The sequence below is a fragment of the Cavia porcellus genome, unplaced genomic scaffold (assembly GCF_034190915.1).
Source record: "Cavia porcellus strain 051 isolate PalLab524CR breed Dunkin Hartley unplaced genomic scaffold, mCavPor4.1 scaffold_13, whole genome shotgun sequence".
NCBI lineage: Eukaryota > Metazoa > Chordata > Mammalia > Rodentia > Caviidae > Cavia > Cavia porcellus.
Window position 1 is genome coordinate 67003125 of NW_026947496.1, and position 1019728 is coordinate 68022852.

General features: G+C 40.3%; 7 protein-coding genes, 2 long non-coding RNA genes, 2 other non-coding genes and 1 pseudogene across 48 annotated transcripts; 6 read left to right on the forward strand and 6 right to left on the reverse strand.

Annotated features, from left to right (window-relative positions):
- Nucleotides 1-10114: 10114 nt before the first annotated feature.
- Slc22a14 (solute carrier family 22 member 14) lies at nucleotides 10115-21219 on the forward strand. Its single transcript, XM_013156318.3, has 10 exons — nucleotides 10115-11225; nucleotides 11837-11940; nucleotides 12118-12272; nucleotides 13342-13510; nucleotides 15863-15983; nucleotides 16244-16341; nucleotides 16581-16792; nucleotides 17876-17990; nucleotides 18622-18822; nucleotides 20366-21219. Exons 1-10 carry the CDS (start codon nucleotides 10830-10832, stop codon nucleotides 20595-20597), a joined length of 1803 nt encoding a protein of 600 aa, XP_013011772.2. The 5' UTR covers nucleotides 10115-10829; the 3' UTR covers nucleotides 20598-21219.
- Nucleotides 19799-129773, reverse strand: Dlec1 (DLEC1 cilia and flagella associated protein). Of its 17 annotated transcripts, none has more exons than XR_010051300.1 (37): nucleotides 129349-129773; nucleotides 104572-104722; nucleotides 99546-99656; nucleotides 97795-97994; nucleotides 97352-97572; nucleotides 96221-96299; nucleotides 81817-81904; nucleotides 80985-81158; nucleotides 80083-80219; nucleotides 78787-78879; nucleotides 75653-75743; nucleotides 74872-75034; nucleotides 73617-73809; nucleotides 72937-72995; nucleotides 72272-72440; nucleotides 71769-71862; nucleotides 71431-71561; nucleotides 71166-71324; nucleotides 69566-69705; nucleotides 49363-49516; nucleotides 48640-48750; nucleotides 47692-47822; nucleotides 47050-47241; nucleotides 45218-45288; nucleotides 42301-42452; nucleotides 40481-40599; nucleotides 39959-40029; nucleotides 37139-37344; nucleotides 36725-37060; nucleotides 36522-36616; nucleotides 36236-36320; nucleotides 35912-36127; nucleotides 33553-33714; nucleotides 32500-32653; nucleotides 32086-32204; nucleotides 31844-31998; nucleotides 19799-31702 (listed from the first exon to the last, which is right to left on the reverse strand). XR_010051300.1 is itself a non-coding variant. In XM_013156457.3 (37 exons), exons 1-37 carry the CDS (start codon nucleotides 129736-129738, stop codon nucleotides 31881-31883), a joined length of 5247 nt encoding a protein of 1748 aa, XP_013011911.1. In that variant the 5' UTR covers nucleotides 129739-129773; the 3' UTR covers nucleotides 19799-31880. The 17 variants fall into 17 exon arrangements, 14 of the variants coding, with proteins under 14 accessions (XP_013011911.1, XP_063116392.1, XP_023422359.1 ...); XM_013156457.3 differs by having other exon boundaries at nucleotides 19799-31998; nucleotides 32086-32209; nucleotides 36725-36850; nucleotides 36944-37060; XM_063260322.1 differs by having other exon boundaries at nucleotides 32086-32209.
- A 10081-nt stretch (nucleotides 129774-139854) lies between these two features.
- Plcd1 (phospholipase C delta 1) lies at nucleotides 139855-162092 on the forward strand. Of its 3 annotated transcripts, none has more exons than XM_003473461.5 (15): nucleotides 139855-140009; nucleotides 148348-148512; nucleotides 151595-151823; nucleotides 158108-158237; nucleotides 158324-158555; nucleotides 159092-159293; nucleotides 159379-159523; nucleotides 159597-159746; nucleotides 159838-159993; nucleotides 160206-160365; nucleotides 160474-160590; nucleotides 160967-161145; nucleotides 161240-161372; nucleotides 161451-161600; nucleotides 161738-162092. In XM_003473461.5, the coding sequence occupies exons 1-15, from the start codon at nucleotides 139976-139978 to the stop codon at nucleotides 161821-161823; spliced, it is 2268 nt and encodes a 755-aa protein (XP_003473509.2). In that variant the 5' UTR covers nucleotides 139855-139975; the 3' UTR covers nucleotides 161824-162092. The 3 variants fall into 3 exon arrangements, with proteins under 3 accessions (XP_003473509.2, XP_003473510.2, XP_063116400.1); XM_003473462.5 differs by lacking the exon at nucleotides 139855-140009 and adding an exon at nucleotides 144136-144289; XM_063260330.1 differs by lacking the exon at nucleotides 139855-140009 and having other exon boundaries at nucleotides 148364-148512; nucleotides 151702-151823.
- Nucleotides 162093-162301: 209 nt separating this feature from the next.
- Vill (villin like) lies at nucleotides 162302-180158 on the reverse strand. 6 transcript variants are annotated; one of them, XM_013156436.2, is made up of 21 exons: nucleotides 180044-180136; nucleotides 179705-179762; nucleotides 175020-175086; nucleotides 174777-174851; nucleotides 174349-174554; nucleotides 172451-172559; nucleotides 171205-171315; nucleotides 170708-170907; nucleotides 170222-170300; nucleotides 170029-170127; nucleotides 169361-169496; nucleotides 169028-169128; nucleotides 166990-167127; nucleotides 166723-166881; nucleotides 166126-166305; nucleotides 165508-165650; nucleotides 164639-164783; nucleotides 163348-163533; nucleotides 163134-163205; nucleotides 162678-162935; nucleotides 162302-162485 (listed from the first exon to the last, which is right to left on the reverse strand). In XM_013156436.2, exons 3-21 carry the CDS (start codon nucleotides 175083-175085, stop codon nucleotides 162372-162374), a joined length of 2577 nt encoding a protein of 858 aa, XP_013011890.1. In that variant the 5' UTR covers nucleotide 175086; nucleotides 179705-179762; nucleotides 180044-180136; the 3' UTR covers nucleotides 162302-162371. The 6 variants fall into 6 exon arrangements, 5 of the variants coding, with proteins under 5 accessions (XP_013011890.1, XP_013011892.1, XP_013011893.1 ...); XM_013156438.2 differs by having other exon boundaries at nucleotides 179705-179759; nucleotides 180044-180121; XM_013156439.2 differs by having other exon boundaries at nucleotides 179689-179762; nucleotides 180044-180121.
- Nucleotides 180159-191454: 11296 nt separating this feature from the next.
- On the reverse strand, nucleotides 191455-319167 carry Ctdspl (CTD small phosphatase like). Of its 2 annotated transcripts, XM_063260333.1 has the most exons (8): nucleotides 318943-319167; nucleotides 224077-224231; nucleotides 216889-216921; nucleotides 209826-209927; nucleotides 206553-206609; nucleotides 202838-202930; nucleotides 199852-200037; nucleotides 191455-195106 (listed from the first exon to the last, which is right to left on the reverse strand). In XM_063260333.1, exons 1-8 carry the CDS (start codon nucleotides 319019-319021, stop codon nucleotides 194981-194983), a joined length of 831 nt encoding a protein of 276 aa, XP_063116403.1. In that variant the 5' UTR covers nucleotides 319022-319167; the 3' UTR covers nucleotides 191455-194980. The 2 variants fall into 2 exon arrangements, with proteins under 2 accessions (XP_063116403.1, XP_063116404.1); XM_063260334.1 differs by lacking the exon at nucleotides 216889-216921.
- A 239-nt stretch (nucleotides 319168-319406) lies between these two features.
- Nucleotides 319407-381997, forward strand: LOC106028452 (uncharacterized). Of its 7 annotated transcripts, XR_010051307.1 has the most exons (6): nucleotides 320323-323858; nucleotides 330182-330277; nucleotides 362334-362387; nucleotides 369018-369126; nucleotides 373765-373991; nucleotides 379198-381997. It is a non-coding gene; the product is annotated as an uncharacterized LOC106028452 (long non-coding RNA). The 7 variants fall into 7 exon arrangements; XR_010051308.1 differs by lacking the exons at nucleotides 320323-323858; nucleotides 379198-381997 and adding an exon at nucleotides 319424-319508 and having other exon boundaries at nucleotides 373765-374585; XR_010051310.1 differs by lacking the exons at nucleotides 320323-323858; nucleotides 362334-362387; nucleotides 379198-381997 and adding an exon at nucleotides 319427-319508 and having other exon boundaries at nucleotides 373765-374585.
- On the reverse strand, nucleotides 348296-759057 carry Itga9 (integrin subunit alpha 9). The gene is made up of 28 exons (XM_063260331.1): nucleotides 758743-759057; nucleotides 742978-743105; nucleotides 741275-741381; nucleotides 732582-732705; nucleotides 706998-707065; nucleotides 696708-696837; nucleotides 694082-694167; nucleotides 691642-691710; nucleotides 687088-687225; nucleotides 682066-682171; nucleotides 680724-680818; nucleotides 668923-669013; nucleotides 666291-666336; nucleotides 654103-654257; nucleotides 645720-645880; nucleotides 562140-562289; nucleotides 541110-541186; nucleotides 492570-492720; nucleotides 456970-457056; nucleotides 453338-453417; nucleotides 448036-448125; nucleotides 445539-445647; nucleotides 433968-434075; nucleotides 392935-393060; nucleotides 390947-391066; nucleotides 383088-383189; nucleotides 365454-365573; nucleotides 348296-352477 (listed from the first exon to the last, which is right to left on the reverse strand). The coding sequence occupies exons 1-28, from the start codon at nucleotides 758904-758906 to the stop codon at nucleotides 352379-352381; spliced, it is 3087 nt and encodes a 1028-aa protein (XP_063116401.1). The 5' UTR covers nucleotides 758907-759057; the 3' UTR covers nucleotides 348296-352378.
- Nucleotides 455564-471762, forward strand: LOC134478571 (uncharacterized). The gene is made up of 2 exons (XR_010051311.1): nucleotides 455564-455806; nucleotides 471279-471762. It is a non-coding gene; the product is annotated as an uncharacterized LOC134478571 (long non-coding RNA).
- Nucleotides 497267-497373, forward strand: LOC111757902 (U6 spliceosomal RNA). Its single transcript, XR_002792153.1, has one exon. It is a non-coding gene; the product is annotated as a U6 spliceosomal RNA (small nuclear RNA).
- On the forward strand, nucleotides 536123-537501 carry LOC101789303 (E3 ubiquitin-protein ligase Mdm2-like; annotated as a pseudogene).
- Nucleotides 759058-824105: 65048 nt separating the features above from the next.
- Golga4 (golgin A4) lies at nucleotides 824106-949918 on the reverse strand. Of its 8 annotated transcripts, none has more exons than XR_010051313.1 (26): nucleotides 949559-949918; nucleotides 923901-923990; nucleotides 906365-906463; nucleotides 901857-901922; nucleotides 892355-892669; nucleotides 889342-889389; nucleotides 886715-886771; nucleotides 882515-882613; nucleotides 882033-882165; nucleotides 880050-880237; nucleotides 879645-879728; nucleotides 877532-877679; nucleotides 869162-869340; nucleotides 868324-868455; nucleotides 861324-861479; nucleotides 855694-859907; nucleotides 854808-854929; nucleotides 854263-854393; nucleotides 849586-849699; nucleotides 847486-847506; nucleotides 847238-847306; nucleotides 845168-845243; nucleotides 837348-837451; nucleotides 833096-833154; nucleotides 832377-832463; nucleotides 824106-824806 (listed from the first exon to the last, which is right to left on the reverse strand). XR_010051313.1 is itself a non-coding variant. In XM_013156383.3 (26 exons), exons 1-25 carry the CDS (start codon nucleotides 949646-949648, stop codon nucleotides 827597-827599), a joined length of 6852 nt encoding a protein of 2283 aa, XP_013011837.2. In that variant the 5' UTR covers nucleotides 949649-949917; the 3' UTR covers nucleotides 824106-824806; nucleotides 827564-827596. The 8 variants fall into 8 exon arrangements, 5 of the variants coding, with proteins under 5 accessions (XP_013011837.2, XP_013011839.2, XP_013011838.2 ...); XM_013156383.3 differs by lacking the exon at nucleotides 833096-833154 and adding an exon at nucleotides 827564-827626 and having other exon boundaries at nucleotides 949559-949917; XR_010051312.1 differs by lacking the exon at nucleotides 824106-824806 and adding an exon at nucleotides 827564-827626.
- LOC111757914 (U6 spliceosomal RNA) lies at nucleotides 871229-871336 on the reverse strand. The gene has a single exon (XR_002792164.1). It is a non-coding gene; the product is annotated as a U6 spliceosomal RNA (small nuclear RNA).
- Nucleotides 949919-1019728: the final 69810 nt, after the last annotated feature.

Below are 1019728 nucleotides of genomic sequence, written 5' to 3' on the forward strand. Positions count from 1 at the left end.
GCCCCCCCCCCTTACACTCACTGTGGAAACCTGCCTCTCTTTTTTGATTTGCAGATTGCACACCATTCGGCTGAAAATCTGCTACCTGACTCCTGGTTGTCCTTGCCATCGAACTCCTCCCAACCCCTTAGAATAATCCCTCTCCACTTTCAAAACCTCAAAAAAAAAAAAATTCTGGCATACAAATGGGCAGATGAATGAATTCTCATTAAGATATGTTACTCTCATACATGAAGGTATGGACAGCTATTCTGAAGAGAACGAGAGACATTACGGTAACCATTGTTGAGTTTCCTATTGGTTTTGAAGGCCTGAATGCCTTTATTACTCTGTTCTGGTCAGTTTTATATTGTTTTGTTTTTTATAAACTTATTGCATGTGAAAATATAGACAACTGTTTAGAACAAAAGACATGATGGTAGCCACTCTAGATCTGCTGTTGTCTTGCTTTGATATCTGTGTCACTTACGTTTTCTTCTAATCTACCTTATTGTGTTTAGTTTTACCCTGTTTAAAATAAAATCTTAAAAATATATAGAGTAGTAAAAAAACCAATATGTTACTCTGACCCTTCTGGCCTGTTTGCTCCATTATTCCCATCAAACGTAGCTTAAGTTTCCATGACACAATATCACAAACAAGTAGCTTAAAAGCAAAAACTTATTTTCTCATGGGTCTTGTAGCCATAAGTCTAAAATCAAGAGTTCCAGGGTGGCCAGGTTCTGGGAAGGGCCCTCTTCCTGGCTTAACTCCTTGCTCTAACATTGCCTTCCTTAGCATTTGCCTGTCTTACTTTTCTCTCATTCCTGAGACAAAGTACCTGAGGCCCAAAATTAAGGGGGGGAAGGTTTATTTAGTTCACAGTTTTGGAGGTTTCAGTGGATAATCATCTGGCTCCAAGGCAGCCCCCCCCCCAGCGAAAGTGTAGCACTCACATCCCCAATCCCAGCACTAGACAATTAGCAAACTCTAGATTGAGCCACTTTCAAAATGCCTGCCCCATCGTGATCACATGATCATGTGGAGGGACATCCAGAAACAAACCACAGCACTGTGCATGGGGACAGACTTCTTAAAAGACCACTAATTTCATCCAGAGGGGCTTACCTTCATGGTCTCACCTAAGTAGCTCCATGGCCTCATCTGTAAATACCATCACACTGAGAGTTAGGGCTACAACATAAAAGGTGAGAAGGGAAACAGACATTCTCTCTATGGTCCCATCTGTAGCCTCACTGGGACCTCTGGTCTATTGACTTTTAATGGTCTCCCTACCTCCCTTGAACCTCTCTACTCAGAAAATGGAGAAATCTTTTTAACTTCTATTGAGAGACAGAAATAATTTCTCTCACTAATGCTGTACGTTAATCCGTTTAGCCTTTGATTGTGCTCAACAAGCAAAACCAGAGCAGTAAATGATCGCAGTTATCTGCCTGTTCCATCTCTGTGCCCCAGATGACTGGTCATTAATAGAGTCACATGCCATGTAGGTCTGTTTTTCTATAAATTTGTCGTCACCAACCTCAACTGGATATTTGAAGTGCCTCATGTTCCTGCTTGCCTTTCCTAGCCTGTGTTTCATCCCGACCTGTGACCATTTCTATCCTCTGCTTTGTATGCCTCGGTCCTCTCTTCCTCTTGACAGCTCCTCCTCCTTCAGAAATAGCAGTAGCTATGATGTGGCAGCTCCCCAAACTGCCCACCACCCGATCTTTCACTGACCCCTCACCCTGCCCTTCTGCTTCGTGATAGAGCTGTTTTTCTGAAATGCAGGGGCAGTGCTGCTTCTGCTGGCCTTTCCTCTGCTCCTATCTTTGCTCTCAGATTTGGGAGCAGCTAAAGATAGGTATTTTTCTCCCCTAGCCTCTCCATTTCCCCTATCTTGGACAAAGAGCCTGGACATCAGGCAAGCTAGTAAATTGTATTTGCTTTTGCCTCAAAGTTTCTTTGGATATGAGAGAATTCATCTCCTTCTGCAGTTTCTCCTGTGCACAGAGATTTTCAATGTGCTGGCCAATGGTTCTCTAATGAGCCAGGGTTGGTGCCAGACATAGGCGGTCCAGGCCACATGCCTACGCAGGGCCCTGGACAGGCCCTCACTACCATCCATATTGGGACCATGAAAAGTCCAGCTTCTATGTTCCCAGAACATGCACAGGACCTACTTGGAGCTAAAACTTGTCCCTGAAGAGTGAAGGTGGTAGCCTTTCTGACCCCTGCTTGCCAACTTCCTGGGTTTTTCTTCTTACAGATAAGGACAATGATGACCATTTATCTTGAGCATTCAGCCCAGGCAAATGGAAATACACTGATATTTACTAGTTTTCTCAATTTCTCATCAAGTGAAACAGAAATGACCTCTTAATATTTTAGAAAAAAATTAACATTTGTAACGAGTAGGCAGGCACATGAGCCCCATAGACTCATATGTTTAAGAAATCCTCTGTTTGCCTAGACCCTGCACCTTTGCCTCTCTGAGCTACAGGAAATTCAGTCTCAGCCACCACTGGGCTCTCTCATACCCAAAGCTCAGACCAGCGACCTGTATGTCCTGTAGCCAAGGCAAAGGGATACTCCTGCCCTTATCATCAGAGGCCTCACTGATGAATGCTGGGTCCTCACCGTGCCACCTGCTCAAGTATTATGGCCCCAGCAGTGCTGCTAAGTCTGTGAAACTCAAGAGAGCCTGAGAGACAGGGATCTGTTGCTCAGGTGATGTGCAGACATCTGGGAGGCCTGGTGAGGGAGGGAAGATCTGCCACCCAGACAGCAAGAGAAGTGAGCTCTAATAAGTGACTGAAGTCACAGTAAGCTGTGTAGTAGTAGTGGGTAGGTTTCCCATTGATTCATTCATTGGTGCCTTTTTCAAATATAGCAAATATTTCCAATGTTTTTTTTTCCAGTATATCTTGATGCCTTGAATCCTTTTTGCCGGCATCCCGTGTGCATAATGGGTCTGCGATCAGAGGCTCAGGTAGGCCTAGGTCCCAGCCTTCTGGACTGCTGTTCCTGCTTCTTTAGGCCATGTTCTGAGTGGCAGTGAGGAGGAGGGAGTTCTCTCACTGCAGGTTCAGGAAGGTTCAGGAAGCAGGTTCAGGAAGCAAGGCTTGCTGCTGAACAGAGGGATGAAGGATCTCAGCAACGCTGGGCTCAGGCTGCTCAGAGCAACTGAGCTTCCTCTTCACCAGCAAGAGTCCCTCAGTTCCCCTCAGGGTCTGCCTGGTACTGACCCTGTGCTGATCTCCACCCCACATCCCAAACAAGACGAAGCCTTGTCCTCAAAACTAGCAGATGAGCTTCATGGGGAAATGGGTCGAGACAGACAGCTCTGACTAAAGCTGTTCAGCAGAGGAATGTCCCAGAGCCAGAGCAGAACTATATGGGGCAGGGACAAACCATTTCAGCTGTAAAATGAGGAGGGCTGGGGGCATAGCAGGCAGTGAAGTGGGGTATGGAGGGACAGCAGAACTTCTCTCAGCAAGGGCGGGATTCTTCTGAGAAGGGTGGGCACTCTAGGGATAGGAAACAGTTGGCACAAAGCCACTGACCTGGCTCATGTGGCCATCTGCACAACCCACCTTGCCCCATTCTGTCCTGGGCCTGAGGTCAGTTGCGCCCATGGAGTGGAATGCCACTCTGACCAATCCAAGCCCACCCTCCCCATTCCATTGTGACACCAACTCCCCAGCCAACAATAGAATTCAGGGGTTCTTTCTGTTTTCAAGTGTTGGCTGGGCTTGGACAGTAGCCAGGCAGGCTCTGATTTTTGCTTGTGGTCCTGTCTCCAGGTAGGGAAGATGGCCATTATGATGACACCCAGCAAGTGTGGGTCAGTGTTCCCAGTATAGATGCAGACAGGAGCCTCCCGGGGCCCACCTGGCCCTGGGAAGTCTGTAGAGCAAACTGCCCTACAAAAAATATGAGTCTTCCTTCTGTTCTAACCGACTCTGTTTTGTTTAGCCACGTTAGGTTTTATTCTCTTCAAAAAAAAAAGTAATAAGAACTGTGGGAGTAAAAAAAACCCAAAAAGTGTAATTGTTATTGTAAAAAAGAGAGGAAAGGAAGGTGGTCTAAAGGATATAACTGCATGTATGTTTCAATGTGTAGGATGGAAAACCATATTACTGAGCTTTTTTTGGATCACTGAACGGAACTGTCTGCAATCTCACTGTATGAATGTCTACTTTATATGCTTTAATTTTATAATTTGGACAACTGTTTCTAAGATGACAATGTGTAACCTATTAACTAGTGATTTCTTACTGTATATTTTTTTCTTGAAATTCTGTATTATTTGTACCCTGTTAACTGCTTTGTTTTTTTACTTCCTTTCTTTTTTCTCTTTAAATTAAAAAAAAAAAAATTCTAAAAAAAAAAGAAAATATGAGTCTTCGGGTGTGGCTTCTGGCCATTTCCTGCCCTCAGGCCCAGTGCTGCTCCTGTCCATAGCTCTTCCAGGCCTCAGCTTCCTTTTCTGTGTATTGAGCACAATTGCCTGTGGTCTGCCTGCCTTGCAGAGAACTCTGGAGTGATAGAAGGAAGGAGCACTGCAGGGCCTCACAGGCTACCTGGTATTCAGGGGTGTTAAGTGCACTGACCCGGGCACCCTCCAGGGGAGGCTGATAGGCTAGCTCTGGCGTAGAAATCGAATCTCTTTGAGGAGAGCGGATTCCCTCCCTCCCTGGAGGTCCCTCTACACACCTCTACCCCTTAAGCCCTGTACATGCACAGATCGTGCTGGCTTCCCAGGGCCACTGTAACACGCAACACACTATGTGACTTACCTTTATTACCTTAAGGTTCTGGTCTCATTCCTTTCTGGAGGCTCTGAGACTCCATTTCCTTACCTTTGCAACTTAGATCATGAAGTCCTCCCAAAACCAACAAAATGAACAATGGCTGAGCAAATCCTTCTTTCTTAAGACACCCATGTCTGGTTCTGGCCCCCTGCCTGCTCTTGCATATTCAAGGACCCAAGATTCCATTATGTCCTCTTACTGGATCCAGGGTCTCCTTAGGTTAAAGAAATCTGCTAAGTAAACTCAGTTTTCTCAAACAGCTTTAATTCCCGTTGCCATGTAAAGGGACACAGTCACAGAATCTGGGGGCTAGGATGCAGACATCTTTGGGGAGGCTGTTATTCAGCCAGTACCTCCTTCCCCTCTCCTACTTCGTCTTGCGCTCTCTGCCTGCCTTTGTCAGGCCTCCTGTTCCTCTGAGTAGCAGGGTCCCAGACTCTGGGGCTGGGCAGATGCTGCTGGACTCTGTGGGCCTTCAGCTAGAATAAATCAGAAGCAGCGGGAGCCCATGCCGAGCAGAGTCGGAGCTGAGCGGGGCAGCGCAGGTTAGCTCGGGGCAGCGTGAAGCCAGGAATTAAGGAAACCCGCCTTGCAGGCGGCTGCGGCATCCCCCGGCCGCCGAGGGCGCCAGCCCCAACCTCCTCCGGCCCAGGACCGCCCACTGTCCGCCGGCGTTCGGTGGATGTGGGCCCCGGGCGTGTGAGAATTTTGCAGCGGGCTGGAGCGACCGGAAGAGGCTTCCCGGCGTGGCGCGGCCCGGAGGCGGCCTGGGGCTTGGGGGCGAGTCACCTGGCTGGCGCCCGCGCCCTTTGCACCCCTCGGACCGCCCTCGTGCCTCGCCTCAGCCAGCGAGCGCCGCACCCCGCCGGGGCGTCAGTGTGGGGTCAGTGTGGGGTCCGGGCCTCCGCGCCGCCTGTCCCTCGCCGGTCCCCACCGCTGCTGAGGGAAAACGGAACAGGAAGCTTGTGGGACAGTCTGCTCTTCCCCCTCCTGATTTAAGTGGTCCAAGGTTTTCTCTTTTTTTTTTTTAAGCTCCACAGTTTGAAAGTATTCTTATTATTTAATACAATCAACCAATATTTGGATTTGTTTACATGTTTACCATTTTGGTTGATAATTATTGTGTCTCAAGGCGTCCTCCTGGGACTGATAGAACTGTGGGGCAGCAACTGAAAAGATAGGTATGAAATATAAATGACCTTTATTTTAAGAATGCGGGGAGAGGGCTGGGGATTTAGCTCAGCGGCATAAGCTCCTGCCTTGCAAGCAGGCGGTCATGAGTTCAATCCCCGGTTCTGATAACAAACGAAAAAGACAAAAAAAAAAAAGAAAAAAAAGAAAAAAAAGAATGCGGGGAGAGACCCCTGAGCCGCTGGGGTACAACATATCCACCCCCCATCTCTCCATGGGACACATGGAGTGGAGGCATACATGTAGCTTAGGTTAGGGGTGGAGCCTGAAGGGGCATTAGGGATGCACAGGTAGCCCACTGGTATTCTTTTGGCACCAGAGGTAAATTCCTAGGGGTGGAAAAGATAGAGTCACAGGTAAATTCCTAGGGGTGGGGAAGATGGAGCACCTTGGTTTTGCCTCTAAGGCTTACCAGCTACAGTGTCCTGTCTGGGCCAAAATTCTTTCATATCCTGTCTTATGATTATTATTATTAGGAAAAGGGGTGGAGATTTCTTTTTTTACTGATTCCTGCTGGAAGGGGATGCTGTACAGGGGTCTGGGGGACTCGACAAGATGACAGGTTGATGCCCATGTAGAAGCTCGTGCCAAATGTTTTAGCCAGGACAACTTCACTGATGAATGCACGTATGTTAGACTGGAAAAACAAAGAGACAAGATGTTATGAGGAGGCATGGCACTGTCATATTTAAGGACCCAGGTGAGGTAGAGGGAAAGGTGCTTTTGATTTTGATATGTCATTATATCAGGACCATGTTGAGGTAGAAATTTTCACAGTAAGGCAGAATTCTGAAAAATAAATGTGGGGTTAGAAGGAATGAAGTTAGGAGAGGTGATTACTCCCCCATGTGAAAGGGTAAAAGTTAAGAGGGTAAGGCTTGTCTCTGTATGCATGACGTAGGAGTCTTTAGGAAATACTGTTGAGAGTCCTACTGTAAAAAAGGATAAGAAATTAGAAACCAAATTAGATAACAAAACATGACGCCTGAGAGTTGTGGTTGTGAGGCCTTGTGGTTGTGGTTGTGAGGAGACAAGTAGGCAAAAGGATGGTTAGATCTAAGGCTGGAAGGGCACCACTTAGCCTGAGTGATGTGAAACCAGGATAACAATCTAGCAACTTTGATCACTGTTGAAGTTGCCAAGAATACCAGGTATGGGTCACTCTAACCTGGTTGTAGTCCTTGGAATGATTTGCTGTAACAAGATTTTAGTAAGTATATCAGCAGTTTCCCTGGTTGTGGGAAAGGCTTTTATGTATCCTGAAAAAGTATAAACAAAGGTGAGAAGGCAAAATTTATCTGTCAGTCTTGACCAGGGTTGTGTCTGAGAAACTGGTGTATAGGAAAGGAAGGAAGTGGTCTATAGCATTGAGGAGAGATTTTCTAGCAATACCAGGTGTAAGCTGTTGAGGCCTCAGTGTCTGGGTCAGTCTGTATAAACACAAGGGAATAAAAAGCATTTTTAAGATTTAGGAATGTAGAGTGAGTGGTGGAGGGAAGATTTGGCACCACTGGGTGGACTGGGAAGAAGCAGCCTGGGACCTGCACGAAATAGGCCCTGATTGTAAATGGCATAGGTTGACCTTCAATACCCCCTAGAGATTAAGGACTTACTATAGCAGCCTGAACACTCAGGAAGAACTCTGTATATATGGCCTCTATGTCCACAAATATAGAGAATGTCTTACCTGAGACTTTTAGTGGGACTTGGACTCCGAGACAGACACCTTAAAGGGGGGCTGTTGTTGGCCCTGAGCCCCATCAGTCTTCAGCAGCAAGTGAACTTAAGCAGATCTGTCAGCAATGAATCTGGCAGTGTTGGCATTTCCTGTGAGGGCTACAAGTTAGGATGACTTGCCCACTCTCTGGTGGCTAGGACAGTCCAATAGCCCTGGGGTAAGGTCCCAAAGGAACGCCAGGATGAGACACTCTCTTGCCCAATGTCCTTCTGCTGCATTTGAGGCATGGTCCATGGGGGGGGCCCAGGCAGCTCCACCTTGTGTCGGTTTATCTGTCTCAGAACTCCAAGTGTCACAAGTGTTATTATTATCTCTGTTGTTGAAAACACTAAAAGCCATATTAAGAAGGTCTCTGTGGAGTTTGAAAGTCAAGTTTTGCCCTTTTTGTTTGGGATTTGGTGTACAGTAGAAGGTATCTATAAAATTAAGTAAGTATGCAGTCAACAAGGTATTTATAATTTTAGTAATGGCTTCCCATAAGGAGGACAGGTCCAGAGAATTTTAGGAACTGACATGTCATTTATGTCATATATAAGTATCTCTTTACGTTGTTAAAAATGTCTAATGCCATCTGATTTTTGGAGGATGGCCTGTTAAGTAATTTCTACCTTTTTATTTAGGAGAGAGATCAGCTACGGTGTCATTTAATATCAGTTGGATATAGTTAATTATGGCTTGGTGGAGGGCTGAGCCAGGGCAGGCAGACAGGCTGGGAAAGGTTTAAGTTGGCTTCTGCCGCAGTGTTGGTCTTGTTTTGCATGTATCATATAACCCTTGTTTTGGAAAAGAGCTAGTAGTTCCCAGCAAACGTTTATAATTATTTTTTTAATTTTACCATCAGATCAGCAACTATGAACTGTCTGTTGCAACTTGCTGCATTTGTCTCTGCGCTGGCAGCCAGGGCCGCGCTTGAGCTTGGAGGTGGGGACTGCTCTGGCACACGCGGGTAGAGCACGCCCCACATAGGGACGGCGCACTCAGAGTGAAGGCAGAGTGTGCATCAGGCAGCAGTGCATGGGGCGGGGCTGGAACTGCCCCGGAAACGCATGCAGGGCGGGGGGCAGGGATAGCGGGCATGTGGCGCACGGGTGGTGGAGCTGAGATGCAGCTGGGACCCTGTATGCCAGGACCCTGCACGAAGCTGGGGCACCGCCTGAAGCTGGGGCTGCTTATGGGGTGCGCAGAGTGGGGCGCGGCATTAGAGCCAGACCCCACACGGAGCTGGAGCATAGCATGAGAGCCGAGACACTGCGCAGAGTTGGGGTGCGGAGAGTTGGGGTGCGGCGTGAAAGCTTAAAGCAGCAGTATCTCCCAACACTGTTTGGGTGCACCTCCCCCATCCTGGTGGGAAAGGAGCAGCAGGGAGGAAACAAAGGGATGCTGGTGAGAAAGGACACACATTCTCAAAACAAAGGCTTAAAGATAGAGAGTTTTGTAAACTTGTCGTCAGTGTGATAAGCCATAGATAGGTATGGTGTTTTGGGGGGGGACAGGAAGTGGTCCCCAAGATAAAATCTGGTGTGGGGGCTGGCCCACGGAGTTATAGCCAGATGAGGCAACGGACCGTGGTCTACTAAGTTTAAGTCGTCACTTTTACTTGTTTTAGACCAGTATTTTGGTTCCAAAGCTCATAATAATTGGCCGTCACCAATATATATATGAGTGGATGATTTCCGTGGAGTTAGTAATGGCTCTGCCTGTGAGAACTTAAACCTCTGAAGGACGTAAGAGTCTTTCAGTGTGAGCCAGGTTGGCCCAGAAAAGCTCTGCCTTGGGCTATCTAAGGACGTGAGAGCATTGCACAAACCCACGGAAAGGGGGAGAAAACCTGCGTGGGGCCTGGCCCAGCGGCAATCTCCGGGGATTGTTCACCTGTGGTAAATTCGGCTGGTGTTGTTTGCGAACCAGCAGTGACAAGTTTCCAGCTTCCCTGTGTAAAAGTGAGGAATTAATGCAGGATGCAGTCTGGTCTGCAAAATGGCAGGGGACTCAGACTGAGAGGGCCCCAGGAGTCTCTAGTCTGCTGTTCCCGGTTGGGGAACCATATGATAGAATTGTGGGGGCATCGGCTGAAAAGATAAGAAGTATGAAATATAAATGACCGTTATTTTAAGAATGCAGGGAGAGACCCCTGAGCCCCTGGGGTGCGGCATCTCCCCCCAGGGTCAGCGATCTCTCCGTGGGACACATGGAGTGAAGGCATACATGTAGCTTAGGTTTGGGGTGGAGCCTGAAGGGGCATTAGGGATGCACAGGTAGCCCATTGGTATTCTTTTGGTGCCAGAGGCAAATTCTTAGGGGTGGGGAAGATAGAGTCACAGGTAAATTCCTAGGAGTGGGGAAGATGGAGCACCTTGGTTTTGCCTCTAAGGCTTACCAGCTACAGTGTCCTGTCTGGGCCAAAATCCTTTCAGGGACCATTTTCCTTCTTTTATAAATTCCATTAGATCAAGTCTCTGGCTTGTGTGCTCTATCAGTTTCTGATTTTAATTGTCCATTTCTTTTATACTTCTGGTGGTGAAATTTTGCTGAGTATACAACCCTAGACTGGCTATGCTGCCATCTGCTACCAATGATGGGAAGACATCCTTCACAGGCTCCATTTGCTGACACTCCCGGGGCTGCCTTTGATCTGTGTCCTGTCTAGTGCTGCACACTGACAAAGGGCGGAGGTGCCAGCCCAGGTGACTCACACCGAGGCCCACCGGGCTGCCTCCCAGGCCTGCTCCATGCAGGGAAGCCTCTCTCAGTTGCTCCAGCCAGCTGCAAAATTCTCTCACGCCCCAGGGCCCACATCCACCAGATGTTGGAGGACAGCGGGCAGTCCTGGTCCAACCCGACCCGACCCAAGGAGGGTGGGGGTGGCACCCTCAGCAGCCTCGGGCCAGTCCCCTTAACTCCTGGTTTCACACTGCCCCTAGCTTTCTGCAAGTGGCACCTATGCTGATATGTTATATCTTAGAAGTTGTGTTGGGAAGCTGAGTTGCATCCTTTCTTTCAACAGATAGAAGGAGAAAAGAATTTCAAGGCATAGTTCAGATCCCATGGTTCTAGAAGTCTGAAGCAACAGACAGCACCAGTACCTTTTCATCTGTGGACAAATGCCGTTGGAGGCCATAAGCCACAAGGATGTTAAGTTTGCCAACATCCTGCATGCAGTGGGGGAATTTGGCAAATTCCAACAGAGGCTTGTAGTTCTCATCATCATTCCAGGCATCCTATTGGGTTTCATGTATGCTGAGTACTTTGTGTTCACAGACCAGGAGCACTACTGCAACACCAGCTGGATTCTGGCAGTGGGCCCCAACCTCTCAGAGGCTGAGCAGCTGAATCTGACCCTGCCTCAAACACGCAATGGCAGTTTCCTGACATGTGTCATGTACTTGCCTGTGCCTTGGGATTTGGATTCTATCATCCAATTTGGCCTCAACAACACTACTACATGCCAAGATGGGTGGATCTACCCTAACTCCAAAACTCGATCATTAATCAATGAGGTGTGCTTCATCTTGGGTCATCTGTAGCTACCAGCACAGGCCCAGGGATATGCTAGATGGGGGCAGAGGTTGACCTGAGGTCACCCTGCAAAAGTAGACCTTGACAGAAAGTTAGGGTTCCTGTTGCCCACCGCTAGCCCTGCCTGCCTTAGCCAGGAAGATAGATGTCTTTGGGGATAGAAAATGGGGGGTAAGTTACCAGCATTGGTCATCTGTCCAGGAAATTGTTTCTGAGGTTGTGGCTCTGCCCTCTGAACTCACAGAAATAAGGACTGGAAGGAGTCATCTTCTTTCAGGTGTCTCCCTAGGATGCTTCAACTTGAGGTGCAACCTGGGCCCTTTCTGGTCCATCTAAAGCTCCAGGTTGGAGCCCAGCACTGGAGCCCTCAGTGATTCTTATCTGTGCTTAGTTCCCTCACCTACATCCCCCCTTCCTGGCCTGTGCCTCTGGTCCTTCTTTCAACTGGCTGTCACCTGGGTGCAAGGCAGGTGCAGAGGAAACAAGAGTTGGGTTACCTGCACACAGTTACCTGCCCATGACCCACATGCCCTCTGCCTCAAGATAGCATCTGGTTGGAGATCTATGGTAATCCTTGTGTCTAACCCCCCAGTTTGACCTGGTGTGCAGCCACAACCCAAATGACGAAAGCCTGAGGGGCATATCCATGGCTGGTTTCCTGACAGGGTCTCTCATCTTTGGCTTCTTAAATGACATGTGAGTGTTCTACAGTTTCCACTAGTCCTGGGACATTCTGCCTCCTCTTGGACAGCATTCAGTTAATGAGCCTCAGTGTTGGGGAGGCTAAGGGAGGAGCTATCAGGGTTCCAGGGACAGCTGAAGGCCTGGCCCAAGAAGGTCCAGCACTTGATGCAGCCTCACTTGATACCCTAGGCTGGGCCGTTACCCTGCTATCCTGACGTCGCTCTTGGAGCTGACCATCTTCAACTTTGGAACAGCTTTTGTGAGCAGTCTTCACCAGTATTTTTTCTTCCGCTTCCTTGTCTCCCAGGCAGTGATGGGTTACACAATCAGCAGTGTGTGTTTAGGTGACTCTGGGCCTCAAGGGAGTGGGCTGGGTGGGAGCATAGATGCAGGGCAGAAGGTAGAAGTGGGGGGCTAGGGTGTTTCAGGTGTTTCAGGGAATGGGAAGAGGTTTCAGTCTCAGCAAGATAAGATGAGCTAGCAGGAATCTAGCATAAACCAGTAGAACACAGTCAATGCCTGAGCAGAAAAACTAGAGTAGAGGGATGGCCTGGAGATGCTGGAACATCAGCACTCAGAATGCCTGGCTTTCCCGCCCTTCACTATTTCCACTGCAGCCCTCATAGTCTCCCTGCATACCCCTTGTGGACCCCTATGTGGCTGACATTCACTGACGCCAACCCAAGGGAGTTGCTAACCTTGCAATTGCATTGGATCATTTCATCTGGACAACCTTCTATTCAGTATGAACTATTCTATAACTCCTTTAGTTGAGAAGGATATTTGTAACTTAAAAAGTTAATCACCCTACCTAGCATCACAGAAAAGTAAGGACCCAAGATTTCAACCCAGGCTTATGTGATATCAAAGCCGCAGTGCACATACACTTGTTCTCTGACCTCAGGATGTTCAATGATTAGAATCTTATACCTGACATCCCAATTGTGCTTGAGATTTCTGAGCAAGAAAACTTTTCTCACTGAGGAGACTGACAGGGCCCAGCCAGAAGCACCAGCCCTTAGGCCTCAATAGCCAAAGCCTGAACACATCTAAAAACAGGGACAGTGATTCATTACCTTGTTGTATGTCTGGCCACACATGTGGCATAATGCCTAGATGTCTTCTCTAATACATACATGGTCAGGCAGGATTAGCCAGGTAAGAAAGGATGGAAGGCCATGTATGGGACAGGAAGCTTGGGTAAAACCTAGGGTGTACACTATGGTGGGCACAAAGGCACTCTATGTGGTTTTGATAGGTGTCTCAGGACTAGTGCAAAACATGAACAGGGAGAAAAATCTTCTGTCCAGCCTGAGCTCTCCAACACAGCACAGGGGTATCTCAGAAAGCTGGGCACAGGGGCAGCCTGCACTCTGAGATAACCATGGTCTTGTCCTCTTTGCCTCTGCACAGCCACTGAATGGCTAGTGGGCAAGCACCGGGCCCATGCTATCTTCCTGGAGCACTGCCTTATCTCCGTGGGTGTCCTGTTCCTGATGGGACTCAGCTACAGCCTTCCCCACTGGCGGCTGCTGTTCCTGGTGGGTGGGGCACCTATGTTCCTGTTCATCTTTTACATCTGGTAAGCAAGCAATGTCCAGGTGTGCACAGGTCCGAGTCTCATGGGCCAAGATAAAGGATATGGGAATGGATGGAGGTTTGGGCAAAACCTCTGGAACCCCAGTGTTGCTGCTCCTGTAGAGGAAACCTCAAAGAGATTCTACAGAAGTAGACAGAAAACCAGGAGAAAAAAAGGATACTAAAAGGCAAAGATTCAAGAACAGGGAATGGTCAGTGTTGAAAACAAAAGAGGTGAGCTGAGCAAGGGCGGACTGTCCTCGGTCTTCAGGAAACAGATCAGCCTTCTCCCGAGCTATCATACTGACCAGTGTACCAGAACAAGCCTCTGAATCAGCATACCAGGCAGACAACGAGATAGCAGACTCCCTTTCTAGAGGGCAGCCCTAGAATCTATCTAAGGAGTTTGCCAGGACTATATTCTCCTGGCTGTAGTAGATGAGAACAACATGATGCCACGAGGAGATTCACCCAAGAGTCTTCACTTCACAAACTGGAGTTTTTAGCCTGCATAGGCACACAGTCTCCACTGGTTTGGGCTGCTGTGTTTGTCTTTATAAGTCCTACCCTCTCTATGGTCAAATCTCTCTCTCTCCAAGGTTTTTAGCCATTGTTTCCAGCTTTGGGACTTCATTGTGTCAGCTAAAAACAAAACATTCTCAATTGTTCTTCAGGATATAACTTAGAATTTCTTGTTTTCTCCTTCTGATTCGCGCCTGATGTGCGTTTTCTGAAATACTCTTTCTGTTTGCTTATTTTGGGAAGTTATTTTCTATTTCCAGGGATCTCTGATTAAACCTTCTGATTTAAGGAAGAGTCACTAAAAAGCTAACAAGAAAGTCTAAAGAGTAGCTAACTTGCTGATAATGATAAGAATGGATCTCAGATTTTGTGAACATCAGAATCATGGTGGAACCTGCTAAACTCTCCCCAGGTCTCTCCCCAGAGTTTCTCTGTCTACCGGGGTGGAGTACCCCCAGAAATCTGTATTTCTAAGAAGTTCCCCACTGACATTGATTCTGTTTGCCACCTGATCACAATGTGGAAACCATTACTGTCAAGTGCCTGTCCTGTAAACATCCTTCTCTCTCTGTCCTTGGGCATTCATTTATTACTATTATTATTACTCTGTGTTTTAGTGGACACATGGTCAATCTATCTATCTTAAGAAGTCCCAGCTTGGGGCTAGGGATTAGCTCAGCAGCATAAGCGCCTGCCTTGCAAGAACGTGGTCATGAGTTTGATCCCTGGTACCGATTAAAAAAAAGAAAAGAGGAAGTCCCAGCTTGATGACTTTGAGTGTTCTGCAACTTCCACATGGAAAAAGATAAATTATTACTGGGGAGGGAAGAGCAGGAACAGAACAGACAGAGTGGGCAAAAATCACCTCTAGTATCCAAAGTGTATGTTTTTAGAAACCAGCTGTAGACTCCAGGCTGGGGAAGGAATAATGGTGCAAGAAATCTGCAGGAAATCATGGCACAGTTTTGTAGAGTGCTTGAGCAGGGAACCGCTAGTATCAGCATACCCTCTGTGACCTTGGCCAAGCCCTTATCCCCTGAGGTTAGAAATAATACAAGATTATCATCCTAAGTCCAGGGATAGGCAAAAGTTAAACAAGACGCTATATACAAAGGCACTGACCACAATTCTTGGTACTTACTGCATGCTTCAACTGGTAACCTGTGTGAATTCTGATAGCCTGAGAAGACTCAGAAAAACTGAGAGGGGAAATTTATTTTGAGGTCAAAGGCAATTATACTTACAGGGAAGAAATGAGACAGAAGAGTTTCACTCACCTCTCCAAGTTCCCAGACCGGGTACTGGGTCCTAGGTAAGACACAGGCTCCTGACCTGTACTCTCTAAAAGAAACCCAGCTCTAATAAAGAGACCCTCATAGTGGATGTGGGCATGGAGTAGGTGACTTGAGTGTGTTCAGGCATGTGAGGACATCCCATAGGGTAGGGAAGAAGAGTGCTCTTAGAAGTGAGTGAGGCTTGGGACTGGGGATTTAGCTCAGCAGCATAAGCACTTGCCTTGTAAGCAGGCAGACGTGAGTTCGATTCCCGTTACTGATAAAAAAAAAGATTTTAAAAAATTACAGATGTGAGTGAGGGTAAAGGAGACTTCAGGGCAGAGGCAGCAAATGGCCAATGTCATCAAGCAGCTGTTTGGGGCTGTGTGTGGCCTAGACAGGGAATGGGCTGCTTGCTAGGGAGAGACAGAAGGCATCTCAAAATTGGTGGTAACTTTCAAGGTTATAGCAAGACGGGCACAACTGAGGCTGGGACAGGACCAACATGGCTCTCTGGGGGGTCTGAGAATAATGAAATAAGAGAGGGTTCGGGCACAAAGTATTGTTCCAGAGTCCCCACGGTGGCTGATGATGAAAATGAAGGTGGAAGAAGCCAGACAGGTGCTGTGCTGTGCAGCCAGTGTGAACAAGAGGACCATTCCTTACAGCCTGCTGAATCAGGTGAGAGGCTTCAGGCCAAGAAAGGGGCCAGGATCATGGGCGATTGGGAAGCCTTTCCCTTATCCTTCTAGGTGGACCTCAGCCACAGCGTAGCCCAGCCCAATGCTCAAAGAGAATGATTATAGCAATATTAAGCCCTGCCAGGGCCAGGCAGAAACCAGCTGGCCCTACAGAGAGTGGGTTGGCTTTACAGATCTAGCGGGGAAAGGAGTATGCTAGACTTTCAGAATGGCCTCTGACTAGTCTTGCTTGTGCTCTAGCTGCAACTGTATGGAAAGATGGTGACTGAGGCATCTGTCCTGGATTTTTTCTACAATAGGCACCTCCGCAAGGTGATCTTGATGATGAACTGTGTATGGTGGGTATCTAGGGCTGGTGGGCAGACCATGAATTTGAGAGGGAATGGGGGTAGGCTGGCTGGAAGAGGAGCAAGGCCTAGGAACACGTAACACAGGACTCTGTGATTCTCTGCCTCCCCACCCCTCTCTTCTTTGTCTGTCTATACTCCTGACTCGTGTGTGTGTGTGTGTGTGTGTGTGTGTGTGTGTGTGTGGGCACGTGTGTGGTGGTGGTGGTGGTGTCCTGACTTCATTCCAGGTTTACTGTCAGTTACATCTATTTTACACTGACCCTTAAAATGAGAGGCTTTGGAATGGACCTTCACTTCAGGAAGGCCATGTCTAGCATCATGAAGGTACCTGTTCGGCTGTGCTACCTTGTAATCCTTGAGTACAAAGGGACGAAGTGGAGCCTGATTGTGACTCTCACCCAAACCACCATCATGTGCATCCTCCTTTTGCTCTTCCAAGGTACATTCCATCTTGCCAGCAGCCTCCCTGATTCCTTACAAACCTCCAGCATGGCCCTTGAACTAGGCACTTTGAATTTGACCCCCCCCCCCAGTACACCAGAACTTCAGGAGCACAGGCCAAGTAGGAAACCCCAAGATATATGCCCTCACTCAGAGGTCTGAGAGAGTAGACATGCTGTCCTTGTGTGGGAGGAAAGGCAGTCTTCTTCCCCCTGGTTCCAACCCACATCAGAAGTAGATCTTGTAGTCACATGTGAAATATTCCTCTCTATACTGCCCTGGCCCCTGCCTGTCTCTGCAGCCCCTCTGGAAGTGCCCATTTTTATCTGAGACTTTGGGAATAATCTAGTCACTGAAACTGGTGGGTGAAATATTAGGCTCAACCACAGGACTAGTTCTTACTCAGAAGCCTCTCCTTCTTGAGGGCTCAGTACACAGCTCCTGAGGCTCAGCACTCAGAAAGGAAGAAGGGAAGAACTGAAAATATCACCAGCACTTCAAAAGCCCTAGGCCATGACACACAGGAGGTCATGGAACTGGAGCTTAGGAGCTTCATTGTCAGTGTACACTGCTTAGAATTGCTCACCACTGGCTTCTTAAGTGACTAGGGCTGATGCAGAGAGCTGATAAAAGAGGACCTGCCAACCTCGGGAGACAGTAAGCAAGAGCTCCAGTCTCAGTCAGTCACTCCTGAGTGTATGTTTCTCCTTCAGATTGTCTGTCTAGCTGCCCAGAGGCAGGTGTCTTAGAGTGTTTAGCACCAATTCCTGCAGTGTAGACCCCAGAGATCTAACACTCTCTACCCAGGTCACCTTGCACAGATTGGGCAATGGGCTCAAGCATAGTGAACAGCAGACTAAAAGACCACTTAGCAGGAGACCCAGAGGGCCAAACCCACCTCCCCACTGGCTCCCACTGCAAAGGGACTAAATGTCAGCCTGATTGGGCCTCCTCTTACTGAATGCCTGAGTCTGCTGGCCAGCCAACAGGGTAGCAGGGATGCTTTCTGAAAGCAATTGAGGAAGGGATGATGGACCCTAAAGACAGGATGGCCCTGGACTCAGGGGGCTCTGTTGTCTAGACACACAGCTGGACTCCACCATAATGTTGATGCTCGTGCTTGGAGAGTCCAGCCTGGCTGTCACTATCACTGTCCTGTTCATCTATACTGCTGAGCTCCTCCCCACCGTCCTCAGGTATGGAGTCTGGTGGGTGAGGAGGCCATGGGGCCATGGGGCTATAGGGAAGGATGGGACAATCACAGGATTAATGCAGCAGCTATGATAGAGCTTTCACCTAGTGATAAGCACTATACTGAGCAGTTTACATGGATTACTTCACTTAAGCCTCATGAAAAAATCTCCCAGCATCATTAATCCTTACTCAGATGAAAAAATCAAAGCTATACAGGCACTTATTCAAGATTGCACATAGCAAGAAGTGAAGCTGAGAATGGATCAGAGTTCCTTCCTTTACTCACTGCCTAGAACACATGGGTTCCCCGGAGCCTCAGTTCCCTCCCTATATGAGTCTTTACTGATCACAGCTGCAGCCATATCTTCCTACCCACCCAGCATCAATGGCTGTGTCATCTCACCCACACAATGCTGCATGGTTCTTACCTCTCCCACTCCTGATGCCCAGGAAGGAGGTCCAGATGAAATCACTACCTATTTTGAATCAATGGAGAACTGAATTCTTCAAGGTCATACAATAATCTAGGACAAGGCATTGAGTAGAGGGTGTGGGGTTTCAGGTAGTTTCTCCCCAGGGTCTACCAGGCCTGTCTGTGAAGCCTCCCAAATCAGCTCTCACCTCCACTTTCAGGGCTAAAGGCCTGGGGCTGGCAATTCTAGCCTCATCAGGTGGAGCTGTGTCATCTGAAACAATGATCCACCAGTTCCTGTCCCTCCAGCCAATCGTTCTTTGCTGCATCTTGTCCTGTATGGCCTTGTACTTCTCCCTCCTGCTGCCAGAAACACAAGACCAGCCCCTCTCAGACAGTCTGGAGCAATTCTCAGAAGCTAGGTGAGTGTGTGATGATCCCTTCAATCCCAGCTCTTCATGTTGACAAGCATGTCAGGTACTATCCATTGCTGCCTGTCTTCTATGAGGATTTCTGACATGAAGGCCACCCTGTATCCACAGAATTTGCCCCAGCTCTTCTGGATGCTGCAACTCCACTGGTCCAGCCCAGTCTTTGCCTACTCTCTCTCTTTCTGACACTCTTGCTCTAGCCTGGGCCAGGTCCTTTTTCCTCCCTGCCCCATATGCTTGTCTGGACTGCAGTGCTACCCTTGGAGATGTCCACTTCTCCCCACCTAGGTAAAGGGTATTGTTTTGAAATTGGTTTTCTGAGTACCTCTCATTTCCTATTTGAACCCCTACTTCCTTATAAAGAACTCAGACTTCATTATTGATTTTGACCTTTCAGTCCCTGCAGGCCAAATTCCTTATGTGGGAACTGGGCTCTGTCCAGCACCTCCTCTGACACTTCTAGCTTCTGATCCCCTAAATGTTCCCTGTAGAAGACTCATCATGATTAGCAGAACCATACCTTCTGGGAGCTGCATCAGGAGATCCCACTACTGTCTCCCTGTACGTGCAAGAGCCTGAGCACCAACTTGGGTCATGGTGGCCTAAGGTCCTACAGTGCTCTCTGCTCTGTAATGTAGGGGCTGCTACCTTTGGCTTTCCTCTGCCTCATTTCTGTTCTCCTCCTCCTTGCCGTTATTCAACCTCATTAAAACCACCTATACTGGGCTATCAGAGGCCACAGGTTCCCCCCCCCCCCACTTTAAGGTAGCCATAGTTTATGGGGAGATAGACATGCAAACAGTTAATGCTATGATCTCTGACAGTGTAATGCACAGTGGCTGTAGTAGCCAAAGGATAGAACAATTTTGGTTTGGGAACTTGTGACAAGTGTCATAGGGGAAGTGACACTGAAGGTTAAAGAGGAATTTGTCCCATTGTAGAGAGTAGAAATACAGGACAGAGGCAGTACAGTTTGAGAACTTTTTAATGATGAAGAGCACAGGTGATAGAGCCAGGGAAAATGGATTTCTAGATTTCTATTTCTGTGCTACCACTTCCTAGTGCATGCACTGGGGAGACCAAATACCTCCTGAAGACTACTTCATTTGGAAAATACAGTAACACAGTAATAACAATAGGCAACAGTTTTAAGTTTACCATATATCAAGCCTATTCTATACATGCCTTCTCTTATTTTGTCTTCAAACCAAGCAAATGCAAAATAAGGCTCCTCACTATTCCCATTTACAGATGAGAAAAATGAGACACAAAGAAATAATGCCATGTAATCCAGACTTCTTCCCCCATTAGAATTTTTGAGAGTATTAAACCCATATAAAGTGGTGATGAAGATGGTGAAACATATTCCAAAATGATAGAAAATAGAAGGGTGTGGCTGGAGTTGGGAGATGGAGCCCACCTGCTCCTGGAGGTAAGTGTCCCTCTTAGGCCCATGGTGAAGCTTGGCTGGGAACCTGCAGGAGCAAAACAGCTCATCTCCTGGGAATGCAGCCCCAATGATAGCTTTTCTCAGCTTCCAGAGAAAAGTAAGCCAGATCATTGAAGATATCTCCAGAAAAAGGAACTATGATACCAAGAAGATGGCAATGGCTGAAGATTCAACATGTGGTGATGTGTCTGAGGAAGCAGCAAGGAATGCAATAATCAATGCTCAGATTTCAAGATTGGATGCAGATAATCTCATTAACACTGCTTGGAGAAGTTCACAGCTAAGAAAACTCACAACCAGGGTCCTGGAGGGCTAGGCCCCCAGACCAATGTGGGTTACAGCTGAGTGGCTGGATATGTTTGTAAATTCTAGGCCCTGTCTGAAGCAACTCCTCAAGATCTGAAAATGATCCCTCTCAGGATGCTAGGCTGTGATTCATTCTAATAAAGATATCATGTTGCTCTGACGAGGACTTGGTCAAGCTTGGAAGTGTCAGGAGAACCCAGAGGCCCTGTCCTGGAATAAGGAGGTTACAGATGCCCTTAAATTCCCCAGTGTCTTTGGCTAAGCTCTTGCAGGAATTGAGGAACACTCTGCATGGAGTGGGGATTGGGTGGGCAATGTCTCTAGGGCCAGAGGCAGAGCAGACATTGGACACCACACTGAGATTTGAGTTCAAGCACAGGCCAAGAACAGATTTCAAAGCCCCACTTCATACACTATTCAGGACAAAGTGAGTTATAAAGAAATAGAACTTCTACTTGTTCCACTACACAGACTTGTCTATTGTTGTTGTCTTTTTTTTTTTCATGTTTCAATTAAGCATGATCTCTAGAGCTACTCTCCTCAGTCCTCATCCTAGGGGATGCTTTCTTCATGGCTCCTGCCTAGGTGACCTCTGACCTCCATCACCCTGAGAGTAAGTCTGCACAACCCCACTTACAGTCCCTAGTGCCCTAGGTGAATCTGTTTTTCCCATTCAACATAGGACTTCTCCAGACAGGGCCAAGATTCCATCCATAGTCAGACTAGGAAACTCCAGTGTCAGGCTCCTCTCTGGATGGATGAGGAGTTCCTGAGTTCCGACTCTGTCTCATCCTCTCCACTCTCCCCCAGTTTGTTTGAATATCATGAGCTTGAAGGGAATAAGTTCTGTCTAAATCTGACAAGGAGGAGGACAGAAAACTTTGTCACTTTTTATACAGCCAGAATAGCACTTTGAGATCTCATTCTTATCACAGAGTTTTGTTAGTGTAATACTAAATGTTACACTATCAGTGCTTACTAGAGAAACATTTAATGCACAATATATGTGTTGGTTACTTTTTTCTCATTGCTGGGACCAACTACTCAACACCCAAAATGAAGGAAGGAAAGGTTTATTGCTATTGTGAAGGTTTCAGGCCATAATCAGCTGGCTGCGAGGCAGGGTGGCATGGCAATGGGGCAACACTTGGCAAGGCAACAGCCAGCAGAAGCAGCCAGAACAAAAGGGAGCAAAACAAGCCTCTTCTGCCTTGTATACAGGCCCAATTTAGGGTAAGTGTAGCACTCACAAAATCTCCTTGCCCTTCTTTGCATAGGACAAGGATATTTACACAGTAAGCACCCTGGCTCCCTGCTGAGTCTCGCACCCATTACCTACACAGACACACCCCAAAGTGTGCTTTGCCAAACCCCTAGATAAATTGAGAACTAATCCTAACCTCACAGGGAACCATTAGAGAATCAGACTCAAGGTGGGGTATCCTGGTAGCATTCACCTCACTTCCCTATCTGCCTCTGAAGAAGCGGAAGACAAATGTGAGATGGCAATGAGACAAGTGTGGAAGTAGCATTACCCACTTTCCCTTCTAGAACTACACTGCCCTTTAGAAATACTTGCTCAAGGTTATATTACGCTTGTTTCCCAAAAAACTGGCTTGCTAAACCCACAACTTTTATTTTTTCCAGAGATCAAATCTTCTTAAAGAAGAGAATCCAAGAACTAGGATACCCACACAATACTCAAGGTCTCCAATCTGCTAGATGTTGACACTCAACTGACATGCCCTTGAGGGCTGAGGTCAGGAGTCTTACAACTCTGTTTCAGGAGTTGAGGGAAACCATCTTTGCTGTTTGATGAAATCACTTTCTTCCATTAGGGATGATAGGGTTCATATGGGCCTGCCTTAGATGGTAGAGAGGGGACAAGGTATAAGGCACCATCTTGTCCCTCCTGGGAATCTGTGGAGCACACAATCCTGCCAGGAGAACTGTGGAGAGACATCTATGCACTGTGAGGTGACAGTGTCAACTGGCACATTGTCTTTGGAAGTCTGAGCACAAGTGGCCCTGCCTACTCCCTAGGTTTGGGATTCACAGGGCACGCTGTTCTTTGGTGTCTGCCAAAACCTAACACTACTCTCCCAGATCTCAGATAATCACATGGCCCTGCCATTGTAAGGCAAGGAACACTTGGCCTTGCTCTTTAGGGTTAGGAGCACAGTCCAGACCTAGTTGGTTCAGTCATTGAACTGATATCTATGATTCACCTGTATGTGCCAGTCATGGTCCCCTGCCTTGGTAGAGACCCTCCCACGGGGTAGGAGGTGTATGGAATGTGAGCATCTAACAGATTCTTCCCAAAGGAGTGTAAAATCGGTATAATGAATGTGAAATGTTCTCTCTCCAGTTAGAGCTTGTTTCAATGTAGCACCTTTGTAAAATCCGTTCTCAGGGGATTAGAGAATCTCAAATGGCCTCAAGTGAAAAAATTCCTGGGAGAGCACGACTAGATCGGAGGACTCAGCAATGCGGAAATGTCTTTAAAACTGTCTGAAATGTCTTTAAAATGTCTTAAATGTCTTTAAGATCATCGGTCTTGACTTAGGGAAGGTGGTCTCTGCCTAGCAGATTAGGAAGGGGAAACTGGAATTAAGAGTCCCACTGCTCCTGCAAGAATTGGTGGACAAGGATCCTGATGGCCCCGGCTTCCGTTTGGCAGCAACAGAGGACAGGACTTTGGAGCAGCAGTTCCTGGCCATGGCCAGACTCATTCAGAGAAATCAACACCACTTTTACAGTCCTGACTCCAGTGTAGCTGCCAAAAGCTGGGAAAGGTGTAGTCTCCAGTCAGCAATCCCAGGCGGGACTTCAGCAAGACCGACCTCTGACCGCCAGGAAGGCCAGGATGGGCGGAGCTATGGACCGACAGGAGATGTGGGCGGTGCCTGGGGCGGGGCTCCGGGGCGGAGCCCCCGTGGGCGTGTCCTCGTGATAGCTCTTTGATTGGCTACGGCGGGGTGGGTGGGACCTGCGCTTCTGCAGGGAAACCCTTTTTAATTTCCCCAGGTCTGTTCCCAGAACCCTGGCTCCGCCACAGGAACAGTGGCGCCAAGTGGAGGACGCAGGTTGTGCTGGGCCACCTTACCGGCGGCTTCGAGGAGAAGCCCTCCAAGAGGAACTCGGGGTCTGAGACGGTGTCCCCATGCGGGCTAGGTTCTATCTGCTCGTTTCCCGGGTCTGAGGCTGTCGGCATCCACTCGTGCTGTAGTCGCCTTGTCCCCTTGAGGTAGGAAGGCGGGAGCCGGGCTCACTGCCGCTGCGCGTGCCCTGCAGAACACCACCCGCGGTGCGCTTCTGTCAGCTGTTTTGCACGCGGTTCTCCAGAATGTGAACGTAAGTCCGGAACAGTTGGGAGATGTCTCCGTAGGTAAACGCCCCACCCACGCCCTGCGCTAAGCCCTTCTGGTCTTCATGTCCGTGCAGATCCTTTTCCCACACATCCTAAGCCCCAGTTTTCACGGAAGGAACCTGTGATGGACTCCACCTTCTTGAATATGATCTTCTGAGGGCCAATCTAATTAACCCCAACACCAGACACACTGTGTTCCTCCTACAGGCACATACTGCTTGTTAAATATGATGGAAAGCAAGAATGTTCGTAACTACAAGGGTCTCAAGACCATGGGAGGCAGACCAAGGTTCCCTCCCATCCTACCTATACCAAGGAAGGAACACAATACCATCAGAACAGCCTTCAAAGACTGAAAACGCGAGACCTAGGGTAACGGCCCTAACAGCTAGGACATGAACCTATGGCGAGCCTGACCTGCAGTTCAACACTATTCCCATCCCTACACTTCACCTCTTAAAATATAACATAATATAGAGCACAGTTGCATCCAGTGGATGCCACCACTGGGTGGAAATAACAGGCACTAATAAATCTTTCTGGAGAGAGGGCAGGCTTTGAAGATATTTGGGAAGTATGTATTTTCAGAAGTTCATTTCCATCCTCAGTCGGACCAGTTCTATTAGATTAGTTTTGCATATATTCCTCTTTCCCTAAAATCATCTAAGGTCCTACCTTGAAGGGCAGGCTACATGCATAGTGTGTGCTGATTTGAAAAGCAGGGTGCATGGGCAAACATGCTTGGGAGCCTCCAGCAGTAGGGTTCCTGTATAACAGAACAAGCTGTGGGTGGCAGGCTCCCTTGTCCAGACCCTGAAATTCCAGTGACTCAAGTGAGCCTGAGGAAGGCTCAAATTCCTGAAGGAAGATCTGGGATGTCGTCTCTCTGGTACAACTATACCATAATGCCCAGAGCACCATGTGCCACTGAGTAAAGAATTGTTTTTCCATAGAAATGTGCTTCAGCCCGGGCTGGGGTCATTATAGCCGGATTGCCTAAATTCTGAGGTAATTTTTTCCTCTTCTGACTCTTGAATGGTCTGTTGTAACTCTTGAGTGGGTCCCATTCCCAAGGAACTCTGCTGGTGGGTGGTAGAGGATCTGGTTGGACATCAGTTATGAGTTTACCAGAATCCTCAGAACCCTTAATTTGAGGGCACAACCTCTTCTCTAAAATTAGGGTACCTGGGAGGAGTTCAAAAGGTCTAGGAAACCATCTACCTACAAAATTTCCTGCATAGTCTGGCTCTGACCCTAGCCCAGAGGTTTACAAACCTTGCTGCACACCAGAGCCATCAGGATATATTCATTCAGAGTGGTATGAAGGGGGCCTGAAAACATCCCCAGGCCTTTGTTCTGTCAGCAAAGGCAGATTATCTGGCCTAGGTTCAACGGATGGCCCCAGTGTGAAAGCCTGAAAAACCCTAGAACAAGAGCTTTTAGAACAGTGGTCCCCAAGGAAGATCTTTATCCCAGTGGGAATATGAGGGTCCAGTCATGGGGTGACTAGAAAGGCTTAGGTGAGACCTCTCCATGGCAAGTACTTGACTTTCACCTCAAAATCTCTTGCAGTAGCATTCCAGAGACTGTCCCTCTGTTTACTGTCAATAGGCAGTGCTCATCTGGGCTCAGGCAGTGGCCAGCATAGCTGGTAAGTTGTGACTGGGTTGTGTGTCGGCCCCAGCCTTCCCCTGCTGCTTTCCCCAGTGGCTGCTGACCCAGCAGCAGGACTGCTGCAAGGGCTCTTAAGTATGTAGGGAGCGCAGGAGCTCCAAGACTTTTGAAAGTCCTTCTAGGTCTTCTGGTTCTGAAGCTGGGCTCACTGACAATAAAAAGGTGGGTAAGGGGCTCTGCTGCCCCCAAGACACACAAACTCTGACCAAGGATGTTTATGAAATGCTTCTGTTGCAGGTGGAATAAGAAATGGGTCTTATAACATGGGTAAGACTTTCTATTTGCTGGAGCTTACTAACCAACTGTGATATTCAAAGTAATGTTCCTCTCCTAAGTTTCCAAGAACTGTGATGGAAGGATTCTCCTTTAGCTCTCTGGGCATTTGGCTAGGAGTGAGGTCCCTCAAATGCAGCCTAAGAATGGTCCCAAATCAGGCTCCTGGAGAATGGCTCATTTCTCAACAGTGATGAGTGAGGAGAGTTTTCCTCTTGGCTTTCTTTCATGGAAGTCTCAGAGTGCAACATGTGGGGACACATAGCATACAACCTTTCTTGTGTAACTTTTTAAAGTAATGATGTTGCTGAAAGTGAAGAGTCCATTTCTTAAAAGCAGTGACGAGTCATTACTATTTACTAGGCTGTTTCCTTATTCCCAAACTGGAAGTATCTGGTCATCTACTGTGTTCTGAGATACATGCTAAGATCTCTATTTGGTCACCGTAACCTCTACCTAGACAGAGGCTTCATCTTTGTCTGCAGGGCATGACCCAGAGAGGAGGTATTTCCCAGTCCCTCTAGGAAAGGGCAGAGTGTAAAAGCCCAAACTGGAGGTGTCTGGTGTTACACAAGCAGACTGAGGGAGTCTTTGGCACACATGGAAGACAAGCAGCCCACGTTCTTACAAGAAGCTCATGCTGCCTCTTATCTCCTCTGTCCAGTATGTGTTGACAAGAAAACTTGATGGCTCCTAGCCAGATTGGGATGATTGTCACTGGATTTGTCCTGATCTGTCCCTCAGTTGAAAGACAGCCAAGTTTACACACATGCAGTCTCATGAGTCGAAGGCCACTGACCAGACTGCCCTTTGTAGCTTTCCTGTTCCAGGGACACCAGGAGAGAGCAAGGAGAGCACAGTATTGTTAAGCACCTCAGCTTGTAACTTGAAGAGAGGAACTGGAGCCTTTATGAGTTTTATAGGAAGCTTTGATTCCAAGAAAGTTAATGACCAGGTGGCTACGTTACTAAGGATCTTAGCCAGGAGGACACGAACGTCACAATCTGATGATCTTGAAGGGTTTCAGCATACGGAGTCACCCAGGAAATGTGAGATCATAGTGAGTTCTGGGGCCAAACCACTTAAATAGCTGTTCCCTCTGGAGCGTGCACAATTTCCTCCACACCAAAGACATCAGTATCCTCATCATAAAAGAGGATTTTTACCTCGGCTCTACCATGGTTCATAAGAGTATGAAATGAAACCATAATTACGTCTAATATCATGGAGCTTGTATCACAAATCTGTAACTGGTGCTGGAGGTAGGAAATTACTCAGTCAAGTGTGTCTGGTATTCCCAAGGCCTTGTGTGCTGTCTCTTAGCCACTTTTGACCTGTGCACTGGCCACCTCTCCTTCCTCTCAGTCTATCACATGTCACATCTATACAGGTCAGGTTAGTGTTGGACTTGAGCTGTGCTCACCCTAAAGTATTTTTTCCTTGTCTCCACAAGGAAACATTGCATGTGTGTCCTGCAATCCTAAGAAAATGATAATTAGCTGGGTCAGCAGTTCTGCTGGGATGTGTGACCCTGGGCCCAGGAGCAGACTGTATAATTCTCTGTCAGGGTGGAGGTAGAACAGAGCTCTACCTTCCTGCCCACAAAAACTCCAGTTCTTCTCAGAAACCCAGAGACCCCACAAGTGCTCTTGGCCTATTTTCCAGCTCTTGCTATAGTCCAGTCATCCCTGAGGGTTCCTGAGGGCTCAGATCCATCCTGTTCTCATTCTCCTCCCCAGGATGGAGTCTGTGACCCTGGGTGAGAGAGGAGTCCTGAAAATATTACTTCATTCTTATTGGAGAATGAGAAGGCCAGAGATTGTCTCATCCTAATGGGCACTCACAGCTCCATATGGCTGCACCCGTCTGCCTGTCCTGGAGTAGAGACAAGCAACATGCTCATCTCTGTGACTGCCTGTGCCAAATCTTAGCCTTCTACATTTGGGTGTCAACAGCTCGGCAACAAAGCTGGCCATGACACTTAATGCTGCCATTGGCTTCCCTTCCCAGTGTTTTCAGGTCTCTCTGAGCTCCCAGTGTTTTCAGGTCTCTCTGAGCCTCCGCATTTCAACCATAGCCTACCTTCTCAGTCCCTCACTCAAGTACTAAAGCCAGGTCAATGTTACCAGCAGAGTGGGTAAGGAGTTGAGAAAACAGGGAGAGCTGTTGATTCCTACATACACAGGGTCCTGTCAGATACAGGAAGGGAACTACTGCATGTTGCATTTATCCAGCACTTTGTTCTGCATTCAGTGTCCCTGAGCTCTGGCCAACAGCACCACCCCAGACAGGCTGTTAGGGCTACAAAAGGACATCTGAGAAGACTGTTGGGTGAAGAAGCTGTGAGGTGGCAATACCCAGCCTTGCTTCACAAATTGTATCTTCAGGGACATCCTGGAAAGCCATATAGAAGCTGGAGAGGAGGGGGCCACCAAACCTTACTGTATCTCCTCTCCGTGCTGACGCAGACCACCTAGAGAGGGTTTTCCATGGATGCATGTATGTGGTCTTCCCTCCTTCTTGGAGAGATTGTCTTTGGGGTATGAGTATGTAGAGATCTGGCCAGTATTGGCAACTTCCAGTGTCTGTGTGGTTGGATTGGCCTCCCTCCCAATGGCCCGAGAAGTACAAACTCCCAAGCACAAATCTTTAGCCAAGCCTAGTTTGCAGGGTACCAGACCCATGCCCACATGCTTTAGTGATGTGTGCTAGGATAACCTCAGAGAACTAGGTAGTTTGGCATTTCCCAGGAGAAGCAGGTTGCCACCTGTGCACTGAACTCCCAGCAGTATTTTTCCAGCATCTTAGGGAGAAACATCAAAAAGCCTGGAGAAAGAGGTGAGGCCAACCTAGTTGGTCTGTGGTGGGGCAGTTCTGAGGATACAGAACCCCATGAGGTTTTTGCAAGGCTCCTGCCTCCAGTTGGATGTGGAAAAGGACCCAGCCATTGTGGTTCATGGCTCTTCTGATCTTCTGACTGTTCACACAAGTGTCTCAGAGTGTCTTCTATCTAGATAAGCCTGAATTTCCTTTGTTCAGTAATCTCTAACTGGCTGCTGTGTGGTGACTGGATATGATAGCCACCAGCCAACTTGGAGGCCTTCAACCTGAGGCCAGAAATATGATAGACCTGCCATCCTAGCCTCTGCAGATCTGGATCTAGGGAAGCTACTTCATCCACCAGGGTTGATGCTCACATCAGAGAAACCAAGCTGCTCAGCCCTTCAAGCAGAGGTGGACTAAGCCACTCCAACCCCAATCTTCCAGAGACGCAGTGACAGAGGAATGGGATTATCGTTCACACAGTTGGCCTCTCCAAGGCAGGGATTCTTAGCTTCTTGTGGCCAGGTGAGTATGTGAGCACTTGTTGACAACTATGGTTCCTTCCCATTATAAAGTCTATGAGTGGTTACATTTTGAATCTGACCAAAAGTTTCACCCTCATAAAACATCTATTTCAAAACTGTGTAAGTAGGGAAATATATCTAGTGCGTAGTTACCTGCCATGTTCAATTTAGGGAAACTGGAGGAAAGGAGAAATTTAGGCATTGGTGTCAAACAGGAAAGTTAACACAATCCAGCAAGAATATTCCTGAGGCTCCAGCCTCCCTCTAGTCAAAACAACCAAGCACTTAGTCCCTCCAGGGCAGAGGCACCAATTCCAAAGTTCCCCCATATGCTTTAAGGATGCCACTGGCCCCGATGTACCACTCTGGGGTTGAAAGTAGAACAGCCCCAGGATGACACAGGAATGCCTCTGACTCCAGGAAATGGAGTCATGAGGAACCCCAGTAGTCCCTCAGAGCTCCCATGGGTTGAGGTATGATCCCAAATTCTGAGGCCTAACGTTGTGTCTACCCAAATAAGCAAAGTGGAAACAGGGCAAAGGGTTACCCCAAGAGAGCCTGAGCCTGCACATCCACAGGGCTAACAGGGCAGCAAAGGCTGCCCTGAGCAGGGGCTGTTTCTACAGTGCCACTGTGCCTGTTACCACCACCATCCTTGATTACAAGAAGAGCATCACCGTGTCTCGGGAGAGGGCAAGGCCAAGCTGAAGCCTGCCTTCAAGGACAGAAGCACTACCACAATTGGTGAGACCAGGTTGGGCTGGGCTGGGACAAGGTCAGGCTGGCCATTCTTCTGGGAGCTTGGTGCTGACCTGGACCCTCAGCAAGGCAACAGTAAGAGGACTGGGGTGCCTCACCCTGATACTTCCTCTTCCCAAACATTTACCCTTAGGAAACTCTAGCCAGTTGAATGATGGGGCAGCAGCTATCTTGCTGGCCTGGAGGTCCAACACAGAAGAGTTAGGTCTCCCCAGTCCTGAGGTCCTGTGCAGTGGTTGGGTTTCTACCTGACAACATGGGTTTGCCTACCTCATCCTTGTAGTTTCACAAAGGCAGGTAAGATGGCGCCATCACTTTTTAGACCTGGATCCCCCTCTTGCCTTGCATAGGAAGCTTGAGAAAACACTGGGGGTGACCCTGTGGGTGTTATAAAGCAAAGGCCAGCACCTATTCCCAGAGCCTTTATGACTCCCACAACTGGACTAGTTACCCTTCCACAAGAGGTAGACACACTGGACACCTGTGGGCCTTTACATGGGTCAGAGCCCAAGGAGACCCACAGCCCTGCCCAGAGGCCACTGCCAGCTAGTCCATACTTTGCCTGCAGGGCTGACAGCAAATCATGTTGACATCTCTGAGATCAATGAGACCTTTGCAAGCACGGTGAGCCTTTGTCTCTTCCTTTGCCTAAGCCTTGCCAGCCCAGAGGGAGCAACCAGGCAAATAGTGCAAAGGCTGGACAGAGGCTCCAGCTGCTGCTCTGGCTTCTTCTTGAGCACCTACTTCCTGGATAAGTGGGTATCTCCTCTGAGAACTTGAGTCCTTTGGGATGGTTCAGTGGCTCTGAGTTGCACACAGACACAACAGATTATTATGCTGCTCAAACAGCTAAAGAGTCATAGGAAGAGGTAAGTCTATGTAACTCAGGGTGTGCTGGGTATGGCCAAGTCTGGATCTGGGCAGGTCAGGGTTGGAGAAGTGAACACCCACACACAGACACTGAGCTACAGAAGTGTTATCTGTGTCCTCCCTGAGGTCAGCCTGGTGAGCAACTCTGGCTGCAAAAGGAATCTGCCACCTTGAGTGTGTGCCCAAGTGGACACTTAAGGAAACAATCTTCCCACATATCTGGTCAGCTAGTTTTACATCCTCTGTCACCAGGAGGGTCCTGGTCCATGATAGAAGCCCTGTCAGGGGAGAGGTAGTTGGGCCTCAGCCTAGCATGCCTCTACCAAGCTACCATAGTATCATTTCCAGAGAATATGGAGGGGTGTCCACAAGTACCAGGACCAGCATAGGAACCATTGACATCTGAGTATCCTGGGAACTGAGGCTATGGCCTGTGAGTTATGTAGACAATCCTGCACTGGTCCCCAAAGAGGCACACTAAAGAAGGAAAGTCACATGGCACATTCAGCAAATCAAGACACTTCAGCAATTTGGAAAAGGTGAACACTGATAATACCATGTGGGAGTAAGTGGGGATGCTGTGTCACTTCTGTCAGGGCCTCTAGCTAGGAAAAGTTAGCATGGTCACCCAGGCCAGTAGGTCTTCTAACTCTTGGAGGAGGGTGGTTTTGTGGATGAGCGATGCATGGAGAGTAAATGTCTGTGATCTCATCTTGGTGGCGTTTTTTTCCAAAGTCCAGATCTTGCCTCATTGGTCTTCTCTGTGCTCTGAGTAGCAAATCTTAAATGCCATGACCTTCATGGCTCTCTTCTGTGTTAAATCTGGGGACACATGTTTCAGCTTCAGCTGAGACCACTGCCCCAGAGAGGGCTCCTCCCCTCCAGGAGCTGTTCAGAACCCCTCAGTCGGTGCCATGACCCAGCAGACCTCTCCCCAGCCCTGGGCCATGTTTGTTCCCTCACCTGGGGCTGAGGCAGAGGGGAGAGCAGACCCTCAGAGCTAGTGAGATGCCATGTATTTCTCATCATAAGAGCCTTGGCCCCGCAGCCTCAGGGTGCAAGTCTTCTCTCCAAGCATGCCTTCCACCACCAATGTGGACTCATACAGCTCAGTGCTCCTACGGCAGCAGGAAGGGCTAGTCAAGAGTGCCTGGGCAGGAGCCCTCAGCCTTTGGTCATTGAAAGGAGTCCAGGAGAGGCTGTACCTGGGAGTGAAGGACACCTGCAGGGTGATGGAGGTTGGTGGAGCATTGGTGGTTCGGGCTTCCAGCAATCCACTGCTTGGGAAGACCCCAAAGGCCTTTGCTTCCTTGTCTGGTTCCTGCTGTCCTACATCAAGAGGAAAGGAGGGCACCCAGGCTCCTTGCATTGTCTTGGAAGACACCATATGACCCCAGGCCTGCCCTGCTTCTCAGGTGTCATCTCTGGTCCTGCAAGCACCACTGGCAGGGCAAGGCAACCCAGGTTCTACCTGGCACTGGGCACTGGTCATCTCTACAGGAATGACAGGTAGTGCCACCCATAGGCACTGAAGGGAGAGGTCACATTAGCCCCTTCCTGGGAGGCTTGGCTCAGCCTCCACAATGAAGCAAGTGGGTAGGTAGAAGGGCATGTCATACCCATCAGCACGGCCCAGTAGCTCCGGCAGCCACTCAGATTCAGTAGGTCAACCTCCCGGGACCGCAGCTGGTTCACAAAGCAGGTCCCAAAGTCCACCCAGCTGGTGGAGAGCTGCAGCTCAGGCACAGCCACTATGGCCCTCAAGGGCACCACCTAGGGGACAGAAATTTTGACTTGGCAGGGGAAGGAGTAACGCTGTCCACTGCAGTGGGGCTCTTAGCTAGGACACAGGGAATCTTGCTGGCCCCAAAGGCCCATAGCTATGATCTGAGTAAGGGGAATCACAGCACAGCAGGGGCAGGAAGCTGGCACTGTCATCAAAAGCCCGGGTTTGACAGGCCAAGTCCACCATCCCCACTGTGGAGATCTGTGCTCAGCTCTCCCTCAGGCCAACTTCCTTCCATCTGTATCCTTCCTCCCTCTTTCTTGCCATGGAGCCCAAGACCCAACCTGCAGCTCCTTGGGCGGTGGGCCATCTGGCCCTAAGGTCCCCACCCCACACCCTACTCTAGCTCTGGCAGCACTGGCAGCACCCTTGGCCACTGTGACACACAGCCTCTCTTCCCAGCCCCAGGAGCTGCTAGGCCTCAGGGCTGAAGTGCCCTGCCCCACATTATTCTGCCTCCAAAATCTCCCCCAGGCCATTCGCTCACACAGCGCACCTGCAGTACCAGCCTCCAGCCTCCTTGGGCTGCACAGCACTTACCATGACCTTGTGGTCAGCAGAGCTCACTCTGGTGTTCACAGCTACCTCAGGTATTCACTGTCCCCTTCCCCACCCCTAGGCCATTCCCTCAGCCTACATCTGTGGACATAGTTTCCCTTCTCCCTTGATTATTCAGTCCACACATTTCATCTGTCACCTCCTCCAGGGAGCCTTCCTGGATTTCCTGCCCTCCAGCCTCTCACTTTTCTCTGAGACAGGTAAGGATGGATGGCTCTCCTCTCTCAGTGCACAGGGCAGACTGTGCCCTCAGGGCAGGGGCCAGGCTCCTTGCTTTGCTATCTTCTCATCCCAACACAGCCGAGCCCACTCAGGTCCCGGCACTTGCCTGAGTGGTCTGGTTGGGGAACTCCAACAGCAGATCCTGAGTGAACACCATCTCCTTCTTTCCACTCGAGCTCTGCTGAATGTTCACTCTGGGTAGCATCTGGTCAGCTGGGAGCTTCTGGTAGGAGATCAGCTCCAGAGAGAGTGAGAAGGACACATTCACCTGCCGAGAAGCAGAATTGCCTGCCATGCACCATCTCAGGCCAGTGAGGGCAGGAGGGTCACTTCTAGGCCCTGGAGCTGGGTCCTGCTTCTCTTCTGCTCAGCCCTGCCCAGCACAGCTTTCAGGATCCAACCTGGTCTCAAAGTGCCCCCACCTGTGCACTCATCCCACAAGCACTGCCCTGCACCTGGTCTGTACCGGGCACCCTGATCCTGCAGAAGTGCTGCCTGCCTTCAAGAACCAGAGGCTGGAGGGAAAGAGAGGATAAGCAAACAACCTTCTCCACCTGACACAATGAAGACTGAGGTTCAGCCCTATAAGGCCAAGGAAGCACTTTGACTTTATCCTGAGGACCATAAAGGACCTGTAAGTGGGTTTGAAGTAGGGGTACCAGAGTTAGCTTTGCCTTCCAGGGGGGATATGGGCAGAGGGAGCCCAAGTGGGTTAAAGACAGCAGTCAGGAGGCCAAGACCAGAACTTAGGCCAAACAGGATGGGGCTGGGACTCCTCACTCCCAAAGACAGTTCCTGGGTGCTAGCTCATTAAAATCAACTGAGGCGTTTGTTTAAAAAAAATTGGATTCCTGGGCCTCAGCACAGACCCTCTCATCTCTAGAACTGGAACCTGAGAGCCTGTATTTGAGACAACTTTTCTAAAGGCTACTTATATATATTGCCAGGATTGGAAACCACTGTCCCAGACCAAGATATGGATTTGAGGTGAGAAGTAAAAAGTGCTGAACCTTCATAGGAGCACTCATGGACATGGTGACTAGTCAGTGAGCAAGCACCCTAGGATGAGGGGGCTAGAGCGCTGGTTTGGGAATGGGGTATAGGGGCTTTATGAACTGAGATAAAATGCCCCTAGAGAGAGAAGGCACAGATGGGCAGGCCAGGGTCTCAAGGGGAATGGAGAATTCGGTGCTGCAGGCTGAGTTTGGGTGAAGAACTGAGGGGAGAATTTTCAGATGCCAGATGCTGGGCATTGCTCACCTGCACACACATGGTGAGATGCACTACCACAACACAATGAGCTCGTTCTACACACATTTTGGTTTCCTCAGCTGCCCAAGGATTTTTATTTTATTTCTTCATGTTTCTTTTTTGAGTAAGGTACTAGAGATCAACCCAGGGCCTCATTTATGCTAGGCAAGTATGCCACTACTGAGCTACATGTCCAGCCCGGGATTTTTAAACATCTTGGTTGCTAACCCCAGCGTCTCCTGGAGAACCTCAGGTGGAAGACAATGCAGGCTTGTCTGGACTTTCCCCTCCATTTAGCTCTCTGATGAAAGGAGCCAAGACAGTGTGGTTAAGAGGACTCTTACTGTCTCCTGGTGATCTGTGCCTGTCTCCCCCACCTCCACAAGGAGATTCTTGGAGAGTTCCATCAGTTAGCTGGTGGCAGGCACTCACCACATAGATAGTGAAGGACACATTTGAAAGAGAGAATATGGCTGCCCACTGAGACTCTGCAAGTAGATGAGATGACCCAGGAATGTGCAGACCAAGGCCAGAGTCCAGCTGGAGCAGAGAGGGAAGCCCTCCAAGGACAGGAGAAAGAGCCTTGTATCAGGAGGAGAGGTGGAAGAGAGGCGCAGATCCACAGACTGGCTGGCTGTTCTTGGTAAGCTGGTACCCACCCTGGGAGCCTCTGTGCAAATAGGGATGTTTACACACCAAACACCCTAAGACCCCTAATTCTTATCTCCATTCCGGTGCCAGAAGTTCATGGCTCCCACTGCCACCTTGGCATTCCCAGAACCCCACCATCCCCTCCATCTCCGAAACTCCAAATTCCTATTATCACTGATGCCCTGTTAGAAGAGGAAGAAATCGCCCTGGGACCCAGAAGGCCTCACATTTATGGTAATCCAACCAGGGGCAGCCCCGATCTGGGAACAAACCTTGAGCGAAGACACATGAGAAGGAAGGAATGGAGATGAAGTGGAGGGGCTCGCAGGGGCCTGAGCCTGGCTCTACGGAGAACACAGAGGGGCCTGGCTGTGCTCCTGCAGCACGTGTGGCCGTGCGCACTGGATCTGGTCCACCCACGTACATGTGAGTCACTGGACAGAGGGTCTGTGTGTACTGATAGCGTGTCCGGCGGGAGGACACCTGGAGCAGGGCCATTCCTGCTGTCTGCACGCTTGTGTGAGTGTGTGCATCGCAGCAAGGGCCAGGGCGCCTCCACTAACCAGCATGTTTTCCTGCGGGTGCAGTACCAGCTGCCTGCTCACGGGGGCCATCTCCTCTTCACTTTCCTGCTCCTGGTCAGAGCCCGCTCTGTGGCCCCGGCTAACTGCAGCTTGAGAAACCAAGAAGGGCCTGGAGACCAACAGCTGGAAGTACTGTGGGATTTCTGTGGTGTTGACCAGCTTCAGCTGTTGGGTGGTCAGCTGCTCACTTAGCACCTGGGCAGCCACAGAGATAAGGAGGTCAGCATGCCTCCACCTCTCTCCAAAGGGGGAGTGGGGAATACTCGGACTACCTGGCAGGGCCAGGAGTGGCAGCACACTCACCCCAGCGCAGGGCTGGTCAGGGATGAGGTCACTGGCCTGGCACCGGAACTCCACACTGCTGCTGTCATCCAGCTCCACACTCAGCCTGCCCAGCAATAGATACCACTAAGGCCCCCAGGCATCCAGGGCCTCCTGGCCACCCTTTCTCTCTGCACTTGACCGCTGCCTAGTTTTCCCCTGGCTCCCTGCTGGCCCTTCTTCCTTCTCATTCTTGTCCTTAGGCTCTGCAGACTCTTAACTGACTCCTCCGGGGATGGAGAAGGATGGGGCAGCCCAGCCAACTCACTGGGCACGCCTCACAAAGCCATGCAGGTTCAGTCGCAGGGGTCCTACAGCAAAGTCCTGCAGCCGATGTCTCTGCCCTGGAATATCTCTTTCCTCCTACCAAAGCAAATCCATCATGGGTCCTGTTGGTCCTGGGCTGAGTGGACAGTATGCTACCCAGACAGAAGCAGTGGCCCATGCTTATCCCAGGTGAGGAGGGTTCACCTTGTTGTCCAAGCTCATATAGCCCAGGATGTAGCCAGTACATGCCACCTTGTGCAGAGTGTCAGGGATGAGCACAATGGGTGAGAAGGAGATGCAGATGGTGCTGCTGCCCCCAGCAGGGACCACCTGGCACAGACACAACAGCCTTAGTACTGACCTGTGCCCAGTAGGTGGCCAGTGCAGACTCCATGAGGCCTCTCCCAACCCTGCCTGACTCACCATCTGCTTTGGACTGACACTAAACAGGTGATGGGCAGGCACCCCCTCATGCTCCTGCAGGATGACTGAGATGATGTGCTCTGTGGCTCCATCACTGGCACTGGATTGGCCCTCCACCTGTAGCCAAAGAGTCACTGAGGCCCCAAGTCAGTGACCCTTGGTGGCCAGCTTGTCCACCCCTGAACCCTTGCTCACCAATGGGGCAGTTGCATGGCTGACCTCTGACACACTGGAGGGGGACAGAAGCCCAAGTAAACTGCTGTTCTTGGGCTTCTCAGGGCATACAATCTCATTCCCAGCTTGGTCCTTCAGAGGGAAAGGTGGCCCATAAAACACCCGCAACTCCACCAGCTTGTCCGCCTTGTCTTCTGGCACATATGTCTCCCAATCCAGGCGGATGTCTGAGGTATATGTGAGGGAGAAACAGGAAAGAGGGTTGGGTTTGCCCTGGTCTCCACTCACCTGTCTTCTCCTACTCAGCATGAAGAAGAGATGCACTGTCCAATGCCATCCCCAAGCAATTCTCATGTTTTGTTTCATCTTGTTTTTTAAAGAAAAGCATCTTTGTAGGCCTAGACCACCTGGCTGAATCATCCAATGCCCGCATTATCACAGGATCAGGCTGTCGTGTACACACAAACTCAGGCACTCCATTTGCTTCACAGCTCCCTCTCTCTCTGGCCAGTTTGCTGACAGTTGGTCCCCCCTGCGACCACCAATCCCATATCGTCTACCTTCTCCCTCTACCCGTCAGCCCCTATCTGCTTTCACTTCCCTCCCCAGCCAGCCTAGTCTTTGAGAGTCCATCATTTCAACCTCCACCTTACTAGCAACCTCCTATCTCCCTTTGGTGCCCATTCTTCCACCCATCTGGAAAAGCCACTGGAGAAAGTCCTCCAAGCTGAACAGATAGCCACCCTCTACATCTGTCCCCAACCTAAACCGGGCCTCACATTGCTCTCCCTCTCCACCATGACAATGTCAAAACATCCTGCATCTCCTCTGTCACCTCCATCTGCTTCCCTGATGCCTACAAGTACCCCCACTCCATTTCCCAGAAGTGTCCTGAAATCCTGACCCAAACCTACACATCTGTCTGCAGTTGTCCTGTCCTCCTCTCCTGCCTTGAATGTGGTGCATGCCCTGGGTTGTATAATGTCTAGCATCCCCTCTCTCCTCTATCACCAGCTTGAACCCTGTCTAGCTGCTTCCCCATCATGTGTAAGCTTCCTTCTGCCCTCTCACCTCCTCAGTGCCCCTCTCTCCCTTCACAACAAGCTCCCAGGACCAATTAGTCAAAAGTTGCCTCCCCCTTGTACTCATCTCTCACCCACTCCCCAGTCAACATTACAAGGCCAGGGGCTGGGCTTTGCCCTGGGCAGTACCTGTCAGGCCTGATACTCCTGAGTTTTTATGCTTATTAGCTAGAGCCTACTTCTTACAATGGTCACCTGTTCTACTATGCCCTAAAGATGAGTGGACAATCTCACCTCCAATAAAGAGAAAGAAACATACATGTGACTGTGAGCCCAAGGAAACTACTAGAGAGAAGGAAAGCAAAGAGAAAGCCTGAAATAAACAGAGGAAAACAGAATAAAATCACAGAAAATAAATCACACACACACAAAAAAACACATTGTAAATTTTAAAAATGCAAGTGTGCTGTGCAGAGGCTGGGAGAGCAGAGGGAGCAGGACAGTGGGGTCTCTGCCTAGAGCTTCTGTCCCGACTGTGGTCATCGAAGGCCCTGAGTTTGACTGTGTAGGAAGCCAGTATGCTGGGGGATGCATCACTCCACTGGAGGGGTGCATAGAAGCAGACTCTAGGAGGAAAGATAAGCCAGTCTGGCTTGGAGGAGTGATTCTGGGCCACAGGAAGTGCTGCAGGTGCTCAGAGACTTGAGGGCAGTGGCACAATCAGCCTAGCCACAGCAGAGTTCTGTGAGGAGCACTTAAAGCATTTTGAGGCTTGGACTCACAGGGCCTGTTTACTGTTAATGGACAGGGCCTGGCGCTGACGGTTAAGTTTCTTGAATGAGTCTAAGGAAGGTGCAGCCTTGCCTACGGCCATACCATCCTGAACGCACCCGATCTCATCTGATCTCAGAAGCTAAGCAGGTTGGGCCTGGTTAGTCCTTGGATGGGAGGAAGGTGCAGCCATAGCAAATAACTGCTACTTTAGGACAGCTTATTTTTGGCTACCAGATCTGTGAACTTGTGAAAGTTTGTTAAAGTCTACCCTCAAATTAGATTTTTAAAAATCAGTTTCTTCTTGCATTTCTAGTAGTTTTGCTTTATTTTTAGGTAGTTTTGCTTTATTTTTAGGTATTTTTAGTTTAGTTTTGCTTTGTTTTTAGGTGGTCTATTGTTAGAACTGCATTCGAACACGGGAGCTTTTTTTCATAACTTGAGTCTTCTATCATACCACATCATTAAATCCACATTGTCTTCTATTAACTTGCTACCCTTGGCATCTTGCTGGTGCTTACTTGGTATCTCCTTACCTATCCTTCTGCTTTCATCCTTTATGATGATTTTAGTGTTTGGGATTAAAAATAGACAGCTCTGTTTTTGAAAATTATGACCTGAAATTCTCTGTTTTCATGGGAAAAACCAGCCAATCTATATATTTCTTCCATCTTTTTAAAATTTACAATGTGGTTTTTTGTGTGTGCTTTATTCATTTTCTGTGATTTTATGGTGCAGGTCCTGCTGGCTGAAGTAATAAGAAAAGGAATCCTCTCTAAATACTGTCCCTAAGCACAGTGACCTTGAAAACAGCAAGTCTCTTTGGTCCCACAAATACTAAGCAAGGGTAAGCTGGGCAAGGGTAAGTCCTGTCTTCAAGAATTCTCTGACAACCCTGTATTGGCATGTCACCTCCCAACCTTGGCCCTCAAGGGACCTCTTTAGTAGCCACCTGCCACCTGGACTCCGCTCTAGCCATCAGCTCCCCCAGCACCATCTTCCTTCCCCACCAGGCTGATCATTCCACATTTTCTTGTGAGCAACTCACCACAGGGGCTGGAGTTATACAGGCGAATGGTCCGTCTGATTGTGTCTCCTCCAGAGATGTGGGTCCCCAACCTGAGGCAGGAGACCAGATTCAGCAAGCATCTACAGGCAGAGACACTTCAGAGAAGAGCACTGGATAGGGACCTGGCTGTGGAGGCACCACCTGCTCTGTCCTCATCCCAGCAACAAGGAGCCCCATGGCCAGAGGACTTCCCCTTGTGGTGTCTGATAGGCTGTAATCAGGGGCTTCTCACTGCTATGGCAACCCATCCCTCACTTCCCAAACTGCTCTCCAATCTGCTCCCAGCTCATCTGTGTGAGCAGCCTTGGGGTCCCTCTCACATTGACTACTCACTACTTCCACACCACACCCCACTCAAACACATACAGACGGCAGCCGTGTCCTGGGGACTTGCTGTAGGGGCCAGCTAGAGAACAACAAAGTGGCATGCACAGCCCAGACCAGAGGCCAGAGGGTTTCGGAAGCCACCGAAGAGCAGAGGATGAGGCTAAGGGCAGGTACCTGATGACAGGCTCCTTCTGCAAGCAGTCGGTGGTGTAGTAGGTGGTCCTTAGGGAGCTGATGGGACAGCCCACTGCTGCCATGTGCACTGGGATGACCGCTGGTGGTAAGTTTCCCACCTGCAGACACATGGCCCACTGTCACCTTTACCAGCTGCCACTGCCATTTCCTCCAAGAAAAGCCCTCACTTGTCCAACCAGCCCACACACTTGGTCACCGCTGGGCTCAGCCTCAGTCTTCACTGTCAGATTCCTACTCCAGACACCCCAGCACAGGTCACCTTTCCCTCCCCGCCCTACCTTGGCTTCCCTGCCTTCAGCCACCTTTGCTCTCTCTCCCAATGTCCTGCCTGCACGGATCTCCCACACGGAGGGCCTCTGGCCCCAACCTCTTTAACAAAAATTTCTATATCTTTTAAATGAAAATAACTTTATAATTTTCTCTGGTAATTAAAATACTTGCTTATTTTTAAGAGAAAACATAAGAATGTGATAGTTACTTATAATTACATCTGTGTTTCCATTTTAGACAAAGATATAAATGGGAAGCAGACCCAACTCCTTTTCATTAGTAGCCTTCTCTCTTAATAGTTTACAAGATTTTACTGAGATGGGTTTATAGCATTACAGGATGGGCTTCACAGAACTCCACTGTGGAGATGTGTGTAGTCCAATGGTGTGACCCACTTCTCCAATGATGGTCACAAATCATTAAGCAACCTTCCCCATTATACACAATTCTAAGAAGAAGAGGCAACCTAGTATGAAGTCATTTGTACAGTAAGCTATTTCTCTCTTTGGAATGCTTGTAATGTGTCCCTAGCACACTCCCAAAGTGCTTTCAAGGACGGCTGAATGCTTAGCACCTCTTTACCCACTGGGCTCAGAAGCATTTTACTTTGCATTTCTTTAATTACTAGTGATGGTGAAATAGTTTTGTGTTTATTGGCCATCTGGATTTTTTGTTGTTTGGGTTTTTCTAAGACAGTATCTCACTATGTAGTTCAGGCTGGCCCTGAACTCACATATGTAGCACAAGCAGGCCTCGAATTCACAGCAATCATCCTGTCCCAGCCTCCAGAGTGCTGGGATACAGGGATTACAAGCATGCATCATCTTACCCAGCTGGATTTATCTAACTTTGAGCTGCCTGTTCAAACCCTTTGCCCACTGGAATGCCTTATTTCTTCCTTACTGTTACTTAAATACAGTAATTCTTTGTTGATTAACACAATCAATCACATAACACAAGGCAACTTAAAACAAATGTCTACTGTAACTCACTAAATAGTTCATGAAAATCTTCTATGCAATAACTAAACAGTGTAGCATAATACATGCACATTTCATCTCTCCACAGCAAACTCAGAGCTCTTTCCTGGCACCATCTTCAATCTTACTCATCCATCTATCCCCTTAGTACCTGCTCAGGAGCCCAAATACAGTTAGAGGCCCAATATTTGCTGAGTAAAGGAATAAATGAATGGACCACTGCACAGAAGACCAGGCAAAGACATGACATGGAGAGGCTGTGATTAGCCCTCCACCTCTTACACCCTTTTCCAGGACTTGGGTCCTGACTTAGCCAGGGAGCCTGCTGATTCATGTGTCCTTGGTGGGGTCCAAGTCTTGAATCTCATGGGAAAAGGTACAGAAAACTCTACTTTTCATAGGGATCTGTCTGGCCTGAACCACGTTGGCCTCAGTCCCAGAGGTTACAGCAATTATGAATGCCCATCACTTAGTGAGCTTTGAAAGGTTGAGGGTTGAGTGTTGGAAAAGAAGAAATCCAGAGGTGCACACCCAGCTAGGTACCCTTACCATACAAACGAGGCTGTCCCAGTACTCGCCCCACATGTTGGCACAAGCTGTGATTTTAATGCTCAGCTTCTGGTAGGCCCTCAGCTTGCCCTGGGAAACATGGGGGAAGAAAGCTGCTCCTTTCCCATGAGATAACATGTTTTCCATAAAATCTGAGAAAAAATCAGAAATGGAGATTCAAGGCCCTGAAGTTCACAGGGAGTTTCAAACCCTCAAGTATAAGCAAAGTACTGTCCCATACAAGCCACCCTACACCCTCTCCTTTGTCAGGAAAGTGTCAGGGGTCAGCTGCTCAGTGCCCTGCTTGGCCAACCTGTCTTACCTCTTGAAAGGTGAGGTCCTAGTGGGAGCCCTCCCTTATGACTCAACACCCAACCCAAATCAATTCCAGGTCCTGTACATGAAACTAGCAGGAAAAAGGCCTCATTCAAGCGAAGTGGACTGTTATGTGGAGAGCCATGCCCATTACTATGGCTTGAACCAAAAATATTCCCATCAAAGGGTCACCTGTTCACAGCTGAATCTTTTGAAAGGTGATTAGATCACAGGAGTACTAATGTCCTCAATCACTTAAGCCACTGATCAGTTAATAGTGTGTTGTTAGAAGTTATGGCCTGGTTAGAGGGAGGGAGTTACCGGGGTAACCTGGAAGTGTATATTCTAATGCCTTTCCTCTCTCTAGATCTCTTGCTGTCACTCTACCTCCTGATTACCACGATATGAGCAGCTTTCTTCTACTCTGCCTTTCTACCATTATATTACTGCCTTGAACCCAGCTAACCATGGGCTAAAACCACTAGCCAAAACAAATCTTTTTTCCTTTAAGCTGTATAGTCAGATACTAGTGATTCTAGTGATACAAAGCTGTTCTAGTGATAAAAATCTAACTAATACAAAAACTTGGTACCAGACAAGGAGGAATGCTGTGATGATAGGACTGATGTGGTTCAGAAACGTTCAGAAGTGGTTTGCAAGAATTTGGAAAGATTTGGAGATGCAGGCTGGTAAAGCCCCAGAGTTCAGTGAGCAAAGCATGATGGGTGACTCTGGTTAGAGCTCAGAAGAGCACAATGCTGACAGGAATGCAGACAGTAAAAACTGTGCTCATAAGGTTTCAGGTGAGAATGAAAACTGCTGGGAACTGATTAAGGGCCATGCATGCTACCCTTGGGCAAAGAATGTAGCTATATTTTTCTATGTCATGATATTTTGTGGGACACTGGATGAAAGGTAATAGACTGGTTTACTGGGTGGAAGAAGTTTCAAGGCAGCTCAGCATTCAGGGCGCAGCATGTCTATTAATGGATGTTTTTAGCCAGACTCACAGTGAGAATCAGAAGTAAAAATCAGTCAAAAGCTCAGGTTGGTTGTTGGTTGGCCAGGAAAGATGTATAGTTGGGGCCAAAGGAGTAGCTGCTGAGGAGATTAGTGCCATTAAACAGACACCAAATATTTTGCACTAAAACAATAGGAAAGATGCACTGAGGGCATCTCAAAAATTGAGTTTAAGAGTGGAAAAGAATAAATTCCTTTGAAGGATTTTGCTTTGAGAAATGAGCCCCAGGGGGCCACTAGGGAAGTGTTTCCCCAGATTCTGCCATCCAGACACTTTGAAACCATTGCAGCCATTGGGAGCTAGCTAGTGAGCTACCCAGTGCTGAAGCTGGTGGCAGACCTTGGCATTATCTGCATATGCTGGCTTTGTAGGCACGTAGAATGCATGACTCATGAGATCACTGACACTTCTACTCCATTTTCAAAAGAAGACCTAGAAGGCCAGGCAATGTGTGACAGGGTCACAATCCTTAAAGACCCTAAGAGGGTAACTGTAAATCTGTGGGAGTGAGGCCAAAGCTGCAATAGAACCCCTTTACTTGGTCCATTTTATTCTATCTCATTACTTCAAGAATGGAAACGTTGAGCTGGGCATGCTGGCACATGCCTATAAACCCAGCACTTGGGAGGCTGAGGCAGGAAAATCTTTGCAAGTTCAAGACCAGCCTGGGCTACGAAGTAAGATCAAAACCAGCCTGAACTGCACAATGAGACCTTGACTCAAAAATACCAAAAAAAAAAAAAGAGGAGGAGGAGAAGAAAAGAATGGAAATGTTTACCCATTCTAATGTACCACTGTATCTTGAATGTGTATTTAGCTTTTTATAGGGACTTGCAAGAGTTTAACTGGGGTCTCACAGATGACTTTTGATTTGGACTTTTGAGCAATGCTGGAATTGAGATCTCAACAACTCTTAAAGATCAATTGAATGCACTTTGTATAATGAGATGAATATGAGCTTTTGGAGGCCCAGGGCAGAATATTAGTTTGGAAGAAAAATGAGCCCAAGGACTCATCTGTGGAGAGGTGGGGATTTTGAAAATTGATTAGATCATAGGAGCAACATCTTCAATAGATTAACGCATTGATGAGTCCATAGCTGAGTGTGCTGTTAGGAGGTGGGGCCTGGTTTAGGAGGATCACTAGGGGCCACTGGAAGAATATATTCTCATGCTAGCTCTTTTCTGTCTCTGTCTCTGTCTCTGTCTCTGTCTCTCTCTCTCTCTCTCTCTCTCTCTCTCTCTCTCTCTCTCTCTCTCTCTTTCTCTCTCTCCCTGGCTCTCTAACTCTGTCTCTGCTTCCTAGCTGCCATGAGATTAGTGACTTTCCTCCATGTGCACTTTCACTATGATGCTTCTGCTTTAAAGCCAGCTGATCATGGTCTAAAATCATAAACCAATACAAACCTCCCTTTAAATTGCTTTTCTCAGGTATTTGGGTAGTGAGAGAAAGCTGACTAACACAGCCATTTGGGGGACCACAATGGGAAAGAGGGATTCTCTAGTTTCAGTCCTCTACCTGGTAGCTACTGGTCCATATCCTCAGAAAATCATGCAAAACCCAGCTCTGGCTGCTTCTTACCTAGTTGTTCTCGCTTGGCCAAGTGCTCTCTCATGCGTGCTGTCTTTAGCAGGGCAGGAGGCAAGTCAGACCTTTACGCATGGAGACAAAAAAGTAGCACCAAATAACCAGGCCTATCCCAAGAGATGAGCTACGTCCCATAGTAAACAGCATCCTACCTGGTGCCCATTAGAAGAAGATGGTCCTGACTGCACTTCCTAGAGAAAGCGGGTAGTCAAGTCTCTTTTTCATCTCCTGTTCTGGTCTTTATTCCCACAGTACCCCTGCTGCCCAAAGCATCCCGAGCTGCAGACCACCCCCTAAGTTACAGGGATCACCTCCTAAGAAATTCAGGAGGGTTCTGAGGCAGGGATTCCCTGTCCTCGGCTCTGTGCTCTATTAACTCTGACACAAACTCAGCCTGTGTCATTATCTCTTGCCCAAACTTCTGCAGTGGGCCCATTTCCAGTCTGTCTTGCTGGAGATTTCTCAAAAAACTAAAAATAGAAACTCCATCCAACCTAGCTATTCTTCTTCTAGGTATCTTCACAAAAGAATTAAAAACATCATACTATACTAATACATGTTTATAGAAGCACAAATCATAATAGCTACATCACTGAAGAATCCCATACATCCATCAAGAAATGGATAAAGAAAATGTGGCATCTATATACAATCGAATATTATTTGGGTATAGAGAGTGATAAATTCAAGACATCTGTAGAAAAATAAATGCACTTTGAAAATACAATATTAACTGAAATAAACACACAGGCTTAAACACTGTATGGTTTCTCTCATATGGGAAATCCAAAGTACAAAAAAGGAAAAGAGCAAAATAAAAGACTGATAAAAGAAGCAGGCAGATAGATCTTTAGCACATGGGAAGAGGACAACAGACTGAGTGAGGAGGGGAGAAGGGGAATACAAAAAAGATTTAAGATGTGTCATGTACCTGCACCAACTACCCACAGTGAATGTACTCATTGTACGCCCCAAGCATAAACTAAATAATACTAATAACAATGAAAACTGGGAAAGGGGATCTAGAGACAAAGGGAGGGAAGAAGGTGGGAAGGTAAAGGGAATAAAAAGAATCAACATTTGTTACATACACGTAGTTACTCACTATGATGAATGGAAACAACATGTATTATAAACATATACATAATAAAAGCATTTTAAAATTAATAAATATATTTTTGTCAGTTTTTCTGTGCCTAATTTTAATTTACAGCCTTGTAAAAAAATGCCTGATTATTTAAAATTGGTTCTCCTGAGCCAGTACTAGCTGGTTCTGGCACATCACTCCGTGTGTGTGTGTGTGTGTGTGTGTGTGTGTGCGTGTGTGTGTCTGTCTGTCTGTCTGTCTGTGTGTCTGTATATGAAGCTCCAGATCTTGCCTCGGCTTTTGACCACAGCAGCTCAGAGTCCGGTCTCTGTCTTATTTCTCGGGCATCTCTTCCTCACCTCACCTCTCCACATCACCCAGCACACAATCCAATGTCCCTGGAACACTCTCTGCTCCTGTCTTCTCATCCCCACACTTCTACCCGCTGTTTCCTCTGCCACAGTCTCTTCTCCCTCATACAAGGCCTTCTGGCTGCCTCAGACAGCACCAGGAGGCCACTTGAGGAAAACAGTACCAACCCGGCCTCTTTCAGAGCCTCGTTGGAGTGTGAGAGGTGGGCAGCAGATGTTTTCTGCATTTCCCATGTCTACCTGGGAATCACAGATGTCCCCACCTAAGCCACCAAAATCCCCAACAGGGCCGAGTTTCCCCAGTAAGCGGTAAACCCCACCCGGCCACATCTGCCCTGGAAATGACCTTCCAAGGAAACGAGACTCACAAGCTGCTCCTTTTGCTCAGGCTGTTCGGAGAGCTCCCGAAGTACTCAAACTTGAGGGTGAAAGAAGTCTGAACTGGTGAGTGATTATTCAGGATGAGCTGGCGATTCACACAGGTCCTCAGTGGCACCATCGAGCCAAAGTCCAGGTGGAGCTCTTCCGGGTGGCCTGGCCACTGTTTTGCGCTGCAAACACTGCCCCATGCCCATGGGCACTGGGTTACCATCTTTGGAATTTCTCAGAGGGCCACCCATGGTGATAGTGCCAAGAAAACCGGCCACGACCTCAATCTCCCACCCATAGCGCTACCAACCCACAGGCCCACCCTTCCCGTCTGCACATGATTCCCCAGGAGGCCTCAAACTCTATACAAACTGTTCCTGCTTGGCAGACCAGCATGTCCGCCACTTGCTGGGGAAACTCAATGAGCCCACAGCCCCCAGCCCTGCCACCTCCTACCTGCCTAGACACCATGCCATGTGCAGAAAGGCCACACAACAGCAGGGAAGAGGTGAAGCAATCTCTTCCCCCAAGTGATGAGGGCCTGGAACTACTTTGTGGCCTTCCCCCAGCTCCAGGAATCATCTGGGAGTGAACTGGGGCAACACTGGTCCTTTGTGTGGCTGCCCATCCCCTGGGCTTACCTGCTATCAGAACCCTCTGCAGAGATGGCAACAGTCACTTGCAGGCCCTGAGGCTTCCCAGAGATGCCTAGGACCAGTGGCTTCTTCATGCCTGACACATAACAAGGAAGGGCCAGATTGGTCAGCTTGTCCTATAAGAAAGCCCACCCAAGAGTCAGAGGCAGGCTGGGGCCTCAAAGTCAGTCCCAGATGCTCTTCCACAGCTGAGTGGTTTGTGGACAGCTCAATATGAAGGCCTTCACTTTCTCCAGGGTGACCTCTGAGGAAGGGCTCTGCAGTGCCTCCAGTGAGCCAGTCTGTCAACTAACACCTTACCTGCAGAGCCCTGGTTCCTTCCCCAGGTTCTCTGGGGCTGCCTGTGGGAAAGAAGACCCCTCAAAGCAGTCCTAAAAAGCTGTACAATCTCTCAATGAAGCTGCTACTATAAACACCAAAGCCTCGCTGTCATCCAGGAGCTCAGACTCGGCTGCGTAAGGAAATTCACAGGCCCCATGTCTGCCAGTGAAGAACTGCAACCTAAACCTGCAAGTGTGTGAAAAGGAAGAAGTTTCTCCTCCCAGGTGAACCACCCAACTACTGAGCATGGTCAACCCTGATGGCTTCCTCCACACCACTCCAGGGAGCAGCCATGACTCTCCTGGGAGGTCTCTGGCGGCCAGTTAGCTCTGCCCTAGGTGTCTAGGAAAATTGGAAATGTGGGACCCCAGCGGCCACAGAGTATGTTCTGGAGAAGTCTAAAAAGCATGTAGAGGCACATAGAGGCCTGCTCCAGTCTCTCTGCCACTTTGTCCCTAGAGAATAGGGGACCCTAGTCAGATACAAAAGATATCCCTTCCCCACCCACAAGGACCTGGAGCAGAGTCTGAGGCAGGTACTCCCTGGAGACACAGATGCAGCCTGTTGGCAAGATGCCTTCCCAGGCACTGGGCCACATGTTGCCTTACTCACCTGGGTATGAGCTGTGAACTCCAAGACGAACTGATGCTCCTCACTAGGGCCCAGCAGGCCACGTCTAGGGGAAACTGTCACTGTGCAGGAGGCTGCTTGGTTTCCCAGGAGCTGGTAGAAACAGAAGTGTAGTTGTCGTCTCCTGCAGGGCTCCCAGAATGGACCAGGACTCAGAGTGTTCGGTGGAGGCTAGCAGACTGATAACTACAGTAGGACACAGTGCTGGGAGTTCACTTCTAGGATAAACCTCCGGTCCCTTCCCTGCTCCGCATCCCCGGATGGACATCACCCCCGTCAGAGTGTTACTAGACTCAATAAGCTGTCCTGGAAGGCCCAGAGTGATGGCAGCAGAGGGTGCTGCTGCAGATGCACAGAGATGCAGCCCCATTTCCCACAGCACTCAGAGTAAGTTCCACAGGGGCAGTGCCACAGCTGGGCTCCCAGCAGCTGTGTGGAAGAGCTGCAGACAATGCTGGCTCAGGGACTCTAGCTGTGTTCACACCAGAAACTCCTTCATTGTGGGGACTGGGGTTCCGATGACACAAGGCCATGAAATGCCTGGCCAGTTGTGCTGTTCCTTTGTGGAGCTGAGCTTTTCTGGGCACTGTGGAGGGACTGACTGTGGGACTGAGGCTGAAAATCTCTGCTGGGAGCTCCGGAGGGGCCACATGGGGCTGTGTTGCCGAGGCTGCGGTCCGCTGCCCAGCGTACAGGCTTGCTCACCTTGCCCCAGTGGAACCGGGTGGGGAGGAGCGTGCTGTTGACGAGTGAGAGGGTCGACTTTGTGGGCACGTCCAGGTAGAGGCTGCTGAGTTCCACCTGGCTGTTCTGCAGGTACACGTGGGGCTCCTGGATCTCAGCACACACAGCCACGTAGCTAGAGTGCAAGGACATGAAAGGCATGCTGATCAGAAAGGAATAAAACTGTCCCTGGCATGATGAGTATGACGAGTATGTAATCCTAAGGAATATATATATATATATATATATATATATATATATATATATATAGAGAGAGAGAGAGAGAGAGAGTTGTTGTTGTTTTTGTTGTTGTTGATACAGGGATCAAACTCACAACCTCACGCTTGCCAGGCAGGTGCTAAGCAAGCGTGAGGTCATGAGTTTGATTCCCTGTACCAAAAAAAAAGGTCTATTAGTAAAGCACATTTATGGACGTGTCTAGCAGGGACTTGGAATTGTGACCCTGGGGACTATATCTGGTCTCTGGCCTCTTCCTCTGTCACTGTGCCCCTGCTCTGCCTCCCAGCTGCCACAATGTGAGCAGCTTTCCTCTGCTTTGACCGCCCAACATGATCTTCTTGCCTTGGAGCCAGCCTATCATGGATAGAAATCTCTAAAACGGTGAGCCTGTTCAGCATCTCCTCAAAACATTAGCCAAAGCAATCAGGCAAGAGAAAGAATCAAAGAGACATGTATAGGAAAGGAAGAAGTCAGTTATCATTATTGCAGAAATGATTCTATCAAAAGACTCCAAGAATTACTAACCAAATTCCACAATGTAACAACATACAAAATCAACACGCAAAAATCAATAGCACTTCTGTACACCAATAATAAACTCATTGTGAAAGAAATTATAAAAAAATACCACTCACACTAGCATTAGAAAATATTAAACACTTAGGAATTAAACTAATTGTGGAAGTGAAAGACCCCTAAAGAAATGTATAGTACTCTGAAAAAGGAGATGGATAAGGACATCGGAAAATGGAAAAATATTCCCCATTCCTGGGTAGGTGAACTTGGGTCTGCCCTGCCTAAAGTCAAAATGACCCTACTTAGAAAACTGACAGAAGCCACCAGCAGCTCTTTTAGTGGAGCATTATGCACTCTACAGAGCATACTTCTTTTCCTACCTTTAAAATTTAAATTTCACTACCTTTTTCACATATTTTGTCTAATTATTTGTTCTGGACACCAAGAAACACGAAAAAATCTTTGGAAACCACAGCCCCCCAGAACCCCAGTAATATAGTTGGTGAAGCTACCAGGAGAAATTCAGGTAATCTAGAAACCTGTGTTTGAAGACTTCCAGGAAGATGGCAGAGTGAAAAGCAACAGGAGAACTTCTCTGAGATGTGCTGTCCAGACACTGGAATATAGCAACTAGAGGAAGAAGAGGAATGAAGTAGGTGCCCTGGACCCAGAAAGGGTCTGAAGTGAGAGTTGAAGCCCAAGAGTAGAAACTTTAGCAAGGAAGAAGGAGAAACCCTAACAAACAAGATGGAGGTAGCAGGCAATGCCTTCACCCCGTGTTGGGATTCAGTGCATGGGAGGAGCAGTTCAAACCTGCAGACACACAGTGACTCCTGGCAACCCCAGAGGCCTCCACAGAGGGATGCAGCAGTGCAATGGAGGAGTGGACACTGTGGACTGGACTGACTGGTGAGTGGAGTGGATTTGGCCATCCCATGGGGAAAAGCAATTGTCTGGGAGCTATCTAAGAGGGGGCTAACAAGCTCTGAACTCAGAACAACTGCTGGATCCATCTAGCAGCGCTCAACAGCATACATGCCTGCAGAAGTTGTACTTCACAGCCAGAAACATGCCTGAACTTCAGGGGGGAAAAAGGTGCAAGCTCAGTGAGATTATCTACTACCCTGCCATAAAGTCCCTGCTGGCTTGCTGGGATAACTCAACACAGATCTGCCTCCCCATGTCATCTACTAGTGACAGCAGAGAAAAACTCGGATGTGGTCTTTTTTCCCCCCCTTTCTCTATCCTTTGTTTGTTTGGAGATTTTTTTCTTCATTTTTTTCTCTTTATTATTGGATTTTTTTTTTTTTAGGCACGTGAGTATAGTTAGTGTCCACTGTGTGTGTGTGTGTGTGTGTGTGTGTGTGTGTGTGTGTGGTGGTTGTTCTGTTCTGTTTTTCCTTTTATTTCCTCCTTCTCTTTTTCCCTCCTGTCTTTTGACCCGTTTCCCAAAGTTTGTGTGATCCTCTTTTGTCCTCTCGTCTTCTTTCTAATCTCTTCCTCTTCTTTTATTTCTCTATTTTTCCCCTACCCTTTTTAAATGTTATCCCCCAAGGGTACAATTGACATATTGAGGGCTCACTTACTGCACACAGTTTTGTGGTTTGTTTTAGATTTGGTTATATGACCACAAATCTAGTTCATATAGTTAAAGGTGGCAAATTAATAGTTACCTTAGTTTGTCATTTTCTGAGCTGTGTTTGATGCATTGTTATTGCTGATTGTACCTCATTAGCCAAAGTGACATAATTGTTTTAACCAGCTGTTCTTCCTGGTATACCAAGACTGATACTGCCTAAGGATCATAGAAAATACTGTGGACCAGTGCCAAACAAACAAGCTGGGCCAAGCAGGCAGAAACTTCTCATCCCCAGTAAACTGAAGAGGTAGGGATCTTGCAACAGACTTAAAACACAAAAATCAGCTATAAATGGAAGACAGCTCTGAGAAGCAGTCATTTCCTAAAGTTCTAAATACTAGCAATAAAGCTAATCACCATAGACAATTTACAAGTATCAACCCAGGAATTAAACTAAAAAAAAAATAGAAAATGAGAAGACATTTAAATAAGATACAACCCCAGATGTTCAGACAAACCTAGGGGAAAATGAAGTGAGACAATATGAAAGTCACTGTCTTAGTTACTTTTTACTCATTGCTGAGACAAAATACCTGATGACCAAAGTTGGGAAAGGAAAGGTTTATTTCTTACAGCTTTTGGAGGTTTCAGTCCACACTCGGTTGGCTCCAAGGCAGAGTGCATGGCAGGGCCGCAGTTCATGGCGGCTGCAAACAGCAAGGCAGAAACCAGTAAAAGAGCGAGACACGCCTTCTTCCTGCCATTACATCACATCCTGGCTCCACCCGTATGTGTGTGTAGCACTGACACTATCAATCCAAGCATTAGACAATGAACCAATCACAAATGCACAATGCAAAAGCATGAGGCTTGGGGGCCACACACATAAACCATGACAGTCACTCACCTGGCCTCTCTAAAGTGGTAACAGCAATGCAAATGAATGAGGCTCTAGAAAAACTCAAATTAGAAGTAATTTCTCAGATAACTGCTGAGATAGTGACAACAATCAAAAACATGCTTAGTGATTCTAGATCTGATACACATAAAAGACAGGAGCATAGAACAATGAAGGAAATCATGAATGTCCCACATAGAAAAGAAATGGAATCCATAAAATAGATTCAAGCAAATAGTCATGAGACTAAAAATTTCATTGAAAGTATCTGTAGCAGATGAGGACAGAACCTCAGACATAGGAGACAGGGTTGTATTAAGCAATAATGAAAAGAAAGAGTTCTTAAAAATAGCAAAGGACCCTGAGAAATAAATCCAGCATCTGATAGGTAATGCAAAGAAGAGTAACATAAGATTGATTGGAGTCAATCAAAAAGCAGGAGATCGACAATGGTATTTTCAAAAAACTTGCTCACAGATATCATGGCAGGAAACTTCCCTGGCAGGGAAAAAGAATTTGACATATAGGAAAGTGAGACATACAGAACTCAAATTAGCCATGATCAAAAAAAAAAAAAAAAAAAACTACAGCAAGACGTATCATAGTCAATATTCTAGAAATTCAACACAAGAATAGAATATTACAAACTGTTAGAGAAAAGAAACAAATCATCTATAAAGAAAGCCCCTTAGAATCACTGCTGACTTCTCAACACAGACCCTTCAGTGAAGGAGAGCTTGGAGTGAAGTAGTTCAATCCCTAAAAGAAAACAATCTCCAACCTAGATTGATATGTGATGCAAAACTGTCTTTCAGAATTGATGGAGAAATATGATACTTCCATGATAAAGAACACCTGAGGAAATTCATGAACAGCACAACAGCACTCTGAAATGTACTGGAGGACATGCTAGAAAGAGATAACAAGGACCACAGCTCCATGAACCCCATCAGAATGAATCTGCCAGGCAAGGCAAGCAATTAAACACTGGGGGAGGGACAACAATAGGAAAAAAAAAAACATGACAAGGATAAGTCAACACATATCATCTATAACCATCAATGTTAATAGTCTCAATTCACCAATCAAAACAAACAGACTGGCAGAAAGATCAAAAACTAAGATCCAACATATGCTACATAGAAGAGACACACTTAATTCAAAAGAAATTCATAGACTGAAATTCAAAGCATGGAAAACAATACTCCATGTAACAAGAACCCAGAAAAAAAACAGAGATAGCTATTCTATTTGTGGACAACATAGATTTCAAGTCAAGACTGATTAAGATAAATAAATAATGTCATTACATCTTGTAAAGAGAACAATCCAAGAGAAAGAGATAGCAATCACATATATATATATAAAACAAATATTAGTGTACCCAACTATATAAAACAAATATTAACAGGTATGAAAAATAAAATAATCACTAATACAACTGTACAGGTGGATCTCAACACCCACTGTGACAAAAAGATCAACTAGACAAAAAATCAACAATGAAATATTAGAACTGAACCAAACTGTAAAACAAATGGACTTAATAGATGTCTACATGTTGTTGCATCCTACATCAGAATATACATTCTTCTCAGCTGCACATGGGACCTTCTCCAAAATAGACCACAGGAACTGAGATTATCTCATGCATATTATCAGAGGATAATGCAATGAAATTGGAAATCAATAGCAAAAGAAACTATAAGAACTTCATAAATACATGGAAATTAAATAACACCCTCCTGAACAATCAATGGGTCGCAGATGAAATTAAAGAAGAGCCTGGCATGGTGGCACACATCTATCATCCCAGCACTCAGGAGGCTGAAGCAAGAGGATCACTGTGATTTCAAGGTCAGCCTGGCCTACAAAGTGAGTTCAAGGCCAACCTGCACTGCGCAGCAAAACTCTGTCTCAAAAAGATAAAAAATAGAAAAGAAAGAAATTAGAGAAGAAATCAGATGGTTTCTACAAGCAAGTGATAATGTCAATACAACATACTAGGACTTACGGGATCCTATGCAGGAAACTTACAGTGATGAATTCTCACATCATAAAAGCAAAGCGAGCTCAAATAAACAAATTAATGTTGAACTTCAAGCTTCTAGAAAAACAAGAGCAAGTCAAGCTCAAAGCTTGAGAGAGGAATTTATAAAGATAAGAGCAGAAATTAATGCAATGGAATCTCAGAAAATAACAAAAAAAAATCAATGAATTGAAGAGTTGGTTCTTTGAGAGATTAAATAAAACTGACAAGCCCTTAGCCAACCTTATCAAAAAAAGGGAAAGAAAAGAGTCAAATCCACACAATGAGGAATGAAACGCGTGAAATCACAACAGATCCTGCAGAAATTCAGAAGATTCTCAATACCTATTCCAAGAACTTGCATTCTAATAAGATGGGAAACACAGAAGAAATGGACAGATTTCTAAATACATATGAATTTAAAATGCTAAATCAAGAAGATATAAAATTCTAAAACACAAGTATCAATGAAATTGAAGATGTAATTTAAACCCTACCAATAAAAGCCCAGACCCTGACAGATTCACTCCTGAATTCTACAAGAAATTTAGACAACAGCTAACGCCACTACTTTCCAAACCCATCAATGAAATTGAAAGGAAAGCAATACTCTCAAATTCATTCCTGGAAGCAAGCATTACCCTGATAACAAAACCAGCAAAGGATCCAACCACAACCGAGAACCACTGGTCAGTCTCCCTAATGATAATATACACAAAAATTCTGAATAAGACACTAGGAAATAAACAGGATACAGAAAATTATCAAGACCATCACACACCATGAACAAGCAGGATTTATCCCAGGGATGCAGAGATGGTTCAACATATAAAAATCAAGAGATGTAATATGCCATAGTAACAGAGTCAAGGACAAAAACCATATGACCATCTCAACAGATGCAGAAAAAGCACTTGACAAAGCACAACACCCATTCATGATTTTAAAAATGCTACATAAAATTGGAATAGATGTTTTTATCTCAACCTGATGAAAGCCACCTATGACAAACCAATAGCCAACATCCAACTAGACAAAAACTGAAAGCTTTCAGTCAAAAGTCAGGAACAAGAAAAGGATGTCCACTACACCACTCTTATTCAATATAGTTCTGGAAACAGGCAGTAGAATTAGACAACAGAAAGAAGTAAAATAAGGATACAAAAACAAGAAGTTAAATTATTATTTGTATGATGCTTTTACATAGAGGATCCCAAAAACTCTACCAAAAGACTTCTGGACTTAATAACCAAATTCAATAGCATAGTTAGACACAAAGTCGGCACTTAAAAATCAATAGCCTTGCTGTACACAAATAACAAACTCCCTGAGAAATTAGGGAAACAACACCTTGCACAACAACATCCAAAAAAATTAAATACCTGGGAATTGATCTAACAAAGGAAGTAAAAGACCTCTATATTGACAACTATAGTACTCTGAAAAAAGAAACTGAAGAAGATATCAGAAAATGGAAAAATATCCATTTTTCTTGTCTAGGAGAAACCAACATAGTGAAAATGACCATATTTCCAAAATCATGATACAGATTTAATACGATTTCAATCAAAACTCCCACGGCAGATCTCACAGAATTAGAGAATGGTGGTAAAACAGCATGTAACTGGCATAAAAACAGACACGTAGCTGGGTGTGGTGGTACATGCCTGGAATCCCAGCACTTGGGAGGCTGAGGCAGGAGACTGCCATGATTCAAAGCCAGCCTGGGCTACATGCCAAGACCCCATCTAATAAAAGGAAAAGAAAAAAAAAAACAGACATGTAGGACAATGGAACAGAATACAGGAAGGAAAAACAGCTGTAGGCAACAATCTTAAACTATTTGGTCTTTGGAAAAGGGTTCAAAAAAGTATGCTAAAGGAAAGATACAGCCTTTTTAATAAATAGTGGCAGGAAAACTGCCTATCCACGTACCAATGTTTGAATTTAGACCCATATAGATCAGCATGTACTAAACTAAAATCAAAATGGATCCAAATGTTAAAGCAAAACTACTTAATCTGCTGGAAGATAAAACAGATAAAACTCTTGAAAACAAATGCACAGGCAAATGCTTTCTCAATCGGATTATACCAAATTAAAAAACTTTTGCACACCAAAAGAAACAACCACTAGAGTGAAGAGACACCATACAGAATGGGGAAATTTTTTGCCAGCAATTTCTCAGACACAGAATATCTTTAGAGTTTTTGTTTTGGTTTTCTTTTTGTTTTGTTTTGGTACCAGGGATCGAACTCATGACCTTGCACTTGCCAAGTAGGCACTTATGCCACTGAACTAAATCCCTGATCCTAACATCTATAACATATAAAGAATTCAAAAAAAGTAGACACTCCCCCAAAAGAACAAAAACAGACAAGAGAAATGAGTAGACACTTCTCAAAAGCAGAATAAATGACAATACATGAAAAAATGTTCAGCATCTCTGGCTATGATAAAATGAAAATTAAGACAACACTGAGATTCCATCTCATTCTAGAAAAAAATGGCTGCCAATAAGAAATAAAATAATAACAAATGCTAGCAAGGCTGCAAGGGAAAAGGAATCCTGTATTGTTGGTGGGAATGTGAGCCAGCACAACCACAAAGGAAATCAGTATGGAAAATTCCTCAGAAAAGCTAAAACTAGAAATTTCCTTTGCCCCAGCTATTCCCTTACCAGGTCTCTTCCAAAAGAGTTCAAGACATCATGGTATAACGTACATGCATGCCCATGTGTATAGCAGCACAATTCATAATGAAAGGGAGAAACTGGACAAGAAAAACTGTTGTTTTAAAACTTGGTTCTTCAGAAACTGCCTAGCTCTGTAACTGCTTCATGGCTTTATAATTACTTTCTTGACCCCTGTAACTACAAGAGCATAATCAAACATGCAGGATATCTGATTGCACCACTGTACCAAGCTTCATGAACTGACGATCATTAATCTATCCTTAGAATCGATGACCTCACCCTGCTAGCTAATCAAAAGAACTGCCAGGCTGTTCTGTATCACTTTTGCACCTCCTGCTTGTACATCACAGAAAAGCTCTAGACCACCACAGTGGTTTGAGAAGGGGTAGGGAGGAAGGAAAGGGACCTGATATTCTGGGAATGACCCGATCAGTGCCCATCCATGTAAATAAATCTGCCTCCAAATCCTGGGTGTCATTTCAGTTTTTCTGTTTACCATTGCAATAATAGCCAAAATTTGGAAACAGTCTGTATGCCCATCAACAGATTAATGGATAAAGAAAATGTGATTCTTATACACAATGGAGTACTATTCTTCTATAAGGAAAGATAAATTGAGTCATTTGTAGGAAAATGGATGCATCTTAAATCTATAATGTTAAGCGAAATAAACCAGACACATATGCTTAACTATTGTGTGGTTTCTCTTTATGAGAAACAATATATTAATAAAAAGCGAAATAAAATATGGATAATTGGAAGCAGGGAGATCTTTTTGAAATGGGAAGGTGAGAGACAAAGGCAGGAGAGTGGGAGGAAAGGGAAGGGGGGAAAAAAGGCTGAAAAAAGAATTGAGATGCATTATGTACTTGTACCAAATCCCCACAAGGAATTATGTAATGCAATCATGGACTAATAAAAGCCAAAGGAAAAAATTTTAAAAAACATGGATAATTAAAACCATAAAATTGTATATAAAAAATATCTAACATAGAAAGTGGCAGTAATGGAAGGATGTAGGAACAGAAAGACAAAAGGCAAACAGAACACAGCAAAATGGGAAATGTAAATCTTATTTTATCAGTAATTACACTGAACAGGAATAAATTAAACAATCCTTTTAGAAAGGTAGAGGCTGGCAAAATGGATTTTTAAAAATGATCCAACTTATACTGTCTGTAAGTGACACTTTAGATTTAAAAATTTGCACAGGTTGAAAGAAAAAAATATATATCATGCAAGTAACATCCAAAAGAATAGTATAATAGCTATATTAATGTGAGATAAAATATACATTCAAAAAATTATAAACATAAACAAATAATACTTTATAATTATAAAAGGTAAATATCAGAAATACATAGCTGCTTGTAAGCATGTATGTATCTAACAATAGAGCCCAAAATATATGCAACAAAAGTTGACAAAATTGAAGCAAGAAGTGGACAATTCAACAATAAGCACTGGATACTTCAATACCTCCTTGTAAGAATGGAAAGAACAACCAAGTAGAAGACAAAACTGAAACAGAACACTTGAATAGCAGAGCATCGCAATATAATCCAACCAGATCTAATAGGACCCTACGGACACTGTGGATTAATCTGTCAGTGTGTTCATAGCTGAACGAGCTTTTAGAAGGTGGGATCTTGTTGAAGGTGTTGGATCACTGGGAGCACGACCTAGAAGGATATGTTCTGGTCTCTGGCTCTCTCTCTCCCTGCTTCTTCTCCTTCATTCTCTTCCCTCTTCCTCCTCCTCCTCCCTTTGCTTCTTTTCTTCTCTGTCTCTCCTCCTTTCTGTCTCCACTTGTCTCTTTCTATCTCTCTGTCTCTCTGTCTCTCCTCTCCTCCTGTCTAGATCTCTTGCCTGTTTCTCTCTCTCTCTCTCTCTCTCTCTCTCTCTGTCAAGCTAAGTAAGATGTGAATAGCTTCCTCCTATTATGCCCTTCCATCATCATCATGCTATTTCTGCCTTGGAATCAGCTGGTAATAGTCTAAACCCTCTGAAATGGTAAGCAAAAACCAAAATATACCTCTCCCTCTTTAAATGGTGGGTGTCAGGTATATTATCGCAGCTACAGTAAAACAACTAACAAAAAAATAAAAGAATTACATGTGAACAATATTTACAACTGAGTGATAAGAAATCATATAACTTAGATAAACTAGGTAAGTCTTAGAGTGATACAAACTAGCAAAATTAAGTGAAGAAGAAACAGAAAAACCTAAACAGATCTATAATAAAGAAATTCAGTTAGTAATTTTAAAGATAACACAAAGAGAAGTCCACGCCAGGTAACTTCACCAGTGAATTCTATCAAACATCTGAAGAATTTTACAAACTCTTCAGCAAAATAGAGGAGCAAATACTTCTAAACTCATTTTATGAGGCTAGTATTACAAGACAAAGACATCAGAAGAAAACAACAGATCAGTATTTTTTTTAAGAGGGTTAAAATTAAACAGAACAGTTCTGGACAGAATTCCTTTGACTGACGGACAGTTCACTAAGATTTTTTCCCAATTTGTGGGTTTTCTTTTCATTATACAGAACAAAACAGATCATAAGAAAACAATGTAAGAGACACAGATTTCAAAGCAAGACAACCAGAGATTTTCATTATCACATTCTTTTGTCTTCTTCCAAATAGTTGTTCATATCTTCGCATACAATGAATTCATATAAAAAAATAGTATAGAACTGATCAGAACAGGATGATGAAGGCATTTTAGGTCTTCAAGACCAGACAATAAGGAAGTAAACAATGGCTGCCATAATGTCTCTCATTCTCTTCGAAATAGGAATTGCATTAAATCTGTATAACAATTATGGGAGAATGACCATTTTCACAATGTTTGCTCTTCCTATCTATGAACAAGGAATGTCGTCCCATTTTATGAGGTCCTCTTCTATTTTTTTTTCAGGCTATTATATTCCCTGAATAGATCTTTTGCTTCTTTTGTTAGATTAATTCCTAAGTATTTATTTTTTGGACGCTATTGTGAAGGTTGTGGCTTCTCTTATTTCTCTCTCAGTGGTTTTGATGTTAGTGTACAGAAATGCTATTGATTTTTGAGTGTTGACTTTGTATCCAGCTACATTACTGAATTTATTTATTTAATATGCCTACGAGTCTTTCAATGGAGTTTTGGGGGTCTTCTATGTAGAGTACCATGTCATCTGCAAATAATAATTTAACTTTTTCTATGTATTCATGATGTTCTGCATTACTCCTTTATCTCTCTTGTCTAATTGCTCTGGCTAGTATTTCCAGTCCTGTGTTGAATAGGAGTGGTGATAATGGACATCCTTGTCTTGTTCCTGATTTTAAGGTAAAGGCCTTCAGTTTTTGGCCATTTAATATGAAGCTGGCTGTTGGTTTGTCACAGATAGCTTTTGTCATATTGAGGTGAAGACCATCTATTCCAATTTTCTGTAAGGTTTTTACCATGAATAAGTGTTGGACCTTATCAAAAGCTTTTTCTGCATCTATAGAGATGATCACGTGGTTCTTATTTTTGGCTCTATTGATATGGTGGGTTACTTTTGTTGACTTGCGTATGTTGAACCATCCCTGCATTCCTGGGATGAATCCCATTTGGTCATGATGTATAATCTACTGGATGATTTGCTGCATTCTGTTTGCCAAAATTTTATTAAGAATTTTTGCATCTATGTTCACTAGGGAGACTGGCCTATAGTTCTCTTTTTTAGTTGGGTCTTTCTCAGGTTTTAGTATTACAGTAATGTTGCTTCCAGGAATGAGTTATGGAGGATTATTTCCCTTTCAATTTCATTGAAGAGTTTGAGGAGTATCAGCATTAAATCTTCTTTGAATTTCTTGGAGAATTCCACAGTGAATCCATCTGGATCTGGGCTTTCCTTTGTTGGTAAAGATTGAATTACATTTTTAATTTCATTAATAAAAATTAGGTTATTCAGCAGTTTTACATCTTCTTGCCCCAGCTTTCATACTTCATATGATTCTAGGAATTTGTCCATTTCTTCTGTATTATCAAGCCTATGAGAGTAGAGGTTTTCAAAATAGTATTGATGATCTTCTGCATTTCCACAGGATCTGTAGTGATTTCATCCTTTTCATTTCTTATTGCATGAAGTTGAGCTTTTTCTTTCCTTTTTAAAATAAGGTTGGCTAAAGGTCTGTCAATTTTATTTATTCTTTCAAAGAACCAACTTTTTGATTCATTGATTCTTTGTATTTTTTTCTTAGTCTCTATTGCATTGATTTCTGCTCTGACCTTTATAATTTCCTCCCTTCTTTTGGCTTTGGGCTTGACTTGCTCTTCTTTTTCTAGATATTTGAGATGTACCATCAAGTTGTTTATTTGTGTTCATTCGGTTTTCCTGATGTGGGAACTCAGTGCAATAAATTTTCTTCTGAGGTCTGCTTTCATTGCGTCCCACAGGTTCCAGTAAGATCTATTTATATTTTCATTTGCCTGTAAATATTGTTTAATTTCTTCTTTAATTTCCTCTGTGATCCACTGATTGCTCAGGGGTGTATTATTCAATTTCCATGCATTTGTGAGGTTTTTGCAGTTTCTTTCGTCATTAATTGCTAGTTTCATGGTGCTATGATCTGATAATCTGCATGGGATAATTTCAATTCTTTTGCATTTACTTAAGCATGTTCTGTGAGCTAGTATATGGTCTATTGTAGAGAATGTTCCATGTGCTGCTGAGAAGAATGTATATTCTGATGTTGTTGGGTGGAACACTCTTGATACATCTACCAAGTCTATTTGTTCACAGGTGTGATTCAGCTCTGTTGTTTGTTTGCTGATTTTCTGTCTGGTTGATCTGTCCCTCTGTGTCAATTGTGTGTTAAGGTATCCTGTTATAATTGTGTTATGGTTTGTGTGATTTTTCATTTCTGTTTTTGGTTTGTATATCTGTGAGCTCCCAAGTTTGGTGAATAGATATTTAAGATTTTTATCTCTTCCTCTTAAGTTTTCCCCTAACTAGTATGTAGTGGCCTTCTTTATCTCTTTGGATCATTCCAAATGTTTGAAGTTCACACTGTCTGCAAACAAAATAGCTACCCCTGCCTTTTTTGGGGATCCTGTTGTATGGAGTATTGTTTTCCATCCTTTGACTTTCAGTTTATGAGTTTCCTTTTGGGTTAGATGGGTTTCCTGATTACAGTGTACGGTTGGGTGTTGTTTCTTGATCCATTCTGCCAGTCTTTTTCTTTTAATTGGTGAATTGAGACCATTTACATTGATGTTTATTATATATATATATATATATATATATATATATTTACTTTTGACATGTTATTTTCTGCTGTTGATTATCTTTCCACTCTGTTTAACTATTTGCCTTGCTTAGTGGTTTTTTTCCTATGTCTGTCTAGAACATCTTTTAATATTCTTTGCAGGATTGGTTTGGTGGTCATGAAATTCTTCAGCTGTTCTTTGTCGTGGAAGCATCTTATTTCTCCCTCCATTTTAAAGGACAGTTTTTCAGGGTACATCAGTGTGGGTTGGAATACATTTTCCTTTAGGATCTGAAATATTTCACTCTGTGCTCTTCTTGACTTCACTGTTTGTGTTGAGAAGTCTGCTGTGATTCTAATAGGCATTCCTTTATAAGTGATCTATCTCTTCTCTCTAGCAGCTTTTAATATTCTATTTTTATGTTGGATTTCTGGGATGCTGATTATTATATGTCTGGGTGTAGTTTTATTTTGGTTACGGTTTTCAGAGTTCTATATTCTTCATTGATCTGTATGTCAGTTTCCATTCTCATGTTTGGGAAATTTTCACCTATTACTTCTATAAATAGCCTCTTGATATCGTTTGTGTTGTCACCTTCCTTTTCATTTATCCCTATCAATCTTATGTTGTTTTTCTTTGCATCATCCTGCAGTTGTTGAGTTATTATTTCCTGATTCCTTGTTATTTTTAAAATATCTTTCCTTTCCTGTTCACTAGATGCAATCATGTCTTCGAGGTCTGAAATTCTATCTTCACTTTCATTGAGATGGTTTTGTCAACTTTCAATGGAATTTTTGATTTCCTGTATATATATCTCTTTGAATCTTTTTCATGAATTCTGTTTGTTTCCTATATTCTTCATTGAGAGTTTCCATCTTTTTGCATTATTCCTCTAATTTTTTAAGTATGTCTTTTTTAGATGTGTTTAGCATTTCTTTCATTACATTTATCATTTCTCCTTTCACCTGGAGACTATTTCTGATTTGCGTTCTTTTATAGCTTCCCAGAGTTGTTTCTTTACTTAAGTTGATATAATTTCAGGAATTTCAGGTGTATGGATTATATTTTCTTCTATGTCCATGTCTCCTATCCTTTCTTGTATTGGGCTGGAAGTTTGAGATTGCATTTTGCTTTTTCATTTTGTCATGTTCCTATATTTCCAGGTTTTGAGTGATTTTTTTTTATTTAAAGAGGAAAAAAGAGAAAAAAAACAAAGCAGTAGAAGGGTACAAGTAGTACAGAATTTCAAGAAAAAAATATACAGTAAGAAATTACTAGTTAATAGATTACATATTGTCATCTTAGAAACAGTTGTCCAAATTACACAATTAAAGCATATAAAGTGGACATTCATACAGTGAGACTGCAGATAGTTCTGTTCAATGATTCAACAAAAACTCAATAATATGGTTTTCTATCCTACACACTTAAATATACATGCAGTTATGTCCTTTAGGCCACTTTCTTTTCCTCTCTTTTTTACAATAACAATTACGCTTTTGGGGTTTTATTACTCCCATAGTTCTTATTACTTTTTTTTGAAGAGAATAAAACCAAATGTGACAAAACAAAACAGAGTCAGTTAGAACAGAAGGATGGACACGGTAAGTAAGTGATGTTTTTCAAAGCTTCCCCTGTGCCCTGAGAATCACCTGGCCCACTTTTGGCTCCTGGCAGACTACTGGCAACCACTAGCCACTTAGAGCTCACTGGGTGTGGGCCAGTGGGCTCACATGGACTCCTGTGTGTCCTCCAGTGATTTTAGATATAGGGCATGGCCTTACTGCCTGGCAGCGACTTTCCAAGGCTTCCCCATGCGGACCTGGGAGCAAAGTTCCAAGATTTCCCCATGTGCTAGGACCCAACCCGTGCACATGGGCAGGGCCCAGGACTGGATTTCAGCCCCTGCTAGCTGTTTGGAGATTTCTGGGCATGGCCCAGTGAGGCCCTTGGATACCACCCATACGTCTTAGAGTCCAGATCAGTATTTCTTACCAATAGAAGGGTAAAAGTCCTCAACAAAATACTACAAACTAAAGTCTAGCAATAGATAAAAACAATTATATATTATGATCAAACAGGATTTGTAACATAAACAAATATCCAAAATTCAATATAAAATAGCATGCTAGTAGAGAAAAGGATATGAACAGCATTATCATTTGAACAAATGCAACATCCTTTCATGAGAACAACCATCAGCAACAAGGAATAGAAGGAAGCTTTCTCAAGCTGACAAAGAATATCGATTTGCAGCTAACATTATACTTACTGGTAAAAAATAAATGTTTTTCTTTTAAGATGGGAAACAAGAAAAAGACATTCTTTAACTTCTATTTAACATTGTACTAGATTTTATTTAATAACATAACATTAAATTCATTAAGCAGTACAAAGCAATAAAAGGCACAGAGATTGAAAAGAAGAAGTAAAATCATCTCTGTATGGAGATAATATGATCCTCTTTTCAGAAAATTTAGAGGGTTGGGCATAGTGGTGCTCACCTATAATCCCAGCACTCAGAAGGCTGAGGCAGGAGGATTGCCATCAGTTTGAGGCCAGACTGGCATACATAGCAAAGTTCAAGGACAGCCTAAACTGCTTGGTGGGATCCTATCTCATAAAATCAAAATATAAAACAATAAAGAAAAAGAACAAAAGAAAGAGAGAGAGAATTAGAAATAATAAATAAGGTCAGCATCACTGCTATATGGATATATGACCAATATCCAAAAAATATTTTTCCTTCTCTAGCAATAGACAAATCAGAAATCAAGAACACAGTTCTATTTTCAAAAACAAAAAATACTAAGGAATATTTAATAAAAGAAGGATAAGACTTATATCCTAAAAACTAGCCAAAAAATCACTAAAGAAAGGAAAAAGAATCTACATAAATGAAAAGACATTTCATGTTCATGGACAGGAAGATCACGTTGTCAAGATGATCTGATCTACAGACACAACATACTCTTATCAAAACCACAGCTGGCTCCCTGCTGTAACTGACAAACTGAGACTCAACATTCATACAGAAGTTCAAAGGACCCAAAAGAAGTTCAAAGGACCCAGAACATTCCTGAAAGAGAAAAACAAAGTTACAGAATTTACACTTCCCAATTTCCAAACTTATAAAGCCATACTAATCAATAATATGGCTCTAGCATAAAGTCAGACAAAGAGATAAAAGGTACAGAATTCATAATCCATAAATAAAGCCTCAAATTTATGTCAACTGACAAGAGTGGGCAAGGTGGCAAAGACCTGTAATCCCAGCACCTTGCAGGCTGAGGCACCGCAAGTTCAAGGGCAGCCTGGGCTCCACAGTGAGTCCTCCCCTCAAAAAGGCAAAAGTCAAAACAACAACAACAAAAAAGTGCAAAAATAGTTCAACAGGTAAAGAATAGTCTTTTAAGAACACTATTGGGACAACTAGCTATCTACATGGAAAGGAATGAAATGGACCCCTTTTCACACAAAAATTAACTCAAAATGGATTAGAGACCTAAACGTAACAACCAAAATTATAAAACTTTCAGAAAAAAACATGAGAAATCCTTGTGATCTTGGATTAAGCAATGATTTCTTAAGTAAGACACCAAAAACCATAAGCAAGTGAAGGAGAAAAATAGATTAACTGGGCAAAGTGAAAACTTTGCACTTCAGAGTAAATAAACTATCAAAGAAGTATAACACCAATCCTTAGAATGGGTAAAAATATTTGAAAAGCATATGTTAGGTAAGAAAACTGTGTCTAAAATATGTTTTAAAATGCTTACTACTCAATGATAGAAAGGAAATTCTACTTTTAGAAATAGATAAAACATCTTAATTGTTATTTCTTCAAGAATTCACAAGTGACCAACAAATGCATTTTCCACTAGGAAAGTGCAAACCAAATTCTCAGTGAAACGCTGCTTCATATTCTTTAGTGATTGACACCAAAGACAGAATCACAGGTATAAGTTGAGGACATGGACAAAAAAAGAAAGCAGGTAAGGAAGGATGGAACATAGTCAAGAGTGGCAACTGTCAAACCCAGCGTCCTCATCATGTGTGAATTTCTAAAATAAAGACTTAAAAGGGTAGGGGCATGCCTCAGTGGTAGAATGCATTCTTAATGCAAAACCTCAGTTTCAGGTAAAGAGGTGGGCGAATATAGCGTTAATCCAACACCAGGGAAGTGAGGTCAGATTAACTGATGAAACAGAGAGCAAAACTGCTGCTTAAAACCCCTGGAGCAAAAGACCCCACACAGGTAAAACAAGGTGCTAACAGTGGAATGAAAATCATCAATGGACAGGAGTGGGCTGTGTGGAAAGAGCTAGAAAACACTCAAGGATCGCTGGGAGCCTGACCCGCTTGGGCCATTCAGAGCCCAGCCTCTGTGGTCAGGGCAGTGCATAAAGACTGGGCCACAGCAGTATTTGCCCTACTGAAGAGCATGGATATAGGGCTAGTGAGATGCCAGGCGGAGCCTGCAGTAACCCTGTTCCTCTTGACTGCCACACAGAAAAACAACCAAACAGACCCTACTCCCTCATTCCTATCTCTGAACGGCAAAGTGCAATGCTTTGTGCAGCTGGCCAGTTTTGGGTGCAGTTTGACTCAACTAATTTTCCTGAAAGATCGCTTCTTCTTATGGGATTGGATCTAGCATTTGTGCTCGAGGGTGACGCACTCTGCCACACTTCATTCAGGTAAGATAGGTGCTCAGCACCTCTCCTGTCACTTACACAGAGAAAACATCTACCATCAGCTCCTGAGACAAATCAACCAGATCTTCCACTCAAATATAGCTACACGTAGCAGAAGCCAACAAGTAAAGGAGAAAGACTCCAGAAAAAAACCTGAAAAAACAGAAATTAGCTTCCTTGTGGGGAATGTGAGAGGCTGTTACATCCGTAAAACAGTAACAGATTACAATAATATAAAAACAGGAGCAACCCAAGAACAAAACCGTGAAACTTAAATACCCCATTGCCAAAAGAAGGACATACCACCAAAGAGAGAACCCGTGAACTACAAAGCCAAGGACCTCTTCCCTGAATGAGCAAAAGCACTAAAGAAATGGGAAACTCTGAGAAGCACAGTTAACAGCACGCCGCAGTGCTGGCTAGGTCTGGCAGCCACTGTTTGCGCTGTCTGGAAGCTCTCCCACTTTCTTCCTCTAGAAAAGCTCCCCATCCCCATCTTGCCTCACCAAGGGGAAGGGGTGGAGCCCAGGGCCCATCTCTGGAGATGGGTGGCTCCCATTTCTCTAAGGCTGTACACGAGAATGTATGAGAACCCAGAGCTCTGAGGGCCACTCTCCAAGTGGCACAGCCAGCGGCCCTCACCACCAGGGGAAGCCAGGCCAACGAAGAAAGGCAGGGGTGAGAGAAGAGGGAAGCAGGGTAGAGAAGGAAAGAAACCAGAAGACTACACAAAGAAAGAGGTCTCGGCTGGATTTGACAATGGAGGGTGCCTGGTAACACGGCCCAGTGCTTTTTCCTTTACTCTCCAAATCAGTCAGGACTGTTGCCACCCACCTGTAGTTGTAAACACTTTTACTGATATAAGACCCTTTCAGAAGAAAGAACAGAAGTAGGGAAAAAAAGGAGAAAAATTCATAGAAAGTATGATCATTAATCCTGATGTATCATCTTCAATGAATGAGGAAATGCCTGATATATACCAGCGTTTTAGGTGTGTGTCTGGGCAGGCCATGGAGGCATGAGCCTGCGTGTTAAATACTTTCCTTCGTCCAGTCCTCTCTGGTGCAGTTCTCCTGCTCTATTTCGTTACCACTATGAACTAAGTAGCTCCTCTGTGCCCTTTGGGCACAAGGTTTCTGCCTTAGAGCCTGATAATGAGGGACTGACTCCCCTGAAACCCTGAGCTAAATTAGCCCTTTCTGCCTGTAAGCAATGGGTGTTTGTGTCTCAGTATCTCGGGTATCATGTCTCAGTGGCAAGAAAGCTAACTAATAAAGAATCAAAAAAAAGTGTTCTGCAGGACCAGTAAAGAAATGACTGGCACAGGAAACAAGATATTGGTGGTATTCTCTGCTCCCATCATATGGTCAAATTGTAAAAAGTCAGTCAATATCCATCGTTGTGAGAGTGTAGGGTAATCTTCAGTCTCACACACTGCAGGTGGAAAGGTAAAATGTCAGTCTTTGGGGAGAGCAATTCCACGAATCCATAAAGATTGTAAATGAGCAGCTGAATGTTTTAATGATAAATACAAAATATACACATGAATGTAAAACACACGTATCCCCGTAAATACAGAATTTAAAGAATAATTATAAAAAGAAGTCTTACAAACTACTCTATCCAGCTTCAGAAACAAAATATTACCACCAGTCATTTTAACAAAATAATTTGGACAATGCTAGGTGTATCAGATAGGTGAATATTTGCAGTGAGCTGATAATTATTGAAGGTAGGTGAAGAGTTCGTGAGGGTTTATTACTCTGTCCTATTCTTATATATGTAAGATATTTCCCACTAGAAAGAAAGAGGGAGAGCAGAGGAGGGAGAAGAAAAAGAAGGAAAAGAAACATTAGTATATTCAAAACTTCCAGGGTATTCATCCCAGGGTATAACAGTATGTGTACATTTAAATACATCACAGTTTGGGGGAGTCCATTTTCCTGTTGATGAACATTGATGTTTCTAGTTGTCCACTATTACGATTCACATTATAGATAATAGTAAAGTGTTTTTTAAGGTGACTATACTAATTTACATTGGTTTAATACACACACACTCTAGAAACATAAATCCACTAATATTACCTGCAAATTATTTACAGATAATGAATTACAGGTCATTGTAATTTTCTTTACTGTAATTTTCAAATTTTATAGAATAGCCATATGTCAATAGTTTTAAATTCAGGAGTGTGTTTGTATGAGGTACAACCGCACATGCCATAAACAGACTATGAATACACAGTCTGCTGTAATCTCCCCACCTCCCCCCTCCAGCCCCCATACCTCCAGTCCCCATTTTCCACCTCCAGCTCCAGTACAGTCTGGAGGCTCTGGCAATGCACGGCCTCCAAGGTGACAGTCACAGTGCACTCTCCCAGAGGCTGGAGCTGGCCACTGGAAGGCTCAATGTCAAAGGGTGACACCTAATGGGCAAGGAAGATAAGGAATAACAATGCGCGAGACTGCGTGCTGGGGCTGGCCATGCCCAGCAAAGCTCTCACAGAGCCACCTGGGGCCCTAAAGGAGGTAAGCAACTGCATCAGGGTCTCACTGAGCCTCCACAGTAAAGCAATGAATAAGAGACAGGTCTCCTTGGCTCACACCTAAGAGGCAGAAATCAGAGGGAGGTACCTCAGGGGAACAGGGAGAGCTAGGCAGGCAGATGGAGAAACCAGCTCTAGGAGGAAAGCCCACAAGCCACGGCAGAGAGGTGCAGTGGCCCTCCGGGCAGGCCCAGGTCAGAACCCAGACAGCCACCAGGAAAGCCAAGGAAAGCCACCAGGTCACCAGCCTGGGACATGGAAAAGCTGCCATACAGCCATAGTTTTCTCCCTTTCTCCTTACTCATTCTCCCATCCCCTGCAGGATGAACGCATTCAGCCCGTAAGTCTGAGCCTCTCCACACTAGATACCTAGACAGAGATGGGAAGTAAAAAAGCCTTAGGTAGAAAAGTGTCCACAGCTGCGGAGGGCTCCCCACATCCATCCTTCCTGGCCCTGGTGAGTGGAGGTACACTCCTCCAAGGGACTAGCCCTAGGGCCCTAGAGGGCCCACAATACACTGGGAAGGTGCCAATGGACACCAAAGGTCACAGTAGACAAGATGTAATCCCTCTCTGGTCCCTCTCTTCCATGAGATCAGGACAATGAGATCTCTCAGGGAAAGATCTGGTCTTTTCCTTCCATAAGATCAGGGACCTAGAGGTGTCATGAGACCAGGCTTGCCCTCTCCCTCTCTCATCTCTACCAGGCCCCTGGTACAAATGTAGAAGGCTGTACTTGCTGGCTTCTGGGTTTCAGCCTCCCTGGCACTGCCACAGAAAAAGAAGGCTCTGTGTGCTTGCCAGAATTCAGGCATTGGAATTTGGGTCAAAGCTCAGCTGGCAAGGATACAGCTAAGAAATGTAAGTAAATCTTGACTTTTTGGAACTTTCAAGGTTTGGTTCACATTCCTGTGCCCAGACACCACCTGCTGGCAGGTACTTAAACAGCATGTATCATCCCAGGGAAAATCAGAACTCCTGGTGAGTCCTCAGGGCAGAAACGTAGCCCTAGCAACAGCAACCCTGGAAGCTGCATGAACAACACAGTTGCCCATGTTCCCCTTGATGAAGACTGTTCTGAAAAGAGAGAAAGCCAGGGCTGCTTCTGTATCCAACAGCAGAAAAGGGAGCAGAAAATTCGGGGTTGGGAGATGAGCTCAGCTGGGCAGGATGCGGTCTCAGTGGTGGGGGGCGATGGGCATCAGGGGGCAGCAGGTTTTGCACCTCCCACCTCCATTCACATCTGCATGCACAGCACGAGGACTGCAGCTCAGACACAATCAGAGGTTCGGTGCTCATGAGTGAAGTGGTGCAGTGGGAGCCAGCAGAGCTCAACTTACACTCTCATGTCTTTCTTCCAGGCAGACTGGGCTCTCCCTCAGGTGCCACACAGCTGGGAGCTGGCTGACATTTTGGATCTGGATGGAGTTCCTGGCTTTCTGCCGCAGGCGAAGCAGACCAAACTGGAGGGCTGAGATATTGACCACAAGGGCAGGTCCCTGAGACACCCAGGGAAGCCTCTCACTAGATTGTCCAGGAGTGGGCTCTGTGTTCTACCCCTGCGACCTCCCTGGGCCCCCCTGCTGCCCAACCCCACCTGCAAACCTTAAAGGCTGCCTCAATGTGTAACACGACTGGTGAGGGTGAGTGTCTGATCTCACACAGCAGGTCCTGGCTTGCTGGGCCAGGGACACCCCCGGTAAAGTTCAACTCAAAGTTCCCAACTTCATTGGGTTCTGAAAGAGGAAAACAGAAAGAAGAGAAGTGGGATGGTCTCCTTCTGTGGTCAGGACTAGATCTCCAGCCTTTCCAAGCTTCATCTGGCACATGCCAAAGGTCTTGGCTGGACCTGATGGCAAGACACCAAGGCCTCCCACAGGCCCGTCTAACTCTAATATTAGACTCCTCCACGCAGGTCACGCACTCCTGCAAATCCCAGGTACCTATGACCCCTGTGCAGGGCTCCACTTCAATGATATGACAGTCACTGATCTTCTTCCACATGTATCTGATGGGTGACTTGCTGTTGTTCCACATCTGAAAGACATACCCCCATCCAGGCTGCCCCAGTGCTACCCTCTCACATCAAATCTGTACCTGCTGAGTGGAGAGGGATCATGAGCACACCACACGTCTGCTCCCTAGCCACCCAGTTAACTCCTGGACACCCAACGCTGCAGCCTTCCCAACATAACAGCAACCTCACTGCACACCACAGCCATGTGAGTGCCATATCCTGCTAAGGACCTGTGAATAGGGAAGGGTTGCACAGCCTTAGTTGAGAGGATTCTGAAACACTGGTAAAATAAGATAAGACATGCCTGACCCAGACATATGGGGCCCTGGGATCAGCCTCAGGCTCCCTGCAGCGGCCCCTCCAGCTCTGTCTTCCCTACAGTTCAACACCTCCTCTGCAAGGCTGAGCAAGCAACAGGATACACCCTACCTTAAAATCTTTCTTCACATTGACACCAATGTAGTTCTCCCCTGGGATGATGAGGGCATATGGTTCTAAGAGAACCTGGAAGGGCTCTGCTGAGCCTTTCACTTCGACTTCCAAAACAATCAGGTCATCCGCAGAATATAAGTAGTCCGCCTGGTTCTCTACCTCTGAGCTGTAGACAAACCCACCGTGAGCTAGAAAGCAGCACATCCCTACATGTCTCTGGTTCTGTCACTTTTTTATCTTAAAAAGAAAAGACCTACAGTCTGTGATTCCCAAGCCCTCTACAATCAGAATCATCATCCAAAGCTACAATGCAGCCCCCAGCCTGGGATCTGTGCACCAGGCTGATAAGAGCTCCACCCTGAGATGAAGCAAAATATCGTTAGTATTCAACACCACCCAGGCAGCATGAACTCAGCTGTCCAAGTGAAGCAATGAGACTAAGGACAGCCCATGCTTCCTGGGGTGACCTATAGCTCTCCTAGAAAGTCCAGTCAACTCTATTCCCTGTAGGCTGAGCCAAAGCTGCAATAAGTTGCCAGAGTAAAAGTGCTAGAGGCTCCCAAAGCCTGGGGCAGCCAGGGTAATCGTCTACCCTGGACCTGGGATTTGCTACAGAAGCATCCCCAGCTGTCCACTCAAATCCAGGTCCAGGCCATACTCACCTTACAGGCTTGGGAATGTCTTCCAGCACCATCTGCAGAACACTATGGAAACCCCTCAGCTGCAAGACAAATACTGCACTGAAAACCGGCATGCACTCCAGCCAGGCTGCTGGAAATAACTGGCACTGGCACAGGAATCCCTCCTCCCTTTGGCCCTCCAAACAACTATGGAGCACTTTCTTGCCACCTCTTTCACACCTTGAGAAAGTGGGGCTGCTGCCAGGACAGAAGCCATGGGAAGCAGCCTTCTGGAGGGAAGGGAGACCCCTGAGGCTGTCACTGGTGTGGAGTCCCAAAGAGCACCATGCTTCTCTGGGTCCCAGTCTTGCTAACAAAGGCCCAGACTGGCCCTGTGCTAACCAGGCCGTTGGCAGCCTGAGCCTCATGCTGTCTAAAGACTGCTGTGGGATGAGTGAGGTGGTAATGTTCTCTGACACAACAGAACTGTGTAAGACACTAGGGCTGGGAGACAAGCCTGAGGTCCTGCTGCTGGGGCATATACAGAGGATCTGAACCAGAAAAATGAGTTTCATCATCCTGAACACCAGGCATATGCTCTGGGAGTGCTCCAGTGCCTTGTCAGGCCCAGCTGTGGCTTTAATGTCATTAAAGAACACAGACAGAGGGGCAAGATATCATGACCTGATCATATGTAGCTGACAACATGACCCCCTTTTAACCTCATAAGGAGAAAAGCTCAGGATAAACTCATGATCTGTGTGAGGGCCAAGAACCCCCTTTTCAGGCTTGATGGAGAAGGCAGTCTCCCTATCAGGGTGGTGCTTGATGCTGTTCAGGCTGTAGGTTTCTCCAGGCATTAGAGGCTTCAGGTTGGGCTTCATGATCTGCCAACGGAAGACCAGCTCCACATGTCTGTGGGAAAAACCATGTCAGTGGACAGCAGATCCAAAGCTATGTCCCAACTGTATCAGGTCATCTATATATACCTGGCCTGCCCTGTTCCAGGAGTATGCAGAAAAAAAGACAAAATTCCTTTCTAGGAATAGAAACTGTCAAGCTTCAAGTTCCTCCCATGGAGAAACATAGAAAGACCTGGGAAAGGGACTGCAGATGGGTCAGGGAGTGCAAACTAGAACCATGTGAAGAGCCCCCTCTTTTCCATCCACCACAGTGGAAGGCAGGAGTTGTAGTGAATCATGAGATATGGTCAACGCCAGAAGTTACGGTGTCCAGGGTTTGCCATATGCACCCCTCCCTGGACCCTGTTTCTAGCTATGCATTCCCAGGATAAGTGTACTTGGCTACCCATAAAGGCCTGTGACAATTCCATGGCAGTAGGAAGCACAGATGTTCCTGACAGGAAGCTGCAAATGCAGGAGGGATGACAGGCAAGTACCACTTGTCATGCTGGATCACAGAAGCCTGTGTAATGTCTGACAACAGGGAGAAGACCTACCTGGGAGGTCCCTGAGGTCACTCATGGTAGAATGATGGTGCTTAAAGGCTGGTCAAGAAGTAAATGACGGTGTGGGCTGAACCCACAGATCTAATCTCTCTGCCCCAGGATTGAGATGGCTTTGCCAGCATCAGGGCACTGATGCAATGTGACCTCTCTAGAGTACTGTTCCTAGCTCAGAATGGGTCAAAATGATTTAGAGCAATAGTGTGCAATCTCCAATGTGGCGGCCACTGGCTACATGTGATGACTGAGCTCTTAAAATGTGGTCAGTACCATTGAGAAAGTGTTTGTAAATTTATTTAATTTTTAGTGATTCAAGTTTAAATAGCCACATTTAGCTAGTGACCATCAAGACGGAGACTGTGAATGTAGATCCTTCCATCCAGTCTGGATCTATCAGGGGCCTAGAATGCCCCCTGACCTTGGATGGATGCTCCTATCTCACTGAGAACTCAGGACCAGGTGAGGCAGGAGAAGGGATGCATGTTGGGAGGATGTGCACAGGGGCCACTCACGTAGAGTTTCTGATAATCAGCTGTTTCCTCGATGTGGACTGAAGGTTTTCAGACTCAAATCGAATGAAGTACTGAGCTGTTAAGTCTGTGAGTTCTCCAGGGTCTGGCTGACTTTTTTCACCAGATACATAGATTAGATCCAAAGCAACGAGCTGCCCAGTTCCTGACAAAGTAATGCTGTGAAGTTAGTGAAATTTCACTAAACTGAAGTCAGGACTCTAGCTAAAGACTGCTAGGGGACCGATGCCATCATCCACATGCATCCCGCCTTGACCATAGTCCCCAGACATATACACAGAAAGGAAAGAGGGTCATTAGCACAACATTAACGTCCTCTCTTTCTCAGCCAGAAAGGAGATGACTCGGGGAACCTAGCACATATCAGGCATTCATTCAGTTTAATGCCTGCCAAGTGAAACAGGATGGACAAATGGAAGAAAAGAAAGAAAGAAGAGAAGGAGACAGGATAAGTGGGTGAGCATCTTGGGGCAATTCAGCAGGATGCACCTTCCAACTTTACAAAAACCTTGAGGTGCCTCTGGTGATTTATGTGAGTCACTGACAATTCCTCAAAGGAGTGCGAAGTGACTTTCAAAGTGAAACCAATGAAAGATTTCACTCCAAGTTTCCATCTTCCCTCATTGCAGGTCTTCTTAGATTGTCTTAGAGGCCACCCTGGCTTGGATCTGATCAAAGCAAGGGACTAAAAGCTACATTCTGGTGCCTGGAGGCTGCCACATGCCCAGTGTGCTCTCCAGACACTGCTGCCAGCCAAGCGCACCTGCAATCACCAGCTCCTTTATCTGGCAGTTGTCACACAGGATGATAAAGGTCTGCTCTGTCCTTCCCAGGCTCGTTGGTAAGAACAAAACCTAAAGGAGAGAAAGGGCGCCCTGTCACCCTCACTCAAGGGCCCCCACTCTCCTCCCCTTCCCCTCTTGTCAGACATGCACCCCTCTTTGCTTTCCACTGTTTCCTCCTCTCCTCTTCCTCCCTGCTACCCTAACCCGAAGACCATAAGGCAGGGAGTATGTCAAAAGGAAAGGGAAAGTTCAAGAAACAAATGACATGTAAGCTCATTTTTCATAAAAGAAATGTGAAAGCAGACCACCCAGAAGAACAGTTTTTCACTCATCATACTGGCAAAGAGCATAGAATTAGCTGTCATAAATGCAGTGATTGTGCTTTCTCTGTTTTTTTCCCCAAAAATTCTCCACCACTCTCAATTTTTTGGTAACCACTGTTCTACTTTTTGTTCTATGAGTTCTACTTTTTAAGATTCAACAGGTAAGTGAGATAATACAGCTTTTGTCTTTCTGCACCCAGATTACTTCGCTTAACATAACATCCTCCAGTTTCATCCATGTTGTTGCAAATGACACAATTTGCTTCATTATAAAGGCTGAACAGTATCCTACTGCATATCTATACCTCACACTTTCTTTATCCATTTATCCACTGGTGGACACTTAGTTGATTCCTTGTCTTGTCTGCTGTGAATAATGCTACAATGAACATGAATACAGATGTCTCTTTCCAATTTTATTTCCATTGTGTGTATATCCAGTGGTGGGATTGCTAGATCATATGGTAGTTCTAGTTTTAACTTTTTTGAGAAACCTCCACACTATTTTTTACAATGGCTGCACTAATTTACATTCCCACTAGCAGTGTACAAGTGTTCTCTTTTCTCCACATCTTCATCAATGCTTGTTACCTTTCATCTTTTTGATAATGGCTATCCTAATAGATAAGTGGTTTTACTTTGCTTTCATCTGGTAAGTGACATGGAACATGTTTTCATATGTATGTTGGCCCATCTCTATGTCTTCTTTTAAGAAATGTCTATATAGATCCTTTGTCCTTTTTAAAACCAGATTGCTTTCTTGAGATTGTATTGGCTGTATTTCTTACATACTTTGGATATTAACCCTTTATCAGCTGTAGGATTTACAAATGTTTTCTGTACCCCCAGATCATCTCTTTAATCTGCTGATTGTTTCCTTTTTTGTGTAGCCTTTTTGTAATTCCATTTCACTCTTGCTATCAATGTTTTGTTGTACTAGAGTTTTCTCCCTATTTTCTTCTAGTAGTTTTATAGTTTCAAGTGTTATATGTAACATTTTAATACATTTTTAATTGACTTTTGATGGTATGACATAACAGTCTAATTTCATTCTAATAAATGCATTTCTTCAAACTAATCTAAAGACGCAGGTTGGAAGTGGATTAAAGGAGATGGAGAGTGTAGATGTAATACAATTGGCCAAGAACTACTCATTGATAAAGTTGAGAAACAAGTATAAGAGTGACCATTAAACTAGTCTTTTTACTTTTGTGTATGCTTAAAAACACCGTGGTAGGGCCAGGGATATAGCTAAGCAGCACAGTGTCTGCCTGGCAAGCACAAGGTCCTGAGTTCAACTCCCGGTACAAAAAATAAATAAATAAAAATAAAAATAATTCATGGTAATCATTATTTTAGTTTTGATAACACATTGTATGGCAAGGGTGTAAGAAAACAGGCATCATTACATACTGTTAGAGGTATGAGCTGGTACAGTGCACATGGTGAAGATTTTAGCAACTTGTTTCACTGTTATGAAAGATGGACCCAAAATCCACAAATCGCTTCAGAGACAATTCTATGGCTAAACTTATACTTGGATAGAGTGATATATGTGTAAGTTATTTGCTGAAACAGTTGAAGATCAGAAAAGAAAATCTTCTGTCTTGGTTACTTCCTCACTGCTGGGTCAAAATACCCAGCACCCACAAGTCAAAGGAGAAAAGGTTTATTTTAGCTCAGAGTTTGTAGAAGTTTCGATCCATAGTCTTCTGACCCCAAGACAGGGCAGCGTAGCAGAAGAGAAACAGTTCATAGCATGACAGGCAGGAAGGCAGCAAGCAACAAGCCTAACTTCTTTCTCTCCCTTTATATTCCATCCAGCCTACAAGCCTATTAATTGGTGCTACCCACATCCAAGGTGGACCTTCCATTATCCATACCCAGAACTATGCTAAACCAATTTAGTTATCACACACCCTTAATCCCAGTATCACACACTCATGATTCAGCCTTCTGCCAAAAGCCCCACCTATGAAAGCATGAGGCTTTGAAGGGATATCTAGATATAAACTGTAACATCTTCATTCCTACCAGTAGGGGACTAATGAGCTAAATTATGGTTCATTCATGGTGGAATACTATGTAGTTGTAAAAACCAAGAGAATCATCTCTAAGACAGTGTTAAATGGGATACACACAGTGAAGAACAGAGTATAGTACAGATAACCCTACATGAAAGAAAAATGGAAAACAAGGAAAGAGAAACCCATGTGTGGTCACTTATTTAGCCTAAAATATCCTTGGAAGGGCCCAAAGAAAACTGGTCAGGGAGCAGGTGGAATGGGGCAGGAGAAGTAGAAAGGAAAGGAAGCACTTCTTTGCTTACCTATTTCCATCTTTTGGATTTCTAACGAGTTGAATTTATTTATTATTTGAAAATATGAATGAATTTTAAAACACAAGACCAATAACCAATAAACCAAATATCTACCAAATGCAAAGGGAAACCTCCCCAGTTCCCTCACTGCTTCCCAAGGAATTTTGTTGCTACTTTCTTTGTTTCTCAAGCTAACAATATGGATAAGCAACATTCTGACCTCATAATGGGAACTCTAACTTTGCCTGAATTTTGCTTTGTGAGAAAGGTCATAAGACAGTCAAATGAGATCACCCTGCAGAATGCAAGAGTATGTACCTATATAGAACCTACTAAAGCTGGGGCCTGGGATAGGATTAGATATTGGGTCATGAAAACACAGAAGCAAATGGTTTCACAAAGCAGCTATGGGGAGAGACATGAGCCATCACAAAAAGGAGGAAGTATATGCCAATGTGTAGCCACCTACCTCCAGGAATACAGAATCCCCTGGGGCCAGCTCAAACCTCGAAGGCATGATTCCAAAGGGAGGCCGCCCAACAAAGCCAGTGCTTGCAGCAGCCTTAAAGAGAAGCAGAAAATTATACAATGGAGTGCAAAACATCATAAGATCCAGGGCTCTAATTAAAATCTACTCTCCTCCAACTATCTTTTGCTATTTGAAGGATCTTAAGGATCACTGAGTTCCAAGTCAATGGAGAAACATCCAGCTCACTCACATCTGGCACACATTTACTTGACCTTTACCAAGCACCAGATAAGTCGTGAAGATTAAGGACAAGTAAGTCACGGGATACTAGCAGGAGGTGCAAAGAATACCAATGCAAAGTGCTTGAGACAAAAGCAAAATGCATGGGAAGACTCCCTCAAAGCACCACCTCCTTTTGCTCCTCAGCACCCGGGGAGAGTGGTGCTAATGCACGTCTGACTCTATTACCAGTGCACTCTTGGTTATAATGAATCATGAAGTTAGCTGCTACCTCATTAGCAGGGCTGCAGTCCCACTCCCTACAAAGAAGCCACTGAATATGCCAGAGACAAAAACTTAGCCCTACAAGACTCTGGCAGGTAACAGAAATGAGTGAAATGCATTTTTTAGATCATGTGGTCCTCTGAATCTATTATAAGCTCTCTGGACATAAAGTTTCAGAGGACTTCCCCCTACTGTAAGATAAATAACCATATATGCTGATGATCAATGGCGCCTGGCTGGGGCTGCCTGGCAGTGATAGAGCCCAGGCAATAGGACCAAACACAGGCCTTACATACCAGCCCCAGCTAAGGTCATAGTGAATCCTGGCCCAGGCCTACACAGCTTCCAGTTTTCCAGAGGCTGAAATTGCAGGTGTTTATGTGAAATCTTCCCACTTTAAACTTTGGTTCAAATTTGTTTGTAAGCACCATGCCAAATAAATACTGACAAAATTCAGCCAAAGAGCTGCTAATCTGTAGCCTCTGATATAATCAGACATTTGTTTTGATAGTGATATGCATGAGTGAGTGAAATCACATTCAAGTCTGGTCTTGAAGGGTAAGAGAGCTGATACACCTGCCTAGGGTCAAAAGATGTTAGGGGCAATTGCCAGAGTTATAGTCCTAGACCCCATATATATTCTATTCTCGCCAGGACCTGCAGTTGGATACAGAGCTAACAACATTCTCCTTTTCAGTTTCCAATCATGGAACTATCTAGCATCTCCCTCCAGGGGATCATTTCCTTTGATGGATTTGCTCTTTTTCCAGGAAGCAATGTATGATCACTCACCCTTAAACTTATCGGCGGCCAAATCTCTTTGGGCATAATGTAGAATTTGCCAGTGCTGAAGCCTACATTTTTGCAGATAAATTTGGTTACCTTTATTCCTCCAATGAGGCAGTAACCACAGTCCAACACCGGTGACACTATAGCCACAGAAAAAACATGTAAGAAGATTAACATGTCACCCAAGTTGCGTCCTGTTGTCACTATTACCCCGAAGTCTAGCCAGAGCTCAGAGTAGCTATGGCTCTAAGGGCGCCAGCTGAGCACCCAGAGCTGAGAGAATGAATGGGGACATCCTCTGACCCTTGTATACTTGGGCTCTGCCCAGACTGCTGCTAGGCCACAATGCAGTAGTTCCATGGGACTCCATCCACTTTTGGACAGAGCAGTGAGTCAGCAGCCATTGTGGACTCAGCCAAGACCAGCATGACCCCGGGGATTGTAGCAGAACTCAGGAGGGTCAGAGTCCCAGCTTCTGTCATGCTGAACTGAAGAGGCTCATCACTGAGGAAGCCTCACTGAAGCACTCTTCCAAGGGTACTATCCCCGCAGCCACAGAGGCAATATCTACCATGGGCTCCCCAGAGTGCCCAGGTATGTCTTCCTTGCTATTCAGAGGTGCCCACAAGCCAGCAATACTTGTGCTAGAGTTAGCTGGGCTGCAGCCTGCTCTCCTGCTCAATTCAGCCTGCACTGGGAACACCAAATACATAGGGGGAAATTAGGGTCTAACACTGAGAAAGGGTGCAGAAGCAGCCAGCAGGTTCCTCCTTAGGACCTTGACATCCCTGCCCAAAAGGGTCAAGCTCTCTGCTGCTAACCAAGAAGCCCTGAGAGGCAGGCAGTCCTTGTAGGGACTCTCTGACTCTGACTGCATGCCTGAGTAAGGTGTAACACAAACTCACAGGTCAGCACAGGAGGTGGTCTCCGGGCCTGCAAAGGGATCAGAAGCTTCTGGTCTGACTGGGTCTCGACTAAAATGAAATCATCAAAATCCCCAAGACAGTCAGGAATAAATTGGACAGTGTACTGGCAGGTCATTCCAGGAGCCACCATTCCACCTTTTCCTGGGAACATCCCTGTGCAGGACAAAAGCAGCCAATGAGAATGGAGATCAGTACCTGGGGGTTGTGGACACAGCTGCCTCAGCGGCAGGCACAACTGGAGCTGACTGCATAGATTAATGCCTCTGAACCAAAGTTAGGCAAACAGCAGACCCGTCAGGTCTGTCAGGGGTAGATGAACAGGGACTTTAGGAAAAGCATCCGGACCCAAGGGGAGTAAGATGGTCCACTTGGTCTGACTAGGTGGAGCCATGCATGGCCCTATGGCTTAGAATTTATTTCCTGGGCAGCACAGAGTCCTTTGAGATTTCTGAGCAGAGTGACAGTGGCTGGAGCTGCTCTTAAGACAACACACTAGCAGGGAAGCTGAAAGGAGCTGGAAGTGGCCGGAGACTGGCACCATCAAGTGAGTACAGGGGAGGACCAGACCAAGAGAAGGGACAACATGAAGAGGGAAACAGCAGAGCCAGTAGCTGGAGGAGGCGATCAGGACAGAGGAGCTGTCAAGTCGGAGGGACCTCACTGGAAGGAGGGTGGGTCCCCAGCAACTGGTAAGGAGGAAGAAGATGAGCTCAAGACATGGCAGCATCATCAGGGCTTCCTGGGTCAGTAACTGCAGCTAACCGCCCCCATAGTTTTGAGGCTGTCTAAGAAGCTATCTCCCTGAACTCACCCAGTCCCAGAGCGAAGTATGGTGTAGAAGGTGGGAGCACTCGCAGGTAGCGACTGGAGGCAGTGGTATTCTGTAGTGTGATTTTCATCTGTCCAAAAGGGAAAGGCGATTTCTCTTAGCAACATTTAAGGACATCTGGGCATGCTGGGCGTGGTAGCACACACCTGTAATTTCAGCACTCGGGAGAGGTTGAGGCAGGAGGATCACCCCAAGTTTGAAGCCAGCTTGAACTACACAGCAAGAACCCATTTCAAAACATAAAAACAAGAACACAGTGCTATGATGTCTAGCATTTACTTTAAGTAATGGGGGAAGAAGTATAAATAAAACATGCTGTACCCCTGGCAGTAAGCACTAAAGCTGTGTAATTAATGCTGGGAATATGGGGATTCATTATGCTCTCCTTTACTCTTGTTTACTTCAAGAAGTTTCCACAGTATAAACTAAAATACAAGGTAAAATAATGATGGGAATAGATCTGACCTATTCCTGGCCCGACTGCTTAACATAACTATAGTCCTTTCGTATCCAGGAGGGATTAGCTCCAGGACCCCAGAAAATTCCCCAAATCTATAGATGTTCAAGTCCCTTACAAAAAAAAAAAAAGTACAGTTCTACCATATAATCCATGCACATCCTCCCATATTTTAAATGATCTCTAAATTAATTACTTATAGTAGCTAATAGACGCAAGTGCTATAGAAATAGTTATTCTATTACACTGTTTGGGGGATTGTAAAGAAAAAAATCTGTATGTGTTCAGTACAGATGAACATTGTGAGCCTACCCAGGACATCAAGACTCCAGGTGAATCACCCTCAAGGTGAAAAGGTGGTTCCCACACATGCTTCCTTCAGGAGAAGTCCCACGCAGCAAGCTCAAGTTTTGTTTGGAATTTTTGTACTTTTTAAATATTTTCAATTTACTGCTGGTTGAATCCACAGATGTGGAACTTGCGAATAACAGAAGGCTGACCATACAGTTTACATAGCTTCGCCTCAGTGCCCCACTGGCTCTCACAATCAAGATGGGAGCTGCTTCTACCTAACAGCTGGAGAGCCTGAAGATGGAGAAAGACCCTTAGCGGCTGAGTTGGGATTTGAGTCCAGAACATCTGGCTCTAAAGTTCTGCCAACTTCACCTCGCTTACTGTCTTCTTCCCCACCTATGACGTCCAGCCTTCTTTGTGTAGGCCCAGACACTTCTGTAACAGCTGTGCTCTGCCACTCAACCTATTCAGTTCTGATTAAACGCCATCTTCTCTTCTCCCTGCGGTTCTCTAAAGGCAAGGCCTCGAGTTAACTCCACACCGTGTACCAGCAAAAAAAAGAAGTGCCCAGCAAAGGAGAGGAGTTCAAAGTATGTACACATCTTGGGCTTCTATTTTGTGAAATATACCAGAAATGTGTAACACAATAAAAGCCATGTTTCCATTACCTACCTTCAGAAATAAAATCTTATACATTTGAAGTCCTCTGCCAGCCACTCATTAGATAGTATCTATAAACTTGAAATATACCTTCATACTTTCCTCAGATACATACTTCTAAATAAGCATTTAAATATCTTTTTAAAAGCTTTTTACTATAGTGTTAGAGATTGAATTTGGGGACTTCTGCGTGCTAGACAAGTTCTATACCACTGAGCAAGACCCCAAAAACCTTAAATTTGTTTTTCCCATCACAACCTATTATACCAGACCAAAATTTAGAGAGTGCCATTTCATGGTTTTAAATTTCATTTCTCTGTTATTAATGATGGTGTGTATCTTTTTATATGTTTATTTGCCTTTTGGGTTATCTTTTCTTTTTTTTTTTTTAATTGCACATCACTCCTTTATTATAATGATCTGGAAAAAAGGACTTAATTAGTTACAGTTATGCTCAAAATGAGTACTGGCCCCATGTGGCAGGGCCAAGCCAACTGGAACATGATTCAGAAATTGGACATAGTGAGACACACTTAGACATGATCAAGAGGCATTTTCACTGCCACCGAAACAAGGCAGGGACCCTAAGATACACAGCAGGATGCCCTCCTACCCAGAGAGGCCAGAGTTTATCCTGTACTAGTGTGAGGAATGCCTTGTTTTCTGGTGATCACATGTGGACCTATTCAGCCGCCACTAGAAGCCCCAGGAGGGTTTTTGTTTAGACACCTAATTTTTGTTTTGTAGAAAAATTTAACACATAAACAGTTCAGGATTAATCCCAATTCTGGAGCCAGCTCCTCTAGGGTGAGTCAGGAAATCATTTTTGAATCCCAGGCAGGTTCCATTCTCTCCCACTGGAATGACCAAACTCGCTGACAGTGACCCCACTGTAGAAGAGTGCAGGGCTAGATTGTGGGAACACTGTGTGCTCGCCCGCCTCTCCTCACAAGTCAGGCCTTGGCATGGTCCATCTGTGTCTCCTGCTCAAGCAGGTCCTTAGTAAGCAAAGCAGAAGCATTAGGAAAAATCAGTTACTGCCTCTCAGCTCTCCTGGATAAGAAGAGCCTCCCCTGGGCTCAGACTGAGAACTTGTGTCCTAGAGCTACTATTCTTTTTTTTTTTTTTTTTTTTTTTTTTTTTTTTATTTAAAGAAAAGGAAACGAAAAAAGAAAAGAAAAAAAAATACATGGAGATTAAAGAATAAAAGGGTAGAAAAATAATACTAAATTACAGACAAACAAAAGGTAAGAAATTGCCAGTTGATAAGTTACAAATTGTCTTCTTCGAAATGGCTGTTTAGGTTATAGAATTAAAGTATTTAGAATGACATTCAAAAAAGTGACCCTACAAACCATTCTGCTCTATGGCCGAACAAAAGCTCTGTAATATGATTATCAGTCCCACCTATTTGTTTTACATCTCTAAGAGGATAAGGTTAACCATATCAAAACAGAACAGAACATTTAAAAAAAAAATAAAAAACAATTTAAAGAAATACAGATTTCAAAGCAAGTCCACTGGAGATCTACCTTATCTAACTGTCTCTAGCTTCTTACAGATAGTTGTCCCTAACTTCACCCACTTTCTATACTTATTGCATATTATAGAACTAATCAAATCATTACAGGATGATGGAGTCTTTTTAGGTCCTCAAGTTCCAAATTAGGGAAGACATTTCCAACTACCATCGCATCTCTCATTCTCTTTGTGATAGCCGTCCCCATCTCTGCATATGCTGAAGTTGAGCTGAAGAAACCAGTCCAGAGTCATTTTAATCAGCAAGCAATAGATTGCTAGAATTTATATTATAATGCTACAAAATAAGCCTCGGGTTTTTCAGGTCTCTTCCTCAGAGTATTTGTTCCTATCTTCTCTGTATTATAGGGAAAACCAATTCATAACAAGACAGCGAAACAATTTCCTAGATAAACATGCAATGGATAAGACTTACAAAACTATAATATAAATGATCTTCCGTAGCTACTATGTTTTCTCTTGTTATTTTCAATAGATTTGTCGACAACACTGGCTTATTATAGTTAAATATACTATCACCTATTTTTATAAAAACTTATCTTTGACTGCATTGTAGTATTTGAGAGCTGTTACTAATTCATACCAGTATGGATATCCTTTACATCCTGTCATGCTCAGAGTAGTTTCCTCTACTTTTAGGGTTGATTCTAACACGCATACGGATTTCAAATAGGATCAGTCAAGGCCAACCAATAGTCTTATGATTCAGATACAATTAAGATCAGTCATAGTAAGACAATGTAAGTAATACAGGATTTCAGCTTAAGTCAATAGGAAAGTAAGGATGGTTACCATGGTATAACCTGCTATTTTTGGTTCTAGAGGTCTGTGTCCTCAAATCTGATATGAGTGGACAGACCAGAACAAATTTAATTCAATCTAAATATGGCACTAGGACTACTGTGTCTTTTAAATCGTTATACACCATTAGCAATGACCTCTGCTTTTTTTTTTTTTTTAAATATAGTTTCAGAGCTGTCTCTACCAAAGACTAGCTTACCGTCTCTGCCTCATGTCTGCTACTCCACTTTTCTGCTATAATTTGTCCACCTTATTCCCTCATTCCATGGTCTGCCCCGTACACTGAGGCCTCTCTGCCACTGTAGCTGTAATCCTGATATTTCTTCCTCTCTTTCTCTGTAATGTCCTTCAGCGCTCTCTGTAGGGTTGGATTGGTGGCCACGAACTCCCACAGTTCCTCCTTGTCTTGAAAGTATCTTATTTCTTCATTAATTTTTAGGGAGAGTTTTGATGGATATATGAACTTAGGTTGCATATTTTTTTCCTTCAGGACTTGGAATATTTCTCCCCACTCCCTTCTTGACTTAAGAGTTTGTGTTGATAAGTCTGCCGTTATTTTGATAGATTTCCCGTTATAGGTAACCTGCATCTTTTCTCTGGCTGCTTTTAATATTCTGTTTTTTTGGTGGATTTCTGGGATCTCGATTATTATATGCCTAGGCGTAGATCTGTTTTGGTTGTAGGTAGCTGGCGTTCTGTATGCTTCTTTTATCTGGATATCATTTCTTTTTGCTATACATGGGAAATTTTGCTTTAATATCTCTGTGAATATTTTTTGTATTTCATTTTTGGATGTTCCTGCTTCCTCACTCACATTCTTTATTCTTAGGTTATGCATCTTTTTATCATCTTCCAGTTTTAGAATTGCTTCTTTCTGGTTCCTTGTTATTTTTAAGAGGCTTTTTCTTTCACGTTCATAAGCCCTAAATCTCTCTTCAAGTTTCAGAAGGTTGTCTTTAGTTTCTGTCAAGGCATTTTGCCAATATTCAATGGAGTTTTTAATTTCCTGATTTTCTCTTTGGATCTGTTTCATGTATTCTAAGTTATGCTTAAATTCTTCAGATGCTTCTCTTTCTTTTCTGATTTCCTCAGTTCTTCCATCTGTGTTCTCTTGGGCAGGGCTTGTCATTTCTTTAATTAATCTCTTTATATCTTGCCTCACTTGGATCAGGAGTACATCTTTAAATTCCTCTATGAGATCATGTAAATACTTTTTAATTTCGGCTGATGCTGAGTCGAGCAATGGATGGTTACTGTGCTTGTTCTCTTCAGTGTTTAGTTCTCTTGGGTTTAATTTCTCCTGTTGAACAGCTGGAGATTTTTTTTTATTTTTATCTCTTGTCATGTTTCTGGTTTCTTTCAGACTGTCCTGGAGTTCTCTGGCCCTCTCCGAATTGCTTAGGGCCTTTCAGAAGCGTGCCGGCTTGAGTTTTTGCTGTCCTCCCCAATTTGCTGTTATCTGGGGTAGGCTGGGATGCAGGGGCGGTACAGTCTAGTCTCTAGCCTCTGTGTCAGTTAGTTCATAAATTAGGCTGTACTTTCTGGTTGTCACTGAGTTGTGACCATTCTGCATCCGCCCATTGGGCCCCAAGCAGAGGCCTGATCTAGCCCCAACAGCTCCTGCCAGTTCTCCCTGAATCAGAAGCAGCTGGGTAATGGCACAGGATTCTGCCCAGGTCCCAGCCGTTCTCTTCCAAACCTCTCTGTGATAGGAGCTCTAGAAAAGCAGATCTGCCCAAAACCAAGATGGCTCCCACTAAGTTCTCCGTGCGGAGCTGAAGCCAGCAAGCAATCAGACTCTGCCAGGACTCAAGATGTCTTCCACCAGCCCTCCCTACAGGGGGTCCTGGTGATGTCACCAAGCTGCGATTTCTGCCGCCAGGCTAATATGTCTGCACCAGATTCTGTGTTATTGATTTCCCTGTGGTGGCGGGCCAGCTGTTCTCTGGCCAAACCCAGCTGCCGCGGGGTTTTCTATACTCACCAGAGTCCGGTGCAAGTCCCCGCTCCGGGACCGCCACACACCAAGCCGTCCACTTTTCCCCACCTCGCGGCTCAGCGCTGACTGGTCAGATTTCTGTGCACCGTTTAGATTCGAAACGCCAGAGCTCTGTACATCTGCTCTGGTGCAGCGGTGCAGAACTGGCTGCCGCCTGGAGTCTCGATCTGGGTCTCAGTTTCCGCAGTCCCCAAAAGCAACTCAGCTTTTCGTGTTGGGTCCACGAGTCTGTTCGTTGATTTAAGGGCACGGGATTTGCAGCCTCCGGTCTCAGCACGACTTTAAATCCTCCAGCTGTACTGTCTTGGTTGATAAGAATCGCTATGGATTTGTCTGGTCCTCTCCATGCTGTCTTTTTTTTTTTTTTTTTTTTTTAGCTTTGAGTTTGAATTCTCTGGAGAGATTCTTCGCTCGATCCCCTAGCACGCCGCCATTTTCTCTCTCCCAGCACCGGGTTATCTTTTCTATAAGTTTCTGTTCACATCCTCTTACCATTCGCTACTATATAGTTCACCTTCTTATTAGTTTGTAAGAGTTCTTTATGTATGCTGATACTAAATTTTTTTGACAGAGGGCCTTGCTATATATAGTTCAGGTTGGCCTTGAACTCATGGCAGTCCTCCTGCCTCAGCCTCCTGAGCGCTAGGATTACAGGCATGTGGCACCACATCTGGCTGATATTAATTCTTTATGAGGTAGACATTATAAATACCTCCAGTCTATAAATCTGTATTATCTTTTGATATACAGTTTCTAAAAATATTTGATTTCATTGGTGCTCAACTCAGTCTCTCATGTAAGCTACACATACACACTACCTCTGAGCTAGTCTACCCAGGCCATTCTAACATTTTTATGTAAAATGTGTCAACCATTTATAGTTTGCTCTTCAGTCTTAAAAATCTTTCCACACTTCCTGTACATTGTTTGTTTGTTTGTTTGTTTGTTTGTTTGTTCTTCTAATCATGTTGTTCTTTTACCTTGAGATCTTTCTGGCAATTATCTGGTTGGAGTATAAAGTATCTTCTATGTGGCAGGAGATTAAATAATTTTCTGTCTTCAGTTCTGCACATACCCATGGACCAGCCCTAGAAGAGCATGTACTGATAGCCACTGTTGGCATTATATTTTGATATGCTCCAGGAAGTGGCTGCTCCTCGTGCCAGCTGAGGCATGCCTGGTTTCCAACCATACAAGGAAAACCTTTAGCTAACAAAAGGTAATAGACAAGAGTTGTAAGCTTATTAGAGGATGTTTCACAAGATGAAACAATCAATTGCACTTAATGGTGGTCAGTTCAATAATACTCTCTCATGCCAGCTCTTTCTCCTTCCACCTCTTTTCCTTCCTGCCTTGCCCAAACTGGAAAGGACAGGAAATGATCTTACTATCTCAGGCTCTGCTTTATGGAGACTGGACGGTGGTAGTCAGTACCACGAGGATCCTAAACCAGAGACTGTCAGGATGAGATCTGAGAGTTTACTTACTTTCCAGTGTGGTGCAAATAAAGAACTCCAGCAGGCAGAAATCAGACCTTGGTATGGTGGCATCACAATTATTAGTGCTTCCACCCGAGTCAGGTGGACTGAGGTGAAGGCAGACAGTCAGGCAGTGACACATGATGACCTGGGTGGCTGCCAGGTCTGAGACAGTGGTAATTAGGAGTGTGGGGAAGACTGCCTGGCTTTCAACAGCCCTGGAAGCCTTGGAAGGGACAATCACAGATTAGGGCAGCCAACTGCCATCTCAGCCCCAATTACACCCCCATCCCTCCCCTTGCCAGGAGAAGACATTCCTAGAATTCCTGAGTTACTCATGAGGCTGCATCAGTATTGTTTTTAATTCCTGCTTGATTTGGTTTCCTGATTTTTACTTAATATTCCTGCATCTATGTCCTTAAGTAAGACTGACTCCTGGTTTTTAATTTACTGTGAGGGTAACATCAGAAGAGTAATGAGGATGGCTCCCTCTTTTTCCACTCTCTGTAACAATTTACATTAAAAAGATTAGCTTGAATGTTTGGTAGTATGCACCTATAAAATTATTCTATGCCTACCGTTTTAGGTTTTGGTTTTTGTGAAAGGTTCTTTACAAGTTATTTTCATCATAGTCAAACAGCCTCAGAGTTTAAAAAGGCAGAGGATTGTATACTATTTTGAAAAGAGAAATCCTTCTCTTTCTGCTAGACTCCACCTCCCACTCTCCAAGGACATTCTTTCTCCCTTATTTTGGCTATTTACTTCCATATCTCCAGATAACACACTACTTTTATTTCTTAAATCTTAACACTAATTATGAATAGAGAATATGGATGTTCTGTCTTCCCTCACCCATATCGAATTCAACCTATAACACTATCCTCCCTATCTGTCATATTCCTGGCTAGATCAAGAATTAACATTTACACTAGTGCTGCTATGTCAGTTGACCAGAAGATTTTTGTCTATCTTGAGGCTATTGATCAACTAATTATTCTACTTGCTGTGTACTTAAAAATAATTCAGTCCTCCACTAATCTATAAATTTCTTCCCCCGGCATCCAAATGTATCAGGGAATCTTATCAAGGCCACCTGTATGAATTAATCTCTCCTAGAGCCTTGTGATACTTTATAATCTTGGCTAGTGGTCTGCTACACCAGCTAATAAACTATCAAGTAAGACAAAGCATGCAGTAGTTCTAAGACACGTCCGTACGTTCTGTGACACTTCTCCCATATGTCAAAAGTAGATGATGCTTAGGTATCACCCTCTTGAATCTGGGCCAAATCTAGTGACTTGCTCTATCTGAACTTCTGACACAAAGAATCTGTATGCATGACAAAATGATAGCAAAGCTTCAGAGAAATTCATTTTCCAGCAACAGTAACCACAAAATCCCTTAACAAGTATTAACCTGTGGCTTCTTTCACCACTGTGTGTAGTGGTGAAATCTCTTATTTCCACACTTAGTGTCTTTTTTTTGTTTGTTTGTTTACTCATGTCTACTCAGGGAGAGTGTTGCCTGGGAGCTTCTTGAGAAAGCACTCATGGTACATAAATTTTTTAAGACTGAAAATGTAACATCTTCTAATCTTGGCTAGGTGCTTAAACTTTACAGTTTAGCTGGTTAACAACTGCTATGTACACAGCCCAAAAGACAAAAGGTAAATTTCCAGGAGGTCTCACTACATGTAGTTCAAATTCTGTAATAAACTATGGCACTTTCCAGATTGTACTTCCCAAAAATGGCCACAGTAATATGTCTGATCAAGCATACTCTTATAGAGCCATGGCATGTTCAGTCAGTGGAGGTGTGTGTGTCCCTCCATTCTGCCTTCCGTTTTGGAGAGGCTTGTGCTGAGGAAACCAATGACTATATTCAGAGGAAGCCGAAACTGACCAACGTGGATAAGCATAAGGGAGAGGCCTGCAGGGAGGCTGAGGTCTGAACTGAAAGCTGGCATCAACTTCAAGACACAGGAGCAAATGTGACATCTACCCCACCTCCACTCCACGCCACACTCACCCCATCTTCTCTCTGAGGCCCCAGGTACTACAGGGCAGAGATGAATTATCCCTGAGGTGTCCTATCACTTAGAAAACAGATGGTTACCTGATACCACTAAGGCTTCAATCAACTTATTGCCTGGTTACAGAAACTGGAACACTGAATATATGAAAAGAGACACTAACGAAAACTGCTCTTAAAACCATGTGGTAGGGGCTGGGGGTTTTGCTCAGCGACATAAGCACCTGCCTTGCAAGCAGGTGGTCGTGAGTTCGATCCCCAGTACCAATAAAAATGAAAAAAAAAAAAACCCTGTGGTAAAGGATCATGTCAAGTACCATTTTGTTTGGTTTTTTTCCAGTCAAGTATTCTTAATCACAAATAATGTTTTTAAGTATCAGAATATAAGACATCAGGAATATATGCCTCCCAGTGTATAAGTGCTTAGTGTCCTACAACTGGACATCCAGTCACTCTGGAAAGTTATCCCTTATGCGTGCCAAAATGTCCCAGACACAAAAACTTCTAGAAAAGCACTGTATTCCAAGATTCTTTTGATGACTCTGGGAGAAGGGAGGAACAAGCATGAAATAGAAGAAAGTCTGTAGAATTGCAATTGTAATTAGAGTTATCATACAAAAATCATGAAAAAATCTGGAAGCATTTACACCCCAGTGACCAGACTAAGTGCTTAGCTCTTAGTTTCAAAACTCCATACCCTATTAAAAGAAACCAGGACATCTAAAAACTGAGTCCAGAACTAGAAGAAAAAAAGTATGTAGGGTAAACCTGGAACATCTCATAATGACCAGAATCTGAGTAAGCACTGAAGCAATCTAGGTCATATTATAGAACACGGAGACAACTCCTGAGGATCCCACTGGGCAAATCTAAGATTCTTACAGAATCAAAATGAAATGCCTTAGTTTAGGGTAGACTAATCATTTCCTTATCAAGAGTTGTGGGGAGACCTTTGAGTGACTCCGCTTGAATGCAGAACAACTGCTGCAACTTTGATTATAAGGAGACTTACTTCCTTATACTGCTGGTACAGAGCTGGCTATGGTATTTCTTTCTCTCTTCAGTTGGCTCTAAGCATTATAAATACGGACAGTCAAGTACTAGTATGTAATCTTTAAGGCCATCAGACAGTCTCCTGTTTCCTGCACAGTGTTCTCTATAGAAGGTATGGGCACAGTGGGATGGTAGAGCCAGTCAGCTCCAGGAATGTCAGCTGGCTATAAGCCTGAACGTAAAGAGGTGATATGTGCACTCCCCAGGGCACAGAAGTTTACATATCAGAAACTGAAGCAACAGCTTCCTAAAACAATTCAGTTGCTATCTTAATTGAATTACACAAATTGATCCTTCTACATATCCTTATCTCTGCATTTTTTAAATTTTATTTAAAAGGAAAAAGAGAAAAAACAAAACAAAATGAAGTGGTGTAAGGGTACAAGTAATACAGAACTACAAAAAAAAAAAACAGTAAGAAATCACCAGTTAATAGATTACACATCATCATCTTAGAGATAGTTGCTCAAGTATCAAAGCATACAAAGTGGACATTCAAACAGTGAGACTGCAAACAGTTGTGTTCAATGATCCAACCAAAAACATTAATATGGTCAGCTATTTAACACCCCTAAACACACTTGCGGTTGTATCCTTTAGAGCACTTTTTTTTCCCTCTCTTTTTTTACAACAAAATTTACACATTTTGGGTTTTATTACTCCTTACTTCTTATTACTTTCTTTTTATCTCTGCATATTGCAAAGGTGCTTTTCTCCCTACCTGACTAGTCAGCTTAAGTTACTCACGTAAGTCCTGCCATCCTCACTGTCACTCATCCTCCAGTGACCCCCTTCTTCACAAGATAATGAATTCTGGGACAGGCCTAGGATCAAGGCTTTTGTCCACACATCCTCATTGGGATTGGATTTAGGACACTTTGGCTGCCCTTAACTTGGAATATGTCTTGGTGTCTTTCCTCTCATCATGGATTGCATTAGAGGTGGTAGATTGTAACTGACTTGCTGGGATTCCAATAATGTCTCAATGGGATTATAAATATAACTTTCTGGATTATGAGGAAGACTGAAAAAAGGATTACAATACTTGGATAACTACACTCAATATTTGGGATTACAATACAGAGTGATTCTAAGCAGTGCACACGTCCTTGAATACTGATCAACAAAATGAAGTCTATACATTGTATAAATCTACACTTTGAAAAGGATAAAATAATCGATTATTTAAGGGGGCAAGACACAAGTACCTAACTAAAACTGATGAACTGATTGTCAAGATGTATCCTCTTGATTAGACCTACACTAACCAAAAAAATTGTCTATGAAATAGGTCCAAATATTTCTAATATTTATCATTGCCCTTGTATATTTTGTCCTCCTCTACTGTTTGACATTCAGAAATTTCTGTACAGTCCATGCTAAAGTGACACCCAAGAATAGCATCGCATTGGACACTATAGCCCCTATTGTTAAATCTTCTCCTTCTTAGTCTCCTCCAATCTGTGACAATTCTTTCCTCAGTTTTTTTTCATTGTCTAAGACCTGAAGACCTTTAAAGAGTGCTGGAGAGGTTTTGCTTTTTGTTTTTTTGGTTTTTGGTTTGTCATATGTTCTTCAATTCTTACAGTTAAATTGAAGTTGTATGTTCTTGGAAAGAATACCATAGAGGTGATATCCTCTTCTCACTACGTCATGTTAGGAGTTTATAGGGTTGATGTGTCTTATTAGTCGTGATTTTAACTTTAATCACTTGTTTAAAGTAACTGCTTAAACTTTACAGTCTAGCCAGGGTTCCCTATTGTACAGTTATTTTTCTTTTTGTAATTACTAAATATTTGAGGGTAGACTATATAATTATGTGTTTCTGCTGAAATTTGTAGCCCTAATTTTAGCATCCATTGGAACATTCTTGCCAGAAGAAGTTATTGCTGTGGAAACCAATAGTGATTTATACATTTCTGTTTTCTTTATTAATTAGAATTCTTCTGAAACAAAGACAATCCCTCCCCCCAATTTACTTTCTTACTCATGCATTTACTTATACCAATGAACTTATACCAATCCATGAACTCATGGATATTTCTTTGGGTTATAATCCAATGTCATAATTATTTATCCTGTGTTTGAGTTGTTCCAGCTTTGGACACTGGAACTCTGTCCTTCTGCAATGCACCCAACCATCCACCTCTTTTCGTTAGTACTTCCTGCCTTCCAGCACCACAAGATACTGTTAAATTCAAAGAACAAACAAAGTATTTTCTTTCATGTCCAGGATCTAGAACTAACACATATGTCTGCTTTTGCTATGTGTAACTGAGAGGTTTCAAAATATTATGTATACACATGCTCTCTTGACAGTGTAAAGCACAATCCACCTGTGTGTGTGTGTGTGTGTGTGTGTGTGTGTGTGTGTGTGTGTAAGTATGTGTGTGTTATGTGAGGACAATGCTGTTATTAAATCCATTTGCCATTACGGCTGTTAAAATTGATCTTCACCTGATTCCCCACGATGGTGGGAAGCCAGTATAAGAAAAAAGCTGGGGAAAGGCTTAAGGAAATCACTCTTGGAGAAACCTCTGTATATACTCTTTAAGAGGCAGAAGAAAGTAAGGAGGGATGATATTAATATATGATTATGGCTCCAAAAGGGAGAAAAAGGAAGAATCAAAATGATAAACTACTATGTAAAGGGAAAAGGAGACAAGAGGAGGCATTTGAGGAAAAGTTTTTTTTTAAATAGAAAATCACAGCTAGGGGCTGGGGATTTAGCTCAGCGGCATAAGCGCCTGCCTTGCAAGCAGGCAGTCGTGAGTTCGATCCCTGGTACCGATGAAAATGAAAAAGACAAAAAAAAAAAAAAAGAAAATCACAGCTAATAAATGTAGATGAAATACTAGAAATACCATTTGCAACCTCCAAATTTTAAAAAATAGTTATAAGCAACAATCATCTAAGACTGCTACACATTAAATGAAATGTTGATAAGAACCTTAAAAAAGATAATTCAAGCTAACAACACCTGCGGGTATTCATCACATGTACTAGAAAGCCCAGATATGCTTTCCCCTAATATAGTACAGTAAGAAATAATCAGTGCCACGAAGATGTACTTCTGACAAAAAGAAAAAACGTGAAGCCCAGTGCAATGGTGCAGTTATAGTCCCAGTTACTCAAGACACAGCGGCAAGAACATTGCTTGAGCCCAGAAGTCAAATCCAGCCTCAGCCCAAATGAGAACCTCAGCCCAAAGTAAAGGAAAGTAGGAAAGAAAGGAGGGAGGGAGGGACCCACAGAGGAAGGAAGGAGGGAAGGAGAAGGGAAAGAAGGAAAAGAAGAACTGAACCTGAGTCTAACCAAACTTCTCCATCTAATTACCAGGTTATGGGTGATGTGGAACATAAAGGACGATGTTTACTATTACAAGAAAGCAATTAGCCAAATCCAGGATGCAAGAAATTACAGTTCCTTCATCAAGTAAATAGCATTTTTAAAAAGCAGAAGGTGGAGGAGGAACCGTTCTCAACCATGGGAGAATAAAGGGATATTTTTACTCAGATGCAATGTTAGATTCTGACTCACATAAATCCATTTTATTAATCAAATGGAGGAAAATCAGACATAGTTACATATTAGTTGGCATTAGTGAATCACTGTTCACATCCCTGAGTGTAAGTATGGTATTATGGTTGTTTTTTTTTTTAAGGCCTTAACTCTTAAGAGATGTTTGTGTGAGTGCTAACTCAAGGATGGCACGCTATGGCGATGCGCCCTTACAACACCCCAGCTCACAAATGGGCCACACACACACAGAAGCTGTGGAAGTGGTAATAGGTGAAACCAGATTTGCAGAATGCAGGACACTGCTGATGCTGGGTAATGGGGTTATGAGAGTTTATTACCATCTTTTCCCTAGTTTTGTATATGGCTCAAAATTAATAAAGATTTTTGGGGGCTGGGGATTTAGCTCAGCGGCATAAGCGCCTGCCTTACAAGCAGGCAGTTGTGAGTTCGATCCCTGGTACCGATAAAAAAAAACGAAAAAGAAAAAAAAAAGATTTTTTTTAAAATAAGAAAGGACATTGGATAAGATCTTTAATGAATCAAAATTTATACCTCATAAACTAGTCCAACCTCATAATCTGTGAAAAACACAATTGATGGCTTGGGTAGGAACACAGGAGTATTTGCACAACTGTGGGAAGAAAGAGAGGAGGAAAAGACTGTGAGTTTCAGCTACACAACAATACTGTGCAGTGATGAAATAATGCAAAAATAAACATCCAAGCCATCAAAGACAGCCACAATACGACATTCACTGGAGCTTTTCCACTCATATTGTTTAAGCAAAACAATCCTAAACCATGATCCAATCTTTGTGAAACTGTATGTATATAAATATATAATTTCCTATACACATAGGAAAAACTCTAGAAGCTTAAACATGAGTATGTTAGGTGGGCTTTAATATAACTTTATTTTCATATATTAAGTCTTTATAAAAATGTATCAAATGTCTAGTAAAGAAACATTAATAATCCATTAAAATTACAAGCCCATGAAGCAACTCATTCTCTTTATCAGGACAATTATAAAAATACATCCAAAGGCACTCTCTTTTTAAAAATAATTGACCCTAATTATTTGTGACTAATCAAATTTTAAACATTGCTACTATCCAAGACATAATAATCTCATGGAAGAAGAACACGGTATAACCATGTACTCTATAAAAGATTCTTCCATTTGACTCAGATTGTTCAGATGTCACAAAAAGGGCCAATTTCAACTCCTATTTTTCTTTTCCCCTATTTCTGATCTTAAAAGAACAGAAAAGCGTGCAGTCCAGGACCCTAGGGAATGTCTAAAGGCCACATCCATAGGTGACCTGATGATCAGGTCTGATACTGCTACCCTGCCCCCTCTCATCACCAATAAAAATCTAGGGTCCTGGGTGAACATGTGGAACACACCTGCAATCCCAGCCCCCTGGGAGGACAAGGCAGGAAAATCACAAGTTCAAGCCCAACCTGGGCAACTTAGTGACTTACAGAGATCCTGTCTCAAAACAAAAAAGGGGTGCTGGGCATGTAACTCTATGTGAAGGCCCAGGGTTACATCTCCAGAATTACAAAAGGGAAAAGAAAAAACACCTAGGAGCCTCCATAAGCAGAGCCGGCTCAGGGCCTTCTGAGTTTTACTAGAAAGGGTCTGATTTTCTGAGCGTGTAAATCAGGAAAAACATACCTCTGTTCTGGCTCTCCATTTGGAAATTCTCCTGTAAGTTCTGGCTTCTTTGGAGGAAAAATAAGAGATCTGCCTCCATGTGCAGTGTTAGGAGGTAAAAAACGAGGGTTTTTTAAGAAGTGGTTGCGACTCTCCATTCTAGCAAGCTGACGTCGATCCAGTTCTCTCTGTGACACTCGTAAGTGGTTCATCCATTTTTTATTCTTTGGTGGACTTGGTTTCTTTTAAACACATAAAAACATAATCAGTGACAGGCAAGCAACTGTATCTGTGACATCCTGTGATGCCAACTGCATCACCCACAGACAGCCAGACAGTGGAAGCCCTATTTTGACGGATACTCATTACAACATTTTGTGTCAAAATGTTTGTCCAAAACTCCTTCCATATCACTTCCCATCCCCAGTGCACACACAGTGCTGTGCACAGGCCTCAGAACCAACCTTGATAGCTTCTCTGGCTCTTTGTTTAGCTGCAGGAGTTGAGTCCCATGTCAGGCTGTCCACAGTATGGTCAAAGTCATCTTCAAATGCAGGAAGTTTCTCCCTGCAGGACACTGCAAGCTTCTTGTCCAGCTCTGCCTTTGGGATGGCACGCTTCTCACAACTGAATGTCAACTTTGAATATCGAGGGTGGAAGGTGCCTATGGTACCAAGGAAACAAATTGAGCAACAGTAATAAAATAGGGCAGTGAACCAAATAAAACCACCAAAGCTACAATCTACCTATAATGTTAGACTAAACGCTCATAATTAGCTGTAATCTCAGCACCTGTAATCCCAGAACTTGGGAGGCTGAGGCAGGAGGATCACTTATGAGTACAAGGTCAGCCTGGGCTACAAAATAAGTTCATGCCAGTCTGAACTCCATAGCAAAACTCTGTCTCAAAAAAAAAAAAAAGACAATAATAATAATAAGCTCTCACAATTTACTAGACCAGATGTAATTGCTCTTCAGAATATGAGTTAATACTAGAACTTAATCCATGCATTTGAGACCTAGGATTAAAGGATTAAAATATCTTTCAATTTTCTAACATAATCAAAGAACATGAGCCAGGCAGGGTAGTACATTCTTGTAATCCCAGCACTGTGGAGGCTGAGGCAGGAGTATGTTGCAAATTTGAAATCAGCCTGGGCTACAATGTGGGCTCAAGGCCAGCCTGAACTTCATAGTGAGACTCTGTCTCAAAAAGACAAAAAATAAGTAAATAACATAAGCAGACCATTTCTATATACACACACTACAGATGTAAACCCTCAAGCCTAAATGAGAAAAAAACACTGCTAGCAAGAACGTAATGAAACTGGTACCCACACACACTTTTTAGCACAGCATCTGTTAAGTCCTTAGTACATGCTGGGTCCATCTCCATTTACCAACATTAAATAGTGAGTGCCCAACTAACTGTAAACTGCTAACTGATTCCGTATCCCAAACACTTGATTCTGTCACTTCCTTTGCACTTTTCTCAATTATCTGAGTTCCGACCTTCTCACCCCACATGCTTTCTAGCTAGCTCCAAAGCTCCTGAGTTCAATGAACAATGCCACTGAGTCTGTTGTCTTTCGAGTGTGCTTATCCTTCGAACCTGCTTGTTTTTCAAGCTGGGCATCACTAGGTCACCGCGATGCTTTACAGCAGGACCCAGTGACTTTTCTCCATCCACACAGTAACTCTTCCAAAATCTACTTCCTTGCTTAAACCACCAAACAGCCTCCAACCTCACTTATTCTCAGAAGATCTGGCCTCTCTGATCACCAGAAACTGGCCCATTAACACACACACATACACACACACATACACCTTCTCTGCTTCCTAATTCATCCTTCCCTCCATTTTCAGTGGAAGAAAAGCTTCTTTTCCGGTACAGAGAAGCCCTCTCCATGTTCCACCTCCACCCCCTACTCTTCTGTTTCCAGTCCCTCTTCTTCAGATCTCAGGGTGTTGGGCAGCTAACAGGAACACCATATTCCACTTGGAAGAGTTGGAATTTCTGTCTTGAGGGTATGAGAAAAGCTAGCAAGGAAGTGATACATCAGATGTGACCCACTCAATTGCCATATAAAGATTAAAGAAAAAGAGGGAAAACTCTAAGGACAAGCAAATGGCAGTAAAGGTGGCTGCTGAGACCCTGCTACCATGTAAATTTCCCTGGCACAATATCTGGGCTCTGAGGGTATCAACACATTACCTTTGGGTGCAGAGCAAAATGGTACTGTATCGCTGTAGTAATCTTCTGGGCAGATCAAATGATGCTTCTGTAGCAATTCGCTGTCTATAAACCACCTGAAGACAGTCTTCACTACATAGAGGGGAAAGAGGACAAAAGCATTTCAAGCTAGATTGACATGGCAGAAGCTGCACCTAAACTTTCTTCATCCTCCAAGCCTAGACAATCTAAGGAAATTCCTTGTCAAAACCCTGTAGTAGGGCTGAGATTTAAGGAATTAAACAGTGTTTATCAGTCACTTAAAAGAGGCTAGCCACTGGGCTATGTTTGGGTATTACTTGAGCTAAAATATTGTGCTGCACAGGAAGAACTATAACAAAACAGAACTAAGAGACATAAGGTAGCTGGAATACCCCAATTCTTCACTGTCCCTGAACACAAGTTCTTGAAATATGACATTTCAGTCCCATTAGAGACAGACTACACTTCTTCACCTTTGACTTTGACTCCTGCTGATGTGTCAGCAGGATTTGAAATGTGCTTATACAGTGACCTTTCCCTCTTGTACTTTGGCCATCACCAGAGAAGAGCCTCCTTGCCATCTCATCTTGGATACCAGCATAAAGCCATGTGAAGAAGAGCTGAGGCCAACCTACAACAAGGAGCCTAGCTCAGCAGAACCTACAGCTCAAAGTCAATGAAGCCCAGTTAGAGCCAATCTCACCAGACTAAAGATATATAAGAAGGGCTGGGGATTTAGCTCAGCAGCATAAGCACCTGCCTTGAAAGTACGCAGTCATGAGTTCCATCCCCGGTACCAAAAAAAATTTAAAAAGATACATAAGAGAGAAAACCTCATTTCATAGAGTAGGAAGTTGATAATGGCTATGATTGGTGAGCCAAGAAATAGCAGTAAAGGTGTATTATTTATATACTATATAAATAATATCAGTAGAGGTATCCAGAAGAATGAAAACTAGGAATGGCAACCTTTGGCAAGTAGACTTGAGTCTGAGAGTGGTGAAATGAAATTTTTTTATTAAAACAGCAATTATAAGTGATCGGCAAAATTGTGAGAAAGGTACAGAGATTGTGCATGTTGTCCCCCACCTCCATAGGTACATTCCCATTACTGACATCCAAGGAGGAAGAGGAGACAAGTGAAGAGTGTCTGTTTCCACCTTTGTGCATGCTAACTGACCCCTTGAGTTTTGGCTTAGCTACTATAATAGTCAGGAAATCATAAGCCACTTCATACATCTCAAATAGAAAGGATTTTTTTTTTGTCTTTTTCATTTTTATCGGTACCAGGGATTGAACTCACGACTGCCTGCTTGCAAGGCAGGCACTTATGCCGCTGAGCTAAATCCCCAGCCCCTAAATAGAAAGGATTTTAATACAGGGGATTATAGACTAAAGGAGAAAAGTCCTGGGGAAACATGGTTAACAGTGGCAGTTAACAGCACTGAAGCAGGAGTTTCTCAGAAAGTTATTTGCTTTAAAACTGACAGGCACAATGCCAGGCATGGTGGCACATGCCTGTAATCCCAGCACTTGAGAGGCTGAGTAGGATCACTGTAAGTAATTTACTCTGGACCTCTCTTCATCAAATGTCTCTTGGAACCACAATGGAGAAGTGATTCCCTTCAGGAAATGGAGCTCTTGACCTCTCCTTTGCAAAAGAGACCTTGGCAGAGAGTGGCAGTAATGCTAAGTTGAAACAATCTAACCCAGTCCCCAAGGACTTTGTTGATGGCTTACATGAAATATCCAATGATAAGAGCAAAGGCCCTGTGGCAAAATGTATCCTCTCTCTTCTGATACAATTCTCTCCACAGTCCTCCCCCAGGCTGGGGTGGTCAGGAGGTATGTGTGCAGGAGCTGGAGCCATGGCATATCAGATCTTTGGGGAATGTCTTTCCACATCACTCCTGCACCTACAGAACACTCATTGTACTGGCCTTGTGATTATTTTCCTCCTCCTGGGAGGAGTGTACATTGACACCATAGCCCCTAAGCAGGGCTCTGCAAGGGACTGGCTGCTTTCATTGTCCAAAAAAGCAACAGGGACAAGTTACCAGCAAGAGGCAGGAATAAAAACACTTTTTTCCTGATTGGAAAATTCATGAATGCTTTCCACCTTGTGACATTTGTATTAGCAAACAGAAAAAATGCTGCCTTGTGCCTCAAATAATCAAAGCTTTAGGCAAACATCCTCACTCTTAGTTATCAGTTATCTGAGTTATAAAAGAGGTCCTGGGGTCACCTCACCCTGTGCTGACAAGCAAGGACCACACAGGTGTCTGTGGAGCTGGATGGAAGCCTCTACTTCTGCCACGTGAAAAAAGAGAAGGACACAGAAACAGCAGGATGAGAAACCAGGCAGTTACATCAGATCATAACTTAACATTACCTGGGGTAAAAAGTAAAACAAATTTCATTAAATTAAAAAAAAAAACACCTCTCCTAACTCATGTTTGTTTCCCAGATCTTACTATTTTATTTCACTTTCATTAAAAAACAACAATAAAACACTGTTAACTATTTATCTCCCCTGATCTCTAGGAAAACAAAATCCTACCAAAGACAGAATAGTATTTGACTCCCAGGACTCAGGGGACATGAAGCAATCGATGAAGCCACTTGAGAATATGCTAGTCATAATCTCTGCTGAAATCTATACTATCTGATACGGGAAGGACCACAGTTGACAGAGGAGTTCTGGGGAGTTAACCCCAGCCCTAGCGCAGAGGTGCAGATGTGGAATCTGCACCATGTGTTCATTTCTAACTGGATCTCAGCCTAGGAAGTCACAGGCCTAACAAAGCACAGAGCCTCAAGCTCAGAGCCACGGTCTAAGGGAGTCATCAATACAACTCACAGGTCAACAGTTCTTCTGACAGAAAAAAGAGACAGGCCACGACTAGAGCTAGCCACCTTGAAATCTGGGTCCTACCCTTATAAGCTGTTGCATGTTGCAGAAGTTATTTAAACATTCCTCTAGGTTTATTTTAGTTCCTGCCCCCCGTAAAATGAAGAGAAAATCTACCACAAAGGTTATAGAAAGGAGTCAGTGGAATAACCTTTGTGAAGTACTTAATCCAGCATGTATCTGGTCCCTAGTAGGCCTCTGTGAGTATCGATGCCTTTCTAGCACTCAGAAGACAGTAGAAAGAGGACGGCAAGTTCAAGGCCAGCCCCAGCTACACAGTGAGTTCAAGGCTGGCCTAGACTGCACAGTGAGACCTGTCCCCCGCCACCCCCCCAAAAAAACTTTGAAAGACATTGAAGACATTGTATCATCTGCTTCTCCCTGTCTCTAGGTCCTCTCCTGTAGGGTCACAAATACGACAGGCAACATAACCATAATTGTGTTACTTTCTGCCTACTGTAATAGAAAATGATTATTTGTTTTAATATGTTCCACAAACATATTAAATACTCTGGAAGAAGTGGAGAAATCAAAGCTTCTTGAAGAAATGGCTGATTCTAGGCCAGGGATACACAAGACGAGCCTGCAATGACTTTGTTTTCAAAAAAGCAAGGAAGTTTCAAGACAGCTATCGAGAGTCAAACGTCAATTTAAAAAGACTGGCCAATGATAGGACAATTTAAGCATCAGTAAAGGCAATAACAGAATTGTAGTTATGACATCCAGGTGCTCATAAAGACACTAAAACAACTAAACAAACCTCCTTTGTCACCTATGGAAGAGGAGGAACCAAGTCACTACTTTAACACTGGCAAATAAAGGGAAAGAAAAAATTCTTCCCATACCCGAGGGCAATCAGACAAGCTGCTGAAAAGTTTCTCTTAAGTATTTCAGCTGACAAAAATGAATGATAGAGCTACCATTACTATTTGCATTTCATTACAGTTTACAGCCCCTAAAAATTAAACAGGCTGTCAGTATCACCTAAAGAAACCACCAGTTCTCATGTACCTGCAGAGGAGCATACAGCACCACCTATGAAGTGGTCTTGCCTCTCTTGCCATACACACACACAAAGGCTGAACATAAACTCAATAAAGTCCCTAAAACTAATTATCAATGTACAATGATACCTCAGTTCACAAATGTTTTTGTTATCAAACAATTTGGTTTACAAAAAGTAGCATTTGGCAGGACTTGTTTTTTCTTTTTGCAAACTCTGCATTAGGTGACAAACACGACCATGGCCATCTTTCCCATACAAACACAAACATGGCCAGCTTTTTAACAAATTAAGTTTGTGAACTAAGGTACCACTGTACAAAAAATACAGGGGTTATAAGAACAAGTTCAACCACACTATCATGCTGAAATAAGTTAAAGCTGGACTACAGGAAAAACAACCCAATTTTTTCAACAAATCAATTGATTAAATATCACCATTGAGGTAATGAAAAGAATTTCCCGTGAATGTTGGTGGCTCGATGATGGAACTTTTATCAGGAACAAGGTATTAGTGTGATCTGAAACACTGTCGAGAAGTCTGGCAGGTATCAACTACCCAGGTGATGGAAATTAGCATCATCTGTGCCCCCAATGTACCACAGTGATATGAGTTCAGCATAATTTATGGGGTGCTGCTGCCTAGCATGCAGAGCCTGGGTCTCATCATGGGGCAGCATTAGACAGAACCATGCTACAAAGTGAAAGGCCTTCCAGAATGATCAAAAACATGAAAGACAAGACAATATCAAGGAAGTTCTACAACTGAAGGAGTCAGAGAAAAAGATGTGTCAGCTGTCCGTCACATGACAACCTGGATCGCTGTCTTAGACCCGAGAGCAGAAAGAGCAATGGTCCTCGTGAGTGGGAAACCAGTGTCACACCAGCGCTGATTCCCTGGATTGGAGGATTGGAAGTTGCTTACTCAGGAGACTGTTGCTGTTCTAAAGATACTGTGCACACTGGAGTGAGTGCTTTGGGGTCATGAAACATAAGTCTGCAACTTGCTTACCCAATGTTGAGAAAAAGAGAATTGGCAGTAGAGTGAATATAGCAACTTATTAATAGGCAGGAAAGCAGAAACAGGCATACAGGCATTTTTTAAATACACACCTGCAGGCAACTGGGTGGAGGTCTCCAGCACATGAGTTTGGACCAGGTTGAAGGCTCGCTCTGTTTCAGCAAGGGCCCGTGCACGGGCCTGAGTAATATGTCTCTCCAACATCTCAACCTCATCCAGCCGCTGCTTATAGTGCTCCCGAATCTGGCAATTAGATGATCAAATGCAGAAAAATATGGTGAACCCCACAGCCTTGCTCTGTCCCACCCCAACACCAGGACTTCCAGCAAAGTGCACAGCAGCCAGAGAAATATTTCATTCATTTGGTCCAACCTACCTGATGTAAAAACTGAGACTCATAGAAGGAAATGAACTAAAGGTTTCACAGGAAGATCAGTACACCCTGGTACCCTGTTTCTGATTTCATAGCAAAAGAACTGCTATCCACACTGTGAAATTCAAATATATTACCTGTAGATACTTAGCATATTAACTGTGGGGCCACCCAGGTCCTAGTTCAGAGAGAAAGTCACTCCATAGCTACAGCTCAGAACTCTCGAGGCAAGAAGCAAAGGGCTCACTGGCAAAGATAATGTTAAAGATAGTTTCTGTGGGGGAATGGTGTTCTTTATTGTATTCTTAGAGCTGACAGAACTTCAAAGACATTTATTTAATCAAAAAGTTTATTATGCATACTTGGTGAAAATGCATCAAATATGGTTTCTGCTTTCAAGGAGTTTATGTTTTAGTAGGAGGTGTCAGGGAAAGACACAAAAAGTGAAAAAGATGCTTAAAAGTCTTATGATGGTGAGGGGGAGCACCAAGATGGAGGAGTGGAAAGCTACAGAGAAGAAGCCTCTCTGAGAGTTCCCAGCCAGACATTGGAATATAGAATCATGAGGAAGACAAGAAGGAGGGAAGTGGGTCCCCTGGAACCAAGAAGAATCTGAAGCATGAATTGAAGCCCACGGAGAGCTAAGAGAGAAACTTTAACAAAGCAGAAGGAGGTAGCCAGCAGTGTCTTCTCCCTGTGTAAGAAGAGTGCTTCAAACTTGTGGATGCACGATGATGGCTGGTGACCCTGGACACCTCCACCGAGAGACGCAGCAGTGGAGGGGAACAGCAAACATGAAAGACTGCACTAGTTGACAGTGAGTGCTGAGGGCTCAGTCATTCCTGAGAGACAGATTAGCCAGGAATCATCTAGGAGAGGAGCCAACTGAGCTCAGAATTCAGAGCTGCTGCCAGCTCCATCTGGCAGTTGCCAGCTAGGCTCAGGACTGCAGAAGGTGTCTAGGCGGCTGCAGGCCAAAGGAGTCTGGTCTCGGCCCGAAAGTGCAGGCTCACTGAGATTATCCATTACCCCACCAGAAAGCTACCGCAGGCTTGCTGGACAGATCAGCATAGATCAGGATGGATCCAGACTCTGTCTCCACAAGTTGTCTACCACTGACAGAAGAGACAAACCTGGAAGCAGACTCTTTTCTTTTTTCTCTCTCTCTTTTCTTTCTCTCTCTTTTCTCTCTCTCTCTGTTTCAGATTATCTCTGAAAAGTAGTTGTTATTGTGCTTCTGTTTTTGTTTTCTGCCATTTTTCTTGTTCATTGGTGATCTTGTTTTATATAAGTGTAAATGTGGTTTCTGTCCTCTTTGTGGTTATGGTTCTGTTCTTCTTGTTATCTCTACATTTTCTCTTTCCCTCCAGTTTTCTGCACTAGTTTCCCAAAGTTAGCTAGATCCCGCTCTGTCCTCTAACCCTACTTCTACTCTCTTCCTCTTATTCCACTTCTCTATTGTCTCCTTAAATCATTTTAAATTTTAACCCCTGAGGGCAAAATTGACATATTAAGGACTTGTAAATTGCATACAAATTTCTGGTTTGTTTTAGATAATGTTATATAACCACAAATCAAGTTCAAATTAATGGTTGAAAGTGGCAAATTGGTTAGCTCCGTTTGTCATTTTCTAGGCTATGTTTAATGCTAATACTACCACTGTGGGTGAAACTGATATAATTTTCCTTAACAGCTCTTCTTCCTGGTGTTCCATTACGGAGATTGACTAAGGATCACAGAAAATACTGTGATACAGAGCCAAAGGATCAGGGATTGGGCCAAACAAGCAGGAGCTTCTCATCAAATCAAAGAGGTAGGATCTTCCAACAGACTCAAAACACAAAACTAGCTACACCTGGAAGATTCCTTAGAAAAGCAATTATTACCTAAGAGTAAATCAACACACCGCAAGCAGTTTACAAGCATCATCCCAGGAATTAAACTAAAAAATGAGAAGACACTTAAACAAGATGTGACCCCTGACTTCCAGTGCACCGAACGAAGCAATGAGGTGGAACAATCTGAAAGCCTCCCAACTGGCATCCCTGAAGTGCTAACAACAAAGCAAGTCAGTGAGGTGCTGGAAAAAATCGAATCGGAAATGACTTCTCAAATAACTGAAGGGATGGTGTCCACAATGAAGACCATGCTCAGTGACTCCAGAGCAGATATACACCAAAAATAAATACACTTATGAAAATTATGGAAGCCATCAATGCCCAGCAAAGGAAAGAAATGGAATCCATAAGGTAGATTCAAGCAGATATCCAGGAGAATAAAATTTCCATTGAAAGTATGCACAGCAGATGAAGCAAATGTGAGGACAGACTCTCAGATATGTAAGACAGGCTTGCAGTTAGTGACCACAAAAAGAAAATATTTCTCAAAAATAGCAAGGAACCATGAAAAAGCAATCCAGCAGTTGTCAGATGAGGCAGAGAAGAATAACTTCTTCAGAATCACAGCTGACTTCTCAGGACAGAACCTCAAATCAAGGAGAGCTTGGAGTAAAGATTTTCAAGTTATAAAGGAAAACAACCTTCAACCCAGACTGATGTACCCTGCAAAACTATTTTTTTTTTTTTTTTTGGTCTTTTTCGTTTTTTTGGTACCAGGGATCGAACTCACAACTGCCTGCTTGCAAGGCAGGCGCTTATGCCATTGAGCTAAATCCCCAGCCCCTATCTTTCAAAACTGATGGAGACACCAACTTAGAATCCAGGAGCGGTGCTGTGTGAGGAGTCCTACGCAAGGGGAGATGTACCTTGCCGACCCAGGAACAAAGTAAGCTGAGAGAAACCAACTGGAAATGCAATCCTGATGCTATAACAGGAACAAATAAAATCTCAGTGCAGAAGCTGGATCCTGCGCCACTGGAAGCCGCGATTTGAATTTCCTGCTGCAGATACTGTGCCCCAACCCGCACAGCAGAGAGAGAGACATGCGAAAGCTCTGAGAGCAGGAATCAGCCCAAACAGCGTTGAGAGCGGGACTGGCTCGACCTACAGTGAGTGAAATGGAGACTCTTTCAATAGACTAGGAGGCTCCAACAAAGGACATTCTGGGAACGGGCAGACTAGCCGGAACACAGCCCAGCAGTGACTTTAGTCGCATATTCCCCTCTCAAGCAGGAGTGGTGGGGAGCACTTGGCCTGGTGACGCTGCGGACTAAGATCCTGTAGGCTAGCCCAAATCAGGTCCCTGTGCCTGGCGGTGCACCCTAGCAGTGAAACATTCAGTAGGCTGACCTGGAGGGGCGGGCCCAGCAGAGGCTGCCCAGGTCTGTGTCTCCCTAGTACACTGCAGTGGGCAGGAACACCTAGCCGGCAGATTCAAACAAACTGCAACAGACAAAGAGAAAAAAAAAAAACTGAGCCTCCTACATACGCCTGTATGGAAGGAACAAAAAGTATGGGAAAAGGGAGCAACAAGAAAGGCTCCTCAGTCCCCAATCCTGAGAACACTGATCCAGGAAAGGTAAAAGCAAAAGAGAATGAAGACAGAAAACATGCAATATCAGACACGGCACCTATAGATATAAAACGGTATCTCCGGAGCCTCATAGACAAGATCAAAAATGAAGTATTTAATGAAATAAAGCAAGAAATAAGTAGAATAGTAGGAGAAATGCTAAGCACCGCCCAAGAAAAAACAGATGGTGGAATGGAAGAACAGAAAAAAAGGGGAAAATTGTTTGATGGAGAAAATAGAGAAAACATAGAATACGTGAAGCAGGTTCACAGAGATTACCAGGAAACTAAAAACTCTATTGAAAGCTGGCATAACAGCTTGAAAGAAACTAAGGATAGATTATCAGAACTGGAGGACAGATTTGTAAGGTGGGAGCATGAAATGAAAAACTTCTTAAAAATAACAAGAAAACAAACAGCAATAATACAAAGACTAGAAGATGACAACAGGATCTATAACTTAAGAATTAAGAACATAAAAGAAGCCGTGCCTAGCCATCGGTGTGCAGAGGAGGGGCTGGGCAGATCTGGGGTGCCTGCATCGGCCTCCCCGTGTGTCTGGAGGACTGTGGATGTCTCGGTGGGCAGTGGAGCATCACGGGTTCCGGAGGCCCTGCAGTCTGTGGTGAGTGCTCAGTGCACTCTGCCCAGAGCCCAGACTGTTTGGGTCCCTCCAGGCTTCCAGGTGCACTGAAGTGGAGAGGTGGGTTAGAGGTGTCTACATCTGCCTTCACATCTCGGCTGCAATTGGAGAGCTGTGGAGCTTCCAACGGGCAAGTGAGTGCACGGTGTCCCTGAGGCCCAGCTTGTCTGGAACTGCGGAGTTCTGAGCAGGCAGAGGAGGGCCATTGGTTCTGCAGGCCCAGTGGCTTGGGGTAGCGTGGTGCCAGAGTCTCAGGAGCTGCAAACATAGAAGGGGATTTCCAACAGATCCTGAGGAAGCTTTCAAATAACACTTGAAACACAGAAATATAGGAAAATGACAAAACGAAAGACCAAATTACAACCTCAAACCTCCAGCCCATCTCATGAAACCCTAGAAGCAATGTATATAGAAGAAAATATATGCCATTCACCTCAAATATCGGGCACAATAGCTACTGAAATTAACAAGCAACTCCAGGAAGCTTTGAAGAAATTCAAACTCGAAATAATCTCCCAGGTAAAAGAAGAAATGATAAAAGAAATGAAAGAGATTCTGAATATATCTAAAGAAAACACAGATAAAAAATTGGAGGAACTAAACAAAAAGATAGAATCCCTAGAGGAGCAATATAAGAAACAAACAGAATACATAATGCAGATGCACAGAGATATATAGGAAATAAAAAACTCCACTGAAAGTTGTAAAAACTGCCTTAATGAAAGTGAAGATAGAATTTCAGACCTTGAAGACAGGTTTGCAGCTAGTGAACAGGAAAAGAAAGATCTTTTAAAAATAACAAGGAATCAGGAAACAACAATTCAACAACTGCAAGACAATGCAAAGAAAAATAACATAAGAATGATAGGGATTAATGAAAAAGAAGGAGACAACATAAAGGATGTCAAGAGGATATTTAGAGAAGTAATAGCTGCAAATTTCCCAAGAATGAGATCAGAAACCCACATCAGGATCAGTGAAGCATATAGAACTCCAAATAGTTATAACCAAAATAAAACTACACCCAGACATATAATAATCACCATTCCAGAAATCCAACACAAGAATAGATTATTAAAAGCTGTCAGACAGAAAAGACAGATCACTTATAAAGGAAAACCTATCAGAATCACAGCAGACTTCTCAGCACAAACAATAAAGTCTAGAAGAGCATGGACTGAAGTATTCCAGATCCTAAAGCAAAATGATTTCCAACCTAGACTGATGTATCCTGAAAAACTATCATTCAAAATTGATGGTGAGGAGATCCACGCCATGTTGGAGCTTAGGACTCTGGGAAGCCAAGCCAGCATCTCCCCTCCCTGTAAGCGGAGGCAGGGTGGCAGCCTGCAGCCCTTCCAGGGGGAGAACTAGCAGTGTCTCCTGAGATCCACGCCATGCTGGAACTTAGGACTCTGGGAAGCCAAGCCAGCACCTCCCCTCCCTGGTAAGCGGCGGTAGTTTAGCCCACTGCAGCCCTTCCAGGGGGAGAACTAGCAGTGTCTCCTGAGATCCATGCCATGCTGGAACTTAGGACTCTGGGAAGCCAACCCAGCACCTCCCCTCCCTGGTAAGAGGCGGTAGTTTAGCCCACTGCAGCCCTTCCAGGGGGAGAACTAGCAGTGTTTCCTGAGATCCACGCCATGTTGGAGCTTAGGACTCTGGGAAGCCAAGCCAGCATCTCCCCTCCCTGTAAGTGGAGGCAGGGTGGCAGCCTGCAGCCCTTCCAGGGGGAGAACTAGCAGTGTCTCCTGAGATCCACGCCATGCTGGAACTTAGGACTCTGGGAAGCCAAGCCAGCACCTCCCCTCCCTGGTAAGCGGCGGTAGTTTAGCCCACTGCAGCTCTTCCAGGGGGAGAACTAGCAGTGTCTCCTGAGATCCACGCCATGCTGGAACTTAGGACTCTGGGAATCCAAGCCAGCATCTCCCCTCCCTGTAAGCGGAGGCAGGGTGGCAGCCTGCAGCCCTTCCAGGGGGAGATCTAGCAGTGTCTCCTGAGATCCACGCCATGTTGGAGCTTAGGACTCTGGGAAGCCAAGCCAGCATCTCCCCTCCCTGTAAGCGGAGGCAGGGTGGCAGCCTGCAGCCGTTCCAGGGGAAAACTAGCAGTGTCTCCTGAGATCCACGCCATGTTGGAGCTTAGGACTCTGGGAAGCCAAGCCAGCATCTCCCCTCCCTGTAAGTGGAGGCAGGGTGGCAGCCTGCAGCCCTTCCAGGGGGAGAACTAGCAGTGTCTCCTGAGATCCACGCCATGCTGGAACTTAGGACTCTGGGAAGCCAAGCCAGCACCTCCCCTCCCTGGTAAGCGGCGGTAGTTTAGCCCACTGCAGCTCTTCCAGGGGGAGAACTAGCAGTGTCTCCTGAGATCCACGCCATGCTGGAACTTAGGACTCTGGGAAGTCAAGCCAGCATCTCCCCTCCCTGTAAGCGGAGGCAGGGTGGCAGCCTGCAGCCCTTCCAGGGGGAGATCTAGCAGTGTCTCCTGAGATCCACGCCATGTTGGAGCTTAGGACTCTGGGAAGCCAAGCCAGCATCTCCCCTCCCTGTAAGCGGAGGCAGGGTGGCAGCCTGCAGCCGTTCCAGGGGAAAACTAGCAGTGTCTCCTGAGATCCACGCCATGTTGGAGCTTAGGACTCTGGGAAGCCAAGCCAGCATCTCCCCTCCCTGTAAGTGGAGGCAGGGTGGCAGCCTGCAGCCCTTCCAGGGGGAGAACTAGCAGTGTCTCCTGAGATCCACGCCATGCTGGAACTTAGGACTCTGGGAAGTCAAGCCAGCATCTCCCCTCCCTGTAAGCGGAGGCAGGCTGGCAGCCTGCAGCCCTTCCAGGGGGAGAACTAGCAGTGTCTCCTGAGATCCTCGCCCTGTTGGAGCTTATGTCTCTGGGAAGCCAAGCCAGCATCTCCCCTCCCTGTGAGTGGAGGCAGGGTGGCAGCCTGCAGCCCTTCCAGGGGAGATCTAGCAGTGTCTCCTGAGATCCACGCCATGTTGGAGCTTATCTCAATCTCTCCCTTTTTCTTTAAAAAAATTATTTAGTTATTTCTTATGTTTGTTTTAATTAAGGGGAAAAATTTTTAAAAATTAGCATATATTATAATAACTCTTTTTGATTTCCTATTAACTTGTTTTGAAGTCCTGTAATACTCCCACGATCTTGTTTTGACTGATTAGACTCTGTTCCATTCTATATGATAGTATCAAGTTTGAGGGTATAGGCAACTACTTTGAAGGCAATATGATTCACTAAGATACCCATTCTGGTTTGACTGTTGGCTCCTTTGGAAGTCCTGTAATGTTTACAATGCCTAAGTTTTATTGGTCTTGTTCTCTACTGTTTTGTCTAACTTTATAATATCTAATGAGATAGACTACTCTTTTTAAGGAAACAAGAGACAACTTTGATAACCATTGTTGATAACCTTGTACTCTGTTCTACATCATGTGCTATGTCTATCCTTGGTTTTGACTGACAGCTTTGTTTTCCATATTTGACTTTATTCTCTCCCCCCCAAAAAACTAATAAGAACTAAGGAGTAATAAAATCCAAAATGTGTAAATTTTGTTGTAAAACAGAGAGGGAAAAAAAAAAGAGCTCTAACGGATATAACAGCAAGTGTGTTTAGGGGTGTTAAATAGCTGACTATATTAATGTTTTTGGATCATTGAACACAGCTGTTTGCAGTCTCTCTGTTTGAATGTCCACTTTGTATTCTTTGATACTGTGATTTGAGCAACTATTTCCAAGATGATAATATGTAATCTATTAGCAGGTGATTTCTTACTATTATGTTTTTTTTTTGTAGTTCTGTATTACGTGTACCCTTACACTGTTTTGTTTTGTTTTGTGTTTTTCTCTTTTTCCTCTTAAATAAAATTTTAAAAAAATTGATGGTGAAATACGATACTTCCATGACAAAGAACAGCTGAAGAACTTTATGAACACCAAACCAACCCTGCAAAAAATATTGAAAGACAGTTTAGATGCAGAAAGGAAAAAACCACTAAGCAAAGCAGATAATTAAACACAACAGAAAGATAAAGATGCAACAGCAGAGAGATAACATGTCAGCAATAAACCAGCATTTAACAGTAATAACCATTAATGTAAATGGTCTCAATGCACCAATCAAAAGAAACAGACTAGCAGAATGGATCAAGAACAAAATCCAACCATATTCTACTTACAGGAAACCCATCTAACCCAGAAGGATACTCACAGACTGAAAGTCAAAGGATGGAAAACAATACTTCATGCAGCAGGAATCCAAAAAAAGGCAGGAGTAGCCATTTTGTTTGCAGACAATGTGAACTTTAAACCAACAATGACCATAAAGGACAAAGAAGGTCACTACATACTTGTAAGGGGAAAACTCCAAGAGGAAGAGATAACTATCTTAAATATATATGCACCAAACTCCAGAGCACCCAGTTATATAAAACAACTATTAACAGAAATGAAAACTCAAATTATCAGTAGCACAATTGTAACAGGAGACCTTAATACACCATTGACACCAAGGGACAGATCAACCAGACAGAAAATGAGCAAAGAAATAACAGAACTGAATCACACCTGCGAACAAATGGATTTGATAGACATATACAGAATGTTCTACCCAACAACATCAGAATATACATTCTTCTCAGCAGTACATTGGTCATTCTCTAAAACAAACCATATATTAGCTCACAGAACATATTTAAACAAATGCAAAAGAGTTGAAATCATCCCTTGCATGTTATCGGATCATAGCTCTCTGAAATTAGAAATTAATGATAAAAGATACTGCAAAAATCCCGCAAATACATGGAAACTGAATAACACACTCTTGAATAATCAGTGGGTCACAGAAGAAATTAAAGAAGAAATTAAACAATACCTAAAAGAAAATGAAAATGCAGATACAACTTACCGGAATTTGTGGGATGCAATGAAAGCCGTCCTCAGAGGAAAATTTATTGCACTGAGTTCCCACATCAGGAAAACAGAACAAATACAAATAAATAACTTGATGCTACACCTCAAACAGCTAGAAAAAGAAGAGCAAGTCAAGCCCAAAGCCAAAAGAAGAGAGGAAATTATAAAAATCAGAGCAGAAATCAATGCAATAGAGACTAAGAAAACAATCCAAAGATTCAACGAATCAAAGAGTTGGTTCTTTGAAAGAATAAATAAAATCGATAAGCCCCTAGCCAACCTTATTTTAAAAAGGCAAGAAAAAGCTCAAATTCATGCAATAAGAAATGAAAAAGGTGAAATCACTACAGACCCAATAGAAATACAGAAGATCATCAACACCTATTTCGAAAACCTCTACTCTCAAAAGTTTGATAACTCAGAAGAAATAGACAGATTCTTAGAAACATACGAAGTACCAAAGCTAGATCAAGAGGATGTAAAACTGTTGAATAACCCAATCTCTGTTAATGAAATTGAAAATGTAATTAAGTCCTTGCCCACCAAGAAGAGCCCAGGCCCAGAAGGATTCACTGCACAATTCTACAAGAAATACAAAGAAGACCTAATGCTGACACTCCTCAAACTATTCAATGAAATTGAAAGGGAAGCAATCCTTCCTAAGTCATTCCTGGAAGCAAATATTACTCTAGTACCAAAACCTGAGAAAGACCCAACTAAAAAAGAGAACTACAGACCAATCTCCCTAATGAACACAGATGCAAAAATCCTCAATAAAATATTGGCAAATAGGATCCAGCAAATCATCAAGAAGATTATACACCATGACCAAGTGGGATTCATCCCAGGAATGCAAGGATGGTTCAACATACGTAAATCAATAAACGTAATCCACCATATCAATAAAGCCAAAAATAAGAATCACATGATCATTTCTATAAATGCAGAAAAAGCCTTCGATAAGGTCCAACATTTATTCATGATAAGAGCTTTACAGAAAATTGGAATAGATGGACTTTACCTCAATATAATAAAGGCCATTTATGACAAACCAACAGCCAGCATCATACTAAATGGCCAAAAATTGAAAGCCTTTACGTTAAAATCAGGCACAAGACAAGGATGTCCTTTATCACCACTCCTATTTAATATAGTACTGGAAGTACTAGTCAGAGCAATTAGGCAAGAGAGAGAAATAAAAGGGGTAAAGATAGGAAAAGAAGAAGTTAAATTATCATTGTTTGCAGATGACATGATACTCTACATAGAAGACCCCCTAAACTCCATGGAAAGACTCTTAGATACAATAAATAAATTCAGTAATGTGGCTGGATACAAAATCAATACTCAGAAATCAATAGCATTCCTATACATGAACAACAAAATCACAGAGAGGGAAATAAGGGAAACTACACTCTTCACATTAGCAAGCAAAAAAATGAAATATTTAGAAATTACTCTTACGAAAGAAGTGAAAGACTTATACAGTGAAAATTATAATACACTGAAAAAGGAAATTAAAGATGATCTCAGAAAATGGAAAGACATCCCTTGCTCATGGATAGGAAGAACAAACATTGTGAAAATGGCCAATCTCCCAAAACTGTTATACAGATTCAATGCAATCCCAATAGAAATACCATCAACATACCTTATAGATCTAGAGAAATCACTCCTAAATTTTATCTGGAACCAGAAGAGACCTAGAATCGCAAAGGCAATTCTAAGCAGCAAAGACAAAGCAGGAGGCATCACAATCCCTGACTTGAAGTTATAATACAAAGCAACAGTAGTAAAATCAACATGGTATTGGAATCAAAACAGAGCCAAAGATCAATGGAATAGATTAGAAGATACAACCACAAGTACAAACACACTCAACCGACTTCCGGGAGAACATGGCAGACAGATAACAGCAACTACCGGAGGCTCTCTGAAAAACTAGGCTCAGAAGCCAGATATGGTGCGGACTAAAGAGACATAAAGCAGGTGGAGTTATGCTCTGCTGACTCAGGAACGAACTCGGCTGAGAGAAACCAACTTGGAATGCAGTCCTGGTGCTAAAACAGGAACAGAAAAGTCTCGCTGCTGAGGCTGGACCCTGCGCCATTGGAAGCCGCGATTTGGGTTTCCCGCCGTGCGGCAGCTGGCTGCCTCTACATCGGCTCGGCAAGGAGAGAGACGCGCGGAAACTCTGAGAACAGGAGTCTGCGAACGGAGTCGAAAACAGGACAGGCAGGGAGGCATGTTCTGACTTGTGGCGAGGTGAGTGAGAGAAACTGACACTCCACCACAGTTTGACTCCAGCGGACTTTCTGGGCCCGAGCAGTCCTGCGGGAGCAGGGCGCGGTGGAGACTCCAGCCACACATTCCCCTCTCGGGTGGGATTGGTGAAAAGTGCCTGGCCTGCGTGACGCTGCCGGCGGACCCCGTAGGCTGGCCCAAACCAGATCCCAGAGCCTGACGGAGGCCGGAGGGGCGGACCCCCGCGTAGGCTGCCTGGTGCGCAGCGGTGAGTGGGAACACCTAACCGGCGCAATTCGATCAGGCTGTGGCTGACAGGGAGAGAAGCTGGGCCTCTCATATAAGCTTGCATATATAAGGAACAGAGAATATGGGAAGAGGCAGCAACAAGAAAGGCTCCTCGGCCCCCTATTCTGAGAAACAGGCAATAGCGGACACCGCACCAATACACATAAAGCACCATATAGAGAGCCTCATAGACCAATTCAGGAATGAAGTTATCAACGACCTGAAGCTAGAAGTATGCAAAATAGTTAGAGAAATGCTAAGCCCCACCCAAGAAAAAACAGATGGTGGAATGGAAGAACAGAAAAAGAGGGGAGAATTGTTTGATGGAGAAAACAGGGAAAGCATAGAATACGTGAAGCAGGTTCAAAGGGACTACCAAGAAACTAAGAAGTCTATCGAAGACTGGCATAACAGCTTGAAAGAAACTAAGGACAGACTATCTGAACTGGAGGGCAGAATAGTAATATGGGAGAATGAAATGAAAAACTTCTTAAAAATAACAAAGAAACAAACAGCAATAATACAAAGACAAGAAGAGGATAAGAGGATCCATAACTTAAGGATTAAGAACATAAAAGAAGAAGTAGGGACACAAACAAATGAACTACAAAAGCTACTCACAGAAATAATCCAGGAGAATTTTCCTAATTTAGCAAAAGGTAAAGATACTCAGATGTATGAGGCATACAGGACCCCAGCTACCTACAACCCTAACAGAGAAACACCCAGGCATATAATAATAAAAATTCCAGAAATTCAATACAAGAACAGAATATTAAAAGCTGTCAGAGACAAGAAACAGATCACTTACAAGGGAACACCCATCAGAATTACAGCAGACTTCTCTGCACAAACCATCAAATCACGAAGAGCGTGGGGGGAAATAATTCAAGCTTTGAAAGATAATAATCTCCAGCCAAGATTGAGATATCCTGCACAACTGTCCCTGGAAATTGATGGAAAAACAAGGTGCTTCCAGGATAAAGAGGAACTGGGGGAATTTGCAACCACCAATTCAACTCTACAGAGAGTATTGCAGGATATTCTAAAAAAAGAAAAATACAAAGAATCCAGAAATAGTGGAGGCCACAACTAATGGAGCAGAGAACAAAGTGAAGAAGACAAACTGACAGCTACTGACAGAATAAGAGCTCAACAGAAATGAGGCAGAGAAGATTGGATGATAGGAACAGCTATTTTGGTGAAAATGACATCTTAATAGGTAATACTGATTTAGATCATCTAGTTTTGAAGTCTCATCTAGCTTTTGTCCTTCTGTCTCCAATGGTCTAAATAGGTTGTATCTTACTGGATTTTATTATGTACGATAGTATAAGCAAAAACCTTTTAAAGACAAGGAGATTATACAGAAACCATTATTCATTTTCTGTTAGTCGATTCTAAATACTCTGTAATGCTGGCATTCTCTTAAATGGTTTTACATTGTTTTGATATACTTAATGCTACAGTATACGAAGTTGTACTCAAGGATTTCAAGGAAAGAGACAATATGGTAACTACTTTTAGGTCAGGATTATCTGGTGGTGAAACACTATTCTGCTTAAATGGTTATGTTTTAATCTGTGCTGTTTCGTTGTTATGCCCTCTTTTATCTCAATCTCCACTCCATTATTTACTTTTTTAATACTTTTTTAAAAATTTTTATCCTTTTAATTAAAGGAAAAAAAATAACAGGATATATTATAGTAACCCACTTTGACTTTCCATTACCTCGATTTAAAGCCCTATATTACTCTCACCATCTGGTTTTTAACTGATGTTCCCCTATTCTGTTTTGCTGGATAGTATCAGGTTCGAAAATTTAGGCATCAGCTGTGAAGATAATGAGATTCATTATAACGCCCATTCTCGTTGACTTTTATCTACTTTTGAAGACCTACAATGTCTCCAATGGTTTGGTTTTGTCGGTTTTGTTCTTTACTGTTTTGTTCAATTGTATTATAACTAATGGTATAGGCAATTCTATTAGAGATAGCGGGAGGCATTATGGTAACCATTGTTGATCACCTTGTATTATGTTTTCACATTATCTATTATGTCCACCCTTTTGACTTGACCAATTCTGTTCTGTTATGTCACATTTGGTTTTACTCTCTTCCAAAAAAGTAATAAGAACCGTGAGAGCAATGAAACCCAAAATGTGTAATAGTCATTGTACAAAAGAGAGGAAAAGAAAGTGCTCTAAACTATATAACTGCATGTATATTTAAGTGTATAAGATAGAATATGATATCACAGAGTTTTATTGGATCATTGAACAGAACTGTTTGCAGTATCATTGATGGAATGTCCACTTTACAAGCTTTAATTTTGTGACTTGAACAATTATTTCTAAGATGACAATATGTAATCCATTAATTAGTAATTTCCTACTGTTCATTTTTTTTCTGCAAATCTGTATAACTTGTACCCTTTCTCTGCTTTTTTTTTCTTTTCTCCTTAAATAAAATTTAAAAAAAAAAAAAAAAAAAAAAAAAACAAACACACTCAACCACCTTATCTTTGGTAAAGGAGCCAAGCAGGTTCACTGGAAGAACGACAATAAATGGTGCTGGAAAAACTGGCTCTCCATTTGCTGAAAATTAAAGCTAGACCCATGTCTATCACCATGTACTAAATTAAAATCTAAATGGGTCAAAGACCTGAATATTAAAACAGAAACACTAAATCTATTGGAAGTCAAATTGGGTAGAAACCTTGAAGACATAGGAGTAGGTAGAGAATTCATGAACAGGACTCAAACCGCATGGGAAATACTTCCCAGAATCAATAACTGGGACCACTTCTTATTAAAAAGTTTCTGCATGTCAAAAGAAATCTCTAGCATAGTGAAAAGAAAACCCACAAACTAGGAAAATATTATAGTGAACTCTCTCTCAGACAAGGGACTCTTGTCTAAAACATATAAAGAATTAAAAAAACTCAGACCCCCAAAATTCAAAGATCCAATCCAAAAATGGGCATCTGAGATGAATACACACTTCTCAGATGAAGAAATGCAAATGGCAAATAAATACATGAAAAAATGTTCATCATCATTGGTCATTAGAGAAATGCAAATTAAAACCACACTGAGATACCATCTCACTCCTGAAAGAATGGCCAGGATCAAGAAAACCAACAACAACAAATGCTGGAGAGGCTGTGGGGGAAAAGGAACTCTCCTACACTGTTGGTGGGAGTGTAGACTGGTGCAGCCTTTGTGGAGGTCAGTCTGGAGATTTCTCAAAAAGATGGGATTGGAAGTCCCATTTGTTTCAGCTATTCCACATCGAGGCATCTTCCCAGAAGAACTGAAAGCATCATACCACAGTGATATATGCACACCTATGTTTATAGCAGCACAATTTGTAATTGCCAGATCTTGGAAACAACCCAAATGTCCATCAACTGAGGAATGGATAAAAAAGCTACGGTATTTCTATACAATGGAGTACTACTCAGCTATAAAGAAGGATCACATTGAAGTATTTATCAATAAATGGGCGCAGCTTGAGACCATACTCATAAGTGAAATAAACCAATCTCGCATGTGTGAATACCGAATAGTTTCCCTAATGTAAGTAATGATTCAAATATACAAAAACATGTGGTAATCATGATTTCCCATTATGTGGCCTTGAAGACTTATAAAGTTTTCACTTATTAATTGGAAAGGCTTTATTCTGGGCTTCTTGATATGGAAATACTTGAAGCTATAATATATGAAGTTTTATTCAAATATTTCAAGGAAAAAGACAGACACTATGGTAACTACTATTAAGTCGGGTTATTTGGTGGTGAACCACTAGGTTGCTGAAACAGTCATCCTTTGACCTGTATTGTTATATTGTTATGTCCTGTTTTATCTCAATCTCTCCCTTATTCTTTAAAAAAATTATTTAGTTATTTCTTATGTTTGTTTTAATTAAGGGGAAAAATTTTAAAAATTAGCAGGATATATAATAGTAACTTTTTTTGATTTCCTATTAACTTGTTTTGAATCCTGTAATACTCCCACGGTCTTGTTTTGACTTATTAGACTCTGTTCCATTCTGTATGATAGTATCAAGTTTGAGGGTATAGTTGCCTACTTTGAAGGCAATAAGATTCACTACGATGCCCATTCTGGTTTGACTATTGTCTCCTTTGGAAGTCCTGTAATGTTTACAATGCCTAAGTTTTATTGGTCTTGTTCTCTACTGTTTTGTTCAACATTATAATATCTGATGAGATAGACAATTCTTTTTAAGGAAACAAGAGACATTGTTGATAATCTTGTACTCTGTTTTACATCATGTGCTATGTCTATCCTTGGTTTTGACTGACAGCTTTGTTTTGCCATATTTGACTTTATTCTCTCCCCCCTAAAAAAGTAATAAGAACTAAGGAGTAATAAAACCCAAAATGTGTAAATTTTGTTGTAAAAAAGAGAGGGAAAAAAAGAGCTCTAAAGGATACAACAGCAAGTGTGTGTGTTTAGGGGTGTTAAATAGCTGACCATATTAATGTTTTTGGTTGGATGACTGAACACAACTGTTTGCAGTCTCACTGTTTGAATGTCCACTTTGTATGCTTTGATACTGTGATTTGAGCAACTATCTCTAAGATGATAATATGTAATCTATTAACTGGTGATTTCTTACTGTTTTGTTTTTGTTTTTGTTTTTGTTTTTGTTTTTGTTTTTTTTTAGTTCTGTATTACTTGTACCCTTACACCACTTTGTTTTGTCTTGTGTTTTTCTCTTTTTCCTTTTAAATAAAATTTAAAAAAAAAACATAAAAGAAGAAGTAGGGACTCAAACAAATGAACTACAAAACCTATTCACAGAAATAATCCAGGAGAATTTCCCTAATTTAGCAAAAGGTAAAGATACTCAGATGTATGAGGCATGCAGGACCCCAGCCACCTACAACCCAAACAGAGCAACACCAAGGCATATAATAATCAAAATTCCAGAAATCCAATATAAGAATAGAATATTAAAAGCCATCAGAGACAAGAAACAGATCACTTACAAGGGAATACCCATCAGAATTACAGCAGACTTCTCGGCACAAACCATCAAATCACGAAGAGCGTGGGGGGAAATAATTCAAGCTTTGAAAGATAATAATCTCCAGCCAAGATTGATATATCCTGCACAACTGTCCCTAGAAATTGACGGAAAAACAAGGTGCTTCCATGATAAAGAGGAACTAGGGGAATTTGCAACCACCAATTCAACTCTACAGAGATTACTGCAGGATATTCTAAAAATGAAAAATACCAAGATTCCAGAAATAGTGGCAGAGAGGCCCCAATGAATGGAGCAGAAAGCGAAATGAAGAGGACAAACTGACAACTAGTGACAGAAAAAAAGCTCAACAGAAATGAGGCAGAGAAGGTTGGATAGTAGGAACAGCCATTTTGGAGAAAACAAGACATCATAATAGGTAGTGCTGATTTAATATCCTCTTGTTTTGAAGTCCCATCAAGCTTTTGTTCGTCTGTCTCCATCGGTTTTAACGTGTTGTATCTTACTGGATTTTATTATATGTGATAATATAAACAAAAACTTTTATAGACAAGGAGATTATACAGAAACCATTGCTCATTTTCTGTTAGTTGATTCTAAATACCCTGTAATACTGTCATTCTCTTGAATGGTTTTACATTGTCTTGATATGTTTGATGCTACAGTATACGAAGTTATACCCAAAGATTTTAAGAGAAGAGACACTATGGTAACTACTATTATGTCGAGATTATCTTGTGGTGAAACACTATTTTGCTTAAATGGCTATGTTTTGACCTGCACTGTTTTGTTGTTATGCCCTCTTTTTTATCTCAATCTTTTTATTATCTACTTTTTCATTTTTATCCTTTTAATTAAGGGAAAAATAAATAAAAAATAGCAGGATATATTATAGTAACCCACTTTGATTTCCTATTAACTTCATTTGAAACTCTGTATTGCTCTCACCATCTTGTTTTGACTGATTTCCCTCTATTCTGTTATGCTAGATAGTACCAAGTTTGAAAGTCTAGGCAACAACTATGAAGACAATAAGATCCATTGTGATATCCATTCTGGTTGACTATTATCTTCTTTTGAAGTCCTCTAATGTCTCCAATGTTTTGGTTTTATTGGTCTTATTCTTTACTGTTTTGTTCAGTTTTATTATAACGATGATATAGGCAATTCTTTTTAAGATAACAATAGGCATCATGGTAACCATTGTTGATCACCTTGTATTTTGTTTTTACATTATGTATTATGTCCATCCTTTTGATTTGACTGACTCTGTCCTGGTATGTCACATTTGGTTTTACTTTCTTCAAAAAAATCAGTAATAAGAACTGTGGGAGTAATAAAACCCAAAATGTGTAATTGTCATTGTACAAAAGAAAGTAAAAGAAAGTTCACTAAAAGATATAACTGAATATATATTTAAGTGTATAAGGTAGATAACCATATTACTGAGTTTTGTTGGATTATTGAACAAAACTGTTTGCAGTCTCATTGTTTGAAAGTCCCCGCTATATGCTTTAATTTTGTAACTTTAACAACTATTTCTAAGATGACAATATGTAATTAACTAGTGATTTCCTACTGTTTATTTTTTCTGAAATTCTATATAACTTGTACCCTTTTTCTAGTTTTTTTTTCTTTTTTCTCCTTAAATAAAATTTAAAAAAAAAAATAAAAACTGATGGAGAAATAAGATACTCCCATGACAAAGAACATCTGAGGAAATTTATGGCTACCAAACCAGAATTCCAAAATGTTCTGAAAGACATTCTAGAAAGCGACAATAAAGACTACAACTCCACGAATCCCAACAGAAGGAATCCACCATGCAAGGTGAACAATTAAACAGTGGGAGGGGAAAAAAGGGGGAAGCCAACAATAGAAAATATAACATAACAAGGATAAGTCAATACATATCAGTTATAACCATCAATGTTAATGGTCTCAATTCACCAATCAAAGCATACAAGCTGGCAGAATGGATCAAGAAGTAAGATCCAACAGTATGTTACATACAAAAAACACATTTACTTCAAAAAGAAATCCACAGACTGAAAGTCAAAGTATGAAAAACAATATTCCATGCAACAGAACTCAGAAAAAGGCAGGGGTAACTGTTCTATTTGCAGACAAAGTGAATTCAATATAGCCAAGACTGATTGAGAGAGATAAAGAAGGTCGCTGCATCTAAGAGAAATGGAGCAATACAAGAGTAAGAGATAACAATCATACATACGCAACAGATACCAGTGCACCCAGCTATATAAAACAAATGTAACAGGCATGAAAAATCAAATAAGTACTACCACAATTGTATTAGGGATATCCCATTACCCCACTGTCACAAAAAGACATCAACTAGACGAAAAATCAGTAAAGAAATTTAGAACTGAACCAAATTTGAACAAATGGACCTAGTGGATATCCACAAAGTATTCCACCCACAGCATCAGAATTCACATTTTTCTCAGCTGCAGATGGGATATTCTCCAAAACAGACCACATACTAGCTCATAGAACATGTTTAAGTAAATACAAAGGAATTAAAATTATTCTATGCATATATCAGACAATAGTGCAATGAAATTGGAAATTTGTGGCAAAAGAAACTGCAAGAACTTCAAAAACATATGGAATTTAAATAGCACCCTTCCAAACAACCAATGCATCACAGATGAAATTCTAGAAGAAATCGCATGGTTTTCACAATTGAACGATAATACAATGTACCAGAACTTATGGGACACAGTGAAAGCAGTTTTAAGAGGGAAATTTACAGCAGTAAATATTCTTATCAGGAAAACAGAGAAAGCACAATTAATGTTGAACCTCAAACTTGTAGAAAAAGAACAGTAGGCTAAGCCAAAAGTTCATATAAAGGAGAAAATTATAATGATCAGAGCAAAAATTAACACATTGAAGAGTAAAATAACAATACAAAGAATCAATGAATTGAAAAGACGGTTCTTTGAAAGATTAAATAAAATCGACAAATCCTTATTCAAACTTATCAAAAAAGGGAAAATAAAAATTCAAATCCACACAATTAGGAATGCAAAGGGTGAAATCACAACACTGTAAAAATCCAGAAGATCATCTATACCTTCTTTGTAAATTTGTAGTATAATAAGATGGAAAATACAGAAGAAATGGACAGATTCCTAGATACATATGAATTACCAAAGCTGAATAAAGAAGATACAAAATCCTAAGTAAAACAATATCAATCAAGGAAACTGAAGATGTAATTAAAAACCTATCAACAAAGAAATGCCCAGACCCTGACAGATTCACTCCTGAATTCTACAAGAAATTTAGACAACAGCTAATGCCACTACTTCCCAAACTCATTAATGAAATTGAAAGGGAAGCAATACTCCCAAATTCATCTCTGGAAGCAAGTATTACCCTGATATCAAAACCAAAGAAGGATCCGATTAAGGAAAAAAGTTACAGGCCAATCTCCCTAATGAACACACATGCAAAAATCCTCAATAAGATCCTGGAAAATAGACTGCAGCAAGTCATCAAAAAGATTGTACACCACGATCAAGTGGGATTCATCCCAGGGATGCAGGGATGGGATCAACATTTGTAAATCAACAAATGTAATACACCATATTAACAGAACCAATGACAAAAATCATATGGTTATCTCAACAGATGTAGAAAAGTAAAGTCCAGCATCCATTCATGATTAAAAAAAAAAACCTACAGAAAACTGGACTAAATGGTCTTTATCTCAATCTGATAAAAGCCATCTATGAAAACCAACAGCCAACATCATACTAAATGGACAAAAACTGAAAGCTTTATCTCTAAAATCAGGAACAAGTCAAGGATGTTCACTGTCTCCAGTCTTATTCAACATAGTTCTGGAAAGTTTAGTCTGAGCAATTAGGTAAGAGAAAGAAATAAAAGGAATAACGATAGAAAAGGAAGAAATTAAATTATCATTATTTGCAGGCGATATGATACCCTACATAAAAGATACCAAAAACTCCACTAAAAAACTGTTAGATTGAGTCAGGGGTTTAGCTCAGCAGCTTAAATGCCTTCTTGGCAAACACGAAGTCTTGAGTTCAATCCCCTGTACCAAAACAACAACAACAACAAACCTGTTAGATTTAATAAGCAAGTTCAGTAGCATAGCTAAATGCAAACTCTGCACTCAAAAATCAACAACTTTCCTGTACATGAATAACAAACTCACTGAGAGAGAAATTAGGAAAACAACACCTTTCACAATCGTATCCACACCCACAAAATATCGAGGAATCAGTCTAATGAAGGATGTAAAAAAATCTCTATGCTGAAAACTATAGTGGTCTGAAAAAGATTGAAGATGATGTCAGAAAATGGAAAGACATTCCTTGCTCTTGAGTAGGAAGAAACAATATAGTAAAAATGGCTACACTTCTGTTAACAGATTTAACGCAATTCTGATCAAAATCCCAATAGCATATCTCACAGAATGAAAGAAAATAACCCTAAAATTCATCTGGAACCAGAAGAGACCTAGAATAGCAAAGCCAACTAGGCAACAAAGGTAAGGCAGGAGGCATCATAATCCCCGACTTGAAGTGATACTACAAAGCTACTGTGATAAAAACAAACAAAAATCAGTGATATTGGCAAAAAAAAAAAAAACAGATCCAAAGATCAATGGAACAGATTAGAAGATACAGAAACAACTCTAAATATACTCAGCCACCTTATCTTTGACAAAAGTGGCAAATACTTTCACTGGAAGACAGCCTCTTTAATAAATGGTGCTGGGGAAAACTGGCTGTACACATGCTGAAAATTAAAATTGGACCCATATCTTTCACTGTGCACTAAACTAACTTGCAAATGGATCAAAGATCTAAATATTAAAACAGAAACATTAAAACTGCTGGAAGATAGAATAGGTAAAACTCTTTAATTTGGTAGAGGCAATGATTTTTTGAATAAAACTTCAATCACACAGGAACTATCACAAAGAATCAACAACCGAGATCTCATCATATTAAAAAGCTTTTGCATAGCAAGAAAAACCACCAACAGTTGAAGAGACAGCCCACAGTGTGGGAAAAAATGTTTTCCAGGGGTTCCTCAGACAATGGATTACTATTGAGAACATATGAAAAACTCAAAAAACTCAGTCCTCCCAAATTTAAAGGCTCAGTCCAAAAATGGGCATCTGAGATACACACTTCTTAGATGAAGAAATACAAACAGCAAATAAATATATGAAAAGTGTTCCACATCACTGGTCATTCAAGAGACGCAAATTGAAACACCACTGAGATTCCCTCTCAACCCAGAAAGAATGACTGTTATCAAGAAATCAGCCAATAACAAATGCTGGAGTGGCTGTGGGAAAAAAGAAACCCTTCTCCACTGCTGGTGGGAATTCAGACTGATGCAACAACTGTAAAAATCAGTGCGGAGATTCTTCAAAAAACTAAGACTAGAAGTCCCCTTCACCCCAGCTATTCCCCTTCTGGGTATCTTCCCAAAAGAACTAAAAACATCATACCACAGCAATATATGTGCACCCATGTTTATAGCAGCACAATTTGTGATAACCAGATATTGGAAACAACCTAAATGCCCATCGATTGAGGAATGGATAAAAAAGATGTGGTACTTTTATACAATGGAGTACTATTCAGCCACAAAGAAGGATAAACTGGAGACTGTTATAGGTAAATGGATGCAACCTGTGACCATACTCATAAGTGAAATAAACCAGGAACACATTTGTAAACATCATATTGTCTCTAGTATGAGAAGCTGAAAGAGTAAATAAGATACAAGATGCACAATAGATATTGTAAAATGGGAAGAAGCTTCAAAAGGTACCAGCACCTGGAATGGAAGAACAGAGAAAAGAAGCAAGTTAAAGAAAAAATATACATATATGCACAAAAGATATTTAAGATAGTTATACTACTAACTTCTCTTAGTTCATGGAAAAGAAAGGTTTGTGCTAACATTGTTTGGTCAATTAAATGCCCATATCTTGAACTCTGAATAACTAACTTAAAGATAATAATACACAGTGTATTAACTTGTTAGCCTTTTATTATCTTGTTTTGAAATTTTATTTTTCTCTTTTCAAATAAAATTTTTAAAAATATGCGTAAAAGCATTATGATGAAATCATAGTATAGTGAAGGCTAGGAGTGGGTAGCTCAATCTTCCTGGGGCCCAGAAACCCCCTTGAAGGAGACAGTGGCCAGGAAGTTCATTAAACATATTATTAAGCTTTTTGCTATTATTTGGACCTGCTTATAATCCCTGACTCTAATTCTTGGAAGTAGGAATTAGCATCAAATCAAAATAAACTACCAACTATCACTGCTGAGCACCTACCATGCTGTAAACATTCATTGTTTTAAATTTGCTCATTTTATCCTCACAACAAACCTAGAGCAGAAAATTACCTCCTCTTTATATACAAGGAAACTGAAGTATACAGCAGTAAAGATTTCCCAAGGTCATACAAGTGGTATATAGTAGTGGAGCCAGAATTCAAACCCAGAGTATGTAGTTCAATCATTAGTCCACACAGTACTATGCATGGACCTGTGGAAAATCATCACTCAACGAGCATGGGGAGAACTCAAGTCAAAGCACTGCAGAACATGCCTGCTATCCCAGCTACTTGGGATGCTGGATAGGGAGACTACACCCGGCTTGAACTATTTGTATCTTCAAAAGCCCTTCTTTTGTGTGCACGGTAATAGGATCAAACCTAGAGGCACCCCTAAACTATAGCTCTAGCCTTTTGTTTGTTTGTTTTTCTTGAGACAGTCTTGTTAAGTTGCCCAGCCTGGCCTCAAACTTCAGTCCTCCTACTTCTGCCTCCTAAGTAGCTGAGATTATAGGCATAAGCTACTGCACCCAGCACAAAACCCTCATTTTTAAAAGAGGAATCACTCTGCCAGTCCAGACCCTGGTATAGTGGCTATTTGCAGGAAAGGGATCAAAGAAAGTCCCTAATGAACTGGGTCATAAGGTTTATAGGTTAACAATGCTTCACAGATTCTGGCTCACGTGAATGACACAGATGGGAGCTGGAAGTTCCAGAGCAAGCTCTGGCCTGTGGCTGAAGTATTAGCAGAGTAAATATCATCGCAGCCCAAAGAGCAGTGCAATGGGTCTCACCCCGGAGTCCTCTCTGGATTTCAGGAAGTCTGTAACATATGGCAGGGGTAAAGCTAATCCCACCAGTATCTCACATACTGCATAGACTCATGTGAAAATCTAAGTATCCCAGTTAGATTGTAAGCTATAGAGAACAGGCTGCATGTGTGTGTACATTCACACACTTGTTTTATTCATGACTGAATCTTCACCACCTAGAACACGTATGACACACAGTAGCCAATCGACCTGAGAGACGGGAGGCAACCAGGGTAAGATCGCGGGTTGAGGGCGGTATGACTTCAAACTGAAGGGAATTTGAGCAGAAAAAACCTCAACACAGAGGGCCCAAAACAGCTGGTTTCCTGCCTCTACAAAAGAGGAAGAAGCTGCTCTTCCAAGTCTGAGAGTGCTTCCGAAAATCTGGGCATGGGGTTCCCTAGTCGAGATTGTGGCTTGTGATACAAAAGCACCCCAAAAGAAGAGGGTAGTTTTAGGCCTTATCGCCACTGGGGAACAATTATTCAGCAGTCAACCCTAGTCATGTTGTCATACTGTATATGTAACACATAATGTGCATATTAGATCAGCCACAGTTACATGCCGTTTGGGTATATAGTATGAATTTGCATACTTGTTCAATGTCTTTCTACCTGAGTGTCTTAGCCACAGCGTTAGGGAACTGAACAGTGCCTGGCACCGGCCAACCTTGACCAGGACCGGAGTCCTGCGGCCGCCCCGGGCTGGGCCAAGCCGCCAGGCGGGGCTGCGGCGCCGGTTACCTGCTGCAGCTGGTCCACGAACTCCTCGTGGCGCGCGTTCTCGCTGCCGCGGGCCTGGATCAAGCTGGCGCTCACGTCCTCGCCGATCACCTCCACCGAGTACAAATTGCGGAAGACGCGGGTGAGCAAGTGCGAGATGTCCTGCGTGAGCAGCGAGGAGGGGCGCGGACGCAGCGGCTGCGGCTCCGGGTGCGGGGGCAGCGCCAGCGCCCGCAGCCTGCGTGGCCGCGCCGCGAAGCTGCAGCGCAAGACCTCGGACGGCAAGGAGGACTTGCCGCTGAACTGGTCGGGCCTGCTGGACCCAGCCAGACGCGAGACCTGCGACCACTCGGGCCATTCGTGCGTCTCCGACTCCTCAGACTGCCGCTCTGCTCCGGTCCTGGTCTCCATGGCAACTGAGAGGCCGCTAACTCCGGGCTGCTCGCCTGCTTCCGGCGCCGCCCCTTCCGCTTTGCCTCCGGCTTCACTGCGGCCTCGGGGTCCTCAGAGTGAATTCTACCAAGCTCACCTCACCCTCTTTAAGAGTGAGATTAGTGAATATGAGGTTATCTAGGGAGGCAAGGTAGAGGTACAGCCAGGCCAGCCTGATTGCAAAGCTATGTTGTAATTACCTGCCTTCATCTATTTATTCTTCACTGTGTTCAGCAGTTGTGTATGCACTCCTTTGATACCGGGTGTATAAAGATTCTGTTTCAGGCCCTGTGCTGGGAGTTGGAGATAGTTAAGATGCTACTTATGCTATAGACGGCTAACTTAGGTAAACATATGATAGGCAGTCAGAAAGGGCTAGGCCCTCATCACTACAAAAGAGGAAAACACATTGCAACTGTGGTAGGGGCACATTTGTTGGAGGTCAAGCCTCAAGATAAAGATGGAATGACCAGACCTGCATACCTCCCCAAGGGCTAAGATAAGTGGTAACACCCAGCCCAATAAAGTCTAGATTGACAGTTATGTCAGTGGGTGACCAAGACACTCAGTCCCATCACTTCCTGAGACGTTCTTTGGTTTTTCCAGATATATTTGTTATGTGACTTGCTTTCCCGTTGTCTCCCTATTACCTAAGCAGCTGTACTTATAATCTTGGTGCTTAATCATAACTTTATCCACATTGTACCCACCTCATGATTTTGCTCTATAAAGCCTGCTCTGTGAAGTGGGTTCATTGGAAACCCACTTGGGATCCCTGCTGTCTCTCAGGAGCTGTATCTGTCCCCCTCAATAAATATTTCCTACCCTTAATCTCTGTTGTTCATCAGAATTCACTCTTCGAGTTTAGGGAACATGAACTCCGTGTATCTGACTCTAACAGGTTGGGAGTTATAATTTCCCTCATATCATTGAGAATTCTGCTACCACTCCTATGTCACTTCTACCCTTGGGAAGTGAACAGGTGCATGCATGTGTCAGGGTGTGTGATATAATGATACAGTAAGGCCAAGGTGGAGATAACTGTAACTGTTTGTCCTGGAAACACAAAGGAGGACAAGAACTTGGTTTGTGTGTTGAGCGGTAGCTTGTTGGCAAAAGAAGACCAGGTAGAGATTTAAGAGTGAGTAGACTCAGCATCATTGACAAGATCATTACCTCAGGAGTGGGACTAAAAACCACACTGTGATGTCACCGCACAGTTAGTAAAATGACCCAAATAAATTACTTGAATTTTCTCAAAGAACAAAACACGTGCTGGTGAGGAGAGGGAGCAACTGGAATTCCTGTATATTGTGAAGGGGATAGAAACTAGCACCACCCTGGAAAACAGTTTCATCATTTCTTATAAAGTTAAACAAGTGGCATGGCGCTGCCTGGCAAATGTGAGATCATGAGTTCAATCCCTGGTACCAAAAATTTAAAAATAAAACATACAGCAGCTTCACTGAGAGGGAATTCTCCAAGTGAAATGAAAACCATGCACACAAAACCTTGTACAGAAATTTTTATGGCCTATTAATCTTTTGTGGCCATTTATTCATAATCACCCAAACCTGGAGAAAATAGATAAGCTGTAGTACAGCTATACACTTGAAAACTACTTAATCATAAAAAGGAATCAGAGCTTTTTTCCAGTGCTGGTTCAATTGAACCTAGCACACTTTACCACAGAACTACATGCTTAGACCTTCAAAAAAAGTTCCAAGTTGCCAAAGCTGGTGTTGAAATTAGAATCCTCCTGCCTCGGCCTCCCAAGTAACTGTGATTACAGGCAGTAAACAGACTTTTGATGGAAAAACACAACAGCACAGATGAATCACAAATGCATTTTGTTATGCTTAAGAGAAGCCTATCCCAAAAGGCAGTATGTTCTAATTCCATTTAGAGCATTTTCCAGAAAATGCAGAACAGAAAACACATCAGGAGTCAAGGAGTTCCCAGGAGCTGAGGACAGGGACTAGGGCTGCACAGGGACATGATGGATACAGACATGGAACTGTTCTGTGTCCTGATTGTGGTAGTGGTTACACAGCTGTACAGACTGGTCAGACCTCACAGAGAAGGGAAAGGGGGCTGTCATGCAGCGGGACCCACGTGTGCCGGGGTTGGGAGAGAGTGCCAGCTGGAAGAGAAGGCTGCATGTAGAAGGAACTGCAAGAGAGTCAGGAGTGAAATGTAAAGAGTTTGAAGGTGGAAGAATGAAATGGTGGGCTGTGGGCCACATTAGGACATTTGGAATTTATTCTGAGGAGGGCAGAAGGGCCCTCAAGCCTCTTAAGCTGTATCACAGTCAGCTCTATTGTACTGTACTAATATTACTGACTGCTGTGAGAATAATGAAAGATAAGAGATCAATTGGGAACAGGTTGAGAGACAAGGGAGCTTGCATGAGAGTGAGGGAAATAGATTAGAGACAGATCTAAAAGGGACTTACTGGTAGATGACAGAGGATGAGAAAGAAGGACCTAAAATGGCTCACAGGTATCCTGTGTGTGCAGGTGGGTGACTACACCATGCACTGAGATGGCAGAAGGATTGCCCCTGCTCAGGTCATCTTGGCAGCACATTGCCATCAGCACACTATGGCTTCTGCTCACGGGTGGCATCATAGCCACTTTCTACTCCAGGGTGTGTTTGCTCGCCTTGTAGCCTGAAACCCACTTCCTGAGATGAGTTCCAGCATGTTTACTCACAGACCTGGGCCACTTCCGATTCTCACAGTTGGGACCTGGTGCTCTCAGCTGTCTTTTTTGGTACATTTTCTGTCCTGAGTGCTAGGAAACCAAGGCCCCAGCTTTGTCCATGTACTTGGAAGGGTCCTGCTCTGGCCATCGTCCAGTTGCACCCTCTCCCACAGGGTAAGAAGACTGCACAGCCAAAGCATTGTGTCCTGTGCCTTCTTTTCACGTACCTGAGAACACAAAGTGTCTGTCCAAATATCCTGGGCAGACCTCTTTAATGCCTCCTGCTCAGGATGATGGTATTTGCAGTAAGAGCTGGCCGTGTTGGGGAGCGAGCTAGGCGTGGAGGAAGTGTGGGCCCGCTGATTGCTTGTCCAGTTTTTCACACACATGATGTCCCCAAGTGCAGGAGTAGCATCTGTGTGTGGGAAAGGAAGCAGGATGGTCTCGTGAGCCTGCATGCTATGAGGTGAGGGCTGAGCCTCCCCAGTCCCATCAGTTAGGACCAATTCGGCATTTGGAGGCTCCCTGGTGTCCTTTCCTATGCAACAGAAGAGAAGAACCATAGATTCTTGTCATTACTTTTGGCTTCTTCATCCCTCCAAATGGCCATAGGTACGTCTTGGGGAGTCTGATGCCTTCCACTCTTTGATGTCAGCCCCTCTGCTCAGCTGACACTGTCCAGGCCAGGTTACTCACAACCCTCCCATCCTTTCAGTGGTAGAAGTCACTGTCAGTCCTCGTCTGGGACCACTGTCCATTCCTACTGACTGCTTTACTCACTTTCTTCTCTTCTCATGTCTCCCATCTCCATCCTCTTTTCCCTTTTGTGTTAGTATCTGCCTGATCCCTACAAAGATATTAAGGTAAGTCAAATAATTTCTGATTCTGCTGCCTAGCATTCAATCTGTATGCTATCTGATTAGCTGAACAAATGAGTGGCTCCGGCTCTGTGCCAACAGCAAAGGGCCAGGTCACCTGTGGGACCACTCACCAGCTTCCTTCCCATGGGAACTGCCTGTGTACCACGGCAATTCCTTCTTGGATGCTCTCATTTCAGGACCACAGTTATGCTGTCCATAATGTTTATTTATTATCTCCGGGTTCCACACACACTTTCTTTATTAGTACATGATTGTAGTATGTAATACATAATTAATTTGGAGTTGTTGGTACATGTACATACAATATTTCAATTCTTTTTATGTCCCCTTCCCTTTTCCTCTTCACTCTTCCCTCTCTTGGTCCCCTTCCTGTTTACAAAAAATAAGTATCCATTTCCTATTATCTGTTTTTTGTTTTGTACTTCAATTTATTTATTCTTTGGGTTTCTCATATAAGAGATACCGTATGATATTTAAGCTTATGTGTCTGATTTATTCCACTTAATGTTATGGATTCAAGGTACATCCATTTTTCTACAAATGAATCAAATTCATCCTCCTTTCTAGGAAAGTATACTTTATTGTGTATAAATGCCACATGTTCTTTATTTATTCTTTTGTTGACGGACACATAGGCCACTTCCAAGGTTTAGCTTTTATATATAAGCATGGGTATGCTTTTATCACTGTGATATTATGTATTTAACTCTTTCAGGAAGATATCTAGAAGTAGACTAGCCAGGTTGAATGAAATTTCTAGTTTTAGGGGTTTTTTTCTAAATATTTCCATACTGATTTCCATAGTGGCTGTTCAGTTTATATTCCCACCAACCGTGTAAAAGGGTTCCTTTTCTTCACAGCCTTGCCAACACTTATTATTTCACTTGTCATTATTCTTTTTTGGGTAAGATGGAATCTCAGTGTTGTTTTAATTTTCATTTCTCTGATGACCAGAGAAGGGAACACTTTTCCATGTATTTATTGGTCATTTGTACTTCTTTCTCTGAGAAGTCTCTATTAATTTCAGTTGCTCACTTTTGACTGAGTCTTTTACTTGGGTGGTCTAATTTTTTTGAGTTATGTTATATTCTAGGTATTTGTCCTGTATCTGAGGAATTGGTGAACTTTTTTCTTATTCTGTAGGCTGACTCTTCACTCTTTCGCTTGTTTCCTTTGCTATTCAGAAGCTTTTAAATTTAATATAATCCCACTCGTTGATTCTTGCTGTTATTTGTTGTGTAATTGAATTCTATTCCCAAATCCTGCCTATAAGAGTCTTACTTATTTTATGTTCCAGCAGGTTAAAATTTCCTGTTTAATATTTAGATCTTTGAACCATTTTGCTTTCAATTTTAGTACCTGGTGAGACTCATGGGTCTAGATGCAGTTTTTTGTGTGTGGATAGCCAGTTCCCCAAGCACATTTGCTAAAGAAGCTATCTTTTCTCCAAGGCTCTTTTGCCAAAGTTCAGGCAGGTGAACTGTCTAGGGATGTTTCGGCATCCCAGTCTGTCCCATTGTTCCTATGATTGTTTTTGTGCCAGTACCATGGTGTTTTATCACTGCTGTATTAGCTTGTATAATATAAGTTAAATTCTGGGCTTGTGATGCCTTCTGCTTCGTTCTTGTTACCCAGGATTGCCTTTGATATTCTGGGTTTCTTCTGATTACAAATACATTTTAGGACCCACACACATTTTTTACCTTTAATTTTTTTTCTAACTTTTAAATTGCAAAACTTCTGTATCATCATAGTTAAAACAAACACACAAAGAAAAAACTCACAGTGCACAAAGAATAAAGTGTCCTTGGTTATCTTCTCCCCAAGATTCTTGGATTATCTCTGAATGCTTCTAGCTATGTTTTATGCCTATAAAAATACTAATATGTATAAAGCCATTTTAATATTTAAAAGAACACGTTATATTATAGTATACATAACGTCCTGTCATTTGCTTTTTTTTACTTTGTATATTCTATTCCAACCTCTCCAGTTGACTGGTTTTTTTTTTTTTTAACTTTTCTGCTACTATAAATAATGTTATTGAGAAATTTCTTTCATATAAATACGTTTCTGTGGAATAATATCTCAGAATTTCTTAGCCAAAGGTACATACATTTTAGCATTTGAAATGTTGCCAAATTGCCCTCCAGCAAGATTGTGACAAAGTGGTCTCCCATCAGCAGTGTGTGAGAGATGATGGGTATTTTGAACATGTTTGAATCATATTCCAAATTCTCTCTAGCCCATGTCTCTCTGCTGAACTCCAGACTTGTATATTCACCTTGTAACTGATACCTCCCCTTAGAGCCTTTCCCATTTCAGGGCCAAAACCTTGGAGTCACCCTTGAGTCTTCTCTTGTCCTCATAATTCCCCCACCCCAAGTAAACACTGCTGACTCTATCTTCAGAGTGTCTCCAGAATCCGCCACTTTTCACGACCTTCACTCCTGCCATGGAGATCTGAACCGCCACCAGTCCTACCGGAATGACTGACGATGGGAGTCTCCTCCCTAGCTCTCTGCCTCAATAACTGTCCTTCCACATGGCTTCTCTTTCCATCAGCCAAAGGGATCCTCTTAAAACATGAATTACAGCGTGTCTCTCTGCAGCTTCAAACTTTCCAGGTGCTTCCATTTCTCCAGGGCCCAAGGTCCTTGCCTCTCCGTCTTCTCCCATTATCCCGCCCTTCACTCTCAGCCATGCTTCTGCCTCAGGTCACTGGTGCTCGCTGGTCCCTAGCTGGAGTCCTCTCCTGAAGGTATCCCTAAGGGCTTTGCTCTCTCCTCTCCTTACAGTCTGCTCAAATGTCACCTTTCCCATAAGAGCCACCCCAGCCAACCTATTTAAAATTTAAAACTGCCCCATTTCTAGATTCCTTTACCCGACTTTGTATTTCATTTCCTTATTGCCTTCTAATACACTATACAATTCCCTTATGTTTGTGACAGTGTCTCTTTCTTTTCCATTAGAATTCAAGCTCCATGGATGGCAGGGGTTTTGTGTGTTATGTTCACTGATGACTTCCAAGCCTCCAGAACAGTGCCTAGTACACAACAGGTACTCAGTGAATACTTGTTGAATAAGCAAAATAGCAGAAGTTTTCAAATGGGAGTTTTGGTGCATCTTTCAGTTCACATCTTCTTTAAATGTCTCTTTACCCAGGACCCAAAGACAAATCTTCTGAGTGTTCCTGCTCACCAAACACTGTATCTGCTGTGAGGTGGGGAGGAGGTAAACACCTACACTTGGTAAACAGTGAAATAAGACTCAAAGTTATGTTTACAAATGAATACACAATGAAATCCCCAAATAAAAGGACCCAGGATCTAGATAAGCAGCACAGCTTCTTCCTAGAAAGTGCAAGGTCCTGAGTTTAATTCTTGGTACTGCAAAAGAAAAATCCCTACATATAATTATGGAAAAGTAACCGTAAGTAACCCGATCCTCCCTTGAAATTACCAAGAGGCCCCACAATCTTAGTGTCCATTGTGGTGTCCTGAATCCCCACATGGTCAGCAATGTCTTTCCATTATGCTTTGAAGACCCTGCCTTTGGCAGAGCTGCCCACTTGGGAGAGGAGCCTTCACTTTTCCCCCTAATGCACTGGGCTGGGGTGAGGTTTTTCACCCCTCCTAAAGCAACAGTTGGGCATATAGCTCAGTGGCACAAGCGCCTGCCTGGCAAGAGCAAGGTTCCAAGTTCAATTCCTGGTTTTAAAAAAAGGAAAAAAAGGCACAGGAGCATGTCTGTGACCAAGAGCACCTGTGGCCAGAAGGACACTGAGAGGAGGCCAGGAAGGGTATGGATCTCAGGAGCGAGAGTTGTAGCTCCAGTCCCTCTGCAGGCATTTATTTGTGCCAGATATTGTACCTAACGTGTATTATTTCAGCCTATTCCAAAGATGATAGTATCCCCTAACTGTAGAGCTCAAAGGAGTGAAATATCTCACAGCAGGAAACTGTAGAGCCAAGATTTTAACAGCCTCTTCACTCCCAGAGTCCTGTGACATGACCTGTAAATGGAGGGAGGGGAAAGAATAACCCTTGGCCACCTCACCTACTGAGGAGTGCTAGGTGTGAGTTTCTCAAGGGAGGGGTTGGTGAGGGCCAACCCTGAGCCACATGGAGCCTGACTATCCCGAAAGCTGGCATTCTTGGGTTGATAATACCCACTCCCAGGGTCCAAGAAAGGGGCAAAGGAGTGACTTGAAGCAGCACTGACCCCAGCACTGGGTCCCTTTTACCTGACCCCAGTCATCTCAGAAATCCCCTTCCACTCCTCTGACACACTGAAGGCTGACTGGACAGATTAGGAGTGGTGAGAACTCTGACTGGAACTCTGCCATTAGAGAGCTAGTCCTGGGCATGCTTGGACCCTCTGTGCACACAAACTAAGCCTGCCACAGAGCCTTATGAGTCACTAGGCTTCCACATCTTGCAGAGGTGACTGAAAACTGGGTTTTGAGAAGGGTAATTTAGAAACCTCGTCAGGGCCCAGCCCACACAAAAGGCCTTGGGAGTTAAGAGCAAAGGGAAATGAATCCAGCAACTTTTTGGTTCAGTACAAAGCCTCTAGCTGTGCTTCCCTGCCACCAAGCCCAACACACACAGTCACAGCACACAGAACAGAGCAAAATGACTCCCTGCCTAGGAGCAAGAGGAGGGCAGACAGTTGGAGGGGTAGAGGGAGAGGGCTGCAGTGAGGCTGACCCACAGGTCAGCAAAGCTCTCAGAAGGGTGTGGCCTGGCATTCATTTCTGGCAAAACCTGACTGCACGGGTCATCTCTGAGTCAGCTATGCCTATCCTGCCTAACAATCCCAGGCCAAGGAGGAGGCTTCAGCTCCTATGTGTGGACTGGAGGCCAGAAAAGGGTCTGTTTGAAGTAGGTTTAGGGTACTGAAGAACCTGCTGCAGCCCCACGATAAGAATGTGGGACAGAAGGAGGGCCCAGGGTCCTAGACAATGCCCTGTTTTGGGCGTGAGGATGCTGCAGGACTCAGAGTTGGAAGAGAACATGAAGTAGGTCTCATGATGCATACAAAGCCATGCCCACTATTGGATCAGAATTTCACTGTGTCTCTGCCTGGGAAGAGGAGGTGGGGTTGAGGAGGCTTGACTTGCTGGGGAGAGGCTGGCATGCTCCAGGGATGTCGGAGATCCAGAGGGGAGACTCCAAGACTCAAGGAGGCCCTTGCAGAGCAGGGCTTTGATGAGAGGGTAGAAGGCAGGTGAAAGCAGAAAAAAAAAAAAAAAAAAAAAAAAAAAAAATCCCTCATCCTCCTCACCCTGGGCTGGGGTGCCAAAGCGAGGCCTGCCAGAACGGAATTGTTCATTTGTCCACGAGCACAGAGTATGATCCTCAGCTTGTGGAAGGGCAGCTAAGGAGTTCTACCCAAAGGAGCAGGACCAGAATTAAGAGTGGGATAAAAGGCCAGCCTCCATGGGGTGCGGGGGCTTCCACAGCAGGGAAGTGCTCTCCAAAGCTCCACAATGCTGTGCTTCTCAACTTGCAGCCCTGGAAAACTGTCTGCAGCCATTTCTCAGTCTTTAACAATGCCACCTAGTCCTGGTTGCACCGAGCAGAGGAGCTGAGGTGAACAAGGCCTTCTCCTTCCTCCAGGAAGGGACCAATTAACTTCTCCTAGACTCTCAGTGCCGTAATCAGAGTAAATTCACCGCAAAAAACAGAATCCAGATCCCAAAAGTCCCCTAGAGGTTTCCGACATCCAGAGCCCTGCTCTCCCCAGGAACTCGTCCAAGGGGTCACGGGCAGGGGATCCCTGGACCTTCCCTGGATATTTAACACTTTCCATTAAGAAGAGTGTCTGGGTCTCAAGAACCGAAGGGTTGTGTCCATTTGGGGCCCCTTGATAGGCAGTTCCAGTAGGTGGCCACCCAAGAAGAGATCTGGAAATCCTGCTCCCTCTGCTGCACAGATCACTAGGCTTCGAGGCATAAAAGGCTCAAAAAAAAGCTTCTAACTTGCTACCCCACTCCCACGAAAAGCAGCTAGGCTTAGAAATTCCCCAGCAAGAATCAGGGATTCTCCTTTGGACCAGGTCCACGTCTAGCTCTCTAAAGACCTCCCAATCAGTGCCCGAGCACCCATTTTGCAGAAGGTAAAGACTCTTCTTCGGGGAGCCGCAAACACCCGCCCACACGATGCGGCTCCAGTGCAGCAACTCTGCTCCAGTTGGACTTTTCGCCATCCTTGCCTTGGGATGAGGCCGGATTCTTCCCAGCACTACTCCAGCACGGCCAAGCACTCTCAGGCAGGGCGTGGGGTCCGCGGCCGCAGTAATAACAGGGCCTGCGACCCGAGGGAAGGCGGAGGTACAGGAAGCCAGAGGGATCTGACTATTTCGGGCCTGGGCACACCCACTGGCCCGGCCAGGGTTGGCGGGTGTTCCAGGCCCCGGGCTCGGCCTGTTCCCAAGTCCCAGAGGGGGCGGGGAGCGCAGCGGGCTGGGAGGCCTGGGGGGGCGGGGGCGCGGGCTCGGGGGCGGGGCGGCGTCCCGGCCACCGGCCTCCTTCCACCGCCGCGCATTCGGGGCCGCACTGCGCCGCGCCCCGACTCCCGCTCACTCGAGCCCGCCGCGCGCCCGCTGAGGCGCCGCCCGACGGGCATGGACCCGGGCCGCGACTTCCTGAGCCTGCACGGTGAGTGCCCGGCCTGCGTGGCAGGGATCCTGCGGCCCCCCGCCAGCTGTGAAGCTCTCTGCCACGCGGAGGAAATCCCAGTTCGCCGCCCCGGTGTGGGGCTCCTCGAAGCCCCTGCGCGGTCCCAGACGTCCCCACGTCTGGCCTGCGCGGTCGGGGCCGGCGCGGGTGTGTGGCTTCCTTTTCGGGGACTCCGCTTTATTCTGCCGCAGAAGGCTGGCTTTCACAAAGCCCGGATCTCGCGCAGAGGCTGAGGGAGGAAACCGCGTTCACCAAAGCCTGCTTCCCCGCCGGGCCGGGCGGTCCTGGAGGCTCCGCAGAGCCCTGGCGGCAGACGGGCTGCCCCGCGTCGGGCTGCGCGGGTGTGGCGGGCGGTGGGGCGGGGAGGTCTGCGAGTGTGGCGGAGGTCGGAGGCAGCGCTTTTAACTACCCTGGGCCAGCCGGGAGGAGCAGCGAACCTGAGCCACCCGTCGCTGCTCTAACTCTCTGCTGTTGCTGCTGCTGCTGCTGCTGCTGCATCCTTTGTCCAGCCGAGCTTTGTTTCCGCCCTTCTGGGTCAGCTTCTCGCCTTGCTGTGGTCGCTACAACGGAAAGGAACCTGTGCCCCTGGCTGCAAGGTCTGGAGGCCTCCGGGAGCGGAGGGGAGCGACCCAGTATCTCTTTGCTTCGGGCTAGGAACTCGCCCACACTTGGGGAGGTTTTCCCCTCCTGTTCCCCGGGATCACCTGCCAGTTCCATAAATCCTGTCCCTCTGACACCCATCACCACTTGACTACATATCCCTGTCTTTTCCGATGTCTTGAGAATTGAGGCTTTAGTGTCTGCCCACCATCCATTGGTCTAAACCATTTGTGAGATAATTGATGGATAAGAGAAGGGCAGAGCCCTCCCACCTTCAGTTCAGCCCTCCTAAAGATGTGCCCGTAGTCCAGCCCCCTCTCTCTGTGATTCTCAGTACACGCCCAGGGCCCAGAAAAACCAGGTTAGGATTTCTCAAAGCCACCTCTTTCAGCTGGGTCCAGGGATCCCTGCCCCTTCCATTGTTCCATCTCTCTTCAGACCAGAGGCATTGTTAGTGCTCCTGACACACCAATGGGAAGGGAGCTGGGGGGGGGGGTCGCAGGAGACCCTTGCACTCTCTCCAACCATGCATCGGCTAGCTAGCCCTCTTTTTCCATGCCTTCCCTTCACATAAATCTTCTCAACCCCTCCAGTTGCCTCTACCCAAGTGGCAGCCTCAGATGCTGTTAGAGTGGTCTCCATCCTGGGTGTCTACATCTTTGCCCGATTTCTCTCATCTTTCCCCTGGCGGAAAATATGTGAAGGCTCAGTCAAAGCCTCCCAATCTGGTGCCAGAGGTTGGCCACCCTGACTCATCCTGTGTAAGGCGAGCCTCTCAAATGCATGACTCAGCCCAGCCCTTCCTGCGGGGCTGGCATAAACACTGTGAGCCCAAACTGTTCTCTCTGAAGGCCTGCTGCTTCTAGCTCACCATCCCAGATTACCTCCATTAATTACCCTCTCACCACACTGCAGACCCGATGGGGAGGAACCTGCCAAGGAGAACTGGTGATGGAAGGGGTGCCCTGTGCTGGTCCAGGCTGTCTATATTTCCATTGCAGAGTCTTTTCACACTGTAGATCCCACACAGCACCGGACATGTGTTGTAGAACTACACTCTGGCTTGGCCAGTTGCGGGTCTGTGGCAGGAATGCCCACTGAGATCTCCATTTACCTGAGATTTACAGGCTGTCCTAGATGAGGTATCCTTTCTGTCCTCCCATATGCATGCAAGAGGCAATGTTGTATAATGGTATTGATTCTGGAGACAGAGTACCTGAGTTCAGGTTTGGCTGTATTGTGTCACACAAACCCCTTTGTTTCTTTGTGCCTCCATTTCCTCATCTGCAAAGTAGAGCTAAACACTATCTACCTCAAAGGATTAGGGTAAGGACTGAGTAAGGTAATATAAGTAGTACCTGGTATCCAGAGAGCACTGTGTTCTTTTTTTTTTATGAGCACTGTGTTCTTGTAGGATGCCCCTCCTCAAGTTACCATGCCCTGTCAACTGCTATCTTCAGTTCTTTGGGAGATGCTGGGGCACCCTAGGGGAGTCCCTAGCCAGGAAAAATATAACCAAACTGGATTCAGGAACCAAGGAGCACTTTCTGGTACCTCTGAAGCTCTCCAATTGCTCCTACAGTTCCATCCTCCTCTCACCCACACCTACCTCACTTCCTCTGATTTTCATACTTTAATTAGGCTTGGACTAGCTTCTCTAGCAGGTCTCAGATGTGCCTCCCAGACATCACCTCCCAGGACCCCCACTCCTTCACTGATCACATTCACTGCCACTAATTTTTCCTATACCTGGTCCCTCTTGCCCTACATCAAGAACTGGCATTGACGAAAATCTAAGGTAAAGGGACCTCATATTGGCCTCAGGAGATTGGGGTCCAATTCTGGCTTTGCTTTGACTTATGTGTAATCCCTTTGCCTTTTTGGGCTGGTTTTCTCACCCATGGGATAGCAATACCTATTTTACAGATCTTGAGAGAATGGGTTTAGGACTCCTAGTTGTCCAAAAAGCCAGTCTCCCCAAGATATGTCCAGCTGCTAAACCCTTGTTTGAGAGCGATGTGTGTGTGTGCCCTTGCAATCAGATGAAGCCTATGGACCCACTTGGGATTGTGTTTTTATTATTTTATTTATTTTTATGTTACCAGGTATCAAACTCAGGACCTTGTACTTGGCAAGCAGGCATTTGTACCACTGAACTATATCCCAGGTCCGGGATCATGTTTTTAAATGCATGCTATTGCACATAACTCAGAGGAAGGAAGTTACATTGAACCCCTGCATGGTTTCTCTGTAATGTGGGATACACTGCCACACCAAATGAACTGCTTTTCTGTATCCGTACTGAGGTACCTTACTGGTTCTTCTCTGTGGTGTGACCTAAAGCAAGTCACTCTGCACTTTGGTTTTTTGTTATTATTACCATGCTTTTCTGTGCCCAAAGCTGGCTTTGCTACTGACTCACTGTTTGTGCTTCAGTGAGGCCAATCTGGGAACTCTTCAGAGGCAGACAGTAAAAGAAAAGTGAGTCAGGCCCTGGGTCGTGTCCTGACCTTGGCACACAGTAGGAGCTCAGTAAATAATTGCTGGGTGAATGAAAGGGAAGTTGTAATGCACATGAAAGGACCTACTGTTACCCCACGCACATGGGCAGCACAGTTCTGTACAAAGTTACTGACGCTCTCATCTATATTCATCAAGGCAAGCCTGAGTTAATAGGCTTCTTTTAAGGTCAGCATTTTTCTTTTTCCCCCTAAGACTTCCATTTGCATCTGGGGACACCTTGGAGATTAACTCCACTCAGATGAGAAAAGTGAGAAAAGAAACAGGTTTGCCTAAAGTTCACAAAGTGTGGTTACTGCAACGTAGATCGCAATGAATTCGTTGAATAAACAACATTAAAATACTCGGTGGGTTCTGTTCCCTGGCCCAGCCGCAGTCCCCAGCTCTGCTTGGCCCCGTCCGATTCGATTCTGAGCTAAACTCTGCAGCCTGCCAAGAACTTGCGCCCGTAGCTCTATCCTCCACCCACCTCCCGCGGCCCCGGAGTGGTGGACTTCCCCGCTTAGGTTCTGCCCCGCACTGCCTCCGAAGCTGAGGTTCGTCCCTCCCTGAGGGGACAAGCCTTGCCACCGCGGGATGCTCCGGGTCTCGCCTCCCAGGCCCCGGCACCGCCCCGATCTGCTTCCGGGATGTGCTTCGCTAGCACGTCGCCTCCCGGGCAGGATCTCCTGGTTTGAATTTCGCTTCCCTTGCCCGATTCTTCTCGCAGAGGTTGGCTTTCAAGCTTGCTAAATTTGGATTCGTCCCACGCTTGCCTCCTGAGCCCGGCCCCTGGTCAGCCCTGCCTACTTGGCTCTAGTTCCATCCTCCCGCCCCTTTCCCCGCCCCTTCCCCGCCCCTCGCTCTGGCCCCGCCCCTTTGCCAGATTTTCTGTCGCGGAATCCGTCAGGCTGCGGCTCCGCCCCGTACACCGCCCCTCCTCTCCGGTTCGTCCTTTCACCGCTGGTCTCTGGGCGGTTCCACCCCCTGGAACCAGGCAAGCTTCTAGGGAACGCCCTGTCCCGGTTCCTCCTTCGCTGTGGCCCAGTAGAACACCATGCAGTGCCTGGGCAGCCGCAGCCGGAGCCGGAGCCGCTCCAGGGAGCTTTACCTGCTGGAGCAGAGCCTGAAGGAGGCGGCGCTCAATGGGAAGAGGCTGGGTAAGGGGTGTGGGGGACACTGAGGGGTTGGGAAAGCAGCTAGGACCACTTGTCCCTGGGTGTCACCTACCTTTGATTGGACTTGGAGCCTTTGTTTCCTTCTGCGGGGTTATCCCGCGGTGGCAAGGTTGCAGTGGTGGCACGTGGAGAAGTAGTGGGGGGAAGATGCCTACGCTGACCTACCTCCACCCATCCAGAACTCAGCACCCCTTATCATCCCAAACCAGGTCTGCTAACAAATTTCCGAGGCCCCGCTGAACATACGGGCCGGAGTGTAACTGGGGTGACTATGCCCCCATGAGGTGATGTGCAGGACTGTGTGTGCCCCAGTGTGATGCTATGCAAGTGTGCACCTGCCTGTATGTGGTGAGTGTCTCTGTGGATGATCCAGTACTGTCACACCAGTGGTCCTGTGGGCCGCTGTGTAGTGGTGCGTAATGAAGTGTAACCAAATGTGTGACAGTGTGGCACCCGGGTGTCCGCACGTAACATAGTGTAACACTGGTCCAATGTGATTCTGTGCAGCTGTGACTGTATGACAGCAGCAGGCCACTCAAAATGACTGAGTTATTCTGTCATTTTGTGTTACATTTGTGCTGTGTGGAATTTTTGATGCTATTACTCTGTAGCAGGGTATTCCTGGAGTGGTGGCTGCATAAAGTAATATTTCATAGCACAAGCAGCCTGCTTCTGAGTCCTAACTCCACCATGCAACTTCCCTTAGCCTCAGTTTCCTCATCAGTAAAATGGGGATAATGATTCTACTTTCCTTATAGAGCTGTTGAGGGATTAAACACAGGTGCTGCCAAGAGTATCATATTCAAATCTTAACTATTATTATGGTGGCTGCTGTTATCATGATCACAGTAATGATACTTTGGTATGTGGCTGTGTGTGACTGAGGTAACATTGCACAAATCCATGTGACAGTGTATAGTTTGGGGGTATAATGTGGCTCATTGTCTCTGGCATTGTGTGATTGTGTATGGTGGCGTGCGTCAGGGTATCTGTGTGACTATATCCCAGGAGCTGTGCACTGTTGTGGATCCCAAGCCACTATTATGTCTGGCATTGTGTGATTGTGTATGGTGGCGTGTGTCAGGGTATCTGTGTGACTATATCCCAGGAGCTGTGCACTGTTGTGGATCCCAAGCCCAGGGTATCCTCATTATGCATCACCTTAGGGACAGGTGCTTAATTGGCAGGTCTCCTGACACCATCCAGCTTCCCACTGGCCCTTGAAGCACCCTCCATGCCCTGCTCCTCACCACCTCCCTAGGCAGCTAAGCTGAGCAAGTTAGTAAAGAATCAGTCCTGGGCCTCGGAGCTCAGAGCCCCTTGCCAACCTCCTACAGAGGAGAAGGTTCGGCAGTTGAGCGAGTGGAGCTCGATGAAGAAGTCCACAGACTCAGCATGCCCACAGAGCAAAGGCAGAAGGGTAGGCAGCCCAGAGGCCTTGGAAATAGAAGGGCCCCCACTGAGACTAAGAAATGGAGGCACCTGCCCCAGTTTCCCAGTGGCCTGGAGAGCAATGGCTCACCTTTCTGGGATTAGCATATCCCACCTTGGCACTGTTAGCCTAGGGCTTATCTCTGTCTGACCACAGACAAGGTTGCAGCCTGGCTCCGGGACAGGATGAGCATGTCATCACTTAGTTGTGTTTTTTTAGAACAGGAGGGTGGAGGTCACCCTCTACTTCCTGACACCCCCATTCCCATCAGACCTGTCAACCGTGGCTTGCCCTGAGGTGTGGCAGCTTAGGGGGTGGGGTGCTGGCAGATGGTAGATATTCCTGCCAGTTGTACTAGAGCCACAGGAAGGACAGTGGAATCTCCCAGCAGAGGCCAGACATGGCTCTCTCTCCTGAGAACTCTCTTACAGTCCCTGTAGTACTGGGTCCCTCAGATGCAACAGTTCAGAACATTCTGTGCAAACCCCTTTCTCTTCCACTGTGTGCGGTGAGCAGACTCACCCCTGGTGAAGGAAAAATGTGCATGCTAAGGCAGAAATGGGTAAACAGGTGTGTAACAAAGGTGTGGTAAGCTCACATCAGACCATCACCTTCAAGAGCTCTTCTCACTGCAGGGCTGATGAGAGAACCAAGAGAAGGGACAGCGAGGGAGGTACAGGAGAAGCCTAGAAGCTGCCTAAAGCCGTAGGAGAGTGGATGGTGTGAGTCTCAGTTCTCATTGGAAGTGAGAACATGGGTAAAGACAGAGAAGGTGTAGTAACAAAGGCCCAGGAAAGTGATCCAGAAGATCATGTGGGCCCTTGTAGATTTGTGGAGCAGGCTAGCTGGGGCCAGGGAAAATGGGTCAAATAGGAGAAGATATCAGAGTTTGGGGATCTGGGCTCAGAAAAGAAAACAGATGTGGCTTCGTGAGGGCTCCCCAAGGAAGGCCTAGGCGCAAGCCCTCAGACTAGACCCTTGGGTCCCTGATGCCAGCACTTTGCTGGAACAGCAGGGCAGAGATTCCTGACTGGCTACATAGTTTTTGAGAACAGAGTTGAGGTTGTCAGTTGGTTCTCAACAGAGCTGACTGCTGAGCTATACATGGTAGGGTAAGACTCACACAGCCTTATACATGTGTCTATCTCTGTGTTACCTTGAGGGATTAGTAAGGTGCCAGGTGAAAGTCTCCTTTATCACAGTTGATACAGTTCTGTTGGGGAGCAAGGCCTTCGGAGAGGTCAAGCTTTGTGTCCATTTGGTGCTTCCTTTTGGGGCCTGGGCATCTTTGGAAGCCCATGCCTGGAGCAACAAAAGAACTGGAGGTGGGACAAGCAGCCAGGTTCTGGCCTCTCTGTGGGCTTTGCCTCAGCTTCATTGTGCCTTAAGGGGTCCCAGACCCGGGGCTCTTGGGGATGGCAGTGGGGTAGGAAGAGACAGTGCAGCCCAGAAGGCTAAGTATAAGGTGCACTGGTCTCACTGTTCTCTTATGTGAGCAACGATTAGAGACCTACTCCAGTAGACTAGGGATGGGGGGAGCAGGGAAGAGGGATGGTAGGGATAACAAAGGGTCCCACAGCAACCCCGTGTTGATACCAAGAGCTTCACCTGCTGTTGCTTCAAGATCTCCACTGATTTGTAGGTCATCTCATTTAAACCTAGATTTTTCTTTGACATGGATACTATTATCTCATTTTATAGACAGGAAAACAGAGGCCCTGCCCCATGGAGTCACTTACCCAGGTCACACAGCCAGTCAGAAAGGATGCCAAATCCTAGACACAAATCAGGTTTAGCTCCTTCATGCACTGAGGTTCATTTCCATGTCTTAAATTAAGGAAGAGGTTTATTTCTAGTCACAGTTTATAAGGGTTTCAGTTCATAGTCTACTGGCTCCCAGGCATGATGGCATGGCAGAGGGGCGTGGTGGAGGAAAAGTTGCTTGCCTCTTGCTGATGGGAAGCAGAGAAGGAAGAGAGGAGCTAGGGAGGAAGGTAAACCCTCCCAGAGTGTCCCCAGTAACCTGCCTCTTCCAGACATCACCTCCCTACAGCCAATCAACTGTAAATCCCTGTGAGCCAATCACCTTCCAAAAGCCCCCACTGTGAGTACATGAAGCTCTTGGGACATCGAGGTATAAGCCATCACAGCGACTGCGTCTGCTCTTCTTCCCTGCTTTGCCTGATCTTTTAGTCCCAGCTTCCTTCAATTCACTCTGACCCCTGTGTGAGACCAAGAAGGATCCACCTCATCATTTAGAGCCAATTTCCTAACATCCTGATCCTCCAGCAACCACGGAATCCTGAATTAGTTCCCTTCCTTTGCCCATCCAGCTGTGGGTAGAGTGGTCACAGTACATAAGTGTGATCCTGGGTTGGCAGTTTTCACGCTATTTGCATAGACACCTCAGCTGATGATCAGAGAAGCCCTCTGTAGGAGGCAGGATCTCTTGGAATGTGGGTGGAGGGGGACAGTATACAGAAAGCTTAAGATACAGCTTGGAAAAGCTGGCTCTGGAGGGTCCAGGCATGGGCATGCCCAGTATGGCACTGAAGGCAGCAGAGACAGTGGTAGAGGAGGTGGTTTCTTACTAATATTGGCTCCCTAGGCCTGCAAGATGACAAGGACCTACAGGCTCTACTCAAGGGCAGCCAGCTCCTGAAGGTGAAGTCCAGCTCATGGCGAAGAGAACGTTTCTACAAGTTGCAGGAGGACTGCAAGACCATCTGGCAGGAGTCCCGCAAGGTCATGAGGTCCCCAGAGTCCCAGCTATGTGAGTGTTCTTGGGCCACAGGGAAAGGGGTAGAGCACAGGTGGGGTGGGAATCCATTGTGGTCCATGACCACGGCCTGATGGTTCATGCAAGCTGGACCAGAAATGAGGAGACAGCCTGGCTGGGGTCAGAAGAGGAGCTGGTTAAACCACTTCTACGAAAATGGAGACCCAAAATGAGTTAAAGGTGGGAATCAGGGAACAAGGACCACAGTGTTAAAACTCTTTGGGGTTGGGAATACACAACCATCACAACGAATGAGCTTACACTCAGGGAGGAACCTGGACAGGGTTGACTGAACTCACATGCAGATGACTGAACCCATGCAGAGGTGAGAAGGAAACAAGTTGAGTGGATTAGTATTTCGGGTGTGGTAGGCCAAAAGCTAGGCCCAAAGTCCAGAGGCAGATAAGGCATGTCTGGTTGAGGTGGGGCCACAGGAAGAGATCTTCACTGAGACTTGAGCCTAAGAGGTTGGGGTGGAGCAAGGCTGGGGTGCAAAAAGCCCAATGCCATGCTCTTTCAAGGATATGGGCCTGAGAGCTTTCTGGAAACTCCAGAAAAGGCCCAGGAATCTAAGGCTGGGGCAGCAAATGGACAGTCTGACCTATGATGCCTTAAGGAGGAAGCTCTGGTGTCTTTTTCCCTTTAATGCAGGAGTTCCCTAAAAATTTTGTAAAATGAGGTATCCCTTCTACACTTTTACTTGATGGAAACATTTTGGACCAGTGTGATCCAGAAATGTTATCTGCACTGCCCAGTATGGAAGCCACCAACCACAAGTGGCTGCTCAACCCTTGAAATGTGGCTGGTATGACTAAAGAAGTGAGTTTTTAAATTTATTTTGATTAATTTGTATTTAAATGACAGGTGCAGGTTACTACTCAGATGGACAATGCAGATAGGAACTTGCAATCTGGGTTTCCCAAAGCCCAGACCCCTGGAAAGCCCTTGCCCCTTCTTCTGCTCACCCTGGAGTAGGGGTGGGCAGGGAAGCAGGACGAACTGATTGGCAGGTCTGTGGGAACAAGACCACCCCCAGTGACAGACTCTAGGTAGAGGGAAAGCATAGCATGAAGGAGAGGGTCAGTCCTAGGTACGCATATGTGTGTTACCTTTTACCTAGGAGGGATCTGCCAGGCTCCTGGGAAGAACCCAGAGAAGGTATGGCCCAAGGTTAGGCAGGACAGGAGTAAGACAGATAAAGAGAACATCAAGGGTCCTTAGGCTGTGCGCTATGAAGGCTTCTGAGCAGAGCCAGGAAGGGTCTGGAGAGATGAGGCTCTTAAGTGCTCTCACCAAAACACCCTGAGCCCCTGTCTGCCTCCCTGTGCATGAGTGATCCCTGACCTTCCCTCTGCATATGGCGCCAGACAGCCTCCTTCCCTGGGCTCCTGACCTGATAGTGGGTTTCCTGTTAGATACTGACCAGTGGGGACACATTGGGAACAGGGATCTTATGCTTGGAGTTCACCCCCTGCCAGTACATATCCTGGCTCACCAGTGTGTGCCTAGAGCTTGGTGATAGATGGGTGAGGGAGCAGGGAGAGGAGCAGCAGATCGAGGCAGGAGCCCCCGGTTGAGCTGGCAATAAGAGCCTCATTCTAGGAAGGCTGTGAGCAAAGGACAGGAAGTGCGTTTCAACAGGAGCCCCAGCATGGAGGGCGGGGGCAGCACATCTGAGTGACCTGCTGAGGGCCCTGCCCTGAGGAAGTGAGGGCAGAACCAGGTCTGGGAGGCCGATGTGCTCAGGTAAGGAGCGTGGCTGAAGAGGCTTTCTTCCAGATCAGAGACCTCTGAGACAGGTCTCTCCTGCTTCCCTGTTTGGGGTGCATTGTAACTTAGTTGTCCCCAACTGCACTTTATCTCACTAAAGAAGGGTGGAGCATCCCCCATTTCTCTTTGGCTCTGCTTCTTGCTCCCCCAAACCCACATTTTCTGCCCATGCCTGACAGCTTCCCAGACAGACAGGTTTTATTAGCATCAAGGGGAGCTGGACTTCTGGGGAGGTGGCGCCTGGGTCTGGAGGTTCCACAGCCCAGGCTTCCTGTTTCCATTCCCAACCTAGAGCAGCTGCAGCTTTCTAGTGGGGCACAGAGGGATTAGGCAGGGATGTGCACCCCAGTTGGCTCAGGGCTCACGCATCCCACTCCACAGGGCAGACTTCTAGTCACAGCCAGTCTAGGACTAAGGACAGTTGGGTGAGGATGGCGCAGGGTGGGAATGGAGCAGGGCAGAGCCTGGATCCCGCTGCGGGGCAGCTCAGTGTAAACCTGGCTGCTGAGACTGGCTCTCAGCCGGGCTCCAGTGGACACGAGGGAGTGGGAGTGGTAGATATATAGGATCTTATCCCTCCCTCAAGCCTGTGGACTGTGGACTGTGACAGGAGGGCCTTCCCCTGGCTGCCAAGCGCAGAATGGTAAGATCTCTCAGACCTCTGAGGGACCACCTCCATGCTGTCTCACAGGACTCTAAAGGGCAGGGCCTTCTTTCCTGCAGCCGTCTGCCAAGAGGCTCCATGAAGTCAGCACACACAGACACACACCAGGCAAGGACTTATCCATGTTCTCACACAAGTACTGCTACTTCTGCTTTTGGTCTTTTTGTTACCAGACCCCAAGGTCAGGGCTGACTGGGTAGCTCAGGAAGGGGGCCTGGAGCCTCTTGGCTGTGGGAGGGACAGGCCCAAGGTCCAGTACAATCAGGACCCTATATGTCTCATCTCTTGTCTGTGCCTAAAAACCTGCCCTGTCCTAGTCCTCTCCCAGGGGCTCTGCTCCCTCCATTAGGGAAGCAGCTAGCCTGGGGTCCTAGGTGCCCTTGCCACCCCAAGGTCCCTGTCTCTCCTTCCATTCTGCTCACTGTGATTGTCTCATGCTCTGTCTCCACCTCAGTCTTTGTTCTCCTCTTTCCTCTTGCTCACCCCTCCTCTGTCTGCCTGCTGTGTAGACTCAAGGCCTCAGCTCTGGACTGAGCTGTGTGTCTGGCCTGGGCCCCTTCAGTATGGCCTTGAGCATGTCAAGGGCAAGGATTGCCCTCACACCATGCTCTGCACCCCACCCTCACTATCTCCTTGTTTCAGTCTCCATTGAGGACATTCAGGAGGTACGGATGGGGCACCGCACAGAGGGCCTGGAAAAGTTTGCCCGTGATGTGCCTGAGGACCGGTGCTTCTCCATTGTCTTCAAGGACCAGCGCAATACACTAGACCTCATTGCCCCATCACCAGCCGATGCCCAGCACTGGGTGCAGGGTCTACGCAAGATCATCCACCACTCAGGTTCCATGGACCAGCGGCAGAAGCTGCAGCAGTATCCTCTTGGTTGGTCTCTAGACAGCTGATAGTTGTCCTTTGGGCATCTGAATGTGGAAGCTGGCTTTATCAATTTGGGCTGCTATAACTAAATACCATAGCCCAGTCGTCGTGAACCTATGGTACATGTGCCACAGCAGGCTGTTTGTATCATTGAAAGCTCTGAAAGGTTCACCACCACTGTCTTAGATGAAGTGACTTATACAAGAGAACCTTATTTTCTCAATCTGAAGGTTAGAATTCCAAGATCAGGGTGACAGTGTGGTGAGAGTAGGGTGAACACTCTTTTCCCGGCTTTCATATGGCTTGCCTTGTGTCCTCACATGGCAGGAACACAGACAGAAAGCGTTCTGGTATCTCTTACAGAGGTACAATTCCACTTTTTATTAAATTAAATACTCCCAAGGCCCCATCTCCAAATACTGTCACATTGGAAGTTCGGGCTTCAGCATATTATTTCAGGAAGACACAATTCAGTGCACAGCAGAAAGGAGATGGGGAAAGTCCATGGCCCCTTCTTTACCCTGACCGAAGGCCAAGCAGCGAGGCGGCTCTGTGGGTCTCTGCAGGCACCACTGTAAGTAGTGTGGAGCCAGGAGTCTGGGGAGGCCGAGGGCAGCACCCCACTTCAGTGGAAGACCTAGGGTAGGAACTCTAGGTGTGTTTTCTGAAGATACTACATATTTTCTGTCTGGAAGTTGGGAGGCCATGGTTCCTTTCTGTGCCATTCTTTAGGGAATAATCACGTTTTCCTGGGGCTTGTTTTCAGAGAAGCCTATGGGCTTAAAACAAAGTTTTAAGTTTATGATAGTTTATAATTCAAAGTTCAGGTTTCTGTCATGAATGGATGAGGGTGGAACCAGGTCCAGCACCCTTTTTAATGACAGTTGTACTGAGATATAATATGCCATACAATTAACCCATTTAAAATCTTGAATTTGATTCTGTGTTTTTAGTATATTTATAGAGTTGTGTAGCCATCCTCAGAATCATTTTCATCATCCTCAATAGAAACACTTAACTTTTAGCAAGGTTCCTAGTTCCCCTCAACTCAAGCCCCAGACAACCACAGATATATTTCTGTCCCTATATACTTCCCTATTCTGGACGTGCCATGGAAAGAGAGTCTTCCAGCCTATTGTGACTGGCTTTTTTCACCCAGCATATTTTCAGCATTCATCCATATTGTAGCATAGATGCATATTTCATTCCTTTTAACTGTCTGATAATATTCTGTTCTTAGGGATTTATCACATATTATTTATCTATGTATTAGTTGATGGACATTTGGGTTGTTTTCACTTTGAGACTCCCATCTGCTGTGGAAATATGAGCGTAAGATGAGTGTAAGTTTTTGTGTGGACATTTGTTTCATTTGAGTGCATCCTAGGAGTAGAGTTGCCATGTCATACAGTAACTCTGTTTAGCCTTTTGAGGAACTGCTGCACTATTTTCCAGAGAAGCTATACCAGTTTGCATTCCCATCAGCAGTATGTGAAAGTTTCAGTTTTCCCATCAACATTTGTTGTTTGTGGTTTTTGGTCTCTCCTTTATATGACTGAAATATATTTTATTGTTGTAGACATTTCTGTGGCTACGGCAGTAGCTACTTTATTATGGCTTTGATTTGTATTTCTTAGATAGCAAATGATGTTACGTATCTTTACATGCTTGTTCCTCACTTGTATGTCTTCTTTGGAGAAATAGCTATTCAGATTTTTTGCTTATTTTTATTGTTAGGCTCTTTTTAAATGGATCTATTGTTTTGATTTTTAACTGATAAAATACACATCAAATAAAAGTTATCTTAACCATTCATAAATATACAGTTCAGTAGCGGTAGATATAGTCACATTGTTGTGCACCTAACATCCAGAGCGCTTTTTGTCTTGCAAAACTGTACCCATGAAGGGGCTTCTCACTCATTCTCCCCCGTCCCCACCTCAACCCCAGCCCCCGGCAATCATCATTCTAAATTTGACTCCTGTATATACCCCAGATAGATAGAATCATATAGTATCTGTCTTTTCGTGACTGGTTTATTTCATTTCACATTTTGTCCTCAGGATCCACCCATGTTGTACATGTGTTAGATGTTTCCATTGTATAAATACAGCAGATCTGGTCTGTTCATTCATCCATTGATAGACGCTTAGGTTGCTTCTACCTTTTGACCCTTGTCAATAATTCTGCTGTGACAGTGGGCATACATACATTTCTTTGAGATGAAGTTCTCTTTCAGTTCTTTTGAGAATGTATACAGAAGTGGAATTGCAGGATCATGTGGTAATTCTACTTGCAGTTTTTTTTAGGGGCCACCTTAATATTTTACTATTTCACATTCCAATTAACAGTGTACAAGAGATTCAATTTTTTTATAGTAACCATTCTCATAAACACAAGGTGTTACCATGTTATCTCACTGTGGTTTTGATTTGCATTTCAAATGATTAGTGATACATAAAATTTTCATGTGCTGTTGTATATCTTCTCTGAAGAAATACCTATACAGATCCTTTGTCCATTTTTGATTGCATTGTTTATTTTTTATTATTACATTGTCAAAGCTTTTTGTGTACGCTAGATGCAAGTCTCATGAATTATAGGCTTTACAAATAATTTCTACCATTCTGTATAATGATATTCTTTGAAGCACAAAGGTTTTTAGTTTTGGTGAAATTTAATTTCACTCTTTTTTTCACTTGTGCTTTTTGAGTTTCTGTTTGGTTGGTTGGTTGGCTTTTGAGACAAGGTCTCACTGTACAGTCCAGACTGGCCTTGAATTCATTGTAAAGACCATGCTGGCCTTAAACTCATGGAAATCCTCCCATCTTAGCCTCCTGAGTGCTGAGTTTATAGGTGTGAAGCATCGGTTCTTTTGTGCTTTTTGATCCATCTAAGAAGACTTTGCCTAGTTCCAAGTCATGAACATTTAATCAGATTTTCTTATAGAGTTTTACCATTTTCACTCTTTATTAAAGTCTCTGACCTTTAGTGAATTAATTTTCATATACCATGTGAGGTGGGGGCTCTAGCTTTTCTTTGCATGTAGATATACAGTTTTCTGGTGCCATTTGTTGGAAAGATTATTCTTGTATCATTGAATTCTCTTGGTAACTTTCTCAGAAATCAGCTGACCAAAATATGAGCATTTTTTCTGGACTGTGAATTATTTGCCATTTGTCCATATGTTTCTCTTTGTACCTTGAGTTTTGAAATCAGAAAATGTGAGTTCTCCTTTTTTTTTTCAAGGATGATTTGAATATTCTAGGTTGAATTTTGGTTTTTTGTTTTGTTTTTTTACATTTCAATCCAAAACTTATTAAACTTTAAATGAGGAAGCTAAAAATAGATAAATGAATGTATTTAACACTAAGTTTTTATCCATCATGCGTATGAAAATAGGAATGCAATCCTTTTGAATCTCAATCACAGCAGAATTCCTTTTATTTTTCTGGTGCTGGATATGGTGTCTTTTTAAGATGAAAATTCTGCTGCAAGTTTTCACTATCAAAGTCTGATTCAGCACATCATAACTGTTACCACATAGTTCTTTGTGATTATGAAGAGAATACTGAGGAGAAATTTCTGCATTTCCCCAAGAATAAAGTACTGGTACAATAATCTTTACTGGAAACTGTTCAACTGTAAGTATATAATTATATGCACAGAAATTTATCTAGCAGAGAATACTACCAGATTGCCTTGAACTCACTTATGTAGCCCAGGCTGGCCTTGAATTCACTTTGATCCTCCTGCCTCAGCCTCCCAAATGCTGGGATTATAGGTATATACCTCCATGCCTGGTTCATTATCAGGACTTTTTTTTTTTAATGGGTACCGGGGATTGAACTTGCGACCACGTGCTTGCAAGGCAGGTGCTTATGCCACTGAGCTAAATCTCCAGCCCTATCAGGACTTTTTAAAAAAGTGATGTAAATCACTTGAATTTCCATACAAACTTTTGGGTCAGTCTGTCAGAACCCTTAGAAAAATCAGCAGGGTTTTGATAGGGATTGTAAATTGATTTGGAAACTATTTCCAGCATAACAATAGCAAACCTTCAGATCCATGAACATGGATGTCTGCACATTTGTTTACATGTGCTTTCTTTTTTCCAATGATTTATGCTTTTCAGAGTTTAAATTTTATACTTTAAATGGAAGACTAAATGATTTGATTCACTTTGATACTACAAGTAGCATTGTTTTCTTAATTGTACTTTCAGACTGTTGATTGCTAGTATATTCTCAGCTCATTTTGAACTCTGTTCATTATCACTGCTGGGTATTTTTGAGAATTCAAAAAACTTTTAAGTGGTTATTTCTCAAGGTCACACCTGCCTGGTTTGGGGGCTTTCCTCAAAGCCCAGTTCCGTGGCTTCTTTGTCACAGCCATCCCTTTTGCCCAGCTTTGTTCTTGGACAGTCTCATGCCCTGTTCATGGTCCTACTGCACAGATTCTGAGCTCATAAAGCCGTCCCTCCTGTTGATTGACCTTCAGCAAGGAAACCTGGACTTGGCTGGGGCACTCAGAAAGTGGTTGCTTCACCTGGCATTCTGCCATAATTTTTTTCCATATGTATGTAAATTTTGGAATATATGAATATCAGAATAAAATCTTAAAGATCCACAAGACTACCTCTTCCAGAAACTGCTGATAATGCATTTTCCTCATAATCTTTTTTCTTGCCTTTTAATTTTCTAAAGATGCCACTGCCAAAAATAGAGGCGCTAATGCATTATAATTCATTTGCTATCTAACACTGTATCATAATCATTTCCTTGTGTTAGCATGGTCTCCATAAACACTATAATGATTACAATATTCCAGGGAGTAGATGCATTATAAACTTAAGTCTGTTCTTATCGTGTTAAAATTTTATTGTAATGTTTCATTATTCTTAACATTGCCAAGAACTATATTCATAAAGTCTTTCATTTAAGAATATTTCTTTGCTTATAGATTCCTAGAAGTCAAATTAAATGAAACAAACATGGTTTTTTGTCCCTTTTTGTTATTATAATCAAATATCTGAAGTAGACCAACGTTATACAGAGGGGCCTGCTAAGCTCACAGTTCTGGAGATTCAAACTCAGTTCTAGGATGACGTGATAGCCAATGGCAGTAGCACGTGTGGGAGATAGGTAGGCAGGAGACACGATGAGATCTGGGTCCCACAGGCCCCCCAAAGGCACATCCTCCATTACCTAAGGACCTCCCACAGGGCGCCTCCCAACATCACCACACAGGGCACTAAGCACTCTACAAGTGAACCGTGGGTGAGCCACATCCAGAACACAAGCAGTGGTTTAAAGCCTTTGCCAGATGTCTTTCCTAAAATTATGCCAATTTACCTTTCCCAAGCAGTTGAAGAGTGTCCCCCTGTTACTACACATTTACCTTTTATGTTTGCAAAGGATTGATTTGTATTATAATTTTATGTTTGCAAAGAACCAATTTGTACTTCATCATTTAGTTACTAGGCTTATCATACTTCTTCCTTAATTAATTCTTCCAAACCTTTGCTGCAAATGTTTCCCTTGGTGTGCCAGATGGATGGCTTTGTTTTTCCTTTCTGTGCTCCTTGGATTTTTAAAAAGTTTATAGATAGCATCAATTATGCTGTTTCCTTTGTGAGTTCTTCTTAAAACCTGTGGTCATTTTTTTCTATGGTGTTCATGAGGTTTCACTGTCTTTTCTTGGTCTCCAGTTTCTGACGAATGTATGTGGAACTCCTCCTCCTTGTCTAGTTCCTCCAGGTTAAGTTGAAGAAGGGGAGGACAGACGCAGGGAACAGGTAGGAGCCAAAGCAGCCAGTCATGACTGCCTGATCCAGACTTTGTTTTCGTGCTTGATGTCTCCATCTTCTGATCAATGTCTGAAATTTTTCTGTTTCCTGCAAACGAAGTGTTAAGTGCTTTAGTCCAGGTGGCTAATAATGGAAACCAGAATGACATACTTTGCCATGTTAGTGGTAGTTATGGTAGGATAGATGGTAGTATAGTTGTTTGCTTTATTTGTTCTTTTTAATTTTCCAAATTGTCCATTGGGAGTCCTTTTTAGAGTAATAAATATTTTCCAAAAGTTGAAAGATTTCAGAATCAACAAGTAGAGTCTTTGATAGGATGTAACCTTTTCCTTATCTCCAGAGAGGCCACCAGGGTAGAGGGGCAGTTATGAGACAGGAGCAGTGTCTCCAGGTGTCTCAGCTGGAACATGGCTGTAGCTGGGTCATGTGGGTACCAGGGCTCCTGGGTTCTTTCCTTACTTCTTGCCCAGCTGGATTCACTCCTGCTTGCGGAAAGCTGACAAAAACAAAGACAATAAGATGAGCTTCAAGGAGCTACAGAACTTCTTGAAGGAGCTCAACATCCAAGTGGATGACAGCTATGCCCGAAAGATCTTCAAGGTGAGGCAGGGTCTGTGTGGCAGTGGAGCCCTGATCTGCCCAGGCCTCTTCTGAGCCTTACCCTCATGGCTGTTTTGGCTTCACAGGAATGTGACCACTCACAGACGGATTCCCTGGAGGATGAGGAGATTGAAGTCTTCTACAGGATGCTGACCCAGCGAGTGGAGATTGACAATGCTTTTGCAGAGGCTGCAGGCTCAGGGGAGACCCTGTCAGTGGATCAGTTAGTGACATTCTTGAAGCATCAACAGAGAGAAGAGGAGGCGGGACCCGCGCTGGCCCTGTCCCTCATCGAGCGCTATGAGCCCAGTGAGACTGGTGAGGGCCTGGCGATCCCAGGGCCACATGCCTGGGAGAACCCCAAGAATACTGCAGCCAGAGACAAGGGGTACCAGCTCAGGGCTTCTGGGACGGATGTGCTCGCCTGCAAAAGCTCCTCTCTGGATCCCTTTCCCTCTTGTTCCTCTCTCAGAGGGCCTTGAGGACCCCTCCTCAAGAAAAAGTAAAAGAAGTGGCCAGAAAAGCCATGCTATTCCTACCTTCTTCTCTGAGTCCATTCTGGGCCCACCTTTGAGATGTGATAGAACAGAAAAGATGGAGCCTGGCTTTAGAGGGCGTTCCCATGTAGGGGCACCGAGAAGGAGATGAGACCCTGCTCTCCAAGGCTCTCAGAGAACAGAAGAGGAGGAGGCAGGGCCTCACTCTGGGAAAACCACGGTTTTGGATAGAGACAGACTTCCACTTTCCAGTGCTATTGAGAACCAACTGGGATGTGGAGGCAGAGGGAGGAGAGGGGCCCTGCTTCTGGAGTGGTAGCCAGCACTGACCAGTAATGGGGACCTCCTTCTTCCCAGCCAAGGCACAGCGCCAAATGACCAAGGATGGCTTTCTCATGTACCTGCTGTCAGCTGATGGCAGTGCCTTCAACCTGGTGCACCGGCGAGTCTATCAAGACATGAACCAGCCACTTAGTCATTACCTGGTATCCTCCTCACATAACACCTACCTGTTGGAAGACCAGCTCACTGGGCCCAGCAGCACTGAAGCTTACATTCGGTGCGGTCCAGGGAAGCCTTGGGGGGGTGCGTTGGTGGGATCCAGGACGGGACCTGGAGGGTCCTAGCTGCATGCCTACTTGCAGGGCCCTGTGCAAAGGCTGCCGCTGCTTGGAGCTTGACTGCTGGGATGGGCCTAACCAGGAGCCGATCATCTACCATGGCTATACCTTCACTTCCAAGATCCTCTTCAGTGATGTGCTCAGGGCCATTCGGGACTATGCCTTCAAGGTAGGTGTGCCCTGTAGGTGAGGAGGGGATACCAGGGGCAGCAAGCCCTCCTAACATGCCCTTGGACTTCCAGGCCTCCCCCTACCCAGTCATCCTGTCCTTGGAGAACCACTGCAGCCTGGAGCAGCAGCGTGTCATGGCACGACACTTGCGTGCCATCCTGGGGCCACTGCTGCTGGACCGGCCACTGGATGGAGTTACCAGTAACCTGCCTTCCCCAGAGGTATGTGTCGGGGGGGGAGGGTGCCCAGAAGGAAGGGCAAGAGCTGCTGAGAGGCCAGGTGGACCCTGACCAATTGCCCTTCCATCCCTAGCAACTGAAGGGGAAGATCCTGCTGAAGGGGAAGAAGCTCGGGGGTCTACTGCCCCCTGAAGGGGAAAGTGGCCCCGAGGCAACTGTATCAGATGAAGATGAGGCTGCTGAGATGGAAGATGAGGCTGTGAAGAGCCGGGTGCAGCACAAGTCCAAGGTTCAAGAGGGAGCTGTGGGGGCGGAGTAGACCCAGGGCCTTCCCCACGCCCATGGGCGTTCGCCTTGTCTCAGTTCTCTGTGGCTGCCATTCAGACCCTCTGCCCCTTCTCTCTGTCTGTCTCCCACTGTCTGTCTGTGTCAGGGTTTCTGCTCTCAGTGCTCACCCTGCCCAACCCCTAGCTCTAACCGGGGCCTCCCCATGGCCCCCAGGAGGACAAGCTCAGACTGGTGCAGGAGCTCTCTGACATGGTCATTTACTGCAAGAGTGTCCACTTTGGGGGCTTCTCTGAGGCTGGCCTCTCCAGGCAGGCTTTTTATGAGATGGCATCTTTCTCTGAGAACCGTGCTCTCCGAATGCTCCAAGAGTCAGGTGAGTCCCTCCCTGCAAGCAGAGGGTGCTACCCAGCTGCCTGGCCCTGTGGGCTGGCCAGGGCTGGTCCTGGCCTCTCTCTACTGACTGAGCCACACTTCTCTTCAGGAAACAGCTTTATTCGCCACAACGTGGGCCACTTGAGCAGGATCTACCCGGCAGGATGGAGAACAGACTCCTCCAACTATAGCCCTGTGGAGATGTGGAATGGGGGCTGCCAGATCGGTATGGGCCTGCTGGGGCTTGAAGAAGCTGGAGGGGGGCGCTTCAGTTCTGAGGTCACCGGCCTGGAGCCTTGCAATATGAGGCCTGGGAACCTAACCAGAATCAGTGCAGGAGTCTATGGAGCTGTAAACTGTAAATATCTCCCTGCCAGCAAGTCAGTGTCTGAAAATGCAGTTATCACTTCACCTATGGAGTTTTACCTCCAGAAACTATACTTGTGGTTAGTGTGCTAGAAAGAGGGCAATAGTCATTGGGTGATACTGGATTCTGCTTCTGCCTCATCACGGGACCCTAGGCCTCAGTGTATCCTACACAGGCTGAGCTCCATGGCCTTGAAGCCAGCCCACAGTCTGTGACTTCTTCGTCTTGCCTGTAGTGGCCCTAAACTTCCAGACACCTGGGCCAGAGATGGATGTGTACCAAGGCCGCTTCCAGGACAATGGAGCCTGTGGGTATGTGCTGAAACCTGGTTTCCTGAGAGACCTCAACACCACCTTCAATGCACGTGCTGTGACTCGAGGGCCCTGGTGGGCTCCAAAGAGGCTCAGTGTGAGGGTATGGCCAGATCCAGAACTGATAGGTGCCCTTGGTCCTCCCTTCCCCCTCTCTGCCATTCCTGAACCCTTAATTACCCATCACCTTTTCTCAGGTCATCTCAGGGCAGCAACTGCCAAAAGTCAACAAGAATAAGAACTCGATCGTAGACCCCAAGGTGACAGTGGAGATCCATGGTGTGGGCCGAGACATGGCCAGTCGCCAGACTGCCGTCATCACTAACAACGGTGCGTGCTAGGTCTGGAATGGGCCCAGCTCCTGGAGCTGATGTCCCTGCTGTTGATACATGATTCTTGTCCCTTCAGGCTTCAACCCATGGTGGAACACAGAGTTCGAGTTTGAAGTGGTTGTGCCTGAGCTTGCCCTTGTCCGCTTTGTTGTGGAGGACTATGATGCCTCCTCCAAGAACGACTTCATTGGCCAGAGCACCATCCCCTGGCACAGCCTTAAGCAGGGTGAGTGTCTGTTGGGGTGTGTGAAGGGCCATGGCTGGGGAGGCAGGGCCTGGCTTCTTTCGGGCTGGAACTGGCTGTGCCTTGGCACATCCTCCCTGAGTAACTGGAACTTTCCTTCCTGCCTGTCTGCCTGCCAGGATACCGCCATGTCCACCTTTTATCAAAGAATGGAGACCAGCATCCATCAGCTACCCTTTTTGTGAAGATCACACTCCAGGACTAAGGTGTCTGATGGGGTCTGCTCTGGTTGGGCTTGGCCCTGTGTCCACATCTGGATCCAGGACTGGTGTGACTACTCCAGCCTCTAGCACTGAGCCAGAGGCCCTCAAACTGCCTTTTGCTCTAACATATTGTCAATGCTGCTGCCTCTGTGGGGGTCCCAGGAGCTGGCTAAGTGCCTACAACTGTCCTTAATTCCGTTAAGAACACTGCAGCCCTCTGTACCCTTTGGCCAACCTTACGTTGAGAGTTTTTAAAAGAACTACGTTGAAAGCCTTGTGATCTCTTTGCCTGAACACAGAAAGTCCTCTGGGAAGCACGCATATGTGTGTACCTTCCCCATGTTCACTGGATTGTCTGGAGAGAACAGCAAGAAGACAACCCCTCTGTGGAGGACATAGCCTACAGGGTCACAAAGCCTTGTCCCTAGAGAGGGGAACCCACCATGTGATTGGGCTTAAAGGCACATGTACCACACCCAGTGCAGGCCACCAGCGTTTATTGTCAAGGGGGCTGGGAGCTCCAAGGGGATGGGAGCACATTCCCCTCAGCTCAGAAGAAACCCAGCTTCTTTTTCTCCTGCTGCTGCTTCCACTTGGCCATGCTGTAGAACTCTTCCTTGGATTTCCCAAAGATATCTTGGAAATCAGAATCTGAGAGATAGAACTGGAGGGTGGGGAAGGAGTGGATGCAGGGAAGGGAGTCACTGGTGCCCAAAGTTCTCTGAGGGCACCACGCTGTCCTGCATCTGTCTGCCCAGCACCTGTCCAGAACACATCTCCAAGGCCGATCGCCCAGCACAGGTCTAGATAGATGTTCTGCTGCTGGCCCAGTGAGTGGCAGGGCCTGGGTGCTCACCTCCTTGCGGGTGGGGTCCACACCGTGTGGCAGGTCTGCAGCATCCTGGTGCATCAGACGTTCCCGGGGCAGATTCCCACTGACTGCTGAGCAGGTGTCACTGACACAGCTGCTGGCCCTTGCCTTGGTGCTGGCAGTCCTGGTATTCCTCCTAGGGCCCAGCTCCAGCTCCTTCTGTGAGCTGTCCTGGGCCAGCAGGGCTGAGTGGCCTGTCCTCCTGTTGTCTGGCCATTGGGATGGCTGAAAGTTGTTAACTTCCTATCCAGAGAGGAGTCTCAGGCTGGGATACATGGGGAATAGGCAGGCCACAGAGACGCTACACTGAACTCCCTAGCCTCTTGCCCTCCATAACTATAGCCCTGCGGCCTACCATTGCCTAGCCCCTGCTAATGTCTACCATCCATGTCATCTGAGTCCTGACCACTGCAAGAGGCATCCAGGGACCCCAGTACTCACCGCTGTTATCTCAGAGATGGCAGACCCTGATCCCAGGCTGCCCTCCATCACTTCCTCATAGGGCTGGTTGTTCTGGGGATAAGAATCAGGGCTGGGGCAGGAGAGCCAGGAAGGACTTGAGGAAGAAACCAGGTCTCACATGCTAAAGGCCCTTCACCAGAAGAGTACCCTCCCCCATATTAGACTGGGGATGGACATTTCAGGCCTCACTTACCATCCACTTGTAGGGGTCCCAAGTAAAGAACCATCCTGAGAAGGTGAGAGGCTCGTGGCCCTGCTTGACCAGCGTGATGGGTGTGGCCAGGCTCCTCCCTGCTGGGTGAGTCTTCAGATACTCCCGGCCCCAGGCCACTGCCTCCTTCTTCCACTCACCTGCATCTTCTCCAAGCCACAGGAAGACCTGGGTCACAGAGGGGGCCTAGCCTTGTGCAGATGGATTGGCTGCCTGGAGCCAACCACCTCATCCCACTTTCTGCCTGTTGGATGAGCCCAGAACTTGTATGCACATTCCTGGTCAACTAGACATGCCCGTCAATTCCATCAATACCACAGGCATGCATGCAACATGCAAAGCTTTACCTAGCACCCATCACATGCAGGCACTGGGGATTCAACAATGAAAAACTGGGCAAAATCTTTGCCCTTGTATAGGTTTCATAAAGGAGCAAGTTATTTTTGTCTAGGGAGAAAGTGAAGAAGTAACAGTCCCTGAAGTGGTGGGATGTTTAATGTTCCGGAGAACAAGAAGGGGGCCATAAAGACTGAGCAGAAATAAGGGGAGAGTAGGGGGAAATCAGGCCAGAGCTGGAGCTGGCTGGGTCAGGGGGGGCTGCAGGAGGGCTTGAGTTTATCTCTGGCTGAGATGAGAGCCCACAGCCTCATCACTCACTCACAGTGTGGCAGACACACCCCACACAGATGCACTGACACAGAGACAACCATCCATTGCTATGCAGCAGACGTAGTCATTCACTGTTGTGAAACAAAGCTGTACAAGCAAGCAACCACACTTGATTAGCAGTTAAACAGAACCAGCCAGTTACACCACTGTAAAGTCACACAAGCATAACAGCATAGACACAGTCACTCAGTCACCCACAGCTGTTCTGGTTTTCCCTGCCCACAGCCTCACCAGCTGTAACTAGTCTGGCCAGGTAAGTTAAAGGCATGCACAGTCACAGGGAATCATACAGTGACACGAAGTCAGTCCTTACATTACAGTCGCTCAGCACTGATAGTGTTTAGCCGCAGCATGCAGTCACTTGAACTCACACAGGATCTGAGAGTACCCAGTTAAAACAACACATTTGGTCACAGTCATACAAGTCCCAGCCCAGAGTCATAGTTTCCTGCAGTCTCACTGCTGTCACTGTAATACAGACTCACCCATGGTCTGCTGTTGCACAGTTGCAGTCATCATGGGGTTACACATTGCACACTCAGGTGGCTGGACAAATACAGACACACCTCTATCACACCCCAACAGCCAAGGGTGGCTGCATTACCTCCTGCCAGGTGTCCAGTAACATGATGTCATACTTGTCCAGATCCTCTTGGCCAAAGAACACCACTTCTGTGAGGACCAGGCAGCCCATCTGGCTGGAGCACTCAAAGAGTCGTGGCTGGAAGCTGGAAGCCTCCCCAGGGAGCCTGGCCAGCATTGGTGACAGCAAAGTTGTGAGGAAAGTCAAGGGTGCCACTCCTCCACTCCTGGGTCAAGCTGGCCCTCCTTGAAAGGGTCCCCAGCCCAGAAGAGGAAAACAACTTCTCTGAGGTCTGCACTTTCCCCACCCCATACTTCCTCCAGGAGTACCTGTTCCCAAGTTGCAGAGAAAGCTGGTAAGGTAATCTGTCTATCCACAGCCAGCTGTAATACAAGCTTCCCAGAAACTGGCATTAGGAAAGGGGAGAGCTGCTCGGGGGGTAGGGCCTGAGCCAGGATTGGAGGGTCCAGTGGATATTCTAACAGGGAGGTGGCTTGAGGTCCAGTGTGGAAGGAAGAAAGCTAAGCTGGGTGAGGGGATAGTGGAACAGAGCTCAGGAGACTTGGTGTGGAGTATGATGCGAAGACAAGCCCCATAGACACATCAAGAGCACCCTGAGACACAGCTCCCTCTTCCTGGAGGCTTCTCTCTGCCCCTGGTACTTTGCCCAGAACAGCAACAATGCAGGGAGTGGATTCTGCCAGCAGAGGGCACCACTGCGATGCTTGCCTAGGCATCCTGATCCAAATTACCCAGGATGGGAGAGTGAAGTGTGGGCTTGGGGTTGAGTGCTGGAGTCTCTAATTCCAGTCATGTCTCAGCTCTCTTTACAACCCTATTTAGTGGCCCATACTCTCAGTGTCAAAATATCTTCCTCCCAACCCTGTTACCTCTTGCTGGGGTAGGGGGCCCGGCCTCCTAGCACCTCCCAGAAGCGGGGAGGCTCCTGACCCTCCAGAACAGTTTCCTTGTCATTTCCGGAGATGACGGTGACTACCATCCGTGCCATCTCACGCTGGTCACCGTTAGAGCCCTGGCAAACACAGAGCTGGATAAGCCCCACAGGGTGCATGCATCTCACCCACTGGGGCCTGTAGGACAGCCTAAGCTTACAGTGCAGTGTGTATGAGCACAGGACCTCATTTTCCCCACTATTCAGGGTCATAGGATCTGGAACCCTCTGTGGATCCAGAGCGTGGATGGAACTCAGGATTGCTGATTAATCCTGGTTCACGCCAGAGATCAGGGAAAATTCCAGTAAAGTAGACTAGGCCTCCCCCACTTCTCTCAAGAGACTTGGAAGGACTATGTTTGATGTTCAAGGAAGGAAGGAGGGGAGGTAGCTTGTGCTAAGCCCTGGGGGACTCCCAGGTGCCCCTGTCACTTTCCTCCTCTAACCTTCATTGGCCTATCTTGGGTTGAACTAGAAGCCTCACCAGTGGAGGGGACCCATCCCAGTCTACCACCACTGTCCCAGCTGTGAGTCAAGTGACCAGTGCTACATGTACCTTCCCAAACCAGAGATAGCAAGCATCAGCTGTAACCAGCAAGAAGATGTCACTGGAGCTGAGGGATGAGGCGCGGGCTGGCACCTCTAAGGTCTTGGTGTTGCGGTTCTCAGTGCCTTGTACATGGAAGAGTCTAGTGGTGCATGCTGACTGCCCCCTACCATTGTCTCCAGTGATCTCCTGCAAGAGGACTGGGCCTTAGGTGGAAGCAAGGGCTACAGGTGGCTGCCTTCCTGTCCCAGGAGAACCGACTGCCTCAGAGCTCAGGCTCAGGCTCAGGTTCCCACTGTCTTTTGGACTCTTTCTACATGGACCCCTCACTCCATCTCTGAGAGGTCAGGGTAGTTGCTCCGGCTTTGAAGGCAGAACATGTGGCCACTTTGGGCTCCACCTGCTTTGCACCCAGTCACGGGACCAGGGGAAGAAACTGAGGTGGGGGTCATCCTTGGAGCTTCTGGGCCTGGGACAAGCACCAAGAGACCAGGGGCTGAAATGCTGGCCCCGGGCCTGAAGAGAAGGTACTTAGCAAGTGGGTGGAAGGCCACGGGTACATGGAAGACAGTGAAGCTGCCACCACAGTGGCAGAGTGGTGCCTACCTGGAAGACCACCAGCTGACCCTGGAAGATGGCAAGGAAGTGGGGGGGCTCACTGCCCATGGTCACATGCACCTGCACCAGGGCTCCCTGGTACATGAGGTCCAGCTCCTCAGCATTGCAGATCAGGGCCTTGCTCTCATCTGCCATGGCCTGGTGGCCCTGTGGGAGTTGAGGAGTGATGGTCTGAAGCAGCTCACAGTCTCATTTATTCTCAGATCCCAGCTCTTGGGCTTTAAGGTGTGTACCCGCTGCCTCAGGTCCATGCACCTGCCACAAGTACAAGATGTACTGGACACGACCCAGCTTCTGGTACGTGTAGAGGACAAGGTAGCAACTTCCCGAGCTCAGCTGGCCATGATGCTTGGGGTCCACAGGCTTCCTGGTTAGATTCTGGATGCACCACATCTGAGGAGTAGAGGACCAGTGGGCAGAGGCACCTGTTTAACCTGGCCCAGTCTGTCAGTATGCACCAGCCAGAAAGCTCTCTTTGGCCTCTTAGATACTTGCACACAGGGCTCACCCCAGCTTAGTGCCCTCCCCATGCTTTGTGCCAGATCTGCAGGTAACCATTTCCCCACAGACCTCACACCTGTGTCTGCTTTCAAGTGGGACTCTGAGTGTGTAAGTGCTACCTGGGCAGACAAGTGGTGAGGACTCGGGAGGCTGTAAGATGGCCCAACCCTTGCCCCACATCCACCCCCAATCCTGACCCCACCAGCTCCTTCCCTGGAGAGAGACAGAGAGGTCCACGCATAGCTGCTCACTGCTCAGGCCAGGCAGCAGGAGTGAGACTGGAAGTGAGACCTAAGAGCTCTGGGGGAAATGCCCTTCTTTCTTTCAAGTGTCCTTTAAAAAGCAAAGCTTCCTGAAAGAATTGAAATGCAATCACTTCCTCAAATTTGTCAGTACAATTTCTTGTTCCTGTGGGTAGCCGCACTTGCATTTTGGAGCCTGCAGACCCAGGTCAAATCCCTAGTCTACACAGACTGGCTGGACACCATCCTATGCTTCAGTTTGCCTATTTACAAATGGGAGATCACAGTGCCCACTACCCTTTGCCTCAGCAAGCAGGAACACAATGCCTTGGCACCCTTTAGCCATCCAAGGGAACTTCTCAAGGAACTTCTTCAGCTTCTCAAGGGAGCCTCTCCAGGCTAGGGCATCTAAAGCCCTAACTTTATCAGAAGAGCAACATAACCAAGAGTGACGCTTAACTGGTGGTCAGGCATCTGTGCTCGCCCCCCCCTCTGCCACCCATCCGCCTTTGGACGTGGAGTCTCCTTATATCTCTGTGCGTTTTCCTGCCCCTTCCTTCGTCTGTCTGTCTGGATTCCTCCTTATTCCTCCCCGTGTATACTCACCTCCCCCTTGTTTTCCTCCACTCCATCTCCTGCTGCCTTCTCTGTGTTCTCTCATCCTGCTGCCTTTGCGTCCTCTTACCACTCACTCCATCCTGTCCTCCTCTCTGCATTTCCCTCTGACCTTTCCTTCCTCCTCTTTAGTTCTCCTCCAGCTCCGCACCTCTGTCCATCCATATTGGAGCCAACGCAGAGGGAAGCTGCTACATGTCCAATCTCAATTTAACTCGAGAACTGCAAACCAGCAGTCCTGTTCCCAAAATCTCAGCCTCCCTCAGTAGCCCTGAGGCCAGATGGGACATGCCCTCACTGTATGGGGTCTTGACCTCACTTTATGGGCCTGTTTTTACTCCTATTTTATGGATTTAAAAACTGAAGCCTGCCAAGAAGCCAGTGTACAACCTTGTACTTTATGGAGACTGGGAGTGGACCCCAACCCTGCAGCTCCCAAACATTGTTCCGAAACATATGAATGGTTGACAGTTTAGGACAGCTTGTGGTTGGCAGCTGAGTGTGGGAGGTTGTGATAGATTATGTGTTGATGTGTCCCTGTTGGTTAATGATTGTGTGTGACGTGATCATGTGAGATATACAGTGTGCAGTTTCATGTTTGCAGTTATATACCTGGTTGTGATTGCACAATTACAAGGTGTATCTGGGTCCACACTGTCATTTTATGAGTTTGCCATGCTTGTAACAGGGGTCAGTTATTGTTCCAGTGTTACTCTGTGCTATGTGTCTATGATTGCTATGTGAGTGGTCATGGCTATAAATGATTAGGCATGACGGGGTATGAGCTAGCTCTAGGGAGTGTGTGTGTGCACATACACGTGTCCCTAGATGTTCTCTATGGTGTGTGTACCCAGGTTAGGTATAGCTGGTTAGCTGCCACGCTTGCCTGCTCCTGTGTGCACATTTCTCCCTCCCGCTAAGCCAGTGGCCCTCACCTCCACCTTCCCAGAGCCGTCGTCCACCATCCTGAGCTGGGCCGCTAACTCAGGCTGGCTGTGTAGCTTTTCCACATCCAGGTTTACCTGAATCAATTTACCTGAAGGTGGGGCAGAGGTGTTAATAGCGCTCCCAGCCCTTCCGCGCTCCTCCTCCCCTCTGATACGCTGGAACCCGCCCGGCTTGCTCTCGAGGTCTCCAGCCTCGCCCCTGCACTCGGCCCGCCTAGGCTCGGTGGGGCCAGGCTCTGCCCCACCCCACTCTCTAGCCTAGCTGGCGGGGCCCGGGGATCCCGCTAGGCCCAGCCCCTCTGGCCAAGCCCGGGTGCTCACCTGTCCCGCCCGATTGTATCCTGCCCAGATCCTTGCGCCAAGTCTGGAAGAGCTGCTTGAACGCAACCGGCTCGGCGCCGTCGTTCACCACCTCCACGCTGGTGTAAGTCGGGTAGCCCTTGGCCTTGATGAAGCCCTGGGACGGGGGCTCTTGTCAGACCTGCAGCTCTGGGGCCCTCTGCTTTGCTCTGTCCCCGGGAGCAGCCTGCCTGAGCAGCCAAGCTCAGAGAAATGTTAATTAACCAAGCTCACGACCCATTTAACAAGCCGATACTGTCATTACCGACTTCTCTGAGGTCCCTGAGGACCTCCTTAGTCCCAGCCCAGGAAAGAGCCGACTGTGACAATCCTCCTGGACCCCAATTAGAGCCCCTTCAGCAAGCCACCTCCAAAAAGGAGGCTCCCCAGACTCAAGGTGGGGCCACATCCCCCTTATAGACATGGTGTCATAAGTGCCACCAGGTCTTCCCTCTGTCAGGGGTCCCAGGACAGTATTATTCACTGCTGACCCTAGGACAGGGCTTCCTACCCTCCCCAGGGTGTCGCTGTTCCCCAACTCCAGCTGCAGGGGAGGGCCCTTTCTTTCCTCAGGCCCCAGGGCAGCCCCTTCCCTAATCAACCCTGAGAACAATGCTTTGTCTGTCTCAGACAGGGACCCAGGGCCTCACCACAGCTCTGCTAAAGGCAGCCTTTTTCTCCTGAAGGCTGGACCTGCGTCCCCGCCACAGGTAGATTTTGAAGCCACACTGGTCCAGTATGTAGCAGTCCTAAGAGCAAGGATGGGGGGTCAGTGAATGGTTCAGACTGAATTGCGGTGGCAGGTGGGGAGGGGTGGGGGTACTGGATCCAGGCCTTCCTCACCGTCTCCTGCAGTAGGTCCTGGGTCAGTGGGCGGGTTGCCAATTCCTGAACTACCAGGTCCTTACCCCTGGAGTAGACACTGGGAGACAGGCATACAGGTTTGGGTCACCCAGCCCCTCCCTGCCTGTGTCACCACAGCCCTGCTAAAGAGCTAGGGCTCTACCTATCCCCCTTTAATACTTTCACGTCTCCAGAGACAGAAGGCATGGGCTAGAGCCCTGATCTGTTGACTTGCTGAGGAGCCTCAAGTGGCTCCTTGACTCCAACAAGACCTTAGTTCCTCTTCTGTACAGTGGGTCTCAGGAAGGCTGCCACACATAATGATCATGCAAGAACACAGGCTGGGCCCAAGGTTCTACATGATCTGTCCAAGAAACCCCACCTGATTTTTCTGGAGGGTTTTCTGAACCCTCTGTGTTCTTGTGGTAATGGTGGACAGCAGTCCTGACCTGTCCCACCCAGCCTTTCTTCCCCAATTGTGCTCACTTGTAGAGTCGGACGTTGGCCTTCTGCAGCTGGCTGATACTCTTGCTGGGCATAGCAGCCCGCAGGCTGCCCACCCGGCAGCCCAGCACAGCTTCCATTATCCACATGAGGTCGCTGGCTTCAGCTTCATCATTCACCACACCGATCTGTGCCCGACCACCACGCTCTCTCTCCCGGAGGCTACAGGTCAAGGCCAGGCCCTATGGGAGAGGACCTGCAATCAAGGATTCCCAGGCATCCCCACATCCTCTCAGCCCATCTAGATCCTGTCACTACTCAGCTTGCAGAGGCAGGAAAAGAGGGAAGGGGAAATCTGGCATCCCTCATTCCAGCATCCAGGAGACTACCACCAGTGCAAGGTCTGAACTCACGTCTGGTAGGTGTTTCCTGAGTTGTGGATGGCCCGGCCCACTTCTTGGGGTGACCAGAGAATAGGCCCTAGAAGACCTTGCCTTTCCTCAAGCCAGGTGCCCCGAGTTCCTAGGGCAGACACTGACCCGTGACTTCTCGGACATGCTGGTCTCAGGCCCATTCCACTGGATCATCACTTTGCCCAGGTCCAGCAGGAAGATGTCATTCTTATTAAAGCTGTTCCAGGACAGCTCCACCTGCCAGAACCAAGGAGGGACAGAGAGAGAATCAGGTGTATACCAGTAGCACTCCGAGGGGAGCACAGCTGGAGTGTGTTACTTGTGTGCATGAAACTATTATGTAACAAGGTGTGTGTGTGACTCTGAAGTCACCTGTCACTGTGTGAAGGCGTGTGTCTGTGTTACCACTTGTGCCCTTGAGGGTTATTTTGTGTTATTGTTGTGTGTGACTTGAGGTAATATAGGTCTGTAACTGTACTTATGTATCTGAATGTGCATATACAGTGGGGCGTATCAGCTTCTCTCTGTGTACATATTCACATACACATGGTAACTATGGACAAGTGTGTGTGTTCATGACAGTATATGTGTGTCTCTGTGAGAGCAGTGTGTACTTATGTGTGCCTAACTGTAATTATTCAAGCAATGACCCTTTTGAGGATAAGAGGGCACTCTATGCCAGAATAAAGGGCAAAACCATGGCTTGCATGGTGTCCTTGTGTGACCCGAGATCTGGAGTGTCACTGGATCTGTGGCTGCACTGTAGAGCCTCTGTGGGACTCTGAGCATCACAGAGCTGCTACACACAGAGTGGATATAACGTGTGTACCTGCAGGCTCACCATTTACACTGCAGACACCGTACTCCTGAGTGGTCTTTACACCAGACTCTGCCCAAATGGCAGCAGATGTTTTGCTCTTACATGATCAGAATTTTCCTGGCAGATGAAACTATGAGATACTCCACTAATTTGTACAAGAGCATTTCATGGACTAGGAAAGCTCCTGGGGTGGCAGGAAGAGACAGAGTGAGGTCACAGCGGGGACACTGACAATGTGTGTGAGAACTGTGCACACACACCGCCCCTCCCCAGTATGCTACCTCTCATTGTCCTGCTAAAAGGATCAGGTGCAAAATCATTTTGCCTCACCTGCCTACATGGTCAATGTGCTGGGGCGAAAGATGCAGAAACGAAGTCCAGGGAACCTAGAAGCCAGGCTCTGCCTCCTATCGTCTCCTTAGTCATGACAGGCCACCAAAGAACGCTTCTAGCTCTGCTTTCAACACTACACCGATTTCCACACTTCGTCTTACTTCACTGCACTCAACCCTGGCCCAGTCCACAGGTCAGTGCATCCCTGGTGGCTCTTACCTCAGCAGCAGACACATGCTTCCTCCCTATGATGTGCAGCAGTCTCTGGATGTTGTACATGTTGGTCTCCACATGCTTGCAGTCAGATCCTGGGCCTCCCTTCCTGTAGCTAAGGAGGGAACAGAGTCCCGTGTAGAAACACACTGCCACATGCAGGAGTGAGTGTGACCTGAGCATGCACACACAAATACGAGGGTACCATGTACCTGTTGAATATATGCATTTGAGTAGATATGGTTGTATGTATGTGTAAATATATGGGTGCACACATGAGCCATGAATATGAACTTGTTTATCAATGTGTAGGAATGTGGGCACAAGCACACACATGTACAAAAGTACACACTTACCCATGTTTACCCATGTGAATCTAGATATGAATATACAAAAGCAGGAGACAGCATATATGTGTGCAGCTGGCATGAACATTCATATATATAATGTAAGTGTGACCATCTTCAGGTAGACATGGATAAGAAGTAGTGTATATTCCTGTATATGTACATATATTTGTGTGCATGTGTTCCTGTGTACAATACACTATTTGCAAAGAGACACAACTATACAAAACAGAAATAGTTGAATACTGGCAATTGCCTATGTTCAACCTAAATATATTACAATTATTAGTTTTTTAAAGTTTGAAGCAATTTACATTTCTACTCACACAGGAATATGAAAGCAAGCTAGGCGCAACATTGGTGTCCACTCCTAGCTACAGTAAGTCCCCAGCTTATGAATGAGTTCCATTCCAGGAGAATGTTTGTAAGTTGGATTCATTTGTAAGTGTGTCAAAGTGACATAAATAATTAATAATTTTTTTTGTCTTTTTCCTTTTTATCGGTACCAGGGATCGAACTCATGACTGCCTGCTTGCAAGGCAGGTGCTTATGCCGCTGAGCTAAATCCCCAGCCCCCAAAGTGACATAAATAGACAAATACACCTTTGACACAACTGTACAGTGTCTGTTGCTTTGTTCTTCCTAAGCATCTCCTCACATCACCACTGCTTTTCCTCCTGCTTCCAGGCATCCTGAGCTGTGACTGAGCACTGTGCTACTGTATACTATCAAACTGTACAGTAAGCACACAGCAGCACAACTGCGACATGTGCAGAAGACCGTGAGCTACTTGTGAGACTTATTCACATCTACAAATGTTTGTAATGCAGGTCCATTCATATCTGTGAAAGTTCATGACTCAAATGTTTGTAAGTTGGAGACTTACTGTACATACTCAAGGAAAATGAAAGAATTTATCTACGAAAACTTGTATATAAATGCTCATAGCATTATTATAAATAACAGCCAAAATGTGGAAACCACCCAAATGCTCATTAAGTGATAGCTGGATAAATAAAATATGATACATTAATACAATGCATTATGTAGCAACAAAAAAATTAAGCTAATACAACATTCTACACCTGGCAAGCTCAAGGTCATGAGTTCGATCCCTGGTGCCAAAACAAAAAAAAATCTACAACACAGATGAACCTTGAAAACAATACAGTAAATGAAAAAAACATAAGAAAACCACACATTGTATAGTCCTATTTAGAAGACATGTCCAGAATAGGCAAACACATAGAGACATAGTAGACTAGTGACTGTCTAGGACCAAGGGAAGGGGAGTGCTGGAGGGAAATGGAGAGCAACTGCTAAGAGGTTTGAGGCTTCTTTTTAGAGTGATGAAAATTTCTAAAACTGAATGTGGTAATGGCTTCACAAACCTGTTAAAAATCACCGCATACTTAGCATGGGAGGACTGGTATATGAGTTGTATCTCAACCAGTTCCCCCCACGCTATGTGTAGCAAATAAAGAATAGTCACCCCACGATGGCCTCTCCTATACCCAGATTCTGCCTTCCTGTCTTTCCCTTCCCACCCGCACTCACATGACTCCAGGATGGAAGTAGCTGTGGAAACAGTCAGACTCGTGGCCCTGTGCTTCTCGATGCTGCACCATCTGGTCACCCAGTGCCTCTTCCAAGAGCTGCAGGAAGGCCTCTGCTGCTCCCTGGGCCTCTGCACTTGCCTCCTTCCCGATCCAGTAGTGGAGGTTGTTGGATACTTCTTGTGTGGGCTTTGGGCTCCGGGGAACCTAGGGTCCAAGTGTTGGATATGTGGGAAGGGAGACAGGATGTCCAGAGGATCGCTGAGGAGGCATGAGGCAGGTGTTCTGGCTGACAGCAGATGATGCAGAGCAGGGTTCAGCAGCCTCAAGGGAGTGCCACTCTTCCCAAGGCAGAGCTTATGTCTGCACCATGACCTCCCCAGTGCTAGACTGTGTCACGCCCTCAAACAGACTCCCCAAGTAACTCACATGGAGGAGGACATAGCAGTACTTCTCAAAGAAGTTTCCATAAGCCCTTTCAGGTACAGGCATCATCTTCAGGTTCTGGGAGAAGAGGGCACCAAAGTGACAGCTCAGAGATCCCCTGTACCCATGACTACCACATGGATAAGGTGGAGGAGAAAGAATTGAGTTGGAGATTTGAGAAGCTGAGTTTCAAAAACCCCACACCCTTTCAGGTCATCAACTTGGCTATCTGATTGTGCTTCTCACCTCAATAATCCATATGTGAAGGTCTCTATGGCTGTCGATGGCTGGAAGGTCTTTTTTAATGTCCATCCTAGGTCAAGTAAGAATGAGGGAATAAACAAAGAACAATAGCCAGAGTCCTTAGGTTGGAAGCCAACCCATAGCTACCTGTATTCTGGGCTCCTCACAAGAATTCTCCCTACCAGCAGCTAAGTCGAAAATCTATAGTTTACATTTAGGGTGTCCCATAAGTCTCATGTGTTTGGAACGTAAGCAGCTCATGGGGCTACATTCATCAGTGGATTAGTCCACAGATAAGTTCAGTAGCTGAGTGTGCTATTTAAAGGTTGGTTATGCTTTCTAGAGGAATGATCTAGAAGGGTTTATCTCTGGCTTCTGCCTTCCCTGTCTGCTTCCTGACCACCATGATTCGAGCAGATTTTCCCTCACCAAAGGCCCTTCCATCATACTATTTCTGAATTTGAACCTGACAGCCATGGGCTGAAGCTTCTGAAGCTATGATCCTAAATCAATCTGCCCTCAAAAAAAAAAATCTGTCCTCCTGGAAGTTATGAGTGTCAGGTATTGATTTTGTCCCTGTGACAAGAAAGTGGCTAAGACAATCATCGAACATGACTTTCATTAGGAAGGCTCTGTAAATATGCCAGAGTCAGCAAAACAGGACAGGTACTGAGGACCAGCATACAGTTTGCAACTAAGGACCTAATTTGTCTATAGGCACGCTCTTAAAACAGAGCTGATGTCTCTGTACAGGGCCAGGCATGGGAGCCAGCAATAAATTCTGCAAACAAGGAGTAGAAAAAGATGCTACAGTTCAGGACAGTCACTGTGAACAATGGTATTCTATGCAGACAAGAAAGACTGCAAATAAGAACAGATCCAGCATGCAGGTGTAGGTTCTACCAGCGGGGACAGCTTCTTGAAATGGGATTCAATCCTGCAAAGGCAAGTTCTGCACACAAGAGTAGAGCTGCAAATAGACACAAGTCTTCCTGACAAAGTTAGGATCAGGCTGTGTAAACAAACACAGAACCCACAGAGTGTGATGGTCTACATTGACAGAAAAAGGCTTTTCAAACAGGCTTTGACTTTACAAACAGGGACAGCTTCCCCAGTTGTAACCAGCCCAGGTTCTTCTGATGAAAATGAATTCTGTTGACAGAGACCATCTGTGTATACAAGGACAGCCTATGCCAACAGACACAAGCACCACTGCGGGAAATTCAGACGGGCTGGGGAGGCAAGCAAAGATTGTGAACACTGCCCAAGGCTATGCAAATAGTCACAGATACTACAGCATGTAAGAGGTTTACAGATTTGGAAAGATTCTACAAATGTGGATAGGGATGTCTTCAAGACAGGGAACCTGTATAAGAGGCAGACTCTACCGATAATGGACAGATACATATGTAAACAAGCTGTGCAAACAGGTGCTACATCTTTGGCCAGTTAAAGCATCCCAGGATAGGAACAGGCTCTTGAATTAACCAAAGACTCTGTAGACATGGAAGGCTATATACGCCCAATAGCCTCTGTAAACGGACTCAATTTCTGCATACAGGGAGATGAGGGGAAGCCAGGAAAACAGCCATGGTCTCTATTTGGACTGTGAAAAGACACAATCCCTGGAGACACAAAATTCACAAGTAATTGCCTTTTCAGATAGGTAAAGGTTGTACAAGCCTACATAGATTCTGGAAGCAGACAGGCTCTGGTAACACTGATGGCTTCTCCAAAGAAGGAGATCTTCTCAATGAGCAGCAAATCTCAGTTGTGTATGTAACTATACTTGATCCAGACATGAGTAAGATTGTAAAGTAGGGCAGGGGTCCTGTGGAGACCTATAGGTCCTGCAAACAAGGACAGGCTCTATGGAAGAAGGTGAGTTTGCAAATAGGTAAAGGCTTTAATAAATATGAGCCAACTCTGCTAACAGATACAGTGCAAAGTAGAGTAGACAGCCAGGCAAAGGCTCTGCAAATGGGGATGCACTCTACAGACAGATCTCAGTGCTCCCAAATAGACACAGGTCCTCTGACAGTGATGAACTCTTCATTGGAACAAACGCTACCAGCAGACTCAGAGAAAGTCTTTCCCAGGGAAATTTCAATAGGCTGTACAAATGGGTGAAGGTCATGTAAAATGCCATAGTTGCTGGACAGGCTGCAGACCAGAGAAGGACGAGGCTGTGCCATTACGGACAGAGTCTAGAGACAGAAACAGTCATTGTAAAGGCTCTGCTGACCCGAGACAGGTACTGTAAACAGAAAACCTCTTGGCAAACAGTGAAATGTCTTTAGGTAGAAAGAGATGTCCTAGACCAAGATACCAGACAAGCTCTGTAGACAGAAATAACTGAGCATTCAGGCAGCTTCCACAAAATAAGCAAATTTTCTACACAGAGAAATAGGGACAAACTGTTTAAAGAAACCTAGACTCTGAAAATAGCTACAGGCTCCTGGCAAAAAACCAGCCAGGCTTTTCAGACAAGACAAAGTTCCATTAAACCTGGGACAGACTCTATACACAAGGACTGCTTCTGAAGACTACGTGAAACTTTACAGCAAGCAACAGGCTAAGCAGATATGAGTGCTGGGCAAAAGAGGCATAATGTCCTTGACTGGCTCTTGAACTCTATACATATAGGCTCTGCAAATAGCCATGGGCTTTGCAAACAGAGACTTAGCTTTGTGCTGTGTGGTTCTGAGTGTGTAAGGGAGGGAGAGAAACACAGAATGAGAAATCCCTGGGAAATACAGGGACTCTCAGGTATGTTGATTTTCTTATATCTCAGTATTTTATGCTCAACTACCTAAGGTTTCCCTTCATCACTCTTTCAGGAGCGTGTGTGAGGTTCTTTCTATAATTAACCTGAATCCCACTAGCTGCAACTTTCTTGCCTTGCTATTGTTTGATGGAGTAGATGCAGAAGCCTCCTTCTGAGTCTCTCACTCAGGTGGCCCTGGTGTGATAGTGACTCCTCTCCTCTCCTCTCCTCTCCTCTCCCCAATGCTCTGCAGCCCTGTCATATCAACAGCAGTAACCCTTGCCTGGGCTGACCCTCCATGACTAGGGGTAACAGGGTGAGGTGAGGGGCGTGTTACAGAATCTGAGGCTGCTCCATGGTGGTACATGGTAGCTCGCATTTCTACCCCTTGTCCCAGCCCTGGAGGTGAACTCACAACACACAGTACACAGTGGGCAGGGAAAGAGGCTGGTTACAGTTGAGTAATATGTGAGGCTGTGGCTTAGGTTGTTGGGGGCAGTCCTGCCAGGTGGTCATCACAGCCCAGAGTTGCCTTCTCCAGCCCCCTTGGAAACTATGAATACTGTTGATTTTGATGTCCCACACCAAGCAGGGATATCCGCTCCCCACTCCTTCTCTCTCAGCTCTCTCTGCCCTTCCCTCCTTTCCTCTGTGTCTCCCTTCTCCTCCCCAGTACTGAGATTGAATCTAGTACTAAGCCAAACCTTCGGCCTTTTTTCTGTTTTCTAAATTTTGAGACAGGCTGAGTTCAGATTTTGTGTCCTTTTGCCTCAGTTTCCCATAGTGCTGCGATTACAGGTGTGCAATAGTAAGTACATAGTGGCTGAAGGAGTAGAGCATGTTCCTCTGTGACTGAGTGAACGTGAGTGTAGAAGGGAGTTACCCATGCACTCTGACTGCACCTAGGAAGGTCATAACAGTTAATAACTCACTGGTGTGACAGGCAGACACAGTGGCCATGAAACTGGGATCTAAAGCAACAGAAAATCTGATGCCATGAATAGTGGGTAAAGATGTGATGGTGACCCTGCAGCAGGATACTGAATGACAGGCAAAAACGGAGACCAGTGGCAGGGACCGGGAACTATGCGGAAGGTGGCCGGAGGTTTAGACAGAGGAGAACTGTGGGATATAACCCACAGCAGCCACAGAAGACAGGAAGATCACCAACTAAACTCAGGATAGCAGCAGCCAGGGTCCCATGTGGAACAGGAAAGTTAGCTGGTGGCTAGAAAAACTGGTTTCACTGGGAGGAGGCAGCATTATAGCTAGGAAGTGAGATGGTGTCTGATGTCCATTTCTACCCTGGGGAACCAGACTCCCAAGCTGCCAGGGATGTGGCCCCATCTCCAAGTCACTGTGTTGACTGCTTCCAACTGGGTTAGAGGGCAGCTGGGGGAAAGCGATGTTCAGAGTGGGGCGGGGAGTGGGGTTCCTTGTCTCCCCTAACCCCTCTTCTTTCCTCCAGGCTGTCCTTTTATCCTCACGGCCTCCTTCCCCTGAGCATCTCTTCTAGCCTCACAAGCCGTCACACCCACTGATGTCTCCTCTTTCTCCTGTGGAATTCTCTTCGTAACCACCACTAGTGGGGACCCCGCCCTGGGTCCTCTCCCCCTCTAGGAAGCCTCTTCTCTTCCCTGAGTTCCACTGCCTCCCAAGTGCCCTCTTTCTCTTCCAGAAGCCCAGCTCCTCTTCCAGTGCCCCTTCTCTCCCAATGTTCTTTTCTTGGGCTCCTCCTCCTCCAGCCCCTCCCTTTCATCTCATTTTCTCACTAGGTTCCCCTCTCCCACCTGGTTGCTCCCTTCCTCCTTTGAAGGCCCCATTTGTCCTCCCAGTGCCTCCTCCTGTCCCCCAGGCACCTCCCTCCACCATGCCCCTCTTTCACTGCAGTAAGCCATGCCTTACTTCCTCCTTCCGGTACCTGCACAGGGCGTTACGTTACTATGTTCCACTTCCAGCTCGGAGAGAAGAGGTTTCTGCTGGAGGGAGAAGGAAGAGGGGTTGGGGAGGGAGCTCAGGCACACAGACTTGTGAGTGTGACAGTCACACAACCTCCCACTTTCTTCCTCTAGGGCCAGCAGCTACAAGTGCCCCACCCCCACCAGTCCTCTTACCAGCAAGGGCTGCTCACTGACCCCCCAGTTCTGCCAGCTTCTGCTCTGTGATGCTAAGCCTGGGACTCTCTGCCATATGCCCTGGGCTTGGAGCAGTCCTCCCCTCCCTCCTGGTTTGGTTCCGAGCCCCTCTTGCTCAAGCTTACCTGCTAGAAACAGTTCCTGTGCCTTTGCTCTGCCTGTGGGCAGTGCTGAGCCTGGCAAGAGGCTAGCCTCTGCTTACTGTAACTCAATTCCAGTTCCTGCCCTGCAGGACACACCCCATCTCTTAGTGCTCAGAGGGCTGGACAGTTAAACTTAATTCACTAGTCAGTCAACAAATATTGACAGAGCTGTCTAGAAGCCAGCCTTCTCCCCAAGGCCTGTCAGGCTCATTTCCTGGTTACTAGTGGCCAGAGAAAGTGTGTTGAAGCCTGGCTTTGGTTAAGCAGTAGAATGTGGAGTATAGTGTGATTTCTTTCTCTGGGAACTCAGGAGCCCTAACTTCTGATCCCCAGGGAGTACCACAGAGAATTTAGGAGAAAGCAGAAGCAGGGGGCAGGTCAGGCTCTGAGAGCCAGGTTTTGTGGAAAATGGGGGAAGGTGGCCAGGTTCCCTCTAGGCATTTCTCTTCCCTCAGCCCCCACCTCCCAATTTGGGCTCACTTCCCAGCAAAGCCCTTCCATGGAGCCCTGATACTCATCGTGTGAGAGGTCAGTCCAGCCCTTGTTAGGAAAGTCAACTCTCCGACACCTTAGGCTAACCCTCTCCTACTCTCCCACCTGGTTGGGGGTGCAGGGGGCACTAGAAATGCAAACTCCTGAGTCAAAACCTCTCCTTACACTAGGCCACAGGCCTCCGGCCCAGCCATCAAAGGTGCTCGCAGGCAAAACATGCTGTATCCACTTGCCCACTGCCCCCAAACTTTCCCTGTGCCCAGTTTTTACCCCCTAAGGTCCCTGTCACAGGGATGGGAGACTCTAGAAACTTGGTCGTAGGATCTACACAGTATATGCCTGTGTTTAACTGAGATGATCCTGGGTCCCAGAGTGTGAAGGGATGGTTTTGTCACAGGGCACTTAGTTCCTGTGTGTTCCTGTGTCACACTGTGCTCATCTGATCCCCTCTTGTGACACTGTTCTCATCTCAACAGTGTATCTGGCTCTGCCTACCACCTGTCTTCTTTTGTCCCCATACCCAGGAAATTCTGGGCCCTCATTTCTTCTGACTTGTTCACTCTTTTCCCTTGTCTGCCATTCTACAGGTCTCTGTTCCCACATTCCCTGGAGATGGCTCTTTCCCAGGTCATCAGTGGGGACTAGTTCTGTCACCATCTTCTTTTTTGCTCCAGCTGTCTTTTGTGGGGCCTCTAAATGTCAGCAGTGCAAAGCTTGGCACTTAGCTGCTATCTTTTTTCTAGTTTCCTTTGGAGTTCTAGTTCCAAGGATGTGAACACCATGAGAATGCCAGCGTCTCTTTGTAATGTTCACACATTGTGTCAATTTGAGAAATGTAAGTTTAATTGACTCGAGCAGTGCAGGGTCCTCACTTTGTTAACAACCTCATCTTGTGCAAGAGGTAGGCAGGGAGATGGTGCAAATGCTACGCACACCCATCCTTGAGGGTGGTAGCCTACTTACAATATAAGGGAGGGAAACAGGCTTGCTCTTCTGCTTTTTTGCTATTGTTGTTTTTGCTGCCTTCTGCTACCTTGAACTGTTGCCCCTGTGCCATATCACCTGGCCTTGGAGCCAGCTGATTATGGACTAAAATTTCCGCAGGCTGTGAGTGAAATAAACTTTTTCTTCCTTCACTTTGGATGTCAGGTATTTTGTCTTAGTAATGAGAGAAAAGTAATCAACATAGAATTTGGTACCAGGAGTGTAGTAGTTGCTGTGACTGTACCTGACCATGTGATTGAAGAGGCTTTGGGAATGTCTTCTGGAAAGGGTTTGGAAAGGTTCAGAGATGTCACCTGATAAGATAGAGCTGGAATGCTAATTAGGCTGTTCTGTATGGGAGATTCTGGTCAGATCTCAAAACACCAGAAGGCTGACAGAAATTCTGCTGATAAAGACCAGGCTCAGGAGGTTTCTGCTGGGAAGGACTACACTGAGTGTTGGACTCCAGATGATGTATGTTATGGTTTGGCAAAAATTTGTATTTTACTCATATCCAGAGGCTTGGTTTGAGGCTAAGATTAAGGGTAGTGGACAAATTAATCTGGCAGGAGAAATTTCAAGCAGTTGAATATTGAGGCAGTGGCATGGCTATTGTTGGGGGCTTTTATTGAGATCTATGTTAGAATCAAGAGCAAAGAGACCAGTAGGGTGACTCAAAATGTTGTCAGTTTGGGCAGAAAAGAAGATACAGTAAAGCTGTAGACTACAAAGATAGAGTTGAGCGTTCAATTCCTGGTACCCAAAAAATAAAAACAAAAACAAAGATACAGTTGAGGAGATTCTGATTGCTCAGAAAGAACAGAAGAATATAAAAGATGGCCTGAGGGCATCACAAGAAGCAGCAAATCTTTTCCCTTTGCAGCCTCAAAATTGCAAAAGTGGAAGACTTTGCTTTGAGGAGAAAGCTGCAGAGCACCATGTTCCAGAATGATGGCAGCATAAAGAATTTGTTCCTCAGAACAGGATTCAGAGTACCCAGTGATCCAGGCACTTGACCCCTATGGCCAAGAGAGAAAGAAGCTGCCTACTGCTCCAGCTGGCAGCAGATCTTGGCATCATCCATATGGTATATGCAGAGTGTAAGAGTTGCAGGGTTAAGAAGGCTTTCACTCTTATTTCAGAAGGCCTGGGAGGCCAGTCAGTGTGTCCCTGAGAGGGAATATGTGAAGCTATGAAGGTGAAGCCAAAGGTGCAGTAGAGACCCCAGAAGTTTGGAAAAACCAGGAATGTGGATCATCTGAGGAAATATGCAAGGAGGGAGCAAAGTGGGTCCAAGACAGAAGTCATGAGAACTACAACCACCAGAAGTGCTGGGGGAGTAGAGCCATGCAAGCCCTTTGGAGCTCACAATTTGTCACAGATTGCTTTGGATCCTGCACATAGAACTACAGGACTTAGTGTTTGCCTTGCTGGATTGTGTACTTACTTTGGTCCAATCCTTTTTCTATTTCCCTGTTTGTAACTTTTGAAATGGAAATGTGTATCTTTGCCATTGAATGTTGGAAGTGTTTAACTTTTCATTTGTACAGAGGTTCACAGCTAAGAGTTTGTCTTGCACCTTAGAGGAGACCTGGCACTTAGACTTTTTAGGAATGCTAAAACTGTTAGGACTTTGGCACTCTTGCAAATGGACTAAATACCTTTTGCATAAGGCATGCGTTTTTGGAGGGCAAGGATGAAATGTTATTGTATTAATGTAATATAATGTTGATGGACTTAATACTGGTTCTTAAGGATTGTTAAACCTGTGTTATAATGTCCAAGTTGTGAAATGATAAGCAGTTCTTTGCATCTGGAGACCAGTTTAAAGAAATATGTCTGGTTACCAAGTTGACAAGGGGTAGACTGTAATGGTTAATACACTGTGTCAATTTGAGAAGATTAACTAAAGACTCAGCAGGGGCCAGGCTCCTGTCCTCACTTTGTAAACATCCTCATCTTGTGCAAGAGGTGGGCAGAGAGATGGTACAAATGCTACATATACCCATCCTAGGGGGTGGTAGCCTGCTTACAATATAAGGGAGGGAAACAGGCTTGCTCTTCTCTTTTTTTTGCTATTGTTGTTTTGCTGTCTTCTGCTATGTTGAACTGTTGCCCCTGTGCCAGACTATCTTGCCTTAGAGCCAGCTGATTATGGACCGAAACCTCTGCAGCCTGTGAGCTAAACTAACCTTTCCTTCCTTAATTTCGGGTGTTGGGTATTTTGTCTCAGCAATGAGAAAGATAACTAAGGCATTTTACTGACTCCAACTCCCACTCCCAGTCCCCACCTCCAGCCTTGGTTTCCTCCACCCAACTGTCTGGTGTATCCACGTTAGGCTACCCTAAGGTCTGCATTCAGAGTCTCAGGAACATGGTCAAGGAACTGGGAGCTTCCTTATCTCTCTCCTTTCCCTCACACTCACAGGCCAGCCACTGCCAGAGAGAAAGTGCTAAGGAGCAGAATGGACCTGGCCAGTGGTCCTGACTCCTGCCCCTCTCCAGGAGCCTGTCATTGCCAGTGGGTGCCACAGGCCACCCTCTTTGTCTCCTGGCTTCCTTGGCTCAATTTGCATTGTTTTACAGCAGCCAAAGGGGACTCCCCCCCACCAAATTTTAAAAAGTGTGGCAAAAGATCCCTGTGAATACACCAAAATCCATGGATGTTCAAGTCTTTTATATCAAATGTATTTGCACACAACCTGTACACATCCTCCCACAAATGAAGTCATCTGTGGATTACTCATACCTAATTAATGTAAATACCATGTAAATATATTACTGAATTGTTTAGAAAATAATGACAGCAAATAACTGTACATATTTAGTACACACACAATTACCCAATCCAATCCAAGGTTCAATCCAAGGTCACTGGAACACAGATGTGAAACTTGCTGATTTGAAAGAGTAAGTATGCTTGACTTCCGGGAGAACATGGCGGACAGATAACAGCAACTACCGGAGGCTCTCTGAAAAACTAGGCTCAGAAGCCAGGTATGGTGCGGACTAAAGAGACATAAACAGGTGGAGTTATGCTCTGCTGACTCAGGAACGAACTCGGCTGAGAGAAACCAACTTGGAATGCAGTCCTGGTGCTAAAACAGGAACAGAAAAGCCTCGCTGCTGAGGCTGGACCCCGCGCCATTGGAAGCCGCGATTTGGGTTACCCGCTGCGCGGTGGCTGGCTGCCTTCACAGCAGCTCGGCAAGGAGAGAGACGCGCGGAAACTCTGAGAACGGGAGTCTGCGAACGGAGTCAAAAATAGGACGGGCAGGGAGGCATGTACTGACTTGTGGCGAGGTGAGTGAGAGAAACTGACACTCTACCACAGTTTGACTCCAGCGGAGGACTTTCTGGGCTCAGGCAGTCCTGTAAGAGCAGGGCACAGTGGCGACTCCAGCCACACATCCCCCTCTCGGGCGGGATTGGTGAAAAGTGCCTGGCCTGCGTGACGCTGCCGGCGGACCCCGTAGGCTGGCCCAACCCAGATCCCAGAGCCTGCCGGAGGCCGGGAGGGGCGGGCCCCGTGTAGGCTGCCTGGTGCGCAGCGGTGAGTAGGAACACCTAACCGGCGCAATTCGATCAGGCTGTGGCTGACAGGGAGAGAAGCTGGGCCTCTCATATAAGCTTGCATATATAAGGAACAGAGAATATGGGAAGAGGCAGCAACAAGAAAGGCTCCTCGGCCCCCTATTCTGAGAAACAGGCAATAGCGGACACCGCACCAATAGACATAAAGCGCCATATAGAGAGCCTCATAGACCAATTCAGGAATGAAGTTATCAACGACCTGAAGCTAGAAGTATGCAAAATAGTTAGAGAAATGCTAAGCACCACCCAAGAAAAAACAGATGGTGGAATGGAAGAACAGAAAAAGAGGGGAGAATTGTTTGATGGAGAAAACAGGGAAAGCATAGAATATGTGAAGCAGGTTCAAAGGGACTACCAAGAAACTAAGAAGTCTATCGAAGACTGGCATAACAGCTTGAAAGAAACTAAGGACAGACTATCTGAACTGGAGGACAGAATTGTAATATGGGAGAATGAAATGAAAAACTTCTTAAAAATAACAAAGAAACAAACAGCAATAATACAAAGACAAGAAGATGATAAGAGGATCCATAACTTAAGGATTAAGAACATAAAAGAAGAAGTAGGGACACAGACAAATGAACTACAAAAGCTACTCACAGAAATAATCCAGGAGAATTTTCCTAATTTAGCAAAAGGTAAAGATACTCAGATGTATGAGGCATACAGGACCCCAGCTACCTACAACCCAAACAGAGCAACACCCAGGCATATAATAATAAAAATTCCAGAAATTCAATATAAGAACAGCTGTCAGAGACAAGAAACAGACCACTTACAAGGGAACACCCATCAGAATTACAGCAGATTTCTCTGCACAAACCATCAAATCACGAAGAGTGTGGGGGGAAATAATTCAAGCTTTGAAAGATAATAATCTCCAGCCAAGATTGAGATATCCTGCACAACTGTCCCTGGAAATTGATGGAAAAACAAGGTGCTTCCAGGATAAAGAGGAACTGGGGGAATTTGCAACCACCAATTCAACTCTACAGAGAGTATTGCAGGATATTCTAAAAAAAGAAAAATACAAAGAATCCAGAAATAGTGGAGGCCACAACGAATGAAGCAGAGGAAAAAATGAAGAAGACAAACTGACAGCTACTGACAGAATAAGAGCTCAACAGAAATGAGGCAGAGAAGATTGGATGATAGGAACAGCTATTTTGGAGAAAATGACATCTTAATAGGTAATACTGATTTAGTATCATCTTGTTTTGAAGTCTCATCTAGCTTTTGTCCTTCTGTCTCCAATGGTCTAAATAGGTTGTATCTTACTGGATTTTATTATGTACGATAGTATAAGCAAAACCTTTTAAAGACAAGGAGATTATACAGAAACCATTGTTCATTTTCTGTTAGTCGATTCTAAATACTCTGTAATGCTGTCATTCTCTTAAATGGTTTTACATTGTTTTGATATACTTAATGCTACAGTATACGAAGTTGTACTCAAGGATTTCAAGGAAAGAGACAATATGATAACTACTTTTAGGTCAGGATTATCTGGTGGTGAAACACTATTCTGCTTAAATGGTTATGTTTTGATCTGTGCTGTTTCGTTGTTATGCCCTCTTTTATCTCAATCTCCACTCCATTATTTACTTTTTTATTTTTATCCTTTTAATTAAAGGAAAAAATAGCAGGATATATTATAGTAACCCACTTTGACTTTCCATTACCTCAATGTAAAGCCCTATATTACTCTCACCATCTTGTTTTTGACTGAGGTTCCCCTATTCTGTTTTGCTGGATAGTATCAGGTTCGAAAATTTAGGCATCAGCTGTGAAGATAATGAGATTCATTATAACGCCCATTCTCGTTGACTTTTATCTACTTTTGAAGACCTACAATGTCTCCAATATTTTGGGTTTGTCAGTTTTATTCTTTACTGTTTTGTTCAATTGTATTATAACTAGCGATATAGGCAATTCTATTAGAGATAGCGGGAGGCATTATGGTAACCATTGTTGATCACCTTGTATTATGTTTTCACATTATCTATTATGTCCACCCTTTTGACTTGACCGATTCTGTTATGTCACATTTGGTTTTACTCTCTTCCAAAAAAGTAATAAGAACCGTGGGAGCAATGAAACCCAAAATGTGTAATAGTCATGGTACAAAAGAGAGGAAAAGAAAGTGCTCTAAACTATATAACTGCATGTATATTTAAGTGTATAAGACAGAAAATGATATCACAGAGTTTTATTGGATCATTGAACAGAACTGTTTGCAGTATCATTGATGGAATGTCCACTTTACAATCTTTAATTTTGTGACTTGAACAATTATTTCTAAGATGACAATATGTAATCCATTAACTAGTGATTTCCTACTGTTCATTTTTTTTCTGCAAATCTGTATAACTTGTACCCTTTCTCTGCTTTTTTTTTCTTTTCTCCTTAAATAAAATTTAAAAAAAAAAAGAGTAAGTATGCTTAAATTTTACTATCCTAAACATTTCTAAATATTCTACTCTGTGGCACTAAGGACATTCACCACCATTACCATCCAGCTCTGGAAGCTTTAATCGTGCAAAACTGAAACTCTGTACCCATTATATAATAACTTCCATCCTCCTGTCCACCATTCCATCCTCTGTAACAGCTAGCATGAAGCCCCATATCTTAGAATTGGGCAATTGGGCAAATTAACCTGCCTTGGTTGCAAACCTTCCAGACTAAACCTAGAAGGAAGCCTCTGGCTGTTCACTCCTCCCTTGTGTTGCCTTTTCTGTCACCCCATCCACCATTATATTCTTGTTCTTTTTCTCCCCTGAAGGTATCCAGTTTCTTCTGGTCTCAGATTTTTCTTGCTGTCTTCCTGCCAGATCTCTCCTCAGGTTTTCCCTTGGCTGCTCCTCTTGTGGGCAGTTAGGCCTCAATCCAGTACACCACTCACCTCTGCTCAGCCACTCTCCCTCCCCAGGCATTTTGTTTCCTCATATTCTAGCTTTTGGGCCCTTGTTTAGGCTCTAAGGCCCATGTAGAATATGAGCTCCTTGTGGGTAGGGTCACTGCCACATCTGTATCTAGAACAGTGCTGGTATACTCTGGTTATTTAGTAAATACTTGCTGACATGTTAATGTGGCTTGTTCCTGGCTCAGTGGTGTGTGTATACTCTTTGTGGGACTCTGGCCTGAAGTAGAGCTCACAGTTGAGTTACCTTGTCTTCTCCAGGATCAGGTTCCATTCCCTGCTCCAGTGTTCACTGGCTACGTGACTTTAGAGATGATTCTTGGGCTCTTTCTGAGCTGATATTTCTTCATCTGAGAGGTCAGGGTGATGACATCTCTGCAAGTCCCATTTTGGTCAAGATATCCCACCCCAGCACATTCTAGCCTTTACTGCTTAGTGGACGCTACATGCTCACTTCCCTCAAATCCCTTGGGTTCCCGGGATAGAAAAGACACTGCCTGAGCAGAGCTGTACCACCATGACATATGTTCCAAGCCTAAGAGAGATGGCAGGTGAGTCTGGGGTCTGGCCCTTTGTATCTGGGTTGTATAGTCTCTGGCTTGTGGCTATTATAACATGGTTCAGAGAGAGGGTACTGAGACTCAGGGCTGAAGTTCACAAACATTACCAGAATAAGGATGTGGGATGGCCAGCCTCTCCCTCTCTCCTTCCTCAGAGTAACAAGGGAATCCTTTGCCTCTCCCCATGCTCAACCACTCTCTCATGACATTCCATTTTCCCTTCCCAGTCCTGGAGTCAGACCGAGTTGGGCTTGCCTGGCTCCTAAATTCCTCATTTTACTGACCTCTCATGTGACCCTGCCACTCTGATCTAGTAGATTCTGGGAGGTACTTTGCCCATGCGTGTTTACCTCCTAAGGCCTAACCACTCCTTATTAATATTGACCCAGGTGAGGGAGTGGCCTCAGGTGGACTCCACCACTCCAGGTATCCCAGTTCCAGCTCTCACATCACTCTGGTGTTAGAACTCATCTTAGTCTTTCCTCAGCAGATAAAGATTATTGCAACTCCTGGAGTGCCAGGAACATGGGGGGTCCCAGGGCCCCATTGCCTGGAGTCACCCTGGCCCTTCTCCTGAAGCAAGCAAAGCACCCAGGGGCTCCCACATCTGGCTGCAGGCGGGGCAGGGACTCATTGCACTTGGGAAGGATACCGTGGGAACCCAAGGTTGCTGGGACAGGCCAAAGACCAGCCTGTCAGGAGGCACCACTGCCTTGCCCTACAGCAGGGGATGTGTGGTCCATCATCAGGACACAGCTTGGGTCAGCACAGTCACCCACCATCTCAGGGTGGAACACAACTGGGTGCTGTTCCTGGTGGGCACTGCACTGCTCCAGGGCGCAGTGCAGGTATCCACCCTGTTCCCCACTTCCATGTGAGAATAGGGTGCTGTCAGCCAGCACCAACTCTTATCAGGAACTTTGGGCAAGGCTCCCAGTGCCCAGGTGAGGCTTTCTCTGTTCTTTTCTGGATTTCTCTGATTTTCAGCAACAAACATATACAACAGACCTTTCAGGGAAAGCAACATGCCAGTCCTCCAAAGTCCTGTTCACATCTCCTTTGCTATCTTGGGCATCAAGCCTGGAGTAATTTTCAGGAGCTTGTTCTTCCTCTGTAGCCCTGTAGGGCAGTTCTCAGCCTTAGCTGCACAGTTTCATTACTTGGGGCATTTAAAAACACGATGTAGGTCCCCATGCTGAGAGATTTGAATTTAGGTAGTGGACTTGTTTTTGCTATTGTTGAACTAAGCATTGAATCCAGTGCCTCTGTACTGAGCTACATCTCCAATCCTTTTTATTTATTTAGACAATAGTCTCAATTAAATTGCCCAAGCAGGACTTGAACTTGTGATCTTCCTGCCTCAACCTCCCAAATATGGGGATTATAGGGGTGTGCAGGATCTATATAAAAACCCTTAGGTGATGTATATGTGCTGGAACTGTAATAGAGGTTTAGGTGCACATTTGCTAGGGTGCACATGCCCTCCCCAATTGGTGTAGGGGGCTACTGATCTGTTCTCAGAGGTGGGGCTGGTGACTGTGCCAGTTGGTGACTCTGGGTTTTGAGCAGCCAGCAGATTCACAGCTACTGGTATCTCTGGCACAGCATAAGGAATTCACCACTCAATCACCCTGTTACTCTGGGGACTCTACTACATGCCCAGTGCATCCCTTATTGGTAAACGCAAGACTGGTCATTAGATACTGTGCCATGTTTCCCATGCCCCTTTTCCCAGCCTCCTGGCTTCCTCCTGTTTGGTGCTATACAGAGATGATCTATGCTGGAATTAGAAAACACTGGTAGGAAGAAATTTCAGTGTGCCCAAGTCACTCACAATGACTGGTTTCCTTCCCTCCCATCTGTGGACTCTCCCTAGGACATCTCAATGTTGGGGCTGTCACAATTTGCAGCCATTGGTTTGTATGCTGTGTGAAGCAGATGGAGCTATGGGGGTGATGCCTGAGAGAGAGAAAGTGCTAAGGAGCAGAATGAAGACAGTGGGCAGAGAACATAGCCAGGAGTCTGAATCAGAAGCTGGACTGACTTCTCTCTGGTGGGCCAGCTGCTCCACTGTGAGAGGGTAGCTAGAGCATGGTATAGACTATCTGTGGCTACAGATTGTGTCCTGGGTGGTTGGGGATACAGTTATTTCTTGGGGTCTTAGGGGGTTTGGTCTAGGACTCCTTGGATTTCAAAATCATGGATGCTCTAGTCTCTTAAATGCTGTAGTTTCTGCATATAATCTCTTGTTTACAATACCTAATATAAATGCTATGTAAGTAGTTGTTATACTGCATTGTTTAGGGAATCATGACAAGACAATCTGTACATGTTTAAGGCAGATGGGCTTTTTTTCTGGAATATTTCTGACCTGTGGTTTGTCTGACTTGCAAATACAGACATGTCAGATATGAAAGGCTCACTATACACACTGGCAAAACCCAGTATCCCATGATAGAGCAAAGTCTTCACCTCAGAGCCCTTGGTTTTCTCATTCACAAAATGAGGCTAAGATCCACCCAATGAGATTCTTAGTACCAGTGTTCTGTCATTTGAATTAGGTATGAGTTCTGAGTTAGGTAAGGCAAATCCCTGCCAGGAGTCTCCAGTACAGGAGACCTGCAGTTTCTCTTAGCTTCATGGACGCAGGATGATGCTTATAGGATGTCTCACTGTGAGAAAACAATCTGCTATATCTGTAGTCTTACATTCCTTGTCTTGCTGCTTCTGGTAATCACATCTTAGCTATTGTGCTTAAAGACTGTGAGTTTAGGTATCACACACAATGCCTGGTGGCTCTCATGGAATAGGAGACAAGCTTCTCTCATACACACAAGACAGCAGTTTCATGAGTTTATTTTGGCAGGAAACAAATCATTGCAAACCTCTTGATTGACAATACTCATCCCTGGAAACGTGCACATTCCACATGTAGGATTTCCCAAATAATGCTGAATTGTTTATCACATTCAAATGCCTAGCAGACATCCATAACTTCTAGCCATCAACATCTCTACTATTAGGAGGGGGTATCAGTCTGCCGAGAAGCTCCTAGGAGAATGGATAAGGAACAGACATGATCAGATTTACAGTAAAATAGGAACAGAGGCAGCCAGCCAGTTTTGCACAGGCGATTCCAAGTACATCAAGTCATCTGCTCTTCTCAAACCATGGCATGCCAACTGTCCAGCACAGCACCTTTAAAAGTAGAGGCACAAACATCATGAGTGTTTGACCATAGGGCTGTGTGTTTCTGGAGTTTATTAGAAGTCATGTTTAAAATACAGGTTGTAAAACATTCCCAAGTTATAGACTTACAAACTTCTTTTTTACATACAAAGTTCAAATGCTGTATCCATGACAAGTCATTAGTGCATCCTCATTTCCTCAAAGACATCTCATCAGAACTGTACCATGTCAAAGGAGCTTCCCCACTAACCATCAACCATGACAGGTGGTATTTATTAGTATACAAATACATTGTTTACAAATAGCTAGTGAGTGAAACTACAGACCAACACACAGGATTCCAGAGCAAATGGAAGACGGAGCATTACCATCAACAGGAATTGTCAAGGTCTGGCTAGAGATGTGATAACATCATGGTAGGTTGGAGCCCATGACCCGAAGGAATCCTGTCCCATATCTTAATGTAAAGCACGCTTGTCCAGAAGACTACATTTTCACTTGGTATTGAGAGGACCATGGAAACTCAGGAGGTCAGACTTCTCTTTTGGCAAAAGAGTTGGAGTATTTTGGTAATGTGGCAAATATATGGCACAGAGAGTAGCTAATAGGTTTCATTAGGTTTTAAAGCCCACAATTTAATAAAAGTTAAGAATTAAGAACAATACCCGTATTTACCTTTAACAAACACAAACCCTAAACATTTATCTCATTTCTGGGCCTTAATGTTAGAATTCTATTGCTTCATTTACATGTAGATGATTAAAAATACATAGATATAGATATTTTGATTATGTACATAAAGCAGAATCAAGGGTTAAAAATAAAAACAATTTTGGAGTGTGATCAAATAAGGTGCACAGATTGCCGAACCTTCAGAGGCTCTGGCGGCCCTCCCGACACATTCTGTCTGTGGTGGCAGGGACTGGGCTCCCTCCCCATTAGCTCCGCAATGGATTAGTGCAACAGCAGTGCAGGGTGCTCATGGATGTGGAAATTTGTAGGTAAAGGGTCTGGCTCAAGTCTACCACATGTTTTCATTCCACCTGTCAGAAGTGGAACACTATTCGTGGGCTAGCTTCCCCTGAAACATTTTAGAATTTCAACTCCTTCTGTGTCGGCCTTCTCTGAAGTCAACACAGGAGGAGACATGGGTGAAGGTCTAAGGCTCTCATCAGGGCCTAGTTCTATGTAGACATCAACACATAACAGACACTTGACTGTAACATTAAAGACATTTAAGGCAGCGGGGTCATTTAATGACTAGTTTCCCAAATAAAGGTTTATGGCATGTGCAGATTTGCCATGTAATTGTCATCTGTGGTAATGTCTAGCAAGGAGAAATTTCTATTTTAACTGGCATGTGGATTACTGGGTTTGGAACACTCAAAATGTTGGGAATATTTCTCTTGTGAATGCACAGGAGTCCACAGACCAAGTGCTGTTGGGAGGACATCATTGGCAGCTGGCTTCATTATTTTGTGGATGAAATCAACAAAAAAAGGAGAAGAAATTTTACTTTGACTTCCAGTTTTGAGTGTTGGTAGTGCCAGTCGCTCCCACCAGAACTCTGGCTGAGATCCAACCCACAGAAGACTAAGGCAATGGTGCCAACATAAAAGGGTTCTTTTTACTTATGTTGAAGAGCAGTACTTTATAAACTGTCTTGCTGTCAAACAAGAAACATGGCACTGCTTAAACTGAGAAAGACTGCAAAGAGAGCCCAGCCTCAGAGGAGGAGCCCTTCTTCCTAGTCTGGAGTGATGAGTCTCACATCTAGACAGGCTTACCCAACCTTGGGCTCAGAATAGGCTGTGCTTCTAAGAAGACCAGGGGATGAACTTGGGCCATGTCAGCGTGGTGCCTGGATGAGGTCACAGGGAGAACAGCCAGCTTATCACAAGACCTGATGCCGACTGCAGTTTAAAATTAGCACCATACCTGCGTGGTGCTCTGGCCCTTTTGCCTTGGTAGCCTTCTGCACTCCTGGCTGCAGTACCAGGGAAAGGAGACAGGTGGCACAGTCTGCAATGGGGTGGGACACCTGTTTCTGACCCTGTCCAAGTTTGTAGCTTAGCAGTGAGCATATTCTGAGCATAGGCACAGTGGCAAAGAACAGTGTTAACAGCCGCTGGTCAATTCCATTTGGTGGCAGCGTGGTAGCAGCAAAGAAAATTCCCAAACAGCTCCATGTGTATCCAGCTTTTGGAAAGGAAAGATTTAAAAAATCAATAAACAGGCTTTTTAAAAATATATATATTCAAGGGTTTTAGGGTTTCTTGTAACTGTTCTACCAAAACCAGTAACCAAACAAAAAACACACAGAAGTATGGCAGTAGTGTGAAAGCAGAAGTGACATGATGCCACTTTTCAAGGGAAAAATGTGACCTCAAGACAAACTTGTTACCAGCATAAATGATAATCATATAAAAGAACCTATTATTTCCTAAAGTGTCGAGCCACACAATTGCAGGTACATTCTAAAATGGGTTAAAATGAATGCGGACAAGGACAGTCACAGCAAACTTCATGTATCAATGGGAGCCTGACTCTAGAACACGCCACAGGTGGTTACAGCAAAGCTACACCTGTTAGGAGACAGGCTCCTATGACTCACTCCCCCACCTCGATTACCCCCGACCCACCACACACACACCAACAGGCTTTAGAAAATTGTCATGTTCATCTTCTTTGAGTATCTAAGACAATAAAAGACTAAAAGATGTTGGAAATATGTTGTGTAGAAAAATTAACTCTCAGCTTAAAATAACATTCAGAAAGGCACTTCATCCTGTAGGAAACAGATTCTGAGTTGGGTCAGCTGCACTGAGCTGGGATAGAAGAGGACAAGTTGTCTGCTTGGAAGGGTGGACAGTTCAAAGAAGTCTAATAGGTATCAAGCTTTTTTTCCCTCTTTTTTTTTTTTTTTTTTTTTGGTGTGTTTTAAGAAAAGCAAATCCAGTAAAATGCAGGTCTCTTTATGAAATTTGTTAAAAGAGTCTTTTTCTTTTTTTTTTTAAAATAGTTGTTTCTGTTCTTAAAAACAAATCAGTTAGGCATGGCCACATTCACCCTGTGGCCAGAAGCACGGAGTCTCCTCACTATCAGTTTGAGGGAGGCCAGGTAGGTCCAGAGGCCAGAGGTTCCAGAGCACACAGGCAGAGGGGGCCGAGGCCAGGGCTACCTATTGCAGAGTCTGTGCAGCATGCTGTACACGTCATCCTCACGACTCAGCCCCTCAAAGAAGGGGATGAGGTCCAGCAGCTCTGTGTCCGTCATGTCATCGAACCACGACTGCACAGGCACCTGAAAGACAGTGCGTGGAAGAGGCAGCAGAGCTGTATCCAAGGGATGGGATGTTCTTAACTTTAGAGGGGCTTGGGCTTTTATCATTTTCTTTGGAAAAAAGGACTGGTGTTATGGTTTGTACCTGCATGTCCCCCTAAAACCTCATTCAGTCATGGAGGCAGGCTTCTCAAATTTCTGATTAATTCATGGTCCAATGCTAGGATTATGCGTGTGGCCCACGTATAATATAAGGGACAAAAAGAGTCATCTCTTGTTTTTCTCACTTCTTTCCTCCTGCTTGGTTTTTGCTGTTTTCCACCACCATGACTGACTGCCCCTATGCCATAACACCCTACCTTGGAGTCAGCTAATTATGGACTGAAATCTCCACAAACTGTGAGCTAAATAAATCTTTCCTTCTCTAATTTTAAGTGCCAGGTATTTTGTTTCAGCAACAAGAGAAAAGTAACCAAGACAACTGGTATGTAGTAATCCATCATCACAACCACCACCACTACCATCATTTTTGCTTTTTCCTCCCTTCCAACCAAGGTTAATTCGAAGTTACAAGATTTGGGTGACTCAGGGAGGCAAAGAATTTCCTGCCTTTGTGCATTTTCCTATTTTGTTTTCCAGCACAGAAAAGATGGCCAGAGCAGAGAACTAGCCTTTTTACTTGTCAGTTTAAAAAACAAACCCAAAAAACAAAAACCTCTCTATATGGCACCAAATCAACTTCCTGTACTTCAGAGTACATGAATTCAGAGGTTACATGCCAGCCATGAACACTGCAAGCCCACATTGGGGCACAGGAGGCTTCCTCTTTAGGTCACTATGCTATGCTACATAGCAAACAGAAGTGGAGAATTTCTTCCTGTGCTTAGCAGTGATCAAGGAAAGTAGAAGTATAATGTTTCAGGGCACTCTGAAGCCACAATCAATGGCAGGATCTCCCTTTAGCTTTAGTCTAAGGAGTAAGGTATGGTGGCCAGATGCATAGTATCCAAAGGTGCAAAGAAGAAATTTAGTAAGAAATTCAAGGAAATCAAAACGGTTTAAAAGTATTTTGGCCCATTTACAAACCTAAAGACAATTTAGAAACATAAAAATTCATCATGCCATTTTTTTTTGAGACAAGGTCTGATCTTGAACTCACTATGTAGCCCAGGCTGGCTTTAGACTCACAGTGATCTCCTGCCTCAGCCTCCTGAGTGCTGAGATTGCAGGTGTGCACCAACACTCTTGACATTTCATTATGCAATTTTGAAAAATAATGTAAAGATTAACAGAAAAATGAGCAGCTCTAGGGAAAGAGGAGAGAATAGGGGGAGAAATAGACAAAACACTTATGTATCTTCACTGATAGTTTTGGTGTTGAAATGAACATCAAAATAAAATCATTATTAAAACTGAAATTAAAACCATTAACCAAAGACAATTAAAAATGAACCTAAGTATATTTAAAGTTGGTGACATAATCATAGAAATTCAGTCATTTTAAAACTGGTGTCTGACTGTACATCTATCTAAAAAACTCTAAGCTGTACTCTATATCATCAGTAATTAATATTTGGATGGTTATTTTGAAATTATTAAAAATATACCATATTCAGGGCTGGGGATTTAGCTCAGCGGTGTAAGTGCCTGCTGGGCAAGGGCAAGGTCTTGAGTTTGATCCCCAGTATCCAAAAAAAAATACATATATATATATTCCACATTCAAATTTGTAATTATGTTAACACCCTCAGGAATCAAGCATGTCAGCATAAAAGAAAGATTTAAACACAAAAAGAAATTCAATGAGAACTGTTACTTTCATGTTAAATTGGAAAAACTACTATGAATTTATGATTTATTTTTCTTTCAAAATATATGTATTATATAGCTCTCTGACCTGCAGTATGAGTAAAACTAAAAGACATCCTAGCAACAATGAAAGCCCATTCAAATTGTGGTCTCTGTAGAAAAATGGTCAATTGCAGCCTTAAAGCAATAAATCTGTTTAAGAAGATCCAGGAAGGTTTTTCTTTTGGTGCTAGGTATTAAACCCAGAACCTCTCAAATGTTAAGCGTGTGCTCTACCTCTGATCTATGCTCCAAGGCCCAAGTTTGAGACATCTTGTAACAGCAAGGATACTATCTGAAGAGAATTTCTGGCTCAAAGGTAAACATTTAAGCATCTAAAAGAGTAATAAATGGATTGGATTGTAACAAATGTACGAGCTTATATGCCACTAACATTCACTGGCTCCTTTTGGCAATTGCTAGAACACTTAACTCATTAGTCTGAAACTGCAGAATGAAAGAAAAAGAACTAAGACTTTATACCCTGCCTTTCTATTCAGACATTCAAACTGTATTTTAGCATAAACAAACAGTTAATGAGGGCAAGTTCTCTCTTTCTATCTACCTGTCTATCTGTCTATGAATTCTGGCCAATAAATGCAGATAGAATGATAGGATTTTAGAAATCATCATTTTTCAATTCCTAATGAAATGGTGGATATAATCAATGATCAATAATAACTGTTATAATTATGAGGGAAAAAGTTATGGGAATCTTTATAATGGCTGGTTTAGGCTAACACTAGCTGAAACCAATGATCAATTTTAAATCTTTTTTTTTTAAATTTTTAAATTTTTTTTAGAGACAGGGTCTCACTATATTGCCCAGGCTGGAGTGCAGTGGCTATTCACAGGCGCGATCCCACTACTGATCAGCACGGGAGTTTTGACCTCCTCCATTTCCGACCTTAGCCAGTTCACCCCTCCTTAGGCAACCTGGTGGTCTCCTGGCTCCCGGGAGGTCACCATATTGATGCCAAACTTAGTGCGGACACCCGATCGGCATAGCGCACTGCAGCCCAGAACTCCTGGACTCAAGCGATCCTCCCACCTCAGCCTCCCAAGTAGCTGGGACTACAGGTGCGCGCCACCATGCCCGGCAATTTTAAATCTTTTAAAATGGGGCAATTTGACATCATATGCTTTCTTATATGATTCTGTAGGAGGTATGCAGTATCATTTATGATATATTCTTGTGTCAGTGTGTATTTTGAGAACAATTCTTGCTATGTAGTTTAGGTTGGTCTTGAACTCACTATGTAGCCCATGCTGGCCTGGAATTTGCAGCTATTCTCCTACCTCAGTCTCCATGTTAGGATTCTAGGCATCTGCCACCATAGTCAGTATCTATGGTATATTCTTTTTTTTTTTTTTTTTTTTTTGTCTTTTTCATTTTTATCGGTACCGGGGATTGAACTCACGACCACCTGCTTGCAAGGCAGGTGCTTATGCCACTGAGCTAAATCCCCAGCCCCTATCGTATATTCTTATAAAATAATTTCTTAAAGAGAAAAAGAAAAATGAACCTGCATGTAATCAAGTAGTACACAGAGGCCTTTTTAGTTAGAGGGTATAGGGCAGTATAAAAAATACTACCACAAGGCAGCAAATATACAAATGCATTATGCAGCACATTTTTTTAAGGCAAATGACTAAAACTTTAAAACTAAAAGACAAAGAAGTTTAAAGGGGGAGAAAAGAAGAAATAGTAGAATTACAAAAGAATGAAGAGACATTAACGAAGCAATTTATAGACTTTCTCTGGATCCTAATTCAAACATAAAAAAATATTCTAATTGATAGGGGCAGTATAAATACAACATGGATATTAGACAATATAAGAAACTCAGTTATACTGGATATAGTGGAATTGTGATTATATTAAAAAATAATCCTCATCTGTTGGACACACTGCCAAATGTATCATGTTGTTTGATTTACTCATTAAAACGAACATATTTAAATATAATACATTTTGAGTATTTATTCAAATAATGATATCACACTAGCTAACTGAATCTTGTTTGAATTCATTTCTTTCTTATAAATGGACTCAAGAAAGGAACTTCAACAAGCTTTGTTGAGACTGAGAAACTTAGCCTAGGAGGAGGCATGCTCCCCACCAAAACTGCTTGAGTTCAGTCTGGTGTGGCAATCAAGCAGTCAGTGGTCAACAGTAAGCCTGTCTGATTTCTTCTCCTGGAAGCGAGATGGTATGGATCCCCGTCTGAGAATTATGCTGCCCTGGTCAGTAGACTCTTGAGACACTGCCACATCCCATGGAGCTTCATGTGGGAAATGTTCTGATTGTGTGCTTTTCAGACAACAATTTGAGGTGGTAAAGCTGACAGTCTTATTTGAAGACCTCACTGAAATGTTCTATTCATTCTTAAGAAATATTTTTGTTAAAGGGATCACCCACAACTCTTGAGATAACAGGGACCATGAAGTCCTAGGCAGCAGCTAGCTCTAAGGAGTTACTAATAAAACAAAAAAAAATTTTGGGGGGGTATGGGGGACTGAACTCATGACCTTATGCTTGTCTGGGCAGGTGCTTATGCCGCTGAGCTAAATCCCAAGCCCCAAAACAAACCTTTCCAACAACAATACTACAAATGTTAATGAGAAGATATGGATTACTGAGTACTTACCAGCCCCAAGCACTGTTCTAAGTGTTTTTCACCTACTGTCATACTGAATCCTCTATATTCCTAGGGTTCCTACTTGACAGATGTGGCAACTGAGATCCAGTGGAGTTAATTAACTTGGCCAGTGTCATGCAGCTGCTGTGTGGCCTAGTTGAGATCATACTAGGAAAAACTTAGAGACATCTTCAGGTAGATATTCAAAGATGGTGCTTGCCTGGCAAGATGGAGCTCAGATGGAGTCCTGTCAGCTCTTCCTCAGGGAATACTTACTGCATTCTCAGGATGGAAGATGTATGAGGCTGGAGAATTGTCAACAATGATCACTTTGCTCAGCTCCCGTCCCAAGCGACTAAGGTCCTTGACATAGTTCCCGCGATGGAAAACACAGGATTCTCTGAAGAGTCGGGCCCGGAACACACCCCAGCGGTCGAGGAGGTCAGCGACAGGGTCTGCATACTGGACAGGGAGAACAATGACGGCCAGGCATCTAACCTACTACAGCAAGAGCCACACAAATTTTTTTTTTGTCTTTTTCCTTTTTATCGGTACCAGGGATCGAACTCATGACTGCTTGCTTGCAAGGCAGGTGCTTATGCTGCTGAGCTAAATCCCCAGCCCCACAAATTTTTTAAAAAAAGGACTTAACTATCATGTATTTTAGGATCCTAGTTATAATCCATATATGTAAGAATATACATTCCATTCTATTCCATGTATAGAATCTTTCATTTCCCTAACATCTAATTCATTAGAATTTTTTTGTCAGTTTCATCCCCCAAAATATCCTGTCTCTCTAGCTCTACTGCCCAGTGTGAGGGCAGGTCTCCAGTCTCCAGCCTGAGAGCTTCCCTTTTCCTGCTGGGCCTCTTCAGTCCCTTTAGCTCAAAGCTGTCAGGGTAGTCACAATCACATCACTTCCCTGCTTAAAACTCTTCACTGTCTACTCATTGCACTTGGAGTAGGGCTCACTTTTCTCACTGCCATGTCCTGCGAACCTGAGGAATCATGAGGTGCTCATGATCCTGTCAGGGAGGTGGAGGACATCTGCAGCAGTACTCGGAAGGCCAGCAGGGGAACACAGCAGCTGAGTCCATGGGAAAGTCCTTTCCTCCTAAGGACATCCTGAGGGAGGCAGAGTCCTGCCACAGTTGTACTTCCTACTGACCAAGTAGGACGAGTGCTTGGTCACAAGATCCATATGGACAGGAGGCTTGCTCTGGACAGGGAAAGATGATTAATTGACTTAGTGTTGGTGACATTCATCTTTCAGAGAAGTACTTGATACTCCAACCAAAGAGATGAATGTGAAGAAATGGCCTGAGGAGTGCAGGGACTCTGCCTCTTTTGCTCCCTGCTGAATTCCTAATGCCTAGTTCCATCTTAAAACAGTAGGTATTAAGTTAACATCTGCTGGCAGTGGGATGATGAGACATATGAAAAGGAAGCAGACAATCAAGGGATCTGACTGTCAGTGTGGGGTTCCTGGGTAGTGGGTAAGGAAGCTCACTGCACCAGTGCTGTTGGGAACTGAGCTGAACCCAGATTCTAGAGCAGGAGGAGCAGGAGGAGTTACCACCCAACAGCACAACATAGCATCAGGGAGGAAATGGGCTGGGAGTCTGTGATTTGGATCTGACTTGGCTCAGCCAGGCTGGAATAACAGTGAGAAGCAGGCTGGAGTAACAGATGGAGGGGCAGGTGGGAGCAGTGCAGGAAGAGAAACCCAACAAAGAGTGAACACCTGGAATAATGCCAAGGAAATGTGTTTTGAATTTTGCCAAATCAAAGACAATTCTCAGTCTATTGCACTGGTGCCATCTTGCAGTTGATTATCTCTTTGGTTATTACTTAAGAATCCTCAGCACCCCAAAGCACTTTGAGAAGAGCCTTCAAAGCTGTAGATATAATTCATCTTGGTACCACTTATCTAAAGATTACCCACTGGGAAGACTACATTTTCCTTGAGGCCTCACTCTCTTTTTTGTATTCAAAATAAGGCCCAGGCTTTGGATTCCCTCCTCAGCAGTGCATGGTCTGCAGCCTGGTGTTGATACTGACACGATGCTTTACAGTAGGCTCTCTATGGACCTAGCATAGAATGCCCACTCAACAAACAATTGTGCCTGGGACTCCAACACACAGAGAAGTTGCATGGTTCCTTGGAACAGGTCTCAACACAAGACAATGCTTAACCGAGGCCTCACAAAACTCATCCTGGGGGCCACTCAAGAGTTCCCGAGGTGCCCACAGAAACAATGGTGGTGCCACCCTTAAGTGGAAGCTGTTAGCCCCATGTTTGGCAGACAGTCATGGCAATGGCTTTGGAAGAGGAACAAGACCTGCTTTGCCCACTATGAACACAGCATGGCACCTTGTTACACCTGTGAAGGGGGAGATTAAATTTTATTAGGAGGCCTAGGAATTTGCCAGTTTCCTTAAACAGTGGGAGAGGACAAAAGCTCACTGTACTTGGCCAGTGTAGACTCTGGGTCAGAAATTCACATTAAGATATGAAACCAAAACATATCTGAACAATTTTATCTCTACTAACATTTATGATAGTAATACTGAACATTAGGTGCACTTATTCTCTGACAGTGCCTAGCATGGTACATGCAACTTGGCTCAGTGAGTATCTGTTGAGTAAAACTGAGGTGTTATGCTAAACTTTTTCCATGTGCTATTTCATTTAATCAAACTCTATGAGAAGTGAGAATTACCCCCACTTACAGAAGAAACAGGTGCCAGAAATGACTCACCTGAGATTACACAGCAACTTACGTACGGTAGAATCAGTACTCTCCTCAGCCTATGACTGGGAAATTCTTGACAAATGTCTCTCACTTGTTCTTCCCACAAATCTGTGTAAGCTAACCCCAAAGATACAGGAGCCTCCAGCATCTTGTTACTCATTAGTGGATGAGAGAGGTCTTCTGTGCTTAAGGCAGTTAGCCATCCTTCTGTGGTCACATTAGACATTTCTATGATTTCCTTGTCTGTAGCAAGTAAGTTCAAAACTTCCATGTACAACAACTTCACAGAACATTTGTTCTAAGTGCTCCCTGTCACCATAGTAACCTGAAGCCTTTCAGACTGGCAGTGTGCACATAGTCTGCATCCATCCCATCTGGGGTGGAAACCTGTCACCATAATAACAGCTTCCCCCACCTTAACAAAGAGCTCTTGACAATTCGGGGGTAGCAGCAGAGGGACTGAGATGCCAGGCTGGAAGTCTGCAGCAGGGAGCAGGACGCACCTTAGCCAAGCTGGCAGTAAAGAGCACACACTCGAAGAGCTGTCCCATCCTCTGTAGGAACTCATCCACATGTGGCCGCTTCAGCACATACACCTGAAAACGGTAAAAACAGCAAGCTGATCAGGCATGGCAGTTGCTGGAGATCCCTGGGCCCAAATGCCCACTATAGGAAGAAATGCTAGAAAAGTCTCCACTTCTTACTACAGAGTCTGTGTCCAGACTGTATGGTCAGATACAATACTCCTTAGATCACACTCCAGGTATGAGGTCAGTGCAGATGACCCTCCCGAAAGAGAAAGAAAAGCTGAATGTGGGATGGAGGGTCTTGGGAATTTCGAGAGTCAGTGAGTGGAATGGTTGTGCCATGTTTATGTGAAACCACTCAATCATTTGCACATGTGTTTCTTGGCACCTTGTGTGGTTTTTGTAAAACTACGGTTTGGGTGCTGTCCTTTTGGCGGTTTGTCCCTGGCTGACTTCCCAGGAGGTCTGGTATTGCTCCACCTGTCACCTGCTCTGAATGGTATTTCCTGCTCACCAGAAGCCCTGGGGTTAAAAAAAGCACAGGCCTTGTGAAGCTGCAAAAAGGTCTTCTTGTTAGCTGGGGAAGACATGTACTTGACACCATAAAAGTTACTGTACTAGGGCTATGTATGGACATTTCAGGGAATGTGAAACCAGTCTTCTCCTGAGACCTAGAAACGAGCCGTCAGCAGGGGTCTGTGAGCAGAAAGGGACAGAGTGCCTCTTCTAGAAGGCTGGACTCCGTGTACATTTTTGACCAGGTCAGGTAAAGCCAGTAGGGCAATAAAGCACACACATGGGTTCCTGACTACAGAGCCTGAAGAAATGTGAGGAGATTGAGAGATGGGCGAGAAAGCAAAGTTGGTCAGAGAACAGAGGAAACAGAATGAAGCAGGAACCAATTAAAGCCTGAATAAATTCCATCTAAAATTAGTCACTTCACAAAAATAAATTACTCTTTAAAATTGAATTCAATGTATTGAGCTGCAGCTCTATGCTCAGCCTGACGCAGTTACACAGATGAGTCAAACATAGGCCTTGCCCTTGAAGGGCTCACAGTCTAGAGCAGACATATGCAAAAATATGTAGAAATGAACATGGCATAATGAAAATAGTATGAGGATAAATTGAAGATAATTAACTTCCCTTTCAAGGGGAGAAAATACAGAAGGTAACATTGGACCTCAAAGGATGAGTATGATTTCATCAGGTCAATAAGGATGAAAAGAGGCAAGCCTCTAACAAGAGGAAAGTACCAGCTTGGGACTTGGAGGTCTAAGACCATCTGACACATTAGACAATAACCAAAGCCAGCCATCTGAGGAAATGAAAGAAGACGGGGAGGTGGGGGACTTTAAGAGGAAGTGGCTAAAGACTGGGCATACTGCAGTGAACACATACAGGGCCTCAATGGCAGATGGAGCAGGTTGGATAAACTGCATAAGTAGTAGAAGGGTAATACCGGGGCATGGTCCAGACCACATGGAAGGACAGGCTCCTGGCAGAGGAATTCTTCATGGTAATACTTTCAACAAGCCAGAAACAGGCACTAAGAAGGATCATACCTATGGGGAACTCATGACTAGCCAAAAGAGTGGGGTACACATGGGTCTTTAGCTGAGTGAGGGTGGAGGGAGGGGCAAGGGGGATGGATGATCTACAATGGGTGTCAACATGGTTTGAGGTGCTGGGAGGCTTGGATGCAGGGCAGAGGGCAGGGCTTGTGGTTACAGGGGCTCTTAGCTCCTTCTTTGCCAATGAGAATTCTTGGTGCTGGTGAGAGTGAAGGGGTCAAGCCTGTGCTCCTGTGTTCCCAGGGGAATTATTTCAAAAGCAAGCTGTGCTACATGCAAAGGACAAAAGACTGGTGTTGGTGCCTCTAGCAGAGAGGAGGGTCCTGGGCCCGGATGCCGGCGTCCAGGCACGCGTCCCCGTGCAAGTAACCAAGAATAGGCCCGTTGGGACCTGCACAGCCTATCCTGGATTACTTGAACGAGGCCACGGCCTTCGCCAGGGCCTTAGTCCTCCTGCTCTTGGTGCCTGTGGCTTCCTTCCCTCAGGAGGGTTTCGACTCTGAGGAGTTCATTACCAAGTCAATCAAATCACAATCAAAGGGAGGCTTGGAGAGCTGGGGTGGCTCCTGCAGGCAGGTTATGCTCACAGCTACATGGTTTGAAGGATTAATTTCTCTCTTAATCTTGCCATACCATTGGGCAGCTCACCTCTGTCTCCTCAAAAGCACTCTGTAACATGAGCCAAAGTAATACATGCAGGAGCCTTAACTGGTTCTCAGATGCTGACTTAATTCAGTTGATACTTTCGTAAGTGTTAAATGCCCAGGTACTTGCAGTAATGGCTCTGTGATGGCTTTTAAAAGGATGAAGTGTGGAGGTGTTATGGATAAAGTTGTTTCCCAGGGACTGCTTTCTGGCAGGATCCCTGGAGAACAGGGCAGAAAGCAAGGATGGGCAGGGGAGAGAGAGAGAGAGAGGACCTGAGTACTGGCAACAGAATCCTGGGCCAGAAGGCAGCAGACTGGCATTTTCATTTTAATTCTTCCCACTGTATGACCCTGAGCCAACTCTTTCTTGGGTTGAGCTTCAGTTTCTTTATCTGGGCAGTGAGGTGACTAGACCATCTGATATCCAAGGCTGAGACAGTTCTAAACCCCTGAACTTGAGAGCCAAAGACTATTGACATTACTGAGGAAAGACGTTTTGCTGTGGCCCAAGTATCAAGAGAGGTTTTCCTTCTTGAGCTATGAGGGCAGTTACTTTCCCTTTAAGACCTTGGAGTTGACAAGAAACTGGTGAGATCATTCCTGTATAAAACCTGACAAATGCTACTTCCCCAATCTCCAAGGCTAATTTTCCTACAATGTTTCCAGTATGTTCATAAATATAGTTATTTATGGAAGCGTTTCATGCAGGAAAAATCAGAAAGAACAAAGATGATGCATGTCAGTTGACTATGGCATATTTATTCATAATCTGTTGATCTAAAAGTTCATTACCCCCCCCCCCCCCACTTTCCTTTGGGGTTATTTGCTAATGACTTCACTGGAGAAAACCATGCAGTATTGCTAAGATTAGTCTGGAACAGTTGGCATTAGGAATGGACACCTTTTCCCAAGAATCCACCATGAGAGAAGGACTTGTGGCATTTTCCTGATGCCTGCTAGAAGAGCAGCTGGAAAGCAACTACATGAGGAAGTTAATTAGAGCACCAAGCTAAATCAGTCAGGAATACAGAAACTTCTGAAAGAATGCATTAAATCAAACAACTATTTAAACTTGCAACCAAATCTAATATTTATGAAGATATAGTTTTACTTATAAACTCAGTATAAAACAAATTCAAAGGAGTGGGAGAAAAGAAAAATCATTGTATTGATTATGAACAATTTGTCTCTTTTTAACTAAAACTATCATTGAAATGGGAATTTTGAAGTGGTATTCACAGGAAATATAACTATTAAAAATTCCCATTGCAAGCTGGGTGGTACAGGCCGGTGATCCCAGCTCTTGGGAGTCAAGAGGCAGGAGGGTCACCATTAGTTCACCACAGCCTGGGGAACATAGTGAGTTCAAGGCTAGCATGATCTACATGATGAGACCCTGTCTTGAAAAAACAAACAAATAAACAAACAAAAAATGTTCATTGCAACTCAAATTTTGTTTTGATTGCTTACCTGATGTATAGTTCCATCGATTTCAACCGGAACAATAAAATCAGCATTGCTAATAGGCTAAAGAGAAAAGAAATTACAATTAATACATCTGAAAGAAAAAGATAAAGTTGGTAATTTTAGCAACGAAAAGACTTGCCTAGATCCATGTTTGGATAATTTGAAAAAATAATTCAGGAGAAGGAGGGTTGAAGCATGCCTGAGTTCCCTGACATAAGCACAAGCAGGAAAATACTTGTTTTCTCTCCTGAATGGTCCAACTCTTTTTTTTTTTTTTTTTTTTTTTTTTTGGCCTTTTCATTTTTACCGGTACCAGGGATCGAACTCATGACTGCCTGCTTGCAAGGCAGGCACTTATACCACTGAGCTAAATCCCCAGCCCCTGAATGGTCTTGATCACCTGCCTGCCTCAATCACAAAAGGTGGCAGTCGTGGAGAGAATAGGGTTAGAAACTCTCTCTTTTCCAGAGCCCTGACAGGATGAGCCACCAGGGGGAGGTGAGAGCAGAATGGCCAGCAGCCAACACTCCTGGGAAGACAGGCCGGAATTTGGCCCCTCGGTGTGGGCATGGATCCACAGCAGATCCAAATACACATGCAGTGAAGCTGGAGCCCACAGGGTTCCATCTGGGGTAGGCTTTTCTTCTCTCTGGTCTTTAGTATTTCCTCTCTTTCACAGTTATCATAAAGAGCTGATGAGTGCCTAAGGCTCCATCTGGTCCTGAAAATCAGTCATCTTAGGCCCTGACTAGGAGCCTGGTACCACCTCCTTCTCCCCTGAGGTTGGGGTGGGGAAGGGAACCAGTTCTCTCTCAGTTATTCTGCTCTAAGGAACATTACAGCACATTTTCTTTCCTTCCTTTTTTTTAAAAAAAAAATATGTGTTGAGGAATAGACTTTACATTGAATTCTAAATGGAATTCCACAAGGTAGTAGAAAATCACTTAAATGAACAGACTTCACAAATAATCAGCCTGAAAACTTTTAGGACAAGAGGAGAGACAGGGGAGGGGAAGGTACATGTGGCAGTCACTGGAGAGGTAGTCTTCTTTTGGGAACTTCGAAGTCTGGTCAGACTTTGAACTGGAATCTGTGTTACTCTGCATATAAACATTCTTCTTTGATATGTAAACTCAAAAAATGTGGAAAATGCTAGGGTTTAAAGGCATTACTAAACAATCAGTTGTAAGAGTGCTGCAGAGGTTTAAAATTATAATTAATTTACTGAAGACTGGAAGGCCAAGGATGGGCTCGATATTTTATAGTTTTACAACTGAATTATAAAATTATGCTAAAGAAAAAAATGATGGAAGAAACTTTCACAGAGCACTGAATTGCAAAATAATACTCTACAAAATATACACCCGTTACCCAGTTTCCAACAAGTACTGTTCTTAACCTCACACGCTGTTGTAAAGGAGGACATCCTAAAGGCAGAGTAAGGCAGGGTTCTTAACCTGGGGGGCCCATAAGCCTGTATTTCATACAGTTGTACATGTTCAGGGGGTGGGGGTTCACAGCTTTCAAATTCTCAGAAGGTTGTGAAATGCCCAGAACGTTAAATACCATACACTAGAGAATATTCTGCTTGCAAATGCAGGCAGGTTAGGGAAGGGAAGAAATGAAGAAACACTGTTTATTGCTGTGGAGCCAAACCCTCTGTAACCTCAGGCAGTCTGGCCAGCATTACCTACACTCCCAGAGCTACTTGGGAGGATACTCTCTACAGTGCAATAGCAACTGATGCTTGAATGGCTTTGCCCCAAGAGAACTAGAAAAAAGCCCAAACAACTTGCCCATGAGGAAAAAATGCTTCCTATGTTGTCCAGAGATGAGCTGGGATATAAGACCACTGTAGCCTCAGGTCCAACAGTGGAAGGGCCCAGCCAAAGGAGTGCTGGGGAATGGAGAGGTCCCTGCATGCTCCAGGTTCAGAATGAGGTCAGTTTTCACTGCTACTGTCAGTGTTACTTCTCCTCCATTTTCCCAAAGGACTCAAAGACAACCTCCTGGCTTTGTCCTGTCAAAGAATGTCTCTGTTCAATGAGAAGTAGGCACAAAGAAGGATGTTTCTGGCAGGAGGTTGCTCAGGCAAATCTGATGGGTTTTCTGCTTGAATCATACAACCTGCCAGGAATGACAAGGGTTCATATGAGACACACAGCCCATCACAGATGGTGCCTTTCATGTCTCTCAGAAAAGCAAGGGGAATCCCAGGCTGGGGATAAAAGAGGAATACAGTAAAACTGGTTAACAATAAATAGTAGAGCAGTTCCATTGCCAAAAATAACTCAGAAACAGGAGCAGGGTCTTAAACATTTGCTGCTTCTCCACAACTCAGCAACACCTGATTCCCAAACTTTTTCATCATTTGCCTCTTTTAAACTATTCTACTTTTTAAAAAATGATAGCCATTTCTTAACAGTGTAGCAGCCACTGTTCCCACATGGAGACCCTTGGGTAACTTGTCATTTTTACTAGGGAGATGGACAGTGGGAAAGGGATAAGAAAGACTGATGCTCATTTTGACACTGCTGCAGCTTTGTGCCCTTCATTCAGGGAAGTATGAAAGTGGGCACTCACTCAGCTGTGAAGCATAAAAAGCCCACAGCGATCACTTCAACATGAACATAATCAGAAGACATGGCTGAACCTGTTCAGATGTGACCAACTACAGGAGACTTCTTTAGAGTTGCACATCTTTAAAACTATCTGGGAATATATCCAGGATAGTAAGGAGCCTGACAATTTTCAAGAGTGCTTTTTTGTCCCTCTCAATAAAACAAAAGGTACCATGATTACCTTGATAAATATGTCCTGGGACACAATGATATCTGTGTAACTGCAAAGTATTTCTAGAGGGTTTAGTGTTGGAAAACTCAACCCTCATAAGTAAAACAAGGTCTCAGTGATATTGCCCCCCCCCCCCAGCATTTTCTTTTCCAAACTAAAATGTTAATATTCAACTATTTTAGTTAATACTGACCCGGGTTAAGCAGCTATTACTGGAATTACTTTATGAAGACTGAAGTCATACTAACAACCAGGAGATTTTTTTTTTTTTTTTTTTGAGACAATATTTCTATGTAGTTCAGACTGGCCTTGAACTCATAAGGTAATCCAGGCTGGCCTTAAATTCAAAGTTATCTTCTTGCTTTTGCCTATGGAACAATGGGATTACAGGTGTGTTCCACCATACCTTCTTTTTATTTTTTCTTTTCAATACAATTGTTATCAAATCACAGAGCCCACCGAGTGCTTTTTATGCTGATTTACCTTAAATGAACTGTGCACCAGTGTTTCATCTAAATCAATGACCACACATTTCTTTCCATAGTCAAGCACCGTCACCTCTGGAAGGAGGTATTTAGCTGGTGGCTAAAGAAGGAAAAAAATATTATTAACTCTGTGAAAAAGACAAGTCTCCTATCATTATATTTCATTATGTTAATGGGGGTATAAATGAAAGCAAACATTTAAATACCTGATAAAGTATATCAAATAATCTTTATTAAGAACAATAGTAATATGTAGCTTGCAACTGAAGTTTTACCAAACCATTAGGAGATTGACTACTATGTAGGCTTTTACACTAGACAAAACTGAATTTCACTAACAACTCTTACATTTTCTTGGCCATAAGCCAAGATAATAATACCTACCATGAAAAGTTGTTATAATGGCAGTGAACACCCAGCATTTGGACTGGCACATAGAGAGTGTCAGTTGTTATTATGAAAATGGATTACACAAGAATGAATGCTTAATAGCTAATCTGACTATGAGGCCTATTTCCTGGGGTTGTATTTTATCTCAAATTTTCTCTGGTATGTAAATGTATTTTAGTGTCATGTGTTTTTTTCTTAGTGCCTGACATTTTCAAACACTTGAAGAGAAACTGCAGATATATCAACAAAATCAAACCTAAAAGTTACCCTAAACCACACAAACAGAAATAAAACTGGTCAAAGTACAGTGCCTACCTTATATTAGATTCCTGCTGAATCTAATACTAAATGAATGAGCACTTTTACTTTCTGGATTCTGTGTCTCTGAAAGTTATATTGTGCTTTAACCAGAATATCCAATTACATGTTTTTGGAGTAACTACTTCTGATTTTGTGATGGAAAAGTCATAAAGAGTTAATACAATGCTAGGTATTTTCAGCCAGCCTTATTCAGTTTTAGAATACTTCTTTGGGTTTTACCTCACTCTAGAAATGGTTTGAAATATTTTAGTTTATTGTGTGGTATATTCAGTGTTAACAATTAATTTTCTATCCAACAAGGTGAAACTCTGCTTAATATCTGACAAAATACAAAACACAAGAAAATGTTCCTGGCCACTGAAGAATAGACAATTTGTTTATCAAGTAGGACAAGAAAAACATGAAATCAAGAAGTATTTTCTCTCAAGTGGCAGGCTCCTCTTTTTATTTTTCCTTTAAACTGAACATTAGTCAATAATCAAAGATTAATTTTGGACTTTAACTGATTCAACAGTGAACATAGACAGGCAGTGGACAGTTTAGGTAAATTTGCAAGTGCAATGAACACCCAGGCAGAGAGGGGCTGGCTGTCCAAGAAGAGACTACGTGTAAGGAACAACACTCAAACTCTAGAAGGTCTCCCTCTAATAAGTATGTGTGCTTCATTCTTTTCTAATACCTCCGGAAGAAGAAACCCTTAAGGTCTCCAAGTCCCATAGCTCTAACTAACGTGCCTCCCTGATGCTACAGCACTTGCAAGGGAGGTAAGATGTGCGTTGGAGACTAGAATGCAATTTGGGGATGTAAACGAGTTTCTCCATTAATAAACTAGTAAATCAGTAGGTTAGTTTTGATAAAATTAAAATAAATTTGCAAGAAGTTTATATCAAAAACTGTTTTAAAAGTAAGAGCATTATCAGCTCTTAAGGAAACATAACAGAGAACTGTATGTGATCAGCATAAAATTTTAAATTCTTATTAAACAATTATGTAAGAAAAACACATTTTCATGGTGAAAAATACAGATATGGAAGAATAAAACATAATTATTTCTTTTTCTATGCCCCTCTTTTTTAGTCTAGCTATCTTTATGCAGTTCTTCCCCTCTGTTTATGTACTACTGAAACATTTTAATTTGGTAATTTAACTGCTAGCCTAGAAGACTTATCTCTAGCATAAAAAATCTGCCCAAAGCATGTCATTTATTTTTTAAGCTCTAGAATAAAAATTACTTTCTTAGCATCATTAAAGCACACTTTATATTCTTTTATTTAAAAGTAAGGGGGAAATATTCTCATGTACTATTGAAGGAAAAAAAAAAGACTGGGAAGGATGTGAATTTTACGAGGGAATTTATTGATTTTGTATTTGTGCAACAGAGAAGGAGAACAGGCTGGAGGCCAACGGGCAGGGAAGGGGGTCTATTAATTCCCTAACTGTTTCTCAAATGCATGCAGCTTCTCTGACAGCGTATCATTAGATTAATGTAAATTCCTCAGTCTAAGTGGTAAAAGTTTTGCTGGACAGCCATGTGCTGGGAAATGCAAGGATGCTATAAAATTATAATAGTACTTTATCATTTCAATTGATTGCTCTGGTAATGCTTGAATCATTAACTTAAAAAATGTTCTCAATCAAATTTTCTAAATCTACAATTAAAGCTTAAGAATAAGAGAAATGTAATTATGACCTAGAAGGGCCTCTTAAAATGTAAAGTCATTTACTCGAATGCACACAGGAAACATCATACTGAGTAGGGAAGCTGAAATCTATGGCAAATGAGGGGAGAGAAGACCATGGCTTGCCACCAAAGAATTGAAAATGGTATTCACCATACATTTCTTCCTGGGATAATCTGAAATTTATCCCTGGCAATAACCTGGCAACTGTGAATGCTTCACACTAAAGTTATCTGTCCCACAAACCTTCCTAAACCTTAAAGATTTAGTACCTTATTTTGGTACATATAAGGTTATTATTTTCTTACTGAAGATTTTTCAGGATCGGGGTTTGCACACTGTAGCTCCCCAAGCCATGAGTTCAGGCACACAACCAGAGCCTAATGAGGGAAACTCCATACTGTTTTTAACTGGAACAGTTCCTCTCTTCTATGCTCTTCATAATGTTTTTGTGGAATAAAGTATATTCCTGCTTTATTACAAGGCTTAGGCAAGTAGCATAGAAACCCACCTGTTAGAACAAATTCCTTTCCCTTAGTATTTTTATGGCTCAATTACATTACCGACACTGAGTTTGTGAGCACCAACATAGTACGTAACTTCAGTGAGTGTAGGAACAGCTTCTGTGGGATTTCTTATTTAAACATCAGCCTTTGGATGATGAACACATCTCAAGTCATGACCACTTGAACTCTGGTGGTGTCTTAGCTTTCTATCTTGTTATCTTTTCCTTACCCTTCAATATCTGATCTTTGCCTAGCAGCCCATGCATTTCTTAAGAAGGAAGACCCAAAATCCCAGTACACAGGTCAGAAACAAATGCTGCTAACTAGAACTTTCAACAGTCCAGGAAAAGAATCATTTTCAATACTTATGTCAAAGAGGTGCTGGTGCTCAATAAATGGTGCTACAGTAAAGGAGTACCACTTGAGAAAAGGAAAAATGCTGGGCTACTATTTCAAGCCTTCCATGAACTGCATTCTTAGATCAAAGATTTATGTTTAATAATGAAAAAAACCAAAATATTGGAAGAAAAATGGGTCATACCTGTACAGTGGGGAGCTCTTTCTAAGCATAAAATCTAGGAGCCATAAAGCATGAAATTAATATATTTGCTCACATAAAATTAAAATTTCTTCGTGACCAAAATGATTATGCGCAAAAAGCAAAGATAAATAATAAATGGGAGGGGCCACTAATTTTCTTAACATTTAAAAAGATAAACACTAAAAAATGTACATGAAGAGGGCAGAAGAAAAAGGTGTGGTCAACGAGTTTGTGAAGAACAGTTGATATTCGTGAAGAAACGCAAATTCAAAGCAGTAAGTTCATATCATTCTTTACTTCTGGATAGCAAAGATTAAGACATTTGATAAATGCTTTCAGTGAGGGAATGGGGGAATCTTGTAGGCTTTTCATTAAGCATAGGTCTTTGGATGCCAATTTAGCTTTGCAGTACCAACAATGTAGAATAGATTCCTTGACCTAGCATTTTTACAACTAGGATCTTATCACCTAAAACTATCACACAAGTACATATATATTAGTATAACAACATTTTTAAGAACAATATTTTGGAACAGCACAGAAGCAGAAATAAAGTAAATGCTATCAATGACATGTAAAATAAATGTACTAATGTTTGGAAAGATGTTCAAGTAATCTTGTTAAAAGCAACAAGCAATTTGCAAAATGGTGGGTGCAACATAATCTCATTTGTGTCAATGTTTGAATTTGCAAATTTTTCTGAAAAGGCAAAATATCAGAAGTAGTTATTCTAAGTAGTGAGAAAAAGTTGGAGAATTCTTTCCTTCTCTTTCAATATTTCAACATTTTAAAGTTAACCATGAGCTTGAATTATTTAGGAAAGAGTTTAAGATTAAGCCTATGCACACATGAATAGCATGTGGGTAAAAAAAAAAAAAAAGCAGAAGTGAGAAGCAGGGGGACAGGACTTTGGTTGGAGTTGCTCCAGGTATCTATAGTTCAGAGGCATCCTTCATCCTCAGGCCCTAGATAGGGTATTCACAGCATGGATAAGGCTGGTGGACCTGATTTAGCATGGATTTCTAGTCCTGCAGTGTAGCACTCCAAGCTATCAAGTACTTCAAGCACTGACCAGATCCTTTTCTGGTCCAAGGCCAGGACCACTCTGCTTTTGTGTCTTCGGGGCTTGGTAGGTAGATGCAGAACTTTCTGGGGATCTTAGGATTTGAATTCCAGCACTGAGCTGGCCTCAAATGAACTTGGGTTCAGTCCTACATACTAAGCAGCTAGTGGAGATTACACTATGCCTATCAGTAGAACTGATTTTCTGTAGGTTATCATTCAAAGATGAAATTAATTTGGTAAGGTCCAGCCTTTTTTGTAGATAGTCCTAAGAGTCATATGGCCTAATCCAGTGTCTCCCATATAGGCAATAGCAGTTTATTAATCTAACACAAATATATTATACAATGAACTTTCTTGTCTACTTTATTCTGGAATTCTGTATATAGCTAGATCTCAGTTTGTAGGAAAAGGGTCCATTTCCTCGGTGGGTTTATACTGGATGGCAAATGCTTTCATTTGGCACTTAATGGATGCCTGGATGGCTGTGAAGTAACTCTAAGAATTAACTCTATACAACTGCAGTGGTACTGAAGGAGAGGGATAAGAGTAAAGAAGATACTACCTGTAACTTGTTTAATACGTGTAATTCACTAACAGCCCAACCAAAAAAAATATGTATGTACTTCAAGAAAAGAAAAATGGTATTTTTTTCAAACAGATGGTGTTATTCTTGTACTGGAGACCCTCAAGGATGTCACATATCATAGAAAACCCACTACACTGCTGGCTTTTAGAGAAAAAACTGAATATGCATTGCAGCAATTTGAATGACCAAGCTTATCCAGGCAGACTATTTGCTGTACTAATAAATGTCTGAATGCTAATGGCCACCAGTATGAGTATTTTTCATAATTGTAGAGGCCAAAGGTAACTTGTACTAATTTCACAAAATCGCAATAAATTTAGTATTAACATTTATACAAATTTTTCTTTTTCTGAAGTGTGTCTATATTTACTTTTTGGTGGACTCTGTATATGAAACTACTTGTACCAAAGGTAAAAGAAAGTCTCCTGGTATAAGTCCCAATAGATACTGCCTTCAAACACTGGCTCAGATGCTACCTGTACTGCTTGACTAGTCGTTTTGATCTAAGCCAGTTCCCCCAACACAGCTCAGTCTCCAGGCATGCTGGTAGGACCATTATACAAACTCCTACAACCTACAAGTCAAGTAAAAGTTCTGAGAAAAATAAAATTCCCAAAATTGTTTTTGAGCTAGTTGTAAGTGGCACACACCACTGAAGTCTTAAAACCTATTCCTTTCAATGTAGGAATGCTGTGTTTCTTGGCTGTTCTAAAGTCCCAAGAAAGAAAAATAGTCTGATGGTATGGGTAGCTATTTTGAAGATACCAAGAGGCAGTATGGTAGCCACTGATTTCCTATTACCTTGTTCTGAAGTCCAGTATCACTTTCACTATTGTGTTTTGATTGGCTTTGTTCTTTTTAAAATTAAAAAAGAAAGATGATCAGATGTAAATCAGATAATCTGAATCATATTTATCACCTAAAATGTCAATTTATGGACCTACTACTGTTTGAAAGGTCTTGTTTGATGGACATCTCCACTGTTAGTTCCTTCAGAAGTCAGTCCCCAGCTGTTGCTGGCTGCATAGCCTCAAATTCACCTCTGCTGGTTGAGCAGAGGGAAGAGAAATGTTATAGTTTATACCTAAACATCCCCCAACAGCTTCATGTACTCATGGAGGGGACTTTTGTAAGGTGACGGGAATATATGCATGGCCTGGAAGGGTTTATTTCCTTTCCTAGCTCCTTCTTTCACTCACTCTATTTCCTTCCCACCATGGTCCTCCACTAGTTCTGCCCTGAAGCCAGCATACTAGGGATCTGAAATGTGAGCCAAAATAAACTCCTTTATTACAAGTGTCAGGTATTTTATTATAGAGATAAGGCAAGTAACTAAAAAGAAACTGTGGAGCCAGTGGAGAGTGGATTGCTGAGAAGACTAGTTCAATTTCTCTCCTAAATTCCAAGGCTGAAAACAGAAGTGCGGTGGTCCAGGAAGTGTCTAGCTGAGGCAGTTGCAGAACATTTGGCCTGTGGAGTGAGGCTGGCCCTACAATTTCAGGGAGGTTACTTAAGAACAATTTCCGATGTAAAAGCTACGGCCAAACTACTGATACCATTCGACAAGCAGGTCCTCAGTTTAATCTATTGAGACTGAATCTACTGCAAACAATTTTTGCCTGGGAAATCTATGGAGTTCTTCCTATGTACAGAGCTGGGGAAATGATGCTAAGGTGGGAAAGGGAAGTTCTATGTTACCTCAGCTTATTAAAATTTGGAGACCTTTCCCAGAGACAAAGGAAGAATTTGGTTAGTAAATGCAGTGCCTACTGTTCCTGAGAAAGGAAATCATCTCTGCGCAATTTCCTGCTCACAGTTTATAGTTTCGTTTTTCTAACAAAACAGAGCTGTTGATAACACATAATAAAACTCAACATAAGCAAGAACATTTTTTTAAAAAGTCTTTTTTACATTACTAGGCCCAAAGCCACAAATTCTATGAATGTTTCAATAAAAATTTGATAAATACATACACTTGGTATGGGAATAACCTGCCTCTGGTCACCCTGAGGAAAAAGAAAAAAAAATCATTGTCAGGTTTGAGGAAAAAGAGATCATATTCTTCAAAGAACCTCGTAAGCACACAATCACGTGACTTCCCATTCCTCATACCTTGGAGGTGTTTAACCCAGAGGAAGCCAAGGACCTTCCCACAGGTAGGACCCTAGGCTCCAGCCGCCTCCCCTTCTCCCCCGTCCCCATGGCACAGACTGGGCTCCTGAGGCTTGGTCCTTCTGACTTATTGAAGCAGTGTCTCCCTTATTCCCAGGAATTTAATCCTTCATTTACAAGTAAAAATGAAAACTCGTATTTTACTTCGACCCTTGATTCCCTCTAATAACAGATTTGTTTCTTGTTTTAAGCAAGTATTTCCCTGAAAAGGCTGTCAAGGGAGTCAAGCCTACCTTATTGTAAGGAATACCCCGGTCTTTCATGTCCACTTCAAAGGGAGAACAGGGAGGGGGCAGGACAAGGTCCCTCCCTGGCCACTGACATGGCAATGATTCTGAATACAGGAAAACAGAACCCATATTCATGGAGAGTATTAAGAAAATTCAGGCCAGTAAGTTCAGCTCTGAATTTCAGCCAATTTCTCATCTTCAAATGCTAGCCAAACCTGGCTGACAGAAACTTAATTTTTGTAACAATAAATGCTAATAAAACAAGTAAATTTTACTAATTTACTAAGTAAATTTTACTAAAATTTCTATATTGTACATTTCATGTTTTTCAGATGACTTGAAAGGAAGATACACTGCTTCATATCTCAATACTGAAAGATTAGTGAAAAGATATGTCCACTGTTACTAAGGAGGATGACCAGTGAGGAGTCTTATGTGAAGGTCAAACTTGATGGTTGGCAATGACAAATGGTTGATACTTGTCTGAGCTCTGCTGACTCTAAGAACCCTTAGCATCTATCTGTTTATTTCTGGGCTCTAGTTGAAGTCTCTTCTATGTAATGCAACTACTATTTCCTCTTGAACAGATCTTTAGGCTCTTTACTTGGTCAGGGGACTTGGGGCTTATTTTAAGAACTTCAGCTGCCTTCTGACAGGACAAAGCTATGTTCCTCTCTAACAGGAAAGTATAATATAATTAGGTCCAAGTTTCTAGGAACTTGTGCAGAATTTTAGAAGGTCCTAAACAACAATATATTACCAACATTTGGACCCAGGAGCAGATTACTGCCCATGGTGGATAAGATTTTAGCCAGAATCTCGCAAGCCTGTTGGCTTACTTTAGCATAGGATTTCTCAATCAGCATTAGTGACACTCTCTGGGTCAAATGAATGTGTTTGGACTGTCCTGTATACCGTAGGAGGTTTAGCAGCATCCTGGAACTCTACCTGCAGTAGGAGCCCCATGCCAGCAATGACAACCAAAGCTTTAGGCACTACCACTGGACAAATTCATCTCCAGTTGAGAAGCACTGTTTTAGTGAGAGACTGCAGACAGTCCTTACACGTATGTACCTTCAGATCATACCTCTGATACAGAGATGAACACATTCGTGATGACAGAGATCATAAGAGCCCAACTGCAGGGTAAGACAAAACACTGACAATGAGCAAGCATAGGTGCTTAACTACATAGATATTTGTGCTTGAAGATTACCTATGAGGTTTACATATGCATGTGTGTACACATGTGTGCACCCAAAGGGTGTGCATGTATTTTTGTGTTCTTTCATACTGTCCTTACTCTCCATCTTCCCATGGTATCTGTCACCTGGGTGATTGTTTCTCTTAGTCTCTGGAGGCTACTGGCCTGCAAATCCAGGCTGTGGCTATGGAGGTAACAATGATTGCTACCCTAGCCATTGCCACAGAAACAGTCTGAAGTGGAAAGGCTTCGAATTGTCATTTCTCAAGGGCAAAATAAATATGCAGGGTGGACAGGGTACCTTTCTCATTCTGTCCATGGTCCTCTCTAGTCCTCTAGCATGCTGAGTTTATAGTGAAGGATGCCTGGAACTTAGCAATAGAGTTAGGCTTAGGAACCGTTTTCATATGTACTGGGCCTGGGTTTTGTGTTCTGTAGATATTGGTCAAACTGAGTACAGGAGCAGAGGATCCTTCTCTGGGAATTAGCTATTTTTCTCCGACATGGGCTGTTCTTTTGGGGTGTGTCTCAATAGTCCAGGGTCATGCAAATAATGTATCACTCCCACTTGAGATTTAACTAAGTTAACTCACAGTTGACCTGATTCTTGAAAAAGCTTTTGTGATAAATTCATGAAAGAAATCCATGAATGAACATTAAGTCCAAGTGATCTCTCAGTTCTGCCAAACAAAGTGCCTTTAAGGGCACTTATCCCTGACAGAGATGGCTATGTACTCCAGGAAACCCTCTAGGGCATGATAGCATTTCCTTGTATCATTTTATCTAGGCAGATATTAAATAACTTTTACCATTGACTGCAGTGGTTCTTCTCTTTCTTTCCTTCTCTATCAGTCTAGGTTCCCTTCATTAATAGCGATTCCCTATGGGAACGATTTTTAAGTTCAGGGAGAGAAGGAGGACATAAGGAAAGCACATTGAGAGAGAAATCAGGATCTGGGGTTGGAAGTACAGATCACAGTGAGCTATCATCCTACGCACCTTACTGATGTATTTTCCATATCGATGTTTAATATCTACCAATGCCAAGTTATCTTTCATTATTTCAAAATTTTCTGGTTTTGACATTTTTTTATATGAACTGCACCTCCTTAATCAGAAGAACAGCACATTTTTTCTTAAATAAGAGCTAGTCTATCAAAATCTTTCAATGATCCTAATCAACTTTTGTAGTCTTTCAAGGTTGTTTATAAAAACAAGTCATCTGCAAATAAGACTTATTTTCTATCTTTTCCATATTTTTATCAATTGTCTCACTTTTTGGTTTTATCCACTACATCCTACCAATGATTTTCCTATGTTTGCTGTAACTTTTTAGAAGACAGATTTATTTCACATTTGTATTTGGCTGTACTGTTGATTTTATAAAAGCTTATGGGCTTATACCCTTTATATATTACACCTTGTTACACCTTGTATTGTAAAAATGTCCTTCTTTATCCTGTGTAATGGCTTCTGACCCTACTTCTGCTTGGTTTGATATTAACACTGCTTTTATATTAAAATTCTTGCCTCTTTCTGTTTGATCTGTCTTGAACATTTTGGCTATTTCTTTATTTTCTACTTTCCTTAATCACAGTATGTTAGAGGTTGTATCAGAAACTACCAGTTGCCTATACTGTTTACCAAGTGATTCTGGTTTTCCTTCTTTGCACATGGGGTTATACTTCTACAATGCCTTTGAAGTTAGGTGTCACATCCTCCAGCCAATAAAATAAGCTGAAACAAGGTATGTTATTTCTCAGTGAATACTTTAAGAACCTCATATGATTTATCACATTTCCCTTTTCCTGCTGTGACAATACTGGAAGAAAAGATAGAGCCTTGATCTAGGTCCATAAATCAGGATCAGAGTTATACTAATACAGTCGCTCTTTGGAATATGTAGCTACTGAGCACACAAAGTATAGCTAGTCCAAATTAAGATGTACTTTAAGTGTTAAACCCATATCCAATTTCAACATACTAGTAAGAAAAAAACCCAGATATTATGCCACTAATAATTTTCTATTAAACACTGAAATATATTAGATATAGTAGGTTAAATTATTAAAATTAATTTCACTTGTACTTAAAAATATTTTTAAAAATGTGGCCAGGAGAAAAGTTTAAGTTACTTATATGACTCACATGACTTCTATTGGACACAGAAGGCTCAGTCAACCCATTATAAGTAGTATGAGGGAAAAACAAACTTGCACTACTTTAATTCTGTTAGGTTTTGTAGTTGTTACTGAAGCTAACTAAGCTCCTTATTGACTAGCAATCTACTTATTAGTCACTGCTCTTCTCTCCTCTGTGAAAGATCTCTGACTTTGTTGGGAGCAGGAATATGCTGAACTAAATTCTTCCCTTTCAGTGCCAACCCCGGCAACCCAAGTAAACGAGGTGACAAAGTTCTAGCTATAAGATATAAGAACAAGTCTCTTGGAGTTTCTGTAAAAGCACTGACATCACTAAAGGAACAGACATCTGTGGGTACAACGTTCTCCCTTCTTGTGAATGCAAGTCTGATATCTGAAGCTGAGATTGAGCTGAGACATGAAGAGACGTGAAGAGAGTAAAACATGAAGAGAAACGCAAACACACCAAGGATGATGGGGTAGGAAGATCCAAACACAGAACAGAAAAGGTCCAGGTTTTTCATGCAAATGGATATCAAGAATGTAAACCAACCCCTAACACCTTCCTGACTTGGGCAATTTTTGTTTTGTTTTGTTAGTGATACCAGAGATCAAACCCAGGACATCATATACGCTGGGCAAATGCTTTACCTTAATCAACAGCCCTGCTTCTTTTATTAATTTTTATTTTGAGATTATCTCAAAAAGCTGCCCAGTCTGGCCAAAGGTTTCTGATTCTCCTATCTCTGCCTTTCAAGTAGCTAGAATAACTAACATATACCACCACATCCAGGCATGACTGACAGTTTTTAGGTGAGGAAAATAGTCCTTTATCCTTTATTTGTTTAAGCCACTGTCCGTTTTCTTTTGCTGCCAAGATCATTCCACTCTGATGACCTATATATGCTTGGAAATAGCATATAGATTGATTTCACACAATGAAATCTGTGAAATCATTGTGAAATCAATCTGATAGTCTTGCTCTTTTGTTAGCAGAATTTGGTTCAATAAATTTGATTTTCTATTTTATTTGAGGAGGGGTGCATTGACTTGAGGGGCTTTTGGATTGAGCTAAATTCTCCATCTGATTTTATTTTTATTTTGAGACAGGGTCTTACTAAAGTTACTAAACTGCCCACGCAGGGCTTAAACTTGTAATGCTTCTGCCTCAGCTTTCCAGAGTGCTGGGATCACAGGCATGTGTCACCATGCTTGAAAGGTTTTATGTTACATTTGCTATTTATTCATTATTTGTCTTTGTTTCCTTTCCTTAATTTTGATAGTTTATGCACCTTTGTGTTTACTTCTGTTTTCTTCTATGAATTTTGAGTATCTGTTTTTCAGTGGACTAATTGTTAGTTTTCTATTCCTAAATCATTTTTATTTTATTCCTATACTTCTTACAGTTTTATCATGAGATCAGTCTCACCAAGATTTTAATTTTTGGTCTCTCTCTGAAACATTGCTTCTGAAAATATACTTCTTTTTCAGATAATGGCTGTCTTAATCATAACATTTTTGCTTATTTTTTCCTCTTTCAGGAGCCTACAGGGCATTTTTAGGGTTGCTGATGAGAAGTTGGATACTAATATAATTGTTTTCTCTGAAAATAATTTATTCTAGTAGCTTGCAAGATTTTCTCTTTATCTTTACATTTTGGAATTTCAACAGCATATATCTAGGCATGTGCTCTATGCACTGCCTCCCCAATCCTGCTGTAGACTTGGTAAATTTTTTTTAATGTTCAGATTCTAGTTTTTTCAACTTTAATTTCTTTCTTCTATTATTTTTCAACCTCTGCAGTCCAATACTCCTCCCCTGGGCTATACCTCCTTTTTTCTCCTTCTGAAACTTCTACTATTTGCTATTTGTATGCTAGGTTTCTTAGATGCCTCTTTTTCCCTGCTTCACAATTTTCATCTTCATGTTTCTGGTCTGAATTATAAGATATTTCTTTCACTTGCTTTTCCAGAACATTAATTCAGTTCTTAGGGATGACTATTTTTGTTCTTCTCTTTTTTTTCCCCGTTTTTATTTACTGAATTTTTATATTTAGAAACCATGAGTTTTTAGCTGATGTCCTCAGTTATCTTTTAAGCTCTCATCTATATCTTAAATTTGCTCTTTCCCTAGGAGGAGTCTTAGATTCTCATTTTTCAACTTGGACTGTCTTACCATTGTGCAATATGGTAATTTATATAGGATGGCATCCTATGGTTAAATCATTGCACATTCATCATTATAAAATTTCACTATAAGATCAGTTCGCTCACATCAACAAATAGGCACATTTTTAAGATTTTAAGATCTTATTGCCAAATATTTCTCTGGATCAGAATAATCAATTTGTGTTTTCACCAATAACCAATTTATATCATATTCTTCCTTAACCCATGCTAAATGCAAATACTACATTTTAGGACATCTTTCATAATCTGATAGAAGGAAAAGGGTCTCTCTCTCTTAATTTGTATCTGTTTACTAACCATGCTGGCATTTTTCATATGTTTTGAATTTACTCATGTTTTGATATTTTTCATGTTGGACCAACTGTATTTATTTTTTGAATTATGTATCAATGTCCTTTGCACTTGTTAAGCTGGATATAAAGTTATTTTATTTTTTCTTTATTAGTACATGTTTTTAACAATCACATTCATCTCAGGGACTAGGTACATATTTAGTTCTTTTTATTCCCTCCCTTCACTTTCCTTTCCTTCATCTCCCTCTGTATCCCATTCCCATTTGCAAAAAATCTATCTCCCTGTTTATAGTTTCATGTTCTTAATCTTGATTATCCTCATACCCTTCAATGACTTTTAAAGTTTTACTTTGATAGGTTAACATCATAACCTGTTCTTCCTTTCACTTAATTGATGTTTCTTTTTGCTTATCCTTTTTAAGTTTTGAGTCACTTTGTTCTAGCTATGTCTATTACAAAGCTATGTCTGGACAGCACACAGGTAAATTCCGGTCTTTGACCTACTGTGATAATGCCATATTTTTATTTGTTACATACAAAACAACATGTAATGTACAGTTATTAAACAAGTTCCAACTCAGTTATACATAGCATTAACTCTTTTACATGCCTCTCTTTTTGTCTATTTCTGTGTCTACTACTGCTTCTTAAATTCTCTATTTTATGCATTCAATTTCTCTAAAAAGGATGTTACATTCACAGGAAAATGTGAAGTGACTTTCAATTCCCATCAAACACATTCTTTGTTTGTTAAATGTCTGAGACATCTGTTATTAAAATACATTAGCTTTTGGAATTTCAAATCTTTAAATGGCTGCATATATACTGTCAAATACACACTGTCACATACTCTTAGGGATATTTGTCAAGGCTAGGACAAACGTAAGACTTTTGCAGCTTTATTGAGCACATAATTCCCCATCAGCACTGACCTTCTGAAGTCCACCATTCTCCTCCACCAATGGCGGAAGCACACTAGGGCTGCTGGCTGGAGGGCCCTCCACATTATAATCTCGGAAGCAGCAGAAGAAGGAGCTAAGGATGCTGCGGCTCCTCTGCTTCTTTAAGCTGACATTGCATTGGGAAGCTGAAAAGAGAAACAGAGCACAGTGTGGCCAAATGCAGGACGTACCAACGCAATGTGAATATTAGGATGTACAATTGCTCCTCAGGACCCTCATTCCAGGGTACTTGCTCAGGACAAGATGAAGGGCCCCTAGAGTCCAATTCAAGTAGCTGGACAAAATTCCCCTGCCTTTAGCCCAGTGAAGGCTGCTTGCCAGTTAGATGAATCACCTTTATCATCTACATTCCTGAACCCAATGAATGAAGTATTCTTATCATGCACTAAGTTTGTAAACAAACATCTTTCTGGGTAAAAATCAGACCCTAAGAAGCACCTCTCCATTATGAGTATCAAGAAAGAGTCATCTTGAAATGAGGTTCTTGGACACCCACTACTCACTATAGAAATAATCAACTTTAAGGATTAAGAAACAAAATAAGCACAGCCACAAAAGAAGTATCTTTTTAAATTCAATTGTTTGTCAGAAGTTGGGGAGGCCTACACCAACCAAGCTCAGACTTGAAGGCTTCCCATATTCTTAAAGCAGAAGTAGCAGGAGATGTGGCACAAAGTGCATGTACATCAGTCTAGCAGGGCAAGGCTCATCTTCATGAGATCCAGGGCAATACTGTCCCCTGGTCCATCCTGGACTAAGGCACCAGACAGAGTGATGGATTCTTTCTTTTTATTCAGTGTATAAGACAAGCCACTACAAGTCAGAAATAAACAATAAAAATTGGCATAGGTGGGAAACATACCTCAGGGCAGGAGACTGACAATTTGGAGGGGCAGAAGCATTTTGCTTAGGAATGTAGCTGGGGCTGTCTCACCACATACCACGGCTGGGTGGGTCAGCAGTGTTCTGAACAGAGTCCACAGGTAAGAGACCATTCTGAGCATTAATGGTAAAACTGACAATGAGCATATAATTTAAGCCTACATGGTAACTGCTGGAACTTATTTCTCCCAAAAAGCAATTCCAGCATGATTTCTCTTTTTGTATATTTGTGAGTGATTTGAGAGATCACAAAACCTTTGCTAAAAGTTCTGGGATTCTCCTGTGCGTAGTAAAACCAAATACATTCACATGGAATGTGTGAAAACCATTTTTTCCAGTAACTCTGCAGACATGGATGGTTTGAGAAAGGAGCTCAGAAAGTATGAATTGATCACTAAATATTGTTTTTGAACCATAAATCCCTGGGCAAGTAGGCTATCTTTATCATCCTCACAAATTTTTAGATGTATAATACACAGTACTAATGGCTTAATTTTAGGACCATAAGACCTGGGAGCTGCCAACAGCAATGGTGGTAAGAGACAATCACCACTGTTGACCCAGGGCCAATGCTCCAGGTACTTTGCTTTATAAGCTTCATCTCAGGTCATCCTCATAGCTATCCAAGCAGATACATGTTATTGCATTGATTATTGCTGAGAAGATATAAGCAGTAATTTTTAGTGCCAGAATTCAAACCCAAGTGGACTTGCTCCTAAACTGTGTGATTTCCCCATGTGCCATGCTGATGACAATCCTGAAACACTTCAGGTCTGATTAAGGAGGGAGGAGGCCAAATAAAGAGAAAAGTAGTACAACAAACTTGTATTTAATATGATTGGTTACATAGTATCACTGTTATTTTGGGAGTTAATAGTTTTTGTATCACACTCAAATAATTTAGCCAAGGAAAGAAAAAGACCTGAATTTCCCCTGGCTGATAGCACATTTCTCTACAAGTAAAAATATTGTTTGTTCATGTCTTGGAGACACTGTGCAACCAGAGAAAAGAATTTTCCAAGATCCTACTTTCTTCTTGGATCACACAATCGTCACCATAACTAACAAATTTATATACTAAAAAAATTCCTACACTTGGCACAAGTAAGCTACTTATAATTTCCACCTTATAATTACTTACTATACTGAAAGTGCAAAGAGAGCTTGGGCAGTCAGTAAGTTAGCCTGAGTCACATGAAGGCCATTACCACCAGACAGGGAAATGGTAGCCAATCGTACTTTGCCTTCTTCACATAAAGAGAGGAAGAAGCTGCAGTTGTCTCTCTTCCACAGTTGTGGGAAGTTCAAGGTCTCTTTCTGTTAAATGAGGTTATTTCTAGCCATTCTAATTTTCTAACCACTCTTGGACTGGGCTGCTAGTCTCAATATATAGTGAAGTGAAGAAACAGATTTCTTCAGGACAGGAGGAATTTCTGTTCCTCCAGGAGGAACAGCACTCTCGGCATTCATTTATGTTTAAATGGGGCTCAAACTGTGGGGCTGTCTGGGTCCAGTACCCTACCACTTTCCATCCAGTTGCTACCTTTTCACTTGATGCAGTGCAGAAAGTCTGGATTTGCTCATAAACTGCTACAAGAGTTTTGCTTGAAAAAAAAACAAAAACAAAAACAAAAAACAAAAATTCATAGTTTAACAGAAAAATGTTTATGATATCAGCTCCAAAACGCTAGCTATGGAATTGTATGTAGATCTCATTTAATTATAACTTCCAAAAAAGGAAAAAGATTATCATTGGAAAAAAATTTGGCAAAATGTGTCCAAAATTTACAATAATTGTCAGATTATGAGTGTTTTATATTTTTTCTTTCTATATCTTCCAAATGGTTTGTGATAATTATGTAATCAGTAATTTAACAATAGGGAACAGTAAGTAATCTTGTTAAATGTTCTTTCAGCAACTTCGTGACCTTTACCTGTCAGACTTACTTTATGCCTTTTCACTTCAAGCCTATGAAGCAAACAAACCAGGCAATAGCAAGTAGTATTTTAAATTTTGCAAGAAATCTACATGGCCCACAGGTACTGTGGGCCAGAGAGAACAAACCCACCAAGCTCACAATCAGAGAACTGTGTGAGAAGCAGGTACCAGGAAAGTGTCTCTTTGCCAGTAGAATGTATCCTGTGTACGCAAATGTTCTTTTCTGTTCTTATGACCTTGCCTCTCACCTTCTTTTCTCTTTAAATGGTTCCACTGAAAAAGTAGCTCAAGAATACAGGAACAAGATCTTTTAGGATACTAAAAATTATTCAGGTATATGTTTATTACATTGCTTTAAAAAATTACTTTGGAGACTTTGGGGGAAATGGTGGAGTAGGTAAACGAGAACAGTTTAACCTTTCAGATTCTGAATCTGGTCAATTTGGGGAAAATAAAATGAGAAAATTAGATACCAGGCAAACAGGAAGGATCTGACAGGAAAATTAAAACCTAGAGAAAAACTGAAGGGACAGAACACAGCACGAAGAAGAGAATGGCCAATCTGTACTCACTCCCTGGCTCCTGGCTCCTGGCTCCTAGCTCCTGGCTCCTGGGAAAAGGGAAGCAGAATCTATAGAGACAAACTAACAGCTGGGAACTTCAAAGGGCTTCAGAAAGAAATGTGGTGGGCAGCCTGACTCATCTGTATGGTCTCATTGGACATAGGCTCTGTATGCCCCAGAACCCTGCCACCGTGGCAGATTCTTTCCCCAGACATGTCGTGGGGCAAAGGGTGCCATCAGCGGCACCACTGGTAGCTTTGCTTCACTTGATCTTTAGATATAGCAGTGGCCCTGCCCTATGGTGGCCCTCCACTCAGGTTAGTGCTACTTCCCTGTCTGTCCCTACCTCAAAGCAAGTTCAAATGATTGTGCCTGCCCTCAATGTCCCAGGAGTGATCTGGATGGGAGTGTGCTCTTGGGTACTGGTTTGCAAGAAAGTAGCAAAGTGACTTTGCTGACCAGGAGGCTTTTTATTGGTACATGTTAGCACCTGTTTTCAATTGCTGGACACAAAAATTTAATAATGGCCTTAAACTTTGTGTGACTCTGTTCTAAAAGAAGAGTTCCTGGCTGGAGACAGGACATAAAAAACAGGGAAACGGGTGCGGTGGAGTTGGGGGTTGTGTTTGTTCAGAATGATTAAGACTGATAACAGTCCCTGTGGAAATATTTCATCCAATCTTTATCATTAAAATGTTTTCCTTTTTTCCCTCTCTTTCTTTGATATATTTTACATCAGCTTTGTCTTTTACCTTTATCTAATTCTATAAACATCCTTTCACTTTCCAATTAGATCCTTTTGTACCACATCTCTGTCTTCCTTCTTATATCATTTACAATGATATCTCAGTTCATGAATGCTTTTGTTTGCAAACAACTTGGTTCAGAAACAAAGCATTTGGCAAAATCTGGTTTTTGTCTGTAAACTCTGCATTGGGTGGTGAACACAACTGTGGCCATCTTTCCCATATGAACATGAAAGTGGCTGTCTTTTCCAGAATCATGAAAAGAATTAAATTCATGAATAGAGGTACCACTGTAGTTTAAAGTTTCAAATTCTTCCTTGTGCATTTGCCCATTCCCAAATTCTGAATCTTTAGCAGTATAACTATAAAGCTTTGTTAATCTTCTGAAAGTTTCTATGTAAAATTACTGTTGAATTCTTTTTTACCATTAGTAGGGATATATCTGTCACATTCAGTACATACCTCGGTTGTCTTAATGTTTACACCATATTTGTGAATTTCTTCTCTAGGGTTAAGAATAGTATATAGTTGGTTCTTATGGTATGTTAAGATTCAAATTATCTTAAAATGATACTATTGTAGTTGATTTGTTTGATATTACCATGGTTGTCACTATTTTCCTACAAGTCAACATTCAGATTACCTTTCTGACATTAGTAACACTAGAGAGAACTTGGTTGTTGAGCTAATTATCCTCTCCTCCCAAATTAACCAATTAGTGTTTAGATCTTGGGGTTGAGATAAGGACAATAGTTATCCAAGCCCAAAGAACATCACTGCTAAACAATGAAACAGATCTCTATGTTAGCAACAAAGTCTTTACACTGTAAGTGGCAAATGGCCACAACCTCAGTACAAAACAAGCACCCAAAAAAAAAAAAAAAAGGCATGAAAATATGAGATAACAAAAGGGCTTCCAAAACTCCCAACTACCCTGAAACAAATCCAGGTTACACCAGAATAGCATAAATTGCACACCTGAATTACTTGAAAATATAGTACATGAGGTTAGAAAACAAATCAAAGAGGTACTCAGGAATCACAGAAGATGTAACTAAACAGTTAAGGGAAAATAAAAAAAATGATCCAGGAACTTTTAGAAGATAGTAATAAAAAGCATGAGATAAACAAAACAATACAAAACATGGTAACAAGCTTAGCAAAGAATTAGAATCCATGAAAAAGCTTCAATCAGAAATCAAGGAGAGGGATATAGCTAAGCAGCACAGTATCTGCCCGGCAAGTGCGAGGTCGTCAGGTTGATTCTCAGTGAAAGAAAGAAGGAAGGAAGGAAGGACAGACAGACAGACAGACAGATGGGAAGGAGAAAGGAAGGGAAGAAAGGAAGGAAAGGAAGAAGAGAAAGAGAGAGAAAGGAGAAAACTAATCAAGGAGATTAGAATTATATTGAATATATAGGCAGAAGTGACCAATGTGAGACCAGAATCTCACAACTAGAAGACAGTGATGCCTCCAAAGACCAACTACTCAAAGATACCTTAAAAACAATAAAATATGAAAAATGAATCTAACAGCTGCTAGATGACACAAAGAAGACTAACTAGAGTTAAGTGCAAAATCAGAAGACAATAAGAATGGCATAAAAAAAAAAACCTGTGCACAGAAACAGTGCCAAGTACTTCCCAAGTACAGGGAAAGAAAAAAAAAAATTCAGAAAAATAAGGCATCTATAACTCCAAATAGCCATGACCAAAACAGAATCTTTCTGTGTCACATTATACTCAAACTACCAGAAGTCCATCACAGTAACAAAATCTTAAAAACTGTGAGAGAAAGGCAACAAATCATATATAAAAACAAATCCATTAAAATTGTAACAGACTTCTTTATACAAAACTTAAAGGGCAGGAGGATTTGGAGTTTCAAGTCCTAAAAGATAACAACTTCCAACCCCAACTATGTATTCTACCAAACTTTCCTCCAAATTGACAGGTAAAAAAGTTATTTCCATGACAATGGAGTACCTCAAGAAACTCACAACCACCAAACCAACACTATGAAAAACTGTCAAAGGTATCTTGGAAAGAGACAATGAAGCCAACAATGCCAAAAATCAAAAGTGAATACACCTGATCAGATAAGGAGCTAAACAAAAAGAAAAACGACAAGAAAATCAGTAACAGAAAAGCAATGCAATGACAGAAATAAGTCAATACCTGTCAGTAACAACCCTCAATTCCCTAATCAAAAGACAGACTGGCAGAATGGACCAAGAAAAGAAAGAGGCATTATGAAATATATAAGAAACACAATTCAAAAAGAAATTTACAGATGAAAAGTCTAAGATGGAAAACAATATTCCATGCAACAGAAACCTAGCAGACACAGGGTAACTATGCTGATTTCAGACAGCAGATTTTAAGTTAAGACTGATCAGAAGAGACAAGGTCACTACAGATTGGTTAAGAGAACAATTCAACAGGAAGGGGCAACAAAAATACTGGCACACTCAGTTCATAAAAGATACACTAATGGACATGAAAAATCAGTTAAACAATAATATGATCTCAAAGTCAACAAAGAAATATCAGATTTGAACCAAACCTTCAAACAAATGCACTTAATAGATATCTACATTGTTCCAACAACGAAGTTCACATTCTTCTTAGCAGCATACGGGATATAACTACACAGACCTCGTACTAGCCCGTAAAGCAAACCTGAGTAAATGCAAAAGAATCAAAATTATCCCATGCATCAGATCACAGTGCAATGAAACTAAAAAATCAATGGCAAAAGAAACTACGCAAGTGCATGAAAATTAAACAATACTTTTTTTTTTTGGTACCAGGAATCAAACTCAGGATCTTGAGCTTGCTAGGCAGACACTGCATCACAGAGCTATATCCTTAGCTGGGTAACACCCTCTTAAATAATCAATGGATCAGGGATGAAATTCAAGAAGAAATTAGAAGGCCAGAAATATAGCTCAGTGGCACAAGGGCCTGCCTGGCAAGCATGAGGTTGTGAGTTCATCCCCTGGTACCGCCCCCTAAAAAAGTTAAGAAGAAATTAGACACTTTCTATAGTCAAATGATAATGCCTAGACATACTGGTATCTAGGGACAGAATAAAAACAGACCTCTGAGGAGCTTATAGTGGTGAATTCTCACATCAAAAAAGAAAAAAAAGCTTGAATAAATAATCTAATGATACACCACAAGGTCATAGAAAAACAAGAACAACCCAAATCCAAATAGTATAAGGTAAGAAATTATAAAGGTTAGGGCAGAAATTAATGAAATTGAGACTAAAAAGAGCAATAAATAAACCAAATAGACAAATCTTTAGCCGTTCTTACCAAAATAAGGAAAGAAAAGACCCAAATGCATGCAATTAGAAATGAAAATGTCAAAATCAAAACACATTCTGCCAAGATCATTGGTAACTACTTTGAGAATAATAAAAGAAAAATCAGAAGAAATGGATAGATTCCTAGATATATGTGACCTACGAAAGCTGAACCAGGAAGATGTAAAAATTCTGATAATCCAGTACCAATCAGTGAAACTGAAGAATAAAAACTACCAACTAAGAAAAAATCAGGTCCTGATGAATTCACTGCTGAATTCTGTAAGAACATTAGAGAAGATCTAATGCCAGTACTCTTCAATTCTTTAACCACTTAACGGTTTATCTTGAGCATCACGTGGATAGTGTGTTTGTATACAGAAAGTATCATTTCAACTAATCAATTCTTTTTTGAGTGAGATACATTTGTATGTCTTTGTTTTATATCAACTATTGTTTGCATACTTTTTATTTAGAACATTACACTCATCTTTGATATTTGTTCCTAGTAAAATCTAATAAGTAGTCCTAGTCATTTGCTTTTATTAATTCCTGTTTATTTGTGAAAAATAATCTAAAATTTAGTGCTATAATCTATAAAAACTCTTATTGTAAGTACATTAGATATAATTTTTATAGTTTTCCAGAACTCAGTGATAGTCTTTTACAATACAAAGTAGACATGTTTGAGACACTGCGACTGAATAGGAAGGAAATGCCAAAAGGTCTGCAAAAGAAAAAACTGAATAAAAGGGACATGTTAGCATCTCAGAGAGGAATAGTCTGCATTATGAAATAAAAAGACAAAAAAAAGACGTCTCCTTATTGTCAACTATTTATAACATAGAAATGATGGAACTTGAAAGAAGTGATGAAACTAAAAAAATTTCTATAGTGGTCAATGATTATAATAATTTTACGAGTGGTACTGACATGTAAAAAGTTATTGTGTAATCAAGAAGCAAGGAAAAATATAGAATATTTATGAACCTTCTGGATCAAATAATATGGAACTTACTTGCTACTTATTCAAAATAAAGGGCTCAAAAAGTCATCTACAATTCCGATTAGGTCTAATAGACTTGAACAATTGAAAATATGGGATAGTAAAACACCAACAAGGACATCCATCATTAATGCCTTCTCCATTACATTTAGTGTACAGACATTGTACTGAAATTATACTACCCACAAGGAAAAAAGGAAAGGCCAATGTGAAAATATAAAGTACATTGTTTGAAGAAAGACATAATGAAAAAAGAATGTTGTGACTAGATACTACTGTCCAGATTGTTATACTGCCTTGTGTACTGAATATTTTAATACACACCATACTCAGAAAAAAATAATTGAATAAATTTGATAAAATTGCCTTTACATTTCCTGTTATATTATCTTATAAAAAAATCAATGAAAAATAATGCAATTTTTGATTGCCTCTGCCCTTTGGTTTTGTAAGGCAGGATCTCAATATGTAGTTTAGGCTGGCTCTAAACTCATTATGTGGTCCAGACTGGCCTCAAACTTGAGGCAATATTCCTGCCTCAGCCTCCTGAGTGCTGGGATTAAAGGTATGTGCCACTATACCCTGAGATCATCCTGTATTTCAATAACTGGATTAAAAAATGGGTAATGAAATTGAAAGGAAAGCAGTATTCTTTGTCATTCCTGGAAGAATTATCCTGATTTCAAAATCAGAAAAAGACCCAACCATAAAAGAGAACCAGGTCAATCTCTTTAATGAACACAGATGTAAAAATACACAATAAGATACTGGAAAACAGAATGTAGCAAATCATCAAAAAGAGCATACATTATGACCAAGGGCAGTTCAATGTATACAAATCAATAAATGTAACACATCATAGAGCTAGAGGAACAAAAATCACATATTCACCTCAATAGACAAAGAAAAAATATTTGACAAAACCCAACATCCATTCCTAATCAAAGCCCTAAAGAAGGAGAGGATCTCTGCCTGGAAACCAGAGCCATACGCAGGCCACTGCCAAAGTTGGGGCAGAAAGATCCAAACCTCTCTCTAGCATTTGTGGACTGCAGGGCAGGAGAGCTAACCAGATCTCACTAGGAGGTGATCCTTGCCTGGAAACCATATCATTTTCATTGTTTTCTTGGGCCGGGTTTTATTCTCTTCTGTTTTGTTTGATTATGTTAAATCTGATACCATGAGCAGCTATTTAAAAGATAGCAAGACATACTATGATAGCCACTTTGGATTTACTACTGGCTTTGTTTTGAAGTCCTTTATTGCATTTATTGTTTTGTTTTTATTGTTTCTATTCTATTCTGTTCTGTTTGATTTTTACTATGTTTGAAGGTATCTGCAGCTATTTTGAAGACAACAAAAGGCATTATGGTAACTATTGTTGATTTTGTAAGGTTTTGAAGGCCTGTATCACTTATACTAGTTTATTTTGATTGGTTTTATTCTGTTTTATTTTCCTTGGCTTTATTCTCTTTAAAATAATAATAATAATAATAATAATAATAATAATAGCCCTAAAGAAAGAAAGTATTCTCTGACTAATCAACAGTTAGCATCATACTAAGTAGCAGAAAGCTTTCCTTATAAAACCAGGAATGAGACAAGGATGCCCACTCTCACCATTCTTGTTCAATATTCTGGGAACATGAGCCATATCAATTATGAAAAAGAAAGAAAAGGGATATTGAGAGGAATGGAAGAAATTAGATTATTATCATTTGCAGACAACATCAGCCACTACATAGAAGACCTCAGGAACTCCACTAACAGACTTCTAGAATTAATAAGCAATTCAATAGCAGCAGAATGCAAAGTCAACATTGAAAAATCAATAGTGTTCCCATACACTAATAACAAACTCACCAAGAGGGAAATTAGGGAAATATTACCTCTTACAAGAGCATCAGAAATTAGGTAAGAAATTCTCAGTAATTCACCCAACCAAGGAAGTACCTTTACAATGTACTCTGAAAAAGGAGATTAAAGAGGACATTAGATAATGGAAAAATATCCTCTGCTCTTGGATAGGAAAAAACTGATAAAGTTAAATTGTCATAATTCCAAAACTGTTATATACAGATTTAATGCAATCCCAATCAAAATACCAATAGCATTCTTCCAAGAACTAGAGAAAGCAATTCTAAAACTCACATAAAAGAGACCTAGAAAAGCAAAAGCAAATCTGGGGAACACAGACAAGGAAAGGAACATCATATTCTCAAACTTCAAGCTATATTACAAAGCTACAGTAATAAAACAGCATGGTGTTGGCACACGCACTTGCAGATAAATGGGACAGAATGAAGAATGCAAAACACATTCCCAGCACAATCAGCTACTTTATCTTTGGCAATGTGGCCAAAATCTTTTGATGGAGGAAAGATACCTTCTTTAACAAATGGTGCTGTGAAAACTGACTACATGATGAAGATTAAACCACTGAACTTAGACCTATATATCTCATCATGCACTAAACTGAAGTCAAAATGTATCAAAGATCTAAATATTAAAACAGAAACAATCTGCTGGAAGACAAAAAAGGTAAAACTCTTTAAGACATAAGTACTGGTGAAGACTTTCTGAACAGAACCGTGGTTGTATAATAATACCTACAAATGAGATCACATCAAATTAAAAAGTTTCTGCACAGCAAAGAAAACCACCAATGGAGTGAAGAGAAAAACCTACAGAATGGGAAAAGTATTTTGCCTGCTGATCCTCAAAGGACTATTATCTAGAATAGTCTCCCAAAGTTTAAAGACCTAATCATTAAATATGCATCTTAAATGAACAGACTCTCCTCAGATGAAGAAATACAAATGGCCAATAAATACATGAAAACCATCATTGGTCACTTGAGAAATACAAATTAATATGAGACTTCATCTCACTCCAGAAAGAATTTCTATCATCAAGAAATCAGTCAACAACAAATGCTGGCAAGGCTGTGGGGAAAAGGAACCCTTCTTCACTGTTGGTGAGAGTGTAAACAGGTGCAATCACTATGGAAATCAGTATGAAGGTGCCTCAAAAAACTAAAAGTAGAAATTCCACTTAACCCAGCTAGTCCCATTCCAGGTATCTTTCCAAAAGAGTTGAAGACATCACAATTTGTAACAGCTAAATCCTGGAAGCAGTCTTTCTGTCCATCAGCAGATGAATGGATAAAAGACTATGTGGTATTTATACAGAATGGAGGACCACTCTGCATAAAGACGGATAATCTACAGTTATCTGTAGGACAATGGATGCACCTTGAGACCATAATGTTAAGCTAAGTAAATCAGACACGTAAGCTTAAACACTACATGGTTTCTCTTATGTAAGAAACCCAGTACACAAATAAAATGCAAAATAAAAGATGGACAACAGGAAAAAAGCAGAAGGAGAAAAAGTTATTGAGGAAAAAGCCAGCATGGACAATATATCCAAAAGTATACCCTGCTTTAATATAATTGTTGTATGTGTTTTTTTTTTTTTTTTTTTTTTTTTGGCAGCTTGTTAGTCTGGTTGTTATTCTCTATGATAATTAACTTGATAAGAATTTGTACATGAATGAACCTAATTTTGGCAGAAAAGCTTTTTAAAAGGGGGCATAAAGGAAGAGAAAAAGAAAAAAGAATTGAGATGTTATGTACATGTATCAATTCCCCATCATGATTATATGAATATAGTACAGGTAATCATGTACTATAAACATATTAATAAAAAATACATAAAAAAGAAATTACTTTGGAAGATTAAAAGAGTAGCAACTTTGAATATTAACCTAAAATATTTCATAAAGATTTTCCCTTTTGTCATACTTGTTGGAAGAAGTCATCAAAAGTCATTTCTCAGTTTTGTATTTCCCCATAACCTTCCTATTGCTATCTGAATCCAGCACCTTTCTATCTCATTCCTGCTTTTCTTTGGCAGTAGGCTCTTTACCACACTGATATTCATTCTCTCTCTACACCCCAGTTCTCATAGTCCCTGCTATTCACAGGCAGGATCAACACCAACCTCTCCCAGCTTTCACCATTTGCTCCAGTGGAAGTGATTTGTTTCTTGACCACTGAACTCCCAAATCAATGTATGACTGGAATGATACCTTCAGACCACACCTCCCTGCTCCTTTTCAGGTCAGGTTACCTCTGTATGCTGGACATCTCTAGATCCCTCCTATGTGCCTCCCACTTGGCATGTCCAAACAGAGCTCATCATCTCCCTCTTTGTCGGGGTCGCTCCCGGCCGGCAGGAAAGACACACGACAAAGTCTGGCGGTGTGCAACCTTGCCTTTATTTGTCTCCGCGTGGGCCCCGCGAGGCCTCCGCTCTGTCACCAGCCCTTTCTCGCCGGTGGACTTTCTCTATCTCTCTCTGTGCTTCCTCTGTGCTTCTCCCTTGTGGCGGGAGAGGCATTTACTTTTATAGGGTAACAGTGGCCAATCAGTTCAAAGCGCGCGATGCGGGCTGATTGGCTAACATCAGTTGTTGCTAGGCAGACTATCTTACAGAGCGGGTTGTTTAAGTCGCCAGCGCAATCAGGGGGCAGGAAGCAGGCGCCAACTTGGCTCACTCGATGGGAGGGGCAATCTAGCTCAGGCTCCGCTCCCACCCACAGGCCCTACGTCCGCCAAGTAAGGCGACCGGTGTCGGCCGCGGCTCCCAACACCTCTTTGGCCAGAAGGAAGCACTACTCACCTAGTCTAAACATCTATCCCCCTTTTCTCTCACTAACTTGTTGGTTCTGGCCTCCTAAACAGTTCTTAAACTTGTCTTCAGCAACAACTTGTGTTTGTCTTGTCCAGGCAGAGGCCCTCATCATTCTGTCTCTGAAACCACTGCAATGGTTTCTTGACTTGTCCCTCTGTTATTACACATGAATACTTCTCAACATGATCTGCCCAGATAAAGCCCAGCAAGTTATCAGACTGTGTGGTGGTTAAGAGCGTGAGCCTCTAAATCAGTTTTCAAGGATATGAATGCTGGCTCAATCAAAAATAGTAAGGGACTTTTTAAAGCCTCATTTACTTTATTTGAAAAATGGGGGTTAGTTAAATGTTATTATAAGTACTCACAACACTATCTAGTACTATGAAAGCACTCCGTAAGTGTTAGTAATTGTTATTATCTTTAGTCTCTTAAAAGCTTTCGCTTGGTAAAAGAATATCAGTTTGGCTGGTAAATCCTAGATTAAGGCTAGCTTCTATAAGTATACAGTTCCTTCATCCCCACCCTGGTATTACATCTGACAAGTGGAAGACATACTTGCTGTAACAGATCTTAGTGACATAAACTGCAATTTAAAAGTAAACTTCAAAAATCTCAGGAAAAATTCTGCTCTGTTGCTCTAAAAACTGAATAAAGAGATAGGGAAGGAAAAGGGAGGAGTTGAATATCCAAATGAGCTCTGCTGGGTGCTATTTCCCTTGGAAAAAGAACAATGATCTCAAATTGAGGGGAACACCCACTTTGCTTTCCCACCCCTCTGGTGCTACACTTAGCTTTCCTCTACTCACCACCTGTCTTGTCTGTGTTCGATCTCAGGGACTCCTTGCTGTAAGCTATATAACAGAAGGGAGCTTTGAGGAGGACCACACAAGGCAGGCCACAGGAGGAGGCTGGAAGAAGACCTAGGAGTCTCACATGCTGGCTGCTCTACTAGGCTATGGTATGCTGCCATTTTTCCAAGACTCAGCTCACCACAGGCCTTGCAAAAGAACCACTCTCTTCCTCTTCCTCTTCCTTAGTCCTGCTAATGAAGATATACCCAAAACACAAGAAGCTGTTCTTTTCTCCACATAATGGCTGGGTCATGGGCACAGATGTCCCAAAGGGTGAGTAAAGGGAGATCCTCAGCAAAGGCATGAAAGGTAATCTAAGATTTATCTTCCTTTTCCTCCATAGACCTGGATGCAGCAGAATCCCTGGGGAGGGCTGTGAAAAGCTAGAGATGTTGGGCATGGGGCTTCATCTACTATCCTTGGGTATCCACTGAAGGATAGTGTGATGCTAAGGAAAACCAGGCACATAGCTGCTTTCCTGAAATGAATACTTCCGTGGAGGCTCTGGACATGGTGTCAGCCTCAGCCCAGAATATAACCATCCTGTTTCCAATTCATATATGCACATATCCCTCTCTTTATCCCTCCAGAGCTAGAAATGTCTCACCTCTCAGCACTAGGTTTAGACAGTGTCTATGAATGAGGTGGCTTAAAGTGAACACATGGACCGTTGCCTTCTTAGACCAGATGAGTCATGAATTGTAAAGGCAAGATGGGCAGTCTCTAAATTGCCTCCCTGGTCTCTCTGAGCATACTGTTGACCAGTAGCAGAATCTGGCATCATGAAAGCACCAGTTAAAAATGGGACTATATCCACTTCTAGGCATATTCCCAGAAGAACTGAAAGCATCATACCACAGTGATATATGTGCACCTATGTTTATAGCAGCACAATTTGTAATCGCCAGATCCTGGAAACGACCCAAGTGTCCATCAACTGAGGAATGGATAAAAAAGCAATGGTATTTCTATACAATGGAGTACTACTCAGCTATAAAGAAGGATCACATTGAGATATTTATCAATAAATGGGCGCAGCTTGAGACCATACTCATAAGTGAAATAAATCAATCTCGCATGTGTGAATACCGAATAGTTTCCCTAATGTAAGTAATGATTCAAATATATAAAAGTATGTGGTAATCATGATTCCCCATTAAGAGGCTTTGAAGCCTTATAAAGTTTTCACTTATTAATTGGAAAGGCTTTATTCTGGGCTTCTTGATATGGAAATATTTGAAGCTATAGTATATGAAGTTATATTCAAATATTTCAAGGAAAAAGATAGATACTATGGTAACTACTACTATATCAGGTTATTTGGTGGTGAAGCACTAGGTTGCTGAAACAGTCATGCTTTGACCTGTATTGTTATGTTGTTATGTCCTCTTTTATCTCACTCTCTCCCTTCCTTATTCACTAAAAAAATTATTTAGTTATTTTTTATGGTTTTTTTTAATTAAGGGGAAAAATTTTTTAAATTAGGAAATATTATAGTAACTTTTTTGATTTCCTATTAACTTGTTTTGAAGTCCTGTAATACTCCCACTGTCTTGTTTTGACTGATTAGACTCTGCTCCATTCTGTATGATAGTATGAAGTTTGGGGGTATAGGCAACTACTTTGAAGGCAATAAGATTCACTAAGATGCCCATTCTGGTTTGACTATTATCTCCTTTGGAAGTCCTGTAATGTTTACAATGTTTAAGTTTTATTGGTCTTGTTCTCTACTGTTTTGTTCAACTTTATAATACCTAATGAGACAGACAATTCTTTTTAAGGAAACAAGAGGCATTATGGTAATCATTGTTAATAACCTTGTACCTTGTTCTTACATCATGTACTATGTCTATCCTTGGTTTGGACTGACAGTTTTGTTTTGCCATATTTGACTTTATTCTCTTCCAAAAAAAAAGTAATAAGAACTAAGGAGTAATAAAACCCAAAATGTGTAAATTTTGTTGTAAAAAAGAGAGGGAAAAAAAGTGCTCTAAAGGATATAACTGCAAGTGTGTTTAGGGATGTTAAATAGCTGACCATATTAATGTTATTGGTTGGATCACTGAACACAACTGTTTGCAGTCTCTTTGTTTGAATGTTCACTTTGTATGCTTTGATACTGTGACTTGAGCAACTATCTCTAAGACAATAATGTGTAATCTATTAACTGGTGATTTCTTTTTTTTTTTTTTAGTTCTATATTACTTGTACCCTTGCACTGCTTTGTTTTGTTTTGTTTTTTCTCTTTTTCCTTTTAAATAAAATTAAAAAAAAATAAAAATAAAAACGGGAATATAGTATACATCTGACATTTTGGTCTGCCTGTACTCACTACCCTTTCTGGTAAAAGTTCCTCAACTTTCCTGTGGTGAACCATTCTCACTTCACCAGCTTTCCATCTATTACCAAGGCCTGATTCACTAGGGTCAGGTAGAGTTTACTCTGAGACTCATACTAGAGCCAGTGGAGATGCTCTCTTTTCACTGGATTTCCTAAAATGTAGGATATATGCCTGGAGCTCTAGTGGCCCCATTGGGAAATATCTATTAGTGTGAAGCTAAAGTTGAGAATAATGGAGTTGAAACTGAAAGGATTTTATGAAGAGATCTTTCTGAAAATTTTAATTATAAGAGATAACAAATTTTCTGTTACTCCTAAACCAATATAAGCCACGTTTACATTATTTTCAGTGGAAAAGCTCATCTGTGAAAATGTAAGCTCCTATGCTCAGCAGTGATGAACCTGGTAGATAACACAACCATGATCTCTACTTCCAAAGATTCTTGTCTAGGAGGCCAACTACTTGAATATGCATTTTGGATATGGGATGAGTCTTGTCAGATAGGGCATTACAGGGTACTTCTGGAGCCCAAAGAAGGGCATACGGTCCAAACTGGTCTGATTTTGGACGTCCTACATCATTTCCATTGTTTCATTGGGGTTTATTCTCTTTTGTTTTGTTTATTCAAGTCTGATGGCAGGAGCAGCTATTTCAAAGATAGTAACATATATTATGGTAACAATTTTGGATTTACTATAGGCTTGTTTTGAAGTCCTTTATTGCATTCATTGTTTTGTTTTCATTGTTTCTTTTTTTTTGTCTTTTTCCTTTTTTATCCATACCGGGGATCGAACTCACGACCGCCTGCTGGCAAGGCAGGTGCTTATGCCGCTGAGCTAAATCCCCAGCCCCCATTGTTTCTATTCTGTTTGATTTTTACTTTGTCTGAAATTATCTGCAGCTATCTTGAAGACCTCAAAAGGTATTATGGTAACTACTGTTGATTTTGTAATGTTTTGAAGTCCTGTATCTTTTACACTAGTTTGTTTTGATTGGTTTTATTGTTTTATCCTCTTTTTAAAAAAAGAAAAGAAAATGTGGCTTGTTTCTAAAACTATCCTCACCAAAACAACCTGGATTTAAGGGCAAACATGAAGGCAGATCCATTTGGGCTTTGGTTATATGAGTTCTAAATTGGAACATTATGCAGCTCTTTGAGCTTTATTTCCTACCTAGTGAAAACTTCTTTGAATAATAATAATAATAGAAACTGAACAAGTAAAAAAAATGCAGCTCCACATGTGAGTTTAAAATAAACCCTAGGACTGAGGCTTCTTCTAGGAAGTCTTATATCAAATAGAGTTAGAAAGCATTGTAATTCAAATCATGAAATGTACAGGTGAAGTTTACTGAGGATGACAGTGGAGTTGGTCTTTCAGTGGGCATGAGGATTAGTCTAAAGAGCACATGATTATTAGGTATGTTTGTGCCAACAGAGGAAAGCTACAAAGGAGTGGCATATAATTGAGAGGGTATATTTCCTTGACCTTACTGCTTCTTTGTAGTATCCAGAAATTGAAATGTTGTCCTCAAATAACCAATTTTTTTACTTAGTATGAAACTGTTAATATCACAAAATTATAATCTTCACATTCTCTGATTCTGACCTGATTTAGAGTCAAGATGTAGGGTGACTTTGGAATTATCTTTAACTCCTGGCTTAAGAACTAAAATCTCTAGGGCCGCCCACCTTTCAGAGCTCTGTGTACTAAGCAAGCATACCCCACCTTCCCATATGGAGCTTTCTTCTGTCCTTATCTCTGGGTCTTACTCAAACCCCAGTCCCTTGCCCACAAACTTCCACACTTCTACACATCAATAAGTAGGATGAATACCAGAGTTGCTGGAATGCAGACGAAATGTTTGCTACTTATTGTAAATCCATCTCTAATCATTCAAATTTCCCTCCAAGTGAAGAAACTGCATCTTAGTAGCAGCTATAGAAAACAAAGATTTACTATTAATTTCTGTGGTGTGGATGTCAGCCAAAAACTAAGCCCAGTATAATTTTCAGAAGAAAACTGACTTAAAATTGACAAAGTTGCTTAATTAAACTGAAGTAAGGACTCTGAATCTTCTTTTAGTTCTTCTGATATCTAATTGGGGTCATTACCTTCTATCCTCCCCCAGGTAATGTTTTATCATCCTGGCCTTTCTTCACCAGGAACACTGTTAGGGGCAGTTTAGCCAGAATCCTATCCCTGATGTTTCTTCACAATAACCTTCTCTCTACCAGCCTCCATTCTGTTCCATGTTATAAATCCCCACTTATCCAAGACATATTTCAATTGAGCCAGGACTAGACTGAGGTCTCTTCCCCCTACTGTAACAGTCCTAAATAAACTCTGTTTTTGTTTTAACTACTACTGCCTATCTCTAATTTCCTCTGACAATGTACCAAGCCTACTAGTAGCATGTCAAAGTACCAAAATCCTGCCCTGGAAATTAGCTTCTTTCTTGTCACAAGAGCAGAAAGTAATCCATAGCAGATTTACACTGTACAAGTATTTACAGAAGAACACCAAAAATACTCCATCAGTGGTGTGAAAGACATAAAATCAAGTGCAGAAAATTTTAAGGGTTTTCCTTCACATTATAACCTTAAAGAGAATTTATAGCTGAATTCACAATTATATAATTATGGAAAAAGCTATACAACTTTTTTTTTTTTTTTTAAGAGGAGCAAGAGTGAGTTTTTCTCAAAAGCCAACATTTAAATGAATGCACTATTTCTTTTCTCCTAGAATTGGATTCCTATCTCTGGAATGTATCCCACAGCCTTGGTTTGGAATGGGTGTCTAACAGGAAATTCTGGACAGTCTACACATACATTACATTCCTTTCCCACCCTGAAAGAGTGGTCAACAAATACAACCTTCCTCTGTTGGAAAAAAAAGGGAGTGTTAGGAGTGGAGAGAGGCCAGGGCACCGACTACACAGATGTGGCTGCTGAGCACCCAAACATCCTCTTCTAGAAAAAAAAAGATTTAGTGTCTAAAACAGTCATCTTTTCAGATACCCAGTTAGTTCCTGTTTTACTTCCATGGGATAGAGTTCCCCAGGGAAGTCTGTGGGACACTCTGTGAAAGCAACACAAAACCACTGTAGTACTAGTTGTGGTCCCTCTAATCCGTGAGAAACTGGAACAAACAGCATTGATGGCTAAATGCTGGACAAGAGGAATACTGGGTACATCTTTCTAGGACAGTAGATGCATTTCCTCTGTCTGCTGTCCAACCTGACAGTCATTTGTTGATTGCCTTGTTTCTGAAAGGTCCTTGACATAAATCATCTCTGATCTTCCTATGAGAAAACACAAACTCAGAGCACATCCTTGCAACTTTGGGTTCAAAGCCAGAGTAGCCAGATTCCAGGGTCCCAGTTTTCCTACCACCTTCCTTGCCCCTTTTCAACACTCTTCTGGGTTTCGTTCTCATTTCCAGAGAGAAGCTGAATCTGAGGCCCTATGCCACCTGCCTTCACTCCAAAAGTCATATTTGAAAATTCAGAATGCACCAGCAATACTCAATGGCAGTCTTACTCTGAAGCCACAAATGGGTGAATTACCAGGCTCTGTCACCAGCCACTAACCTCATTTTCCAAGAGAGTTCCTTTGCTGAGATGCTGTTCCTTCCCTGATACCTCCCTGGGGCCCTCTGGCAAAGGTCACAAAGTTCCTAAGTAGCAGGGTTGGATATAAACCATGGCAGTATAAACCGAGAATCTGACCTTCTACGTATCTCTGTACAGTCTGTTTTCCACTTGAGAACCAAAATAAGTAACAGAACAAAGGATTTAACAGATAGTGCACTGAAGAGGAAGTAAAGGTTTAAATTTGACAGTAATTAATGTTTAAACAATAAGCCCCAGTTTTGTATCTACTAAATGATAAAAACAGTAAGAGGCTTTGACAGTCACATGTCCCTGGTCACTATAAACTCGAACAATCCATTTGAAAAACAGAAAAGGAACACATTAAGGATCATGAAGTGCTCATGTAAAAAGCAGGAATAGTTAATTAAATCAATGATTAACAACTAAAGAGAATACTGTGTATCTAGAATGACGACACATGGGGGGAGTGTTTGAGGTCAGTAGTAGATGAAGCCCTTTCACTCTATAATGCGGTCTGGACAAGCTCTGGAAGGTAGGCTGCAGGGATTTAGGAAGCTGATCTATCTAGTTCATGTCTGAGTCTGTGAACCTAGAAACATGCTAGTACAAAATAGGCATGTCACAATAGATAATGAAAAAAAGAAAGGGAGTGGGAGGGAGGAGGGGAGAGACAGGGGAAAGAAAAGGAAGGAAGGAAGGAAGGAAGGAAGGAAGGAAGGAAGGAAGGAAGGAAGGAGAAAAAAAAAGAAGAAAAGCAAAAGGGCAGAAACATGAATGGCCAACACATTAAAAAGGAACAGCTCCTAAAATCCTTTGAGAACACTCAGCTCCAACTATACCACTTCCCGGGGAACTCCTCTGGTCCACACCAAAGGCCCCTGTGCATAACACTCTTAACCTAGCCAGCACCCCATCTGGGGAACCTGACTCATTGCCTTGCCTCTTTTAGCAAAAATGGTAACTCTTGCCTCCTACAAAACAATAAATGCAAGTTTTCAGGAAGAGAGTGTATATAAAACATATATACTAACACCATAGGACTAGGGTGATTTTTCTTTATACTTTCTTATCATTTCTAAATTTCTACAATCTTTAGCATGCTTATTTTGGAGAAAATTTAGTAAATATTAAAAATGTTTGTTTCCACTTCATGAAATATATGTGAACATTGTCACATATCACAGACATCCTTCCACAACCTGATTATGCTTGGTCACATTATATGGATGTATATCATGCCATAATTAAGCTAACTTTGGACACTGATGTTGTGTTCTTTAAAACAGTGTGTCATAACAAACGCAATCTGATTGCAACTGTGATGTTAGAAACACATCAGTAGTACATCAATATAGAATCGGTCAGACAAAACAAAATATATTCACTGATTAGATTAAGTATGTAATTAGCTTTTAAAAAGAAGATTGTGGCTATATACATGCTCCTTTTCTTATGTAAGATGCTCCAGGCATATTACATAGTACAGTGATATATCAGTTAACAAGTGCTTTCAGTTGTAAACAACTTGGTTCACAAACAGAAATGTTTGGCAAAATTTTGGCAAAATATGACCATGCCATCTTTCTCACACAAACACAAATGTGGCCAACTTTTCCAAAATTGTACATTGAATTCAGTTCATAAACTTAGGTACCAGTGTACTTTGTCCATGTTGACTCATTTAACACGAATTATCCTATGAGGTAGGCACTGCTATTTTACCCATTTTACAGTTGAGAAAGCTAAGGCCCTGAGAATTTAAGAAATTTTCCAAGGTGACACAGGTAGTAAATAGTAGAGTTTGTTCAAACTCAATTGATCTGTGCTCCTGTCCTTACTTGTAATGCCTATTGATAGTGGACCACACTGAGACAGATTAAAAAAGAAAAGCAAAGTACCAATCATGCACTCAGCACATTACCCTTACCTTTGAAACCTAAAATTAATACATACAATGAAAAGCACATCCATGTATATGTTCTCATATATGTAACCAGTATCTTTGGAAGAATTAGTAACTGGATAGGAGAGAAATTGGGAGGCTGGACAACAGAACTGAAAGGGAAGAAGAATGATTTTTTATCTTACTCCCTCTTTTGTATCCTTTGAATTTTGTATCATACATTAAAATAATTCTGTATCATGCATTATTCTAAATGAAACTTTAAAACACCCAACGTAATATTGCAGTGAGCATCAGTGTACATAATCTCTATAATAATATGTTGGATTATCACTTTAAAAGAAATTTCTAGAATGCAATGGTTGGCACCAAAGTCTTAAAAAAAATATGCCATCTGGACAGGCAGTGCTGATGTGCATTTCCAGCTAGGTGGTATGCCACTACAGCTGTGCCAGCAGGAGCACTGGCACAGACTAGTACAGAGACCAATCTGAAAGCTAAAAAGGGCAACTCATTATGGCTTTAAACTGTACTTCTCTGGCTGCCATCTAAGTTCCACAGTTTTCAAGTATACTTTTTGGCTGTTCTTATTTTTTCTTTTGAAATTATGAATTTCCTATTTATTCCCTTTGGTTATAGGTTTTGTTATGTATTAGAGACACAATTTCTTGAATGTTCTGTACATTGTGGAGATATTGTCTGTTTTAGGTCATTTAACTTTTGTCTATAGGAGTTACAGTTGTGCAGAAATTTTAAGTTTTTAGGAGGCCCAATGTAAAAATCTTTTTAAAAAATGGTACTTTTCCACTGTAATATAATATAGTTTACTTTTTATTTTATTTTTTTTTCAGTTGTGATTCTGATTTTAATTTTATTTTGAAAGTAGTAAAATACAACAGACCAAGACAGAATAAAGCCAACCAAGATCGTATAGTGAAATTGGTACAGAACTTCATAGCAGGTTTCCGGGATAACAGTAATAGGTATCACAATATATTTCATTATCTTTACAACAGTTGTTCTTTCAGTAACGTATATCAAAATAAAATGAAATACAGAACATTATAGAACTTATCAAAACAGAATATTGAATAGAGCAGTACCATTAATCAGAATAGAGCAAAACAGTAATAAAAATATTTGCCTTCAAAGAGATGGTAGAAGGAAATCCCCTTATTTGCTATGGTGAACCTCCCAGAAGATGCTCAGATTTCTGGTTCCCATTTGCTAACGGGGGGACAGGAATAAGCGGGTAAGGGAAGTGGGATGCTTGACTCTAGGCCGTGCACCAGTAGGTTCACTATTGCTTAGCAAGGAGGCAGGCTGGTTGCTTGGTTTCCCAGCTTTGTAAGTTCCAACATGGTGTGGATCTCAGAAGACACTAGTGGTTCTCCCCCTAGAGGGGCCATAGTCTGCCACACTGCAGCCACTTACCAGGGAGGGGAGCTGCTTGCTTGGTTTCCTAGTGTCCTAAGTTCCAACATGGCGCAGATCTCAGGAGACACTGGTGATTCTCCCCCCGGAAGGGCTGCAGCTGGTCACACCACTGTTGCTTACCAGGGAGGGGAGTTGTTTGCTTGATTTCCAACATCCAAAGTTCTAACATGGCACAGATCTCAGGAGACACTGGTGGTTCTCCCCTTGGAAGGGCCGCAGTCTGCCATACCGCCACCACTTACAGGGAGGCAAGCTTCTTGCTTGGTTTCCCAGTGTCCTAAGTTCCAACGTCTACTTATTTTTTTTTTTTAAAACAGAGTTTCACTATGTAGTTTGGATCAAACTGGCATTCAACTCATTATGTAGTCCAGGCTGGCCTCAAATTCATCATGATTCTACCGCCTCAGCCTCCTGACTGCTGGGATTACAGACATGTACCACCGGTCTTTTAAAGCAAATATTTTATCTGTTTGGAATTGGTTCTGGTACACAGAATGTATGAATTACTCTTTTTTCCCAAAGGATTACTCCTGGTATATATTGAGGAATTTATTATCACCATACACTCACTGATTTGGGCATTCTGTTCTATTTTATCCTGTTCTATTTCAATCCCCTACTTGTGCCACTAAAACAAAATTTTGCTTCTACAGATTTATAGTGTTATATTTTATAGTACTAGATCACCTTATGTACTGTTTTTCAATAATTTCTTGGCTACTCTAATCCTTTATACTTCCAGATGAATGTTGAGTCGCTTCATACAGGTCTAAAAAAGTACTACTGGGATTTAGTTCTATTAGACACACGAAACATATAGTTATTGTCGTAATCCAGGGTTTGCAAGGAGAACAAGACAATACAGGACACGTAATTTATAGTATTATTTCTAATGGTCACCCAAAGAGTCAAATACAAAGAAAATGCAGGAAATCTATCAGCACACTAAAGACCTAATGAATCCAGTCAAGTGCCTAGATCCCATGACAATGTCCTGCAGGACTTTATCTGAAGACCTAGAGCCCATGACAATGCCTCCCATGAGTCCCGCTGGAGGTCTAGAGTTCATGACAATGACCCATGCAACTGTATTTTACGGATCTGCACTGTGAAGGCCCAAAGGTCAGTGGTAGAAGCAAGGAAGTCTATACCATTGAGGTGAAAGATTATGACAGTAGGTTGAAGATTCTGCACTGGAGGCGAGAAGCAATGCTCAAAATAAGGACCAGGGCTCCCCTGAAAAGTACCACTGCCATCCTCAATGATAGTGAGGTCTCCAGCTCTTCCGATGATGAGAACAGCTCAGTTCATATCAGGGAAGCCAGCACGACAAGCTCCTCTAGGGATCCCAACAGCTCCAACAGAATCAACAGCTCCAAACAACACTTTGGAGAACCCACAATGCTACTCTCTTCCTCTCCTTTTTATGCTGGCAATAGTCCTCAGCTGGACCATCTGCACGCAGCACCATGCTGATTTAGTTCAGCTGGTGATTAAGCTGATCATCAGTTTTCAATCTATCACAGCTACCAATGCTCATTTATTGTTTAAAGTAATTAAATTAAAGTTAAAATAAAAAAAATCCACTTGCTGTACCTTATGCTTAAAACCTGTGTCAAGCCAGGCATGGTAATCCCAGCACTTGGGAGGCTGAGGCAGGAGGAACACCAATGAGTTTGAGGCTACACAGTGAACACAAGGCCAGCCTGAACAAGGAGACCCTTCCAAGACAAAGAGTGGCCTTGTTTTTCAGTCTAAAATAGATTATTATTACTATAAGATGTTATGTGTAATCCTCATAGCAACCAAAAAGAAAATATTTATAGAAGATTAAAAAGAGAAGGGAATCAAATTATCACACCACAAAGAACCAATGAAACACAAAGAAAAAAGAAAGGAAAAAGTGACAAAAGATGTGTGTAAGGAAAAAAAGATGTGTATAAGAACAGCACTGCAATAGTAAGGTTTTTTTTTTTTTTTTTTTTTTTGTACCAGGGATCAAACTTAGACCCTGCTCTTGGCAGGCAGGCACTATGTCGCTGAGCTGTATCTTCGGCCCAATAGTAAGTTTTTTCCTGATAATAATTACTTAGATCTTAAATGGGTTAAATCCCCTAATCATAACGTGGCTGAGTGAAGAAAAAAATCCGAGATCCAATTATATTTTGTCAATAAGGTTATCTTGAGATGTAAGGGCACACACAGGCTGAAAGCAAAAGAATGAAAAAAGTTTTTCATGCAAATGGTGTAAAACCAGACAAAAGAGACTTTAAATCAAGAGTCATCATAACAAAGATTATTATATAATAAGAGGGTAAAAATCATTGGGAAGATATAAAAATAATATATGCACCCAACATCAGAATATCCAGATACAAAAAGCAAAGGCTGACAGAACTGAACAGGAAAACAGCAACACAGTAACAGATTACAAAGCCCTTTTTTTTCAACAATGGATAAAACAGGTAAATAAGGAAACAGAACACTGGAATAATAATATAGACCAAAGGAACCTAAGAGATACAAACAGAACACTCCAAATAATACAGAATATATATATTCTTCTCAAGTACATCCAGAACATTTTCCAAGATAGATCACATGTAATCATTAAAAAAAGTCTTAAAACTTAGAGTAAAACCACACCAAGCGACCTTTCAAACCACAATAGAATGAAACTAGCAATCTATAGCAGAGGAAACACTGCAAAGTTCACAGAGGTTTGGGAATGAAATAAAGCACTTTTGAACAAATAACAAGGCAAAGAAGAAATCAAAAAGAAAATAAATATCAAAAACAAAACAAAGCCACAACACATTTAAACTTAAAGGATGCAGCAAAACCAATACTAAGAGGAAAGCTAAGGCCCTAAGCACTTACCTCAGAAGAAAGACTTCAAATAAATAACCTAACTTCACATTTCAAGGTACTAGAAAAAGAACAAACTAAGCTCAAAGTTAAGAGAAAAAAGGAAATAAAATATTAGTGAGTAGAGGGTACAGCTTAGTGGTAGAATGTATGCTCAGAACAAGTGTGGGGCCCTGTGTTCAACCTCCAACACCAAAATAATAAAATAATAAACATTAAAGTAGAAATAAATGAAGTAGAGAAAAAGGAGAACACCCCCCCAACAATGAAACTGAGTAGACCCTTTTAAAAAGATCAACAAAACCAAAAACCTTTAAACTCAGAAAAAAGAGCAGACACCATTCAACAAAATCAGAAATCAAAGAGGAGATTTTACAACTGATGCCAAAGAAATAAAAGATTATAGAAGACTAATTATAAGTAGATGTGTCTGCAGGGGGTATTATTTTAAACAGAGTGTTTGAGGAAGATCACATTAACAAAGTGACATTTAACCAAAGGCTGGAAGGAGGAGAGGGTAAGTCCTGGAAGGAAGAGTGACTCAAGTTGAGACAGCCATATGGCCTTTATAGGGTGTACTTGGAGTGTTCAAGCCCAGTAGGGAGACTTACATGGGTACAGCAGAGTGGACAGTGGAACACGAGCTCAATAGTCAAGAGAAAGGCTGGGTAGGACCTTCAAGTCACTGGAAATACTTAGCTTTTTTTCTAAGTGACATAGGAAGGTTGTGTCATAAAGTAATAAACTGGCTAAGGCCATTTAGGGTCAAACTCGGGTCCCATGGAGGAACATCCCTTAACTTCCTGTATGGGAGAACTGTACCCACTGTAGGAAAGGTACTCCATACTTACCGTATCTTCTCTACTTCTTCTCCCATGCCCCCACTAGCTTCTACATGTAACCCACCCAGCATCCCTTCCATGATGTTCTCACCCCCCTCACCTGTCTTCTGGACCTTCTCCATTACCAGGTCTGGTTACATAATTCATGGAATTCAGAGCAAAATGAAAATATGGGGTCCCTTGTTCAAAAAGTAAGTATTTCTGGAGGGTAGCACTAGAGTATTAAAACAAGGGTGGGACTCTCTGAAGTGCATTAAGTTACAGGAACACAAAATAAGCCCTATATGTTTCTGCTCTATTAAAAAGGCCTGTTAGTACAAACCCAATCTCTTCAAAAAAGCCGTAATGGTCAGTGCTACATTTTACAAAGGGCTAGAAGAAAATACAAGCCCCAGAAACACATCCTGGGAGGGCATGCTTTTCCAGGACAACAGCATCCAGGAGGGGAAAACCTGATGCTAAAAGGGAGGGCTAAACAGAAATATTTCCCGAGTGCCTTCTTTGAACTGGGTATTGAGGGAAAGACAGCAATCGGTAGTACATATGAATAGAGTAGATAACCAAGCTTTCCTTGCACAGAGCAGTATCTCTAGGGGAAGTGAGACTGCAGATGAGCCTAGAAAGATGAACACAGGGAATAGGGAAGGATGTTTATATGGGAGAAATGGAAAGTTACATGTGTTTAGGAGGCAATAATGCCAGTTTGGCAGATAGCAGAGGATGCATCATTAGAGAAGACTACAACGGGAAGAAACTTTGGCCTCAAGATGGTGGGGAGGGGGTCAGTGAATGCTTTGAGGAGGGACAGAGACAAGATGAGACCTGTGCTCTTGGAAGATATGCCTGGCAGTATATGAAGGACAGACGGCAGGCTCAGATCCTCATCATCTGGTGAGGGCAGGGAGTGGAAGCTTTCCAAGATTAGCTGAGTAGAGTGCCTTCCTACTGTCACAGTGGGTTTGCACAGATAGACAAGAGATGAGGTTTAAATACATATTTCCAAGCAATCAACAACAAAGGAGAGAACTGCACATCTTGACATAAAAAAAGTTCTTTGGCAGGATGCCCCACACCACGTGCATCCCACAGAATCCCTAAATTTAGAAACCAGACTGGAACTTGTGTGACCAAAATAAAGCTGGTCCCAAATATTTACTTTTGTCATTTTCCAGTTGTGGAAGCTGGAAGATCAACATGAACTACAGAACATTTTGCATGTTACCCACCAGCATAATTTCTTAGGGTATTCTCTTGTATGTTTTCCCTGGGAAAGCTGGCAATTATAAAACCAAGCAAAAGTAAAAGCTCTTGGCACTAAATCACACACATCACTGTTTTTCAGTCTTAAACATCAGCAGTCCCTGGACTTCACAGGACGTTCAATTTCTTTTCTCACATGGATAAACAGTATTCCAATCATGGGACAGTGACCAAATAGACAAAAGAGCAAATGGAAGGCCCAGAAGAATTTATTTTCATATACAAACAGAATACATAGTCCTCTTCTCTCTTTACACTAAATAAATGAAACAGCTTTACTATGAATCATAATGAATTTGAATTCTTGTAACAACTTTTAACACAAAACAATTCTACCATGGGAGAGTTAAAATGCCATATGATGAGTCTTGCTGTCTTTCTTTGCAATTTTAAAGCACAAAAATTTTCCCCTATTTTAACAAGAGTACAAGTTTTTTGCTTGCAATATTCAGGTGGTGCAAACACATATCTCCTTTCACGCATATGCACAGATGTTTTCAGATTAGTTTTGACAGTCATCAGATTGCACACTTGTGTCATTCCCTTACTGCTATCACAGTTTTCTGATAGCCTAAATGAATAATTTACTACTGCTTGCATTTTGCATTGGTTTACAAGTGTGTTATTAAAAAAAACCAAAAACAAACAAAAAAACCAGAAAAGTAAGCAGTACTTGAAAAATGTATTTATACCAGTTAACTAATAGTTTAATAGTTCAGATGGAAAATTCATGTTCAAATGTTACCATCAAAAGTCTGCAGTTTAGACCAGGTGTGGTAGTAAATGCCTATTATTCCAGCACTCAGAAGGTTAAGGCAGGAGGATAGCTTCAAGTTCAAGGTCAGCCTGGGCTACAAAGTGAATTCAAGGCCAGCATGAACTACATAGTGAAAATGTCTCAAAAAGACACACACACAACACACACACACAGTCTTCAATTATTTGTACTATTTCAATTTCAATGAGTATGACTTTTTAAAAAATGATTTAAGAAATATTATAAAGTTATTTGTTCTTCAATCAGGACACTTTAGGACTAATACTTTTAGAAATATGTATAAAAATATGAACAAATGACCCCATGAAAACTCTCTAGATAAAGCTGTATAAACCACATATTTCAAAACAGCTAGCACACACTGGGGACTGCATGTGGAATAAGAAATGTCATGTGATTCTTCCCACATAGAGCTCCTCTCTGCCAAGGAGAGCAGATATTTTAAGAACACACTTGAACTATCAGTTGGGAAGGTAGTTCTCTGCACGACCTTAAAGCATTTTTAGGGTTTCCCAAAAGAAGTGTGCAAAAGCTCCTCTCTCAAGCTGACAGCTTCAATGTCATTCTAAGAACAACAGAAATATGTAAACCACATCAACTTTTCCTCTCGCATCTGCCACCAGGCCTGGGCTTTTCTCACAATCTGGTCAGCCAGCACCCTGGCCCACACCATAGTCTCTCCTTCCCAGGGACCTTTGCAACAGTTTGAGTATAAGTCTCTCCTGCCCAGAATGATCTTTTCTAAAATGCTGATGTGACTAGGCCCCTTTCCTGCTCAGAGACTTTGGTGGTTCTCACACTGGGCTATACTGATAGGGCAACACAGGATCAGAAAGATGCTGGGTGAACTAGATCTTTATTGTCCATAATGCAAACACTGCATGGGCTTGCTGTATGTTCACTGGCCTGAATATTCCTTCCAGGCCTGTAGGCTGAGTCAGGGGTGGGCTGCAGCCTTTGAAGGCAGCTCTCATGTAAAAAAGAGACCTACTGTGGGCAGGTTATGTTCATGAGAATCAGTTGGCAACCACTTGTTTGGAACCTAGAATACTACTTACCATAAACAGCACATGATAGATGACAAAGTGCTTATGATGACCCATAAGACCTGATTACCCCATATCTCGACAAAGTCACATTTACAAGGAAAAAGGATGGATATCTATTTAAATATTTATCTAGCCTCCTGTGAGCAATCTGCTAGTTCCTTTAAAAAAACCACTCTCTCATCATCCCACGTTGGACATCCCAATGGGATAAAGCCATTCTCAGTCCCTTAAAGAATCTCACCAATCATTGCTACCCCTATCTCTGGGATCTCTTATATAATACTCTTTTCCAGATCATTCAGGCTCAGTCTATAGAGAAGTTCTGCCTTCATGCTCCACAGAAGTGCAAGCCTTCAGTTGAAAAAGCATTCAGGGAACAAAAGCAGAGTAACTTACTAGGGCCCCTGGATATGCTGACCCCAGCCAGCCCTCTTTTTAAGCTGAGATCATCATTTCCATGACCTGAGACAAAGTTCTCAAACACATTTACCCTGTAGAGCCAGAGGCTAAGACATTAGACACACGGAGAAGAAATAATTCTGAATTTTTGTCCCAGGATGATCAGCAGTGGTATTATAACTGCTTCCCTATTATTATGAGGTCTACCCTCTTACCATAGTGGTAAACTTAAAAAGTCAAGGTAGTTCAAAGTCAACACAAAAGTTGCTCACACTGTGTATGTGGATGTGAATGTGTGCGTGGTGGTGGTGTTGGACCTATTTTCTCACAGCAACCATGTGCCAGGTGCTGAACTAGGTCCTGAAAGATTAAAAAGACAAATAAGGCAATAGTCCTGTTCTGAGGGAACTTCCAGAACATAGTAAGAAAAGACTGATACACATCCAAGGACCTATGATCTGGTCTCTAATCTTTGGGGAGTAGATTCTGACAGGGGTTGTATAAATCTGGCAGCACAGGCATTGCTGTGCTTACACTCCTGTTCTCTGTCCTGATTATGGACAAGGGTGTTGTAGCTATTAAGGTCACATGACACAGCTGGAGATGCTCCTTGTCCAACAGGAACATGGAAAGAAATTGGACAGCATGCAGACTCTAACATCTTTTTCTTAGGCAAGTCATTTACTGAATCACAGGCTAAAGTCTGATAATGGGATGTTACGCTGCCCATTCCAGAAGATGTGAAAAAAGAGATAACAATGGGCATGCAAGTTCTGAGACACCTACAATGGGCACATGCAGGGAAGGATAGTTGCTGAGCTCTTCCTCTCCTGGTTTACTCCCTACACATGCACACATCCATGTCACAAAGACACTTGGTTTGCTGAGGCTCACACAGACCTCTGGGGCACTGGTTCAAAAGACTTACTTACAATGGGCTAGACCCTAATCCACAGTGCTAAGGAAATGCCAAGGGAAATAGGTCTTACAGGTGCTTTGCAGACGAGGAATGGACCAGAACTAGGCTGAATTATTAGAGTATCTGATGCCTCAGTCAGCTAAAAGACCAAATAACTTGCTTCACTCTATACAGCCAGTAGAACATATCTCCATTAAATCTCCTGGAGCTACTGAAAACTCTGCCACAAAGGCATGAAAGAGGATATATCATCTTAGACCTAATTATATTCTTCCCTAACAAAAGGACATCTTTAGAAACATAATCTTCAGAAGGTTGTTTTGAAACTGAAAATGCCCTTAGTGCTTGGATGTTTATTATAGGTGGGTCCAAGTGGGAAAGAGCAAGGGATTCCTACAAACCTCCTGCAGAGCACCTGGTAGGGCTCTGCAGTCCCTTCTGACATGAAACCATCAAGGTAGATGTTGTATAGCCTGGGGGAAACACAGCTGGTTGGCACAGGAGCAAAGCTACCAAACAATTAAAAGGAGCAAGAGCACTGTTTCCTTCTCAGGCAGCTGCAGCAGCTTACACTTCTGCTCCCAGCCTCAGACAAGCCAACTGCAGAGAGTTGCCCACACAGTACAGCCTCGGCCAGACCTGGTACATACCAGAGAACAGTCCATCTGCTAAAAAGAAGGTCTAGGGACCAACGGCTACAGGCCAGGCCAGCTAAGCCCTTACACAGGATATCTTAGTGTAGCTTCAAAGATCTCAAATAATTACCACAAATCCCTGTCTTTCATCCAGAAAGTGTTCCTTTAAACAGTTTCAGAGGAACAATCCCCTCTACCTGATGGTAAGTTGAATGATGCTCCCTTCAAAAGACAGCCACATTCTCATCCCCAGAACTCCTGAATGTTACTGTCTATGGCAAAGGCAATTTGGAAACTTGATTAAGTTAAGGATCTTAAAGTGAGGAGAAGTATCCTGGATTACCCAGGTGAGCAGGAAATGCAATTGCAAGGGTTTTTTTGAGGGAACCAAAAGGGGGGTTGTGTGGGGGGGGGCAGAGATAGATGCAAGTAAAAGGGGGATGTGATGAGAGAAAGGCCATGAGCCAAAGAATGAGTGGTTTCCAGGTGTTAGAAAAGCTAAGCAAACAGATCTTCCCCAGATCCTCCAGAAGGTACTAGCCCTGCCATCACCTTGACTTTAACCCAATGAGACCTCCAAAACCGTAAGAGAGTAAAATCTGTATTGTTTTAAGCCATTTGATTTATGGAAGTTTTCTGTAATAGCCAGAGGAAATATAAACACCCAGCAAAAAACAGAAAAGGAATCACCTGCAGGGCTTCCCTAACTCCTCACCCTCTTAAATTTGCTCTCTAGACCACTAGTTACTCTATGCAGCTCCTCTTTCCCACTGTGCTGTAGACATTGGATTACTCATTTGAACAAACTTTTATTTCCCCCAGGGACCAGCAGCTCCTGGAACCCAAGAGAAACCCCATTGTCCTAAGGAAGAAGAGCCCTGGCCCCCTTTCCCATTCTGTTCCTGCAGGTCTCTCCTGAGCTGCAGGTTCAGACCTGCTAACCAGCTCTCCAGTTCTTAGAACCTCAGGCTCCCACTAATCCTGCAGCTTCTCTAGGACTTGACTATGGATTAGAAAACACTTAGTACCTTAAATAATTCCTCTTGGAAATGGCTCTCAACACTTGCCCCACCTATTCCTATTTCAGTTTCTGTATCACACTTCATTTTTAAAATAAAGATGCAGATGAAAATATACTCAAGACACTCTGTTGTGTCATGTCGCGTTAATTATCAACTTGAAAAAAATTTTAAAAAATTATCAACTTGGGGCAAAATACTTTTTCCCAGAGAAGGGAAAGATTTGCATTCTATGTTGAATATGTTCTGAGTGGCCCAAGATGAGGGCTCTCATCTCATAGCAACTTCTCAAAGATAAGACTGCTTTGCTCACCAGATCCCTAAATGCTGTTTTCCAAGGAAGTTTGCAGTAAAGTGTATACTATAGCTATCAAATTTTAAAACATCAAACTGTATGTGGAGTTGCACTCCTACAATCCCAGCACTTCGGCAGCCTGAGGCAAGAAGATCACACTTTCTAGTCCTGGGCAACTTAGTGAGACCTTGTCTCAAAATTTAAATGAAACAAAATGAAGCGAGAAGAGAGGCTGGGTATGTAGCTCAGCATGAAGACCTTAGGTTTAATTTCCAATACCACACACTCTCTCTCTCTCTCTCACACACACACACACATCCATGGATATTCTTTTCTTAAGCAGTAAGTCATATAAGGTCATTTAACAACAACTGCATATAATTTTTTAATCATAAATAACCTCATGGCTATGAATTGAATTATAAATGAAAGTCCCCACTACTCTCACAATATTCCCTAATGCTCTTATATGGTCTGATTCTCCTCATAGAGTGGGAGCTCCGTGAAGGCAGGAAACACTGCTTTCTTCATGACTCTGACCTTGCTATAAGCAGTGCTTAATGTTTGTTAAGTGAATTAATTTTTTCCAAGCTCCAGTCACTGTCTTTTATTTATCAAATGCAAACAAAAATAAACCCTACCATGAATAAAGTACACAACAGGTTACTGTCACTGTAAAGCCATGTAAGTTTTTCCAAAATTAAAGAAGAAAAAGCTTATTTAGCTCACAGTTTGTAGAGGTTCCAGTTCATACTCAGTTGGCTCCAAGGCAGAGTGGCATATGACAGAGGAAAACAGGAAAAGCAACAAGAGCAAAGGGAGGAATGAGAGAAAAGACTCTTTCTGTCCCTTAAATTGTATGTAGGCTACCTGCCCACTCATATCCATAATCCTAGCACTGCACCATGAATCAATCACCAATTTTAGAAGCCCACCCTCATGACTGCATGAGGGCATCTAGACACAAACCACAGCCCATGCTAAAAGGTTCTAAGACATACACAAAATGCAGGAAAAATTGAGAATTATCACACATAAGACCACAAGAACCTTAGCTTGTCTGATGGAGTCTGCAAATGCCTTGGTTTGATGAGAAATGCAATGGGGATGATTTGGTCAGAAGTGGAAAAGGCTCTAACAAATTAGACTTTGAGGTATCTCCTGACACCAGATGGACTTTTGAGTTCCTTAATAAATGTATAGGAAATGAAGCGATCTTTGCTGGAGTAGATTTTGGTTAGAAGCAGATTTTTTAAAAACTATCACTTAAATCCAGATCTAGAGCATTCCTTTACTCAAGGAGCAAAGATACATTAACGGAGCCTATTCAGCGTATGTTCCTCCTATGATGCTTGTGTATGCTTCTAGTTTTCTCCCTGACCCAGCATGTGCTTCCCACCTCCCTCAATTAGCATCCCCCAGGGCTCCTTTACCTCCCACTCATTCTTATCTTTTAAGAACTAGTGCTGTGAAACTTGGAAGTTTTCCCCTGAAAACTCCTATCTATACTTCTCTTAGTTCCTACTATGTATGCCCTTAGGCCCTTGGCTCATCCAGCTGTTTTCTCAAACATCTGTTGTTGAACAAAATAGCAATGATGTTTATATTTTATTCATTCATGTATTATTCAACCCCATATTCCCAGTACCTGTACGCTTAAGGTTGAATTATTTAAATGAAAATTTCATGGCTTGAAGTTGGTTGTTGCAGAGGGTAGGGATTATCCTTATAGCCTTTAGAAGTTCTAAGTAAAAATCTAATGACTGGCTTGCCACTGTGTACTAAGTAAAAACATTTAATAATAAAACTTTATCAATACATTCTGATGTGGTATTTGCTGGTACATTTCAATTTATATGACATCAATTTAATAAGGTCTAAATTTATTCATATGTGAGTATATAATTCAAGACAATTTATCAGCAAATAATTAGCTAAATAATTACAATGTAAGTATCTAACACTTTAGGGCAAAAAGTGCAATAAATATTAAACAGGATGTACAACTGCTTTCTTACTTTTCATTTGTATATAAACATAAGGGTCCTAACTTTACATTAACAAGATTATTCACATCCTGTTAAATTCTATTTTAAAAGCTAAATAATTGTGACATCTCAGTTGAGTAGGAAGAAACCAGACACCTAGATACAATCCAAACTTTGCCAATGTATATACAGTATCAGAGTGCTGAAACCTCTCCTGGATATTCATTTCACTAATTCTGATCATATCTAGAACCATCTCCTGCCTCATTATAAGGAGATCAGTGCAAAATAGCAACCTAGTATACAGGAAAGTATGGTGTACACTCTAAAATACTATACCAGTTTTCTAGGGCTGCTATATTAAATTCCCACAAGTTGCAAGACTTAAATTTATTGTCTCCTGGTCCTAAATCAAGTTGGTAGGGCATGTGTCTTTCATGTCTCCCCTAACTTCTGATGTTTGCCTCTAATCCTTGGTTCCTTGGAAATACATTGCTTAAATCTCTAGCTGTACCTCACGTGGCCAGCCATCTTTTCTCCCTCTGTGTCTGTGTCTCTGTGCCTATTATCTTCTCCTTGGAAGGACAATAGGTACAGAGCTCTAAGAGCACTTTCTATTCCCCTATGAGCTTAGCTTAATAGCTTATATTTACATTGATTTTCTTAGGGTTTTTTTTGTTGTTATTGTTATTGTTTTTGCTTTTGAGACAGGGTATTGCTATATAGTTCAGGCTGGCCTTGAACTTACTATGGGGCCTAATCTGGCCTCAAACTCATGGCAATGTTCCTGTCTCAGCCTTCCAAGTGCTGCGATTATAGGAATGCACTACCATCCCTGGCTTGCGTTTGATTTTCAAATAAGGTCATATTTTGAAGGGCTAGAAGTTAGGACTTCATGTCTTTTTGCAAACAAAATTAAATCCACAAGCACCATGTGAATAAAAGCACCACGTTTCAAACACACTGAAATAGGGTTGATCTAGGTAATTCTGACTAATCCTTCCAGTAAGAACAATAACAAAAGGTGGGAATATATATATATATTTTAAAGCTCTGCCTTAAGTTAAGGAAAATTATCAGTTAGTAAAGAATAATTAAGGGCCACGATTTAGGAGAAAGAAATCTAGAGAAGCGAGCCTGGGATCTGGGGACACTGTTTCCAAAGGAATGCCTGCAACTTTTAGAAGTTAGCTGAGTCCGAGAAGCTGAGCAGCAATTCAGGATAGCTTGTAGAGCTAGGCAGACAAAACCAGAGTCCTATTCTTTAAGAACTATATCCAGAGCAGACTGGTTCGCATAGGTACAGAAGCCCTCTCAATCCCTGAGGCTAGAGTACAGAGATATTTGCTTGCTGGTGCCCCAAGTGCCAATAAAAAGCAAGTTCAAATCCTCCCTGAAGGGCGATCACATCAACTAAGGCCTTAGATTATTTCCATAAACTGTCATTTATGACATCTGATACTTAATCAAAAGTAACTGTATATGAGTATATGAGACAATATAAATCTACTCCAAATAAAATAATAAGCAATTGAAATAGCTCATAAGGGCTCAAACAAAAGTGTTACGTGGAATTTAAAAAATATGCTTAAAGAATTCAAAGTGGTAAAAAGTACAATGCAAAAGTTTCTCAGGAAAGCAGAAACAGAATGAAACAAAAGGAACACACAGCAATTCTAGAGCTTAAAATAATTAAAAACAAGAATTCAATATGTAGGTGTAATAGCAGTTTACAATTTAAAGAGGAAGTTAATGAACAAAATGATAGGCCAAATGAAATTACCTTGTTTGAAACTCAGAGAGACAAAACAATAAAAAATAAAGATGAGAAGGTAAAAGATACATAGAGAGGCAGTGAGGTCTAATAGATAAGTAACGGGAGTTAAGGACAGGAGAGACTATACAGAAAACATACCACCAACAATTCTTTAGGACTGTGGAAGAACATCAAGCACAGATTCAGGATCTTAAATGAATGAGCTCCAAACGAGACAAATAAAAATAAAACTATACCTAGGAACATCATCACGAACAGTGCAGAAGACAGATAGAGAAAAATCTCAAAAGCAGCAAGCAGGTGGCAGGTTGGGGGGATGGTTTGCATTATTATAAAAGAATTAACAGTAGGATTATTTCTTGATGAAAATACTAAAAGCCCGAAGACACTGGAATATCATCAAAATAGTGAGAGAAAATATTCAAATGTTCAAAGTATAAATAACATCAATGTTAAATACTTTAGAAATAAATATTATAAAAACTCTTTCAGAGAACCAAAAAGAGGGTATTTCTTTTTTTTTTTCTTTTGTCTTTTTCGTTTTTTGTCGGTACCGGGGACCAAACTCACGACTGCCTGCTTGCAAGGCAGGCGCTTACGCCGCTGAGCTAAATCCCCAGCCCCAAGAGGGTATTTCTTGAGTCATACCAAACCATGGCCTAAAAATGTGATGTAAACCACCAAAGTAAAATTATAGTAAAAACTCCTTCTCCTGACTAAAAATGCTGAATATTAGGATACTGAATTCAAAAATATATAAAAATAGTAATATACCATTAACAACTTGGTTTTATTGCAGGAACGCAAGTCATCACATTGATGGAATGAAGAAGAAAATCAAATGATCATATTCATAGATTCAGAGAACAAATTTGATTATCACTTACGATGATAAAATACTTTGCAAACTAAGACCAGACAAGAGCTTCCTGAATCTGCTAAATGATATTTATAAATAACTATAGCACTCCCTATACTTGGTGAAATATTGAAAGCTCCCTACTGAGATCAAGGACAACACAGTAAAGTCTGCATCATTGCCTGTATTTAACATCATACTGGAAAAAAAAACAGAGGTAGACGAAAGGGAGAAAAAGACCCTTCACTCACAGACATTTTGAGCCTGCACACTGAAAAGCTCTTCCATTAATTTCTAGAACAATTAGAACATACATTAGTCTAAAAATACCGTAATTTTAAAAAGAAAAAAGGATACAATATACACTGACATCAAAAGCAAAAATAAGCAAGACCACTACACAGAAAATTTTAAAATTTCATTTGGAGAAATTTTAAAAGTTCATTAATAAATAGAGAAATACATGTCACTTTCATGAATTAGTGGATTCAATATTGTAAAGATGTCCACATCTCCGAGCTGGTCTTGATAAAAATCAAACAGTTTCTGTTTATTCGTTTTGTGGACACTAGAAAGAGGTAAGCTAACTTAAATATTTATGTGTAAATACAAAAAAAAAAAATAAACTTGTTCCAATGACTACTGAAACTTATTGCACAGCAATAGTTCTTAAGAAAATGTCACTTTGGTAAAAGAATGGACAAAACAACAGAATAGAAATTCCATAAAGTGATACATGTATAAAGATGCTCATGAAAGGAAAATCAATTTTCTGGGTTCCTAGAGTTAACATCTCTATCCTCCATATAATTGTGGGCAAGGTTGTCTTCCCTCTCTGGGTGTTGGTTCCTTCATTATACCATGAGGCAGTTGGACCAGATCACTAGTTCTGATCTGAAATCAAAATAAACTTGTTAATAAACATTTCAGTTCTCACTTCCATCCAAAAGCAAAATAACCTTCCAACAAACCAAACAACATATATTGAACAAGAAGAGACCAAAAACAGGAAAAGCAGTCCTGGGGAACAAGAGCAAAGCAGAAGGCATCACAATCCTGGATTTTGAATTATACTACAAAGCTATAGTGATAAAAAAAAAAAAAAAAACAGCAGGATACTAGCACAAAAACAGATATGGATCAATGGAACAAACTAGAAAGAGGTACAAACAACTCCAGGCACATTCAGATAGCTGATCTTTGACAAACGGTCCAAAAACATAAGATGAAGGAATGATAATCTCTTTAATAAGAAAAACTGTGGAAAAACTGGCTATCCACATGCAGAATATTAAATCTAGATCCATATCTCTTACCAAGTTAAAAGCACTAAGTTAAAAGCAAAATTGATCAATGATCTAAATGTTAAGACAGAAACAATGTGTTATAAAATAAAATAGATAAAACTCTTAAAGGCATAGGCACAGTAATACTCTCCTACAAACATGAGTCGTGTAGGAAAATGAATAGTCTACCAGGCCATATTGTTAAGTGAAATAAACCAAGTACATAAGACTAAATATGGCATGGTTTCTCTTATGTGAGAAACCCAAATACAAATAAAGAGTAAAAATAAGAATAATAGGAAATAGGTACATATATCTTTTGCAAAAGGGAAGGAGATCAAGTGATGAAGGGAGGTGGGAGAAAAAAGGAAGAGAATGAAAAAAAGAACTAAGATAGGTATGTAGATTTCCAGCTCCCATGAGGAATGTAATCATTATGTACTGCAAATATGCACCAATAAAAGTTTTATTCATAAAACAGCTGTGACCACATCCAGTCAATGATTTCTGACACAAAAAGATTTTGTCTGTGTTTTTGTTTTAGACAGGGTCTTGCTATGTAGTTCAAGCTGGCCTTTAGTTTGCAGTGATCCTCTAGCGTGACCTCTTATGTGCTAGGATTACGGGCACGCATATATATATATATATATATATATATATATATATATATATATGGATTTTGTCTTCTTGAAGTCGGCTTTTCTGTCTACAGAGAGTTTATCTTAAACAAACAAATAACAACAATAAAAAAAACCACAAACAAAAAAATCCCAACGATTTCCCCTCTATCTGCCAGGAAATGGGCCCTCTATCCTGTCATTTATAGATTCTAGCCCAAAACATCCCAGCAGCCTGAGTGTTGTAGTTAGGGGTTATACACAGAGAACAATTAGGATTAGGACATGGAGTTTATAATATTTTTATAATGATCACTGGAAGTTAACACAGGAAAATGTAGGAAATCTATCTGCAACACCAAAGACATAGATTACTTAGTCAAGAGCCTAAACCCCACAGCAATGTCCCACATGAGTCCAGATAAAAACCCAGAGCTCAGGACAATGCCTCCCAAGAGTCCAGCAGGAGGTCCAGAGCCCACAAAAAGGACTCACGCCAATCTCTTTTATGGATCCGTGCCAGGAAGACCCAAGGCTCAGTGGTGGAAGCCAGAAAGTCTACGCCAGCAGGATGAAGGAGCTGTGCTAGTGGGATGAGGGTTCTACACTGGAGCCGAGAAGTCACACTCACGACAAAGACCGGGGCTATCCTGAAAGGCACCACAGCCATCCTCAGGGACACGGAGGCCCAGAGCTCCTCCGACAACAAGCACAGTCGGGTACGTGCCAGGAAGCAGTATGATGAGTTCATTCTGGAGACCAAGCAGCACACGTCTTCCCCTCCGGAGCCGGGAAGCAATGCTCCATGTGAGGACCAAAGCTTCTCCAGGAGAATCAACAGCTCAGAAGCAACTTGTAGAACCCACAATGCCTCCTTAATGCCTCAACCCCTCAACACCTCCCTTCTTCTCCACCTATTTATTCTCAGGTGGAGCATCTTCACTCAATGCCATGCGGATGTAATCCAGCTGGCCATTAAGCTGACCATAGTTTTTTGTTTTTTTTTTTTTTTTTATTTAAAGAGAAAGAAACAAAAAAAATACATGGATATAAAAAAGGGTAGAAATAATACAGAATTACAGAAAAATAAATGGTAAGAAATCACCAGTTGGTAAGTTACATATGGTCATCTTAGAAATAGCTGTTCAGGTTACAAAATTAAAGTATGTAAAATGACATTCAAATAGTGACACTGCCAACAATTCTGTTCAATGATCTAACAAAAACTTAGTAATATGTTTATCAGTCCTACACACTTGTTTTTTATCTTAAAGAGGGTAAGATTAAACATATCAAAACAGAACAAAACAGTTAAAACAATTTAAAGAAATACAGATTTCAAAGCAAGTCCACTGGGGATCTTCACTGTTTATCTAATTGTCTCTAGTTTCTTCCAAATAGTTGTCCCCATCTTCACGCACATTAAATACATACTGCATATTATAGAACTAATCAAATCATTACAGGATGATGAAGGCTTTTTAGGTCTTCAAGATCTGAAATTGGGGAAGACAATAATAACTACCAATGTCTCTCATTCTCTTCGTAGTAGCTGTCCTTGTCTTTACATATGCTGAAATTGAACTTAAGAGACTAGACTAATATCACTCTGATCAGTGAATAACAGTATTGCTAGATTTTATACCGTAATGCTACAGAATTAGCATTGGGCTTCTTAGTGTCTCTTCTTCAGAGTATCTGTTCATTACATCTCGTATTATATAATCTCTTCCCATAAACAGTTTTTAAAAAACCTTCTCATGTGTGAATTTCTACATGTATATCTATCCTCTCTGTATCATAGGGAAAAACAAATCATAACAAGACAGCAAAACAAATTCCTAGAAAAATATGCAATGAAAAAGACACATAAGACCACAATATTAGGTGATCTACCGTAGTTACTATGCTTTCTCTTGTTATTTTCAATAGACTTGTTCACATCATCAGGCTTAATATAGTTAAGCATAGTATTACATAGCTATTTTTATAAAAAAAACACAACTTTGAAAACATTGTAGGACTTGAGAGCTGTTAATAATCAATACCAGTATGTATATCTTTTACATCTTGTCATCTTCAGAGTAGTTGCCTCTACTTTTAGGGTTGATACCATCAAGCATACCAAATTCAAATAAAATCAGCCAAGGCAAAACCACAGTCTAATGAATCGGATTCAAGTAAGATCAGTCATAGTAAGACAATGTAAGTAATACAGGGTTTCAGTTTAAGTTAACAGGAAATTAAGGATAGTTACCATGGTATAACCTGCTATTTTGGGGTCAAATGTCTGTGCCCTCAAATCTGAGTGGACAGACAAGAACAAATTAAATTCAAACTAAACAGGGCGATAAGACTACTGTGTCTTTTAAATGCTGATACACTATTAACAATGACCTCTCCCTTTTTTAAATAGTGTATCAAAGCTATCTATACTAAAGATTATAACTTACCATCTCTGCCTCATGTCTGCTACTCCACTTTACTGCTATAATTTGTCCACCTTACTCCCTTATTCCACTGTCTGCCCCGTTCATTGAGGCCTCTCTGCCACTGTTGCTGGAATCCTGGAATCCCTTCCTTTCTTTCTCTGGAATGTCCTGCAGCACTCTTTGTAGGGTTGGATTGGTGGCCACGAACTCCCACAGTTCCTCCTTGCCTTGGAAGCATCTTATTTCTCCATTAATTTTGAGAGAGAGTTGTTATGGGTATATGGGTCTTGGTTGCAAATTATTTTTTTTCAGGACTTGGGATATTTCTGCCCATTCCCTTCTTGATTTAAGAGTTTGTGTTGGTAAGTCTGTTGTTATTTTGATAATTTTCCCGTTATAGGTAATCTGCTTCTTTTCCCTGGCTACTTTTAGTATTCTGTTCTTTTGGTGGATTTCTGGAATCTTGATTATTGTATGTTTGGGTGTAGATCTGTTTTGGTTGTAGGTAGCTGTTGTTCTGTATGCCTCTGTTATCTAGATATCATTTCTTTTTGCTATACATGGGAAATTTTCCTTTAATATATCTGTGAATATTCTTTGTATTTCATTTTTGGTTGCTCTGCTTCCTCATTCACATGCTTTATTCTTAAGTTATATATCCTTTTGTCATCTTCTAGCCTTTGAATTATTTCTTTCTGGTTCCTCATTTTTAAGAGGTCTTTTCTTTCATGATCATATATCATAAATCTCTCTTCAAGTTTCAAAAGGCTAACTTTAGTTTCTGTCAAGGCATTTTGCCAGTGTTCACTGGAGTTTTTAAGTTTCCTGGTAATCTCTTTGGATCTGTTTCATGTATTCTAAGTTATGTTTAAATTCTTCTTCAGAAGTTTCTCTTTCTTTTCTGATTTCCTCCATTCTTCCATCTGTGTTCTATTGGGTGGGGCTTATCATTTCTTTAATTAATCTCTTCATATCTTGCCTCACTTGGATCAAGAGTACAGCTTTAAATTCATCCATGAAGTCATGGAGGTATTTTTTTATTTCGGCTGATGCTGTGTCCAGTATTGGATGGTTACTGTGCTTGTTCTCTTCTGTGTTTACTTCTCCTGGGCTTATTTTCTCATGTTGGGCAGCTGGAGATTTTTTTTTTCCTATCTCTTGTCATGTTTCTGGTTTCTTTCAGACTGGAGTGTCCTGGGGTCTCTGGCCCTTCCGTATTGCTTAGGGTCTTTCAGAAGTGTACTGACTTGAGTTTTTGCTGCCCTCCCCAATTTGCTGTTATCTGTGGTAGGCAGGATGCAAGGACGGTGCAGGCTAGCTTCCAGCCTCTGTGACAGTCAATCCGCAAGTTAGGCTGTACTTTGTGGATGTCACAGAGTCGCGACTATTTTGTATCTGCTTATTGGGTCCCAACCAGTGGCTTGGTCCAGCCCCAGCAGATCCTGCCAGTTCTCTCTGTGCCAGAAGCAGCTGACTTATGTTACCGTGGCACAGGGCTCTGCCCAAATCCCATCTGTCCTCTACCAGGCCTCTGTGACAGGAGCGACTATCTAATGTCACCGTGGCACCGGGCCTGCCCAATTCCAAGATGTCCTCCACTAGTTCTCTCTGTGTTGCTGACGCAGTCACAGGCGGGCTCTGCCCAATTTCAAGATGTCCTCCACCAAATCTCTCTACGCCAGGGGTGACTGTCTGATGTCACCGAGCCGTGGGCTCTGCCCAAGTCCAAGATGTCCTCCACCAGACTCTCCGTGTTATTGATGTCGCCGTGGTGGTGGGCTCTGCCCAATTCCAAGATGTCTTCCAGCCAGCCACAGCGGTCGCAGGACCCAGTCCCTAGTACTCACCGAGCCTCAATGCAGGTCTTCCTCTTGGGTCTACTGCATACTGCTCCACTTGCCTTCACTGCATTCCCGACACAGCACAGAACAGTCAGAAAACTGCACGGTGTCCGGCTTCTGAGCTCCAGAGCTTCTCACAATCTCCTCCGGCACAGCCGGGCAGCCCTGGCTGCTTCGTGGGGTCCCAGGTCTTAATTTCCAGCAGTCACCAAAAGCCAATACAGCTTTTCATCTTGGATCCACTGGTCAGTGTGCCATGTTAAAGGTGCGGTATTTGCAGACTCCCGTTATCAGCAGCCGCAAGTCTCAGCACAACTGTAAATCCTCCAGCCGTGCTGTCTTGGTTAATAAGAATTGTTATCCATTCATCTGGCCCTCTCCATGTTGTCATATTCTAGCATCTAATATGATTTCCCTGCAGAGACTCTCCACCCAATCCCCTAGCAGGCCACCATTTTTGAAACTCCAGCATTTCTTACATTAGTTGTGATTTATTTCCATTATCTACTGGTGACTTGGCGTTTGAGGTTCAATGAACATGTGGAGTCTTCCCAGGATGTGTAGGAAAATTGCTAGAGTTAGGAAGTTGGTATAAGCCTGCATTTTTTGTTTCTCATTTTCACAATTTAGCAAAAGACAAAAACTGCATTCCCACTGGGTGGGTGTTGACTGTTACCATGGAAGCTAGAGAAAATGATACAGAATCAACCACCAGTTCTTAATCCATAACACTGAGTATAGATGATATGGTACACTTGGGTGCTGCCTTGTTTGCCCATTTAGAAGACATATAAGGCAGTGGACGAACCAGGCAGAGTCAGATAAAAATTTATAGGCTTTCCAAGTTTCTAACCAAACTGCTTAAGCTCTCTGAACCTCAGATTCCTTAAATGTGTATGAGAGGAAAGTAATTTTGAAAATTAAATGGAATAAAGAATATGAGTAGTTAGGACGTATCCAGCACACAGTAATTATTTAGTAAGTGGAAGGCATTGTGGACAACATACTAGAGCTTTTAGGTTATGCTAAAGAAGAAGACAGAATAATGAGAATAACAAACCAAGCTCATCAAGGTTTATCATACAGTGGCTAATGTGTGATTGATGCTCAATAAAAATTTGTAGAATAAGAAGTAGTTAACACTTGGGGTCACATAAAATTATGAGTCAAGACTCACTTGTTTAGTGTCAGATGTCTTTTCAGAATGAAAACTGAATTCCTAGTATTATGCTTCATCATTATGAAAGAGGGAGATGGATCCTACGCCCTTCCTCAGTACTACATGCGTGTGTGCGTGCACACACACACCCGGTCCCCACTGACATCCTTCCCTTTTTTCCCATCATGAATGAATGGGGTCCTTCTGATGCCTGTGATCATCTTTTGCCTGGATAGCCTATAATCTTGCTAATATCTAGTTGGCTTACTAAACAGCCTGCCCATGATCTAGGTACTCCTTAATTCAAAACTACCTGTAAAGAAATGACCTCAAAAATCAACAAAAATTAGGTACTATGAAGTCCTATTCCAGAGCACTTTTGGCCTAAAAATACCTGTCTGGAAGAAAGGAGTGGTCAGGGTGATTGAAGGAAGGAGCTGGACCCTCCTCTGCAAGAGCCACTTCGCTCTTTCTCCAGTGGGATAGTCATACGATCACTCTAGACACCACCAGAGAGGTTATGGGGTCCCTCCACCCTTCCAGAGATACCATAAATCAAGTTGTTTTTGAAGGGAAAGATGAATATGCTGAACTTTGTTCTAAGGACAATTTTCGACTTGCAAGCGTATTAGAATACTGCTCCTTGTCTCTGTAGAGGTTCGCACCTCTACACCTGAGCGTTTGGACCCGTTCCTGTTACTGGTACTCCTCTGTTAAAACAAACCAAAAAAAGACTTTTCTCCAATGAAGTCTCTGTTACTTGCCCAAGGTTCTTTTTGTTAGGTGTTCAATGGGATTAGAAACCAGCTAGCATGCACTCTGGATAAAGTATCCTTCATTATTCCCTTAGCCTTCCCAACCGCATGACTCTACTTCACTCAGTTCTTACCTCCCAGATCTTGCTGACCCTGCAGCGAATTCTCTCGCAAAATTCCAAAAGGAAAGATAGCCCTCTGCAGTCTGAACTTAGTGCTAGTCCCAAACGCACTATAAATTATCACTTAAAGCTGTGATTTCCCCACATATGAAATATACAGAATACTATCCTCTAACTTACAGTCAACTTGGCAAACTGCATTGTGGAAAAGTGAACACTACAGTCACAGTAACTCGCTCGCTTTGATTTCTGGAGTACAGCAGTAAATCAAATCAATCTTTTTTGAAAAACTGCTTTGAAGGAACTAAAAACATACAGTGATTTAAATGACTATGCATGCTCACTTTAAGTTCTGTATCTTTGCTAGTATGCTTGCGATATACAGGAAACCACTTCATATAACAGATCTCTTCACAGTCATAAATCAGGGATAACCCTGGAACCAGCCAGAACTTGAGAAGACCTGTAACCCATCTTCTCACTCCCCCAGACAGTAGGGACTACATTCCCAGGTGGTGAGCTCACACCTGAACCCTCATCAACTAGACTTATCCTATGGAATGTAGTCAGTTGGCCTCTAAATGCTTCTCTAAGACAAAAGGGCACTTCAGCAGCAAGACAACTTTCCCCTTGAATTTTAAAAAGTAAAGCAGGTAAAAAAGAAAATTTTATAAGATATCACTTTTAAGTAGTTCATATATTCTTAGATTATTCATAAATTGTGTTGTCTACTTCTGATGAGCTATTTCCACAAATTAACTTCATTTACTTTGTATCAGTGAATGTTTAGGGAGTGCCTCTAACATACATTTAGTCTTTTTCTCCATTCTCCATCCTTCCTTAATCTCTAGATCCCCTTTCTCATTTCAGAAAATTATCTTTAAAATTAGTATCCAGATTTTTTTTTTAAAACTTTTTATCGGTACCGGGGATTGAACTCACAACTGCCTGCTTGCAAGGCAGGTGCTTATGCCACTGACCTAAATCCCCAGCCCCGAATATCCAGATTTCTGACCAAAAGAATGCAATTTTGTCTTTAAGGACCATCGATTCAACTGAGAGTTTAGCAATTAAATCTTTGGTCCATGTGCCAGCCACTGTAGATTATTAAGGGGCCCAAACCTCATTTAATCCTCACAAGGCCATAAGGTAGTTACTACTCTTCTCATTTTACAGATGAGTAAACTGAAGCAGAGAAAGGTTGAGTCACTTGTCTCAAGTCACTTAGCTATTAAGTTCGGGGCTGGGATGTGGACCCAGGCAGTCTAACTCCAGTGTTCATGTCTTAACCACTCTTTCAAGAATGTGAAGAAGAAAAAAGTATGTATGACACATTCACCTTGTGGGAAATGAAATTTAATGTTTAATCAGGCTTACACTTAAAACCTATTAGGTTAGTTCACAGGCATCACAAATTCTGAATTACAGGTAATAGGGATATGTTGTACTTCGTCTCTCCCCTCTGTATGGGAACTGGCACCATGCACCTGCTCAGTCAAGGTCACACAGCTCTGTGACTTCAGAGTGCCTGGTAGAAAGGTCTAGACTTTCTCCCTACAGAGGGGTTAGTGAACTGGGGCTGCCCATGTAGAACTATTTCTTTTCCTCTTGCTGCTGAGTAAAAGGACATCACCATACCAGTAAAAACAGGAAGCTGGTTTCAGATAGGCTAGAACAACATCTCCACTGTATTGTATCAGTTTGTTTATAAAGAAAAACATATAAACATTTAATGTAAAATTCCAAAAACAATTTTAGTACAGGGAATTGAGCCCCAGGCTGTTGAACTGAGCTACATTTATACCCTCACTCCTACTCCATTTTTTATTTTGAAACAAGGTCGCACTACATTACTAAGATACCCAAGCTGAGCTCAAACTTGTGATCCTCCTGCTCAGCCTTCCAGAATGCTAAGATCATAGGTGTATGCCATCACACCTGGCTTTAAAAATTTTTTATTCATTTATTTTTGGAGACATGGTCTCCCTATGTAATTCAGGTTGGCCTTGAACTCACTATGTACCTGAACTGGAGGTGATCCTTGTGCCTCAGCCTTCTGAGTGCTAGAGTTCCAGGCATGGCATGTACTACCATGCCCAGCCAAAAATTCTTAAGGGGCAAATAAAATTATGACAAAGATAAAATATGAATGCTGGGTAAAGGTTACATATAAATTCAAAAGAAAATCCCAAGACCATTACCAATAGTAATACAAGCAAATATATTAATCTCTAACAACCCCCTCAAAATTGAATCTCACTATTAATCAAAGAAATGAAAAAATAATCTCTCATATGTTGACTATAAAAAAGAGGACCTCAGGGCTGGGGATTTAGCTCAGTGGCATAAGTGCTTGCCTGACAAGATCAATCCCCAGTACCCTCCCAACAAATGATCTCACAGAAATTGAGAGGCAGGGAAGAGCTGGGAGTAGTAAAGATCTATAGGTGCTAAACTGCAATGTGCTAGATACATGAAGTACAGTGTGTCATTGCACAGTAGGATAGATAACAGTAATGTACTTTCAGTTTCAAAAACTAGCAAAAAGGGGCCTGGGATTTAGCTTAGTGGCACAAGTGCCAAATGGGCAAGTGTGAAGTTATGAGTTTGATCCCTGGTACAAAACAAAAACAGAAACAAAAACAAAACTACCAAAAAGGCTTTTCAAAACTTTTACCATGAAGAAATGATATAGGTTTAATAAATATTTTTCACTGGACTTAATATGCAATATAGACATGCACTGAAACATACCACGGTATCCCATGAATACATATTACTTTGGTTTTTTGTATACATTAAAATAATGTTTAAAAAAAGAGAAATATCAAAGAAATGTAAAATATAATCAACATACACTAGCTCTTATAATTACAATTAGAACTTAGAAAATCCAGTGGGGCCTTCGTTCACAATTTGTTCTACAGTTTTGGAAAAGATGGCCATGTTTATTCTTTGTGTGAGAAAGTTGGCTGTGGTTATGTCTTTCAACTGATGAAGAGTTTAGAAACAATTTTTTTTTTTTTTTGCTATATACTTCTGTTTGTGAACAGAAACAAACAAAAGTGTTCATGAACCAAGACTGCACTGTACAACACTGGTACCACAGCACAGTGCTTGTGGAAGTGTAAACTATTACTGTTCTTTAGGAAAGCAACTTAGTAATCTGCAACAAGAGTCACAGATGCTTTTGTATACTTCCTTATCCAGTAATTGTTTCCTTAGTACCTTGAGGGATTAATTTAAAATATGAAGCTAGATGCAGCATGAATATGTCTGCCTTACTTACAAGTGGAATAAAGAAAAATTAGCATGAATGTCGAGTTATGGCTTATCTCTAGATGTCTCTTCAAAGACTCATGCACTCAAAAGGCAAGGCTTTTGATGGTTACTAATCATAAGTGTGTGATACTAAATTAGTTCCCTGATTGGTTTAGCATAGCTCTGGATGTGGATTACACCAACCAATAGGCTTGTATCCTGGATAGAATAAAAAGGGAAAGAAGGAAGCTTGTTGCTTTCTGCCAGCCATGCCATGAACTGTTTCTCCTCTGCCATGCCTCGCTGTCTTCAAGCCTCCCTGCCAGATGACTATAGAAATCTCTACAAACTTTGAGCTAAAATAAACTTTTTTTCTTTTCAGTCTTTTGGCTCCAAGGCAGGGTTCTGTGACAGAGGGGCAACCATTCATGGTAGTGGAAGACAGCAAAAGCAACAAGAGCAAAATCAGGGAGCAAGCCTCTTTTCCTCCCTTAAATTGTATGCAGGCTACCTAGGGCACACCACCTAGGGCAGGTGTAGCACTCACACCCTCAATCCCAGCCCTAAACAACGAACCAATCACAAACTCTAGATTCAGCCATCTCCAAAAAGCCCAGCCCCACACGAGGCTTTGGAGGAACATCCAGACACAAACCATGTTGGCAGTTCCATTCCAGGCCATGCATGTTATGCTTTGGTAGAAAACTTGTCTGTATTTTGCTTATGTACAAAGGCTTTGCAGAAGACTAAATTTAAGATTAGACTAATTAATCTGGTAGAAGAAACTTCAAGGCAGTCTAATGTTGAGGCTTTGACATGGCTACTGTTGGGAGATTTTAGCCAGCTGTACCTTGAGAACCAAGAGGAAAGAGCCCAGTTGAGTGATTTTAAAAGTTTTAAGTTTGGCCAGAAAGGAAGCTCTGGTAAAACTGCACCCTGCAAAGATGGAGCAGAGGAAAACTGGGTTGGTGAAAAAGTCAGCATTAAAATACCAAGCACTTCAGAACTGAACAATAGAAAAGATGGCCTTAGGATATCAAAGGATCAGCAGGATTCTACCCTTTGCAGCCTCAAAATTCCAACCACATTTCGCTTTGACAAAAGAGCTCCAGAGCAGTACCATGTTGCAGAATGTCAGCAGCCAAAGGAATTTGTTCCCTGGAGATTGGATTCATAAGGTTCAGTGATACTAGCACTCAAACAATACAGCCAAGAGAGAAGTAACTCTCGCTACTGCTTCAGTTGGCAGCAGACTTTAGAGTCATCCACATGGTCCTGGTTTTATGCCCATGCAGAATGGAAGAGTTACAGGGTCAGGCAGGCTTCCACCCAGATTTCATAACGAGGTCTGTGACACTGTGAGTGTGAAACCCAAAGTGCAGGGGAGACCCAAGAAGGTTGCAAGAGCCATGGATCATCTGAGGAAAGCAGCAAGAAGTGAACAAAGCCAACCCAAGAGATAGGCCATGAAGACTAGAACCACTGGCAATGCTATAGGGACCCTTTGGAGTTCACAAATTGTCCCATGTGTTAGACATGAACTACAGGATTTAATGTTTGCCTTGCTGGATTTTGGTCTTGCTTTGTCCTATTCTTTTTTTCCCCCTACTTGTACCTTTTAGGACAGGAATGTTTACCTTGTGCCATTGTATGCTAGAAGTGTTTAACTTTCTCTTTATTTTTATGGGGGCTTGCTAAGAGTTTGCCTTAAATCTCAGATAAGAATCTGGACTCACAGTTTTCAGCAATACTGAAACTGTTGGAACTTGGGCAACTCTTAGAGATGAATGCATTTTGCATAATGGGATATACATAAGTCTTGTAGGAGTCAGGTTAGAAGTTATGGCTTATGGGTAGATGTCTCTCCAAAGACTCATGTGCTCATGGGTAGGGCTTTTGGGAATGACTGGATCATGCGTGTGTAGCACTGGGTCATGGGTGTATGGTAATAGATTCATTCACTGGTTTAGTAAACTATACTAAAAACTATACTAAAGAGAAACTATACTAAAGAGAGAAAATCTACCCTGGGTGGGAGTGGCACCAACAGGCTTGTAGCCTGGTCAAACAGTAAGGGAAAGAAGGAAGGTTTGCTGCTTCCTGCCTGCCATGCCATGGATTATTTCTCCTCTGCCATGCCACCCTATACTGAAGCCACAACAAAAGATTAGAAATAAATACACTAAAAAAGAGTAAGCATATGGTTTGAAATATTTTATTCAGCCTCTTCTTGTAGGTTTACATGTATATACTATAGCTTCTACTTTCTACTATACAGTTTTTTGTTGGCTTTTTTTTTTTTTTAAACAAAAGAGAATCACATTTGGAAAACTCTAATGTGCTATGATGGACATTTACCCACTTGGCAGGTGTTCCCAGGTGATCAGCTTCCAGAAGTGAGCCTGAAGGGCAGCTCACAGCATCCAATCTTTCATATGGCTTCTAGACAGCATTTATTCTGTGTTTGTGTTGTGATTTTACAAAAGGTACTTATGTTCCATTAACCACTTGTGGTTTAGCTGCTACATGAAAGGTTACAGGGAAGACCTATACTGAACAGTAGGAGGTTTCTGATTGCTCAAATGATCTGAGGACTTTCTATTTGTTTTGTATGTCAAGGACAGTTGCATTTACCACATGCAATAGTTGCTGGCACATCACTGTCACTAATGAAGTAAAAGCCCAGTGTATTTATGTTGTTTTTTTATCCCTATATTCCACTTCCATCCCTCGTAACCTTAAGCAAACTTTTATAATGTGCTTAAAGTGTGTAACTTTATGTTTGTATCAGGGTTCACAAAGTACGGTATGCACTGCATTTTATAAGCATCTATTTTTAACTCATAGAAGTATTACTTTTACATCTGATTCTTATTTTTTCACTAAGCACTGTTTTTGAGATACATTCACATTGCTATGTGCACAGTTCCTAACATCTGTATAATACACTGTAACATGCACTTTAGGCTGGTCTTGAGCTCACTTTGTAACTCAGGATGGTCTCCAACTTGCAATGATCCTTTTGCCTCACTCTTCCTAATCCTGGGATTACATGCATGTGCCACCATGCCAGACAAAAAAAACTATTTTATGTGGGGCTTTTTTTTTTTTGGTGGGTACCAGGAATTGAACTGAGGACCTCACACTTACCAGGTAGGTGCTGCCCCACCTACCTGCATATAGCTACCCACAGGGAGCTATATCCCTGGCCCTTGAGGGATTTAATGCTGTCACTTCCTCCACTGTTTATTCCTTTAACTCCTCTACTTACCCTCTACATGAAACACAAATGTGCTGTTAACACAGAGCCTAATATAGTATCAACAGTGTCAAATGTGTAAGACTAAAGTTCTTTAACTCTCAATTTTTAAAGAGAAAACTGCCATGAGACATGCTGTTTTCAAGAATGTGTTTTAAATCAAAAGTTTCCATGCCAATTTTTGAAAGTGTTTTAAAACTGATTTATTATTAAGCAGTTATTAAATCATTTAATAATGAAAGGAAAATTGTTTGCAGATGTTTGTTTCTCGAAGGTACCAAATATTTTTGTTTTTTAAAAAGTCAATAAAACAAAACAAAGCAGAACAAAGCAGAGCAGAGTAAAACAATGCAAATAACACAGAATTTCAGACAAAGACAACAGCAAATCAAAAGTGACTACAACAATGTTTTGTTTTATTCAAAGCAGTTGTCTATACCTTCACACACAATAAGTTAATACAAATCAAAATAGCATAAAAGCAATCAAAAGAATGAAAGCTTTAAGGGCTTTCAAGACCAGACACTAGGAAATCAATAATGGCTACCATAATGTCTCTTGTTTTCTTCAAAACAGCTGTCCATACCTTCATACATATTGAAATCAAACAATTGAAAACATACTAAAACCATTCAAAATCAAGAACATTACTGGACTTTGAAACAAAATGATAGGAAATCACCAATGGCTATCATGATTTCTCATTTTCTTCAGTGTAGTTTTCATACTATCACACATAATAAAATCAATTCCTGTAAACCCTTTAGGTGTAGTTCTAGGCATACCTAATCCTATATATGTGCATCTATTCTTTCTATATTAGAGGGAAAACAAAACAACAGTAAGAGTCCAAAGCAATAACAATGTAGGCTTTAAAAAAAACAGTAACAGGAACATAATAATTTTTAAAATCATTTTGAAGGTAGTAAAATACAACAGAACAAAGCCAATCGAGACAATGCAGTGAAACTGGTACAGACCTTCACAGCAGGATGCCAGAATAACAGTAACAGATACCATAGTATATTTCATTATCTTCACAATAGTTGTCCTTTCAATCAGGTATAGCAAAATCGAACCAAATACAGCACATTATAAAACCTATCAAAACAGAATACTGAATAGAGGAATACAACTAAGCAGAACAGAGCAAACAGTGATAACAATATATGCCTTCAAAGAGGTGGTAGAAGAAAATCCCCCATATTTGTTATATTGCATACAGTCATCCTTCTAAGAGATGATCAGACCTCTGGCTCTCATTTGCTAATACTGATATCACTAAGGAAACAATATGGTATTTACACATGTGGATTTCATTTATTTCACTTATGAGTATGCTCTCAAGTTGCTTCCATTTACCTACAAAAGTTTAATGTGGTCTTTCTTTGTAGTTAAGTAGTATTCCATTGTAAAAAAATACCACATTTTTTATCCATTCCTCAGTTGGGCATTTGGGTGGTTTCCAAGATTTAGCTATTAAAAATTGTGCTGCTATAAACATGGGTACACATATATCACTGTGGTATCATGTTTTCAGTTCTGGGAATATGCCCAGAAGTAGAATAGCTGGGTCAAATGCGACCTCAAATCTTAGCTTTTTGAGGAGCCTCCACACTGATTTCCACAGTGTTTGCACTATTCTTCTTTTTGTTACATTCCCACCAACAGTGCAGAAGTGTTTCTTTTTCCCCACAGCCTCTCCTTTATTTGTTATTGGTGGCTTTCTTGATCCTGGCTATTCTTTCTGGAGTGAGAAGGAATCTCAGTGTGGTTTTAATTTTCATTTCTCTAATGACCCAATATGCTGAACATTTTTTCATGCATTTATATGCCAGTTGTATTTCTTCATCTGAGAATTGTATATTCATCTCAAATGCCCATTTTTGGATTGGGTCTTTGAATCTAGGGGCCTGATTTTTTCAAATTCTTTATATGTTGTAGATTAGTACTCCTTTGTCTAAGAGACAGTTGACTAAGGTTTTTTTTTTCCTCCCCAATTCGTGGGTTTCCTTTTCATTCTGTTGGAGATTTCTTTTGACATACAAAAACTTTTAATAAGCCTATGATCCCAGTTGCTGATTCTGGGAACTATTTCCTGTGCAGTTTGATTTTTATGAATTTTCTGCTGACCCCTATGTCTTCAAGATTTCTACCTACTTTGTCTTCCAGATTTAGTGTTTCTGTTTTAATATTTAGTCTCTGATCTTTGATCAAAATATTGACTTTAGTTTAGTGTATGGTGATAGGCATGAGTCTAGTTTTAGTTTTTGACATATGGAAAGCCAGTTTCTCCAGCATCACTTACTAAAGAGGCTCTTTCTTCCAGTGAATGTGTTTGGCCTCTTTGTCAAATATAAAGTGGTTGTGTTTGTAGTTGTGGTTGTATCTTCTAATCTATTCCATTGATCGTCAGGTCAGTTTTTCTTCCAGTTCCATGCTGAATTTATCACAGTAGCTTTGTAGTATAACTTCAAGTCAGGGATTGTGGTGTCTCCTGCTTTTGCCATTTGCCCAAAACTGTCTTTGCTATTCTAGGTCTCTTCTGGTTCTGGATGAATTTTAGGAATGATTTCTCTAGATCTGTGAGGTATGCTAATGGTATTTTGATTGGAATTCCATTAAGTCTGTGTAACAATTTTGGGGGAATGACCATTTCCACAATGTTTGTTCTTCCTATCCATGAACAAGAGATATCTTTCCATTTTCTGAGATCCTCTTTGATTTCTTTTCTCAGAGTACTGTAATTTTTACTGAATAGATCTTTTACTTCCTTTGTTAGATTCATTTCTAAGTTTTTTATTTTTATTTTTGGATGCTACTACTGTGAAGGGTGTTGTTTCTCTTATTTCTCTCTCAGTGAGTTTACTATTTGTGTACAGCAATGTTATTGATTTGTGAGTGTTGACTTTGTATCCAGCTACATTACTGAGTTTGGTTATTACATTTACAAGTCTTTCAATGGAGTTTTGGGTGTCTTCTACATAGAGTATGATGTCATCTGCAAATAATGATAGTTTAGCCTCTTTATCTTTATTTCTTTTATCTCTCTCTCTTGTCTAATGCTCTGGCTAATATTTCCAGCACTATATTGAATCAGAGTGGTGACAGTGGACAGCCTTGTATTGCTCCTAATTTTAGAGCAAAAGCTTTCAGTTTTTGACCATGTAATATGATGCTGGCTATTCATTTGTCATAGATGGCTTGTATCCGAATGAGATAAAGACCATCTATTCCAATTTTCCCTAGGGTTCTTATCATGAATGAGTGTTGGGCTTCATCAAAAGCTTTTTCTGCATCTATTGAGATGATCATGTGATCTTATCTTTGACACTATTGATATGATGTATTATGCTTACTGATTTGAGTATGTTCAACGATCCCTGCATTCTTGGGAGGAATCCCACTTAGTTGTGGTGTATAATCTTCTTGATGAATTGCTGCATTCCGTTTGCCAGTATTTTATTGAGGAGGTTTGTATCTATGTTCATTAGGGAGGTGGCCTGTAGTTCTTTTTTGGTTGGGTCTTTCTCTGGTTTTGGTATTAGAGTAATACTTGCTTCCAGGAATGAGTTAGGGAGAATTGCTTCCCTCTCAATTTCATTGAAGAGTTTGAGGAGTGTTTATATTTCTTTTTATTAGTGTATCGATGCTATCCAAGTTAGCAATTGTGGCCAATCTTCTCTGCCTCATCTCTGCCATGCTATTTTTCTGCCATTGGTTGTCTACTTTTCCCCTTCACTCCACTGTCTGCTCCATTCAGTGAGCTAGCTTCCTCTGTTGCTGTTCTTGAAACCATGGTCTTTCTTGTCTCTTTCTCTCTAGAATGTCCTTCAGTACTTTTTTGTAGGGTTGGACTGGTGATCACAAACTTCCCCAGTTCCTTTTTGTCATTGAAGCATCATGTTTCTCCATTAATTTTGAGAGACAGTTTTTCAGGGTATATCAGTCTGGTTTGGAGGTTATTTTCTTTCAGGGCTTGAAATACTTCGCTCCAAGCTCTTCTTGATTTGATGGTTTGTGTCAAGAAGTCTGACGTGATTCTGATGGGTTTTCCTTTATAGGTGATCTGTTTCTTTTCTCTGATAGCTTTTAATATTCTGTTCTTGTGTTGGATCTCTGGGATCTTGATTATTATATGTCTGGGTGTTGATCTATTTTGGTTATAGCTGACTGGAGTTCTGTATGCCTCATATACCTAGATAACATTTCCTTTTCCCATGTGTGGGAAGTTTTAATTATTTCTGTAAATAGCCTTTATATTTATCCCTGCTCCTTCGCTCACATTTTTTATTCTTAAGTTAGAGATCCTCTTGTCATCTTCTAGCCTTTGTATTTGTTACTTCCTGGTTCCCTGTTATTTTTAAGAGCTCTTTCCTTTTGTGATCACACATTGCAAACCTGTCTTCAAACCTGTCTTGAGAGTCTATCTTTAGTTTCTTTCAAGCAGTTTTGCCAACTTTCAATAGTTTTTAATTTTCTGGTAGTCTCTTTGAGTCTATTTCATGTATTCTAGAATTTTTTTTATATTCTTCACATCAAAGGTTTCCCTTTTTCTGTGCTCTATTCTTCCATCTATGTCTTCTTGAAAAGTACTTAGCATATTTTTATTTTTCTTATATCTTCCTTTACTTGTATTAGAATTTTTTTAACTTCACAAAGATAATTCTTTATGTCAGATGCTGCTTTTTCCGACACCACAGGTGTGCAACCCCCAATCTCTTTTGTGTTTACCTCCTGTGGGCCATTAGTGTTTGTGTTGGGAGCTGGAGATTTCCTTTTGTTTCTTCCTCTTGTCATGTTTTTGGTTTCCTCCAGACAAGTGGACAATGGGGGTCCCCAGCACTTCCTATATTAGCCACGATTACTCTGAAGCATGCTGGCTAGGGAATGCTGCCCTCCCCAGTGTACTGATGACCGCTGAAATATAAGCATGGGCAGGGCAGGTTAGCCCCTCTCTTCTGTACTGGTCAAGCTCTGGAGTCTTCACCACGTTAATGTATACCACACAGACGGGGCCAGTTATGGATACTTTCAAGGAGACCCCAGCCTTTGCTATTCAATTGCACAGAGAGGCCGGACTCAGTCTAAGCAATTCTCACCAATCTGCTCTGCGTTAGGAGTGGCTGACTGAAGCTGCTGCCATTCTGGTTCCGGGTTTGTCCTGCCTGACTCCAAAATGTCATGCAGCCAATCGTCCACTCCCACGGGAGGACTAAGTTCCTCGCACTCACTACAAGCTCGTACAGATCTCTGAGCCAAGTGCAGCTCTCCACTCCCCTCTGTGATCGTTTCCTCCTGCCGAGGCCTTCAGGCTTGCCAACCCCCAACTTCACCGTGACTGAGTGTGAAGCTTTTTTCATACACAGTCATTCCAAAAGGGAAGGGGACCAAGAGATGGAAGGAGGAGGAGGAAGATGAGGGGAAGAGGGTGAAAAAAAAGAGAGATGTATTATGTACATGTATTAACTCCCCATGAGAAATCTTTATTTTTTCACCCTCTTCCCCTCATCTTCCTCCTCCTCCTTCCATCTCTTGGTCCCTTTCCCTTTTGGAAAAGATCTATCTCCCCTTTTCCTATTATATTTTACCTTGTTATTTATATTTTTATATGTTCTATTTAAGCTTGTGTGTCCTTTAAACCTATTTCAAAGCAGGTGCTTTCAGAAGGGCCATTAATGGTCACCTAAGACCCTCAAGGTCAGGATCCAAGTTCCAAAGAAGTGAGAAGGCTATTTGCTGGCATGGTTTTATAATCTGGTGTCTTTGAGATCATGCTTTGATCCTAAAATTGACAGTGTCAGAGTCAAATACATCTGAGCAACATACACACATACTAGAGAATAGAAAAGGTGGTAAGATTTTAGCAGAAATAGGGCCAACGATAATATGACCCCACTTGACCCATATGTGCTGACTATATACAATAAGTTCTGCATATACCTGTAAGTCTTCATTTGTCACTAAACAAAGCCAGTCCACACACTTTCACATGTACCTCATAACTACTGTGTGTGGACCAGGGTAGTTATTACCAGTTTTGTGTTAGGAGGGAAAATAAGGTTTAAGAGGTGAAGCAATTAACCTAAAGTCACAAGAGTAAAAAGGGGTGATAGTTGATCGTCGTAGGTCTCTCCCTGTACCACAGTGGACAGTGTACTCTTTGAATGTCATGTTCTAACAGTCTGCCTACCAGGATACACTGGTCATGCCTACCCTAGGAGTTCTGGCTCTACACACAGCTCTACACATATTTCAGCTAGGCTCTCCTTCCTAGAATCTTGGTGAACCATCAGGGAGGTACTGGTGAAAAATGGGAGCCCCAGAGGGGCTACATAAAGTCATCTCTTTACAGAGCTTGAAAAGATCTTAGGAACATTATCCATCAGGATTCTGGCAGGGCACATACAGCATTCTCAAAATGGGTAATTTGAGGAACGTTTAACAAGGGGACTATTTATACATGGGACCAGAGCACAGGGCCTTGAGACTAGTAACAGTGGCATACTTATACTCTTAGAACTCAGAGACTGAGGGAGAAGAGGCCACTGGACCTGAGACACAGCGCCTGCAGTAGAGCTGCCTGCTAGGATCCCAGATCTTTGGTGATGCCATAGGGTGGGGCCAAGAGAATCAATACTTCCTCAGATCTCTTGATGCTTCCCACAGGCAACTGGGAACAAGGAAGCAAGGGAGCTCATTCATACATTCTTACAGATCAGTTTCCAGGGGACAGAGAGGGTTAAGAGAGTTGCGAAGAGTGAAAGGGGCAAACAAAAAGCATTCAGCACAAAAACTAATTAACACAACACTCTGACTTGAAAGGTACTGGGCCATAAGTAGAGAAGCCTGGCCTAGAAAATGGGTGAATTGCAGAGCTAAGCTGGGAACCCAATCTGTGGTTGCCGGCTCATACTCCTCTCCATTTAATTAATGGATACCTTTTCCAACAAACATGACTCAAGCCTTGAAAAAAATAACAGAGCTTTGTTATCAGCTACAATTTGGGGTATTTCTGTTTTATGGATGGTGTATTTCAAACTACTCTTTATGGTACAGCTTACACTCTCCCTGAGCTATTCTCCAAACACAGCTCTTACTTGTGTGCTATTCCTTTGACCTTGTGAGTCAAGGCTCACACAATTTAAAGGGATGACATCACAGAATAAAACATTTTACAGCAGGAATCAGTCTGGGGAACATCTCTGGAACTCTACAGAGATGCCCAGCTGCAAGAGGAAGAGAGCATTAAAAAATCCAGTTGTCCAGCTCAATTGTCAGCCTTTGGCCTTCAGTGAACCAATACTGTTCTCCTACCCTAAGTATGTACGGAAATAGCTGTGCATTGACCCACGACTTGCCCAGGCCTAGAAAAATACTACAGGATATTTAAGAAATCACATATTCTTTCAAGCCTTTTTAAATTTGACTACAGAACTCCTGGCTAAAATAAAGAATGAATCATTGAGATATTTTCTGTAGGCATAACTGAGCTACAAATTCAAAATGAAAGATCAAAATTTTTTTTGACTCACAATTTCTCTTATACAATATTGTCTATCTTGACCCCTTCCTGAAGTAAGGCAAACTTCTCAATTCTTTAGATAACAGTTTTTTTATATTGAGGAAACTGTGAACAAAATATTAATGATTAATTTCATATAACTCTATAACTACAAAAATCAAAAACACCAGAGCACTCTTGTTCAGCTCCTAATTTTTATACCATCTCTAAATGTTTTCTCAGTTCCTATTTGTGGAGCTGTGGGCAGAACACATATTGAGATTTAGCAAGGCAGGTAGAGAAGAGGGTTCTCCCACTTTTTGGTTTCTTTTAGGCTATGAAGGGGCTCTGAAAGCTAAACAGAGGACTAATTAGATTGCATTGTATTTCAGCAAGGTACACTGAAGAGGTGTACATGATGATGAGGAAGAGAGGCAGAAGCAAGAAGCCTAGTTAAAAAGCTGCTGTAATATTATAGTTCAAATGCAAAGATAGATGCCAAAAAAAATAAAAACCTCCTCAGACTAGATTTTTAGACCAGGGCTGTATGATGCAGCAGGGAAATGCAGCAGGGCATGCAGGAAGGGATTCATAACTACTGTCTTAAGTTATTTTTTGTTGTTGTTGCTGAGACAAAATACTCTACACACATGTTAGAAGTAGAAAGGTTTATTTTGCTTCATAGTTTGTAGAGGTTTCAGTCCATAGTCATCTGACTCCAACACAGGGGTCACAGCAGAGGAGAAACAGTCCACGGAAGGTTAGACAGGAAGTAGTGAGCAACATGTAGCCTCACTTTCCCTTTTATCCCACCCAGGCTACAAATCTTTTGGGTGTGTCACCTATACCCAGGTAGGTCTTCTCATTATCCACCCTAGAACTATGTTAAACCAATCAGTGGACAAATTTAGTTTCACACATTATTAATTTCAGTATCACATGCCCTAGATCCAGCCAGCTCTGAAAAGCCCCAACCTATGAGTGCATAAGGCTTTGGAGGGATATCCAGATACAACCCATAACAGCCACAGACATGTTTTTTCTATAAAAAGGAAGCTGAGCAGAAAGCCACATTCTGAGCAACAGGCAAGGGTAAGAGACTGCTACCCATTGGTGCCAATTCTTGGGAGTCTGGGATGGGTAGTTCTCTGGCTGGGGAATTGGAAGAGGGCCTCTTACTTCTCACACAGGTACCCGGCCTCCTTCAATGTGCACCTTTTTTTTTTTCTGTACAACTCTTCACTGTGAAACCTGGGTGAAATAGGTATCCTGGATCTCAAACGCACAGGGAGGGTTATTTTCTCTGAAGTGTAATGGAATCCACTGTTGCTTCTGGGTGTCAAAGAAGGGACAAAGTGCAGACTCCCTCAAGAGAATTAGTGTTAAACAGCCAAAAACAGGTAACCCATAACCAGGTCAGTTATTAGGAATCTAGCTTTCTTCTCTGCTTGAATTGCAAATGTCACAAAATTAAGTTCAAAGTTTCAGTGAAGGGCTATTCTGCTGGGAGTCTGACAGCCTACAGAGCTACAAACTTAATGGTAAGGAGATATGCTAACCAGCCCTCCACTCCTAGAGAAGTCCCGAAGCCATAACATATGTGACAGGGATCTGTTATAGCCCTTGTATGGGCTACTTCAATTCATCAGGAACTTAGGGACAGTAGCAGTCACAGTGGCAGTGGCAGTGGCAGTGGCGGTGAAGGTTGGCTTAAAGACCTGGCACCAGTCTGAAGTATCTGTATATAGAATTAGTTAAAAAAAAAAAAACCAACCAGTCCCAGCAGTGGCAGCACTTGGAGCACACTAAGCCATTGTAGATTCTCTGGGAAGGAGTTCAAATGCAAGGTGGACAAGATGAATTACTGGGCTTTCATCCCCAGAGGCTCTGAGCCTGTTTCTGGCACTATATAGCCACTTCAAAGTCCAAAATGAGAGAAATCTGATGGGGTGTGTCAAGGTGTGACACACTTTTTGCTTATTCTGTTTGCCTAGATAGTCCTGAGATAACTCTTGTGATAGTATGGACACCTTTGCCTGCCTCTAGCATTTGAACTCAAGGGTGTTGTCTCACTATCGGAGTCAAAAACTATAAAAATGACATAAAACCACAACTGAAGAGACAAGATGAGCCGTATGTATCAGTTTTCCTACTGACCTTTTCCCAGGTCACTGAATATAAGTTCTCACATCCTGTTTTGCCAAAAATTCTCCCATTACCCTTGCCCCAACCTCTAAAGTCACCCTTACACTTCAGGGTTTAAAGCCATTTTGTAGCAGCAGCAGCAGCTATAATAACAATAACAAAAAGGCCTCTTCTGTAAGTCAGCAGTTCAAAGTATGTGCACACACATTCCCTCATTTGTCCTGACAAGTGCCCCTCACCTCTTGGTAGCTTGAGAAGCAGGAAGGGCCAACAGCAGTTTCCTTTTCAAATGACAAGGTCTGTCTTAAGAGTGAGTTTCTGACTACCCTTTCCCAAGTCCTCTCTTCCATCTCTGCATAGAAGCCATGTTTTCCTGGGGTTGAAAAACCAGTCAACTGGCTAAGGCTTTGCTTTGCGCTCTCACACCACTCTCTCTCAAACACTGAGGCCCACCAAGGAGCTCAAATTCAGAAGGATGGTATTTCTTAGAGCACAAATTGTGTAGGCTTCACGGTGGACAGTGCCCACCTGAATTGTGCAACACTGTGCATTTTGCAGTGGGAGGATGTAGAAACTGGTGGGCACTCAGCACAGTCACAGGCCTCTACAGAAGAAAGTAGTCACAATATGTTCTGCAGCCACGGGGCAGCATGGTGTAAGACCGACTGCACAGTTCCTCGATGATGGTCACTGACTGATCCAGACACTGTCTTCCAAGGGAGGCAATGTGAATATGAGATACTGCAGTGGCAACAAAGACAGTAATTTAGGTGAGCCAACAGAAACATGAGTAAAAGTAAGAGGAATCAATGAGCAAAGATGACTAGAAGAATTCCTAGGATAGGGAGCCAGGGATGCCCAATTCTAAAATGATGGCATGTGGGTAGGTCCCCAGACCTCTGGCATCTAGAAAAATAAGGTGCAAAATGGGTCTGCTAGGGGATAGACCGACCTATGACAAATGAACTGTTTGTTGTTGTCATTCATGCCAACTTTCCCTATTTCCCTGGAGATTTCCACAAGAATCCCCATTCCCTGAGGTAAATAAGGTATACCACTGTTAAAAGAGTTTGGCTAGAGCTATTACTACTAAAGAAAACTGAGCTTCAAAGAGATGAAATGACTTATGGGTAGACATTGGTGGCTACTTGCTTATCCACCAAATATTCCATCTTCTTCCTAACAGAACTCTAATTTCTTTAGTGATGGCAACGTGCCCACTTCTCCCTGGCTTACAGCTAGGCGATCATGTGACAGAATCTGGCCAATGTGAGTTTTGAAAAAAACTTTTGCACTCCTGGTATTGGGATTGTTCTTTCCTCCTTTTCTACTTCTTTCTGCCTCGACCACTTAAAGAAAAGCCCTCAGGATGCAGTGGTCACCTTGGACTTACAAAGATGAAAGTCACACGTCAATGACAGATCAGGTAGGAAAATAACAGATCAGGGACCTAATGGCAACATCTAAACACCGGACTATCCACAATTCCCAGGTTGGAAAAATAGCAAACCACTTGTTTAAGCCATTTGCTATGGTCTGGATACAGATGGTCTCCCAAGGGTTTGTGAGCTAGAGGCTTTACAATGTGAGAAGCAGTGGAATCTTTAGGAGGAGGTGCTTACTAGGAGGTCTTTCGGTCACTGAAGGTATATCCTCCAAAAGGATCAGAGGATACCAGACTTCTTGGGTTTTCTGACAGTGTGAACTCTTGCTTTGATATGTATTCCTACTATGATGCCATCTGTCATTAGAAGCTGAACAAATAGGGCTAAATGATCTTGGAGTCTCAGTCTCCCAAACTATTAGCTAAATAAAGCTTTTTACTTTATAAAGTTAACCTGCCTCAAATATTTCATTATAACAACAGAAAATGAACTAACTCATCACTCTTGGTTGAGTTTTCAGGGTGCATATCCCTCCCCTTTCTTCTAATTACTTGTGTTTTAGCTGAATTTCTCTGAGTAGCTCCGAATGAGGCTCTTTTACTTAGCCATATTGTCTCATTGGTTGGGTTTTCTAATTTTTGCAGCTGAATGTATCCCTGAGTTAATACATGTGCCTTTAATATTGAACTAAGTAGTAGGTTACTCTTAGGTGATTTGATCTAAATCTGATCTAAGTCTGAGAATCATTTACATTCTGCTAAGGTCTCCTAATCTAAACTGTCCTGTCTGCCAATTTTTTCCCTTCTTTTCCACAATTACATAGTAAGAAAATAGAGGAGTGGTTGCACTTATTCCTCTAAACGTTGTTCAGACCTAGAGAAAGAATGTAGAACCATTAAAAAACCCACCTGGCTAGGAGTTCAAAATGAAGAGCAGACAACTGATGAAACATTAAAAAAAATAAAAGAAAGACCAAGTTATTCTGAAAGCACACATTCACACTGCAGAATTAACTGCGAAAGTTGAGGCTGAATCAATATTTGCATTAGAAATCTCAACCCGAATTAGCACATTTATTGGACTTGTTGGTCCAGGAATATCTCACCATCCTGTACATCTGCTCCAACCTTTCTGAGTTCTCTTAATATCTTCTAAAGCTGCTGTTGTTAATTTTCATTCAAAGAAATATTATTAGCAAACAATCTGTGGGGAACACAAAGATTTCCTTTAGACTTTTTCTTCTGGCTTTCCCTAAACCTAGAAGCAGACTGTTTTCCAAACTGTTAGCATCCTAAGCTGACTGCCAAACTCAGCCTCTGACATCTAAACAACAGCTGTGTTCTGTCTTGTGAAAGGACAGCCTCACCCAGGCAGTGACTCTCCAAAGGTCAGCTGTGTCCTACAACAGGAAGTCCCCTCCACGGTTGGTGGCACATGCCGGCATAACAGAACAGTCTGTCCCAATTCCCTTTACTCCCTTTTTGGCTAAATCTTCACTGGTTGTGAATGTGCAGTTTGCCTTGCACAGGAAATGGGAGTTTCAAACTTCATCCTGCATATTCACTGCTATTCCTGCTCTTACACAAACTGTTGCCAGGCATGGTGGTACATGCCTGTAATCCCAGCACTTGGGAGAATGAGGCAGGAGGATTCCAGTGAGTTCGAGGCCAGTTTAAGCTATACAGTGAGATTCTGTCTCAAACCAAACCAAACCAAACCAAACACTATTCTCACTGAAGATGCATTCAAACTGCCACCAAAAATGATGCAATGGTAAAAGACTGAAATAAAGTTAAAACACTCACCTCAGAAGTACATTTATTCTTATATATTTATTATTAGAAGAACTATATAACAATTATTACATTTATTAGTTTATTTCTTATACTAGCCCTCCAGTCCTATAAGATCAGCTCTCCCCCTTAGGACACTGCAGCTGCTCAGAGATGAAATGGCCACATGGCCTTAGAGGGACATTATGAGAGCATTTGGTTTTTGATTAAAATCCAAGAGACTTTCTGGGATTCCTAGAACCTTTAAAGTAGAGGCACCATTTAGAATTCCAACCAAATTTTAAAAAAGCACATAAAAAAAACTGTCATATTTAAGGGAAGGAGATGGGTAATTGATTTAACACATTCCAGACAGCTTGAACCACCAGTGGCACATGCATGATTGTCCTGTTGGGCAGCTTGTACCACCCAATGGGACTGTCCCATGCCACCTGATAAGACAGTTACAAACCTATCACCAGCAGTTCAGCCTCCTAGCAATAAGACATAAAAATTATGGTTCCACTGTGAATATGTAAAACTCATCTGGAAAGTAAATGACTAACAGCTAATACCAGTTTAATAACTATGATGAAGGAGTACTTGCTTTTACAGATATTAGAAAGTATGCTCTATATTAAAGCACAGTATGGCATTTGTTTACCTAAATGGCCTAGTTAATAGTAAGAACTCAGGGCTGGGGATTTAGCTCAGCGGCATAAGCGCCTGTCTTGCAAGCAGGCAGTCGTGAGTTCGAGATCCCTGGTACCCATAAAAAGGAAAAAGACAAAAAAAAATAGTAAGAACTCAATGAATGATAACTATCATTATTATAACTCGTTGAATACATTATATGTACTGTTTCCTCAAAAATAAGATGGGGTCTTATTTTTGTTCCAAAAGATGCAATAGGGCTTATTTTCAGCAGATGTCTTACTTTTTCATGTACAAAAATCTACATTAATTCATTTATTTCTGCACAAAAATTCTCAATATATTCAAATTAGTCATGTCATCTTCCTCTGCAACATCGTAGCTCTCCAAACCCTGGATTTCAGCCCGAATTACTTGCAACTTCATTTCCTGTTGATTTATTGGTCCCAATCTCTTAAATCCTGCAAAAAAGCTCTCCTTAAATGCACACTTGTCATGTAGTCTGCTCATAGTGCACTGGCAACACAGCTATTAGTGATTTTATTCCATGAAATTTTCACCCAAGTTACGACCTCCTGCAGGCTAGGCTTCACAAAGTTTCCATTCAATGAACTGTTAAATGAAGATTTACAAGACAAGAGTAGCAACAAAAAGAGTAGTTAATTATGATGGCCCCCACAAAAACAATGAGAAATTACAGGCACCAAAATTCAGAAAATGTTCCTTTCTTTTGTATGAGTGTAATAAGTACATCTGTTACATGACGTAGTGAATTATGTAGATTGACATCAGACACAACAAAGCTGTTCATTACCAAGTGCACACATTAGCCGTGTGTTGTGTCTGTACTGTGGTTGGTCATTTGGCAATCAATCTTGAGTTCATCTGTTTACATAAGTTTTTACTTCTCAGGCTGGGGATTTAGCTCAGCGGTGCAAGTGCCTGCCTGGCAAGCGCAAGGTTGTGAGTTTGATCCCCGGTACCGCCAAAAAATAAAAAAAATAAAAAAAAGTTTTTACTTCTCATCCAAAGGCACCCACTTAGGTATTCACAAATTTCTATTATCATTTATTAAGTATTAATATCAATAATGTTATGTTTTTATATTTCATTATAGTGTTATTATTTTATAATTCAATGTCTGTTGGGTATTACAATGGATATACTAAATGAATCTGCCTGGCTTCCAGTCTTAACTGGATCTTATTTTGGGAGTAGGGCTTATATTACAAGCATACTGAAAAATTATGCTAGGGTTTTTTCTGGTTAAATACTATTTTGGGGGAAATACAGCATTATCTCACTTAGATTTCTTTTCCCTGTATGAATACTGTGAGAAAATTTCACTTCCAGTTTATAAATCAGGAAAGTGAGACACAGAATGTGTAACTTGCTAATGATCACAAAGTACATAAATGCAGCATCTAGAATCTGGGTTGAGCTGCACCTCAACCACTGGGAGAATCTAAATGCTCATCCATAAAGACTTTCAGAGAAATCAAGGTGCATCAGTAAAAAGTATTTCCAGGAATGAAGGACACCTACAAGTTCTGATATAAAAAGACATCTGTAATATATGTCAACAGAAAAAAAAATCAGTTGCACTGATCTAATTTACTGAGCAACTATATATGAATGTGAAGGTACATAGACATGTACATATTACAGGTTGTATACATGAATGCACATATATGTCATATAGAGTTGTATAGTCAGACATAAATAATCACCATCTTTTTGAACATACTTTTATGTTGTTTCACACTATTACAAACATGCATCATTTCTGTAATGAACAAGATTTTTAAAGTGACTCACTATTAAAATACATGTTGTTTTCCAAAGAGAAATGCTTTCATTAGTAAGTTAAACAACTTATTGGGAGAAAATCCAAGGGATCTTCTGTATGTCAGTTCGATATAATAGCTTCTACTGTAAATATGGCACTCTAAAGCTAGAGGACAGTCTGGACTTAATGCAGATGTCTCCATGAACAGCTGTGTCCTAGCTTGTGGCTGGCCTGTTGCCCTATTCACCTGTGAGCAGAAAAGTTATTCCATTTACAATCACTTCTTTCATATAGTGCTGACAGGGAAGTGAATGGCTGTTTAAATATCCTACAGTCTGGGAGGTGCAATTATAACTAGTCTCAGAAAGCCGTGACATGGATCAGTCCAATCTGATGTAGGCCCCACATTTAGGATAATGTATTGCAAGCCAGCAGTGGAGATGGATAGAGAAGTCATTCCTGGGTGAAGGGTGGGGATGGAGAGAAAGCTGGTCCATTCTCTTTTTTCTTTTTCCTTTCTTTTTAAGGATGATCACTGTATTGGATCAGCCTGTTATTCTCAGTACTACATCCAATCCCAACTTGCGGCAGAGGCGGGAAGAACAGAGCCTGCTGTGCCCACTACTTAACTATCCTGCAGTGGGCTTAGAGGCACACTCTTGAGTCATAACATGGAAGCTGCAAACTGTAAAGAAGTAGACTTGTCTTCTGATGCCATATTTGGCTGGTTGGTGCATTTCATATGGAATTTTCCTAGAGCTGCCTCAGTAACAAAGTGGTAAACTGTTTTCTAAATCTATCTATGGAGATTTCCTCTTTCCATCCTCTTCTATCCCTTCCCGTAGTGAAGTACATGACATCACTTAGCCTTATAACCCCATCTGAAAGTTGGTAAGTATCTGATGGACGATAGCCCTGACACCTCCCAACAGATAGAAAGGACATCTAGTGACAACTTCAAAATAGATATACATTGGTCAACATGCTGGTTGCCACCACAATGGGAATGGTTGTGGTGACGAAAGTCTGTTGGATGATACAGACTTAAGTTTTCTACCAATAGTCAAATGTTTAACCTTTAAATTTTAAAATTATTTTTCATTTTTATCATATTAAACAAATCAAATTACTGGGAAAAAATACTAGTATGAAAACTTTCAACATCTTCAGTTTTTTAACCAAATAATACACTAACACCATTTTTTAATTTACTATTTTCTTTCATCTACTAACTTCCCATGTTATACACAAATACAATTTATCATATTTCTCCTTCTCTTATGTAATATGATAATGAAGCACTATTCACTAAAAAGCCAAAGAATTTTATTACATTTTTTCCTTGTACAATTTTTTCTTAGAGTGAATGTCAACTTGTGGTAAATCTATATAGCATGTGTGCCATAGTAGGCTGTTTGTATCACTGAAAGCTCTAACAGTTCGCCATCATTAGACTTTAATATTTTTTAGTATTATTTTATTATTACTATCTTTATTTTAATATTCTATGTATTTACATTCAAATTTTCCCAAGCAGTCTACCTTAATTATCAATGCTGTACATATAAATAACAGCTTTTTAAAGAGCCAGGAATATCAAATCATCTGTAAAATCAATGTAACTGGGCCTATTTTACAAACCACTGGAACTGGGTTTCTACTAGTTATTTTTTTCTTATTAGTTTCCTGCCTGTCTTCTGGGTTTTGTTTCTCCCTCCTCTTGATTTATACTAGTAAAGTGCTTATGATTGTTATTTTGGAGAAAAAGATCCTCAGAAAGCAAAATTCTGAGTCCTTGCAGATTTAAAAGTATCTCTGATTTACTTCACACTTGAAAGTTTGGCTGAGTATAAAACTCTAAATGAAAGTAAGTAAATAAAAAAATTCTAAATAGAAAATGGTTTCTCAGATTTTTCCTGACTTCTTGTTTCCTTGATGTTAATAAATCTGACATCATTCTGACTTTTCATTTGTGTTTATAACAAGTTTTCTCTTCAAAAATCTTTTACAATTTATTTCTAGAGCTCTGTTGATCTTAATGTGCCTAGGTACAGGTAATTTTTCACTCACGGTTCTGGACTCTAGATGAAAACATTTCTGATCTTCAGTTCTGAAAATTTCCTTCCTTTTCCTTTTCTTTCCTTTTCTCTAATTTACTTCTTTAATTTTCTCTAAATGTCCTCTATTTTGTGTTTTTTCTCCCTAGAGCTCCTATTTGCCAGATACTGAATCTCCTGGATTTGCCATTTAAAATTTTTATCATTTCTTTCCCTATTTTCTACTTCTTCATTTTATTTTACCTTTTAGAAACTTTCCAATTTTGTTTTCTAGCCTGCTAGGGTTTGTTTAAAAGTCCCCCCAACACCTTATGCAGTCCTGGAGGGGACTGAGGCTAGGGTTTGTCACTGGTTCCTTGTCTAGCCCTGGGATTGGTGGTGTGAGTGCTGCACCTCCCAGGAGTGGTAACCTGCATACAATGTAAGGGAGGATAAGAAGGGTGCTTCCCCGTTTTTCTGCCCTTTCACTCTTGTTGCTTATAGTCCTCATGAATGGCTGCCCATCAGTCACACTACCCTGCCTTAGAGCCAGCTGAGTATAAACTGAAACTTCCAAAACCTGTAAGCTAAATAAACCTTCCCTTCTTTCATTTTGGATGTTAGGTATCTTGTCTCAACAACTAGAGAAAAGTAACCAAAACATAGTCCTTTTGTTACATTTTAAAATTTAGTTATATTTTTATTTTGTAATATCTCTTTCTTGCTCTCAAATATGCTCACTTTCTAAAAACTTTATTATGTAAAATTTCAGCTTGGCATTCAAACTAATGTCTTACATACATATGCTCAGCAAGACTGTTATTGTCACTGCCCTTTCTCTACAGCACATCCCCTAAGAAGTACTAAGAAAACAGTCCAAGATTAAATGAAAGTTGCAGCTCGTTAAGGCCTCCTGCCCTCTGCCTAGCTGCCCTTTAAGCTAGCGTTCGCATCTCCCCTCACTGCAATAATGAAAAAGAAAACTTCATTCCAAATTTTGCTTTCATATATAACAGTAAAAAAACATTTACATTAAAAGACCTAGAGATGGGGCAGGGGATATAGCTCAGAGGCACAAGCGCTTACCTGGCAAGCATGAGGTCATAAATTCAATCCTCAGTACCAAAAACCCCACAAAACAAAACACACACACAAAGACCCCAGAGGTTACATTATGGACTGCAATTCAAGACATTTCTGGATCTCACCTATTCCCAGGGATTCACTCCACAGCTACTTCTTGCTAAGGCAAATGGCAGGTTAGTATGTGGAAGCAGAGCCAAAGCTTCCAGCCAGGTCGGGACAGCCACAGTCTGCAGGAGCACAGCCCTCACTCCTGGGTCTAAAAGCTCCCAGTTTGAGTATCACCTCCAGAAACTGTGGTAACAACTGAACTATTTTGGCCACTCCTAGAAGAGATAAGGATACTTGGTCTTAAGATTGCTCAAGAAGTAAACTTGTCTGTTTTCTAAAAATTTCAGCATTATATTGAGAAAAGATCGCATAGTTTATTTATACCAGTCAGTTTCTTTTAAAGAGGTACTGTACAACTCAGACCGAGAAGTCTAAGTATTTCAGTGGTTAGCACACAGAATTACGTGGTGAGTGCTCACACACTTGCATCTCCACTCCGAAATAAAAATAAGTCACTGGAAACTGACAACTTCTTCCTGCCACCCTCTTGGGCTCTCCCATGCTTGGAATCTGGAGCCTGGCACCACTATGTCTGAGTTATCAAGGAAGGCTAACTTGGCAGTGTAATACAGGAAAGCAATGCTTTGGCAACAACCTAAGTTGAGTGTGTTATAGGAATTTGATAAAACACTTAATTTCAGAGATTAATTGAACTTTCTATTGCCTTAAAGGCTGATGTAATCTTACTTTCAGCTTAAAAATATTACCAAGGAGTAAGAAAACACTGGTAATATAGCAAATGTAAGTCAAACTTTCTTCCCTCCCACTGATGTTAGCTGACAATAAATGTCAGGATACATTTTCCCTGATGCCAAGCCAAAATGTGTAATGGCACAGAACATGCCTAGATCTCTGAAACACAAATTTTATGCAAACTTTAGCCACTATTTGTCCTTCATTCATCAAACTCTTCACCCTTGCACCAACACAGCTTTTCAAAGCACGTTCTCCCCCACCTTTGGTTCTGTGCATCTTCGTGGCTGCATCCTGTTATATAAATGCTACCTTTTCAAACCATCAAAATGTGAAACTGCTGTGCATTTCTTAAATTATGCAAGCCTTGACCTTCTCACTGGCAAATACCTAGCATGTTTTATGTTCAGAGGTCCAGGAAGCATTGTGAAGAGCTATTACCATGTTGCTCGTCATTACCCTGATGTTTGTTCTCACAATCAAGAGGGAATTGACAACTCTCAGACTGGTACCCATGTAACATAGTACGTCTTCTTTTTAGTCTCATCAATTCGCATGGAATTCAGGAATTATAATAGAAAGCTCTCATGGAGCACTTAAGTAGTAAACACTGTTTATAGTCAGTTCCATGCACAATTTATTGTTATGCTATCCTGAAAAGTAGGAATTATTTTTATTTGTATAATACAATTATTGTAATTATTTTTAAAACTTTTATTTCTATTTTATAGATGAGGACAAAAAAAAAAAGCTGAAAGCCATGCCATTAGAAATGGGGATACTTGGGCATAAATTCAGCCTTAGAGTCTCACCTCAGTCATGACAACCATGTCTCCTCTTCCTGGCTAGAGCTGCCTGTGCTGGGTTTGGTCAGCTCTGGTCACATGTTTGTGTCTGCTTCACCTGGGAGTCTTATGGTGCCAACAGCTGGCAGGCTGGGCATTCACATCCCCGAAGGCACTCATACATATTTGAGAAAATGTAGCTTTCCAACAAGAATTCCACTACACTCAATATTTGCTATGTTATGCTTACCATATGCTTTGAAAAATGCTTTGGCTCCTGCAATTCCCTAGTAATTGAGAAAATGACAGTGTAGGCCTGGGCTAGTGCAAACCAGAGAAGAGGTGCTACAGGTATAGCATTGAGCTGTGGCTATTACATCTGGAGGGGACTCTAGTTGTGGAGTCACCCAGACCTACTCTTGCAATGAGAATGCTTCCAGAAAGCTGAACAGCATCCATGTATCAGGAAATTAAAAAACAAACAAGAACATCAAAAACCCACAAAGGGTGATTTGAGAGCTCTTTATATTAAGACCATTAGGTAGGATTTTGTTTGTTTTGCTCTGTTTTTGCAGGTATTTGGGTTCTACCCTAAAACTACAATACTGAATCAGCATTTCTCCCTACTAGATTTGTAGAAATATGCCCAGGTAATCTTGATGTCCTTTAAGTGATAATTATTGCTTTAGTTCTCTACAGCTTCCTAGGAAGGCATCAAAGAAAAGGTGTATTACAGAAGTAATTTCATTTCAACAAGTACCATTCAGATCTGAGAACTGGGGTTCTAGCCTCAGCAGGACTAACAGCTCGTGCTTGTTTACTTTAGGGATATCCATTGGCCTTTTTGAATCTCGGGTTCCTCTTCAGTGGAATCAGGGGACTAGGCTTCTAAATCCTGTGTGTTCTGAGTATTTACTGAAAAAAAGAACTGATTTAAGTCCTACAAGGAATAGTCAGATGGTACATAACCAAGCAAAAAGAGCATGAGACTGAGTAGACAACTGGAAAATATGCATGAGGAGTGGTCATCATACTGAGGCAAACATCCAACTGAGGAAAAAGAAATTCTTAATAAGGGGACAGGGAGGCTGGAAAGGGGGTTCAGGTAGGCATGGAGGCTCAGCTAGTGAGGGACATTTGCGAACCAGAGGACAGCTTATTCTGAGACCTGAAGCTATGGCAGAAGGAAATGGAAAGAAGAACATGTCTAGGACCCTAGGATTGTTATGACTCTTCTGTTTACTAAATTTTTGCTTAAGCCTGTTTGTAATTTCAGTTCTATTGTAAGCAGATAATGCTGTATGATAAGGAAAAGAAATATACAGGTCAGCATTTCCTTTGGAAAAACTGCATACAAGTCTCCAGTCCTCTGCAGCTCAGTCCTTGCTCCCACCAGTCTGCTGTCAGACTTCCCTTTCTTCTTTTCCCCCAGTCACTTGTGCCTCATGCGACTTTTGTCCCTTTGCTAAGAGGCTTCTGCGGAACATGCTTTCTCCTTTTCAGACCATTCCTGCCACTAGCATCCTGTGCTGCAAACCTAGTTTTGCTCTTTAGTGCCATGAAGACTTCTTCCAAAGGCTTAGGGCCTGGGTCGGGGAGAAAGACTCAGCAAACTCCTTGCTATTCCAGTGACAGTCCAGAACTCTTTCAGCTTTCTTCAGCAAGCTTTCTAAAGAGTCAACCTTATTTCTATCCTTAAAGTGCCTGCCTCAAAATCTTGAGAAAACCTAACAGCAGCCTGGGAAATGCATGAGAAAGACCACAGAACCTCCCAAATTAGGAATCTCTAACCTCCCAATTTGTATCACTGTTATTTTACTCCCTAGTTGACTCTACAAGTAACTGACAAACTAGTAACATGTCAAACTTTAAAACTCCATTTTGACCATGAACTCCTAGCCTTTGGCTTCTTGGATATGCATAATTTCAACTAAATATCCAATAGCTGGTATGCTTTCTAGTTCACTTTTCTCCAAGGAACCCTCAATTCTGAGGCTGAGCAACCCCCTAATCAGTATCCTAAATTCTCTCATCATTGGAAGCTCTGCTAACTGTTCTGGGTTCCCTCTGACCCAAACTAACTAAGCTCTCCCTCTAGAGATAAACAGCCAAGTCATGCCATTAGGCTCCCTTACAAATACAGGATTTACCTCCTTACAAACACAGAAGGATTGCCATGAGTTCAAAGCTACATAGTGAGTTCAAGACCATCCTGGACTAATAGGAGATCCTGTCTCAAAAAAAAAAAGGGAGATTTATAGTTCCAGTAAAGTCACCTGTTCAGCTCAGGTGTTAATACCCCACAAAAACTCTCTCATACTCTTTCTGTTGGCTTGCTAGAGACCCTTACCACTCACCTCAAAACTTTCTCCTTAATATCTCTGCTCTCGGTAAATGATCTTACTTCTGAATTCACCAAGAAATTGGGAGCCATGAGTTGTGAACACTCTCTTTCCTTTTTCCAATTCTGAACTTTTCCCTATCTTCAATCTTCTCCTCCTTTCTAGGAAGAAATGGCATCATACCCCTTTAGGACTGACTTCTATGTCTGAGTCCCAGCCCTTGCTTCTTCCTCAGGCTTTCAGTCAAATGATTATTCCTTCTTTCTTGTGCCTTCAAATTTCTTCCTTCCCTGGCTGTTCTCCCTCAGGCAAGAAAATGCTACGGCACTCCCCCTCCTACGACTCTCTTTTTTTTTTTTTTCTGCCAAGCTCTTTAGAAAGGTTTGCTGTTTTTTTAGGAATGGTACATACTCATGCAAACATTTTAAACAATATACAGAAGCACAAAAAGAAAACTATCACATCATATTTTATCTCCCATAGATAACTGCTATTAGAGTTTTGGTGGTCATGCTTAAACATTATCCTCCTTGCATACATTCACATATAGAAGCATATATATGGTTTAACATAGTCAAGAGGCACACTTGGTTGTGTATACCTGTAATCCCAGTACCCAGAAGGCTGAGGCAGGAGGATCACAGCAAGTTTAAGGCCAGCCGGAGGTATATAATAAGTTCAAGTAAATTCCTAAACTACATAGGTAGACCCTGTATCCAAAACAAAACAAACAACAAGCAAACAAACACACACACACACACACACACACACGAAGAAAAAAAAAAAACACAGTTAAGAGACTGCACTGTGTATTTTCTTCTATAACGTGCTTTTAAAAACCATCATTGTGCTCCTAGCACTTTCCAGGTCAATGCTACAATTTTCAACTAAGTACAAGGTAGTCTAGTAAATATAAGTGACTTAATTACTTCTTTGTTCCCTGATGATTGATTTTCTTTTCTTTGTCTACTGTAGAAAATACTATGTTGGATACTTCTGTATTTATGAAATTATTTATGGCAAATTCTTTAAAAGAGATTGTTAGATAAAATACACTAACATTTCATAATTTGATATATACTGCAAAACAGTCTTTCAAAAAGATTGTAACAGCCTTCTAGAAAAGTTTTATTAATTTAGGCTCCTAGACTCTTAAGAATCCAGAATTTTGTTAATGTTCACAGTTTTTATCAAATGTCAGATGAAAAGGAAGACAGCATTGTAGATTCAACAGACATTAAAGGTAGGATATTTTGAACAACTTTCACTCAATACTTTCAAAATGCCAATGAAATGAACAGATTCCTAGAAGAAGAAACTTGCTGAAACATACAAGAAACAGAATGTATGAACTGTCTTGTATCCACTAAATAAATTAAATCTATATTTAAAAATCTTCTCACAAAGGAACTCCAGGCTCCAAAGACTTTCACCAACACATTCTACGAAATATTTAGGGAAGAAAGAACACTATCTTACACAAATTGTTTCAGAAAATAAAATTCCTCAATCTGCTTTTGGAGGCCAGCATAACCCTGACACAAAACCTCACAAGGAAATATAAAAAAATGAAAACCACAAGCCAATCTCTTTTGAACATGATGACAACGTCACCAGCACTATCAAATACTACACTGAATAGGTGCCAATATTCATAGCTGAGAAAAATGTTAAATTTTTGTTAAAAGTCAATGAAAATTAAATGTATTTTTCTATCCAAGTTAATGGACTCTGAATTCTGCACATGGACCACTTTGGGACTTCAAGTAACAGCCTTAGTGAGGCTTTAATCTGAATCTCTTTTAAGTTGACTTCTTTTCATTTTGCATTTCACATATTCCCATACAATTTTACTTTGCTTAATATAAAAGACCAAACATTGCAACTCCTTTATTTCCATTGTAAATTCCCATAATAATAGGGTAGAACTGGCAAATCAAGCAAATCATTCTTTTGCTAATATCCATACTATTTGGCTACGCATTTGTAAATATAACATTTTAGACCACTGTATGGCCAGCACTCTACACAAAGCCAACCTGGCTCCAGACCAAACCCCCACAAAACCCTTTGGAAGGTCACCTGAAAGAAACATATTAATTACCACTGTCTTCTGATGTGATTCCAGTTTGTATACCTGCACAGCCCTAGGTAGCACTGAGTGTCACTTGAACTTCCTTTTGAGAGCTCAATTACCAACTTTAGGCTATCTTCCTTTTTTCCTATTGAAAAAAGAATCAACTAAATGCAGTAATTACATTTTTACTACTTCTTCTGAATTTATCCCTATCCAAAGGAAGTAATATTTTAAGAATATTACTTACTCTTATACCCAACTAGAGTCCAGGATTAGTATTCTTCATTATGGAGAATTTAAACACACAGAGAAATATAGAAAATTAATTTAACAAAGATACAGATATGCAGAGATATACATATAGATCAGTTATCCAAATACCTAGCTCTAGCAAATCCTATATGGTATTTTTTTTCACGAAAATTGCTCATAAAAACAATACATTAGGGATGGGGATTTAGCTCAGTGCCGTAAGTGCCTGCCTGGCAAGAATGACATTAAAGACACAACTACAACATACAGAAACTACTTTTACATGTTTTCAAACTTGATTTGTATAGAATCATACCATATATGTTATTATGGAATGTATTTTTTGGTTCAACACTTCATATTTTAGTTTTAGCCATGTTGATACATGTAACTATAGTTTATTCCTTTTAATCTCAATGAACATAGCTCAATTTATCAGGGATTTTTATATGATTTTTCTAACTAGATCTCACTTTAATTCCTCAAAAGAACATACTCCTAAAGAGAATCAAATAAGAATTAGTCTTTTTATCTCTAATAATGAAATTATTTTACTTCATGTTTCTAGACTTAATCATGAGCAAGTTAAGGCAGCCACATATTTCATTATAATAGTTCCAGGGTACAGGCAAACATTTCTCCTGGCTGTGAAATAACCAAATCTGAGTCTTGGGGTCTATGAGCACTAAAATCTCCTGACAAACTCTTTTCTAAGCAGATTCTATGGTTTGCAACTAAGAATTCTGATCAATATAATGGGAGTCAATCACCTTTAAGAGGCTCCTTAGGATGTTTATGCTCCATTTTTATTTATTTACCTAAAAACAGTGTGAGTGATAAGAGGTAGGCCTATCACTTCTTCTAGAATTTTAGGGCTATGTACTATTGGATTCTTCACTTCTACTATAAATTCTAACTTTTCTTGCTTCTGGTATTCGTAATACACAAGTGAACATGAAGAGTGTCAAGAGTTAATAGCAAGACTCAAGAAAACATGATTTCTTATATAACTAACAGAACATCACACACATTACTGGAAAATGTGACCTGTCATTTAGGACAAGCCTTAGAATTTATCCTGATAAATATGCTTGCAGAAGCAAAGAGAGTAATCTTTTGAAAAATACAGAAACTATTTTTTCAAGATATAAATCCAGAAGGGTCTGAGCCATTCTCCAGATACTGTTCAAGTTTCCTTTCAACACTGAGTCAGGTGGACTAGATTTAATTCCTGGCTCTACTATTTGGGAGGTACATAGCTACATCATAGGCAAGTCATTTAACCTTGCTGAGATTCAGTTTCTACCCCTGTACAATGTGGATGATAATACCAATATCTTAAGAGGCTGAAGGATGAAATGTAATACCCATGTAAGAAACATCATATATAGTGGTCAAAATGGTATCTTCAATGGCACTTTGAAAATTATTTTCTTAGAGCACTATACTTCAGCCATTCAGTACAATGATCAGGTCTCATTCATACGTGCATCCCAGGCACCTGGTCCCACTGAATAGCACGACAGTGGTATTCAATAAATGTTTGGTGAAAAATAAATGAAATATTATTAATAATGATTAATAATAGTGTTATTAAATGATTAAATACTTTGAAATGCCCTTTATGTATACATTAATCTCTTTAACAGTAAATGAGCTATTAACTACTATGAAATCAAGACTCAGAGAGACTTGTTAACATTTCACCAAACTCACAAATTATGAAGTTGGAATTCAAACCCAAGCCCATGCCCTTAAATGTTATGCTTACTGTATCCTGCATAAACAGGGCCCTAAGGTGTTAAAAGATGGTAATATAGGTTGGGTCTCAGGATTACTAAGGATCCACCAGGCGTAAAAGAAAAAGGTATTTCAGGAAGAAGAACCAAAATGTGCATAAGTAGAGTGATGCAGAATGCATTATTTGTTCTTAACAACAGTTCATCACCGCATAGAAGATTCTTGGAGTGGAGGCAGAAAAAGCAGTTTGGGGTCAGTTCATGAAAGGCTACAGGCTACGGAACTCCATGTTTTTATTTTGGGGTCACTGAGAAAGAGCTTTAATCAGGTGGCAGCATGATCAGAGCTGTACTTCGGAAATTCACCTCTAGGAGCCACATGGCAAATGAATTTGACTGGAATGAGGGCCCTAACAAAATAGCAAAAGGTAGGGAAAAAAATACTTCCCATTTGCTCAGTGTTTGCTATCTAAATGATGCCTTGAAGTTGGTGGCAAACAGAATTGTCATCTCTATAGCAAGTGGTCATACTTCCTATAGAGGAAACTTCTCAGGAAAGTTTCACATGTTAAATTACATGATGACAACAGAACTCAAGGCACTAACAGAATGAGTGTGGTTGCTCCCTTCTGTTTCAGGCAGGATAGCCACTTTTTTTTCTCTAGACATTTGTGGACAGTATGAACGTTGCCCATGATCTCAAAAGTCCAGGATTCAGCACATTTATATTTGTTCTAGTGATGTTTGATTCCTTCCTCTTCCCAGACCCTATCAAGACAGTCACTATTTTTATACTATTGTGTAACTATATTTAAACTCAAATCCTTATTTATCTCATCTTATATTCTTGTATTAACTTTCTGTAAATAGATACTCAAGTTTAAAACACATTTTTAACCTCAATGGTAAACCTGAAAAAAGACACACCAAATCTGTTTGGGTAGATTTCTAAAATAAAGAATGGATAAGCTGGCAACGTGGCATGTGCCTGTAATCCTAGCCATTCAAGAGGCTAAAGTGGGAGGATAACAAGTTTTAGGGCAGTCTGGGTAACTTAGTGAGACCCTATTTAAATAATGGTAATCAAAGTAACACCACCAACAACAACAACAGGGCTAGGAAATATAATTTAGCACTCCATAGGTTCAACCCCAGGACAGAGGAAAAAAAGATTTAAGTTATAAATTTTGCCTTTCCAAAACCCTCTCACAGCAAAGTAAAAAAATAAATCTGCTTTGACGAGTTATAAAACAACTTCACCTTCTCTTCTGCCTAAAACTCCACCTACCCATTCATCACATCTTTCTCCCAAATTAATCCAAAATGAAAAAAATGTAATCCCTTCTCCTTTTGCCCCTCAATAGGCTTCTAAAACGAAACACAAGAGAAAACATTTGTAATTTTATGTTAGTAAAGATAACTTAGATACAGTGCTATAAACATAAACCAAACAAAAAAAACCCCAATAAACTGGACTTCACCAAACTTAGGATGAATACTACTTTAAAAAAACCAGAAAGTAGTAAGTGTGGTGAGAATGTAGAGATACTTGAACTCTTATGTAGTGTTGGTGGCAATGCTGTGGAATAAAGCATGGAGGTTCTTCATAAGATTATGTATGTAATTATATGGTATAGCAATTCTATTTATGGGTATGTACTCTCCCAAAAAATGAAAGCAAGAACTTGGATGTTTACAGACCAGATTTAAAATAGTGTAACTCACAACAGCTAAAACAAAAAAGCAACCTAAGTGTCCATCAGTGAATGAATGAATTACCAAAAAGTATATATACAGACAAAGGAATATAATCCAACTTTAAAAAGGAAAAACATTCTGACATGCTACAACCTGGATGTTGCTTAAGGGCACTCTAAGTGAAACAAGCCAGACACAAAAATACAATATATGATTCTACAGGTGGCTAACGTATTTAAATTCATAGAAAAAAGACAGTAAGATGGTGGTTATCATAATATTGGGGACAAAGGAGAAACAGGAAATGACTGGTTAATGGTTAGTTTCTTTTTTTGCAGTATCAATGAACTTTGGAGATGAATGGTAGTGGTGGTTATAAAAAAAATGAATCTACTTAATGCCCTTGAACTATAGACTCAAAATACGATGCCGAATTTTTATTTTATATGTTTGTACACAACAAAAAATTTTTGATCCCAGTACTTGGGAGGCTGAGGCAGGAGGACTGCCTCGAGTTTGAGGCTAGCCTGGGCTACATAATGAGTTTAAGGCCAGCTTGGACTCCACTGGGAGATCCTGTCTTAAAATGTTAAAAAAAAAAAAAAAAAAAAAGAGAGAGAGACATTGCTGAGAATAAAAAGATAAAATATTTCCAGAAAATATTTAACAAATTACTTATATCCAGAATTACATAAAAACCCTCAAAAACTGTCCAAATAATCCAATTTAAAAACAAATTTTAACTTCACCAGAGAAGTCGTATACATGACAATCAAACATATGAAAAATAACACCATCAGGGCCTTGAGCTGTAGCTCTGTGGTACAGTACATGGTTAACATGTGCAAAGCCCCAGGTTCCATCTCCAGCAGAAAACTAAAAAAGAAAAAAAAAAAACTCTTAGCACCATCAGTGGTTTAGGAAATATAAATAAAAGACACTGAACAATACTATTAACCACCACTGAAATGGCTAAAATTAAGACCGAGAGAAAAAAAAGACAGACAATGCCAAGTACTGCCAAATGCAGACTGGCTACATGACTGATGAGAAAACAAAATGAAAGCACCCCAGGAAATTCATACTAGGGGAGGGGATGACAGGAACATTCTACCTCCATTGAGGTGGTGGCCACACAGTCGCATGAGCTTGTCAAAGACCACAAAATCTTGGGTGAAACCAAAAACAATGATTTTTTATGTTATGCAAATTTAGTTCAATGAATACATTAAGCTTAAAAATATTCAAGGAAACAAATCAGGTCTGTGGTAGTGATACAATGTCTCCTGTGGAACAGAAAAATTAACACTCAGCAGTAAGTACTACTTATATATTAAAAATTATCAGTAATACAAATTTTTACACTTGCTGGAGAACTACTATAAAATATACTGTTGTAACCAAATAAAAAATGAATATTTTCAGCTATTCCCAAAAGAGGGGGCATAGCCCTGACTAAAGTCATTATAACTGAAATCCATAGTTCCTGATGCAAGTGAGCCAAACACTTGGAACAAAGTAATGATATGCTAAGGATAAAAACTAAGTGATGATCAGAATACAGAGAAAGAATTTAAACTACGGTATTCTTTTTGGTACTAAAAGGCTACATTTATTCAAGCCATGCTGAGGGTGGTACAATTTGTTCTTCAAGACACTATGAAACATTGAAAGCTTAGGTTAAATACTAACACTGAAAAATAAAGCATCAATCATCAGATGTTAAGATACTTCTCTTCAATTTTAAAAATGTGCCAAATGTGTACCAGGATTTTGGAACATTCTGGCAATGAGTCTTAATACAAATTTTAATGACAAAGAAATCTTTCAGTTTTTAACTTAAAGCAGCTACTCAGAATCAACATGAGCTGCTACTTACATGATTACATAATCGTTAGCACCCATAAAGACTACTGTTAATATTAGGTCCTGGTTTCAGAGGACTATACCACTAGTGTTTTAGTCCTGATTTCAAATACTTGTTCACAGCCCAATTCAATGCTACAGGCAGGTCCTGAGTCTTTGCTCTACGATATGATGTCATTTCAGAGCCATAAAGACAAATACTTGCTTAATTTAGTTTTAAATAAAGCACTAGTTTTGTTTCTCATCTCTTTAAAAATCAGAGGCATTGGGCTGGGTATTTAGCTCAGTGGTGTAAGCACCTGCCTGGCAAGCGTAAGGTTGTGAGTTCAATCCCTAGTACCACCAAAACAAAACAAAACAAAAAAAATTTGGATGTATGCTGAATGACAAAGAAAAGAATTATTTAAAGATTTTTAAAAGAAAGATCACTATGAAATCCTGAATTTTAAAAGTGTAATGAATCAGAATTTAGTACTTGGAAAATAAGTTCTAAAGTATGCATTAGACCTTCACTAACCAAGAGAATACCTTCATTCCCTTTTTAAGAAGCAGGATGCTGCTGGCCTTGGTACCATCCATGTGTAACTGCAAAACCAGAAAAAAAGAGTGTGTTTGTGTGTGTGTGTGTGTGTGTGTGTGTATTTAAAACCATTTCTGCCTACAGCTATTTCCTGTCTTCTGGCAGTTATTGGCAAAAAGGCCTAAGAACCCATTAGTACTTTGGGAATACAATTCCCTTCCTCTGCTCCCTCCCCAATAGTATCAACCAGGGAAAAGCCATTTACCTTGGAATTACACATGAAATCATGTGGTCTCTTCTAATTCAGATAGGTCTAAAAGTTAATTAGGGGAACTGAGCTTCTAGCAAGATGTAGTAGACATACTTCTTCCTGTTCTTTCCACTAAGCACAACTAAAAACCTTGGATATTATACATAAAACAAACACAAGAAAATTCTGCAAAATAGAAGATAGATCAGCTAGGGACCTTGGGCCTAAGGTACAATATTGCAATGATTTTCCTGAATTTTGGTTTTGCCTTTTGGATTCAAAACTTGGAGCTGAAAAATATGACAACCATTTCAAACAAGAACCTCAACAAAAGCTTAACGAAAGGGCAAGAAAGGGGCAGTTTAGCAAGACTAAAATCTTTCAGATAATAACTGCTCTGCTGCAAACACCGCACACATATACACACATTTGTGGGCCCACCCAACCCATGCCAGCGAACACCTACAGGGTACCAAGAGTTCTACCCACTACAGTGTAATGAAGTACTCCCACTATCCCTGATGGAACCCTCTCAAGGCAGTCAGACAGAGAGCAGAGACATTCATTTTCATCCCCTGCATGGTGGTATTAACTCTTTCCTCTCCCTACATGGTCTCTCCTCTACATGGTTGGTTTGGCCTTTCACTTCCATTCAGCAATACAATACTCTGTCTTCCATAGGGATGGTGTCAAAGGAACCTGGGAACAGCCAGGGCTTTCACCATTTCCAGTGCTAATGAGACCACTCTGCAGCAGCTTACCAGAAGCACAAAAAAAAAAAAAAGCCAAACTCCCTCTCCTGTCCAAGAAGTCAAGAGAGGCCAAGGGACAGCTTTGAATCTGCTTCCACCTCAGTTAACAAAGTAGTGCTTCCCTTCCTCTGCTGGAGCCATGTCACAGAAAATCAACCAAAACAGAAGGTTTTATAAGATTGAGACTCATAATACAAAATGTCCAAATTTCAATTTTAATTCACTTATACCTGATTCATCACCATGAATCAGTAAATCACAAGCTGAATGAAAAAGGACAATCAATAGATCCCAACACCAAGATAACAGATGCTATACTAAAGCAGCTGTAATAAAAATGCTTTAACAACCAATTAGGAGTATATTTAAAACAAATCAAAATCAAGAACTAAAAAATGCAATAATTGAAATACAAATTTTAATGGAAGGGCTCAATAACAGAATAAGCAAAATGGACAAAACAAGGAAAAATCAATACAGAACAGAAATTTGAATGACAAAAACAACTGCAAGAACAAAAAAAGAAAGAACAGTAAGCATTGATAAACAGTGGGACAATGATCTAACTGGTACCACTGGGATCTCAGAAGGAAAAGAGAGAAGGTAAGGCCTAAAAAGTACTCAAGGAAATAATATTGAAAAATCTTCAAATTTGGCAAGAGATATAAACCCAGGAAGCTGAATGAGCCAGAAATAGGATAATACCAAAGAAATCTATGCCAAATCATAACATATCTAAGCTTCTAAAAACTGAAGATGGCAAGCCACTTTGGAAGATAGTTTATCAGTTTCTTCCAAAACTAAACAAAATACTCTCACCATAAAATCCAGCAATTAGGCTACTTGGTATTTAGCCAAATGAGTTGAAAATTTACATCTATGCAAAAAATTTGGGCACAGATATTTATAAAAGGTTCATTCACACTTGTTAAAACTTAGAAGCAACCAAGATATACTTCAGTATATGAATAAATAAGTAAACTGATATACAACTCATAATGGGAATATTGTTCAGCACTATAAAGAAATGAGCTACCAAATCATGAAAAGACATGGAGGAAATGTAAATCTACATAAGTGAAGAAAGTTAACCTGAAAAGGCTCATGTTATGTAATTCCAATTATATGACCTTCTAGAAAAGGCAAAACTATGGAGATAGTAAAAAGATCAACTGTTGCCAGGAGTGGGGGTGGAGAAAAGGATAAAGAAGTAGAACATGGAAGACTTTTAGGGCTATGAAATTACTCTGTATGCTACTATGCTGGTGAACACATAGCTTTACACATTTGTCTAAATTCATAAAATATATACTAACCATGAACCTAATGTATACTTTTGGATAGATATTGGGTGATAGTGATATGTCAATGCAAATTCACCATCTGTAATAAATGCACCAGTCTGATGCAGGATATTGATAGTGGGGAGGTTATTTGTGGGGTTAGAGAATATCTATTTTCTGCTCAGTTTGTTGTGAACCTGAAACTGCTCTGAAAATAAATTCTACTTAAAAATACATGGAACTGAATGAAAATGAAAGTCAACATATCAAAATTTCTGGGACACAGCTCCATAGCTGCCAAGAGATAAATTTGCAGCACTAAATGCATACATTTGGAAAGAGGAACAGTTTCCAATCATCTGAGCTTCCTTCCAAGAATCTACGTAAAAAAGAGTAAACTAGAACTAAATCAAGTAGCAAGAAGTAAACAGACATTAAAAGAAATTAATAAAATTGAAAACAGAAAACCATAATGTCAAAAAGAGCTAGTTGTTGAAAATGATCAGGGAAATTGAGAAACCTTTGGCAAGACAAAAAAAAAGATACAGAACAAAAACTACAAATGCACTATCATTACAGATCCTATATGCATTGATAAGATAATGAGTGAACAACACTATGAACAACTCTACGCACATAAATTTGACAACTAAGATGAAACGATCAAATGGAGAAAAGCAAGTCACAACTCACCCAATATAAGACATTATTTGAACAGCTCTACAACTATTAATAATACTGAACTTGTAGTTTTAAAACTTCTCCCAAAAGAAATCTCCAGCCCTAAATGATTTCTCTACAGAAAGAGCACCAATTTCACATAATCTCTTCCAGCAAACAGAAGGGAAGAGACCATTTCTCATTTATTTTGTGAGGCTGATAGTACCAAACCAGGTAAAAATAATGAAAAAGAAAGAAAGAAAGAAAGAGAAGAAAGAAAGAAAGAAAAAAAGAAAGAAAGAAGAAAGAGAACAGCAGACCAAAAAACTCACACTAAAAATTTTTTTAACAAAATGTTACCTAATGCTAACTAATAATAGTTCATCAATGTACAGAAAAAATTATGTACCACAACTATAGAAGGCTTGCTCCATGAATGCAAAATTGATTCAGTATTCAAAAACAGTATAACCATATTAACAGATTAAATAAGAAAAGTTTTGCCAGGAAAATCATTCAACAAAACTCAACACCAATGGATAAAAAAAGCTTGGAAACCTGGAACGTGGCAGATGAGGGGGGCTCTTCCACAATCTGACAGAAAAAGCTATTAAAAAAATAAAAACTTTATGGCTGACATTACACTTACTATTAAAAAACTGAATTATTCTCCCTAAGATTGGAAACAAGATGTCTATTTTTACTAGTCTTAACTCAACATAATTCTACTCAGTGCAATAAAATAAGAAAAATAAAAGGAATATAAATCAAAAGTGAAGAAATGTGTTTTTCATAATGTATCTGTCTAATAAGTGAGGTATTCAAAACTAATAAATGAGCTTTAAAAAGTCATAGAATACAAGATATAGGGGCTGGGGATTTAGCTCAGCGGCATAAGCGCCTGCCTTGCAAGTGTGTGGTCGTGAGTTCGATCCCCGGTAATGATAAAAAAAAAAAAAAGAAAAAGACAAAAAAAAAGAACACAAGTATATAAAAGTCAATTGTATTTCTATATACTAGCACAAATGGACATCAAAATTAAAAATGCAGCACTATTTATACTTGTTTTAAAAAATAAAACTCAGATGTAAATCTCAGAAAACATTAATAAGTATTGTTTACTGAAAACCTACAAGTTCTGATGACCGAATCAAAGATATAAATGAAAGAGACATACTGTATTCATTGATCAGAAGGCTTAATGTAGTAAAGACATCAATCTTTCTCAAATTGATTTACAGGCTTAATTCAATTCTTATCAAAATCTCACAAGAGATTCTGTAGCTATAGACAACATGATTGTAAAATGTACATGAAAAAGGAACAGAACTAGAACAGCTAAAATAATTCTGAAAAAGATCAAAAGATGGAGGGGTCAGTATATCCTATTTCAAGGCTTGACTGAATGGCACATGCTCACACAGATCATTGGACAAAATGAGCTCCCAGCAGACCCACACAAACATGCCCAACTGATATTTGACAGATACAAAAGAAATCCAAATGTAGAAGGAGCAACTAAACACTCAAAGGGAAAGAAATGAACTCACAGCTTATTTCTAAGAAACAGTCAGAATATATTTTGTACTTAAATGTAAGATTATAAAAGTTTTGGGAAAAATATAGAAGTAAATCTTTGGGACCTGGTGCTAAGCAGAGTTCTTAGACTTGCCAACAAAAGCACAATTGATAAAAGAAATATTTATAAATTGTACAATATCAAACTTAAAAGTTTTTGCTCTAAAACCTTTTAAAGACAAGGAGACTACACAGAAACCATTGTTTATTTCCTGTTAGTCGATTCTAAATACTCTGTAATGCTGTCATTCTCTTGAATGGTTTTACATTGTTTTGATATACTTAATGCTACAGTATACGAAGTTGTACTCAAGGATTTCAAAGAAAGAGACAATATGGTAACTACTTTTAGGTTAGGATTATCTGGTGGTGAAACACTATTCTGCTTAAATGGTTATGTTTTGATCTGCGCTGTTTCGTTGTTATGCCCTCTTTTATCTCAATCTCCACTCCATTATTTACTTTTTTATCTTTATCCTTTTAATTAAAGGAAAAAAAATAGCAGGATATATTATAGTAACCCACTTTGACTTTTCATTACCTTGATTTAAAGCCCTGTATTACTCTCACCATCTGGTTTTTAACTGATGTTCCCCTATTCTGTTTTGCTGGATAGTATCAGGTTCGAAAGTTTAGGCATCAGCTGTGAAGATAATGAGATTCATTATGACGCCCATTCTTGTTGACTTTTATCTACTTTTGAAGACCTACAATGTCTCCAATGTTTTGGTTTTGTCGGTTTTATTCTTTACTGTTTTGTTCAATTGTATTATAACTAACAATATAGGCAATTCTATTAGAGATAGCGGGAGGCATTATGGTAACCATTGTTGATCACCTTGTATTATGTTTTTACATTATCTATTATGTCCACCCTTTTGACTTGACCGATTCTGTTCTGTTATGTCACATTTGGTTTTACTCTCTTCCAAAAAAGTAATAAGAACCGTGGGAGCAATGAAACCCAAAATGTGTAATAGTCATGGTACAAAAGAGAGGAAAAGAAAGTGCTCCAAACTATATAACTGCATGTATATTTAAGTGTATAAGATAGAAAATGATATCACAGAGTTTAATTGGATCAATGAACAGAACTGTTTGCAGTATCATTGATGGAATGTCCACTTTACAAGCTTTAATTTTGTGACTTGAACAATTATTTCTAAGATGACAATATGTAATCCATTAACTAGTGATTTCCTACTGTTCATTTTTTTTCTGTAAATCTGTATAACTTGTACCCTTTCCCTGCTTTTTTTTTCTTTTCTCCTTAAATAAAATTTAAAAAAAAAAAGTTTTTGCTCTGTGAACTGCTGGAAAGAAAAATAGACAAGTTATCAAATAGGAGAAATGTTTGCAAACCACATATCCAACTAACAATTAATACCTAGAGTATGTGGGGCTAGGGATTTATATCAGCAGCATAAGCACCTTCCTGGTAAGCACAAGGTCAGGAGTTCAAAACCTGGTACAAAAAAAAAAAAAAAAAATCTAGAGTATGTGAAGAATTCTCAAAACAGTTTTAAAAAAGAAAACATGGGCAAATAACATAAAGGCCATCTTACCAAATAATATATTCAGAAGGAAAATAAGCACATGGAAAGATGTTCAATACAATTACCTATCAATGAAACGCAAATTAAAACTGTAATGACCTACCACTATACCTCTATCAGAATGGTTTAAAAAAAAAAAATCTGACAACACCAGAATCGAGACTGTGGAGAAACTGGATCTCCCATACACTGGTGTTGAAAAGTATATTTAGTCAAGAAAATATTTTGGTAGTTTTTTATATCAAGGAAACATGCAATCACCTTATAACCCACCAAGTACACTAAGGAATGTTTATAGCAGCCTTTTTCATAGTACCCCAAATCTAGAAACAACCCAGATGTCCTTCAAAGGATGAATAACTGTGGTATGTCCATGTTTTAATTTGATAAACACTTCATAGTATTATAGTAATACTATTTAATTTTATAGCATTATAGTAATAATACTATGAAGTATTTAGCAAACAAAAACTATTAATACAAGCAACACACTAGATCAGTGATAGTGAACCTTTTTGAGCTTTCAGTGACATCATCTCACTGCAGCATGGATGCCAATGGGTTTGCCACCACTGCCCTACACAAATCTTCAGACTCATGCTGAGGGGGAAAAATCCAAAGTACTGCATGCTTTGTGATTCAAGTTAGATAACTTTCTCAAAATGACAAAATTTAGGCAAGGAGAATAGATCAGTCATTGCCACTGATGTGGCAATGGGAGGAAAGTGGATTTGGCTATAAAGGGCAACATGAGGGATCATTCTGCCGATGGGATTTTTCACTGTCTTGACTATATCAATGTCAGCATCCTGACTGTAATGCATACTACAGTTCTGCAACACTTACTACAGTTTTGCAACATGGTATCACTGGAAAAAATTTGATACAGGATATAAAGGATCTCCATGTGATTTCTTCTAACTGCATATGAATCTAGTAATCTCTAAAAAAATGTTAATTTTAAAAAGTTAATCGAACCTCCTGGGCATGGTAGTACATGTCTGTAATCCCAGCACTCTCTCGGGAGGTTGAGGCAGGATTGCTGCAAGTTTAAGGCCAGCCTGCACTACAAAGTGAGCTCAAGACCAGCCTAAATTACATAGTGAAACTTTGTCTCAAAAAGACAAAACAAAAAACAAACAAACAAAAAAACCACCTTTAATTGTCAGGTGTGAACAAAATCACAAAAAGAGAAGACTCTTGGAAGCAGTAATGATTTCAGATGACAGAACAGATCTGAAGCTGGTTCAGTTTAACTTTTTTTTTCTTTTTGAGACAGTGTCTTGCTACAGAGTTCAGGATGGCCTTCAACTCACTTTGTAGCTCAGGTTGGCATGGACCATGCAGCAATCCTCCTGCCTCAGCCTCAAATGCTGGGATTACAGGCAAGTGCTACCTCGCCCAGCTCAAAATTAAAGGTTTTTGATTTAAGGTTAAGTATTACAAACATTTGGGGAAAACATACCAACTTGGGTCAAAATATCTATATAAACAATGTTGCCTACAGAAATCTCATTTGAGAAATGTATTAGCTCACAAAATAATTAACTGTTTAGCTAATGTTACTATACTCTTGCTAATACTGCATATCAATTGAGGTTTGTTGGTTTTATTACTGCACAATTCTCTCAAAGTATTTCTAGTTCTCCAAAGACTATGAGAAATTTCCTTTTTTAGTTTAAAAAACACAAGTACATTTTCAATAATATTTTTTTAAAAAGGCAAAGTTCTCTCTTCCCAACCCTATTGTTGCCCCAGGAAAAAAATCACTGTTGTTAGCTGAGTATTTCCTGCCATGTTTTTTGTGTATTTCTACACTTATGTACAGTTTTATGTGTGTGTGACATTTTTTACAAAAATATGATCATACTGTTTACAACATTCTTCAAATTCTTTCTTTCCCTTTAAAAATGTCTTGGAATTTTACATGTTGGTATGTTTACATCTATTTTAACTCATTCTTTTTAGCAGTTTTGCAGTGTTCTGCAGAACTGCAGTACCATAGTGTATTTGCTGCTGACACAGGATGGTTCAAATTATTGCTACTGCCAACAATCAGTGAAAACCCTTGTACATGTTTGTCTGAATGCAAATGAGAATGTTTCTGTAAGACAGAAATTTAAGAGAAATTGGGCTCTGAAGGTAAAGTCAATAATACTGTAGGCTGGCTGAACATGTTCCCTATAATTTCTAACCTTTTTTTTTTTGCCTTCTCCAACAAAGGCTGGAAAAGCTAGAAACTTATTTTCCTCACCTAGCTCACAGCTAGAGGAAACCAAGTTACCCAATTCTGGCCAATTAGCATCAGCACAAGTTTTCTGAGCAGTCCCTAGGAATGTTTTCTTTTGTCTTTTGCTTTCCATGTAAAAGGCAGAGATACTGACTTGCACTGTGGCTTTCTCCTGCCCTGAAAGAAGCTGTGATGTTAGAGGGATTGTAGTTATATTACAACATGAAAGAAAGCCAAGAGAATCACCATGACACTGGCCCTGATACCAAGAAGGTGATGAATCAAAGCTGACCGCATAGTACCCCCAGGCTGCTTATTATACAAGAGGAAAAAATACTGAGTTTAACTAAGTCTCGTTTTGCTGTTACTTGCAGCCAAATACATTCCTAATTCCTTGTGAAATGCTGTTTAAAAATCTGTATACGTTGTATTTGCTCACAAAAGTCTACTAAGAGCAACCATTCCCTAAATCTTTATCAATCTTGAAAACTGTCAATTATTTAAATGTTAAACCAAGCTGACACATGAAAAGGTTTCATGAGTTGAAGCTTCACTTCATACATTCATTAACCTTTCAGATTTTCTCTTCTGTAACTTTTTTGTTTATAGTTATCTACTTTTCTACTATACTATTTAACTTTTACTTACTGATTGTAAAACAAATTTCCAGTTAGCAAAGCAGGTAGATTTAAACTTAGAGGGACATTCATCTCTACATACTTATACTGTCAACCAGATCAAACACAACTACAAGAAATAAACTTCACGTAACAGGCTAGGTTGACAGTGACTGTCACCTCTAAGTGGAGCACACCACATGGCAATGTGCCAAGTAATTCAGCCCATACTTTGCACTTTCTTTGTGAATGCACACTGAAAAAAGGGTTCACAGAATAGTGACACACTGGCAAGCCAGGCACAGTCCTCAATATACCTCATCTCTTTTAACTTTCACAGCAAAACCTAGAGGTGGTCACTATTCTTCCTATTTTACAAAATAAATGATGAAAGTAAACATATAATACCAGTAATTTCTTTCTTATTACAAAAATTTCAGAGTCCAGGTTCAATATTTTAAAACAATATGAGTAAATGTTTACATCAATTCAAAATTACGTAAACTATACTGTACCTATGTGAAGAAATCAACATACTTAAACTAGAAGCATCACTGAATCTGTTTGGTGGTTCACTAATCTGAAGAAGTTATTTCAAAGTTTGACTGTGATGTTTATTGCCACACTACCTATGACCAAAATTATATTCACTTTTTAAGTGAAAAACTCAATTGAGTAGGACTTTAATGCCACAGAAAGGAAGCTCTACAAGCTAGCCACTGCACCCAGGGACAGCAGCTAAAGAATTTCCCTAATCAGTTAACAACCAATCAATATGACACTGGAAAACAAAACTGGCTGCTAAAGAGATTAAAAGATTGTCATGAAGAGAAATGTAAACAAGTGGAATAGAATGTTCCTTGCATATGGCCACATGGTTTGAATTTTAGACAGGATTGTCTCTGCTTTAAAAATCTTAGCAACTACAGGAAAGGAAAATACAGCAAAGCGCCTGCTCCTAGAGTCAAGTGTGGGGGCAGCAGGAGGGTTGAGCCTCTGACAAACATTTCCCTGTTTTATGCCACACCTCTACAATCAAGAGCTAAGGATTTTCTGGCTGTACATCACAAAAAGCAATCCACACACTGAAAATCACAGGCAGCAGACCTCCTCCACACCTCCAACCAAACCCTTTTTGAGGGAACATACCCAACCAGGTCCCAAAGAACTCTCAGTCCCTATTAACACTGCCCTCAGAGGGGCTCTCCTTTGGGTCCCAGGGAGACACAAAGTTCATCTGCAGTACCCTGTTGTAGAATTGTTTAGCTCATTTCTAGGACATAAAAAACTGCCTGGGAGTTTGAATTCCTTCCATAAAAATAAAACATCTATAAATGTTATATACAACAGTGACAGTATTCAAAGCACAAATGGCTGACAAATCCCCAGTTTCAGTTACTCTGATGATTCTGTCAGTCTTTCTTTCTGGTGGGCTTGCTCAAGGATTCCTGCATGGAAAAAGGTGGTGGAGTGTTCCACCCCCGTCCTGTTTCCTAGTGGGAGCTGCACTCCTCAATCACTACCACAGCAAGTAGGGAAACACAAGTCTGCTGTGGCCAGGTTAGGCTTGGGGTTCTGGTGGGTCCAGGTGTTTCCAAGGTGCATAGCAGAAAGTATCTAGTTACCCAACAAAACATGCCAGATTGTTGGCCTCAAAACAGTTTATCCAAACCTCAAGACAACAGAGGGACAACAAGCAGGACATCTGAGAGAAGCGGACACTAATCTGGGGGAGGAGGGAAGAAACACAAAGAAAAATGAAACAGAAGAGAGGCCAAAAATGTGCCAAAACCAAATGAGGCACAGCAGCACAGTACTGGCTGCGCCCTTGGCCAGCTCTCTGGGAGGCGACATTCCTGGCACTCTACAGGCTCCCCAAGTGCCTGTTAGAGCATGGACTGGGCAAGGCTTGTAAGCTCTTCAACAGACTGGTGGTCCTGAGACAAGAGCCCAAAAGCAGAGACGATAGCTCGGCACTGACCCTTCTTCCCACAAACATTCAAGAGCTTGCACAGCCAACTAACTAAATATACCCAGACACATGGCCTCACTGTCTGGTACAAAACAGGCACACACAATCTGCACACAGGGGTTCATAGTTAGGCATGTATATGCACACTCAACCTCGTTGTGTAAATGCTTACATACACCCTCCCAGTGGAGGAACACAACACATTCAGTGTGATACAGGCATTCAAACACAAACTCTGTGAGGTGTAAACACATACAGCTTCTCTGCTTGCTCAAGCTCCCGTGCACACATACACATCATGACCTTTCAATCGGCCATACACAGACCTCCACATAAGGTACACATACAAACTCTTGGCCTGCCAGGAAAACATGCACTCACTTTCTATTAGGTGTCCTCACACCCTTGTCTGTCAATGTGTGCACACAAAAAACATAAAAAAACAAGCACTCAAGACCTGTCAGATGCACAGCACGCTCACAACCTGTCAGGGGCACATATAAACGTCTAGGCAGGGGCTCCAAAAATCTAAGAGGGACACGAGCACACACAATCAATTGATCACAACTTCTCTGGCGGCGCCTGCACACTCACCCCAGCTCAACCAGCACACGCACATTTCTAGCCTTTCTCCCCTCCAGGCGCACCCCCCCACCCACGCACCCTTCTGGCCGGGTGCACCCCTCCCCCAGGCCCGTGCCAGCGAACACAGCGAACTCCGCAGCGCGAGATGTTCCCACGTTCCCCGCAGCAGCCGCACGCGCCCCTCCTCACCTTTTTCGCTCGCGCCAGGCGCTCGGGCCTCGTCCTCCTTGGGGTTGGTCACCTGGGTGATGATAGCCGGGCCGTCCATGGATGCGCGGCTCGGCGGCCGCCCGCAGGCCCGGCCCCCCGCAAGCCAGGCGCACGCGGGCGCGGCGCGGGGGGCGCGCGGGGGCGCGGCGCGGGGGGGCGCTCGCAGCCGCCGCTTGGGCGCGCCCGCCGCCCGGCCCCACGCTCTCGGAGAAGCAGCGGGGGCCCGTGCCCCAGCTCCCGCCGCCTCCGCTGGGCTCGAGCAGCCAGCGCCTCGTCACCATGAACCCCGGAGCCGCGCCCGGGAGAGCCGCGCACCGGGAGACGGGGCGGGAGGCCCGGCGCCGCGGGAAGCGGGAGCGGGCGGGCGGCTCGAGGAAAGGAGCGAGCGAGAAGCGCGGGCGGGAGAGAGGGAGGGAAGGAGAAAGGAAGGGAGGGAAGCGGGAAGGGCGGGCGGGTGGGTGTGTCTGGGCCCGGGAACGGCCTCCACCCCCGCCGCCAGCGCTGCCTGCCTGAGGGGAGAGGGGCGCGGAGCCCGGACGGAGGCGGTGAGCTGGGGGGGAGGGGTGGGGCCTGGGCCGATGGGTGGGGTGCAGGCTAGGGTGGCAGAGGCGTTAGAGGTGCTGCGCGGGGGAGAGGCGAAAGGGCCTGGGGCTGGCGGCTGGGCCGAAGTGCGGAGGCCCAGGCTGGGTCGCCAGGAGCAGGACTGCGGGGATCGGAGCAGGCAACCTTGGGCGCTGGGCGTGCGGGAACGCTACGGGGCTGCTGGGTGAGGGGCATCCTGGTGCAGGACGGGGGAGCCACGTGCGTGGGCCTCACAGCCAGGGGGCCCGCTGACTGGTCCGGGCCAGCGCCAAGCAAGGCTTAGTAGGACCCGACGGACCCGTCCACGGAGGGGCTGCAGAGCAGAATCGGTGGGACCAGCGTCAGCGTTCGGAACCAGAGTCTGCGTGTCCTGGAGGACAGACTCGTCACGTGGGTCGTCGACGCTGAGGGGAGCCCAGGCAACAGGCATTTCCGGGTGCTTCGCGGTTAGGGGGCCTGTGGAGGTCTGAGGAGCGGAAGGGGCCTCTGTTGGCCGCGTTGAGCAAGGGCAGCGTGTGCAGAACAGCGGGCCACTGCCAGGCTTGGGGCGACGGCTAGCGCGTCGGCGTGACGGGAAAGCGCCCCCTCAGCCTCAGTCTGAGCCCTGGGGCGCCCGGGCCTTTCGAGTACCAACTTGCAAGCCACACATTACGGCCCACACTCGCAGCCCGTCAACCAGTGGGCGGGGCAGTGCCGCAGGAGGGCGGCCCCGGGGCGGGGCTGGAGGGCTCCTGCGCGCTCTTCACCAATCAAGAGGACTTGAGAGGGCCTGCGGGTGTGACGTAAGTGGGCCGGGCCGAGCGAGCAGCCTGGCGAAGCGCGCTTAGTCTCCGCCCGCGGGTTTGAGCCCGAGCTTAGAGCTGGAAGGGACTGGCCGCCTGGCGCCTGGCGGCTTCCAGGAGATGAGGTCAGTAGGGTCTTTCTCACTTTTAATTCACCGGAACCTGGAGCTGAATGCCGGCAGGTCGTTCGCCCACTGACGGACTGGTGAACCTCTCCAGAATTTTTTAATACTTTTGAGAACGCTTCTGGTGGTCACCCAGACCTCCCCGGCAATCCTTGGTGGAGCCGCTGCGGGTCCCTGTGTGGGGGGACAGCCTCTGGACTGGGCTCCTGGTGGCTGAGGCAAGTGGGAAAACACCTCAGCGGAGCTCCTGTAAAAGGTAGTTGTTAGGCAAGGGGCGGTTATACCCCCCAAATAAACACTTGAGCGACATCGAGACATTTTAGGAAAGGCACTGGGGCCAGCCTTTGAGGTGCGCTCACTCGAGTAGCTGCTCTTCTGAGACCGTCGTAGAGACCCTGAGAATAGCATGTGGGACAGCCATAAAAGGTGAAAGGCGCCTGTGTTTAGGAGGCAAACTCCAGGGTAGACACTATCCCGTGGCGCTCGGGATTTACCTTGTCTCACTTCCAGTGTTCTCATTTGTTATGAGGATGTGGCTGGCCTGCGACCTGGTGATTTCAGAAGTTCTCAGAATTCACTTAAAAAAAAAAAAAAAGACCAAAGGGGGATCTTCAGAGATGTTCAGCGAGGGCCTGGAGGTATGATTTTGATACACTGCATTACCACAGAGTTCAGTGTTTCTGCTGCCTCAAACAGGAGAAGACCAAGGGAGCATTTGAACTCACTGGATCACAAGGTTAAAGCTTAGAGTAGAGCTATGGGGGTTGGTGATAAAATGAGGTACTTCCCAAGAGACTGTTGATTTAACAAAGCCTGTAAGGAATTCCACACTGTACTGTGTGAGACCACAGGAAGTAATTTTTATTTGTGGAAACTTTACTGTTTGGCCTTTTCCTGTTAAGTCCTATACCATTTCTTGTGCTGTTTAAATTTTCATTACCCATAGCCCTGTCCCATCCTTAAGTCAGTCTTTATCTCCTGTCATTTCTCCTGTCCTTGCCCATAGGTTAACTAAATTTTTATATAGCTGTTTGCAGTGTTTAAGATGATAAGGTTAGCATTTTTGCACGTGATGACCCAATCCTTGTAACTATCACTGTAAATGATTGCATAATACCTCACTCATCAAAGAATTTTAGCTAAAACACATTATCTTGGTTTTACAGATGAAGGAAAGATTCAAACCAGGTGTTGGATACCTGGTTCACCACAGAGAAAATGTATCTTAACTTTAGTTATTACAGCATATTCAAGATGGAGCAAATAAATATTTTAAAAAATCAGAACAAATTTTGCTAATATATTTTGATCTTGCATAAGAAGGCCTAAGCATGACAAAAGTTCTAGAAATTTCAAAAGATAGGATTAAATAGTTACATTTGTTCACTCAACGAGTATTTTTTTAGTCACTTTGGTATACTAAGCTCATTCTAGACACGAGGAGTCTCACCATTGTCCAAAATGAGGATTAGGAAGTTGAGCTATCCTCACACCAGTCAAAGGATTGATACACAGTTATGACTAAGGGCTGTCCTGGTGGGCCTTTAGAGCCTTCAGATACTTTAGAACTCTCAGATAGTTTGAGTGAAGTGGCCATTGGGACCTGAAGACAGGAGGCAGGTACTGGTGCTCAAAACACATCAAGCCCCAGAAACAGAGGCTCAGAAAAAGTAAAGATGATCCACGGGGATCTGGGAAGAGCACCAAAGTGTTGATGGAAGTCATGTGTTAACAGAATCCCATCATCATTGTCTTTGCCTGTTCAAGGACAAGCTTAAATTTTTCTTTAACTTCATTTCTATGTAAATACAATTCCTTAAGCAGAAAATTGGTGGGCATTGTAGTACATGCCTGTAATTCCAGCACTTGGGAGGCTGAGGCAGGAGACCAGCCTGTGCTGTATAGTAAGACCTTGTTTCCAAAACAACCAAACTAACAAAAAAACCGGTGGATAAGATTTTTTTTAAAGCAAAATGGAAAATATAGGAAACACCATGACCCTTAGAAGAAAGTACCACACAGAGTGAGAAGGCAGTGATTGGGATGCCAAGGACAAAGGGCCCTGAAGCAGTAACTAGAATGGCAAATAATCAAGATAGGGGTAAATAGGAAGATGGAATGTAATGGTGAGGGCAGCCTGGTTTGAATCACATAGAGTGCAGGAGTAAAACTCTAGGGTAGAAAGGGGTGGGTAGATGATGGGAGTAAAACTGCTCTGGGTGCTCAAAGGGTGATGACAGGGACAGGCTGACCCTGAGTGAGGAACGCTGGGCATAGAGATAGAAGATTGCAATGATAGGGCTTAAGGCTTTGTTGATGGAGAGGACTGAGATGAGGCAAAGCCTCGTAAACCAAGATGCACACTGGGGCTTTATTTAAGAAAAGGGAATATGGAAATGACACATCAGGTGTTTAGAACATCCTTTTTGACTAATAGAATGGATAAGAGCCCTGCCTGTAGCAGGGAACTCACAGAAGACGTTGCATTGATAAAGGATATGTAGGAGTAGTGAGAACAGAGACTCCAGTATGTTTCGCATAAAGAATGGACAAGTCTTAGGCAAGTTGGGCTTGAGTAATGACACAGAAGCTAGAAAAAAATGATCTTCCAGTTTTTGGTTTGAGTGCCTCAGTAGAAAGTTGAGGGACCCGAGTTGCTCTCTGGATTGTACACTCCTGATTGGCTCCTGCATGCTCTCCATCTTTACATCTTTCCTCCAGGTTGTTTCTTCATCTGCTTTGTTTTTTCTCACTTTTGTATGTCTCTTAGTCTGTCTCTTGATCTCTGTCTTTCTCCTCTTCTAGCTTCACAACTTTCTGGTTAAATTTTCCCAATTCCTTCTTTCCAGAGCCAAGTCTGAAAGCAGCTGGTCTCTTAGGAAAGGAGACAAGTAGAATCAGGGCAGATTCCTCGCGGTTAGTCAAGTGGATACACAATGGAATTCACAGATTCCTTTCTTGGGGTCACCTTGGAACCTGGGTGAGATTTCTCCAGGCAGCAGCCCTTCCTACTGGGCACCAGGCCCAGCATCTGCAGAAAGCTCCAAAGCAGCTTGCTCTAGCCCAGACAGGCCAAACCACACCCACACCAAGTATGCATCAAATGCACCTTCAGTGTGCCCCTTGGGTCAAATGCTGGGTTGGAAGCACCCAAAGGGCCTCATAGCCTAATGAGAAGGTAGAGAAATAATCAGAGGGCAGAACAGAATAGAGCTAGTTTACTTTTCTGACATTACAGGGAGTCACCAAAGAGGTTGATGATAATATTTTTCAGAGTCTTCAATTTTCTAGATGAGAGCACTTTCCATCTAGTGGCCACAGAGAAAGTTGCATCAAGGAACAGTAAGACACAGTGATACAAGAAGTTTGGAATCCTGAAGGTCAGATAAAGTGTAGTGTTTAACCTGTAAGTAACCTGAAACTATTGATGATTTCTTGAATAAGGAAAGGTATTACCTAAGAAACTAGTGCATAATTGTAGGTTGAGGTGAAAACTCAAACTAGCTTAAAAGTAGTGAAGGCTCATGTAAAAAAAAAAGTATGGTTACATGCTGGGCTGGAATGATCTGGAAGGAGCATACCTAATCCATAGGCAGACGTGAACTCTAGCAGCACTAAGAAGGTCAAAGTGTTAGGAAAAGCAAAATTGTCTTATATCTCAAGATACCTTGTCTTCCCACTTTAAGGCATCCCAGGACACTATACTAAGGGGACAGCCAACAGCTAAATTTTCTGCCCATCACACCCCTGCTCCTTCAGTATCCAGATCCTTCCTTACTAAAACCTGTCCCCCCATCACATGGACTCTTCCAATCAAATGCCTATGCCCACTCATACTTGGAACTTCCTATTCATCTTCTCTCACAGCCCTCATCCCCAAGGACACTGTCTATTTGTCCCCAGGTGGGACCTGTATACCACATACACTTTCAAGAGTAAGGCTTTCAATGAATAGGTCAGTGGTCCAGCAAGTGTAGCCTGCCCCCTGGTGGCCAAACTGTTGTGAGGTCCTTTTCATGTCCAGCTGGATGTGGAAGATGGTCTCTGCTAGGTCTTTGGTGTGTACCATTACCCAACTGTAATGATTTTCACTTCTATTCACTCTTCCCAAGGTGTTTACAGAAAATCCCTTGGGGATTGTGAGGGCCTGTTTGCTTGCCAGTAGCCAGTAGAAAGTAGGGGAATTGGAGTAAGGTGGCCAGTCTTGGAGGAGGAATTTGGAAAGGAAGAGTGGATGCTGGTGAAGGAGGAAAGGGGCAGCTATGCAAGTCTCCTGAGAACAGAGAAAAAAAGCCGTTGGGTGTAAAGTTTATGAGCAGGAAGCATTTGGGGAATTTGACAGATATCTGCTGACTTGAGAAAGATTGGGGCTCTGGAGCTGAGATGAAACATTTCTGGTATTCAGGAAGGCATCCTGAGAAGGAACACTCATCTGTCTTCTCCACTACCTTAAAAAATTCCTGGGTACAAAAAGGGACACATGACCCTTGGCTCAGGTACTCTATGAAAGCCCTGGGTGAGGAGAGGACATGGTCCCATCCTGAAGCCCTGTTGTGAGTGAACAGTCCCTGGAACATTGTGGGTAGGCTCTGGGTACTCTCGACCAGGAGTGACTGGCTCCTGAAAGGGGAAGAGTCTCAGGTTGATTTGGTAACTGGAGCCAATGAGCTGCTCACACTTTGAGCCCTGACATGGGTTGTCCCCATAATGCCTTCTCAGTATCTCAGGTACCAGCTATTACTTGGCCAGGCTGATGGGGCACTCACTTTCACTTGGCTGCTGGTCTGTGTGGCCTCTCTCACCTATGCTCCCCAGGTCCTGGGCTCTGGCCCCGCCATTGGTTGGCCCTTTATTCCTGGCCTGTTCCTTCACAGGCTGCACTGGGGCAGAGGTGGACAGAGTTTGTAGACTAACTCTGTCTGCCCATCATCCCCAGGCTGCTGGTAAAGAACATCTGTGCGTAGTCATGCATATGGTACATGTATGTGCAACCCTACCTGAAAACCTGTTTCTGTCTCAGGCCATCTCTGGCATCAACTTTGACAGGAGGCTGCCTGTGGCAGCAGCTCCACTGGCACCGTTCCCAAGGATGGGACCTGGTCAGGCAGGTCTGGTCAAAGACTCACAGTCTTGGCACATGCAGCTACTTATTTGTACCTAGGCACATGTCAGAACACATGGCACACACATGACAAGGCAGTCTCTGCCTGGGCTTGTTTTCACGTCGGAACTGCCTATTTCTCCCTTGCTTCTCCCCTGCTCTGGCCCTTGTGTGTCAACACTGACAAGCACCAACACTGTCCTTTCAGCTGCCCTTGAGCCCAACCTCCACCCTGTCAGTTTTGGACAGCCCTTGAGCCCAACCTCCACCCTGTCAGTTTTGGACAGCCTTCCTTGTGTGTGACCACAAGCAAGGAAGCTTTTCACAGGGACTTCCCCAGAGGGATGAGCCTTAGGGGAAATCCTCCTGCTTGCCCACTTTCACTTTATCTCTTGCACACATGCCCTTTTTTAATTAACCCTAAAACACACATTCAGGTCCCCTTGTAGACTCTATTCACCAATACCATATATGCTAAATGCAGTTCTTAGATGGGGCTCTTTTTTTTGTTTGTTTGGTTTGGGGATCCAACTTACAACCTTGCGCCTGACTGATAGGTCCTGTGCCATGAGCTATATCCCTGGCTCTTAGATGGAGCTCTTAACCCAGTGAACTGTCACTATCTACCAAGTCTGATTCTGATCCTATGATGCCACAGTAGCCTCCCTGTGATCCTCACCCAAGTGCCAGCTGGGGTGAGTAGAGAAGGAAGAATGTAAGGACCCAGAGCAGAGGAGGTCCTCTCTTAGTCTTTTTCTTTGTCAAATTATTTGTCAGTGAACAAGCAGCTTTCTGTCTGACCTTGGTTACAAGGAACTATTATAAAGATAATAAACTGCTGTCTAAAAGCCTCTGGAATGAGTCCAAACACAAGAGGGCACCTACCCTGGTCTGTGCTTGGAGATGGGATCAAGGAAGTAAAATTTCTGGATATTCTCACTTCTCCAAAGAAGTACAAATGACTAATAGGTATATGGAAAAACATTCAGCATCTTTGGCCATTAGAGAAATCCAAATCAAAACAACACTGAGATTCCATCCTACTGCAAAAAAATGTCATCAAGGAGTCAAAAAACAGGGGCTGGGGATTTAGTTCAGCGGCATAAGTGCCTGCCTTGCAAGCAGGCAGTTGTGAGTTCGATCCCTGGTACCGATAAAAACGAAAAAGACAAAAAAAAAAAAATTAAAAAAAAAAGAAGTCAAAAAACAACAAATGCTGGCAAGGTTGTAGGAAAAAGGAACCCTTTTACATTATTGGTATGAATATAATCTAGTACAACCAGTATGGAAATCAGTATAGGCAAGCTGGGATTTAGCTCAGTGGCATTAAGTGTCTACATGTCAAGTGCAAGGTCATGAGTTTGACCTCTGGTACCAAAAAAAAAAAAAAAAAAAAAAAGTTTGTGCTGTCATTGATCATTTTTTATGCCTAGATCTTGTAACCTGAACAGCTACTTTTAAGATAACAAATGCAACATACTATCATTAATTTCCTGCTTTAAAAAAATTCTGTATCATTCCTTTTTTCTGTTTTGCTTTTTTGTAAAAAAAGAAATCAGTATAGGCATTTCTCAAAAAATTAAAAGTAGAAATTCCTTTTGCTCAGCTGTAGCTTTTCTGGGTATCTTCCACAAAAAGTGAGAAACATATTACAGTGTAATGTGCATAACCATGTTTAAAGCAGCACAACTCTCAAAAGTTAAACCATGGAAACACAGTGTATGTCCATTGACGCATAAATGAATAAAGCAAATGTGGCATATATATGTATAGGAGAATTACTCAGCTATAAGAAAGGATAGATTTAAGTCATGTGTAGGAAAATGTACTTCAAGACCATAATACTAAGGTAAATGTTACATGGTTTCTCTTGTTATTAGAAGTCCCAAGTATAAGTAATTTAAAGAACAAAATAAAAGAGACAATAGAAAATAGACTTTGTGGAGATTGTGAGGCAATCTGGGGCAGAGGATGACAGGAGGGTGTAGAAAAGGGGAAGTAAGGCTCAATATGTCATATGTGTAAGTACCAATTCCCCATAATATATATATATATATATATTTTTTTTTTTTTTTAAATCGGTACCAGGGATCGAACTCACGACTGCCTGCTTGTAAGGCAGGCACTTATGCCGCTGAGCTAAATCCCCAGCCCCCATAATAAATATATTGATTATATATCTCTAACATATACTAATAAAAAGTTCCTTGGGGAAATTTTTTTTAGATTCTGGAATCATTTAACCATTCTATATGAATTTGACTAGATCCTGAGCTTTCCTGATGCTCTTTTAACATTTGTCTCTGTGAGTCTCTTATAGTTCTTGCTAAGATCAATGAAGGAAGGAAGAGCAACCCAGTTTCCATGCTTGCTGCACACTAAGTGTTAGCAGGGCAACAAGGTGACAGGCTCTAGGCTGGAGGGAATGGTGATCTGAAAGGAAGGAGCAGCATGAGGGTTCTGGAGAAGGGGTCTCTGCACATCCGAGGCCTCGTAGGTACCCAGTTCAGGCCATGCAGAAACCTAACACCTGGTGATCCTCAGGAAGACCAGGTCCCACAGCTGAGCTCAGGAAGCTGGGTCATTCAGGGCAGAGGCCACTCCACCCTGAATTCTTGTTATTGCTCACCAGGAATTTGTCAGAAATGTTACAAAGCTGCATCTTCTATTGTGTCTTCTCTCTGGGTCTGACCATTTGTCTTCCTGTTTAAAAGTTTACTAAGTCCCAATTTAAGAGGAAGGGGAAGTTTTCTTTATTTCATTACTGTTTTTCAAAACTATGATTGTATACAAAATAATCTCCAAAACTTAGTGTCTTAAAGAAAAGTAAAACTATACAATTATGAGTCTACAGTTTGAGTAGTGCTTGGCATGGGTAGCACAACCCTGCCTCACTGGTGAAGGCTGGCCACTGGAGTCATCTGTGGACTCACTTTTTCAACAGTCCTAGTTGATGTTGGCTGTTGCCTGAGGCCTTTGGGTTGTTGACTGGGAAAAATAAATATGGCTGTAGTAGTAGCCATACCTTTTCTATTCTCTGATGTTTTGATATCTTGCAGTCTTCCTGACCTTGGAGAACTGCCCCTTACATTTCTTAGAGATAGCACCTAAGTCTCTTGCAAGGGTGACTTTTATATGCAAACAAAACAATCCAGAGCCACACAGGCACCACTTCCCTTGTCAGACTCCTACACTTTGGGGCCACTATTCCTCTGCCTGTTCACCCAGATAATTAAAGACCACCACTAAATCCCAGAGTCCACTGAAATGATTTAAAATGTTTGATCTCAAATCTGCATGCCCAGCCTCACCTATTCCTTTGCATGGAAAGTACAGTATAGACTCTCACCATGTTCTCCCCCAGCTTCCCAGCCAATCCTGGTGCCTCCCCAGGACCCATGCATGAAACAAACTAACTTTTAAATGGCCATCATATCCTAATACATTGGCCTCATCATACCTGAATACTGTAATAAGAAAGCCTGTATTTTGAATCATTTCTCCAGTAGCCTAGCTTACCTCAAGGCATGGTAGTGAGTGTTGCAAGGATGAGTATCCTCTGAGCAAGAGGCCCAGGTGGAAACCATGTTATATTTTATCATCAAATATTAGAAGTTACTCAATGTCGGGGCTGGGGGTTTAGCTCAGCGGTGTAAGTACCTGCCTTGCAAGCAGGCAGTCGTGAGTTCGATCCCTGGTACCGATAAAAAGGAAAAAGACAAAAAAAAAAAAAAAAAAAAAAAGAAGTTACTCAATGTCATTTCTGCATTTGGTTCACAAAGCAATCACAAAGTGCTAGGTATGTTCAAGGGGAAGAAAAAATACCTTGAAGGTATTTTTACCCTTGAAGGGGCAAGTCAAGGTAATGGAAGAACATGTGAATGGAGATATTGGAGTGGCTTCTTTTGGAAAATATAGTCTACTCTTCACTATCATCGCCTCGGGGAAGAGCTCTTGGTGCCAGGCCACTCCAGAGGTTGCTGGCCAGGCAGTGGTTGGGCTGTTTACAGGTCAGATGTCCAGTCCCATCCCTGGATTATCCCTAGATCAGAGCACAAAGGGCTTTTTCCCTGAGCCTGGTGCTTTAGAGGACCTTATTCAAGTCCTTGCCCAACCAACACTTTCTCCACCAGATGATAAATTTGTAGGACACAAGGGCAGGTGACTGCTTGAAGTCTGTGCCCTTGCCCTGCTATAATTCATAATCTTGGTATTGAGGACCCTAGATGCTGCTGTCCAAATAGCTCTGAACTCCCTTCTAAAACACATACTTCCCTTTATTGGATCTTTTTTTTTTTTTTTTGAGAGTAGACCATAACTTTGGTGTGGCATGACTGAGAGTGGCCATTTCCAGGGTGGGGTAGATGAAGCTGCAGTTTGAACATATCTATTAGAGGACAGTCCACATGGCTGAGCGTGGGTTCACAGGTGAGACAGAGGGCAGCAGGAAATGGCCCAGGAGCCAGGTCTGCATTTCCCCTGCACTGTCTTTTAGTGCAGCATTCCAAGGATCTGATAATTTTAAATTCAAAAGTGGTTTTACAACCTCATTAGATGGGATAGAATGAAGAAAACACCCACAGCATATAAAATTAGCCTTGTTTGTTCTCTTGCATCACAAATGACAGAGGTGGTCCATTCAGCCCTGGCCCTGTCAGGTCTATGAGGACGAAGGTATTTCCGGAAGTGTGGAGATCTCCTCGCTGTCTTGACTAGATCCTAAGGTATGTAGAAGCATGTAAGGTAAGCAAGTAAGTTCTTAAGGTATGTAGAAGCTCTGTCCTGGACTCAGTCCTCATGACCCTTCTGTGAGACAGAAGTGAACAAAGCCATTTTACAGGTGAGGAAACAGACTTGGTGAGGTTAAGTGGTTCAGGCACACACTAGAGTGTAGAGCTGAGATGGCAATGACTGGCCTCGTGTCTGGGGCATATTTCTGTGCAAGAAGCAGCTGCTGAATATTTCAGGTAGATCTTTGACTCAGAGAGTCTCCAAAGTTCGACTCTAAACTGCCATTATACATTGTACTTAAAGTGGGATGATTGGGAAAGGATTGAATTTATTTGGGGAAGAGATTGCACTGTCAGAAATCTAGAAAATTATTCTGAGTTAAACATTATAATAAAAAAACCCTTCCAGGCTGTGTGGAGATGCATTTATCTGGGATAAATAGCTCATGGTGAGGGGCTGAGATGAGTACTTTTTATGCATTCTGGATAATCAGCCCTGAAACCCAGAATCCACTAGATCTATGCTTGCTGGGCCTCCATGGCCCCAGGAAGCAAAACACACTGTGTATCTATTGGTTGATATCCTTTGACCTGAGAGAGAAATGGCAACATAGACTAGCATATAGACTCAGAGTTCCATCTATCGTGCTTCTCTTTCTTTGTCCAGATGTCTTTCCCTCTGTCAAGAATGCTGTTCCTTGCTTTTCATCTTAACTTTCCTGGCCCCCAAGACCCAGATCCTAAGGTTGCCTCTTTCTTTGAATTTGGTACTCTTGGTCTGTGCACTCCTGGCCTGTGGACTTATTAATAAACAAGAAAGAGCAATTGCAGGCTGGGGAGGGGTGGGGCATGATTTCACAGCTCCTGACTGGCAGATCAGGCTGCACCCTGAGGTGTGACCTTCCCATGTGCTGCACAGGATCCCTGACGGTCCCCGCTGTTCGCTTGGATTTTCCTTCCTACCCAGAAACTGACTCAATATGCCAAGAACAACATTTTGCTTTCCAATGTTGAGGTCCACTTTCCTTCCTTCATAACTCTATTCATTCACTTTCTTTTTTTGTTTTTTTTTCTTTTTATTGGTACCGGGGATCGAACTCACGACCGCCTGCTTGCAAGGCAGGTACTTATGCTGCTGAGCTAAATCCCCAGCCCCTGTTCATTCACTTTCAAGTTTCTTTTTTCCTATTATTTATACAAACATTTTCTCTTCAAAGTGGTGCTCTCAAAGATTATGAGATAGCCCTGTAGCTCTGGGTATGACTGAGAGCAGAACCAGGAGGCCAGACCTCTTGCATCTCTGCACGGCAGACAATGAATTGCAGGCCTTCCATGAGGGAAGACTGCCTGGGCCACAGCCACCATTTTCCATCCTTGAGGACTAGGGCTTCCTTCAGATTTTAGCTGCTTTATTGTCAAATGGATTATTTATATAAGATAAATAATCCCTGGCTATAAGCCAATCTAAAAGTTCCAGATGCAGCAAAGCATACACTAGCACCAGTTGTCATCAGCGAGCATTCACTCAAAATCAAATCAAGAAAAACAGCTTGAAACCAGGGACAGCAACCCAGAGTGGGTCCAGCCCAGCAGCCATGCTGGTAGCAAACATAATTTGTTGTTCTTGTTTTCTAGTTTTGCTTGTATAATGCAGACTGTCAGAATGTTTTGTTGTTTGTTCGTTATTTATTTACTTGCAGTACTAGGGTTTCAATGCAAAAACTCATACAAAATAAAAGACATTGAGTAAGAACAGGGGCAGTACTTGAGAGCATGTAAATATCCCACTAGGCAAGTGCTCCACCATAAGCCCACTTTCAGCCCCCTTTTAAAATAATGATAATAATAATTACAGACTTACAGAAACATTGAATAAACAACGACTTCTTATCAATGCTTTAGCTAGATTCTGCAAATATTAACTTTTTATTCCTTCAGATTATTTGAACTATTTGAGAGTAGGTTGCACACTTACCCTAAACACTAAGTTTTCTTAAAAACAAGAATAGTCTCCTAGGTAACTACAAGGTAATGATTAAATCAGGAAATTAGAATGGATACAATGTTACTATCTAATCTACAGGCTTTATTCTCATTTCAACAATTGACATTTTCTGTTCTTTATAGCAAAAGAGAAAATTTACTTTTAGGGCCAAAGATCCAGATTAAAGTTTTTTTGTCTTGTTTCTTTGGTTTCCTTTAATATCAACAATTTTTCTTTTGTTTTTTGTTTTCCATGATCTTGGCAGTTTTGAAGCATACAAGCCAGATATTTTGTGGACTATCCTATATCCTATAGAATGGATTTTCTGCTGTTTCCTCATGATTAGATTCTTGTCGTATATGTTTAGCACAAAAGTGCCACAAGGGACATGGAGCCTCACTAGTGCATGATCTGGGAAGAGACAAGTGTTTTGCAGCCTTATTGGTGATATTAACTTTGGTCATTTGATTAAGGAAATGTCTGGGAGGTTTTTCCAATACAAATTTTATCCTTTTCTATTTTTTCCTTTGTAATTGAAAGACATTTTATGTGTTTGTTGGGGGGGATACTTTGATATCTTACTCTCATCTCACCTTACTTAGCATTTACATTCTAGTTTCATTTTCTGTTAATGATTCTTGACTCACTCTGTTACTATTAACAGTTTTCTAAGTTTGGTCAGAGAACTTTGATCAAGTTGATTTTTGTGTGATTTGGCATATTGTCATTCTCTTTTAAGCTCTTCCTTACTCTCTGGTGTAACAAGATGTTCCAGGCTCTTCTTTCTTGGTACCAGCTCTGGAATCATTTATCTCTCCAAAGGAGCCCTGGTTCTTTTAAGTGGAGAATAGTGCAGTACTTAGAAATAAAGATTTGGGTACTAGATTTGCTCATTCTTACTGCACTGTCCTTGATTCTAGGCCAGTGGTGGTGAACCTACGGCACACATGCTGCAGCTGGCTCTTTGTTATCATTGTAAGCTCTAAAAGGTTTGCCATCAGTGTTCGAGACTCACTTGATAGACACGGCACATAAATTTATCTATCACTTTATCTTTCTACATATGTATTAAACATCTATCTATATTCGGCCTGCTAAAATAATGAATTTATAATGACACCTCAAATTCATAATACCATATAACTCATTAAATCCTTTCCTCTTGCCTTCTTTTTACTACCTTCTCTGATAGTGAGAAACTGTGACTCTCATTACCTACAATATATTATTTATACCTATACTTGATCTTAAAATGATCAGAGAGCTTCAAAATTGTTAACATTCACATAAAGAACACCCCCAAATTAACTTCAATATGTGTCCACAGTTTTCGTTGCTACTTGCTAGTTAGATATTACTTAACTCTCCAGACCTAACCTTAGGGTCATTTTTTTTTTTTTTTGTTTTCTATTTTAGTGTTTTATCTTCTTCTTCTTTTCTTTCTCCTCCTTCTCCTCTTCTTCCCCCTCCTTCTTTTTTTTAATGGTTAATGGAACACTAACATGGTTCCAGAAGTAAGAACTACACAGAAAGGTGTCCTCAGAGATGTATCATTGCCCTGGGTGTCTCCCCAGCCCCATCATGACCCTGCTTCTGCCCTATCACTTTAGCTAGCTGTTACTAATGTATCCTTTCTGTGTTTTGTTTAGCTTTTGTCCTGTACAAATAGCAGATACTGTGATAACTCCGACCCCGGAATAAAATCCAAGGAAGCAAGAAATTAAAATTTAGGGAGCAAAGGCGTTATTTTAGGCCACGCCTGGCTCATAGCCTCCAGGAGCCAATATGGACTGCAAGCCTGATAGCTAAATGGCAGGGCTTTTATCTTGTAAAACCGCAAACAGCTGCTGGTCTCATACTGCAAGGAGTGGGGCTGGGTTTGTGGTGCACTACAGAACAGGAACACAGGGGTGATTACATTTCTTGGGAAGAGCAAGGTTCAGGTAAGGGTTGGGCTAACAAGCAAGTTTCCCTGCAAACAAGCAAGTTACCCTTCAAACAAGTTTAGATTAGGAAGACATCCTGTTTTCCTCAGCAGAGAATAGAGAAGTCTAGCAGTAATTAACAACCCCTGTTAGCTTATTTTAGCACCACATCTGTTATTTGTAGAGGGCAACAATGGTTAACATATCAATTAGGTAAGAATTTACAATTCTTTACAGAGGAGAGCGTTGATTAACATATCAATTAGGTCACCCAGAGGGAGAAGGAAAACACATATACAGTAAGGCCACGTTACAGGTATTTTGGTATGATACAAATATAAGGAAGCTATTTTTTTCTAGAGTACAACAGATACATGTAAATGTTATTTTTCATTTCTTTCATAAAACAGTTAATTCTGTACAAATCGAGTTTGTAGTCTCATGACATCAGAGTAAATAATTATGGACGAAAGGAGGTTAGAAGAATGCTTATTGGAAGTTAGGGAAAAACACAGTAGCTTCTGGATTTTCAGGAAGCATCCCAAGTTGATCACTGCATAGCCCCTTGGTCCAGGATAAGCAGAGCCCAGGGAACTGCTTAAGTGTTTGGTGGACACCTATCACAGGTGGCTCTGTCCATTTAAAATGACCAGTTGGGATTCAGGCTTTCTACCCATTTACTCAGCATGTAGGCTTTAAAAGAAACTGGGATCTTAAAAGAAAAACTGGTTGCTTTACATTTTAAAATCCTTCAAACTCAGAACTTATTAGGGAGGGGCTGTCTTCCAAGTTGCCTGAGGAAATTCGTGCTTGGTTCAAAACCCTAGTTCATTGCCTAGTCTCATTTTAATTCTTATAAAGTGGCTGATCACCCAACTGTATCTCAGACCCTTTCCCTACCTAGCACTTCTATTCATAAGTTGCCTAAGCTATTAGTTTTTTTTACAAAAAGTAACATAAATACTCATTTGTACCTTTTCCACTTAAAGTGTAGTCTCCAAATCACAATCCATAGAGGGCTTCCTTTTTTTTAACCATTGCATAGTACATACTCCATTGCAGATATATCATAGTTTATTCAGCCACTGTTCTAGATACATTTAATCTGTTTCTAGAATTTTGCATTAGAAACAATGTTGCAATAACTACTTCTGTTGGTGAAGGAGGATCTTAAGGGTAAATTTCTGAATGACTTAGTGAAAGGTAAACACTTGTGGTTTTGTTAGGAATTGACAATTTCCTCCAGAAAGGTTCTGCTTTCTACCTGTAAGGTCAGAAAGTGCCTTTTTGCTGGTTACCCAGAGTGATGGGGTCTGGTACAAGTTTTTAGTTCTTCTACATTAAGAACAAAGAATTAGAGTAACTTATGAAAATAAGGACAAAGCAGCAAAGTTTAATTAGTCACCAGTGAAAGGGTTTGGGCCCAGACAGGGCACTGTAGCTGGTGAAGCCTTAAAGGCGGAACCAAAGAGCCCCTATCTCCCCCACCCTAGGAATTTACCTGTGATGCCATCTTCCCCACCCCTGGGAACTTACCTATGGCGCCAAACCTAGGACCAATGGGCTACCCGTGCATCCCTGATGCCCCCTTAGGTTCCACCCCAAATGAGGCTACTTACATACCCCCAACGCCACGTGTCTGCCAGAGAGAAGGCCAGACTCCATCGGTTGGGGGGTGTCGGTTATCTCTCTCTGTGTTCTCAGAATAAAGGCTTCTTTTGTTTTATACTTCTCATCTTCTGGATATAATCCTATCAACCTGTAAGCTAGGAGCAAGTAGGCTTGTGCTAGTGAAAGTAACAGGCACACTGAGGGGGTTGGGTTTAGGCATTTAAAATTCAGGTCGTGTCTAGGGTGCCTCCCATTGGGTATTTTACAGTGTGATTGACAACGCGATTGTCAGAGTGCAGAGTCACGTCAGCTGTGTCTATTGCGCGTGTCCTTTCCCATAATTCACTCTGTTATATGTGGATATATGAAGTGTAGTCTCTATGCATGAACCTTCAGTGAGAGGTGAAGAAAGGTTACTGTAGGTCATGCAGGAGGGTCACAGGCACAGGCTGGTTTGGGTTTTGGAATTTTCCAGGGCTGGCTGGTGGAGGTGGGTCACAGTTTGTGTTATCTCTGCATCTGGGTAGTAAACTTTAGAACAAAGAGGAGGGGGTTGGCTCTAGGATATTGTCCAATTTTAGGTCTAGCAGCAAGTGGAGGGGAGTGGCCCAGTATCCCCAATCCTACTATCTGTATCATTACCCAAACCTTACTGATAAGAATATGTTGTTATGTTACATTTTGCCAATCTGCTAGGAGAAAAATCATATTTCAACATAGATTAAATTTGTACTTATGTGACTTAAACATTTCTGTAAGTTTAGACCTGCTTTTAATCTTTTCTTCACTGAGTTACTTACTTTTGCCCCTCTTAAAAAAATTTTGCCTTTCCCATTTAAAAAAATGAGTTTTTTCTATATTCAGGATATTGGCTGTTTATCTGTGATATAGATTGAAAATATTTTCTTTTGTCTTTTCATTTGCCTTTTGGTTTTGTTTATGGTATATTTTGTCAAGAAAAATCCTTTTAGTCTTATGTAGTAAATTAATCTGTTCTTTTATTGCCATTGAAGTTTTGTTACCAGATAGTCTCCTTCCAAAAGTGGCTTGGCAAATAAATATTACCTGGTCTCCTTCTGGAGTTCGATTCCAGGTTCTTCTCATTTTGAACAAAGGATTCAACAGAAACAAGCCAAAAAAAAGAGGAACAATTTATTTGAAAAAATACAAGAGAATAGTGAAAGAGAAACTAGCTTTGCAGAGTGACCTTGGGCTGAGTAGAAGAAAAAGCAAGATACAAGTATACCCTGAGGGACTCAGGCTGTGCCAGCATGATGAAAGCCACATTAGTGAGCCCTTCTTGGTGACTGTGACCTTTTATGCCATCTTTATTTTGAGGAAACCTTTGAGAACTTCCACATGTGGATCTGGAGAGGCAGTGCTGGATCCTACTCCTCAGGCTGACATCAGGTCTAGGCCATCCTGTAGAAAACATGCTCAGGTTCTCACGAGAAGGCTTTGGGAAGCGTTCTGGGCATGCATGCTGTGTTGGGGGTCTTGTAATGAACAGGTCACACCTGCTTGCCACACCCTAAGACTCATAGTGAGAAACCTTTTCCATACTCCCAGGTTATGCAGGAATCCATCCACATTTTCTTCTAATATTTGTGTGGTGTTATTTTAAATCTCTGCTCCATTTATATTTTTTAAAGCTTTTTTAGTATATGTTGTGATACATAGTAATGACATTCACCTAGGAAGATTGGTATATGGTATCATGTCTTCATCACTTGTACTTCTTCCTCCCTTCACCCTCCTCTTTTCCTTTTTCCCCAAGTTCCCTTTCCAGTCCCACAGTCTACCAGACTATTAGATGAAATAAATCAGACAAGGAAGTTAAATATTGTATGATTTATCAAATATGAGTGACCCAAAATATAAATAACTTACAGAGCAGAATAACAGTGAGATGATAAGAAACAGAAATGTAGGGCCAGGGATTTAGCTCAGTGGCCTAAGCACCTGCCTGGCAAGTGCAAGGTCTTGAGTTCTAACCCCTGTTAAAAAAAAAAAAAAGAAAAGAAGAAAAGAAACAGAAATGTAGACTCTGCTCTATTTATTCTGTCTTGTGAGGCAGGATCTAGTTTTATCTTTGTTCCATGGTTTCTCATTGTCCCAGGCATTTATTAAAGTCACTCTTTGCCTTAATGATTAAAATGCTATCTTTAAACTGGGTGTGGTAGTGCATGCCTATAATTCCAGCAGTCTAGGAGGCTCAGGCAGGAGGATCATAAATTCAGGTTTAGTATGAGTAATTCAATGACTTTTGCAACCCTGTGCTAAAGTTTAAAAAATTAAAAATTGTAGGGAGTAGCATGACCGCCCCATTGCTGCCTCCCCACCTCTCTCCTATGGGCATATGATGCGTCTGCCTACATTAACTAACCATAATCCTCTCCTGCTTACGTCACATACCCAGACGTGACGATGACCCTGTTGTATTCATCCCCATAGCCTCTTCCAGTCCCACCAGCCCGCCCTTGACCTATAAAAGATGTGATCACTTCCTGAATAAACGAGACTTGATTGGAATCCTCATCTTGTCTCCATCTCTCTTTGTCTCCCCCCTGTTTGTATTTCATCCCCGTTCCCCCTCTAGGTACACCCCACGGATTGATCCATGGGCCGGATCAAAAAATTACCTGGGCATGGCTACATACTCCTGTAATTCCAGCAACAGGGGAGGCTGAAGCAGGAAGATCACCACGAGTCTGAGAACAGCCTGGACTACTTAACAAGACTGTCTCAGAAAACAAACAAACAAAAAGTTAAATTAAAAATCAAAAAATTAAAAGAAGGCCAGGGATATAGCAGTGTGAAGGCCCCAGGTTGAATCCCAAGTAGTGCAAAGAAAAAAGAAAACTATTGTACATTAATTATCCATATGTACTAGGTTGACATCTGGACTTCTGATTTTGTTCTGCTGGATTGTCTGTTCATGCACCAGTATCACATTGTTTGAACTATAGAGATTTTATAACATGTTTTAATGTATAATAGGACTGGTCTCCAATCTCAAAAATTGCTTTATATTTTTAGATAGTCTTGCATGTTTATTTTCCTATAAAAACTGTAATATCAATTTGTCTGTGCCTGCCAGACATAGTGATGCACACTTATAATCCTAGCACTTGGAAGGCTGAGGCAGGAGGATCACATGACAAATTTGACACTTTTTTGGGCTATATAGTGAATTCAAACACTGCCTGAACTATATAACTAAACCCTGTCTTAAAAGAAAAAAATTTCTATGCCTATGAAAAACAAAACTCGTCCACCAAGTGTTCTAAAGTCTTTTAATTAGTTTGCAACATTTAAAATGTGGGAATGTTACATGAAAATCTGGTTTCTTGTTTTTCTTGAACATAGAGAAGCCCATCAACATGGGCCTTTTCTGTCCATGTGACCTAATGGTGTAGAGTCAGCAGTGATTACCGTCTTTCCAGGAGCCTCCAGTGCTGTCCACTTCTCCACATTCCCTCTGATCGTTCTCCCTTGCACTTTACATATGTATGGCGTCTGAGTTGGCGCCATTGCCTGTAAATGTTGGTAAAGAATATTCCATGCCCATTCTTTGTCATCCCTTTCTGTCTCACAAGATAAATGCTATAAAAGCGATTTATGTCTGCTTTGTTCATTGCTATGTCTCCGGGTCCTAAAAGGAAGCTTGCAGGATAGTTGGTACTAGGTCAGTATTTGTTCAGTGAAGGAATACAGACAAGGGAACAAAAAATGATTAAAATGAATTCTCTCTCTACTGAGGTACTGAAAATGTCATATAGAAGTAGCACACTCTGCATGGCAGTCAGTTGTCATGGTTTTTACAAAAGGCAAACTGGCAATATTGGTCAGAATTACGCTGGTGAAAATGCATTGATCAGTTGTCCTCCCAGTTCCATTTCTAGAAATTGATCCTAAAGTATATCTGCACACAGGCAAAATGATAATGGACAGGATTAGTTGTTGCAGTAGGAATAAAAGACTGGAAAGGACATAAATTTCCCTTAAGAGGGTTGATTATATAAATTATGTTTTATCCACACATTAGAACAATGAAATATTATAGTTATAAAAAGGAATAAGGATGGTTTCTATGCACTAGAGGGAAAAACATAAAGTACAGAATAGTACGTACAGTAGGTTAGCTTTTGTGTATAAGATGAATAAAATACAAAAAAATTGTATTCACTTGCAAATGGATGTGGAAAAATCTGGATGCACTCACTAGAACAAGGGAGAACCTAGGGATACACCCGGGGCTCACGTGTGCGTGTAGAGTGTGGACGGCTCTGAGTCCAAGCCCCAGTACAGCCCCCCAAAGAAATAACGGGGAGAAGTTATGCTTACGAAACTGGGCAAGGAAAGCAGTACAGAAGGGAAAATACCAAGTCTCTGATTCTGAGGAGTAGATTTTAAACCAAATACACACCTCTAATAATTACTGTTACACTGAATGACAGTAGAAGAAGGCATCTTGAAGACCACACCATCAAGCTAAGAGCTTCTATGGTCGACTGTATAATGGAGTCTGTAGGTCACTCACTGGAATTTACATCCACTCTTGATATATAATGTACTTTCTAATTTTATTTTGACAGAAAAGATAACAAAATATGTTTCCATTTCTCTCTCTCTCTCTCTCTCTCTCTCTCTCTCTCTCTCTCTCTCTCTCTCTCTTTGCAGCAGATAACCCCTGAGAGCACTTTACAAATGGACACTTAATAAAACACTTTACCCAGTGGGAGAAAGAGCAGATGCCAAGACAAAATAGTGATGCTCATGCTATAAGGGATGGCCCACAAGATGCTTCATGATTAAAAAAAAATTTAAATATTTCAGCAAGGAAAATCTTCACTAGAAATTTAGCAAAGAATTTATCAAGTAACTATAGTTCCAGAAATGCAAATTCAGGATGTGTTCAGACTATAACACAGACCTAATATATTGTAGAGTCTGCTACATGGCATATGATCAATGTAAAATGAATTTTAAAACAAGAAAATCTGTAAACAGAGTGCCGTTACTCAGATTAAATGAGCAGATCTATAGCTGTCGTGGTATATAAAATACTTTAAATTAGGGAACCCAGAGAATAATTAGAACCATAATATGGCAGATAACATTCTTACAAATGTATATATCTCAATAACTTGTCTTTTGTCCTTTTTTGGTCTATAGTTTAATTTTTCTTGGGATCGCAGTGGTTTGTCTGCAGTCAGCATACTGTTTACAGAGAAATCCTCAAAGAATAAGCCACACTCTTGCAGACATCTAATAGACAGATTTTAACATTTTAGTATGCAAAATTCTGGTGATTCCAGTATTCCACAGCTTAAGAACATACTGTCAAAGTGAAATATTATTTACACAGAATGAAAACTTTTTGTGTGTTGAGAATTGAACCCAGAGCCTCACACTTGCCAGTCAGGCACTGTGTCACTGAGCTGTATCCCCAGTGCTGCAAAGGATAGGCCTAGAGCGTATAGTTAAGGATTTGTAGATGCCTAGATGAACACAGACGTGTAATAAAATCTATGTTAAAACTACTAGAAGAATGTAAATAGCTTAGAATCAAAGTATTCCTTTGTTGCCTTTAAAATGAACAGTTTTTAGTAGCTGCAATGTAATTATCGAGAAAATTCTGCCAAGAGGTACTATTGATTTAATAGCATTTCACCACCTGTTCTGACAAGGAAGAGTGAATATCCTTGACAATGATATGGAAAAGGGTGAATAAAGCACAGCTCAGTTTCAAATGGATCATGTCATATGCTTCATCATAGTTCTCAATTTCTCAAGAGTTCTGCAAACTGAAACTAATGCCCCATTTAGCAAGTGCTTTTATAAATTTATGGCTGAGGTAGTTTTAAACATGCTTACCTTATTTTCTCTGTCCATTACTCCCATTTAATTGCATAACCGATTTTCTTGCTTATTGTTGTCCTCAGCATTATGTAGCTAAAGGTTTAGAAGATAAATGTTCAGTCCCCATGAATACGGCAATCCACTCTTTGTTAGAAAAGCTGCACTGATGCACCTAAACCACCAGGGGACAGTCGGTAGGCAGATTATACTATTTTGTTGGCACAGTGCTGCCTTCACCTGTGGCATCCCCTTTCAGCTCCTGAATGGACAGAGAGGTACTTGCAGCCACTCTCTAGCACGTTGGTGAACTTTGTTCGCTTCCAGAGGTCACTAAAATGCAAATTATGTTTATCCAAGTTTGTTGAAGTTTACTAAGGGGCTGGAAAATCACTCTAGGAAGCTCTAAGGTCTTCCTAAATGGATAAATTCCACAGTCATAGTCACAAACAACATATGAAATGACAGGATGCTTTACACTGAGAGCAATAACTGTCAATGATTAATTAGTGGCCATGAGAGTTGGAACTGGGGGATCAAGGTCAGATGCATCCACTGCCACTGAAGGGCTGCACCTATAAAGCTCACAAGCTGTAATTAATGAGCCAGGCCTGGCGTCGGATACCTTTTCTGTGTGGTCTTCCAAGGTGCACCTTTGGGGCTTTGGCTCATCCTTGTAGCCAGTGTCTCTCTGTGAGTTCTGTTATGTCCTGCAGTGACTGCGATGGCTTTATTTCCTGCTGCTACTTCTCAACACTTTTAGACTCAGACAAAGCCTCATGATGACATAGGATGTCGTGTCTGTCTCTCCACTAGCTTGGGAGGGAGCTCACTTTATTCTTTATATCCTGGAAGTTTTGTATAGTGAACTCCCATTGAACCACATTTTGACCATAGGAGTCCAGGAGACAGAGGAGAACCAGGAGATAAATGACCTTTATCTCAGCCGTCCTGTGAAATGCAGCTGTTTGGCCAGTGTGACCTGTGACATCACTAGTTGAGCGGGTGTCAGTTCGTAGCATGTCTTTTTCTGTGTTGTCCTTCTTTCTTTGCTTCACATCCCTTTTCCTCTCACCTTTGCTTCTCTGAGATTGTACTTCCAATAAAAATGTTCACTTGCAAACCTTTGCCTTTGTTTATCTGCACAGTAGGATACTATGCAGATGTGAAAAATCATGAGAGTGAGTTCTAATTGTTTTTTATTAGTACATATTTGCAGTACATAATATTTATATTCCAGTGGAGAGTTAGACCGTATACATGATTTCTAAGATACAGTATTAAGTGGAAAATGCATACTGCTGAATAGAGTATAGAGCAGGCAATTCTGTTAAGGAGAAATGGAAACAAAGGAGAGATCATGTGCAGTCACTTCTAAGCCTGGACCATCTCTGGAAGGGACTGCAGAAAACTTCCAGGTGAGGCCTCTGCATCACTGAAGAACTGGCATGAAAGGCAGTGTTTTGCTGATGAAAGCAGCATGACGAGCTACAGCAGTGGTCCTCACACCTTCCTAAGGACACTTAAGTGAGAACGAGGCAACTGACGGAGGCAGTGGAAATTATCTTACCCAGATGAGACGCCCTCCCTGCCAGTTGCCCGTTCCCAGATCCCTGGCAGGTAGCCTTCTGCTGTTCCTGCTGGCCATTCTCCCATGATCTGAAGAGCTCAGCCTCTCACCCACACTCCATACTGTACCTCATATACCACTGTTCAGCAGGTTTGGACACAGCTTGTGAATATGACAGAATATTTGATACTGCAAATATCCTGGAAGCCCCTAGGTGGAGAATCTGTAGTGATCATTATTTATCAGAATAAGCTAGTGTAATTCTACTGTAGAAGGGATTACTATGGATTTTAATGATTAACGTTTAGTGTCTGTGATGACTAATCTTGTTTGTCAATTTGACTGGCTTGAGAGATGCCCAGTAAATTAGTAAAGCATACCTCTGGGTGTGTCTGGCTAGGACATGCAGGCATCCATTGGGGACTGTATTTGGTCCATGGAATCTTTTCTTTTCATACAACTTTAACAAGAAATCTATCTTATTTTTGCTTCCTTTTGAAAATTTCATGGAAATGTGACTTTGCATTATTGTTAAACATATGTATCACTTGTACTGCTATAGCCTTATTTGGGTGATACGTGTCTACAAAATTTTGCAGTTTCTCACATTTTACACATTTCCCTAATCTCATTTGAAGTGATGGATTGCTCTTTTCTCCTCCTAGGCATATGAGATGAGATTCTCCTCCATAACCTCTCGCTGTTGGGAGATGGTCACTCATAACTGCGGGGAGGTGGGGTGAATATGGAGGGAGGGAAGAGAACCATTGGCTTAGTTGTGATCATGTGATCTGGGAAAAGCCAATGAGTGAGATAATGGAGGGGGACGAATTCAGAAAGTAGAAATATTGATAAAAAGTTTATTATCTTTATTATACACAAATAGAAGCTATGATTATTATCTTTAAGGTCAACTTGAAATTAAAAATAGCAAACAGTAAAATACAAAAAGTTCCAATCACATCTGATGGAGAACTAATTAGATAATTTAGATGTAAGGCTATACTAATTGAAATTAAAATCCTTACACTCAGGGGCCAGGGATTTAGCTCAGCAGGGCAGCACTTGCCTGGCAAGCATGAGGTTGTGAGTTCGATTCTCAGTACCAAAATAAAAATAAATCCTTACAATCAGACCTAAAAGTAGATTTAACCCTGCTGAAAACATATTTAATACAAAATAGGCTAGAAAAGATGCTGCTCTGGAATGCTACAAGGACAAGGAGAAGAAATAGGATGGTAGATAAAGAGCCAAAAAGGAGTGAGGTGATTGAATATTTAGTCAGAGTTAGGAAAGAAAAGTGACTGCAAAAGAGGTAAAGAGATAAAGTGAATGGGGCATGGTAGCGCACTTCTGTAATCCCAGCACTTGGGAGGCCGAGGCAAGAGAATCTTTTGTGAGTTTGAGACCAGCCTGGGCTACAAAGCCAGCCTAAGGCCAACCTGAACTGCATAGCAAGATTCTGTCTCAAAAAACTAAATAAATAAATAAAGTAAATGAACTGATAAGAGACATAAAGCCACAGAAACCCAGTGAATCTCAAGAACAGACAAAAGTCCACCTAACATATCAAAGTGGAAGTATAGGGGCTGGGGATTTAGCTCAGCATAAGCACCTGCCTTGCAAGCAGACTGTCATGAGTTCAATCCTCTGGTACTGATGAAAAGTTAAAAAAAAAAGTGGAAGTATAATGCACAAAAATCACAGATACAAAAATCTTAGAAGCAGCCTGAGAGAAGTGACAGATCACTTGTAAAGGAGTGACAAATCAGCTGATAGTGATTTCTTAGTGTTAACAACAGGAACAAGAAGAAAACTAGATGATACATCTATCCATGAGAGAAGATAACTGCTGATCTGGAACTCTGTACCAGCAAATAGTAAAATATATGGGTGAGAGAAGGTTTCAGGTAAGACAAAACAAACATTTACTATCAGCAGATTCTCACTGAAGGAGATTCCATATAACACCCTAGGCGTAAACAAATGTAGACAAACATTACTACAGAAAACAATAAAAGCAGTAGTTTCCACGATTATGATATAGGGGAATGAAACTCCTAACCTGCTAAATATCAGGTACAAGTTTGTGTTCTCTAAAATGAAAGAACAAATTTTAGGAACAATGGAACTTAAGAGCAGAATATATTTTTTGAAAGAAAGAAAGCTTCTGTCAGAGAGAGAGAGAAAGAGGTCCCAAGCATGGCGGAAATAGCTCAGCTAGGGGAGCGTTAGACTGAAGAGGAAGGGGTCCCAAGTGAGTTGCTGAGAGCTGCCTTTTCCAGAGATATTTATAGAGCAAAACCATGAGGTGAGGGGGGTCCATGATGGTGAAAAATGGGAACTCACAAGGCAGGCAGGCAGGCATGCGGGGGGTATGGTCACCCAATAGGATTATGAGTGTAATTGCTCAAGTAAAGTTGATTAAATCGGGATCAAATGGGGAGGTGAGTCACACAGTGTGATACAGAATAGAATATAGAATAATAGGGTCTTTGCTGGTAAGGGGTTGGTTAGGTGTTCCTGCTGTTTCAAAAAGACCAAAAATAAATAAATAAATAAACAAACAAACACAAAAACTGTACAGCAGGCCTCTTAAAGAAGTATACGGCCACCCAAGAGAAGGGAGGCTACCCCACCATTCCAAACACCATGGTGGGAGGACACAGTCACCAGCAGCCCAGGCAGGGGAAGACCCCATGGTGGAGGCTCCAGGTTATCCATAGGTCTTCTGAGGGACACAGAGGCCTGTTAACGGTGTCCTGCTGCTCTGTTCACGTGTACATTGCTGTTTCAGTTAAAAATCCTTTAAGACTCTGACAGCTTCAGCTGTTAAAAAGCACAAGATGCCAGTTCTGCCTATAATATTCCCTAAGTTTTATTGGGTCTCCCAGACTGTATACCCAAGAGTCTCACCCCTCCACCCTGACTGCCTCCCCACCTGCAGTGAGTGAGGTTTTATACTTGCATAACCAATCAGATTTGAGGGTTTAAAGGGTACTTATTTAGGGTTTAAGGCAACTGAAGATTCTGACTATCATACACATGGTAGATATGGTAATGAGTAGCTTTCCAGTATGAACTCTTAGTCTTTAATAAACTACCTCCCAGCCTCCTCTGTAGCTAGGTACATCTATATGATTTTTTTCTGACAAATTTAGACAGAACTGCTAGGAAGCCTAGTTAAAAGGAAAACAGATGTGCTATTTTATCCTCTTCTACTATAGGTTTGGAATGTGGACATGATGGCTGGTGCTTCAGTAACCAGATGGAAATGTGAGGCATCTTTAACCACTTGCTGAGAAAGACTCAAGCTGGAATCCCAGTGATCCACAAAGCTGCTGAACAGAACTTGATGTCTCACAGCTGGTCTTCTGTATGAAAAACAGACAAACATCTGTGTCTTAAATCATTATTTCAGTTATGTAGAACCAAATATCTTTCTCGCTGAGAAGATGGGTTCTGAATAGATGTGGAATTGGAGAGAATTTCATTTTTCCTTAAAATGTGCCATTTTTTTTAAAAGAAAGGCTTCCTAGAGATCCTTTATTAAATAGCTTTTATTCACCAGTTTAGTATCTTCAAAGCCCAGTGGTTAAACTTCTACCAAGATTTAATTTATAGAACTTTTCAATTATTGAAGAATCACGTGAAAGTATTTGAATTAGATTGAGCTGACACAGGTTTCAGCACAGAACTGGTGACCTCATGACACATACTTATTTGCATGTGTACAGAGTCCATTGGCACAAACCTTAGGGTGGTGACTCTGCTGATGGAAGGCTGCCAAACAGCTTAACACAGACAGAGCTCTCAATAAACAGTTGTGTTGGTTCTACCAGTGAACACAGTAACTGAGAAGAGATGTTCAGGGTGTGGGGTCATCTAGTGGACCCTTATTAATAGATGATTCCTTGGAGTTTTTCAGGGTCTTCTCCTGTCTTAAGGAAACAGACTATGTGACCTTAGAGAAACGTACTTAACTACCTTAGTGGTGGAGGCAGGTTTGTTACACCAGGCAGCACATGGAATTAAGATGGTTGGAAGCACTCGCTGGACCATCCCGTTAAGTGTTGAGAGACTTATCCATACCCTTTGTTGAAGCACATTTCATTCTTCCCAATCCTACAATCTGGGATCTCTGTTAGATTAGCAATATATACTCCCCCAGATACAATTTTATTTAAAAAATAATTTGTATATGTTTCATTGCTACAAAAGAATACATGCCCATCATAGAAAACTAAGTTCTTTTTTTTTTTTTTTTTTTTTTTTGGTACCAGGGATTGAACTCAGCACCTATGCCACTGAGCTAAATCCCCAGCCCCAGAAAACTAAAAGTTAGGCAACCCCCTCCCCGAAAAAAAAAACAACGTACAGCAAAAACACTGACAGCCCACATACCTAATCTTAATCCATTAATGTAGATCTTTTTATATCTCTTCTATACTATGTGGTGTGTGTGAACATAAACTTTTAACAATAAAGGCAGAAGACGTTTTAATATATATAAAAGGTTTAATTGATGAAATAAAATGCAAAAATCAGCAGACTTGATTGATAGAGCTAAAGGCTGGTTCTTGGGGAAAAAAACCCAATAGAATAATTTTTGTTAGCATATCTGGGGACAAAAAACCACACACACCAATGTACTATATTTGGCATAATAATATTACTAGGTAAATGGAGGTTAAAAATCTAAGCACATGTGGTATTTTAAATGTTAACAGTGCCAGAAATCTTCTGGAGAATGATTAATGATGGGTGGATGCCTGGGAAGGAGCCTGCTAACAGTAGGAAATCCTTCCCTTTGGAATCTCCAGGTTCAGATTCCAGGCGTAGTCCTGGGCAGGTGGGTCACACACAGAAAAGATGGCGGCTCTGCAATGGAGATCAGGTATCGGGGGCAGTTAGTTCGGCCACATCAAGTGGGTTGTTCTTGTAGAAGTGGATGGACCTTGACATGCTCTTTAAAACAGGTTTATTACACTGATGGGAACTCCATGTTCCACACCTTAAAAAGTTCTTACTCCCAATGAAATTACGACCAAACTCCTGAATCATTTGTAGCCATTTTTTTATTCCAAACATGTCATTTTGTAAACCTGGCATTTCCCAAACAGTGCAAGTGAATTAGAAGTGACTACATAAACTTTACTCCATGTGACATCATGGGGAGGGACACCCCTCCCACCAGAATTCCTCAGCAGAAGTGCGCAGGATGCCTCGGTGAAGCTGGAGGTGCAGTGAATGTGGGCGCCTGCTGTGCCATTCCTCATCCTAACACTGTTAAACACATGCTGCCAAAATATCATGCATGTTAGAGTTCACAACACAACACAACACAACAGTATCTTAAAACATTTGAAATCAGATCAGTGTGCTACAAAGCATTGCGCCATCTTGGGAAATGTGTTTCTCATGCGCTGAAAATCAGAAGACATCATTTTGACCCTACTGGCTCTGTGTCCTTCCTTCGGTCATTCTTTGTATCAGGAAATGTTCTCCACTATGTATATCACTACCCCTTACTATTATCACAGCTAAATATCACTGAAATCCTACATACTTGCAGCATTTCTACTTGGAGCACCTTCTGCCTTTTGTTCACTGAACGGCCATTTCCCCCAGGTAACAGAAATTTGATGGTGATGCTGAGGACTGACCCTACACAAGCAGTCTCATAATGAGCTACGTCCTAGATTAACACCTCGCACTCCATGACAATTCTTTGTGGCTACTCTAAAGTGTGGGAGGTTGGAGTCAAGCATACATTTCACCAAGTGCACATTTCACAGGTGATCAATTTAACTAACTGTGTTCACTTAAATCATAATGCTTCATCCAAAAGTAACAGTTGTGGATAACATTTCAAGACCCACCATGCTGGGGATAATCAGGAGTACACAGCCCATGGTCACTAGGGATCTGCCATATTTCTGCTCATGTGGGAGACAGGCCTCAGGTGTCCTGGAGGGCTGCTGCTTTTGTTTATTAACCCCCTGTCTCTGGCTCAAAAACTAGAGGTTACTCATAATTTCTTGGAGGACTCTCTCCTGTGTTTTCTAGTTTGCCAAGTCTCTGAACACTGGGATGCTAATGAAGTCTCCTGAAGCACCATCCCACCCCACATCACAGCTGAGGGGCTGGATGTGTGCCTGTCAGTTACTATAAAGTCAGCGGACCCCATCCCTACTCCTAGTTTCCCCTTGTTTCTGAACCTCCTGGCGTCTTTGTGATGGGGCCAAGCTCATTTGGAGTATTTCAAACTCTTGAGTCCTATGTGACTAGGCCTAAGGGAATCATTTTTGGAAAAGGGGGAATTTTAAAAGAATAATCTACAGTGACAACGTAGACACACTGGTCCAACCTGATGCTTTCCCTGAGAACCTATTGAGGGCTTCTGGGATGAGCTGGGGAACTGCCCAACTGGAGAGAGTTCCTTTAAGGTCCTTGTCCTTTAAGGTCCACCTGCTACTCAGCAGGATCAGTTAAGCAGAGACACTATCCTTCCCCAGATAATCCCTGGAGTGGTTTCTAGTATTTTCTTCTTGTGATGCCAAGTTCAGTTTTAAGAACAGTCCTGTAAAGTCTTAGTGGCCTCCTGGGTAAGCGACTGCTCACGTGACCTATTATTTAGAACCCTGCCTACCCTCAGTGGGCGTGGCTCTGTGACTAGCAGGACTGTGGGCTTTCCACACCGTCTCCGGTGTATTTGCACTCACTGCAGAAGGCAGATTACCGGTATTCAATGCATTTGAACAAATCTGCTGCCCTAGGTCTACCATCTAAGAATCGTGAATGACTTAGAAAAGGAAAACATGATATTAGTAACAGGGTTCTATGGCTGTCTGCCTACTGTGCAAGAGCTTGCCTCCTGGAAGTACTATGTCTGCAGTGTTCACTGGGAACCCCTGGCACCTACCTAGTGTTTGACACACAGCAGGGGCCCTAACAGGGCATGGCTGTTAACGGACTAAACTACAGCCAGGACTTTTTCCTATTGCTTTTGATAAAACTCAGGAACAAACTTGAGTAAGGACTCATTTCCTTGCCTGATTCCATGCTGTAGCAACTCCTATGCTTACACTCCACAGTTCAAAGCAATGTCCCTGACTTCTAGGATTAACCTGGATCATGTCTTTCGTTGTCCTTCCCCATGTTCACCAAGGATGGAAGCAGGACACATTCATCACCTTGCAGGAGACTCAGCTGCATAAACCAAAAGACATGTCCTCCATGCCAAGTTTGTACCTGACTGTTCATAGGTATCCAATGTTAGTGACCAGTAAACAAGACATTAAAAGAAAGACTCTTGTCCCATTCCCATTTGATGCCATCTGTATGTAGCTGGGGCTTTAGCTACAATAAGGCTACAATAAGGCTTTAAGACTCTTTGTCAGACCCTGAGCTTAGTCCCATGTTTTCTGCCTCACTCGTTGATTACCCAGCAGTGGAGCAGCAGCCATAGCCGTTAACATTTACTGAGTGTTCACAAAGGGCCAGATGTAGTGGTGGACATGCGACCTCCATCACTTCATCACTCTTCTAGAAAATCACTTTGCACTCAAAACCAAGCAGCACCCAATGATGTCAAACAGAGAACTTGGATCTGAAGGCCATAACTCAGCATTCACACCTGTAGAGTGGTGGTGGGAGGGAGAGGGCATTAGTGTTCTGCACGAATCTCTATAGACATCATTTCTTTTTGCATTGTTTCTGTGTCTCTTGGGTTGGGTTTGCACTTGCAGCTCTCCTGTAGAGGACAGAGCCACATTGGCAGTAGGAATCAAGAGCATAAAGTTTACATTTCCCCTGGGTATGGGAATAAGACAGCCTAGCTCCCTTTCCTCAGGTTGTGACAACTCCAAGACATCACTTACCCTCAAAGGTAATCAGGCTGAAGCCACCCTTGGTGAACTTGCCCTGAAATGGGCATGTTTGCCTGGTTTCTTTACTTTCCTTGACCCTCTCTTTTACACTCTTACTGGTATCACGTGGTAAACACTTTTTTAGTAATTTTCTCGTACACAGATCTTTGATTTAGGGTCTGCTTCTTGGGAATCATACCTAAAACACTTTAAAAAACAAGAATAATAAAAAGGATAGGTTGCATAGTTATCTCTAGGAAGAAAATTGCAATTACCACTCACTGGGGACTACAAGAACAGTAAGGGAAGTGGAGACCTGTGACCTAGTATACCATGAAAAGGCCGTGTCTCACACCGCATTTAGACAAGTCTTTGTGGATAAGGGGGACTGAGGTGCGGATTCAGTCTCTGTGGGGTGTGAACACTGATCTGTGGTGTTCAAGATGAGACGCCACTGTGAAGTTGACAGGTCACCACATAGCATTGCTCCAAGCCTTCATCTCTCAGCTCAAGGAGAAGGAGGGTGGGGTGATGCACAGAGGTGATGAGAGCAGGCCTGCTCTAGGAATCAGTGTTTCCATTCAAATTCCTGCTGGGAATCTTCCAATGAAAGGGACATATGCAAAAACACTTAAAGTTCCTTAATACATGCCTCCAAACTTGACTCCCGGCAATAAAAATGTGAAATCTTTTTGGGGTCTCGCCATCTCTAGTTTATCTGTAGCACAGCCAACATGGTGGATTCATTTCATGAAGTATCTTCAGCTTACTTTATCTGCACATCTTTTTGAACAGAAAGTTCCACAAGTACAATGAGATTTTTATCCTTTTAAATCTGAGTGCGAGTGTTTCCAAGATGTCTGGCCAAATATCAGTGCTTGAGTGAATTATATAACTATTTAATAGAAATAAATCATTGATACAAATATAAAGACATGATCAGTATAAAAGGCTTATATTTATAAAAATACTTTTAGATAACAGTTTTCCCCTGAGGGTTGACCATGCATCTGCATCCATAAATATTGCTCGGCTCTGTAGCTTGCTTTCCAAAATTCAGAGTTCTCTTTAAACAGGAAGTGGCTGTGGCTCTGGTCATGTGACCTGGCCGGCTGCCGCAGGCTGGCACCTGGGCTTGAAAGAATGAGAAAGAGAACAGCATCAGTGGGGCCTCCGAAAAATCTGGAGAAGATTCTTTTCTTCCAAATATGGAAGATACAAAGATCTAGGACAACAGGCTAGTGATTTGGGTCATATGACTGGCGTGGCAGGTCACTGGTTTTTCTGGACCCAGTCCCAACTGTCTTCATTCTCTTTCCGGTTCTTCTCGGCTTCAATAATTTCTTTGTACCTTCGGCGAAAGAAGCCCATCTGAAAAGCAGAAGGAGGAGGAGCTGTTTAATAAGGCCAGAGAGTCAGCTATTTTGTTCCAAGTCAGCCTGGCCTAATGACTATGTGTGACCTCCCCTCACAGGGCTTGGAGGGCTTGGAGAACTCTTCAAATCAAACTGTTTTTAGAAAACACACTGGCAAGAAAGCATTACAGAGAGCCACTTTCCAAAAGGAATGGACTTCCTGCGGGCTATCTTGTGAGAAGTTGTCCATTCCTTATAAAACAGTTCAGGTATAGTATGTTTCAACCTTGTTATTCAAAGGTGTTTGGAAAACCTGGTGGTGCACACCTATAATCTCAGCACCTGGGATGCTGAGGCAGGAGAATCACAAGTTTGATGCCAGCCTGGACTATAATAGTGAGTTTGAGGCCAGCCTGAACTACATGGTGAGTCCTTGTCTCAAAAAAAAAAAAAAAGTGTTTGAGATTTTAAAAAAAAGGTTTCATAGCAAAACAGGGAGCAATGTATTGCTTCTTTCTTTCTTTTCCTTTTTTTTTTTTTTTTTTTTTTTGGTATTGGAGCTCTAACTCACAACCTCGCACATGCCAGGTGGGTGCTTGTATCACTGAGCTAAATCCCCAGCCCCGAGATATATTCTTTCTTCCAGATATTTGTAATGCACAGCAGAAAAGTAAAGGATCTAAAGCTGGGCCCGGTAGCGCACACCTATAGTCCCAGCACTTGGGAGGCTGAAGCAGGAGGATCATTGCAAGTTCAAGACTAGACTGGGCTACAAAGTGAGCTCAAGGCCAGCCTGAACTGCATAGTGAGGCCTTCTTTCAAAAAGACAAAAAAAAAAAAAAAAAAAAAAAAGTAAAGGATCTGATAACTCTAGGTAGGTAAGTAACCCTGATATTGTCTAAGCTTGGCTTTTAATGAACTTTTTAATATCTTGGGAGGTGTTAACCATCTGTGAAACAATCTCATAATTGCTGCTCTGATATGCGAGGCTCTGCAAAGCACCTGTAGGCCTGCATTCTACAAGGCTGCCATACAGCTCTTCCTCTTGCCCCTGTGGAACCCGGGGCGCCTGCGCAGCAGAGTCAGCAGCATGGATTCACCCAGGGCTGACCATCCATCCTGATTCAGGGTGGCAGCATCCTTTAGCTTACTTCTGAGAGTTCTGCCCCCTCCTCTGATGTTGGATTTAGTCTTGTGACTTCTCACGTATGATAAGAAACATTTCTAGTTTCTAGTTTTTCTCAGTCATCACAGGCACTGTTGCTGAATGTTTCAGCACCTTTTTGTATCCCAAAGCTCTCTCCTATTCTCAGGAAGGTCTGGCATCTCTCATTCTTTGCTCATCAGCATTATGAGCCTCTGTTCTTCAGGCCAGGTATTTCTCCCTAAATTTGCTCTGAAACATGACTGGCCATTGCAGGTATTTCAATGCCCTAATGGAGGAAGAATTCTAAAGTGCGGGTTCTTTTCCGGTGGAACCTGCCCACAGTAGTAACCACCTGATAACGTATCCTTGGCTTCCTGCTTTCTCTGTCTCAATTCCTGCTTCACAAGTGCTTTCTGAGCTCACCTCCCAAATACACTTGTCTTCAAATCCTTCTTTCAATTTCCCTTAAATAGAAAGATTCAAACTGAGGCACATATACGATCTCTGGTGGTAGACCTTCTGCACTGCAGGCTTATGGCATAAAAATATCATTAACTTATAACACCCATAGTTATATTTGAAAGCCCTCATGACTAGCAATCTCCATCTGTGGCCAACCGTGAATATACATATAAAACATGCGCTAAACAAGTCATAAAGCAAATCTTGCTCTCTTGAGCACTTTTAACATCCTCATTGTGTATTTGTCCTCCAGTTTCTTTACGGTAAGTTAAGCACAATGGGAAGCATTGGCAGTCATTCTATTTGGCCATTTCCCATTGCTATAAAAATCCCCAAGTCCCTAATTTATAAACAAAAAGGGTTTACTTAGCTCACTGTTTTGGAGGCTAAAGTCCAAGATGGGGTAGTACCGTTAGTTCAGCATCTATTGAGGGTGATGTGGTAGATGGCATCATAGTGGAAGCACGTGCAAGAAGCGGGGCTCACACAACAAGGCAGGAAAGCTGACAGTGAGAAGGAGCCTGCCTTGCTCTTTGCGTCTGTCTGTCTGTCTGTCTGTCTGTCTGTCTGTCTGTGTTTTGGAGACAAGGCCTCGCTATGCAGTTCAGGCTGCCCTTGAGCTTACTTTGCAGCCCAGGCTGCTCTTGAACTTCCAATGATCCTCCTGCCTCAGCCTCCGGAGTGCTGGGATTACTGGTGTGTGCCACCACACCTGGCTTGTAACAACTCTCTTGCAAGGATCTCATAAACACTAAAATAATTCCTCCCAAGAGCAGAACCCTCACTGACTCAGGCCTTTACTGAGTCTGGACCTTTAATATCATACTGAGGACCAAGCTTCCAACACATAAATCTGTGGGGACACCCAAACAACAGAATTTGCCCTGATGACATCAGTTCCTCCCAAGTAAAGAAAATGAGTGATCAGCAGTTGTCTCTTCCTACCACCACCCTCCCCACAAGGAGGTGATTTATTGACCTAGCTAACGATAAGGATAAGAACTGTCAAAGAAGCTGCCAGGTACCTCCACCCATACTGCTAGGGAACTCTGAACATCTGCTTCAGGTGGGGTCAACAAGGCACTGCAGTATGAATGACTGAAAGGGAACAGAAGCTTTCTTAGAACACCTGGCAAAAGTCTTATGTTCTGAGCTCTGATCCTCAAGGCCAGTCCTGTAAATACACATTGAGCTCCTGGTGTCTTTAGCCTTGGAGGTTTCATTCCACCCTAAAAGCACATTTCTCAGCACCTCACATTCTGACCACCTCCTACTCTCTTCTGCAAGGGAAAGGAGGCGTGGCTTGATCTAGATTATTATTATTTTTTATTGATACCGGGGATCGAACTCACGACTGTCTGCTTGCAAGGCAGGTGCTTATGCCGCTGAGCTAAATCCCCAGCCCCGATCTAGATTATTATTAAAAGTCATAGTTGTCACTCCAAAGCACACAGAAGACCCAAAGAGCAGAGTAAGACTCAGTAGAAACATTTCACTGAGAAACTACTGTTTGAAGTATTCTTTAGAGATGAAGATGTGGCTGGCTGAGCAAAAATGATTGGGTGTTTGTGGGTGATGGAGTAATGTTTCAGTAACCCCAACTGACTTCTTTTACTAGGGAATACATCCTTACTGCAGCACAGATCTAGCAGACTCTTAGTCTGCTTGTGTTATCCTCTGCATTTTTCTTAGAACTCCTCAAAGGCAGCTCTATGCATTTTATTTCCAGCACTGTGTCTCACCTTTACTGAGTATCAGTGATAAGTTGTGAAAGTGGCCACAACTTCCTTTGCCTGCGTCTGCTGTTTTTACTGTGTGCCTGCAGCAATTCCCATCCTGAGGTGATGTCTACTTCCTCAGCCTTTGAATTCCACTGAGGCTTCAACAATCAGATATAAGAGAGGTGACGATCAATAGATGGTCCACATTTCTGATTACTTTCTCAGAACTCTGTCCTATCTGCATGCAAACACATCATCCCAGCCTGCTGAAAGACAGGAGATCCCCAACTGATGCCCACCCAGAGCAGCTAAGCCCTAACTCTCTGCAGATGAACTCGGGGGCCCAGTAGAGACAGAGGAACTGCCCAGTTGGCTCAGTCCAAAGGCAACACACAGAACTCTGAGCTACCAAGATGGTTGTTCTGTGTAGGCTGCTGAAAATTGGGGTGGTTAATTATGTAGCATAAGTTAACTGGTACAGGACCTGATATTTTTTGTTGATTCACTGAGTGAACTAGAGGGTTCTAGATATAAATGGCATCAATGCACTTTGTTCTGTGAACTCAGTTTTATTTTTCTTAAGAAGTAAAAAAGCTGGCTCACTGCTGGTAGTCATGTTAGTATGAGGACCTGGTACGGAGAGAGGAAAACAACCAAGGTAAAATTCCAAGGAAAGATTTCAAACACCTGAACTAATATATGCACATGCTTTCATATACTTGTGTTTTTATGGATATTGCCATGTTACCAGCAAAGTGGAGTTTCTTCTCTTGCAGGGATCTGGAAGCAAGCTTTTTGGATGCTTAGTAGAGCAGTATCAGCATTAAGCCTGCACATCATGACCCCAGCAGGGTCACTATCGAGCGGCTCTCAGAAATTGCCTCAAAGTTGTATGCCCTGCTCCCAACACAGCCTGTGTGTGGTCTCTTGGATGGGAGGTCGGAGCTGTGGTTGATGTATGTCTGTTTTCCTTGGAACTCAAAGATCATTTCTTAAAACAGAACACATTCTCCCGGACACAGCAGCACAGGCTGTGCACTGCGTGTAGGGGTTGGGTGCTCCTCATGTCACAGACATGACAGATGTATAAATTTATTATAACATTTCCCAACAGATGGCAGTAGTGAATATAACAATGTTAAGACTTCATTTTGATTTTCCTGACAGATGAAAGTAAAAGGTACTGACAAGGGGGTGCTGTTGGCACAAAGGTGCTGCACAGTTTAATGGTGGCTGTGAAACATATTGTTTCTTATATAATCAAACTAATTATTTCAGAAAGGACCTCATCAAACATGGTGAAAACATCAATCTTTTAAAAAAAAAAAAGTCAAGAAGGCTGAAGTAGTAAGACCAAGACTTTGAAGCCAGCCTGAACTACATAGTAAGAACCTGTCTAGGAAAAAAAAAGTCAAAATGCATGACCTATGAGAACAAATTATCAAAAGTAATTTTCTAGAATTAAAAGGAGCATGGCATCTTCTAAGTCACATATAACATTGTTTTCAGAAGGTCTCAGTAAACACAAATCAATACATGAAGAACAGATCTTCCTATCTAACATTTCCTAATATAATTTCAGTTAAGAATGGGGCAGGAAAAATTAAATTTAGCAAGTTTTCATCACTCTTAAGATAATGACTCTGAATTTGATCATCTAACAAGCAGTTCTCTTTCCTAACAGGGACCTGTTTTAAATTAGTAACACAATCCACATGCCAAAGGCGGCCCGAGAGCCTCTTCAGTTTGTCACAGCACCTACAGTTGCTGTGTGGCCCCTCTGAGGTGCTCCACACGTGAGAAAGTCATTAGGAACCCGCTCATCAGCAATGTCCAAGGGGAACTTCTGCTTCCCTCCTTTCCCGTAGCCATCCTTACAGCATAAAAAGATGCAGACTGGCTTGTGGACAGGTAGCCTAACTAAGAGAACGTGTTAGATGAGAGCCCAAATGGTCAAAGACATTAGACACTAGGTTTACATGCAGAAAAAAACTCTTAGTCGTAGGCAGAGAATCAGAAGCAGGATGTGTTTTATTTTTAAAAATCACCCCGCTTGATTGAGGCATGGTTGATAATACTTAAAAGTGCAAAATATGATGTTTTGAGACTCATATATGTTGTGAAATGATTGCAATCAAGCTAATTAGCTTACTCATCACCCCCAGACAGTAACAACTATGTGTCAGCAGTGGGTGGTGGACACTCTTGAAATCTCAGCACTCTGGAGCAGACGCAGGAGAATCTTTTGCAAGTCTGAGACCAGTCTGGGCTACAAAGTGAGCCCAAGGCCAGCCTGAACTGCACAGTGAGACCTGACTCAAAAAGACAACAAAAACAATTGTGTGTGCCTGAGTGTGTGTGGCCGGAACATTTCAGATCTACTCTGAAAACAAATTTAAAGTACTCATATTTGAATTTTAATTTTTATATTACAGTGTGGGTATACTGTAAAGCACAAAGAATTACAAAATTCTTAACAATTAAGTTAAAACAAGCCCTGAATTGCACCTCTCTCCTGCAGACCTCCCTGGGGCATATATGTCTACTTCTGTTTGCACTCATGAATATTTGGGGGAAACCTTGAGATGGGCTGGACAAATCTGCTTTTCCCGCCATGTGAGCCCACACCAAGGCTGCCGGGAAGTGATTAACGAGTTTATGTTATACCCGAAGCAGCTCCACACTCTCTTCCAATCCAAGAGAGTCATTGTTTTCCTGAGCTTTTTCTGGAATCTTCCAGAGCTTACTCTACTGCTTGAGGGACAAAAGGCTGTTTATAACTGTTCTGTTTATAGCAGAAGAAACCTTGGAGAAGGAAACTAGAGCCAAGCTTTGTTAGCTGGAGGCTGAGAGCACTGTGCATCCTGTGCTAGTCCTTATGGGGTCCTGCAGCCCCATAAAGCACTTTTGTAGCCATACAATTTAATATACCTTGTATCAAAAATTTGTCAAAAAACTGGGAAAACAGCAGATTCTCCCTGAATGTCCCAGCCAGCTAGGTATGGCCAGAGGCAGGAGGGGAGGCCAGAGAGGAGACTTGGCCTAACCCAGCCCACTTTAAGAGGGAGGGGCTGGCACACAGCTGGTGTCTTGAGGGATGCCCCGCCCCTTATCAATATCCCTCTAGGCAGGGTCTAGGGAGCTATGCCAAGTCCTGGGACACATTCTTCCTCTGGACCAGTTCAAGGCTTCATGTTTATGGGTCTCTGTAGTTACTTGACCATGTATGTCTCTGTCTGGAGAAACTAGCATGTCTCTGTCTGGAGATGTCAACAATGCAGTATTAGACTAATATTTATTTCTAAACATAAACAGCCCCATCACACGTCTTTGGCACATGGTTTTTTTTTTTTTAAGGAGAAAAAGAAAAAAACAAAAACAAAAAGGGTACAAGTTATACAGAATTTCAGGAAAAATAAACAGTAGGAAATCACTAGTTAATAGATTACATATTGTTATCTTAGAAATAGTTGTTCAAGTTACAAAATTAAAGCATATAAAGTGGACTTTCAAACAGTGAGACTGGAAACAGTTTTGTTCAATGATCCAACAGAACTCAGTAATATGGTTATCTATCTTATACACTTAAACATATATGTAGTTATATTCTTCAGAGCACTTTCTTTTCCTTTCTTTTGTACAATGACAATTACACATTTTGGGTTTTATTACTCCCACAGTTCTTATTACTTTTTTTTTGAAGAGAGTAAAACCAAATGTGACATAACAGAGCAGAGTCAGTCAAATCAAAAGAATGGACATAATAGATAATGTAAACACAAAATACTAGGTGATCAACAATGGTTACCGTACTGCCTCTTGCTATCTTAAAAAGAATTGCCTATATCATCAGTTATGATAAAATTGAACAAAACAATAAAGAATAAAACCAAAACATTGGAGACATTACAGGGCTTTAAAAGAAAATAATAGTCACCCGGAATGGGCTTCATAATGAATCTTATTGTCTTTACAGTTTTGGCACATGGTTTGGACTGAGGTGATAAGAGGGGTGTGCATGTGTGCACACATCTATGTGGTTTCTTTCTTTCCGGAGGAGAAGCAAGGATGGGCTTTCATAGCTTGGTTTGGGGGCGAGGTTTTAACCCCAATGACCTGTAAAGAAGCTGCCAAATTACACTTTCTCTGTGCCTTTCACAGGTAAGTTTTCTAAGCATTTTTGTCTGAGGTCAGAAGCAATATTCTCAAATTAAAACCATAAGCCCAAAGAAAGTTCTAAAATGGTAGATTCTTGGAATGGTTCCAGGGGATAGAGAACTAGGGACAGCCTTGTCTGAGAGGCAGTGAATACATTCTGCAGCCTGTCCCTTTGCCACCTGGGTAGACAGGCCTGGGCTTCCAGGAAAGAGTCTGGCTACAGGGCTGGCAAAGCAGAGTCACTTCGTGTGCTCTGAGCTATCTCAGCTTGCACAATACTCAAGCAAGAGAGAAGATAAAGAGAGCATCCTTGGCTGAGGCCAGCAAAGGAGGATTTTTCCTTTGCTGGGGGGTGGTCTGTATGTTTTGGCAAACTGCAAACAGGAACAGGTCACAGGAGGGGGACAGAGGGAAGGGTTTTTTTTTTTTTTTTTTTTAAAGGAAAACACCCTGGCATCTCTGCTGACTTTCCATGATGCTCAGTCTGATGTAATGAGTTGAAAGCCTTTCTTAAAGACACAAGTCATGTGCCAACTTACTCTATTTGCTGTACCTCTAACAACTAAACTTTCTCCTTATACACAGGCCTTTGGAAGATGCCCTGCATCTTCAAACCCCATCACAAGATGAAGAAAGGAGAAAGGATTCATTTAGAACTTTTTTCCCTTGAAAGAGTTTCACATATCAAAGCTTTCTTCCTGTGTAGTGGTTTGGCAGGCTAATATAACCCTAGTACATAAAGTTAAATTATGGCTCCCAATATCTGCTAACATTTCAGCTTTGTGAAGCCTGATTAGGTTCCATTTTAATATTTGAAGACATCTCTGGTTAGCTGGGGCCTCGTTGTGGATTTTGTGTGGGAGCTAAGGCCTGCTGCCTCCAAGCAGGAGAGAGCACCCAAGATGCCAACAGGGCCTTCTGCAGGGTGCCCAGGGAGCTGCGGGAGGCTGAGGCCCAGGCAGAAGGGAGTCTGGACTGGCTGAGCACAGAGGCAGGGAGTCTGGACATCAGCTTTGGAGAAGGCACATGCTACACTTACAGGAATTTCTATTTCAGGTAAACAACGAGTAACAATGAGGTGCACAGGTCCCAAGGGCCAAGTCTTCTTCACCCCTTAGCCAATGCCTTTCTCGGTGGTCTTCAAGACTCTAAGAGGACTCTTGTTTATCTCTGTCCCTTTCCCCAGGGCTTGCCACTTGGTAGGGAGCCAACAGTGTCTGCCAAGTGAAGGCACGGACTGTCTTGCAGGTGTAAAGCAGCAGACCCTCAGGCCTGTGAGGCACTGTGAATGTGTTCTCGTAGCCAGCTGCTTGTCTCGGCTTTTAGTAACATGTCATGATTCATGACACATTTTTGGAACAACTACTTTTGGCTCATGAGTTCACAGCAATGGCAAGTGACCACAGGTAGCAATATCAAGAGCTACTTTAAAAGGAAATTCAAGAGATGTGGCCTATAACAAGAAGTGAGTATGAACACTGGCCGCTTGTCTTCACATGCCCTCATTAAAGTGCTTCCTGGACAGCTGTGGCAAATGGATGCCACTTGGTGGCTTCACAAGACAAAAATGGAAAGAATTATTTATGGAATGTGGTAATAAGCTAGGACCATTGAGACCTCCCAGATAAGCCACATATTGGGCTGTACTATTTAGGCCCATTAATTAAAGGTTTCTGTCAATGTGATGTTGGATCTCCGTTCACTACACATCGCACTTCACTCTCAGATTGTGGACATAGGAACCAGAGCTGCTAAAACATCTGTGTGGGAAGTGTTAGGAATATGTAGTTCTTTACAATAATTCTCTATTTCACTTGTCCCTTTCAATCTCTTACAAAGTCGTTATGTAGACAGGCCTTTAAGAAATTTTTTTTCTAAATAACCCCCTCTGCCTAGCTCCTTATTCCCTTATAGCCTGCCTGAATCCCTACAATGCACTGCCTAGATATTCTATTTTCCCCAAAAGAATTAAACTGTGATTTTTCTCTATGAAATTATAGAAGAGAGATGAGGTTACATTTACTTTAAAACAGAATGAAACTTCTGGCTAGGTGACTCTTCCCTTGTAACAGTGACTTTAAAAATATTTTATTCATTCTGCTGAATGTCTTAGGAGCCTTTGCCATTTCTGCTATTGAGAAGCCTGGTGGTTTCTCTCTCCTTTAAGCCTGGGCTGTGTAAGTGCTTTGGCCTATAGAAAGTGCTGGAAGATGCTGAGCACACACAGGGCCAGATCAATAGGGGACTGGCAGCTCTGGGTGTGCTCTCGTGGAGCCTCAGTCACTACACAGAGTCAGATTGCTCTGCTGAAGGGACCACATTGAGGGAGGTGGATCTATATGATGAGGTTCTGCTAATTCCAACTTCTATCCATCTGTATCAAGGTTCCAGGCACATGAGGGAAGCTCTTGGACTCTGAACACCATCATACCCTCAAGGTAAATTCTACTAAGGGACCCCACTCAATGCCACATAGAGCAGAAGACTCAATAGCCAAACCTTCCTGGAACTCTGACCCATGTATTTGTAAGATATCATGCAGTGGTTATTTCAAGTCAGTCAATTCAAAGGCAGTTTGTTACACAGCATAGCTGACTGGGATGGTATAAAGGTCTGCAATTTAAGGACTAACACTATGTGCTGGAATAACTGCCTTTGGGGTATCTGCCTAGTTTCTGTATCTCTGGAGAGATCCACCCAATCCTAGCCAATATTGCCATCCTACACCTCTTTCCCACTCCACCCTGAGCTGTTTGGGTCTGTGACAGCTGACCCAAGCTGGGCAATCCAGGTGATTTCTCCCTGAGGACTCCTGTCTCTAGCCACAGTTGATGATAGCTGGGTCACACAGACCTCCCTCCTAGACATGCAGATCTGGAAATCAGAGGTGGCTGACTTTTCTGTGTCTGAGGCTAGAAGCTGTTTAGATGTCTGTGTAGAGAAGGATAAAGAAAGCCAGTAGGTGAAACGAGACAAGTGGGCAGAAGAGTAGAGTGAAGAAAAGCCATCTTTCTTTCTTTCTCTATCTATCTATCTATCTATCTATCTATCTATCTATCTATCTATCTATCTATCTATCTCAGCTGTGAGTGGATCTTTTTTTTTTTTTTTTTCCTGAAACTGGGAAAAATGGCCTCTCAGATGAGTAAGCACCACTCTAGAAATTGCAGAGCAAGTTGCCCAGGCATATTAGGTTACAGAAATGTCCTTTTGGGCCATGGATTTAGCTCAGTGGCTAAGCACCTGCCTGGCAAGTGCAAGGTTGTAAGTTTGATCCCTGATCACCGCCCCCCCCCCGCAAAAAAAATGTCCTGTTAACCTTCCCCCTGCTGGACAAAGTAACTCTGAAGGTCTCACAGCTGGCACAGGGAGCAGCCAGACTGTGGCACAGTGACCAGCCCAGCCAGCCCATTGGGCCTGGGCTCTCATCCACTGCGTTGTATCAGTGGTCTTTCCTTCTGCACTGAGGATGGAGGGGCGGGGACTCATGGTGCGTTTTGCTTCCCACAGCAATTGCTGCACAGCATTCGTCTCCCTTGCTACATCACCAGCCTATGTGCTAGGAGGCCAGGGTTCAAGGGCAGGGTAGGGCCACATCCCAGTACACTGGCCAGTATCTGGGTCAGAATGAGTATTCAGTAAGCTGGGTTGCAGGGCTGGAAGGAAACACTTCTCTCTGAGGACTAGCAGAGCAGCCTGACCCATACAGCCTCATAAGACAGCTTCCTCAAAGCTTTCCTTCCTCAAAGTGACACCTTGTCTATGGTAAGGCAGGAGGTGACCCTCAATGCCCACACTGACTGCAGTCACTCTGTTTTTTGTCAAAGTCCTACAATGACTGATTCTTAGCTTCTCAGGCCCTGGCATTCTAGATTCCACTTAGTTGGGTAAACACAGGGTTCTGACCACCACACTTTGTTTAAGCAAATACAACAAAAACAAAGCAAAGCACATGGCAGGTGGGAGGAGGCAGAGCGTGGGCACAGGAGATCAGACACCACTGAGGGACACAAGAGGGTGAGGTGGCCACAAAGGGTAGCAGGGCATGGCCTTCCTGCTGTGTCCATCTGGTCCCACCCAGATCGCCATGGAGGAGGAAAGAACACCATCTTCTTTCAAGAGGCAATAGAAAGGTAGAAGGAAACCTGTACACGTGGACACTCTCCTCTAGACACTGTCCTCGAAAAGCCCTCACTGCTCAGCAAAAAGCCTGTCTTTTCAGATTCCAAACACTGAGCGGGCTTTGTTTTCCACTCACAGACCAGAGGCCTTCTCGACAGGAAGGAGTTGGAATCAGAGACAGAGAGAATAATCTATCTGACAATACAGTATAAATAAGCAACAAATTGGCAGAGTAAAAAGAAGATGACATTCACTGTTGGCAATTATACAGGAAAATGAACACTTTTTTTACACTGTTAGTGGGAGGGTGAATTGGTATAATCCTTCTAGAGGGAATGCATTGATCAAACATAATGTATTAATAAAGGAAAAAACTGTAAAACACCCCGGAATTTAAATCCCAGAGATAGCCATGATGAGTGTCATATGCATATTATTTGGAAATTTCAAAGAAATGAAATATTTGAGGTTAAGATATCCATAATAGTCCCAGAGGCTGTTTCTATTTGTATGAGTTGTATACATTGGAGAACATGGGCTTTGGGGTTAGAAAGTCCCAGCAGTGTCCCTGGTGCTGTTTGGGAGCTGGGTCTAGAGGAGAAACAAGGATAGACGAACACCCCACTCATGTGTACCATTACTGCCCCGTGGAAGAGACAGATTTTCATCAGATAATCTGATACCAACCTATGTGAATATAAAGGGTCTGAAGTAAAAGGGCATCTGATGCTGGGGGTCATGAGGCAAAGAAGACTGGGTGAGGGTGCCCTTTGTCTTTGAAGAGTAACATGAGGCAAGACAAGAGGATGAGCAGGCTTGCCCTGTGATGGAGGTGGGCAGTTCTATGCCCACCATAGGGCAGCCAGAACCTCATGCGACTGGGAGGACTTGGCTGAAGCTCCTCAGCGCTGCTCTAGATCTGCAACCACCCCTGCTGCCCGCCCTAGTCTGCTGGGCAGAAATTTCTCCTTTCCCATGAAGGGAAAGAAGAACGAATTGCTCTGGAGTTCCTATTCTTACTGTTTGTTCAAGTAAATAACAAACTACTTACTGAAGATGTTAGCCATCCTCAAGCTTATTGTGAAGTTAGGTTCCCAACTGACATCAGGCTGGTGCAACTTCTCAGTGCTAAGTAAGAGGAGACTGAGACTTGTTCTCACAGTCTGTCTCCCTGGAAAGTAGCCCAAATCCTCAGGCAGTGAATGGCTTTAAGAAGTGCCAAGATTCCATTTCTTGCTTGGAGGGACAGTGACCTCCCTTGTACCTGTACTGTGAAGGAAGCTCCAACAAGAAGCTCTTCCAAGGTACTCCCACTTTAGGAGGTGGAAGAGCTGGGCATCCACAGTGGAAATTCCATGAGGACCTGTGACTGTGTCACTCACCTTCCACAGTAGCACTGCTAGCAGCAAGAAGATGAGGATTCCCACCAGCAAACTTATGGCGATGATCCATCCCACCACATAGCCGCGGGGCTCCAGATTGTGCAAGGCCTCAAAGACCACCTAGGAGGCAAGGCAAACGTGAGAACATGAAACCCAAGCCCAAGGCCTTTAAAGGGTGGTAATGATAACAACCTTGATTAAAGTATCATAACATATCTTTCTCTTCCATAAAGAAGGTAAAGCCATCATTTGTAGCACAATGGATATACTGTGAGGACGTAATATTAAGTAAAATAAATCACAGAAGCTTAAATATCATGTGGATTGTTTTACATGAAAAACTCAAAATATAAATTAAAAGCAAAAAAAAAATAGGTGATAGGAAATAGATCTTTTGCAAAAGGGAAAGGGAATGGAAAAAGGATTAAAATGTGTTATGTTTAAGTACCAACTCAAGTGTATTGCTCACTTGCAGCGACTGGGCACCATCTGGACTGGATGCCGCGCAGCACCGCTCACTTTGCATTTTGAAGGCCTGCTCTCAATCTCTAACATTTACCAGATGTTCTTCAGTCAGGCTGTATATGTGCTTTTCTTGCACTCTGTCTAATTCACAAATCAGCCTCACGAGGCCTACATGGAAGTCTAGAGAGGACATGGTACTTGGTCATGTGGTTTCAGAGCAGCCAGGACTTGAACCCAAGGCGAGTCAAACCTTTCAAATCTAAATGTATTACCATTATGGTACAGTTTGTGTCAAGACGCAACCCAAAAGCCTCATGCAGTCCTAGGTGGGGCTTTTTCAGAGGTGGTTGGATATGACACTAGAAATGATGCACAGTGCTGTGCTAGGCTCAAGGGCACTAGGATTAAGAATGTGAGAGCAGGGGCTGAGGATTTAGCTCAGCGGCAAAAGCACCTGCCTTGCAAGCAGGCAGTCGTGAATTTGATCCCCGGTACTGATAAAAAAGAAAAAGGAAAAAAAAAACAATGTGAGAGTGACCCACCGTAAGTAGCTGGACAAAACATAAGGGATAGACTGTCCCCTGTTGCTTTGCTGTCTTCTGCTTGCCACAAACTGTTTCTCCTCTGGGATGTCTGCCTGCCATGTCACCCTGCCCTGGAGCCAGCCAATTAAGGACTGAAATTGCTACAAACTAAGCTAAATAAACCTTTTCCCCTTTAACTTTGGGTGTCAGTTATTTTTGTCTCTGCAACCAGAAAAACAACTAAGAAAAATGACCACAGAGCACTGATAGCATTGTACACTATCTGTTGATTAAATGGATTGTTTATTGTCACTTCCCTGGTGACAAGAGGGAAAAATGTGACCATCTCTATCTTCTTGATCAATTCCCAGAGCTAACATAGCACAGTGTATATGACACAGGGGGTGGGTGTTGTGAACAGACATCCATGAGACACATGGGCTACAACAATTTCATGTGCAAATCTCAGATCCAAAGTTTATGTCAAGGGAAATTCTGTGCAGCAGAAATTACTTCTTAATTGGGACAAATGAGAAACAATTGCTTTCAAAACACAGTTAACTATTTCTTGGATTAGAAATGGGGCTGTTGTACAGGATAAAGTCATTATATGTAGGTGGCCTTGGGCAAGGTATTTTACCTCTCTGACCCTGTATTCTTATCTGTGAAACAAGAATAGAACAGTATGTCCCAGAGGACCAGCAAGGACAATGTATAGTCCCCCGCACAGTGCCAGGCAGAGTCCGCCTGACCGAAGAGGTTTGTTCCTGTTAGCATCACTGCCATTGATGGAAGATTTTTTTGAAGTTGAATTGTAGGTTGGCTACATTTTAGTTTTTAAAACTTGTTTCTTAAAGTTTAATATATAAAGAGAAAAGTTTCTGTTCATACGCTAAGTGTACAGCTCATTGAATTTTCATATACTAAATATTAAAGATATCTGTGTAAGAAAGGATCTCAGATACATTCAGCTGTTTGATCTTCAACAAAGGAGCCAAAACCATTTGTTGGAGGAATGACAGCTTCTTTAGCAAATGGTACTGGGAAAACTTGGTCTCCACATGGAAGAAGACTGAAGCTAGACCCATGATCCCACATGTGCTAAACTAAAAATGAATCAAAGATCTAAATATTAAAACAAAGACTAATCTACTAGAAGATAAAATAGGTAACTCTTGAAGTAGTATGTGTAGGCAAAGACTCTCTGAACAGAACTGTGACTGCACGTGAATTAACAGCAAGAATCAACAAATGGGATTGTATAAAATTAAAAGCTTCTTCATAGCAAAGGAAACAAACTAACAACCTACAGAATGGGCAAAAATTTTATTACCTATACTTTGAACAGAAAACTAACATCTCAAAAATCAAATTTAAAAAAAACTTCCCCCATAAAAGACACGATCAAAATTAGGCAAATGAAATGAATAGACACATCTCAGAAGAAGAAATACAGATAGCAAATAAATAAATGAAAAAAAGTATTCAACTTTGGGCCAGGGATACAGCTCAGTGGCAAAGCACCCGCCTGGCAAGTGCAAGGCCCTGACTTTCATTCCTGATACAAAAAGAAAGTTCAGCTTCATTGGCTGATAAATGAAAACTAAAGCAACACTAAGAATTTATCTTACTTCTGAAAGGATAGCTACCATCAAAAAAATCAAATAGTAATTGCTGGCATGGTTGCAGTGAAAAAGGATACTTTCTACATCGTTGTGGTCATGTAAACTAGTAAAACTATTATGAAAATCATTATGGAGATTTCTCAAAAACTACAAATGGAAAGTCCATTCAATCCAGCTATTACCTTTCTAGGTATTTTTCCAAAAGAGTTAAAGACAACAGCCAGGGTGGTGGCAGATGCCTATAATTCCAATACTTGGGAGGGTAAGGCAGGAGGATCATCAGAAGTGAGGTCAGCCTAGATTACATATTGAGTTCAAGTCCAGTTCAAACTACATAGCGAGTCCCTATCACAAAAAAGCAAGCAAGTAAGCAAGCAACCAACCAAACTACAGCAATACATGCATATCAATGTTGATAGTAGCACAATTCATAATAGCGAAATCTTAGAAGCAGCCTATATGTTCATCAACAGACAGATAGGTAAAGAAAATGTATATATATAATGGAATACCACTTGGCTACGAAGAAAGATAATTTCCCATATTTGTAGGAAAATGAATGCACCTTGAAAACAGGTCAAAATAAATTGGACACATAAGGTTAAATGTCATACAGTTTCTCTCATTTGAGTAATCCAAAGTAAGTAAACAGCAAAATAGAAGACTGATACAAAGAAACAAGAAGGTAGATCTTATGCATGTGGGAAGGGGAACCGAGAGACCAAGGGTTGGGAGAGAGGAAAAAGGAAGTTTAAAAGATTTTTAAGATATTAAATCTTCTACTTAAAAAAGTACACAAAACCGCCTATGCACATAGTCCTAGGTGACATTACAAGCAAGCCTTCACCTGGTTGTTCTGGTCTTATAAAAGTGTGCCTTCTTTGGAGTCATGGCTTGCCCCTTCCGGCAATACTGCCTCAGCTAACTTGGTTCCTTTTCTTTTTTTGCAGGCCTGTGGTGGATTAACTAATGGTCAGCTTGTGACACCCAGTTAAACTGAATCAGCATGGCTCTTGGTATGGAAGGCCTATCTGAGGATTACTGCCAATAACATAAAAGGTGAACTGGAGGGGGAAATGGTGAGCTGCTGATTCTCCTGAAGAATCTTGTCGTGATGGCTTTCCTGATATGAACTCAGCTATTCTATTGTCAGAGGAGCTTGGGTCCTTGCTGTCACTGGGGATGGCTGCCGTTCTGTTGCAGGGAGCTCTGGTCTCTACCTTGAGCTTACATTTCCTGGCTCCAGTGCAGATCTCTCAGCCTGCTGACACAGATGTTTCATCCTGTTGGTATAGACTTTCTAGTTTCCACCACTGACCTTGGGCCTTCTCAGTGCAGACCCTTGATACAGATTTGCATGAGGCATTCTCATGGGTTCTAGGCCTCCAGTTGGACTTCTTGAGGACATTGCCACCAGCTCTAGGATTTCAGTTGGACTTGTGCAGGACACTGCCATGAGATCTAGGCTGTCAGCTAGATTCTTTGGGTCTCCAGTGCATGGTCAGATGGCTTGCATTCTTCTGCATTTGACTTTTTAGGTGGATATTATAAAATAATCCTATAAATTGTGTCCTGAATTAAATCTATTCCCTTGCAAACCCTGAATACAGGTTCAAAATAAAATCAAATTCTTCTTGTGTAAGCACTGAACTGAGACTCTCTGGAGAGCAAAGACATATTTTTTAAGGGACCATCAGTAGGTTCATGAGCTTGGCAATAGGTTTTAAACTCAGCCAAGGAGATGAAATGCTTCACTATCCAAACAAATTGTACATCTACCAGGAACCATTTGGGGTTGTCCTCTTTGCTGGATGGGTAATAATGGGGACATGGTCTGGGTTAGGCTCCTTTACGGTCTTCATAAGTCCCAAGATGTGTGACTCTTTGCAGTTTCTTTTTTTTTTTTTTTTCATTTTTATCAGTACCAGGGATTGAACTCACGACCGCACACTTGCAAGGCAGGCACTTATGCCGCTGAACTAAATCCCCAGCCCCAACTTTGCAGTTTCTTGGTAGAAGAAAGCTTCATCCTCCAGCTCCACTGCTCTAAGGAGGTTCCAAGCCTGAGAATTTTGAACATCATCCCAGTAGGCTATCTGCCTGAACTGTGCTTTGAGATCCTCAGTGCTGAACTTTGCAATTATATTTTTCTTTAATCATCTCTCTGGTTCTGACTTCATCAGATGGTAATTGTTCCTGCAGTGATTCTCTCCACAGTGTTTTGGGCATGAAGTCTTCTGTAGACTAGAGTTCTTCACTTGAGTCGGCCTCTTACTTGAGTTCTGTTGTACATTTTCCTGAGAGCCCCTTCTTGTCTCAGTATGTGTCTCCCTGCAGCACACGAAACCATCCTCAGTGCTTAATAGCTCTTGCTGGGAAGATAAGCAAGTGGGACATTCTGAGCAGAACCAGCAGCCCCAGCCAGCCTCTGCTGGGGTCTCTGCATTGTCTGTCCAAAGAGGATAAGGTGTGGAGGATTCTGAAATTGACCAGGAGATATGAGAAACAACTCTACTATACTCTAAACCCTGTGTGGAACAGGCTGGAGACTAAGGAAGCCCAGAGGGGCTCAACCTTGGAAGAAAAGACAATGGGTGCTTACCTAAGCTTCTCAAGTCCTTTTTTCTGTGACCTGAGCCATTTCACCTCATTGAGCCTGCCCCTAAGCCTCCCTAGGCACTGTGCCCCCTGCACTCTAAAACAATCTAAGACATGTAATATACATGTAACAACTACACATAATGAATGTAATTACTGTAAATCACAAATGCAGACTAAAATAATAGTGATGATGATGATGATGATGATGATGATGATGATGATGATAAGGGGATCCAGGAAAAAAAAAAAAAAACCTAGGGGCTGGGGATTTAGCTCAGCGGCATAAGCGCCTGCCTTGCAAGCAGCCAGTCGTGAGTTCGGTCCCCGGTACCGATAAAAACGAAAAAGACCAAAAAAAAAAAAAAAAAAAAAAAATAAGGGGATCCAGGGAGGGAGAAAGGTGGTGAGGGGAAGGTGAGTAAAAAGAATCAATCTATGCTAAGTACTTGTACCTACTCCCTAAGATGAATGTAAACATCATGTACAGCAAACATACCAGAAAAAAAAAAGAAGACAAGAATTGTAGATGGGGTAGGTGAGGGAAGGGTATCTGCGCAAGTAGCACCTCATCAAGAAACAGGATGTGACTGGCTCCCTAGATGCACCCTTCTCTTCTCTTCCAGGCACAGCCCCACCGAGGATTCCCATTACCCTGACTTCTAACAGCCAGGGTTAGCATCACCTGCTTTTGCACTCTGTATAAAGGGACACTGAGACTTCTGTGTGTGGTTACCTTTTCTACCATTATGTGTGGAAGTCTTAGGTAGCATGTCAATTCTCAGTGCTATATCATAGCCCACTCTGTGGATATAACACTACTGATTTATCCATGCCACCATTAATGGGCATTGAGGTTCTTTCCAGTCTGAGGATATTATAAAGTGTGACTTTCAGACTACAGGCATATCTGAGGGAAGAACATCTGGAGGTGGAGGTGGGAGGTGGAAGCATAGAAATGTGCTCTAACATCGGTCCTCCTAAACCACTACTTCCTCTGTGGCTCAGATTAGTGATTTCTCTCCTTAAAGGTAGACAGATTAATATCTTTAGATCCTTGCTATGGATCTAAAACCCCTCCCACATACAGAATTTCTCATGTTGCCTTGTGCAGATGAATCTGAAACCATTAAATCAAGAGGGGAAGACCAGTCCTCATGAGAGTTGGGGTAGCTGGGATTCTACTTTGTTCTTGGTGAAGGGGGGGTCTGGCAGAGAAAACATGGCGGCTCCATGAAGTCATGTGGAGTTGTTCGGACAGTGAACTGCTGAGCCAGGCTGACAGCTCAGTGGGCATCACACAGCTGTAAAGTCCAGCCTCTCACTAACATAGATGGCTTTTCAGGGACACAGAGATCTGCATGCAGGCAAAGCCACATTGAGGTCTGATTGTTATGGATACAGAGACAGAGCAGTGGCTACACTTCAGTCTGGCAAATTTCACTGTCACTTGCCTGGAATATGTGCTTCATTTGTTATTATTAATTTAGTGATGTTGCTCATCTTTTTGGATGTATGCTGCTTTGTTAGAGCCCAGTATCTCACATCATAACTCTAGTAACATTATCTGAGTCTTTTGAAGTTCTAAGAAGTCATCTCTTAGGATAAAAACAAAGGGAGGAACAGCAAGCAGCATGAACAGAACGACAGGTCGAGAGACACCATCAAGCTTGTCTTTGTTATTAATGAGCCAGTGACCCCAGTCAAGCCTCTGTAACTCTCCAAACATCTCTTCATCCCTGGTTTCTATCCCCAGTTACTGCACCAGTGCAGACCTAATCTTTGTTCAGACCACACTATTTGAAGAGCCTTTGAGAGCTTTCCTGCTGTAGATTTTCTGAAACAAGGTCTCATCAGTCACTGCTCTCAAATCTATCACTAACTCTGGATGCCTGGCTTTTTATGGCATGGTCTCTTTCCCTCCTTTCCTGGTCTCCATGGTCTCCTTCCTGCCTTTTCCAGGTCCTGCCTTCACACTCCAACCAGTAGTGATGTCTCATCTGTGGTCGCTGATTCTTTGCACACTACTCTGCACTTGCTTCTGTCCTGGCCCATTTGACAAATTCCATCATTGCTCATCTTAAAAATGTTCATGCCATTTGACCCATTAATTTGTACTTGAAAACAAAGTCAAAGGCAGAAAAAATCATAAGAGGGAGAAAGACAGAAAGAGTTTTATACACAAATAATTCTGCTAAATGCAGAATTATTTATATTGTATAAAACCAAAACTACCGTAGATGTCTACTAACAGGGAACAGATAAATTATGGTTACTTGCAAAGTAAAAAATGGTGACAGAAAAGTTGTCAAAATATAATTTCTTGTTGAAAATATGGGTCCAAAAATATATATTGAATGTAAGCTGAACACTCATATAATTAGTTATTTAGGGAACTGGCAGTCTGGTAAAGCTGGTTCAAAGGAGAGCTTGAAAATGTGTAGTCACTGAGAGAAAAATGTTGAAACTGGATTACTAAATCAGATACAAAGTTGGTTGATACCTAGAGAGTGATGTTATATACCCTTTAGACAAAAATTACCTTGATCTTTACTAGTAGGAGTCATTTAAGAGTTGTTAGTCTTCTATGAGTTAACAGGTAACATTACAGAATCTGAGCCCCTAGAGTTTGGCAGGTCTTCTACAGCAGGGCTTCTTAGGGCTCACTGAGGAGTCCTGTTAAAATGTAGTTTTTGATCAATGAGGAGAGACCCAAGCTTCTACATTTCAAGTAAGTCCATCATGCTGTTGCTTGTCCAAGGGCAAGTTCCAGGAACTACATTCTTATAAAACTAGGACTAGACTGCATATATTCTTGTCTTCTGAGCAAATATGTGATTTATCACATGATTCAGAAATGTGAAAATTAATAAATTCAGTATCCTTTCTGCTATACCAGATGATGCAGGAAGATGATCCAGTCTGCAACAAAGGAGATGATGGTATTTGAAGCTAGAGTCTCTCAGTGTTTTTTCCCTTTCTACTTCAACATATATGTGTAAATGTTATTTCCATTGGGGGAATCTTAGCCATCTATCTATCTACCTTAGCTCATTCACCACTTCATCAATCCACTTTGTTTGCCCATCCATCCAACAGATGTGTGTACGTTGCCTGCTATGTGCAGATACTGTGGAGACTCGCCATTGAGTGAGCCCATCTCTGTCCTCAGAGTTCCATCAAACACACGTGAGACTCTATAATTGAAGAGTGCCCTGAGGAACTTCCTGAGCTGAAAAGTAAAGGATAAGCAGAAATTACCTCCTCAGAGAGGCAAAATCATCCAAAGGAGAGGGAACAGCATGTGCAAAGCCACAAGGACAGAGGTGAGACGCTGCCATCAGCTGGTAGACTGGAACAAATAGAACAAGAAGCCACAGGAAGAAGTTTGGATGAGGCTGATGAGACAAGCAAAGCTGGAATTGAAAATTATTTGCTAAGGGCTAAGGATACAGTTCAGTGGTGAACCACTTGTCTGACATGCAAAAGTTCCTAGGTTTGATGCTCACTACCATAAAAATAAATAAATAAAAATAAAAGAACTGTAGATGTAATTTGGTATGGTAAGGCATACTTGTAGTCCCAGCCACTGAGGAAGCTGAGATAAGAGGATCCCCTGAGTACAAGGGTTTGAGGTTAGCCTGAGTAACATGGTGAGAACCCACTGTCAACAACAAAGAAATATGTTTCATCCTAACCAGAATAGAAAGCTGTTGGAGGGTTTTAGAGCACAGGAATGGCATGATTTGCATTTTGTAAAGAACACTCTGGGTGGAGAAAGAATACAGATTAGAAAGAACAACTGGAAATGAGAGTGTAAGGGACAAACAGGTCCAGAGAGAGAGTTTCAGGGGAAATAGTTTCCCCAGGATAGATTCATGCTTCCACTAAGAAAGGAGATGGAATGAAAGGAAGAAAAAGACTGAAGATGAGATGTCTCTTGGCTTTAGAGAAGCAGTAATAGGGGTAGGAAGATGACAGAGGAGAAACTTTGACCAGCCAAGGATGGAATATGGCATGGCTACGGACTGGAGCTGGAGAATTTATGGGCTGGATTCCTACAAATCAAATAGAAGAAATGCAGAGCATGAGGCTTTGTCTTAACAAAGCCTTTGAAAAGGCCAGTGAGCACCCTGCCTGCTGCTCTAGGTTTAATGTACCTGAGGTTAGCATGCAGGTGTAAGGGAATGACCAGGAGCCAACTTCCAGACTAAGGCAGCTAAATCTAAACCACAGCAGATGATTTGCTTCTGTGTTTCTGGAAACTTTTATGTTTTGATCACTGCAAATATACTTTATGCAATAGCTGGAAATGCCCAGGTTTCTTTAAGACCTGAAAATATGACCACAATGTGGGTAGCCTGGATGGAGGCCTCCAGTGATAAAAGGCACAGGCTAGGGAGAACCACCAGAGAAGTTTCATGCCCAGTATTGGATGGCTGGAAGGTCAGTTACAATGGCAAGATGCTGACAGCAGTGTACATCACACACTTCTTTTAATAGAAAGTAGGAATTATATAAAGAGTGGGCAGTGAAAATATCTGGGACATAAAAACGACCATTTCACCTGCTTCTGACCATATGTAATAGATATTGAGGCTACTGGCAAAGGACGAGTGACATAGGGCTGCAGAGGCTAGAAAAAATGTCCTTAGCCAAACCATGCCTTAAATTGTTCCCAGGACACAGCTCAGAAAATAGAGAAAGGGACATGGAGATGATATAAATGAACAGAAAATAAACCGCATTTGGCAAGATGGACACAGTCTGTGCTGTGATAAACAGAGATGTCACATATGCCTTCATGCCCTCGACTTTCTGGATTTCAGAAACCCCTTGCTCAGTTAGAATATGCAGAGAAGAGATGGGGTGCTGCTAAACCATTTGCTATGAATGATGGATCATATTTGTAAGATACTCACTGTATACCAAGCTCTTTGCTGAGAGGTTTTACATCTTTTACCACTGGTGATACTTACCATCTCCCTTCAAAGGGGGAAGGGGACACAGCTCATTTACCTCAAGCAACAGAGGGTCCCCAGTGAGAGTAAATTCTCTTGACTGCATATCTGTGCATCTAGGTAAGGACTGGGCCATACAGAGAAGAGTTCCACAATCAGCAGAGGACTGAGCCTGAACACAATGTTCTCTGGGAGCATTGGAACTAAGGGTTACCTGGTTACCTCTAAGATGGAGGGTCAGCTGTGCACCACTCTACGATTCCTGCTGCCTGCTCAGAATAGCACTCCCTATGTGGAGGCACTGGGCAACAGGACAGCACAAGTCACAGAATCAAAGTATTAAAGATGACTCAGGGCTCACAAATTGGCAAATGGACAATCAGTCTTAGTTTTTCTACTGAAGAGATGAAGGACTTTAGGTACATCCCTTCATCTCCCTTTTTTAATAGAAATGGAAGTAGTAACAGTTCACAGAGGTGTCATGAGAGAAACAAAGATAAATATGTCACAAGAATTGAGCACCTACCAGCACACATCACTTAGCCCACTAAGACACAGAGCAAAGAATTCAAGATTTAAACACAAAATATCAAAGACTGGTTCTCTGCCCAGATCCTCCTAGTTTCCCTTTGTGGGGCCAGCAGTATGTCAGACCCCAGCCTTTGAATTCTTTTTTTTTTTTTTTTTTTGTCTTTTTTTGAGACAGGGTCTTGCTATGCAGTTCAGGCTGGCCTTAAGCTCACTTTGTAGCCCAGGCTGGTCTCAAATTCACAATGATCCTCCCACCTCAGCCTCCCAAGTGCTGGGATTACAGGCATAAGCCACCACGCCCGGCTTAGCCTTTGAATTCTTTCCCTGCTGTCTTGCCCAGCATGCATGGAGAAAAGGGGAAGTGGCCTTGTAAGGGACTCACAGGTCCAGGAGTACGAAAACTTGGCTCATTTGATCCATGGCAGGACAAGCTCTGGTGCTGTTTGGGCTCCAGATTTCTCCACAGGCTCAGGCTGTGGTAAAGATGTCCCCTAAAATCTCACTCAGACTCGCTCATCCTTTTCCCATCATGGCCCCATTCTGCCTCTTTCTTGGGTTCCCCATGAGCAGCTTCCTAATATACCACCTCTGCACACACCTCCATGTCAGGATGAGCTTTTGAGAATCCAACCCAAGACACCATCTGACTCATCTTGAGTATCCGACCTTCCTTCCCTCGCTCACCTAGACACTGCCTTCGGCACTCGTTTGGGGGTCACTTCACACGTGCAGCTGTCTTGACCTATTCAGCACAGGCATTTTTGCGCCCATCATCATATCATGATACAAGGTTGTGTGTGTGTGTATGCATGTGTGTGCATGTGTATGTGTGTCCATGGATGTGTGTGTGTGTTTACCTGTTTGGTGTGGAGGATAAGAATTTCATTGGCTCATACTTATTGGGAGTATAGTTGATGTCTGGTAGAAAAGCACTAAAATATAACTTTCATATCAGTGGCTTCCTTGGGGACCCCAGGAAACAGGAAATCGCAGATACTCTGCACCTGATTCAGCCAAAGCATATTTCAATTTTGAAATAGGTTATGTAAAACAAACAAACATAATGATGATGATCATGATGATAACAGAAAACTCATTTAGAGTTGAGGACTACTATTCATTTGGTCCACCACTCTTGGCCATCTCTGATGCAGTGGGGGCCACTAGTAACTGCTGCCAATGTTGATACACCATGCACAGGCTTTATAACATGACAGTACTGATTCCTCCTCAACAGTATGACAGATATTCCCTACACATGACTAAAGTGCCACATCTTTACTGATACAAAATCTTCTACTTCCCTCCACTTCCTCTGTCATCATTTCTTATTGCCAGTTGACAGCATTCTAACCCTTCATGTCCACCCTTGACCCTATGATTCACCATCCACTCATAACCAGAGATTTTTAAAGAATATACGTCATATCACAGCATTCCCTGCTAAAAGCAGAAGCTTCCCTGTCTAACTGTTCACTGGTGTTACATGACACAGCCTGTGTCTTCAATCCTGGCTCTCATCACTGTTGACCATATACCTGCTACCATGGCTTTTCAGTGGCTTGAAAAAGCCAAGCTATTTGGGTCTGCATACAGCTCTCCTCTTCTTCAACTGGCATACCCAGTTGAAGCTACCCTTATTGCTTGGCAAGCTTGCTCTTTCTCACTTTCTAGGTCTTAGCTGCCTTCCATCCCTTGGTTCCTAATCCAAAGCAGGTTGTTGCTTTAGGCTAGCCTCCACTGCAAACAAAACATGCTTGTTTTTTAGCCGCTATTCTCCTTCTGCTCCCTCAGTCAGCTGTGGGAGAGCAGGACCATGTCTGTCTTGTTCCTCACTGCATCTCCAGAGCTCAGGACAGTGCCTACCTTTATCAAGCCTCTAATAAATATGGGAGGTTTATCAACAAACAAACAAACCAACAGCTACCATTAAAAACATGATCTATGTGTTTGCAAGCTGTTCTGGGGTAGCTCTCAACAAGAGCTTTTTTGGCACCCAGAGGTTAATTCTCATACATGGTAACAGTGAGTGAAGAGAAAGATCCACCCGTCATTTGTTGCTGATGGAACAGGACAGGGGTGATGGTGATCTTCCAATGCCCCTTTCCATCCTATATCATAATGTAACTTAAGGATCAAGAAAGACAAACTATTGTTGCCTGAAACATAATTTTATCAATACCTGGCCACAAGTCACAGCCTGACTTGTGATAATAAAATTTTAATCTTTGCATTTAGATGCAAAGGACCGGTACATGGCATCTTTTGAAGTAATCTTTGCTGTGTTGGAAGACACCCCTTCCAGTGGAGATACTCTGGCTTGTGCCTTTGGTTAAGGCAATGTTAAGGCACAGCAGGAAGGGGCAGTGCAGGGGTGCACTCAACAGCTACCATGTTTAGCCATCCTGCTAGGACAGTGATCTTGAGATTTTTATAGACCAAATGCCAAACTGCAACCCAAAACCCACTTACTTATCACAAAGTGCCAACATTGCAATTAAACCTGAATATTGAGGTTTTAGTTGAGAAAAAAACACACACATTAACACCGTTAGTGTTAAAAGTAAAACACAGAAACATGTATGCCATAGGTTCATCACTACTGTGCTAGGAGCTTCAAGCTGATACTGTTGGATCCTTTCAATTCCAAGAAGCAGAAAGTAGTTTTCCTGTGTTACAGACAAGGAAACTTGTCTGTTTCAGACAGACAACTGAGGCTTATAAAGCTGATCTGATTGCAAAGTCACACGGTTAGTATGTACCTGCAATGTGAAGGTAGGCTTTTCTGATTTCAAAGAGGGGATGCACAGGAAACAGCCAAAAAGATGAGAACTACTTGAACCTAGGTGGCTTTAGCAGACACGCAATGGGAACACACTGTTCTGACCCACAAGTGCTTGATGGGTGGGTTTATCTGGGGGGAAAGCAGGCTGTGTGCTAACCGAGACTGAGAAGAGAAAGCTCTGGCTGGGCAGAGAGCCTGGTCTGGGCCAGGCTCCACAGGCATGCCTTCAAACCAGTCAGTTCTTTCTTTCCACAGGTGACAGTTTGCCTTTGTTTGGCTTCGATTATCCCGGATGGCTCCGTGCGTTCCTGTGACTGAGTGGCTGCCAGGCAGAGGAGGCACAGCACCAAGCTGGGGGCCCAGCATTTCACACCATTCATGGCTTAGCCCCTCTGAGATGCTGAACAAGTAATTTCCTCTCCCCAGGTATCAGAGACCCATTTTTTCACTAGAGGACAGGACTTTAGAGGTTCTCAGCCAGGGAGAAAAGTGGACACTCTGTAGACATCTTAAAATTATACACAGCTTTTCTCCTCACGTGAAGGACAAGGGCCACTGATGGCAGTGTGACACATGAGTGAGGCAAATGCCTCTCTCTGGACGTACGGTTTCCATGGCAGAAGGTCCCAAACATCTGCCCCATCAAACTGCCAGGAAGCATTACTCATTCAAGCACATTATTTCTTAAAAGAGCACAAAGCAAGAAGGACACATGCTGCCTCCCATCTTTGGACAGAGATTTTCATATTCGCTTACTGATGCTGTCATTTGCCCAGGAAGCTGTCACCAAAAAATGATCTGGATGACTGAACAAAGATTCTTGCTCACATGACAGTAAGACAGCCCAAGTTTGGCCGGCCTGATACTGAGCTTCACTACTACTGAGCATACTGGAGGAGAATCATGTCCCTTTCAGCAGCCTGGTATTGAATGCCCTCCCAGAGCCAGGTATTCCTCTTCTCAGAGGAAAATAGGGAACTGCCCCTAGCCAATAATGACAAGGGACCTGGGCCCCACAGACCGAGGTCTCACCCCAACCAAAGAGAAGCTTCTGGCTGTCTCCAGAGCAGGGATCAAGACAAGCCAGGGTCAGTTGGGCATTGCATCCGGGATACCAGATTTTTCCTGTGACTATTCTGAGTGTGTAGTCCTGGTCCCTCAAGTTCCTTGCCTTCATTTATACCCCTTTTTGATGCCCTCGCTTCTTTGAGCAAGTCTGAGAACTCCCAGATATCCTTCCAACCCACTCTGACTCTGCTGGAGCTGTGTCAAGTCAGATTAGCTTGTTTTGGTTGGTCTTGAACATGTGCCACAATACTACCTGGGAAGTAGCCTGGAGATTTTGCATATATGCAGTGGTACTGCAGTTCATGAACTTACCCTTTCTACAATTCTGGCTGCAAACTGAACTGGATGAGAACTAAGTCAGATTCAATGGTAAGGTTCAGTGCTAACCTTATAGGGAAATCTGATTCAGTTCTCATGCAATTCAGTTTGTGACCAGAATCATGGAAAGAATTAAGTTTGTGAACTGAGGTATATGCATATTGGTATGCCCTCCCTGAGCCAGGTATTCCTCTTCTCAGAGGAAAATAGGGAAAATACATATCCATATGCATGTATATGTAGTATTTGTATGTTTATCACACACAAGGCAAATGCCTTAAGAATCAAATACATATTTGTAGTTATTCCCCCAAAAGCTTTGTACCACATTGTTGTACTATGGTATAAAAGATACAAAAAATCTCAGGAAAATTCTTTGATTTTCCTATCAGTCAAATTTACCACCATGTACTCTTTGTGGTAAAAAAATCTAATTGTTTTCTTCTTTTCACCCACATCCTGCTGGATACCAAATCCAAGTATACTTCCTGTTTATCCCAAGGCCATCACAACACAGTGCTGAATCTAAATCTTGTGAAGTTGGGCCTGATATAAATTTGGTGGCTAACCTCTATGGAAATTCCCTTCAGATGGATGGCTGACAGAAAGCCATGAATTCAGGAGAATCATACAGGAAAACATGTGTTCTAAACATGAAAACCTTCCTACTTATAAAAGATTGTCTTTCCCTTCCAAGAAAGTTGAGAATACACTGTAGAACTTCATCTTAGCTTATGGACTAAAAAGGCAACCATGGAAAGGAGGGTATTATGCGATCCTTGTACATAATAATGTTTTTTGAAAATATGGCAAACTCTTAGTACTCAGAACTCTTAATAATAAAACTATCATCTCATGTTCAAAATGAAACAGAAATTGATGAAAATAGTATCCTAGGAGAAGACAGATGACTCAGAATCACACAACAGGATGTTAAGCAATGTCTTCCTGGGTCCCACAGCTTTCTCTTCTAATAAAAAGTGTGCCCGGAGATTTCACCTGTAGGAAACCTATTAACTATTTCCATTGACTCTAACTGTTCACACTGTGGTCTACCAGAAAATTCTGAGCCTCTGAGATTAGATGCATGTTTCATTCTATGTAACTTTAACCAGAGCTATGATAATCAATAGGGAACTACTGTCTCCTCTCACTTCCTGGGTGAAGGTCTGAATTGGTAGTTAAATGACCAGTAGGAAGGGGCAAAACACAAAAGCCAACTGAAAATATTTGACCCACCAGAAAAAACTAAGCCAGAGCAGTGAATGACTTGAGCATTTTTCTTATCATTTATATTATTTAAACTAGTGCTTGGATGAATGGTAATTCAGGCAAATAGAGGAGTCCAGGTCTACCTCAGACACTCCATCAGTGGTAAATAAGCTTAATTTTCAATTGACTGGAGTCAACTTCCAGAAAAGTGCCTGAGTCACAGGGATGCTGTACTCCTCAGTGAATTCATCCAGAGCTGAGTGTGCTGCTGGAAGGTGGGGCAGTTGGAGGCTGGTCACTTAGAAGCATGTCTCCCCTATGCTCAGCTGCCCAGCTGCCACGAGCTAAGTAGCTCTGCTCTGCTCTGCTCTTGTGCTGTGATGTCTCTGCCTTGGGGATGGAGGATTATGGTCTGAAGTCTCTAAAACCATGGCCAAATAAAGCTCTTCTCCTTTAAGTTGCAATTATCAGGTGTTTTGTCTAGTGATGAGTAAGCTGGTCCATACACCACCCTTGCATGGAGTGTGGGGTGCCTGAGCCTGCACACACATTGCCAGACCTCACCCCTTTAGGCATTTTTGATCATTCAGGGCTCACGGTTACGCTCCTCTCTTGGTCATCAAAACCAGGAATTGCAAAGGACTGTTTTTTTCCTGTGGGAATCTTTCCCAGCCAGGGTCTTGAAAGAGTGAAATTTGGTCAGACCTGCATCCTGTTATTCCAACATGATCATCTTCATTTTTAGAAAGTAAATTAACATGCTATTTTTGTGTTAAATATATAATCTTACGAATTTATCACTTTGTAAACTTGCCATATTAACATTGGCTCTTCCATGAAAGGGTAAGTCTCTCTTGAGAAGGTACACTGTCTGGATGAGGTGCTGAAAGGAAGCATCACTGAACATCAGTTCTGAGCAAGTCTACTTCCCCAGTGTAGAGGTTAAACAATGCGCGGGTAAGAACAAAGGCAGAAGTGCAAGCCACACTTCCCCGATATCCTCTCACTCCCACAGGCAGGGCTTGAAGTTTGCCTCACCTTCCCATGTCCTAATCTTTGTGGCCAGCTGCATTTTATGGAAAATAATTGGGCAGGCTGGGGGTGAGACACAAGGTTCTAGGTCTTGGCAATTTGGATATGACCTCTTCAAGTTAAACAACTTGTTTTTGGGACACCCAGTATTTATCCACAGAAAAATGTAACTGGGAAGGTAGATGAGGTTTCAGAGGAAGGTCTAAGAAAGATAGAAATAGTCCTGGCTTCGGAATGGAAGAACAAGTCCCCTCAAGGGTACTTCCAGACTATTTTTCCTTTGACCAATCACAGCAGCAAATGTTTACACAGTTCTCAAAGAACAATGCTAGCACAACAAGAACAACTGTAGAAACTCTCCCTGGGGGCCAGAAAGCCAAGGTAGTATGGTTTGGGGTCTACCACAAAGCCTGCTTGGCTCAGAAACTATCTACCATCAAACTCCAGCTCCACATCTGCATTCACTGGGCTGTACTTGGTCTCTGAGGAGGGCTGTGGCAGGGTGGCAGACTCACCATCATTTCTTCTGGGTTCCCATTGGGTACTTCCACCACCTGCAGGGCAGACTCCACCTTCACCTTAGCCCGAGCCATGAACTGGATGACAGATGAACTGTCCTGTGGAAGAAACAAGAACACAACTCACTGTAAGCTTTTTCAAAGACATTTTTTCCTTGAGAGGCATTGGGCTGCACTGATATTCCAAGACTGCACATACCAGACAAAAATGTTATCATTCAACTAGAAACTTGCCCCCTCCAAGGGACCCACATAAACATGACTTCCATTGTCTCCCTGGAGGACTGTTTCAGATCATAGTGGATACAGAACTATCACATTTGCCAGGAATCAACATGTATAAGTTTATGGGCTGGAATTTCCCAGTGGAAAGAGCCAGATATTTAAATACTGATACTGATGTACTCACAAAGAGTTGAGAGTAAATAAAGCCATTTAAATGTGTACAACACATCTGAAAAAGGCATTCTGAAAAAGGCATCTGATTTCCATTTTGTAGGCATCTCCCTGCCCTGACCACAACCCTCAAACCCTTTCCATAAATTACTTTTAACTCTTTGTTTGCTCTTAAATGGAAATATTTTGGGTCAAAGCCATTGAACATTAAAGAGATTACTCATTGGAGAGATGAAGGAGAGGAAAACATCTAGCTTATGAATGGAGCCTAAAAACAAAAAAGGACTGGGTTCAGGCATATCTCTGAAAAACTGCTCGCCAGCAGAAGCAGGCAGAAGCCTTGCTGTAGGCACTGATTCAAAGCCACTGATGCAGAAAACTGCTCCAAAGAGGGATGGAAATGCAGTGTGGAAAAATACAGGAATTGGCAAACCACAGCTCAGGGGAGCCAGTGGTACAGAGTGTGTGCAGTGACTGTGGGAGAGAGGCGCCTGGCTTGCCTTGTAGAAATAAAGGGCAGAGAACAGAACGTTCAGCAGTCTCACAGGAGTGGCTAGGGCCCTGCAGTAGGAACCTGCTGCATTAATTCAGCTTGTTTGTCACTCAAGAAGGCTGCCAGGGCATGGACATGTTCCCCAGAATTCATGTGTTGGGCACTTATCTCCCAAATCATGTGTTAATGGTATTTGGATGTGAGGTCTTTGGGAGGTAATTAGGGCTAGATGAGGTGATAAGGACGCACTTCCTATGATGGCATTAATGGCTTTAGAAGAGGAGGAAAAATCTGAGCTTGCACACTAGCCTTGTCTCACCATAAGGTGCCTTTCATGTCAGGTTAAGATGTAGCAAGATGGCCCTCGCATGTCAATAGATACCAGAATCCCAACCTCCCACTACTGTGAGCCAAATAACCTTCTGTTCTTTATAAATTTCTCAGTCACGGATATTTTGTTACAGCAACAGAAAACAAATTCAGAGGCTCACACTCAGATGTCATCTTGTACTTATTTTTGGCTAAACCTAAAAGAAACAGGAACATGGAAGACTCTTTCTCTGCAAATATTTCAAATGTGTCCTTTGTTAATCTCCACCAAAAAAAATCACAAAAGTTTTCCTGGGATTGAACATGAGGATACTAGTTTATATACTGTACCTGTGAGTTATGTACAAATTATCATTTTTGTGTGTGATGTTGGCAATTGAACCCTGGTAAATGCTGTACTACTGAGTTATTCCTCTGATTCTTTGTCTTTTTCTAAATGACCATAAACAAATTTAGTATTTTTCTTCTAAACATGTATTAATTGCACACATTAATGGGGTTCAGTGTAATATTTCCATGCATGCATATAGTATGCACTGATCAAATACAATCTTTATTTACCTCCCCCAACTAAATATATTTAAATGCTTCTAGGAAGCTTATCATTTAAAGGAATTGCTCCACTAAATTCACATTAAGCTACAAATAATATTGCATGCAAACAATCTGTTAAGAGATTTTATTTTGTGGTACTGGGTATGGAACCCATATCTTGTACATGCTGGGCAAGCACTCTACTGAGTTGTATTCCAGCTCTTCCTTTTTAAAAAATTAATTAATGTTTTTGAGATAGAGTCTTGCTATGCTGCCCAGGCAGGGATCAAACTTCTAAACCTTTTACTTTAGCTCCTGACTAGCTAAGATCATATGTATTCACCACATGCATGGCTTCTTTTAGATATTCAAGTTTTATAAATTCGTGGTTTTAAGTACTGTATCAGGGCATATTGTATTTTAAATCATCAACAACCACTGTATCATTATCTTGGATGTTAATAATGATGACAGTGATAACTGCCAAAGTTAAAGCCAAGCATAGAGCAGAGCCTGGCATAGAACAGATTTCTGGTGGTTGTAGAATCAGTAAAGAAAGCCTTGTGGACTGAAAAATGAATACCTTCAAGGAAAGCTATATCCTCTAATGGTTTAAAAAATCAGATCTTATATTTCAAATGAAAACTTGTTAAGGTCAAAATGATAAAATCTCAAATTTCTTGTCCAGGCCAGACCTTGAGGTCAAAATGTAAATAAATAAATAGATAAATAAACACAAGTCTTGGTCCAGGGCAACCACAAGACTGGCACTATTCCACATTCCTTGGGGAAGCTATCATGGCCCCTGAGACCATCTGGATCAACTCCCTGAAGGAGGTAGTAGCTGGTGTCAGGGGAACAGCTCTCAGCATTTCAGTTCTAGGAGCAACTGGGGGCCCATCTGGCTTCCAGATCAGTTTTGTTTCAGGCTTTCCTTTGCACCTGGAGCTTCTGCCAGAAAGGCACTTGGAGAATGAGCCTCCAGGGCTTTATATGACACCTACAGTTTTCTGCTGTCCTGCCTGGGGCTCCACTGGTATGGCTGAATCATACGGACATCAGTTGGTGGGACATGTTCCTTTGCAAAGGGTCACTATTGGTCATTAGGAGAGAGATGCAGAAGAACCAGCCTGTAGAGCTACCCACAGTTAAATTAAGTCATATAACTGAACTTCAAGTAGCAGCCCTATGGATAGAAGAGAAAGGAGACATCAGCAACACCATTTATCAAGAGAATGGGCAAAACAGTAAGTGTGCAGAATCACGGGCCTTGACTTGGGGACCCATGTATAAAGGGATTCTTTTTTTATTTTATTTTTTTTATTTAAGAGGAAAAAGAGAAAAACACAAAACAAACCAAAGCGGTGTAAGGGTACACGTAATACAGAACTACAAAAAAACAAAACAAAACAAAAAAAACAAAACAAACAAACAAAAAAAAACATAACTGTAAGAAATCACCTGTTAGTATATTACATATTATCATCTTGAAAATAGTTCCTCAAATCACAGTATCAAAGAATACAAGGTGGACATTCAAACAGTGAGACTGCAAACAGCTGTGTTCAATGATCCAAAAACATTGATACAGTCAGCTATTTAACACCCCTAAACACACTTGCTGTTATATCCGTTAGAGCTCTTTTTCTTTTTTTTTTCCTCTCTTTTTTACAACAAAATTCACGCACTTTGGATTTCATTACTCCTTAGTGCTTATTACTTTTTTTTGGGGGGGGAGGAGAATACAGTCAGATATGGCAAAACAAAGCTGTCAGTCAATACCAAGGATAGACATAGCACATGGTGTAGAACAGAGTACAAGTTTATCAACAATGGTTATCAACGTTGTCCCTTGTTTCCTTAAAAAGAATTGTCTATCTCATTAGATATTATAAAGTTGGACAAAACAGTAGAGAACAAGACCAATAAAACTTAGGCATTGTAAACATTACAGGACTTCCAAAGAAGACAATAGTCAAACCAGAATGGGTATCTTAGTGAATCTTATTGTCTTCAAAGTAGTTGCCTATGTCTTCAAACTTGATACTACCATATAGAATGGAACAGAGTCTAATCAGTCAAAACAAGATCGTGGGAGTACTACAGGACTTCAAAACAAGTTAATAGGAAATCAAAAAGAGTTACTATTTATATATCCTAATTTTTTGAATTTTTTCTTTAATTAAGACAAACATAAGAAATGACTAAATAATTTTTTTAAAACAATAAGGGGGAGATTGAGATAAAACAGGACATAACAATATAACAATAGAGGTCACAGTATGACTGTTTCAACAACCTAGTACTTCACCACCATATAACCTGACTTAATAGTAGTTACCATAGTGTCTTTTTCCTTGATATATTTGGATAAAACTTCATATACTCTAGCTTCAAATATTTTCAAATCAAGAAGCCCAGAATAAAGCCTTTCTAATTAATGAGTGAAAACTTTATAAGGCTCCAAGGCCACCTAATGGGGAATCATGATTACCACATATTTTTATATATTTGAATCATTACTTACATTAGGGAAACTATTCGGTATTCACACATGCGAGATTGATTTATTTCACTTATGAGTATGGTCTCAAGCTGCGCCCATTTATTGATAAATATCTCAATGTGATCCTTCTTTATAGCTGAATAATACTCCATTGTATAGAAATACCACAACTTTTTTATCCATTCCTCAGTTGATGGACACTTGGGTTGTTTCCAAGATCTGGCGATTATAAATTGTGCTGCTATAAACATAGGTGCACATATATCACTGTGGTATGATGCTTTCAGTTCTTCTGGGAATATGCCTAGAAGTGGAATAGCTGGAATAAATGGGATTTCCAGTCCCAACTTTTTGAGAAATCTCCAGACAGATCTCCACAAAGGCTGTACCAGTCTACACTCCCACCAGCAGTGCAGGAGAGTTCCTTTTTCCCCACAGCCTCTCCAGCGTTTGTTGTCGGTTTTCTTGATCCTGGCCATTCTTTCAGGAGTGAGATGGTATCTCAGTGTGGTTTTAATTTGCATTTCTCTAATGACCAATGATGATGAGCATTTTTTCATGTATTTATTTGCCATTTGCATTTCTTCATCTGAGAATTGCGTATTCATCTCAGATGCCCATTTTTGGATTGGATCTTTGAATTTTGGAGGTCTGAGTTTCTTTAATTCTTTATATGTTTTAGACAAGAGGCCCTTGTCTGAGAGAGAGTTCACTAAAATCTTTTCCCAGTTTTTGGGTTTTCTTTTCACTATGCTGGAGATTTCTTTTGACATGTAGAAACTTTTTAATAAGAAGTGGTCCCAGTTATTGATTCTGGGAAGTATTTCCCGTGCGGTTTGAGTCCTGTTCATGAATTCTTTACCTACTCCTATGTCTCCAAGGTTTCTACCTAATTTGTCTTCCAATAGATTTAGTGTTTCTGTTTTAATATTCAGATCTTTGACCCATTTAGATTTTAATTTAGTACATGGTGATAGACATGGGTCTAGCTTTAGTTTTCGGCAAATGGAGAGCCAGTTTTTCCAGCACCATTTATTAAAGAGACTGTCGTTCTTCCAGTGAACCTGCTTGGCTCCTTTATCAAAGATAAGGTGGTTGAGTGTGTTCGTAGTTGTGGTTGTATCTTCTAATCTATTCCACTGATCTTCGGCTCTGTTTTGATTCCAATACCATGTTGATTTTACTACTGTTGCTTTGTAGTATAACTTCAAGTCAGGGATTGTGATGCCTCCTGCTTTGTCTTTGCTGCTTAGAATTGCCTTTGCGATTCTAGGTCTCTTCTGGTTCCAGATGAAATTTAGGAGTGATTTCTCTAGATCTATAAGGTATGTTGATGGAATTTCTATTGGGATTGCATTGAATCTGTATAAGAGTTTTGGGAGAATGGCCATTTTCACAATGTTTGTTCTTCCTATCCATGAGCAAGGGATGTCTTTCCATTTTCTGAGATCATCTTCAATTTCCTTTTTCAGTGTATTATAATTTTCACTGTATAAGTCTTTCACTTCTTTCGTAAGAGTAATTCCTAAATATTTCATTTTTTTGCTTGCTAATGTGAATAGTCCAGTTTCTCTTATTTCCCTCTCTGTAATTTTGTTGTTCGTGTATAGGAATGCTATTGATTTCTGAGTATTGATTTTGTATCCAGCCACATTACTGAATTTATTTATTGTATCTAAGAGTATTTCAATGGAGTTTAGGGGGTCTTCTATGTAGAGTATCATGTCATCTGCAAACCATGATAATTTAACTTCTTCTTTTCCTATCTTTACCTCTTTTATTTCTCTTTCTTGCCTAATTGCTCTGGCTAGTACTTCCAGTACTATATTAAATAGGAGTGGTGATAAAGGACATCCTTGTCTTGTGCCCGATTTTAAAGTAAAGGCTTTCAATTTTTGGCCATTTAGTATGATGCTGGCTGTTGGTTTGTCATAAATGGCCTTTATTATATTGAGGTAAAGACCATTTATTCCAATTTTCTGTAAAGTTCTTATCATGAATAAGTGTTGGACCTTATCGAAGGCTTTTTCTGCATCTATAGAGATGATCATGTGATTCTTATTTTTGGCTTTATTGATATGGTGGATTACATTTATTGATTTGCGTATGTTGAACCATCCTTGCATTCCTGGGATGAATCCCACTTGGTCATGGTGTATAATCTTCTTGATGATTTGCTGGATCCTATTTGCCAATATTTTATTGAGGATTTTTGCATCTGTGTTCATTAGGGAGATCGGTCTATAGTTCTCTTTTATAGTTGGGTCTTTCTCAGGTTTTGGTACTAGAGTAATATTTGCTTCCAGGAATGACTTAGGAAGGATTGCTTCCCTATAAAGGGATTCTTTGTGACACGGTGCTTCCAGTCTCTTTCCTGGAAGCACAGGACATCAGTGGGGCTCTAGTTAATGCCAGGTCCTCTAAAACTGTCCTTTATAAAGAAGACTGACCTTAAGAAAGCACTCTGTGCGAGCCCAACTTCTTAAAACCCGTAACTCCTCAGCAAATCCAGAAAGCTGGAGCTGGACCCTGCTCTTCACAGATGTGTGGAGGCTGCAATAGGTATGGAAGGTGGGAAAAAATATCTCCCAGTTCCTGCATCATTTTAGGTCAGCAGGTCATTGCTATGTCTAATTTAAAAATAATCACAAAATGACTATTCTAAGGATATGTATCCACCAACTGATGGGTTTATACATATTAATTGTTTAGTCTCCAAAGCAAACAAATAGAATCTCTAAGGAAAATATGCATTTTTTTATCTTCACATGTAATTATTTTTATAGTGTCTTGTTGGAAATAGCTTCTCAGACTCAGTAGTTCTTAAAATAGATAACAATAAATTTATACAATTCTTTAAAAGATTGAGGTATTTATTGATAAACTTTTGGAATTGCTTTGGGTAAACGTTTAATAGCAAAGTGACCTGAGGGTCAACAGTGAAGCTCTTATGAAATAAGGGATCATCTAAACAAGAGGTGAGGAAAGTTAGGACTCATAGGTTAGTTCTGCTCCTCTGCCAGTTTTTGTAAATAAAGTTTCTACGTATCCTATAAGTGCTACCTATGGCTTCTCTGACACAATACAATAGCTAAGCCCAGCAGTATGGCCTTTAAAAGCTAAAATAGTTCCAACTGGCCTTTATAGGCAAGTTTGCCAGCCCATGATGAAGAACATGGCCTCCACACTAGAAAAAGTGGCATCGTCTACGAGCATGTCAGAACTGCAGAACCTCAGACTCTACCCACAAGGAATTTGAGTTGTAACAAGGTCTTCAGATGATTTTGATTCAAACTGAAAAATTAAAAACTTGAATGTGCAAACAAAGCACATGAAAAGCTCGACAAACTCAAGATGCTGATTGAGCAGCTCTGCAGTAGAGTCCAAAATTATGCATTTCTAACAAACCTAGGTGACAGTGCTGGTCCTCAGACCAATTTTAAGTAGCAAGTCACTAATTCCCTCCATCCCTGCATCTGGGGGAACTGCTAATGGTATTTACCAGAAAACTTTCAAAAAGTGCAGCCCAAGTGTCAGGAGGAAACCAGCTCAGATGCTTGTCAATGAAGCACAAGCTTGCTGGTGCTCAGAACTTACCTTCTTCAGTATTTCTGTGTTCAGCAGCATGTAAACATCTATTGTACGACTTTCTTCTTTATTGAGAGCGCTAAGGTTACAGTGTATTGTTAGGCAAGGCATTCCTGGATTTTCACAGTCCTGAGGAGAAAATCAGAATTATCCAACAGTGTTAAAAACACAGACAAATCCACAGCCATTTACAGAGCAACAAACTCTAGAACTTCTGCTTTGTTGACCAAAGTTATTCCAGGCAGAGCAAAAGATAAAAGATGACGGGATGGGGATATAGCTCAGTGGAAGAGTGATTGTCTAATATGTGGGAGGCCCTCGGATAGATCCGCAGCACCAGGAGGGAATAAAATTTAAAAAAGGAAGAAAGATGTAAATTATCTTTGCTTGCCAGAAGAGGGTATCTGAGGGGTTTCCTATCTGGTAGGTGCCAAGGCATGCTGGTGTCAAACTGGAGAAAGCAGCTCTATGTAGTTCATCCACTGAAAAGTTGGATTTCACAGAGAAGTCCAACTGTTCCCAAACAGGTATGCCCATATTCTTTTTTTTTGTTGTTGTTCTTTTTTTTTGTACCAGGAATCAAACTCACGACCTCATACTTGCAGGCTAGCACTGTGCTGCTGAGCTATATCCCCCGCCAGGCATCCCCATATTCTGATAGTTTTTCTGTGAGTTTTCAATATAAGATAGGTTTTTCTATATTATGTAATTTTTGCCTGTGTAATGGCAAATACACATTCATGGTTTTAAAAACACTTTCAGTACTGGGGATTGAACCCAGAGTCTTTTCACTGAGCTGTATCCTCAGACCTTTTTGAGACTGGATCTCACTAAATTCCCCAAGTGGGACTTGAACTCTGCTTCATCCTCATACAGTCCTTAAATTATAGGCACGTGCCATCATGATCCACTCATGGTCATTTTTAAATGTAAATCAGAGGCTATGAAATCATGTAACTTTTGCACAAGAAAACAAATTAGCAAAGAGAAACAAATAAATTCCAGATTACAAAAGAGAAATTTTTCTCTTCTATATTTGTTTATCTTCATTATGTTTCACTTGGTAAAATTTTCAGACAGATACAAAGTTATATCATTCTAGGTAGATACTACTACACCCAATGACTCTATAAGGTTTTAAAAACAGGTGTTTAATCCTCACAATGGAAAAAAAAATCAAACTTTTCAAGTGGCAAATAGGTGTGCCTCTCTACCAGGGAAGAAAGTGAGAATAGACAATAAATGTAAATGAACTGTACCCAGACAGAAATACAGAGCTAGAGAAATGTAACCAAAGACACACAAAATAGAGTCTTTGAAAAAATATTATTATTACATCTTCAATGTTTTCATTTTTTAAAAACGCTGAAGTAGAACATATATAATAAACAGAATAAACATTAAGTGTAGTCACCAAGCACATATGTTTTTATATATGTTTATACCTGGATAATCACCACCCTGACCATGACACACATTTATGTCCCCTAAGTAGGTACTCTTAGGGCCCTTCCTGTTGATATTCTACAGAAGTGTACCTGTCTTGACCACTGATTAGTTTCTCCTGTTTCTGAAACCATGTAGGTGAAATATTCCAGTATGTGTCCTTTTGTCTTTACCTTCTTTCACTCAATATCACATCTCTGAGATTTACTTGTGTTGTTATGAGGAGTAGCACTTTCCAAAGTGGTTGTTCAAGAACCATCATGCTTGTTACAATTCATACCAGTTGAGGAAATATTTCACTTTGTGCTTGATGGGTTGTAAATGCTTTTCCTTTGCCAGGCAAAGGAAATGGAATATAAATTTAACACTTTGATTGAAACTTCAAGCTGAAAAATAAGAGTTGACCACAGTCCTTGTGACTTTATAAGTCAACTGATGAAAGCCAGATTTGAGAAATAACAAATACCAAATAGAAAACTGGCCTTTAATCTCAGACTTGCCTTCCTAGTAAGGACCACCCATGTTACCCCAGCCACTAAGCAAATCCTTACCAAGACTTTTCTTCCAGACTTTGTGAAAAAAGCAAATATGGTGTGGAAGATATTTTCTTGTTCTTGAGGGATGATGCAGGGGGTTGGGTTTTTCTGGAAAGAGCAGTTTCCCTTCTCTTGGCCCACCTGAAATGAAGAGAGGCCTGTCAGAGTGATCAGTCTCAAGAGCAGACCCTGAACCAGGAAGCCCTTATTGTAGACAGTAACTGTGGGGCCCAAATTCTCTGGTTTCCTTCTGTTTGTTCTTGTGGAAATGAATGGCTAGCAAGTTAGTTTTTTTTAATTTTTGTTTTTAAAAGATAGGTCCTGTTTTTTTTTTCCAGAGTGGCCTCAAACTCTTGGACTCAAGCAATCCTCTAGTCTCAGGCTCTTGAGCAGCTGGAACCACAGGTATCCTACCATCCCTGGCTCTGGTTGAGAAGTTCTTGTATCGAAATGGGCAAATAATACAAAATGTTCATTTGAAGTCCTTACATAACAGACGAGATGTCACACAACATGCAAATGAAGTGTGATTAGGAAATTTTAAAGACTGAGGGAATAAAACAAACCCTGCACTTCGTGTTTCCAGACACATTTACAAACATCAGAGCAATTATCTCAGAGAGGCTTTGATGCTGTCGGTCTGGATGATAAAAGAGAAACTGGGGTGAAGACAGTTGCCAAAAAACATGCTCAAGCACACACTGGAGCTCAGGACTTCTGACTCCTAAAGGCCGGTAATGGACCTGACACATGGTCCACTGCCAGCACTTTTCAGAGTGTTCTATGGAGCCATGGGGGCTGCCATCCATGGAGGAGCCCTTCTTATAAGAGAAAGGGTACTAAACAGTGCTGTGGTCCTCCTCTGTTCCAACAGAGCACCCGTCACATATGATGCTATTTTAAACGAGGGTTCCCCTACTAAGAAATAAAATGAAAACCAGGACAGCCACGGCACTGAGCCAGATAAGAAATAATATATCCAGTGAGCTCTTGGTGAGATAACTCATTTGGCTTCGGTCAGGAAGGTTGGTTTCTTTAAAAACAATATTCTGACATTTACACTGAAGTTCTGAACAAAACCCTATCATACGAGTTGTAGCTGAAGACTGGGTAAGATGTAAGGTCAGATCCAACAATTAACATTTGGGAGTTCATAATTTGGAATTGTTCTCATTACTAACCACAGTCTCATTACTAACCAGCCATGCACTTAATCTTTCCTAGCTTTAATGCCCTGGAGTAAAATATGGTGCTTCTGAATTTATTCAAGAATTTATCATTTGTGGTAGGGAGTTTAGAGTTTTTACATAAACAGATTCCTAACTTAAGACTGTTCATCTGTTAATAATGAACTATAAGACGAGACCACCAGAATTTGCTACATTAATCTCTATTTTATCTTTGGTCTGAATAGATTCTAGAATTTACTACATATGCTTGAACATAAATAAGATGAAGTTTTATGTTCCCAACTGTTACAAAAGGGACTGTTGCCTTTAAAACTATCTCATAGTTTGGGACTTGTCCTTTCAATGCTCTCATACTTTGGGATACTCTGAATTGCTTTCTTTGAATTACAATACTTGGGGAAGACACACAGCCTGAAAAGGTCTCAATTAACACTAGTTTTGGACAATTTTAGAGGTAACAAGAGGGAGTAATAGAAAAGTAACAAGCTTACAGCAGATTTTCTGACTGTTTTGGGGTATAATTATGAAACGTTATAATAAATATTTTGAAGCTCATTTTAGAAAGCAATGTATATGTTACTTCTGTGGTAAGGATCATGAATATTCACTTAAACAAATGCAGAAAACAACTGCTACAATGTCATAAAATTGGTATGTGTGGGCTGCAATAAAATTTCAGCATCAAATATGAATTGAAAAGATTCTGCATTTTGAATAAATGTGAAAAACTGAAAAGTTCACATCCTGGAAAAGTGCCGACTAAAAAAAGTGGTTTAGTAATAATATACATTGATCTCAGAAGATGCATATTTGAATTGTGAAATGTGAATAGAAAAAATATTATACATAAATGTATTGTTCTTATATGTTTTTAAGTGTGCAGTCACATAATTAATTTAAATATTATGTGTAGATAACTTACTACTCATTTCCCTAACTTTGATTGAAATAAAATTTACATTCTGCATGGTGCAGTGATCTTAAGGGTACAGTATGATGAATTCTAACATACAAGATCACCCCATAATCACCACCCTAGTGAAAGTACAGAAAATGCCCTCCAGCTTGAATGCAGTCTATTCTTGCCCCTTACTCACAAGCAGCCACAGTTCTGATTTCTATTAAGTTGGCAAAGAAGGAAAGAAGGAAAAGAACGAAAGAAGGCAAGCAGGAGGGGAAAGAAAAGAGAAGAAAAAAAAGGTTAAATTTATTTCACTGGAGAAGTAAAGTGGAGGTTGTATTAACTGGAAGCTGACCTACACTTGGGCAAGTACAGAACGTGGTAGACAGAAAGCCCTGCTGTCACAGGGCATCTGAGAATCTGGGTGAGTGTGGTCACGCTCTTAATCCCCATCATCTTTCTCTTTGCACCACGAGGGGCTCCACTTTGCTTATGTGTCCTCACGATGTACAGGTGCTAGCAGCTCATGGAAGATGGTCTTCTACAGCCCTCGGCATGCACACCCCTGTGACCAGACCTGGCTGCCCAATGCATATGGTCTGGATCTAGAGAAACAGAACTCTGAGTCTTGCAGAAAGCATCCATCCCTAGTTAAAATCAGAGACAGGGCAGAGATCCTCCTTGCTCTGCGCCAGGGACTTCTAGGCAGGGAGAGGAAGTGAAGCCTCAATCTAGCCAGCTTTATATATGTTGAGTATGAGGACCTGGTGCTGTTACCATACCACAGATGTCAGCAAAGAAGGGCAGTGGGCTAAAAGTGGCTGGGACAGAGGGATAAGATATAGCTAAACCTCAGTGTCAAATCCAGAGGTACATGGAGGGCCCGGAAGTTCATCTTCCTCTTCTAGGGAGAGTTCTTGGGGTGGCCCATGGACAGGGAAGTGATGATGGAGTGATGTGGTAACACATGACACTTAAGCCTCTCCCCCCAGCAGGATCTAGAAGAGAAGTTGAAACGGAGTCTGTAGCAAATGAAAATCTGAGCCTGACTGTGGTTACCCAGGCATCATTTAATTGCGGAAAATGTTTCTCTGGGAGGTTCAGGGTGGGCTCATTTCAAAGGGAGCCTGAAGGTTGCTGGGGACTGCATGGATCTGAGTCAGACCAGCTAGAATCCAGAAACTCAGGCCCTGGCCAGGGTCATCAAAGGGAGTTACTCTTCTGTCCGTTGAGTAGATACAAGATCGTCATGATAGCACCAGACAATCCTATGCCCTTCCTGTATGCCAGCTCTGAGTGTTTTCCACATACTAACCCTCGGTCCTCACTATATCCCCAAGCAGCAGACATCATTCCCATCCTTATTTTACAAATGGAGAAATTGGGAGGCAAGGAGAGGCAATGACAAACAGACGTCCCCAGCTAGGAGACTGTAGAACTGGATTGGGACATATTTTGCTTGGCCTCAAAGATCTGCATATTACCATGTTCTTGCACTGGCTCTTGAGTATGGATGCTGTAGCTAGAGTCAGAGAAAAGCAGAGGCAAAGAGAAATCATTCCTTTCTGTTCATAACTGGGCCAATGGGAAGGAAGAAACAACCACCCTCAAAGTCTGGGAACCTGCATGCCCTCCAACTTGAACCAACTTTGACATTGTCTCACACATACACACACAGACACACAGACACACAGACACACAGACACACACACACACACACACACACACAACTCCTGTCTAGTTTTTGGGAGGTCACAGGCACTGTGGCCTGGGAGGTGACACTGCTCTGGCTGATTTGTAGGCTGGAAAGGAAGCACAGCATCCTGGAATGTTGTTTCTGGAAGACGGCTCCAAGATCATGGAATCCTTGGGGTTCAACAGACTGATAAGGAACCAGAGGGCCCAAGTTCAGTGACTTGTCCACTGTCAAGTGGTTGGATGTTAGCAGCATCTGGAATCCAGTAAAGGAATTCTGTGGCATAGATGTTCTTGGTAAACACTCAACAACCCCTGGCCATAACCTTACTCTGCTGCCTGACAGTTGTGCCAGTTTGGGTCTCCAGAGCCTCAGAATCCTCATCCATCAAATTAGGATGCTGGCCTAAATGGTGATTCTCAGACACTAGTTCCACACTTCCAAGACTGTGGATTTTCTTTGGAACATCGAGTTCCTAATCTCATATTGCCCAGACAAAGAACTGCTGCCAACGTACCCCCCGAAACTTTGTTCTAATCATCTTCCTCTCTCAAAAGCAAGAAGAAGTAATGCTTTTTTGGTGCACTGCAGACAATGCAAACACCATCCAGCTACTGTCCAACAGTTTGGGCAGGCTGAGACTGTGGCCATTGCTCCGGCTCACTCACCACTCACTTCTTATGTGTTTCCCAGACTGAATCTAAATACTTCCCATGACATGGCTGCTTATCTTTCAGGACCCCTGGGGACTGGAAAAGGTCCATGGCACTTGGAATGCAAGCATGACAAGACGATGCATAACAGTCAAGGGTAAATTCTGCCAAAGCAGCCATTGAGGGTTTTTTTGTTGATGTTGGAATCTGGTCTCCTCCTACTGTGACCCCAAAGAAAACATTGTGCAAGTTAAACCAAGAGATGGTGGTGATTCAGGAAACTGTCAGGAGCCTTGGTGGTGAGGGCACAAGGAGACTATGGATATCACTTGGTAGCATCTGGGACAACCTCGGTCAGGAAAGACTTCATAATCAGAAGCTGCCAAGATTTCAGGTCTGGGAAAAGATGTTTATATTTACTCTAGGCGGTTTTCATTCATGAAACAGTGATTGTTGAAGCATGAATTGGGGTTCACACCCTGGGCATGATGCTGACAAAAGCAGCTATTCCTCTGTTTAATGTTACTATCATCTGTCTAAAGGTGGAAAAGGAAAACTTAGAGCGTTTACAAATTCTAAGGTCCATGGTGGTTAGAAAAAGGGTTTGGTGGAATCGGGGCACGTCCATGTGATAGGCTCAGAAGAATATCGCCATTAAGAACTTATAATGAGTTGTTTGGGAGGGAGGCAGAGACAGATAGCATGCACTTTTCACCCAAATCACAGAACAGAGAAGCCCTAAAATAGCCCTGTCCTACAGAAGTCCTCTGGTCATTTTTCTACATTTCATGTTGTATGCACTTCACCTTGGCAGTCAGTTCTAATGATGGCCAAGTGCAGACCATGCTATTATTAGTACGGTGACCATACGATTTATTGTCCAAACTGAGAATTTTTTAAAAAGACTTAAATTAACATATAATTGTACATGTTTGTGGAGTATAGTACAACTTTTCTATACTTGCATACAATGTGCAAAGATGAGGTCAGGGTAATTAGTTTATCCATTGCCTAAGACATCTAGCATTTGTGTTTGAAACAAAATCTTCCCAAGTATTTTGAAACATCCAACTGATTGTTCCTACTATGCAACTCTTCCTCCTAGCTAACTGTACCTCCATCCTGCAAACATCCTATCTCTAGCCCCTCTGCCCCCACCATCCCAGGCTCTGAGGATCAACATTCTGTTCTCTATTTATGTGAGATCAACCATTTTAGCTTCTACATTGGGTAAGAACATAGTCTTTATTTTTCTGCACCTGATTTGCTTTGTGTACCACACTGCCCTCCAGGCTCAGCCATAAGTGATGACAGCACTTCATCCCTTTTATGGATGAATAATGTCCTATTACTAAACAGCAGCATTTTTTTATAGTGAAGTGGGGAGTTAGAACAGCAAGATAGAGACACTTACTAGAAGTGTGTCAGGCACACTGAGATTCAGTCTCCTTAATTTTCACCTTCTTTATACAGGTGGGAAGATTCAGGTCCAGAGAGGTTACCTAACTTGGTATGTACCTATAAGTTCAGGATATATGAGAAACATAGCTCCAAAGTCCCCACCAGGATGTGCTGTTGCATTCATCTTCCTTGTACCCAAGCAGCACAGCCACTATCCACACACGACGGCCCAAACTCCCTGCCTGCCACATCACCATTTACCACTCTCAGTCCTCAGTCCTCATACAGGGCTACTATTATAAGCATAAATCTTTTCTACAAGTTTCCTTTCCACTAGGATGTGGGTCCCATCATGATCTAGTCCTGACTCAGAGCAGATGGCACTTCATATGCAGTTCCAAAGATAAAGAGAATCTCTACAGAGAGCAGAGGAGTGGAAGAGCATCCCAGCAAAACAGAGCAGCATGTGCACAAGAGCTGAGTCTGGAGGTGCCAGGAGTTCAAAAGGGGTAAGCACTGATGGATGCTGGGTTGCAGGAGCCAGAAACAGGCAGGAGAGGGAAGCCTGGATAGAGGAGGGCTGTTATAGTTTGAATGTGTCCCCAGGTTCATGTGATAGCAGCTTAATCCCCCAAATTCCAATGTTAACAGGAAGTGGAGGTGGGGCTCTTGGGAGATGATTAGGTCCTGAGGGCTCTCCTCTGTCTTTATTAATGGATGCATGGGTAATCAGGGGGTGGCCGTGGTGTAAGAGTGAGCTCTCTGCTAAGTTAGTTGCTGTCTCCCCTGTGATAACCCTTGCCACGTTTCTGTGCAGCAAGAAACTCTCACCAGATGATGGCACTATGCTCTTGGACATCTAGCCTCCAGAACCCAGAGCCAAATAAGCCTCTGCTCTTTACTAAAAACCAGTGTGTGACACTCAGTTACAGCAACAGAAAATGGACTAAGACATGAGTGTTATAAGTAAATCTGAGAAGTAGGGGTGGGGGCTGGTCACCTAGAAAGTTGTGCAAGCCAGGGAAGGCTTTGGATCAACATAGGAGAATCTGATTTGAGCCAGGCAAATGAATGTGTCTCAAAGTTAAGGAACTAACTTTACCTCAGGTGTGTGGCATTCTATCTTCAACAGGCTACAGGTGTTCCTTTCTATCAACATCAATCCTCTCTCCTGACTATACTCCAAATGACTGGGGTTTCAGGAAGGGGGAAAAGTCACCAAAATGTCCCAGCTTGATGTCCCTTGAACACAGTATTAGCCAATAAAAGGGAGAGGGAAGACTGAATTAGCAGAGGAATAAATTCAAATGAGCCGTGGCTGGAGTCACCGCCAACCTGTTTCCTGAGCGAAGTCTGATCTAAAGGCTGTGTTTGCTGAATTGGCTTGGATTAAAGGGGGCATAGGGTCACTGTTGAGTAACATGTGTTTCAGGTTAGCTCACATTTCTCTGTTAACCACTGACTCTGTTCTGTTACATCCCTGGGCCACTTTTTCCATATCATATTACATAATCACAGCTGATGCCAACTGGGTAAACATAGCTGGCCCACTGACTTACTGCCTGATTCTCTCAATTCACACGCCCTTTGAGGTTGGAACCCTAGAGAATGTTTTGAATGTGTATCCTGGTAATTCAATTACCATTGCCTACTCTGAGAACCTAGGTAAAGGAAGACAGGACATCCCATTCCGCCACTGAAGGCCTTACATTTTCCACAGCGGCTGTGCTGATATTAATTTTAGGACTCACAGGTTTGAAATAAGAATAGTATTTATAAAATGACAGAAATGATAGCAATTGCTTAATTAGGTTGACCCAAGATGTTTAAACTAGAAAGATAAATGCCATTACCACATACTTTCTATTTAGCAAAATTCACAGCTGCTTTATATACTGCCTTTCATATGTTTCATGCTAAATTACACTGCTTTAATTGGCTGTTTCTTAATGTTGACCAAAAACAATAAAAGATGGCATTATTTTAGTAATAAATTCTAAGACAAATATATTCATGTTTGTCATTCACTTTAAGCCTTTGTAACAATAGATTCAGAATAACCTATGGGGGGGGGATCTCAGGCTCCAAATTTTTCCATTGCAATGATGCTATTTAAAATTAGGCCGCAGACAGCAATAACAATCTTAGAGACAGTTTCTTATTGTGAATATACCTAGCTTTATCCTAGTAATGTAATCAAAAGTTTAGAACACAATTTCTGTGCATATCGCACTATTTCAGGATAAGGGGGAGTTCTCAAAGGCATCATTTGGCATATCCTCCAGAAGAACAATTCATTCATTTGTTCTGTAAAAAACAGAATTCCTTGTTTATCAGTCTGGCAAGTTCTGAATTTTCTGATAATCATCTCTACATATAGTTGAACATTCCAAAGTGTTTTATACAAAGAGACAAAAATTCAAAGAGAACACCCTAATGATAACAGCCTGAGCTATGGTAATAGGAGGCTTTGCAAGCTCTTCCCAGCCTGGGTATTCAGGTCAAGAACCAAGTTAATAAAGAGCTCAAGGAGTTCTGTTTTTGAACTGAAAGACCGTAACTTTCACTTTGGATTGAAAACTTTCTTCTAAATAAAATACTTGCTTGTGCAAATCTCGCCTCTGTCTTAAAGGATATCACCTCTGTGAAAAGCTGCATCACGTCTGAAAAGTCAAAGTATTACCAAAATAAAAACTGAAATAGAAAATAAAGAGGCAAAGTCTCAATGTTTCAGAACACAAGATGAGTACAACCCACTGCACAATGTTGACTTCTGTATGTTTGCCATTTTATGAATAATTTAACCTCATGATAAAAGTAGGTAAGTTTTGTTTACATCAGCTTTGGGTTTTGACTAAAGCAATGTCCTCATTCCTTGCCCCTGATCCCTTCTCTTTTAGAGGCAACAGGCCAATATATTAGAAAGTCAAGAGTGCATGCCACACCAGGCTCCCTGTAAAACGAATTCATTTGCATTTAATTAGAGAAAAGCCTTAGATGAAGCCCCTTTCACAAGCACCAGGATGGCCTTTACTGAAGTTAAAGTGATACAGATGGGAAGTAGTTTCAGAGAAGCAGTGACACCAAAGAATTTCCAGATGTGGTCAGATTCTCTTTTGAGAAAGAGCAAGGCATAAATATATTATCTGAGCACTTGACATGCATGCCAAAAATGCTTTCCTTCCATAGACAAGATATGTTTTGGAAGCAGAATGGTCTGCTGATTTGGATAATAAATGACAGTAACCCCTGCTTGGGACACAACACAACCTTGGAATTGTATCAGTTATTTAAATTCTGGTTTTACCTTTTGGAACCCTTTTATGGTAAAGAAAAAGGTTCATATATACTTTACATTAAAGGTTTCACTGGGCTGCCTTGACATTTATTAGATGAATTGCTTGATTATCCTTTATTAAAAGATCAATGATAGCATGTTTCTGGGTGCTGTATTCACACATTACTATCTATACCTCTAAGCCTATTTTCCTAAGAGGAAACAGTGAAAAGTGAAACCTAGATGTCATTAAGTCTAAGGTTTCAGGGACTTCATGGGAGTCCTGAAATGTGCTTCATGTTGTAAGTTTAGATAATTAAAGACAAATACGTGAAGCTGGCTCCCCAACACCTGGGGAGAAAACTACTTAATATCTAATGAGGTTGAGGCACTTTCTTTAGTCATAAGAAACTTGATGTTTACGTCAGAAAGTCATTTTTCTGTTTTTATGTTTCCCAAGCATACACAATTAGTCCTCAGCAGGTTAAATTAGAACCATGTGTTTTTTGGCAATGGCCGATGAGCTCTGATCCTCAATGAAATTTTCTGTTATCAACTTCAGTAACAACCCATCACCCCTGCACTAGCAGGGCTCTGTGTCATGCTGCTTTTAAGGAATGAAGGAAAGCCAACTGCATAATCGCCACCTCTTAAGGCCTGTTCACGTCAGAGAGCAGAAAACACCAGGCACCTAAGCATCGGCATTCCAAATGGCCCATACGCTGGCCACAAAGTCTTACTGCTTCCAGATGGCCCAGCAGCTGTGCGCACAACTTTCGGGCTCCTGGGTAAGGCCAGGCAGCCAGGTCAGCAGGGAGATGGCGCTGCTGGCTTGATTTATTCTCTGTCCACAGGGGTTAAAGGGCAGCCTCTGACCCACACTGTGCAAGAACAGCCCAGGCTGGCGCTTGTCCCCAGCTTCCAGCAGGGTGTGGTGAGCACAGAAACACAAGCTTTTTCTTCTGGCCAGACTCATACTGACTGAGACCCGAGGAATGTAACTCTTGCTCCAGCATTTAATCAGTCACCTCCTCTTTTTTTTTTTTAAGGATTTGGCTTCTGTTGAAAAAAAAAAAATTACAACAAAGCTAATCCTGATCCACTGCAGGAAAATGACAGTTCAACTCAAACATGTGTGAGGCCACTGAAGAGATCAGTGGATCTGAACATGATGGTAGTGGAGGGAGTGTCTCCGACCAAAGTTTGTGGAGTATAAGTCTGCTCTTAGAAGCTTTCACTTATGACAAGTCATTACACCTCATTACAAAGTCTTTTTCTTTCTTTCTTATTTTTACATTGAAATTAAGGCAATTTCTGCTGTGGTTTAAGGGAATTTAAAAACTGAGACCACTTGGGGATTTCAATTCGATGCAAATTTCTCAGGTTCTTAGGACACAGGACATGTTAGGTACGATGCAGTTACATAAGTACATACCCCTGTCCTAAGGCAGAAAGAGATACATGAGATGATGATCTTTACAGAATGCATGCAACTGATCTTTAATTTGCCTGAGCACACACTACAGTTAAGGCACCAAATGCTGGGGATGCACAAAAATCAAGGTCATGCTGTTGACCTGCATGATATTTTAAATCTGGAAGCAGACAATGAAAAATAATAATTTCAGCCGTGTGTGGTAGCACATGCGTGTAATCCTGGCACTCAGGTGGCTGAGGCAGGAAGATTACCTTGAGTTCCAGGCCACCCTGGGCTATAAAGTGAGCCTGGGACCGTCTGCACTACATAGGGAGATTCTGTCTAAAAGAAAGAGAGAGAGAAGAGAGAAGAGAGAAAGGGAAAGAAAAGAAAAATGAAATTTCGGATAGTGATGAGTGCTACAAAGAAAGTCACACTCAGAAAAATGGAACGGAGAATAGAGGGCAAGAAGACACACTGAGAAAGTGAACTCTGGCCTCAGTCCTGTTTGATGCAAAGATTTGAGGGAATAGGGTCTTCAGCAAAGGTAGAACATCTGGGAAAGCACAAGGGAAGAAAAGATGTGTGAGTTGGATCTTGGGTAAGTAGTCTTTCCACAACCAGAGGAAAGAGAGAAGCCATTCGCAAGGTCAGGGGCCAGGTACACAGTGGATGTATTCGGCAGCACTCATGGTCCAGAGTAGCTGTAGCCAAGGTCAGAGGTGAGGTCAGGGGCGGGGAAGAGTATAGAAAATGGCTTGCAAAGGCAGGATTTTACCGTATGGTTCCTTACGGATCTCCCTGTTAACATGTTTACAGAGACTCTCCTGGTGTGGAGCATTACAGAGAAAAATGATCAGGACTGTGTGACAGGGCAGAGAAGTTACTATACCTGAAGTTCTCAATGGTAAACTTGGTCCTCATTGTGTGAATAAGCTGTGATTAGGACAGAATGTAGTGTTCAGTACTGTTTTGAATCATTAATTATTTTGAGAATGTAGAAAAATTTTTAAAAAGTGTCTTAGATGAAAAAAGAGAAAAATTTTTTTTTTTGTCTTTTTCGCTTCTATCGGTACCGGGGATCAAACTCAAGACTGCCTGCTTGCAAGGCAGGTGCTTATGCCGCTGAGCTAAATCCCCAGCCCCTGAAAAAAGAGAATTTAAAAAATTATTTTTTTAAGAAGAGAGGGGGAGCAATGATTAAGTAATAGCTTAATTTCTTTATAAGAAGGAACTGGGCAACTGTTTTCCATTTCAGCTAAGAAAGATTATGGTGGCAGGGATCAGAGAATGAATGACCAAGGGTAGTCATAACAGCGGGATCCCAGGGGGATCTAACTTGGCTTGAGAGAAAACTTGTTGGAAATCTGGTTCTGAGGTATGGGGGAAATATCTGGATTATACTCTGTCTTAAGTATACAATCTACCATACAATCATACAATCCACCAAAGCCATTCTAAGGCTATAAATCCATCTCCTTCTGCTGGAGAGGGGCTTCTAACTCTGAATTAATGTTAGAAGGAAAACTAGTTTAGTATAAAGTCCTTGAATTTCTATAGAATATAAAAACAGGGAAAAGGAGGGGGGAGGAAGCATGCACGTGTTTATGACAGTGGACAGTAGTAAGAGACTGGAAAAGACACATAAGTTGTTCAGTTTTATTTTAGCTTATATCCTGGGGTAAACAGCCAGGTCTGGCTCATATGCAAGTTGATTCTCAGCTTCCAGCCAAGCCTGCTAAACAGAAGACTTCTTGAGGCAATTACTCTTCAAGTGTGGCTAAATCATAAAATATAGATAGGGCTTTTCTCATGTGAAATGTGCTGACTTTAAAAATCACTGTCAGTATCAACCACTGTTGTCAGAGATATAGACCTTTCTCTGACCATTCTATTCAAAGTGATCACCTTTGACATTTTCTTTGCTTTTTCCTCCCTATTTCTCTCCATAACATTTACCATTATGTAATATAGGTCTCCCTTAAAAAGTGACACTACAAACCGTTCTGCTCTATGATCGAACAAAAGCTCAGTAATATGGTTATCAGTCCTACACATTTGTTTTACATCTCAAAGAGGGTAAGATTAAACATATCAAAACAGAACAAAGCAGTTAAAAACAACAATTTAAAGAAATACAGATTTCAAAGCGAGTCCACTGGAGATCTTCATTGTCTATCTGTCTCTAGTTTCTTACAAATAGTTGTCCCCATCTTGACCCACTTTATATACTTATTGCATATTATAGAACTAATCAAATCATTGGAGGCTTTTTAGGTCCTCAAGTTCCAAATTAGGGACAATAGTAACTACCATCGCATCTCTCATTCTCTTTGTGATAGCTGTCCTCATCTCTACATATGCTGAAATTGAACTCAAGAAACCAGTCCAATGTCATTCTAATCAGAGAACAATAGTATTGCTAGAATTTATGTGAATTTCTACATATATATCTATCCTCTCTGTATTATAGGGAAAACCAAGTCATAGCAAGACAGCAAAACAATTTCCTAGAAAAACATGCCATAGATAAGACATATAAGACCACAATATAGATGATCTTCCGTAGTTACTATGTTTTCTCTTGTTATTTTCAATAGATTTGACCACAACACTGGCTTATTATAGTTAAATATAGTATCACCTATTTTTATAAAAACTTAACTTTGACAGCATTGTAGGATTTGAGAACTGTTACTAATTAATACCAGTATGGATATCCTTTACATCTTGTCATCCTCAGAGTAGTTGCCTCTACTTTTAGGGTTGATACTAACAAGCATACCAATTTCAAATAAAATCAGCCAAGGCAAACCCATAGTCTTATGATTCAGATTCAATTAAGATCAGTCATAGTAAGACAATGTAAGTAATACAGTATTTCAGTTTAAGTTAATAGGAAAGTAAGGATAGTTACCATGGTATAACCTGCTATTTTTGGGTCAAGATGTCTGTGCCCTCAAATCTGACATGAGTGGACAGACCAGAACTAATTAAATTCAAACTAAATATGGCAATAAGACTACTGTGTCTTTTAAATCCTTATACACCATTAACAATGACCTCTGCCTTTTTTTTATAGAGTTTCAGAGCTGTCTCTACTAAAGATTATAGCTTACCGTCTCTGCCTCATGTCTGCTACTCCACTTTTCTGCTATAATTTGTCCACCTTATTCCCTCATTCCACTGTCTGCCCCGTTCACTGAGGCCTCTCTGCCACTGTTGCTGGAATCCTGGTATCCCTTCCTCTCTTTCTCTGTAATGTCCTTCAGCACTCTCTGTAGGGTTGGATTGGTGGCCACGAACTTCCACAGTTCCTTCTTGTCTTGAAAGTATCTTATTTCTCCATTAATTTTGAGAGAGAGTTTTGACACGGGTATATGAGCTTCGGTTGCATATTATTTTCTTTCAGGACTTGGAATATTTCTCCCCACTCCCTTCTTGACTTAAGAGTTTGTGTTGATAAGTCTACTGTTATTTTGATAGCTTTCCCGTTGTAGGTAATCTGCATCTTTTCTCTGGCTGCTTTTAATATTCTGTTCTTTTGGTGGATTTCTGGAATCTTGATTATTATATGTCTAGGTGTAGATCTGTTTTGGTTGTAGGTAGCTGGTGTTCTGTATGCCTCTTTTATCTGGATATCATTTCTTTTTGCTATACATGGGAAATTTTGCTTTAATATATCTGTGAATATTCTTTGTATTTCATTTTTGGTTGCTCCTGCTTCCTCACTCACATTCTTTATTCTTAAGTTATGTATCTTTTTGTCATCTTCTAGTTTTTGAATTGCTTCTTTCTGGTTCCTTGTTATTTTTAAGAAGCTTTTTCTTTCATGATCATATGCCATAAATCTCTCTTCAAGTTTCAGAAGGCTGTCTTTAGTTTCTGTCAAGGCATTTTGCCAGTGTTCAATGGAGTTTTTAGTTTCCTGGTATTCTCTTTGGATCTGTTTCATGTATTCTAAGTTATGTTTAAATTCATCTTCAGAAGTTTCTCTTTCTTTTCTGATTTCCTCAGTTCTTCCATCTGTGTTCTCTTGGGCGGGGCTTGTCATTTCTTTAATTAATCTCTTTATATCTTGCCTCACTTGGATCAAGAGTACAGCTTTAAATTCATCTATGAGATCATGAAGGTATTTTTTAATTTCAGCTGATGCTGTGTTGAGCAATGGATGGTTACTGTGCTTGTTCTCTTCAGTATTTACTTCTCCTGGGCTTATTTTCTCATGTTGGGCAGCTGGAGATTTTTTTTTATTTTTATCTCTTGTCATGTTTCTGGTTTCTTTCAGATGGTCCTGGGGTTCTCTGGCCCTCTTCAAATTGCTTAGGGCCTTTCAGAAGCGTGCTGACTTGAGTTTTTGCTGTCCTCTCCAATTTGCTGTTATCTGGGGTAGGCTGGGATGCAGGGGCGGTACAGGCTAGTCTCCATCCTCTGCGCCAGTCAATCCGTAAATTAGGCTGTACTTTCTGGATGTCACTGAGTTGTGACTATTTTTTATCTGCTTACTGGGCCCCAAGCAGAGGCTTGGTTTAGCCCCAGTAGTTCCTGCCGGTTCTCTTTGTACCAGAAGCAGCTGACTAATGTCACTATGGCACAGGGTTCTGCCCAAATCCCAGCTGTTCTCTTCCAGACCTCTTTGTGACAGGAGCACCAGAACAGCAGATCTGCCCAAATCCAAAATGTCTCCCACTAGTTCTCTGTATGATGCTGAAGCCAGCACGCACTCAGGCTCTGCCCAATTTCAAGATGTCTTCCACCAGCCCTCCCTACAAGGGGGACTCAGTGATGCCACTGAGCTGTAGGTTCTGCCCAACTCTAAGATGGCTGCCACCAGACTCTGTGTTATTGATGTTCCCATGGTGGCGGGTACTGCCCAGTTCCAAGATGTTCTCTGGCCAACCCCAGCAGCCGCGGGGTCCCCAGTACTCACCAGGGACCAGCGCAGATCCTCCTCCCGGGTTGACCGCACACCACGCCGCCCATCTTTCCCGCACTCCTGGCACAGCGCGGAAGGGTCAGAAGTCTGCACAGCGTGCACTCCCTGCACAGCACGGAATGGTCAGAAATCTGTTCAGCGTTCGGCTCTGGAGCTCCAGAGCCTTTCACGATCTCCTCTGGTGCAGCGGGGCAGTCCTGGCTGCTTCTCGGGGTCCCAGGTCTCAGTTTCCAGAAGTCACCAAAAACCAACACAGCTTTTCCTGTTGGGTCCACAGGTCAGTTTGTTGATTTAAAGGCGTGGGATTTGCAGCCTCCCGTTATCAGCCTTCACAGTCTCAGCACGACTTTAAATCCTCCAGCTGCACTGTCTTGGTTAATAAGAATCGTTATCCATTTGTCTGGCCCTCTCCATGTTGTCATATTCTAGCTTCTAATATGATTTCTCCGGAGAGACTCTCCGCCTGATCCCCTAGCAAGCCGCCATTTTCTCCGACTCCGCTCCAGCATTTGTTGTTGGTGGTTTTCTTGATCTTGGCCATTCTTTCAGGAGTGAGATGAAATCTCAGTGTGGTTTTAATTTGCATTTCTCTAATGACTAATGATGCTGAACATTTTTTCATATATTTATTTGCTATTTGTATTTTTTCATCTGAAAGTTGTTTATTCATCTCAGATGCCCATTTTTGGATTGGGTCTTTGAATTTTGGGGGTCTGATTTAATTCTTAATATGTTTTAGACAGAAGTCCTTTGTTTGAGGGGCAGTTCACTACGAATTTTTCCCAGTTTGTGGGTTTTCTTTTCACTATGCTGGAGATTTCTTTTGACGTGCAGAAACTTTTTAAAAAGAGGCGATCCTAGTTATTGACTCTGGGAAGTATTTCCTGTGCGGTTTGAGTCCTGTTCATGAATTTTCTATCTACTCTTATGTCTTTAAGTTATTTACCCAATTTGTCTTCCAATAGATTTAGTGTTTCTGTTTTAATATTTAGATCTTTGATCTATTTAGATTTTATTTTAGTACATGGTGATAGGCATGGGTCTAGTTTTAGTTTTTGGCATATGGAGAGCCAGTTTTTCCAACAGCATTTATTAAAGAGACTGTCGTTCTTCCAGTGAACATGTTTGGCCTCTTTATCAAAGATAAGGTGGTTGAGTGTGTTTGTAGTTTTGGTTGTATCTTCTAACCTATTCCACTGATCTTCGGCTCTGTTTTGGTTCCAGTACCATGTTGATTTTACTACAGTTGCTTTGTAGTATAACTTCAAGTCAGGGATTGTGATACCTCCTGCCTTGCCTTTGCTGCTTAGAACTGTCCTTGCTATTCTACGTCTCTTCTCGCTCCAGGTGAATTTAACAAGTGATTTCTCGGGTTCTATGAGGTATGTTGGTGGTATTATCTCGGGATTGTATTGAATCTGTATAAAAGTTTTGAGAGAATGGCCATTTTCACAATATTTATTCTTCCTATCCATGAGCAAGGGATGTCTTTCCATTTTCTGAGATCATCTTCAATTTCATATTTTGGTATAATTTTCCCTGTATAGGTCTTTCACTTCTTTCATGAGAGTAATTCCTAAATATTTCATTTTTTTGGTTGCTCGTGTGAAGGGTGTGGCTTCTCTTATTTCTCTCTCTGTGACTTTGTTGTTAGTGTATAGGAATGCCATTGTTTTTTAGTATTGATTCTGTATCCAGCTACGTTACTGAATTTTTTATATCTAGGAGTCTTTCAATGGAGTTTTGGGGATCTTCTCTATAGAGTATGACATCATCGGCAAATAATGATAATTTAACTTCTTCTTTTCCTATCTTTATGCCTTTTATTTCTCTTTCTTGTCTAATTGCTCTGGCCAGTATTTCTAGTACTATATTAAATAGGAGCGGTGATAAGAGACATCCTTGTCTTGTGCCTGATTTTAAAGTAAAGGTCTTCAATTTTTGGCCATTTAGTATGATATTGGAGGTTGGTTTTTTCATAGACGGCCTTAATTATATTGAGGTAAAGACCATGTATTCGAAGTTTCTACAAGGTTCTTATCATAAATGAATGTTAGACCATATCAAAAGCTTTTTCTGCATCTATAGAAATGATCATGTGGTTCTTACTTTTGGTTCTACTGGTATAGTGTATTACATTTATTGATTTACATATGTTGAACCATCCCTGCATTCCTGGGATGAATCCCACTTGGTCATGGTGTATGATCTTCTTGATGATTTGCTGCATCCTATTTGCCAATATTTTACTGAGGATTTTTGCATCTGTGTTCATTAGGGAAATTGGTCTGTAGTTCTCTTTTTCAGTTGGGTCCTTCTCAGGTTTTGGTATTAGAGTAATATTTGTTTCCAGGAAGGATTTAGGAAAATTGCTTCCCTTTCAATTTCACTGAAGAGTTTGAAGAGTGTTGGCATTAGGTCTTCTTTGTATTTCTTGTAGAATTCTGCAATGAATCCGTCTGGGCCTGGGCTTTTCTTTGTAGGTAAAGATTTAATTACATATTCAATTTCATTAATAGAAATTGGGTTATTCAGTACATTTACATCTTCATGACTTAGCTTTGGTACTTCGTATGCTTCTAGGATGTCTATTTCCTCTGTGTTATCAAACCTTTGAGAGTAGAGGTTTTCGAAATAGGTGTTGATGATCTTTTGTATTTCTATAGGGTCTGTAGTAATTTCACCTCTTTCATTCCTTATTGCATGAATTTGAGCTTTTTCTTCCCTTTTTAAAATAACGTTGGCTAGGGGCTCTTCAATTTTATTTATTCTTTCAAAGAACCAAGTCTTTGATTCATTGATTTTTTGGATTGTTTTTTTAGTCTCTATTGCATTGATTTCTGCTCTGATTTTTATGATTTCTTTTCTTCTTTTGGCTTTGGGCTTGACTTGCTCTTCTTTTTCTAGATGTTTGAGGTGTAACATCAGGTTATTTATTTGTATTAGTTCTTTTTTCTTAATGTGAGAACTCAGTGCAATAAATTTTCCTCTGAGGACAGCTTTCATTGCATCCCACAGATTCCGGTAAGTTGTATTTGTGTTTTCATTTGTTTGTAGGTATTGTTTAATTTCTTCATTAATTTCCTCTGTGACCCACTGATTACTCAAGAGTGTGTTATTCAGTTTCCATGTGTTTGTGGGATTTTTGCAGTATCTTTTATCATTAATTTCTAATTTCATAGTGCTATGGTCCAACAGCATGCAAGGGATAATTTCAATCCTTGTGCATTTATTTAAATATTTTCTGTGAATTAATATATGGTCTATTTTAGAGAATAACCTATGTACTTCTGAGAAGAATGTGTATTCTATTGTTGTTGGGTGGAATACTCTGTATATGTCTATTAAGTCCATTTGTTCACAGGTGCGATTCAGTTCTTCTATTTCTTTGCTGATCTTCTGTCTGGTTCATCTGTCCATTAGTGTCAATCGTATGTTAAGATCTCCTGTTAGAATTGTGTTACTGTTAATTTGGTTTTTCATTTGTTAGTACTTGTTTTATATAACTGGGTTCTCTGGAGTTTTGTGCATATATATTTAAGATAGTTATCTCTTCCTCTTGAAGTTCTCCCCTAACCAGTATGTAGTGACCTTCTTTATCCCTTCTGATCATTATTGGCTTGAAGTTCACTTTGTCTGCAAACAGAATAGCTATCCCTGCTTTTTTGGTGGGAGGTTCCTGTTGCATGAAGTATTGTTTTCCATCCTTTGACTTTCAGTCTGTGAGTATCCTTTTGGGTTAGATGGGTTTCTTGTAGACAGCATATGGTTGGATTTTTTTTTTTTGATCCATTCTGCCAGTCTATTTCTTTTAATTGGTGCATTGAGACCATTTACATTAATGGTTAGAACTGTTATATATTGGTTTATTGTTGACATGTTATCTTTCTGCCCTGTTTAATTGTTTGCTTTGTTTAGTGGTTTTTTCCTAAATGTATCTAGGTTGTCTTTCAGTATTCTTTGCAGGGTTGGCTTGGTGATCATAAAGTTTTTCAGCTGATCTTTGTCATGCAAGTATCTTATTTCTCCATCCATTTTGAAGGACAGTTCTGCAGGATACATCAGTCTAGGTTGGCCATCATTTTCCTTTAGGACCTGAAATACTTCACTCCATGCTTTTCTTGACTCTACTGTTTGTGCTGAGAAGTCTGCTGTGATTCTGATAGGTTTTCCTTTATAGGTGACCTGTCTTTTCTCTCTGACAGCTTTTAATATTCTATTCTTTTGTTCGATTTCTGGGATGGTCATTATTATATGTCTGGGTGTAGATTTATTTTGGTTATGGGTATTTGGAGTTCTATATTCTTCATTGATCTTGATATCAGTTTCCAATCTCATGTTTGGGAAATTTTCAGCTATTACTTCTCTAAATATCCTCTTGACATCCTTTATGTTGTCCCCTTCTTTTTCATTTATCCCGGTCAACCTTATGTTGTTCCTCTTTGTGTCATCTTGCAGGAGTTGAATTGTTATTTCCTGATTTCTTGTTATATTTAAAATATCTTTCCTTTCCTGTTCACTGGCTGCAATCTTGTCTTTGAGGTCTGAGATTCTATCTTCATATTCATTGAGGCAGTTTTTACAACTTTCAATGGAGTTTTTGACTTCCTGTATATCTCTTTGCATCTGCTTTATGTATTCTGTTTCTTATATTGTTCATCCAGGAATTCTATCTTTTTGTTTAGTTCCTCCAATTTTTTAACTGTGTCTTCTTAAATATGTTTAGCATCTCCTTCATTTCTTTTATCATTTCTTCTTTTACCTGAGAGATTATTTTAGTTTGAATTCCTTTAAGGCTTGCCAGAGTTGCTTCTTTATTTCAGTTACTACTATTTCAGGTATTTCCGTTATGTGGCATGTGTTTTATTCTATGTACATGGTTCCTAGGCTTTCTTGGGATGGTCTGGATGTTTGAGATTGCATTTTGGTCTTTCATTTTGTCATTTTCCTATATTTTCGAGCTTCAAGTGTTGTTCAAAGTGTGGGGGAAAGTTCCACCAGCCTGGGATGGGGTTCCTTGCGGTGGCCCCACTCACTGGATCTGGCAGGGAACTGTGGCCTGGCCTCCAGGTGAGGAAGAGTACCCCTAGACTGGGATGGGATTCTGCACCTTGGCCCCACTCACTGGTCCTGTCAGGCAACCACGGCCTGGCCCCAGGCGAGGAACAGAGTTCCACCAGACTGGTATGGGATTCTGAGCCACTGCTCCACTTACTCGTCCCAGCAGGGAACTGCGGCCTGGTCCCCAGGCCAGGAAGAGAGTTCCCCCTGGCGAGGAAGGGAGTTCCCCCAGGCTGGGATGGGATTGCGCGCTGCTGCTCCACTCACTCAAAATCACCATAGTTTTGTAGTATAATTTCAAATCAGGGACTGTGATATCTCTAGCCTTACCTTTGTTGCCCAGAATTGTTTTTGCTATTCTAGGTCTTTTCTGGTTCCAAATAAACTCTAGGACTGTTTTCTCTTAATGCTGTGAGGTATACTACTGGTTTTTTGATTAGGGTTGCATTAAATTTGTAGAAAAATCTTGGGAGTTATAGCCATTTTCATTATTTTGGTTCTTCCTACCTAAGCACAAGGGGTCTTCCTATTTTTTTTAATATCCTCTTCCAACTCCTTTTTCAGTGTACTGTTTTCAATGTGAACATCTGTTATTTCCTTCAATAGACTAATTCCTAGGTATTTCTTTTTTTGGATGTTTCTGTAAAAGGTGTTATATCCCTAGTCCCTCTCCTACATGAGTCTGTCCGTTGTGTAAGGAGTGATACTGATTTTTGGGTGTTGAACTTGTATCCAATTATGCTACTGATTTTAGTTATTAAATCTAAAAGTCTTTTGGTGGAGTCTTTGGGGTCTTCTATGTAGTAGCATGTCATCTGCAAAGAATAATTTAATTTCTTCCTTTCTTATCTTTATTCATTTTATTTCTTGTCTAACTGCTCTGGCTAATGTCTCTAGAACTATATTAAATAGGAGTGGAGGTAGTAGACATCCATGTCTTCTTCCTGATTTTAAAATGAAAACTTAAAGTTTTTATTCATTTAGCATGTTGGCTGTTGGTTTTTCATACATGACTTTATTAGACTAAGATAAAGACCATCTATTCTAATTTTCTGTAGAGTTTTCATCATGAATGGGAGTTTGACTTTGTCAAATGCTTTTTCTGCATCTATTGAGATGATCATGTGATTTCTGTTCTTTGCTCTCTTGAAATGGTGTATTACATTTATTAATAGGCATACGTTGAACCATCCCTGCATCCCTGGGATGAATCCCACTTGGTCATGATGTATAATCTTCTTGATGATTTGCTGTATTCTGTTTACCAATATAATATTGAGGACTTTTTCTTCTGTATTCATTAGAGAGATTGGCCTGTAGTTTTCTTTTTTGGTTGGGTCCTTCTGTCCCTTTTCTATCAGGGTAATGTTTGCTTCCAGGAATGAGTTTGGAAGTACTAGTTCCACTTAAATATCATTAGAGTATAAGAGGTAAAAAGATTAGGTCTTCTGTAAAGTTCTTGTATAATTCAGCAGTGAATCCATCAACCTGGTCTTTTCTTTGTTGGTAAGGTTTTAATTCCATCTTCAATTTCATTGACTGATATTATTTAGAATTTTTATGTTTTTGATTCAGCTTTGGTAATATATATGTCTATGAATCTGTCCATTTCTTCTGTGTTTTCTATCTTATTTATTTTTTATTAGGTGAGCTAAGGGTTTGTCAATTTTATTTAATCTTTCAAAGAACCAATTCTTCAGTTCATTGATACTATTATTTTCTTAGTCTCCATCTCATTAAATTCTGTTCTTATCCTTAGAATTTTCTCTCTGGCATGAGCTTTGGATTTACTTGCTTTTCCTTTTCTGAAAGTTTGAGGTTCATGAGGTTCAACATTAGCTTATTTATTTGAGCTTGCTCTGTTTTTCTATTTTAATTTTTATTTTAAAAAGAATAAAACCAAATGAAAAAATATAAAAACAAACAAAATTGGGTCATTCAAAACAAAAGGATGGACATAGTACATGATTTAAACCACAATACAAGGTGACCTACAATGGTTACCATTGTTATCTTGTTATTTTAATAGAATCACCCATATCATCAGGCACAATAAAATTGAACATAGCAGTACGGAACAAAATCAATCAAAACAAAACATCGGAGACGTTATAGGACTTCAAAAGAGGGTAATGGTCAAATCAGGATGGGTATCACTCTGTCTTCAGAGTAGTTGTCTATACTCTCAGACAATACTATCAAACACAATGCATTAGAGTAAAACTAGTCAAGACAAGACAGTAATTGAACAAGATAGATTCAAATAACATCAAGCAATACAGAGTTTCAGATTAATAGGAAATTTAAAATGGTTACCATAGTATATCCTGCTATCTTTGGAATAGCTGTCCATGCCCTCATATCTAGTACCAGTAGGCTAACTAAACTAAACAGAGCAATGAAAATAATATGGGTTTAAAATCATGATACAAGATTAACAATGTCCTCTGCCTTCCCTATTTAGACAATTCCTTCTCTTTCACTTTCCCAGGGTACATTGTACATTTTGTATCCCACTAACTCCTTTAGTTTTTAGATTAGGGAGGCAACCTACCCAAAGGGTTCTGAACCTTTTTACTCCTGAGGTTGGTCTCAAGTTGTATCCATTTACCTACAAGAGCCTCAAGGCTTTCCCTCCTTATAGCTGAGTAGTTCTCCATTGTATAAAAGTGTCATGTCATTCCAACCAACCTGTAGCTGATGGGCAAGTTACTCCCACTTTTTCTGACTCCCTATCGCTCACAGCATTATTTTCTCATTTTTGACTTTCAGTCTACAAACCTTCTTTCAGGTTAAATATATTTCTTATATGGAGCATCTTGATGGACCCTATCTCCTGATCTACTCTGCCTGTGTTTCTTTTTGTTAGTATACCAAGGCTATTGATGTTAGCAATTGTGGCAAATCTTCTCTGCCTAATTTCTGCCATGCTATTTTTCTGCCATTGGTTATCTACTTTTCCCCTTCATTCCACTGTCTGCCCCATTCAGTGAGCCTCATCTGTTACTGTTCTTGAAACCATGGTCTTTTTTTCTCTCTCTAGAATGTCCTTCAGTATTTTTTGTAGGGTTGGAGTGGTGGTGACAAACTCCCCCAGTTCCTTTTTGTCATGAAAGCAACTTGTTTCTCCATTAATTTTTTTTTGTCTTTTTCCTTTTTATTGGTACCAAGGATCGAACTCACGACTGCCTGCTTGCAAGGCAGGCACTTATGCCACTGAGCTAAATCCCCAGCCCCTTCTCCATTAATTTTTTTTTGTTTTTTTTTCTTTTTTTTAAATTTTATTTAAGGAGAAAAGAATAAAAAAAAAGGGAAAGGGTACAAGTTATACAGATTTACAGAAAAAAAATGAACAGTAGGAAATCACTAGTTAATGGATTACATATTGTCATCTTAGAAATAATTGTTCAAGTCATAAAATTAAAGCTTGTAAAGTGGACATTCCATCAATGATACTGCAAACAGTTCTGTTCATTGATCCAATTAAACTCTGTGATATCATTTTCTATCTTATACACTTAAATATACATGCAGTTATATAGTTTGGAGCACTTTCTTTTCCTCTCTTTTGTACCATGACTATTACACATTTTGGGTTTCATTGCTCCCACGGTTCTTATTACTTTTTTGGAAGAGAGTAAAACCAAATGTGACATAACAGAACAGAATTGGTCAAGTCAAAAGGGTGGACATAATAATGTAAAAACATAATACAAGGTGATCAACAATGGTTACCATAATGCCTCCCGCTATCTCTAATAGAATTGCCTATATCATTAGTTATAATACAATTGAACAAAACAGTAAAGAATAAAACCGACAAAACCAAAACATTGGAGACATTGTAGGTCTTCAAAAGTAGATAAAAGTCAACAAGAATGGGCGTCATAATGAATCTCATTATCTTCACAGCTGATGCCTAAACTTTTGAACCTGATACTATCCAGCAAAACAGAATAGGGGAACATCAGTTAAAAACCAGATGGTGAGAGTAATACAGGGCTTTAAATCAAGGTAATGAAAAGTCAAAGTGGGTTACTATAATATATCCTGCTATTTTTTCCTTTAATTAAAAGGATAAAGATTAAAAAGTAAATAATGGAGTGGAGATTGAGATAAAAGAGGGCATAACAACGAAACAGCGCAGATCAAAACATAACCATTTAAGCAGAATAGTGTTTCACCACCAGATAATCCTAACCTAAACGTAGTTACCATATTGTCTCTTTCTTTGAAATCCTTGAGTACAACTTCGTATACTGTAGCATTAAGTATATCAAAACAATGTAAAACCATTCAAGAGAAGGACAGCATTACAGAGTATTTAGAATCGACTAACAGAAAATGAACAATGGTTTCTGTATAATCTCCTTGCCTTTAAAAGGTTTTTGCTTATACTATCGTACATAATAAAATCCAATAAGATCCAGCCTATTTAGACCATTGGAGACAGAAGGACAAAAGCTAGATGAGACTTCAAAACAAGATGATACTAAATCAGTATTACCTATTAAGATTTCATTTTCTCCAAAATAGCTGTTCCTATCATCCAATCTTCTCTGCCTCATTTCTGTCGAGCTCTTTTTCTGCCAGTAGCTGTCAGTTTGTCTTCTTCATTTTGTTCTCTGCTCCATTGGTTGTGGCCTCTCTGCCATTATTTCTGGATTCTTTGTATTTTTCTTTTTTTTAGAATATCCTGCAATACTCTCTGTAGAGTTGAATTGGTGATTGCAAATTCCCCCAGTTCCTCTTTATCCTGGAAGCACCTTGTTTTTCCATCAATTTCCAGGGACAGTTGTGCAGGATATCTCAATCTTGGCTGGAGATTATTATCTTTCAAAGCTTGAATTATTTCCCCCCATGCTCTTCGTGATTTGATGGTTTGTGCAGAGAAATCTGCTGTAATTCTGATGGGTGTTCCCTTGTAAGTGGTCTGTTTCTTGTCTCTTACAGCTTTTAATATTCTGTTCTTGTATTGAATTTCTGGAATTTTTATTATTATATGCCTGGGTGTAGCTCTGTTTGGGTTGTAGGTAGCTGGGGTCCTGTATGCCTCATACATCTGAGTATCTTTACCTTTTGCTAAATTAGGAAAATTCTCCTGGATTATTTCTGTGAGTAGCTTTTGTAGTTCACTTGTTTGTGTCCCTACTTCTTCTTTTATGTTCTTAATCCTTAAGTTATGGATCCTCTTATCATCTTCTTGTCTTTGTATTATTGCTGTTTGTTTCTTTGTTATTTTTAAGAAGCTTTTCATTTCATTCTCCCATATTACAAGTCTGCCCTCCAGTTCAGATAGTCTGTCCTTAGTTTCTTTCAAGCTGTTATGCCAGTCTTCGATAGACTTCTTAGTATCTTGGTAGTCCCTTTGAACCTGCTTCACGTATTCTATGCTTTCTCTGTTTTCTCCATCAAACAATTCTCCCCTTTTTTTCTGTTCTTCCATTCCACCACCTGTTTTTTCTTGGGTGGTACTTAGCATTTCTCTAACTATTCTGCATACTTCTAGCTTCAGGTCGTTGATAACTTCATTCCTGAATTGGTCTATGAGGCTCTCTATATGGTGCCTTATATGTATTGGTGCGGTGTCTGCTATTGCCTGTTTCTCAGAATTGGGGGCCGAGAAGCCTTTCTTGTTGCTGCCTCTTCCCATGCTGCCTCTTCTTCTCTGTTCCTTATATATGCAAGCTTATATAAGAGGCCTAGCTTCTCTCCCAGTCAGCCACAGCCTGATCGAATTGCGCCAGTTAGGTGTTCCCGCTCACCGCTGCACACCAGGGAGTTACGGACCAGGCAGCCTACGCATCTCCCCTCCCGGCCACCGTCAGGCTCTGGGATCTGGGTTGGGACAGCCTACCAGGTCCGCCGGCAGTGTCACGCAGGCCAGGCACTTTTCACCAATCCTGCCCGAGAGGGGGATGTGTGGCTGGAGTCGCCACCGCGCTCTGCTCCCGCAGGACTGCTCGGGCCCAGAAAGTCCTCTGCTGGAGTTATACTGTGGTAGAGTGTCAGTTTCTCTCACTCACCTCACCACAAGTCAGTGCATGCCTCCCTGCCATTCGCAGATTGCCGTTCTCAGAACTTCTGCGCGTCTCTCTCCTTGCCGAGCCACTGTAGAGGCAGCGAGCCACTGTAGAGGCAGCCAGCCGCCACGTGGCGGGAAACCCAAATCGCGGCTTACAATGGCGCGGGGTCCAGCCTCCACACCGAGGCTTTTCTGTTCCTGTTTTAGCACCAGGACTGCATTCCAAGTTGGTTTCTCTCAGCCCAGTTCGTTCCTGAGTCAGCAGAGCATATCTCCACCTGCTTATGTCTCCTTAGTCCGCACCATTCCTGGCTTCTGAGCCAAGTCTGTCAGAGAGCCTCCGGTAGTTGCTGTTATCTGTCTGCCATGTTCTCCTGGAAGCTCTCCATTAATTTTTAAGAGACTGTTTTTCAGGGTACATCAATCTGAGTTTGAAGTTATTTTCTTTCAGGGCTTGAAATACTTCACTCCAAGCTCTTCTTGATTTGATGGTTTGTGCTGAGAATTCTGTCATGATTCTGATGGGTTTTCCTTTATAAGTGATCTGTTTCTATTCTCTGACAGCTTTAATATTCTGTTCTTGTGTTGATTTCTGGGATCTTGATTATTATATGTCTGGGTGTAGATCTATTTTGGTTACAGATGGATGGAGTTTTATATGTTTCATATATCTGGATATCATTTCCTTTTTCTATGCCTGGGAAGTTTTCTTTATTTCTGTAAATAGCCTTTGTATTTCATTTGTGTTTAGCCCTGTTTCTTCACTCACATTTTTTGTTCTTAAGTTATAGATCTTGTCATTTTCTAGTCTTTGTATTGTTACTTCTTGGTTCCTTGTTATTTTTAAGAGATCTTTCCTTTGCAAACCTGTCTTCAAGGTTTGATAATCGATCTTTAGTTTCTTTCAAGTAGTTTTGTCAGCTTTTAATGGAGTTTTTAATTTCCTGGTAGTCTCTTTGAATCTGTTTCATGTATTCTAGATTTTTAAAATATTTTTCATTGAAGGGTTCTCTCCTTTTTCTATGCTCCTCCATTCTTCCATCTGTTTCTTAAGAGATACTTAGCATTTCTTTTATTATTTTTCTTATATCTTGTTTTACTTGTATTATGATTTCTGTTTTTAATTCTTTTATAATGTCACAAAGATAATTCTTTATGTCAGATGCTGCTTTTTCAGACACTGCAGGTGTACAACCCTTGATATCTTCTGTGTTTACTTCTCCTTGGCCAGTACTGTTTGGGTTGGGTGTTGAAGACTTGCTTTTGTTTCTTCCTCTTGTCATGTTTCTGGTTTCTTCCAGACAAGTGGATAGTAGGGGTCCCCTGCACTTCCTGTATTGACTATGATTGCTTTGAAGCATGCTGGCTAGGAACTGCTTCCCTCCCCAGTCTGCTGATGACCTCTAAAGTATAGGCAGGGGTGAGGCAGGCTGGTCCCTCCCTTCTTAGATGGTTACTCACTGGGAGTCTTCACCCCATTAGTGTGTGCCACGCCCACGGGTTCAGTTAGGTATAACTTCAGGAAGTCCTCAACCTTGGATATTGGATCATGCATAGGGGTGGGACTCATTCCAAGAAATTTTCACCAATATGCTCTGTACTAGGAGTGACTAAATGAAGCTGCTGCAGTTCTGGTTCCAGGTTTATCTTGCCCGACTCGAAAATGTCACCTGGCCAATTGCCTACTCTTGCGGGAGGACTGATATCCCTGCATTCATCACAAGCCAGTACAGATCTCCTAGGAATTCCACCACTCCCCTCTATGACTGTGTCCTCCTGCCAAGGCCCTCAGGCTCACCAACCCCCAACTTCACCTCAGCTGCAGGTCTTCAGATTCCAGAGGCATTTCGTATACAATGGGACTGGCTCCCATTAGAGCATGTCTGGCTAACAGTCTTCTGTCCCCAACTTTCTTCTGTTTTTTTTTTCTTTTAGTTTTTTCCTGGGTTGAGAGGATTTATCTCCTTCCATTTGGTCTTCTCCAGGATGTTTTATTCCTGCATCTGAGCTGTTTCTCTCAGAGAAGCTCTTTATTTTGCTGCTTATTAATCCACCATCATCCCAGTTCTTTTGCTGTTTTTCTGATATGGGAATTCATCACTATAAATTTCCCTTGTAGTACTGCTTTGGTTGTATCCTATAAGTTCCAGCATGTTTCACTGGCATTATTAGTTACAGAAAGTACCTAATTTCTTAATTTCATCTGTGAATCATTGGTTGCTCACGAGGTTGTGTTTGTGAATTTTTCCGGTTCCTTTTGCTACTGATTTCCAATTTCATTGCACTATCATTCAATAATATGCATAGGATAATTTCACTTCCTTTGCATTTACTTAAGCATGTTATATGAGCTAGCATGTGATCTACTTTGGAGAATATACCATGTGCAGCTGAGAGCAATGTGTATTCTGATGTTGTGTGTGGGGGGTAATACCCCGAGGACACCAACTAAGTCCATTTGTTCAAGAGTTAGGTTCAGTTCTAATACTTCTTTGTTGATTTTTTTGCCTAGTTTATTTGAACTTCAGTTCATTACAATTGTATTAGTGTTTATATTTTATATAGATGTGTGCACTGCTATTTGGTGCATATATATTTATGATTATTATTTCTTCCTCTTGGATTGCTCCCTTTCTGAGGATGTAGTGACCTTCTTTGCCTATTTTAATCCGTCTTCGCTTGAAATCTACTTTTCAGCAAATAGAATAGCTACTTGTGACTTTTTCCAGGGCTCTCATCACATAAATTATTGTTTTCCTTTGACTTTCAGTCTATGAAGTTTTAAAATTAAATATATTTTTAGTTTGCAGCACATTATTTGATCTCACTTCTGATCCATTCTGCCATTTTTCTTTTGATTGGTGACCTGAGACCATTAACATTAACAGTATGTATCAGTTATAACTGATATGTATTGACTTTTCTTGTCATGTTATTTTCCTGTTGTTCAAGTGTCGTCCCCCTCCCTGCCACTTTAATAGATTAATTGCTTGCCTCACCTAGTGGACTTATTCTGTTGGGGTTCATGGAGTTGTAAGACCTTTTTTTTTTGTATTATTTTTGGTGGTCCTTTTTATCTCTTTCTAGAATGTTCTTCTGGAGTGCTGATTTGGTGGTCATGAATTTCCTCAGGTGTCTGTCATGAAAGTGTTCTATTTTTCCATCAATTTTGAAAGACAGTGTCATGGTTTATATCTGTGGCCCCCAGGCCTCATGAGTTTGCATTATGCTTTTGTGATTGGTTCATTGTCTAGTGCTTGGATTGATGGTGTCAATGCTCTACCCACATAGGGGTGGAGCCAGGATGTAATGTAATGGCAGGAAGAAGGTGTGTCTTGCTCCTTGCCAGTTCCTGTTTGCTGTTTGCAGCCACCATGAACTGCAGCCCAGCCATGCCCGCCTGCCTTGGAGCCAACTGAGTGTGGACTGAAACCTCCAAAAACTGTAAGAAATAAACCTTTCCCTTCCCAAATTGGGCTTCAGGTATTTTGTCTCAGCAGTGATTAAAAAGTAACTAAGACAGACAGTTTTGTAGGGTACATCAATCTGGGTTGCAGTTGTTTTCTTTTAGGGCTTTACTTTACTCTAAGCTCTCTGTCTTGGTTACTTTTCTCTCATTACTGACATAAAATGCCTTATACCCAAAATGAAGAAAGAAAAGGTTTATTCAGCTTACCACTTATGGAGGTTTTAGTCTATAGTTGGCTGGCTCCAGGAGGGTGGCATGGTGAATGGCAACTGTTTATGGTGGCTGTGGCAGACACCAAAAGCAACAAAAGCAAAAGGGCAAATGGGAACAGCAACCTCTTTTCTCTCCCTTATACTGTATAGGAGAGGGCAGGTACAGCACTCACACTATCAATCCCCGCACTAGACAATGAGCTAATCACAAACTCTAGAATTAGCCATCTTTGAAAGCCCCCCATGACCATATGAGGCTTTGGGGGATACCCAGACACAAACTGTAACACTCTCCTTCATTGGTGGGTTTGTGTTGAGAAGTCTGTTATGATTCTGGTGGGATTTCCTTTACAGGTAAATTGTTTCTTATTTGTAAAGTTTTTAATATTGAGTTATGTTGAATTTCTGGAATATTGATTATTGCATACCTTGATGTAGAATTTTTTTGATCATGGCTAACTGGAGTTGCATAAGCCTCATTCATCTGTATGTCAAATTCTTTTCCCCAGCCTGGGAAATTTTCTGTTGCTATTTTCCTGAACAGGTTTTTTTTTTTTTTTTTTTTTTTTTATGTCATTTGTGCCAATCCTGAATTTTTAATGACTCTAATCAGTCTTAAATTGCACTTCTTTGCATTGTTTTGCAATTGTTGGATTGTTCCTTAACAGTACTTTGCTATTTGTAGGAGATTTTTCTTTTTGTGATTGCTAATCATGATCCTGTTTTTGGGGTCTGATACTCTATTTTCTTTCATATGGTTTTGCAAACTTTTAATGGAATTTTTAATTTCCTGGATACCAATTTGTATAGGTTCTTGGATTCTATTTCTTTCCTTTGTTGGACATTCATGGTTTCCATTATTTTCTGTTTCTCTATTTGTTTTATTTGTATCTGCTCTAGATTTGCTAAGCAAGTCCTTCACTATGGTCATCCTCTCTTTTTGTTTTATCCATGAGATTATTTTTGTTTTGATATCATCTATAGCTTCATGTATATATTTTTTATTTCTTCTACTGTCATTCCAGTGAATTCAGATGGATAGCTTCTGTTTTCCTATATCTTGTTGTCCCCAGGATTTGTTCTTTGTAGGCTGGAAGTCTGAGACTGCATATTGCTACTGTGCCTTGTCATTTTCTATATTTTTATTTTAATGTGTTTTGTGCTGTTATTTGTATTTTCTTGTGTTAGGTAGCTTTATCACTGGCATTGAAGCTTCACTAGGAAATGTCTGTTCTTCCAAGATGTCTTCTAGATATAGCTGGCTGTTGGTCTTTGTGTGTGTCCAGGATCCTATCTTCCCACTTTATGAGGGATAATGTGTTGCTATCTATTTGGCTTAGCACTCAGTCCTTCGGTACTGGGCTATGGGAATGACTGTGACCCCAGATTGCCACAGTGTTATCATATAAGATTGAACAACTGATTTTAACAAGTATTGCATCTTGGCTAAAGCAATACAATTAATAACAATATCATCAAGCATAGCCTAGAAACTGATGATCTGTGATGATTGCTAGTTTGGGATCTCTAACCATATAAGCAAGATGTACAGATATATTACAACCTCCAACATAATGAGGAATTTGTATGCAGTGAGTTTCCCCTTGGTAGGATAATTTTACAATCTGTGGAAGGGGAATTTAAAATGGATATGGGGCAAAACAGAGTAATAGCTGAACAGAAATACAGTAGAATCAAGGCTAAAGGACTAAGGATGATCATCCAAGTTTTGGGAAGCTGGAGAAGACAGGAGAGACAGAATGGAGGAATAATCAAAAGAATTTCAAGACAAAGCAGAAAGACTAGAGACAGTGTTCATTCACCTGTAAATCTCAGAGGATATTCAAAGACCAATGAGGAAATAGAGGCAGGACACAGAAAATAAACCAAACAATAAAATTCAAAACCTACAAAACCCTCCCTCCTCACGTAAAAATTAAGAAAATAATTCCTCCAATGTCCTCAGTTTGTTATTAGTTCCCTTATCAAAGCCAGAATCTGTACTGAATAATTTCACCAAGTTTGAAGTAGGATTACTGCCAAATACAGGGCTGATCTTGGCCACACCACTGACTCCTCTTACATCAGTTGGTGGCAGGATGAGGGAAGTGCCCTTGTCCACAGCTAGCCAAGGCCATTTGCCTGTTGGCTGCTGGGCAGGTGATGATGCCCTTGTCTAGCCCAAGGCTGCTTGCCTGTTTAGGCTGCAGGTCACAGGGCTGGGATGCTCTTGTTCTGTCACCAACCAAGGCCCCTTGCCTGCTTATGCCTTTTAACCAAGGATGCAGGGGTGTGTGTGTTGTGTGTGGGGGGTGCCCTTCTCCTGCCATACATGCAAAAGTTGTTTCCAGTCCTTTGCAGCTATGGCTAAGGGTTGGGTTTTGACTTTTTCTGGATTGGAATCTGGGTTCCAGCTCTTACTTTTCAGTCAGGTTCCCTCCAGTCTGTTGTCCAGCTGCCAGCTGTCTATTTTGACTGGACAGCTCTTCCCTTCTTCCATTTCTAGATGTTGGCACTGAAGTAATCCTGTTGCTTTTCTGCTGCTGATATTCTAGCCCCAGGGCACCCTGAGATAAACCGATAAAACGGTTGCCCTCCAGCTACTACTCTGTATGACTGGTTGTAGGGCACTACCACTCTGGCTCACTCCCTAGCTAATAACTATAGGGTGGGCTGCTCAGGAAAGGGTCTCATGTTCTCATTGCTGCCTGTGACTGCATAAGACTCTCCCAGTCCCAGTCAGATTTCAGTCTCCAACTACTGGTTCTGTGGGGCCTCTTGGGGAACAGTGTCTCTCTGCACAAGGCCTGCTCCACAATCTTATCTTCTATATCTGATATTCTGTCCTCACATTGGCCCATTTTTGAATCTGTTTCATGGGTTCTTTGAGTGTTCATTTTCCATCATCTTCCTAAGTGCCTCTATTTTTTTTAAGCTGTATCTACCATTGAGTTGCTAATCATATCTTCCATTATGGTCACCATCACTGTGGTTATCTGAGATTTTTTTTCTTGATTTAATCTTTTTCTAGAGTCTCATTTATCTGGTTTGTTACTTCTCTTGTTACCTCTTCAGACAGTCCAGGTGGGTGGCTTTTGAACCTCTTCCCTGGGTTTACCTTTGGCGAGCTGGAATCTGAGGTTACATCTTTTGTATATTCTCATCTTCTATTTTTTTTTTTTTACTTTTAATTTCTGGGTTGATGCTTGTAAATTGCTTATGATAAATAGTGTTATTGCTAGTATTTAGAACTCTTCGGAAATGATTACTTCTCAGAGATGTTCCAGATGTAGCTGCCTTTGGGGTTCTGAGATTGTTGAAAGATCCTACTCTTTCAACTTAGTGGAGATGAGAAGCTGCTGCCTATTTGTCTTAGAGCCTCCCTGGTTCTTTCTTTTACTATTAATAGAATGAATTGTATTAGTCAATTTCTCCATGGAGAACTGAACTCCAGGACTATCTCCTACTTTACCCACAACTTGTCTTTCTTTTAATAGGAATCAGTATGCAAGCCTTTATTTATTTTGGTATCAGTTTTCAAAGTAAGGTTGGCTTAGTTTTCTTATTTTCTGGGAATGTGCCCACTTTCCATTTCTAGCTCCTATGCCAGGGATAACAAAGTTGGTCTCCTAGAATTAGCTGTGCAGCTTCTCTCTCTCTCTGGAAAACCCTCAACAACAGCAGTCATTCATTCCTGAGGATCTTGGCTACATAGCTATTTGAGTCTGGTGCTTTTTGAAGGGGTAGAACTTTGTCTATTCTTATTTTTTCCCCCTGAAGTCACTGATTTAGTTAGACTAAAAAAAACTTCATTTATATCTTACTAGCTTTTTACATTTGTAGGAAAAACATCTTAAACATCTTTATGGTTCTTTTCATCATTTCTAGTATTGTGTTTTTGGTATCACCACATTTATTTTTCAATCAAGTTTCCTGTAGATTTGTCTATTTATTGGATTAGAAAACCCAACTTTTGGTTGTAGTGTGTGGAATATTTTTCTTTTACCTATCTCATTACTTCTGCTTTGATTTTAATCATACCCTCATTTTACTTTCTCAAGAGTTTAATTTATTGTCTCTTTCACCTTTTATCCTGTCAGTTTAGTTCTTTTACTTTTAATCTTTCCTCCATGTAAGCATCAATACTTTCTGCAATATAGGTTTTTGTCTACCCCACTGGTTTTCATATTAACAAGTTTCCACTGTCTTTCATTTACTTGTTCATCCCTTCAACTTTGGATTTTCCTTATCTAAAATGTTAGTTAAAATGGTGTTTAAATATTCTCAAATGGATATTTGCTGTTGTTTGCCTCACCTTTTATGAGATGATTGCATTATATCAGAGCAGGTAGTCTGTGTTACTCTGATGCTATAGTTCTACTGAGATTTGTTTTTGTGGTACAACGTGGGTAAAACGTGAATGTTACATGTTTGAAAGGATGTGCGATTCCTTATTTATGTGCTAGGAACTCAGCTAATTGCTCCACAAACATTAGGGGTTTCAATTTTATTTTGTTTACTATTAATACTGCTATACTTATATACTTTTAGTATTTGCATCATCTTTGTTTGGATGCCTTACGTCAAACTAATTTCTAAAGGTATGTCTTACTTTAGTAACTGATGGTTGAATTAAAATATTGCAACCTGAGAGTTTCTTTCACTAGGGAATTTAATCCAGTTATCCTCTTATTATCATTGGGATGGGGTCTTGCTTTATATCCCAGGCTCACCCAAACTCCTCGGAGATCCTTCTCCTTTAGCCTTCTGAGTTTAGATACCTACAGGTACCCAAAGGTGCATTTCATTATGCCCAGCTAGTCTTACTTATTTTATTGATATGTTTGAGTTTATTTCTATCGTATTTTGTACCTATACATATTTTTTTCCTTCATAAGTGCTTTTTCAGGATTATTTAGAATTTTCTTTTGTTTTAAATATTTTAGTGTTTTAGACATCTACAATGTTTTTATTCTACTAAGCTACACAAACTTTTTATGCGTCTACAGTCTTTAAAACCAGATTTTTAACTGGAACATAACTCCTAACCAAAATAGGTAGACTTATGGTTTGCTTTCATGTCTGTTATCTCTGGCTTTCTAATTTGTATATTGAGGTTACCTTGAATTTTCATTCCAGAGTATTATATAAAAGAAAAATGAATATAATTAACTGGCTTTTTCTCTTTTTGCATTATAATACCAGAAAATCCCTCAACTCAAATTTCTAACCCAGTGGTAAAGATGTTATTTTAGACAGACTAGAAATACTATCTCATTCTTTTCTCTGAATCTGTAATTTTCATGGTCACTCCAAACTAGCTTCCTAATAGACACTGAGTCTACAATGGTCCATCCATACTGTCTTCTATGAGTAGTTACTGTGTCCCTACAGAGCTCCACAAAACCTCAGAGGGCAGAAAACAATGGAGATTTTGGTCTCTCCTCAGGTCACCATAATGGCTGTGTTTCTAAATAAAACACAAGCACAGCAGGGGGATTTTGGAGTATTTAGTACAAGGAAAGGAGATTATGAACTGAAGATGAGCGTACAGAGTGGTCTCACCTTACGGGCTCCTCATAAGAACAGACCATATGACTCCTTCCCAGAGAACCACACAATAGTTCCACGGGCTTCTGAATGAACTTGGAACTAAAAGAAAACTGTACCAGACTCAAGGCTAAAGGAGGAATAGCACAGGGCCTGCAGAACCAGAAAATCTGTCTCCAAAATTCTGTATGGATAATGATCACAAGCAGTATGAATCTGGAGGGCACAGCTAAAGGAACAGAAACACTGAGAGTCCTCTGAGAATGACAGATGGAACTTCCTACTGTGCCTGTCATTTGTTTCTAGGATGCAATTGGCTTAACATACGCTGTGGTGCTTGGCTGCTCAGCAGCCTGTCAAGTGCTGGCTTGGATTAGGGATGAGGAGGAAAGGCCACCAGAACAAGCAATGCTGGTTTCTCTGAAGGAGAATGACTATCACTAAGCCACCCAAATCCACAGATGAAAGCCCTGCTCTATTTAAACTCCTAGAATACCAAAGTGCCATGTGCTTTAGGAGTAACCCTGGACCCACTGACCATTCTTAGGAGAGCCTGAGGAAGGGAGGGACTAGGGCTGGGGACTTACCTGAACTGCAGGATGTACTTGCTCTCAGCAACCATGGGCATGAAAGTAAAGGCCTCTGAGATACACATCTCAGGGACTCTTGCCTCAGCCCTGTAGCACATTGTGCATCTGTCCCTGGTTTCCAGTGGCCTCTGGTGATGACTGGTTCATAAGAACACAGTGCTGTTTGCTTAGTGAGAATTCTCATGAGTCTGTCCATAACATGCAAATGCTATGGGCTGGTCAATTCACCTGGCTCGGCATCCTTAAGGATACTATTACAGATTTCATGCAAATTCTAAAAACAATTTTGCAAATCCAAAGGATTTGTCTTTGAGCACACAGACAACAGAATGCAGCCAGCTCACACCATTTGGGAGTCTGAGCTGACTGGGACTCAGCTAGACTAACAGATAATCAGTTCTGCAAATGTTTAAGAAAATCACTTTTAATACACATTTCTAAGTATGCTCCAAAGTCTCTTCCAGTGTTTTTTTCTAGGCCTGATAATCAGTAAATATGAAAAAACAAGGGGTGTATACTTTGTTCAGAGATGCCTTTAGAATCTGAGGGACCTAAATGAGTGACTACTGTTTTGGTTAAAAATCAATTTGCTTATAGGAAATAGACTCTCTCTATAGGGTTACAGATATTTACATGAATAAGTCTTAGCATGCTGTATGGGAAGAACACTCCTAGACATTGGGGGATAAGGTGTAGTAGTTAGAATAACTGTCTTAGTTACTTTTCTGTTGTTGCTGAGACAAAATTAAAAAGGGAAAGGTTTATTTAGCTCACAGTTCATGGAGGTTTCAGTTCAGACTCAGCTGGCCCCAAGGCAGGGTGGCACATGGCAGAGGGCAACAGTTCATGGTGGTGGAAGACAATAAAAGCAACAAGAGTGAAAGAGAAAGAAGAAAGAGAGCAAGACTCTTTCACCCCCTTATACTGTATGCAGGCTGCCTGCCCCAGTTTGGGTGCAGCACTCACTCTCATAATTGTAGCACTGGACCATGAATTAGTCACAAACTCTAGAAGCCCACCTCCAAGACTGCATGAGGCTTTGGGGGGCATCCAGAAACAAACCATAATATTTTGCCCTGGCCCCCCAAAGTCTCATGCACATTCCTTTATGCAAAAGGTATTTTAGTCCATGTCTAACAGTTGCAAGAGTCCTAAAACTTTTGGCATTGCTGAAAAGTCAAAGTCCCAAGTTTCCTCTGAGATTTAAGACCCTGTACAAATGAAAAGAAAGTTAAACACCTCCAATATTCAATGATGTAAGATAAGACATTTCTATTCCAAAAGTTACAAATAGGGGGATACAAAGGAATGGGACCAAAACAAGTCCAAAATCCAGCAGGGAAAGCATTAAGTCTTGTAGTTCCACATTTAGCATCTGAGGCAATCTGTAGCAAGTTGTGAGTTCCAAAGGGCTTGGTTGCCTCTGCCCCCATGATACTTCCAGTGGTACTAGCTCCCATGGCCTCTCTTGTGGGCCTGTTTTGCTCCCTCCTTGCAACTTTCCTTAGATGATCCAGGTTTCTGGCTTTTCCAAATTTCTGGGTTCTCCACTGCACCTCTGGCTTCCCACTCACAGCTTCAAATATTGCCCTCTCAGAAGCATACTGTCTGAACTCCCAGGCCTCCTTCTGAAATCTGAGTAGGAGCCTTTCCAGCCGCAGAACTCTTGCATTCTGCATGTACCTACACCCAGCGTCATGTGGATGATGCCAAAGTCTGCTGTCAGCTGGAGCAGTAGCCAGGCTTTCTTTTCTTTTTGCTGTAGGGGTCAAGTGCTCTTATTGTCAAGCACTCTAAACCTGAGTCTGAGAAACAAATTCTCTATGCTGCCAGCATTCTGGAACATAGTGTGGCTGCCACCATTTTGGATCATGGAGGAGAGAGAGTGGCAGGAGGGAGAGAGGGGAGGGACCATACGTGGTTTGCTTAACCTCGTGGCAAGTTCAAACCATGATGTGTTGTTGATTCACAACACTGCAGAATTTCCTGACAGCTCAGCAGAGCTCACAGACAGGGGCACAAAATAGGACATAAATGGAATATTATGAAGGACATAACTCATTGACCAGGCAATCAGTCAGGGTGAAATTTCTACATTCAACATTCATATGATTCTGATTCCCAGTCCACATGACTTAAGAGGACAGCAATGTCAGAAACCATAACTGCATGGCAGGATGATAAGTCTCCACCCTGTGGACAATGTCTCCTTTGACTCTGCACTCAGATTTGTCATATACTATGGCCCTGCTGTCTGATATTCAAGCTGTCTATGGAGAGCCTTTCCCTTTATCTGATGTTATCTCTCCCAAGTCCACATAAGGAGGAGTGCTTTCCTGGTCCTTTCAACATGGTCTGATATGGTTTCCTTGCAGTGAATCTCCTGAGCTCCACGTCCCCAACCTTCACAGGGACTCAGCAGGAGGCAGCACCTCCACATCTACTCCTTCAAAGTCTGATACACAGGAGACTCACAGATCACATTGAAAACATGACTCACAGTGGACACATTAAACATTTCTCAGCAAGCAAAACTTAGATCACTGAGCAAAGGGATTTCTATTAAAATTGTTATCAGTATTTTTCCTGAATTTGCTTAGACAGCTAGCTTTCTAGTATGAATTTATTCTTCCAATGTACAAATGTTTATCAAGCTTATGTTATATGCCAAGAGTTACACTTAGTCCTGGAGACATAGCAATAAGCATTCAGACAGAAATTCATGCCTTTTTATTGGAAGGGATTGGAAGAGTCAGTTAAACTGGTCAAAAAGAAAATTTACGAGATGTCATCTTGGTGATGAAGTAATGGTGAAATGTGAACAGGAAAGCAATGGGTGTGTTGGGACAGAGACTGGTCAGGGAGGATCCTGCTGACAAGGTAACATTTGAGTGGACACCTGAAAGAGGTGAGGGAGAAGGCCATGTGCATGTCTGAGGATGGGAATTCTAGGTAGAGGGCAGAATTCTGTAGATGGAAGAATGTGGGACTACCAAGAGGTTGTGAAGAGTAGAAGAGAGTAGGGAAAAGAGAGGAGGAGATGAAATCAGAATGACAAGTGATAACAGACTGTGGGAGCCAGTGGTAGAAAAAACCACTGGAAGGTTTTCAGCAGAGGTGCCATTACCCTACATTCTGGAAGGTCAAAGGAGAATTGAAAGGGGCCAGGGCAGTCACAGGGACACCAATGAGGGGCTACTACCATAACCTAGGTGACAGACAATAGAGTCTTGGACTCCAGTGTGCTGGTAGTGAAAATGCCAACAGTAGTGATATTCTGGATTTGTTGTTAAGAGATATTAGGCTGCTGATGGGTTGGATATAAAGTCATCAAAACAAGGGGAAAATAAGGAAGGATGGCCTGGTTTTTGAGAGGAACACATGAAAAGTGTTTGGTGAAATAAAGGGCCTATGAGAGAAGGAGGTTTGGAAGATGGTGTGATGAAACTTATGCTGATTTTCAATCTCCATTGAAAGGTATAAAGAGGGTAGAAGCTTAATATGACAGTAACATTTAGAAGTAGACCTTTGGAAGGCGATTAGGATTAGATAAAGTCAGCAAGGTAGAATACAACCATGATAGAATACTGGTAGATTTACAAGAAAAAAAGTAACCAAAGGCCTGATGGATGAAGACACACACACACACACACACACACACACACACACAATATCTTGTTTGCTTGTTTTGCAGTGCCCTATGATGCCTTAAGTTTTTGTTACCAAGAAGGCTATCACTAGATGAAGCCAATAAACTTTGAACTTCCTGAACCATCAGCCAAAATTTTTGTAACACATCCAGTCTGTGATATTGTGTTAACGACAAAAAAATGGACTAAGACAGAAATGTACTATTAAGAATTCAGTTCTGTATAAGTTGACATACTAGGCACCTAGGTAGAAATGTCCCCAAGGTAGTTGACTATTGAAGTCTGGAATTCACAGGAGGGATCTGACATGGGGAGAAACAAGTGCTGTCATCAGAACAGACTGCATTTAAAGCCATGAGTATGGATGACATCTTAGAGGTGGGGTGTAGAAAGAACTTGGCTATGGGCTCTCTACAGGTTGGTGAAATTAAGACAAAGTCAGTGAAAGTGGAAATAAGGAAAATGCAATGTTTTAGAAGCCAAAAAGAATGTTCTGAAAAAAGCAGGCAGCAATGTCCATATATACACTGGTCATCATGCTTATTTTGAGACAAAGTCATTCATCATTGACTCATCAGGCAGAATTACATATTGCACATATAAATTTGAATTTCAGCCTATGATTATGTCTTTACACACTAATTCTTCATTCTTGGGTAAAGTGGCCCCTTGAGAAACTTTGTGAATTTTGTGCATCTTTACAGAGAAATGCACTCAGTCACACACAGGACTACAGTGTCACCAGGGGTTCCCAGAGCCAGTCCAGGAGTTTCCAAGGGTCAGGTTCATAATCAACCCTTTCCTATACCCACAGAGGTTTTCTTATGGCATTAACCAAACTGTTTCAATGAAAAATTAAGATATCATAGGTCTCTTGTCTTCTCTAGATGTTTCCAAGGGATATAATGGGTTAAATTTCCTGGGCACTCAGAGTGGCTATCAGGGTGGACGGAATACAAAATCTGAATAAGCTGGCTTGCTTAAGGCTGAAGGCACCAAACAAACAAATGCAAGACTCACCACCATCTCCTGGACCTGAAACATCTCAGCACCACCAGGTGTCAGTCGGTTAGGGAATGAAATGCTGACAGATGATCCAGGAAGAGCGCTTGGGCCAGTGTTATAGACCTGTGGGTGTGGAATATACAGTCAGCTTCAAATAAAAATAAAACATTTTTATTCCATGCCATGTAATATGTACTCTCAGATTCTTTGACTCACACATGAAATTCAGGTCAAGTGACATAGTAAATGATGGGAAATTTTGAAAAAAATAGAAACCCTCCCAATAGGTATCCAAAAATCTCACACTTTCAAATTACCTATTCCATTTTAGCATTTTCTTATTCTTTTCCTGTTAAGACTATGTTTATTTTTTAAATGGCTAGAATTTTACTCACAGACTGTATTAGGTGAGAATTTATAATAATCTAGTGGGTCTCAAACTTCAACATAACATCAGAATCAACTGTACAGATGGTGTTGAGGAGTGCTGGGTGGAGGTGGGTGGGGGGTCATGCCCAGAGTTTCTGAAGCAGGTCTGGGGTAGGGATGAAGCATCTGCATTTCTAAGCAGCAGCTGCTGGGGCTGCTGCTGGCCCAGGACCTCCTCAGAACCACATTAGTAGTCCAATCTCCTTTCTTAGGTAATTGAAACCTTAGAAGATCAAAGGAGTTATCTCAAAACCAAGGGATCTGTAGCTTACAGAAAAGGATGTTTTTACTACATAATCTACCTTATTCAACTTCTAGGCATTTGTACCTAATTATTAATATTTTTTGATGACATCTGTGCACCTCTGTTCTGTTCCAGCATTTGGTCTTATAAAACTTTATCCTTTTCTCCTCTCTACTATCCATTTCATTTTCTGTATCCAGAAGTCAGTCATATCCCAAGAAATGAGGGGGGAGATGTTGGCCATAAAGCGACCATACAGAATAAGGAGACAGAGCAAAGACTGAATATGAAACCCAAGGAAGACATGGAATGTGAAGGAGAAAAATAAAGATGATTGGGTAGATTGAATGTAAATTAATGGTTGCCTAAACCAGGGTTAGGGAGAAGAGGGAGTGTGATTGGTAGAAAAATAGAATTTCAAAGATGTCCATTTCTAATTTGTGGAATCTGTGATGTTATGTTACATGACAAGAGAAAATTAAGGTTACAGATGGAATTAAGGTTGCTATCCAATGACTTTCAAATTATGACACTATCTTGGGTTAACCAGGTGGATACATAATTACAAGAGCCCTTATATAGGAAAGAGGGTGTAGAAGACTCAGAATCAGAGATACAGCTCCGTAAAATATGATCATCCATTGCTGGCCTGGCAAATGGAAGGGACACATAAGCCAAAGAAGCCTCTAGAAGATGGAAATGACAAAACATGAAGGGCTGAGTGTTCAAGTGAAAAGAAAGAGTTGCATACTTTTCACTTTATATTAAAAGCTAGAAATGATTAATATTGGTTAAGGAAGGTATGTCCAAAGCTGAGTCAGATCAAAAGCTAGGTCTCTTGCACTGGTTAAACACATCATGAATATGAAGGAAAAGTTCATAAAGGACTTGAAAGTGCTATTCCAGTGAACGTGAATAATGAGAAAGCAAAACAGTCTTATTACCAATATGGAGAAAATTTTAGTGGTCTGGACAAAAGATCAAACCAGCATACTGCTTTAAGCCAAAGCCTAATCCAGAGTAAGGCCCTAACTATCTTAATTCTATAAAGACTGGGAGAGGTAAAGAAGCTGCAGGAGAGAAGTTTGAGGCCAGCTGGGGGTTGGTTCACAGATTTAAAGAAGGAAGTCACTGCTATAACATACAAGTGTAAGGTAACATAGTAAATACTGAGGCTGCGGCAAGTTATTCAAAAGATCTAGCTATCACTGCTGAAAGTAACAGCAATGAACAGCATATGAAAAAGCCTTCTATTTGAAGAAGCTGGTATCTAGGACTTTCATAGCTAGAGAGGAAAGGTCAGTCCCTTGTTCAAACCTAAGGCCACCCCAACTGTCTTAGCAGGGGTTAATGTACGTGTGACTTTAAGTTGAAGCTGAGGCTCATTTACCATTTTGTAAATCCTATGACTAAGAATTACACTAAATCTACTTTTCCAGTGCTCTATAATTGGGACAATGCAGCCTGGCTGATAGCACATCTGTTTACAACATGGTTGAGTGAGTATTTTAAGCCCACTGTTGAGACTTACTGCTCAGGCAAAAAAAAAAAAAAAAAAAAAAAAAAAAAGTTCAAAATTTTACTGCTTATTGATGATGCATGTGGTCATTTGGGAGCTTTGATGGAGATGCATAAGAAGATTTTTGTGTGCCTACTAAGACAACATTTATTCTGCAGCCCATGGATCAAGGAGCAACTCTGATGTTCAAGATTTATTATTTAAGAAATACATTTCATAAAGCCGTAATTGCCACAGATAGTGATTCTTCTAATGGATCTGGGGAATGTAAATTGAAAACCAAAGAAGAATCGTCTTTAAGGAAATTCATGATTCATAGTAGAAGATCAAAATACCAATTTTAACAGAAGTTTGAAAGACATGGATTCAATCTCTTACAAATGATTTTGGGGGGTTTAAGATTGCTGTGGAAAAAATAACTGCAGATGCGGTAGAAATAGCAGGAGAACAAGAATTAGAAGCAGAGCCCAAAGATGTGACTGAACTGCTGTAACTTCATGATAAAACTTTGTGATGAGCTGCTGCTTACACAAGCAAAGAAAGTGGTTTCTTGTGATAGAATCTAGTCCTGATGCAACTGTAGTGAATACTGTTGAAATGACAAGAAAGAATTTAGATGATGACATAAACTTAGTACATGGAGCTGTGTCAGTGTTAAGATAAATTCCAATTTTGAAAGATGGTTTACTGTGGGCAAAACGTTATCAAATATAGAAATCTTTTGTACAAGACTCATCAAAATAAAAAACTTTAAATTTGTCTTCTAATAAACTGCTACAAAAAAAAAGAAAGAAAGAAAAAGAAAAGAAACTGCCACAGCCACCTTTTGGCAAATACCATCTGAACAGTCTTCAGCCAATAACAGTAAGGCAAGAGCCTCTAGCAGCAAAAGAAAACCTTGTTCACTGAGGGAAAAGACGATTGGTAGTACTCTTTAGTAATATAAAGCAATCGTGTGTGTGTGTGTGTGTGTGTGTGTGTGTGTGTGTGTGTGTGTGTGTGTGACTTTTGAGACAGGATCTCACTCTGCAGGTCAAACTGAACTTGAGCTCACTTTGTAGCCCCGGCTGGTCTTGAACTTGCAATGATCCTCTGGCCTCAGCCCCCAGAGTGCTGGGATTACAGGTGTACACCACCAGGCCCGGCTAATAGAAAGTGTTCTTAAAGTATGCACGTTTTTAGACATAATGCTATTGCACACTTGCTAGACTATAGTAGAGTTTAAACATAACTTTTGTATAAACTAGGAAGCAAAAAATTGTATGAAATTATCAGGACATTTGTTGGGAACCACAAATTCATCATGGCTAATTTTGCATACTTCCCTATGGGATAAAATAGAGGTTTGGGATTACTGGTACCACACATCTGAGATTTCCCATTGCCTATTCTAAGAGTAAGATCATCTCTACCTTATTGAATTATTTCAAGATTATACTCTGGGACAAGATCCTTTTTAGTATATGATCATCTACATCCTCTGGAGTCTGTCTCTTCTGCTGCATTGTAATCCTTTGAGCAACCCCACCTATCACTATCTACATCTAATGAATAGTGGCTGCTTTAGGAGTGCAGGAAGACCTATCCAGAGACATTCACTTTCCAGCCACTGATGCATTTACTATACTTGTCTCCTTTTTTTCCCCCTCACTGTACTGATAATTGGGACTCTTGGCCAGACTCCCAATAGACATTTGCATTAGTGCAGTGGTCTGGAACAAAACCTGCAAAAAGTTCCAAGGTAGGTCTTTATGGGAAATGACTGCTCACAAGTATGGGGTTTGTTTTGGGAGTTATGAAAGTACTCAAAAATTAGATAATAATGAAAGTACAACCCTTAAACATATTAAAAACCACTGAACTGTATACTTTAAGTGAGTAAACTTTATAGTGTGGGTTCAAAGAAGACTATTTTACAAGATTACTAAAATATATACAAATTCAACTTGTCAATTAAAAAACGAATAGATAAATGGGAAACAGAAAGAAATGAAATGCTGGCTTGCAGCCTGAGAGTATAGGAAAAAACTCAAAAACTCAAAGCATCCCTCAAGTTGAAGTCAAAAGAGCAGGGACAAAAAAAGAGGAGTGGGTGCTGGATACCTAAACAGGTCTTCACATGAAAAAATGTCTGAGGATCAAGCTCTAGATGACTTTTCTCTCAAAAACACTACCTTTATTCTTTTACAATAGTTTATTCTGCTTCGAGGAATAGATTAAAAATGATAGAGCAGGTGAGCCAACTCTTGATTCAAAAAAGAACAAAATTAACCAAAAACAACAATTCCAAGACACAAGAAAAGGAAGGAGAATCCAACCACAAGTGAAATATCCCATTACAAGGGAAACAAGAGAGCACAGAAATGTAAAGAACCTTTGTTACATGTCTGGGAAATCCCAGTCGAAGCATGAATGGGGGTGAGCAAAGGGGAAAAAGAACTCATTTAACTGATTTCACTCATCAGTGCCAGGAGGTTGGAAGAGCTTGTGTTATCATATTATTTAAATAATATATTACAATTGATTTTCTGCAAATGTTGATGTGTGTCATCTGCATTAGTTTCCCTTATTTCTTTTCAGGTGGGGAAATCTTTGACTCTTGATGCAAAAAACATCCAAAGCCTATGAATGACCAACAAATTGCTGCACTTATATTAAAAAAACTCGTGGCATGCAGACAGTAGGGTGAAGGAGAGTCATTTTTGCCTTTATTCTATCTGCATTTGCAGTGGAGTCCTTTAACAATTATGTAGCTTGTTGAATAACAGATTTTTAAATTTTTTCATTTAAAGAGAAAAAAAACAGAAAAAAAGGATAGAAATAATACAGAATTTCAGAAAAATGAATAGTAAGAAATCACCAGTTGATAAGTTACATTTTGTCATATTAGAAATAGTTGTTCAAGTTACAAAATTAAAGCGTACAAAGTTATATTCAAATAATGACATTGCAAACAGTTCTGCTCAATGATCCAACAAAAACTTAGTAATATGGTTATCAGTCCAACACACTTGTTTTTTTTTTTTATCTTAAAGAGGGTAAGATTAAACATGTCAAAACAGAGCAAAACAGTTCATAAGGAGAGACAAATTAAAGAAACATAGATTTCAAAGCAAGTCCACTAGAGATCTTCACTGTCTATCTTATTTTCTTCCAAATAGTTTTCTTCCAAATAGTTGTCCCTATCTTCACACACACTGAATGTATACTGAACATTATAGAACTAACCAGATCATTACAGGATGATGAAGGCTTGTTAGGTCTTTAAGACCTGATTTTGGGGAAGTCAATAATGTCTACCATAATGTTTCTGTCTCTTCATAGTAGCTGTCTTTATCTTCATGTATGCTGAAATTGAACATAAGAGACTAGACTAATATCACTCTGAACAGTGAATGATAGTATTGCTAGATTTCATATCATGACGCTACAGAATTAGCACTGGGTTTCTTAGTGTCTCTTCTTTTTCACAGCATCCATTCATTACATCGTGTATTATATAATCTGTTCCCATAAAGAGTTTAGAAATTCTTCCCATATGTGAATCTCTACATGTATATCTATCCTTTCTGTATTTTAGGGAAACACAGATCAAAACAAGACAACAAAATAAATTCCTAGAAAAACATGAAATGAAAAAGACATAAAGGACCAAAATATTAGGTGATCTACAGTAGTTACTATGCTTTCTCTTGCTATTTTCAATAGAATTGTCCACATCATCAGGCATAATATAATTGAACATAACATTACATAGCTATTTTAATAAAAACACAACTTTGAAGATATTGTAGGACTTGAAAGCAGTTAATAATCAAAACCAGAATGGATATCCTTTACATCTTGTCATCTTCAGAATAGTTGCCTCTACTCTTAGACTTGATACTATCAAGCACACCAAATTAGAATGAAATCAATCGAGACTAAACAGTGGTCTAACAAACCAGCTTCAAATAAGATCAGTCATAGTGAGACAATGTAAGTAATACAGAGTTTCAGTGTAAGTTAATAGGAAATTAAGGATAGTTACCATGGTATAACCTGCTATTTTTGGATTAGCTGTCTGTGCCCTCAAATCTAATATGAGTACACAGACTGGAACAAAATATAATCAAACTAAATAGAGCAATAAGACTACTGTGGCTTTTAAATTATGTCCTCTGCCTTCCTTTTTTAGGCAATTCCTCATCTTTCCCCTTATCAGGATGCTTAGTATATTTTGGGTCCCACTAGCTCCTATAGCTTTTAGACTAGGGTGTCAACCTGTTATCTATCTGAATGTTCCTGAACCTTTTTACCCCTGAGCTTAATCTTGAGCTGTACTCTTTTACTTACTAAAGCCACAAAGGTTTTCCTTCCTTCCAACTGTGTAGTTCTATACTGTCCCAAAAGTGTCATAGCCTTCCAATCTATCTGTGGCTGCTGGACAAGTTTTCCCTATTTCTCTCTGGTTTCCTGTCACATACAGCATTGTTTTCTCATCTTTGACTCTCAGTTTATTAACCTTCTTTCAGGTTGAGTGTATTTCCTATTCAGAGCATCTCGATGGATCCTGCCTCCTAATCTACTCTGCCTATGTTCCTTTTTTGTTAGTGTATCAAGGCTATCTATATTAAAGATTATAGCTTACCATCTCTGCCTCATTTCTGCTATTCTATTTTTCTGCCTTTATTTGTTCACTTTACTGCTTCATTCCAGGTCTGACCCGTTCATTGAGGCCTCTCTGCCACTGTTGCTGGAATCCTGGTATTTTTTCCTCTTTCTCTCTGGAATGTCCTTCAGTATTTTTTGTAGGGTTGGCTTGGTGGCCATGAACTTCCACAGTTCCTCCTTGTCTTGGAAATATCTTGTTTCTCCATTAATTGTGAGACAGAGTTTTTCTGGGTACATCAGTCTTGGTTGGAAGTTATTTTCTTCTAGGGATTGAAGTATTTCCCCTCAGGCTCTTCTTGATTTGAGAGTTTATGTTAAAGTCTGTCGTTATTTTGATGATTTGTCCTTTGTAGGTGATCTGCTTCTTTTCTCTGGCTGCTTTTAATATTCTGTTTTTATGGTGAATTTCTGGAATCTTGATTATTATATGTCTGGGTGTAGATCTGTTTTGGTTGTAGGTGGCTGGAGTACTATATGCTTCATTTATCTGGATATCATTTCTTTTTCCTATGCGTGGGAAGTTTTCCTTAATTATATCTGTGAATAGTCTTTGTAGTTCATTTGTGGTTATTCTTGCTTCTTCGTTCATGTTTTTTATTCGTAAGTTATAAATCCTCTTGTCATCTTCTAGCCTTTGAATTGTTTCTTCCTGGTTCCTTGTTATTTTTTTAAAAGATCTTTTCTTTCACAATCACACATCATAGCTCTCTCTTCAAGTTTCAAAACACTAACTTTAGTTTCTGTCAAGGCATTTTTGTCAGCCTTCAATGGAGCTTTTAGTTTCCTGGTAATCTCTTTGGATCTGTTTCATGTATTCTAGATTTTGTTTATATTCTTCATCAAAGGCTTCTCTTCCTTTTCTGAGTTCCTCCGTTCTTCCATCTGTGTTCTCTTGGGAGGGGCTTATCATTTCTTTAATTAATCTATTTATATCTTGCCTCACTCGGATCAGAAGTAGAGTTTTAAATTTGTCTATGAGGTCACAAAGGTATTTCTTTATGTCCGCTGATACTGTGTCTAATATTGCATGATTACTGCATTGTTTCTCTTCTGTATTTACCTCTCCTGGGCTTATTTTCCCAGGGTCAGCAGCTGGAGGTTGTTTTAAATTTCTATCTCTTGTCATGTTTCTGGTTTCTTTCAGACAGGTGTGTCCTGGGGTTTCTGGCCCTCTCTGTATTGCTTAGGGTCTTTCCGAAGTGTTCTGACTGGGGTTTTGCTACCCTCCCCAATTTGCTGTTATCTGAGGTACAGGCAAAGATGCATGGACAGTGCAGGCTAGCCTTGAGTCTCTGAGCCAGTCAACCAGCAATTTCCTTGAGCGACTTCGGTTGTACCTTGTGGACATCACAGAGTCGTAACCTTTTTGTCCCTGGCTATTGGGTACCAACCAGAGGTGCAGCTTAGCCCCAGCACAGTCGACCAGTCTTCTTTGCACCAGGGTGGCTGACTGACACCACCGCAGCACCGGGCTCTGACCAACTCCAAGATGTCCTTCAGCCAGTGACAGCAGCTGTGGGACCCAATCCCAAGCACTCACCGGAAATCAATGCAGTTTTTCCTCTTGACTCCACTCCATGCTGCACAGCATCCTCCCGCCAAGGGCTCGGGACTCTACAATTCCCATTATCAGCGGCCATAGCTTCAGCTCCACCTTGAATCGCCTGATTCCATGGCGCTCCCACTATAGCACAGACCAGTCTCAGTCAGCACGCAGGGCTCCAGCCCTCCACTTGTGTTTTTCCTTCTTCAGCAGAGGTAGTTCTAGTTTGATGTGGTTTTTCCATGTCTAGATCAGCATTCTGCCTCTTCAGAAAACTGCACGGCCCCCAACTTTGGCACCCAGGCACAGGGTCCTCTCCGTGGCCTCCTCCTGCGCAGGGCCCAGGGACCCATTTTCTAGTACTTACAGAGACCCAATAAAGCTCTCCCCCTTGGCTCCATTCTAGACTGTGCCACGTCTTCCTGTCAAGGGCCAGGGACTCATCGGTTCCCGTTATTGGCTGCTGTGGCTTCAGCGCGACTTTGGATCCTTGGACTCCAGGGCACACCCAGCACAGCACAGAACGGGTCTCAGTGAGCGTGTCGGGCTACAGCCCTCCACCCGCGCTTTTCCTTCCTCTTCCTAACTTTATTTTCCCTTTGAGTTCCTCCTGGCTTAATAAAAATCATCCTCCAATCGTCTGGCCCTCTCTATGCTGTCAAATTCTAGCATCTGAGCTGCTTTCCCCACAGAGGCTCTCCATCCAGCCCCCTATCAAGCCGCCATTTTTTCCCCTCTGAATAACAGATTTTAAAAGACACAGAAAAATATGTTCATAAGCAAAGTCTTATGTTATTCTTTAGGAATGTTGTTGCTGGAAGGTGGAGACATACAAGAGTTTCTCCATATGCCTGACCCCTTTCTCCCTGACTATCTCTACCTTCTGGTCATTATTACCACCTGTTTGGTCAGTGACCTTCCCACTAATGGCAATTATACAGAAAATGAGTTGTCAGAGAATTCTCAAGGAAACAATGGGTACTGATAACACAAGTATCTCCTCCCAGACAACTGCATATACCATCAGTCTCTGAGACCCAGCTGACTGTCTCAGTCTTGGATTGAAAGCTGTGTACTTGTTCAGGCAATGGCTCATTGAGCAGTTTATTTAACAGACGTGCCAATCACTCATTCCTCAGAGTCCAATCTAGCAGCCTGGGTCATATTTCAGGGCAGATGTGAAGACAACTATTTGCCTAAACACCAAACTTTAAGTTCCTTGTAAAAATATTTTCAAAGAAACAACTGGAAGAATAAACTGCATGATTTAGATTTCTTTCTCTTCTTTCCTCTTCCTTCCTTTTTCAGCAAGCTACATTATTCAGTAGCATTTGTGTAAATTACTATTTCTCCACTTGCTTCTTTCAACACCTGTACCCTTTTCATTATGTGGTCTAGTCATTTCCAAATAATTTTCTTAAAAATCTTTTAATGCAAGACACATCAAAAACTCTTTTAAAAAAAGAGTATAAATGACCAAAATTAAATAAATCCATCTGGTCTTTATCTGTTTTCCACCTACTTGAAAAACACAAAGGAAAAACATAAACTAACTCTGAGAAGCAATTCAGAAACACAGAGGTATGATTCACAGCCATTGCTCTACAGTCTCCAAACTAAGCCCTAACCCCGTTTTCCCCTTCCTCTCTTATAAATCAAGGGCAGGGTGTGACAGATGGGACTTAGCTGGTTGAGAGGCACATCCTCTGTGTGCTGGGGACATGTGTTATACATCATGATTCTGGGGGCCTCCTGCCTGGGAGAATGCTGGAGAGAGGAAGACCATTGTTTCAAGAGCCCACAAATGTTTTACTGCTTCATTCTCTGGACCCTCACCCTATCATTATTTGTCATTCTCTAAGTCCAGTTAGGAGAGGTCACAGGGAAGGAAAATAATCATTATTTGGCTGTAGTAGTAATACTAGAGTGAGAAATCATTCTCTCTGTAAGGAAGGATGGAAGAGGCAGAGCAAGAGCTGTGGAAGCAAAAATAGTAAGATGTGGACTCCAACACACTGTGGGTAAAGTGGGCCACTTTTCCTTCATGTATAGCTCCGGCCAGGGGCTGGTCCATGTGAGTCTAGGTAATCACTGAGTAGTGCTGGCTCTCGCTGCACATCAGCCAGCTCTAGGACTTTCATCCCATATATCCTTTCTCACTTGGGCCTACATGTCCCTGTCAGCTGAGAGGGGCATGGACTGGATAAAGCTGAGGTCCCTCCAGCTTTACAATCATAGAGTCACATGATGAACAGCTGTGAGAGTTCACATTCTAAAAGCAGGGGTCAGCAAACTATCACCACAGAGGTCCAGTGTCTCCTATTATACAGTTTGTGAGCTCAGAATCATCACTTTATATCATTAAATGGCTGGAAAAAGTATAGAGTAATAGCATCTTATGTAAAGATTATGTGGAACTTAACTTTCTGTGCTCATAGCTAAGGTTTCATTTTTGTAATGTTCATACCTGCCTTGGTGCTACATGGTCAAATTGTTGCCATACAGACTACGTGGCTCACAAAGCCTATAATTCCTACCTGCTATGCATTTTCAAAAAAGTTTACAACCCATAATCAAGAGAAGGGACTGTGTTCTTCATGATGCCCACAGTCCACACTGAGTGGACTTGCTGGAAGTGACCTGAGGGGCCTGAGATGAGCCAGCCCCAGCGCAGTGAGGGAGCAGCATACTTCTTTCTGTGAAGGTTTACATCAGTGCACAGTGCTTTGCCTCGTAAAGTTACACTTCCCAAAAGCTGCTTCCCTGGGGGAGAAGTGGGCTCCTGAATTATGGAGCATGGAAACTCCAGGAGGAATGGGATGCAACCGATCCTCTAAAGCTCTGCTGCCCCTAACATAGAGAATTACAGAGAAAACAAAGGGTTCCTATAGGACCATGTACATGGGTTGGGACACTGGTCTTGGCTCAGTCAGACAAGCCTTGGTGGGAAAGCTGATGTTCATTTTATGGTACCTCTCTTTCCAAGTCACGGAAAGTACAAGGGTCTGCACATGGGGTTATACGGAGAATACACACACACACACACACACACACACACACACACACACACACACATTAAACCAGACTAGGGAGTGTTTCTCCTGAAACAAGAAAGCCCTTTAGCTTCCCTTTATTAGGAGACTCATCCTATGGGGCCTTCTGTTAGCACTCAGTAACAGGTGTTTTCCAGTATGTTACCTGAATGGTTATGTTGAGGGGTTGAAAATGACACTCCAGGTCATCCAGCTGAATGAAGTTGGATGTGTCCACAGATTCACCATACACAAATGAAGTTGGAGACACGATCCTGAAAAGGAAAGCATGAATACTGTCACCACAAACCATAGTCAAGCACCTACTATCCTGAGAATGCAAACATCTATCTGTATTTATTCCAGTGTCTCCCACTGTTTACTTTTTGGGACTCTTTATTCTCTCTCCTGTGAGGAGATTAGCCAGTCTGGTTTCTAAATAGAAATTTCTAGTTTATCTTCTAGCCTTAAAGTGCATCACTAAGCTACATATATGTTAGGTACCTAGATACTGGGATTAAATTTCTAAAATGAGGAAGTTTTAACAATTAGTGCTACAGTAACCTTTTTAAAACGTGGATCATAAAGTCAGGCATTGAGGCAGGAGAACGGGGAGTCTGAACCTAGCCTGGGTAATTTAACAAAACTCCATGTCAGGGCTGGGGATTTAGCTCAGCGGCATAAGCGCCTGCCTTACAAGCAGGCAGTCGTGAGTTCAATCTCCGGTACCGATAAAAAAGAGAAAAGAAAAAGACACACACACACACACACACACACACACACACACACACACACACACACAAAAAAAAAAACTCCATGTCAAAATATTTAAAAACAAGGGATATAGCTCAGCATAAAGGCCCTAAGCCCAATCTCCAGTAGGACTTCAAACAAACAAACCTGTATAATAAAAATTATACATTTTGTTTTGTCACTTGAAAAACATTTTGTGGATCAAGGAAGCTTATAATAAACTTTTAGAATACATGTAAATGAATTATATATTTGGTACTCAATCTTACCCTGACATATATTCATTTCAAAAGTTTAATTTAAATTTGTCAGACTATCATGCTTACTAAAAACTAGGTATCTAAAAGTCAAGTCAATTCAGTGATGGCATTTCCTTTCATATTTCAGATAGAGGCTATCTTAAGAATTCAAGCTAAGAGTGTAACAATACTTTCAATCTGGTTACCATGAACAAACCCTTGAAAAGGAACAAAGCTTATACTGACACCCCCACACAAATAATGAATCCTAGATACTCAAAGCCACTACTTACCTAAGCACAACTGAGTTAAAATTTTTGGGACTGAGTCCCACTAGAGAGCAATGCAACTTTTTTCGGTTTAAGCACATTATTTTGGCAATACAGTGCATTCCAAACATTGTCAAATGTCAAGAATTGCTTCGTCTAAACTTACACTGTTTTGGGTTCCTGAAAAGATCAGGGGTTGACTCATTTGTTTACCTGATGGCTTCATCAGGGCCTGTTAACACCTCACAGTGAGGTCTCCTAAGGCCTAATGACATGTGTGGGTGGTGTTTTCTCTTTATCCCTAAGAGGAAAAGGCTTGGTTCTGGGTAATTCTCACTTTTCTTGACAGGACAAATAAACCATATGGTTAAAAACAGAGCTGTGAAGAGAGGCAAATACATGCTAATTTGTAAGTTTATACCAATAATGCCTCATGTCTAGAAAATATGAAAAACTCTAAGAGCTCAGGCACACAAAAGCAAGGCCATCTATTCCCCTGGCTCTCAGCAGGGCAGGAGCTATTGTAGGCATGGCTCCTCTCAAACATATTAACATTCCTTCTTCTAGCCAAGAAAGAGACCCAGCAGCACTTGAAAAATGAAAAACAGAAACTGTGAACCTCCAGGAAGTTCGGCTTGCATTTGGGTCAAAGGTTCAATGATTCTTCATTTGATCTAAACCAATTGTGCAAATTTTTTCCACTATGTATTCTGTTTGCTGAAGTTGGGAGCAGAAGTTGAGTTCTCATTTTTCTAGCATAGCCTTTGGCTGAAAACTGACCTGGCTTGTTGGGTTCTCTGCAGACCACAGCCTACTGTCCTGCTTTCCAACAGCTTTCCACAGCAGCACTGTGTGGCTGTGGTCTTCACCTGTACAGATAATGTGGCTGTCCTGATAGTTCCCTAACCATTTGAGGCCATCACAGACATTGGGCAGAACCATCTGTGGCTCGGCAGAAGGAAGTAACAGAAAAACACAAAAGCCAGTGCCAATTATGCAGCTAGTCAGAAGAGTAGCCATGCTGTAAACCAAGGCTTGAAACACATCTGGCAATAATCTCTGGCTGAGATTTTAATTCCAAGAACTACACTCTAGCCACCATTATGGCATTATGGTGGAGGTAAGATGAGAACAGATGCATATAAAGGTGTACAGAATGTTCAGGAAATTACAAGATTTGCCATCAAACTTCTGGTGTCACTAGCCAGGTGGATAGGTAGGTAGGACAGAGAAATAAGGAAAGAGAAGGGTACAACTAAGGCTTCATCCTGCTTTCCAAGGCTGGAAGAAAAGGAGTGGCAAGGCCACTGCTCCTAGCTGGTAACACATTTGAACACAAAACAGCAAAGCATCCAATTGGAGGGTACCGCTGAACCACCCAGGTTTGCACTGGGCTACTCACCCAGTGATGGATGTATCCACTTCGTGCACCAGCGGCACCGTCAGTATAAGAGTGTTGTCAAGCAGGGCTTCAGAGCGCTCCACATTACCACTGTGCAGGGAAAGAAAATGAAGTAACTGGCTCAGACAAGCTGTTCAGCTTGATCTCCCTCACTGCAGAATGTCTCCATTCTCCAACAGCAGCCTCACTTTATTTGTCCTTGGCTCCATTTTTGGCACCAAAGTTGCTTGTGCAGAAGCACAGCGGATACTCAACAATTTTATGTGTTTCACTCACAAAGATGTGGGAACAGGTAGGTTATCTACGAGGTGATGCCAGGGAATGGAGAGGAAGACTGTGAAGAGAAAGAAGTCAACAAAGATATGTCATCTGGGAGACTAGAAATGGAGGCAGCTGGGGCTTAGTCTCCCTGGAAGACTCTGGAAGACAATGTACAGCATACATCTCAGCCTTCCCAACTGAGGCTATGTAAGCTGGGCCTTTGTCCACTAAACCTAGAAACCTGCTGCAGCAGAGGCAAAGAGCAGACATGAATTGTCTCTCTGTCTGTCTTGCAGGTCAGTGGGCGCTGGCCAGAGCCAGCCTCGTAAGGACGGCAAGACTACGCAGTGGATGTGCTGAGGAGCTATAGATGAAGAGAGCCCACTGTGGATGCTGAAAGGATTTTGACTCTATGGGACACTGTAGCCAGTGGAAGGCTGAGAGGCGGGACCAAGGGGCTCTATCTTGAGGTCACCTTTCCGGCCCCTAGACATTTTACCTGTGGCGCGAAATGAATACCAATGGGCTACCTGTGCATCACTAATGCCCCTTAGGCACCACCCCAAACCTAAGCTAGATGTATGCCCCTACACCACGTGTCTGGCGAACAGAATGCCAGACCCCCAGAGGTCATAGAGTCTCTCTCCACATTCTTAAAAGCCACTTTTATTTCATACTTCTTAACTTTTTAGCTGTGCCAAAAATTCTATCAGATGGTTCCCTTCTGTGCTGAAAATTCTATCAGATGCTACTTCTGTAAAAGCTTGTCCCATGATGTATCAGTGAGGTTAGGATACTTAGCCAGGAAGGGCTGGTAGCTAGGCCTTAGTAGGTATTTGCTAATTGGGAGGCTCACCCACCCTCCATGGACAGCCAAGTAGAGTGCCATGATGAACCTCTCAGACACTCTTGCCAGACTCCGATGGGAACATTTCTCACCAAGGTATCCCCTCCCTTGGGGGAAAAAGCAGAGAATGGGGATTCTGCAATGGGGAACGCAAGGTGCTGTTGCTGCTGGATGGCTTCTGTGTGCATGCACCCGCCGGGCACTTATCAGTGGCATGAGTTTGCAGTAACTTCACTGTAACTCTAGGTGAGAACACAACTGACAAGTGAGGAGCAGTTCGGATATACTGTGGCCCTCCTGTAAGCTAGTCAGAGCTGAGGTTCCAACCGGCTCAGTCTGACTCCAAACCAAGGCTTTATTTATTTATTTATTTTTTTTTGCTGTGATTCCTTATCTTGATGCCAAGTTCACCCTCCAGTGATGGAACATAAAAGTTTCTCAGATCTGCTGAGGTTCAGGCACTTGCTCATCCCTACCACTCACTCATCACATTCACTGAGCACCTGCTGAGCTCGGCCTGTTCTATGCCTCCCTCTCTTCACCACCCCACTGCCTTCCTCTCCCACCCAGCAAGTGCTGAGTAGAAATAATACTTAAATAGCTCCTACATCCCTTCTCCTCTCTCCTATTGTTCTAAAACAATAGGCTAGATGTCTTTGACCCCTTAGGGTCAGACTCACTACCCCTGGGGTCAGATGACATCAATAGGACAGCTGGGCCAGCTGCTGGCCCAGCCTAACTTCCTTATCCTTCCTTTCCAATGTGGAGGAGTCAAAGCCCAGGAATCACAAACATGGATGAACCAGAGGTGGCTCCTCTGCCAGTCAGATGGTATCATCCCAGCCTCTTTTCCTCCCGTCTTCTATGCCAGCATTCTGCCAGGTTGAGTAATCAGCTCCTTATGTAAGAGCTACCCCTTGTCTGCCATTTGTTCAGCCACCTGTGGCTGCTGGCAGCTCAGGCTCAGTGGTCTCATCTGTCATCAGGTGATGGCTTGAGAACAAGCCAAGTTGAACAGTTGAGATAAAAGAGACCAAACCTCAAAAGGCTCCCACCACCCTGCAACCCCGCTTGCTAGGATGCTTTCCAATGATCTGGGGGCAAAGCCAGGCCCCCTGGGCCATGGAGAGGACAGATCTCTAACCACTGTTTAGTGTCAGTGTTATGACCTCCTAAATCTACAAGTAGGCAAGAGATTTTCCATGGGTGTGACTGAAGAATAACTGATAATTTAACTGTGGCTTTCAAGATAAGGAGCTTTAAGGATTTGCCCAGTGTAGCTGGGAGTCAAGTGCTGTGAGTTCCTCTGGGGCAGGAAGGTCAGATTTCTACCAAGGCCTGAAAAGAAGCAAGGGCCTGAAATATCCCCTTGTGTGTTTAAAAGATAATGTGATCACCTTCACATTTGTGATTTGAGAAACCAAAAATTTTTATACTGGGAAGTAGGAAGAAAGTATCTGAATGGAAGGGGAACAAGGATGGGGGAAGACGAAAGGAAGGGGAAAGAAGGGGGACTAGAAAAAAACATGGAAACAGAGCTTTTATAAGTAAGGAGGGGAAGAAGGGTTGAAGAGGGGAGGTGAATGGGGAGAAAAAAGAAAAATCAGGATATATTATGCACCGGTGCAAATTCTCTATAATGAGTGTGATCAGTATGCATATCAAAAGTATACCAACAAAATTAACTTTAAAAAATATTAAGTCTCCCCTGAGCCTGTGAAAAAATATTAATGTGCAGAAGGGGATATTCTTGAATTTACTCAGTGACTAGCAGTTTCTTATGTGGTCCACATTTAGCACAGCAACTGCAAATAAGTGCACAACTGCAAATAATAAGTGCATGTGTCAAGTGATAATGTGTCTGGCACAGTGTAAGGGAACACAGAGAGTGGCTCTCAGGCTTGGTTGCTCATTAGAATCATGTGAGCAGCCTTTTCAAAAATCTTAGTGCCTAGTGCTTGCCCTAGACCAATTAAGTCACATCTCAGGATGCTGTGTGTGTGTGTGCACGCGCGCACACGTGCGTGCGTTTGTGTGTGTGCATGTGTGTGTGCACGCGCGCACACGTGCATGCGTTTGTGTGTGTACATGTGTGTGTATGTGTGTGTGTATGGGGAGGGGCATGAACCAAGCCTCAGGACATTTTAAAGCTCCCTAGATGATGTCAGTGTGCATCTAAGACCAGAGCACCACTGGCTGACAAACAGGCTATTCTAATAGATCTTTCATCGCCCTCTCTGACCCTCCCTGATGAGTCACAAATGAGGTTGGGAAGCAGGCAGTTTCCTCTTTCTGACAAGGGAAATCCTCTTCATGTCATCATGTCATGCTCCTTCTCAGGCGCATGGCTGCCTTTAGGTGCTGAAAGACTGAGAGCACACTGAAGGGTCTGCCTCTCAGTGGTGAGTTTTCTATGGATCCAAGAAATAAGAGTGAGAACTTTTAGATTTGAATAAGTATCTACCTCTTGCATTAAACTCAACTATCTTATGCTCTGTGGTCAAGCTGTTGGCTTGGGTTACTGTTCAACACCTTTTGGTGGCTCCTCATTGCTACAGGAATATGGTTCAGATTTTCTGAGGCTCTGTCACCAAAGTTCAGTTCAGGCTCCTCTTCTGTTTGTTTGGTATTGGGGAAGGGACCCAGAGCCTTTTCACTGAGCCACATTCCCAGGCCTCTTTTAATTTTCTATTTTTATTGTGAGGTAGGGTCTTATTAAGTCATTAAATTGCTTAGCATGCCTTGTGACCTTTCTGCTTCAGCCTCCCAGAGGGATTGAGGTACAGGCACATGCCACAACTGGCTCTACTTTCTACCCAATCTTCTACTGCTATTGTAACACTCCCCAGCCTCCTCTAAGATGACCAATAAATCTCATCCACTCCATGTCCACCATTCATGGATGAGCACATCAGATTGTACTACAGACACACTGCCTGTGTGTCTCAAGCTGGAAATAGACTCCTCTAGAGTCAGCTCCCCAGGGAAGTCTTCCTGGGTTCCAGCTATGGGTACGGAGTTCCTCTCTATACTTTGCATGTGGTCCTACTAGATCATAGTCATGTTTTACATGAACATGAATTATGAGATCTTGAAAATAAGGTGAACAGAAAATAACAAGTCTTCTGAACCAGTAAAAAAAAGTGGCTGCAAATATATCACTGGGGCCAATAAGCATGATTGGAACATGAACTGTAGATTAGATATTAGCATTGCATCAATGTTAAATTTCTTGAATTTGCTAACTATATGGTGTTTACTTAAGCACCTCCTTCTTTGGAATGCACATTGAATATATAGGCGTCAAGGGGCATGATTTGTTCAACTTACTTGCAAATGGTTAAGGAAAAATTTATATATAGAAAGAGAATGATAAAATAAATGAGGAATGATGCTAACACAGGATGAATCTGGAAAAAGGATATAGAGGAGAGTTTTTATTTTTGGTTTATTTTGCAACATATCTACTATGTTTAAAATCACTTCTAAATAAATTTTAAATGGATAGGTCTAACCACTATCCCATCAAAGTTTGTATCTCTTTATTCACCAACCTGATTGCATCCCCCTGCATACTAGCCATTAAAGTTAGTTGTTACCTGGATGTTAGTTGTTCCCTAGGTGTTACCTAGATTGACATGAGTCGATCCTGGCTCAAGAAAGCATCTCATAACTCCCAAAAGGCTGTTTTAGATGCCCAAGTTACTCATATTCTTGAAGGGAGGGGTGATCACCCACTATCTCCTTCCCTAGCTGACCAGGACCTCATAGCAGGTCCTTCTCCTCTCCATTAAGAGGTGTAGTTGCATATCCCTGTGAAGCTGTTGGCCCAGCCAGAAAACTCAAAGAGGACATCTTTCTCATTTAGGAAACATACGGCCAAGCAGGAATTGACTTTGGACTACAACAACTTCACCTCCATGGCCCTGTCTCTCTTCAGCTGTAGAATCATTACCTCCAACTGGTTGACTTCCAGCCCTTCCCAGTTCAATTGGAAGTGGTGGGTAGGCAAGTAGAATTAGATATTTACCATTCCCAAAAGATCTGATCCCATTCAGCAATTGGGACTTTACCACTGAGTAACTGTCCCTCTCTCCTCAGCACTCTGGGAATCATCAAAGTATGACCAGAGCATGCCCTTTCCTAGTCCCATAAATCATTTATCTTTTACAAAAATGTTTAGGTTCCCCTTACCTCTGAGCAGTAATGATGAAGCTGAGAACGTCCTCTTCCCCAGACAGGTGGCTTGTATCAAAGATTACGCTGAAATCATACTAGGGAAAAATAAAGTGACATTTGGCTCCAGTAAGCAAGCTGCACTTAAACCAGGCTGGCTATAACATTCTCCACCTTATGACCCCTGGAAGCTCATCTGCATGACAAACTTAATTTTTTACGCATATCTTTCTGCTTGTCATACCAAAGACACAGCTTTCACAGCAAAACCAAGTCCTTTTTCAGCCACTGAGATTCCCTATAGGAAGTGACATATTCAAACTCTTAAACTAGGACACACTAAATTTCTCTTGCATCACACCTTCCCAATTTAGTCACATCCATCTATCATGCCAGCTGTGGTATTTATTTCACATTTTTGTGGCCTTAGTCTTCTAGTTTAAAGATTACTTTAAAAGAACAATTTATGTTATTATCATGGATGGGAACCCAAACCACTTACCCTAACGAAAAGGTAGTCATAAACAAAAATGTTAAATCCTGAAGGCTGCTGAGGCCTCTGAGCCGAAAGTCTAGTCTGTCTTTGTTCAAAAGTGAGACTGGCAGGTGAAAGGCAAATGTTGAAGATATTCTAGCACTATTAGAAATTTTCAACATCCTTAGTTAGCATGCACAGTGTTGAAGAGTTATGGGTTAAATGTTTCTGTGTCCTCCAAATTCATACATTGAAGCTTGAACGGCCAATGTGATGATATTTGGAGGGGACCTTTGGGAGGTAATTAGGTTTAGGTGAGATTGTGAGGGTGGGGCTCTCATTGTAGGATTAGTACCCTCCTAAAAAAAGAAGGCAGAGATATCATTCTTTGTATATGCATAACCAAGGGAAGGCCATGTGAACACACATAGAAAAAGTGACTGTCTAAAAACCAGGAAGACTACCCTTGTCAGGAACCCAATCTTCTAGCACCTATACTTATACTCCTTCATCTTCAGAATGCTGAGAAATAAATGTCTACTTTTTTAGGCCACCCATTCTGTATTACTTGTTATATAAGTCTGAGTGACTTAAGCAAAAAGTAATAATTTTCTTTTTGTTGAAGTCAATGTTGTTAGTGCTATGCCCAGTGTATCACCCAAAATAATTCTATAAAGCACCTAAGTCATCTTAGTATGTGAATTCTGTGTTTCAGTGGTGAGCATTCTGTGTTTTGGGTAACAGCACCATAAAAATATTTTCATCATATATATGCCAGGCATGTAAGGGAATATGAGACGAAATGTGGGTGGGGGTTGTAGAACCCAGAATCTACCACAAAGTATGTGACCTTGGTCAAGATACTTAATCTCTTTGCATTTAAGTAAAAGGAGGAGGCCAGACAAAATAATTCTTAAATTTCATTAAGCTCTGAGAGCCTATGACTTATTTAATTTATCTAAATTAGATTCCATTATGACTAATTCTAGGCAATGGTCTGATTTTTACAACACTGGATTCTACTGAATTGAATGCTACCTGAGAGTAACTGACTATGGACTATTTATATTGAATTTTCATCTACAGTGGACACAATGTCTCTTTCTATGCAGAAATTTCTGTTGCAGTGGATCTGTCAGTTTATAGGGAGAGTGGAGCAGAGCTGGGCAAAAAGTAGGGCTGGAGGACACAAAGAAGAGAAGAATCGAGGGTCTTTTCTCAGTAGAGTCAGAAGTGGCAGGAGATCTGAACTAGCCCCACTAAAGAGAAGGTTTGAGGTGAGGGTAAGTGATTTGGCAAGAAGTAACGGTCAGAGATGAAGGCCTGAAAGCAGGCAGGTTGACCATGAGTGACAGAGCATACAGTCAACCAAAGTGAGTCAACAGTACTGTCGTGAAGCTTAGCAGATGGCCCAAAGCCCCATGACCCCAGGGTCTGAAGGACAAGGAAAGGTGACCTAGGTGGCACACGGGGCCTTGCCCACTCTGGGTGACTTGTTGGGCTTTCTCACTTTCTACTACATGTGGGAAGAAAGTACGGGCATTGCCAGCTTAAAAAAATCTCAACATTCTAATATTCATACTTCTGTTGATTCATGTCTATTTTAACAGTTAATAAATTTCAGTAGAATTTAACATTCTACCAAAGATAGTAAGAAATATTCTAGATTTGATTTGGGTGGATTTTATAATGAAATGGAAATTTAGAAGTTTTTCAGTTGAGTTTATTTTCTGCTATTCAAAATATTACATGTATATGTGTGGGTGGGTATTACATGCTTCACTACAGCTATGGCTGTCCATGGTTCAAGTTCTGCATCCTTCATTCCCAGCCTCACTAACCTGAAAACTAACAGGACATGACCTGTCTTCTGCCAGACATGTATAATTCATCTCCTAAGAGCAACTACTTCTCAAGGTTTCCCTTTTCTTGGGCTGAATGTGAAGAGGAGGAATGGAGCCAGAGACAAGCTGAGGAATCATGGACATAATAGCTGCTGTGATATGGAACAGGTACATTCATTGGGCTGGTGAATTTGAGTGATTTCTAAGACATATGCAAATCTTTTATTTCACTAGACTATTCTTACCATTGTTTTCAAAACAACTACTGGGGTACTGGCAGCAAAAAGCCTGAAAGATTAAAATAATTTGATTGCATCACATAGCGAGGAGAGAAGAATGATTTTATTTTTTAGGAAGAAAAGAGGCAGATAAAGGAGATTAATTTTCTTTTAAATCTCACCAGGGGAAATAGCTTTCATTTCAAAAGACAGACTTGGTCTCTTAGATTCTAGTTTTGCTGCCAAAACCAATCTTTTAACCATCTTCTTAACTCCTTATAACCACAGCACACACTAAATGTTCCATGGAAGTCTGGGTATGTTGTACTACATTATGGAACTTCATGTAAACTCCAAAGTCATTGAAATTTCTTTTACTTTTCAACAGCAAGTGGCATACAGTTATTTGTGGTTGAGAATTCTGAGAGATTTCCGAATGTCCAGGGGAGTTCCAGAGTCAGAGTTTTGGGTCACTAGCCCACACCATATCTTTTCCTGTGTTGTGTTCAGAACTAGACATTTTAGGAAGGCCAATCAAATACTGCTTGCCAAAGAAGTCTGTGATGTGACTTCCCATTTAAGGGATATTTTAGTCAGCTTTGTTTGTTGCTGTGACCAAATACCTGAGAAAATCAACTTTAAGGTAAAATGGTTTATTTTGGTTCCTGGTTGCAGAATTTCAATCTGTGGCCAGCTGGCATCAGGGTACAAACATCATGTAGACTAGCAAAGAAAAACTGTTCAATTCATGGTAACCAGGAAGCAGAGAGAAGAGGATGAACCAGAAAGGAAGAACTGTGGACCAGATATATGCCCAAGGATACCCCTGCCGCTGATCTCAAACATACCCAGAAGTGTACTTTACTAATCTTCTCAGTATCTCTCAAGCCAATCAACTTGACAACCAAGATTAATCATAGAAGGGAACATCGTGTGCATCAAAGAGTAAAACCATGTGAATGCAGTCTCTCTGGAATGGACCACCAGCGACAGAAGTGTGTAGAGCTTCAGTGGCCACTGTAGGATGCAGGGTGGGAGGGGACAGTTGCTGTTAAGTAGCTGGGGGAAGGTTGGAAGCCTGTGGCCAAGGAAGTGTCCCAGCTCTGCTCTTACCTTTGATTTTGACCTCATGAAAGGAAATCCCACGCTGCACTTGAGGAAGTCTGATTCCAGCAGCTCACAGGAGATGCCCATTTCCTCCTACAAGACAGAAACCACCAACATATGGACAGGCTTCAGGGAAGACAGCTGTACAGAGTGGATTCAGCAAGGCTATCACATCCTTCGGAGCAGTTCTGACATCAGTCAGTGGAGCTATGATGGACTGGAGAGCCCTAAGCCCCCAGGCCTCTCCTGGCTGCCTTCCTATGTTTTCCCAAGAAGACAAATGGATAGGACAAATCATACTGTTTATTCTGAGCTAATACTTTGGGTCCAAATCCTTGGCCTGGCCTGGTAACCTAGGTTGGACCATAGGTAAACTATAAGCCTCCTAAGTTCTACCTAAAAGGCAACCAAGTCATCTTTCTGGTCCCTTTCTTCCATGCCCACCTTCTAATTCTACCTTTCAACATCTTGCTAGTTGTTGAAAGAATGATGTATTCTAAGAATATCACACTAAGTAAAAGAGGGCTTCTTTCTACAGCCTCACTTCTTTCTATTGCAGTGAGATTGATCTGACTGCCTGTAAGTCTCTCCAGGGTGAGGATGAGTATCAGGGTAAGGAGAGGCTACCAATGTGGTGACTTTGGGCTGGACTCTGCACAGTGAGGCCTTAATTCTATGCCCCTCTCTCTACTCTCAGCTGTGATTTTCAAGGAGGCAGAGCAGAGTATGGGCTCTGGTACACACGAAGAGTTCTTATAGATGGTGCTGGTGCTCCTCCAGAACTCTTTCTGAGACAGGTTCAGCATGCCCCAGCTGCATGCAAGTCATTTTACCTAGGAGTTATAACACCCTCTGAGGAAAGCATGACTGACATGGTACATAAGTATACCCCTTTTATCTCAAGGTGGGACCAACTCTACCACACAGTTCATGTTTAGAGCTCCCTACATCCCTGGGCTGAAGCAGATATCAACTGAGTCTGTATTATTGCTTAGCAATTTCCTCTACATTCTTTGTCCTCATTTATGCCTCTTCTCCAAAGTTACTTCCTAAATGAATCACTTGCCCAACAATCCTCATCTCAGGTGCTGCTTCTGGGAGCCCAACCCCAGACTACAAATCTTCACAAGGGAGGTTTCTGGCAAGTGCTGGGCCTTTGCTCCCAGGTGGGCAGAGGCAATGAAAAGAAACAAAGAGAATACACTTATGTATATTAATTTTGCTTAAATCTATATTAAAAAAGAGAAAACTGTCCTAGTTGCGGTTCATAAAACTCATTTAGCTCTTCCCTATTAGGTAAACACTTTAGCTCAAGGCAACACTGGTACCTCTTTATTCTCCTGTTTTAGGTCACATCCAACACATAACCTTAAAAAACAGGGTGGAGCCATGTATCTTGCTAATAATCAAGTGGACATCCTATTGTCACAGAGAGACCCAGAATATAAAATATTTTAATTAAAAAAAAGTTCAACTTAAAAATAAATTTAATGAAAAATCAATTCTCAGAAGATGTGGCTAAATTTAGTTTTTCTCTGCCCTTAGAATCATGTTAGTAGGTGAGTTGTGGTGGAGGGTTGCTTATCATCCTGGCCACATGTCTTGTACCTGCCAAGAGGTATATGACACAGACTGATAGGACAGGGCTTCTCCTTTGTCCTACCTCCATGGACCAATCACTGCTTATAATGACTCTAGAGAACTTTAACATTTATGCAAAGCTCATGACTTTAAGAGACTTAGCTGACTGAAAATACAGACCAGTGAACAATATACCCATACAGTGTTCTGACTGCCAAGAGTGTCAAATCTGATCATCCAATTCAAATACAGTGCAAATCTAACACAGTGAAAGCAAAACCTGCAGAAGATGCAGGCTTTCATAAAAGGAATGTGAGAAAACTGATCAAACCTCCGCAAAACCACAGTCAATCTAGATCTGGCAGAGTTACTTCAATTTAGTTTTATATAAGTCAACATTATCCTGGATGATAACACTTTAAGGTGAAGATGAAGGTTTAAATAATAATAATTTTTAAAAGATCAATGAAAGCCCTTGGGGGAAATAAGACACTGTAAAACCAATACGTCTGTGATTATACCAAAAAGAAAAACAAAAATGGGAGGCAAAGTGATATAGTAGGAAAATTCACATCCCAAACTGTTTACCCAGCACTCATTTCTTTCTTTTATTTTAGAAATCAGAGAAAATTTGTTGTCATCGTTTGTTTGCTTCTTTGTTTCAGTTCTGGGAACTGAACCCAGGGTCTTTGCATTGACTTATATCAACCCTTTTTAAAATTTTGAGATAGGGTGCTCCTAAGTCGCTAAGTTGCCAAGGGTAGGCTCCTCCTGTCTCAGCCTCTTAAAATGCTGGAACTATAAGTATGTGCACCATGCCCAGCTGAGCACAGTTATTGAAATTAAATGAAGCAAATAAGCTTTTGCCTCGAGTCTAAGAGTGGCAATTGTAGTTACCATGTTACAAATGCTATTAAATACAAGAGAAAGAATTTTTTGCAATATTTTAGTTTCATTTTTCAAGCTGAGTCCCAATAAAACCCTTTAAAAACATTTTTACTATGAAATCTTGAACCCTATTTTAAGAGGATTCACTAACTGGCCTTTTTCCTAGTTCCATTTTCTTTGGCTAGCAATGGCAGCCAATACCATAAAATACTATCAGCATCCCTCCCTGCAGATTATAGGTAATTCAATTTACATTTTCTACCAATGCACATTACTTTTAGGATCAGGAAATCATTAATTACTATTTTTTAAAAACAAAATGATGAAAAACATACTTGGTTTGTGTGTATTTGCTTCTGTATTTTTAGTGCTTGAACTTAGTAGTCCCTGAGTTTACATTTATTATATGAACAGTCCTTGGCTCATGGAAGATGCATTTAAAGGGACTGAATACAAGAAGCAGCTCATTTGCTAGTCTGCTTGGCATGAGGCATGCTTGCCTTGGCAAAGCCCTCCTGTTTTCCAGACATACCTTGGCTGTCCCAGCCCTGGGAGCTTGGCCAGTAGAGCCAGGCTCCAGCCTTCTTCATAACGTGCAGTGGTTGGAAGAATCAGATAATGAAGTTAGAGAGCCTTTTTAGCCTCCCGCCTCCTTCGTCTCATTCATATGAGCACTTGGGAGAGCCTTATTTGACCACCAATGCAGTGTTCTTTAGGAACAGAAAATCTGTGAGGTCTGTAATAGGCTTACTGTTAATGTCAAGTACAGTGTGAAATTTTACTCCTCGTTTCCAGCTCCCATGTGTATTTGTCACAGTGAAGATGAGCCTCAGGTCTCTGGGTCTGGCTGTCAGTTTGGAGGTGCCCCTGTAAGATCCCTTCCTTCTTCCAGGCACACCAGGAATGATCCTTGTGACCTGAAGAGAGGCTTCTTAGTGGATTTAGAATTCAGATAAACTTGGTAAGTACTTCATCTCAAATTCCATAAGCAGGAGCTGTCAGAGGGAGCAAAGTTCCTACTAACCCAGCCCAGAGTTAATGGAAAGAGGATTTATTCCCAGGAAATGTTTTACTAGCCCCACTTAATGATAGCTCAGCCTAAGGTTCACTAGACCAGTCCTGTGCACAGAGGCGCCTCTGTTGGTGCTGGCCTCATAAAATTCTTTTTGGTAAACAAAGACACATGGGCTTGCAGCTTAGAAAGTGCACACCCAAGTGTGAGCATCCAAACTTAGATGACTGTTTAGCTATGTGGCAGATTATGTGGCATGATGTAAATTCAGCATCCGTTCTTTAAGTCTTGACTTTCTCACCTCTGAAGTGAAGTTCTTGCACCTGCTGATTAAGACTACTGCCACACTGCCAGGATGATGGTGTAGGATGGAGTGCCTACATGATCCCTGCTCAGGAAGGGCTTACTATGTGCTGCACAGTGTTTTAAATCTGTTATCTGAGTACTTCATGCAGTAATTCCTCTTTCTGTTCCCATTTTACAAGGAGAGAGCTAGAATGTAAAGAAGTTATATCACTTACTTTGGGTTTCCCATTTGGCAAATGATGGACCCAGTATCTAGTGGGCACATTCTTTCCTAAAGCCTGAGCTTACAACTGGTTCTCTGCATGCCCTCTTTAAATGTTAACTTCTATTCCCCTCACCAGCACCTCACTCACCTCCTCTCCCAATCTCCCTATTGAATATGACATGGACTTTTGAATATACAAAGGTGTGGGGAAAGACTTATCTGAATGCTTTACATTATAGACTTCAGCAGTCACAGTATACTCTTTTGTGTGGTATGTTTCCACAATGCCTTGTCTTCTGCTATTTGTTCAAGCTCTGAATGTGCATTCTTAGCTGAGTGTCTAGCATGGATAGTTCTAGAGTCAGAACAAACACAATCAATGACACTCTTAAATAAAAAATGAACATATAGTGCATATGTATGACAACACAGACCTCCCACTGAATGAAGCCCCACAAACCAGTGCTCCTACTGATGCCTGCTCTGGGGCAGCGGAGTATTCTCTGAACAAATTGATCAAAGAATCTTTGGACAGGATTGCAGAAGATGGACCATTTTGTTGACTGTTTGGATCTCAGGGCCCATGGAGTCCATCTTCAGAGAACATGGAGAATATACTCAAAGTTTCCCTCAGGCAGACTTAGGCTTTATCCAGCTATACACTCGTTCACTTATTCATCTAGTGAATATCTGCACTGCACTAGATAGAAAAGAAGAGATACATAGGCAGATAAGAATGGATCTCTATTTTTGAGGAAGCAATATTAGTGAGCAAAAGACTCTAAATTAACATGTTTTAATACAGAGGGAACAATTCAATGTCTACTGACTGCTGAACGAATAAATGCAATGTGATACATTCACACAAAGGAATCTTTCTCAGTCATGTAAAGGAATGAATACTGACACATGCCACAACATGAACAAACATACTAAGCGAAAGAAGCCAGTCACAAAATTTCATATAAATTAGTCCTTTCCATGCAGTGTCTCAAACTGGAAAATCTAAAGAGTCAGAAAGTAGATTAGTATTTGCTTGATAGGGAATTTAGGCTGGCAGCCAAAAAGCATGGAAATTCTTTCTTAGGTAAGAGAATGTTCTAAAATTGATTGTGGTAGCTTCCTCCAGATCTTTTCTACAAGCTGCCTCAGATCAATCTTAACATATGAATTTATTCTTATTCAATAGCCTCCAAAGTTTATTAACAACTCTTCCACTGATTTCTAACCAGGAATCTGCACTGGAACCACCAAAGAGGCAGTGATACCACATATAACTGTGCTGCTCGCACACACAAGACCTGGCTAAGGGAAAGGGCTGAAACCTAGGTATGCTGCACTTACCCAGCCCTACACCTTAGGACAAGCCTGTGAATCATCAGACAGGGCATCTTTCCAATCTGCATAACGGAAAAATGATGGGAAACTTGATTTAAAAAAAAGATTCAAACAGAGTCCCACTGTGGTCCTATCACATCAAAGCATACAGTCTGGGTACACATCAACCATGGTGATTTTGCTATGTATCAAGTTAGGAACCCCTCCAAAATTGAACTACAACAAAATAATCTGATGGGCTTGTTAAAGATGCAGATTGCAGGCCCTAGCCACCAGTACGGGACTCTTTTAAGACACAATCTGGATATTGAACCCCTGGAGACAAACATTCTCCATAGCCATGGGACATGGATAGTGTAACCACTACTAACTAGAGGTTAAGGCATTCAGACTCAGTATGTGAAAGGAAAAAAATAATAACTTTTCTAAGTCCTGCCTCTAGTGAAGACTGAAGACCTGTACCATTATGGTTCTCCTTGCCTATAAATCACCAGACTAGAATCTCAAATAACATGTGCCCTACTCACCGCTCGACCACATTTCTGGGACTTGGAAACATCAACTGTGGAGACAATGGCTATCTGCAATAGTGGTGTCCACAGGCCACTGCCCCTGTAGGAATTCCATCCTTCATGAATTCACTCAAAACAGGTTTCTTATTTGGCCTCAGTAAGAAACAGCCTTTATAGAATAATTATGATGTGCAAGGCATTTATGCTTGCTGTTACATTTTAACTTCCTTTCTTTGTTCTCTCATTCAATAATTATCTATTGAGTAGCCATGACACTCTTCATTGGGCTATCTGCCTTTGCAATACTGTTGATAGGTCATGAAGAGCCCAGCAGGGGATAAGGAGAATGCTGAGTGGATAGGCATATTGTACAAAGGGCAGAACTAGGAGATGCTAAATAAGACAAACATCACTTCTTCCTAACCCCAAACCATAAGTCCTATTTTATAACCCAATATTATTATCATTGTTTTAGCTTCCTTTTAACTAAAATGTATACAAGTTCTTTAAATGATAGAATGCAAGCAAGGTGTACAAAAGTCATACCAGTACTCAGTTTAGTTGGGGAAATTAGCTCATATTTGAACACAGGTCAAAAGCTATTATAAATGAAAATATTGGAAAATACTATTTTCAAACTACATGATGTAGCTGAGAATTCAGTTATTCAAGACTTTATCTAACAGATTCAAAGACTATGAATAGGATTTTATGCCTAGCATAGATTTGTACTGTCACAAGTTTATTCAATAGATGTAACTGAACTAATCTCATATGCTAGGAAAGGAAGTATGAGGATATATTCCTGTCCTCAGCAAGCATTTTTGTTAAATATCTGCATGCTAGTCAGCTTTCTGTCACTGTGACAAAACATCTGAGTCAAACAACTTAAGGAAATATTTTGAGTGGCTCATGGTTTCAGAGTTTAGTCCATGGCCAGTTTGGTCCACTGCTTGTGGGTAAAGCAGCTCATCATGGCAGAGTATGGGTAGCAAAACAAAGCTGCTCACCTTATGGAGGTTTGGAAAGGTAAGAGAGGTAGGGGAGGGAGCTGGAGTCCTTCAAAAATATACCCGTGTGATCTAACAGCCCTTTCACTAGGCCATATCTTTTAAAGCTTCTGCTACCTACCAATAATGCAATGGGCAGAGGACCAAGACTCTGACACAGGGGCTTTTAGGGGACATTCTGGATCAGACACAAAATAATTGCTTTGGCAGCTGCTGAAATAATCATATACCAGCTAAGGGCTCAAGCTTTTAAAAACTTTCATGAGAAGGGAGCACAGGTTACATCTTTGGGAGTTCAGATTGCATACATATCAAGAAAAAGTACAATGGCCAGCCTGGGAACCAGGGTCATGCATGGGCCGACGCCTGACTGGAACAGATAGATCCCAGCCTCTCCCTATGAGTCAGTACCATCCACAGATCAGGGGTAGAGAGAACAAAGCCACACCAGCAAGCAAGCCTAACCTGGGAACCAGCACCATGCGCAGGCCACTGCCAGACCGAAACAGACAGACCCCAGCCACTTCTGGCACGTGGGCTGGCAAACAAAAAGTACCAATCCATTCCCCAACCCCAAGCTTCCCCCAACCCCTGCCATAAGCAACCAGCTTATTTGGAGAAACACAGGCTGTGATGATAGCTATGGAAGTCAAATGCAATTGGATGTCTGTGGTGCTTTGGTGTTTCACTAACATTGCAGGTTTTGGGCCAGTGGTCTGATCATAGGTTCAGAGGATAGCGGTACACAGTGTGACATCTAGAGGGGATCTCCTTCTGAGGATTGTAGCCATTGCTGATTCCCTATGGTCTTGTTTTGGAAGTCCTATATCATTTCCACTGTTTTATTGGGTTGGGTTTTATTCTCTTTTGTTTTGTTTGATTGTGTCAAACCTGATGGCAGGAGCAGCTATTTCCAAGATAATAAGAGATATATAATGGTATCAGATTTGGATTTACAATAGGCTTGTTTTAAAGTCCTTTACCACATTCATTGTTTTGTTTTTATTGTTTGTACTCTACTTTGTTCTGTTTGATTTTTACTATGTCTGAAGTTATCTGCAGCTACTTTGAAGACATCAAAAGGCATTATGGTAACTATTGTTGATTTCAAAATGTTCTGAAGCCCTGTATCTTTTACACTGGTTTGGATTGATTTATTTATATCTCATCCTCTTAAAAAATTCTAAGGAAAAAAAAAAGAAAAAGGCCAATGTCAAAAACTTTAGCACTCTCTACATAATTAGGAATACTGAAAAACAGTTTTACAGGAATACCAAATTAAGAAAGACCCACTACTATAGTTAAAAGCTAAAGTTATGTATCTTTTTTGTATGTTTAAAGACAACACAGGGAGACGGGGCTTTGTTTTCAAGAATATTTGATTTTCTTTTTTATTTGGCTTTAGCATTTTCAGATTTTTAGCTAGTTGTTTAAAATTACTTGCACATATATAGTGAGGGTTGATTTTTATTGTTTTAATGACTAGGTTTTAAATTCAATCTTGCTAGAGTTGTTTGTGGAAAATTAATGATTTTTCTGTGGTCCTTCAAAAAAAGGCTGAATTACAGGGTCATAACACTGCCTAAGAATCAGTATGTTTCTGAACTTGGTAGAATATATTGAGCTTCTCATTACATTAGGAGCTGCCTTAGTTGCTGAGGAGAGAAAACTGGATTGATTTATGAATTCTTGGCTCTAAACATGTAGTGGTAATTGATTCATCGATATTTGCTGTGTTTCCATGTCATTTTCCACATATCCCACACAGAATAGTTTTGCTCATTGTTTTTTTTTCCTCTTGAAAGTATGTTCATGTTTTGCTCTCCATACAGGTTTTTGGTCCTGTTTCAGATGGATGTTTTGACTACACACTATCTCTCTCAGGCCAATCTGTGGGAAGGACAGGTCTCTGCACTGGCAGAGTTTGCTTGGCAACCTACAGGGCTTATTATCATCATAGTCTGGTTCCCCTAATGCTAGCATCCATGTCTTCTGCTGGAGGATGACTTGTGGGCTACTGAACCTTCTTTGCCTGGGAACATGAAGAGAAGGCAGCACTTAGAAATTTCCATTTCTTTGGGAGGACTTAATCAAGCTCCCCTGTTCTGACAGGGACACTCTGAAATATGACCTATACAGGGGATTGTTCCAAATTGTCCCACCTTGTTTCTTTCTGCTGAGGACTTGTTTGATATCATATCCTTTCTGGGCCTCCTCCCCTTCCCAAATCCTACTTCCCCATTCTCCTAGAAATGCTTTCAAATAGATCGCTTTTTACAAGATGTCTGTCTCAAGATTTGATTTTAGGGAACTCAGGCTATGACAGCAGAAGAGACCATCAGAGAAATATGCAGCTTCCCTCTTCTTTCTGTGCCTCGGCCGTGGCCACGCCAGCCTGGCGCCAGACTCTGAGCAGCTGGCCTCCCAGGACTTGTAAACCTCTCATCTTCTCTGCCTCTGCATTCACATCCATTGCAGGGCAGAGCTGCACTAGATTCTTTTACAACGAAGAACCATACCCATGAAACATTAAGAAAGCCAGCTAACGTGGCTTCGTACACTTGACTACATATTGATTTTAATCCATTTAAGCACCTCTTGAACATGAACTCATTTAATTATCACTCTTAAGCACTTTCCCTTTGTTCATATTAGGAAGACCAGCTCTTTTACTGTCCATACCAGGCTCCAGGGAATGTGGAGAGGGATCTTGAATAGCAGGCTAATGCCATCTTTCTCTTTAGTTTCCTAGGGGAAAGGAAACAGGATTCTGAAAACTCCTCAATTTGTGATTATGCAATGCTTGTTTTTTCCAAAGTAATTTAGTTCAAATCTTAGCTTTACCAGTTAAAAAGTAGTATCTCAAGTACCTATTTGTAAAACTCAGAGTAATTCCTTCTGCATCTTTCTGTAAGGATTAAAAGAACCTTACATCATACATTATAGAATTCAGAATCCTTTCTATAAAGAATTACTATGGGTGCTGTCATTATGGTTCTTATTGTTTAGCTTTTCTTTGTTCTAACACCTACAGTAACGGGTAGATGTAAGCATTTAGCTGTTCAAAACACCATCAAAATAAGACTTTCAACCCAAATGCACTGCCTGAAAATGAAGGTGACAGAGTTAATGTTCTCTGAATTCTGATCACATGGCAGGCATTGGTCTAAGCATTTTGCTAGGATGAACCAATTTGTTTCTCAACAACCCAGAAGAAATATATGTCATGATGATTTTGTTTTTCAAATAAGGACTCAGAGGCCCACTGAGCCTGTAGGAACTTGTTCAAGGTCACACAGCAACTTTGCCAAAGAGCAAGAGGTCAGGTCTGGCAGTCTAACCTCAGAGTACAAACTCCCTCCTGGTTCTGGAATGTGAAGGGGCTTTTAGAGTGCCCAGGGCAGAGGTTTTCTTTGCTTTGCCTGCAGCACAATGGTTTCCACACTTCAGTGTGTACCAGTCAGCTATAGTGTCCTCAAAACACAGACTTCTGAGACTCACCCCAGAGTTTGTAACTCAAGAGAATATGGCAATGAGTGTGTGTGTGCTTTTCTAATCAACTGATGAGGATGCTGATCATCAGGAGACTTTGAGTGGCACTGATCTAGATTCTGAGACACATTTCCTTCTCTTGTGAGGGAAGTAGCTTCCTGGGCTGTACCCATGTGGCCAGTCTCACAGGAAAGGGAAGGCATGGGCTTGATGAGTCATTGAACACCACAAATGGCCCTGCAATTTGGAGTAGGGATGCCAGGAATTCTTCAGAGCCCTCTGCCCCTGAAGAAATCCCTTACAGGCCACCAGCAAGCACTGTGACACCAGGCAGGACATTTTCCCAGGTTTTCTCCTGTTCTCCTTCTTAAAAAGCTGGAAAGCTAGTTTTATAATGGCTGAGTCTAATAAATGCTACAAGGAAGGAAGGAATAGACACATATTTATAGAGTTCAGGTTGAGCATCTTGAATCTGAAAATCTGAAATCTGAAACAGTTTGGTACCAAGCCTTTTAGATAAGGGATAGTAAGCCTGTGCATTCTTTATGTCTGTCCCATTTTTAATCCTGGCACTGTGGGTAGGTTCCCTACCCTCTGTGATACAGTCAAGTAAAACAAAGCGTTAAGACTCTGGGCAACTTGTCAAAGTGGGCATAAATTGTCTGAAAACAGGATTTTCATCAATGGTCAGCTTGACTCAACAGTTCTACACGTGTCTGGCCTGGCTGGCCCAGAGACCATGTAGATGGTAGACACTCTTCCCAGGAACTAACTATATGGCCACACTCTGTCTTAGCACCATGTAGGTAGGAAGAAAGAAGCCGCAACTCAAGCAGCGTTTCTGCCAGGAAACGAACTATTTTATGCATGGTATTTTAAGTCACAAAACATACTCTGGCCTATACGATGCTTCCGACCAGAAACAAAAAGCAAGAATGGTGTCTCACTGGTGTAGAAGATTCATCAATCCTCCTTAGCCCAGATGGAAACAGCAGTGTGACCACAAGTCAAATGGCCTGGACCTTCACAACTGGCCAAGAAACTCCTTGCTTGCAGCTAGTGTGCCCATCTATGGGTCCCAACTGGCAAGTCCCTTGTGCAGAAAATTCAACAGATTTTGTAAAACGGAGACCTTTCTTTGGCATGAGGTTCAGACTCCCTGCTCTACTTCATGAACTTATGAGGGAGAGCTGAAAGCACCTCCCATATCCGCCCAGCTTGACAGACTGCTTCAAAACTTGGACTTTCTGCTTGTCTGAGGAACTTGTTTCTCATCTTAATTTGAGGCCTTCCTTCACCTCCCTCTGTGGCTACATCTACTGCTTGATGCTGTATTTGGAGATAAAAGGCTGACTCTTAGCTGGAACCTTCTAAAAGAGAGCCTGCAGAGGAAGGAGCACCAACTCAGCTGTATCTCCTCAGCCATATGCTTTTTAACTGCCAAAAAATGACACCTGGAAAGAATTCTATGTTTAAATTTTACATTTTAGCAGCACTGAAAGGCTCAAAATAAAGGTCATGAGAACTTGACAGCAAAAGCTCTCACTTTTGTTGTCCAGGGGCCTGAGTTATACAAAGGGTTTCTGAGAAAAGAGGTTAAAATTCTGTCTCCCAAAATTGCATCAACCCATAACACTATCTTCAGTAGCCTAGTTTAACAGACTGTATGGTCACCCCTGAAATAAAGAAGCAGTGACTCTGTCTCTACCATTCAGACCTCAGATGTCTCTAAGAGATTACTTCAAAGCCATGATGCTTTGCCTCTGCCTGATGCTGAGATGAGAGCCTGAAGAGCCCAGGATCAAGACTTTGCCATACAACCACACAATGTGTTTAGTCCTCTACATTATCTTTTATTGTTTTATAGTTCTTTTGGAAAGATAGTTATTTACTGACATGATGTCAGTTTGCTGATGTCAGCAATGAGGTTCTATCTTTAACTGTGAGACAGTATAACAAAGGGGTGAGTTTGCAATCAGACCAACTCTGCCATTTACTATCTTTGTGTTTGGAGAAATCATGTCCTTTTTGAGCTAAGTTGCTTTCTCTGTAAAATGGAGATGCAATCCTAGCTGCACAGGGTTAACACGAGTGTCCTGAGATGATGCGTGTGACTGTACCTGAACTGTTCCTGGGACAGAACAGGTACATTCCTCCCAGTATGATACAGAGATGAGCATTTGTTTGGGAAAATAAACCCAGAACATTTGTACTTGGTTCTGTCTATCACAACAGAGAGATCAGATAGAAACATTTCCTCTTCTTAATGTCACAGTGGGAGCTTCCTCCAACAAGTAATCTTTAGAAACATTAGATTCATACTTAACTCTAGACTTTCCAAAATTTATCGTCTCACAAAGATGTGTAGCATTTCCTATCACACAATGTTCTCAAATTAAGGATGAAGAGTGACAGTTGGAAGGTGGGGCCTAGTGAGAGGGGTTTAGGCAGGAGAGGGGCACAGCTCTCATAAATGTTTAATCGCTTTCTCTGGAGCACATGCTCACTATGGTGAGTTCCAGCCCCTTTCCTTCTGCATGGGCCTGCACGCCCTTTTGCTTTCTTCTACAGATGAAGTCGCCCAAGACTTTTGTTAGTACTATGTTCTGGGACTTCTCAGCCTACAGAAATATGAACCAAAATGAACTTCTTTCCTTTATAAATCATCGAGTCTCAGGTATTCTACGTAACAGCAAATAGACAACACCCTCCTGCCCCCACATACAAAAAAGGCCAAGGCTTTTCTAAAAAGCTGGGTTTGTAGATAGGGGGAGCATCTGTGAAGTACAGCTACAGAGAGTATAAGATCCTCAGTTCCCTCATGTATAAAACAGAATAATAGGGTTTCTCAACCTTGATACCCCTGGTATTTTGGACTGGACAGGTTTTTCTTGTATGGGAAGCTTTCCTGTATACTAAAAGGTGTTTAGTAGCATTCCTGGCTTCTATGTACTAGATGCTAGTAATATTGCCCTGTTGTAACAACCAAAAATTTCTCCTAGAAGTGCCAAATGTTCTCTGGGGAACAAACAGCTTCCGACTAAGAAACACCAGGATAATTCTACCTACTCTCAGAGGTATATGGTATGCAAAATTGGCCACCACTTTAATTTCTTCCTGTGTCCATGCATCTCTGCAGTTTGACTTTGCAGCTATTCCCATTAACAGTGGATTCTGATTTTTCTACCTTGCGTTTGGGCAGAATTCATCACTTGCTCTTACCAACTGAATGCAGCAGAAGTGATGCTCCAAGCCCAAGTCCAAATGGCCTTGGAACTATTTGCTCTCTTGGAACTCTGCTAAAAAAACACGAGCCAGAGCTAGTTTGCTGAGGGATAACAAACACACAGACCGGCTACACCCCCACCCCAGGCAACAGCTGGGTTCCAGATGATCTGCCAGCTACACATAGACACATGGGTAAGATTAGACAAGCAGCCAAGCCTGGAGCAGGGCCAAAAAACTACCCAGCTAATGGCTGAAGTCATGAACAATAATAAATGGTTGTTGTATTACACCAATAAAATTTAGGGTGGTTTGTCATAATAGATAAAAATTTGCTGTGAAGTGTGAAAGTATATTTGAGCTGTCTAGGTTATACCCAGCTTGTAGGAAGTACTCAGAAAGGGGCAGTGAGGAAGACAGTCACCCACCCGTGCACTTTAGAGACGCTGTGCTGCCAGCTAAGGAAAGCAGCAGTCTTGGTCTGTCTGTGCATACACTATTTCCTAAGATGATAAGGTCCACCATCCTTTCTCCACTAATATACCAGAGAGAGGCAGAATTGTTACCAAGAAGAAAACATTAGCAGAAAGAAAACAGTGGAACAGTAAGTAGCACAGACCTCACGAGGCTCTGAGTGCTGCAATCATTAGAGTCCACCCATCCAAAGCGAAGGGAAGACAGGGCTTGGGGAGACGTGGAATGTGTACAAGAAACCCTGACATCGCCTCATTTCATTTTGTCTTTAGGCCCCCTGGAGACTGAGGAATGAACTTCTGAACATAGCAAAACATACCAATTCAGAAGATGGATGCCAAAAATGGCCATCAATTTTATTTATTGTCCCCAAATCTTCAAATACTTGACACTACTTCAAATAAAAGGAAACGTAAGAACACAAACATAATAAAGTCAAGGGAGGTATTTCATAAACTTCTTCAAAGAAATTTCTTTCCTTGCCTGCTAAAGGTGCAACCAATCCAGAAAGCCTCTTTGGGAAGAAAAGAGTTTGTTGGTCACATTACCCCTCAACTATTTGTAAATTATTAAAGCACATTTATTTTTTATTTTAATTTTACTGAATTAAAAAATTTCAGTATCAATCATTTTGAAACAGAAGGAACTGTGTCTAAAGTAAATCAATTCCTTATTTACCTTCTCTGAAGTCTAGTCTTGTTTTATTTGTTTAGCTCAAAACTTCTTAAACAATAAAGCTAAATATTCTAACTTTTCACACATTTTCACATTTAAATTTTTTCTTAATTTATAACTAGCTTCAAGAACAACCATCAGGAAGAAACTATGTCTAGAATCAAACTCATACCCATCCTCCTTCCAAACTCTTACCCTTCCATTTCTCCTTGGTATTATAGCAATTTTCTCTAATCCATAGGGGATACTTCCAACATACCCTGTGGATGCCTGAAACTGCAAATAGTAACTAAGCCTACACATTCTCTATACAGTACTCTTTCTATATGTCCTGCAGCACTGCCATGCAGGACCAGAGCTAATCTATCCTGGATTTTCTTGAACTGGTTCCTCCTTTGCATCATAATTTTAACACTTAGGACCATGAAGGTTACTTGAACGTAAGTACTGTGATACTGTCACATTTGGTTTGATAATCCCAATGGGTATTACTAATGGCTGGGTAGAAGAGACAGTGTGCATAAGCTGGACAAAGGGATTATTCACACTGTGTGTGCGATGGGGTGAGATTTCATCACATTATGCAGAATGGCCTGTACAATTTAAAACTTATCAACTGTTTATTTCTAGAAATTTCCATTTGATATTACCAGACTGCAGTTGACCATGAGTAACTAAAACCACAGAAAATGAAACTATGGGTAAGGGAACATTATTGCAGGCTGCTTTTGCTTTGGGCTTGTGAAAAATCCTAGTAAATTGGTTACGGCTAAAAAAGAAGCTGACTGATGCTTCCACTAAAATGGCAGAAAACAATTGCTGCTTGAACTGATGTTGTGGGAAGCTAAAGAAGGGTCAGAAATAGGTTTAGCACATGCCTCAGATATCCTGTCTCTCCTGGCGCAGTTCTGAATTGAGCTATGTACTATCTTCTGTTGACAGTTTCACGGCACTCACACTCAGCTGTAGCCCTGGCACGAACAGGACCAACCTTTCCTTTGAAAGAAGTCCTTAGTCAACTGGGAATGGAGCTGGTGAATGCATGCAACTTCACACGAACATTTCTAGGTAACTTTCTATATACTTCTCAAAAGATCACATCACCAGCAGCAGGGACCTCAAAAACAGCTTCATGCTGGCTTCTCTCTTGCTGAGACTACCACCTGCACCTATGTCTTCATTTTAGATACTGAAAATATCAGGCACCATTTTCCTTTGGGTCACTAGATCCTAGGAAAAGGGATGGTCTGAAAAACAGCATTTCAGGAAGTCTGTCCAACCGAGAGGAAAGGAAAATGCCCAAATAGAGCAGATAGGGAGGGACACTCTGATGGCTTGAAGGGCCAGTAGTGAAGATTCACACAGTCTTCACAGAGTAGCCTGGGACGTGTGCAGAGGCCAGGAGGAAGCCAGAGTGTAAGAAATAAATTTGCCTGGGTCCTTCCTCTACAGAGTCAAACTTGGAGTTTCACTTCCACCCTATATCTCCATTTTATTCCCAATGGCATACCAACCTCAGGGAAACTGCTGTGCCATCAAGTGGTGTTTCCATTTTCTGCTGCCCCATTCGGAAGCACCCATCAGGAAGACAATGAATGAATGACTTTGGAAGAAGGAGATACTGTATAAGATCTGGCCCCATTAGAATATTCCTTTCTTCCAGAGGAATAAATGGGAGAATTAAGTAGCAAGTGTGAGTTCACTCAGGCTTGGCCAGAGGAAGTCTAGGAAATCTGGATGAATCACGGCTTAAAAAACAAACCCAAATGTTCAATATGCATGCTCTTCCTTCTCATTGCTCAGTTAATTCATAAGGCACATGTATAAAATGGTTGCTATATACTTCTAGCCAGGTAAAAGAAACTCCATTTTCCAAAGCCAAAACTAATACTGCACAGTGGAACTGGCTAGAAAACAGATACCATGAGCAGGTAGAGCATTTCATGGACCCAGAGCTGGGAAACAAGGACTGGAGGGAGTCCCGTGGCCTCCCACACTGAGCGATGCAGAAAAGTTGAGAAAAGATGGAAATATTCCAAAGCCAAATTTGGTTTTCTTAAATAAGGACCAACAATTTTACATTTGGCTTTGTGATTTCAACAGACCATTTCCTTTACCAGGGGCTGTTCCATTTGTGCAATATAAACTTTTAGGTCTTTTACAGCTTGAGCTTCTAGCCTACCATAATATAGTTCAAATTGAAGCTTGGATCCATCCACTGGGTAATGACCATCAGCAGTGACAAAATGAGTAAGTGCATTTTTATGGTGACAATTCTGGTCTTGATAAAACAGTCTCTACTTTGATGAAGCACAATTTTGAGGTTTTTTTTAGTTTGTTTTTGTTTTTTGGAGGGCTTTCTCTTCCTCAGAGTTAACTGTTCAGCTAGAGTTTTATAGTAAGTCCGTAAACATTATAAGGCACATTATAAACATTATGGATGCTTAAACATTCAGACAAAATAGAAGATGTAACATACATACACTATCCTTCCCATTTTTGCAAGGCCTGTACTATCTGGCCCCGGTCTAGTTAATAAATCTGGGCATAGGCTGGCTTCTCTCGATCACCTCATTTAAGCCACACTGACTCTTCCTCCAGGAGGCCTGTGGTCCTCCTGATTCCAGCACTATTTTTCTTCCTGAATATCTTCCACAATGCACATGAACATCTTCCTTGGTATTCAAGTATATTCTACTTTCAACATCACAATTTTCTCAGATCTAGTTTTCTGATGAGTTGTAAGCAGGCAGGGCCTTTGTGTATTATGGTCACATATCTTCTAAGTCTAATTCATGGCAAAGCCACACTTATACCTGTTGGATGGTTGGATAGGTAGGTAGATGAATGAATGAATGGTTCTGTCATCTTACTCTTGATAAAGCCACATACTATCTGAGCATATACTTTCTTATTTGTAATTTCAGCACTTGTAAGGTGGAGGAATAATTTCTTTAGATTTCTAAAATATAGGTAAATTATCTTCTGCATGCCTATTTTTGAACTAAGCAAACTGTGGGCATTAATTTAGTCTCTTATTGACAGAAATGACTGGATTTTTTTGTTGAGAGTAAAAATATACGAAAATAAGGGCTTTCATCCCATGAAAACTACAAATGTCTCTACAATTCAGCACCACTCTACTGTACACTGTATACTAGGACATTAGAACACATCACAGGAATTCAGTTGTTCCATGGTAAAATTATCAGTTTCATAGCCTACAAATTTCCTTGGTGCCTCCAAGAGCTTCAGATCAATTGTACCAATAGTACAAGGCCTCCAGCACCTAACAGCTCACTCATGGATTCAGTTAGATTTGGATTATTCTAATTACATTTGGATTTGAGATGGAACAATGGGGGATGAGTCCATGACAGCAAGAAAGTCTCAGTCTCTAAAGAGGTATGACTCTACTTATTACTCTTCCAACTATACAATGCTTACCAGGCAGATGGGAAAATAAGGCAACTGTTTTATTTCCATATCCTCCACCCCATTTAAGGTTAAAGTTCTCATGTGTGATCTTCCCCTTATTTGAGTTCACCTAAGTACAAATTAATTCTAGAGAGGAAAATTAAAAAACAAGACTTCTGCCAGCTCCTCAGGATCAATTGTGGAGACACACAGGACCTAAGGAAAGCTTATGCCAGGGGAAGCCTGGTAAGGAATTGGCTGTGTATGCCAACATCCTTAAGACATGAAGAAAGCCTTGTTCAGGCATATCACAGTTGCCCTAGAAAGTTCATCAATGCTTCCTTGTCTACTACTCCCCACCCAAAAACACAGGTGATAATGTAATGAGAAAGATTCAATTCATGAAGCACTTGGCATTCTGAAAGGTCATATCCACAAAGCCACGTGAGTGACCTGCAAACTCCATTAGACAAATACATAAGACTCCTTATATGAAGAAGATAAAGTAGAACCCATTGGAGTCAGTCTGCCTGTACTTGAACCCCAGCTCTACCACTTACCAGCTGTACCTTCCTTAACCTTGCTAACCCTTGGTTTCCTCATCAGTAAAACTGAGATCATACTGGGACCTCCTTCATTGGGTTGCTCTAGGCATTAAACATGCAAATAAAAAGTAAGTGCTGAGTATAGTGTCTGGTACTTAACTAAGTGCTTGCTTAGGGCCGGCTCCAGTTTCCTGCTACTGCAACTATGAGAGTCATATGTTTTCAGAATATAAAGTTTCAGGATATAAAGTTTCTTTTTATTTTTGCAAACTAGCAAAAGTCTAACACCACAATCCGACAAAGACTACATATGAAATCAAAGAAGACAAATCATATTTATGACTATAGATACAAATATACTGAGTAAAATATTAATAAATTCAACCCAATATAATATTTAAAGAATAATACACAATAACCAATTAAGGGATAGAACTTTTGAAATATAATTCTTCTTATTACAAGGTCAAAGTATAAAACTATGTTAACAGCTCAATATATTAAGTTAATATGTTAAGAATTAATAGTTCAGCTTAACGTATTAAGTTAATATATTAAATATTAATAGTTCATTTTAAAAGCTGTAACTGATTTTAAAAACAATAGATTAAATTGAATTATACTGGGCCTTTTCTGAATAAATAATATTGCAGAACAAATACTTACAAAGTAGATTTATATTAGGTTATAGTATAAAGATAAGATACTCCAAATAGTTATTTGAGGGAAATGATTGTGGCCGCAAAAACAATATCTGATTGGTCAGATGAGCAACTTGAGAAATTTCTGCTATAATGAATCAAGCCTACTTAGGCTTAGGGGACTGTTTTGGTTCTGAGTACCAGAAGCAGACTCTAAAATGAGAATTTACAAACAAAAGATGTATAAGATATGTGTCTCCAAGAGGGACAACAAGGTAGAAGGATACAGCATAGGGATCAGAAAGAAGCCAAGTATGGAGAGAGCTAGGGCAAAGTCCACAGAGGGCCACACTCAACAGTTAGCCTGACCTGGGACTCTGGGTTTCCATACCTCTGTACCAAAATGAAAGACTATGTAAGTCCAGGGACTTACGGCTGATCATAACGATAGATAAATCAGCTCTAGCAGTTTGAGGTCAGTCTTCCAAAGAAGAGTCACAGATACAGAGCGTTAAAAGCAAACCAAAGCATGGTGTATGTCCACAGACAGAGGGGCAACAATGGCAGAAAGAGACTGCAGGAGATCAGGAGGAACAGTAACACTCTTGGTTACACTGGCTAACTGGATGATAAAGATCTTGGGATCAAATCTGTCATGGGTAGCCCTAATCTCTACCTCCGGCTTAGTAAGCATTCCTTTTCAGGGAAAGCCAGTACAAATGTAGCTCCAGAAAAAAAAATTCAAACTAAAGTCAAATGAAAATCAAAGTAGACACAAATAAATTTAAATTCCTTATATTTTGGCTTTGTGTGTTAGCCTACTGATCAGTGAATCAGAGGTTAGTTTTTTGAAGGTATGGAAAGCATTCTGAGACTTATGAAAAATTCAATTAATTTGGTTTACATTCAAAGATAAAAGGTAAATTCTGTTTGAACCACATGAAATTGTCAACATTTGGCTCTCTTTGACTTTCAATTGTATCAATTTCATATGGTTCAACTAAAAGTTCTTGTACCATGTGAATATGTATAAAATAGTTGTTTCAGAACAAAGGGACTTGCTATTAGACATAGAAGTAATATAAGTCACCATTTTTTTTCAAGGACAAAACCTCAGGTAAGAAAGGGTTTTTCATCAATAGAATGAAAGCATATCTGACAAGATGTCAGCCCTCATTCGAGCTAGTCCCACTATTGGGCTAATTAATACTCCAAAGAGCATCTCCCAATCAGGGACTAATGGGAGTTAGTGAATATGGACCCCAGTCTATCCTTGGCCTTAGCCTGGAGAACCCTAAGGTGCTTATGTGATGAATCCAGATCCCCAGAGGAAGTTAGGCCATCTGTAGTAGTGCCCGGCTTGCTAACTTGTCCTTCAGCTGCTTTCTTTTATCCCTCTCATTTTTAGAACCCAATCAAACTCTTACCCTTATTGTCTCATGGTTTACTTCTGGGAAAACCCAACCAAGACGTGTGTTTTCTGAAGTTCTTTTAAAGAGTCCATATCACAGATTCCTTTTAAGCCCAAACAATTACATGGCTCATATCTGAGCACAAACAAAAGCCTGAAAAATCATGGAGGAACTCATGTGGCTGAAGATGGAAATGCAGAAGTTGCAAGTGTATCAGGAACAGAAAGTCATGAGACTTAGTAACTTCATTCAGGGAGGGAGTAGAGACAGAAGAGATGGATTAAAAGAACTGTACCCTAGAGCTCTCTAGTGCTAAAAGATTGGAAAAATGAGGAGGACCCACAAAAAGGGGCACAAAAGGAGTGGCCAGGGAAACCAGAGAAATAGGGAATGGGGTAGATGGTATCCCAGAGTAGAGAAGAAAGCAGCACAAAAAACCAGAACTAGGGAGCACAAAAGACCTGAACAGGTACTTTCCAAATGAAATGTCCAAGTGACTGAGAAACACAGGAAAAAGTGTTTATTAACCATCTAAGGGTATCGAAATCTAAATTACAATCAAACATGACTTCACATTCACCAGAATGGCTAAAGTAAAGAAGACTGACAACAGTACAAGTCAGTAAGGAAGCTGAGCAACCAACAATTTCACACACTGTTGGTGAGAGAATAAGATGACAGAATCACTTTTGAAACTACTTGGCAGGTGCTGTAATTTGGATTGCGAATATTCCCCACAGATCTCATTCACTCACAGACAGGACTTTTGGGAAGTTACTGACTTGCCCTTGGGAGGTGCGGACTAGTAGGAAAAGGCAGGTCACTGGGATGTTGAAGGGTATAGCTCCCTCCCTAGGACCTCCCTTTCTTTCTATTTCCTGGCTGCCACCCAGGCACCTCCAGCATGCTATTTCTGAGTTTAAGCCTGAGGAACACAGATTGGAACTTCTGAAACTGTGTAAAGAGGGTAAGATTAAACAGAACAAAACAGAACAAAACAGTTTATAAGGAGAGACAAACTAAAGAAACATACATTTCAAAGCAAGTCCACTGGAGATCTTTACTGTCTATCTTATTTTCTTCCAAATAGTTGTCCCCATCTTCACACACACTGAATATATACTGAACATTATAAAACTAACCAGATCATTACAGGATGATGAAGGCTTTTTAGGTCTTCAAGACCTGATTTTGGGGAAGTCAATAATGTCTACCATGTTTCTCAGTCTCTTCATAGTAGCTGTCTTTATCTTTATGTATGCTGAAATTGAACATAAGAGACTAGACTAATATCACTCTGAACAGTGAATGATAGTATTGCTAGATTTCATATCATAACACTACAGAATTAGCACTGGGTTTCTTAGTGTCTTTTCTTCTTCAGAGCATCCATTCATTACATCGTGTATTATATAATCTGTTCCCGTAAAGAGTTTAGAAATTCTTCCCATGTGTGAATCTCTACATGTGTATCTATCCTTTCTGTATTTTAGGGAAACACAGATCAAAACAAGACAACAAAATAAATTCCTAGAAAAACATGAAATGAAAAAGACATAAAGGACCAAAATATTAGGTGATCTACAGTAGTTACTATGCTTTCTCTTGCTATTTTCAATAGAATTGTCCACATCATCAGGCATAATATAATTGAACATAACATTACATAGCTATTTTAATAAAAACACAACTTTGAAGATATTGTAGGACTTGAAAGCAGTTAATAATCAAAACCAGAATGGATATCCTTTACATCTTGTCATCTTCAGAACAGTTGCCTCTACTCTTTAGATTTGATACTATCAAGCGCACCAAATTTGAATGAAATCAGTCGAGGCTAAACAGTGGTCTAACAAACCAGCTTCAAATAAGATCAGTCATAGTAAGACAAGGTAAGTAATACAGAGTTTCAGTGTAAGTTAATAGGAAATTAAGGATAGTTACCATGGTATAACCTGCTATTTTTGGGTTAGCTGTCTTTGCCTTCAAATCTAATATGAGTAGCAGACTAGAACAAAATATAATCAAACTAAATAGAGCGATAAGACTACTGTGACATTTAAATCCTGATACACTATTAATAATGTCCTCTGCCTTCCTTTTTTAGACAACTCCTCCTTTTTCCTTTTCTCAGGGTACTCTGTATATTTTGGGTCCCACTAGCTCTTTTAGTTTTTTTTAAAATTTTATTTAAAAGGAAAAAGAGAAAAAACAAAACAAAACAAAGTGGTGTAAGGGTACAAGTAATACAGAACTACAAAAAAAAAACCAGTAAGAAATCACCAGTTAATAGATTACACATTATCATCTTAGAGATAATTGCTCAAGTCACAGTATCAATCTTTTAGTTTTTAGATTAGGGGACCAACCTGTTATCTATCTGAATGTTGCTAAACCTTTTTACCTGAGCTTGATCTTGAGCTGTACTCCTTTACTTACTAAAGCCACAAGGTTGTCCTTCCTTCCAGCTGTGTAGTTCTACACTGTCCAAAAGTGTCATAGCCTTCCAATCTATCTGTGGCTGCTGGACAAGTTTTCCCTATTTCTCTCTGGTTTCCTGTAACATACAGCATTGTTTTCTCATCTTTGACTCTCAGTTTATTAACCTTCTTTTAGGTTGAGTGTATTTCCTATTCAGAGCATCTCGATGGATCCTGCCTCCTAATCTACTCTGCCTATCTTCCTTTTTTGTTAGTGTATCAAGGCTATCTATATTAAAGATTATAGCTTACCATCTCTGCCTCATTTCTGCTATTCTATTCTTCTGCCTTTATTTGTTCACTTTACTGCTTCATTCCACGTCTGACCCGTTCATTGAGGCCTCTCTGCCACTGTTGCTGGAATCCTGGTATTTTTTCCTCTCTCTCTCTGGAATGTCCTTCAGTATTTTTTGTAGGGTTGGCTTGGTGGCCATGAACTTCCACAGTTCCTCCTTGTCTTGGAAATATCTTGTTTCTCCATTAATTGTGAGACAGAGTTTTTCCGGATACATCAGTCTTGGTTGGAGGTTATTTTCTTTCGGGCTTGGACTATTTCCCCCCATGCTCGTCTTGATTTGAAAGTTTGTGTCGATAAGTCTGTCGTTATTTTGATAATTTTTCCGTTGTAGGTGATCTGCTTCTTTTCTCTAGCCGCTTTTAATATTCTGTTTTTGTGGTGGATTTCTGGAATCTTGATTATTATATGTCTGGGTGTAGATCTGTTTTGGTTATAGGTGGCTGGAGTTCTGTATGCCTCATTTATCTGGATATCATTTCTTTTTCCTATACTTGGGAAGTTTTCCTTAATTATGTCTGTGAATAGTCTTTGTAGTTCATTTGTAGTTACTCCTGCTTCTTCAATCATATTTTTTATTCTTAAGTTATAAATCCTCTTGTCATCTTCTAGCCTTTGAATTGTTTCTTCCTGGTTCCTTGCTATATTTAAGAGATCTTTTCTTTCATGATCATACACTATAAATCTCTCTTCAAGTTTTAAAAGGCTAATTTTAGTTTCTGTCAAGGTATTTTTCCGGCTTTCAATGGAGCTTTTAGTTTCCTGGTAATCTCTTTGGATCTGTTTCATGTATTCTAAATTTTGTTTATATTCTTCATCAAAGGTTTCTCTTCCTTTTCTGAGTTCCTCTGTTCTTCCATCTATGTTCTCTTGGGAGGGGCTTATCATTTCCTTAATTAATCTTTTTATATCTTGCCTCTTGTGGATCAGAAGTACAGTGTTAAATTCGTCTATGAGGTCATGAAGGTATTTCTTTATGTCTGTTGATGCTGTACCTAATATTACATGATTACTACACTCTTTGTCTTCTGTATTTATCTCCCTGGGCTTATTTTTCCAGGGTCAGTGGCTGGAGCTTTTTTTTTATGCCAATCTCTTGTCATGTTTCTGGCTTCTTTCAGACAGGTGTGTCTGGTGGGTCTCTGGCCCTCTCTGTATTGCTTAGGGTCTTTCTGAAGTGTGCTGACTGGGGTTTTGCTGCTCTCCCCAATTTGCTGTTATCTTAAACTCCCTCCCAAAGGCTCAATACGGTGCAGGGACACTCACCCCAGGCTGCCCAGTCCAGAGTTCAGGGCTTAGGCAGGCAGGCCCGATTCCCAAAGCTGGTTGATCATGGTAGGAAACCAGAAAGTTCTGGTTCTGTATTTTTGATTATTGTCTGAAGAGGTTTTTTTCAGAAGCAGATTCTCTGGACTCCATTTGTGGTGGTGGCTCCATGTGGTTCCAGTTGTGCGGGCCTGGTGGCAGTGAAAACACACTCACCCGCCTGGGGACCTTGGGGGTGCTCTGGTGGCTGGGGCCCGCCCAGTGCTGGTGCCACAGGCTTGGGTCCTCATGGGAGCAGCGAGTGTGAAGGTGGCAATGCATCCCAGCAGGCCACTCCCGCGCCTGCTACACCACAAGGTGCCCTCCTCCTTGCACCCTCTGGGACACGGCCCAGATCTGGGGATGTGGTGGTGGCAGCAGGGGTGGGGGAACCAGTGGGTGTGGAGTCACCCCACTCCCCCCATCTCCAGCGGGGCCCTGGGGACAGAGTCAGAGGTGGCTGCTGGAGCACGAGGGATGGTCTGCCTGGAGGCGCTCAGGGCTGCACAGTTGTACGGCCGGCGGGGAGTGTATGTTTGATTGGTTTTTCTCACCTTAGTTTCTTCTTGGGACAAGAGAATTCCTCTTCCTCTGTTCAGGGCTCCCCATGTTGTATTACATTGAGTTCTAAGTTAACTCAGTTTTATATAAAATTTAAAAGGAGAAAACTATGCTGATAAAACCTGAAATGATCTCTCATCCCTGCTCAGAGAAGCAGCCTGGGAAAAGCATGAGGGAATCTCATGCTCTGTGTGGGAGTGTTCTGTGTATTGATGTGGATGTGGTTATACTAGTACAGACATAATGTAAAAGTGGCTGATCTGTACACTTTAAGATATATACACTTTACTGAAAGTTAAATTATGCCTCAATTTTAAAATGCTATTAAAGACAAGAAACAAAGAAAAAAGGAGGTAAGGAGTAGGTAAAGAAAGACATGAAGATAGGGATGAAACAATTGTGCTAAGAGCTCCTAGGGGGTCCAGAGAGAAGACTACTCTTCCTTCTCCCTCTTTTTTAGTACTAGGAATTGAACCCTGTGTCTTCACACTGAACTGGATCCCAGTCCTTTTATTTTGAAACAGGTCTGTGCTAAATTGTCCAACATGGTCTTGAACATGTAATCCCCTTCTTCAGCCTCCTAGAGTGCCTGGATTATAGGTGTGGGCCACCATACCTGGCTGTATTCTACATGTTTAACCAGCTCCCAGGAGGCTCCAGTGCTGGCTCATGGACCACACTTTTGAGTAACAAGACTATAAATGGCACGATTAAACCTCCAAATAACATAAAAATACCAGAAAAATCAAACAAAAGAAACACATCAAAAATAGGTATAGGAGTGCTGTAGCTATTACAATAGAAGGAACACTGCATTTAGACTCAGGCATTAGTAACTCCATGCTGGGCTCACCACAGCCCAGTTCAAGGCCTCGGTTCTACATTTTATAAAGGAAAATGACAAATTAAAGGAGCACAGAGACTGACAAACAGAGAAAGAGGCTAGAAATAACATAGATCAAAGAATTAGGATGATGGGCACTGAACTTTGGCTTTTCTTTCATGACTATGGCCAAGTGAAACCTTCTCAACAAGTATTCATTAGGACACTTTTTAAAAATCCTAGTCAAATTTGATGGTACATTGCATTTTGGGAGGCTGAGGCAGGAGGACTGCAAATTCAAATCTGATCTGGGAAACCTATCCAGACTCTGTCTCAAAATAACAATAAAAATCTAAGCAGATCTTGAAAGCACCTTGGGAAAAGGACAACAAGACAGCAATTGTACTGGTCTTGTACCTGTGGTTTGTTCTCCAATCTGCTTTCACTCTACTGTACATATCAAAGTGGCACACTTGCAAAGTACCTCTCCCAGATGTCTACTGTGGCTGACTCTGTTCCTATTTCCCAATGGTCACTCTTCCCCTTTTACTAGTAAACAGACCTATGACTTTTGGATGGTTGTGCTCAGCTAAGAAAACATCTGCCAGCCTCTCTTGCAGCTGGGGCAGACATCAATCATGGTTTTGGCCACTGAGATGCACAAGGAGAATGCAAAGTGGAGTTTTAGGAAAGTACTTTAAAATAGGGAAGACCTCTTGCCCTTTGTATTTCCTCTTTATGCTTCCTCGAATGCAGTGATGGTGCTGGAAACAGAAACCAAGAAGGCACACCTATGAGGATGAAAACCCACGTGAAGGCAGGCCGCAAGGAAGACTAAAGAAATTGGGTCTTGATAGCATCATACAGGTGCTTATCATTCCTGCAATGTTTGCCTCTCTATTTTTACTATTACAGAAGAAAAATTAACATCTCACTAGGATCAACTGCTAACAGTTTTCTGCTGTATGGAACCAAACATATTCCCAACTGGTTTTTAAAACTCACTTGTTTATTAGAGCAGGATAGGTTCACTAATTTTATTCACATGCTTAATAAGAACAATGCATCAGGGCTATGGAAATCTTGGGCTATCTGTTAATCCTACCTGAAAGGGATGAAAGGACAGCTCTGGCACGCTGTACTGTAATGTATTTTAGTAGTGCGTGCATGTTCTCTTATAAACTCCATGGGCATCTACATTACATATACCAATACTCCAAATCAGTTGCTGGCAGAAATATCCTGTGTGCCAACTTTAAATATTGTATGGTTTCTCTTATATGAGAAATTCAAAGTATAAATAAAGAGCAAAGTAAAACGTAGATAATAGGGAATGAGGGGATAATAGGGAATGAGGTCCTTTTCCAAATGGAAACAGGAACAAGAGTTGGAGAGACCAGGGAGGAAAAGTGGACACAAAAGATGAAATGTGATACACACGCAAAAACTCCCCAAGATAAATGTAATCATTATGTACTGCAAACATGTACTAAAAAGTAAAATAAAGAAACACTTTGTACAAATGAGAGAGTCAAGAGCTCGTGGACCTCTGTCAACACACATGTAAATACAACCTTTAGAATATGCAGGAAACCAGTCATGGGAAATGCACTGGTGAACAGTTTCACTATTTGCCCCCGTCCTCTTTGAGCCACTTTATATTACCATTTGCCACCCTGTTCATGTCTCACACTTGAGGGTACAAAGCAGCAGGGACTTTTCATTGCTCCTTAACTGGCTCTCTTGCAGCTGGCTGGTAACTGATGCCTGCTATTTGTGAGAGGAAAGAAGCCTAGCTTCCTGGCCTGGAAATGAGACAGCGCCATATCAGAGCTCCCCAACCCTGCACAGCACCAAGCTGAGGTCATGCTCTGAGGGACTGTGCCTTGGATCACACCCTTCCCTATACAACTTTCTGAATTCCCCAAGGAAATATGTCCTTCAGCAATCACTTACACATGAATTCTCATCTCAGTGTCTGCTCCAAGGAAACCCATCTAAGACATCTAAGTTTTTATTATTGTTTTTTTATTTGCTTTAGCTTTCCAGTTTACTTTCATGGCTTAAAAAAAAAAAAAAAAAAAAAAAAAGAGGCACTGTGCTACTTCATAAAAAAGATTTAAAAGCCAGGACTCTCCCTGCCCTTTCTCCTTAAAACAGGAAATTATTAAATTGCTGTTTTGCAGTTAGTTAGGGGGAAAAACCCCAGTGGTTTAACGTATTTGCTCTCTGAATTCCCGCCACAAATTAGCCCAAGTTGTGTGACTGGGAAACAGACTTAATTGATCCTTGTCACAGCTACAGCTCTGTTGACATTTCTAAACCAAAACGAAGCCTTTCTTCCCAATGCAGTGAATACACAAATGAAGCTTTTCATATTCGTGAAAATTGAGCCTCTCCATGGAACACTGAGGCCACTCTGTGATTTGAAAATGGACATCTGGGCTTCTCCACCACTTCCTCGTGCTGGTCACCACAGGAAAGGCCCGAGCTTTCTCTCAAGCACTTTCACTCTGTGCTAGGATCTCTCTGACTACTAGACCAGAAAACACTACGGCAAGAGCCACAAGCAAAAATCCAGGTGGCTGTCCAGAAGGAATTTCAAGCCTGCACTCAAGCTATCTGCTCCCCACCATGTTTTCTTGTTCTCCTAAGATTGAAGGTCAGGATCTGCAAAGAAACTGAAATTTTGAAGATTCTAGTGAATGTGGAATTTACCTTTGACACTGGGCTTGAGAGACCAGCAATGCAAGACAAGGAGCATTCAGCTGCTTTAGAGCCTCAGCTGGGCTGAGAGCCAGGTGGGGGGATTCTGTCTGCCACAGTGCAGGAAGTTCAAGATAAAGTCACCAGAAGGCTGGGGCACTGGATTAACCACAGGAAAGGGGTGGAAAAGACTTACTACGTTCCAAGTATCAATATCCACCCTCAGGGCTCTCTTACAAAGGCAAGCAGCAAGTTCTTTCATCATCTTAATGGTCAGGCCAATATGACTATAAATATCTAATGACTGCATTTTACTGGGGCCTACTATTAACTTGACAAAAGACACCCAAGAAAGTGGAGCACAATGGAAATCAGTTCCTGTGCTGAATAAGAGCTCTGTAGAGGGCAGAAAGGCTATTTGCAATCTGTTCACACACTGACAGATGTGTGATCCTGCCTGCCAACCACTCTGAAAAGCAATAGCTCATTTCCTATCTCCTCTGACTTACCTGGCCCTGTTCACATGTGTGGGTTTCTGTGGGGAACCTTGTGTCTAGGCCAGACCAAGCAGCTCCTCAAATATAAAAGTATGCAAACATGTAAGTATGTAAATCCTTCCTCCTCTATTTAGACTAGAAATTGGATCAGTTTTCTTTCCTGGTGCCATCTTGAGCAGTTTGCCTTGAAAGTGAGAAAAGACTTCTGAGAGAAAGGGAATGTCCTTTATGTGGGATAGGTAGGTATAAACTGGAAGACTCACTTTACAAGAACAAACTTACAAACCCTTGATATTTTTGTCATAAAAAATAAGTCTTTGAAAGCCATATACATTGACCCAAAACCAACTTGGAACCCCAATTTGCCTTGTCACTTAACTCACTTTTCCAAACCAGCAGAAATGAGTTCTCTTTCAACCTTGTCACACCTCCCACATGAGGTCCCGTCATGGGAGGAAATAAAAGAACACAGGGCCCATCCCTCCACTTCAATGTCTCAAGGCCATAATTTCTCAGCCAAATTCCAGGACCCACAATGAACCAATGCTGAACACCAAGTAGTTTCAAAATGCTCTGAAAACTAGCAAATGCATGGTAAGGAGAGGCAGTAATTCTCACCCACTGAATTCATGAACATTCTTCTTCCTCACTTGCCTCTCCTGGCTGTGCCAGTACTGAAACTTAACTTCCTTCTTCTCTTTATTCTTTCCTATGTCCCTGCTGCTGCCTGATATCATGACAGTACATCCTGCTGCTAACTGCCAGCCCAGGAAAAGATCAGAGTTCAAAACTGGAAGACCAGCTCCTAATGAGTAAGTATCTTTCTGTACCATCATAAGTCAGGGCCACCTATGTACTTTCTGAGTAAATGAATGGTCTACCTGAGCAGGGTGGAGAGTCAGGGGCCTCTACGGTAGGTTATACAACTCCATGTCTTTCTTTACTCCACACTGGATGCCTATTATTTTACTTCTAAATCCAAATTCCATCTTAGATACTTCTTGTAATGATAGCGAAATATAAAGACTTCAGTCAAAGTAGTTTTTGACACATAACTGACTTTAAAATCTCCATGGATATATTTGGATATATATATATATATATATATATATATATATATATATATATCTCCCTCTTTGCCCCCTTCCTTCCCCTAAACATGCACACATATACATGAAGCCCCTAAACTCCAATATATATGACTAGTTTATCCGCTGCCAAGGGAAGGACATCACATGCAACAAGACTGCAGACAGAAAGTTCTGCCAGAAATGCAGATCCATGAGACAGGCAGGCAGGCAAGAGAATGGGACTAGAACATACGGGAAGCGGCTATGCTGGAAGTCCCAGGCTGGTGGCCTGCAGGATGTGGTCAGTGGACATGTTTTGCTTGGTTCATACAATGTTCAGAAAACATTTTAATTAGCTGCCAAAGTCATGAGATCACATACAAATGTGAATTTTTTGTTTTTATTATACAATAGGGAAACTGATAATACTAGTCCTCAGAAACCCTTTCCCTGTGGTCCCTGAGTGCTGCTGGAGCAGCAGCTGACCCTATGGCTGAAAATGGTACCATCCATTTTCCCATCTCCACCTCTCTCTACTGCCCCATCTCCAGATCCATTTGCCTATTTACACACCTGCCTTGCCTCATCCCTGTAGACTGTGTGGCATGTGTCACTACTTCTTGCACTAGAACTCCAGAGATTATCAGGCCAGCTTGTAGCTTCAAGGAGCCCTGCAGATGATGACAAGCCCCAACCACATGCCTTGCACATTTCAGGGCGCTCCAGCTGTTTTCACTCACCAGGATCTGTACCTTTACACCCAAGGAAGCCTTCTGGTTATGCAGCTGGTGGGCAGAAACACTGGGAATGGCCTCCCAGGAGATGTTAAGTCCCACAGCTCCCTCCTCCTTGATGTGTTCCACACTGTTCCCAGGCTGTCCTGCAGGGCTAACCCCACTGCCCACTTTGGCTGGTTTAACAGCTCACTTTTCATTTGCGGCCTCTTGCTGTTTCACTGTCCCATCATTGTTTCTTGCCTTGAATCAATTGGCCCTCGAGTCCTAGCTTTCAGGCCAGTGTCTGGGAGTCCCAGAACAAGACGTCATATCACACTGTGTGAAAGAATCCTCTAAAAGCCTATTCTGCTATTTTCCCTTCTCTCGTGGCACAGCTTCTCTGTAACTCCCTCACAAATGGCTGCCTCCCCTTTGTACCCAAACTCAGGTATGAACCCTCTGAACCTGGCCTGAAGCTTGTATTTTCATGTCCATGTCTGTGCACCAATATGTACCCTGGAACAGATCAATACCATGGAGATGCATATGTGGTCTCAGTCCCTTGGAATTACAGACCCACTCACTTTCCCCTCATAACCCCTCTCAGTCACATGAGTTGCTCATGAGGCTGGAGACCTGAAAACCTTAGAACTGCAGGCATCAGCATTTCTAAAATGTTTTGTCACCCCGCCACTAAAAATGTCACTGGCCTTTGTCCCACAGGGCAGCTTGTTTCCACTCTGTTGGGAAGGCTTTCTTGCTCTCCCCAACCCTTTCAGCCCAACTCTTGTCTGTGCTAGCCACATAGACAGGCCTGGCTCTCCTCTGCTCACATCACCTGCTCATAGCAGTTCCTTCTGAGGTCAACCCATCTAGCTGTTGGAGTAATGGCTTGCATCACCTTGTTATATTTTCCCTCAAAGGAGCTTTTCAGCACGTCTACAGGGCAGCTGGCACCTTGTGCTTTAATTATGTGATGACATGCTTTTGGCCCTTAAGTTGTGAGATCCCTGGGAACAGGGAATAGATTTTTGTCATTGAGACTACTAGTGGCCTGATACAGCCCCTGGCACTTATCAAGTACTCAATAATTGCTGACTAAATGCAACCATTCCTGTGCTACAGAGTCAAGAAAAGCCAAGACCTTTTCTTGTGCCAAGTGGCCCTACATAAACCATGGGCACCTACATCATTGCACCAGGGTCTATACTGAGGGGAAGCCAAGCTGGGAAAGTCTGTAGAGTATGAACTCCATATCTGAAAATATCTTCATGATGACTTCACAATGGAGGGCAAGTTGGCTAGATTGTAGAATTCTGAATTTGCAGCAGAATATATTATTCTAATTTTTGATATTATTGTTATAGAACACTTTCTAGAAAAGTGGTTTCTTTGTTTTGTATCAAGTGTTAATAGCATAATTTTTATATCTTTAAAATTCAATTTCACAAATATATGTGCAAATATTAAAGTGTGTTTAATAGCTCTGCCTGATATCTGCAGCAGACATTTAAGAATTGGAGATTTTTCTTTTATATCCAAGGAGTAGTTTTTGCTCTTGTCTTCTATTCCAGTATTTTTTGAACCATCTTCTCTTTGTTGATTCTCCAGTTCTCACCTTTTATTTATAGTCTTCACTGTAATCTTTTGCTGCAAATTCTCATGGATCTTCTCAAATACACCTCCAGAACAATGGATCCAATTCTTGTCCTGTTATTTCAGCTCTTTCCTGCTCATCACACACACTTTGATTCCGCCACTGCTTTCTTGATCTCATTAGAATATTTCCTTATCTCACCTACAACCTGCACTTTTGTTGGCCTCCCAGTTCACTCCATTTTCATCCTTTCTATTGTTTAACTATCTAATCTTTCACAGTCATTTTTTTTCTTGAATTTCCTTAAGGATAGAAGTAGACGTTCTGGAAATTTTACTTTTGTTTTCTGTTAATAATCTTTTTAAAAATTATGCCATCCATCTGTAACTGGAGCTATGCTTTTCTGGGTTTGAATCTTTCTGAAGGACCTGTGCCAGTTCTGTTAGGTCTATGCATTGCTAAACAGGCTATGTGAGCTCTCTACCACTCACTGTACCTCACTCCCCACATACGTGTGGTTAGAAACTTGTCCTGATCTGGCTGAAGCCAATTATATCACTCGTTAATCAACCTTGCAGTATGATTGTCATGGGAGAAGAATTTGTTTCTTTATTGTTCCTTCTCCTACTACACTGGGGGTCATACTGCTCATCTGTTTCTCTGGGTGTTCTCCTTCCTTACACCGTCATGTTGTCTTTGTGCCCTGCCTCCGTTCTTATACTAATGCTATCACCTTTCTGCCCAGTTGCAACCTCCATATTCCCCACAGTCAGCTCAGTGACTAGTGATTCATACATGTGTCATTCTCAGGCACACTGTCCTTAATCGAGTAGAGCTTGTCTAGAAAGAGAGGCGACTCACCACACTTGACCAAGTGGCCAATGATGATGTAGGGGTAGAAAAAGATGCTGTCCTCTGTAACTTCAAGGGAGGATAAGCCTGCTAACTCCCCCAATCTGTTTCTATCCCATGTGTTGGATCAAGGCTAGATTTGACCTGAAAGCACACTTATTTCTCTTTCCTATATTGCCTCTTCCACTGTTTTCTGAGAGAAATTATCAATAAGCCACATGCACTGGATCCCATGTAGGGAAGAAAAAATGGGGAGATGTACATGAGGTCCTTGGTATATAAGTGGATGGTCAAATGGTAACTCCCATCCCCTGAACAGCTACAGAACTAAAAATATGATCATTTGCTGATACTGTTTATAATATACATGAGTATTATCTATAAGGAAATTGAAAACTAGAAATAATCTAAATACCTAATAAGAACTTGTAGACAATTCATAATACCCATATGGAAGATTATGTAATCTCTAAACTAATAAATAATCTGCCTATGCCATAAAAGGAATCTGAAGGTGATTTATCACATATCTGTATGACAGAAGATTATCAAGCCAAGAAGAAAAACATGACAAAGGAAAGCAAAGCAAGGTACAGGCAGCTACCTGGTTTATAGAATAACAGGTCAAGACCTATACATTGATAGAGGCCAGCTCTGAATTTTCTACTAGCTGACAGCAAGAATGAAGTCTAGTCACAGACTATGTCCAGAGATTAAAAAACAAATAAATGAACAAACAGACAAAGCCAAAATTACCAGGAAAAGGTAGCTATTTCCAAACCTGAGGCCACAGAGAAATTTCTGCCACAGGTCCTGAGTGAGAAGAGTCTGTTGCCTAATGACCGAGTTATTAACCACCTCCTTTTAGTTACTACAAAGCTAAGTTATCTAGGTCTGGTTCCTGAATAAAACCTTCTCCCCATGCTACAGTCTTTGATTGCATCTGTGGCCTGCAACCTAGAGGCTTCTGATAGCTATTAAACAGCAGCATCTGCAATGACTTCCTAGAAAGCTCTTGGAGCACCCTCACTCAGGGCAGCTCTATGTGCTTCCATTGCTCCCTGGGCTCAATAAAGTTGGCACAGTCTTGTCAAAACAGTTGAGTCTGGCAGATGACTGCTTGAATAGGAGGCTGGCTGCCTACTCAAATGTGCACCTGGGACATAATCATGCTCATTGAGGGGCAGGGATAAAGTGATTTTGGTTCCCTTTAATGCAGAGCCCAGGCACCACACCTCAATGCTGTAAACACTGTAAAGAGTTGCAACCTCTCCCATCTGAGTAGCCTGAACACAGGGCTGAGGTATAATGGGCTTTGTGCGAGTCCACTCATTGCTCCTGGCTGCCTGAGGAGCCTGCTCCTCAGCCTCCTCAAAATTTGAGGGGTGTCATGGTAGAGAGAGAACACCAACTTCTTTTTTCTTGAGTCACGCTATCTATACATGACTCATTCAAATAAATCAGTCCACTTTAAAATACTCTCACTCAGTTCATGGAAATAATTTGATTTCCTCAGTTCACTTGAATATAGCAAGAATAAGTATGTCAAAGAGTAGGCCAATACAGAGGACTGCCTAATAGAAAACATAAAGTATATTACGGATGACAACAGAATGATAAGCAGTGATCTGCTGTCATTACTAACTTTCACATCAACTAAAACTAGATTCTTCTAGAACATGAATGTGCTGGAGACAGAACTATACTGACTTGGAAAAGGAGCCAGACATAAAGCTATAGCAGGAGGGTCCAAAAGAAGAAAGGGATGGGAACAATGCAAGATACCAACAGTAATCCAGAGTGTTTATGCTGCCTCTTTGGCTGTACTAACACATGCTAAGTTCAGTATGGAAACACAAAAACTCTAAAAATTCCCAATATTCCTTAAAAAGTCTTTGTAGAACCAATGTATACTCCAACCTATAAAGAAAGTCAGCAAGTGAACAGAAGTTTGAAAAATGTCTTCCTTACTTTCTGCCACATGTTGATGAAGAAGAGCTCCCGGGACACATTGAAGGACACATTGGCATCATAGGCATCGTCCCCACGGTTGGAGATGGAGATGTTTAGAGAGATATTCTTCACAGCCCCTAAAGCTAGATAGGGGGTTTTCTCGTCAATACTGCAATGAAAAAAAAAAACTTCAGTTAATACTCTGAAGATTATATTAATATAGCATGAAGCATCAGGATTGTTGAGGGTAGGGGCAAAAAAATCAGAACTCCAATCCTAGGAACTCTACCAACCAGGCACAGGTCCTGGGGCAGTTGGCACCATAAGCTCCAGTATCCTCATCTAAAACACATGGCTCTGCCTTGCCTAACATTAGATACTTGTGTGATTCAAAGGAGATTCTCTATTTCGAACTTGTAAAACTGTAATACTTAATCTATCCATGGAATTAATGCATTCATTTGGCTAATTTTGCACACCTATTACCATCTGGTTACTGCATGTAAGGGAAAAACTAGTGAACAAAACAGAGTTCTTAGAAATCATGAAGACAGAGGACACATTCATCATAAAATATTTTATAAATATCATCTTGGAGAACGCATGAGGAGGATAGCAAGTACCACATTTAAAAGGGAAATGAGTTGTGATTTTAAATACAGTGATCACAAAGCCTTGCTAATGAGATAACCCCTCAATGAGCACCTACAAAAAGGGGAATAAGATATGCAGGATTCAGTGCCCAATGAAGGGAGAGTCTCTGAGGTAGGTGTGCACCTGATGTGTTCAAAGAAGAGGAAGGAGACCAGTGTGGGTGGAGAGGAGTGAACAAGAGAAGATAAGCTTAGATAGATGAACAGGTGGCACTGGCAGATGTCACAAGGCCTTTTGGGTCGACACCTGCACTTTTACTGTAAGCCAGACCAGAGCCCTTGTAGTGCCCAGAACCAAGGGGTGGTGTGACCCGCACGCACACTGGGAAACACTCACACTGACTGTGATGGGAACAGTGTGGAACAATGAAGGGAGAAGCAAGAAGCCTGATGGGAGCTCCTGCAATAACCCAGGTGTGACACAGCTCAGATCGAGCAGCTGGGGTAGTAAGGAGAGTATGTTTTGAATCATAAACTCAAAACATATTCTGAGTATGTTTTGAAGATTGAACCAATAGTTTTTTCTCAGGGTTTACAGGAAGGGTTTAGGAAAAGAGGAGCCAAAGATAGCTTGGGGTTTTTAAATTCAATAAGCAGAAGATTTTCCACTCAGAGAGACTGGAAAGACTGTGGAGAGAGAAGATTTACCAGAGAAAATCTAAATGACTACTGGATTTTAAAGGAAATACCAAGGCAGTTGGAGGCATGAGTCTGGAGCTGAAGGTGTCAGGGCTAGAGATGCACACTCAGGACTGACTAGACAGGATGCTATGTAGGAGCACAGAGAGAGAAGTGGTCTCACAGGGACAAAGCAGCAAGGGAGACCAAGAAAGAGAAGCTGGGGAGGTAGGAAAAAACCCAAGGAAGACAGCACCTCAGTGAACACAGGATATAAATTCCCAGAAAGGAGTGACCAGCTTTGTCGTACATGGCAAATAGGTCAAAATCACCTGAAGAATTACAACTGGCCACTGGAATTAGCTACCTGGAGGCCATTGGTGACCTTGATAGGAACAATGTAGGGAGACTTATGGGGTAAAGCTTGACTGAAATAGGTTTAAAGACATGGGAGGAAAATAAATGGGAATGGTGAGTAAGACAACTATCTGGGGGAGTTTTTTGTTTGTTTTTTGGCATCAGGGATTGAACCCATCTTACAATTGCAAGGCAGGCGCTTATGTCACTGAGCTAAATCCCTGGGTCTTTTTTTTGTTTGTTTGTTTTGTTTTTAAATCACGTATAAAGGAGCAGAAAAACAGTATGATAGCTAGCAGAAGAAGAGTGCTCAAGGGAGTTTGTTTTTTTTTTTTTTTTTAAGATGGGAAATCTCATAGTATATTTGCATGTGAATGCAATGGGTCCTTCACAAAGGCAAAATTAATGAAGACATGACGGGGACAATTGCTGAGTGGGGTCTGATAAGCAAATAGAAAGGCCAGTGGGAGGGAAGAAAATGGAGCATAAGGTGCCCTTCCAATGCTTGGTGGATGGGCAGAACAACGTGCAGGTTTCCTTGTGACTGCTCCCATTTTGCAATGGACTGGAAGCAGAGTCAGTGACTGGGATAGGGAGGAGAATGAAGGCAAAGGTTTGATGGGTGAGGAGATGACAGGAAAAGGTGGCCCTGAAGAATAAGGACGTGAACTGGCTAAGGACAATGAGGATGATGAGAATGAGACTAGGAGGAGGATAACAATACAGATATACTTGTGACTGATGGTTTATTATGTGTTTTGAGCTCAGGAAAAAAATTAATTCATATCAGTGGCCACTCAGTAATTGGAAGATATGACAAAGCATATGAATGAGGGTTTGTATAGGGCAGTTGTTACTTTTGGCCACTCAGGATCCTGACATCTTCTTGGCTTGAGGAACTCTTGTGATAGACTGGAAGAGAGTATCAACAAAAAGAGGGAAGACCCTATCTCTACTTTATGATCACTTGGGTGGGGGCACCTAAGAACAGTCACATGATCTAAGAGTGATCACCAACCTGAATGTGTGCCAGATGCTACCACATGGGGCTAGGAGTTTTGAGGGTTTCACAAAGGGTATAGGCACTTCTGAGATTATTTGAAGTGTCTACTGGAGGGCTGAGTACCCAAAGATGGCGTCCTGAGCTAAGCCTGGTATCCCCTATTTTCGCCCATGTTGGTAGCTCAGGCTTTTGGCTTTTGTGCTAAAGACTTTCCAATAAATTTCTTTTCTGCTTAAGCTAATCAGCACATGTTTTTGTCATTTCCAACCATTAATACAACTAATACAGCATGAAAGAGAAGAGAACTATTGAAACTCTCAACAGGCTATACTACTTTGAAATACAAATTTTAGGAGGAGGAATCATCATCACCCATCTACGGAAAGGGAATGTCAGTCCTTAGGGTATCTGGCACATCAGCAAGAAAAACATGTACAATGAGAAGTCTGATGGCCTTGGATTGGAAGCAAGAGTTCTGAGGATCCAAAGAAGATGTAAAAAATTAACTTAGGGAAGAGTTTCAAATTCTTGAACAGCCTCCAATAAATTAAGACCCTGACCTCAAACTACTGTAGCAATTATTTATTATTATTGTTGGCCATTTTAGTTTTAAACATTTGATAGGTTGTTTCTGTCCTCTTTTTAGTTTTTGTAAGATTAAAGGAGTAATTGTCAGACCTTGAGTTATGCAAGAACACCAGGCTAAGTTTATTTGGAGGAGGAACTGTAGAGACACAAGCAGCAGTCACCACACAGTGACCACTTTCCATGACATACTAAGCAGAGAGACAGTGTAGAGGAGCACAGGACCATGGGTTAGGCCATGTTTCTCATTCTAGTGCTGTTCACATATCCAGCCTCTTTCACTCAAGTACAAATGTCAAGAGGTCAGGCTAAGCACATCTAAATTTTTGCCAGTCCCCAAATGGTGGGCCTCTGTCACTTAAACATGCAGCAAGGTTATTCCTGGGATTTCACAGTTAAGTGATTCAAATATAGTTTCATGATTAAGGGAAGCCAAGCATTTTCCAGGGCAAGATGTAGACACAAATTTTTAAACAAGCCTCAAAAGTATATTCATTTTTTTCTCCTAAGCTAAAAATCTACTACCAAATCAATACATCTTTGTTTCCAAAGTTATTCTTAGCAATGAAATGAAGTTGTACTTTGCCAGTATCTTCCTGGGTACTGTCAAACATACCCTACATTTGAAGTCTTACAGTAACTGAGAAAGGGTCTTGATGTAAGTCCCATGTTTAGAGATGAGGAAATCACAGGCAGAGAGTTCTGTGACCAACCAAGTCACTGTGCTGGATGAGAACCTAGTAATGTCTGTGCATTCAAAGCTCATTCCTCTCCATCACTGCCACTTCTTGAGCCCCTTTGCCTGCCACTCTCCTAAAAGGTCCTTCCTGAACTCCCTGCAGGGGTGAAATAAACCTCCCTCTTGTGAGCTCCCCACCCCATGTGTTTCCATCTGCCCTTCATGGCACTCAACTACACCATGGCCACCTGTTTATTCGTGTGGCTCTTTGACTGAGGATTCTCTAACTAGAACCTAAATATTGTACCAAAGGACAGGAACATTTGCCTGGCTTTGCTCGCCACTGAACTCCCAGTGACAGTATTATGTCTAGCACAAAATTTCTCAGGGAATTAAATATCTTGAAAAATAGATTCTTCTTCAACTAAAACAAACGAACACAAAAACACTTGTGAAATGTGAGGCATGAAACCTCTGTGTCTGATGGCCTGACTTTCAGCAAAACTGACAGAGAGGCTGGTCTCTCTTAGGAGTGCTCATGGACCCTTGCTGAATGAGAGTAATATCTACAGCATTCCCACAACAGGTCTTCAGCTCAACCTCCATGCTTTGCAGGGAAGAAACTGAGCCCCAGAGAGAGAGACCATCACAGTTGAGGTCACCCAGTCACACAGGGGCTGAGGTGGAACTAGCACCAAATGCCCTTGAGGATAAAGGATGTACAAGTTACAGCTCTTTAAAAAACTCCTTCCAACTCAGGAAGTACTTTGGTGAGAAAGGCCTTTAGTGACATCTGGTCTGCCAAAAGAGTAAAATCATCGTGCTTGCTTCGGCAGCATATATACTAAAATTGGAACTATACAGAGAAGATTAGCATGGCCCCTGCACAAGGATGACACACAAATTCGTGAAGCGTTCCATATTAAAAAAAAAAGAGTAAAATCATCAGGGACAGCTGATGGGCAAAACATTCCATAGGTGCATACTTATTTACTGTTTGGTCACAAACTGAATTGGATGAGAACTGAATCAAATTTAAGGTTAACACTGAATTTAAGTACTGAATTTGACTCTGTTTTCATTCAATTCAGTTTGCAATCACAGAAAGAATTAATTTTGTAAATCAAGATATCACTGTATACCTTATCAGTAATTCATTCACTATTCCAAATGTCACATACTACTGGTGATAATTTGGTAGCTGTGCTGCGTAAACCCTCATAATCTCTTTAGAACGTGTTCTCTTACTCATTTGTTGCCCTGTATTACAACAATCACTCAAAATTCCCTGGTGGGAAGATGTAATCTATTTACATGATGCCACATAGACTGAATTACTAAATACACCAAAGGGAATTTTCATACTTTTATCTAAACAATTATCTCTGAAATTCAACAGGAGGAAACTAAAAGTAGCTTAATGATGCTGTAATTTTCTGAGCTCGGATGTGGTGGCTATACTTTTGGGAGGCTGAGGCATAAGAATTCAGTCCCAGAAATTTAGCAAGACCTTATCTCAAAATAAAATCTGGAGATGTAGCCCCACGTTCCTCAGATTCAATTCTCAGCGAATTATAATAAAAATTTTCCACTGGATTATTTTAGATTTCTAAAGTATTAATGATATAAACTGTGATAGTATGTAAGTAATTTATGATTAGAATCTACCTGTCATAAAATATCACACTTTTCCTTTGCTGTTAGCATAAATCTAGACTGAATAAAGAATGCCACTGCAAGTGTTGATCAAGTACATTCTAGTTAACTATAAATATCATCTTTGTTACTACCATTTGTCAACCAAATCTATTATTTGTTAATTACAACTCATGTAACTATCTATGGTGATTATAGAAGTCCATCTGTTTCTTCTTTATTCCTTCTTTACCCACTCTTTCTTTTTAGTTACCTGCTTCCTCAGTTATTTATCTGTTCACCCAGTACTTTTTAAAAATTATCTTTCCTACTTCACATACACTAAAAAAACACAACAGAAAATGAGTAGTTGAGGCAGTAGAGAAATTGGAATCCTTGTGCATTGTTGGTGGGAATGTAAAATAAAATCACTTGGAAAACAATGTGACAGTTTCTTTAAAAATACATAGAATTACCATATAATTCTATAATTCCACATTTGGGTAAATAGCCCCAAAGAATTAAAAGCAGAGACTCAAGAAATACTTGTATATTTATTTTCATAACACCACAATTCATTATAGCCAAGTATAGAAGCAACTCCAACATTCATGTACAAATGAATGGATAAAATATTACATGTATATACACTCCATAGTGTTCTTGTCCATAGAAATCATATCAAACAGAACACTGTGAAGCAGACTGGTTCTCCCCAGGAGCAGTGTCAGAACTGAGGACAGCATTCTCCAACAAGGATTCAGCATCCAACAAAATCACAGTGTGTTATAAAAGCAATGATACAAATTACACAGGTACAGAGCACCAGTAATTTAAAATCATAAACAATGCCTTCCATTCTTAAAAAGGACAGACATAAAATCAGATGTGGAGTCTGACAGCTGGTATGGAGGGTCATTTGAGTTGTCACTTTGCAGATGAAGACGGTTTAATGACTTGCCCAAGGCCACTCACCAGATTGTGACAGAACCAGACAGTTCCAAATCTTGCTCCAATACTCCTTGCCCTTGCCCTACTCCTACTCCTTGCCCTCCAATACTCCTTGTTCCTATTGCTCTGAAAGCTCATAAAATATAAAGAAACAGTTGCGATTTATATAAAACACACTTGGTTATTAAAACAGTAGAAAAGAAACAATGTTTGTCTCCTTATCATTTAGAATACTTGGAATATTAGGGAGGTGTCATCTACCAAACTAGCCAAGGTACCTAATTTTCTCCCAGACCATTTTCCTTGAAATTTGAAGAAACATTCAAAATGAGTCTGAGTGCTTTTAGCAACTTTCATGGGCACTGTCCTATTTTGATTCCTTATTGACAACTATCAAAGCTTTTCAATTTCCAGAGCTTAAAATACAAACATGAGTAAATCATACAACCACAATTGCTCACTTGATACCTATGAAGGATAGGCACAAAGTAACAAATCAATGGGTAGTAACATCAATAATTAAAGGATGGGTGTTCGAGGAGTGGGAACTGCCTGGCATCTCTCTAATGCATGCTGGTGAGTGACTTAGCCCTGAGATGTACTGGACGTTAATAAGATGCCAAAGGAACAGGTGCAGAATAAGATGCAAGAGAAAGTCTTGGAAGAAAGAAATCAGTTTAGATTAAAGGTATCACAAGAAATTCGCTGCCAGTAGGAATTGGGCCACATCTTAAAGAAAAAGAAGTACATGAATAGGCAGCAAAACAGAAAGTACCTTCTAGGGAGGGAGAAAAAATATGAACAGAGTTCATGTGGTGGGAATAGTAAACATATATTTTTAGCAGTAAGATTAGTGGGAGGTGAGTAGAGTACGAGGGTATATACAGATTCCCTTGAATCTTGAATGGCAAGGTTTTAAGTTGATCTTCCAAGCTTGTGAAATTATTACCTTGAGTCATTAATGTAAGTCACGTGACAAGCAATTTGTTAATAATCAGGCACCAAAGTGAAGACAACACAAATTTTAGTAGGCTATGACTGCACTCCTGTCTCTGGGGCCTTACCTCTGTGGCCTGCATAGGTTACAAACTTCCTCTACAAGCAGACCCATCTCTTTGCCAGAGGGCTCTTCTCTATAGGTCTGCAAAGTACCTAAGAAGCAGCTCTTGTTAGGCCCTGCATTACCCTTCAACACATGACTGATGGGAACAGGTATATAAAGAAGCCCCAGTTCCCTTGCACACGAGGTGGTACAATTCTGTGCTGCTCATTATAGCACATGGCAAATAAACCCATAAAATGTGACTGATCGGAATTAAGTGTACAAAATACATTATATTTCAAAGACAACATATAGACACACGTTAACAGAATATAAAAATCTCAAAAATTATTTTAACATTGCTTGCCTTGTATTCATGAAGTCCTTAGCTTAATCCTTAGCACTTCATAAAAATTGAAAATAGTTTTTCCTAAAACACATGCTCCAGTGAATACTGTGAAGTGCAAAAAGGGACAGGTATACCACATGAGAGATTTTATTTACCACAATGTTTGTGTTTCACCAAAATCTGATGCCCAGAGTTGTATTGGCAAGTGAATGTCACATATTACATGTAATGTGGTGAGAAAAAGAATGCAAGCTCTGTGGGTCTAGGGGACAGGAATGTCTTAGCATGGGTTCCTCTAGAGGCAGACACTGAGAAAGGTTTGTGAGGTAGTCCCATAAAACCCTAGGCGAGAAGAGGAAAACAAGGCATAAAAGGACAGGCAACCAAGAAGGGCTGTGACATCAAGCCAGTTACCTCTGGCACCTAGATTTCATCTTGCTGCGATATTGAGAAACCACAGAGTGCAGGTATATTGAGAAGAAACATTTATGCGCAGTCATTGGTTGAGGGCTGTTGCAACCACAGGGGGCAGTATCTACTAGGGGAATTTTTGGTTGGCTACATAGCGGGCAGAGGGTGGCACAGATGCAGTTCCAGGTTGCCGGCCAGCAGGGCTTAAATGCAGGATACAGATAGCATTGATATGGCCTGATATGGGGTCCTGTTCCAGCTTTCTGAATAGGACAATGGCCCAGTGAGTAAGGCAGTTCCTGGGAAAGACTTCTTCAGTCAATTCTGTTATTTCTGAAGGAGGGCCCAGACTCCCTCCAGATAAACTCTACTCCATCCTTATCACCACAAGCAGCTCTCACAAGGACACATCCCAGATACCATCGTTTCAACTTTTACTGATGCCTCCAGTCCACTTAGTCCTCACCGTTCTGCCAAATGTGAGTGTGGGTATTCTGAACATCTGGAGAGCTGTACCAGCTACCTACTGCTGGTAACTGTTCTTAAAGGTAGATATGCCCATACTATGCAGGTTGGTGACTACTGTAAATATTGCCACATCCCTAATACGCTTTGCCCTAAATTCATGTGCCCTGCCCCAAACTAATGTGCTAACACCTTGGTGATACTGAAGGGAACACACTTTAGTATATGTTTAGGGCAATTCCCTTTGGGGAGACTGATTAGGGATAAATATGAGAAGACAGAGACAATAGCAAGTACAACTGTCTGAGCCCTTCTCCACAGGGCATAAACTCAGTAAAGTCCACCCTCAGCTGCCTTCGGAAGCCAGGGACCTAGGAAGGGAGCTGTAGATACCGCCAGGGCACTGGCTCCAGAAGGCTGCTGTGGTGTTTACTCCTCCATTTCTGATTGTCCGAGGGGATAACTCCTGCTTCATCTGACAGTTGTTCAAAAGCCCCTGGATTCCTTACAGAACCATTTTCTTTCTGTCTGTCTTTTTTTTTTTTTTTTTTTTTTTTTTGGTCTTTTTCATTTTTATCGGTACTGGGGATCGAACTCACGACCGCCTGCTTGCAAGGCAGGTGCTTATGCCGCTGAGCTAAATCCCCAGCCCCAGAAGCATTTTCAAAGAGCTGGTTGGAACCAGAACAGTGTCAACTCCTCTTTATAGAAACTTCCATTAAAGTAATATAAAATTTCATTCTCAAAATCACATTTTTATATTTATATCAAAGAATAAAACTGCTAATATCAGCCTTTAGTAGGAATATGCAAGGGTAAATGCCATCTTCAAAGGCTATATATAGCTTCTATGAAGGATAAGGCCATGTTCTGGGATGTAAACAATAAAAATGATCTCTATAATGGAAACAGAAAAATATACCAGTTTTTATGAACATGTGTCACGAGATCAAAATTTAGAAACCCATGGGACTTCAAAGCCAAATGGTACCAGAGTATCAGTAACAGATCAACCTCTCTATTTTGCAGATGAAAACACTAAGGACTAAATAAAGTAAGTGGTTTGTTAATTGACTTGTTAACAAGTGACACTAACTTGCCTCTAGAATTCAGTACTGTGACTAAAACCTACTATGTATTAGACAGGGTCCTGCTAGTTCACTAGAAGGAATTTAAATGGGTAAGAAGAGCCAGAAAAAGCACAGAGAGATGAAAAAAGCCAGATGCTAGAAGTAACTGGTACCTTTAGGGCTGGAGGACACAGAAAGAGAAGGCAGATGATGAGCTGGGACTGCGAAGTAGAAGTTGAGACTACAGAGGGATAGCAGCCACTGCAAAGGATGCTGCTTGATACAGGAGGGTCAGAAAGAAATACCTTTCCTTCTCTATCCCTCATTTCACTCTTACCATCGGCTGGACTTAATGGGAGCTCGGGAAATGTAGTTTTCTGCAGTTGACCTCTGTGAGCTGAGGAGAAAAGATGGGGAGCAGAGTGACATGCTATATTTTCAGACTCTCAGTCCATTATTCTCAACTGGAGAACATTGTTCTCCAACTTTTAACAGTCATTCTTGAGTGATAGGATTCCAGATAAACAAAGCTTGAAAGTGCACCAAAGGACTGCAGTAAAGTGAGTGATCACAGAATAATCCAGTTAGCTTCAAAACTTTTCCTTCCCACAGGGATGGGAAATTTTTCTGTCCCCTTTCATAATTGGTGACTGCCAGTTTTCATAAGTGGTGACTGCCAATTATGTTGAATGCCTATATATTTCATTAAAGTGATAAACTGCTTTGAAATCAATTCTCATTGCTATAAAAATCATTAAACATTCCTGAATTAAACATTCATTAAACATTAAAGGTGATTAAATCATTAAACATTTAAAGGTGATGATTATTTAAAGGTTTATTTTACTAACCAAGAACCCCGAAATAAAAACCACTTCCTTTTTTGTTGAAAGGGAAAAAGATTATTAAACATTCAAAAGGAGGGCTGGAGATACAGCTCAGTGGTAGAATGCATGCTTAGCAAGCTCAAGGCTTTGGATTTGATCTCCAGCAGGAAGGGAGAGGAGGAAGAAAGTACGAAAAGGAAAAAAGAAAGAGGGAAAGGAGGAAGGGAGGCAAAAAAGGAAGAAGAAAACAGAGAATGAGAGAAATGAAACACATATTTAAAAGTAAAAAAGATTCTGTATAATTCTAACAGGAGTCGAGCAATCAAATTTAATTTTATTTTATATTTTAATATATTCCTCTTCTCCTGTGGTATCCTATAGCTCATCCCACCTAACCACAGGTAATCTCCTTGGGTTACAGCCTCTGCCCTGAACTATCTGCTTTAACCCTTCTGGAATTCTGCCTCCTGATCAGTTCTAGATTCTTTCATTTCATACCATGTAACAATGCAATCCCTTGCTCCACTTAAGTGTCACAGCAGGATCTGTGTGCTTCTCTAATAGGTCCATCCCACCCTATCCTGTCACCCCTGAGCTTCTGTTCCAGTTGCCCTGCCTTTGGATCCCTCTGGCTACACATCCCGGAACTCTGGCCCACCATCAGTCCAATCTCCAGAGTGATGGCTCCCCTAAGTCCTAGACTCCCATGAGCATCTATCTGGACATTTGTTTGCTTTCAACTACAATTGAAAATATCTGAATAGCAATGACCTACATTAATTATTTCCTGATTTTGTTTTAAATCCAAAATTTAAATACAGTAGTCTTCTTTAACTCATGATTTAGGTTTCAATTACCAACAGTCAACAGATATTAAATAAAAATATTCAAAGGAAAATTTCAGAGCAATTCATAAGTTTTAAATTAAGAATCATTTTGAGAAGTATGATGAAATCTCATGTTATCCCACTTCATCTTTCCTGGAACGTGAACCTCTTTGACCTGAATATCCACACAGTATGTATTGACCACCCATTAGTTACTTAGCTGCCATCTTAGTTATAAACATCAGAGTGCTGTGCCAAGTACCACTTGTTTTATCTAATGGTGGCCCAAAGTATAAGAGTACTCTGCTGACAATTTTATTAGTATATTACTACAATCATACTATTTCACTTTTATTCTTTTTTAGCTCTTAATATGCCTAATATGTAAATTAAACATCATATCTATGAGTAGGAAAAAACATAGTTATAAGTTTTGTACTACCCATAGTTATAGGAATCAACTATTAGTCTTGGAACATATTTCCTGAAGACAAGGGGAGCTATTATATAGCTTTAATATTCTTATTACTAATATCCTCAAATACCATATAAACCAACAGTAATATTAAATGGACTATGCTATGTGCATGTATATTCTATCTTTCTCCAGTAGTAAGTTATTATGCCATATAGTGTCTCCATATCTCACTGTGATGTATAAATATCTTCCAATCATATAAAATGGATCAATATGGGTATTAGCACCAGCCAGAGAAGTAAATACCATTGTAAGATACCCACTAGGATTGACATTGTGTCAGAGAAATGTCTCCTAGAACTTAATTTCTTATTTGGAAACCTATTTTTTATGAAGGTAGAAACACCTTTAGCTCTCTCATACTTTCACCTGGGCCAGTTTTATGGCAATAACATGAGAGAAAGAAAAAAGTACTACTCAGGTGTTCTGAGTCAAAATAGTGGTTCCTCTAGCAATATTCAGATATTTAAATGGCTATTTTAGAAAATAAAATACCTAGGTCCCTACTGACTTCAGCTGTAGCTCTGATTCATTTAATGATGCACATAATGGCAGAATCAGTATTTGCTTCACAAACCATCTTCTTTCTAATGAGGCAAACATAGCAAGCTAGAAAGCCCCTCTGTGTCCCTCTAGGTATCTCTGGTTTCCTCCTCCTGCCATCTGTGTGACTGTGGAAAGAAATGCTAGTTTCCAGCTAACAGAATTCAAGTCCTCATCAGCCTTTACTTCAAGGAGCAATTTCTGGCGTCACGAAATCATAGGACATCTGGAACAAATCAGGTTCATTCACTGTAACAACTGGATTAAGGATAAAGAATTGGGGGGGGGGCGCCAAGGAATTCTCCAGATCTGTGGGCTTTACAGAGGTCTGATGTCATAGGACAAGGATGGTTTGTAACAATGCATGACTTGACCCAGCAGTGACACACTGCCACAGTATGCCACACATGCTGCCATTCATCTGCCCACACTCAGCATGCAAGCTTCTGCTCTGCATTTCACAGAAGTTGGCAAACCAACAATTCAAGAGAACTCACACCAGGAAGGCCTCCATGGTCCCTCAGCAGGTAACTCTGCTGTGGTCACAATGTTTCCCAGGTTCTAGTTCAAGAACCAAAAGAGATAAACATGGTCACAGGCAAGAAAATACACTGAAACTACAAGCCTCTGTAGACTGGGCATTCTGTCTCCTATAAAGGGAGGCAACAAGCAGGAGGGAGGGAAGTAGCTCTTTCCACCTCTGTCTCCAGCTCTCTGGGAGTCCCTGAGGGTGGCAATGGCACACGTCACCCAGTTGCAGTACCTCAGGCAGCCTTGTGACTTGCCCACAGCATAGCTACCCATACAGACTACATCGCTGGCTTCTCTGTGCTGGGTTCAAAGCACTTATTTTATAGAGCTCATCAAAATTCTTTTGGAGTTCCTGTGTCGTTAATGAACAAGGAATAAGAAATGACTATTTTCTTCATAATAAGTGTTATCACTGATAAGTCACACAGAAGGGTAACACTTCCTCAAGTGGTTTTCAAGTTTGTCCAACATTTTTAAAAAATGACCACAGTTTTAAAAATGAATTCCCAGTTCTAGATTAATAATAAAAACACTTCATCTCCTCCAGAAAGTAGATCAAAACATTTTCTCCTGTCATATGTATCTAAGGGAAAACTTTGAGAACACAAGTTTTTAACCTGTTTTTGTGCCATCATACTTCCTTGGTGGTGTAGTGAAGCAAAAGGATCCTGTCTCAAAATAATTGCTTTAACACATACACACAATGGGGCCATAAGTCATAGATTTCACTGCCGGTCAGGTTGAACCAGTGGTGCGTGCATGACTGTCTCACACACGACTATAGCACTTCTACCGCCAGTGGTATAAGTTGCCTGATGGGATAGTCATGCATGTACCACCAATGATCCAAGCCATTCAGAACATGTTAAATGCAAAATATAAAAAATAAGATTACAAAGAAATTAATTATACAAAATAGAGTCATAATTATATTAACAAATAAATAGCAAAACAATGTATACTCCCTTTTAAAATAACATACTAAATAATAAGATCTGGTGGTGGACTTAGTAGCTTACCATAGCTTTGAAGCAGGGGTAAACATTACTGGTATTTTGAAATATCTGCAATACTATAACTTGGTGTGAAGAAATCTGGGACTTCTACTTGTGACAGAGTCACAGGTGACTCTAATATTACTATGGTTTGTAGTCTACCTTCATAATTCAACAAAATGCTGATTTTTAGTTGGAAGTTAGTGAAAATATAGCTGTGGTTTTTTTCCTTATCCAAGTTCACAGACTCCATGAAGCCCATGCACAGATCAAACAGGGGACAGATAGGGATCCCAGATTATGAGTTCCTGTCTGGTGGGAAAGTGAGTATCAGAAACTGGTTTCACAATACAGAGTATCTCTGATGGAAGGATGGATGGGGAGGGATGGACATGAACTCATACTTGGACACCAGAAGGACACATAGGAGTTGCATTTCTGACAGGTGAATAACAAGATGTCACTAAGTCTAGCTGGTTTCCTTTACCATAATTCTATCACTACAAGACTAACAATGAGCCATCTTCTTACTGAACGAGGGGAGCATGATTAGAGGAACGCAAATTAGAATTTCCTAATTCTTAGCTTAGGAGGTCAAATGGTTTGCATTCTTCCTCACCATGAAAAACATGACATCCACCTTTCATCCACATCATATATCACAGAAAAATTTCAAAACCCACCCCAGAAATTCTGTCAAGGAAGGTTGATGATTCCAACTGAGTACTCTGTGTTTTCTTAAACAGTAGAAACCATTTCTGGCCAGTAAGAACATTCTGCAGTAGAAGCTATCTTTCATAGGGTGTCCCTCTTCCCTTATCCCTTGGGTCTGTATAATCCACTTTAAAAGCAAAGTCCCAGGGAAGATAAATCCAGAAACAATCTCTAAGACCTAAGTGCCACAGAGCAGCCCGAAGGGGCTTCCAATACATCGTTCTATGGCCTGGTATTTTTAGAAATAAAAATACCAACCACCTCACCAATTCCAAGAGGACAAATAGCTCATCAGTAACTGTCCCATCACTAACATCTGAGAAGTACATTGAACTTGATTTTCCTTTGAAACATGAGGTTCTAAGAAGGAATCAACTTGCCTGGCCAATGAAGAGAAGAGCAGACAGAAAAAACATGTAGTACAAATTCTAGTGTCTCACGATGGGTTCCTTAGACACAGAACTGGTGGCAGGCACTGAGTGCTTTGTTGGAAAGCCAGGGAAGCACAGAGAGCAAGACTGTGCAGTTGACCTAAACCGTGTCATGGAGTTAACCTGCACTTGAGATAAAGGACTGGACTTTGGTACCCCAAACCAGGTCATTCACTGGGTGGGGGATACTTCTGGGGGTATAACCTCCCAGGCAAAGCAAGAGTGACTCCCTGAACCACAGCAGGGACCTCTATGAGCAGTTTGCAGTCAACACGACAGCAGGGAATGTGCACCTGCACTTAGCTGGTGCATCAGCTAAGGGATTTGGGGGAAGCACCTATAGCACACATTCAGCTCTCATTTGGATGCAGATCATCTGGAATGAATTCAGGAAAGAAGACTCATAAAATCTACAAGTCTTCTATGGATCCCTCCCCTCTCATGGCAACTGCAGTGAACTATGACTTATGGGCACACTGTGTGAAATGTAAGCCTCACCTTTGGCTCTAGACAGTAGGGTGTCTACTCCAGACAAAAGAAAAGGATTGCTTCTCCTTGGCTACAGCTGTCTTTGGCTTTTCATCAGTGGAAACTGAGCAGGGTATCCTTATGATTTGTGTAAGGTTATATCAGAGGTGGCCCAGAACAAACTTGGAAGAAATGCCAATGAGAAGGTATGTGCAAAATAACAAGAAGAGCCTGTGTCAGGGAAGACTGCTACAGAAAACAAAGAAATTGTATGATTTTTGAAATTTGGCTTTACTTACAATTCTGCTACAGAACAGGTGTGTCTAGTGTTTAGTGGCAAGCAACCAATGAAGATAGTGACACAAAATAAACTACAAAAATTTTAGTAAAAAACCAGAATGTGGGTTGCATCTGTAAGAAGGGAGAGACCCAGTAGTTTTATTCTTTTGATAGGTCCATTCAGAAGGAAAGCTATCATACTATTTTGACCCTAGGGGAAATACTGCTACAGAGAAAAACCTCTAATATTTGGCTATATTTCTATGTGTGTGTGGCATGCGCACACGTGTGTGCGCATGTGTGCATATGACTGGGTATTGAACTCAGGGCCTTCACAACTAAGGTAAATCTAAGCCTTCTTTCATTTTTTGAGATAGGTTCTTGTTAAGTCACTAAGATGCCCAGGCTGGCATCAAACTTAGGATTCTCCTGCCTCAATCTCCCTGAGTGTCGAGACTGTAGGTGTTTATCGCCATGTCCTGCTCAGTTGGCTGTATTTCAAAGCAAATAAAAATAGGCAGATCTGGGGTGCCCTCACTGGCCTCTCTGCGTGTCTGGAGGACTCTGGATTTCTGCGCCCAGACTGCTGGAGTTCCCTCAGGCTTCCAGGTGCAGTGAAGGAGAGAGGTGGGTTTGAGGCTTCCACATCAGCCTCCCCATTCCCGGCTTCATTTGGAGACCTGCTGAGCTCCCGATAGGTGGGCTGGCCCACACTACCAGCCTAGCCCAGCCTGTTTAGCTGCCGCGCCTGGCCATAGGTCTGCAGAGGAGGAGCTGGGCAGATCTGGGGTGCCCTCACCGGCCTCTCTGCGTGTCTGGAGGACTCTGGATTTCTGCGCCCAGACTGCTGGAGTTCCCTCAGGCTTCCAGGTGCAGTGAAAGAGAGAGGTGGGTTTGAGGCTTCCACATCAGCCTCCCCATTCCCGGCTTCATTTGGAGACCTGCTGAGCTCCGGATAGGTGGGCTGGCCCACACTACCAGCCTAGCCCAGCCTGTTTAGCTGCCGCGCCTGGCCATAGGTCTGCAGAGGAGGAGCTGGGCAGATCTGGGGTGCCCTCACTGGCCTCTCTGCGTGTCTGGAGGACTCTGGATTTCTGCGCCCAGACTGCTGGAGTTCCCTCAGGCTTCCAGGTGCAGTGAAGGAGAGAGGTGGGTTTGAGGCTTCCACATCAGCCTCCCCATTCCCGGCTTCATTTGGAGACCTGCTGAGCTCCCGATAGGTGGGCTGGCCCACACTACCAGCCTAGCCCAGCCTGTTTAGCTGCCGCGCCTGGCCATAGGTCTGCAGAGGAGGAGCTGGACAGATCTGGGGTGCCCTCACTGGCCTCTCTGCGTGTCTGGAGGACTCTGGATTTCTGCGCCCAGACTGCTGGAGTTCCCTCAGGCTTCCAGGTGCAGTGAAGGAGAGAGGTGGGTTTGAGGCTTCCACATCAGCCTCCCCATTCCCAGCTTCATTTGGAGACCTGCTGAGCTCCCGATATGTGGGCTGGCCCACACTACCAGCCTACCCCAGCCTGTTTAGCTGCCGCGCCTGGCCATAGGTCTGCAGAGGAGGAGCTGGGAAGATCTGGGGTGCCCTCACTGGCCTCTCTGCGTGTCTGGAGGACTCTGGATATCTCTGCAACCAGGGAGGGTCCACAGGTTCCTGAAGCACTGCGGCCTGTGGTGAGTACACTAACCCGGCTGCAATTGAAGAACTGTGGAGCTTCCAAGGGGCAGGTGGGCGCACAGTGTCCCTGAGGCCCAGCTTGTCTGGAACTAGGGAGTTCTGAGCAGGCAGAGGAGGGCCACTGGTTCTGTAGGCCTAATGGCTTGGAGTAGCGCGGCGCCAGAGTCTCAGTAGCTCCAAACATAGAAGGGGATTTTCAACAGATCCTGAGGAAGCTTTCAAATAACACTTGAAACACAGAAATATAGGAAAATGACAAAACGAAAGACCAAATTACAACCTCAAACCTCCAGCCCATCTCAAGAAACCCTAGGAGCGATGTATATAGAAGAAAATATATCCCACCCACCTCATATATTGGACACAATAGCCACTGAAATTGACAAGCAACTCCAGGAAGCTTTAAAGAAATTCAAACTCGAAATAATCTCCCAGATAAAAGAAGAAATGATAAAAGAAATGAAAGAGACTCTAAATATATCTAAAGAAAACACAGATAAAAAATTGGAGGAACTAAACAAAAAGATAGAATCCCTAGACGAGCAATATAAGAAACAAACAGAATACATAATGCAGATGCACAGAGATATACAGGAAATAAAAAACTCCACTGAAAGTTGTAAAAACCGCCTTAATGAAAGTGAAGATAGAATTTCAGACCTTGAAGACAGGATTGCAGCTAGTGAACAGGAAAGGAAAGATCTTTTGAAAACAACAAGGAACCAGGAAACAACAATTCAACAACTGCAAGACGATGCAAAGAAGAATAACATAAGAATGATAGGGATTAATGAAAGAGAGGGAGACAACATGAAGGATGTCAGGAGGATATTTAGAGAAGTAATAGCTGAAAATTTCCCAAGCATGAGATCAGAAACTGACATCAGGATCAGTGAAGCATATAGAACTCCAAACAGTCATAACCAAAATAAAACTACACCCAGACATATAATAGTCACCATCCCAGAAATCCAACACAAGAATAGATTATTAAAAGCTGTCAGAGAGAAAAGACAAATCACTTATAAAGGAAAACCTATCAGAATCACAGCAGACTTCTCAGCACAAACGATAAAGTCAAGAAGAGCATGGAGTGAAGTATTCCAGATCCTAAAGCAAAATGATTTCCAACCAAGACTGATATATCCTGCAAAACTATCATTCAAAATAGATGGTGCAATACGATACTTCCATGACAAAGAACAGCTGAAGAACTTCATGAACACCAAACCAACCCTGCAAAAAATATTGAAAGACAGTTTAGATACACAAAGGAAAAAACCACTAAGCAAAGCAAATAATTAAACAGAACCGAAAGATAAAGATGCAACAGCAGAGAGATAACATTCCTACAATTAACCAGCATTTAACAGTAATAACCATTAATGTAAATGGTCTCAATGCACCAATCAAAAGAAACAGACTAGCAGAATGGATCAAGAAACAAAATCCAACCATATGCTGTTTACAGGAAACCCATCTAACCCAGAAAGATACTCACAGACTGAAAGTCAAAGGATGGAAAACAATTCTTCATGCAGCAGGAATCCAAAAAAAGGCAGGAGTAGCCATTCTGTTTGCAGACAACGTGAACTTTAAACCAACAATGACCATAAAGGACGAAGAAGGTCACTACATACTTGTAAGGGGAAAACTCCAAGAGGAAGAGATAACTATCTTAAATATATACGCACCAAACTCCAGAGCACCCAGTTATATAAAACAATTATTAACAGAAATGAAAACTCAAATTATCAGTAACACAATTGTAACAGGAGACCTTAATACACCACTGACACCAAGGGACAGATCAACCAGACAGAAAATGAGCAAAGAAATAACAGAACTGAATCACACCTGTGAACAAATGGGTTTGATAGACATATACAGAATGTTCCACCCAACAACATCAGAATACACATTCTTCTCAGCAGTACATGGATCATTTTCTAAAACAGACCATATATTAGCTCACAGAACATATTTAAGCAAATGCAAAAGAGTTGAAATCATCCCTTGCATATTATCGGATCATAGCGCTCTGAAATTAGAAATTAATGACAAAGGATACTGCAAAAATTCCGCAAACACATGGAAACTAAATAACACACTCTTGAGTAATCAGTGGGTCACAGAAGAAATTAAAGAAGAAATTAAACAATACCTAAAAGAAAATGAAAATGCAGATACAACTTACCGGAATCTGTGGGATGCAATGAAAGCCGTTCTGAGAGGAAAATTTATTGCACTGAGTTCCCACATCAGGAAAACAGAACGAATACAAATAAATAACTTGATGCTACACCTCAAACAGCTAGAAAAAGAAGAGCAAGTCAAGCCCAAAGCCAAAAGAAGAGAGGAAATTATAAGAATCAGAGCAGAAATCAATGCAATAGACTAAGAAAACAATCCAAAGAATCAACGAATCAAAGAGTTGGTTCTTTGAAAGAATAAATAAAATCGATAAGCCCCTAGCCAACCTTATTAAAAAAAGGAAAGAAAAAGCTCAAATTCATGCAATAAGAAATGAAAAAGGAGAAATCACTACAGACCCAATAGAAATACAGAGGATCATCAACACCTATTTCGAAAACCTCTACTATCAAAAGTTTGATAACACAGAAGAAATAGACAGATTCTTAGAAGCATATGAAGTACCAAAGCTAGATCAAGAGGATATAAAACTGTTGAATAACCCAATCTCTGCTAATGAAATTGAGAATGTAATTGGGTCCTTGCCCACCAAGAAGAGCCCAGGCCCAGATGGATTCACTGCAGAATTCTACAAGAAATATAAAGAAGACATAATGCCGACACTCCTCAAACTATTCAATGAAATTGAAAGGGAAGCAATCCTTCCTAAGTCATTCCTGGAAGCAAATATTACTTTAGTACCAAAACCTGAGAAAGACCCAACTATAAAAGAGAACTATAGACCGATCTCCCTAATGAACACAGATGCAAAAATCCTCAATAAAATATTGGCAAATAGGATCCAGCAAATCATCAAGAAGATTATACACCATGACCAGGTGGGATTCATCCCAGGAATGCAAGGATGGTTTAACATACGCAAATCAATAAATGTAATCCACCATATCAATAAAGCCAAAAATAAGAATCACATGATCATCTCTATAGATGCAGAAAAAGCCTTCGATAAGGTCCAACACTTATTCATGATAAGAACTTTACAGAAAATTGGAATAAATGGTCTTTACCTCAATATAATAAAGGCCATTTATGACAAACCAACAGCCAGCATCATACTAAATGGCCAAAAATTGAAAGCCTTTACTTTAAAATCGGGCACAAGACAAGGATGTCCTTTATCACCACTCCTATTTAATATAGTACTGGAAGTACTAGCCAGAGCAATTAGGCAAGAAAGAGAAATAAAAGAGGTAAAGATAGGAAAAGAAGAAGTTAAATTATCATGGTTTGCAGATGACATGATACTCTACATAGAAGACCCCCTAAACTCCATTGAAATACTCTTAGATACAATAAATAAATTCAGTAATGTGGCTGGATACAAAATCAATACTCAGAAATCAATAGCATTCCTATACACGAACAACAAAATTACAGAGAGGGAAATAAGAGAAACTGGACTATTCACATTAGCAAGCAAAAAAATGAAATATTTAGGAATTACTCTTACGAAAGAAGTGAAAGACTTATACAGTGAAAATTATAATACACTGAAAAAGGAAATTGAAGATGATCTCAGAAAATGGAAAGACATCCCTTGCTCATGGATAGGAAGAACAAACATTGTGAAAATGGCCATTCTCCCAAAACTGTTATACAGATTCAATGCAATCCCAATAGAAATACCATCAACATACCTTATAGATCTAGAGAAATCACTCCTAAATTTCATCTGGAACCAGAAGAGACCTAGAATCGCAAAGGCAATTCTAAGCAGCAAAGACAAAGCAGGAGGCATCACAATCCCTGACTTGAAGTTATACTACAAAGCAACAGTAGTAAAATCAACATGGTATTGGAATCAAAACAGAGCTGAAGATCAGTGGAATAGATTAGAAGATACAACCACAACTACGAACACACTCAACCACCTTATCTTTGATAAAGGAGCCAAGCAGGTTCACTGGAAGAACGACAGTCTCTTTAATAAATGGTGCTGGAAAAACTGGCTCTCCATTTGCCGAAAACTAAAGCTAGACCCATGTCTATCACCATGTACTAAATTAAAATCTAAATGGGTCAAAGATCTGAATATTAAAACAGAAACACTAAATCTATTGGAAGACAAAATAGGTAGAAACCTTGGAGACATAGGAGTAGGTAAAGAATTCATGAACAGGACTCAAACCGCACGGGAAATACTTCCCAGAATCAATAACTGGGACCACTTCTTATTAAAAAGTTTCTGCATGTCAAAAGAAATCTCCAGCATAGTGAAAAGAAAACCCACAAACTGGGAAAAGATTTTAGTGAACTCTCTCTCAGACAAGGGACTCTTGTCTAAAACATATAAAGAATTAAAGAAACTCAGACCTCCGAAATTCAAAGATCCAATCCAAAAATGGGCATCTGAGATGAATATGCAATTCTCAGATGAAGAAATGCAAATGGCAAATAAATACATGAAAAAATGCTCATCATCATTGGTCATTAGAGAAATGCAAATTAAAACCACACTGAGATACCATCTCACTCCTGAAAGAATGGCCAGGATCAAGAAAACCGACAACAAATGCTGGAGAGGCTGTGGGGAAAAAGGAACTCTCCTGCACTGCTGGTGGGAGTGTAGACTGGTACAGCCTTTGTGGAGATCTGTCTGGAGATTTCTCAAAAAGTTGGGACTGGAAATCCCATTTATTCCAGCTATTCCACTTCTAGGCATATTCCCAGAAGAACTGAAAGCATCATACCACAGTGATATATGTGCACCTATGTTTATAGCAGCACAATTTGTAATCGCCAGATCTTGGAAACAACCCAAGTGCCCATCAACTGAGGAATGGATAAAAAAGTTGTGGTATTTCTATACAATGGAGTATTATTCAGCTATAAAGAAGGATCGCATTGAGATATTTATCAATAAATGGGCGCAGCTTGAGACCATACTCATAAGTGAAATAAATCAATCTCGCATGTGTGAATACCGAATAGTTTCCCTAATGTAAATAATGATTCAAATATATAAAAATATGTGGTAATCATGATTCCCCATTAGGTGGCCTTGAAGCCTTATAAAGTTTTCACTCATTAATTAGAAAGGCTTTATTCTGGGCTTCTTGATATGAAAATATTTGAAGCTAGAGTATATGAAGTTTTACCCAAATATTTCAAGGAAAAAGACACTATGGTAACTACTATTAAGTCAGGTTATAAGGTGGTGAAGTACTAGGTTGTTGAAACAGTCATGCTGTGACCTCTATTGTTATATTGTTATGTCCTGTTTTATCTTAATCTCCCCCTTATTGTTTCAAAAAAAATTATTTAGTCATTTCTTATGTTTGTCTTAATTAAAGAAAAAATTCAAAAAAATTAGGATATATAAATAGTAACTCTTTTCGATTTCCTATTAACTTGTTTTGAAGTCCTGTAGTACTCCCACAATCTTGTTTTGACTGATTAGACTCTGTTCCATTCTATATGATAGTATCAAGTTTGAAGACATAGGCAACTACTTTGAAGACAATAAGATTCACTAAGCTACCCATTCTGGTTTGACTATTGTCTTCTTTGGAAGTCCTGTAATGTTTACAATGCCTAAGTTTTATTGGTCTTGTTCTCTACTGTTTTGTCCAACTTTATAATATCTAATGAGATAGACAATTCTTTTTAAGGAAACAAGGGACAACGTTGATAACCATTGTTGATAAACTTGTACTCTGTTCTACACCATGTGCTATGTCTATCCTTGGTATTGACTGACAGCTTTGTTTTGCCATATTTGGCTGTATTCTTCCCCCCCCCCCCAAAAGAAAGTAATAAGCACTAAGGAGTAATAAAATCCAAGATGTGTAAATTTTGTTGTAAAAAAGAGAGGGAAAAAAAAAAAGAAAAAGAGCTCTAACGGATATAACAGCAAGTGTGTTTGGGGGTGTTAAATAGCTGACTTTATCAATGTTTTTGGAACATTGAACACAGCTGTTTGCAGTCTCCCTGTTTGAATGTCCACCTTGTGTTCTTTGATACTGTGATTTGAGGAATTATTTTCAAGAAAATAGTGTGTAATCTACTAGCAGGTAATTTCTTACTGTTATGTTTTTTTTTGTTTTGTTTTGTTTTGTTTTGTTTTGTAGTTCTGTATTGCGTGTACCCTTACGCCGCTTTGGTTTGTTTTGTGTTTTTCTCTTTTTCCTCTTAAATTAAAAAAAAAAAAAAAAAACAAAGCAAATAAAAATATTACGAAGTAAAATTTTATTAGGCACAAGGTAGATCCAGACTTCCTAAGTGTCTTGAGATAAAAGGCCAGCCACCAGGCCTTTCTGTGGTTGACATGGTTAGTGTTTTAGACCTGCCTCCCATATCCTCTAAGGAGTTTCCAATCATCCAGACAGTAAAAGCTGGAAAATCTTTGTCCATGTATGCTCAGTAGGGAGGGGGCCGTCCCTGAAACACACTCTTGTTGGGACAGATTTCAGCTGTTAATGTGTTCTGGGTGGGGGAACTAAAAAGCTCCCTCAGTATTTTGAGCCTGCCCAACAAAGGAAAAAGGTCGGTCCCATGGGTGGCAGTTCCCCCATCCCTAGCCTCACATACAGGAAACCACAAATCAGATCCTCCCTGCAAGAGGAATTTCCAAAAGTCATTTCCATCTAGAGATAGGCTAGGTTCTCCAAATCACAAGAGCAATTTAAAGACACAGGCAACAGGTCACCATGCTGGGACAGGGACTCAGGAGCCACCCACGAGGTGTTTTTCTTGTGTCTGCCTTTCAACTTTCTGACCTCAAATAAGTGACTTGAGGCCCTGCATGATAAATTCTGGTCCTGCTCCAGAAACTCTATGGCTTCAAGCATATATGTAAAACCTACCAACCTCTAAGGACCTGTGCATTAGACTTGTTTCCAGCAAGCTAACCACAGAGGAGGCAGTACAGAGTTATGTACTATGCTCCTCTTCCTTGTCTGGCCCCTACTCCAGCTGGATGGCCAGGCTTGGTGTCGACCTTCCCAGAATCATGCAGGGATCAAGGGGTCTTATTCTCTCCACCTGAGATGAGCTGCCTTTGCTGCTGTCTTCACAGAAATAGTCAAAAACTTCTGGCTGTACTCTTGGCTCATAAGTTTGCTCAAAAACAAGTCTTTCTGCATGTGTGAAACATATTGTTGTGCTTAGCAGAAAAAAGGGAAATGTGATAAGATACAGAAAGATGCCCCAGGAAATAAAGTTACCACAGTCCTGAGAATGTTGGGTGTTGGGCCAAACATGGAATGAAAGCGTCTCCAGGAACCATCTATAGGATGCACTTTTCACATAAAGTGTTTGCACCTGAATCCTTGCGGCAGCATCTGATTCTTAAGGAATTCAAATTCAGACTTTGTGAAGTGTTTCTTCCCTTGAAATTCTTCATACTGCCATCATCACAATGACTAGCCTGCATGTGTGCCTTCTGTTGGAACTGAGAGGGTCATGATGCAGTGCTGTGTCCTGCTTTACTCCCACCAGGCTGGAGACATCTACAACAAGTGCTTCACCCTTATTTGTTAAATAAAGGAGTATTCCAGCACCACGCCATGTCTTGTCAGGTGAGCAGGAGCCAAGGCTCTTTGGAAGGCATGTCATTTTCAATACCTCTTCCGAGATGTGAACATTCCTTGGTTGTCTGACACTTCTGGTCACCTACGCGGAGGCCTGCATCCCACACTCATCTAGGTGCCTACCACAGAAGGCCACCTACTTGTCCTTCACCTATGATGCTCTTCTGAATCTGAGGTGAGACCTCTGCTGCCTCCTTTTGGGAAACTCAGATCATAGCTATGGCAAATGTGCTCTCAGAGGAGAGAGGGTAAGTGACTCTTCAGCTCTCTTTCAGAAAGTTCCACCCACAGGATCACTCCGCCTTTAAGAATATGCCACTAGGGCCACAGGTCTGCAGAGGAGGAGCTGGGCAGATCTGGGGTGCCCTCACTGGCCTCTCTGCGTGTCTGGAGGACTCTGGATTTCTGCGCCCAGACTGCTGGAGTTCCCTCAGGCTTCCAGGTGCAGTGAAGGCGAGAGGTGGGTTTGAGGCTTCCACATCAGCCTCCCCATTCCAGGCTTCATTTGGAGACCTGCTGAGCTCCCGATAGGTGGGCTGGCCCACACAACCAGCCTAGCCCAGCCTGTTTAGCTGCCGCGCCTGGCCATAGGTCTGCAGAGGAGGAGCTGGGCAGATCTGGGGTGCCCTCACTGGCCTCTCTGCGTGTCTGGAGGACTCTGGATTTCTGCGCCCAGACTGCTGGAGTTCCCTCAGGCTTCCAGGTGCAGTGAAGGAGAGAGGTGGGTTTAAGGCTTCCACATCAGCCTCCCCATTCCCGGCTTCATTTGGAGACCTGCTGAGCTCCCGATAGGTGGGCTGGCCCACACTACCAGCCTAGCCCAGCCTGTTTAGCTGCCGCGCCTGGCCACAGGTCTGCAGAGGAGGAGCTGGGCAGATCTGGGGTGCCCTCACTGGCCTCTCTGCGTGTCTGGAGGACTCTGGATTTCTGCGCCCAGACTGCTGGAGTTCCCTCAGGCTTCCAGGTGCAGTGAAGGAGAGAGGTGGGTTTAAGGCTTCCACATCAGCCTCCCCATTCCCGGCTTCATTTGGAGACCTGCTGAGCTCCCAATAGGTGGGCTGGCCCACACTACCAGCCTAGCCCAGCCTGTTTAGCTGCCGCGCCTGGCCACAGGTCTGCAGAGGAGGAGCTGGGCAGATCTGGGGTGCCCTCACTGGCCTCTCTGCGTGTCTGGAGGACTGTGGATATCTCTGCAACCAGGGAGGGTCCACAGGTTCCTGAAGCACTGCGGCCTGTGGTGAGTACCCTAACCCGGCTGCGATTGAAGAACTGTGGAGCTTCCAAGGGGCAGGTGGGCGCACAGTGTCCCTGAGGCCCAGCTTGTCTGGAACTAGGGAGTTCTGAGCAGGCAGAGGAGGGCCACTGGTTCTGTAGGCCTAATGGCTTGGAGTAGCGCGGCGCCAGAGTCTCAGTAGCTCCAAACATAGAAGGGGATTTTCAACAGATCCTGAGGAAGCTTTCAAATAACACTTGAAACACAGAAATATAGGAAAATGACAAAACGAAAGACCAAATTACAACCTCAAACCTCCAGCCCATCTCAAGAAACCCTAGGAGTGATGTATATAGAAGAAAATATATCCCATCCACCTCATATATCGGACACAATAGCCACTGAAATTGACAAGCAACTCCAGGAAGCTTTAAAGAAATTCAAACTCGAAATAATCTCCCAGATAAAAGAAGAAATGATAAAAGAAATGAAAGAGATTCTGAATATATCTAAAGAAAACACAGATAAAAAATTGGAGGAACTAAACAAAAAGATAGAATCCCTAGACGAGCAATATAAGAAACAAACAGAATACATAATGCAGATGCACAGAGATATACAGGAAATAAAAAACTCCACTGAAAGTTGTAAAAACCGCCTTAATGAAAGTGAAGATAGAATTTCAGACCTTGAAGACAGGATTGCAGCTAGTGAACAGGAAAGGAAAGATCTTTTGAAAACAACAAGGAACCAGGAAACAACAATTCAACAACTGCAAGACGATGCAAAGAAGAATAACGTAAGAATGATAGGGATTAATGAAAGAGAGGGAGACAACATGAAGGATGTCAGGAGGATATTTAGAGAAGTAATAGCTGAAAATTTCCCAAGCATGAGATCAGAAACTGACATCAGGATCAGTGAAGCATATAGAACTCCAAACAGTCATAACCAAAATAAAACTACACCCAGACATATAATAGTCACCATCCCAGAAATCCAACACAAGAATAGATTATTAAAAGCTGTCAGAGAGAAAAGACAAATCACTTATAAAGGAAAACCTATCAGAATCACAGCAGACTTCTCAGCACAAACGATAAAGTCAAGAAGAGCATGGAGTGAAGTATTCCAGATCCTAAAGCAAAATGATTTCCAACCAAGACTGATATATCCTGCAAAACTATCATTCAAAATAGATGGTGCAATACGATACTTCCATGACAAAGAACAGCTGAAGAACTTCATGAACACCAAACCAACCCTGCAAAAAATATTGAAAGACAGTTTAGATACACAAAGGAAAAAACCACTAAGCAAAGCAAATAATTAAACAGAACCGAAAGATAAAGATGCAACAGCAGAGAGATAACATTCCTACAATTAACCAGCATTTAACAGTAATAACCATTAATGTAAATGGTCTCAATGCACCAATCAAAAGAAACAGACTAGCAGAATGGATCAAGAAACAAAATCCAACCATATGCTGTTTACAGGAAACCCATCTAACCCAGAAAGATACTCACAGACTGAAAGTCAAAGGATGGAAAACAATTCTTCATGCAGCAGGAATCCAAAAAAAGGCAGGAGTAGCCATTCTGTTTGCAGACAACGTGAACTTTAAACCAACAATGACCATAAAGGACGAAGAAGGTCACTACATACTTGTAAGGGGAAAACTCCAAGAGGAAGAGATAACTATCTTAAATATATACGCACCAAACTCCAGAGCACCCAGTTATATAAAACAATTATTAACAGAAATGAAAACTCAAATTATCAGTAACACAATTGTAACAGGAGACCTTAATACACCACTGACACCAAGGGACAGATCAACCAGACAGAAAATGAGCAAAGAAATAACAGAACTGAATCACACCTGTGAACAAATGGGTTTGATAGACATATACAGAATGTTCCACCCAACAACATCAGAATACACATTCTTCTCAGCAGTACATGGATCATTTTCTAAAACAGACCATATATTAGCTCACAGAACATATTTAAGCAAATGCAAAAGAGTTGAAATCATCCCTTGCATATTATCGGATCATAGCGCTCTGAAATTAGAAATTAATGACAAAGGATACTGCAAAAATTCCGCAAACACATGGAAACTAAATAACACACTCTTGAGTAATCAGTGGGTCACAGAAGAAATTAAAGAAGAAATTAAACAATACCTAAAAGAAAATGAAAATGCAGATACAACTTACCGGAATCTGTGGGATGCAATGAAAGCCGTTCTGAGAGGAAAATTTATTGCACTGAGTTCCCACATCAGGAAAACAGAACGAATACAAATAAATAACTTGATGCTACACCTCAAACAGCTAGAAAAAGAAGAGCAAGTCAAGCCCAAAGCCAAAAGAAGAGAGGAAATTATAAGAATCAGAGCAGAAATCAATGCAATAGACTAAGAAAACAATCCAAAGAATCAACGAATCAAAGAGTTGGTTCTTTGAAAGAATAAATAAAATCGATAAGCCCCTAGCCAACCTTATTAAAAAAAGGAAAGAAAAAGCTCAAATTCATGCAATAAGAAATGAAAAAGGAGAAATCACTACAGACCCAATAGAAATACAGAGGATCATCAACACCTATTTCGAAAACCTCTACTATCAAAAGTTTGATAACACAGAAGAAATAGACAGATTCTTAGAAGCATATGAAGTACCAAAGCTAGATCAAGAGGATATAAAACTGTTGAATAACCCAATCTCTGCTAATGAAATTGAGAATGTAATTGGGTCCTTGCCCACCAAGAAGAGCCCAGGCCCAGATGGATTCACTGCAGAATTCTACAAGAAATATAAAGAAGACATAATGCCGACACTCCTCAAACTATTCAATGAAATTGAAAGGGAAGCAATCCTTCCTAAGTCATTCCTGGAAGCAAATATTACTTTAGTACCAAAACCTGAGAAAGACCCAACTATAAAAGAGAACTATAGACCGATCTCCCTAATGAACACAGATGCAAAAATCCTCAATAAAATATTGGCAAATAGGATCCAGCAAATCATCAAGAAGATTATACACCATGACCAGGTGGGATTCATCCCAGGAATGCAAGGATGGTTCAACATACGCAAATCAATAAATGTAATCCACCATATCAATAAAGCCAAAAATAAGAATCACATGATCATCTCTACAGATGCAGAAAAAGCCTTCGATAAGGTCCAACACTTATTCATGATAAGAACTTTACAGAAAATTGGAATAAATGGTCTTTACCTCAATATAATAAAGGCCATTTATGACAAACCAACAGCCAGCATCATACTAAATGGCCAAAAATTGAAAGCCTTTACTTTAAAATCGGGTACAAGACAAGGATGTCCTTTATCACCACTCCTATTTAATATAGTACTGGAAGTACTAGCCAGAGCAATTAGGCAAGAAAGAGAAATAAAAGGGGTAAAGATAGGAAAAGAAGAAGTTAAATTATCATTGTTTGCAGATGACATGATACTCTACATAGAAGACCCCCTAAACTCCATTGAAATACTCTTAGATACAATAAATAAATTCAGTAATGTGGCTGGATACAAAATCAATACTCACAAATCAATAGCATTCCTATACACGAACAACAAAATTACAGAGAGGGAAATAAGAGAAACTGGACTATTCACATTAGCAAGCAAAAAAATGAAATATTTAGGAATTACTCTTACGAAAGAAGTGAAAGACTTATACAGTGAAAATTATAATACACTGAAAAAGGAAATTGAAGATGATCTCAGAAAATGGAAAGACATCCCTTGCTCATGGATAGGAAGAACAAACATTGTGAAAATGGCCATTCTCCCAAAACTGTAATACAGATTCAATGCAATCCCAATAGAAATACCATCAACATACCTTATAGATCTAGAGAAATCACTCCTAAATTTCATCTGGAACCAGAAGAGACCTAGAATCACAAAGGCAATTCTAAGCAGCAAAGACAAAGCAGGAGGCATCACAATCCCTGACTTGAAGTTATACTACAAAGCAACAGTAGTAAAATCAACATGGTATTGGAATCAAAACAGAGCTGAAGATCAGTGGAATAGATTAGAAGATACAACCACAACTACGAACACACTCAACCACCTTATTTTTGATAAAGGAGCCAAGCAGGTTCACTGGAAGAACGACAGTCTCTTTAATAAATGGTGCTGGAAAAACTGGCTCTCCATTTGCCGAAAACTAAAGCTAGACCCATGTCTATCACCATGTACTAAATTAAAATCTAAATGGGTCAAAGATCTGAATATTAAAACAGAAACACTAAATCTATTGGAAGACAAAATAGGTAGAAACCTTGGAGACATAGGAGTAGGTAAAGAATTCATGAACAGGACTCAAACCGCACGGGAAATACTTCCCAGAATCAATAACTGGGACCACTTCTTATTAAAAAGTTTCTGCATGTCAAAAGAAATCTCCGGCATAGTGAAAAGAAAACCCACAAACTGGGAAAAGATTTTAGTGAACTCTCTCTCAGACAAGGGACTCTTGTCTAAAACATATAAAGAATTAAAGAAACTCAGACCTCCGAAATTCAAAGATCCAATCCAAAAATGGGCATCTGAGATGAATATGCAATTCTCAGATGAAGAAATGCAAATGGCAAATAAATACATGAAAAAATGCTCATCATCATTGGTCATTAGAGAAATGCAAATTAAAACCACACTGAGATACCATCTCACTCCTGAAAGAATGGCCAGGATCAAGAAAACCGACAACAAATGCTGGAGAGGCTGTGGGGAAAAAGGAACTCTCCTGCACTGCTGGTGGGAGTGTAGACTGGTACAGCCTTTGTGGAGATCTGTCTGGAGATTTCTCAAAAAGTTGGGACTGGAAATCCCATTTATTCCAGCTATTCCACTTCTAGGCATATTCCCAGAAGAACTGAAAGCATCATACCACAGTGATATATGTGCACCTATGTTTATAGCAGCACAATTTGTAATCGCCAGATCTTGGAAACAACCCAAGTGCCCATCAACTGAGGAATGGATAAAAAAGTTGTGGTATTTCTATACAATGGAGTATTATTCAGCTATAAAGAAGGATCACATTGAGATATTTATCAATAAATGGGCACAGCTGGAGACCATACTCATAAGTGAAATAAATCAATCTCGCATGTGTGAATACCGAATAGTTTCCCTAATGTAAGTAATGATTCAAATATATAAAAATATGTGGTAATCATGATTCCCCATTAGGTGGCCTTGAAGCCTTATAAAGTTTTCACTCATTAATTAGAAAGGCTTTATTCTGGGCTTCTTGATATGAAAATATTTGAAGCTAGAGTATATGAAGTTTTACCCAAATATTTCAAGGAAAAAGACACTATGGTAACTACTATTAAGTCAGGTTATAAGGTGGTGAAGTACTAGGTTATTGAAACAGTCATGCTGTGACCTCTATTGTTATATTGTTATGTCCTGTTTTATCTCAATCTCCCCCCTATTGTTTCAAAAAATTATTTAGTCATTTCTTATGTTTGTCTTAATTAAAGAAAAAATTCAAAAAAATTAGGATATATAAATAGTAACTCTTTTCGATTTCCTATTAACTTGTTTTGAAGTCCTGTAGTACTCGCACGATCTTGTTTTGACTGATTAGACTCTGTTCCATTCTATATGATAGTATCAAGTTTGAAGACATAGGCAACTACTTTGAAGACAATAAGATTCACTAAGATACCCATTCTGGTTTGACTATTGTCTTCTTTGGAAGTCCTGTAATGTTTACAACGCCTAAGTTTTATTGGTCTTGTTCTCTACTGTTTTTTCCAACTTTATAATATCTAATAAGATAGACAATTCTTTTTAAGGAAACAAGGGACAACGTTGATAACCATTGTTGATAAACTTGTACTCTGTTCTACACCATGTGCTACGTCTATCCTTGGTATTGACTGACAGCTTTGTTTTGCCATATTTGGCTGTATTCTTCCCCCCCCCCAAAGAAAGTAATAAGCACTAAGGAGTAATAAAATCCAAGATGTGTAAATTTTGTTGTAAAAAAGAGAGGGAAAGAAAAAAAGAAAAGGAGCTCTAACGGATATAACAGCAAGTGTGTTTGGGGGTGTTAAACAGCTGACTTAATGTTTTTGGAACATTGAACACAGCTGTTTGCAGTCTCCCTGTTTGAATGTCCACCTTGTGTTCTTTGATACTGTGATTTGAGGAACTATTTTCAAGAAAATAGTGTGTAATCTACTAGCAGGTAATTTCTTACTGTTATGGTTTTTTGTTTTGTTTTGTTTTGTTTTGTTTTGTTTTGTAGTTCTGTATTGCGTGTACCCTTACACCGCTTTGGTTTGTTTTGTGTTTTTCTCTTTTTCCTCTTAAATAAAAAAAAAAAAAAAGAATATGCCACTGATAAACTATACCACTGTTTCTTTACCCAGATTCCAGAAAGAATACACAAAATCCCCCAACTAACCAACTTCTTTTGTATTTTTACTTTTTCAGAGTTGGTGCAAACATTAAAGGAAAACAAAAATCACATGGCTAATGTTCTGACAAAAGCAAGTTTTCCAAGCTTCTGATCAGCTCCTACTTATCATCCGTCATATAAGTATAATAATGATGAGGATGATGATTTTTTAAAAATATTTTATTTAAAAGGAAGAAGAGAAAAAAAAGCAGAACAAAACAGTGTAAGGGTACAAGTAATTCAGAACTACAGAAAAGCAAAAAAAAACAAAAACCAGTAAGCTATCACCAGTTAATAGATTACTCGCTATCATCTTAGAAACGGTGTTTCAGGTCACAGGATCAAAGCACACAAAGCGAACATTCAAACAGTGAGACTGCAAACAGTTGTGTTCAGTAATCCAATGCAAAATATTAACATGGTCTTCTATGTAACACACCTAAACACCCTTGCTGTTGTATCCTTCAGGGCACTTTTCTTTCCCTCTCTTTATTACAACAAAATTTACACATTTTGGGCTTTATTGCTCCCTTAGATCTTATATTACTTTTTTTTTGTAAGAGAATAAAATCAAGCATGATAAAACAAAGCTGTCAGTCAAAACCAAGGATAGACATAGCACATGAGGTAAAAACAGAGTACAAGGTTATCAACAATGGTTACCATAATGCCTCTTGTATCCTTAAGAAGAATTGTCTATCTCTTTAGGTATTATAAAGTTAAACATAACAGTAGAAAACAAGACCAATAAAACCTAAACTTTGTAAATCTTACAGAACCTCAAAAGAGGATAATAGTCAAACCAGAATGGGCATCATAGTGAATCTTATTGCCTTTAAAGTAGTTGCCTATACTCTGATACTGGATACTTTCATACAGAGCAGAATAGAGTCTAATCAGTCAAAACAAGGTAACGGGGGTATTACAGGACTTCAAGTTGATAGGAAATCAAAAAAGTTACTATAAATATCCTGCTAGATTTTTTATTTTTTCCCCTTAGTTTAAAAAAGGAATTTAAAAAACTAAATAATTTTTTAATGAATAAGGGAGAGGATGAGATAAAAGGGGGCATAACAACATAACAATACAGGTTAAAGTATGACACTTTCAGCAACCTAGTGCTTCACCACCAAATAACCTGACTAAATAGTAGTTACCATAGTGTCTTTTTCTTTGAAATATTTGAATATAACTTCATATGATATAGCATCAAACATATCAAGACTGTGTAACACCATTAAAGTGGATGAAAGCATTGTAGAGTATTTAGAACCAGCTAACAGAAAAAATGAACAATGGTTTCTATATTGTCTCTTTGCCTATAACAATTTTTGTTTATACTACCACATACGATAAAATCCAGCAAGCTACAACATGATAAAATCAATGGAGACAGAAGAGACATAATTTGATGTGGCTTTAAGATAAGATGGTATTAAATCAGCACTAGCTATTACGATGTCTTATTTTCTTCAAAGTAGCTGTTCATTGCATCACAGGCCATAATATCAAACAGTCCAGAATCAAGCCATTCCAATTAATGAGTGAAAATTTTATAAGGCTTCAAGGCCACATAATGGGGAATCATGGTTAGCACGTACTTTTATATATTTGAATCATTTCCAACACTAGGGAAACTATTCGGTGTTCACAGATGCGAGTTTGATTTAGTTCACTTATCAGTATGGTTTCAAGCTGTGCCCATTTATTGATAAATACTTCAATGTGATCCTTCTTTATAGCTGAGTAGTACTCCATTGTATAGAAATACCACAGCTTTTTTATCCATTCCTCAGTTGATGGACATTTGGGTTGTTTCCAAGATCTGGCAATTACAAATTGTGCTGCTATAAACATAGGTGCGCATATATCACTTTGGTATGATGCTTTCAGTTCTTCTGGGAAGATGCCTCGATGTGGAATAGCTGGAACAAATGGGACTTCCAATCCCAGGTTTTTGAGAAATCTCCAGACTGACCTCCACAAAGGTTGTTCCAGTCTACACTCCCACCAACAGTGTAGGAGAATTCCTTTTTCCCCACAGCCTCTCCAGCACTTGTTGTTGTTGGTTTTCTTGATCCTGGCCATCCTTTCAGGAGTGAGATGGAATCTCAGTGTGGTTTTAATTTGCATTTCCCTAATAAGCAATGATGATGAACATTTTTTCATGTATTCATTTGCCATTTGTATTTCTTCCTCTGAGAAGTGTGTATTCATCTCAGACGCCCATTTTTGGATTGGGTCTTTGAATTTTGGGGGTCTAATTTTTTTAAAAATTCTTTATATGTTTATAGTCCTTTAAAGTCCTTTAAAGTCCTTTGTCTGAGGAGGAGTTCACTAAGATCTTTTCCCAATTTGTGGGTTTTCTTTTCACTATGCTGGAGATTTTTTTTTTTTTACTTACAGAAACGTTTTAATAAGAGGTGTTCCCAGTTATTGATTCTTGGAAGTATTACCCGTGCAGTTTGTGTCCTGTTCATGAATTCTCTACCTACCCCTATGTCTTCAAGGTTTCTACCTAATTTGTCTTCCAATAGATTTAGTGATTCTGTTTTAATATTCAGATCTTTGATCCATTTAGATTTTAATTTAGTACATGGTGATAGGCTTGGGTCGAGTTTTAGTTTTCGGCAAATGGAGAGCCAGTTTTTCCAACGCCATTTATTAAAAAGACTGTCGTTTTTCCAGTGAACCTGCTTGGCTCCTTTATCAAAGATATGGTGGTTGAGTGTGTTTGTAGTTGTGGTTGTATCTTCTAATCTATTCCATTGATCTTCGGCTCTGTTTTGATTCCAATACCATGTTGATTTTACTACTGTTGCTTTGTAGTAGAACTTCAAGTCAGGGATTGTGATGCCTCCTGCCTTGCCTTTACTGCTTAGAATTGCCTTTGCTATTCCAGGTCTCTTCTGGTTCCGGATTAATTTTAGCAGTGATTTCTCTAGATCTATAAGGTATGTTGATGGTATTTTTATTGGGATTGCATTGAACCTGTATAACAGTTTTGGGAGAATGGCCATTTTCACAATGTTTGTTCTTCCTATCCATGAGCAAGGGATGTCTTTCCATTTTCTGAGATCATCTTCAATTTCTTTTTTCAGTGTATTATAATTTTCCCTGTACAGGTCTTTCACTTCTTTCGTAAGAGTAATTCCTATATATTTCATTTTTTTGCTTGCTAATGTGAAGAGTGTGGTTTCTCTTATTTCCCTCTCTGTGATTTTGTTGTTAGTGTATAGGAATGCTATTGATTTGTGAGTATTGATTTTGTATCCAGCTACATTACTGAATTTATTTATTATATCTAAGAGGATTTCAATGGAGTTTAGGGGGTCTTCTATGTAGAGTATCATGTCATCTGCAAACAATGATAATTTAACTTCTTTTCCTATCCTTACCCCTTTTATTTTTCTCTCTTGTCTAATTGCTCTGGCTAGTACTTCCGGTATTATATTAAATAGGAGAGGTGATAAAGGAGATCCTTGTCTTGTGCCTGATTTTAAAGTAAAGGCTTTCAATTTTTGGCCATTTAGTATGATACTGGCTGTTGGTTTGTTGTAGACAGCCTTTATTATATTGAGGTAAAGACCATCTATTCCAATTTTCTGTAAAGTTCTTATCATGAATGAATGTTGGACCTTATCGAAGGCTTTTTCTGCATCTATGGAAATGATCATGTGATTCTTACTTTTGGCTTTATTGATATGGTAGATTACATTTATTGATTTACGTATGTTTAACCATCGCTGCATGCCTGGGATGAATTCCACTTGGTCATGGTGTATAATCTTCTTGATGATTTGCTGCATCCTATTTGCCAGTATTTTATTGAGGATTTTTGCATCTGTGTTCATTAGGGAGATCAGTCTATAGTTCTCTTTTTTAGTTGGGTCTTTCTCAGGTTTTGGTACAAGAGCAATATTTGCTTCCAAGAATGACTTGGGAAGGATTGCTTCCCTTTCAATTTCACTGAAGAGTTTGAGGAGTGTCGGCATTAGGTCTTCTTTGTATTTCTTGTAGAATTCTGCAGTGAATCCATCTGGGCCTGGGCTCTTCTTTGTAGGTAAGGAATTAATTACATGTTCAATTTCATTGATAGAGATTGGATTATTCAGCAGTTTTACATCCTCTTGATCTAGCTTTGGTACTTCATATGTTTCTAAGAATCTGTCTATTTCTGTGTTATCAAACCTTTGAAAGTAGAGGTTTTCGAAATAGGTGTTGTTGATCTTCTGTACTTCTATTGAGTCTTTAGTGACTTTACCTTTTTCATTTCTTATCGCATGGATTTGAGCTCTTTCTTCCCTTTTTTAAAATAAGGTTGGCTAGGGGCTTATTGATTTTATTTATTCTTTCAAAGAACCAACTTTTTGATTCGTTGATTCTTTGGGTTGTTTTCTTAGTCTCTATTGTGTGGATTTTTGCTCTGATTTTTATAATTTCTTCTCTTCTTTTGGCTTTGGGCTTGACTTGCTCTTCTTTTTCTAGCTGTTTGATGTGTAGCATCATGTTGTTTATTCGTATTCGTTCTGTTTTCCTGATGTGGGAGCTCAGTGCAATAAATTTTCCTCTGAGGATGGCTTTCATTGCATCCCATAGATTCCGGTAAGTTGTATCTGTATTTTCATTTGTTTGTAGGTATTGCTTAATTTCTTTTTTAATTTCCTCTGTGACCAACTGATTATTCAGGAGTGTGTTATTCAGTTTCCATGTGTTTGTGGGATTTTTGCAGTATCTTCTATCGTTAATTACTAATTTCATGGCACTATGGTCTGATAGCATGCAAGGGATAATTTCCACTCTTTTGCATTTATTTAAATATGTTCTGTGAGTTAATATATGGTCTATTTTAGAGAATGACCCATGTACTGCTGAGAAAAATGTGTATTCTGTTGTTGTTGGGTGGAATACTCTGTATATGTCTATTAAGTCCATTTGTTCACAGGTGCAATTTAGTTCTTTTATTTCTTTGTTGATTTTCTGTTTGATTGATCTGTCCATTGGTGTCAATGGTGTGTTAAGATCGGTCAGAATTGTGTTACTGGTATTTGGGTTTTCATTTGTGTTAGTACTTGTTTTATATAACTGGGTGCTCTGGAGTTTGGTGCATATATATTTAAGATAGTTATTTCTTCCTCTTGGAGTTCTCCCCTAACCAGTATGTAGTGACCTTCTTCATCCTTTCTGATCATTATTGGCTTGAAGTTGAGTTTGTCTGCAAATCGAATAGCTACCCCTGCTTTTTTTTGGGGGGGGGCAGGTGTTCCTGTTGCATGGAGTGTTGTTTTCCATCCTTTAACTTTGAGTCTGTGAGTATCCTTTTGAGTTAGGTGGCTTTCTTGTAGACAGCATATGGTTGGATTTTGTTTCTTGATCCATTCTGCCAGTCTGTTTCTTTTAATTGGTGCATTGAGACCATTTACATTAATAGTAAGAACTGTTATAAATTGGTTTATTGTGACATATTATCTTTCTGCTGTTGCATGTTTATCTTTCTGCTCTGTTCAACTGTCTGCTTTGTTTAGTGGTTTTTTTCTTAAATGTATCTAGGCTGTCTTTCAGTATTCTTTGCAGGGTTAGCTTGGTGATCATAAAGTTTTTCAGCTGATCTTTGTCATGCAAGTATCTTATTTATCCATCAAATTTGAAGGACAGTTTTGCAGGGTACATCAGCCTAGGTTGGAAATCATTTTCCTTTAGGATCTGAAATACATCACTCCATACTCTTCTTGACTTTATTGTTTGTGCTGAGAAGTCTGCTGTAATTCTGATAGGTTTTCCTTTATAGGTGATCTGTCTTTTCTCTCTGACAGCCTTTAATATTCTATTCTTTTCTTCAATTTCTGGGATGGTCATTATTATATGTCTGGGTGTAGATTTATTTTGGTTGTGACTATTTGGAGTTCTATATGCTTCATTGATCTTGATATCAGTTTCTAATCTCATGTTTGGGAAATTTTCAGCTATTACTTCTCTAAATATCCTCTTGACATCCTTTATGTTGTCCCCTTTTTCATTTATCCCTATCAACCTTATGTTGTTTCTCTTTGCATCATCCTGTAGGTGTTGAATTGTTATTTCCTGATTTCTTGTTATTTTTAAAAGATCTTTTCTTTCCTGTTCACTTGTTGCAATCTTGTCTTCGAGGTCTGAGATTCTATCTTCACACTCATTGAGGCGGTTTTTACAACTTTCAATGGAGTTTTTGATTTCCTGTATATCTCTTTGCATCTGTTTTATGTATTCTGTTTGTTTCTTATATTGTTCATCCAGGGATTCTATGTTTTTGTTTAATTCCTCCAATTTTTTAACTGCATCTTCTTTAGCTATGTTTAGCATCTGCTTCATTTCTTTTATCAATTATTTCATCTGAGAGAATATTTCTAGTTTGAATTCCTTTAAGGCTTCTCTTGCTTCTTTATTTCAGTTACCATTATTTCAGGTATTTCAGTCATGTGGCATGTGTTTTCTTCTACGCACATGGCTCCTGGGATTTCTTGGGATGGGCTGGATGTTTGAGATTGTATTTTGGACTTTTGTTTTGTCATTTTCCTGTATTTGGGAGCTTCAAGTGTTGTTCCAGGTGTGGGAGAGAGATCCACCAGCCTGGGATATAGTACCCTGCGATGGTCCCACTCCTTGGACCCAGCAGGGAACTATGGCCTGCTCCTCAGGCCAGGAAGAGTGTCTCTTCAGGCTGGGCGGAGCTTCCAGCCGCCGCTGTCACAGTCTCTGATCTGGCCTGGTCCTCGGGTCCAGTGGGGAACTGGCCTGGGTCCCCAGGTCAGGGAGAAAGTTCCCGCAGGCTGGGCGGAGCTCCCAGCCACTGCTGCTAGTCTCTGATCAAGGATGATGATGTTACATTCACAAAACCTGCTAACATGGCCAATAATAAGCTCACAGTCAACTCTAAGGCTCTCCAATGAGAGAAAAGCCAACCCACACAGATAAAGAATGTGCTAACTTGATGTAGGTCTACTGCCAGCTGAGAAGGACAGGTGGCTCATGTCTCCAGAGGAAAAACTACTGCTCAGGCCTCCAACTCAGACAGCACATAGAAAGGGGAAGGAAGGAAGCCATCTCTGATCATGGATTTTTCAGCCAGCCACATCCCTTTTAAATTTGCCCTTTCAAACAGAAGAAGACCCCACCCATCCCAGGTTCCCAGTCTTGGTACTTTTGGTCCAGAGCTAGCTGATACCTTAAAACCAGCAGCAACTGAGGCCAGTATACAGTAAGGGGGCAGAATGTAGAATCAGACATTTCCAGCTTTCATTTTTCCCAACATGAGCCCTTGAGCAACCTGGATTTCCTGAACCTATATATTCTTTTCACTTCAGAGTAGAATAATATTTATTTCTCAGTGTGTTGAGAGGTTTATATGAAATAGTTCTAGTTCTTACCTGTCAACATGCCAAACACTTTAAAAAGTACTTAAATGTGTATAAAAGTGTTAAATATTCAAAAAAGGGGGCTTTTAAGGGACTGCAATTTTTATTTTCTCAATATACAGAGGAGAAAACACAGCTATGGAGATGTTAAGCAACTAACATATAATAACAGACATATAATAACAATGTTGTCCAAGATTATACAGCTGACAGGGCACAAAAATGTTTTTATGCATACTGGGTACTCTGTAGAGAATCTAGTACATGCGAGGTGCTAGACAACCTTCACTTTTACTCTGCAATGTACACTCAATGGTTCTAACCCATTTTTGAGACAATTTGTTTCAAATAAATAAGCTACAGGCTGAGCTGGTTCTCCTCCAGAAAGCTGGCCTTTTATTCATGGATAGAGCCAGCAGCCTCCCAGCTCGCCAGTCACTTTGGGAAATGAACTTCACACCCAGTTCTCCTGAAAACTGTTCTCAAAGCTACAGCCATGGGACAATTATATGGGGCTATATGATGGTTCTAACAATACAAATATTCCATTATCTTTTCATCTTTCCTAAAAGTTTTTTTTTTTTACACAGGAGTTTACTATCCCAGGGGCCCTGATATGTGCCACTTATTTCTGATGGGGTGGCCATCAGAAACAAAAAAAAAATTTTTTTGGCTCAACTGCCAGTCTATTTTTCTTTTCCTTTATCCTAATCACACATGATACCTTCTCAAGCACTGTATTCAAAATACAAAACATAACTGCATCATTTTCCAGATGGAATTTTCAGCCCCGTTTAATGGAAACCATCTAAACCATTTAAACTGTGTCTTCCTTATTCCTGGATATTTAGAAAAACCATATTTCAGAATGATGCTCAAATCCATTAAAGACCATGGACTTTTTAATCAATGAGGTGAGTGTTTGTATGTGACAACATTCCTGCCAGAATTCATACTCTCAGGAGAGAAATATTAGAGCATGGATGAGTCGTGGTCACTGACAGCACTTCCTGTCTTCATCTCCGGCCGCTCTTGATGAGCCTGTCACTCCCAGACACCTTTTCTTCTGTCTTTGGACACAAGCTTCTCCATCTGGTGAGTACTCAGCTTCTTTCAGTCATAGTGACTTACATTATCATGTATACAGCCACCAGAAACATCCTCTTGTTACCACGTTGCTTCAACTTTTTCAGTGAGGTCATACTCCACATAAGAAGTAGCTTCTAAAGACAAAGTGAAAGGCAAAAACTGTCCAAATTGCCCTAGTGAAATCCTTGGGAAGACACCATAGTGGAGGTCGCCACATCTCTTGAAATGCTGGCTCTGCTACACAGGTGCTTCTGTGCTGAAACAAGTGGCAGCTGCTCCACAAACACTAACTGAGACAGGCAGACAGGCACACTCAGGACACAGCTGGGGCTTGCTCTCACTGAGTGGAGGAGATCAAACGATCCACTATACCTCGATGTCCTCTCACCCTGAGGATGCCTAGCTATATTCTTACTGGGTTATGCACCTATGCTAGCACTCTGCTCTGTTCCTCTGGCTCCAGGTGAAGCCCAAATTCAAAGATCTGTCACAATCTAGCTTCTTTCTTTGTTCCCTGCTTTACCTCTCACTGTGTTCTGATCAAACTGCTTGTTCCCAACACCCACAGTTCCTCATGAGAGTCCTGCTCTCTTTACCTATGCTCATGTTTCCCCCACATCCAGTGTGTTGAATCCTCCTCCCTCGCCCTGTCAGAATCCACCCACCCTTTTTCTCCCACTGACCAGGTAGCATCACCACCATCCTGTCTCATGGATCTATCCTGCCCAGACCCTGAACAACAGAAGAGCGAGTCCCGCGTATGGCTCACTCTGCAATAGTACTCAGCACTAGTGACCAGGGAAATAGTGAAGATCCCATTGTACGCAACATGAATCAAAGAGAGTTAAATACAGTTACATCAGCTCACCTCTAGTTCAAGCCACTAAACCACGTCGAACAAATCCAGAGCCTGCAGTTTGTGGGTTGTACCTCTCCTCTCACCATTACCAGCTCTAACAAATGAACACTCAGGTCAGGAGAAATCCCATGTAAACAAACTCACAGATTAGCGTCACGTCTCCACCTAGAAATCATCAACAAACATTTCTTTGATGGCTCCTGCGAAACTAACTAGGCACCCAAGAGTGTAATGAAAGTTTCTTTACTGGAGGTTCCAGGTAAGAAGCTATTTTGAGAAACCAGGGGTCTTTCTAGACATAACTCATTCCAAGGAAAGGCTTAGACATTTGGTACACAATAACAACAAGATCAGCAGATGGGATCATATCAAATTGAAAAGGCTTCTGCACAGCAAAGGAAACAACCAACAGAGTGAAGAGTCAACCTATAGAATGGGAAAAGTATTTTTTGCCAGGTAGTTCCCAGAGAACTAACATCAGGAATATATAAACATCTCAAAAAAAAAAAAAAAAAAAGGTTGGACCCCCAATAAAAGGCCAAATTTTTAAAATGGGCAACCAAAATGAAGACACTTCTCAGATGAAGAAAGACAAAGACATGAAAATATGCTCTTCATCACTAGCCATTAGAAAAATACAAATGAAAACTACACTGAGAGACCATCTTACCCCCAAAAGAATGGCTATCATTAAAATTTAAAAACAGTAAATGCTGTTGAGAATGTAGTGAAAAAAGAATTTTACTACACTGTTGATAAACCATTTAACCACTGTGGAAATCAGTCTTGACATTCCTCAAAAAACTAAAAGTAGAAATTCCAGGGCGTGCTCCCCTCGAGCGATAGGGGGCGCGCACCGCGGATCTCGTTGCTTAAGGGCCGCGTGGCCCGGCGTGTCTGGGAAATGGAGAAGCCTGTCTGCGGGGTGGCCCTGACCCCCACCCTCTCCCCGGCGGAGGTCCAGCTGCCCCCGCAACCAGGAGCCTCCTTCCTCACCACCCTGAGTGCATCTGAGCACTCCAGAGGCCTGGGCCCGCGAGGAGCACAGTCCCTCAGGCTCAGGGGGTCCGGTTTCTGCGCGCTGGATTACCGGGTCCGGGCGTCCTAGGGGAACCCTGGGCACAACCAGGCCTGAAAAATACCGCGCAGTGAGGAGCAGCTGTGTTCACTGGAGACTGGAGATACACACCTGGGATCACCAGCATACAGCAAGTTTTCTGTATCGATCTAGGCCAATGTGCAATACCAGTATGTTTGTGTCTACCGATGGTGCTGTAAGTACCTCACGGATTCCTGCTTCTCCACACCCTGGCTAAACCAAAGCCGTTGCTTGTGAAGTTGTTAAAGTCTGTTGGTGAACAAAAAGCCTCTTACACTATCAAAGAGGTCATATTTTTATCTTGGCCAGTATATTGTGACTAAAAGCTTATATGATGAGAAACAACATATATTGTATATTGTTCAAATGATCTTCTAGATTTGTTTGGCGAACCAAGCTTCTCTGTGAAGGAACACAGGAAAATATATACAATGGTCTAAAGAAACTTGATAGCAGTCAGTCAGCAGGAACCATTAGACTCTGGCACATCTGTGAGTGAGAACAGATGTCATCTGGAAGATGGGAGTGAACGAGGGGATCCTAGGCAAGAGCTACAAAAGAGAACCCCTTATTAAGATTTCATATCTATCCATCTACTTCATCTAGAGAGACACCAATTGGTGAGACAGAAGAAAATTCAGATGAACTGTCTGATGAATGACAAAGAACATACCACAAATCAGATAGTCTTTCTCTTTCTTTTGACAAAAGCCTGGCTCTGTGTGTAATATGGCAGATGTAGAAGAAGTAACAGCTGGGAACTGACAGATTCCATCAGATCTGACCTAGAGCGTTCAGGTGATTGGTTGTATCAGGATGCAGCTTCAGTGTAGAATTTGAAGTTGAAATCTCTTGATTCAGAATATTACAGTTTTAGTGAAGAAGGACAAGAACTCTCAGATGAAGATGATGAGGTATATCAAGTTACTGTGTTTTAGCAGCAGAAAGTGATACAGGTTCATTTGAAGAAGATCCTGAAATTTCCCTTGCTGACTACTGGAAGTGTACTTCATGCAATGCAGTGAATCCTCCCTTTCTATCACATCGCAACAGTTGTTGGGCCTCGGTGAGAACTGGATTCCTGAAGATAAAGGAGCATCCCTGAAAAAGTCAAACCATAACCCTAACCCTAAAAAACTCAACACATGGCAAATGATTTCAAAGAGTCATATGTTGAGGAAAATAATGATAAGGTCACACAAGCCTCCCAATCACAAGAAAGTGAGGACTAGTATCAGCCATCAACTTCAGTAGCATTATTAATAGCAGCCAAGAAGATGTTAGAGTTCGAGAAGAAAGAAACACAAGTTAAGAAATGTGGAATCTAGTTTTCCCTTTAATGCCATTGAACCTTGTGTGATTTGCCACGGTCAACCTAAAAATGGTTGCATTGTTCATGGCAAAACAGGACACTTTATTCATGTTTCACATGTGCGAAGAAGCTAAAGAAAAGAAATAAGCCCTCCAGTATGTATACAACCCATGTAAATGATTGTGCTAACTTATTTCAATTAGCTGACATCCATAAAAGTATACATTTTAATTATATAAGCCTAAAAATTTAGGCAACACAGATTTTATAAACATCAAAGCAATAATAAGGGCATTTATATAACTTATTTAGTGCCTTTTGTGTAAGGAGGAAAAGTATGTGGAAAGATTTAATATTTAAAATGTAGAATACTCTGAAACACCAATCTTTAGTTTCTCTCCTTTTTCAGAAATTCAGAAGAAGGTGCTATGTTATGTAGGTAAAAATATACCACTTAAATAAGTGATAAGAATCTTCAGCAAAATAATGAAAATAACCAGAATTCATAAGAACAATTGAGATTATAAATGACAGTGTACATAATAAATGTTATTCAACATTCACTCTTGCAAATTGGGTCTCGTTTTACATGTTAATTACTAAAGTAGTCTTGAATGTCTAAATTTTTAGGCTTAATGTATATTATTTATTGACATAAATATACGATTTATTAAACATTAAAAAAAAGAAATTCCATTTCACCTAGCTATATGCCTTCTAGGTATCTTCCTAAAAGCGTTAAAATCATACTACAGGGATACACGCACACCTATGTTTATAGCAGAAAAATTCTAAATAGCTACATCTTGAAAACAGCATATATGTCCATCATCAGATACATGGATAAGGAAAATGTGATATTTATATACAATAGAGTACTATGTTGCCAGAAAGACATTCATAGGTAAATGGATATAATCTGACAATATAATGTTACATGAACTAAATCAGACTCACAAGCTCAAATACTGCATTGTTTCTTATATATGAATATATATTTGCAAAGAGCAAAATAGAAGGATAAATAAGTAGGGAGAAATTCAAATACATTCCCAATTACATATTCCATTGTTTTAAAGATATTTCAATATATATGCTAATTTGTTTTATTTATACTGTTTGTCCTTGTTGAAAATGATGTTTGTGTTATTAACTGCTGCTTTTTTTATAAGAATCTTTGTAGTTTATGTCTTGTACAAAAAGTACCTACTTGAAGATAATAAAGTGTAATGACTTTTATTATTGTTATTCTTTGTCATAAAATTCAAAAAAGTAAAGAACAACATTTCTTCTGAGGTTGCAAAAGTCTCATTTTGTCCAGGGGCTATGTCTAAATTTTAGGAAAATGGAATTGCAACAAAGGCCCTCAAAACTAAAACATTGGGTGGAGAGGCAGGCTGCACTGCTCATTACCTGCTACAGCAGATCTCATCATTGGTCCCAATTCGTTATACCTTTTGCTGTGTGACTTTGTAGTTTGCTCTACCAAAGGGGCAGAAAATATTTTCCTTTGACTTTGGGTTTGGCCAACTGACTTGCCATCGCCAATACAATAAGGCTGAAATCACAGTGCTCCAGTTCTGAGCCTATCCTTAGGATCCACTGCAGGTTTGTGCTTATCCTTAACGACCTTTGCACGCTGTGAGCACAAGGTCATGCTAACCCACTGGTTCCAGAGGAACAAAGACACATGTAGCAAAGGTAAACTGAGCCACTCAAGCCTATAGTCTATCTCCCACTGAATCCAGATGCAAGTATACGTGAGCCAAGATTCAGCAGAATCCAGTCAACACTCAATAATAATAGATACAAGCTATCTATGCTGCTGTATTGTAGGGTAATTTGTTATGCAGCACTTTGAGGGGCAATAGCTAGCTGATACATGAGAGTCTGAGCTCTGGGGATACACTAGTTATTCTGGTATTATCAATTACTGAGTTCACATAGCAAATCTGGTTCTGACTACATCCTTAAAAAGCCAAATTAGAATCAAAATGGCTGTAAGCCATAAATTGCTTTACTGACCATATGCCTAGTTTTACAACTTAATACATAAAATGTACATTATGTACATTTCAATAGAGATGGATTTGATCATCAATTAATGGGTAGGAAGAGTATCAGGATTATCCCAAATTAATACTTAATTTGGGCTCAAATGAGCATTTTCCCACCACAAAAAGTTTTCTATTATCCAAAATAAATTTCCAGTATTTATAGTTTGCCTCAAGATAAAATAAATTCATATATTTTTATTTCTTGCTACTTTTTTCCCTTCTTTCAAAAGTATCTTCTTTTGAAAGATCTACTTAAAATTAAAATAAGCTAATCATTTACAAAACATCTTTAGAATTGGTTTCTATAATTATCTCCAGAGGCCCTTCTTCCTAATGTTAAACAATTCTATTTTCCACTCCATGGATTTAAAGTAATATTCTAAGCATGGCAAAACATGGTACCACTCTTACCTGAGTAAAAGTAATGCTAATCAATATTTAAGTGGTTTACAGGCATATATATGTGCTGGGGAGGAAGACAATGTATCACCTTCCTTTAATAAATTTAAATAGAAAAAGAATCATAGTATTGTATTACTTTCCCTTGATGAATAAAAGATTGTTTATCATGGAAAGTAAAAATGTAGTACAGTCCCTGATTCATAATGGGACATTTCTTTTATTCCATTCAAACTTAACATTCACTTTACAAAAAAAAAGTCACTATTGCATTTTATAAAATAACTCAAAACTGATGATTGCTTTGAAAAATGGCAGTAAATCTTATGGAGGCTAACTTCAAAAGGAATAATCTTCAGAAGGCATTATTACAAAAGGAAACCATTCTCTGAAATGTGGCACAATGATTCAGGACCAAACACTTAGATCCTAAAAGAAGTCTAAAATAAAAGGTTGGCAAAGAGGAAACAGAAGACTTCTGGAGAGTTCACCTTTAGCCTTGGGGGAGTCACATACTGTGGGAGGAAACCCTGAAATAATAAAGAGATGGTCTGTTTGCTTGGATCAGGACAGCCTACTCCTCTCCTTCACCTCCCTCCTGCAATGGAAACACTGCTTGTTGCTAAAGCAGACCTCACTGTGAAGTATGGGGGGGGGGTTAAAAGAATTTTTATATAATAATAATTTAATTCATAATGTTTCAAAAAGTCAAATATTAGCAATTTTCTATAGTTTCAACTTAATGCAGTGACTAAACATAAAATATCCTTCCAACACACAAATACACACAGAAATTAGAAATAAAAGCTTCATCGTGAGATATATAAAACTGCAAACAAGACCCAAACTATCAGCTAGGCATGTTTGCAATCCCAGATATCTGGGAGGTTCAGATAGGAAGATCACAATTTGAAGCCAAAATGGGCAACACAGTGAGACTTTATCTCAAAAACACAGAAATAAGAACTAACTATACCCCCCAAATAATAGCTGTTGTTAAATTATTTTATAACAAACCTTCTGAAAAAAATTTTTTGGGGGTAGTGAACTTACGCCTGCTATGCAAGCACCGGCCACTGAGCTATACTCCAGTCTTTCTTTTACTATAGATTTTATTTTGAAACAGTCTAAGTTGCTCAGGCTGGTCTTAAACTTGGAATTATCTTCCCTTGGCTGCTTGAGTAGCTAGGATTATAGTCATGTGCTACCACATTCAGTTTAAAATAGCATCAAAAGTCACCAAAATACTGTTTACCACTTTGGTGAGGAAAAACGAACATTCAGGTTTGGGACCTGGAGTCAAGAAAAGTGAGCTTCTCAGAACAAAGTATTTGAAAGAAAAAAACCAGACCTACCTGGAGAGCAACAGTTTACCCTGGAGCTGCAGGTCGGCAGCACAATCCTCAGATCGGCAGTTCCTTTCAAAGATAGTCTGTGAAAGACACACAGGAAGGCTGGATTAGGATTTCGTGGCAAATGAGTAAATAAGGGCCAATCCCCTCCTTGAGAAGTGTTCCCTAGACTTTTATTGTTGTCCTCCCCCCTCCAAGAAGTCAGCTGCCTACATGGTGACAGAAATCTCCTTAAGGTTCCCAAAACCTCCAAGTTGACAGTGTCTAGATGTCAGGAGTCCATCCTTACGTGAATCACTTCTCAATCCACTGAAGTACATTCTCAGGAGTGTTTGCAAAAAGCATCTGTGACAAGTGTCCCGTCAGGCTGTGCTTATCTAAGAATAGCTTTGAGATGCTGTCAGATGGATCCAGTTGAGTCAAGAATTAGAATATAGGCTATTGTTACTGTTCACAATAGCCTGCTATGCATCTGCTAGGCCAGATTGTACTTTCATTTTGCTTTTATCCTTTCTTTTCTTTGGCCCAAGGTCACTCTGCAGAGCCAGTTTTCCCTTATCCTTCACTCTTCATTTTTTGAATCAGTTTTTGGCACCATTTAAAAAAAAACTAGACTTTAGTCTGCTCACTTCTCCAACTTGTTCTTTTGAAGAGGCATAAAAATCTATATTTGAGATAGATTCTGCCTGAGAGATGGAACCATATTGAAGTTTTATTCCCAAAGGAAATGCGGAAGCCAAGCAGGCCATTGGACTGAGGGCACCACAACAGAACAGGAGAGATTTTTTTTTTTCCAGTTTCTGAGTGAATCAGCCAACATTTTGTAGAAAATAGTGTTTTTCTCTAACCAACATTGGACTTCCACAATCAAAGCCCCACCTAGTGCCCTGCATGCCAAAACCCACATCATTTCCAGAAAGTTTGCCTGAGCTCTGGCCTACCCATGGAGGACAGCCAGGAAATCAGGGAGCAGCACTCTTCCAGGGGCTAGAGCTGTCTTCCCTCCATGGTATCCAGAGGGAATACCTTTCTTCCCTCAGGCTGGTATCTACCTTGCTGCTGTTTCTGTCTAGGGATAGACCGCAGTCTCCCTATGCTCCAGATGATGGAGATGGCTTTGCTCATTCTGGTAGGATTTGGATAGAAGAGCTTCTTTCCCATTTTAGCGATAATTTAATCAAGTTCTTTGTTGTTAACCACCCACGTTTGTGAGCGTCTTCCTACCTACCCGCATACACTATAAGTTCCAGGTGGTTTGTTTCCTTCTCCTAGAGTAAATCCAGAAAGCTTCTCAGGTTGTTAGCATGGACTGCAACAGATTTGTTGGCCAATGAACAGTCTAGACTCCACCAGACAAAGTAATTTTGCCTATGGAAATTCATATTCATGTGCCACATTTCCAAAAGAATAAAGTGTCCCAGCCAAATTCCCTTCCTTGATTATGGTGGAAAATCATGGAAGTCTTAAGCATGAAGAGGAAATTCCCTTGTTCTTTTGAATATTACAAGGTTAAGGAGAGAGCCAAATTTCCAAGAGATTTCAATACAAGATTATTGTGCCTTTCTTTCCATCTCAGCCAAGGAGAAAAGAGAGGAAGAGTAAACAGGGACGGCACTGATGTCTCAGGAAGACAGGAAGGCCTGTGAGCTTTAGGACTAGAATAAGAACCAAGGTGGCCCCACTACTAAGCTGATGGAATGTAAGCTTGAATGTTCCATGCTGATATGACTTCTACTAAGGCCTTGAATCTAAATTTGTATTCATAATTTTATGCATTCTTTTTTTTGAAGATTTTCTATCTACTATCTATCATAAAACCCCAGATCTACTCCTTGGTTACAGCTCCTTTCTTGCATGTGTCTTTCCCATTTCACAGTTAAGAGAGACAGCCTGACTTCCGGGCGCTGTGGGCAGCATGCGGTGAGAGGAGGAGTAAGAAGAGAAGAACTACAGAGACTATGACCTACATACACCCTGTGGCAGAGACTGTGAAGTCTAGCCCCTGCCCTCCTGATCTCTGCCACCCTTCTCTCCTGCCACTGAACCTTACAACTTCAGCTGTGCATATGAGTAAACATGATGAAATTTCCTACTTGATGGGGAAATGAAAAACAATGGAGCCAAAGAGTGGACATGAATTTACTTCTGTGTAGGTGATAATACTTTCCAAGAATCAATGCCATGATATCTCCTATCATTCTCCTTACGAAGTGACTTTATAAGGAATCAGGATTTGTGGAGACAGTGGAAATAATGCTGAATGATTTACAAGGCAAGGCCATAAAAAGCAACAGAACTTCCTTCTAGCTCTCTTGGGGCATTTGTTTGGGGAAACTGACCACTCTGTGCCAAGGAAATCCTGCTTTCCATGGAAAGGGTCACATGGACAGCTGCTGAAAGCCACATTAGCTTGTGAGTCAAGTGTGTGACTCAGGGCTGGGGATATAGCTCAGCAGTACAGCACCTGCTTGGCAAGCAGAAAGTCGTGAGTCCAAGTCCCAGTACAAAAAAAAAAATGGGAGTCAACGTAGAAATGGGACTTGGGGGTCCTGAAATCATACTGAAGCACCCCAGCTTATAGGGACTGCACACAGAAGAGATTAAATTCCATGGTCAAGCCCCACCAACTGCAAATTCACAATTTTCTCATTTTATTGCTATTACTGATTTCTAGTTTATTGCACTGTAGTCAGAAAAAAATACGTGCTATTTTAGTCTTAACTTCAGATTTGTTTTGTGACCTAACATATGATCCATCCTGGAGAATGTTCCTTGTTCACTTTTTTTAAAAAGTGTGTCTTCTTGTTAATTTGAAACTTGTGTTTATGTATGTCAGGTCTGCTTGGTCTACAGTAGTAGTCAAGCCTAGTATTTATTCACTGATTTTCTGTCTAGACGTGTAATCCATTATGGAAAATGAGGTACTGAAATCTTCTACTATTACTGTATTTAAATCAAGGTCACCTTTCAGATCTGTCAACAGTTGTTTTTTATGTGTTGATACTATGATTTTGAACGCATGTGTATTCATAACTGCTATATCTTCTTTTTGCTACTACCGAGTAGTAAGTAACCTTCTTTGTCTCAGAGACATTTTTTACTTAAAGTCTACTTTGATTAAGTATGAGTCATTTCTGCTTTGCAAAGCAGAATTACCATTTATGAAGTCTTTTCCCTTTCTATATGTATCCTTAGTTTAATAGTAAGGCTCTCAGAGATAGCATACAATTTGATCTTACATGTGTGTATATGTGCAGATTTAATCCATTCAGTCACTATGTATTTTTACTTGAGAGTTTAGTCTATACATTTAATATACTGGTAAGGACCTACTACTGTTATTTTGTTAAGTATTTTCTATGTAATTTCTTTTGGTCCTTTTTACTTCTTTGTCTTTAAAAATTTTTTTGTATTTATAGGTTTTGATCCTTTTTCTTTTGTGTAACTTCTATAGGCATCTCTGTGTCACCTAGTTTACATAAATTATCCTGTAGTTGTAATATGAACTGATAATAACTTTACTTGCATTAAAACACTTGTTTTCTCTTTTCTCCCCATTATATGTTTAATATCCTACTTTACAACTAATATTATGTATACCTTAAGATAATTTGGTTACAGTTATTTGTCTTTTACCAAGCTTAGATAACAATTATAGAAATGAAAATTACTACCCACCACTTTTACAATAATGCAATATTGGTTTTTTCTAAATATTTGCCTTTACCACTGAGTCCCCTACTTCATTATGCTCTGTTATTGGTGTTTAGAGTCTTTTCAACTAAAATTCCTTTTAATGTTTCTTGTAAAGCAGGCCTCGTGGTGAAAAAAGTCTTTACTTTCCCCTCACCTTTGGAGGGCAAGTTTTCTAGGTACAGTATTTTCGGTTGGCAGGTTTTTTCTTTCAGCACTCCAGATCTATCATTCTGCTCTTTTTGACCTTTAAAGTTTCTGCCAAAGGAAATTCCAGTAAAGATGGCAGATAGACAACAGCAGGTTACAGAGGCTCCCTGAGATAGTCAACTGAGATTTCAAAATAATACAGCGTGGGGAGTTCTGAACAGAGGGAGATGAATATTCTCGATCCAGAAAGAAACTAAGATGACAAGAACCAATCAAACATACAGTCCCGGTGCTACTACTGGGAACAGCTAAAGGCTTGGTGAACCCACTGCAGCACCTGTACTCACGCAGCCCTGACATACAGAGCTGCCCAAAACCCCACGGCTTCAAATCACTGGAAACGCAGTCACACTGAGGTTGGGGGTCAGCGAGCCAAATGGAGAGCTGAGCTGGTGAGGAACCTGCTTCGACCTGCGGTGAGTGCTAGGAATAAAACCATTCCACAGAAAAAGGGCTCCAACAGATGACATTCTGGGACCAGGGAGAGTGGCAAGAACAAGGAGAAGCAGTGACTTCAGTGAGTTGCTCCCTTCCCAAATGGGATTGGTGGGGTGTACTTGGCCTGGGTCATGCCCCTAGCTGAGATTCAATAGGTTTTCCCAAACCAATTCCCTACGCCCCATGTACACTAATGCAGTGAAGGCCTAAGCAGGTTGAATGACCCAGAGGGGAGGGGCCACCATACACTGCCCCTGTTTGCACTTCAATAGCACCCTGCAGTGGGCAGGACCATCTAGCCAGTGTGCTTCAGAAGAAGAATTATAACCAACAAAGAAAGAAACTGGGGCCTTATATACACCTGTATGGAAGAAACAAAAAATATGAGAAGAGAAAAAGTCCCAAGAAAAAGTCCCAAGCCCCCAGCCCTGAGAACATTGATCCAGGAAAGATAAATACAAAGGAGATTGAGCATAGCAAACATACAATATCAGGCACGGCACCAGTGGACATAAAGAAATATCTTCAGGACCTCACAGACGAGTTCAAAAGTGAAATATTTAACCAAGTCAAGCAAGATATAAATAGATTAATAAAAGAAATGCTAAGCACCTCCCAAGAAGACACAGATCGAAGAATGGAGGAACACACACAAAAAGGGGAGAATCATTTGATGAAGAATATAAAGAAAACATAGAGTATATGAAGCAGGTTCAAAGAGATTATCAGAAAATTAAAAACTCCATTGAAAGCTGGCAAAACTGCTTGAAATAAACTAAGAATAGATTATCCAAACTGGAGAACAGGTTTGCAATGTGGGATCATGAAAGGAAAAATTTCTTAAAAATAACAAGGAAACAAGCAGTAACAATACTAGGCTAGAACGCGACAAGAGGTTCTATAATTTAAGAACAAAGAATATGAATGAAGAAGCAGGGGTACAAACAAAGGAACTACAAAGGCTATTCGCAGAAATAATTAAGGAAAACTTCCCAAATATAGGAAAAAGAAATGATATTCAGATGTATGAAGCATACAGAACTCTAGCCACCTACAACCAAAACAGAACTACACCCAGGCATACAATAATCAAGATCCCAGAAATTCAATATAAGAACAGAATATTAAAAGCTGTCAGAGACAAGAAACAGATTACTTACACAGGAAACCCCATCAGAATTACGGCAGACTTCTTGACACAAACCATCAAATGCAGAAGAGTCTGAAGTGAAGTATTGCAAGCCCTGAAAGAAAATAGCCTCCAGCCCAGATTGATGTACACTGAAAAACTATCTCTAGAATGGAGAAACAAGATGCTTCCAAGACAAAGAGGAACTGGGGGAATTTGCCACCACCAATCCAACTCTAAAGAGAATACTACAGGACATTCTAAAGAGAGAGAAAAGTACCAGAATTCCAGGAACAGTGGCAGAGAGGCCTCAATGAATGGAGCAGAAAGTGAAATGAAGACAAACAGACAACTAATGATGGAAAAAGAACACAACAGAAACGAGGCAGAAAAGATTGGCTATAATCTCTAATATAGATGGCCTTGATACACTACATTTAAAAAAAAGGAGAATCACAGGCAGAGTAGATCAGGAAGTAGGGTCCACTGAGATGCTCTTTATAGGAAATATAATTAACCTGAAAAAGGGTACATGGACCAAAAATCAAATACGAGAAAACAATGCTCTATGTGACAGGGAACCAGAGAGTAATAGGGGCAACCAGACTAGTATTTGAGGATAGGTGGGAAAGACAGCCTTTAATAGGTAAAGGAATACAACTAGAGATCAAGTTCAGGAGGGAGAAGGTTCGGAATCACTTAAGTAAACAGCAGGTTGGCCCCCAATTTAAAACTGAGGGTGTTGGTGAGACCTCAAAATGCATAGTATTCCCTAGGGGAGTGAAAGGGGAGGAATAGTCTTTAAAAAGACAACAGAACATATTGTTAATAGTGTATTAGGAATCAAAACCCATATTACTCATTCTGCTCTGCTTAGATAGAACTTATTCTGTCCCAGTTTGTCTACATGCACTAAATCTGAGGGCACAGTCAGCTATCCCAAAAATATCAGGATATAACACAGTAATTATCTTTAATTTCCTATTAAGTTCATCTGGAGCCCTGTATAACTTATACTGTTATATCATGACTGATCTTAGTTAAATCTGGTTTTTTGATTGCTGTTGGTTATTGACAGATTTTATTCAAAACTGTTATAATTGATAATATCAAGTCCGAGTTTCAGTATGGACAACTATACTGAAAATGACAAGATTCACTATGATATCAATTCTGGTTTGATTACTACCTGTTTTTGCAGTTTTACACTATCTACAAAGTTGAGTTTCTATCAATACTGTTAAGTAATGATATATTCAATTATACTATATCTGATGATATAGCCAATTCTATTGAAGATAACAAGAGACAACACAGTAACCATGGTAGAATATCTTGTAAGCAATTTTATATATCTGTTTTGTTTTATGTATCTACAGGAATATGTTTTGTTCTGTCCTACTTTGTTTTATTTCCTCTTCTAATATAAAAGGATAGAAACACATGTTAAGACTCATGCATGCATAGAACCTATAAACAGTTTATGAGAAATGATCTTACGATACATGATGAAATGAACAAATACTTTAAAGAAAAAAAGACACTACAGTATCCAGTGCTGATCCTGGAGTGTCATGATGTGAAATCCAGCAATACTATTATTCTTTGTCCAGAGTGATTTTAGTCTGCTTTGGTTTGTTTAATCTCAACATAAATGAAGATATGGATAACTGAATGTATGTTTAAGTGTATAGTATTGATAACCATATTACAAAGTTATGGTTGGATAGTTGAATAGAACTATTTGCAATCTCGCTGTTTGAATTCCCACTTATATGTTCCACTTTTGTATCTTGAACAATTATTTATGAGGATAATATGTAAACATCAACTAGTGATTTAGTACTGTTTATTTTTTTCTTTGAAAATATGTATTATATCTATCCACTTATTGGTTTGCTTAGTTTTTCTTTAAATAAAAAAAAAGTTTCTGCCACATTGCTAATCAATAGAGAAATGCAAGTCAAAACCAAAACAGGATCACCTCACATGAGTCAGGATGGCTATTATCAAGAAGATGGGGCATAATTAGTATTAGGTGAAAGTATGGAGAAAAGGGAGCCCTTGTACATTAAGGGTGGGAACATAAACTGGTACAGCTATTATGGAAAATAATACGGAAGTTTATCAGATAACTACAGGCAAACTGCCATATGATCAAGCCAATCCTTTTCTTGGTGACTGATACCCAAAGAAAATGATATGTAGCTTGTAAAGTTCTCTGCACTCCCAAGTTTAACACAGTAATATTGACAATCGCCAAAACAGACAACTTGTCAGCAAGAAAATGGACAAAGAAACTGTGGGACATACAGATGTTCCTTGCCTCATGATGGGACCTATATCTTGATAAACCCACCATAAATTTAAAATATTCTTAAAAATGTATTTGATACACCTCAAAACATAATTCAGTCTAACTCATCTTAAGTATGCTCAGAATACTTACATTAGCTTAGAGTAAAACAATCTAACACAAAACTTGTCTTATAACAAAGTATTAGATGTCTTGTGTAATTTGTTGAAACCTATAGTGAAAGTAAAAACAGAATGGTTGTAATGCATACAATTTCACAGTATTATAAAGGTGAAAAATCATAAATCCAGCCATTGTAAGGTGGGAACTGTATCTATGCAAGGTCTGGTCAAAATATATGGTCAATGTTTAAAGTCTGAAAATTTTACTACATTAAAAGGCACATTGCCATTACTCTTTTGCACAACAGGCCCTCTCGCTTTGAACATATCCCAACACTCTTTTCAGTTTCTAAGGCAGTTCTAGAAATCCTCTGAGTGTCTTTGCAAGGTGTTATAAAAAATACAGTAAGTGTGGCTGTCAAGTGCCATCCAAGGCAGGCTCATACAACATGACAATGTGTCCTCATCCTCCTTACATACCATATTTTACACCATTCAACTTCTAGTTCTTCCTCAGAGTGAAGATTACCATGAAAGAGGAACACTGTTAATTGATAAAGGATATTGAAGCAGTCACAATAGCATAAATAAAGAAACTCATGATACAGGACTTTCAGAACTGCTTCAGAAAGTGGCAAGAGTGACCGGATAACTGTGTAAAGTAAGGAGGATTAACAGCATCATGCCTTTTATTGTAACCAAAAAAATTTTTTTTTATTTAAAGAAAAGGAAACAAAAAAATACATGGAGATAAAAAAGAGTAGAAATAATACAAAATTACAGAAAAACAAATGATAAGAAATTGCTGGTTGACAAGTTACATATTGTCATCTTAGAAATAGCTGTTCAGGTTACAAAATTAAAGTATTTAGAATGACATTCAAAAAGTGACACTGCAAACAGTTCTGCTCAATGATCGAACAAAAATTCAGTAATATGATTATCAGCCCTACACACCTGTTTTACATCTGAAAGAGGGTAAGATTAAACATATCAAAACAACAAAACACTTAAAAAACAATTTAAAGAAATATAGATTTCAAAGCAAGTCCACTGAAGATCTTCACTATCTAAATGTCTCTAGTTTCTTACAAATAGTTGTCCCCATCTTCACCCACTTTATATACTTATTGCATATTATAGAACTAATCAAATCATTATAGGATGATGAAGGCTTTTTAGGTCTTCAAGATCCAACATTAGGGAAGACAATAATAACTACCATCGCATCTCTCATTCTCTTTGTGGTAGCTGTCCCCATCTCTACATATGCTGAAATTGAACTCAAGAGACCAGACCAATGTCATTCTAATCAGCGAACAATATTGCTAGAATTTATATCATAATGTTACAAAATTAGCATTGGGTTTCTTAGTGTCTCTTCTTCAGAGTATCTATTCATTACATCTTGCATTATATAATCTGTTACCATAAATAATTTTTAAAAAACTCATGTGTGAACTTCTACATATATATCTATCCTCTCTGTATTTTAGGGAAAACCAAGTCGTAACAAGAGAGCAAAACAAATCCCTAGAAAAACATGCACTGAATAAGACATATAAGACCACAATATAGGTGATCTTCCTTAGTTACTATGTTTTCTCTTGTTATTTTCAATAGATTGGTCCACAACACCGGCTTAATATAGTTAAACATAGTATGACCTATTTATATAAAAACACAACTTTGAAAGCATTGTAGGATTTGAGAGCTGTTAATAGTTAATACCAGTATGGATATCCTTTACATCTTGTCATCTTCAGAGTAGTTGCCTCTACTTTTAGGGTTGATACTAACAAGCATACCAAATTCAAATAAAATCAGCCAAGGCCAACCCATGGTCTTATGAATCGGATTCAATTAAGATCAGTCATAGTAAGGCAATGTAAGTAATACAGGATTTCAGTTTAAGTTAATAGGAAAGTAAGGATAATTACCATGGTATAACCTATTTTTGGGTCAGATGTCTGTGCCCTCAAATCTGACATGAGTGGACAAACCAGAACAAATTAAATTCAAACTAAATACGGCAATAAGATTACTGTGTCTTTTAAATCCTGATACACTATTAACAATGACCTCTGCCTTTTTTATAGAGTTTTAGAGCTGTCTATACTAAAGACTATAGCTTACCGTCTCTGCCTCACGTCTGCTACGCCACTTTTCTGCTATAATTTGTCCACCTTATTCCCTCATCCCACTGTCTGCCCCATTCATTGAGGCCTCTCTGCCACTGTTGCTGGAATCCTGGTATCCCTTCCTCTCTTTCTCTGGAATGTCCTTCAGCACTCTCTGTAGGGTTGGATTGGTGGCCACGAACTCCCACAGTTCCTCCTTGTCTTGGAAGCATCTTACTTCTCCATTAATTTTGAGAGAGAGTTTTAACAGGTATATGAGTCTTGGTTGCATATCATTTTCTTTCAGGACTTGGAATATTTCTCCCCATTCCCTTCTTGACTTAAGAGTTTGTGTTGATAAGTCTGTTGTTATTTTGATAATTTTCCCGTTGTAGGTAATCTGCTTCTTTTCTCTGGCTGCTTTTGATATTCTGTCCTTTTGGTGGATTTCTGGAATCTTGATTATTATATGTCTAGGCGTAGATCTGTTTTGGTTGTAGGTAGCTGGTGTTCTGTATGCCTCTTTTATCTGGATATCATTTCTTTTTGCTATACATGGGAAATTTTGCTTTAATATATCTGTGAATATTCTTTGTATTTCATTTTTGGTTGCTCCTGCTTCCTCACTCACATTCTTTATTCTTAAGTTATGTATCTTTTTGTCATCTTCTAGCCTTTGAATTGTTTCTTTCTGGTTCCTTGTTATTTTTAAGAGGTTTTTTCTTTCACAATCATATGCCATAAATCTCTCTTCAAGTTTCAGAAGGCTGTCTTTAGTTTCTGTCAGGATATTTTGCCAGTGTTCAATGGAGTTTTTAGTTTCCTGGTAATCTCTTTGGATCTGTTTCATGTATTCCAAGTTATGTTTAAATTCTTTTTCAGAAGTTTCTCTTTCTTTTCTGATTTCCTCAGTTCTTCCATCTGTGTTCTCTTGGGCGGGGCTTGTCATTTCTTTAATTAATCTCTTTATATCTTGCCTCACTTGGATCCAGGAGTACAGCTTTAAATTCATCTATGAGATCATGAAGGTATTTTTTAATTTTGGCTGATGCTGTGTCCAGTATTGGATGGTTACTGTGCTTGTTCTCTTCAGTGTTTACTTCTGGGCTTATTTTCTCATGTTGGGCAGCTGGAGATTTTTTTTTAATTTTATCTCTTGTCATGTTTCTGGATTCTTTCAGACTGGAGTGTCCTGGAGGTCTCTGGCCCTCTCTGTATTGCTTAGGGCCTTTCAGAAGCATGCTGGCTTGAGTTTTTGCTGTCCTCCCCAATTTGCTGTTATCTGGGGTAGGCTGGGATGCAGGGACGGTGCAGGCTAGCTTCCAGCCTCTGTGCCAGTCAATCCGTGAATTAGGCTGTACTTTCTGGATGTCACAGAGTTGCGCCTATTTTGTATGTGCTTATTGGGACCCAAGCAGAGGCTTGGTTCAGCCCCAGCAGATCCTGTCAGTTCTCTCTGTGCCAGAAGCAGCTAATTAAGGTCACTGTGGCACAGGGTTCTGCCCAAATCCCAGCTGTTCTCTTCCAGACCTCTCTGTGCCTGGAGCACCAGGACAGCGGGTCTGCCCAATTCCAAGATGTCTTCCATTAGTTCTCTGTATGATGCTGAAGCCAACACAGCGTCAGGCTCTGCCCAATTTCAAGATGTCCTCCACCAGACCTCTCTACAGAGGCGACTCAGTGATGTCACTGAGTGAAGGTTCTGCCGAACTCTAAGATGTCTTCCGCCAGACTCTCTGTGTTATTGATGTCCCCGTGGTGGCGGGCTCTGCCCAGTTCTAAGATGTTCTCTGGCCAACCCCAGCAGCCGCGGGACCCAGTCCCCAGTACTCACCAGGGCTCGGTGCAGATCTTCCTCTTGAGTCTACTGCACACCATGCTGCTTGCTCTCACTGCGCTCCCGGCACAGCGTGGAATGGTCAGAAAACTGCACAGCGTTCGGCTTCGGAGCTCCAGAGCCTTTCAAAATCCCCTCTGGTGCAGCGGGGCAGTCCTGGCTGCTTCTCGGGGTCCCGGGTCTCAATTTCCAGCAGTCACCAAAAGCCAACACAGCTTTTCCTGTTGGGTCCACTGGTCAGTTCGCCGCATTAAAGGTGCGGGATTTGTAGCCTCCCGTTACCAGCCTTCGCAGTCTCAGCACGACTTTAAACCCTCCAGTCGCGCTGTCTTGGTTAATAAGAATGGTTATCCATTCGTCTGGCCCTCTCCATGTTGTCATATTCTAGCATCTAATATGATTTGTCCAAAGAGACTCTCCGCCCGATCCCCTAGCAAGCTGCCTTTTTAGGATCTCCTAACCAAAAATTTTTAAATTTAAACAGTAACCATATTTTTCAATCCCAACTTGCACAATGTAATATTACTCAAGCTTAAAAAGGAGATTTTGCCTTTTTTTTTTTTTTTGTCATTTTCCTTTTAATCAGTACCGGGATCGAACTAACGACTGCCTACTTTCAAGGCAGCCGCTTATGCTGCTGAGCTAAATCCCCAGCCCCCAATTTTGCCATTTCTAACAACATGAACTTGAAAAGCATGATGGTAAGTGAAATAAATCAGAAGCAGAAATAAAATACTGCATGATTTCATATATGCAGTCCTAAAAAGCAGAATAACACAACTTTGGCTGCCTCCATCAGACAGTTTTCAAATGTAGCCTAAAATCAGACTCCTTCCGCTTTCTACTCTCCACCTGCTGAGTAGTTAAAAAGCCTGATTGTGGGCTTCCTGAGGAAACCCTGATAGTACATGCAGGCAGATCCCACATTAAGACAGATGTGCCTTAATCCCCCCTGGTAACAAGGGTCTACCACCTCACTTCAGGAGATGACTGTCTCTGCCTCAGGCTTTCCCAGAGCTCAGGGACAGACTCACAGTTGCATCCTCAGTCTCAGTGTGATGGGATGGATTTCCTGCTGCCGCCTCCTTCATCCTGGTCACTGCCTCAGGTTTTCCTTGGGAAATACAGCTTTCTTTTGGAAACTCTTTTTCTAGTTTACTGTCAGTTCTTACTCTACTTCTTTAGAGCTGAGCTGACTAACTTGTTAAAAAGAGTTAATAAGTATTTCAGGGCTGTGGACTATTTGGTTTCTGTCATAGCTACTCAACTTTGCTGTCATGGAGCCAAAACAGCCACACACGATATGTAAAGGAGTGGGCATGGATGCATTCCACTCAATTTTATTTTAAAAGCAGCAGTGCAGAAGTTGAACCGTGGGCTGTAATTTGATGAATCCTACCCTAGTATATCTGGCCACTAGGTTCTTCATTCTCTTTAAGTTACAGATGAGGTGTGGGGTACGAGACAAAGCAATGAATCCACTTCAACTTGCATTTCCCTCAGAGCCAGACCAGAGAGGCTGTACTTGTCTTAGGAGTGCCATAACCATGAAATTCAGGGCAACTTTACAGACATATGATTCAGGGACCAAAAGTTCAGTGGCTGTTCCGGGATGAAAATGGCCTCAGAAAGAAAGTTATACAGGTACTCAGGTCTTGGGGACCCATTTCACCTACTCAAATCTGCACTTCTCATCTAATGTAATCTTTCCTTATCATCTAATAGGAAGGATGATTCTTATTTCCAGCTTTCATTTTCAGAGGAAGAATAATTTCTTAGACTTTGTGATACTTTTAAAAAACCCAATTATTAACATGGACTGGAATCTATTTTATAGGGTTTCTATGGCAATGAAGTCCTAAGGTGAGGACTGAGAAAAGTAGGGCAATTGTATTGGATGAAAATAAATGCTTTTCAAATCCCACCCCAAGGGGAACAAACAAGGCTATTTTGAGCTAAAATGAGTAAGACATATCCTGATTGCAACAGGACTTCACAGGACTTCTCTGCTCCTAGTGTGGCATTCTGCCTGGATGACATTCTGCCTGGATGACAGCAGTGACATTACTGGTTCCCCTCCCATCATCCTGCATAAATTCCCAGAGGCCCACCCATGGGTCATTCAGGTCTGTAACCCTCATTGTGTAGTTTAGTATATGAAGAAGCTTTTGTATAGTTGTATAGCAGCCATGACCTAAATATAAGAGGTTTATCCCTCCCAATTTGGTTTCCTTTTCCAGAACCCAACACTTCCCTTCCTGTGAAATATTTCAGAGTGCAGGGTGGTCCCAGGAATTTCAGCTCCACTTCAGCCTCAGCCAAAATGAGGAAAAGAAAAAGCACATTGCCTAGTATTTCAAATCAGGTCATACAAACACTGTGGCTTCTCAAGAATATCACAGCCTCAAGAATAAATGAAAGACAAGTACTTCGTTAAATTGAAGCTATGATATTCCTTCTGTCTCAAGGCCTGTACAAATTGTCCTCTTAGGTTTTGTAATTAAGGTAGGGAAAAAAGCTCTTTTCATCTCCCTCTCAACACAAATACTGCACCAATTTTGCTTCATGACTCGGGAAAAGTTTAGAAATGATAAGCTCTTTTCTTCTGGCATCTTTTGCTTTATCCCATGGCTTGAAGTCTGTAGAACTGCCCCCTTTGCTCAAAAATACCCTTCAGGTGAACCAGCTCAACTCCTGTGATAACTGACTGCTCAGCCAGCCTATGTACTAGAAGCTGTCATAGTTTGGATAAGTGACCCCCCAAGGACCCCTGATTTAAAAGCTTGACCCCAGCTTTTACTGGAAGCAGTGAGGTGGGACACAGTTGGAGGGAGTCAGGTCATGCAGGGAGGGGTGCATCCTAGAAAGGAACAATGAGAACCAGGCCCCTCTTTCTTTTCTTTTTTTGCTCCCACATGCTGTCACCGTGATGTATGGTGCCTCTACCACAGGCCCAAAGCAACAGGGCTAATTGCTCATGGACAGAAACCTTTCAAACTGTGAAGCAGGTAATTAATCTCTGGTCCTTGTTACAGTAACAGGAAAGCTAACACATAAAATTTAATCCATAAAGTCATGCTAAAGTATGTGTAGGCAGAGCCTTGAGAGGTTATAAAGATTAGATACCAAGCATCAGGACCTCCTTGATGGAATCGCTAACTCCCTAAGGGCTTCAGATTGATGCAGACTTGTTCTATCTTGCCATGTTATGTCCTCCACCATGCTGAGATACAGCAAGAAGGCCCTCACCAGATGCTGAGCAGATGCCAGCACTTTGCTCTTGAGACTTTCTCGGCCTCTAGAATTATGAGCTAAGTAAACTTCTGTTCTTTATAAATTACTCTATTTCAGGTAGCTTGTTAGAGCAAGCAGGCTAAAACAGAGGACCTGCTCCACCTGGGACTAGACCAATACACTTCTGAAAGCTATGTGAGACCAGATAAACTATTATGGGCCACACTTCATTCTACCCCCAACTTTTAGTATCAACCACGTAAGGATGTTCTACCTCCTAAGGCTGGAAATCTGACTCCATGATTTTCACCCTGGGATCTTTTGATCTCAGGTTTCATTTTTAAAAGTTGCTATTTCCTAGATCATCTCAGAAGACAAGAGGGGCTGTTTCTCTTTTTTATAATGGTAAGAATTAAACTCAAGAATTTTACACTGAACATTACCAGCCCCTTGCCCTGCCCCACCCCTCCCCAACCCATTTTTTCTCTTCTGAGTCAGGGTTTTGCTAAGTCACTAAATTACCCAGGTAATTTACTTTGGCTGGTAATTTAGTGTCTTGCAATGATATATCTTTGCAATTCTCCTATCTCAGCCTGCCAGAGGGAGTGTGGAGTACATTTTTAAAAATGATGTATCTTTTCTGAACCTGTAGTGAACAGCAATTTCTTATACAATGTCCAACTTTTGCAAAAATGATCCAGGTTTGTATTCTTTCAAAAAGGCTAAGAGATATATTTACTGAGCACCTGTTATGGCCACTTACTATGGTAGGCACTGGGAATAATAGCAAATAAGATAAAAATAGGCATTGACTCTTCCCTGGCCTGTGAAAGAGAGAAAAAGAGAAAGAGAGAGGTGGTGAGGGCAAGGAGAAAGAGAGAAAAAGGAGGAAGAGAAAGAGAAGGAGAAATAGAGGCAGAGGGAGAAAGAGCAAAGGGAGAGGGAAAGGAAGGAGGAGAGGGAAGAGGAAAAGGAGGAGAGAGAGAGCTCGAGGGAGGGGGAAACAACTGGAAAAATAATGAATTTACTCGTGTCACAAGGGAATCTAGTAGCAGCTAAGGCAAAGAACAGAGTAAAAGAGGGATAGTTCTCTGGGGCAAAACATTTAGGTTGAAACCTAAAAAATAAAAATTTCCCACTATAAAAGGAGAGCTTTACAGAAGGAGAGCTTTACAGAAGAGGTACCAATAGGCATGTGCGAAGGGCCTATGGAGGAAAAAGCTTGGTAAATTTGCAGGCAGAGGGAACGCCGTCCAGGGGTGCTACTGGACAACACTGGAGAAGCAGCAGCCCCATCCATTACGCACGAGCTTGTGGACCTCATCAAAACGAAGCCAGTAGGGGTGGTTTTCAGGCAAGTGACCTGGACTAGAAGACAAATGAAGGAGTGGCTGGCAAAAGAGCTGGACCAAAGAAGAAGGATCCGTGTACTGACTGGGCTTGTGGTGGATAACTGACCCTTGAGTTCTGGTTTAAACAAGCTTTGCTTCCTGGAGTGGACCTAGCTCTCAATTCTTCCTCTCAAACCAAGCCAACATCTGGAGGACACATGGAGGAATATTATTAAATTATCTTCCCTTTTTTTCATAATCAGGAAAAGGAGAGTCAGCAAGAACTGCTCTCCCAGAATTTTTCTTAGGCTGCTGAACAATTTTCCCAATCTAACACCAATATTTTTCTTTTCTTTTAATTTATACCAAACAATCACACAGTTTAAGCCCCCCAACTCCCACACACACCTCCCATTCTGAGTTCCTCTCAGAGGGAAGCCACTTTACACATGTGTGTTTATGTTTCTTTGATGATTATTTCCATATCTCTAGAAAACATGATGAACAATGACTACTTGACTTACCACATTTAGACATCATCTTACTGAATTTCTGCCTTGAGAGACAAGAATTTATCTGCTTACACAATGACCCCCCCCCTCCCTTTCTCCTTCCTAATTTTGTCAGGCAAATTACAGCTGCTAGCTACCTATCTACTGCAGCAGTTTCCAAACTTTAACTCCACTGAAATCACTAGGGCTTGTTAAAACAAACTGCTAGGACCTACCCTATGAATTTCTGACTTGGTGGCTTTGGGTGGCCCAATAATTGTCATTTCTCACAAGATCCCAAGAGAGGGTGAGATTGTTGGTTCATTTTAAGAAGTATTATTCTATGGCTGACCTCTGCAACTTTAAGTAATAAATAGCTATTTCTTGTGTCATCAAGTTTTAGAGTATTGACTCAGCAATTTGAGAGACTGAGGCATTAAGGAAACTGCTATCATTCTTCTTTGACCTTGACACAGTCAAATCTGATGACATATTTTATACTATCACCATACCTCTGTTTTGGTTTCATTGTAAAGAATGAAAACCATTAAAAGTAATAATTTATTATGGCTACTTGATTATTTGTCATAGTAGAACCAAGACAACTATCATATTTATTTATTCTTCTCTATACATTGAGACAAAATTAAAATCCAAAAATACTTAACTTCTGCTTCAAGGATAATGTCCTTCTATTAAGGTCTTTTTCTTTCTTATGCTCTTCTATTTCAAAATCCTACATTTTAATTTGCCTTATATTTGAACCATGAGAAAGTAATCTTATTTTTATTTTTCTAAAAATGTTTTGCTTTGAGGTTTTTTGGTACCAGGGCTCCAACTTGCGGCCTCCTGCTTGCCAGGCAGGCACTTAGGTCACTGAGCTAAATCTCTATCCCCCTTGTTTTGTTTTGTGTACTGAAGATTGAACTTACCACCTTTGCATTGAGTTATATCCCTACGCCTTTTAATTCTTTTTTTTTTTTTTTTTCAGACAGCATCTCTAAATTCCCCAGGCTGGGCTCAAACTTTTGATTTCAGAAATTTTGACTGCCTTTATTTTTTTCTTATTCATAGAATACAAATACTTAAAATATACTGTATTATGAATACTTGCCGCTTCCTCATCATTCTATCTATTACTTAGCTTCATTTTGCTGCTAGTTCATTGATACCCCGTTCTTCACTGGATAAATATTTTAGATTTCCACAGTGATCATTCTGGGATTTCTTCTCATTACATTTCTGGGACTTCATGCCACAGTTTCTTGGATCCTACACCTTGTTCCTTCCCGCTGTCACCCTTGTTTTGTTGGAGTGCATCTCAGCTTACGCCCCTGGAAGGATTCCTAGGGAGGTAAACATTTCAGGTCCTTGCTTCTCTGAAAAGTGACTTAAATTATTTACCTCACATTTGATTGGTAGGTTAAAAATAAAATTTTAGTTTCAAAATCACTTTCCCTTGGAACTCTGAAGCCCTTAGCTCATCTAAGTCTAGCTTCTGATCTTGCTAATGAAGAGTCCAGTGGATAATCAGTCCACCTGTCATCCTGTTGTAAGCTGACATATTTCCCCACTATCACCATCCTGCACTTCCTGTCCTGGAAATGTTTAGAATTTTTCTTTACTCTTGGAAGCAGTAATAACTCAAAATCATGTGTGTATAATAATTTGGGTTTATCTTGCCTGTTCATTAGTAGGCCTTAAAAAATACTATCTCATAATTAATGAGATAGGGGAATTTATCTATTACCTCTCAAACTTTCTTCACTGTTTGTCTTTTCCCTTTTTCTCATAGGTTTATTACTTGGCTATAGAACCTTATAAATTATCCACTAGCTTTCTTTTTCTTCTACTTGTCTTTTAGCTCTTCTTAGAGGGAGATTTCTCACATTATCTTCTAATCCTTCTAGCAGAAATTTGGCTCTGCAATCACATTTTTTATTTTCAGGAGTCTCTCCTTTTTTTCTGACTCTTTCCTTAAAGCAGAGTTCCATTTATGCATTAATGAATGAAATACATTCTTCAGTTTCCTTGCACTTCTTGCATGGACTTTAAGGATTTCTTTTTACAAAATTTATAATCTATTTTAGTCCCTATAAATTTTTCTTTCAATTATTCTATTTCCTTAGTTTTTATAGATTTTTCTTGCCATGTGTCAATTTCCTCTGATCTCCATTTCCCTTGATTATCCATTCATATTTAAGGACATGGTAATACTCCTAATTAGAACGTCTATGGACCAGTGTGTGTGGATGGCAGGAGGGAAAATCTACCTCTTATGACAGAAAACTACCACACTACCTGGTGCAGTGGTTCAACTCTTTGAAAACAAATTACTCAACTGCCTGTCTGGGCTACTTGTAAAGTCTGCATACTTGCAGCAGGTACAGTGGAAGGCCATCTCTTCCATATATCAAATGTCACCAAACATCACCAAATATATCATTTCTTCATTGTGTAGATCAGGTGAGTGCTGGCCTTTACTCTGGATCGTTATTTCTACCACCATGTTTTTATCGTACTTCTCATTCTTAGTCCCCTCTGTAACTGCTGCCTGGCTCAGGCTAAAGTTTCCCTGATTCCACAACAGACAGGAAGCCAGCCCCTCCACTCTGTCCAAGCCAGTGAGACACAGCCTGCGTCCTCCCACATCTTCCCTCACTCCACCAGAACCTGCTCCAAGGTATCAGAGGCCTAAAGGGCTTGCAGACCACTTTCCCAGGAGGACTGTTCTGTGCTTTGAAAGGGCACCAAAAAGAGAAGGAAAGTGGATGTAAAAAAAAAATTAAGGTATTTTATGTGTACTTATCAACTCCTTATGATAAATGTAACCATGACATACTAATAAAAATATAATAAAAAACAAAATTAAGCTCCTTAAGAAAAAAAGCTGATGTTTAAGTCAAAAGCAGCATCACAAAGACAGTATCTTCCAGCTTGTGTCTACAAGGTACTTCCAGCTGTCTTTCCCCAGTCAGTGTGTGTGGGGGCAGGCCCATCTGCCTCCTCTCCAGAGAATGATCCTCCACTTAAGGAACCTTCCTTCAAGGAGGGCTGTACACCCTCCTTTACTTCACCCATAGACAGCTAACAGCGAACCAATATGGGGATACAGGGACCAGCTTCCAGGCCTCAAGAAGAGGACAAGCCTGCTATCATTTATGGTCCAGTGTTCCCCAGTGAGATTATATCCCTGTTCAGTGAGATTATATTCCACAGTGAGATTATATCCCTTACCCTTCCTTTATATACTTTACCCAGAGCATGGCCTCATAAGTCCATGTGCTCACAACTCCCCATCTCAGGCTCTATTTCTAGGGAACCCAAGAAAAGGCAGTGGGGGACAGTTTGGGAGAAAACAGAGATGCCTTGCTAAAACCTCACTACCTATTTAAATACCTGAAAGGACATTTCTAATTCCAAACCTTTCCCTGTGGCTCTACTTACATCTCTTTTCTGAAGGTCACTGATTTGCTAGTTTTTCTCTCTGTTTACAGCAGGCTGAAGAACCATGGCGTTGGGGCCAGCAGATGGTTCTACAACTTTGCCCCTACCTTGCCAAAGTCTGGTAAAGTCAAAAAGCAGTGTTTCCTGATCTGAGCATTGCACATCTCATAGATGGCTCAGGGCAGACAAGTCAGCACTGCTGCAGCACAGAATTGGCCCACAGGCTCATTCCTCCTACCTTACATGCCCTGTAGCCGACATCATTCAAAAGCTCCTACACATCAACATATACAGGATACACTGAATGTGGAGCAGGACAGGTTCCACCTACACCTGCCTGGGTGGTCTGGCTTCCAGGGACACTTGGGTCAGGTATAATTAACTCAACCACCAACTCGGGAAGCTACAGCTTTTCATTTTTTGCTTCCCTCACTCCTCCAATACAATTATTGAGGAAGCTCTGGAAACAGTTCAGGAACAGAAGATAAGTTTAGGACCAAAAAGAATTATAATTTCTAGTATCCCTACCAACCTGAGAATGGTCCTGTGGTATTTAAGACAAATGAAAATAAATCATTTCTTCATTTTGTAGGTCAGGTGAGTGCTGGGCCTTTACTCTGGATTGTTATTTCTGCCATGTGTACCGGCTGCCTCGAACCCTAGACGACAGCTTTTAGGTTCTCACCTGATTCTTTTGGGCAATCTTTTGTCCCTTCTTCCAGCGTAGAACTGGTGTCAGAGCAGGGAGCTCCCTCTCTTCCTCGCCAGTCACATGTGTTCCGAGGTTGTAGGCAGCTTCAAACACGATCGGGCTGATGACGTCTTGCACCCTCCGCTGTAACAACAAACAGGCAAGTTAGCCATGGGTGCAGCTGACAGTCGTGGAGTTTCACAGCTTACAAAGATCTTCCACTTGACTTGCCTCTTATAATCTTTGCGACTAGTTTACAGGGTGGGGCTTTACTGCTTTCATACTTCAGATGTGGTAAACGAGGCCCAGGGTCATTATCATCTTGTCTCAGTGTCATTCTGCTAATGGTGAAACTTCTTTATTCTACCTTGCATAGTGCTACATCATCTTCACTTGAGCATATGGAAGACATTATTTTCCTCATCTTCCAAAAATTCACAGAAGGCAGTTAGAGGGTGAGAGAGAATCTGCACTCAATGCAAACCCTTTGCATCCATGGTGGTTTGATGATCAAAGCTCTTATGCACAGAGATTTAGGTTCTGTATTAAAAGCTGGGAACTCAAAAACCCTAAGGGCTCAGCATCTCTCAAGGGTTAGAGCCAGGGGCGAAAGTTTGACTTCAGGCTTTGTGTTCTCTCCTCTGAAACTTAAAGACTTCAGGACCCATGAGAATGGCAGGTTGGTAGCCACGGGGGAAAACAGGAAGACAAGAGAAAATAGCACTCATGCCCTAAACACTTACTAGATGCCAGACTCATGTCAGGTATTCTAGAAGAGTAATGTGCCCAAGCCCTGTGAGCTAAGGCACATTATCCTCCACTGCACAGAAAAGGAAAGCTACAACACTAAGTTTCCCAGGGCACAGGGCCAGTAAAGATTTCAAGTTTCATCTTTAACCCTGAAGTTACTGGTCTCCCCACACAGTGTCACTGCCTCCCAAGGACCCAAGATCTCACAGCTGAGAGAGGCAAGAGTAAAGCTGAGAGGTAGTCCTACATCCAGGGCCAATGTGCTCTCTGAGCGGTCTAAGAGGTGGCAAAGAAAAGCAGCACCAATAATCAAGTCCCCTCTGGCCCTGTACCGTCATGGAGAAAGATGTAGGGTGGAAGTGGCACAAAAAAGTGGCAGTGGCTTTGTTGGGAAAGGAGAGGCTGAGGAGTGGAGCAGCAGAGGGCAGGGTCTGGGCCATGAGTACAGAGCTGTGGAGTAACTCAAGAAGTGATAGGAGCCTCCTGTTGTTTAAAACATTAGAAAGTTCTTTGTGCCCCAGGAGATATACAGAAAAGTTTGTTTCCACCTCTCCCAGATGTCCAGTCCCACTCCCTATAGGCAGATCCTCCTACCATTTGAGGAACTGGGTATTTGTCCAGCATATATACACACATACATGCAAGGCTTGGCCTACATGCCCTTTGCTCTCTTTATTCAGCACTCATTCTGGAGATGAGCTATGTGTGTACCACCTCCTCTTGAAATGGCACACAGTGCATTGCCATAGTGATGTGCTCATTGACCAACCTTTGGGCTCAATTAACTATAAGCAAATGGGCAGCAGGTTATCCACACACCACAGCAGCATTCTCCAAGAGGGGTTCAGTTCCCTGGGACAGGAAGGAGGGGTGACAAAGCACCTACAACTAAATAAGTTGAGAGGACATCAAGTTAAACAGAGGTTAAAAGGATTTTATTTTATCTTATTTCTGTTTTTAGTGCAATTGCCTCTAATAATGAGATATGGCCCCGAATTGTTGGGCTGTTGAACCCTGTATTTTCTCAGAGCATATGCTAAGTAGAACACACTCAGAGATGCCAGAGGGATGCAGTCCAAGGCAGGAAATGGGCAGGCAGAGCCAGAGAACATGGGACAGGAGGCAGAGGTAGCCACATTGCAATCACTCAGCTGTGAGTTTTAAGTGATGGGGCAAAGTGGCACAGATGGCTTCAGGGGTGGGCACCCACATAACTAGCAGATAACATATATTTGTGTTTGGTCAAGTACTTGCTCAGTAGATTCAAGTATTTTGCATAAGTAAAAGAGGGCACCTGCTGAGGAGTGAGGGAGGAGCCTCTGGACATACTACCTCCAGAAAGCACTCTGAAACTCCAGATTTTAGGAAAAAACATTTAGGGCCCTTATCCTTTCCAGGAGCAAGGCACATGCCTGGGATCCAGATTCTCCTTGCCTGCTGACTCCGCTAACCAGGTCTTAAAGTGTACTGGTGGTATGGAGAAGAATGAATGAGCAAATGAATGAAGTTCTAACATGTTTCCAAACAATCGCACTTCTCAAGGCTATCACAAGATTTTGCATTTAACTCCTTCTTCTCAAAATAAACCAATTACTATCAGCCTACTTTGTTTACTCCTTTTTTTTTTGTATGGGGGCTTGAACTCACCACGTGTGCTTGCCAAGCAGGCACTTATACCATTGAGCTAAATCCCCAGCCCCTACACAGCTACTTTGGGAGGGGGACACTGGGAGTAGGAGGCAGCAGCCACTTGCCACTTCCGGGCTATGAGATGTGATTAAGGGACTGGGAAAAGCTCTTCTTCGCAGCATTGTCTTAGTTAATCCTTACAAAATGTAGGTGAGTAGATTATTGTCCCTATTTTATGGAGAAGGAAACTGAGATACAAAAGTTCAGACAAACTGTCCTCTATCTCAAAGTTTATAGGGCATTAGAACCAGACTTATTCTTAGAAACAGCAGTAACATCTTCTTTGCCATCCACAAAATACTATTTAAAAATTGTTTCAACCACTCTACGTTCTGGCACCAACCTAAGATACTATTTGTTTCCCTAAAAGCATACAGAGCAAAGAGGGAGAGGGATGTTTTACACAGGGCAATGCAGGTGAAAAAATAAATATCTAGGAAAGAGAGGCTGAAAACAAGAGCTATTTTTTTATTTAAAGAAAAAAAAAAAGAAAGGACATAAACAAAGCAGTAAAAGGGTACAAATAATACAGAATTTCAAGAAAAAAACATACAGTAAGAAATCACTAGTTAATAGGTTACCTATTGTCTTCCTAGAAACAGTTGTCCAAATTATAAAATTATAACATACAAAGTGGACAGTCATACAGTGATATTGGAGACAAGTCCGTTCAATGATCCAACAAAAGCTCAGTAATATGGTTTTCCATCCAACACATTCAAACATACCTGCGGTTATATCCTTAGTCCACCTTCCTTTCCTCTCTTTTTTACAATAACAATTACACATTTTGGGTTTTATTACTCCCACAGTTCTTATTACTGTTTTTTGAAGAGAAGAAAACCAAACGTGACTAAGCAAAACAGAGTCAATTAGAACAGAAGGGTGGGCATAGTACATGACGCAAAAATAGAATACCAGGTGATCAAAAGTGGTTACCATTGTGCCTCTTGCTATTTTTAAACTGCGTTGCCTATATCATCAGGTATAACAGAATTGATCAAAACAGTACAGAACAAGACCAATAAAACCTACATTGGAGACCTTACAGGACTTCAAAAAAAGATAATAATCAAACCATAATGGGCATCATAGCATATCTTATTGCCTTCAAAGTGGTTGCCTATACCCTCAAACTTGATACTATCAAACAAAATGGAATATAGAATAAGATGGGGAGAGCAATACTGGGGTTCAAATCAGGTTAATAGGAAAACAAAAAAGTTACTATAATATGTCCTGCTATTTTTTAATTTAGTTTTCCCTTAAATAAAAAAATGAGAGAAAATAGATTAATTTTTAAAAAGGGGGGAGTTTGAGATAAAAGAGGACATTGTAACAGAACAATGCACGTCAGAACCAAACAATTTAAGCATCATGTTTCATCACCAGATAATCTAATATAATAGTAGTCGCCATAATGCCTCTTTCCTTGAATTATTTGAGTGTAACTTCGTATGCTATAGCATCAAGCATATCAAGACAGTGTGAAGCCATTCAAGAGAATGAAAGAATTACAGGGTATTTAGAACCAGCTAATAGAAAACGAACAACGGTTTCTATATTATCTCTTTGCCTACAAAAAATATAGTGAAATATAGTATAGCATATAGTGAAATATAGTAAGATACATCATGTTAAAACCAGTGGAAACAGATGTACCACAGCTTGATGGGACTTCAAAACAAGACGATATTAAATCAGCACTAGCTTTTATGTTGTGTTGTTTTCTTCAAAATAGCTATTCGTACTATCACAGATACTAAAATCTAACAACCGAGGTTAAAAACCATCACAATTAATGAGGGAAAACATTACACGGCTTCAAACCAATATGATTAGGAATCATAATTACCACTTACTTTTATGTTTTCTTATCATTTCTTACACTAGGGAAACTAGTCGGTATTTATACATGTGAGTTTGATTTATTTCACTTATGATTATGGTCTCAAGCTGCGTCCATTTATTTATAAATGTCTCAATGTAATCATTCCTTATAGCTGAGTAGTACTCCATTGTATAAAAATACCAAAACTTTTTTATCCATTCTTCAGGTGATGGACACTTAGATTGTTTTCAAGATCTGGCTATTACAAATTGTGCTGCTATAAACATGGGTGCACATATATCACTGCAGTATGATGCTTTCAGTTCTTCTGGGAATATGCCTAGAAGTAGAAAAGCTGGGTCAAATGGGGCTTTCACCCAGCTTTCTGAGAAATCTCCAGACTGACCTCCACAATGGTTGCACTAGTCTACACTCCCATCAACAGTGCAATAGAGTTCCTTTTTCTCCACAGCCTCTCCAGCATTTGTTGTTGTTGGTTTTCTTGATCTTGGCCATTCTTTCAGGCGCGAGATGAAATATCAGTGTGGTTTTAATTTGCATTTCTCTAATGACCAATGAAGATGAACATTTTTTCATATATTTATTTGTCGTTTGTATTTCTTCATCTGAGAATTGTTTATTCATCTCAGATGCCCACTTTTGGATTGGTACTTCTTTGAATTTTGGGGGTCTGATTTTTTTTTAATTCTTTATATGTTTTAGACAGAAGGTTAATAGGAAAACATTCTCCCTTCTGTTCTAATTGACTCTGTTTTGCTTAGTCACATTTAGTTTTCTTCTCTTCAAAAAAAGTAATAAGAACTGTGGGAGTAATAAAACCCAAAATGTGTTCTGACTTTTAGACAGAAGTCCTTTGTCTGAGGGGCAGTACACTAAGATTTTTTCCCGGTTTGTGGGTTTTCTTTTCACTATGCTGGAGATTTCTTTTGATGTGCAGAAACTTTTTAAAAAGAGGTGATCCCAGTTATTGACTCTGGGAAGTATTTCCCATGTGGTTTGAGTCCTGTTCACGAATTCTCTTACTCCTATGTCTTCAAGGTTTTTATCCAACTTGTCTTAATACATTGTTTGTTTTAATATTCAGATCTTTGATCCATTTAGATTTTATTTTAGTACATGGTGATAGGCACGGGTCTAGTTTTAGTTTTCGGCATACGGAGAGCCAGTTTTTCCAGCACCATTTATTAAAGAGACTGTCGTTCTTCCAGTGAACATGTTTGGCCCCTTATCGAAGATAAGTTGGTTGAGTGTGTTTGTAGTTGTGGTTGTATCTTCTAACCTATTCCACTAATCTTCAGCTCTGTTTTTGTTCCAGTACCATGTTGATTTTACTACGGTTGCTTTGTAGTATAATTTCAAGTCAGGGCTTGTGATACCTCCTGCCTTGCCTTTACTGCTTAGAACTGTCCTTGCTATTTTAGGTCTCTTCTCGCTCCAGATGAATTTTAGGAGTGATTTCTCGAGTTTTATGAGGCATATTGATGGTATTTTTATTGGGATTGGAATGAATCTGTATAAAACTTTTGGGAGAATGGCCATTTTCACAATATTTATTCTTCTTTTCCATGAGCAAGGGATGTCTTCCCATTTTCTGAGATCTTCAATTTCATTTTTCAGTGTACTGTAATTTTCCATTTCACTTCTTTTGTGAGAGTAATTCCTAAATATTTCATTTTTTTGGTTGTTACTGTGAAGGGTGACACTTCTCTTAGTTCTCTCTCTGTGACTTTGTTGTTAGTATATAGGAATGCTATTGATTATTGATTTTATATCCAGCTAATTACAGAATTTATTTATTATATCTAGGAGTCTTTCAATGGAGTTTTGGGGATCTTCTATACAGATACTCTTCTATATAGAGTATCACGTCATCTGCAAATAATGATAGCTTAACTTCTTCTTTTCCTATCTTTACACCTTTTATTTCTCTCTCTTGTTTAATTGCTCTGGCTAGTATTTCCAGTACTATATTAAATAGGAGCGGTGATAAGGGACATCCTTGTCTTATGCCTGATTTTAAAGTAAGGGCCTTCAATTTTTGGCCATTTAGTATCATATTGGCTGTTGGTTTGTCATAGACAGCCTTTATTATATTGAGGTAAAGACCATCTATTCCAATTTTCTGCAAGGTTCTTCTCATAAATGAATGTTGGATCGTAGCAAAAACTTTTTCTGCATCTATAGAAATGATCATGTGATTCTTACTTTTGGCACTATTGATATGGTATATTACATTTATTGATTTACATATATTGAACCATCCCTGCATGCCTGGGATGTATCCCACTTGGTTATGGTGTATGATATTCTTGATGATTTGCTGTATCCTATTTGCCAATAATTTATTGAGAATTTTTGCATCTGTGTTCATTAGGGAGATTGGTTTGTAGTTCTTTTTCGGTTGGGTCTTTCTCAGGTTTTGGTACTAGAGTAATATTTGCTTCTAGGAATGATTTAGGAAGGATTGCTTCCTTTTCAATGTCACTGAAGAGTTTGAGGAGTGTTGGCATTAGGTCTTCTTTGTATTTCTTGTAGAATTCTGCAGTGAATCCGTCTGGGCCTGGGCTCTTCTTTGTGGATAAAGATTCAATTACATTTTCAATTTCATTAATAGAAATTGGGTTATTCAACAGTTTTACATCTTTATGATCTAGCTTTGGTACTTCGTATGCTTCTAGGAATCTATTTCCTCTGTGATATCAAACCTTTGAGTGTAGAGGTTTTCGAAATAGGTGTTGATGATTTTTTGTATTTCTATAGGGTCTGTAGTGATTTCTCCTCTTTCATTCCTTATTGCATGAATTTGAGCTTTTTCTTCCCTTTTTAAAATAACGTTGGCTAGGGGCCCTTCAATTTTATTTATTCTTTCAAAGAACCAAGTCTTTGATTCATTGATTTTTTGGATTTTTTTTTAGTCTCTATTGCATTGATTTCTGCTCTGATTTTTATAATTTCTTCTCTTCTTTTGGCTTTGGGCTTGACTTGCTTTTCTTTTTCTAGATGTTTGAGGTGTAACATCAGGTTATTTATTTGTATTCATTCTGTTTTTCTGATGTGTGAACTCAGTACAATAAATATTCCTCTGAGGACAGCTTTCATTGCATCCCACAGATTCCGGTAAGCTGTATTTGTGTTTTCATTTTCTTGTAGGTATTGTTTAATTTCTTCTTTAATTTCCTCTGTGACCCACTGATTACTCAGGAGTGTGTTATTCAGGTTCCATATGTTTGTGGGAATTTTGCAGTATCTTTTATCATTAATTTCTAATTTCCTAGTGCTATGGTCCGACAGCATACAACGGGTAATTTCTACCTTTTGCATTTATTTAAATGTGTTCTGTGAATTAATATATGGTCTATTTTAGAGAATGACCCATGCACTGCTGAGAAGAATGTGTATTCTGTTGTTGGGTGGAATACTCTGTATATGTCTATTAAGTCCATTTGTTCACAGGTGCGATTCAGTTGTTTTATTTCTTTGGTGATTTTCTGTCTGGTTGATATGTCCATTGGTGTCAATGGTGTGTTAAGATCTCCTGTTAGAACTGTGTTACTGTTAATTTGGTTTTCATTTGTTAGTACTTGTTTTATATAATTGGGTGCTCTGGAGTTTTGTGCATATATATTTAAGATAGTTATTTCTTCCTCTTGGAGTTCTCCCCTAACCAGTATGTAGTGACCTTCTTTATCCCTTCTGATCATTATTGGCTTGAAGCTCACTTTGTCTGCAAACAGAATAGCTACCCCTGCTTTTTTTTTTGGGGGGGGGGGCAGGTGTTCCTGTTGCATGAAGTATTGTTTTCCATCCTTTGACTTTCAGTCTGTGAGTATCCTTTTGGGTTAGATGGGTTTCTTGTAGACAGCATATGGTTGGATTTTGTTTCTTGATCCATTCTGCCAGTCTGTTTCTTTTAATTGGTGCATTGAGACCATTTACATTAATGGTTAGAACTGTTATATATTGGTTTATTGTTGACATGTTATTTTTCTGCTTTTGCATCTTTATCTTTCTGTTCTGTTTAATTGTCTGCTTTGTTTAGTGGTTTTTTTTCCCCTAAATGTATCTATGCTGTCTTTCAGTATTCTTTGCAGGGTTGGCTTGGTGATCATGAAGTTTTTCAGCTGATCTTTTTCATGGAAGTATCTTATTTCTCCATCCATTTTGAAGGATAGTTTTGCAGGGTACGTCAGTCTAGGTTGGATATCTTTAGGATCTGAAATACTTCACTCCATGCTCTTCTTGACTCTACTGTTTGTGCTGAGAAGTCTGCTGTGATTCTGATAGGTTTTCCTTTATAGGTGATCTGTCTTTTCTCTCTGACAGCTTTTAGTATTCTGTTCTTTCATTCGATTTCTGAGATGGCCATTATTATGTGTCTGGGTGTAGTTTTATTTTTGGTTATGGGTATTTGGAGTTCTATATGCTTCATTGATCTTGATATCAGTTTCCAATCTCATGTTTGGGAAATTTTCAGCTATTACTTCTCTAAATATCCTCTTGACATCCTTTATGTTGTCCCCTTCTTTTTCATTTATCCCTATCAACCTTATGTTGTCCCTCTTTGTGTCATCTTGCAGGTGTTGAATTGTTATATCCTGATTTCTTGTTATTTTTAAAATATCTTTCCTTTCCTGTTCACTGGCTGCAATCTTATCTTTGAGGTTTGAAATTCTATCTTCACATTCATTGAGGCAGTTTTTACAACTTTTGATGGAGTTTTTGATTTCCTGTATATCTCTTTGCATCTGCTTTATATATTGTTTGTTTCTTATATTGCTCATCCCGGGATCCTATCTTTTTGTTTAGTTCCTCTAATTTTTTAACTGTGTCTTCTTTAGATATGTTCAGCATCTCCTTCATTTCTTTTATCATTTCTTCTTTTACCTGAGAGATTATTTCTAGTTTGAATTCCTTTAAGGCTTCCCAGAGTTGCTTCTTTATTTCAGTTACTATTATTTCAGGTATTTCCGTTATATGGCATGTGTGTTATTCTATGTACATGGTTCCTAGGCTTTCTTGGGATGGTCTGGACGTTTGAGATTACATTTTGGTCTTTAGTTTTGTCATTTTCCTATATTTTCGAGCTTCAAGTGTTGTCCCAAGTGAGGGAGAGAGGTCAGCCAGGCTGGGACGGGTTCTGTGGCTTGGCCGGACTCACTGTTCCCGGCAGGACGCCGTGCTCTGTTCCCCAGGCAAGGGAGAGAGTTTCACTGGGCTGGGACGAAATTCCCTGCCCCCTCCTGACTCACTGATCCGGACAGGAAGCCACAGAGTGGCCCCCAGGCAAGAGACAGAGTTTCACCGTTCTGGGACAGGGTTCCCTGCCTCTGCTGGACTAACTGGTCCCGACAGGAAGCCAGGGCCTGGCCCCCAGCAAGGGAGAAAATTCCACTGGGCTGGGACAGGGTTCCCTGCCTCCGCTGGACTTACTCTTCCCGACAGCATAAGAGCTATTTGTAAATGTGTGGCCAGCAAACCATGACCTCTGAGGAAGAAAACCATAGTCATGTCGCATCTCATTTTGGAGAAGCAATGCAACTGCATATTGAGGGATATGGATGCTGTTTCCTGGCAGAGATTGCATGAACCTGTTTTAATTAAGGAGTTTGGAAAGCAGAGTGGGGCAGACAGGAACTCAAATCACAGTGAGCTGTGGGTGGAGACAGATGAAGGCAAAGTGATCAGAAACAAGCCAAAGCCCACAAAGGACAGCCCCTCCTTCCCACACTGCGCTGTCTTCCTCTGAGCAGCAGAAGAGAAGCGCAGAACCATTAGTGGTCTGCTTTTCATGTCTGGAAGCACAGCTTCCTTCTGCTTAGCATAGCAATCATATGGAGGAGTCAGCAAGAGAAGGAAACCTAGGGCTCTGGCACAGAGTGCAGTTGTTAAAATTTTACTGCTAAAAAAAGTTACCACTACAAACTGACACTTCTGAAAACCTGCTTATTCACCGAAGCCTAGAATCTACCTTGTCCTGCTAAAATTCTACAGGAGTCTCCTGCTTTGAAAATTGAAGTTTCCCTCACTGAGAACACCCAGATTAGTAGTACAGTTGGCAGTGGCTGAGGTTTCATAGGGAATTTAACATACGCTGCATTTGAAATTTATTGGGTGCTTACTTTATGCCAGGCAATGTGCTGGGCACACATGAAACACTATAAGTCTTAGTACTCTCAGAGGAACAGGCAAGCAAATGACAATGCCACACAATGTGCACCAGCAGAGAGGAGGCTCTAGGAACACAAAACAAGGACTTTGGATTCATATGGGGCCGGCAGGCTTCCAAAAGAGGCACTCTTGGCCTAAGATGCAAGTAAGAAGGATGCTGTCGGTAGAGCAGGTGGGAGGCTCAGCTGGTGTAGCAGTGTGCAGAGGGCACAGGATGTCTGGTGGACAGCATGTGACTCCCAGAGGTGAGGAAAATCAGGCTGTTGGGTAGGAACAGAAAGCAGGTTTCAGGCAGCCTTGCAGGTCATGCAAATGTCATTCTAAAAACTAGAGAAAACTGGGAGGGGTGGGGAGTAAAAAGATATAGAGGTTGTGTTCTAGAAAGATCCCTCTAGCTATAGCATGGAAATAGATTGATGGGTATAGGATTGGGGAAAGGAGGCAGCTAAAGGGTTTCAGGGAGAGACAATGAGGTCTTGAATCAGGAGACAGCAGTGGGACAGAGAAAGCGAGGCCCATCTACATGGTTAAAGGAAGATATACACTATTGTTTGGGTGGAATAACGTGATTCTAACGTAGAATAATGTGATTTTACCCCTCACTCCATAACCACAAGTAAGCTAGACCTAAATACCACGCACCTACTGCCTAGCCCTGTGACTTAGAAACTTACTCATCACTGTTTTCCTCCAGCAACAAATAAAGGGGTTTTCTCATTTTCAGTCACCAGTAGTCACAGTGATCAAATGAAGAGAAAATAGAAAGAATTAGCTTCACTTTACATGTGCAAAAATGTACAAAGACACCAAATAAGCAGTTAGCATTAGGCCAAACAACTGCTTTGGGGAAAATTCTGTGTATTTTAAAGAGGCCTCCTTTTTTTTCCCCCAGAGTTGTGATCCTTCTGTCCCCTCTCTCATCTGTGATCCTGTAACCTCTCTCACCACTTCTGCCTATGCTGCCTTTGCAGACACTTCTAGAAAAATCTCTAAAAGCAAGACATCATCTCTATGATCTCTGTGATCACAATACAGTCACGCATAGCATGATGTTTCCCTCAGCAGACCACATGCATGAGGGACGCCCCAAAGAGTACACCATCCAGTGACACTACAGTCATCTTAGTCTGAGTGAGTATAATTTATAGTGTTCACACAGTGCTGAAATTTCCTAGCACCATGTTTCCAGAATATATCCTCATTAAGCAACACATGACTCTAATTAGAATGGCAGTAAAAATGTTATAGGCTATTTTAAAATTCTCATAAGCCTGAAGATTCTTTTAAAAGCAAATGGAGGGTTTTACATTTCCAGTAATAACAGAGTAACTTACTAAGTATCTAATCCTCCCACTGACAACAATAAGAGCTAGATATACTAACACATAAATGCATGTGCATACACCTGTTTAAAAGTATCAAGAAACTTTCAAAACCACAGGACTTGAGAGGCAAGAGTCACAAAGAGAAGAAAAGAACAAGGAGGTGACTATACCATTTATTAGCACTTTTGCCTTGATGCTTTTCCAGATTGAAGAGCACTGTGAGACGAGAGGCTGTGACACTGAACATGAAGTGGTGGCTAAAACATCAAGTTTTTCCAGCATGCCGAAAGCCTCAGGTAGGAGGACCACAAATTTGAGTCCAGTCTGGGCAACTTAGCAAGACTCTGACTCAAAAGTGTATTTCACAGGGGGCACTGAGGATGTAACTCAGTGCGAAGACCCTGGGTTCAAACTCTAGAAGTATAGTAAGGAAAAACATAAAATGTCAAATCTTTGAGTTTCTGGTAATTTTAGACACTTATGGAGACAAAATTTAGAGCTCAAAGCTACTAAGGTAGCCAGGGCTTGAGAAGCCAAGGTCCCCAAGAGAAAGAAGCATATTGAGGCAAATGTGACACTGACACTGGCATGTGGCGATCCCACAGCAGCGCAGGGCTATGAGCTGAGAAATGAAGCAAAAGGCAGAAAATAAAATTCTGAGGAGACAAGAGAGTTACATTTAGCTGTACACTGGACACAGCAGAACCAGTGATCCAAAAAGCAAGTCAACAGGAAATGTCCATATCAAAGAATGGAGAGGGAAAAGGATAGAAGATTCAGAAATCGACCTAAGAGACATACAGGACACAGCGAAAGATGTAACATTTGTGATTACATAGTACACGTAATAAATGGTGGCTACTGCTACCTTACTGTAATTCTTACAAAACTTTTGTAAGAAATCAAAACTGTCCTATTTTTAAATGAATTCTTATTGCAAACTGTGATGTAGCAAGATATTTCCAATTTTACAAGAAAATAAACCGAAGCCAAGTGTGGTTTTATTTACAGTTCTATAAGTTAGAAAACAAACAGGCAAAATTAAAACCAAGGGAGAAAACTCTAGAAATAATTTTAAACAAAACTTTGTGAAAAGTACTACTAACAGGAAATGTAGAGACAAAGTTCTGTCCTTGTGTGCATTTAATTATAAACATTGACCTGACAGTCAAAGCTCCAAAAACAGCTGAATTCAAAAAGAATTCTAGAAAGTCTGTCATGAGAACAGGAATTAAGTGGTGAGTAAATCAGTACATCTTGCTTCTGAAAGTTTCTCAGTAAGATTAGAGATTTTAAATGAGTACATATTACATTAAATGCAACTTACATTAATGGATATTACCAGTATCTGATATACATGATTCTTTGGCTATCATTACTGCTCAGGAAGGGTAAAGAAGCAACACATATTCACATATCTGCATTAATTAATCTATTTGTGAAGCCACAACCTTCACTGATATCTTTTCCTTTTAAAAGATAAAACATCTATTTGGCTATTTGGGGAGTGGTTGGCTTCTGTGCTAGCATTTGTGGAGGCAGGGATAATAACTGGCTGTAGGGAGGGGATCTCAGTTTTGCCTTGAGTACCCAATGTCTCCTGAATAGTACTGAACATGTTCCTATCAGAAAATGTGGAAAGTAGCAGCAGCAGCCAGATACTCAAAGCAGATCTAGATGACAGGTGTGTCAGGTGAGTAAATGGCAGGAGTATGAAAAGTGGACAATGTGCTTGGCCTTCAGAAGAGCTTTAGAGGGACTGCCTCGGGCCAATGCTTGGTTCCTTTGATATAAGGCACAGGAAGGTAGAAAGGAAACAAGCAGGAAAGTGGAAAACAAAAGTATCAATGCAGACAAGATGTCCATACAAAACTGCAGGAATCTGATGAGGGAAGAAGCAAAGGAATAGTAGTTAGAAAATCAAGAGTCCTTGGAGACAAGGTGATCCTGGAAGGAAAACTACAAGATCAGTAGGCTGATGGGAGATAGGAATGGGAGCCATCAGATCAGTTAGAATGATAATATGGAGGTCTAATGGCTGCCATCTGAAGGACGGGGACAGCATGACATAAGAGAAGCCAGGACTTTGGAATCAGAAAGTCCTGGCCCTGAGGGAGGTCCAACTGTGTCCTTTTTTTTTTTTTTTTTTTTTTTTTTTTTTTTTTTTTTTGTCTTTTTCCATTTTATTGGTACCGGGGATTGAACTCACGACTGCCTGCTTACAAGGCAGGTGTTTATGCCGCTGAGCTAAATCCCCACCCCCGGTCAAACTGTGTCTTACAGACTGTGATCTCAGCCCCTTCATTTGCTCTCTCTGCACTTGCCTTCTCATACATCAAATGGGCAGGCAGAATCAACCTTGAATGGCAACTGTGAAGATTAGACCCAATATACCCTGAGCACCTTGGAGAGCTCCAGGGACTCAAGCGCTCCAGGGACTGCTGTCTCATCACCACCAACATGACCACCACCACCATCATCACCACCACTTTACTTAGAAGGGATGTGGGCAAGATCGCAGGAGGATGGGCAGGAAGGGGTAACAGACACAGAGGGAAAGAAAGTTAGAACCAGTACTCAGAACCTCAGGAGCTAAAGGAAGGAGCCTCACGAATCTTTAAAGCCTGCGGTAAGAAAAGAACCCCAGAGGCAATCCAAGGGACTGACCAGGGCAGGAACAGGCTCTTTACAGACTATTGTTTCCCAGGTATCCAATCTTCCAAACTCATGCTGGTAGTCAACTGCCACTTCTCCAGGGAACTGTCCTTGGGCAAATGGGAGCCATCTTGCCTAGGAGTTAACTCTTCACCCCTTCCCACCAGGCCACCCTCAGCAATGACTGGCTGCATAGGGGCAGAAAAAGCTGACCCTCCATCTCTATGTGGGACAACTCTGTGGTAAATTTATGCTCCAGAGCTTTCAGAATGGGATGAACTTGGGGTTTGATTCCAGCCAGCACATGTTCTTACGCAGTTCCTCCTTTGGCCCCAACTTGTTTCCCTGGTGTACAAGTACAGAGAGTGTCCACTCCATAAACTGTGTGAACTTCAATCTCTTTCTCAGGTTCTACTTGGGAAACTGAGCTCAGATAGCAACTGAGTGTTACAAAAATCTGGCAGAAAAACATCACAAATGAACACTTTTTTTATTCACAATATATAAATAATATATGGACTGCTGGAGGTATGGAAAGGCAGGGCCCCAGATTTCTCAATATCCTACCCTCAGCTACTGACCACTTCAAAAATGTTCACTGTAGAACTGAAGCTGGGAGTCAAAGAAGCAAAGGGGATCTCCAAAGCCATGGCTGGCATCCTATTTTATTCTTCAACCTAGACAAAGAAAGATAAACCAAGAATGCAGTATAGATCAGAGAAGGAAGCTGTGGCCAGGCAAGTCTTTGAGAAGCGATACCTCTCTCAAAGCCATGGACTCCTGTGAATGTCTCCCCAAAGCCTCATGTGCTCAGAGGCGGGGCTTTTCAGAGCTGGCTGGATCTGGGACATGTGACTATGTACTAAGGGTATGAGGACTGGATTAGCCCACTAACTGGTTTAGTGTTGCTCTGGTTGTAGGGAAAGGAAGCCCCACCTGAATGTGGATGGCACCAATCAATGTAGCCCAGATGGAATATAAAGGGAAAGGTGGAAGCAGGCTGGCTGACTTACTGCCTACAGGCAATGTTTTTCTCTGCCATGCTTTTCTACCATGGTGCCCTGCCTTGGAGCCAGACTACTACAGACTAAAATCTCTACAAACTGTAAGCTGTAATACATCTTTCCTACTTTAACTCTGGGTGTGCAGTATTATCTCATCAATGAGAAAACTAACTAAGATACTGGGAAAGAAATGAGTCTCAGGGTTATAAGGGCCACAAATGGCCTAGAAAGTGACCCATTTGGGCCCTGATTGCTCATAGGAGACATTGGTCTGCAGGTGACAAACTCTTCTTTTCAGACTCTGGCCTGTATGACTAGTAGTGAGGCCCTGGTATAATGGTGTAATGATTTTGCCTCATGCCTGTCTCTGTAAGATCATGGTGGCCTGAGGGGCAGAAATCCGATTTTCAAGGCACCTCTTTCCATATCCACTTATACCTCTAGTTTTAAAGTTACAGATATCAAGAGATTCTGTTACATAACGGTCACTGTCAGTGCCTCAGTCTGAACCCCTTTATCAGCTGGCATCTCCAGCTCTTAGCTACTACAGGTATTTGCTACTAATAGCTCAAACTTGAGACTTTCTCAAAAGAACTGCCCTTGGGTGCTAGGAGCTATGTGTAGAAAAGCTTTCAAGGAAATGCTCTGTAATAAGTAAATGCAAGATGACCCAAGTGACCCATACCCTCTTATAGTCCCCTCCCCTTGAATATAGAAAGGCATGGACATATGTGGATGTCACTCCTATATTATATGGCAGAGGTGAAAAGAATGCATAGATGTAATTAAAGTTCTAAATCAGCTGAAGTGAATCAATAAAAGAAGGTGATCTAGGTGGTCTGCTCATGTGGTCCCTTAGAGACTGGAGACCATGGAGACAGACTCCTGCTGATCTAGAAGATGCAAGTTGGTACGGGATCCACAGATTCAAGAACTAAATTCCATCAACTACCATGAGAACCTGGAAGACTACCAGCCTCAGAAAAGACCTAGCCAATGCCCTGAGTGCAGCTGCGTGGGAGTTTAAGCAGAGGACCCAGTTGGCCACACCTAGACACTTGACCCACAGAGGCTGTGAGATAACAGAAGTATGTTGTTTCAAGCTGCTAAGTTTGTTGTCTGGAATGTTACTTAGAAAGTAATACATGCCCCAGTCTCCTGGCTGGCTGAGGCACTGAGATAAATCCCTGCCACAGGACAGAATAAATTATACTTCAGAGTTCCCCCTGGGAATCCCACAGGGGCCAGACTTCCTGAGACCACATCCTTACCCTACCTTTCCCCTACCCCATTCCATCTCCCTCACCTCTGACAACACTTGTCCAATAAATCTCAGGCAAAAATCCCTATCTCAGAGCTTTTAGGGAATAGGGTGCAAAATACCATGCAATAAATTCCATATTGAACTTGTTGGCTTAAATGTCCTTAAAGAAGTGAGAAAGTCCTGAGGCGACCCAGAGCTCATATATGACCAGAATATAAAAGTCCTTTCATTTATTCTCAAGAAAACTGTTCTTTGGTCTCCCACAGTAAGTTTTAAGGTTCAGGGGCAGATTAAAAATACAAATCATCCCCAGGCCTCCTCAGGGGAAATCTCTATGAATCAATCTCTCCTTCTCCCCCTCCTCTCCCTCACTCTGTCTCTCTGTCTCTCTCTCTCTCTCTGTCTCTCTCATATTCCTGCTGTTTTGCCTTTCCTTTTCTCCCTCTTTCCATTTCCTCCTCTTCCAGATTTTACTCTTTCAGAGATGCTCATGAAGCATACTTTGTCTGTTGTATATAAAATGTTGAGATTATAAGAGGGAATTTGGGAACAAAGGCAGCTTGGCTTAAAGTGTTCAAGAAATTAATCAAGAGCTCTTCAACCTTTGAAGAACTGGTTTACTATTATCCTCACATCTAAATGGTAAACCTTTTAATTTCACCACTACTAATCAAAACTAAAATAGAAGTTATTAACCTAGGTAACATGCAGGGGGCGTTGTGAACTGAGATGGGAAAATAATTTGCATTTTTTTATTCACGTAAAACTGAAATTTAGCATTTTCTCCCATCATAAATTAGGTAACAAACCAAAGTAGAGTAGTATTACAAAGATGTAAGATTCCACCATTAATAGAAATCTTAGATATTTTCACATATCACAACTGTACAGACTTTGAAATATTTTTTATGCTCACTAATCCTTCAAAATTTCAGGTCTCATTATTTAATATGCTAATAAAAAGGTTTATTAATATATCACATATGATTTTTAAAATATTTTGATAACTGCAGTTCAATATAATTGAATTTCTTTGTAATTCTATATATTTTATCATGTGTACTTAAAAACATTCTTTTGACAAGGGATATATATATATATATATGAATCACCCAAATGCCAGGGCTTCATGCATAGAAATGGTTAAGACCTTATGTCTTTGTAGAAAAGGATTCATAATGCTTCATAATATGCATCAGAACTGCAAAAAAGCCATAATGTTGTTTCAGTCTTCATAGGTTATATGAACTCTCTGGTCTCAGCAGTTAAAAATATACCATCCATTACATTTTATGACAGGTTCAGGGCCTAGACTCAGAATCACTCCAGGACCCCTGAGGTTTTAAGAATGTGGCCTTGGATAGATATTTCAGGCTGAGATGGGGCAAAGCCACTTCAATGCTGAGATGTATAGGGAAGTATCTGCTTCGTTGTGTGAGCCCACAGGAGGGGAAGGGCTAAGAGAGCAGGCTCTGCGAGCTGCATGTAGATTTCACCCTTTTACAAAAAGAACCCTGACCTTCCTGGGGCAGACCTGCTGCTTCATGAGTCAACCACGGGTATTCAGAAAGCTGAGAAGCTTCCCCTAAACCTTGGTGGTATGCGAAAATCCTGAACTGTGACTGAAATGAAGAGGAGAGTCAAAACACTGACGCAAGATTTCCAAATTATTGAAACCACAGTGGGCCTATTTGCTCAGCTTGGGGGCTAACTGAAACGGCACAATTGTTCTGAATGATATGCAACTTATCAAGGAACTACCTCCCCTACACATGTTGTAAAATAAGACATCAAGATTTCAGTAATTTCATCAAAACTGATTCACTCTGTAGTTTATTCTGTCCTCCTTGAGGTATCATTTCTATGGTTTTAACTAAGTCATCAATGGCCACTATGCTGCTAGATCCAATTTTTCCTGTTTTCCTCTTTCTACACCTCACAGGCACTTCTCATTAAAATCCCTTCTTGAAGCTCTTCTTTCCCTTCAGAATGACTTACTCCTCTTGTTGGCTTTGTCCTGCATCCTTTTTAGATGACATATAAGGCAGTAAATGGCATTTGTCGGCTAACATAGCTCTCCTCCAACTACATGAGCTGTATGGGTGCAGGGTCACCTCATATTCATTTCACAACACTCAATCTTTAGCACAATCCATGGAACAAAGTATACACTCAATAAACATTTGCTGAGATTTAAATGGACCGAAATAGACATGTATCCACCAGGAAGGCATTTGTGAATTTTGAGACTGTTCTTCCTAAGAAAGGCAGCTTTTCAATAGATAGTTGCTGTGTGTAGAGTAAATGTACAACATATGTATAAACATCTTACTAAGCATTCACCTAAAGCTTTATTTTCTTTGTTACACTATTACTTCCTTTCAGGGTACATATCTTACACATGTGTGCTGCTTTTCATTTCAAATATTCCCTCTTTTTTAACCTTGGCTACTTTCAACACCTTCAAGCTAAAAGAAGTAGTATTATACTTACCCATAAAACAGTATTAAAACACATAAAATACATACCATTTACCATTTTGGGTTTACTGATAACCACAGATTTTAACTGAATAACAAAGGACAGACATTGGACTCTTTCTTGGTTGGGAAACGTTGAAATGTTGGCAAATGAACACTCTCAATGAAGCCTCCCTTTGTTTTGTTTCCTTCAGAATTTGTATCTGACTAACACTGATTGATCACCAATGCTCAGGACTAACTGTGTACTAAAAGTACTATTTACTGACTATATACTTTAAAGGTTATCTGGTAAATTCTCGCCATAAGTGTCCCTTAACTAAATTATGAAATTCAGGCTCAAAATAAATCTGTGCATTGTATCATGTTATGCTTTACTCATAATCCCAGGGAACTGTTAATGGTGTCAGGAATCACAGACTATTCTGGTCAACTGTATTTCCAGAATCTTTGCCAGTAAGTAATACAAGAACAAAAATTATTTATCATAGCTCCTCCTCCTTCCTCCCTGTTCTAGTTGGGTAAGCCAACTTTCCTTTACTAACTGGCCATTAAATGTGAACTTTGTACAAATTTAAGATAATCTATAAATTTTAATTAAGCAATTTAGAAAATATTTTTAGAAGGCTTATCTTTCTCAGGGATGCATATATTATCAAATGGTCCTGTTCTCAGAATTTTGAAACCTAATTTAAGAGACACACTAAGCTTTTCAGCCAGCCAGTTCTTCTAGACCTGTCCACCTCCTTGCCACCAAACAAGGCTGCTCATTCCTCTTAGGAACCTCACCTGGGATCCTTCTCTTTCTCTCTCACTTCTGACCCATCCTTGATTAAGTTCAAGGTGAATCCCTGTATCCTCTCCTGCAGACATTTTCCCCAGGTGCCTGTGGAACCCAGTAACGATCAGTGTTGGTACCACTTATTTGGGCACTTATCTAATACTGCAGACTGTATTTCCCAAAGATGGTTACAAAATGTCGCCCAGTCAATGTTCTCTTCTGCAGTGTGACCAGGCCACTTCTTTCACCAAGGAATAGAGACTAATATTCTCTGCATGAAGAGATCCTCAAGTCGGAGGGCCAGATCTAGTTGAGCCACCCCTGCCATGATGGCAACTGAGTGATGATTGGAAACAGACTCTCCAACACCTGTCTTAGCCCCAGCACGTGGAGCAAAGACAGCCACCCTCACTGTGCCCTGTCCAAATCACTCACCCATTGAACCCGTAAAATAGCTATTGTTTTACATCACTAAGGTGGCTTGTTTCTCAGTAGTAAAAGACAGAAACACCTATATTTTGTGACACATAATTATTTAAATGTGTCATGGACACCATAGCAGTTTTACATGTGTTAACTTTCATTCAGTCATTCAATAAATATTCTTTAGGGTTTATAAAGGTGAATCTGACATCATTTTGCCTCATTGGATGCTTATAATTTTTCTTTATTCTATTTATTTATTTATAAACAATTTTTCTTTAGCTAAGACAAGACTTGTTTGCAAATAGCTCTAACCCAAGTCTAAAAGTAGGAAGTACGAAGAAAATTCAAAGGAAAAAGAAATCTTTCTCTATTAAGAGACGGAGTGTTCAACAAAAGGAAGTGTGTGAAGGGATGGGGATGAGAGGGGAGCATAAGGGAGGAGGACTATGGGAGCCTCTCCAACAAAAGGGAGCCAGACAAGCCTACACATTGTGCCCTTTCTTAGGAAGAGCAGGGAAAGGACTAAGTGCATTATTATAGTCGAGAATGTGCTGTTCAGTGGACAAACAGGATGTCATATCACTTACTTTGGGGGAGTCACATATTTGGGGGAGGTCAACCTATACCAGTACAGCATGACATTGAGAGCGGATATTCTTCACAACATACCAGGGTCTTAGGACTCTGAAATTCTGGTCCGGGATCCATCATCTGCCCAGCTGTCCTCCACTTTTAAGACAGATAACACTAGGACTTAGAGCCTCTATGTCAAGGTTATCCAAATCTGATGTTTCAAAGAAACCTCAAAGAAACAACCTCTAGATTTATAAAACATCCCCCAAAATAGTCATCTTGCTTCCATAGAGAGCAGCACTTATGTCTTTAACTTCATGTCTCTGAAAAGCACAGTAAAAGCCTTTTATTGGGCTACAGAAGAATCTTTAAAAAACTTAATGTGACACTATTTGTATCAAGGTCCAAGTTCTTTAAATAATTCCTAGTGAACCCTTGGGGATCCAAGGACAAACCTGTCTACAATAATTCACACAGTTCCAGTGAACTATCTGGAGTCTATGAACCAGCATTACTGATACGACCAGATCCAAAGATAATGGCAAAGCTTTTGTTTGTTTTGTAAATCTTGCTCTGCTGGGTCTTCTCTATTATATCTCTTTCTTTGTATTATTATTCCATATGCCATTTTCTGTTAGTAGAAGTAGCAAAATTTTATGTTTCTGAAATATTATATTTATGATCTCTTTCATCTTAACCTTTTAAGTGGATAAATTAATAATACTTTATATTAGAAAGGGAAACATAAATGACTGAAGCTTTTATAAGTCACTACCCTCCCCAGCCAAAATAATTTGACCATAATCTTTAAAAGCATATTCTGAAAACACAGACAAAATGAGCATACAGAAACTCCCATACTTACTCAGGATATCTGCTCATAAGTAGTAGATCAGCTCAAACCCAGAATGTGAAGAATAATGTGCCTTATAGGAGAAACTCTAGCTATAATTCTCATAATCACCTGTAATTTAAAATCCATGTTTGGCTTTTTCATGTTTGGCCATCAAGACTGGAACAAAAATAGCTTTGAGGAATGGCCGCTAATGGAGAACAGGACTACTCCCAGTTAAAGATGGTTCTTATTAAACCTGAATTTCTAAAAAAAGAGCCTTCAGTCCTTTCACATGACCATGTCTACCCCGGCTCCTACTTTCCCAGCTTCATTTCCAGGCTGCTTTTGGGCAATAGTGTTGTCTCTACAGGATTCAAAGGCTTTGCATGCCTCACTATTGTGTTTGATAGGCAGGCAGAACCAGATATTTTAATCCCCTTCTTCCCTGGAAAAGTTATATTTTAAATGAAGACCATGCAAAAAACTATGCTACTGGCCATCAGACATTTGACTGTCGTCTTTAGAGTATCTTTTGCTGTGTTAAGTGTAACCAGCTTCCTTTGTGTTGAATGCCTATGCTCTGGCAAGAGGCAGGGCTTGCCCAAACACTGAGTTTTGGAAGGGAATCAGATGTTATTCTCAATTTACATTCATTCTACAACCAAGCTTGGGCACATCATCAATCTTTCCTCACTCACATCACAAAGAAAAATGTTGAGGCCAGTGTTTTTGTCCTTTCAGTTTTTCCATCTGCACTAGAGTCATCTTAGACTTTTTCTAGTTCTGAAGAGCACTACGAGCTTATCTGTCCACTCACAACCCATCGAAGGCCTCATGAACACTCTTGTTCCTAAGATACATAAACAGGAAGTTCCTTCCTGAACACGATGTGATCCACAGGTTTGGTTGCTGGTAGGCCTTGAACATGGCCACAATTCCCCAGAAGGCTCTCACAGGCCAAGAAGCATGCAGGTGCCCAGAAACCACTACCTTTCAGATGTATTTTCCAGAGGGGCAACATTAAACATTCACAGGGGAGGATTGGCTACCCTCCACAGCCACGGCAGAACACCCAAAGTATGAAACAGGAAAAACTCAGAACTTGCAGCAGCATTTGGAAGACATTTGTGTCCCTGCTTTCTCAGTGATTCCTCTTTACATTTTAATCTCACATGGAGGACTGGGAAGGCAAAGGTGACCCTCTTGATTATCCAACAGAAAGTATATGCTACAACATTCCTGCTAAAATGAGAGATACAGGAATCCTACCAATGCTCTTGGTGGGAATGAGAGGAATCTGTGAGCTAATGGATTCCCATAATCCTTATAACTCAGAAGAGGGATCTTCCACAAGGGGGAAAAAAACTCCTCTAGAGTTATGCTATCCAGCACAGCAGCTACTAGCCACATCTGGGTATTTATATTTAATTAAAAACTCAACGCAATTTAAAATTCAGTTCTTCAGTTATACCAGCCACATTTCAAGTGCATAGTAGCCATATGTGGGTACTGAACAGGGTACATCTAAGATGTTTTCACCACTCAGCACCACTCCAGCAACATTCTCCACTTGGTTTCTCAGGGAGCCCTCAATTCCCTCTCAGAGGATAGGGAATCAAATCTCAATATCTGTTGGTGACTCCCAGAAGCCTGCCTTTGAAACAGGGTATTTCCTTACAACAGAAGGATTCTAAATAACTCACACATATGATGAAAGATACTTGCTCTGGTCAAATCCAAAAGAAATATTATAATATAGTTCCTGAAGATTGTGGAGCCCCTTGAGACAAGACACACCGCAGCACCCTGGACTAAGGGACAGGATGGCCCATCACCACTGGATGGGTGCTAAAAGTTATGTTGCCTCCCGTCAGTGAGAGAGTTACAGGCCTTCTTCACACTTCCTCATGTTTGCAGCATGTCACACAAACACACTACATCACACTTGTGCATCACCCACAGATGGCAAACAGAGACATGAAAAAAGCTTTAACCATTCCAAGCTATTACCCCAGTAAATGACTACATAAGTGACCACACCACATGAGTTTTCAACCAGTCATCTTCCCTTAGAGAGGCACTGACGGCAGTAAAGAAACAAAAGCATTGTTTTTAGCTCTAGGATTAAAAAACAAACAAACAAACAACAACAACAACAAAAAAAAACCACTGTTCACACAGGGGCAGCTGAGTGATTTTTTTTCAACCTTGCAGGAGCCCACCTTCTCTCAAAATGAATCACACTACAGCTCAGATAAGCATATGTTTCAAGTTTATAGAGAACTTTATGACTACTTACTCCTTCTAGAAGCCACATGAGAAAATACTTGTCCCTGTTTTATGAGGGGTGAACAGTTGATTGCCAGAGATTAGGAGACCTGGGCAAAGTGGTACAGTAATGAAGTGACAGAAGCAGAATCAGAATTCACTCCAGTTCCCTGGTGGGCTGAGGGGTGGGCAACAGGGGGCTTGCCTTGCTCACCTGTCCAATCTTCCCGAAACACTGATAAACCACACTGTCCTTCGTTGGGAACCTTTAGCAGGTTCCTACTGCTTATCTAACTAAATCCATTCATGTAGCCCACTAGACCCGGCAGAAACCTGTTTCAGAGACTTCTCCACCGCTGCCTCCTACCTTTCTCATCCTCTGCATCATAGCCCCTCAGGGTTCCCTGCCACTCTCTGAACACTGTCTCTGCCTCTGAAACATGGCTGCTCCTTCTGTGGGCAGCACAGGACCTCTTATCAAGCACATCACCCTGGATGCTTCCTTTAGTCCCTAACTACTCATCTATTACATGATTGTCATTTTTATTTGGCGATAAGTCCTCAAAGAATGATCATCTCTGTTTCAGTGGCCTCTAAAGAGTCAGCCTGTCAAAGGATTCAATGAGTGAGTGGAGCAACTGGATGCCTTTCCCAGCCTCATGGATGGACCCCAGCACAGTCCTTCTAAGCATTTGCGAACCTCTACACAATTCCTTCCACTTTCTGAAACTTGTTCTTCTTTCAGGAGCTTTAAGAAGTGGAGTGGGAAATACTGAACCCTACCAAGGACATCTGCCAAAAACTACAACTTTCAGGTTTCTGTTTAATGGTGAGTAAAGAAGAGAGGGGACATTCAGTAAAGGTGAATCATAATTAAACACAGAGCAGAGCTAGAGTCACATGTGATTTCCACACCACTCCCCAAAGGAACACAAAGCCCTCAGTGTGGAAACCCTCCAGCTAAACATTTGCTTCTGTGGGTAAGGTTTTCCTAAATGTTTAACTTGTATGTCTGATTTTACAAGGAATCGTTTTTCTGCTCTCTCCACTTATTACTCAGGAAGGCAGAGTCTTCTAAATTGCTTCTAAAGTACACCAAAACAGACTGCTTCATTTCTAATAAATTTCTTTCTAGAATTCACTTGATCACTAGAATGATCTATCTCTGCAACTAAGTTGACACAAAGTGTTAGGAATTATGGGAAATGAGAAAATTTTGTCCAACTAGATAGGGAGGTTTAACTTTGTACTACTTAGCATTTCTGAGTCTACCACAGTATCTACATTCAGCTGTCAGTTTCTCTGTTCCTTCTCCACTACAAACAAAAATATTTACAACATCAAGTGTTTCAAAAATGTTCTGCCATTAAGTCAACATCAAAAGAAACTCCTGCCCATCCTTTTCCTCTTTTCATTTGCTGGTTGAAACGGATAATGTGCTTTTCAGCCGCAACATTAGACCTAAGGAAACTCAAGCAGTTAGGACTGGGCGCGGGACATAACTCTCCTGGAGCAGGTATCAGATTCCCTCATCCAGTATGAGTGCCCTCCTTGCCCTCCCCCAAACCAACAAGACAAAGTAGTCACAGGGGGTGATGGGAAGAGCTAGGCTCAGCCTTAGAATCCCTAGACTTGAATCCTTTTGGCTGTGATGACTGAGGGGAGGAATTTAGCCTCTGTGAGCCCTAATTCTTTCCTTGGACAAAGGAAAAGATGTGAAAGACTATGCATCCTACAGATTCCAGCACTCAGGGTGAAGGAGGCCCATCTCAATGTCTGTAGAAGCAAAAGCATTCTTCTATGACCCCTAATCTGTTAACTATTGCTAAGGAAATGTTGAGATGCTCCATTTAAAGCTTAACAGCACCCCTTAGTTCAAAGGAAAGATGGCCATCACTTCCTTCTTAAAACATGACTAGAGAACCATCCAAATTGGGTGAGAAACATAAGGCAACATAAGTCTCACTTAATGAGACCTAGACCTTAAAGGAAGTACATATGATTCACAGACTAGTAGGAGGCTTGAAAGGCTGGGTCAAGGGAGAGTGTGCTTAGTGATCGGCTGAATCCAGACCACACATTGTGGATCAAGAACAAGATACAAAGAGTGATGCACAGAGAAATTCAGGAAGGGTTTTTCACCTCACAGGAGAACACGAGAGAGTAGTAGCTGAGATCATAAATTTTAGAGCAATACAACAACCAAGAAACCAGACTGTGAGGACAGAAGAGGAGGCTGAAGTCAGCAGAGTGTGCACTGAATGTGGGAGGAAAGTGTGAATCTGTCATGACTGAAACTACACAATCTGGCCACTTGTGTGACCCCACAAGACTTATTACTTGAGTGAGCAAGTGCTTCCATCAAAGAACTGAGTGACCATGTGGCCAACTTGACAAGACACAGGGCTCCAATATCAGTGGCAGAGAATCTCTTTGGCAAGCACATCTTGAGAAACAGTAATGGTGAGAGCCAGTGAGAGCGAAGCCTTGAGGTGATATCCCTATAGCCACAGGGTGTAACTTCCTTGCCCACCAAGACAGTACACGAAGATAGGAGTTACTTTTGCCCTTTCTGCAAGTTGTGACAAAAATGTTCACTGAAGTTCTCTCATTTGTACCATTCCTTCAAATGAAAAACTTGATGCCTCCCCATAAGAAAGAAATATAGGAATATATTGTTACATAAGATCAGTTCTTTTCTTTGCTCCATCCAGGTGACTCTTGTTATATGGCCACTGTTATCAGCCATCTGGAACTTTTAAAAATGTATGTTATTCACATATGTGTATGTAGCACTATAGGGACTTTTAAATATAAATGACATCACTGCGTCTATTGCTCAACAACTCCATTATCACAAACTGGACTTCAAGGAAGGGGACTCTAAATTCAAGGCCAGTGTACTGGAGGATTAGTGTATTAGGCAGTGCCCTTAGGATCACACTGGTGAAATAGGAATGGGAAGAGGGAGAAGCTGGCTGTAAGGCATTCTCAATGAAAATCTCAGTCAAAGTCTCAAAGATAGAATGACCTTTTGGAGTTGGCCAAGTTGGACCAAGAGGCCCAGACTTTATTCTCTGTGGGGAGCCACCAACAGTTGAGTAACAGAATGGCATCCTTTATTCCAGGAGCAAAGTCTGGCCTGTGAGTTGCAAATAATAGCATCCACAATGTTGCTTTTTGCATTTCCACAATAGCATCTCTAGAGCTTGCTGAGTAGATACATGGACATTCTTACCTGCCACATATTATATTACATGTATTAGTCCATTATAGTTTATTTAATGACTGTCCATTTTTTGACATTTAGGTGATTCAACATTTTCTCCTACTGTAAACAACATGGTACAAATGTCTATAGAACAATATCAAAAAGTTGAAGGATATGAACAATTAAAACATTTGATGGCAATCAAGTGATATTCTCAACACAAATACAGATATTTTCACCTACATTTATTATTGTTATCTCTTAAAGTTTCATATTCACCAGGAATTCTCTGCCTATTGTATATGTCATCCACTAACCTTTGGCTAGTCATTTTTATTCTGTTGATATCATCTATTGTCAAATATAAAGGATTTAACAATTAAATGTATCAATCTTTCTTTATAGTACTTTACATTAAAATGATCTCCCATTTAATAAGCCCAAGAATACAATGATTTTAGTAATTTTATAGTCCGATTTATTAATTAAATTTTAAATGCATGTGAAACTTATTTTGTGACTACATGGAGATTAGACTATTTTGCCAAAATTGATAGACATTTATATTAATGTTTAGGAAACAGTTTAGCTCTTTTCCAAGATTTGAAAAACAATCTATCTCTACTTTTGTACTGATTAAATGTGGTTTTAATTAATTTTATAATATATTTTGATATTTAGCTAAGCAACTCTCTTCTAGCTTTTTTTTCTAAATACTTTATTCCTTTTATATATTTTCTTTTATATAGAAATTATAGAATCGGCCTATGAAGCTCCACTTAAAAATCTCATTTACCAGTGGCCAGGGAAAACTGACAGACTGATATATCTCTTTGAGTCAAATATCTAAAGTTACTTATATTTTATATGGATCTTACATATTTCTTATTAGGTTTATTCTTGGTTTACATTTGTTGTGATTAAGAATAGTGATATTTTAAATTAAATTTTCTTACTAAGTACATAGGAGGGCAATTAATTTTTGTATATGTTAAGTTGCTGGAATCTACTAACTTAATAACATATCAGTTGCTGCTAGATTTTCTAGGTACATAATATAAATGATTAAAGGGTTATCTCTCACTCCCCACCATTCATAACTAAGTTATTTTTCTTGTTTTATTACATTGGCAAGAACCTTCAATATACTGTAGTAGCGATAGAAGTGATTTCTGTATTTTACCAAGATGCTTAAAGAAATTCACTTAAGTCCTCAGAGTTTGCTCTGAGTATATAAGCATCTATTACTGCAACTGCAATGGGTAAGGACTTCAATGGCCCACTTAGCTTTATCTCCAATTCTTCAAATAGTTATTAGCTCAGAAGTCCACAATTAATGTTAGTTGAATAAATTGATGAGATATAATAAATGTTTTTTAAACAGTGTTTTATGGCTATTTTTCTATTTTCAGAAATATAAAGATTTTGATTAAAGGAATAAATGTTAGTTCCAGTAAGTAGGTGAGAATTTCATTAAAGCTTGGGTTGACAGAATTCAAGTTTGGTTAATATTAGAAATAAAGCCTAACATAGTTTATGTTACAAGTCAGCAGAAGTCATGGTGTCTGGAAATTACCATTTTATATCTGGGATTCTTAGGAAAATTCCTAACTGTAAGTAGCTTCTGCAGATCCTATGATACTACCTCAGGAACATGATTCCTCTGGGGAATTTCCAATGCAAAAACATTTCTGGAATATTAAAAAGCAAATTTCAATGTTTATACCTTATATACATGCTCCTCACTGCTTTCTGGGAATAATACCTGATTGGGTGACAAAGAAATTGCTGCTCTGCCATTATCTTTATTCCTCCTGGCCTCTTACTTTCCTTCAGACTAAGGGAAGTTTCTTTTCCAGAGAGCTGCTCTATCTTTTCACAATGCATCTCTCTCTCTCCATACCTAAGACCTTTGCGTCGTAGATAAGCTCTGGTTTAAGAGCTCTTTTTGCTCAGCAAAGATGTCACAGAGGGGAAAACAGGAGTCTCCAAGGGAAGATGGAGGCATGGCAGAAAGAAAAGAACTGCTTTTTTACCTTTCCCTTTAAGCCTAGGAGGTATGAAGGAAGAGGTTTAGTGTCTCACTAAGTTGCTTGTAGGCCTTACAAATACTGGTGGGAGAGAAGATAGGACTCTCACACCATGAGCCAAAGGGAAGTCATAGTTAGCCACATAACTAGTGACCAAGGACAACTTCAGCCTCTTAGTACCATTTACTAAAATCAAATTCACACTGTGATATATCCTATCTTCTCACCCAGCAACTGTAAGTTAAGGGAGAAGAGGACGGGGTGCACTACATAGCCTCTGTTCACCACAAATGTGTGAGTGTGTGTGTGGTAGGGTGGTTCTGTGAACCCTAGGAAAGTAGTGTACTGTATGTGGTGGAACACACTGCAGGCAGAAAAGAAAGAGCTTTCAGCCCATGTAGTTCTAAAGGGAGGTCAGAATGGACAAGGACTACTTTAGGCAGGAAGGTGCTAAGGTGTGGCAGACCATGGAATTATATCAAGAACACAGCATTAATAGAGACCTCTTGAGGTAGAGGTTAATAAGCCTGATCTCTGGACTCTGAGCTGCCTAGGTCCCAACTCCTGCTGGCTCAGGATCCTCACATCCAGCACAGACCTCTCGCTCTGCCTGGCTGCTCTCTACCACTGTAAGGAAGATCATTCCTGCTCTGAACCCATTCAGAAGGGTAAAAAAGCATGGGGCATGTTTGGGCACGAGGGAGAACATAGCACTTTGGCTTAAATATAGCAGAGGGGTAAAACAAAGGAGACCAGAAGCTGGGGTAAGCTGAGGTCATACCATGAATGGCCTTAACATCCCTCGAGGATCTAGGACTTCAGAGGAAAAAAGAGGTTAAATTGATTTCCACGACCATGCACATGGCAAAGAGAACACTCTTAAAACCTAGGAGGCAGGAAACTGCCCACAGCTTCCTTCACACATACATGGCCATGGGTGCTGGCAAACCCAAACACCACACCAGAAAAGGAATGGAATGGAGAAGCAGTTAAGTTATCCGAACACAGGAAAAGTCAAGTGAGGTCAAGGCGATCTGAGTCTAACACGGCTCCTACTGCATTCCTAGTGCCACTTCTGATTACTAAAATAAAGAGATTAAGTGCTGAATTTGTTTTGCAGTGTTTGTGCTTCTCTGGTATTTTCTGAATTGTGCACTTTGGACAGGGAGAGCAAGTTTCTCTACTCAGAATCAGCTTGCTTTTAATTTTGGTTGTTTTCACTATAGTTTTCAGACTCCAATCCTGCTCGCCCACCATCAGAATTTCCTGCCATCTGCATCACTTGCAAGTATGGCCTTTTCTCACTATATTTCTTGTCTTCACTGGCCTGGCCCTCATGTCAGCAAGGGTACCATCTTCCTGGTGCTAGCCCTGGTCATTGAGAGGGGCTGACTCTGCTCTGGTGTGGATGGGCCAGCAGTGATACTGCACCCAAAACTCAAATTCCAAGGCCCTCAGTTCCTCCCACACATTTGGAGACAAGTTGCTTTCTTTTTCCAATATGGCTTTTCTCAATCATGATACTGCCACAGGAATTCCTGGTGTCAAAAATTTCCCAAATGTGAAATAAAGCAGACAACAATATTACACATGCCTTTATTTTTATTTTATTTTATTTTTTTTGGTACCAGGGATCAAACTCTCAACCTTGTGCTTGCCAAGCAAGTGCTTGTGGCACTGAGCTAAACCTCCAGCCCTACACATAGCCTTTAAATATTATCCCATGATACTATGGGATAAGACTGCCTATAGATCACACCATTCTTGGGGGAAAATATCTTTGTTTTACTTGCTAATTACTCTGAAAAGGGGTCCAAATGTTTAGAAGTCAGATGCTAATTTGAAGAACACCAGCTTTCCCTAAACGGCTCTGCCTGGTGGAATGACAGCCCCAAAGGTTTCAGTACTTCCCCTAAATATACTTATCTCCATCCCACCTGTTCTTCAGACCTGTCCTGTGCTCCCAGAGCCTCTCCTGCCCTGCCTAACACCTTACTCTGTATCACACATTCTATGAGGGAAACTTTCCTCAATCCCTACAGCCCAGGGTCACACTCTCTCCCACTCCTGGGCACTGCCAGGACATCCTGTGGAGCTTCACTTAAATTGTGCACACACTTCAGCATCCTCTGCCATCACACCTGATAGCTTCAAACCTCTGTTATCTCAACCACTGCCTGACGCTGACCTGTCCCTTATTTTCCCACAGAAAGCACTGACTCATCATTAGAGCTGAGAATCACTCATTTGAATAGAAACCCTGGATCAGCTTTCTAAAGTGACTCTGAGGCTCAGCTTCCTCAGCTGTAAAATGAACATAGTATCAACAACTCTCAGGGTTAAGGGTTTTGTTTCATTTTGACTTCTAAGGATTAAAGGCAATGTAAGCATGGCACATGGAAGCTGTCTTTTATCCCTGTCCCTTTCCTCAGCATCAACATACTCTTATACACAAACTCTCCAAACTGTACTAGGAATGATTATCATCACTACCTTGCAGATGTGAAGGTGCAACATGAGGATGCAGGTCTTTATGCAAAGTAAATGGGAGGGAAGGTGCCCCCTCCTCAGCCCATCCTTATCCATCCATGACTAAGTTTAAAATTCAAAATTCCATTCTATATATTTGTTTCCTTTTAGAGTTCAGAGTAGGTTAAACTCTCACCCCACCATAACCCAGGAAAGTATTCCTTCTCCTTCATTCCCTGTCAAAGCAATTCTATGAAAACCCAGATATGGTTTCAGAGCAGAAGTCAAGGGACCCCATGCTGGAATCAGGTAGAAGGACGGCCTGCAAGGCCAATACTTTTGGGGATGGCAGGAGTGTAGAAACAAATTCTAGATGCTGCTGATGGCAGCATTTCCTAAAATCTGCCAAGGTTCAAACAATGACACTCAGGTTTTTTTTGCTAATGTCCAGAGACAGGGTAATAGGAAGGGTCCAGGCTTTGTACCTGAGGCAGATCTTACCCCTAAGTCATAGTTTAGTAAGAAAAGGCAGCCCCAAAGCAGATGTAAGAATTCAGCTCCCAAAAGAAATCATCCTTCTGACTCCATTCTAACTACTGCCAACTCTTCCTCTATCAACTCTTCTGAATCCCAGTAAAACATACAGCTTGGGATACCCACCCTGTTGCAGGAATGGCTAAGGGTGAATACACTGGGATCCCACATGCCAATGAGATCTATTCCACCCCAGGTTACATAATCTGCCAGTTGCAGCCAAGGTCTGAACAGAACATGAAAATGGAAAATGTTCCAGCAAATGAATTCCAGAGGCATTAGGCAAATGATCCTTTTAAATAAATGACAGCTTTCATTTTTCACGTAGACACAATGAAAAAAGGTGGGGAAACAAAGGAGGGAGAGGAATAGAAAGAGAAATAGATCTTTATCCTTCCCAGATCACAAAGCAAACACTTATCAGAGCCCAGGCCCTAGGTTTACCCTCAACCCAGGGTCATGGGCCCACAACAGGAGAAGCAACATGAAAAGTTCCTTTAGGTCAGCACCACCTGATGCAAGGCAGATTGTTCTATGGGCAGCAAAGCTATGGACTTCCTCCCCCAAGCTACCCTGATAACCACAGACTGCACAAAGGGAGTCAGAATTTCCACTGGCAGGGTTCTTCTAGAAACACTACTACAGGATACTCTGTACGTACTTGATGTAGAGGTGGGGAATGGGCACATCAGCTGGAGGCTCTGACTCAATAGGAAACCCTCCAACCCAGGGGCTGGGCCACTGCCTCTGCCTCTAGAAGCAGGGTTTAAGCAGGCCTTACTTATTATCTTCTTCCCTGCCACACAACAACCCCAAGGACCACCTGCAGAGCTACAAGAGGGCCATCTGTACTTGGCAAAGCTCCCAGGAGAGCAGCCCAGGCCCAGGCAAAGTCTTCCAGATCCATGCCAAGGAACAGCATGGGTATCTTTTGGAAGGTGTCAGGGCTGATGTTTATACTGCAGTTATAAGCAAAATGGGAGCTGGTGTGGCTATAGCTAAACATTAACTCCACACACAGGAACAATGCGTCTTTAGGCTGAGCACTGGAACCCCATGGGACAGCCATAATGGGGAGTCAGTTAAAAAAACAAGAACCCAACCCTCCTTTCCATTGGCTTTCTAACACTCACACCCTCACTCCACTGTGCTCCACCCTGACTCTCCACCCAGCCATGGAATATCTTCCTCCTGGCTTCCTGTCCTCTATCACTGCTCACCAAGATAAAGCCAGCCAGGAGAAAAGGGCCTGGGGTAATCTAAGGACAGGTCCTGGCTCCAAGGGGAACAGCCCAGCCCAATTAGGGTTCATAAAAGGTTGGCAGCCTAGGGAATGAAGGAACCACCTACAACCTTTTGGCAGGGTAGGTAGGCAGAGCCTGCATTACGATTCATACCCATGCCTGACTGTCCTAGCCAAGTTGTTCACATGTGTGCTCAGGATCCAGACAGAAAGGAAAATGAAGAGTAGGACATGGGCCAGCTCTCCAAAAAGCTGTTTACTAATGCATTAAACTTTGAACAGTGTGAGAAGCCAAACTCAGTGCTGGTCCTCCAGATTATTATAAAGGTATCCTGTCAAGGAAAGTGGACAGAAGAACACATACTTAACATTTTCTTGATTTGTAACCTTTAAACATTAGTCACTGAAGGGACCTCCATTTGGACTGATAAAAATGACAGAGTGAATTCAGACAAAACATCAAGTTTCTAAGAGATTGTAAAGGCAAAGAGGAGAAATGAGAGCTGATCCGTCTCCCTATTTCACTGATAGAAGGAAAATACCTCAAGAAGAAAAGATGTGACAAGTGAGGTCTGTTCAGTTCTGACCCATCACAGGATGTACACATGACTCCCCAAAGTAAAAGAAGGAAATGCTGCTTCAGTTCTGATGTCACAAAGATGCCTCAGGCATGTTCCACTGTGCCTGGCTTGCTGACTCAGATAAAGTATACTAACTTTTTCTCTCATAAAACAGAAGATGTAATTCTTACCTCACAAACTTGCTTTAAAGATTAGACTATCTGGTGCATAGAAGGTTCTCAGTAAATGACAGCTGTTATTACTAACCTTTATCATTGTAACTCTAGACATGTAAACAGTGCCAAGTACACTGTAGGGATTAGTATGTGGGGGGACAAATGAATGGACGAGTGGGTGGATGGGTGGGTGTGAAGACAGTGGACAGACAGGTGGGTGTGAGGACAGTGGACAGACAAGTGGGTTCTTGGTTTGGACATTACAAAAGACAAAGTACTCTGAAATCTTCCCATCCAACAGTGATCCAACTTTGCCCTTGAACTGAGCCTCCATAGTATAATGTAAAAGTCCATGTGTCTTTCAGGAAGTAAAAAAGCAAAAAGCTTAGAATTCATCTCTGGAGTTAGAACTTGGACATTAATGTATTCTCCTAAAGCAGTATTGCAAGACATTAGACAAACAGTTTGCAAGCTCACTACTAGAGGATCCATGTTTTGAGGTTCATGGCCTGAAAGCTCTCCAATACCCATCATGACCCTACTCTGATATAGAGACTACTTTTAATATAACAGTGATTGGTTTAACTAATTCCAGCTTGAGTCTCGGTCAATACCAAAAAAGAAAATAGATATCACATCTTCCCACAGACACAATGCAATCTATACTAAATTAGGGAGGCTGTTAAATCGGCCTCAACCCAAGGAGTCACCACAGATGATATAAATGTGCAAGTGACAAATACATGGCCATCACAGTTCTGTCCCTCCAAATCCCTGGTTTTCCATTTATTCACTCAATACTGGACATAGACTTTCCAAAAGGAAGAGATGTGGATTGGGGATAAAAAGCAAGTTAGGGAACTATATGCCACAAAAAGCATGTGTAGGACAACTTTTAAAAAATGGAACACTTAACACCTTGAGAGAACTCAGCTCTGCTAGCAAAGCATTTCTCTCCTCAGTAGGTCACATGAATAATAACCATTGATAGGGCAGATGCTGCCCAGAAACTCTAATTAAAATGTAAGAACATGGTGGTTTCCCTAAAACATTACTAAAGTTTGAAATTTCTCTCTCAAAAATCTCAGGCCACAATCACAATGAAATGGCATTCTTAATGGAGACTTGATAACCTGTGAGGATGAGTAAACCGGCATGGCTTTTACATCAGGGAACATGGGTCTCTCCAGAGAGAAGCTCACAAAATTTCCCTTTCCTAGAAATATCTGCTTAGAGCCACTCACAGAGAAAACTTTCCTCCAAGCTTTCTAGAAATACCACTTGCACGATCCAGACATGGGGTGAGCTGAAAGAATATTAAGAAAACATGCAGTGACTTTGAAAGTGTGGGTTGTCTGCTAGGCACTTTCATGTTTTTAACATGATGATTTCTCTAACTATGGATGTGGTATTAATTAGGATATTTAACAAAAACCTACTAATACTATTCTTACCATTCAATTCTGATAAAGTAACAATGGTGCAGGCAACATTTAGTCAAAAACAAACCCTGAAAGGACAAGTGTGGTTATATGGGAAAATACATACAAAATTCCACTAATCTATATATTGCTCACTAAATAGCACATGTTCTTATTTACTGTCATCATGACTGAATTTTTCCTTATCAATTATGCAAGACTCACTAGCCAGGTCCAGTGCCTTCCACACATGATTAATATGAACTACCCAGGATGCACGCTAAAAACAGAATTCTAGGCCCAATCCCAGGTCTATTATATCAGAATAACTCAGAATTTGAATTTTTAACAAAATAGTATCGTTAGCAGGGAAGTTTGGGAAATATTCTGATGTTTTTCAAACTCCCCAGAAAATTAAAGTGAGAGGTCTTCTTTCCTTTTTATATAAACAAATACATTGCTCTACTTAGTCAGGTGCAGTAATGTTAAGTAACCCTTTCTGAATTAAATGAAACAATTATTATTGGCAGGTTTCATGCAGAGTTTCTTATGCTGAGACGTCTTTAGCCATACAAATTGCCCATGTGTCCTTCTGGGATGACATGGCAGAAATCACACCTAGGAAATAGTTCCCACAACTAATAGAAAATGTTGCATTTGAAAGAATCTCTCCCTATTTGGCCAAAAGGATGTGCCAAATAATTTCAGAGAAGAAAAGTAAAACAGTGTATACCTGCATTCATTCTCATGAATTTACATTGTCTGGTTTCTGGTAGAGGGATAACAGCTGGATAAGCACTGAGGAAAGAGGGCAGGATCCTTGATTTTACATTCCACAGTTTGTAGGCTAGAAGAAAAGACCAATTAGGCATAGAGGATGGGGGAGGAGGGAGGTCTGATACACAACATACTGAGCATCTACTATATTCATGAGGGTCTTGACCAAGGAGACATATCTCTTGTAAATAGGGAGATGGAGAAGAGTTCACTAACAGGACTATTTGCAAAGCAGGGCAGACAATGCTAAAGCAGTCTGTAGGATGAGTAACAATAGTACAGATCCACTGTAATGGATTAAAAACTGGTGGTCAACATCAGCTGAATTAAATCAGCATGGTGTTGAGTGTAAATGTTCCACCTGAGGAAAGTTGCCAGCATAAATAGCAATGTGGAGAAGAAGAGAGCTAAGCATTGTGGGTTTTTCCAAGTGTTGCTGTTTTGAGCCATTGGTTCTCCTGGAGGAGCTTGTCATGGCTAGATTCCCCGATATGAATTTGGCCATCATCATCAGAGGAGCTAGGGATACTGTCAGTAAGGGTGGCTGTGGTTCACTTTGAGGGAGCTCTACTCCTTACGTTGAATGTTGCTTCCTGGCTCTGGAGGGAAAGATGTGTGCTGTTTAATCTCCAGAAGCTTGTCACGCTGACTTTCTCTCTAGAGGCAACTTGACTGTTCTCATCATCAGAGGAGCTTGGGACCTCCTTGCTGCTGAGGATGGCTACAGTACTTTTTAGGGCAGCCTTGGTTCTTATTTTGAGCATGACTTCTTGGCCCCAGTGTAAAACCCTTAACCTACTGGCACAGCTCCTTCATCCCACTGGCATAGACTTTCCGGCTTTCACCACTGACTTTTGGGCCTTCCCAGAGCAGATCCATAAAACAGACAGGCGTGAGTCCTTGTCGTGGGCTCTAGATCTCCAGGTGGACTTGTGGGAGGCACTATCATGGGCTCTAGGTCTTCAGTTGGACTCATATAAGACATTGCTGTGGTATCCAGACCCTTGGCTGAATATTCTGGATCTTTAGTGTTGTGGACAGATTTCCTGCACTTTCTTGTGTTTAACTCTGGATTACCATCATAAAATAATATTATAAATTCCGTGTCCTCATTGTAATTGTTCTCTTCACAAGCCCTGACCTACAACAGCAACCCCCACCTCGAGGTGTGAAGGAGCAAGGGACAGAGGCAACACTAGAATCTCTGCCTGAGTTATCAGAACTAACTTCCTGGCAGAAGCTATGGCCTTCAAAGGGCGATGATCTCATCAACTAATGGGCAGTTCTTCACTCTCTTTACCAGTGTTCGCTATGACTAAGCCCATCTAAAAGCAGGAGAGGAAAGTCACCTTCTTAGGGCACAAAGCAGGAAAAATAATGGAACAGAACAGATCTAGAGAGGGGAAGTGGAGAACATCAGATATGACAAATGGTATGTACAACCTAACTTCTTAAAATAAATTTCCTACTTGTGACAGACTGAATGGTTATTTATTATCTAACCTCTACCCCCATGTGCTATTCAGGCTCTTCTGTCATTGATCCTGAACTTGGTCTCACTAGAGGCAAACTCTGTTTCACCACCTCACAGAAGTTGGATTGTAGCACGTTTCTTGTTTTAAGCAATGGAGTAAGGGAGGAAGTGACAGTGGCACATGTGTCCACTCACCTCTCTTGTGCCTGTCCTGATGTGGAAGTCTATTTATGGTGATGACAAACTGCTACTCAGAGGCACGAATGTTTTGTTTTTTTAGTTCATACTCAGGCTTGTACAAACAGTATTTAAGGTTGTTTACAAATATGCCCACAATAAAATAAGCAAGGCAGAAAAACAGTAGTAGCAAGCAAATGATTGTATGCAAAACCAAGAGATCAATAAACCAAATGCAAATCTTCCTACCATATATAACCTACACAGTTAACTCTAAACTTCCCAATTGCTCGTGCAGATAGATTTACAACAGAAATAAGACAGAGATGAGGCGGTAACTTGGAAAAAGGATATCTATTTCCTGGCACTGAGATCTAACAGACATGTCTTTCACTGGGTCTCATGACACTGGGTTTGTGTCATGAACAAAGCTCTTCACAGAACACTCACCAAAAACATAATGTAATGAACACTTTGCTGCTGCTGATGACAATGACAACAGCTACTGCTTACATAGTGCTCATGGTACACATGCAGGTGTTTCCTAATACAGCAACTTATTTAATCCCTTTTTTTTAATTATTATTCTCAGAGAGCCTGTTTCTCATCATGATCCCTGAGGAAGCTACCTTAGGGAAGACAAGGACCTATGCACTTCCTCTTAGAGCAAGAAGTGTAAACCAAGGTTATATTTCAGAGTGTCCCAAGAGAATACAGAAATCAAGATTTGTAAACAAAATGTTCTAGTTTTTAAATATTGGCAATTGTATAAGCCAACACTTTTCAGGGGGAAAAAAAAACCACAATGGTGAGTAAGATCTGGCCTGGGGGCCACCAGTGTTCAGCGTCTGGCCTAGAAACAAATTAATGGCATCATTTTCTGGCACTCCACCAGGAACAAAATTCATTTCAAACATGACTTCAATAAGTATTGAAAGCCAAGAGGTTTAAAGAATGAAAAGTTTGGTAATACTGACATTTCCATATTTCTAAACTTATGATGGGTTTGTATTTTGACCCATGGTAAGGTAAAAATATTTTTAAATAAAAAATGCATTTATACACCTAACCTAATTAACATCCTAGCTTAGCAACGCACCACACTTAAGAGTATTGGCTGTCTACCTCATGAGGTCATTGCTGGCAGGAAGTTGTGACGTGCTGTGGCTGCCCAGTATCACAATTGAGCATTGGATCACATATGACTGATAACTGAGAAGTTATCAGAATTCAAACTGTAAAGCATGGGTTTTGCTGAACACATACAGTTTTGCACTGCAGAAAGTCAAACTATCATATGTTGGGGTCCATCTACATAGAAGCTGAGAACTGCCTAGACCAGGAGGAAGATAAACACCTTATTTTATGAGTTGTGGGATAGGGAAAAGACATGATCTTTGGCTAGAAATGGGACAAATAAGATCTAGGCTTTAGTAATTCAGTCTTGGAGAAGTCATGCTGCTATTTCTTCAACTTTGGATTTACGTCAACTGAACAGCTTCATGCAGGACCCACTATGATCTCAGAATAACAGGCATCAAACATGCCATCAATAAACAATATTGCCAGTACACCTGCAATCCTGCCACGCAGGCGGCCCCCACTGACTCTACTGAGAAAACCTAATCCCACTTTGCCTGAGTGGGTTTGGCTTGAAGAGGAGGAGGAAGAGTGAGACTAGAAAACAAGAAATACCATCTGCATTCAGCCATCTTCCTCTCCTTACAAATCAACCCCTATTTGGAAATGTTTGCTGCCCCTTCTTAAACAAGACAAATGACCTCAGGGCCAGAGAAATAAAATCCCCCGCCTGTCTTGACTCAACAGGTTCTCTGACAAGCTAAACACAGCTGCACTTCAACTGCTATTTTTAGACTCTATAAACCCTGGCCTCTCTTTTTCTCTCTGAAATATATTTTGCAAATTTGCCAAAGACTTTTACCTATACTCTAACTTCACGACAATAATTTCCTAAGTACAGAATTCTTACTGTGGTACTTGCTGTTACTGTCATTATCTTACGTATATACAAACATTCATAAAACACACAAAGGATTCCTTCCTCCTTGGAGGGGAAGCTGCCTGCTTTTAATTGCTTCCAGAATCTGAATTATGAACAGGAAAAGGAGATGTCACCAAACTGATTTCTTTAAAGAAAGAAAAAAAAAAGCCAAAAGACAAGAACCAGAGCAAGGATTATCAGGAAAACCTACAAGACAGTGTAACTCACAATGGTACAAAACCCAGTTTTCCAGCAACGCTACAGATATAACTAATTGCAATTAGTTATAGATATAACTAATTGCAATTTCCTTTGGAGGGGATGGATTATGGCTCTGCTTTTTTAACAGTGTGATAGCATCCAGATTTTGAGAAGGTTGCTTAGATGCCAAAGCCCATTCCCAACCCTACCTGGGCTAGTTTTCACTTCTTTCTCACTCTCTTAATACCAAACTGGAAGGAAGGCACTAGTGTCATCTAAGGTATTAACAAGGTAGATATCCCTAAAACTCTCAAGTTGCTTCCTAGACCTAATACTACCTAATTGATTCTAGAAGCTGTCCTCTAAAAAGAGAAAAGAACCAAGAAATGGGGTGGGGAAGAAAGGGAAGGGGATGAAAAAAAATGTGACATGTACATGTACCAACTCCCCATGATGACTGCCACCATTATGTACTGCAAATAAGTACTAATAAGAAAATGGGATGATGGCTGAAGCACAAATACTTCAAAGCAAGACTAGTAGTAGAACTTTGTATTAGGGTTTTACTAGAGAAAACATAACACGAGATACACAAATGTATAAGAAATTACAAGATTGGCTTATAATGGTCAGCCAAAGAGTTGGATAAGGAAATGTGCAGAGGGTGTCTGCATACTGGAGGCTGAAGGATTCAATCCAAGGTCTGGAGTTCACCCCCATGTTCCGTGCAAGTCTGCACCAGTAGGCTGATGGGTCTGCAACAGAAGGCCAAAGGGTCTCTGTTGGAAGGCTGAAAAGTCTGTGCTGGAAAACTGAAGGGTCTACACTTGAAGCCAGGAGGCAATATCCAAGCCAAAGGCAAAGAATGGAGCTTCTCCAAAGAATGAAACTCATTCATTCTTTTGACTTCCCTTTTACACCATCTAGGTTTTGAGCCACCCTAAGGTGGGTCTTTCTGTACCCTAGGATGTAGAACTGCTAAGCCAATTTGGTTAAGTTTCTAAATGTCTCAAGTTGACACAACTGACTACTATGAACCTGGTCTGCCTACCACATCGTGATCCAACATGAGCCTGGGACATGCTCTAGCTACTCTGAACCAGCCAGCCAGATTTTTGTGGATGTCATCCACATGCACAGTCTGCCACAGTGTTCTCAACAGCCAGCACCATCCTCTCACACAATTAAATACCAAATCCAGGATGTGTGCTTGTGTGTCCTCTTTCCTCCCTTTTCCACACTAAGACTCCTGCTATTCCTACTTCAACAGAAGACCTTCAGACACACTGCACCCCTCTGTTCCTTCTCTGACTACATTAATTCAGTCACCTTGTATATTGTTCTTCTGTCCTCATGGGCTTCCTGTTTACACTCTTGTCCATACTCTTACCCCAAATACACTTTCTTTAGACTTTTAAAATACATATATCATATAATTTCCCTGCTTCTCCAATCACCTAAGTAAATTCCAACTTCTGCACACTCCAACTCAATCTGGCCCTCGTCTATCTTCCTGAGTTTTCTTTATGTATAATGTTTTCCAGTGTTCCTAATAATCCTTTAAAGTAAAAATTGCAATTAGTTTATAGATGGGGTTCAGGAGATTCAGCAAAGTAAAACAATTTTCCTAAAGTCACACAGCTAGAGGGATGGAACCAGAATTCTACACTTATTTCTTTTAAAGTCTAAGCTCTTTCTTCTTGACTTTCTAACTTCTTGTTAACAATATTCAAAAACATAAATATGGAAGACAGCCCCCAGATTCCTCATTAATGTATTCCCAAAAGTCAGACCTAAGTTGATTTGAGGACAGCAAAAGGGATGCATGTAGAATCACATCTGAAACAAAAAAAGTCAATAAATAGGAAAGAAAAAGGGCTAAGAATATAGCTCAGTGGAGCACAGCCTGCCTGACAAGTGTGAGGTCCCGAGTTCAATTTCCAGTACAAATAAAAGAAAAGACAAAAGAAAAAGGAAGGGAGAGGAAAAAAAAAAACAAGGAGGAAGATGAAACAACAGATGCAGATGCTATGACCAACATTTAAAGCAGAATTACAAAACATAGCTGTAATCCTCCCTCTGATGGCCAGAACTGTTATACTTCCAATGCCAGAGGGCTGGGCCAATAGTAATTTTTCTCCCTCCCCAGAAGTTGCAGTCTCTAGTTCCCTAGTAACTGTCTACTTAGTGGACAAAATGGATCAGCTGGTCACATGGTAAGGGCTCATCAAAGACACTTTCTGACTAAGATGACTTAGATGTACGGCACAGTCAGTTTCCTTCTCTCCAAGAGCAAGATGGAAAGCCCTTCTTTCCAGTCAACCTGTGTTCTATTCACTGAGTTTTCTTGTCCTGAAATGCACATTTATATAACTAGATTTCCAAGATTCCCTGCCCTTTCACAGATATGAAGTACTAACATGAGTTTTCTCAGACATCTCCAATCCTTCTATATTGTTAGTTTAAACTCAGAACAATAAAATGTAGCAGTTTTTTCCCAATAAAGATCTCTACGTAAAAACCTACTGATAATGATGAGTAGTGAAACTTTTCTGTCTTCTTTTTGTAATGTTTGGAATCAGGTAATAGAATTTGGTAGGTAACAATACTCCTAACTTTCATGGCCTACAATTATTTTCCCAATTTTCTTGATAACTCGTAAAAATCTTTATATTAACAATGTATTAAACTGTCAACTTGTAAAAGTGCTCTAGGAAGAAGTACTGTACCTTTTAAAATGCTTTATAAGAAATCGCTTGTAACTAAAGGTCCTATGTGATGGACAGGAACTAAAACTGATTCACTCAACAAAGATGGGCTGTAAATCCACCCATCACATGTACTCTACATCCTATATAAATACATAAATTGCTAGAATACCTGGTAGAATATGTCCAGGTTCAAGTATGAGGTACCTCACATAAGGCAGACCATGGTACAGACTGCCATTTGCCTGGCTAATATATCTTCTTCCCTTTTCACTGTTAACTGAACTCAATTTTATTCCTGAGTACAATGTACCTAGCCAAAAGGCAACACTATCCTGTTAGTAAGATGTAAGAAGAAACCATCTTATAAAACTTGCCAGGAAAACTCCATAAAGGGAGACAAAGTAGCTGGGAGACGTACTCCTTTCTACTTGATTTTCTTCCTTGTTTTCCTATCCAGAATTTGGATGTGATAATTGGAATTCCAACAATTCTCCTTAGCCATCCTATTCCCATTGAGGCTGGAAGCCATGTTCTGAGAATGCTGGAAGAGAAAGAGACAAGGATCCTAGATTTTTAATGACTACTGGAGGCACAATACTGGCCCCGAGCTACTTCTGTGTGAGTGCAATAGACATCTCTTTTAAAATTCTTATTTTTATTTTCTGTTACTTGTGATCCAGCTGGGTCTGAAAGAGCAATGGCACTGTGCAGTCACTGGAAGAGGAGTAAGGGACACAGAGGCTGACTGACGATTTGGCTTTCCTGGGATTGTAGGGCTGCTGAGAATGCCTAGCCACAACCAGAGAAGGAACCCTGAGATATGGCCGGTTCTCCTGCACTAAAAGACTCCAACCTTTGCTCATCAGTTCCCAGCCACAGCAGCCTTGTACCTCTTCTGCCTCACTCTGCCTGCTCCCCTTCCTCAGTCTTAGGTGACAGGTGCCTGACAGCACATGACTGAACCTATACCAAGAAAATATTCCTTTTTCTTCCCTCCCGCCATCCTCCCTGCAGCCTCCTCAGGACCTGGGCACAGACATAGAGGAGGACTTGAGAAGAACTATTATGAGTGTGTTGAGAATTTGGGACATGGAGGCAAGTTTTTTTTTCTTCCCTAATTTTTTTTAGGACTGAAGGATGCCAAGAAAAAGTTTTGATCCTACATAAATATAATCAGAGAATTGAGCCAGGAAACCCAGAAAACAGTATTCCCTGCTGGAGTCAGATGTGGCAAAAACAACTGAGATAAAGGGATCAGTATGGCATGGCCATACCATAGGTAGCCAAGGGTAGGCCAAAGGAAGAACTCCCTCGGGGATGCCAAGCAAGGGGTGAAAGAGGAAAGTTGTCACCGTCCTTACAAATCCATTCCAATGCAGGCTGGCCTTGAAGCTTCCTATCAAAAACAGCAGGCATTCCATATGCCTTGGAGGACGCAGGCCCTCTTGAAGGAGGCAGCTTCCTTTCCGCTTACAGCACACTGGCTCGTAAATCATGTAATTCCTTATGAAATGAGCTCATCCAAAATTTCCCAGCAAGGAACTAAAATTTAGTAACACTAAGCAGTTCACTTAAAAGTTCCAAAATCACACTCCACGTCTCCATGGGAAATATAAGTTTTTAAAGTACAAAAGTAACAGGAGTCTGAGTGCCTTTGCCAACAAAACATTTCAACCGCCTCTGAGCTGTGGCTCCCCCACTCCAAAAAACCTCTTCCTAGAACTAAAAATATCAACTTCATTAAAAATCTTTTTCCATACTAGATACCATATTTGGGATTGAGATTAAGTTGCCAGAATTCTTTAAAACTACATTATTTTTAAAAGTAATGATCAACGGGAAAAGAATTCCAAATTTTTCCAGTTCAACGTAAAGATGAGAACACAAGATAATGCAGAAACCCTTAAGAAAAAAGCCCTGAAAAGTAGATCATTTAGGGACCTATTTATACTCCCAGCGAACTCAAGACTAAATAGAAATGTGCTTGTGTTTCCACAAATCTATTTAGAGGTCCTACATTCTGTAAACTTAGCCATCTTGCAAAGAGAAAATTTATAAAGTGTCAGCAGCAGATATGAATATAGAAGGGTTTGTTAATTGCTGTTCCTCTTATATCACAGCTTAATTTTAAAAAATAAAAACAATAATGCAGGAAAGTTATTCATGGTATGGGGTGGAGTGAGGCCTTGTCACACCAAAAATAAATAAGTCATTAAAAAGAATTTGTTTCCAGCCACCATCCTCTCCCCTCCTTAATGCCTTTAAAGAATACTTTAGAAGTGTAATGCACGATGGCTGGATGATATACCCAAAGCAGAAATAGCTGATCTCTGGGATTTGTGCAGTCACGTTTATGGGTCTCCAGAGAGCCCATGTCTGCCTTTTGCCTCTGAAGGGCCTACAGCTCTCCTAGCTATCAGTCTCAAGGGTATGAAACCACCCTTGGCTCAGATAAGGCCAAAAGCAAGATCTGAGTTTTATAATTACATTCACTCACTGTCCTGCTAGAGCCTTTTTATACTTTGAAAAATTGAGGCAATTAACAGAGACTCAAGGCATTCCCTATCATCAGAAAGCCACACATTATGTTCATCCATACTCAGTGTCATGAGCAGTGCCACAGGAAGAAACTGACCTCTGTGGATGTGGCCTTTACCTCTCTTCTCTTCCCACCCCACTGACCAATTGCACCACATCAGAGCAGCAAAGACCAGGGACTGGACAACCCCAGAATGTGCTTCAGAGGAGCAGGGCTAGCCTATGTCTGGTCACAGGAATAGTGGCCAGGGCACACACAGTGGGCTGTGGCTCTCATGTGTTCTCACATGTTTCAAGGAGTCTTCCCCTTAGTGTCTTCCTACATTGACCTCTGCTCCTAGGCAGGATGCCTCCTGAGCCACTCACAGGGGTGTAACTGAAATCTCTCATGACACAATGAAGATCTCAATACTTAGGTGTGACATCTGCCTCCCCATCCCGGCTGCTCTCGGAGAACTGTGGAGTTTCCAGCAAGCAGGCGGGCGCACACTATCCCCGGAGCCCAGCCTATTTGGGACTCTCGCATCGTCTGTGTGCAGAACAAGGGCTGGGCAGAACTGGGGCGCCTGCATCCGCCTCCCTGGGTGTCTGGAGGACTGCGGATTCCTCAGCAAGCAGGCTAGCATCACCAGTTCCAGAGGCCCCGTGGCCTGTGGTAAGGGCCCAGTGCACTCTACCCGAAGCCCAGACTGTTCGGGACCCTCGAGCCTTCGGGGTGCAGTGAAGTGGATAAGTGGGCCCCAGGCGCCTACATCTGCCTCCCCATTCCAGCTGTGCTCAGAGAACTGTGGAGTTTTGAGCAAGCAGGCAGGCACACAGTGTCCCTGGAGCCCAGCTTGTCTGGAACTATGGAGTTCTAAATAGGCAGAAGAGGGCCACTGGTTCTAGAGGCCCAGGGTCCTGGGGGAACTGGGTGCTAGAGTCCCAGGAGCTGCAAACATAGAAGAACATAGAAGTGGATTTCCAACAGACCCTGACGAAGCTTTTGAATAACACTTGAAATACAGAAATACAGGAAAATGACAAAACGAAACACCAAATTACAACCTCAAACCCCAAGCCCATCTCAAGAAACCCTAGGAGCAATGTATATAGAAGAAAATACATGCCATACACCTCAAATATCGGACATAATAGCTACTGAAATAAACAAGGAACTCCAGGAAGCGTTAAAGGAATTCAAACTCGAAATAATCTGCCAGGTAAAAGAAGAAATGATAAAAGAAATGAAAGAGATTCTGAATATATCTAAAGAAAACACAGTTAAAAAATTGGAGGAACTAAACAAAAAGATAGAGTTCCTAGATAAGCAATATAAGAAACAAAGAGAATACATAAAGCAGATGCACAGAGATATACAGGAAATAAAAAACTCCACTGAAAGCTGTAAAAACTGCCTCAATAAAAGTGAAGATAGAATTTCAGACCTTGAAGACAGGATTGCAGCTAGTAAACAGGAAAGGAAAGATCTTTTAAAAATAACAAGGAATCAGGAAATAACAATTCAACAACTGCAAGATGATGCAAAGAAAAATAACATAAGATTGATAGGGATTATTGAAAAAGAAGGGGACAACATAAAGGATGTCAAGAGGATATTTAGAGAAGTAATAGCTGAAAATTTCCCAAGCATGAGATCAGAAACCGACATCAGGTTCAGTGAAGCCTACAGAACTCCAATAGTCATAACCAAAATAAAACTACACCCAGACATATAATAATCACCATTCCAGAAATCCAACACAAGAATAGATTATTAAAAGCTGTCAGAGAGAAAAGATAGATCACTTATAAAGGAAAACCTATCAGAATCACAGCAGACTTCTCAGCACAAACAAAGTCAAGAAGAGCATGGAGTGAAGTATTCCAGATCCTAAAGCAAAATGAATTCCAACTTAGGCTGATGTACCCTGCAAAACTATCATTCAAAACTGATGGTGAAATATAATACTTCCATGACAAAAAACAGCTGAAGAACTTCATGAACACCAAGCCAACCCTGCAAAAAATATTGAGAGACAGTTTAGATACAGAAAGGAAAACACCACTAAGAAAAGCAGATAATTAAACAGAACAGAAAGATAAAGATGCAACAGCAGAGAGATAACATGTCAACAATAAACCAGCATATAACAGTTATAACCATTAATGTAAATGGTCTCAATGCACCAATTAAAAGAAACAAACTGGCAGAATGGATCAAGAAACAAAATCGAACCATATGCTGTCTACAAGAAACCCATCTAACCCAGAAGGATACTCACAGACTGAAAGTCAAATGATGGAAAACAATACTTCACACAACAGGAATCCAAAAAAAAAAAAAAAAGCAGGAGTAGCCATTCTGTTTGCAGAATGTGAGCTTTAAACCAACAATGACCTTAAAGGTCAAAGAAAGTCACTACATACTCATTAGGGGAAAACTCCAAAGGAAGAGATAACTATCTTAAATATATATGCACCAAACTCCAGAGCACACAGTTATATAAAACAACTATAAATAGAAATGAAAACTCAAATTATCAGTAACACAATTGTAACAGGAGACCTTAACATGCCATTGACACCAAGGGACAGATCAACCAGACAGAAAATGAACAAAGAAATAACAGAACTGAATCACACCTGTAAACAAATGGACTTGATAGACATATACAGAATGTTCCACCCAACAACATCAGAATATATATTCTTCTCAACAGTACATGGGTCATTCTCTAAAACAGACCATGTATTAGCTCACAGAACATATTTAAACAAATGCAAAAGAGTTGAAATCATCTCTTGCATGTTATCGGATCATAGCGCTCTAAATTAGAAATTAATGATAAAAGATACTGCAAAATTCCCACAAACACATGGAACCTGAATAACACACTCATGAGTAATCAGTGGGTCACAGAAGAAATTAAAGAAGAAATTACACAATACCTACAAGAAAATGAAAATGCAGATACAACTTACCAGAATCTGTGGGATGCAATGAAAGCCGTCCTCAGAAGAAAATTTATTGCACTGAGTTCTCTCATCAGGAAAACAGAACGAATACAAATAAATAACCTGATGCTAGACCTCAAACAACCAGAAAAAGAAGAGCAAGTCCAGCCCAAAGCCAAAAGAAGGGAGGAAATTATAAAAATCAGAGCAGAAATCAATGCAATAGAGACTAAGAAAACAATCCAAAGAATCAACAAATCCAGGAAAGAAAAAGCTCAAATTCATGCAATAAGAAATGAAAAAGGTGAAATCACTACAGACTCTACAGAAATACAGAAGATCATCAACACCTATTTCGAAAACCTCTACTCTCAAAGGTTTGATAACACAGAAGAAATAGACAGATTCTTAGAAACATATGAAGTACCAAAGCTAGATCAAAAGGATGTAAAACTGTTGAATAACCCAATCTCTGTTAATGAAATTGAAAATGTAATTAAGTCCTTACCTACAAAGAAGAGCCCAGGCCCAGATGGATTCACTGCAGAATTCTACAAGAAATACAAAGAAGACCTAATGCCGACACTCCTCAAACTATTCAGTGAAATTGAAAGGGAAGCAATCCTTCCCAAGTCATTCCTGGAAGCAAATATTGCTCTAGTAGCAAAACCTGAGAAAGACCCAACTAAAAAAGAGAACTATAGACTGATCTCCCTAATGAACACAGATGCAAAAATCCTCAATAAAATATTGGCAAATGGGATGCAGCAAATCATCAAGAAGATTATACACCATGACCAAGTGGGATTCATCCCAGGAATGCAAGGATGGTTCAACATACGTAAATCAATCAATGTAATCCACCATATCAATAAAGCCAAAAGTAAGAATCACATGATCATTTCCACAGATGCAGAAAAAGCCTTCGATAAGGTCCAACATTCATTCATGATAAGAACTTTACAGAAAATTGGAATAGATGGTCTTTACCTCAATGTAATAAAGGCCATTTATGACAAACCAACAGCCAGCATCATACTCAATGGCCAAAAATTGAAAGCCTTTACTTTAAAATCAGGCACAAGACAAGGATGTCCTTTATCACCACTCCTATTTAATATAGTACTGGAAGTACTAGCCAGAGCAATTAGGCAAAAGAGAGAAATAAAAGGGGTAAAGATAGGAAAAGAAGTTAAATTATCATTATTTGCAGATGACATGATACTCTACATAGAAGACCCCCTAAACTCCATTGAAATACTCTTAGATACAATAAATAAATTCAGTAATGTGGCTGGATACAAAATCAATACTCAGAAATCAATAGCATTCCTATACACTAACAACAAAACCTCAGAGAGGGAAATAAGAGAAACCACAATTTTCACATTAGCAAGCAAAAAAATGAAATATATAGGAATTACTCTTACAAAAGAAGTGAAAGACCTATACAGGGAAAATTATAATACACTGAAAAAAGAAATTGAAGATGATCTCAGAAAATGGAAAGACATCCCTTGCTCATGGATAGGAAGAACAAACATTGTGAAAATGGCCATTCTCCCAAAACTCTTATACAGATTCAATGCAATCCCAATAAAAATACCATCAACATACCTTATAGATCTAGAGAAATCACTGCTAAAATTCATCCAAAACCAGAAGAGACCTAGAATAGCAAAGGCAATTCTAAGCAGTAAAGGCAAGGCAGGAGGCATCACAATCCCTGACTTGAAGTTATACTACAAAGCAACAGTAGTAAAATCAACATAGTATTGGAATCAAAACAGAGCCGAAGATCAATGGAATAGATTAGAAGATACAACCACAACTACAAACACACTCAACCACCTTATCTGTGATAAAGAAGCCAAGCAGGTTCACTGGAAGAACGACAGTCTCTTTAATAAATGGTGCTGGAAAAACTGGCTCTCCATTTGCCGAAAACTAAAGCTAGACCCATGTCTATCACCATGTACTAAATTAAAACCTAAATGGGTCAAAGATCTGAATATTAAAACAGAAACACTAAATCTATTGGGAGACAAATTGGGTAGAAACCTTGAAAACATAGGAGTAGGTAGAGAATTCATGAACAGGACTCAAACCGCATGGGAAATACTTCCCAGAATCAATAACTGGGACCACTTCTTATTAAAAAGTTTCAGCATGTCAAAAGAAATCTCCAGCATAGTGAAAAGAAAACCCAAAAACTGGGAAAAGATTTTAGTGAACTCTCTCACAGACAAGAGACTCTTGTCTAAAACATATAAAGAATTAAAAAAACTCAGACCTCCGAAATTCAAAGATCCAATCCAAAAATGGGCATCTGAGATGAATACGCATTTCTCAGATGAAGAAATACAAATGGCAAATAAATACATGAAAAAATGTTCATCTTCATTGGTCATTAGAGAAATGCAAATTAAAACCACATTGAGATACCATCTCACTCCTGAAAGAATGGCCAGGATCAAGAAAACCGACAACAAATGCTGGAGAGGCTGTGGGGAAAAAGGAACTCTCCTCACTGTTGGTGGGAGTGTAGACTGGTACAACCTTTGTGGAGGTCGGTCTGGAGATTTCTCAAAAAGCTGGGATTGGAAATCCCATTTATTCTAGCTATTCCACTTCTAGGCATATTCCCAGAAGAACTGAAAGCATCATACCACAGTGATATATGTGCACCTATGTTTATAGCAGCACAATTTGTAATTGCCAGATCTTGGAAACAACCCATGTCCATCAACTGAGGAATGGATAAAAAAGCTGTGGTATTTCTATACAATGGAGAATTATTCAGCTATAAAGAAGGATCACATTGAGATATTTATCAATAAATGGGCGCAGCTTGAGACCATACTCATAAGTGAAATAAATCAATCTCGCATGTGTGAATACCCAATAGTTTCCCTAATGTAAGTAATGATTCAAATATATAAAAGTATGTGGTAATCATGATTCACCATTATGTGGCCTTGAAACCTTATAAAGTTTTCACTTATTAATTGGAAAGGCTTTATTCTGGGCTTCTTGATATGGAAATATTTGAAGTTATAGTATATGAAGTTATATTCAAATATTTCAAGGAAAAAGATAGACACTATGGTAACTACTATTAAATGGGGTTATTTGATGGTGAAGCACTAGGTTACTGAAACAATCATGATTTGACCTGTATTGTTATGTTATGTCTTCTTTTATCTCAATCTCTCTCTCATTCACTAAAAAAAATTTAGTTATTTTTTATGGGTTTTTTTAATTAAGGGAAAAATTTAAAAAATTAGCAGGATATATTATAGCAACTTTTTTTGATTTCCTATTAACTTGTTTTGAAGTCCTGTAATACTCCCACTATCTGGTTTTGACTGATTAGACTCTGTTCCATTCTGTATGATAGTATGAAGTTTGGGGGTATAGGCAACTACTTTGAAGGCAATAAGAGTCACTAAGATGCCCATTCTGGTTTCACTAGTATCTCCTTTGGAAGTCCTGTAATGTTTACAATGTTTAAGTTTTATTGGTCTTGTTCTCTACTGTTTTGTTCAACTTTATAATACCTAATGAGATAGACAATTCTTTTTAAGGAAACAAGAGACATTGTAGTAACCATTGTTGATAACCTTGTACTCTGTTCTTACATCATGTACTATGTCTATCCTTGGTTTTGACTGACAGCTTATTTTTGCCATATTTGACTTTATTCTCTTCCAAAAAAAAGTAATAAGAACTAAGGAGTAATAAAGCCCAAAATGTGTAAATTTTGTTGTAAAAAAGAGAGGGAAAAAAAGTGCTCTAAAGCATACAACTGCAAGTGTGTTTAGGGGTGTTAAATAGCTGACCATATTAATGTTTTTGGTTGGATCATTGAACACAACTGTTCGCAGTTTCTCTGTTTGAATGTTCACTTTGTATGCTTTGATACTGTGACTTGAGCAACTATCTCTAAGACGATAATTTGTAATCTATTAACTGGTGATTTCTTTTTGGTTTTTTTTTTTTTGGTTTTTTTTTTTTTTTTTTTTTTTTTTGTAGTTCTGTATTACTTGTACCCTTACACCGCTTTGTTTTGTTTTGTTTTTTTCCTCTTTTTCCTTTTAAATAAAATTTTAAAAAATACTTAGGTGTAACCACTTCTTCAAAAGTCTAGTTTCTTCATATTAATGGGAAAAAAATCAGGACACCATATGACAGCACATCTGTAGGAAAGTTGGGTCTCACTACTACAAAACATGAAAAAGCTACTCCAGACAGAGGCCAGATGCATCTTCTTCTGCCCCTGTTCTCCCAGCCTTAGGTGCCCACTGTCAGAAGGACTCTGGAACATCTTCTCATCACCAGCTGTGCCCTTCTACAGGATGAGGTCCTTGAGGATGAGAAGCTTCTTTAGCTCCACATCCCTGGAGATCAGTAGCACCCAGGACCAGTGCTCCCATATACAATGGCAAAATTTTTTTTTCTTTTCTGAGACTCAATCTCACTGTATAGTTCATACTGGCCTTGAAATTACTATGTAGCCTAGGCTGGCTTTGAACTTGTAATGATCCTCCTACGTCAACCTCCCAAGCCCAATGACAGAATTGAAGCCACTTGAGTCCTATCAGCTCAGGATCCTGCAATAAACTTTCTGTGAAGCACAGTTTACTCTTTCATCATTTTGAAGAATAATTGGTTCCAGAGGATGACTTTGATTTTACTCATCGTTCTGTTTCTTGAGACAAATGGTCTAAGTTTAGCCCTCTCAAAGCCAGGTATAATAAATAGCATACCTTGTAATCATAGTTAGTTGGGAGGCTGAGGCAAGAGGATTCCAAATTCAAGCTCAGCCTGGCCAACTTATCAAGATCCTATCTCAAAATAAAATGTTAAGACAGGGCTGGGATTGTAGCTCAGTGTTGGAGCACTTGCCAAACATGTGCAACGCCCTGGGTTCTATGTTCAATACTACAAAAACAGAAGCAAACAAACACACCTCAAACTATAAACCTTGACCTGTCATCATAATAGTACATCCTTTGGATTTTAATAACTTATTTTCACAATTTTGGGCAAGCAGATATGCCCGAGGTGTGATTATCTACAGCCATACAGCCCTGTGTCACTCAGGTGTCTCTGCCTCTGTCTGTCTCCCCCCACCTTTACCCCCACCAAGGACATTCAGAACTAAAGGTAGAGCACAGGTTCCTGGATCCAACAAACCGGACTTGTGCTCTACCTCACTGTTTGCTGCTTATGAAAGTCACTTTCTGCTGTGGTTTCAGTTTCCCAGTTGAAATATGACAGGACAAACTTCACAAGGCTGTGGCAAGGATTAGCAGAGACAATTTAGACAAAGAATTTAAATAGTGTCTGAGTACAGTGAGCACTGTATAAATACTAGCTATCATGGCTATCATTATTGATACTTTTACAACTCTTACTACCTTCACTTTCCCCTAAATAGGAGACAGAAGATAAAGTTAAACTAAATAGAATCCTGAATAAAATTCCAGGGAGAATGGGTCTAGTAGAATTTGTTGTCACAGCCTGCTGACCCTGGCCAGTCAGTGACTGGGGGCCACTCTTCCTAACAGTGCTCTGAGCTACTTTCACAGGAGAAATAGGACAATCTAAGAATCTGCTATGCCAAACAGGGCTGCATGAGGCTGTGCCACAGAAGAGGCATGGGGTGCAGGCACCCTGAACTAATAAGCAATTGCGCCTAACTCAACTTCCTTACCACCGAGATTTTTACCAATGGACACTTTTTTTTTAAATTGCCGGAGTCGAACTGCAAACTTATAGCTGTTCTACATATCTCTATCAGCCTCAATTCAAGGGTCACTTCCAAAGACTAGTGTCAAAGGAAATGTATGCAGTACACAGATTAAAAAGACTCTGACAGACAATCCCAGGATGGGGCCTTCTGGAAGGTCTGAGAGCATGCTTCTGCTTTGGGAACTGAGCCAAGTTGCTTAGATCCTGCTGAGACCCCACTGCTGATACAGACCAGCTCTCCCAACATAACGTGAGACCTGCACTACCCAGAAGGGCCAAGCAAACCCCACGGCTGCAGTGCATGTGCCCTTGAGAGGTTCACAGTTAATATTTCCCAGTCTGCTGGGAAATGGCAAGGAATTTTCCCAAGGCTCAATAAGAAATCAACCATGGGACTACAAGGAGACAATTCAGGAAGTTTAGGAAAAGGTAACCACATCCCAGTGGGAGTTCAACAGCTGTATAGTTTACTGGTTAAACATATAAGTTTTAATTTCAGATTGGATCTTAATGCTACAATCTTTGGCTGCAAGACCTGAATAAATATGCAGTAACAGGAAAGAATAACAGGAAAAAAAATCCAGCAAAGGTGACTCCTGGGACTAATACTTTGTTACACCACACTTGATCTTAACCCAAAGGTCAAAAAGCAATAGGATTTTACTCTCTACTTAACCTGGAGCTTTTCCAACCATTATTTAAAGTTAGATATTCTGAGGACATGAAGATAATTCAAAAAATAAAAGAGAGCTTATTGTGTTGGGGAGTGGCAAGTGAAAAGGAAATACACTATTAACAGTCTTAAAAGAAACACCTACCCTATGAAGAATACCAAGAGCAAAAATAAACTTTACATCAATGTAAAATAAACTTTTACAACCCATATTCTCTGAGAGCTAATTTTTTTCCCATCTCACTTAAACATAAGCAAGACAATACATTAATATGAACATCTCACATTTTAGATAATAAGAAGGACCTTGTGGAATCCACACTAAATATGAACTTTAAATATTTTGGAGCAAGGTCAAATTCTCAACAGGAAAAGAATACACTATGGAGTCCTGGATCACCCTCTCCAGAAGCACTATTAAATCATGTGCCCTGCTCACTCTGCTTGGCTCAAAAATACAGCAAGTATTTGTGAAGTGAATGAATGACCCAGCACCCAATTCTCACTTACTGCTCCACCTTGTACATCCAAACTGACTTGACCCTACACTGAGAATCCAAATCTAGGCCCTCCCTAGGCCTTGAACACACAGCTCATACTCTCTCCTTCCAATGCAGCAATGTATTTCCTTCCTTGAAGTCAGTTACCTTCCTACAATTTGACTTTGACACCTTGCCCTGAGTGGCAAGATCTACATGCCTTCTGTTGGAATTTGGGCCAATCTGAGGATGTCTCAAACACCAAAATGAGGTTATATGATCCGGGCTAGGTCACAAAGATACCCTATACTTCAGCCCTGCTGAGAATCTCCTCAGCAAACCAGCTGCCAGCCTGAGGAAGCCCATATCAGCCTATATGTAGGGGCCACACCCAGTTGAAGTTCCTGATCCTGGCAGACATAAAGTGAAGATGTATCATGTGATTCAAGCCCTGAGGTTGAACCTCCCCAGCTAAGGTCCCTAATGTCATGAAACACTGTTCTGTGCCGAGTCTAAATGACCTGCAGAATCCACAAGCAAAATAAAATGGTTTGTTTCACACCCGCAAGTTTTGTGGTGGTTTCTTTATAGATGAAGAGCAATAAGGACAGCATCCCTTAATAAAGAGAATCACGTATTTGAATGAGAATCCAAAGTAACAAACCAGTTAAGCATTACACACTAGAAAGAAGGTGGCCCAGAGGCAAATCAAGATAAAGTCTGTGGCAGTTACTTCCCGAGAGTCTTAATCATACAAACTGTTAAAAGAGACTAAGAGAATTTAATAAGGCCTCTGTAAGGTTTAAATCTGAAAGAAGTCTGATGTGAGTCTAGGGATATAAGGTACATCATCAACATTACATGTGAGGTCTTTCAAAATCATATACATCATTTTAATATACAATTTATGATTCTATAATGCTTTATAAAACTTATTGGAAAATTAGAATGAGAAATGATGATAAAAACCAGTGATGGGTAAAAATTCCAGTGAAACTTAAAGAATTTTAGAACTGTACCATTTCTTCTCCCTCCATCTATCTTCCTCTAGAATACATACACACTGATGGCATCACCAAAGCATAATTTTGGCAGTAGGGAAAACTAAACACTCTATTCCTAAAAGAATATATGCAGAAACATCATACTTCACAAGCTTTCTGACACCTCAAGGCTTGCAGTAATAACTACAACACATTGACTTCCTTCTGCTGGGGACAGGCAGTATGTCTGACTGTACTGTACATTACCTTCTTTAGTCTGCACAGCAATTCCTATTAAATAGGTTTTTCTTTCATCTCAGTTTTACAGGTGAGGAAAATGAAATACAGAAGAACCCCACCAATGCCAGGGCTGTCTCCTATTTTAACACATTCACAATGGAGCTATAATTCATATGTCTCTGGGTTGGGCAGCTCTAATTTAAATTCAGGTGTTTCCACTGGCTTGAACCACCACTGGTGGCACATGCTTGACTGTTCTACTTCTCAGAGGGTCTTTGATTACAATAACACAAAGAAAGGCATTGATTTAGCAGACCAGATATCAACATATTACAGTTACTCAAGGAAAATATTAAAATGGTCTAAAAATTGTAATATAGCTATTTTGTGGTACAACAGCTATAAATGCATATTATATATACCAGCAATAGGGTACCTATAAGAATTAAATGTTAAACGTTAGAAAATTATTAATAAACTATCCAAAAATAGAAATATTTAATTCAATGAAATTGATTATAATTTTTAATTGGTATGAATAATATTAGTTAATATTTACATTGGGCAGTAATTATTAAAATTAAAGTGACTAGATTTGATCTATTTATAGCTTTATTAATTTCATTAGCAGAAAGACTAATAAAACCGATTATATCCATTTACATCATCAGTAGTACAAGCTGTCTGATGCGACAGTCATGCATGTACCCCTGCTATGGCTCAAGCAGGCACAAACATGTTAAATTACCAATCTGACTTCTACAGCTTCTTCTCAGAAAGATGGGCCACATGTTTCTGTCTGGTGAGCTTCTGTTCCTTCAGCAGCTGGGAGGGTCATAGCTGATTAACAAGAGGTCTGCTGCTCCTAGATAAATCTTCAGCATGTACCCACACAACCTCATTTGTACCCTCATTTGGCTCACTGAATTTGGGCTTTATATGTCTGTATCCCTCCCATTGGCAGGTTCTCGTAAGTTTTCATCCAGCACTATTCTGAACCATTTTTAATTACTCCCTATATTCCATTCTATTATCTCCCTTTTGCCTTAAAAAGGAAAAAGAATACAGTAAGAATCTCTGTACCTATGGCAACTGAAGGAAGCTCTCAAAGTTTCCTCTAGCACAGTGTCATGATGGCCAATCCTTACTGAGTGTCGCTAGGTACTCCACTGTTACATCCCCTCTCCCACTCAATACACAACCACCTTCACAAGGAGGTGCCATTTTCCATCCTGTTTTACAGAGATAAACCAAAGCAATAGAGTTGAAGTCATTTGCCCAAGGTCACACTCAGGACAGCACAGATTTGGATCTGATGTAGGGCAAGAAACATGGGGAGAACCAGACCGATGCTGAGAGGTTATTGATGGAACTGGTGCAGTGGCACCACCAAGAGCCAGGTACTCCAGTACAGGGTTTTGGGCACACTACCACATCTATGACCCTCTGTGTGACTACTTAATAATATAGCTGGTTAACTAGACTGTCCCCTCCTTAAGTGTTGACACAGGGCCTAAGACTCCTAGAAACTCCTCCCACACACATTTGCTATACATGGGAAGTACACTTGCCCATGAAGACAAAAAATGACTATGGGAAAAAGTGATATAGAGATAACCTTTCATTTTGTGCTTTGGTCTTTCATATTAAAATGACCATAAAGAGACCTGGAAAGGTGGCATGGGCAAAGAGGAATAAAAATTATCAATATGCAGTATGTGCATTATAAATACTCAAGCTGAATATAAGTATGTATTATAAGCATATACATTACAAAAATAAAATTTTTGGAGGAAAAAAAGTACAAATGTCCCCAGTGGCATCACCCAGGCCAACTACATACATACAGTCTCTTTCCTGGTAACCTCACACATTCCTTGATTGAACCTATAATGAATTATCAAAAGAGAGTCTGATAGCTAATATCAGAGGGCAAAAGAATGGAGATGGGAGCCTCTGCTATACAGAAGCACCCCTAATCTATCCACTTCCAGAAATATGATGCCTTTCCATGGTTCAAAAACACCTGCAAGACAACCTGGTCTCCAAATTCTTCTTTCATTTCACAGCTTAATAATCTTCCACTGCAATCCCCAAGAGGCCCACCCAGCCAGAATTTGACTTGTGAATGTTTTGGACACTCAACATTTAAGAATCAACCGCCAGAATAGCCCATGAGATCAAAGTATTTAGCAAATCTGTCAAGCACTTAAGATCCAACATCCAATTGGATCTTTATTGTACCCTTGAGAAGAAGCTGAGCCAGGGCCAGCAATGGCCAAACCTAGGACAGAAAGAGTAGGGCCCTAGGGCATCAAGGCATGACAAAATCACTGACAGACCCTAACTCAGGGTTTTGCACAGCGAGGAGATCTTCAGTTTAAAGTCTCTCACTGCTATGACTCAATGATAGGCATTCTCAAGCTTCAGCAGGACCAGTGCTTTATAGCAGCAGAAGTTAAAAGGCCAAGTCTAACCCAGTTTCATACGCAATCACTACTTTGCCCCACAGACCTACAGTCAAACAGAACAAGGTTTCTAAGTGTCCATCCCAAAAAACTTTGCATGTGCTGTTCCCATACAAAGGAATGCTCCCCTTCTCTCAGTTCTACTCTCAACTGATTTGTTGTGAATTTAGCAGCTCCAACCCCACTTGTGCTATCCAACATCTCTCTCAAACTACTCAGACTAAAGCTCAGGAAAGTGATTACTTTGGTGGCTACATCAACATGGAATGTTATGCGATACATAACTTAAACAAAGCTAGCTGCAGACAATGATAAAGCAATTAAGATAATTATGGAATTTTTCAGGAGTAAGATACTCAAGGAGCATCTAATCCAATCTTCCCCTCAGTGCTGGGTACAGGAGTCCTACAGCTCAAGTACGAATATCTTTGGAACAAGAAACCTATTACCTCATGAGACAGTCGCTTCTAAGAGACAAGCTGGGTTAGCAACAAGCTACAGGCAACAAATATACAAAAACGGTCCAGTGTAGACATTTTTCCTTTGTAACTGAGATTTTCTAAAAACTTAATAAATCCATTTTAGGAACTCTGGCACTTATCTCACCTGGTTTTCCCAAAGTTTTAAGCTGAGAACTCTTTAAAAAGATTATTCAGTGGTAGAATTCATGCCGGGAACACACAAGACCCTGGGTTCCATCAATTAATCAGTGAATAAATACAAATTTTTATTTCTTTATTATAGGTAATAACTGCCCAAAGCTAAATTTGGTATGTTAAACATAATTTGTTCCAAAATTTATTTGAAAAAAGAACTTTACTTTGGTTTTTCACATAAAACTTGTTACCATCCTTTTAAAATGCTGGTATAAATAATAATATTCTTTATGTTGTCAGGTCTTTAAAACAGGGGCCTGAGTCTCATCAAAGACTGATCAAAGAAAAGATCAGCTGGTGCACCGCTAATGCCATACAGGATAACAAAACCTCATACAGTGAGAAAAAAGATATGTGAAGCCAAACCAAGCTAGCATTTGCTGCCTACAAGGTAGGACTTCAGTTGGGTGTGCTGAAGTTAGATAACAGTACTAGCGACCAAAATCAGCATCCAAAGGAATATCAATGGCTATAAACTTGATACAGCAAAAAGGTAAGGCTGGGAACTTGTCCTCCAGAGATGCCATTCTGGTGCCCAAGGATGCTACATGCAGTATTATTGCAATGGGAAAATGAGAAAGAATTTAAACATTCAACAGGGGATGGCTGGGGCAGTGGGGTGAGAATCAGGCATACATTAGAGTGAAGCCTGATGGGGGCTGAAACCTATATGTACCATCGTCCCCTAGGGAAGGCTGGTGAAGAATGAATGTATCACATTAGCCCAAGATTTTGTTATGACAAAGCCAAATTCATGGGGCCAAAGTGTTAGCTGTCCTGTCAGATACCAACTTTAAACTTCAGGAAGTCTGAGGTGACAGTGTTCCAAGATGCCCAACAGATTACATTATCTGTCAGGTATTAGTCTACCCATGATGACAATCAAACAGTAATTTTTCATAACTGTTCAAGAATATTTTGAACAAGGGGTTTGGGCTAGAGGTTGTACAGCTGAGAGACAGCACTCAGCATACACAAGGCCCTTAGTTTGATCCTCCTAGATGAGAAAGAAGAGGGAGAGGAGGCAAAAAAGAGGAAAGGCAGGGAGATAGGAGAAGAAAAAATATGCTGGACAAGGTACAAAAATTAACACAAAATGGATTGCTGACTTAATAGCTAATATTGTAAGACATCTAGTGCAGTATCTTGGGCATATGTTTATGTTGGACATAAGCCAGCATTTTCAAACTTTCAGTGAACATTTATTGGCCAATTAAGTCAATGTCAATTACTCTGCTTGTTGCTGGGTATATGAAGACAAATGAAACAGTCTCTAGTATCAGGCAGTTTAAAATCTTTTGGAACTCTTTATGGCTTTCCTATTATTAAAAATTATCCAGGCTCTTTGAATCCATGTATATTTCTCTCCAGCACTATCTTGGTTAAAACCTCAGTTTGTGGAATTTTTGGCTCATTAGTGAAAATGATGAGGAGCAGAATTAGTTGGTTTGAATTTCTTCTCCTTTATTTTCCTTGACCTTTCTCAGAGAGAAGTGAGAAACTGTCTAGGAAAAAGGGAAATAAAATAACAAATATGAATAAAAAGGAAAAACAAACTGCAGAATCAAAAGAACTCATGATGCTGGCCCTGGAGGAAACAGGAAGTGGGGGGTGATGGGGGATGAACAGGCTGGGCAGGAATGTTGCAGGAGGGCAGGATGTGATTATAGAGGTGGGTTCTGGGTCAGCAAAGGGAAGAGATTTTGAGTTATCTGTATTATACAGTGTTGGATGATCTGCCAGACACAGTGGAGTCTTCCCACAACCAGATGAATGACCTAAGTGATATCTGCCACAGGCAGATCCCATTTATGGATGCCTGCTTGAGAATAGGAGAAACTCCTCCAGCAGAACAGCTGTAGGAAGAGGGGTTGAGGAAAGGAAAACAACGCTGCATTTCCTAGGCATTCCACACAGGTGGAAAGCTTATTTGTGGCACACAGGAAATGCGTATGCCCTGACAGCAACACAGGAAGCACAAAACTAGCAATACACTCACTTCCTTCATCCTTCCTTGCACCCTCCAAAATCTTAAGTGTTAACACAGCTGACAAAGGAGTTTCTGGAAGACATACACTTGAGCCCTTAATTCTTAATTCCCTACCCTCAGACCTCTCCAGCCATGACTTAGGAAAACATCCACTCAGACCCGTCCCTGTAAGGCATGACCACAGGAGTAATGACAATATCATCAGAAGCCAAACAGAAAGCCTGATCTGCACAGGGTCACCAATGAACTGTACTAATTAGTATACTGAAAGCAACAACGCAGACCTTCTTGACAGTTAGATGGCAAATAATGTGATCTCTGCCAGGCTAGCTGAAACACTCAAAAGATTTTTCTTACCCTCATCATCATGCTTTTAAAATGTAGGCTATAGAAACTTCAGCTGTAGGATTACATTTGCTAACCTCTGCACATGCAAAGAAAGGTTTTGTAATATCAAAATGTTCCTCAGAAACTCAGCTGATAGAAGGTACACATTTGGAATTAGTTAACTCAGGAAATGCATCATCTATCTCCTCTCAGGCCTCCTTGCAACCACCTCCAGGTCCCCAAAAGTGATAAGGAGGTTTGTCTCTGGATCTTTATTCCCTCATATGACAGCTATTTACCACATGTACCTGGTGTGCATGTAAAGTATGGCTAAAATACACAGTAAATTTCAAAGCCCAGACAGAGAAATAAATGTAAATCTCAGTATTTTTTATATTAACTATAGGCAAGATATAATGAATTAGGTAACATATTTTTTTATATTTTATTTAAAGAAAGACAAAACAGAAAACAGGCAGAAACAGTACATTTCAAAGAAAAGAAATAAACAGTAATAAATCACTAGTTGATGTATATATATTGTCCCTCCACAAATAGTTGTTCAAGATACAAAAGTGGAACATATAAATGGGAATTCAACCAAGGAGACTACAAACAGTTCTGTTCAACTATCCAACAAAAACTAAGTAATATGGCCATCAATTCTATACATTTAGACATGTACACATTTATCCATATCGTCATTTATGTTGAGACCTAACAAAACTTAGTAGATTAAAATCATTCTGAACAAAGATTAATAATATTGCTGGATTTCACATCATAACACTCCAAAATCAGCCCTGGGTACTGCAGTGCCCCTTTTTTTCCTTCAAAGTATTTGTTCATTTCATCATGTGTCATCAGATCAGTTCTCATAAACTGTTTATAGGTTTTACGCAAGCATGAGTCTTAACATGTATTTCTATCCTTTCTATATTAGAGGGAGAAACAGAACAAATCAGGACAGAACTAAACATATTCCTATAGACACATAAAACTAAAAAGACATATAAAATTGCTGTAAGGAGTTCTACCATGGTCACTGTGCTGTCTCTTGTTATCAACAGAATTGGCTATATCATCAGATAAAGTAACTGAATATATCAGTACATAACAGAATTAATAGAAATACAACTTTGTAGATAGTGTAGAGCTACAAAAACAGGTAGTAATCAAATCAGAATGGATATCATAGTGAATCACTGTCATTTTCAGTATAGTTGTCTGAACTCCTCAACTTGATACCAGCAACCTTACAGTTTTGAATAAAATCTGTCAATAATAAACAGCAATCAAACAAGTCAGATTTAACTAAGATCAGTCATGATACAACAGTGTAAGTCATACAACGATCCGGATTGAGTTAATAGGAAATTAAAGATGACCATTGTGCTATATGCTGATATCTTTGGGACAGCTGTCTGTGCCCTCAGATCCAGTGCTTGTATACAAACTGGGACAGACAAGTTCCATCCAAGCAGAGTGGTGCGAGTAATAGGGTTTAATTCCTGATACACTATTAGCAATATCTTCTGCTGTTTTTTTTTTAAGACTATTCCTCCCCTTTCACTCCCCCAGGATGTACTATGTATTTTGGGTCTCCCCAACACTCATGGTTTTATATTGGGGGGGTGGGCAACCTGCTGTTTACGTAAGTGTTTCCGAACTTTCTCACTCCTGGACTGGATTTCTAGTTATATTTCTTCACTTATTAAAGCATGTCTTTTCAACCTATCCATAAATACTGGTCCAGTTACCCCTATTACTCTCTGGTTCCCTATCACATAGAGTTCTGTTTCCTCATATTTAATTTTGGTTCATATACCCTTTGTCAGGTTAATTTCCTATAAAGGCCCTCTTGGTAGATCCTACGTCTTGATCCACTCTGCCTGCGATTCTCTCTTTTTCCCTTAAGTTAATGTATCTAGGCCATATTAGAAATTATATCCAACCTTCTCTGCCTCATTTCTGTTGTGCTCTTTTTCCGTCATTAGTTGTCTGTTTGTCTTCTTCATTTTACTTTTTGTTCCATTTGTTGGGGCTTCTCTGCCACTGTTCCTGAAATCCTAGTGCTTTTCTCTCTCTTTAGAATGTCCTGTAGTATTCTCTGTAGAATTGGATTGGTGGTTGCGAATTCCCTCAGTTCCTCTTTATCTTGGAAGCACCTTGTTTGTCCATTAATTTCTATGGAAAATTGTGCAGAATACATCAATCTTGGCTGGAGGTTATTTTCTTTCAAGGCTTGAATTATTTTGCCCCATACCCTTCTAGATTTGATGGTGTGTGCCGAGAAGTTTGCAGTAATTCTGATGGGTTTTCCCTTGTAAGTGATCTGTTTCTTGTCTCTGACAGCTTTTAATATTCTGTTCTTATATTGGATTTCTGGGATCTTGATTATTATATGCCTGGGTGTAGTTTGGTTTTGGTTCTAGGTGGCTGGAGTTCTGTATGCCTCATACATCTGAGTATCTTTTCATTTTCCTATATTTGGGAAATTTTCCTTAATTATTTCTGTGATTAGCCTTTGTATTTCCTTTGTTTATACCCCTGCTTCTTCATTCACATTCTTTATTTTTAATTTATAAATCCTCTTGTCATCTTCTAACCTTTGTATTGTTACTGCTTGTTTCCTTGTTATTTTTAAGAAATTTTTCCTTTCATTTTCCCACATTGCAAACCTGTCCTCCAGTTCAGATAATCTATCCTTAGTTTCTTTCAAGCTGTTTTACCAGCTTTCAGTGGAGTTTTTAATTTCCTGGTAATTTCTTTGAACCTGCTTCATGTATTCTATGTTTTCTCTATTTTCTCCATCAAACAATTCTCCCCTTTTTTCTGTTCTTCCATTCTACCATCTGTTTTTTCTTGGGAGGTGCTTAGTATTTCTTCAATTATTCTATTTATGTCTTGATTTACTTGGTTAAATACTTCACTTTTGAACTCACCTATGAGGTCCCGAAGATATCGCTTTATGTCTATTGGTGCCATGCCTGATACAGTTTACTGTCCTCATTCTCCTTTGCATTTATCTTTCCTGGGTCAGTGTTCTCAGGATCGGGGACTAAGTACCCTTTTTTGTTGCCTCTTCTTCTCATATTTTTGTTCCTTCCATACAGGCATATATAGGAGGCCCAGTTTCTTTCTTTGTTGGTTTCAATTTGTCTGAAGTGCGCTGATTGGGTGGTCCCACCCACTGCAGTGTACTAGGAAGTACAGACCTGGGCATCCTATGCTGGGTCTACCCCTCCAGGTCAACCTACTGAAGACTTCACTGCATTAGGGTGCACTGCCAGGCGTAGGGACCTGGTTTGGGCTATCCTATTGGGTCTTAGTCCGTGGCGTCACCCAGGTCAAGTGCTCCCCACCAATCCTGCTTGAGAAGGGAATAGTTGACTGAAGCCACTGCAGTGCCTTATTCTGGCCAGTCTGCCTGTTCCCAGAATGTCATCTGTTGGAGCCTCTTTGTCTATGGAAGGGTTTTTATTGCCCTCACTCATGGCAGGTCAATGTAGGGTTCCCTACCAGCTCTGCTCTCAATTCTGCTCGCTGATTCCCACTCTCAGTGCGTTCACATCTCCAGGGGGTTGAAACTAGCGGGCTATCCCAGCTGCGCCAATTTAGGCGCAGCAGCAGGGTATTCAAGCCACGAGTTCAAGCGGTGGCACCGAGACTTGTAGCTGTTCCAATTGTAGCACCAGGACTGTATTTTTAATTGGTTTCTCTCAGCTTAGTTTGTTCCTGGGTCAGCAGGGTGTATCTCCCTCTGTTTGTAACCCCCCATGCTGTATTATTTTTGGAATCTAAGTTGGCTATCTCAAAGAGCCTCTGTAGCTGCTGTTATCTATCTACCATCTTTTTCTCTCCCTAGGTAACATATTTTTATGAGCTGAATTTTGTTCTCCAAGTTCTTATGTTGAAGTCTTAACCTGTAATATCTAAGGATGTGATTATATTTGGAAATGAAGTTTTTAAAGGATTGATTAAATAAAAATAAAGCCAATAGGGTGGGCCCTACTCCAATTTCGCTGGGATCCTTATAAGAGGAGGAAATTTGGACAGAGATATCAGAACATGCCTATATGCAAAGAAGAGACTTGAAGAGAAACAATGAAGAGGTGACCACAGCAAGTCAAGGAGAAAAGTCAAAAACAAACAAACAACACTACTGCATGGTGGTTAACTGCCAATGTGAGTGGGAACGCCTACCTGAATTGAGTCAGCATGGTTCTGGGCATGGAAGATCCATTTTACAGAGGATTGTTGTAGGAATGTCATAAAAAGGAAACAAGAGGGAATAATTTCAGTTGATTTTTCTTGGAAGAGCTTGGTTGCAGCTCGTTTTCCTCAGAGGCGCTCTGGTCTTCACCTCCTCCTTGAGCACCATCTCCTGGGTTGCAGCACAGATTCTTCAGCATCCAGCACTGGCCCTTCAGCCTGCCAGTACCCACTCTTTAAACTTCTATTGCCAACCTTTCAACCTACTAGCACTGGCCCCTCAGTCTTTCATCACCATTCTTCAGCATCCTGATGTAGACTCATGGGACAGTGCTGTGGGCTCCAGGCCTTCAGTTGGATCCTTTGATCTCTATCACGTGAGCAGATCTTTTGCACTCTTCTACATTTGACTCTGTGGGCAGTCACTGCAGGCCAGTCTTATAAATTTGTGCCTCTTGCACTGAATCTGATTCAGAGCATGAGAGGTCTTTTGAGGAGCTCTGCCCCAGCCCTGCAAGCCCTTGTAAGCACTAATACATACTGATACCTTGATCTTGGACATCCAGCCTCCAGAACTGTGAGCAATAAATTTGTTTATTAAGCCACCTGATTTGTAGCCTCTGATACAGCAAACTAATACATGTTATTAAAATTAATTTTACCTGCTTCTTTTAACTTTTAATTAGAAAATTCACAATTACACATGTGGTTTGACTCTTATCAGACAGCGCTGCTCTGGAGTCACTGTTGTGGGAACAGTTCCTCACCCTGCCTAAAAATGCAGTGGTAGGACCCAGGTGTAGCTCCCCATCACAGGAATCAGGGTTTCATGGTTTGCCACGATGGGCCATAGCAAGCCAGCATGTTGTCCTTCTACACAGGCAGCTGTGTGGTTTTATTATAGGTAACACAGTCTTGAATCACTTCCTGAAACTGTTCAAGTTAGGCCCTCCTTCCCTGTGAGGCAAGTAAGACATATGTCATGGTTTATGTCTGTGTTCCCCAGGCCTCATGAGTTTGCATTGTGCATTTGTGATGGTTCATTGTCTAGTGCTTGGATTGATGGTGTCAATGCTACACCCACAAAGGGGTAGAACCAGGATGTGATGTAATGGCAGGAAGGTGTGTCTTGCACTCTTTTTTGCTGGTTCCTGCTTGCTGTTTGCAGCCACCATGAACTGTGGCCCAGCCATGCCCACTTGCCTTGGAGTCAACTGAATGTGGACTGAAATCTCCAAAATCTGTAAGAAATAAACCTTTCCTTTCCCAACTTTGGGCTTCAGGTATTTTGTCTCAGCAATGAGTAAAAAGTAACTAAGACAGACATATGTGGTGGGAAACACAGCATTTGCTCAATCACCCTCTGGTGGATCTTTTTGTTTATTTGCTATCAAACAAGCAAAAAGATCACAAAAGCTAATAAAGAGGAAGCAAAGACACCTGGAAACTCCAGCTCGTAGGATTTGCAGAATTTACCATATGTCTGCATTATCTTCCAGTGTGCAGAGCTTAGCACCTCTATACAAGGTTTCTCTCATCCTCACACTGGGGGGTTAACATCTGAGCCTGTCTTTTCCTGGTATTACATTTATACTCAATGAGAGATATTACCTAGAAAGCAATTCCTTTGCAAATGACCCCAAAATAGTTATGTTGTGTGTACTCATATTGTCCTGTCTACCAAATTCTAAGTTCAGAAAAGTTTCATTGATTACAAAAGACAAAAATTTCCCATTAAGTCTAATTAGTTAACTCTTTCCTTGTCCTTATGAATGAACAGTAAGAAAGAGAGAACACTTGAATCTACCCATTTAATAAACATCTTTAGAGTGCTATGTCCAAACATAGCCCAGGATGACACTATTGAATGTCATAAGTTCCTTTTCAAAAAGAACCATGTGACAAAAACACAGGCAGGAAGTCGGAACTGAGACAGCTAAGGCCAGAGGCAACTGAGAGCCAGAAGGCCCACAGACCAGCTATTACAGGAGCAGGGAGGCACAGAAGAACCAAGCACTAGGGGAGGAGGTAGTTGTCCTGAGGGAGGAAATCTGGGAGCCAGCTCTGGAGAGGGAAGGAACCTCTGCTCAGGTATAGGTCCAGAAGGCAGCATCAACAACCAAGGCGAGCAGTCTGGAAGGCAGAGGCAAGTGTGACTTGCTGGTCACCATGTTCAGAGCAGATGCCCCAGCAGAGGGTGTGTCCTGGGGCTCCCACTACTGCAGGGCTCAGCACAAGTAGGCACAAAATGAGTGCTCTGTTAATGAATGGGATGTTATCCAAACTGGAACAGTGGGTGGGGGCTTTAATGATTTTGCTGGGACCGTGGGAGTAAAGTGGGATCACTCCATCCACACCTGAGCAGAGGGCACTGGAATGCTGGTGTGTACAGAAGCAAACAGAGAGCAGAGAAGCCTGGGGAAGGCCGGGGAGAAAGACCTGTGAGAAAACCTAGAGACCTGTATCACAAATGCAAATGGGACATAACCTGCTTGAACAAGCCAAGTCTCAAATGCCACAAAAGAAGGCAGTTCTTTCTTAAACTCTAGTCTAAAAATAGATAGGAAGATCAAACAGGAGAAGAGAACTTCTAAGCCCTAGGCTTGTTGCCTTCTAGGATCACAGGCCCACACTAGGCTTCCATTTGCCAGAACAGATGAGACAGTACAGTGAGGCACAGGAGCAGCTGTGACTCCCTTCTCCACTGACATGAGAACCATAGCAAGAAGTGCCCCAGGCAATGGATGCCCTTCCCTATATGACCAGTGATAAGAGCACCATTGTTGTCTGAGTCACAACCTACAGGGTTAAGGTTATATGATCTGTACAAGGTCTCAGAACTCTTTAGTTGCCAGAAGGGATTCAAATCCAAGGCTTTTGTTGCTCACCAGCTATAAGACGCTCAGATTCCTCTACATAATTCTGATACATACAGTTTTGTGTCTATTTATTACACACAATTAGGTTCTTATTGATAAGGATGGAAAGTGCATGTAAAATATTCAGCACATAGTAAATGCTCAATAAAAGCCAGTAGTATGTTGTTAAAACTCAAGTTCTTACTTATATAACACAAGACATCTTAAAAAGGAAGCAACTTCCTGTCACCCTTTTCACATAACCTTCCTGGGATGCATATGGAGGGACTATCCCTTGGACTCTCCTTTATTCCAGTTCTTACCTGGGGCTGGGTTGTCTTGTGAGACCTCCAAAACCACCTCCTGCCAGAAGCTCCTTGAAAGGATTCCTCAGAACAGAGGCTTCCATAGTTCTCTTCAGGTAACAGAATCTTTCTGCCCTCTTAAATATACCTTCTGCATCCTCATAAACAAAACACCAGGAGGCTGGTGCCACCATAACCTGCCATGGAAGAAAGCATGGAGGCCACCATTTTCCTGCAAATGCAAGAATTGACAAAAGCTCTAGCTTGGCTTCTCTTACTCCCTTTACATCAAGCAGAAGGGTGCAAGAGTCCACTTTGTAAGACATTATAGTTGATGAACTTCTTAGTCATAAGGAGACGAAACAGACTTCTAATGTGGTTGTATCCAAAACCCTCCCAAGAAGCTGAAACAGGGTGCTAAGTTGTTCACTGACAATGATGTCTTTCACGCAAGACACAGTGTGTAGAGAAAGAATTGTAGCCCACCCCACCACTCCAGTGAGGGGCATGCCCTTTATGTACATGCCCCAGCAGGAGCCAGCAAGCTGCTCAAGGTCATCATGAAGTCTCTGTCTATTTACTAACTGGAAACATAGCTGTATGTCCTTCGTGAGAGGCTCAAACCAGTATGGGAGAGCAGCAAAGGCCTCCCCCAAGGCCCACTCACTTCTCAAACCTAGACACATGGCCTTTGGAGGTAAAAGCCAGCTCATGTCATTGCTCTGCCCAGATCCCTCTCTTTGTTCTCATGTCACTCAGAGAAGGTCTTCCCACAGCCTGTGAGACTGACATGATCTTCCGCATAACAGGCAACCACTCCAGCCTTCTTTTCTCTTGTTCTGGCCCCCGTCTCCCTCAAGCATGCCAAGCATTCAGGCCCTGTCTGACACTGCCTCCAGAAATACACTATGTGATTCCTCTAGCTCCTTCCAGTTTGCCCACATCTCACCTCTTCAAAAACCGGAAGCTCCCGAAGCCACTCATCCTCAGCCGCAAGCTTGCACACCCAACCTAAGCCATCTTGCTCCTCTTTCTTTCATTTGTTTTCATATCCCTCACCTTTTTTAACACTCCCTACTTTACTTCTCTGTTGTAATTATTGTCTGTCTCTCTCTCCGAAGATGCAAGTTCCCAGTGGGCAAGGACCTTTGTCTACTCTTGTATATGTGCTGCTGAAGCAAGTGCCCTTTGTCTGCTCATGAATGAAGCTGAAGCCACCAGTCCAGGTCATGGCAATGCTTAGCTCCTGAATAAGTGGAAGCCAAGAGAAGCACATCCTTGAGAAAAAGACAACATCAGCAACATGGGGAAACTCTAGAAAGGTATATTGAAGTGGTGGTTAGAATATGTCTTTACGTGATACAGGATATAATGTCTTTAAACACTTACAGTGCAGCTATTCTGTGATATTCTTGCAGAAAATGTATATTTTCAATCTAATCATAATGAAACAGAAACTCAAACAGAAGGATCCTCTATAAAATAAAACGTTCTCTTCAAAATATCAAGAGCAAGAAAGACCAAGCCCAGAAATTCCTCCACGCTAAAGGAATAGGCCAACCAAATGCAATGTAAGATCTGAAATGATCCTTTGCTACAACAGGCATGAGGACAGCTGGAAAAGTTTGAATAAGTTCTGTAGATAGGCTAACAGTAATGTATCTTCTCATTTCCTGAATTCAATAATTGTGCTATGTAAAAGACACCCTGGTTCTTAGGAAGACACATTTAGGGGTGCTTTCCCTCAAGAGGTAAAAAGTATGAATAGAGAGTGGCAAAGGAAATATGCTGAAACGTTAGCATTCAGGCAATCTGGGAGAAGCAGTTATAGTATTTCTTTATGCTAGTCTGGTAATTTTTTGCAAGCCTGATATGTCAAAATAAAAACATTTTATGTGTAACGTGTGTATCCAGAGAGACAGAGACAGAGACAGAAGGGAAGAAAGAGAGGGCATCCATACTATTTGTAAAAAACTTGCTTAATCCCAAATTAATGTTAGTCCAATGTCTTCAGACTTTTTAACCCCTATTGACAGACCAGTCAAAGCATACTGAGAAAATGATTCTCTTGATAAAGGACCTAAAAGTACCCCTCCCAAAATGAGACAAAAAGAGGAAGTGACCTTAACTCACTAACCAAAAATAATTTTTCTTTAATTACATAGAGGAAAACTATATATATAAAATAAAAGATAATTTGCTGATCTAACCATTTGATATGCTCGTCCTCTTATCCCATAAGATAAGGCTTCTTGGGTGGGTTTCCTCTCCTATCAATGGGCCATTCACCACAGACTTAACCACATGAGAGGGAAGTATAAGTTTGAAAGTTTGAGAAGTTACAGATCCACTGCAAATCTTAACTGATCCAAATCTGCTCTCAGCAGGATTTTCTGGGCAGATCCACAGTGCAGTTTTTACCTGGACATAACCCAGCCCTCTAACCAATGCTTTTATTATGTCCTGTTTGTACACAGTAAAATGGGAAGCTGGCATTTTCTCACTTTCTCTTATGATTCCCACCCAAAAACAGGACTTCCATTATCAGCCCTGCCATGAAGGTCACTCACTCCAGCTTTTGCAGCCAGCCATGGGAACAGCCCAGATGCCCTAACAAGGTGGCCATGATCCTGCCTGTGTAAGAATGTATCAGGGCTGAGTACACTCAGCTAATCCATCTCTATCCAGGGTCACCTTTTACCCTTCAAGTAAGACATGTCGCAGGCACAAAAGCTCCACTTAGGAGAAGAAAGATAGGAAGGGCACCTTTCAAACCTGGAGTCTGCGCAACCAGGATGTGGGAGGTCTGGGTGAGGACCTCCATAGCTAGATGGACCAGCAACCACACAAAAGGTGATTCCAAGGATTGCTATTCCTTGAGTTACATAGGACTCAGGAGGCCAAGAAATCCTAATTACTTGGAGACAGGTGTCTCAGTAATGAGTGGAGAAGGCAATGGAAAGAATGATGGCACAGAAACACTGTGGTAAACTGTTGGAAGAAAAAAAGAGACAAAATTCTTGAAGACAAAAGTGCAGGCAAAGATTCTCTGAATGAAACCTCATTTGTATAAAAAACAATACCAAGAATAAAGAAATGGGATTATATTTAAAAAGCTTCTGCACAGCAAAGGAAATCACCAACAGAATAAAGAGACAACCCACAAAATGAGGAAAAAAAACTTTCACCAGCTATACCTCAGACAGAGGAGTAGTATGTAGAATACCTAAAGAACTAAAAAAAATTAGATTCCTCTCAAATATAAAGATCCAATTAAAAATACAAACATCTGAAATAGTTCTTCAATAAAGAAATACAAATGGCCAATCAATACATGAAAAAATGTTTAATATTTCTGGCCATTTGAGAAATGCAAATTAAAACATTACTGAGGCCTTCCATGAGCCAGGGTCTGCTAAGGAGAACAGGAAGAGACTCAGCAAGAATCAAACCATGCCTTCCTATAAGCCAAACCCTCACTCACCACAAACAACTGGCTGATTCAGAGGAACTCAAGGTGAGATCATAGCACCTGAGGTGAAAGGAATAGCTTGATGCTTATATTGTTTGATTGACTTTGTAGGCCTCGGGCTGGTGGTCTAATTTGGAGGATGGCTTCTGTCTCGTTTTGAAATCCAGTGTTTTGTTCTGTTTTACTGTTTTATTCCTGTATCTGGTAACTTCAGCAACTATTTTGAGAATAACAATATAGCAACCATTGTTAATTTCCTATTGTGGTGTTATGAAAACCTATGTAGCTGTTGTTTTGCTGTTATTGTTTTGCTTTTGTGTTTTTTTTTTAGGTTTGATTCTTGATTTTTGTTTTTTCTCTAAAATTTTAAATTTTAAAAAGTAAAGCAATACTGAGATTTCATCTCATTAACAGAAAGAATGGCTACCATCAGGAAATCAACTGAAATCAAATGCTAGTAAGACTGTGGGGAGAAAGGAACTCTTCTCTGTTTTTGGTGGGAGTGTCAAGTAGTACAACCATTATCGAAACCATTATAGAGACTCCTCAAAAAATTAAAAACAGCCAGGTGTGGTGGTGCATGCCTGTAATTCCAGCACTTGGGAAGCTGAGACAGGCTGTTCACTCCAAGTTTGAGGCCAGTCTGGGCTACAGAGTGACTTTCAGGCCAGCCTGAAGTGCACTGTGAAAACCTGCCCCCCCCAAAAAAAAAACCAAAAAATTCATTTGACCCTGCTATTTCTCTTCTAGGTATCTTCCCAAAAGATACCATACCACAGTGATATATGCATTTCCATGTTTATAGTAGCACAATCATAACAGCTAAATCTTGGAAACAGCCTACATCTACATGCCCATCAACAGATAAAAGGATTAAGCAAATGTGGCATTTACACACAAAAGAGTACTATTCTGCTATGTAGGAAAAACTACAGTCATTTGAAGGAAAATGGATGCACCTCAAGAGCATAATATAAAAGAAGTAAATCAGACACATAAGTTTAAATATATTGTTTCACTTGTATGAAAAACTAATATATAAAGTACAAAATAAAATATAATAGAAAAAAGGAGGAAGAAAAAATATTGTAATTCAGCACAATGTATCTAAAAGTGTACCTTGATTTAACAGAATGATGGCACAATTTAGGCTCACTGGTAGGCTATCTCTGATTGAAGCAATAGATGAGAAAGGGGAAAGATCAACAAGCCCTTAGGTCTTATTTGATCAAGTCACCAAACCGAAAGGCCAAATATGATTCAAAGTATAGTTATTCCACCTTGCACTAATCAGGACTGGATCAAAGTCAAGCTTAGGCAGTGAGGAAATCTCCAGATCTTAAACAGTCCTATGGGAAGTAATATAAGTCCTTCAAAAACTCCCTGCCCTCCTCTAAACAAACGAAATAATCAGCAAGGAATTACTAGAGGCCTGGTAAACAGAATCTGAACATGATACACAGAATGAGTGGTAAGGAATAAGATCTCAATACATTTAAATAAAGATCTTTTCTGTTATTTTAAATGGAAACTTTTATACCACCAATAAATTCAGTCAAAACACAGAGCATCTTGGAACAAAATGTACAAAAACAAAAGTTATGGTCTGGTAATTAAACTGACCCTACAAATTTACTTTCATATTATTCATCAATTTGAAACGCCACAGGAAACAAGAAGGATAAAAGACTCTGATAATGAAACAGCTGCACGTAAGGCTTGACTTGAAAGATCCAACTAATTAATTTACAAACACAACAGACAGAGAACTGCAGCTTCCTGCAACTGGTTTGCAAGAGCCAATTGTTAAAATTTTCAGAAAGTCTGCAAGCCATTAGCAAAAGTTAAACTTAATAAGTTTACAATTAAGTTTATCAAGATAAAGGTCATAGGGCCAAGGATTTAGCTCAGTGGTGTATGCAAGGTCAAGAGTTCAATCCACTGTACCAAGAAAATTTAAAAAATAGAAATTAAAATAAAGATAAAAGTCATAAATACAACTTTTTGTTTTACTATCATCTATCCTCTTGAGGTCACTGAGATCGATTGAAACATCACCCCACAGTCTGCTGTTGTGCATTCCTTCCTGTTTCTTCTTTTTCATCATTTTTATTAGTACTGTACATGTTTGCAGTACATAACCTTTACATTCTTTGTGGGGAGTTGGCATGTATATAACGTATCTTAATTACTTTGTTATCCCTTCCCTTCCTTTCCTTCCCCTCCCTTCATCTCCCTACTTCCTATTAGATTTTATTGTGCTCTTTATTTATAGTTTTGATTTCTCATGTAAGAGAAACCATGGAATATTCAAGCTTCTGCATTGATTTACTTCACTTAACATTATGATCTCAATCTATATATCCTTTCCTAACTGTACATTTGATGTCACACTGGTAGTTTTAAATCAGTTATGGTAAGAATATTTGTACCAGGGAAACTGGCAAAATGCTTCAAATCACATTCCCACACCTAAGAGTATTAACAGCACACCACTGCTTAGAATATAAATAAACAAAAGCTAATACTTTTGGCAGCCACGTGCTCAACACATGCTCCCAGGACTCATTTTGGAGAAGCAGTAAAGCCTCTCACTAGTTCTACAACCCTGAACAAGTACAGATCTTCTAGCCACGTTTTAATTAGAAGACTAGGTCTGGTCATACCTCGTACTAGTCATAGGTCATCCACATGAACAGTGATACAGTGCAATAATTAAAAGCCCAGACTTGCTTTCATCATTTTTGGTCTGCTACTTGTAAGCTTTAAAATACTGGACAGTTTCTTAACTCCGCTATCCCTTGTCTCCTAGATAACAGAATAAGAAGACAGTAATTGTTTTATGTGTAGTAACTGACAGTGACTGAAATATATATACTAAATGGTCATCTAGCATTAGTTGTTTTCATTTTATCACAGAATACTGCGTGAATACTTAAGGATCCTTTTCCAAGGGAGGTTAATTACTAAATTATTAATTCTTGTTTCTGCATTATTACGTTTCCCCAAATATATTACATTATCTACTAAAGAGGCTCACAGAGAACTGTGGCTATTTCTAAAATTCAAATTTCTCCATAAAGAATAAAGATTTGCCAAAACTAAAAGTGAGTAAGTATTCCATGAAATAATTAAAAATAGGAATAACTAGAAAGTGATTGCTTTAAAGTGAATTACCCTAATAATGTATACGTAAGTTCAAGGGGCGTTATTGTAATTCTTTACAATCACATCTTAAATATAAAAACAAAACCAGTACAATAGCTCAGTTTCATGTGTCATTTCAAAGGACACCAGTGTTACAAAAGCATCAACAGTATATAGATAAAACCAGTCTGAGAAAAAAAACTTGGTGTTTGTGATCATTTCATATGAAAGTTTCACCCACAACAAATGGCAAATTTTACCTCATTCAAAGCACAAATAAGTGTATGATAAAACTACTACAGTATGCTATCCCTCTATTTATTTATATCAAAGAATAGGAGGTGACAAGGCCGTTGAACTCAAATTACTGTGCTTTCCTTTGCTAATCACAGTGTCTCCTATAGCACTATGCAAATGCAGAAGACTAAGAACCTTTTACTCCAAGAAAGAAAGCAATGGCCAAACAGTGTTCTTGGGAGACTGTCAGATCCCATGTTAAATGTTCCCACATCCCTTTCCATTCTTGTTGGTCCCAGTGCTTACCAGCTATGTTCAACACAGCCTCCCTGAGCAAGGAGGGTCAAGGCAACCCACACTCAGCAGAGTGACTCTCCACCATGGTCTCCAAAGTCCAGCTTTCCCGTCCCCCAGGGGAATTCATGTGACCAAAGCCTACCATATGAGCAGCTTTATCATGATGATGCTGACTTCTCAAACATCCCAGCTTTTTATCTTCTCCTACACTGGTTTACAGCACGCCTTAATGATTATCAGGCCACCCGTGCTACTTATAGACCAAGAGAGCTTGCCAAAAGTAGAAACCTCACTGCTAGAGTCAAGAAAAATTTCCCAGATCCTTTAATTCCGCATGGTTAAGAGGCTTGTTACCTGACACACACATGTCCAAGCTACCTTATGGCCATAAGGATCTTCTGTGCTGCCCTCTGAGAAGTTCTAATAAACTCCCTATCAGAACACTACGGCCTGGGGCAGAGGAAAGGAGCTGACCACAGCAGGAGAAGAGTTCACTACATCTCTTACTCAGTAGGGCTCTTCCCCTGTCTATAAGGGATTTAAAATCTTCCAAAAAGGGAACTTCGCCCACTCAAGCGAGAAGCAAACTAAGTTAACTTGTGTATAAGCTCCAAGTACAATTTAGAAATGCCATTTAGAAGATCACCAAATGGATTAAATACATCAAGAGATAACTTTTTGATCAGAATATCATGCAGATGTGAAAAAGAATAGGGAAATTCTACCTGCACCAACATGGAAGAAACTCCAAGGAATATTTTTTTAAAAGTTTGATTGAAATATAATTTACATATATTATAATAATACACACTAATTTTAAACATACATTCCAAAGAGCTTAAGAACATTTATTCAGTCATATAATCACTACTACAATCAAAATCTAGAATATTTTTATTACCACAGAAAGTCTGCTCATGCCTATTTGAAGTCAATCATGCTAACTTTCCCCTAATCAATCTCTAGCCTCCTGAAACCACAGATGTACTTCTCAGATCTTTAAACATTTTTTCACAATGTCATATAATGGAATCAGACGGTTGGTTACCCTTTGTCTCTGATTCTTTCACCTCACATAATGCATTTGAAAGTAACCCAAGTAACTGTGTAATTGGAAGTTTATTCTTTGTCCTTGTTGAGTAGCATTCCATCATACAGATTTACTGAGATCTATTTATTCATTCTTCTGTTGGACATATTAAAAGAAAAGCTAAGCTTTACAACAGCATATATGCAGCATGCTACCATGCATGTGAGGTTCACATATAGTTTTTTAGACTGACAGGTCTTGAACAACACATAAGAAACTGAAACCTCAGCTGCTTCTGGGAGAGCAATAGCATAACTAATGTGAATACACTACCATTTTTTAAAAAGTTTAAGGAGGCCTCTTATATCTCACATCTGCATCCCTTCTTGACAAATCTTATGGCTTTTTTTAACTATTCCTTGAATTATCAAGATAACCAAGCGATTGTGCATATTATTTTCCAGATAAGGAAGCAAACTCTGATGTTCATTCTCTCTCACATAGAGCTCTTATTCATTCCAACTTAATCGTCCTTATCTACTTTTTAAACAAGAAAAAGAGAAATATTTAATTCCTCTAAAGCACTCAATGGATCCTACCACTATACAGCTTCACAACTTACCACATAACTAAAGCTAGGAGTCTCAGACATTTTTGTGGGACATGAAAGTGGAAATAGACCCAAACACCCACGCAGAGCCCAAGATGTGATCCCTGAGGAGATTCACTGGCCACCATGACCTCCTGACCTTCATCAGGTCAGCAGAAATACTTGCCCCCGTAAGTAACAGAGGCTGCAGCAATTTAAGAATCAATCCCTTGGAAATCCCTTCAAGAACATAAAAGAGCAATGCCATGAACATCTGCAGCTTCTCAAAAAAGTCAAAGTGCCTGTATATTCCCTTGTCTGGTGTAGAGTGCTTTAAAAAAAAAACATTAATCACTGTTATTGGCTCTTCTGACAGTGTCTGACGCACAGTTCTGCTCAACAAAGGTTTCCTGCAGGACTCTGGAGGGTGTCGCTGATCCTCAGGAGGGAATGATGTAAGGACCTCATACTCAGCTTTGCCTATGCTTCCCTGTCAAAACTGACACTGTAGTTTCCTCAAGAGGCTGCTGTCTTGCCTGTCAAATGTGAACACTTGGTCTCACATAAGGCTCCCCTTCTCCAGGTACTGTGTAGAATCTGAGGACACAGCACAGTTGCCATATGAGTAAATACACATAAACTAGAAAATGACAGACTCATGAGAAGACACTCATGTCTATTCCTCAGCATGTATCATTCACCCAAAACTCTCTTCTCTGCCTTCTCAAGTCACTGCTTCCCAGCAGATGGGCCACAGAGGTGAGCAAGGTCCACTCCACATCAGAAGCTCCCTTGAACTTCAGCTGAGTCAATTAGCCACTCTACAAAGTTCTGTTTGAGAAGCATTTGTTCTGTGTCTGCTACCCCAAAGCAGAAGTCAGATAGCATAGAACCATTTCTGAGATAAGAGGATGAAGATAGCGCCCCTACGGCCTACACCAGTGGCTAACCCTGACCTGAGGACGAGCTAGGATTTGAACACCTAGGCACATCCACAGGAGGCCTGAAGAAGCAAGACATAACTGACCAACTCACAGCCTGGCCAGGGATTCCCAGGATTACCAAGGTCTGGCTCCATAGCAGCACTGTCATATTTGAAGCTGTCCCCTTCAGTTCTGCTGACTACAGTGAGGAAAAGGTCCCACTGTGGTGCCACTATGTAGTTTACTTTTTTAACACATAGGGAGAGCAGACAACTCCTGCCAAAGACTGGCAAAGTATGAAATAACAGTTAAATTCAGTGATGTTGTTGGTCATTAACTCGCTTATTTTCACAGTTCCTCTCTGTTTGGGGCAGATAATTTATTTTCTGTTTACAGAAGGACATAATGCTTTTGTTTCATTTTATTGGACTAAAACTAAAAGTCAGCTTATTTGAAGAAAAAACATGAAATAAAATAGGTAAGAGGTTCATACTTACAATCAAAACAATGCAGAAAGAATGCAAGCAGAAAGCTACTGTACATGAATGTCACAAGAACTAGGCCTCTGATAGATTGAAGAGCCAGAAATGCTAGGGTGAACCCATGAACCAAGGCAGGGAAACATGAAAGTCAAGTTCTGGAAGCAAAGAGACCTGCTCAGGACAGGAACCAGGGCACGTGTGATGTTATAGTAGAATATGAGGCTAGAAAGGCAAATCAATGCCAAGTCTGAGTGAAAACCTTGAGGCTGAGGGCAGGTGTCTACATTTTCACCTGCAACCATGGCATAACCAGGTCTCCAGCCCACCTGACCATCCCCAAAACATGACTGACCTGAGGGAAGCAGAGATAAGCTGGGGAACACACAGAATCTAGAAAGAAGCCAAGGAAGCAACTAAACCTGCTTCAGCACTGCTGACCACAGTCAAGCCTTGAGAAAGAGGATGTGGCTTATTACAAAATCCTGGACCTGTAGGAGGCTCTACAGGGTGGTGAATGGAACAAGGAAGGATACAACACAGATAGCTTGGGAGGCAGGTATTAGTCCAAGCAGGCCTCTGCAAGAGATAACTTACCACCATATATGGAGCGAAAACTTCTAGGGGAAAAAAAGAAAAAAAATATTGGAATAGGATTCAAGGAAAAAAGACCTAAAGACAGCCTAAACAAAACATACTCAGCTCCAATGGCTGTCTCACTGTCTGCTGGCCATATGGTGCATGATAAGCCAGACCGCTTTTATTTATCTTCCATGACTCGTCTATGATGCTGAGAGCCGGCCCTCACAATAGAGACCATCTCGAGCTCTTCAGCCCTGACTCACAGCTCCCAGTCCCCAGTCTCTGCTCTGGGAGGTGGCTGGCTGCAAGTCCCTTCCCCCATCCCTGCTGCTGGCCTCAGCTCCCACTCAAGTCACAGCTCACAGCTGTTTTCCCACAACCCAGTAAACCACAGACCATTCTGTGTCCTCCTTGGCCAGCTGGGCAACATAGTAGACAGCTAACTATCTTGTCAACATTTGACCATGCTCATACTCGCTACCATTCATCCAGGTCCTTAGCTGTGCTCCTCACAATAACTAGTAGGAAAAACTTTCCTTGTGGCTGTAAGGTATTGGCCACTCTGCTAAGCCACAATAGCAATACTGTCCTTTCCCTACCTCCCCCCTACCTTCTTTCCTTCTCTCCTTCCTCCCTCTCTTTCCTTTCTTTAATTGTCCATGGTACTGGGAATCGAACCCAGGGCCTTACCATTGAGCTTTTTTTATGCCAGCTTTTTTAATATTTTTATTTTAAGACAGGGTCTTGCTAAGTCACCAAATTACTCAAGGCTGGGCATGAACTTGCAGTGCTCCTGCCTTGGGCTCCCAAAGTGCCAAGATCTCAGGTATGCACGACCAGGCTTGAACCATAGAGGTCTCAGAGTTACATTTCTTCTGGGTGCATCCCACCACCCCCACCTCTTCCCTAAGGCTGACCAATAACTACATCCAATCACCCTGGGCCCCAATTCTCTAAAACACGCCTTCCTCCCTTCTCGTCCTCAGTGTACAGGAGCCCTGTTCTCAGCCTGAGATTCTTCTCGCTAGCATCTGCATCTCTCTTTTAGGGGGCGAGGTTTTGACTGAGTGGAGAAGGGCCACTTGGGGTAGAAGCACATTAACTGAAGTTGAATCTGCCAACAGAATGCCAAGTTAAGCGTAAATTTCAATAAACAACAAATTGTCTTCTCTCGTCCACTGGGAATTTATTCATATTTCATGAACATGTGAAAACATAGTATTAAACCTTACATTTTTTTCTTATACATATATACATAGGGAGAGTTTTAATTTATAAATTAGGCATAGTCTAACAATATACTGTTGTAAAATTTACTTAAAATATATAATTTACTTAAAATGTACAATTTATGAAGTACTTTGTTTGTTTGGGGTACAGTTTTTGTTAGTTATTTGGTTTTCAGAAACAGGCTAAGGTTCAGGCTGGGCTCTAAATTGTGACCTTCCTGCCTCAGCCTCCCAGGATACTGGGATCACTATCATATCAAGAATGAAATGTTATTTCTGGAATTTCCCATTTCATACTTTCAGACTTCAGTTGACCTTGAATAACTGAATAACTGAAAGCAAAACCATCAGTAAAGAGAAACTACTGTACTTAAACTAAAAAACAGCATTCAATATTTATCTGAAATCCAAATTTAACTAGAGGTCCTATGTTTTTATTTGCTAAATCTAGCAACCTGAAGTATCAGGAAGTAGCAAGCCAGTCCTGCTGGGCAGTCAGTCCTGCTTTATCCCAGTAGCTCTCAGCGGCCCCCACACAACACCCCTACCTCAGCTCATACCTCCCCTTTGCTGCTCCCTGAGCGCACTCAGCAGAGACCTGCAGGCCCTCTTTGCCCCACCCTGCAGTAGGGACTCAGGTCGCTATGAACAAAGAAGTAACAGACAGTCCAAACAGAAGCAGGCTGAGGGAACAGCTCTACCACTAGGAAGCACAGGGAGGATGCCCTGTCCTCTGCAAGTGTGAAGACCCACTCAAGCCTGCCCTGAGCGGCCTCACATCACCCAGGGGCACACAGAAGCCATTGGAATTTAAGGCCAATGGGCAGGGGCTGGTGGGCTTAACAAGAGTATGAACAGCTTTATAAATGGCCAGTATCTCAAACCCTAGGTCAGCTGGACTGGGCAAGCCCCAGCACGAGTTCTGGCAGATGATACAGCCCAGCCCCACTGAAAAGAATCTCAAGGGCATGGACACATGGGCTCTAGACCAGCCAAGTGCCACAGATGTAGGGGCATTTTCCTACACACGGCCCAGAAACAGCTGTTATTTCCCTGCTCAGGTGCCAAAGATGCAATAATAGAAAGATATTTCATCTCTAATCTACAGACTATTTTTATTATTGTCTACAAATTCACTGGTTAACATTAGGTTAAACAAACAAAAGTGCCTTTTTTGCAAATAAAAAAATAGAATATTGGCAATTATGCACAGCCCAACCAAGTAATAATAATATTGAATCCTTGTTATTTATGATACTCCATGCTAGATCTTTTAAGCATAATCATCATGTAGTGTTTAATTCTTAAGACTATTTTCAAGAAATGTTTACTGTGTCCATTTTAGAGCATCAGAAACTGAGACACAAGATGCCCCAGTGCTCACTTGGCTGGACATATACCAGGTCTCGGTGACTGTAAGACCCTCCATTCCACCTACCATGTGGCCTGAGTCATGTGGTCGTTCTACCACATGGTCCTCTGGCCCTGCCAGCTGGTCAATGGTTGACCATTCCTGCAGCAGCAATGACTACCAGGACTTCCACTGTGCACAGAGGCCCTTCAGTAGCTAATCCCAGCATGGCCTCCTGAATTAGCAGTAAATTGTGTTACACAATTTCAAGAGGAAAAAAATTTTTTTGAAAGTTTAATATTTAGGGTAAGAAAGGAAAGAAACAAAGTAACCAAGCAAGGAAAATCTAGTCAAACCAGTTGTTAAATGCATTAACTCTGATTGCAAGCTAAAATGTAGTGCACCACTGAGAAAAAGGTCAGGTAGAGTGTGATCCAGCAACACTGCAGAGCACAGGCACGCACCTGAGGCTCTTCCCTCAGAATACTGAGCCACACAGAAAGGAAAGACTGAGAAGCTTCTCAAAGAAACAAGTCAAAGTCAGGAAGCATCACCGGTAAACTAGCCCCGGAAGCTGAGACCCATACAGTAGGATAAATAAAAGTGCCCACTTTAAAAGAAGAAATGCCTATTATCTTCTCTGTAAAATAGAATTTGACAAGTCAGCACATGGAATGCACAGCAAAAATAGCTCCCACTAGTTCCAAATGAACATCTACAGAGATCAGACTTTGAGGATAAAAAGAGGAGACTGACCTTCACATGGGCCACATAGTGATGACACAGCTCCTCCGTGTGGGCCAGCTGTAGCTTCTCCAAGACCTGGCCAGCAGTCTCTCCTAGCAAAACAAAGTAGACCCTGGGAAGCTGGCCCATCTCCTTTTTGGCCACATCAGCCGTCAGAATGTAATTCAGACCTGCCAATAAATGAGGTCAACATGTCAGCAAGGACATACACACAGTGGTGAGGCCACTCTGCTCCCCACCACAGGGGACCCAGCCCTCCACCCTAGAGGTCAAGAGAATGCAGCAAGGGGCTCACAGATCTGAGAGAACCAGAACACCCCCTGCCTTTCCAATGACACTTTGTTGATATCCCTCCTATCTCTCCTCGACTTAAACTCTGTGCTGTCATGAGGTATCAATGAAGCCACCAACATGTACATTGATGATTATTTGTACCAGCACAGGCTAGTGCTCTGACTAACAAATGTCATGGCAAACTTATACAACATTCAAGAAGCTGAGGTGATCAGCGTTCCATTTGGTAGACTCTTTAACAAGCACTGCTATATATCCAACAAAGGGGAGCAATCACTTCTGATCATTTTGCATCATCTCACAAATGCCAAGCCATGGCCCAGATTTACTGAGAAATAGTAGAAAGCCGAGCATCACTGTAGGCACAGAGGGAGACAATGATCAAGGCCATGGCCAAAATTTGTCTTCATGCAGCCTATAGGCCTGGCTCTCCGAAGCTGGACTAACTCCATGCCCAGGGAACTGTGCACAGGGATCAAATACTTTGTGATGCCCATGGCCAACAATGGCCATGGTGACTAAAGTCCACTCTCAGGAAGAGAAACCCACCACCTACACCTGAACATATAACGCCAGGTGATAGAACTTATGAGACACCGTTTGGAACTTAAAAAATTCAGTGGTTCCAGTATCAAATGCATACTGATAAACTCCAAAAGCTTCAGCTCCATTATTTCAGCGTTTGTAAGTAGATATATAACTATGCTTTTCTTAGGTATATTTGAATTAATTGAGTTAGTGGTACTGAGGATTGAACCTAAGACCTTCACTGTGAGCTACATTTTCAGCCCTTTTATTATCTTTTTAAATTTTGAGACCACATTGCCCTAAGTTGTTTGGCCTAGGCTCTAAGTTTTGATTCTCCTGCCTCTGCCTTCCAGCATGCTGGCATTATAGGTATGCACTACCACACCTGGTTTATGTGGATCTATTTCACTGCTTTTCTGTGCCACAAACCAGACTTCTTTAAGTCTTATTTCTTAGCTGTTTTGTGGGTTTAGAGAATGTGGCATTTTTACAGTGAGAAAACAGGAACTTCGGTCTCTAAAATGACCAGAGAAGATTGCTGAGCAATAAGAAAAAGAAGGACCCTGTTCCCACTCATCTCCATACCCCTGCCCTTCATGGCCAATATTTTTGCACCCACTGAAGCAGCCCCGTGCTTTCTGGCACTTCACTATGTGAAGTCAGGCAGCAGGGATGGCTCTGGCTTTCAACAGCATCAAAGGGGCCAAACCCTGGGGGTGGTCTGGACAGGGAGAGAGGAAGGTGACATGGAATGAACAGCCTTCCTGTGATTGTGCCTGGACATCTTTCTGATGCTTCCCTGAGTTGCTGCCATACCAAAGATCTTGCCAAACTGAGCTGGTGGATTCCTAAATAGGGACGGCAAATCTGCCCTAGCTTATTTATTCCAGTAACAGCTGATTTCCAAGGCAAGGCTGGTTTACCAGAAAGGACAAGGACCATGGATAATCACAGGAGATAGCATTACTCTGAAGAAAAGACTACAGGAAAGCATATGGGAAAGTGCTTCAACAGAGAAACACACATTTCCACAGAAGTGTTACACATCAACCCAGTCAGGCAGAAGTAGAGTGGGCTTGCAGCTGACAAAGCTTTAAGGAAATAGTAGAGGCCATCTAACTCAAAATTTTCATTTTTAAGATGAGCAGACTGGAGTTCCAAAAGGGAAAAAACTTGCCCGGGCCAGAAAGCCACCTACTACAGAGCAGGGGGAAGAACTCTACCACTCTCTCTTACAGGGCTACACCTAGCACAGTAGGTGTTGGCCTTGGGTTTTGTTGTTGTTGTTGTTGTTGTTGTTTTTACATTAGCTGACCCAACACTCCTATTTTTTTGTGTGCAAAAATAGCAGAACCAAACACATGTAGAGATCCACAATGGAGTTCTAGCCAGTGTACCTTCTACTGATCACAACTTCCTTGAGCACCAGCCAGGACTAACAAAGGTTACATTTATATGAAGTGAATTACCAGAGTTGTGGCAAGCAAGACTCTGCGGATGAGCCTTACTAGGAGACAAGCTAGAGGTGCTAGCTGGGTAAACTGATGCTGGAGTGGCAGCTCCTGGGCAGCCTCTCTTTAGAGGCTCCTGTCTAGCTCTCCTCCTAGGCGAGATAACATAGCTGCTGTCCCTCAGGAATTATGACAATGGAGGGGACAGAAGAACCAAGCTGTCTTGCCAGAGAGGAGCTGACTGAGCTTAGGGAAAATCTCAATAAATAGGAACACAGGAAAATTAGGCAAAAGATATCAGTCCTCCACTCACATCCTCTTTACCATTTCTCTACTGCCACCATCTGCAGTCCATTTCCTGAGGAACTCAGCTCCCTCCCCCTTGGGGTGGCACATCTCTGAGGTACCTTCTGTGCAGACTCCCAGGTTTCCCTAGCAGGTCTAAATTCCAGCTGCACAAAGTGGTAACTGCTCAGTAACACATCCTCTATCAGGCTGCCAGGATGGCTAATTTTATGTGTCCACTTGGCTGGGCCACACAGTACCCAAGCACCAACTCAGGCATGATTAGGAAGATATTTTTTAAATGAAAGCAACATTTAAGTTAGTAGATTGAATAAAGCAGGTTAGCTTCTATACTGTGATGGGCCTCATCCAATCATTTGAAAATCTTAAGGGGGAAAAACCCTAAGATTCCTTCCAAAAAGCAAGACATCTGCTTCTAGACTGCCTTCAGGCTTGAGCTGCAACTTCAACTCTTCCTTGCGTCTCCAGCCTACTGGCATGACCTGCAGAATCTGGGCTTTGAAAGGTCCTATAATCTCATGATCCAATTTCCTAAAATCAATTCATATTCATTCATATTCCTTCCAAACTGTTCTGTTTCTCTGGAGACTATTACAGCTGCCTACCTTTGCTATCTCACTGCCTTCAAATTAAAACAGGGTAAGTCAGGAAAAGGGAACGAATCCAGCCTTCAGTGTGTGCCTAGCACTGTGTGTGTACACCATAAGCACCATCTTTGATACAGTCCATTGACTGCAGAACCACTGACACATACATCCCCCTTGAAACTCAAAGGAGGAGAAAAGGTTCACAGAAGTTGAGCCAAGGATCGAGCAGCTGCTGTCTGTCGCAGGCAGGGTTTGTGTATGGCAGCACACTCACCTATCACATTTTTCTAAGGTGCTGAAATACACAATCACAGACAGATAAAATTATCCTGTTTACTGAGGACAATCATTCTGGAAGCATTCTTCTCTGGAACTGTCTACTTAGTGGTCCTCCTTGACCTAAAATTTGTTTTGACATTTTAAGTTACCCCAAAAGAAGTCAGTTCTGTGTCAAACTGTCTCTTCAAAAAGAAAGCAAGATAGAAGACCCTGCCTGAGTTAGAAGGATCTCATAGCTTCCAGAGGTACAAAGAAATACAGATCATTCTGAAGTCCTGAGCTCCAGTAGGAGTTTTAAAAAACATCGACCCATGTCTCCAAGCAAGCTGGGAAGGAACTTCTACCAAGTGGAGGACTTCACAGTGAAGCAGCCAATTGGCTTGCTTGGTTTGGGCAGGGCGTCCTGCACAGACTTGCCCAGTTACTGCAGCCACCCCTAACACAAGCCAGCCCAGCCATCCTCTGTTTGGGCAAAGGTGCTGGTTCTGATTAGGGCCTGCTCCAATGGCACATTTCACATCTTCAGGTTTTCCTTTCTCATAGCTTGTGTCCATGCCATGTCAAATGACGTCACATTGATGGAAAAGCTGATCAGCTCCAAGTAATGCTTTCTGCCGCCTCCTTCCCCGCCCCCAGCCACCAGCCTGGGCCAGAGGTGTCTTGCATCACCTCTGGCTCTAGCCTCTCCCAGTCAGTTCTGAATCATTCCTATTCTCCATCAGAACAAGATTTCAGCTGTGAAATTCTACTAGCAAATCCTCCTTCCAAAGTTACTCTGAGCTCCCCAGTAGAAGAGGAAAAAGGATATTTCCACTTTACTAACTTTCCTAAAATTCTCCCTGAGGAATGAGGTATTAATTACTAGACTAGGTTACCCCTTTCCTCACATAACATGAATTCCCTTCATTCTTTTCTGCCTCTGTGCTTCTTAAACAACCAAAAGGAGCTCAGCGAATAAATGCTCTTGAGCAGAAATATACCTCTAAAAGCAGAAAAGGGGCCTGGGAACAGGCTGCTTAGCTTCAGCCCTATTTCTGTTATTGATGTGGGTGACCTCAGTGCTGGCTCTCAGGATCCAGAGTGCAGAGGTGGGGTAGGCACCTTTTCTTGCTCACCGATTTGTCTGGCACTTCAAGAGTCATGGAAACACAAGGCATTCAATCAGACCTTCCTGGTTTTCATTTAGTACTCTGAAGAGAGTTCAGAGTTGCCAATCTTATTCCTACTTTCCAGAGAGGGGCATACAACTGTAGGTTTCAGTCTGGTCAGTAAGCAGATATAAGCACAGCCCATAAGTAAGGGGAGAGCCTCTGCATGACAGAGAAGGCCCTGAGAGGCAGCAACCCAGGCCAAGGATGGAGTGATTAATGATACCCTTTGGGATAGGTAGAATGCTATTTCAACTGCTTAAATATATTATAAACCCACTTTTAGGGAGCCTACCATTGGAATGAGAAATCTGTCTGCATGCCAGCACTCAGCACACAGTGCCTGCACCACCAAGGGTCTCAGCACGTGTCTACAAGAGCAAGCCAGCAAGCTTGCCTCCCTTTAGAATGCAAGCTCTGTGCCTATGGGTACATGGAGTGTCTGGCACTTAGTAAGATTTCATAACTATCTGTTGACTGAACAACCCAAAATAACATGAATTTGCCTCATTATCCCATCTCCATACTTCTCGAAAGACCAAAAGCAGCTCAAAAAATTTTCTCTGCATGCAAACAGTCTAGGAAAAATGCACCCTATATGTTTCAGTGTCCCAAGGTGACTAGATACTTGCGCTGATTTAAAAAGTTGCTGTTGCTCAGCTCCAAACCCACCTTTCTCTACTGTTCTGTGATGCTGGGGCTACGTGCCAGTCAGTCTTGATTGTCAACTAACTTTATTAAGAGATTCCTGAAAAGTTGATTGGATTGTAAGAGCACTGATCTCATCTGTGCTTAACCCATTAATGAGTTAACAGCTGAATGGGCTCTGAAGAGGTGGGGCCCAGGTGAAGGAAGTGAATTGTGTAGCCCATCTGAGAACTATATTCTGGCCCTGACTCCTGCCTCTCTGGCTTCTCCCTGTACTCTCTGTTTCCCAAATGTCATGAGTTGAGCAATTTTCTTCTACCAAGAGCCACTTCCATGAGCCAGTCAACTATGGATTAAAACTTGTGAAACTATGAGTCAAAATAAACTGCTCTCTTTTAAACTGTAGGTTTAAACTGGCACTTAGTAAGATTTCATAACTATCTGTTGGGTAGTGGGTAGGTGTTGGGTATTTTGTTCCAGCAACAAGAAGCCAATATAGGCTGAGACCCTGCAGATCTACCTCTTTTCTGTTTTGCCAGTGGCTCTCTATGAGCCTTTGCAAATAGAGAGCTCAGGAGAGACTGAGGCTGAAGCACAAGAGCTTCACTCCTTCCCAGCAACTTCCTGTTCCTGTGCACTTAGCCCGCAGCAGGTTTTCATAGCAGCTGGTTCCACCAACAGTTAACTCCAATTTCTCATTTTCCTCCTTACTCCTCAAATCAGCCTCACCGCACTCCTTCAGAGGCCCAGCAAGTGCTCCCTCCACACAGGCTTACGTCTAGCTTCACAGAACCCTTTCTGTAAATGTACAGGTTCTAATAATCTTAAGGAATTGATTAATCCCGAGTATAACCTTGGCCACTGGAGGTTCATCAGAATGTAGTTGCTGGTGCCCTGATCCTTCTACCATCTGGAGCCCAGAGACCTGATTATCCTAATCCTGCACAACCACGAGGCTACTTGTAGGCTGAACACTCGGACACCCACTCACAGTCAGACTTCACAGTTCCTGACAAGCCACTTTTCCCTTTCATCTCATTTACCTAATCTTCATCCATTTTTTTCCTTCCTATACTCTCCATTATACTACTAGTCCACTTTTGGGCAGGTTTTCTGCACTTCTCCCTCTTCACAAAGACTGAAATATAGTTCATTTTTCTACAAGCCATAGAAATAGACAGGAAAACATCAGAGATGCAGTAGCCCAGTTGACACTCAGGTTCTCTGGATATCATCCCTTCTAAATCTGATTTTTGGGAAGAGATACCAAGGATTGAACCCAATGCCTCATGCATGCTAAGCACACAGCTACCACCAAGCTGTACCCTAGCCCCAACCTGATTCTTAAATGTAGGGAAAGATTCCCTTTGAGTATAAAGGAACATTTGATCTCATCAATGAACCCATGTGGCAGGTGAATGATAAGGAAGTAACCTAAATGGCAGGTGCATACTCAGTCAAGACAGTCACCACCTAGCTTCGGACATTAGGTAACTTGCTCACGTTGCCCAGAGGGACATGACATCCAACAGCCCTTCTCTTCCATTACTTCAAACTCCGTGGCTGAAGTCAGGCCTTTAACCTAATTCCTTCTAGTGGTCAGTGAAAGGCCAATTCCTGAAAGGGTCCCAGAAAAGGCCACTGGCTGGGAATCAAAAGAGCCCACTGTATCTCTTCACTCAGCTCACGAACTCTCACATCTCCAAGTTCTACCACTTATCTCAAGCTCTGAAACCACTCCTGCTCACACTTGCATCTCAGTTTATTCTCTGTCCTTATTTATCTTCATTTTTACAATAGTGACCAAGAGACTGAAGGCTGTGCATACTGATTTAAGATGAAAACAGTAAGCTGGCAATGGTGGTAAATGCCTGCAATTCCAGCACCCTGGGAGGCTGATGCAGGAGAATCACAAGTTCAAACACCATTTGTCAACTTAGTGACTCAGCAAGACCCTGTCTCAAAATTTAAAAAGGGTTAATAATGTTGCTCAGTGTCATGGCACTGGGTTCAATCCCCAAAAAGATAAAAATAATAGACATTCTTCAAAACTCCCTTTACAAGCTCCATGGGAGCAGGACTGACATTTCCAATACCTAGACATGAAGACACACAATAAATATTTTTCAAATTAATACACATGAACTATTAACCATTTGCTTTTTAGTGCTCTAGAATAACTTATATGGACCAAAATTAACTTATATGGACTAAAATTAATATCCAGAGTCTAGAGGTGTAGCTCAAGGGTGAATTACAATGGTAGACACATTTAGCATGGGAAAGTCCCTGGGTTTGATCCCTCAAACCATAAAGAAAGAATATTTAATCATTCATTGAAAATGTTTGCCAACATCATGAACTGGTATTTGGTAAAAACATGTGATCCCCAGGACCACCAGAAACCACTTTTCCTTAAACCTGTGATGTCCTACATGAGGGAAGTGATGAGAAATAGTTGTTGGAAAATACAGCCCTTCAAGTAAAAACAAAACATCTATTAATCTGCACAATGCTCCAGATTCATGTCTTTCAAGTGCTCTTATGCTATGAGTTCTAATCAACACTGACCCTGTCTTGTTGTGGGGATTAATTCAGTCTCTGAAGGTGGGATAAATGGCAAGTAGGCTTTTGCCAGACAAATGGTCCCTGGAAAGCTACCACCTGCCTGTTTTTAATTCTCTGAGCTCTCAAAGCAAAGCCCTCCTTTTTGAAAACCCAAGCCTATGAAAACTCTACATCCTGATCCCACAGTAAAGCTCAAGGGAGAGCCTTTAAAGTCCCATTGCTTCGTTTTTCTAACTGCGTGGAGTATTCTGTCAGGACTGGGTTCCAGGCAAGACATTTCCACCAGTCCAACAACCCATCCTACCCATGGTCTAGGGAATTTCAGTTTGTATACATACATTTGGGGAAAGGGTGTTTGGGGTCCAACATTATCTGTCCTAGAGCTCAAGGATATGAGAAACTTGGCACATAGATGGGTAAGAAATAGAAGCGGGGAAACTCAGAGGGAACGTTCCCAGGCCATGGACAGAGTCAGGTAGGATGCTTAGTGAAAGCAAACCCCAATACATCCCAGGTTCCACCATCCTGCCATCCTACTCCAGCTAAGATGGGTATCTGGAGCACTGATTCAGTGATTCATTACCAATTTCTCCTGGAACATGTCTGCCATGGAACCTAAAGCAGACAGTGACATTCAGGCAATTTATAGGCTGTTGTCCATCATGACACTGAGGTGCTGTGATGTTGATGGAGCTTGGGAGGAAGATAGAGACATCCACGGTAATGACAGGTCTGGCCCTGTAGGGTAAAAGCAGAAGATAGCTTAGTCACATTAAGGAGCAGCTCTTAAAATCAAAAGGAACTATACAGACAGGCTAAATCCTAGGCCCAGATGGATTCACTGCAGAATTCTACAAGAAATACAAAGAAGACCTAATGCCGACACTCCTCAAACTATTCAATGAAAATGAAAGGGAAGCAATCCTTCCTAAGTCATTCCTGGAAGCAAATATTACTCTAGTACCAAAACCTGAGAAAGACCCAACTAAAAAAGAGAACTATAGACTGATCTCCCTAATGAACACAGATGTAAAAATCCTCAATAAAATATTGGCAAATAGGATCCAGCAAATCATCAAGAAGATTATACACCATGACCAAGTGGGATTCATCCCAGGAATGCAAGGATGGTTCAACATATGCAAATCAATAAATGTAATCCACCATATCAATAAAGCCAAAAATAAGAATCACATGATCATTTCCACAGATGCAGAAAAAGCCTTCGATAAGGTCCAACATTCATTCATGATAAGAACTTTACAGAAAATTGGAATAAATGGTCTTTACCTCAATACAATAAAGGCCATTTATGACAAACCAACAGCCAGCATCATACTAAATGGCCAAAAATTGAAAGCCTTTACTTTAAAATCGGGCACAAGACAAGGATGCCCTTTATCACCACTCCTATTTAATATAGTACTGGAAGTACTAGCCAGAGCAATTAGGCAAGAAAGAGAAATAAAAGGGGTAAAGATAGGAAAAGAAGAAGTTAAATTATCATTGTTTGCAGATGACATGATACTCTACATAGAAGACCCCCTAAACTCCATTGAAAGACTCTTAGATACAATAAATAAATTCAGTAATGTGGCTGGATACAAAATCAATACTCAGAAATCAATAGCATTCCTATACACTAACAACAAAATCACAGAGAGGGAAATAAGAGAAACTGGACTATTCACATTAGCAAGCAAAAAAATGAAATATTTAGGAATTACTCTTATGAAAGAAGTGAAAGACTTATACAGTGAAAATTATAATACACTGAAAAAAGAAATTGAAGATGATCTCAGAAAATGGAAAGACATCCCTTGCTCATGGATAGGAAGAACAAACATTGTGAAGATGGCCATTCTCCCAAAACTGTTATACAGATTCAATGCAATCCCAATAGAAATACCATCAACATACCTTATAGATCTAGAGAAATCACTCCTAAATTTCATCTGGAACCAGAAGAGACCTAGAATCGCAAAGGCAATTCTAAGCAGCAAAGACAAAGCAGGAGGCATCACAATCCCTGACTTGAAGTTCTACTACAAAGCAACAGTAGTAAAATCAACATGGTATTGGAATCAAAACAGAGCCGAAGATCAATGGAATAGATTAGAAGATACAACCACAACTACAAACACACTCAACCACCTTATCTTTGATACAGGAGCCAAGCAGATTCACTGGAAGAACGACAGTCTCTTTAATAAATGGTGCTGGAAAAACTGGTTCTCCATTTGCCGAAAACTAAAGCTAGACCCGTGTCTATCACCATGTACTAAATTAAAATCTAAATGGGTCAAAGATCTGAATATTAAAACAGAAACACTAAATCTATTGGAAGACAAATTGGGTAGAAACCTTGGAGACATAGGAGTAGGTAAAGAATTCATGAACAGGACTCAAACCGCACAGGACATACTTCCCAGAATCAATAACTGGGACCACTTCTTATTAAAAAGTTTCTGCATGTCAAAAGAAACTCCAGCATAGTGAAAAGAAAACCCAAAAACTGGGAAAAGATTTTAGTGAACTCTCTCACAGACAAGGGACTCTTGTCTAAAACATATAAAGAATTAAAAAAACTCAGACCCCCAAAATTCAAAGATCCAATCCAAAAATGGGCATCTGAGATGAATACGCACTTCTCAGATGAAGAAATTAAAATGGCAAATAAATACAGGAAAAAATGTTCATCTTCATTGGTCATTAGAGAAATGCAAATTAAAACCACACTGAGATACCATCTCAGTCCTGAGGGGCTGGGGATTTAGCTCAGCGGCATAAGCACCTGCCTTGCAAGCAGGCGGTCGTGAGTTCGATCCCTAGTACCGATAAAAAGTTTAAAAAAAAAAAAAAGAGCAAACCATCTCACTCCTGAAAGAATGGCCAGGATCAAGAAAACCAACAACAAATGCTGGAGAGGCTGTGGGGAAAAAGGAACTCTCCTGCACTGTTGGTGGGAATGTAGACTGGTACAGCCTTTGTGGAGGTCTGTCTGGAGATTTCTCAAAAATTTGGGATTGGAAATCCCATTTATTCCAGCTATTCCACTTCTAGGCATATTCCCAGAAGAACTGAAAGCATCATACCACAGTGATATATGTGCACCTATGTTTATAGCAGCACAATTTGTAATCGCCAGATCTTGGAAACAACCCAAGTGTCCATCAACTGAGGAATGGATAAAAAAGTTGTGGTATTTCTATACAATGGAGAATTATTCAGCTATAAAGAAGGATCACATTGAGATATTTATCAATAAATGGGCGCAGCTTGAGACCATACTCATAAGTGAAATAAATCAATCTCGCATGTGTGAATACCGAATAGTTTCCCTAATGTAAGTAATGATTCAAATATATAAAAATATGTGGTAATCATGATTCCCCATTATGTGGCCTTGAAGCCTTATAAAGTTTTCACTCATTAATTAGAAAGGCTTTATTCTGGGCTTCTTGATATGGAAATATTTGAAGCTATAGTATATGAAGTTTTATCCAAATATTTCAAGGAAAAAGACAGACACTATGGTAACTACTATTAAGTCGGGTTATTTGGTGGTGAAGTACTAGGTTGCTGAAACAGTCATGATTTGACCTCTAATGTTATATTGTTATGTCCTGTTTTATCTCAATCTCTCCCTTATTCTTTAAAAAAATTATTTAGTTATTTCTTATGTTTGTTTTAATTAAGGGGGAAAATTTTAAAAATTAGGATATATAATAGTAACTCTTTTTGATTTCCTATTAACTTGTTTTGAAGTCCTGTAATACTCCCATGATCTTTTTTTGACTGATTAGACTCTGTTCCATTCTGTATGATAGTATCAAGTTTGAGGGTATAGGCAACTACTTTGAAGGCAATAAGATTCACTAAGATGCCCATTCTGGTTTGACTATTGTCTCCTTTGGAAGTCCTATAATGTTTACAATGCCTAAGTTTTATTGGTCTTGTTCTCTACTGTTTTGTCCAACTTTATAATATCTAATGAGATAGACAATTCTTTTTAAGGAAACAAGAGACAACGTTGATAACCATTGTTGATAACCTTGTACTCTGTTGTACATCATGTGCTATGTCTATCCTTGGTTTTGACTGACAGCTTTGTTTTGCCATATTTGAATGTATTCTCTCCCCCCCCCCCAAAAAAAAAGTAATAAGAACTAAGGAGTAATAAAATCCAAAATGTGTAAATTTTGTTGTAAAAAAGAGAGGGAAAAAAAAGAAAAAAGAAAAAGAGCTCTAACGGATATAACAGCAAGTGTGTTTAGGGGTGTTAAATAGCTGACTATATTAATGTTTTTGGATCATTGAACACAGCTGTTTGCAGTCTCTCTGTTTGAATGTCCACTTTGTATTCTTTGATACTGTGATTTGAGCAACTATTTTCAAGATGATAATATGTAATCTATTAATAGGTGATTTCTTACTGTTATTTTTTTTTGTAGTTCTGTATTACGTGTACCCTTACACCGCTCTGTTTTGTTTTGTGTTTTTCTCTTTTTCCTCTTAAATAAAATTTTAAAAAAAAGAGGATATCAGTATGCAATATAGCAAATATGGGGGATTTCTTTCTTTCTTAGTTTTGAAATCCAATAGTGTTTGCACTGGGTTTTATTTTTGTTCAAATTTATTTTTTTGTTTTATTCAATGTTCTGTTTTGATTGGTTTTATTCTGTTTTGTTTTATTTTACTATGTCTGATGGAATGGACAGCTATTGTGAAGAAAACAAGATATACTATGGTAGCCATTGTTGATTTCCTACTATCCTGCTTCAAAGTTCTATACCACTTTCACTGCTTTGTTTTGATTGGCTTTACTCTGTTTTGCTTTGTTAGGTTTTATTTTCTTTAAGGTAAATAAATAAAAGTAGTAGATTTCCCAATAAATGAATGGTTAACTTCCTAATGATAAAGGCAAGTTAGCTGTTAAGAAAACATATCTAGTTGAAGCCAAATAAGATTATCAGGTGCTGGGCAATTACTTAAAATTTCATCAAGTAAGTTGTGATTTCAAATTTAAGGGGCAATATGAATGCATTTAGGAAGATTTAATACAACAGAAGCCATGACTCAAGAGCTACATCACACTCATATTCCTCAAAGCACTCACAGCCATTGTAACCGTCAATTGCAAAGTTCTCATCAAGTTAGCAAATATCCACCTCATGTACCTCTATCAATTAACAGCTGCTAACAACAAAGAACTTAAAAAGCAAAAGAGATCAAGCTACCTGGCCTCAGGATCAGGTTGAAACCTAACAAGCATTCACACTCCTTTTGCTGACATGGACCATCCCCCACTTCCTGATGGATGGACAGCATCCAGAGATGCCCCCTGGGGCAGCCAGAAAAAAATGCTGAAACTGAATCACCCCATTCTGTGCTCATTGCAAATGTCTATTTAGGAAGATTTCACCTAAGCTGTAGCTTAACCTTCCTCCTCTTGGCCTCACAAAGAGACCCTTTGACCTTCAAGGAGCCCCAGCCTTCATGGTGCCATTGCTAGAGGTGGCATAACAAGATTAAAGAGCATTAGTGGCTTGAGAACAATTATCTCGCTTGTGTAAAATACTCTCTCAGAAGTGCAGAGGGTGACAGGACAGATGAGAAGTGACTAACAACCCCAAAAGAAAAAGGCATTAAGGAAAAGCTGGTGTGAAAAGGAAATGAAGAGACAATCAGAATGGATGAGGGGAAATCCACCCATTGCCACCACTTCTGGGACATGAGGGTCAACAAAGGGGCAGCTGTGCGACTTGACTGTGGAGAAAAAGGAAGTCAAACAATAGTGCCTGAAAGAAAGCAATATCCTGGCCTTCAGTTTTGGACTGGATTTACCCTTAGAAGATCCTAGAAATAAGATAGTTTACTCTTGGTGGATAGGACTGGACAGATCCCAGTGGACACTGTATAAAGTCCCACGGACTTCAACAGCCAGCTCGAGTGTCCTATCCACCAGGAACCTTCCTGAGGACCCCTGGCCCCTCTCTCTGACTCCAGCTCTATAGCTGTACCTCTGCCTCCCTCCCTTCTAAAGGAGAACAGTCATATTTTCAAACCTGCCTACAACTTCCTCCTGATTATCACCCCCAGCTCTTGCACCCCACATCCAGGATCTGGAATCCCACCCAGCACAGTAGATGTGCATGGCAGTTGTTAAGTAGGTGTAAACATCACGTAGCCAGGAGATTAAACCACAAGAGTGCCTAACCCTGCAGCGTCTGACCTGCCTGGTCCAAGAACAGACAAAAAGTCCAAGACCCTCCTCAGTGCCAGGGCCTGCTCAGAGAGCTCCAGTGAGCCAAGTAAACAAGAGGCACAAGTAAGCAGTCCACATACAATGACCTCGACAAAGTTTGTCAAAATAGAATCCTTTGAAATGTCCAGTGGGAGCCCTCACGGGTACATCTCCTTTCAACATCTGTCAGGTCAGTTTTCTCAAATTTTTTTTTTAATTGAATTCACCACACCTCGCACTTGCCAGGCAGCTGCTTATGCTGCTGAGCTAAATCCCCAGCCCTCTAAACTTTTTCTTTCCACTCCAAGTATTATTGTTGGAGGAGGAAAAGCCTAGAAATGTTTCATAAACTTCACTAATCACTTCCTTTGGCCTACAATGTCATGGCACCAGGTGCCTATCGCCCTAATGCAGTACCTGACCTCCTGAGAAAACTTGCTGAGGACACAATGGGGACAGCCCACATGCCTGAGGCAACATCTGACCTCTCACAGTACTACTGACCAGTGTGCCAACCTCTAAGATGAAAGCAAAGGAGCCCTCAGGACAGCAGCAGAAGCACTTTCGAGGATTAAAGGAAGCAGGCAGCTGGATTGCTTTTTCTAACAGTTGACAGCTCAGACCTGTACATTCCTCTTCCAGGTAAGCAATGACAGCTGTCAGAGTATCCTGTGACATGTTACTCAAATGTCTCTGGCCCTTTGTAGGACACAAATAGGTGGACAGACACAGAGTCTACATTCTGGGTGATACTGTTCACTACTAAACCAGCCCTGATATGCCTGTCTCCAGGAAACTTGTTTATGTTACACAATATAAGCCGCTCTTTTGTTCGGGTTTTACCATGGCTACAGCCCAAAGCACTCACATAAACATACCTCTGAGATAGTAAAACACAATGAGCGCAGGACATATCTACATGTACATACACAGACACACACACACACACACACACACACACACACACACACACACACGGCGGGGGGAGGGGGGCGGGGTAGACTTCCCCTTTCCTGGTCTTCCCCAAAATCAGGCAATTCAAAAATGTGACTAACTTACCCGTCAGCCAGGCCTTGCCTTAGCCCCCTACTAAACTTAGTCAGCTGAAGTTTCCAGGCCTCCTTGTTTCCTATCATCCAGCCACATCCCAGCAGCTCATCAACCAATGCAGCTATAGATGGCCCACCTGCCTGGTCCTCAAACATGCTGGCTGACTTCTCTGCCTGTCCCTTCTTGTTTCCTGAAGTCCACTGCTGAGCACTGAAACCTCCTCTGCTCTCCCTGGTTCCTGCCTCCCTGGTATAGACTAGAAGTAGTCATCCTCAGCTTGACCATCCACTATATCCCATACTGAAACTCATCTTACTCTTCCAACATTGAGACCCCTCCCTGCCTAGCCTATGTGTTAGATTCCATCCTCCAACAGCAGTAGCCTTCCTCTATTTCCTCTTGTCTCCTAACCTCTCCAGGACCCAAGGGAAGAACAGGGTCAAAGCATTAAGGTTCATGTGGAGAGTGACCACCTCTGATCCTTTCCAAGAGGGTCAGAGACTCGGGTGACAACAGGAAGTCTCAAAGACATTCTTGGCCTAATCCCTGGTGCAGAGCCTCCTAGCCTTGAAACACCTGCCAATTGTAAATGCTACCTAGGAGACTAGCTTCTGGAATAACAGTAAAGATTCACTGTTTGTCTGCTTCTTCCCTCACCCACCTGGTGAGGGAAGTCATCTGGCTTCTGCTCAGTCATTTCTCTAGAATCAAAGGCACAATTGATCTCTTACTGCCACCTCTGACAGGACTCGGGTTCACTGAGCCCTTCCTGCTGAACTGGACACCCGTGTCCTGACCATGTGACCCTGTTTTGTTTGCTCTCACAGCATCACCCGGAATTATCTCTTATTCCTAAGTTAATAAAAACTGCATATCTGTGGTCTCCTCATCCATAATATAGGGCTAATAATATCTAAGTCACAGAGTCATTATGGAGACTAAGGGTTAATACACATTCTGTGAGCAACAGAAAGGATGAACAAATCATAACATATTCAGAATAAAACAAAAACATGGATGAATCTCAAAGGCGTGATTTTGAAAGAAGCCAGAAACATTGTTTACAATATAATTCCATTTCTGTGACGTCCTAGTGAACTACGTTCACAGAAATCACAACAACGCCTATCTGTGTGTGCAGGGTGGGGGTGACCAGAAAGAGCATGAGGAAACTTTCAGAGGTAATAAAAGTGTTCTTTATCTTAATGAAGTATTAGTCACACAAGAGGCTACACTGAACAAAATTCATTGAGTCATACACTAAAACTGGTACATTTGATATTATGCAAATTATGCCTCCATACAGAAAAATAACAAGAAAGAATATCGTGAACTGCCTATGACATTTCCATCAAAGGTAGAGCACTTGTACCATTGTGGTCTCCTATAATGGTATCACCTAATGACAATGCAGCTGTCTTAGTTTAGGTATACACTACTATAATGTTCATATAATGACAAAATCAATGAAGCATTTCTCTGTGGTTAAGTGATACTCTGAAACCTCCTCTGCTCTCCCTGGTCTCTTGCCCTCCTGGAACAGACCATGACTGTATGTAAAACACTTTAACAGTGCCTGGCATACAGTAAGTGTTCACCAAACACCAGTTGCATAATTGGCTACTTGTGTATGGCTCCTTGGTTAGAATATTAGGTCAAGCTCTAGGTCCCCCAGGTTCTCTTGCAAATCCCCATGACCTAACATGTACATAAGTTGCATTTTGACAGGTCAGGATACGTTAGCTGAGTAAATGAGAGAATGGACTTCCGTGATCACACCATCCCCACACATTCCTCCAAGTGGCATGGCTTCAGGTTTTTCCTGGGGCTTCTCTTGGCCTTGTTGTCCAGGTAAGACTCCTCAGCTCCTGTCCTAGACCTCTTCTCTCCATTAATGTTTTCCCTGGCTTTCTCCTCAAAGAACTTTACACTTGTCCCTGCTAAATTCCACCTTACCAGATTCAACCCTTCACACAAGGCTGGAGACCACAGTCTCCAGTCCACTGCACAACTGTCTCACTTTACCGTCTCCATGCAGGAGAGATTACCCATGAAAGTGAGAAAAAGAAAAAGCACTTTGAGGTGGCATGCACAGGTGAAAGATGATGAAATACAATGGTGACAAGGCAGAATCTACATGAAAGATCTTAAACCAGATGTCTTAGTGTTGAAAAGAGGGCCTGTATTCAACTTGGAAAGACAAGGATGTGTTTTATTTGAGCACAGTCCTTACAAACCCACATGCCCTGCTCAGGATATAAAGAAAGTGCAAACATACAAAAGCATCACTTAGAGTGACCCACGTCAGAAGTCGAACCTCCATCATTTTGAGCCATGAAAGTTACCTACTGAAGAAAAAACAGTGCTAAAGAAAGTGAAAATCTAGTCATCATGGGGGTATACTTAAGTGAAGCAGGGAAGTTAAATCCTAGTCAAGTTATTATTGTCAGGGGACACAACTGTCAACTTCAGATACAGAAGGGCATCTGTGCAGAAGATACAAGACATGAAAGCTGAATTTTAGCAAAGTAAATAACCCAATTTACCTAAGATTTGCAAGTGCTTACTAAGCACTTATTATACCAGCATTTAACATGCAGCTAACATGTACTAAACATAACATGTACTAAATCAGCCAAGCATTTAACATGCACTAAATAATCAGTTCTGGTAAGTACTATTGTTATCCTGTTTCACCAGGGAGTACCCTGGAACAGAGAAGTCAGGAACTTTCCCTGGGAAGTTCACTTTGTAAAGACAGAGGCAAAGTGTGAGTCCAAGCCAAGCTCAACCACAGAGATATCCTGCTTCTTTAATAATTCAATAGCCTGAGTCCAATTCAATAGTTAAGAGTCCAACTGAACAACCTCTACAGTGCTCTAAAAAAGGAGATCAAAGAAGATACCAGCAAATAGAAAGATATTCTCTGTTCATGGAGAGGCAGAACCAGCATAGTAAAAATGGTGATACAAGACTGACACACAGATTTAATGCACTTGCAATCAGAATAACTCACAGAACTAGAGTGAAAATCCCAAAATTCCTGTGGAACCAGAAGAGAACCAGAATAGCAAAAGCAATCCTGGGTAACAAAAGCAAAGCAGAAGGCATCATAATCATGGATTTCAAGTTATATTACAAAGTCACAGTGACAAAGATAACATGATACTGGCACAGAAACAGACATGCAGATCAGCGGAACAGAACAGAATATGCAGAAACAACCCCAGGCACATTTAGCTGTCTGACAAGCAGGCCAAAAACATACACTAGAGGACAGATAACCTCTTTAATAAATGGCGCTAGGAAAACTCACTATCCACGCATATGTCTCACCATAGACTAAACTAAAATCAACATGCAATGAAGATCTCAATGTTAAAACAAAAACATTTAATCTGCTGGAAAATAAAATAGGTAAAAGTTGGAAACACAGGCTTAGGGATGGTTTCCTAAACAGAACCTCAAATGCATAAGAAATAACATCAAGAATCATCAAATGGAGGCAGGTGTGGTGGCTCATGCCTGTAATACAGCACTCGGGAGGCTGAGGTGGGAGGATTGTTGCGAGTTCAAGACCAGCCTGGGCTACAAAGTGAGCTCAAGGCCAACCTGAACTGCATAGCGAGACCTCGTCTCAAAAAAAAAAAAAAAGAATCATCAAATGGGATCACAGCAAATTAACAAGCTACTACACAGTGAAGGAAGTAACCTGTAACAGAATGAAGAGTCAAAGTATAAAATGGGAAAAAAAAACTTGCCACCTATATCTCAGACATAGGACTAAGATTTAGAATACGCAAAGAACTGGAAAAAATTAGACTTCCCAAAATAAAAGACCTCATCAAAAAACAGGCTACTGAAATGAATCAAGGAGTAGCACAAATGGCCAATAAATACCTGAAGAAATGTTCAACATCTCTGGTCACTAGAGAAATGCAAATTAAGACAACATTGAAATTCAACCTTACTCCAGAAGGAATGGCTGTTGACAAGAAATAAAATTGTACAAAAAAATCCTGCTGGAGCTGTGCCTAAAAAGGAACCCTTCTATATTGTTGGTGGTAATGTAAATTAGTACAACCACTATGGAAACCAGTACAAATATTGTTTAAAAAACTAAAGTCTAAAAGTTCTATTTGATTCATTTATTTCCTTTTAGGTATCATCTCAAAATAATGAAAGGCTTCATATAACAGTGATATGCATTCCCAAGTTTACAGCAGCACAATTCACAATAGCTAAATCTTGGAAATAGTACATGTGTCCATCAGTAGGTGAATGGATAAAGAAAACAGTATTTATGTACAATGGAGTACCACTCTGCCATAAAGAAGATAAACTAGATCATCTGTGGAAAACGGATGTACCTTGAGACCATAAGTTAAGTGAAATAAATCAGACATACAAATTTAAATATCATATTATTTATCTTACATGAAAACTCCAAAATATAAATAAAGAGCAAAACAAAAGGTATAAAATAGGAAATAGGGAGATAGATCTTTTGTAAATGGGAGGGTGACCAAGAGATGGTAGGAGAGAGGGGCTGAAAAAGGAATTAAGATGTGCTATGTACATGTACCAACTCTCCAAAAGTAATGTATGTAGTCAATACGTGCTGCAAACATGAACTAATAAAAAGTAAAAATTAAAAAAGAAATTCAATGATTAGTCACGTGGGGGTCCGCTGTTTCCGTAAAATGAAAGCCCCTACTGCCAGGTACCTCATTTAAGAAGAGGCTATGTATCCCTCTTCGGGAGACTCCAGCCAGCAGGGCCATCTGAGAAGAATCTGGGGCGGGGAAACCACATGGCCTCTGGGATCTCTTCCAGCTCTAAGATCCTACTAGTCTATTTTAGAACATTCTGCCACGAGGTTATTAACAAAACCCAAGACTTGGCTCCCGCTCCAAAGTGTAATTTTGCTTCCTCTGACTCACACAGACAGAAACACTTGGAGAAGAATCGTGGGTGGTGATGGCAGCCCACTGGCCTCTAATGGACAAATCTAGATTGCATGGCTCCCAGGAGCACTGCATGGAGTTCACACCCCTCCTCTCTGCTTACCAGGCAATGAAGAGCATGTGATGGGCAGGGGGCTCCCAGTTCCTGGGGGTTGAGGACTGGGTGAGAAAGGGTACAGGGGTAGAAACCAAAAGTGAAGATATGCAAAGCTTCCCACTCCTTTGAGTGTCAAAGTCCCCAAAGAAACAACAGTATTTCTACTGCACTTTATGCAACACGGAAGTTATCAGCTTCCACCAGTAAGCTGTTCAAGGCTTCCCCAGGTGGAAAGTCTGGGATAAAGGATAATATGAGAAAAATAAAGGCAGCATTTCCATTTGGAAAGCACCTCCAGCCTGCAAGGAGCAAGACAGAGGGAAGAGACAAGCGGTGCTAAGTTATTGTTCCAGGTCTCCCCTGCTGACTTCCATCTATCACCCATGAAGAGGAAGAGTAAGGCATCTCACCTCAGAAGAACCACGCTGTCAGACATGAAAGCACCAATGGTAACATCTGAAAAAAATAAGTCACAGCATTTAGATACTTACTGAAGCCCACCAACAACAGTTATCCCCAGCATGGTGCTCTGCAGCAGCTGAGGCCCAACCTGAGGACAGGGAACTGCCAGAGTTTGGACAGCGCCATGATTTTGTAAGAATTAAAACCACGTTGTTCCATATGGTAGCCTAAAACATGTGGCTATTCAAGCCTTGGAGTAAGGCTAGTCTGAATTGAGGTAGATTGCAGAAATATACTATATTTCAAAGAACTAACTTTTAAAAACCAATAACTAATTAATAACTTTTATCTTGATTATATATTAAAATGATAATGTTAGCTATATTGGGTTAAATATTATTGAAATCAAATTCAGGTATTTTACCTGTATTTGGTTATTAGCATATCTCAATTTGCACATATAGCTTGCTTTCTTCATTTCTATTTTTCCTTTCTTTGACATCTGTGCAATAAATAGATCCAGAATTAAATAACTCTTGGAAAATGGTCTAGGGCAGTTTGTGTTACTGAAAGCCCTAAAAGTTTCACCATCACTAAGCTAGGGTCTGTCAAGCATGGGAATCCTCACCTCCTAACCTTGCTCTATGAAACACCAGGTTTTTTCTACACCTTTGCCTGTAATGTAGGGATCATAATCCCCAAGATCGTCCAAAGATACCAATATTATTTTAAATCAGAAAATATTCATTAAGTGTAACATTTACTAATCATTAAACATGAAATATTTAAACATTCATTAAATATATCAAATCAGAAATTTAAACAATAAAATATACAAAAATACTTGATAATCTAAGCAATACTTGGTAAACTAAGACACAGGTTGAGTTAATAATGTTTGCTGTTAGGTTTTTGTTTTGTTTTTATGGTGTGCTAAATCAAACTCAGGGCCTCTTACATGCTAAGACAAGTGTCCTACCATTGAAGTACACCCTCACTCCTTAATAATGTTTATTTCTAAATAAAGTACTCACTCATCCAATAGCTGCTCCCTGCCTTGCTTTCCCCTCAACACAAACGCCTTAACCCTGGGACTTTATTATTAACAGTTGGCAGAACCAAACATGGGGGCCCAACAGAGTCTAAATCCATCTGTCACTAAATGAAAAGATTTACGCCATGTCCTCATTAAGGGAAAACAACAGTAAGTCCATGAGTTATAGTACTCCTAACATTTCTGCACTTAGGTGTATTTATTAATTTTATTGTTCTTTTTTAACTGATTACATGTTTGAATCTAAATCAACCCGACAAATCTGTCACTTATTTTTTTATGAAAAACACAAAAAATGAAGCTCAGATGCACTGTGAGATGTGAACAAATCTGCTTCACATGCATTCATACAACAGCAGCTGAGCCACCAGGAGATGTGAGTCCCTGCCTATGGCTGCAAGCTCTGATCATCCCTAACCTGCTCTGATGTGCAGCACTCTCATCCATAAAGCAGGGGAACATCCCCTGCCTCTCCGCCTACTAGCAACACTGTGAGTTGGACACTGCACATGGCAGAATTTTATATAACGTAACATGCTCAACCCTCAGACTGTCTAACACAAGGAGAATTTCACTCCCAAACTTCTAAAAGCTTCAGCACTGACCCTTTTCTTTTCTATTCTCCCTGACTTATAAAGTCTGAAAGGTGTGCAAAACTTCTGTTCTTAAGAAAATACAAAATGTGGTGTACTAGTTTTCACAGATTTTAGGTAGAAAGAAGTATTTCTTCAAAAGTAAAACGACTATATATGCCTGGAAATGTTTTCGAACTTCATGATGGTTTTAGGTTTTTTCAAATTTTTACCCTTGCTTCTTCACCTCACTTCACTCATCTTTAAACATCCAAAGAACCACTATTTCACTAACTAGTCAACTTGTCATAAACTGGGTATCACCTGGGGTCTTGGTTGGAATTTCACATTTTCATTTAATTAGCCTCAACCTCTACAGTGCATTCATTCACCATGAAGACCAATTCAAACACAGACAGCCTGCTTGTCTATCAGCAAGAGGATCTGGCTTTCTTCTTAACCAGATCGCTCTGTAATTTACTTTTAAGAGGAACGGGGTGGCTGCTTTTCCCTCTCAAGAGGAACAAGTCTCTAAATATGAATGTGATTAAATATAAAACAAAATACATACTCTTTTACTCTTTTAGTAGTACATATTTGCAGTATATAATGATTACAGTCACTGCTGGAAACTGGTACATTTATATAACAGTTCAGTTCCCTTCTTTTCCTCACTGCCTCCACTCCCTTTTATTTTTCCAGCATCAAGTGTCAAATATATATCACATTAAATGGACAATGATTTTATTTTCTTCATGAGAAATGCTGCCACAAAAATTAGTTAAATTTCAATCTCACGGTACTTAAACACATCGAAGTAGATCACTTTAAAACTCAGAAATGAACTTCAACATTATTCATTCCTTAAAATCAAACACCAGACAAAACACCCCATCCAATAGTGTGATTTTTTCCTAATCTTTAATAGAGAAAATAAGTGTTAACTACACCAGAAATTAGTCTCCCTCATGTAACTATTTTTATCTCATGCGCCTTTAAAGAAAAATAGCTTACCCGGATACCCATTTCCATCCATATCAATGCCTCCTGATATGGACTGCCCAAACATTCGCAGGACTGGGTTTATCTTCTGTGCAGACAATTTCTGAAACAGAGAATAGGGACATGGAATCACCAGAAAAAAATCACCAATAAGAACTTGATACTGATAACTGGTTTTTCCCAGGGTACCTGGTCTTAAGTCATTGAAAAAAAAAAAGCAACTCTAATTTGATCAAGAGGCCTTTAGTAGGCAGTTGAAGACCACACACTCCTTTATTATTTGCTTTAGCAAAACTTCATCATTTTAAAATTTTGCTAAGTTCACTGCTAACAAATAAATCTTCCCAGATTAGTGTGACTTTTTTTTAAACATGCTGAACTTTAACATGGATAAAGTTTAACTTTCATTTCTAATAGATTTTGTTTTGTTTTGAAGCAACTATAGCTAGCTAAAATTATAGGAGCATAGTTACTTCATATCTCTGTATCCAAACAGGTACCAAACACATACTCCTGTCCCAAGATACACAACAGTTTTGCTCTACACGGACAGGTCCAACTAGAATTATGACCATGCAGAAAATGCCCCTTAGTCAACCAACCAGGAAATCTACAGACTCCCAAACTCCCCAACCAGGATTAAACAATTTTATCTAATAAACTCAGAACTCTGTAGTCCTAACCTTCCATAAGCTATAGGAAATTCTTAAGACTCAGCTGAAGCTGCCCTCTACCAAAGTTCAAAGTTCACAACTCCACTGCCATGGCATCACAAAGCCCATCACGTATCAACACAGGCAGCATTGGTTCGACAGTACTTGCACAGTCAGCACTCATCATGCAGAGCTACATGTATCAACATTTGTGTGCCTCAGATACTCACAAAGACACCAGACTTCCTGAATCAGGAAAGTGTTAGCTTCTGCCATCTGACTGGCTTCTCCCTGTCTCTATCCCAGTTTCCCCGGGAAGGCTCACCTCTCAGTGCTCTCATTGTGAATAGCAGGAGACATGCTTTGTTTTCATGTCTTAAAGCAAAACCCACAACAGAACCAGATTTACAGATATCGGGACCATTTTCCCTTTATTTCCTTATGCTTTTCTTTACTGAGCCATCCTATAGAGACCTCACGATGTGGGCAGAAGGAGTTTGCATAGGGTCTGCACATGGACACTGAGATGTCCCTGCATCCTGCTGATCACTTCAAATAACCTTCTTGGAAATGACCTGAGAGCCCCTCTTGCCATCTTCAGTTACATCATCCAACAGGAAATGTGTGTGCATCAAAGTATAGATCAGAAAACTGTAGGTAACACTGAAGAAATGCTTTTTACTCCCAAGCAAAGCCTCACACACCACATGGCTCTATCTAAACAAACACCTGTGTCTGTGTACTTCTTACAAGCCATGCTTACACTAGTAACAACTTGCCCTGGGTTTGCATTTCTAAGGTATGCAGTGGCTGGGACTGGGGCAGGAAAAGGGGTGGTCTACTTGGGGGTGGCGATGCAAGCTTAAAATATCCACAGACATCTGCAGGCCATTATGCTATAAAGGCAGGAAGATAAGTCTGCTCAGTGCTAATAACCCCAAATGGAAACCAGGAACCTTGGAAAACTTCCACTTGACCAGGTTTATGTGCAGTGTCCGCTACAGCAGCAGAAAGATCACAGGGGCCGCCATGACATGCCCTGAGGGCTCTCAAACTGGGGCAGGTGCACTGGTATCTTAAAATCACCACTCTTCATGGAAAACTCAAGGAAAAGGAATGAGTTAAAGAGCAATATGGAAGAAGTTGAGGCCCTGATCTCACCATTTACCCAACAGAAATAATACCAATCTGGGCCAAAGAAAAGCAATTGCATTGCCTAGACTTGTTTCTGATTTCTTCCTCTATTTTCCACATACAGTGCTCAGTCTGTCCAGGACATGGGCCCAGAAGGATGTATCATTAAAGAGATTTTTTTCCTCCTTTAAATCATTGACCTTATCATATATAAATTAACAGAAAGTATACTCAGTTTTCTAAAAGTTTGTTTGTTTGTTTATTTATTTATTTATTTATTTATTTATTTATTTATTTTTTCTGTCTCTCTTTAAAGAGCCCCAAACCACTTCTGTGTCAAAGCTGACAAGCCAACATGCCTGCTGACAAAGACAGGGCAGTCCAGCTGCTGATCCCGCTTCCTACTAGAGACACTCCATACTAACCACAGAATATATACTCCAGCTTTGTACAAGGATTCCACCCAGCAACAAAACAAAACACTAGAGAGCCCTGGGTGGAGGGGAAGCAGAGGTCTTGCACAGGTTGTCGCCTGTGTGATTAGCCCCTGAGGTCAAAGAACAAACTGCCAGGAGGATGTGTGGAGAATGACCCTGCCCTCTGCCCAAGCACCAGGTCCTCAGATGACTTTCAGCTTAGAACAGTGTGCCAGACCAGGGTGGCTCCTGGGATGGACATGTGGGCCCCACACTGTGCCCAAAGCCTCTTCCTCTTGCCATATCAGCTGGGATGAATTAAAAGCTTATTACTTTCATGTTACTATACTTATTTCTAATGAAAAGAGGATGGTCCATGTGGACAGAGGTTCCTTGGAGTATATGTGCTTCACTGTATAATAAGTTTCTATATCTCTAAGTTTTCCTACTGATCTGCTTTGAGTGGGTCTTTTTTTCTAATATGGAGCCAAGGATGGTGGTCATGAACAGTTTCAGGAGTCAGTTTAAGACTGGAAAAGTTTCAACAGCCATATTGCTGCTTAGTACCTTGGGGAAGTCAAATACCCACCCTGGGTCGCAGAGAAAAACAGTGGGTAATCAATGTGCCCACCTCACACGGCTGTTGTGAAGATTCACAGCAAGGAAAGGGCAGGGCAGGCCCTCAGAAAACAGCCCCCTTCTCCCTGAACCCTCAACCCTGAAGTGTCTCTCTCAGGCAAGGCACTGAGCTGAGAAGGTAGTCAACAGACAATGAACCTGGACTTTTAACACACTGCATTTCAAGCTTAAAATATAAATACATACATCTAAATATGAAGGAAGTGCTTGTCACTTAAATACTTGACAACTATTTGCTGAATGAAAATTTCTCCATGTGAGCTGCCCTTTTCTGCCACTGACTTCCTGGGAGAAAGATATGGACCAGTGCCACTCTACACACATCCACAAATGTCCTGACCATGCTTCTGTCCTGAGTGTGACTTCCTTTTCTCCCATGGGCTTGGCTTGACACCATCAGCAAGACTGAATACAGCGATGATACAGAAAAAAAGCAGAACTCACCACTTCCATGTTCCTAACTCCAGTGTGATACTAGAGCTTTAACCAGCTACTGGTTTTCATGACAACTGTGACAACAGTCCATGATAACTTTCAGGCCCTTCTCTGTGGACCAGTCTCTCCCTAGATTATATTTTAATGATACTCCTTTGACTTAACACATAGATGGTAAGTAAAGGAGACACCAAACAGAGAAACTTCAGTTTCTCAAGTAGCTCAAATTCTAAGTAAAAATTTGGTTATTATTTTCTTTTTTTTTTTTTTTTTTTTAATTTAAGAGGAAAAAGAGAAAAACACAAAACAAACCAAAGCGGCGTAAGGGTACACGCAATACAGAACTACAAAACAAAACAAAACAAAACAAAACAAAAAACCATAACAGTAAGAAATTACCTGCTAGTAGATTACACACTATTTTCTTGAAAATAGTTCCTCAAATCACAGTATCAAAGAACACAAGGTGGACATTCAAACAGGGAGACTGCAAACAGCTGTGTTCAATGTTCCAAAAACATTGATAAAGTCAGCTATTTAACACCCCCAAACACACTTGCTGTTATATCCGTTAGAGCTCTTTTTCTTTTTTTTTTTTTCCCTCTCTTTTTTACAACAAAATTTACACATCTTGGATTTTATTACTCCTTAGTGCTTATTACTTTCTTTGGGGGGGGGGGGAGAATACAGTCAAATATGGCAAAACAAAGCTGTCAGTCAATACCAAGGATAGACATAGCACATGGTATAGAACAGAGTACAAGTTTATCAACAATGGTTATCAACGTTGTCCCTTGTTTCCTTAAAAAGAATTGTCTATCTTATTAGATATTATAAAGTTGGACAAAACAGTAGAGAACAAGACCAATAAAACTTAGGCATTGTAAATATTACAGGACTTCCAAAGAAGACAATAGTCAAACCAGAATGGGTATCTTAGTGAATCTTATTGTCTTCAAAGTAGTTGCCTATGTCTTCAAACTTGATACTATCATATAGAATGGAACAGAGTCTAATCAGTCAAAACAAGATCGTGCGAGTACTACAGGACTTCAAAACAAGTTAATAGGAAATCGAAAAGAGTTACTATTTATATATCCTAATTTTTTTGAATTTTTTCTTTAATTAAGACAAACATAAGAAATGACTAAATAATTTTTTTGAAACAATAAGGGGGAGATTGAGATAAAACAGGACATAACAATATAACAATAGAGGTCACAGCATGACTGTTTCAATAACCTAGTACTTCACCACCTTATAACCTGACTTAATAGTAGTTACCATAGTGTCTTTTTCCTTGAAATATTTGGGTAAAACTTCATATACTCTAGCTTCAAATATTTTCATATCAAGAAGCCCAGAATAAAGCCTTTCTAATTAATGAGTGAAAACTTTATAAGGCTTCAAGGCCACCTAATGGGGAATCATGATTACCACATATTTTTATATATTTGAATCATTACTTACATTAGGGAAACTATTCGGTATTCACACATGCGAGATTGATTTATTTCACTTATGAGTATGGTCTCAAGCTGTGCCCATTTATTGATAAATATCTCAATGTGATCCTTCTTTATAGCTGAATAATACTCCATTGTATAGAAATACCACAACTTTTTTATCCATTCCTCAGTTGATGGGCACTTGGGTTGTTTCCAAGATCTGGCGATTACAAATTGTGCTGCTATAAACATAGGTGCACATATATCACTGTGGTATGATGCTTTCAGTTCTTCTGGGAATATGCCTAGAAGTGGAATAGCTGGAATAAATGGGATTTCCAGTCCCAACTTTTTGAGAAATCTCCAGACAGATCTCCACAAAGGCTGTACCAGTCTACACTTCCACCAGCAGTGCAGGAGAGTTCCTTTTTCCCCACAGCCTCTCCAGAATTTGTTGTCGGTTTTCTTGATCCTGGCCATTCTTTCAGGAGTGAGATGGTATCTCAGTGTGGTTTTAATTTGCATTTCTCTAATGACCAATGATGATGAGCATTTTTTCATGTATTTATTTGCCATTTGCATTTCTTCATCTGAGAATTGCATATTCATCTCAGATGCCCATTTTTGGATTGGATCTTTGAATTTCGGAGGTCTGAGTTTCTTTAATTCTTTGTATGTTTTAGACAAGAGGCCCTTGTCTGAGAGAGAGTTTACTAAAATCTTTTCCCAGTTTGTGGGTTTTCTTTTCACTATGCTGGAGATTTCTTTTGACATGCAGAAACTTTTTAATAAGAAGTGGTCCCAGTTATTGATTCTGGGAAGTATTTCCCGTGCGGTTTGAGTCCTGTTCATGAATTCTTTACCTACTCCTATGTCTCCAAGGTTTCTACCTATTTTGTCTTCCAATAGATTTAGTGTTTCTGTTTTAATATTCAGATCTTTGACCCATTTAGATTTTAATTTAGTACATGGTGATAGACACGGGTCTAGCTTTAGTTTTCGGCAAATGGAGAGCCAGTTTTTCCAGCACCATTTATTAAAGAGACTGTCGTTCTTCCAGTGAACCTGCTTGGCTCCTTTATCAAAAATAAGGTGGTTGAGTGTGTTCGTAGTTGTGGTTGTATCTTCTAATCTATTCCACTGATCTTCAGCTCTGTTTTGATTCCAATACCATGTTGATTTTACTACTGTTGCTTTGTAGTATAACTTCAAGTCAGGGATTGTGATGCCTCCTGCTTTTTCTTTGCTGCTTAGAATTGCCTTTGCGATTCTAGGTCTCTTCTGGTTCCAGATGAAATTTAGGAGTGATTTCTCTAGATCTATAAGGTATGTTGATGGTATTTCTATTGGGATTGCATTGAATCTGTATAAGAGTTTTGGGAGAATGGCCATTTTCACAATGTTTGTTCTTCCTATCCATGAGCAAGGGATGTCTTTCCATTTTCTGAGATCATCTTCAATTTCCTTTTTCAGTGTATTATAATTTTCACTGTATAAGTCTTTCACTTCTTTCGTAAGAGTAATTCCTAAATATTTCATTTTTTTGCTTGCTAATGTGAATAGTCCAGTTTCTCTTATTTCCCTCTCTGTAATTTTGTTGTTCGTGTATAGGAATGCTATTGATTTCTGAGTATTGATTTTGTATCCAGCCACATTACTGAATTTATTTATTGTATCTAAGAGTATTTCAATGGAGTTTAGGGGGTCTTCTATGTAGAGTATCATGTCATCTGCAAACCATGATAATTTAACTTCTTCTTTTCCTATCTTTACCCCTTTTATTTCTCTTTCTTGCCTAATTGCTCTGGCTAGTACTTCCAGTACTATATTAAATAGGAGTGGTGATAAAGGACATCCTTGTCTTGTACCCGATTTTAAAGTAAAGGCTTTCAATTTTTGGCCATTTAGTATGATGCTGGCTGTTGGTTTGTCATAAATGGCCTTTATTATATTGAGGTAAAGACCATTTATTCCAATTTTCTGTAAAGTTCTTATCATGAATAAGTGTTGGACCTTATCGAAGGCTTTTTCTGCATCTATAGAGATGATCATGTGATTCTTATTTTTGGCTTTATTGATATGGTGGATTACATTTATTGATTTGCGTATGTTGAACCATCCTTGCATTCCTGGGATGAATCCCACCTGGTCATGGTGTATAATCTTCTTGATGATTTGCTGGATCCTATTTGCCAATATTTTATTGAGGATTTTTGCATCTGTGTTCATTAGGGAGATCGGTCTATAGTTCTCTTTTATAGTTGGGTCTTTCTCAGGTTTTGGTACTAGAGTAATATTTGCTTCCAGGAATGACTTAGGAAGGATTGCTTCCCTTTCAATTTCATTGAATAGTTTGAGGAGTGTCGGCATTAGGTCTACTTTATATTTCTTGTAGAATTCTGCAGTGAATCCATCTGGGCCTGGGCTCTTCTTGGTGGGCAAGGACCCAATTACATTCTCAATTTCATTAGCAGAGATTGGGTTTTTCAACAGTTTTATATCCTCTTGATCTAGCTTTGGTACTTCATATGCTTCTAAGAATCTGTCTATTTCTTCTGTGTTATCAAACTTTTGAGAGTAGAGGTTTTCGAAATAGGTGTTGATGATCCTCTGTATTTCTATTGGGTCTGTAGTGATTTCTCCTTTTTCATTTCTTATTGCATGAATTTGAGCTTTTTCTTTCCTTTTTTTAATAAGGTTGGCTAGGGGCTTATCGATTTTATTTATTCTTTCAAAGAACCAACTCTTTGATTCGTTGATTCTTTGGATTGTTTTCTTAGTCTCTATTGCATTGATTTCTGCTCTGATTCTTATAATTTCCTCTCTTCTTTTGGCTTTGGGCTTGACTTGCTCTTCTTTTTCTAGCTGTTTGAGGTGTAGCATCAAGTTATTTACTTGTATTCGTTCTGTTTTCCTGATGTGGGAACTCAGTGCAATAAATTTTCCTCTCAGAACGGCTTTCATTGCATCCCACAGATTCCGGTAAGTTGTATCTGCATTTTCATTTTCTTTTAGGTATTGTTTGATTTCTTCTTTAATTTCTTCTGTGACCCACTGATTACTCAAGAGTGTGTTATTTAGTTTCCATGTGTTTGCGGAATTTTTGCAGTATCCTTTGTCATTAATTTCTAATTTCAGAGCGCTATGATCCGATAATATGCAAGGGATGATTTCAACTCTTTTGCATTTGCTTAAATATGTTCTGTGAGCTAATATATGGTCTATTTTAGAAAATGATCCATGTACTGCTGAGAAGAATGTGTATTCTGATGTTGTTGGGTGGAACATTCTGTATATGTCTATCAAACCCATTTGTTCACAGGTGTGATTCAGTTCTGTTATTTCTTTGCTCATTTTCTGTCTGGTTGATCTGTCCCTTGGTGTCAGTGGTGTATTAAGGTCTCCTGTTACAATTGTGTTACTGATAATTTGAGTTTTCATTTCTGTTAATAATTGTTTTATATAACTGGGTGCTCTGGAGTTTGGTGCGTATATATTTAAGATAGTTATCTCTTCCTCTTGGAGTTTTCCCCTTACGAGTATGTAGTGACCTTCTTTGTCCTTTATGGTCATTGTTGGTTTAAAGTTCACGTTGTCTGCAAACAGAATGGCTACTCCTGCCTTTTTTTGGATTCCTGCTGCATGAAGAATTGTTTTCCATCCTTTGACTTTCAGTCTGTGAGTATCTTTCTGGGTTAGATGGGTTTCCTGTAAACAGCATATGGTTGGATTTTGTTTCTTGATCCATTCTGCTAGTCTGTTTCTTTTGATTGGTGCATTGAGACCATTTACATTAATGGTTATTACTGTTAAATGCTGGTTAATTGTAGGAATGTTATCTCTCTGCTGTTGCATCTTTATCTTTCGGTTCTGTTTAATTATTTGCTTTGCTTAGTGGTTTTTTCCTTTGTGTATCTAAACTGTCTTTCAATATTTTTTGCAGGGTTGGTTTGGTGTTCATGAAGTTCTTCAGCTGTTCTTTGTCATGGAAGTATCGTATTGCACCATCTATTTTGAATGATAGTTTTGCAGGATATATCAGTCTTGGTTGGAAATCATTTTGCTTTAGGATCTGGAATACTTCACTCCATGCTCTTCTTGACTTTATCGTTTGTGCTGAGAAGTCTGCTGTGATTCTGATAGGTTTTCCTTTATAAGTGATCTGTCTTTTCTCTCTGACAGCTTTTAATAATCTATTCTTGTGTTGGATTTCTGGGATGGTGACTATTATATGTCTGGGTGTAGTTTTATTTTGGTTATGACTGTTTGGAGTTCTATATGCTTCACTGATCCTGATGTCAGTTTCTGATCTCATGCTTGGGAAATTTTCAGCTATTACTTCTCTAAATATCCTCCTGACATCCTTCATGTTGTCTCCCTCTCTTTCATTAATCCCTATCATTCTTATGTTATTCTTCTTTGCATCGTCTTGCAGTTGTTGAATTGTTGTTTCCTGGTTCCTTGTTATTTTCAAAAGATCTTTCCTTTCCTGTTCACTAGCTGCAATCCTGTCTTCAAGGTCTGAAACTCTATCTTCACTTTCATTAAGGCGGTTTTTACAACTTTCAGTGGAGTTTTTTATTTCCTGTATATCTCTGTGCATCTGCATTATGTATTCTGTTTGTTTCTTATATTGCTCGTCTAGGGATTCTATCTTTTTGTTTAGTTCCTCCAATTTTTTATCTGTGTTTTCTTTAGATATATTTAGAATCTCTTTCATTTCTTTTATCATTTCTTCTTTTATCTGGGAGATTATTTCGAGTTTGAATTTCTTTAAAGCTTCCTGGAGTTGCTTGTCAATTTCAGTGGCTATTGTGTCCGATATATGAGGTGGATGGGATATATTTTCTTCTATATACATCGCTCCTAGGGTTTCTTGAGATGGGCTGGAGGTTTGAGGTTGTAATTTGGTCTTTCGTTTTGTCATTTTCCTATATTTCTGTGTTTCAAGTGTTACTTGAAAGCTTCCTCAGGATCTGTTGAAAATCCCCTTCTATGTTTGGAGCTACTGGGACTCTGGCGCCGCGCTACTCCAAGCCATTAGGCCTACAGAACCAGTGGCCCTCCTCTGCCTGCTCAGAACTCCGCAGTTCCAGACAAGCTGGGCCTCAGGGACACTGTGCGCCCACCTGCCCCTTGGAAGCTCCACAGTTCTTCAATCGCAGCCGGGTTAGGGTACTCACCACAGGCCGCAGTGCTTCAGGAACCTGTGGACCCTCCCTGGTTGCAGAGATATCCACAGTCCTCCAGACACGCAGAGAGGCCAGTGAGGGCACCCCAGATCTGCCCAGCTCCTCCTCTGCAGACCTGTGGCCAGGCGCGGCAGCTAAACAGGCTGGGCTAGGCTGGTAGTGTGGGCCAGCCCACCTATTGGGAGCTCAGCAGGTCTCCAAATGAAGCCGGGAATGGGGAGGCTGATGTGGAAGCCTTAAACCCACCTCTCTCCTTCATTGCACCTGGAAGCCTGAGGGAACTCCAGCAGTCTGGGCGCAGAAATCCAGAGTCCTCCAGACACGCAGAGAGGCCAGTGAGGGCACCCCAGATCTGCCCAGCTCCTCCTCTGCAGACCTGTGGCCAGGCGCGGCAGCTAAACAGGCTGGGCTAGGCTGGTAGTATGGGCCAGCCCACCTTTCGGGAGCTCAGCAGGTCTCCAAATGAAGCCGGGAATGGGGAGGCTGATGTGGAAGCCTTAAACCCACCTCTCTCCTTCACTGCACCTGGAAGCCTGAGGGAACTCCAGCAGTCTGGGCGCAGAAATCCAGAGTCCTCCAGACACGTAGAGAGGCCAGTGAGGGCACCCCAGATCTGCCCAGCTCCTCCTCTGCAGACCTATGGCCAGGCGCGGCTGCTAAACAGGCTGGGCTAGGCTGGTAGTGTGGGCCAGCCCACCTATCGGGAGCTCAGCAGGTCTCCAAATGAAGCCTGGAATGGGAAGGCTGATGTGGAAGCCTCAAACCCACCTCTCGCCTTCACTGCACCTGGAAGCCTGAGGGAACTCCAGCAGTCTGGGCGCAGAAATCCAGAGTCCTCCAGACACGCAGAGAGGCCAGTGAGGGCACCCCAGATCTGCCCAGCTCCTCCTCTGCAGACCTGTGGCCAGGCGCGGCAGCTAAACAGGCTGGGCTAGGCTGGTAGTGTGGGCCAGCCCACCTATCGGGAGCTCAGCAGGTCTCCAAATGAAGCCGGGAATGGGGAGGCTGATGTGGAAGCCTTAAACCCACCTCTCTCCTTCACTGCACCTGGAAGCCTGAGGGAACTCCAGCAGTCTGGGCGCAGAAATCCAGAGTCCTCCAGACACGCAGAGAGGCCAGTGAGGGCACCCCAGATCTGCCCAGCTCCTCCTCTGCAGACCTGTGGCCAGGCGCGGCAGCTAAACAGGCTGGGCTAGGCTGGTAGTGTGGGCCAGCCCACCTATCGGGAGCTCAGCAGGTCTCCAAATGAAGCCGGGAATGGGGAGGCTGATGTGGAAGCCTTAAACCCACCTCTCTCCTTCACTGCACCTGGAAGCCTGAGGGAACTCCAGCAGTCTGGGTGCAGAAATCCAGAGTCCTCCAGACACGCAGAGAGGCCAGTGAGGGCACCCCAGATCTGCCCAGCTCCTCCTCTGCAGACCTGTGGCCAGGCGCGGCAGCTAAACAGGCTGGGCTAGGCTGGTAGTGTGGGCCAGCCCACCTATTGGGAGCTCAGCAGGTCTCCAAATGAAGCCGGGAATGGGGAGGCTGATGTGGAAGCCTTAAACCCACCTCTCTCCTTCACTGCACCTGGAAGCCTGAGGGAACTCCAGCAGTCTGGGCGCAGAAATCCAGAGTCCTCCAGACACGCAGAGAGGCCAGTGAGGGCACCCCAGATCTGCCCAGCTCCTCCTCTCGGTTATTATTTTCTCTACCAAAAGTATCCCTGAACGTGAGCAATGTCAGGATGCTATGCATACTTTTTTATATTTAATAAGTAATATCAACCACTTTAACCTTTCACTAGAAGATGGATGTCTAAAGGAAAGCCCAATGTTGTGCTCACAACAGAATATGGTACCCAGAGAAGGTTCCATACACATTCATTGAATGCATGTATACACAGTTACCAGTTACCATTGAGTACTGGGGGACAATCCCACCGGCATCGCCATGATAGATATAGACTGCCCCTGCAAAGTCGTCTTCTTTGGGTGCACCAATGGCCACATCTGAGGGAAAAAAACAACTCTGGGTCAGAATGCCATATGGAATAGTATGTGTGGATTCTTGAACTCCATTTATCATGTCAGAGGTCCCTGATCCCAGACATTCTTGGCTAATCATTGAAGCATTAAATTAGGCATATGATCTCTTAGCTGGAGAAAAAAATGAAAAGAAAGTTATAGAAGCTGAGAGGACTTTTTTCCCAGAAAAGCTTCTACCTCATCCTCATAAGAAAAAGTACTGAAACACTGATATAAAGAATAACAAGCTGGGTGTAATGGTTCACATCTAAAATCCCAGCACTCTGGCAGGCTAAGACAGCTTTGGGTACTTAGGGAGACCTTGTACTTGTCTCAAAATTTAAAAAGGGTAGGGAATATTGCTTAGTGCAAAGATAGACAGATAGAGAGAGATGGATTAATAGACCCACTCTAATCTCTTTCAGAGAGGGGAATTCTATAGACAATGGTTACTGTGTAACTGAGAAAGTCAACTTGATTCCTAAAAAAAAAATATATAGAATGTAATTAATTTCCCCAAAAAGAAAAATCAACGTTACTCTCGCAAATGACAGCTTCTGAATCATAACCTAGGTATTTCTTACTTTTTGCCCCTTGCTTCTCATGAGCCATGTCTGAAGAGGTGTACTTAAGGGCAGAGTGCATACATCCCCATGATCTTAAGATAGCATTTATGTGTTTGTCCTCTCTTCCTTTCCCTCTCCCTCTCCCTTTACCCTACCCCTCCCTGGCCAGTGGAATGAGGTAGCAAAGGAACCCAGATACCCAACCTGGGCAAAAGCAGAACCCCAGCCTTGAGGATGCAGCTTCCCTAAACCCTAATGTCAGTACAGTGCATACAGTGAGGAAAGAAGTATTTTAATAGGTCAGAGGAGAAGCCAATGGGCTGTGAAGGACTGGTGGCAGAAGAAAGTTCATCAAACTTCTTAGTCACCAGAAGCCAGAGGACCCATCCTGAGGTTGACTTCCCCTGCAGAGACAGAGCAAAGAAGGCTGAACTCCAAGAAAGAGCTGCATAGAAGCAAAACTCCAGTGGGCTCAGCACTCAGTTCTGGTGTCTACATGGAGAACATCTCTAAGAGTTTCCTCTCTCCCCATAAAAATGCTGATGGACTTCCAGTATAGACCAGGAGCTCCAGAAGTAGATAATGCCAAGAGGACAAAGTCACTCTGACACTGGACCTACCACTGTGCCTGGAGGAGCTCTGCGCTCCAGCAGAGACCTCGCTCACCTGCGAACCCATCATCGTCGAGATCCCCCAGGCCGGCGATGCTCTCCCCAAAGTGTGCATTGTAGGCCCTGTCCCCGGTCAGGGCCAACTGCTCCTCAAGGACTCCCTGGGAAACAGGACAGAAGAAAAATTGGCTGAGGAAAACACAGAACCAAAATTTTTTTAATTTAAAAATATAAATCTAGAGCTCAGAGCTCCTAGATCACACTCACTGACAGGAAACACCTAGACAGAAGCACAAGAATCCAAATTTCTGTCTCCTCAGGGCAAAATGAGTGCCTTCTACACAGCAGAAAGGTCTCCAATTGCTGAGATATGTGTCAGAGGCAAGAAGAGTGTCACATTGGCCAATGGCCACATGTCACTGTCCTCATACTGACAGAAAAGCCAGCCTGCCTACTACACCTCCCCACAATATCCCCTGGGTTTTCCTTATGGCATAACATTGTTGCCAAAGTTGTTTCAAACAAGGACATATTTTTCTCTTTCTCTCCTGTGCCTTTCAGTCATATTTCTAAGGCCATTTGCAAGGTGCATGTTGATAGGGGAGATCACAGCTCTGAAAATTCAGGCACCTCATCTGGACAGAGGTAGATAAATCACTGTGTTTACAACCATGTGTGGCTCAGATTCAAAATTCCTGAGCAAACACTAACTTACAGAGAGAGGAGGGCCACTGGTGTACAGTGGCAGTGAAAACCACCCAAGAATACCCACTCTGCTCCCAACCACTGGGCATGTGAATACCACGTACTGAAATGCAATCTGATGTTTTGAGAAGTAAGAATGACTAAACCCTCCCCAGTGGAGAGACACGTTGGACCCATCATACACACATGAGCCATGCCATGAATATTTGGTCTTTCTCATTACCAAATCTCTTTCTCTATAAACACAACTTTCAATTGAAAACAATAAAGGTGTGATGATTTCTTGAGTCAGTAAAAGCTCACCCCAAAATACAAATAAAAGTCATCCTTCAGTGTCTGTGAGGGTAGTGCCAGGACACCTTGGAGTCTAAAATCTGCAAATGTTTGAAATCTTTCTATAAATTTTCACTGTATTTATATATATCCTATATACACATTCCTATGTACTTTAAATCATCTCTAGACTACTTATAATTCTAATACATGGTAAATGATATTCAAATAGCTATTATACTGTATCACTTAGGGATTTGCAGTCTGCACATGGTCAGTAAAGACAATTCTTTTTGCTACTGTATGTTCAATATATGGTTGACTGAATCTGAGAATGCACAGCCATAGATCCAGAGAGCTGACCATAAGTTATTTCTTCCCATTAGTGTGAGGAAGAAGAGGAAGTAAACACAAGTAGCTAATTCCCTTTGTGCACCCAACACTGTATATGCATCCCCTCATTTACGGACTTTCCAACATTATAGACAGGAAATTGAGGCACTAACTGCAAACTATTTGTTTCATCACACAAGATATAAACTAGAAAACCCAAGAACCAAGCTCAGGTCCAAACTCAGGTCCAAACTCCAGAGTCATCACTTTTTCACTCCTCCACATTACCTTACACTTATTAATCAAACAGAATATGTTCCAACATAAACAAAACACTCTGGAGCTTAGGGTAATCATATAGCACTAAAGTACATTAGGCTAGAGGTGGAAGGAGGCCATACATGGTTGCCTCATGCTCAGAGGAGATCTGGGAGAATTGTTATGCTCCCAGATTCTGCCCCTGACTTGAACACATATTTGGGCCATGCAACTTCTTCGTTCTCCTGTACATATAATGGTGGGCAGCCACTAGCTGTCCATTATTCCCAACTATAGAATAACCATTTCATTTTTCCCTGTCCCTGCTCCTAGAATGTCAGTGGGGATATAGGTATCAAAAGGTCCAGGATAAACAACTGACTTTAAAAAAAAATCAATAGCTTTTCAGACCCCAATAAGGTAATAGCTGGGAAAAAAATCAGGAAAGCAATTCCAAACACAGGAGGTTAAAAAAAAAATACAATACTGAGGAATCAACCTAACCAAGGAGGTGATGGACCACTACAATGAAAGTTTCAGAACACTGGAGAAAGAAATCAAAATAACTAGATAAAAGACGGGTAGAACAGCCATGTTCATGGATTGGCAGAATTGATACTGTTAAAATTGCCATAATACCAAAAATGATCTACAGATTCAATGTAATTCCCATCAAAAGTTCAATAACATTCTTCACAGAACCAGAAAAAACATCCCAAAATTCATATGGAAACAAAAAACCCAGAACAGCAACAGCAATCTTTTGTTTTGTTTTTATTTTTTGTACCAGGGATCGAACTCATGACTTAGTGCTTGCCAGTCTGCTGCTTACAGCGCTGAGCTAAATCCCTGGTCCAGCAACAGCAATCTTAAGCCAACAAAGAACACAGAAACAAACCCATGTAACTATGGCCGTCTATGGCCAAAGGAGTCAAAAACAAACACTAGAGAAAAAGGTAGCCTCTTTAACAAATGGTGCTAGGAAAACTGGATATCTATATGTAGAAAACTAAAATTGAATCCTTTTCTCTCACCCAGTACCAAAAAGAAAAAACGTAAATTCAAAATAAACTAAGACCTCCATATAAAATCTGAAACTTTTGAAACCACCAGAAGGAAACATTTGAAGCCATAAGCAGGCAAAGATTTCCTAAAAGAGACTCCAACAGCACAGCAAGTAACAGCAAGAATCAACAAATGGGACTCCACCACACTGAAAAGTTTCGGGGCCACAAGGGAAACAACCAAAAAAGTGAAAGACTAACAACAGAATGGAAGAAAATCTTTCCGGCTATTCTACTGACAGAAGATCAATATTTAAAATACATAAAGAACTAAAAAACACCAAAAAATAAAATGAGTCGATCAATTCATGGACTATAGACATTTCTCAAAAGAAGCACAAATAGCCAATAAATATATGAAAAAATGTACATCATCTTTAGCCATTGGAGAAATGTAAATCAAAACTATACTGAGGCAGGTGTGGTGATACATGCCTATAATACGAACACGTGGGAAACTGAGGCAGGAAGATCACCATGAGTTCAAGGCCAGCCTACGCTACACAGTAAATCTGAGGTCATCCTAAACTACATGGTTAAAGCCTGCCTCAAACACACACACACACACACACACACACAACTATAGAGTTTCCATCTCATCTCAATTAGAATGGTTATTATCAAGAATACAAAAAAAAAAAACCTTTTTAAAACCATAAATGCTGAAAAAGGAATCTTCTGTGGTTCTGGTAGAAATGTAAATTAGTACAGCTACTATAAAAATGAGTATGAGCCTCTTCAAAAAAAATAATCCTTAGCATAAATGCTGATCTTGGTTACTTTTCTCTCCTTACTGGGGCAAAATATCCCAAACACAAAATGAAGGAAAGAAAGATTTATTTAGCTCAGTTTGTGAACATTTCAGTCCATAATCAGCTGGCTCCAAGGCAGGGTGGCATGGCACTGGGACAACACTTCAAGGCAGCCACCAGCAAAAGTAGTCAGTGCACAAAGGGGTAAAAGCAAGTCTCTTTCCCTCCTTTATATTGTAAACAAGCCACCGCCTGCCCTCTGGGGTAGGGCTAGCACTCACAAAATCTCCTTGCCCTCCTCTTGCATAGGATGGGTATATTTACTAAGTAAGAACCCTGGCTCTCTGCTCAGTCCCTTAAACTTCTAAACTTTTGAAGTTGACACAATGTACCAACCATAACAAAACCCTAACCAATCTAAGTATACTAAGAGGGATACCTACCTACCCATGTTTATTGTAGCACAATTCACAACAGTCAAGATATGAAACCAGCCTCTACAACCATCAGCAGTAAAATGGGTAAAGAAAATGTGTCACAATACACAGTGGGGGTATTCAGCCACAATAAAAAATAAAATTCTGTCATTTACAAGAAAAGGGATGGATATGAGACCATCGTATTGAGTGAAATATAATTTTCTGATTGAAATTTTATGTTTAAATTTTTAAAAATGTATTACACTAAAAGACCTATTTCCAGTAATCCTCCTCAAAATACTCTTCTTTTTTGGTACCAGGAATTGAACTCACAACCATGCACTTGAAAGGCAGGCACTTATGCCACTAAGCTAAATCGCTGGCCCAAAACACTCCTTTGCTTCAAACATATTTATCCCATTATTCTTGCCACTTTTTGAAGCACTTCTAGAAACCCTTTCTTTGTGAGTATCTTTAGATGTGCTGCCATGGCTCCATGACATCCTAAAGAGACTCAAACCTTTAACTTTCATGGTTGTTCTAACTGGAAGAGCACAGTGCCAGATCCATGAACACAGTGAATGAGGTCGCACCATCAAGTTTTGAGTCTCTCTTCCCATTAGATGGCACTCGGCAGCAGAATACATATTTTTTATCACATGATAAAGATATAAAAGAGGACTTTCAGAAGTGTTTCAGGAAGTACAACAAATGATGGAATAAATGTGTTTGAGCCAAGGAAGGTTGTTTTAAACGAGATTCATGGCAATATGTCTTTTACTACAATAAATTTTAATCATTACTATATATGTTGACCTTGTAAGCCAGATTCATACAGAAAAAGCATGCCAGATTCAAATCCTTACCTTACCACTTCTCAGCTGTGTGACCTAGGCCATGTAACTTCACTCTCTGGGCCTCAGTTTCCTCATCTTAAACTGGAGACCCTTGATATCATGTATATATCTCAGGCACACTTTCATAGAAAGCAGAAAAAACAATGCCGAGTACACAGTCAGTGCTTAAAACTTGTTGGGAAGGTTTCTTCCTGGCGCCTGTATGTTTGTGGCTCTAACATTGTATATGACTTCCTGCCAAAAGACCATTAAGTGTCCCCCTAACAAGAATTTAGTCATTTCAACTCCTCCGGATAAAGTGGCCCCCTGGGCATTCAGAAAAGGGTGCTTAGTCAGTACTGGCTGGACACATACCCCTCCCTCCCCATACCCGCATACCCTCATTGCCAGAGCCAGTGAATAAGGTGGATACTCACGTTTCCTCTGTTGATGTAGACGGTGACCTGCCCCTCATCTCTGACCTCGGAAAACATGGGGGCACCCACTAGCAGGTCCGAAAGGCCATCCCTGTTCAGGTCAACTGCGCATAAGGAGGAGCCGAAGTAAGAGCCCATCTGCAACCAAGCCGAGTTGCAACAAAGTGTTCAGTGTCCACCCTTGCACGCCAAAGCCCTAGAGTGCGCTGGTTTGCTAGTTTCAGAAAAACTTGCTCCTGGCCCCTCCAAGGCTATAACAGCTAAGCTACCCCACCCTCCAGGATGTCCAAGGAGACTGAAGTACCCAGCATCCACAGGCCTTCTGATTATCCTGAGACCAAAGCTAAGCAGCTCAGAGCACCCTTTTCCAGGAGAAGATAAACACTCTAATCCCTGGAAAACAAGGTACTGTTTTTTAAAATGTAAGCTGAGGTTACAATTTCAGGTTAAAAACATGAAAAAAGTGCCTATGTATCCGACATTTGACAAGGCCAAGCAAACAGGGACGTTTGACATTTTACAACACAAGGAAAACATGAAAATAAATGTTGCATGGGGAAACAGGGTATCATCCCCCAGTCCTGAGTGTAGCTACAGACAAGCTAGAAAGGCATGAAGTAAAGTGACAGAAAAAGGTACAAGTCATAAGACTGATGAGAGAACACAACTAGTTATATTGGCTCTTTAAACATAGCTTAACCTGGACTGGGGATTTAGTTCAGCAGCATAAGCGCCTGCCTGACAAGTGTGAGGTTGTGAGTTCGATCCCTGGCACCACAAAAAATAAATAAATAAATAAATAAATAAATAAATAAATAGCTTAACCCATGTTAAGCTATGTTAAATCTGGAATCTTAAGCCCAATTACCGATGGGATCCAGGAAGGTAGAAAAACAGGTGTAAGAAAAATAATAACAATGCAAGAGTTCTTATAGATGGCAAGTGATGGTCCCCGTGTCTAGGTGACAAGACAGAATGATGGAGACAGCAGCAGACAATAGCCCACAGCCCCAACTAAAGCAGCAGATCCAACCCAGCTGCAACTGCACCACAAGGAAGGCTGACCCAGAAGGACCAACCATCCAATTCTCCAAGGAAGCCAAAACTCTAAAATTCTATTTGAAACACCTGTTTTTAAATGCTGATTACTTAATGCAGAATAAAAATGATAAATTAATACTACACAGATGAAACAAAAACTTTTGTAAGCTGTATGCTCCCTAAAAGCTGCCAGTCTGAGATCTCTTAACAACAAAAAAAACTGCATGCTTTTAAAATAAATGTTTTCAAATAGAAGTGCTCTGGCTCCAATGACCTGAACAAGCATTTCTCTTGCTATTGGAGTGTGTTTACAGATGATCCAGGGCACTTTGAGAGGACTTTAAGTACTCCAATCTACCTCCTGCACCTAACGTTGGCACTGGAGGACTTTGCAGTGGCCACTCAAAAACCCTTCACTAGTCACATGTCAAAGACAAGTGCCCATTCTCAGGGTCATGAGAGAGGTTTGGAAACTAGGTTTGGAATCACAGAGGGTGGGAAGGACAGAAATTGAGTTCCAGGCACTAATTCAGTGATCTTGCCAATCTGCCTATCGGAACTTTAGGAATAGAATCTAGTAAGACACAGGCAGGACCCTAAAGGACAAAGCCAAACATTGCTCTCTCTGGTAGAGCCCCATAGGAATTATTTGTTTCATTCCAGTGGGCTATTTAACTTGGCATCTTCAAAGGTGTTAAATCAAAAATCCCTGCATATGGAGTTTCCTAACTTTTGAAACACAAACACTTCACATACTCAGCTAATTCAATAAAACCTCAATGTGGCAATGCCATGCTTTAGAGGGTCCCTTGACCATAACTTCCCATCAGCCTAGAAGTTCAGAGGAGTGTGTCTGATTTAATGTCTGAATCACACACGTATTAATGGTATTTATGGGTACTTTTTGTAAGATGTCAATCAATAAAGACCAGAACCAGTTTTTTATTAGTGTTTTTCCTTCCTCATGAAGAGCCAAGATGCAATCTGACCAAACACTAGGCAAACAAAAACATAAGTAAACTGCCAATTGCCTAGTTGGAACTCTCCTCTTTGTGTGTGGCTCCAGACAAACGGCTTTAGCTAAAGGCATCCTTTGAAAGTCTAGGGTCACGTCCTGACAATGGAGACATCATAGAGCCAAAAATATCTCATTTCTTCTGGTGAAAAGCAGAATAAGATGGATAAGGAGAGGTAATGGCCTATTTCAAAATCAAAGGAGGTACTCAGAGAAGAAAGTAAAGTCCAGAGGGCTCAGAGGGTGAGGAAGGATGTAGAATAACTACAGGACAAGGCAAAGGTTCTGAAAAGAGATATCCTGAAGTAAAAGCAAGACACAGAGGTATGGAGCTGGAGGGCAAAATACCTGGGCACCTCTGTCTCCACCTCAGAGAACCTCACATATTTTGTCACAATAAGAACATTCAAACCAACAAGTAAGCATGTCTGTCCTAGAATCTGAGTACAGAGTCCTCAGGACATTTGCACAGGGAGTTCTTGGAAGTTTTCCTGATCCCCCTCACATCACCCACTCAAATCCACTCCTAAAAACCTGACCCAAATTAGGCTCAGAAGTAGCCAGGTAAGTTATTATCCATGGGTCTTAAAAAGAAAGGCCACAATCATATTGCTTATTAAGCAAGACAGTAGGCATTAATGGGGCCAGTCCTGGGCAGAGGGGGCAGAAAGTGGAGGAGGAAGAAGAAGGCACAGGAAGATACTCAGAAAATAGGGTGACAGGTTGTTTGGTTTGGTACCGGAAATTGAACTTGCGACCTCAGGCTTGCCAGGTAGGCACTGTGCCGCTGAGCTATATCCCCAGCTGCCTAGGGTGATGGGGTAAGCCCCACAATTTGCTCTGAAGAATCTCTTAAATTTATGCTTTCAAACCCAAGTGATCTGAAATGTGGAAGCCATGTGTTTCCACAGTACACACATTTACTCATGTATTGCTTTTTGGAGAAAGATCCTGTTGGGAGAGGAGTATTCAGGCTTTCTGTGCTCACTGGGATCCTTTGTATCTCAAGTGGCATGTAGCTATTTCTTTTCAACCTATAGAGGTTCTTGAAGTCTTTTCTGCAAAATTGCTCCCAGTCCCAATGTTGTTGCTTTGGGGTTTTAGAAATGTTAAAATAACACAAGCTAGCACAGTTCTCAGGGGAAGCAGAACTGTTGTGAGGAAAAATGCAAAGTAAGATTTAGTGCTACATTTTTTTTAAATTCTAAAGGTTATAGAAATTACACACTAAGTGCATATAACAGTAAGGTTTCTAAAATTACAGTGGTGCATGCCTGAAATCTCAGCTACTCCAGAGGCTGATGCAGGAGGATCACTTCAGTCCAGGTGTTCACAGTCAGACTAAGCAACATAAAAACCCACAAAAAAGGTCCAGTTATAAGTAAGATTGTTGGAACTCAGGATATGGTTTACCATCCTAACAACCTAAAATGACTGCAGACTGGCAGAAGCAGATTTAGCTCAAGGTAGGAAAAAAGTTGGGCAGGGAAAATGTGGCCAAGGAAAGCTTGTCTCAGAGAAATGATAAGTAAAATCTTTTTTTTGTTTTGTTTTGTTTTTGCGTTCTCCTATCTTTCAGAGACTCCTTCCTGAAAAGATTTCAGGCATCCTTTGCTTCTTCTCAGAGCTACAAAGCCTCCACCAAAACCAGCCTCCAGATTAGGCCACATCCCCTCAACCTACACTGCCCTCTAGGGCAGCAAATCTCCACCTCACCATCCTGTTGATCTAAGCCACACTAAAGGTTACAGGGTCGAGTGGCCCATGAAAAATCCTGCCTATTAATCAGAAAACTCTCTAACTCGCATGATTTTCGGTCGCAGTATAGTATGATGCAAACCTTCAGGAAACAGAGGAGATAAGGGAGAGAGAACACATGACATAGGCAGATAAATCTCCTCTAGGACTAATGGCAGAGCCACCTTCTGAGCTATTTATAAGAGGAACTAAGTGGTTTTTGGTTCAGATTCTCTTTATGACAACAGTCCCCTGGCAACAACATGAGGTCTGAGGACACAGGAAAAGAAGGCAGTGGTGCACTGATAAGATAGGATCCTGCATCTTTTCAAAGTAATCACCTACACATAGCAGATCTGCTACCTGCACTCAACTGCACCTACTGTCTCTAGAAGTACAGATGTGTTCATAAGACAGCCAGACAGAAGGGGACAAAGATGAGAGGCACAAAAAAGCAGGAGAGAGCATGTATGCCTTTGGATGATGGTATCTGGACTGTGACAACCTTTTCAAATGCTACACTAAAACTTGGCTATGTACAAACCCATCTTGCTATGCAACATTTTCTAAAATGAGCATGAATCTCATGAAATCTGCTGGTTATACAGAGTGCTAAGAAGGAGAAGGCACCAGTATGCAGCCAGAACCATCATGAAAACACAGGGCACAAGTAGGCCCTTTACCCTAATTTTCTAAGTGGAACTGACTCCCATATGATCTCATCTCCCACACAAAAAAATCACTTATTCCAAGAAGCTCACCTTTTTACCTGATGCCTGAAAAATCTTAATTAATGTGCCTGATCTTCTGTCGGCTCTAAAAATATAAACCTAGGGAATGAAAAAAAATCTAGTTAGGATAGAAGCAATGACTACAGATATTTATCAGCATCCTCTATTTAAAAGTCAGGCAGAGGGCAGCTTGCTTATGCTGGCTGATATTAACGAAGTAAGCATAACTCTCACATTACTAACTCTGCAGAAAAGTATCCTTTCATCCTGAAGTGAAAGTTACCTGCACTATTTCTGAAACATAGAATTTATATAAGTCATGTACCATCTAGGAGCTTCCAAATTATTAGCAATTCAACTCTTAGAAACACTGTTTCCTTTCTTAAAATAGTCTCTTCAATCTTATTAGTTAGAACTTTAACGGCTATAAGGCAAAGGGGTAGACATGGGCATTTTAGACAAAAGAAAGTCTTTCAAAGTGATTCTACATCATATTATAGTCAAGGAATCTGCTTGGGCGAATATCAGCCTAACTTGGGAAATGCAAAGTTAAACATTAAGTAAGTTCCTTTCCTGTCAAAATTTTCAGAGCCTTTGGTATGGGTATTTAAATGGTGAATGCCACTGACCTTTAACTTCCTAAGTGTACTTCACTGTTTTTTTTCAAATTACATTTTACAGAAAGCCTATCTCGTGAGAAACAGACTAGGGGACCCTCCTCTAGGACAAGGAACAGCCATAATACCATAAAGGATTCTGTACCCTTATACCAGAAATGAATGTCAGCGGTCCATCTTGGGGTCCTTAAAGATTAAGTCTGTGTGGGCCCTAATCCCTGGGAATGTGGAACAGTCAGTAACTCCGTCACCTCTGACCAGTTTCCCCAGTTCCTCTCAGATCATGCAACTGAAAGAAGTGAATTCATGCTCTTTTTTGTTAACTGGATCCAGGACTCCCTCTATCAGTTATAAATATCATTCTTGTCCTAAGACCTATCAGGGACAATGCAGTATTCACAATTATCTTAGGAGAAAAAATATAATCGAATTGAGTTTTTCTGTAATTGGCAAGAAAAGAAAGCCACTGTCACTAATACAAAGCATCTGCACTGCTATGAACTGAGAGTGGGCATTTTTAGGGACACCATGAAGATGCTGGTTGGTATGCAGTCCTTCCCCAGAAGACGCCATCAATTCAGCAAGGTGCACAATGCTCTCCTTCTGCCACTTAGAGGAATTTATGTGATTCAGAAAAACCTAACCCTCTCTTGGAGTTATCAGAAGTTCATCTGATTACAGCCTTGGTTTATATGGTTTTGTTTTCAAAGGACCTCTCTCCATGCCATCAGCATTATGGAGGAGAGTAATGCTCCAGAAATAAGAGCAAGGGCTCCTACCCATGAAGATCCACAGAAACGACCCTCATAAATATTTTTCAGTTATATCAGTCAGCTGGATTCTTTAGCTCCTGGATCCTCTTGATATCTTGGCTAAAAGCTCCCATAAATGGTAACCTCAGTCCATCTGGGCTACTCTATAATGCAGATCCCACTTTTCTAAGCCATGGAAAATAAGGCAGAGTTTATCACAGGCCAGCCCTTATCACAGGCCAGGACACAGAGTAGTTCACTATTCTACTGTTCAGTCTTTCCCATCAGATAACCAATGGAGCTTGTTAAAAACAGAGTCCCGAGCCATCTGAATCTCCCCCACCGGAGTTCTTGCACCCTGAAACTAAATAATCAATAAGCATAGTTCTTCACAATTTAGGCTCCAAGAGGTCATGTCTCCCCAAGGAAATCAGCCATGATCCATGGGGTCCTTCCTACACTCTGGGCAGATACTTTGAGAAAGCCAGACCCACATACTCTCAAACCAATTTTGGGCTCCACCAATTGTGGGAACTCACTATCCCTTCTAAAAGACTGGGGAAATAAATGAAAATCCTGGCACAAAATAAGGCCTTCTAAAGACATCTGGAACACACACCTGTAATCCGAGCACCCAGGAGGCTGAGGCAGGAGGATCACTGTGTGTTCAAAGCCAGCCTGAACTATATAGAGACCCTATCTCAAAAAAATATTTTCAATAAATTTTTTTAAACAAAGATACCTGAGACTAACCTGATTCTGTGAAACCAAAGCCAAATCTTAGAAGGGTTTGGGATAGTAAGGACCCATAAAGAATAGTCATAGAACAACACACATCCCAAATCAACTGCAAAAGTCTCAGAAGAGAATGCGTAGAATTAACAGTGTTAATAGTATTCGCATTCTGACTAAGCTTTTACAATAAACTCTCAAAAGTGACTTAGAAGGGAACTGTCATGGGTCCTCACTGTAGAGTATCACTAACCTGCCAGCAATCTATGAGAGTGTTCAGGTGAAAGTCAGTTAGCAAACCTCTATAACAGGGGAAGATGCTCCCCACTTCTGTCTGCCTTCTGTCACACCATAGGGTTTTTTCCTCACCTTTCCAATGCCTTCATCTTGTGGGGCACCTCCAACCACATCAGTGCTGGATGGGTGAGAGAAGTGGCCAGCAGTCACTGCGTAACCTGAACAGATGAGTAGAAACAAGGACAGGCTTGAGAAAGGTGCTTGTGGAAGAAAAATGCACACCAAATGAAAAAGTTTCTCAAGCATGTCCCTTCTCTGGACATCACACTGCAGTTATTCTGGGAACTTAAATTAGCAGGGAACAAACAGCAGCTGTCAATCTTCTCATGCTTAAATGGCTCATCTCACAAAAAGGCATACTCATAGGACACAGGAACAAAAGGGAAAAAAAAGTAGTTTCTCAATGTCCTCTCTGGGACAGGTATATGTTAAATACTGTTTCTTATTTTTATGATCTATTTTATCCACACAAGTGAGGTGTAGAATTGAATGGGTTGGTATAAAGTGCATAGCACCCAGATCTATGAAGTGAACACAAAGGCGCAAGAGCGCACTTGCCTCGCACGCACAAGGCCTCAGCTGCACTCTCCATCACCGCCAAAAAGTGACTATAACACAGAAGCATAACCCAGGAAGTTCACTCATGGCCTCTCTCATGGTTAGTATCTAACCCACAGGCAGTCATCATTCTGACTTCTATCACTAAGTACTAGATTCGCCTTGTGGTGTGTAATAGTCTATTTCTATCACTGAGTAACATGCTGTTGTATAAATACAACACATCTTTATTTTCTTGTTCATGGGTATTTGTTTTTAAATTGAGGCAATTACAAAAAAACTACAAACATTTTATATATGTCTTCGCAGGTCATTACTTCTTTCAATGTAACAACTCTATGCAGAGGCTATGATTGATTCTTCTGTTTTGAGGATCTGGAAATGGGCAAAACATAGCCAAACAATGTTCCCAAGATCACATAGTAAGATTCAGATCCAATCTGTGTGACTCTATAGTCTCTGCTTCTGACCATTATGTCATATCCTTCCTTAGAGAAGGTGAAAGAAGCTGACAAAAGACTCATGATGGACAGCCAGTCAGATAGTCAAGAATTTGAATACAAAAGGATCTAGAAACTAAGGGGAAAGTCATCTGAGTTTAATCAAAATAACTGCTGCTTTCCAATCACTTTCCTGGCAGGCTGAAGCACTCTTCTGACCAGCAGAAGCCCATTCCTTTTCATCACCCTCAAACCTTTATGCTAGCATTATAAGTTGAATTTTGTGATGACATATATCATTAATTTTCACCATGAAATGATCCATTTTGATTCCTCACGTAGCTGACTTCTTTCAGACTGGTGGTTCATATTGCCTCCAAGTATCATGCGTGACAGCTAAGGGCCTCTGTCTTACACACAGGGAGAAACCCTAAGCCCCAAGTTTCATAGGACCTGTCACTATCAAACTGAGCCATCTTCTGCATTTTTGATTCAATGTACACATGCTGAGTCTTTATGTATATACTAGGCACCACAGCAAGTCCTGGGAATGTGATACAAAATCCCATCAAGGTGTTAGTTCATCAGGGTGTCAGTACCAGTGACAGGTGCTGTCTCAGTAGAATGCACTAGAGAGGCAGCTCAGCACTGAACCCTTCATCAGAAACTAGAGCTTTACATCCAACTTTGCTGCTATAGGACATATGACCTGGGCAAGTATATAACTTCTTTGTACCTAAGTTTCTTTACCAATAAAATGTGGCTAATTAAAATAGCTACCTTACAAGATTGTGTCAGGAATTAAAAGAAATAATACACAGAGCCAGGTACAGAGTAAATGCTTAACAAATGACAATATGGAGGATCTGGGTGAACACAAGGACACAAACCTCAAAGACTCAGTAAAAATACTATTGGGACTGTGTTACTGGGAAAATCACTTGGAGGAAGAAGGAAAAAGACAAGTCATAAACTCCCTACTGCTACCTAACAAGGAAATTGCCAGCAACTCTATACCAAAAGGGGCCAGAGGATTCCCTGGATTTGAGTCATAAGCAGTAAGTGTGAAAAGACATTGTTTTGTCATTATTAGGCTTTCCTAAATTGAGCTTTCAGTCCGAAAGTATAGAATTTAGGGCATGAATTGAGTCTTGTAATAGTCATTTACATACTAAGCAGACAGTCTATCTCTGTTCTTGACTGCTACCTGACGTCTGCTACATTAACTTGTATATATCTCTTTCTAGAATACTAAAAAGGTTTACTGAAATAAGAAAAATTTTTCTGAGCTTTTAATTAAAGTTTAGCATTAGGATTGTCATGATCGTTTCTGGTCCTTATTACTCTGATTTGTCACCAGGAAGCTGAGGCCCCCATCCAAAGGGATGTCACAGGGAAACTAAGATCCTTCATCACTCATTTGGATATGACCATGTGAACCTGAGTAACTGCTGAAATGAGGAAATAAAATGATTGCTGCCCTAGAGGCTCAAACTGTTTGCTTTTTAAATAAATCACGCAGGTTTAACTCCGTTCCCTCCTTTGCTTTCTTCTCTACCTTCTGTGTGTGGCTAGATGCTAAGGTGCTCTAGCGAAAAATAACTAATTAGCCAATTCCCATCAATAAAGCAGTAACTCATGACTCTATGGTAATGGCTTCCATTTCCCCTTTCTTACCTGTCATCTCCCCAGCTACTTACCCAGGTAGGTGTATCTCCTATTCATGATTGTTTCATCGTTGAGTTTAAAATAGGTGTTGTCTGTGAGGTTCAGCACTTTGACTGTCCCAGCCCAATAAAATGACCCTGGGGCACCCATCACCACCAGCTCCTACAGAAAGAAATCCAAAGGTAACAAAGGAAACTAAAGCAGGCATTAGGGGATGCAGTGAGAACCACAATCACAACAAAAACTCAGAATTAAATTCAACATACTTCACTATCACTTTTTTTTCATCATTTTACCTATAAATATTTTACCAAATCCCCCAGCACTATCAAATCTATCACAGGGCTGGGTTCACCAAGACTAAAGACATGAAGATAACTGAGCAAATGGATAGAATGAGTGACCCACCAGACCCCTACCATACCCAAGATGGGCTGTACATAATTTTAACTTCATGCCAAGAAGTTGAAAACAGCAAACAATTGACATTTTCCTAAAATACAGAATTCCAGAGAATAATACAAAAAGATAGGATTACTTTAGCTAACCTGGGTTCCAGCCCCACAGCCCACCAATTGCAGGTACCTGATGCACATCAGAAATAAAGCAATGGCCAAAATCTGCTTGCAAAAACTGCATGCTAAAAGCACAAGGAAATCACTCAGATGCTCTCTGTTCTCTGGAATGATTTTAAAGCCTAGTTTGCTGACCACTGTAGCCCACTGCAAACTGAAAAGAATAAAAACAAGAGACCCAAGAGGTCAACCAGGGGAAGGACATAAACTAGAAAGAGACCAGAGGCAGTACAGGCTCAAGAATGGAAAAGGCACAGCTTTCAGCATTTAGATTCAGGAAAACGTCCCTGCATTTGTAACAGGGAAGAGAGTTTGTCTGTACTGCAAAACCACCTACTCCTAAATGCCCCAAAATGGTTCTGTTACCTAAGGAAATCAGCAGAAATCACTACATGACTTTAACCACAAGAGAAACAATCATCTGCACAAAAAGTTTAAAATAAGATGGGAGCATCTAACAATGAGGATTCAAAATTATGGTACATGCATTCAACAGAATTCTGCGCAGCATTAAAAATATGGCAGAAAACCTATGACATTATTGATAGAGACACAGAGCTTTCAAGTTAAAAAAAATACCACAAAATGTGTATGTTATTGATGTTTTTTAAAATTTAAAAAACCATGAATATAAACACACAAAGACCAAAAAGATAAGTCCTAAAATATTTATGTTCCTCTCCTCTCCCACAATGAATGATTGGGTTATAGGAATCCCTTCTTTCCATGTTCCAAGCTTATTTTCTCTGTATTTTTCAAAATTCTAGAATAGATTTCCTGGGGCATTGAGTTCTCATCAAATTTAGCACTGTCAGCCCTCCAGCCATACGGGGCTCTTCTCTTGCCATTTCTCTCTGACTCCGCGCTGAGCGCACTGTAGTCAGTTGGGGTTTTCTCAGCAAACTCTGCTCTTGTAATTGCCATCCCTGCAATGCCCTCAGACTTCCTCTGCTCAATCAACCTTTTCTCAGTCTTCAAAGTCCAGGTAACATGTGGATAAATCTTAGCTAGGCTAAATGTAGACAGGAAAAAATACAGTATATCTTTTAGTTTTGTTTTTTTTTTTTTTGTCTTTTTCCTTTTTATCGGTACCGGGGATCAAACTCACGACTGCCTGCTTGCAAGGCAGACGCTTATGCCGCTGAGCTAAATCCCCAGCCCCTACAGTGTATCTTTTAATACCATTCATGTGAAGCTGCAGAATTGGCAAAATGAATACGATGGTGATAGAATTCAGATTAGTGGTTACCTGGTATAACAGGGCAAGAACGGCCCACACGTGGAGCGTGAGAAACTCCCAGGTGATTGAAATATTCTAATCTTAATTGAGGTGAGAATAATTGTATACATTTATATCAAAGTTCTGTAAGTTCTATACCTCAAATGGGTGTGTGTCAGGCCTACACAGTGGTGGGCACCTGTGGTCCCAGTCAGTTGGCAGCCTGAAGCAGGAAGATTTCTTGAAACCAGGTGTTTGAGCCCAGCCTAAGAGACCTATCTGCAAAAAAAAAATCTTTAGGCTGGGGTACAACTAATTGGTGCAGGCCCTGGGTTCAATCCCTAACATTGAAATAAATTACTTAGAAAGAAAGAGGATGCATTTTATTATGTAGATTAAAGATAATACTTAATTTTCCTTCATTTTTAAAATTTCCAGAATAGTGATTAAACACAGACAAGGAAGTCATATCATAAAACACAGCACAGACATGTGACATGATGTTTTATAGGCACTGAAATGCAGATTCTGTGCCGGGATGAGGAGAAGGAAAGCAATCCTTACATCCCCCAGAAGCCCCTGAGTGAAGGCTTTGGTCCTTCCTTCCAAACAAAGAACCTCTCCTTTTTAAAAATACATTTTCTAAAATATCTACACTGCCAAAACAAATAAAAATTATTTGTCGAACAAAATCATTAAACTTTTTACCTAACAACATTTACCAAGTAGCCACTATTTTCTCTCTATCTAAAGTTCATGCTAGGCACAAAGATAAAAGTTCATTTATACAACATTCTGGGGACAGGTGACAAGACATTTTAGAAATATGTCTATTCAAAAGAGTTAAACTAAGCACACTTTCTAGAGAAAATCCCACAGCTGTACACACAGCTTCACAAGGGCAGGCCACATAGGCTGTAGAAATGAGGGATACTTCATAGGACATGCCTCTTGTGGCTACAGTATACTCACTCTCCCAGCCACCAACACTGGTATATACGTTAGCATCAGAGTGCCCCAGGCTGGTAGAAGCAGTAGGTTTCTCACAGGTTTCTGGGGGCTGGATCCCACCACAGAGATACTATCTGATGACATTTCATAGTCACCCCATAAGTCTTATGATTCAATGTCCACAAAAGCCAGAAACATCTAGAGAAAACAAGGGAAAGGAAGACAGAGCCAGAGGACAAGAGGGCAATCAATGTGTTAAATCACTTGTAAGCTGCAGCCAATCTGGGGACCAGGGTGTGAGCACAGGTAAGAGAAAAGGAGCACAGATAGATTTTAGCCAGGATGGTCTACTTTTTTTTTTTTTTTTTTTGTCTTTTTTCATTTTTATCGGTACCAGGGATTAAACTCACGACTGCCTGCTTGCAAGGCAGGCGCCTATGCCGCTGAGCTAAATCCCCAGCCCCTATGGTCTACTTTTGACAACTCACAAAGGCATAAGCCAGAAGTGATGACTGACAGATACTTCATTCAAGGTCCCATCACCCTTTGAGACAACTCAAAGGGAGCTGCTACTGCTAGGCCAGATACTCTCAGAGGAAACTCTCTGTTTTATAAAAATACATCAATTTCTGAAAAAATTTTAGGCAACTTTCCCTCAGACAAAAGATTTATATCTGGAATATATAAAGAATTAAAAAATATCAGGCCCCTCAAATTCAAAGACCCAATTGAGAAATGGACATGTGAGATGAACATGCACTTCTCAGATGAAGAACTACAAATAGCAAATAAAGACATGAAGAAATGTTCAACATGACTGGTTATTTGAGAAATGCAAATTAAAGCAACAGTGAGATTCTATCTCACTTCAGAAACAATGGCCATCATCAGGAAATCAACCAATCACAAATGCTGGCAGGGCTACGCCTAAAAAGGAACCTTTCTCCACTGCTGATGGGAATGCAGACTGGTACAATCACTGTGGAAGTCAGTGTGGGAATTCGTCAAAAAAAAAAAACAAAACAAAACTCCAGCTATTCCCCTTCTGGGTATCTTCCCAGAAGAATTAAAACATCATGCCACAGTGACATATGTGCACCCATGTTTAGGAGAAGCACAATTTATAATAGTTAAATCTTGGAAACAACCCAAATGCCCATCAACCATGGAATGGCTAAAAAAAATGTGATATTTTTATGGAGTTATTACTCAGCTATAAAAAGGATAAACTTCAGGCTTTTATAAGTAAACGGACGTAACTTGAGACCATACTCATAGTGAAATAAATCAGACTAGCATATGTAAATATCATATTGTCTCTCTAGTGTAAAAAACTGAACTAGTAAATAAGATCCGAAATGTACAATAGATATTATAAAAATGAAAGGGATAGAAAGTACTCAAAAGGAAAAAACAACTAGGGTAAGGGAAAGGAGAAAAGATTATATATACACATATACCTGGAAATCGTGTGTGTGTGTGTGTGTGTGTGTGTGTGTGTGTACTGAAAAAAATGATCAATTGAACAATAAAAACAGAAACTGTTCTTTTTGAATGCCTAAATCTTATAATCTGAATAACAACTTTGAAGATAACAATATACAATATATTAGCTAGTGTTAATTTACTATTATTTTGTTTTGAAATTCTGTACCACTTTCTTTTTTGTTTTTTAAAATAAAAATAGGTCATTTTCTGTACTCATCACTGGAAAAACAAATTGGACTGCATGTGCATGTATTCGCTTACTGAGTCACTCTCCTTACACACAATATGCAGTATAGGTCCATGCTAGCTCTCAAAGGGTGTGAAAGAGACAAACCATCATTTCATTAGAGGACAGACTTTCTTTCTAGCCCTGAGCTTGAAAACGAACTTGTAATCAGTGCGCATATACCAAGAACACTGAAGAACGTAAGTGATATTCTCAGTGCCAGTTTTACTCACAGCAGAGTGCTTTCTCTCCCTGCAGCTTTTTCTAAACTAAAGTTCTGAGAAGTAGTTTGTCAGGACACCACACACTGCTGTAAGTTCATGTAACTTCTCATGTAAGTGAATACAGGATAAAAGTTGAGAAATGAATGTCTGGCATACTCACTGCCTCACAAACATTCTATAGAGGATAAAACAATGTTGGGTTGAAGGTACAGCGCAGTGGTAATGCCAGCCTGTGTAAGGTCCTGGATTCAATTCCCAGTACAAAAGAAGCAAAACAGTCTCTTTCCTTAAAAACTTTTGAAGCAAGTACAGTAGTTCTCGACTTGTTTCCCCTCTTTTTAGTGCCCTCACTCCCCTTTTGTTCTGTACAAACTGGATGAACAGGGGCTAGGCTGTGATACTCGGGGCTAGTTGGGAAGAAAATATTTTCCTGGAAGTCCCTTATAGTTGGCTCTTTTTATGCATGATGCATGTGTACTTCGTGGTGCTAATCATAACTGCCAGGAAAATGCAATCAATGCTTAGTTCCCCATCATCCAAGAAATGGCCAAAACAATGCTACACACACATAAATGCAAGCTTATCTATAAACAACGGCCATCACGCCCTAACCCACATTCTGAATAAGAAGTGCAGGGACAGCTGGATGACTCTGACAGAAGCTTATGCTAAGAAAACTTCCATACAGATCTCCCCACTTGTGGAGCTGCCCCTATCTTGTCTTGTGGCTCTGTCACCGCTGTTATTCTACTCTACAAAAATAAATGAAGTTCCTAGGAAATTCTCCCTTATCCTCAGTGACCCTCATGTGGTCTCCATAACTCAAGAGTTTTGATAACCTCGGGGTCACTGACTTGCAGGTCCAGCAGGCAGTGTGGGTCAGAATGTTTTAGACCACATGGCCATATCCAGAAGGCAAAACAGCTCATAAAGCAGCTAGCATCCTGTGAGGGAACAGACCAGCTCCCAGGAAAGCCAAGCCTAAGTGACAAGGTGAACAAGGGGGCAGAGAAGGGGAACAGTTCATCTGTGACCGCCTTAGCCACATTTCCTGCTCAGTTACAAGTAGCTGAAGTTCCAGAAATGAGGGGAGCAGCAAGTTCAAAGACCTTTGTTTAAGGAGGTCAAAAGCCTGGGAACCAAAGCAGAGGCCAAAGCCCGGATGGACCAAGAGACAACAGGCTGGGGTCAGAGGACTGGGCAATGGCAGGCGGGGCTGTCCTCCCACTTGTCACTTCCCTACACCCCTCCTGGCAGCCTACACTAACCTCCCACTTCTTTTTGTGATAAACAGAACCAGAACATGCCAAGACACTGTGGTTCTATCTGGATAACCGAACCTGGCATTCCAACTATTCCTCTGATTCTTCTGGACGCTCCAACCCTGAACAGCCTCCTACCCTTCCCATCCACCCCTCTACCCTTCCTGCTCCTACTATCAAGCCCTCTTCCACACAGCCCAGTCTTTCCTGACATGCAGACTAGTGGACCACAATGATATCTCCCTCTCCAAAACTCTTATCCTCTCTCTTGGTCTTAGACTATAGATACAAAATGTCCCCCAAATGGCTCATGTATTTAGAATTGGGCTTTGGGAAGGTGATTATATCATGGGGCACTAACTTCATCAATGGGTGAATCCATGGATGAGTTCATAGCTAAACAGGCTATTGTGAGGTGGGGCCTGACTAGAGAAAGCACATCACTGGGGACCCAGGACTACAAGGTATATTTTCACCCTCAGCCCCTTTCTTTGTCTGTCTCTCTTGCTGTGTGTATCTGTCTGTTTGTCTCTGTCTGTCTCTCCGTTTTTCTCTTTCCCTGTCTCTCTGACTCCCGGCTACCATGTAAACCACTTGCGTCCAATACACTTATCCATCATCAAGGTTTTTCCTTGCAATCAGCTGACCACAAACTGAAACCTCTGAAACCATGACCCAAAATAAATTCTTGCTCCTTTGTTTTTCTTAGGTACTGTGTCACAGTGACAAAAAGTTGACTAACATACTTGGTTCTCCATCAACATTTCAATGAGTTTCAACTTCTGCCAGGAATTAACACTCCCATCCCATCATCTGTGGCAATATTATCTCCTTATGGCCACACACGGAGCACACTCATTCCTTCAGAACTGCCAGTGAAAGGTAAATCTAACTTGTCAGTTCAAGCTAGAGGCCAGTTGCTACACCTATTTATCCACAAGAAGCGGCTACTGGAGTGACCCAGTATGTCACACTTATAGCAGTCGACCCATCCTGGGGGTTCTTTCTAGCAGGGACAATAACATTCTCCAGAAACCTTATGTAAAACTCCTTCTTTTACCCATAATGCCCGAGCCACTCAGCCCTGATTCTCCTGTCTCTGACTCTCCCAACCTATTTTGTTACTACTATGTCACCCTCGCCTAACCTGTTACTTCATGGATAAACTACATCATGAGCTCCTACATGGCCTCCCTCCAGGTCCTTCAAAATCCTGCGTATCCAGTCCACACAGTCTTTCAAACTACACCAACAGGCTGCCTGCTTGTGAATGCACAGTGATTCCTGTTGCCTGTTGAATCAAGTTATACTTCTAGATCTACTGGAGGAACAACACCCATAGAAGCAATGCAATCTACACGTTTACTAAGAGTGAAAAGTGTGAAGTCAGCAAATGAGAAAACAATGATGATAGGAAAAACTGAGTTAACAGACTAATTCATGAAATGTAGTTTCCACTATATAAAAAATACATAAAAATCAATTCCAAAAACTTAAAGATACAAATTTTAAAAAAACAAAAATCTGTATAGCCAGGCATGATAGTACATGCCTGTAATGCCAGTTACACAGGAGGCTGAGGAAGTAAGATCACACGTTAAGGCCAAACTGGGTAATTTAGTGAGACCTTATATCATGATTTTAAAAAAGAGTCCAAGATGCAGCACAGTAGAGAGAACCTCTAGTTTCAATTCCCAGTACTAGGGGAAAAAAACCTCTGTAAAAGTACTAGAAAAAATATAGATGGATACTTTCATATTCTTAGAGAGGGGTTCTCCTCCTAAGTAACAGAGGGATCTATAATCCAGGGGGGAAAAATGATAGACTCGACAAAGCATCAATGTTTGAGGCCAGGACAATAAAGACATCACAAGAGCACTAAGGAAACAGGCAAAAAACTGGTTTAAAAATGTTTTTACAACACATGTAAGAGGTTAGTGTAAAATACATTCTAAGTTCCCACAAGTCAATAAAATAACCACAATAAAATGAAAGCAATGAACTAACATTAACAAGGAATTTTCTGAAAAATACAAATGGCAATATTTGAAAAGCTATTAAAATTACACAAATAATCACGGAGTGGGACATTAAAATAAAATTAGACTTTTTTTAGTGAACCATTTTAAAATGTTGATAGGAGAATGCTGGGACACACTTAGGTGTGTGGAAGGGTCAAGTAGTAAACATTTTTGGAATGCACTGTTCCAGAATGTATTGAAAGTCCAACTCTGAGTACCTCTGGACTCCACCACTTCTAAAGAAATATGTGCTTAAGAACAGAGAAGGAGTATGTGTGTGTCCAACATGTGTGTCTCCAGTTTAGTGCTGCAATTAGTGTGTGGCATGTCCTAGCAGCCACAAACTCTGTGAGTCAGAGGAGGTCAGGGAATGGATGAGGCTGAAAGGCAGGAGAGCCTGGGAGCCCATTCGAGAAAAGGCATCTGGATTTCAGTGTAAGTGGCTAGAAAGACACTGGGCAGTTCTCTACATAGAGCACCATGATACTTTTCTTGTTTGTAGAAGAGGTTCTGCTAGGGAGGCTGAGGCAGGAGGACTGTTGCAAGTTCAAGACCGGCCTGGGCTACAAAGTGAGCTCAAGGCCAGCCTGAACTGCATAGCAGGGCCCTATCTCAAAAAAAGACGGTTCTGGGACTCATCTGTCAGGAGGGAGAGTGGAAGCAGAGTAACAGGAGGCTCTGTAGCAGGTTAGGGCAAAACCACTGCAGCTTACATTTGTGGAGTGGTAGAGGTCAAGGAGAGGAATGAATACCTTTGTGATAGGTTTTAAGGGCATGAAAGGTAGGACTTGCTGTTGGCTGATAGTAGGAGAGAGCAGTAAATGAAGAATTTTTGAGTTTTTGGCCTCAACAGTTCAGATGATTGGGGTACCATTCACAGAGTCTAGCACAGAGTACTGTACAACCATTAAAATGACACCTGCATTAATGGACACAAGAAATTGGAAAGAAGCATCTCGTATTTATTGGTCTAAGAATAAAGGATGAGATTTCTTCTGACCTTCTATCTTTCCTTTTTTATTCTCTATATTAAATACTACTGCCAACTGCCTATTTTCTCTTTAAATTTAAACTATAGCCTCTGAAATGAAGGTGAACAGTTGAGCTCTTGGCTCAGGACACTCCAGAAAGCTTTGGAAATCAGAATACGATCCATCTTTTCTCCTCCCCTCAAGAACTGTTCTCTCCTCCAGCACTCTGCTATCTTAGAATGAAGGAAGAAGAAAGATGTGTCCTCAGAGAATTAGGCCCATGCACCAAGAGGTGGAATATGGGTCTTAAACTCTTATGTAATGAGAAGTCACAGCATCAGAATGGTGTGTTTGACTTTAAAGATCCCTCAGGCTGGTGTGTAGAAAACACACACTATAGAGGAGTCTAGAATGGACACAGGTTAAGGTAATGAAAATGTTCTAAAACTTGGGCTACAAGTGTAGCTCCAGGACAGAGGGTTTGCCTAGTACGTATGAAGCTATGGTTCAGGCCCCAGTACAACAACAAAAAGTTCGAAGCTAAGCAATGGTGACAGTTGTATGACATTATAAATGTCACTGATCTGTATACTTTAAAATGGTGAAAATGGGAAATTTTATGTTAGCTATATTTGAACACAGTTTTTTTTTTTTAATGGACTGAGGGAGACCAATTTAGGGCCAATGTATCTCCAGGTGATGGTAGTAGCTTTTTTAGAAGCATGGTGACAATCAGGAGGTGATGGTGGTAATAAAGAAAATCTGTCATTTGGAATATCTTTTGAAGGTTAAAACTAAAAATTGTAGATGAACCAGAATTAAAACAGTTTTTACATTTAGCTTATGCAACTCCATGGTAGATGGTGACAACAAGGAACACTTCACAGAGCTGGCAAACATAAAAATGTTTGTGGAATGAACACTGAAGAGCGATCTTACAGATTAGAATCATGTAAAAAAAAAAAACAGTTCCTAAAAATGTTGCTGCTCAGCAGACATTCAAGTGTAGAGTCCTTCAGAATTGGAGAAAAGAAATAGAACTGTGTCTCACAGGATTTCATCACAACACTTATATGCCTGATATATCGCAACTGCCAGTGAGGCCCAACTGTTGTACCCATTCCCCCTTTAATCAGCTCCTTCCAAAGGACTGAGTCAAGCTGAACTCTGTAAGTCTCCAGCCCACTTCCTCTGCCCGATGGACTCTGACCAACTGTGTCCCCACCAGGTTTAACCTTCTATGATATGAAGATCAGAATCTGCTCAGCCATAGGGTGCATATCTGGAACACAGGAAGTCTCACTTCCACATGTCACCAAAATCATGGAAAGTGAGAATATGAAGACTACTAAAAGAAGAGATATGCCCGTACAGCTGATACCTACCTCAGTGAAGAAGCCTGCTATCCCTGCTTGGCAGGAGCCGTGTTCCTCACCATACTTCTTCTTGTACTCTGGAGTGGGAGGAAGGAAAGAGAAGCAAACCACAGCCATGTCAGTGTGAGCCAGCAGTGGGTGGAGTCCAGAAAGCAAGCTGCCCACTTCCCTCAGTGCCTCTGCGAGATGGGCCTAGGGATGCCATCCAGACTGGGACACAGAAGGAAAAATTGTGGAATCCATTAGACCTCAAAAATCCAGGCTCTGGTGCCATCAGGCAGAGAGGCTGCCAAGTGCCCCAGAGGACTTCCTCTGCTCATACAGGGAAAAGAGGAGCAGCAGCCACAGTATTTAAGTAGGAGGCTGCTGACAATTATTTTATTTACTTTAGAAATGACTGAGATCCCTAGCGGGCCCAAGGAGCTAAAAACATGACCCAGAAATGGAATATCCTGACCATCCCAGTGTGGAGTCCTCTGGAAGGAGACCAACCTGCATGATAGCTGGACATTACAGCTGGAAGCAATATGCTTCCTACCATCCACCAGAAACAAGCTGTCCACCTACAGGCTAAGGAAGTGGGGCATCTTGGACTGGCCTCAGTGAGTAGTTACACTGTCATTCACTGAATATTGTTGCACCCAGATCATTCAATTAACTCCTTCCAAAGAGCTGAACCAATCTGACCTGTATAAAAACCTGCGTAATCTGCACACACACCTCTGTCTTGTGCTGAAGGGAAAGGTCAAAGATTTCCCTGGGCCAAAAAGAAAACTGATGGATAAGCTCCCTTGCTCCACCATGCAGCTCCCAACAGCCCAACCCTACAAATGGGACTATTCTGCTGCTGCTGTCTTATTTTTATATTGGCAAGGAAGAGAGAGAGGAAACTTTTGATTAGGGTTTAGCAATTTCAGGCTTTGTGTCACTTGCCTCCATTCACATAATTTCATTCATTCCTCCACTTCTGGGAACCCATCTCTCCATCTGCCAATAGGTAACAATACTGAGAGCCTCAGAGGGGTTAAGGGCACTGTCCAGGTTTATATAGCTAGTAAACTCATACTCTTTCACCTCTGCAGCCCATCAAAGGCTTTACAAAGTAAGTACTTTTACAAACCAAGAGAAATGACTGGCTGTTTGAAATCATTTCATGGGTAAAGACAAGAAGGTCAAGGGAGGTGTAAAGGAACTTAAATCACATGTGACACTGATGTTGCTGGGTACACACAGACTGCAGCTGCCCAGCACATAACCCAGCGCCCCCTGCATCGCCCCCTGGGCTCCTGGCAAGTCTTAGTTCCATTAAGAGAATATAATTATTTTTGAAATACAAAATAAATAATATGAAGGAACAATGAAGTGTGATTGCAACACAGTGCCACTTCCTGCAGCTCCACGGGTCTACTCCAGGCTGAGGGGGAAATGGGCCCTGGGGAAATACACAGAGTAACTCAGTTTCTAACAACATTCACCACAGAGCCTAGTAACATTTTCCAGTAAGTGGCCATTAACCGACTGCTAAATTATAATAGAATGTCAATTGAGTTACTCTCCTCCCAAGAGGGTAAAATCAGTCCCTTCTGCTTTGTGCTGTTATTATAAGAACTCCCAGTCTGCCAAAAAGCAACCCAGTGACCAATGGAACCATTTGTTGTAGCAAAACCTTGCATGGGGGATGAAAGTGGGGGGCTTGTGCACAGAAATAAATCCAGAACCAAATTGCATGATGACAAGAAACACAGGTAATAAATCTTGAATAGAACAGCACAATGACAAGAAATATCAAAATCTCCAACCCAAACGAGCATTACATACTCGCTGGAAGGTCTGGCAAAAAGCATATTCACCCCCACAAAACCTAAGAGTAAACTACACATTGCACTCTTTTAAAAAATAAAATACACAAAGAAATTCAAACTCCAGGAGCAGAGTGATATTGCCTAACACAGTAGTTCAGATTCGTAAATTTGACATGAATAGGAGGTATGTAGGAATCTTAAATCTTCTAAGGCAGCTTCCAGATCCCTTTGTGACAAGGACTCCAAAAACAGTAGTTACAAGAACTTCCATGTTTTTCTCAATCTCTTCTCCAAACTGCTGATGTTCTCTGCCCTGGGAGGAGCAGTGCCCTGGAGTTTCTGCCGTGGCCACCGCCTTACTGGAATCTGGAAGCACCCCACTCTTAGACCAAGCTAAATGTGGAACAGGGAGCCCTTACCAGTAACTCCACATACCCAAATTGGCTGAGAAGTAAGCAGATTCAGACCTCAGAAGTCTAAATGTTCTTAGACACACATGGAAGAAGACACTACCCCAATACATGTTTCTCAAACACCCACATCTCAGCTTGCCTTCTCCAGATGCTCTAGACCAAAGAATTAAACAGTGTGGATCCCGACTGATAACCACAATCCACAACTACCAGTTAGAAGACAGACCATATTTCAGTCTTCCAGAAACTTCCGTGACTGTCACTAACCCCCTCAAAATGGAAGAGGATGCAGTACTAATCCTTCTACTTATTCCATATCTTCAGCACTCACATTGTAGGGGCAGATGTAGGGCTTGGCAACTCTACTCTAGGAAGGCTCAGCTGGTGCAACTGTATTGATAGGAGCATATGCAAACCTTCCAGAGTCTTCCAGATGTGTCTTCAGCTTCTCCAGCCAGATGATCTTGCTAGTAAAAGTAAATCATATACTCTCTTCCATCACAAAATTGGTTCTTTTGCAGTAGTTCAATACAAAGAAAAGTTTATTCAAGTCAGCGACAATACCAGTGAGTTCCATGTATCTAAGTGTGCCTGATGATAGTGTAAACCTTAGCCATGTTTACGCACAGAACCAAGTGGACATAGAACAGACCTAGACATGGTCCTCTAGCCATCGAGACCTTGAATTCCCCGATCTGTTTCCCAATGAACTTAAATTCATTGCACCTTCTGATCCTGTCTTTCCTCTAATCTTCAGGTTCTCTAAACTCCTTCTAGCCCCACTTGCAGAGAATTTGTATTCTTGGTAACAGGAATCTTAGCACATATCTTGTGCTGCCCAAAGGCCTAAGGACAGCAATGAGTGTGGTAGAATCGGGACAAGGATTCACATTTTTCTGGGTTTTCCAAGTCAAAGATTGGCTGATTACACCTTAGGCTAGTCTTTCTGCTCATGGGCCTCAGAAGTAGCAGGAGAGAACATCTAGATGCAATGCCTACCCACTCCCTGGCATGAAACTTTCCTGACTTTCCTGAAAGACATGAGTAGTCACTTGATGATAGATAGAAAAACTCATACCCTGAGACTCAGGCCTCAAGAGTAAAGGGGCATGAAGTCACTGTGCTTATATTTGAGTTCTCTTTTTTTGTGCAAAGCACTAAAGCCCAAAGCCCTAACTGATGTGAGAAACCTTCAGAGAAACACTTCAGCACTGCTCCTTATCAGTCACATTTGGAGATACTGCATCACTGCACAAGGACATATAGTAGCCCAAAACTCACATGCTGAGCCCAGCCAGCCTTTGCAATTAAAACAAAAGTGAAAACACACATACTGCTACTGGATACTAAGGAAGGGTCCATCGGAAACTTTGTAAAGTGAACAAAGCAACTTGACATTTAACCTGACACCTAAGGTACAGCTGTAACTGTCAAGGTAAAGACCTGGGCTCTGGAGCATCCTCAAGAGACAATGACCAGACTCACCAGACACAGGGTCACAAGCATGCTGTGATTGCTTGTAAATGGTATTTCTGCAAGTTAGAGACACTAACTTTGAGTGGGTATGTGTGTGTGTGTAGTACTGGGAACTGAACAGAAGAGCTCAGGCATACTAAACAAGTATCTACTAAGCTACATCTCCAGCCCTTTTAGTTTCTAAATAAAGAATGAAAAGAGGGAAAGAATCACATGAGCCAGGGGCAGCCACCACAGGGAACAGGAAAAGTATCAAGAAGCCAAACCACGCCTTTCCATGAAACAACCGGTGTGCAGGCTGGGAGACAAGAAAGGCAGCCCCACCCTACCCCACCCCGCCCTGCCCCAAAAGCAATAGGTTGATGGGAGGAAGACAGGCTAAGAGGATAGCAACTGAAGTAAAAATAAATAAATAGAATAATTTGGTGTTTTCATTGTTTGATTGACTTTGTGGGCCTACAGCTAGTGGTCTGAGCATCTATTTGGAGGATAACAATGTGTATTATAGCAACAGTGGGGGATTTCCTTCTGTCTTGTTTTTGAAATCCAATGTTTTGTTCTGTTTTACTGTTTTGTTTTATTTCTGTATCTGGTAACCTGAGCAACTATTTTTAAGATAACAATATGCAATATAACAACTATTGTTACATTCCTATCATCTTGTTTTGAAAACTTATATAGCTATTGTTGCTTGTTGTTGTTGTTGTTGTCATTTTGCTTTAGTTGTACTTTTGGTTTGTTTGCTTCTTGATTGTTCTGGGGTTTTTTTCTCTTTAAAATAAAAATTAAAAAAAGAAGAGGGAAGGAAGAGGGAGGGACATTAGTTGGTTGAGATTTCTTCCTAATTCACCTTCCAAATCTCTTTATGCAAAGGCCTGCCTCCTCCAACATGTGCATACAGTTGGCACTCCAAATCCCTTGGTTCCACATCCATGGACTCAACCAATCCTTGATTGAAAATATCTGGAAAATAATTGTACCTGTACTATATACGGTGTTTTCTCCATCATTAATCCCTAAACAATATAGCATAGTAACTATTGTTTCAGTATTTACATTGGTACAGGGTATTACACATATTCTAGAGAAGATTTAAAGCATTGGGAAGGTTAATGCAAAAATTATGCCATTTTACACAGGGGGCTTAAGAGTCTGAAAACTATGTTATACTATAGAAATCCTGGAACCAATCCCTCACAAATACCAAGGGGCATCTGCATGTATAGCCAGGCTAATGTACTCACATTCATTAAATTTTTTGATTAAAATTTTTGAAAACTTGACTCTCTTTACCTAAACCTGAGACAGCAGTGAAGCCTGGACCACCAAAGCTATGAGAACGGGGATGGCTTGAGAAGCTAGCAGCTGCCCTACATGTGACAACCCCAAGAAGCTAAGTCCCACAACTGGCCTCCATTGAGAAGTCCAGGAAGTGCAAGGTGGAGGCACCACAAGAAAGTGTGGGATCTCCAGTCTGCTGTGTTCCCAGGAAGAACTTTTCCTTCACAAACACAAAGGCTGTGGGGCCCAGCAGTTTGCTGATCTTGGGCATTTCCACTCTACCACAAATGCCCCCATGATCATAGCACTGAAGAGAGGACTGAAAAAATGCTACCTCCCTCTCTGTACATAATAAAACATTTTTCCACTTCAAAGAAATGAGAAAATCAGACTGTACGGGACAGCAGCTCCCAGATGCTTTAACAAATCTAACTGTTCAATTTTAGGACACCAAATCTGATTAACAAAAGATAAGGCTGAACAAGGAGACTTTGAAATATCTGAGAGAAACTGGAATAGGTTGGTAAGTTTTAAATTAAGTTGCCCGCATTACGTACTTCAATTCATTAGGCTGTATGGTTCCTCCATTTACAAAATGGTACTATTTTCCTTAGTTTCACTGCTGGTTTTATTAAAACCTGCCCAAAAAGAAAGTGATTTGGAGAGGAGAAAAAACACAGGACTAGTTTCCAAATGTTTACAGTCCTCTACTGGCTACATGGAGCTTATGCTAATGAATGTTAACCCACTCAAGAAGATCCCGAATTGGGTAGGGTGACTTCCTATGCTCTTTGTAACATGCAGGGATATAACCATCCCATGAAAACATATATGTACATGCATAGCATTCTTCCCAATAATGTCTTCCGATTACACATTTGAGAATATTTCATCTTTAAAGTAAGTGTGTTAAAAACTGATTTTGAAAGTTACTTTTCTACAGTTCCTTAGCTTAGCTACAAAATAAAATATTGGGGGAAAATAGCTGCCAGTTTTAAATTATTTCTGAATTTCACCAAGGAGTGGCAAATCTAATAATTCAACAACAATTTAAGGTCAACATATGTGGGCAAGCATTGCTCTAATAATAAAAATGAAAAAAGGACAAAACTACCCTCCCATTATGAGGAAACACTGTCAAATGGGAAAAGTAGGGAGAAAAAGTAGATGACCTAAATAGCTATCTTAAAAACGAAGGGAGAACAATTTATAAAAATAATTCATGATTGAGCTGTGGTAAAAACTAAAAGCAACTGCACACAGCCAGAAATTTACAATTAAGTAGAAATGGAACTTTAAATGGGAATCTAGTGATTCTAACCTTATCATCCCATGCAAAGACTATACAGACCCAAGATTATACAAATCAGAATATTAGGCTGTACTTTCTGGATGTCACAGAGTTGCGCCTAAAGAGCAAGTAATTTCAAACTGCACAGCTAATTAGCTTCAGAGTCAGCACTAAAGCAGGAGCTGACTTCCCACCTGCTTGGGCCACACTGGGATGCTTTGTAAAGCATGTGGCCAGAGGCACTATTTTGGTCCTTCAAAAAGAAAGTTTTCAGAGGATCCTAAAATGGCAGCTTGCTAGGGGATCAGGTGGAGAGTATCTCTGGAGAAATCATATTAGATGCTAGAATATGACAACATGGAGAGGGCCAGATGAATGGATAACAATTCTTATTAACCAAGACAGCGCAACTGGAGGATTTAAAGTCGTGCTCAGACTGTGAAGGCTGATAATGGGAGGCTGCAAATCCCGCATCTTTAATGTGGCGAACTGACCAGTGGACCCAACAGGAAAAGCTGTTTTGGCTTTTGGTGACTGCTGGAAATTGAGACCCAGGACTCTGAGAAGCAGCCAGGACTGCCCCACTGCAACAGAGGAGATTGTGAAAGGCTCTGGAGCTCCAAAGCCAAACGCTGTGCAGTTTTATGACCATTCCACGCTGTGCCGGGAGCGCAGTGAGAGCAAGCAGCATGGTGTGCAGTAGACTCAAGAGGAGGATCTGCACTGAGCCCTGGTGAGTACTGGGGACTGGGTCCCGCAGCTGCTGGGGTTGGCCAGAGAACATCTTAGAACTGGGCAGAGCCCGCCACCACGGGGACATCAATAACACAGAGAGTCTGGCGGAAGACATCTTAGAGTTCGGCAGAACCTGCACTCGCTGACATCACCGAGTTGCCTCTGTAGAGAGGTCTGGTGGAGGACATCTTGAAATTGGGCAGAGCCTGACGCCGTGTTGGCTTCAGCGTCATACAGAGAACTAATGGAAGACATCTTGGAATTGGGCAGACCTGCTGTCCTGGTGCTCCACAGGCACAGAGAGGTCTGGAAGAGAACAGCTGGGATTTGGGCAGAACCCTGTGCCACAGTGACATTAGTCAGCTGCTTCTGGCACAGAGAGAACTGGCAGGATCTGCTGGGGCTGAACCAAGCCTCTGATTGGGTCCCAATAAGCAAATACAAAATAGGCTCAACTCTGTGACATCCAGAAAGTACAGCCTAATTTACGGATTGACTGGCACAGAGGCTGGAAGCTAGCCTGCACCATCCCTGCATCCCAGCCTACCCCAGATAACAGCAAATTGGGGAGGACAGCAAAAACTCAAGCCAGCATGCTTCTGAAAGGCTCTAAGCAATACGGAGAGGGCCAGAGACCCCCAGGACACTGCAGTCTGAAAGAATTCAGAAACATGACAAGAGATAAAAATTTTTAAAAAATCTCCAGCTGCCCAACATGAGAAAATAAGCCCAGGAGAAGTAAACACTGAAGAGAACAAGCACAGTAACCATCCAATACTGGACACAGCATCAGCCAAAATTAAAAATTACCTCCATGCCCTCATAGATGAATTTAAAGCTGTACTCCTGATCCAAGTGAGGCAAGATATAAAGAGATTAATTAAAGAAATGACAAGCCCCGTCCAAGAGAACACAGATGGAAGAACTGAGGAAATCAGAAAAGAAAGAGAAACTTCTGAAAAAGAATTTAAACATAACTTAGAATACATGAAACAGATCCAAAGAGGTTACCAGGAAACTAAAAACTCCATTGAACACTGGCAAAATATCCTGACAGAAACTAAAGACAGCCTTCTGAAACTTGAAGAGAGATTTATGGCATATGATCGTGAAAGAAAAAACCTCTTAAAAATAACAAGGAACCAGAAAGAAACAATTCAAAGGCTAGAAGATGACAAAAAGATACATAACTTAAGAATAAAGAATATGAGTGAGGAAGCAGGAGCAACCAAAAATGAAATACAAAGAATACTCACAGATATATTGAAGCAAAATTTCCCATGTATAGCAAAAAGAAATGATATCCAGATAAAAGAGGCATACAGAACACCAGCTACCTACAACCAAAACAGATCTACACCTAGACATATAATAATCAAGATTCCAGAAATCCACCAAAAGAACAGAATATTAAAAGCAGCCAGAGAAAAGAAGCAGATTACCTACAATGGGAAAATTATCAAAATAACAACAGACTTATCAACACAAACTCTTAAGTCAAGAAGGGAATGGGGAAAAATATTCCAAGTCCTGAAAAAAAATAATATGCAACCAAGACTCATATACCCATCAAAACTCTCTCTCAAAATTAATGGAGAAATAAGATGCTTCCAAGGCAAGGAGGAACTGTGGGAGTTCGTGGCCACCAATCCAACCCTAGAGAGAGTGCTGAAGGACATTCCAGAGAAAGAGAGGAAGGGATACCAGGATTCCAGCAACAGTGGCAGAGAGGCCTCAATGAATGGAGCAGACAGTGGAATGAGGGAATAAGGTGGACAAATTATAGCAGAAAAGTGGTGTAGCAGACATGAGGCAGAGACGGTAAGCTATAGTCTTTAGTATAGACAGCTCTAAAACACTATTAAAAAAGGCAGAGGTCTTTGTTAATAGTGTATCAGGATTTAAAAGACACAGTAGTCTTATTGCCATATTTAGTTTGAATTTAATTTGTTCTGGTTTGTCCACTCATGTCAGATTTGAGGGCACAGACATCTGACCCAAAATAGGTTATACCATGGTAACTATCCTTACTTTCCTATTAACTTAAACTGAAATCCTGTGTTACTTACATTGTCTTACTATGACTGATCTTAATTGAATCAGATTCATAAGACCATGGGTTGGCCTTGGCTGATTTTATTTGAATTTGGTATGCTTGTTAGTATCAACCCTAAAAGTAGAGGCAACTACTCTGAAGATGACAAGATGTAAAGGACATCCATACTGGTATTAACTATTAACAGCTCTCAAATCCTACAATGCTTTCAAAGTTGTGTTTTTATATAAATAGGTCATACTATGTTTAACTATATTAAGCCGGTGTTGTGGACCAATCTATTGAAAATAACAAGAGAAAGCATAGTAACTAAGGAAGATCATCTATATTGTGGTCTTATATGTCTTATCCATTGCATGTTTTTCTAGGAATTTGTTTTGCTGTCTTGTTACGACTTGGTTTTCCCTATAATACAGAGAGGATAGATATATATGTAGAAATTCACACATGAGTTTTTTTTTTTAAATTATTTACAGGAACAGATGATATAATGCAAGATGTAATGAATAGATACTCTGAAGAAGAGACGCTAAGAAACCCAATGCTAATTTTGTAGCATTATGATATAAATTCTAGCAATACTATTGTTCGCTGATTAGAATGACATTGGTCTGGTCTCTTGAGTTCAATTTCAGCATATGTAGAGATGGGGATGGCTACCACGAAGAGAATGAGAGATGCTATGGTAGCTATTATTGTCCTCCCTAATGTTGGATCCTGAAGACCTAAAAGGCCTTCATCATCCTGTAATGATTTGATTAGTTCTATAATATGCAATAAGTATGTAAAGTGGGTGAAGATGGGGACAACTATTTGTAAGAAACTAGAGACAGTTAGATGGACAGTGAGGATCTCCAGTGTACTTGCTTTGAAATCTGTATTTCTTTAAATTGTTTTTTTAACTGTTTTGTTCTGTTTTGATATGTTTAATCTTACCCTCTTTGAGATGTAAAACAGGTGTGTAGGACTGATAACCATATTACTGAGTTTTTGTTCGATCATTGAGCAGAACTGTTTGCAGTGTCACTTTTTGAATGTCATTTTAAGTACTTTAATTTTGTAACCTGAACAGCTATTTCTAAAATAACAATATGTAACCTGTCAACCAGAGATTTCTTACCGTTTGTTTTTCTGCAATTTTGTATTATTTCTACCCTTTTTTATCTCCATGTATTTTTCATTTCCTTTTCTTTAAATAAAAAATCAAAAAAAAAGAAAGTTTTCCATAACAGACAATGAATAAACGAAGTACAAAATATTTCTACAGCAGAGTATTATTCTGCCTTTAAAAGGAAGTAAATTCTGATATGTACTACAATGTGGATATATTCTGAGGATACTATGCTAAGTGAGATAGACCAATCCTTCTAGGACAATCAAACTCAGAGAAATCATGATGGTTTCTAATAGTTGGGAGACAGGAAGATGAGGAATTAGTGTTGATTGGGTATAAAATTTCAGGTGGGAAACATGAAAATGTTCTGTTGATGCATAGTGGTGACAGTTACACAGTCAAGTGAATGCTGTTAGTGTAACTGAACATACACTTTAAAATGGTTATGATGGGGTGGGGGATTTAACTCAGTGGCCCAAGCGCCAGCCTGGCAAGCGCTAGATTATAAGTTTGATCCCCAGTACCAAAAATAAAAATAAAAATGAAATAAAATGGTTACAATGATAATTTTATGTCAATAAAAAATACAAGAATTGTGTAATCTTTAAATAGTTCTTTCCATTCAAAATCTAGAAATCCATTTTACCAACTCCCTACTTCAGAAAATACAAGAAACCCTACAGATACTTTGCAAGACTTGGATGTGTGATGTACTACCTGTTTTTTCATGTTTCATTCCTCCGAGAAAGATGACCCAGAACGTGGGACAGTCACAGTTCAATGAGAAGTAGAACTCAAAACTGAGTAAAATTCAATTTTGTTACTTAAGTTAAAAATTCACAAAATAACCAGTGCTAAAATATGTACAAACTGCTATTTGGATATTAAAACCAAATGTTTGGAGTTAAGAGATACCCAGGACATAAGGTAGATCAGTATCCTGGTGATATTTTATCAGGCTAAGGGCCACACCAGCCCTATACCTGTGAGACTTGTCTATAGGTTGTGTCTAAAACAACAAAACCATGGCTTAAGAAGTCTTGTAGTTATGTCCTAAAAATTCATAAAAGTACAACACAACAAAGAAAACCAACATGCGACTAAAAAAGATGACAACAGTAACACCTATTCTGAACTTCAAAGCAACTCCTCCTCTGCCTAATCCCAAACCTCCATGAACCTCAATTTTCTCATCTGTACAACGGAATTACTAGAAAAAATGATTATGCTGTGCAATTATAAGTATTGAGTCCCTACCCAATATCTGACACCTAATAGGTGTTTAATAAATGTCAAGTGAATCAATCTATTAATTTCCCAAAGTACATACCCCAAGACACCCATTACCACACAGAAGACAATTTTAGAAGAGACTCATGAAATCTGGGCATCTGCCAAAGAAATATTAGCAGTTGCCTTTCAAGCAACTAACAGTTATACACAATGCATGGAAATGCATTTGAGGTACAGAATTCATTTTTGCCTAAGATAAAAGTTCTTTAAAGCAAAAGAAAAGCTTGATGAGGTTCTAGAGAACCACTACCAGAGAACCCTGGCTTCCCTCCAGCCTGACGGTCCCCTCTGGGATGCCCGCCCTGTGTCTTTCTCAGGCTCCACTCCTTCTTCACTGGACACCATGCAGAACAGTACTATTTAAATGAGATAACACTCATGAAAGCTCTTTGGAAACCATAAAATCCTATGCAAATGTAGAGGTCTTTATTTAATAAGAATGTATGAAGCCTATTCTGAAATTTTAAATGGATCAATTTAGGCCCTTATTGTTCTCTCAAAAGGCAACACAATTTCAATGCTTTGCTTTTATAAGTGCCTCATGATTGATTTTTATTCTCTATGGAGCCACAGCCTTCAACATTAAAAGGAAAAAAATCTTCACACTTCAATAAGTGGATTTTCTTCCCTAGAAATGATCACTTAAGAAATGCAGAGATACATTAGTGATAAAATACCAACCATTCTCTAATAATAAAGAAGGAATTATTGGGAATCTTTGAAATCAATGGGGGTGATTTTTTTATTTAAAAAATAAAAATAATACTGAATTTTTTTAAAAATTAGGAAATTAATACTAGTTAATATACTGCATGTTGTTATCTTAAAAGTAGTTTATCAGATTACAAGGTTTAGGCATGAAACAATTATCAAAAAATGAAAACAAACGGTTCTTTTTGATGGACAGATTAATAATACAGTTATCTATATTGTATATGTATACATACACATATATATGTATAGGTATACATATATATATATATATATATATATATATATATATATATATATAAATCTTTTCCCATCTTTTTCCCTTTCCCCAATTCCAGTTGATCTTTCCTTTTGATCACTTGCCCTTTCATTTTCACAGTACCTATTACAAATTTTGGACTTTATTTATTCTTTCCATTTTTCTTTTTTTTTTTTTACACTAGAGAAACAATATGATTTTTACACGTGCAAGTCTGATCTATTTTACTTATGAGTATGGTCTCAAGTAATGAAGGTGATTTTTAAGGCATAGTGAATTTTGATAAATTCAGACCCTAAGCAATACCAAATTTAAGGAACATTTAAATGTGGTATGGGGCCAGGAGTTTAGCTCTGCAGCACAAGTGACTGCCTGGCAAGCGCAAGGTCGTGAGTTTGATCCCTAGTACCAAAAACAAAACAAAAATGTGGTGTAAGTTAAATCTTAGATCATGTACAAAAATGGGGGAGCTAAACAAATTATACAAATGCAATCTTCAATGGTACATTCTAAATTATAATCTTTCCAAAAGCTCTTACCAGATTCTGTGACCCCATATTTCTATCCTTCACATTCTTCTCACTAAAGTAGGATCTATTTGTTAGCTTCTGGAAATATGTAAAAATGTAACTTGAAAATTTACATTCATTGAGCATACACTCAGAGCCTAGTACTATGTTAGACACCACTTTATATAGCTCAAATACTTAGATATTAATCTCTCAATTTTATGGGTAAGAACACTGAGGCTTACAGAGCTTTCCTAAGGCCACCAAATCACAAAGTAGGAGTATATAGGTTCAATCATAAAGGATGAGTGATAAAACCAGATCCAGAAAGTCGAATATACACTGGTACCATAATTACCTCTAACTGCATTTGTTTATCAGAATTTCATCTAAAACACTTCTTGTTAATTTAACTAAACTGCTCTCAAGTTATCCATACTCATGAACTCTTTCTGTCACAATAAAAAGATGAGTTGTTTACACTCTTATATCTGCCAAGCTCTGGCTCCTTGCCTCAGTCAACTCAAAGGCAAAGATGAAAGTGTGTGCTTGGTTTTGTCAACATGCATTGACTTAAACTTTGGGAGCCCTAAAATAACATAGGTTGGCTAATAACAGCGCTCACTCTAATTCATAGATAGTTTTCCCCCACGTTGTTCATTGAACTGCCATCTCACACATTCTCATCAACCCAAACAACATAATAGAGCAATGATGTTGTTCTCATACAAGACAACACAAGCCAAACTATCTTACGAAGGGTAGGTGTGTTCCATGAGTTTATTTTATGCCCTAAAACCATTTTATTTCTCATTCCCGCTACATTTCCTGATTCCAACAGGGTATTGTGGGAGCCTCTCCCATGCAGCTAGAAACAGGAAGCACCTGAGAAGCCATGAGAAAAAAAGTCTTTGTGCCAAACCAAAGTCAATATTTTAAGAATTAAAAAGCTTAGGGCTGGAAATATAACTCAGTGGTAGAGTACTTGCTAGAATGTGTAAGGGCCTGGGTTTAATCCTCAGTACTGAAAAAAAAAATTCAAAAGTTTTAGATATTTTGAAAAAGTATCCACACTCTTAGAGTTTCTTCAACTCAACCATCATTCCAGCCTTCTGAAGAGAACACGGTTGGCCATCATGAGGCCCACAAAGATGTCCTAATTACTGAATGACCAATGATCTTCCTGCGCATTTCACCTGAGTTTTCTCATGAGTACTTCACAGAAGCCCATAGAGGTATGTGACGGAGGCATAGTGCTATCCATCCCCATGGCAGGGTCGAGTGACCAGCTTGAGCCACAGAAAGTCAGAGGGTGGAAGACCTGGCGTCTAGGGAACCCACTAATCTTCCATGGTCTTTGCATCACCACATGGAAGCACACCTAAAGCCAGCAATCCCTTCCACCCCAGTTCTCTGCCTGCTGTGATCCATAGTGGGTTTCCACCATCTTTTCATTGTGCGGCTTCTTGAGGTCACAGTGGGTTTCAGTTTTTCCAATTGTAAAATGAAATAATTCCGTCTTAACTTCTACCTTGTACTCAGATTCAGTTCAAGCCCTTGGGGAGAGATACCCAGCTGGACACCACAGGCAGGAATTCTCTTCCCACATACACTGCCACTTTCAAACAAGTGCAGTTCCTGTTTTCCCTTCTTTACAGCTGGGACTGTGTCATTTGGATTTTATCTATCTGGTGCTTAACAGAGACTTAACAAATTAATTGCATCGTATTCTTGGGACATAAGCCAGTCACCCTATAGTGATTAAACAAATGCTTGCTGTATAGTAATTAGAATATAACATTAACATATGTATGCTTTGCAGACATACGCCAGACACTTTTTAAGAACTCACAAGTGTTAAGTCAATCCTCTTCACAGCCCCATAGGGTAGGGTAGGCACACAGAAGTCAAACAATTTAGCTGAGATTTCACTGCTAATAAGAAGTGAGTAAGCCAGGATCTGACCTCTTAGCATTTCAGTCAACCAGTTATCTGCCTCCCCACTATGTAGCATGCAAATAACCAAATAAAAAGAAAAATTGAGGCTTGGGCAAGACTATCAACCTCTTTGGACCTCAGTACAGACAAGAGGCCGGACAAGGTGACAACTGAAAGATCTTGTCAAACTAAAATGCTTCCATTGTGTTTAACTATAATATGACCTTCACCTAACAGAGAGCTTAAGTCACTGAGATTTTTCACATTAAGATAAAATAATGGCTGCTTTAAGAGCCAAAATCAGTTTAGCTTAGACCACAAAGTGGAGATCTCTAAAGCCAACAAAGTACAGGCCAAGAGCCCTCTCACACATTTTCCTGACCTCTGCCAGTACAAGCATCCAGAGAAATTCGAGCATCCATGGCCCATCTCTTGTCACTGAACCAAAAACACAGAAACTTTCTGTTTAGTCTCTTGTTTTCCTTGGGGCTGCTCTTGTACCCCAGTACTTGCCCCACTAGCCCCCACTCCTTACTCATCTAAGAAAAGTTAGGATAAGCAAGTATGTGTGACTAGGGGAGGAAACATTGTGTGTGGGCAAAACCATGTTGTTAATTTCTTTTCTGATTCCATGTGGCCATCATGAACTAAAGGAACAATCAAAGCAGAAAGGCCTGGGCCCATCCTATAACCATATCTCATAGGAATCTAGGTGGCTACAGTGAGCCATGTATCAGTCAGCTATTACTGAATAACAAGCCTGAAATCTCCATTGCAAACAATAGGAAGGTGGATTTCTCACTTGTACAACTGCATGAGCTGGGGCTTAGCTAACTGAGGTGGGCTCTGGCTGGAATTAAGCTCAGATTTGCTCCTCATCTCACCAGCAAGCACCATAGAATACAATGCAGGCTCAGAAGCTCTGAGCAGAGTGGGTGGACCCTGGAGCCGAAAACATTGGCCCAATGGGCTAAACTCATAGCCCTCACTGAGGCCTCAAGTTGTCAAAGTATGCATTTGTTACTGCCCATGTTTATGGGGCCATTTATCAAGAATGGTGCTTATTGACTTCTGGGGTCAAAAGATTAAAAATGCTCCCCCAAATTTTGGACTTGCTGGCTGCCATCTGGATGCCAAGGAGAGGGGCTATTATCCGTTATATAGCCCATTGGGCAGGAGATGGCCTTGTTATACAAAAATAATTTGGCAGACACCACCACCCAAAAGGGAGCCACAAAGTCAGTGGAGATAGAGATAGCCCTGACATTACTGCTGATCCCACCTACTTTGTCAGCGCCTATCTGCACTTGAAAAGACTTGCATCTGGCAGCTCAACTTCCAAGCAATCCCTGGGGGCTAATATTAAAGCTAGCCCAGGTCTGTGAGCCTCAGATGCCCTCAGTGTCAATTGGTGAACCCAAAACAACTGCAACAAATAGAAACCGCTCACTACTCAGGACTATGCCTAGAAAACATTGAGAAATAGACTTTACAAAAATAAAAAAGCCTGGACTTCAAGGATATAAGTATTATTTATTATGGTTGATACTTTCACTGGATGGGTAAAAGCCTTTCCTACGAAATCTGAGTCAGCTCTGATAGTAGTCAAAAAGCTCTTATATGAAGTTGACCCACGATTTGGCTTCCCTCTATCCATGGGGGCTGGCAATGACCCAGCTTTTATAGCCCACATAACTCAAAAGTTAACCCAAGCTTTGCAGGTCAATTGGAAACTCCATTGTGCTTACCGGCCTTAAAGTTCAGGACAAGTATAAAGGATAAATCAGACTTTAAAGGCAGTAATAACTAAGATGGCCTTGAAAACTGGGTGTCTCCTTCCTTTTGCCCTTTTGCGTGTGTGATGTACCCCCTATGTTGCAGGTATTTCCCCTTTTGAGGCTTTGTATGAGAGACCTCCTCCTATCTTGAAGGTTTCTAAAGAAAAATTAGTTGATTTAGCTAATCAAGATCTTATTAAGTAAACCCCAGACTTTTCAGCCAATTCTAACTTCCATCCACCGGTTATTTCGACCAGGACAAACACCCTGCTGTGGAGCCTGGACACCAGTCCTTATCAAGAGGCATCACTGTGAATTTCTTGAGCCGCAATGGACTATCAAAGTAGCTGGAAAGCCTGCCTCGATTCATCATTCCCACTTCAAGCAGGTCCCAGCTTTCAAAGGTGATCAGCCTTCGGATAAGTGGACTGTTGTTCCCTCCAAGGACTCTTTGAAGCTTAAGATTGCCAAATGTAAATGATAATCTTGTGTTCTACCTTATAAAGACCCCAAGGAGGCCTTTGTCTGATTGTAGAAAAAAAATTTGTTACTTGTATGACAGAACAGAGTAAATTTAAATGTTGATTTTTGTTATAGCCTAGTTTTAACCGTTGTGCCTCATTTCTGTTCTGTATGCACCGCTCAGCCCCCCCCCCTTCCCTTCCTATCTTTCTAGGTTAAGTTTCTATTTCCTGAGAAAGCTGTAAAAGCCTTAGGTATCAGTTTCCTGTAACCCCCTCCTCTCATCCAGCTATCTGTAATAAAATGTGCTGTTCTTTAAGAAATGCTTAACTTTAAGGAAATTATAGGAAGTTCTGTAAGGCCCAGATGCTATCTAACTGGGTCAAAGTTTGCAACATTCCTGTGGTTTTTGGCTTTAAAACCCAACCTTTCTAGCTGTAAGGCGCGCAGTCTCCAAATTGGCTCCCGGGGATTGCATTGCCAAGGCCTGGCCTAAAATAAAGCCTTTGCTCCCCAAATTTTATTTCTTGCTTCCTTGGGTTTTATCCCAGGTTCTGAGCTATCACATTTGGGGGCTCATCCAGGATGGGAGCAAGACCCCAGACTCATTTCTGAACATTTGAAAGTACGTACTCTGGAGGATTTGTTTGGACCACAGTCAGTTTGTACTCTTGGGGAGGGGACGCCCTCAATTTGGGAAGCGGGGACCTCCCGAGGACAGGGTCAATTGGTTTTCTGGGGACAAATCTTGTCTGTTTGTATAGTTTTCTGGATGAACTTCGTCCATTTGTGACTCTGCCCCAGGTGGGGAACTGCTCCGTTGGTTAATTTGTTAATTCCTCCAGATCCCAAAATTTGACCAATTTTTGAGCAAAGGCCATTTTGCTGCAGCTTGTCTTGTCTTGTATGTCTATTTATGTGCCCATTTGGTCTAATTGTTCTCCTTTTGGTTACCCCAAATCTAACAGAACATGCTCTCCTAGGAACCCCTTCTACGAGCCCAAAACGGACAAAGGGATTTAGATACTTATGTTCAGTGTTTTTGTACTTTAAAATTGTCTGCCTGTTTGAATTTGTTACTAACTTAGGGGCTTGTTGCCCATTGCTGTTGCAGGATCCATATGGCTTATTAGACTCAAAGTTCATAATAAAAAAAAAATTATTTCCTTTAGCTCACCAAACTTCATGAAGCAACCTTTGTTTGTGTCTTTAGTGTTGTGGTACCTTGTTTAATGTTTTAGTCCTCAATTGATTACTTGCAACCTCGGCAAGTCTTTTAAAAAAGAGTATTTTCTTTCTGGTTAAAATGTAAACATATGTGCACATATATATGTATATTTATGGTTTTTAAGAATCATATCAACTTTACCAAGTAAAAACCAGGTCATACTATATTTGAGCCAGTTAAAAGGTTATAGACTTTTTTTTTTTTTTTTTTGGTCTTTTTCCTTTTTATCGGTACCAGTGATCTAACTCACGGCTGCCTGTTTGCAAGGCAGGCGCTTATGCCGCTGAGCTAAATCCCCAGCCCCAGGTTATAGTTTTTTAAAATACAGCATTTTAATGTGGTAAAAAGACATAAAATAAATATGTTTTAGACTATTAAAAGGTGACTTCAAGGGTTTTGTTGAGAGTTTTAATGTTGTCTGAGAAGCAAGAGGAAAGGTAATTCACTGGTAATAGGGACAAAGAAAGTGGTTTTGTCTTCAAGTCAAAATGTCTGGCTGTGCCAGAATGTGGAAGAAGATAAAAACTCAACTTGGGGGTATATTGTAAGTTGTAGAAAGCTCAAGAGGACAAATTTTATTTGTCTTGGTTTATAATACTGCAAATAACAGGTTTGACAAGAAGTAAATGTGTTCAGAATTTGACAGAATTAGATCAGTTTTGGTAGAAGTATTCATAAGATTGGTAAACCTTTGCTGCAAAATGTTTCCATTAAAATGAGATTATAGGTGATTATAGAGATAAGACACAAGTTCTTGCATGTGCTGTGAACATCTGGGAGATTATGTGGCACAATTTTGTTACCTATGAAAAAGCCCTTTTTTGGTAAGAATGTAATTTCAGTAAAATGATGGCCCGCCACGCGGCACCCTGGGACAAAAAGCAGTGTGCCATCCAGATGAAGCCTGCTCTCTGATCCGGAATGCCAAAATCATGTTTTCCGTTTGTCCCACCCCGACTGCACATCCAGAGGTAAGAAAGTTTCCAGAGTATCACTAGTTGTTCTCTTTGCAACTCAGTCAGCCCCACATGTTAGATAAAAATTGCAAAGGTTTGAGAGATTTGAGAAAATGCCCCTCAGCCAGTTAATAGAGATAGCACAAAAGGTCTTTATGCCTGATGATGACCCGGAGGAACAAAGGACACTTCTCCATGAGCGTGCTGACATCCTCAAACTACAGCAGAACCTATGGGCTGATCTTACCGACAAGCCTTTGGGAAATGCCCACAACTATTTCATCGATGGAAGCAGCTTCATCCAGAATGGCAAATGAGTGGCTGGGGCAGCAGTGACCACCGAAAACGAGGTACTCTGGGTTAAGCAGTTAGAGCCTGGCACCTCTGCCCACAAGGTGGAGCTCATTGCTTTGACTGAGGCACTAAAACTAGCCACAGGAAAGAGGGTAAACATCTATACTGACAGTAGATATGCTTTTGCTACTGTACATGTACATGGAGCCATCTATCAGGAGGATCGAGGTCTCTTAACCTCAGCTGGGACTAAGATTAAAAATGCTCCACAGATTCTAGACTTGTTGGCAGCTGTCTGGCTACTCAACGAGTTGCTATTACTCATTGCAAGGCTCACCAGACAGAAGATGACCCTGTCACCTTAGGAAACAGTTTGGCAGATCAAGCCGCTCGAAAAATAGCAACACGTCAGAGGGGCCAACCAAGGAAGTAACTGCTCTGATGCTAGTCCCTCTGACCTTGTCAGAACCAGTCTACAGTTAGCATCTCAACTTGGAGTAAAGTCCCCCACCCCAGGGGGCTGGTACCAGTTACCTGATAAACGAGTACTGTTACCAGAGGCACTAGGGTGGGAGCTGTTACACCGGGCTCACCAAACTACCCATTTAGGGAGAACTAAAATTGCGGAATTGTTCAGAACTCAGTTTTTTATTCCAAAACTCTGCAAACTGACCACCTCTTTGAGCTCCAGATGCCTACAGTGCTTGTTAGTCAACTCAGCAAGAGCTCTATGCTGGAGACCACCCGACATCGAGGAATTGTTCCAGGAGAACATTGGGAAGTAGACTTTATGGACATGGTAAAGCCTGGTTTACAGGGGCACCGCTATCTCTTGGTATTAGTAGACACTTTCACTGGCTGGGTAGAAGCTTTCCCTACTAAGTCCAAGTCAGCCTTAGTGCTAGTTAAAAAGCTATTGCATGAGATCATACCTCAGTTTGGCCTCCCACTATCAATGGGGTCCGATAATGGCCCAGCTTTCATAGCCCAAGTCACCCAAAAGTTAGCCCAGGGATTAAAGATTAATCGGAAAACTCCTCTGTGCCTATCGGCCACAAAGCTCAGGGCAAGTAGAACGTATGAACCAAACTCTCAAGGACATTTTAGCTAAGCTGTCTTTAGAAACTGGCAATAATTGGGTGAGCCTTCTTCCCTTTGCACTGTTAAGAGCTAGATGTACCCCATATGTTTCTGGAATTTCCCCCTTTGAAGCCATGTTTGGGAAAACCCCGCCATTGGTTCCAAGATTATCAGAAGATAAACTAGCTGAAATAACTAATCAAGATCTCATTAAGTCCCTGCAGACTCTTCAACACATGTTGACTTCAATCCACCAGCTATTTAGACAAAAACACCTGGATCTGTCTTCAGAGACGCTCTCAAGGCACCGATCGAGCCAAGGACTCCAGTCTTAGTGTGATGCCACCAGCAAGAGTCCCTCGAACCCCTGATGGGAAGGATCTTTCACCGTGGTGCTCAGCACTCCCACCGCCATCAAGGTAGCAGGAAAGACTGCGTGGATTCACCTTACCCATGTCAAACCATTGGAAGCAACAGACAGTGAGGGGTGTTCTCAATGGACTGTACAACGGACTGGTAACCCCTTAAGTTAAAATTGACTAAAACATAGTTAGATTATGTCAGGCATGAACTGTTTTAGCTTGCTTGCTTTGATTTTAATAACATTGATGCCGACCTTGCACGGTGGCTTTCGTCCCCCTGTAAGCAAAAAACAATTGTTAAGATCTTTGTATGGGAGCCCCTATGATTGCGGAGGGGGCTATATTACTAAAGGTAAAGACACCAACTAGGGGGGATTATACATACAGTAGGAAACAAGGATAGAGATCCTTCCCACACAAATGATAAATTGTATACACACAGTCTTCAGGCAGATTGTGGGGACAAGTTAGCATTCCTTGTTGCTATAGCCTCAGTTACAGGGGGTTTGACTCAAAAGTGGATGTGTATGTTAAAGCCCCGCATGATACCTAACAAAGGTAGCCAGCCAGGGCCATGCCCTCAGAATTGTTCTTATTAAAAATGTTTCCCCAGATACATTACCACCCCTTGATGCTGTCTAAATTGTGGGGAGTTGATCTGGATGCTCAAACTTCTGATATTCTGGAGGCCACTTATAAAGCCTTAAATGCTTCCAACCCAACTTTGGCTGAAGATTGCTTGCATGGCACAGGGCTCCCCCATTTCTTTGTGATGCCCACCAATGTTTCTCTGACTACGCTGGAGGAACAAGATTACTTAAATTGTAGTGCTGGTCCCTCCTTTAGAGTACAACCAGTAGGCTTCAAGGACTCTGTCTCCAAGGAGGTTTTCATAATGATACCTCTGACATTGATGTGGGGTTCATTGCATTTACAAATTGTTAACCGAACTACCTCCCTTTATCCCACCAAAGGGCAAATATTTATTTGTGGAGGAAATATAGCCTATGCTTTCCTCCCAACTAACTGGACAGGGATATGTGTAACAGCTATCCTATTGCCTGATATAGAGATCCTACATGGGGATGAGCCTGTCCCCATTCCTAATTTAGATTATATCACAGGCTGATCAAAGAGGGCAGTTCAATTTATCCCTTTATTAGTAGGCCTAGGAATATCAGGAGCCTTAGGTATGGGGGCAGCAGGAATAGGGGTTTCTGTCCAACTTTCCAACCAGATCGTTAGTGATGTGCAGGCATTATCTAGTACCATTCAGGTCATTCAAGACCAAATAGACGCATTGGCTGAAGTAGTTCTCCAAAACAGAAGGGGATAAAATCAAGAGACTACAGGAAGACCTAGTTAAAAGGAGGAGAGAGCTATTTGAAAACCCTTTATGGAGTATCTAGAATGGAATCCTGCCCTATCTCCTGCCCTTGCTTGGACCATTGTTAGGGATACTGCTCCTGGTCACAGTAGGTCCTTATATACTCAATAGAATAACTGCATATATCAGACAACAAATGCAAGGCATAAAGCTGATAATGTTATGCCAGCACATGTAGGAGCCCGTACCTCAAAATCCTTAAAATTAGTTCAAAGATTTGACCTCAGTCACAACATCAGAGGGCAATGTTATAGCCTAGTTTTAACCATTGCACCTCATTTCTGTTCTGTATGCACTGCTCAGCCCCCCCCTTCCCTTCCTATCTTTCTAGGTTAAGTTTCTATTTCCTGAGAAAGCTGTAAAAGCCTTAGGTATCAGTTTCCTGTAACCCCCTCCCCTACCCCTCATCCAGCTATCTGTAATAAAATGTGCTGTTCTTTAAGAAATGCTTAACTTTAAGGAAATTACAGGAAGTTCTGTAAGGCCCAGATACTATCTAACTAGGTCAAAGTTTGCAACATTCCTGTGGTTTTTGGCTTTAAAATCCAACCTTTCTAGTTGTAAAGATGCACAGTCTCCAAATTGGCTCCCAGGGATTGCATCACCAAGGCCTGGCCTAAAATGAAGCCTTTGCTCCCCAAATTTTAATTTCTTGCTTCCTTGGGTTTTATTCTGGGGTCCGAGCTATCACAGTTTTCTTTCTCCTTTTGGTTAACAGCTTTAATAATGACAGCTGCAAGACCTTTGTTAATCCTCCTATTGGACTTTGTATTGTAAACAAGTTAATAAACTGTCAAAAATCTTAAAAGCTTATGATTTTAAAGACGCACACAAGGTTATAAACAGATACCTATGAGTCAATGATTTGACTCACTAACTAAAATCAGTAGGAAATGTTGTACACTAGCAAAAAGAGCTTTGTTATATTTATATTATACCAAAATACCTGTAATGTGGCCTACTGTTCTATATGGGTGTTTCTTTGCCTCTGGGTGACCTAATTGATATGTTAATCAATGCTCTCCTCTGTAAAGAATTATAAATTGCTGCATGACTTCTCTGTCCTCTGCAAAGGGAAACAAAGGTCTTCCTCATTTCTTAGTGGATCGAGAATTTTCTCATTTCCTGATCCACGCCCATAACCCCTTACTTTGTAAATTATGATATGTACTTAAGGGCGGCAAGTGTAGAGGAAAGACACACAGCTTTTACAATCTCCAACTGCACTGTGTTGCTGGGCCCAAGATAAAATAAATCAGTGCTGCTTTTTAAAATATGTTCTTGCCTCATTTTTTAAATTCAAGTTTGGGGGCTCGTTTGTGGATTACAAGACTTATGATCAAATCCAAGTTTAAAAACAAAAACTTTCCTATAAGTTTTGTGATGATTAAGTAAAAGAATTTTTAAAGCCCCCAGTCCAACACCCTCCTACTGCTAATCCCCACAGTTGCTTTATCAAAGTTAGAAGTGTGAGCCATGGAGGGTACAGAGACATGGACATGGACATTGGACCCCAGATACCTCTTCAAAAGGACTGGACTTTTTATTTCTGGTCCTCATGTGGTATGCAGAGGAGCCACCAGGGATAGCCACAGGTCTCCTTTTCACAACCCATCATTTTTTTTGAAAGATGAAAGTGGTGGTACTACTGAATAATGAGTTTGGCTTCGGTAACCCCTGTCTCCATTCTCCTTGTTGGTTCCTCACTTTCCCCAGCCTGATGATCCTTGTTGAGACAAGTTGCCCCAGGGGCCTTCCCCTTTCTTCCTGGAGAAAGAGAAAGAACAGCTGGGAAGCTGTTGTCTTGATATGTTATCTGTGGATCTCTAACTATCCTTCCCCTGAATAATTATACTATTTTTAGGATGAAATTTTTCTTCTAACTAGGAAAATATAGAGATAAACAAGGCTGGAATTCAATTTCCCTGCATGGCCCAGTCAGTCAGAGGACCAAAGGGCTTGTCCCTTCTGCATGGGGGCTCTTCTTGGGGACCAGCTGGTTTGGGCCACTTGAGTTCCCAAAGAGCCAGGGAGGGACCTCCACAGGCAGGAACAATGCAGTACACACACAGCATTTCCTAGAGCCCTCTTGATGACCACAAAATATGAAACCTGGAAAGCCATGGAAGCCCAAAGACAATGTGGACTCAGGCCAGTGAGATTTCTGTCCAAACAAATAAATTTTGGGGTATTATAAAAACTACAGAGGGAGCAGGTTCCAAATCACCAGAACAAGGTCAAGAAAACCTGAGAGCAGAAGCTATCAAAATGAAAAGGCGTGCATTCTCTGAATCCCAGAGTTCAACTTCAACTGAACTAAACAGCCATCAACTTGACCATCCCCAGCATCTATTAGTGTTTTCATTTGCCTTTATGGGTGGGCGGGGGGTACTAGAAATCAAGCTCAGGACCTTGCACTTGCCAGGCAGATGCCTGTGCCACCAAACTGTATCCCCAGCCTTCCATTTGAAATTCTAAGCAGGTTGCCTGAGAAGACACATTTTCCTTATATGATCCCAAGTACACCTCAGTGAAGAGCTCTTAAAATTGCATTGTTGGAGATCTACAACATCTGTCCAAGTTCTAGGATTACACGGGAAGGAAAGCTCAGATGTCATAGGATGACTTCATGTGTGGGGGCACTAAATTTCTGTCACACTGCTGCTTTATGAATCCTGAGTCTTATCTTCCCCTTGCCTTAAAATATCTGTTCAGAGTGCAGCCAAGAGTTCTGTGGGAGCCTAATAATCAGATACACAGACCTGGAGCAATCATTTGGGACATTCCTCAACATTTTGGGTAAGGAAACTGAAGTAAGCTAGCTTTCCAGGACCCCACAGCATCTGGAAGTGCCAGAAAACCAAAGAATGTTTAATTTCTTGGTGGAAGTTTGGTGAATTTTAGTCACTGACGTTTTATAAAGCTTGGTAAACACTATAAGCTCTAAATAGGAATGAGGCAAGGCTAGGCTTGATGAGAAACTACTGCTCTCTTTGCATCTGTCTCTTACCTGGGCAGGGCCTTCTGTACCATAGCCCATCTAGAGGCAAGCAGTGCTGTCTCTCAGTATATGTAGGAAGCTGGCAAAACTGTCCAGGTAGAAGTACATTTAGAGAGAATGAGGCAAGAGGTGAACAGGAAGATGCAGGATAATTAATTCATACTCACCTTCATAGCAAGGGATTAGTGTCCTGCCTTTTGCCTGGAGATTGGATGGGATGATGTAACAGAAGCCGTGAGGCAAGATATGATCTGTTTCATAGTAAATGTTCTTCCAGCGGTGGGCACAGGCCTAAAAGGGAGAGAGGAGGGAAAGCAGGAAAGTCAGCCTCAAGATCACAGTGTGGGTGGTTCTGCAGGAGGAGACAAGAGCAGAGGAAACAGGAAGCTGCCTTCTTTCCTGCCCAGCCACACCTTCATACCAGGCCCTCAGGTCAGATGCTCCTGGCCTGGATCAGGTGGAACAGTGGAAGTGAGAAGGGAGTCTTGAGGATACATGCCAGAAATACAACAGGCTCAAAAGAAAGCTGGGCATGGGGAAAAGGGGAAAAGGAGGAACTGCCCATATGGAACTGCTTTCATCTGCAGAGATGTGTCTATGTGCATTTCCTTCAGTAGAAGTAAACGCTTTTATTGATGATTCTTTTACTAAAGCAAATTGGCATACAGCAAAATGCACAAATCTCCATCACAGCAATTAATACATAGTGTCAGATGTCTGTGCTCTTATCACTAAAACCCTAACAAGGCAGAATATTTCTATCTCACCAGAAAGTCCTCTGGTCCCAGGGAGTGGCTAGATTCAATAGGCAAGTCAGAGAAGCGGTCCAAAGGGTGGGTGAGAGCTTATGGTAGTGTATGTGAGGAGATGAGAAGGCCATCCAGGTCAGGAAGGGCCCCTTCGCCACACTCAAGACAGCCTCATAGCACACAGCTTCTAGCCACGAGGACTGGGGTCAAAACCTGCACGGAGACCTCTGCAGCAGGATAGTTCTCACCAGGCAATGCACCAGGGACCAGCAGCCATGATTCACAACTGTCTCCTCCATCATGCCCCAAAACGTGCCCTTGCCTCCTGCTCGGATGTGACTCCTGTCCCAGTTCTATGTGGATGTCTCCACACACCTACAAGCCCCAACACTAACATGGTGCCCACCTGCTCCCTTGATGAGCACATGTTCTGCCCAGCCCAGCCTGCTCTCCAAAGCATGTCCTGCTTGCTCCTAGATTCAGTTCACTTCTTTCTGGCCAGAGGATGCATTTTCTTAAAGTACTGAATTTTAAAATAATCAGAGATTTTAATGTCTTGGTTTCCTCCATTGACACAGTTTCCATGGACTCCGACACAGCATTCTTATACTCTGCCACTGGCTTCTGCTACCCCACAAGACAGGAAAAGGAAGTGTCCTTAGTACGGTTATATTCTGTATGGGCATGGAGTATCCAAGAGGGCTTCGCCTAAGTTCTGGAGCTGGTATATATGCTGCAAAAGGACCAGAATCCAGTTTGTGTGTCCTGTCTCACTATAAAGCATTTTGTATCCTAAGGCCCCTAATTCTTGCCTGAGAAACCATCAAAATCCACCGTCCAAGGCAAGTCTCTGGAAGTTTGATTATACTTACAGTCCTCCACACTGGTTTCAGGACCTTTAAGTAACCAGCTGGGATGGAATGCAATGCCTGAGGCCACAGGGAGTAAAAGGATACCCCAAACCTGTCTCTCTCTGACATCCTTCAATGATAAGATCACTGCCTTTGAAGCTCTGCTCTCTATCCCGTCAAATTAAATGCCACAAGGGCCCTTGACAAGCCATTCTCTACCCAAAACAAAATGACTGGAAAGCTGCTCTTGCCCACACTCTACCTGTTGTCTGAAACATTAAACAACAAAAACTGATCTATTGCTACTCCTTCTACTCTAATCCACCCTCATCCCTCCCCACTTGGTACTATTTTGTGCTAACTGTGTGTTTCTCAAGAGATAGAAATATGTGGTCAGGAACTAAAAAAATACCACTAAGCAGACAGTGTCATGGTTTATGTTGGTGATTCCCAGGCCTCATGCGTTTACATTATGCATTTGTGACTGGTTCATTGTTTAGCATTTGGATTAGGGGTGTGAGTGCTACACCTGCCTAGGGGTGGAGCCAGGATGTAATGTAATGGCAGGAAGAAGGTGTGTCTCACTCTCTTTTGCCGGTTTCCTCCTTGCTGTTTGTAGCTGCCATGAATTGCGGCCCAGCCATGCCACCCTGCCTTAGAGCCAACTGAGTATGGGCTGAAACCTCCAAAAACTGTAAGAAATAAACCTTTCCTTTCCCAGCTTTGGACTTCCGGTATTTTGTCTCAGCAACGAGTAAAAAGTAACTAAGACAGAGTGCTATTTATAATTATCCCTTCCTATATAGGGGTTGGATTCCAGGATGTCCCTCAGACACCAAAATCTGCAGATGCTCAAATCCCTTATATAAAATGGTAATGTGTTTGCATACAACCTACACATACTTGCCCATATACCTTAAACTGTCTCTAGATTACTTACAATGCTTACTATAATGCTTACTATAATATAATATACTATAATATAAATATAAATTTTTAAAACATTTTTGATCCATAGTTACAAAAACCACAAATAGGAAAGGCTAAATGTAATTGATTTTTATATTTTCAGCTCTGAAAATGGCTTACAAACTTGAATCACTTATTGTCTAATCCCTGGGTAAATACATGTTAGCTTAGGGACTCCGCAAAATCTGTGATTTGGAAGTCTCACCATGTTCCATCACACTTCTGGGCTGAAGAGGCAGCTGTCAATCACAGTGCTAACAGTGAGCTGCACACTGACACTCATCAAGTAGGACTTACTATATTTAACATCATATGCTATTTAGGAGCAACCCTGGAGAATTCCTAGAAGATTCAAATAGTGTATTTCACATTAATATAAAATTCAGGCACTGTGGGAAGACAGAGAGCAAAGTGTCAAAGGCAGGGTCCACGTGGGAAAACAATTAAAAGGGTCTCTGAACATAAATCACAGAAAGAAAACACTATGTTTAGCCTGGTTATCATTATATACTCACAGCAATCTGATCTCTACCTTAAAAAACAGTCCAAGGGGCTTTCTGCAAAGTATTAATAACTTAATACAACATATTCATATAAAGTTATTAAGTTATTATTACCTAATACGAAGTATTATTATTTAATCTCCCCTATGAATTTTGAGGGAGGAAGGGAGCAGAGCCAGGAAGAATAGGAAAAGGAGAGTGTTCTCTGGAAACAAGAAGACTTGCTTAGAGCTGGGCCTAAGGCTCAGTGGTAGAGTAGTTACCTTAGTACACGGCCCTGAGTTCAACCATACTCAGTCTCCAAATCATCCTAAGAAATGAGCAGAGGACCTACTACCACCCAGAATCTTAGAATCTAACATATTTGAAGTAAGAAGAGCTGTTTTTTCTCCCAAGGAATAAAGAGAAGTAAAGAGAAGTAGAACAATTTATTTCAAAGGCTTCTTTGTTGTATGGATACAGCACATCATTCCTGGAGGGTGGGTTCTGAGTTTCTCCAGGTGGCTCAGCCACAAAGGCTTCTCAGTCTCCACTCCACCGTCTTAATGTGCACTATCTGTGTACAGATGGCCAGAGCCTCTCTCCAGCTTCCAGGTCTACAGCGCACAGCCAGGTTCAGCTCCAGGCCATTGGGAACAGTGTGTGAGGACACAGGATCAAAGTGAGGCTGGGACATCATCAGACTTCCACAAAGTGGCTCTCAACCAAAGAGGAGGCAGGGGCTGGGAAGACACCAGGAAGGGACTTCCAGGGTGCCAAGAATGTGTTTCAGCAGATGTCCCTCTAATGAAAATTCAGTGAGGTACATTCTGATGATCTGTGCACTTTTTCTGTGTGTTATAGTTCAGTAAAAAGTTGGCACACACAAAAAAGTCAGAAAACAGAGCAAAAGCAGTAAATGCAAAATGTACTCTAGTTTTTTAAAAATGGACGCGTGGGAAGCAATGAGAAGATAGGGAAAGGAAACAGGAGAGATAAGGCCAGAGAACACTGTTTCCACTCAGAAATAATCTAGAAACTTAAATTACTTGTTGTCTGACCCTCGATAACTCTGACCAAAAGAAGCAACATCAAAATTGAACATTGAGTTGCCCTCCAAGGCTAAAAGAAACAGTCAGTGCCTGAGCTAGGTTTGTTCCATTGTTATTATAAGAAATGATCTTTTTTTCCTCTATTTCTTAAAAAGTCATCTGCACCCTGGGATACATAAGGAGGGTACAAAAAGGAAGGGACTTGCCTTCAAGGCTGATTTAGACAAGGCATCATTTATTTCGCAGGGGCAAACTAGAAGATATCAAAATGTTCACGGAGCCAAAACACACAAGTATTAATAACTTAATACAACATATTCATACAAAGTTATTACTACCTAATACAAAGTATTATTAATTTAATCTCCCCTATGAATTGTGAGGAAGGAAGGGAGCAGAACAGGGAAGAATAGGAAAAGGAGAGGTACAAAGAAGGTCTGTCTACTACACTAGCCTGACATCTTGGCTCTTGGAAGAGCTTGTCCAGGTTTCCACTTAAGATGCTTCACTCTCTGTCATCACAGCTTTCAAATTCTCCATCTGTTCTTTACTTTGAAATTAGCACCCAAGGCCCTTTCAAAGCAGGTGCACAACCTCATCTTCAGACCCATCCTTGATATCCAATACTGTACTGCTAAGGATACAGGTCTCACCCCTACATCCCCAGGCACCTCTCAAACCCTCAAAATGTATCTGAACAAAACATATGCTCTCTATGTTTCATTTTAAAACAAATACCCACCCCCAGAAAGCCCTGAAAGAGAATGGAGACATTAAAGAAAATGCAAATAGATAAATATCATACAAAATATAAATAAAAAGGCTAAGTGTTCACTCAACGTACCTTGTCACATTTTATTTCTAAGGGGCATTTTATAGCACCTTGCCTCATATTTTCAGCAGTCACTTAGAATCAGCCACCAAGACAAGGTGACTAATTTGGTTTCGAATTATTTTAACATTGACCCTCAGTTCTCATTATTTAAGCACATCTTCAGATACCATTCCTAGGAGAGATGTCCTTGGGGCACTGAGAGTAAAAGTGATTTCCATCCCAAAGTGACTTCTATAAAAAGGTGGGGAACACATAAACACAAAATAAATTATACACACAGTATAAGGTAACGATGTAACACAGAGCTCCTGGTGACACAGAAGATGCTAAGCTTGTTCAAGATAGCCCATAACAGACTTTGTGGAGGAGGCAGAGCCAAAACTGGGGAAGAGGGAGAAAGTCAAACAAGAAGGGATTTAGAGGCCAGGTGTGGTGGTGCGTGCCTGTAATCCCAGAACTTGAGAGGCTGAGGTAGGAGGATCACTGCAAATTCAAGGCCAACCTGAACTACAAGCAAGATCCTGTTTCAAAATAAAGAAGGGATTTAGGACAAGCTGGATCCAGTATCCATGAAGAGATACACAAGGACAACTCAATAACAACAGACAAATAATCCAGTTTAAAAATTGGGCAAAAGGGGCTGGGGATTTAGCTCAGCGGCATAAGCGCCTGCCTTGCAAGCAGGCGGTCGTGAGTTCAATCCCTGGTACCGATGAAAAAGACAAAAAAAAAAAAGACAAAAAAAAAAAAATTGGGCAAAGGCTTAATCATTGCTACAAAAATATACAAAAAGCCAATAAGTAAATTAAAAGATGCTCAACATCTTCAACCAGCTGAGAAATGCAAACCAAAGCCATTGTGAAATATTGCCTCACATTCAACAGGATATCACTGTTTAAAATAGGTCAGGCAGGCAGAGTGGGTCACTGGGAGAACATATGTTCAGGGTGTACAAGGCCATGGATTCAATTCCTAGCATTGAAAGACTTGCAAAGATGTGGAGAAACTGGAACCTTTGTGCACTCCTGGTGGGAATACAAAATGTTGCAGCCTCTTTGGAAAACAGCATGGAGGTTCCTCAAAAACTAAAATTACTATATGATGCAGCAGTCCTACTGCTGGGTATATAGCCCAAAGAGCTAAAGCAGAATCTCAGAGATATTTGTAGATGCATATTTATAGCACCATTATTTGCCACAGCCAAGAGACAGAACAACCCAGATGCCCATCAATGAATGAAGAAAATAAAGCATATACATACAAATTATTCCACCTTAAGAAAGTCCTGTCATATACTCCAATATGGATAAACCCTGAAGCTATCACACTAAGTGAAAGAAATGTTACAAAAGAACAAATTTTACTGTGTGATAACACTTATATGAGACCTAACATTAAAGTCTTCATATAGACATGTGAATGCATGGGGACCAAGGGAAGAGAGAAAAGGAAGATGTTCTATGGATATAAAGCTTTGAGTGTGCAAGATGGAAAAGCTCTAGCACTTGGTGGAAAAACAATATGCACCCAGTTAATACTATTGTTCTACGCACATTTTTTAAAAAGTCAAGATGATACACTGTACATTATGAGTTTCTGGTCATAACAAAGGGAATGAGAATAGCAGATGTTCTCAGGTGCCCCTCTCCTTTTCTAGCACCCATGCACAGTGGCTTACTGATGGGTGATGTAATTATTGCACAAGACTTAAGAAAAATAGCTCTGTGCATGATTAAATACACAGGATTATCCACCCACCACTACCTACAACACTCAGCTCTGCCTTCTTGGCTTAGCTAAATCTTCCTTATGCCCCTCTCTGCTACTCATGTCCCCAGAGACAGCCCCTTCTTGTGTGTGTGTGTGTGTGTGTGTGTGTGTGTGTGTGTGTGTGTTTGGTTGGGTTTTTTTTTGGCCTTCTTGTGTTTATTTGCAGTGATGCAGAACTCCCCTCTCTCTCTTGCCCCTCTGGAAATAAGTTCTTAGCTATCACATCACCATTACCCATGAAAGAGAAAAAAGTATCTTCACAAGAGCAAACTCTGGCTCTAGGCTCAGTGCCATAAGAACATTTTATTTCGTCCATCCCCTCCTTTCTGTCTGAATCACGACTCCAGCCACTCTTCACTTTGTGAACATTCAGAGGCTTCTCTTTCTTTATCCAAAATGGCAGACAAGAACTCTGGCACTTCTGGAGCCAAGTCATCCACGCATCTATGACATCAGGCCACCATGCATAGGAGAACGTGACAGCTTGGTCAGGGTCCGGGGTCTCCCCCATAACAATTAAAGAACAATAGCAGGCTTGGGGGCATGGGGACTCAACAGGACCTACAGTGGGTTCAAGCTGGGAGGCCCTGCAATGCTGGCCACAGCACCCAGCTGCTTCCTCCCTCCCCATAGACCTGAGGAAGTGGAAACACTTAACTACACCCAGGATGGTAGAATTCAGATGAACAGCTTCTGCCATAGAGAAGTGTAGTACAAAAATGGGTTCCTCAGAGAGAGAATGGAACCATTTTACTTAAGTTCTCATGAAAAATTTGTTTTCCTAGGGATAACATACACATAAAAATGCTCAGCATTATAGTTTTGGCCCAAAGGAGACCTCAATAAGTAGCAGCTAACTTATTTTCCCTTCTTGATCTTATGCCTTATGACAAAAATCTTCTTCAGATTTCAAGAAAAGCCAGAGGCAGAAGATGCCCATGGAGTCATAGTGGTTACCTTGGGAAGTGCAGCAGGGGTACTAATTAGCAGCCAAGAGCAGGAGGAAACCCCTGGGGAATGAGCAGTGGGCGCTGAGCACACCCGTGGGAAACAGCCACCAAGATGTGTGTGTTAACAGAAAGATTTAAAAGAAAAAGGAGAAACAGACAACAAGATTCTCTCAGGTGACAGAAACATTCTCTCTGTGCTTTCTAAAACAATACAACATGCAATAATCATACGTGACTACTAACCACTTAAAACATGGCTAATGTGGGTGAAAACTGAATTTTCAATTTTGAAAATTTAACTAAATTGTGGCTGATGACTAGCTCATTGGGAATCTCAATAGCAAAGAATTTCTTTGTTTCCTCAAAGCACCTAATGGATCAGAACACAATATGTGTACTTTGGAAGGCAAATAATGACTGATCAAAATAACATGCACTTTAGGCCAGGCTCAATGGTACATTCCCATAGTCCTAGCTACTCAGGAGGCTGAGGCAGGAGAATCACTTCAGCCCACGAGTTTGGGGGTAGTCTGAGCAATATAGAGAGACCCTGTCTCTTTTTTTAAAGGATATATTTCATAAAGTGAAACAGTGTATAGGAACAAGTAAGAATGAACTACTGAAAACACCAATATGGATGAAAAATAACTGCTCTTTAAAAAAAAGGCTTACACAAAAGAGCACATACTGTGGGAATGCATTTATTTTAAGTTCTAGAAAAAGCAAAAGTAATGTACAATACTTCCTCTATCATAGAATTAGCCACCTCAGAAGGGGAGGAAGTTGACCAGACTGGGCTCAAAGAACTTCCCAGGATGATGGAAATATTCTGTATCATGGTGTAGGAGTGAGATCCAGTTGTGCCTAATGGCCAAAACAAACTACAATCTTAAGACTTGTATATTTTACATAAATTATACCTCTATTTATTATATCTCTATTATATACACTAAAAAACTATAGAATGAGTGATATCTACACTCTTCTTACCACATACATTTTGTCATTTTTCAATGACAAAAATTTCAGTGCCATGGGCCAAACACTAATGTTTGGCAGATTAAAAACAGTAAAAAGCTGCCTGAGCAGTAATGCAGGACAAGTAACCTCAGAGCCCTGTTCTGTCACCTTCCTAACATGTCACAATCACACACACTTAGGTGCCAGCCACTCCTCTTCACAGAACGCCAGGGAGGCCTTACCAGCACTCGGCCGTCCGCCCCAGGCTGCCGAGCCAGGCTCACCCCCATCCACTCATCATCCCGGTCTTCTCGACAGGTCTTTCCACAGGCTGCTCCACGATTCTTCCCTGGAAGGAAAAAACAGAAATCAGACTAGGATGGAGGAACAGTCTCTGCAGGCTGCTTTGCAAGGCCCACAGTTCAAATGTTTGTTACCTGAAGGAAATAAGAAACTTACAACAAAATGTCAATCAACTCTAGCAACTTGTAACAAAATGTAAATCAATGCCATCACTATGTACACTACTTAATCCAGCCTGTTTTCTTCATAGCAAGTCACTCAGTGAATGAAGCAGTGATACTCAGGAGCAAGTTCCTATTTTGTCTTATACAATATCAAGACAATTGTCCTAAATAGCACTAGGAATGCTACTGACACCTTTCTTCTGCTAAAGAAAATCATAACTCTTTCAGCTAATAATAATATTAGAAGATCTTGATGACAAACTTTGGAGAAAACAAAAACTTGAACTGATAATTATAAAGCTTTTTTATTTTAAAGAGAATAAAACCAAGGAAAATAAAACAAAATAAAACCAATCAAAACAAACCAGGACTTTAAAACATTACAAAACCAACCATAGTTACCATAACACCTTTTGTTGTCTCCAAAATAGCTGCAGATAACTTTGGAAATAGTAAAAATCAAACAGAACAGAATAGAATAAAAACAATAAAAATTGTGAATGCAATAAAAGACTTCAAAACAAGACAATAGTAAATTCAAAATGGCTACCATAATGTATCTTGCTATCTTTGAAATAGCTGCTCATGCCATCAAATTTAACATTAAGAAAAACAGCTGTTTTTGAGCGCGGTCCTATGTATTGCCTCCATTATTTTACTTACTCAAGGGAATCTTTGTAAATAATCTTGATTTTGATTTTTCAGTGTTAGGGCTTGAAGTGAAAGAAGCTTTGGGACAGTCCCAGTAAGTTCCAGCCAAATCTATCTGAATCCAAAGATGTATTTTCCATGAGATAAAAAAGTGAGCTTTAAAAAACATCCATTATAAGTGCCTGCCTTGCAAGCAGGCGGCTATGAGTTCAATCCTCGGTACCGATAAAAAAGGAAAAAGACCAAAAAAAAAAAAAAAAAAATCCATTGAATCATATCTTTCCCTACTTAAAATATAAAGCCTAAAGTTGATTTTTAATACCCCTATAGATAGAAAAAAAATGTAACACCTAACCCTAGTTCACTCAGCCCTCACGATCTCACCCCAATCCACTTACCAACCTCCTCCACTCACCACTCCAGCTACACTGTCCTCACTCTGGACTGTAAGCTGTCGTCTCCCCTGTCCTGGGAGGTTCTGCCTCTCAGACCTCCCTAGCTACCTACTATGCAGTCTTCCAATCCTCAGGGGCCTTTCCTGACTCTCCAGTCTAGATCCAACCAAATACCTACCTTCCTTGTGGTCTTCTGTCAATTACAATTCTTTTAATGTCTCTTTGACCACTAATTTTCAAGACTCAGGATGACAAGACTTTTGTTCACCAGAATATTCCAGTGCTTAATTGCTAACAGGTACTCAATATACATTTGTGTGAGAAAATGATGAATGGACAAATGGATAAGTGGGTAAATGAACGGGACACTTCAGCAAGAAAAAGAGCAAAGTGTAGAATTCACTTCCACCTTGACGTTGATCTGCAACCCACCTCGAGCCATGTCCAGTTCGGTGCATCTCCGGTCAGGGTTGGTGTGTACACGGCACTTAAATACAGCCCCTGGGGACTTAACTGAAGTGCTGTATTTAGAATCTGCTTTTGGTGCCCCCACGAGAACCCTGTGTATAAAGAGGAAAAGGCATTCTGTCACAACACAACACCCAGAGGAGAGGTAGGTAGTTAAATACTCACCTGTGTGTGGGTGAGCAATCTGAAAGCTCATTTGAGAAGCCAGATTATTTTACTGTGTATCAACATTCTGTAGTTGGGGGATTAGTCCAGGACAAGGCATATGACTCAGGGGTAGAGCATTTGTATACCATACATGAGGCCCAAGGTTCCCTTCTCAGCAGCATTAAAAAGAGGAGGAGAAGGAAGAAGTGAAGGAGGAGGGGGAGAGGAAGAACCTGCAGTGGTGGTAAAGGAGGAGGAAAAGCAGAAGGAAAGGAAAGAAAGAAAGAAAGTTAATTAAGGGATAAAAGTTCAAGGTATAGCTCAGTGATAAAGTGCTTGCCTAGTATATGCCAGGCCCTAGGGAAGAAAAGCTTAAGGATTAACTGGGAACTTGTAAATCACAAGTTCAAGCCAACCACAAAGAATTTAGGGACTTAGCAAGAACCTGTCTCAAAATAAAAATAATAATAATAATAAAAATTCTGAGGATATATCTCAGTGAGAAGATCCTGGGTTCAATCTCTGACGTGAAAAAAAAAAAAACTTCTACAAACCAGTAATACATACACATACATAAACATACACACACACACACATACAAACACACACACACCCCAATAAGATAATGAGACTTGAATAGATCTCATAAAAGAAGACAGCTATATGGCTAATAAACATATGAACCAAGTTTTAGCTACATTAGTTACCAGATAAATCCAACTGAGATACCACTTCATGCTGATTAGAAGGAAACCAAAAAGACTGAAAATGTCACATGCTGGCACATGCTTGCCAGCATGTGACATTTGCACACTGCAGCCTTTGCACACTGCTGGTGGGAGAGTAAACTGCTAAAACCGCTTTGGAAAACTCATCATTGCTTTCTAATAAAACTGAGTGTGTGCCTACTCCATAACAGTAATTCAACTTCTAGAAATATACTCCACAGATGTATATATATGCTTAACAAGAGACATGCACAAAATGTTCACAGCTGAATATAAACCCCCCAAATTAAGAACAAATCTAGGGGCTGGGAATTCAGCTCAGCAGCACAGCGCCTGCCTTGCAAGCGTGAGGTCATGAGTTCAATCCTCCATACCAAAAAAAAAAAAGAAAGAAAGAACATATCTAACAGTCAATCAGTGCTAAAATTGTGGTATAGGAAACACAAAGTTTCTCAGGTTGGGCTTGACCTAGCAATCCTCTGCTTCACTCAGTGATAGGCTATGGGATAGGATTCTATATAGCAATGAAAAACTCAGTAAGCAGTAATATCTGCAACCACACAGATGAATATCAAAATACAATATTGAGCAGATGATGTCAGACACAGTAGCATATTTATGGTCTGATTCCATTTATCTGAAATTCAAAAGCAAGCAAAGTTTACAATGGAGTTAGAGGTCAGGGTAATTGTTACCCCTGGGAAGAGGAGGAGATTGTGTTGTAAGAAGGGACATTCTACAGGCACTGCCAATGTTCTTTTTTTTTTTTTTAACCTGACCAGTGTTTATACAAATTCACAATACAATTTAATTATATATAATATCAGCACTTTCAATAAAAATAGGAAATTTAAAGATATCACTTCTCTTGTCTGCCCTGCTCTCACATAGTGGAGACGGGAAAGCAGCTGCAGGGAAGAGTTCCAACCTACAACCTCTATTCCACGCACAGTGGCCTGTATTCTGGAGGGGCCCAAGAATAAGGCTCCACATTTTGAACCTCAGAGCTGCCTAGGGCCAGCCATCCTCAACAGGGCCCTTCTTTCCACGAGGAGAGACCAGAACATACCAGAGGACGAAAGAGCCAGGTCCAGGCCTGCAGGGTTAGGGCATGGTGGGAAATGGCAGTGAGTCCCCCTCCAGGTGTTATAAAACTAGTTTCTCCCTTCAGTTTTATGCACTGTTTCTGGAAAGTAGTCTGTTGAAGATCTATAGCAGAGATTACATCAGGCACAGTTTGTGCTGAGCTGCATGAGCCATTTGGAAAAGGTCTTGTACAATGAAACTTTAAAGGAAATCCACATTGATGTTCAAAGAGGAGAAAATTCTGAGCTACTATTGCACAATGAGAACATGACTTGTTCCACATCTTCAGCAGCCTGCAAGGGAGGTAGATTTCACCATACAAGGATATTAGGCACATTATGAAAAGCAACATCCCCCACACACCTTGGAATAGAATATATTTTCCACTATGTATCTGTGGAAAAGGTGCCTAGCAGAGTGATGGATGATTCTAGACAACTACCCTGGGGATTCAGTTGGCTCCAGACCCCTCCCTCTATGCTGAGAGCCACTTTTATCTTGGGGTCTTAGTGATTCACCCTGTTAGCCCCATCTTGGCCTCAGAATGATACTCCATCTCCAACACCGTCTGGGTAGTGGAGTGGGCAAACATCTTCCACATCACACAGCAAATGCCTGGGACCCTCAAGGGGGCCTTCGACAAAGGCTGGAAGACATCACAAAGGACACTGTCACTAACCCAGCTCAGAGGCCTGAAGTTTAAGGTCTAAGTGGTTTAAGGGTTCACAGGTAAGTATAGGCATCTTGTCTTAATTCTCACTGTCTCTGTGCTCAACCCCTCCACATTCAAATCTCAAAGGACACAGAGAGATGGAGATGCACTCACCTACTCTCACAAGTATCTCTCTGCAATTCAGTCTTGGAGGAACTGTATTTGCATCTATCAAGATCCGCTACTGGGATGCTGAAGGGAAGCCAGGCTCCCTGAGAGTGAAGGAACCTATCCCAGCAGGCCTGTAGCCTCTTGTACTGCTCTTAGAAGCTCACAATGCGCCAGCCTCACTGTGGAGGGCCACAGCTGCAGAATTTCCAATTAGCAGCAGGACTGGAATCTACAGTCCTTTGGAAAGCTAAGTGAACACTTTCCCAAGCAGACCACACTGTCTTACTCACCCACACAAGGGCAGTTTGGCTGGCCCTTAGCTGTTTTAACTCAAATGCATAATGACACACCGAATAAAAACTACAGTAAGAAGAAAGCCACATTAAGAGATCTATTTCCCTCTTGCTCCTGAGCCTGAGCTTCAGAGCCACTGAGGCACTGAGTTCAGGATTGCTCTTTATAATGCCAGTTGTTTTCACAAATGAGAAGAATTAGCAACCTGACATATCTACTGAAATACCCTCAGGCTTTCCAATGTCAAGTCCTCAGTGCTGGAGAACATGAAATACTTCATCTACTTAAGAAGCCCAAAGTCACAGAGTGGAATCCCAAAATGCTCACCAACTTCAAATTCACTTTAACACAATAAACTACTGCTATTTATAATTCATTTCATAAAATTCACCAGAAATAATGGGGATGCAGCTTAACAGTAGAGAGCTCAGTTCAATCCCTCTGCATGGAGGGGGGGGTGTCACAAAAAATGGAAATTTATCAGCTACAAGGGTTAGAACATGACTATGGAAATCAATATGCTGTTCCTTTATCATGTCTCCAACGTTGGTATTACAACCCTGAAATTTCAGATAGTACCATCGCTCCAAATCACATCCAGATTCCTAAGTGATCCAAGCAAGAAGGATCATAGATAGCTGAATTGTCAGGCACTGCTTGAGCCAAGACTGAGGGGGCAAATTGTACACCAAAATCTGAACGGGAGAAGGGACCTGCTGAATTATAATTTCCTTCCAAGCCCAAGGTAGACAATGGTTCTAACAAAAATGACTGATTCAACCCCTCATAACATCTCTCTGGTTTAGCTGGCCAAATGAGAAGATTTTTCCCAAATCCTGTGCAATGGAAAATAAAGCACGAGATAAAGAAGCAAACCGTGTGTGCATGCATGTGCTTGGCACTCACAGGGTGGCACACCGGACAAAGTGCTTGTATCTCTGTGTTTACAGAACATAATGACTTCCTCCACCGTCTGGGCTGGCTCTTTACCTGGGCCAATGTCCAGAAACACTGCTGGTGCAGGCCAGCCCTCCAGCATGGCTCTTCTGAAGTCCATTCAGCTGGCTATCCACCAGGCTGATCCTGAGAGATTACAATGGCTCAGAGTTCAAAACAAACCACTGAAAGATGCCATATGCTTTTTCTCTCATTGTCCTTGGAGATATAAAAAGACATCCCAACCCCTTCAAACACTGACTGCCAAAATCTTCCCTGGTTCTCTTCAGAAGACAATGTGACTTTCCTCTATCAAAGGGCCTACCTGTCCCCGGCAACAGGTTCCCCATGATACTGGTGTGTCCTGCTTGTTACTTTATGTGTGGTAAAATAGGCACTTGATAGACATGCAGAATCGCAGGCCATTTGGGACAGCTCAGTCAGAATATGCACTCTAAGAAGTGGTATATAACTACTTACACAGATTACAAATAGCCAAGATCATTTGGAGACAGTAGATCTCCCTTGAGAAGTGAGGCTGTCCTCCTCTGTCACCACCAGTTTAAAATGCGACAAACTCCAAGGACAGGTGAAGCCTCTCATTAGCCAAGGACTCTGGGTTTCTAATTTGAAAAACTACATGTAGCAGACAGCATCTGTACATGCTGCACTAGGCTCACTAGGAACAATATCAAATCGAGTCTTCAAGCAACCCTAAAGGAGTTACTAGCATTAATCCCATCTTACAGTCAGGGGAAGCAGGTGGCAAGGCACAGACCTGTGACTGTCATAGCTCACAACTGCCAACCTGCACCATGTACCCCAGCAGCACAAGGTATCACTCACTCCATACTCTACTCAGCCCACATCAGCCATAAGGGAGAAAAGAAAACCCGCAGGTACCCGATGCCCGCTCTGGGGCCAACTGCTCATGTGTGTGACCACACCTGAGAAAGCCCAAGGGAGGCTCTGTGGGATGAGAACTTTGAATTGCAAGCTTCAGTCTATTAGAGGACAGGTTGGAGTTTGGTTCAGAAAGGGAAACTTTCTCTTCCTCCTCCTCATACTCTAATGACCTAAAATGTGAACTTTAATGACTTTCTTGATTTTCCAAAGTGCTAACATTGCTAGCACAGTGTCACCCACAGGTTTGTCCCTCAGTGAGCTGTATATAAACTTTTTTTGGTGGACCCATCTGTTTAATCTGCGTGTGTCAGTTATGCTCATGAGAATGATTTTCTGCTCAAGGCAACCTCAGTGTACACTTTCTTGTGTGTACCCCACTCCAGGATGCTGGGTTATGCCACTAGTACATTGCTGACCCCAGGGTGTCCATGTTTCTTCCAGTGTTCCCTGAACCTTCTCCCAGTGTGGCAGTTTAAGTGTCTCCTATTTTTTCAGCAAAGGAGCTTCCTTGGTCTCCTGTGTACATTCAACATGATGGCAAAGCCTCCAGCACAGCACTGTCCTTGCTCTGAACTCTGCTCTCACATCCTGAGAGTAATCTGCAGGTCTTCCCTAAAGAGCAGGAGGAAGGGAAGGGCTCAGCCACAGCTACTTCCCTAGGGAAGGTCAGGAACTCAGAGTGTCTCAGCGGCTCCATTTCTGTCCACTAATGCCACAGCAGCCTCTCCACAGGGCAAAAATCACAGCCAGATCCAGGACAGCAACTGGGGATTACAAATTTAAAACCCATTAGATTTGCTTTTGTACATTTGATCCCAAAAACAAAGATTCCCCAGGGACCCATGTTATAGTTACATGAGTTCAATTCAATCACTGTGTATCCACCACAAGGAAACCCCCGGAATCACTCACAATCCTCACTGAGCACAAAACACTAAGGCTTCAACACAGGGAAGGCTGGTGTTACAGTCATCTCAGACTACACCAAACCCTTATTTCCCAGCGGAAGAGCGGAGGAAGCAGTGCTTGCCAACTAAAGCTATGGAACCTGAAAAGTCTCAGGAGCAACTCTTAGACTTGAAGAAACTGAGGTGGCAGGTGTTTAACACTAAGGGCTTTAACCTAATAATTGTGCATAGATTCTAAGCTTTGTGAGCTGGTTACTCAAGGTAATGAAGTGTAAGGTGCACAGGCAGCAAGCTGGAGGTCAGATTTTGCCTCTACCATTGCCAACAGTGTGACCTCAGATGAGCTTTTTAGCCACTCTGAGCCTGTTTTCCTCTGCTGTAAAATAGAGGGAATTAAAATGTACCTAACAAAGATTCTTACAAGGTTCAGACAAGAGAACTACACCTAGTGTAGTTCACAGTACAAAGTAGATGTTCAAAGGAATGTCAGAATGCTGGGCAGTAGTAGATCAAACACTGTGGCTCTCCACCTATCCCAGCTCTAACTTTTGGCAGGAGCAACAAGCTCACACAACTTTAGAACTGTGGACCATTTTTTGCTGTATTTATTCAAACTACCAGCTGACATCATAAACATCTGGAAATGGGCTGGGAGATTTCACCACCAGTAATATCAGAAAAGTAGCCTCAGCTCCCCACCCTTCCTGTATCCCTACCCTGTGCAATGGAACTTTGCAGCTTCTTCCATGCAGAGATGAAGTCTGTTTTCTTTCCTCCTCTTGAAAGTGGCTGGCCCAACAATTCACACCACCCAGAAGAGGAATGGCTTGACTTCCAGGCTTATGTTTCAAGGGACTAGCCCTGCTTCTGATGTCTCCTGGCACCCTGCCCAGCCACCATGTGTCCAAGCCCAGGGCATTTTGCTAAAGAATAAAAGACACAGGCAGTAGAAATGAGCCACTCGAGCTATGCTACTCCAACAAGTCCTAAGATGACAGCAGATATATGAGGAAGCCCAGCTCAAAACTGAAGAAACACCCAGCAGCACAGCACAGCCTCAACCATCAGCCTTGGAATCATGAGCTAACAAAGGACAAGTTGTTCAAGCCACTGACTTTTAGCGTAGTCTGTTGTGTGGCAAAACTGTAATAACAAAGAACATCCTCATCAAGCAAGGGGATGCCCCTTCCGAAAGGAGTTGGTCCGTAGTAACTCCGTCACCCACCATGCTCCTCAAATCTAAACCAAGGATTTGAGTCTACAGCTGAGAACTACTGCTTATGCAGTACTGCATGCAGTTCCTGCCATCACCTGAGCGCCTTTCTCTCCCAAACAGAATCTTATCACCAGCCAGGACCACAAACTTTTACTGAGGGCTCTCGGCAGGATTGGGTGGTAGAAACAGCCCTTAAGAACATGCACGGAGTCACACCCAGGAGTGGGACAGCAACTCTCCAGCCAGGTGTTACCATGGATAATTCTCCAGCCAGGTGACTCTTACTCTTTTTTTCCCCTATCATGGGGACGAAGGCAACAAATGCATGGCCCCCTCTGGGGCAGTGATGAGGCACAAAAGGAAACTACAGATGGCAGCATTTGAGGGGTTATGTATCCTAGGATGAGTAAATTAAAGTCTTGAACCCATGAGGCCAGATGCAGACAAAAGTGCTCCCAGAAGGAGCATTGGGTATTCTGTGTATGCTGTACTGGGTATGAATCCAGGAGTACTCTACCACTGAGCTACTTTCTGAGTCCTTTTTATTTTTAATGTTGATACAAAGTCTCACTATGTAGCCCAGATTAGCCTCAAATTTGTGATCTTCCTGACTCAGCTTCCCAAACACCTGGGGTTACAGATAGGCGTCATTGTCACCTGTTCAGGGAATCTTTCCTTCCTCCTAAAGACCCTGAGTCCTTGGTCAAGGGGTTGATGGGTTGAAGAAGGCAGCACAGAAGATACTTGGTTAGATTAACATTAAATCAACCCCATTTGAGCTGGATGTGGCAGTGCATTACCGTAATCTCAGCATTCTAGGAGGCTGAGGTAAAAGGATCCTGAGTGTAAACTCAATCTGGGCAATTCAGTGACTCCTTGAGATCCTGTCTCAAAAGAAAAAAACTTTTAATCTTTCTTAAAAAGAGTTGCTAATATAGGTCAGTACCAAAGCCCTGGATTGAATCACCGGTACTATAAGTAAGTAAACAAACAAATTTATTTTTGAAAAATTAAGCCTGTCTGAGTTCAAATCACAACTGTGCAACTGCATTCAATGTCTATAAGCACACAAAAGTATCCATCAAAGGCTGAAAAAATCATTTTTATACTGGGAACTATACACTGAAGTAAATAAAAGGTGAAAGAGAAGTGCAATCCATCCTGGAGTCTGCTGAGTCAGAGAGCGAAACAGGTGGACTCCATGCCCAGCTGGGAAAGGCAGTGGGCCCCAGCTGCTCTGTCAGAGAATGAAGGGTCCTCAGAGGCTGCTGCCCTGGCTTGAGCTCACTCTTGGCACACACAGAGAGGAGGCAGCTGGAGAGGGCAGCACAGCAAAGGACTGATGATGCGCTTCCACAACAGAGGACATCTACGAACTCCAAAGAGAGCAAACTAAAAGCCACAGTGTCTTCCTCTGGCTTCCTGGGACAACTTCCTCCCAAACGTTGTTACACTTGGTCAACATTAAATAGTGCACGTAGATACAAAATTCTCACCATCACCTCTGCCTCCCTTTAGAACTGCAGAGCTACCTCACAGACCCAGGTGGAGCCCAAGATGGGAGCTAGAGCAACGCACAACAGGTGCGCCTGCACGGGCGCCCTGGTTTTATAAGAGGTACATGAAACTCTAGGATTTGTAATCCCACAGATCCTGATCAAAGGGCCTACTCTCACATCCAGTCTGCCTGAAATAAAGACAAGTATCCTCAGAGCATGGTATAGCACTATAATACCAGCACTCTGAGAGGCTGAGGCAGGAAGATTGTGAGTTCGAGGCTGTTCTGGATTATGTAGTAGTCTGGGGCCAGACTGGAACACAGTGAGACTCTATCTCAAAAAAAGACAAGTATCTGGAGAAACTGGTGTTTCATTTTTCCGTGGCCTGCTTTGTTACCCTGTCCCCTCCATCTACTTCTATTTCTCCTGGTTCTAACCACCAACTTAGGAAACACTGGAGAGCAAAAGGGCTGCTCCAGTGTCAGGAGATGCGTGAGAAAGGCTATCTGTAGTCTCAAAAATCTGAACATATACACAGAAAATGCATAATACTAATTTCCTCCATCTTAGCTTATCCCTTGGATGTTTAAGGTCACCTGGGAGGTTGCCAGTCCCACCTGTGGCTGTTGTCTCTGCTGCTAGTTGAGGCTCATGACAGAGTCCTTTTTGCTCTCCTAAAAAGCATCACTGGGGCCCAAGTGAGCCCATATTTTCAAAGCCTCTTGATTTTTCCCATTTTTTAAACTTACTTCTGCTGCCTAATACTCCCTCTGGCAAAAAGGATGGTAGGAATAAGCAATTTATTCTGCTTTGGTTGGGAGCCAATCTACTTGGCTAAAAGGATTTATGGTTCAGAGAGCTCAATGGTTCAACCCAAGGCCAAGCTCCCTACCTCAAATCTTTTACCTGCATCTGTGACTTCAGAAAGAGATACCCTGAGTCAACTGGCAGCAGGAATTGTCTGGATTTTGCTTCTGGGTCAGTTCCAACGGCCCTATGTCAGTCCTAACTCTCCATACTGACTACAGTGGGATGAACACAGACATGCATGATCCCAGCCCCAGGAGCAGGCACAGCCCAAGGACCACATCTCCCATCTTCTTGATATGGCAAGTCCTGCATGAGGGGCACCAGGACAGCCATGGAGGAGTGTACTCTCCTCCATGACTGGCCAGTCACCTGCCAGCTGCAGCCTTTCCAGATCTGCTGCAGTTGGGAGCCAAGGCTCTTAACAGGTGGCCCCAGTCAATGACCACCATCTTAGCCCAGTGGTTCCTCTGAGTCAATGGATTTATCAGACCTGTGTCTCACCTGCAGCTTTCTCCTGTCCAAGCCTGCTTCTTTCCCCTTTCTCTTTCATATCCTTACACCCCACCCTCAAAAATCCTTTTGCATTTCTTAGTATTTGCTTCTTAAGGATACAAACTGACACAATCCCCAATTAAGTACACTGCTCCCTCAGTCTGGGGTGTAACTCTGTAAGGCTCTGATCTCTAACTGGCAAACTGGAAATCACTCACCAGCTTTTCAAACACTCAGCTGAAAACTATTATGCTAGTGACCTCTTGTCGATGCCCAGCAAACAGCACCTGATGAAATGAATTTTGATTTTTAAAGTTACATGCAACTCCCTCGAAAGATATGACTGTAGAGAACACTGTGGCTGCTTTTAATAAATGTGTAAACATTTTCCCCAAATAAATCATAACAGAAGTTATCAGAAGGAGACCATTTCCTGAACAGCAGCACGTCACTAGGGAATCAGAGCTGGCTGGGGCCCAGCCCTTCACACTCTCACACTCACAGCTGCTAATGACTGGATGAGAAGCGTCTGTCTTCTTGCCCTGGCAGGTTCTCTCCTGAGCAAGACAGCTGCCTCTTGTGTTCAGCACCAACTCTGGAAACAGCACCCTCACCAGTCTCAGGATCTCCGGGGCACTATCCCAGAAGCTCTAAGACATTTTCTGGGTCTTCTTAGAACTCAGCTGGCCCTTCCTGAGAAGTAGGAGAGATCAAGCTTTGCAGAGGGAGTGAGGACTGGGAACAAGGTCTGACAATGCCATTTCCAAAAATTCCAGCTGAGGAAATGGAACCACACCTGTGCCTACAAGCGCAGCATGGGATACAAAAACTTACCAAACATGTTCACATGGAGGCCTAAGAAGACAGGGCTACCTCCCGCCTTCTAGGAGTTTCCTCAGGATAGGAGGGCCAAAGGTGGAGGGCAGAAGGCCCCAAACCCCTCTTCTAAAGCTTTACACAGGAATCTCTCCTCTACTCCTCTGAACAGTTCATTCCTGCCTGAAAACCAGCCTCCCCCAACTGGAGCCCATAATATGTCTTTCCTTTTGCCCAAGAAACAAGACAACCATAGCCACCTCCCTCCAACTTTCTCACCCATCAGATTTTCAGATGGATTTTTCATTCCTGAATCTCTACCCCAGTCCAGAACATATGCTCCAGTGTTTTATGAATGAAAAATAACCTCAGCAGTCCACAAGTTTTAGCTTTCAGCACTCCTCTTTTGGTTTCAATACTCAGTTATGCTAAGAGTTAGCTTTTCTTTATCTTAAATCTGCTTCTTATCCTTGTCTAGCCTTTCAAAAGACCTAAGGCATTGCTCTAAGCCCCACACTGTCCGGCCAATACTATACAATGATGAACATGCTCTCCTTGTGGGCTGTCCAAGACAGCAGCCTCTAGCCACACGTGGCTACTGATATGGCAAGTGCCACTGAAGAACTGAATTCTTAGTTTTAGTTTATTTTAATTTAAACAGCAATAACCTGGTTGGGGTAAAAACATAGAGCAGCTCACCAGAACTGTCTACAGTAAGTCCCAGACTTACTAACATTCAAATTGCAAACTTTCTCAGGTGTATTGTATAAGACTCACTTTGTTGGATTATGAACAAATTCAATATACAAGCTTTCAGAATGGAACTTGTCTGTAAATCAGGAACTTGCTGTAGTTTGTTCTTTTGTTACAGGCCACTTAAGTTTATACACTCCGATTCATTCGCTCACTGCTGACCAAATCAAAGGAAGCAATTTGCTTTGGTAAAAAGCAAACTAGACTTACTCAAAAATAAGGACCCATTGCCTCAAATCATCGTCTCAGCACATACAGGTGGGTAGGGTCTTTTATAGCAAGGCACAGTTCAGGAAGGAACACAATGGAACAATACTCATGTTCAGGTTAGTTCCATCCCTTCCAGGACCCAGACCTTTCTCTCCTTTGTGTAAGAAAACTAAATTGGGCTTGCTTATTCCATCCAGAGGAGAGGTAGCCAGTTATGCCTTAGGCCTTGAGGAAGTTCACAGGTCACTTGTCTCTAAAGGAAAAAAATGTAATGTTTAAAGCTCCATTTTGCTGGTTATACTTCTAATTCTCAAGCCAAATGCAAATGAAAGCTATGTTTCCCCTGGGCCTAACTTCCTCCTGCTCCTCACAACCTTCTAACAACCTTCACAAAAGCAAAATTTCAGAGCACTTGCTCTGTGCCTGAGCTCAGTCCTCTGTGTTCCAGAAGAGGCCGCAGGAAGCACATCGCCAGAGAGGAAGTCAGTGCAACCAGCTACTTCTCCAGGGCGTCTGGGGCAAAGAGGGAGGGGAGGGGGTGCACAGCAGCCTGGCTGCATTTATTTATATCACAGAGTGTTACAGTTGTGAACTCTGCAGCTGAGGAACTGCTAGGCAAGGGGACAGAAATCAGCTTTGTCCATGTTCCCTGGCACCTACTGCTGTTGTTCAAAGGATGCCAGCAGACCCAGGGGTGGGTAGTACACGTAAGCTCTAAGTGGACAGACACTCTCTGAGTCTCATTAGAAAAAGGAAAACTGGTGCACTTGCATGTTTATATCCAAACAGATACAGTGTAATCAGGTTATAGCCTGGTCCACTGCTCATGGGGACAGTTCTCACTGCCCAGGGCACGGCGACAGAGACACTGTCAAATGAGTTGCGACAGAGAAACTAGGTCTGGGGCTCTGTCATCAGTATGATACAACTACAGGAGAGGACTTAGGTCTAGAGCTAAGAAAGCAAGGTCACCCATTTGTTCAACGCTTGGTCCCCAGCTTGGCGCCATCAGATGTAGAACTTCAAAAGCTGAAGCCAAGGAGACTGTCACTGGAGCTGTGTACTTGAATGGGATTTGGACCCCAACTACCACCTCTTTCTCTCTTTTTTCACTCCTTGGCCAAGAAGTGAACAGCTGTATTCTTCTACAGGCTCCACCATGCTGTGCGGCCCAAAAGCAATGCGGGGTAGACTGACCACAGACTAAAACCTGACACCTCCAAAACTGTGAGTCAAATAAACTTTTTCTCCACCTCAACAACCTCAGGTATTTGTTACAGCATCACAACGCTGACTGACACAACATGGGAACCCTCGGCTCTGCCCGCTGGGGCCTGGGCTCTCCCCATCCCTCCCTGCACATTCCATACTATATATACAATACACCTTTATCAACAACTTGTGACATAGCTGGCTAATTAGCATCAAGCAAATGTCTTCAATCACAAAATCATTAAGGAGCTACTGAAAATTTTCTTCTAGAAGAAACGCACATTTAAAAGAGTTAATTAGCAGTTGTCATCTTTTCCTTTCAAAGTTCCAATACACTTTTTTTTTCCAAGTCTAATTTTGTTTCATCTATTTTGACTATTTGTGATCTTTTTAAAGTAATCTCCATACAGGATTCTATGTTCTACAGCAGCATTTTGCTAACCTACTTCAAAACCACAGTGCCTAAATAAATTAATGCATTTCCCTAAAGTGTACACTTCAGCTTCACTAGCACGTTGGTAGTATAATAAAGAATGCCTCAAAGCCTACATCCTCTCTAACTCAGCAAGTCCAACCCCAGGGACTGATTTGAAGGAAATAATTAAGGATGTCCATAAGGATTTAGCTATAAGGAAGCTTTCCCCAGCTGTCATTATAATTATTAATAACTGGAAACAAATTATATGCACCTCTCAAAAGGCCCTAGAAATACAAGACACAGAGACTGCCCAGTAGAGTCAACAATAAATTATTATGTCAATCCACCAACCACAGTGATAAAAGTTAAGGTAGCAACTACGGTAGATGCTGTTTCCATAGCACTTGAATCTTATACATTTAAGTTAATGCCCAAACTTTAAGAAAGGTTATTGAAAAATTTCATCATAGTCTTGGTAGGACCTGTGCAAGCAAGAGGCCAAAAGCTTAAATTTCATTCATCCTGAGTTAGGTCTACCTTCTGGAAAAAAAAAAAAGAGAGAAGTTAGAAGTGTCTCTTACTTCAAAGGCTACAGCTCTAAAACTGGTATCATAATCCACAGAAAATACATGCAAGGTCTTGGGAGGAAGAAGGAAGAAAGACAAGAATGGGGAAAGTGAATACTTGAAAAAAAAAAAAGCAAGAGAACAGATATCAATGAAAGGCAAAAAATAAAAAATAAAATTAAGGCAATGTGGGGTGAAAAGGGATCTGCTTCAAAAAGATTTCAGTGGAGTCTCAGTGGGCACATGAAAGGGATGAGCACTCCAGCACAAAGAAGAGCTCAGCATCAGACCGCAGGGGACATTTTTAATTTTAAGAGCAGCGGTCCAGATGCAGGGGTTCCCACGGACCCAGGAAATATCTGTCCCCTATTGGCAACAAGACCACTATCCAGTGCCTCCCTACAATTTAGATGGATGCCAAGTGTAAAGCCAGGTTGCCTTTCCTGCCCTTGCCAGATCTCTTCACACAGTTTTTCATCATTCCCTTTTCAAAACTAAGGACACCTTTTCTCTGTCAGTCTGCTCTTGACTCACCCAGTTGTTTCCAACTGAGGAGGCTTTAACCTGTAGTCCATTCAAGTCCAGGTGACAGAGGCCCAGCAGTCAGCCCCAGCAGGTGGACCGCACACTGCCCGCTGGGCCTCATCAGCCCCCTACCCAGAGCAGCCCTTCTATTTTTGACAGCTCTTCCCACGTGCTTGGTGCCAAGGTCACACAGCCTGGGAGCCCAGTGTGGGCTTCTGGCATGCGTTCTCCAAGTGCTTCTGCCCAGGCTGCATTTATACCAAATCTGAAGCCCACAGTGCATCTGGGATTTGGAGAACTCAGGGAAGGTGTGCAGCCCGCTCTTTTTAAGAAGGTAATTTGGCAAGTACAGGACGAAGCAGTCATGTCTTAAAACTTAACGGGGATGAATGTTAGGGAGCGGGATATGGAGCTAGACAAGAACTACACAAGGACCTTGAAAACCAGTTCCCCTGGAGACAGCTCTCCTAAACAGTTATTAATGAGCTGGCCGGCCTGGGTGGAGTTCCCATTTTCCGGAATGTGTGAGGACCCCCAGCCACGTCCCACCCTTCTAGGTCAGCCTCTGTCCGATTCAGAGCTGCGACTCTCTCACCGAGGTCCGCGCTGCGAGCATACACATCACTGACCGCGATGTCCGACCTGCCACCCAGAAGGATGCCCACACTGGGGATCCCTCAGTACACCAGGGCCCACACTGAAGCCGAGCCTGGAAAAAGGCGGAGGGAGCGGTCTAACTCTCCCTCCTATGAAAAAGTCTGAGGAAAAGACCAAAAGGACATCCACCTCCTTGCTCAGTGCTCCCTGGCGCTGGACACGGGAGCTCTGTTAAATCAGCTGGCGATGGTACTGAGGACGAGCCCCCGCGTCTTTTTCAGGCGCAACAAACTCCTCAACCTCTCCAGAGCTAAGTCCCTCCTGCCTCTGTGGCGCTGTCTCTGGGTTGGGAGGCCCACGCGCGACGAGGCCCAGGCTGCCCCCACGAGCCGCACTGGCTTTGTCCCTCGTGAGTCCCCTTCTGCCCTCCTTCCCCGCGCGCCGCAGCCTGCAGCCCTCTTCCACAGGCCGGTGGGGGGCCTCTCTGCAGCGCCCGTCCCCCACCCCACCCATCTCCCGGGACTGCGTTTCCTGCACGCCACGGCAGCGGCGCCGGCGCCAGGGGGACGCGAACCAGGCACGGAGAGCCGCCGGTGCCCGGGCCCGCGGGCGGACGCCGCCGCCGGACGCTCCCCGCACGCGGCAGGCCAGGCCGGCGTCCTCCCCCTCGCGCCGGGCCGCGCCGCGCCCTCGCGGCCGAGACATTTAAATCGCCCCCCGGGGACGGCGGCCGGGAGGAGCCCGGAAAGGCGGCGGCGCCCGGCCGCCCGGGGTGGCGGGCACTCACCAGCGCGTGTTGTCGTGGAAATGCTCCAGCACCGCGTACCCGAAGAGCGAGCCGGCGGGGCCCTGGAAGCGCACGGGGCGCTGCGGGTCGAGGTTGTAGGCGGCCGCCGGGGTCCCCGCGGCCACCAGCGCCAGGAGCAGCGCGCGGAGTCCCCCGCCGCCCATCCCCGGCCGGCAGCCGCCCTCCCTCGGCCCGCGAGGCGCGGGCTGTGCGCTCGGACTCCGGCGGGACGCGCGCGCTGAGCGGCGCGGAGGGCAGCGAGCGGCGGCGACCTCCGTGAGACCGAGCCGTCTGCGCGCTCGCTCGAAGGCAGCGCCTCGCGGGCTGGACGGGGCTGTGGAGAGGCGCGCCCCGGGGTGGGCGGCCCGGGTGGGCGGGAGGGCGGCGGCGGCGCACGGCACGGCACGGCAGCGCCCCCTGCCGGCCACGAGCCCGGCGCAGCGCCTGGGCAGGGAGGTGGCCCCGGGCCTCTCCGGGAGCCGGCCCAGCGCCCCTCTCTGCGCCCACGTGTTTTGCCGGCCCGCTGCGTCTGTCTCTCTGCTTTTGTCTTTCTTTCCCTTTCAGCCAGGGGCCAAAGCAACGCAGTAACGGTCGAGGATATACTCCAGCCCTGCGCCGCGATGTCCCTCGCGCAGCTGTGAAATCACGTGTAAGCGGGAAGCGCTCCGTGAGCGCCAACTGTTGATGTTAATAATAATCACGTGGACGAGAGCGCCCCTCCACATTCGATTCCCCTGGTCCCCTAAGACAGTGATTTCCCAAGTGTGGTTCCAGCAATATGAACGTCTCCCCGAACTTGTCAGAAAAGCAGATCCCCAGGTCCTGCGCTAAACTTGCTGAATCAGAAGGGTTGGACTCCAGCAACATGTAATTGTGGTAGAATATACATAACAAAAAGTTAACCACTTTTGTTGTGCAACCAGTTGCTACCATCCAACTCCAGAACTCTCTTCATCTTACAAAACAAACTATGCCCAGTAAACTGTAACTCATCTGGCTGAGCACGAAGTGCAGAGGTAGAGCCCTTGCCTGGCATGCAAGACGACCTGAATGCTAGCCCTAGCACTGCCAAAAGGAAAACATATCCTTTCCCTGGCTACTAAGCAGCCATCATTCTACCTCTAAAATTTGGTCACTCAGATTTACGATTCCTAATGAATTAACTCCTTACTGTGGAGTTTGACCACACAATTGTATTTTCCCTACCTTTACTTTGCTTCTGGAGAGGAAAAGGAGGGTGTTATAGGCAATTGAACCCAAGCCTTTGGCTCCTGTCCATACTCTCTTCATAACCTGTGCTGTGATTCGAAAGGAACTAGTATAAGGACTCTGAGATGGGAGATGTAGATGGGCAGACCAGTATAACCATGTGAATCCTCAAAAGCAGGGAACAAGCTGACACGGGGGTGTACATATGTACTTCCATCGTTTTGAGAGGCTGAGGCAAGAAGATTGCAAGTTCAAGTCCTACCCGGGCACTTAGCAATACCCTATCTTAAAATAAAAATATAAAAATGGGGCTGGCTGGGGCCATGTAGCTTAGTCGTAGTGTGCCCTCCCCCATCCCTAGTGGAAAAAAAAAAAAAACAGCCACAGAGAACTTTTCCTAGCTATAATGAAAGAAAGAGACTTAACCATGGAAACAGAAAGCTATGCTGTCATTGGTGTCCCTGAAGATGAAGGAAGGCATCCATGAGCCAAAGAATTAAGCAGTCCAATTTCTGACCCTCTGAACTATAAAGCAGTAAGTTTTGTTATTTTAAGCCACCACTATATTTTCGATAGTTGGTTATGACAGCAATGGAAAGCAAATAAAACTCCATATAGTGCTGAGTGTTTATGTGCTTCTTGGGGAGAGATCCATAGATTTCAAAAGATTCTTAAACAGTCAGATAAGTTAGGAAGCACACTGATTTCCACCTTCATTAACTAAGCCCTGTAAGTACTATCAGTAAAAATCGTAGCACTGGTCTTTGATTTCACCAGTTTCTCCCAAACCTGACTCTATATTAGACTCCAGACAACCATTTAAAACTGCAGATTCACAAAAAGCTCTCTAGGAGAGACGCCCCGGAATCTGTATTTCAGACATCTTTTGCATAATTTAAGTAACTAGGTTTTTGAACACCTGTACTATAGGAGAGAAAGTCCAGATTCTTCACTGTGATCTTGAACATGTGGTGCCTTGCTGGTAGGAAAATGACAGGATTTGGCATAAGATGAAGAGGGTTTAGTCTCCGTAATCTTGGTACATCAATGAAACAGGGATACTAATACACCTATTGATGGGCTGTTTGAGGCAGCATTTTTTAGCCATGAAACTCTGAACATCTATTAGTTATTCATATAATCTGACATCAGGATTGAGCTCAATTTTGTAGTTGCCAGTATAAGCTTTTTTGTGTCTCGGATGAGTTGCTAGAGGGGGCAGAGAGACGTCTTATATCAAATCTGCCAGTACAGAATGGAGATTTTCTTCCTGAGACTGCACCTCTAGTCCAACTTTATGACAACCCAATGCCCTCCCTTCCTTTGTTCTCTTACCTCAAGAACTAACCTGAATGCTTTCTGTTAGCCCCCGACGTTGCACCCTAAGAGCAGGCACTACCAGCTCACCATTGCTCACACAGGCTGTCAGTGTCTCAGGCAAGTTTGATTTCCTCTAGGTTGAAAGCTGTTGAGAGCCTTCTTACTGTAACAATGCAAAAGAAGCAATGATTTTGCTGCCGGAACTCCTTCTTTACCCTACTACAGAGAGACATTTTGAAATGATTAAAAGTAGAGGTGAAACAACTGACGTTTCATAAGCCTTGAAAACAATCTTTAGATTAATTGGCCGTATTTTTCCTTCCTTAGTCTATTTTTTTCTTTTAAATATGTGGTTTTTAACCATGTGTGATGCAACTTGCTGGTAATCCCAGCACCCTAGGAGACTGAAGCAGGAGGATTATTGTGAATTCAGGGCAAGCTTGGGCCACATATCGAGTTCAAGGCCAGCCTGAATTACACAGTGAGTCCTTATCTCAAAAACAACAAAGAGAAATTATAGCTTTTGTCTGCCTCGTATTATTTCCTAAATACTTACCATTAGGTCAAAACTAGGTTTGTTTCTAAGTCTTGTAATATAAGCTGATTGGCTCAGTAACCTTGTGGTTTAGTATATAATTTTTCATCACAAAAGCCTTAAATTATGACAGAAAGTACACACAGTTCTTCCAGTCTGCAGAGAAGGTGGGCAGTTAAGGATTCCCCAACTATGTCTTAAGCTGTGCCTCTCCCTGGCCTTTTCTCCTGGAGTGACCTTCCCTGGGCCCTGAGGGGACTGGCAGGCTCTTGGCAGAGCTCTGTTAGTGGCTCTCCACTTCAGCCTTGGCTCTTCTCGTGAGTGCTAGAGATTCTGGGCTTTCTGTGAGTTCATCTCAGCAGATCCCTAAGTGGTGGCTTTGTCACTTATCGGTGGGTAGGAAAGCTGGTTTGCAGAGACCTGATGCTGCTGAAAGCTGAGGGCAAGGCAGTCACTCTCACTGGGTGGCGCTCAGACACTGACACTTTAGAGATCATTTGCTTTCAGTAAACCTCACAAAGGTCCAGTTAGACACGGGCTGAGATTCATCTCAGCTGCCACTGAACTATGCAAAGTGAGGACCACCTGTATCAGGATAGTAATACACGAAGTACTATATCCTTGCCCAAACTCTTGGGGCCAGATGTATTTGTTTTCTTTTTTTCTCTTTGTCGTGTGTGTGTGTGTGTGTGTGTGTGTGTGTGTGTGTGTGTGTAAATGGGGACTGACCTGAACTTTGTATTGAACTACTCTTTATTTTCTGATTTCCCTCTTTATTTTCTGATTTTATACACTTAGGTGTTTGAACTGGGTTTGAATTTGCAGTCCTCCTCCTCAGTCTCCCAAAGTGCTGAACTTACTGTGCCAATCACTTTCCTTTCATTACGAGACAAAATACCCAACCCCCAAAGTTAAAGGGGTAAAGGCTTATTTAGCTCACGTTTTGTAAAGGTTTCAGCTCATAATCAACAGGTTCCAAGGAAGAGTAGCTTCACAAAGGAGAATAGTTCATGGTGAGCAAAAAATAGCAAAGCTACAAGGGAACCTTAGCAGCATCTTTCTGCCCCTTTTTATAGACTAGTGGGATGAGGGGAGTGCCAAAGAACTCCTGTACTGATTTAATGATCATACAACCTTAATCCCAGCATCACATACTCTAGATTCAACCACCTCTGAAAAAGCCGTATCTAAAACTGCATGAGACTGTGTAGGGACGTCTAGACACAAACCGTAACAGATACTGGTATGTGCCACCACACCTGGCTGTAGATGCATTTATGAGTTGATATTTTTTTCAGTGTATAAAAGATAAGATAGCTTAACAACCAAATACTGCATAGCCAGCCCACAAAACCTACATAGAAATATATGAACAGAACATGTGTCTTACTTGTAATAGGCAGAATGCCTTCCTTCCCTGCAAAGATACATACTTTCTAGTCCCCAAAACTGTGAATATCTGAACTTATATGGCCAAAGGAGATTGCAGGTCTAATTGTGTTCAAGTTCTTGAGACAAGAGCATTTGTCCTGGGGTATCCAGGTGGGCCCAGTGTAATCACAAAGGCCCTTCTAACATAGAGCAGGAGAGTTAGAATCTAAGAAGATATAACCACAGAAGTAATGATACAGTCCTCAGCCAAGCAAGTAACAGCCTCTACAAGTTGGGAGAAAGCAACACAAGGGATTCTCCACCATAGCCTCCAGGGGACTTTGGACTTTCACATAGTAAGAAAATAAATCTGTCTTATATAAAGCCTCTAGCTTTGTGCTGATTTGTTATAGAAGCAACAGGAAATGAATACAACTGTTGTTTTAGACCAGCTTGAATAAGGTTTGCTAACCAACTATTTTCGAAAAACTCAGTTCTCAGAGCCTTTTGTATTTTAGAATTGTAAATCCCCTTTTCTACCCCCATTCTTACTTCACACATGAGAAAAGTAGAGCACAGAAAGGTCAGTGTAAACTATAGATATGAATAGTAAAAACTTTCATAAGTTTTCTATAATGACTAAATAAACAATGTAGACTTTATGCATCATGTAATAAATCCTCTGTAAACTATTCTTTGTTCATTCTTTTAAACTTTTATCGAGTGCCAACTGTGTGTCAGACACTGCTCAAAGGTCTAGAGATTTAAGAATGCACAATATACTGAAAAATATTTTCCCTAGTCAACCTAATTTTCTATTGCAGGGTGATAAACAATCTTTGCTGTTTGACAAAGATTACAAAACATACAAGGAAAGAGGCTACTGAGAGAAGCAGAAATTGCAAGTGGAGAAGATCTCTTCGGAATGTTATCATTGTTTCGAATGTCTGTGTGTTTTGGTCAGTTGTCTGAGTCGCTACTGATTTGCCACCACTTTAACCTATTTGTCTGGCTGATTTTTTTCCATGCATATATCAGCACAGGCTATGGTTGAGTATTCTCAACAATTATATTTTTCTTTTATATATATATATATATATATATATATATATATATATATATTTTTCATCCTACTAAGGTTTAAGACCACAACAAGACTTCTGATGATTCTGTGTGTCAAGTTATCCTAGATTACCTACTAAATGGGTTCCCCTGAATGTTGGGGCCCCGTATCACTGTGCCCAGCCTTGGGCTCCTGGCTTTGTTGTCCCTGGTGTGTATGAAATCCCCTTAAGTCCAGTTACACCCAGAACTAATGCTGACTTCAGCACTCTCTTTTTCCTCTAGATTTTTCATTACTTCTGGAATCTGAACATTTATTTTATTTCTTACCAGCCAAACCATCTATTATTTACTTTTATTTTAATTCAGCAATTTTAGTTGTTTTGTACTAAGACAGAATTCCAGATGCCTAGGCATTTATTCTGCCACATTATCAGAAAGATGTTTTAAATCTCTGAATCAATTTTTAAATACTTTTTTTCTGTGAAGAAGTTTCATGTTATTTTAAATTCTTAAAGAAGAGCTAGAGCTAAGAAGGGAACCAGCCAACACATGGAAGAAAGAAAGTAGTAAATAGCCAAATGGCTCGTTGTAGTATTTTTAGAGTGGGGAGAGCAAAATAAAAAGGGTATAGATATTTACCATATGATCAACACTAAATATGCCTACTGATGTTAATTGTTTAAAAGTTGCTTGACTTTTTCTTGGTTGCTCTTGTACATCAGATGAACAATACTTCTACATGGTTTTGGAATCTAGAAGTTCAAGGGAGGGCAAATACTATCGCCAAACCTTCAACTATAAAAGCAGGCAGAGACTTAAGCAAATACTTTCCCACTGAAGTATTTTATAAGCCAAAAATCCAACTGTTGTTAGTGGGTGCAACATTTCAACCTGTTTTCATGCTCAAAAAATTTTGTCCAGAAATCCAAATTTAGTAAAACTGCTTTAAATAACAATTGTTAATGTCAGAGTAGACCCACATAGCATAATGCTGTTTTAAAACATGTTTCACCTTAATTTACATATTAAAACTAGCCTACCATAAATAGCCTTTATCCCAAGCTGATAAAAGCCAACATCTATGGCAAACCAATAGCCAGCATCATACTACATGGACAAAAACTGAAAGCTGTCACTCTAAAATCAGGAGCCTGACAAGGATGTCCACTCTCACCAATCCTATTCAATATAGTTTTGGAAACATTAGCCCGAGCAATTAGATAAGAGAAGGAAATAAAATGAATAAAGATAAAAGAATAATGTAGGGAGCAGCTAAGCTGGTGATTGACCACATATGCAGGACTAGAGCAAGGCCGAGGAGACAGCACCAGTGGCGAGTCATGTGAACAAGCTGTTGGGCCTAGAGCAAAGTCAGTGCAGCAGGTCTCTGGCCTTGGTGTTCCTCCTTGTTAACTGAAGCACAGACGATGTTCTCAGCAAAACACTTTTGAGTCCTTGCACTTTCAGCCCTGTCATGCGCTTCCCCCATTTTTTATTGTGTATAAATAAAGATTCAGATCATGCTGGGTGGTCACTGCTTCTTCATTAAAGAGGTCAAGTCCCACCTGGTCCCTGCTTTCTTTTATTATGTGTCTTGTTTTTTTCGTAATCTCCCATTACCACCCACCATCAGGACCTCCCTAACTGCACAGGTTGATACAGAAGAAGTTAAATTATTATTACTTGTGCATAACATGATACTTTATGTAAGAGTCCCTAAATCTCCATCAAATGACTCTGGATTTAAAAATACAATTCAGCAGCATAACTGGATACAAAGTCAATACTAAAAACCAATAGCACTTCTTATACAACTAACAAACTCACTGATAGAGAAATTAGGGAAACAACTTTCACAATAGCAGCCAAAAAAATAAAATACCAGAAATCAGTCAAACAAAAGAAGTAAAAGACTTTTACAATGAAAACTACAATACTCCGAAAAAGGAGATTTAAAAGGTAGGTAGGAAGAACCAACATACAAACACACTACTAAAACTGTTATGCAGATTTAATTCAATCTTGATTAAAATACCAATAGCACAGATTCAATGCAATCCCAATAAAAGCACCATCAACATACCTCATAGATCTAGAGAAATCACTCCTAAAATTCATCTGGAACCAGAAGAGACCTAGAATAGCAAAGACAGTTCTAAGCAGCAAAGGCAAGGCAGGAGGCATCACAATCCCTGGCTTGAAGTTATACTACAAATCAATTATAGTAAAATCAACATGGTACTGAAACCAAAACAGAGCCGAAGATCAATGGAATAGATTAGAAGATACAACCACAACTACAAACACACTCAACCACCTTCTCTTTGATAAAGGGGCCAAACAGGTTCACTGAAAGGACAGTCTCTTTAGCAAATGGTGTTGGAAAAACTGGCTCTCCATTTGCCAAAAACTAAAACTAGACCTATGCCTATCACCATGTACTAAATTAAAATCTAAATGGATAAAAGATCAGAATATTAAAACAGAAACACTAAATCTATCGGAAGACAAATTGGGTAAAAATCTTGAAGACATAGGGGTAGATAGGGAGTTCATGAACAGGAATCAAACCGCACGGGAAATACTTCCCAGAGTCAATAACCGGGATCATGTCTTATTAAAAAGTTTCTGCATGTCAAAAGAAATCTCCAGCATAGTGAAAAGAAAACCCACAAACTGGGAAAAAATCTTAGTGAACTGCCCCTCAGACAAACAACTTCTGTCTAAAACATATAAAGAATTTAAAAAATCAGACCCCCAAAATTCAAAGATCCAATCCAAAAATGGGCAGCTGAGATGAATACACACTTCTCAGATGAAGAAATACAAATGGCAAATAAATACATGAAAAAATGTTCATCATCATTATTCATTAGAGAAATGCAAATTAAAACCACACTGAAATTCCATCTCACTCCTGAAGGAGTGGCCAGGATTAAGAAAACTACCAACAACAAATGCTGGAGAGGCTGTGGGAAAAAGGAACTCTCCTGCACTGTTGGTAGGAGTGTAGACTGGTGCAACTATTGTGGAGGACAGTCTGGAGATTTCTCAAAAAGCTGGGATTGGAAGTCCCATTTGTTCCAGCTATTCCACTTCTAGGCATATTCCCAGAAGAACTGAAAACATCATACCACAGTGATATATATGCACCTATGTTTATAGCAGCACAATTTGTAATAGCCAGATCCTAGAAACAACCTAAGTGTCCACCAGCTGAGGAGTAAAAAGATGTGGTATTTTTATACAATGGAGTACTACTCAGCTATAAAGAATGATCACACTGAGATATTTATAAATAAATGGGCACAGCTTGAGACCATACTCATAAGCAAAGGAAATCAAACTCACATGTATAAATACCGAATAGTTTCCCTAGTGTAAGAAATGGTAAGAATATATAAAAGTATGTGGTAATCATGACTCCCCATTATATTGCTTTGAAGCCTTATAATGTTTTCCTTCATTAGTTGGAATGATTTTTTTCTGGGTTGTTTGGGTTTATTGTCTGTGATGGTATGAACAGCTATTTTGAAGAAAACAAAACATTATAATAGCTAGTGCTGATTTAATGTCATCTTGTTTTGAAGTCCCACCAAGCTTTTGTTCTTCTGTCTCCATCGGTTTTATCATGTTGTATCTTATTGGATTTTATTATATGTGATAGTATAAACAAAATTTTTTGTGGACCAGGAGATAATATAGAAACCATTATTTGTTTTCTGTTAGTTGGTTCTGCATACCCTGTAATATTTTTATTCTCTTGAATGGTTTACACTGTCTTGTTATGTTTGATACTATAGTATATGAAGTTATACTCAAATATTTCAAGGAAAGAGACACTATGGTAAACTGTCAAGTCACATCCCAGAGGTGATGCTTTCTTTGGCAATTTCCTTAAAGTTCCACCTGCTGGCTGCACAGTTTAAGTGCCCTGAGAAGTGTCGTCAGTATGCAGGCATGTGCATGTGCATGCGCACAAGAACACCCAGGTAACACTGATGTACACCTCATTCAAACATAACAGAGGTTCACTGCTGAGGTGAAATGTGGCTGAAAGCTAGGAATAGAGAGTCTAGGAGAGGGAGAGATGGGGCAAAGGATAAAGCTCAGGCGAAATGGAAAGATAGTGCCAGCATCTTCCATGTCTTCCAGGCAGCACCCCATGATACCCCAAATTCTGAGTAGGTGCAAAGGTGTTCAGGGAAGGATACATTGCTAAACAGGGATTCTTCTCTCAGTTTTCAGAGTGCAGTTCTGCACCATTTTTTATGTGTACCCCACCCCCAAAGAGCCCTCCTAACCTCTCCCAGAAGTGTATTAAATTTATATCCATTATTTCTTCTGCTAGAAGTATGTGAAGCAGCAAAATAGACCCAGTGATACTCCTTGGGTGCCTCAATTTTATTCAAAGGCATGGAGAGGGAATGAATACGTGGAAGACTGGGATGACCCTGTTTCAAATTCAGTGACAGGGAAGGACCCAAGGTCCCTCACCTGAGAACAAATACCCAGATTCAGCCCCAAATTATTGCTGAGGAGGGAACAGTGATCCTGAGTCAGAGATAAGAGTTATCCTTCCTGGGGACAGGTCTATTGGGCTTAGGGTGGAGGTTCTGACTCCTAAGGCAAGGTAGAAAGGACAGAGAGTAATGTTCTGAGCACAACCATGCATTTGTGCGTTCTTTGATCAGAAGAAAATCTGACAAATTTCTCAGGACGACTACGTAAGGCTCAAGCTGCCCCACTGGAATTTTAAAAGAAGCTGTGATTTTTTTATGCTTCAAGATAAAAATAAGTAGGTCACCCCAGCTATACACATGTGTTAGGGATAGACTGTCTCCCTCCCCATCCCCATGCCCACCTTAGCCACTGTCCATGGCCTCCAATTAGAAGTTGGTATTTTCCCTTCCAGAATTCTGTTGTTTCCTTTCAAGGTCCACTACTTGTGGCATCTGAAAACAGAGTTTCAGGCTTGGGAAACCACACACGATGTGTGGTGACATGGGTAAGAGTGAAAGGCAACACAGCACCACGATAGGAAGTACACACAAATTGCAGGAAATATGACCCAGTGATGGTTTCAACACAGATCCACACTTTTCCTGGCACTTCTTTCAAAAGATAGAGACTAATTCCCTTTCTCTTGAACACAATCAGAACTCAGTGACTTCCTTCTAATGATCATGATATTATATGACTGCTGTGACATCATAAAAAGCATTGCCATTTCTATGTGACTGATTTCTCAGTATGGAGAAGGCCTCAGCAGCTGTCACATTGTGAGGATACTAAAGCAGCCTGTTGAGAGGAATTAAGACGTCCTACCAACAAACAGCATTATTATGCCAGTTGTGTGAGGAGCCACTTCTGGACACAGCCTGGCCTAGTGAACCTGGTGATCATAGCCTTAGCCAATATCTTGACTTCAACTGGACAGTCTGAGCCAGAAGCACCGAGATAACACACTTTTGAATTCCTGACTGACAAAGACTGTAACACGATTAATATTAATTGTTATAAGACAGCATGTTTTGAGAATCTTTGTTACATATAATAGAAAATTAATACAAGTTTGGGGATGATTTGTTACCCAGTGATAGACATACCACTTTGCCTTGGGGATGAGAGGCTGGAACTATTGGTGAAAGCCACTCAACAGACTTGCATTCATGCCAGCGGGAAGCTGAAGGGTCCTAAGCCACCCTCTGCTGAGGATGGCTCTGTGGTGGTAGAACTGACCCCACCGTGGACTGGGGCATAAGACCTAAATCCAAGCCCTACCATGTACCAACCTGTACCAACTGCTGCCACAGGGCTGGTGCTGTACCTCAAGGGACTTCATTTCTTCTTTCTACAGACATGATATCAACAGTATTCACCTCAGAGTCCCATAAACATACAGAAGTGACAGCCAGACAAAGGAGCACCTAACCCCAAATGGAAATCGCACTTTAAAAGAAATATAATCATGAGGAACTGATACTGTGGCTATTCGTCCAATCTATGGGCCAATTGGCCTCATGTTTGAAGTAGCTTCATGAAGGCTGATCTGCCCAGTCCTGACAGACAAGGCCCATGCTGTCTTCCCTCTGTGCTTTTAGCTTATCTAAATGACATTCCAGGTGGTAACAGTCTAAGATTATTTTCATATTTCAAATGTGCTTAAGAGATTAACTTGGAACTGATTTACCTAGTACCTAGACAGTACCTAGACAGCCCAATTGATTTTGTTTTTCTGTCTGTGCCTGTAAGCATCAGCCTTCCCCGACACAATCTTGTCAATTCCTCAGGCTATGGTACTAAAAGCGTAGTTTTCTCCCTAAGCCAGTGAAAAGAAGGAACGGAAAAAATGGAACCTCAGCCTGCTACACTTGTAGAGTTGGAGATGGGGTTCAGAGTTCTTGGCTGTCTGAGAAAGCCTGTACTAAGGGCTCATTGCCTGCTCCCACAGCCCCCTCACTGCCCTCTTCCTTCCTCTTCTCACTAAACTCCCATCCTTGAAAAGCATGAAGGGTCTATGGAACCACCTGAAGCTTCACCTAAAGGGCAGCGGGCATTACTAGAAAGTTTGTAACAGGGGATAGGCGTGTTCACATTTGCGTATCTAAAAGGGCTATGCTTTCTCCTCGGTGGACTTTCCCAAAGAAAAGGCAAGTGTCAGAGTTGAAAACCAAGATTCCATGACAGCATATGGTATGCGTGGTCTGCATGCATGGAACTTCAAGTAACAAAGGATTCTTCTTCAGGTGCTAATTTCACCTACAGGTCAAGTTCAGGCTGGAAGACTGAGCATTATTACTGTACCCCCTCCACACACACACACACACACATACACAGTGTGTTCAAAGTTCCTATAAAGTAGATTACTTATTTACATCAGAAAACTAGGTTTCCTTATACATATGAAATCTTGAAGATTCCTTCAGTTATGAAAGGTAATGGAATCAGATTTTTAAAAAATGATTCCTTTTCTCTGTGATTCACACATGGAAAGAAGACTTTTATTTTATTTTTATTTTTGCAGTGATTAAGATTGAACCCAGGGCTTCACACATGCTAGACAAGGGCTCTACACTAAATCTCCAGCCTGGGAGATGACTTGCATAAGAGTGGAACATGAGAGACAACTCCAAGGACATGCAGAGCTTTTGAGGTACATGAGAATTCCAAGCTCCTGGTAAAAAATTAATGGAGTAGGAGATGACTCTTTGCACTAGGTAGGAGCAACCTAAGTGTCTACCTATTTTCAAGAGCAAGAATATGAAGCTTTAGAACAGAGAGCCAAGATAGTGTCCCAGGGGCTGGCACACCAGAGGAGAGTGAAGTGCTCCCACCCCTTTAGAACTTTTCCTGGTGGCTCACTGTCTGACTCTCATGCACTATCCTGGAAATGGATTGCCATAATCAAAGATAACTTAAGAGGGGAGCCTCACACACAAAGATAATTTCTTAGCTAAGAATCACAGAACAACTGTGGAAATGCAGCTCTACGCAAGACCAAGTGTAGAACTTATACCTGATGATTATAGTTACTAGACTGTGCTGAGGCATGTAAATGATATTCTCAGAAAGATGCAGGCCTATCATGCTGCAACATTCTGAATGATTTTTATTGTAAGAATTAAATTAAAAATGATAATTGAGAAAAACTCAATATGTAAGCTGAGTAATAGAATGCAGTGCCAAGGAGCAAACTTTTAAATTGTAATATCAGGCCAAAGGAAAGTTCCAGAATATAACTAAAATTTTTAGAACACAAACTAAAACTTTAAAAATGCAAACTATACATTGTACTTCACTAGAATTTAAAATTTCTGCTTTTCAAAAAACACTATTAGAATGAAAGTATAAACCCATATTTGAAGAAAATTAAAATTTAAAAAATTTAATAGTCAATAACACAAAGGCAAACACTGAAACAAGCAAACAAAAGACTTGTATCCAGAATATTTGAAGACTTCTCAAAACTCCATGATAAGAAAAAAAAAAAACAACTCACTGGGTGTGATGCATGTGGCTGTATTCCCAACTACTCAGGAGTCTGTGGCAGGAGCATCACTTAAACCCAGGGTTTTTAGGCCAGACTGGAGGACATAACAATACTCCATTTCTTAAAAAGAGAAAAATGAAATTATAACTATGCCAAAGATATGAACACTTTCTAAAAAAATACATATAGATGGCAAACAAGCACATGAAAACATAATATCCATAGTTAATGGGAAATACAATTCATATCATAATATTTTTGAGTAAGAGGTGATTATACGCCTCTTATTATGGCCAAATTTAAGACTAATCATTAAACTGCTGATAAAGACATTGTAGGGCAGTTGGACTTCTCATACATTGCTGGGGGGATATAAAATGGTACATAAAACAGGCCCTGGAAGGCTTCTTCCTATGGGCAGCCAGGGGCAGAGAGAGCCAGCAGATCAACCTTGCCTGCTGGCCTCCAACACCAGAAGGTTGCTAACTGCAGGCAGCCAGCAGGAACAGGGACACACAGTCACGTAAGCCCTGTGCATCCCACCCACAGAAGGGCAGCCAATGTGGGAAGTGCCTGGGGCCCCACAACCAGCTTGTTGGGAGAAACCCAGAAGAATGTCAAGACAAAGGAGCAAAAGGCAACCTCAGATCTCAGCCCACACGGAATACGTCTGAGAGATGTGGTCATGGAAGAAAATGGAAGTCACACACCTGAAATCTCTGAGACGATAGCAACTGAAGTAAAGAAACAACATTATGACATGATTCATGGTTGTGCTGAAGTCACAGTAGTGCCAAAATTGAGGGTTGGTGAGACCAAGGCCTTTGGTGGGAGGATGTGATGCAACAGAGAGCAGAACCAACATGGAGAGCTGCACTGACTTGTGGTGAGTGCTAAGAATTTTGGTCTTGTGGAGGGAGTGACCAGCTGGATGACATATTGGAGTTGGGCAAGATGGGCCCAACTTGGAACTGCAGTGGCATCAGTTGGCCACTTCTGGCTCAAAGAAGACTGGTGGGATCTGCTTGGGCTGGGTCATGCCCCTGGTTGGGACATAATAGCCAGGGATGAAACTGTCCCAGACTTGTGATGTCCACATGGCACAGACTAACATGCTGAAGGCACTCACTGATGACTCGCTCAGAGGAGAAGGGCCAGCCCACATTGTCTATGCATGCACCCCCAGATCAATAGTAAACTGGAGAGCACAGCAATCCCCTAGCCAGCACACTTCAGAAAAACTGTAAGCAATATGGAAGGGGCCTGAGATCACCGCTATACACTTGTCTGAAAGAAACCAGAAGCATGATAAGAGACAGAAACAAGAAAAAGCTGCCAGCCACTGACCCAGGGAAAACAAGTCCAGAAGAGGTAAATACAGAAGAGATTGAGGGCAGCAAACATGCAATATCAGACACAACATCAGCAGGCATAAAGAAATACCTTCGTGACCTCATAGACAAACTTAAAACTGAAATTCTCATTCAAGTGAACCAAAATATAATAAGATTAATAAAAGAAGTGCTAAGCACCTCTCAAGAAGACACAGATGGAAGAATGGAGGAACCCAGGAAAAAGAGAGAAACTTTTGATGATGAATAGAAACAAAATCTAGAATACATGAAACAGATCCAAAGAGATTACCAGGAACCTTCATTGAAAATGGGCAAATTTCCTTGACAGAGACTAAAGATAGACTTTCAAAACCTGAAGATAGATTTGCAATGTATGATCATGAGAGGAAAGATCTCTTAAAAATAACAGGGAACCAGGAAGTAATAATACAAAGGCTAGAAGACGACAAGAGGATCTATAACTTAAAAACAAAAAATGTGAGCGAAGAAGCAGGAGTAAATACAAATGAAATACAAAGGCTATTCACAGAAATAATTAAAGAAAACTTCCCAACCATAGGAAAAGGAAATGATATCTAGATATATGAAGCATACAGAACTCCAGCCAGCTACAACCAAAACAGAACTACACCCAGACATATGATAATCAAGATCCCAGAAATTCATCACAAGAATAGAATATTAAAAGCAGTCAGAGAAAAGAAACAGATCACCTATAAAGGAAAACCCATCAAAATCACAACAGACTTCTCAACACAAACTATCAAATTAAGAAGAGCTTGGCGCAAAGTATTCTAAGCCCTGAAAGAAAATAACCTCCAACCCTGATTGATGTTCCCTGAACAACTGTCTCTCAAAATTAATGGAGAAACAAGATATTTCTCCATGACAAGAGGAACTGTGGGAGTTCATGACCACCAATCCAACCCTACTAAAAATACTGAAGGACATTCTAGAGAGAGAGAAAAATACCAGGATTGGGGCTGGGGGTTTAGCTCAGCGGCATAAGCACCTGCCTTGCAAGCAGGCGGTCGTGAGTTCAATCCCCGGTACTGATAAAAATGAAAAAGACAAAAAAAAAAAAAAAAAAAAAAAAAAAAAAACCACCCGAAAAATATCAGGATTCCAGCAACAGTGGCAGAGAGGCCTCAATGAATGGGGCAGACAGTGGAATGAAGGAGAAAAGTAGACAATCAACAGCAAAAAAATAGCATAGCAGAGATAAGGCAGAGAAGACTGGCTATAATCTCTAACACAGATGATATTGATACACTAACAAAAAGTAACACAGGCAAAGTAGATCAGGAGATAGGGTCCATTGAGGTACTTTGAATAGGAAATATAATCTACCTGAAAGAAGGTTAATGAACCGAAAGTCAAAGATGAGAAAATGATGCTCTGTGTGACAGGGAACCAGAGAGAAATAGGAACAGCTCATCCAACAGCTGCATATAGGTTGGAAAGTCATGACACTTTTGTGCAGTGGAGAACTACTCAGCTAGAAGGAAGGAAAACCTTGAGGCTTTAGTAGGTAAAGGAATACAGCTCAAGATCAAGATATAGGGGTAAAAAGGTTCAGAACCACTTAGGTAGATAGCGGGTTGCCCCCCAATCTAAAGTTAGTTAGTGGGACCCAAAAGGTACAAATCACCCTGAGAAAGAGAAAGGGGAGGAATTGTCTAAAAAAGGAAGGCAGAGGACATTGTTAATAGTGTATAAGGATTTAAAAGCCACATTAGTGTTATCACTCTCTTTAGTTTTTTTTGTTGTTGTTGTTCTGTTCCAATCTGTCTACTCATACTAGATTTGAGGGCACAGTCAGCTCTCTCAAAAATAGCAGGATATACTACAATAATATTTAATTTCCTATTAACTTAAACTGAAGCTTTGTATTAGTTACACTACCTTACTATGACTCATCTTATTTGAATCTGGTTTGTTAGATCATTGTTTTGTCTTGACTGATTTTATTCAAATTTGGTATGCTTGATAGTATCAACTTGAAGAGCAGAGGCAACTACTCAAGATGCAATAGGGTACCCATTCTGGTTTGATTAATAACTACCTTTGAAGTCCTATAATGTCTCCAATGTTTTGTTTTTATTAATATTGCTATGTAGTGCTACGTTCAATTATATTATACCTGATGATATAGACAATTATATTGAAACTAACAAGAGACATCATAGTAACTACTGTAGATCACCTAGTATTGTGGTTTTATATGTCTTTTTCATTTCATAGTTTTCTAGGAATTTGTTTTATTGTCTTGTTTTGATTTTTTTCCTTCTAATACAAGAAGGATAGGTATATATGTAGAGATCCACACATGTGTAGAACTTCTAAATAGTTTACAAGAATAGATTATATAATGCAGGATGTAATGAACAGAAACTCTGAAGAAAAAGAGACACTAAGATACTCAGTATTAATACTGTAGCATCATGATATAAAATCTAGCAATACTAGTATTCTCTGTCCAGAGTGATATTAGTCTTTTTTCTTTTGTTTAATTTCAACATACGTAAAGATATGAACAGCTGCCTTAAAGAGAATGAGAGACATGGCAGCCATTGTTGATTTCCCTTTGGTCTGGTCTTGAAGACCTAAAATGCCTTCATCATTGTGTTATGATCAGTTTAGTACTATATTGTTCAGTATGTATTCACTGTGTGTGTGAAGACATGGGCAAGTATTTGGAAGAAAACAAGAGACAATACAATAGACAGTGAAGATCTCTGGTGGTCTTGCTTTGAAATCTGTGTTTCTTAAATTGTTTTCTTATTATCTATTTTGTTCTGTTTTGTTCTGTTTAATTTTACCCTCTTTAAAATAAAAAGAAGAAACAACTTCACGAGATTTTAAAAGCAATCAAATCAGAAATAATGTCTCAGGTAAATAAGAAATCACAAACATGCTGAAAGAATTGCTCACCATGTCTATAGAAGACATAGATAAAAGAGAGGAGAATACAAAAATGATGGAAACCTTGAATCAATATAGGAAAGAATTACAGTACATAAAACAGATTCAAAGAGATATCCAGGAAATTAAAATTTCAATCAAAAGCTGGCAAAACCATTTGAAAGAGCCTGAAGATAGACTTTCAAACCTTAAAGATAGGATTGCAGCTAGCAGTTGTGAAAGGAAAGATCTCTTAAAAATAAGAAGGAATTGGGAAATAACAATTCAACAGCTGAATGGTGATGCAAAGAAGCATAATTTAAGAGTGATAGGTATCGGTGAAGAAGCAAGAGTCAACACAAATGAAGTTAAAAGGCTATTTGCAGAAAAAATAGCAAAAAACATCGCAAACCTGGGAAAACAATCTGGCCTACAAGTAAGTGAGGCATACAGAACTCCAACTAGCCATAATCAAAGTAAATCTTCACCCAGACATATAATAATCAAGATCTCGGGGCTGGGGATTTAGTTTAGCGCCATAAGCGCCTGCCTTGCAAGCAGGCAGTTATGAATTCAATCCCTGGTACCGATAAAAACGAAAAAGACAAAAAAAAATCAAGATCTCAGAAATCTAGCATAAGAACAGAATATTAAAAACTGTTAGAGAGAAGAAACAAATCACCTATAAAGGAAAACAATCAAAATCACAGCAAACTTCTCAACACAAACTATCAGTTCAAGAAGAGTTTGGAGTGAAATGTTTCAAATCCTGAAAGAAAACAACTTCCAATTCATATTCATGTACCCTGCAATACTATCTTTCAGAATTGGTAGAAAAATAAGATACTTGCATGATAAAGAACAACTGAAGGAATTCATGACCACCAAACCAAACATACAGAGAGTGTTAAGGATATTTTAGAGAGAGATAAAAGCAACCATGGTTCCAGGAACAGCAATGGAAGAGGATCACCAAACAAGACAGGCAACTGAATGAAGGGGAAAAGTGGAGGATCAATAGCAGGAGGATAGCAGGGCAGAGACAAACCAATGTATGCCAGTTGTAACCATTAATGCAGATGGCCTCAATTCAGCAATGGAAATGAACACAGAGAGAGTGGATCAAGAAACAAGATCCATCAATGTAATGTATACAAGAAACACATTTTACTAGAAAGGAAATTCACAGACTGAAAATCAAAGGAGGAAAAACAATGTTCCATGAGACAGAAGACCAGAAAAAAAAAACAAGAGTAACTTGCCCATTAACCACAGAATGAAAAAGAAAGATACAGTATTTCCACACAATGGAAAGCTACCAAGCTTCTACTTTATAGTAGAATAATCTCAAGGCTCTTGTAAGTAAATAGATGCAACTGGAGATCATGTTCATGGACAAAACTATTTGAACTCATACAGGTAAACCCTAGCATAAAAAAACAATGGTATGAAAAAAAGCAAGCAATTATTGTAAAAGTGATACAGGAAATACCTGGGAGGGAAAGGTGGTAACTACTGTTAATTTCTTATTGTCTTATCTTAAACTCTTCTATTGCTTTCACAATTTTGTTAGGTTTGACTTTGTTCTGTCTTGTTTTGTTAGATTTTACTTTGTCTGACGGTATGGGCCGCTATTTTGAACATAATAGGATATATTATGGTAATCATGGTTGGTTTCCTATTATCTTGTTTTGAAGTCTTACAATGGTTTCATTCTTTTGTTTAATTGGTTTTATTCTGTTTTGTTTTGCTTGAATTTATTATGTGTGATGGTATGAACAGCTATTTTGAAGAAAATGAGACATTATGGTAGCCATTGCTGATTTTCTATCATCTTGTTTTGAAGTCCTATCAAACTTTCATTCTTTTGTTCTGATTGGTTCTATTCTGTTGTGCTTTACTTAATTTTATTATGTGTGATGGTATGGACAACTTTTTGAAGAAAATGAAATATTATAGTAACCATTGTTTATTTCCTGTTATCTGGTTTAGAAATCCTGTAATGATTTCACTCTTTTGATTGATTTTATTCTATTTTGTTATATTTGATATTATTATATGTGAAGGTATGGTCAACTATTTCAAAGAAAACAAGAGTTTTTATGGTAGCCACTGTTGTCTTGTTTTGAAGTCCTGTGTTGCTTGCATTGTTCTGTTCTGATTTGCTTTGTTTTGTTGTGTTTTGTTTTATTCTCATTAAAATAAAAAAAGAAACTAAAATGGTATAAAACAGTTTTACAGTTTCTCTAAAAGTTAATTATACACCTGTCATATAATCTAGTCATCCCATTCTTAGGTATTTACCAAAAAGAAAAGAAAATATATATCATACAAAGACTTGATCACAAAACTCATAACAGCTTTACTTGTAATTAATACCAAACTGGAAACAACCAAAACGTCCATTTGTAGATGAACAGAGAAACAAATTGTAGTATATTTGTCTTTTGGTTTAATTTTTTCTTACTTACTTTTGTACTAGGGATGAATACAGGGCTTCACCCTAAGCTATATCTCAGCTTTTTCCCTATTCATCTTTGAGAAAGGATCTAGCTAAAATCACTAGGTTTTCCTGGTTGGACTAGAGCTTGCAGTGTTGTCTCAGCCTCCCCAGAGTACCTGGATTACAGCTGTGTATCACCACACCCAGAAAAAAGTGTAGCATATTTTTCTAGTGGAATACTGTTCAGCATTATAAATGAATAAACATGTATACTAACCTGAATAAATCTTCAAGTAATAATGCTAAGTAAAACAACATAGAGTGCTCACTGTTTGATTCTATTTACACGAAACTTTAGAAAATTCAACAAATCTACAGTGACAGAAAGATAAGTGATTGGGATCAGAAGTGGAAGGAACAGGAGGGATAGGATGCAAAAATTACAAACTAGGAGAAGGAAAAATTGGAAATGTTGGACATGCTTACCATCTTGATTGTAGTGATGGTTTCCCAAGTAGAGACATATATCAGAACTTACCAAGTTGCATTCTTTAAATATGGGCAGTTTACTGAAGGCCTAGTATGGGTGTTACTGTATGAATATGTATGTCTATATATCCATATGCAACAATGTTTCTCAAATTTATTTGGCCAAGACTCTTTCCCTGTTCATCTGATACCCCATTTTGCAGTGAAACAGACTGAGGACTGATCCTAACTCTGCTCTTACACTGGCTGTCCACCCTCCAGTAAAGGACTTGCGCTTTCAGAGCCTTGGTTTTCTCATCTTTAATATGGAGCTGTGTTCAGGATTAAATTAGTGAATGTCAAATACTGGCTACCTAATACAATAGCTTCTTGAAAACTTTAGTCCACCAACCACCCTACAAGTAAAACCTGCCATGTTTATGATTTCCACAAAGAAATTACCTTTAATTTTAGCTGAGGAAACCAGCACTCAGTCATCTTGAATCCAGAGGTCCAGAAGGGAAGATGTTGAAATGCTTAGCACTGCCCGTCAGGCCCATCTGCTCTGCATTAGCCAGCCTTCCTCTGTTTATTATTCTTGTGTTAAATCGCCTCCAATTCTTGTGTGAAAAATTTGGACACACAGTAACCTCTTTATCGCACTTTCAAAATCTGGGCCTGTTCTAGAAAGTTTACATCTTTTTCCTGTGCCATTGTTTTCATGTGGATGTAGGTTTCTGAAAAAGGCATTTGGAGTGCTTTGCTGAGAGCATTTATGTGTAACTTGGAGTTGACAAATATCGCCAAATGAGAGAAAATGAGTCACCAGAAGAGTCAGATCTCACTGTAGTGTTCACCACTGTTGTGTGCAAGGAGGATGTGAAGCCTGCCTGGCGGATGAGAGCCTGGGGCTGTTCAGGACCTCAGCCTCCCTCCTTTGGGGGAGAAGTTGAATATGGAAGAGAATAATAGAAACATGTCACTGCTGAGGTATAAATGAAAAGATCACATAACTGTAAAAACAAATCCATCATAACTACAACACGGGTTACTATTTATCAAGTGGTATTTGCATGCCATACTTCACTAAGTGTTATTTTATTTAAACCTCGCAACAACCATATAGATCAAGTATAAAATCAGAGGGACTCTTTCAGCCATAATGACAGAAAATCTACATCCAAGTGACTCACAACATGAAGAAATTTTGTTAGATACATTTAAAGTATAGATTTAGATATGATTTCAAGTGAGACTTAGGCAAGCAATTCCAAAAGAGTTCTCCACACATTGGATTCTCTCCCTCTGCTCTCTGCCTTCTTACTGGCTTTCTCTTTGGGCTTTGTGCAATCAACCCAGAAGCTGCAAGCTTTCTTTGCTTGAAAAATGGCTGCATAAAGTTTCACATCCTTGTTCTGTATCGCTCAGGGAAAGAGTGAACAAGAGCTTCTCATTCTCCCTCATGGCTTTAAATACCAGCTGTACCAGCCTCAGGGTGCTCCAATATTCCGTGGTCAGGGAAAGGGGGACAAACCATTCAGCAAGACCAAGTTTTCTCTCAGTGAGCCAAAATGGGTCATGTGTCCATTCCTGAACAAACCACTGTGGTCACGGAGGAAGGGAGGGAGGAGGAAGAAAAGTTGATTGGATTAAGCCCTTGGATGGGAGATGAGAGGCACCCATACCCAGGAACTAAAAGGTTTTCCAAGGAAAAATAGGCATGAAGTTGATCATAAAAGGGAAAAAGGATGCTGATATCACAACCATCAGATGTCTACTATAGCATTTATAGCTTTTAAAATGCATCTGACACTGTTTATGGGACAGAACATTCCAGGGAATAAAGAGCTAAAGTCTCAACAGCAGATTCCGTTGAAGCCCCTACTGCATGTTCCATTCCCATGAGCAGGGATTGTTTGTAACACTGCATCTCTGCCTGAGGGCCTCCTCTGGCACTAGGGAAGCTTGCAGGTTTGGGGAACAATCAAGACTCAGTCTCAGGCATGCTGAATTCAAGATGCAGTTTAGCTATCCATCCTAGTGGAGATGCTGATTGGATTTGTGATCTAGAAGTCCAATCTGAGGGCTTCTAGCCCCTTAAAATTTATGTTCTTGGGGACCAGGGAAGAGACCTAGGCTGGAGACATGAAAATGAGAGTCACTGCAGAGAGCTAGTATTTAAAGCCATGAAGCAGGATGAAATTGCACAAGGAAGAGGAAAGGCTTGGGTCTGAAACTCAGGGCCCATCAACATTCTGCGGGCAGGGAAATGGGGACAAACCAGCAAAGGAGGAAGAGACAGAGCTAGGCATCTTAGATGCCAAGTGAGGGGAGTGTTTCTGGTGCAGAAAGTGGCCACCTTGGGGATTCAGACAGGATGAGGGTGACCACTGGCCTCAGCATCAATGAGAGTGGTGGGTGGATCCTGACCAGAGAGGTTTTAAAGGAGGCTAGAAGCCCTCAGATTGGGAGCAATGAGTACAACCATCTTTTTTAAGAGCTCATCTTTAAGAAGTAAGGAACTGAAATAATACATAGATGGGATATGGAATTAAAAGATCATGTTTTAAAATAGGAACAATAATAGCACATTTGTGTACTGATAGTCATGACCCAGAGGGAAAAACTGATGATGGCGAGACAGAAGCTTTATAACTTGCAAACACAGGAGAGGCAGTCTGTGGAGATTAGAATGGTGCTGGCCAAGGTCACAGAGTAGGATGTGACCAATACCTCCAGCCCTACCATGTCCTGGAATGAGGTCAGCAGGGGTCTGGCTCTGCCCATAAATGGCCACATACCTGTCCCAGTCACTGGGGAGACAGGCTGCCACAGGGGGACAATAAAAACCACCTCCACTAATCAGTGCACAGGATTAGATACGAGTGGCTGAAGCCTTGCCAACAAGCCACAGCTATGACTGCTGATTAGAAGGATCAAGAGCCCCTTATGCAAAAGCATGCCTTTGAGAGCTTCCATGCAGCCTCTCTGAGAGAAGGTCATGTAGCTGAGACACAGATGTTGGCCCAAGAGCAGAGGGCGGTAGATGCCACGAAACCTGTCACTGCTGCAAACTGGAGCTGTGACCAAGGATCTGAGAAGATCAGAAAATGTAACCACTCATGGACACAGACGTGCCCATCACCACCTTGCTCAGAGCTGGGTGTTTGTACACTGGACTAATATGGTCAGCATTTGTAAAGGGAGCCACAGTTCTCTCTTTCCTGTACCTACACCCTATCACCATGTGACTTTGCAACTCATCCCATTAAGAAGTGGCAATCTAGCTGAATGTGGGGGCACACATCTATAATCCCAGCACCTTGAGAGTCTGAGGCAGAAGGTTTAGAAGTTCAGTTCTAGCCCTGACAGTTTAATGACTCTGAGACCCTGTTGCAAAATAAGTATTTTAAAAGGGAGCTGGGTGGATAGCTCACCAGGAAGACTTGGTTTAAGTATCAGATTTGGGCCTACCCCATGCCTTTCTTTGACCAACAGCATATAGTAGAAACACTGACTATGGGACCTGAGCCATGGGACCAAGCCCACACCCACCTGCTGATGATGGAGGACCACGCAAAGTAGAGATGAGCCCTCCTTGACTAGATCCACCTGTCCACCTGTCTTGGCCAGATGGATGTAAACTGAACTTGTATACATAAGCTCAGCTCAGAAAACTGCCCAAGTGGCCAACTCACAGAACTGGGAGTGTAATACATAGTTGCTACTGTAAGCAACAAACACTTACCTAATTAATGTTTACAGGTGACCAATTAAATTGTTGCTGCTGGCTAACAGCTTGTGAAGGATTATTCAGTCAGGTTTTAAATCTCAGTTTTTTGCATTGGTGTAAAAAAGTGCAGGCTTGGAAACAAAAGGCAAAAGTTCGGAGTGTCCCCAGAGATGCACATGCAGGTTGATGAGAACGACCCCTCCGAAACACATGCTGGAATTTAACTGCCATCATAACAGTATTAAGAGTTGGGAGTGTTCAGAAATGATTAGGCCATGAGGGACGGCCTCCACCTTCATGAATGGATTAATGCCATTATCTTGGGAGTGGGTTCATTACCACAGGAATGAGTTCACTGAAAAAACAGTGAATATGGTCTCTCTCTCTCTCTCTCTCTCTCTCTCTCTCTCACTCTCTCTCTCTTCCCACCCATCTTGTGACAGCACTAAAAGAAGGCCCTCACTAGATAACAGGTTCACAGCCTTTGGAACCATTGCAAATAAATTTCCGTTTATTAGAAATGACCCAGGTATCCTTAGTCCAGCATGAAATGGACTAAGACACTCAGGAGGAATTCCGCCATACCCCAGGACTCAGGCCTTTACCTCTCAGCTCCTACACACACAGACTGGGCTGCCCGCGGGCCAGCGGCCTCCTCCTTGAGGCAGGACTTACCTGGCGCTCACAGAACTTCTACCTGGCCCTCTATAGTGCTTTTCAGTACGCTGCACATCAGCCAGGTTTCCAGTTGCAGCCAGCAAGGTCCTGCCCCACCCACAAGGACCCACATCAGCACGGTCCTTCCCGCTTCTGTGCAGAACGATCCTAAGGAACACAGTGTGGGGGAAGTGTGAACAGTGCTCCCTCACATGTTGGGGGCAGGCTGAGCTGTTCGTCCCACATCTTTATCCCTTCCTCCTCTACAAACAGAACAGGCAGAAACGTGTGCAGATGAGGACTTTATGTCCTAACTCCCTTGCAGCAAGACTAGCTATACACTCATTCCTCTAGGACTTACTGAATACCTACTGAGTCTCACATAAATTCAGGGCTCTGGAAATGCCCCAGAGAACAAAATGAGCTAAGTCCTTGTCTTCATGATCCACAAGCCAGGGAGGGGAAAAAGTGATAGTAAATAAGTGCCCATAAAAAAATCTAGCAGGAGTATATCACATGGATATAACTGTCTTGGAAATCTGCAAAGCAGGATGAGGCAGACAGTCAATCTAGCAGGATCAGAGACATTTATTTTTGTAATATAACCAAAGATGACCTCTCTAAAACCATTACATCTGAGCAGATACCTGACCAATATGAGGGAAACAGAACACATCATACCCAGAGCGCTTTAGTTGAAAGAAAGTTCACATGCAAAGTCTTGTGGTAGAATCATGCCTCAAGGAATGCCTCAAAGAGAACAGAATGACTGAAACCAGAGAAAGCAGTAGAATACTAAGAGATAGAAGAGATCATCTTGCAGGGCTTTACTGGTCACTAAAAAGACCTTTGTAGGAGAATGACATGGCATCTATTGTGTGATAGGAGGTTGAACAATGAATGGGTGACCCAACTTCCATTTCAGAAGGGTCGTTCCATTTATTTATTATTTATTTATTTTTGGTACTGGGGATTGTACTAATGACCTTGTGCTTGCCTGGCAAGCACTTGTGCCACTGAGCTAAAGCCTCAGCCTGTAACGATCATTCTTACTGCCATACCAAAAAAAAATTTTAAAGTCAGAGGCAAAAGCCATTTTCATAATCCAATTTAAAAATGATGGCAGTTTGGATCAGGGTAGTATTAGTGGAGGAAAGAAGTAACTAGAACCCAGACATTTGGAAAGCAGAGACAACAGAGTTTGCCAACAGGCTGAAAATATGTAGTGTGAGTGAAAGGGGTGTCCGGGGATGGCAAAGCCCCAGCTGGAGTAGTTGGAAGGACAGAGTTGCCATTTATCTTGGTAAGTCTTAGATGACCTGTAGATGTCTGCTATGGGCTAAAATGTGTCAGATCATCCCCAGACATATGTTGGAATCTTCACCCCACAATGTGACTATTTAGAGTAATTAAGATTAAACTAGGTCACAGTTGTCGGACCTGATCCAATATGACTTATATTTTTGGAAAAAGACATTAGTGTGTGCACACAAAGAAAAGGATGGATGCAGACATAGCAAGAAGGCAGACGTCTGCGTGTCAGGAAAAGGCCTCAGGAGAAACCGGAGCTATTGACACCTGATCACAAAGGGACACCCAGCCTCAAGAACCAGGAGAAAAAAAATATCTGCCTTTCCAGCCACCCAGGCTGGGATGTCATGCTATAGGAGCCTGAGCTGACTGAAACGTCAAAATAGAGACGCTGAGTCACAGTTCCAGTACAAGCACAGTGTCTGATACATTTGGGAGTTGTAGCGCTTAGGTGATCTTTGAAGCCATGAGGCAAATGAAAGCAGTTCATCTCAGGGTGAGTCAGATAGAGGACAAATTCCAGCAGTGATGCTTGGGGTCCTCTAAAGAGGTTCAGAAATGAAAGCTACCGTCAAAGGAGACTGAGCAGAATGGTCAAGGGTGAGAAATCAGAGAGGAATATCCCAAAAGCCAGGAGAGAGTGGCTGACCACACCACATGCTGTTGATAGTTTGGGCAAGATCAGCACTGGAAACTCACTACAGGGTGTGGCAGGATGAGGGTCACTGATGACCTTGAAGAGTCATCTCAGTACCGTCATGGGACAAAACCATGATTGAAGTTCTTCGGAAGCAAAGAAGGTGAGAGTCCGAACGCTGAGTGCAGGTGACTCACAAAGGCTCACGGAGATACGGAAGCAGTGGAGGCCGCAGTCATCTGCTTGCAAAAAGTGGGTTTGGGGACGAAGTGGAAACTTGTTCATTTCGATTTATCTATTTGTTTATTGTGGTACTGGAGTGTGAATCCAAGGTCTTCACACTGAGCTACATTCCCTTGTTTTTATTTTTATTTCAAGATGCAGTCTCACTAAGTTTCTAAGTTGTACAATCTGGACCCAAACTCAGAATCCCTCTGCCTCAGCCTCCCAGAATTCTGAGATTACAGGCATTGGCTGCCCTACCTGGATATTTTGGGTTATTTTTATTCTATTTATTTATTTAGTCTTTTTGAGAGAGGGTCTCATTATGCAGTTTGGGTTCACCTTGAGCTCACTTTGGAGCCCAAGCCGGTTTCAAACTTGCAACCATCTTCCTGCCTCAGCCTCCCCAGTGCTGGGATTGCAGGCATGAGCCACCATACCTGGATGTTTTATTTTTTAAATAGGGGCAACTATGGCATGTTTGATGAGAGGATGTGGGTTCAGGGAAAAGTGAGGCAATGACCTTAGATAAGAGCATTGGATCAACTCAGTGACAAAATGGATGAATTTCTGAGACAGACTGAGGCAGTAAGCTGTGGGTAGGGGAATGGAGGCTCTCTCCACTTACCTGTCTCCTCAGTGAAATAAAAGGCCTGGACCTCCATAGTGAGGAAGAAATGTAGAAGGTCTGAGGAGAGAACTGCATCAGTGAATGCTGAGATGGTGCAGGGAGGGGGACTGTGGTGATGCTTTGGACAGAATGAAGGCCCACCTGACCAGGAGTCATTGAGCAAGGGACCATGACTCAGGTTTCTCCTCCTCCTCCAGCTCTGGGCTGTGGTAGGGAGTGGGTGAAGGTTGGGTGGAATCAAGGTGCGGGTTTTCCCAGCTGAGTTCCAAGATGTGAGATAGGTGTGGGACCTGAAGAGGACTCTAGGATGCGGAATGTAGGGCTATCAAGGAGATGGACGGGCTGGAAAACCAAGAGCAGTAGGATGAAAGATCAAAGCTCCTTCCTCTTGTATTGAAGAATTCTGACATTCTGACAAAAAAAGGAAGCAGCTGGTTGGAGAATTTGGGGAGAGGGAAGAACATTGCCTTATAGAAGGATGCAGAGAGCAAGAGCTGAGGAGGCAAGGATTTTGGGGAGAGGGCAGGAACAGCACTCTGGAAGCTGCCAGGCGGACACCGACCCACCTTCCAGCTTGGTGCTCCACAGGGCATGGGGACTGGACCCTTTTTGGTGATCTCACCCTCCATGCCTGGATCTTGTACCATCTCAAATTATCTTTGGTAAAGAAATCTTGTTATTTTTCAAAATTATACTTGTCATTGTTCTTTTGCTCTTCCATATGAATTTGACAATCTGGAATATTCTCAACTCATATCTCTGTAACCCATTCCCTTGAATCTCTTCTAGAATTCTCATTACATGTTTGGTTCTCAATCTCAATCTAAATCTCTTAAATCCTGTTCTAATTTCATTTTGTTGCTTTTCTATACTGGGTTGCAGATGAATTCCTCACTATCTTCTCAATCCCACTTAAATTCTAATCCAGATCTCATCTCATTCACAGGCACTTTTGTTTCAATGAATAAAGCTCTCACTTGGGATTTCTCGTCCAGTTGTGATCAGATGCTGGCTGGGATTAGAGTTTGCAATCCCTTGGCTGAGAAGGCCAAAGTCCTTAGGGACTGAAGGGCAGCCCACACCACATGGTTAAGTGGGCTTCCTTACAAATATGGCCATTTGAGAGCAGTCAGTTTTCATGATGAAATCATGAGTTTGCTTTTCTTTGTCATTTTTTGCTCAGTTCTAAATCCAGAATCTTTCTAGAAGGTGATTGTGTCCTTTTGTTTGAGCCTGGAGATTGAAGCCTTGGTCTGTCATTCTGAGCCTGATTAGGCTCAAAGCTCTCATTGCGGGGCCCAAGGTGAACACGAGCTGAAGTGCTACCCAGAAAGGATGCACCTGGGTCACAGCCAAGCCTGACTTCCCTAATCAGTCCTGCAGTGTTTGGGTCTTGATCCTCAGACTTAGCACCACCCATATATGAGGCCTCTCCGGGCTGCTCACAGGGGCTGACACCTGGACTCTCAATCCCACAGATCTGGAAAGTTTGGTTCCTCTGCTGTCTCTTTTGCTGAGAATCTCCTTGTTCTTAGGTTGGGCTCCCTGGACTTGCCAGAGGCCTTTCATTGCCTCTGGTGGCCCCATGAGCATCCCTTCCCCTTCATCACTTACTTGAACCTAGGAATAATTAACCGTTGTCTGGAAGAGCAATTGGGGCCATGAATAATCAGGGTAGCATATGTTAGAATAAGAAAATAAGTCTAGGATAGATTTAAAAGGGTAGAAATAGCCAAGACATTGTGAGTGGTCCTGTAGTTTAGACTGAATCAGAATTTCTGTATTTGAAGCTTTAGAATCTATATATTAAAAGCTCCCCAAGTCACTCTGATTTTAAGAATTATTGAATTTGGTGTGGAGCTTCCAGGTTGCTGAGGTGAAAAGAGAAACAACACATACTACATAAACTAGTTCTCATGGTTCAAAAGCAGAAAACATAGTAAAATTTTTCCGGGCACTTAGTTGTAAAGTACATTTTCCCATATACATTGACATTCACAAAAGATTTGTAAAGAACATATAATCACTGGTTTCAGGAAGTTCTTTCTTAACATAGGGGAGCAGGATCTCTTCCACAGGGACCAAGGAAATTTGTGATAGGCATGCCTCTTTCTGTTGACTTGAATATATTATATTCAAGAGAAAGCTTGTAAAAGATTTTTAATGCTATAATCCTCTTTTAAACAAAAATTTATGTAGAATCTTAATATATAAGACAAATAAAAGTGGAACAACTCCAAGCTAGAAGAGTCTAGAGCCTGCCTGTTTTCTCTCCCATGCCTCAAGCACCCTTGGACTTGCATCGTTCACCGAAGGGCTCTGCACAACCTAGTGTGAAAACCACGCAGTGCAGTTGTAATGGGAAACAGGTTTGATGTGCTGTCCGAACTCATCACTTGGTAGTGCTGTGGGAAACTGAGTTGAGAAGCGTTTGGGCAAACTGTTTAAGGTACCCCCAAACTTCACCTTCCTCATATTCTTAATTCCTTAGAATGTGGCATTTGAGCTCCTCCTATCCAGGACACAGGCTGCCTTTCTTCCTTCTTTAATTCTGAGTTTGGCCCCGGTTGTGACATTAGCAGAAGTTTCACAAAGATCTCACAGGCCTCCATTGCATGTCACCCTGCACTGTGAGAACACAGCCAGCCAGTTTCTGAAGGGTGACAGAATTTTCTGTAGTCTTCATGGAGAGCCAGGTTCCCCAGCAGAATCTGTCCTAAATCACAGACAGGTGAGCCACCACCTCTGGAGGCATTCGAGAGAGTCTATCCAAGGCCACAGATGTCCAGTTTAAATTGCTGGCCACAGGTTCTCTGTAGCTAAACAGGTGCTTGTTTAGAGCCACTGAATTCTCGCAGGTTTGATAGGCAGTGGTTGCTGTGGCAACAGGTAACTGAGGCAAATGGTGATGGTTATGTCTCCCGTGGGAATGCAGGAGGCCAGCTGTACCTCTGCCAGACATTCTGGGTGAACTAATAGACTGCATCGAGTCTTGCACGTTATGAACCAAGATCTCCACCCTCCCCTCCCCATGGAAGAGCCTGTGGAAGTTGGGAGTCTACTCAGGAGCCCCCTAGAGGTTGCTAGAGAAATGAGGCTGGATTGGTTTCTTCACAATTGTTCCAGGATCTTAAAACCGGGCAGAGGGAGACAGAGGGAGTTGATATGTTCATGAAGGGCACAGAAATGCCTTCTCCCTTTAGGTCATCTGCAGTCATCCCTTTGACTGAAGTGCATTCTTTCTCACCTTCGCTGGATGTGGCATAGACATCTCATCTCACAAGTGCATCCATTTCTGGATCAGTTCAGTAAGCACTGAGCAATGTGGGCCAAGAGGTCTGGAGTTTAGTCTAAATCCTTGCTTATGAAATGTTTAGTCTGGGCGCCTTGGTAGCAAAGGCCAGCTGTCTATAACCCATTTTCCTAGGCCCAGACACCAAGCAATGGGGTGCACACAGCACCAACAAGCAAACGACCTCAGATGGCTCCTACTTGCCCCTCTCTCCGAGAGGCCCCGATTACTCTGGGCGTTGTTTTCAGCTTGAGTAGTGTGACAGGCCACGCGCATCTCATTCCTCAGTATCCACACAGGCAAAAGGTGCTGCGGCAAGATTCTGGCTGAAAAACTGGCTCTGAACTTTCAAGGAAGCAGATAAATGATTTTGAGATGAAAACATCCAGCCTATGGTAAAATTATCTCTAGTTTTAGTTTAGGAGGAAATCTAGGAAATCAGGATGAAGCAAGAAATGTGAAGCCTTAGGCATCGGGGCCCATCTGGCTCTGGCCCCGTCCCATGCCTGCCTGCCACCGCCACACCAGCCCTCGCCTCGCTTGCTGTGGGTTCACGTTTGCAGGCAAGCCTGGCTGCTACTCACCTCTGTGCTTTGCTGTGCCGGTCACCTGAGTGCCCCCCCTGACTTCCCTGCTCCCCCTGCTGCTCTTCCAGAGATCAGGTTCTGTTTTCCTCAGGACCCATTAGCTGCTCCTTCTCTTTTTTCCTATCTTAACTATTTTTATATACATACCCCTATACACATGCTGTTTCTTTCGGCTTCTCACACTAATGAAACAATGCAATGTTTACACCTGCGTCTTATTTTTTTCACTAATGAGTATGTTCTCAAGTTGCATCCATTTCCCTGTAAACTCTCCAGTTTATCCTTTATCATGACTGAGTAGAACTCCATTGTATAAAAATACCACATCTTTTTTATCCATTCTTCAGTTGATGAGCATTTAGATTCTTTCCAAGATCTGGCTATTACAAACTGTGCTGCTATAAACATAGGTGCACATATATCACTGTGGTATGATGTTTTTAATTCTTTTGGGAAGATATCCAGAAAGAGAATAGCTGGGCTGAATGGGCCCTCTAATCCTACTTTTTTGAGGAGTCTCCACACTGACTTCCACAGTGGTTGCACCAGTCTGTACTCCCACCAACAGTGGAAAAGGGTTTCTTTTTCTCCACAGCTCCTCTAGAATTTATTGCTTGATTTCTTGATAGTAGCCATTCCTTCTGTGGTGAGGTAGGATCTCAGTGTTGTTTTAATTTGCCTCTCTCAGATGACCAGTGATGTAGGACGTTTTTTCATATATTTCTTTGCTGTTTGTATTGCTTCATCTGAGAAGTGTGTATTCATCTCAGGCGTCCATGTTATTCAGTCGTTAAGTCAGAGGACTGATATTTTTGAGTTCTCTGTATGTTCTCAATAGAAATCCTTTGTCTGAGGAACAGCTGGCAGACATTTTCTCCCACACTGAGGGTTGTCTCTTCACTCTGTTGGTGTTTTCTCTTGCTGTGCAAAAGCTTTTCAGTAGGGTGAGATCCCAGTTGTTGATTCTTTGTGGTAGTTCCTGTGCAATCTGGGCTTTGTTCAGAAAGTCTCTGCCTACACCAATGTTTTCAATAGTTTTATCTACTTTTAAGCAGATTTAATGTTTCTGTTTTAATATTAAGGTCTTTGTTTCATTCTGATTTTAGCTTAGTACATGGTGAAAGATGTGGGTACAGTTTTAATCATCTGCATGCACAGAGCCAGTTTTTCCAGTTCCGTTTATTAAACAGGATATCTTTCTTCCAGTGAATGTGCTTGTCAAGACCTTCATCAAAAATAAGGTGGCTTAGTATATCTGGAGTTTTTCTTCATCTTCTAATCTGTCCCATTGATGTTTGGGTCTGGATTGTTTTCATTTAGTGTTTTGTTTTTGCCAGTTCCACACTCTTTTTATCACAGTAGCTTTATAATATAATAAAATTTCAAGTCAGGGATTGTGATGCCCCCTGTCTTGCCCAAGATCGCCTTTACTATTCTAGGTCTCTTCTGGTTCCAGATGAATTTTAGGATTGTTTTCTCTAAATCAGTGAGATATACTACTAGAATTTTGGTTGGGATTGCATTGAATCTGTATAATAGTTTTGAAAGTATGGCCATTTTCACTATATTGATTTCTCGTACCCAAGAGCACGGGGCATCTCTCTATTTTCTAATATCCTCTTCAATATCCTTTTTCAGAGTACTGTAGTTTTCAATGTAGAGGTCTTTTACCTCCTTTGTTAGATTGATTCCTAGGTATTTCATTATCTGAACGCTACTGTAAAAGTTATTGTTTTTCTGATTTCTCTCTCAGTGAGTTTGTTATTTGTGCACAGGAAAGCTATTGCTTTTTGTGTTGACTTTGTAACCAGCTACATTACTGAATTTGCTTATTAAATCTAGAAGTCCTTTGAGGTCCTCTAAGTAGAGTATCGTATCATTGCAAATAATAATAGTTTAACCTCTTCTTTTCTAGCTTTATTCGTTTTTCTTTCTCTTGTCTAATTGCTCCAGCTAACGTTTCCAGGGCTATGTTGAATAACAGTGTAGACAGTGGGCATTCTTGTCTGTTCCTGATTTTTAGAGATAAAGCTTTCAGTTTTTGTCCATTAAGTATGGTGTTGGCTGTTGGTTTGTCATAGATGAATTTTATGATTGAGATAAAGACCATATATTCCAAATTTCTGTAGGATTTTTATCATGAATGGGTACTGGACCTTGTTGACAGCTTTTTATGCATCTGTTGAGGTGATCATATGATTTTTGTCCTTTGCTCTGTTAATATGATGCATTACATTTATTGATTTACATATGTTGATCCATTCCTGCATCCCTGGAATGAATCCCACTTGATCATGGTGTACAATCTTCTTGACAATTTGCTGTGGTCTGTTTGCCAGTATTTTATTGAGGATTTTTGAATCATGTTCACTAGGGAGACTGAACTGTAATTCTCTTTTTTAGTTGGGTCTTTCTCTGTTTTTGGAATCAGGGTAATGCCTGCTTCCAGGAATGAATTTGGAAGTATTGCTTCCCTTTCAATTTCATTAAAGAGTTTGAGAAGTAGTGGTTTAGGTCTTCTCTAAATCTCTTGTAGAATTCAGCGGTGAATCCATCAGGGCCTGGAATTTTCTCTGTTGATAGGTTTTTAATTACATCTTCAATTTCATTTATTGGTATTGGGTTATTTAGGATTTTTATATCTCCTTGTTCAGCTTTGATAATTTATATGTATATAGCAATCTGTCCATTGCTTCTATATTGTCCATCTTATCAGAATACAAGTTTTCCCCATTCTCGTTGACTTTTATCTACTTTTGAAGACCTACAATGTCTCCAATGTTTTGGTTTTGTCGGTTTTATTCTTTACTGTTTTGTTCAATTGTATTATAACTAATGATATAGGCAATTCTATTAGAGATAGCAGGAGGCATTATGGTAACCATTGTTGATCACCTTGTATTATGTTTTTATATTATCTATTATGTCCACCCTTTTGACTTGACCGATTCTGTCCTGTTATGTCTCATTTGGTTTTACTCTCTTCCAAAAAAGCAATAAGAACTGTGGGAGCAATGAAACCCAAAATGTGTAATAGTCATTGTACAAAAGAGAGGAAAAGAAAGTGCTCTAAACTATATAACTGCATGTATATTTAAGTGTATAAGATAGAAAATGATATCACAGAGTTTTATTGGATCATTGAACAGAACTGTTTGCAGTATCATTGTTGGAATGTCCACTCTACAAGCTTTAATTTTGTGACTTGAACAATTATTTCTAAGATGGCAATATGTAATCCATTAACTAATGATTTCCTACTGTTCATTTTTTTTCTTCTGTAAATCTGTATAACTTGTACCCTTTCACTGTTTTATTTTTCTTTTCTCCTTAAATAAAAATTAAAAAAAAAAGAATACAAGTTTTCAAAGTAGGTACAGATGATTCTTTGGAGTTCTGCAGGGTCTGTTGTGATTTCACCCTTTTCATTCCTACCTGCGTGGGTTTGAGTCCTTCCTTTTTTTGACGAGGTTGGCTAAGGGTTTGTCAATTTTTTTAATCTTTCAAAGAAGTAACTCTTTGATTCACTGATTTTTTATTTTTTAGTTTTTAGTGTGTTAATTTTTGCTCTGACCTTTATAATTTCCTCTGTTGTACAAGCTTTTGGCTTAGCCTGATCTTCTTTTTCTGGAAGTCTGAGGTTCAACATTAAGTTGTTTATATGTGCTTGCTCTGTTTTCCTGATATGAGTGTTAATGAATAAATTTACTGCTTAAGACTGCTTTCATTGTATCACACAAGTTTCAGTATGTTGAATTGCCATTATCATTCAACTGTAAAATATGTTTTCTTCTTTAATTTCATAGATGACCTATTGGTTGTTTAGTAGGGTGCTACTGAATTTCCATGGGTTTATGAAGTACTTGGAATTGCACTGAATCTGTATTACAGTTTTGGATTTTGCATTTACTTAAGTATCTACTACGCTGGTCCTTCTCTTTGGTCCAAATAATGCCTATATTTTCTTCTGTGTGCCCATATTAAAGTCTTCAGCAGGTGGTTTTATCTTCTCTCTTACTCAAAGTGTAATTCTATGTGTATCCATTGCGCTCCCTCTCCCAGATTCGTTCCCCCTCCTGACTTGGAATCTTTCTTGCTAGTTCATGGTCAATAGAGTGATTCTCCAAGGGAGTTCCAGCCCCTTGGATGTGCAGCCATAGCTATAGGGCAGCTTCTCACTTGATCTCGCTGAGGTTCTGAGCTTCCAAAAGGTGTAATTTCATTCTTGCATAAGGTCTTGCATGATTTTGTTTTCAAATATCACTCAGGTGGTGTGAATCTATGCATCATACACTTAGGACAGGCTCAGTCTCAAATCACTCAGGGACAACTATTTGAGCCACTGACCTGGGCAAAGTCTAGCTGCTATTCACTAGGCTGCAACACAGAGATCTGTTTGTGTTTCTAGGTTTTTTATTTTTAACATTTCTGATTGTCTTTGTGGGCCTCAGGTTTATGGAGACAGTTTATATCTGACTCCTCACTTCACAGGGTTGGAAGCCAGCAGCACACATATCCAGGGCTCCACACATTTCCTCGTGGGTTCACCTCTGATTCTGCCACAACTGAGAGGAGAGTTCCATGTGCATTTAGGATCATTTCAGCTGACAAGATCAACTGCAAGCACACAGTCTAAGCCACCAGAACCAAATCCACTACCTTCCCCATGAGCTTCAAGAATTATGAGGGGCCCAGGACCCTGAGGCCATTCCCAGACAGCTGCCCAAGGTGGTGATTGTGAATGATGATTAAGGAGACTTGGAGCTGAAATGAGGTTAACTCTGGTAGAATATAATCAGTAGAAGCAGAAACAAAACAGAGTGGAGGTAAAAGGAAAGAACCAAGATTAATCCCAGTGGTTATGGTTGACGTAGGCAGAACGAGGTGGGTGTTTTGGTTTATTACTAGATGGTCCCCCACAGCATCATGTGATCACAAGCTTTTGGACGGCAGTTGGATCATAGAGGCAATATACTCATCAGTAGATTAGTCCACTGAGGAGTTTATAGATAAATGTGCGTTAGGAAGCAGACCTGGTTAGAAGAGGCGCATCCCTGGAGGCCTGATCTGGTAGTCTGTGTCTCCTTCCCCAGCTTCTCCTGTTTTCTGGCTGTCAGGATAGGAGTCAGGCCCCTCTTCCATGCCATCCCACCTTGGAGCCAGCTGATCATGGACTGAAATATGAGCCAAAATAAATCTCTCCTCAAGTTGTGGGTGTCAAGTTATATTGACACTTAGATATTCACTTTCTAGTGAGGAGAACAGTAGCTAAGACAGTGGGCATGTCCCTTCTCACAGAACCCCATGAGGCAGGAGTCCTGGGCAACGAATTACCTTACGGATGTAGGGCAGAGCTGTACAAGCCCTGGTAAGACGGCCACTGCCAATTAATTGGAGCACGGGATTGTAGGTCCAGAAAATCCTGAGTCTTCAAAAGACCCAGGGCTACCCTCCAGGTCTGCACCCAGAGGTCCTACCCACTCAAGAGACAAATAATTCTGCCCATAAATACCAGAGTGCAGCCTGCAGGTCCTCTCCAGGAGGTCTGCAACAGGAGGGCACAGAGATTGGGAACAGCCTCCTCAGAGAAAATCCTCTGAGGGACGCAGAGGGAAAGGAAAGGCAATCTTGCTCTTACGACCCGCTGACATGGAAAGGAGAAGAAACACAGGTAAAGGCACTAGATTGGTGAAGCACCCCCGGTGGTCTTTTCCTGCCTGCTAAGTGGGTTTCCTCTTGGGCATTCGGGGCAGCACTGGACACCCACCCTGGGCTCAGGCTGTCCCCTACGAGGGCTTCCTGATACTGGGAGGCCTTGTTTCTGGGAGGTGGTGGCCACAGTTCTCATTTCCTGCCTGCTGTCACAGCCAACTAAGGAGTGCCCAGCTTTAGTTTGTTCAACAAATCACCTCAAAATGTTCAAAATACTACCCCTTGCTTCAAACATACTTACCCCATTGTTTCTTACTATAATAAGGATTTTTAATGAAAAAAATTCATAACAATAATAGTAGAATACCAATAGTTAATACATTGTGTATTATCATCTTCAAAGTTGTACTCAGAGAACAATATGGGCATAAAAAATCTCCAAACTATATCAGCACAAGCCTTTCTTTTCAATGAACTAAGAGAAACTAGTAGTGTAACTATCTTGTATTTTTTTTGCTTTTCCCTGTTTCCTTTTCCTTTCCCTCCACCCTAGTTCCTCTTTCCTTTTGAATAATTTCTTCCCACTTCGCAGGAACTATTGTACATTTTAGATCTTATTTACTCTTTCAGTTTCTCATGAGAAGGAGACAATACTATGTTTACACATATGAGTCTGATTTATTTCACTTATGAGTATATTCTCATCTATATCCATATATTTCATCTATTTACCTAGATATGTCTCCAGTTTATCCTTCTTTATGGCTGAGTAGTACTCCATTGTATAAAAACACACCTTTTAAATTCCTTGGCTGATGGGCATTTGAGTTTTTTCCAGGATTAGCTATTATAAATTGTGCTGCTATAAACATGCGTGTACATGTATTACTATAGTATGATGATTTTAATTCTTCTGGGAGAATACACAAAAGGGGAATTGCTGGATCAAATAGAGCCTGTAATCCTAGTTGGTTTTTTTTAAAGGAATTTCCATATTTATTTCCACAGTGGTTTCATCAGTCTGCATTCCTACCAAGAGTGGAGAAGGGTTTCTTTTTCCCCACAAATCCTCCAGCATTTGTCCTTGGTTGATATCTTGATGATATCCATTCTTTCTCAAATGAGATGAAATCTCAATTTGTTTTAATTTGCATCTCTCAAATGACCAATAATGTTGAACATTTTTTCATATATTTATTTGCCATTTGTATTTCTTCATCTGAGAATGCCCATTTTTGGATTGGGTCTTTGAATCTGGCAGGGGGGTGGATCTGATTTTTTAAAAATTCTTTATATGTTCTAGGTATAAATCCTTTGTCTCAGGGTAACTGGCTAAAAGTTTTCTCTGCTCTGTGAGTTGTCTTTTAATTCTGTTGGTGATTTCATTTGTCATGCAAAAGCTTTTTTAATGTGATCCCAGTTGTTCTTGGCATCATTTCCTATGCTATCTGCATTTTGTTCAAGTCTCTGCCTAAACTTATGTCTTCAAGGTTTCCACCTATTTTCTCTTGCAGTAAATTTAGTGTTTTTCATTTAATATTGAGATCTTTGATCCATTTTGATTTTAATTTAGTGCACAATGATAGACATGGTCTAGTTTTAGGCTTCAGCATGTAGAAAGTCAGTTTTTCTAGCATCATTTACTAAAGAGGCTCTTTCTTCCAGTGGTGGTGTTTGGCCCCTTTGTCAAAGATAAAGTGGCTGAGTGTGTTTATAGTTGTGTCTGCATCTTCTAATCTGTTCCACTGACCCTCGGGTTTGTCTTTTGCCTGTATCATGTTGTCTTTAATCACAGTAGCTTTGTGGTATAATTGTGATCCTCCTCCCTCGACTTGCCTTTATTGCCCAGAATTGCCTTTGCTATTTTAGGTTTCTTCTGTTTCCAAATGAATTTTAGGAATGTGTTCTCTAGATCTATAAGGTATGTCAATGGTATTTTGATTGGTATTGCATTAAATCTGTATAACAATTTTGGGAGTATGACCATTTTCACTGTGTTTTTTCTTCCTATTGGTGAAGGGATATCTTTCCATTTTCTGATATCCTCATCAATCTCCTTTTTTAGAGTACTGTAATTTTCAGTGTATTGATCTTTGTTGGTGTTAGATCGATTCCTAAGTATTTCACTTTTTTGGGTGCTATTGTGAAGGGTGTGGTTTCCCTAATCTCTCTCAGTGAGTTTGTCATTTGTGTACAGGACTGCTACTGATTTTTGAGTGCTGACTTTTTACTCAGCTACACTATTGAATTTGGTTATTAAATATGGTAAGTCTTTTGTTGAAGATTTTGGGGTCTTCTATGTAGAGTATCACATCATCCACAAATAATGATAATTTAACTTCTTTTCCTAACCTTATTCCTTTTATTTCTTTCTCTTGTCTAATTGCTCTGGCTAATGCTTCCAGAACTATATTAAATAAGAGTGATGATAGCAGACATACTTACCTTATTCCTGACTTTAGAGTGAAAACTTTCAGATTCTGTCCATATAGTATGATGTTGACTGCTGGTTTGACATAAATGGCTTTTATCAGATTGAGATAAAGATCATCTAGTCAAACTTTCTGTAGGGTTTTCATCATGAATGGGTGTTGGACTTTGTCTAAAGCTTTTTCTGAATCTCTCAAGATGATTATGTGATTTGTGTCTTAGGCTCTGTTACTATGGTAGATCACATTTATTGATTTGAGTATGTTGAACATTCCTGCATCCCTGGGAGGAATCTTACTTGGGAATGATGTACAATTTGTTTTTGTTTTTTGTTTGTTTGTTTTTTGTCTTTTTGAGAGTGTCACACTATGCATTTAAGGCTGGCCCTGAACTTACTAGCCCAGGCTGGCCTCAGACTAACAATTCTGCCTCAGCCTCCCAAGTGCTGGGATTACAGGTATGCACTACCACACCTGGCTCTGGTGTATGATCTCCTTGATGATTTGCTGCATTGTGTTTGCCAGTAACTTACTGAAAAGTTTTGTGTTTATGTTCATTAGGGAGATTGGCATGTAGTTTTCTTTTCTTGGTTGGGCCCTTCTCTGGTTTTGGATAATATTTGCTTCCAGGATTGATTTTGAAAATATTGCTTCTTTTTCAATTTCATTAATGAGTTTCAGCATTAGTGGCATTAGATCTTCTCTGTAGAATTCAACAGTGAATCTGTCAGGACCTGGGCTTGTCTTTATTTGTCTTTTAATTATATTTTTAATTTTAATGACTGATACTTGGTTATTTAGAATTTTTATATCTCTTGATTCTGTTTTGCCAATTTATAGGTATCTAGGAATTTGTCCATTTCTTCTATGTTTTCATCTTATTAGAGTACAAGTTCTCAAAGAAAATATTGATAATATTGTGGCTTTCCCCAGGATCTATTGTGATTTTCCCCTTTCATTCCTAATTGATTGAATTTGAGACTTTTCTTTCTCTTTTTGATGAGTTGGCTAGGAGCTTTATCAATTTCGTTTGCTTCAAAGAAATAATTCTTCAAGTCATTGATTATTTTATATTTTCTTAGCCTTAATTGCATTAATTTATGCTATCTATGTAGTTTCCTCTCTTTTATGAGCTTTGAGTTTCATTTGTTCTTTTTCTAGAGGTTTTAGGCTTGACATTATGTTGTTTATTTGGCTTGTTCTGCTTTCCTGGTCTGAGAATTCATTGCTATAAATTTCCCTGTGGCACTGCTTTCATTGTGTTCCATAATTTCTGGTATGTTAAAATTGGCATGATCATTTAATTGTAGATAGTGTTTAATTTCTTCTTTAATTTCCTCTGAGACCCATTTGTTGTTCAGGAAGGTGTTTAATTTCCCTGAGTTTATGTAGTTTCTGTGGTTTCTTTTGCTGTTGTTTTCCAATTTCACTATACATGGTCAGTCTGGGGTAATTTCAGTTCTGCTATTTACTTAAGCATGTTTTATGTGCTAACATGTCACCTATTTTGGATAACAACCCATGTGAAGCTGAGAGGAATATGTATTTCTGATGTTGCGAGTGAAACACTTTGTAAACATCTATCTACTAAGCCCATTAGTTCACAGGTTTGGTTTAATTGTGATTTTTGATGATTTTGTGTCTACTTTATCTATATAATTGTGAGAGTGGGACCACCATGTCAGTGGATATCATATGGGAATCCTGAACTTCTATATCCTCCACCCCAGTGACAACAAATAGGTGTCCATCCTTATCCTGCTGTAGTGGTATAAGATGAACAGTGGACTGCCACCAGTACCCAGAAGTAAAGAGGCTCTACCTGCTTTCGTTCCTTTCATGGTGTCAGTGGAAGCAACATGGGGAACAGTAAAAAGTAATAGCAGAAAATTTCCAAAGAATGGGAAAAGGACCTGATGTACAGATAAGTGAGACATATAGGACACCAGGTAGCCATACACCAAAGTAAATCTACACTCAGACATATAATAATCAAGATCCCAGAAATTCATCACAAGAACAGAATATTAAAGGCTGTTAGAGAAAATAAACAGATAACCTATAACTGAAAACCCATCAGAATCACAACAGACTTCTCAACACAAACCATCAAGTCAAGAAGACCTCGGCATGAAGTATTTCAAGTCCTGAAAGAAAAACAACTTCCAACTCAGATTGATGTACCCTGAAAAACTATCTTTTAAAATTAATGGACAAACAAGATGCTTCCGTGACAAAGAACAACTGAAGGAATTTATGACCACAAAACCAACCCTACAAAGAGCACTAAAGGATATTCTAGAGAGAGATAAAAATGACCCCAGTCCCAGGAACAGCACAGAGTGGGACCACCAAGCAAGCCAGGCAGATGAATGAAGGAGAGAAAATAGGGAGCCATTGGCAGGAAAGAGGAGTATGGCAGAGACAAATTAGTGCATGTTGGCTGTGACCACTAATGTAGGTGGCCTCAATTCACCAATAAAAAGAAACACACGCAGAGTGGATCAAGAAACAAGACCCATCAATATGTGATATACAAGAAACACATTAACTCAAAAGTAAGTCCATAGATTGAAAGTCAAAGGAGTGAAAACAATGCTCCATGCAACAGGGAAACCAGAAAAAAACAGCACTAGCTTGCCCATCAACCAAAAAACAGGTAAGAAAGATATAGCATTTTTATACAATGTAAAGCTACTCAGCTATAAAGAATAATCACAAGGCTCTTGTAGGTAAATGGATGCAAATTGTGATTCATGCTCTTGGGTAAAATGGTTTGGACTTACATAGCTAAACATCATATTGTCTCCCTAGAATAGAAAAGTAAAGGAGTTAGTGGAATCCAAAATGTACAATAGATCTTGTGAAAGGGAAAGGGGAGGAAATGTCTGAAAAGGGAAAGTGGTAGGCATCGGTAATTCCCTAGCATTTTCTTTTAAAGTCCTGTGTTGTTTTCATTGTTTTGTTTGGTTTGGTTTTATTTTGTTTCATTTGGTTTGACTTTATTATATCCGATGTCATGGGCAGCTATTTTGAAGATAACAAGATATACTATGGTAGCTATTGCTGATTTTCTATTATGTTGTTTTGAAGTCCTGTGTCACTTTCACTGTTTTGCTTTGATTGGTTTTATTTTGTTCTATCTTATTTGATTTTATTAGGGCTGATGATGTGCAGTTATTTTGAAAATAACAAGAAGCATTATGGTTTCCCATTATCTTGTTTTGAAATCCTGTACCACTTTCACTGTTTTGTTTTGATTAGTTTTTGTCTGTTTTATTTGGTTTGATTTTAATATGTCTGATGATATGGATAGCTATTTTGAGGATAGCAAGAGGCATTTATGGGAGCCATTGTTGATTTCCTATTAACTTATTTTGAAGTCCTGTATTGCTTCCACTGTTTTGCTTTGATTGGCTTTGTTCAATTTTATTTTGTTTGGTTTTATTCTCTTAAAGATTAAAAAAACCCAATTGATAACAACAGAGATAACTTTTTTACTTTTATTAGTATGTATTTGCAATATATAATGATCACATTCTTGGTAGGGAATTGGTACATGTACATATAGATTTTAATTATTTTACCCTTCCTTTTACCCCCTTTTATTTTTCCAGAATCAGATTCATTTATTTATCTAAGACCTTATAAAGTTAGTTACCATATATACAGATTGAAAACAGGCCTAAAAGCCCAAAAATATACAAAGATTTTAAAGTAGACATCACACCAAATGCTTCAGTGAGAATTTAAACACATACTTGAAATAAACAAAAACATAAAGCCAACAGAAGATATAAAGAACCAAGAAGAAATTTTAGAAGAAATGCTACTAGAAATAAAACTGTGACAGAAGTGTTCAACAACAGAATAGTTCAAAGGAAAAGTTACTGAACTTAAAGTCAGAATGAAAGAAGTACATCTGAACAAGAGAAAGAAAATAGATGAAAAAAATTGTGAGATCATAACAAAAGATTTAACATTGTGTTACTGCAATCCCAAAAGGAGAGGAGAAAGAATAAGCCTGGCGAATACTCACATCAGCTGGAAACTCAGATTTGGCAAAAGACCTACATGTTCAAGAAACGAAACAACATAAATCAATACCCGACACATCACTGTAAAACTTCTAAAAATTAGCCAATTACATTATCCTGCAACTTAAGTACATTTTTCTTTCAAAATTTTATTTAATTTCATGTTCTATTTAAATTTGATTTTGCACAATATATATTAGTGACCTTTCACTTTTGTTAAGCTAAATAACAAATGATGCCCAAATTTCCAACAAAAGTTATTTCTCTCATATGATATGACTTCACTTCTCCAAGTTCCAAGATAAAGAAGCAACACGTTTGTCAGTCTCACAACAGAAATACAAGATTGATTGCTGGACTGCAGGAGGTTTTTAAACTTTCTAGGCAGATGTGGTCTCCCACGCCCATTTAGAATCCACTGACTAAAGTCAAAGTCACACAGCCAAACCCAATTCAGCAGAGAAACAGACTCTATTAATTCTAACAGAAGAGAAGTGCAAAGTCATATAACAAAATATACCTGCAAAATCTAAATATTGGAAGGGAGGGAAGAATTGAAAGCAATTATCAAACCCACCATATCAAACAGACCATATTTGTTTCCTTCTTGGTTGCCAAACAAATCTCATCCAATAATTCCAATAATTCCATGAGATGTACAATTTTCACTCAACTTTATGTCCTAAGAATTAAACACAAATTATCTTTTTTCTACCCCCAGCATGGATATGGAAGAGGAGTGGGGACATACTGAATATGCCCAGTTTAAAGATGGAATGCAGCCTAATTTGAGTAAGAAGCAAACAAGAAGTCTTCCTGGAGCAGAGGAGTGAACAAATGCTCAGGGGATGAGCAATTACGCAACAAAACCATGTCTGTACTTTAGGTTGGTTTAGGGAAAAATTTTACAGTACACTGTTAAATGGCTGCATTACTAAGTGTCGTGGCATCAATGTTTATGTTATTTGGAGTTTCAACATTTGTGAAGAACATAACCATAACAAAAGCCTAGCTAAACAGGATTCTGAATTCAGGGTAGAGATTGGTATTATAATAGAAACACGTGGCTCAAGGACACCATACTTGCATTGCAAGCCACACTCCAGTCACCCCGCTACGGAGAGTGTGCTTTAGGCATTGGTACTTCAATTCATTTTCAAATGTTCAGATTTGGGTGAAGCCTGGCATTGAAGCGTGATGTTCTAAGAATACATACAGTATACACTCTTCAATTCAAGCACACTTACCCATTGCTTTTGTCACTTTCTGAAACAGTACTGGGTCCTCTTTCGTGCCTTTAGTTGCACTGTGATGCTTCTTCAATGTCCTGAATTAAAAATTTTAACTTTTCCCTTTGAAGCACATTTTTCAGTTCTTCGTTTTTATTAGTACATTTGAATTACGTGATGGCTACATTCCTGAGGGGAACTAGTACATGTACCTAACACATCTCAGTTCTTTTTTCGTCCCCTTTCCCACTATCTCAGGATCTCTTTCCCATTTGAAAAAATCTCCTTATTTTCTATTACCTATTTTTATTTTGCTATTCATGTATATTTTGGGTTTCTCATGTAAGAGAAACCATGAAATATGTAAACTTGTGTGTCTGATTAATTTCACTTAATGTATGGCCTCAAGGTGCATCCATTTACCTACCAAGTTTATCTTTGTGGCAGAGCAGTTCTCCATTGTATATGATTACATTTCCTTTATCCATTCTTCTGCTGATGGACATATAGACTATTTCCAACACTTACCTATTATGAATTGTGCTGCTATAAACACAGCAATGCATGTATCACCATAACATGATGTCTTTAACCCTTTCAGGAAGATACCTAGGAATAGCTAGGTCAAATTTCTAGATTTTGTTTTTGAAGGATCACTATATTGATTTCCATAGTGGTTATGCTACTTTACATTCTCACCAACAATGTAAAGGGTTTCTTTTTCCAGTATCCTCACCAGCATTTGTTATTTAATTTCTTGATATAGCTATTTTTTCTGGAGTAAGAATTTTAATTAGCATATCTCTCATGGTTACTGATTTGAATATTTTTGCATGTATTTTTTGGCCATTTGTGTTTCTGAGAGGTATCTATTCATTTCAGTTGTCCAATACTTGGGTCTTCTACTTAGCGGGGAAGTCTAAGTTTTTGATAATAGTCTCTGAGGAATAGCTGGCAAAAAAGTTTCCATTCTGTAGATAGCATACTCACTTTGTTGGTTGTTTCCTTTGCTACACAGAAGTTTCGTTTTTTATGATCCACTTATTGGCTCCTGGTACTATTTCTTGTGCCATTTGGGGTGCTATTCAGAAAGTCCTTGCCTATGTCTATGTCTTCAAGAGTTTTACTTGCTTTATCTTCCAGCATATTCTATTTTACATTTAGATCTTTGATCTATATTGATTTTAGCTTAGCACATAATAAGATATATGATATGGGTCTAGGCTCAATGTTTGGCATGAGAATAATCAATTTCCCCAGAATCATTAATTAAAGAGACTATATTTCCTTCAAAGTAAGTATTTGGCCCCTTAAAACTTTTGTATTAGTACATTCTTATCAGTACATGCATTTTATGATCATCTTGGGGAGAGGGTATCTGTACATAATAGAGCTTATTTCATTTTTTAAAACCCCCTTTCCACCACTCTTCCACCCTTCTCCTCTAATTTTCCTTGCCCCTTTTTCATTCTTGTGATATTGTTAATCTTAGTTCGTGTTTATGGTATATAATGTCTTCATTCTTTGAGACTCCTAGGACACTGCACATGGCATATCCTCACTATATTTTCCCATCATTCCTCCTTAATTCTCACCCTTCATCCTCTGGACTCCATTCCATCTGCAAGAGAATCATCCCCTCGTCTCCTTCTATCCTTCATTTTTCTCTTAGTTCATACCTTCCTATTCAAACTTATGTGTCTGATTTATTTCACTCAACATTATACATTCCAAATGAATTCACCTTCCTACAAATGCCTCAAATTTGTTCTTTATAGCTGAGTTACCTAAATATCTACATATATCACATTTTCTTTATCCAGTCGTCTGCTCATGGATTGACACGATGCTTCCAAAATTTACCTGTTATGAATTGTGCTGTTCTAAACACTGATATACATGTAAAGCTCCTTGGAGAAAATGAGGGTAGCTGGATCATATGGAATTTCTAATCTCAGTTCTGTGAAAAATCTCCATACTGATTTTCATAATGATTGTAATAGTTTACATTCTCACCAACCATGTAGGATTGCTTTTTCATCACATCCATACCAGCGTTGTTGCTTTTTGATTTCTGAATGATTGCCATTCTTTCTGGAGTAAGATGGAATCTTAGCATTTTTTTTTTTTACAATTTGCATCTCTCTAATGACCAGTGACATTGAACATGTTTTATACATTTATTGGCCATTCGTACTTCATTTTCTGTGAAACATCTGTTCATTTCACTTGCCCATGTCTTAACTGGGTCTTTAATTTTAGGTGGTCTAATTTTTTTTAAATTCTTCATATATTCTAGATGCTAGCCTTCTGAGGAGTAGCTGACAATTTTCCCCTATTCTGTAGGTTGTCTCTTCACTACACTGATTCTTTTTGTTGTTTCTGGCCCCTTTGTGGAAGCTCAAATAGCTGAATATGCTTCAGGTTGTTTCTGTACTCACTGCTGCTCATGTCTTATTTTTATCTCTCAGCTTTCTAATGTAACTTCAAATCTAGGATTGTGGTGGATCCTGCTTTGCTTTTTTAAACCCAGGACTGCTTTTCTTTTCTAGGTCTTTTCTGGTTCCATATGAATTTTAGGACTATTTCCTCTAGTTGAGTGAGACATGCTGCTATTTTAATTGGTATTACATTAATCTATATGTATCAACTTTGGAAGTATGCCTATTCTGACTATTTTGGTTCTGCCTGCCCATGAACAGGGAGCTTCTTTCCATTTCCTAATGTCCTCTTTGCTCTCCCTTTTCAGACTAGTGTAGGTTTCACTGAAGAGGTCTTTCACTTCTTTGATTAGTTTAATTCCCAAGTATTTCATTTTTCTTCATACTGTTGTGAATGGTAGTTTCCTAACATCTTTCAATGAGCTCATTATTGGTGGACAGAAATGATCTTTTTGTGCATTGATTTTGCATTCTCTCACACTGCTGAATTTAGTTATTACTTCTAGGAGTCTTTTAATGGAATTTGTGGGTCTTCTATGTAGAGGATTATGTTATCTTTCTTTCCTATACATCGCCCTTTTCTTTCTCTTGTTTGCTCTGGTTAACGTGTTGTTGAACAGGAATAGTGATAGTGAACAAACTTGTTTTGTTCCTGATCTTAAAGGGAAATTTTTCAGTTCTTCCCCACTTAACATGATATTGGCAGTAGGTTTTTCATATCTTTTATAAGATTGAGTTAAGATCCTTTATACCTATTTTCCAGTTTTTTAAAAATCACAAGTGGCTGTTGGATTTTGTCAGTTTTTTTTCATATGTATTGAGATGATCACGTTTTTATCCTTCCATTTATGTGATGGATTATATTTATTAACTTTCATATATTGGAACATTTTTGTATCCCTGGGATAAAGCCTATTTGGTTATAGCATATGATCTTCTTGATGACTTTCCACATTGTTTAGTCATATCTTGAGGAATCTTGCATCTATATTAAAGAGATACTAGCCTGCAGTTTACTTCTTGTTTCAGCCCTTGTCTGGTTTTGGTTATGCTACTTTCTAGGAATTACTTTGAGAGTAATCTTTCTCTTTTTATTTCATTAAACAGTTTGAAAAGTATTGGTATTAGATCTTCCTTAAAGTTCTTATAGAATTCAGCAGTGAATCTACTAGGATCTGGGCTTTTATTTGTTAGTAGGTTTTTCTTACCACTTCAATTTCATTTAGTGCTATTGGGTTATTCAATAATTTTATATCTTCTTTGGCTCAGTGTTGGTAATTATTTAGCTTATGAGTATGGCCCCAAGTTGTATCCACATATTTATAAATATCTCAATGTGATCATTCTTTATACCTGAGTAGTACTCCATTGTATAAAAATATCACAACTTTTTTATCCATATCCAACTGGATAATTACTCATTATTTGTTTTTTATTTTATTTTAAAGAGATTAAAACAAAAGAGGACAGAACAAAGCAGATCAGAACAGAACGATGTAAGCAACACAGCACTTCACCACACAACTAGATATTAAAAGTAGCTACCATAATACCTCTGTCTTTGAAATAGTTGAGCATAACTTCATATACAATAGTATCAAACATAACAAAATAGTATAAAACCATTAAAGAAAATGAAAGTATTATAGGGCATTCAGAACCAAAGAACAGAAAATGAACAATGGCTACATATTATCTCATTTTCTGTATAAAATTTGTTTATACTATCACACACATTAAAATCCAGTAAGACACAACATGATAGAACCAATGGAAACAGAAGAACAAAAGCATGGTAGGACTTCAAAGCAAGATGATATTAAATCAGCAATGACTGTCATAATGTATTGTTTTCCTCAGAATAGCTCTTCATACCATCACACATAATAAAATCAAACAAAACAGAATAAAACCATTCCAACTAATAAATGAAAACAGTATAAGGGTTCAAAGCAATGTAGTGGGGAATCATGATTACCGTAAAATCTTATGTGCTTTTACCATTACTTACACTAAGGAGACTATACAGTATTTATACATGTGAGTTTTATTTATTTAGCTTATGAGTATGGTCCCAAGTTGTATCCACATATTTATAAATATCTCAATGTGATCATTCTTTATACCTGAGTAGTACTCCATTGTATAAAAATATCACAACTTTTTTATCCATATCCAACTGGATAATTACTCATTATTCACTTGATGGACACTTAGGTTGTTTCCAAGATGTGCCTATTACAAATTGTGCTGCTATAAACATGGGTGCACATGTATCACTGTGGCATGATGTTTTCAGTTCTTCTGAGAATATATGCCTAGAAGTGAAATAGCTGAGTCAAATGGGACTTCCAATCCCAGCTTTTTGAAGAATCTCCAGACTGAACTCCACAAAGGTTTTACCAGTCTACACTACCACCAACAGTGCAAAAGAGTTCCCTTTTCCCTACAACCTCCCCAGCATTTGTAGTTGGTAGTTTTCTTGATCTTGGCCATTCTTTCTGGAATGCGATGGAATCTCAATGTGGTTTTAATTTGCATTTCTCTAATGAGTAACTATGATGAACATTTTTTCGTGTATTTATTTGCCATTTGTATTTCTTCATATGAGAATTGTGTATTCATCTCAGATGCCCATTTTTGGATTGGGTCTTTGAATTTTGGGTGTCTAATTTTTTTAAACTCTTTATATGTTCTGCATAGAAGTCCTTTGCCTGAGGGACAGTTCACTAAGATTTTTTCCCAGCTTGTGGGTTTTCTTTTCACTATGCTGGAGATTTCTTTTGACATGCAGAAACTCTTTAATAAGATGTGATCCAGAGCTAGGGATTTAGCTCAGCGGCATAAGTGCCTGCCTTGCAAGCAGGCAGTCGTGAGTTCGATCCCTGGTACCAATAAAAACGAAAAAGACCTAAAAAAAATCCTTAGTAAGATGTGATCCCACTTATTGATTCTGGGGAAGGAACAAGTTTGGCTCCTTTTTCAAAGATAAGGTGGCTGAGTATGCTTGTAATTGTGGTTGTATCTTCTAATCTATTTCATTGATCTTCAGATCTGTTTTTACTCTGGTACCATGTTAATTTTATTACAGTAGATTTGTAGCAAAAACTTCAAGTCAGAGATTGTGATGCCTCCTGCCTTGCCTTTGCTGCTTAGAATTGCCTTTGCTATTCTAGGTCTCTTCTGGTTCCAGATGAATTTTAAGAGTGATTTCTCTAGATCTATGAGATATGTTAGTGATATTTTCATTGAGGTTGCATTGAATCTGTATAACAGTTTTGGGAGAATGGTCATGTTCACCATGCTTATTCTTCCTATCCATGAACAAGGGATGTCTTCCTGTTTTCTGAGGTCCTCTTTGATGTCTTTCTTCAGGGTATTATAATTTTCCCTGTGTAGAGCTTCTACTACTTTTGTTAGATTAATTCCTCAGTATTTCAGTTTTTTTGGATGCTAGTGTGAAGGGTGTGGCTTCTCTTATTTCCCTCTCAGTGATTTTGTTGTTAGTGTATAGGAATGCTATTGATTTTTGAGTATTGACTTGTATCCACCTACATTGCTGAATTTATTTATTATATCTAGGAGTCTTTCAATGGAGTTTTGGGGGTCTTCTATGTACAGTATCATGTCATCTTCAAATAATGATAATTTAACTTATTCTTTTCCTATCTTTACTCCTTTCATTTCTCTCTCTTGTCTAATTGTTCTGGTTGTTATTTCCAGTCTATCTTGAATAGGACCGGTGATAAGGGACATCCTTGTCTTGTGCCTGATTTTAAGGTAAAGGTCTTCTGTTTTTGGCCATTTAGTATGATGCTCACTGTTGGCTTGTCATAGATGGCTTTTATCATATTGAGGTAAAGACCATCTATCCCAATTTTTTAAAGGTTCTTATCATGAATGAGTGTTGAACCTTATCAAGAGCTTTTTCTGCATCCACAGAAATGATCATGTGATTCTTACTTTTGGCTCTATTGATATGGTGGATTAGATTTAGTGATTTACGTATGCTGAACCTGCATGCCTGGGATAAATCCAACTTGGTTGTGGTGTATAATCTTCTTGATGATTTGCTGCATCCTGTTGGCCAATATTTTGAGAATTTTTGCATCTATGTTCATGAGGGAGATTGGCCTGGAGTTCTGTTTTTTTAGTTGGTTCTTTCTCTAGTTTTGGTACTAGAGTAATATTTGCTTCCAGGAATGACTTAGGAAGAATTGCTTCCCTTTCAATTTCATTGAAGAGTTTGAAGAATGTTGGCATTAAGTCTTCTTTGTATATCTTGTAGAATTCCACAGTGAATCCATCTGGGCCTGGGCTCTTCTTTGTTGGTAAGGACTTAATTACATTTTCAATTTCATTAATAGAAACTGGGTTATTCAGCAGCTTTACATCTTCTTGACCCAGATTTGGTAGTTCATATGTTTCTAGGAATCTGTCCATTTCTTGTGTTATCGAACCTATGAGAGTAGAGCTTTTTGAAATAGGTGTTGATCGTCTGTATTTCCTCAGAGTCTGTAGTGATTTCACCTTTTTCATTCCTTATTGCATGAATTTGAGTTTTTTCTTTCCTTTTCATAATAAGGTTGGTCAGGGGCTTATCAATTTTATTTATTCTTTCAAAGAACCAACTCTTTGATTCATTGATTCTTTGGATTATTTTCTTAGTCTCTATTGCATTAATTTCTGCTCTGATTTTTATAATTTCTTCCCTTCTTTTGGCTTTGGGATTGACTTCCTCTTCTTTTCTAGATATTTGAGGTGTAGCATAAGGTTGATTATTCATGTTCATTCTGTTTTCCTGATGTGGGAACTCAGTGCAATAAATTTTCCTCTGAGGACAGCTTTCATTGCCTTCCACAGATTCCAGTAAGTTATATTTGTATATTTTTTTGCTTGAGATATTGTTTAATTTCTTCTCTAATTTCCTCTGTGATTCACTGATTGCTCAAGATGTGTATTATTGAATTTCCATGTGTTTGTGGAGTTTTTGCAGTTTCTTTTATCACTAATTTCTAGTTTCATGGTGTTATGATCTGATATGACATGCATGGGATAATTTCTTTTTTTTTTTTTTTTGCATTTACTTAAATATTCTTTGTGGGCTAGTATATGTTCTATTTTAGAGAATGTCCCATGTACTGCTGAGAAGAATGTATATTCTGATGTTGGATGGAACACTCTGTATACATTTATCAAGTCCATTGGTTCACAGATGTGATTCACTTCTGTTATTTCTTCTCTGATTTTCTGTCTGGTTGATCTGCCCTTTGTGTCAATGGTGTATTAAGGTTTCCTGTTATAATTGTGTTTTTGCTTATTTGATTTTTCATTTCTGTTAATACTTGCTTTGTATAGCTGGGTGCTCTGGAATTTGGTGCATATATGTTGAAAATTGTTATCTCTTCCTCTTGAATTTTTCCGCTAACTAGCATGAAGTGACCTTTATCTCTTCTGATTGTTATCAGTTTGAAGTTCACATTGTCTGCAAACAGAATAGTTAACCACGGTTTTGGGGGGGGGAGGTTCCTGTTGAATGAAGTACTATTTTCCATCCTTTGATTTTCAGTCTATGAGTTTCCTTTTGGGTTAGATGGGTTTCTTGTAGACAGCATATGGTTGGATGTTATTTCTTGATTCATTCTGCCAGTCTGTTTCTTTTAATTGGTGGGTTGAGACCATTTACATTAATGGTTATAACTTTTTTTTAATCGGTACCGGGGATCGAACTCATGACTGCACACTTGCAAGGCAGGCACTTATGCTGCTGAGCTAAATCCCCAGCCCTATAACTGTTGTATACTGGTTTGTTGTTGTCATGTTATCTTTCTGCTGTTGTGTCTTTACCTTTCTGTTCTGTTTAATAGTCTCCCTTGCTTAGTGCTTTTTTCATAAGTGTATCTAAACTGTCTTTCAGTATTCTTTGCAGGGTTGGTTTGGTGATCATGAAGTTCTTCAGCTGTTCTTTGTCATGGAAATATCTTATTTCTCCATCCATTTTGAAGGACAATTTGACAGGGTACATCAGTCTGGGTTGGAAGTTGTTTTCCTTTAGGATCTGAAATACTTCACTCCAATGCTCTTTTTGACTTCATTGTTTGTATTGAGAAGTCTGCTGTAAATCTGATAGGTTTTCCTTTATAGGTTATCTGTCTTTTCTCTCTAACTGCTTTTAATATTCTATTCTTATGTTGGATTTCTGCGATGGTGATTATTATATGTCTGGGAGTAGTTTTATTTTGATTATGGCTTTTTGGAGTCCTATATGCTTTACTAATCCATATGTCAGTTCCCATTCTCAGTTTGGGAAATTTTCAGCTATTACTTCTGTAAATATGCCTCTTAATATCATTTGTGTTGTCCTATTCTTTTTCAATTATCCCTATCAATCTTATGTTGTTTTCCTTTGCATCATCCTGCAGCTGTTGACTTGTTGTTTCCTGATTCCTTGTTATTTTTAAAAGATCTTTCTTTTCCAGTTCACTAGCTGCAATCTTGTCTTTGAGGTCTGAAATTCTGTCTTCACTTTCGTTGAGTCAGTTTTGACAACTTAAAATGGAATTTTTTGATTTCCTGTATATCTTTTTTAATCTGCTTCATGTATTCTGTTTGTTTCTTATACTGTTCATAAAGGGATTCTACCTTTTTTTTTGTTCCTCAAATTTTTTAACTGTGTCTTCTTTAGATGTGTTCAGCATCTCTTTCATTACTTTTATCATTTCTTCTTTTTCCTGGGAGTTTATTTCTAATTTGAATTCTTTTAAAGCTTCCCAGAGTCACTTCTTTAGTTCAGTTGCTATAATTTCATGTATTTCAGGTGTATGGCTTATATTTTCTTCTATGTACATGGCTCCTAAACTTTCTTGGGATGAGCTGGAGGTTTGAAATTGCATTTTGATCTTTCATCTTGTCATTTTCCTATATTTCCGTGTTTTGAGCGATGTTCCAAAGCTTCCCCTGTGTGTGTTGAAAATTGTCTCCTATGCCCTCAGCTCCTGGGACTGAATGGAGGTTCCTGAGTGTGGCCCAGTCAGGCCTACAGGAGCTCCCATGCCACCTCCAGTGTTCCAGGAAGCTGGGTGGGCTCCTAAGCACTGGGGATGATGGTCCAAAGCTCTCCCTGGGCTAGTGCCAGTGTGCTGGAATTTACCTTGCATGCCCTTAGCTCGCCAGATTGAATGAAAGTCACTGGGCATGGTCCAGTTAGGCCTGCAAAACCTCCTGAGTCTAGTCCAGTGTGTCTGGAAGCTGGGCAGGCACTAACTGCTGGGAGTGATGGTCTTAAATCCTCCCTGGGCCAGTGCTACACCCTGGAACTCACCTCAGGTGGCCTCAGCTCCCTGGGTTGAAAGCGGTAATTCATTTGTATACAAGAATCCATTTCTTCTGAGTGCGCCAATTATTGAGTTTACAAAGTAGTTGCTAATAATCTGGATTTTGACAGTATCTTCCCTTTGTTTCCATTCTACTTAACTGCTCACTCTATCTGATGTATTCATTCTACTAGTTTTTGTTTGTTTGTTTTGGACATTCTTCTGCCTTGGAAGTTGTTTTTTAGACTTTGAAACATTTCACTTCCAGCTATCCTGGCTTTTAAGTTTTGTATTGAAAAATTTACTGTAATTCTAATGGATTTTCTAAGTAATTTGTTGCTTTTTTCTAACAGCTTTTAAAGTTCTATTCTTGGGTAAAGGTCTCTGGGATTTCAACTACGGATGTGGAGAGATTATTTCTGATTGTGGCTATTTGGAGTTCTACATGCCTCACTTATCCATGTTAAATTCTTTCCCCATATTTGGAAAGTTTCTATTATTTCAGTAAACAGGTTTTTAAATGCCATTTGTGCTACCTTCTAATTTTTCACTAATTCCAATTAATCTTAGTCTTTTTTATGTCATCCAGAAGCTGCTGAATTCATTTTTTGTGTTCTCTTGCTTTTAAGGTATCTCTCAATAACTGGTCACTGACAACAACCCTGTCTTTTAGTTTGGACACTCTTTAGCTACAGTGGTCACTTTTGTTGCCCATATTTTCAATAGAATTTTTTAATATCCTAAAATTTCTATTTGGTACCTTTTTATAGACTCAATTTTCTATACTGGAGATTTTTGTATGGTTTTGTTTAGCTTGGCTAGTTTTGATTAGTACCTTCTATAGACTAATTGATCATTTTATATGTTAGGTAAATTATCACCAAGCACCTTCTTGATGTTTCTTTAAATCCATGGTATTCCTCAAATAATTTGGATGTGTGGCATGAATTTCCTCTCCCTCAGTGCCCCATGGATTAGCTTTGAGGGAGTTGGGGATTTTTTGAGATATTTTGTTGCCCTATCCTCTCACGTTTCTATTTTTGTTTGTTTTTTTGTGTGAGGCTGATTATAGTGGAACACTTTGTTGCTAGCATGGAGATCTCTTTAGTCTCCATACTTGCATCTGCTTTGCAGTGAAGCATAAGTATAGGCCATTGTTTCTGTGTCATAATCTTACTACATTCATTTTTTTCAGAAAAGGGGTTGCAGTGTATTTGGGTCAGTACCCAATTGCCTAGGAATGGGTCACAGTATTGTTGATGACACCAAGGTAATCTAGGTATTGGCATATAGAGAAAACCAATTGGTAACAACAACTAGGTCATTTTGGCTATAATAATAAAATCAGCAACAATAATAGTATCAAAGACAAACTGAATATTGACATCCCCAAAAACCAATAAGGTACCATCCTTAACTACAGAAAAGAGATCTATAATTATAAGCACTAGGACAAACCAAATATTAACCTGTGGTAAATATCTGCTGAATTAACAATTTTACCTCATTAATGTTACCTCATAGCATAAAGCTAACTAAAGATTCATAAAGCTTAATGTTTATACTAGTAAAGGTAAAGGAAGGTAGGGAACCAGAGAATGAGAAATGCAAATTTTCAATCAATAGAACATGAAGAGGAGGAAACAAAAGTAAGATAGGGGATACAACCAAGGAATAAAAGGAAATTAACAGTATCAGATAACTAATACAAAAGAATTGCATTAGTACAAAAGAATTTGGAAAAAAGCAAAGTAAAGGAAAAAAGAAAAAGTAAAAAAAAGTTAAAAGGAGAAAAGAGACAGAGTCAGAAAAACCACAATCCCCCAAAAAATCATTAAGAAAAAAGAAGAAAAGTTGAGTCAATAAAAAAAAAAAAAATCCTGTGTTTTTGAATGAGTGGTTCCTTTCCAATATCTATAGTCTTAGAATCCAGCTTCTCACAGTTTTCTCCACCTTGCTTTAGAGCCTGTGGTTGAGATTCCTTCCCTGTTCCTGGGGGCCCCTGTCCATATCATATACTCCAGACTCTCGCAACTTCTCAAGGCATGTCTGCGCACACTGGTAGATGGCAAAAGCAATCACCTCTATGGGTCTTGGTTTGATGTAGGTCACAGGGAAGGCATGCGAGCAGGTTGTTGGATTTAAAAGTCGACACCTTTTAAAGTGCAACAATCCAGCCTCTTCTTAAAGCCACACACTGGGACTGGTTTCTCACCATGGAGGGCAGGACTTGTGGCCTTCATGGCCAGAGCTGAAGTTTCTCAGGGGGTCTATGTCAGGTCTGCGTCTCTCTGCAGTTACTTCCTGGGACTCTCGCCAAATCACAGTGGAACAGTAACACAGGAAACTCTAAGGTGACATTGTTCTTGTGACTCAGTCTTTAGCCTTTCTCAAATGGAACCTGATTAAAGACTTGGTGATGAGAATACAATGGGTGCTGCTCAGGGTTTCTTCCCCAACTCTACCAGACTGTGATGGAACCACTTTCAGAGTAAAACCCCATTCTGCTTTTTTTTTCTTTTTAAATTTTTTTTTTAAAAGAGGGTAAAATTAAACATAACAAAATAGAAGAAAACATCATAAGAAACTAATTTAAGAAACACAGATTTCAAAGCAAGACCACTGGAGATCTTCACTGTCTTATCATATTGTCTCTTTTCTTCCAAATAGTTGTCTATATCTTCACACACAGTGACTATATATTGAATAATATAGTACTAAACTGATCAGAATGATGAAGGCATTTTAGGTCTTCAAGACCAGACAATAGGGGAGTCAACAATGGCTGCCATAATGTCTCTCATTCTTTTCAAAATAGCTGTCCATATCTTTAAATATGTTGAAGTCAAACAAAAGAAAATAGACTAATATTACTCAGAACAGAGAATAATAGTATTGCTAGATTTTGTATCATAATGCTACAGAATTAGCACTGGGTATCTTAGTGTCTCCTCTTCAGAGTATCTATTCATTACAACGTGCATTATATAATCTATTCTCATAAACTGTTTAGAAGTTCTACACATGTGTGAATCTCTACATGTATACCTCTCCTTTCTGTACTATAGGAAAACCTGATCAAAAAAAGACAATAAAACAAATTCCTAGGACAACATGAAATGAAAAAGACATATAAAACCACAATAGTAGGTGATCTACAGTAGTTACTATGATGTCTCTTACTTTCAATAGTATTGTCTGTATCATCAGGCCACTACATAGCAATATTAATAAAAACACAACATTGGAGACATTGTAAGACTTTAAAAGCAGTTAATAATCAACTGGAATGGGTATCCTATTGCATCTTGTCATCTTCAGAGTAGTTGCCTCTACTCTTAGACTTCATACTATCAAGCATACCGAATTTGAATAAAATTAGTCAAGACAAAACAGCAGTCTAACAAACCAGATTCAAATAAGATCAGTCATAGTAAGGCAATATAAGTAATAAAGATATTCATAGATATCCTTCATAAATATCCTTAATAGGAAATTAAGGATAGTTACCGTAGTATATTCTTGCTATTTTGGGGATAGCTGTCTGTGCCTTCAAATCTAATATGAGTAGGCAGACTAGAACACAATAAAATCAAACTAAACAGAGTGATAAGACTAATGTGGCTTTTAAATCCTTATACACCATTAACAATATTCTCTGCCTTTTTTTTTTAGGCAAGTCCTCCCCTTTCCCTTTCTCAGGGTGATTTGTACATTTTGGGTCCCACTAACTCCTTTAGATTTTACACTGGGGGACAACCTACCTAAGTGGTTCTGAACCTTTTTAGCCCTATATCTTGATCTTGAGCTGTATTCCTTTACCTACTAAAGCCTCAAGGTTTTCCTTCCTTCTAGCTGAGTAGTTCTCCACTGCACAAAAGTGTCATGACTTTCCAACCTATCTGCAGCTGTTGGATGAGCTGTTCCTATTTCTCTCTGGTTCCCTGTCACATAGAGCATCATTTTCTCATCTTTGACTTTCGGTTCGTTAACCTTCTTTCAGGTAGATTATATTTCCTATTCAGAGCATCTTGATAGACCCTATCTCCTGATGTTTCTTCTTGTTAGTGTATCAAGGCCATCTGTGTTAGAGATTATAGCCAGTCTTCTCTGCCTTATCTCTGCTATGCTACTTTTTTGCTGTTGATTATCTACTTTTCTCCTTCACTCCACTGTCTGCCCCATTCATTGAGGCCTCTCTGCCACTGTAGCTGAAGTCCTGGTATTTTTCTCTCTCTCTAGAATGTCCTTCAGTATTTTTTGTAGGCTTGATTAGTGGTCACAAACTCCCACAGTTTCTATTTTTCATGGAAACATCTTGTTCTCCATTAATTTTGAGAGACAGTTTTTCAGAGTACATCAATCAGGGCTGGAGGTTATTTTCTTTCAGGGCTTGGAATACTTTGCTCCAAGCTCTTCTTAAATTTGATAGTTTGTGTTGAGAAGTCTGTTTCAATTTTGATGGGTTTTCCTTTATAGGTGATCTGTTTCTTTTCTCTGACTGCCTTTAATATTCTGTTCTCGTGATGAATTTTCTGGGCTCTTGATTATCATACGTCTGGGTGTAGATCTGTTTTGGTTGTAGCTGGCTGGAGTTCTGTAATACCTCATTTATCTGCATATCATTTCCTTTTCCTATGCTTGGGAAGTTTTACTTAATTATTTCTGTGAATAGCCTTTGTAATTCATTTGAGTTTACTCCTGCTTCTTTGCTCACGTTTTTTATTGTTAAGTTTATAACGACAAGATCCTCTTGTCATCTTCTAGTCTTTGTATTGTTACTTCCTGGTTCCTTGTTATTTTTAAGAGACCTTTTCTTTCATGATAACACATTGCAAATCTATCTTCAAGTTTTGAAAGTCTAACTCTAGTTTCTGTCAAGGAATTTTGCTAGCTTTCAATTTCCTGATAATCTCTTTGGATCTGTTTCATGTATTCTAAATTCTGTTTATATTCTTCATCAAAGGCTTCTCTCCTTTTTCTGGGTTCCTCCATTCTTTCATCTGTGTCTTCTTGAGAGGTGCTTAGCATTTCTTTTATTAATCTTTTTATATCTTGTCTCACTTGAATGAGAATTTCAGTTTTAAGTTTGTCTAAGATTTCTTTATGTCTGCTAATGCTCTGGCCAATACTGCATGATTGCTGCCCTCAGTCTCTTCTGTAGTTTCTTCTCCTGGGCTTATTTTCCCTGGGTCATGTTTCTTTCTCTTGGTCATGTTTCTGGTTTCTTTCAGACAAGTGTATGGTGAAGGTCTCAGGCCCTTTCCATATTGCCTATGGTTTTTCTGAAGTGTGCTGGCCAGAGGATTGCTGCCCTCTCCAGTTTACTGTTATCTGATGTGCACACAAGGAGGAGGTGGGCTGGTCCCTCTCTGAGTCAGTCAACCGGAGAGTGTCTTCAGCACATTAGTCTGTGACATGCAGATATCACAGTTAGGGCCAGTTTCATCCCTGGCTACTGGGTCCTGATCAGGGGCGTGACCCGGCCCAAGCAGATCCCACCAGTCCTCTTTGGGCCAGGGGCGGCTGACTGACACCACTGCAGTTCTCGGTTCAGGCCCATCCTGCCCAACTCCAATATGTCGTTCAGCTGGTCACCCCCGCTGCAGGACCAAATTCCTTGCACTCACCACAGATTAATGCAGCTCTCCATGTTGGTTCCACTCTCTGTTGCACTGCATCCTCCCCCCAAGGGCCCTGGGCTCACCAACTCCTGATTTAGGCGGCCATGACTTCAGCGCGACCGTGAATCATCAGACTCCAAAGTGCACCCAGCACATTGCAAGACAGGCCTCAGTGACAGTGCATCTGGTTCCAGTCTTTCATACACGTTTTTCCTTCCTCCCTTTGTTTCTTTTTCCTTAGTTTCTTCCTGGGTCATGAGTATCTCTCTCCTTTCTTTTGGTCTTCTCAATGGTGTTAAATTCTAGAGTCTGAGTTGTTTTCCTCAGAGAGGCTTTCTACTCTGCTCCCCATGCTGCTTTTGTAGTTTTCATGGTTTTTTCTTGGGGCAGTTACTGCTGACCGGGTCCCTTATTTCTCCTTGGGGCTGCCAAGTCTCTAGGACTTCCCTGTCTCCCAGGGTGTTGTCCTCATCCACCATGTTTCTCTCCCAAGGCAGTGGCCTCAGTCATGTCAGTTGTTGTCTCTGCTTAAAAAAAATGTTTACCTTTTGTGATCATTTTGACTTTGGGAAGAACCAGAAGTCATACTGTGCCAGGCCCGATTGATAAGGTATATGAAACACGCCTGCCCTTCCTTTGGATGACACTTGACCCCAGTGTTAACCATATTTTTGATAACGCCTCATAGACTTACTTAACTGTTTCAGAAATTAGCAAGAACACAATTGTGTTCAAAGCAAAGTAGATCTGGGCAGTATTAATAGAAATGTTTTTTACTGTAATAAATTTAAACTCATATTTTGATCATATTAGGTACTGCCTTAGAGTCTTCACTATATGTCAATCATGGAACACTGGGGAAATGGTGAACCTGAGAGAGTAATCTGAAATGTTTCCATTTATTTGGCAGCAAAGGCTGCTATAGGAAAAACAGGATGGTTCTGGACTGTTTGTTCAAGTATTTTCCTATTGCAGGGGCATAGAGTACATAATGAAAGTGATTATCGAGAAGCTAAGTGCTCCACAGTATAGAAATAGTATATCCCTGGAATAAATCAAGCAACTAAAGACAGTTTCAAATAAAGTATGAATTTTAATATAAATGTATGCATGTATATACACACACACTGCCTATTCTTCCACCCACACACAGCCCATTTATCCACCCATCTCTTCAAACACTAGAAAAATATTTCTGTGATTGACTGTACCAAAGCCAGTAACATGATTTCTTAATAGGGTATTCTGGCACCATGTCACAGTATTTTCTGTGACCCTCAGTCAATCTCAGTCATCAAATACCAGGACCAACAGCTGTTTGATTATGTCAATTTTGGCTGTAGCATCAAACTCAGCCTAGAAAATGACATATTGAGCTAAACCTTAATTTACCACTTTTAACCATTATAGATTTGTGATTATATAAGAAGATGTAAAACAAACCAGAAATTTACATGCAATATATAATGCTATTGATATATCCATTTTGCTCTTGGGAGCTAAAATTTAATATAGTTTAAGGAGAAAATAAAGAATTGGAAAAACAAGAGATTAGAAGGTTGGAGGATGAAGGGGATCATGCTTACTTTGGGAAACTAGTGTAGACTGGAGAGAAAGAGAAGGAAGAGATGGGGAAAAAAACAGAAAAGCGCCACAGGGAGGCTAGAAACCACATTTACACTTAAATAAGATCAGACAATGAAGGAGAAAGAAAGAAAAGAAAAAGAAAAAGCCCCAAAACTAAAAATCAAAGACGAATGTGAGAATGAGGAGGGAGAAGACAAAAAAAAATCTACTTCCAGGTTTGTCTCCGTCTTCACTGGCAAACAGCCTGCAGAGACAGAGTCCCAACCCATGTCGGTTTATCCCAGCAAGCCAGCAGTACCTTTTTTTTTGCGGGGTAGTGGTACTCTCAGAGAGCCTACACTTTCTGGAGATGTCACATTTGGCAGTCTTCCGAGCACTGTTCCGAGTCCTTCTAGTAGCCACTAGAGGGAGTAAAACCGATTCTGAGTTCTGGTCTCAAGCTGCCCATCTCCAGGTTGGCTCCAGGTCAATTGTTTCCTCCCACAGCAAGAATCCCGCACCTAACATCAGTCAATACTGAAACAGTCCTTCATGTCTACTGCTCTTCGTCACTGCAGAATCTCTCCACAGAAGCCTCCAGGGTCACCATGAGCCTGCAGGTGCAAACCACTCCTCTCATGCAGCGACTCCAGTTAGGGAGATGCCACTGACTACCTCCTTCTTTGCTGAAGTTTCTCTCTTTACTCTCTCTGGGGCTTCTATCTGTGCTTCAGATTCTTCCGAGGTCTAGAGCAACCACTTTTCTCCTCTTTGTCTTCCTCACATTGCTATATTCCAGCATCTGGACTGGATTCACTCTGCTGCTTAACACTCTGCCATCTTCCTAGACTCCCTTAAATAGGGTATTCTGCAGAACTATTTTTTTTTTAAATTGTGCTAGTCAATTTTCTAAAATTTTTAATGTAACAGAAACTTCACTTACGAGGAGCCTTTATTTCTTTGACTCAAAACAATAAGGTTTTTTCATTTTGCTGCTAGTTTGCTGCTAAGGATGAGGAAGCTACAACTAAGCAGAGAAAATGAATGAGTGTTCGTAGAGGCCAAATATGCTCCTCTTTCTACAACAAGACTAATTGATTTTTGAAAAAAGCAAACGTTCACGTTTATATATAAGAAAATCAGGAAAACGTTCTTATCCTTTTATTAGGGATGTCTAATTCAGCAACAGTTAATGAAGACATTCTCTAACAATATTCACATATACCTGACCAGAACACAGAATCTACAAGTCCCAGTGAAACTTTTGCCAAAGTTTGCTAAAGTGACATCCTATTAGCACCTAACACTGCTTAAAGTTCAATGCTTGTTTTTTGGTTATATATTTATTGTATCAGTATCTTGGAACAGCCTTGGTTTCAGCGCCTGTGTCTGAATACACTGGGATCATAGCATTTTCTGTTACCTACAGCTGATCCTGTCATCAGTGTTGGAGTAGGTGGTAAATACCCAGAACAAACCTGTAACTACTTTTGGGGAAAGTTTGGCATTTCCTAGCTATCAACCAGGGACACAGTTACTGGAGACCTTCAGGAGAAGTTCTTGCAGATGGGCCTACAGTACTGATACTGAGCAGGTAATCCTTTCTTATTGGAACGAAAAGGTAATATGAGAGTATCACAACTATTCTTCAACAAGGTGATGTGAGCTTGCTGCACTCTTCAGAAACAGCAGTTACATATTTTCGCTGAAGAAAACTAACCAACTGCTCTATATTGACTGTCATTCCTCCTGGCACTATGTTTAAAATGTAACTTGTTTCCTTTCTCAGTGGTTGGCAAACTATAGCATATAAGGAAAATGTAGCTGTCACCGTTTCTATAAAGCTGGAACCAAGCTATGCTCATTCATTATACAGCTCATTTATGTCTGCATTATTGATGGCTCTTTCTGCACTACACCAAGAGTTGTGGTGGCAACATCAAATATATGGCCTGTAAGAACAAAAATAGTTAATGTCTGGCACTGCATAGAAAAGGTTTGCTCATCCTTGATCTTTTGATATAGTTGTCTCCATATATGGTTAAGGAGAAATTGCAGAAAGTTATACATGGATTTCACTGGGAAGCCAACACTTCTAACCTAGGAAAAGATACAAAAAGGGACAAGTCGTATCTGCTGTCAGAAACCTTTCAAAGGGGCAACATTTTGCCAATTCAAGAAGATATGACTGGAGAAAAAAGAAGACCCTTTCTAAGAATTGCTAAGGAGTCAGCAGTGGGGTAGGAGTAAACCCCTTGGACAGCTCCTCCCCAGAACTCTTCACTCCATCACAGTATTAGATGAACCAGCAGAGGTAGTATCCAGACTGGCAGGATAAGATTCCACCTTGGCGCAGAGGTGAAGTATCTAGAGATAGTATCCAATGTGTTTTTTAGAATATGAAGGCTGCGTGAAACTCTTTTGAGTATTCTCATATTTTGGTGTCCAGAAATTTTTAGGTTTAAAATGAGTCAAAGAAGCTGGGCATGGTAGTGCGTTCCTGTAATCCTAGCACTCTGGGACATTGAGGCAGGCAGATTACAAGTTGCCTGGGCAATTTAGTGAGACCTTGTGTCTTACCTTCCTTGTTGCTGGGACAAAATACCTGATACCCACAAAAAGGTGAAGGCAGTTTACTTTACTTCACCGTCTGCAGATGTTTCAGTCCACAGTTAGCTGGTTTAAAGGCAAGGCTCATGGGGAGGGTCATGGCAAAGGAGAAAGAGCTCAGGGCATCCAAGTAGACAGCAGCAAGATTGCTTCTTCTTTCCCTTTTTCTTTCATCCACATTATAACTAATATAAACCTGTTAGTTAGTGCCACCCATACCATACCCACATGGGTCTTCCTTCTTGAGTAAATTTATTGTCGATACCCAGAAATAATGTTAAACCAATCAGTGGACTAATCCAGTATCACACACACCCTTGATGCAGCCACTCCCAAAAACTCTACCTCTGAGCACATGAGGTTCTCTGGGGACATCCAGATATAATCCATAACACCCTATCACAAAACAAAAAGTAAAAGACCACTGAGGATATAGCTTAGTGCAAATGCCTGGGTTCAGTCTTCAGTACTATTAAACAAACAAAGTATGTTTTCTCCAGAGTAAGAAAGCATTCTCAAATTGGCAGAATCCTAAAATGGACATCACAGGTTATTTCTCCTTCCACACTCTTTCTAACTTGGTGGTGCTAATTCTGAACACAAAAAATATCTCCAACTGCTCAGCATGTACATATCCTGAAATTTCTTCACTGCACTCCCCCCCACATAGAACATGGAATTCTTAACAAATCTGAAACAGATTTCAATCTAGAAAGAAGCACAATGAAATTTTATATAGTAAATAAAACTTTATTTATCTGCTCCTCCAAGATGACACTGCCAACAGTCACAGATTTGCATACTATTTGTATTGATTATTTACAATTTACAGTAGTATTTTTTGCTCTGAAAAATATAAGTACAAAAGCTAAGTAAACAATGAGGTACTGCCATTTGGGATTTATCATATGTCAAAGCTTAAATACTACTCTTTAGCAAATATTCAAGAATCAATCTGGGTCATAGTCAATTAAATACTATCATTTATTAGAAAAAATCCACTGTTTCACCTCAAAATGTATTGCACAGATCTTTAAAAAGAGAGGGAAAAATCACCGTAAAAATAAATAAGGCAAGCAATTCTTTAAAAAGAGGGAAAACAAGAATGAAAGGAACATTAATTGAGCTGATAAATCAGGGTGAGTTATTCAAAATATCTTTCAAATGACATAAAATTCTTCCCAACAGAAAACTGAAGAAAAAAGGAAAAAACTATCACCATTTCTCCATCAATAAAATAAATCTCTTTTAAAAGCAGTCTAAAATATATCTATGGGCCAATGTCAGATCTTGCTTTGCGTCTGGCTACAAGAAGAACCCTAAATGACATCTTCATTCTCGAATGAATGAACATACAAGGACAGTCTTCCAAGCAGCAGTTGCCCAATATCACTCTCCCCATTTCTTCAAGATGAAGATCGAAGCCATGACTGGAAAAGAAAAAGTAAGTGAGAATAAAGAAAATACAAATATTTTTAAAAATCAGCCTTTTAAGATCAACCTTTTGGCTTCTTTTTCTAGTTAAAATAAAATTGTATTCTCTGGTTTGAACACTGCAGTGTTCAAAAGTAGAACTATGGTATTCTAAATATTAAATCCTAAGGGAATCTTAGGATCTGGAAATTCAGGTTCTTGGGAGAATCCTAACTATACTCAGCAATCCAAGGAAAAAGCTTTTCAAAGGGAAATTTGGAACTGCAACTTTTCACCAAGTACCAAATGCTAAATAGTCATATAAAAATCCAGGAGTGCCATGCTCACATGGAAGGCTCCCACAGAAAGACTGCAACTCAGACTGGATTTGTAGGGAAGAAGAGTTCCTCCCACTTTCCCAAGGGTTGATTTTTCTACATATGGCAATTCTCCTAGCATGACACATACGCAGCAAAAGATGTGTGCAAATTGAAGTGTAAAACCCTAAGCCTCACCTAGAATTAATAAACTTAACTAAAAAAATAAACATGCCACAAGCAACAAAGCAAAATTTACCTAACAGATTGGAATATTAAAATGCTAAAAGCTATCAGTCTGATCGAGTATGAAGTTTAAAATGTCATAAAAACAGATTACCAAGTAAGATTAAGTAAAAGAGACAAACTTGTCATATATATTCAGCAGAAAGGGAAAAATTTTAAAGTCTGCTCAATTTGTAAATAAACAATAGGAGCCATTGTTCATGATACAATCTAACTAGCATTTTATTTATAAAGTAGCTCAACAATAACATTGATGCTAGGAATCTAAAGAAAATATTTTTAAAAATCTGCTATATTATGTAATCTTTTGTCAATTTTTATTTTAAAACCCCAGCTTGACCTGCTGAGAAAACAAAATTCATGAATTATCTGACAATGTGGCTTAATGTCACTATCATAGAAGATGAAAAGACTGGGAGAACTTCTCTACTTTAAGACATTGGAAGAACATGATAACTAGATGCAATGTGTAATCTTTGAGGATCCTGGATTTTAAAAAATTATGAAAGGCATTATTTGAAAAACTGGAAAAAATTTAGTATAAGTTAATAATAGTATTTCTTTACTTCTTTGAGCTATTGAGGGTTGAACTTAGAGTCTAGTGCATGCTAGGTTAGTACTCAATCATTGAGCTAACCACCCCTTAACCTTGATATGATGTGAATATTCTTTTCAATGTGTGATAATTATACTGCAGATTTGTAGACAAATGCCATTTTTCTTGAATATTTTAATGTACTGGTATATGTTTAGAACTGTCAAATGTTTGTAAGCACAATGTTTGCAAATAACTGTCAAATGTTACAAACAGGGTAAAGACTCTGTGTATGTGTGTATGTATGTGTGTGTGTGTGTGTATATATGTGTGTGTAGAGACAGAGATTAAGGAACAGAAAAATTAACAAAATATTAACAATTAATACAGGCATAGTGTATATGGGGATTCAGTGTATGATTTTTTTCAAATCATGTCTAAAATGTTTCTAACTAAAAGTTGAGACGACAATTAGCTAATGGATAGAAGTGTTACACGGCATAAATTTCTTGTGATAAATGATAATATTTAACTTCAATAATATAAATGTGATACAGTATTTGAGATATTATATAAAAATAAAATATTAAGACAATGAATTACATATAGGATTTAGTTTGCATATATTTATTATAAAACCAACCCAATAGAACCATGTACCACTCTGCCAGCCATTATAATGTAGACAATAGAAACAAGATAGTTCTAGATAAATCACACAGGCAAATTAAATGATATATATTAAAATCAAGACTTGTAAGGATAGATGATTTGTAAAGCTAAAAGTTTAAAAGACGTGATATATATCAGCTGAAAACTGGCTGAATCTACAATCATAATCTTCAATTATGACTAACACTTGTAATTTTTGCAAACTATGAGGTAAAGATACATCCTAAATGTTTAAAGAGGTGCTAAATCAAGCTAATCACAAAAATAATATATGAAGATGAGGGAAGGGGCTTTAAACAGTGAACACAGTGAATTAAAACATTTTCAGATGGCTGTGTTCCACTGTAATAATGTATTAATCAAAATAGCTACATCAGTTGCAGGAGGCTAAGTACCTCCTGAATAAATGTGTTATGTAGAACTGTATGATCCCAGCAAATAATAAAGTACCTATTTTTAAACAGCTTTATCGATTTTCATTATTTTAGCTATTTAGTCTTGATTTTAAACCTTACAGTATTTTCAATTCTTGATTTTATGAAATATCACTTTAATCTAGAAAATTACTTTTAATTTTCTCTCACAATCTTTAATTTGTACATTGCACATTCAAATTTGTTTAAAAGAATGTTCAGCCAGTTCTCTGTGATTTGTATACATTCAGTTTTCAAGAAAAGGTGTCTATAAAAGGGTTTTTGGTAATCACCTAGTTTTTAAACAGAATATTTATACACAAAAAATTTCATTTGAAACTATTTACTATGCAAGAGAAAAATAGAAGCATCTGATTGCATGATTTTAGCAAATAATAGAAATCTAAAGATCACTTTGGGTGAATATTAAGGATTAAATATTATGAATCTAAGGCAACAGAAAATCATATCAATCCATAATATAATCATATGTTAATTAAATAAAAGAGCATTCCAGTGAAAGGTTAGTATCAAGCAATCAATACATTTAATTTTTACACAAATACACAAGACATGTTATTCTCCACTCACCACATGCTAACTAAGCACAGACTGATGGTTTACTCAGAAGATACCACTGCGAGGTGAAGTAAACTACAAAGCCAGGAAGAAAAAAAGCTTAATGGGTTAGTTTTAAGACTTAATGTAACAGCTTATGTGTGTATATGAAGTTTATTGGATTAAATAGAGGGTACTTCAAATTTTCTCAAATCTTCCCAAATCAAGAGTGTACAGGTAAAACATAATTTTTACCTGCAACTTTCATTTAAAAATTTAAACAACATAATGAAAAGTATACTTTACACCAGAAGTACATATTTCACTGCTAGATAAATTAGGGGATGATTACCTGCATTATAAAAAGATCTCTTTTATAATGCCATTAAGGTACACAAAACCTCAGTTTACCCTCAAAAGGTTTTGAAAACACATTAACAAATTTAAAATACAATGTCCTGAATTCTTACTCCTAAAATGAGTCAACTTCATCACTGACTAATTCTTTATTAAAAATATCAGGGAAAGCTTCAGAAATGACCCAACTGAAATGTCAATTTAAAGGCACTCAACCCCAAACACAGTTTTCACTGTAGCAAACCTTCTTTAGAAGACTCTATGCCCTGTTTTATGACTGCCAAAACCCAAATTCATTAATTTAGCTCCATAGCTGGCTTTATTTATTTATTTATTTTTTGGTACAAGGGTTTGAACTCATGACTTTGCACTTGCCAGGCAGATGCTTGTGCCGCTGAGCTAAATCCCCGGCCCACAGGTGGCTTTAAAATGGCAGCATCAAAAACAAAGCTTGTCTCTTAAGCTGAGTCTATTTCTCAATAATACAACCAAATTACAAAGTGTCATTTTAATTATATTAATGTGAAGTTAGTAAAAGCAGAAAAATCAAAAGACAAACTGGAAAATGTTCTGCAACACAAAACACAACACAACACAGTTAATATCTTATAGAAAAATCTGCATAAATGCGCAAAACATATGTATGGATATTCCCTACATCCATCCTTGTAAGTTCTAAAAAACTGAAAACCACCTAAATGAATGGAATAATGGGAAAACTGGTGAACATCTATATAATCACTCAACTAATCATTAAAAAGAATGAGGCAGATGATTTCACAATGAGGTAGAATAGAATAAACTAAGTGAAAAAAAAATCAAACTGTTACATACTCTCATTTTCATAAAATAAAACAAGTGCTAAAGGAATAATCATAAATCTGTAATTAACAGAGATGACCTCGGCATGTGGAAACAGTCTGGAGGTTAAAAATGATGAAGGACTTCCTGTGTGATGTCTCTGAATTGTTTGCAACATCAGTTATAGTGATCCCACATTACCTTATTCTAACAATACTTGAGTCCAAACCATTTCATGGCCGGGTGTGGTGACACACGCCTGTGTGAGGATTATGTGAGTTCCAGGCCAGCTTGGGCTACACAGTGAGTTCAAGACCAGCCTGAATGAGATCCTGTCTCAAAAAAAACAAACAAAAAACCCAAAAACCTTTCATGATAAAAAATTCCATGTGTAGTGCTTTTTACTATGTGTCATTTTCATATGAATGTTTTCCAAATCCACCTTGCAGGTATCTTTTTTGCAAGCAAAGGGAAAAGTATATCTCATGATGGAATGGAAAACTTTTGTATTTAAAAATGACCAAAAGGGGGCTGGGGATTTAGCTCAGCGGCATAAGCACCTGCCTTGCAAGCAGGCGGTCGTGAGTTCGATCCCTGGTACCGATAAAAAGGAAAAAGACCAAAAAAAAAAAAGGAGCAAAAGTCCTGATCATTTTGAAAACTCAACAATATCAACAACAACAACAACCAAAAAACCCACAAACCTGCATAAACAGAAAATTAAGGCATATAGTATAATGCTAGGTTAGGGAAGGACTCATCAAGAATTAGACACGGGGCTGGGGTTGTAGCTTGCACTTGCCTAGCATGTGGGAGGCCATGAATTCCATCTTAAGAACTACCAAACAACAAGCAAACACAAAGGATCAGAGTGAAAGTGAAACAGAAATAAAGTCAATATATCAACTGCAAAAAAATGACAAGTGGATGGGGAATAAAACATTTCTTAATGAAGAAAAATTTTCTTTCAATTAAATCATCAAGAAAATTGACATGTAGACTTAGGTCAATAAATTTTTCTAGTTCTCTAAAACTGGGTGTGGTGGTACTTGTCTATAAATTCAGCACTTTGGGAAGCTAAACCAAGACCACCACAAATTGCAGCCCAGACTGGGCAACTTTGTGACTAGTAAGATCCTATCTCAAAAAAACCAAAACCCAAAAAACCACCATTTTAAATATTTGGAGTGCACTGGAGATACAGTTCATTGTTAAGATTCTAGGTTTAATCCTTAGTACCACCACCAGTACCACCAAAATGTTTTGCCCGTACTGTAAGAAAAAAAAATATGTTAAATGTTCTTCCAAGGAAACTGTGAAGAGGAGGTTTCTGTATAACAAAGACATCTTTCAATTCCAAGGAAAGATCTGTCACCAAATTACAATAAACTTTCTAAATGAAATTTTTTAAAGATAACACAAAACAATCATAAGTCACTATGTCAGATAAGTGCCAAGAATCTCCTTGGACTGATAAAAAGGTGACTCAATTTGATGAATTTATTAAATCATCTCATATTTTGAGATCTTTTTCACTTCATGCTCATTATAACTAATTTCATAAGCATCTATATTATTTTTAAAATTATACTACATAGGCATATCTTTATATATGAATGAATATATATGAATTTATCCTCTAAAATTAAAGATTCCAAGGTCAACAATCATATCCTCTGTATCATCAATTCTTCTATATTCCCCTTAACAACTTAAAGAGTAACTGATCAATAAGAAAAAAATAATGATGGATGAGGCTTTATTTAAAGGAAGTAGAAGAATGGGATACTCTGTTTAGCAGGTTAGCCTCTGATAAAAAGTCATTTGAGGAAGGATCAGCCAGCCATTATTTCATCCTAGTTAGAATGAAAACTGTTCAGGAACAGAGTTTAATATTTTTTTGAAAATTTCTTGTCAGTTAAAATGAAACTTTTTCTGTCTTAAGTTTTTTACATGGTTCACTATTTACATTTATCAATTTCATTAGTTTTTCATCAAAATAAACCAACCTAAGACAGCCTGTATGCAAAGAATGAAGAGCAATGCTTTCTGTAACATTTGTAGAGCAATGATTTAGGATGCATCTGTCCTACATAGTAAATTCTAACAAACTGTAGTCCAATAGATGACAGAGTTTGCTACACTCTAACATCAGGACAATAATGAACAGAAAGCCCATAAGCTAAAAATAAGTAACTAAATAAAATCTCTTTCATATCACTTAACAATATTTCTTTAAACCATGATGATAGAATCATGCCCCAACAGCCTAAACTTCATTGGAGAGTCTTCTTTTCACAAAAAGTTATTTACTTAATGAAGAAATTTCTCTTCTGAATAACTACATGCTTACACAGAATCAGAAACCTGTTCTAATTTAAAACATTTCCTCTATTGATAAATAGCATGCAACCAGGCCAAGGAAGGTGTGCATGTTTATATTATAAGTTTGAGCCCATCCTGACAACTCAGTGAGACCGCCTTCAAGACTTTAAAAAAAACAAAAAAACCAATGTGCTAGAGATGCAGCTCAATGGCACAGTGCTTGCCTACCATGCAGCAGGATCCGAGTTCAATTTCTAATAATAGACCAATAGACAACACACACACATGCACGCGCGCGCACACACACACACACACACACACACACACACACACTCAAAGGATTACTGGGAAAAAGTCCAGGGATGCTAGGATCAACCTGAAGAAGCTAAGAAGAGATGGTCAGACTTCACATGGGGCACTGAGCTTCATTCTAGACTGATTCCCTTCTTGCACAGGGTGAGAATAAAGAACTTCATAAATGGCTAAATGCTGGAGATATCAGAACCCAACATACAGACTGAATAGGTAACCACTAAAGAATAGGTTATTTGGGGTCAAGATAAGCATGAATGCTTTTTAGGAAACCTTGAATGCCAAGATACAATGAGATACTTTGGGACTTACTAATTTAGTTCTTTTTACTGGAGATAGTCAGACATGCATTAATCCACCACTAAGGAGAATGTATTTGCTTGCTTTTGTGAGGACAGAGAAAATAAAAGCAGCACTGGGATCATGAAACAAGTAAAGAGATTAAAAGGAAGGTATAGCGAGCTCTGCAGACCTCTATCAAGATGAGAAAGAAAGCAGAAAGAACAGCAAAGGTCAGGACACAAAATTCACAAGATTCACACCCTGGCTATAATGGTGTATGTCTTGCTGAATGACCAGGTCAGGGCAAAAAGAAATCAGGCATGAGAAGTTTTGCATAACTGATGAAGTATAATTTAGTTGCTTCTTTATCTTTTTGCTATAACACATCAAAAGATTAAAAAAGCTTAACTTTTCCACCTAGAATACACATATGTAAATCAACTGAAATAGAATAAGGAGTTGTAATCTATAAAACATCATGGTACATTTAATTTAAAACTTATTATACTGGAACAAATGTCTTTTCTGTCCTTCTCAAAAATAGCTCACATCCATATCACCATCAAACATGCTAAGACTGCTCTGCTCCTTGAAGGCTTGCCTTCAGTAAAACTTTCTTAAGGTAACTACACTCTCGCTTCTTAGGCTGTAGTATGATAAAAATCTGAAAAATTTTCATTTCTTTTTATCAACTTAAATTCATTATAAATGAAATATAAATTGATGAAATAAATTCATCTTCTATCTATAATCCAGTTATAAAGCTTACCATTAGCCGCGCATCTTCTCTTTCCAAAATTTTCTGAGTCTGATCATCAGGGAACTTTAGTACGGTAGTTATAACTTTTGCCATGGTCTAGAAGAAAAAACGAGAGATGATCACAAATGAAGCAGATGAAGTCCCAACCCATTCTGACATGTTCTGCTGGTGGGATTCTTTAGTGCTCGCAATGGAAGCCACGAACAAAGAAGTATGATGTGAAGGTATTAGTCAAGGAAATACTGTAACAGCCAAAACTAGAATTTCAATTGAAAAGGACTCCTCACAATGATTATATTATTTTAAGATGCATTTCCAATAGCATACAGCTACATAAAGATCTAATGCTCTTGGCCCTTTGTCCTATTAAGATGTAACTTTATTACTAATATTTTAAGTCTTTCCATTTGAAGAAATCTATAAGGATATGTATTGCCAAAATATATATCCTAATCAGTCAGGATCAGGTGCTCCCACCCCATTAAGCTTTTACTAAATCACATCATATATCTCATCAACACGGGCTACTGCATGAACATGAACATGCTTAGTAGGTATTTTTCAAGACATGCAGCACAGTAGCCTAATAGAAATACAAATTACATTTTAAATAAACACAAGATGTTTTTTTGGCAGGGAGAGGGAGGTAAAAACATGATGAATCAAAACATTACACATGGTGGCTTGCAAAACAAGATCATAAATTGTGCAGATCTAAATAAATATACCGTAAGTCAGAGTGTCACCCATAAGCTCCTGGAAAATTCTCCTCAAAGGCTGAAACTCCCTATTTTGTATCAAGATGAGATGTTTTGAGGGAGACAGAGAGGAAAGAAGATACCACTTATGAAATAAGTAGGATAACAAATTCAGTGCTTACATACAAAGTCACGTGGGAATTCCTATAGTGAATGACAGAGTAGCCCAAAAAAGTAACTCTTAACACTTTGTTTATAATTACATAGACTCTTTGTGTAGGGGAGGGAATGGGAGCGGGATTACAGGGAAAGTCATTAAGAAAAGGATGACACAATATTATTAATCAAAGGTTTGCAAATACATTGCTAGGAAAAAAGTAGAATTATTTTCAGGAAAGAAAGGAACTTTTAAAATATTCGTATTATATACCAAACCTAGGCAAGATACTTCATGAATTTCTAATCCTTTTTCAGCTAACGGATTGACTAATATTGTTTGTCAAACAATAGCAGGATTTTAGTTTCAGCTCACTTTTTTTGTTTCTGCTTCTGCCATTTTGATGATTACAAACAAAAACAACATTTAAAACAACATAGCTCTTGAAGAGTTTCTAAGGCATTTTATATAAGCATTTCTAAGTTATATTAACTAAATAGAACACAATCTTATGTGCTAACCTGAAGACTAGAAACCAAGTTACGTACGTGGCATGAAATGGCAAGAGAAACAGGAAGCAGTGAGTGAACATTTCAGTATTCTCCTTTTTTTAACACTGACACAACTTCCTGTTACTATAGGAGTAACAAAAATTTAAAATTCAAGGGTCCACCGTTACAGGGAACACTTCTCTAATTTCAATATAACATCAAGCTCAAAGAACTAGAAAGTCCACTTATATTCATTATAAAACCAATATACACGCATGGACAAGGATGCTTGTAAGAAAAAAAACTGGCTATTTGTCTTTTTGCATTTCTAGACATTAAATGATAAACATACTTCAAAATTCATCAGCGACCCAGAATTTGCAGCTGATTACTAAGTAAAACCTTAAAGCTTGGCAGAAAATACTTCAATGGGGAAGCTCAAACTCTCTGCCACACCTTGGGAAAGAAATCAGACTGTCTACATAGCACATCCTTACACCCTGCAAAGTAAGGGACAGGCTGCTCCTGCAAGATTTTTCTTGGGGAGAGGCTCTAAATTTCAGTATCAGTGATAATATGGGGGATATAAACTACCAAAAAAAAAAATTCAACCATGGGGGAAAAAAGGGTCTGCTTAACTTCATACTACAAGACTAGGTATACTAAATATAGTTAAAATTGTCTGGATCACGAGTTTAAGCCCACCCCAGGAACACAGTAAAACCTTGTCTCCAAAAAAAATTTTTTTTTGAATATTTTTTAATAAAGGGCTGGGGATATTGCTCCTGGAAGCCCTGGGTTCAATCTCTAGTAAAGGAAGCAAGGAAAGAGGGGAGGAAAGGGAAGGCAAAGAGGAAGGAAAAAAAAGGGGACAAGAAGGGGGAGAGGTGGCCCATAAAATAAAAGAATGCTGTTTGCAAGAGCAGATGAAAAAACACAGGATAGATAATATACAAGACTGCTAGACAAGAAACAACATTTTGGTTCATTCTGAAACACAACCTGGTTTTCATTTTGGATTATTTGTTAACATACAGAAATTATGCAAATGAGCAAAAGATAAATCTAAAAAAGGGGTCTGATTTCATTAATCCCTGCTCAAAAACTTCAGGGCTATCCCAGGTAAAACTGAAAATATTCAAGGCACTCCACACTCTGTACAATCTTAAGTGGAATTACTTTTACCTCACAGAATAGTGTTTCAATTGGATGAGATTACTTGTCATTCCAGAAACCCACATGCCACTTCCTGTCTTGGACCTTATCTGGGTGTCTCTGCTGTCTGAGCTCATCCATCAAAATCTAATCTGTCTGCTTAAAGCTCAATATACACACCAACTCCATGAGTCCTCAAGCCTTACACAAGTAAATATTAGTACTGTAGTACTTCTCTTAAGGCCCTTACTAAGGTTCACTACATTCTGCATCACATTACTCATATGGTTATCTGAGAATAGCTCCACTTTCTAACTACAGGGTGAGCTCTAAATTAGAGATGGTATCAAACTCCATTTTACTATTCATTATGGTGATAAACAGCCACATGAAGTTAACTGCTCAGTAAATATACAGTAAATAAACCTGTTACCAATTCTTATATTTACCAATAAAATACAATGGCAAAATAACAGACTAGTCATTTTTACTAGTCAGAAAGGCACAATGAATGAAGATAAAGACAGCAAGCACTCTTCCTTAATACGGAGTTCTAGTTTGCTGTTAGATGGGACTGTTGCACCATAGGACAACCTTTTCAGTTGTATCCCAAGACACAACCTAAAATTAACTGGAGGGCCCAGGAAGCTCAAACTTAGACTTGCCTGAACCTGTACTGCCCCACAATGCATCTTATGGTTGTGCTGGGTCTCCCTTGGGGAGAGAGGTGTATCAAACTCCAGAAAGATCTAATTCTACTAACATGCACTATTTTCAGAAGAAACATGGTAAAGCAGCCAGTCTCTTTACTCTATAGAACATAGAAGGTTAAGTAAGTCACTCACCAACGACACTTTCATTATAGCTTTATATCTACTCATGTACTGAGGTAGCTAGTGTTCTGAGAGGCTTTTTTTTTTTTTTTAAAGGTAAGTTTCTCGGGGCTGGGGATTTAGCTCAGCGGCATAAGCGCCTGCCTTGCAAGCAGGCAATCGTGAGTTCGATTCCTGGTACCCATAAAAATGAAAAAAGACAAAAAAAAAAGCTAAGTTTCTCTTTTCTAATCAGTATGCAACTGCAAGGTAATTTTATCTACCTGACCTGAGTACTGGCTACTATTTTACAACCAATAAGAACATAATAAGAGAAAGCTGTATTTTATTAGCTCTATTTTTTAAAAAGATAAAATTAATTTCGCTGTTCTTGGAAAATGAGATTTCTTAAGAAACAAATGACACTGAGTTGTTGTGAACTGATAAATCTCTTTCCTGTGAGACATGTTCATGATCATTTTAAATATTATTTTGGTCTGAAAACTATTTGATGCAATGAAATATAATTTCTACCAATATTAAGAATTCAAATGAATCTAGATGAATCTCAAACCTACATATTTATAATATTCTTTTAAAATAGTTTCTTATGGTTTTGCTTTTTAAATTTTAAATGTATTTGCCAAACCCTTGCCTGAACTGCCTTAGCATTTTCTCTCAGTAACCCCCAACACAGCCACACATTAAAACACTGATTCCCTTTCAAGGTTAGAAATCTCACTATCCTATCCAAGACACACAAACAATGTAAAATTCTATGAAAATAAATAGTCGTGACAATATCAAAGAAAGTATTAAAATGAAAAAGTTCGTTTGGCACAAGGTTCATGTATTTTATCCAAAATATACAATTCAAAATCTCTATAAAGGTTCTTTTTAAAAATACTGCACAGGATACAAAAAGGCAAGACTTGACACTCAAGGACCTTACAGTAAAAGCAGTAGCCTAGAAGACAAATTAGCCAAGTGTTATTACTTCATGTGGTAATTTTAAAATGATCAATATTCTCCAGGAATGATTTTCTTATAGTTACTAAAGCAATGCATTTCTAAATCTTCCTGAGAATTATGCTAATTCCTGCTAATTATGACCATTTCCAGTGCTACCCAGAATATCCCAAAGTCTCACTGAAATGAATTTTTCTAATTTTAAGACTTGAAGTCAAGAAGAAAAGTAGCCACATGCTCCACATTATTATTATCCTTATATTATTTATTATTATTATTATTTTGTACGGAGACTGAACTCAGGGCTTTTGCATGGAGTTACATCCTCAATCCTTTTTTTTTGAGACACAGATTTGTTAAGTTTGAGGCTAGGATCAAACTTGTGATCTTGCCTCAGCCTCCCAGAGTGCTGGGATTATAGGTGTGTGCCACCATACTCAGCTCATAAATAATTTTTAAATTAATGAAGTTTTAATTTTTAGTATTTAACAGCAATTTAAAAATTCACATTTTGTAAATATAACAAATAAAAAATATTCCAATTTACTTTTGTTAACTAAGAGCAGTAACATAATCACCTATTGCCTATTATTAGCATGTATGACCTAATAAACATATGGTATTAACATGTGTATTATAAGGGGGACATTTTCTTTTCAAATTGAGCCTTGTACCAAATCATCAAGCATGATTTATACCTTAGTCTCACGACCCATCATATACTCAAAGAGTACTTTTCGTAAATACTCAAACTCAGTTGGTTCTCCCAAGAGCGAGACATCAGTATGGTGCAAATTGCCACCTGTCAAATAAAAGACAAATCAAATTGTAAAATCATAACCAGCTTATATAATTATTTTTTACTCAGAAAATGAACACATTAAAAACAATGGAACAAAGATAGGTGCTGACTTTATATTAACTACACTATATACAAACATACATATTAGACAGTCATACTGGTATACTGGGAAGAAAAATCCAAAATTATAACAATTTTCTTTTTCACACACTGTTTCCCTCTTCCTTCTTTCAGTAGAGAAATTTTAAAAGATTACCTGGGTAGCACAAAGATTCCTTAGCATTGCTATTTCTCTTCTAAATATTAGGTGATTGGTTTCAGATATTCCACAATAACTAAAATTACTATTTTTATTTTACTTACTATATTACTAATATTAGCATGTCTGATCTAATAAACATATGGTATCAGGATGTGTATTATATGGATAGTATAGTATATATATGCATACTATGTATAGTATGTATAGTAATAATTATATTTTATTTAATAAAATTACTATTTTATTAATCATTAAGTACCTCAAAATATTGTTCTAGATTTTCTAATATTACAATCTAAAAATAATTAGTTTAAATCTAGTTTTTTAACCAATTTTTTTCTTTTTTGGTATCAGGAATTGAACTTAACCTTGTGCTTGTCGGGCAGATGCTTATGCCACTGAGCTATATTCCTGGCCCTCAAAACCATTCTGAAATACAGGATAGATAAAATAACCAAAGTGCTTAAGACAATGCCATTATAGCAATTTTGAAATCTGATATCTTAAAATTCATAAACTTTATATTATTAATGAAGTCCCATTTCAGTCCAAAAGTGAAGCCTAAACTTATTCTGATACACAATGACAAACTTTAATCTGAGTGAATTCATCAATGCACTAGCTACAATTTGTACTTGTAGCCAGTTCAAGTAGTATGGTACAACAGATCACCTGACACACACTACCAAGAAACATCTAGATACTATATATAAAAATGATCCCTGATCATAAGAAGATGGAAGGCAAAGGGCCACTGGAAATGAAACCATGCAAGTGACAGCAAGGCAAATGGGAATCTGGGCAGTGTCTGAAGTTTTGGTAAGAAAACAAAGGTTAGGTTAGGGTCCTCGCAACATGGGAGAGCTAAAATTACACTGCCTAATATAAAGTAGGCACTGCCTATATAAAAGGCAATTTATTAAGGAGCGTATCCTTGCCTCTGCTCACTTTAAAAAAAAAAGATTCCCTTGAGAATGTGTGACCACAGGTCTACTTCAGGGTACAGGCTGTAAAACTAAGTTGTAAAACTAAGAAAATAAACTTGTTAAAGACTAGTCATGCTCCAGGAACCTACAAGATACAAATGAAATTCTGTCAAAAGCCTTATACTAAGCCCATCCAAATTAACAAACAGATTACACTCAAATACTTAATTTTAAAAGAAAACAAAAATGACTATAACACAAGAGATAAGCCTCCATGAGCAAGAATTTGCAGAAATAATGAGTAACAGATGTCTCAGAAACATCTTGATAATAAAATTATCACAAGTTATAAGCTATGTTTAAAATATTTAAATAAAAAACTGTACTGAAGAAATAATCTCTCTGTTTGAACATGCCATGATCTTGCTTATAGAAAATCCTAAAGAAGCCACTAAAAAACTGAGGCTGAGAGGTAAGTTCAATGATTTGCAGAATATAAGAACATACAAACTTTAATGGCATTACAATACACTTGCAATGAACAATATGAAAATGAAATTTAAAAATCAATTTTAATTATCAAAGATTCAATAATAAAATGCTTAGGAACAAATTTAACAAAATAAATGCAAAATGTATACACTCCCAAACTATAAACACTATTCAAAAAATTTAAAAGATTTAAATAAATGGAAAGACATCTGCAGTCATGGACTAGAAGACAATATTTCTAAAACACAATTATTCTTCTAATTGACATATACAAATTCAACCCAATCTTCATCAAAATGCCACCTTGTATCTTTGCAGAAATTAAGCTGATCTCAATATTCAAATAGAAATTCAAGGACCCAGAAAAGTCAAAACAATCTTGAAAAAGAACAAAGTTGAAAGATTCATGCCTGACAATCTCAAAACTGAATACAAAACAACAGTAATCAAGACACTGTGGGGGTTGGGAATATAACTCAGTGGTAAAGTGTTTGATTAGCATTTATGAAGCCCTAGGTTCAATTCTCAGAACTGAAAGAAAGAAAAAGATTGTGAAAATAAGGTGATATATATTATATACATATATGCACACATATGTGTACACACACACACTGATAGAAAAGAATCAAGAGTCTAGAAATTAACACATACTGACAATTGATTTTTAAAAAGATTGCTAAGACAGTTTAATGAGGGGAAAAATCAGCTTCTAAATAGTGTTGGGATAAGTGAACACACACAAAATGAAGCTGGACCCTTATATCACACTGTATGCAAAAATTCACTCAAAATCGATTAAAGATATAAATTGAGTAAGTAAAACTATAAAATTCTTTGAAGAAAAAACAGGTGTAAACCTTTATGACCTTGCAGTGATGGCAAACCTATGGTACATGTGCCACCATCAACTGTTCCGCATTAAAAGTTCAAGAATGTTTGCAATTACTGTAGGGAATAGGGAATAGATTCTTGGGAATGACATTAAGTGCACAATCAAAACCACCACGAACAACAGATAAAACAGACTTTATCAGTATGAAAAACTTTAGTGCTTTCAAAAGACATCATTGAGAAACTGAAAAGTGAACCCACAGAATGGGGGGAAATATCTGCAAACCATTTCCCTCGTAAGTGATCTGTACCTAAAGAACTCTTAAAACTCAAAAAAAGATGGCCCAATTAAAAAATGAGCAGAAGATATTTTTTGAAGAGAACATGTAAAATAGCTAGTTAGCACACACACCTACACACAAATGCTATCAATAGCCATCTAGGAAATACACTGAATTCATAAGATACTACTTTACACCCACTGGGATGGAAAAAAAGACAGTACAAGAGTTAGCAAGAAAGTAGAGAAACTGGAAGCTTCACGCACTACGGATGAAGCTATAAAATGGTACGGTCACTTTGGTAATCAGTCTAGAAATCTCTTATACAGTGAAACAGAGCTACAAGTCTCAGAAATCTTACTCCAAGCTTAACACAGTTCACACAAATTATTCAGAATATCCCAAAGTAGAAACAAGCAAAATGTTCAACAGATGAATAATGAATAAAATTATTCATTTCCTTACATGCATGTAAGGAAATATTAACCACAGAGGAAAGAAGTACTGATTTGTGCTGTTTACAATGGGTGATCTTGAACATATTATCCTAACTGAGAGTAGGCATCACAGATGGTCACATTTTTTTACAGTTTAATTTATATGAAAATCTAAGATATATAAATTGTCTAGAAACCAAAAAGAAGAACAGTGGTTTCCTAGCACTGAAGAGAAAGAGAGATGACTAATAAAAGTTCGAAAGTATCTTTTTTGGCGTGATATACAAGTTCCAAGATTGATTATGATAATAACTACATAATTTTGAATGCACTAAAAGCATTAGACATTTTAAATGGGTGAAGTGTATGACATGTAGATTGTATTTCATTAAAACTTTTTCTAAAATAACAAAGATAGTATTAAGAAAAATGAACAATGAACTACAGTGACCTGCAAGATAAGAAAAAGGAGAAAAAAACTTCTAAAAAATAAAAATTATGTAATTGAGAGATTAAAAAATTAATGAATTGAGTTTGCTCCCCAGTACAAAAAAAAATTAGTGAGTGGCCTGAAAATTGTTACAGAGAGCTACGTAAGAAAATTAGTAACTTGAAGAACTAGATGAAATACTCAGAATTCAGCCCAGAATAACAGAGATAAAATACTCTTAAAAGGGTCAATGATAATATAAGATGAGAAGATCCAGTAATGTGAGAATAAAGGAAAGATCTGAAGAAACAATCACTGTGGATTTTCCAGGACTAACAAACATTAGAATCCACAAATGCAGAAAGTACAATGTATAGGAAATAGAAAAAGTAAATTCACACCTGCACAAACTATAGTGAACTTGCATAACATCAATGAAGAAACACCCTCAAATCAATCCAAGACAAGACACACATTACCAACTGGAGAAAGACTATCAGATGTTCAGACCAAGAGAGTTTTCAACAACAAAATTAATAGTTAATACAGGAATAGAGTAATAACTTCCAAGTGTCAAGGAAAAAAATTACTCATTATCTAGAAATCTGTACCTAACACAATTAACATTTTTGGTCATGATGAAGTAATCTGAAATTAGGTTCCTACTTTACATACAAGATGTATATACACATGCAAATAAAAATTTTAAAATTTCATCTCTAAATTCTGTTTTGTTTATCACCTTTAAAGCATTAAACCACTTGGAACTGATTTTTATCTTTAGATGTGTGTAAATATCTTGTATATAAAGTAGGAACCAGTTGCTAACCACCAGAAGAAGAAAACACATCAGACTATAGTAAATTTGGATATTGACTGGTCATTTGACAGAATTAAAGGATTATTGTGAATTTAACTGTACTTATACTGTTTAAAATGCTATGAAGAGAGGTACATCGTCACTGAAATGTGTAAGTATGAAATAATTTACTTTAAAATAATTCAGTAGAAAATATAAAAAAGACTGACTGCAGTACAGATGAAACAAGACTAGCTATGTGTTAATAACTGCTGAAGTTTGCTGATGTGAAACTGTATGTTCATTATGTATTATACTCATTTTTCTATATGTATAAAAATTTCTATCTTAAAATGTTTGAAAGGAAGAGATTATTAACAAAGAAGACATTAGCACAAGATCTTTGCAACACATATAACTTACAAATCATTAAGAAATGACAATCTAATTTTAAAGGACACAAAATGCAAATAGGCACTTCACAAAAGAAACACACAAAGATAAAATGAATGAGCAAACAGAACAATGAACATAAGAGGCTCAATCTATTACAAATTATAAATGAAATTCATGGAATACCACTATACAGAATTCAAAGGGCTTTCAGATACATAGTACTGATGAGGAAATGCAGTGCTGAGAACACTTCATGCAAAATACACAGAAAAATGGCTTAACTCAGTATGGAAATATGTACAATAATGTTCACATGCTGTCATCTACCATTCCTTTCTTATTTGTATAATACAAAGAAACGTTTTCACATGTATATATTAGGAAACACGTACACTACTAGGAAACATGTATGACAATTATAAATTTAATATAATGAAAATGAGTGAAGCACAGTTATATACAATATGGATGACTCTCAAACCTTACATTGAGTAAGATTATGTACTAATAAAAATGCATTAGAAAAAAACTTAAAATTGCACAATATTATTATATCAAATAAAGGTTCAAAACAAAATACTTCCAGTTCAAGTATCAGATTTATACACAGATAATAATGAGAAAAGAAAGAAGAATAACTAACATAAAATTGGGGAGGGTAAGTATGAAGGGAGGGATAAAGATAATATGAGGAGATGCATAGAAAGACTTCTAAAGAGCATACATTTTATTTTTCTCTAAAAGGAGGGTGTTCATTTTACTCATACTCTTTAAAAAGGCAGCATAGAGAACAGATTAATGTGGATGTTCTACCAAGTATCTTGAGTTGATATAGTAAATATAACAATGTTGGCACTAAGTATTATATGTTTGCTAACTATGAAATAAACTATATAAATGTTCATGGAATTAAAAAAATTATGTATGAAATTCTTAAATGGGAATTAACAAAAAGAATCACAACCATTCTCTAAGTCCTGCTGAGCACTGATTCAGTATAGTTCTATGACGAGAATCACAAATATTAGCTTAGTTACGGAAAACAGTCTTTGTAGCAAGAATCATCTCTGCAGAGAGCATAGAAAATTACTAGGTCAATTTTTATGCTTTTTGAAGAGCAATATTTGTACAGGCATGCTTCTGGCTTACAACCCCAGTTACTCATGGAGGCTGAGGAAAAAGGATTACAAGACCCTGCCTCAAAATAAAAGGGTTGCAGGTACAGCTCAGCAGTACAACTCTTGCCTACCACAGACTGAATCTCTACACATAAGCAAAAAAACCTGCATAGTATCTTATGTGTTTCATACAAGAGCTTTTTAAAAAAGGCTAAGTGACTTTGATGTCCCTGTGCCTTCTTTAAGAAAGCATAAAGTTATTTAAAACATTTAGCAAAATTAAACTATGTTTAATACAGGGAAGCACTGAAACTGAAACTTAGGAGAATGGATAATTGTTATAAGGTTATTAAAAGATCATTACATAAAGACTCAAGCTAATCTTTTTTTTTTTTTTTGGCGCTACTGGGGATTGAACTCAGGACTTCGCACTTGCCAGGCAGGTGCTTATGCAACTGAGCCAAATCCCCGGCGCAAGCTAATCTTTAAAACCCTTTGGAAGCAGAATATTCTACTCAAACTCAGAAAAAATCATCCTTTCCCATCCTGAAAGAAGAATTTTATGAAATTATCTTCTCCTTAAGCCTTGTTTTAAAACGAGCAATTATAGCATTATAATAGTTAAAAAACCTAAAACATATGACCAACAGTATTTATGTTAAGTGTATATAATGTATTACATAAATGTTTGCACACATCAGAAAAACCTGGTAAAAACACACACAAATTATCAATTGGGCCTTTATAGGCTAGAAAATAAAGTAAGAACTTATAGCTTCTCTTATACCTGTAGCATTTTCTTTTATAAACAATTTTGTAGTAATTTTTGTTTTGGACTATTGTCATTTTTTACTCAAACTCATTGTTACTGGTAAAGTAATAAAGGCAAAACATACTTATTGTAACAAATACAGATTAGCAAAAACAAATTCAAGTCAGTCTTAAAAAGAGAAAAATTCTGTCATTTGGGGCAATATGGCTAAACCTGGAGGACATTACGTTAATGAAATAAGCCAGCTAAAAGATGATAAACATTGCATAATCTCATTTGTATACAATATCTAAAAAAGTAAAATTTATACAAACAATATGGTAACAGAAACAGGATAGAATGTGTTCAAAGGACATAATAATTCAGTGTGGTGAAATAAGTTCAAGAGATCTACTGTATAGCATGTTGACTATATTTAATAGTATATCATATTCTTTAACATCAATATGTGTGCTCGTTTTGGCAGCACATATACTAAAAATTTAATTTCACTATGAGACATTTTATATTTTCACCACAAAAAATGTTAAGTACATGGATAATGAATATTGAGCCCAATTTATTCATTCCACAATGAATATTTATTTCAAAATATTATGTAAACGTATAGTTTTGTCAATTTAGAAAATGTAATTTTGTGTCAGGGATAATAGCTCAGTGGTGCAGCACCTGCATAGCAAGTGCAAGGTCCTAAGTTTAATCCCCAGTACCAAGAAAAACCCCCTAAAAACAAAAAAAAAAAAAAAACCACATAATTTAAAATGCAAGAGAAAAGAACGAGCCACGGATATAACTCAAAGGCATAGCGCCTGCCTGGCAAGCATCCTGAATTTGATTCCCAGTACAAAAAAAATAAAAACTAAAAATAAAATAAAGAACATATCTAACTAACAAAGATAAAAATAAGTCATCCATAAATCTACCAATAAGAGATAATTATGAATTACACGACATAAAAAAAATCATTCTTACCTTTATAAGGTGTTGCGATAGTTGTTGCATACATATTCTTTTCATATTTCTTCAAACGGTCTTCTAAATTGTGAATCTAAAAATAACATTCAAACCACATGGTAAGATTCATAATGGAAACCACATAAAAAAAGGACTCTTGTATCCATTAGATTTTTAATGGTAAAGACAGGGTATAGGCAAATGATATTAAAAAATAATATTAAAGAATAATACTAAAATAAACAGTTTCTCAGGAACCAAAAGTACACACAATAAAATAAAAAATATATAAACTGAATTTTATTAAACTTAGAAATTTCTGCATATCAAAGGATAGCAGCACAAACTGAAAAAAATAGCTGGGTACTGTGGCGTATACCTATAATCCAAGCTATGTGGGAGCCTGAGGCAGAAGGATCACCAGTTCAAGGCCAGCCTGAATTTAGTGAGATCCTGCCTCAAATAAAAGATAAAAAAGGGCTGAGATCCAGCTCAGCGGTAGAGCACCTCCAGGTTGAATCCACAGAAGAAAGCAAAGGAAGGGAGGGAGAGAGACAGAGAGGAGACAATTCTGAAGGCTGCTTAACATGGTCAGACATTAGAGAAATACAAATTAAAATCACAATGACATTTTCTTTCATCTTAATTCAGATGATTATGATAAAAAAAAACCTGGGAGAAGGTATGTTGAAATTTTAGTCCTTATACATGTATATTGTTGATAAAATATAAAAAAGCTACAGGTATTTGGAAAACAGTTTTTGTTGACAAGTTTCCCAAGCATGAAAGCACAGCCCTATAATCCCAAAACAGGAAAATTGCCAAGTTTGTTGGAGCCCAACGTGGACAACTAATTGATTTAGTGAGACCTTGTCTCAAAATTTGAAACATTACAATGAAAAAAAGAGGCTAGGGATGTAGTTTGGTATAAAATCCTGGCTTGGGCCCACCAAAATAAGATTAAACATAGTCTTACTATGTTACCAAGCAATTCCATTCCTGGGTATACGTATATGCAAAGCATAAGAAACAGGTGTTTAAACAAAAATTAAACACAAATATCCTAGCAACACACTAATGTCAAAAGGTAGAAACGATCCAAATGTCCACCAACAGATGAATGGATGAAGTGCATATCCATACAAGATGGTATTTTAAAAATTTATCAATATTATATTAACATGAAACTTTAAAAATATATTAACTTTCAAACATACTCAAATAAGGGGACCAGGCATAGTGGCATATACCTGTAATTCCACCACTCAAGAGACTAAAGCAGGAAGATTGCCATGAATTTGAGGTCAACCTGGGCTACATAGTGGGTTGAAGGCCAGGTCTGCCTGAACTGCCCAGCAACACCCTATCTCAAAACAAAACAACACAGCCTGCCCCCAACCCTGGAAGAGAGTGTACATTTAATGTCTGTATACCCACTTATCACCCAGTTTTGACAATTATCAAGATTTCTGTCAGTATTTCTGTATTTTAAGAGAACTAGAAAATTCCTTGATATTTAGCATTCAAACATCCTATTCACTCGAGCCACTTTCTCCAATGTTTAGAAAAAGACTTCATTAAAGATCATGTGACAGGGCTGAGGATATAGCTCTGTTGCACAGAGCCTGCCTGGCAAGCCTTAGGTCCTGAGTTTGACTCCCCGTACACACCCCCCACAAAATCATAAAACAGATTTTATATATATATATCAAGTCATATTAAATGAGGACAATTTAAGTACTAGGAAAAAGGAACACTTCTTAGAATTTAAGAAGAGTTAAAAGCAATTTAAACCTTCAATTAAAAGAAATCCTTCTTAGAATTTGTTATTACAAAATATACAAAGAGAAATTTTTATGCAAAACGTTACACTTCAGAAATAACAGGGTATTAATGTTCTTGTTTAAACAAATGTGATCTTGAAATTATAGAGATAGCCCTCAGCATCTATGGATTTGGGAAATAAAATTTCCTACATAATACAGAAGGAGCTCAAAGTCAATTTTTTAAAATTGGCTAAATAAGATCCAAGTATTTATCACCACAAATTAAGTTAGGTCAAAATAAAATACACCAATTAGCCTGTACCTGTTCTCTAAACTCTTGCTCTTTCAACTTGGAATCATTGATAACAGTCGTCTTCTGTGCTAGTTGTGTCTAGAAAAATAAAAAGTCACATTTGAGATGTATATGGGTTTCACTGTTGCCTGGACATACTTCTCTATGCTTGAGAAATTTTTCATATTAAAACAGATTCTTTATATTTTTCACTTACAAAAAAGAATGTTCCTAAGATTTACTAACTTCTGTCGAATTCAATGAAGAGCTAATCCTACCTGTAGTGCCATAATTGTCGCCTGAAAGTGGAAAAGAAAAAAAATTAGTAAACAACAAAAAATCTTTTAGTAAACAATCAAATAAAGCAGTATGAAATTACAAGGAAATAAGTCAATGTTACAGTCTTAAGGAAACAGGTCTAGAGATAAAGTGATGTTAATATTTTCTTTTAAACCTGGTCTATTCTGATATATAAAATACCTACACACAAATATAGGCAAGCACAAAGAACAAGGACTGAATGGTCATTTATCAAACTTTTAATCACCTGGGAAGAGAAGACGACTCCAATAAGGGGTTTATTCCATGTACCTGTGCATTACCTGGCTCATTTACAAAAAGGAATATATATGTGTCATTTATATAATTTCTCACAATTAAACAAGTAAAAACTATTTAAAGCACATAGGTCTTTTAGGGAAATCCTGAAGCACTACTTCTCAGAATCCACAGGTCTGAAATTCAAGATACGTAGAAACCAGAAACAGTGGTACACATCTATAGACTTAGCTATTTGGGAAGCTGAAGTGAGAGACCACTTGAGCCCCAGAATTCCAGATAAGCCTGGACAACACAGAGGGAGACCATTTCAGGGGAAAAACCCAGGAAGTTATCCAGAAGTACCAAATGATGCTGAAGAAGGAAAAGGATGAAGATTCATAAAGAATCAAGTGGAAAAAACTGTACAAAAGAAACAAAAATTTAAGGTATTTTCTCCTTTCTTATGAAACAAGGTACAGAACTCAGAAATCTTAAGAATATTAATTTCATAATGTTCCAGTACTCTACAGATCCTGACACTGGCTAATATAATACTATATGCAACATTAATATTTATTTTGATACTAAGTTTGTGTTAGCAAAATAAATGTATTTCTCATAAACAGCAATATTTAATATTACCTGATAAAACTAAATCATGATCAAATGGTCAAAAGATATATAAATACACAAATAAAATAACAGAACTAAGTTAAGAGCTATTTGTAAAAGGAGAAATGGTCTGACTTTGGTGAGTGCTTATAACTGAGGTATATCTACTAAATGGCAGACTATAGCAAAAACCTTTTATAAAGGTTCTTCTTTGCATTTTGTGTAAGTGACCAATGGAATTAGTTGTCTAGAAAGTTGTTATCTGGTAAATGACACTGTATAATCAATCTTCTAAAGTTCGAAGTTATGAACGGTGTCTACTCTCTTTCCCAAGGCCCTCATGACCATGCTATGGAAAAGATCATTCTGGGTGAACACCTTCTAGAAACAGAGATGGTATAGTGTCAGGCTTCTCATACTGCAACCCACAAGTTCTATGGGTGTGTACTTGTTGAGTTGCCCAGTACAACAAGAAGCCACAAGTTAAACATGCCCTTTTATATCATCAATTTTACTGTAAGAATTATGCATATTTCTTTCTATAAAAATGCCTACGTACACAGTATTAATTCTTTTCATTTAGTCCAACTTTTCAAAATCATCTTATTGTATCTGTATCTAGTCAATTAACCAGAGAGAAAAAAAAGAATGGTATAGAATCATCAATTTTCTGCAGCTACAACTAAGAATATATTATAAAGTAGACTATAAGTTTTATATGAAATTTTAGCACAAAACATAAAAATTAAAAATATTGTACTTGGGATGGACTACTTTTGGCTACGACCAGCACTATACAGGGTTTCACTGTGCAGTTTAGGCTGCCCTTGAACTCACTTTGTAGTCCATGCAGGCCTCAAACGTGCAGCAATTTTCCTGCCTCAGTCTCCCAAGTACTGGGATCAGGGCTGTGCCACCATGTCCAGCCTGAGGTACACTTTCTTTTGCTATTTTTTTCCTCATGGAAAAGACAAAGAAGTATTAACTTATCCTCTGAAGATTGGTAGATCAGACTGAAATTTTCACTACAGTATTTATTGTGTGAGCTTGAACATTTTATTCTACTTCTTTGATGCTTACTTTTGCTGTCTGTAAAGGAACACAAGAATCTCTTCAAAAGGTTTTGTTAGGATTAAATGGAATTAATGTAATATTGCTGGGTGAATCAAATCATGGAAATGCAGTATTTTCAACAAAAATGGCAGAAAATGCAAAGTTCCTCTCACATTATCATTGCCAGCATTTTCCTCTTGCTGTAGTTTTTGCTGATATTCTTTCTGCAGTTCCTCAAGTTGAGTTTGCAAGTCCATTACTTTCGCAGTCATTTCTTCTTCACGTGCCTTTGGAACAAAATAATAAGTATGTGCTAAAACCATCGGCAGAACATTGTAGAGAGGCAGCAAAGTACAAAGCAAACTACCTCTATGGGAAAAATACGTTTTGAGACACACAATACTATTTTTAATTTATTGCCATCCTTTAAACAGTTTCCTTCGTGCCTCATTTTTAACTCTTAGCCCTTTTTAATGTTGCTCACAATTACTAGGACACTATCTTTCTTATTCTTATTCTCTGTTCTCACCTGAAAAATCCCATCAAGCTGTTTATTTATCTTCTCAGGGTTTAGCATGAGATGTGTAGCAGTTCTGTGACTGTAATACACATCCTGTGTTTTAAGATTTTTTGCATTCGATGTCCAGAAAATATCTTAAAAATACAGTAGTAGATATGTTTACACACAGCACTGTCCAGTCACCTGGCAACTTATGGAGGTACTCTGTTTTTGTTTTCACTCACTATAGATAGGTATATAAGTCCAACAGATGGTTTTCTGCACATCTATCCATCTACTACAAACGATATCTGTGGTTCTTTGGGGGTAAAATGTTCAAGTAAAACATTTAAAAAAAAATACTGTCTTTAAAAAACAAAACAACAGAAAAGGTTGAATTAAAAAAAAAAAAAAGTGTGACTTTTTGGCCAAATGATCCTACTTGGAAAAGCTGGCATATAAATCACTCTTGCTTATTTTGATTGCCCTGGTAAAAGGCTTTTGCCCACTCTTACAGTCTTTCCTGTCTTGGTAATTTATTATACAGAACAATCCACGCTGCTTCTCAGTCTTATAAATCTTGCAGTAACTTTTGTGCTAAAAGAACATTTGGAGTTGAAATATCGATCTGATTTGAATAATGAAGACAAGTATTTGCTGAGTAAGAGACTTAACAGGAAAAACAACCACAAACAGGTATCTGATTTAACAGATGCTGACTTTCCAAAAACAAGAGAAAAATTCTCAAAGACAAACAAATAGCTGATTGGGCCCCAAGACACAAAGTAAGGTACTGAGCCACGGGACACTTCAAAAATCTAATTTTAAATAGCACTTGTCATAAAACTTAGTGTAATTGAAACAAATCACTTTTCTCAACATAAGCAAAGCAGAAATCTCTAATAATTAGACTCCTTAGATGTCCCCCCAGGGAGGCAAACATTAACCTTGCTTATTTTATCTCTGAGTTACTTCCTCAGCCTTCTAGGCTTCTTTAAAACAAAACAAAACAAAAAACCCAAAAACCAAAAAGCGTGGATGCAATTTTTATTACACATCAATTTCTCCTATATACCACTTTCTATTATATACCCACATGAATATATAAACCCACTTCTTCTGAAATAAAAAACTTTTTATCAAAAAGATGGAAACACCTCTGTTAGTTTCTGAAGTTTGAGAATGTAATTTCATGCACGAGGAAAAGCATGAGCATAGTGAAGAACAAGCTAAAATTGAGTTTAGCCAGAACAGTAATTGGAAGAGGTATCACTGGAATAATGGACGTATTTAGGAAGAGAAGTATTTTTTGTTTCAAGATACACAATAATTCTGAAAGGAAAAACAATACATTGGAGGGAGATGGATCAAATTTAAAAAAAAAAATGGTAGCCCTAACTATGGTAGTAACTATATTAAGAGAAGAGGAGGGGTTGCGGATAAGGCTCAGCAGCACGGCACCTGCCTGGCAAGAGATGATATACATACCCTGAGAGACACTATGTATTGAGATTTCCTATCCTAAAAGGTATTGTGGATGCCTATGTGTGAGGAACTTAAGGAAGTAGGAATCAAAAATGGCCAAAGTTTCTACTGTAGCTTATTCAAACTGGAGAATAAGAATTTTACCTACGGTATGAAAGACAGGAAAAATATCTCTATGCTCAAATTGGCTATTAGTACATAAAAGATTTTAATAGATCACAGAAATACAGCCTACAGTGTTATCACTGAGATAAAACATGACAACAGGGCTTTTCAGAAGGGGAAAAATAGACTATCATACATATAAATCCTACATAAAACACCAATCTCAAAAATTTTGAAATGGGAGAATGAAAATATCTCAGAATCAAAGCAGTATGTTATTTGCTAAGAACTGCTAATATCCCTTTTAAGTAATATATGTTTGTTTGCTTCTGTTTAATTCAAGACAGAGGATGTATTTGGCGTGTTTAGTTAGGAACTGTGATGTAATGTCAAATTACAATTATGAAGTCAGCTCCAGATCTGCAGCTGGAAAATCTATAGATATGTATAGATATGTAGATATCTATACATATCTATAGCTTATGTAATAGCCACTAAAAACTCTAAACTTGCAGCACCTGAACTGTTCCTAGTCTGAACTGAGATGAAATATAAAAGCAGGGTGAAACTGAAAGAATTTATATATGTATCTGTATATATGTATATACAGACATATATACACATAACTTCCTTCTCTCCATATATATAATACACATTTACCTATTATATTAACACATTTATCAATTCATCTATTACATTCATATATACATAGCATGTGTGTGCACACATTCATGCACACATACAGTCATCTTAGTATCTGTGTGGATTAATTTCAAGACTACCTTTCCCCATACCAAGTTCTAGATGTTCAAGTCTCTTACTAAAAAATGGTGTTTTATGTGCATATAACTTCTGTACATCCTCATGTATACTTTGAGTCATTCTGAGGTGATTTATAATCTTAATGTTATGTAAATAACTGCTACACACTACTATTTAGGAATTAATGTGAAGAAAAATAGTTCATACAATTTCATTTCATACACAGTGTTTTTTCCAAATATTTTTAATCAGTAGCTGGTTGAGCAGTAGATCGGGAGGGCTGCCTATAGCGGAATTTTATACTGGCTACATTCTGAAATGATACTATTTGAGCTATACTGAGTTAATGTATTATTAAAATAAAGTTCACCTGTTTCTTTTTAATGTAGCTACTATTGTAGAAAATTGTAAAACTCGGCTAACATTACATTCTAATGGACAGTGCTGGTCTAAGGCAAGGAAAAAGCTTGGGAGAGAGTTCACCCCATCCATTACCCACCTTCAGCATCCTGCCTACTTGCTCTACTATTCCAAACTGAAACACAGAGGACATTTCCTCTATTTCCTTAATATAAACTAATCTTCAAGGAGAAAGGAAGCATGCAAGAGGGCCTATAGTCTTCCTGATCCCTCACTGACATAACCCCCGGGTTTGTCATTATTCTTGGATATTCTACCATGTACTACTCCATATGCTCAAGAGACAAAGAAGTAGCTCACAAAAGAGAACTCTAGCACCATGGAAGATTTTATCCCTGCAGATCTAGCTCCCCAACTTAATGATTCATGATAAACAGCCACTGCCTTTTTTTTTTTTTTTTTGAGGAAAAGTCATAGTTAAGGAATATGTGAAGTTAATGGAGAACCTCTGTTTTACAACTCACTATGTAGTTTCAAGGAAATAACTATGCTTAACTTGCTTTCCCTTCTGCAAAAAATGGAAGATTGAAATAAACTAGCTGTAATGTATCTTCCAATTCCAACATTCACTAAACAGTCCAGAAGTAATAATATTTTGTTAAGCTTAACACACACACATATACACATACTCTGAAGTATTAAAAACCTGAAATTATTTAAATCTTTTCATAAGGAAATTTAAAGTTCAAAAACTATACACAGGTGGCAAGTACAGTATAGGCATGGGTAATATCCTAAAATTTCAGTCATTTCAATTGCATTTAAAATAATAATCAGTATCTATTCCTAGTTCAGATGTCTACTGCTGATATACCATAGTAGTTGAGACATGACTCTCCAATTTGGCACTCTTAAATCGGCAAATGCTTCTCGGCATACAGTAAAATAGCACAGTAACAAAAGAATATATGACCTGAGAATAATTTACTTTGTCGTACATTTGAAAACGTTTTTGGGACCCAAAATACCACTGGCATGTATGTCTTTCTTACCTTTATAGCTCATTTTATTCTATTAATATAATATCATTAGAACTAATGTAAACTAATCTGGCATTCAATAGGAAACATTTGACTGATATATTTTTGTTTCTCATTTTGTCTTTCCATCCAGACCAATAAAAATTGCAAATCTAGCAGAGATGCAGTAGTTAACTGTCTGTCCTAGAAAGATCCCAAGTTAAGCAGCCACACTGAAATATATGCACTAAATGTTGTATTACTTAAGACTTCATCCAAGCAGCAGGTCTCAATTCTTAATCTGGTCTCTCACAGTTTAGTCTGGCCTGAATCTATGAGGAAGAAGAAAAAAAAGAATCTCCTCTTCTACTCAGTAAGTCACTGTTTGTTCAATACCAGCAAGCAGGCAACACTATCTAGATATTATAAAAGTGCAATCCAGGCAGAAATCAATTAGACTCATAAATCTATGTGTAGTACAGAAGTGCTAATTTAGGTAATAGCACACAAAAACAAGACAAAACAAAGCACACTTTTACATAAGAAAAACAGAAAACCTAGTTCAATACTACTATAATATCTATTACAGCCAAATTTCAAAACAGAAAAAAAATAGATACATCAAGGATTTCTTCATATCTTTTGGCTGTTCTTTGCAGATCATCGTCCTTCTCTGCAATTTTTTTTTGTAATCGATTTGTCTCTGCTTGATGGCTTTCTAAAAGTTCAGTTTCCACCTCCTGGGCCTTACCTAATAAAAAGAAGACACATTAGTCAACACTAAATACCTGTATCTCAGTTTTTACTAAGAGCCCTCCTTACAAATTAAGCAAAATTTAGTAAGCATTACAAGATGCTTAATACTAAGTCTAACAATGACCAGATGATCAAAAGAGGAAAGCTCTTTATTTAGGCTCCTTCATGGAGCCTAAATGTCTTTATAAGGCAATTATTAACTAATGTTTTCAGGTTCTTTCAGTTGCTCCTGCTCTACTTGAGTCACTGTCAGGCAGGGCAAAGTAGAGAACTTTCTTTAATAAGAATCATTTTTTCTCCAACTTAATGACTTATAGCATTTATCACAACAGCAAAAAAAAGAATAAGCTTAAACAATAGTCTCTGCTGATTGTGATTTATTTCTTTTTGAATTTAAAACTGTACTTACTGATAGTATCTTTTATGGTCATTTCCAGCTCCTGTTCTTTTTGTGCCAGCTGGGTATTAAACTCCCTCATCAGCTGTTTTAATGTAGAATTGTGCTTCAACTCAAGATCTTCCTGCTCTTGTCTGAGTAACAAAAATATAAGGTTAACTGCTGCCACACACAAAAAAATTGCAGAAGTTACCTGGACTTCAACACAGTCCACACAATACAATCTCACTGGTAAACAATCTTAAGGTATTTGTGTGTGATCTAAGAACTGCAAATTTCTGGAAAGACGAATAAACTATAACTGGCTCTAGAGGGAGGTCTGGAGTCTAAAGAATACTTTTCCTACTTTAAATTTCCACCATAGGCACCTGTGCTATATAATAATAATGCTATTACTAAAAATAAAAAACCCAAAAAGAAAATAATTACTTGCATATATAACTAGTAATTATGAACTTACACTGTCGCAGTTTTTCCCACTAACTTGACAGAGAATAACACTACGTATTTTTTTAATTTAACCTGTTTTTAAATTTCTCTTCAGTATTTTAACTCACTGAATTTATGTTTAACATTTTTTTCCTAGTGTTTGGTGACTGAATCCAAGGGAGAGCCCTACCATTGAGCTATATTCTCAGCCTTTTGCTATTTTTTTAAACTTTGAGACACAGACTTGCAAAGTTATTAGGCTGCTCTCAAATTTGTGAGTTCATACCTCAGCCTCCTGAGTGGCTGGGATGATAGGTGTATACAACCATGTATACAACCATGGTTGTACACATTTACACTCTGTGAAAGTGAAGCCTCCAAATAACTTAAAAGAATTGTATTAGGCATGCATGCTGCGAGCGCACACACACACACACAATTAAAGGGAAGTGCCAAAATAAAAACTTACTTGATTTTTTCCTTCATTTCCTGTTCACATTCTTTCTTTAGTGTGTCTAATTCTTGCTGATGCTCCTTCCTTAGAGTTCGAAGGTCTTTCTGTAATCTAACAATCTCCATGCTCAGTTTCTGCTTTTCTCGCTCTGCTTCTGCTAATTTAAACTGTGGGTCACTGTGCTGGGCTTCCAAGTTACAAAGCAATTTGGGTTGCATCGTATGTGATTTGGAATTTTCTTCAGTATTGTCTTTCAAAACTTCAGTGAGTTTATTTTGTCCATCAATGTGTTGCTGTAAAGCCTGTAATTTTTCACATTTTGAAATCAACTCTTCCATTTCAAGTCTATGCACCTCCTTCTCTCTTAATAAACAAGAGTCTAGCTCTTTTATCTTTTGCTCCAGCATCTGACAGGTTAGTTCCTTTTCCTGGAGGGTTTCTTGGACATCGTAAACCACATTTTCCCAGTTTTGCTTTGCCCCTTTGTTATTTTTACTTCCCTCTTCTTTTACATGCTGAGATACTATTAAGGACTTTTTCTTTTTTTCTTTAAGTTCTTCTTGAAGAACTTGACCCTCCTGTTGTTTTGCCTCAGCATGTTCTAACTTTAACAAGACCTCCTGGCATTTGCCTTGCACTTCAGAATGAGACGATGTAACTGTCTCCTCTTTTTCCTGTTCTATCTTTTGCAGCACATTTTCTTTTTCAATTAAACTCCTTTGTAAAGCATTGATTTTTTCTTCATATGCTTCTTGCTCAATGCTTTGGGGATCTGCTTCTTTTTGTTCAGTACATGTAGTCATATTTTCTACTATTTCTGATTGTGGAGAATTTTCTAATAACTGAAGTTTTTCTTCTAAGAGGTGAATCTCCTTCTCTCTTTCTTGCAATTTTTTACTTAGCTCATTCAAATGGCTTTCTGTACCTTTTTTATATTGCTGTTCTTTCTCCTCCATTTGAGACAACAACTGCTTCTTGATAGCAGCAATTTTTTGTTCTGCTTTTTTCTTCAGTTCTGCTATTTTTGTGGCACTTTCTAACTCAACTTTATCTTCCAATGCTTTTAATTCCTCTTCTTTGTTTTTCACATTTGAATTCGCAGATTCCAATTCTTTCTTCTTAGTTTCAAGTTCAACTTCCATAAAAGACATTTGCTTTTCAAGCCTTAAGACTTTTTCCTCAACTTCTTTAATCCTGTTGTCCTTTTCTTCTCCTAAGTCTTGAAAGTACTTAAGTTTCTGAACCAATTCTTTCTGTTCATTATCTTTCTGTTGATTGTAATTTTTAACAAGTTCATTTAAAGATTTAATTTCAGTTGTTTTCTGAGTAATATGATTCTCTAATTCCGTAATCCTTGCTGTTTGAGTCTTTAACTCTGTCTCTAAATCACATTCCTTTTTTTCCATCTTGTTCTTGTTATCTTCCATTTCACACTTTAGACATTCAAATTGTTTCTTTTGTTGATTAAGGTCTTCCTTCAATAAATGAATGCACTCATCTTTTTCACTAGCTTCCTTTGTTTTTAACTCAAGCTGCATTTGAGATTCTTTAATAGTGTTTTGATACTGTACAAACTTTAATTGTGCTTTTTTCTTCCATTCTGAGAATTTGTTAGACCAGTGATCCACCTGCTCAAGAGCAGAATTTTTTTCTTTACTCAGAGTATCAACTCTCAAGGATAAATCTTGCACCTGGTCCTGTAATTCATGTTGTTGTTTATCATATTGCTTACTTAGTGAGGAAATGGCTGCTTCTTTTTCAGTTAGGCTGATACTATTCTGAAGCTGAGCATTCAAATCAGTTAGCTGTTGTCTAAGAATGACCATCTCAGATTTCTTTTCTGTAAGCTCTTCTTTCATCAGTGTGACAGCATTGATGTTTTCAGATAGTTCTTTTTTTAGCTGTGTGATACATGACTCTTTTTCTGAGGCAACCTGTTGTTGATTGCCTCCTTCCTTCTGTAGGGCTTCCTTTTCTGTTACAAGACCTTCAATTTCAGCTTTCATGCTCTTAATTTGATTTTCCTTCTCTTCTAACTGATGGGTGGCCTGTTGAAAAGAAGTACTTAGTGTATTTTGCTCTTCTGTTAGTTGTCTGAGTTGTACTTCTAATTCAGAAATTCTGCAAATTTTCATCAGCAGTGCCTCCTTAACTTTAGTTGTGTGATGCTGACAATGAGAAATCCTAACAACAATGGCATTAGTTTTATTATCACAAATGTCTAGTAGTTCATTTGTTTTAGCTTCCAATAAAGCTTCAGTTTTCTTACAGTAAGTATCTACCTGAAATGTTAGTTCCTCAGACAGTGTTTTGAATTCTAAGCTCTTGTTCTCTAGGCTTTTCTTACTTGTTTCATGTAAAGATTTTAAGCTCTGCAATTCCTCATCCTTGGTTTTCAACTTATCTGTCAGCTCAGAAACCTTAAACTTATCTTTTTCTGTCAGCATTTGCAGTTCAATTAGTTGCTCCTGAAGAGAAGTATTTTCTTTCAAAGAATGATTCAAGTCAACCTCTAGCTTTTCAAGTTGTGCTCTGAGTTTAGTTTCATTTTGTGAAAGAGTAGTCATATGAACACACTTTTGATTCAACTGTTCCTGCAAGTCATTTAATGCTCCATCCTGCTTAACACCTTCTTCCTTCAGCAATGTTATTTTGTTATTCATCTCTTCTTTTTCATACCCACATATATGGATCTTTTGTTTCAGTTCTGCTATCTCTTGTTCTTTCTTTTGTAATTGGATTTCATATTTTTCCTGAAGTTCTTCAGCTTGTTCATTAAGTTTCTTTTCCCAGCTTGAGACAACATCATTGAGTTCTTGCTGATGTACCTCTGAGAGACCTTCTATTTGCTCCTTCTGGTTTGTTTCAAGTCTTGACACTGCATCATTGATTTCAGCTGAGTTAGCCTGTGACATTTCCAATATTTTGGCATTGAACTGCTTTTCTTTCTGACTAAGCTCTAGGACAGTATTTTCAAGCTCTTTTTTAAGTTTGGCTTCCTGATCCACCAGTTTCTTCTTTAATGTTTCCTGTGTCTCCTTTGCTTTCTGCTTAATTTTTTCCATCTTCTTTTCTTGATTTTTAAATTTAGTTTCATATTCCTCATGCAATGTATTAATACTGTCCTCCTTGGCTGACAATTTTTGCTTGAGAATCTCAATTTCTTTACATTGTTCTTCTCTTATTTGCAAATTTGTGTTTTCTTTTTCTATCAACATTTGCTTTGTCTTCTCTTGTTCAACATTACTATCTTTAAGTTGGGACTCATACAGCTGTGTTAAGGATTTTAGTTTTTGCTCCATTTCACTATTCTGTTTTTCAAGTTGCTGCATTAAGTCTTGCACCTGTGTTTTATGAGTATCTAACTCAATACAAACATTTTTATTCTGTGTTTCAACTTCAGCTATCTGACTGGTAAGAACAAATTTTTCTCTTTCCAAGTTCAGTATCTTCTCTTGCAACCGGGCCACGTGCTGCTCATATGCTTTTGCCTGTTCATGTGTTGTGCTCTGTTGTGACTGAATAAGATCCAGTGTAGTAGATGCCTGCTGGAGTTCCCCTTTGGATTTTTCAATTTCTGCCTGTAAATTTTCTATATGAGCCTGCTGTTCTTTCAAATGCTTGTTCTTTTCCTCTAATAGAAGCCCCAGTTCATTAATTTGCTCTTCTAATGCCTTCTCAGTTCTCTGCATAGACATTTCTCGTTCTTTAATGATTCTGTCAACATGCTGCTGATGTTGATTTTTCTCTTCATCCAGCCTGGCCTCTAATTCCTGCTTCATTTGATCTGTTTGATGTGTTAGAACAGAAAGTTGCTCTTCCAGCTTGTTACGGGCTTTTAATACTTCTGACAGTTCAGAAGATAATGATTCCAGTTCTGTTTGCTTTACATCAAGCTTTTCTAAAGTCTTTTCATTCATCTCTTCTATGTGAGCCTGGAAGAGACTCTCTTTCTCTTTCAGTAAGGTTTCTTTTTCTAGTTCACACTTTTCTTTAAATTTTTCCATCTCAGTCTGATGCTGTTGCTTTAAGATTTGGAGTCTTTCAGTCCAAAGATTATCCTGCTGATGCTGCAGACTCTCCAGTTCTGCTGTATGTTTTTCAGTCATGATTTTAAGTTCTTCATTGTGCTTATTTTTTTCAGCTTCCAAATGAACAGCTGAATCTTCTGATTGATTTTTGTTTTCTTGCAAGCTTTTTGCCAAAGAACTTTCCAATTCTAGAATTCTCTGTTAAAGAAAATGGATTTATTTTTAGCAACAATACACAAATATAATGCCTACCACCCAAAGGTTAAAATTCAGAAAAATAATTTTACATTTTAGACCAAACAACAAAATGACAAGAACTGTTTGTTCTGAATTATTAAAGGAATTATTTATAAAGAATTGCTATATTTTTAACATACTTCAAAATTATAGATGCTTTCTACTTATTTGGCTAATAATTTCAATGACTACTTCTTTCAAGGATATTCTAACTGGATAGTCAAGACAGAAATAAATCAAAATGCATAATAATAACATATGTAAGAAGGTGGACATTTTCTTCCCATATTTATTGAAAGGGTTACAGTATAATACTTTATTACTTAAATAATTTAATTTGTAGGAAAAAAATAATGTATCTGATTTTTTTACTCCATAAATTATTATTTGGAAGGTTTTCTTTAAAAAGGTACTTACACAAATTTTACCAAAGATTGCTATTATCTCATAAAAATATCAGTTTTTATTCTAAAGGAAAAGAAGCTAAGTAAGAGAGAGCCATAGAAAGTCAGAAGGAACTAAAAAATCCAATCTCTACATGTGACTGGTAAGGAAACTAGCATAATTAATTTACAAAGCTAGCAAATGTAAGACATAAGCTCTTAAGCGACTATTTCATTTCACTATGCCACCTCCTATAAATATTAATAATGGAAAAAATAAAACCCAATTTGGAAGTGTATGGAAAAATAAAGCAAAATTTAGAATTGTGGGTAAGGAGTGTGACTGTTTCACGGTCTAAGTCAGAGCAAAAAGGTTAAAATCCAAATAGAATGTTTTCAAAATAGCACAATTCAAACTATTGCTAAGGAAAAGGATCCAGCGGGGGCTAAGGTGTGTCTGTGTATATATACATACATGTGCATATATAAATATACATACAAACATGTTCAATATAGGTCTATGTTTATTATGGAACACTTGGAAAAGTCTTAAATACAAAAGCAGGGAAATGGTATAACTGGATTCTGATATAAGCAAAAAATGATGTCTAGGACATGATGTGAGATAAAGGTGGACAAGCAAGAAGATGCTAGAAGAAGTACTAACTACAAAGTGAGGCCACTTCCTAGAGATCAAGAGTGAGTGGAAAATGAAGCAGAGATGTCATGAAGCCTGAGTGCAAAGAGGCAGAATGAGTGGCTGATGGAAATATAGCTAGCTAACAGGCAAAATCAGAAGCACCATGTAGTAGATACAAACCCAAACCCATGCTCATAAATAGTACACACCACCTAAAAATGAAGGGCATATATATACATAAATCTAACCCAGTAAACAAAAGTTGCTCTGAAACTACAATGACTGGAAAGCTAATATTGGTCTCCATAGACAAATAATTTCATAGCCCTGGAGCCCACACATTGTTTAACTTACAGTCCTGTAAGTTTCGGCTTCTTGTTGAAGATGCTGAAGTTTATTTTTACTCTCTCTGAGAATCGCTTTTTTCTGTAACTCTAACTCTTCCAGGGCCAGAGATTCTTGCTGCTCTTTTTCTTGAGCGATCTTCAAATATTCTGATTGACTCTTCTCCTGTGCCAAAAACAATTAACATCATCTTAAACCTACATAAACCTTTAGCAATCCCAAAGCATTTCCACAAGAATCCTTTTTTTCATTAGATCTGCATGCATCTCTGTGAGATAGGCAACACCACCATTTCTCTCATCTGCAGAAATGAGATTACTCTTGTTATGAAAAGTTCTGTTCCAATAAGCTCCTTATGTGTACTCTCTTTCCATTACCTAAAATATTTTACAAAACACTGCTGAAAGTGAAGGATCTCATAACTTGCTACTTTGCTTCTGAGATTGGTACTTCACCACTAGGTCTAGAAACTAGATTTTAAATTTATAAACTTCATGCAAAACACCTCCTTCCAATAGGGTTCACATGAAAAAGCAAATCAAAATCAGAAGATTACTTCTGAATACAAGGAGAAGATCAAGAAAATATCTATAAAACAAAGCCTATGTTACTCTTTTCAGATGATCTGGGTTCTAACACACCCTCAGTATTGAAGTTTCTTTGTCCTTAATATGTATCAATATTTATATTTACATTTGAGGTTTTTACTATTTTGAGAAACTCTAGAGAACATTTTTAATGTTAAATTAGCAAACTAAGTAATAATTTCTCGACTGAACTCTAATTACAATAGTGTACCTAACTATACTTATTGTTAGACATAGATAATTCACAAAAGTATTTTCAGATCATTATACTCTGGTGAAGCATAATGCTTTAAGGAATGATTATGTTCTACATTACATTGATTTTTAAATTTTTCAATATATTGTATTGCCTAAAGTATGTGTGCACACACTCCTGGTGACTTAACCCAGAGCCTTTATAATGAGTTACACACTCAATTCTTTTTTAAGTCACTAGACTCACCAAGTCAGGCTGGGCTCAAATTTGCAATCCTCCTGCCTGGGCAGGTGTGTACCACCACATCCAATAAATATATTTTAATTTTATTTTAAAGAGGAAAAAAAAGAAAAATCAAGAAACAAAAAATTTAAAAAATAACAACAAAAGCAAAAATGACAACAACAAAACGTTGGTGGGTCAGGGACCTAGCTCTGTGGCACAAGTGCCTGCCTGGGAAGCGAAGATCATGAGTATCTGGTACCAAAAATTAAAACAAAACATAAAAACAATGGTGATACAGGATTTCAAAACAAGATAATAGGAATTTAATAATGATTGTTATACTGTATACTGGTATCCTCAAAGTAATTGCTCAGACTACCAGATACAGGCATGCAAGATTGATCAAACGATATAATTTCCCTTTGAGCAGTTTCTTTCCCATTTACTGCATCTATTGTAAGTTTTGGATCTTACTATCTCTCAGTTTGTTATACTAGTGAGAAAAATACAGGCAAAAATACAGGCAGTGTTTATACAGGCAAGTTCAATTTATCACATAGTAGAGTTTCTAGTTGCATCCATTTACCAATAAAAGCTTCAAGTTTATCATTCTTTATGGCTGAGTAGTATTTCATCATATAAAAATATTACATCTTTTTTTTATCTGTTCCTCAGCTCATGGGCATTTGGGTTGTTTCCAAGATTTAGCTCTTATAAATTGTGCTGCTATAAACATGGGTACACATATATCACTGTGATATGACATTTTCAATTCTTCTGGGAAAATACCCAGAAGGGGGATACTGGAGTCAAAATCTTTCCATTTTCTGAATTCCTCTTCAATTTCTTTTTCAGAGTACTATAATTTTCAATGTATAAATCTTCTACATTCTTTGGTTGATTGATTCCTATTTCAGTTTTTTAAAACATTATTGTGAAAGTTGTGGTTTCCCTAGTTTCTCTCTCAGTGAGTTTGTTGTTTGTGTATAGGAATGCTATTGACTTTTGAGTACTGATTTTGTACCCAGCTATGCTGCTGAATTTGCTTATTTAGTCTAGTACTCTATTGGTTGAGTTTTTGGGGTCTTCTATGTAGAGTATCATACCATCTGTGAATAATGATAACTTCTTCCTTTCTTTATTTTTTTTTCTCTCTCTTGTCTTATTGTTCTGGCTCATGTTTCTAGAATTATATTGAATATGACTGGTGATAGTGGACTACCTTGTCTTGTTCCTGATTTTAGACTGAAAGCTTTCAGTTTCTGACCATTTAATATGATGCTGGCTGTTGGCTTATCTTAGATAGCTTCTATCAGATGGAGATAAAGCTAATCTATTCTGATTTTCTGTAGGGTCTTTTTTTTTAATAATGAATGAGTACTGAATTTTATCAAAAGCTCTTTATGCATCTATTGAGATGTTCCTGTGATTTTTGTCTTTCATTCTGTTAATATGGTATATTACATTTATTGATTTGTATATGTTGAACCACTCCTGCATTCCTGGGATGAGTCCTACTTGGTTGTGGTATATATAATCTTCTTGATGGTTTGCTGCATTCTGTTTGCTAGTATTTTACTGAGGATTTTTGTGTTTATGTTCATTAGAGAGACTGGCCTTTGGGTCTTTCTCTGGTTTTGGTATCAAGGTAATATTTGCCTCCCAGAATGAATTTAAGGATAATTGCTTCCCCTTTAATTTCACTAAAGAGTAGTACTGAATTAAATCATCTCTAAATTTCTTGTAGAATTCATCTGTGAACTCATCAGGACCTGAATTTTTTTGTTAGTTAAGTTTTAATTACATTTTCAATTTTATTAACTGATATTGGATTATTCAAAAGTTTTATACCATCTTGATCCAGCTTTGGTAATTCATGTTTCTAGGAATCTGTCCATTTCGTGTGTTTTTGATCCTACTAAAGATTTTTCAAAGTAGGTATTGATGATCTTCTGTATTTCCAGAGGACCTATAGTCATTTTATCCTTTTCACTTCTTACTGCATGAATTTGAGTTTCTTCATTTCTTTCTTTAATAAGGCTGGGTAGGGTTTATCAATTTTATTTATTCTTTCAAAGAACCAACTTTTCAATCCATTAATTCCTTCCATTGCTTTCTTAGTCTCAACTGCATTTATTTCTGCTCTGTTATTTATAATTTCCTCTCTTCTTTGGGCTTTGAGCTTGGCTTGTCCTTTTTCTAGAAGTTTGAGGAACATCACTAGGCTATTTGTGTTTGTTCTGTTTTCCTGATATGAAAATTTGCCACTTTAAATTTCACCCTGAAGACTGCTTTCATCCCATAGGACGTGTGCATCCCACAGGTTCTGGTAAGCTTTATTTGCATTTTCATTTGTTCGTAGATATTGCTCAATTTCTTCTTCAATTTCCCATTGATTGTTCAGTAGGATGCTACTTAACTGCCATATGTTTATATAGCTTTTGAGCTATTGTCATTAATTTCCAATTTCATTGCACTATGGTCAGATAATATACAAGGGATAATTTCAATTCCTTTGCATTTACTTAAGCATGTTCTATGGGCTAGTACATGATCTATTCTAGAGGGAACACCCTATAGTACAGCTGAGAAGTATGTATATTCTGATGTTGGGAGGAACATTCTATACACATCTACTAAGTCCACTTGTTCACAAGTTTGATTCAGTTATTTCTTTGCAGATTTTTCATTTAGTTGCTCTGTCTCTTTGTAACAATGGGGTGTTGAGGTCCCCCGTTATAACTGTATTGTTGCTTATTTGATTTTTCATGTCTATTAATATCAATCTTACACATTTGGGTACTCTCATATTTGGTGCATATATATTTATGATTGTTACTTCTTACTCTTGAAGTTTTCCTCTACAAGTATGTGGTAAGCTTCTTTATGTCTTTCAATCACTCTGAGTTAGAAGTTCACGCTGTCTGCAAATAGAATGGTTACTCCTGTTTTCTGGGGTCCTATGACATGGGGTAATGTTTTCTATCCTTTGAATTTCAGTCTATGAATTTCTTTTGAGTTAAATGTGTTTCTTATATACCGGCTATGTTGGATTTTGTTTCTTGATCCAGCCTGCCTGTCTGTTTCTTTTGATTGGTGGATTGAGGCCATTTATGTTAATGGTTATAACTGGTATGTATTGGCTTATCTTTGTCATGTTATCTTTCTGCTTTTGTTCCCTACTTTTCCCTTCTGTTTAACTGTTTGTCCTGCTTGTTTCTGTTGTTGTTCTTGGAATTGTGATCATTTTTATCTTTTGAAGGATAACTGTGTACATTAATCTGGGTTGGAAATGTTGACTTTCAGGAATTGAAATACTTAATGCCAAGATCTTCTTGACTTGATGGTTTGTGCTGAGAAGTATGCCATGAATTTAATAGGTTTTCCTTTATAGGCGATCTGTTTCTTTTCTCTAGCAGCTTTTAATATTCTGTTCTTATGCTGAGTTTTTAGTATCTTGATTATTGTATATCAAGGTGCAGGTTTATTTTGGTTATGATAAATTAGAGCTCTATATGTTTCACTTATCTGTATGTCTGGTTCTTGTCCCATGTTTGGGAAAATTTCTATTACTTCTGCAAATATCTTTTTATGTCATTTGTGTTGTCTTCTTTTTCGTCAACAGCCATTAGTCTTATACTGTTTCTCTTTGCATCATCCTACAGCTGTTAAATTATTTCCTGATTCATTGCTATTTTTAAGAGAACTTTCCTTCTATGATCACTAGCTGCAATCCTGTCTTCAATTTCATTTATGCAGTTTTGCCATCTTTCAATGGAATTTTTCATTTTTTTGTATTATCTCCTTGAAGTGTTTCAGGTATTCTGATTATTTCCTGTATTGTTCATTCAAGGTTTCCATCATTTCCCTATGTTCCTCTATTTTTTTTTACAAATGTTTTCTTTGGATATATTTACCAATTTTTTTTCATTATGTTTATAATTTCTGCTTTTACCTGAGAGATTGTGATCTGATTTCCTTTATAACTTCCTGGGGCTGTTTCTTTACTTTCATTGCCGTCATTTCAGAAATTTCATCCATGTCTATGTCTCCTATACTTGATCTGAATGGGCTGGAAGTTCGAGATTGCATTTTGTTCTTCGGCTTTGGCATTCTCCTGTGTTCTTCCAAATCAGTCAGATGGTAAGTCCTAGTTACTTCCTGTGCTAGTGGCCCATCTGGCAGCAGGCCTCACTAAGTGTGGCCGATAGCTGTGGGTCTCTGAGCACAAACTCCTCGTCCCCATGGTCCTCAGAGACAGTTCCCAGGTGTGAGCAGGTAGTTGGGTGCAGAATCCCAAAACCTGCAGGCCTCATCCAGGGTACGCAGATGAGCGTGGCTTGCTGGGTGCAGACTCCCAAACCCTGTGGACTTCACCGAAGTTTACTGAGCGACTGTCGTTCACTGAGCACAGACTCCCAAATTCCATGGGCCTCACTAAGGGTTCCCAGATGACTGCAGCTCACTGAGTACTAATGTTTGAGGGCTTCAGAGATAGTAAATATATTTTAAATGCAATTTTTCTGTATTTGAATAAAAGTAACTAGAAAATTTAAACTTGAATTAAGAAAGGAAGGCAACGGTGGCACACACCTGTAACCCCAGTACTCTGGAAGGCTATGGCAGTATGACTTCAAGTTCAAATTTAGCCCGGAAAACTTAAGAGACTTAGACCCTGACTCAAAATAAAAATTTAAAAAGAGTTGGGGATGTAGCTCAGTGTGAAGGCCCTGGGTTTCAATCTCCAGCACTGCAAAAACAAGAAAAATAAAACAAACAACACAAAAAGGAAGAGACATGTATGTGTCTTTCTTGTTCTTCTTGGAATATATCTTAATATATCAGTTCCTAAAAAACAATACTAATAATGTCAGTGTTTAAGGCCCAGTGGTTCCAAAGACCTCAAATTGCTCTAGAATGAAAGTCCACAGTGGGCCTTCATTAAAGGTTTTTTTAGCACTATTTCCAATTTCACTTAAATTTCACTGTTTTCCTTAATTTCCATGCCCCATTTGTTTTCTTGTTCCTATTTTTAATTTGTATTGTTGTTATAAATATTCTTACAGATTTCCGTAAGTTCTTATAAACTATTTATAGACTAACAAAAATTTCATGTCCATATATATGTAAATTTAACAATCACACACTAATTTCCTATACTTTAGTCAACTCAACAGTATGTAAATTCATGTGCCTATTTGTCCCACAAAATACAATGGGAAACTTGCTACCTTGGTTCAAGAATTCTTGCTATTAGAAATTACCTGAAGTGTAGACCCAACTAAAAATGAAGAAAACAGTGTATGAAAAGAAATTAGAATTCTAATGACTATTTCTCATCCTTTTGCACTGATCACATTTTGAAATTATATATATTATTTCATGACTTCATATTAAAATGAACTGTATTTTCAGTATTAGCATTCCTTAGAGTAATTTGTATACAAAAGGCTTCTACAACTGAAGAAAAATATTTCTTGCTTTAAATTTTGAATTATACCAGTTGAACAAATTTTTCAGCAAAAACATGAATCTTTGCTTTTCTGGTTACTAATCTTGTTAGTTTGGTAAATTTTTAAAAATTTGTTTATTCTTTGGACAGCATACTGACTTTTTTTTTTCTTCTTTAAAATATACTTCAGACGAACTTTGGAAGTACTGAGCTTTGGATATATTCAGTTCATTGAGTTTTTAGACATTCTTCCCAAATTATGGAGTCACTGTTTCAATTAAACTTTCTTCTTTTTTTCTCTTAATTATAGATAAATGGAGTGTGGAAGGATAAACAAACTGATGAAAACTTTATTGATGGGAGATCAATAAATTTAATTTTAACACACTACTAAGTTAATAAGCTCTGATGGCCTTTTTTTCACCTACCTCCTATCCTCAGGTCATGGTTGCCAGTGATCTAACCTTAAGCTAAAAGACAAGAGTGAGAGAGGATAACTATTTCAACTCTGTAAAGTTTAACTATAACAAAAATAAAGTAGGTACTTACAAGAGCTACTTTCATTTGATCCTCTAATTCCCTTTCTCGGGCCTGAAACTTCTTGGTCAATTCTTGCTCTTTGCTGATTAGCTCATTTTCATGCAGTTTCTGTAACTTGGCAATTTGTTCTTCTGAGGATTTCTGAAAATCAGTCAAATAGACAAAGTGAAAATATGTACGTATGTATGATTGCTACAAACTTTACGGAGGACAATTTACTCTGAATGAAATAAAAATACTACCTCTCAAAAAGATGCTATCTTATTTTTAATCTTTTCAAGTTCACAGAAAATAATCATTGTAGTTCTAATGTACATAATTCTTATTTTTCTCATAAAACATTCATGCTAAACAAGTTAAGCAGGAATCTATCACTTTTCTCTTTGAATTGCCTGGCTAAATCCTTGATTTGGGGGGGAAGATGGTGCTATTTGTCATTTTCTTAATGATTTTTACTGAGAGTGCATATTCATTTGTTCACTAAAAGGTTATTTTTCTCCACATAATTTTTTCAGTTGCTTACAAACACATTAGGCAAGGACTTTTTGATCATGTCCTGTGGAGAATTTTCTACTGAAGCAGCTAAACAGCTCTTCAAAGATCTTAAAGTCAGCAAGCCAGGTAAGTTACATCTCAGTTCATATCATGGCCCATTGTGGAGGAAGCAAAGCTTAAATCACTTGAACATTAAATTAATTTTTCTATCCAAGTATTTTTCCTATATTTAGAACATCATAAAAAGATGAAGTCTAAAATAAAACTTAACTCTTTCCTACAAAGACTATCAAAAACACAAACTTAAGTTTCAAAATTATTGCAGCCCATTTCGATCCAGAAATATTCTTACTTTCATTATGTCAACAACTTCCTGTTTCACCCGACTTAATTCCTGTTGAAGACTGGTGCGTTCCTGCTCACTTGCTTTTTCAATAGCTTTTATTTGTTCATCCATTTCTTCTTTCATTTTTCTCCGTGCCTCTTCTGTTTTTTGGGCTGTACTCAAGGCCTTTTCAAGTTCCTCAAAAGCTACAATGAAAATAATAGAAAACAAGTATCTCAAGAAATATTATCACTGAGTTAAAGTGTTTTACATTCACCTTAAAGGAACTAAGAGCAGCTGTAGCAGGACAGGCTAAAAAAACACATAATTGTTCTAAACCAATAGATACTTCTGAGGTGTTCAATAAAGACTCAAGAACTGTTCAGTCACCACAACCAGTATTTTTGTTGCATTCTGGATTACGATATTAAGACTGCTTATATTTATATAAGTCTGACCTCAGAAGTTTGAAAAATACTACATTATTAAAGATTCCTCACTTTGCCTAACCAGTGTCCTTATGGATGAAAGACTTGTCCTTACTTCTATACTACATAACTTCAATTGCTTTTTTTTGCTATATTAGTTCTTAATTTATAATGAATAACTATGCAATATTATCATATATTTAATAGAATATATTTAAGAATGATAAAGCTATTCTTCCTTTTAAAATCTCAAGCATATAAAAACAGCAGGAGTTTTAAGCATTTACTGACTGAATCACATATTTAAACAATGTACTGTTGTTTTTTATCTCCCTCCTCCCAACCCCATCTCAGAAAGGGTCTATGATTCTCAGACTGGCTTCTCCATCACACCACAGTTACCCAAAAATGTACTGTACTTTTGAACTGAAACCTACTACTTGTATAAGTTTCAAGCTAGAGTTGCTTTCAGCTGACTAAAAAAACTAACCAATTAAACAGTGTATGGAAAAACACTACCAGCAGGGAGTTCTTGGGTGAAATAAATAGGAATTCAGACCCAACAAAAATAATCACGTTAGCTAGAGTAGTCAGGTCTTTAAGAAGCTCAAATAGCTCATCTAGCATCAACAAAACCAGAAAGGCAAACTGCAACAACTGGGTAATTTGGCACCAAAAATGGATATGTGCCTATCCAGAGATTTTTCTGTATGTGTGAAACATATAAATATAAATACACAATGATATCCTGTGAAAATTCTACTGTCTGTGTCACTATTTCCTTTCCATTCCTATTCCTTTAGTTGTGACAGAATAGAACACCCTCCATCACACAGATTTAGATTATAAAAAGTCAATACTCAAGAAAGGTTTTCAGTGCCATCAAAAAACATGTTCAAGGAAGACAGTTCCCTGACCTAGTTGTATAAGAAATATGGAAAATTCAACCCAGAGCATCTCATTAAAATGTTTTTATTAATTAAATCTTGTTTTTGAGAGACAGAGGTACCAGCACAGGAATTGCATACCTGAAGACAAACACATACTAAAGCAGTTTCTTACTGGTAAATAAAGTTAGGTATAGAAAACAGCAGAAGGCCAAGCTCTGAAGACAACTGGGATACACAATTTCAGTTTAAAAATTAATTTCTAAGGTAACTATAAATCCTTGATATAAAAAAATCTACCCAATTCATTAATTTTATATACCTACAGTAGAAAACTGATGCTCAAATGTTATAGATTTCAAAAGAATATTAATTCGCAGAAGTCATTTTTAAGATTCTTAATCTAAATTTACTATAATTTGCCACCAAGGTGGTAATCCTTACAAATAAATATGCTGAAAAATAAAATGTTTAAAGAAAGCTTTTATCTAGCTACACTTTTTATAGTTTTAATTTTTATTGGTATATGTTTACTGTACACAAGGGCCTCATTCTTCATAGGGAATTTGTACTGTAGACAATGTATCTTTAATGTATCGTATTTTTTTATTTCCTTCTCCTACCCTTCTTCCATCTTTTGGTTCCATCCCTTTTTGTAAAAAAAAAAAATCTATCCCCCTATTTTCTATTATTTATCTTTTATTGTGTTCTTTATTTATATTTTAGATTTCATATATAAGACAAATCATGAGAAATTTAAGCTTGTGTGTTTAATTTATTGAAAATACAAATGCTTAATGAATTTGGGTGTCATCCTTGTGCAAGGGCTATGTTAAACTTCTCCATATCATTCCAATTTTAGTTGTATGTGCTGCCAAAGTGAGCACTAGCTAACTATTCTATTACTGTATGTTCTTGTGTCAAGCACATAGAAATAACTAGTCATTTGTACTACCATGAAATTTAACTTCCTCAATTAAAAATCGGTAAAATAAGTGACTATGGGAAAGAGATTCTATAGTAGAGTGCTTATTGCTTAGTTTGTGCTGAAGATTTAAATCTGGAAAAGAAAAAAATGGAAAAGAAGTTAACTATTTTTAATGCTGAGATATCTTTAACATTTTCATCATCATCATCTAGCAAGTAATCTTAATCTTTGAAGTATTTCACAGAAATATCGTAAATCAGGCTCTGAAAACCTAAAGGTCATTATGATGTTCTTTTGGAGTTTAATTGGAAACTTTGGTTCATGAAACAAAACTTTGTATGGTCAGTATCTGGTAAATTGTTTTCATTTTTTAAATTTCAAACTTCAGCACAGTATAAAACTAAGTATAATTTTCTCATCTCTCAAAACAAAAATGCTTTAAGTTTCTAGTTAGATATAACCTTCCAAAAAACTGAATTTGCTAAACTTAGTAAATCTTAAAATATGCTTTAGTTTTCCTAAGTCACCTGATTATCCACCATATAATGATTAAAAGAGGGTAAGTTTGGCTCCACAGTACTTTTCATCTATTATGTTTTTTTTTTAAAGGCAATTTCACATCTTAACAGGAATCTTTATATCCAACATCCTCATTCAAATGAGGTAACTGGAGATTCCAAATTTGCTCTTAGATGACAAATCAACTTACAAGGCACTTGAGAACTTTTTAAAAATATATTTTTACTGGTGCCTATTAATTCTACAAAATGCTATGTTTCAATGTGGTATTTTGACATATGCACATAATGTATTCTTACCATATCTATTTCTCCTATGCCTTTTCCTCACACTCTCCTTCCCCTTGTTCTGATTCCTGTCCTCTTGTCTAACACTTTCCTACCAATCAATAGTAGAAATTTAAAACTAGATTTAAGAAACAGTCATTGCAATATTTAAAAAAAACTTTGAATGCTGATAATTATCAAGTTCAGCTGAGTAACACTATTTTTACCAACCTAGAAAAATTAATTACTAGTTGTTTCTGTCAACAAAACATAGTATATTATACCTCTGACAGACATCAAAATCCAGTTTTCTACCTCCATCCTGTTTTAAGGAAATGTTAAAATATTCCTTAAAAAAGCATTAAAGCACATTACATAGAATCATATATACATAAGGTTATTTCAAAGCCATTGTAAATTCTATACTAACACAAAACAAGTCACTCCTTCATAGGAAATCTGCCTCCAACACTGACACCCATTTCAATATCTGAGAACAACACAGTGAATCTACTTAGTAACCAGAAGCATCTCACTTCTGATCCTGTAATGGCTACACAAAACAAAGTGGTATCCACACCTGTAATAGGCTAAAAGTTATTTCCCTGCTCGTTACAAAGTGGAAGTATGCTATAATTACAAGTACTACAAAATTAAGTTCTGAATATCCACAGAATTATCTTTCAATTACCAATAACAAGTAAATAAATAGGGAGGAAAAAAAGCATGCATCAATCACAGCTGACAAGTCTGCCAACATGCAAGAGGGTATAGGAAACCACAGTCAAGACTCACACTGGACAGGAAGGCTAAGCACAAGCTGCCGCAGAATGTTGCAAGAACACACTGTATTCTTCCAAAGTAAAATTCAATGTATCTCAGGCAATCTTTATTTAAAAAAAAAACTTTGAAAATAGTTGTAGTAAAAAGTTTAACCAACCTTAAACATGGTCCTCTGTCAGTTAAGTAAAATACAGAGCAAAACTTTTATTGCTTAACTCCTCACTTTCCACTTAAAATGAGACTTGCATACATTCATGGCAATTATAAAAATGGATAATGCTCACATAGGAGTTAAAGGAGAAAAGTCGACAATCTACAGCTCAATAATCCATTTGTTTATCAAATATTTACTGGATGTTTGCCACTTGCCAATCATATGCTAGGTATTGGACGACATACAGAAAATATTTCTGAAAAAGACAGCTGAACTAGTAAGGAGGGGAGGAAGATAAAAGAATTGTTATACAAAGCTAAGAATACTTAGCTTTCCACCACTTTTTTCTTTCCTCTCCTAAGCACGCTGAGCAGTTATACCAACAAATGCCAGAATTTTGATGCTTCACATTGTGTTACTGTTTCGTTGCTCTGTCCCAGAAACAACCCAGCAACAAAGCTAACAGAACCCAGTCTACTCCCATTGTCAGGAATAAACAAAGATGCAGAATGAGGAAAGACTGCCAACCTCCAAATTAACTGCTAATCCTAAGAAGCTAGCTAACACAGAAACAGTAAACCAATGCTTACATCTCTATCCTGGCTACCTTTGCCTTTTACAAAAAGCAGAAAATGCATGTGGCATAGACTTTAAAAAACAGGTAGCACTATAAAATGAACAAAATGCAAGTTTACAGAAAAAGCAACAAAAATTTTGCTTATTATATTTCTCATCCAATCATGGAACCTCCTTTGTAAATAAATTAAAAAATCTAGAGCAGCAATATTCAGTGTGTGCTTTAAAGATCTTAGAGGTCCTGGAACTCTCTCAGAGGATCTGTAAAGTCCTCCCCTTTCCAAATATCTAACTGTGTAGAGCAAAGTTTGTTTACATTTCAACGAAAACAACATGTGACAATGACTGCAAAAAAACAGCCATTAAAACTCAGCTGTTTTCCATTACACCAAACAACGTGACAAACAAAATTATAAAATAAAGCTATTCTTCCCACTAGATTACATTTTTCAAAATATAGAGGTATTTCATAAAAGTATTCACCCTAACATGCAATAGGTTTGTAATTGTTTTCTTTTTAAATAGATTCGTTTTTATATTTTTAGTTTTAATTACTACTGCAATAAGTAGCAATATTAGAACCCACATAAATGTAGCTGTTTGAAATTGTCAATAAATTGTAAGAGTGTAAAGAGGTTCCAAAGATGAAAAAAGCTTGAAAGCTACATACTGCTTACAAAGGGTGCATAAATAAATGTAAAATACCGCCACCTGGTGGTATAGACCTAATGGTGCAATGCATACAAATACATAGGAGCCTTTGAGATTTTAAAAATACGGTATTTCCAATGTAAATATTTTTAAGCCACTTTCCAAAGTATTTAACAAGACTTACTTTACTAATGTACTATGCTGTGACTTTCAAAAACTTACAAATATATCTAAATTCTCATATATTCCTTACATACAAATTTATGAAAAACCTTTAAAACATCAAGCCTAATCTTGAAAAGGCTAATTAAACTTAATTAAATTGGAGGTATAAAACACACCAAACAATGTATTTTGCCAGTTGCTTATGCCTTCTGTGAAGGTAACACTCTCAGGAACACAAATAAGTGCAATTTAAAATCTATTTAAAATAATGATTGTTTTAATCAGATATTCATTTAGTATTAAAATATGTACACACTACTTATCTAACATGGCATACTTAAAATCTACTTTGCCTAATACTTTTATTATAATTTTTTGCCTGAGAAACATGGAATTTTCTTTTTAAAGCTTTTTCTAAATACCAGTGGTAAGAGGGGGGAGGGAAGCCCTTACCCCAGTCCTGTTCATACAAGGCTTGGGAAAGGCACCATGATTCACTTATTGGCATGTGTGGATGCACAAAAATAAGATGTTTTGTGAGACTTAAAACTCCAAGAAAACTGTTACATAAATTATCAGCAACTAACAAAACATTTAAATACACATGTTATTTTGGTTTATCGTATAAATCTTACACATTGAACACAAAAGTATTTAAAAGATCTTTTATACATAAAATAAATACATTCTACTGGATGTCTTTGGTGTATCAAGCTTATACTATAAAAAGAAATAAAAAGCTTTCCTGTACAAACACAACATGACAATAAAAAAGCAAAGAATGTTATGAGTCAATCCAAATTTTTAAATGCAGCCAATCATATAAAACACATAACTTCAGCAAAGACAAGATATATGAAAGGAAAACAGTGCTTATGAAAGTTAGTGTACTCATTAATCCAAGCAGAATGTGTTATTCAGCCTCTATAATTGTAGACCAAGAACATTTTTAATGGACAGGGGCTTAACACTGCAGTATGGGTTTTTGTTTTGTTTGGTAATGGCTATAACTAACAAAGGTAACCAAAAACAAACAAAACAAAAAACTAAAAGTGTCTGTAAGGCTAAGAATTTATCCTAAGGTGAACATAATGACACATGCCTGTAATTTAAAGCCAGCCTGGACAACTTAGCGCGACCCTTTTCCTGAAAGGAAATTTTCCCTCCTTAACACCTTACAATCTCGCTTCTAAAATCATTTCTCAAAACTGTATCCTGAGAATCAACTCCTAACCAAATTCAAAGTCCTCACCTTGCCTTCTCTACTTCTTATAACATTTCTTACATCTTCCCTCCAAATAAATATTCAGAATTCCTGAGACTTCTTGTGATCATTTCTTTTTTCTCATTTATTTGTCTCTCCCAAACTCATATCTCTGTGGGTAAAAAACAGACTCTGGAACCTTATGCTGGGATTAAAATCCTGATTACACACTCAACACTCTGGCCATGAATATAGACAAATTATATAACTTCTAGGTCCTTAGATCTATAATAAGAACTATAAAATGACAACACTAGAACTATCTCATGGATTTTTAAGAATTAAATACAAGTAAAACACCACTAACAAAGACCTGCTAAAATAACTATGTGCTGGCTAGCAGACATATTAATAGTGGCTACAGCAGGAGCAGCAAGGGCCAACCAAGTAAATGGTGGCTACTGCCACTACTGTCCTGTAAAACCTCTAGAGAAACCAGCTTTTCCTACAGATTTGCAGAAATCAACCCCAGCTTAACAACTGCTGAAAGATACGTCCATTTCTTAATTTCAAATGCCTCCAACTCAATTCCAGTTGAAAAGCTCTGATTATTGCAAAGTATCTCAACAAATTCATCATCTGATTCCAATCTTTAACTTCCTCACTGAGGTTCCCGATTACAACTCCACCCTATACTCCAATTTCCTGCTTAAAAATTTGAGTCATCACAGATTCCTACTTTTTTCCTTCAAGTTCAACTGCTGAATTCTACAGCTTCTACCTTTCCTCTCCTTCCCAGAACCACCATCCTAATCAACGCAGTCAAAATTCTAAGCCCCTTGAACATGGATTTCTGCCTTTACTTCCAAGTTTGACTTCCACTGCATTTTTTTCTTTGTACATACCGTAGCTTCTATCATATTATATTTTCCTACTACTGCCTTCCTATTGCCTTGTGTATGGAACTCCAAATGCAGCTAATCACCTTTTAAGATTCCAATGGTCAGTTCTTTCATAACCCAACTTCATTTCCCACTTTAGCAAAAATGATGACTCCTATATACTCTCTGTGATCATTGTGCCTGTTTATGTCTTGTAGCAAATAAAATGTGTCCTGTTCCCAAACTCTGTGTTTAAGACCACCCTACTCATTATTAAAGCCCAACTCAAAACTCACAAGCTTCTGGATCCAAATGTACTATTCACTCTGCTCCCTCTTCTTTCTAACATGTCTCCTTTTTTAGCATTGTTCAACACTATATCTTGCTGAATTACTATACCACACTACACTATGCTGGTCTCTAATTTTTATGACCTAATATTTATTGTGTCAAAATATAATGCTATGACATATTATATATGAATGAATTGTTTGTTATTCCCTTTTGAAGTGTACTATACTTTATGCTTTCTGCTCACCCTCGAGCAACTACAATGTAGCCATTATTTAATAAGCACCATATCATACTTAAGTCCTTAAATTTTAATCTTGAGTTTTGATACTCTTAAGGCCACAATCAGTAAATATGTTCTGTAAGTGACCAGATGTTAATATTTTACTTTATAGGCAACTTGCAGGCTGTGTCACTTTTTTTGAACCATTTAAAAACGTAAAAGTCACTTTCAGCCTGAGGGCTGTATATAAACTGACCATTGACTAGAAGATTTAACCTACGGTCCATCGTTTGCTTATCACCACCTTCTCTAATGAACAATTTGCTGTCTTATAAAAGTATCTACAGTTAAACATTTGTATCAATATTTAATTTTTAGAAAATTGGTAAAGCACTTCAAAAGAATTTTCCCTCAATCACAAAACAACTCCTGAGTTCTTACCGGCTCTTTCAGATTTTTCTTTCTGTTCCCGTAATTCCTCTCCCTGGGTGGTCATCTGTTTAATGTGACTACGAAGCTGAACAATTTCTTCTTCTTTCAGTTCCAATGTTTCATGCATCTGACGCTTTGTCTCTGCTATTACCATTCCCTGAACAGAAGTACAGACTCTAAAGCATTTGTTTAACAAAACTATATCATCAACAGCACAGCTTAAACTTAATTTGAAAGGCAAAAAAAATGTCTTTCTTTTTTTTTTATTTTTTTGGTACCAGGAATCAAACGAATGACCTCACTCTTGCGAGGCAGGCACTGTGCCACTGAGTTACATCCCCAGCTCAGTATAGCATAAGAATTTCAGTGTTTCATGAACTATCATCTATGTTTTGCTCTAGGCCTTAGTTACCTGGTATGGTACCAGGATATTTTCAATGTAAAAATTATTTTAATAGTAACTTAAATCTTTTAAGCATTAAAACATATTTTTAGTTAAAATACTTATCATTTTTCTATAACTGTGCTGTAATTGTTCACATTTTAATAATCAGTTTATGCTGGGCATGGTGGCATACATCTGTAATCTCAGCACTCAGGAGGTTGAGGCAGGAGTTCAACGCCAGCCTGGGATACAACATGAGTTCCAGGCCAGCCTAAATTTCATAATAAAATCCTATCTCAAAAAAAAAAAAAAAATCAGCTTACAATGAACAAAATACAACCTTCTGAACTTGGTTCAGGACCCTAATGAACTACAATTACTAAACCAGCCTGTAACATGCAGATAATCCCAGAGACTCTCAAAGACTACAGTTCCTGCTGCTACGGTAGAAGGAGCAAGACTGCAGGATGGATCTACCTGGTTTTTCTCTTTCCTCCTGTGACTGTCTGTAGTCCCACCACTACTCCTTATCACTGTCAGTAAGGCACCCCATTCCTCCAATTTGCTAGGTGCTTCTGTTCCCTCTATGTAGATAATCTACGCTAGAATGAAGGTCACTAAGGGAAAAGAGATAACCAAATTATTATATAAATCAATAATTTGGGACTAACAAAAAATGGAGTAGTCAAATTATTTCTTGAAAATGTGTTCAGATTTTATGAGAGCTATTTTATGATGTTAAAAGATTATTACTTTACCTACAGGGTGTGCTGAGCCCTGCTTTACAGTATAGACTTTCAGGTGGTTAATATAAAGACACAGATCACAACCAAGTCAGGGAAACACTGTTAATAAAAAGTTTCAAAACAAAATCATGGTTCTTCAGTTTCTTCAAAAACCAAATCACAACAGAAAAAGAATGAGGACACTTGAATCTATACATTAAAAGAAGTCTTAAGAGTTGGACCCATCAATTGCAGGGAAAGAAATGTTTGGATCATGAGTCATAAAAAGAAATGTAGAGAAATCTGAAAATAGATATCAAATTGTATAACAAAATTATTAAGCTGTTAGATGTACTCATGATAATGTGATTATATTTTATAAAAATAGAGAGCTTTGTTTTAAAGACATAAAATAGCATAGCTATAAGCCAGCAATATTAAAGGAAATGACCAGGAGCTGCTTTTAAAAAGCACCCCAGAACTTGGGGTTAAAGCAAGTCAATACTGTCGCCCCAACACCAGCCTGCCAAGGATAAGACATTCCTTTCTCAGTCTTCCAGTCTCCTAATATACTCTAAAATCCTTATGTGTAAATGTTTGCTTATGTTAATATACATGCATCATTTCTTTATTTTCTAGGCAACTTATCTGAGAGACTAATCTGTTCCCCATAATATTTGAAGGAATATACCAAAATCATTCACATTTAGAATGCTTTCATTATAAATTTTCTCTGAAAAGTAAGTATGTACTGTACACACAGATTTCCTTGGCAAAAGTTACTCAAATCTATAGATTAAAATGCCGACTAGAATCAAGAAATTATGGATAGAGAATCAGCTTCATATGATGTAAAACTAATGCCAGTAGTTAAATCTAGAAATTTAAGTACTTTTCCTAGAAATAGTTGCAATAATTTGGGAAAGCAGGACTACGAACGCTTCCAATTGTTTTCAAAAGTGAATTCTGGGGCCCCCTGACAAATTTTAGTAATCATAATTTGTCGTTTTACCTTATCTTGTTCAAGTTGTTCAATTAAGTTCTTTGCATCACGCAACTGAGTGATAAGTTTAGTCTTCTCAGCCATATGAAGCTCCTAAAAGAATTTTAAAAATTCATTTCCATCTCTAATAAAGATTCTCCTCATATGAAAACTCAAACATTTAATCCAGATATATCTTATACTCTAGTAGGAGAGAAGTACAGAAGTAGTCTAGGGCAGAAAATACTAGACGAGGAAGTCTCAGAAGTAAAGTAAATGCTATCAAGCCAAGAGCATTTTATGCCCAAACAAGGATACTTTCTCCACCCTGTCTAGGGAGAATGAAAAAAGGCTTTTCTCAGAAGTGGCACAAGCTACACAGAGCCTGTGGATCTAGCTTTACAGTGTTAAAACAAAACTCATTTGCTTCTTTACCTTCATCTTTTCTAGTTCTTGAAGTCTTTCATCAAGTTGTTCTTGTAGTGCTTCTTTTTCACTGGTTAATAGAGTACATTGTTCCTTATGTGACTGAATTGTTTCTTTACAGCGCTGAAGTAGTTTTTCTTGACGCTTAATTCTTTGCTGCAGTGTTTCCGGTGTTTTAGCAGAAGATCTATCTCCCACTACCAATAAAGCAGTATCAACAAATCAGTCAGGAAGAAATATAATTCAAGGAAGAATTACTCTGTTAGTAGGTAGAATTTTGTTTTTTGTTTTTTGTTTTTTCTTTTTATTTGTTTTTTTTTAATGCTAGGAAATGAACTTAGGGCTTTGGGCATGCTAAACACACTCTCTCCCACTGACCTATATTCCCAGCCTCAGGACTCTGTGTGCCTGTGTATGTGTGTGTGTGTATATTTGTTTATCTGGCGGCGAGAGTAATACGACTGAATTCAGGACCTTCACAATGAGATCCATCCTCAGCCCACTTTTCACTTTTTATTTTGTTGCAGGGTGTCGTTAAATTGTCCAGGCAGGACTTCAACTTGCAATCCTCCTACCTTAGTTCCCTAAAGAGCTGGGATTATTGGCATGTGCCACTGTGCCTGGATCCAGGAGTGTCTTATTACACAAAAACTTGTGTTATACTTTGAACCAGACCAAGAAGAGAGAGGACAGCTCTGGTAGCTAATAACATGATATTCTTCCAACGTCTATTCTTAGTTAATACTTAATTGATTTTTTTAGTGAAAATAATTAGTAGTGCATTCACCTCTTTGGTGGTTCAATTCAATCCTGGAATGACATGGTAATCAACTAACATTAATTGATTTGACCCTTAAAGATAGTTTGATGGTCACTTTTTATTAGTAAAAATTATCTTCTTCACCAGGCATAATGGTGCACGGCTATAATCCCAGCACTCAGGAGGCAGAAGCAGGAGGATCACCACAAGTTTGAGACCAGCCTAAGGTACACAGTGAACTCAAGGCCAGCTGGAACTATATAGCAAGACCCTGTTGCAAAATAAATAAATAAAATATCTTCTTTGGCTTAGCTTTGACTAAGAAAGGATTAATAAAGTGCTCTTCCCAACCACATTCTAATCAGAGTTCTGGTAAGTATAGCTTCCTGCATCCTCCCACAGCTGAATGAGCTTTTCATATTCCAGGGTAGGTCAGGATCCCTTACAGGCTGCCAAAATAGCTAGCTGCTCAGCAATTTATTCTATATTTCACTGGACCAAAAGGTTAGTATAAGTCTCTTTCAGAGAAAAGCCTAGGAAATAAAAGTGGAAATTTTTCTGAATATGAAACTCAGTAACAAAAAATAGGGAGGGCAATGATGAATTTTAAAATAAAATTTGGCTATCATTCTTTCCCAGTTAAAAAGCAAAACTAGGGCCGGGGGTTTAGCTCTGTGGTGTAAGTATCTGCTTGGCAAACGCAAGGTCGTGAATTCAATCCCTGGCACCAAAACAAAAACAAAAAAAAAGCAAAACTAAAATATCTGACTAACTACAATTAGCATGGTCGGGAGTCATGGCACATGCATTTAATCCTAGCACTCAGGAGGCTGAGGCAGGAGGCTCACTATCAGTTCAAGACTAGCCTGAACAATGCATAGCAAAACCCTGTGTCAAAAAGACCAAAGAAAAAGGAAAAAAAAATTACAATTAGCATATTTATTAACAATGAGCAAAAAACTGACCTGTTTATATCAAATTAGCTACTGCTACCAAAAAAAGTATAACAATAATTTCAATTATAACAAAAACGTGATGCTATGTACATCTACTGATTTTCTCCTGAAAGTCAAGCAAGAAGCCAAAACAAAACAAAAACTTTTCTATCTTTGTGCAAATGTTAGGATCAAAGACAGATTATTCCTATGTCAGCCCATTTCTATCAGCTCACATCTCAGAATCTCTTTTTTCTTCTAATTTTTAAGTTAAACTTTTGACAAAGTAAAGCTTACCGACTGGCTCTACACCACCCTCTATGTTCTCTTCTTTAGGGAAGGCTTTGGCTTGTGGTTCCATCTGAGAAGGTGACGTTAGTGCATCAACATTCATTGGACCATTTCGTAATCGTTGTTTCAAGAGAGAAACCTAGAGAAAAGTACTCAGGGAAATTTTAAAAAGAAAAAAACCAATGTAAAACATTAAGAGGATAGAGTAAATAATATTGTTTTTACTACAGTAGGAGGAAAATCAAAATGAAAAGCTTATTCCCAATGCAATTGGTTTTTATGTCCTGTTACCAATGATACAGTAAAATGATACAAGAAACCAAAAGTTAGCCTTAAAATTGAGGAAAACTGTTTTTTAAAATTATGCCTCTCCTACTTTACACACACACTCGCACATGCACAAATGTGCATTAAAAATTTGGTATCCTTAGTCCACCAAAATGCCTTTTATTTTTCTTAATACAAAAATTCCATACTTTTAGTTTTACCTGAGTTTGGAGAACACTGATATACTGATCTTTCTCCTCTAAAGATGCATCAAACTCCTCTTGAAGATGTTTTTTTGCTTGTTGGTCCATTTGAAGCTCCTAAAACAAAAGATTTTATAAGTGATTTTCAACATACGACAACAAATACAAACTAAAGTTTTTAATGTTTAAAATTTGTGTATCTTTTATGATAAGGTAACAACAATGGAGAATAATCAGCATTAAGATATTAACACCAACAAATAATTTTTCTCCTTTATGAAGAGTCAAGAAAAAAAATGTACTCTTTTTGGAGCTGTAACGATTACTATGTGGATAATAATAATGCAGAAAGAAAAAAAGAAAATAAAACTTAAATTGAAATGGACCATATAGAAATCCAATGGTTTCCTTCCTCCCAATACATGAAGCATCCATTAGTCAAAATCCTATGCTTTCTAATCATAAAAAGGGTGAACCAATTGATCACTGAACAAGAAAATTTCTAGTTCCTAAAAATTACTTAAAATGCTACTTTCTTTGGGTCATTCATGCGTATTTCTTTTTTTTTCCTTTTAATTTTTAAATTTTATGTAGAATGTAGTAAAAATACAACAGAACAAGATAAAACAAAGCCAATAGAGACAATGTAGTGACATTGGTACAAGACTTCAAAGCAGGATACTGGGATGGTAGAAATAGGTACTATAGTATATTTCATTATCTTCATAATAGTTGTCCAGTCAATTAGGTATACTAAAATGAAACCAGTAACAGACCATTGTAAAACCAATTGAAGGAAAATATTGAATACAAATAACAATCATTACAAAACATAACAGTGAAAATAACCTTTGCCTTCAAACAGAACATAGAAGGAAATCCCCCTTATTTGCTATATTGTATATGGTCATCCTCCCAAGAGATGCTCAGAACTCTGTCCCCAGTTGCTGATGGGGTAGGGGGGATGTTTGATTCTCAGCCCAAGCCGCACCGGTAGGCTTATGGGAACAGCTGACTGGTTCTCCTCCCAGCTGGCACCAGGGGCACTTACCAAGAGGACGGGCAAATTGCCCTTTTGTGCAGCCACCTAAATTGTTTAATTTTTAATTTAATTGTATTTTAAAGAACAAGACAGAACAAAGCCAATCGAGACAATGCAGTGAAACTTGTACAGAACTTCACAGCAGGATATCAGGATAACAGTAATAGGTACCATAGTATATCTCGTTATCTTCACAATAGTTGTCTATTCAATTAGGTATAGGAATATCAAACCAAAACCAGAACATTATAAAACCAACAGAGAGAGAATATTGAATAGAGCAAAATAATTAATCATAACAAAACAAAACAGTGAAAACAACATTTGCCTTCAAACAGAAGATAGAAAGAAATCTCCCCTATTTGCTATATTGCATACAGTCATCCTCCCAAGAGATGCTCAGACCTCTGCCCCCAGTTGCTGGGGAGGGGGGAGGGTTGGGATATTTGATTCTCAGCTTATGCACTGGTGGACTCATGGGAGACACTAATTGGTTCTCTTCCTGGCTCGCACCAGGGCACTTACCAAAAAAATGGGCTAACTGCAAGTTCCCCCTAACTTCTACCATGGCCAGATATCTCTTTTTTATCTTTTTAATTTATGGGTATTTCTAAAAGCTGTTACAATGATCTTTATCTCTCTGGATCTTAACCCCATTATGACCGTGGAGCTTCTAGCTGTATGTTTGGGGTTGTTCTGTTTTGGTTTTTTGGTACCAGCCCTGGCTATATGCCTCTTTATCCTTTGCTGACTTCTATACATCCCTTTAGGCTCAGTCTTGGTTCTGTGTCTCCTGTGTTTCTCCCTTACACGTTCTCCCTTCACAATGCTAGACATACAGATTGTACTACACTGAACACTCAAAAACACTTGATTACACCAGGATTTCTACCTCACTAATTCCCTAAACTCGAAATATTTAAAATATCTTTTGTTGATCCTCACATGTGATCAAAATATTTTATTACTCTCCCTACAACATTTTTCTACAACTGAAATCACTGTCCAAATCTCCCTAATTTTTGATGTGAATTTTCATCAATAGCCCTCAAGTGTTCTGAATCCATTCCTCATAGATTTGCTACAATAATTCTGCTTTAAAAAGTTTCATGTACTTATAACCAATTTTCTTTTCTCAAACTGTTTCAAATCTATTGAATTTCAAATTCAAAACAGAAACATCGTCGGGCACTAAGTGTTGCCTACTCTCCCCCACACCTATAATCCTCCAGTATTAGTAAAGCCATCAATGTGAAATATCACATGCGTTCTTAGCCATCCATTCAAATGTGCACTTCTCATTCAGCTGTATTTTCTTGGGCCTATATTCCTCAGTGAAAAAAACCTCAAAACCTAATACCTAACCTCTAATATATACTTTCTGAATTTTAAACATGTTTGTTCTTCATCATATGTATAACAATCATTAGCTGTAGAAATATAGTCATTAAATTTCTTACCAAATAGAATATATTGATTGCCAACAACTTTCATTCTCCAAATGGAAGATAATGAGCAAAAATATGTACTAAGTGAAAAGATGCTAGCCCAATAGAAAAAAGTCTCTGATGATAAAAGTCACATTATTTGCCCCTCTTGGAAAAGTGCTTCAATGAAGTTTTCACAAGGTTAAAAATCATATTCCAGTAATATAAAGGTGCGGGGAAACCAGACAATAATGAACCTGTTACACCTTCATTTCCCCTGTTCTCACTGCACACTTGCAATTCTATGCAATGCTTCTCTGAATACTAGCTGTGTTCTAAGTCAAATTAGAAATGTGGGATCATAGGAGGACCATGAGTAAAGGGTTTGTTCTTTATTACTTTAAAAGTGGGTATTAATTCTTCTAAGGTACTAATCAAAAACAAGTTGTATAATTTTTTATTAAGGAAAGATGAAAGTATTTGTACAATAGACGTCAATGCTTGGTCTTGTTAACACAACAAAAATAAATTACCCTTGTTTCCAAAGTTACAATGTTTTAAAGAATACTGGGGAACTGTGGTAAATTATAAAACTTCTCTGTATCATCACAAAACAGCAGGAAATAGCCTATATAATAAACTAAAAATAATAATAGACAAGAAGAAACTAGAAACAAAACATGGTATCAGTAAGAATTATCCATAATGTTATACAAGAAATTCTTATATGACTAATATTGAAAGTTAATTCAGGCAGCAATAACAACAAAGCATATTCTGTGGAACAAAGTGATTAAAGTGATTGGTCTTGATGACATTTCAACCATTCAAAACTATCATATTTTTCTTCTCCTTTGCCTCGTCTCACAAATATACTAGCATTTCTCAATTGCTATTTGTAGAATTTTTAATTTATTCAATCCTTTTTAAACTGTACTTACAACATATATATCTTTGTTTGATAAATTCCATAAATTATACAATTAGAATTCATACGATTCTAAATTTACTTTCATTTGCCATAATGCCACCTGTTTCAAATTTTCCCCAAGCCCTGTTTGGGAACTAAAGTAACAAAAAATAGCAAACTAAGACCAATGATTCACACCACAAATAAGTAACAACATATTCTCCATAAATACCAAAATACAAATAGGTAGAAAGAAAGCACTAATACTAATAAATATGTTATTGGTATCTGTATTGGATATGATAGAAGAAACCAATGAAGTATCAGACGGGCTCAGGAATAAAAGAACTAGAAAAAGGCAGCAAGTACTGACTGCAAAGTACAGCAGGCAAATTTGAGACAGTATAAGAAACCAGGGATGGTCTTGCGCACACAGATACCAAGTGGGTACATGAGCCAATGGTACATCCAACCTCTATTAAGAATTATCCCCAAAAGTACAATGACTATAAAATTTATATTTTCCCCAAAAAATTACTGATTGGGAAAAGCAAAAAACAAAGCTTGAAATACAGTAGGGACATTTTAGCCCTAGAAGTTGCTACTGATTATTCACACAGATAAGCCATGGTCTACTGTTAAGACATTTTTTCATGTATTCCAACAATGTTTATTTGAAAAGAACTACATAAATAAAAACTCTATGAATGAACTATAGTCTTGTAGGCTGAACTAGTAAGTTACTCCTATAATAAATTATGTGCATATAAAATATCCTATCATATACAATGATGATAAATATAGGAAACAATTACTATTTTCAAAGCATTAAAACTTACCTCTCTTAATTCTCCAATTCTACGAAGTGCTTTATCCTGACTCTGACTTAATATACCCTTTAATTTAAAAAAAAGCTGATTAAAAGTCTGCAAAGCATAGTAATGAAAAACAAATTTTAACATAATTATTTAGTAATACTATAACTGATTATTCAAATAATCTGAAGATGGAAGAGAGGACTGAACATGTTAAAATGTGACCATGTTGAGATTCTGTTGAAAGGTAGTTCATTATGCTATAAAATCTCTCTACATCCTGTCTATGAATGTGGTCACACAATTAACTATACATTTATTAAAACACACAGATATCATGGGCTTGGTGATATACACCTATAATCCCAAACACTTGGGAGAACTACAAGTTCAGGGCCAGTCTGAGCATCTTAGTGAGAACCTGTCTCAAAAAATAAAAATGCTAGAGACATAGCTCAGTGGTGGAGCGCCCGCACCCAGTGTGTGAGGCCTTAGGATGAATCTCTACTACCTCAGGGAGGAGGAAAAAAAAAGGTAGTAGCCAGGGTTACAGCTGTTTCTTATCAGAGGAATATGACTTGCATTGTTTTTAGAGGGCCATATCAGCATCTAAATCAAAACCAAAGTCTTCTTTTCCCCCTATATGAACACAAGTTTTGTCTGGTTTCAAATACAAATTTTTAAATGTATAAAAATGCAATGCTAGGGGCCGGGGATTTAGCAATTGAGCTCAGTGGCCTAAGCGCCTGTCTGACAAGTGCGAGCTTTTGAGTTCCATCCCCCGGGCGGGGGCGGGGGACGGGGGGGGGGGGGGGCAGGCAATGCAATACTGAGAAAAGTGAGAAACTGTAGACAAGTATATAGAAGCACATGTTTTGTAGGCTAACTGCAGGGTAGTGAATCCTCTCCTCTCACTTGCCGCTTACACACTGAAACAATGAGTAAGTCATTCTTCCTCGGTTTCTTTACAAGAGAGGGACAAGAACTAAATATACGATGGCTCGTACATACAAAGAGCTCAATAAATGTTAACTAGTAAGAAAGGCATTAGCAATAATTTTAATAGTACTTGTAATTTTAATTTTATTGGATCTATTGAAAGGGTATTTCAGAGGTGTTTAGGCACACATGGGCATATACACAAAGGAGTGCAAGTCACTGAATTTTATCTCCAATATCTTTTATATTTAGAATAATGAAATGACAATTCTCTACTGCCACTTAGTGTTAAAATTATGCACATCAGGAATTTTTACATTCAAAGTTCACAAGACATAAGCAAGAAAGCCACAGAACTTACAAGGTGACCCTTTGAGAATGAATTTACAGAATATTAAAATAATAGGTTAAGTCAGAACTACTCGCCACTTTGAAAGACCTTGTTTCAGGAAAATATTACCAAATTTGTAATAAGTGTGTACCTCATTTGTAATAGTCTAATTTTCATAATTATTATGAACAATTAGAACACCAATTCTGCAAGAAATAATTCATGTTACCATTCAGAAATGATTATATTTCAGGAAATTTAATGTTTAATGTTACACGTAATATGCCAGGATTAATATTTATAGAAAGTTATTTAAAAAACAAGTCAAGTGTGGTTGCAATATGCCTTTAAACTTGGTTCTTGGGAGGCTGAGGCAGGAGGATCAAAAGTGTAAGAGGGTAGCTGTGGATACACAGTGAGTTTAAGGCCAGTGTGAACTAGACAGAAAGCCCTTGTCACAGTAAATAAATAAATTTTTAAAAAGAAAACAAAAAAATTACTTGGGGAAATCAATTTTATGAAAATTCACTTTATAAATAAGTAACTTTTTAGTTACATGATTAGCTTTACTAGAACAAAATGCTGAACTGTTTAAAATAACTTCTACCAAAACAAAATGATCATATTTAACATACACACGCACAGAAAGCAAACTGATGGCACCACTTGAACTGGAGTGGACATTTCCCCTATTCCTGACGTGTGAATAATCACCTGAGGTATCTGGAGGGAAACTTCTGGCCCTAAGCAGGATGATACATGGGGTAAAGATGAGTCTCCCAGAAGATCTTTATTAGCTTTAGTCCCCATACATTTAACTAAGAGCTTTACAAGCAGCAGCCTTGGAAAATTACTATCCCAGAAGAAAGGATCTGTATACTAATACAATGACAAGAAATAAAGATGTCTGCAGATAACAGAGAGGGATTCAATAAACAAAAGAAAATTAATAGAAGGCTGGGTGTTTGGGCTGTGAATATAGCTCAGTAGTACAGCTCTTGCATAGGACATGCAAGGCCCTCAGTTTTATACCTACTAACACACACACACACACACACAATTAAATAAAGAATATTGGAAAAAAGAAAATTCCTATAGACTGGTAGTAGGAAATGTATTCAAAAGAGGCAAACATGTCTTCAATCCAAGCCTGTTAAACACTGTTGGGATCTGTAATTCCAGGAAGTCTGTCCATAACAACTAAAAATCTCTAGGATATCTCATTCACCCTCTCTTTAGCAAGATCTCCAGTAATGGCAAAATGGGTTAAATATTGTAATCACGTGGAGAATTTAAAAAGGATTAAAAATATCTTCCTACTAGCTATTTTCTAATTTTACCATGATGTATAGCTCAGTAACACAGTCAAAATATTACTTACTTGTAGCTTTTTCTTCTCTCTCTGAAGAGTCTGGTAAGCTGTAACAAGCTAGAATAAAGTCATCAAGGAACATTAGTTATTAATCAATGCAACTAATTATTCTAAACTCAAAATATCTCTTTCTAGACATTTCAGCAACCTAATTCAATGCATATTAGTTAAGTAAACACAGAAAGTATATTTCTAAAAAGTAAAATGTAATTTGACTTTATAAACACTGACTCTCCATATGACTTCACGTTAAGTATAAACTTCTTTAGATTTCAGTATCTAATTCATAGGTAAGGATGGAAGCTAACTTGCCTGCTATGACTTATATCTAGTTTTCCCCCCAAAGCTTCATGCACTCAGTAGGTTAGGTTTTTGGGAATAACTGGATCACAGGGGTGATATTGGATTAGCCTACTGATTGATTTACCATAGTTCTGGGTGTCAATGATGGATTTTACTGAAGAGGGAAGACCCACCTTGGGCATGGGTAGCACCAACCAACAGACTTGCAGACTGGGTGGAATAAAAAAGGAAGAGAAGGGTAGTCTTGTGCTTCCTGCCTGCCATGCCATGGACTGTTTCTCCTCTTCTATGACCCTCTGCCACGCCACCTTGCCTTGGAGCCAACTGACTATGGATTGAAATCTCTACAAACTGTGAGCTAAAATAAACCTTTCCTCTTTTAGCTTGTGAATGCCAGGTATTCTGTCTCAGCAGTAAGAAAGTAACTAAGATATTGCCTAAAAGCATAAGGTTACTCCAACTACATAATGTAGTTACAGACTATTATCAATAACTGAGAGTTTGCTAGAAACACAAACTCTGGAGCTCTACCCCAAAAAACTGACTGAGAATTGGATTATAGTGGGTAAAGAGACAATAATCTGTGTTTTAAAGGGCTCTCCAAGTCAGTTTTTGCTTTGGGATATACTATACCAGACAACTGCTCTCTAAAAGTTTCTTCTATTTATAGGATTTGTCACTATAGCTTTGCAAATATATGAGGAAAAAAGCTTATAACCAATTCATGGATACTGTAATTCAAGTCCTAAACAGAGATATAATCTAATACATCCCAAAACAACTTAATAAAATTATGAATTAACAATCCTTTTATATTTGTAAGTTCTAAGCATGACACATCCACAAACTAAGCACATGGCTCTAATGAATTGTGGAACTCTATTTTAGAAGTATTAGTCTCTGAAGAGTTGGGTAGCAGCTTTAAGAGGAAGCACCCCCTATTATGAGACTTTCTATTTTTCTTGGAAAGCTGCTGTGTGCCCCAGATGCCACTACTGATGTTTGAAAGTCAAGAGGTAGGCAGTACAGCAGATGAGTTTAGCGACAGACTTAAAAATACAAAAGGAGCCTGCTCTTATTACCAGAAGACCAAAAGGGATAATGATGCTCAAAAAACAGGTGAGGAAGTCAGGAAAACTACCTCAAGAACGACATTTTATTCGTAACAATAGTTCATACTAGTTAACTAGAGTGGCAAAGAGAAGTAGAGATAAAGCTTAAGGGTTCTTTTTCCCTAATAAGCTGCTTGACTTTGAGACAGCACAGAACAATAGAAAGAGATTTGGGATCAAATCCAAACTCTGTCAAACTGCTATGGGACCTTGAGCAAGTTACTCATCTTTATGAATCTCTAATCTTGTTTTCATAAAACAGAGCCAATTAACATCTACTTCATAAGAATGGTACAAATTAAATAAATTGTAAATACAAACTTCATAGCATCTGGCACACTTAAAAACCAATTTACTCTGCTGCCCAAGTTTTTTCTGGGTAAGTTAGTAAAAACAACATAATTATAAATTCAAAACCATTAATACCTTTAGTAGAAAAAAGTTTAAAATTTTTTAAAGGAAAAAATTGTCTGATTCCACAAGCTCATCAGGAGATACATGGCTTTAGTACTCTGTTTGCCTCTATGTGTGCCAGCCTTCAGATGTTAGGCTTATAGTTCCTTTCAATTTTGTCAGCACCATATACTTTTAAAAAGTATTCTATATATTCTATTAAGGTTTTTGTTTTGGTTCAGTTTTGGCTATAAGGGTAAAACTATCTGTATAATAACCATAATTTGAAACAGAAGTTTTGGCTAACACCTAAACTTTAGTATTCACTGATTAAAATTAATTATTAATTGTGGTGTTGACTTACAAACTGTAAGATAATAAGCATTACATATTAAGATAAGAAGCCATTGACACCTATTCCATGAAAGGTTTTTTTGAGGAAAAATTGCTTTAACTGCACAGGACAAAAAAGGGTACTGAGAGAAAGCAACCAATACAATTAAGCATGAAATAAAGCCTTATTATGAAATGTTCCAGAAGGACTAAAGATATAAATGGAATAGCACTACTTCCTCCCAATCACTGACCAGGGTGTGTCATCAAAGAGTTTAGCACATAAGAGACTCATTTTAGGATAAAGTTTAAACATAGGTATAATGAGAATGAATCAAATCTGCCAGAAAACCAGACTACCCTAAAATACATCTGAAGTCAGCACTAAGGGGGCATGATTGGCAGAAGAGGTCATTTTGGAGGCAACATTTAGAAATGAATAAGGAAAGCGATCTGTGCAGGAAAAAGGATGACCTCTGTCCTGGGTGCCCAAATGATCTTAAGAAAAGGGCTAGGAATGACGGGACACAGAATCCAAGAACTAGAAAGTTATAAGGAATACTCTTCGACATTTTACCAAGAGGCTTGCTAAAGAGCCTCAGTACCACTGAAGGTCTAACTAGATATTGCTGCCAGGGATGTAGATCAGCAGCACAAGCACCTGCCATGCAAGCACGAGGTCATGAGTTCGATTCCCAATACAAAAAGGAAAAAAACAAGTTGCCTATCTAACTAGATATTGCCACAGCCTACCACATCAGTAACAGGGTACCTGGGAAATCAATAGTTTAGCCAGCCACAGGAATTAAGACCAATACAGCAGCATAAATAATAGAACAGGGAAAGAAAATTTTGTACAGGCAAAATAGTCATACTCCTACCTCAGAATATTTTCCTCTGTAGCTACTTAAGCTTCTTTCCATCCTTCGCAGTCGCTGCATCAACTGTTCTTTGCTGAGACTGTCTGAATTCCCTGGTGAGTCTTCTGCCTCACTCTCCATGTCAGAGGGTGGATCAAAGGCGGCAGCAGAACAGTCCAAGTCAAGTCGATTCAGGGACTCTCGGGAAGACGTTCGTACCAAAGATTCTTTTGAAGAAGATCGGAATAGAGATTCCTTTATTGGACTTCGAAACAAGGACTCCACAGAAGGCACCCGGAGCTGGAGCTTCTGTGCAAAACTCTGTGTGTCACCTGACTGCAACCAAAACCCAACAGAATATGTGGGTTAAAAAACACATATTTTAAACTTCCATTATTCCCTATTACCAGCAATAATCTGCTAACAGCTCTAAAAATTCAATTTATATCCTCATATTTCACATAAAGTATTTTTTTTTCCTGAAAAACAAGTTAACTATTCTTGAAGAAGCCCTACACCTGGAGTTAAATGAGTAGGGTGTAGATCTCAGGTCTGTCACTTGGTAATACAATAACCTCCACTAAAAGTTTGTATATCTGTAATAAAGAAGAAAACTACTGTTTCCTTGCTAACCCCACAGGATTTATCAACTTAACTCCTGAGGCCTGCATCACCATTATATACCCAGTGCCTAAAATGTGGTTACATACTATGCAATGTATGGCTGAATCTAAGTGGGCTTTATCTGAAGAATCTTTATTAGGTGATTCTTTTTCTTTTCTTTTAAGACAGGGTCTTACCATATAGTTCAGGCTGGCCTTAAACACTCATGGCCATCCTCCTTCAGCCTCCAGAATGCTGGGACTGCAAGCATGCGCCACCACACTCAGCCTAAGTGGTGAGTGTTGATCTTTTGTCTCAACAAAAAAAGTGAAGGGAAGGACAATATGTAATGAGCCAACAGGTATTGTTTAAAAAGGGAATGTTAAGCAAAGTTGACTAGTGATACACAATTCTGTAATACTTATTCTGCTAACTAAAAATAAAAATATGCATTAATAAGTCATGAAGTACAGCTGAACAGTCTGAGCTAGGGACCCTCTGCACAGATTAGTAATCCTGACATTAAAAACAGTGATAACTGTTACTCGCTTTAATTTAAATTGACAAGGAAAAATAATACAACATAATTCAACTAATTGTTCTAAACAGGTTTATTTTGTTTGGGTCACACCAGTCAACATTTAAAAAAGTGCTTCCTAGAAACTCGTTCTCGGGCTGGGGGTTTAGCTCAGCGGCTTAAGCACCTGCCTTGAAAGCAGGCAGTCGTGAGTTCGATCCCCGGTACCGATAAAAGGAAAAAGACAAAAAAAAAAAAAAAGAAACTCGTTCTCATTAGTGCAACTGTGCCTCACTTGGGAAGACCTAAACACACCAAGGGGAAGAGAGTGGCTTGGTGATAGTGTTTACCTAGTATGCACAAAGGCCCTTGGTAGGTTTGCTCTCAAATGGCACCAAAAAAAAAAAAAAAAAAAAAAGGTGCCAGAAGGGAAGTGCTTGGGGGGGGGACGGACGACTAAGATCATATGTAGTCAAAGACTACTGGAAAACAAAAATTTTCTCTTTAATATACACTATAAAAAATCAAAAATTTTATTATGGGATTTATATATTTAACTGTATCTTTAGATATTAAGGCCAAGTGTATAAGGCAAGGTGCATGTAAGTGATAATATGTGAAAGTACCTTCATAAGCACGCAAGTTTGTAACAACAGTGAAAACTGGAAACAATCCAAATGTTCACAACTAGAGGATACATTATAATCAGAAGGAAAAAGTTCAAGGTACACTATTACATGGAGGAAAAAATCAAGTTACAAAACAACAGGTATATGGTGAACTCATTTCACTTACATACAATTTTCAATTTATATTTGTGTACTTGCACAAATACCCTTAGAATGAAGTCACAAAGAATATATACCAACAGGTTAACAATATCTCTGAGAAGTAGGAGTTTTGGTGAACTTTATACTTTTCTGTGCTTTCTGTCCTTTTGCTAGTATGGAACTCTTACCCTCATAATGAGGGAGACATGAAAGATGAGAAAAACTTTCATACTCAAACATTGTGAAGAATCACTTAACTGATAATTTTATCACCAATCACTTCTGACCTATGTGAAAAGTGCTTTTTGATTTACAGTAGAAACTGTCCCCTAAATGCCCTAGGACCACGATGGCAAAAGTTTCATCTTTCAAAGTAGTCCACTATGGCATGTATGCCATAGGCTCACCACCAATGTCCTGGGATAAACAGGTAAAGCAAGTTTGAAGAAGTGTAGAAATACTGATACTTTAGGGTCAGCCAGAAGCTAGTCAGCAATGTGAAAGGCAATGTATTTGCATATGCTAACAAACTTAAAAGTCATATCCACAATTGGGATAGAGTCCCACCATATAGTTCAGCTGGTCTTAAACTGATGGCCTTTTTTTTTTGTGCTCTAGACTGAAGCTATAGCAATGTAAAAATCTAGCAAGTGCTCTACCACTGAGCTATACTTGGAGTAAATTTTTAATGTTGAGTGATTTAGCCTATGGGCTGTCAAGTTAGATTATCAAAGTCCAAATCACTAATTCTACCACTATTCTTCTAATGATCTTGAGCAAGTTTCATTCATTCATTCACTTATTTATGTATTTTGGTTTTTTGAGACAGGGCCTTGCTATGTTTAAGGCTGGCCCTGAACTCACTATGGAGCTTGGGCTGGCCTCAAACTCATGGCAATTTTCCTGCCTCAGCCTCCCAAGTGCTGGAATTACACGTGTGCGCCACCACACATGGCTTGAGCAAGTTTGTTATCAGTCCTCTTTGTTGCCCTGTAAAATGAGGATAAAAATGATAGCAGTAATACTATCCACCTTGTATGACTGTCACAAAGAGTGAAGGAATTAGTACACACAAGGTGCTTACGACGTGGCAAATGCTAAATAAACATTAACAATTATTATAGAAAAAGGACATTAAAAAGAAAAAATAAAGAACTGTTATTAAAGCTTAGGTGGCAGATTCTTGTGGTTATAAAGAGCAAACAGCACAGGTTATGAAGCCAGACTTCTTAGGCACAAATGTTAGCTCTACCATTTGCTAGCTATGTGGTTTTGGTCAACCTCTGTTTTTACCTATATATATTAAATGAAGGTATATATAATAGTCCCTTCTTAAGATATCTGTGATATCTATTAATAAACGCAAAATATTTAAAAGGATGATTTGAGATAAATAATCAAGAAATATTATCACCTGATATTCAATATTCCCTTCTAGGTAACAATATGACCTGGTAAAAGTATTCAGCTTTTACAAATTAAAGCCATAATGAAGTAACATTTTGCATCCATCAAAGTGACTAAAACTTAAACTACAGAAAATACAGCATTGATGGAAATGTGCAACTCCTGCTGAAGAATAATTTGTCAGTTTATATTAAAACTCAACAGGACTAGGGGTTTAGCTCAGTAGCACAAGCACTTGCCTGGCAAGCGCTAGGTCATGAGTTCAATCCCCAGTACCAAAAAAAAAAAAAAAAAAAAAAAAAAAAAAAAAAAAACTAAACACAAGTATCGTCTCTGAACCAGTATATACCATTCCAACTATACACCAATGGAAATGTGTACGCATGTGGTCAGTTCACAAAAGACAACTAAAATGTTCACAGCAGCATTAGTCAAAAATAACGCCAAACTCAAGACTATCATTAATTCCACAAATGGAATTTTTTCAAAGGCAGTCTGTTCACCAATAGAATACTAGACAAGAATCCCATTCACCAATGGAATACTAGACAGCAATGAAAATGATTTATACCATAAGCAACAATACAGATAATTCTTATACACTATTGAGCAAAAGAAGCTAGACGAAAGAGTATCCACTTTTAATTCCATTTACATGAAATCCAAATAATGGCAAAATTAACCTGCAATGTTATAAGCCAGAATAGTGGTTACCCTTGGAGTTGAGGGGTAGGAGTAGAAGGGACCACAAGAGCTCCAAGGGTCCTAGTAATTTTTGTTTCTAAAGAAAATTTATAAAATAAAGTTTTCTGTATGCTACATTTTCAGCAGGTTTTTTAAATTAATTCTTTTCAAATACTTTTGGCCATCTAAGTGTGATATTACACACTTTAAAAGAAAATCTACAGGACACAAACTTTTGGAACAGTTACCATTTTCCTAACAGACTGCACCTTTTATTGTTGTCTTTCGCCTACTCTCCTTCCTAGAATGGAGATGTAATTTCTACAGACCAATTGGTCTTTCTGGGGTGAAGCAACTGGCACAGATAGGGAAGGTAAGAGGGAAAACAATAAAGTCGAGAGGAGCCCCTTTGAGACGAGTCCATCTGTACAATGAGAACAATGGCATTACCATAATACTACTTATGAGAATTGAACGAGTTGAAATTACGTTAGCAGTCCTCAGTGAGCCTTCCTATCACGATGTCTGCTGTATACATTCCCTTACCCCAGATTTTATGCTCTTAGAACACTTTATATATATTTTCTGTATCCTTGCCACATTGCTTTTTTTATTTAAAAGAGAATAAAACAAAACAGAATAAAGCAAATCAGAACTGAACAATTCAAGCAATAAAGAACTTCAAGACAATAGGAAATCAACATTGGCTACCATAATGTCTCTTGTTTTCTTCAAATTAGCTGCCATACCTTCCTACACAATAAAATTAAGCAATTTTTAAAAATATAAAGCAAACTAATCAAAAAAAGAACGAAAGCATGACAGGACCTGCAAGCAGGCAGTTGTGAGTTCCATCCCCGGTACCGATAAAAATGAAAAAAGACCAAAAAAAAAAAAAAAGGACTTTCAAAACAAGATGATAGGTAGAAATAAATAATGGCTACCATAATGTCTCATTTTCTTTAAAACAGCTGTCTATAGTGTGGGGATTTAGCTCAGGGACATAAGCACCTGCCTGGTAAACATGGGGTTATGAGTTTGATCCCTGGTGCCAAAAATAAATAAATAAATAAAAACAAAATAGCTATCTATAGCACCCCACATAATAAAATCAAGCAAAATAAAACAGAATAAAATCAATCAAAACACAAGAATGAAAGCATTATAAGACTTCAAAACAAGATAATAGTAAATCAACCATGGTTACTCTAATACATCCCATTACCTTCAAAATAGCTGCCTATATCATCAGAAACAGTAAAACAAAACAAAACAGAATAAAACCAAACTTAATGAAATTATGAAAACAATACAAGAATTCAAAATAAGATAATAGGAAATTAACAGCGGTCACCACTTTCCCTCTCTAGGCGTTTCCTCCCCTATCACTTTCATAATATCTATTGTGCTTTTTGGATCCCACTAACTCCTTCAGTTTTTTACGCTAGGGAGATAACTGGCATTCATCCATGAGTCCAAACCATTTCATACATGAGCATGATTTCCAGTTACATCTGTTTACCTAGATGTTACCAAGAGCCTCAAGATTATCCTACTTTATAGCTGAGTAGCTTTCCATTGTATGAAAATACTGTATCTTTCTTATCATTCTGTGGTTGATGGACAAGATACCCTTGCTTTTTCCTGGTCTCCTGTCATGTGGAACAATTGTTTTCTCTCCTTAATTTTCAGTCTATGAACTTCCTTTCAAAAGTTAAGTGTGTTTCTTGTACACAGTATATTGATAGATATTACTTCTTGACCCACTCTCCTTGTGTTTCTTTTTATTGCCGAATTGAGACCATCTACATTAATGTTCACCGCTGGCATGCACTGGTTCATCTCTGCCCTGCTATTGTCCTGCTGTTGGCCCTCCACTTTTCCCCTTCATTCAGTTGCCTGTCTTGTTTGGCGATCGTCCTCTGCTGCTGTTCCTGGAACCATGGTCAGCTTTATCTCTCTCTAAAATATCCAGCATTCTCTGTAGGATTGGTTTGGTGGTCATAAATTCCTTCAGTTGTTCTTTATCTTGAAAGTATTTTATTTTTCCTTCAATTTTGAAAGATAGTTTTGCAGGGTATATCAATCTGAGTTAGAAGTTGTTTTCTTTCAGGATTTGAAACACTTCAAACTATTCTTGATTTGATGGTTTATGTTACAAGTGTGCCATAATTCTGATGGATTTTCCATTATAGGTAATCTGTTTCTTTTCTCTAACAGCTTTTAATATTCTGTTCTTATGCTTCTGGGATCTTTTTTTTTTTTTTGTACCAGGGATCAAGCTAATGACCTCGCATTTGCCAGGAAGGTGCTTGTGCCGCTGAGCTAAATTCCCGGCCCTGGGATCTTAATTATTGTATGTATGGATATAGATTTATTTTGCTTATAGCTAGCCGGAGTTCTACATGCCTTGCTAATTTGTATACCAGATCCTTTCCCCATGTTTGGGAAGTTGTCTGCAAATGCTTCTGTAAATAGTTTTTTTATTTCATTTGTGTTGACCCTGCCTTTTTGCTGTTACACATCACTCTTAAATTATTTTTCTTTGTATCTTCAGGTGTTGAATTGTTATTTCCTAGTTTCTTGTTATTTTAAAGAGATCTTTGCTTTCACAATGGCTAGCTGTGATCCTGTGTTCAAGGTCTGAAATCTATCTTCACTCTCTTTCAGGCGGTTTTGCCAGCTTTTAATCAACTTTTTTAAATTTCCTGGATATCTCTTTGAATCTGTTTCATGTATTGTAATTCTTTCCTATGTTATTCATTCAAGGTTTCCATCATTTTCCTATGCTCCTCTTTTTTATCTATGTCTTCTTTAGATATGCTCAGCAATTCTTTCAGTATGTTTGTGATTTCTTCTTTTACCCGAGACAGTATTTCTGATCTGGTTACTTTTACAGTCTCATGAAGTTATTTCTTTACTTCAGTTGCTATCCTCTCAGAGATTTCAGGTATGTGTCTTCCATTTTCTTCCCTGACTGTATCTCCCAGACTTGCTCTGTGTGGGCTGGGCGTCTGAGATTGCCTTTTGCTTCTTTGTCTTCATGTTCTTCTGGGTTCCTCCTAACAAGCTGGTTGTGGGATCCAGACACTTTCCATGCTGGCTGCCTGTCCACAGTGTAGAATGGGCCAAGCACCTGGTTTTCTCTGCATTCAGGTTCCCAGGGAGGTAGCAGGACATGAAGTGGGCTTCTCCAGGCCCATGCAGCTACACTGAGGCTTCCCTGATGGTCAGGGATGAAGAGGGGCAGGACTGCTTCTTCTCAGCATACATGTCAGGACCAGGACTCCCCTGATGGCAGCAGGCACACAGTTGTCTGATTCTCCCAATGAATGCTGGCTGCCCAAAGGAAGCAAGGGTCTCCAATGGTGGCCTGTGGGCACATGGGCCATATGTGGCTGCATCTGCCTGCCCATGCTAGGTACCTGCAATAAGCAAGCCTTCCGACGCTGGCCGGGATGCACGGGCTGCATCTCCACTACGCTGCTTCTATAAATTAGGTACTTAATGGACATCTGTTCAGCTGAACCTTAACCTTTACTGATAATACTCAACACTATACCCAAAGTAAACATATTTACCACAGATACTACTATCATTATGATTTTCTTTTTTGGAAGGAGTCTGAAAACTGTCACTTGAGTCTCACTTTCCACATAATTTTCTTTCTTTCTTTTTTTTCAGCGCTAACCTTTGGAATTCACGTTTTTTTAATGGAAAAAAGGTAAAACAAAATTTCATGAGAGATGATAGCAGACTAACAATAGTGAATACATTGCATATTACTATCTTTAAAGTAGTTATTCAGAGTAAAAGTTATGGGGATAAAAATTCTCCAAACAGTATTAGTGTAAACCTTCCTTTTACAGAACTAAGAGACATTAACAGTATAACGTCCATTTTTTTCTCTTTTCCCTTCCTTCCTTTTCCTTTTCCCACATCCTGGTTCCTTTTTCCTATTTAATAATTTCTTCCCATTTCACAATATCCACTGTAGATTTTAGACTTTACTTACTCTTTCAATTTCTCAGACCAGGGAGACAGCATTGATATTTACACATGTGAGTCTGATTTATTTCACTAATGAGTATGGTCTCAAGTTGCATCCATTTATCTATAAGGCTCTGGTTATCCTTTTTAATTGCTGAGTAGTACTCCACTGTATAAAAATATGTCATCTTTTTTATCCTTTCTTTGGTTGATGGGTATTTGGGTTGTTTCCTGGATTTAGTTATTACAAATTGTGCCGCTATAAACATGGGTGCACATGGATCACTGTAGTATGATGTTTTAAATTCTTCTGGAAGAATATTCAGAAGAGGAATACATGGGTCAAATGGGATCTCTAATCCTAGCTTTATGAGGAGTCTCTATACTGACATCCACAGTGGTTTCACCAGTCTGCACTCCCATTAGCAGTGCAGAAGGGTTCCTTTTTCCCCACAGCCCATCTAGCATTTGCTACTGGTTGATTTTTTTGATGATATCCATTGTTTCTCTAGTAAGATGGAATCTAGGGGCTGGGGATTTAGCTCAGCGGCATAAGCGCCTGCCTTGCAAGCAGGCAGTCGTGAGTTTGATCCCTGGTACTGATAAAAATGAAAAAGACCAAAAAAAAAAAAAAAAAAAAAAAAAAAAAACACCACTGTAAGATGGAATCTGTGTTGTATTAATTTGCATCTCAGAACCATTGATGTTGAACTTTTTTTTATATATTTACTTTGCCATTGGTATTGCTTCATCTGAGAAGTGTGTACTCATCTCAGATACTAACTTCTAGACGAGGTCTTTCAATCTGGAGCATCTGATTTTTTTCCTAATTCTTTGTGTGTTGTACATGGAAGTCCTTTGAAGGACAATTGGCTAAAAATTTTTCCCAATCTATATTCATTCTGTTCATGATTTCTTCTGATGTGCAAATGCTTTTTAATACGTTTAGTTAGTCCCAGTTGTTGATTCTTTGTCCATTTAATTTTTTTTTTTTTTTTTGAGACAGGATCTCACTACGCAAGTCAGGCTGGCCGTGAGCTCACTTTGTAGCACAGGCTGGTCTGGAACTCACAATGATCCTCCTGCCTCAGGCTCCCGAGTGCTGGGATTATAGGCGTGAGCTACCACGCCTGACTTGTTCATGTAATTTTTTTAAAAAATCATGATTAATCTTAATTTTTCCAACAGTAAAATACTCTGCATTAGAATATGCTTTTTTAAAAAATGTCATTTCCTTCACACTCTTCTTCCATATTATACAATTTACCATCTCTCCATAAGGCTAGCTCCATAATCCTCTACAACTATAAAATCAGATTTTGTTTTTTCAAAGTTTTCACAACACTGCCATTAATTTTTAAAATGAAGATACTGGAATCTTGCTTACAAGAAAAACTCTTCCTCAAGAAACTACAAACAAACCTTTACTTACATATACATTGAATCAATGTTTGGGCCTCATTGTTTCAGTATAATCACATATTAATAATTAGTATAGACTGTCCAACACTCTGAAATGACTTTTTAAAAAATATTAACATCAGTAACATACCTGAGGCGTGGCTGGTTCACTTCCATTAACACTGTTGGGAGATTTTGTGGCAGGAGTAGATGCATTCTAAGAAAGAAATATAAAAGGAACAGAAAAGTAAGGTTTCAAACTGTTAAGAACAAAGTGTAAGTACCAAGACCTATTAAACCACTTATACAGTAAGCGAAATTAGTAATTATTCATTAATTAGAATATTTTCATGCAAGACAAAACTAATATGGTAAGTATTTTAGAAAATTCATTTTGCTAAATGACAAACGTTAGTATGCAATAAATTTTATTCAAGCTTATCACATACCTTTTCCCATTATGTTCCCAGTTTTTTCCTCACAATAAAAATCAGTAACAAGGATTGAATTAGCAAAATTCACTCAAACAGAACCATCCAGAAAAAGAAATAATGTCAATTGCTCACTACAATCATATTCAAATTTAAAAATATCTTGATAAGAAATGGAAATGCCTCATTCACTTGAAGCCAGCAATCTAAATGAATTACAATCACTTTCATAAAGTTTTAATTAAAAACTTCTTCCATGTATAATAGCTTTTTGTTTTTGTTCTGTTGCTATGACAAATGCTCCAAGCTAACCAACATTCTGATTCCATCATATAAATTTCATAACATATGTGATTCTTTGACATTCAAAAATTTTAACTGCATTCCTAATGTAGTGTCTAACTATAATTTGTTAGCACTTTTGAACTATTTCATACTAAAACAGCTTCCTGGGTTTAAGCTAAACTACCAAAGCCAACACTAACCACTGTTTCAAGAACTTGGCAGTTAAAAAGTACATTACTTCCTACCTCTATAGCTGACCAAGAAAATTTATATATCTGACCTAACTGGTCTTAAATATATGTGGAGAAGACATTCAGCTTGGCAAACATGATCTCAAATTTTTAAACATATATTAGGCATTTAATAATAGGAAATTAATTTTTAGGTGAAATAAATACTCTGCTATATACTTTCATCTTTATGTTTCAGAGATATATTCCAAAACATTTACAGTTAGAATAGGATTTCTTTGCTCCAAATAGTGAAAGGTAGTTGGGCTGCACATGTAGGGTGGGTGGCACTGGTGTGGTTAGGGAAGTGTGCAAGTTTAGTGGTAATAAGTAAAACAGGATGGCAATGAGTCATTAACTGTTGAGTACCAGGTAATGGATATGAGGTGGAAGGAGAGAATTTTCATAGCATTTCTACTGTTTTTATTTTGGTAATGTATGTAACTTCTTATTAATAAAAAAAACTTTACGTATTTTCTCTTTCCTCTAAATGTTACCAAATTTTATCAGTCCAACGCTTCCTTAAAGTTACACAGAGAAGAAAGGTTGGGAGAACATGGAAATTAACTACTCTCCTATGCACTGCCATTTCAAAAAATTACAAGTTGCAGGCATCACTGTGAATGACTTCTGAACCTAAAAAGTTCTACACTACATACTATAAAATACAAAATATGGGCCATGGATATAGCTCAGGAGCACAGTGCCTGCCTGCCAAGTGCAAGAGACTGAGTTTGATTCCCAGTACCAAAATATAAAAATAAAGTAAGATAAATTAAAATAAATAAACTTTACAGAGACCAACAATTCTGTTAGCCAGTCAATATACTGAGAAGCTCTGGTTAAATTACAAAGAAAGGGCCAAACATGATCTGCATGTCTGTAATCCCTGCATTTGGGAAGCTTGAGGCAGGAGCACCACAGCAAGTTCAAACCAACCTGGTCTATACAGCAAGTTCCAGGCCAGCCTGGAGTACATAACCAGACCCTATTTCAAAAAACAAAAAAGAAAAACAAAAGAAAAAAGAAAATGAAAGGGCCCATTAGAATAAGTTAGAAGGAAGACTGGCAAAGGGTCTACACTCTTAAGTATCTGAATTGACACACGATTATAATCCATGTAAGAAAGCTTCTCTATATTTGATTACAGTATCACCCTACCAAACATACACAGCACAGTATTTAAAAATTTCTCAACTCACCAATACATATTTTAATTTATGTATTATATCAGCAATCTAAATAAATGCAAGACATACATCTAAATAAATGCAAGAGAAGTACTAATATTCCATGTACATTTAAATTTGGACTCTCTAGAATCAATTTAAGATTCTATTAATAATGCCTTCACTTCTGGGTAAATTCTTTTTCATTTTCAACTCTAATAAGCTTTTCATTTGTGAAGCTGCATACACCTCACTGGCAATACATTCCCTGTACCTATATATCAAGACATGTTGACATCTTAGTTTCCATATTAAACTATAAATTCTTAGTAGACAGACCCATGTATTTTCAGCTTGCTGCCCAGGACCTAACATTTTGCCTTTCTTTTTTTTTTTTTTTTTTTATCGGTACCGGGGATCAAACTCACGACTGCCTGCTTACAAGGCAGGTGCTTATGCCGCTGAGCTAAATCCCCAGCCCCCATTTTGCCTTTCTAGTAGTAAGTTCTCAATAAATGCATGTTAAATATTGTGCAGTCACTTCCTTCCTCAAAGGCCTTTTCTCAGAAAGCAGTCTAAAGAACTAGTTCAACACGTGAATTCTCAGTCATCAATACCTTATACTGGAAGAAATTTGACAACAGCAAGAAACCCTTTAAAGTTTATTTATTTAAAAGCATACAAGTTCCCTGCAAATATGTTTCCAATTATACTTTTTTAATCATTCTATTAAGTTTTGGGGGAGGAGGTAGCATTAAGAGATTGAACCCAGGATCTTGCCACTGAGCTACATCTCCAATCTGTTTATAATTTGAGACAGAATTTAGCGAAATTATCCAGATTGGGTTTTAGGTTACAATCTTTGTGCCTCGGTCTGTCAGAATGCCAAGGTTACAGGTTATGTACCACCACTCCTGGCATTTCTACTATTATTTCTACCACTTTACTGACTAGAATACAGCAATTTTTGGAATTCGAGTTAAAAAGCTGTATTTAAAAAAAAAAAAACTGAAATAAGGGCTGGGGATTTAGCTCAGTGGCATAAGCGCCTGCCTTGCAAGCAGGCAGTCGTGAGTTCGATCCCTGGTACCGATAAAAAAGAAAAAGACAAAAAAAATTAAAAACTGAAATAAAGATAGCATCTGGTGAACTCAGAACTGACCCTTGGTAAATTATGATGATGATGGTGGCTTCTCTTTGTACAATGGAGAGAAATAAGTTTTTAACAGAATACAAAGATTAAATAAGACTTTTAATTCACTCAATTTTTAAATAGTTCTAAAGCTTCCACTTCTGCATACTAGCATTTTTTACAATAGGATCAGTATTTCATACAAATAATTTTTATGTTCTATACATATGAGCTAAAGTGTATAAGCAGCTTTTTAAAAAGTATCTCTTGCTCCTATGAAGTGTAAAACATAACACTGATAAGGTCTTGTTTGCTTGTTTTTATTTTTGTTTTGGTTCTGGAGATCAAACTTACAATCTCACACTTGCCAGGCAGGAGCTTTTTGAGGCTGAGCTAAATCCCAGGCTCAACATTGATAAGTTCTGACACAACTAAATTAGTTTTGAAGACAGTGAGGTATTATTTATAGCCAGTACCAACTAGCAATAAGTTGCTCAGAAATATCACTAAGTATCCCATTTTCGCTCTTATAATTTGCATCTCCCAAACCAAGTATAGAATAGAAATGAAGATGCTAGTCATAGCACACCAAGTCTTTCCTGGATACACAGTTTAAGTATATAAATGTTCTACTTTTATTTATCACCTGCTACCTAACACAAGTGAAATCAATTCTCATTGTTTAGAACAACTACAACTCCAGTAAGATCAGCATCTAACCTAACACTAAAAGCTATCGTTATTGGACAAGTATTTCTAAATGTTAATTTGCTAAATTATAATTTTACTTGATACTTCAACAGGAAAGTGTTTACTATCCCAAAATTATACACAAAGTTAAAAACTATGTGAATTCAGTTAAAAAAATTAGATTATTTCCTTTCAGATGTTTAATACTCAGAAAACTGGTAATTATAAAATAAGATATAGCTATTTGTTACAGGTAATTGCAAAATAACATAAACCTATGTAACAGTAGAACCTATCTAGTTAATGTTTGTTGATGAACTTACACAAAAAAGAACTTTTTTTTTTTCTGTAAAAACGTGGATCATCTCAAAATGTGATCTCCCACCAAAGGAAAACAAAAATTCTAGCAATCCACACCTTTTATTAGTTAATGAGCAAACATCTGAGGAAAAAAATCTTAAGTATTTAGATCAAATGAAGGCAGCCTTCAGTATATTAGTGAAAAGTATTATTTTTGTACTGTTATAAAACTACCAGGAAGCACACCAGCCACCAGAACTCAGCAATTTACTCTCTGATTTTTTAGAGCAGGGTTAGCAACAGGACACTGAAGATTCTTTAAGAGAAGGTTAAATGACAAGCAACATGAGATTTGCTTCTAAAATTGCCAAATTACTTTGCTTTCCCACAAAGGGAATGCAGGAAGCGGTGGAAGGACTCACCACAGTATCGTTCTGTGTTTTAGGCTGTTTGGAGGAATCCAAAGCAAATATAGTATACTCAGAGAGAAAAGCAGGCTCTGCTATCATCCCGGCTAGTAGCTGTCTCATTCAGTGTGATAAGCACAGGTATGAAAATAAAACACGATGAAAAATAAATTATAATAGCATGTTGTAAATCAAGTGTTCTCACCACACAGCATGCACAACACTATAAAGACAACTATTATCATCCTTATTCCACCATCACTATTACTGCCCCCAACCAACAGAAATAGTAAGTTGCTGGAAAAGGTCAAGAATTGAGATGAAAATGATCAATGTAGGACCTCAAAGTCTGACTTATTATCATTCCAACACTGTATGGCATACATAGTATTTGTTATAAAACTCCATACTCAGCTATGAAAGATACTGGAGATCTTATATATACATAGTACCAAGAGCCAACGGCACAGCATTGTACACTTGAAATTTTCTAAGACAGTAGATCTTACATCAAGTGTTCAATAATAATCATCATTATAATGAGGTACAAAGAAACTCTGGCAGATGGTGAATATATCATGTTGATGGTAAATACAGGGGCATACATTAAATATGTACAGCTTTTTACATGTCACATTTCAATAAAGTGGGTTTAAAAAGTGGTAAAAGACAAAGCCTTTGTACAAAATTCATAAATACTGAACCATTCATTTTTATATATTCAAAAAGATAGCATGAGAGGACAATAAAAAATTTAAGCATTCATTTGTATTTAAATGCAAAATTATTTTTTCCAAAATACGTACAGAAGAAACTTGAAATGGAAATCTATATTTAAAAACAAATTCTAGAGGAGGGAGGGAAAAAAATAAAAACAAATTCTATTACACTAGTTCTTTGAGGTTTTTTAATTAGAACTTACTACTTATTTGCAATACATAAGAAATACATTCATCATGGGGAATTAGTACACATCTTTTGTAATACATTCTCTTCTGTGCTTTTAAAAAATTTTTAACTTTATTTTTTTGATTAGTCCATACTTAAATACATACTGATTATATTCATCATAGAGACTCTGTACCAGTACATATCTTCTTTTTTTCCCATTCTCCTCCCCTCCCTTCAATCCTTCTTCATCTTACTAAGTTTTGTTTCCAACTTTTCCTTCCATTCTCTTTTTTTCCCTCTTCCCTTCCTTTCTTTCCCCCCCTCCCAATTTCCTTGTCCCCTTTGCATTTGAACATGCTCTTCCTACTTCCCATTATCTATCCTCCTTTATGTGCCTAATTTACCCTTTGGGTTTCTCACACAGGAGAAACAATACAGTATTTAAACTTGTGTTTGATTTATTTCACGTAAGATTATGGTCTTGAGGTGCATCCATTTTCCTACAAATGACTCAAGTTTATCCTTTTTGGGGGGTAGGGGTTCTTTGTGAGACAGTCTCACTGTGCAATTCAGGCTGGCCTTCAGCTCACTTTGTAGCCCAGGCTGGTCTTGAACTCCCAACAATCCTCCTGCCTCCACCTCTCTAGTGCTGGGATTTCAGGTGTATGCCACCACTGAATATGCCCAGCTTTAAAATTATCTTTTATGGAAGAGTAGTATTCCATTGTATATAAATATCACAATTTCTTTATGTATTCATCTATTTGACAGGCATATGGGATGTTCAAAGATTTAGCTAGTATAAATTGTACTGTTATAAACATGGATATGCAAGTATCACTAAGATATAATGCTTTTAACTCTTTCAGAAGAAACCTAAAAGGACAATAACTGGGTCAATAGAATCTCTAATTTTAGTTTTTTGAGGAATCTCCTACTGATTTCTGTAGTAGTTGTACCAATTTATAATCCCACCAGCAGTGGAGAAGGGTTCCTTTTTTCTCACAACCTAGTCTTCTGAGCTTCATTTTTGTCTGTTTGTTTGTTTGTTTGATTGGTTGATTTTTGGTACAGGGATTAAACTTGCACTTGCCAGGCAGGCACTTATGCCACTGAGCTATATCCCCAGCTCCTGTGCTTCATTTTTTTAAAAAAACTTCAAAATATTACCATTTATGAATTATATATACAATAAGAAATTATAATTGAGAATTTCTGACAGTACAGATTAAACACATCTACGTATGACAAAATTGAACAGAACTACATATACGCACACACACACAGAATCAGCACATGTAAAATCAGTGAAATCTGAATAAACTCTGTGGTTGTCTCATTTTGCCAATGTTAACTGCCTTGTATGAATAATATACTATTGCTAAGAGAGATGTTACTATTAAAAGAAATTGGATGAAGAGCAAACAGGGGATCTCCACTCAAATTTTCATGATCTCTTAGATATGTATAATTACTTCAAAATAAAAGCTTTAACAAGTGAATCTGTTAGCATATACCTGTGATCCCAGCACTCTGGGAGGCTACGGCACAAGGATTACGTGTTTGACCCCAGCATGGACCATTTACTGACTTGGCTGTCTCAACGTTTTTAAAAATTACAAAGAACTATGGATAGATCTGAGTGATGACCCCAAGGTTCAATCCCCAGTACTGCAAAAAAGGAAATCTGCTGAATAATATTATATTACATAATAAAGAACCTGTATCTGAAAATAAACACCGGCAAATTGTGAAAGCTAAACAATATACACTTTGCATCTTAGCACTGTAGAATTATATAGACTCTGACCACAGTCTTCACTAACTCTCTACCTGGTGTTACACTAGAAACCATCATAATAACAGATGTGACAAGGAATGTTTAATTTTCTATTGTAATATTAATAACTGATACTTGCATAAAAGTCAGGAATTGACTTGAAAATAAACTCCATATTTTAGTACTGGTAGTATACTAATAGTCTGCTTGGTCTTAAGAAATCATCCTATCCAAGTTTCCTCTCTTGCTGAAAATCCTCTGGGGAATACAGATAGGTCATCCTTTGAATGGATGTTAACTTTAAGCTAACAGCTATACAAATCCACCCTTAGCTTTGCACAGTTAATTTCTGAAATAAATTTACAAGCAAATAGTGCAAAATTTCACAGGATAGAGTATATTTGAAATTTTAAGAGAAACATAAATGTTGGTAAACAGCACAAAGAAATGTTCACTACCACTTGAAAAGGAGCTGCTAAATAACAATTTACAGTATAGAGCCTAGCCCAATCAAAAGCAAAGTATATCAAAATTATTTACCAATGACAGTCATCTCAAAATCTAAGGAGTCTTTCCACTCAACTGTCCTTATTTTTTACCTGGTATATCTGAGATAAATCCCACAAGCATCAGTTCTTGATTGTATAAACCAGTGGTAAAGTATATGCTTAGCACATACAAGGGGCTAGGTTCAAAACTTAACACCAAAATACACACGGACACACACACACCTCAAAAAACAAAAACAAAAGAAGTTTAAAAAGCACTAGTTCTCAGATATTCTAAGATTCCATCTCAATTCAATCGCTCTCAAACTCTGTTCAAATTTAACCCAAAACTGCTAAATTTCTTCACTTCTTTTGTGAAGCGGTACTCCACTGAAGCCGTTACCTGAATTATCATTAAATGAAGTTACATACCATTCAATCTTTAGTCAGCAGACTATCTGAAACTCCTAGATGTATTGAAGGATTTCAGTCTATCCTGCATGTCTCACAGAGACTCATTTCCCTTAATCTTTGCTTTTGGTGGGGTGAGTCAGTATTCTTTTTTAATTTTTTAATTTCTCCTGAGTTTTACTGGGATTGAGATGTCTATATTATTTTTTAATTAAAGAATTTCTAATTAGTTCTTTCTCATACCTACTTAACTTTCTTTCAGGCTGCTTTTTCTGTCAATAATTTTCTGTTCTTTTCAAGAAAATTACTATTTCATTTGTCTTACCAGAGAAAAGTGTTTAAAGTCTTTGAAACTGCCCTATATTTTAGTTTTATATGGAATAAACTTACATCCCTATTTTTTCTTTTTCTTTCTTTTTTTTTTTTTTTTACTGGCTGTCTTCTTAGTGTTTATTTTAGAATTTTCATTTACAAGCTCAGTTTGAGAAAAATATTATCTTTCACCTTCCTTCTGTAATCATACTTCCATACCCAGTCAACCTGAATCTCAGAGCCCCATTTAAGACTTCCTATCCTATGGCAATATAGTAAATCCCTGGCTCATAAACATTCACGTGGGAAATTTTCACAGATATGAACAGACCTCATGTCACATTCATAGATGTGAATGCATTGCAGAAGCAACTTATGGCTGCCGAACATTGTCATAATTGTACTGTTGCGTGCTTACTGTATGTTAGTGTTTCTTAGTACTGTGTTCAATCACAGGATGTCCAGAAGCAAGAGGAAAAGCAGTGGTGATGTATAGAGGACTACTAAGCAGTGTAAAGCAATATATGCTGTATATTTGTGTCAAAAGTATACAAGACTCATTCTGTTGGACTTGCAAATAAATCTGACTTATGAACATTTTCCCAGAATGGAACTCCTTCATCAGTTGAGAACTCATTGTACTGTACATGGGTTGTCCAAACTCAGTCCCTAAGTCAATATGAGGTCTATTCAGGGCTCAATTATGAGGTCTCTGTAAAGACTATAGTTTCCCATAACATGAGCATTTATGCTTAATCCAGGGCAACTGAGCCTTGAGTAAAATCAGTCAACAAATATCAACTTGCTGCTCCAGTTCTAAGAATCCTCAACAAGAAAGTAAAACTAAAAGTTTATCAGATTGAAGATCAACCAACATTCAGCTGAAGGAGAAAAAGAAATGACGACTCACATATTAAAGTCAGATAATTTAAATAAAGTGGACAAATTCCTAAACAGATACAAATTATCAATACTAATTAGGGAAGAAATAAATTTGAATAGATTTATAAGAAGTAGAAACTGGATAAGTAATCCAAATAGTGGGGGAAGGATAGATACTTCTCATAATTTAAAAATGCCCAAGATAAATTGTAACAAATGTTTAATTAATATGAACTAATATGAATTCTTCACAAATAATCTCAAAACATGTAATAGACACTCCCAATTCATTGTATGAAGCCATTATTGTCCTCACACCAATATCAGAAATCACCAAACAAGAAAATTGCTGACACCTTTTATAAACAAAGACACACAAAAAAACTCAAGAAAATACTAGCAAAATCAAATCTGAAGCCAGGCATTGTGGCACATATCTACAATCCTAACATTCAGGAGGCTGAGATAGAATGATTGCCACAAGTTCAAGGCCAACTTGGGCTACAGAGTGAGTTCAAGGCTTGCCTGTACTACAAAGTAAGACACTGTCTAAAAAAAAAAAATTAAAACCTATATTAAAAAAAAGATTATATACCACAATCAAATTACATTTTCTGCAAGAATGCAAAATTGATTTAATATCCAAAATTAATACAAGGCATCAATATCTAAAAGAAAAATGCACAATGACATATGCCTACCTCAAAAGACACAGAAAGCATCAGACAAAAATCCAAGGCTGATTCAAGATAAGAACCAACAATAAACTAGGAATTTAGTGTAGTACATCCACCTTAGCATTATAAGGTGGATGTACTACACTAAATACCAACAGCTATGAAAAGACAAAGAAGTGAATACTTCCTTCTGGAGGTCAGGAACAAGACAAGCATATCTGCTCTTACCATTTCTATTCAAAGATCTAATCACAGTTATTAGACAAGAACACATAATAAGAAGCACAGAATAAAGAAAGATTTAACATTACCTATGTTTGGGGGAGAATAAGCATGATGTTAAATTACATTAAATGTTAAATTATATACAGAAATTCCAAAAAAATTCTCTAAAAAACTATTAGGAGTAATAAATGAGTTCAGCAAGGTTGTAGAATATAAGATTAATCTACAAACATAAATTATATTTATATAGAGTTTTACTAACGAAATTAAGAATACAATTCCATTAAAAAAGAAAACTGAGCATAGTGCCACAGACCTGTAATCCCAGTATTCTCAGAGACTAAAGACTGCAAGTTAGAGCTCAGCTTGGGTAATTTAGAAGGAGGGAAAGAACTTTTTTAAAAAAGGCTAAAGGCAGTAGAACAATTCACCTACTTGAACTATTTCTGAGATTCCTATATTCAAGATTCTGGTTTCCTTGTTTATGTTTTTCTACAAGAAGACACTCATTTATAACATGAGCACATTCTTTTTCAGTGTCTAATTAATATTCAGTATGCTTTTTTTGGATACCACAAGTAAAACCCATACTCCTGAACTGGAAAAAAAATGTGTAGAGAAGTAGTTACCACTGAAATTAAATGGTGGCAGAAATACCTGAAGAACATTTCTTTATGAATTGTGTGATAGATAAATGTGTGGAGATAGCATCTAGCAGGCAACAGAACAATGCCGTATGGTGGTGATACAAGGAAAGAGTACCATTATGTCAGAAGTCTTGACAAAAGTAGAAACACTGACTGTTCAACAGAAAAATCCATAGCCCCTCTCCAAATGGTCTTCTCTGACATAAGACTTGGGTCATGTATATTTTTACATTAAACTTTTGTTCAATAAGCTTTTATGAGATTAAAGAAGAGTAAGTTTTGTTGTTTGGCTTCCAAGGTTTTGCTTTTTTGCTGTTATTTGTTTTGTTTTTTCAGTACTGGGGATCAAACCTAGGGCCTCATATATGCTAGATAAATGCTTTACCACTGAGTTACATCCTGGAGATAAATCCTCTAGGTTGGCTAAACAGACCTCACATAACTGAAAACATGATATAGCAGGAAGAATTTTTTAACTTTGGCTAATTGGACAAGGAAACACAGATTTTATGTTTTGTGAAGAAAACTTCTGGGTATTTTTTTTTCTTTTTTTTATTTTGAAAGTATACAAGAGAACAAGTCAGAATAAAGCCAAATAAGATCGTACAGTGAAATTGGTACAGAACTTCACAGCAGGTTACCGGGATAACAGTAATAAGTATCACAGTATATTTTGTTATCTTTATAATAGTTGTTCTTTCAATCTCGTATATCAAAATGAGAAGAAATATAGAACACTATAGAACTTATCAAAACAGAATACTGAATAGAGCAGTACCATTAATCAGAAAAGAGCAAAACAGTAATAAAAATATTTGCCTTCAAAGAAATCGTAGAAGGAAGTCCCCCTTATTTGCTATGGTCAACCTCCCAGGAGATGCTCAGATTTCTGGTTTCCAATAGCTAATGGGTAGGGGGGAGAGGGGAAGAAAGAGGGTAGGGGAAGTGGGATATTTGACTCTAGGCTATGTAGCAGTAGGTTCACTATTGCTAAGCAGGGAGGCAGGATGGTCATTTGTTTTCACAGTGTCCTCAGTTCCAACATGGCGTGGATCTCAGGAGACACTGCTAGTTTTCCCCCTGGAAGGGCTCAGTCTGCCACCCTGCCTCCGCTTACCAGGGAGGGGAGATGCTGGCTTGGCTTCCCAGAGTCCTAGGTTGCAACATGGCATGGATCTCAGGAGACATTGCTAGTTCTCCCCCTGGAAGGGCTGCAGTCCTTCTGGGTATTTTTGATTATTTGAGAAAATTGAGCCTTAAAATTGGTAAGTTCTTTTTTTTTTAAACATCTTTGGCTTTACTCACTTTATAACTGGTTAAATTTGGCTAATAATTCTGGTTAAAACACTCAAGTTAAATGAATAATTATTATTTCTATGATGATGTGTGATCCTATATATTTTTTGGTCTTTTTTGAGGCAGCATTTCACTATGTGGTCCAGGCTGCCCTTGAACTCACTTTGTAGCCCAGGCTGGCCTTGAACTTGTAGCGATCTTCCCGCCTCCATCTCCCGAGTGCTTGGATTACAGGTCTGCACCATCATGCCTGACTGTGACTCTATTTTAATCAAATGTTTTAAACCTTTTGACATACTTCCTCAGGATCAATGTCATAAATCAAGTCTTCTGGATGTTCAGATTGTTTCATTGAGCTCTTAGATCCTCAAGGATATATCTTTGCTCCTGAACAGATTATTAAATAATTAGACTTTCAAAAATTTCAACTGTATGGTAACCATTTGTAATCATATGCATGGAAAGGACACCTACAAGTACTCTGCAGTACAACATCATGGTAACTCCAAGACTAATAGACTAAACAAAACTTCCCAAAGCTCTTGAAGAAACTGATGTGTTTATGAATCTATAAATGAAGACAAAACAGAATAAGCATGACACTAGATTGAATTAACTGATAAGACTTAGAGATTTTATGTCTGTTATCAGAAACACTGCTAGCTCTTATATGCTTTGTTTTCTAGGTTTAAAATTTTTTTTGCAAAAACAGCTATTTGATAAAATGTACTTTGGTTAAAAAAAAAAAAAAGGCTAATGGTACAGTTCAGTGCTCATGCCCGGGGTCATGCCTGGGGTTTATACTGCCAAAAACAAAAAAGCAATTCCATTTGTAATAGAAATGTGAACAAAATTACTATAAAAGTGATTCCAGCAGTACATTAATAATGCATCCTAATGATTTAAGGAATGAAAGGTTGATTTAATACTATTATGCCTTTTAATACATGTCTATTACTAAATCAATAGAAAAATACAAGAATTGAAAAGATATTGAAAGGCAATTAACAGTTACTACCTTTTACCTTTATTAACCAACGAAGAATATAGGTAGGTTACAATTTTCCAACGAAGTCAAAGTGTATAAGCTTTGAAATTCAAACCACTAGAGACAAAGTTAATCATAAATTTACGAAGGATATTTCTCATCCATTAATTTGATTACTTTTTTAGTAATCCCTAAAAGATAATGGTTGAAGCCAGTGGTGACAAATGCATGCCCCATCAGGCTGTATCACTGAAAGCTCTAAAAGGTTTCACCATCATGCTAGACTACATTTCTAAAATGACCTTAAGCAAGTTTTTTTTTAAGTGACTGACAAGAATCCCTCATAAAGAAGTCATTTCACAAAGCACTGCAAAGTTACTTAGATATATAAAGACCAAAACAAGATACGGCATTTTGTTTCTGATAGGTAATCTCAGATCAGGAAGAATAAAAAAGAAAAACTGTCATCATTATTGAAGTCTGCAGAAGCATTTGAGCTATGATTATTCACCAGATGTTTCATTTCTTTTCTTTTCATACAATATTCTTTTCACACAAGCTTAAGTGTGCTACTCAAGAGCAGACATAGCAGAAAACCCTTCCCACATTTAGCCTTCTCTGTAAAATAACTTATCTTTTATACATGATTCACAAATTATGAGTATTTTCGTAATTTATCTTCTCTAAATAAGGCTCTAGGCTGGAGATATAGCTCAGTGACACAGCACCTGCCTGGCAGGCGCAAAGTCCTGAGTTTGATTGATGATACCAAAAACAAAACAAAACACTAGGAGTTCTGTGAAAGTAGATATTGGTATCACCAGAATTTTAAAGATGAGGAAGGTGAAGCTATAAGAAACTAAGGAAGCTGCCTGAAGTCATAAATAAGGTAAAGTATGTACTCCTGTTGCCCTTTTATTATTCTATACTGTCTCACTGCATGCAAAGAAGTTAAAATGCTTACAAACATATGAACAGATAATCACAAAACAGAAAAGAATCCACTAATTTACTAGCATTGTTTCTATATTCTGTAGGCCAAACCCAAAAAAGCTTATAAAAAATAAACTGAGTTCTAGAATTTAATTTAAAAACAATACACTCGGCCATGGTGTTGCACTCCTGTAATCCAGCACTCAGGAGGCTGAGGCAGAACGACTGCTGCAAATTCGAGGCCAGCCTGAACTACCTAGCAAGACCCTGTTTCAGATCAACAACAACAAAATAATAATTAATTAAATTAACACAAACAATTTAACAGATGAATTCCCTCTATAATAATGACATGCTAGGTTGGTCTCTAATCCATGAGAAGGTCTCAGAAAAATCAGCAAAGGAGACAGCAAGATAGAAGGAAAAGTGAAACCATCCTTCCTTTCCAGATTCAATATTCAAAGAGACAGGGTCAGAACATCCCTAATACCCACCCTATTCCACATCACCCTTTGGTTCTCTTCCTAACAGAGAAGAGAAGAAGAGAGTAAGTGCAGCAGCCCTTCCCTCTTCCACAGCTGTTCCTACTACACTGCAGTGCGCACCTATGATGAGAAAGGCACGATGCTAGAGATTTACATGCTGTGTTACTAGTAAAACCACAACTCTGTAAGAAACATGTTACTATTCCATTTTAAAGTAAGAAAACCTGAAGCCTTGAAAAGTTAATTTTCAAAGACCCTTAGCCTGCAAGTGGCAAAGCCAGGCTCACTCAGGTGACACCAAAAACCACTCTCTTCCCACTAGTGTCTAATAGGTCTTAGAAAAACAAACTTTTACTCTCTCAAAAGAAAAATCATTAAGACTCAGCCACTATTTGATATGATCCTACTTGTTCTTTGTAATAATTATTTTGTAATATGGATTTTGTTCAAAAAGTCTTTGCCTACACCTATGTCTTCAAGAGTGTAGATACTATATTATTACCTATATTATGCTATCTTCCAGCAGACTGTTTCTATTTTAATATTTAGATCTATGGAAGTAAGTGTGGAGCTTCTCAAAAAAACTAAAACCAAAGGTTCCATTTGACTCAGCTATTCCCTTTCTAAGTATTTTCCTGAAAGAATTAAAGTCATACCACAGTGATACATGCATAGTCATGTTTATAGCAGCACAATTTATAACAGCCAAATCTTGTAAAGAGTCCAATACCCATCAAGGGTTGAATGGATAAAGGGAATGTGATATTTATACACAACACACTACCACTCTGCCAAGAAGGAAAAACTTGAGGCATTTTTAAGTAAATAGATGCACCTCAAGACTACAATCTTAAGTGAAATAAATCAAACACACAAGTTTAAATATTGCATTTTCTTGTGTGAGAGATCCAAAGTATAAATAAGGAGCAAAATAAAGGATAGATATTGGGAGGCAGGAAAAACTTTTTCAAATGCAAAGGGAACAAGCGATGGGCAGGAAAAAAGGAGAAAAGGACTTAAAATAAGCTGAAGGAAAAAAATGGAAATGGGGTTTTGCAATTGGGGACAGGAAGGATTGAAGGGAGAGGAGAGGAAAAAGACAAAGGATTAAGATATGTCATATACTGCATATATACAAGTGCTTCATTATGAATGTGATCATTATGTACTGCAAACATAGTAATAAGAAATGCAAAAAAGGTTATTTTTAAATTATAAAAAAGATTCAGCCACTTGAAAGGACTGATGCATTCAATAACATCAAAGAATTTTAAATACATAATGCGAAGTAAAAGAAACTACACATTAACTACTGCACAGTATGATTCCATTTATAAGAGATATTCATAGTAGATAAAAACAAAGAAACAGCATATTAATGGCTGCCAGAAGTTGAAGAAAAGAGGGAATGGGAAGTAACTAATAATGTAGAATTTTTTTTTTTGCAGTGATAAGAATGTCACAGATCAAGAAAGATATGATGGATGCCTAACATTACGAATGTACAAAATGCCACCTCATTGTTCACTTTAAATTGGTATATAAACTTTATCTCAGTTTAAAAACTATTAGAACCAAGATGTTACAGCTGATTCACTGTGTCAATCTGAGAAGTTTAGAAGTTTAAGAGACTCAGCAGGGAGCAGTGTTCTTCCTTCCTAAATATCCTTATTCTGTGCAAGAGGAGGGCAAGGAGGTTTTGTGAGTGTTACAACATCCCCAGGGGTAGGGGTGGGTATGGCCTGTGTACAATACAAGGGAGGAGAAGAGGCTTGTTTCCCCCTTTTACTCTGCAGGCTTGCCTTTAAGTGTTGTCCCACTGCCATGCCACCCTGCCTTTCTGCCAGCTGATTATGGACTGAAGCCTCCACAGCGAGCTAAGTAAACCTTTCCTTCCTTCATTTTGGGTGTCAGGTGGTTTTATCCCAGCAATGAAAAAAAAAAAGAAAATAACCAAGACTCAGGGATATGGCTCAGCAGTACAGTGCCTGCCTGGCAAGCACAAGGTTCTGAGTTTGAGTCTCAGTACAAAAAAAAGGCAAGGAAATTATTATAAAATATTGGACCAGGGATATAGCTCAGTGGCACAGCAGCTGCTGGCAAGCATGAGGCTCTGAGTTCCACTGCCAGTACTAAAAAAATAGAGTGGAACAGAGGGCAAGAGGATGATAAGTTTCCTTTGCTCCAGTTAGTCTTTTATATGATCCCCTGCTCCATAGTAGTCTAAAGCAATCCAGATCCAGAAAAATAAAAAAGATTAATTTCAGAGAATCAGGAGAAGGATGGGAGCAGGGTAAAGGAAGCTGGGTATTATCAAAGTATGTTACATTCATATACGAAAATGCTACAATGAAACTCATTCTATATAATGAATATATACTAATAAAAATTTATTTCAAGAAACAAAAAAGTCCTGTTTTAAAGATACTGAGGCTATGCCTAGGATCACCAGAAAAAAGTGCTACAGTCTACTGTACAGATCTGTCATTAGGGAATAATGAGAATGCCAATGCTAGAAATTTGTATGACTTTAGGATCAACTCAAATTCAATATACTCTCCTCTGCTCTCAGTATATTATCATAATGATTTTTTTTTGTCTGTATAAAGAAGTGTGAGGTACCTTACCCAAAGATGCATTTATTTGGACTTAAGTATAATATTTATTAACAGAAGAAGGATTGTCAGCAGTAGCTGAAAAATGTGAAGCCTTTAATTGACCAGAAAACTATGGAAACTATTTCTACTTTCCAAGTATCTTAGATATACAGTGGTACCTTGGTTCACAAACTTAATTCTTCCATGATTCTAAATGCTTACAATTTGGTGGCAATCAGAATTATGAAACAAATTTTGCCACTAGAATTGTGGAAAGAATTAAGTTCATGAACCAAGGTACCACTGTACCTTACATTGTCTACTACAGAGGTCAACAAGAGCTAAAACTTCTATTTTTGTTTTAAAAACAAATAAAATGAGGGCTGGAATATATCTCACTGGTAGAATACTTGTCTGGCATGCAAGTATGCAAGAACCCAGCAAGGTCCTGGCTCCAATCCCCAGCCTCTGTACCGTTAAAAACAAAAAAAAAGTTCAGGTCTCACTTGTGACAAAGTACTTTCTATTGTTGACGCTCACAAAATTAATAACCCAGGGAGTGGAGAGGATAGATCATTTTTATGTAATGTTCTTTTTGATTCACAACTTAAACATGAAACTGGACAGGGGTATACATATTGTAAAATAAGCTGAATTGAAGTTTTAAATTGTACTATGGTGTTAAAAAATATCTTCTAGAATGTTAAGAGAGCTTTTAAAAAGCAAGGAGACAAACTGACAATACACTGGCTGTCTTTCTATTCGAAATCGTCACTTAAGCTACACGTATACTGGATCATTAGCACTGAAATCTCAGAAGTGGAAAAAATAAGCTTTAGGGCTGAGGTGTGGCTCAGCGTGTGTAAGGCACCCAGTTTGATCCCCGGCACCAAAAAACAAACAGACAAATTCTAAAGCAAAAAATGACCTTCAGCTAACTTAACCATTTTAAAAGAACACTCAAATTATCCCTATCAGAAAATACTTTGTAAAGATATATTCTTTTTTTTTTTTTTTTTTTTGTCTTTTTCCTTTTTATCAGTACCCGAGATCAAACTCATGACTGCCTGCTTGCAAGGCAGGCGCTTATGCCGCTGAGCTAAATCCCCAGCCCCTGTAAAGATATATTCAATTAAACTATTTTAAAGCATCCCAGATAAAAGTAAATCTTTAACAAGCAATTTAAAGAAATCATTTTCAGGGTTTCAACTGTGTTATATATAAACCAATACACTATAATATCAACAAATATATTGAGTATAAGAATCGTGCCATTAACAAAGATTGTAGAAACTACTATTCAGTACTGCAGTTTTCATTCACTTTGTTTACATGTATAAACTAAATTCAACATTATACCTGACACCATAAACTTAAATGTAATATTTCAAATAAAGCACAGAAAAATAAAATGTGAAAGACAGTGTGTATAAACTTTATACTGTCACACAACTTTGCCAAATCATTTAAATATATAAACCAAGGATATAATGTATATGTTAATAACCTTGAAAGCAAAAACTCTACTAATACAGTTTAGATCATAAATATCTCCCTAAGATCCTTATATTGTTAAAGGTTAGTTTCCAGTTTGTATTATTGGGAGATAGTGGAAGATATTTTGGAAACTGGGGGAACGCACTTAGAGAAAATAGGACGACCCTCGACCTCTTCCTTTTCCTCTTTTTCATGTCTTGGCCATGAGGTAAAGGGTTTTACTCCACTATGCCTGCCACGATGTGCTATCTTACCACAGACCCAAAAGTAACTCGGCCAATTGACCATGAACTGAAATCCTCAAAACCAGGAGTCAAAATAAGGCTTTTCAGGGACCAGTGATACAGCTCAGCAGTGCAGCACCTGTCTGACAAGCAGGAGGTTCTGAGTTTGATTACCGATGTGAAAAAAAAAATCTTTTTTTACTTTTCTTTTTATAAGTTAACTATTTCAGGTATTTGGTACAGTAATGGAAAGCTAACACACACATATTTTAATTTCATTACAGTATGTGTCTATACTAAATAAAGCTTTATTTCATTTTAAAGTAAACTTTTCTCAGGATAATTGGAAATATCGTCCAAATTTTTAAATTTTACATCCTATGACCTACGAATCTCACTCCTACAATCCACCTTACAGAAAAATAACATGATAGCACATGGTTAGCGAAGCATGGTAGCACATAGCCATAATCCCAGTACTAAGCGGAAGCTGAATCAGGAGGATCAGAAATCTGAGCACAACTAAGCAATGTAGTTACTTTGCAAGACCCTGTCTTAAAATAAAAAAAAGGGCCAGACGTAGCTCAATGTGAGGACTCTGGGTTCAAGCTCCAGTACTGCCAAAAACTTTTTTTAAAAAAATAACATTATAGCCAGGTGTGGTGGCACAGACCTGTAATTCCAGCACTCAGGAGGCTGAAGCAGGAGGATTGTTGGGAGTTCAAGACCAGCTTGGGCTACAAACTGAGCTCAAGTCCAGCCTGAACTGCATAGTGAGACCCTGCCTCACAATGACAACAAACAAACATAACATTATAGATACACACACACCACACACACACAAAGCCGATTACAGCACTATTTGTAAACCTAAAAGTTGTAAATTTTGACTTTTAGTAGAGATTTTCTCCAAACTAATCTATAGAACAATGCATACTCAGTCATATTTCTTAGAAGTTTTGCTCATGCTTTATCCTGAGTTTTTTTTTTTTTTTCTTTTTTTGTGAAAAATAACTGACTCAAAAGTTTAAGTGTTGGGGCTGGAGATTTAGCACAGTGGCTTAGTGCCTGCCTGGCAAGTAGGTCATGAGCTCAATCCCTAGTGCCAAAAACAAACAAACAAACAAACAAAAAGAAGTTTATGTGAAATTAGATGAAAAGGAATAATAATAATCAAGACATTCAAAAAGCGCAAGATGGGAAAACCTGCTTTATTGAAAGCAAGAATATACATCAATAGTTATTGAGATGCTGTTATCCTGGATCAAAACTAGAAACTATGGAATAGTATAGACAGCACAGAAAAAAAGCCAATCAAATATGCATACTTAATTTTTGAAAAAAAGTAGAGCAGGAGCTTGGAACACAGCTCTGTGTAGAACACTGGGTTACCATGTACAAAGCCTTGAAATTCAATCCCCACTACAGCAAAAACACCACAACAAAAGGAAAAAAATCAAAAGCAATATGCAAAAGATGGAAAACTGAATACACATTTTATGGGAGGTAAAACTTAATGCTCATCTCTTACCAAACTGAAAAATTATTTCCAAAGTATAGACCTAAAAGTTAAAGCAAAACAAGACAGAAAAATATTCTTCAGTAAGAAAAGAATTCTTTAACAAAAATTAGACATCAAATTAAATACTGACAAACTGGAGAGTATAGTAAAACTAAGAACTGCTGTTCATCAAAGACAATGCTAAAAGAAATGCAAGCCACCAAGTGGAAAAAGCTCTTTACAGAACATCTATCTGATAAAGAACTCCTATCCACACTATATGAGAAAAGAACTCCTATGTGCTGGGAGATCTGTTCAGTGACAGCACTACTTGTAGTACTAAACAGTAATAGAATTTGATTTGTAATATACAAAGTTTCCCCAAACCAATCTATAAAGTATGTGTTTAGCACACACAAGGCCCTAAGTTCAATCACTAGCACCACCAAAGGAAAATATACAAATCAAAAACAAATGGGACAAAAAAAACCGTATCAAGCAGTATAAAAAAGACAATCTAATAAAAAATGAGCACAAGACAAGAAGTTCATAAAAGAACAGACTGTCAAATGCCCAAGGAACAGATGAAAACTTCAGTCTTACTCATCATAAAACTATAAATAGAAACTATAACAAAAGACTATACACTTACCAGAATTACAGACTAATAGGAGTATAGCAATAATAACTTTCATGAATTTCTATTGGGAAGGAAAATTTTCTTTTTGCAGTACTAGGGATTGAACCAGGGATTTTTGCACTGAGCTACATCACCACCATTTTTCTTTTCTTTCTTTCTTTTTTTTCTTTTTTTGGTAACTTTGAGACAGGGTCTCATTAAGTTACCTGTGGTACTTGCGATCCTCCTGATTCAGCCTGCTGGGGTACTAGGATTCCATGTGTGCTCACCACACATAGTTGGAAAAGAAATTTTCTACAACTATTCAAGAATACCAATGGCATCATATTCTAAAGTCTTAAAACTAGCTACGTCCTTTGAACCAATGATTTATTCCAAAGTACATGAAACAGAAACACAGGTGCATATGTACCAAAAGAAAGCACAGTAATGTTCACAGTACCATTAACCTGAGACAACCCAAATATTTCACTGTAATGTTTACATTTCAAGAAAATACATACGTGGCAAAACTATAAAGAAAGGAAGTAAATATAAAAAAATGCAAGATGGTTATAATCATTAGCAGAAGGAAGCACTAAAGTGCTTGAAGTATTCATTTTCTTGACCAGAATGGCGGTAATATGGATTCACTGATTTATATTTACATCTTATCCTCTTTATTTTTGTTACACTTTACAGAAAAAAAAACATTGGGAAAAAAATGAGTTTTGGTACCAGCTGCTAGCTCCATAGAATCAGTCAAGTCACTTTTTCATCTTCACTCACCAGCCTGACAACACATAGCTTTTTCCCATGACATATATTATACGGACTGTTAACAAATTATTCTGAAAGCTTCCAGTGATATGGAGTACATTATTCTCTCAAATTAAGGTTCACAAAGAAACACTTTACAAAAGCATAACTTCTGCTTGAAAAGAAAAAGACTGTTACTATACTATAATAAAATATCTATGAATAATTTCCCTTTTTTTCAAAATAATTTCCCATTTTTGTTATCAACAGTACAATTACATTTTGGGTTATTTTCTTGTGGAGAAGAATACTGTATGATAAAAGAAATTTCAAACTTACCTCTCTATTGGGAATAACTTCTTCAAGTTGCTCTGTAAATGAAGATGTCCTGCTCCTAGTTCCTGTTGGTGTTGAAGAATTGGAGGAAGCCTAGATTTAAAAATTATTGTATAAATTAGAAGACTAAATTGACTATATACCAGGTAGTTCACCTCTTAGTCCATCCCCAAGAACTCAGTGAAATAAAGAAAAGCAGAAAAGAATAACTAAAATGTAATCAACTAAAAGACCCAGGCCAACTGCTGGGTCCTTAGCCTGACTTTACCACCAATCAAAACCATAATCTTAGCTAAATGAAATTTTTAAGGGCTGTGTCACTTTGGATATAAAGTTGTGCTGGTAATGTATATGCTAATATTAAGGGAAACTGAAGCCAGGTGAGAGGCATAGGGAATCACTACTCTTCATGTAATTTTTCTGTAAAATAAAATGGTTCCAAAATTTAAACTTCATTAAAAACATAAAGTTGTTGCCAGGCATAGTGGTGCATGCCTGTGATCCCAGAAAGTGGAAGGCCAAAGCAGAAAGATCGCTGTGAGTTCAAGGCCAGCTTTAGCTGCACAGCAAGACTCTGTCTCAAAAGGCCAAAAAAAGAGAGAGAAAAAGTTGTCAATTCCATCTTTGAGACCTCTTAAACATTCAACACTATAAATGCACCTCTGCAGTCAACAATCTTTCTTTCAACCTACTTGTACAGCACAGATATACTTCTATGCAAAAGGCAGCCTGACTATAATGGTTTGTGCTTCCACTGTTTGATCATTTTTTTTCATGCCCATATCCTGTAATCTGAGCAACTGATTTCAAGATAACAATATGCAATATATTAATCACTGTTAATCTATTATTTTGTTTTCAAATTCAGTCTCATCATTTCTATTTTTGGGGGGAAAAAAAAAGGCTCAGGAAAAAGGAACCAAAATTTAAAGTAGGAGTCTGACATGTATTCTAAGGTGAACAACAAAAACATAAAACCCTAAAAGTACAAGGCCAAAATTTTAATACTCCTCCACCCTGTAACAAAATAGATCTGAACTCATCTTACATTAAAATGAATAAGTCTTGATACTTTACTCTTGTGTAGTCTATACATCTGTACATAAAAGGGATTTAATATCTGTCAAATGAATGAACAAATGTAACTCCGATCTGTCAAATCTGTATACATACTGCCATGGTTAGGCTACAAATATGAGGTCATGAGACTATTATACATATATTCAAATACATACAATATATACATAAAACATATTTAATTTATGATAAATGTAACATTTCATATCGGGACAGATGCCATAAGTCATCCAAATGGGTGTCATCAATCAGATCATTACTTCATACATGCACTATATTAAAGATTTAAATTTTTTTTTGTCTTTTCCCTTTTTTATCGGTACCAGGGATCAAATTCACGACTGCCTGCTTTCAAGGCAAGCGCTTTTGCCGCTAAGCTAAATCCCCAGCCCCCATTTAAATGTTTTTAATTGATACACAAAAATACAATAGTCTTAATCTGTGAATAGGAAAAATTCTTTTTATTTCAAAAGCAGTAATTTGAAGGAATAGTTTAATTGAGAGATGGGAAAGATCTACAAAACATGATAGAAGTTTAATCTTTTTTTCTATAACCAGGTCTTATAAATTCGTAAGTTAGCACTCAGAAAACTCAGTTTCTTTTCAATCTAGGGAGGTAATGTGTGCTACACCGAACATCTACACAAGCTTTGAGTTATAAGTGACCAATGCAAGAAAACAACCGTGTAAAATCAAAGTTCATCATTTGGAGAGCACAGGGACAGAGCTTCACAGTCACGCAGATACAAGCTGGATAGTAAAAGGTGCAATGGCCCTACCAAGCTAAGGCAGTTGCAATATTTTTATTCGAGCAGTTTTTTAATAAATTCCTTTCAGCTTAAATGGCTCCAGTGAATTCTTTTTCTTACAACTAAGAATCCCAACACACACATATCTTTCTAAAAGATGAATCAGAACAGTAACACATGATAAACTGAAATCAGCTATAAGCAGAAGTCACCTTAAAGCATAAACTATCCTCTGTCACCCAAGACAAAACAAGAATAAAAACTTAAACTAGGCATGATGTCTAAGTACAGTAGTCCTTTGGGTCACAAACAATTTGTTCTATAATTCTGGAAATGATGGCCACGTTTGTGTTACTTTGGGAAAATTGGCCATGGTCATATTAGTGATTCGATGCAGAATTTGAAAACAGAAAGAAACTTTCACCAAAAGATTCTGTTTGTCAACTGAACTGTGTGCAAACAAAAGTGTTACTGAAATACTTATAATCCCACTAATCTAGAAAACTCAGGCAGGAGAATTACAAATTCTAGTCCAATCTGGGAAATTTAGTAAGATCCTGTCTCAAAATAGAAGTAAAAATTTAAAGAGTTAGGAATTATAGTGTTGGTGCAAAATCCCTCAGTAAAATGTCCAGAATGAGAAAAAGAGACAGACAGACAGACAGACAGACAGACAGACACACACACACACACACACACACGCACGCATACACACACAGAATATGAGAGTATGAATATGAATATTCTAGGGCTCAAATTAAATCTCAAAGATTCAGAGCACCTCAGAAGCCACTTTCATTATAGTTGAAGGACGACACTTCCCCACACCTAGAGCCATAATTTTCAAACCATATCAGCTTCAAAAGTTGGGGAGATGGCCACCACAGGGAGAGAACCACCAGCGACTCCTGAGATCTGTGCCATGTTGGAACTTAGGGTGCCAGAAAACCAAGCAACCAGCTCACCTCCCTGTTAAGTGGCTGTGGTGTGGCAGACTGCAGCGTGGCCACCCCAGGGAGAGAACCACCAGCATCTCCTGAGATCTGCGAGATCTGTGCCATGTTGGAACTTGGGGCACTGGGAAACCAAGCAAACAGCTCACCTCCCAGCTAAGCACTAATGAACCTACGAGCGTACGGGCTAAGAAGCAAACATCCCACCTTCTTCGCCCACCTTTAGCAAATGGAAGCCAGAGATCTGAGCCTCTCTTGAGAGGTTGATCATATGTAATATAGCAAATAAGGAGGATTTCCTTGTACTATCTCTTTGAAGGCAAATATTTTTACCACTGTTTTGCTTTGTTCTGATTAATGGTATTGCTCTATTCATTATTCTTACTTGGTAAGTTCTATTTTGTTTTATTTTGTTTTATTTTGCTATATCTGATTGAAAGAACAACTATTGTGAAGATAATGAGATATACTATGGTACCTATTACTGATATTCCAGTAATCTGCTGTGAATTTCTGTACCAATTTCACTACACTGTCTAAATTGGCTTTGTTTCATCTTGTTCTGTTGTATTTTACTACCTTCAAAATAATAAAAAATTAGATTTCACATTCTTAAAAAAAAAATTTGGTGCACTTCAAATGCTACAATTAGGAGGGAAGAAGTTCCACTTGTATTTACTTACAAGTGGTTATATGTAATAAAAAAAAAAAAAAAAACCTACAGAGAGGTAAAACACTAGGAAATTAACTGTCACTACTAGACTCCTAACCAACTCTCCGTGATCATTTCATAAGGCCTAAGTAATCTCTGGATCATGAATTTAGCTTTCCAAATGTCCAAATGCCAGGAAGTGGCTATCCTTGCCAGCAAGCTCTAATCACTTGAAAAGTATATCTTCCCCATTGTGAATTTTAAAAACTAGTACTAGGTTTAACAACTTCATCTCATGTGATTCTAAAATCAAATGATGGGGTCTACAAAGTTGAAAACCAGATTCTAAAATACACCGTCCTTGAAAAAATTAGAGCCACCTGGAAAAACTAGGCTTGATGGCTTGTTGATCAGCCTCTGGAGTTGCAAGAATGATTATATGATAGAATTGATAAAACTGTAAAGAACAAAACACAGAGAACAAATTGTACTTCAGCAGTTGGTCTAGGTACCCAGGTCTTTGATGGGCTATCCTCATTTCAAGATATAAAGGGATTTAAGTTTTACTGATTATATAAAAAAAAAAAAAAACTGGTTTAATCACATATAAGAAATCTCTAGTAGAAAGATTTCTGGGCTTTTTGCCAGATTTCTGACCTAAAGAACTTTGAAGTAACTGAATTATTAGACAAAAAAGTCATGATAACCTCTTGGCAGTATCAAAAAACATCCATTTACCTTTAAGAATAATAAGCTTGAATTCTCTGTCTCAGTACCATGTCTTTTCATTACCCATTAAGACTAATTCAAATGTCATGCTAAGCCTCTCCAAATGTTTCCTCATGTGCAGCCACAACACCTTTGTACTAGATGACAAGGGCCGTACTTAGTGCCATGGTACAGAGACTAATATACCCATGAAGGTAATGTAATACCCAGCATAGCACATTTCAGGCACTATTACTGTTAAATAAATAAATGTTCTATAAAATACTTTCAGATAATTTATAATTTTTGATCCTTGTAAGCAAACTGAAATGTAAGCAATACAGATATTATCACAGTCTCCTAAATTCCTAAGTCAGAATGCTTACTTAGCTCAACTGAGTTCATACTCCAAGACCTGGGTTAGTTCACGGGTCTTACTGAGGCAAGTAGGCAGGGGATGGCGAAGCTGGTTGGGAGTGTAAGCATGACCACATTCAAGGACATATTCCAGAACAAACAATTCCCAAGAACCCATATATGGACTCCACAAGAGAATGCATCACTATGTGGTACAAATAAAATGACACAGAATAACGAGCTCACTATCATGGCTCTTCAGAGTAGCCTCCTTTGTGCACAGGATGTATTTTTGTTTCATATTTTTTTTCCTTTTACTTGGCAGAAGTTCACTCTGCAGAGACACTTTCTTCTCCCTTACCCTTCACTTTTAATTTTCCCTAACTCAAATAAATGTGAAATTTTGCAGCCATCTTTGCTTGTTTCAGTCAATTCTTTGTTCAAGATGGAAAGAACCACCCCTTGCTCTCCAGACCAAGGACAGCTGAAGATTGTAGGCTGCCCCTCCTCCTCGCCCCCTGGACCTGGGACAGCCCTGGATTATCAGGTGCCCCTCCTTTCCCCCCAGAACTAGGCCTGCAATGATCATTGGCTCCACCGCTTCCTTGCCTCCGGGACATGGGATGGCCACAGATTATAGGCTACCCTTCCTCCTCACCCCACCCCGGACCTAGGGCCAACACAGGTGGTCAGCTAACCCTGCTCCTCACCCCCCAGACCTACAGCTGCCTGGATTGTCAGCTGCTACCTGCTCCTCCTCGCCCCCAGACCTGGGATGGCAGGGGATTGCCCATCATCCTTCTCCCCCACCCAAAAGACCACAGTACCCCACTGACAATCATGACCCCTTCCACCACCTGCAGAACCCTGAGGGCTGATGGGAGACTCAGCAACCCCTCACTCATACAGAAGACCTCAGTGGGTTTACAACAGTGTGCTGAGTTTTCCCCTCAAACAGAGGACCTTGGTGAGTAAACAGAAGAAGTGGCAAAGTCCCCGCCAGCTGTAGGTCCATGGTGAGCTAGGCAAGAGTGTGCGTGAGTCCTTCCTCCACACAGAGAACACCAGATGGGTTAAGCAGAATGTCAATAAGGCCTCCCCCAAACTGGAGAAAATTAAAAGGGTTTATGAGACACCCAGAGACACAGTAGGGTCCCAGCTGAGGTGAATACTATAGCCAGGTCGAGCTGGTGACCTGGAACAACCTGAAGACATAGAAACAGCAGGAAGAATTGAGTTACATCAATACTCCTAGGCTAGTCAGCCTAGGAAAAATATAGGACTCACCCAACAGGCCCTGCAGGAGGAGTTCAGGTGACTGGCCCTCCCCTTTATTGTGGGACCCAGCAACTTACCAAACATCAATCATACAGTAGGACCTTAAGACATGCATTATGGACAGCTGAGACTAGCGGGATCAAAAAACCAAATACTAGCCCAAGCAATGAAAATGACAAAATGAGAAAGCAAAATGCAATCTCAAACTTCCAGTCTATCAGGAACAAACATAGCAGACACTGAAATAGAGAACATTAAAAGTAATACACCTGGGGGCTGGGGATTTAGCTCAGTGGCATAAGCGCCTGCCTTGCAAGCAGGCAGTCATGAGTTCGATCCCTGGTACCAATTAAAAAAAAAAATAATATACCTGAAATATCTGAAAATAAAGCAAGTGAAATAAAGAAAAAAATCCATGAAGCTATAGAGGAAATCAGATTACAAACACTCTCTCATGTAAAAGCAAGACATGACAACCTTAATAAAGGAGTTGCTCAGCATAGTTAGAGAAGACATAGATTTTTTTAAAAAGTACAGAAGCATGGCAAAATGATGGAAACCTTGAATGAACAATATAGAAAACAAGTCAAATGCATGAAAGAGATAACCAGGAAATAAAAAATTCTACTGAAAGCTGGCAAAACCATTTGAATGAAGCTAAGGATAGAATTTTGGACCTTGAGGTCAGAATCACAGCTAGCGATCATGAAAGGAAAGAACTTTTAAAAATAACACGGCAACAAGAAATGGTAATTCAACAACTTCAAGATGATGCAAAGAGAAACAATATAAGATTGCTGGGCATCAATAAAGATGCAAATGACATAGGAAAATTATTTGCAAAACTAATAGAAAATTCTGTAAACATAGGGAAAGAATCTGATATGCAAATAAGGCATATATAAAATACCAAATAGTCATAAGCAAAATAAATCTACACCCAGACATACAATAATTAAGATCACAGACATACAGCATAAAAACAGAATACTAAAAGAAAAGACACAACTCACCTATCAAGGAAAGCTCATTAGAATCACCACAGACTTTTCAGCACAAACCCACAAGTCAAGACAAGCTTGGAGTGAAGTATTTCAAGCCATGAAAGAAAACAACTTTCAACCCAGATTGATACACTCTGCAAAACTTTCTTTCAAATTTAATGGAGAAATAAGATACTTCCATGACAAAGAACTGAAGAAATTCATGTCCACCAAACCCCACCCCAACATAGAGAGTACTGAAAGACATACTAGGTAGAGATAAAAATGACTACAATTTCCAAAACAACAACAGAAAGAAACTACCAGACAAGGCAAGTAGTTAAACGAGGGGGAAAAGCAGAAAACTAGCAGCAAGAAAATAACATGACAAAGTCGAGCCAATACATATCAGTTATATCCAACAATGTAGTTGGCCTCAATTCATCTATTAAAAGAAATAGGTTGACAGAATGGATCAAGAAACAGGATCCAACAATATGTTGTATACAAGAAACACATCTGAGGGCTAGGGTTTAGCTCAGCGGCATAAGCACCTGCCTTGCGAGCAGCAGTGGTGAGTTCGATCCCTGGTACCGATAAAAAGGAAAAAGACAAAAAAAAAAAAAAAAAAAGAACAAGAAACACATCTGACTCAAAAGGAAACTCACAGACTAAAAGTCAAAGAATGAAAAACAAAATTCCATGCAACAGGAACCTAGAAAAAAAGCAAGGGCAGCTATTCTGTTTGCAGACAATGTGAATTTCAAATGAAACATGACCAAAAGAGATAAAGAAGGTCACTACATACTTGTCAGGGAAAAAATTGAAGAGGGAGAGTTAACAATCATAAACACATATGCACCAAATAAGAGTAACCAACTGTATAAGACAAGCACTAACAGATATGAAAAGCCAACTAAGCAACAACACAATTCTAATAGGGAACATTAATACCCCAATGTCACAAAGCGATCAACTAGATAAAAAGTCAGCAAAGAAATAACAGAAATAAGGCTGAGGAGTTAGCTCAGCAGCATAAGCATCTGAATGGCAGGCACAAGGTAATCAGTTCATTTCCCGGTATAAAACAAAACAAAACAAAAAAAAAAACAGAACTGAATGAAACCTGTGAACAAATGGACTTAGTAGATGTTTACAGAGTATTCCACCCAACCATATCAGAATATACATTCTTCTCAGCTGCACATGAGACATTTTCCAAAATAGACTATATATTAATCCATAGAATATTCTTAAGTAAATGTAAAGGGACTGAAATTATCTTATGCATATTATTTGACAATAGTGCACTGAAATTGGAAATTAATAGAAAAAAATTGCAAAACTGCGATAAACATAAGGCAATTATATAACCTCTTCAACAATGAATGGGTTATAGATGAAATTAAAAAAGAAATTATGCAATTCAATGGAAATGCAGATACAACATACTGAAACCTGTGGGTCACAATGCAAGTGGTCCTAAGATGAAATATATAGTAATAAAATTGTCACATCAAGAAAACAGAACAAGCACAAATAAACAACCTAATGCTACACCTCAAGCTCCTAAAAAAGAAGAGCAAGTAAAACCCAAAGCTCACATAAGAGAGGGAATTATAAAGATCAGAGCAGAAATTAATGCAATTAAGACTAAGAAAACAATACAAAGAATTAATGAATTAAAAAGCTGGTTTTCTGAGAGAATAAGCAAAACTGATAAACCCCTGGCCAACCTTATCAAGAAAAAGCTCACATTCACATAATAAGGGCTAAAAAAAGAGAAATTACTACAGATCTCATGGAAGATCATAAATACCTACTTTAAAAATCTTTACTCACATAGGGTGGAAAACACAGAGGAAATGGACAGATTTCTAGACATGTATGAATTACCAAAGCTGACTTAAAAAGATAGAACAATTTTGAGTAAGCCAGTATCAGCTACTGAAATTGAAAACATAATTAAAAACTTACCAAAAAAGAAAAGCCCAGGCCCTGATGGATTCATGGCTGAATTCTACAAGAAATTTAGAGAAGATTTAATGCCAATACTCCTCAAACTCTTCAATGAAACTGAGAGGGAAGCAATCCTCCCTAACTCATTCCTGGAGGCAACTATCACAACCAAAACCAGAGAAAGACCCAACCAAAAAGGAGAACTATAGGTCAATCTCACTAATGAACACTGATGCAAAGATTCTCAATAAAATACTGGCAAATCGTATGCAGCAAATCATCAAGAAGATTATACATCATGACCAAGTGGGATTTATCCCAGGAATGCAGGGATGGTTTAACATATGCAAATCAATAAATGTAAGACACCACATCAACAAGAGTCAAAAACAGGGGCTGGGGATTTAGCTCAGCGGCATAAGCGCCTGCCTTGCAAGGAGGTAGTCGTGAGTTCGATCCCCGGTACCGATAAAAAGGAGAAAGACAAAAAAAAGAGTCAAAAACAAAAATCATATGATCATCTCAACAGATGCAGAAAAAGCTTTTGATAAAGTCCAACACTTGTTTATGATAAAAACTCTACACGAACTCAGAATAGGTGGTGTCTACCTCAATCTGATAAAGGCCATAAATGACAAACCAACAGTCATTTATACTAAATGGACAAAAACTGAAAGCATTCACTTTAAAATCAGGAAAAAGACAAACCATTCCTATTCAATATAGTTCTGGAAACATTAGCCAGAGTAATCAGAAAAGAAAGAGAAATAAAAGGAATAAAGATAGGAAACAAAGAAGTTAAATTATCACTATTTGCAGATGACATGACACTTTACATAGAAGACCCAAAAAAACTCCATTAAAAGACTACTAGAGTTAATAAACAAATTCAGCAGTGTAGCTGGATACAAAGTGAACACTCAAAACTCAATAGCATTCCTGTACACAAACAAAAAGCTCACTGTGAGAGAAATTATGGAAATAACACCTTTCACAATAACATCCAAAAAATGAGATACTTAAGAATCAACATAACCGACTTCTGGGAGAACATGGTAGACAAATAACAGCAGCCACGGAGGCTCTCTGAGATTACCAGCTTAGAATCCAGGAGCGGTGCCGTGTAAGGAGTCCTACGCGAGGAGAGATGTACCCTGCCGACCCAGGAACAAACTAAGCTGAGAGAAACCAACTGGAAATGCAATCCTGATGCTATAACAGGAACAGATAAAATCTCAATGAGGAAGCTGGAGCCCGCACCATTGGAAGCCGCGATTTGAATTTCCTGCTGCCGCTACTGCATCCCAATCCGCACGGCAGGGAGAGAGATGCGCGAAAGCTCTGAGAGTGGGAACCAAACAGCATTGAGAGCGGGACTGGCAGGGAGCCCTGCATTGACCTGTGGTGAGTGAGAGATATGGGGACCCTTTCATAGACTAGGAGGCTCCAACAGAGGACATTCTGGGAACGAGCAGACTAGCCGGAATAGGGCCCTGCAGTGACCTTAGTCGCATATTCCCCTCTCAAACGGGAGTGTTGGGGAGCGCTTGGCCTGGTGACGCCGCGGACTAAGATCCAGTAGGCTAGCCCATTTCAGGTCCCTGCACCTGGTGGTGCACCTTAGCAGTGAAGCATTCAGTAGGTTGACCTGGAGGGGCGGGCCCAGCAGAGGCTGCCCAGGTCTGTGTCTGCCTAGTACACTGAAGGGGGCGGGAACACCTAGCCAGCGCAATTCAAATAAACTGTAAGACAAAGAGAAAAAAAAAAAAAAAACTGGGCCTCCTACATACACTTGCATGGAAGGAACAAAAAGTATGGGTAAAGGAAGCAACAAGAAAGGGTCTTCAGTCCCCAATCCTGAGAACACTGATCCAGGAAAGGGAAATGCAAAAGAGAACGTAGACAGAAAACATGCAATATCAGACACGGCACCAATAGACATAAAGTGGTATCTCTGGGGCCTCATAGACGAGTTCAAAAATGAAGTATTTAATAAAATAAAGCAAGAAATAAGTATACTAGTTAGAGAAATGCTAAGCACCGCCCAAGAAAAAACAGATGTGGAATTGTTTGATGGAGAAAATAGAGAAAACATAGAATACATGAAGCAGGTGCAAAGAGATTACCAGGAAACTAAAAACTCTATTGAAAGATGGCATAACAGCTTGAAAGAAACTAAGGATAGATTATCAGAACTGGAGAACAGATTTGTAAGGTAGAGCATGAAATGAAAAACTTCTTAAAAATAACAAGAAAACAAACAGCAATAATACAAAGGCTAGAAAATGATAAGAGGATCTATAACTTAAGAATTAAGAACATAAAAGAAGAAGTAGGGACTCAAACAAATGAACTACAAAAGCTATTCACAGAAATAATCCAGGAGAATTTCCCTAATTTAGCAAAAGGTAAAGATACTCAGATGTATGAGGCATACAGGACCCCAGCCACCTACAAACCAAACAGAGCTACACCCAGGCATATAATAATCAAAATTCCAGAAATCCAATATAAGAACAGAATATTAAAAGCCATCAGAGACAAGAAACAGATCACTTACAAGGGAACACCCATCAGAATTACAGCGGACTTCTTGGCACAAACCATCAAATCACGAAGAGCGTAGGAGAAATAATTCAAGCTTTGAAAGATAATAACCTCCAGCCAAGATTGATATATCCTGCACAGCTATCCCTAGAAATTGATGGAAAAACAAGGTGCTTCCAGGATAAAGAGGAACTAGGGGAATTTGCAACCACCAATTCAACTCTACAGAAAATACTGCAGGATATTCTAAAAATGAAAAATACCAAGATTCCAGAAACAGTGGCAGAGCGGCCACAATGAATGGAGCAGAAAGCGAAATGAAGAGGACAAACTGACAACTAATGACAGAAGAAGAGCTCAACAGAAATGAGGCAAAGAAGGTTGGATGGTAGAAACAGCCATTTTGGAGTAAACAAGACATCATAATAGGTAGTGCTGATTTAATATCTTCTTGTTTTGAATTCCCACCAAGCTTTTATTCTTCTGTCTCCATTGGTTTTAACGTGTTGTATCTTACAGGATTTTATTATATGTGATAATATAAACAAAAACTTTTTATAGACAAGGAGATTATACAGAAACCATTGTTCATTTTCTGTTAGTTGATTCTAAATACCCTGTAATACTGTCATTCTCTTGAATGGTTTTACATTGTCTTGATATGTTTGATGCTACAGTATACGAAGTTATATACAAAGATTTTAAGGGAAGAGACACTATGGTAACTACTATTATGTCGAGATTATCTTGTGGTAAAACACTATTTTGCTTAAATGGCTATGTTTTGACCTGCGCTGTTTTGTTGTTATGCCCTCTTTTTTATCTCAATCTCCTGTTTATTATCTACTTTTTCATTTTTATCCTTTTAATTAAGGGAAAAATAAATAAAAATAGCAGGATATATTATAGTAACCCACTTTGATTTCCTATTAACTTGATTTGAAACTCTGTATTGCTCTCACCATCTTGTTGTGACTGATTTTCCTCTATTCTGTTATGCTTGATAGGACCAAGTTTGAAAGTACAGGCAACAACTATGAAGACAATAAGATCCATTGTGATGCCCATTCTGGTTGACTATTATCTTCTTTTGAAGTCCTCTAATGTCTCCAATGTTTTGGTTTTACTGGTCTTATTCTTTACTGTTTTGTTCAATTTTATTATAACTGATGATATAGGCAATTCTTTTTAAGATAACAAGAGGCGGGGCTGGGGGTTTAGCTCAGCGGCATAAGAGCCTGCCTTGCAAGCAGGCAGTCGTGAGTTCGATCCCTGGTACCGATAAAAAGGAAAAAGAAAAAAAAAAAAAAAAAAGATAACAAGAGGCATTATGGTAACCATTGTTGATCACCTTATTTTGTTTTTACATTATGTATTATGTCCATCCTTTTGATCTGACTGACTCTGTCCTGGTATGTCACATTTGGTTTTACTTTCTTCAAAAAAAAAAAAGTAGTAAGAACTGCAGGAGTAATAAAACCCAAAATGTGTGATTGTCATTGTACAAAAGAAAGGAAAAGAAAGTTCTCTAAAAGATATAACTGCATATATATTTAAGTGTATGAGATAGATAACCATATTACTGAGTTTTGTTGGATCATTGAACAAAACTGTTTGCAGTCTCACTGTTTGAAAGTCCCCTCTATATGCTTTAATTTTGTAACTTGAACAACTATTTCTAACATGACAATATGTAATTAACTAGTGGTCTCCTACTGTTTATTTTTTTCTGACATTCTTTATAACTTGACCCTTTTCCTGTTTTTTTTTCTTTTTTCTCCTTAAAATTTTTTTTAAAAAAGGAAAAAAAACAAAAGAACCAACATAACCAAGTATGTAAAAGACCTATACACTGAAAATTATACTATTCGAAAAAAGGTAACTGAAGAGGATATTAGAAATGGAAAGATACCCCTTGCTCTTGGTTAGAATGAACCAACATTGTGAAAATGGCCATACTCCCAAAACTGCTGTACAGATTTAATGCAATCCCAATCAAAATACCACTAACATACCTTACAGATCTGGAGAAACATTCCTAAAATTCATTTTGAAACAAAAGATACCTAGAATAGCAAAAGCAATTCTGGGCAACAAAAGCAAGGCAAGAGGCATCTGAATTCCTGATTTGAAATTACACTACAAAGCTACACTGATAAAAAATCAGCATGGTACTGGCAAAGAAATAGACCTGAGGATCAGTGGAACAGATTAGAAGATGCAAACACAACTACAAAGACACTCAGCCAAGCTACCTTATATTTGACAAAGGGCTAAACATGTTCACTGGAAATAAGATAGCCTCTTTAATAAATGGTGCTGGAAAAATTGGCCGAAGACTGAAACTAGACTCATGTCTATCACCACGTACTAAACTAAAGTCAAAATGGATCACATATCTAAATATTAAAACTGCAAGACAAGGTAGGTAGAAATCTTGAAGACATAGGGGTAGGCAAAGAGTTCATAAACAAAGCACAAACTGCACGGGAAGTACTTCAAAGAATCAACAACTAGGATCTCATCTTATTAAAAAGTTTTTGCACTTTAAGAAATCAACAAAGTGAAAAGAAAACCCACAGAATGGGAAAGAATTTTAGTCAGCAGTCCCTCAGACGAAGGACTTATATCCAGAACACATAAAAGAATTGAAATACATCAAGTCCTCATATTCATATTCAAAGACCCTCTCCAGAAATGAGCATCTGAGATGAGTATGAAATTCTCAGATGAAGATATACAAATGGCAAATAAACACATTAAGAAATGTCCACCATCACTGATCATTTAAGAAATGTAAATTAAAACAGCATTGAGATTTCATTTCACTCCGAAAAGAATGCTGCCATCAAGAAAGCAACCAATAACAAATGTTGGCAGGGCTGTGGAGAAAAAGGAACACTTCTCCACTGTTGGTGGGAGTGCAGACTGGTGCAACCACTGTGGAAATCAGTATGGAGTTCCATTCAATACAGTTACTCTCCTCCTGGATATTTTCCCAGAGAAATTGAAAATGCCATGTCATAGTGATATATGTGCACCCATGTTTATAGCAGAACCATTTGTATAGCTAAATCTTGGAAACAACCAAAATGCCCATCAACCACAAACTGGATGAAAAAAAAATGTGGTATTTTTATACAGAGGAATATTACTCAGCTATAAAAAAGGATGCCCTTAAGGCTTTTATTGATAAATGGAGGCAACTTGAGACTCACATTTGTAAATATCATATTATCTCTCTAGTGTAAAAAATAAATAATAAAAGATCAAAGAGTAGTAAGATCCAAAATGTACAATAGATATTGTAAGAAAGGGAAAGTGCTCAAAAGGAAAGAACAACTTGTAGGTACAGACATATAACTGTATTTATGTTTAAGTGTGCAAGATAGATAACTATACTACTAATTCTTTGTTAGTTCATCAAAAATAGCTTGTGCTGTCATTGTTTGTCTGTTGTTTTATGCTTAGACTTTGTAACTTGAACAACTTCTAAGATAACAATATATATTAACTAGTATTGATTTCTTACTTTTTTGAAATTCTATATTATTTCTACCCTTTTTTCTGTTTCTCTTAAAAAAAAAAAAAAAAGACAGAAAGAACCTGGAAACCACCTCCAAGCAATCCCAACACCCCAAAACACAGAAACATTACAATTTTCTTTATCTGCTTCCCCAATATTCTTTATATGACTATCAGATTTCTCTGGTACTCATAACAAAAATAACAACACTATTCACCCAATTCATGCAGCAATAGCTGTAAAAAGTTTTAAGGAGAGGTATACAGTTCAGTGGTCAAGAACTTTTAATATATATAAAGCCGTGGGTTGATAACCACCACTATCAAAAAAATCACAATGCTGGGTGTTGAACCCAGGGTTTCCATCTACATTAGCCAAGCACTCCACCATGAAGATAACAGCTGTAGCTTCAGAATAACCTTAAACTTCACGACATATCTTTTTTTTATTTATTTCATTAAATAAATAAAACAGCTGTCCCACCCCACTTTAACTGCTTTTACCATACCATGCTCCCTTTGTAAGAACAAAGTTGGGAAACATCACCATCAACTCAATCCAGAACACTTCAAATTAATTTAATGTTTTTAACCATGTCAAAAAATAGGAAAATAAAAAGGCAACAAACCAAACTGAAAAACACAGTCTAAACATAAACAAATTTTATATATTCATATCACTACGAAATCCCGTATTAATGTCAGTATTATGCTAATCAGTCCACGATGGTCTGTATTATCTGGGGGTTTCATAAAATGAATCATTTAACATAGTGAAGTTCCTAGAGATATGATGTATATTTCCAAGTCTTTTCAAATTTCAGTGAGAGGCTTAAATATTTTGAATTGATAAATTTCTAAAAGTAATTAATTAGTTTTCTAAAATATTTCCTAGGTGAGCTGACATTCCTATCAATATGCTACTTAATAGTAAGCATTCACTCTACTAGTTTAGAAACTAGATAACTGTATTTACTGGAATCGCACACAAAATAAGCATGAAAAATATTTAAATGAAGGATTTCAAATAACATTAAAATAGGCTATAAAAATAGATGATTAAGTTAACATTTTTTCACTGATCATAAGCCTTTTGACCTATTTCTTGGTTCTCAAGTCATGTCATATGAAATGTTACATTTGCACAAGTGTAACAAACACGATTCATTTTATTCCTCCCTCCAAATCTATGGGTAACCTGTCATAGCAGAGACACAGCCATAGAAGCCTCATCTCAACACTGCTGAAAGTCACTGCCAAACCATTTGACACCCTAGCTCTAATGGAATGGTTATGGTAACTTAGGGTCATTTCTTCCTAAAACCTTTATACTGTAATTAATCAAAATTATTAGCTTTCTATCATGTCCTTCTAAAAACTACCTTTCTTACATTGATGTCTAAGACAGTAGTGACAGAAATGAAGTATTGCTCTTATGTTATAAATGCCTCTCTCTCAAAAACAGTCCTTCCAATAGAATGCAGATGTCTTGTGCTTTGGGAGGATGATTTGGGGATGATAATGCACAGTGTATGTACCATCCTTGCCTCCTGATTGACGCGTTTTGAAATTTTGGATTTTTTTCTCTTTAAAAAAAAAAAGTCTTTTAATATAGTGAAATCCACTCATCCAAAAGTGATGCAAGGGAACTTCCAGTTAAATATGGCAGATAAACCATATGTTACTATCTTTTCCCCCCACCCCACCCAAAGATTTAAGAAACTTTAATTTTCAGCAGATTGGAGGTAAATGAAAAACTAATAAAAAATTTAGCATAGCTGAGGCTGAGCTTACAACCCCACCAACCTGCTAATTAGAAGTAAGCTTATTTTCATCCCTGGAGTCCTGGAAAGACTCAGGACTTAAGCCAAAAAGTATCCACAAAATTCAGAAGTGAAAAGGTAGAACCAAAAACAAGAAAATCGGGTGAACTATCCTCAGGTCCCCTGTTCCTCTCAACATAGCCAATGAAGAATCAAAGGTGTGTTTCCTGGGGAAAGGAGACTTGGGGCTAGGCAACATTAAATACAATGAATCAGAGGTAAAGGGCATGTGTCTAACAGAGAGCGTAAGTGATAACATGCGTAATTCAGTGGAAGCCCCAAGCCCCTTCCTCAGCACTGTTTCAGAAGTTGATAGTAGAATTACAATTCCCCACTCCTTTTCAAAACAGTGTTTCTCTAGAAAAATTGAGTGGTATCTATAAAAGACTTCCAATTACTGACATGTTTCTATTTTCTCCAAGGAAGGAAATTTACAACATATCATCTATTGCTAGCAGAAAGTGTGTCTCTATCACTTGCTACTTCTACATAGCGTCATATTTTTAGTGCTTGACCCTTAAACCTGATGACAGTACAGAGTACTGTTTTGAAAAGAAAGCTCCCAATGCAAAACAAAAAAAAAAAAAAGAGAGAGTCAAAACATAAAATTTAGAAAAAATAAAGTCAATAAAGATTAAAAGAAAAAGATTTTTAAAACCTACATTACTCTCAGGAAATAAAAGATACATAATAATCCAGCAATGCTATAAAAAAGTGAAGTCAGTAACAAACAGTCCTAGGAAATTTTAAAAATAGGATAGCCAAAATTAAAATTTTAATTGAAGAACTGGATAAACTACTCTCTAAAAGTAGGACAGAAGATGAAAATAGAATATAAAGAGGAAAAAAAGGCCCAAATGAACTTGAGTTCCAAGGGAGAAGAGGAAAAAAAAGCAGTATCGAAAAACTCATCCAAAAGTTTTCAAGAACTTCAGCACATAAGTCTTCATACTTACAAGTATCTAGTAAATATCAATCACAATGCAGAAAGAAATGTATACAAAAGCATTATTTGAGGAATTGCGGATATGGCTCAGAGGTAGAGTTCTTGACTAGCATGTACAAGGCCCTGGATTCAATCCCCAGCACTACAAAAAAAAAAAAAAAAAAAAGTGAAATTTCAGATAAGACATAACAGAAAGATTCTAAAATCTTCAAAACAGAAAAAGAAGCAGACTGGCACTAGATGTCCCAACACCATGAAAAAAAATGAGCAATGCTTTAAAAAAAAAAAAAAAAAACAAAAAAAAAAACTGCATCTTCTGCAGTGTACAGTAGCAAACACCTGCAGTCCCAACTCCTCAAGAGGCTGAAGTAGGAGTCCCAAGCAAGTGTGGAAAACAGAGTGAGAGCCTGTCTTTAAAAACATACAAACACAAATAACTTCCTTACCAAGAAAGGCTATTTAAAATGTGCTATGATTTAGATGTGATTCATCCTTGAAAGGTTCACTGGTCCCCAATGGTCCCCGAGGTGGCATTAGAAGTGGGGAATCTTTTAAGAAGTGGGGCCTAGAAAGTGATTAGGCCATTATCCTTAGAACTGATGAATAATTGGTGTCATAGAATGAGTTACTTCCCACAAGAATGTGTTACAATAATACAGTAAGACTGGCCCTCCCTAGTCTCTAGCATGTGCCTCAACATGTGGTCTTTTCCACATGCACTCCCAACTTTGTGATGCTACATGCCATAAAGTTCTTCACACAACAGAACAGAAACGGAGCCCCGTGGCCTTCCAGAAATGTGAGCTGAAATTAAAAATTACTCAGCCTTAACTATTTTTATAGCAATGAATAATGGACTAATACAAACTGTATAAAATGACAAACAGCAAAACAATAAAATTTATTATTTAGAAATAATACATTTATTATTTAGAAATATTTCAGGAAAAAACAAATGTTGAAGATGAGGCGGTTGGATAAACAACCATCTTTGTACCCCAACCTTTTAAACGCTTTTGGTGGTATGTAATAAGCCAAAAGAAGTGATGCATGCCTATAATCCTAGAACTCTGCAAGGCCGAGATAGAAGGATCACAAGTTCGACCCCAGCCTGAGTAACTTTAACATTAAAAAGAAAGAACATTAACAATAACAAAACTGCTTAAGACTCAAAGTCAAAGAAATTTAAACTAGTGGAGAAATGAAGGCAAAGGCAGCCTAAAACCCAAACATTCACAGAATACATCTAAAGTTTAGACAACAGCAACTTTTTCCAACAGGTACACACACACACACACACACACACACACACACACACACAGCAAAAGATAGAGAAAGAGAGAACAAGAGAATGAGAGTGAGTGTGAGTGAGACCCACAGATCCAGAATTCCAAGTAGAAGATTATCACTCTCAAGGGATTAGGAGTTTTTGCAACAAATAAGCACTCATGATAGTCCTTCCAAACACATTCCCAAACCAAAATCACTGCCAAATACAATGAGCAATCTATCCCAGTACTTGGGGTTCTGTAAGGTAGCAGTAATACCCCAAGGTGCCCACTGAAGTCCTGCTCCCAGAATATGCCAGTTGATGTTCCAAGATAATTATTAGTAGGATTCCCAAATGCAAATCAAAACAGTGAGATTCCATTTCGAATGGCCATTATCAAGGACCAAAAATGCAGAACAACAAATGCAGAAGTTGGTCGGGGGAGAACTTTTATACACTGGTAGAAATATAAGCTAGTACAAACATTTTAGAAATCAGTATGGAGATTTCTCCAAAAAAGTAACAACAGAAATTACATTTTACCTAGCTATACATCTTCTAGATATCTTCCCTAAAGAGCTAAAGTCATCCTGTTACAGTGATACATACATACCCATGTTTATAGCAGCAGAACTCACAATAGCTAAATCGTAAAAGAAATCTATTATGCTTAACAGCCTCAATGGATAAAATGGATAAAAATGTAGTATATACACAATGGAATACTACTCATAAAGAATGATAAATTATAGGAAAACAAATGGGATCTGAAGCCATAATGCTAAGTGAAATAAGCCAGTCACAAAAGGATAAATACTGTATGGTCTCTCTAATAGGAGAGACCCAATATGTAAACAATTTAAAGAAAAAAATGCAGTGGAGCTTTGACTTACAATTCATTTCGTTTCGGACAGCTGCTTACAACTCCAGTTGGCAACTGAAGGCTCAGGCTTCTCTACACAGCCTTCAAACTCTCCTGTATACAGGCAGATCTCAGTGTCCTTAGAGAGACTTTGGCCCAGGATTTCTCAACTAACTCCATACAAGACAGGATGTTGTAGTGTTCCTTCCAGAACTCTTTAGGGTAAGTCTATATCTGAGCCATCGGGAAGCACAAGCAGCAGGCATTCAGATCGTACCTTAAGAATCTGGTCACAGTTAAAATTAAAATTCCAGTCATAACCAAACTTGTTCCTATGTCACGTCAATCATAACTCGAGGGTCCACTATAAAATGCCGTGTTAAGAAAGAAAAGTATGCCAGGCATGGTGGCACACACCTGGAATCACAGCACTCGGAGGCTGAAACAGGAGGATCACTACACTTAAGGCCAGCCTGGGCTACATAGTGAACTCATAGCCAGCCTGAACTACTTGTGAGACCTTGTCTCAAAAAAACAAAACAAAGGGCTGGGGATTTAACTCAGTGGCATAAAGTGCCTGCCTGGCAAGCATGAGTCCTGAGTTTGATCCCTAGTACCAAAAAACAACAACAAAAACCATAGAGATAGGCTCTGTACAGATGGAATGAGGATCTAGGGAAAGAGGGAGAGGGAAAGGACGGGGACAGACACATTAATTTTTTAAAAAATTTTGAAAAAAGAATGTTTGAACTAGGCACAACAGTATACACCTTTGGACCAGCTACTTGGAAGGCTGAGATGGGAAGATCACTTAGAAGTTCAAGATCAGCTTGAACAACAGAGATCCTATCTCAAAAAAAAAAATGTTTGGGTAATAGGAGCTGAGTATGGTCACACATGCCTGTAAGCCCAGTACTGAGGAAGCTGAAGTGGAAGGAACCATGAATTCAAGGCCCATCTGCCACAAAAAAAAAAAAAAGTTGGATAAATTTTCACCTTTTCAAGTAGGGTCCTCTTTGTTTTAGCTAACAAAGGAGGAATTCTTGCCTTACCATTCCCCCTCCACATTTCTAGCCATCTACACAGCAATAGTAGTAACAAGACTGAAACTCACGTCAGCCTTGTAACTAACTCAACCTCCAGGATTGCATAACTATAAATAAACCACCAGAAATGATGAGACACTTTTTCTTTAAAAAAAAGTAAGTATGAATGTTTGTATGAATGTGTTTATATCATTGAAAGCTCTAAAAGGTTCACCATCACTGTGTAGGCTCAACAGACTCTCTTGTCTAAACCTCCTGAGTCCAGGACTACCACTTCCAGCAAACAGGTACCAGCCTTTTTGTTTGTTTGTTTGTTTGTGTGTTTGTTTTGCTGTGCTAAGACTTTGCTAGAACAGCACTCTACCACGAAATTGTATCACCTGTCGTTTTAACGCTATTTCTAATTAGTTATTAGGCTTCAAGAAATCATCAGAATTGAGCAAATGATTATTTTAAATAATATCTGCAGGGCTGAGATGTAGCTTGGTGGTAGAGTATTTACCAGCATGCAAAGGGAAGAACTTTAAACTTATCATTAATCAAACAGCAGACATTGGGACTTATTAGAAGACAGTTTGGTTAAATACTTTAAAACCTTACAGAACTTTATAAACTATCACTATTACTACTACCAGAAAGTTTTGCAAATATTGTGATAAAAGTGGTTAATTTATCACAGAATTATCTACACCTGACAATTCACTCAACTGGAAACAAACCTATCAGATAGTCTCACCTATGGAAAACAAATTAATCAGGAAGTAAGCACCAAAAGGCCTCTGAAAATTCAAAATGAATGTCTCAAATTTTGTGTAAATACAAATTAAATAATCCCTCAGGTATTTTCCCTTCTTTTTACACAAACTTTTATGAATGTACACATCTTATTTCTAAGAGCACACAGTTCAAAAGCAAGAAGAACATGACAGAGCCAGGTGTGGTAGTGCACATCTGTTATCCCAGGACTTGGGAGGCTGAGGCAAGAGGATGGCTGTGAGTTGGAGGCCAGGCCAGCCTCTGCTACACTGGGAGGCCCTGCCTTAAAAACAAAACAAACAAAAAAAAAAAAACTGAAAGAAGATGATAGATAGCAAAAAACATTATAAAATAACCACAAAAATAGTAGACTAAGAACAGACAGGTGTAGAAGATGTAACTCGGTGATATATTAGGAGCTTAAAGCATGAGGCCCTTGGTTTCACTCAAGAACCAAGGGGTAAGAACAAAAAGAACAAGCACATTTTTTTGAATGAGTAAACCAATAAATCCTTCAGGGTATAATGCCTTCAACAGAAAATAATTTATACTGAAAAATGATGACCTTGATAAATCAAGATAATACATAAATTGAAGATCTCTTGTTAGAAAAAGAAAAATCTACATGTCTACAATCCCAACTACTAAAGAGACTGAGGCAGAAAGATAAAAGATAGAGGTAAGCCTACGGCCTAGACAATTTAGCAAGACTTTCATAAAATTTTTTACAAATAAGAGGGATAGGGTTGTAGTTCGTGTGCTACAGCGTTTGCCTACCATGTATAAGTTCCTGAGTTCAACTCCCAGCACTGCAAAAAGAAAGTGTTACAAAGTTTTTTTTTTTTTTTAAATCATGCATGAAAATTGTCCTCAATTTCTGAAGACAGTAGTCTCTTGAGATCTCATTTCCAAAGGATTCTGAGTAGCTAAAGATCTGGAGCTAGAAGACAATTAAGTTTCTACCAGTAGTGGGCCACTCACAATTTACTTTTGAGTTCTGGATAAGTATAAACATTATCTAAAAGAATTTCTTTAGATCTTTTATATATAAACTAATTTTGTTTGGTCCAAATACTTTTCTTGCCAAAAATATTAAGCTATAGAAATCAGAAGTTCTCACTGGTAGAGTACCCTTATGTTCTGTTATGGCTTGTATCTTGATGTCACCACCCTGACACTAAAGCCTCATGTATTCTTCAGAGGTGGGGCTTTTCAGAGCTGGCTGGATCTGGGATGTGTGAATATAGATTAAGAGTGTGTGATAACTGTATTAGTCTGCTTACTAGTTTAGTCTACTTCTGGGTGTGGGTGGCACCAACCAACAGGCTTGTAGCTTCAATAGAATAAAAGGGAAAGGGAGGCTCCATGCTGCTACATGGCTGTTTTTCTTCTGCTTACCCTGCCACAGACTATTTCTCTTCTCCCATTCCCATGCCCCTCTGCCATTCTGTCTTGTCTTACAGCCAGCTGACTGAACCAAAATTATTAACTATGAACTGAATCTCTAGTCCTTTAACTTGTGAGTGTCAAGTATTTTGTCACAGCAACAAGGAAGTAACTAAGACAGGTTCCATTCCCATTACTGCCAATTAAAAAAAAACAAAATCCAGCTGTGGTCCTGTCATCCCAGCACCCTAAAGAGGCTGAGGCAGGAGGATTGCAAATTCAAGTCTAACCCGGCAATTTTAGTGAAAATCAAAAATCAAAAGTAGGATTAAATCTAGCTCAGGGTGAAGACCCTGGGCTCAATCCTCACTACTGTATAAAAAAAAAAAGCAAGCAAGCTGGGAACTCCAACATCTTAGCTTGCAACTACCTTTTCATATTGTTAAAAACCTGTTAACACAAAAGCAATTCATTTTCATAAAGAAAACTTACACATTACAAATAAAATAAAGCACTGAATGTCTTGATACCTTAGAGTATGTCATGATAAGCTAGGTATTTTCACTTCATGTATATATAAGTACACCCTCATACACTTTTCTTAACCTAAACTTGGATCACACTTTACACACTGCTTTTAATCTTTTTAAAACTTGTATCTTTCTTTGTTAATAACACTCTGCTGACACTATGCAGTTAGGCATCTTTAAGCTTCACTCCACCTATAAGGGGAGTAAAACTATCTGATAGGTTCGAGATTAAATAAAACATTGTGGTAAAATACTAAAAATGCCTAGTATATAGTAAGAAAGGATCCAATAAATGTTGGCCATTTGTAAAGTATATAACCACCAACTGCCTAATGACAATGTATTTAACTAACTCCCTACTGTCTCTCATTTTTAGCTAATTTTTAACCTACTTAAACAACCTTTAACTTTTGAAAAGAGAAGGGGTTTGGGGAAGAAGAGAGGAAAAGGAGAATGTAACGGGATTGAAAATAAGCAAGATGTCAAATGCACAAAAAGTTTCCTAAAATGAACCTCACTACTCTGTATGACTAGCATGTTATATAAAAAAAAAATCTTAAAGAAAATCCATGTTTGAAATCTTTATACATCCTCAATTTTCTTTGGATAATTTCTAGAATAGAAATATAGATAAAATAGAATAGAAATAGTTAATGATATTACATTCATTCCTAAATATAAGTGCACAGCACACATGAGACCCTTAATTCCAATCCCAGAACCAAAGGGGAATAAAACACACAAAAAAGAAATTTTCCTACATTCCACATCTCTAACTCATTTTTAAGGTTCCTGTTTCTTAAATACCAGTAGTTTTACAAGGTTGAAAAAGATTGCAGTTGGTCGGACATGATGGCGTGCCCATCATCCCAGCAGTTGGGAGGCTGAGGCAAGAGGATCTTTGTGAGTTTGTAACCAGCCTGGGGCACAAAGTGAGCTTAAGACCAGCCTGAACTGTGTAGCAAGACCCTGTCTCAAAAAGGCAAAAAAAAAAAAAATTTTTCAGGTGGGGTTGTGGACAGTCACTGGCCCACCTGGTCTCTGACTGTCTGCCCCTCGGCCTGTCCTCAGAACAACCAAATTATGCAAACTAACTCGTGACAGCAAAATACAATCTTTAATTTCAATTATAAACTTTTTCTATTGAAAAAACAACCCTTCAATGTCATTCTTTGATTCTTTTCTCAAGCACCGTTTTAATCTATACAAATTTTAAGGAGAATTGCCATTTACATTTTTGGGGAAAAAATTCAATGCAGTAGTTTACGTATTACGTTTAAAAATTACACCGAATTAGTTAAACTTTCCTGAAATACAGGCAAAGACTACCAACCCTAAAATAAACAGAAATTTGTGCTCAATCTGTTGAGATTCAGAAAAGCAGGAAAGAAATTAGCAGAAGCTTTCACCTTAGCCTGAAGGACCAAAGTATATTCAGTGAGCTCGGTAGGGAATTGTTTCTTTAAATTAACACTAACATGCCCTGTTGTTCCTGAAAACTTATTTCCCAAAGCAAAAGGTATCCACTGTTCTCAAGCAGCAAGACTCTAATAAGAGGGAGAAAGTCGGTTGTGGACAGGCACTGGTCCGCCTGGTCTCCGACTGTCTGCCCCTCTGCCTGTCCTAGGATCAACCAAGTTATGCCAACTAACTCGTGACAACCTCGAGCGCTGGACGCTGGCCACCTCTTTAAAGTCCCACTGCTCCAGTAGCAACATGGCCCAAGATGGCTCGACGCCCTGATCTCACCCTTGGACCACAGTTTTAAATTAGACTACTGAAATGACAGGTCAGAGTACTGCGAGAAGATGCCCCTTCCAAAGTCAATCTCTCTCAGATTAGGATGGGAGAGAGGACCTCAGTCAGATTTCACATGGGGCCTGGGTTTCCCCAACCATCATCACTTCGGGGTTGGGGTCTTCGATGAGTGGGAGAACCTCTGATATGGGTTGGCAATCAAGCAACACCGGAGCCCCTGTCACTCATCCTCATGCCAGAGTTTTTTTTTAGAAAAAAACTCCGGTCTGATGTCACGATGCATCTGGTTATCTCATCCAAGCACGGAATTTTGGATGGAGGATCCGGGTCACTAGTCTGGGAGGACCTGGGGAGCCCTAAAAGCATTCCCTCCGATTCGGGAAAAGAGCTGGGGTTAGAGGTCAAAGGTCACGGAGCAACTTCCCCCGATTTCTCAGGCCGGAGCCGAAGTCCAGAAGCGTCAGGAGCTAAGGGAGAAAAGCTGCGGCCTCCGTACCTGACTAGGACCTAGCGCCTGCTGGAGCTGCTGCTGCTGCTGATGCTGCTGCTGCTCTTCGCTGATCTTCTGCTTCAGTTTCTTGAACATGGTGCAGCACGGATTGTAGACGAGACCTGAGGGAATTGAGCCCGGGGAGTCCGGGCCGCGAAAGGGAGGCCGAAGGCGGCTTCTTTACACCAGGCGCTGCGGGGGCTGGGCTTCGTCACCGCCTCTTGAAGTTCGCTGGTGGACCGGAATACTCGCCCTGTGAGTGTCGGCGTCGCCGCCGCCGCGTCTCTTTTTTCTGGGTGCCACTGGCCGGCCTCGGCCCCCCCATTCAGCCCCGGCGGCAGCGGCGGCGACAACGGCAGCGGCAGCAGGTGAACAGCAGGCCAAGGGCGCCTGCGCGGCCGACGTGGAGCTCGCTGGGAGGGCCCTACGGATCGCCGGAGAGGACAAGCGCGGAGGCGGTGCTGGGCCATGAGCGCTCGCCCCGGCACGCCCGCGCGTGGAACCTTGAAAAACAGCCTTTCTCCGCGCTGGTGATACGGAGTTGTGGGTTGTGCCTCAGAGCTGAAGGGAGAGCTAACCTGATTGCGGCACTGAAGCTCACCTAGACTTCTGCTCTGCAAAGTCAAACGAGAGTGCCACTTTCACTGAGGCTGAAGGGCAATCAGCCCAACGTTGCAGAAGGCAATCTGGGGAATCTGACCTGTACCCTGAACATCAGTATGCTCCTGTTCAGTTTAAGTGGTTAAAATCTTACGTTTTTGGAAAAAGAGAGGATCTAGGTATATTGCCCATGCTGGTCTGAGTTCATGGACACGAACTATCCACTTCCGCAGTAGTTGGATTACAGGCTAACAGTCTACCAGCTGGAATTCTTTTCCTCCTCTTTTCTCGCTGTGTCTCTTTGCCTCCCTCCCTGTGTCTCCTTCCCTCTCTCTCATGTTTTTTGGTACATAATGATTACATTCAGAATTCTGTATCTTTTGGGCCTAGTAATTCTAACTGCTCGCCTAGAAGGGCCCTTTTCCTTTCCCTGGGTTCTTTTACCCATCAGGAAGCAGGCCTCAATCACTTGCCTTTATTCTTGCCTTCACTGAAATATGTTCTCATATATTCACCTGTGGGGATCTGGCCAGGAGCGAATGATTAAATTGAATTATTAATCTGCAGGACAAAAGCACATAGGCTGTATGAGGAGGGGTAGTTACACTGTGGAGCAAAACACACAGAATTAAACTTCAAGACAGAAGGGCCGCAGGTACTGTGAGAATAATGAAACTGGGGGCAAAAAACATTCAGGCTCTGTGAGGATCGAACGGTTAAACTGCAGGGCCAAAGCACACAGGTGTGTGAGAATCGAATGGTTAAAGAAGAATTTAGATGGGGCTGGGGATTTAGCTCTGCGGTATAAGTGCCTGCCTTGCAAGTGTGTGGTCCTGAGTTCAATCTCTGGTACCGATTAAAAAAAAAAAAAAGAATTTAGATTATCAAAGTATGGCTGTTACAACCTCAATGAACAACAGCGGAACCCACCATAACATCTGCAGCCAGAATACTCAACTTCACAACATTTTGCAGGTCACTAAGGGGCAGCTTTCTTAAAGAATATTCAAAGTTTAGTGGCTGGAAAAATATTTACACCATTCTACACTCTCACTAACAGTGAAGAAGGGTTCCTTTCTTCCCCACAGCCCCGCCACCATTTGTTATTGGTTAATTTCTTGGTGATAACTATTCTTTCCGGGGTGAGGTGGAATCTCAGCGCTGTTTTAATTTGCATCTCTCAAATGACCAGTGATGTTGAACAGTTTTTCATGAGAACATGGCGGACAGACAACAGCAACTACCAGAGGCTCTCTGAAAGGTTCGGCTCAGAGGCCAGAAATAATGCGGACTAGGGAGACACGAATCAGTAGAGATATGCTCTGCTGACTCAGGAACGAACTGGGCTGAGAGAATCCAACTTGGAATACAGTCCTGGCGCTAAAATAGGAACAGAAAAATCTCGGTGTGGAGGCTCGACTCCGCGCCATCGGAAACCGGTTTGGATTTCCCGCCGTGCGGCGGCCGGCTATCTCCACAGCGGCTCAGCAAGGAGAGACGCGCCGAGCTCTGGGAGCGCCGAGCTCTGGGAACGGGAGAACGGAGTCGAAAAAAAAAAGGACGGACAGAGGTGTACACGAAAACTGACTGGTGGCGAGGTGAGTGAGAATCTGACCCCCCACCACAGTTTGACTCTAGCGGAGATCTCTCTGGGCGCCATTCCCCTCTCGGACGGGATTGGAGAAAAGTGCCTGGCCTGAGTGACGCTGCTGGCGGACTCTCTAGGCTAGACTAGCCTAACCCAGATCCCAGAGCCGGACGATGGCCCGGAGGAGCGACTGACTTCCGCGTAGGCTGCCTCCTCCGACTCCCTGGTGCGCAGCGGTGGGCGGGAACAACTAGCCAGCGCAATTTGATCAGGCTGTGGCTGACAGGCAGGGAAGCCGGGCCTCCTTTGTAAGATTGCATTTTATAAGGAACAAAAAATATGGGGAAGGGAAGCAACAAAAAAAGCTCCTCGGCCCCCAATCCTGAGAAACAGGCAATAATGGACGCCGCACCAGTATACATTAAGCACCATATTGAGAGCCTCATAGACCAATTCAGGAATGAAGTTATCAATGATCTGAAGCTAGAAGTATGCAGAATAGTTAGAGAAATGCTAAACACCACCCAGGAAAAAACAGATGGTGGAATGGAAGAACAGAAAAAGAGGGGAGAATTGCTTGATGGAGAAAACAGAGAAAGCATTGAGTATGTGAAGCAGGTTCAAAGGGACTATCAAGAAATTAATAAGTCTATACAAGACTGGCATAACAGCTTGAAAGAAACTAAGGACAGACTATCTGAACTGGAGGGCAGACTTGAAATATGGGAGAATGAAATGAAAAACTTCTTAAAAATAACAAAGAAACAAACAGCAATAATACAAAGACAAGAAGATGATAAGAGGAGCCACCACTTAAGGATTAAGAACATAGAAGAAGAAGTAGGGACACAAACAAATGAATTACAAAAGCTACTCACAGAAATAATCCAGGAGAATTTTCCTAATTTAGCAAAAGGTAAAGATACTCAGCTGTATGAGGCATACAGGACCCCAGCTACCTACAACCCTAACAGAGAAACACCCAGGCATATAATAATAAAAATCCCAGAAATTCAATACAAGAACAGAATATTAAAAGCTGTAAGAGACAAGAAACAGATCACTTACAAAGGAACACCCATCAGAATTACAGCAGATTTCTCTTCACAAACCATCAAATCACGAAGAGCATGGGGGGAAATAATTCAAGCTTTGAAAGATAATAATCTCCAGCCAAGATTGAGATATCCTGCACAACTGTCCCTGGAAATTGATGGAAAAACGAGGTGCTTCCAGGATAAAGAGGAACTGGGGGAATTTGCAACCACCAATTCAACTCTACAGAAAGTATTGCAGGATATTCTAAAAAAAGAAAAATACAAAGAACCCAGAAATAGTGGCAGGGAGGCCACAACGAATGGAGCAGAGAACAAAATGAAGAAGACAAACTGACAGCTACTGACAGAAAAAGAGCTCAACAGAAATGAGACAGAGAAGATTGGATGATAGGAACAGCTATTTTTGAGAAAATGACATCTTAATAGGTAATGCTGATTCAGTACCATCTTGTTTTGAAGTCTCATCTAGCTTTTGTTCTTCTGTCTCCAATGGTCTAACCAGGTTGTATCTTATTGGATTTTGTTATGTACGTTAGTATAAGCAAAAACCTTTTAAAGACAAGGAGATTATACAGAGACCATTGTTCATTTTCTGTTAGTCAATTCCAAATACTCTATAATGCTGTCATTCTCTTAAATGGTTTTACATTGTTTTGATATACTTAATGCTACAGTATATGAAGTTGTACTCAAGGACTTCAGGGAGGGAGTCAATATGGTAACTATTTTTAAGTCGGAAATATCTGGTGGTGAAACACTATTCTGCTTAAAAGGTTATGTTTTGATCTGCCCTGTTTCGCTGTTATGCCCTCTTTTTCTTTTTCTCAATCTCCACTCCATTATATACTTTTTTATTGTTATCCATTTAATTAAAGGGAAAAATATAGCAGGATATAATATAGTAACCCACTTTGACTTTCTATTTTCTCGATTTGAAGCCCTGTATTACTCTCACCATCTTGTTTTTGACTGAGGTTCCTCTATTCTGTTTTGCTGAATAGTATCAGGTTCGAAAGTTTAGGCATCAGCTGAGAAGATAATGAGATTCATTATAACGCCCATTCTCGTTGACTTCTATCTACTTTTGAAAACCTACAATATCTCCAATGTTTTGGTTTTGTCGGTTTTATCCTTTACGGTTTTGTTCAATAGTATTACAACTAACGATATAGGCAATTCTATTAGAAATAGCGGGAGGCATTAGGGTAACCATTGTTGATCACCTTGTATTATGTTTTTATATTATCTATTATATCCACCCTTTTGACTTGACCGATTCTGTTCTGTCATGTCACATTTGGTTTTACTCTCTTCCAAAAAAGCAATAAGAACAGTGGGAGCAATGAAACCCAAAATGTGTAATAGTCACTGTACAAAAGAGAGGAAAAGAAAATGCTCTAAACTATATAACTGCATGTATATTTAAATGTATAAGACAGAAAATGATATCACAGAGTTCTAATGGATCATTGAACAGAACTGTTTGCAGTATCATTGCTGGAATGTCCACTCTACAAACTTTAATTCTGTGACTTGAACAATTATTTCTAAGATGGCAATATGTAATCTATTAACTAGTGATTTCCTACTGCGCATTTTTTTTCTTCTGTAAATCTGTATAACTTGTACCCTTCACTGTTTTTTTTTTCTTTTCTTTTCTCCTTAAATAAAAATTAAAAAAAAAAAAAAAAAAAAAAAAAAAAAAAAAAAAAAAAGATTATCAAAGTATGTCATGTCTGGCATCTCCTTCCCTTTTTTCTCTTACACTAATATCCTAAATAAAAATCAGAAGGATCTATACTTGGGTTTGTTTGTTTGTTTGTTTTCTCCCAGAGTCTCCTTAATGGCTAGGTCCTCTTGATGGAGAAATAGCCCCCTCAAGGCCTCTTGGTGCTTGAAATAAGCTAAGTCTGCTCTCTGGGTCATCTTTTCATCTTCCATGACTCCAGAGGTTTAATACTGTGACATTCATTCAAAATCTTTTTCTTTTCTCCCCCACCCCATTCTAAAGTGTCAGGGTACTGCAGATGTTGGAAACAAACGTTCATTTCACTAGTGATCTTCAAATTTACCCCTAATATCTGCAGTCATCTGAAGTGATATTCATGTTTAAATACCCAATTAATACAACATCCTGAATGTTGACTTCCTGTGGATACTCACACCCATGCAAGCAACTTTGGAATCATATGAAATTGTTTACATTCCTGATAGATGATATACTAATACACCCATTCTAGCAATCCTTATTCAGCAGGACTAATAGCAAACTAAAGTACACAATTCCATATCTCAATGCCAAAACATACTAGAGCCCTGTGGTGCTTGCAACAGTAGCCTAACACCTAGACTAGGACTTTGCATGTCTTATAATGAACCCTTATGTAATTACCAAAAGTTTCTTTTTCAGAGTCCTTGTCATTCAGAAAAGACTTTCAGCTGCTCATTACATTGAGATCCAAATGCCCAGTAAGCATCCTTGCCCTTGCATTCAAAAGTATACACCAGGCACTGGGGATTTAGCTCAGCAGCACAAGCACCTGACTGGCAAGCATGAGGTTGACAGTTCAATCCTCGGTACAACAAAAATGTATACATCAAAAATGGCCCATTTTATATTTGCATATATGTGTGTATATATTTGTGTATACATCTATATAAATGTGTCAATCAAAGTGGTCTATCAGAGGTATTAGCCCAGTGGTAGAGTGCTTGCCTAACATGCATAAGCTCCTGAATTCAATTTCCAGTTCCATCTAAAAAAGCTGGGTATAATTACAAAAAATAAGTTATTCAAGATACCATTTAAAGGTAAGACCAAAAGATGAATTATGTAGAAGAGAAAAAAAGCCTTATTAGGGCATGAAAAAGAGAAAGTGGTAACAAGATGAAACATTACCACATTTCACATAATTTTGTTGAAACAGCCCCATTCTGCCTCAAGATTCTGTAAATTAACAGCCTCTAATTGTTCTTAATGAAACCTACAAGTTATTGTTAATATTCGGCCATCCTAGGTGCCATAAATTCAAATACTAATTATCTGAAGTCTTCCAGAGAATCTTGGTCCAGGTGTAGTGTTCCTCTGTACTGAAACTCAGAGGGAGAGAGAGAGAGAGACAGAGAGAGAGAGAGAGAGAGAGAGAGACAGAGACAGAGACAGGGAGAGAGAAATAGGGAAAAGGGGAAGGGAGGGAAAGATGGAAGGGTGGGGAGAAATAGAGACAAAGATCCAGTATTGTACAGAGTTTGGTTTAGTGGGAACTTACTGACAACATGGTCCTGCATGGGAGCAAGACCAGTGGATACCCATAAAAGGGGACATATATAATGCTCAAGATTAAAGTGACTTCATTCAAACTGAAATGTATCTGGATATCTTAACCTAATATCAAAGAGTTAATGACTTAAAAGTTAAACTGGGGTCCAATTGTAAAACTCCACATACCCCATAATAGTATTGTTTATTTATACTATGCTGGAAAAACTGGTCAAGGTTACCCAGGGGCAGTCAGGCAGGTGAGGCCTCAAGATGACTATGTCAGGCCACTGTTGCTCTCACCTCTTTTGAGCATTCTTCAACACCCACATAGTCCCAGCCCCTGCTGCTGTCACTCCACACCCCACACACCAGTGGCATTAATTATGTTCCTCCTGTACCACCTTACACATTGTTACTGAATCATATTGTATTTTTTTATCTTTTTAGTACAAAAATAATGTATACTTACTGTGACAAAAACAAAATTATCCCCTTAAATAAGCTCAGTTTGATTTCTTTTAGTTTTTCTATATTTATGGAAATATATAGATGTATAAATTTAATTATATATATAAATATATTTGTTTTAATTTTATTTGTAGTACTTGGTATTGAATACACAACCTTTTCTTTTTGGTACAGGGATGCTTGCCAGGCAGGTGCTTGTGCCACTGGGCTAAACTCCCATCCCTTTTTTTTATTTTGAGACAGAATTTCACTACTTTGCCCAGGTAGGACTCAAATTTGCAGTCTTCATGCCTCAGCCTGCCAGAGTGCTAGAATTGCAGACATACAGTTGTTGAATTTTATAAATAGATTATACATGTTTCACATCTTTCTTTTCTTAACATGGCATGAGTATCATTTCTTTGTTTCCTGACAGATTTTCAAAAATTGCATTGTGTTTTCTGAGATGGCAGTTTGGCTATGTTGCCCATGCTGTCTTGAACCCCTAAGCTCAAGTAATCTTCCCACCTCACCCTCCCCAGCAGCTAGGCTCACAGGCAGGTGCCACTGTGCCTGGAGATGACTGACTACCAATACATGTATTTCAATCTTTTTTAATGACTGCAGAGAACTTTATACTATAAAGTATAAATTAAGATTTTCATATCACTACATTGAGTTTTTCTCCAATTTTAGGTTTATATATCTTATGTTTCTATAGAAAATAACAGATCTGTAGAAATATAATTAAAGGACCTGTTTCATATGTGTGCTTGATACCAACTTTATCTTCAAAGTGTATACCAATTTGTTTCTAATGCTCTTTTTCATTTTTTAAATTTTGTCTAGTAAGAAACATGACAAGACATTTTACTTCTAGTTTCATTTATTTTAGTAAAGCAAAGTTAAATTTAGTCACAAATATATATGTTACTATAGTTTTTTACACTGTATTATAAAACTTATAATCCAAGGAGCTGGGGATTTAGCTCAGCGTCATAAGCACCTGCCTTGAAAGCAGGCAGTCGTGAGTTCGATACCTGGTACCGATAAAAAAAAAAAACGAAAAAGCCAAAAAAAAAAAAAAAACCCAAAAACTTATAATCCATAACATGGGAAAAGTTCAGTTTGTACTCTCACAGCATGAAATACTTCTGTGATCTCTGGTCCCCAGAAGCATGTGGGAATTTCTCTCTAACACCAGCCAGTCCATCAGTCCTGCAGATTATGCAGCAGATACCAGCTCAGTGTCCTCTGATTCAAATCAATTCTGGTACTGTTTACCTGATGATAGCATCAGATCCTACAGGTTGAGGTCTCACTACCACTGCTCCCCCCACCCCCAGCTTCCAATGCCAGTTGTAAGCCCCAGGGTCTGGGGGACTCTGGGATTCTGACCTGCTGGCTATAAGTCAGGGTTCCACAATCCCCTACTGGAATTCCATGAATTTTTTTAGAACAGTGCACAGAATTCAGGGAAACACTGTATTTACATTTACCAGTTCATTATAAAGAACATTACAAAAGATACAAAAGAGATGCCTAGAACAAAGCAGGAGCAAAGCCCCCCTCCTTGTGCATGCCACCTCTAGGAACATTCATGTATTCAGATGCTCCCAGAACTCAGTCTTTTGGGGTTTATGGAAGCTTCATTATATATGTATAATTAATTAAATCATTGTCCATTGGTGACCACCTCAACTTTTAGTCTGTCTTCCTTCACAACCTTCTAATCAAGCCTTGGCCTTTTCAGTGATCAGTTCCCATCCTTAAACTACCTAAGGACAGCCATCCATCAGTCAGCTAACTCATTAACATGCAAAACTTTGGAGAAGTCCAAGGATTTCAGAAGCAATATGCAGGAATCCAGGATAAAGACCAAATATAGAATGTGGAGGACTGCCCTGGCTGGCAGTGAGTGCAGGGGATTCAGTCCTCCTGTGGGGGAGAGCAGCAATTAGTGGGGAGCCATTTTGGAGTTGGACTGTATAAGCCTGGAACCCAGAACTGCTGGTAGCTTCCTCTAGCAGCTCCTAGCTGGGCGCAGACCCATGGAAACTGCTTGGACTGTGGTGAGCCAGTGAGTCTGGTCTCAGGCTAAGGTTATCCTACTATTCCACCATAAAGCAACTACTGGCTTGCTGGGATAGAGTAACATGATTTGGGACTCTGTCTCCACAGGCTGTCTAGTACTGAAACCAGAGAGAACCCTGAAAGTGGACTATTTGTTTTTCTTTTTCTTTCTCCTTGCTTGCTTGTTTATTTTGTTTTGTTTTATTTAGTTGGGTATTTTCTCTTTCTCCTTCACTGTTTGTTTTTAATGAGTGTAGGAGTAGTTTCTAACTACGGTTTTGTTTTGTTCTTCCTTTTATCTCTTCCAGCTCTCTTTTCTTTCAGTCTTCTGCTCCAGTTTTCCCAAGTTGGTGTGATCCAGCTTTGTCCTCCAACCTTACTTGTAATCTTTTTCTCTTTTTCCATTTCTCTATTTTCTCCTTAATCCATTTTAAATTTTAACACTGAGGGCAAAATTGACATATTAGGGCCTTATATAGTGCATATAATTATCTGGTTTGTTTTACTTTTGTTATATAATCAGAAATCTAGTTCATTCGGTTGAAAGTTGCAAATTAAGGGTTAGCTCAATTTGTTGTTTTATGAGCTGTGTTTGATGCTTTGGTACCACTACAGCCAAAATTGACATAATTATTTTAAACAGCTGTTAGCCCTGATAATCCATGACAGGATTAATTAAAGGTCACAGAAAATACTGTGGCACAGTGCCAAAGAACCAGGGTTTAGGCCAAACATGCAGCAACTCATCTCCTACAAACAGAAGAGGAAAAATCTACCAACAGACTCAAAAACCAAAAGCTAGCTATATCTGGAAGATACCTCAGAGAAGTAATCATCATTTAAGAGCCCTAAATACTACCAATAAAGTAGCCTACTATACACAACTTACAAGTATCACCCTTGGAATTAAACTAAAAAAGAAAAGAAATGAAAAGACATTTAAACAAGAAATAACCGCAGACAATCCAGTTCACCAAACACAAACCCAGGGGTCAATGAGGTGGGATAATCTGAAAGCCCCCATCAGGTCTCTCTGAAGTGGAAACAACAAAGCAACTGAATGAGACTGGAAAAAATGAAATCAGAAATGGTCTCTCCAATAACTACAGAGATTACCAAAATACACACCATGCTTAGCAAAGTTAGAGCAGACACAGAGAAAAAAAAAATAGACAAGCTTAAGCAAATTATGGAAGTGCAACACAGGAAAGAAATGGAATTCATAAAGCAGATTCAGATATCCAGGAGTATAAAAACTCCATTGAAAGTATTCAAAGCAGATTAGGCCAATGTGAGGACAAGATCTCAGATACTGAAGACAAGCTTGCAGTTATCAATCAGGAAAAGAAAGATTTCTCAAAACTATCAAGAGACTAGGAGAAACCAATCCAGCAGCTACTAGGTGAGACAAAGAAGAATAACTTAAGGTACATTGGAGTGATAAACAAGAAGGAGATACTACAAATGACATTAAAAAATTTCACAGGCATCATGACAGAAAATCCCGGTATAGTAAAAAAAATTTGACATGCAGATAAATGGAGCATTTAAAATTGCAATTAATAATGCTCAAAAAAATTGACAGCTGGGCACATCATAGTCAAGATTCCAGAAATTCAACAGAAGAATAAAATCTTAAAAGCTATTAGGAAAAAGAAAGAAATCACCTATAGGGGAAAGGCCATCAGACTCACAGCTGACTCCTCAGCACAAAGGAGAGTTTAAACTCTCCTTAAATCAAGGAGAGTTTACAGTGAAGTACTCAAAGTTCTAAAGGAAAACAACTTTCTACCCAGATTAATGTATCTCATAAAACTATCTTTGAAAATTGATGGAGAAATAAGATACTTTCATGACAAAGAACATCTGAGGAAATTTATGACCACCAAACCAGCATTCCAAAATGTTTTGAAGGACATAGAAAGAGATAATAAGAACTACAGCTCCATGAACCCCAACAAAAAGAATCCACCAGGGAAGGCATAGGATTAGAAGGAAGGAAAAAAGGGAGGAGCCAACAACAGGAAAGTAAAATGGCAAGGATAAGTCAATACATATCAGTTATAACCATCAATGTTAATGGTCTTAATTCACCAGTCAAGAGACAGACTGCAAAATAGATCAAGAAACAAGATTCAACAATATGCTACAGAGAAAAAACACATTTAATTAAAAAAGAACTTCATAGACTGAAAGTCAAAGAATGGAAAACAATACTCCATGTGACAGAAACCCAGAAAAAGTAGGAGTAGCTATTCTATTTGCAGACAAAGTGCATTTCAAGGCAAGACTGATTAAGAGAGATAAAGAAGGTCACTACATTCCCAAAAAGGGGACAATCCAAAAGGAAGAGGTAACAATCATAAATACATATGCAACAAATACCAGTGCACCCTACCATATAAAACAATTACTAATAACCATGAAAAATCAAATAAGCCCTAATAAAATTGTATTAAAAGACCTCAATACCCCATTGTCATAAAAAGACACATCAACTAGACAAAAAATCAGTAATGAAACAGAACTAAATCAAACTTTGAGCAAATGAACTTAGTAGATGTCTGTAGAGTGTTCTCACCCCACAACATCAGAATACACATTCTTCTCGGTTGCACATGGGACATTCTCCAAAATAGACCACATACTGGCTCACAGAACATGCTTAAGTAAATGCAAAGGAACTGAAATTTTCCCACTATAAGAACAGAATATTAAAAGCCATCAGAGACAAGAAACAGATCACTTACAAGGGAACACCCATCAGAATTACAGCAAATTTCACGGCCCAAACCATCAAATCACGAAGAGCGTGGGGGGAAATAATTCAAGCTTTGAAAGATAATAATCTCCAGCCAAGATTGATATATCCTGCACAGCTATCCCTGGAAATTGATGGAAAAACAAGGTGCTTCCAGGGTAAAGAGGAACTAGGGGAATATGAAACCACCAATTCAACTCTACAGAGAATACTGCAGGATATTCTAAAAAAGAAAAATACGAAGAATCCAGAAATAGTGGCAGAGAGGCCACAATGAATAGAGCAGAAAACAAAATGAAGAAGACAAACTGACAACTAATGACAGAAAAAGAGCTCAACAGAAATGAGGCAGAGAAGATTGGATGATAGGAACAGCTATTTTGGAGAAAATGACGTCTTAATAGGTAATATTGATTTAGTATCATCCTGTTTTGAAGTCTCATCAAGCTTTTGTTCTTCTGTCTCCATTGGTCTAAACAGGGTGTATCTTATTGCATTTTATTATATATGATAGTATAAGCAATCTGCGCTGTTTTGCTGTTATGCCCTCTTTTATCTCAATCTCCACTCCATTATTTACTTTTTTATTTTTATCCTTTTACTTAAGGGAAAAATAAATTTAAAAATAGCAGGATATATTATAGTAACCCACTTTGACTTTCCATTATCTTGATTTAAAGCCTTGTATTGCTCTCACCATCTTGTTTTGACTGATGTCCCTCTATTCTGTTTTGCTTGATAGTACCAGGTTCGAAAGTTTAGGCAACAGCTGTGAAGATAGTGGGATTCATTATGACACCCATTCTGGTTGACTATTATCTACTTTTGAAGACCTGTAATGTCTCCAATGTTTTGGTTTTGTTGGTTTCGTTCTTTACTGTTTTGTTCAATTTTATTATAACTGATGATATAGGCAATTCTTTTTGAGATAGCGGGAGGCATTATGGTAACCATTGTTGATCACCTTGTGTTATGTTTTTACATTATCTATTATGTCCACCCTTTTGATTTGACTGACTCTGTTCTGTTATGTCACATTGGTTCTACTCTCTTCCAAAAAAAGTAATAAGCACTGTGGGAGCAACAAAACCCAAAATGTGTAATTGTCATTGTACAAAAGAGAGGAAAAGAAAGTGCTCTAAACGATATAACTGCATGTATATTTAAGTGTATAAGATAGATAATGATATTACTGAGTTTAGTTGGATCATTGAACAGAACTGTTTCCAGTCTCACTGTTGGAATGTCCACTTTGTGAGCTTTAGTTTTGTGGCTTGAACAATTATTTCCAAGATGACAGTATGTAATCCATTAACTAGTGATTTCCTACTATTTATTTTTTTCTGTAAATCTGTATAACTTGCACCCTTTCTCTGCTTTTTTTCTTTTTCTCCTTAAATAAAATTTTTTAAAAAAGAAAGAAATAAAAGGAATAAAGATAGGAAAGGAGGAATTTAAACTATTGTTATTTGCAGATGATGTGATACTCTATCTAGAAGATCCTAAAAACTCTACCTAAAGATTTCTAAATTTAATAAGCATATTCAGTATCATAGCTGGTTACAAAGTCAACAGTCAAAAATCAATAGCCTTCCTGTATACCAGTGAAAAACTCATTGAGAGAGAAATAAGGGAAACAATACTTTTTACAATAGCATTCAAATAATGAAATACCTAGGAATCAATCTAACAAAGGAGGTAAAAGATCTTTACATTGAAAACTACAATACTCTGAAAAAGGAGATTAAAGAGAATATTAGAAAATGGAGAGATACTTTGTGCTCTTGAGTAGGAAGAACCAATATAGTGAAAATGACCATAATTCCAAAACTATTATACAGATTCAATGAAATCCCAATCAAAATTCCAATAGCATATTTCACAGAATTAGAGAAAACAATCCTAAAATTCATCTGGAACTAGAAAAGACCTAGAGTAGCAAACATGGTCCTGGGCAACAAAGACAAGACGGGGCATCGCAATCCCTGACTTGAAATTATACTATAAAGCTCCTGTGATAATAACTGTAGTACTGGCAAAAAAGGACCCAAAGATCAAGTTATCAGATTAGAAGACGCAGGAAAAATCTCCAGACACACTAAGCCACCTTATCTTTGACAAGGTGCTAAACACATTCACTGGAAGAAAGATACCCTCTTTAATAAATGGTGCTGGGAAAACTGGCTGTGTACATGCAGAGGATTAAAACTGGACTCACATCTTTCATTACATACTAAGTTAAAAAGAGAATAGATCAAAGATCTTAATATTAATACAGAAACATTAAATCTGCTGGAAGATTGAGTAGGTAAAACTCTTGAAGACATCAGTGTAGGCAAAAACTTTATGAAGAAAACCCTGATTGCACTGGAATTATCACGAAGAATCAACAACTGGAATCTCACCCTACTGAAAAGCTTTTCACAGCAAGAGAAAACACAGAGTGAAGTGACAACCCTCAATGTGGGAGAAAATGTTTACAAGTTGTTCCTCAGACAAAGGATTACTATCGAGAACATATATAAAGAACTAAAAAAACTCAATCCTCCCCAATATAAAGACCCAATCCAAAAATGAGCATCTGAAATGAATACACACTTCTCAGATGAAAAAATACTAACAGCAAATAAATACATGAAAAACCATTCTACATCACTGGTCATCTGAGAGATGCAAATTGAAACAACACTGAGATTCCACTTGATCCCAGAAAGAACGGCTACTATCAAGAAATCAAGCAATAACATACTGGAGGGGCTGTGGGGAAAAAGAAACCCTTCTCTACTGTTGGTGGAAAGGCAGACTGATGCAACTGCTGTGGAAATCAGTGTGGAGACTGCTCAAAAAAGTAGGATTGGAGGTCCCGCTCAACCCAGCTATTCTCCTTCTAGGTATCTTTCCAAAAGAATTAAAAACTTCATAGCACACTGATATATGTGCTCCTATGTTTTTAGCAGCTCATTTTTATTCAATGGAATACTACTCAGCTATAAAGAAGGATAAACTGGACAGTTTTATAGGTATATGGTTGCAATTTGAGAACGTACTCAGTGAAATAAGTAAGACACACATGTGTAAACATTGTATTGTTTCATTAATGTGACAAGCTGAGAAAAAACATACATATATGTGTATGTATTGCATACTAATCTATTTGAGTTTACTGAAGAGAAATATTTGTGCTGATATTGTTTGGACAATTGAATGCAGATATCTTCTGCTCTGGGTGAATGATTTTGGGATGACAATGCACAATTGCTGACCCCAATTGATGTGTTTTGAAAACTTTGTTTTCTTCTTCTGCTTCTTCTTCTTCTTTTCTTCTTCTTCTTCTTCTTCTTCTTCTTCTTCTTCTTCTCCTTCTCCTTCTTCTTCTTTTCTTCTTCTCCTTATTCCACCTCCTTTTGCATCTTCTCTTTCTCCTCCTTCTTCTTTTTATCCTTGAATAATGTGGATTTGAAAAAAGATCAAACTTATATGTGACAATATTACTTCCAGATATTAACTCTTCTTTTTCCCCTAAGGGAAACTCCGTGTAATTTCAACTGGCTAAATGTCGGTGTCACTCCCGGCCGGCAGGAAGGACACACAACAAAGTCTGGCAGTGGACAACCTTTTCTTTTATTTTCCTTCTCCGTACAGCCTGCCCCGGGAATCCTCCCAGCCGAAGCCTCTGTTGGTCCGCTCCCCGCGGCTCCTTGCGTGCTTCTCCCTACAGTCTGTCCCGAAGCCTCTACCGGTCCGCTCTCCACGGCTCCTTGCGTGCTTCTCCCTACAGTCTGTCCCGAAGCCTCTACCGGTCCGCTCTCCGCGGCTCCTTGCGTGCTTCTTCTGCTTCTTTTTTCGTGGCGGGAGAGGCACTCACTTTTATAGGGTTACAGTGGCCAACCAGTTCAAAGCGCGCGATGCGGGCTGATTGGCTAACATCAGTTGTTGCTAGGCAGACTATCTTACAGGGTGGGTTGTGAAGCAGGAGATCTTACAGGGCGGGTTGTTTACCAAGCAGGAAGCAGGAGATCTTACAGGGCGGGTTGTTTACCAAGCAGGAAGCAGGAGATCTTACAGGGCGGGTTGTTTACCAAGCAGGAGATAAGCGCCATCTTAGCACACTCGATGGGAGGGGTAATCTAGCTCAGGCTTTGCTCTTTCCTACAGGCCTCACGTCCGCCAAGTAAGGCGACCGGGCTCGGCCGCGGCTCCCAACAGCTAAACAGAATGTTTCTTGCTCCTTCAAGGTTCACCTTCCTCCCCCGTCTCTCTATTCTTGCTAAATCTTTATTTACTCCATCCTTATTTATTATTGGTCTCAGCCTCTCTGGTATCTTGATGCTATGGTTTTAACGGAGTCTGCAGGATGGGAATGCAAAGGGAAGAGGGGAAAAAGTTGAATTTGGGGTAAATATATTTCTTTGTGGCATAGTTCTTTCCTTCTGTCACAAGTCTGCTTGTACAGCTTCCTGGAACTTTATTAGCTGATTAGCATAAACTAAAGGAATCAGAACATAGTACAGTATTTTAAACCATATACTAAATACAATTTTCTCATAGTTCAAGAAGACAAATCTTTCAGAAGTTCTGTACAAGTTTTTGTTGTTATTGTTGTGTTTTGTGTTTTTGAGATTTGGGGCATACTATGTAGTTCTGTTCAGGCTGGCCTTGAATTCAGTATATAGTGTAGGGCTAGCCTCAAACTCATGGTGATCCTCCTGCCTAGGCCTCCTGATTTCTGGGATTATACAGCTATGCCACCACACCAAGCTAAAAATTGTGTCCTTTATAGGATAGAAATTGAATCATCTCCCAGACTTTACACTTGTTCACTTGATTCTATCCGTAGGTATTCCTCTACAGGAACGTTCTAATTTCTACAAGGCAATTCTCTACTGTTTCTTAGGAAAATTCCACTTTCCCCCATGGGATTGGGCTACCCTCTTCCTCTGTCCAAGCAATCTTGGGAAATCAATATTTTTTGGCTGTACGTTTATCCTTCTCTGAGTTATTCAGGCAAGATTAATACTACATAAGAAAGATACTAGACTTCCAAAGGTAGTTTTCATGGTAGATTCTGTCATTTCATATTTGTTCTCCTTAGTATCTCCTTTGAGAACTGAATGTATGCTGCTTTATTCCTCTCACCATCCAGAAAGCCTTTTAAAACCATAGACAAAAGTAAAGTCATATACATGACAACACAAGTAGTAACTTTATGCAATATGTTTACTTTTCTTATTTTAAACATCTTTACTTTTAATGTGTACGTGGTATTGGGAATTAAACCCAAGATCTCATTACCACTGAGCCACTCCCAATCCAACTTTTTTTTTAAATTTCTAAATAGGGTGCCACTGAGTTGCCTAGGCTGACTTCATACTTGTGATCTTTCTGTCTCAGATTCCCATAGCTGAGATTACAGGACCATGTTGGCTTGAAACAACATCTTTAAAACACTGCAAGAAAATAATTGCCGTTTTTGTTTTTGAAACAGGGTCTCGCTATGTATTCGGTGCTGGCCTTGAACTCACTATGTAGCCTAGCCTGGCCTCAAATACCTGCCTCAGCCTCCTGAGTGCTGGGATTACAAACATGCACCATCATGCCCAGCAAAAAAAGAATTTGCCAGTGAAAATATCCTTCAGGAATAAAGCAAAGCCAGGCATGGTGGCACCTCATTTAATCCTAGCTTCTCAGAATGCTGGAAAAGAGGATGACAAGTTCAAGACCAACCTGAGCAAGTTAATGAGGCCCTTTCTGAAAAATAAAATAGAGTGAAAGACTGGAGAAGTAGGTTAGTGGTAGAGCACTAGCCTGGCACATACAAAGATAAAGCAAAAACACAGAATAAAGACATTTTCAGAAAGACAAAGACTGGGAAAATTTGTTTCTAACAAACTTGTATTACAAGCAAGGTTATGTGATGAGGATATAATTTAATGCAGAAGGGCTTACCTACTATGTGCATGATGTGGGGTTTAATTCCTAGCACTGAAATATAAGTAATGTTCTTGATGATAAAAAGAAATTACATCAGATAGATATAGAAGAAAGACTTCTAAAGTAATTAATATGTGAGTGAACATGTACTGCTGTTTTTCTCCTTAAGGTCTTTAAAACCCAACTGGCCGGGGCTGGGGATTTAGCTCAGCGGCATAAGCGCCTGCCTTGGAAGCAGGTGGTCGTGAGTTTGATCCCTGGTACCGATAAAAAAAAAAAAAAAAACAAAAAAACAAAAAAAAAAACTGGCCATTTAAGACAGAAATAATGACATCATATTGTGAGGTTTACAACATACAAAGTCAAATCTATGCCAACAACAGCACAAAAGACAAAAAGTGGCTATGTGGGTATATACCTACTGTTACGAGGCATTTACATTATTTTTTTTTATTAAGGAGAAAAGAAAAAAATAGAAATAGGGGTACAAGTTATGCAGAATTTCAGAGAAAATAAACAATAGGAAATCACTAGTTAATAGATTACATATTGTTATCTTAGAAAGAGTTATTCAAGTTACAAAATTAAAGCATATAAAGTGGACTTTCAAACAGTGAGACTGGAAACAGTTTTGTTCAATGATCCAGCAAAACTCAGTAATATGGTTATCTATCTTATATACTTAAATATATATGCGGTTATATTCTTTAGAGCACTTTCTTTTCCTTTCTTTTGTACAATGACAATTACACATTTTGGGTTTTATTACTCCCACAGTTCTTATTACTTTTTTTGAAGAGAGTAAAACCAAATGTGACATAATAGAACAGTGTCAGTCAAATCAAAAGGATGAACATAATAGATAATGTAAAAACAAAATACTAGGTGATCAACAGTGGTTACCGTACTGCCTCTTGCTATCTTAAAAGAATTACCTATATCATCAGTTATAATAAAATTGAACAAAACAGTAAAGAATAAAACAAAACATTGGAGACATTACAGGGCTTTAAAAGAAGATAATAGTCGACTGGAATGGGCGTCATAATGAATCTTATTGTCTTTACAGTTTTGCCTATACTTTTGAACTTGGTACTATCAAGCAAAGCAGAATAGACGAAAATCAGTCAAAGCAAGATGGTGAGGGCTATACAGGGCTTCAAATCAAGTTAATAGGAAATCAAAGTGGGTTACTATAATAATATACCCTCTTTTTATTTTTCCCTAAATTAAAAAAGAAAAAATAAAAAAGTAAATAATTTAAAAAAGGAGACTGAGATAAAAGAGTACATAACAACAAAACAGCGCAGGTCAAAGCATAACCATTTAAGCAAAATAGTGTTTTACCACAAGACATCCCAATATAAAAGTAGTTACCAAAATGTCTCTTTTCTTGAAATCTTTGAGTATAACTTTGAATACTGTAGCACCAAACATATCAAGACAATGTAAAACCATTCAAGAGGACAGTATTACAGGGTATTTAGAACCAACTATCAGAAAATGAATGGTTTCTGTATAATCTCCTTGTCTGTAAAAGTTTTTGCTTATATTATCACATATAATAAAATCCACTAAGATACAACCTGTTAAGACCGATGGAGACAGAAGAATAAAAGCTTGATGGGACTTCAAAACAAGATGATACTAAATCAGCACTAGCTATTACGATGTCTTGTTTTCTCCAAAATAGCTGTTCCTACCATCCAACCTTCTCTGCCTCATTTCTGTTGAGCTCTTTTTCTGCCGTTTTTTGTCAGTTTGTCTTCTTCATTTCGCTTTCTGCTCCATTCATTGTGGCCTCTCTGCCACTGTTTCTGAAGTCTTGGTATTTTTCTTTTTTAGAATATCCTGCAGTACTGTCTGTAGAGTTGAACTGGTAGTTGCAAATTCCCCTAGTTCCTCTTTATCCTGGAAGCACCCTGTTTTTCCATCAATTTCCAAGGATAGCTGTGCAGGATATATCAATCTTGGCTGGAGGTTGTTATCTTTCAAAGCTTGAATTACTTCCCCCCACGCTCTTTATGATTTGATGGTTTGTGCCGAGAAGTCTGCTGTAATTCTGATGGGTGTTCCCTTGTAGGCGATCTGTTTCTTGTCTCTGATGGCTTTTAGTATTCTGTTCTTATATTGTATTTCTGGAATTTTGATTATTATATGCCTGGGTGTAGCTCTGTTTGGGTTGTAGGTGGGTGGGGTCCTGTATGCCTCATACATCTGAATATCTTTACCTTTTGCTAAATTAGGGAAATTCTCTTGGATTATTTCTATGATAGCTTTTGTAGTCCATTTGTTTGTGTCCCTACTTCTTCTTTTATGTTCTTAATTCTTAGGTTGTAGATCCTCTTATCATCTTCTAGCCTTTGTTTTGTTGCTGTTTGTTTTTTTGTTATTTTTAAGAAGTTTTTCATTTCATGCTCCCATATTACAAATCTGCCCTCCAATTCAGATAATCTATCCTTAGTTTCTTTCAAGCTGTTATGCCAGCTTTTGATAGAGTTTTTAGTTTCCTGGTAATCTCTTTGAACCTGCTTCATGTATTCTATGTTTTCTCTATTTTCTCCATCAAAAAATTCTCCCCTTTTTTTCTGTTCTTCCATTCCACGTCTGTTTTTTCTTGGGCAGTGCTTAGTATCTCTCTAACTATTCTACTTATATCTTGCTTTATTTCATTAAATAATTCATTTTTAAACTCGTCTATGAGGCTCTGGAGATATCGCTTTATGTCTATTGGTGCTGTGTCTGATATTGCATGTTTTTTGTCTTCCTTTGCGTTTCCCTTTCCTGGATCAGTGTTCTCAGGATTGGGGACTGAGGACCCTTTCTTGCTCCTTCCTCTTCCCATACTTTTTGTTTCTTCCATACAAGCAAATGTAGGAGGCCCAATTTTTTTTCTGTTTTTCAGTTACAGTTCGTTTGAATTGCGCCGGCTAGGTGTTCCCGCCCACTGCAGTGTACTAGGGAGACACAGACCTGTGCAGCCTCTGCTGGGCCAGCCCCTCCAGGTCAACCTACGGAAGGCTTCACTGCTAGGGTGCACCTCCAGGCTCTGGGACCTGTGTTGGGCTCACCTACTGGGTCTAAGTCACGCAGGCCAGGAACTCCAAAACCAATCCCGCTTGAGAGGGGAATATGTGACTGAAGTCACTGCAGTGCCTCATTCTGGCACGTCTGCCCAGTCCCAGTATGCCCTTTGCTGGAACCTCCTACTCTATGAAAGGGTCCCCATTCCCCTCACTCCGTGTAGGGCTCCCTGCTAGTCTTGCTCTCAACTCCGTTCGCAGATCCCGCTCTCAGAGCTTTCACGCATGTATCTCCCTGACCTACAGATTTGGATGCAGCAGCGGCAGCAGGAAATTCAGATCACAGCTTCCAGTGGCGTGGGTTCTAGATTCCACGCTGAGATTTTTATCTGTTCCTGTTATAGCACCAGGATTGAATTTACAGTTGGTTTCTCTTAGCTTAGTTCATTCCTGGGTCAGCAGGGTGTATTTCCCCTTGCTTAGGACTCCTCGTAGCGCAGCATTCCTGGATTCTAAGCGGGGTATCTCAGAGAGCCTCCGTAGCTGCTGCTATCTATCTGCCATGTTCTTCCGGAAGTCTCCACTTACATTATTTGTGAAGTGGTATAATATTAATTCCACTTAGACCATATTATAGATGTATATTTTTGTGGATGTTTATAACTAGAATAGTAAAGAATAAATAGACTAAAACAAAAGATATATCAGCTTAAAATTCCATACAATATGTAAAATGGAATCCTAAGAATCAAAAAGCAGGCAGCAATGGAGAAAGAAAGAAATAAAGAATAAACAGGACAACTGCAAAGCAAATAGGAAGATGGTAGACTTAATCTCAATCATATAAAAATAAATTAAATATAAATTGATTGTACACTTCAATTAAAAGGCAGAGATGGGGCTTGGGATGTAGCCCAGTGGTGCAGTACCTGCCTGGCAAGTATGAGGCCCTAAGTTTGATTCCCGTTACCAAAAAAGAAAATAGTAAAAAAAAAAAAAAAAAGAAAAATAACACAAAAAGCAGAGATAGTCATAATAGGCAGACAAACAAGACCTGACCATATGCTGATTATAAAATATCAAGTGTGCATGTGTGTATGTGTGTGTGTGTGCGTGTGTACGTGTGTGTGTGTGTGTGTGTGTGTGTGTTGCTAGGGATTGAACCCAAGGATTCTGTGCATGTTACACAAGTGCTCTACCACCGAGCTACACCTTAGCCCAAGATGTAATTTGGATATACAGCCACAGATTAATAGAAAAGATTATTACATGTCATAAATCACATTCCCCTAATGTGGCATAAATTTTAAAACAGCCTGACACTATGTTAAAGACAGCATATCTAGGCCCAGCCTGTCTCATGGTTAGACTGTCAGACTCGGTTAGCCTTGACATACCACACCAGCTGCAACTTGTAGAACAATGTAACCCAGATGCACTACCCAGCTCTAAGTGTATCCTGTTGTGCTAACTTGCTTCAAGGAGTTACCTCCCTGGACAGACTAACCCAGTCAAGGACACTGTCTTAGTTAATTTTCACTCATGGCTGACACAAAATAACTGATGCCCAAAGTTGGGAAAGGAAAGGTTTATTCCTTACAGTTATTGGAGGTTATAGTCCACACTCAGTTGGCTCCAAGGCAGGGTGGCATTGTGGGCTGCAGTTCATGGCAGCTGCAAACAGCAAAGCAGAAACCTGCAAGAGAGAGACACACACCTTCTTCCTGCCATTACATTGTATGCTGGCTCCACCCCTATATGGGTGTAGCACTGACACCATCCATCCAAACACTAAACAATGAACCAATCACAAATGCATAATGCAAACGCATGAGGCCTGGGGGCCACCGACATAAACCATGACTTTGACACAATTGATTCTACCCGCTTACTCAAGCCCCTGACCTTCCTGCCATATGATAAGCAATCCCCTCACAACCAAACCTGCCTGACAGGAATCTGCCTAGCAATGTATGACAAAACATATGTAACCAATTATAAAGTAACCTACTATTAGCCTTTTTACTTTGTGTTTGCAACATGTGTAAATTTCTGTTTTATTTTGACTCAGGGCTGGTGGTTTGGAACTGGGTTCTCACCAGCCTGCTGGTGTAATAAAGCTGTTACCTTCCAAGTACCTAGGTGCTGGGTGTGTTCCATTCAGTTCTCTCCCTTTGGGGTATAGGATTTGTTGGAATTTGAGTAGGGGCAAAGAGAAGAATATAATAACCTTTTATAGACTGCTTCCTTCAGTTGAAGACAATAAACAGATGGGTGTGATTCATTAGCTGCTAACACAACCCGCAAGTGGGTAATACTGTCCCAGTCCTAAAAGCACATCACAGCAAAGCATTAGAAGATTCTCTGCACTATGAAAAAATGAATCATCACAAAATTGGTATGACTAAACCAGGCAGGGTGGTACATGGCTGTAATCTTAGCTTTCTGAGAGGTTGAGCCAGGAGGATTATATGTTCAAGCCTAGTCTGGGCAACTTGGCAACTTAGTGGGACTGTCTCCAAAGTAAAAATTAAAAAAGGGCTAGAAGCCAGGCATGGTGTGCATGCCTATAATCCCAGCACTCAGGAGGCTGAGGCAGGAGGAATGTTGCAAGTGCAAGACCACCCTAGGCTACAAAGTGAGCTCATGCCAGTGTGAATTGCATAGTGAGAATTGCATAGTGAGTCTTAAAATTTTTTTTTTCTTTAAAGCAGGGTGGGGAGGGGACTATGAATGTAGCTCAATGAGAAGGTGCTAAATTCCGTACCTTCTCAGTACTACCAATTACAGTTGGAGATTTTAACATGTACCTTTTAGAAATTGATAGCACAAATTGACAAGAAAATCATTAAGAAGGCTGATGGTGCAGTTCAATGATAAGTGTACCTGAGGCCCTGGTTTCTATCCCAGCAATTTTTAAAATTAAAATGAAACCTTAAGTTTCAGAGAAGCTAAGAATTACACTCAAAGTAACACATCTTAGACATGATCAGTTTCAGCCTATCATCAGCTGGGGCCCAGGCAGAAACAGGATAGCAGGGGGTCATGGTGGAGGAAAAGCCACTGAACCCCTGGAAGCCAGGGAGCAGAGAGAGAAAGGAACAGCCAGGGACAAGAATACACACTCCCAGTAACCTGCCTCCAACCAGACCCCACTTCCTACAGCATGTCAGCTACAAACCCCAGGATCCAGTCACTGTGCAAACATGTTAGCCATTTGGGGGACAGTTTAGATCAAAACCATAACATCTTGTTAGTATATATTTTCTAGAGTGAGATTGGTTCTATTCTGTGCATTCAGAGTATAATCCTTAGCTATGAAAATACAACTGCTAGCCAGGTGTGCTGGCTTTCATTTGTTGTCCTGTCACTTGGGAAGCAGGAAGATCATTGTGAGTTCCAGGTCAGCCTGAACTGCATAGGGAGATCCTATCTCAAAACAAAACAAAAGAAAAATGAAAAAGGAAGTACAACTGCTGTATTGTTTCTCATATACCAAATTCCCCAACATTTGTATCAGGGATAAAGAGAGAGAGAGAGAGAGAGACAGAGAGAGAGACAGAGGGAGACTGAGGAAGCGAGACAGAGAGAGGAGAAAAGAGGCAGGGGATGACATCTTTTGTTATAGCAAGTAACTGAGGTCTGGAAGACAAATAATACTTGTATTCTGGTACTACATTGCTCTAATGTATTTTATTGGGATACTTTGAAATCTGTTTTTAATGTTTATTTTTGCAACAAAATACTGTAAGTCTATAAATTACACTTAGAAATTGTTGGAAAGCCTCCCATGGAAGAAGGTCTACACGTCAGAGTCTAAACTTAGACCATGACTCTCCTTGAAATTTAGCCAGCTTTTCATCCTGGAATGACTTATCTTTAGAGATTATTTTCTTTACTTTTAATGCTCAGGTAAAGAGCTGTTACTATTATTCCCCCATTTGACAAGTAGTCACAAAGAGAAGCAAAACCAGTAACAATCAGAAACCTCACAACACAACGCATTATAACTTCTTGCCGAGTCATATGATCAGGGCAGCAGAACTGGAAAATGACTGCAGGCTTCATGCCCTTTCCTGGCTTCCAAGGATGACATGTTTAATACTTCTCTTCTCTGAGACACACCCTGCTACATTTTAAAAAGCTTTTAACTTTTAAGATTTTGTATTTAACTCTTAACATTTCATGTGTTTCCATGACAAGTATCCTACTTACACAGCTGGTGATTCAAAATTTTAATGAGACTAATGATTTCAATGGGGAAATTCAACACTAGGCTGAAAAATAAATCTTATTTCAAGAATGAGATTTCTTGGTAATAAAGAGAAGGGCTGATGAAATGGAGGAGAGGACGTGTCAAATTCCCTGTTCCTTACTGAATAACTACTTGGTAATCAGATTTCTAAATAAACATTTGCTCTTGCAAACATTTGAATACTATTTGTGTTATATTTTTTAAAAAGGAAAAGTGTTTGCCTCAAGTTGATACTGGGTTTCATATGTAGAAAGACTGAGTAGCATAATGAATAATCACAGTGATATTAAAGTCAAATGACTGAGTTCAAATCCCAGCTTTGTCATTTATTACCTGTGATGGGAGAAAAGTACTTACTTTCTGAATGTTTCATTTTCTCTTATATGCATGCATGTCTTTATTTATTTATTTATTTATTTATTGCCCAAATTGGTCTCAAACTGAGGCACTCACTTGGATCTTCCTACCTTAGCCTCTAAAGTAGCTGTCTTTTAATTGCGTATGCCAAAAAAAAAAAAAAAATGCTATAGAGTATCAGGAAACAGTGTAATTCATTGCTCTATCAAAATATGATATGGGTGAATCTTACATAATGTTGAATAAAAAAAGGCAATCAAATGGTTCCATATAGGCAATGTTAGAAGTCAAAGAAACTATTGTCTTGAGGTGTAGCAAAGGCATACCATAGTGATGGGGACATTAGGAGGAGATCCTAGAATACTGGTTAGTGTTTTGTTTCAGTTTGTTGTTGGAGATTACATAGACCCATTTCCTTATTGTGAATTCACACATATAAATGTACACTAAAACTCATAAAACTAGAGCAGAGGTATAGCTCAGTGATAGAATATCAAACACAAGGCCCTGGGTTTTATCCCTACTGTTACAAACAGAGCTCCATGTAGTGTTGCATGCTTATATCTCAGCACTCAAGTGACTGAGATAGGAAAATCTCTGAGAGTTTGAGGCCAACCTGAGCTACATAGTGAATTCAAGGCCAGTTTGAAATAGACAGTAAAAAAAAAAATCTGTCTCAGAAACCAAACCAACCAACCAACCAACAAAGATTCATAGAACTGTATATCAAAAGTAAAGTTCATTTTTACTGTATATAAATTTTAAAATAATAGCCAAATATTTAAATCATAATTTGCAGGCACAAAATACAGAGATAACTAAGCATATGGATGTGGAAAGAGCTCACTATTGTTAGGTGAGAAATCAGTGTGTACTGCAATGATACACCATGCTATGAGTAGTGTGATTCAAGTTACAGTACTTATATGCATAAATATTTGTTTATTGAATATCATGAAATTGTTGGGAATTTTTAACCTCATAAGTGGCAATTTAATATGGTTCAAAATCTGCACATATATATATTTGTAGACGTATATATTATGCAATATAAGTGGAAAGATACATGCAGAACCAGTAACAATAATCTCTGACCACATAGGTAGATGGAAGAATCAGCAGTGAGAATTGTTTTTACATCTTTCATACCTTTTAAAATCATATCCTAAGCATGTGTTAATTATTCAAAAAGTAACTTTAATGTATTAAAGAAGAAAGAGGCACTGGTACAATGTTTTTAAATTTTTAGAGGCCATTGTCAAAATGGCCATACTTCTAAATCTGTTACACAGATTCAATGCAATTTCAAGGAGATATCAACAGCATACTTTACAGATCTACAGAAAGCAGTCCTAAAATTCATATGAAACCAGAAGAGATCTAGAATAGCCAAAGTAATTTTGAACCATAAGAATAAAGCAGACATCATTACAAACCTGGATTCAAGTTATACTACAAAGCAATAGTGATAAAAATAGTCTGGTACTGGAACAAACACAGACACATGCATCAATGGAACAAGACTGAGAATACAGAAACTCCACCAGACATATTCAACTATTTGATCCATGACCAAAAGCACATGTTGGAGGAAAGATGTGTATTCAACAGGTGGCATTGGGAAAACTGGTTATCTGTTTGCAGAATAAATGAAATTGGACTCATCACTCATCATATACTAAATTAAACTTCAAATGAATCAAAGATCTGAACATTAAAACAGGGACACTAAACTTGGAAGACAAAATAAGTAAAACACTTGAACACATAGGTGCAGGGAAGACTGTTCTAAACAGAACCTTGGTCACACAAGAAATAGTACAAGAATCCACAAATAGGATTGTAGCAGACTAAAAAGCTTCTGCACAGCAAAAAAGCAAGTGAGTAGAGTGAAAAGACAGCCTACAAAATGGGAAAAAATTTCCAGCTACTCCTAAGACAGAGGATTAATATCTAGACTATACAAAGAACAAACAAAAAATAAACTAAAGCACCTAAAATTAAATACCCACTCAAGAAATGGGCAAGAGTAATGAATGGATACTTCATAGAAGAAGAAATACAAATGATCCACAAATATATGAAAATGTGTTTTACATCTCTTGCCATTAGAGAAATGCAAATTAAAACAATGGTAAGATTCCATATTACTCTGGAAAGAATGGCAATCCTTAAGAAATCCAACAATAACAGATGCTTGTGTGGCTGTGGTGAAAAAGGAGTCCTTCTCCATGCAACCTCAGTGATCTCTCTCTAGGTATCTTCCCTAAAGAGTTTAATTCATCATACTATAGTGATATATGAATACCAATGCTTACAGTAGCACAGTTAAAATAGCTAGAACCTATAAACAGCATGTATACCTATTAATAGATGATTAGATAAGGAAAAGGTGGACTCTATATAAGGGAATACTATTTGGCTACAAAGAATGACAGGCAAACCACCCGGAGTCCAGGAAGAGAGGTCAGTGTCTTCCAAGAAGCAGCCATGCTGGGACTAGGAGGAGACTACCAAGAAGTCAATTAGCCAGGCTTTCTGGTAAGCCACACAAACCATGTAGGGTCCAGGTAGAGAAAAGTCAGATGGCACCTCCTGAGAGCCAACTGGTATGAGGGTTGAGAACCACCAACCCCCACTCCATCTCCATTTCTCCTGTAAGCAACCAGTGAGTTCAGAAGACAGGCTGAGTTGATAGCAACTAAGGTACAAAAGCAACTAAATGTTTGTATTGTTTGGTTGGTTTTGCAGACCTGGGGCCAGCAGTGTGAGCATCTATTGGGAAGACGATCATATGCAATATAGCAAATATGGGGGATTTCCTTCTATCTTGTCTTTGAAATCCAATATTATTCTCACTGTTTTGTTTTGTTCTGATTGTCTTGTTTTATTTAATATTCTGTTTTGATTGGTTTTATTTTGTTTTGGTTTGATGTTGCTATACCTGATGGAATGGACAACTTCTGTGATGATAATAAGATATGCTATGGTAGCTACTGTTGTTTTCCTAGCATCCTGCTTTGAAGTTCCTTACCAATTTTGCTGCTTTGCTTTGACTGGCTTTGTTCTCCTTTTTTGTTGGAATTTATTATCTTTAAAATTTAAAAAAATGACAAATTTGAGATATTTATAGGAAAATGGGTACACCTGAAAAATAAAATATTGAGTGAATTAAACCAGATCTACAAGTTTAAATATCATATGGTATTTATATAGGAAAAACTCCCAACTTGATAGATGTCTGATATGAGTTCGTGTTTTCTAACATCCAAGATCTAATTTAAGGAACAATGGAGGCTAATAACAGAATCTATTTATTGGGGAAAAGAAAGCTATATTTATTGGTGGGGTAAGCTTCTGTCTAAGAGAGATAGAAGGGATCTCAAGTGGACTGCAAAGAACATCACTTTTCAAGGGAATTTTTATAGGGCAAAATCACAAAGTAAGATGAGTCTCAGATGGGGCTGGGGATTTAGCACAGTGGCATAAGCACCTGCCTGGCAAACATGAGGTCATGACCCCTGGTCCAAAAAGAAAAACAACAAAAAGATGATCCTAAGGTGGAAAAAATTAAACAACTAATAAGAGTACAAGTTTAATCACTTAGGTACCACTGATTCAATAAAAAATCACAAGGTGGGTAAGAGGTGGGACAAAACTATAGTCAACCAATAAAATAACAAGTGTAATCACTTAAGTAAAATTGATACAATGGAAAATCACAAGGTAAGTATGAGGTAGGACAAAGCTAAGGTCAACCAATAAGGTTATAATTGCTTAGTATAATTGCTTATGTAATATTGATTAAGTTGGGATTAAATGGGGAAGCAAGTCATATCGCAAGCATACATGGGACAGAATAGGAATTTTTCAAGGAGAAGGTAGGTCAGTGGCACCCCCCCAAGGTGATAGATACCTATTTAGAATATCAATCACTGATGTTCATCCCTGGGGGACGTATGTGGGTATAGTCTTTCTATCCTTTGTCTTGAGGTCTGGCCCTTGAAGAATACACCTCCTCCATAGTTGCAATGTATATTTGTCTTTTGCACTGACTCTCAAGGGCTTATTTCTGTCTAACTGCATATCATATTTCTACCTAACTTAGTGAACAATACCTAATAATTTTTCCTCCTCTGAAGAAGTATCCCTAACTGCATGAGGGGTAAATGGTGCTGTCAGTTCTAGCTTCTTCAGGCTGAAGGGGGTAGTAGTTGTGATTGCCAGTCAGAGAAACACTGTAGAGGGCTATCTAAAGGCCATCAATAGACATCAGGCATTCTCATCTTGGGTGAGTATATAGCTTTAAATCTGGAGGAGACAAGGCCAAGGAAACAATTAAGTATACATGGGCAAAATAGTAAGATCAACATGATAATTATGAATAAGTCAACAAAGGTTTCTACCAGGAAAAATCAGTAATAGCTTCCTATAAAGAGGATAAGGAAAAGGTCAAAGGAATTTCAGAATCTGACATGTCATTAATTTTTGTCTAATATCTTGAACAGCTATTGAGATATTAGCAGAAGGATCAGGAATGTATGCATGATATTTAGATTTCACAACTGCACAACTACCTCCCTGTGCCAGTGTTAGAATGTCTAATGCCATCTAATTTTGGAGGGCAGATTGCCGCATCAATTTTATTATTTTTATTTTATTTGAGAGAGAGAGAAAGAAACTGGTTAAGGTTTCATTTAAGGATCATGAGTATATTTACCTAAGGTTTCAATGTGTCATATAACACCGTCTCTATAAGGTCAATCTGGTGGATCCCAATAAAAGGAATCTAGCATATTTCTGGTTGGTTTCATCTGCATGATCACTTGGGGTGGCAGTCTCTCAGCAAGAATAAAAGAATTTTCTGAGAAATTAGAACATGTATAATCAAGGCATGAGCACTAAAACAGACAGCATTTAGGCAAGATAAAATATCTCTCCTCTGGAGGGGAACTGGGCTTTTAGTCATACTTGAAACAAATGAGTGGAGAGAAAGTCATGCCAGTGACAGTTTGAATTACCTTTTCTCTGGTGACTCCTTTTTTTTTTGGTTTGGTTGGTTTTTTTTTGTTGTTGTTGTTGGTCTTTTTTGTTTTTTATCGGTACCAGTGATCGAACTCACGACTGCCTGCTTGCAAGGCAGGCGCTTATGCCTGCTGAGCTAAATCCCCAGCCCCAAGTGGTGACTCCTTTTGTTGAGGCATTGTTGCTGGAAATTTCCCAAGTCAAAGCAAAAGGAAGGACTTGCACCAAGGAGATCCAGGAGATAAGAAAGCAGCATTTAATCTTTAGGCCCAGGACTGTTGCAGGACCAGTCCCAAAGGCAACAGCACTAAATTGATAGAGTTTATTATATAAAGCATTTACAAGTGGAAAGTACAGTGAAGTGACAAAACACTACATAATTGGTTACATGCATTGAGTCATATATTGAGAGCAGTCTAATCTCGAACAGATTTGTTGAAACAAAGGAATTGTTTATCATAATATAGAAACATTCCAGGAACAAGCGGGGGCCCTTGAAATGTGAGCACAGTTAAAGGTATACTTGACCAGCCCAGGGTGCCTCAAGCTATAGACAGTTACTCTGACTCAGTGCTAAAAGAGGTGTATGCAGCTGGGCTTTGGACATTGTCAAGGTCAACTAAATCAGCAGAAGCAACAGAAACTTGATCAGAGACCTCTAATTGCTCTCTAATTTGATCATGAAATACCTATAAGTTTGCTACTTTATAAATGTATTATCACATTACAATTGTGCCCCAACATTATGATAGTTGGAAGGAAGGCCAAGGTTGCAGTATGGGACCAAGACGTGTGCCAATGTCCAGCAAATAAGCTGGTTTCTTTCTCTCCATAGTCACAATTATCTGGAGTTCCTCCATGAGGTGATGGTCTGGCCAGAGCAAGAACGTAGAGAGTGCCCAGTGGCTTTCTAGTCTTATTAGACTAGTTGGGAAGACAAGTCTGAGCTTTGGGACCTCCATCTCAGGGAGCAATCTTGCTTCCAGTGGCACCTTTGCAGTCAAGGTATGGTGTAGGGGGATCTTAAGACTTTGGGTCTTTTTTAAAGGCTAAAACAAAGGCAGCCACTTCTTTTTGGTCTCTTTGTTTTCTCTTCTTGGCTTGCTCTCAGTCTTAATGATAGATACTGAGGAGGCAATTTTTAAGAAAGTGTCAAGTAAGCTATCTGGAGCAAAAGAAGTATCTCTTGTAACTTTTGAGACTGGCTGGGTAATAAACTTATCTTTAAGAATAATCTGTCCTGGGCTGGGGATTTAGCTCAGCGGCATAAGCACCTGCCTTACAAGTACACAATCATGAGTTCAATCCCTGGTACCAAAAAAAGAATAACCTGTCCTATCGAATCAGTAGCTATGGACATATGTCTTATCAGTGCCTCTTGTAAATAATCTAAGAAGGCAGAGGGTTTTTAATTTTTCTCTTGATAGATACTTGACAATTTAAAATAACTGAAGGGCTTGGGTTTTGTCCCTCTTAGACCTTCACACATACAAACCTGAAAGTATCTCCTGCTCCAACCCCCCATCTGGCTGACAGGTCAGTAGGGGTCTTGAGTAGTGCCTGTTTGGGCTTCAGCGAGACATGGCTGTTCCTTGGCTGTCTGTCTTTCTAAAATTAAGATGATATTAGTCCTCTAATGTAATAGTAGTTTGTATTGCTGCTTGTCTCTCATTAGAAGTTAATGTTTGATTTAAGAGTAACATTGTATCTCTCCAGTTTAATTTTTAAGTGTGAGTCCTCCACAGACCTCAATGTACTTATCAGGCTCATCTGAAAACTTTCCTAGATCTTATGTGATCAGCCTTAGGTCATTGAAAGGAAAGGACATATGAATGTGGGTAGTCTCATAGGGCTTATAGTTATATCTCTGAGCACATATAAGAATTATTTCTTAATGTAAAGGAAGTTCAAACATAAGACAATTCTGATCACTTTTCCTCTTTCCTACAATATGATTCTAGTTGTGAATGAGCATCATAATCTCTCTGTATTCGATTTTGGCTCTAGAAATAGGCAGGCCATGCACAGGTGCGGAAAAATATCAAATGACTCTTTTGCAACATGTAAGGGTCAAATATTTTCCAGTACTTAGGGATATATTAGAAATATATTTCAAAGGAGTACGAAAGTCTGACACCAAATTCCTTATTTCTGAAATGCAAAAAGAATCAGTGTTTCTTTAATTTCTATTTGATTTCTATGTCCTCATAGCATCTTTCAAGTCATTTCCACTCCAGAGAAGGTAGACATCACCTTAAGAGAGAACAGAAGATAAAATTCTGCTAGGTTGGCTACCCCTTTACTGCTGCATGATTTTATCTCCCAGGAAGTTCATGTACTTACTCCCTTAGGTTTTTAATAAGCACAAGTTATCATTGATCTCAGTCATGTTTAAAGAAGAAAGTATTACTTAATACTAAACAAGTGCTTTCTAGTTCTTTGAATAAGGGAAAATACCGAAAAGTGAGTTTGGAGTAATTGCAATGTTCTAGGCTTACAAAGCAGGGCACCTCTAGACACAGAAAGAAATAACAATTGACTTGAGGGATTCTGCCCTGGGACCTTGGGCAAAGAAATCTCCAACACATGTATGTTATCTATCTAACCACCTAGGAAATCTTTTCTAGCAGCAACTCTTTGCACTTGTAAAAATCCATTTAAAGTCTTAATATCTTTCAAGTTCACAGGTTAAACTTATACCTATCACCTATCAGGCACAATTGACATGTTAGTAAATGTACATTTATTAGTCTTCTCTGTGCACAGGAAAGATAAAGGTTGACTAAAATGTCTTTCTTATTCTTAGTTAGCACATGTAAGTCACAAACATAAATCATTCCCAATAGCTGTTTTTCCCTGTGAAAGGCAAACAGTTGTTGCAAGTTCCTCAGCCTGATTTATGGAGGAAGGGGCAGTCCAATGACAACGTAATTCTAAAATAAATTCTCAAAAAGTTGGAGAAAAATTGTGGCTTCTAAATTAATAGCAAAGAGAGAAAAGTACAACAGGTAAGTGGAGATTTTTCTGCTGGTTACTCATATCAAGCTGTCAGCACTCAGCTTCCACTGAGGAACCTTTGGATATCTGTCAGAGAATAGTCCTAGGCGTCACACCTCAGTTGTCTTCTCAGTTTCTACTGGGAAACCTGTCCCTGGAAGAAATCCAGCTACCTGGCTGGGCCACATTCCACTGGCCCTTGGCTTCAATGGGGATTCTCCAGAAGGTGCTAGGAAAACCTGTGTTCTGTTTTTAGAACAGCAGCTGCTCTAAGAGCATTTAACTAGCTGGCAGAGTAACCACTGTTTGTTAAAACTCTGTAAGGGACAGATCACACTCTAAGCAAAAATCATTACATAGCATTTTATAAGTTTACTGTAAAAATTTCAAAGTCCAAAACTTATTATTAAAGTATTTTCCTCTCCTGCACAGGTCTAAGGTGGGAAAAATATAATTAGCTAATAAGATAACAAGTATAATCACTTAGGTAACATTGATTCAGTGGGCAATCACAAGATGAGCATGAGTTGGCACAAAGCTAAGATCAACCAGATTTCCGGGAGAACATGGTAGATAGATAGCAGCAGCTTTGGAGGCTCTCTGAGAAACCACACTTAAAATCCAGGAATGGTGCCGGGTGAGAAATCCTAAGCAAGAGGAGATATACTTTGCCGACACAGGAACTAACTAAACTAAGAGAAACCAACTGGAAATGCAATCCTGGTGATATAACAGGAACAGATAAGGTCTCAGAGTGGAAGCTGGACCCTGTGCCACTAGAAGCTGCGATTTGAATTTCCTGCAGCCGTTGCTGCATCCCAAACGGCATGGCAACGAGAGAGGCGCGAATGCTCTGAGAGTGGGAAGCGGTGAATGGAGTTGAGAGTGGGACTGGCCGGGAGCCCTGCATCGACCTGCAGTGAATGAGCAGATCGGGACCCTTCCATAGAGAGGGAGGCTTCAGCAAAGGACATACTGGGTCCAGGCAGACTAGCCAACAGGATGCTGCAGTGACTTCAGTCACATATTCCCCTCTAAAGCAGGATTGGTGGGAAATGCCTGGCTTGTGTGACGCCGCTGACTAAGACCCAGTAGCCTAGCTCAAACCAGGTCCCAACTCCTGGAGGTGCAACCTAGTGGTGAAGCCTTTGGTAGGTTGACCTGGAGGGGTGGGCCCAGTAGAGGCTGCCCAGGTCTGTGTCTCCCTAGTACACTGCAGTGGGCGGGAAACCCTGTATAGCCCTCACCATCTTGTTTTGACTGATTTTCATCTATTCTGCTTTGCTTGATAGTACCAAGTTTGAAAGTATAGGCAAAACTGTGAAGACAATAAGATTCATTATGACGCCCATTCCAGTTGACTATTATCTTCTTTTAAAGTCCTGTAATGTCTCCAATGCTTTGGTTTTATTCTTTACTGTTTTGTTCAATTTTATTATAACTGGCAATTCTTCTTAAAATAGCAAGAGGCAGTATGGTAACCATTGTTGATCACCTTGTATTTTGTTTTTACATTATCTATTATGTCCATCCTTTTGATTTGACTGACTCTGTTCTGATATGTCGCATTTGGTTTTACTCTCTTCAAAAAAAGTAATAAGAACTGTGGGAGTAATAAAACCCAAAATGTGTAATTGTCATTGTACAAAAGAAAAGAAAAGAAAGTGCTCTAAAGGTTATAACTGCATATATGTTTAAGTGTATAAGATAGTTAACCATATTACTGAGTTTTTTTGGATCATTGAACAAAACCGTTTGCACTCTCACTGTTTGAAAGTCCACTTTATATGCTTCAATTTTGTAACTTGAACAATTATTTCTAAGATGAGAATGTGTGATCTATTAACTAGTGATTTCTTACTGTTTATTTTTTAAATTTTGTATTACTTGTACCCTTTTTCTGTTTTTTTCTTTTTCTCCTTAAATAAAAGAAAAAAGCTAAGATCAACCAATAGAATTATGAGTATAATTGCTAAAGTAATATTGATTAAATGGAGATTAAACAGAGAAGTAAGTCATGTAGCAAGCATATATGGGACAGAACAAGGGCTTTTAATGGGGGGATAGGTCAGTGACTCTTCCTGCCCCCCACCCCATCCAAGGTGATGTACATCTATTTAGAATATCAACCACTGCTGTTCATTCCTGAGCTAAGTGTGTGTGAAGTCTTTCTATCCTTTGTCTCGAGGTCTGGCCCTTGATTCACCTCCCCTACAGTTGCAGTGTATTCTCTTCTGCACTGACTCTTGAGGACCTATTCCTGTCTGATGGTTGTAACATTTGTACCTAATTTAGCTGTCTATAATAGTATCTTTCATTTGAGTGAGGCAAAGCATGAAGAAAGAAAGTGACAAAAGATGGATAGAAAGGGATGGGGGAAGGATCTCTTGTTACAGGGAAGGAGTCCAAGGGAAGAAGAGTAAGAAATGAGGAAGAAAGAAAGGGGAAATAAGAATAAAGATACGCCATTGCACAGGAATCTAATAACCTCAGTTCATGTAAACACTATACCCAATAACATGAGCTAAGACAAATAATACAACAAGTACGAAAAAGAGGATGGAGAACCAGAGGGGCAGGACGGAGAGGGAAGCTGGGAAGGAGATTAAAGAAAAGTAACAACCTGTAATGTGCACATGTAGCCACTTCCGATATGATTGTAAACTGGGTGAATTGCACATTTAACCTAATCAAAATATAGAAAGAATTTTAGAGGAAAATCATTTTTAGCCTCAATTGATTTTGATCTAAATAGTCAATCAAGTGTGTGTGTGTGTCCATGCTTAGAATGCATTGAAGGATACATGTCAAACTATTAGTGATAGAAAGATCAACTCTGAACAGTATAATGAATCAAAACAGAAACAGGGAAAACTTTTAATTTTTAATTTTTGTGCCTCTGTATGTTTTGAATATTTATAATGAGAACAAAATACTTTTATATGGCCAACAAAAAGCTGAGCTCTAAGGATAGGCATGTTACCTTTCTTGTCTAAATCTCAGAACAGGAATCAAATTAGGAATTTCAGAACTTTAATAAGATCTCCAAAAAAAGAAGACCCTTCCACACAATACAGAAAAACTGATATTTTACTCTAGAATCTAGAGTTTCTAGAATTCCCATAAGGAACAAGGGTATAATTTATACTGTATCATGAACAGGTTGTCACCCTAAATAACTTATTAAAGAAATTTCTTTTGAACCCATGCAACCCTACCCATGACCCTCTGGAGTCACTGTCTTAATCCTCCTGTACACACTTTAGCCTGGCTTGTGTTAGATTCTCTACCCATCCGAGGACTTTGGTCATCTCTACCTTTCTTCCCTGAAGCAGAGGTTTCCCTGCCTGACCTTTCCAATCTTGCATTCCTACCTGTGTATATCATTTAACCTCAACCTAATGTGCAGACAAAGCAATCATTATAAGGAAGTTACAAGGAAGATTTTGCACTAAGCAAACAGAAGATCCTCTGGAAGATCCTCTGTATGATTAGGAGAAGGGAAGCATAGGGCAGACAATACTTTTTCTATTATCAGTTTTTAAAGAGTCACACCTATAATTTTAAAAAATTAGAAGTAAAAAAGTATTTTCAAGCTAACCTTTGCCTAACATGGATATTTGTTTTCAACAATAAGCTAATGACTTTTACTTTTAAAAGGGTTTCTCAGTCTAGGCTCCTATAAGAATAGGAGAGAAAAATTCAGGGAATTGAGATATTATTTTAAAAATCAGGGGCCTGGGGATTTAGCTCAGCGGTTTAAAGCGACTGACTTGCAAGCAGGCGGTCGTGAGTTCGATGCCCAGTACTGATAAAAAAAAAATAATAATAATAATGATAATGCTGAACTATGGGCAGGAAGGGAAAATAATTTATTCCACAAACATTTAAAAAAATTAGATTTGATTTTTCAACACAGGAAGGAAGAAAAGATAAGTTTTGGGAGTCTTGGATGGTTATGGCTCTACTTTACAGACGTTCAGAGAAGGAAAATGTGTACTGTGTGTAGTAGCTCCTTCTATCAGGGGCGATGGTTCCTATGGCAGCCAGGAGAAGAGTGTGACGCCATCCTCTTTTCACACCAGGCAGGTAGTAGGGACCTGTACTTCACCCAGAATCTCTGCGTGCCCTACCCCCATGCCAAACTGCCTCTTCAGCATTCCTTCCCCTCAGGAGTATTCTCAACCACATTGCTCTCCTTCTATAGGCGGGGCAGCTTCCCAGGAGGGCACACCCAAAGACTGACAGTTCCAGATTCTACCTTTGGAGAAACTGAGAGGCACCTGCAGTGATGGGCATCTTTATTTTCGGGACTTCTCAGCTTCCACGTGGTTCAAACAGTACAATTCTCATAACCTGTTGACCCTGGGACATTATCAGGGTCATGGATTTTAACCCAAATATGCAAAAACTTGCATAATATTCTGAGTAAATACATTTATTTTAGACCTCGGGGTTTGCATTTCATTACAGAATCAGCTTGAAAAAGGCTTACTCATCCAACTGCCATCGCTAAAGGCCAAAAGTGTGTGATTCCAGATTTCTATTTCTCCATTTGAAAGAGCATTATTCAAAGTGTCCTGACCTGCTCCTGCTTCAACAGTCTCTGCAAGAAAAAAGATAGTCTCTCGTAAACTTTTTTTTTTTTTTTTTTTGTCGGTTTCCTTTTTATCGGTACCAGGGATCGAACTCACGACTGCCTGCTTGCAAGGCAGGTGCTTATGCCGCTGAGCTAAATCCCCAGCCCCTCTCTTGTAAACTTTTATAACACATGAAATAATTATCTCCTTCCAGCACCAAGGCACAGGCACCCCAAGGCAGAAGCATGGGCTGACTGTGAAAATATTGACACTTGACAATAGGCCCCAGCCAACTGTGACAACTCAGCAGCTGCCCTAACCCAGACAGGTTATAGGTACAGCTGAAAGAAATTGTCCTTAACTTGTTTCTGAACAAAGATCTTTTTGTTGTGGATCAATTCCTCCCAAGTTCACCCACAAACAAAACTAGATGCCAGTACTGATTGATCTGTGGTTTATTAACAACAACCAGAGAAAATTGCTCATGGGAAGAAAAATATGTTATGCTCTGTAACCTGCTTTTTTCTCTCTTCATAAAACTTTCCCACCTCTACCACTATGGTGGAGGACTTTAGCTGTCAAAGGAAACTGCTGCTAAGGTGATGCCAATGTAAGAGCTCATAGACATCAACACGCTGTCATTGTCTTCTGGTCTCTATCACTTTCCCTAGGATATCTGAACTTCGAGGTAGAATTTGTCTGTTTTGCAAATGCTCTTCCTTCTGTCCCCCATTTTCTAATATTTCCATTCATCACTCAGAGACAATTAGAAAAACCTAACCCGAATCAGGTTAAGGAAACTGTTACACAGGAGTTGGAAAACCAAAAGCCAAATGGGATAATGAGGCAAACTAGAGATTAGCAAGAGCATATAGTTGCTACCACATCTTTGGACCAGGAGGAGGAGGAAACACTACCAGAACCCAGGAACAGAATAGGAACCCCAAAGGTGGCATGGCTCTGAAGAAGACACTTCCTGTCCCACCCTCAACCTTCTACCAGAGCTTCCCACTGGCAGCCCCAGGTGCAAAGGGGCCTGAAAATGTACTTGTGGATTCAGCGCCTCGCCATATGAAGGAAAGAGAGTAGAACTGAGAACAAACAAAACGACTGGCACACTATGAAATACCATCTCTGCAATAAAGAAGAATCAAACTCCTGTACAAGCTGACTCGACTCTGTCTGTACAACTCATGTTATGCAAAATTCACAGGGCAGGGGCGGGAGGTGTAGCTCAGTGGTACCATGCTTGCCTAGTTTGTGTGAGGCCCTGGCCGTGGACTTGATCCCCAGTATAAAAACAAACAAAAACAAAAAATACTCACAGAGCAAAGAGTCAGACATTGTCACTAAAGTGAGACGAATGACTTCACCTAGCATTAACTTTCGGCACATTTCTGAAAATGTTAGCAGTCACAGACAGGAGGGAAGAAAGAATGTGTTTTGTTGTTGTTGTTTTGTTTTTTGTACCAGGGATCAAACTCATGACTTTGCGTTTGCCAGGCCAGGTATTTATGCCACTGAGCTAAATCCCCGGCGAAAATGATTGTTTTTAGCAGAGGTTGGGTAAGATCTGATTTGTAGTCTTATCAAGAAAACCTGCCAATGGTTTAGAGAAAGAAAGGCTTCTTAAACTTTAATTTGTGTATAGATCTCCCAGAGATCTTGTTAAAATACAGATAATGAAGCAGGCAAAGGGTGAGGCCTGAGATTCTGTTTTAAGTAGTTCTTCAGTGATACAATGCTGCTCACTGGACCACGTTGAAAGTAAGGTTTAGGAAGATAATTAAGTTTGTGTAGATGCTGATGGTAATGATTCTGGAAAGAGAGGATGCTGATCTAGAAAGGATAAAGAAGGGCGAAGACACCTGAGACTGGAGGAAAATAGAGTAGCAGGCAGAGAAGAGAGGACTAGGCTTAGGTGGAAAGAGACAGATCTTCTGTAAAAGCAGGAGGGAACAGAGAAGATATATAGAGAAATAAGAGATTTAGGCTCAAATAACCTGACAAAATCCTTTTGACAAACAGTAAGCAGCTTTTGGTTCATGGAAATTTCTCACCGGCAGTTTCTTTTGGAAGCTTTCATATTCTAACATGGATTGTAACTCGATCAGGGGCTTCCAATCATAATTCACTACAGAACCTCTTTTCATGGATCACCTAAAAGGCTTGTGTTCTGGGAAATGTATCTTGGGCAACAAAGACTTACCTAGTTGATGCTTGAACTTTCTGTCATTAAATGGAGGCAATCAGATCTTATCTGACAGAATTATATCATACTTATATTGTGAAGATAAATTTGAAAAAATATACACTTCATAGATAAGTTCTCAGTGTAGGGATTCAAGTAGGGAAGGGCTGCTGATTCCATCACCATAGTACACATGATTATCTGAGAAAGTGGCTTTTCAGGAGATCTCGTAGGTGGCATTTGACTAACTTGCTGAATTTACCAAAGCTATCATTCTTGCAGGTTCTAAAAACTGTTCCATCAACACACTAAAAGTAGACTCTCTCAGAAACAAGTGTATAAGTCTTACATATGGTGGCACAATCCAGTAATCCTGGTATTCTAGGAGGCTGAGGCAGGAGGATCATGAGTTAAAATTCAGATTGGGTAAATTAGTGACTGAGTAAAACCCTGTCTCAAAATAAAAAATAAAAGTGGGTGAGGTTGTAGCTCAGTGTGAAGGTCCTGGGTTCAATGCCGAGTACCATAAAAAAGGCATGTATGAGCAAGTATCTCAAGATAAAGCAGCTAAAATCCATTAACAACAAGTGCTGTTAGATATATGGGTCATTATTGTCCTATTAATTCATTCAGGTGTGTTCATTAATACCTATATATGCTGGGACATGAACTGGGCATATCCAAGCAGTGCTAATCCATGTGTTTCTAAGCAAATGATACACAAATCTCTTTCTGCAGGCATTATTACACTGAGAGTGTGTGATTCTTGGTCTGCTGAGGGAATTCAAAGGCTTGTGAGCAGTAAGAGAATGAGATGAACATGTGAAGAAAAACAAAGATATGCTGGATACAAAGGGTCCTATTCACAATGAGTCTATGATTCCAGTCTCTGAGGCCCTGGATTCTGTAGTTATTCCTCCTACCCTTTGAACTAGTCCAGGACTATTCCTAGTTATCTGAAATGATAAATTCTTTTTCTGCCTAAGCGGGTTTTAGTTGAGTTTCCATCTCTTATAACTGATAAAGTCCTGACCTATGTACCTGGAATGTAACCTGTCTGGACCAAAACAAATGTGCAGTTATTTGGAGCAACTCCTATGCACAAACCTCATGATTCATGAATCTTGACAGAGAAGATTTAAAAAGACAACTAGGTAGAAAGATTTTCAAGGCTCGTGTCTATAAAATTTGAGAAGAGGATCTAAAGAATAGCATTTCACTCTTTGGCTTACAAAATTGATTAGTACCAGCCTGTCCCTGTGAGATTCTGCCCGTAGCTAGGTTCCTTGTATCCTTAGCTGCTGCCCAGCCTCTTGCTCCCAGCTCAGTGATAGCAGTTGACTGGCTCTTGCTTCATAACTATGTATCAGCATGAATAACATTACTCCGTTTTGGTTATAATGACCCGGTCCTAACAACTCTAATCTCAGTGGGATCACAGCCTAAATCTCTCCATACATTCCAATTATTCGGCTTCTTTCTTGTTTCAAGTCTTGAATTCTTCCTGTGGTACACTGCCTAGTACTTCATTCCACCTTTAGGGATTACACATTTGTTTCTTCCCTGAGGCCAGTGAACAACTATTGGCCCATCACTTGCATTTTGCTCATACTAAATTCCTTTCTGCCATGATTATTGTAGTTTCAGGAGACTCAAATAATGATGTCCCACTGTCAAGTTTTAAATCAATTGAGATGAAGTTGATGGAAAGATGGAAGTCAGGCAGATAGAGGACAAAGTATCAACTTTATGGGCTGGGGATTCACCTCAGTGGCATCAGTGCCTGCCTGGCAAGCAAGAGGTCATGAGTTTAATCCTCGGTACCCCCCTAAAAGTATCAACTTTATAACTGATAAGACAATATGGAAGTGTATGTATTGTTCTGTGGTTCATATATTTGCTAATAGGTTTTGCTCTGGAATTAATCTAGTTATTCAGTAGATGTGACATGTTTCCAGTCTTTGTGTCTCAATGACAGTGCTAGGCTTAGGTAACAGCAGGCCACCAGTATTATGTTCACATCTCTAAGACTTCATTTTGTACTTTAATGTGGTACTCCCAGAATTGCTGCTGAGGCAGTGACTCAAAGGCAAGTAGATCATTTAGGAGGGAAAGCAGCTCAGTAGGAAGGGGAAGTGACATATTATAGGAAAGACAGCCCATTAAAGGAGGTATAGGAATTGCCAAGCCAATTGCCATTGAGAAAATTGGAGATCAATTATAATGGAAAACTGGACGCAGTGTGGGTTCATACTCAGGTATTCCACACAAGGGATGAGGAGCTCTGGTTTTCATATACTGACTTCAGTGGATGTTTGGTTGAAGAATAGTAGGTAATATTTCTTGGTTACCAGAAGATTGCCACACAAGTGAGCAAAATGGGCGTCAGTGGTCAGGGAATAACCCCTAGGCAGGGCTGCAGGCATCACAAGACAGAAGATGGACTGGTATGCATGGAGAGGATATGAAGAGAATGCCATCAGTATCAGTCCTGGATTCTATCCCTGATCCACAGACAAGAATCTGAATGAAAATCTTGTTTGCTTTCTGCCCTTGGGTAATTATAACTCAGACTCATGGCCAACTCATCCTGTAACCCCTCACCTGTCTACTCAAGAGCAGAGCAGTGTGGACCTGATGCAAGCTAGACCTGAAATAGACCAGCTGTTCAGGCAGCAGCTATCGAAAAGTTATGGAGAGTGAGATCACATGGCTCTGTTATCTGAAGACTTTCCCTAAACCAGAAGTAATCTCTTATCAAGGAACCAAGGAGGAAAATAGAGAAGTGGGAAGTTGTAAAGCAAAAACAAATATTTCTAAAGTATCAATAATAATAATAATAGTGATAGTGGTAGTAGTAATAATAATGGAGCAAATTTTGGTCAACCATGCTAGAGGAGACCAAATCATATATTCTCTTTAGAAAAGATGGTGTTACAAAATTGGTGTCAGATGAATAACCAAAAAATGAATAGAAATAAAATATAGGGATATGTATTATACAATAATTTATATCCTCTTGATTTTTCTTATGGGACCAATGGTTGGATGAGAAAGTTCCAACAGCAGCTTCTAGTTCTGTCCAGAGTCACCATCCCTCCAACATTCTAGCTTTTTTTAGAACTTAATTTATTGGATCTGGCCCTTTTAAAGTCTGCTCTCTGAGCCTCCACTGTTCTTCCCTGCAATTTGAAACTCTCTGGACTAACCTGCTCATCAGGTCTGTTTCTATAGTTGGTATGCACCTGATCCCTAGAGATAGGGATTAAAGATACTGCTTAGATGCAATCTCCAGGGATTTTGAATACCAGTGCAGATCACTGAGAAGGGGTGTTGCCTAATACCTCTAGAAGAAGCAGTGCCTTCTAGCACAGGTCTGCTTAGATACCGTGGATAGTTGTCACTACAGTATACTGCTCAGCTACTTTCACGTGAGTTTGTAGCTGCAGCTAATGATGTTGCCGTGAACTTCTGAGGTCACTTAGCATTAGGTATATAACTAAAGAACTACATTTTAATTTATTTCAATAATTAAATTTTAAATGGGTACCATTTAAAATTAACTAAATTTCAAATGTAACTAGTGCTATCCAGAACTTCCCTCCCATGAATCAGGGCAAAGCTAGATTTTTGTCTAAGGTGACAACCTTGCTCATCTCTTTCCCTATCCTGTTTCTTTCCCTCTTCCATAGGATTCTCTTGAAGATTCTACAGGATTCATTTGAACTCCCGTCTAAAGCTCAACATCTAAGGAAACCCCTTGATGTATTATGTTATAATTCTTCAATAGCAAATTATGGAGAACTTACATTCTAAATCAAACACACACACACACACACACACACACACACACACACACACACTCAGTGGCACTCAGAATGTTTAAGAAGAAACTTTAAAAGTATCCTGTGCTTATCTAACTTACACAACAGGGAAATTTACTATTCTAAAGCTGAAGTTCAAGGAAAGGACAGTCTAGGATTGGCTAATTCAGTGATTCAATGACATTTAAGGAGCAGGTTCATTTCCATCTCCACCTTGGTACTCACTCTTGGGAGGCTTCACTAAATTGTAGCACTTAAACTTGGCAAAGTTGTTTTTGCTTTTTCTGAATAGTAAGGTCCTAGAACTAATTTGGAGAGCTATTTTCCTATTACTGTCCACAGTGGCTGCCTCCAGTGCCAGGCTTCATATCTGGATGCAGTTCTGTCTAAAGAAGAAAAGACCATCTTTTCCTTTATATCTTTTGTTGGGAGCAAGACAATTTTTCCTTGGAGCCACTTGCAGACTTCTCAGTTTCACTAGTCAGAATGACATCCTAAAGCTTTTTAAAGCCAATTTCTGAGAAGGTAAATGTGAAAACCATGACTGTCTTAGAGCAGTCAGGCCCAGGCCCCTAGCCCTGTGATGAACCTCTCCTGAAGCGCAGAGCTGAGCAAAGAATGGTGGGTAGCCGAACACACCCAGCATCTGCTGTGAGCTGGATAAAGTAAATGTCAAACAACTACTTTTATAAGGCCTGAGAAAATGTAGATTTCGAAACATAAAGCATTATGTTACATGACAGGAACTTAAGGAATATTTGTTGTAAAGAAGGGAGGCAAATTTTTAAAATTAGAATCACCCTCATACAATATTTTTGCTCATTAGTGACGGAGAACCACTAACGTAAGCCAAGCAGTAATGATTCACTGCCAGTCCTTTCATTACCAGCGTTCCTGCAGAAAGGATGTGACCAGGATGCCACTTATATGCCTCCTTGCTCTTGACACTCTCAGTGATGTTAAGTGGAAGAAAGAGCCCGTCATGTACTTAACATGCATTGTTGATATGGCTTTCCACTTCACTTGCCGAGTCCATGATTCTTGTTACAGTATTTCATGAAAAATAAAAGAGTATGGTAATGGCTTCCTCTTTGTGGAGTCATGTATTAAAAACATATCTTAGAAGACATATGCACGAAGTTTGTGGAAAGCAGCATCTGAGACCACTTTTTAATGCAATTAGAGACCTCAAGGGTAGTTTCAGCATCTAGAAAACAGCTGCCACCGATAGGAAAGACCAGCTGTTTATCTTCTGGACTCTGTATGGGGTCTGACAGAATACTCATTCTCCTGTTAACTAGCATCAATTGCCAGGGAAGGGAAAGAAAGGGCAGCCATAGACATTATGCCAGAGGACAGAATAATGTTGCTGAAAAACTCAGTCATCTGTTACATTTTATCGATTGTGAAGTTTTATTCTTTTTGCCAAATGCCTGCTTAACAGTTAAAATTTTTTTCAAATAAATAGCTTCTGTTTCACAATATTGAGGAGCAAATCCAGAGCCTTGAGAGTGCTCCATCATTGAATTACAACCCTAGCTTTTTAAATTTTGAGATAGGGTCTCACTAAATTGCCCAGCCTGGCCTCAAATTCATGATCCTCCTCCCTAAGCCTTCCAAGCAACGGGATTACAGGTGTGCACCACAGCACCCAGCTAAATAAATAACATTGCAGGTTTAATACATTAAAAATGAAATCTTTGATGTCATAGACTTCATTGTATACTTTTTACCTTTGTTTATCTTGTCACCCCTTCATTTCTGCTCCCTGAATCATATTCCTAATAAACTGCTTTGCACCTATGCCTTTGTTTTAGGCTCTGCATTTAAGGGAATACAAAGAAAGACAGGTCATACGAAAGGAACACAGCACTGTGTGTGTGTTTATGTGTATGCACATGTGTGTGGTGCTGCGGATTGCACCCAAGGACTTTATGCACAAGGCAACAGCTCTACCACTAAGCCACATCCTTAGCCCAAATACAGCATTTTTCAAACTATCACTAGGACACGCTTAAAGAAATGATGAGTACAGTATATGTGTGGCACAGCTGACATTTACACTGAATGTTAGCCATGATTAAAGATGGGCAAGAAACTGATTACACCTTTTATCTCGGGGAAAAGAACTGGAACTAGAATGATAAGAACTTAATTTTTACTGTGACCTTTTGGAAGTTGAATTCTTTGGCCAAGTTAAAAATAATTACCTGTATTAAATACAGGCAGACATGCTGACTTTGAAACCATTCACCCAGTGGAAATCCTAATGGTAAGGAATTTGTGCCTGTGTCTGCTCTCAGAGTGAATGCAATGCCAGTTTCTCCTCTGCTTTTGGAATTTAGGTTAGCACACCCTGAGCAAAGCCCAGTATCAATGCTGAAGTGAGGACAGTGGGATTCAACGGCCCCCTGGAGTTCTGTATATTAGAATATACCTGCACTGTATGGGTCCCAGTTTGAATAGAAGGACTAGATAGGATATGAGAAGAGGGCTTACCGATCCTTTTTCCTGGGTACTCATTCCCTACATGCTGCATTTGTTCTGACGCCCCTGAGAATTGCCTGGCCCAGAAGAGAATCTCTTCACTCAGGAAGATTACCCTTAACTCCTATCATCTCTGAAGCCGATCACCGAGTGACATTAGAGTACAAAGGAAGGGACCTGTGTGGTGGCAAATGCCTGTAATTGTAGCACTCTGAGAGGCTGAAGCAGGAAGAGTACAGGCCTGTCAATTTAGCAATTTAGAGAGACCCTGTCTCAAAGTAAATAAATAAAGGGGCTGGGGATTTAACTCAATGCAAAGGCCCTAGTTAAGTCCCCAATATTAGGGAGAAGAAGAGGGGGAGGGGAGGAGGAGGAAAGGAGATTGGGAAGAAATGTGTTGTTTGATAGACTTTGCTAAGCCTAAAGCACAGCAACTATTTAGAGGACAACAGTATGCAACATAGTAACTATTTGTAGATTTTCTACTGCCTTATCACTGTTTCAGTTTGTCTCATTGCTCTGTTTTTTATTCCCTTTAAAATTAAATTTTAAAAAGTAATACATTACTTAAAAAAATACCACACACTAGCTTAGCTCTGCCCCCTGCCCTACAAAATTTCCCCAAGCCCACTCTCCAGTAAACCTTGCACCAGAATCCCTGTCAGACTCTGCAGAATGACAGCTCTGGGTACCACGTCATTTAAGAAGCGATGAAGGAGCTAAAATATTTAGCCTAGGGGCTGGGGATTTAGCTCTGAGGCACAAGTACCTGCCTGGCAAGTGAGAGGACATGAGTTTGATCTGTGGTATCAAAAAAATTTTTTTTAGTCTAGGAAGAAAATAAGATTTGGGGAAATAAAACTAAGCATCTACACTTAAATATTTAAAAAGTAGAAAATACCCAAAGGATAGATATTGGACAAAGGCAAACTTTCGATTAGTACCAAAAAGGACTTTATAATAATAAAAGCTTTAACCATGTAAGTAACATTTGTTGTTTGGGTTTTTGAAACAGGGTCTCACTGTGCAGTCCAGACTGGCCTTGAACTCTTGGCACTCCTCCTGCCTCCACCTGCAGAGTGCTGGGAGTATACCAACACTGACCACAGTGTCCAGCCAGCTATTGGTATAGTCTTATAAAGAAATTGGCAACCAATCAAGTTGTATCACTTACTGGTACAAATTCCCGATGATGAATGTGATCACTATGTATACCTAAAATGTACCAATAACTTTAATTAATTAATTTTAAAAAGTAATTGATAACCTGTCTTTAGATGTATTCACTCAGAATTCTGGAGACACTCTTGATTTTTGATTGGATCAAAAGCACTCTACTGGTTATTACTCTAAGAGACCACAAGATGGCAGCAGTAGAGAATTCCTCAATAGGTGATTCAATAAAAAATTCTAGTTGTTTCCACAGATTTGATTCAGACCTTGTGTTTACCAGTATAAGCCGTTATAGTCTTATGACTCAAAACTTGGAAAATTAAAACTTCCCATGGACTGTGGATTTCATAAGTTCCATCCCCGGCACACACTCGCGCACACACACACACACACACACACACTCACAAAAACAAAAACAAAAAAAACCCTTCCCAAACCCATATATTCTGCTACTGCAAAATAGCTTAGGAATAGAAAGAAGTAAGGTTATCCTGTGTAGAGTTTGCTCTGAGTCAAAATAAACATACTGTTTATATTCTGATCATCATGCTTCTTCTGTTTTGTTCCACGGGTTTCCATCATTGTATATTTTCCAAGGGAAGCGGTTATGTTTAAAACAGCCTCCATACAGGAGGATCGTTGCAAGTTCCAGATCAGCATGAGCTACAAAGTGAGCCCAAGGCCAGCCTAAACTGCTTACTGAGATCCTATCTCAAGAAGACAATAAATAAATAAATTAAATTAATAGCCTCAATAATGAGACTGATAGGCTGCAACCTATACTGGTTTGTGCTTTCTCATACACAAAAATTGTCCATGTTGCTTGGCTTCTTTCAGCTAACCTCAGTCTACAGAAAGATGTGCTGGCACTGCAGGTCAGATAAACAACTCCACTGGCAAATACAATTATACCAGTGATTCCATGAAGATTCATCGTAGAGCTCTCTTTGCAACCTTGAGGCCCATTAATCCTACCAGGATTCATAACCTGGCCATGCCTTGCCTTGCCCACTGTGGTAGTTGGTGTGTAAGGCAGCCACCCAATGATCCTCTTCTCATGCGACCTATGCCTTGGTACTGTTTGTGTCCATAGTGAACTATGGCTGATCTGTGTGACTGATAGGATGTGTAGAAGTATTATAATGGTGTCTGTCTTTTGAGACTAGATCACTAAGAACACTTACAGGTTCTATCCTGCTGTCTCTTGGATCATCCATTCTTTTGTTGTTGTTGTTTTGAATATTGAGACAGTTTCATTCCAGAGCATAGCCCTGCCTGGCCTTAAACTTGCAATTCTTTTGCTTCAGTCATAGTGTTTTTTTAAAAAATTACTACGTTTTAGGATAATTTGTTATGCAGCAATAGAAGACAGCACCCAAATGTCAACTTCCTGGCCCTATCTATTCTCTTGTCACATTCTTCTTTACATCTTGGCTCTTGCCCTTATCTCAAGGTCTTTCCTCGGGCTCTTTCTTTTGCCTGGAGTCCTCTTTGCCTACACATTGAAGACTGACTGAATCCCTGATCTTCTAGTCTTCAGGTGAGCACAGCTGAATGGATGTAGCTCAGCACAACTGCAACCATCTTGAGTCGTAGCTGCTACGATTTCCCGAGTAGCCTTCCCTGGTGTTTCCTGCACAATTTTCCAGTGAACCACAGATAAAACCACGAGAATCACTTGTGGGCTTTACAATTGGAAACTTGCTCTTTGATCATATCTTTAGATAAGCCAGGTACATTCCAGCCAGGATGATGTCACTTTGGTCCTAACTCACAGACATATCCCTTTCTGAATGAAACTGCGTGGGTTACATACTTCTTTCTGACCAAAATTGCACGGATCCAATTGATCTTATGCCTCCTGGGACCTTGCTTCCATTAGGAAGTCCTCCCAGTAAAACTGCACTCTTGTGCAACCCTAGATCTGCCTTCTTCTCTTTTCTCCATCTTGTGGCATTTTGGGACTGTTCCCCAAACACTAGAACTGAACGGTTCTGAAGCCCTGTGCAACATTTTAACTGCAGCCTCATGAGAGATTCAGATCTGCTATGCTAAATTCCTGACCCATGGAAGCTGTGAGATTATGCGTTTTATTTTGTTTTGTGGCATTAGGGATTGAACCCAGGAGCTCCAAGCTATATCCCTATCTTTATTTTCTAATTTTATTTTGAAACAGGGTCTTGTTAAATTGTCCAGGATGACTTCAGATGTGTGATCCTCCTGCCTTAACCTTCGAGTAGCAAGTCTTTGATCAAATATCACCTTTTCAGTGAGACCATCCCTGATCAATTCACTTAAAATTGCATCATTTCCTCCTGCCTTGATACTTCTCATAAGCACTCCCCACTATTTTTAACATTTTTTGTAGTTCTTATACTTTTACTATCTTATATAATCTGTTTATTGTGTTTTCTCTCCACTGCCACTCACATAGTAGAATGTCAGTTCCATCTGACATTCATGGGGTCTTTTGTGTTTTGTTTGCTGATACAAGATATGATGGAAAATACAGTAAATATTTAAATTATTTAAAAATTATACAGAAAGACATATTTCTATTAATTCTCCTCTAAATATTCCCTTTCACTTTTTACACACTTAGCCCCTCATTCTAGAAGTCATCTTTTGTGAGTGTATTTAGTTGCCCTGGTATGTTGTCCTGAATTGATTCAAACATGTAACTTTTATGCTTATTTTGATCTTGGAGAGGAGTCCCAAAGTTGTAGAAAGAACAGCTATCATCAAGAAATAATAATAATAATAAAAAGACAAATAGTGGCTAGGATGCAGGGAAAAAGGAACTCTTCTACCTTGGGGATGTAAACAAATACAATTACTATGGAAATCAGTCCTCATTAAACTAAAACTAGAAATTTCCCTTGATGCTATTATTCTCCTTCTAGCTATCTTTCTAAAAGGGTTGAAAGACATCATATTACTGTGATATATACATCCTGTCATGGTTTATGTTTGTGTCCCCCAGGCCTCATCAGTTTGCATTGTTCATATGTGATGGTTCATTGTCTAGTGCTTGGGTTGATCGTGTCAGTGCTCCACCCACATAGGGGTGGAGCCAGGATGTGATGTAATGGCAGGAAGAAGGTGTGTTTTTCTTTTTGCTGGTTCGAGTTTGCTGTGGACGGCCGCCATGAACTGCGGTCCAGCCATGCCCGCCTGTCTTGGAGCCAACTGAGTGTGGACTGAAACCTCCAGAAACTGTAAGAAATAAACCTTTCCTTTCCCAACTTTGGGCTTCAGGTATTTTGTCTCAGCAACGAGCATAAAGTAACTAAGACACATACCAACATTTATAACAGCCTAATTCATTATGGCTAAATCTTGTCCATCAACAAATAAATGGATAAAGCAAATGTGGTATTTATACATAAAGGAGGACTATTTTTCCATAAAGGATAAACGAGTCATTTGTAGGAAAACAGATACACCTTGAGACCATAACACCAAGTGAAACAAACAAAGCACAGAATCTCAAATATTTCTCAGAAACCCAAAATATAAATAAAGAGCAAATTAAAAGATAGATAATAGGGAAAAAGGAGACAGATCCTTTGCAAAAGAGGATTGAGAGGAGGGAAGGGGAAGATAGGGGAAGAAAGAAGATGAAAAAGAATTATAATGTGTTATGTACGTGAACCCAGTCCCTAAGTGGAATGTAAGCATTATGTATGGCAAATATGTGCCAATAAGAAAAAAACAAGAAAGAAAGAAAAAGAAAGAAAGGAAAAAGACTTATTAACATTTTGGTCTTTGCTCTATAGTCTCTCCCCTAAAATGGCCTGTCTACTGAATGGAGGGAAGAAGAGGAAAAGTTGGAAAAAAATACTTGTGGGTTAGTATCTTAAATAGTATCTTGTTATATCTGCATTTGACTCAAGCAAAAACCTGTCTCAGGTTAAACTACACAAAATTGCTGTAGAGTCAGGCATATTAGTATACCCTTTTAATTCTACCCACTTGTGAGACTGAGGCAAGAGGATTATGGTCTTGCTGAGCAACTTAGCAAAACTATCTCAAAAGAAAAAAAAATTAAAGGACTGGGAACATACCATAGCTGACCAGTAGACTGCCTACAAGGCCTTGGGTTCAGTTCCTAGTACCATAAAAAAAGTGCTGTAGAGGCAAAATTACTGGATCAAACAAAAGCTGCCTTTGACTTCTGAAAGGGGATAGTCTGGGTCAGAAGGATCAGTTTTCTGATGAACCAGTGAACAATCTGAGTGGAACTAGTCAGACTTGTGTGGTGTCATCCTTTCTTTATAATCCATAGTGATCTGAAATTTCATCACCCCACCTCTTCTTCTGACACTTTTTTGACACATATGCAAATACACTGCTTCTGCAAGTACACACTAAAACAACATAGGATGCAGAAAAACACACCCTAGGGACAGGAAGGGCTACAGAGATGCTAGAGGTTTCCTGAACCTGAAGAGAAGCAAAGACATGAGAGGATGATGGCCATTAGAAGGAATTTACCCCTCCTACCTCTGGTGAATCTAAAAGATCTCAGGGCAAGGCAAATTCCTGGAGGGTTAGAAGATGAGGAGTATTTCCAGCAACACTTATAGTTACAGATGCCAAGGGAATAGGAAGGGCAATCAATTAATTTTCTCCTCAGGACCAACTGATGTTATCCCACAAAAAGTTGGATTGCATTTCCAAAGTCATGTTAGGTCAGGTCTGGATCATTAGCTAGGATTTTGGAGAAGAGAAATGAACTTTGTCTGACTTAAACTGAAAAGGGGACTGATCAGTGGAAAGCTCCCAAGACATTTCTGAAATCAAAGTGATAGATGATGGTTGAATAATGAGAGTTAAAGAAACTCAGCACAGAGGCTCATAATTGTGTTGCCAGCCATATGATGCTAAGTTTTCTGGTCTTGAGGATCAGCAAATATTACAGGTTCAATGACTGAGATCAGTTTCCTAAAGATAGAGGAATTCTTATGCAAGTAGAGGAGCGTGGGAGCGCAGGAGACAGAGCTAAACAAGCCTACTTTCAGCCTGATGCCCTGGTGCATCAAGTGACATGGAGAGTGAATGGCACTGCAGTCTTCCCCTCTCTTGAAGAAATTTTGTGGGCTGTCTCCAGGGGGAAGCATAACTTCTCAAGCATTTTGGGCAAAGCAATTCAATAGGAAAGGGTAGCAGTTGGCTGTTAACAGCCAACCTTTACAGCAACAGTCAACAAAATGTGGACAGGACGCCAACTGTACTTACTGTACCTGGCTTCAGTGAGGCGTGTACCTGTGAGCAATCAGTTACATAGAGAGAGGAAAAACCTAGAGGCCTAGACATGGTGTTTGGAGAATATTTTTAGAAGAACACAAACAGGAGAACAGAGTAATGGGATGCTATGCCAAATGGCGTCCAGAGCCCCCATGTAAATTACTTCTGAAAACCTGGCATGGTCAATGCCATTCTCCTTCATTTATTGGTTTGTTTGTACCAACATTACATTGTCCTAAAAAATATTTCTATAATAAGTTTTAGGGGGACCAACTTGTCCCAACTTGCTTAGGACTTTTTAGTTTTTTAAAGTAAAAAGTACTTCCTCCTAAGAAATCCTTCAGTTCTTGGCAAATAGGGACAGTTGTTCACTCTAGAAGTTTTCACAGCTGCTAGCATAGATCCTACCATTTTGTTTGTCTTCTTTTAAACTGCTTTAGTTGCTCTTCACCTTTTTTATTTCCTTATAAATTTTAGAATCACCTTGTCAAGCCAACTAACTCCCCACTAAAAAGTTGTGTTGGTTACTTTTCTCTCTTTGCTGGGACAGATTAAGGAAGGAAAGGTTTATGTAGCTCACAGTGTATGGAGGGAGGGGTCAGTCTGTAATCAGCTACCTCCAAGGCCGAGTGGCATGGTAAGGGGCAACAGTTCAAGACAGCAAAAGACAGAAAAAGCAACAAGAGCAAAAAAAGGTGGAAAACTTCTTATCCTCCCTTATATTCTAAGCAAGCTATTCCAACTAAGGCAAGTGTAACACTCATCCCATCTTCTGTGCCTTCTCTTGCTCAAGATGAGAATGTTTACAAAGTGAGAACTCTGGCTGTGCTGAGTCACTTAAACTTCTAAACTTCTGAATTTCACACAATATGTATCAATCATTGCAAAAGTCTTCAGTTTAGGGGCCAGGATGTGTAGCTCAAGGAGTTGAGTGCTGCTACATGTGAAGTTTTAGGTCTGAGCACCAAAAAATTGTTTTTCTGGGATTTTCATTAGGATACATTCATGTATAGATAATTGGAGGAAACTGCACATTTTTACTGATATGATTATATCCAAAAGATGAGAAGTATAAAACAAAAGAGGCCTTTATTCTGAAAACATGGAGAGAGAAAACCAAAACATCCCCGACTGCTGGAGTCTGGCTTTCTCTCTGGTGGATAAGTGGTGTGGGGGGTAGGTAAGTAGCCTTGGTTTGGGGTGGAACCTAAAGGGGCATCAGGGATGCATGGGCAGCCCATTGGTCTTTGTTTGGCATCATAGGTAAATTCCTAAGCAGGCGGGGAAGATGGCGTCACAGGTAAATTCCTAGGGGTGGGGGAGATAGGAGCTCCTTGGTTCCGCCTCTAAGGCTTCACCAGCTACAGTGTCCTGTCTGGGCCAAAACCCTTTCAGTTACCACTTCATCCCATCTCTGTTCTCCCTGGGATTCCCCTGAGGCTACTAATAACACAGTTCCATCCTCTTGGACACAGTGTCATACACTGGTCCCATCAATTTGTCTCCCCAAACTCTGAAACTCAAATAGAAGAATCTGGATGTCTCATAGCTGTGTCCTGATAGCAGGCTCCAGATCTCCTGCCCGGAAGGGCCTAGAGCTCCCTAGTTTACTGTCTTTCCAAGACAGTAAGATTGGTAAGATTGGTAATGTCTTGCTTTTCTCTCAATTCTGGAAGTATTCAAGATCCCTCTTTCCAATAAACTCCCCATTTCCTCTAGCCATAGTCAGCTTCTACTGTTTATCAGTTAATGAATTTATAGACTTGCTGTTCTCTTTACCTTACTATCATCATTGGGCAAACCATAACATTTTAAAGTATTTTACTGCTTTCTATTTACTCATATTTTAATTATTAATTTTATAAATGTTTTTCTTAATTGGTTTAAAATAAGTCATTGTATGTTAAAACTATAAGTTTGAATTTCTCATATTGCATGTGCATCACTTGTTTATGCATTTCAGGTTTATTTAGCATAAAAGAGAGCTTGTGGGGCCAGGGATTTAGCTTAGTGGCATAAGTGCCTGCCTGACAAATGCAAGGTCATGAGTTTGATCCCCGGTACCACAAAATGGAAAAAAAAAAAAAAAAAAAAAAAGAGAGAGAGAGAGAGAGCTAGCAACTTAGATTTGTTTCTGTCCCTTTGAATTATTTGGCCTAGAGATAGACAAATTTTTCTACAGAGGGCCAGATAATAAATATTTTAGTCTTTTTAGACTATATGGTTTCTCTTCCAATTGTTCAACCATTATTCTTTTTTTTGTCTTTTTCCTTTTTATTGGTACCTGGTATCAAACTCACGACTGCCTGCTTGCAAGGCAGGCACTTATGTCGCTGAGCTAAATTCCCAGCCCCATTCAACCATTACTCTAATCATACACAATAAATAAAAAAATGGATGTGGCCATGTTCCAATAAATGTACAGTGAAATTTCAATTTCATATAACAATGATGCATCATAAAACATCCTCATTTAAAATTTTTATTTTAGTTTTTGTGGTAGTGGGGATTGAACCTAGGGTCTTACTCACACTAGAACCTAGGGTCTCTACCATTGAGCTATATTCTTTCTTTTGGTTTAAAACATTTTTTTTGATGTCAAAATAATTCTTAGTTTCCAGACCATACAAAAACAGGTGATGGTGGGAAAATAGCCCATCTGTGTAAGTGCCTGTCTGGTAAGTGCAAGGTCTTGAGTTCAATTCCTGATACCCAAAAAACAAAAATAAAAACAAGTGGTGGCCAGATTTGTTCCATGGGCTAATATTCCAATTAATTCTATATTGTTGAACAGAAAAATATTGACTTAGGAAGTTAACATTATAAAATAATTGGCATTATTTATAGATTACATAGTAATTTATTGTTTCTTAAATTGATAAACATGTATTCAAGGATATATACATAGAGTATTTTCTTATTCCCGGAATTTCTTATGTAACATAAGAGAATGCAGAATGATCTTAGAATACATAAGATTCTTTGTGGTTTTTATGAGTATCTAATTTTATAATATACTAACTGAATAATTATTGTTAACATAGGATCAAGGAAAATAAAGGGATTTCTGTTGTAAATGAATTAGTCACAGTAATAATGGTGCCTTACATTTGTATAGCATTAGATCCCAAAAATTATGGTTGCATATATTATTGCTTAGGACCTCATAACAGTCTTGGAGGTATTAAAAAAAAATGACCTGCTTAAGATTACATAAGGGACAAGGGAGTGGAAGGAATATTCTGGTCATACCTCTGAACCATAGTCAGAATTGTTCCCATAAAATATAATGATACAGTCGTCCAATTCAGAGCTGAGTAATGAGCAGACTGCTTTACTTGCTGAGGGACACATAATGTCTCCCGATGGGGCTGTATTTGGTTTGTCACCTCAAGTACCTTGTGCCTAATTATAAGAAATCCAGATATTTCCTTCTCTCCTTTTTTCATATGACTAGGAATCAGAGTGATCTTAACCACTGTAGTTTTCTCTAGGTGTTACCCTAGCAGCAGCAGAAGTTGGGGACCAGATATTATGGATAGTCCATAATGTTCCAAAACAATATTCTTGTCAAAGTTATGCTCTTGAGAAGCAAATGCCCTTGTCAACTTTCACTACCACCCATAAGATTGGAACATAGTATATTGTCTAATAAAGTCTCAGTCTGAAATAATTGTAGCCTGTACATATTTAATGCAATTACATCAAAATACAAATGTCTTTTTTCACAGATCTTGAGAAAACAATCCTAAAATTTATATGAATCCAGAATAGCAAAAGAAATTCTTGGTAACAAAAAGCAAGTGGCATCGTAATCCAAGATTTGAAATTATATTACAAAGCTACAGTGATTAAAAACAGCATGGTATTGGTGCAAAAACTAGCATGTGGATCAATGGAAAAGAATAGAAGAAGCAGAAACAAACTCAGGCACATACAGCTATATGATCTTGATGAAAGAACCAAACCCATTAATTGGAGGAAAGACAGCCCCTTTAATAAATGGTGCTCGGAAAATTGATTATCCATCTGCAGAAGGTCGATTCTAGACCTATATATGTCACTGTGTACCAAACTAAAATCAGAATGGGTCTAAGATCTAAATGTTAAAACAGAAACAATCTGTTGGAGAAAAAAATAGGTATAACTCTTGAAGACATAGGTGTAGGAAAGGGCTTTATGAACAGAACCCCAATGGCACAACACATACTGAGAATCATCAAACGGGATCATATCATATTAAGTTGCTTCAGTACAGTAAGGGAAACAACCAACAGAGGGAAAGACAACCTATCAAATGGGAAAAATATTACCAGGTGTTCCTTGGACAGGGAATCAATATGTAGAATACATGAAGGACTAAAAAAAAAAATAGACTTCCCTAAATAAAAGACCCAATCAATAAAAGGGGAACCAAAATGAATAGATTCTTCTCAGAATAAGAAAGACAAGTGGCCAAAATATACACAAAAAATATTCAACATTGCTATTTGTTTTATTATTTTTTTAAATGAAATAATTACAGCCCACCCTAGATTGAAACTCCAGCTATGGCTGCTACTACTTTGGTTTGCAAGTGAGTTGGACTGTTTTGTGTCTTCACTGTGACTAATACTAGTGTATGTCTCTTCAGTGACTCCAGAAAGTTGGAGGAGGGGTAGAAAAAAGTTGCCACTTCCATCGGTATTACACACCAATTTCGGGACCCCCACATTATAAATCTTTAGTCATTCACTCAGACTTCCCCAGGGCATAAGAAAGGTAGAAATAGTTGCCTTAAAGCCTTTGTGTATTTCCTTGAAATTTTACTTACTACTATGGACATTTTCAAGCACACAAAAAATACGGTTTAATATTCCATTCTACTTCTCTCTCCATGTATCTATCGCTTACATTTAATACTTACTTTCACCTAATCTTGTTTCTTTTGGTCTGTAACTTTCCTCTTCTCTTCTGGAGAATTTTGAAGGAAATCCTATAGACTATATAATTTCATTCTAAATAATTCAGAAATAACTCAATATATTTTTCAAATAGACAAACACTTTATAAAACCACCAGCATACTACCATTATCATTATGGCACTGACAATATTTTCAGTGCTTAATTAAAATTAATTCCTTAATATCAGGTAATATCCAGTCTACAGTCAAATTCTTTCACTGTCTCAAAGAATGTCCTTTCACAATTGGTTTGTCAGGCTGGGGGTTTGGCTCAGTGCATAAGCGCCTGTCTGGCAAGTGCAAGAATTTGATCCCTGGTACCAAAACAAAACACTACAATAACAACAACAAAAATTGGTTTAACAAATTTGGATCACATAAGGAGCTAGCTATATTGTTCAGGAAGATAAATAACAGAGAACAGAGAGCTTTATGTTTTGTGTCCAGCAACTTAGAGAAACCATCCCAAATTCCAAAATAATGGAGTCAACATTATCTTTACATTAATTTCCCATGTTCTGTGGCAAACTTTAAACTGTTAAAAATGTTATATGAGTTAGACTATACATTAGGTGGAAAAGATAACTTCTTAGTACAAAAAGGAAAGGAAATAGTGAAGATGAAGAGAAAGCAGACATAGCTGTGGATACGTTTTTAAGACTCTACATTGTGTAAATGTCCCAGCAGTGATGCACTTGAGATGATTCACTGCCTTCTGTTTTTGCAGTGATTTCCCAGGCCTCTTAGGAGCCACCCTGCCTCAAGGGCACTGAGGGCAAATGAATAGGTTTCAGGCAAACTAACAATAGGAAAAACATTATAAGGACAAGAAACAACCTGCAACACCAGGTGGGAGTGTCCCGGAAAGTAGCATACTGAAATACTGACCCTTCTAGCTGGTTAACTTTTATACTGATGTATTTAAATTTGTGTATGTTCATGCATTAATGACAACTAAATTGATGACAGCCTGTTGATTTAGGGGAAATTGTAGTGTTGTACATGAAATTGGAAAAGAGTCAAAGTAAGAGCTTTAAGCCAGGCATGTGACACATACCTATAATCACAGCATTCAAAGTCTGAGGCAGGAGGATCACAAGCTGGAGGCCAAACTGGGCTATGTATACACCAAGCCCAAAGTCAGCCCGGTCTATACAGCAAGATCTTGTCTCAAAAGGAAGCAAAGCAAATCAAAGCAAAGCAGAGCAAACAAAACAAAACAAAACAAAGTGTCATGGAATTACTAGCTTCTTTTGAAAGCTTAAGGAATGATTAGATTTTTGAGTCATTTGGTGTAGGAAGATTATTTTTTGATCATCACTACCTTTCATTGGGATGGTATTGCACTTTTTTCTTCTGAGGAACCGTTCTTATAGTCCATGTTCTTCGGCCTGTCCAGAAGAGAAGCCTGTCTCAGATCTGGCCAGTCACACAGCCCAGAACTTTCCTAGCTACAATGTTCCATGTTGGTTCAGTTGAGTACAGCGACTACTGCACAGGAGCTCTTTCTTGTCGTGCTTGGATGTCAAACAATGGAAGTAAAACTGGTTATCAAGGACTGTTTTGCTACCACATGAAGTCTGAATATAGAGCCAATATGAGAAGAGCTGGGTTTTTTTTTTTTTTCATATTCCAGAATGCTTTCCTTGATTGTCTGACCCAAAATAGGCATAAGCTGCAACAGACTAAAAATTCTAATTCTATTCATTTTTTCACAGGTCAGCAAGAAGTATATAAATACTTACAAGTGATGGTTCAGAAACACAAAGGAAATGAAAAGCCCCATATTTGTTTTTTTTAGCCCTATATTTATATAATTTATTTTATTCTATGAACATTGTAAATGTTTTCTAGGGTCATGGTATTATAGAATGTATCAAAGAACGCCTTCCCTTAAAACACATATAATCTATTTGGGAAGACAAGACTAACATTAAAAAACCCCCAAACAAAGACCCTTTGAACACCAATGAACTGCAGGCAATTATGCATATAAAAAATCTGAATGGTAATGTAAAGAAACTGGTAATGATCTATAAACCAAAAAAGCCTAGAATAAAAGCATGAGCAAGAGGATTTAAACTAAATTGAGTACCATATTTCCATTTAATTATCAAGACACTGGTGCTTCTATTCCCAATTTTTTTTTTTAACTTTTTATCGGTACCAGAGGTCGAACTCACGACTGCCTGCTTGCAGGGCAGGCGCTTATGCCGCTGAGCTAAATCCCCAGCCCATATTCCCAATTTTTAGGTGGGTTTGTACATTTGTATTTCCTATCTGGATATTTTGTCTGAGTTTGGTTGTTTTGTTTTTTTCACTATGTAGTTCAGGCTGGCTTTTTACTCACTGTGTAACTCAGGCTGATTTCTAACTTGAAGTGTCCTTCTTCTTTGGCCTCCCCAGTCCTCAGGTTATATACCATCATGCTAGGCTGAATTATCAACTTATATCTTCGATTGTCTACTTGACTCTCTGCACCTCAAACTCACCATGCTTTAAAAAAAAAGCTAGTTCCATCCAAATCTTTTAGACCTGCCTTGCCTTCCAGAGTCCAGTTGATGGATGACAATTCAATCCTTTCACCTACTCATCTAAAATCTTAGGTGTTATCTATTATTCTTTTTTAGTCTGTTTTTTTTTACAAAAATTAAGTTTAAAGGACAATTTAGATATACATATTGATCACATTCATCACAGAGAATTTGTACCTGTATATGATGCATTCTTAATTCTTTTTTTTTCATTCCCTTTCCTCTCTTCAACCCCTCTTCTTATTTACAAAGTTTGTTTCCATTTTATCCTTTTTTTTCCTTTTCCCTTCTACTGTTCTCAAATTCTCCCCCCTTTTTTTTAAGAATTACTTTCTATTTCATAATGTCTATTGTATATTTTGGTTCTTATTTACAAGTTCATTTTCTCACATCAGAGAGACAATGTGACAAATTTATTTCACTTAAAAGGGTAGTCTTAAAGTCCTTCCATTAGGTATAAATATTTCGTCTATCCTTCTTTCAGCTGAGTAGTAGTTCATTATATAAAAAAATCATGTCTTTTTATCCATTCATTTTTTAAGAGCTTTGAAGGAGTTCTTTTATTTTTTTGATTCTCTGAGACAGTTGCCAGATTTACATTGAGGCTTTACCTCTTTTTGGAAGTACTGACATCTACTGTGAAGAGGATACTACATCTAGGTCACTTTTTGTTGTTTGTTTTGTTTTATGGGGTTTTTTTGTATTTTTTTATTTTGAAGGTAGGAAAATACAACAGAACAAGACAAAATAAAGCCAATTGAGACAGTGTAGTGAAATTGGTACAGAACTTCACAACAGGTTACTGGGATAACAGCAATAGGTATCACAGTATATCTCGTTATCATCACATTAGTTATTCTCTCAATCATGTATAGCAAAATAAAATGAAGGACAGAACACTATAGAACTTATCAAAACAGAATATTGAATAGAACAGTACCATTAATCAGACTAAAGCAAAACAGTAGTAAAAATAGTTGCCTTCAAAAAGATAGAAGGAAATCCTCCTTATTTCCTATATTGCATATAGTCAATCTCCCAAGAGATGCTCAGATCTCTGGTTCCCATTTGCTAAAGGGGGGCAGGGGAAGTGGGATGTTTGACTCTAAGCCTGTGCACCTGTAGGCTCACTATTGCTTAACAGAGAGGCAGGCTGATTGCTTGGTTTCCCAGAGTCTTAAGTTCCAACATGGCGTGGATCTCAGGAGACACTGGTGGTTCTCCCCTTGGGGCTGGTGCATCCTGCCACACCACAGCCACTTACCAGGGAGGCAAGCTGCTTGCTTGGTTTCCCAGCGTCCTAAGTTCCAATGTGGTGTGAATCTCAGGAGATGCTGGTGGTTCTCCCCCTGGAGGGGCCGCAGCCTTTTTATTCATTCATTAATTGAGGGTATTTGGGTTGTTTCTAAGATTTAGCTATTAACAACCATGCTGGTATAAACACGGATGTGTATATATATTGCTGTTGTATTATACTTTCAATACTTTTGAGAAGATATCGAGAAGGGGAATAGATGGGTCAAATGGCACTTTTAGTCTTACTTTTTTGAGGACTCTCCACACTAATTTCCATAGTGGTTGCACCAGTCTACATTCCCTCCATCAACGGAGATGTGTTCCTTTTTCCCCACAGCCCCGCAAGTATTTGTTATTGGTTGATTGTTGATTATAGTCATTCTTTCTGTATGAAATGGAAATATATTTTATCTCAGCATTACTTTAATTTGCATCTCTTGATCAGTGATATTGATTTTTTTCATGTATTTATTTGTTGTTTGTACTTTTTCTGAGAAATATCTGTTCCTTTCAGAAGGTCATTTTTGGATTGGGTCTTTAAATTTGGGGGTTGATTCTTTTCAGTTCTTTATATGCCTTAGATATTACTACTTTGAAGAAAAACTGGATTTTTTTTATCACTCAGCAGGTTGTCTCTTCACTCTGTTTATGATTTCTTTTGTGCAAAAGCTTTTTAGTAAGATGAGATCCCTGTTGTTGTTTCTTTATAGCATTTCCCATGAAGTGAGGGTTTTGGTCATGAAGCCTTTGCCTGCAAAAGTTGTACTTATTCTCTCTTCCAGCAAATTTTGTGTTTCTGTTTTAATATTTAGATCTTTGAGAAATTTTAATTTTAGTTTAGTGCTTGGTGATATACGTGGGTATACTGGAATGTGGAAAACCAGTTTTTCCAGCACCATTTATTAAAGAGGGTATCTTTCTTCCAGTAAAAGTGTTGGTCCCTTTGTCAAATACAAGATGGCTAAGTGTGTCTGAAGTTGTTTTTACCTCTTTTAATCTATTACATTAATAGTCAGGCCTGGTTTTTTTTCCCAATACCATGCTGTTTTTATTTCTTTTTTTAAAAAAAATCACAGTAGCTGTGTAGTATAATTTCAAGATAGGGATTGTGATGCCTCCTGCCTTGCCTGTTGCTGCCCAGAATCGCCTTTGCTATTTTAGGTCTCTTCTGGTTCCAAATGAACTTTAGGATTATTTTCTTCCATATTTGGCCCCTTTGTCAAAGATAAGGTGCTGATTGAGTGTGGATTTTGTGTCTACCTATGCTACTGAATTTGGTTATTAAACCTAGAAGTCTTTGAGATCTTCTGTGTGGAATATCATGTTGCTTCCAAATAAATATAATTAAATTTCTTCCTGTTCTATTCTTATTCCTTCTATTTCTTTCTCTTATCTGATTTCTCTGGCTAATGTTTTCAGGACTACATTGAGTGTGGTAATAGTGACCATGTTTGTCTTGTTCCTGATTTTGGAATGAAACTTTTCAGTTTTTGATTGTTTACTATGATATTGGCTGTTGATTTATCATAGATGGCTTTTATTAGCTCAAGATAAAGACCATCTATCCCAACTTTCCATAGGTTTTTTTTTTTTAAATCATGAATAGGTGTTCGACTTTGTCAAACACTTTTTCTGCATCCATTGAGATGATCATATGGTTGTTGTCCTTGGCACTGTTAATATGGTGTATTACATTTATTGATTACTGTTCTACTCACATATTAAATTCTTCTTTCTTTTTCTTTTCTTTTCTTTCTTTCTTTTTTTTTTTTTTTTTTTTTTTTTTGGCACTGGGGAGTGAACGCAGAGCCTTTACACTGAGCTAAATTTTCACCCTCTTTAAAATTTGAGATTATATTCTCTATTTCAATGAAGTATGCCAGTGGTATTTTGATTGAGATTAAATTTTGAGACAGAGCCTGCTAAACTTACCAAGCTGGCTCTGCAGTTTCCTGGGTCAGCCTCCAAATAGCTGTGATTACTAGCATGTACTACCATGACCAGCCTCAAATCTATTCTATTGTGTTTTTGCTTTCTACTCAAAATTTATTCAGAAATTTAACTACAGAACTTATTACTACTTCCACTGCTACCTAACTTATTGAAGTAGCCTAATTGGTTTTTCTATTTCATTTTGTTCCTCCTAGTCTATTTGTAATACAGATGCTACAATATTACCACTCTGAAATTAGGAAATATTTCTAACATACAGCAAAGTTGAGAACATTTTACAGTGATCACTTGCATGCATCTACCACTTAAGATTCTACCACTTCCCCAAATCTTGTATTAGTTTAGGTATTCAGAGAGGAAAAGTCAATTTTGTTTTGGTACTGGGGATTGAACTCATGACCACATGCTTGCCAGACAGGCACTTACCCCATTGAGCTAAACCCCAGACCCAAAGGTCAATTTTTTACCATGGTCTTCAAGACACAGTACAGTTTGGTTGTAGTTATCCATCTTTCCTCTGGTCCATTTCTTTTCAGCCACATTGCTTCCATGTTGCTCCTTAAATGTGGCAAGCATATCTTTGCTTTAGGGCCCTTATATTTGTTATTCGTTGGCTTGAGATGCTCTTCCCCCTGGTATTTCTGTGGCTTGTCATTCTCTTTCTTTAGATCCTCTCATTAGAGGTCTTCTTGGACCCTTCCAAGTACAGTATAAAGTTGAAACACATAACTCTCATGTTATGCAACTAGGTTGAACCACACATACCTAATATAATTTGTAGGCAAAACATCTTAAAAATTAAGTAGAGGCACATTAGCATATACCTGTTTGTCCCAGCTTTTTGAGACAGTAAAGCTGATCACTTGAGCCTAAGAGTGTGAAACCAGCCTGGAACACATAGCAAAATTCCATTCAAAACCAAAAAACAAAAACCAAACTAATGAACAAAAATCAGTAAAAAACAAAAATGAACCTAAGTAAAACAGCAACCCAAGCCCACTTTCATTCTTACCTTATTCCAATATTCTTTATAAATTGTCTATAGAAAGATACTAAAAAATAAGAAATTACCATTGACTGCTGTGGGTCATAGTAGGTCCAGAGGACATATGAGGTAGATTCAAAATGTATGGTGAATGTTTATGCTTAAAAAATTATTACAATAAGACATACTGCTAATAATCCTACTCAAATACAGTGGTACTTTGCTTCACAAACTTAATTTGTTCTTCAGTTTTGGAAAAGATGGTCATGTTTGTGTTTCTGTAGGAAAGATGGACATGGTTGTGTCTGCCATCCAATGCAGTTTGTAACCAAAAACAAAATTTTGCCAAACCCTACTGTCTGTGAACAAAAGCATTTGTAAACTGAGGTACCATTGTACTCTTTCTTTCTTTGAACACCCTTAGCCATTATTCTTGTCACTTTCTGAAGCAGTTCTGGAAGTACCATTTCATGTGTGTCATTGCAAATTGTGAAATATGAATGTGGGCTCTGCATATCATCTCAAAAGGTAGGCTCATAAAAATATTATAGTGTATCTTCATCTACCTCATCCACCAGTTCTAGCACTGTGTAACTTTTGGTTCTTTCTCAATGTCAAAGTAACTATGAAAGGCAAATATTTTGAATTGATTCAGGACAACAAGGTGGTCACAATAGTGCAAGTAAAGACACTCATGAAAGATTTGGATAATTAAATGTTTAGAACCATCCCCCCCCCTCCCCAGCCAAATGAGGATTTTTTTCTTTCTTGGCCATCTAAAAATATTTCCGTGGTCAGAGGATATATGGGGCTGGGAATCAGCGGCATAAGCGCCTGCCTTGCAAGCAGGCAGTTGTGAGTTCGATCCCCGGTACCGATAAGGAAAACGACAAAAAAAAAAAAAAAAAAAAAAAAAAAGGTACATAGCTGAACAAGGCATGGTGGTTCATGCCTGTAATCCTAGCACTAAGGAGGCTGAGGCATGAGAATTGCTGTGAGTTTGAGGCCAGTCGGACCTGCATAAGATCCTGCTGTAAAACAAACACACACCCACAACCGCCACCCACCCCCCACAGCTGGGTATGGTGGCACATGCTTGTAATTCCAGCAACCCAGGAGGCTGAAATAGGAGTGTTATCAACCGCTAATGGCTAACGGGAAAAACCACCCAGACATAGGCTTTGTATGAGCAAAGGCTGAATTTACTCTGTCTGGGTGCTGACAGACTGAGATTGTGAAGAAGTTAAGTGTTTATATGGGTTGGTGATGTGGTTATAATTTCAAGGCATCTGGGTAGAATGGTTGGGGTCAAAGTTTCCAGGATGGTCAGTGCAGATATGTTGCTAATACTGGACTTCTCAGTGCCAGGGAGATTGTATGTCCTGTTGTACATTTTCTTCATGGTCATCTGTTCTGTTTGCTGAGGACAGCATGGCTCCTTAGTGGTTTCCTGTTTGTGAAGGGCTACATGTTTGCTGAGAGAGTCTCTCTCTCTCAGGTCAGGCATCACAAGGAGAACTACAAGTCTGAAGTCAGCCTGGGCAATTTAGCGAGATCCTCTCAAAATCATAAAAATGAAAAAGGACTGAGGCTGGATGTGGTGGCACATGCCCCTCATCCTAGTACTTGGGAGACTGAGGCAGGTCAGGATCACATTGAGTTTGAGGTTGGCCTGGACTGTACAGTGAGTTCAAGGTCATTTTGGACTACATAGTGAGATTCTGTCTCAAAAAACAGAAACAAAAACAAAACAAAACAAAAAAAAACAAAAAATGCTGGGGATATGGTTTAAAGATAGAGTGCTTGCTTAGCATGTGTGAAGCCTTGGGATCAATCTTTTAATACCACAAAACTAAAAAATACAACTCCCCAAACCCACAAAAACTTCCCACACATATATGGTTGTATAAATGGGTTTATTTGAATAAAATTACATGAAACAGTAAAAATAGTAAAAGTAAAAACAAATTAAAAACCTAAGGAACATAGCAAGACGCCAATTTCCTAGTTTTAGTTATATATTTCTTTGTAATGGTACCAACTGGGGAAAATGGATGAATAGTAAACAAGAAAAAGAAAAAAGAAAGAAAAAGAAAAGTTAACAGGAAAACAGAAATTGTAGAAAGTTTAGACTAGGAAATTTTAGAAAGAGAAAGTCATCCAAGATTTTATTTATTTTTTAAAATTTTATCATTTTTTTCCACATGGGCAAGATTTATTCACTACACAAACATAGACATTTTAAAATTTTATTTTAAAGAAAATAAAACAGAATAAAGCCAATCAAAAGAAAACAGTGATAGTGATACAGGAATTAAAAACAGGATAATAGAAAATCTAAGAAATCAACAATGGTTACCATTCCAACATCTTCAAAATTGCTGCCTATACCATCAGACATAATAAAATCAAATAAAACAGAATGGAATAAAACCAATCAAAACAGAACAGCGAATAAAAATTATAAAACAGAAGAAAATAAAACAGTGAGAACAATATTGGATTTCAAAAACAAGACATAAAGAAATCCCCCATTTGCATATGGTCATCCTCTTAATAGGCGCTGAGACTACCAGCCTTAGGCCTGCAGAGTCAATCAAATAATACAAGCATTAATCTGTTTTTGTACCTCAGCTGCTATCAACTCAGTCTGTGCTCTGAATCAGCTGGTTATGTATGAGGGGTGGGGAGGTGGAAGTGGGGTTATGGGTGTGTGTTTCTTGTCTCCCAGCCCATGTGCTGGCTGGCTCACAAGAAGAGCAAATTAGCTTCTTGTTACTCATCCCAGGCCCAGCATGGCTTCTGTTGACTCATGGGAAGGGCGAATTGGCTTGCTTTTCCTCCTGGGTCCTGCATGTCCAAGATTTTTAAAATGCTCCCAACATACATACACATACACACACCAACAAATATTAGACTTTAAAAAGTAGCAGCCTATTTTTAATGTTTTTGTATATATCGTTGTTTCCAGAGGTATATAAAGTATTATGTTTACAAAAGGTAATTTTGTTCAAAACCACTATTAGTATTTCCTTTGCTGTTGTTTTAGTTTGAGAAAGGATCTCCCTATGTAGTTTAGGATGGCTTTGAACTCCCTCTATAGCCCAAACTGACTGAACTTATAGTGATCCTCAACAGATGGCAAATTACAAGGAAGAAATAAAAATATAGAGAAGACACAAACTGACTCCATATCATTTTAGAAGTTATGTTTTCATAGGAAAAATTCTAAAATCAATATAGAAATGTTTGGCTGGTCCCTCATTTTTCTCTTTCAAATAATAAAAGTTGGATACAGTGATATGGCTTTTGTTCCAATTACTGGGGTGGCTGAGGCAGGAAAACCACTTAAACCCAGAGGTTTGGGGGCTTGCTTGAATGACACAGTGAGATCTCATCTAAAACAATTTTTTTTTTTAAAAGTACCATTGGTTTGAAGAAAAAAGGAACATAGGACCACAAAAAACTGAGGTCAAAGTTTGTCTTTATCTTTTTGTTACATTAGGCAAGTCACAATATTTTGGAATCTCAATGCCTTTATTACTAAAATGGGTCTAACAATGCCTACATCTCAAGGCTAGTCCTAGTACTGGAAGGGATAACTAAGTACCTAGCACAATGTTCTTCAAAAAAAGTTAGCTCTTCCACTGTTTTTCCAAAAAGACACTGAGAAATATTTTTATCTTTTTTCCTTTTTATAGGTACCGGGGATCGAACTCACGACTGCCTGCTTGCAAGGCAGGTGCTTATGCCACTGAGCTAAATCCCCAGCCCCTGAGAAATATTTTTAAAATTTGACATAAGCCAAAATAATTGGCTGAGGAGGGCAAAAGACTATAAAGCTAGTATTATCCCACTTTCCACTAATTCTGTAATGTTTAATAACAATGGTTTTATTAGTATTATTATAAAACCACATTAATACCTGATTAGATCCTTTCCTTTGCAAGAAGGCTTTCTATTTTTTCTTCAGTTGACTTAGCAAAAGACAAAATTAATCGGTTTATTCATATTGTTACGTCCAGGGGTGGACAGCTCATCATGCCATGTCTGGCCATGCCACTGCTCTGCTGAGAATGCAGTTCCCAGTGATCTTAAACCCCGCAGCGACAGTAAAGAACTAAAAAAAAGGGGGGAGGGGAGGAAAGTTTAGTATAACAAAATGATTTATTTGGGGAAAAAAGATGGAAAAGGAAGAGGACAGACAATTACTGTGAAGTGGTAGGAGGCTTCAGAGCTGAAAGCCCACAAGCTCTTATCTCTGGCTCTTTATATTGGGGAGTAGGGTTTTTCCCATCCCCCAGTTGGGCACTTGCTGCTATTTCATTAGTTCCCTTGGCCATCTTTGATCTTCAAGCCATCTGGCCTTTTGGTTTCTTCCTGTCTCTTTTTGCCATTCTGTGCCTTCTGGCCATTTAGTTTCTTTCTGTACATGTGTACATGTGAGTATCTGATATAATATTATTACTTATGTTAAAGTGAGAACATACATACACGTGTGACGTGTATGGTGTGTGTCTTACATATTACATAAGACTCCTTAGGTAGCTTGCATTTTGTCAAGTGGGTGAGGGGAACTGGGTTTTCTGGTAATTGTGTTGCATGGTGCCTCTCCCAAGTCTAGCTAGCTTTTCCCTCCTTTGTCTTTCTAAAGTTCAGTGAAGACTTTATCCTATCTTTCCCTACTTTCAGTACCCTCTGCTCCTACAATATCATAACATAGTGTAAAATGTTAGGAAGATCAAGCCCTTCTGGAGCCCAGGTAAAAATCAGTTCTAATGTATACTCCTGGATCCAAAAAAAACCAAAACAAGACCAAACAAACAAACAAAAACAGTGGAAAAACAGTGAAAAGTTAAACCATCTGTCTCTCAAGGCTGATAAGTATAATTTTGTTCTCTTGAAACTCCAATTATTAGTGTCAGCCCACACGCCTCTGAAATTGTAGAGTGGGCAGCACAGAGCTAGCCCTTGGAAGACTTTAGAGATAGGATCTTAACATGGAGTTTGTAGGCTTATTCAGGGGTTCTGGAACCTGCAAGCTCTGTATATGAAGTTGTGTCTAAGAGCATTTCATGTCTTTTTTCATCAGGAGGATGCTCAACCATCACTTCCTCCCAGAAGTCTTCTCTAGCCATCTTAATTAAACAATCGCGTTGTCCACAAAATCTTTCTTTTCACCGTTGTTCCTGAAGGTCCTTACCCTTTTAAAATTTGTTTAAATCTATCATCTCCACTAGAAAGCAAGCTTCCCAAGAGAAGGATCTGGTCGTTTTTGGTACCTTGAATCTGGTGGGTCTAGACAGATATTCCTGGAATCAATGACAGGTCCACATCTATCAGAGTTTTGTTGTTGTTTTTGACATAGGGTCTCACATGTTGCATAGGCGGACCTGAACTGTTGAACTCAAGTGATCCTCTTGCTTCAGCCTCTGGAATTGCTGCAGATAAAGGCGTGCACCTTCACGCCCATCTGTCAAATTTTTAATAGACTGGAAACTCCTTTTTCGGTGGCACCCACCAAGCATCATTCTCGGGAACTCATTTTAAGAGTTGCACATTCCTTTTGGAAATAATGATTC

Coding starts and splice junctions, on each gene's coding strand:
- Golga4 (XM_013156383.3), bottom strand. CDS start 949,648: ATGTTCAAGAAACTGAAGCAGAAGATCAGCGAAGAGCAGCAGCAGCAT. Junction 854,930..855,693: donor GAAATGAAGGAAAAAATCAA/GTAAGTTTTTAT, acceptor TTTGTTACTCAG/ACAAGAGCAGGAAGATCTTG. Junction 854,394..854,807: donor GACCATAAAAGATACTATCA/GTAAGTACAGTT, acceptor TCTTTTTATTAG/GTAAGGCCCAGGAGGTGGAA.
- Dlec1 (XM_063260319.1), bottom strand. CDS start 129,738: ATGGAGACCAGGACCGGAGCAGAGCGGCAGTCTGAGGAGTCGGAGACG. Junction 97,573..97,794: donor GAGCCAGAGAAGCTATCAAG/GTTGGTTCTGAG, acceptor TGTGTTTAAAAG/AAACCAAGTCCACCAAAGAA. Junction 72,996..73,616: donor TGAGCTTTTCTCCTTATGAG/GTTAAAAGGGGG, acceptor TTTGTCTTGCAG/CTGAGGGGTTTCCATAGTGT.
- Itga9 (XM_063260331.1), bottom strand. CDS start 758,906: ATGGGCGGCGGGGGACTCCGCGCGCTGCTCCTGGCGCTGGTGGCCGCG. Junction 696,838..706,997: donor TAGCAGGCTTCTTCACTGAG/GTAGGTATCAGC, acceptor TTCTTTCTGTAG/GAGCTGGTGGTGATGGGTGC. Junction 434,076..445,538: donor CCCTCAACATAACCATTCAG/GTAACATACTGG, acceptor CCACACCCACAG/GTCTATAACACTGGCCCAAG.
- Plcd1 (XM_003473462.5), top strand. CDS start 144,187: ATGCAGTGCCTGGGCAGCCGCAGCCGGAGCCGGAGCCGCTCCAGGGAG. Junction 148,513..151,594: donor GTCCCCAGAGTCCCAGCTAT/GTGAGTGTTCTT, acceptor TCCTTGTTTCAG/TCTCCATTGAGGACATTCAG. Junction 160,591..160,966: donor GAATGGGGGCTGCCAGATCG/GTATGGGCCTGC, acceptor TCTTGCCTGTAG/TGGCCCTAAACTTCCAGACA.
- Vill (XM_013156436.2), bottom strand. CDS start 175,085: ATGGACATTAAAAAAGACCTTCCAGCCATCGACAGCCATAGAGACCTT. Junction 170,128..170,221: donor AGGACCTACTGCAGGAGACG/GTGAGGAAGGCC, acceptor CCTTGCTCTTAG/GACTGCTACATACTGGACCA. Junction 169,497..170,028: donor CTGCCTTTAGCAGAGCTGTG/GTGAGGCCCTGG, acceptor CCCCCGTCCCAG/GGCTTCATCAAGGCCAAGGG.
- Ctdspl (XM_063260333.1), bottom strand. CDS start 319,021: ATGGACGGCCCGGCTATCATCACCCAGGTGACCAACCCCAAGGAGGAC. Junction 224,232..318,942: donor GCCTGGCGCGAGCGAAAAAG/GTGAGGAGGGGC, acceptor TTCTCTTTTCAG/CTTCCCAATGCAATGTCAGC. Junction 202,931..206,552: donor TCGATGGAACTATACATCAG/GTAAGCAATCAA, acceptor TACCGTTTTCAG/GTGTATGTGCTGAAGCGGCC.
- Slc22a14 (XM_013156318.3), top strand. CDS start 10,830: ATGCCGTTGGAGGCCATAAGCCACAAGGATGTTAAGTTTGCCAACATC. Junction 13,511..15,862: donor CTGTTCATCTTTTACATCTG/GTAAGCAAGCAA, acceptor TCGGGCACAAAG/TATTGTTCCAGAGTCCCCAC. Junction 16,793..17,875: donor CCTCCTTTTGCTCTTCCAAG/GTACATTCCATC, acceptor TCTGTTGTCTAG/ACACACAGCTGGACTCCACC.